The sequence below is a fragment of the Crinia signifera genome, chromosome 1 (genome assembly GCF_055691185.1).
Source record: "Crinia signifera chromosome 1, ASM5569118v1, whole genome shotgun sequence".
In the NCBI taxonomy this organism is placed as follows: domain Eukaryota; kingdom Metazoa; phylum Chordata; class Amphibia; order Anura; family Myobatrachidae; genus Crinia; species Crinia signifera.
In genome coordinates, this window is record NC_139217.1 from 70,509,576 (window position 1) to 71,663,008 (window position 1,153,433).

Here is a 1,153,433-nt window from a genome sequence, read left to right on the forward strand (position 1 = left end):
ATACAATGCGATGCGATGCAATTAAACATTGTATAAGCACCCTAATGGGTGCTTACAATGTTAAATGCACCCCCCTGCCACCCCCCCACTATAAACGTGAACCCGAAGCGTGGTGAGCGCAGCGAGCCCGCGAGGGGCGGCGGTACGCGTCCTCCGACCTTTTCATACCTCCACTATCCACATCGGCCTGGAGGTGAGAATAGAAAGTGTAGCGAGCGCAGCTTCGGGCTCGGTGGCTCGCTGCGCTCGCTACACTTTCTATTCTCACCCAACGTGGATAGTGGGGGTATGAAAAGGTCGGAGGACGCGTACCGCCGCCCCTCGCGGGCTCGCTGCACTCGCCACGCTTCGGGTTCGCGTTTATAGTGGGGGGGTGGTGTGGGGGTGCATTTAACATTGTAAGCACCCATTACGGTGCTTAAAAGCACCCTTTAGGGTGCTTATACAATCTTTCATCGTATAGGGGCAAAAATTGCGTCGCATCGCATGCCATCGGGTGCATGGCATGCCATGCGATTAAAACATTGCGCGATGGAAATCGGGGGCACCGCCAAAATACACAAGTACCGCAAGCGTACTCATCCAAATCTCAGTGACCAGTGTACGGTCTCAGGAGGTGGAATATTTATGGTCATTATAAATAGATGCTCTCAACTTAATCACTTTTTCGAGAGCTTATTATGCACAGTGCCAGAACACTGCAGATTAATTGTCAGAATCCAAGCCTTTTCTCAATTACATTTGTATAATTGAAAACAGCTATGATAACACCTGAATTGACAGAAGCATATGAATAAATTATATGATGTATAGTTTACCGTCATTTGTCATACATCATAGTCAAAAAAAAAATTCAGTTAGGTGTTGGCTTTCTTTTTTTTATCATTTCCCTTTTCACTCAGCTTTAGTTTTGCCAATAATTGCCCTGATGGGACAAAACATCACCTGATTGGCATATCTATTATGGGTGCAGGGTGTGCCAAGCACACAGGCCACTGGGTCTGGGGTACATGCACCCATATGCTTCTACCTACATCTCTGGAGTCCCATGTCAGCCTAGTGCTGCGGAACAGCAGAAATCACTGGGAAAATGGTGTGGCGGCCATTTTTCCAGAGATTTGTGTCTGTGCAATAGGGAAGTCCCTGGGAACATGGCCCGGATAAAATGTCCCAGGAGACCTGTGCAGGAGCAGTTTCCTCTGGTACAATGCCAGAAATTAGGGGTGACCACACGGAACCACAATTAATATAAAATTAACCATGCACAATCTAAAATCATATATATATATAACTGAATGAACTTAACAGTCAATTAATATATATGTGTATAGTGCTGCTATCAGTAGTATTCTGGGGTATTGAATATGCAAATATCTAAATACTAGTGTCTATTTAGTTTACTAGTATAGAGTGCAAAAAAACACAGAAATATAAACTAAAACTGTATTTATTATAAAATGTACAAGTTAAACGTGTTAACATTTATTACTGTTCTTCATGCATAATAAGACCACAATTTTTTTTTTTACAAAGGAGTTTGCATTACGTACAACCAGTAGAAAACCAAAGAGGAAAAAAACCCAGAGAGCATAAGTATGATCCAGGGTAGGTGCATTCATTTTAGGTAATAAATTCCACGGGTTATATATACCACTCATGAAAGGTACAAGGTGAGTTAGCCGTCTCACCTTGGGCGCACTACGTAGGATTACCCTGGGTGGAATAGGTCATGCCTAGAGTAGATTACATAAGATGTGGTGGTTGCATTGTACTAGTGCTTGCAGCAGGGTCCTAACACAACTGTCAGTTCAATGTAGTTCACATCCCATTAACGAGTATACCAGGTGAGACAGCCATGGTGGGCGCACTACACAGGGTACACTGGGAGACAGGGCCTTTGCAAGGTTTTTCGGCACCCTAGGCAAAACTTCCGCATACTGATCCGACCACCACCACCCACACACACCAATACCGACTTTCCAGAACCTCAGGTGAACAGGGGGAGGTGGCATCTTAGAAGTTGCATTTGCATTAAATTCAGCAAGGATGAGTCTTTCAGAGTCATTCTTATTTTTGTAATAGAATCGGGGTGCCCCTCAGGTTCAGGAGCACCCGGACAGCTGCCTAATGGTAGAACCGGCTCTGCTGGGAGATAAGCCACACAAGGAGCCAAGTCCTATATGGGACAACTGACACGTGCGATATTATTACTGTATATCAGGAATTCCCTAACTCACACCAACAGCCCAGGCCCCAATGCCATCTGTGCCTGAACACAGGTGATCCAATTAGTCCCTGGGTTATTTTGACTTAACCATCTCTATACTGTAACCTGAATACCACAAAAACCTGCATTGTCAGGACGCTGACCATCCTGCTCTTTATGAATAGTTTGAAATATAGTGCAACCTACCCTTAGAGGAACCATCCACAGCAGCCACCTGAGTTGCAGAGAGTAGTTTGTTTCTGGCAGGGTGTACATAGTACAGGTATAGCATACACTGGGATGTAGATGTATTAAGCCTTAACAAGAGATAAATGCAATGGTGATAAAGAGAGATAAATGTCCAGCCAATCAGCTCCTTACTGACTTTTTTCAAACACAGGCTGTAACATGGCAGTTAGCAGGTGATTGGCTGGCTGTTTATCTCTCTTTATCACCCTTGCATTTATCACTTGTTAAGGTTTAATACATCTGCCACATTGTGTGTGTGTGTGTGTGTGAGTGTGTGTGTGTGTGTGGGGGGTGTTTACAGGAATAAAATATGACAAAAATTATACTGAATTAATCATAATAACAGTGATACTAAATAATACACTGCTGGTATTTTATATAAGTGGTGTCCACCTCGTCTGCTCCATCCTCCTATTTCAATTTCCTATAAGTTCAAGGCACACAATTAGGTGAGGGGTGTCAGAGCTATTCAATTAGCGGGGCTTACATTATGCACACGCGCTTACGGTCCTGTCCAAGAGTCCTCAGAGCCAGACAGCAAAGTAATCGTAAGAAAAACACGAAATCTGGTCACTCGCGGGAAAAAACTCCACTGTATCCACAGTTTATGCAGAACCAGTGCATTTCTGTGCATGCGTCGCATTTTTTTTCTGTGGAAAAAATGCTATTTCATGGATTTTTACTTTCAATTATAGTGTGGCTAATTGAATACCACCAATATGAGTGAAACTAGGCAGAGATAAACCCTGTTGACATACAGTATGTCCCAGGATGCTGTGGATTATACAGAACCTGAGTGAGGGAGCACACACCAGCTGGCTGCAGCCACACACTGGCACCTGGGAGGATTCGCAGATTCCCACAGTGGAGAAAAAAAAAGGTATGTGCTCTGGTCAGTGGCGTAGCTAAAAAAATTTCTCCCCCCAGCCCAAAAAAATCCTGCCCTCCCCCCCCCCCCCCCCCCCAAGAAGGGGTGAGGCGATTGATTATGGGCGCCGCTGGCTGAGCAGACAGGCAACCTAGGCAGCAGTGGGCGCTGAGGTGGTCTCGCTCCATGCATATTTAATGAGCGGGGACAAGCCGCAGCGGGGTCTGTCACATATGTAGCTACGCCACTGCTCCTGGTTTATCTAGTACTAGTGATCAGCCCATCAACATGACGGAAACACTTCACAGCAATGTCAGATACTTAGAGCAACACCTGAATTGCTCTGTCAGGCACCATCTTGTGACCACCAGCGCGCTACAAACATGAATTCCCCCATAGAGGTGAGGAGACATACCTGGAGAAAATGAGACACATGCTGGTCTCATCGATACCGTATATGGAATGAACACAATGGTATATAAATACATGTAATTTCTCAGCATGTACAGTATAAAGCCTCCACTGGTACATTATTGTGCTGAAGAAGTGACTTTATTAAGATACAGTAAATGTTTTTTTATAATAATATCATGTTGTGCATTTTATTTCATTGCGTAAAGACTCTGAGAATATATTTGAAACGATTACTATATTTTAAGCAACCGTTTGTGATTATTATTTTAATTCTGAATACATTTTGAAGTTATTTAAATGGCTAATTCATGTGTGATGATTTCATTCATATCAGACTTCATTTGGCCATGAGTGCAGAATCACAATGTCATAATCTTTGTGCTTGTGCCCAGGGGCGCTGGAACGTTTTTAGGTTGGGGGGGCAAGATATAATCTCATTTTGGCGCCCCCTAAATTGCTATATGTTACCCCCGGGCACTATACACACTGGCAGCGGCATATACACGTTGGCATTATACACAGGGCAGCGGCATATATGCATGGGCATTATACACAGGGCAGCGGCATTTACGCATGGGCATTATACACAGGGCAGCGGCATATACACGTGGGCATTATACACCGGGCAGCGGCATATACATGTGGCCAGAGACTAGATCTCTGTGGGCCCCATAGCAAAAATTTTATTAGGGCCCCCCCATTCGGTTGTCACTATGATGATCTTAGGGGACAGGAGAGTCGGAGACAAATAGGGCATTGGGTAGAGGAAATACAGGGGTAAGGGAGTGAGAGGGTTTCCTGGAAAAAGAGAGAATGAGAAAGAGAGACAGGGTCTCAGGGTGAGAAGGGGGAGAGAGAAGGAATCAGGGACATGGTGTCAGGCATACGCAGGAGAAAGCAGGCTGTCACTTGCAGGGGCACGGTTGCAAGCACACACTTAGGAAAGGTTTTGGTGGGCTGTTGGCAGGCATGTGCAGGTCAGATAGGGGGAGCAGGAAAGTGAAGGTCAGAAGGGGGCAGGTAAGTGCTGGTCAGAGAGGGTCGGCAGGTAAATGCAGGTCAGAGGGGGGGCAGGTAAGTGAAGGTCAGAAGGGGCAGGTAAGTGCAGGTCAGAGGGGGGCTGCTACTACTACTATTACGCGCAGATGTCTAGAGTTGAACCATCGCACAATGACCAAGAGTCCTGGGACATAAACCAGTGAGCATCGAGAAGATGTAATGTCCATGACAGACAGAGTTCCTCAGTATATGCCCATGTACGAGGTCAGAGAGATGATGGTGACCCCCCCCCCACCCCGACCCCCCCGAATCACCCGTCCGCTCGCCCGCCCGCAGTACCTGTGTGCTGCTGCGTCTTTCATTGGTGACAGCCGGGCAGACTGTATGTGCGCTGCCCGTCTGTAGTCTCCGCAGGATAATCTTTATTTTCATATCTCCCGCTGGACCGGCGGGCAGCCAATCAGGAGCGGCGGCATTGATAGCCGCTCCTGATTGGCTGCCCGGCGGTCCAGCAGGAGATCTGTGAAAATACAGAAACTCCTTCCTCATACTAGTACAGCCGGGCAGCGCACATACAGTCTGCCCGGCTGTCAGCTACCTATGCGCGTGTGAGCGCAGATGCAGGGACGTCTCCCGTTGGCTGTGGCGTCTCTAGGGGGGTGCAGCAGCACGGCTGATTTTGGTGTCACCCCACTGACTGGTGACACCCGGTGCGGGCCGCACCCCCCGCACTCGCCTAGTGACGCCACTGCGCCCGCCCGCCTATATTAGCGCCTCAGTAATTTTGGGGGGGGCAAGCTGCCCCCTCGCCCCCCCCGTTCCGGCGCCACTGCTTGTGCCTGTTGTGTGCACACATTGCACAACAAGTGAATCTGCAGATGCTAAAATAACACAATTTTTTGAGCAAATAAATTAAAGTGGAAAAATCAGCACATGAATAGTTTGTGTTGGTAGTATGTTCAACTAAACCCAAGCAATTATAGTAAACTGTAGCACTATAATATGCTGTGTAATCTATATTAATATCTTTATTAATATTAAAGGCCGTGTTGCAATCACTAGTCAGGAAAGTATCCATAAAGAATTATATCATTGTAAGGGGAAAAAAGGGAAGGGACTATTTCATTTGGTAAGAGAACCCGCTATTTCATTGAAGGGAGGAACCAAAATCAAGCTCTGATATGTCTGTAGTTTGTGGGTTCTCCTTGAGTTTGCACAGGCTTCTCCAGATGCTCTGGTTTCCTCATACAATCCAAGAACACACTGCTAAGCTTGTTAGTTAGTAGGTAAGGATGCAGAATGTCATTTTGACTGTGGCAGGGACCAAATGTTCTCTGCAATAAAGCCCTGTAGATACCTTCTGAACCAAAGATGATATTTGAAGTTATCACGAGTTTCTGTGTAGAAGCTGCAATGCTAATCTGGTAGTTACACCACACATATTACTCCTCCATTGCTTCATGTGCTCTGCACTACTGTCAGGTTGGGAGACAGAGTCAGAACTAGCCTTCAGATTGGGATTGATTGCTTTACACTAGCCAACAGAATATGAGTTCAACTCAACACTAGCCACCAGAATATGAGTTCAACTCAACACTAGCCACCAGAATATGAGTTCAACTCAACACTAGCCATCAGAATGTGATTTCAACTCAACACTAGCCATCAGAATGTGAGTTCAACTCAACACTAGCCATCAGAATGTGATTTCAACTCAACACTAGCCATCAGAATGGGACTTCAACTCTAAACTTTCCAACAGAATGGGACTTCAACTCAACACTAGTCACTCACTGGAATGTACGTTCAACTCAACACTAACCACCAGAATGTAAGTTCAATTTAACACTAGCCATCAGAATGTGAGTTCAACTCAACACTTTTCATCAGAATGTGAGTTTAGCTCAACACTAGCCACCAGAATGTAAGTTCAACTAAACACTAACCATCACAATTTGTTTAACTTAACACTAGCCACCAGAATTTAAGGTGAACCCAAAGTGGCCATAATAGTAAGAGTTCGGCTCAACGTTAACCACCAAAATGTGAGATCAGCTCAACTCTAGTCACCAATTGTAAGTTCAGCTCAACACTAGCCATCAGAATGTTTGTTCAAATTAACATTATCCACCAGAATAAAGGGTCTTCTTGAACGACAATCTTCTGATGAAGTTAATACAAAGAACAGTGTACTTGCATTGTGACAGTGGAACTGAAGAAGGCAGGAAAGGAAAGGAGGGAGCACACTGAGAGCATAAGTAAGTGACATGGGAGACATCATAGAGCATCCTTTTGGGCATATCCAACTTTCTGGGCACAACACAGTCATAGCCCAGTATTTGAATAACATTTGCCCATCATTTCATATTAAATGCAGTGTTGCTGAATCCCTACAGAAATAAACAATTTGGTAGATTGAATAATATTGGCTTATTGCCCCACATCTGCATTTTTACTTTCTTTGCAAGCTAATTTATTATCCAAAAATGAATGACATGGGCTGCAAACAGCTTGGATGTCTGTAAGTGTGCTAGGTAAACGTTACAAGCTCCGCCTGTAGGCTGCGGGGATGCTGTATGTTCTGTTGGGAACACTGTGTAAGTAAATCTCTCCTGTAGCATATCCAGTTAACTACACATGTGCATTGCTGGCCAGGCTGTCTGCAGTGTGTCACTGTGGAGCAAGTCAGTGCTCGTACAGGGATACAGTCTCGTCGGCACACAGGCACTGAATCGCTATTTGCAGATGAATTAGATTCTTATTATAGAAGCAGCAAATCACTAAGATTTATTTTTTATTACTTCCTAAGGAATACCTATTAACTGAAGGACATTATTCGTGGAAAGAACGGTTCCTTTCTTTGGCTTCATCCATATATTGAAACATACTATAGGCTGATTTTGTGGCGTAAGATGAGTACCTGTAGGAAACGATGTAAACGTGAAATCCTGAAGTTTGTGCAGTACCTTGTAAGGTTGGCCACCGGCTCGCTCCATGCAGGTAAAGGTAAATTCCTTTTATATATATTATTTTTATCTATGCATTGGTTTGTTGTGTTGTTTTAAATGGTTGGCAACCAGTGAACGACTGCAGTAAGCATTTATATTTTTAGTGTTCTCGTAGATAAATACCCATCTGGATTCCTGTTTATGCACAAAATGTATAGCTGTGTATATTGGTTACATTGTATTGTTCCTGGTCTGTTGCATTGTCAATGGTTAAACTAAAACTGACTTTTTGTGTAGATGTGTATGTGGTGGAAAAGCTTAGTTTTTGTGACACTCTCTTTTTTTTTTTAAATATTTGTGTAGAAACAACTAGACACATATGTTTTTGAAAAATTTGACAACTTTTTTTGGTACTTATGAGTTATCCGGGCGCCCGATTTTTTGATTGTATGCCTTAAGTTAAGGCATACAATCAGATGCGATGCGATATCGCATCGCATGCGACCATCGGATGTGATGACCCGATTTTTCCATAGGAATCAATGTTAAAATGGACAGAGTCCATTTTAACATGGAATTCAATGGGAAAAAGGGGTCCTCTTCATACCCCTACTATCCAAGTGGGCATGGAGTTGGATATAAACCTGTGGCGAGCGTAGCGAGCCACCGAGCCCGAAGCGTGGCGAGCGAAGCGAGCCCCGCGAGGGGACGGTATTCTATGTCCCCTCGCGGGGCTCGCTACGCTCGCCACGCTTCGGGCTCGGTGGCTCGCTACGCTCGCCACAGGTTTATATCCAACTCCATGCCCACTTGGATAGTAGGGGTATGAAAAGGACCCCTTTTTCCCATTGAATTCCATGTTAAAATGGACTCTGTCCATTTTAACATTGATTCCTATGGAAAAATCGGGTCATCGCATCGCATCGCATCGCATCCGATGGTCGCATGCGATGCGATGCGATGTGCCCGATCCGACCCGATTTAGAAATCGGGCGCCCGGATAACTCACAAGTACCCTTTTTTTTTAAACTGCATGAAATGAACTGTACGCTGTTGAATAATAAAGCTTTATTAATTTGCACACAAAAAAAAGGCTATTTAATCACTGGAAAGCTCTGCAAGGGTTTCTGTTTCTTTGCAAGCATTGTATGTAGCCTTAAAAATGCATAAATGTGAGGATGATAAAGAGTGATAAACATGCAGCCAATCAGCCCCCAACTGTCATGGTGTAGACTGTGTGTGAAAAATCACAGTTGTGAGCTGATTGGCTGGGCGTGTATCACTCTTTATCACCCTCACATTTATCTTTTTTTAAGGCTTAATACATCTGCATACATTGTTTTATATTACAATAATCTGGATCAGTATTGACAGGCACAAATGTACCAATATGCAACATTGTTATCATGTGCACCTATTAATGTTACAAGACTATAGAACCGAGAGGGTGAGTGATGAGTCTGGATGCTCTGTGTCATGAGGACAAACTGAAAGGTTACTCCAGGGATGGTTTAGTCATTGGTAAGGACCCAGAATGTGGGCTCTGTGTCATGGATTACAGTGCTGTTGTAGTTTTCTAATAAATACATTTTTTTGTAAATTAATTTATTAAATTTGAACATTGTTTTGTTCTAAAATTCCATTTTTTTTTTAAACAGTCATGCTTCATTTTAAATAAGTAATTAGGAGGAAGTAACCGTATTATTCAAAACTGAAATGTGGTTCCCAAAGTTTATGCCCATACTGCTTGTGTGCCCCAGGCTGCAAAAGTTTAAGAAGCTGGATAATTTATTGTACCTACAGTACTGTGAATTTTAGGACTGGAAAATAAATGTGTTTATTTTGTGTTATTGTTTATGTAAACGTTGCAAGTGCTGAGTGGTGTGATGCATATGTTTCCTGTTTTGCACATTGCTGTTTTTTTTTATCCTTTCCTGATCTTAAGGGGCATACACACATTCATAGTGATGTGCGGTCCCACTCGTCGCCATCGCCCGCAGGGAAAGACAGTGCTGCTAGATCACAAGGCTTTTATTTTAAACAATACGCTTAGCCCCACTCAGCATGATTGCTCAGTACACAGCATTGCGGGGTGCATTGATAGTGCCGCTGAGCGATCTGTGTTGAACGTGTCGCTCAGCATCGCCTCATATGTACGTGGCTTTACTTTTACTAGTGGTAAATGAATGTACTACTGTAGGGGAATAAAGTCAAGTAGCCTGGAACAGAACGTGGTAGGCTCTGATGTAAAACAACTACACCAGTGGTTCCAAATTATTTTTGAACCAAGCCACCCCTAAACCAACATTTTCTTGTTGAGAAATTTACAGAAATCTGTTATATTGAGTAAGTTTAAATGACATCCTAAGGTTCAATTATGTGGTGAAGGACAGGATCCGCTTTTGTCTGTCCTCATATTTTCTAATTGGAAGCCACAGGTGCTGGTTTTGCCTATCACATTGATGATAAATAATTCACTTTAGTTCTAGACCACTTCCCGGAGCCCCCAAAGCACTTGGTTTAGGAGGCACTGCTCTATACACTTATCTTGTAATATTGTTCGTACATACCTCACTCTTGGATTTCCAGATTAAGCACTAACTGTAGGGCCGGATGAAAGGTTCCAGGCGCCCTAGGCTAATACACATGTAGCTCCCCTTGTAGGGGGTTATTCTAGTTCTCTCACAAAGGCACAATCTCAATCTCTCTTATGAACAAAACCATGTGCACTGCAGGTGGGGCTGATGTAACATGTGCAGAGCGAGTTAGATTTGGGTGGGGTTTGTACTTCAAACTGATATCTTAATTGCAGTGTTAAAATAAAGCAGCCAGTATTTACCCTGTACAGAAATAATCACTCACCCAAATGTAACTCTCTCTGCCCATGGTTTTGTCCATAAGAGAGTGATTGTGCCTTTGTGAGCGAACTAGAATAACCCCCTAAATGCTGATAAATACACTTGTATGGGCGCTCAGGGGCTCACCATTCATACTGCCCATGTGATGGAATGAAGTTATACAACTGGCATGTAGGATGTAATGCTTGTGGTCTGTGAAGGAGATGTTGGTTATAGGCTGCCCAGCTGGTGCTGTAACACAATGTACATAACATAATGGTTCAATCAGTAAGTTACACTGACACAGCCATCTGGCAGTCACCTTAAGAACTTTACCACAAGGGTCATAGGGGTGAGCAGGGCCACCAATAGGGGGTGCTGAAAGGGCCTGGGCAGCTCATTTTGCACACCGCAACCCCCCCTCCCGACTGCCTACACTTCACTGCGCTCAGTTCGCTGAACAAAGCAGGTCCCGGAGTGCACGCTTTTCAACCCAGAATGCCGGGGGCCAATTAAAATGCTGCACCGGATTTTGAGCCAATCAGAGCTCACATACCGGTAGCCAATCAGAGCGGTTGCCTGTACGCGAGCTCTGGTTGTCTCACCAGCCGGTGCTGCATTGTAATTGGCCGCCGGCTTGCTGAGTTGAAGAAGCCTGCACTCTGGGACCTCTGGGCTGCAACTTAGCAGAAGCGGAGATGGAGGAGCAGAAGCCGGGTTACGTTTAGTCAAGTGAGAAGGGGGGGGGGACCCGGACTGGAAATGAGTCCCAGGCCCCAAAATTCCTGATGGCAGCCCTGGGGATGGGTGACCGCTAACATGCATGGAATAAATTATTCCTTAATTTTAGCTTTTTTTCTCAGTGCTATTTTGTTGCCATACTACACACTTATCATTTGAAATATCAATTCTAGAATAACTACAATGCTCCTGTTCTGTGATATAATAGAAAGACCAATCTAGAAAATGTTTAAAAGTACTTAGAAGTTTTAGCCTTGTTGAGGCCTGCAAGATTCCCAAATGTCCTTCTTTTCTTCCAATTTGTCTCAAAGGAGCCTAAATATTAGACAATTGTGCTCTTCATATATGTGGAAATTGCTGTCCCGCATGATTGAGGGCAGACCTAAGTATCCCTACAATGTAATAAGACAGAATGCCAGAGGTATCAGAGGTATTTCTTGCTTTCCAGCCACCAGCCCGTGCAGCAAATTTCCCTTAGCATAGTGTGTTCGTGGGGATGGTATACTGCAAGATCTGCAGATCGTTGCTTTCCGAAACCTGCATGTGTCGGCTAATGCCATATTCAGATGGCAATGATCTGCCGCAGTCAGTGGGACAATAGTGGGTGTGATGTGATCCCGATGCATCTTCTGCACATGTGCAGCAGGAAACCATACATGCGCAGTAGCCCAGCCAGGGTCCGACCTCTGGAAGTAAAGTGATCATATAATGGTACTGTATACCTTGTTTCTTACTGATTGTGTCCCAGTCACAGGTCTTAAATCCAGGGTCAGAGTGCCGGGATTTAAGACCTGTGTTTACCCTTTCACACCACGGAAAAACCCAGGATTTCAAAAAATTCCCGGGTTGAAAAGCTTTAACCCGGGAATGTGCTTCTGGTGTGACTTGGGGTCAGACTTCACTCAGCAAAATCACCCAGGACTGGAAAATGCTGGTTAATTGCGGGGTGGACGGTGTGGAAGAGGTATTAGTGTTATACTGGGATTAGCCTCAATCTTAACATATTTATACTTTTTAGTTTAAGGCTTTAAATTAGAGCCATTCATTTGCTTTGTTTTAATCGTGAATTAACACATAGGGGGACATTTACTAAGATGGGCGTTCTAGTTCACATGGGATGTGGCTATAGGCAACCAATCAGAGTCTACTTCTTAGTTATATGTAACACCTTCTAGACGATAATAGATAGTATCTGATTGGTTGCCTATAGCAACATCTCAACTTAGTAAATTTCCCCCATAGAATCTGTAATAAGTTCATGCACGTATGAATATACACTGCCAGATTAGTGGAAACATCCTACAGTACTTAAAGGGGATTTTTCCTGCCAGTGGGCTGCGTTCACTCCCCAGGGATAGATTAGCTTGTGGTAAATTACTGGGCTAAATTAATTCCTCCCAAATTTGGCATTCTCATGTCGGCATTCTTATGTCGGCATTATAAATGTCAAAATATATGTCCAACTCCAGGGAAACATACTAAAATTTATGAGCCTCCCGAACATTCCAAAGGGTAGACGAGCACTGTACATGGCACCAACAATATTCTAATATGTTTAGAACCGTACTGCTCCTCTGTACCTTACAGGTCAGTCTTCATGCTGTGCAGAGGGCAAGCTGAGGAACTGTAGTTCTGGATGGAAGCGGCCACACAACCATGTGTATAGTAACATTTTATCAGCATGCAGACAGGAGGGACTGAGTACTGTAATTGTACTATATACTGCTCATAAAAACTACACAGCTCCTGAAAACAATACAGTTATCTAGAGTACAGTATGTGTCATTTGAGGGAATCCAAATTAAATATAGCCCTAAAAAGAAACATATGTAATGTATAACAAGCATTAGTCTAACATATCTGCATACTGTAGCTTCCTACCTTCCTGCATTCTGCAGGAGACTACCTGAAATAGCAGCAATCTCCCTCTCTCCCTCATTAGTCTAGCAATCTCCCTCATGTCACCTAGCCCATATTACACTGTTACATTTTGAGGAAAAAAAGGAATGCGAGATAGATACATTTACATTGAATCATCAGCACCATTTCCCAGCACTCCCAGTATCTCTTACTAACTTCTTTGGGGCTCATCTACATTTGGATATAAATCATTTTAAATCACACCCCAACGCTTCTAGGTGCCACATTCACAATCTCTTTACACAATCTCTCCATATAAGGAACTAGACGTGCCCTTTGGGTGGAGCATGATACACCCCCTCAATGAGGAGCTTTGCAAAATTCTATTACCAACTATAATCTCCCTGAAAGTAGTTTTTAAAAGTAGGCAAGTTTGAACATATGTAATAAAGAAAAGCTCTTACCAGTAATGAATCGCTTGTAAAAACCTTCAGTCATTGCGGGGTGAGCTGCAGCAGAGGATCACCGCTGGAGGGGGGATGGTAATGTATATTGGTGTTAAACTAATGAATGTAATAAAGCTGTACCAATCTGGGTGTGTGTGTCTTTATTTTAACATTCTTTTTACAGGTGAACTACAAGTCTAAGGGGGCTCATTAATGCTCCACATGCTGGGACTTGTGGTTCGCAAAGCATGCGGGGGAGGCCTGCGGGGACTTTTAGTCCGACTGTAAAAAGCAATGTTTTTTTATCGCAATTTTACATGCATCGGCCCGGCGTCCACTGCCCTGGGGCGCCGGCAGGGCCAGCAACAGAAATCTTGGGGCCCTGTACACTGATATTTCTGCCGCCCCCCCCCCCCCCCCACGTAATCCCAAATATTAAATATTTATTGGGTAGGAGTGATGGGAGTCATTACAAATTAAAGGTGTTGGGAAGCATAAAAATATAAATGGGTGGGTGTGAGGGGGGCATCATTAAATGTTATATAAGGGGTGGAGGTGATGGTTTGCACATAATATACTATTCTCGATCGACGGCACTTACAGGCGACGTCAAATAAGTCCGCAGTTAGCATCAATGTTTCAAAGCTTGTATTCGCTTTTTCATCAGGATCCTTATTTGAAGTCGCCTGTGTGTGCCACCGATCCGGAATAGTATGCTTCTCCTCATTTACTAGTAAGGTAAAGGAAGGAACAGGTAAATCTATCTATCCATCTATATATGACACTGACCTTAGGGGCCGTTTCAGATCCGCTCGTAGCGGGCCGAATTCGTCCCCGATGGTCATGGTTTGCGCAGGCGCACACCCTGGGAGCAACTAGCTTTGGCGAGTTTCACATTCGCCAATCAATTCGCTCCAGGAGGGGTGGTAAGGGGAGGTCAGGGGGCTGGAGCAGGGGAATAACCAGTGTGTCGATGCCTGCTTGGGGCAGGTGGCTGATGTCACATGAATTTGGCCATCTCCAGCCAAGCTCCAGTCCAGACTGACTTTTATCTGTGAATGGGGAAAAAATCATTTGATGGTCAGTGGTCACTGACCATTAAATGATTTTTTGCTTGTGCGGATGCATGCGAGGGAATGTGTAAGCGTAAACATCCCCTGGCATGCAAATTCAGTGTTTCGCGTGAGGTGGGGAGGCGGGCGTTCGGCCAGGCGGTGATTACCTGTTTGCTAGGCTGCGAACATACGCAGTTTAGCAAACAGGCCTGAATCAGGCCCTTATTTCTAGTGCAACAGCGTACAAGTCGCCATACTCTGATGTCGACATTACGTTTTAAGGCATGGAAGCCTAAAGAAATTAGGACATGTGGCAAGTGAAGTGTGGAACATAAAAATACAGACAGTGCCTGTGCAAGTGCAGAGAGAAACAGGTGGTCCCTCACACACACACCACTCTCTGTTCCCCCAGTCCCTACACAGGGCACACATTACCTTCTGCTCCAGTGACCTCAGGAAACAGCCAGAGGAAGAAGGATCAGCACTGCAGCAAAGACTCCTGCACTCAGCGTCCAGCCCCAGGCAAAGTCGAGGGCGTGGCCTAATCGCGGCCCCTCGTGGCCACGCCCCCTTTAGAAAAACTTCCCTATAATGTATTAGGCTTCATAAATTATTGATCTGAAAGATATAGGAGCGAGGTGGGCAGGGACAGCCTGGGGTGCACCACAGCCAGCACACAAGGGGACTTCTACTAGAGCCGTGACAAAGGGGTAATGCAGGATACCTGGGGCTGGAGCTGGAAAAGAGCATACCTCCCAACTTTCTTTGCGCCCGACCCGGGACACAGCTGATGCCAGAGGTGCCGATTTATGTTTTTGCTGGTATATGCTCAAGCCTGTTAAAGGCTCAACAAGCAAATACAGTGGCCCGGCATTGGGACACTGGAGTTACGGGCACGTGGGTGCTCATTAATTCCTGTGGGTGCTCGGGCCCTTGAGCACCCACAGAATCGGCACCTATGGCTGATGCGCGCCTGCGGCGCGCCAAAATTTTCGGGAGGCGTGACCTAATTTAGGGGCGTGGTCTATACCCACGGCTCTCCCGTGAGGCCACGCCCCCATTTTGCCGCTATGTGGGCATGTCCCAGAGGCTCTGTGAGCCTCTAGCCATGCCCCACAGCCCCCTGGCTATGGGAGTAGATGCTGTGCGCATGCGCACAGCGTTTATTCCCTGCTGCTTAGCAGCCGACAGGGGGGACTCCCAACAGCCCCCCCTCACCGCGGGACACTGACGACTGCGGGAGGGACAGCAGGACAGGCCCTGATAATCTGGACTGTCCCGCTGTAATCGGGACTGTTGGGAGGTATGTAAGAGACATACATCAGTTGGGGGGGGGGGGGGGTGTGCATCACCCGGCCGCTGCACTCTGCTGAATATTGGTAAGGAGAAGTGTGTGTCACTCGGCTTGGGAAGTCCCTGGAAGGAGCTCCTGCTACAGTCAGCGCGCATACAAAGACACTCCGTCCTGACCTGCTCTCCCCAGCTCTCTGACTCATCTTAGGTTGCGGGGCGGGTAGTCACACGGGTGGGGGCGGGGCGGCACGCACAGACTGCACACACAGTACACACAGTGGGGGTAACACAGCTTATAGACGGGCCCCGGCCACGGCAGGGCTCTGGGGCCCTTCAGATCGCCGGGGCCCATCACACTTGTCCCCCTAGTCCCCCCCCTGTCGCCGGCCCTGGGCGCCGGCGACAGCCCCAGATCTCACTGATCTGTGCATGGGTCAGTAAACTCACCAGCCTGAACTTGGTCTATTTGTTTTGCGATTTTAGATAACGTTTACCAAAAATTGTACCCTATTACATTTGCAAGCTGTATACTTTGTAAAACATCTGGGTGCGAATTGAAGTGTGACAAAAAAAATCCCTTGATTTTTACCATAATTTGCATCCTATTACAATTGCGATTTTCGGAAAATGTGCAAATTCGTCCGTTTTTCTACCAAAAATCGCACATTAGCCAGAGATGCACTCTTTGTTGGTGGAAAATGTTTTGATGTTATAGCTTAAACTAAAAAAAAATGCTTTTAAATAATATATTATTTGCCTAATTCATTAGTTAAAAACTAATTTCTGAGAGTTTTCTAAGAAAAAAAATTGTGGTTAAGATACAGCCAGAGATACACTTAACCCTTTGAGTGCCAAGTGAATTTGTCAAAAAAGATAACAATACGGGCTCCCCCAGCTGTGCCCAGTAAAATGGAGGGGGCATGGCCACCGGATGGGGTGGGGCATCCTGGAGGGCCGAGCCAGTGAAAAAAAGAAATAAATGAGAGGGAGAGAGATGACAGGATGCCGCTGTCTCCAGCTCAGCAAATGGGACTGAGCAGCGTGTGCTGAGATAAGGAGAGAGGCTCCCTGCAGTAGTGGAGGGGGGAGCGAGACCTTGGCCCATTCAGCAGACCCGGCCCGCATAAAGAATACCGGCTCCCTCTCCTCTCTACGCCACTAATGCTCCCCTGGGTTGTTGCAGACCCACTCTGTTGTCTGTACATGATAAAACATAAACAAGTTGGTGACGGTAAAGCAAACAATATATCGTTCATTCTGGAGCACCAGGAGTTCAAGGGAAATCATTAATGATATAATTGACTGAGCATATTGCATAGTGTGTACCCAGCTTTAATGTATTCATGGTTATTGCTGTGATGATCACTGCTTACTCCATTTAGGGCATCTATAAATGCTGTGGCCAGTTTGCATGTAAACCTTGGCTGTGTTCCGTGGAAAAGATGGGAATTTACACTGCCCATGTCCCCTAATACATCCATATGATGGGACTGTACTGCTGCAGATCATCACTTCTTCCTCAGGAGTACAATATTCTGTGCGAACTGTAAACCTCTGTCCACAACAATGGAATAGATACATTATTAATGACAGAACAGATCAATAATGGATCACAGATTACCTTTTCAGAGTTAGATTTATTTCCAGTGTGAATGTATAGTCAGGAGCGAGTTATATGATCTCTTCATTCATGGATGTCTGGCTTTACTAAACCTTCTAAAAACAACTATTGATGCCAACGAGATGCATGTTCTTGTATGTCCGCATTACTAGACAGCATAGGATAACGGTCTGACACTCAGGGGGAAATTTACTAAAGGAAATTTGTAAAAAATAGGTGTAAAAATAGGTGTATTTGTATCCAGAAATACACTTATTTTTGACATTTACTATCCCGAAAATACGGCAATTCGTATTGATAGCACATCAATACGAATTGCCGTATTTTCGGGATAGTAAATGTCAAAAATAAGTGTATTTCTGGATACAAATACACCTATTTTTACACCTATTTTTTTACAAATTTCCTTTAGTAAATTTCCCCCTCAATATTGTCCTGTCACAAGTCTTATCCTGCAAACTTCTTCATTCCTGTGCGTTTATGTATAGGAATACATATTATATAGATAGAGGCAGTGGCAAACGCAGGATTTTTAGAAGGGGGTTTCCAAATGTAATCCAAAATCTTCCACTCTGCAGCGCATTGGGGTAAGTACGGGAGTCTGGGGGAGCGATAACAGCCCTGAAAATTGGTAATTTTATACACTGGATACTGTATGGAATAGAGTATTAATATTTAACAGTACAGATGGTCTATAGTATAGGCTGTTTCAAACATTTAAATAACATAAGTGGTCAGGAAAAGGATAAACATATAATAAATAAATACAAAAACATAATAGAACCAGTACTGCGCTTTATAAGCTCACAATCTCCCATTTCATGGTAAGGCTCCTGTCTATTCCTCCTGGCAGCTACTCTCTGGTCCATTGTGATGTTTGAGGGCTCAGATCCACACATACAGTAAATGTGGTAGAAGAAGCTGGTACACTAGGCATGTGCAGCAGCTTAAGGTGCCCATACACTGCCTGCGATGTCTCGCAGCAGTGTACGGATACCCGATACCCTACGAGCTGCCAGGACCTTCCTGGCGGCAAGGTCGCATGCGATCAGTTGTGATGGATCGCATGCATCCCTGCTTACCGCACGCCTCGCCTACTGGAGGAACGGGTGGTCGGACGGCCTGCCGCACTGGCGTAACTATAGCACCGCAGCCCCCACTACCGCGGGGGGGGTGCTGTGCATATGGGGGCGCCGGGGGCTGCGGTGCTATAGTTACACCTCCCCCCAATCCCCCGCAGGCTTACCTATTTCGCTGGTCCCGGCGGCTCCGTTCTTCTGCTGAGGACCACCACAAAATGGCCACCCCCATATAGCACACAGTTCTCTGAAACTGTCTGCTGTATGGGGGCGGCCATTTTGTGGTGGTCCTCAGCAGAAGAACGGAGCTGCCGGGACCAGCGCGAAAGGTAAGGCTGGGGGGGATTGGGGGGGGCTTGAATTGGCGGCGGGGGGGTGCCCAAAACGTAGCTACGCCGCTGGCCTGCCGGTCCAACCACCCGACGGCATGTAAGGGAGAGGCGATTTGGTCCGATTTAACGGGCCGATTGGTTGCAATCAGCCGAAATGGGACCAAATCGCCTCGTTGTAAATTATGGGGGCCTTTACACTGCATGATGTGGTGGCAGCTGTATTGATCATCAACCAGAACCCCCCCCCCCCCGTGTGTTTGCCTATGAAAGGGTGGTATAACTGCAAAGATGTGCACTACATGCATCTGTGCATTGAGGGGGGGGGGGGTGCTCAGCTCTGCATAAACCACAAGGAAAATATTGCATTGGGCATTTTCCTGGAACTTCGCTTGAGAAATGTCTGCTGTGCTATCTTTTCTGCATATGCGCACTAGACTCTGGGACAGCACTAAAGTTTCCCATGTATTGGTAACAACCCCCCGCCCCCCCTTGTTCCGCGGGTCCCAGAGATGTCACTGAACAATATCGTTTAATGATATTGTTCAGAGTATAAGCTTAATTTGTTCTCCCACAGCCAATATCATTATCGATATTGGCTGTGGTACGGGTCATCTAGTGTGCATGGGGCTTTGCAGTCCACTGCAGTGCCAGGTGCCCCATCCATTGCTCCAGCACAGTCTAAATACTACCAGGCGTAAGCTATCCTATCCCCTATTGCAGGTGTTAGTAGGGATCCTGGGATGGAGCTAATTAACTCTGCAGCAGCAGCAGCGGGTGCACTGCAAATTTTTGTTGGAAGAGCAGTAGTTCCAACCACATATTTGTTGCTATACTGTACATGCAGGTACCCCTTCAGGCTGTGGAGCCCAGAGGCAGGAGCCTCCATTGCCTCTGGGAATTACACCTCTGCTTCTAGGGCCCTTGCACAACTAAGGCCCTGTTGCAATGTACATAGGTTGGTATGTTCTAGTCATACGCTCATCCCTTTAACCTGCATAATCATTAGAGTTCTTGCCATTTGCAATTTAAAATGAAATAAGCTGCTTAAGATTAGCCACAGAGGCTGCCATGTGCATATGTGCACCCATGAGGAGAGAATATACTCATTTGCTTTGCGGTTATGTAGCTCTGATGATGTTCCGGCTTAGCAAGCGTATCCAGCCTGTTAATGAGATGTTCCTATCCCGAAACTCTGAAATAATTACTGTCCACTCTCCCCAGTGATTATGGTATGGTCTAGGCTCAACCACAAGGTGCGAAGTGTAAAATATCCTCAGCAATCAGCATGATAAGACTTTTCTAGAGACATCAGGGGGTAAATCATTAAATATATGATCAATGAAACTTTATTTTTTATGCTCATTTGAAAAATATATATTTATAGCTATCTCACTAACTTTATACCTGCAAGCTTAAAACAGGGATATAAATAATATATATTATATATATATATAACTCTGACCAGACACCAGATTGTCAGCAGAATGTGGATCTGGATTCACCTGGGTGTACAGCACAGAGCAAGCCTGGAGAGACACTTGAGAGGTAGGAAAGTGTTTCTAACACCCCAATTTCTGACACCTGCATCTGCTACTACATGCACTCTGCCATACCACCGCCACCTGTACATACATATTCCAAAAACATCCACATTAAAGATGCAGATTGGACCTATAGGCATTTCAATGGTTCAAAAGGGCAGCATACAGGAAAATACTACTGCAAAGCAACTGAAACAACCAATAGGTGTGTAAATCCTGGCAAGAAATCAGTCACATTTATATGAATTCTACAAATAGCAAAAGCTCATTTAAAAACCGTCAGAAGGTGTGGAGTCTTAAGTGGTCATTACTCTCAGACACAATCAGATTGACTTCAAAATAAAGAAATATTGCAATTTTTTAATTAATGTAAAACAATGAAAAGTACTTTTGTAATTACTTTCTAGTTCTACTTCAAAAAGAGTGAAAATGTTGGAATTAAAAGGTTCTTTAAAAAGACACATGGTAGAATTATTTTTAGGGATCGGTATAAATAGAAATGACTCCACTCAATTACACACAATTACGCTGTATTAATGAAAGCTGCAGGGGGAAATTTACTAAGGCAAATACACCTAAAAAATTCATATTTTCATAGTAAAATACACATTTTTAAGGCGTATTCGTATTTTTGGCATTTACTATGCCAAAAATACGCATATTCGTATTTTTTTTTTTTCAAAATTAGATTTTTATTAGCTTTTAATTAAACACATAAAGGAAACAGGGTACAGAATAGAAAGGGAGCGGGGAAGGGAGGGACAGCGGGGAATAGGGATACATTCACATAATTACAATTACAAAAAATAGTCGTAAGGCTTTAAGGCAACAGTATATAAAACACCATGACGTTCTATTGGGGTGTGGCCACCTGATCAATTACACCTGGGTACCGACTACAAGAACAGTTAATCTGTTATGGTATATAGGGATAGCTGGCGAATTCGCAAGTCATCTGGGCATTCATATCGCATGCAATCCTAGGTTGGCTTGTCCGAGGGTTCACTTCAACGGGTGACGGGTTCTATAAGCACCCCAGGAGGACCATCGGAGAGCCTGGTTAGAAGGGCTATCTCGGAACCGAAAACCAGCAGTTTCATATTCACAGTGGGATTGGACCACGTGTTCTACTGCTGACAAAGTGGGGACTTGAGGGGTGCGCCAATATTGGGCAATCAGCAACCTGGTAGCTACTAATATATGTCCCAGCATATTCGTATTCTTATTTATGGCACATTCGTATTTGTATTTACAAATACGAATGTATACGCCATTGGGAAAAACGAATAGGAATCACCATTCAAAAGAATGGTGATTCCTAATTTACAAACTACCGATAATTGCCAGCCAAATACGCCAGGAAAATAGACCTCAATTTCCTGGCGTATTTGGGTTTAGCCTGCACGGATCAATCAGATCCAGGCAGGCTTCAGTGTAAAAAAAAAATTGAAAAATAAATGTAAAAAACGGTGTGGGGTCCCCCCCACAGCCATAACCAGCACCGGGGCTGGATTTAAAAAATGAGGGAAAAAAATGCGTAGGGCTCTGATGATTTTTTAAAACCAGCCCCAGGCCCCAGAGCCGGGGCTGGTTCCCAAAATACGGGGGACAAAATGACTAGTGGTCCCCCGTATTTTAAGAACCAGCCCCAGGCACAACCAGCCAGCAGGGTAATGCCACAGCCGAGGGGAGACATTTTATACAAGTCACCCAGGCCAAAGCATTAACCCTACCAACCAGTCAGCCTGGACAGGGGTCCTGGGGAAGTGGGGACCCCCCAATAAAGGACTTACCTGGCCAGGCTGAAGCCTGGTGCTGTCCCTGGTACCCCTGGGCATTTGGTACCCTGCTAATCTTTGAGTAAAAATAGAATCAAACACCATTGTCTAAAACTGTGGAACTAGGAGTCCCAGCAAGCCTCCCCTGCATGCTGGGACTTGGAGAACCACAAGTCCGAACATGCGGGTCATTAAAGGGCCCGCTGGTACTTGTAGTTCCACAGTAATATAAATAGTTAAAAAAAAACACACACTGACACAGATGAAAATGATACTTACCTTTCTTGAGCCCGTAGGTAGCCCTGGGTCCAGTGGTGAGGGAAGGCTAGGCGGACGGCTGCTGCCTGATTGATGCGCCAGTTCTATTACAGATTTTTTTTAAATGATGCCTAGAGAAAAGTGCTGGCCTCTTCTGGGACCAACTGGCTCATCTTCATTTAAATGATAAATAAGGGGCGCCCTCTAGCGGCCAGCACCCTAGGCAGCTGCCTAAATCAATAGGCAACCATCAATGTTAACATCGATAGTCACCATTGACAATCAACCATCGATAGTCATTGTTGACTGCCACCATCAATAGTCAACAATCATTAGTCAACCATCTATTGTCTACATTGATTGTCATCAACTCATTGCTCTAACCATCGATTGCAAAATCTGTCCATACCATTGACCACTAGCTGCTCATCCTTGGCCGGCACTCGCCAGATCCCTTTCACTGGCGAGCACCGGCGATAGAGATTGGGACGCGTGTGTGTCTCGAGCGCACGTGCGTCCCAGTATCACAGCGGCTGGGCAGCGTTTCCCTGCCCATCTCTGCTTCAGGGAGACGCTGCCCAGTTTGGGGGGGGGTCGGGGCGGCGAGGGGGACCAGTCGCGTCTTGTGCGCGCGTGTCCCTGGCGGTAGCTAGCTGCAGGTGGGGGATGGCGGTAGAATTGGGTTACATCTGTATTTGCAAGTCTCAAGATTATCCCACAGCAATTACCACTGTTTAAATTACTGTTCAATAAATACCAACTTGATTTTATTCCTGTTTCCTTCATCTTTGGTCATACCTTTGGGCCATGGACTTTGCTCACACACCTGAGGGTATCCACACATGTGGACTTTTTAGTCAAATCACACCAACTAATACCTCAGGCGTGACAGCAGGCAACTAATAGTTCAGTGCTTATCCAGTGGTGTAGTCATATGTTCCTGCCCTTGCCTGTGCAATGCAAGCATCTGCATACCTCCCAACTGTCCCAATTTTTTGTGAGTGTCCCACCAGCAGCCATCAGTGTCCCATTTGTGTGTGTGTGTGTGTTGGGGGGGCAATGAGAGTCTAGCAGAGCACTGGTAAATATACACTGTGCACATGGTATAAAGAGGGACATGGGGACATGACCAGAAGTGTGCTGGCTATGCCCCATAGCATCAAAAACAGGGGGCATAGCCTTGTGGGAAGTTCTGCATTAATAGGCCATGCCCCTAGCCACAAGATCACACCTTCTAATTTTGGGAGCGCCCCTTTGTCCCACGGCCCATCTGTATTTTCCTGGCTAGTCTGCTTGATTATTTTTAAAGGGCAATCATTTAAAAGGAGATGATTTAAAACATCAGGTGAGAACTCACTGATGCCTCAAACTGAAACTGGCATGTTATCACTAAATTTCAGTGTATCAAGTTTACAGAATTATTTGGAATAATGACTTTACGGTTTTATAATAATTTATAATAATAATAGTAAAATGAGCACAACAAATAATATAAAACAAATAGAAAATGAGCGACTGATTTATTATATAATAATAGAATGTGAATCATAAGTAGTACTTTATTTTTTTTAAGGTACTGTATATGGTACTATTTTATCTTCTGTTTCCATCTTTGCTCTGCATAGGCAAACGCAGGAGGGGCTTCTGATTGCCCGGAAATTCCTCGTCCTCATGGCAAGTGCCTTAAATTGTGACAACAATAGCACTGGTATATAATATGATTAATAGAGCTGCCACCACACCATGCAGTGTAAGGGACAGAGCAGAGCTGCTGCATATGCCCAGTGTACCAGCTTCTTCTACCACATTTACTGTATGTGTTGATCTGAGCCCTCTAACATCGCATTGGACCAGAGAGCAATAGAAGTAGAAGGAAAAGTTTAATTGCACAGGGAGAGTATATTTTGTGAGTAGATAATGGGTGACCCCTTAGATGTTTGTATTATACACATTGATCATCATGGCAAGGGTGTGCTATCACGGGACATATAATTTAAGCAAAAGGGAAATTCTTGAAGGACAAGAAAAGGAGAATGTCGCTTTGTGATGCACCAGGGGGGAGGGAGAGTTTTTTAAAATATAACCTTTATTTATTTATAACATAAGAACTCTAGCGAAAGTTTAAAAAGACACAATACAAACATATAACATAAACATAAAAAAGGATAAAGGTATCCTTAGGTCTGTGGAGTCCCACTTCCTACTGTTTCCACAATAAATATATGCTTTTCACAGTATTTGTGTTTTGTGCACTTTATTTGTCTGTAAGTTGGTCTGGTTACTCCAAATAGTGCCAGTCACACGTGTATAGGTACAAATGTTTTAAATGTTCCTTAACGGTAGTGCTGACTTTGCCCTATCAATATGAAAAAGACCGTTGGGGTATAGTGTGTGGCAATGACCGTTCATACATGGGTCCACACATTAAACGGTTAATCTATAATTGATAAAGTACAAATGCTCCCAGTCTAATAGTACTGAAGCCCTGTCCAGGGCTAGACTGTATGTATTATTTAAGAGCAAGTCAGGAGTAAGCGGTAGGCTAAGTGCTGTGTTTCCGGACCGCCAGCCAGGACAGCAGGATGCGCAGTTTCGCTATCTGGTGCACTGCGCCCGCTAGTCGCGTCGGCTTGTAGTGACGTGACCGGCTCCCTACAGCATATGGTGAGAGATCAGCCTGTGGGGCTGTGGGACCGTACACTCCGTGGTGTGCTCCCACTTCCCTTTCCCCCATGATTGCATTTTGATCTGTACTTTTATTCCTTAGCGGTAGTATGCACTAGCACTGATTGCGGCGAAAGAGGCGCGGAGTACTACACCAGACTCCGGCGCCGTGTACCTGAGCTGACAGCCCCACAGGCTGATCTCACACTGTATGCTGTAGGGAGCCGGTCACGTCACTACAAGCCGACGCGACTAGCAGGCGCAGTGCACCAGATAGCGAAACTGCGCATCCCGCTGTCCCGGCTGGCGGTCCGGAAACACAGCACTTAGCCTACCGCTTACTCCTGACTTGCTCTTAAATAATACATACAGTCTAGCCCTGGACAGGGCTTCAGTACTATTAGACTGGGAGCATTTGTACTTTATCAATTATAGATTAACCGTTTAATGTGTGGACCCATGTATTAACGGTCATTGCCACATACTATACCCCAACGGTCTTTTTCATATTGATAGGGCAAAGTCAGCACTACCGTTAAGGAACATTTAAAACATTTGTACCTATACATGTGTGACTGGCACTATTTGGAGTAACCAGACCAACTTACAGACAAATAAAGTGCACAAAACACAAATACTGTGAAAAGCATATATTTATTGTGGAAACAGTAGGAAGTGGGACTCCACAGACCTAAGGATACCTTTATCCTTTTTTATGTTTATGTTATATGTTTGTATTGTGTCTTTTTAAACTTTCGCTAGAGTTCTTATGTTATAAATAAATAAAGGTTATATTTTGAAAAACTCTCCCTCCCCCTGGTGCATCACAAAACGACATTCTCCTTTTCTTGTCCTTCAAGAATTTCCCTTTTGGACCAGAGAGCAGCTGCCAGGAGGGAGAGACAGGAGACTTAACATGAAGTGGAAGATTTTAAGCTTAGAAAGTGCAGTACTGGTTCTATTATGTTTGTGTATTTACTTATCATATGTTTAACCAGCATATATCTCTTTACTTATCACAAAATATCTCCCATCTTGACCACTCCGCTCTGCACAAGATCTGCGTCTCCCTTCTGCACGTATCACTAGCTCCCATTCACTATTACAGGACTTTCATTGGGCTGCTCCCATCCTATGGATTGCCCTTTCACGCACAATAAGACTCTCCACTAGCCTCCAAACTTTCAAGCGTTCCCTGAAAACTCACCTCTTCAGGCAAGCCGATCATATTTAAGTTCCACAAGCATAACCCTCTGGGGCACTTATGTATTATATAGCTTCCCTTCTGGACCTACATGCTATTACTGGACAGTTCCTTGTGTTTCCCTCCTATGTCCCTATAGATTGTAAGCTTGCAGCAGGGCCCTCCTACCTCCAAGTCTGTCTGTTGTTACCCAGTTTGTTTTATCACTGCGGAATCTGCTGCACTATATAAGAAACTGAATAAATAAATAACCTTTTCCTGAACACTTATCTTATTTAAATGTTTGAAAGAGCCTGTACTATAGACCATCTGTACTGTTAAATACCAATTTTCAGTATCCAGTGTATAAAAAGACCAATTGTCGGGGTTGTTACCGCTCCCCCAGACTCGCGTACTTACTCCAACTCTGCCCTGTAGAGTGGGAGATTTTGGATTTCATTTGGAAACCCCTCTCTAAAAATCCTGCGTTTGCCACCGCTCTGCCTTCATTCACGGGCGAAATAAGAATGAAGAAATGGCAGTCCATTCTAGAATCATGAAGCATTATTGTCAATGATGGTTCCGTGTAATGCGATACTTTATCAGGGCATGCTGCCACCTCTGCCTAGTGGGTCTGCGCTCACAGATAAATTGGTAATGCCGATGCTTTGGGGTTTTCTGAGTGCTGTCTCAGCGTCTATTCATGCTCCACAATGGTGAAAACAGGGCCTCGGCATCGTGGGAGACCCGCGAGTATAGGCCATGCCTCCTTATGCTTGGCCACACCCCCAACATTTCCAGTGCACCTATGACGCATATGACGTCTCTCCTGCTCCAGCACAAAATTTGGGAAGTATGTCTTTCTTATTCCTTCAGCGGCCCCGCCCCCCTGCCTACAGGAACTGGCTGCCCTCTCACGGAGAGGGCAGCCATAAAGTAGGAGACCCTGTAATAATAACAAATGATAGTTTCCTGTTTCCTAGCATTTCAGTATCTGGAGCCATGAATAGGTCACATTGTTTAGATTGCGTTGTGTGCCTTCACATTATACCATGATTTACATTGTATAAAAAGCACATAGCCTGCGTTCTGTCAGTGTGTACTCGCAGGCCGTGCAAATTATATATTGCTTTTAGTAGTCCCAAATGGAATTTAAATGGGAAAACTGCAGGGAATGAATCATCTTATTTTATGCTACATTAGACATGTTATACTGCGCAATAGCTGTATTGTTGGATGTGATTGTTTAATGTGCGCTATAAGTATCTGGAATCACATTATCTTAGCAAAGAAACTTCACAATGGCATATACGCAACACATGTGCCAAATCCAGCCTTGTACTTACTATTTATACTTCTAGTGACGTAGTAGTACAAGGATACATTCTGTTTTACTGCATTCATTTTCTTTATGAGATATCCCACCCTCAGCATAGATTGTCTCGCCTGAAGGAGCCCACACCCGCACCGTTGCCGGCGGTGCGATGCTGTACGATGGGCTGCGCGCTCCCGCGGCACCTCATCGTACAGTACAAAAAGTATTTGCTGCACATACTTTTTGTACTAGCTTTTTCTAGCACAGCATCGCATCGCATGCACATCGTATGCACAAGGCATACGATGCGATGCTATGTGTGCTAGTTAAGCCCACAACGCACGCCGGGATCGGTGCGTGTGTGGGCTTCATTAGAAGAGAAATCTGCCAGTTCTGGTTACCCACATTGTACATGGGGACTGATTTATCCCTGATCACAGGGTTGTGAATTGGTAGCCCAGGGAATTATTGGAGGGTCGTACATGTGCGGGATGCGGCCATTTGGTTGACATGGAAGAAGGTCAACATGTTTCTAGGTCAAAAGGTCATTAGTTCGACAGGTCATTAGTTCGACAGTGTCTAGGTCGACAGTGAAAAGGTCGACATGGAGTTTTTCACTGTTTTTTGAGCCGACATGCCGTATTTCATGCCCTACCATCCACTAGGGCGTGGTGGGAGAATAAAATAGTGTGCCCGACGCATTGCGAGTGCAGCGAGCGTCGCGAGGGGATGTGGTGCAGTTTAAACTGTGTCCATGTCGACTGTGTTGACATTCATGTAAAAAAAAACCATGTCGACCTAATGACCTGTCGAACTAACGACCTGTCGAACTAATGACCTTTCGACCTAGAACCATGTCGACCTTTTCCCGTATCGACCTAGACCCATGTCGACCTAATGCTGTCCACCTAATGACTGTAAACATCATGCTGTAGACCAAATGATCCCAACCCACATGCACACAGTCCACAGTGTGCATGCGCGAGCAATCTATGCGGCCACAGCCAGCGATGGCCTGTGATCAACGTCCGTACGCTGGCTGATTGACAGCCAGAAGGTGTTTGTAGGCGGCACAAAAGCGTTTTCTTGGCGTGTCACACAAATACGCAGATGGACCACGGCCATCACAGCACCGAGTAAGTATTTATGCTGCGCTGCACTTAGGTGTGGGGGGGGGGGGAAATACATTTGATGATGAGTGGATTTCACCCTCTTTGCATGGCTTAAAAGCCATTTGCAGCCATGCACATAGGCACAGGCGTGGGCCATCACTCTGGTGTGGAGGGGGCTAACTGATTGCAGGGCTGTAAAAAGTTGCAGTCCTGAGATCCGGCCTGAATCAGTCCCATGGTACCAACTGCATAACTGTATTATGGACCTTATTCAGGTCCGTTTGCTGTGGCCCCTTGTTCGCACTGGGACCGATGTTTGTTGTATGCCCATTTCTGCGCAGGCTGGACGGGGGATGCGTGGGGTGGTGGGCTGGCCCCTTATTATATTGGAATGACCAGTGTTTCATGGACGTTCTCATGAGAATGCTGGGCATTCTTATGCTATTAGCGATGACGCGGATGCAGATGTCCGCTGCCCACCCATTCCACCCCCCCCCCCGACTTTAGACTCACCTTTCTATTGCGTGCGCCTTCGCCATAATTCGATGGTCGCCAACCGTCGAATGATGGGGCAGATACCACAAGAATGGATGTTACTGTGTAACATCCGTTCGTAAGCCCTGCGTGCGAATCCACCTTACAAAAGGGAGGCGCCCGGCCACCATTCGCAAGGCAGGGTTTGGTTGACTCGCAAAGGTGTCAATTCGCATCCGATGACAACCAAAATAACCCTCAATGTGTACAAAACAGAGAGACTAACAATAATAATAATAATAACAATAATAATAATAATAATAATATGCTGCAAATCTGGGTGTAGCTAGCACATAAATGCATGGGGATTCGGTTCATACTTTGATAAAAACACTTAAGCTTGCAGCCTCGCTGCTAGGCGCAAGCCATCAATTATCCTCTTCCCTTTAGAAACCTTTATGTCTGACTGTGTCCAGATTTCCTGGAGTTCATCCGCTGTGTATAGGACGGGTGAGAATAAAATAAACACTTTCCACACTGGGAAAAGTTGATGAATCACTGGAGGTAATAACACACCCAATAAATGGCCATAAAATACAAAAGTGAATTACAAATATTTTTTCTTATCTGCTTCTAATCAATACCCAGGGGCCCAGGGTTTCTAGGGGCCCACCCCAATGAGGAAGATGGCACTGCCCTGGAGAGTTGCTGAGGCTGCGGTGGCAATCAGTGGTGACTGGAAGCTTATAGCACCACTATTTGCAGGGCGGGAAGGAAGCGCTGTTGAATAGGGATGGCCATTGACCATCGATGATTCAAAATCATCGATGGTTGATGGCCGATGTTGAATACTTTGCCATCGATGGCGGAGAACCAGATCGTTTCCCTCGGCACAGCAAAATTGATGTTATTTTTTTTTCAAAGTTCAAGGACACAGAGCATAGCTCCACCCCCACATTCTGATTGGCCCACCGGCCAGTCAGTCAAAGAAAATGGATGACCATCGATAGGTAAAACTATCGATGGTCATCCGTCACACAGTTTAATATTATTGATGGCTGTTGCAGTATCAACATCGATGGCAACTGCACCGATGGCCATCCCTACTGCTGAATTTGAAAAAAACTGGCCGGACGCTGATTGGCTGAAAGAATTCAGGCAATCAGTGTCCGGGCCAGTCTTTTGAAATTCAGCAGCGCTTCCCGCAGGCAAATAACACACTGCTGCAAGCTCCCAGCCCCAGTTGCCCTGATGCCACTGCCTGCACTTAGGGGCAGTGAGGTGGGGAGAGGGAGAGTGAGAGAGGGGGCCCAGTTAATTATTTTGCCCAGGGGCCTGCGCTAATGTTAAGACGGCCCAGCTGTCAGTGTCCCATAAGGCTCTGTTCTATTTATTTGGATTTATTTTTCACTGTTCAATACATCTCTTGGTGAGCAAAGGGAAAATGTCTCAAAGAGTGGAGAGTTGCCCATAGCAACCAATCAGCTATTTACTGATCATTTTAATCAATATTTGTTTCCGGAAAGCCGATTAAGGGAACTTATCCACTTCACTCTTTGTATTGTTGGCTACATAGAGGGGGAAATGTATCAAGACCTCTACAGACTGGAGATGTAGAAAAATAAAGTTGCCTATAGCAACTAAGCAGCTACCTATCATTGTGTAGACTATACTTGATAAATAATAGCTAAAAGATTATTGGTTCTTATGGCCAACTTTTCTACTGGTTAATACTTTGGAAGGCTTTATATATCTCCTCCATAGTGTCCAGGAACATAGGGTTTCCCTGGTAGGTACACACAATTGTGCATATAGGCCCTCATTCTGGTCTGGTCACATGGTTGTAAATTCGCATTGGCGACCGATGTTGAAGATCTGCGCATGCGTAAAAGCAAAATATGCTCATGTGCAGGTCTTCACTGCGGGTGCCCTCGGAGGCTCGCCTAGTCCTGAGGCGCTCACAGCGGAGGGTGTGCAGGAGGCATGCTGGGGGCGTTGCCATGCGAATGGGTGGCTACCTGCCTTCCGGGGCAGGCAGCTGACATCACCGGATGTCAACTGCCCGCCATGTTCTCAGAGCAGGGCGCCGCACCAGGGAGTGACCTAGATTAGTGAGCGCTTGCGAAATCATTCGATGGTCGGTGACCATCGAATGATTTCGGGCCCGCACGCAAGGCTGTGAATGGATATTTATGCAAAACATTCATTTGCATTCTGCATCCAGCAGGGGGCAGGCGTCCATGTGGGCGGCATTAGTTGGTTTGCAAAGCAGCGAAAAACCACTGCATTGCGGGTCAATCGGAATCACCCCCATACTGAGGTCACACAGGCGGTTAACCTTCTATTATATTTGACAGGCTTTACGGTGCCCATTGCAGCACTTTAATGAAGCTTTTTTAAATTGTGCAAAATGTACTTTATAATAAATCAGGAAAAAGTTACCAGGGAAGAACAAAAAAAGTATTTAATAAATATACCTAGTGTAAAGTTAAATCCCTAACTCTTTTTTTCTGATTTCATGGTAAATCTCAATTATGACACAATGCTCAGCGATATATAACCGTATTCCCTTGTCTCTACTGCCATCTTGTGGCACGAAAGAAATTTGCTAAAGTTTACAGTTCAGTGTTCCACATTGGCTCTCTTGGCCTTATTCTGGTTCACTATTAGAGACAAATTCCTTCTTAGATGGACAAAACCATGTGCACTGCAGGGGGCAGATGCAACATGTGCAGAGAGAATTAGCTTTGGGTGAGTTATTTTGTTTCTGTGCAGGGAAAATACTGACTGCTTTATTTTTACACTGCAATATAGATCTCCCTTTGAAGAAAAAACCCACCCAAATCTAATTCTCTCTGCTAATGTTATACCTGCCCCACCTGCAGTGTACATGGATTTGTCCATTTGAGAAGGAATTTGCCTCTAAGAGTGAACTAGAATAAGGCCCTCTGTGAGAACCAGGGACCAGAAGAATGTGGATGACTTTGGTTGGAATTCAGCACAAGTGAGTGAAGCCCGACCAGATTTGGCACAAATACACCAATGTACGTACAAAAACGCTCTTTATGGGTGCACCATGGGACATGGCAGCTGCATATGGAGGTTACCCATCTGGATTAGAGACTGGAAGAAAATAACCTAAGTAGGATCTTCTTTTCTATAAATACTTTTAGATGTTTAATTTTAAGCAGCATATTAGCGATACTGTATATGTTGGCGATAGGACAGCTTTAAACATTTATAGAATTAGTGTGACGCTTGTGTATATTTGTGGATTAATATTTTGCCAAATATAAGTTTATTTTGTATGGATGTGAAGTTTTTATTCTAGCCTTTGGTAGATGAAATCATCAGAACACTGTTTTTCCCTAGCTTTGCATGGACATAAGTGATTTGGCCACCTCTGGGCTAATGTAATTATAAATCCAATTAACCTATATTGCTTTAGTCATGTGCAGATCACTGGAAGGAACGTAATTACCAATAATATAAGTGATGCACTGAGAATATTAATGACTTGAAATAATCTGGATAAAAGCAATATAAAGTAATTGGATGGAACTACAAGTTCCATCCAATTACTTTATATTGCTTTTATCCGGATTATTGGGTTGTTACAGGATCTCCAGCTGTAAGATTGGAACGTACAATAAAAGCACATGTAATTAACATAATTTATCGTATTACCATATTAACATAACCATATTAACATAATTTATCCTTCCAACATAATGAGCAGGTAGATAGTAGGAACCCATGTCCTTTTAGGTTTTATGTAATACCCATCTGCCATAACATTAAAACCATACTTGCCTACTTTTGAAAACAAGTTTCAGGAAGATTACAGAATTTTGCACAGCGCCCCATTGAGGGGGCGTGTCATGCTCCTCCCAAAGGTTGTGTCTAGTTCCATATATGGAGAGATTGTGAAAAGATAATGTGAATGTGGCACTTAGAAGCGTGAGTGTGTGCTGCTACATCTGAGAGGAATCTTTTAAAATGACTTATATCCAAATGTAGATGAGCCCCAGGGCAGTTAGTAAGAGCTACTATACTTGCTAAAGAAAAGTCACTGATTAGTGTCAGGGATTGTTCATCTATTGTGTCTTACACGTGGTTCCATATAAATGGGCACAAGACATGCAAGTAGCCATTGGGATCCTTCTGTTTTATCACCAATGCTGGGAAATGGTGCTGATGATTCAATGTAAATGTATCTGTCTCTCATTCCTTCAATGTAAATGTATCTGACTCTCATTCCTTCAGTGTAAATGTATCTGTCTCTCATTCCTTCAGTGTAAAGATATCTGTCTCTCATTCCATCAGTGTAAATGTATCTGTCTCTCATTCCTTCAGTGTAAATGTATCTGTCTCTTATTCCTTCAGTGTAAATGTATCTGTCTCTCATTCCATCAGTGTAAATGTATCTGTCTCTCATTCCTTCAGTGTAAATGTATCTGTCTCTCATTCCTTCAGTGTAAATGTATCTGTCTCTCATTCCTTCAGTGTAAATGTATCTGTCTCCAGTAGCGCATGCAGGGGGGGGGGGGGTCTGAGTACCCAGAAACCCCCCAGGAGTCTAAGCTGAGGGTCTCCTCTTTCCATGGGTATAGGAATTTTAAAAATCGGCCCTTAGGAACCAGAGATATCTGACTTCAAAGCAGTGGTCCCCATCCAAGCCTATTAATTGCTCTTCCCAGTCAGATATTTCAGATTCTGTCTGACTTAGAGATTTTCGGAGGGTATATTCCAAAAGCTGGGACTCTACCCCTTTGATGAACACTAGAAGCTTGTCTCTCCTGTTCCCAGAACCAGAGATATCGGCCTTCAAGTAGCTGGTTACTGCTCCAGCTCCACACACCTGGTATGTAGTTTTATATACTCATTGGCAGATTGCTCTGCCTCCTGAACTCTGATCCCCTAGTGCCCAATACCATTTGGTAGGTGGGATTCTCTAGTTTAAATCTAAGAAATCTATTTCCAGGAACTGGAGATATCTGCAATCAAGCAAGCTGTCTCCCCACCAGAAAATTATGAATAATAAGCCTACTCCAACTATACACCCCTCCTCTGCATATTAAACATCCTCTACCACCCTGGAAGTTATGTATCAGGGCCCCTTCATTCAGCCCAATGCCCCCTTCTCCCACCATCTGTGCAGTAAAGGGGTAATTAGTGGAAATTACTGATCCAGGCCCTACATGCAGAGCGGTTGATATAATACCCCCTAACATCCGCAGGACATCAAAGCTTTCCCCACCCCTACCGCTGGAGGATCGGTAGGGGCCCCAATACATTGCTATGCCCAGGGGTCTACACTGCTGTTGACGTCCCTGTATGTATGTATATATATATGTGTGTGTGTGTGTGTGTGTGTGTGTGTATATGTATACATATATATATTTTAATTATTATTATTTATATACATTTGGTCTATCTATAATACTTTAACTGACCCGGGGTATACTGGGTCACCTAAGTGTCCATCTCCGTGCTTTGCTCCGCCCCTCTGATTCCACTTCTTTTTTAATTAGCATCTTCTAAAAGATAATAGATAGAATGTGATTGGTTGCTATGGGTGACATACCATCTTCATTAGAACTCCCATCTTAGTAAATGTACCCCTTTGTGGCCTTATTACTCAAACATTCAGAATGAATTTCTGAAGTGTGAAAGGGTGCTGTCACAGGGTGGACTGACTGAATGTATTGTTACATCTGCCCCACCTGCAGTGCACATGGTTTTGCCCATTTTCCAAAAAATTTGTACTGCAATCAGATCTGAATACAGGCCAATGTGTGTGCCTCTGACTAACACTCTGGGTGAGATGTACTAAGCTTTGAAAAGTGATAAAAAGGAGAGTGATAAAGTGCCAGCCAATTAGCTACCAACTGCCATTGGGCCATACACATGGGGTGACAGAGGGCCATACACATGGGGTGACAGAGCATACACAGGGTGACGGAGGCATATACAGGGTGACAGTGGAAGGGACAGTAGGACAGAGGGACAGTGACACATATACACTGGGTGACAGAGGGGCATACACATGGGGTGACAGAGCTACATACAGTACATAGGGTTACAGGGGCATACACAGGGTTGTCAGAGGAAAGAACAGTAAGAAAAAGAGATAGTGGCACATATATGTGATAACCACAGGTGTACATTGGTTGTGTTCTCTTACCGGTATGGCCACTTGGAGGGTGCTGCTTCTTCTATGTCACAGAGTATTGGAGGCATGAGACAGCGTGGTTCAAAAAGGGTTAACACTTTATTTGCGCAGTATAAGGCAACCTGCGCCTTTAAACACAGTAAAGAATGCACAATAACAGTTACGCAATTCACCAATTGTCTGGCTAACTACGGCTGTCAGGAGTCGCTACGTTCTCTGGTTCTAGCCGGTAGCTTTAAACAACTAATCTAGGCTTCACGTTCACTGGCCTGTAGCTTTTGGCATATTATCTGTATAAATCAAAACAATACGTATATTCACTAGTATATCACTAACGGCAGACTGGACTAATTAAGGCATGGACCACAGTAAACATATAAGTATCCCTATTGCATAAATAATGGCAAACAGTTAAATGTTATTGCATAGGCCACAGTAAACATATAAACATTCCTATTGCATAGCTAACGGTAAACAATTAATTCTTACGGCATAGATAGTGACAACAGTAGATATTATTGCGCAATAATTAATGGTTTTATAGTGCACTTTTAGTACCTGAGATGATATCAATGTTAGTCCTTATAGAATCCTTGGAGAGGAAAGTTCAATCACCCCTTAAAAGTCTAGAGTCTATCACAGAGAGCCCAAAGGTTCAGTTCCTGCTTTGGACTATATACTTGTACTGAATACTGTATTTGTAATCCACTGGGTTTTGGACATACTTAGTGAGATAATAAATGTCTTTCCTGCAGCAGTCTTTTGTTCAAGAGGATCCAACTTTAAGAGGTTAAAAACAAACCAATGCAATAGGATATTGGTTAACTTGCTGTAGCTGCCTCTTCTATAAGCTGTAATCACAGGGGCCAATGATACTTTCACCCCCTGCCACTGAGCAATTCTGGAGTTTTTCAATACAGTCTTTTAACATGACAGTCTTTCTTGGTGTGGCTGGTTAGATTCGGGAGAGGTCACTTAAAGATGAATTCCATTTGCCCAGCTTCTTAAAGTGTCCATTCACACAAACTTACATGAATGTCCATTCACACAAACTTTGGTACTCTTTACCTAGCACGGCGCCCATCGCGGGCATCACGGCCATCAAATGCACTAAAAAACGGGTGCGACGCGATGCCCGCGATTTCCCATAGGGAACAATGTTAAAAGTGTGATTGGACGCGATTTTACTGTTCAATGCCTCAATGCCCGCGATTTTTCCATAGAAAACAATGTTAAATGGGCCACAGAGCCCAAATAGTCCCCCTGAAGTGTGAAATGGCCCCCACAATTGTTAACGCCACCCCACGATCAACGTGAACCCGAAGCGTGGCGAGCGCAGCGAGCCCGCGAGGGGCGGCGGTATGCGTCCTCCGACCTTTTCATACCCCCACTATCCACGTCGGCGTGGAGTTGAGAATAGAATAGTGTGGCGAGCGCAGCGAGCCACCGAGCCCGAAGCGTGGAGAGTGCAGCGAGCCCCGAGAGGGGACGAGGATACCTTCACAGGTAAACGCGTCCCTTCGCGGGCTTCACAGGTGTCCGGGTCCCCTCACGGGGCTCGCTTCGCTCGCCACGCTTCGGGCTCGGTGGCTCGCTGCGCTCGCCACACTATTCTATTCTCAACTCCACGCCGACGTGGATAGTGGGGGTATGAAAAGGTCGGAGGATGCGTACCGCCACCCCTCGCAGGCTCGCTGCGCTCGCCACGCTTCGGGTTCACGTTGATCGTGGGGTGGCGTTAACAATTGTGGGGGCCATTTCAGACTTCAGGGGGACTATTAGGGCTCTGTGGCCCATTTAACATTGTTTCCTATGGAAAAATCGCGGGCATTGAGGCATTGAACAGTAAAATCGCGTCCAATCACACTTTTAACATTGATCCCTATGGGAAATCGCGGGCATCGCGGGCATCGCGTCGCACCCGTTTTTTTAGTGCATGCGATGGCAGCGATGCCCGCGATTTTTTACCCCCGATGACCGCGATGGACATCGTGGGCGCCGTTCTAGGTAAAGAGTACCCAAACTTTTGTGTGCTCAGTCTGACCATCAGTGCTGTGCATCTTCACTCTCTCTCCTCTCCTCACATGAGCCCAGCAACTTCCTGTTTTTTTTCTCTGACCTGCAACTTTATTTAACAAAGTGCAAAAAGCACAATTTGGCTGGGATAGTCCGTTCCCTACATCCTGGAGGGGTATTTACCTTTTAACAGGGTCCAGTCTAATTCAAATAGGCAATTTAATGTATGCATACATATATCACATATACATATGCCAACAGAGAGGCATACATATGGGCCTGGTGAAAGCTTACACAAATTCCCCACCTTGTGCCAGCCTGCAGAGAACATGAACCTCCCCACCCCTGCCCAGGTGACAGCTACAACAGTAGCTCTCCCCTCAGACAAGGTAATTTATTTCAATGACAGCTAAAACAGATCCCCTTCTCCCAGTGACCGTTTACCCTCCATGCAGGTTATGCAGCTCAGTTTGTAGGTACCTGCAGTGTGCTGCCGACGCTGCTGCATAGAGCAGTTCCTCCATGGTCCCGCAGACGCAGTCCTCCCTTTTGCTTCTGGCTGCGTCTGCTTCCGGTGTTGGAGCAGGGCGGAGCTTGAAGACCTGAGCCTCTGGCTGTCCCATCATGCTGGTCATGCAGGTCAGTTTGGAGGTACCTGTTGTGTGTGGTCGACGGTGCTGCATAAAGCAGCTCCTCCACATCCCGCAGATGCAGTCCTCCCTCCTGCATGTGGCTGCATCTGCTTCCAGTTTTGGAACCGGGCGGAGCTTGCAGACTCCGAGCCTCTGGCTGTCCCGGGTCTCTCTGCCTGATCCCCCCCCCCCCCCTCTTTGCTGCATTTTTTTTCTGTAGCCACCCGAAGCAGCAGATGGCCTCACTCACAGTACGGTGTGCACTTTGTGGAATTCTCTGCGCTCCCCGTTGCTGGCTCCCCCAAGCCACCGCGGGGGCTGCTGCACTATAGTTACACCAGTGATGTCCCAATGAGGGGGCAGTTCTGCTGCGATATGGACTAGGCAGAGGCAGATCTCTTGTAACATCATAAGGGACCACGCATGCTAAATACACGGAGTCAAATACCCTAAACGCAGCGCTTTGTACAATGGCATTGCTTGCCCATCCCACCATTTTATTATGTGGGGTCCCCCACAAAGAACTCAAATTCAAGCAGCAAGATGGCAGGAGTGTTCCATTAAATCAGGACTGTCCTGCGCAATTGGGATACATTATTTCTGCTGTATTTGCGTTACCTGTAACCATTCTCCTTGTAATCAGGTATTTTATTTATGTATTTATTAACAGTTAGCGCACACAGATTCCGCAGCGCTTTACAGAGCATAGTTATGATAAAAAAACACATAACAAATTACAGTACAAGACAGTTTAGGACAAGTCCATGGTTAATATGGATAGTTGCACCAGGGGACAGGACACTGAAGCAATTATCAGGATGGCAAAGGTTTATATATTCTAAGAAAGGCACATAAGGAGAGAGGGCCCTGCTCGTGAGAGCTTACATTCTAAAGGGGGGGGTTAGACAGACTGGGGTGACACAGAAGGCGAAGAAGTGAGCATAAACAGGTTAGGTTGAGAGATTGTCAGGTTTTATGCAGGAGGGTGGGAAGAGGTCAGCTTAGTATTTAATATTTTAAGTCTAAAAAAGTGCTGGGTCATCCAAGAGTAGACAGCAGAGGGACAGTTGGAGATATGAGTGAGGATAGAGGGCGAGAGATCAGGAAAGGATCGGTAGATTTTAGTATTATCAGCATAGAGGTGATAGTGGAAGTTAAGTGAGCAAATAAGCTCACCCAGAAAGGACATGAAGAGATAGAGAAGGAGAGGGCCAAGAATAAAATGTTGGGGGACACCTATTATCAATGGACAAGCAGGAGAGGTGAAGTCATTAGAGGTACAGCTGTGCATTTTCAAAACAAACAGTGCATATGCAAGCAGAAAGAGAAATATTCAAAGTTTTAGCAGATAAGAGTTGCACTTATGTTGATTGTAGTTTCCTTCAGTTTCTGTCCAGTTTAAGTCCAGGCTAAGTCTAGGCTGACAGTATGCGGTTGTATATGTCAGACACCGTCGCCCGGGTGCCAGGGATTCCGGGGGAACGGTGGTGCGGGGGCAGCGTAGCAGCGGCAGGAGCAGCCGCCGTCCGGATACTGGGGATTCCGGACGAGTGGCGGGGGGCGTGCACAATTGCGGGCCGGGGGACGTCATTAGACAACGTCCCAGGCCGCAATCTGACGCCGGGCGTCGGGGCGTTGCTAGGCAACGCACCCGGACTTCCACCCGGCGCCTGGCGACGTCAGACGCCAGCCTCAATGAAGAGGCACCAAATTCAAATAAAAAGCCGGCGTCTGCTGCTCACAGACGCCGGTTATAGCTTTTTTCAGCTGTTCCTGGTCCCCGGTGTCTTCAGCTCCTGGAAGCCTTTCGCAGAAGCTCTTCCTCGTGCCTGCTGCCCCTTCCAGTGCTTTGGGTCAGACTCGGCTCCTGGTCTGTTCCTCTGGATCCAGCATTGTCCAGTCCCTTACTTCCTCCCAGGTCACGTAAGTGCTCCGGTGGAGCCTGGATATTTCCCCTTCATTTTCCAGCAGTCAGTTGGCCTAAGTCACTCTCGGTTTGGCTACCTGCCTGTTTACGTTTATTTTGAGGGTACAGGTTCGCCCTGCCGAGGGTCCTGCCTGTCACCCTTCCTGGTGGTTACCAGGTCCTGTTTCCCGTTTCATTAACCCCTTATTAGTCTTCCAGGTAGGAAGAGTAGTCAGTATTATCTGTTTTGGGGATTCGCCTGCTGTCCCTGTGGTCATTTCTGTGGAGACTCCCCCTCATTCTCTTTGTGCGTGCGACTGGGTCGCAATCCCGTCCTTGGCCAGGTGCCGGCAGGTAGGGGTTATTTCCAGCTTAGGCCCATTAGCTAGTTATTCCTTTTGAGTCAACCTCTGACGATTGCAAGCTCTTTGTCTCCTCATAGACCTAGCTGCATCGGGGTTGGAGCGGGCGTAACTCGCTCCTTCGGACGCGGCGGCGACAGGTGAAGACTAGCATCTGCAGGGGCTTGCCATCTGTCCGAGGTGCTCAACAGAGAGAGTGTAGGGTTCGCTGTGGCCGTCCTAAACAGCGGTCACGGCCAGGGGCTCACGCCTGACCTCCCACTCCCGTTTCCTTGGTGCAGTAACGCACAAACTCCCAGTTAATCATAACATTATAACTGGCCCAAACAGGTTGTCTAACAGGTCTTGTATAACCATTTATTTGTTGGTGTGGTTGGGTCTCATTTATTATGATTCCTAGTACTCAAACATTTGCTGACCAGCTTCAAGGGGTAACGCAAATGGTTAGAGAGCTGTCATTAAAGGTAGCTTCTCAGGAACAACGTTTGCGCCTGACAGAACCAGAGGTTCCTGAACCCCAAGTTAATCTACCAGACCGTTTTTCTGGTGATAGAAAGGCTTTCTTTAATTTTCGTGAAAGTTGCAAGTTATATTTTCGGTTGCGACCTCGGTCCTCTGGGTCTGAATCCCAGCGTGTGGGCCTGGTAGTATCTTTACTACAGGGGGACCCCCAAACTTGGGCCTTCGGGCTTCCTGCGGATAGTCTTGCCCTGACTTCAGTTGATAATTTTTTTTCTTCTTTGGGGTTGTTATATGATGACCCTGACAGGGAGGCTTCTGCGGAGACTCACCTCCGGGCCCTTAGACAAGGGAAGGACCCGGCTGAGGTTTATTGTACGGAATTCCGCCGGTGGGCAAATGACTGCAGTTGGAATGACCCTGCCTTACGGAGTCAGTTCCGCTGCGGTTTATCCGATGCCATAAAAGACAGCCTTATTCAGTATCCGACCCCTAAATCATTGGATAAACTGATGGAATTGGCAATCAGAATTGACCGCCGCCTCCGTGAAAGAAGATCTGAGCGGGGTGTTTCTACACGACCACTTCCATTTGTTCCGCTAGTTTCGGAAGATAGCGAGGAGCCTATGCAACTTGGGGCTACTCGCATCTCACCTGAAGAAAGAGCCCGCCGGTTCAGTTCTGGTCTGTGTCTATATTGTGGTAACAAGGGACACATTCTCAAGAATTGTCCTAATAGGCCAGTAAAAGCCTTGGCCAAGTGAACGAAGAGAGGGTTCACTTTGGCCTACAGCTTTTTTCCTCTCACGATTCGCTACTAGTTCCTTGTTGTATTTCATTTGGTGATAATAAATTTTCTGGCACCGCATTTATTGATAGTGGGGCGGCCGGAAACTTTCTGGATATCACCCTTGCCAAAAGATTGGGAATTCCCCATCTCAAACTCAATGGGTTGGTTACCTTACGAGGTTTGGATGGGAATGTTTTGTCCAATGGGTCAATAGCGTTTCAGACCCCTTTTATTTCTCTGTCCATTGGTTTGTTCCATAACGAAGAAATTTCTTTTCTTCTTACATCTTGTCCAGTCGTTCCCATCGTGTTAGGGCATCCTTGGTTGGTAAAACACAATCCCACCATCGATGGGGGGGGTCTGCGGGTGAAATTGCTCGTTGGAGTTCCAGCTGTTCCAAGCTATGTTTTAACACTCCAGTCTTATTGGCTTCTATTTCCCTCTCGGGGCTTCCGTCCCCTTACCACGACTTTGCTGATGTATTTTCAAAGGGAAAAGCAGATTGTCGTCCACCCCATCGCCCTTACGACTGCGCCATTAATTTAATTCCCAACGCCCCCTTGCCCAAGGGTAGATTATATGCTTTGTCCATCCCTGAGACGAAGGCGATGGATGAATATGTTCAGGAGAGCCTGAAGAAAGGGTTCATTCGACCATCCAAATCTCCGCTCAGTGCAGGTTTTTTCTTTGTTGCTAAAAAGGATGGTACCCTAAGGCCCTGTATTGATTTTCGTGCCCTAAACAAAATCACTATTAAGAATACTTACCCGCTTTTCTTGATTGCTGTACTTTTTGACCACTTACGTTCGGCGACCATTTTTTCCAAGATTGATCTCCGGGGCGCCTACAATCTTGTTAGAATTAGGGAAGGCTATGAGTGGAAGACGGCATTCAGTACTCAGACCGGGCACTATGAGTACTTGGTTATGCCCTTTGGTCTTTCCAACGCCCCCGCTGTCTTTCAAGATTTTATAAATGACGTCCTTCGTGAATTTTTGGGTAAATTTGTAGTCGTTTATTTAGACGACATTTTGATTTTTTCCCAAGATCTGGATTCCCATAGAACTCAGGTTCGGCTGGTTCTACAGAAGTTACGTGAGAACCAGTTATTCGCCAAACTGGAGAAGTGCGAGTTTGAAGTTACACAAGTTTCTTTTTTAGGATACATTATTTCTTCTCAAGGGTTCCAGATGGACCCTAAGAAACTTCAGGCCATTGTGGATTGGGCTCGTCCCACCAACTTGAAGGCAATCCAACGGTTTCTTGGTTTTGCGAATTACTATAGGCGATTCATACATTCTTTTTCTTCCATCGTGGCGCCCTTGGTGGCGCTAACCAAGAAAAGGGCCGACCCTACCCATTGGTCTCGGCAGGCTGAACAAGCCTTCAAAATTCTGAAACAAGCCTTTATCTCGGCTCCTGTTTTAAAACATCCGGATCCGAGACTCCCCTTTATTGTGGAAGTTGATGCCTCCGAGGTTGGGGCAGGAGCTGTACTTTCTCAACGAGATTCTGACTCGCTCAGTCCACATCCATGTGCCTATTTGTCTAAAAAATTTTCCACGGCCGAGGCCAACTATGATGTTGGTAACCGGGAATTGCTCGCCATCAAATGGGCCTTTGATGAGTGGCGACACTGGTTGGAGGGGGCTGTTCACCAGATTCTGGTTCTGACTGATCATAAAAATCTTCAGTATATCGAATCTGCTAGAAGGCTGAATGCCCGACAGGCTCGTTGGGCCCTCTTCTTTACCCGCTTTAACTTCATCATATCTTATAGGTCTGGCTCAAAAAACATCAGAGCGGACGCCCTGTCACGGTCTTTTCTTCCCCAACACGAGACCAAGATTGACAAGGGGCCCATCCTGCCCACCTCTTGTATTCATGCGGGAGTCAGTCAGACTCTGGAGAGTCTTATTCACCAGGCACAAGGGCAAGCTCCGGCTCAGGCACCAGCGGATAAATTGTTTGTTCCTCCGTCCCTTAGACGCAGAGTTCTTTCTGAGTATCATGATACCAAGATAGCTGGCCATCCAGGAATTCTTAAAATGATGTCTCTTCTGTCTAGGGTATTCTGGTGGCCAGGCATGTCACGAGATACCAGGGAATTTGTGCTGTCCTGTCTGGATTGCGCCCGGCATGAGGTTCCTCGTTCTCGGCCGATGGGAGAATTGGTTCCTTTGTCCATCCCTGTTAGACCGTGGTCTCATTTAGCCATGGATTTTATTGTGGGGTTACCTGTTTCGGCTCAGTGTCAGGTAATCTGGGTAGTCATTGACAGGTTTTCGAAAATGGCACATTTTGTGGCCTTAAAGCAGTTACCTTCGGCCAAGGAGTTGGTAACTTTGTTCTTGGAACATATTTTTCGGTTACACGGGTTACCCACTGACATCGTGTCCGATCGTGGTCCACAGTTTGTGGCACAGTTTTGGAGATTGTTTTGCTCCGCTTTAAAAGTCAAAACCAGCTTGACTTCTGCCTTTCATCCCCAGTCCAATGGGCAGACCGAGCGATTAAACCAATCTCTCAAACAATATTTGAGATGCTTCGTGTCCAAATTGCAGGACATTTGGGTGAGCTTTCTTCCCTTGGCTGAGTTCGCCTACAACAATGCTTATCATTCGGCTTCTAAAACCTCACCCTTCTTTGCTGTGTTTGGGTTTCACCCACGAGTCAATGCCTTGGGACCGGATGCCCCCAGATCAGTTTCTTCTTCAGTCGCTCAACTTAGAGTTATTTGGAAGAAAGTTCACGCAGCTCTTAAGGGGGCATCATTGAGAGAGAAGGTGTCAGCAGACAAATCCTGACGCCCTTGTCGGTTAAAGGTCGGTGACTGGGTGTGGCTTTCCACCCGAAATATTAAACTTCATCAACCATCCGCAAGGTTAGGGCCACGTTACATCGGTCCCTTCCGGATTGTCAAGAGGATTAATCCGGTAGCGTTCCGTCTTTCCCTACCTAAGTCCCTCAGGATTGCGAACACCTTCCATGCCTCGCTGCTCAAACCCGTATTTTTTTCTCTGAGATTTCCTCGTAGAATCAACACTGGGTCCACTCCAGTAATGGTTCAAGGACAACAAGAGTTTCGAGTGGAGAAGATACTCGACTCCAAATTTTTGAGAGGTTCCTTACAGTTTTTGGTACATTGGAGGGGGTTTGGTCCCGAGGAGAGATCCTGGATCCCGGATAGAGATCTGCATGCGCCCAATCTCAAGAGGATTTTCTTTCAAGAATTTCCATAAAAACCCGGTGGTAGGGGTTTGTTAACCCCTCCTCAAGGGGGGGGGGGGGTACTGTCAGACACCGTCGCCCGGGTGCCAGGGATTCCGGGCAAACGGTGGTGCGGGGGCAGCGTAGCAGCGGCAGGAGCAGCCGCCGTCCGGATACTGGGGATTCCGGACGAGTGGCGGGGGGCGTGCACAATTGCGGGCCGGGGGACGTCATTAGACAACGTCCCAGGCCGCAATCTGACGCCGGGCGTCGGGGCGTTGCTAGGCAACGCACCCGGACTTCCACCCGGCGCCTGGCGACGTCAGACGCCAATCCCCAATGAAGAGGCCAAAATTCATATAAAAAGCCGGCGTCTGCTGCTCACAGACGCCGGTTATAGCTTTTTTCAGCTGTTCCTGGTCCCCGGTGTCTTCAGCTCCTGGAAGCCTTTCGCAGAAGCTCTTCCTCGTGCCTGCTGCCCCTTCCAGTGCTTTGGGTCAGACTCGGCTCCTGGTCTGTTCCTCCGGATCCAGCATTGTCCAGCTGCCTTCTTCCAGTCCCTTACTTCCTCCCAGGTCACGTAAGTGCTCCGGTGGAGCCTGGATATTTTCCCTTCATTTTCCAGCAGTCAGTTGGCCTAAGTCACTCTCGGTTTGGCTACCTGCCTGTTTACGTTTATTTTGAGGGTACAGGTTCGCCCCGCCGAGGGTCCTGCCTGTCACCCTTCCTGGTGGTTACCAGGTCCTGTTTCCCGTTTCATTAACCCCTTATTAGTCTTCCAGGTAGGAAGAGTAGTCAGTATTATCTGTTTTGGGGATTCGCCTGCTGTCCCTGTGGTCATTTCTGTGGAGACTCCCCCTCATTCTCTTTGTGCGTGCGACTGGGTCGCAATCCCGTCCTTGGCCAGGTGCCGGCAGGTAGGGGTTATTTCCAGCTTAGGCCCATTAGCTAGTTATTCCTTTTGAGTCAACCTCTGACGATTGCAAGCTCTTTGTCTCCTCATAGACCTAGCTGCATCGGGGTTGGAGCGGGCGTAACTCGCTCCTTCGGATGCGGCGGCGTCAGGTGAAGACTAGCATCTGCAGGGGCTTGCCATCTGTCCGAGGTGCTCAACAGAGAGAGTGTAGGGTTCGCTGTGGCCGTCCTAAACAGCGGTCACGGCCACGGGCTCACGCCTGACCTCCCACTCCCGTTTCCTTGGTGCAGTAACGCACAAACTCTCAGTTAATCATAACAGTGTATTCCTACTTAGAATTCTGAGTAAATTTCTAAAGCCAGATTTCTATAGCCAGCCAAGGCTTACTCAGCCTCCTATACTCTAATAAGTAGGTCTGTAAAAGCTGTTTCTAACTTCAAGGTAGGCTATACTACAAACTAGGGTTACCACCCGTCCGGGATTACTCTGGACAGTCCAGTAATTAGACCGGATGTCCGGAGTCCGGACGGGTGGCATTCCCGGACTATATATGTCCGGGAACTGGACACTGGAGGCGACCATCAACGGGAGATCATCGCGCTGCCGTGAAACAAACAGCCAGGTAGAGTCCGGCAGTGTCATGAGGATGAGACGAGCAGGAGCAGTTCCACGGCGCCTGTGACTATTTCAAATAGCCCGCCTGCCCAAATAGTCCCCGCGCCCAGGTGATGTCACAGTAGTGGCCGGAGTCCTGGTCAGAGAGCGTTCGGTACTGCTGCGATGGATGGAGCTCAGGAGACGCTGCGCGGGTCATCTTGTAATGGTAACTGCGCGCTGCGGGGGTCGAATGGTCTGCTCCCCAGGTCACCTTTATACACACACAGGCAGCTCTGTGCTCTATATGTGTCCCCAGTGCTCTGCTGTCTATGGGTCGCCTATATGGGTCAACTATATACTAGGGTTACCACCCGTCTGGGATTTCTCTGGACAGTCCGGTAATTAGACCGGGTGTCCGGAGTCTGGACGGGTGGCATTCCTGGACTATACAATGTCCGGGAACTGGACGCTGGAGGCAACTGTCGGCGGGAGATCATGGCTCTGCCCCGAAACAAATAGCCAGCTAGAGACGGCAGCGCCATGAGGATGAGGAGAGCAGGAGCAGTTCCGCCTGTGGCTATTTCAAATAGCCCGTCTGCCCTGCTCGCGGTCTGGCAGCAGTATTTGAATTAGCCACTGTCACAGTCTCCCGGACCGCGGGAGTCTCTTACCGGTCTGGGGACGTGCTTACTGCGGGCGGCAGGCTGGGCATGGCGGGCGGCAGGCTGGGTACGTCAGGCGGCAGTTCGGGCGGCAGGTGGGTCAGACTAGGCGACGCCGGTCTGATGCGGGCGGTAGCCGGCAGGACAGCAGGCTGGCGGCGTTCCCTGCTGTCGGATCTCCGGCAGCGCGTCTCTGGCTTCCGGGTACACGGGCGCGCGCTCACTAGGGGCGCGTGCGCCGCACACTCTAGAATTTAAAGAGACAGGCAGGAAGCTGACGTAGTCAGCTCACAGTATAAAGGAAGTCTCTGGCAGGCAATCCCTGCCAGAGTATAGGCTCACACCTACTCCAGCGTTCCTGTGCCTTGTACATTATCACATTTGCTATTGTTCTGACCCGGCTAGTTCCTGACAACTCTCCCGCTTGATCCCTGGTACTTCATTTGACCTCTCCGTGTATGATCTCAGCTTGCTCCCGACCATCCCTCCGTCTCATCCTAGTGTACCGCTACTGTGTCCCCCGTGTATGACCCGGCTTGATTTGGACCTTCTTTGCCTCTCCCCTGGGCACCTAACTGACCGCATTGATACCGACCCGGCTAGACGACCGCCTCTCCATATTCCCTACTCCCGGCCTCCAGCTCATAAAGGTAACCTAACCAGAGGACCGCGACCGACGTGTCGAGTGCCGCAAAAGCCCATCCCAATTGGAGGGGTCACTGGCAGAAAACTCTTGGCACGGTTAGACTCCGCACCTCTGCGTTAGGTCTAGCCAATTCCCGAGCTGATAGGCATGTAGTCCAAGTATATTTGTGACAGAATACTCTGGCCCATAAATATGGATCCAGCGGCCGATCCGTCTCCAAAGGAGCTTTTGGAGCATTTGCTAACCAGGGTGAACAAGCAGGAACAGGATCAGGCTCAGATCATGCAATGCCTGCAAACCTTGATGCAACGTATATAAGCCCCCCCGGTTCCACCCCCTCCGGCACCACTTCCTCTGGTGGTCGCAGCAAGTGCAGTTCCTCTTCGCATTCCGAACCCCGCTAAATTCGATGGGAACCCAAAGGAGTGACGGGGATTCCTAAATCAGTGCCTCATCCAATTTGAAATACAGGCTGCATCCTTCCCGTCAGATAGGGCAAAGGTAGCCTACGTGATTTCCCTACTCACGGGTCAAGCTTTGTCCTGGGCCTCTCCACTCTGGGAGAAGGATCACGCGGTGATTAATAGCATCACTGAATTCATCACCGAATTCCGTAAGGTTTTTGATGAACCGGGTAGGGTGACATCCGCCGCTTCAGCCATTCTCCGGCTAGGACAAGGAACCCAGACTGTGGGACAATACACGATTCAGTTCAGGACCCTCGCATCCGAATTAGGGTGGAACGAGGAGGCTCTGATGGCCACCTTCACACAGGGGTTATCTGAGAAAATTAAAGATGAATTGGCAGGTCGGGAGCCGTCGACCTCTTTGGACGACCTCATTTCCTTGTGTACACGGGTGGACCTTCGTTACCAAGAGAGGGATAAGGAGAGGGAACAATCCCGGAAGTACAGTTTCAAGTTGGCACCCCGATTTATTCCTCCAGCAACTAGCCCACCTTCGGCATCGGCTTCCGTGGCAAGTCAGCAATCGGAGGAGCCCATGCAGATTGGGAAAGCTCGCCTTCCTTTCGCAGGAAAAGAGCAAAGATTTAAAAATCGGTTGTGTCTGTATTGCGGGGAGTCAGGTCATCTTCTCTATGCTTGTCCCAAGCGTCTGGGAAATGACAAGGCCTAACTGATTGTAAGGGGGTCAGGTTAGGCACACTATCATATACCTCTTCTCGAGTGTCTGCAATCGGATTCACTATCGATGTAACCCTAGTTTATGGGAACTCCTCCTTGATCTTCAAAGCTTTCCTAGACTCCGGCACGGATGGTAACTTTATCACCGCAGAAACAGCTAAATGCTTGGGAGTTCCTTGTCATGGACTGACGAACCCCCTACACATTATAGGGGTAGATGGCAAAAGGTTGCCCTTCTCAAACATTCTTTCCAATACAGTAGTACAGATGAAAGTGGGGATTCTTCATCAAGAGTCCATCTCCTTCTTCGTGCTCCCTTCAGCAGAAAATCCCATCATTTTGGGATTGCCATGGCTACAGTTACATTCACCTGTGCTGGACTGGAAGCGTCGTCAAGTATTGGCATGGGGACAGGAGTGTCAGGGGCGATGCCTTGTACAGATCAAATGACATTCCTGTACTGTATCTTCCTCCAAGCTGGGGTCCGGGGCCAAGCTTCTAATTGCTTATCAAGCCTTTGCGGATGTTTTCAGCAAGAAAGAAGCAGAGAAGTTGCCAGCCCATAGGATTTGGGACTGTGCCATCGATTTAGTTCCTGGGAAATGTCCTCCTCGTGGCCGAGTGTTCCCGTTGTCCATGGCGGAGTCTCAGGAAGTTTCAGATTATATCAAGGATAATTTGGAGCGAGGTTTTATCAGGGAATCCAAGTCACCAGCGGGAGCGGGTCTGTTTTTTGTCAAAAAGAAAGACGGGGGCCTCAGGCCTTGTATTGATTAGAGGGGTCTCAATGCCATCACTGTCAAGGATCACTTTCCCCTTCCTCTCATCTCTGAACTCTTTGACAAAATCAAAGGGGCACGCTTTTTCACGAAACTGCATCTCCGCGGGGCATATAATTTGATCCGAATTAGGTCAGGAGATGAGTGGAAGACGGCCTTCAACACGCGAGATGGACACTTTGAGTACTTAGTGATGCCGTTCGGCTTGAGCAACGCCCCGGCAGTTTTCCAGAGATACATGAATCATATCTTCCAAGATTTGTTGAACAAATTTGTAATTGTCTACCTGGACGACATCTTAATTTTTTCAGGGAACCTTCATGCACATCAGCAGCATGTTCAAGAAGTTCTAGCTCGTCTTCGTAAGCACCGGTTGTACTGCAAACTAGAGAAATGCTCATTTGAACAACAAGAGATGCCTTTCTTGGGGTTCATTGTTACTGGTTCAGAGTTACGGATGGATCCAAAAAAATTGTCTGCAATCTCTGACTGGCCGCAACCGGTAGGGTTGAAATCCATTCAACGCTTTTTGGGTTTTTGCAACTTCTACAGACAGTTTATAAAAGATTACTCTTCAGTGGTAGCTCCAATAACCAAGCTTACTCGCAAAGGAGAGAATACTAAGGAGTGGTCTTCGGAGGCTAAGCAAGCCTTTTCGTTACTCAAGCAACTCTTTGTGTCTGCACCCATCCTAAGGCGGCCTGATCCTGACAAACCCTTCTTTGTGGAAGTGGATGCTTCTTCAGTAGGGGTGGGGGCAGTTCTTTCCCAAAAAGATGAGACTAACAAATGGTATGCCTGTGGTTTCTTCTCCAAGAAATTTCAACCTGCAGAAAGAAATTACGCTGTAGGAGATAAAGAGCTGTTAGCCATCAAATTGGCCTTACAAGAATGGCGTCATATATTGGAGGGCGCAAGATTCCCAGTAACAGTCTATACTGACCACAGAAACCTGATGTACCTTAAGACGGCCCATTGCCTAAATTATAGACAGGCTAGATGGTCCTTATTTTTTGACCGATTCAATCTAGTGTTAACTTATCGTCCAGGAGACAAAAACATTAAAGCAGATGCACTTTCACGAATCTTTGGGCCAGCTGCTTCAGAGGAGTTAAATGACCAGAAGCCCATCTTAAAGTCATCTTGTTTTATTGCATCCTCCAAGAAGATTAAAGTTCCTGTAGGGAAGACGTTTGTGCCATTAATATCTCGAACTAAACTTCTACGTTGGTTCCACTCCTCTCACTTCACCGGACACGCTGGTACTAAGAAGACTACAGAGATCATTTGTCGTAACTACTGGTGGCCATCAGTTAAAACAGACGTCAAGAACTTTGTAGCTGCTTGCGATACATGTGCTCAACACAAGTCTATACCACAAGCTCCAGTTGGGCTGCTTCAGCCCCTCCCAGTTCCAAGTCAACCCTGGGTTGACATTTCGATGGATTTCATCACCGAGCTTCCTGTTAGCCAGGGTTTTAATACGATCTGGGTGGTGGTGGATCGTTTTTCCAAGGCGGCCCATTTCATTCCCCTCAAGGGCCTTCCATCTGCTTCTCAGCTTGCCGAGAGTTTTATTAAAAATATCTTTAGGTTGCACGGATTTCCTCAAAGTATTGTGTCAGATAGAGGAGTCCAATTCACTTCCATGTTTTGGCGAGCTTTATGCTCTTCCTTTAACATCAAACTCAACTTTTCCTCGGCTTACCACCCCCAGAGCAATGGACAAACCGAAAGGGTTAACCAAGACCTCGAGAAGTTCTTAAGGATTTACGTGTCAGCCAATCAGGATGATTGGGCGTCCCTGCTCTCCTGGGCAGAGTTTGCCCACAACAATCTGTACCATGAGTTCACCGGGTATTCCCCATTCTTTATTTCATTCCTAAAAATTTTTCCAAATCTTCTAGTACTCTGCCAGCCGTTCAACATACGGTCAAGAAATTTTTGAGCATCTGGTCTGAGGTGAGAAGAAACCTTAGTAAATCCTCTGATCGCTACAGACGCTTCCCCAATTATAAAAGGAAAGAAGCTCCTCAATTTAAACCCGGAGATAGAGTATGGCTCTCCACGAGACACTTAAGGCTCAAAGTCCCATCCATGAAATTAGCTCAAAAATTCATCGGCCCCTTCCATGTTCTTCAAATAGTTAATCCAGTGGCAGTAAGACTCAAACTTCCTAGATCCCTTAGGATCCCCAACGTCTTTCATGTGTCACTTCTGAAACCGCTTATTGTCAATAGGTTCTCTTCCCTCAGACGTTCTTATACACCCCTCCTGGTAGGAGGTCATGAGGAATATGAGATAAGTCAGATTCTGGATTCAAGGGTTTCCAGGGGTCGTGTTCAATTCCTCATTGACTGGAAAGGATTCGGTCCTGAAGAGCGTTGCTGGGTTAAGGCCTCTGAAATTCACGCCCCACAGTTACTCCACAAGTTCCATCGAAAATATCCCAATAAGCCTTTCATAGGGTGTTCGGTGCCCACCCCTAGGGTGGGGGGTAATGTCACAGTCTCCCGGACTGCGGGAGTCTCTTACCGGGTCCGGGGACGTGCTTACTGTGGGCGGCAGGCTGGGCATGGCGGGTGGCAGGCAGGGTACGTCAGGCGGCAGTTCGGGCGGCAGGCGGGTCAGACCAGGCGACGCCGGTCTGATGCGGGCGGTAGCCGGCAGGACAGCAGGCTGGCGGCGTTCCCTGCTGTCGGAGCTCCGGCAGCGCGTCTCCGGGTACACGAGCGCGCGCTCACTAGGGGCACGCGCACCGCACGCTCTAGAATTTAAAGAGACAGGCAGGAAGCTGACATAGTCAGCTCACAGTATAAAGGAAGTCTCTGGCAGGCAATCCCTGCCAGAGTATAGGCTCACACCTACTCCAGCGTTCCTGTGCCTTGTACCTTATCACATTTGCTATTGTTCTGACCCGGCTAGTTCCTGACAACTCTCCCGCTTGATCCCTGGTACTTCATTTGACCTCTCCGTGTATGACCTCAGCTTGCTCCCGACCATCCCTCCGTTTCATCCTAGTGTACCGCTACTGTGTCCCCCGTGTATGACCCGGCTTGATTTGGACCTTCTTTGCCTCTCCCCTGGGCATACAGAAAAAGGGAAAGCACAGAATGTCCGGTATGGTGCACCTTGGAAGGAAATGTACAATAAAATGTAACTTTAAATGAAGGATGTTTAAAAGATTGCGAACATAAAAACACACTAACAGACAAATACACACAAATAGTGATTTAAAAGAGGAAGAATTCCTCATGCAGTGTGCCCCGAATTTATGGTACAAATAACATTAGGAAATTTTGTTACATTTGTCTCCTGGTGTGTATGCACCGCGGAGAACCCCACTTTTAGAAGTTTACTGTTAAATTCAAGAACAGTTGTGCTTCATGTGTAACCCTGAAATAAGATCTACCATGAGATCGGGTTCACGTGTATCAACTCAGTCCGTGGCAACTGTTACATCAATCACTGGTATGGATCGATTGGTTTGATATTTACACAGAGAGTAATTGTAAATGGTTGCGATTTTTTGAGAACCCTAGACAATAAGACCCACTGTGGGATCGGGTTCAGAATTTGCGCTCAAATGATTTGCAGAGAGGCTGGAGACTGATATTTGGAATGATTCCAGGTGCAGGGTATGGAGAGCGTCTCCGTTACCTGCCCTTGTGGCGGTCACCGTTGCCGTGTCTCAGAGAGTCGCCTAAACTCTGTCAGTGAGGCGCATCTGAGGTATGTGCCCTTGCACGGCCTCAGAGATATCGAAGTGCTGCTAGAGTCAGGTGACGGCCGTCACAACCTGATCAATGAGCAGCGGGGTTCCGTTTGCGGCGGAGAACCGTTAGGCGCAACCAAACAGATCAAAATACAATAGTAAGTGGGGAGGGGGTAGGGGGGACACACTGCGAGCGGTCGGCGCACGCTTCGCAAGAGCTTCGTCAGGACCACCCACTGGGCGTCCGGAAGCCGTTTTTATACCTTAGCTCCTCCTCATTAATATGCTAATTAAGGGAGCGGTTAGTCACATACTGAAAGTATGTTATAGATTGAATCAATCAATCAATTAATGATCTGACAGTCTGAGTCGGTGTTGACTGCCTTGTATGTTTATTATTTGGGAATCATTGTCTCCTGTTTTCATTTGTATACGATGTATACGTGTCTGAATCCATTATAAATGGACAAGGATGGAAAAGTGCCATATGTGAGGACTTAATTGTGTTAATAGTACGATCTGACAGGTGGTTGGCAATTGTCATTTTTATAGCGAAAGGTATCCAGAAAGATAATAAAAATGTCTCTTATATTAGAAAGTTTTGCATTTGAATGCCTTATACGTTTCTGGAATAGGAGATCATGTATTGCGGGACAACATTTATGATGATGTTGTTTTTGTGGACATCAATAGGTCTGCTATGTCCTTTAATGATCAGTGGCTGTGGATGTTAAATGTGCTGCGATCAGATTATCTGTCCAACATTAGTCCTCATTTAGGGCCTTATTCGAGTTCACTCTTTCAGACAAAATCCTTCTTAGATGGACAAAAACATGTGCACTGCAGGGGGGCAGATGTAACTTGTGCAGATCTAATTAGATTTGGGTGGGGTTTTACTTCAAAGTAAGATCTATATTGCAGTGTTAAAATAAAGCAACCAGTATTTACCCTGCAAAGAATCACCAAAAAAATCACCAAATCTATTTCTATCTGCACATGTTACATCTGCCCCCCTGCAGTGCACATGGTTTTGTCCATCTAAGAAGGATTTTGTCAGAAAGAGTGAACTCGAATAAGGCCCTTAGTCTACAGACCAGGCGATCTATCAGGAATAAAAATTCTCTTTTTCATGCAAGTTCGTTGTGTACAGGTATCTCATGAATTCCATACAGCGCATTAGCACTGGTAATAACATTGTGATGGTATTCATGATGTCACTGGTGTATGAGTAATGATTTGTACGCGCTCCCAATTTTCAAATGGGTGGTCATCCGCATGTTCTTTGTAGTTCATGCGTTCGCATGATTTTGCTCCATATCCTAAAATCGGGAAGTGATAACATTTCTGCATATCTCTTAATTGGGAGATATGGGGTATAGTCTTGCAGTCCCTCATATTCCTATGACGTTGAGGACCACGGTTACATGTAATGAGCCGATTTGACTTAAATCGGTGTAAGGGGTTTAAACCTTTTTGATAAAGAGACCATGGGTTCCTCCTATGTCTCTCAGTCGGATGCTGTTCCAGAAATATTGTCTAATATAAAGGATTTAAAGGCGAAAATTGTAATAATAGGTGCGTGATCTTATAATTGATAAAGGTATTCATAGGTGCGATCGCTTTGGTCTCATGCGACCGCATGAGTGTATTGAGTGTGATGGCAGGTAGATGTGAGAGAGGAAATACATTCTGATTAGCCTTGGTGACATATTAGTGATAAAGATGGGTTGTAGTGCTAGGTCATGTGTTTGCGGGAATAAGTGCCGCTATGGATCCAGTATAGTGGTATTGGATATTGGAAAATGTCCAAAAAATAAAGAGCAAGGGAGGGGTGTGTGTGCAGAAATTTCATATAAACAAAACACCATTGTGAAACCATCCGACAAGGGAGGGAACGTGGTACTGTGGTCCATTGAGAAATACAAAAGAGAACTGGCACAACAGCTGGGGGACACCTCCTGTTACAAACCACTTACCTTTAATCCCACCAATGATTTTCAGGATAATTACACGAGGATGCTCGAACAAGCCAAAAAAGATGGGGTCATAACCAAAACACAACATGACTTCCTGGAGGTCAAAAATGTGAAAATCCCTACTCTATACCTATTGCCAAAGGTACACAAATGTGAAGAGAACCCGCCTGGTAGACCCATTGTGTCCGGCATAGGGGGGCTTACGGAAAAAGCGAGCAAATTTGTGGACCATCACTTAAGGAAATTTGTCACCACGCTACCCTCCTATGTGCGGGACACAATGGATGTCCTTAACAAATTGCAAGGAATCACATTAAATACCAACTGCTGGATAATCACATGCGATGTTGAAAGCTTGTACACCAGTATTATTCATGATTATGGTGTACAAGCTGCGGAATACTTTCTGAGCATGGATCGTGACACACCCCTGAACACCTTTATCATCAAACTTCTGAAATTCGTACTATCCAAAAATTACTTTGTGTGCGAGGACCGCTTCTACCTCCAGGTGCGGGGGACCACGATGGGGAGCACGTGTGCCCCCACGTATGCGAACCTGTACCTGGGATGGTGGGAGCGGGAACATGTCTTTTCAGAGAACAATGAACAATATACCCAACATATATTAATATGGTTGCGGTATATTGATGACCTGTTGATTGTGTGGGAGGGAGAACCTGGAACATTTATGGAATTCATAAACAAACTGAATATCAACCAATTCAATATTAAACTGACATACCAGATGAGTCAGACAGAGGTGGAGTACTTAGATCTCCGGATAAGCATAGAGAGTGACGGAAACATCACAACAGATCTGTTCCGCAAAAAAACAGCCACCAACTCTCTTCTCCACAATGACAGCGCACACTTCCCATCAGTAATCAAAGGTCTCCCTAAGGGGGAATACCTACGCACTAAGCAGAATTGTTCTAAAGACACCACCTATGAAGAAAAGGCAGACGAATTAGACCTCAGGTTGAGAAACAGGGGTTACAGCAAAAGATGTATCCGTAAAGCCAGGAAAGAAGTCCAAGCCTATGACAGAGATAAACTACTTGTCCCAAAGACCAATAAAGACCCAGATACACAGGACAAAGTTAGGTTTATCGGAACAATTTGTCAAGAATGGCGGGACATACAATCCATCCTGAATAGACACATCAATGTCCTCAGAACAGACAAAGATCTAGAAGAATTACTGAGTGACAAGGTTGACATTAGCTGGCGCCGCAGCAGCAACCTACGGGACATACTAGTGCACAGTCACTTCGAGAAAAAGGGAACCAAACCCAAATTCAACAGGAAAGGATTCTTCAAATGTGGAACCTGTAGAACTTGCACATACATGACCCCACAGAATTCCTACATCGATAGATTTGGCAAGAAATGGAAGATCCAACAATACATCACTTGCGACACAGCAGGGGTGGTTTATAACCTGGAGTGCCCCTGCGGCAAACAATATATCGGTAAAACCCGGAGACCCCTGAAAAAGAGAATAGCAGAACATCTCCTCAGCATCCGTAATGCAAAAAGGGATAAACAACAAATGAAAACTCTGACACCTGTGGCAAAACACTTCCTCAGATACCATCAAGGAAGTCCCAATGGTCTGAAAGCCTATGGCATGCTGCATGTAATAATGGGCATTCGAAGAGGAGACTGGGACAGAGAAATCCTCAAACAAGAAACAAGAATGATATTTCTCATGGGAACACTATCCCCCAATGGCCTAAATGAAGAGAATAGCTACACAGTCTTCCTTTGAAACCTATAATATTATTATTATTTTTATTCTTTAACCAAACCTCTTGAACATATCTGACCGTGGGTGATACTCATACTGTACGCCTGGCCAGTCTGCAACCTTGTCTGCAACCTTGTCTGCTCACAATCATGCTCCATATTGTGTCCTCTACCTAACGGATCCTTCGATTTACTAATACACCAAAGACTCACGTCATGTACACTCATACTCTATGTCCCATGAAATCAGCATGACCCTTACACCGTCAATAATATCATCTGTCTCTCCAATCCACTTTTACAGCAATTATTTACAGTGCGATAAATTACAATACGCACCATTACGCACTCCAAAAATCACTTTTATCACTATGACTGACATTGAAAAATGTCCACACCCATTTTTGTCACCAGTTGTTTTGTTTATATGAAATTTCTGCACACACACCCCTCCCTTGCTCTTGATTTTTTGGACATTTTCCAATATCCAATACCATTATACTGGATCCATAGCGGCACTTATTCCCGCAAACACATGACCTAGCACTACAACCCACCTTTATCACTAATATGTCACCAAGGCTAATCAGAATGTATTTCCTCTCTCACATCTACCTGCCATCACACTCAATACACTCATGCGGTCGCATGAGACCGAAGCGATCGCACCTATGAATACCTTTATCAATTATAAGATCACGCACCTATTATTACAATTTTCACCTTTAAATCCTTTATATTAGACAATATTTCTGGAACAGTATCCGACTGAGAGACATAGGAGGAACCCATGGTCTATTTATCAAAAAGGTTTAAACCCCTTACACCGATTTAAGTCAAATCGGCTCATTATATGTAACCGTGGTCCTCAACGTCATAGGAATATGAGGGACTGCAAGACTATACCCCATATCTCCCAATTAAGAGATATGCAGAAATGTTATCACTTCCCGATTTTAGGATATGGAGCAAAATCATGCGAACGCATGAACTACAAAGAACATGCGGATGACCACCCATTTGAAAATTGGGAGCGCGTACAAATCATTACTCATACACCAGTGACATCATGAATACCATCACAATGTTATAACCAGTGCTAATGCGCTGTATGGAATTCATGAGATACCTGTACACAACGAACTTGCATGAAAAAGAGAATTTTTATTCCTGATAGATCGCCTGGTCTGTAGACTAAATGAGGACTAATGTTGGACAGATAATCTGATCACAGCACATTTAACATCCACAGCCACTGATCATTAAAGGACATAGCAGACCTATTGATGTCCACAAAAACAACATCATCATAAATGTTGTCCCGCAATACATGATCTCCTATTCCAGAAACGTATAAGGCATTCAAATGCAAAACTTTCTAATATAAGAGACATTTTTATTATCTTTCTGGATACCTTTCGCTATAAAAATGACAATTGCCAACCACCTGTCAGATCGTACTATTAACACAATTAAGTCCTCACATATGGCACTTTTCCATCCTTGTCCATTTATTATGGATTCAGAGACGTATACATCGTATACAAATGAAAACAGGAGACAATGATCCCCAAATAATAAACATACAAGGCAGTCAACACCGACCCAGACTGTCAGATCATTAATTGATTGATTGATTCAATCTATAACATACTTTCAGTATGTGACTAACCGCTCCCTTAATTAGCATATTAATGAGGAGGAGCTAAGGTATAAAAACGGCTTCCGGACGCCCAGTGGGTGGTCCTGACGAAGCTCTTGCGAAGCGTGCGCCGACCGCTCGCAGTGTGTCCCCCCTACCCCCTCCCCACTTACTATTGTATTTTGATCTGTTTGGTTGCGCCTAACGGGTCTCCGCCGCAAACGGAACCCCGCTGCTCATTGATCAGGTTGTGACGGCCGTCACCTGACTCTAGCAGCACTTCGATATCTCTGAGGCCGTGCAAGGGCACATACCTCAGATGCGCCTCACTGACAGAGTTTAGGCGACTCTCTGAGACACGGCAACGGTGACCGCCACAAGGGCAGGTAACGGAGACGCTCTCCATACCCTGCACCTGGAATCATTCCAAATATCATTCTCCAGCCTCTCTGCAAATCATTTGAGCGCACATTCTGAACCCGATCCCACAGTGGGTCTTATTGTCTAGGGTTCTCAAAAAATCGCAACCATTTACAATTACTCTCTGTGTAAATATCAAACCAATCGATCCATACCAGTGATTGATGTAACAGTTGCCACGGACTGAGTTGATACACGTGAACCCGATCTCATGGTAGATCTTATTTCAGGGTTACACATGAAGCACAACTGTTCTTGAATTTAACAGTAAACTTCTAAAAGTGGGGTTCTCCGCGGTGCATACACACCAGGAGACAAATGTAACAAAATTTCCTAATGTTATTTGTACCATAAATTCGGGGCACATTGCATGAGGAATTCTTCCTCTTTTAAATCACTATTTGTGTGTATTTGTCTGTTAGTGTGTTTTTATGTTCGCAATCTTTTAAACATCCTTCATTAAAAGTTACATTTTATTGTACATTTCCTTCCAAGGTGCACCATACCGGACATTCTGTGCTTTCCCTTTTTCTGTATGCTCAAAATTTATGTCCCATGGTAGCACACCCTCACAGGTTTATTCAAGTGAATCCCACACAAAATAACCTATATAAGGGTCCACCTGAATGAAAATAATACTATATTCTCCTGTGCGACTGGCACAAACCCTTGCTCTCCCCTGGGCACCTAACTGACCGCATTGATACCGACCCGACTAGACGACCGCCTCTCCATATTCCCTACTCCCGGCCTCCAGCTCATAAAGGGAAACCTAACCAGAGGACCGCGACTGACGTGTCGAGTGCCGCAGAAGCCCAAATCCCAATTGGAGGGGTCACTGGCAGAAAACCCTCGGCACGGTTAGACTCCGCACCTCTGCGTTAGGTCTAGCCAATTCCCGAGCTGATAGGCAGGTAGTCCAAGTATATTTGTGACAGCCACAGGCGGAACTGCTCCTGCTCGCCTCATCCTCATGGCGCTTCTGGTCTCTATCTGGCTGTTTGTTTCGCGGCAGCGTCATGATCTCCCGCTGATGGTTGCCTCCAGTGTCCAGGTTGCAAACAAATCTCCTCTGCCCGGCTCCAGCTGCCAGCCTGTGCCTGCCTGCATTTGCATTACCCTTGGCAATGAGCATTTGTACTCCCCCTTGGCAACAAGCATGTGCCCTCCCCCTTGGCAACAGGCATGTGCCCTCCCCCTTGGCAACAGGCATTTGCCCACCCCCATGGCAACAGGCATTTTCCCATCTCCTTGGCAACAGGCATTTGCCCACCCCCTTGGCAACAGGCCCTGGCACCGAGCATGAAGGCCCATGCACCGAGCATGAAGACATACAGTAGGCAGGCAGCACTTATATGGCATAATATGTAATAGCCATTACAATGTGTGGTATATGTAATGGGCATTATGGGGTTTGGTATAATGTGTAATGGGCATTAGAGTGTGTGGCACTGTCCATAGTGTCCATATATTTTTTTTAATTGTCCAGTCATGGCATAACGTGTAATTATGGCATGTGGTATAATATGGGTGTGTGATGTGTAATAGGCATTATGGTGTAATTTTTTGGCGCGCACTGACCATTGTGTGGCTGATTTTTTTTTATTATTGTCCAGTCCTGGCAAGATGTGTAAGGGGCATGTAGTATACTATGTAATGGGTGTGTGATGTATAATAGGCATTACGGTGTAAATTTTTGGCGCCCACTGTCACTCTTCTCCTCATTTAAAAAAAATTTGTTGCGCCCTGGCATAACGTGTAATAGGAATTATGGCATGTGGTATAATATGGATGTGTGACGTGTACTAGGCATTATGGTGTAATTTTTGGGCACGCACTGTCCATATTATCCCTATGTTTTTTTTTTTTTTTTAATTGTCCAGTCATGGCATAACGTGTAATAGGCATCGCGAGAGTGGCATAATGTATAATGCGCATCACAGTGTTTGGCGTACTGGGCATCATGGTCTGTGGCATAACGTGGAATGGGCATTACAGTGTGTGACGTAATGTGTACAGATGGAGCACTGTACATCCTGGCTGGCGGATCGCCAGAACGTACACGCTGGCGATCCGCCAGCAGACTCGCCATCCATTATACTGAGACGCGCGTGCGTCTCACACGCACGCGCGTCCCAGTCTCCGTCGCCGGGGCAAAGGAAACCCTGTCCGTCTCTGGCTCAGGGAGACGGACAGGGTTAGGGGGGGTGCGGGCAGGCGGCGGGGACCCCGGGTTACTGCCGACAAGCCGGTGGGGACCCGGGGGAGCGGATGGAAGCGCCGTCGGAAGGGGACGCGCGCGCCTCTCGTGCGCGCGAGTCCCCTTCTTGCCATCGATATGGCGCTGGCGGGGGATGGCGTCGCCAGCGCCATCCCCTGCAAGGATGGGACATACTCCATCTGTATGTGGCATTACCATGTGCAAAATCAAGAATAGATTTGAAGCAAATGTAAAAAAAAATATGGTACTTGTGTACTTTCACGGCTCCCATCTCATGCCATTGCATGCCATATGTAGTGGCATGCGATGGGATGCGATTTTCCTGTGTTTTTATGCATTTTTGATGAAATCGCATGTGATCGCATGAGATCGCATGCGATCTGATGCGATGCGATGTCATTTTTCACAGAAATAATGGACATGAGTTGACATCATGTAAAATGCACCCCAAATGTCATTTTTCACACTGTACCACCCCCACTATCAACGCCAACCCGAAGCGTGGCGAGCGTAGGGAGCCCGCGAGGGGCGTCGGTACGCGTCCTACGACCTTTTCATACCCCCACTATCCACGTCGGTGTGGAGTTGAGAATAGAAAGTAATGCGAGCGCAGCGAGCCACCGAGCCCGAAGCGTGGCGAGCGCAGCGTGCCCCGCGAGGGGACGTGGATACCTTCACAGGTATCGGTGTCCCCTCGCGGGCTTCACAGGTATCCGTGTCCCCTCACGGGGCTCGCTGCGCTCGCCACGCTTCGGGCTCGGTGGCTCGCTGCGCTCGCCACACTTTCTGTTCTCAACTTCACGCCGACGTGGATAGTGTGGGTATGAAAAGGTCGTAGGACGCGTACCGCCGCCCCTCGCGGGCTCGCTGCGCTCGCCACGCTTCGGGTTGGCGTTGATAGTGGGGGTGGTACAGTGTGAAAAATGACATTTGGGGTGCATTTTACATGATGTCAACTCATGTCCATAATTTCGGTGAAAAATGACATCGCATCGCATCAGATCGCATGTGATCTCATGCGATCGAATGAGATGCGATGCGATTTTCCCTGTACGATGCACATCGTGGGAGCCGTGAAAGTACACAAGTACCAAAAATATGATAAGGCGGGCCAGGGGGGTGTGGCTGGGGGTGGGTGAGTAGTGGATGTGTCAAGGGGCGGGCCACTGTCCGGGAATCTCTCAACACAAAGATGGTAACCCTACTACAAACATATGTGATAGAAGCATAAGGATTATATGTAAATTAACATACAAATGATTTCTGTTTTTACATGGTTTTATTTTTACAGCAGGCATTTAGCAGAACAATCTGATATTACTCCAGAGAGAGATCACAAAAGAGTTCACAGCACACCGTACAGTAGTTCAGTTTGCTATGAAAGTTGTTGCAGTCCCATTGCCTGTGCAGCAGATGGCAGTGTAGAATCAGTCTCTGTGCTATAAGTACTGATGTTCTTTGCAAGCCCATGTGAATGTAGCAGACAGATTTTCATTACTATTTATGACTGCTTACCCCATTGTGGCAATAGCTATAATCTTTTATTGTTCCAATAAAATGTTGTTATCACCAGTATTTATGTAAAAATCTAACCAAGGATGTTGAGCGTCACACAGCTGCCCTGCAATAATGGCCTAGAACTGTAACAGTTACATGACTGTTTTCCCGGCCAATTCCCATTCTCTTCTTGTTAGAGCCAGATTTGGGCTTTAAGTTGCATTTCATTCATTTACATTAATTCTTCCAGTATATACATAAAAAGAAAATAGTGCCTGCCGCAGAGGGCCTGATTCAGGTTTTCTTGGAAAGCTGCAAACATCGCAGCTGACCGAGCACCTGAGATGCTGCCTCACTGAATGCGCAAACCCGACCATCTACGACAGGAGTGGAACCGGTAGGAGTGGGAATCAGCAGAAGCTGAAGAATGGATGTCGTCACTGATATCCGAAGATGACCATCAATGGATGAAGAAGAGTTAAGTATCTTGGAAGACACTGGCAGGTAATAAATAAGCTGTACCGATACTGGACAACAATGGTGGTCCACATTATCGATGGTTTGACTAGCCAAAGATAATAATCGATGATCACTATCGATGAAGACAGTTGATGGTGACAATCGATGAAGACAGTTGATGGTGACCATCGATGATGACAGTCGATGTTGACAATTGATGGTGACAGCTGATGGTGGCAATTGATGAAGACTATAGATGATGACATTCGATGGTTGCAATCAATGAAGTCTATCAATGGGGGAAATCTATGGTTGAGGAGTGGACAGATTACTTTGAAGAAAGCAAATTCAGAACTCAGCTGGGACTGAGAGGAGCCTCCAGGAGCACTGGAGGAAGTCAGACCATGCAGCAGGTTGGTGAGTGCACACAGAGACTGCACGATCTCACTGGAGCTGTGGAGACGTCTCTGGAAACATGATTGTACTGGAGATTTCCCAGGTCTCAAACTATATTTATAGGGAGAGCTGTATGGGGATTGGTTAGAGCCAGGGCTTAAAGTGGTCATGGAAAGGTGGTGGAACTCATTTTTCCTGCCCCCCCTCGTCCAATTTAACTGAGACCGGGTCAGGTCTTGGGTTTTCGGCACCCCATACAAACTGCTAATTTGTGCCCTACCTGCAATAATAAATCGTCAGTGGTCTCACAAATGAGGGGTATGGTCACACAGCATATTGACCACATGGTAATCACATTATGACACACAGAAGTACCCCATATTGTCTTCAGCATACACAAAGCCTGCTTCTCTTAGTGACTTTTCTTTGCTTCAGTGGTAGTTACATACACCGTGCCAGAAAAGAGAAGAGACTGGGACAGGATTTTCTGTTGGAATTACTGTGCAGGGTTGTGTTGGAGGTGGAACTGAGTTCCCCCTACCAAACCAGGCGGTGGAGCTAAGTTCCACCCAGTCCCCCCCCCCACACTTTAACCCCTGGTTAGAGTCTATGATGTCAGAAACAGGAAGTCTGTGATTGGTTGGAAACAATTATGTTACTGAATCCAAGATGCCATGGGAATGGAGGGAACTTTGGTTTGTATGCAGCGTGGCTGCGGCCTGCAGCAATGGTTTAAAGGCAGCACTGAGTATCATAGGGTGAGGCAGATAAGCAGAGTCAGGAGAGAGTGCTACAGTATGGTAGTGAGCGCTACAGTATGACGCACAGACCAGACACTAGATTGTTAGCAGCATGTGTATCTGGATTCACCCTCCTGGGTGTACATTGCAGAGCGAGCCTGGAGAGAGACGTGAGAGGTAGGAAAGTGTTTCTAACACCCCGATTCATGGCAGAATAAATGTGCTCATGTTTAGGCTGCTGCCAAACTGTTTGGGGCCTATTGTTCTGCATTTGCTTGTTGGGTGTGGTAGATTAGATTGACAATGTCTACAGTAGGTCAACATTGTCTAGCCCGACTTCAAAAGGTTGACATACACGAGGTGGACAATGGAAAAATGTCAATATGGAAAAGTTTAACACATGAAAAGGACAACATGGGTTAAGTCTTTTTTTTGTGTGGGTCAATGTCAACATCTGATCGTGTGGACCTCAATTATTGTACCATGTCCTCTTGTTCACTTCGCCAAGGGCCTCACTCTCCTACCGCTGGGTTCGGAACACTTTACCTTTCCCAATCTGAGTCCATGTGGATGGTACTGTATGAAGAATCCCAAAAAGACACAGATATGCAATCCCTGCACCCCCTGTATATTCCTTTGTTTCGGTGACTACTGCCGGCTATGTTTTCTGTGGTCAAGGCAGACCTATTCACATCCGCTTGTATTACCACAACCTCCCATGCTCCCTATTCTAAAAGGGTGCCGGACGCGGTCCTGACAGTCATTTACCCGACGTTGGGATCCCGACTGTCAAAACGCCAACAGACAGGTGCCTGGCGGCCACCTGCTATTTTCCCTCGTGGGGGTCCATGACCCCCATAGAGGGAGAATAGAACAGGTGGCAAGCATAGCGAGCCACCGCGCCCGCAGCGTGGCGAGCGCAGCGCGCCCGCAGCATGGCGAGCCCGCAGGGGGCTTTGTTGCGCTCACCATGCTGTCTGAGTCCGGGCAGTCGGGATCCCGACGTTGGGCTAATGACTGTCGGGATCCCGACAATCGGAACCCTATAACACACCCATTCTAAAATGGAGTCTCCCTTCTCGTGTCTTGGCACTCAACATGGGCGGGGGGGGGGGGGGAGAATCCCTAAGAACTCATGTTGACATTTTCATGTGTAGACTATTGCCATGTTGATCTTTGTTTGTGTCAACCTGTCAACCAGTCCACCATTTGTATGTTGACCATATGATGCCAACCTGTCTGTCAGCCTCTGGATACCAAGCAAATCCTGCCATTACTGTAATGTTATTTCCATCTGTATCTTATCTGATTTATATTTCCAATTCTAAACCCCTTTGAATGTAGTTTCTTGTGTTTACCGTAAATGCTTCTTTTGCCTGACTGACAACACATTTATTTTCTCCATATCCTAAAATCTATATCTATATTTGTCTTTCTTCCTGGGAAATCCACTTGATTCCCCGAAAAGGAAGATAGTACTGGGTAATGGCAGTTGTTCCATTCCGATTCAGGACTTATGTTGCTGTGTATGGATTTTGGGTGGTTAGTGAGTGGAATAATAACCTGTCAGTCATCTCTTACAGACGCCATGTCTGCCACTGTACACTGTGACAACATGTCTCCACATTTTCAAAAACTTTTGTCATTCGAGTGAATTGGGCAGAAATAAGCTGCAGTAAGTAAATGATGCCCTGCGTCAATCAATATTTCTTCATGAACTGTAAAACAGACATGTTGGAAACACATATCTAACTGTACCCAAACTGAACTTCTGGAAAATAATATACTGTATATGGAGGAAGTCACCTGAAAGGATTTGTGGCCTGATTCAGAACTGTTTGCTAGGCTGCATACACTTGCAGCCTAGCAGACAGGTCAGCGGCGTTCCGCCGAATGCATTTATATTGTAAAAGGAGGTTGCAACTTTCTGAACATAACCATTGGGACGCATTGGCCACACAGCATTAGTAGATCATGGGGTATAATTATCAACTATTGGCTTTTAGACCTGATTATTCTGGTCAACATTTTGACTCCTGGTTGTCATTCAAAAAGATCTGTTCTTCTTTTCAGGATACGGAAGGTCTGGTAAGTCAACACTTTTTTTGGTTGACATTGGGTAAAATTTACTAAGGTGGGAGTCGTATTTCACATTGGCTGTTGCTATTGGCAACCAATCAGATCCTGTCTATTATCTTCTAGAGGGTGCTAAATAAATAAGAAGTCGATTCTGATTGGTTGCCCATAGCAACATCCCATGTGAAATAGAACTCCCATCTTAGTAAAATTTCCCCAATGTCTCTAAGGGCCTTATTTTGGTTCATTCTTTCTGACAAAATCCTTCTTAGATGGACAAAACCATGTGCACTGCAGGGGGGCAGATGTAACATGTGCAGAGAGAATTAGATTTGGGTGAGTAATTTTGTTTCTGTGCAGGGAAAATACTGACTGCTTTATTTTTACACTGCAATATAGATCTCACTTTGGAGTAAAACCCCACCCAAATCTAATTCTCTCTGCACAAGTAACACCTGCCCCACCTGCAGTGCACATGGTTTTGCCCATCTAAGAAGGATTTTGTCAGAAAGAATGAACCAAAATAAGGCCCTAAGTGGACAGTTAGTAAGTTGACATCAGGCATGCACAATAGGGGCTTATTCTGGTTTATTCGCTTGGATGCGACGTCACATTCTTGCGAGTGACCCAGATCCCGCCTTGCGAATGGTGGTACGCCGGCCCCCCATTTGCATACGTTCTCACTGGCTGCAAATGGATGTTTTACATAACATCCATTCGCATGCTACTGGGAACCTCCAACATCTTTTGATGGTCGGCAACCATTGAAAGATGTGGAAAGTGCACGCATAGGTAAAGTTTACCTATGCGTGTACGCTCAGGTGAAAGTGGGTGGGCAGCTGGCATCTGGTGATGTCAGCTGCCTGTCCCCGCATATGTCCATCAAGGCTCCATTAGCATGAGAAAGCCCAGCGTTTTTAAGGAAACACCCATGAAATATTGGGCATTCCCATATGCTAATGGGCAAAATCATCGGCCCCGTGAGAACGCACGTGGGCCTGCAAACGGACCAGAATAAGGTCCACTATCCACCCATGCGACAAATCGTGCCAATATCACTCTAGTGTGTGCCCGGCCTTTAAGCGTTAAAAAGTACCAACCACTGTAAAATGTACAGCCTGTAAAACGACAGAAGCTTATTGACTGGTAAGTTATCAGTAGAGACAGGATTATATGCAACATAAAAAGCTTGAAATATGCATGCAAATATGCATGAAAAATACTTAAAATATGCTACATTAAATAATAAATAAAAAGTAATTTTTGACTTATTTATTTAAAAATCAGCATACAATTAGTTGCAAATAAACCTCAAAAATAGGCCCACAACATCTGTCTAGTACTGTACACAGGATTTTTTTTCTTCCTGGCTGCTACAGCAGACTGCAGCGTCCATAGCTCTTCTTGCATCAACTACACGGACCCTCATCTCCAGCGCCGATGGACCAAATGTCAGTATAGCGTGTGAGGGCGGCGCAGTGGATGGCTTCCTCCTTGCGCCGCAAACTCACTGTGACACGGCATTTCCTCCGCACCGCGTGATGTCACAACCCTTCTTCCCGCCTCCTCTGCTGCAGTAGTCTGTCTCTTGGTGTAAAGTCCCAGGCCAGGGGCAGGCAAAGGTTCAGGAGCTTTGTAATGGCATCCACCCCGACTGACTTTTATCAACATGGATTGGCAGCCTAGAGCAGTGTCAGACATAGCGTACATCCAAGGTTCCCCACAGTGCCCACATATTGCCCCAGCCAGCACACTCTACCACTACCTGGCCAGCAGCAGCAGGGCAAAGCAGTGCGAGAAGAGGGCGAGAAGAGGGCGGGGCCTAAAATATGCACCATCACTAGATTTTAGGTAAAATATGCAATAACCAGTGAGAATGGGCAAAATATGCAAATGCATATAATCCTGTCTCTAGTTATCAGCAAGGTTTATTTATATCTCCAATGTTAGATACATTTCCCCCTTAAAAAGAAAATATTAAGAAAAAGTAAAGTAAATAAAACGACACCCTTCCCCACCAACAAAACACATTCTCACAAAGGCCAGACTAGATGGACCTGTATGGTTTTTTATTTAACAGCTGTCAAATTACATGTGCCTGTCTCGGAGGGAGCCAACAGGAACAATTTATTTCTGGTGGATGGCAGTGAAGTGTACAGGGATTTAAAACGAAAGCTGGGAGCAATTTATCTTCTTCAAATTGGAAGTGTGGGCAGATAAGTGGCAGATAAGGCTTAATTCCCATATATACATATTAGTGATAGTTGTGTCAAAGGGACTAAAACACAGCTAAATAAAAGCATTTCTACTTGTTGCTGCAGCGCCATGGGGAAATCTAATAGGCTAATTGTATGTGATATTATATATATTGATAATCAACTGTTTGGAATTGAACCTGTAGGAAATGACTTAAGGCGCCTATTGACTTATGTTGTTGTTATTCATACCTTTCTAACACTTATGCCTAGAAATAACTGACACCAAACACCTTATCTATAAATAAAGACACTGACACCAACTGCGTAAGGTTAAAAGGTCATATATGTTTATTTAAGTGGTATGACCCCTATTTGTAATAAGGGATGGCAAAGAAAGCTCTTGAGACCATCCCACTCACGGGTGTGCCATGGTAGCGACCTTAGCGCCCCCAATGACCACACCCCTTCTTGTGGGTACAGCCTGCACTGTGACGGACATACCGCCCCCTTCTATTGCATGACGTGGCCTTCCAGGAAGGACCAACGTCCCCAGCCGGAACTGGGGACTCGCCCGCCTTCTTGGCAAAGGGGGGGCAATACCGCACAGCGACCACCTGACAACCCACCTGTTTGCTGGTCGAGAGCGCCTTCTCGCCAATTTTTAACTATAACTATGAAAATAGCGAACCAAATTTGGTGAAAAGGCTGTATGCCAGGTAGCACAGAGAAAAAGGGTAGGGAGGGTGGGGATCCAGCTTCAAAGAGGCTCATTTCCTGTCTCTTGCCCACTAATATAACCTCACTGGCTACCGCCCTCTCCTGCTACCTGATTGGCTAGAACTAACTGCCACTCACTGCTATTTCCATAGGCTTGACGCTGCTGCTGATCTGATCTACTTATGGACACCAAACTCAAAGGCTCTTATATTCCCTCCAGCCTATGCAGCCCTCGCTCTGATTAAGGCGCCTATTGACTTATGTTGTTGTTATTCATACCTTTCTAACACTTATGCCTAGAAATAACTGACACCAAACACCTTATCTATAAATAAAGACACTGACACCAACTGCGTAAGGTTAAAAGGTCATATATGTTTATTTAAGTGGTATGACCCCTATTTGTAATAAGGGATGGCAAAGAAAGCGCTTGAGACCAGCCCACTCACGGGTGTGCCATGGTAGCGACCTTAGCGCCCCCAATGACCACACCCCTTCTTGTGGGTACAGCCTGCACTGTGACGGACATACCGCCCCCTTCTATTGCATGACGTGGCCTTCCAGGAAGGACCAATGTCCCCAGCCGGAAAAGGGGACTCGCCCGCCTTCTTGGCAAAGGGGGGGGCAATACCGCACAGCGACCACCTGACAACCCACCTGTTTGCTGGTCGAGAGCGCCTTCTCGCCACAGCCTGGTCACGCCAACCCGGTAGGGTTACCACGTGTAACCAGGCCCCGCCATCCTAAACAAATACCCCTACGCTAACTGTACTACACTAACCTAAGGAAAATGTCCTGCAAGAACACGGACATGCCTACGTCCGAAAGGTGGACACCATCAGTTCTGTATAATTCTACTGAATCTGTAACAATGGTGGGATGTCTAACCGCCGTGCCGCCCATAGCTACCACATGCCTAGACACCGCATGGTTCAACTTCCTCCTGGCCCTCTCGATTGCTTTCACATTCCGGCAGCCCCGCCAATTAATGCGGGGAACTATGTCGGACCACACAATCCTCACACCTGGCCAGAGGTCCGCCAGGCGTACCAAATCCGTCTTGATCTTGATGGTGAGCTCAATGCCTGTCCTTTTGACCAGGTCATTGCCTCCTAAATGCACAACCAGAACATCCGGGCGGCCCCCTTTACTGGCTTTGGCGGATAGAAGCTCCCATAAACTGTCCCAATGTAGACCCCTGATTCCAAACCATTGTACACTAAGTGCCCTCTCCAGGACTGGAGAACTGGAGGCTAGTGGATGCCTAGCAGCCCAAAAAATAAAAGAATGCCCTACCAACCAAACCCTGCCCAGAGCCGTGAGGGAAGGGGGGGGAGCTGAAAAAGAGAAAACCTAGCGGTTAACATATGGAACTTTACACACAACGAAATGCATTAACTACGGCCCAAGTGAAGGTGAAAAACTTAAAAAACCTCCTGTGAACTTTAGGGGACAGCCAATTGAATTAGTTCACAATGCAGGAAAAAGTAAAAAATTCCCTTCACACCGTCGATTCCGGAACGCTTATCGTTCCAGAACCGATTGTAAACAATCGTTTTTGAGCCGGCGCAACAGGCGCTTAACTACTACTTATCCAAATTATCTAATCTTACATAACTCTTGTATGCGGAGGATTTCCACCTACCAACTGCTTGAATGGCAGAAGGTGAACATCCTGCCGCCGCTGCGCAAGTAGCAGCCCCAATTCGGCAGGAATGCGTTCCGAAATCCTGCTCCCGCAGACCCAGCTCAACCAGGCATCTCCGAAACACAGCAGAAAACTGGAATCGGGTCAGTGGTAGCCCGTCGACGTGCGACAAAAACTGCAAGGCAGCCTCTGGCCTGCGGGAGTTATATTCATTAGCCCAGGACACTGGACACACGGCCGCTTCAGCCTGCGCGTTAAGGGTGACCCAGTGGCCCCTACCCCTCTGATCCGTTTTGGACCTGTTAATCTTGCATAGCACCTGCCCTTCCCGGAATACTACGTTGTCCCCCAGTAACCCGGAGGCGGAGCTTTTGCTGGCTGCTACTAGCTCACTAATGCGAAAAGCGCCGTGAAACGCAAACGTAAAAGCCACCCTGAACAATGACATTTCGTATACGCTCTCCGCCACTGTGGCCAAAGAACCGACTAGGTCCCTTAGTATGCCTATATCTATGGGTTTACGGGAATCCGGGGGAACCGGACGCACCCGTGCCCAACCCTTCATGGCCTTAGACAACACAAATGACTTTGTGGGGGCAGGTTCGCCACGCAAGCGCGAATAGAAAGCGATGCCTGCCAATGCTGCCGCCATAGCCGACTTTGACCTGCCCCGCCTATGATGACCCCATACAAACGCCAGCAGCCTGTCCTCCTCTGACTTACCGCTAGCTTCGGGGGAGCCCTGAAAGTCCACCCAATCTCGCCATGCGGCACCATAAGTTCTACGAGTGGGGGGGGGCCAAAGACAGTAGAGCCAGGTCCATCATGCCTGCTCTATGATCTGCCACACAAAAGGGGGACAAATAAGCCCTATGGGGGAGGCCTCTGGGGCCAATTCGTGAAACCTTGCGAATTGAAACCTCGAGAGGGCATCTGCTATGTTGTTCTCCACCCCCGGGACATGCCTAGCTTTAAACTGAATGTTGTGCCGTAAGCAGAGCAGAACCAAATGCCGTAGCAGGCGCAGAGCCTCAGGAGAAGCTGCCCTCTGGTTATTAATGGCGTGTACCACCCCCAGGTTATCACACCAGAACACTATGTTCTGGTTGGCCAGCCTAGAGCACCACAGCTCCGCAGATACTATAATCTGGAACAGCTCCAGAAGCAGCAGGTTGACCGTGAAACCTCGATCAACCCACGACTGAGGCCACCCCGACGCGCACCATTCCCCATTGAAATACGCGCCGAAACCCGTGGACCCCGCCGCATCCGTGAACAGCTGAAGTTCAAGGTTAGAGGCGGGGTCGGAAGGCCAGATGAGTTCCCTATTGAACTGTTTGAGAAAAACCGACCAGACCATAAGGTCGTCCCTAATCTCTCTGCACAGTCTAACGGTGTGATGGGGGTGCCTCACCCCCGCCGTAGACCTCTCTAGCTTACGGCAAAACACCCTACCCATCGGGATGATGCGACAAGCAAAATTAAAAGATCCTAGCAATGACTGTAGTTGCCGTAACTTGACCCTCTTCCTCTGCCCGCACTCCCTGATGAGGGCCTGCAGCTTGCATACCTTGTCCTCTGGGAGCCGGCAGCAACCTGCCGCCGTGTCTATCTCGATGCCGAGGTAGGACAGAACCGTGGTAGGGCCCTCTGTCTTATCCGCAGCAATGGGTACTCCTAAAGACTCCATAACTTGCATTGCAGAGGCCAAAATGTTTGCACATGTGTCGCGCCCCCCGGGTCCCACAAAGAGAAAGTCGTCCAGATAATGCGCCACGCCACTACAGCCTGTGACGTCTTGAATGCACCAGTGTAAAAATGAACTGAATTTCTCAAAGTAGGAGCAGGAGACCGAGCAGCCCATGGGCAAACACTTATCAATAAATATACCCCCGTCCAGGTGGAACCCCATGAACCTAAAAGACTCGGGGTGTAGGGGAAGGAGCCTGAATGCTGACTCTATATCTAATTTGGCCATAAGTGCCCCGTTGCCGAAACCCCGGACCATGACAAGGACCTCATCAAATAATTGATATTGAACGCTACAAAACTGCTCGGGTATGGCGTCATTAATGGACGCCCCGTGGGGGTAAGACAGGTGTTGAATCAGTCTATATTTGCCTGGGGTTTTCTTTGGAACTACCCCAAGAGGGGAGAAACACATCCCAGGTAGCGGGTCAGATGGAAAAGGCCCCGCCATACGCCCAAGGCGGATTTCAGCTTGCACCTTGTTCCTTACCACCTCGGGGAAATCCCTCGCTGACTTGAGGTTCTTGTATGATACCACTGAGACTGCCTGAGGAATGGGGAGGCGAAAACCCTCGGAGAAACCGAGACTTAAAAATTTAGCGTCAGCCCCATTTGGGTAGCGGTCTAGCCTGCGTATCAATTCCGGGACAACGATGGGGGAAGGGGCCTTACTTACTGCTAGTGCCGGGCTCACCCTGGTCGGCCTGGCGACCTGGAGCCCGACAGGACTTACCGGGGTGGCCAGCCCCGCAATAACGGCACTCGTGACGGAAACGGCACTTAGCGCCTCGGTCACATTTGCCGTCGTTAAATGCAAAGCACTTCCCTTTGCTGCCGGGCTTAGCCCCGGGTTTACCCCCGGGAAAGGGCTTCGTAGTGGTTGGATCAGCGGATGGCTGGCCCTTACCAATAACCTCCAACCAGATCTCTACGTGTTTGCACCCCATTGGCATAATCCTGGCCCCATCGTGGTTAAGATGAAACTTTTCGTTGTAGTCACGCCAGGCGGAGCCCTTGTAGGAAATGAACGTCTCGTTCACTAAGTAAAGATAACGCAGAACATTAGCATGTTCCTCTGGCCTGGTGCTGATGTAACATGAGGCAAAGACCAAGAAACCTTTGAGCCAGTTGTGAAAACTCTTGAAAGCAAGCTCGCTGTTACCGGCTGCTTTTTTGGCCTTGTCCAAATCCTTCTTCATGTCAGTGGTAAGGGAAAACAGGTCTACAAACTTGCCCTTCCTGATCTTATCCCTGATAGCCTTGCGCAAACCCCGCGATATTGCGGTGTTTGAGCAATGAACCATGTCCCCTGCGGGTGGACCCTCACCCTGTGCGCCATCCTTCCTAGTGCGTTTCTTACCCGCCACTTTCTTGGCTACAGCGCGGGCCACCATTTTCGCAAATTTACGCGGGCGCTTAGGGGACCCTGAACCATCGCTGCTAGCGGATGATTGACCAGATGATGATTCACAACCAGAAGAGTCAGTATGCTCACCACCCGCAGATGTGTCTCCCTGTTCAGCCTGAGTGGAGGCTAGAGGCCCCGGATCCGTGACCCTGATGGTTGATGCCGACAACGGGGCCCTCGGCGGTGTGCTGGGCAGCTCGCCAGCTGCAGTACTGGATGGGCTCCCACGTCTGCCCGTGCCCGAGGTGTTTGGCGTCGGCGGTCTAGGTGACCGCGTCCCATCCTGTACGGTCACCTGCTCACTGCTGCCAAAGGATCCCCCAGCTCTAGAGTCACGCCCTGTACCTGTATTGGACCCGGGAGACAAAGGCACTGCATTAACTGTATGAAGGAACAGTGATGAATCGCCTGCATCACCCCTGCGCGCTCGCCGTCCTGCCCGGCCCCCTGCGGCTGGATAGTGGGGTTGCTGTGCAGCCCCAGACTGCGGCTGAGCGTAAGGGTGAAAATAAGGTGTCCCAGTGTAACCCTGCTGCTGGCCGGCCGGCCAGTCATGCCCAGGGTGCTGTGGGTAGCCCACACCGCTGTGGCCGTGAGGCCCCCCAGGCACCCCGCTTGCCCCCGCAAAATAAGGGAAACCCGGTGCATGAGCCCACTGGGCCTGAGGCCCAAAGTACTGCTGTCCCTGTGTGAAAGCCTGCTGCGCTGGAGCAGGAGGGGTATTAAAAGCCCAAGGCTGTGGAGCCTGTGGTTGGGGAGCAGCCTGTTGGAAAGGGGGGTATCCTGCTGGCACGCCAGGGGGGCCATAGCCTTGTGCGCCCTGCTGATGAAAACCCTGCCCTTGAAAACCAACACCTGCGCCAGGTCCCTGGAACCAGTGTTGTTGCTGTGCAAAACCCTGAGCAGCTGGCTGTGAAGGTGCTGGGGCGCCGGGTTGCCCCCCAGGGTCCCGTGTCACCCGTACCAACAGAGCTGCCGTGGGAAACATACCTGCTGCTAAACCACCCCTGGGTGGCACCAGTCCACCCCCACCTATGGCGATAACGGGGCCCTGCCCCATGGGGATAGCCCCCGTTGCGGGGCCCCCTGAGATCTGCTGCATGGGACTACCCGCCGGCGTGGATGAGCGGAGAGGCCCCCTGCCCTGAGGAGAAACGGGGGCCAGCATCCCCCGCGTGTCAAACGGGCTCCCGGCCTGGGCGCCAGATGCCAGCAGGCCGGAGCCTGTCAGCGCGTCGGCAGCGTGGTCTAACCCGACCACCGCCGCGCTGCTGGGAGGTGTATCGGGGAACAGCGTTCCCCCGTCACTCCCCGCCGCGCGACTCGCGGCCTGTGACATCACGGACGCGCCGGCGGCAGCACTATGCTGCGCGCCGGCCGCGCTCCGTGTTGCGGCAACGCCCGCTCCCAGCGAGGATGTGCTGGGGCGGGCAGGGGATCCAGGGGAGGAAGGGGCGGTGTGGTAGCTGCGGCCGCGTGGCGTCCGCCCGCCACCGCGCTCGGCAGCGCTGGACAGCGGACGGGCAGCATCAGCCAACCATCGGGGAGGGGGAGCTGAGCGCTTGGGGCGGCCAGACATGTTAGATGCGAGCACAAACAGTAAGTAAGAGGTAACTTAGCTTCAGCTGCACCGCGACTTCTTTCCACTGGATCCAGCTTCAAAGAGGCTCATTTCCTGTCTCTTGCCCACTAATATAACCTCACTGGCTACCGCCCTCTCCTGCTACCTGATTGGCTAGAACTAACTGCCACTCACTGCTATTTCCATAGGCTTGACGCTGCTGCTGATCTGATCTACTTATGGACACCAAACTCAAAGGCTCTTATATTCCCTCCAGCCTATGCGGCCCTCGCTCTGATTTGTTACAGTTAATGAATGTCAGGTCACTTTATAGAAACTGTACATCCACAGGGCCTGTATTTTGGCAGGACACAGAGAGCAACTGTAAGCCCTTTGTGTTCAGATACATTGCTTAAAGTGTGCGGGAATGCTAGCGTATGTCATACCGGCAATACAAGCACTGAAACTTTTTTTTTTGGCTTCTCTTCTCTGTGGTTGGCAGTGATCGGGCAGCATAGTGGCACCCAACTAGGCAGAGACATGGCATACAGTCCTCAGCAGCCTCAGGGTGCGAGGACTGTGCTGTGCCCTACAGAATCCAGTGGCAGTCCGCTGTGCCCACCCACTCCATCACCATGCACAGAAAGTGCCTGCCACAGTTCCCTGTGCATAACCCCCCGTCATTACGACATCTGATGTATCACAATGCACAGTAAATGCCCCAGGTGCCCGCCACAGCTCTCAGTGTCCCAAGTTACTTTCCTACAAGGGTATATCTGTACTGAGACCTGCATAACTGTGTCCCTCTCCCACCCTGCATCTCTCTCCCATTCAGTGTCCTACTCCCCAATTATGTCCCACTCCCACCCAGCATCCTTCTCTTCCTCTGTCCCCAATATAGATTGTAAGCTCCACTGGGGCAGGGATGGATGTGAATGTTCAATGATTCTCTGTAAAGCGCTGCGGAATATGTGTGCGCTATATAAGAAACTGTTAATAAATAAATATATCATAACGGTGAAGCAGCCAGAACTTGACTGACAGGAAGCTGGCATTTGGGGGTGGTAATTGGAAGGCATTTTAACCCCTTCCCGACATATGACGTACATGTACGTCATATGACGGTTGCGGGGGAATCAAGCCAGCTCACGGAGTGAGCTGGCTTGAAAGAGAGCAGGTAATGGCTGTATATTACAGCCAGGTACCTGCTCTCACGGCCACGAGCGGCGAGTTCGCCGATCGTGGCCGTTTAACCCTTTAAGCACCGCGGGCAAAGCGCCCGCAGTGCTTAAATAGCTGATCGGAGGGGGCGCGCCCCCCTCCGGCGCCGATCGGGGCCCCCTGTGGCGAGATCGGAGGGTGCCGATCGGTTGCCATGGCAGCCAGGGGTCTAATGTAGACCCCTGTGCTGGCCATGTCAGCATTCCTATTACATCCTGCCTGAGGCTATGGCTGAACCTAGTACAGGCGATCGCCCCCCCTAGTGGTCAAGTACACTAGGGGGCCTTGTAGTAAAAGTAAAAAAAAAAAAAAAAAAGTTAAAAAGTAAAAAAAAAATTAAAAAATATTAAAAGTTCAAATCACCCCCCTTTCCCCATTTCACAAATAAAAATAAATAAAAAATAAAAAAAATAAACATATTTGGTATTGCCGCGTTCCTAAAAGTCCGATCTATTAAAATATAACATTAGTTATCCCGCACGGTTAAAGGCGTAAACGTAAAAAAATTCCCAACGCCAAAACTACGTTTTTTGGTCGCATCGCCTACCCAAAAAAATGGAAATAAAAGAGAACAGAAAGTCGCACATATCCCATAATGGTATTAATTAAAAAGTACACTTCAGCCCGCAAAAAATGAGCCCTCACCCAGGTCCGTAGGTGGAAAAATAAAAAAGTTATAAGCCGCAGAACATGGCGACGCGACGCAAATTAGAAAAAACGTAAAATTTTCTATTTTTTTTTAGTGGTAAAACGTAACGAAAACTATATAAGTTTGGTATCACCGGAATCGTAACGACCCATAGAATAAAGATAACCCATCATTTTAAACGAACTATGAACTCCAAAAAAACCGTAACCAGCGCAAAATTGTGGAATTGCATTTTTTTTCCTTTTTACCCCACATTGAATTATTTCCTGATTCCCCAGAATATTATACGGTATAGTAAATGGTACCATTAAAAAGTACAACTTGTCCCGCAAAAAAAAAGCCCTCATGTGTCTATATAGCCGGAAAATTAAAAAAGTTACGCTTATTTGAACGCGAGGAAAAAAAAAAAAAGTTAACAAAAAACGCCCCGTCAGGAAAGGGTTAAAGGACTGTCTGTGATATCAGCGCCAGCCTAAAACAGCCTGTCTCGGTCTCAGATTTGTGGAAGGGTTAGAGCTACTTACATTTGCACAGACTGCAAAAATATTTTGATGGTTCGGGAATTGTACAGTATATGGGTTTGCGAGTCAATGCCAGTTAGCAATCCATTCACAATTCCCTTGCAAATTGGGGCGGGTTTTCTTTCTGTCTGGATGGAGGCTCGCAGTCATCTGCAACTTTGCAGATTAATGATCAAGTCTGAATCAGGCGCTATGTCCATGTCTGATCAAAAGAATATGGGGGAGCTGTAGGCACGACCCTAAAAAAATTAGAAAATGGGGTACTTGAGTAATATCACGGAGCCCATTGCATCTCATCGCATACCACTAAATAGGGTATGCGATGTTGTGCAATGTGTTTTCCACGTGATAAAGCCGGAACGTACAATTAAATATCGCATCGCATGCCAGCAAATGGCATGCGATGCGATGGCATGTGATTTTTATTGTACAAGCACCCTGATGGGTGCATACAATGTTAAATGCCCCCAGAATGTTAAATGCCCCCCCCCCCCATTGTCAATGCGACCCCCACTATCAACGCCAACCCGAAGTGTGGCGCGCGCAGCGCGCCTGCGAGGGGCGGCGGTACGTGTCCTCCAACCTTTTCATACCCCCACTATCCACGTCGACGTGGAGTTGATTTTAGATAGTGTTGCGAGCGCAGCGAGCCACCGAGTCCGAAGCGTGGCGAGGGGACACGGAATACATGTAAAGTAATCCGCATCCCCTCGCGGGGCTCGCGGCGTTCACCACGCTTCGGGATCGGTGGCTCGCTGCACTCACCACACTATCTAAAGTCATCTCCACACCGATGTGGATAGTGGGGGTATGAAAAGGTCAGAGGACGTATACGGGTTGGCGTTGATAGTGGGGATGGCGTTGACAATGGGGGGGCATTTAACATTGTAAGCACCCATCATCGCATGCATCACATGCCGCTATATCACATGCGATGCGATGCAATGTGCTGCAGTATGATCAACATCGTGGGCGCCGTGATAATACACAAGTACCGAAAATGGCCTAGGTATTTCGTACCCCTCAGCAACACTGATCACACCCGGTCATGTCATGCCACTGCTTAAAGCTTAAGGTGCCCACACGTGGCACGATTTTATAAATAATCCAATCTGTCATCCAGTTTCCCTTGAAATCTAGAACACTCCTGGCCAAATAATATGCACACACACACAGAACAATTGTGTAAACCAGGGGTTCCCAATCTTTTTAGAATCACGGCACCCTAGAGTACCAGAATTTTTCCAGGGCAGCCCTAGGCCCAAAAATATATATATAAAATGAAGTAGATTGTGTTTATATGTGAATCTTAGGTTCAATTATGTGGTAAAGGACAGAATTTGCTTCTGATTGTACACATATTTATGATTGGCAGCCACCAGCACTGGTTTTGTCCCAGAGCCGGCCCTAGCCTAAATGACGCCCTAGGCAAGATTTTGGCTGGTGCCCTCTAGCACCGCCACTAGTTCCGCCCCTTTCCCAGCACCATCAACCCTCATAGCAGTCATCATTTTGGTGCTCCTACCCGCAATATTTAAATAGAAACAGTGCACACATTCGGTGCGCAGCCCATACAGGGGTGTGTTCTTGCTGGGAAGGGGCATGGCCACCCAATAGTACACCCAATTCAAATTATGCCACACAGTAGTGCAACTTTATTCACAATATATCATGCAATGGTGTCCCTTATTCACGTTACATCACACAGTAGTACCACTTTACCTTATACATATTACTCCTCACATTATTCACATTACACCCTTAGAAAAAAATCCTGAGAAAATATTGTATTTTAAGCACCTCCATGGCCACACTGCAACCCAGCACAAAGCAGTGTGTGCTGGGCAGAGGAGAAGAGCTGCAGCTGCTGCTGTCACTTAAGGAGAGGGGGCCCGGGGCCCCCACTGGGCCCTTCCATCAGACTTTGGCCTGGGTAATTTGTACCCCCTAACCCTTTCTCTCGGCACCCCTGGTAATACCACACAGTAACCTTACACATGACACACATTATTAATGTTCTTATAACCATAATGCCCCTTACACATATGCCGAACACTATTGCACAACCAACCCACTTCACAGACAGCACTCGCACAGCCGCTAACACTGTGACCTCTGCCTCTGCTTGGATACAGATGTTTCCTCATACATCTTGCCTCAATAGGCCATGCAGCTCCTGGCCAGTTCTGTTAACGTTGGGTGCATTTTTTGCTGAAAATTCGTCTTATTTGCATTGTTATGACCAGCACACACAAGGAGCTTCTGATGATTAAAATGATATGCGGCATGCCTATATTCTGTGTGCGACTGTGGCTGTACCTGCATACAGAATGCTATGTTACAGTGATTCCCATGAATACACTATTTCATATCCAGATACAGCCTCACTCACACACAGAATATAGGCATGCTGCATATCATTTTAATCAGCAGAAGCTGCTGATGCCCCTATGCATTCCAAATGCCCTAGGCAATTGCCTAGTTGGCCTATGCCTAAGGCCGGCTCTGTTTTGTCCATAAATATTTGATCATAAATAATTTGAATGGTTCTGGACGACCAACCCGAGGTACCCCTGCAAGTTGCAAACAAATGTACATAAGCAGATAAGGTAAATGGTGAGAGCCTTGAATGAGCCTCGTGGGGGAATTGGGGTGCCAGCAGGCCCCTTTCTACCATAAGCCTTACAGGCTTATGTCTCATACAGGTTTGGATGGTGTGGATGCTGCCAGAGATAAGCCCTTTCAGGTGTAAGGGGTCAGCAGAACCCTTTAACCATAAGCCAGCAGGCTTATGTCTTATGTAGGCAGATGAGCGTGTAGGTGGGGGAAAGGGGTTCCACTCCCAGAAGTCTTACCCAGATGATCCTTTTGCAGAGTATTACGCAGCGGTGCTGTGCTGGAGTCCCGGGCTGTCAAGGCCCCAGTGGCTGAAACGCGTTGGACACACTGCAAGAATCATCCTACAGCATCTCCTACAACACAGAACAAAGTCTCCTCCAAGCCGGAGTCGAGCGCTCAGTCCCCCGGTGACGTCATCGCGCTAACCCGGAAGTAGCGTCCGGGTCGCATCACTCATGCAGGCCGCACTTCCAGCTGAGCGGCAACAACATCTCAGCCAGCCGGGTGAGCATCCCTCACCTCGGACTGGCACAGACAGCCCGGGACTCCAGCACAGCACCGCTGCATAATACTCTGCAAAAGGATCATCTGGGTAAGACTTCTGGGAGCGGGACGCCGCCACCCAGCGCAGCCCACACAGTGATCCAGTGACTTTGCCTCCAGCCCCTGTTGTTGTTCTGCACTGTAACCTCCACCCACCCGCCCCACAGGCAAACCCCTTTCCCCCACCTACACGCTCATCTGCCTACATAAGACATAAGCCTGCTGGCTTATGGTTAAAGGGTTCTGCTGACCCCTTACACCCGAAAGGGCTTATCACTGGCAGCATCCACACCATCCAAACCTGTATGAGACATAAGCCTGTTAGGCTTATGGTAGAAAGGGGCCTGCTTGCACCCCAATTCCCCCACGGGGCTCATTCAAGGCTCTCACCATTTACCTTATCTGCTTATGTACATTTGTTTGCAACTTTATCAATAAAAGCAATTTGACTTCACATAATTAACATCTTGTCACTCATTTTCACATACAAAGGAGAGCGCTTAACTATAACTTTTGATTAATACTATTTTTGAGCACGGACCACTCAGTTAAGCTGCCCCACATACAAAAGGTTTATAGCGCTGTAACCACCCCAATTGTTTACCCCTGCAAGTGTCCCAAGGCACCCCAGGGAGCCACGGCACACAGTTTGGGAACCACTGGTGTAAACGATCAGAGGATTTGATTGGTCATATGACGACTACAAATCATTAATGCATCAGTGCCACATCATTCATCATGCAACGATGTGTACCATATCCTGCAAGACAGGGCGTTCCCTTTCTGCATGCTGATGGGATCAGAAAGCTAGTGTATACACGCATTGCATCATTATCATGCCCACACAGTGACCATTTTTAAACAATGGGTTGTTCCAATTGGTCGAAAACGGCCATATTGATTGAGAAACTCTATCCGTGTGGGGGGAACCTTCAGATTACATTCCCCAAATAACGTGGAAAACACGATCAGAATGAGCTCTGCTACAGCCATCTCTGCACAGTAGGTCCTCTGGTGTAGAGGCATGATCTCTTTAGAGGTTCACCTTGGTCCATACTATATTTCTAGAAACATAGAATTTGACGACAGCTAAGAACCACTTGGCCCATCTTCTGATCCTAGGGGGTATTTTATCTGTGCCGCTATTTCTGCCGGTGAAAATAGTGGCACTTGCCTATTCATTGCTGGCATTTCCAACAGCATTGAAGGCTTTTTATATTTGGCTTTTTTAAAGTAGAATCTGATATGTCGTAAATGACCGATAATTGTAATATTTGCGGACGATTCCGACAATTTAGTGTCCGTTTACGACAAAATACGGCCGTTCCAATACTCGACAGTTCGAACATTGAATAACGACTGTCGAGTTACAGTTGGAATTGGTCAAAAACGGCTGTGAATCCCGACAGTCGGACTGAATACCCCCCTAGGTGTTGCCTTCACGTCTCAAATATATTCAAGTCTTTATTTTTGCTGGATTATAACATTAAATGAAACAGTTGTTCTAGGTGCTCTAAGAACAAAGTACAGGTAGCAATTATACCTACAGACATGCAATATGAAGGTATCCTTAAATGTAGGTCTGATGCTAATTGAGTTTAAATTTAGATGTTAATTAACAACAGGTGAAATGCACACATAGAACAATGAGTACCTCATTAATCTAATTTAAAAAAAATAGACAAACCTTATTTCACTCTTAAAATAGACTGTAATGACATTCTACATCAAAAATTGTCCCTGGCTTCATTTAGTTTTAAAAAGTATACTTTAGGGGTGAAAGCCAGTGAGAATTACCACAACCCCTTCACCACTTATGCAAGGAAGGGTGAGTATATTCGAGATGGGGTACTCAGAGTAGAAACAGGCGCCCAATGGGGTGTTGTCTTCACCACTTACAATGGAAAAAAAATAAGTTCAGAGATTATTATCAGGCACCCACAAGTAGAACGCAACATAAAAATAACACGCAACATTGATAACCATGTTAGTTGATACTTATACAATCATTGCCAGACTCCCTTGATAGGAACATTTACATTTACCCAGGGGTTGAAGTGAGGGGGAACGAGGTGGAACTGAGTTCCACCACCTCTAATGGTAGGGGGAACTGAGTTCCACCTCTACCACAGTCCTGAATAGTAATTTCAACAGAAAAGCCAGTACCAGCAGCTTCTTCTGATACAGCGTATGTAATGTAAAGTTAAGATGAACAACTGTGGACATTATGTGTATAAGGGGCATTACCGTGTGATTTAATATGAATCAAGGGCACTGCATGCGGTGTAATGTGTATACGATTGTGCTACCATGTGTTGTGGGACCATTATCCCTTTATGGGTGGTAGGGCACAAACTCCCTGGCACTGGTCTAGGCTCTGCCTAATGAGGGGGGTCGGTGTTAGGGGAACAGAGTTCCACCACCTCTCCAGGACCACTTTAAGCCCTGCATTTACCCATTCTGGGAAGAGGGCGGGGGCAGTGTCAGAAAGAGAGAACGAGAGAAATGAGCCAGAAAGAGAGTGTCAATGAGAGAGAGAGGGAGAGTGAGACAGGGTCAGGAGAAAGAGAGTGTCAGATCGCAAAGCCGAATCGGTCCTGGGATTGTGATCAGACCTGTTTTTTTTGATGATGTGAAAAGGGGTAAAGAGGGTGAAGAGAGTGAGAGACAGTATCAGAGCACAGCAGAGAGAGAGAGAGAGAGAGAGAGAGATATGAGCAAAATAGAGTTTCATAGAGATAGATGTGGGATAGAGGGGGAGCAAGCAGGAGTGACTACCTAAGTACAGCACTGCACAGGTCTCTGATGGGGGACAGGCACTTCACAGCATTAGGCCCCACCCTCTAAATATCACTGTAGCACTGTGACCCAACCAGGTAGGGCAGAGTGGGCCTGGACAGGCTGGGGCAATGTTGACCGCTGTGTGCCTCCTCCTCTCTACATCCTCAATGGCTGTGCTATAGACAGCGGTTGTGGGTGAAGGGGGAGCCTCAGAACTAAGATTCAGCCCGTGACTGGGTGCAGTTGGAGCTGAAAAAAGTTTGGGCCCCCAAATGTAGCTGTGCCACCTGCACTCATGGTAGTTACACCACTGGCTATACAGTGTTTTCGTAGAAACCAGTCAGTGACACTGTAACCTAGCATTTTGTAAGCATATGGCGTTGCATGGAACCTGTCAGCTCACTCACACCAGGCATACACTAGATGTATGAGGACACATCTGTACTTGCTTTTGTTTTGTAATCAGAATCAGGCCCTTTAGCAGCGGAATAATATTCTCAGCATTAATATTCACAGGTATTCTCTCGGGTATTCCCTGTACAATCTCCATTGATAGCTTGGCAGCGTATTACTCCAAAGTTGCTTCAATGCTAGAATTAAAAAACAATCTCCATGGTGATTGCACAGGCCACGGAGTATCTTACTGCTCGTAGGGGCATATGTACTAAAGCTTCTAAAAATGAAAAGAGATTATGTTGCCGATAGCAACCAATCTAATTCTGTCTAATATTTTCTAGGATGCATCATGGAAATGATAGACAGAATCTGATTGGTTGCCATGGGCAACATCATCACTTTAAATTTTTAGAAGCTACAGTATAGTAAATTTACCCCATACAATCCATCACACGGTGGAGCAAAAAGGGACGGCAGATATTAGCATTTGCATATTTCTACAACTCCTGTCCTTTTACACTTATTATTATTATTATTATTATCATTATTATGTCATACCTCCCAAAAGTGATATCCCGTTGGACAGGATGTTTGTGTCTGAAAAGGAGGCGTGGCCTCTGAAGTGGGCATGGCCCATGGTGATGCCACGGCTGCTAGTCACACCTCCAGTTTCCGTCACTATGATAGCATGGACAGTACTGTGTAAGCTGCTGGCCATACCCTCAGCCCCTCTGTTTCACAGAACATGCAGCAGGCAAGAGGGACTCCCAAATCCCCCCCTAACCACTGGCCCTGGGTGGGACGCAGGAAACAGTCCCAAAAAATGGGACTGTCCAGTGAAAATCGGGATAGTTGGGAAGTATGTTATGTTGTACGGCTGTCTTGTGAATTACTGTGGGTACATAGGCATCAACACATAATAGAGAGGGCACATTATGCATCAATCCAATTAAATGTTCCTTTATGTTTGGCCTCCACATCCAAGCCATAATCATTCAGCAAGTAAGGTAACTGTAAGCAAACTTGTTCCCTCTACTCCTGACTTTTTCCTTGGAAACATTGAGTAAAAGTTTAGCTATGTCTCCTGAAGTCACCCAGAAATAATGAAAGGGGCTTAGAGTTCTTAAAAATTGGGTTTTGTTTACAGCAATTGGCGCTGAGATAAAGACGCTTCACTGACAAAATAAATGGAAAAATCACTGACCTTTATCAAGCTGAAAACTCTAATGATGTCTAGTACTGTAACTGTGTGTATGGACAGTTATCAAATACTGTACTGTATGTGCCGCTGTCTGCCAACTGAACAAGCATAATGCCAACAAATAATGCAATATCAATATCCGCTCAATCATTTAACACTGTGTTCTGTGTGGTTTATCAGAAACAAGCGGGGCTGTATTGCCCCAGAGAACCAAAAGAAATAAAAAACATTAGAACAGAAGATTGTGTGTTCCACGGTTCTGACACAGCATCAGTGTGACATTTCCACCGCTCAGTCTCCCAGCCGTGTTGCCGCACCACTGCAATAATTATACTCCAAAATCTAATTGTCTGCATTGTATTAAAATCATTTTAACATTTCACAAAGTACAAGAGGTTTCAAGAAGAATCTATTATAAGTTACAGCTACAAGAAAAGTATTGCTCATTGCTTTAAGAGAAGTTACCACTTTATTATCATAGACCCGCTGACTTAGTTTAATCCAGGTCACTACAGTTATGCGCGTGATATGCTCAAAATCAGTTCACGCTACATTTCTATTTACTGGTGATTTAAAGCCAGCTGCAATAAAACCACAGAAAATCATCTATCTATCTATCTATCAATATATATATATATATATATATATATATATATATACTGTATATATATAGTGAACAGACCCTTGCGTCATGCCACAGGTAATTAAAGTACTAGTGTGGGGGCAGCCTTACTCACAAATCCCCTGTTGGATGGGGTATAGGGGGGAAAGTATGGAGTACAATTGTGAGTTGGCGCCCCTATTTTTGATCACCACAATTAGATCAATACAGCCTTAGGTAATTTCACTCTAGCATACAGTAAAAAAGTCCATATAATTTCAAAGGTTTATTAAAACGTATTTTTCCACACAGTGGTAGCAGTTATTCCAGATCTTTATAAATTTCATTGAGACATCCCAGACACTTGGAAACAGCAGAAAATACCCAACGCGTTTCACCCCTTAAAGGGACTTCATCAGGGGTTAACGGATCACAAGAATAGGTTAAAGGTACGCTTCACAAGAAGAAACAATTCATAACAGGATAGTTAATGGGTCCTTGCATACATGAATTACCTATTCTTTTATTATCTATGTTAGTAGATCGGCTGAACGGGGAATGATCTTCCTCCAGACAAGTTTATTCTTTCTGACAACAAATTTGCAGGTAAGTTCTCTTTAAGTGGGTACACCTATAAAAGGTCAAAACGATAACCCCTGATGAAGTCTCATAAAGAGACGAAACGCGTCGGGTACTTGGTACGATCCTTAATCCAAGTGAATACTTCTGCTCCAAGAGTATCTACTTTTTATATGTTTTATAATAAATGTTTTATATTTGAAAAGAAGTCTTGGTTGATAATTTTACAACAAGCGGAAAGACTGAATTTACTATGTTGATAAATTATATATGGGCACTGTTTAACACTATTGGGTTGTATATATACAATCAGGAGGGGGGGGGTGCTCAAGCCACAAAAATGGTAGTATATGGAGCAATAAGAAGCATGGTGTCCTTGCAGTCCTTTAACTACATGTAAAGTATGGATTTCTGCTTCTGCTTTGTATCCTTCTGCAATATTCATTGCCTTGTACTGCAAGTTGGATTGATGCCCTTTTTCATATAAACAGTGACGTGCGGTGAGGTCAGTGGCTGGTGAGGCACTGGTGTGTAAGCAAAAAAAAATTTCTTATGTGGTACCAAAAATGGTCGTGGTCAAGTGCCATGAGTTGGTGTGGTCACATGCATCTTGGGGAGTGGCTACATAACAATTGAGGCATGGTTACATTATGCTATACACCATAATGTCCATTACATATGGAGGGTTATTCTGGTTGATTTGCAAGGCTTTGCGAGTCCACCAATCCCCGTCCGGCGGATGCCGGGCCGCCGCCCCTTCGTCAGCACTGTCTGCAAATAGATGTTTAACATAAACATCCATTCACAGGCTATGGGGAACCATCCCCATCATTCGATGGTCGCCAACCATCGAATGATGGGGAAGGTGAATGCATATCTAAGTGACTCTCAGGTCACTTAGATATGCGTGCACCCTCGGGAGGAAGTGGGCGGGCAGCTGACATACAATAATGTCAGCTGCCCGCCCCCCCCCCACCTCCACCTGCGTCATTGGGCGATATGCATGGGAACGCCGCCGCACGTCCTCCGATCCGCAATCCTGGGTGCATGCGTACGGCGAACACCCCCACAATAGGCTTCTAATTACTCACTGCAAGGGGTTTCTTGGCAAAAAAGAGGCAGCTTTGTGCATCTTCTCCCAGCGGTGACTCCAACTTCCCGGAACTTCCGAGTATCGCTATACATGAACTGGTGTAATAATACATTTTCCTTCCTGGAATTTTAGTGTCGCTTAAAAGCATAATGCCCCCCAGCAGTGCGGCATAGTCGCATAATGCACCCGCTAGTGTTGGTTAAAAAGAATGCTTCTAGTAGGAATTACCATTCTACTGTACATGCTTGTTGCAGTGGGGGGTTATATGCTCATTGCCATGGGGGTTACATGCTTGATGCCATGGGGGTAACCTGCTTGATGCCATGGGGATTACATGCTAAATGTCATGGTGGTTACCTGCACATTGCTATGGGGGTTACATACACATTGCCATGGGGGTTACCCGCACATTGCCATGGGGGTTATATGCTCATTGCCATGGGGTTTACGTGATCATTGCCATGGGGTATACATGCTTGTTGCCATGGGGGTTATGGCTGGCTGAGTAGAGTAAGATGACAAGGGGCATGGGTGCTTACTTACCCTGTCCTTCTCAGCCTGCAGCTCCTCCAACATGGCGCTGACAGCTTGATAAAAGACCTTCCTAATGAGCCCAGAATGCGACCTCTACATAATGTCCCTCAGGGCAGCCATGCAGAACTGAGGACAGTTGAGGGGAGTGCTTCAGGACAACGCTGTTGCCGGTCCTCAAACTCCTCTCCTCCTCCCCTCGCCGGGAGCTCCACGTGCACTTCAGCAGCCTCTCTGCAGGCTGTTGTGCCCCAGCCAGGACTCCTTGAGGACGTACTTCTACCGCACCTGCCGCATCTTTCAGGCACACAGGAGCGCGGCGATCGTGAGGTCCCTCTGTGCCCACAGGTACCGGTCCGCTCCCCATTTCGTCTGGGACTCGGCTCCAGCACCTGCACCTGCTGCAGCTTCCCGGCACACAGGAGCGATCGTAAGGTCCCTCTGTGCCCGCAGGTACCGGTCTGCTCCCCATTTCGTCTGGGACTCGGCTCCAGCACCTGCACCTGCTGCAGCTTCCCGGCACACAGGAGCGATCGTAAGGTCCCTCCGTGCCCGCTGGTACCGGTCCGCTCCTCCCTGGGACTCGGGTACTGGCTGCTAAAGTTGGGTTAGGGTGCAGGGTGGGCGCCGACAGCAGGGAGGGGGGGCGGATTGGCCTTTCCAATTCAGTGACAGGGGCATGCTTTCAGTGGGTGAAAGCACGCCCCTGTCACAGAGGCACTTGTAAAGGTGCCGCTTTCACTAGTATTTTAAATGGGCTATTACAGCCGTCTGTATGTCCCCGCCCCGAGCCAGCCCCCTGCTTCCAGCTTTTTGCAAGGGGCAGATGGAGGCACCGCTTTTGGTGCCTCCAAAACCAATTTTCAACGATTAAAACAATGAGAATGATTAGATTAATATAAAGAAGATACTTATTACACAGAATATGTGTCATAAGTATCTTCTTTGTATTATTTTAATCATTAATGACAGGGGAGGCACTGCCTCCCCTGCCTCCCCTGACTGCACGTCCCTGCATATAAAGTTTTTTCATCTTCTATCAAAGACTGGTGTGCTTGCTTCCAATTGCTCCATATATATATATCATATCCTGAAGACGGTATCAATAAAATACAGAAACGTTGATTGAAGACGTATGACTACGTGTCGTCCTTTTGCCAGTGACGTGAGTGCCACTTTGCCTAAAGTGTGCTATTTGGAGCTGACCTGCGGCTGTTTGCCAGGCCAGTTTTTTGGGGGCACCCGTCCAAGTATACCTGGTTCTTGGAGTGCCGGATACGGACAGAGGGAGCTGGGAAAACAGAGATTGAAGGTAGGAGCAGATAGAGACTAAGCCATAACTTTGACAGGCTTTTAACCAGTTTAGTCAGGTTCTCCTACATGTACAATATCAGGAGATATAACGAAGGATGAGGGATAAAGGTTCAGATATAGACACATTTCGTACTCTAGCTGAGTCTTTGGATGCAGAGGAAAGGTTCTGGGTCCATGATTGCACAACGTTATGCAGTTTGTGAATGATCACAACCAATGTCTCAATGCCACGCATGTGTTGGGATGTATCAAGCAGCGGCGGTACATCACGCCAGTGCTCATCACATATGTACTAACATATGCGATGAGCAACACAAAGAGCAGCTCTCCCAATAAGCTGCCCTTTGCGATCCCCACGGCTGCCTGGACTTTCTCATTTCTTATGAGGAAGTCCCTCTGCGCATGCGAAGCTGAGAGGCTGGCGGCTGCGGTTCATGCAAGGAGGGGTCAGTGTTGGATCCCTCATACAGCAGCACTGCAAAAAAAAGTATATAGGCCTCTATGGGTTTACATTAGCTAGAGCTGGTGTAACCCCCGCCGCGAAGTCCCATGGGGCTGGGATTTATTGCATTTGAAAATGCAAGATGCTATGCTGTACTGTAATGATTTAATACATTTGCCCACTGCTTTCATCAAATCTATCTATCCAATGATACACCAGAGGGCCTATAGACAGTGTGGTTAAACCCTTAATTTTGGTACGCAGTGAATATATTAAATGTATCCATATTGGAAATCAGGTAGACTTGAAACATAGGGCCTAATTCAGACCTGATCGCAGGGCACATTTTGTTAGCAACTATGTTGCACCGCAGATAGGGCAAATGTACTGTAACATGTGCAGCGAGAGTTAAATTTGGGTGGGGTGTGTTCAAAGTGAAATATAATTGCAGTGTATGAATAGAGCAGCCAGTATTTACCCTGCACAGAAACAAATAACTCTCCCAAATCTAACTCTCTCTGCACCTGTTACATCTGCCCCACCTGCAGTGCACATGGGCCCTTATTCTGATTGAGTCGGATGGCTGCGTGTTCGGTCAGACGGCCGATGTTTTGTGTTTCCGCATGTGCAGAAGCGTTTCTGCACATGTGCGAATGCTGCGCACGTCCGAATATGGCGTGACTTCCGTACAGAAAACGATCGGTCGGAACAATCCAAACAGGGGTGGAGAGGGGCGTGAAGGGCTGTTTGGGCTCATTACCTTATGCGTACGCCCCGCGTTTCATGGGCGTTCCTATGAAAATGCTGGAAGTACGTATGGTAATCCGGCCGTGACGCACGTGTGGGGGGCCGACAGCTGACATAGCCGGATGCCAGCTGCCCGCCCATATCCCTGCTTTCGCACGGAGAAATGTCCGGGTGGTCTGGAGCACTCGGAGCTGTCTGAGCGCTCAGTCCATCATTCGATGGTTGGTGACCATCGGAAGATGGGGGAGGTTCCCACAGATGGGGGAGTTGTTCACATGAAACATCCACTCGCGGTCCATTCGCTCGGCGTCTTACCACATTCAGACGATGTGAGCGATCCGTACGGTAGGTGGGGCTAAGAACACTCAGTGGCCGTCTGAAAATTCGCATCGGTCCGAGTCAAGAATAAGGGCCATGGTTTTGTCCATTTGCTAATAAAATTAGTGATCAGGCCTTAATTTGGCCCTTGATGTTGTTCCAAGGTTGTTGTTTAAATGTTTAAGGGTGGGGTGCTCTAAAGCAGGGGTTCTCAAACTGTGGATCCGGACCTCAAAGGGAGTCCCGACCTTCTCAGCATGGGGTCGCGACTCCATGTTGCTGACCATCAGGCTGATGGCTTTTCTAATCTCAGTCAGTGATTCAAGGAGTCTGAAACATCTGTTGAATTGTCTGTTATTTTAGACTCCTCCTATCATTTTGTGCCTCCACAATGCTGCCATGTATGTGCTGTCTGGTGACTACACATGTGATGTGGCGGCCATTCTACAGTAACTTGCTGGGGTCCTGTAAATATTTTTATTGTCTGATGGGATACCAGAGAAAAATAGTTTGAGAACCCCTGCTCTAAAGTATAGGTGGGGCTAATTCCCAGTATTAATTGCGGGCCATGACTGTGGGTTAAATTACATTTAAAACAATTTTGGTCTGTCGGGAGGGGGGTTCTGGGTACTCAAAAATCCCAAGAGAAAAAACCACTAGGCGCCCTATGTACACACAGAAATACAATTTAATAACAACTTAATAATAAATCACAATAAAATCAATTAATTGCATGCATGCAAGCTAAAAACTGGGGGTACATTTGTTACCAATTATATACGCTTGAATTTAAATGTTCATAATAATTACCAATACTGGTCCCGGGAATGCAAAAAAATTGTTTCACAGATAACACAGCAACTTGCTGTCAGTCTCAGCTACGGGATAGATGTCCCACCAATTGGCGGGGAGATGATTTGGAACTCACAGTGAGTTTTGCTGAGTGTAGGTTTTTGTATCTACACCTGTGAGCCCCTGTGGAAACCGGTGGGGCAACTGTGGGGTCCAGAGTATGGGGGATGGAGGTGTGCACAAATGCAGTACTCACTGACTGTCCGCAGATAGTGTTGGACTGTCACCAATGATATTATCTAGCGGGTCGACCTCTGCGTGTACACGGAGCCTGCTGGCACCTCGCAGCGCCTGTCCGTCTCCACGCTATATCGCCAGTCAGCGGGAGGAATGCAAGCTGAAGTATGCTGGTCACAGCGGCTGCGTCCTCTCCAATCGCAGGGATGATTGCGGGGCTGAGCTGTGTTAGCACTCTGCCAGTACTCCACCTGTGCTGCCGGAACCGTGGTAGGTGACCGATTGAATTGCAAATGTGAGAATGCGGCTTGCATATCCCTCCAGACTACGTCGGCTTTTTCAATTCAGAATAGTAACAAATGTACCCCCAGTTTTTAGCTTGCATGTATGCAATTAATTGATTTTATTGTGGTTTATTATTAAGTTGTCATTAAATTGTATTTCTGTGTGCACATACGGCGCCTAGTGGTTTTTTCTCTTGTTCTTGTTCCACATTGAGGGCGGCATCCCTCTACCACAGGGCAGCCATTTGTACACGGCACACAACAGTCAGTCCCTAGCGCTCATACTTTGCTTCTCTATTGTGTACTCAGAAATCCACCCTGCGTGTGCCACTGAGTCTGCATAGCCAAAGACCTACCCAAACAGTTGATGTTCCCTGCTGTTATGTTTAGGCTGAAAATGTGTACACCATTGCAAATGGGTTTGCGATTGCTCAAGGGGGCGTGTCCCTTAGTATCTGTGGAGTGGACCAACTTCACTTACTAACATTAGTAGCCCCATAGCCTATTAGGCCCATATACACAAGTGCCATTTAGTAGCAAATCTAGGCTTTCAAGGGCAGTTACATACATGAACAAACATAAGTTACTAGTAAGCCCGCTCAAAGCAAAAGCTTTGAAAGCTAGTTGCCTCTGTGAAAGAGAAAGAGATGTAGTTTCACTCGCTGCCAACAGATGGAAGTGTTTTAGAGCCACACAGACACAATTATTATGATGTATTATTTATTAACAGTTTATTCCGCAGCGCTTTACAGAGAATATTTCAACATTCACATCTGTCCCTGTCCCAGTGGAGCTTACAATCTATATTCCCTACCACATGTACACGCACACACAGACATTCTAGGGTTAATTTGTTGGAAGCCAATTAACCTACCTGTATATTTTTGGATTGTGGGAGGAAGCCAGAGTACCAGAAGGAAACCCACGCAAGCACGGGGAGAATATACAAACTCCGCACAGTTAGGGCCATGGTGGCCCCACACAAGACATATATATAGATGATAAGTGAATCACTTAGCATGGAATACTATACTAATCAGCACCTACTGTACTGTATAAATGAATTTGGAATTATAAGATTATGCATGTGTAGTTTTTTAGATACACATAAATCACTACCCAAATAAACACATCCTGCAAATTGCAATTGTTGTAGTAATTACCAGATCTCTACGCACAAAATAATCCAGCAGCAATGAAACAGTAATTGGCAAACCAACTAATATGGCTGCAAATCTTTCAGATTTTCATGTTCCATTCTTACTTGCTTAGTGTTTAATTTGTAAGTCATTAGTTGGAATCTCAACTGTGAAATTGGTGGCTAATATTTATTTCATTAATAGTACAGCGCATTCCCCTCGGTTCCTGAAAATACAACATTAGCATTTTAATTAAAATACTGAAATAGTCAAAATTAAGCCTTGGGTGAAACTATTTTCGGTTTTAAATCCAGTAAAATAAATAAAATAATATTTTACAGAATATCCGTTACTGCACAATACAAAAACTGTCCGCTGAGCAGAATAGGGCTTTGTATTTAAGATAGGATTTTAGTGCACAGCATAATAATATTTACAACTGTAGTTACAATTATTCTTTTCTGTTTTAACTTATGCAGTAATTATGGACCTCTAGTACAGATAGCTGTACTGTACCACAGCATCAAATGTGCTTGAATAGTGCAAAAAGTCTCAACTGAAAGCAATTGTTGACAGCTGATCACCACTAGCTCAGATACACTTAAGGGGCGGGATGTACTAACGGGAAAATGCGGTAAAACACCCGTTTTACAGCATTTTCCTATGTATCAATACCCGTCCGCCCCGTTTTCGCAAGGCAGGGTATCCCCACCCTATGGGTGGGGATACCCTATAGAAGCCTATGGGCTTCTTTCGCTGCCCGCTGTCCACGCGCCCCCCCCCCCTCCCGTCCTCCTTTGATCTCCTCCTCCCCCAGGTATCACAGCCGGCAGGACATCCGGCTTCAGCAGGGAGGAGGAGACGCAGGGGGACGCTGGCAGCCGCTGGGAGGTGACGGAGACCCCCGCAGACCACATCACAGGTATCGCGGGGGTCTCCGTCACCGCAACCCGATGCTGGCCGCATATGTTAGTACATATGCGGCAGCATCGCGGCGGCTGCCAGGCGAAGGGCGGCGATGTATATTAATACATCCCGCCCAAGGTGTGTACACACTGTCCGATATATCAACTTTTCAGTTGTATGGTCGATATATAGATGCACCATCGGCCTGTGTGTGCAAGCAATATATCTGTGAAAGGCGTCCGCCGACCGCCCGTACAGCCATGCCGTTGATTGACAGCACAGTGGGTTGGCGCATGCAAATGCACCTGCCCATTTGTCATGTCAGTCTCGACGGAGAGGGCAGCGTGTATGGAGAACATGCTGCACGATCTGTCTGTAGATATATCTGCAAATCGATTGTAGAGACATCTGCAAATATATCTACTAGTGTGTATCCAGCTTTAGGAGTGAGGTCAGCACATAAATAGCTGTGGTATACAGATCTTAAAGTGGTCATGCAGTGGTGGGGGAACTGATTTCAACATGCCACCTAATTTCGTTGAAAATTACTGTGCAGGGCCAATGTGGAGGTTAAAATGTTCCACCCCACCATTAGAGGTGGTGGAATTCAGTTCCACCCCGTTCTCAAAGCTGGTCCATTCAGAGATCTATCTTGCTCCAATACTTAGCAGCCTGACCAATGCCCTGTTTTGTTTACTTGAACAATCTTTATAAGTTGAGACACCTATTAAATGGGGCAATCAAAGGTTTGTCTTCTCTGTAACTGCTTCTCCTGCCCCTGGACCCCCTCTGGAATAGAGTGGCCGTTCTCTCCAGTGAGAAGAAAGTTGGTCTTTTGGATGATATGATGAGAATGAGGGTCTACCTCCAGGTGCGGGGAGGGCCAAAAGGGGGAACCTACAGAATACAGGATGTCTTTGTAGTCTGGGCTTTTCAATGTATTTAGCATTAGACACACAAACATGTACACTTAGTGATAAGTTTGGAAAGATTGTAGCCCTTATAGACCTCCAAGGATAGATGATCGACAGCAGTGACTACATTTAGGGGATGTCAATTGTTGCAGAAATCTGTAAAAGAGCAATTTTCGGAGGGTTTTCCACAAAGAAAATGTTCCGAAAGATGCCCCTAATAGTTAATAGATGAATGTCCCCAATAAATTTATAATCTTGGAAGTGTGCCATAATAAAAACTGGTTAGCAGATCACATTGGGCATGATATATGATAAAGGGCTGCGAGTGTCCGGAGCCCAGCGAGCAGGTAAACGGCGCCCCTTTGCACAGCTGTGAATACATTTGCAGTCGTGCACACAGAGGGAAAATCACTCCCAAACAAATGATTTTCCCCCTACTCACAAGCACAGAGTAAATCTAGACTTGCTCAAAGGCCGCGGGGTAAAGGAGGCCGCTGATGATAGCAGTGTCCCTCCCTCCCAACAGCCAAGGCATGCCTGCGTTTCTGGGACACTCCCAGAAAATGCTGGGTGACAGCTCCCTCTGCCGCTCCCACGACGGAGGCGGCGAAAAGAAGCCCATAGGCTTTTATAGGGTATCGCCACCCAAAGGTGGTGATACCCTGCCTGGCGATATCGGTGCAGCCGGGTTTTAGTAAATATCAAAATGCGGTAAAAAGAGGGAATGGACTAAATCATTCCCTCTTTTCCCATAAAAAATGTTCTCCCCCTCCCTGAATCCCCATATGTCTCTCACTACCTCTCTCGCTCCTCTCTCTTGCTCTCTCTCTGTCTCCCTTTAACATCCTCTTTCACTGAATCTCTCTCTTGCTCTCCTAAATGACAATGATGAGTGGGGGGCTTTAAAAATGGTTTCCAGAAAGTTCTTCCTTGTGTTTCCCATGATTCTACTGTATATGAGTTTTTTTTTCCATTTGGCAGTACATGGGGCCCTTATAAATGTTGTTATAGGGCCCACAAATGATTATTGCTCCACGCAGCATTGATGGGCTAAATAGAGGATGATGATGATGATTATACAATGGCATACAATGTGATGGTATGAGATTTTTTATTGTACAACCACCCAGATGGTTCCTTACAATGTTAAATGCCCTCCCACTATCAACGCCAACCTGAAGCATTGCGAGCGCAGCGAGCCCGCGAGGGGCGGCGGTACGCGACCTCAGACCTTTTCATACCCCCACTTTCCACGTCGGCATGGAGTTGATTTTATATAGTGTGGCGAGCACAGCGAGCTCCGCGAGGGGACGTGGAATACATGTAAAATAATACGCATCCCCTCACGGGGCTCGCTGCGCTCTCCACGCTTCGGGCTCGGTGGCTCGCTGCGCTCGCCACACTATCTAAAATCAACTCCAAGCCGAAGTGGATAGTGGGGGTATAAAAAGGTCGGAGGACGCGTACCGCCGCCCCTCGTGGGCTCGCTGCACTCGCCACGCTTCGGGTTCGCGTTAATAGTGGGGGTGGCGTGGGGGTGCATTTAACATTTTAAGCACCCATTAGGGTGCTTATACAATAAAAAATCATATTGTATCGCATCGTATTGCATCGCATCGCATGTTTTGTATGCGGCTATATGGCATGCAATGTGATGTGATGGCATAAGATGCCATAAGATGAAAAAATTGGGCGCCGTGCTAGGAAACAAGTACCAAATAATGATAGTGGGTTATTTATAAATAGTACATCATAAATAATAGAGTATTAGGGATTTTACAGTTTCTGGGTGAATTTTTCCATGTGATTATTGGTTTACATGTTTCCGTATTTTCTGACGCTTTGAAACATTATGGTTTAAACTTTTCAATGCATTCAACTACATGTATTGTGTACAGTGGCGGTTTTTACCTATGGGCTGCAGGGCTGCAGCCCCCCAGGTAAAATCTGCCACTGTCTCTGCCTAAAGTGAAGCCAGATGCAGTCTGTGAGACTGCACTGGCTTCACTGTTACTGGCAGTGACTTCCTATTGGAAGTCTGACCTGCCAGTCACTTAAGGCATCCCATCAGGAGGTGTTCGCGCATTGCGGCAGCCCCCCTCCTTTATAATGGTAAGAGCCGCCACTGATTGTGTATGTTTTAAAATTTAAACTTTTTATCACCTAAAGCCTGGCATACAATATACAATTATCTTGCAGATCATCTGCCAGATCTGGCTGGTTGGAATGAAAATCTGGCAGTGGATTAAAGCAAATGACAATCGACCAATTGCTCTATAACACTGGAAAATGGACAAAAACTGTTGTTCAGACAAACTGGTTAAATCACGGATCTAATGAAGCTCTTCTTTTGTCAGGGGAGAGCCAGTCCTCAAATTAAGTAAATAAGCATAAATATCTTTAAGCAGCGCTGATCTTATTGTACTGACATCCAGTTAGTAAAAAATAAAAAAAATCACTGCTCATTAATAAACAGTAGCCTTTAGCACAGTTTACTATGAATAAAAAATAACTTTCAGATCAGCAGTAACAATGATAATTAGATTTCACATGTGACTTTGGTAGTACCCAGGGCTGGTGCTAGGCATCTCGGCGCCCCAGGCACAAACAAAGTTTGCTGCGTTTGCCGCTGACCTGATCCATGAATGGGAGGGGGGTTGTTACTACTCGCACCCTGGGAAAACAGGTGCCACTCGCGGTTGACGCTGACCTGCTCCATGCGGGCGGGGGTTCTTTTTGCCAGAGTTTGGGTGCGGTCGCCGCTGATCTGCCGCAGGGGGGGTGCGGGTGCAAGTAGTTGTGGTCAGGGAGTGTGCAGCCGCCGCTGGTGCTGGAAGAGGGAGAGCTTACTTTCCCCTGCTCCTCACGTGCCGGGCACCTGCTTTCCTGTTTCTGTACCACCCTCCAGTGGTCGGTGCCCACAGGCAAATGCCTAAAGCTGCCTAGTGGTGGTGCCGGCCCTGGTAGTACCATGTTATATGTCTCATTCTTAGCCTGGCTAGAACTGATCACATATGGGGTGTAGGTTGGCAGTAATCACCTCTAAACCAACAGGCAACATCATTAACTGGTTAATGTTATATAAGGACCCTGTGCATGGAAGTAAATATGGAAAAACACAGATCAGAGAGAGCAAACTCTTGGTACTAATGTGTGATGCGAGTTAGAAAAGAGAAGGTAAAAGCAAAGTATCGCTCCAATAATTGTGATACAATGGTAATGATTAAACTGACCCCCATTATAACGAGTGAAGAGAAGAACAGTTCCTCTCTTTCTTGAGGGGGAATGAGGGAGATGTCCCAATAATGATAACTATTAAGATGAAGCTTAACAGGCTTAACAATAATTACAGATGCACACAGGGGGTTATTCTGGTTCATTCGCTCGAATATGAATTTGCATCCTTGAGAGCGAACCAGATCCCGCCTTGTGAATGGTGGTACATTTGCAATGGCTGCGAATGGCTGTTTTACTGTACATCCATTATCTTGTCACTGGGACCGTCCAACATCTTTCGATGGTCGCCGACCTTCGAAAGATGTGGAAGTTACACGTATATGGTAAGTTACATATGCATGTACGCTCGAGGGAAAGTGGACGGGCAGCCGGTGGTGTCAGCTGCCCGCCCCCCGCATGTCCGTCACGGCCGCATTAGCATGAGAACGCTCAGCATTCTCATTATACGCTGGGCGTTCCTATATGCTAATGGGCCGCCCTGCTGCCCCCCCCGACATGCATTGAGTTGACCACTGAAGGTTGACAGGCCTTAGGGCGACACCTGAAATAGGTGGACATGGGTAAGGTTGACAGGGTCTGAAGGTCGAAACAAGCATTAGGTCAACAATGGGAAGGTTGAGAGTCAAAATGTGGATGAGCTTTTCATGTGTTGACATAAGGCCTGTCAACCTTCAGTGGTCAGCCTAATGCATGTCAACCTTAATAGTGTTGAATTAATGAATGTATACCATAGGTAGAGGAGTAGCACCCATCAATGTTAGGCTGGTTGAAGGCTAAACCTCTAGCTCTGATGGGCTGCTGTCACCATCGTAACTATAAATACACCCCTCCTCCCCTGCCGGAAAATCTGTCACTACCCCAGCCCATCCCACTACCCGCTCGTTGTAGGGCCACCTCTCCAGCCACTACCAAGGTCGGTCACTTCTGCCTCCATTAACAATCCCCCCCCCCCCTAAAAGCAACAGAGAATAATAACTCCATATGGTAGTTTTGGGAGGGAAATTTTTATTGCTCTAAGGCACAACGGGACCCCAGTGATGGATGGAGGCAGGACAGAGGGGGGGATCCCTTCACTATGAGCAAGTACCAGGCAGTGGTATCAATATCCCCCTGACCCCCAGCTCCAACAAGCCAACCAAGCTTCTATGGGGTCTGTGAGGGCTTATGTTACACCTCTGGCTGCTACCATGATGCTCACATTTGATGTGGACACTGGACAGTTCTGGACCAGATAAATACTCATAATATGTACATTATATTCCTTGTTCGTCTACAACAGGGTTGGGGAACCTTTTTTGTGCCAAGGGCCGTTTGTATGGGGAAAAACTCCTTCGGGGGCCATATGTAAAAATGTATCTTACAAATTGGCCTGCTGCAGCCGTCCTTCCCTCCTGCGGCTTCTTCTGAATAGGACTGACAGTCTCTGGCTGCTGTTGATTAAGAGGAATCTCGCAAGAACAACCGTCCTCTCGCGAGATTCTCCTGTACTTGACTTGAGTCCTGGCAAAGCCGCCGTACGGGCGGAAGGGCCACTCAGACCGGCCACGAGGGCCGCATACAGCCAGCGGGCCTGAGGTTCCCCACCTCTGGTCTACAAGGTGCAATTTACTAATAAATAAATAATGGCGTTTGGATCAACTTGGACAAATCAGGAAACATTAATGGTACAGGACTCCCTCTGGTCCTCTGTACTGATCTGGACTACCTCTGTACATTAATTACTGGGCCTCTGCATCAAATCGAGATATCCAAGGGACCTCCAGCAACTTTCACTTTCTGGTACTGGTGGATTCCACATTGGGAGACTTTCTCTGACACTGGCAGCTTTCTCTGTGATTCTGGCAACTTTTGCTAGTAACCTAGAAGCTACCCCTCTTAAATTAGCTGTCAGCAAGACTGGCAGCTTCCTCTGCTAGACTGGCAGTTCTGTCTAAGAAATTGGCAGCTCTTCTCATTGCATTCTGTATGTAATGGAGTTTCGCTCTCTGCGGCCTCCCTCTCCGCGGTACTCATCCAATGGTTCATGTGTTCCATGGCAAGCTCCGAGGAAACACCAAAGTCCCGGCATTGGCCAAATTTCTGTAATATATAGTAGCAATTATCCTCTTCTTCCTCTGTTGTACAAACCTCTTGGCAGAAACTAACATCAGAATCTGACACCTACTGTACGTTCAAGAAATACTTTTGGGTTCTTCTCTGGCACTAAATATGTTTTTATATACACAAGATCTTATAGTTAGAAACATATAAAATAAACTATTTTAAACCTCAAGGCAGATTTTCATCTCCTCAAAATAAAACTGATTACTGATATTGTACGTACAGACGAACCGTAAACTTTCTTCAGTCACAGCTGTGTAATCCTGAAGGACACTTGTCTCTCATCTCTGTGTAAATAATCCTCACTTGAGTTCAGAAACATGTTTTTCATTATTTGCTAGATTTTCAGTTTTCATTTCTATTTTACTTGTCAAGTCGGAGTTGAGTGCCCAGTACAAGAAGTGCTCCGACGCTTCCATATAACGTGGCTGCAGCACACTGACAAACCTCGCCTGCAAATGAGTTTGGTTCTTTCTTTCAGGAAGAAACCCCTTGAAGCAGGAAGAAGGAAGCATCAATCACTGTGTCTCCCAGTTACCAAAACACCTGGGCAGATTATGATAAAAATATACGAGCTGTATGAAGATTCTGTATACAGAATTTGGAATTTTTAGCTAGTGTCACTCTAATCTTAGAGATGGTAAACTAATGCAGGATGGGTGAGGATCTCCACCTGCCGAAGTTACAGGATTCTGAAATAAGTAGGTATTGTAGCCATCTTTAATACGGTCTAATTATACCCCTTTCACACCAGAAATGCAGAGACCAACCCGGGAATTAAATTCCAGGGACATGCAGGGACATTCCCGGGTTGGGACCCATTCACACTTGCTTTTGAAGCAGGGACAACCCAGGTCGGCACCTTTCACACTGAACCCGGGATGACCCTGCATTTCTATGAGAATATCATTGAAAATGGCCTTTTTTAGGCCCACAAAGATGAGGTTATTAGGAAGAGGGGTAAAGGGATAGAGAGAGGGCGGGCCTTTGCAGACATTGCAGGCTTTCAGGGGTGACATAGCACTGCTGGGGTCTGTTGTGCCACAGAGCTTGCATAGCGTCTTCCTGTATGCTGTGTGATTGCCAATGCAGGCACACTTGGCTTTCAGGCTGTCAGGGGTTAAAAAGCACTTCTAGGGTCTGTGATGCCACAGAACATGCACATTGTCTCCCTGCAGGCAGTATGCTGTCACTGGGCGTGTCTGTGAGCGTCCACCACAACAGGAAGTTCCCCTGCTAGCAAATCAGCATTAGCAGAGGCAACACGGGAAGGAGGGACATGTGCCTGCACCTTTCACACCAGCCAGTAGTCCAGGAAGGACCCGGGAGCAACCCTGCTACGTAACAGGGTTGAAATGCCGGCAAATTTACCCAGGAATTTGTCCCTGGAACCTTTCACACCAGCGCTAGTTACAGGTTGTTCCCAGACCCAACCCGGGAATTTAGGCTGGTGTGAAAGGGGTATTAAGGAACAAGGTTTTTAATTGGCTAATTATAATTCAGTGCACTCAGTTTAGCCTTATCCTTACTTTGACTTGGAAGGGTATTTTTAATGTACAAGTGTGTATCAAGTTAAGGCCACACCTTTGGGATGTTTCTGTACCGCTCGCTAGGCTTTGGTCGATTGCTGCTTAACAAGCGGCTTAACACTGCCCACCACCTGGCCAAATGCCCGAGCCGCCGAACCCCCGCCCCCGAATCCCCTTGGTACCATTCGAGGGGATGTACGGAACACATCCCCTCGGATGCAGCTGAAGTGGAAAGAATTAATTCGATGGTCACCGACTGACTTTTATTTCCGTTGGTGTCCGCGCACTGCCATCATGTTACGTCAGATACCCCCCCCCCCCTCCCGGCAGGCATCAGACCAGCTGCGGACCCAGGAGAATGCACAGTGTTTTCAAGGGGAGTATGGGCGTTCCCCTGCCCCGGCCCAATGTGCACCCCAGCCCGTCCCCTCTGCTCGGCGAGTTTTAATGTCGCTGAAGCCGTTCACTCCTGGGGTCTTCACATGTGCAATAGTTGAGAGGTATCGGGAATGTACTGTATATAGTGAAAACATTTTCCAGTGAAGATTTGTGCAGTGGACTCTGGCACAGTACTACAGAGCACTTGACACATGCATGGGAGGGATGAGGAGCAGAAGGGACTGCATAGAGGCTTATAAAATGAAATTACTCATGGTCAAAGTGATAGTCAAAACCAATGCTAGTGGCTGCCAATCATATAACAAGTAGACAGAAGCACAACAGTACACTACCACGTAACATAACCTAAGTATGACATGAAGGCACCATTTACATCATTTATCAATAAAAATTTTTTATCTTGCCATGTCGTGAACAAATAAGGTGCCATGATTCAAGAAAGTTTGGGAATCACTGAAATAGACATTAAAATCAAATCCCATTCCACTTTTTGGGGGCATATTCAATCCTTGACGCTATTTTCGACGGCCTATTCAATGCTGTCTTTCCCGTTGGGCTCGTTTTGCCCATAATGGCCGTGAATTATCATGATCACAGGCAAATGTTGAAAATCCACTGCCGTTTACATAGACACATCCCCTTTTTGCTGATCGGTAGGCGGGACATTGAATCCCGCTTGGCAAAACGAAACCGGGCCAGGGTCGCGGCTGAAATAATTATGGACTCAAATAAACTCACCCTATGACCCAAATACATAATAACTAATGTAGCCTACTTTGCATATTATAATGATGGCAATTATGCAGATATCATGTAACCCACAATCAGATTATAGCTACCAATTTTCAAGCTCAGTTTAAAAAGAAAGCAGGCATCTGATTGGTTACTATGAGAATTACAACACACATATAGAACCACATATTTAAATAAAATCCTGTAAATTTATACATACAGTACAGTATATTACAGAAATCAAAATTTTTAGATACTGAAAATTGAAACAGAATTGTTGAAAGTATATTAGATAGTTGTGAGATATTGTCAAAGTTAAGAGGTCAGTAGTGTAAGGCTCCGGGGAACTAATTAGTTGCACTCTTTTTTTTTTATCTAAATGTCATTTTATCAGAATGGTAAGAGTTATAGATACAGTCAGTGCTAATATAATAATTTAATCAAATTCTATTTCTTTACATAAGCGCCTTTGGGGCAGATGTATCATAGCAGCGCTTATCGCGCCGCTATGATACTTCCTGCTTCGCCTCAATAGCGAGGCGAAGCAGGAAGGGACATCGACAAGATGTATTAACATCTTGTCTGCCGAAGCGGGGGAGCGCTAACTCCCCCCTTCGGCGATGTCCCTTTCTGGAGATAGCGCATCAGTTAATACTGATGCGCTATCTCCTGTCCCCCGGCCGGCCGCACTGGGCATGCGCGGGATCTCGCTGTTCACGCGAGATCCCCAGCGCAGCCCACAGCTGACAGCAGGGACAGCGCTGTCCCTGCTGTTTAGATAGGGCTTCGCCAGCCTGAGGCTGGCGAAGCCAAATCCGGCTTCGTGCGGAACGGTCAGCGATGCTGACCGTTCATACATTCGGCCTGCTATCATTTTGATAGCAGCGCCGATATGGACAGGGGCGCATAGCGCCCCTGTCCATTACCGCACGCTAGCTCCATCATACATGGGGGAGAAGCGGTATCAGTGCACATAACGTGCGCTGATACCCTTCTCCCCCATAACGTCGGATAATACATCTGCCCCTTTGTTTCAAGTTTTATAAATATTTTATGCAGCATTTTCAACCGCAACAGAATAGCGTTAGAAGAATGTTCCTATGTTTAATTAAGCAATTCTTAAATGTTAAATAATGGATTTATTATGTAAAAGATTAATATACACCAAGTAATTGCAGCTTTATCTTTCTGAGTCACGCTGAGCTGAAATGTAGAATATCTGAGCTCGACCAGGGAGGTAATTTAGTAGCCATCAATCAGGCACTGAAACCACCAGAGAAACTGATGGGTAACATTTCTCCAATTCAATAATAAAAAAATAAAAAAACAGAGAAATGAATTGAGTCCTTAGTCATTTTTCCATGAACTCTTGAATTAAAGAAATACTTTTATTACCATTACTATCCGTTGTCCTGTAGACCCAACATACTGTACATGTATTACACAGCGCATTCTAGAGATTATTTTGAGGGCTAGCTATATATTATTACGTTGGGTTTGCTAAAAAAAGTTATCATTCCACACTACACACTATTTGATATTTACAGATGGTACTTGTGTAGTTTCATGGCGCCAGCATGGCACTGTGCGTCTGAGTCCCCTTGCGGGCTCAGGAGCTGATTGGCTGGTGATAAAAACCAGACACTTTATCACTTCACCGAGCTTAATAAATGTACCCCACAGTGAGCTGTGTGACTTATGGCACTGGCAGAATCTGAAACTCAGGCCTCAGTACTTATATCGCTCGATGCTTGGTAATTGGTGGATAGCGTCAGGTGAGTTAGGGAGTCTCAATCTTGTTCAGGATTGGTTGGACCATGGTCAGGTGATCATAACCTGTCACAGCAGTATTCCAGAATAGGCTGTGATGTGGATTGATGTCTAGCAGGCTGGGAAAATCTAAAACCTAAAAATCTTCAAATGTATAAAGGACGCAGTTCACATCATGGCTTCACAGGAGTGGTAAGTGACACAACAGCAAGGTAAACAGGACTGGATTGTGACAGTCTAACATGTGTGGGATAACGGCAAAACCAGCGAGTATTTACCCTACACAGAAAAACTATAAATGTACTTGCTTCATTTGCATGGCAACATGGTTTGTACCAGACAGGGCATCACTTACCCCGATGACACCCAGTGCAGCTCTGAGGGACGTTTGAGCTCGCTGCAGGCGCATGTCATGTAAGGGGGCATTTGCGTACCGGTGGCCACTAGATGGCCTGCAACAGAGGTATTAAAAGTTTGCTTTGTTCGGGCACGCCCAGCCAATGCTGACATTATTGTTACGTTGTTCTGTCATTTTTAAGGGCTGGTAACTATTGTCAGTGAACCGCAAAACTGGAATTTTAAATCAAATGCTATATATAGAAAATCCTCAGGTGCTACACATTAATTCATAAGTGAGGTCATGTTTCTAGATGGAAAGAATAGATGGGTGAACTGAATCTTTCCTTGGACGTGACAGCCATTAATTGGAAATGTACTGCTAGGTGAGAGAGTCTTAGAAATTAATAGGAAATCACCATGGGCTGAATGACAAATGACTTGCGATTCGCTTGTGATATCTTGTCACTTTCACATTTGTCAGTTTAGATTTTTTCTACATTTACAGAAGACGTTACAAAGCTGCATGTCTCTCCTTCCAGAGACCTGACACATTGTAGTCAATGAGACTGTCACACAACAGAACTTTATGCATGTTCCATTTTAACTGATAAAGCTGTGTGACAAAAAATGGTACTTACTGTATGTAGTAGCAGTGCATTCTATATGTGGTTTACATAGCGCTAATTGAGTGTGTTTTGGAGCGATCTCTAGGTGATTACACCATTACAAGTTAAATTAGTAAAAAATCAAGGTAAAGCCGGGATCCCGCTGTAGTCGACCTTATTACATATGCATAAGAACATTGTGCTCGAAAATCTCTCTAAATGCTTGTATGGGGTTATTCTTGATCAAAGATCTACAATGGACTAGCTTAATTAATTAATTAAACCGTCAATTGGTGAATTAGGTCAATTGGGTGCAATTATTGCACATAAAAAGGTCAAATTCAGGACAATAGATGAGTCAAACTATAATATATATATATATATATATATATATATATATATATATATATATATATATGAGTAATAGAGGTATAGAGAGCGCTTTCAACCACCAAATGGAGATTCAACCAATGATTTGTTAAAATACAAAACAGTACAAATCTTAATAAAACCAGTGTGCTTTTTATTGAAAGATTTATTGAAAGAGTCACATCTGGAAGTGGTATCCTTTTCGGAAATGCAAGTAACCCGACGCGTTTCGTCTTGAAAAAGACTTCATCAGGGGTTTAGTACTGCAGATGGTGAAAACAATGGTGGTAGTACATTATATACTGATAACACATGTACAAAAATATTCACATTTTATACATACACATTTTATACATACATTTTATAAAATTAATATTGTTAAAAAAAGGCAGACCTATTAGTCCTTAAAAGTCAATGTCACTTAAGAGAACGAGCACAGAGAAAAGAATAAAGAACATGATTGTATAGAGAGAGCACTAAATCGAAAATGTAATTGAGGAGAAATATAAGGGTATTGAACATACCATAGTAATATTAGAACGCTTATACCAGCGTGTATTTCCTCAAATATGCGTAAATGGTATTAAAACTCCCTCAAAGGGGCGGACCTCAAAATCTGTAGGAGAACCATGTATTACAAAAAGTTTTATACATTATATATTTAGTGTTTAAAGAAGTGAGACGGTTTGGAGGATATAGGACATACCAAAAGCAATTTAGCAGTGTTTGTACCAGCTTGTTATGCTCCAAAATTACGTGGGTAGTGATGACCTCCCTCACAGGAGTATAATTCAGATATCTAGAGGGCAAAAAAACTCCTATTTCTAAACTCCGCCTCCCACTAACAGGGGGGGACATAGAGCAGCTGGTTATAATTCTCTAAGGGCGCACGTGGGGTCACTCTTTTGATATATATATATATTATATATATATATATATATATATATATATATATATACTGTATATATAAATCAATTGTATCCGGCACTCACTGTCGCTGTAAAGAATACTGCCCTGGTGCCCTCCTATGAGCAGGATTCCTCCTGCCCCAGTATGCAAAAGCAGAGACGGGCGGCACTCAGGTAGATGTGAACAAAACCAAACTGGGTTTATTGGTGCATACAGGCAACATTTCGGGGAGTCGCCCCTTTCTCAAGCCAAAAACAACAAGACCTTGTTGGTCTTGTTGTTTTTGGCTTGAGAAAGGGGCGAAGCCCCAACACGTTGCCTGTATGCACCAATAAACCCAGTTTGGTTTTGTTCACATCTACCTGAGTGCCGCCCGTCTCTGCTTTCGTGTATATATATATATATATATATATATATATACATAATTAGCTGTCTTAAGACACAAGCTGAGATGTCAGCAGTCAAGTAATGCTTGTCAGTGTCAGTACCTTTTGAAGTCCTCTTGACGAAACGTGTAGGGGCGTGGCCTGGCGTCGGTCAGAACTCCGTGTTGGACGAGAGAGTGGTGAGAGCACTTAGATCCTAGCACACTGCTGCCCGGGGCAGCACAGTACATGCTGTTGATCACCCGCGGTTGTGCCTAACCGTCTCTTGCGGTACGTGATACCATCTTGTCTATACCTGTCGGATATTTTAATGCATTTGAAAATAAAAAGATAAAGCACTATTTGGAGCGCTCCTCTTTCCTTTCCTAGAAGAAATAAATATATATATATATATATATAGAGGGGGGGTGGCGGCACTCAGAAATAATATGCAGACCACACGGGTATTACCCGTGTGGTCTGCATATTATTTCCGAGTGCCGCCAACCCCCCTCTACATATTTGGCATCCAGCCAAGGCACAGCCAGGAGGGCACCGGACCGTTCATTATCTCCTACACGTCTAACATTGGAGTTTCGTTGGAGTGCCTCCTCACGTTCTTCTATCTATCTATCTATATATATATATATATATATATATATATATATATATATATATATAGGAGATTTGTGGTGAGGCACTCGTGGCAATTGTAATCCAGAACAAAGCTAGCCAACAGGAGATAGCAGCAACGTTTCAATTTATTACTTCAAATTTTCGTCAGGTTACACAGAAGCAAAGATAAAAACATACCTTTATAGCACACTACACCAGAGGAGTGAGGCTGAGATGCCGGGGTTTGGGACGACGCCCACAGGACGCCATATGATGACATCACCTGTTCAGCCAGTGCACAGTGACTGGAGAGTAGGGTTACCATAGAAACGGTAAACAAAGACAACTCCTGCACTGAGGGGAAAACACCATAAATTACAAGAGAGTGTGGGAAGGGGGAGCTGGAAAAATATATATAGATGCAGGTAGCGCTATCTGCATACAATCTCAGGATGACTTTCAACAAAAATGCAGGCAGCGCTGTCTGCATGCGATCTCAGACTCACTTCACAAAGGGATGTAAGAAATGTAATAACCGCAAAAATAGATGAGAATAAATGTAACAATATCATAGTGACTCAAAACAGACAATAAAACATTATAGCGGTATATACAGAAAAGGACAGTACTAATAAAAAGAAAAACAGACGATATAATGTTAGCAGCATCAAGTAAGAAAACATATTAGCAGCATCAAGTAAGAAAACATGTAAGGGCATAGCAGCATTAACGAAAGACAGCAAACGAAATTTGCTCATTAAGGCCTTTCGGCGCAATGGTGTTAAGGCGGTGTATCCACCGCGCTTCGCAGCGCAACAATTGGGTCCCACGGTCCCCACCACGGATATTGGGAGGCACCCAATCAATCATCCTATATCTGAGACTATGTAGAGGATGTTTATGCTCGACAAAATGTCTCGCCACAGGGTGTTCGCTGGCACCAGAAGTCAGTGCCTGGCGAATGGTACTCCTGTGCATGGTCATTCGCTCCTTGAATTTCCTGATGGTTTTGCCTATATAAGACAAACTACAAGGACAAATCAACTGGTAAATAATAAAGGAAGAATTGCAAGTTAGATAATGCCGGATTTTAAAAGCCTGTCCAGTGTGGGGGTGATTAAAGGTATCACCTGTCAAGAGAAATTGGCAAGTAGTGCATGCACATTTAAAACAGCCTTTCTTTTTATTGGCACCCAGCCATGTCGTGATTTGCGGTGCAGGGTCAAAGGAGACATTGGTTTTAACCAAAATGTCCTTTAAACTCCGACCCTTAGAATAACAGGGCATAATGCGATGCTCACCAAACGGTAGAGTCGTATCACTTTTAATCAGGGGCCAATTGCTTTTGACCATGGTGGTTGTATCAGTGGAAACAACATTATACCGGTTGACCCAGGGCATAATTTTAGACATTGTTTTGTCTTTGGGTCTAGGTTGTAATAAAGATTCACGGTTAAGTTGTAGAACTCTATTTTTACATGCCAGCAAGTCTTGGCGATTAAAGCCACGTGCCAAAAATTTATCGATGAGGGCATCGAGCTGGAGATTGCAGTTGGCTTGATCGCTATTAATGCGATAATAGCGCAACATTTGAGAATATGGCAGTGACATAACAAGACTGCGGGGGTGACAACTTGTTGGAGATAGCATGGTGTTGCGATCGGTTGTCTTGGTGTACACACTGGTGGTGATTTTACCTGAAACAAGGGTCACCTTAACGTCAAGAAAATAGACCTCCACATTTGAGGTCACAAAGGTAAACTTAATTGCATTATTGGTAGTATTGTGTTTGGATATTAAATTATGCAATAAAGCAATATCACCTTGCCAGATGGCAAACAGGTCATCTATATACCTTTTGAATACAATAAAATGATCTGCAACCAAGGAATCAGACAAAAAAATATCAAACTCTGCAGAAAACATAAAAATGTTGGCATATGACGGAGCTACGGAGCTGCCCATTGCACAGCCCCGTAGCTGTAAATAAAAGATATTGTTGTAAATGAAAAAGTTGTTATGCAAAATTAAATCCATAAGTTCAACCAAAAAAATCAATTTTCACAGAGTCAAAATCACTGTGAGAAATAAGAAAACGTCTCAAGGCAGAAAGACCCATGGAGTGTGGAATGACAGTGTACAAATTTACCACATCAATGGTGGCCAAATGGCAATCGTCGGGCAAATTGGGGAGTTGGTGGAGAATCTGTAAAAAAGTGGTGGTATCCAAAAGAAAAGTCGGTTGTGTCTTGATAAGGGGCTGCAAGATATCGTCCAGATAAGTAGCTGAAGGTTGTAACAAGGACCCGCATGCCGACACAATCGGGCGTCCCGGGGGAGGGGATAAGCCCTTGTGGATTTTAGGGAGTGTGTACAGGCACGGGGTAATAGGAAAATCCGGTATTAAGATGGCTTGTATATCCTTGGAAATAATCTTGGCATCAACGCCCATCTGAAGAATGTTGGACAGTTTCTGTCGACATTGTAGAGTAGGATTAACTGTCAACTGACGATAAGTGTCGACATCAGCCAGTTGCCTCATTATTTCTGTATGATAATCGGACAGATCCTGGAGGACCACAGCCCCACCCTTGTCCGCCTGTCGAATAATGAGGTTTTTGTTATTACTTAAATTTTGTAATGCCAGCCGTTCAGATGGCATGAGATTAGGATGGACATTAGAGGAGCGTTCTATTATATCCGGTAAACCTGCATCCAGCATTCTTGAAAAAGATTTAATGCTGGCGTTGTTGGAGTAAGGTTCAAATGATGACGCTGGTGCGAACTTTTTTAATGTCGGTGGCAAAGGTGGTTTAGCTGGTTTATTGGAGCTGGGTTGGGAAGAGAAAAATTCTTGTAGTTTAATTTTTCTGACCAGTTCATGCTTCTCAATTTGCCACTGAAGATCACTAAAAGGGACAGAGGGTACGAAAGAGAGTCCATGATTAAGGAGTTTAATCTCACTTGTAGATAATTCATGGGACGAGAGATTGAAAATTATGTTCTCGGATTTGTTGGTGGGCGACCCGGACGTCCGCCTCCTCTTCCACTGCTGCCCCCTTCGGGTATGGCGCCTCTTGCGTCTGGGTTGGGGCCACCTCGACCCTTCTGGGGATGCCTCCCTAAAGGGCCGGCTTTGGCACCTTTAGTTTTGCGCTGATCAACCTCACTGTTGGAGCTAGTATTATCAGCTGATGTCTCGGAATCGAATTGATCGATATTCCTCTGCGGGCGTCGTTTATTGCGACGAAAGAAAGGTTTTCTGGAGGAATCTTCGCCAGAGTTGCCTGCCAGCCACCTGTAGACAGTATGTCTGTCATAGTCCATTTGAACTTTAGCCAACTTTTCTTTTTTGAAAAGAATAAGCTCCCTTTTATAAGATGCCAATTGGCTTTTCAGCCTCTCCAACCAATCAGTTTCCTTTTCAGCTACCAATGTAGCTAGATGGATAGTTTCAAAATTAGAAATTTTTTCTTTAATTGCTGCCAACTCCTTCGATGATTGCTCCACGACTAGCACCATTAAATCGAAGGAGCATTTATTAAGCGTTCCGATCCAGCGTTTACAGAACTGGGGGGTCGTAGCGCCCGATCGTCGGGCAGTTCCTAACGCGGAATCCACGAGGGATCATTTTGGATTTATAATAGTCGCTGAGCGACAGAGCATGAAGATGATAGTCAATTTCCTTCTTTTTAAGGCGCAGGAGATCCCTATATATAATATCAGTTGCAAGGGATTCCTCTTCATCATTGATGCCACCTTTCAGGATTATGGCATGAATCTCAGCCTCAGAAAGGGAATGAATATCGCCTAAAGGAAAATTAAATTGTCCGATGCTCTCTTCATCAACCATATTGGATGGTGTGTATGGTACACCCAATCCAATAAGTGAGGCACAATAGAAAAACAATGAAAAAATGTAGAAATCACAGCAACCAGTCCCAGTGAGAATAGAAAATGAACAAGAGGAGGGGGATCCCAAAACAGACGGTGCTCAGGTAACTCACTGATGCAGTGAGACAAACAAATAAATGCAGGGTGCCTCAACTTGCAGGCTCCTTGTGGCAGGGGAGCAAGCAGATTATAGAGGACAGGGGTTTGGCACTCCTTGTAACAGCAAAAACAGCAGCGCCGGTGCCTACACAGAGGATTGGTAGGAGATTTGTGGTGAGGCACTCGTGGCAATTGTAATCCAGAACAAAGCTAGCCAACAGGAGATAGCAGCAACGTTTCAATTTATTACTTCAAATTTTCGTCAGGTTACACAGAAAAATTAAACTACAAGAATTTTTCTCTTCCCAACCCAGCTCCAATAAACCAGCTAAACCACCTTTGCCACCGACATTAAAAAAGTTCGCACCAGCGTCATCATTTGAACCTTACTCCAACAACGCCAGCATTAAATCTTTTTCAAGAATGCTGGATGCAGGTTTACCGGATATAATAGAACGCTCCTCTAATGTCCATCCTAATCTCATGCCATCTGAACGGCTGGCATTACAAAATTTAAGTAATAACAAAAACCTCATTATTCGACAGGCGGACAAGGGTGGGGCTGTGGTCCTCCAGGATCTGTCCGATTATCATACAGAAATAATGAGGCAACTGGCTGATGTCGACACTTATCGTCGGTTGACAGTTAATCCTACTCTACAATGTCGACAGAAACTGTCCAACATTCTTCAGATGGGCGTTGATGCCAAGATTATTTCCAAGGATATACAAGCCATCTTAATACCGGATTTTCCTATTACCCCGTGCCTGTACACACTCCCTAAAATCCACAAGGGCTTATCCCCTCCCCCGGGACGCCCGATTGTGTCGGCATGCGGGTCCTTGTTACAACCTTCAGCTACTTATCTGGACGATATCTTGCAGCCCCTTATCAAGACACAACCGACTTTTCTTTTGGATACCACCACTTTTTTACAGATTCTCCACCAACTCCCCAATTTGCCCGACGATTGCCATTTGGCCACCATTGATGTGGTAAATTTGTACACTGTCATTCCACACTCCATGGGTCTTTCTGCCTTGAGACGTTTTCTTATTTCTCACAGTGATTTTGACTCTGTGAAAATTGATTTTTTTGGTTGAACTTATGGATTTAATTTTGCATAACAACTTTTTCATTTACAACAATATCTTTTATTTACAGCTACGGGGCTGTGCAATGGGCAGCTCCGTAGCTCCGTCATATGCCAACATTTTTATGTTTTCTGCAGAGTTTGATATTTTTTTGTCTGATTCCTTGGTTGCAGATCATTTTATTGTATTCAAAAGGTATATAGATGACCTGTTTGCCATCTGGCAAGGTGATATTGCTTTATTGCATAATTTAATATCCAAACACAATACTACCAATAATGCAATTAAGTTTACCTTTGTGACCTCAAATGTGGAGGTCTATTTTCTTGACGTTAAGGTGACCCTTGTTTCAGGTAAAATCACCACCAGTGTGTACACCAAGACAACCGATCGCAACACCATGCTATCTCCAACAAGTTGTCACCCCCGCAGTCTTGTTATGTCACTGCCATATTCTCAAATGTTGCGCTATTATCGCATTAATAGCGATCAAGCCAACTGCAATCTCCAGCTCGATGCCCTCATCGATAAATTTTTGGCACGTGGCTTTAATCGCCAAGACTTGCTGGCATGTAAAAATAGAGTTCTACAACTTAACCGTGAATCTTTATTACAACCTAGACCCAAAGACAAAACAATGTCTAAAATTATGCCCTGGGTCAACCGGTATAATGTTGTTTCCACTGATACAACCACCATGGTCAAAAGCAATTGGCCCCTGATTAAAAGTGATACGACTCTACCGTTTGGTGAGCATCGCATTATGCCCTGTTATTCTAAGGGTCGGAGTTTAAAGGACATTTTGGTTAAAACCAATGTCTCCTTTGACCCTGCACCGCAAATCACGACATGGCTGGGTGCCAATAAAAAGAAAGGCTGTTTTAAATGTGCATGCACTACTTGCCAATTTCTCTTGACAGGTGATACCTTTAATCACCCCCACACTGGACAGGCTTTTAAAATCCGGCATTATCTAACTTGCAATTCTTCCTTTATTATTTACCAGTTGATTTGTCCTTGTAGTTTGTCTTATATAGGCAAAACCATCAGGAAATTCAAGGAGCGAATGACCATGCACAGGAGTACCATTCGCCAGGCACTGACTTCTGGTGCCAGCGAACACCCTGTGGCGAGACATTTTGTCGAGCATAAACATCCTCTACATAGTCTCAGATATAGGATGATTGATTGGGTGCCTCCCAATATCCGTGGTGGGGACCGTGGGACCCAATTGTTGCGCTGCGAAGCGCGGTGGATACACCGCCTTAACACCATTGCGCCGAAAGGCCTTAATGAGCAAATTTCGTTTGCTGTCTTTCGTTAATGCTGCTATGCCCTTACATGTTTTCTTACTTGATGCTGCTAATATGTTTTCTTACTTGATGCTGCTAACATTATATCGTCTGTTTTTCTTTTTATTAGTACTGTCCTTTTCTGTATATACCGCTATAATGTTTTATTGTCTGTTTTGAGTCACTATGATATTGTTACATTTATTCTCATCTATTTTTGCGGTTATTACATTTCTTACATCCCTTTGTGAAGTGAGTCTGAGATCGCATGCAGACAGCGCTGCCTGCATTTTTGTTGAAAGTCATCCTGAGATTGTATGCAGATAGCGCTACCTGCATCTATATATATTTTTCCAGCTCCCCCTTCCCACACTCTCTTGTAATTTATGGTGTTTTCCCCTCAGTGCAGGAGTTGTCTTTGTTTACCGTTTCTATGGTAACCCTACTCTCCAGTCACTGTGCACTGGCTGAACAGGTGATGTCATCATATGGCGTCCTGTGGGCGTCGTCCCAAACCCCCGGCATCTCAGCCTCACTCCTCTGGTGTAGTGTGCTATAAAGGTATGTTTTTATCTTTGCTTCTGTGTAACCTGACGAAAATTTGAAGTAATAAATTGAAACGTTGCTGCTATCTCCTGTTGGCTAGCTTTGTTCTGGATTACAATTGCCACGAGTGCCTCACCACAAATCTCCTACAAATCCTCTGTGTAGGCACCGGCGCTGCTGTTTTTGCTGTTACAAGGAGTGCCAAACCCCTGTCCTCTATATATATATATATATATATGCTATGATCTGTTTTTTTATCATTTTGACCAACCCTGCCACCTGACTACATGTAGACGCGCACCCCATCTTTATAGCTATTTGCCGTACGTCTGTCCCTAGTCACCCCGCCGGCTGACTACATGTAGACACGCACCCCATCTTTATAGCAGTTTGCAATACATCGGTCCCTAGTCACCCCACCGGCTGACTACATGTAGACGCGCACACCATCTTTATAGCGGTTTGCCATACATCTGTCCCTAGTCACCCCACCGGCTGACTAGATGTAGACGTGAACCCATCTTTATAGCAGTTTGCGATAAACATTTTAAAATACAGGGTCAAAGCCAGTTTTGCTGTCTGAAAGCAGCACATGGCTCCTCATCGTCACGTTGTTTGTGCAACTGAACATGTACATGGGGTGGAGATTCGATCGCTATAAACCAATCACACAGTTTTCTCTGCACGCGTGCGGCACGAAAGAATCTTCATTCGGGAGAAATACGTGAACGTAAACAGCAGAATACACATTCTTTTCATTGGTGAGTACTCAACCCAGTTTATTGTTGTAATGACAATGGCTTTATTGATGTATTTGTTGTGTGTATCATGAAAGTAATGTCCATTATTTTATTTTTTTGAACAGACATTTAAAAAATGGCTGAGAAGAATGTGGAATTTATGGAGGAGTTCATTGAGGGCTACAGAGACCAGGATTGTCTCTGGAATAGTAAATCCAGAGATTATTCCAATAGGCAGAAGAGAGCTGTAGCCCTGGAGGAGCTGGTTAAGGTCAGCCTCCCTTACTACCCCACTGCAAGCATTGAATGGGTGCGGGGAAGGATTGCCAACATGAGGACAGTTTTCAAAAAGGAGCTGAACAAGGGAAGCATCCAAGAAATCAGGGGCCGGTACAGACCAAGTGTATGTGCCCAGGCTCTGGTACTATGATCTGCTGGCATTCACAGTGGACCAAGAGCTGCCGAGGGAGTCCTTCGGCAATCTGCCTGCGGCCCAGGCTGCCCCATGCTCCACACCTCGCACCCCTGAACTTGCGGAGGATACCCTCTCTGGCACAGTAATCACACAGATTACACACATTTGAAATATTTATTGAAAATGAAGATAAAAGTACAAATAAAGTACAGTAAAAAGGTAGCATGTCATAGCAATTCAGCAGATCATGTCTTCCTGCCAATCCACTGCGCCTAAACCATTAAAGTACTGCAATTACTCTTCTCTGGTCAATTTTGCACGCATAGTAGCATTTCCTGTATTTAGATTGGTCTCCAAGCATGTTAATCCTACTGCCTCACCAACTATTTCACTGTCATCCATGCCGGAAACATTGGGGTGCTTGGACTGTGTTTTTCTGCGTAGATAGTTGTGCAGCACACAACAGGCCATAACTACCTTGTCTATTTTATCTAGCTGCAGATTTAGGGCACTATGGAAAATCCTAAACTCGCCTAGCTCGAGACAGCCGGTAATTGAAAATTCTGCATTCTTGATTAAGCGACCTTTGTGGGTAGCATTCAAGGCAAATGCCTCATCAGCCACAAAAATAAAGTTTAAACCATGCACATTCTGTGTCCGCTCTGGTAATTGAAGTCCATTGTTTTTAAGTTTGTTATGGAACATGGTCTTTTCCAAAGCCCCACCATCAGATACCCTGCCATTTTTTCCAATGTCCACGAAGATGAATTCATACTGTATTTGGCATTGGCAATAGCCATTAAAACAATTCTAAAGAAGCCCTTATAATTATAGAAAAAAGAGCCACTATTAGCAGGGGGCATGATGCGGATATGTTTTTCGTCGATGGCAATTGTGGAAATTCTAAAGATCCTTAAAATCTTGGGCAATAGCTTGCCACTCCTCAGTACTCGTAGGGAACTGAAATATAGTAAAGAGGTTTTTAAAAAACAAATCACTAATTTGGTTGTTACATAATGTTTTACAGCCTTCTCTATTCATGGAAGAGGAGTGTTCACAGACACTGGATGTGCCGTCGCAGCTGCCTTCACCGGTCCTCTGCTCTACACACACAGCCAGCACTCAGCAGGCCGCGCGGCAGCAGCCTGAACCTCCATCAAGGAGAGGCCGTAAAAGGCCACGTCAGATTGCGGATACGTCTGAGGTCATGACTCGCCAGATTCTGGAGTCTGCCAATCGACTGATGGCGTTGGACTAGGATGAGCAGGACCATGTGGGGAATTCAATTGCGAAAAAACTCAGAAAACTTGATTCTGCTACAAGGGCAGAGGCTGAGCGGATCATCAGTGACACCCTGTACCGGCCCAGATGACCCCACTATGTCACAGGTTGAATTCCAACCCATCAGCCCTGCCCCAGTACCACACCACCAAATGTATCACCCAGGTCATTATCCCCACTATCCCCAGTATGATATGCGCACACATCCCACTTCTGCGCAACCACGGCAGCAACCAACTGGAGTACCGTCACCATTGACAATAGCACCAGGTTCAGCCAGTGGTTCCTTCCAGGGTTTTGGGAAAACACCATCTCCCTCCCAAACAGCGATGGATACAGAGCATTATCCTCTTAATACCATCCATTATCATAACCTTTAAACAAATTCTAGTTGTTTTTTATATATTTATTATAAAGATTTTATATTTATATTCTAAATGTTTACAAGTATGTTAAGTTAATAAGAAAACATTTTACTTTTAAAATATTATTTGGCATATCTTTATTTACCTTCATGTATTGCTCCTGTAGAACTTGGATGATGGCATTACAGGTCTCAGGTATTATGAGTCCCAGAGCTTGAGAGGATATAGTGGTGCTGTAGCTCAGATCCGCAAGGGTCCTCCCAGTAGCCAGGAAACTTAGCATTGCCACCAGTCTCTGCTCAGCTTAGATAGGTGTCCTCTTTTTCTCCTGTACCAATGGCATATGGGAGAAGGTGTCTCGCCTCAGAAGCCAGTCTCTGGTCCAGCAGCTGCGATTCTTGCGCCTCTTTTTTTTTTTATAGACTGCAATGTTGTGGCCGTAGCAGCAAGAATGCAAGCACAAACCTTTGTTTTCCTCAAGCTCCTGATGAAAGTGATAGAAAACAAACAGAACGAAGGAACATACGTGCGTGTTCTCTGTACAGCCAGCACTGATGTAAAAAAGAAATCGCTTTTGTTTAGGTTCTGTACTTGCGCCTCTTTGTTTTGGTATGCCCTTAACCCAGCCCATTATGATAATGTTGTTTATATGTGACGTGTCAATAGCCCGAATCGAGAGAGTGTGTACGGTGGTACAATCTTTTTCTTGCGATTGTTTGGACAGGAGTAGATCGGATGTCGCAAGTAAAATTGTATAGGTGTGTACGCGCGTATCGGCTGGTGTTTGTGGATGGTCGGTCGCGTGTATGGTCGATCGAATGCTCACAAAAAAAAGGGATTGTATAGATGTGTATGAATAAGCCCCAAGCCGTCGTCAAGGCTTCTAGGTGTGCGGTGCGGCACCCCCAAAAATCAGCATAAGTCAGAAAGCCCAGAGTAGCACACCAGTGAAAAAATTCTAAAGTATTAATAAATACAAGTGTTAGGAAGCCAGAGCTACAGTATATACAAAAGGTGATGGGGGAAATTTACTAAGATGTGAATACTACTTCACATGGGATGTTGCTATGTACACCCAGATCTAGACCATCAGATCATGTCTACTATCTAGAGGGTGCTAAATAAATAAGTAGATTCTGATTAGTTGCCCATAGCAACATCTAATGCAAAGTAGAATTCCCATCTTACTAAATTTCTCCCAATGTCTTCTGTTTCATGAAGAGATTAGTAGGTGTTAGAGCTTGGATGAACTGGATGGGGGATCACACTTTAGGGCAGAACTATCAGTATTGCTGCCCCATCGGGAAAACTTTAGACCAATAAAACCCTGGTCCATCTTTCTACTCATACGGTTTTAAGAATTTTTATTGGTACTTATGTAATATCTGGACTCCCGGTTTTCTTTATGAGACCGTGTCCCCTCGCGGGGCTCGCTGCGCTCGCCACGCTTCGGGCACGGTGGCTCGCTGCGCTCGCCACACTATATAAAATCAACTCCATGCGTAGTTGGATAGTAGGGGTATGGAAAAAATGGGGTGCATTTAACATGGGAGCCCAGATAATACATAAGTACCTTTTTATTATATGTACTCTAAAGGATATTATTTGATTTCCTGACAAATCACTATTATATCTCTTCTATTGGATATGCCCCCTGAAGAAGTCGTATGACGAAACGCGTTGGGTTTACTGATTAAAACAGCTACAATCAATATGGAATCTGTATTTCATCTTCAATCATGAGAATTTATTAATACTGGATGCTCAGAACAGTGATCTCCATTTTCTGTTCTTAACTGTGCAAATTGTTATAAAATTATTTTATTGTACTCATTTTGTTTTGTATTCGATGTATAACTTGATATTTTAAGTATCTTGTGTGGCTTACCATTCCACTACTACGCCCTCTGGTAATTCTACATCCATATATATTTGCTTGTGTCGACCTTTCGACATGTTGACCTAATACATGTCAACCTTTTTAATGTGTCTCTTGACTGTCGACCAATAGTGGTCAACCTTTTGACTGTCAATTTATCAACCCATAACCACAACATCCGGGGTGCGACCTGGCTATTACAATGAAAACATGATGCGACCGTGTTTTCATTGTAATATTTGTTGTATTTTATTATACAGTTATACACTATGGGGCGTATTCAATGTGTGCCGATATTTACATCAGTCGGAACTATCGGCACACATCTATTCAATGTGGCCATTTTCAGCCGCATTGAAGCCCATGGAGATTCAACTTTTTTTAAAGTCAAATCTGCATTGTCAAAATGCAGTGGGTGTGGGCTGTCTGCTGCAGTTGCCTCTCTCCCCTTCTCAGCACACAGCACTGAGCAGCATGTGCTGCGGCAGCCTCTGCTCTCTACTCCCACTGCCTGGTCTCTGCAGCGGGGGAGGGGAGCGCAGGACCTAGTACAGGGTAAATAGTACCCCCCCCCTTCAACAGCACTGAATACAACACAATAAACAGACTCCCTTGAGTGGACCCTTAACCCCTTGAGCGGTGGGTTTTCCTGGGTCAGGACAAACCTACCAGGGCTGGTTTATCCTGCCCCAGAAATACCACAGAAGGGGCAGCTGCTTCCTTCGGCAGCAGCCCCCACTCACCTGGGGCTGCTGCTGCCAGCTTCGGCTGTTTGCAGACGCTTGGAGAAGTTTGGGGTTGCTTGGGGGGGGGGCTCTGGAGTGCTCAGGTGTTCGGGCACTCAGACGTTTGTCTGTTTGGGCATTCCTGTGTTTGGACGCCATGAACACACAAACATCGAGCGTGGGCCAAGGTGCCCTGATCCTCCTAGAGTGGCACCGATCCCCTCAGAGGGCATCTGTAATGGGGGGTTCATTGACAGGGAAAATGATGGTGCGCCAGTGGTTCACCACTGGAGGCACCACTGTTGCACCCTTTCTTTACAGTGGCATGCACGGAGTCCACTCCTGCATTGCTGCTCAGCCCAAGAAATTTCCGACCATACCACTAAAGGGTTTAAAGGCCTATAAGGGTCCATTAAATGAAAAACATTTTCACTTTACAAAACTTTTGAGAATTGCATAAGCATAAACTTATGCCCGTCCGCCGAACGGCCATTAAGACTAGTTTCATATAGTGCTAAAGTGAGTGTGGTACAGTCCAACACAATATATATATATACTTCCTATTGCTAACCCACCCACAGCATACTTCCTGTCACTAATTCACAGCCCAACACAATGCAGACTCCCTGTTCCCAATTCACTGCTTAACACAATTCAGACTCCCTGGGTGAGATTTAATAGGATGAGAGATTCAGAAAGTAGGATATTTGGTGAGAAATCTCCAGTTTTTTTAAAGCGGCAATCATTTACACTGCAAAACCAGTTTGATTTTGAAGTTTAAATGATTGCAGCTTTAAAAAAAACTGGAGATTTCTCACCAAATCTCTCACTTTCTGTAATTCTCATTCTAGTAAATGTCACCACGTGTCCTTTATTAACCAATTCCCAACACAATGCAGACTTCCTGACATAATGTAATATTGTACATACCTCCCAACTTTGCCTCAACAGTAAGCGGGACCAATCTGCATGTATCCATCAACCGCCAGAAATTAGGGTCATGCCTATTTATCAGGGGGCGTAGCCTATGATCACATCACTTTCTGCAGGACCACGCCCGATTTTTGCCTCTGTATGGGCATGGCCAGTGTTTTGTCAGCTGCTGACCATGCCCCCAATCACTCTGTTTCGAATAAGACATGAAGCAATCCCAACTGCCGTCTCCATTGCAGGACACTGCTACTTGCGGGTGGGATGCAGGACAGTCACAAATAATCATGATTGTCCCATGAAAATCAAGACAGTTGGGAGGTATGTCTCATATGTTTACAATAATTAGGGCTAATTATAGCACATGACATTAAGGGGGACATTTACCAAAATGGATTCGTATTTTAAAAGTGAAAAAAGTCGTATTCGTAGTCGTATTGGTGTGAATTTCTGGCGTATTCGTGAAATCATAATTTAACAAGTAAAAAAATCGTACTATCGTGGAAATTATCTTGGCGTGAACTTATCATATTGAGGTCGTATTCGTATATCAAAGTACGACTACGCATGTGTACGAAAAGTCTACACCATCGATAGAATACAAATGATTTTTGCATGGGCTAGGCGTATTTTCATCATGTACTAAAAATTCGTATTCGTGAAGTTGTAAAATAGGATTCGTAAACAACTGAGAATCGTAAAAAAATTGGTGAAATAAAATACACCCTCCTTGACAAGGTCTATTTTAAAGTGTATTTCACCGGCTTCAATGGAACACATGTGTTATCATTTTAAAAACACATCACAGACCTTAGAAATCACACATGTGTGCCTTATAAAAGCCAAACATCCACCTACAAACACTTCCTGACTTCTAGCATGGCAGACTATATGCTATATTAGGGTGCTTCAGTGTGGGCTTTGAGACAGCTGATGTCTTGGCTGTGCCAAGGAAGAAGACACCGGCGTCATGAAACTGAGCATGACCAGCAGGTCCAGCAGGTATCACAGAGGCTGCGTCGGCCTCGTTTATTTAGGCCGCGTTTATATTTAGACGCATTGCCGGATGATGTGGTTATACAGATGTTCCGGCTTAATCGTACCAACATTCTCCGTCTGTATGGGCTCATTAGACTGGAGCTAGATCCTGTGACAGGACGCTCATGCGCTGTCTCAGGCCTGCACAAACTGCTGGCTGTGTTGTACTTTCTGGCGTCTGGCAGTTTTCAACATGTCACTGGCCAAGGCATTGGCATATCTCAGCCCACACTGTCCAGGTACCTGACCCAGGTGCTTGAAGCTTTTCTGCCACATATGGATGCCTCAATCTGCTTCCCAAGCCAGGAGACAGAGTGGCATGATGTTAGGGTAGCATTCTATCGCATTGCATGCATGCCAAATGTGCTTGTTGCTATTGACTGCACACACATTCCGCTGAGACCACCTCGGGATACTGCCCGTTCCTATTATAACCGACATGAAAGCACAAGTACCAACGTGCAGGTGGTCTGTGATGCAAATCTTAAGATCATGAGTGTGTTTGCAGGCTACCCTGGCTCATGTCATGACACCTATATCCTCGGCCAGTCAGTCCTCTTTGATGAGTTTGAAGCCGGATCAATGGCAGAGGGCTGGCTACTGGGTAAGTGTATAATACTGTATAAACTGCTGTATGCGACACATAGGGAATTGATGACACATGTGTGTTTATCTCTCTGTCAATTTGGGTGTGTATGCATACATTATGAACTCTCTCTCTCTCTCTCTCTCTCTCTCTCTCTCTATCTATCTCTCTCTCTCTCTCTATATATATATATATATATATATATATATATATATATATATATATATATATATATATATATATATATATATATATATATATGGGAAGCGGTCATCTATTAGAATTTACTTAGGTCTACAGGCATTAGATCGACCCCACTAGGTAGACTGGCAGGAAGGTTGACCTGATTTAAGATCGACATGGGCCAAGGTCGACATGACTTAAGCTCAAATTTGCATAAAGTTCGACATGAGGAAGGTAGACTGGTCATAAGTTCAACATGGGTATTTCACTGTTGTTTGTGCCGACATGTGGCGACAGCCGGTATTTCATGCCCTACCATCCACTAGGGCGTGGAGGAGCTCATTCAAGCTGTGGCAAGCAAAGTGAGCCGTCGTGCCCGATGCATTGTGAGCTAAGCGAGCGCTGCGAGGGTCCAATTCTCATTGCCAACTGTGTCCATGTTGACTGTGTCGACAATCGGTTCTAAAAACAGTGCAAAAACAATGTCGACATTATGACCAGTCGACCTTCCTCATGTCGACCTTTATGCAAATTCAACCTTACGTCATGTCGACCTTGGCCCATGTCCACCTTAAGTCAGGTCGACCTATCTGCCACTCGAACTAATGGTGTCGACCAAATGTCTGGAAAAACAAAACAACACAAACAAATAAACCATGTGAGGTGTATTGCATGTTTACTCATGCAATACACCTCATGGGTCATGGGTGTGTGCCTCATTGGTGACTAAACAATGGCTGTTGGTCCAAAATGTTATGTGGCATCATAACTATGAACAAATTACTGCAATGACCACTACTCACCAACATGTCGCCTATCTGTATCAAACACACCAGGTGGGCTGATCACTTTCTTAGGAATGAGAGTGGCCATTGCCCTCTCATAGCTTTTCCAATCAATCCGTGATGGGACATTGGGCCCAAATCGGCGGCGATGCTTATCCTCCTTCGTCATTTTTTCTTTCACAAGGCGGCAAATGTCATAAAACCGCTTTTTGCAGTTTGAAAAATCGCGGACAATGGTCCCATGGGCATTGACCGCTTCCACTACCTGCTTCCATATAGTGGCCTTCCATGCTGCCGACACTGGTTTAAAAAAGAGGGGGTCCTTATGCTTAATAATGTTGTGCACAAGGGCAATGCTCTCTGCAGGAGTGAACATTGGCATCTTCTTGCCAGTATTCTGTGAAGATCAGTGATGTAGCTAGGTGCCACGGTGCCCGGAGCACGGACATGCTTCGTGCCCCCCCATTTTACACATAATGCTCACTGTAGTAGTAGTCCTGTTGATACACATGCTTACAATAGTGCCATATACACATAATGCCCCTTGCATATAATGTCCACTGTAGTAGCAACACATACACATAAAGCCCCCAATAGTAGCACCATTTATACACACAGTGCCCACTGTAGGTTCAGTGCTCACAGAATGCTAGAGACGAGTCTGGACACTTACTTTGCAGGAGTAGGGACAGCTGGAGGCTGAGTGACCTGAAGGACCTCCGTCCTCTCTGCTCTAATAGGCGTCATTATAGTTGCTGCCAGTGCTTCAGGAAGATGAAGAGAGAGGACAGAGGAGGAGCCCCAGCAGCACAGGAAGGAGGGTGGATAAGAGGGTGTTGCTGAAGATAAGCCGGTGCTGCCTGACAGACAGAGCGGCTGCGGTAGCCGGCAAGAAGAGGTCAGGAGCAGAGGATGCACAGCGCGTCTCCTGCACGGCGCCTGCTGAGCTGAGCGCCGGGACCCGCACAATAAATTACAAGTCAAGTCAGCTCCGCCTCCGGCTGTACACTTCTATTTTGAATTCAAGTCTCCCGCTGGGCTGCGGCACTAACCAATAGGCGCTCGCAGTCCAGCTGCCACCAATGCTTCTGATTGGCTGCTGGACTGCAAGCGCTTATTGGCGAGCGCCGCGGTCCAGCAGGAGAGAGACTTGAAGCTGAAGACTGAAGCGCTGCGACCTCAACGCTTCAGTCAGCAGTGTCATTCTCCTGCTTCTATCGCCACCGCAATGCACTTGCCGGGCACAGCAGGGAGCGGGCGAGCAGGGCAGGGGGAGCCGGTGGCAGGGTGCACGGCTCCGGCGCCATGTGATGATTCTGCGCCTGGAGCTTGTGCTCCACCGGCTCCACCCTAGCTACGCCTCTGGTGAAGATGCCTTCTTCTTCCCCTTTTTAGAGGCAGCAGGGGTGTCAACAGGCTCATCATCATCATCAACATCATCATCATCCGCACCCTCACCTTCCTCAGCCACATATTCCTCCTCCTCCTCCTCCACCAGCTCCTCGTCAGCCACCATCACAGCAGCCACCTCCTCAACCTCACCCATGAAACTGTCACCACTCTCAGACATGATGCCAAATGTAGAACACACAAAAAAAATTCAACACAAACAACACAAAACACACTCCTACTCCTTCCCTCAAACAAACACACACACACACACACACACACACACACACAAACACACACAAATATCGACTATAGTACAAAAAAAAAAAAAAATGGGACAAACTTTGAAAAGGACAAGACAAACAATAGCACAAGACAACTTTCAGAACAATACACACTCACAAATCACTTTTCACAATCTCACCAAAAATCACCAACCAACTCTCCACTGCACCTTTCTCCTACACACTCCAAACTACACCCACAACAAGTTTTGGCACCTCCACGACTTATATATGGGTGTGAGAGCCCTCCCCAAGTGTAAAAGAGATACACCAATCACGCTTGTAGTTTCATTTTCGTAGTGAGCCATGTGGTTGAATATACGAAAATTCGTATTACATTTCACGACAAATTCGTGAAATAACGGCGTTTTCAGACAAAAATCTCTACGCCATTCGTATTTCACCTACGACTCTACGACAATACGAAAACATGCGTAAACCAACATACGTATGCCTACAACATCGAAAAATACGAATTTTACAAATACGACTTTGTAGTAACTTAAACCCCGGAACACGACTTTTTTAGGATCACTATCATTCGTACTCATTCGTATTTCCTACGAATACAAATACGAATACGAATTTTTAGGAAATCCATTTTGGTAAATGTCCCCCTAAGGTACAGGCACCAAGTCCAAGGGGTAAATTTAACCCTTTGAGTGCCAACATCTCTGCGAGAGAGGTTCAAAATATCCGCAAAAAAATGCCGACGTCGCTCACATTTGTTATATAAATTCAAATAAATATCTTGTGTATAAAAAGATTCTATTTCCTATATAAGGTAACATTACAGGTCTTTATGATGAATAAAAATGTTTGCTTGGCATTTTTTTCACACCTACTGTATTTTGACCAAATTCACTTGGCACTCAAAGGGTTAAGCTTCTAAAAAAATGTAAAAAAGGTGTCTATCATTTTCTAGGATGCAACAGAAAAATGCCAGACATAGGTCCTCATTCTGGTTGAGAAATTAGGGGAGGTCACGTCAGTCGCACAGAGGTTAATTGGAAATGCAAGGGTGGACCCTCCTTATATAGATTAAACACTTAATTAATGATAGGTATGAGGGTGTGCTACCACAGACACAGAAAGGACATGCTTAGAGAAAAGAAAAGGGTGTCTTTTGTTGGTGCACCTAGAGAAAAAGTTCATATAATAAAACGTCACTTTTATTTAATTCATTAAAATAGTTTGCGAATATAAAAAGGAATTGACAATACATGAGACAACAAATAGTGAAAATAAAAAAGGAAAAAAATTTTTCCTTACACCTAGTGGAAACCCCACTATCTATTATCCCAATGATTTTTAATATCCTGTGTGGCTTAAATTAATGGGTGAATTCCCGTTTAAGTATAGCATAAATCAGGGATTTTGCTAATATGTATCAAGTGTAGCAATAAACCCTGGGCTCTCTCTAGTAGCTGCTGGGAAGCGCCTGAGCACGGGTAAAATTCCGTCTCAGCGCTCCTGCAGGCTTGCTGGAGCCAGGGGTATCACGTCCTGTAGTTCTCCCACTGAGCAGTGTGAGAGGAGTGCCTGTGTGCACTTCCTCGCTCAAGTGGTTTGAGAGCAGACAGGGACACTGACGGTTCTGGCGCCAGATACCGTCTCTGTGTCAGTTTTCTAGGCTCCGTGTCCAACGGTAAGCCTAGCGCAGCCAACAGGTTAAATACAATTTATAAATGGGGAAGGGAGAGTGGGGTATTAAACACACTCGGTGTGTAGTACAGTCGAGCGTACGCTTTCGCAACAAAGCTTCCTCAGGACCACCGGGCAAGCCGCCGGAAGCTCCTTAAGTACTAGTTCCTCCATGAATATTCATCATGTGCAAATTCAAGTGAATCGTCTATTGGTCAATTAATATGGGTGTCATGCATTGTGCATTTGTCTACACCTACTGTCAGTATTTTCAAAACACGTATGTTACACTTTGTTTATGAGGGTTGCCTTAGTAATCTCTATTCTCCTTGTTTGTGCTGTCCCTTTGGATCACAAGGTGATGTACCCGTGTGGGTCTCTGTCTACCTGTCAGTGCACCTTATGTCCGCAGCGGGAGGGAGAGCTGCGAGTCATCGCCGTGCATCTCCGTGTAGTCGGAAAGCCTAAGTCCCCGTTCAGGAATAATTAATGGTCGCTGACAAAGGCATGCTGATCCATGATATAGAAAGAGAGAACGGCGTACAGCAGAGCCAGAGGGCTCGGGTACTGCCTGGACGTGCCGCCGGTCCAATCGTATGGAGGCTGATCGTCCCGTGTGTATGCCATCCACTGTGTCAAAATAGCGCATTCGTAGCGCTTATTATGCCAAAGGCAAATGTATCGGCTGTGGTCATTCTATATGTACTGTACAGTACGGGCATTGTTATTTGTTATGGGGGAAAGGAAATCTTATCATGCTGCACATTGCTATAATGTGTCTTTCTGTTGGGGTTAATGCTGTCACAGACAAATGTAATGGACAGAGATAAAGTATGTGTTGGTGTGAGTCTTTTTTCTTTTAGCGTTGACATGGACACCGCGGCAAGCTGGACACGTAACGCAGACCGTCCGACCTGGTGAGTATATTGGTGGGCACGGGTAGATGATTGGGGTATAGTTGACACATATATGTAAATAAATTGGTGGGGGAGATTTGGGAATGTCACAGTCTTCAGCCGCTCACGCTATCCTGTGTCACTCCTCCAAAGAATTCGGCAGTATCTAGTGTCTGATATGATTGGATCCGCTCAGTGGATGTTCCTGTATTATTGTATATATTACCCATGTGGGTCTCTGTCTACCTGTCAGTGCACCTTATGTTCGCAGCGGGAGGGAGAGCCGCGAGTCACCGCCGTGTATCTCCGTGTAGTCGGAAAGCCTAACTCCCCGTTCAGGAATAGAGTAATTAATGGTCGCTGACAAAGGCATGCTGATCCATGATATAGAAAGAGAGAACGGCGTACAGCAGAGCCAGAGGGCTCGGTTACTGCCTGGACGTGCCGCCGGTCCAATCGTTTGGAGGCTGATCGTCCCGTGTGTATGCCATCCACTGTGTCAAAATAGCGCATTCGTAGCGCTTATTATGCCAAAGGCAAATGTATCGGCTGTGGTCATTCTATATGTACTGTACAGTACGGGCATTGTTATTTGTTATGGGGGAAAGGAAATCTTATCATGCTGCACATTGCTATAATGTGTCTTTCTGTTGAGGTTAATGCTGTCACAGACAAATGTAATGGACAGAGATAAAGTATGTGTTGGTATAAGTCTTTTTTCTCTTTTAGCGTTGACATGGACACCGCGGCAAGCTGGACACGTAACGCAGACCATCCGACCTGGTGAGTATATTGGTGGGCATGGGTAGGTGATTGGGGTATAGTTGACACATATATGTAGATGAATTGGTGGGGGAGATTTGGGAATGTCACAGTCTTCAGCCGCTCACGCTATCCTGTGTCACTCCTCCAAAGAATTCAGCAATATCTAGTGTCTGACACAATTGGATCCGCTCAGTAGATGTTCCTGTATTATTGTATATATTACAGGTAAAAGTATCAGCGGTGGTCATCTGGCATGCCCTGTGCGTTGTGGACAGTGTCACTTTTTATGGGAACAGTACGATCCCATCAGGCGCATGCATCACTAGGGTTTATGCTGGCGCAGGCACTGTTAGGGACAAGGTGACGTGTGTATTGATGTACGTCATGTCTTTTTCATTTAGCCACGACTAAGACACCGCGGCAATGCTGGATGCGCCAAATGGGCCGGCCGATTTGGTAAGTATTAACTGTATGCGTACTAGAGTATAGCTACGCATATGTGGATAAGTATGTTGTGGAGATCGGGAGGTGTACATCAAACCTCTGATGTTTCAGCGGTATCCGACATGTGATAAAATTCAGTCTGCTTAATGGATGTTTCTTATGGTAAATTTAAGTGCAGAATATTGTGTGTTCAAAGCACGCAAAGGAGAGGCATATAGGTTGGTGGTGTCATAGATGTAAATGTCCCAGTTTTGTCATTCTTGAAAGGAGGGACGTGTATATTCCCAAGTGCCCCGTCTCTTCGAATTGTGTTCTTAGTGACACGCTGGTGGCATTAGACACGGCGTGTGCACCCAATAGTTGTACATGAGGGTGGATGCTGGCTGGTACATGGACCCTTAGTTGCATAGTTTGCACATGCATATATATGAGTTTGTTGTAAGGCATGACATTAGCGGTATTGTTAGTACTTCAAACCCGGCATCCATGGTTGACACACGGTAGAGATGTGTCGACCAGAGTGCGTGATGCTATTATATAGATATCTGATGTCGTTGGGGCAGACCAAGTGTTGGATGTGGAAATAATATATGTTCATCATGGACATCTCTCGTGATTACATTGATGGAGTGTTCAAATTGTTGAAGATACCCCACAATGGTCGACCCGATGAGTATGTGGAAAAATAAATTTGAGATATATCACTGCTGACAATAGCGCTAGAGCAGTGTGGGAGTGGTCAACATGTCTAAATTGTCCTGTCTGTCTTTAATGAGGCTCCGTATGGTCATAATGTAAAATTGCAGATTGAATATCGATAGGGGTTTCATCAAAATCATGGGGGAAGGGGATTCTGAAGTTGAGCTGGGTTGATTGTCTGGGATAAATCCCAATACGGTGGATATTGAATCGGATCAAAGGCCCTGAATCAATGTGATTATATGGTGGTATTACGCTGGAAGTGAGCTCTAGTGTGGGGATATTAAGGTTGAGAAAACCGTGAAAAGTGAAAAAATACAATACATATGAAACGGGTGAAAAGAAAGTCACACGTGATGAAACTACAACCCTAAGATGAGTGGAATTAGGTAGTGGGATGTAGAATGAGAATGGAATAAAATGATATACTAAACCCTGTGGGTCACGAAATATAGAGTGATGGATGTTCATTTAGTGTCAATCCTTAAATAAGTAGATCCCTGTTAGGAGGGTGGGATTTCCCAATAGAGGGAGTGAAATCCAGTGCTAAATCGTGATCTAATAGGAGAAAAGGGTCTGAGACCATGGGAGGGTCAAAAAAATGTCACACTGATTGAGGGAGTGACAGCTCTGTCATAAGTCATACTTAAAGTACTGTATCAAGATGCTTGTTATATGGACCTGTCTAGCTTCACAACTGCATATAGAGAATGCTTAATGCAGAATTCCAAGATGTTCTTTTAATGTGTGTGAAGAGGTGGAGATAACAGGCAAAACATGGTAGGTATTCAAAGATAAACCATATAGTTGTTCTCTTCATTAAGACCTTTCGGGGACATACTCCCCATAAGAAAAATGAGTCTGGTCTCCTGTTTAAGGAGCTCCCTATCCCAGTCTCCCCTTCGGATACCCATGGATACCTGAGTCATCCCATAAGCTTTGAGGCCACATGTGCTGCCATGGTGATGTCTTAAAAAATGTTTGGCCACCGGTGTGAGGGTTTTCCCTTGTTGTCGGTCCCTCTCCGCGTTCCTGATGCTTGTCAGATGTTCTGACAGGCGTTTTTTAAGAGGTCTTTTGGTTTTTCCAATGTAATTTTTGCCACAGGGGCACTGTAGGTTATATATAACCCCTGCGGTATCACATGTTATGTATTGTTTAATCTTCCACTTTTTGCCGTATTTATCGGTGTATCCATTTTGTTGTGTCATATGTGGACATATCTTGCACGTTCCACATTTGAATGATCCTTTTTTTGTGATTTTGGGTTTAGTTGTTTTACTCTCAAAATGGCTGTGAACCAGTTGATCTCTGAGGTTGCTACACCGTCTCCAACTTATGTCAACTCGATTGCCTAAGATTTCATCCAGGTCTTTGTCGGTCTTGAGAATGTTCAGGTGTCTATTGAGTGTGTCCTGAATTTCACGCCATTCCTGGCAGAATGTCCCGATGAAACGGATTTTCTCATGTGAGTCCGTTTGTTTGTGATTGTTAGGTACAAGCAGCCGTTCTCTTTCATATCTGCTAGTGTCTCTTCTTGCTTTGCGCACAGATCTCCTACTGTAACCCCTGTTTAGGAGTCTGGTATCCAGTTCTTTAGCCCTCTTTTCGTATGTGTCATTATTAGAACAGTTGCGCTTGGTTCTCAAATATTCCCCTTTGGGGAGTCCTTTGAGAACCGGGGGGAAGTGGGCACTGCTATTATGAAGTAGTGAGTTGGTCGCCGTGGTTTTTCGAAACAAATCAGTAGAAATTAGCCCATCTGTCTCTACGCTGATGCGGAGATCCAGGTATTCTACTTCCTTCTGGCTAGTGTGGTACGTCAGTCTCAGATTTAGATCATTGTTGTTCAATTTGTTGATGAAATCTATGAACTTGTTGATGTCCCCCTGCCATATGATGAACAGGTCGTCAATGTACCGTAGCCAGATTAAGATGTGTTCAGTGTACTGTTCATTGTGTTCTGTGAACACATGTTCCCGCTCCCACCAACCCAGGTACAGGTTAGCGTACGTGGGGGCACAAGTGCTCCCCATCGCAGTCCCCTGCACCTGGAGGTAGAAGCGGTCTTCACATACAAAGTAATTGCGGTACAACACGAAGCGCAGCAGCCTGGTGATAAATGAATTGAGAGGGGTGTCACGTTCCATACTGAGAAAATACTCAGAAGCCTGTATACCATTCTGATGTTTAATACTAGTATACAGGCTTTCGACGTCGCAGGTGACAAGCCAAGAGTCTGGGCTGAGTACAATGTCTTGTATTTTTTTGAGGACGTCCATCGTGTCACGTACATATGAGGGCAGGCTGGTGACATATTTCCTCAAATGGAAGTCAACAAACTCACTCGCTTTTTCCGTAAGACCCCCTATGCCAGATATAATTGGCCTACCGGGTGGGTTCTGTTCACATTTGTGGATCTTAGGAAGGAGGTAGAGAGTTGGAATTCTCACCGTTTTTACTTCCAAGAACTCATATTGTGACTTAGTTATAGTCCCTTCTTGCCTGGCTTGGTCCAGAATTTTCTGGTATAATTCCAGGTAGTCGTTGGTGGGGTTAAAGGTGAGTGGTTTATAACAGGATGTGTCACTAAGTTGCCGCCTCAGCTCTTTTTTGTACATATCGGTAGCCCATAGCACAATATTTCCTCCTTTGTCGGAGGGTTTCACGACTGTGTCCCCCCATTCTCTAATTTCCTTGAGTGCTCCTCTCTCAGCCACAGAGATATTATCATTATAGTGGCAAAAGGGTTTGTTGTTCTCTATCTTATCAAGGTCTCTGCTGACCATTTCCAGAAACACTCTTATTTGTGGGCATATTGATACATCAGGGAGAAAGGTTGATTTTTTCTTTAGTCTGGGAATGTTAGCTCCTGCCCCATCAGTGGATTGGGTGTCAGGAGATTCATCACCACATTCCTCTGAGAGGTCCTCAAGGATCCTAAGCATGTCTCTGTCATTGCCATCAAAGTAATGATCTATACGGGTTTGTGAGGGGTCAATGATGTAATCTGTCATACATGGTTCCTCTACGCTGATAATATTTTCTTGTCTTTTCTTAAAGAATTTTTTCAGCAAGAGTTTCCTGACGTAGAGGTGGAGATCTTTCTCACACTCAAAACGATCTAAATTCTTGGTGGGGGAGAAACTGAGGCCTTTATTGAGAATGGAGGTTTGTGCCTCTGTGAGTGAATGGGAGGTTAGGTTAATGATTCGGAGTGAGTCAGATGTTGTTATCTCCGATATCGCCTTGTCTCTCTCTGATCTTCTCTCCAATCTCTGGGTCCTCTCTTTCCTCTTCTTCCCCCTCCTTGTCCTCCTACGTCCCGTCCCAGGTTTTCCCTCATATCCCTGGGACTGACCCCTAAAAAATCCCTCTTGGATCTAGCAGAGTATGACATTTCTGATTGTTCACTTTCTGAAGAATCAATTTCAGAGGTGGTATAACCCCGAGCATTGTCTTGGGTCTTTCTTTTTTGTGCAAAATTCCATTTATATGCTCTGCTAGTCTGGAAATCATGCTGATCTCTCTGTAATTTGCTCTTTTTCCGACTTATTATTTCTTTTTCTATATTATCAAGTTCGGCTTTGATCCTGTGGTATGTTTTCTGGAATTTCTCCAGTTTTTCAAAACCTTTTAATTTTTCACTGAGTGTTGCTATTTCTTGTGCATGTTTGTTTAACATGATTTCATCATGCTTGACCAATATATTGATAAGACCGAGTGAGCAGCTTGTTAGTGTTTTCTCCCACTCAGTTCTCAAAGAGTCATCGGCAAGTTCAAAAGATGGAAAAATTTTTGGCCGGAGGCCTCTAGGGGTAATCTGTTGTTTAATGTAGTTTTCAAATGTGGCCTTATTCCAAAACGCCTTTGTCTGTTTGACCAGGGCCGTTTTGAGATTATAAAGATCATTCATCCAATCTTCTTGCCTAGTGTCCATATGTGTAATGTCTTTTTCCAACATGTTTTCAAGGCATTTTCTAAAGTTAGTTTGCCTGTCATTTAGCTCTTGACTGAGACTAAATGTTGTTGAGGTAGTTGCCATGTTTGGAAAGAGTGACATATTGCAACGGACTATTAGATGGAGGTTGGAGCTAAACGGCGCTTGGCGCCTGGATTAACACATTAAATGTTAGTGTATAAGTAATCGTCTATTGGTCAATTAATATGGGTGTCATGCATTGTGCATTTGTCTACACCTACTGTCAGTATTTTCAAAACACGTATGTTACACTTTGTTTATGAGGGTTGCCTTAGTAATCTCTATTCTCCTTGTTTGTGCTGTCCCTTTGGATCACAAGGTGATGTACCCGTGTGGGTCTCTGTCTACCTGTCAGTGCACCTTATGTCCGCAGCGGGAGGGAGAGCTGCGAGTCATCGCCGTGCATCTCCGTGTAGTCGGAAAGCCTAAGTCCCCGTTCAGGAATAATTAATGGTCGCTGACAAAGGCATGCTGATCCATGATATAGAAAGAGAGAACGGCGTACAGCAGAGCCAGAGGGCTCGGCTACTGCCTGGACGTGCCGCCGGTCCAATCGTATGGAGGCTGATCGTCCCGTGTGTATGCCATCCACTGTGTCAAAATAGCGCATTCGTAGCGCTTATTATGCCAAAGGCAAATGTATCGGCTGTGGTCATTCTATATGTACTGTACAGTACGGGCATTGTTATTTGTTATGGGGGAAAGGAAATCTTATCATGCTGCACATTGCTATAATGTGTCTTTCTGTTGGGGTTAATGCTGTCACAGACAAATGTAATGGACAGAGATAAAGTATGTGTTGGTGTGAGTCTTTTTTCTTTTAGCGTTGACATGGACACCGCGGCAAGCTGGACACGTAACGCAGACCGTCCGACCTGGTGAGTATATTGGTGGGCACGGGTAGATGATTGGGGTATAGTTGACACATATATGTAAATAAATTGGTGGGGGAGATTTGGGAATGTCACAGTCTTCAGCCGCTCACGCTATCCTGTGTCACTCCTCCAAAGAATTCGGCAGTATCTAGTGTCTGATATGATTGGATCCGCTCAGTGGATGTTCCTGTATTATTGTATATATTACCCATGTGGGTCTCTGTCTACCTGTCAGTGCACCTTATGTTCGCAGCGGGAGGGAGAGCCGCGAGTCACCGCCGTGTATCTCCGTGTAGTCGGAAAGCCTAACTCCCCGTTCAGGAATAGAGTAATTAATGGTCGCTGACAAAGGCATGCTGATCCATGATATAGAAAGAGAGAACGGCGTACAGCAGAGCCAGAGGGCTCGGTTACTGCCTGGACGTGCCGCCGGTCCAATCGTTTGGAGGCTGATCGTCCCGTGTGTATGCCATCCACTGTGTCAAAATAGCGCATTCGTAGCGCTTATTATGCCAAAGGCAAATGTATCGGCTGTGGTCATTCTATATGTACTGTACAGTACGGGCATTGTTATTTGTTATGGGGGAAAGGAAATCTTATCATGCTGCACATTGCTATAATGTGTCTTTCTGTTGAGGTTAATGCTGTCACAGACAAATGTAATGGACAGAGATAAAGTATGTGTTGGTATAAGTCTTTTTTCTCTTTTAGCGTTGACATGGACACCGCGGCAAGCTGGACACGTAACGCAGACCATCCGACCTGGTGAGTATATTGGTGGGCATGGGTAGGTGATTGGGGTATAGTTGACACATATATGTAGATGAATTGGTGGGGGAGATTTGGGAATGTCACAGTCTTCAGCCGCTCACGCTATCCTGTGTCACTCCTCCAAAGAATTCAGCAATATCTAGTGTCTGACACAATTGGATCCGCTCAGTAGATGTTCCTGTATTATTGTATATATTACAGGTAAAAGTATCAGCGGTGGTCATCTGGCATGCCCTGTGCGTTGTGGACAGTGTCACTTTTTATGGGAACAGTACGATCCCATCAGGCGCATGCATCACTAGGGTTTATGCTGGCGCAGGCACTGTTAGGGACAAGGTGACGTGTGTATTGATGTACGTCATGTCTTTTTCATTTAGCCACGACTAAGACACCGCGGCAATGCTGGATGCGCCAAATGGGCCGGCCGATTTGGTAAGTATTAACTGTATGCGTACTAGAGTATAGCTACGCATATGTGGATAAGTATGTTGTGGAGATCGGGAGGTGTACATCAAACCTCTGATGTTTCAGCGGTATCCGACATGTGATAAAATTCAGTCTGCTTAATGGATGTTTCTTATGGTAAATTTAAGTGCAGAATATTGTGTGTTCAAAGCACGCAAAGGAGAGGCATATAGGTTGGTGGTGTCATAGATGTAAATGTCCCAGTTTTGTCATTCTTGAAAGGAGGGACGTGTATATTCCCAAGTGCCCCGTCTCTTCGAATTGTGTTCTTAGTGACACGCTGGTGGCATTAGACACGGCGTGTGCACCCAATAGTTGTACATGAGGGTGGATGCTGGCTGGTACATGGACCCTTAGTTGCATAGTTTGCACATGCATATATATGAGTTTGTTGTAAGGCATGACATTAGCGGTATTGTTAGTACTTCAAACCCGGCATCCATGGTTGACACACGGTAGAGATGTGTCGACCAGAGTGCGTGATGCTATTATATAGATATCTGATGTCGTTGGGGCAGACCAAGTGTTGGATGTGGAAATAATATATGTTCATCATGGACATCTCTCGTGATTACATTGATGGAGTGTTCAAATTGTTGAAGATACCCCACAATGGTCGACCCGATGAGTATGTGGAAAAATAAATTTGAGATATATCACTGCTGACAATAGCGCTAGAGCAGTGTGGGAGTGGTCAACATGTCTAAATTGTCCTGTCTGTCTTTAATGAGGCTCCGTATGGTCATAATGTAAAATTGCAGATTGAATATCGATAGGGGTTTCATCAAAATCATGGGGGAAGGGGATTCTGAAGTTGAGCTGGGTTGATTGTCTGGGATAAATCCCAATACGGTGGATATTGAATCGGATCAAAGGCCCTGAATCAATGTGATTATATGGTGGTATTACGCTGGAAGTGAGCTCTAGTGTGGGGATATTAAGGTTGAGAAAACCGTGAAAAGTGAAAAAATACAATACATATGAAACGGGTGAAAAGAAAGTCACACGTGATGAAACTACAACCCTAAGATGAGTGGAATTAGGTAGTGGGATGTAGAATGAGAATGGAATAAAATGATATACTAAACCCTGTGGGTCACGAAATATAGAGTGATGGATGTTCATTTAGTGTCAATCCTTAAATAAGTAGATCCCTGTTAGGAGGGTGGGATTTCCCAATAGAGGGAGTGAAATCCAGTGCTAAATCGTGATCTAATAGGAGAAAAGGGTCTGAGACCATGGGAGGGTCAAAAAAATGTCACACTGATTGAGGGAGTGACAGCTCTGTCATAAGTCATACTTAAAGTACTGTATCAAGATGCTTGTTATATGGACCTGTCTAGCTTCACAACTGCATATAGAGAATGCTTAATGCAGAATTCCAAGATGTTCTTTTAATGTGTGTGAAGAGGTGGAGATAACAGGCAAAACATGGTAGGTATTCAAAGATAAACCATATAGTTGTTCTCTTCATTAAGACCTTTCGGGGACATACTCCCCATAAGAAAAATGAGTCTGGTCTCCTGTTTAAGGAGCTCCCTATCCCAGTCTCCCCTTCGGATACCCATGGATACCTGAGTCATCCCATAAGCTTTGAGGCCACATGTGCTGCCATGGTGATGTCTTAAAAAATGTTTGGCCACCGGTGTGAGGGTTTTCCCTTGTTGTCGGTCCCTCTCCGCGTTCCTGATGCTTGTCAGATGTTCTGACAGGCGTTTTTTAAGAGGTCTTTTGGTTTTTCCAATGTAATTTTTGCCACAGGGGCACTGTAGGTTATATATAACCCCTGCGGTATCACATGTTATGTATTGTTTAATCTTCCACTTTTTGCCGTATTTATCGGTGTATCCATTTTGTTGTGTCATATGTGGACATATCTTGCACGTTCCACATTTGAATGATCCTTTTTTTGTGATTTTGGGTTTAGTTGTTTTACTCTCAAAATGGCTGTGAACCAGTTGATCTCTGAGGTTGCTACACCGTCTCCAACTTATGTCAACTCGATTGCCTAAGATTTCATCCAGGTCTTTGTCGGTCTTGAGAATGTTCAGGTGTCTATTGAGTGTGTCCTGAATTTCACGCCATTCCTGGCAGAATGTCCCGATGAAACGGATTTTCTCATGTGAGTCCGTTTGTTTGTGATTGTTAGGTACAAGCAGCCGTTCTCTTTCATATCTGCTAGTGTCTCTTCTTGCTTTGCGCACAGATCTCCTACTGTAACCCCTGTTTAGGAGTCTGGTATCCAGTTCTTTAGCCCTCTTTTCGTATGTGTCATTATTAGAACAGTTGCGCTTGGTTCTCAAATATTCCCCTTTGGGGAGTCCTTTGAGAACCGGGGGGAAGTGGGCACTGCTATTATGAAGTAGTGAGTTGGTCGCCGTGGTTTTTCGAAACAAATCAGTAGAAATTAGCCCATCTGTCTCTACGCTGATGCGGAGATCCAGGTATTCTACTTCCTTCTGGCTAGTGTGGTACGTCAGTCTCAGATTTAGATCATTGTTGTTCAATTTGTTGATGAAATCTATGAACTTGTTGATGTCCCCCTGCCATATGATGAACAGGTCGTCAATGTACCGTAGCCAGATTAAGATGTGTTCAGTGTACTGTTCATTGTGTTCTGTGAACACATGTTCCCGCTCCCACCAACCCAGGTACAGGTTAGCGTACGTGGGGGCACAGGTGCTCCCCATCGCAGTCCCTGATTTATGCTATACTTAAACGGGAATTCACCCATTAATTTAAGCCACACAGGATATTAAAAATCATTGGGATAATAGACAGTGGGGTTTCCACTAGGTGTAAGGAAAAAATTTTTTTCCTTTTTTATTTTCACTATTTGTTGTCTCATGTATTGTCAATTCCTTTTTATATTCGCAAACTATTTTAATGAATTAAATAAAAGTGACGTTTTATTATATGAACTTTTTCTCTAGGTGCACCAACAAAAGACACCCTTTTCTTTTCTCTAAGCATGTCCTTTCTGTGTCTGTGGTAGCACACCCTCATACCTATCATTAATTAAGTGTTTAATCTATATAAGGAGGGTCCACCCTTGCATTTCCAATTAACCTCTGTGCGACTGACGTGACCTCCCCTAATTTCTCTACCAAATGCATGGTGAGTGATCTCACCCTCTGTCAGTCAGCACGGCACAATTGTGTCAGATCCTTACTTATACACTAACATTTAATGTGTTAATCCAGGCGCCAAGCGCCGTTTAGCTCCAACCTCCATCTAATAGTCCGTTGCAATATGTCACTCTTTCCAAACATGGCAACTACCTCAACAACATTTAGTCTCAGTCAAGAGCTAAATGACAGGCAAACTAACTTTAGAAAATGCCTTGAAAACATGTTGGAAAAAGACATTACACATATGGACACTAGGCAAGAAGATTGGATGAATGATCTTTATAATCTCAAAACGGCCCTGGTCAAACAGACAAAGGCGTTTTGGAATAAGGCCACATTTGAAAACTACATTAAACAACAGATTACCCCTAGAGGCCTCCGGCCAAAATTTTTTCCATCTTTTGAACTTGCCGATGACTCTTTGAGAACTGAGTGGGAGAAAACACTAACAAGCTGCTCACTCGGTCTTATCAATATATTGGTCAAGCATGATGAAATCATGTTAAACAAACATGCACAAGAAATAGCAACACTCAGTGAAAAATTAAAAGGTTTTGAAAAACTGGAGAAATTCCAGAAAACATACCACAGGATCAAAGCCGAACTTGATAATATAGAAAAAGAAATAATAAGTCGGAAAAAGAGCAAATTACAGAGAGATCAGCATGATTTCCAGACTAGCAGAGCATATAAATGGAATTTTGCACACAAAAGAAAGACCCAAGACAATGCTCGGGGTTATACCACCTCTGAAATTGATTCTTCAGAAAGTGAACAATCAGAAATGTCATACTCTGCTAGATCCAAGAGGGATTTTTTAGGGGTCAGTCCCAGGGATATGAGGGAAAACCTGGGACGGGACGTAGGAGGACAAGGAGGGGGAAGAAGAGGAAAGAGAGGACCCAGAGATTGGTGAGAAGATCAGAGAGAGACAAGGCGATATCGGAGATAACAACATCTGACTCACTCCGAATCATTAACCTAACCTCCCATTCACTCACAGAGGCACAAACCTCCATTCTCAATAAAGGCCTCAGTTTCTCCCCCACCAAGAATTTAGATCGTTTTGAGTGTGAGAAAGATCTCCACCTCTACGTCAGGAAACTCTTGCTGAAAAAATTCTTTAAGAAAAGACAAGAAAATATTATCAGCGTAGAGGAACCATGTATGACAGATTACATCATTGACCCCTCACAAACCCGTATAGATCATTACTTTGATGGCAATGACAGAGACATGCTTAGGATCCTTGAGGACCTCTCAGAGGAATGTGGTGATGAATCTCCTGACACCCAATCCACTGATGGGGCAGGAGCTAACATTCCCAGACTAAAGAAAAAATCAACCTTTCTCCCTGATGTATCAATATGCCCACAAATAAGAGTGTTTCTGGAAATGGTCAGCAGAGACCTTGATAAGATAGAGAACAACAAACCCTTTTGCCACTATAATGATAATATCTCTGTGGCTGAGAGAGGTGCACTCAAGGAAATTAGAGAATGGGGGGACACAGTCGTGAAACCCTCCGACAAAGGAGGAAATATTGTGCTATGGGCTACCGATATGTACAAAAAAGAGCTGAGGCGGCAACTTAGTGACACATCCTGTTATAAACCACTCACCTTTAACCCCACCAACGACTACCTGGAATTATACCAGAAAATTCTGGACCAAGCCAGGCAAGAAGGGACTATAACTAAGTCACAATATGAGTTCTTGGAAGTAAAAACGGTGAGAATTCCAACTCTCTACCTCCTTCCTAAGATCCACAAATGTGAACAGAACCCACCCGGTAGGCCAATTATATCTGGCATAGGGGGTCTTACGGAAAAAGCGAGTGAGTTTGTTGACTTCCATTTGAGGAAATATGTCACCAGCCTGCCCTCATATGTACGTGACACGATGGACGTCCTCAAAAAAATACAAGACATTGTACTCAGCCCAGACTCTTGGCTTGTCACCTGCGACGTCGAAAGCCTGTATACTAGTATTAAACATCAGAATGGTATACAGGCTTCTGAGTATTTTCTCAGTATGGAACGTGACACCCCTCTCAATTCATTTATCACCAGGCTGCTGCGCTTCGTGTTGTACCGCAATTACTTTGTATGTGAAGACCGCTTCTACCTCCAGGTGCAGGGGACTGCGATGGGGAGCACTTGTGCCCCCACGTACGCTAACCTGTACCTGGGTTGGTGGGAGCGGGAACATGTGTTCACAGAACACAATGAACAGTACACTGAACACATCTTAATCTGGCTACGGTACATTGACGACCTGTTCATCATATGGCAGGGGGACATCAACAAGTTCATAGATTTCATCAACAAATTGAACAACAATGATCTAAATCTGAGACTGACGTACCACACTAGCCAGAAGGAAGTAGAATACCTGGATCTCCGCATCAGCGTAGAGACAGATGGGCTAATTTCTACTGATTTGTTTCGAAAAACCACGGCGACCAACTCACTACTTCATAATAGCAGTGCCCACTTCCCCCCGGTTCTCAAAGGACTCCCCAAAGGGGAATATTTGAGAACCAAGCGCAACTGTTCTAATAATGACACATACGAAAAGAGGGCTAAAGAACTGGATACCAGACTCCTAAACAGGGGTTACAGTAGGAGATCTGTGCGCAAAGCAAGAAGAGACACTAGCAGATATGAAAGAGAACGGCTGCTTGTACCTAACAATCACAAACAAACGGACTCACATGAGAAAATCCGTTTCATCGGGACATTCTGCCAGGAATGGCGTGAAATTCAGGACACACTCAATAGACACCTGAACATTCTCAAGACCGACAAAGACCTGGATGAAATCTTAGGCAATCGAGTTGACATAAGTTGGAGACGGTGTAGCAACCTCAGAGATCAACTGGTTCACAGCCATTTTGAGAGTAAAACAACTAAACCCAAAATCACAAAAAAAGGATCATTCAAATGTGGAACGTGCAAGATATGTCCACATATGACACAACAAAATGGATACACCGATAAATACGGCAAAAAGTGGAAGATTAAACAATACATAACATGTGATACCGCAGGGGTTATATATAACCTACAGTGCCCCTGTGGCAAAAATTACATTGGAAAAACCAAAAGACCTCTTAAAAAACGCCTGTCAGAACATCTGACAAGCATCAGGAACGCGGAGAGGGACCGACAACAAGGGAAAACCCTCACACCGGTGGCCAAACATTTTTTAAGACATCACCATGGCAGCACATGTGGCCTCAAAGCTTATGGGATGACTCAGGTATCCATGGGTATCCGAAGGGGAGACTGGGATAGGGAGCTCCTTAAACAGGAGACCAGACTCATTTTTCTTATGGGGAGTATGTCCCCGAAAGGTCTTAATGAAGAGAACAACTATATGGTTTATCTTTGAATACCTACCATGTTTTGCCTGTTATCTCCACCTCTTCACACACATTAAAAGAACATCTTGGAATTCTGCATTAAGCATTCTCTATATGCAGTTGTGAAGCTAGACAGGTCCATATAACAAGCATCTTGATACAGTACTTTAAGTATGACTTATGACAGAGCTGTCACTCCCTCAATCAGTGTGACATTTTTTTGACCCTCCCATGGTCTCAGACCCTTTTCTCCTATTAGATCACGATTTAGCACTGGATTTCACTCCCTCTATTGGGAAATCCCACCCTCCTAACAGGGATCTACTTATTTAAGGATTGACACTAAATGAACATCCATCACTCTATATTTCGTGACCCACAGGGTTTAGTATATCATTTTATTCCATTCTCATTCTACATCCCACTACCTAATTCCACTCATCTTAGGGTTGTAGTTTCATCACGTGTGACTTTCTTTTCACCCGTTTCATATGTATTGTATTTTTTCACTTTTCACGGTTTTCTCAACCTTAATATCCCCACACTAGAGCTCACTTCCAGCGTAATACCACCATATAATCACATTGATTCAGGGCCTTTGATCCGATTCAATATCCACCGTATTGGGATTTATCCCAGACAATCAACCCAGCTCAACTTCAGAATCCCCTTCCCCCATGATTTTGATGAAACCCCTATCGATATTCAATCTGCAATTTTACATTATGACCATACGGAGCCTCATTAAAGACAGACAGGACAATTTAGACATGTTGACCACTCCCACACTGCTCTAGCGCTATTGTCAGCAGTGATATATCTCAAATTTATTTTTCCACATACTCATCGGGTCGACCATTGTGGGGTATCTTCAACAATTTGAACACTCCATCAATGTAATCACGAGAGATGTCCATGATGAACATATATTATTTCCACATCCAACACTTGGTCTGCCCCAACGACATCAGATATCTATATAATAGCATCACGCACTCTGGTCGACACATCTCTACCGTGTGTCAACCATGGATGCCGGGTTTGAAGTACTAACAATACCGCTAATGTCATGCCTTACAACAAACTCATATATATGCATGTGCAAACTATGCAACTAAGGGTCCATGTACCAGCCAGCATCCACCCTCATGTACAACTATTGGGTGCACACGCCGTGTCTAATGCCACCAGCGTGTCACTAAGAACACAATTCGAAGAGACGGGGCACTTGGGAATATACACGTCCCTCCTTTCAAGAATGACAAAACTGGGACATTTACATCTATGACACCACCAACCTATATGCCTCTCCTTTGCGTGCTTTGAACACACAATATTCTGCACTTAAATTTACCATAAGAAACATCCATTAAGCAGACTGAATTTTATCACATGTCGGATACCGCTGAAACATCAGAGGTTTGATGTACACCTCCCGATCTCCACAACATACTTATCCACATATGCGTAGCTATACTCTAGTACGCATACAGTTAATACTTACCAAATCGGCCGGCCCATTTGGCGCATCCAGCATTGCCGCGGTGTCTTAGTCGTGGCTAAATGAAAAAGACATGACGTACATCAATACACACGTCACCTTGTCCCTAACAGTGCCTGCGCCAGCATAAACCCTAGTGATGCATGCGCCTGATGGGATCGTACTGTTCCCATAAAAAGTGACACTGTCCACAACGCACAGGGCATGCCAGATGACCACCGCTGATACTTTTACCTGTAATATATACAATAATACAGGAACATCTACTGAGCGGATCCAATTGTGTCAGACACTAGATATTGCTGAATTCTTTGGAGGAGTGACACAGGATAGCGTGAGCGGCTGAAGACTGTGACATTCCCAAATCTCCCCCACCAATTCATCTACATATATGTGTCAACTATACCCCAATCACCTACCCATGCCCACCAATATACTCACCAGGTCGGATGGTCTGCGTTACGTGTCCAGCTTGCCGCGGTGTCCATGTCAACGCTAAAAGAGAAAAAAGACTTATACCAACACATACTTTATCTCTGTCCATTACATTTGTCTGTGACAGCATTAACCTCAACAGAAAGACACATTATAGCAATGTGCAGCATGATAAGATTTCCTTTCCCCCATAACAAATAACAATGCCCGTACTGTACAGTACATATAGAATGACCACAGCCGATACATTTGCCTTTGGCATAATAAGCGCTACGAATGCGCTATTTTGACACAGTGGATGGCATACACACGGGACGATCAGCCTCCAAACGATTGGACCGGCGGCACGTCCAGGCAGTAACCGAGCCCTCTGGCTCTGCTGTACGCCGTTCTCTCTTTCTATATCATGGATCAGCATGCCTTTGTCAGCGACCATTAATTACTCTATTCCTGAACGGGGAGTTAGGCTTTCCGACTACACGGAGATACACGGCGGTGACTCGCGGCTCTCCCTCCCGCTGCGAACATAAGGTGCACTGACAGGTAGACAGAGACCCACATGGGTAATATATACAATAATACAGGAACATCCACTGAGCGGATCCAATCATATCAGACACTAGATACTGCCGAATTCTTTGGAGGAGTGACACAGGATAGCGTGAGCGGCTGAAGACTGTGACATTCCCAAATCTCCCCCACCAATTTATTTACATATATGTGTCAACTATACCCCAATCATCTACCCGTGCCCACCAATATACTCACCAGGTCGGACGGTCTGCGTTACGTGTCCAGCTTGCCGCGGTGTCCATGTCAACGCTAAAAGAAAAAAGACTCACACCAACACATACTTTATCTCTGTCCATTACATTTGTCTGTGACAGCATTAACCTCAACAGAAAGACACATTATAGCAATGTGCAGCATGATAAGATTTCCTTTCCCCCATAACAAATAACAATGCCCGTACTGTACAGTACATATAGAATGACCACAGCCGATACATTTGCCTTTGGCATAATAAGCGCTACGAATGCGCTATTTTGACACAGTGGATGGCATACACACGGGACGATCAGCCTCCATACGATTGGACCGGCGGCACGTCCAGGCAGTAGCCGAGCCCTCTGGCTCTGCTGTACGCCGTTCTCTCTTTCTATATCATGGATCAGCATGCCTTTGTCAGCGACCATTAATTATTCCTGAACGGGGACTTAGGCTTTCCGACTACACGGAGATGCACGGCGATGACTCGCAGCTCTCCCTCCCGCTGCAGACATAAGGTGCACTGACAGGTAGACAGAGACCCACACGGGTACATCACCTTGTGATCCAAAGGGACAGCACAAACAAGGAGAATAGAGATTACTAAGGCAACCCTCATAAACAAAGTGTAACATACGTGTTTTGAAAATACTGACAGTAGGTGTAGACAAATGCACAATGCATGACACCCATATTAATTGACCAATAGACGATTCACTTGAATTTGCACATGATGAATATTCATGGAGGAACTAGTACTTAAGGAGCTTCCGGCGGCTTGCCCGGTGGTCCTGAGGAAGCTTTGTTGCGAAAGCGTACGCTCAACTGTACTACACACCTAGTGTGTTTAATACCCCACTCTCCCTTCCCCATTTATAAATTGTATTTAACCTGTTGGCTGCGCTAGGCTTACCGTTGGACACGGAGCCTAGAAAACTGACACAGAGACGGTATCTGGCGCCAGAACCGTCAGTGTCCCTGTCTGCTCTCAAACCACTTGAGCGAGGAAGTGCACACAGGCACTCCTCTCACACTGCTCAGTGGGAGAACTACAGGACGTGATACCCCTGGCTCCAGCAAGCCTGCAGGAGCGCTGAGACGGAATTTTACCCGTGCTCAGGCGCTTCCCAGCAGCTACTAGAGAGAGCCCAGGGTTTATTGCTACACTTGATACATATTAGCAAAATCCCTGATTTATGCTATACTTAAACGGGAATTCACCCATTAATTTAAGCCACACAGGATATTAAAAATCATTGGGATAATAGACAGTGGGGTTTCCACTAGGTGTAAGGAAAATTTTTTTTTCCTTTTTTATTTTCACTATTTGTTGTCTCATGTATTGTCAATTCCTTTTTATATTCGCAAACTATTTTAATGAATTAAATAAAAGTGACGTTTTATTATATGAACTTTTTCTCTAGGTGCACCAACAAAAGACACCCTTTTCTTTTCTCTAAGCATGCTCATTCTGGTTGACTTGCACAGCAGCATTTTTTGCTGCTTTGTGAGCCAACTAACGCTGCCCGCATGAACGCTCGCCCCCGCTGCCTACCGAATGTCCCCGCAGGCCTGCAAATGGATATTTTGCATAAAAATTGATTCGCCGTCTAGCGTGGGTGGACAAAATCACTCGATGGTTGCCGACCATCGAATGATTTCTGAAGTCATCGGTAATCTATGTATCTCTCTGGTGACTTAGATTAGCAGTGCCCTGCTCTGTGAACATTCAGTGATGTCAGCTGCCCGCCAATGGAAGCACAGGAAGCCGCCCCCAGTTCCCATGGGGACATCCAGCATTTTCGTGGGTACGCCCAGGAAACGCTGGGCGTTCGCATGCCAACACCCCCAGCACACCTCCTGCACACCCCCTCTGCTGCGAGTGCCTCGGAGACTATGCAAATCTCCGAGGGCACCTGTAGAGAAGACCTGCGCATGCGCAGATCCTCAACATCGAACGCCGTTGCGAATTCGCAACCAGAATGTGGGCCATAATCTGTTTGGTTTCTATGGGCAACAACAACCTCTTCATTTTTAGAAGCTTTAGAATTTTTTGCCAAGAATCCTCATATTAGTTTGTTATATAAGGTACACAAATGTAGGCACAAGATGCACACAATAGGTATACAGGATCTTACACTGCAGCGGGCTGCTATTTCTGTATCACAAATGACCCAAGAGCTGTGTTCTCCTGACAGGAGGAATCTGCGGTGAAATATGTATGAAGTAAAGAAAAGAGACTCGACAGCATCTATAAATGTGAGGCAGGTTACTGTCATTTCTACAGCCACTTTGTCTTTGTAAAAGTGAACTCCGTGCAACTTGTTTTAATAAATGTCTCCCAAGGTGCCAGTGATTTGACATGAAACTGCTTGGTAAAATTTGTGAGCACTCCGACTTACAGCCCAGATTGTGGGATAGCGCTGACACTTCCATGATGTTACCCCAGAGATTCACTATGGGCAGTTGCAAGGCATTTGGTTTGTAGCTGAGATACCGTGCACTGTGGCTGTGCTAATATAATACGCTTCTATGCTGTTGAATTTAGCCATACAGATGTAGCGCTGCTCATCCAGCGCCGGGGCTCGCCAAACCACCCCCACTGGTGAGTGGTGCTACATCTGACTGGGACACGCGAGCGTCCCACACGCACATACGTCCCAGTTTCCAGTAGGCGGGGGGAATGGGAACCCTGCCCGTCTCTGCTTCAGGGAGACAGGCAGGGTTAGGGGGGGACGAGGAGGTGGGGGAATGCGGTGGAGACTGGCGGCGAGGCGGCGGGGACCCGGGGGAGCCCAGTTGTAGGTGGACGCACGCGCGTCTCCTGTGCACACGTCCCATTCCGGCAGCTGTAGGGGGCTGGCGAGTGGCAAATCCACCACCAGCCCCTGCAAAGATGAAGGCCGCTTCCTCTGTAACTATGATGAGTGACCGAGAATAGACAATATACATCCTACAGTGTATTGATACCACACATCTTTCCTTCTCTCTTATTACCCTTCCTGAAACTATAGGGGTGTACACACGGTGCAATGTACTTTCTATTCGATCCTGATCGAATCAGGATCGAATCGTGCGACACTGTGTACACATCCAATTTAGACCACGGGTGGGCAATAAGCAGCCCTCCAGCTGTTGATGAACTACACATCCCAGCATGCCTTGTCTTAGTTTTGCTATTTGGCCATGCTTAAACTGATGCAGGGCATGCTGGGATGTGTAGTTCATCAACAACTGGAGGGCCGCTTATTGCCCACCCCTGATTTAGACTATACAGGTATAGATCTGTATTATATAGTCTTGCCTGCACAGTTTATTTATTTTTAAATTCTATTTAGATGCCATGGGGCCGCGCGTCAGGATCAGATTTCCAGTCGATTTCGATTCGATTTTGCTTATATAAACAAAATTGAATAGAAAAATAGTCTATATAGAACCATGTGTATGCCCTATTTTTGTTGGGAGCCTACCAGTATATTTTTGGATTGTGGGAGGAAACCCACGGAAGTACAGGGAGAATATACAAACTCTGCACAGTTAGAGCCATGGTGGGAATCGAACCCATGACCTCAGCGCTGTGATATATATATATAAACAGCACTTACCTATCCTGGGAACCAGGGTAGGTAACAGACCAGCACTCACGAAGTTTGAAGTGAAGAAAAAGGTGTATTGAGTAATTCAAAGCATTATTCAAAGTACAGTGCAGCAGGGCTGACCCAACAGCCGTTTTAACTGGATGCCTTCCAGTTTTCGTCAGGGGGGAAAGGCATCCAGTTGAAACGGCTGTTGAGTCAGCCCTGCTGCACTGTACTTTGTATAATGCTTTGAATTATTCAATACACCTTTTTCTTCACTTAAAACTTCGTGAGTGCTGGTCTGTTTCCTACCCTGGTTCCCAGGATAGGTAAGTGCTGTTTATCATTATCCATTGTGGACCTTGCACCACTCTATTCTACATGTACCTGAGTGCCGTTTTGAACTACTTCAATATATATATATATATATGGGAATAAAGAGAGAGATAGATGTGCGCTCTATTCACCAATTAATCGTCATACATTGGTATATAAAATGTATATTTATTCAGACTTTTCTTAACAATATAAATGGAATAATTTTTCAATAAAAACAATGAAAGCCATATGGATTCCAGATTCAGATAAGATGTTTTTCAAGTGAATGATAGGAAGAAGATCCGACTTCAACACAGAATATACTTCTTTAACAAACGAAACCCTACGCGTTTCGTCCCTTAGGACTTCATCAGGGGCAAAAATGAAGATCTGAATGTGAATCAAGTCTGGACAGTGCCAAGCATAAGAGATTCTTCCAACATTAAAAGCTGGGTGTAGATGCTGAGCGGATAAGAGAACTGACCACGTCAGTTCAGATAAAACCTCTGTCCTGCAGAGGTATAGGACTTTGAAAAAACGGGGGGTCCAATTTCAGCCAATATGTAGCTTGAGGTGAAGCTGCTTGACCGCAGAAGTCCACGTTAGTGGTTAACAAAAAACATTTTCAGCCGGTATGTAGCTTGAAATGGAACTGCTCAACCACAGAGATCCACGTTAGTGGTTTATAGATACAGTAGATAAGTGAAATCCAACTCCTGTGGGTGTGCGTCTCGCTGCACACCCACAGGAGTTGGATTTCACTTATCTACTGTATCTATAAACCACTAACGTGGATCTCTGTGGTTGAGCAGTTCCATTTCAAGCTACATACCGGCTGAAAATGTTTTTTGTTAACCACTAACGTGGACTTCTGCGGTCAAGCAGCTTCACCTCAAGCTACATATTGGCTGAAATTGGACCCCCCCGTTTTTTCAAAGTCCTATACCTCTGCAGGACAGAGGTTTTATCTGAACTGACGTGGTCAGTTCTCTTATCCGCTCAGCATCTACACCCAGCTTTTAATGTTGGAAGAATCTCTTATGCTTGGCACTGTCCAGACTTGATTCACATTCAGATCTTCATTTTTGCCCCTGATGAAGTCCTAAGGGACGAAACGCGTAGGGTTTCGTTTGTTAAAGAAGTATATTCTGTGTTGAAGTCGGATCTTCTTCCTGTCATTCACTTGAAAAACATCTTATCTGAATCTGGAATCCATATGGCTGTCATTGTTTTTATTGAAAAATTATTCCATTTATATTGTTAAGAAAAGTCTGAATAAATATACATTTTATATACCAATGTATGACGATTAATTGGTTAATAGAGCGCACATCTATCTCTCTCTTTATTCCCATTCTTTCCATCTGGTACCTATACTAACAGCTAGGTACGATAGAAGTGCAGCCCACTACACGGCGCGGAAAAAGGATCACTAAACCCCATTCCCTTTCGATATATATATATATATATATATATATATATCAAAACATACTACTTGAAGTGAGTAGGCACCCTCCAGTAAAAAGTTGGACTAAGTGGATGTGTGCCGGACCCATGGGTTGTTTATACATATATATATATATATATATATATATATATATATATATATATATATATATATATATATATATATATATATATATATATACACACTCATTCTGTTTTGTAACTGTTACTTTGTCTAGGACATTTCTTCTGAAATGGTGATTCCTATAATAATGTGTGGCAAATATTTCCAGAACTTAGTGATCTCATATGGCAAGTATTAAAAATTCTACTGATATATCAATTAAATTGAGGAAGAGTTATGAAAGTCTCATTTTACTAGACAGTTCTTTTATCTTCCACATCAAAAGAGGATGCCTTATTTCATTTTCAAGAATAGTTTACCCTGCGGTTTTTATTTTATGAATTATAAAATATCCAGAATCTGGTAAGAATAGTGCAAAAGCAAAAGGGAGACACATTTGGATTAATTGGCTGGATAACCATGTTCTGACAAATTGTAAGATCTCCGGCATGTCATATCAGTATATATGATTATGTGAAATATTTATGTTGTGAAGAGGCAGTGTCCTTTACAATTTAGTCTTTTATTGGTTCCTTTGTTTGCTATGTTCACTGCACTAAGGCATGCCCGATCTAATGCTCGGTAGCATTGGGCCTCTACTGTAATTCAATGGGAGAAAAAGTAAATAATAAGTAAATAATAATGAGTCATCGAAATTAAACATGGCCTTGCTACAATAGGCGTGGCCTTACAGAAAGGAGCATGACCTTACAGCAAGGGGCATGACCTTACAGCAAGGGGCATGACCTTAGAGCAAGGGGTGTGGCATTTAAGGAAAAGACTACCTTACACGCGAGTCAATTCTAGAAGCCAATGACATAAGATGTTTCCTGGGAATATATATATATATAGAGAAAGAGAGAGAGAGACCCACACACAAACACACACATACAGTGGATGGATCCTGGCAGATGCGGAGAGGGTGAGAAGCACATTACAAAAAATACATATGGGGGAATGCATGTGTGTGTACTGGCTGCACATATAAAACCCACTCACTTAAAAAAAATATATACACACAAAAGGCCCGTAATAGTGACACAACAGGCTAAAATGCAATAATAAAAAATAAAATAATAATAAGTAGCCCATACCTTAAAATACCTTTACATTATTTAAACGAAAACCCTTAACTAAAATAATTGAGACGACACCAAATAACTCACGCGGACAAGAAATAACCACACTGACACCGAGAGTTAAATTTAAAAAGGTCAGAGGAATGTTTATTGAAGACCTTGTAACTAACTAGAAGAATTTGGATTTGAATTTGGATTTTTAGTCCCTAACTTTTAAACTAAAGGTTGGAGGATGGCAAAGACTAAGCCGCTACCAACACGCCAGCCCAGTCAACTTGATAAACGTAAAAAACTGCAGGAGGGGTTCACCACCGCCTCCTAATGGCACAACCTGCATCGTGAGGGTCTCACCACCCCCTAACCTGGCTGAGCCCTTAGCGGACGGTCCCGCAGGGGAACGCCCCCTGTCCACCCGCACGGGAAGGACCACCCGCCGTCCTACGAAGGGGATGGTGCCCCACGATGACCGCTTGTGCCCTTCTTTGACCGCTGGCTGGTAGCGACTTCCCGCCATGCTGGCTGGAAAGCCACAAAATAGAACTCTTTGCAGAACCGCTCCTGCAAAACACCAAAATTACTCACAGGGATGACCCATCCCTCTAGTGAGCCCGTTCATGGGGAGGGAGGGAGGGCTTCAAAATGGCAAAAAGAAGGATGAGGTCACATGATCACCTGGCCTATATAACCTTTGCCTGGCTACTCCCCCTAAACCCCTGATAGGTCCTCTCTATAGTACCTAACATTATCCAGCACCAATGAGGGATGCCTTACCACACTACCCCCCATAGCTCTAACAAAGACTCCTATGGCAGAGTTCACCTTCTTCCTTGCCTTTTCAATGGCTGAGGTCCGAACAGCACCCCGCCAATGAAACCGAGGGATAATCTCAGACCAGACTATCCTTACCTCGGGCCAATGCGCCCTCACGGCCACCAAATCGGACTTAATACTTAAAATCAAGTCGATTCCCTTGACCACACCCATGTCGTTGCCGCCCAAGTGGATGACCAGCCACTGGGGACGCCCCCAACTCCTCTCATGCCTGAAAAGCTCGTTCAAGAACTCACCCCAGCGCATGCCTCTCACACCTATCCACCTGACCGTCCTGTCTCCTAAATAATCATGCGACCTCCTTCCCATTGGGTGCCTCCCTGCCCAATAAATAAAGGAATGGCCAATGAGCCATATTTGCCCCGAGGATTCCATTGAAACTGAAAAAAGAAGAATCCTCACCGTCAGTAACTTATCAATATTACAAAACTTAAATACTCAACCCATGTGAAGGAGAAAACTTAAAAAACCTCCCGTGGACCTTGGTTTGCCAATTGAATTAAGGCCCCCTCGGAGGAAAAAGTAAAAGCAACCTTCACACCCACGATTTCTGAACGCTGTCGTTCAAAAACCGGGAGTAAACTTCGTTTTAGGGTTGGCGCAACAGGCGCAACTACAATTTATCTAATCTAACATAACTCTTATATGAATCAGACTTCCACCGGCCTAGCGCCTGGATCGCCCCTGGGGACAACCCAGCTGCCGCAGCCTGTGCAGCTGACCCAATCCGAAAGGAATGGGTACCATACTCTTGAGGCGGGAGCCCCAACACACTCAAACAGCGCTTTAACACAGCTGCAAACTGAAATTTAGAAAGCGCGGACTTATCAACGTGCAATAAAAACTGCCCCCCAACCCCTATTGGTCGGATCCCCAAGTAAGACTGAACCAACTGAACTGGGAAAATCTCCGCCTCGCTGTGCGCTTGCAAAATAACCCACTTACCTCTCCCAGCCTGATCCGTCTTGGATCTAGCTATCTTGCAGCACACGCTATCGCTGCGAAGTTGCACCTCGCTGATAAGCAACCCAGACTTACCATCCGTCTTACTCTTGGCAACCAGCTCGCTGACCCTAAAAGCCCCAAAAAATGCCAAAACAAACGCAGTGCGAAAAAGCAGTATCTCGTATTTGGACTCGCCAACTTCCGCTAAGACCCTAACTAAATCCTTTAATAATGCTAAGTCAATGGGCCTCCTTGAATCCTTCCCCGCCGGAAAAGCCTTAGCCCACCCTTTCATAGCCTTTCTTAGGACAAAAGACCGAGTGGGGTCTTCCTGACCCCGTATCCGCGAATGGAAAGCAATGCCCGCAAGGGCAGCGGACATGGCCCCTTTTGCCCTCCCTGCCTTGAAGTGTTCCCAGGCAAAAACACATAACCTATCCTCCAAGGACTCACCTTCCTGACCATACCTGCTCAGAAAAGCCTGCCAATCCCTCCAAGCCGCATCATAAGCCTTCTGCGTGGAAGGCGCCAGTGCATTTCTGGCCAATCCCACTATACCGGCTCGATAATCTGCCAGATATAAGGTGGGCAAGGTAAGCCTACGTCCGATGCGTCCGGCACCAACTCTCTAAACTTGACCCACTGAAAACGGGACAGGGCATCCGCTATCTTGTTATCTATGCCCGGGACGTGACAAGCCGAGAAAACCACATTAAAACGCAGACACTGCAAGACCAAATGCCTAAGTAACCGCAAGGCCAGAGGGCATGAAGTCCTTTGATTGTTAATGGTGTGGACAACACCCATGTTGTCACACCGGAAAACAACCTGCTTGTCCGCCAACTCCCGGGCCCACAACTCCAAGGCTACCACTATTGGGAACAATTCCAACAGCAATAAGTTCCTGGTGAAACCCCTATCCACCCATGATTCCGGCCACCCCTCGGCACACCATTCCACCCCAAAGAAAGCACCAAAACCTACACTGCCCGATGCATCGGTGAAAAGCTGTAACGCACTATTAAAGCAAGGAGGGGACGGCCACAACACCACCCTGTTGAATGACTCCAAAAAGGAAGACCAAGTCCGCAGATCGTCCTTGATCTCCTTAGACAGGTACACTGAATGGTGCTGCCTGGCGACCCCTGCCGTCGCCCGTTCCAACTTCCTGCTGAAAGCTCGACCCATTGGGATAACCCTGCATGCAAAGTTAAAACACCCCAGCAAAGACTGAACTTGCTTCAGCCTCACCTTCCTTTTTTCCAGACAATCCTGAATGAGGCCCAACCATTTATGCACCTTGCTAGCTGGCAAACGACAACAACCCTCCCTTGTATCAATCTCGATCCCGAGGTAACACAGACAATGCGTGGGTCCCTCCGTCTTACCCTCTGCAATGGGGACCCCCAACGCCCCTAAAACCTGCTCCGTAACTTTCAACAAACTCTCACAGACTGGGCTACCCTCTGGGCCCACAAAGAGGAAATCGTCAAGATAGTGCGCAATACCCTGACAACCTGAAGCTCTCTGAATGCACCAATGTAGAAAACAGCTAAACTTTTCAAAATACGCGCAAGATATTGAGCAGCCCATAGGCAAACACCTATCAACAAAAAACTCCCCTTTCAATTTAAAACCCAGAAACCGCAAAGATTCTGGGTGAATCGGGAGTAACCTGAAAGCTGACTCAATATCCACCTTTGCCATTAATGCATTCCGCCCACACCCTTGAACCAAACCAAGCGCCTCCTCAAACAGCTGGTACCTGACCTTGCAGAGCTCCTCAGGTATGGCATCATTAACCGAGGCCCCATGCGGGTGCGAAAGATGCTGAATTAATCTAAACTTCCCAGGGGTGCTTTTGGGAACCACCCCCACTGGGGAAATACATAAATCCTGCAAAGGAGGGGAACTAAAAGGGCCACACATGCGCCCCAGCCTAATCTCAGCATCAACTTTCTCCCTAACAATATGTGGGAAATCCCTTGCAGATTTCAAATTTCTAGCCGCCACTACATGAACTGAACCCATAACGGGCAACCGAAACCCTGAACTGAAACCCTCCCTTAAAAAACGAGACCCCTCGACATCAGGGTACCCCCTGAGCCACTTAACAAGCTCGGAAACCACAACCGGCGAATACGCCTTACTTGTGACTTCCCCCGGCATCCCCGGTGTCAGCTGACTTCCCAGCTGGGGCTGCGGAGCAGTCCTTTGCTGCATGGTTGCCACCACAGACTCTGCATGAGTGACGAAAACGACAATTCGCCCCCCTGGCGCACTTGCCGTCATTGAATGCGAAGCACTTGCCCTTTCCTACTATCTTAGAGGCTGGGGATGCCACCACTACCGCTTTCTTAGCCACCCCCTCCCCTGGTGGTTTGGTCTGTTGTGTGACCTCCAACCAGACCTCCACGTCCTTGAACCCCATGGGCAAAACCGCATTCCCATCCTGCTTACGGCGAAACTTTTCGTCGTAATCCCTCCACGAGTAGCCTTTTGTTTTTAGGTACATTTCATGTACCAAAAACAAGTACTTAACCACATTGGGATATTCAGCAGGCCTGGTTTCGGCGTAACAGGCCGCAAAAACCAAGAAACCCCTCAGCCACTGATGGAAATTCCGAAAAGCATTCTCCCCTATGCCATCAGCCTTCTTTGCCTTATCAAAGGCCTGTCTCATGTCCTCCGTAAGGGTGAACATGTCAACGTATTTACCTTTCCTGATCTTCTCCCTCATCCTCTTACGGAGGCCCCTAGTCACTGCTGTATTCGCGCAATGCACCATTTCGGTAAACAAAGGGGGGTCCGCAGGAGGTGGCGCAGAACTCGCGACCTTATCCTTACTCGTTGCCTTCGCTACATGACGCGCAATAAGCCTGGCCAGCTTACGCGGGCGCCGCGGGGAATCCGACCCCCCGCTAGTACTATCGCTAACAGAGGAATCACATGAAGAATCAGGAACCGTACACTCACCGGCACCCGATGTCCCCGGAACTTCATCAGCCGCAACGGCCGACCTGGAAACTGCTGATGTTGACCCCGTTGCCGTACTTGATTCCTCTCTGACGTCCCGACTTCTCCTTCTGGTCGCCCCCGATGATGCTGGAATGCTTGTATCCTGTGAACACACAGCTGGGGGGGGAGAGATGACAACAAACCGCCCCTACCTCCTGTCCCCAGCGGCGAAGCCAATGGAGGGGGAGGTGGGACTGACACGGTGGCACTGGGTGGAGGACCCCTTGGCATTGGTGGAACCCCTGCTGGCGAAAATACACTCTGCGTCCCTGTAACCCCACCCCCGACCTGGGGTAATTGCCCACCCTGGCACCTTGGGGATGCCCAGGGACCTGGAGGGGCGAAACCCTGATCCCACCCATACCCAACGGAACTATGAGGGCTGTAAACCTGTGCACCCGTGGACCACAGGAGTGGCTGGCTCGTGGGAACACCCTGAAAGCCCGAGGAAAATTGTGGCCCGGCACCTGGGACTGCCTGGTGTCTCCAAGGTGGGATTTGGGGCCACGACCCATAACCCCCTCCCCCCAAGGGAGCCTGGAAATACGGGGAACCCGTGGGGGGCCACTGCCCGTGGAAGCCCCCGGCAGGGGCAACCTGGGCAGATACTCCTGAATGAGCCCCTTGCCATGAAGGCGTGGACATTCCTCCCCCCCAAGATGCTGTGGGCTGCACCCCTGGGTGAGGGCCCTGCAACTGTAATGATGTTGCCACCGTACTACTGGAATAAACCATCTGACCCATAGCCCCAGACCCGATGGGCATCCCTGTTGAAAAAACCACTGGGTTCCATAGTGAATGAACCCCTACCCCCCTCCCAGCACTGCCCATGGGATTTACCCCTAAAGCTGTATGTTGCAGGCTCATTCCCCCCCAGGCCAGCATTACCTCCTGCCCTCAGATCTACATTACCTGTGCCTGCAGCAGCTGCTGCTGCAGACTCTAAAGACCCCCTTGCACTAATGTCCCTTCCCATCCCCATGAAAACCCTGGGGTTCTCCTGCCCGCTTCCTCTCCCCCCACTGCCTGCTTCCACCCCACCAGGTCTTCCCCCACCAGCAGCAAAAACACTGAGGTCTCTCCCCGCAAGGGAAGACACCTCTACATCACACATTGCATTTGAGAGCACAGGCCGCGCGCCCTCCGACGGCGCGACCTGGCTTAATGAGACTGGAGCAGCCAGGCTTCCCGGCTCTGGCGTTGATGACGCTAACATCGCGTCAGCCGGCGCCGAGGCCTGCTGTCCTCCCGGAGCCGCGCCTGCCACCTGCATAGACGCCGCGAGCCCCGCGCCAGCCGGCACCAAGGCCCGCGGCATGCCCGGGGCCTCCTGTCCACCCGGAGCCCCGTCAGCGATCCGTGACGCCGCCGCGGGCCCCGCGCCATCCGGCGCCAAAGGCCGCGGCATCCCCACTAACCCGCCCTCCACTTGACTAGCAGAAGCGGGCCTCGTGCCAGCCGGCGCTGAGGCCCGCGTCATCGCCACACACCCGTCTGCCGCCTGAGTGTCCGCGGGAACCTCAGGCGCCGGTTCGGAGGCCTCCAGCGTCGCGTCCCTAACGGACGCGACCTGAGGTAACAGAGGGGCGCTGACACCCGCCGAGGGACCCGGAGACGTCCGGACCTCGGCGAGCACATTACCAAGCGGCTCCCCCACGGTGGGAGCCGCATACCCGATCCCCGGTGCAGCGCTGGCCACGCTCACCGGGCATTCCTGCACAACAGGTGGCAGCGGCAAACCCGATGCCAGGCTCACCGCAGGTGAGCCTGTCTGTGAAGAGGCCTCCTGCACCCCAACCACCCTCACCCGTGGCCGGCGGTACCCCGCCGCAGATAACGGCCGGGCCGCATCCACAAGGCGGCGTGGAGGGGGTGCAGAACGCCTTGGACGGGGCATTATAAACAAATAGTGTAGTAACAGAGCAAGATATCCTTACCTCAGATCCGCGCAGGAGCACCAGCACTTCAAAATGGCAAAAAGAAGGATGAGGTCACATGATCACCTGGCCTATATAACCTTTGCCTGGCTACTCCCCCTAAACCCCTGATAGGTCCATGCCTGCAACACCAGCTTGTATCCAGGCAGAAAACCAGACTAAGCTTTTTTCTATCTTGCTGAACTTTCTATGAACCTAAGTCAGGGCTCTTATATGGATTCTGGCTTATGCAGCCCTCACCCACTCAAAACTTTAAGGCCGACACAGCATGATGCACAGATCAACCCCCCCCCCCAAAATTAAAAAACAAAAAACAAATTAGGCCCACACACAAAGATAAAGCAGGTCCCCACTGGCGTAACTACCGTCCCGCAGCCCCCGCCGTGGCGGGGAGGCGGTGAGGGTATGTGGGCGCCGGGGGGCTGCGGGACGACAGTCACTGTCTGCCTGCCTGTCTGTCTGTGTGCGCACCGTCCGGGTCCCAGCTCTCCCGGCTATTGCCGCAGCGCTGCTCTCTCACTGATACAAAAAGTGACACTTGGAAAATGGCTGCCCCCATACCGCAGACAGTTTTTCGTCTGCTGTATGGGGGCAGCCATTTTCCAAGTGTCACTTTCGTTAGCAGCAGTAGCCGGGACCCGGCGCGGACGGATGCGGCCCAAGGTAAAACACATACACACACACACGCTCTCTCCCCTCAATCCCCTACCCTCCCTCCCTCCCTCTCCCCCCCCCCCCCCCGCGCGCCACGGCTCCACGCTGCTTGTTGTTTTTTTTTTTTTTTTTTTAGGGGGGGGGGGGGGGGCGCCCCCCTGCATTTTCGGCAGGGGGGCGCACAATTATTAGTTACGCCACTGCAGGTCCCTCTCCTCACATGAAGGTCCGTACATTAACCTGCACAGGTCAATACTCGTGCCCTTTCCATTTCTTTCAACATTGTGATTCATTCTGTTGCATTATATAATAACCCACTTGGCTGGTCTGTCAGTGGCATCTGGCAGCAGCAGGCACTAGGCCAGATTCTCTAAGCTTCAAAAGTGATAAAATAGAGAGTGATAAATGTGGTGTATATAGTTCCTTTTGCTGTTTAAGTATCCCATGGAAGGATATAACAGATCTTATTTTATTGTGTGTAAGTTGGCGTATGAATACCTGTAATGTATGTAGTTCCTGTCCTGCAGTTTATGAGTAAAGAAGCATGCTGAACTTCCTGTGTCCTGCTTCATGAAGGTTTGATATACTATAAGTTACAGACTTAACACTGGCGACGAGGATAAAACCTATTCTTCAGTATTGCTCCAGTGATCAGTGGAATGCCAAAGGACTGACTCTACACAATTGCATACCTCCCAACAGTCCCTATTTTAGCGGGACAGTCCCGATTCTTGGGGCCTGTCCCGCTGTCCCACCCGCGGGCGGCAGTGTCCCGCGGTGAGGGGGGGCTGTTAGGAGGCCCCCTGTCGGGTGCTAAGCAGTGGGGAATAAATGTTGTGCGCATGAGCACAGCGTCTATACCCACAGCCAGGGGGCTGGGGGCATGGCTAGAGGCTCACAGAGCCTCTGGCTCATGCCCCCATAGCAGCAAAATGGGGGCGAGTATAGGCCACGCCCCCGAAAATTTTGCGCGTCAGCAGTGTCCCGGCGACCACAAACTTGGGAGGTATGCAATTGTGGGGTGAAAAGGGGCAGCACATGCAGACAGCCATCACTGAATACAGGAGCAGGCTGACAAGAAAGTAGCAGTCTTACTAAGTGTGATGGGGGCCAAAACATACAGTTTACTGAGGAGTTTAGTAACACCTGAGAAGCCAGCCACCAAGTAATTCACTGACATCGTGGACATCTTACAAAAGCTTTTAAATCCTAAACCATTAGTGATTGCTGAAAGATTCAGGTTTCACAGAAGAAATCAAGGTGAAAGTGAAAGTGTGTCTGAGTACATTGCTGCATTTAGAAATTTATCTGAACACTGTGAGTTTGGAGCAGGGTTATCAGATGCCTTAAGAGACCGATTGGTTTGTGGGATGATAAGTACAAATACACAAAAGAAATTGCTGGCTGAGCCTAAACTGACCTTAGAGAGTGCACTATCCATAGCTATTTCAATGGACACTGCAACCAGAGATGCATCAGAATTGCAACAGAAGGCTCCAGAATGTTCTACCACCTCCAATGTATCTAGCAGTGATGCAGCTACTAAAGGGCTCTCAAAATTGTTGGATGCCGTACAATCCATTTTCCAAGAAGGAATAGGCACATTAAAGGGCATCAAGGCGAATATAGAGATGTATCCACAGGCAGTTCCAAAGATTTATAAAGCTCGTACAGTACCATATGCTATTCAACCAAAGGTTGAGAAGGAATTACAGAGATTAGAAGACACTGGTATACTCTCCCCCGTGGAATGGAGTGAATGGGCTACGCCTATAGTTCCAGTAGTAACAAAGGATCAAATGGGAAGTATCCGAATTTGTGGCGATTTCAAGATGACAATAAATTCAGTGCTACGAACCATACAGTATCCTTTGCCCAAAATAGAGGACATCTTTGCAGCTCTTTCAGGGGGTGACCGCTTTTCCAAAATTGATCTAGCTCAAGCGTACTGGAAATTGAGGAAGCGTCCAAGAAATATCTTATCATCAACACACACAAAGGCTTATTACAAAATAACCGTCTTGTGTTTGGACTATCTTCAGCCCCAGCACTATGGCAGAGATCAATGGATATAGTCCTACAAGGAATACCAGGTACACAATGTTACCTGGATGACATAATTGTAACAGGCAAAGATGACGTGGACCATCTAAATAATTTGGAGAAAGTATTAAATCGACTACAGGAGTATAGACTCAGAGTAAATAAAAACAAATGTGCATTTTTCCAAGAAAGCATTTCCTCCTGTGGACATGTAATCGATAGAGAGGGTCTAGTCTGTGTCGCAGCTAAGATCTTACTTGGGTCTAGTCAATTATTATCACAAGTTCTTACCAGACATCTCCACAGTCCTACACCCACTAAATGCCTTATTACAGAAAAGTGCTCGTTGGAAGTGGACAAAAGACTGTGAGGAAGCTTTTGCAGAAACAAAAAGATTGATTACATTTGATAAAGTCCTTACTCATTTTGATCCAACACTGCCCATCAGACTGGCATGTGATGCCTCACCATATGGCATTGGAGCAGTGTTATCACATCAACTAAGAGATGGAAGTGAGAAACCAATTGCATTTGCCTCACGATCCTTGACTGCAGCAGAGAAGAATTATGCACAAATTGATCGAGAGGCCTTAAGTCTAGTATGGGGAGTGAAGAAATTTCATCAATATTTGTACAGACAAAGGTTCATATTAGTAACTGATCATCAACCATTGGTGTCAATTTTTAACCCCCAAAAGGGAGTTCCAGTCATGACTGCTGCTCGTCTTCAACGTTGGTCATTATTCCTGGGTGCACACTCATATGACATTGAGTTTAAAGGAACAAAACTACATGGCAACGCTGATGGTCTATCACGTTCTCCCTTGCCCCAAGGCAATGAAGCCAGTGACCAAGATGACCTGGACATTTATCACAATATGTTAATAGAACAGCTACCTATAACCAATGACATGATCAATCGGGAAACAAGGAAAGACCCAGTCTTATCTAAAGTAATGGAATTAACTCTCAAAGGTTGGCCTAAACATGGCAATGCTCAATATTGCGGGTTTTCAGCCAGGAGGGATCAACTTTCTGTCTGTCAAGGAACTCTGTTGTGTGGTTCCAGAGTGGTAATACCGCCCAAACTGAGAAAAAGAGTGTTGGAAAATTTACATGAGGGGCACCTGGGCACAGTAAAAATGAAGAGTCTTGCTAGAAGCTATGTGTGGTGGCCAGGAATCGATGGGCAAATCGAAACATTGACAAAAGGATGTGAAGGGTGTCAAGGAGTTCAAAATTCACCATCCACAGCACATATCGACTTTGCTGGTCCATTCATGAATTGTATGTTTCTTATTGCAGTGGACGCTCATTCAAAATGGCCAGAGGTAATAAATATGAAATCCACTGCGTCTGAGAAAACAATTGCTGTTCTGCGAACCATCTTTGCCAGAAATGGTCTACCAGAGCAAGTATGCAGTGACAATGGACCACAATTCGTGTCGAATGAATTCAAAAAGTTCATGCGAGATAATGGCATTAGACATTTCACATCAGCTCCACACCATCCAGCCACTAATGGGTTGGCTGAAAGATTTGTACAAACATTCAAAAAGGCTATCAAGTCCACACACCAGGAACATCTGCCTTTACAACATAAGATTGACAACTTCCTTTTCATATATCGTAGAACTGAGCACTCTACTACTGGTCAACCACCTGCTGTGCTGTTTATGCAGCGAAACTTGCGGTCTCAATGGGACTTGATAAAACCAGATGTGAGAAGAAAGGTAATAAGTTACAGACTTAACAATAAACAGCCAGCTAATCAGCTCCTACCTGACATTTTTCAAACACAGTCTGTGACATGGCAGGTAGGAGCTGATTGGCTGTCTGTTTATCACTCTCCTGTTATCACTTTTGAAGCTTAGAGAATCTGGCCCTGTGTCTCACACTCACACACTGATTGAGCTTGAAGTCTGCAAATGCAGAAAGGCCGTACTATTTCTTACAGTACATGCGATTGCCCAGCTCACGCACCATTAGAAGTGGCCCCATTAGGTGTGATAGAGAGACAGTCAGGCAATAGAATGAGGATGTGTGCATCCCTTTAAAAATGCTGAATACATGAATTGTTTGTTTAGGTACAGTCTGCTATGTATCAATAACATGCCAACTAGCCTTCATTTATCCTCTAACTACCAGAGAACGGGGCTTAATTAGTTATTTTAAGTGAAAGAGTCTCCTTTCAATATTCCATTAAGAAATTGCAATATGTTACTAATCTTTTCATGTTCAGTGATAACTTTAAAGGATATCTGAGGGCCAGGTGCACGGGTTCTGTAATCCAGGCACGCTCTGCAGAAAAAAGAATATTCTCATATCCAATTTAAAAGATTACTGTCAAGTCATAGTCATTGGTCAATGATGCTCCAAGTATGGCCGAGACATTGCATGAACTGAATAGAAATGAATAAATGGCTATCAAATTACATGGTGCTTATGAATAGAAAACTATTACCACAATAGATTGCAAATTATTGTAGATTTAAATCAATCTTTCACAAAATTTTCAATTGCCTCCTCATTTCTTAATCTCTGACGCCAAGGAACAGGAATCAAAGCAGAAAGGTTAGACTGTTATATGAGAGGTAAAAAAGTCAGGATATAACATTTTTAGAACGCGAGGAGTGTTACAGTATATGCACATCCAATGCATTTGGCTTGTTCTAGATCAGTGGTTCCCAATCTGGAGTACTAGTACCCCCAGGGGTACTCTGCAGACCAGTTGGGGGTACTTGAAATTAATATTGTTAATGGTGGAAAAAGAAAAAGTCTTTCGGTGGCAGCAGAAGACTCCCATTTCCATGGAGAGGAACCACGTTGAGTCACTTCCGGTTCTGTCTGTAGTGTCATCAGCGTCTCCTTGTGCTTTTGCCTGACCAGCAATCCACACTACTTCCTGGCTTCACACTACTCCTCTCTGCTACTCCTTAATATAAGGACACCCAAGGACACATAAGGACATGTATATCGCTTTCTTCCACTCCACTTGTAAGTACTGTGGAAATGAGAGGAAGGGGTACTCATAAATGAAGAGACTAATCAAGGGGTACGGGAGAGAAAAAAGGTTGGGAACCACTGTTCTAGATGCTGCAAACTATCCATTTTATCAGTTATAACGAGAGATGCTCTAGCACAGGATTATCCTAAATTCAGGCCACTGGCCACTTTCCAGTTTCTTAACAGCAAGCTACTCCCTAACATGGGTTTGTCCCACATGCTGCACCTTCTCTTTTTCCAGTGTCAGAAAGAGATTCTCTATCACAGGACAGCAATCGCAGGTAATAGAATATCACCCTACAGTATATGATACAGTTCCGTACCAATACAGGTGGCATGCACCTGCAGATACATGCACTGGGATATTGTATTATGGTTAGCAATAGTGAAGCAGCGGTGTGTGGCGACACCGCCTCGCTTATATGTGGCAACACTGCATGCCTGGTTGGACTGTCTGTACAATACAAGCTTAGGGACATGCCCTAGCTGTCTGGAGGATGGAGGAAAGAGAACACATGGTAAAAATGCACACATGCAAAGAAGATGCATATGGTACATTTTTGTTCCTCCCTACTAAGGGAACCTTGTTACATGGAGGAGACACAGCAGAGTTCACTCCTTGGTATAACTTTAGCTGATAGCAGTGGCGTAACTACCAAGGGTACAGCTGCAATGGGGCCCAAACTGTTTCCAAAGCCTGCAGCTCCCCTGACCCACTCAAGTCTGCCCCCAAGGCTCATCTCTCCTTCCTGCAGCAGCCGTAGAGGATATAGATGCACCCCCCACCCCCCTTCTCCCAGGCATAGCTTTCCCTAGGCCTGCTGGCTCCCGCAATTGCCACAATATGCAGGTATTTAGGGGGGTCCTAATGCCATGAAGTCCCCATCAGGTGCCTGTGACTCACAGCTCACAGTACTGTAATTCTCATTTTCCACACTTCCCCCTTTTCTTTCTCTCCGCCTCTGTCTTTTCCACCCTTTTCCCCACTCTGTCTCTCTCTAACCCTCCTTCGCATCTCTCCACCTCCCTCTTCTCTACCTCTCCCCCTCTTTTTTCCACTCTCTTCTCCCTCTCCCTCCCTTCCTTTCTTTCCCACATACTCCACCTGTACCCCTCTCCCTTTACCTTTCTCATAAAATCTCTCCCCCTCTCTCCCTGACACTGCCTCCCTCCCTTTATCTCTGACACTTTCCCTCTGACAGTGTCTCTCCCCTAACCTCTCTCCCTCGTTGACACTGTGTCTCTCTCCCTGACACCATTTCTCTATCTCTTTGACACAATATCTCACTCTCCACCCCACTCTCTTTCACCTTTTCCTCTCTCTCTCTCTCCCTCACACTTTTGCATTATTCTCTCTCCCTAACACACTCTCCCTCCCCTCTATCTCTCTCTTTTTATCTCTCTCTACTTCACATTTTCTCTTTCTCTATGACACTGTTTCTCTCTCCTGTTCTCTCTACCCTGACACTTTCCCCCCCAACCCCCTCTCTCACTATCTCACTCTCTCAATCCTCTTGTCACATGCCGCCGAGGTGGTAAACGCCGGGCATGTTACTCACCCATCCGTGTCGGCCACCGGCTAGCCTGTGTCCACTGGGGGTCCAGGGGCTGTGGGAGGCAGTGGGAGTCAGCAGGGGGATGGTTGCATTGCACTCATGTCTGACTTCTGCTTGGCAGCACTTTGAGACAGGCACCACCATATTGGTTTAGGGCAAGTGAGCTATTGTAGTTTTGCTGGGGCTTTGGCGCAGCCTAACTAATGTGATACCTGTTTTGACTACTTCTGTGAGGGTGTAGAAATAAGAAGGAGATTTAGCTGGTGTAAAAAATATTGGATATTTATTAAAGAACCTTGTGCTTGGGGTAATAAGAGGAGTTTGTAGTTTACTTGGTGCTTGTTGTTTTTGCACCTATATGGGGTCCCCACCATGGGGAAATTCCACTGCAGTGTCACAATTTGAGATTCCCGACAGGGATTCAGTTGATCCTCTTTGGGCACCTTTAAACCTCCGTAGGTCTGTTGATATATAATCTACGGCAGACATTTTCAACCGGTGTGCCGCGGCACACTAGTGTGCCGCGGCCAGCTGACAGGTGTGCCGCCATGCCTCGGGTCACGGCGACACACCACTTTGTTCACTTTGACAGGGGGGATGGGCAGGCGGCTCGGCATCATGGGTTGTGTGTGGTCGCGCGGCGCTGAGTGGCTGTCCGGGAATGCTTCCCCGCCCGCCCCCCTGTCAGTGTGCGTCCATGTGCGCACTGCCCGCCCGCTCACGGCTCCCCCGCTGTGCACTGTCCGGCACTTGTCGAGAGACGTGCTGTGCTGCTATGCAATAATCATATATCCCGCTGGACCACTAGCCAATGGGCGCTTGCGGTCCAGCAGCCAATCAACTGGTGGCTGCTGGACCGCGAGCGCCTATTGGCTAGTGGTCCAGCAGCGGGAGATATGAATATTACATATCAGCACAGCACGTCTCTCTCCCGTACATAGCGGGGGAGCCGTGAGCGGCACACTGGACGCACACTGACAGGGGAAGGGGTCGTCGGCGTGTAAGCACAGGCAGGAGGGGGGTTTGCACACGGACGCACACTGGGAGGAGGAGGTGGGGGGGAGTGAGGTGAGCGGGCCGGCTAACTTAGTATGGTGTACTCCCACCCACTCTCCCACCCTCCTGCACTCACCCAGCCACCTTCCCACTCCACTGCAGATACCCTCCCAGCCACCCTTCCACCCCACTGCAGATACCCTCCCAGCCACCCTTCCACCCCACTGCAGATACCCTACCAGCCACCCTTCCACCCCACTGCAGATACCCTCCCGGCCACCCTTCCACCCCACTGCAGATACCCTCCCAGACACCCTCCCACCCCACTGCAGATACCCTCCCAGCCACCCTCCCACCCCACTGCAGATACCCTCCCAGCCACCCTCCCACCCCACTGCAGATACCCTCCCAGCCACCCTCCCACCCCACTGCAGATACCCTCCCACCCTACTGCTCCCACCCTCCCTCCCTGCTGCACAATACTGGCGGTGCATTGAATTGCAAATAGCGGACGGGAGCCAGGAGTGGGCCACTGCACAGTTCTGTCCCCCTTGGCAACGAGCAAATTCAGTCCACCTTGGCATCGAGCATGAAGCCCCTGGCATTGAGCATGTAGGTAAGTGGCACTTATGTGTCAAATGTGTATGGTGTGTTATATAGTATGTCATGGGCATTGCGGTGTGTTATATAGTATGTCATGGGCATTGCGGTGTGTTATATAGTATGTCATGGGCATTGCGGTGTGTTATATAGTATGTCATGGGCATTGCGGAGTGTTATATAGTATGTCATGGGCATTGCGGAGTGTTATATAGTATGTCATGGGCATTGCGGAGTGTTATATAGTATGTCATGGGCATTGCGGAGTGTTATATAGTATGTCATGGGCATTGCGGAGTGTTATATAGTATATCATGGGTATTGCGGAGTGTTATATAGTATGTCATGGGCATTACAGTGTGTTATATAGTATGTCATGGGCATTGCGGAGTGTTATATAGTATGTCATGGGCATTGCGGAGTGTTACATAGTATGTCATGGGCATCATGTGTGGGCTTATGTGTAATCGGAATTACAAAGTTCACTAAAATGTGCAATGGGCATTACGGTGTGTGGCATAACATGCAATGGCCATTATGGCATGTGGTATACTATATAATGGGTGTGCGGTGTGTTGGCGCGCACTGTCCATATTGGCCCTCGTTTGCAAGAAATTTGTTGAGTCCTGGCATAATGTGTAATGGCCATTGCGGTATATGGCATAGCTTGTAATTGGCATCACGATGTGTGGCATAACTTGTAATGGCCATTAATGTGTGTGATATAACATGTAACTGGCATTATGGTATGCAAAATATCTGGAATATCTGATTAAAAAATGTTGGTGTGCCTTGGCAATTTTGAAGTCTTGTCTGGTGTGCCGCGACCTGAAAAAGGTTGAAAATCACTGATCTACGGTCTCAATAGTGATGTGCCGTGGAATTATGAGTGTGATTTGTTTGTTGGCAGGGTGGGAAAGGAGCCAGTGATGGCTAACGGCAGTCCTTTTGAACTCCGTTTCAATCTCATAGGTGTTTTCACCTATGTCCTTTCCATTCCCCTTTCCTATTGGACCTGGGTGTTTTTGGTCTCAAAGGGTTGAGAGTTAAAGTTAGAGTTATATTTAAGTCTTGTTTGATGGAAAGTGTCTGTGTGGGGAAGAGCCTTTCAGCTTCAGGCGATCCTTGTGGACCCCTTTACAATCACATAGGCTTTTGCCTATGCCTTCCCCCACTTTTGATATGTGTGTCTTTTGCCTGCAGCTCCCCTCCGTTCTAAAGTGTGGTGTATGTGGGATTTAACACTCACAGTTTTCTACGGGGTGTCGCTCTTCGTACTCACTGAGGGAGCCGCAGTGTGTGTCCACACAGACAGCGCTGCTCCGTCTCCGTGTCCCGCTGCTGGCGTGCGCTGGTTGATGACGTCACCTTCGCTCCGGAGTTGTACGGAGCTTGGTGCCGCTTGTCTTAGGTCTTCTCCCTGTGCTGCCGGGAGTGTTCTTGTTAGTAAAGTTAATGGTCTCCTACGCGTTTCGGCCTATTACAGCCTTTTTCAAGGATCGAGCTATTGGGCCAGGTCAGGGTCTTTCCTGTATGCCTTCCCTGTCAGCCAAAGGCAGTCATCCACTAGGTATATAGGGGATCTGCTTAGGCTGATCTGGGTCAGTGCAAAAAGTCCTCTGAGCCGGTAGGGAAGACTCCTGACTCTCCTAGTGCCTGCTGCTGCTCCCAGCCTAACCTGTCAGTAATCCTCTGCTGGCCTGATCCCATTGCAATAATCAAAGTCTGGCCCGATCCGTTTCCTCCGGTTCAGCCCAACTGGTCTCTTGTGGTTTTTGGCAGGGTCCTTCCGCTCCGGTCCCGGATCTAACTCCAGTCAAGTTACAAAGTATTTCAGTGTCTTTCATTGGATCCAATCATTTTGTCATTCAAATATCATTACCCAAGGCTTCATCATTTCAACAAACAACCCACTTCATTTTTCAGTCGTTCAACACCCCTAAAAAACTCCAGCTACCGTCATCCCAAATGCTTTAATTATCATTGACTTATTCTTTCTCAAAGATGTATTTGGATGCTGGCTGTTTCTGTATTATATATGAATAAGTCTTTCATTACACCAGCCCACTTTAACTCATCATCTCCTGGTCCAACTTAAGTTCCCGAGCACCACACGACTCCATCATTGCAGTGACAATTGGGGGGGGGAGGAGCTTTTCGAGATCTTACTTTGGGGCCCACAAGGTTCTAATTGCACCCCTTGCTGCTAGTACTGTACTGAAGAGTTCAAATGCCCTTTCTGTGTTATGCTGTAGCATTCTCTTTTCTTCCTTTCTTCTCTATTCTCTTTTTGTACTTTGGTTGTATACTTAGCCTTCCTGCCTTCCTGGCCGCAGCAGCTGCTGCCAAAACTTCTCTCAGTATTGGGACCTGCAGCAAGCACGATTTTAACCAGCTAAAGTTTGGAACCTAATAATACCATTATGACCAATGCCCTAAGGTATCATTTATAGTGCTTTACAATTTGGAACAAGCACAGTAATAAATCAACGCTGTGTATTAACAGACAAATAGAGAAGAGAAGCATGCTCACAAGTTTACAATCTATAGGAAAATTATATTTAATGTCCTGGATTAGGTTAAGGGGCCTATTTATCATCCAAAATCTTAAGTGAAAATATTAAATTTCACCTAAAACTATAAAATCAAAGGATTGGATATACAGTACTCATTTAACACAGTATATATCACTGATATCTATTGTTTGCTTTGCAGCCCCAATAAGGTCCACTAACCCCATACAGGAGTATGGGGACTCACTGTACATTCTCTAAAAACTGACAGTTTTCAGAGATCAACTGCGGAAAGTGACGCCTATGTGACACTACGGGAAGGAGACAAAGGATGGCCCATTTGGCCTTTTCTCGATCAAAACACGGCAGTATAAACTTTTGCTGATTTTTTATTAGTGGCAAACGTGATAGAGTTCTCATGAACTACTGCCTTTAGTGCCAATCGTTAACTTCCCCTTCCGAAGCCTAACCATAAACTCCTTGCCTGCAGCCTAACCATTAACTCCTCTCCCGCAGCCTAACCATAAACTTCTTGCCCGCAGCCTAGCCATAAACTCCTCACCCGCAGCCTAACCATTAACTTCTCTCCCGCAGCCTAACCATAAACTCCTCTCCTGCATCCTAACCATAAACTCCTTGCCCGCAGCCTAGCCATAATCTCCTCTCCCACAGCCTAACCATAAACTCATCTCATGTAGCCTAACCATATAGTCCTCTACAGCAGCCTAACCATAAACCCCTCTCCTGCAGCATAACCATGAACTCCTCTCCCGCAGCCTAACCATAAACGCCTCTCTTGCAGCCTAACCATATAGTCCTCTCCTGCAGCCTAACCATAAACTCCTCTCCCGCAGCCTAACCATAAACTCCTCTCTCGCAGCCTAATGATAATCTCCTCTGTTGCAGCATAGTCATACCCTCCCTTTCCACAGACTAGCCCTAACGTCCCATCCCACAGCCTAGCCATAATCTACTCTCTTTCAGCCTAACCATAAACTCCTCTTCTGTAGCCTAACCATAAACTCCTCTCCCGCAGCTTAATGATAATCCCCTCTGCTGCAGCATAGTCATACCTCCCTTTCCACAGCCTAGCCCTAAAGTCCCATCCCACAGCCTAGCCATCAGTCTACCATAAATTCCTCTGCTGCAGCCTAGCCCTCCTCTCCTCTCCCGCAGCCTAACCATAATCTCCTTTCCCACAGCCTAGCCATAATCTCCTCTGCAGCAGCCTAGTCTTACTCTCTTCCCACAGACTAGCTCTCAACTCACCTCCTGCAGCCTAGACTTAACCTCCCCTCCCACAGCCTAACCATAATATCCTCTTCTGCAGCCTAGCCCTAACCTCCCCTCCCACTAGCCCTAGCCTTCCCTTCCACATCCTAGCTCTAATCTTTACCCCCTGCAATTTAAGCCTAAAGGTGCCCATACACTACAAGTATTTGGGCCAATTTTACCCAATCCTGTCAGATTGGGCAGAGACATCGCGTCCTTCCTGATGTGCAGTCCCAAGCTCATTGGGTCAGACCCTGGAGATTGAACCACCTGCACATAAAATCTATTGGATCCATCAGCGGCACATTGCAGGTGCTTTTAGCACCCACAATTTATTGGGTCCAATCCGTAGGTGTGTGCCAGCAGTCACCAATGTGCAGTGGCAGCCAATGGTGAGCGACGGAGAACAGCAGCAGGTGCCGGGTAGCGGGGGGACAGGAGAGATGGTCCAGGCAGCGGTGAGCAGCGGGTTGGGCAGCGGTGGGTGCCGAGCAGATGATAGTGGCAGGTTCCGGGCGGCAGGGCGAGAAGCGGCAACAGAATTTAAAAAAATACTTTTGAAAGACTGTCCAGACACTCATCCAATCAGCGGTTGCCCAAATTGGCTGAGTGCGCAGATGCTCACAGCCAATCAACGGTCGGCCAGTCTTTTGAAAGTATTTTTAAAAATTTTGCTGCCACTTCCCACCCCGCCACCCGGCATCCACCCCTGCCAGCTGCCCTGCACCCGCCACAGCCCTCCCCACTGCTCACCGCTGCCCGGCTCTCCTGCCCCCCCTCCGCTGCTGCAGCTCCCCTGGAGTGTTACTTGCAATAAATTTCATGCGATTTATCACATTCAAATATGGCACATCAGGTGCCAAATTGTAAGTCAGCCTCCAGTGGAGCTGCCAGGGGAGCTCAAAGGGAATTTGGTCTGGCTTGTCCTTAGGACTAGTGTATGGCTTACCTAAGTCCCCTCATAGTACCTAACCTAACTATTCCCCACCCCCAGAACCCACCTCTCTCCAGTTTTAGCATGTGTCCTTGGGTTCCAATTCTTCTCTTCTTTTGGAGAATATTTCTCTCTTGTACCATGTTAAAAATCTTGATATCTTTGAAAGTGTGCATAGTTGCTACCCAGTGGGCAACTCTAAATCGGCCATTACAGTTAGGCGGCAGGGGAGTGGATTAGGAAGCGGATACTTACCTAGGATGTGTCAGGATCCTCAACATTGGGATGCTGCTGTGAATCTACTGAAGGCCAGCATCCTAAGCACCAGAATCCCGTACCCAACCCGTTTGTACAATATAGAAGTATTCTTCTTATACTTTAGCCCTTAGACTGGTAAATGGGTATTATGCTAACATAAGAATTGTCTTTTATTAATTATGTGGCATCAAATTTTGGCTGATACTGATGCAGATTAAGCTGAAAAGTCTGTTTGTTTATGATTCACAGAGAACAAAGTAAATGTGACAATAAGAGATTTGTTATCACCACATACTTGGTCACACGCTTTAAAATATAATTAACAGCTTCCAGAGTCCTGCTATGAAAGATGTCACTGCTGAGGAGATCATATGGGAGTCTATCCAGGCAGGGAAATAAATATACAGTGACCTATTTACATTTATGTAAGGTGTTTCTTCGAATTATATAAGAAAAAACCTTGTAATATGAATGGAAAGATCAGTAAATTGTTTTTCTTCCGAGCATCTTCCCAAGAGGGTCTGACATTTTCACAGCTTTCTTTATGCTGTTTCGTCCAAGACGGAAAATAATCATTGTGCAATCGGATAGAAAATATATCTATCTAGCTGAGGAAAGAATAAGTTGGTAAATAGGTACTGCAAGTTAAGTATCTACAATAATGCTCAGCATGAATTCAAGAACAGCTAGAGGGTCATATTATAGGTCAGTCTTGACCTAATTTACAAAATGCATTTGCAAAAACAATTATATCTTTGAGACCAATTCAGCATCCGTCGCATCCACAGATATAGAGCCGTTGTGACTCCACTTGTACCTGGCTGCAAGGCCCCTGGAGGCGTGGCTTCTATATGTATTTCCAAAAAGGGTAAGATAATAGTACATAGCGCTCGGTAATTCAGTTGGGATGTGCAGTATGCAGCCAAGTACTGTAGGTAATGCAGGGGCATGGTTCCTGCATTGTAGCAGAAAGCAGGACACAATGGGACATCAAAACTACCACAAGCTACCTGGACTGCCCACTTCAAAGTGTGTATACAGGCTTTATCCAATTAACTGCGCTATTTGTTTAACGAGGTGCATATAGGTCTGAAATATGCTAGACACCATTTTCTCAAGTCATTTAATAAAGTATAAATTAATAGCTACTGTATATCACAATACAAAGTGAGTGGCTGAGGCCAGGACCTCTAGGAAGCTTGCTTACTTCTATGGGTGTCAGGGAGAGTCAACTGAGACTCTGGAGTCTACCGAATGTTCTAGAGGAGTAGGCAAGTATGCCCTACAGGTAGCAGTCAGATAGAGGAGATAATTAGGATCTAAGTATAACAGATAGTGAATAGTTGCATTAGGAAATACTTTTTTATTTTTTACTTTTTATTTTTTAAATACAACACTTTTCAATAAACGAGTAGGCTTACCCATCATAAACTGAGTAACTAGCATTATCAATACTGTAGACATGGGCGGATGCATGATAAAATGACAGGGGGGGGGGCACCATGATAAAAGAGGGTTTAGGAGGGGGAGGGGCGGTGTTAGTGGTGCCAGTGTACATGCTAAGAGAGTGGCAGAGAGAGGGTGGGAATGGGATTAAAAATAGGCCCTGGCATTTAAAATACGCAGGCCCACCATGGAGACAAAAGTGAAGGATGTAGTTGTGCGCGCGCTGAAGGCGCGCTCTGGAAAAGGGGGTGTGGCCACTCAACAGGGGTGTGTCCTTGAGTGTAGTGTACAACGCTATATACAACTTCTACACATTATGCAACAAAATACTAGACCATACTTGCCCCTTACACATGATGCAAAATGGAATGAGCCAAAATTCACATAATGCCACATGGATTGTGTCAAAATTCACATAATGCCACACAGATTGAGCCAAATTCAAAAAATGCCATACGTATTGAGCCAAAATTCACATAATGCCACATGGATTGAGCCAAAATTCACATAATGCCACATGGATTGAGCCAAAATTCACATAATGCCACACGGATTGAGCCAAAATTCACATAATGCCACACGGATTAAGCAAAAATTCACAATATGCTTCATAAACAGGGACACACATCATAAGCTCCATTATGTATTTTGCCGCGATTTACCGCCAGGTGGAGAGCAGGGGGATGCCCAGCTGTATCCAGAGCACTGCAGGTCCCCGCTATTTGAAATAATAGCCCTTTCACACCAGAAAATGCAGAGACTTACCCAGGAAAATTGTTCCAGGATCATGCAGGGACATTCCCGGGTTGGCCCCTTTTACACCAGCCTAGTCCCTGCATTTTCTGGCGTGAGGGGGGGGAGACCCCCCCTTTATCTCTACAGTATCCCATTTAACGGCTATATCTTCGGAACCATCTGACCCATTTACATGAGATATCATACCAGTATCATATTGAAGAACCTATGAGTGGGCTTTGAATGATTTTGGTCCCTTGAAACTGGACAGCCATGAAATTACATTTCAGGAAAAAAAATGTTTTTATTATTATTATTATTATTATTATTATTATTATTATTATCCTTTATATGGCACCACAAGGGTTCCGCAGCACCCAATTACATACACATAATCAAAACAGGAAATCAGTGAAATACAGGGTAAATGATTATAGGAAAATCTGCAAATTACTGCAATATAAGTAACCAGGTGGCAGCAAACAGCACGCTTTGGTGCAGTCAAAGACTACTGAAGTAAGAAAGGATAAGCACATGAGGTAAGAGGTCCCTGCTTGTGATAGCTTACATTCTAAAGAGAAGGGGCAGACAGACAGGGGTGACACAGTAGGGATAGACAGGGCGAGGAACAGAAGGTTAGGTGGACATTTTGCTGGGTTTGGTGAAGAAGTGGGTCTTAAGAGCCCGTTTGAAGTTCTGTATAGAAGTGGAGAGGGAGAGGTAGCATATTCCAGAGTAAGGGAGAAGCACATGAAAAATCTTGGAGGTAGGAGTGGGAGGAGGCAATATGTTGTCAGAAGAGCCGACGGGTGTTAGCAGAGCAAAGGGGATGAGTGGGAGTGAAAAGGGATATAAGGTCAGAGATGTAAATGGGAGAGGAGTGGGTAAGGGTTTTGTAAGTGAGTGTGAGAAGTTTGAATTGAATTCAGAAAGGGAAGGGAAGCCAGTGAAGGGCTTGTAGAAGAGGGGAGGTGGAGGTAGTGTATTTGGTGAGGAAGATGAGCCAGGCTGCAGCATTGAGGATAGATTGGAGTGGAGACAGGCATTTGTGGGGGACACCAGTTAGGAGGAGAGTGCAATAGTCCAGCCTTGATATGATCAGTGAGTGGATAATGGTCTTAGTGGCATCCTAAATGAGAAAAGGTCTAATTCTGGAAATATTTTTGAGATGAACATGGCAGGTTTGTGAGAAGTTCTGAATATGTGGTTTGAAGGAGAGGGAGGAGTCAAAGATTACTCCAAGACAGCAATCTTGAGGGCTAGAGATGATAGTCGTGCCATCAGTAGATAATGAGATTGTGGTATGTGAGGTTGTGCGGGAGGGTGGGAAGATGATCATCTCAGTCTTGGACATGTTAAGTTTGAGGAAGCACTGGGACATCCAGGAAGAGATAGGAAGAGATAGAAGAGAGACAGTTGGAGATACGAGTGAGGAGAGCGGGGGAAAGGTCAGGGGAGGAAAGATAGATGATATTGGAAGTCAAAAGAGCTAATGAGCTCACCTAAACAGGAGAAAAGGAGAGGACCAAGAACAGAAACTTGTGGGACACCAATGGTTAGTGGAAGTGGGGAGGAGGTAGTGTCATGAGAGGAGACAGAGAAGGAACAATCAGAGAGGTAGGAGGACAGCCAGGAGAGAGCAGTATCAAGCAGACCATGGGAGTGAAGGACTTGGAGAAGGAGAGGGTGGTCCACAGTATCAAAAGCAGCAGAGTGGTCAAGAAGAATAAGCAGAGAGTAGTGGCCTTTAGATTTGACAGCATGATGATCATTGCAGACTTTTGTGAGGGCAGTTTCAGTGGAGTGGAGAGAACGGAAGCTAGATTGGAATGGGTCAAGCAGAGAGTGGGAGAAAAGAAAGTCAGTGAGGCGATTGTTTACCCGCAATATCTCCAGAACCAGTATGGACCAGATTGAAGGTCCAGCGATTTGGGTTTGAATGAGATCAACCACGAGCTTCGGTGATGCTGGGCGGTGAACTAGCATCCGTCGAAACTGGGAGTGGGTCAGAATTAGCAGGTCTCATGTTATCCTATGGGGAAAACGTTCCAGCTTTGCCAGGTGATATCTCCGGTTCCTGGGGGGCTAACAATGCACGGCTGGACTTGTTGGAAAGCACTGGTCCTCAACTACAAAATGAGCTATGTCTGAAATGACAGTGGAGGTGCAAATTCCCGGGTGCCCCCCTCTGAATCCTCCCATGCCCAGGAGTGATACTCTCCACCAGTTGTGGTCTTAAGGTGGCCATACATCAGAAAGATATTGTACCCAATCATACAATCTCAACTGATTGTAAGATGGATTGTATGCAGATTGTGTGCACATCTTATGTACATAATCATACAATCCATCAGCAGATGGATTGTATGACTGATTGTAAGATGGATTGTATGCAGATTGTGTGCACATCTTGTGTACACAATCATGCAGTAGATGGATTGTATGATTGATTGTATGATCGATTGTGTGTAGATTGTGTGTCCAAAAACCACCAAGGACTTCCGGGGATTTCAAGGGAAATTGTACACAATCATGAGCGCAATCGATCTTAAGATCGATCTTTCTGATGTATGGCCAGCTTAACACCTATCAGGATATGTTTGATCTTATGGAACAGGTCTTGAAGTCTGCCATTGGGATGGAGACATGGAACTAATGATCTAATGACCCTGATATCCATCCGTGCAATATCACACCTAACTGACTACTTACTCTGAGGCCCTGCTTTTTACTGTATTGGATCCTGTCCTTATTGACCTGTCACTGTATGTGACTAGATTAGTCTTCCATGACGCCTAGCCTACTTACCTAGCCTCAGCCTATATTGCTCAGTGCCTATTGTAAGTATCATTCCTTGCCAAATATATTTCATATTCAGTATTCTTATAGTTCACAAGTTTTCGTCTTTGACAAATGTAAAACAGATTTCATTGGATCTATCATGTTTCTAAAAGCTTAAAAATAAGTAAAAAATAAATCAATAAAATATTTCTTAACATCTTAAATAATGTTTACAATTCAATTGACAGAAGTAAAAAAAATGGGTTAATTGCTTTATTATTATTATTATTATTATTATTATTAGAATTTTTATTTGCAGGATTTTATTGAGGCAAAATATTTAGATGAGAAAAAACAGCAAGAACCATCAAGAATAGCTGGGGCACAAGAAATATTGGATCAAATAATAAGACCAAATGTATCCGGCACAAGAAAAGCAAAGTGCAGGGTTTAACCAGAGACAGGCAGCATGGATCATGCACTACACTTATTTGCACACTCTAAATATGAATATCCGATTGTCAAAACATAGAAGCTTCAGAGAGGGATTGAATTCAGGAGTGATATCAAATGAGAGAAGTAACTTTCTATAGCTCTTATGCTCTGAATTACTTTAGCCTTTTAAAATGTCAAAAATACATTTAAATTGCATTTAGAAATAAACATGCACACATGGGAGAAAAAAAAATCCCAATAGAATATGCATTTATAGGAGGCTAACAAAATAACCCCATATCCAACATTTATGCACAGAATAAGGCTGCGAAGCACAAAATGCACCTGCAAGATACTGTAGTTTTGACATGATAAAATGTCCTTTATTGATTTTTACAAATTGTGAAATACAGAAATAGGAATTTGTTCTTCTCTTGAATCGGACCTGTCCCCTACACACTACTGCACATTAAACAGATGTTTTCCCCTGTTGTACTCACAAAAAAAGATATTAGTATTTTTTTTGTCTAAAATGTGTGTTCAATAAAGCTTAGTAGGTGCCATGCCACTGCAATAATAGGTATAAGCACTGTGAGTCTACACTGTCATGTAGTCATTTGTGTAAAAACAGAAAAGTTTTTTTTTTTTGTATAACTGCAATTATGCAATTAATAATGATATGGATCATGTTAAGTCAAAAATAAGAGCAGGAGCAGCAACAGGTACCAGTTCTTGGTCATGATAGTACTACAACATATACTAAAGTTGGTCCAGGGGGCAAAAAGTGTATTAAAAGGCATCTGAAATCAAAATCTTTCATAACAGTAAAAAAAGGTGGTACAGATGGGTCTGTTCCCATCCTTGCAGGGGATGGCGCTGGCGTCGCCAGCCGCCATCCCCCGCCAGCGCCATGGCGATCGTGAGAAGGGGACGCGCGCGCACGAGAGGCGCGCGCGCCCCCTTCCGACGGCGCTTCCAAACGTTTCCCCGGGTCCCCGCCGGCTTGCCGGCGGTAACCCCGGGTCCCCGCCGCCTGCCCGCACCCCCCCTAACCCCCCCCTAACCCCGTCCGTCTCCCTGAGGCGGAGACGGACAGGGTTTCCGCCACGCTAGCGACGGAGACTGAGACGCGCGTGCGCGTGAGACGCACGCGCGTCTCAGTCTCCTCGCTGGCGAGGCTGCTGGCGGGTCGCCAGCGCGTACGTTCTGGCGACCCGCCAGCAAGGATGTGCATAGGCACATACTGTATGTGGCTGTTACAAGCCGCGTCTGGCGGGCTGGTGTCATTCATGTTCTGTTTGGAGTTCTATGTTCTCTCCAGATCAGCACTCCAGGTTTTGCTGATCCAACTTGCCTGGTTTTCATGCATGCCTTGGTGTCTTGGTGTGGCTGCCTGCTGGGCCTCTTGGTAAATAGGTATCCTGTCTGCACTGAGAACCTGCCAGTTATAGTCTTGTCAGAGTCTTGTTATAGTCTTGTTAGAGTCTGGTTCCTGTATTCCCATGATACTCTTTGTATTCTGCTGGTTCCTGATTATTTCCATGTTCCTAGACATTCTCAGATTCCTAGAACTGTCTGTTTATACTCCAGAGTTCAGGTTATTCCAGCCTGTGTCTGAGGAGTCCTGCAAGCATACTTGCCTTGTGTCTGAAATCCTGCCTGTGTCAGAGAAACATTATTTCCATTCCTGTCAGAGTTCAGAGTCTTGGTCCCAGCCTAGTAGATCCCCTCCTTCCAGCCATGGAGATAAGTTATCTTTCTGCTTTTTCTTGATGCTTCCATGGTCGCCTGTGCAGCATCACCTGTGTGGAGATATATTGTCTCTCTTTTATGCAGAATTTTTCCAACCTCACTGCAAGGGTTATTTTCCTGATTCTGATTATCCTCATGCATTGTGGCATACATGTGCCTAGCTTAAAGGAATTATTGATATGGTTCAATACCTTCATGCATTGTTGCATTTACAGGAGTTTGGTAGGAAATTGTATCACTGTTTCTTACTTCATGACCTTTGTTAGTAGACCCGCTTAGGGATCACCTGTCCAGTGATATTTGTATCTTGGACTACTTGAGGATCCTTTCCCGTGGGGGACAGCTGTGCCACATTTTGTTTAGTTTCCCATTTTTTTCAGGTTTTAGTTAGTCCTCCTCTTGTCCACTCTGGAGGTGTTGGGCACCTTGTCTCCCTGCAAGGCCTGTTGGTACTGAAGTTGGGGCAGACCTAATTTGTCCCTTCAAACGTGTCTATTATAGGTGAAGTCTTATCTCTGCAAGTGCCTATAATCTCTGGAGGGATTAACAGAGTCAGGGTTGGGATTGTGGCCTGTCCTCACCAGTAACCTTTGCTTGGGAATCTCCCAGAATCATAACAGTGGCAATATACAGTAAATGTTGTTGCCACCCTATAGAAAGATAAATATATAGAAAGATAGGCCTATAATGAGAGAGGGGGAGTGAGGGGGGAAATAGAAAGGAGGAGAAATTGAATAATTAGACAGAAAGAGAGAGAGAGAATATCAGGGGAGGTGAATCAGGGAAAGTGAGGAAATGTGAGGAGAAGAGTGAGGGAGTGTCAGGGAGAGGGAGATAGGGTATCAGGAAGAGAGAAATTAGAGAGCAGGTGTCAGAGAGAGCGAGAGTAATGCGGTCAGTTAAAGTGAGGAATTATAGTGTCAGGGATAGAGAGAGGGTGTTGAGACAGGGAGAGAGAGAGAGATGTGAGAAAGGGGTATCAGGAACAGAGGGAAAGATGATGTCAGGGAAAGTGAGGGAATGAGTGAAAGAAGGAGGGAGACATTGTCAGGGATAGAGACAGAGGTAGAGAGAGACGTATTCTCTTGATGGTGTATACATTCATAGTTTTTAGAAATTCCAAAAATATGATTGATAAAAATACCAATCATATGCATTTGTACGTTTGTAAATACCTGTATTCATACCCCTTCTATCTTAGTAAATTTCCCCTTATTGTTTCTCAGATCTCCTAAGGAAACGATTATTTTTACAAATTGCACATCAATGGGTCAAAATATCTTTAAACTAGGTGATTCATCGCGCCCTACGGGCGCTCTTCACACCGTCGTAAGGTACTACGCCCCATTACAGTATATATAAATATATATATTATATATTTCAGTGTGAATTATGGTTGTTTTTTTATTTTGTTTGGGGGGGGGGGGGTGTTGGAGATGTTGGATGAGCCGATGAAGGGGTACGGTGGGTTAGGAAGGGTGCTTGTGGGTGGTGTAGTACGTAGTGGTGTGGGTTGGGTATGTGTGTTTACTGCAGGATGGAGAAGTTAGCGGTTGATGGTATGGCGTGCTGAGTGGATGATTTACCTGGTATCTGTTGGTGGTAGAGTAAAGATGTACTTGTGTCTGCTGTTGCTGGTGTAGTGGGTTGGGATTTCGTGTATCAGGGTTGTGGGAAATGGTTGACAGATGTTGAAATAGCAGGCTGCGGGTGCGTGTGGGGTGGACATGGGGGTGTGGGGGTAGCAAGTGTGGGATACTTGTGGCTGGCAATGTTCCAATCAGAGGGAACGCTTGCTAACGAGGGCCGGTGTTCCAAGCGGCATGAGTTGGCATGTGTGAGGAAGGGATAATCGGTGTGCTAACTGGGTTAGGGAGTGAGGTAACGATTGGGTTTATTTGTATGGGTGAGGGTCATGGTGTGTGTGGTAAGGGATGTGTTGGGTTTAAGAGTTTGGGGGTGGGGTGTTGTCGCTGTAGGAGGAGCGGATTAAGGGTTTCTGTGGGTTAGGAAGGGGGTTGTGTATGTGGGTGATAGTCTGTTGTGGCATGGATGGGGTATGGTGAGGTGTGTACTGCAGAATAGAGAGGTGAGGCATTGCTGGTATGGTGTGCTGGGCAGGTGATTTACCTGTTACATCCGTTGGTGGTACAGCTGTGGGTGGTGTAGTGGCATGGCCTTGCGGCTGACAGGGTAGGGGGAAGCGTCAAGATTAGGAATTGCCAAACTTCTGTAGTTTAAGGCACCCTTTGGGTGGAGAGAGACAGAAATAGAGAGAGATGGAGAACAAAGCCAGAGAGAGAGAAATGGAGAGCGGAGGGAGAGAGACAGAAAGAAAGGGACTGAGAGAGCAGAGAGAGAGAGAGCGCGGAGAGAGAGTACGCGGAGAGAGAGATTTATAGGAGATAAGTCCGTTGGTGGTTTAAGTATTGTACACACTCTTTATGGATGATAACGGCAAACATGTATAATAAATATATTCTAAATGAAAACAATCTGCTGTAAAAGAAAAATGTTTTATTTTTATATTCAAAATAATTACAGTCAAATAGGCGCAAACATATTCATAAAATTACTGCAGTAAAAAGCTAAATACTGTAAGTGGTAGCTAGTATGTGAATGAAAAAACAGAGGTATATATGTAGCATACTGGAAACGACAGGGGATAACTGATGCCGAAAAGTTTTAAAAACCACTTATCACTGATTATAGCCTGTATCAGTTCTTGCAGATCCTTCCAAATGTAGAGGGTAGGACAGGAAGTGAAGGGGCTAAGGACAAAGGACAAGCAGTTAATCAGTGTGAGACGAACTAGATGGAAGACACAGGGTAAGTATGTCCAGAAAGAAGCCAGTCCTGGGCCCATGGAGAGGTGAAAGTGGTTTCCGTGGTCCCTGGTATTATGGAGCAGAGTGTCAGTACTGCTATGAAGACCAAGAGATTCCATATATGCAGTGTAAGGGAAGCAGTGTCACGATACAAGTACTTATCTGCCATTCAAATGCTTCACCAAGTGTGCACACAGACTATCGCCTTCCATCCTTCCACAGCACTCTGCTTTCTGCTTGGCGCCGGAGACATGTGGCCAGCATTCCCTGCAATGACATTCTGGCAGATGCAGCTGGAGCGCATCCGCGACCTGGTTAGTGCTATGACAGGCACTGGCTATCCGCCTCAGTACAGGCCTCTCCACGTGGATGCCAGTCGCCGGCATGGGTGCTGCTATCTTGGATCTGCCCACATGCTTCTTCCAAACCAATCCCCAACCATCCATCTCTGACATCATCCCAGGGCAGCCTATCACCGGCACGTTCTGCCTATAAGAGGGCAGAAGCTGGACCAAAAAGTCAGTCAGTGCAATGTTGTCCTTAGAGAAGCAGCATTCCTAGCTCCTGAGTACTACTGCTATTTACCAAACCTGCGGCTTTCCCACCTTGCGGCAGACTGACTGCCTCCAGTGTCCAGATTGGGATATTGCAGTGTTACCTGTTCCTAGCTGGTCATCCTCAGAGCCTGCTATTCAAGTCTATCTGCAATTAGTTCTTGTCAGTTCATCATTCTCACTGTGGTTACCAGTCACCAATCAGAGAGACAACATCAATACCTCCACCATTGGCAGATACCTGCTGTTTCCATTATCATCATCGGTGAACCCACTAGTGACAACTGCCTGAACCTACTTACCTGTGGTGACTCCTCTAAGCATCCTCCTGTGTTGGTCAGCATCAGTCAGAGAAAGTCTATACTTACCTGTTGGCTCCTCCTCTTCAATAACTTCATCATTACTCCTTTGTGGAGTCCCTCTACCGTCATCTCATGTAGTCTAAAATTATTAAAGAACACAGCTTCCATTATACTCCAGCTCCAGCCCAAGGCCACCCCTCAGACATGACAAGCAGTATGCAGAGATCATTGGAAGGAAAAAGGGGATCCCCATCTTTAGGGGTACCATAGAAGAGTGACGAGAGGTTATTCTTGGTGAGTGGTTGTAAGCCACCTTGGCGCACGAGAGGCCCCCATTGAATAGAGTCAATGAGAAATCCTGTATAGAAAGACAGAGAATCCCCAGCGATTAGAGGGAGAACACACCAAAAAAGAGGACCAGTTTGCGGCTACGGCACTACTGGTCTTAGGATAATGTACTGCTATCCCATCATTTTTTACACGAATGAAAGGAAGCGCTGGACTGATGTAGTTTGACGTAATCTATATGAATATTGTGTCGGGAGAATTAAACGTTATTTCTGTGATAACCCTGTTTGAACTTTAACCCCTTGAGTGGTGGGTTTTGCTGGGGCAGGACAAACCTACCAGGACAGGTTTGTCCTGCCCCAGCAAAACCCACCACGGAACGTAGGCCCCCCCTCACCTCCGCTCCAGCGTTTCCCGTGCCCCTGCTGTTGCCCCAGCCGCTGCTGCCCCAGCCGCCAGTCACAGCAGTGATCACAGGTGGCAGACTTGGTCCGAACCTTCGTCACTGCTGTGAATGGCGGCTGGGGAAGCAGCAGGGGAGGAGCTCTGGTGTACGATCGCCAGAGCGGAGGTGATGGGGGGGGGCGACAGGTGGAGGGCGACGATGGGGGGGCCCTAGAGGTGGTGCGCCAGTGATGCACAGCTGGAGGCTCCACTGGCGCGCACCTACTGCATAGTGGTATACCCAGAAAATTTCCCGGACAGCCCGCTGCGGCAGCGCAGCTGAGCCCGGTAAATTTCCGGCCATAACACACAAGTGGTTAAATAAACTATTTTATTTTCATGATGAGATTCTTACTGCACTGCACTGGCATTTGCAATCCACTACCACAAGGCTTCTCTAAGTAAACTACTGAGTATTCAGGGCACTTACTTACTTATGCCTAACCCATGACCACCCGGAGCAGAGTAAGTGTAAAGTATATCAATTCTGTCATACCCAGTGCCAGACGGGAGTTACATATGCCAAATCCTGCAACGGATTTCGCTAGACAAACATCTGATTCATCAAGGTGGCTGTGCCAGTGTCATATACTTATTCAGAAATGGCTGAGGATATTAACCATGTGTCTGAGCTGCATTCCACTTTACCAAATGGCTGCGGCAAGCTACCAGCTTCATTATGCTAATATAATATGCCTGTGTTGCCAAGTTATGATCAAGTGCAAGACTGCCACGACACCCCCACAAGAAATGACTAATTAAGGAATAGTGTGGTCCCATCAATGGATAAATAAATCCATACAAACTAGCAATCTCCATCCATTTGTGTATGCTTGTTTTGGTACAGATGCAGTATGCTGAAAGGGCCTGATTCTGGTTCACTCACAAAAGAAAATTTTCTCTCCAATGGACAAAACCATGTGCACTGAAGGGGGGGGGGGGGGGCAGATGTAACATGTGCATGGAGAGTTCGATTTGGGTGAGTTATTTTGTTTCTGTGCAGAGTAATTACAAGCTGCTTTATTTTTACACTGCAATATAGATACAGGTTGAGTATCCCTTATCAGAAATGCTCGGGACCACGAGCATTCCGGATAGGGGATTTTTTCGTTTTTTAGAATATTTTTTTAGGCTTACTTACCTGTCCCCTGATGGTGTCCGGTGGTCCCTCGGCGTCCACGCAGTCCCCGGGCGTCCACAGCAGGCCTCCGGCATCTTCTCTGAGTCTCCAGCTGTCCCAGGAATGCATTGCGCGGGTGTGACATCACCGGTGACGTCACCGGCGCGCGCGCACACTCGCGCAATGCATTTCTGGGACCGCTGGAGTCCCTGGAGAAGATGCCGGAGGCCTGCTGTGTACACCCTGGGACTTGGTAAGTATAAAAAGAGGGTTAGGGGGGTAAAAAAAAAATAAAAAAAAAAAATAAATAAATATTTGAATTATTCCAAAAACCACGGTTTTTGGAATAATTCGGATAATGGATGCACGGATATGGGTTACTCAACCTGTATCAGTTTGAAATACAAACCCCACCCAAATCTAACTCTCTCTGCACATGTTACATCTGCCCACCTGCAGTGCACATGGTTTTGTCCATTAGAGAGAGAATATGCTTTTGCCAGTGAACCAGAATTGAGCTCAAAATGCTTTCTGATACCTTCCTATTTCCTAAAGCAGTCAATCAGCTCCTAACTGCCATGTGTTTGAAAATAACAGGTAGTAGCTGATTGGTGGTTGGTGGTTTATCACTCTCCATTTTGTCACTTTTCAAGGCTTAGTACATCTCGACCTCCCTTTGATCTTATCACCCCAGTGGGCACGTTTCTACTGTTGCCATGAACGTCAAAATGTACCCCAACCCCACTAGTGTATAAGCCCTCAGTAAAAGGGCGCTGTTTACCATTTCTCCATGACTGGTACCTTGTACGTCAATGCTTTTTTATATAAGTTGTTTCCCTGCCTTGGATCACAATGATGTTTTGCAAATAAACAAGAAAGTATACTACAAATATATACGCCATAGTTTGCATGTCCAGCAGCGCTTACAATCCAGTTTCAATGCTTGAAAATAATACAGGTGACTCAGCCAAGGTCACAAGGAACTGCTCGGAACAGGGGACTTCAGCCAATTTATGTCATTCTTAGTGCATTTAACCATTAGGCGGCGTGCAGGGCTTTACCTAAGTATCAAACATAGATTTGCTTTTTGATGTTAGATCTGGTTACCAAGGGAACAGCCAATCCACAACACTTCGAAACCATAACACAGGCGAAAGAAAGGGAGTAACATTTTTCCCAAGTGTCTTGCTGTCAGTCTGTGCGCGTCACTTTTAGTGAGGACATTTGCTTTGTGACCTCCTGGGTCTTTGGGTGATTGTCACTCTCTCTAATGCATGCCTGTCTCTCTGTGTAAGAGTGATAACGAGCAAACGGGTAATCCTGACAGGCCCGAGTTTATCCGTCTGCCACTTCTGGCCTCTGCGAGTATAGGCAGGAGGCACTGTATTCACACAGACACACACACACACACACTCTCTCTCTCTTTCTTTCTCTCTCTCTCTCTCGCTGCCTTCAACTGACTGGCAGTAGCCTTTCTTAATATAGTTCAATGGCTTCACAAAGAAAGCCTGTGAGGAGAGCTTTATACTAACTGGCCGTGGTCAGATCATGACCTAACTCACCATGAACTTGGAAGGTCTTGAAATGATAGCCGTTCTTATCGTCATTGTACTCTTTGTGAAATTATTGGAACAGTTTGGGCTTATTGACGCAGGTACAGAAGGTAAGGGAGTGATTTTTTCTGTAAGTTTGTGGCTACCACTTTTGTGCTGATCAGTTGGGCAGTTGTGTGCTCACTTCTGCAGTGTGTTTGTGCTTTTTTTTCCACCCTTACATCGTTGGAACTTACGCTTACCGATTATTTATTTATACACCGCTGTAATATGGCGCAGTAAAGTCGTAGCTTATGGATTGTTAAAGTCATTCGGAGCCTGGGATGTTAGATCCTCAAACAGGTGCAGCACAATACTGATTATTTGTCATATATGTATATTGCTAATGTTTAATGCAGGTTGTGCTTGTTGTAGTTTAGCTTGGAGTGTTACTGACAAACAGACAAAAGAGTAAAGTTAAGCATGAAATATGTATAAAGTATCTCCGATACATGACAAAATAAACTGATGAGTTGTCTCCATTTCTGTGCTCATAGGAATACTGCTAATAGTCTAGAACAGAAACTTGGTATTATGTTTATTGATCTATATACATCACACTTTGATTGTACAAAATATCATGTCTTTTTTTTTAATGCCGAAGGCATCTAGCGATCTCATTTAAGTCAAATCTTGTTTTTACTGTACCTTCATTATTTCATTCTGTGATCACAATACCCTTTATAGATGGATCGGTTCATTACTACAGGTGGTTGAACAATACCTGTGTAATCGATTAATCAGAGACCTCCACTCCGTTACAGTATACACATGTCCGTGTGAAGTAACAGATCCTATTGAGTTGTCTGTCGCTGCACCGATAATTACTTTGGGAATAACCCTCTTTGGATTTCGCACTCCATGTGTCAGGGGATGCTTGACTGCTTTTATTTCTATTTATATATACAGTATGTGTGATACGGTATTATATGTTATACTGGTTGTGTTTTCCAACTTAAAGAATGCTTGTTTCATTTTTATAAATACTGGAAGCAGCCGGCAACGTGTCATCGGCTCTTCAAGTACTGTGCTTAATGACAGTTTAGAGGACAAGCGTTGGTTAACCTGTCTGTGATGTTTAGAAGTATTTGTCTGAATTACATGACGCTGCTAATGAATGTAAATGAGGTGCCACTTACCTTATGTCTCAGTGCTTTAGTGCAAAACTGATTTAGCATCCAAGATAGATGTGGATTGGGTAACAGATGCAGTTCATTGGGCAAATAGATTCAGTACATGACCGGAATGCCTGTGTGTTATACCTGTAAGTATAAGCAATGCTAAAAGCATTACAGCTTCCGAGATATTTCTATATCTACATCAAATATATTTGCTCGTTTTTGTGAAAAAAAAACTGCATTCCCCATGTTGTATTATTTCGGCTCACAGTGTACCATACTGCTTCATTAATATTAAAATTAAGAGTTACACATAAAGTATAAAACCTGTATCATATTATTTAAATTTTTTAGGAATGGCCGGGAGGCTCCAAAAAACCGAGTTCCCCACCTGGCCCACCAGGAAGGCGGACAAGTCTTCCCTGTAGCTCCCGCATCCCCCTGGAGCCTCTGAAACAAATTCCGTAATTCATGGCTCTTTGGGGAGGGACTAAAATGACACGTATCACGTAATTTTGCATCATTTTAGAACTGCCCCTTTTCACAGACCCGTGAATTGCAGAGTTTGAATGGAATGAGGGCGGGGCTTGGGGATGTCACTTTTATCCCCGCCCCCGGCCTGCAGCATTTGGTCTCTTCCCAGGCTCCTCCTGGAGAGGCACAATTAAAAGTCGCCAACCCTGCTTTAACTTCTCTGAGTGAAGTTTATCTATCAGAGCTGCAAGCAATATCGGACACAGAGACAGAATAGGGTTCTCAGAGATCCGATGGTGCAAACAATGTGTGCCTGATGTTCCAGCTTTTGTATGTAAGTGGTAAGAATGTGAGCTGCCAGTAGTGGACGTCCCTTTTTGCAAGACAGCAAGCGAGTCTTTACCATATTTACCTGTCGCAAGCAGGTCTTTTACTCCTCCAACCAAACATCACAGCATATTATCTAGAGTTCATGGTACATTGTACAAATTAAGTTTTAATGTCTAAACCTGCTAATTTTCAACTTTCTGTCATTTACCACCCCACTGGCACTCCCGCAAAATTCCTTGACAATTTTGCTTGCTGGCTTCCACACTTCCTTTGTTCTGACATTCCCTCCACTTGATCTGATTTTCACCTACTATTGTAATATTTCTTATTTCTCTAACTTCCCATCCCCCCTCTCTGACCATCACATGCTCTCTTTTAACTTATCCGTCTCTGCTTCTCCATCTCCACCTCCTAAGACTGCCTGTTACGAGCCGCCTCCGGTGGGTCAGTGTTATTCATATTCTGTTTGTAGTTATATGTTTCCCCTGGATCAGTACTCCAGGTTTTGCTGATCCACCTTGCCTTGGTTTCATGCACACCTTGGTCTTGGGTGTGGCTGCCTGCTAGGCCTCTGGGTATTTAGGTATCCTCCCAGCTTTGTGAACCTGCCGGTTATAGTTTTGTTTAAGTCTTGTCTAAGTCTGGTTAAAGTCTTGACAGAGTCCTGTCATAGTCCTGAGTATTCCAGCAGGCACACCTGCCAGGTGTCCTGTGAAGTCCTGCCTGTGCCAGCGTACCATTGCTGCAGTCTGATAGATTCTGCCAGGTGTCCTGTGAAGCCCTGCCTGTGTCCTTGTACCACAGCTGCAGTCTAAGAGATTCTGCCAGGTGTCTTGTGAAGCTCTGCCTGTGTCAGTGTACTATAGCTGCAGTCTGAGAGACTCTGTATGAACACATACCCTGTCTGACAGAGATAAGTGCTGGTTTTTCCACCTTCAGTATTTCAGCTGATCCCTGTCAGAGTTTATCTGTGTGGAGTATATGTCCTCTCTTACTAGGGTTTTTGCCATCAACACAGGTTATATATTGTTTATTATTAACATCTTCATTCATTGTTGCATTTATGCCATTTGCCAGGACATACTGTGTTTGAATCCTGCTGTGTCTCTGTAGTTGCAAGTGTGGATGTGAGGAATTACTTATTTGCATAACATCTTCTTGCATTGTTGCATTCCTGGGAGTTCAGTGGAGGATTGCTCCCATATTCTTCCACTTCAACTCCCTAGTGTTTCTAACCACTTATTATTATATTTACAGATGGAGCCAGCCTCATCTAGCCGTCTCTGGATAGCCATGGTGAGCCACGCTGATCCAAGGCCTATTGATCTTAGTTGCAATACAATACAATACATAGAACAATAGAGTAGGGGATTATCAGAGTAATCCCATTACTCAATTAATCCAATTAAAGGGCTAGATGAGGATGGCTCCATCTGTACCACTGTCTGTTTGTTTATTTCCATGGGTTTTAGTCAGTTATCCTTTTGTCCAGCTCTCAGTTATGGTTGTCGCTTTGTCCTACATAAGACCTGGGGGCATCAGGGTTGGAGCAAGCCTAACTCGCTCCTTCGGACGCGGCTGCTATAGGTGAAGTCTAGCACTGTATGCGTCAATCAACCACTGGGAGAGACAACAGGGTCAGGTTCCAGGTGCTCTGTGGCTACACCATCACGACCACAGAGGCACATTTCTGGTTTAACCCCAAGTTCACCTCTGTGTGCCCTAACACTGCCAACACTAAATGCAACATTGAGGCTATTGACACCGCCTCCCTATCCTCCCTTTTTTACTCACTTCTCTCTCTTATTCTTTCTCTCTCTGTCCTGAGAAAGTCATTTACCTATATAATGCATCCCTTACTTCTGTTATAGATTCTGTCGTTCCAGCAACCACTATCCATCCTCACAAACTAACATCTCAACCCTGGCACAACAAATGCATCCCATACCTGCAAAAATGCTCACATACTGCTGAGTGAAAATGGAGGAAATCAAGCTCTAAGGCAGACTTACTCCATTTTAAACTTATCCTTTTATCCTTTAGTGCTGCCCTTTCCCTTACTAAACAGTTATTCTTCAAGAACCTCATCTCCTCCCAATCTAAAATCGCCGGTGCATCTTAGCCACTGTCAACTCCCTCCTCTTCCTACCTTCACCTCCCATCCTCATCTGCTCTTGACTTTTCCACTTATTTCACATCCAAAATTGACTCCATATGTAAGGACATAACAACCCACCAGACCATCAACAGCCAACCACCTCCTCTCCATCACAAATCCCTCCTTCTCTCTCTTACCAACTCTGACATCCTTTTCCCATGTATCTGGTGAGGAAGTCATGGCCCTCACCCCCCCCCCCTCACCACCTCCCCATTGACCAAATACCCTCCCACCTCCTCCCCTATCTCTCCTTCTCTGTTTTTTCATCTATCCCACCTTCTCACTCTCTCCCTCTCATCAAGCATTATCCCCCTCAATCAACTCTCCTGTCCCCTATCCTTAAAAAACCTACCCTTGATCCAAACACCATCTCTCCAACTACCAACCCATTTCTCTCTTTTCCTGCCTTTCCTTCAAACCACACATTCAGCACCTCTTACAAACCTGCCGTTTTCATCTCAAAAATATTTCCAGGATCAGACCCTTTCTCCTAAAGAACCTTGTCCACTCTTTGGTTATCTCCTGTAACCTTCTCTTATGTGGAATCTCTGTGAAATGTCTCTCTTTACCCAATCTATCCTCAATGCTGCAGCCCGGTTCATCTTCTTCACCAAACACACTACATCCACCTCCCCTCTTCCACAAGCCCTTCACTGGCTTCCCTTCTTTTTAAAATCCACTCAATCACACTCAAAAAGCTCTTATCCAACTCCGCTCTCATTTACATCTCTGACCTTATCACCCTTTACACTCCCACCCATCCTCTTCACGCTGCTAATGCACCGCACCTCTCCTGATTACTTCCTCCCACTCCTACCTCCAAGACTTTACACATGCTGCTCCCTATCTCTGGAATTCTCTACCTTTCTCCTCCAGAGGGGGCTGCAGTGCAGTACAAAATTGCAATAGAGGAGCCGCAAACCTGCCACCCCAACCGCTGCCAAACATCCCCACCTGGGACTCCCTGGTTTTGTGGTTTGGTGCCGCCAATGTATATGAGTATCTACCCCTCTTATCATAAAATAAAGAAGTAACACCCTTTCTGATATCAGGTAAAGTTACCCTTGTACTGAAGTATTTTAGATCTTTAAAAAAAAAAGGTACTCTTTACCTAGAAGGGCGCCCACGATTTTGATCGTGGGCATCGTTAGGAAAAAAAAATCGCGTCGGTCGCATCGCATGCGACCAAAAAATCGCATGCGATGCGACCGACGCGATGACCGCGATTTCCCATAGGGAACAATGTAAAATGTCCCAATTGACCCGATTTTCCTGTTCAATGTCCCAATTGACCCGATTTTCCATAGGAAACAATGTTAAATAGCCCACAGAGCCCAAATAGGCACCCTGAAGTGTGAAATGGCCCCCACAATTGTTAACGCCACCCCACGATCAACGTCAACCCGAAGCGTGGCGAGCGGCGGCGGTACGCATCCTACGACCTTTTCATACCCCCACTATCCACGTCGGCGTGGAGTTGAGAATAGAAAGTGTGGCGAGCGCAGCGAGCCACCGAGCCCGAAGCGTGGCGAGCGCAGCGAGCCCCGCGAGGGGACGCGGACAGCTGTGAAGCCCGCGAGGGGACGCGTATACCTGTGAAGGTGTCCGCGTCCCCTCGCGGGGCTCGCTGCGCTCGCCACACTTCGGGCTCGGTGGCTCGCTGCGCTCACCACATTTTCTATTCTCAACTCCACGCCGATAGTGGGGGTATGAAAAGGTCGTAGGACGCGTACCGCCGCCCCTCGCGGGCTCGCTGCGCTCGCCACGCTTCGGGTTGACGTTGATCGTGGGGTGGCGTTAACAATTGTGGGGGCCATTTCACACTTCAGGGTGCCTATTTGGCCTCTGTGGGCCATTTAACATTGTTTCCTATGGAAAATCGGGTCAATTGAGACATTGAACAGGAAAATCGGGTCAATTGGGACATTTAACATTGTTCCCTATGGGAAATCGTGGGCATCGCGTCGGTCGCATCGTATGCGATTTTTTAGTGCATGCGATGGCCGCGATGGGCGCCCTTCTAGGTAAAGAGTACCAAAAAAAATTTTCACATTATTTAAAAATAGTGCAGTAGACATAGTCCAATCACAAAGTATGATTTTATTTGCTACAGTCACTGCCAATAATAGACTAACGGAACTGCTGTCTCCACCCAAATACCACTGTGATAGGCTGGTGCATAACTTTGCCACAGGATTTGATCCCGAAAATACCCCTAATCCTTCTGCAGTCGCACATACAATATTGTGGAAGGAGGTAGTGTCAGAGTATTTACATTTCAAGCATTGGCCTGTATCTCCCAGTACCATATGTTTCCTTTGGCTTGAGGGCAATAAAAGCTCTGTGGAGTGTTTTATATCACACAAATGTCATCATTATTGACATTGAGCCCAAAGCTTTTATTTTATTAATAGATCAGACTACGGTGATTCCAAGGTAGATGCTGTTGCAGCAGCGGCTGCATATTTTTGGCTGATATTTTGTATTTTATAACAATGCTGCGGACAATGAATGTCCCATTGAAGCACCCGCTGGCTGCAGCACAATTCCACCAATGTGTATAAAGAGACAAAGAGACACACTATCGGTGTACCATCAGCCAGATAATCAGACATTGAGTCTGACTGGTGCAGAATGTTTGCCATGACCGTTGTTGCCAGTACAACTGTCTATAGACACAGTGGTTGACAGTGACCGGCCCGTGACAAGCCAGAGACTTGTAGCAACCCCTCCTTATCCATCCAGAAGCACCTATTCAAATTGCATGGATTTCCATTTAGATCTACGTCTCTGTGCTGCAACCATTGCAGCACATGATCAGTGCGGCCCAGACGTGGGCACAAAGTGAAACCATTGGACACTTGCACCCAATGGTTTCCCTGCTTTCACCTCTCAATCACCTCCTAAATATGAATAAACACACTTCTGATTCAGGAAAATCCATGGCCAGAAAAAGGGCCAGATGGGCTTGGCGCTGAAACCTATTTAGGGCATACTGGGTGGGAAATACTAAACTGAAAATGCTGTAAAAACCCTGTTATCATGGTGTTTACCGCATTTTCAGATGCCCAAAGCCACCCCTGGGGATCGCTGCGAGGGGTTACGCCAGATACTCCCCTCATCATGTTTGCCACTGTAATCACATAACAGATGTAAAAGTATCGCTTATTAGTATTAAACAAAAGCAGCTCACATTGGGGGTGATTCTGGTTCATTCGGTACCAGGCATATTCTCACTTTGTGCTGATGTTTAGCCTCTGCATATGCATATATCAGCGAATCAGGCACATTATTATAGAAATGATTGGCTTACATAATAATGACCTACAACCATCATAGTTTCTATATCCATGCTTTATACACAGAGATTTCACTATATTATATACTCTATAGCCTTGATGGCTAACCTGGACACTCCAGCTGTTGTTGAACTACACATCCCAGCATGCTCTGCATCAAATTTAGCCTTGCCAAATAGCAAAACTGAAGCAGAGCATGCTGGGATGTGTAGTTAAACAACAACTGGAGTGTCAAGGTTAGCCATCAAGGCTCTATAGTGTACTAAATATACAGGTGTACAGTAGCCACACTCATCTATCCCGCACCAAACATCACGTGGGACTCCCATAGTGATTGGTGCAATCCCATCGCCATGTGCATGCTTCTAATTCGCTCCCGTGGCTCATAGAAATGGATTGATTGGCAATATCCCAGCGTGGCGATTCCACACTGCGGGTGTAAATTTGGCGTGACAAACAGGAACGAGCTGCGGCAATCGGGAATAGATAAGCGCGGCTACAACTGTATTTATATACTTAATGTATGTGCTGTTTCAGTTGCTCAAAATTAAATTGTTTGCTTTCCCCTCTTTCCCAGCCTTAATTAAATGTAAGCCGTGTTTAGAACTCTGCTCTTGTTTGTACTGATACATTACACACTTGTCAGACTAGGCAGCAGATCCACTGGCAAAACATTAAGGAAACAGAAAAAGGGGTTTTATTTATGAGGATAGAAATGCCAGGCAGCTAGATTGGATGAAAAGCTGCATGCCACTGAAATACACAGAGATGATCAAAGCACACAGAGCCCAGCAGTCCTGATGGCAGTACATGGGGTACGGGAGGGCTTCACTTTCCAAACAGATGTTTTTAGTGAATGCTATGGTTGCATTATATCAAGGAGAAATGGGGTAAAGGTAACAGTTGGACCCTCAGGTAAAACCAACAAGGGAACAAGCAGGAACATACTGTAGTACACAAAAATGCAGATTTTTACTGGCTGCTGCCTGCTACTAGGACTTTCAAAGTCTTCATCCAGGAATCTTCATATAGTGTGTCGTGGAGCCCCGCCACTGCACAGCCCCATCCCGGACACCACCGTTGGAGGAAACGAGGAACACAGGAGACCCACTGCCGGGGAAATGTAGGGTCCCGGAACTGCATCACAGACCGTGCCAATACAGGGAAATGGAGTGCCCATGGAGCCCAGACACCACACTCCACACCATGGACACCACGGTAATGGAGCAGCAGAGCATCCTCCACTGCCCCACTCCACAACTTCCTCCCTCTCGAGGCCCCACCCAAATACAAGGATCTTCAATTGGCGGAACAGACCGGGAACACCCACACATACACCACCGATAAAACCAGATTTTAAACATGTTTAAAAATTTGATTCAATGATCACCAGAAGAGGGAGCCCACACATTAATGATTTATTGACGAAAACCCCATTGAAATACCCCAGCGAATTGCAGCGAGCATGAAACGGAGAACTGGCCGCCATTCACTGTACGCTTTTGGTGAACAATGATCGTTGAATAGGGTGAATCAGATTTTCAGTGAAAAGATTCACAGCAGAGCATGAAAACAGCCCGATTCGCTGAAAGAAAACGGTGAGTCCAGAGCATCAAATACTGGCCTATGTGGGCAGTCAGTTTACTGTAAATGTGACATAGGCTACTTCCAAAGGACCTAGAACCTTATTTAGATTTGTACGCAATAATGATGTTCACGCAGTTGAGCATTTATTGGTAGACTGTGTACGCGCCAATGTAATCTATCGGTCAACTGAAACCAGCAGCAAAAATATAGTGCTATGGATTGTTTGATGAGGGCCCCAAACTGGTATAAGAGCCCCAAACTGGTCCTCCATACAGTGTTCTCCCCACACTTTAAGTTACACCTGGCATCTATCGCCCGCAGCTGCAGTAATGCGCGCATCCCCTGTTGTTTGCCCGGCACCCTCTCCAAAGTTAACATGTTTCCGGCGGAGACGGATGCTGGAATGAGTGCCGGATGTGACATGTAATCAATAGACCTTACACTTACAGTGATCGCCGGTATACAGGAGAAATATCCATCCCTGGCACTGCACCACGGCGTGCATTCCACACACTTGAAGCACATCGCCGGAAGTCATGACAGATACTTCTGCTCTGGTGCACTAGACCCAAGGACTAATTGTGATTACATCTGGCGGTGCACTCCAAGTGTGTGGAACTGAGCGCTAGAGGGCTCAGACTACTGCGCATGCGCAGAACTCTGAAAAAATGATGCCGCAGCCATCATTGCAGGACTCCGGAGGAGTAAGTATTAAACAATTGGTGCAATGTGCGTGGTGGGGTCCTCTCTGGGCCTCGGGCCTGTGTGCACTGCGCACATTGCACCCATTAAAAGTACGCACACATACACACACATTCAAACATTATTCATTTTGCAGATAAGTTTCATTAAAAGAGACTTGGCCAATTTCATAAATGCTTTTTTTTTCTTTTACTATAATCCATTAAAAAATCAATTGTAACTAAATTGGGCACTAGAACAGCTTTCCAAATTAAACTCTGCTCTCTGCGCTTAACACAATTATGATATGTCTCCCACCTTATGCAGTTTGCCAGCCCAGAAATAATTTTTAGAAATCAGTTAAACAGGACAAAAAGATATTTAAAAAAACACTATCGCACCATACATCAGTATTTCATGCCCTTGTGGGGATTTTCACATGTGGAAAAAAATTAACCTTTACCTTATCTAAAGCACAGAAGAATAATTAGAGGAGCAGCAGAGCTTGTTAAAAATAATGACTGTAGCTGTCTTTTATACATGCTTCGAAAGGAAATGTCCACCTCCAGATTACTTTGGGCTTGATCCCTAGGCTGCGTATATATATATATATATTCGCTGCCTAACAAGCAGGTAAATTGTACCTCCCAACTGTCCTGCTTTCCGTGGGAACGTCCAGTTCCCGCGTCCCGCTCGGGGCCAGCAGTGTTCCGCGCTGCCACCTGCGGTAAATAGACGCTGTAAGCATGCGCACATACTGTAATCTATTCCCCGCCGGCAGAGGGGCAAAAACATCAAAACGGGGTCACGCAAATTTCAATCACGCGGCTGCACCACGCACAAAGAACCCTCTCCGGCACCGTGGAAAGTTGGAAAGTATGGGTAAATGCCACGGGCCGGCCTGCCGAATGCCCGCTCCCTGCCGCATGAATCTGCTCACTAGCATGCAAGCGGATGCATTTGCATGCACATCTACTTGCATGCGGCCAAGTAAAAGAAAAATCATTTAATGGTCACTCACCGTTCAAATAATTTTTTCTGCTTCGCTAATAAAAGTCACATGTCTGTGTTTGCATGGGTACACGCAGCATTCTATGGGAGCAGCCACCATTGTTTTGTGGGTACGCCCATGAAACGCTGGGTGGCCCAGTGCATCCGCCCCCTGCCTGCCCATCCTAAAGCGAACACCCTGACTAGTGTGAAACTCGCCGAAGGCGTTCTCTCCAGCAGTTTGAACATGCCCAAACATTGGACGAGGTAGCAAATTTGTCACGGACTGAGCGCGACTGAATCGCCCTCTTTTTGTATAGGGTTGTGCATACTTTTCTACACACTTCTATATGCTTCTGGCATTCTCCTGTGCTTTTCAGCCATTCCCCGTTATTGTGAGGCATTGTAGTTACCTTAAATCACCATGATACACATAGCTCTGCTGGCCTCTCTACATTGGACAGAACTACATCGAAAGAAACATGCCATTGTGTCCTTGTGTGTTATTATTACGAAAATGTTATACTCAGTCATGCACATACACAAATCAATTAATCAAAAAACAAAATTCTAAATTGTTCATTTAATGTAAGGTCTAAAATATTTTTCATATTGCTAGTTGAGTATCCCTTATCCAAAATCTGTGGGACCAGAAGCATTTTGGATAATGGATTATTCTGTATTTCAGAATATTTTTCTATGTCAGTGATTTATCTTCTTGCACTTATGTTGTACAAACACATGAAATACACACAGATATATTTTATTTTTGCATGAAACAAGGTTTCAAAATATGAAACAAAATTTGTGCCAATCAATTACTTTATTGCTCATATTTAGTGCCAGTTACAGATGTCCCCAGTAGTGCCAGTTACAAATGTCCACAGTAATGCCAGTTACATATCATGTACACAGTAGTGTCAGTTACATATCATGTACCCAGTATTGCCAGTTACAGATGTCCCCAGTAGTGCCAGTTACAAATCATGTCCCCAGTAGTGCCAGTTACATATCATGTCCTCAGTAGTGCTGTTACAGATGTCCCCAGTAGTGCCAGTTACACATCATGTCCCCAGTAGTGCCAGTTACATATCATGTCCTCAGTAGTGCTGTTACAGATGTCCCCAGTAGTGCCAGTTACATATCATGTACCCAGTAGTGCCAGTTACACATCATGTCCCCAGTAGTGCTGTTACAGATGTCCCCAGTAGTGCCAGTTACATATCATGTACCCAGTAGTGCCAGTTGCACATCATGTCCCCAGTAGTGCTGTTACAGATGTACCCAGTAGTGCCAGCTACATATCATGTCCCCAGTAGTGCCAGTTATGTATCATGTCCCCAGTAGTGCAAGTTAAATATCATGTCCCCTGTAGTGCTTTTAGCCCACTCTACTAAAAAAGTACATTCTGGACACTATGGGTTTTGGAGTAATTTGGAAAACAGATATCTGGATATGGGATGCTCAACCTGTATATAGGATAATAACCAGGGATGAAAATGTTGATTGTCTGCTAACAATTTCTGACATTATTTGGATGTCTACTATTAATACTAAAGGGTATCTATTTTTAGTCAGGGCCGGTGCAAGGCACCTAGGCGCCCTAGGCAAACCTAAAGGATACCGCCCCCCCCCCCCCCCCAAAAAAAAAAACTTACACCACAACACTTCCCCTGCCACTGAGCAAACTGGGATCGCATAACAGAAAGGTTGATATAATTAGCCTAAAGGGGTGTAATAATAACAGAGAGGATGATATAATTCGCTCCCTGCATATCCCGCGGTGCTGGCTCCTCCAAGCCACCGTGGGGTCTGCCGCATTGGGAGTTACGCCACTGGCGTAGGGGAAGCCGGGTAGCAGCGGGCGCACATAGAAATGTATGGACAATCAGTGATTGGCTGAGAGCTCTCAGTCAGAGAGCTCTCAGCCAATCACTGGCTGTCCATTCATTTCTATGTGCAGGGTGGGTGCATGATTATACTATACTGGGCATTGGGCACACAGCTAGTCCCCCAGGTAGGTGCATGATTATACTGTACTGGGCAGTGGGCACACAGCTAGTCCCCCAGGTGGGTGCATGATTATACAGTATAATCATGCACCCACCTGGGGGACTAGCTGTGTGCCCACTGCCCAGTACAGTATAATCATGCACCCACCTGAGGACTAGCTGTGTACCCACTGCCCAGCTAGTCCCCCACACCAGCAGCTGCCTACTGTCTACAGACAGACAGTGATTATTTAATTTATTATTAATTCATTACAGGCAGCCAGCACTGACTGTTACAGCTTAGCTGGGCGGGTGGGGGAGGGGGGCGGGCGGCGGCTCCGCCACCCTCCAGAGATCTACAACTAGGGAAGCCAAACATTGTGTGTCCAGGCTCGAATTGAGGCTGACACTTGCCGGCGGGGGCTGGGGCGGCCGCCGCCCGCCTCCGACGTTTGCCGCCTGCTGCTGGAGCTGATGACTGGGCGGCGGGCGGCAGCCAGGGATGAGGAGTGGAGTGGGACTGACACTGTCAGCGGCAGGCGGCAGCAAGGACCAAGGTACATGGGTGGGCGGGCGGACTCAGACGGGGGAGGATGAGACTCACCTAATAGCTGCTACGCTGGCTGCAGCTTCTATTTCAAAGTTCCTCTCCACTGCGGTAGCGTAGCTTCCTGCTGCTGCTGCTGCTTCTTCTTCCTCCTGCAGCTCACTACCGCCCTCCAGTGGCCGGCGCCCTAGGCAAATGCCTAACCTTGCCTAGTGGTGGCGCCGGCCCTGTTTTTAGTCCATGGTAAAATTAAATTAAAATGCTGAGGCTCAGCTTGAAAGAGAATTCTAATGAACTATCTTTCAGTAACACTGGAGATAGCATGTTGATAAAAATAGCTTTAAACACTGAAGGGAGATCTTTATGAAGTGCAATGAACACTTCATAGTGCACTAACCAATGGCTGGACTGTTCTGCGACATGTGCTTTTCTTATGTCAGACACAACCAAGTGTTGGAGCTAGCTCAGACCACACATAGCAGAGGAGTAATGGCAGTTAAGACATATAAACATAGCTGTAATGTTGTATGTAATATATGTGCTTACTGGCTGACCCTGGGGATCAGCACTCAGCTTTTACCTTCTATATAAGCCCTCCCCAGACTGCTGTGATGCTAACCGATGGGAGTGTGGAGGGAACCGGGCTAATGCAGCAAGGACTAGCTCGTTGCTGCATCCTGAGTGCACCAGCAACTGTGATACTGGCCTATGGGAGTGTGGAGGCAGGCTAATGCAGCAAGGACCTGCTGATTGCTGCTTCCTGAGTGCAACATCAATGGAGGTGTGGAGGTCAGCTAATCCAGCAATGACCCCCTGATTGCTGCCTCCTGAGTGCAGCAGCGACTGTGATACTAGCGATGGGATTGTGGAGGTGGGCTATTGCAGCAAGGACCTGCTGATTGCTGCCTCCTGAGTGCAGCAGCGACTGTGATACTAGCCAATGGGAGTGTGGAGGCGGGCTAATACAGCAAGGACCTGCTGATTGCTGCATCCTGAATGCTAGCCGATGGGAGTGTGGAGATGGGCTAATGCAGCAAGGACCTGCTGATTGCTGCCTCCTAAGTTCAGCAGCAATGGTGATACTAGCCGATGGCAGTATTGAGGTGGACTAATACAGCAAGGACCTGCTGATTGCTGCCTCCTGAGTGCAGCAGTGACTCTGATACTAGCCAATGGGGGTGTGGAGGCAGGCTAATACAGCAAGGACCTGCTGATTGCTGCATCCTGAGTGCAGCAGCGACTGTGATACTAGCCAATGGGGGCGTGGAGGTGGGCTAATGCAGCAAGGACCTGCTGATTGCTGCATCCTGAGTGCAGCAGCAACTGTAATACTAGCCGATGGGAGTGTGGAGGAGGGCTAATGCAGCAAGGACCTGCTGACTGCTGCCTCCTGAGTGCAGCAGTGACTCTGATACTTAGCCTATGGGGGTGTGGGGGTGGGCTAATGCAGTAAGGACCCGCTGAGTGCTGCCTTCTGAGTGCAGTAGCAATGGTGATACTAGCCAATGGGGGAGTGGAAGCCAATGGGAGTGTGGAGGAGGGTTAATGCAGCAAGGACCTGCTGATTTCTGCCTCCTGAGTGCAGCAGCGACTCTGATACTAACCTATGGGAGTGTGGAGGAGGGTTAATGCAGCAAGGACCCGCTGATTGCTGCATCCTGAGTGCAGCAGCGACTGTGATACTAGCCGATGGGAGTGTGGAGGCGGGTTAATGCAGCAAGGACCTGCTGATTGCTGCATCCTGAGTGCAGCAGCAATGGTTATACTAACTGATGGGAGTGTGGAGGCATATAACAATATGAGTAGTGCTCCTAATAAGATTTCCGGAGGGATAGTGAAACGCATGGTATGCGCTCCAGTGACACTTCCGGCTATTGCGAGTTATTGCAAGTTACAGAGCTAATTATGGGTGACAATCTATTGATATGTCCCCTATGATCCCTCTGGATACTGAGAGGTACCCAGAGAGGTCTATATGGATATTTTGTTTGTTTATCTCAGAGAGCAGACTACGGATGACATATCGCGGACCGATACTTTGGGGTATGTGGACCTCATGTATCATTACCGCCTAGTAGTGTGGAACGCATGATGCGCTTCCGTTCTGGCGGTTTCAGCAATACCACTGAGCTGACACAAATCCTGATGACGATCCGTTTGGCATCGAAACATCACGTCGATATCTGGATATGAATATGCAATAAAAGCCTGTTAAAACGACTGCCTTGGTGATTGCCCATCATATAGTTTTCTTGTATCCTTTTGATGTTTGTTCTTCTTATAGAGCACCCCTATCAACAATCAAGTATTGAGTGCGGACATTTTGGATAGTTTACATGTAATGTCTCCTGCCTACAGGTAGGACACATTTTTGCCCAGCACCTTCAGTTTAATTTTGTGCCAAAATTTTATCAATGGACTTTGCCTACATCTTGGCCATACTTGGAGTGAGATGGACTTTTGCTTACTAACACAACTGGCATACCTTTGGTTAATAAGGAGTGTTCACGTTTTTATTTTCTTTCGCCGCCGGGCCCCAGAGAAGTTCTCTTTTGTTTTTTTTTCTATTTTTTTTCTTTTTTGACTGTCTTTGTATCTTTGTCCTGTTCTTGTGCCTGTCGAAGTCATTAGTGTCTGCACTGTGTATTTATATTGTATATATATTGTATATTTACAGTATTATTTATAATGATATGTCTCAGCAGCCTCCAGCGCATATACTCTATGAGGCTCTATATCACCAAGTTTTAAACAATGTGGTCTCTCTAACAGACGCTAATAATGTAATGTTTGATGCATTCGAATTTTCCAAGCTACCTGATGATACCCCTACTGACCTCTATTTTAGTTTACATAAACATAAAAAATGTGAAATCAAATTAACACTGCATGGACAATTCCTGTCGGAGTACTTTCAAAATAAGAAGATTTCCAGAGGTTTTAGGGTGGCCAACACCCCACCATTGGTCGCAATAACTTGGCATTTTGTACAAGATGGTGTGGGGTGTTAAACAAATGTGCCCTTGACCTCATAGTGCTTGTTATAGAGGAAGTTACAGTAGGGCTGAATTGAACCAAATTAGATCAGAAACTGAATTGTTTAATACTAACCATTTAGCTACTTTCTTTAGCAGATAAGAAAAACAAATGGACGGATCGGCTGAGGGAACAGATTGGCACATTTGAGAGAGATTTAACAGCCTACAAAAGGAGGAAATTGGTTACAGTTAATAATGACTATAGTCCCCATCAAGTGTACAGATGGTTAAAAGGCAATTCTGATTCAAGTAGATGCCAGTTTCGGCAATATCACCAGAAACAATATTCTTCCTTGTCACAATCTAATTCAGAGTCTGAACGCTGTGACGCTGAACAGCTAACGACATCTTATATAAAAACCACCTTTGGGAATTTTTGTATGGGACACTAGATCATAACACTGGCTTACCGCAGATGATGAGCTCGATACCCATCGAGGCGGGTCAGTTACAACAACAAAAAGAAAGGCAAGAATTGGAAGCCTTAGATTCTGTGATTAGTTTATCTAGTTGACAGCTAGTGATATTAAACTGTTATCACTTGGTTTCTCATTTGTGCTGACTTATGACCATCAGCCATTCCGTTCCACCATAGATTCTTTCAAGTTTGGAAGAAAACTCAGTTTAAGAGAATATTTTGGTCATAATAGGACTACAACTATGATGCCAATTTTTAAACAACCTAGCATGTTTGATCCTGCTAGTAGTAATCCCAGTGTTAAAATGTTCTTATGTCTAATTGAAACTAGTAAAACCACTAATCTTTCTGCTGACTCCGACAGATTTGATCATTTACATCCTACACAACGTAAAGCCCTGAAAACTTTAATGGCCAATGATACTTTGGTCTTCAGACAGGCCTATAAAGACAGGGCCTTAGTTGTTCAAGACTAAGTATGATCATGAGATTTTACGTCAATTTAGCAACACACATGTATACAAACCACTGAATCATGATCCAGGCCTGAAAATGTATGCCTAAATTCCACAAGAGTATGACAGAGCCACCTGGCCATCCTATCATTTCGGCAAGGGGATCTGTCTTGCAACCACTGGCCCAATATGTAGACTATCACCTTCAGCCTTACGTCCTGAAAACTACTAGTTATCTTAAAGAAACTGGGGATTTACTGGTAAGCCTCAGAAATCTTACTGAGGTACCTGGATGTAGCTTCAATGTATATGGTCATACAGCATGAAGCTGGCCTTGATGTCATCAGGCAGACCTTATATCATACTACACGTGCCCCTACGGATTTTCCTTTTGAGGTTGACAGGCTTAGTGTTAACTAAAAATTATTTTCTGTATGGGAATAAATATTTCCCCCAACATAATGGGACAGCCATGGGGTCAAATTTGGTCCCGGCCTATGCCAATCTACAGTATACATGGTGCATTATGAGAGTTTGTTTTTCCAAGATTTGGTTAAACTTTTTCTTTTTTTTGGCGTTACATTGATGATGTCTTTTTGATTTGGACAGGCAGAGGACAGGTACTTACAGATGTGATTTTGGTTATAAATAGCCTAGAACCACCGATTTTCTTCACTTTTGAGTTTAATAAGTTTGAAATTAATTTCCTGGATGTTACTATTTATCGTGAGACACAAGGACTGCGAACTAGACTTCTCCGGAAGGCAATGGACAAAAATTCTTTACACGCTACTAGTCCAAGGCACATAGATATTCTGATACCACATTAGTATGGTGCCTCACCAAGGCCAGGCAGATATTCACAGAAGGCAAAATCAGTCATCCTAAAGAGGACACCAATACAAGACTAAATTATGCCAACACTTACGATACACAAGCACATGCCAGAAATAAAACAATGGCTAAATATTGGCCGATTATTACAACTAACAGTCTTTTCTAGTGTAAGCGCAGCTCCACCAATGTGTGCATACCAACCTTACAGCCAATTAAATCCATTAGTTCTTGGTTACCAACACGTAAGAATGGCTGCAACAAATCTATGGATTGTACTACGTGTTGATCTCTCTTGGTTGGCCCTTCCTTTCCCATCCGCATATTGGGACGAAAATATGGATTAAACACCCCCTACAATGCAGAATGGACTTCGTAATCTACATCCTAGTGTGCCCATGTGGCCTCTACTATGTTGGACTTAAAAAACGTACCTTCCGAGATACAATGGCAAACCATCGCACATTAATTAGAACGGCGTTGGAAACAAAGACATCAGATAAACCTGTTGTGATGCCTTTTGCAAAATGTAAAAATAGTGTGGCGAGTCTTCGTAGCATGTTAATAGATCGCTTTCTAATGCCGCAAAGAGGGGGAGACCGTGAAACTATGCTACAAAAACGTGAGGCGAGATGGATTTTTGATCTGGACACCCTAGCGCCTAGGGGTTTACGCAGGGCCGGTGCTACAGGGTTCGGCGCCCTCCTGCAAACTATAAATTTGCACCCACCCAAACTTTACAAAGGGAGGGGTGTGGCCACACAATAGTACTCCTACTCCAAATTACACCACACAGTAGCACAATATTGAGTAACAGAAAGAAGGGTACCCAAGGTATCTATTGGGGGTCGATCTACCACACTTCCCTTAGTGATGAATGGCGATACCGTAATCATCACTAAGGGAAGTGTGGTAGTGTGTGTTTTGTTCCTATTTCTCCTATGAAGCGCTGGTGATAAGGATCGACCCCCAATAAGTACCTTGGGTACCCACCTTTCTGTTACTCCATTTAGTCGCCACTGGGAAGAGGCGAAAGGGGGTCTGGTGGACTTGACACTAGCAGCTGGTTAACCAATCTGAACCACCATCTTCTACGCAGGATCTGGTTGTCCTGAGTTGAGATCACTTGTCTTTTTTTGCCAGTAGCACAATATTATTCACCTTACACAGCTGTAACTAGCCATTTTGGTGCCATGTGTGATAAAACAGGGACAGTGCGTGCGGAAGGCGTGCGCAAAATTGTAGAAGCGTGGCTTCATGGAGAATTGGCGTGGTCACATGAAAGTACCAATAACACCATAATCCCCATAACACATTACGCTCACACCTCAAAGCCCATAACATATTATAGTAACCACACACAGTAATGCACATTATTCGTAATGCCACACATCAATGGGCAGAACACCATAATGCCCATTACACATTATGCCACACACTGTAATTCCCCTTACATATTATGCCATGCACTATAATGCCCATATGACATTGACACACATTATGCTACACATAATGCCCCGAGTACTGCTGCATATGCCCACATTTGTAGCATTGCTTATTCATAACAACCACAGCAGTTGCGAAAAGTAGTTGCTCTGCTTACAAGTAGTTCCCACAGCAGTTGCCGACATTAGTAGTGCTGCCTCTACACGTGCCTACACCAGTTGCCGACATTAGTAGTGCTGCCTCTACACGTGCCCACACCAGTTGCCGACATTAGTAGTGCTGCCTCTACACGTGCCCACACCAGTTGCCGACATTAGTAGTGCTGCCTCTACACGTGCCTACACCAGTTGCCGACATTAGTAGTGCTGCCTCTACACGTGCCCACACCAGTTGCCGACATTAGTAGTGCTGCCTCTACACGTGTCTACACCAGTTGCCGACATTAGTAGTGCTGCCTCTACACGTGCCCACACCAGTTGCCGACATTAGTAGTGCTGTCTATACACGTGCCCACACCAGTTGCCGACATAAGTAGTGCTGCCTCTACACGTGCCTACACCAGTTGCCGACATTAGTAGTGCTGCCTATACACGTGCGCACACCAGTTGCCGACATTATTAGTGCTGTCTATACACGTGCCCACACCAGTTGCCCACATTAGTAGTGCTGCCTACACACGTGCCCACACCAGTTGCCGATATTAGTAGTGCTGCCTACACACGTGCTCACACCAGTTGCCGATAGTAGTTCCGCTGCCTACACAAGTGCCCACACCAGTTGCCGAAATTAGTAGCGCTGCTTATAGATGTGCACACACCAGTTGCCGACATTAGTAGCGCTGCCAATACACGTGCCCACACCAGTTGCCGACATTAGTAGTGCTGCCTATACACGTGCCCACACCAGTTGCCGACGTCAGTAGCGCTGCCTATACACTTGCCCACATCAGCTGCCGACATTAGTAGCGCTGCCTACACATGTGCACACACCAGTTGCCGACATTAGCAGCGCTGCCTATATACGTGCCCACACCAGTTGCCGACATTAGTAGCGCTGCCTACACATGTGCCCACACCAGTTGCCGACATTAGTAGTGCTGCCTACACATGTGCCCACACCAGTTGCTGACATTAGTAGTGCTGCCTACACACGTGCCCACATCAGTTGCCGACATTAGTACACTCACACTTTACAATGGTGGCAGCTCATCCTGTCCTGTTTCCTGTTGTCTTCAGGCAGTCTTGCTCCCTTGTAGCCCCACCCCTTCTGGTCTGTGTAGCCACGCCCCTCCGTCCGTGTAGCTCCGCCCCCTTTCGGCCCCTGCCGATGACCAGCTGATAATGAGCCAGGAGGGATCTCTGTGCCTCCGGCGCTGCTGCCTGTGATGAAGTGTGACAGGCGCAGCAGCAGCCGGCAGGCACGGAGGACAGCAGAGGATGTACAGCAGGGAGGGCGCCTCTCCTGCCCGGCGCCTACCTGCTTTGCATCCTCTGCTGATTGGGTAGCGCCGGCCCTGGGTTTACGTGAATATAATTCTTTTTTTTTCTTTTTTTTTAATATTTTTTTTAGATATTTTGCACTTTTGACTTATTTTCTATTTTTTTTCTACTTGGTTACAAGCTTTTTGTATTCTGTGTTTCTAGGCTGCTAGTTTTTTTATTTAGGATTTATGTTGGATTTTGAATTTCTAGCAGTGATGTTAGAATGAGACACGGTGGCATCACCTTGAGTGTTACTGTATTCATTGACCCTTGGATAAGGCTGGCAACAGCTATGTTATTTGTTGATTACCTGTTTATGTATATATGTACATACATTGTAGATCTAATATACCATAACCCTGAATTTACATCCGTGTGAGGAACGTAAGTGTTCCCTTAATTTTACTAGGACTGTTCTAATCATCCCAGCTCCAGGAGTCCATTGATCCAATCTAATATATGACCTTTGTAATCTTTTGATGCATACTGTAGCTTCTGCTGTTAATTCAGTCTGTTCGCTTTTTTATCCTCCGGCTTTTAAAACAACTGGCTTCCAGCTTCACTGTGCCAGTAATTTACATTTAAAGATGGACCATGAAACTTGTAAATTTTACGATCTTCGCTCCACTTTCCAAATCTATTAGGCAGATTAAATTTATTCAATTTGCTATACTTTTCCATCTGTCTCAAAAATAAAATAAAAAAATGCCCAGACACACTGTCCAAAAACGATTAAATGGAAATTGAGAGCGTACCCAGTGCCCATCATTTGCTGTGATCTATTTTATTTCCAAAAATAATAATACTCCATGTAAGTGATAGTTTTATAGATATGCTTCGGCCTGTTTTAATTCACTGCAGCCTGCATAATATTATAGCCAATTTGGCAACAAATTAAGCAATTTGTCACCTGTCAAGTTGTGTCATTGGCGAGCAGAAATTTGCAGAATTACCCATCTGCTTGAAGACGCCTCACAGTTTGGCGCTGCCTGTGTTTACATTTTCACGTCAGTTATGACATCTAAGACAACAGCGATGTTAATACCATATGTTACAAAATACAGGGCACAACACATCTCGTAACAAGTTATCAAATTTTCATCAGGCTTAATTAGCAAACATCAAAAGCTGCTACAGCCGTTTGTGATTCCTTATTCAAAGCGTATCTGTCATGTATTTTTATAAAACAGTCTGAGTAAAAACTCCACACTCTAATTAATGTTCTCTTTCCCCAGGGCAGCTAGGCAGATTAATAACGAATCATTTGTGCTTTTACCGAGTTCTACAAGTGCTGCCATCTAGCAAATTCGGTACTTATGTATTATCTGGACTCCCATGTTAAATGCACCCCATTTTTTCATACCCCTACTATCCAACTACGCATGGAGTTGATTTTATATAGTGTGGCGAGCGCAGCGAGCCACCGTGCCTGAAGCGTGGTGAGCGCAGCGAGCCCCGCGAGGGGACGCGGTCTCATAAGAAAAACGGGAGTCCAGATATTACATAAGTACCGCAAATTCTTTCATTAAAAACTTGAAGTGATTCTCTACAGCAGGCATGTCCAACCTTGGCGCTTCAGCTGTTGTAAAACTACAAGTCTCATCATGTCTTGCTGCAGTTTTGCTATTAGGAAATGCTAAAACTATGGCAAGGCATGCTGGGATGTGTAGTTTCACAACAGCTGGAGGGCCAAGGTTGGACATGCCTGCTCTATATGAAACTTTTTTGCTGTATTCATCATAGTTTTTAAACTTCGCAATCCCAGGAGGGAATTATGAATAAATAAATATACTAGCGATCATCGCCATTTTTTATAGTAGCAGTGATGTTTGTAAATACAAAATAAGAAGTGGGTGACTTATACTGTAGATGACATTTGTAATTTTTCCTTTGGGTGTGAGTATAAAAATATATTTTTTTTTTATGTAACATGCGAACGGGCCACAAAAAGTTAGCCATGACAAATACATTCCCCACTTAGATCAACTCCAGCTACATTGGCCGATATGTAATAGCCATATCGCACAAATTCGCACCTTTCGAAATCGCATTTTTTGCCGCAAATTCGCATATGTAATGAGATGCGAATTCACGGTAAAAAAGTGCGATGTGGTGCGATTTCGGGCGAGTTTTAGTAATGAAAATGTGCGCATTTTCAGTCATGAAAATGTGCGCATTTTCAAATGTGCAATTGAAAAAAAAAAAAAAAACGGCGTGCGGTCCCCCTCCCGATCATAACCAGCCCCGGGCTCAAAAAGCCGGTGCTGGTATCATAAAATCAGAGGGACAAACAAATAGGGGTCCCCTTGATTTAATGAAACCAGCACCAGGCTCAAGGTCCGGCGCTGGTTCCCAAAATACGAGGGACAAAATGACTAGGGGTCCCCCGTATTTAAAGAACCAGCACCGGACCCAAACAGCCAGCAGGGTAATGCCACAGCCGGGGGGAGACTTTTTATACAAGTCCCCCCGGCCAAAGCATTCAGCCCTGTGGCTGGTCAGCATGGGCAGGGGTCCTGGGGAAGTGGGGACCCCCCCAAAGAAGGGGTCCCCCCCCCTCCAGAACTTACCTGCCCATGCTGAAGCCCGGGGCTGTCCTCCATGCCCCTGGGCTGTGGGCATGGAGCTGATTTTGTGTAAAATCAAGTTAAATCTATTGTTTTTAACAGTGGTACTACAAGTGCCAGCAAGCCTCCCCTGCAAGCTGGGACTTGGAGAACCACAAGTCCCAGCCTGCAGGGCATTAAAGGGCCCGCTGTAACTTGTAGTTCTACTGTTAAAAAAATAGTACACAAAACACACACTGACACACATTTTAAATAAAAGTTTAATACACACATCACACACACACTCATACTTACCTATCTTTATCCCGTCGGTAGGTCGCTGGCTCTGGGGTCGGCGGCTCCGTGTCGGCGGCTCCGGGCTCGGCGTCCTGTCCGACGATAATCCATGTTGGACCTGTGGAAGTAAATCCTACTCACCAGGTCCACCATGGATGGTCTTCTGTCTTCTCTTCTCTCTTCTCTCTTCTTCTTTATCTTCAAGCTCTTGCGGCTCCGGCAGCTCCATTCGGCAATATGATTAAAGGCGCTGGGGATGTTTGATCTTCAGCGCCTAACATCAGAATGATTCTATTGGCTGCTCAGCAGCCAATGAGAAGCGCCGCTGGGAGCAGCCAATAGAATCATTCTAAGCACCGGCGTTGAAGAGGCAACATCTCTGCGGAGACATGTTTGATTTTTTTGAAGCTCCCATATGCGACTTTAGAACTCGCATCCTATTACATATGCGAGTTCTATAAAAAATCTTTAAAATGTGCGATTTCACGGTAAAAAATGCGATTTTTACCGCGACTCGCATCCTATTACATGTGCGATTTTTAGAAAAAATGTGATTTTGGTCAATTTTGACCAAAAATCGCAAAAGTCTAAAAATCACACCCTATTACATATCGGCCCTTGTGTTTTTGACCTTGTGCTTTATGGCAGGGTTGCCTACTTTTGAAAAATAATTTCAGCCGGGGTGGGGGGCCTTACATAGTCAGGAAGCGGGCCTTACATTGCCAGGGGGCGGGCTTACATCGCCATGGGGAGGGCCTTACGTCACCAGGGGGCCCCTACAGTATTTTTATAAGCATGCCACCAGATTAGTAGTGGGGACAGTGCTGGGAGACCAGGCAGAGGGGAGTCAGGGGAGAGGGCAGGAAAGGAGTAGTAGGGTCAGTGCTGGGAGAACAGGCAGAGGGGGAGTCAGGGGGAGGGCAAGGAAGGAGAAGTGTAGTGTGGACAGTGCTGGGAGACCAGGTAGAGGGGAGTCAGGGGAGAGGGCAAGGAATGAGTAGTGGGGACAGACTAGTGCTGGGAGAGCAGGCAGAGGGGAGTGCAAGGAAGGAGTAGTTGTGGGGTCTCCCAGCACTGTGGGGACAGTGCTGGGAGACCACGGGGAGGGCAATTAATTAGTAGTGGGGACAGATTAGTGCTGGGAGGAGAGCAGGCAGAGGGGAGTCAGGTGGGAGAGAGGCCGGGCAAGGAAGGAGTTGTCATGGAGACAGTGCCGGCCACCGGGATAGCACGCAGATGGTTTGTGAACAGAGCACCAGTAAGTGAATACACTTACCCCGCCCCATAAGACATACTGTTCTCTCCTCCTGTTACTGCTCTGGCAGCAGAATCTCGTTGAGAGCACCAACACGATGACGCCAGCGTCATCATGAAGGCGGCATCGGTATCTAGCGCATGCGCAGCACAAAATGCACAAGCGAGGTGGAAAAGCGCAGGAAAAAGGGGCCCTCTTCCGGGAGTCTCACGAACATTCCGGGAGAGTCGGCAACCCTGATTTAGGGTTATGGCAAAGCAAACTGTTATCGGGAACTGGACTAATTTAAAATTAAATGGGGTATTAAAACCGTTTCTCCAGTTCCATAGCCAGTAAGAATATAAGAATATTTCCCTCAATGAGAAAAAATTTCAGTTTTAATTTGCAATCGTGTCCTATTGCATGCCCTCTGCTACCCATCACACACCCTCTGCCTCTGTGTTTGGCTCCCTGATCTCACCACATTTATTTCTTAAATGCCATGTCCTCTACCCCCTCTATGTTAGGCAATTGGCCATATCTTGCTTCCCAGACCCACTTTGTGTAGTGGCTGTACCACTTTTGGGATCCCTGGCACCCCATGAGGACAGGTATGGGGGTCTTAGTGGCCATGAACCTAATCTGGACCCAATCAAGCCATCTCATGTTGGTTTCATCCAAATTTGTTTTGGAAAATGGGCAAAACCATGTGCACTGCAGGTGGGGCAGATGTAACATGTATAGAGAGTTAGATTTGTGTGAGTTATTTTGTTTCTGTGCAGGGTAAATACTGGCTACACTATTTTAGTTTTCAGTATCAACGCACTCCACTCAAATGTAACTCTCTCTGTCTGACCTGCCAGTCTCCCAAGGCAGTCCCATTTGGAGGTTACAAACAGAGGTGTTCCCTCCTTCCGGGATGACTCTAAGGGTTTCTACGGCTGCAGCCCACAGAATTCGGGGGCTGCGCATGCGTAGTATGAAGGTTGATACTGCGCATGCGCTGGTCCCGGTGCCTGTCATCTGAAGTGTACAGGTGCCGGAACCATATGTTAGCTTCTATTGGCTGCTGCCGAAGCAGCCCATAGAAGTTGGGGGCCAGTGCATGTGCAGTCCTGAAGATACTACTGCGCATGTGCTGGTCACGCGCCCACAGCGGGAGTGGGGACCATCGGGGACCAGTGTGGACCGGCAGCAGCAAGGACCAGCGGCAGCGAAGGGGGTGGCGGCATAGCGGCCAGCAGCAGCTCCCCTCCTCCAATGAGATAGGAGCCGCTACTGCATATACTGTATTTATTTTGTTGTAAGGATGGGAAAATCTTCCTAACAGGAATTATAGTAGAAAGAGTTGTGTTCCTGCCACAGGCACCTTGTTATTTTGCTTCCTGCTGTTGCTTTTGAACGAAAAACCAAAAACAAGTTTAAAAGGAAAAAAAATAGACATAAATGAGTGAAAATAGATTCTTATACAGCATTCAGCAATTTCACCTAAAGTCGGCTATTGTATGAAATTCCCTCTGATATTGCAGTAAATGAAGACTAGAGAGCTCTTGTTCCCATCAGTGTTAGACATGGGAGATACCTCTGCTTGGTACTTATACAAACACATTATATAGCTCATTCATCTAAGTCGCTCAATAGATACCTATTTCTTTTGATTAACTATATTCTAATTATTAAATCCGCTATCGTTCCAGGTCTGCTGGCATCGATAAAATGACATGGACAACAGAACTGCAAATTACATTTGGTCAGTTTTTATTTTATAATAACAGGGATATGGGGTGAGACTTAATGAGATGAGATTTGTAGACTTTTGTAATATTTTCACAAAAAAATGGCTGAGTGCACACGTTTCCAAAAATTGCACATTTAATAGGATGTGAATTGCGGTAAAAAACTCACTTTTGCTGCGAAAATCGCACAATCTGACCTGTTGATTTTTGGTCACACTTCAATTCACATATCATTTTAATCATCGGAAGCTCCTTGTGTGTGCTGGTCATAACAATGCAAATAAGATAAATTTTCAGCAAAAAAGGCACCCAACGTTAGCAGAACTGGCCAGGAGCTGCATGGCCTATTGAGACAAGATGTATGAGGAAACATTTGTATCCAAGCAGAGGCAGAGGTCACAGTGTTAGCGGCTGTGCGAGTGCTGTCTGCGGGTGGGTTAGTTGTGCAATAGTGTTCGGCATATGTGTAAGGGGCATTATGTGTGTCATGTATAAATGAATTAATAATGTGTGACATATGTGTACGGGCCCCCTCCCCTTAAGTGACAGCAGCAGCTGCAGCTCTTCTCCTCTGCCCAGCACACACACTGCTTTGTGCTGGGTTGCACTGTGGCCATGGAGGTGGTTAAAATACAATATTTTCTCAGGATTATTTTCTAAGGGTATCATGTGAATAATGTGAGGAGTAATGTATATAAGGTAAAGTGGTACTACAGTGTGATGTAATGTGAATAAGGGACACCATCGCATGATATAATGTGAATAAAGTTGCACTTCTGTGTGGCATAATTTGAATTGGGGGTAAAATTGTGTGGCCATGCCCCTTCCCAGCAAGAACACACCCCTGTTTGGGCTGCGCACCAAATGTGTGCACTGTTTCTACTTAAAATATTGCGGGTAGGAGCACCAAAATGATGACTGCTATGATGAGGGTTGATGGTGCTGGGAAAGGGGAGCAGTGTCAGAGGCGGAACTAGTGGCGGTGCTAGGGGGCACCAGCCATAATCTTGCCTAGGGCATCATTTAGGCTAGGGCCAGCTCTGCTTTAACCCCTTCCCGACATTGCCTTTTAAGGTAATTTTTTTTTTTTTTTCCTCCTTGTGTTCAAATAAGCGTAACTTTTTTAATTTTCCGGCTATATAGACACATGAGGGCTTTTTTTTTGCGGGACAAGTTGTACTTTCTAATGGTACCATTTACTATACCGTATAATATTCTGGGGAATCAGGAAATAATTCAATGTGGGGTAAAAAAAAAAAAAAACGCAATTCCACAATTTTGCGCTGGTTACGGTTTTTTTGGAGTTCATAGTTCGTTTAAAATGATGGGTTATCTTTATTCTATGGGTCGTTACGATTCCGGTGATACCAAACTTATATAGTTTTCGTTACATTTTACCACTAAAAAAAAAAATAGAAAATGTTACGGTTTTTCGAATTTGCGTCACGTCGCCATGTTCTGCGGCTTATAACTTTTTTATTTTTCCACCTACGGACCTGGGTGAGGGCTCATTTTTTGCGGGCTGAAGTGTACTTTTTAATTAATACCATTATGGGATATGGGCGACTTTCTGATCTCTTTTAGCTATTTTTTTTTGGGTAGGCGATGCGACCAAAAAGCGTAGTTTTGGCGTTGGGGATTATTTTCCGTTTACGCCTTTAACCGTGCGGGATAACTAATGTTATATTTTAATAGATCGGACTTTTAGGAACGCGGCGATACCAAATATGTTTATTTTTTTTATTATTTATTTATTTTTATTTGGGAAATGGGGAAAGGGGGGTGATTTGAACTTTTAATATTTTATTATTTTTTTTTTATTTTTAAACTTTATTTTTTTTTACTTTTACTACAAGGCCCCCTAGTGTACTTGACCACTAGGGGGCGCGATCGCCTGTACTAGGTTCAGCCATAGAGCTCTATGGCTGAACGTAGTGATTTTTTTCACTTCCTATTACATCCTGCCTGAGGCAGGATGTAATAGGTATGAATACACGGACAGCACAGGGGTCTACATTAGACCCCTGGCTACCATGGCAACCGATCGGCACCCTCCGATCGCGCTGCGGGTGGCCCCGATCGGCGCCGGAGGGGGGCGCCCCCCCTCCGATCAGCTATTTAAGCACTGCGGGCGCTTTGCCCGCGGTGCTTAAAGGGTTAAACGGCCGCGATCGGCGAACTCGCCGCTCGTGGCCGTGAGAGCAGGGACATGGCTGTAATATACAGCCATTACCTGCTCTCTATCAAGCCAGCTCACTCCGTGAGCTGGCTTGATTCACCCCCAACCGACATATGACGTATATATACGTCATATGTCGGGAAGGGGTTAAAACAATACTGCTGGTGGTGCTACTAAACTTAAATAAAATTAAAAATTGTGGCCACTGCCTAAAGTGCCTATGAAACAAAGCTGGTGCCCACTGCCTATGAAGCAACAAAGCTGGTGCCTCTGCCCACTGCCTATGAAACAAAGCTGGTGCCTCTGCCCACTGCCAGTGCCTTTAAAACAAAGCTGGTGCCCACTGCCTATGAAACAACAAAGCTGGTGCCTCTACCCACTGCCTATGAAACAAAGCTGCCCACTGCCTATGAAACAACAAAGCTGCCCACTGCCTATGAAACAACAAAGCTGCCCACTGTAATGCTGCACTAAAGCTGCCCACTATCACGCAGAGCTGTCCAATGTAGTTTTATTTTTATTTTTTTAAGTAAACTTGTTTGAGTTTGCACTGAGCAGTGAGCACACCAGCGGAGCGTGCTGTTTCCCCGTTTCTGGATCCCAGATAATGGCGACGAACCACGGGCTCTGCACCTTATATGGAATCCAGGTCTCGCAAGAATCCGACGGCGGGAAGGTGCCGTTCGGCCTCGCTTTGGGATCCGAGTCTGGCGGGAATTGCCGAGCCTCGCCTCGGTAATACTCGGATCCCCAAGTTCGTATTCTTCAGAATCCGGACCGCACATCTCTAGCTAAAACACATACAATTTCACACTTTTCATCTGTGTTCTCGGCCTTATACAATCTGATGAAAAGGACCCAAATTGCACTAGTGTATGGCCATCTTAAGTGTTTAAATCATGAGTCTTCAAACTGCGGCCCTCCAGATGTTGTGAAACTACAAATCCCAGCATGCCTTGCCACAGTTTTGCTATAAGGGAGTGTTAAAACTGTGGCAAGGCATACTGGGATTTGTAGTTTCACAACATCTGGAGGGCCGCAGTTTGAAGACCCATGGTTTAAATGATCACACCTCAACATGTATGGACAGAGTTGGTCTAGCAGCCCTGGCACTGTAGTGAGCATGGAAAGGGGGCCTGGTCATGGCTCACGGGACTTGTGGCATGCCTCCGCTTCTCTGTATGCGATGACTAAGCAACAGAGCTGCTTGGCCAGTCCCTGTCTATGCCAGTGAGGCAGCCAAGCAGAGCGCTCGGGCGGCCTGGTCACTCTGTATGGCCAGACCAGCCCATCAGACCATTGGTACCAGATGGGCAGTCCGGCCATGCACCCTAATCTCAACAATGCGCCTTGGCTGGCTAATAATAATAAAATATCCAAACAAAGGCACAAATTAAAAATCAAGTGAAACATGAAGAGAGACCACTGCGCTGAATACTAGGCGACAGTGGCAGTTGTTAAGCTCTGCTGACACTTACACGCAGGTGTGATGTATTATACCCAGGTATCAGTAGTTAATTACAGTATACTACATATCACTTATTATTAATGTATCCATAAAATGCATTGTGGCATAAAATAATAAAAGGTAGAAGTAATAAATATACTACTATATATTATAACAGGCAATCCATAAATCTAGGAAATGAATTCCAACTGAGTGGTAAATCAAATTGCCAATGTGAATGTGTATTTGAATCCATAATCACCCTATTAGTAGTCCTGTATTTAAGAAGAAGTTGTTGAATGATCTAAGGGGTATATTTACTAAATTGAGGGTTTTTAGAAGTGGAGATGTTGCCGATAAGCAACCAGTCAGATCCCAGCTATTATCTTGTACTGCAGAAAGTGTGACCAGTGAGGCAGTGCCAGCTAGTGCCTACCTTCAACCATTTTATAATGGAGCTAAAACAAGAAAAGGTTTTTGTGGGTTTGTGAGAGGTGTGTAATGTATTGGCTGCCTTTCCTTGAGTGCAGGTGTTTCAGAGGTGCGAATACTGCTGTAATACCAATTCAAAGGCAATGGGAACCTCATCAGATAGTGATGGTACTGCACTTCTGTTTGCTGACATAATTTATAATCGGCAGCTCCCAGCACTGGTTTTACTTATGACAATAACCATAAAGAATTTGATATCTGCCAGGTCCAGGGCCCCCATCAGGCCGCCTTGTAAAGCTACTGGCCAGCCTTTAGCAACTCCACTTCTGGGAATACAGGCTGTGCGAATGCGCTCACCATCTATTCACCGGGTGACAGTGGGGGACTACCCAGGCAGGACATGGGAACATCCCAAAAAATGGGACGTTCCCACGGAAAGAGGAACAGTTGGGAGGTATGTATTAGTTACCCTTTTATAATTTATTTTATATTAGTTGGTAATCATTGACATCAGTTGTGTTTCTTGGGCAATAACTTATAATACATAGTTACCTACCCTCCTGCATTCTGCAGGAGAATCCCTGAAATAGCAGCAATCTCCCTCTCTCCCTCATTACTCTAGCAATCTCCCTCATGTCACCTAGCCCACATTACACTGTTACATTTTTGGGGAAAAAAGGAATGAGAGATAGATACATTTACATTGAATCATCTGCACCATTTCCCAGCACTTTACCAAGTATAGTATCTCTACTAACTACTTTGGGGCTCATCTACATTTGGATATAATTAATTTTAAAATACACACCCACGCTTCTAGGCACCACGTTCACATTCTCTTTTCACAATCTCTCCATATATGGAACTAAACACGCCCTTTGGGTGGAGCATGACACGCCCCCTCAATGGGGGCGCTGTGCAAAATTCTATTAACAACTATAATCTCCCTGAAACTAGTTTTCAAAAGTAGGCAAGTATGTTATAATAAAAATGCCCCGTTGAATGTAATAAATCAATTTTAACGTTATAATTTCTTATTTTGCTCTCTTTTTCAGAGTGTTTAGTGTGGAGTCTGCGGCTGGTTTGGCCTACATATATTGTTTTCAATATGCGGCCCTTCAGCTGCTGTGGAATTATGCATCCCAGCATGCCTTGCCACAGTTTTAGCATGTCATATGGAAAAACTGTGGCAGAGCATACTGGGATATGTTGTACTCCAGTCGCATGTTTCGAACCCCTGTCACAACAGCACAGATGTCCTGTAATGAGGCCGATACATTCAAATACATACACACATAGACAGGGACCAGACTTTACACTGAGCCACAGGAAGGTGTTTTGGGTATGCCTGCTGGTTTCTCTACACAGCTGTTGGCGGCTGCCATTCCCTTCTTAAATGTGGATATCCTGTTATTCTTCTTATGCTGTGTCTCTAACCTAGAGGGTTATTCAGACCTGATCACATAGGGTCAAATTTTGCAAACCGGGTGATAATCGATAGACCGTGCATGCAGACGGCCTGTAGTATGCATGCGTGATGCTGTCCTTCAAGAAAATCCTCTACTATTTTATCGCTGCCCATACGCAAGTTAGATGAGAGGATGCCGCCGATTGGGGGTGGTAAATGCGCATTTTCTGTGAGTGCCAGGAAAAATGCTGGCATGCCTCGGAAGGTGGAGGTTGCAGGAGAGTTGGCCGAAAACGGTCCAGGATTCCTTTTAAGGAGAGCAATGGCCATGACAATTTGGACCAAAGAACTGTGGTGTGACAGAACACTCTTAAGGGGCCTACACACATTGAGATGTGCTGAGCGCCCTGAGCAATGCTAGATCGCTCAGATACTGAGCAATATTGCTCAGCACACAGTGATGTGACAGCACTGTGCATTGAGCGATCTGTCAGGGCCAGTGTTCTCAGTATGTTCTCACTATGACCCCTACACATGGGCCCTTATTCTGGTTAATTTGCAGCAGCCGTAATTTGCACGGGGACTAATGTTTAGTATATACGCATGTGCAGCAGCATTTCTGCGCAAGTGTATACGCTCAGCAAAAAAGTCTGTTCGCCAGGTGCACGCACCCAGCCTTGTGAGCGGGGGGTGGAGAGGGGCATGGGGTGCTGGGCTGGGCCTTTACCATATGTGACTGCACAGCATTTCATGGGTGTTCCCATGAAAACGCTGGGCGTACACATGCTAATGTGTCTGTGACGCACCTGCGAGGGGGGGGTGGATAAACGGATGTCAGCTGCCGGCTCAATTCCCTGCAATTCTCCACGCATATGTAAGGGTGGTCTGGACCACCCTTTCATATGCGTGCGCCTTCACCATCATTCGATGGTCCACGACCATCATAAGATGGAGGAGGTTCCCACTGGCGTGCAAATGGATTTTCATGTAAAACATCCATTTGCAAGCCTTGCGAATGGGTGGCGTGGCCTAACCATTCGCAAGGCGGGCTTAGAGTGACTCACAACCACAAGGCGGGGTTAGAGCGACTCGCATCCACAAGGCAGGGTTAGAGTGACTCGCATCCACAAGGCAGGGTTAGAGCGACTCGCATCCACAAGGCGGGGTTAGAGCGACTCGCATCCACAAGGCAGGGTTAGAGTGACTCGCATCCACAAGGCAGGGTTAGAGCGACTCGCATCCACAAGGCGGGGTTAGAGTGACTCGCATCCACAAGGCAGGGTTAGAGCGACTCACATCCACAAGGCGGGGTTAGAGCGACTCACATCCACAAGGCGGGGTTAGAGCGACTCACATCCACAAGGCGGGGTTAGAGTGACAAGCATCCACAAGACGGGGTTAGAGTGACTCGCATCCACAAGGCCGGGTTAGAGTGACACGCATCCACAAGACGGGGTTAGAGTGACTCACATCCACAAGGCGGGGTTAGAGTGACAAGCATCCACAAGACGGGGTTAGAGCGACTCACATCCACAAGGCGGGGTTAGAGTGACACGCATCCACAAGACGGGGTTAGAGTGACTCGCATCCACAAGGCGGGGTTAGAGTTACTCGCATCCACAAAGCGGGGTTAGAGTGACTCACATCCACAAGACGGGGTTAGAGTGACTCACATCCACAAGACGGGGTTAGAGTGACTCACATCTACAAGGCAGGGTTAGAGTGACTCTCATCCACAAGGCGGGGTTAAAGTGACTCGCATCCACAAGAGGGGGTTAGAGTGACTCACATCCACAAGGCGGGGTTAGAGTGACTCACATCCACAAGGCGGGGTTAGAGTGACTCACATCCACAAGGCGGGGTTAGAGTGACTCACATCCACAAGGCGGGGTTAGAGTGACTCACATCCACAACGCGGCGTTAGAGTGACTCACATCCACAAGGCGGGGTTAGAGTGACTCACATCCACAAGACGGGGATAGAATGACTCACATCCACAAGACGGGGTTAGAGTGACTCACATCCACAAGGCGGGGTTAGAGTGACTCACATCCACAAGGCGGCGTTAGAGTGACTCACATCCACAAGGCGGGGTTAGAGTGACTTGCATCCACAAGACGGGGATAGAGTGACTCCCATCCGAGCAAGTCAACCAGAATAAGGGCCATGGAGCTATGTAGGGGCATTTAAATGCCCCTAAATTGTTATGTGTTTAGGCCCCATTACATACTGTAGGTAAAGTTAAATGAGGATGTGTTAGTGCAAATGCAGGTCCATCTCAAAATACATACAGCTCTCCATACGTGTGAAATGCGTCTCTGCAAATGTTTAAATATATGCAATTTTGCACCTGGCATATAACTTCAATTCTGCAGAGGTCGTTAGTGGGTTAATTGAGCATCTTTAGTGCTATTTTTGTGCAGTTTATACAGTATAGGGAAGACAGTGTACATGGAGCCAGAGCACCCAGAATAGGCTAATGCGTATGGTAATTAGTCTGACAAACACTTTACAAAGTGATGGGTAAAATGTTTAATACTCAGCATATTGTTGTGTACAGCTGTCAGACTTATCACACGTTCATACACGCCTTTTCATATTTAGGGAAATTTGATAGACACTATTTAAATCACACATCTTAGAGATAGCAGATGGTGTGCTTCTTGAAATGGGATGTTGTTTCAATTAAGTATGCTAATTAAGAACAGTTTGCATATGATTTAAGTGTTCTACTACCATCGTAGAAGACGGTAATAGAAAACTAATAGCGAATGTTATTTTTACTCTAGCAATATCGGCCATTTATAGACGTATATGCAAAATATGCACAATGAAACTGCACGCGTTGCCTTCTTGCGCGCCCATTTCTAGGCTTAATTAATATTCATGAGAATATAGCCTATGTGACTCGTGTCTCAGTGATGTCACTGGCACCAAGTGGACAAATGAAGCCCTATAATTGGTTCTGACCACAAAACGCCTGATTTAGAATTTTACAAGTTAGCGCAGGTGCAGCTGCATGCTGTGCTCGGATATAAATGCGCTGTGGGTTGTAACCCACAGTCTACGGTAGTATGCTGATATCCAGGAGAAAATGTTGCAGAGGAGATGGGTTCTCAAAGAGTTGCTCCAGTAAGGAACATGCGGAGCAAATACAATCTGTATTGGCGCTATCGATTGTAAAACAAAATGGTGGATATTTCGGCAGACCATGGAAACGATGTATAATGGAGGTTAGCCCGCCCTGTAGATACTTAACCAAGTCTTCGGTTTATTATCCAGTCAGAACAGGCTTACAGGATGACACAAAGCCTCCAGCAGTCCAGGCTTCAAGTCCCAGACAGAGACAGGCAGGATGTGCTCTCATAACAAATGACACTTAGGGTGAGATTCTATGCTTTGCGCTAAATGCGCATGTTTTATTCGCGCACCACATCGCCGCAAATCTCATTTTTCTAAATCGCACTTTTCAGTCACAATTCGATTATTTAATGTGATGCGCATTTGAGGCTGAAAAGTGCGAAGAGGTGCGAATTGCGGCGAAGAGGTGCGATTTTTAGTAACAAAAAAGTGCGATTTAAAGTAACAAAAAAATGCGAGTTGTTCCGGCGGTCATGTGCGAGTTTTGGACCAACCAGAGTGCGATTTACAAAACTGTCTCTGCATGACTAAGAACCCCCAAACCTATTGGCCCACCTATGTCCCCTCCATTATGTATCACACCCCCTATATAAAGGGGCATTGGCGCCATTTCACTCTTTGATAGGAAGTAAGGAGCATGGAGAGGAGCAGTGGAAGCGTGAGTTCAGGAAGAGGTGTTGGTGGCAGAGTGAGGAGTGGCAGAGTGATGAGTGGCAGAGGGAGCAGTGGCAGAGGAAGCAGTGGCAGAGGAAGCAGTGGCAGAGGGAGCAGTGGCAGAGGGAGCAGTGGCAGAGGGAGCAGTGGCAGCAGCCAGTCAAGTGTGAGAGGCAGCAGTGTGGCAGGCAGCATGGCCACAGCAAGGCCAGCCTCAGCCCAGACCCTGGCCGTCCAGCCCCAGCAGGAGGAGGTGGAGGATCCGCTGGCATCCCCATCCTACAGCCAAGCCCTAGACCATACCCCACACCAGCTGCAGGAGGGCCACATGTCAGAGGTGGAGGAAGATGCTGGTGAGGAGGAGGAAGACACTGGCATGGAGGAGGAGGAGGGCGACATGGCTGGTGGTGAAAATGAGGAGGAGGTGGTAGCTGGTCGCACCAAAAGTGGCCGCATGGTCAGGTTCTCCTATGAAGAAAATGTGGCACTTGTCCGGGCTATCATGCCAGTGTTCGAGCGTCTGCTTGGCAAAAGTAATTACAAGACCACTGCCCAGCGCAAGCGGGCTATATGGAAGGACATCACCCAGGCGGTGAACGCTGTCAGTAATCACAAGCGGCTGGTCCGCAATGTGAAAAAGCGCTTTAATGATATAAAACGCCAGTTAAAGCATAAAATGGCCCTGGAGATGGAGGAGGCCACCAGGACTGGAGGAGGAAGCCCCACCACTGTCAGCTACAATGCTTATGAGGTGAAGCTGAAGCGCATCATCCCCCCTGAGGTCCTGCCTGGCATGCATGTGGCGGATTCCAACAGGCCACAAACGCCACCGCGAGCTGGTAAGTGTGACCCCATGCAAACTTTAACATACATGCCAATGTATTATACCTGTAATGTGCACTTGTATTGTTATGCTTTGTAAAGTGCTGCTGTGGAACTACATAGCCCAGCAAGGTCATGTACAAGAAAATGGCTGCTCCTACTTTGAAATTGCTGATAATGCTGGGCCTTGTAGTTCCTCAACTAATCTGATTGATTAACAGTGTACCATTCTTTGCAGCAGACTAACATGTATGTGTACAAAAACCCTGTGGTGTACTGGTGGTTTAGCTGCCATGCCAACATACCACCGATTAGCCCATAGTTGTCATGTGTACACTAGTTTACTACTAAGTTTTAACTTAAATATTTGACTTAAAACCAAAAAAAGGTGGTCCAGATATAATGCAGTCCTTTTCCATTGGGTATTGTCCATTATTGTCATTTGAATGCATGTTTTCTGAAAATGCTTATCCATTGCAAGGTCCATAATGCCTGGCCATCTTTCCTTGTACAGATTGTCCGTCCCGAAGTACTGCGGCATCCAAGAGAAGAAGGCCCATTGCTGCGGAATCTGCGGAAGCAGGTAAATGACTAAACAACACCCCATTACACATACAGTACACACACCCATGTCACATCAACAATATCTCACACTACATTCTGCTCCTGCTGCTACATTGCAATGGAAATGAGTGTAATCTGACCTAGGCATGTGACATATTATTAATGTCAATGTTGCATGCTGTATCGGGGTACATGTGTAATTGCATAACACCCCTAGGTATGGGCGTCAGCCATCTATAGCCCTATGTAAAAAAGTGTAGACGACAGTGTGGCCTATATATGCATCAATACTTACCTCTTCATCTGTATCCACAGGTGCTATACAACTAGGGAGCAACACAACCGATTCTTCAATAGTGGTGCTAGACGAAATGGACATCATTCTTGATCCGGTTGACACCTTTGCGGCAGAGGAAGAAATGCAGACCTCGTCCCAGAGTGATCTTCCCCCAAGTGGGGTGTCTCCCAACCCACCCCCAACCACCCAGCAACCCCATACACCAGCTACAGCTTCCCAAGTAGCTAATTTCTTGGTTAATTTCAAGGACAAACAGCTAGACTTCATGGCCTCCCAAAGCCTCCAAATTGGTAATATACAGGGGTACATGCGTGACACCTTCCTGCAGTTACGCAAAATTGCACGTAGTGTACGGGTAGGTGTAGGCACTCAAGTGCGCATTGCCAACAGTATTGACACCCGTTTTGCAGAACTAACTGCTGCAATAAGGGAGCAGAATAGCCATATTGGGAGCCTGGCCCAAAGTCTCACAGCACTAACCCAAACATGCACAGCGCAGACCAATGCCCTACTCGCTATGCAGGCCCAAATACAGCAGCAGCAGGAAGGCATTGTGGGAGGTGGCACTACCTCAACCCTCAGCAGTGTATCCAGCACCCCAATAAGTGTCTCCCCCACTTCCCCACCCCGTCGTAGTGTGAGGACCCGTGGTGGGCATAGTGCCGGCTCTAGAAGTGGTGTAGGGCTGCCTGATGCTGGCCGAAGGTAGCTGCTACATCAGTGTTTATACTTATTAAAATGCCAAAGATCTTTGTACATGGCCCCACAGTTGGTATTTTGCACATGTAAAAATGCAGAATGCTTTACACCAAAAAAAGTAAAAGTTGCTAACCGCATACCATTGTTTCTGTGTCTTTTTCTCAATATAAATTAATGTGTGAATTCTAACATATTGTAATGGTATATGACTATGGGATTGCAGTAAAGTCGTGTGGTATAACTCCTTGGCTGCCAAAGGTTGTGGATGTACATTTTCCAGCAGGCTCTGACACTCATGGTTTGGACTGTAATGGTTGTAGTGTGTCTGGGCATGCTGGCACATGTAGTTCCACAACACCAGTGAGCCATGTTTCACTGCAAACTTCATTCATACATGTACCAAGAGTACTTACAAGGTAGATATCAGCAAGGGATAGGTCAGCACCACCATGTGCATACGTTGTGGACTGTGTGTGGAAACAGATGGTATTGGTCAATAATTTGTGAATGAGGACACTTACAACACTGGTACATTTTGGAGTACAGGCCATATGTGCTTACCAGATAAGTTACGCCTGCTGATGTATGTCCGCAACAACTTCTTTATAGCAAGTAACAGTTGAGTCAAATGCTTGGACAAAGTGGCCTGTGATACCACCAAGGCCCATGAGGTCACAGACTGAGTGGAGGCTGTGGACAAATAGGAGAGGGCACACATTAATTAGTGCTGGCCAGACACTATATAGTTGGCACCCACAAAATGGGACAAATCATATCTCACCTGCTCATATAACTCCTACAGGGTAATGGGGTTCAGCGTAACCATCCCCACAACCTGTGGATCCGACAGGTAGTCCAGGTACAGGTGAGCACCATACATACGTGGGGTACCCAGTAGTGGGGGGGCTACCAGCATCTTTTGCCCACCTTCCTCCCTCCTGCGTTGCTCCTCGAAATGGGACACATCACAGATAAGCAACTTTAAAATAGTCATAAAAATCTACATGATTTAAACCCTCACAGGTGTCCTTACTGATGTTGGGGTTAATGTAGGGGGGTTGGTGAGTGATAATGAAGGCACCTGTGTTGAAATTAACCATGTGTGCACTTGACCAAAATGAGTTCTGTGCAAATGCGCCAAACAGAACCAGGTCTGAAATAAGTGCGATAAATAGACACCTAAAAAGTGTGAATTTCAAATGCGCATAGCATTAAATAAGCGGTTTGTATACTTTTGCATTGGAAAACATCTGGATGCGCTAAAAGTGCGAATTAATCTCGCACTTTTGGTCCGCATACCTTTACGCACATAATATGCGATTTCAGTCCCTTAGCGCATCACATTAAATTTGCGATTTCTCTGAAAAATGCGATATCGCCATTTTGTGGTCTAAATAACGCCAAAAAACGGAAATCGCATCCCATAGAATGTCACCCTTAAGGTCCATACACACTGGGCGATTTTTCCAAGCATGTATGGACAATGACGATGGGGAGAATCGCTGGGCTGAAAAACGATCAGTGCATAATGAGCGTTTTCGCCCGTTTTAGCAATTTTCCCCGGGGTGGACAACTTTCCATAGCAGGAGGCTATAGAAAGCCGTCCACCCCGTTGCTCATCTGCTGGGGTGGAGGTGGGGCCAGCGATGATGCGGGAGTACGCATCAGCATTTACTGCTCATCGTTGCCCCGTATACACTGGCGGCTTTCGAGCTGAAAGCTTCTCAAACAACAAAACTGTCACCCAGAGTGTATGGGTCTTTACCAGTGGCGTAGCTTTGTTTGGGGCGCCCCCCCGCCGTTAATGGGGGGGCGCCCCCCCTCTCCCCCCCCGGATACCCGTGCCCCCTCCCCCCATTGCCGCAGGCTTACCTGTCCACGCGTCCCGCCTCCCCTCCTGGCTTCAATTAATTCTATGCAGACGGACCACGATAAAATGGCCGCCCCATACCGCAGACAGTTTCAGAGAACAGTCTGCTTTATGGGGTGGCCATTTTATCGTGGTCCGTCTCCATAGCATTGATTGAAGCCAGGAGGGGAGCCGGGACGCGCGGACAGGTAAGCCTGCGGGGGATGGGGGGCGGGGGGATTACTATAGCACCGCAGCAGCCCCTGCGCCCCCATATGCACAGCGCCCCCCCGCGACCGCGGGGGCTGCGGTGCTATAGCTACGCCACTGGTCTTTACCCATAGCAAATGTACTCTTATATAAAGAGCTCTGTGCTCACATCTATCTGCATAAGGTAATCACTCAATAGAAGCAATCATTGATTTTCCCTACTGTATGAGCTTCAGATATTTCTGGCTAAGTTTCCAGATAGAAGACCACAGTTATTGTGTCACATGGATACAAAGCCTTTGACTGTCTATGCTTGAAAGTATAATAACATGTCGGCAAATCCTTGACATTGAAGTTTATTTAAACATTAGTCACTGAGTGACTCAATAGGAAAGTTGTGACACAGAGCGATCCACATCTCATTGTCAAGTACATCGCACACATCTCTTCCCCGTCCTCGGCTCTGATGGCATTACATAAATCTATCATTGAGATTCGCCTAGCTGGGAGCTTTCTTAACAAGCTGATTCTGCCATGCATTACAATGAGTTCAATAGCAACAGTATCTGAATGGTGCCTAATTATCCCAATGTATTTACTTGTACACATACTGCACAACTTAAAATGAGCATTGTTACTGTATCAAAAACTCATGTCGGCCCTTTGACTATCGGCCTTCCCATTGTCGACCTAATGATTGTGTCGACTTACTGACCCTGTTGACCTTCACCTTGTTGACCTATTTACAGTGTCGACCAAAGCCCTGTCGACCTATAGTGCTCGACCTTATGTATGTTGGTCTATGCAATGGTATGGCCTTAAATGGACAATAACCCGCTATTCAATAAATGGTTAATCTAAGCACAGAATAACTGCATAACTGATACCGAGACTATGAATGACAATGTTTAATATTTACATAGATACTGTACCTCCTTAAAGCCCACGAAGCATTGGTTTATGGTGTCTCAATGGGTATAAACATGTGGCTGCTGAACCCTGGTAAAAGTAAACTCATGTTTAAATTCAATGTGATTGTGTCAGGACTCGGGTCTCTGGTGTTCCTGGCTGTGGCAGCAGTGGGCCAGTGGTGGATGCTGGTAACTGGAACACTGGGGGTTTGAGGCAAGGACAGTTCATATATCACTGGCACTGCGGACAGCTAGGTGGGGGAGTTGATGAGACTCTGATCAGAGGCGCAGAGTCTAACACCACCAATGGTTTTCACCAGGGACCAAAGCAAAAAGGTTTGGATTCCGCTGCGTTCTCTGGTAAGGTCACTGCCCTCTGACCTGAGTTCCCACACCTAACTGGCCAGTCACAGGAGTGGGACGGTGACTAGTGCCAATGAGCTTGGAGCCGAGGAACTTGGAGCTTGGAAAATGGACTGTGTTGGCCTGGAAAGCCTGAGAGATGATGACAGCTGGAGGGATGTTGATGGCCTGGGAGCTGGAGTGATGTTGACGACCTAGAAGTCAACATGGACTGTAGAGGGCCTGGGAGCCGGAGGAGTGTTGACAACCTGGGAGTCAACACAGACTGTTGACGACCTGGGAGTCGACACAGTAGTTGTCGGCCTGGGAGCCGGACAAGTGTTGATGACCTGGGAGTCGACACAGCAGTTGATGGCCTGGGAGCCAACACAGAGTATGGACACCCTGGGAGCTGACACGTAGTGTGGAAGGCCTGGGAGCCGAAAATGGGCTGTTGACAGCCTTGGAGCTGCTGGAGAATCCATCTGGCCTTAGAGCCACGAGGGTACGTTGGCCTGGGAGCCAATGGAGAGTCTGTCTGGATTAGGAGCCAGGAGGGTACATTGGCCTGGAAGCCAATGAAGAGTCTTTCTGGCCTAGGAGCCAGGAGGGTACGTTGGCCTGGGAGCCAATGGAGGGTCTGTCTCGACTGGAAGCCAGAAGGGTACTTTGGTCTGGGAGCCAATGGAGGGCACTGTCGGTCAGGGAACCAATAGTGTATTCTTCAGCCTGGGAGCAGAGTCGACCTGGGAGTCGATGATGGCAGAGTCGACTTGGGAGTCAATGGGCCTTTGCTGCACTCTGGAATCTGGCTGTAAGCTGGATGCTGGGGATAATATAATAACAGCTTATAGCAGGTGGAAATAACCAGGCAAGGTGGTAGTAACAAAAGCAGCAGCAAGATGAGGTTCACTGTAGCAGGTAATCAGGAGCCTTGGAGTCAGTCTCTGGGGAACTCTCAGGAGAAAGATGAGTGAGGATTAGAGTTTGACGCCTGTGTCGAATAGGGAGTCAAAGATGGCGATGGCCCTTTTAGAGCCAGTAGCAAACTCTGCTGAGGGATGCTGGAGTGCTCTATCCTCTTCACTTGGGAGCTGGTGATGGTAAACAGCGAGGAAGGTAACCTGGCAGGTGGAGAGAGCCAAGGAACTTGGATTAAAGCAGGTAGCAGCAGACTGCACAGGTGAACCACAGTGACTCTGTACAGGAACCTGGAGCCTTAGACCACTGAGGACTGGATACACACAAAAATCATACAAGTTGTTCAAGGCCCTGAGCTGTTCTAAAGTGTGTCCTTATATCCCCCTAGGTAGCTTGGGATTGGCTACTGGCAAGCAGCAGCAATTAGGTCACAACCAGGAAGTGGGATGACTTGAATATATCTGGATCATGTGACCAGTGCTGAAGTCAGGGAGCCTCACAGGTGATTAATCAAGGAGGAATGCAGGGCAGCTGCAGCAGCAGCATGGACACAGACAAGCCTGGAAATGTTGGAAACCAGAAAACAAATGTGAATCAAGTCAGGTTTGTGACAGATTGGTTATCTTAAATGAGGGCATGGCATGAATGGTATCATAGTCAGAAAGGGGTGTGTCTACTGATGTCAAGGTTTATTGGAGCCGCCCCATGTGAACTGTAAAAGAGTTAAATTAGCAATTGAAATATACTACATTGTTAACTGCATAAATCATTATTTCACAAAGCCCATGAACACAGGCAAAAGTGAGGGGTAGGATGTAAATGTTGGGGGCTCGACGGGATATTGTATGTATCTCTCCCAGACAATTGAAACGTTGTAAGTGTCTATTACTGTAAACCAGAACATTTATATTTGTAAACAATATGCAGATGAATTTCTTTATTAAAATACAATAATAAGCAAAGCTTAAGAATAAGTATGTCTATAAGTCCCTACCCCACTATGGCAGTGTTTGCCTCCTCTGTCTCATCCGGGATTTGCTGTTCTTCAGCTGCTTGAAAGTGACAGCTTGCCCAAGCCAGCCCTTCAGAAGCTAGCATTCCAATGGAGTACACAGCACCATTCACACTTAACAAAGAAACAACGATGACAACAAATTAGGCCAAATGTTTCAATATTTAATTAGCATTTTTAATTATTTCCTGCCAGTAAACTAAGATACACTGGTGTAAAAAGAAAATGAGGATTATTTTTAGCTCCGTATTATGCAAATAACATATTTATATTCTGAACAGCCAAGTAGAAATGCATGTCTGAGTCCTCGACCTCCAGGTATCAGCGAAGTTTGACCTTGAATCCAACATTTTTGGAATATTAGAAATCATTAACGAAAGAAGATTAATTCAGATCTCTTCTTGGACGATATGCATCAGTGGAGGGGTGGCAAGGTTAACTCAAACTTAGCATCTTGCCTAAAATTCATCAAACAAATGCTCATTTATCAATGTCCCGATAACACAGAAGCCTAATGCACGTTTTCGTTGCCATTCTTATGCTAAATATAGGTTCAACGTTGTGTGCATTTCGTCGGTTGTCATAGAGCTCATCATTTTGGCTCTATTTTGATATATTATCTTACAGATGATTTTGGCAGAGGGATCAACAGATGTGTGGCACCAAAAATAATTAACATGCAAATGTATTTCCATCAGTAACTACAGCTGAGCAACACAACTGAGGCTAATACTGTCATATGCTACTTTATGTATTTGTACGGTTCTCCTGAGTAATGAGATTTTTTTAAAGGATGAATAATAAAAAACACTCCAGTATGGAAAACTATATACCATAGCTAGATATAGTAGGTTTGTACATCCAATAGTAATAAGCTGAAAAGATTGAGAGAAAATTTAGGGACCGAATCAGCCCCATTCGTTTGGATCAATAATGGTAATTAGGCACCAGCTTGAATTTTAGTTTTACAAAAATGTGCAACTCCACTACAACTCTCAGCGCTAGCGTTTGTGTGTGTGTGCTTGTGTGTGTGTGTGTGTGGGGGGGGGGGGCAACCAGTTGAGGGCAAGGCGCATCGCTTCAGACCTGATGTCAACAACATGCGAATTGGACGCTTTTTAAGCATTTTATCGCTGCAATCGCATAAAAAGTGATTAAATCGCATGTAAATCGCCGTAGTGTATGGGTACCTTAAGATTACACTAGAAAGATAGCTAGAATATGGCCATCCCCTTATTATCATGTGCACTACATAAAACTCTACCATATAAACAATCTCCTATATATTTGGCTACATCTGTCACTCAAAGTGGGTGTCTGTGTCTATAACGCTCTGTTCCTGGACTTTCCTCTTAATGTGTGATTGCCTTCATCTGTGCTGAACACCTTTCTGAGAAATTAACCTGTTTAAAACAGGTGATGGCAATCATACATTAAGGGGAAGTCTAGAAACAGAGCATTGTGTCACTCCTGGAGAGGGTCATGTCGGGAGGTATGTGACAGAGAACCAGCCCAGTGAGCCCACAGACAGTGCCAGACACCCACTGCCTTCCCATGTTGCCCAGCACTGCTACTCCACAGCCACCAGATGAGCGCCCCCCTCCCGCGATTTGCGGCAAAACACCCCCCCCTGCGCGCGCGCCCCCCCCGCGATTTGCGGCAAAAAATACCCGCTCCCCCGCGACCCCCCCGACCGCGATTCGCAGCAAAAACACCCCCGCGACCCCCCCTCCCGCGATTCGCTGCAAAAAGAACCCCCCCACGATCCCTCCCGCAATTCGCGGCATAACCACCACCCCGCGACCCCCCCTCCCGCGAATCGCGGCAAACCCTCCCCCGTGACCCCCCCCGATTCGCGGAAAAAACACCCCCACGACCTCCCTCCCGCGATTCGCGGCAAAAAGAACCCCCCCGCGACCCCCCCTTGCACGATTGGCGGCACCCCCCCTGCGACCCCCCTCCCGCGATTCGCGGCACCCCCCCCCCCGCAATTCGCAGCAGCCCCAGGATTAAATGGCACATGCAAAACACTGACATGGCGACATGGCTATGGTCGACAATGAAAAAGGTTGACATGAGTTTTTAAAGATTTATTTTAAATTTTTTTAATTTTTTCATATTCATTGTCATGTGTCGACATGGACACCAATGAAGTGGCAAACTTATGTCAACATTTACATGTGTTGACCTTTCTGTGTTGATTTTTTCTTGTGGCGATTCGCGTCACACCCCCGCAACCCCCCCTCCCGCGATTCGCGGCACCCCCCGTGACCCCCCACCTCCCGCAATTCGCGGCAACCCCCCACCGGAACCCCTGTGAACCCCGCCCTCCCGCGATTCGCGGCACCCACCCCCGCCACCCCCCCTCCCGCAATTCGCGGCACCCCCCGTGATTCGCGGCGGCTCCAGAATTAAATTGCACATGGAAAACACTGACATGGCTATGGTCGACAATGAAAAAGGTTGACATGAGTTTTTGAAGTTTTTTTGTCATTTTTTGAATATTTTCATATTCATTCTCATGTGTCGACTTGGACACCAATGAAGTGCCACACTTATGTCAACATTTACATGTGTTGACCTTTCTGTGTTTATTTTTTTCTTGTGGCGATTCGCGTCACACCCCCCGCAACCCCCCCTCCGGCGATTCGCGGCACCCCGGCACCCCCCTCGCGACACCCCCCCCTCCCGCAATTCGCGGCAACCCCCCACCGGAACCCCCATGAACCCCGCTCTCCCGCGATTCGCGGCACCCACCCCCCGCAACCCCCCCCCTCCCGCAAATCGCGGCACCCCCCCCCCCGCGATTCGCGGCAGCCCCAGGATTAAATGGCACATGCAAAACACTGGCACGGCTATGGTCGACAATGAAAAAGGTTGACATGAGTTTTTGAAGATTTATTTCATTTTTTGAATGTTTTCATATTCATTGTCATGTGTCAACATGGACACCAATGAAGTGGCACACTTATGTCAACATTTACATGTGTTGACCTTTCTGTGTTGAGTTTTTCTTGTGGCGATTCGCGTCACACCCCCCCCGCAACCCCCACTCCCGCGATTCACGGCACACACACACACACCCCCGCGATTCTCGGCACCCCCCCGTGACCCCCCCTCCCGTGATTCACGGCACATCCCCCGCGACCCCCCCTACCATGATTCGCCGCAACCCCCGCCCCGTAACCCCCCTCCCGCGATTTGCGGCAACCCACCCCGCGACCCCCCTCACGCGATTCTCTGCAATCCCTCCCCTCCCGCGATTCGCAGCATCCACCCCCCCACAACCCCCCCCCCCCTTCTGCAATTCGCGGCACCCCCCGCGACCCCCCCTCCTGCAATTCGCGGCACCCTCCGCGACCCCCCCTCCCGCGATTCGCGGACACCTAAGTTGCAATACAGGGCATCTTTCATACAATTCTAACCATATTTCTCATATACAAACGTTCACAAATTAAGGGGGCGCAGCCCCTTACGACGGTGTGAAGAGCGCCCGTAGGGCGCGATAAATCACCTAGTTATATAATATAGTACTAAAGTTTTCAAGTCAGGCCAGCATTGCAAATATCCTCCCGATATACAAAACCAAATTCCCCCTGTCCCCCATGAATAGGCACTGTGCACAGGCCCACAGCATCTATTCACAGAGCAGTGAGGGAAAGGGGGTCTCCCAACTGCGCCCCCCCCCCCCCCCTCTGCACACACCATGGATCACTGCACGAGTGGCACACCAGGACAATCCCAAAAATATGGGACTGTCCCATGAGAGGTAGGAGGCATGACATTTACTAGACGCCTCCTGCTGCATTGCCATGATTATGCATCTCTATCTAATTATTTCTATCTATTCAAAATAAATAAACTATAGGCTTAGTATAGAGATCTATACAAAAATGCATAAAATAGTCAAATTCCCATAAAACAGTACTCTCCCAATATGAACATACTGTAAGGACATAAATGCCAAAGCAAAACAAATATAAACCAAGTATTTATTGAACATAACGCTATAATTCGGCAGTGCAGATTTAAGTATAGTTTGTAAATACCTTCATAACTTACTGTATACCATACCCTCCAACATTTTTATGTCAGAAATCGGTACACATACAGAAAGAGGGCGTGCCCATGGATAAAGGGGGCGTGGCCATGGATAAAGGGGGGACAAAATAAATGATACATGACTTGCAGCTATAATCCCAGCATAATGCGTTTGATTTTCTCTATGCTTCAAATAGAAACTCACATGCCGCTCTGACAGGCAAGCTCAGATAGATGATACACAATCCAACTCACCGTGACAGGGTGAGTTATTTTGTTTCTGTGCAGGGTAAATACTGGCTGCTTTATTTCTACACTGCAATATAGATCTCACTTTGAAGAAAAACCCCAGCCAAATCTAATTCTCTCTGCACAAGTTACATCTGCCCCACCTGCAGTGCACATGGTTTTGTCCATTTGAGAAGGAATTTGCCTCTAAGAGTGAACCAGAATAAGACCCACAGTCTCTGCTCTGTAACTTGTTTGGTCTTCAGAACAATGGCGTTCAGCGCTACGCTAGGGAGACCAGCATGAATGCATGACTAGGACCCTTTAGATAAAGTAATGTCCCAAGTTTTTCTTGCAAACTACCCACACACACGCAATCATTTCATGAGCTAGCACAGTGGGGAAAAATCTGTACATTCGGTACAATCAATATTTGCCCGTACAGACTGTTAAAAAACGGTACTGTACCAGCAAATTTGGTACAGTTGGAGGGTATGGTATACTACTGTACTGTAGCTAACCGGCAACCCAGTAATTACCAGGTACCCTATACAGTACTGTATCTCAAAGTGTTTCCACATATAGAGGGTGTGATTCAGATCCCAATTACAGATGTTTGTTACTTTGCTCAGGACCTGCTGGATTGTACATTTGCAATATGGGTCCTGTGATATTGCATTATGGATGCATGCTGACTTTCTATAGACAATTTCAGGCACCTGGCAGACATTTCCTGGCCTCGTGGTAGGCGTTATGCTGGCAGGTTATCTGACGAAGCATCCCAGCATGCAATACTGGATAACACAGGCATGCAGCAGGCATCTACTTAAGCATACCTCCCAATATTCAAATGTGTAGAAATGTGATTTGGGGGTGTGGCCTCGACAGAATGGGTGTGGCCTCATGGAAATGCTGCACCTGCGAGCCACGTCCCCATTTTTGTCACTACCATGTGGGCATGCCAAATGCTCTGTGAGCTGACCATTCCCCCTGTCCCCCATGAATAGGCACTGTGCACAGGCCCACAGCATCTACTCACAGAGCAGTGAGGGATAGGGGGTCTCCCAACTGTGCCGCCCCCCCCCCCCCCTCTGCACACACACCATGGATCACTGCACGAGTGGCACACCAGGACAATCCCAAAATTATGGGACTGTCCCATGAGAGGTGGGACAGTTGGGAGGCATGACATTTACTAGACGCCTCCTGCTGCATTACCAGGATTATGCATCTCTGCTGCTTTCAAGCCTTGCAGCACCCCTGTTGGTAGCACTGGGGACGGGGTGTATGGGATGGACACAGCACTCTCCAAGGTTGCCCTAAGCATAGGTGCCGATTCTGTGGGTGCTTGAGGGCCCGGGCACCCACGGAAATTGATGAGCACCCAGCCGCTCAGCAGTGGCCCACCCGCCTGTGTCCCACTGCACTCCCCCTCCCTCGTCGCTGGCACAGGCACTGTGTGGGCATTTATGTATTTGGCACTGTGGGGGGGATTTTTGTACCTGCACTGTGGGGGGATTTTTGTACCTGCACTGTGGGGGGATTTTTGTACCTGCACTGTGTGGGCATTTATGTATTTGTCACTGTTGCCATAATTTGAATATTGGAGACAACTGTGCTGCGTAATATAAATCAGTATTATTTTGTGGCCACGCCCATGTCCCATGAAGCCACTCCCCTATATTTTTTGGCTTGAGCACCCACCAGCAAAACATAAATCGACACCTATGGCCCTAAGACCCTCCTTGTACTTTGAATAGGTATCATGCCCATGTGCACAGCATCTATTCACCCACTCCTGAGCAGCAGCGTGTGTCCCCCAGCCACTACAGAGGGTATGCGGGCGGAACAGTCCCAGGAAAAGAGACTGTCCCACCGAAAGCGGGACATTTGGGAGGTACAGTATGGCCATGTTACGATAGCTTTGTATAAACCATAAACCCTGAGCATTCACATGACAGAATGCTTACCTGTACATTGTATAACTTCTAACTCATAAGTACACTCACCTATTGCAGTGAACACAACTAGTCTGTATGAGTATAATTGTAAGCAACAAGTCTGCCACCTGCAGGCCATAAAAAGGAACTAAAACTTCAGTATTACAAGCATCTGTACAGCTGACAGGCTCTTCCGACACAGTCCATCTATTTCATCTATTTGCGCATATGTAAATAATGAGTAGGAAGTAACTCTGTCTCAGAAAGGAGAGTGGTGCTATAATTAAAATGCACATTGTATATTAGTACTTAATGACTTATTATTACATTAACAGGGGGTGGTACCTGTGTAAAAAAATTGCTACCCCGGCGTCCCTGCAGTGCTGGGGCGGTCAGGGGTGTCCGTGCCGTAGGGGTACCTGCGGCGCCGTCATGTGTATAAAGCTGGCTGCGGCCGGCGGGGTCCCTGTAGTGAATAGCAAATAACTAGCGCTTCCCGCGCCGCCGCGCGCATAGCGCTAGTTATTTGCTATTCACTACAGGGACCCCGCCGGCCGCAGCCAGCTTTATACACATGACGGCGCCGCAGGTACCCCTACGGCACGGACACCCCTGACCGCCCCAGCACTGCAGGGACGCCGGGGCAGCAATTTTTTTACACAGTTCGCTGGGGGTGAGGGGCGAACTGCCGCCCTCCAGGTGCCGGCGCCCTAGGCAAATGCCTAGAGCTGCCTAGTGGTGGCGCCGGCCCTGATGATGCTAAACATCGCTCCCTGTGCACGCACAGGGAAACTATGCAATCAGAATAAGGCCCTTCGTCCCTTTCTGTCGGGCAGCACTGAGCACAGGCAAAGCTCGGCTCAGGCACTACCCGGAAAACATACTGTACTATTATTACATACCTGCGCATAATGATTCTATACACATTACTACACTTACCATTTGTCTAGAGATGAGAAATATCTCTGTTAAACTTTGGGCAAGTCAGGTTTTGCAGCTGAACAGGTATGAAGTTCCAGTGAAGCAGCAATACTAATGTTCCACCTTTTAGTTGTCCGCTCCAGAAAATGTCATTCTGACCTCCACTTGTATATTTGTATTCTGAAAAGCAATAGAAGTAGGATGACAGTGATCAATTCAGTTCGCCCTGTGAGTTGGGGTATGACTAAAGGCCAAATTCAGTGCATTGCAACATGTGAGATTTCATGGCCAGAATGAAGTGACTACTACAGAGATTAGTTCTGAAAGTTTTGTTCGTCTCCAATGTTGGAGAAACTTTTTTGCAGTAGGATAAAAGCAAAATGTTTAAAGAATACATTAACTGGGCTCTGCTTTCCAACAATGTGATGTTACGGTTGATATTGGCATAGGATAAAAAGCAACTTATTGTACATGAATGGATAGCAATGGCAAATGGAATCGAAAATAATTTTGGAAAAGAATGACTTAAAACAAAGAAGGTTAACTAATTCCGCTAGGAAATAACTAACATTATAGTTCAATTTGGCAACTAATTAGAAAACAAAATGAATCTATCGTTTTCTTTCAGTAATGATTTTTACTGAATATAATGTGCGTTATCATTTTAATAATCCTCTCAATTAAAGAAAACCATATCATTCAGTTGATGTTATCATCATTTGAAGGTCACTTTGGATCAATTACTTATATACCTTCCAATTCTCACACAATGCCCACCTAGACTACCCTCATGCCCCATCGCCACCGTCCAATCTCCACTCTTGTTTTATCTGTGTCCTTTTCCAATTAGAGTGTGAGTAGGACCCAACCTACTCTTTCTATGGGCCTGATTCACCCCCCAAAAGCAGGAGTGAGAATTCACAGCCCTGGCGATAACGGAGGACTGCTCATGCAAACAGTCTTCAGTGCACATGTGCGAGCCCTCCGGGGGCCACAGCTAGCGACAGCCTGTGAATTATACTTTAACCTTCCAGATTATTATTTAAATAAGTAATTAAATAAAACAGGCAGACAAACAAAAAGAACAGGGATAAGGAAAATAGGGAAAGGCTGCAAGAAAAAAAGACAAAAAAAATTAAACGGACAACTAGACTTTTTGTTTCACATATTTACATATAGTACACGATGCAGACAGGTAGTGTGAGAAAGGTTTATAAGGTCTGATCATGTGACTGACTGACATACTAAACAGCTTCTGTGACTCACTCAGCCTGGGTATGACAGTTAGTGCTGGGCACTGGATAGTCAGTTATCACCTGTCACTGAGCAAGTATAGACTCATTCACATAGTTTAAGTTAAGGTAAGCTTAATTTATAACCAAAACATATTTACAAAAAAATACATTTTACAATATATATAATAATACTAGGTGATTCATCGCGCCCTACGGGCGCTCTTCACACCGTCGTAAGGGGCTGCGCCCCCTTAATTTGTGAACGTTTGTATATGAGAAATATGGTTAGAATTGTATGAAAGATGCCCTGTATTGCAACTTAGGTGTCCGCGAATCGCGGGAGGGGGGGTCGCGGAGGGTGCCGCGAATTGCAGGAGGGGGGGTCGCGGGGGGTGCCGCGAATTGCAGAAGGGGGGGGGGGTTGTGGGGGGGTGGATGCTGCGAATCGCGGGAGGGGAGGGATTGCAGAGAATCGCGTGAGGGGGGTCGCGGGGTGGGTTGCCGCAAATCGCGGGAGGGGGGTTACGGGGCGGGGGTTGCGGCGAATCATGGTAGGGGGGGTCGCGGGGGATGTGCCGTGAATCACGGGAGGGGGGGTCACGGGGGGGTGCCGAGAATCGCGGGGGTGTGTGTGTGTGTGCCGTGAATCGCGGGAGTGGGGGTTGCGGGGGGGTGGGGGGGGGTGTGACGCGAATCGCCACAAGAAAAACTCAACACAGAAAGGTCAACACATGTAAATGTTGACATAAGTGTGCCACTTCATTGGTGTCCATGTTGACACATGACAATGAATATGAAAACATTCAAAAAATGAAATAAATCTTCAAAAACTCATGTCAACCTTTTTCATTGTCGACCATAGCCGTGCCAGTGTTTTGCATGTGCCATTTAATCCTGGGGCTGCCGCGAATCGCGGGGGGGGGGGGGTGCCGCGATTTGTGGGAGGGGGGGGGTTGCGGGGGGTGGGTGCCGCGAATCGCGGGAGAGCGGGGTTCATGGGGGTTCCGGTGGGGGGTTGCCGCGAATTGCGGGAGGGGGGGTGTCGCGAGGGGGGTGCCGGGGTGCCGCGAATCGCCGGAGGGGGGGTTGCGGGGGGTGTGACGCGAATCGCCACAAGAAAAAAATAAACACAGAAAGGTCAACACATGTAAATGTTGACATAAGTGTGGCACTTCATTGGTGTCCAAGTCGACACATGAGAATGAATATGAAAATATTCAAAAAATGACAAAAAAACTTCAAAAACTCATGTCAACCTTTTTCATTGTCGACCATAGCCATGTCAGTGTTTTCCATGTGCAATTTAATTCTGGAGCCGCCGCGAATCACGGGGGGTGCCGCGAATTGCGGGAGGGGGGGTGGCGGGGGTGGGTGCCGCGAATCGCGGGAGGGCGGGGTTCACAGGGGTTCCGGTGGGGGGTTGCCGCGAATTGCGGGAGGTGGGGGGTCACGGGGGGTGCCGCGAATCGCGGGAGGGGGGGTTGCGGGGGTGTGACGCGAATCGCCACAAGAAAAAATCAACACAGAAAGGTCAACACATGTAAATGTTGACATAAGTGTGCCACTTCATTGGTGTCCATGTCGACACATGACAATGAATATGAAAAAATTAAAAAAATTTAAAATAAATCTTTAAAAACTCATGTCAACCTTTTTCATTGTCGACCATAGCCATGTCGCCATGTCAGTGTTTTGCATGTGCCATTTAATCCTGGGGCTGCTGCGAATTGCGGGGGGGGGGGTGCCGCGAATCGCGGGAGGGGGGTCGCAGGGGGGGTGCCGCCAATCGTGCAAGGGGGGGTCGCGGGGGGGTTCTTTTTGCCGCGAATCGCGGGAGGGAGGTCGTGGGGGTGTTTTTTCCGCGAATCGGGGGGGGGTCACGGGGGAGGGTTTGCCGCGATTCGCGGGAGGGGGGGTCGCGGGGTGGTGGTTATGCCGCGAATTGCGGGAGGGATCGTGGGGGGGTTCTTTTTGCAGCGAATCGCGGGAGGGGGGGTCGCGGGGGTGTTTTTGCTGCGAATCGCGGTCGGGGGGGTCGCGGGGGAGCGGGTATTTTTGCCGCAAATCGCGGGGGGGGCGCGCGCGCGGGGGGGTGTTTTGCCGCAAATCGCGGGAGGGGGGCGCTCATCTGGTGGCTGTGGAGTAGCAGTGCTGGGCAACATGGGAAGGCAGTGGGTGTCTGGCACTGTCTGTGGGCTCACTGGGCTGGTTCTCTGTCACATACCTCCCGACATGACCCTCTCCAGGAGTGACACAATGCTCTGTTTCTAGACTTCCCCTTAATGTATGATTGCCATCACCTGTTTTAAACAGGTTAATTTCTCAGAAAGGTGTTCAGCACAGATGAAGGCAATCACACATTAAGAGGAAAGTCCAGGAACAGAGCGTTATAGACACAGACACCCACTTTGAGTGACAGATGTAGCCAAATATATAGGAGATAGAAAGGATCACTGTTTACATAGTTACCTACCCTCCTGAATTCTGCAGGAGACTCCCTAAAATAGCAGCAATCTCCCTCAATAGTCTAGCAATCTCCCTCATTTCACCTAGCCCACATTACACACTTTTTTGGGGGGAAAAGGAATGAGAGAAAGATACATTTACATTGAATCATCAGCGCCATTTCCCTGCACTTTACCAAGTATAGTATCTCTTACTAACTGCAATGGGGCTCATCTACATTTGGATATAAGTCATTGTTAAAGATACCTCTCAGATGTAGTAGTACACACCCACGCTTCTAGGTGCCACGTTCACAATCTTTTTGCACAATCTCTCCATATATGGAACTAGACACGCCCTTTGGGTGGAGCATGACATGCCCCCTCAATGGGGCGCTGTGCAAAATTCTACTACCAACTATAATCTCCCTGAAACTAGTTATCAAAAGTAGGCAAGTATGACTGTTTATGAAATATTGTTTCATGCTTTCATCTCCAAAGGAAAACTCCCAGACTGTAATCTCATCTGTTAATTTAAAGGGTCAACTTTACTTTCTATTTTATGTCTATTGTCTGTAGTTTACAACTTAAAAGCTGGTTACACAGTGGAGGGACCGGCATTTGTTCTGACATCAGAATGAATGACCTTGAGCTCAGATTGTACACACCAGGACAAATTTAATGATGGATGGAATGATCATGTTTTGTCCTCCATTAGCATAAACATGGTAGCTAGCAATATTGTTAGGTTTGATGTGCAGTACATCAACCCTAGCGCCCATCAGTAGCTACCGTGGGAGCACGCAATCACCCGTACACACCGAGTGATGCACTGTAGGAGATTTGTCATTATTAAATGGCAGATTGGCTGACAGCGTTCCACTGTGCAACCGGCTTTAGAGCTTAATTCAGATTATTATTATCAGGAATTGCACAGCCACACGGAAGCAGCTGTGTTACTCTGTGCAAATAAAATACAAATTCAGCAGGATGCATCTGTAGGCAGGGCAGTGGGGAGCCTGGAATAGCCCGGGTACTTTCCAGGGGGTGTGGCCAAAGCACAGGAGGCGTGGTCATGTACCGTTAGCATAATAAACAGTACTTTAAGCATTATCTGGCCACACTGCAGCCCAGCACACAGCAGCATGTGCTGGTTGAGAGGAGCTGCTACAGCTGCGGATACCACCTCCAGCAGGCCTGGGCCTGGGTAATCAGTACCCCCTCTTTTGGATCATGCATTTGCGTGAGCTATTGGTCACAATTCAAGTAGTTTGCTGGTAGCGGTCAGTCTGCATGAGCCTAAGCTTACTCAGGCTGGCCACAGGACCCGGGCACCCGGGTCCAGGAGGTCTGCGACCGATGACACAGACCCTGGGTTTGTCACTCTTTTATCATGTCTCAGCTGACATGGGCATGCAAGCACTGTCACAAGGCCCATTCTGCACATGCATGATTCAGAATTCGGAATTTACATCTGAATTTCAGGCTTGGGATTGCAAAAATGACATATTTATCAATGATTATCGATTTTCAAATCAGTTTTTTTTTTTTTTTAATTCAATAATTTTTATTAAATTTTTTGCATGTAAATAACATCAACACCCCGTACACATGTGTGGGTGGCTAGAACATCAGTATAAAACTGCACAAGTATCGGAAGGGAATATAGCATATTAATACACAATCCTATGTATTGGAGCAAAGTTCACATAACAGATGTATTCATATTGTCTCCAAAAAAAAACAGCATTATAGATCCTGCACCGAAGGCGCCATTCGGGCACGATCCAACAGAGGCATTAGTGTGAATTAACACAGGAATTGTAATCTTAAGTAACCAGCAATTTGTTATTAGTAATGATCACTTATTGTCTCATGCAGTATCCACATTGATCCATAAAAATAAAAAACAGGTAATGTACAGCCACCCAGAATAAAAAATAAAAATAGTACAATAAATCCCAAAACAACCCACCACATAACCCCCCACCCTGTATGACCTACCCCCAACTTTAGGTATACCTGGAGCCCTTAACTACTGACTAACCCCTACCCCAATACCTATTCTATCTCTATCTATATTACCTAATTAACCCACCCTCCCACCCCCCAACCCAGTAAAAGGGGGACAATAAACTAATGGCTCTAAGCTAGACGGAGCATGACCCAGCTCCCCCTCCACAAGTAGAGACATGTAGCAGATGTGGCATTCAAAAGTGTTATAGACCTTAAACAAGCATCAGCATAGCTATTAGAAAACAGAGTATACACACGAGGATGCTTCAATGTACAATAACCGTTAGCATAACTTGGTATATATGCAGGAGTATATCACTGTGATAAATAATATGGGGGAAAAAAAAAATAGTAAAAGACTTGTCAGACTCCAACTTGACAACAGTCGTTAGTCAGGCCAAAATTCAGAACCATGATCAGATCGCATCACTGTTATTAAGACAAGTCCAGGTTCCAAAGGATAGTCATAAGGAAAACCAAGTAGGGCAAAACATGCTCTCCATAATTCCTGAACCATAAGCAGGAGGATCGGATATTTTCCAGAGCGAGCCACATCAACCTTGTATATACCTTCAGAGTTGCAGACAATTCTAGTACTGGGCACATCCTTTCCAGGATCTTCAGCCAGCAGGAGAGCAGACTTAAGTGTTACAGGATATTTAGATGTATAGCGCTGAGGTGGGGTCACATCTTCTCCTTCAGTATAGTCCCCAGATACGCTCAGAGTTGGGGAAATATCCCCCTGTATGCCAGCCAGCTTGTTGAGCAGCCTGTCTGTAGAGGCATAGATGGCCCGCAGGATTTGTTGTATAGGGGAGTCCATTGTGAGGGGAAGGGCAGTTCTCACTGTGTCGCAAGGGAGAATGGATGATGAGCTGCTGCTGTTGGTAAAATATGACGGTGGCTAGCACACCGCCAAGCCCATGAGGAGATTTGATAGCAGCAGCAAAGCCAGCCACAGACACGCAAATAGGCTGTAGGAGGCACAGGGCGGCAGGATCGACACCAGCACGCGGCCAGAAGCACGTGCAATGGCCGCACTCGTTCTCCGGAGCAGACCAGCCACAGCCCTGACAAATAAGGGATCCCGCCAGCAGCGCGGAGATCGGCGCCGGGATTCAGGGGATCCGACACCGGAGATCACGATGTAAGCACTCACCGGACACTGAATTCAAGGCAGCCCGCAGGTCCCGAAGATCACGTCGACAGACGAGGCCCCACAGTGTGCCGGACCACAAGTAGATGTAAATAGCGATCTGCCGGGAGTATTAATTATCTGGGTAGATCAGGGGCTACAGGGGAGTTTATCCCACCTTTCTGCCCAGTCCAGAGGTTGTAAGTGTGCCAGAAACAGGATTTTATACAGGATTTGGAGGGAGAGCCGGCAGACACGTCCGTTCACTAGCTAGTCCAGGCCACGCCCCCCCTTCAAATCAGTTTTTAACTAAACCAAAAACCAAATCCATTCTAAGGGTGGTTTTGCCCAAAACAACACCACACCAGGATAATAAATTAAAACCAAAATCAAAAGCCTGGGAGAATGGATGCCTGTGTCCAATCAACACATGGACGGAGGCTGGGGGAACCCGGAGGCTGTAGGAAGCCCAGCAGCTTTCCCAGCGTGTTGGTTGGTGTTGCTGGGGTCCCGGCTGGTGGATTTCCTGGCGCTTGGAGTTGATGTCATCTCCAAGCATCTGCTCAGGACCCGCCATTATGCTGGGTGGGGATGCGGTGTAAAAGGGGTTTAAAATCAGGGGCGGTACAACTGCCGATGCAGCGCACCAGGGCCCAATGAGTTCATGGGGACCACTGCCATCTGTACCGCATGCTGCCACAGTTTCCATTTTTATACTTAAAGTGCAGCAGTGTGGGTGCGCAGGCCTGCAGGGCTAACATGGGAGGATGAGATGCGGTGGTGGTTAACGCGGTCAGACGTCTGCATCCATGCTGGGGGACGGTGGTCCTGTCAGCATTGCAACAGGTAGGAATTTGGAACACGATTCTAATCCGGGTGCCGACCCAGAATATTACCGGGCTGGCACCCTTTACAGGGGGCAGCCCTTGGAGATGACATCATCTACAAACATTGGGAGTGCCGATCGTCATGCCAGGACTGGCGCTCGTCGCACTGGGGGTAAGCCCAGCACCAAGGTAAGCTGCTGGGCTACCCCCAGCCTCCAGGCACCCCCTAATCCCCCATCCGTGAGGTGAATGGATGCCGCACACGGGCTTCCATTCACATAATCCTCAGCTCTGCTGCTGTCTGCACAGTACAGTGGAGGCTGTCTACTGACTGCAGGATGCTGTGTTCGGGAGGTTTGGATCTCCCATTGTGTAAATGGGAGCAAGGTTGGATGACCCGGCATACCCGTTTACACTGCCCCTTTTACACCAATGCTGGCCCAGGTCCATGAGGCAAAAACCCAGGTTTTTGCCTTGGTGTAAAAGGGGTATAATTCTGTCTGATCTGAGTCTGAGCAGTGAGGAGCTGGCCTGGGAGCAGCACCTGCCAAGGGAAAAGCAGTGCTCAAAGTGTGCGGCACCCCCCTCCTCTCCATGGGCGGCCCGCAGCATCCCCTTTCCATACTTTCCATACTCAGCGGGCGGCCAGCTGCATCCCCCTCCGCACCCAGCTGGCGGCCAGCTATATCCCCCTCCACACTCAGCAGGCATCCAGTGGCATCCCCCTCCACACTGGAGAGGAATGCCCCATCCAGCGGCATCCCTCTCCAGTCTTCACAAGGTAGGCAGCTACAGAGGCCTGGCCTGGTGACAGGGAAATATCTGGGGTACATTTGGCACTGCCACCTGGCTCTCATCTACACTGATTCTGGAGCCCACCCTGGTCCCCTCACAGCAGCCGCTGGAGCCCGCCGGGTGCCCCTGGTCCCCTCACAGCCACTGCTGGTCTCCTCAAAGCTGCCATTGGAGCCTGCTGGATGCCTACACCTGGCTCTCTTCCCCACCACTCCGATCTCATCCACACTGCCACTGGGGCACTGCATTCTTCAAGTCTGGTAGGCCTGCTGTGTCCCCGCTGTCACTCTGCCTGTGACTCCACTTTCACTGTACCTGTGTCCTCGTTGTCACTCACTGTCCCTGCGTCGCTGCTGTCACTCACTGTCCCAGGATCGGCAGGCAGGGGGATTCGCCCATGGGAACATCCAGCGTTTCATGGGCGTTCCCATTCAAATTCCCCGATGATGCGGGTGCGGGCAGCTGACATCAGTGGATATCAGCTGCCCGTCCGCTTCCTGCACAGGGCACTCGGAGATCTGAGACACCACAGAGGTCTCCGATCTGCGAGCGCCGGAGAAATCATTCAGTGGTGGCCGACCATCTAATCATTTCTCCCCCGCAGCCAAGGCTGCAAATGGATGATTATGCAAATCATCCAATCGCAGCTGTGCAGGGGATTGCGGTGTGCGAGGGGGGGGGGGGGGGGGGGGGCAGGCGGTGTCTGGGGCCTCGAAAGGCTGCAGAATTCACAGCCTTGAGAGTCAACCAGAATAAGGACCATAGCTGAATCTGCAATGCATATAGTATGCTAAATTGAAAGAAAGTTCCTGATTTTAAATTGCACAGATCTGTCATCATAGATGAAAACAGCCACTTTATACATAGAACATATGTCCGTCCTATTCCCAGGGCCGGTGCAAGGCTTCTCAGCACCCTAGGCAAAACTTCAAGCTACCCCCCCCCCCCTGCCAAGTCCCCTGCTTTTCCTCTGCACCCTCCCCTTTGCCACCCACAATAGAGTACAAGGAGTAGGGGGCAGCAATGTAGGAAGTATGGAGGTGAGGTCTTAGAAGTTCCGCAGCAGCCACCTGCATTATGTACAACAAGGATCCTCATAGAAAGCCTTGATTTTTTTTTATTTGCAGACTTGGTGGCGCCCGCAAGATCCTGGCGCCCTAGGCAGCTGCCTAAAGCTGCCTAGTGGTAGAGCCGTCCCTGCCTATTCCACATTGGACATAACATTGCTGGATCTGTATTTCTGTGAAATAGGGCATTTTGAGACGTGAACTGGGTGGCGGCACAGCGATTGCATGCAACCATCCTGACTTTGGGAAATTTATAGGAGTGCAGAGGGCGTGTATCAAACGCTCTGTATGTTTACTGGGGAATGGAAGCCTGTTCTTATTTTTTTATGTAGTTTCCTATATAGCGCAGCATATTCCGTTGCGCTTTACAGTTGGAAACATTAGTGATAAAACAAACTGGGTAGAAACAAAGCATAGAGGTAGGAGGGCCCTGCTCGTAAGCTTACAATCTATATGTCCACTGCCGCTGATAGCAGAGGTGGTGTTGGTGGAGGGGACGGGGAGTGACTAATTACCGGCCCTGGGCTTGATGTAGGGGAACAAATTATGTGATTTTAGCTTTTTCTATTTTTGTCAATTTTTTGGGGGAAAAAAGTAAAACCAAACCAGACATGGTCGAAATACAAAACTGAATCCAAAACCAAAACCTGATGATGAATGAGCAAAAATGGTCCAATGAGCTTTTCTATTTCATATATATTATTCCATTACTAACTAACGAAAAGCTTGTGTGTCTGTTTGTATTACATATCGAAACTGTTGCGCAGTAAATTCATTTCCACCTTTAGCCAGCAGAGAGCAGCAGTGATGTATTTCAATACATTTAAATCTTGCACATCTTACTGCAATCCTGATGCTGTAATTGCTAATAAAATATTAAATGTATTTATTTTGTTGCTAGATTCAGGAAACTGTTTACAGATTGTGATTATATGCATTTAGAATGTTAGCAACCATACAGTGTATTTATTTACACATAGGCTACCAGTGTGTCTCCAATCCAGTGTTTAGGACACACTAAGGCCCTGACTCTGGTTCCCCCGCAAAAGCAAAGGGCCATCTGTGGATCTTTAAAATATGTCAGTCACTGATATACAGTATAACCCATCTATGCAACACCAAGTAGATGTGGAAAACATGCACTGTTAGTTATTCTTGCCGACATAGGGGTAACTCTGGGAGGCAATGGAATCATCTGCCGCCAGGCTCCTGCTCCCAAGGGGGCACCTCCCCTCCCTTGTGAGTTTAAATCAGATGCTGACATCAGCCAACAGCTGCAGGTGGCTGCCATATACATTACAGCAGGCATCCATTAGTATTGAGAGTGTCAGCGTCTGTCCTTTGTGTGCTCGTCTGCCCTCTTTCTCTCCGGCAGGACATCCGGGTACAGGAGCCGGATGCTGACTGTTGCTCATCCGGAAAAGGTACATATCAGGGAAAACAAATGTACAGATGGACACACACTCTATCACTCACTCTCTCTGTGAGGGCTTCCCCTGGCATAATGTGTATAAGGGGCTCTACCGGTCAAATGTCTTACTGTGTGGTATAACATGTATAAGGAGTGCTACTGTGTGGTGTAAGATGTATAAGGAGTACTACTGTGTGGTGTAACATATATAAGAAGTATGTTGGTGTCCTATAACGTGTACTACTGTGTGGCTTAATGTGAATAACAAACATTACTGTGAGGTGCAAAGTGAATTGGTACTATTTTGCAGCCATGCCCCTTCCTCATGAAGCCACGTCCATATATATATTTGGCACGCACCGTTGGCATGCACTGTTACTATTTTGAGTATGGGGTAGAGGGAGCCACCAATTAAAATTCTGGCACAGGGCATCAATTGGCCTAATTATGGCTCTGTTATTCTTTTGTTGCAATCGTGCAGAACTGCTACATAAGCAGAGTGATACTTTTGCCGCTCACAACACACAACACAGCCCACCCAAACCTCACCAGTGAGTATCCAACTCTCAGGTCACAATGATAGCACGATATGAAGTCATACGAAATCTTACTTACAAAGTATATTGGATATGTACAGTAGAATAAGTATCTCGGCTTTGCAATCTAAAATTGAGATTCTCACAAAAATGTGAACATCACATCAAAACTATAAATTTGCACCTACTGTAATATACAAAAATACAATTTAGATTTCTTTAATTTTATTGCTAAATGGGAGTTTTAGTTTGCCCTATACCCAGTGGTCAAGTGGAAATTTGAAAGTGGGGGTATGGAAAAGTGAAGGTTGTCGCTATGCGCGCGCGCGCGCTCCCGAAAAAAGGGGCATGGTCACTAAAAAGGGTTGTGGTCACTTAAAAGGGGGCGTGTCCTTGAGTCTACTGTGCCACGTGATATACCTCTTATACACATTATGCAACACAATAGTAGACCCCCTTATACTTGCCCCATAAACATTATGCGACACACAATGAGCCAAAATTCAAATGGAATGAGCCAAAAGTCACGCCACGCTACCTGGACTGAGCCAAAAGTCATGTCACGCCACCCGGACTGAGCCAAAAGTCACATTATGCCACCCGGACTGAGCCATAAGTCACATCATGCCACCCGGACTGAGCCAGAAGTCACGTCATGCCACCCGGACTGAGCCAAAATTCATATTACGCCACATGGATTGAGAAAAAAATTCACATTTTGCCACATGGATTTAGCCAAACTATACATATAATTTTGAGATGCGGGAACAGGGACTGCGGGGGGGACGACGCAGGGATCGGGGGGGGGGGGGGGCGCAGGGACAGGGGGGAAACGACACAGGACCTGGGGGGATGCAGGGGCCGGGGGGACGCAAGGTAGATCCGTGTATTAACATTATATATAAATATAACAGATACATACAGTAAGACAAGTATAATATTTATATACATGTATAGGCCTACTGTATAACCCTAGTTTGGTATCACAAATACATTAACAAGACACATTGTGAAAACCATGGGGTTGCAATTAGAGAACACAGTATGGGGGGGGGACACAGGGACAGGGACCGGGGACGATGCAGGAGCCGGGGATGCAAGGACCAGGGGGATGCAGGGACCAGGGGGTCAGGGACAGGGGGGAGGGGGGCACGCATGGACCAGGGGGGAACACAGTGACTATGGAAGGGGGACGCAGGGACAGGGACAGGGGAGATGCAGGGACAAGAAGGGGGAACGCAGGGGCAGGGACCAGGGGGAAGGCAGTGACAGGGGTGTTTGTGTGTGTGTGTGTGGGGGGGAGGGGGTGCAGGGACACGGGGGGTGCAGGGACAGAGACCTACCAGGGGACCAGCAGTGATGGCCAGCAGATCTCCAGCTGTGGGGAGGATGAGAGCCGGGTGCACAGGGGCTCCAGCGGCGACATTAATGGGAGCCGGGCGCTCTCCATGTGTGCGTCCAGCACCAGCGGGGGTTCTCCAGCAGCAACAGTAACTTGATCCGGGCGCTCTCCATGTTTGCGCCTGGCGGGGGGGCCTCCAGTGGCGTCTGTAGTACGGTGAGCTGGGTGCTTCCATGTGTGCACCCGGCGCCAGCGGGGGTTTTTTCTCCAGCACCAGCAGTAACCTGAACCGGGCGCTCTCCATGTTTGCACCCGGCGGGGGGGGGCTCCAGTGGCGGCTGTAGTAAGGTGAGCCGGGCGCTTCCATGTGTGCGCCCGGCGCCGGCGGGGGAGCTCCATCTACACAATGTGCATCTGCACAATATTGTAAGGGGGAAAAAAGCACTTCCGGGTTCCTAAAAAAAGTGCCGGAATGCCATTCCGCTGCATACCGGCCCACTTCGACCACTGCCTATACCTATAGTAAAGTGCGCAATTAAATATTTTTTTTTTACAAATTTGCAAGTCCATAATGTGTCTCATTACAAGTATAGAATTGGACCCGAGCGATAAATGTGCCCTGTACTACTTTTTTTTCCGTTCTAGTAATCTTGTTGAACAAGATAATATAACTAAGTAGACTAATGCGCCTACATACCTCCCAACATTTGTATGTCCCAAAGTGAAATGTGTGGGCGTGGCCTAATGGGAAAGGGGCATTTTCGCTGCTGTGGGGGTATGCTCCGCAGCTAAGTGAGCTGCTGGCTATGCCCCCAGCCCCTCCGGCTGCAGGAATAGATGCTATGCGCACAGCATCTACTCATGTGTGACAGGGGGGACTCCCAACTGCCCCGGTGACCTACACTGCCGGCACCGTGAGGGATGCGGGAACGTCCAAAAAAATGGGATGTTCCGCGATAAAGGGGACATTTTGGAGGTGTTCTACTGCGCTCATTGGTCATGCAAACTTCTATGGTACACCTCCAATTCTGCCAATATGGCTCCATACACCAAGGCAGGAAGCATGAGAGAGATACAGGAATATAACAGCAAATATTCCACGGGAGGTTTCTGTCCTCCCTGAGCTCCTTTCGTCCAGGACACTGGGTTCAGTGGAAATGTCTTTCAACTAAACTGGTCAAAAAAATTGTACAGTGTGTATGCACCTTTAAACCAGTGATGGCTAACCTTTTCAGGTTGGTGTGTTGAAAATTTTAAAGACGTGTAGCCTTCCTTGAGTCGCGTGTCACTTCAAGATATATCAATCATTTTACACCACACACCGTAATGCCCATTATACATACTGTATGCCACACCGTGATGCTCCATTATACGTATGCCACACACCATGATGCCCATTATACTTGTGCCACACACTGTGGTGCCCATTATAAATATAAAACTCAATGTGAAAGAGCAAGATATACTTTAAGAAGGCTGCACTAATACAGTGTCTGTCAAAAAGGCAGCCACCAGTGCCAATGGAAGTACTGAATAGTGTGGCATTCAATGCCTGCAGAGTTTTCAACAGAACCCATGTGTGGGAAAGTTGTCTCACCTTTCAAAATGGATGTCGGAGTCCAGTCCTCGCCATAAGCTCCTCTGGTAGCCTCTGTCGATCAGGTGCCTGGACTCAGCGGCAGGAGGCGGGTCTGTAGTCCCCAGCACAGGCCCGACTACAGCAGATGGGGGCGGACTATAGAGAGTGGGAGCTATCTCTGCTCCCTCCAGCGGACTGGCAATGCCCCCTCTGTCCCCTTCCAGTTGGCAGCGCAGCCTGCGTGTTGGCTTTGCCGCTTCACTTGCGCACTTCCATGTTTTCCTATCCGCATATGGGTTGGTCAGACACGTGTCACTCAAAGTGCCTTGGCGTGTCAGGAGTGGCACAAGTGTCATAGGTTAGCCATCACGGACTTAGACTATAAAGATGGTCCCCTTCAGCTCTGGGCCCCATAGCAGCTGCACCCCTTGCACCTATGGTAGTTACGCCCTTGTGGGGTAGATGTTACATGTGCAGAGAGATAGTTAGATTTGGGTGGGATTGTACTTCAAACTGATATCTATTATGCAGTGTAAAAATAAAGCGGCCAATATTTACCCTGCACAGAAACAAAATAACTCACCCAATTCTCCCTGAACATGTTAAATCTGCCCCACCTGTAGTGCACATGGTTTTGTCCATTAGCAAACCAAAGGTGCTTTTCGAGTGAACCAGAATTAGGCCCCAAATGTTGGGAAGTATGCAATGATGGTGAAGTTTTGGAAATATATTAGCTGTAGTGTCTAAACCAATGGTTCCCAAACTGTGTGCCTAGGCACCCTGGGGTGCCTCAGGACACTTGCAGGGGTGCCTTGTGTTGGTGGTTCAAGACCAATTCAAATTATTTATGGTCAATATAACAGGCAAAACCAGTGCAAGTGGCTGTCAGTCATAACATATGTGAACAAATAGAAGCAAATCCTGTCCCACACCATAAGGATAATGTATAAATTGACTCAATTTAATATTCATTTCTGAATTTTTCAATAAGAAACATTTGGTCTAGGGGTGCCTTGAAAAGAATGTTGATGCTCTAGGGTGCCGTGATTTAAAAAAGTATTGGAACCCCTGGTCTAAACAATGGTTTAGAACTTCAATAGATAATTACATGGCACCAAATATTGGAATGGTTATAGTTACATTAAAATCTACACGAAATACTGCCATTGACTATAAATAAAAAGTAATTTCTTCCAGCCAGATAAGGCCTTCACTCTGTCACTGTGATAACAACCCACAAAGGGTTATTATATGAAACATTACTCATATGACTGTGATGTTATAACAACGTTACACATGGAACATGCCAAGGGCAAAAGTCCTGTCTTGTTTCATTTTACCTTTATTTTATGGTAGAACCCATTTGCCGTGGGTTTATCATTTCTCTAACTCGATGGAGGAATAAAGATTATTACTCACAATAATAAAATAAAGCCACCGGAATAAGTTTTTTATTTTTGGTACTTGTGTATTTTGGCGGCGCCCATCGCATCGCATACCATAAGGCATGCGATGGTATGCGATGCGACGCGTTATCACGCGATACTGTACAATGTCATACAATTTTAAAATTGTATGACATTGTACATGGCATACAATGCCATACAATGCGATGCAATGCGATTAAACATTGTATAAGCACCCTAATGGGTGCTTACAATGTGAAATGCACCCCCACGCCACCCCCCCCCCCCACTATAAACGTGAACCCGAAGCGTGGCGAACGTAGCGAGCCCACGAGGGGCGGCGGTACGCGTCCTCCGACCTTTTCATACCCCCACTATCCACGTCGGTGTGGAGTTGAGAATAGAAAGTGTGGCGAGCGCAGCGAGCCCGAAGCGTGGCGAGCCCCGCGAGGGGACGTGGATACCTGTGAAGCCCGCGAGGGGACTCCGATACCTGTGAAGGTATCGCCACACTTTCTATTCTCAACTCCACGCCAACGTGGATAGTGGGGGTATGAAAAGGTCGGAGGACACGTACCGCCACCTCTCGCGGGCTCGCTGCGCTCGCCACGCTTCGGGTTCACGTTTATAGTGGGGGGGTGGCGTGGGGGTGCATGTCACATTGTAAGCACCCATTAGGGTGCTTAAAAGCACCCTTTATGGTGCTTATACGATCTTTCATCGCATAGGGGGCAAAAATCGCGTTGCATCGCAACGCATGGCATGCAATGCATGCCATGCGATGTGATGCGATGAAAACATTGCGCGATGCACATCGGGGGCGCCGCTATAATACACAAGTACCCTATTTTTGTTCTATAACGTCTCTAAAAAATAAGGACAAAAAAAATATGTAGACATGATCATTTATGGGTTACATATAAAATATATGAAATGTCACCGGCGATATCAGCTGGGTAGTTGGTGCAGAAAGTATATAAAATTACAGATTTGTACTGAACTACAGGAACCAATTAAATATTTGGTTTTGTTGTAAAACTTCTACAAGACCCAGAAGTTAAGTTAATTGTGGTTTGCCTGCTACGGTCTAATTCCAAATAGAAACATTTCAACACAAAACTTTTCTAAGCACAAAATTTGCTAAATTGATTATAATAATGATAATGACACAACTGTACTTTTAATGCATTCATAATGACGTATTGGTCCGATTCAGACCTGATAGTGAGGGTCTGCGCATTCGTGATAATGCACATGTGGAAACTTCCGCAGCGAGTTTTTCATTCGCCAGAGCACGCGGAGCCTGATTGGGTTCCGAGATGGGCACTCGCCGTTTTGGCTTACTTTTGAGGGCGAACAGAGGAAAAATTATTAAAATTTTTAGGCAGAGCACCACTGGCAGGGGGGACTCTTAACTGCCCCCCCCCCCACCATCCAAATAAACAGGACTGTCCTGCAAAAATAGGGACAGTTGGGAGGTATGCAGATGCACGTGTTTGAATACAGCATATGAGCAGAAGTGACTTTTCATTTTTGTGTTAAAAAAAAAAAAAATTTTTCCTAGTCTAGGGGTCGGGTTCAACTTGCCCGGATCTGTCTTTACATGAAATAAGGCTTTTTAGCACCAAAACAGGGCGAATGCTCATAACAACCCGGACTTGTAGGAGTATTGTGAGCTTGTATATATATGTCCCTAAGGGGAAGCTTTATCAAAGAGTAATATTCTTTTTGTCACTAGTTAGCAGAGCCGGCCCTAGGCATAGGAAAGCTAGGCAATTTCATAGAGCATTGGGTTTGCCTAGGGGACAGCTGTTGAGCTGCCAGTGGTTGCCCTACAGAACAGGGCAGCTCTCCCCAGGAGAGCCTGCAGCTGGAGGGAGCACCAGAGGTTCAGCCGGTTACCATAATAAAGATGCCGCTCTGTGTAGTTTCACAGCATCTGGAGAGCTACAGGTTGGCCAGCCGTGATCTAGAGAATGTTATCAATGCAGTGTTGGTAGGATGCATTAGGGCTCCTATCAGCACCATGGACAGTGACAGTGATATAGGGTAGAATTTTGCTTTTCTTACCTGATCGGATAATGTTGGTGAGCTGAGCACAGTTTTTATATACTCTGGACATATTTAATGCTGAGTTTATATTGCGTGAAAGGGCTTTAAATAATATCAATGCTGCAGAATGTTTTCACTAATTAAACTGTGGACTTTACTCGTCCTAAAAAAAAAAAAGATGCCGCTCTATATAGCGGAAGGTGGAACATGCAGCTGGGCTGAGCCGCAGGAGGGATCACCGCCGGGTGCAGCGGGAAGCCGATAGTAAAGTAAGCAAACATACCACAGGGGGTGGAGGGTACCTTGTCCAACTGCCAGTTGTATGTGCCTAAGGGAGGGCTGCTGAGCATACCCAGACTCGGCAGTTTTTGGCTGTACTGGTCCTGGTGCCTGGTCCATAAAGGCAAACACAGTAATCACTTGCTGCTACCTGTACTTCTGCAATTCTGTATGAATTTAAATAATTTTTAAAGGACAGCACTACTAACTTTGGTCATCTAAAATCTAAATACTGCAATATAACTCAGTTAGGGTGAGATATGCTAAGCTTCAAAAGTGATAAAATAGAGAGTGATAAACAACCAACCAATCAGCTCCTGCCTAACATTTTTCAAACACAGTCTGTGACATGGCAGGTGGCAGCTGATTGGCTGGCTGTTTATCGCTCTCCATTTTATCACTTTGAAAGCTTAGTGCATCTGGCCCATAACCTTTCTATTGAGTCACGGGTGACAATTGACTGTACTGTATATTATACTAAATAGGGCCTTTATAAGCCCAGGTATAACCAGAGTTTTGATCATTTGGTCTAAAAACATTATAGTCGACAGTCATTACTTCGACATGGGTCTAGGTCGACATGGGAAAAGGTCGACATGGTTCTAGGTCAAAAGGATCGAGACTGTGTCCATGTCAACTCTGTTGACATTCAGGTAAAAAAAAGTGAAAACCCACCATGTCGTCCTTTTGACTGTCGACTTAGACATTGTCGAACTAATGACCTGTCGAACTAATGAGCTGTTGAACTAATGACCTTTCGACCTAGAACCATGTTGACCTTTTCCTATGTCGACCTAGACCCATGTTGACCTTTACCCATGTCGGCCCTAAATCATGCTGTAGACCAAATGACCACATCCCGTATAACCAGCATCAAACCACAATTATTGTCTACTTCTCTGGATGCTCGTTTGCAGATATCACAAATATTAGCTGTAAAGCACCATCACCACTGTGTTTGTGTCTTGCACTATTTTGCAGATGCACCAGGTAATTTATGATATATAAATGCATAACGAGTGGTAAGAGATAATAAATCTGCCCCTGTGTGAGGGCATGGGTAAGGGAAGACTGTGCCTGATGGATCTCCCGCAGCTATCAGGGGGCTGGTGAAAGTGTAGAAGCTAATGGTGACTGTTGCAGCAGATGGCATAAAATCAATGGGCGGCGCAGTTTTTCCTTCTTTAGCTGAATGCATATTCGCTTTAGCATAAAGTAGTAAATCAGGAGTCTTCAGCTACAGCAACTCTACGTCAGACCCTACGTGCCGCCCTTCACTGCATAATAGTCTCAAATATGAATGTATTCCTCCCATAAGGGTATTGTTTATCGTTCCTGAGTCCTGATAAACCACCGCAGCAGGCAAGGCGTTCCATGCATAGCGATATAGGGGTCAATTCTGGATCAAACTCTTGACTGCGAACGGCCCCGGCGAGTTACTCTCTCACTGGGCTGTTCGCAGTGGGGAGGGAGGGATGGGGACGTAGGGGAGCGGTGGTTGTGCTGGGCCATGAGAATGCCCAGCGTTTTAAGATCGTCCCCAAGAAAATGCTGGTCGTTCCCCCTGGGTACGCGGGCAGGCCGGGGGCAGATGGCTGACATCACATGTCATCAGCCGCCCGCCCTGTCTTCGTCCTGGCGCCTGTAAATAAAAATCAGTCAGGACCGAGGTCTGATTCTGGTTGACTCGCTAAGCTGCGAAGATCGCAACTTGCCGGGTGCCAGAGAGCCCGCCCTGCTGAATACCCCCCACCATTTTCCTTCGCAACCATGTCGCGGGATGTGTAAATAGGAAACATCCCCTCGCATGCCGCCACTGCGGGAGAAATCATTCAATGGGGATTTGTTTGCCTGAAAAGTTGGGAGGTATATTATATTATGCCGTTGCATTTAAGTCCACTGCAACAACCCAGTAGGGGTAATTATGTCAGTTACTGCAGATGATAGTGTATTATCCTCATACAAAACTCAGGGTGAACTGCCGACATTTGCATAATGCTGATGACACCACTTGTCAGGACCATTTCATCTTGTCAAATGACTGGGTTCTATTCTTATGTGCCAGATATTGAAAAGGAAAAGCTGGATTCCCAGGTGAATTCCTTGCGTCTGGCCTCCATACTATGCAACATTTAAGGTGATACATAAAAGATAACTTAAACATAACATAAATGATAACTTTTACTTTTTTTGAAAAACTTTTATCTTTTAAAAACAAATCTTTGCCATATGTGAAAAAAATGTAAATGTATTAATAAATACATAGAACAAGTCTGGACATTTTTGTTTTTCTTTTACAAGCAGATGTATAGTTGTTAGTTCTGGTCAGCGATACCATAGCAACTAAACCTAACTTAATATACCAGCGAGAACTAAACTAATCACATCACAGGTAAAGTCAGGCAGGTCACTTACAGCCACTGAAAGGAACAAATCTGTTGTTTGGAATATAATTATGAGAAACTTTGCCGTAATGCGTTTCGTTTATTTCTTTTTTTTACAACGCCAAATACAATTCCTGCTGCTGTACATTGTGTACTGGGAACAGTTATTTCTATCACTAAGATCAAAGTTTAACAAGAACTTTCTGAATACTCCCCACCTCTTCCCAACTAGTGCAACCGTGTTTTGTGGGAACTTGGAAGGACCCCACCAAGACTTATAAAATGCCTAATGCCCGGTACACACCAGGACGATGGTGCTCGTGAGCGGGTTGTCACAGGAACGCACAACCCGCTCACGAGCTGACGGCGCCGCCGACCCACTGCGAAAATGCCCCTGATGTGATCGCGATCCGATCGTGACCCCCACCCACTACAATGGTAATTTCTGAGATCCTACCTGCAGCAGGTAGGATCTCAGAAAAGATCGACCGGCCCGCAGGGTCGCGCATCGGATCGGGATCGCATCAAAAGGGCAGCGAAATGGCTCAAAACATGGCCAATTTACATACAATCGGTGGAGATTGTATCTAAATTGGCTAATTTTGGGCCATATCATCCTGGTGTGTACCCCACATTAGATACATGCCACCTGATTGGTGTATTTGTGTAGTGGAAAGCTTGTAGATTAGTAGCATCTTCTAATGATGTTGCCTTATGGTCTAATCTGAGTTAGGTGCAGATCCAAATGCCGATGCATATCACATATACTGTACCTGCAAAGTGCTCTTGTGCCGCAGAAAGTAATCGCAGGCTGAATAAGCCGTACCCTGAATACAGATCACGCTTTCAATGAAATGGGTGCTTCTAGGTGACAAATAGGTGACTACCATGTGATTGCACCAAACTTATGAATCTCGGTTTGTTAGAGAAGTGTTTGTGCAGGCTGACTTCTATGTTTTTTTGTAGCATTCAGGTACAGAGATGTACTTACCTTGAAAATGCAGTCAAAAACTGAATTTTTTTTTAAAGAGGGTTGCATCCCTCCATATGTACCAAGGGTGTGTTATATGGTCCCGACAGTCGGGATCCCGACTGGCCGGACTCAGACAGTGGGGCAAGCGCAACAAAGCCCCTTGCGAGCTCGCTGCGCTCGCCACGCTGTGGGCACGGTGGCTCGCTGCGTACGCCACCTATTCTATTATCCCTCTATGGGGGTCGTGGACCCCCACGAGGGAGAATAGCCGGTGCCCATCCATCTTTGTATGACATTTTCCTATAGAAACATATGAGCTTTTCTTTATACTTTCCTTGACAGGGTTTCGGCCCTTATTCTGATCGCTTCGCTCTGACCCGAATTCACCGATGTTGTGCGTATACGCATGCGTGGAACCATTTCTACGCATGTCTGTACTGAGGGAGCGAGGGAACTCGGCGAGAAGTCCGGTATGCTGAGTGCTCGCTCGTGGCCTTACGGCCTGATCAGGGTCATTACCATAAGCGCTCACCCTGTGTTTCATGGGCGTTCCCATGGAAACGCAGGGTGTGCGTATGGAAATGTGGTTGTGACTTAACCGGATGTCAGCTGCCCGCCCATATCCCTGCTTTTCTTTGCTCAAATGTACGAGTGGTCTCGACCATCGAATGATGGACGAATGACCGTCCGAATTCGGTGTGCGAATAGGTGGTGCCTGCAGGATTTGATGCACCCAGTGTGTAAGAGACAATATTAAATATGACAGTTGTGGCTGTGGATGGAAAAGTAGAGAATGTCCAGACCTTCCGCATGAAGTTCAAATGCCTACTTGCATAGACAGGGTATACTCACATTAGCATTAGGTAGTGATCAGTCTGCCACATCCACACATAGCAGCCCCCGATGCCTCACATATCAGAATCAGGCTCATAATGGGCCCGATTCAGCCCTGTCAGGTCAAGGTCCGAATTCAGTTGCTGGCCGATGTTTTGGCTACTGCACATTGGCCACAATGCGCATACGTGATGCCCGGCTGGGAACGGCTTCTGCAGATATTTCTATTTGCAAACCGATCACAGTGTGATTGACAAGGAGTGTGTGGGCGTGGATCCCGGCCGGTTCATGGGAGTGCCAGAAAAAACTTTGGGCGCATCCAACAAAATGCTTGGAGAGTTTATGCCTGCTGGGGGAGGACAGAGGTCAAACCTGCCGAATTTGTCCCTGTGTGAACAGCTCTGAATTGAGCCTAAAATCTCTGCCTTTATAACTAGGCTATACATACAGTATATGTGAAAGCCTTGCAGCTTCCAGGCACTGTGTACATGGACCTTAGTTGTACTTGTCTACTTTTGAAAATGAGTTTCAGGGAGATTATAGTTGGTGGTAGAATTTTGCACAGCGCCCCAGTGAGGGGGCGTGTCATGCTCCACCCAAAGGGCATGTCTAGTTCCATATATGGAGAGATTGTGAAAAGAGATTGTGAACCTGGCACCTAGAAGTGTGGGTGTGTACTGCTACATCTGAGAGGAATCTTTTAAAATTACTTATATCCAAATGTAGATGAGCCCCAAAGCAGTTAGTAAGAGCTACTATACTTGCTAAAGTGCTAGGTAATGGTGCTGATGATTCTATGTAAATGTATCTATCTCTCATTCCCTTTTTTCCCCAAAAATGTAACAGCGTAATGTGGGCTAGGTGACATGAGGGAGATTGCTAGACTAATGAGGGAGAGAGGGAGATTGCTGCTATTTCAGGGAGTCTCCTGCAGAATGCAGGAGGGTAGACAACTATGGCCTTAGTGCAGCAGCAGTGCAGAAATCACCAGGAAAATTGGTGCAGCTGCCATTTTTCCAGCATTTTTGTGCATGCATGGAAAGATAATCACTGGGAAAATGTCTGTCATGCCATTTTCCCAGGGACCTGCGCATGTGCAGTAGAGTCAGTGCTAGGGTACTCTAGTGACCCAAGTGCCCAGTGTACAGCACTGCTGGCTACAGAGGAGGGGCCGGGGTCTGTACATAAGCCTTCTCCTCTCTAGAAGCGCCCTTGTAGATAAAGGAAATGGCCTACAGTAGATCACGTACACGTATTATTATAGTTAGAGCAAAACATCATACACAGAACTGGTGTTAACTCCAGTAAATGTCATATGATAAATAAAATCAATAGAACAGCCCAATGGTAAATGTGTAAAATGAATAAAACAAACACTCATAAATAGTTACTAAAACTGCTCCAGTATAAAAAAAAACTAATGAATCAATAAGCCGAGGAAAGGTCATGGGACTGATGCAGTTGAATAGAATGAAAATAATAAGGAATTCAACAGAGGAACAACAACAACAACAACCCAAAAAAAACCCATTCCTGCAGATAAGGTTCAACGGAGATGCTTGTGCCTCCGCATAGGCAGATTATGTGTGGCTATAGTCAGGGCCGTCTTTCCCATTGGGCTTAATGGGCAGTTGCCCAGGGGCCCAAGGATAGTAGGGGCCCACCACAATGGAGAAGATGGCACTGTCCTAGGGAAAGGCGGCAGGTGGTGTGTAGCGGGGATCCTGGCAGCGGCGGGTGGAGGGGACCCAGGCAGCGGGCGAAGTGTGCAGGGGACCCGGGCAGCGGGCGGCGTGTGCAGGGGACCCGGGCAGCGGGAGGGGTGTGCAGGGGACCCAGGCAGCGGGCGAAGTGTGCCGGGGACCCGGGCAGCAGGCGGCGTGTGCAGGGGACCCGAGCAGCGGGCGGCGTGTGCAGGGGACCCGGGCAGCAGCGTGTGGCAGGGTCCGTCCAGGAAGCGAAGACCTTGATGTAGTGCTGTCTGCCGCCGGCCAGGAAGCGCTGCTGTGCTGATTTTGAAAAGACTGGCCATATGCTGATTGGCCGGATGCTCAGCCAATCAGCGCCCAGCCATTCTTTCCAAAATCTGCAGCGCTTCCCGCACGGCGGCAAAAAGCACTACATCAAGGTCTGAGTTGCCACTTCCTGGACGGACCTTTCCACCCACCGCTGCCCGGATCCCCGCCACCCGCTGCTGCTGCACATAGGTGAGGGGAGGGGGGTTGTGAGGGGAGGGGGGTTATGAAAGGAGGGGGGTTATGAGGGGAGGGGGGCCCTCAAATTATTTTGCGCAGGGGCCCATTATATTCTTAAGACGGCCCTGGCTATAGTACATCTGCATGGAGGAGGAGCAGCTGCCCTCTTGCAGGTGATAAAGATACATTATAAACAGACGTAAATGCAAACATTTACTGATCATATGGGACTGATTCGGAGTGGGATGAGTACGTGTGCTGTATATGGATAGCAGAAGTTGCATCATTTCCATCCACTGTGTTATACAGGAAGTGTTTGTTATACAGAATGTTATTGTTTACAATAGGGATGAGCAGGTTTGGATTAGTAGAATTCGGACACCCCCAATCCGATCAAACTCTCCAAGCCTGTTCGAGACTTCCCATTCGGGCTTGGAGCGCGGGTCTCGAGACCTCACGAGTTCCAACGGTGGGATATTGCGATAGAAAGCTCTGCTGTACACTGGCACCGAGATAGAAAGCTCTGCTGTACACTGGCACCGAGATAGAAAGCTCTGCTGTACACTGGCACCGAGATAGAAAGCTCTGCTGTACACTGGCACCGAGATAGAAAGCTCTGCTGTACACTGGCACCGAGATAGAAAGCTCTGCTGTACACTGGCACCGAGATAGAAAGCTCTGCTGTACACTGGCACCGAGATAGAAATCTCTGCTGTACACTGGCACCGAGATAGAAAGCTCTGCTGTACACTGGCATCCAGAGAGCAGCGTTCTTTCAATGCTTAGCGAATGGGTAAATGCCGCCCCGCCGAACATTTGCACTAGCCACCAGAGCAGATTGACTGTCTTGTGCAATTCCTAAATGAATGGGCTTTCGGGTCTCTATACGGTCTCTATATATTAAGTAGCGTCTGTGTTCTGGTATAGTGTGTGGGCAGCTGCTCAACCAGCCATCTACAGGTAATGTGTAAGTAGGAATGATGCATACGGCTTTCAGTCATATGGTATGATTGTGCCAGATTTAAGTGTAAGGCTGCTCCTAGGCACCACATTCCTGGAAGCCCCCACCCCACCCTGATCTAGCTTAAAATTCTCATTGTTAAGTAATATGTCCTAACATGGCATTTGCAAGTGTACTGCAATAGTAAAATAAGGATAGGGAGGGATAAAAAGAGAGAGGTAGGGAGGGAGAAAGAGAAAGAAAGGGAGAGAGAGAGAGAGAAAGAAAGGGAGAGAGAGAGAAAGGGAGGGAGAGAGAGAGAAAGAAAGGGAGAGAGAGAGAAAGGGAGGGAGAGAGACAGAGAGGGAGGGAGAGAGAGAGAGAGAGAGAGAGAAAGGGAGGGAGAGAGGGAGCACAGAGGGAGAGAAAGAGGGAGCTCAAAGAGAGAGGGAGCACACACAGAGAGGGAGAGATGGAGAGGAAGTGCAGAGAGAGAGAGAGAGGGAGTGCAGAGAGAGCGAGAGAGAGTGCAGAGAGAGAGAGAGAGGGAGTGCAGAGAGATGGAGAGAGAGTGCAGAGAGAGAGAGAGAGGGAGTGCAGAGAGAGAGAGAGAGGGAGTGCAGAGAGATGGAGAGGGAGTGCAGAGAGAGAGAGAGAGGGAGTGCAGAGAGAGAGAGAGAGGGAGTGCAGAGAGATGGAGAGGGAGTGCAGAGAGAGGGAGCACAAAGGGGGGGGAGCATTTGTGGAGAGAAAAATAGAACCCCCCCCCCCCCTCCTGATCCATGCCTTTATGAGCTGGCTCATTTGTCAGCTTATAGATATGACTTTTGTTGTGTTACTAATATTAATTGGAATAATTAGAAGCATATAATTAAAACATGTAGCTGAAGGTGCCAGAAATGCCCAGAAACAATTTATTTTCTGTAGTACCTCAGGCCAGATGATACAGCATGACTGGCATTAGATCCCATAGAGTGCAGACTGCAGAATGGAGAATTCTAAATTATTAATTTTGAAGAAAAAGCAGAGCGTTAATCTTATATCCCCTGATATTTATACTAGATATCATTCATTTTGGGAGATGATTAAATCAATAATGCAGGGAAGACAGACTATTTTTGAAACTCTAAAGTATTTGTTACTTAATATTTATATAACTACATATGACATTGAGAACTGTTGTTGTTGTTGAAGATAATGATGTGATCTTATATGACCCAGGGCCATATTAATCCTTCTTTATGTACAAAAGTTACAAAGGACATTTTTCATAGACTTATTTGTTACCTCACTTGACCTCTCGACCTCTCCTATATTATGGACGTCTTTTTTTGTTTTGGCTTTTTGAACAATTGTTGTTAAATGTACGACCTAAGTACCACAGAACAGAGCTGTCTTAACAGCATTGTAGGCGCTGGGCAAAGCAAGGTACTGTACTAGGGCCGATAACCACACTGATTCACGAGAACCAGTTTAATAAAATCAGAATATGCCCCTCCTGCGGTTCTGCACCTTCTTGCTACATGCATCCATACAGTGAATGGCTGTAAGCACTCTGTTTTGTGGATAGCTCCCCCCATCCACCAATCAGCAGGCTGATAGCTATTCACTGTCTGGCTGCAGGCTGGGAAGCAGGGAATAAATGCTGCCAATTGTGTGACTCCCACCCCCTGCTCAAAGGTCCCATGAACTTTATTTTAGAGAGACCATGTCAGGCATATTGTAGAGGTAGCACCTAGAAGTCTGAACGTCTGCTGCTATGTAATCCTCTGTATTCCATTTTTTATAAATGTGTGGTGCCAAAAGACTGGAAAATATCAGAAGTAGTACCAATATTCAAAAAAGGAAAAAGAGATGACCCAGCGAACTTTAGACCAGTGAGCTTAACATCAATCGTGGTGAAATTATTTGAGGGAATTTTAGGAGAAAATTTTGTAGCTGGGAATGAAACTGGCTTCAGGACTGTGAACAGAGAGTGGTTGTAAATGTTGTATTTTGAGTTTGGATATCAGTACTAAGTGGCGCACCACAGGGGTCGGTGTTAGGGCCTCTTTTATTTAACATATTCATTAATGATTTAGAAGAAGGAATACTCAGGAAAGTATCCGTCTTTGCGGATGACACACATCTGTGCAGTGTTATTAGAACAGATAATAATGTCTCCATGCTTCAGAGGAACCTAAATAAACTAGATGAGTTGGAAGAAACATAAAAAATGAGGTTCAAGACTAATATATGCATTTGCAAGGTTATGCATCTTGGGAGACATAACCAGTGTGCTAGTTATAATCTAAGTAGGGTGGCATTGGAAATTGAAAAAGGACCTAGGAGTCCAAATTAATAACAAACTGGGGTGTAGTGCTAATGCAATGGTGCAGCCAAAAAGGCATACAAGGTACAGTACTAGCATGTAAAAAAAGGGGCATGGAAGCTGGAGAAATGAATGTAATTATATCACTTTACAAGGCACTGGTTAGATCCGCATCTAGAATTTGGAGTGCAATTCTTGTTTCCGCACTACAAAAAGGACATTATAGAACTGGAAAGAATACAGAGAAGGGCACCAAGCAATCAAGCTAATAAAGGGCTGGAGTCATTAAGCTATGGGGAAAGATTTGCCCAATTAGGAATGTTTACTCTGGAAAAGAGATGTTTAAAGGGAGACATGCTTCACATGTATAAATGTACCAGGGGCCAGTATACAGTAAGTAACTGTCAGGCATTCTATTTACCTTGAGGACTGAGACTGGGACACGCGGGCATGCGCTCAGACTACAGGAGAGAATATTTTGTACCCTTAGGAGGAAAGTCAGGGCAGAAAAAGGACACAACTCTCTTCCAGAAGAGGATGAGTTGGCAGGCACAATAAATACCTTTGAAATAAGATTGGACAAACATTTATTGGAAAAAGACAAATTTTGAGGGGTAAAAGCAATGAGCATAATTTGTCAAAAATTGACCCAGAAAATGGTCGATCAGCTCCTGCCTGCCAGATGCGCTAAGCAGATGACGTATTAAGGTGTTTTTATATGTTGAATAAGGCCTATGAATAAGGTTGAGTAGCCAAAAATTTGCAGACTTCTTTATTTATCACAAAAAAATATAACAGCTGTTAAATTTGGGTTCGGTGGAATCATGGAGATTTCTAGACTCTTCAGGGAGTCAGGGAGATTGTTGCTATTTCAGGTAGTCTCCTGCAGATTGTAGGATGGTAGGCAACTATGCCCTAGAACATGGGCGACCAAACCTGTCCTCAAGATCTACAGGATACCTGTAGATCTATAGTGGGAATGAATGCAGCATGTTTGAAAATGTGACAGTTAGTAATGACTACAGCTGTATACTAGCTGGGTGATTTGAAAAATGTAGACCTTTGGTAGATCTTGAGGACCGGTTTGGCCACCAATGCCCTAGAACTATGAGACTCTAAAGCTGCCCAGTATGCCTAGATGTTTAGATGACCCTGCCACAGAATGCGGCACACTCATGTTGGGTCCATGTTCTCAAGTGTCAACATTGACAACCTAAAAAAAGTGTTGACTTTTTTATGTGGCGACCTTTTCTGTCAAACTTTTGCTTGTGTTAGCCAGTGAGTGTCATCCTTGTACATCTTGACCTTTTGTTGTCAACCTATTCATAAGATGGACAACTTTTTTTGTCCATCTAATGAATCACACCCGTGTCAAATTTTGGTTATCTTTGATCAACGCTATTTTCCATAAATATTTATTTAAAAGTCGAGTTTTACTAACAACTTAACAATCTTGACATTTCCGAGGGCTTCTAAGAGCTTCTACATAAAATCGTAAGCCCTCGTTGATTTTTAGTGTATTGCTCTTCAGGATTATCAGAGACCAGGATCACTAGAATATTTCAGTCTTCCAGATAATAATTCAACAATAAATAGATTTGGTTCTAAATATAGAAACCTATTGCATTGAAGGGAGGAAACGGGTAGATGCATTGTGCTGGGGAGGGGGATATAAAGAATTGTGACATTCACTATATGCCAGTAGCTGAGATAAGGTTAAGAAGATTAAAGGGAAATAAATAGGAAGAAGGGCGCAAAACGCATCAACAAATGAATTCTTTTCAATAACACATTAGAGTCTCTAAAAAGAGACACTAATTACTTTAAAAAACATGTGAATAACTTGATAACAGCAAAATAATGCCTTCTTTTATTCCACTGTCAATGTACTGTATATAAATAAGGAAAATACCATATAAGTATTAAAATATTTAGGAGTCCAAGAACGAGATAACTGTTGTGATGATTCTTTGAACAGATATCATCTACAAAACGAACGGATCTTAATACCCCATCAGCATCCTTATTTGTCACATTTTCCAGCTATATTTGTTTTATTAAGAAACAAAAAAACGAAAAACTAGGGCAACAGAAGTTGGATCAGTGCTTTGATGTAATACTTTGTAGATCCATCTTTTGCTGCAGTTACAGCAATAAGCATCAGGTATTCCTCAATATTGTAAGTGTTTGTCATCAACTCGTTTGTGACATACTGTTTATAACTCTCCATTTTATCACTTTTGAAGCTTAGAGAATCTGGCCCACAGTCTGTGACATGGCAGGTAGGAGCTGGTTGGCTGGCTGGCTGTTTATCACTCTCCTTTTTATCACTTTTGGAGCTTAGTGCATCTGGCCCTCTGTCTAGTCTGACCTTACAGCCTTTTGCCACATGGCATCAGAATCTCCCAAGTCCCAATGGTACTGTTTCAGAAGAGCCTTCTTTCACGCCACCCTGCCATACAGGCCAGCTTTGTGTAAGGGCTATTTCACATGCTCCAGCTGACGCTAGGCGGCGAAACTCTGCATGGCCAAAAATTGTGCCATACACAGAAGTTTACAATAGATGGGACTTTCCAGTGGTGACATCCGGCTGCATCCAGGCGGCCGGGCCGTGACTGTCCCCTGTGAAAGGACACAATGCTGTCCATTGTTAACTATTGTGTACGGCACGGATTTTGCCCGTGCGGACTTTCACTACCAGGCATCAGCCGCAGCGTGTGAAATAGCCCTTAAGCTTGTGAGGGATGTTGTATAGCGGCCCGACAGTTGGGATTCCGGCAGTTGGTATACCGACTTCCGGAATCATGACTGCCGGTACCGACAGGAGTATGGGCGCATTGAAGACCCTTGCGGGTGTTCACAAGGTTGACATCAGACCATTGGCAATGTGGACAGGCACCAGAATGATATCCTTACTGTTGACAGGTTCGCAGAGCTGACTTAAGAAATGTTGCCATCTGAAACGTGGACATGATAAATGTCGACATGGTCACTGTCCACAAGCGAAACTCCACCCTCGTTGTACGAGGGCATAAAAAAATACCAGGATTTACAATCTTGTAACTGTGAACAACCTCTTTAAATAAAGAAAATACCAAGAAGTTGAGTTTATGCTTGAAAGTTAATATTCTTATCTCTGGGGTTGGCATCAATAACAGTCATTTTAATACCTTTTATGTTTGCATGGAATGGTTGAATCTCCCTTCGGAGAAGTTCACACCGCCTTCGCACATAAATATAGCTAAATGTGTCTTACAAGTGGCTTTCACAAAGGAATAAAAATGACTGTTATGTGCCACGGGGTGATTATGCTATTGATTAGTGCGATGCTTCAATCTGTTCTGGCGTTATTGACAGCTACAGGTAGAACCCAAGGGACGATGTTCAAAACACTATTAATCTCCCATTTTGCTCTGCTGTGGCGCACGTAACTAATGTATCTCCACTAGCTGCTAAGGAACAATCCTCAATCCCTCCTGATACATGGATCCTTCTGAATTTGCATTAAGCACTTTATTGCAGTCTCTTGTCTGCCGTAGGTGTCTTGTTTGTTAATGAAGTAATTACTGATTTGCGTTATAGATTAGAATACATTCAGATCGCTTGGCTCAACATCTGGATCATTGCATGCTCTTCGCAGCGGCAGTGAGTTCTCTGATTGCTCTTTATTATGATAATTTGTCGCCTAGAGTCAAGGTTTATTTATGTTTCCACTTTGAACACTCTTTAATTAGCTTTCAGCAAACCCGATATGTGCCAGGGCAATCAATCAATTTCTGGAAGGAATTGTGCTAGGAAATACATAGTTTTTGGCATTTTTACATGCATTTTATCGCACAATGCGCTGTCTGTATCCGGTTAGGTTTGCGGTAGTTTTGTGTTCATCAGTAGCAATAAAGCTGCTACAAAACAATAAAGAGGGTTTGTTAAGAAAAATAAGTGCACTAATAGGTTCACAAATGCACATGTGTCTGTGGGTATTGGGCCTGATCTGACCCATACATACCTACTTTTTAAAACTAGTTTCAGGGAGATTATAGTTGGTAGTAGAATTTTCCACAGCACCCCATTGGGGGGGGGGGGGAGGGGTCATGCTCCACCCAAAGGGCGTGTCTAGTTCCATATATGGAGAGGTTCTGAAAAGAGATTGTGAATGTGGCACCTAGAATCATAGGTGTGTATCTGAGAGGAATCATTTAAAATGAGTTATATCCACATGTAGATGAACCCCAAAGCAGTTAGTAAGAGCTACTAGACTTGCTAAAGTGCTGGGAAATGGTGCTGATGATTCAATGTAAATGTATCTATCTCTCATTCTTTTTTCTTTAAAAATGTAAGTGTGTAATGTGGGCTAGGTGACATGAGCATAGGCGAATCTAGGGGGTGGTCCGGGGGTGCACAGGACCACCCATTAGCCCATTTTGTAGCTGAGGGATAGGGCTTTCCAACGAGCCCAGGCCCGTGTCCCTAGCCCCCTGGGAACCGGAGATACTGCCAGGCAAAGCTGGACCATTTTCCCTATAGGATAACATGGGACCCGCTAATTCCGACCCCCACCCAGTTCAACGGCTGCCAGTTCCCCCTTCGGCATCACTGACGCTCGAGGTTGATCTCAGTCGAACCCAAATCGCTGCGCCTTCGATCTGATACCAGGCTGGATCCATATTGGTTAATTGGTTCCAGGGATATTGAGGTTAAACCGTTTTCTTCATTTCTTAAATGTAATTTCATGTTTATGTTCTTTGGGGGCAGATTTCTCTGGAACCAAACAGCCCAGTTTCACGGGACCAAAATCATTCTAAGCCAACTCAAAAGTTCTTCAATATGATACTGGTCTCATGTAAATGGGTCAGTTGGTTCCGAAGATATAGCTGGTTGGTTAAAGGGGGGTAGGGAGAGGGGAGTGGTTGTCTCTCCCCCTCACACCAGAAAATGCAGGGACTAGGCTGGTGTATAAGGGGTCAGCCTGGGAAAGTCCCTGCATGATCCTGGGACCATATTCCCGGGTTAATCCCTGCATTTTCTGTTGTGAATGGGGTATTATTTCAAACAGCCGTGACCTGCAGTGCTCTGAATACAGCCGGGCAGCCCCCTTCTCTCTGCCCAGCTGTCAATGACTGTCACCCCTGCAGCTTCCGCTCCAATTCTTCTCCCTGCTTTCACCTCAGCCCCCCCCCCTTAATCATCTGGTGCCGGTGCCCAGCGTGCTCCCCCAATGTCACGCACAACAACAGCGCGCACAATATTTCAAATGTCCACTCGGCTAGAGGGGACACCAGGAAGGGAGTGGGAGCGTGCTCTGTGCTGCGCTCTGCTCCTCTCCCCATAAAAGCAGCTGCACCGCTCTCCATCTCTCCCTGCAGCAGCAGCGAAGGCTCATATAAAAATTTACAGTAAGTGGCACTTTTGGGGGCATTGCTTAAGGGACGCTACAAGTGGCGGTATGTGGGGGCATTACGCATAATGTGTGGCTTAATGTGTAAGGGGCATTAAGGTGTGCAGCATCATGTGTAAGCGGCATTATGTGTGCAGCATCATGTGTAATGGGTACTATGGTGTGCGGCATCATGTGTAATGGGTACTATGGTGTGAGGCATCATGTGTAATGGGTACTATGGTGTGCGGCATCATGTGTAATGGGTACTATGGTGCCATCAATAAAGAACCCCCTAGCAATGAGCACGTAGGCAAGCAGCACTTATGTGGCAAATATGTAATGGGCATTACGGTTTGTTATATAGTATGTAATGGGCATCATGATGTGTGGCACAATGTGTAATGGGCATTATGGTATGTGGCCTTATGTGTAATTGGCACTATGGCGTGTGGCTTTATGTGTAATGGGTATTACGGAGTTTGCTAAAATGTGTAAAGGGCATTACTGTGTATGGTCTAAAGTGAAATACCACACCCCTTTTTGTGATGCCACGCCTCCTTTCCATGATGACACGCCCCCTTTTTGCCGCGCGGCTACGCCGCGCAAAGGTCCCCCTGCTATTATGTCTAGATCCGGGACCACCCATTACCATAATTCTAGATTCGCCTATGGACATGAGGGAGATTGCTAGACTAATGAGGGAGAGAGGGAGATTGCTGCTATTTCAGGGAGTCTCCTGCAGAATGCTATGATGTAACAGTGTAATGTGGGTACTTGTGTAGTTTCACGGCGCCGTGCTACTTCCCGGTGTACGCTCGCCATGAAATATGTCCAAAAAAGTAACTTAACTCCATGCCAACATGGATAGTTCATACCTCCACTATCCATGTTGGCATGGAGTTGATTTTAAATAGCGTGGGCGAGCAAAGCGAGCCCCGCAAGGACTCAGACGCCATGCTGGCGCCGTGAAACTACACAAGTACCGTAATGTGGGCTAGGTGAAATGAGGGAGATTGCTAGACTAATGAGGGAGAGAGGGAGATTGCTGCTATTTCAGGGAGTCTCTTGCAGAATGCAGAAGGGTAGACAGCTATGATCTGACCCTATCACAACTCAGCAACAGAGACAGGCTCATTGAGGTTGCCGCTGATCACACCATTCCATAATACACCCGGGCACACCTGCTTTTCCTGATACTCCCAGAAGACAGACGGTTATCACCAAACGGCGACTTCCTGTCAGTCAAATAGTGAGTGAATTGTGAAGATATATTTTCGCTATTTGTCACTTTTTGGGCTTGCAAATCCATGCTACAATCCATACTCATGCACAGTCATTTCATAATCGAACAGTCTTTTGTACACCAGCGGCCAGTTCTGAATCAGCCCCATAAGCTTTTGCTCATTTGTATGGATGTCCAATTTTCATGTTTTGTTATTACCAGGGGGTGGAACAGCAAACTGTGGGTGAGGCCGGGGAATGTTAGTTTACCCAAGGGCCCCGGCAGCACTGTACACTGTATATCTGTCACTCATAGGACAGGAATGCCAATGCTGATTACTAAGCCCCTCCTCTTCCCAAGACCCAGTAGCAGCCACACCCCCCTCTGCTGACAGTAATTCTGCCACTGGCTATTGCTGTGTCTGATGCATTGAACATGACAAGTAGCATTTAGATATGGGGTCGATTCAGATACAGTATGGGTCGAATTCGGCCCCGTCTCCGATGGTGGGGTAGTGCGTATGTGCATAGGCATTAATGTGCATGTGCAGATCCACACAGCCAGCGCCTTCAGGGATTTTTCCTTGGCTGGGGAGCTTGTTACCTGATTGACAGGCAGGGAGAGTTCTGGGATGGACACCCAGTGTTTCATGGGCAACGATTATCGAAAATTGAATATACGCCGCAGCATAATGAGCAGGTCTGAATCAGGCGAATAGTAAATTGTCTTTTTTAATAGAAAGGGAGAACAATAGTAGTGTATAAGCTTGGTCCTAGTAGCCAGTGCCACCATCAGGTGGTGTTATCCACTGTCGTAGCCAATAGGCAGAGTTTACCGGGAGACAGCTCTGTAAGATCCCTGCATGGCACTCAGCTCGCATGTGCGCGGTCACCAGTTTAAAAAGAAAATTGCCACAGTGTGGGATGTGGGGGTGGATGCTATTATTACTCAGTATACATATGTGGCTGCCGCCATTGTTGCCGCAATGTGTACAAAGGTGCATAATAATCATGGCAATGACTAAGGACAGGATGTACTACAGCAAAAATGCGGTAATACCCCCCCAAAACACATTTTCAAATGCACTAAAGACCGCACGCCGGGGTACTGCTACTGCGGGGGGTGTTGCCAGCAAAAGCTGGCGATACCCTATAGAATCCTATGGTCTTCTCTTTGTAGCACTGTATGAGGATCCATTTCGGCCCAGGGGCCTGTGTGCATTCTCAATGTGCCCATACACAGAGCGTTTGCACCGTGTGATGCGATGCACACTCCTGTGGGCATCTCATCGCACAGTACAAAAAGTATGTGCTGCACATAATTACTGCACTGCCCTTGGATCACATCGCATCGCACACAAATCGCATGCAAAATGCATGCATTGCGATGCAATCCAGCACATAACGGGTGCGATCATCACACCGTGTATGGGCACCTTCAGATTTGATGCAGAATGTGTCCAAGTCCTAACAATGTTTAGTAACGTTCAGTTCTGGCTTCATGCTGCTAACTGAATATAAATATTGATTTCCCTGTGATCTCATTGTGCAGTGCACAGTTATCCTTTATAGGATCTAAATTGCAAATAAGATCTGATAAGTCGGTCTCCCCCTGGGTTATGTTAATATTCAATTATTAAAAAAAAATACGTTAGCATTTGTTTCCTTTACAAATGGCTTGGAATTACAGGTGACTTGTAGTTCTCAGTGAGGGCGAGATGTACAAAGCCATGAAAAGTCATACAATGGAGAGTGATATACTACTAACCAATCAGCTCCTGCATGTCATTTTTCAAACACAGCCTGTGACATGGCAGCTAGGAGCGGATTGGCTGGCTGTTTATCACTCTCCATTTTATCACTTCTATCTGGCCCTGAGTAACAGCCAAAAGGGGCTGATACTGATACACAGTTGGTATGCGGTTATTAGGTCAACAATCAAAAGATCAACCACAGTCAAAATGGTGACAAATGAAAACATGTATAAGATTGACCTGGTCAAAAGGTGGACACAAGCAAAAGATCAACACGATAAATGTTCAACATAGAAAAAGGGCAACATGAGTTGTTCATGATCTTTTTTAAACCAAATTGTTCATACATTACCATCCCAGTGGGCATAGAGGGAGAATATAAGTGTGCCGAGTGCAGCGAGCCATGCGAGGAGAAAAGGTACACTTATACAGTGTCCACGTCGACCTGTGTCAACATAGACACACAAAGAAAGTTAAAACTCATGTCAACTTTTTTCCATGTCAACCTTTTTCATGTTTTAATTTTGCTAGTGTCGACCTTTTGGCCATGTCTACCTACTGCATGTGTGTTGATATTTTGAGTGTCAATCAATAGTGGTTGACCGTAGGGCTAGACACCCTAAGCGAGATATTGGTCTGGGGCCCTTTTCCATCAGTTACAAGCTATTTTAATCTGCATCTTTGTACAGTTAACATGGGATGGCACGCACATTATGACACATTTGTAGACTCTGAAAACAACAACTGCTTGCATCCAGTGCCACATCAGCATACTAGAGCCGGATTCAGGTGGGGGGGGGGGGGCAGGGGTGAGTACCCCTGGGCCCCCCTGTGTTAAGGGGCCCCCTGTCTGGAGCTGCTCTGTCCCTCCTGAGGTGTTGAAGCAATCTCCAGCCTCCGCTCTCTTGTTCGTCGAGGCGGCGCTTACCTGCTCACTAGGCCCTGCATGCAGAGTGGTTAGATGTGGTTACTCCTCCCCTGCACTCCCCGGTCCGCAGAGAAAAACACCACCACAACCACCACCCCTTTCAGGGCAGAATGCTACCAGTTGCTACTTTATGTGTATGGAAAACTGTAATTCCCTAATTTAATATAACAAACAGGGCCGGCGCCACCACTAGGCAAGTCTAGGCACTGGAGGGCGGCATTTCGCCCCCCATGCCACGGGTACCTGTTGTGCCGTCTGGGGAGGAAGGGGTGTCTATTCCGGAATCTGACAGGAGCCCGCGCGGGTACCTGTCCTGCGACGCTTTGTGTATAAACCTGGCGGTGGCGGCGGGGGTCCCTGCAGTGAATAATAAATAACAAGCTCTATCCGGCGGCGCAGGAAGTGCTTCTATTTTGAAAACACTGGCCGCACGCTGATTCAGCCAATCAGCGTGCGGCCAGTGTTTATTCAAAATAGAAGCACTTCCCGCGCCGCCGGATAGAGCTTGTTATTTATTATTCACTGCAGTGCAGGGACCCCCGCCGCCGCCGCCGCCAGGTTTATACACAAAGCGTCGCAGGACAGGTACCCGCGCGTGCTCCTGTCAGATTCCGGAATAGACACCCCTTCCTCCCCAGAAGGCGCAACAGGTACCCCCCCCCACACACACACACACACACACCATGGCACTGGGGCGCCCCCACCCCGACTCGCCTGGGGCGCTCCGGTGCCTTGCGCCGGCCCTGATAACAAAGCAAAACAAATCCAAACATCAGCTAATGTGTACAGTGGCATTATTGTGTCAATGCATCTAATAGAAAATGTAACATTTATGTAAATACTAAGTGACAAGACAGATCGTTTAATTATGTCCATATAATTGTACATTGTACCACTGACAATTTTTATGGCATAAACAGATGGAAGAGGGAAAAAAATGCATTAAAATAAGTTGCAAACCAAATATTCATTTTAGAGAGGGTTAACCCCTTCCTGACAGAGCCAGTTTTTGCGTTCCTGACAGAGCCCTTTTTTTCAAATCTGACATGTCTCACTTAAGTGGGGATAACTTTTTTTTGCTTTTACTTATCCCAGTGATTTTGAGATTGTTTTTTCGTGACACATTGTACTTCAAATTAGTGGTAAATTTGGGTCGATACAGTCTGTGTTTTTTTGTGAAAAATACCAAAATATCGTGAAAAAATGGAAAATTTAGCGATTTGCAAAATGTTAAATTTTCTGCTTGTGAGACAAATAATCTTACCACTCAAAATAGTGAATAACTAACATAGACCATATGTCTACTTTATGTTGACATCATTATTTCAACTTCCTTTTAATTTTTTGGGACACTAGGAGGCTTACAATATGAATAGCAAATTCTCAAATTTTCAAGAAAATTTCAAACACTGATTTTTTTAGGGACCAGTTCAGTTCTGATGTGACTTTGAGGGACTTGTATGTGAGACACCCCCATAAATGATGCCATTTCAAAAACTGCACCCCTCACAGTATTCAAAACAGCATTTTGGAAGTTTGTTAACCCTTTAGGTGTTTCACAGGAATTAAAACAAAGTGTAGGTGAAATTTCAAAATTTCTTTTTTTTTGCAGATTTGCAATTTTAATACATTTTTCTAAGGAACACAGTACATTTTACTAGAGAAATGTGACTGAAAATTGATTCCCCCAATTCTTTTGTTTTCATAAATATCCTATATGTGGCCCTAGTGTGCACGGTGACCAAACCACAGGCTTCATAATAGAAGGAGCACCTACTTGATTTTGGAGCCTCCTTTTTATGAGATTATTTTTTAGGCACCATGTAGGTTTCTAGGCACCATAAGATGCTAAAAGTTAGGAACCCCCCCACAAGTGACCCCATTTTGCAAACTACACCCCTCAGGGAATTCATCTAGGGGTATAGTGTACATTTCAAACCCCCAGGGGTTTCACCAATTGTGGTACAACTGGGCAGTGAAAATGAAAAATTATTTTTTTTACACAAAAATACAGTTCTGGCTCCAAATTTGTCATTTTCAGAAGGTATGAAGGAGACAAAGCACCCCAAAATCTGTGCCCCAATTTCTCCCGAGTACGGCAATGCCTCACATGTGACCAAAAAATACCAGTTGGGTGCATGGCAGGACTCAGAAGGGAAGGAGTGATTTTTGGATTTTGCAGCTCAGATTCTGGTGGAATTTTGGTGGGTGCTATGTCGCATTAGCAAGACCCCCAAAGCACCAATACAGTGGAACCCCCCCACAAGTGACCCCATTTTGCAAAGTACACCCCTCAGGGAATTCATCTAGGGGTATAGTGTACATTTCAAACCCCCAGGGGTTTCACCAATTTTGATACAAGTGGGCAGTGAAAATGAAAAATTACATTTTTTTACACAAAAATGCAGTTCTGGCTCAAAATTTTTCATTTTCAGAAGGTATGAAGGAGAAAAAGCACCCCAAAATCTGTGCCCCAATTTCTCCCGAGTACGGCAATGCCTCACATGTGACCAAAAAATACCAGTTGGGTGCATGGCAGGACTCAGAAGGGAAGGAGTGATTTTTGGATTTTGCAGCACAGATTCTGGTGGAATGAATGGTGGGTGCTATGTTGCACCAATACAGTGGAACCCCCCCACAAGTCACCCCATTTTGCAAAGTACACCCCTCAGGGAATTCATCTAGGGGTATAGTGTACATTTCAAACCCCCAGGGGTTTCACCAATTTTGATACAAGTGGGCAGTGAAAATGAAAAATTACATTTTTTTACACAAAAATGCAGTTCTGGCTCAAAATTTTTCATTTTCAGAAGGTATGAAGGAGAAAAAGCACCCCAAAATATGTGCCCCAATTTCTCCCGAGTACGGAAATGCCTCACATGTGACCAAAAAATACCAGTTGGGTGCATGGCAGGACTCAGAACGGAAGGAGTGATTTTTGGATTTTGCGGCTCAGATTCTGGTGGAATTTTGGTGGGTGCTATGTCGCATTAGCAAGACCCCCCAAGCACCAATACAGTGGAACCCCCCCACAAGTCACCCCATTTTGAAAACTACACCCCTCAGGGAATTCATCTAGGGGTATAGTGTACATTTCAAACCCCCAGGGGTTTCACCAATTTTGATACAAGTGGGCAGTGAAAATGAAAAATTACATTTTTTACACAAAAATGCAGTTCTGGCTCGAAATTTTTCATTTTCAGAAGGTATGAAGGAGAAAAAGCACCCCAAAATCTGTGCCCCAATTTCTCCCGAGTACGGCAATGCCTCACATGTGACCAAAAAATACCAGTTGGGTGCATGGCAGGACTCAGAACGGAAGGAGTGATTTTTGGATTTTGCAGCTCAGATTCTGGTGGAATTTTGGTGGGTGCTATGTCGCATTAGCAAGACCCCCCAAGCACCAATACAGTGGAACCCCCCCACAAGTCACCCCATTTTGAAAACTACACCCCTCAGGGAATTCATCTAGGGGTATAGTGTACATTTCAAACCCCCAGGGGTTTCACCAATTTTGATACAAGTGGGCAGTGAAAATGAAAAATTACATTTTTTTACACAAAAATGCAGTTCTGGCTCAAAATTTTTCATTTTCAGAAGGTATGAAGGAGAAAAAGCACCCCAAAATCTGTGCCCCAATTTCTCCCGAGTACGGAAATGCCTCACATGTGACCAAAAAATACCAGTTGGGTGCATGGCAGGACTCAGAACGGAAGGAGTGATTTTTGGATTTTGCAGCACAGATTTTGGTGGAATGAATGGTGGGTGCTATGTTGCACCAATACTGTGGAACCCCCCCACAAGTCACCCCATTTTGCAAAGTACACCCCTCAGGGAATTCATCTAGGGGTATAGTGTACATTTCAAACCCCCAGGGGTTTCACCAATTTTGATACAAGTGGGCAGTGAAAATGAAAAATTAAATTTTTTTACACAAAAATGCAGTTCTGGCTCAAAATTTTTCATTTTCAGAAGGTATGAAGGAGACAAAGCACCCCAAAATCTGTGCCCCAATTTCTCCCGAGTACGGCAATGCCTCACATGTGACCAAAAAATACCATTTGGGTGCATGGCAGGACTCAGAAGGGAAGGAGTGATTTTTGGATTTTGCAGCTCAGATTCTGGTGGAATTTTGGTGGGTGCTATGTCGCATTAGCAAGACCCCCCAAGCACCAATACAGTGGAACCCCCCCACAAGTGACCCCATTTTGCAAACTACACCCCTCAGGGAATTCATCTAGGGGTATAGTGTACATTTCAAACCCCCAGGGGTTTCACCAATTTTGATACAAGTGGGCAGTGAACATGAAAAATTACATTTTTTACACAAAAATGCAGTTCTGGCTCAAAATTTTTCATTTTCAGAAGGTATGAAGGAGAAAAAGCACCCCAAAATCTGTGCCCCAATTTCTCCCGAGTACGGCAATGCCTCACATGTGACCAAAAAATACCAGTTGGGTGCATGGCAGGACTCAAAAGGGAAGGAGTGATTTTTGGATTTTGCAGCTCAGATTCTGGTGGAATTTTGGTGGGTGCTATGTCGCATTAGCAAGACCCCCCAAGCACCAATACAGTGGAACCCCCCCACAAGTGACCCCATTTTGCAAACTAAACCCCTCAGGGAATTCATCTAGGGGTATAGTGTACATTTAAAACCCCCAGGGGTTTCACCAATTTTGATACAAGTGGGCAGTGAAAATGAAAAATTACATTTTTTACACAAAAATGCAGTTCTGGCTCAAAATTTTTCATTTTCAGAAGGTATGAAGGAGAAAAAGCACCCCAAAATCTGTGCCCCAATTTCTCCCGAGTACGGCAATGCCTCACATGTGACCAAAAAATACCAGTTGGGTGCATGGCAGGACTCAGAAGGGAAGGAGTGATTTTTGGATTTTGCAGCACAGATTCTGGTGGAATGAATGGTGGGTGCTATGTTGCACCAATACAGTGGAACCCCCCCACAAGTCACCCCATTTTGCAAACTACACCCCTCAGGGAATTCATCTAGGGGTATAGTGTACATTTCAAACCCCCAGGGGTTTCACCAATTTTGATACAAGTGGGCAGTGAAAATGAAAAATTACATTTTTTTACACAAAAATGCAGTTCTGGCTCAAAATTTTTCATTTTCAGAAGGAATGAAGGAGACAAAGCACCCCAAAATCTGTGCCCCAATTTCTCCCGAGTACGGCAATGCCTCATGTGTGACCAAAAAGTGGCAGGACTCAGAAGGGAAGGAGTGATATTTGGATTTTGCAGCACAAATTCTGGTGGAATGATGGTGGGTGCTATGTCGCATTAGCAAGACCCCCAAAGCACCAATACAGTGGAACCCCCCCACAAGTGACCCCATTTTGCAAACTACACCCCTCAGGGAATTCATCTAGGGGTATAGTGTACATTTCAAACCCCCAGGGGTTTCACCAATTTTGATAAAACTGGGCAGTGAACATGAAAAATTACATTTTTTTACACAAAAATGCAGTTCTGGCTCAAAATTTTTCATTTTCACAAGGAATGAAGGAGACAAAGCACCCCAAAATCTGTGCCCCAATTTCTCCCGAGTACGGCAATGCCTCACATGTGACCAAAAAATACCAGTTGGGTGCATGGCAGGACTCAGAAGGGAAGGAGTGATTTTTGGATTTTGCGGCTCAGATTCTGGTGGAATGAATGGTGGGTGCTATGTGGCATTAGCAAGACCCCCGAAGCACGGTGAAATTATGAACCTAATATTCCATAGATGTGTGGTATATTTTAAAACACTCCTTTATACATAGGCCGGGTTTGTCGGGGCAAGTGTCACACTGGAAAATAGTTTGCTTTCTTATTCCCTTTTTATAGCAAACTTTGCACCTTTTTTGTGTCCTGCCCTTTTTTCCAGTGGAGGGGATTTCATCAGGAAAATGCTGCCCTGGTACAATACGGGGGCCAGTACTAGAAGTACTGGGGCCCTCTGCCTGCTGGTTCCCAAATATTAGGCCCTTTATGACTTCCTCTTGAAAGTGCATAAATGTCCCCCTCTGGCCGGTAGAACGGAATAGCACGTAAGCGTTATACAGTGCCATCTGGATGATATACACGGCCACCTTCTTGTACCAGATTTTTGTTTTCCGCAGGGCACTGTACGGCTTCAGTACCTGATCTGAAAGATCCACTCCGCCCATGTACCTATTGTAATCCAGGATACAATTAGGTTTTGAGGTGTGGGTACTGGTACCTCGTACAGGGACGGAGGTGGTACTGTCTCCGTGAATTGTTGTCAGTATAAGGACATCCCTCTTGTCCTTATATTTGACCAACAACATATTTTCGTTGCATATTCCCCTGCTTTCACCCCTTCTCATTACTTGGGCAATGTGCGTTTTTGGGAGGCCTCTTTGGTTCTTGCGCACAGTACCGCAAGCTGCTGTACCTCTTGAACCAAGGGCCTTAAACAGGGGGATGCTAGTGTAAAAGTTATCCACATAGAGGTGATAACCTTTATCCAGGAAGGGGTGCACTGAATCCCAGACAATTTTCCCACTAACACCTACGAGGGAGGGGGGGCATTCTGGCGGTTGAATTCTTGAATCCTTCCCTTCATAAACCCTAAACCTGTGGGTGTACCCTGAGGTGCTTTCACACAGTTTATACATTTTTATGCCATACCTTGCCCTCTTACTGGGAAGGTACTGGCGGAATTTAACCCTTCCTTTAAAATGTATAAGGGACTCGTCGATACAAATAAATTTTTCAGGGATGTACACCTCTTCAAATTTGGCACTGAAATGATCAATGACCGGCCTGACTTTGAATAGCCGGTCAAAGGTGGGATCATCTCTGGGTGGGCACTGTGCATTATCGGTGTAATGTATAAATTTAAGAATTGTCTCAAATCGAGTCCGGGGCATGGCCATACGGTAAAATGGAGTACTGTACAGAACATCTGTACTCCAATATTGCCTAATTTCTGGCTTTTTTACTATGCCCATATGAAACACCAGACCCCAAAACGTCATCATCTCTACTGCATCTACAGGGGTCCACCTAGCAAATGATGACGTGGGGTTTTGAGCAATAAACTGCTGGGCATATAAATTAGTTTGGTCCACCATTAAATTTATAAAATCATCAGAGAAAAATAATTTGAAAAAGTCAATTTCTCTGAGACCTGTGGAATCAAATTGGATTCCTGGCATGGCCAAAAACTCAGGAACCTGGGGCTCAAAATTGTCTGGTGGTGGGGTCCATACTAGATCAATTATTGGGGGGGGAATCTCAGCTGATTAAAAATAAAAAATTGAAGGGGTTAAAAAAAAAAAAAAAAGGTCCTGCGCCAAAAATTGAGCACAGATGTTGGTCAGTAACGTCTGTCACTGAACAGCGCTCAAAGGCAACAGGAATCTGATCAAAAAAAAAAAAAAAATATAGATCAACCCTGTGCCGAAAAAGCTGATCAGTGATGTACGTCACTGATCGGCGCACAGTGGCCACAGGACACCCACAAAATCAGTGTGTGTAAAAAAAAAATTAAAAAAAGACCCCACAGCACTCACAAAAAAAAAAAAAGGTGATCAGTGATGCGACACTGATTACCAGTGAGGGACAGCAGGTGCACAACCTTTGGTGCAACTGACAGTGCAACTGGCAGCAACTGACAGGTATATATATAAAAAAAAAACCTCTGCGCCCCCAAAAAGTTGCTGATCAGCACAGATATACTGATCAGCACAAAAGGGGGGGTAGCAGACACAAAATATACACTCTCTATCACTCTCTGTCACTATCTCTCTCTATCTCTCTATCTCTCACTATCTCTCACTATCTATCACTCTAGGACACTGCAGCAGCAGCACTGACAGTTATATGTATAAAAAAAACTGCACCCCCAAAAAGGGGGGGTAGCAGACACAAAATATACACTCTCTATCACTCTCTGTCACTATCTCTCTCTATCTCTCTATCTCTCACTATCTATCACTATCTATCACTCTATGACACTGCAGCAGCAGCACTGACAGTTATATATATAAAATAAAACCCCTGCACCCCCAAAAAGGGGGGGTAGCAGACACAAATCTCTCTATCTCTCTACCTCTCACTATCTATCACTATCTATCACTATCTATCACTGTATGACACTGCAGCAGCAGCACTGACAGTTATTTATATATAGAAAACCCCTGCACCCCCAAAAAGGGGGGGTAGCAGACACAAAATATAGCTCTCTCTGTCACTATCTCTCTATCTCTCTCTATCTCTCTCTATCTCTCTCTCTATCTCTCTATCTCTCTATCACACTGCAGCAGCAGCAGGAAGTCTCAGGAAGTCAGATCCAGGAAGCGTCCAGCACGCTACAAGCAGTGATAAGGTGATCAGGTAAGGTATTTGCAAGGATCAGGTAAGTATTAGCAAGGATCAGGTCGGTATTCACGGCAGGCAGGCACGGTGACCGTTCTGCACGCTATTCCAGACCGGAATGGCGTCTGCAGCGCAGTCACCGTCAGTTTAAATGTCGCGCCTTGGCTGTGATTGGTCCGTGGGTCCCACGGACCAATCACAGCCTTGGGGGCAGGTGGGGTGAGGGTGGGGTGAGGTGTCATCGTCACCGATGACCCCCTCATGCCCCCTGACGCCCGGCGGTGATTGACACCTGTGTTACCGAGCGTCTGATTTGCTGGTAACACAGGAAAACGCTGTGAATGGCTGTTCACACTGAACAGCCAATCACAGCGATCGCCGACGGGGGGGCGGCATCGCAGCCCCCCCTGGGCATGCAGGGACATGTCTGCTGTCAGGGACAGCAGACATCGTCCCTCTGTCACTGCGTCTCGAGACGCAGTGACAGTTTAAACTCATGACGTACATTTATGCCATGTGTCGGGAAGTACCTCCCGGCCATGACGTAAATGTACGTCAAATGTCGGGAAGGGGTTAAAGAAATGTCACAAAAGAAACCATTAAATTGTATTAGCTGCATGAATTCAGAGAACACATTACTCTAATAATATGCATGGTACAAAAGTAAATTAAAGTTCTGTATGCACTAAAATGAATTGCGTCCTTTCTGCATCATGGATTGTAAAAGTAATAAACCGCAACAATCAGAAGACCAATGTTTATCTTTTAATTATCACTATACGCTTGTGACCACAGCCTTCTCCCGCCGAGAATGTGGAAAGATTGGGAACACTCCTGTTCTTCTTTATATTAATTTCCTACTGATATTAATGCACCAATTCATCGAAAATGGAACCTCATTTATATTTTTACCAGCCTCACTCCATATCTGCCCACACCTCAGTCCTCCAACAGAATTACATGTCATCTTATTTGCACATCACTAGGCGATCAGGAAAATGGTAAATGTTCCTCAATATTGTAATATAAACATTGTATAGAGGAATTGTGGCTATATGGGTAACCTCCTGTGCAATATCTCTTATATATTTGGCTACATCTGTCACTCAAAGTGTGTCTGGAGCTGTAACGCTGACTCACATGACTGACTCACATGACAGAGAACCAGCCCAGTGAGCCCACAGACAGTGCCAGACACCCTCTGCCTCTCCATGTTACACAGCAAAGACACAGCTACACACCAGACAGACCAGGTGAGCGCCCCACACCTCCATACCTCCCAACATGACCCTCTCCAGGAGGGACAGAATGCTCTGTTTGTGGACTTCCATCTTAATTTATGATTGTCATCACCTGTTTTAAACAGGGTAATAAATAAGAAAGGTGTTTAAGCACAGGTGATGGTAATCCAAAAATTAAGAAGAAAGTCCAGAAACAGAGCAATGTGTCCCTCCTGCACCTCCCTCCCCCCCCCCCTTCCCCCCCATTCACGGCATCCCCACGATTAAATGGCACATGCAAAACACTGACATGGCTATGGTCGACAATGAAAAAGGTTGACAAGATTCATTTTTCACTTTTTCAATGTTTTCATATTCATTCTCATGTGTCGACATGGACACCAATGAAGTGCCACACTTATGTCAACATTTACATGTGTTGACCTTTCTGTGTTGATTTTTTCTTGTGGCGATTCGCGGCACCCCCCGCGACCCCCCTTCCGCGATTTGCAGCACCCCCCCCCGCAATTCGCGGCACCCCCGGTGACTCCCGCGATTCGCGGCCCCACCCCGTGACACCCCCCCCCCTGCGATTCGCGGCACCCCGCGCCCCCCCTCCGGGGTTCACGGTGCCCCCACGACCCCCCCTACCGCAATTCCCCACCCCTGACCTTCCCCTCCTGTCATTGCGGCAACCCCCCGCAGCCGCGACCCACCCTGCCGCGATTCACTGCAACCCCCCGCGCCCCCCCTCCCACGATTCGCGGCACCCACACCCCCCGCGACCCCCCCTCCCGCAATTCACGGCATCCACCCACGACCCCTCCTCCCGTGATTCGCGGACACCCCTCACCTCCTCCCCCCCACCCCCGCGCGCGATTCACGGCAACTCCAGGATTAAATGGCACATGCAAAACACTGGCACGGCTATGGTCGACAATGAAAAAGGTTGACATGAGTTTTTGAAGATTTATTTTTCTTTTTTTGAATCTCTTATATATTTGGATACATCTGTCACTCAAAGTGTGTCTGACGCTCTAACGCTGGGTGGAGCCTCTGACTCACATGACAGAGAACCAGCCCAGTGAGCCCACAGTCATAGGAGGGACACCTTGCTCTGCTCCTGCCCTTTCCTTTTAATGTATGATTGCCATCACCTGTGTTGAAGCACCTTTCCTATCAATTAACCTGTTCAACACAGATGGAGGTAATCATACATTAGGAAGAAAGTCCAGCGGCAGAGCATTGTGTCCCTCCTGGCATGGGTCATATTGGGAGGTATGCACAGTGCCAGACACCCTCTGCCTCCCCATGTTACCCAGCAAAGACACAGCTACTCACCAGACACACCAGGTGACCGCCCCCCCGCCGCCCCCCTCCCGCGATTCGCGGGGCCCCTCCCACGATTCGCGCGCTCCCCCGCCCCCGCAAACCCCTCCTACCGCAATTCGCGGCAACCCCAGCTCCCATGACCCCCCCTCCGGCGATTCAGGGCACCCCACCCCCCGTGTCCCACCCCTCCCGCAATTCGCAGCACCCACCCCTGCGACCCCCCATCCCCCAATTCATGGCACACCCCCCCCGCCACCCCCCCTCCCGTGGACCCCCCCCACCACCCCCCCCCAGTCGCTGCGATTCACAGCAACCCCAGGATCAAATGGCACATGCAAAACACTGACACGGCTATGGTCGACGATGAAAAAGGTTGACATGAGTTTTTGAAGATTTATGTTTCATTTTAAGAATGTTTTCATATTCATTCTCATGTGTCGACATGGTCACCAATGAAGTGCCACACTTATGTCAACATTTACATGTGTTGACCTTTCTCTGTTGATTTTTTCTTGTGGTGATTTGCGGCACTCCAGCGACCCCCTCCCGTGATTCGCGGTACTCCCCCCCGCGCGACCCCCCTCCCGCAATTCGCGTCACCCACCCCCCACGACCCCCCCTCCCACAATTTGCGGTACCCCCCACGCCACCCCCCCACCCCGCGCAATTCGCAGACACCCCCCACCTCCCTCCCCCCCCATTCACGGCAACCCCACGATTAAATGGCACATGCAAAACACTGACATGGCTATGGTCGACAATGAAAAAGGTTGACATGAGTTTTTGAAGATTTATTTTTCACTTTTTGAATGTTTTCATATTCATTCTCATGTGTCGACATGGACACCAATGAAGTGCCACACTTATGTCAACATTTACATGTGTTGACCTTTCTGTGTTGATTTTTTCTTGTGGCAATTTTTTTCCAGTGACAACTATGTGCACGTCAACCTAGACATCATCAACCAATTATTTGTATAATATATAACACCTGTTCTGTTTTACTGTAGGTGTTTTGTCAGATCTTTTACTGCTACTATTACTGTTTATGTAAATGCATTCTGAATGACAGCAACATCCTTCCATCCTTCTACAAGAATATATAACCAACTAGGTTGATTCATCGCGCCCCGTGCCCCTCCTCCCGCAAATCGTGGACCCCCCGCGCACCCCCCCTCCCGCGATTCACGTCCCCCTCCCACGATTCACGTCACCCCCGCGCACCCCCCCTCCCACAATTCACAACCCCCCCTCGCGCGATTCACGCCCTCTCCCGCGCTTTGCGGACCCCCGCCCTCTCCCGCGATTTGCTGACACCTGCGCCCCCTCCCTCCCTTGATTCACGGCACCCCCGTGCCCCTCCCGCAATTCATGGCACCCCTAAGCCCCTCTTTAGTCCCCCGTATACTCACACACCCCTATCACTACCCAGCTTCCTGCTCTCCTGAACCGTAACTTCCATCACTGGGGAGTCGCTGACGCTGTTTTGCCCACATGCCCCTATCATGCCTCATAGCCCAGCCTCCTGCTCTCATGCACCCTAACTCCCACCCAGTAGGAGGAGACACTGACTCAGGGCCACCATCCTGTACTGCCACGCTGGACCCTCACCCACTGGCAGAAGCTGCACAGTATCTCCCACCCTCCTCTTTAGTCCCCCTTATTCCCACACACCCCTATCACTACCCAGCCTCCTGTTTTCCTGTGTCGTGACCTCCGCCAGTGGGGAGCCGCTGACTCAAAAACACCCTACTATACTATTGCACACACACACCTAAACAACATGCACACACAGCCCCCCCCCCCCCACACCCACAAATGTCACTGTACCATCCACACTATCAATGTACATCTTACTCTAACCGCTTTTTAATTAAACAAAACAATGCACACCCCCTTCCAAATCATATGCTCTCTATTTAACACATTTCACCTATAACTCAAGTTGCAATACAGGCCATCTGTCATACAAATCTAACCATATTTCTCACAATACAAACGTTCACAAATTAAGGGGGCGCAGCCCCTTACGACGGTGTGAAGAGCGCCCGTAGGGCGCGATGAATCACCTAGTAGCCTTATATTTAGTGACTATTGACAACAAATAATGTTGGCAATAGTCACTTGTGATTGTGATGTCACTTGTAAATTGTGATGTCATAAAAAGTTATTTAAATATTACTGATTACTGAGATGTTTGTCCAGGAAAGTGAGGCTTAAGGCTTAATTATAAGACTGAGACCATTTTAAACACCAAATTTGCTATGCGTTTCCCCACCTCACCTTTAATAAAAAAAAATGATTGGTATTTGTAGGTGGTCCTGTTTTTTTTTTTCATTGTGATAAGGGACATATTGGGCGAGAAACACTATGCTTGAAAAATGATAAAATGGAGAGTGATAAACAGCCAGCCAATCAGCCAGATCATCAACATGACAATTACGATCTGATTGGCTGGTGGTTAATCACTCTCCAGTTGATCACTTTTTAAGCTTAGTACACCTGACCCATAGGGTAAGATATATTAAGCTTCATGCAACATTGATGTTTATGGAGTTCAGTGATTTGTTTCCATAGTGCACATGTATCTAAGTAGTAAATTCACTAAAGCTTCTAAAAATCAAAGAAGGTGATGTTGCCAATGGCAATCATTCAGATTCTTTCTATAATTTCTCTATTGCATCCTAGAAAATGATAGACAGAATCTGATTGATTGCTTTGGACAACATCACTTATTGCTGGAATCAAATGTTTAAGTATCGAAAACTCAGCAGATCTGCGATAATGGCCGCAGACTGAAGAAAACTGGGCGTCAATTCGACGATCTGTGGCCGTTTACAACAAAACAGATCTGACTTGTTTTAAAGTCGGATCTGTTTTGTCGGAAACTGCAGCATTTAATAGGCGAGTGCTGCTATTTCTGCCGGCGGAAGTACTGTAGAGGTCAGAAAGAATTCCTCCATTAGTAATATTACCCCTAAGAGGGGTACTGTATGTAATTCGACCCATGAGTATTCAATTGTGGGTGTTTTTGCCCTGTTTTTGAGTCATTTTTTTGCCCATGCCATTTCACCTTTTTTTGGGGGGTGAAAAGGCATGGATGAAAAAATACTCCAAAATGTACAAAAACCCTCTCAATTTAATACTCACAGGTCAAATTAAACCACATGTTTTTCAGCATTGTCGATTTTTTATTTACCTAGGTGAAAATGTATCACTTTAATTGAATACACAATCCCCATTTGCCCTTAAAAACATTGCAAAGTGAAAAATTTTCACCTACAGTAGGTGAAAAATTGTCACTAATTGAATACCCACCTAAGTCTCTAAAAAGTCACGCTGCACATGTGTCCTATGATGTGTACGTGCAGACACGCAATTGAGATGCATTGGGTGTTCCTGGTTGGTGGCTGGGGGGTCTTGGGAGCCGGAGGAGGGACAGGGGACTGCGCGGCATAGGCGCGCCGGAAAATTTTGGCTCTGGCCATGCCCCAGCCGCCTGGCTTCAGGAATAGACGCTGTATACATGCGCACAGCGTTTATTCCCCGATGCTCCCCAGCCGACAGGGGGACTCCCAACAGGCCAACTCGCCGCAGGACATCGCCGACCGCGGGAGGGACGCGGGAATGTCCCCGAAAACCGGGACATTCCTGTGGTTTTCGGGACTTTTGGGAGGTATACCCTTGTATTGCAGCTGGTTTCCATCCTTTACTGTTTCTCTAAATGAGTCCCACCGTACTTACTAACTTGCTGTTCATCTCCAGATGTGCCAAAAGCAAAGTCTGAAATCAAATAACCTTTTCTTAAGAAGAATATTCAACACAGCGGCTGGAAATTCTTTGTTATAAACTGTAAATCAATGGCTTCATACTTTCATACATCACAATGTAAGTGTCAGCGCGGAGATCATAGCACAGGGAGAGGTGAGAACACCTGGAGTAAAACATTATTGAACGCCTTCCCTAAGAGCCACTCATTTTACATTTACGCTCAAATCCATGTAGTACAAAGTTAAAAAAATACATTTATTCAATTTTAAAACTCAATTATACCAAGTTGTGTGCAATATCATTCCTTTAGGGGAAACCGTGCATTATGTTATTATTTAATGAAATATTATGTTATTCTCTACTCTTGCATTACCTACTCCACTTTTTTCCCTAAAAAAACTTGTTTCATAAAGTTCTTAAATATCTGCTGCCGATGCACAGTATAAAGCACGTCAGCGATGTGGCCATTCATTTGTAACTTTAATGCAGTGGCAGTTTTTACCTATGGGCTGCAGGGCTGCAGCCCCCCAGGTAAAATCTGCCACTGTAGTGAAGCCAGATGCAGTCTGTGAGACTGCACTGGCTTCACTGTGACTGGCACCGACTTCCAATAGGAAGGCAGTCCCATTGAGAGGTGTTCCCTCCCTCCGGAACGCCTTTGTGCGGGCTGCCGTGCAAAAACGGCAGATGCGCATGCGCAGTACCTATATTGGTACTGTGCACATGCTGGTCCCGGTGCCTGTAACTTACATTGTACAGGCACCGGGACCAAGATTGCTTCTATGGGCTGTTGCCCAAGCAGCCCATAGAAGTTTGCTGCATGCACGGTACACGTGTGTACTGTCACTCATCACAGCACAGGCGCCGGGACGGAAGAGGAGGCAACAGCAGCGGCGGCGACAGGGGGAGGGGGTGCCTGAATCGAGGCACCCCCGCTATGGCCAGAGGCAGCCCCCCTCCCCCAATAAGGTACGAGCCGCCGCTGATTCTAGGGCTAGTTACTGTACACTTAAAGGTCTGAATAGAAAAAATTAAACATTGCCTGTAGCAACCGATTATATTCTACAATTAATGCTCTACAGTGTAATAGAGAGATGATAGCTATAATCTGCTTTTACCAGTGGCATAAGTAGCATGGTAGAATGGGGCGTTGCAGCGATGGTTCTGGCAGTGGATGGGGTCACCCTTTTTCTATTAAGTTGTATGGGTATGTATAACTTACCGACAGTCGGGATTCCAATGGGAGTTTCTCTGGTATTGGAATCAACACTATCAGGAGCCCACCAGGGGGGCGAGAGCATTCAAGCCGCTTGCGGGCACGCTGGGCTCGCCACGCTATTCTATGGGGTTTGTGGAACCCCACAAGGGAAAATAGCATGTGTAAGTTGGAATTCCGACTGTCGGATTCCTGACATTTGGCATTCCGATGTTGGAGAAATGACGAGTTGTCCATCTGATGAAATCTATAAATTGAAATAAAATAAACCATGAATATTCATTATGACTTTCTTGTCGACCACAGATAAGGATTTAGACCTCATGGGGCCCTAAGCAAGACACCGATTCGGGACCGCCCATCCCCAGACAAATTAGATGATCGCCATTACCTTAATAGATTAGTGGGCTCCAGCCCCCCCAAACCCCCTCCCCCAGGTCCAAAGTAGAAGCCCCCCCTGCACTCAGTACATGCAACGGCAGGCTCCCCACTCCTGCACTCAGTACAGTAGTTGGCTCCCACATTCACCCCCCCCCCCCCAGCACAGTTAGTTAACGTGACTCTCCCACAAACAGTAGTGGGCTCCAGAACTCAGTATATACAACAGTGGGCCCCAAACTCAGCTCCCACCAGCAATCAGTGCATGAACACGACTCCCCTCTGTACTGAGTACAAACAATAGTGGGTCTCCAAACCCAGCTTTCCACCGAGGCCACTCTGTATGTTAACGCCCCCCCCCCCCCCCCCATACTCAGTACATACAATAGTGGGCTCCCAATCCCAGTATGTTAACAAGATCCCCAGTACCCCAAGCCCTCTGCGGTCATTACATCCGCACATCCCATCCCACAACGGAATCTGCTGCGCTATATAAGAAACTGCAAATAAATAAATAATAAATAATCCCTCGACCATCACTCAGGGATAAATGTATGAAGCTTGGAGACATGGTATCTTTCCCCATAAAGAATGTTATGTGCAAGGTGATAATGCTCCAGCCAATCAGCTCCTAACTGTCAATTTACGTATTGGAGCTGATTGGTTGGAGCATTATCACCTTGCACATAACGTTTATGGGATAGATCCCACTTCTCCAAGCTTCATACATTTACCCCTCAGGACTCTAGAGCGACTGCCCCCCCCCCACCCTCCAACCCCCTAAGAACAGTGCTGTAGCCGGCTCCAGCACCCACGCCCCCCAGACCAGCACTTAATACCATAGAGCAACCTCTGCCCATAGCAACCCATCCACACACCGCCCACACCCACCCAAAGTAGCTTAGTGGAGTAGCAGCAGTGTCACATTTTTTCTGCACAGCATACCTCCTGTCCGTGCACATAGTGCACACTGTGGGCAGGTGCTGGTGAAGGCGCCAGGCAGCAGCAGTCCAATCAGAGTGCACTGACAGCCTGTGGGGGCCTGGCTAGCACGGAGTATTCTGCAGAGAAAAATGTACTCTGCAGCTCTTCTCCATCCCTGGCAGTGTCCATGGCCGGGCCCCCGGGACCCATCGGGCCCTAAGTGCCTCTGGTCAACCATCCTCATGTCTTTACTTGTGTCGACCTTTTGTTTATGTCGACTTTGTGCATGCCAACCATTTGGCGTCAACCTACTGACCTTAACCCTGTCGTCCTATCCCATAGCCCTGGGCAGCAGGTATTGACCCTTTGAGTGCCAACATCGGTAAAAATGCCAGCGTCACTCACATTTGTTATATCAATTCAAATTCAAATAAAAACTGTTGTGTAAAATAAGCTCATAGTTGTAGTTATATAAGGTAAACATTACAGGTCAGTATGATGAATAAAAATATTTGCTTTGGTATTTTTTACACCTAATTTGACAAATTCCCTTGGCACTCAAAGGGTTAAATGTGAAACTTGTGAGGAGACTTTATTATACATTCCCTCCCCTATTGCAGTCTATGTTCAAACTGCTTGCCTGCGTTATTATCATTCACATCACCCCAAATCCATGCATGACAGCGTTCCCCAAGGCCCAGATGATCATGATTGAACAGATAAAGCAATGCAAATCTCTGTGATATACAAACCTCTTTTATTGCTAGATTTCTCCTTTGAAACCTCTGACAAGTGTAAGTTATGAGGCCACGGACTGATCTGTTCAAAAGAAAAGAGGTAAAAATAAATAATAGAGATAATGATACCATTAGTATTTAGCTGTGTTTACTACATGTTAATATAAACCGCTAAGACAGAACTGGCATGTCTAGCACACGCACACGCACACGCACAGAATGTATAACACTCTACTGGTGCTCAGCCTAATATTGCTGGGAAATATAACTAATCCTGTGAAATCTATGCTAGCACATGCACACGGTTCATTGCAGAATATATTAAGAAGACTCACATATTATTTAATCATGAAATGCGAAGGAATGTGTGAGTGTGGCTGTTTCCATTTTCTCTAATGTTGTGTGTTTTGTATAATGTGGATTGTTCATTTACGAAGTTGATTGTAATATTTGGGCTGGCTGGTTATCCCGAGGATCGGCAGCGCTGTGCGTAGTAAGCCACCATGTGGCACCCGGGACTCAGCATTCAGCATCAACCAGTTAGTTTGCTTCATGGTGATCCAGTAGCGCACGCAGGGGGGGGTTCTGAGTACCCAGAAACCCCCCAGGAGTCTAAGGGCCTTAAGCTGAAAGTTGAGGGTCCCCTCTTTCCATGGGTACAAGGATTTTAAAAATCGGCCCTTGGGAACCAGAGATATCTGACTTCAAAGCAGTGGTCCCCATCCAAGCCTGTTAATTGCTCTTCCCAGTCAGATATTTCAGGTTCTGTCTGACGTACAGTTTTTCTGAGGGTATATTCCAAAAGCTGGGATTCTCCCCCTTTGAGGGACACTAGTAGCTTGTCTCTACTGTTCCCAAAACCAGAGATATCAGCCTTCCAGCAGCTGGTTACTGCTCCAGCTCCACACACCTGGTATGTAGTTTTATATACTCGTTGGCAGATTGCTCTGCCTCCTGAAATCTGATCCCCTAGTCCCCAATTCCATTTGGTAGGTGGGATTCTCTAGTTTTTAATTCCATTAAAATCTAAGAAATCTATTTCTGGGAACTGGAGATATCTGCAGTCAAGCAAGTGGTCCTCCCACCAGAAAATTATGAATAATAAGCCCACTCTACTATACACCCCTCCTCTGCATATTAAACATCCTCTACCACCCTGGAAGTTATGTATCAGGGACCCTTCATTCAGCCCAATGCCCCATTCTCCCACCCCATCTCCCACCATCTGTGCAGTAAAGGTGTAATAAGTGGAAATTACTGATCCAGGCCCTACATGCTGAGCAGTTGATATAATACTCCCTACCACCCGGGGGACATCAAAGCTTCCCCCACCCCTACCGCTGGAGGATCAGTAGGTGCCCCAATACATTGCTATGCCCAAGGGTCTACACTGCTGTTGACGCCCCTGTATGTATGTATATATATATGTATATATATATATATATATATTTTATTATTATTTATATATATTTGGTCTATCTATAATACTTTAACTGACCCGGCATATACTGGGTCACCTAAGTGTCCATCTCCGTGCTTTGCTCCGCCCCTCTGGAAACCCCCTTTTAAAAATCCTGCGTTTGCCACTGTGATCGGTATACAAGGGGATAAATGAAGCCTTATCCTCATGGGGCCTACACACAGGGTGATTTCAGGGCATGTTCTATGCAATCTGACTTAATTTGACTAGATCGCTTAGGAATTAAATACCCCAACATCGCTCTATTGCCATAGCTATAGCAATGTGTGGCCACGCGTATTGCTAATGCACGGTGATTAAGATTAAGCATGCTGGATAAATGTAGTTAGATCGTGGTCAGGTCCAGTGTTCTCACCGGAGAACTCTGTCCCTGTCAAAATCGAACAGTCAAAATCGAATACAAATCGCAAGCACGTTGTCAAAATCGCATGGGGTCGAAAGTACAGAAAGTTAAAATTGCAAAGAAATCGCACATTAGTTAGCAAAAGTCAAAAAAGCAAATATCGAATAGCACATATCGCATATCCATCGATCCGGGATCACCATTACTCGGCACTGCGATGGCCATGGGGCGATGGAGGCTGCATCCTGACATCAGCGGCCCTCGCTCCCTCCTAAAGACCGGGTTCCATCTGCGTTTATAAAGGCACTCCCAGAAAACTCGGGTGTGCCACTCACAAATGGCCGTTGGCTGGCAATCACATTGTGAAGCCATCTCAGACTTCGTTCACAGGGGGACTCTGCGCACTTTGTACCATGTGCATGCAAAGTCATTCTATAATTGCTCATGCTGCGAATTCGCAGCCCAACGATTAGGTCTGAATCAGGCCCAATAGAAGGCCTTGTCCCAGAGGTAAGGTAAATAGATCTGGAACAGACTGAGCAGTCACACGTCTACTGTATAATATCCTGTTTGTGACTTTTCCTGCAAATCTGGTTAACATTTAGATGATGTTGGGCCTGCTGACCACTGTACCGTACCTGACAGTGTAAGTATGAGGCATGGAAAGTGCTGCCATGGTTACAATCATTTGGGCAAGGAATGTGCTCCGTTGTGTCTTCCTCCAGGATAACTAAAGATTGTTTCTCCTGATATGTTAAACAGTAAAGATGTAAATGTTGCATATTGTATGACAGTTATTACATAGAACACAAAATATATACTTTACAGCAAAAGAGAGGAGAGGGGAATGCTGACAATTCTAGGATTATATTTACTCCATGAAATGCAGTCCTGTGGAGCAGACATGAAAGAACCACTAAACACAAGTTTATGTGCTTATGATCAATCCACTTGTGCTATGACTAAGGGGTCATTCAGACCTGACCGCTACTAAGCAGAGCCCTGCAATTATATTAACGCCTCTCAGCCAGAGTGAAATCCTGCCCTGTACAAGGCTGTCATAAGCCTGTGAAAGTTTTGTAGCTCCTCGATTAGTTGCAAATCCATTCGCAATCAGGCACCATCGAATGATTTTCCTCGCGTGTTCAGTCTGTGCATAAAGTAGCCCAGGACTTACTGGCTGCTATAGAAAAAGGCTGATCAGGGCCGGAGCTGACGTCAAACACCTGGGCGTGCCTGCAATTTCCCCTGACCCTCCCAGAAAACGTCCGCTTAACCTCCAAAACGCTGGTTTTCTATCAATCAACTTGCGTACGGCCAGCGATTAAAAACGTAGCAGGATTTTTATCGATTTTATACTATGAGCCGTACGCATACGAAGTCTCCCAATTATCACCTGGATTGCGAACTCGCAGCCAATCGATCAGGTCTGAGAACCCCCTAAACCATAGGTTCCCAAACGCGGTCCTCAAGGCACCCCAACCGTCCAGGTACTAAGTGTATCCATGCTTTGCCACAGGTGACATTGGGGGAGCAAGACAGTTTGTCAAAGCGCAAGTCTGTAGTATATATAACAATAATAAACTTGAGTCTGCTGCTGTCACTAACAAGGGAATACTCCTCCCCTTGTGGAAAGGACAAATGGAAAAGAAATTAGTGATAGCGCTGAGTCAAATTTTTTATAAATATAACAAAATTTATTTAAAAGAATTTAGATCTTTTGTAATGACATTTAATCACCGGCCGGTGGTACACAATACACAATCATATAAAAAAATAGTAAAAAATGGGGGATGGTGGTGAGTTGATTAAGGAATAATTCCTTTGGGGGTGCCAAGCAAATTATCTGGCCCAACCTGTATTAGGAAGACTGGCAGTTTTAATATTAGCCTGTAGATGGTCAGTTAGTCCGATTTGGGCAGTAGGTAGCTCTCTCACAGCTCCTATGTGTTAGAGAGTGTTTTTGCATGCAGTAACCAATTAGTAGGGTTAGTAGTTATAATATTGGCCTGAATATTGGCCGGTTAGTCCAATTCACACTAGGCAGCTCTCTCACAGCTCCTATACGTAAATGGAAGTTCACCTGCACAACCAGTTAGTGATGTTAATGCTTGAAAAGCTTTGATAACTTGCCAGGTTCCGAGTTTTTCAGCTGCAGATTCCCTGCAAATGCAGTGCAGCCAGGCGGACTCGTCCACGCTCCCGGGGTTAGGGCTGTCAATCAGAGGCTCAGTAGTAGCAATAGGGGGTACCGGTACCGGTGAAAAAGCTCCTTTACGCGTTTCCCCGCCTTAGGTTTCAGCGGCTTCCTCAGAAGGACATAAACCTAAGGCGGGGAAACGCGTAAAGGAGCTTTTTCACCGGTACCGGTACCCCCTATTGCTACTACTGAGCTTCTGATTGACAGCCCTAACCCCGGGAGCGTGGACGAGTCCGCCTGGCTGCACTGCATTTGCAGGGAATCTGCAGCTGAAAAACTCGGAACCTGGCAAGTTATCAAAGCTTTTCAAGCATTAACATCACTAACTGGTTGTGCATGTGAACTTCCATTTACGTATAGGAGCTGTGAGAGAGCTGCCTAGTGTGAATTGGACTAACCGGCCAATATTCAGGCCAATATTATAACTACTAACCCTACTAATTGGTTACTGCATGCAAAAACACTCTCTAACACATAGGAGCTGTGAGAGAGCTACCTACTGCCCAAATCGGACTAACTGACCATCTACAGGCTAATATTAAAACTGCCAGTCTTCCTAATACAGGTTGGGCCAGATAATTTGCTTGGCACCCCCAAAGGAATTATTCCTTAATCAACTCACCACCATCCCCCATTTTTTACTATTTTTTTATATGATTGTGTATTGTGTACCACCGGCCGGTGATTAAATGTCATTACAAAAGATCTAAATTCTTTTAAATAAATTTTGTTATATTTATAAAAAATTTGACTCAGCGCTATCACTAATTTCTTTTCCATTTGACATTGGGGGAGATTCTATAAGCTAAAAATGCGGTAAAACCCCAGTTATCTGGGTTTTTACCACATTTTGGGATGCACTAAGCATCCCCCGCCGGGTTACCCTGGCGGGGGACATCGCCAGAAAAATCTGGGGATGCCCCATAGAAGCCTATGGGCTTCTACTGCAACCTTTCGCTGCCCCGCACCGACCCTTCGCCGCCTCGCACGGACCCCCGCCGCCCCGCATCGCCCCTCACCTGTGTCCGGGTAGCACAGAGCTGTGCTACCCGGACCTGTGACCTCCTCCTCCCTGCACTGATCCTCTTCCGGGTGCAGGGAGGAGAGCCCGGCGCAGCCGCAGCAGCGCCGGGAAAGGGAGGGAGGGGAGAGCCAGCGGGACCCGCTGACTCTATCGCAAAGGACAGCTCTTAACGCAAGAGCTGTCCTTTGCCATAATTATCACATATGTTAGTGCATATGCAATAATTATGAATGCGATCTGCGGCGATAGGGGGGGAGCTTGGGTGCGGATGTTAGAACATCCCCCCCATAATTAGTAACTTGGTCAGTCTGATTTATTCATCTGTACTGAGGACCTCTGCCCTACCTCCCAACATGACCCTCTCCAGGAGGGACAGAATGCTCTGTTTCTGGACTTCCCTCTTAATTTATGATTGCCATCACCTGTGCTGAAAAACCTTCTTTATCAATGAACCTGTTTAAAGCAGGTGATGGTAATCATAAATTAAGAGCAAAGTCCAAAAGCAGAGCATTGTGTCCCTTCTGGAGAGGGCCATGTTGGGAGGTGTGCCTAAGCTATATTTCTTTCCACTACTGATGGATGCTTGAAGAAGTGAAGTCCACAGAGTCTTCTCAGTCTACCTGAAGTCTGTCTGCCATGATCCGAGTTATTAAAATCTCTCATTTACTGCTTAGAAGCTTTTCCACGCTCATGCTGTTTGCATGGAGTGCACTCAGCCTATCTTCCCAGGGTATTCAGTATTGAATCCCGGCGGTCGGGATCCCGGCGTTCAGAATCCCGACGCCGGAATCCCGACAGCCGAAATGCCGACAAGGGGGGGACGTGGATCGCCCCCCCCCTTGCGGGCCCGGTGCCTCGCTACGCTCGGCACACTAATTTATTCTCCCTCCAGGGGTGTCGTGGACACCCACGGAGGTAGAATGTGTCGGCATTTCGGCGGTAGGGATTCCGGCGTCGGGATTCTGAACGCCGAGATCCCGACCGCCGGGATTGTAACTGCATCCCTTCCCATGGAATGCTCCTCCCAACTGTCCTGCTTTTCACTGAACAATCCCGTTTTTTGGGGACAGTATCTATTCAGAGAGGCAGAGGGGCTGAAGCATGGCCAGCAGCTTACACAGCGCTGGCCATACCCCCTTAGTGACAGAAAGTGGGGTTGTCCCAATTTCTACAGCGACAATGTTGGGCGGTATGATGCTGCTGCTGCGCAGTGCACCTCTCTGGCTCTAGAGGTCACTAGACATTCTTGCCTACCTGACCCTCTCCATGTGGGAGAAAATGCCCTGTTCCTGGACGTCCCTGGTGATGTCTGATTACCATCACCTGTGGTGAAACACCTTTCTTATCAATTACCTAGCTCCCCACAGCAGTGGCATGCGGTGGGGTGAGGCTGGTGCACAGCCTTTCCTGTCATACTAACGTATATGCTGGAGTTTTGAGTTATGTCAAAAATACAAATAATATATATAAACATCTTATTTTGATTATTCTAATATTTTTTATAGTCAAAACTATAGAGTAAAAAGTCTATGGTAGGTGAGGTAGTGCCTCACCTGGCTACCTTTTCTGCACATCTCTTATTAAAAATCAACCTTTTTGTCAACCTTTTTACCTGTCGACCTTTTGACCATGTAGACCCTTTTTCATACACCTGTTAACCATGTCAACTTTTTGCCTGTCAACATTTAGACCCTGCCGACGATTAGGAGTCGACCGTATGACTGTCTATGATGAGTCAGTCTATGATATATACCATAACCTCCACCACAGGTGATGGCAATCATACATTACCACGGAAATTCAGGAACAGAGCATTTTTTGGCTCCTGGAAAGGGTCAGGTAGGCAAGTATGTCACCAGACATAGCTCCCTGCAGCACTCCGCTTCTTCTCCATTACTCCAGGCTTCTGGCCAACCATCACCACGTCAGAGTTCCCTACAAAATCAAAAGTGGGCTCAGCATAGATGCCTACTGTCCTGGAAATTGCAGTTACGTCAGTTAGTCTGTAAGTATCAGGCAGGGCTGGCGCTACTCACTCAGCGGCTCCTGCGGTACAGGGAGGTGCCGGACTGAAGAGGCGCTCAAGCCTCTCCCTGCACTACCACTCTGTTTCTGCCGGGACACGGTGCCTCCTGTACTGCGCCTGTCATATAGACAGCGGTGCCAGAAGCACAGCAACAACGCAGAGCTGACTACCGTGAGTGTCCCAGTTACCAGTATTTTCAGCAATAGCCTAGACACCGCTGGGGCAGCTGCAATGTTGCTGTGCTTTGCGCTGCCTGTGTGACATGCGCGGGACATGCCTGGAGCTGCAGCTACAGCATGGACCAGCCCTGCTTTCTCTTCACTGCCTAGGGTAGGCGTACTGGGATGGCTGCCACCAACCCCAAAACTGCTGGAATAGGGGGGAGGGGTAGGTTGTGTGGTAATAAACACTTGCTGAGTGCTTTAACCGAGGCATGAAACCCCAAGTAAGGAGCATGTAACCCCTGTATTTGAGCAAGAAACCCCTGGCAACGAGCATGTAACTCCAGGCAATGAGCATGTAGGTAAGCGCCACTTATGTGGCATAATATATAACCGGCATTACGGTGTGGTATAATATGTATTAGGCATTATGGCGTGTGTTATAATATGTAATAGGCATTACGGTTGTGGCATAATGTGTAATAGGCATTACAGTGGGTTATAACATGTAATAGGAATTATGGTGTGTGACAATGTGTTATGGGCACTACAGTCTGTGGCAATCATGTGTAATAGGATTTACAGTGTAAATTTTGCCGCGCACTGTCACTGGTTTTGGTGTCTCTGTGTGTGTGTGTGTGTGTGGGGGGGGGGGGGGGGGGGGGGGTGGCGGGCGGTACCAATTTGTTTTCTAATACAGGGCATCAAAATGTCTACATATCTACATAAGGTATTGCTGCTACTAAGCCCATTATGTGTTTTTTCATCATGCGCCTTCAGCAGGCATTGAGGGCGCAAATCTTTAGTTTGCAGGGGGGCGCCGAACACCCTTGCACCGGCCCTGGTATCAGGGTGTAAGTCGACACCCTGATACTTACACAGGGTTGAAGTAACCATAGTGCTGGCTGAATCAATATTCATTCCCTTAATATCAGGGCCGGATTACATAAATTATAATTGATCAATCAGCAATGTGTTAATTTTCTTATGAAAGAAGATATAGTATAAACCAGGGGTTCCCAAACTTTTTTGAATCACGGCACCCTAGAGCATCAAAATGTTTTTAAGGCACCCTTAGTCCAAATGTTTCTTATTGAGAAATTCAGGAAAAAATATAAAAGTAAGCGTATTGTGCGCATATGTCACAGTTATTTGGTGAGGGACAGGATTTGCTCCTGTTTGTCCACATATATTATGATTGGCAGCCACTTGCACTGCTTTTGCCTGTTACATTGCGCATAACTAATATGAATTGATCCTGGTCCACCAACCCAAGGCACCCCTGTAAGTGTCCTGAGGCACCCCAGGGTGCCTAGGCACACAGTTTGGGAACCACTGGTATAAACTAAAAGGCAAATCACAAAATGTTCCCTAATGTTCCCAATATCTTTCATAATATAAAGAATAACACAATAAATCGGCATTGGCAATTATCTATTAATCAATTACTTATGTTATAAGTATTTTCTTGGAATGCACCAATGAATCTTTGATGAATGAATTCTAAGAAGATACAAATAACATAAGCAATGGATTAACAAAAATGGGGGGAAAATGGGACTCTTAATACATTTGTTAAAATTAAACGACATATACACAAAAATTGACAAACATAAGATTACCAAATGTAGTTCACAAAAAATTAGTAGTTAAATAAAGTTAGTTACCTAATGGAATATAGCATAGATTTGGGGGAGTTATTTTGTTTCTATGCAGGGTAGATACTGGCTGCATTATTTTTAAACTGCAATTTAGATTTCAGTTTTAACACACCCCACGCAAATGTAACTCTCTCTGCACATGTTACATCTGCCCCACCTGCAGTGCACATGGTTTTGCCCATTTTGAGAACAAATTTGTAGTGCGATCAGATCTGAGTAAGGGCCATAGTGCTGTTGTGTATGAATAATTCACAATAACTGATATGTCCGGCGCCACACACTTGAAAGCCCGCTGCCAGCCATTCACACACTGTCGGCGCCGCTGATTAAATGGCGCCACCTAAGTCTCAGCTCCTGGACGTCACCAGGGCCCACGAACGGTATGCCGGGCCCCGGTAAAATTTGGGGGGTGTGGCCTAATCGCAGGAGGCAGGACCACCTCCTCCGATTAGGCCACACTCCCAAAATGTATAGGGGGTGAAAAAACACTCTAAAGTTGAGAGGGGGGGGGTATGTTATTGTCCCCCCCAGCAGCAGCACACCTACAGCATGTGCTGTGCTGACAGCAAGCTCAACATGAGCTCTCTTGCTGTCATTGAGATGCTCAGCACAGCACATGCTGTGGGTGTGTGCTGCTGCTGCCGCCCAGGAGGTCCAGCTAGCCCGGTTTGATTAGTACCCCCCCCCCCTCTCTATGGCCCTGGACGTCACAGAAATCTCAGAAGCCGCGTTGGTGACTGTGAAATCCTGCTAGAGGCTGACAGTGACTTCAGCAGCCCCTCGACAGGCAACGCTGGCAGCGGCTCTGTAGTGGGAAAATCGGTGACACAGATGAATCATGATGTGCTCTGATTTCAGTACCAGCGGTGTGCGTAATTCAGGGGGAGAGTGTGGGGGTCCTGGGACAACCATCCCTTTTGCCTGGTCTCCTTGGATCTGGCCATTCCCAATATGCACAGATGGGCAGCAACCAAATTTACAGCACCATGTTTTATTTGCACATATGTACAGTATATAGGCAATACCCATTCTAAGTGGTGAGAAAGTTTGCTATGGGCACAGTAAACAAATTACTACAATTGTGTGGAGGAGGGGGGTGGGAGGGACAGGAGGTTTGTATGAAGAACCCTTCATTTTGCATGTGTGAATCCGAGTTCTGGATACGCAGACAATAAACTGTATCTTATGCATCAGTTTTCTCACTTCTTTCCCTGTAAATCTACAGGAAACATTAATCTTTCTGAAAACTCTCAAGATCTGAGCCATAGTTCTAGGAGTCACTGGTGCTCAATTAGTCATGGAATTGTCCTGGTCTCTTATCAATAAATTGAGTTTATACATAGACACGCCGAGGGCGGTATAGCACACTTCGATATATCACATTGTATTATCCACAATGTCAGAGTTCCTCTTTTATGAAGAAGAACCTGTTCACCCCCCCCCCCCCCCCCCCCCACCCCGTACTTCTCATGCTAATTACAAAATTATTTGCATATCTTGATGTTCTGGGGATCTGCAGAGCAATGCATCCCAATGTTTCCCCTTCTCTTGCAGAACCCTTTTCCCCATACCCCCGGAATCCATACTGATAACGTATATACTTAGAAATTAAGGTAAGAATAGAGTTAGGCAGTGTGGAACAGTGACTGGAAGTGACTAAATTATTATTTCTACTACTTAGTATGCCTATGTAGGAAGATTTGATTGAAAACTCTTCTAGGAATGACTAATGGACGTAACTAGAGGTGTTGGTGCCCAGGGAAAAATGAAAAATGCCTCACTAAGATGATAACAGGAAGGTCACAGCGAGCCAATCACCGTCAATGATGTCATCACGAATGGTGCCACCACAAGGCCAGGGAAGTAGTCCGATGGCAAATAAGGGGCAACATTAAGCTCCTAAATATAAACATAAAGATGTTATGAAGGGGCATCAGCCAAGAAGACATCGTTCATGGGCCAGCTGTAGAAAGAGCTTTTTCCTGTGTAGAACCAATGAGTTTCATTCCGTTTTTTTCTTGTTGGGCCAATGTATAGGTTTTTCTTCTGTTGAGGCCAATGTGTGTTTCCAACAAGACAGTCCTTATACCCTGTGCATTGAGGCCATGCCCCCGACTTTTATGCTACCGCCCCCCCCCCCCCCCCCCCATTTCAGTAACGTGATAATGTTCTGTCAAGGTACATTGTGAATACTTTTCAGATTTTAAAGTAGATCGCGTCCAGACCAAGTAGGTAAGTACTAGGGATGGAGTTAGGGTTAGGCTGCGGTGGGTGGAGGGCTGGTTAGGTTTAGGCTGCTGGAGTGGACAGTTAAGGTTAGGCTGCAGGAGAGGCTAAGATTAGGAGGATCAATATAGTTAATTTAACTGGATTCATTGTGATTTTGACTGTCAGTACTGTATTTCATACCCAACCCACCCTAGGTGTACTATGGAGGTATTTTAGCCGGTCCCTCCATTAGGTTTCTAAGGGTCATGCATGACTGCTGGATTATTATTGACTAACAGTTTCTTACACAGCGCAGCAAGTTGTGTTGCACTACAATTAGAGACAGAGATAAACAAACTGGGTAGTTGCAGACAGTCAAAATTGTAGGTGGGGCTTACAATCTATAGGGAGATAGGCATTGATGCACAAGGATATGTGTTATCTACTGCATAATGGTCCACCAGATTGCACAGGTTCTTCGTGGGCTGAATGCTACAGTGACCCAGCAGTATTGGTGTGGGGTCAGGGGGATGGAAAGGTGAGGGAGAAGTGAGCATGATTTTGCTGTACAGCGGGGATGTCATTGGATGGCAAAGGTCTATGAAGCTTATGTTGTCTGGAGAGGTGAGTTTTTAGGCAATGCTTGAAGGTTTGAAGACTAGAGGAGAGTAATATTGTGCGATGGAGGACATTCTTCAGAGTGGGGGCAGCCCAACGAAAGTCCTGCAATCATGAATAGGATCAGGTAATGCGTGGGGATGAGAGACATAGATCTTGTGAAAAGTGAAGAGGATGAGTTTGGAGATATTTTGAGATATATGTGGTTGTAGTTTGGTTTATGGCCTTGTGTGTAAGTAAAATTAAGTATATTAGCCTTGCAGCTGCATTCATGATGGATTGTAGTGATAAGAGATGGGATTCAAATCTCCAGATAACGTTACCCTATACTAGTCTACTGTATATACTACTCATTCCCAAATTGTTCCAGAGAGTCCCTCTCTATTGGCCACAAGCATTAGCTTCAAGGGGTCCCAACCCACAAGGCATAATGCGGAGGCAGCACCTTAGTCATGGCGGTTAATATTTCTCCCCTTACGCCTCTTTGGCATGGCCATAAAGGACACACGGCCTTGCTGAAAGGGTGTGGCTTTGAGAATCCCACATGTACTGCAATCCAGGGGTGTGGCATCATGGGGGACCTGCCCAGCATTCCCAGAGGAGATGTTATGCTGCACCCAGAGAATCTGGTTGCACTGCCAGCTCCTCTTCATTGACAGGACCCGGGGGGAGGGTGCTGCTAGAATGTCACTCTACAGCACCCATCTCCTTGTCACCGTGGACGATCCAGTATTTTGGTGTCACCTCCTAGAAGGGCGACACTTGTGATGCTTCTGATGTAATGCTATCTCACTGCTACTTGCTCTGTATCCCAACGGGCTCTTATCGGAGTAACAAATGTTTTTCACATTTGCATAAAAAATGTGGATTGTGATAAATATCCCCCTGAAATTGTACAGCGCTGCGACATATGCTTGTGTTATGCAAATACAAAAACAAAAACCCTGACCTCTGCAAAATCCTACAAAATAGATGCACAAAGAGATAAAAATGATGACTGTACATTGCACTGGTGTGTAATATGTCTGTTTGGAGCACACAGTGTTAATTGTATGATGAGCTGGGAGGAAACGTGCTGGTACTTAAAGTTCCCAAGCTTTGTGCCTGTTATGAATAGGAAGTCTGCATAGGAGTTGTGAGGCAAAGCGTCTGAGTGATAGAACAAGCTGTGAGTGATGATGCCAGGGCACAGGGCTGGTGGTCCACCTCAGCATCTCCAGGCGACTCACTCTTAACACAATCACACACTGGGAAGCATGAAATGCGGAGCTAAAACCCATTTCCATTCAGTCAGACTGGTCTTTTCCACAGGCAGGGAAAGGCTGCTTCCACTCCTATCCATGAATGCAGCTCTTTAACATTCTGACCTGGCAGAGCCACCTAATCCGCTGTAAAGTTTGATACAGGAATGATTTGTCAATTTCAAGGATGATATCAGGAGAGTGGGAATCAGAGGGGCTGCAGACAGTGGGAATTGTTATGATCATTTGTGCATCCCTGAAGCTTCTACATCTGTTGGGGCTGATCGACTTCTCGGAAGGTAAACTTGACATTTATTCCTGTATTTGAGATTTTCTTTTCTAATTGTCGTAGTTTTGAACTCATTATAATTGCACGTGAAATTCTAAATGGTTGTAAGTCCCAAACTACTGTACAGTCGTCTGAGTATTTGTAGACGCAGAGTTGACTATTGGTAGAATCCTTTCGGGTGACCTGTGCCAGGAATAAATAATTACTTGTTATAATTAGGTCATTGGTTACATTGCGCTGCTCAATACATTGAAGTTTAAGCAAAAGTAAATCGATGGCAGATGTTGAAATGCTTACATCATAATAAGACTATTTCAGGTCTCGCAGTCTACCTAGACAAGTTTTCCTTGCTGTACTGTATAATCTATGGTGGTAGGCGTAACCCCAGTACACGAGATGTACTGTATTACATAGTACTAGGATAACGTACAACCTTACAGTGCTACATTTAGATGCCTCAGTTTGTTTCAGGAATGTGTTATTCATTTTTCAGAAATGGGAAATCGCAATAAAAGTTGTCCTGTATCTTAATAGAAACTGCCACCCTGCATTAATAATGGCATTATGATTTTTAATTGCAGAGCCTTGTTCCTTCATCATTCATATGTTTTAATTACTGAAGGTAAATATACTTGCACAGTAAAGAGATTTATCTCGAGTACAACATAAATGGTGTCTGTCCAGCAAACCCAGGTTTCTTTACTGATTACTCATTTTATGTCACATAAATCAAACACATTGAGGTTTCTTTACTGTACATTTATATCACAGATGACATGTACATATGACACTATTATTATTTTTTAAATATATTTAACTTTTTATATAGTTTTTATTATTATTACTATTATTATTATTACTAATAATAATTAAAAAATAATGTTGATAATTGATCACAGAATATTTGACAAATATGCTCTAAGGGGCGTATTTAGCAAAGCTTGAAGACAGAGGGCCTTATTTTGGTTCATTCTTTCTGACAAATTCCTTCTTAGATGGACAAAACCATGTGCACTGCAGGGGGGGCAGATGTAACATGTGCAGAGAGAATTAGATTTGGGTGAGTAATTTTGTTTCTGTGCAGGGAAAATACTGACTGCTTTATTTTTACACTGCAATATAGATCTCACTTTGAAGTAAAACCCCACCCAAATCTAATTCTCTCTGCACATGTAACACCTGCCCCACCTGCAGTGCACATGGTTTTGCCCATCTAAGAAGGATTTTGTCAGAAAGAATGAACCAAAATAAGGCCCAGAGAGAGATAACATTGTGTGAGATAAGGTACCAGCCAACTAGCTTCTACTTTACATTTTACAGGTTGTTTTTGAAAAATGACAAGCCAATTGGTTGGGACTTTATCTCACCCAATTTTAGCTTTGATAAATATCCTCTTAATACGTGTGAGATTATTTAATACAAATACTAAATTATTATTATAATTATTATTATTAATAATATTATTATATACAATACAAAAATAAACCTTTGTAATTGTGAGTTTCCCTATAATTTGGGGTGTGAACTTAACATAACTTAAGTGAGCAATACAATAATAAAATCTGCTACGCTTTGTTATTATGTAATTAGCTATGTGTGGAAATTGTCTAAATAACTTAGTGTTTTCTGATATTTGCATATACACCCTGTGGGCTGTCTGGCAAAGTGATTTCCTAACATGCAATCACCCGCCCCCCGTTACTCTCTAGGGCACTTTCTGTTAACATTTTTTTTTTTAGATGAAAACTCCCAGAATTAAATATACACACGGAGGGAGGGGATGCAAATCTCTTTCCTAACCCATTATGCTCTGACAACCACAAAATGACTGCTGTCTGATTTGTGTTCAAGACTTGTGTATGATTCAAGACTTGTGTTTTGAGGAAATCTTTTCTTTTTTTAACATCATTTAACATAGTGTATTATATTTTAAAACATTTACTTTAATGATTTTTTTTTTTTTTAAAGTAAATGTGGGTAAGCATTACTGACTCACAGCACTAAGGGGTCTTTGATTCCCAGCAAAGCCCCGTACGGGGTTTGTATGTTTTCCTTGTGTTTTCATGAGAATACTCAACGTACTCTGGTTTCTTCCCACAATCCCCCAAAAATACTGGAAGGTTAATTGGGTTCTCTAACAAAACATTAACCCTAGAGTATACACAGTATGTGTGTGTACATGTAGTAGAGAAAGAGACTGTAAACTTCACTAGGGCCTGTTGCAGGGCTATGAGAGCCACACCCCCTACACGCATGACATCATGTGGAGGGAGCTGGTCACCTTCGTCAGGCATACTTTCCTACTTTTGATGTCAGGGAGATTGTGAAGGTGAATATGCACTGCTATATCTGAGAGGTGTGTCTTAAAATAACTTACTGTACTGTATTTGCAAATGTAGATGAGTCCCAAAGCAATTAGTAAAATTGACTGTACTTGCTGAAGAAATTACACTGATATGTGTCAGGGCTTGTTCATGTATTGTGTCTTACACGTGGTTCCATATAAGTGTCCACAAGAAATGTTATTTAAAATACATGTTGCCATAGGCATCATTGTGCCTTATAACCAATGCAGGGAAATGGCACTGGTGATTCCATTTGAATGTATATATCTCTGACGTTTTCCCCCCAAAAGTTACAGCTGCATAATGAGGGTAAGGTGCAATCACAAATCATAATTACCGGAGGGAGCTTTGCAATAATAATGCCATCTCCATATGGCATTTATAGAGGCTAACCTCCATTTCCCCTACTCCTGCTCTGGTTTTCCCACTGCTGTAAGGCAGAGCACAGCCCAGAGCCGGCTTCTGTGATCTGTCTGTGGGTGGTATTCAATTACATTTTTTTTGCACATATCATGCTCATTATGGTCAGGTTTAGCCACGCATTTGTGCATTTCAGCTAACCACCCCTGGGAAAAGCAAGCTGAAATGCTGGTGAAAAACAACTGAATACTGTTCTGTGTGTCTAAATAGAAAACAGGTTGATCTCACAGAAAATAAATAGTTATAATGGAAAATATATTAACTAAAGCTTGCCTGAACCCAGGACCCGTGATCTCCTTCTTTGTGACCCGGTTAGCTTATATGCTGGAAATTTCACTGTTCCTCTGCTGAGCACACAGCCCAACCAACTGGGCGACATAGAAGGAGCTTACTGTTTACCAATCCTGATGGAACAGGCAGCAGAAGATCTGGGGAACTGGGGCAGACACATAAGGGGAGGGGAAAGTTTTTTTGCAAAACAATACGATGAAAATTGGGGTGTGTTGTATCACACCGACACTCGGGATTCCGAAGTCATTAGCGTGACGTCGGAATCCCGACTGCACAGTGGGGGGAGCGCAATGAAGCCCCTTGCGGGCTCGCTGCGCTCGCCATGCTGTGGGCACTATTTTATTCTCCCTCTATGGGGGTCGTGGACCCCCACGAGGGAGCAGTCGGGATTCCGAAGTCGGAGTAATGACGGAATCCCGACTGTCGGTGAGACGTCCGGCACCTGAAAATTGCGGGGAGGGAATTCCCCAACACAGAGCTTTCTCACAGGCTTTTTCTCAGAATGCATGTTTTAATACATTTGTAATTTATTTTCAGACATTGCAATGGGAATGTAGGCAATTGTATTGCATCACAACCATGTGGATTGTTATAAATATGCCCACTAATGCTCATTTATACTAAGCAGCAATACTGTATAGTGTCATAGAATGGTAGGGCAACAAATAATGAATACTCTCTTATTATATACAAAGGCAGTGGGAGTTGTGGATATCACTTATGCTGCTTTCACATCGTAAAATGAAGGTTTGCACCGGGACTTAGAAACGGTTCAGTCCTGGCTCGAACCTGCATTTTGGAATGTTCACATCCCCACAGCGAACCGGCATTATTGGCGGTTCACTGACGTCATTTGGGGGCGTGTCGGGGAGTCAACGCATCATCGGGGGCAGGGGAAGAGGCGCTGCCTCCTTCATAGTGTGAACGGGAAATGGGTCGCTTTTAACCCGTTCACACCGCTAAGCAACACGGCAACTAACCGGTAAGAACTCTGATTTCTTACCAGTTCTTATTGCTGTGTTGCTACCCGTTTTCGGAACACAGTAACCCCTTTCACACTTTCACAACGCACTAGATACCGGATCAAACCGGCTTGTACCCGGTAATTAGTTGCGATGTGAAAGGAGTATTAGTGTATCCCACACTGCATCAAGTTTGGCCATTTAGTGTTTCCAGCATTATTCAGTGGGCCGTGTGATTTGTATCGTGTTCTCAAAAGCACCAAGATGTCGTGGCAAGGCCTTCCTCTGGGACTCCACGTCTACCACACAAGCATCACTAAACCCCACCTGTAACCGGCTATGCTCTGTGATGCTGGGTATAAACTTGGCACTGGTGTTGATCTGTTGAATCATCAGTGAGTGTGAGAACAGTATAGGGACCCGTTTTTTTTATATGAATAATATGCAGCTGATCAGTTTGTTACTTCACCAAGGCTTTGACCTGACTAATAACCATGAGGCCTGACCAATATTCATAACTTGCTCGCATTTACTGGGTACATTCTGATGAATATTAGCACTGGCACAGTACCTTGATATTTCCACAGCATGTGCTGTAGGTGACAGGTTCATTTTAGTCCTAAATTTAAAATATTAAATTTGTTTTTTTTTTGTAGTAGTATACATATACAGTCCCCTGGGAGTTGTACAGTGGGGCTGCTATACCTGTCTCCTTCCTCTCATTTGCATACGGTACTTTGTCACAAGCACCTAGCAAAGGGAAGAGAGAAAGCAAGTACACAATTTGAAAATGAATAATATTAATAATAATAATAATAATAATAGGTAATTGACACTAATGGGTCCAATCTATCTTTCTATCTATCCTTCTCTCTACCAATGACAACCCACCCCGGAGAACTCCTTTGCTTCCCTACAATTCAGTTGTATTATGTACTGAGAATTATGGTGCTAATTGTTGCTTGTATTCTGTATTAGTTACTCTGATGTTCCGGTCTGTGTACCCTGTATTGTTCTATTTTGGTTCTAATTCAACATCATGTTTTAGTTGTGGCAAAACCACCCTCAAGTGTTTTGATATTTATCAATGATCATCATTGATAAAAAATGTATAAAAATAGCTAAAATCATGTAATTTTGCAATCCAAAACCCCAAATTTGCATTTAAATCTTCATTCTGAACCGTAGGAACATTTGAACCAGAAATCGGTTATATATATGTGTAAAGGTCTTCAGGGGCAAAATGTAATAAGGTGCGATTTTTAGTAACGTTTTTCTTGATGGAAAAACGGCCAAAATCGCACGTTCACCGAAAATTGTAAGTGAAGTAACATGCAATGGACCATATTCAGGTCCGTTTGGATCCCCCTGCGTGTTTGCACGGGGGACTGATGGTGTGCATCTGTGCATGCGCAGCTGCAGTTTCTGTGCATGTGCAGATGCAGGGCTTGTGCGGAGGGTGGGTGGGGTTCTTTGCGCTGGGGGACCCGCCCATGGGAACCCCCACCATTTCATTGGCATTCCCATGAACAAGCTGGGCGTTCCCATGGAAATCGCCCGGTGACGTGGGTGCCAGGGGCGGGCAGCTGACATTACTGGATGTCAGCTGCCCACCCACTTTCTACCAAATGCGCATGCATATGAAATGATGCAGGTGTTCCCCAACAGCAAGCGAATGGATGTTTATGTTAAACATTCATTTGCAGCCCATGCAAGTGTACGCGGCGTGCAAGAGGGAGCGAGCGTAGAGGCATTCGGCGGACAGGGTCTGGTGGACGCAGCCTTACGAATCAACCAGAATAACTCCCAATATGTAGTAAAAATAGCACATTTTGCAGTGACCAAAAAAAAAATCACAAATGTGATTTTTTTTTTTTTAAACATTTCCAACAGTCACCAAAAAAAAAACCGACCAGGTCCAGGCTGGTGAGTTTGACAGAACTATGCACGGATCAGTGAGATCTGTGCATGGTTCTGTCCAAAAAGTGTGTAAAAATGTAAATAATAATAGAAAAAAGGCATCAGGCCCCCCTTGAGCTGGTCTTGGGAGTGATGGAACTTGGAGATAAAGAGAGCGGCAATATCTAGTGAAGTGCAACAGGTGACTTAATGTAATCAGGTGACATGTATATGAAATTCAGGATGGAAGCTGGAGAGTGGTTTTGATATTACTACATACAGTCTTGGGACTGTTCAGCAGCAGGTGACTCTGTTCTGACACACAACATTGTGGCCTTAGCCATAGGAGCGGACCGAAGATTAAGCTGTATAAGTCTGTGCAGCTGGTTTATTCTGTGCATTGAGTATCCAGGGAAGTGAACCGCTTTTTATAACTTGTTGGAGGGTGCTGTGATAATTGGACTAGGATACGGCAGTGGTGTCACTTGCATACCCTCCAACTGTACCGTTTTAGCCGGTACAGTACCGATTTTTAACGGACTGTACCGGCTAAAAAATAAATGTACCGATGTACCGGTTTTATAAAGCGGTTCCCACTCCTCGGACTCCGCAGGCGATGGCTCATGGATGGATTCGACTGGGCCCAGGGGAGGTAATTGTGTGGCTGTACCCGTTCCCAGTTGTGCCTTGCGCGGCATCCCGGCAGCTAGCAAGCGAGCTAAGCATGACGTCAGCACGCCGCCCAGCTGACCCGCTCCCGCGCTATACTATGGGGCTGTCCGCACACGCACAGTAGGTGCGGCCGGCAGCCCCAGCTCATGCGTCCTTGACTTATCTGCAGTCTAGGTCAGTGCAGTGACTGACTGAGCACCAAGATCTGACTAGCGTGGCGGGACTGGTGTTGAGGGGAGCGGCCGGCCGTGCAGCCAGTGTCGTCTTGTCAACGTCCCTCAGTCCTCAACTCAAGTGGGTACATTTACACAACACATTTAAAATTAATGTCTGTCCATAGGTGGGGGCGTGGCCAAGTTGACACACCCCTCTACCCCTGACCACACCCCCTAAATTTGTGGCCACGCTCCCTGTACCGGTTTGCACGGTTAAAATGTTGGAGGGTATGCACTTGGCCTGACCCCATCTACATCACTGTGGAGGTGTGCCAACATTGATGGTGATGCTGGGCTGCCCTTGGAAACTCATCTGCCTGTGCTACAGAATCCATAGAGGGTGACACCCTGGTGCGGCCTCCATGCTCCTTGTGATGCCACTGACTGATACAGTGAATATAAACTGGCTTAATATATGCTCTAGTGAACTTCTCCCGCATTACTGCTACCTTTTGCCATCTGTTATAATCTTTTTTTCTCTGCTCAGTACATTCTATATACAGCAATGCCCCAGACATATATTCATACTTTCCATCTGTCCTGTTTTTCGCAGGAAAGTTCCCTTTTTTTGTGACTGCCCTGAGACACCCATGACTGGCAGTGTTCCGCAGTGGGGGAGGGGGAGTTGGGAGTCCTCCCTACTGGTCTGCTGAGCAGAGCAGCAGGGAATAGTCTCTGGTCACATGTGCACAGTTTCCATTCACTGTGAGAGAGGGGATGGGGGTGTGGCCAACAGCTCATAGAATGCTAGCCATGTCCTCACAGCAGCAAAACAGAGGCGTGGCTTCTTGATTGCAAACATTCCCACAAAGCCACGCCCCTTTTTGCAATACCACGCCCTTTATTGGTACCACTCGCGGTGAGGCTTTGCAGGAGTTCTGACTTTACAGAACGAATTGTTGGGAGGCATGGTACATTGCTAAATGCAGTGTACTCTTTTCCTATTTAATACTTAATTATCTGTGGACACAGCATTTTTATTTAGGTACTATTTACCAACTTGGACAGTCCGGCGTGATCTGTATTGGGTGATCGGATGTTATATTCATATTTAATTTTTGTTATTGATTTATGTGGAATTAATACATATTTTATGTGCATTTTCAAACAAGCAGCTGTGCATAATCGCCCGCATTGCTTTTGTTTGTGAAATATTCTTCAAGAAAATGGCTGATACGGAAAAAAAACGCTGCTTCTGAAGGTTTAGGCAGAGCCGGGCACACACAATAAATGGCCTCACTCTTGGCAACCATGAAACTATCAGGTCCTGGGCGGGATTCTCTAATATCCGCACCCCCCCTTCCGCCGCACATGGCCGGCTACCGCTGACATAATTATTGCATATGCTCTAACATATGCAATAATTATGGCAAAGGACAGGTCTTGCGTTAAGAGCTGTCCTTTGCGGCGAGCCAGAGATGCACAGCGGGTCCCGGCGGCTCCCCCCTCCCTCCCTTACCTGGCTTGCACTGTGCTGCTGCAGGCGGACGGGCTCTCCTCCTCCCTACACCTGTAAGAAGATTTTCAGTGCAGAGAGGAGGAGGTCACAGGTCCGGGGGGGTCGGCAGGGGTCTGTGCAGGGCGGCAGCGATGGGTCGCAGTAGAAGCCCATAGGCTTCTATTGGGCATCGCCAGCTTTTTAAAACCCTGAGAACGGGGTTTTTACGGCATTTTTAGTTTAGAGAATCACGCCCCTGTGTTTTTTAGGGAGATATTGTCACTTTAGTGTGAGTTGTCTTTCCCTTGCTAACTAGTGGGATGTATATACAATCTCAGTGAGGGATCTGGCCTATACTTTCTGCACATGCCTTATCTTGTAATAATCTTAATATCCCATTTCTAGCTTGATTAAAGTCTTCATTGAGGCAGGGCCGGATTAAGGGCCTAATGGGCCTGGAGCTGAAAATGTTCAAGGGCCTATTATGAAAAGTGGAGGATGTGCGGCCACATTATTAGCCCCATAGCAACCAATCAGATTCTGTTGCATCCTAGAAAATGATAGATGGAATATAATTGGTTGCTATGGGCAACATCACCTGTTAATTTTGAGAAAGTTTAGTAAATTTACCCCCAAGTATCATCCAATTTACCATGGAGAGTACATTGGGTGATCTGTTGCAGTCCCTCTATTTCTGACATTAGTCGCAGTCAGCGCCGGCAACAGATATCTTGGGGCCCTGCTCAATGATATTTTTAGGGCCCCCCACCTAATCCCAAATCCACACAACCCTATTCTGCATGAGCCTCATTTAACCTTTCCTGCTTTCAGGTGCGCCCTTCCCTCATTCTCACTCCTACTGGCTCCTGGTTACTGCTTCCTGCAGGCTCCTGGCTGCTGCTGGCCTGTCACTTTCACAAAAGAATGGCAAGCACTACGAGCAAGCAGGGCAGGTCTTTCGCAGTGCGTGGAACAGATGACCCGCGCATGTGCAGTAAAAGTACCGGGTACCAGAGACTGAGGCCATAGCGCCAGCGGTGGGTACAGCTGTGGACCTGCGGCCCCAGGCTATGCGCACACACAGAGTAGATGGCTCTAAGCACCGAGCGGCAGGGTGCACACACTGTACACGGTAGTAGCACACAGTGAGTCAGTCAGACCCAGCCACACGTAGATGGTGCGCAGTAGACGGCCGAGCCGGGAGGGTCACTGAAAAGCCAGTTAGTTCAAGAGGCGGCCTTGTGAGGGCATGGAAGCTCTGGGGCCCTTCGGATTGTTGGCGCCCGTCACACTTGTCCCCTTAACCCCCCCCTGTCACTGGCCCTGCTCCCAGTCCTTATAGGTTTCTTCGATAGTTGTAATGCTGTCAGATTTATACCCCTTTCACATCGCAAATGCTGAGTCACACCGGTGATATGAACATGGATCCTTCCCGGGAGCGACTCAGCATTTGTGATGCTTTGCTGCCCACAAATTTGGATGGCATTTTCACTATTGTATAGCTTTGCAACCTAGGAAGAGACTGAGGTATGTATGATCTTCATGTGACATGAGAAAAAGGTGCAATTAAGGAAAACCAGACACACATGCAGTGAGCAGACTCCTCCAGTGCAAAATGACTATATACTATACAAAATCACACCACACAGCATGTCCATAGTTGGTCAAATAGCATGTGTCATACTGTATATTGAAACCTTGAACTTGAAGAGTTATACCGGTACGCGTATATAAATACATAACTATACAAGATGTATTTTTCATGAAAATATGTCTATATAGAATAATAGATAGATATAAAATCACTAATCAGGCAGGTTATCTTGACTCGTGAAGTTTCAGTTTACACATCAGTCCAGTACATGGCGCACCAAAACAAATACTAAATACTATAGTGCATAACCATATATACATCATAGAAGTCGCTGATCATGCTACTTGTAACTTTTATGTTCAATGTGTAAAATAGAAAATATACATCACAATATTAGATGGCACTACTGTCTTGTAAAATTAGTGATGCTGAGACATCCATGTGAGAGAAGCCGCGGGCTAATGCTAGTTTTAAATATACATTTGCAAAAGTACTTAAGAGTTCAGAGAAATCTTGTATTAAGTTTAATGGTTGTTAAGAAACAATGCTTTAAAAGGCATGTTTATTGTTTGAATTTTGATCTTTTCTAGCTTAACCTGACTGAGAGAATAAGTATTATAACAAATAAAGAGAACTGCAAAGTTTAAAGTTGTACATGGGCCTCAAGCGTTGTGCGGTACTTGCAGAAGATCATTTTTATTTTAAGTACAGGTTACAGGACAAGGGTAAATACTGCAAGAAATATAAATTGGATTCTTGAACAAATGAGGAATATTTTTATTGCAATTTTGTACATTTCTAATTGTTCCTTGTACTTCACTTCTCTTCATGTTTTCTGCAAATCCCCACGAACCTCTCCAATTCCCAGGCACAGGTGCAGGCTCTAGCAGGCACGTTGTTTTGCACTGGTATGCAGGCTTTTGTCTATTGCTACCGTACCTGTCTTGGGTTTTGATGAGCCAATGTAATGTAAGTATGAGGAATATATAACTGTGTATCTATCACACAGAAAAGTGGTTATTTGACATGTGCATGGGAATATTGAGGGTTATGTTATAAATTCAGATTTTACAGAACTGGCTTAATTCCAATGTGACTGCTGCCAAGTTTAAAGTGATTGTATCTTTAAATTTTACTGCAATCTAGAAATGGCCATCGACCACAAAGCTCCCCCCATGATTTTTGTGTATTCTACTTAGCCCAGGTATATGGAGCCCAAACCTGCTTCTTGACATGACCCATGAAGCCCCACCTCCCACCTTTAATTAGCTCATTGCATGGTGAGTAATGAAGCAGGGATCACTATTAGTAAGACCCCTGTCAATATTTTAAAACCAACATGGTTAACCATGGGTGGCCATCGATAGTTAACCCTCCGATTGGCCATCCCTATGGTAATTTCAATGAAATACGCAAAATTGGAACCAATTCAGTAACCCTCTTTGAATTTAACTACTTTCCTTTAGTGAACAGGAGCATGGGCATCACGGATGGTGTAATGGTTAGCATTACTGCCTCACAGCGCTGAGGTCATGGGTTCGATCCCCACCATGGCCCAACTGTGCGGAGTTTGTATATTCTCCCCGTGCTTGCGTGGGTTTACTCCGGGTACTCCGGTTTCCTCCCACAATCCAAAAATATACAGGTAGGTTAATTGGCTTCCAACAAAAAAAAAAATTAACCCTAGAATGTCTGTGTGTGCGTGTTCATGTGGTAGGGAATATAGATTGTAAGCTCCACTGGGGCAGGGACTGATGTGAATGTTTAAATATTCTCTGTAAAGCGCTGCGTAATATGTGTGCGCTATATAAGAAACTGTTAATAAATAAATAAATAATAATGGTCCCACTAATCAGGTTACAACTCCATTGCAAGGTGCTCATCCAGACAAACCCAGGTTCTCTGTACCACTCCCTCCTAACATGTCACTCGGGACTTATACCCCTTTCACATTGCAGCTGTAATACGGTATATTGCCGTTTTTTTAGTGCTTTAAAACGTTTCCAGCAGCAATGTGAAAGCTACATTGTCAATTTACCGGTTACAGAAAACCGGCATTTTGACACGTGTTAAAAGGAGGATCCTACACGGTTCGGAGCCGTTTCACCTGCAGTGTGAACAGCTCAGAAACGGTATTTGCTATAAATGATAACCACACTTGATCCCCGCCCACAAGCAGGAAAAAAACATTTAAAATGACATTGTATGGCTTTCTATGGGTGAAACGGGTTGAATCTGAAAGGTACAAAACGGTATTTAAACTGCAATATACCTTTACATCATGCAATATGAAAGGGGTTTAACTGGCTTTTGACCAGTTTTAAGACACGTTTAGAAAAACGGGTTGAAAGCAGGTTTTTGCAATGTGAAAAGGGTATAACTGGTGATTTATATATTTGTTATTCACTTGTTGCTCCATGCTCCCACACCCTGCCCAAGAGATATCCCTGAAATAAATCATTAATCAAAAATGAAAGTACATATGTGACCTTCTGTAGTTAAAAATGCACTATTACAAAACATTTTATTACAAGATAATTATTTGTGTGCAGTCCATAGAAGAGAATGGGGATAGGGTTTGAGAGGGAACGTCTTATGTGAGTTACAATAATCTTTGTCATTGCAGCACTTTGCAGCAATGACGGTCAACTCTGTGAGCCTTTAATATCGCCCAGAAAAGATGTATGTCAACGTTCTAGAGAGTAGAATAGCAATTTAGTTAAAATGACACAGACAGCAGTAATCGAGCGGATTTGATTTCTATCTGCTTTCCCCTTGTGCGACGATGCTGATAAATAAAAATAATTTTTCAGGCTCTGTGGTAACACAGTTTCAATGTCAGAATTAATCTTAAGAAAATAACCATTATGTTATCTCTCTTATTTGCATCCAGACGAAAAGAAGATGCAGGTAGATTATGTCCACTTGGTATTGTACAGGAAAATAAATATGCATTTTTTTTAAAGATGTGTATCACTGTTGTGTGAACTCCTCTAGTAATAATGCAGAAGCCTAAGGTGATGTTTATCTGTAGCCAAACTTTGGACCAATTCACACTGGCGCATGTGCAAGCACTTAAACAGTGGTCTCACTCCGACTGCAGTTTAAGTAACGATAGGGTAGGCAACAATGCGATGGAAGGCAGCAACGGGGTGGCAACTGACCATTGTGGGCAGTGACTGAGCATTTTGTGGGCGTGGTCCAGACAACGCAAAGCGTGTCCAAACTGCTTGGGGAGGGGGAGACTGTGGCGGATACATGATGTCACCCACAGCCTCTGAGACCCAAAACATGGCAGGCATTTGTTTGACTTAGCCGCTAGGCTGAACAGCCAGGGGGCAGCCGGTATTATGCCCCCACAGGTTGTAGTTTTGTGAGGATTCGCAAAACACAACCCAGTCTGAATTAGGCATATTAAGCAGGCATTTGCAGTGAACCTGATACATAAAAATTATTTTTATATGCATTTTTTTGTTTAAGTAGTGTGTTAAAAATAAGGGCATGGCTCCCGGATATTGTATTCCTTCTGAGGCCACGCCCCTTGTTGTGAAGCCATAGCCCCCCCCTTCCTGTGTCATGGTGCCCCCTGTTATTTTGTTTTAGATCTGCCTCTGTACTCCCCACTCAATTTTCCCTTTGTTAAGTTGGTCCCAAGATCCTTCCAGCTTATATATCTACTAGAGGAGACATCTTCTGGTAAAACAGTTTCCTCCACCACTGCTCCATGTAGGAAGGATCCAAATTGTATCCATGGTTCTGTGCAAATACTGCTCACATTGTGGTGCCGAAGTGTGATCTGCATACTGCAGTGCAGCACTATGACTCATTCGAAACCAACGCCACCATTAAATCAATATATAGGCCCAGCCTCCAGAGGATACCTTCTAGAAACATAGAAACATAGAATTTGACGGCAGATAAGAACCACTTGGCCCATCTAGTCTGCCCCTTTTTTTAAACATGTTACCTCAAACCATATTTGATCCTTATTTTTTTGTAAGGATATCAATATGCTTATCCCAAGCATGTTTAAATTGTACTACTGTATTTGCGTCTACCACCTCTGTTGGGAGGCTATTCCACTTATCTACTACTCTTTCTCTGAAAAAATTCTTCCTCACATTTCCCCTGAATCTTCCTCACTCTAGTTTCAGTGCATGTCCTCGTGTTCTGTTGCTCCTCTTCCTGTGAAGAATGTCTCCCACCTGTACCTTGTTAAAGCCCTTGATATATTTGAAAGTTTCTATCATGTCCCCCCTTTCCCTTCTCTGCTCTAAAGTATACATATTAAGATCTTTTAGTCTTTCCTGGTATGTTTTGTGATGTAGGCCATGCACCATTTTAGTTGCTCTTCTTTGTACAGTCTCTAATGTATTTATATCCTTCTGGAGATATGGCCTCCAGAACTGAACACAATACTCTAGGTGAGGTCGTACCAATGACCTATACAGTGGCATTATTACTTCTTTCTTTCTACTGCTGATACCTCTCCCTATGCAACCAAGCATCTGACTTGCCTTCTTCATTGCTTTGTGACATTGCCTACCTGCTTTTAAGTCCCCTGAAATAGTGACACCTAGATCCCTCTCTTCCTCAGTAGTTTCCATTATAGTGCCATTTATACTATATTGAGTCTTTGGATTTCTGAGACCCAAGTGCATGATTTTGCATTTTTTGGCATTAAACTGTAGTTGCCATTCTCTTGACCATTTCTCTAATCTGCCTAGATCCTCAATCATTTGTTTTACCCCTCCTGGTGTGTCTACCCTGTTGCATACCTTTGTGTCATCTGCAAAAAGGCACATTTTACCCTCAATTCCATTTGCAATATCACCAATAAAGATATTAAAAAGCACCGGTCCAAGTACAGATCCCTGGGGTACTCCACTTGTAACCTTTCCCTCCTTTGACTGTACTCCGTTTACTACAACTCTCTGTTTTCTGTCCTGCAACCACGCTCTTATCCATTCAACTATCTTAGAATCCAATCCCAAGCTTTCAAGTTTATTTAACAGTCTGCGATGTGGGACAGTGTCACAAGCTTTACTAAAGTCTAGATAAGCTACATCTACAGCCCCACCTTGATCTATTACTTTAGTCACCCAGTCAAAAAAGTCAATAAGATTTGTTTGACATGATCTTCCCCCAGTAAACCCATGCTGTTTTGGATCCTGTAAATTGCTGGTTTTGAGATATTCTACAACTCTTTGTTTTAAGAGTGTTTCCATCAATTTCCCTACTACTGATGTAAGGCTCACTGGTCGATAGTTGCTTACCTCTTCCTTGCTTCCACTTTTGTACAGTGGGACTACATTTGCTGTTGTCCAGTCCTCTGGGATTACTCCAGTAGCTAGTGACTGGTTGAATAATTCTGTTATTGGTTTTACCAGCTCCCCTTCAAGCTCTTTTAGTATCCTTGGATGTATCCCATCTGGCCCCATTGATTTATCCACTTTCAGTTTTGAGAGTTCTGTGAGGACTTTCTCCTCTGTAAATGTACTTGTCTCTCCCTCAGTTTTCTGACTATACTTGCAACTTAACTGTGGCCCCTTCCCCTCTCTTTCAGCAGTGAATACTGAGCAGAAATAATTATTAATATTATCTGCTATTACATTGTCCCCCTCAAGAAAACTTCCACTCTCTGTCTTCAGTCTAATTATTCCACTTTTTGTTTTTCTCCTTTCAATTATATACCTAAAAAAAGTTTTCCCCCCTTTACCCACTGACAGGGCCATTTTCTCTTCAGCCTGTGCTTTTGCACATCTGATTACCTTATTCGCCTCCTTCTGTCTAACAAGATACACCTCTTTGTCCTCATTCTTCTGCGTCTGCTTAAATTTCTTAAAGGACAACTTTTTTGCTTTCACAATACTTGCTACTTCTTTTGCAAACCACAATGGCTTTCTTTTCCTTGTGTTTTTCCTAACTCTTTTGACACAAAGTTCTGTTGCTTTTAGAATTGCACTTTTTAATTTTTCCAACTTATCCTGCACTCCTTCCAAGTTCCTCCACTCTGCCAAAGAATCCCTTACAGAGTTTCCCATCTCTACAAAATCAGCCTTCCTAAAATCTAACACCTTTGTTTTTGTGTGCGATGAGTCAGTCTCTGTCTTTATTTTGAACCATACTGCTTGATGGTCACTGGATCCCAGATTTTCACCCACATTTATGTCAGATATTCTGTCACCATTTGTAAGTATTAAGTCTAATATTGCGTCCTTACGCAAGAGCTTACCTGCACTGTGCACTCTGCACCCATTATTTAAATGCCAATGTACTATCTACTAAGTTAAACAGTTGGGTGTGGTATAAAAAAAATGTTTACTCCAGGATGTCGATATGTGAAATGTCGACATTGACGTAATGTTAACATTGCTAAAAGTAAAAATCGAAAGTCAACTGTTGGCCTGTCAACCATGAGGTTTCCATAGGATTCTTAACAAACCATAATCTAAACTGCAGCCTAAACCTAACTCTGTCAACATTGTGTCTGTTGACATTCAAAATATCAACATTATGTCATGTTGACATTCTGTCATTGTGATTATCAATGTTGGCATATTCAATGTACCTTCTGTCCAATGTCAACATTCTGAATGTACACTGTGCCAAACAGCAAGGGAATGTCAAACACAACTAGAATTCACCACACAGCAGCAGCAACAACTGTTTGTATATTGCAGTTATTGAGCCCTGTTCCCAAAACCCAGAGAGCCCTATTTACTACTATTTGTATTATCAGTAGATAGGCACAATCATAGAGAGCATTAGGGTGGCGCAGGGTGGCATTGAGTCTACATTGTAAATGCCATGTTTGTTCTCTATTCCCCAATCTGCGGGATCTCACTCAGCATCATCACTTCATTTTATGAATTTTAATTTATTAACTAAGCTTCCAATATCTCAATTGTAAGGTTATTTTCTCCCCCATGCAGTGATATCTCTTTCAGCTGCAGCTTCATATTATTATAAATAAGTAATAGTACATCGGAGATGCTTGCACAGTACACAGAGGCTAAAAGATATTGAGTAAATACATATTTGCAATTCAGATTTCATGGACTTCTTATCTGGTCTTGGAAACAGAATCCTCTTTATGTACTATGTTGGCGTTTGTTATTCAGGACATACCATCTTCCTAGTAACGCAGATCTCTTCTCATGTACCGGAGACAGGTTTTTTCTGCCCGGATATTTTCTTGCACAGGGCTGATTTTAACACTATATTACCTGTGTCCAGAGGGAGTAAATGAACGTGGGCTTATACATTATTACCACGTACAGGAATTCACAGAAGAGAAGAAGTCCCTGTTCCACAAGAAAAGCAAATAAACAGAATAAAAGTATAATTCAATATTAATAACATATATTAACAGCAACTTTGTCGTATTTGCATGACAATTGCTTTTCTGCTGTTCGGTTTTTCTTATCAGATCTGGCTACAGGAAGGTACACATGCATACTTCCCAGCTGACAGGGCTGTCCTATTTTTTTGGGAAGGTCCCGCATCCCATCTATGGCCATCAGTGTCCCACGGTGGGAGGGGGCAGTTGGGAGTCTCTTCTGTCACATGCTGCTCTGCCTGGAAGAACAGCGGCCAAAACGGGGTGTGGCTTCGAGATCACGGACATCCCAAGAAACTATGCCTCCTGCTGAAGGATCTGTATAGCAAAGCAATTTTTTTTTCTATAACGGATAAAACCATGTGCACTGCAGTTGTGGCAGGTGTAACATGTACAGAGAGTTAGATTTGGGTGAGGTGTGTTTAAACTGAAATTGAAATTAGATAAACACAGGAAAAAGTCACTGAGCGTGTGCGCTGAAGCAGCCTGTGGTGGGTCCAAACTGAGAAATGGTGACCCTAACACCATAAAATGTACATAGAAACAAAGAATAGAATGTCCCCTCCACTGGCGCTTGATTGGATAATACCTCCCTTTAAATCGAGGTACGATCCTCTTCTCCCAATTTTAAACGATAACAAAGGTGTATGAATAAATACCGTACATCCCTCTTAATATAGCAACGTTCCTCTTCTCCGCCTCTGTATATTCAATTTCTGTTTCACCAGATTGGGTACCCCTTTTCCTTAGGTGGTTAGTGAGTGATGTAGACTCTCCCCAAAAAGGAATTCAAAAATGGCAAAATAGTGTGATACCATTTAATGTAAAAGACATACAATACAGAAATGAATCAGATAAAACAGAGATAGGTGAATGGTAGAATGGCCTGTTACCCGATGTGGTGGAGAACATGGATGAACAATCCAGTCCTCATAGATGGCAAAGGGAATAACAGTGAACCCGGGATTTCACCGTCAAACAAACACAGCAGCAGGCACAGTCCACACAATCCAGACACGCTATCCAAGATGAAGTCCCAGCTCCAAGCGCTTTCGACCTCCACTGAGGTCTTTTTTAAGAAGAATGCTGGGAATCCCTAGGTTCCGGATATAATTACAAGGCTCCTCCAATCCAGCGTCCTGGGTGTTTGTTCTTCTGTTCCCCAGTTTCTACATGGTATCCCAGTGTATTCTAACTGGATTCATGCAGGCTGAATGAATGTCCCACCTGCAGTGCAACATGGTTTTGTCCATTAGAGACGGATTCAGGAGGGGTACACTGACACTCACAACTACTGGGGAAGACTAGAGTTGTACACTTCTAACGTGTTGATAAATAGCCACTCCAGGAACCAGTACTTGCCTTCTGCCATTCATTATATTTCATATCTACTTTTTTCATTACAAAGTTTTTTTCACATTGACAAAACGTATCCGACAGAAAACAATTTGCGGATTAACAGACCGACATTAATCACTAACAAAAGGCGTAGGCAATTTATTGATAGAAATGTGTGATTTGTACGTACCATCATCCAAGAGGTTTATTGCTTTCCCAACTTCTTTATCTAAAAGACAGATCCAAAAACAGATTCAACACATTTATGGCGCCTCTGTATAAAGTAGCTATAGAGATTACTACTCAAGTGTCTTGTGTACATTTTACCTTGGAAAGAGGAGGAATACTGTAGGTAGAAACTTCTTTGTAGTTTGCAAATAATCCTGAGAGTTATAGACCCCGTGAACACCTTCTCGTGCAGTAATTTAGATGGTGTATATACTGGCTTGGAGGCATTCAGTGCAAATATGTACATTCGTAATACAATTTAGTCTCTAGCCAAACAAATATATTTCTTTACATTAAATTAATTATTGATTCTTCTAAAACTCTGAAACTCCAGTAAATGTTATTTGGGGTTTAGAACATTTGCTTAAGTATTTTATACTTCTTTAATAAGATATAAACAATTGAATGTGAATTGGCAAAACATTTTTAAATGAACCAAGGTATCCAGAGAGTCACAATAGCACAATAAGGGGGTCATTCTAGTCTGTTCTGTATTCACGCTCTGCTCTTGCGCATATTCGCATATGCGCACATGCAGGGCTGCTGTGCAGACGCCTTCGGTGACAATCGCCAAGGTGTTCGTACAGGCAGGGGCGGATCGAGGCAGGCAGGGTTCATTTGCATGGGGACGCCCAACGTTTCCTCGGCATACCCATGAAAACGCTGGGTGTCCCCATACTAACTCAGTCGGGTAGCTGCCTGCCGCTGGCCGTTGGCTGACGTCACAGGACGTTAGTTGCCTGCCCCATTCTCGGATGGTGCAAATATAAGGTCAGTCAAGACCCTGCAATGCTCTCTGCATTATATGGCGTCACTGCAATGCTCTCTGCATTATATGGCTGTCACTGCAATGCTCTCTGCATTATATGGCTGTCACTGCAATGCTCTCTGCATTATATGGCTGTCACTGCAATGCTCTCTGCATTATATGGCGTCACTGCAATGCTCTCTGCATTATATGGCGTCACTGCAATGCTCTCTGCATTATATGGCTGTCACTGCAATGCTCTCTGCATTATATGGCGTCACTGCAATGCTCTCTGCATTATATGGCGTCACTGCAATGCTCTCTGCATTATATGGCTGTCACTGCAATGCTCTCTGCATTATATGGATGTCACTGCAATGCTCTCTGCATTATATGGCGTCACTGCAATGCTCTCTGCATTATATGGCGTCACTGCAATGCTCTCTGCATTATATGGCGTCACTGCAATGCTCTCTGCATTATATGGTGGTCACTGCAATGCTCTCTGCATTATATGATATGGCAGTCACTGCAATGCTCTCTGCATTATATGGCGGTGACTGCATTTTCTCCGCATTATATTGCGGTCACTGCAATGCCCTCTGCATTATATGGCGGTCACTGCAATGCTCTCTGCATTATATGATATGACGGTCACTGCAATGCTCTCCACATTATATGGCGGTCACTGCAATGCTCTCTGAATTATATGACGGTCACTGCAATGCTCTCTGCATTATATGGCGGTCACTGCAATTCTCTCCGCATTATATGGCGGTCACTGCAATGCTCTCTGCATTATATGGTGGTCACTGCAATGCTCTCTGCATTATATGATATGGCGGTCACTGCAATGCTCTCCACATTATATGGTGGTCACTGCAATGCTCTCTGCATTATATGGCGGTCACTGCAATGCTCTCTGCATTATATGGCGGTCACTGCAATGCTCTCTGTATTATATGATGATGTCTACAATTCTAAATGTATCAAATGGCAGTCACTGGATTGTTCTCTATTACTGAACATGGCAACAATTTATAGTCCCTGTGTTATATGGTGTGCACTACAATGCTCTTTGTGTTATTTGGTGGAAACTGTGATGTTTTCTATAATATATTGGGATCAATTTGATAACCTTCGGAAATCACCCATGCTGTCTGTAAAGTAAGTGGTCACAGTGTTGGGCTGTGATGAGTGAGGTAGTATAGTAGAGAGTAGAGGCTACCCATGGTATCAGTAGCCGGCAGCGCTGTACTTTTCTGCAGGTCGGCCCGTGACCTCTCTATGCTGCTGCATTTTAGGTAGGCAAGTGATTTGTGTGGAATTACTAGGGGGAGGTAGGCAAAGTGTGGAATTACTGGGGGGGGGGGTCCATGTGTTTTTACTAATGTGGGGGCCAATGTGTTTCTAGTACAATGGGGGCCAATGTACTATTAAGGAGGCCAGTGTGTTTGTACTATTGTGGGGGCCAATGTAGTATTGTGGGGGCCAATGTGTTTGTACTATTGAGGGAGCCAATGTGTTTGAAATATTGAGGGGGCCAATGTGTTTGTACTACTGGGGGGCTAGTGATTATGTTTAATCACTATGGCGGCCATTTTGTGTTGCCTTTTTTCACACAGGATACTGATGTCTGACGCTGACTCTCGTCAGTGTGCTGGGACTTGTTGAAAATCACCGCAGTAGGGCCGGCATACTCCATTAAAAGTGAAGACATCCAAGAACAACAGAATAAATGCAGCAAACTAGCATCTTACTGTAACAGGACTAAATATGGGGTTTTCCCTCATCTTAAATACATTTCAGTCTTAGAAGGGTAGACGGCTGCCTGCATCCAAGCAAGTTACTATCTACCATGGCCGGGGTGGGATGTCCATGCCCCGGATTACAGAAAACCTAACTTTACTCCTGGCAATTGGTCACATAACTGACACATGACAAGATATGTGAAATGTGCAAATGGATCTGTTTGTAATGTATTATATAACTCACATACACAAATTTTATCCCAAAGCTGCATCATTTCTATTTGTTAATCCATTAGTTATTAATCCATAATAAATCCTATACATATACACCATGACTGAGCACAGTGATCGGAAACGCTCACATTTTACTGAACCTGTGCAGTTTCTTGTAAGTGCTGATCTCAAGGTCCTCTGTCTTGAAATATCTACTGTCGTCTGTTATATCTGCTTTATCGGCTCCTCGGGTCCTCGGGTTACATTTCAATGTTTGTTTTCCCTGAGACAGCAGCAGCAGCTTGTCCCAGAGCCCTAGATCACTGTTATGCAATGAGACTAATCAGTTGTATTACACAGTCACAGTATACTTTCCCTTAATGCCGATTTCATCTAGTGCGTGGATCAATGCACCCTCCCCTTACATTCTGTTCGCATATCGTGCATACTTGCCTACCATCACGCAATGGCCAGGTGGTTCCTGAAATTCAGGTGCCTCTCCTGGCTCCCTTGTTACGGTGGGAAATCTCCCGCAGCCACCCGCACACCCCCTCAGCTGCCCACTTAGAATAGAAGTGGACAGTCTGAGGGGACGTGATGACATGATTCATGCTGAATTGTGTCATCGTGGCCCGCCCCTTGCTGTAATATCGGCATTGTGAAGCGGAGGCGTGTCCATGATGACACGATTGCAGGCGCCACCGCCCTGTGCAGCCTTCACTGTGCCGAACCTCATCACCATGTGCCTAATCACATCCGCCCACCCTGCTACAAGTTAGCTGCCCTCTCTTAGACAGGGCAGCCAGAGACTCGCCAACCCCAATGTTATGGGGGATTCTTATTTACTTTATATTTGTGCGAAATTCACTTCCCAGCATTGTGTGTAGTGTGTTATGAGTCTTTTGGGGGTTTTTTGTGTGTTTGTGGGAGGTACTGGTTCATTTGAGTGGCAGTCACCAGATGAGGGTACCTGTTCCTGCATTGCTCACTACTCTCCACTGTTTACTGTCCAGCTTACATTGAATGTATGAGTGCCAGTAGTAAGGTTGGGTATACTGTACACCTAATGTCGGCATGATATGTCATTCCAGCCACATTGAAAGACAGATTGACTGGATCCTACAGCAGCTTCTGGTTGGCCATGCTGCATGCATGATGCAGGGCTGATAGTGTACAGGGTGTACATGGCAGTAACCTCACTTGCTCCGCTTTTCATAATTGGTCCCTGAGCATTTTATGCCCAAGGCCCATAGGGGCAGATGTATTAAGCCTGGCGAAGAGATAAACTTGAGATAAAGTGGAGATAAATTGGAAGGAGATAACGCACCAGCCAATCAGCTGTGTTTGAAATATGACAGTTGGAAGTTGATTGGCTGGTGCGTTATCTCTTTCCAATTTATCTCCACTTTATCTCAAGTTTATCTCTTGCAAAGCTTAATACATCTGCCCCATAATGCTCTAAATCTGGCCCCAATCATCCTGATAGTTTTAGTTTTCAAGCAGGGCAGCACTACCATTTGGTAGCTCCAGAAAGCTTCGCAGAGTGCAGCACATGAGGAGTAGTCACCCTCAATAGCTGGTGTCTGGCTGAGACAGGACACTTCCCAGTCTGACATGTCTGGTCACTAGGGCAGTGCAGCAATCAGTCTGCTCTATGGAGATCAGAGCCGTAGCTAGGGTGGTGAGGAGGATAGTGGGCACTGCAGGGTAGGGAGCTCTTTGTTATTAGGTCACAATATCCTTTATTATATTTCAAGATGACATACCCGCGACAAGTTGTTATGCTCAAAAAGTAGGGTGTTTACTGGAGTGCGACAGGTTATGGGTTTGAATCCTGGGTATGGCAGTATATTGAAATCTGTTATTTCATAAAGGTTATTGTAATTCAATAACAAAGAGCGCTGAAGTTACACTATGGGGACTATTCTGGCATGCGCCGGACCCAAGACTGTCAGACCCAATATTCGCCCATACATTTCATGGGCGTTCCCATGAAAATGATGGGCGTTCCCATGCAAATCACCAGATGTCAGCTGCCCGCCCTGTTCCTGTTGAGGGTACACGCATATCTAAGGGACCTGAGAGTCAGTTAGATATGCACGTGTGCACCACATCATTCAATGGCCGGCGACCATTGAATGATGTGGGTGTCACCCTATAGGCTGGGAACATCCATACACAGCCGAGTGGGCAACCCATCGTGCAAGGGGAGGGTGCAAGCAATGGGCGGCGTTTAGTCTACACACAACACTGCGATATTTGCAGTGTTGTGCATGGACCAGAATAAGGTCCTATGTGTATGCATGGCTTGCTCATTGAGAGGGAAGCTTGCAGACTAAAGTGAAGCTTGATTACTTAAGTGACTTGTGAGTTGGAAACTGAAGCAGATGAGTTATCTTGCATTCTGTCTGTCTTGTATTCTTTATCTGTCTTTCTATATAGAGACTGTAATTTTGAGGGAGAAATCTGAGTGTGATTTTGGTTGTGCCTGTATCTGTATAGTGTATTGTTACTAGGTGTGAACAGATACTAGGAGGAGGAGCTAAATCTAGGTGTCAAGGAAGATTAGGGGGAGGAGCTGAGTGTAACAGGGGCCTGACATACTATATAAGGAGGGACATAACTCATTTGGGAGCTTGCTCATTGAGAGGGAAGCTTGATTACTTAAGTGACTTGTGAGTTGGAGACTGAAGCAGGTGAGTTAGAATACTGGAAAAGGTGAGTTTGAACACAGTCTAAATCTTCATATTCTATTTTATTGTAATATATTCATCTTTTTTCTATCCTATTGTAACCTGTTGCTCAATTTTGACATTTAATTCATTTTATCTATATTTTTTCCAACATTGTATTTCATTTTACTCATTCACTATTATTTTCTCTTATCTTTGCCACACATTTATTGCACTCTGTTTCCCTCTTCACGCCTGCTCACATTTGCCTCACTTCTGACCTTCTCTGTTCCCTTCATCCTCTCACTTGTTGTTTCATACTTAATTGGTTTACTCAATCAACCTGATTTTACCCACTTGTCTCCTGTCTGACAGTAGTTCCTTGCCTGTTACCTTCTCTCTCACTTTGTTTTCTACCACATCCTCGCAAATCTACTACAGACGCTGTCTGTCCCCCCAAATCCCTCTGTCTGCTTTCACTAACCTACCCTCTCACCTCTGGTCCTCATGGCTGTTAATCTCTCAACTTCACTTTCTCCAACCGCTCCTCCCCCCTCCCATCCCATACCTATCCTGACCACTCGCCCCCGCACCCCCACCCTCCCAACGACCCCCCCTCGCTTCTGCAATCCCAAAAACCTTATCCACATAAATACACAACCCACCCCCCTCTTTCCTGTGCACTATGGAATGCCAGATCCATCTGCAGCAAACTCCCTGCCATCCATGACCTATTCATCTCTAGAGCATTCCACCTCCTTGCTATCACCGAGACCTGGCTCTCCACCTCTCATTCAATCTCTCCAGCTGCTCTCTCCCACGGTGGCCTCTCTTTCTCTCACACTCCCAGGCCTGACGGTCGCCAAGGTGACGGCATGGGTTTTCTCCTCTCAGCCTCATGCACCTACAGTGTCATTCACCCTGAACCCTCTCTCCTTTTCTCCTCCTTTGAGTCTCACTCTATCCGTCTATACTACCCCTACCACCTCCGTGTCGCTGCAATCTACCGCCCCCCTGGCCCTATCTCCCAATTTCTTGACAACTTTGGCGCCTGGCTTCCACACTTCCTCTCCTCTGACCTGCCATCTGTCATTCTTGGTGACTTTAACATCCCCTTGGATAACCCCGCTGATCCTGGCACCTCCAAACTCCTCTCTCGGCTCCTCTCTTGGCCTATCTCGGTGGACTACCTCTCCCAGCCACAACCAAGGACACTCCCTCGATCTCGTCTTCTCTCGCTCTTGTTCCCTTACTGACTACACTATCTCGGCTTTTCCTCTTTCTGACCATCACCTCATCTCCTTCTCCCTCACTGCTTCCCCCTCTCCCACCCCCCCCCCTCCCAAGCGCATTGTCTCACGGCATAACGTCAACACACTTGATCTTGCTGCCTTCTCAAACACGCTGTGTCCTCTTCTCGCCCCAATCGCCCTCATGTCCTGCCCGAACCTCGCCGCCTCCCTCTATAATGACACCCTATCTTCGGCATTGGACTCTGCCTGCCCTCCCTCCTCTATCCCCCTTCGATGCTCCAACCCCCAACCGTGGCACTCGCCTATCACCCTATTCCTTAAAAAGTGCTCTCGCACTGCTGAGCGCTTCTGGAAGAAATCACGCTCCCTTGCGGATTATCTCCATTTCAAATTCATTCTTTCCTCCTTCAGCTCTGCCCTTGCTCTGGCCAAGGAATCCTACTTTAAGTCCCTCATCCTTTCCCAATCATCCAATCCCCGCAGGCTCTTCGCCACCTTCAACTCCTTGCTCTCCCCCCCTCCTCCAGCTCTTCCGTCCTCCATCGTAGCCGCTGGTTTTGCTACCTACTTTTCAACCAAAATCTCCTCTCTCAGGACTGCCATCACTGCTGCCATGACCTCACCCTCTCCTTCCTCCCCTCCTACATCTCCACTCCCCTCCTTCCAACCCCTGTCCTCATTTTACCCCACCACTGCTTCTGAAGTCCACTCTATCCTTCAATCCGCTTCTCCCTCCACCTGCCCGCTCGATCCTATCCCCTCCAATATTATCCGTCGTCTCAGTCCGTCAGTCTGCTCTCACCTGGCTCACTTCTTTAATCTTTCCCTATCCTCTGGGATCTTCCCTTCCTCCTTCAAACACGCTCTTGTCTCCCCAATTCTCAAAAAAAAAAATCTGGACCCCAACTCTCCATCCAACTACAGGCCCATCTCCCTCCTCCCTTTTGCCCCCAAGCTCCTAGAACGTCTGACCTATAATGTCTCCTAAGCCACCTTACTGCTAACTCCATTCTAGACCCCCTCCAATCTGGGTTCCGCCCTTTACATTCCACTGAAACTGCCCTGACCAAAGTCACTAACGATTTACTATCGGCTAAATCCAAAGGCCTCTTTTCTATCCTCATCCAGCTGGATCTGTCGGCTGCCTTTGACACTGTTGACCACCCTCTCCTGCTCAACACCCTCCGCTCCTTTGGCATCACTGGCACAGTCTTCTCCTGGTTCACCTCATACCTCTCCGATCGCTCCTTCTCCATCTCCACTCCGAGCTCCTCCTCTCCTACTACCCCGCAGCCAGTCGGTGTTCCCCAAGGGTCAGTCCTTGGCCCTCTCCTCTTCTCCCTCTACACCACCTCTCTGGGCACTCTCATCAGCTCCTATGGTTTTCATTACCACCTTTATGCTGATGATACCCTAATCTATCTCTCCTCCCCCGACCTATCCCCATCACTCCTGTCCAAGGTCTCTGAATGCCTCACGGCCATCTCAGCCTGGATGACCCAACGCTTCCTGAAACTAAACATGGCTAAAACTGAACTTCTAATCTTCCATCCCACGAACATCCTCTCTTCTCCCACTATCTCCATCAGCATTGGTGAAACCGAGATCACCTCCACCGACCAAACGCGCTGCCTCGGTGTCATCATTGACTCCTCCCTCTCTTTCACCCCCCACATTCGTGCTCTCTCACAGTCTTGCCGCTTTCACCTACGCAACATCTCAAGCATCAGACCATTCCTCTCCACTGACGTGACCAAAATTCTCATTCACTCTCTTGTCATCTCCCGCCTTGACTACTGCAACATCCTTCTCTCTGGGCTACCTCTCACCCGCCTCGCACCTCTCCAAACCATTCTTAACGCTGCCGCTAGGCTCATCTTCCTCTCCCGCCGCTCTACCTCCGCCTCCCCCCTCTGTCTATCTCTTCACTGGCTCCCCATTCCTTTCCGAGTTCTCTTTAAACTCCTCACCACCACCTACAAGGAGCTCTCCTCCTCCACCGCTCCTTACCTCTCTTCACTGATCTCTATCCACACTCCCTCCCGTCCTCTTCGCTCCATCGCTGACCGCCGACTGACCTCTCACCTAATCACCTCCTCCCACTCCCGTGTCCAAGACTTCTCTTGCGCTGCCCCCCTGCACTGGAACAACCTCCCGCCACCCATCAGGCTTTCTGATTCCCTTACCTCCTTCAAGCGCTCCCTCAAAACCCACTTTTTTCGACTAGCCTATCCCTCCTCCTAACCTCTTTTGATCCTCCTATCCTGCCTCCGTTCCCCTCCGTTCCTACTTATCGTGTTGTTTTTCGTTCGTCCACCCACCTATTTTTAGTATGTTAACTCTTATGAGTAGGGTCCTCCTGCCTCACGTACTCACTCTACCTCTTTACCTCACCTGTATTCCTGTCCTGTTCTTCCCTTCCTCTACTTCATCTTCAGTCTCCTTGACAATTTTGACACCTACTTCTGAACTGATGCTGATTTTATTTCTACCAGCTATACCCCTATTTATACTGTATTTTTCAACACACCCTGTACGTTACCTTGTCATTTGTTTTTTGTTTGCTATGTATGGCGCTGCGGACACTTTGCGGCACCTTATAAATAAACGTACTACTACTATGCATGTGAAAGATTTGTGTCCAAGTCTATTTCCTTGCGGTGTTACATAAATGTGTGTGTGTGTGTGAATGGGGGGGGGGATGTTACCTGGAAGCTGAGAAAGGGGATGCAGTATAACATATACATAGAGAGTGAATACAGAGCTGCAGCAGTGTCCTCTCTATCCCTGCTGCCGTTATCTACAAACCACCGCCCGACCTCCCCGTACACACCTCTCCTTCTGTTCTTGACTCCTCTGAACGCACCTCATATCCTTCATGAGGAAGTCGGCTCCTCTACCTGTACTCGTGGCGCCAGCTCGATTAGAAAATAATAACATTAAATAGCCCTGTCAGGGGGCCCCTTGGACACATCAGGCCAGAGCCGGATTAGGGGTGGGCCTGGAGCTGAAATATGTTCAGGGGCCTTTTATGAGAAGTGGAGAAGGTGAGGCCAATGCCATGTAGGCCGGTAGACCCTTACACTATACACCACATTATCTAAATATATAAAAGTTGCCTCATTTTGTGTGGAAAATAGAAATGCACTTTTATTACTTAGGATGTGTGGCCAGATAGCGATCATCATGCTGTCATAATGAGGGGCCTTCTTTAGTGGAGGCCTAAAGCTGCAGCTCCATCCGCCCCATTGTTAATCTGGCCCTGATAAGCACGCAAGTGAAGCCCCCAGTGGCCCCACTGCCTGAGGTTCCACCACCTCCTCTAGGGATCAGGTTCCAGACTGTGCATGTCAATTATAAACTATACATATGCATACCTCCCAATTTTCGATTGACGCCAGGCAGGGTCCCCGCGCGCCTAAGGCGCGTGTCTGAAATTTGGGGGTGTGGCCTACAAACTGTGTCACGCCCGTGAAACCATGCCCACATTTTGCAGCTGTGGGGGGGTCTAGTCACCATCCTGGTACCGGGACGATCCCACCAAAATCGGTATAGTTCAGAGGTATGGATATGTCACATATACTGCACAGTACTATGGTGTATGTTCTATAGTGCATTCATCTGGTAAATGATCATGAATGGATTATATTTTTGAAGTGGCCCAGACAAAATATTGCATCAGACATCTGTGCACAGTATCTGAGCTGCAGTCCATGCACCCAAAATCAGGTAAGAATTATTATACTCTATATTCATAGAGTCATATATTCATGTATTTGAGGGTATATCGGTGGTATTGGTAAACTAAAGGTTTGCCTAGGGCAACCAGCTCTGTTTGCAAGGAGTTCCTTCACTCTGCCCACCTTCCAACCTCTGTGCAAACGTCTCCCCTCTGCGAAAGCTGCCCTTGCAAGCAGTATGTGTATGGCCACGCACCTTGGCAGGAATCTATGTATGCTTGTGCCAACAGAGACATACAACCTTTTATAAATGGCCTTCGGGGTTAGCAGAGAATCTATTATAGGCACTTGTAATGAAACTAGTTTTACTGTTTGCTAGAAAATCATTACAGACTCTACTGCAGAATTACATCATATACCAACCACGAGAGGTTGAGAAAAATTCATTCAATATCAAGTCTGATTGCCTTGTGCATCATCTCTATATTGCTGTTCAGTGTCCTCGTTTTTCATGCAATTCAATGCACTTAATAATAACGATGAAGAGGAATTTATTCCATTATTTCTCCATGTTCTAGAACAGCCTATATAGTTTGTTTTCTCACATGAAAATAGTCATATTATATTATAAATTGCATTGCAAGTTTAGAGACACACTTAATGAATGGCAGCAGAGCTTTGGCTCTCCAGGTGCTGTGAAACTGTATGTCCCAGCATGCATTGCTACAGTTTTGCTAGTAATAGGGTATGCTAAAACTGTGGCAAGGTGTGCTGGGATGTGTAGTTTCGCAACAGTTGGAGGGCCACAGGTTCAATCTGTAGACAGGGCCGGACTGCCGCTTTAATAAACATCCCAGTCCGGCCAGTTTCCCTCACCTCCAGCAAACTCTGACTGTATTACATCCCGCCACGTAAATTCATTTTTGCGATATATTGCTCAGTAAGTCACCATACACTTGTGATTGACATTTAGTACATCTGTCCTTTAATACCCCTTTCACACCGCACTTGTTTAATGGTATATTGCCGTTTTTTTCCCATTTCAAAACATTTAAGGCTGCAGTGGGAAAGCGCCAGAGAGGATTTACCGGTTAAAGATAACCGGTATTTCAAAACGTTTAAAAAGCAGAGTCCTACACATTTCAGAGCCGTTTTTTTATGCAGTGAGAATGGCTCTGAAGCAGTATATAGTAAAAACAACAGACTACAGACCTGTGATAGGCTGTCCCCTGCATTCTGCCTTGTAACGTGTTCAGGGGATTAAACGGGTTGACTGATGGGAATGGTACTTAAACTGTATTTAAAACGGTAATCTACTGCAATGCGAAGGCTCAGACCCGTTTTAAATACTGTTTAAAAATACCGGTTTTTTAAACGTTTTGGCAATGTGAAAGCGGTATTACTCTTTTGTTTGATTGCAGGTTGATATTTATTGTGGCTGTAGACTAGATATTTATAAGGCAAAAGATACATTGTAATGATATGATAAGGATGGAATTATAGGGATGGTAGTGTACCAGTGCATTGCATGCAACACATCAGACAAATGTAAACTATGCACTTTTCATATTCATTTCCCATTTTGAAGCTACATCTCAGATGCCTCTATGCTTTTGCCTTTAGCACTACCGCTGGGTTTCCCCACCCCCAACCCGGCATGAATTTAACTGCGGTAACTGAAGGTGACCATGCACTGCAGAAGGTGACCATGCACCCCCCCCCCCGTGGCCCTTTCACGTTCCCCACCTCTGGGATGGTGCAGAGTCATAGAGTCATCGGACCTGAGGGGGGTATCAACCACATCTGATTTGGCCCGATTTCTCAACCTGATCTGTCGGGATCAGGTGAAATCGGACATGTGGATGATCACCTTTACAGTGGCTAATAGGATATCTCCCATAGACTAGCTGCTGGTGGATTCCATGCTGCCTGTTCTTACACAGGGCATTTTCATATGCCGTAAAGGCCCACCACCGGGGATTTGCCATGGGGGGGGGGGGTTGCCAGCTCTAGCCTATGGGCTTCCTTTTGCGTCCCCCGCCAATCCACACTGCCCACCCCTCACCTCTGTCAGGGCAGCATCATGTTGTGCTGCCCGGACCGGTGACCTCCTTCTCTCTGCACCTCTCCGGGTGTATAGAGGAGGAGGCAGCCCCCTGACAGCCCACCTGTGTCATTGCCATGCCCCCTATGCCCCGAACAGCCTACAACGTCCAAAAGCCAGTTGTATCACCTTCCTTACATGCACATGGGCAGTATGAATGGCGAGTCCCTGAGCTCCCATACACATGCGTTTAGCAGCATTACAAGGGGTGCAAGTACATGTGTATTAGGGCACCTTTAATTAGGCCCTGTCATTTGATAATGAAAAAAAAAATTGACGATTCTGGGGACATTTTTGGAAAAAAATGACATTAGCCAGTTAAGTGGATAAATAAGTTCCAAAGTTGTTTTCTTTGCTATATAAATGTGGGCGCTAGCAAGAAAAGAACACAGTAAGAAACATTTGTGACATTGCTTGTGCTATTAAAGTCTGGAAATCTAACGTTTGAAGGCTCCTTAAAAATTACAACAAAACTAAGTAAAGATGCAAACGGAGACAGAAAACAGCAATACAAATGACTAATTAGAAAACGTGTTGTTTGTAGGATAACAGGCCGGACATCGCAGCTGGCAGTGTACGGATAAATTCTTCTTCAAAAAAAAGAAAAAAGAAATACAAGAAAACTCGTACAAGACAAGTTTGTGCCGCTAAGGGTGGTGTTATTAATTATTAATAATAAGTCAATTATTTTATGTATTTTTCTTAATAAACAGAAAATCCACAGCAAGCTACAAGCGCTGTCCCAATTAATTTGCAAACCACTGTATGAAACAGGTCAATGAGTAAAATTGATTTTGTATGCCGCTGTTATATAACTGGTAAACAACTTTTTTGGTTACTTTATATATACCGGTACCTTATATTAATTCCTTACATAGGGGTTTATTCTAGTCCATTCTTTCTGACAAAATCCTTCTTAGATGGACAAAACCATGTGCACTGCAGGGGGGCAGATGTAACTTGTGCAGAGAGAATTAGATTTGGGTGAGTTATTTTGTTTCTGTGCAGGGAAAATACTGACTGCATGATTTTACACTGCAATATAGATCTCACTTTGAAGTAAAACCCCACCCAAATCTAATTCTCTCTGCACAAGTTACATCTGCCCCACCCGCAGTGCACATGGTTTTGTCCATCTAAGAAGGATTTTGTCAGAAAGAATGGACTAGAATAACCCCCATAGTATAAAGCGGTCACATCTGTCTGTCTGTCTGTCTGAACAAGGTAATCTCGCAAACCGCTGGACAAATTGTTATGCCGACCATCGAATGATTTCTCCTGCCAACGCAAATAAAAGTCAGTCTCAAGTGACATCAGCAGCCCGCCCCAGGCAGGCATCGGCCCAACCACGTACCCATAGGAACACCCAGCTTTTTCATAGGGACACCCATAAAACACTGGCCGTTGCCCTGGCACAGCGACGCCACTGCCCTCGTCCACCCCCGCCCCTGAACTGAAATGGCACAGAAATGCACATGCGCAAACCCTGACCATCGGGGCAGGGGCCGAATTGGGATCAGTAAGAGTGATCCAGAATCGGTCCCATTGTGTAAGTTACACCTTACTGATTGGAAATGAAGAGATTCCTGCATTCAGGTTCCTCATAAGCGCTGCTGGGGACAATGCTGCATTTCTCTCACGACTCCCACATGTGGACGCCCAGGGGGACCCATGGATGCACCGCTGGCCTGGCAGGGGGACCAGCTACACGCTCAGAATGCTGCACAACCTCGGATGGTGTCCGGCACTCACACTGCTGCAGAACACCGGACAGCACTCCAGGGGAACGCAGTGGACTGCAGGTGCTCTTACACGTACCCTCCAAACTGAGGCAACTACTTTATGTACCCATGAGCGGATTGCTAGATTATTTTATAAAGTCAATAGATACATTTAATCTACAACAAATAGAAATGTTACCAAAGTCCCATACTGGTTCTGTTGGGACAGAAAGGCCCATCTGCATCCATTAGCACTAATATCATGGCCAGGGTCGGACTGCCCCACAGGGGTACAGGAGAAACCTCTGGTGGGCCCCTCTGCCTGGGGGTCTACCTCCTTCTTTAAGGATCAGGTTCCTGACTGTGCACATGAATTACACATTATACATATGTTACCTTGTATTGCACAGGACTATGGTGTACTTTCAAAGTAAAATTTTATTCTGCAGTGCATTGGTGTCATTAATCTTGTACATTGCATTCACTGTCAGTATTTGCTATGCAATATATTTATAAAGGTACCCAGACTATGTACTCTTTAATGGTTAGTCATGCATCTGTGGTTAATGGCCAAACCCCAGCGATCACTGCTGCTCGCTTCTACAGAGCAGCCAGTGATCCTTAAATACTGCAGATGCCGTGCACACTCACATACTGTTCAGGGAGGGAGGCGGGGGCTGACCAGCACCTTGAGGAGCACTGGGCATGCCCCCCAAAATGCCGTAAAATGGGGATTCTTGGCGCTAAACCATGTCCCCTCTACATGCAGCCCCCCCTCTTTTTCGGATCAGGCGAGCCTTTGGCATGATGGGTCCTAACTCACACAATCTAAAAGATGGGAGGCATGGAGTTAGGAAGAGCCAATCTTTAGTTGGGTTGGTGGACTTGTTATAGCAGGCCCTCCGTAGAACAAGGGCAGATGGGTAATATATATTTTTTACACACCTCCTGAGGAAGCCGCTAAGAAACATTAAGATGGAGAAATGCATAGAGAGGACAAGGGGACGCATCAGGCTGCCAATAGACAGAACCAGCGAATCTATCCCGGATAGGACCGTTTAATAGGACTGCTCCGTCGGTCGAGGAGTTCGTTGGTGGCTGTAAACCGGACCCAACATTTTGTGACACCTCTGGAATCTAACTTAAGTATTGTAAGTCTTGTTTGTCTAATTGTTGGCCACAATATTGTGTTGATTTTTAATAAATTGTATCTTTATTCAGCACAGCGCTGTTGTATATTTTTTCTTTCTTTGGGGTTGGGAAGAGCCAATCTGCTTTAGTGGGGTTGGTGGACTTGTTATAGCAGGCCCTCCGTAGAACAGGGGCAGATGGGTAATATATTTTTTTACACACCGGCTCATATCACCAGTATGGATGTCCCACACTCCAGGAACAATAGTCCCTTGGACAGAATGACACTATTTAGGTCATTGCAGCGATGAAATGCAGACCTGTACTATTAAGCAACCATCTCAATTTAACAAGAGTGGCCATTATTTTGCAATGATGCTACAGCCAAATATGACGTGAAATGAACATGTTTAGCTTAGGTAATTGTCCCATCTGGCAGCGCTGCTGTGAAGTTCTCCCGCTTGCTCTCCAATTATACCTGTGAGCTATTTTTTCCACAATATGTGTTAATAAACATAAATCACCCTGCAGTGTGTTACAGTGAGGACTTCACCTGAGGGATGCCAGTGTCTGCATTAATTCATGAGAGCTTTGTTTTGTAACCCTGCAGGGGATCAGAGGACAAGAATACATAAATGTTCAGGTGGATTCATTATTGCTAGCTGTAATAGGTCAACACGACAGTCTTTATGTGTGTATAACTACAAAGGCCAGGTGTAATAATAATTATGTTTATATTTGTGTATTCCCCTTAGCATGCCATGTACTCTTAGCTACTGCCGGAAGCAGTTGATTTTTCTTCTTTTCCAATGTTTTATTTATTGCACATTGTTCAAATGCTTGTGAGCAACATCTGGCGTTGGGAGAAAGGAATCCTGGGTGTATAGATTGTGGGAACGTATGGGAACAGGGAAAGATGATGTGACTAGTACTACTCAATGGCGTAACTATTACATTTACGCCCCCCTGCCAAAAATTCGGGCAGCAACTCCCCCCCCCTTTTTGGGTTATCAAACCCCCCCCTCCAACCCCTAGGGTTAATAACCCCCCCGCCGCGGCTGGCGCTTCTGTCAGGTCTCGGCTCTCCCGGCTCCTGCAGCATATAAAAAGTGACTCTCAGAAAATGGCAGCCTCCTCTAGCAACCTTAAAGACGGTCTACTGTATGGGGGCAGCCATTTTCTGATTGTCATTATTAGCTGCAGGAGCCGGGACCCGACAGTAGCGCCAGCGACAGGAGGTACCGGCCGACAGCAGGGGCAGGCGGCAGTGGGTAACTATAGCCCCGCAGACCCCCTGGCACCCACACCTCAGCGCCTCCCCACCACCACGGGGGCTGCGGGGCTATAGTTACGCCACTGGTACTACTAAGGGGGATGTGTATTATTAGATCGGCAGTGTGTAGTTCAACAGACAGGCCAGCCACTATTAAAAAGATCAACATGGACAAAAGGTATACTTGCAGCCAGCACAGTGATGCAGGGGGGAGGGGCCATCAGTGGGAGTGAAAAGGGGCGGTGCGGGGGCAGAGCCACGGATGAGCTGACTTGTTTGGCGGTGTTTTAGCCACGCCCCACTGTGCAATGCTGGTATTCAGGCATTGAACTGCAGGGGGGGTGGGGTTTAAATGTCTGAGGGGCGATTTGCGGGAGTCGGAGGGCTATGCGGGAGGGTTTCCCCTCTTTCCGGGCGGCCAAGAGGGGGACACGATTTCCAGGACCCTCTTGGCCATTCCGGAAGGGTAGGCCACCTTGACAAAAGGTCAACACAAGCTAAAGGTCAGCATGTAAATGGTTGACACTGAAAATGGTCAACGCGAGTTTTCCACGTTTTCGACATATGTACCATGTCCCCTCTCCTGGCTCGTTGCGCTCAGCACACTATTATATTCTCCCTCTATGCCCATTGGGATTAAGAAGTAAGAACTAATTGTTTAAAAAAAAAAACTAAAACACTTTTGTCGACCTTTTGCTTGTGTCAACCTTTTGTCAATGTCAACCTAGACCATGTTGACTTTTTCATGTGTCATCCTATTGCCTGGCAACCTATAGTGGTCGACCTATTGATGGTGATCCTAGACACTGTTGACCGATCGACCAGATACCTACTAAGGCTAGGAGCTAAATTTAATAAAGCTTTTCAAAATTAAAAGAGGTGGTGTTGCCCATAGCAACCAATCAAATTATGTCTATCATTTTCTAAGATGCCATAGAGAAATGATAGGCAGGATCTGATTGGTTGCCATGGGCAACATAACCTCTTTTCCTTTTCAGAAGCTTTAGTAAATTTACCCCTAAAGGGTGTGTTCACTAAAGTGGGAGTTCTATTGGAGATGGGATGTTGCCCATAGCAACCAATAAGATTCTTCTTCTTATTTATATAGCAGCTATTAGAAGATAATACATAGAATCGGATTGGTTGCTAAGGGCAACATCCCATCCTCAATAAAACTTGGTAAATTTGCCCTTGTGTGTCAGGTCTGTTGATCTTTGTGTTTCCGGCCGTGACCAGGTTGGTTTTGCCTTGTATATGCCGCTTTAAAAAAAGCCCATCCAAGATCGATTGGCATCCCGCACCTCTGAAAAACTGGCACTTTATTATATATACCCCATGGTCTCTGTGTGTATATATATATATATATATATATATATATATATATATATATATATATATATATAGTATTCCTATATAATAGCCTATGTATTATTGGTCTCTGCGGTCTCCACGGCAATAAGAATTTTCAGTGGAACATAAACCCAAATTTGGGCTTTTTTAATTATCATTATTAGTATTATTATTATTATTATTATTATTATTTCTCAAAAAAAAATATTCAAATGTAAAGATGTTTAAGCACTATTACATTTGATAAATATGGTTTATTCATTTTTGTTTAATGGCTGTGACCTGTTTATGAGATTGTATTATGTCTGTCACAGGAATTACTATATCTAATCCTGCAGTTGAGAATGTAGGTCTGACAATATATAATTTTATTGAAGTGTTTGTCCAAGAAGAGAAATCTGAGATTACTCTCATTTTCCCGTCCTTTCGTGTCCTGGATGAAATATGAACAGCTGTTTATTCATATTTCCATCGCTGACACATAAATCTAATGTGCATCACAGGGTGTCACATGATGAGTCACACTTTTATTTGTGCTATAATTCAATCTTATGACCTTCATGTTTCTGAAAACAGATAGGAGCCATTATGTTTGCAGGGTGATGGCTTTAGATTTTTCTACAATCAAACACACAGAGTTGAACATGCCGCCATTTGTAGAGCGCATCTTGCGCTAGTGCAGGATGCTGATAGTGTACACTGCGAATATACCAATAGGCTATATTGAGAGATCTGTTGTTCTGTTCACTTTCTGATTACATCCACAATCACAACCAAAGAGACATAAATTGTTTGTAACCGGCTGCTTCTGCGAAGGTACGGCTCAGGGCCAGATGTACGAAGCTTGAAAAGTAATAAAGTGAAGTGATAAACCACCAGCCAATCAGCTCCTCTCATGTTACAGGCTGTGTTTGAAAAATGACAGCTGGGAGCTGATTGGTTGGTGGTTTATCATTTTCCATTTTACCACTTTTCCAGGCTTGGTACATCTAGCCCTCATTGAGACTGCGTTGAGGCCAATTGTGGGCTATGTAGGAGGAAATTTACTAAGATGGGAGTTCTGTTTCAGATGGGATGTTGCTATGGGATACCAATGGCTGCTATGTTCTGAATTTTAGTGCGAAACTGTGCATATTCACAAGGTATATGGGCAACAGAATGTCATCACATGTACTGTGTTTCGGCTTGGATGAACGGCTGTAGCTGAAGCAGCCCATAGAAGCTGGAGATCAATACTGTGCATGCGCCAGTCCTGAAGCCTGTCACCTGTACAGGCGCCGGGCCCAAAGCGGGCTGGGGAGCAGCGGTGGCATGGGGTGCCGACATTTTGGCCAGCAGCAGCTCCTCCTGCAATCAAGTAGGAGCCACCATTATTTGTCTCCTTGATCTATACTCTAACAGCATGGGCGGATTCAGGGGGGGGGGGGACGTGCCCCCCCTGTCATTTCAGATATAGCTCATTTTGTAGCTGAGGACCAGGGCTTTCCAATGAGTCTAATGCCGTGTCGCTAGCCCCCGGGAGCCGGAGATATCGCCTGGCAAACCTGGAACGTTTTCCCCATAGGATAACATGGGACCCGCTAATTCCAACCCCCACCCCGATTTTTTTTATTTTTGAAATGTAATTTCATGGCTGTTCATGTCCTTTGATTACTCTGGAACCAAACGGGACCAAAATCATTTGAAGCCCACTGAAAAGTTCTTCAATATGATACTTTTTACATGTAAATGGGTCAGTTGGTTCCAAAGATATAGCCGGTTAAATGAGATAACTGGTTAAAGGGGGGGAGGGGTGGTTTTCTCTCCCCCTCACAGCAGAAAATGCAGGGACTAGGCTGGTGTAAAAGGAACCAACCCAGGAATGCATTTTCTGGTGTGAAAGGGGTATTATTTCAAATAGCCGGGACCTGCAGTTCTCTGAATACAGCAGGGCAACCTCCTGCTCTCTGCCCTGCTATCAATGGCTGTCACTTCTGCCTGGCGGCGGGTGTCCCCCACTTACCGCAAGCATGTATTCCCCCTTGGCAATGAGCATGTAATCCCACATGGCAATGAGCATGGAACCCCTGGCAATGAGCATGGAACCCTTGGCAATGAGCATGTAGGTAAGCAGCACTTATGTTGCATAATTTTTAAAAGGCATTATGGTGTTTGGCATAATACATAATGGACATAATGGTGTGTGGCTTAACATGTAATGGACATTATGGTGTAAATTTTTAATGCGCGCCTTTGGTGCGCAATGTCCCTGTTTATGAAGCATATTGTGAATTTTGGCTTAATCTGTTTGGCATTATGTGTAAGGTACAAGTATAATGGGGTCTAGTATTTAGTTGCATAATGTGTAGAAGTTGTATATGATGTGTTACACTACACTCAATGACACACCCCTTTTGTGTGGCCACACCCCTTTTCCGGAGCGCGCACAACTACATCCTTCACTTTTGTCGCCAAGGTGGGCCTGTGTACTTTAAACATCAGGGCCTATTTTTAATCCCATTTCCGCCCTCTCTCTACTCTCCTCTCTCTCGTCGCTCTCTTAACATGTACAGTACACTGGCACCACTAACACCCCCCCTCCCCCTCCCAAACTCTTTCCTATCATGGTGCCCCCCCCTGTCATTTTCTCCTGGATCTGCCCCTGTCTTACAGCATTGTCTTTATTTTCTTTGACAAAATCATATACAGAAGCCTGGAGCGATCTTAGGGATAAACCACAATATTTACACAGCAGGATTGTGGCAATATCATGGTTTAGAACCTGACAGTAATCAATAGCTCATTCAGTTTAAAAGCTCATAAATTCAGTGGTTTTGACTTAAAGAATACTGTCAATCCACGATGGGTTCCATCAGTTTCTGAATGCCAGCAAACCTGCACACGCAGCTTAGTAAATCTTGTCCTATGTTCCCTAAGGCACATTGGTTTCAGATACAGTATCCTGTTTGGGTATTAACCCCTTCCTGACAGAGCCAGTTTTTGCGTTCCTGACAGAGCCCTTTTTTTCAAATCTGACATGTATCACTTAAGTGGGGATAACTTTTTTTTGCTTTTACTTATCCCAGTGATTTTGAGATTGTTTTTTCGTGACACATTGTACTTCAAATTAGTGGTAAATTTGGGTCGATACAGTCTGTGTTTTTTTGTGAAAAATACCAAAATGTCGTAAAAAAATGGAAAATTTAGCAATTTGCAAAATGTTAAATTTTCTGCTTGTGAGACAAATAATCATACCACTCAAAATAGTTTATAACTAACATAGACCATATGTCTACTTTATGTTTCCATCATTATTTCAACTTCCTTTTAATTTTTTTGGACACTAGGAGGCTTACAATATGAATAGCAAATTCTCAAATTTTCAAGAAAATTTCAAACACTGATTTTTTTAGGGACCAGTTCAGTTCTGATGTGACTTTGAGGGACTTGTATGTGAGACACCCCCATAAATGATACCATTTCAAAAACTGCACCCCTCACAGTATTCAAAACAGCATTTTGGAAGTTTGTTAACCCTTTAGGTGTTTCACAGGAATTAAAACAAAGTGTAGGTGAAATTTCAAAATTTCATTTTTTTTGCAGATTTGCAATTTTAATACATTTTTCTAAGGAACACAGTACATTTTACTAGAGAAATGTGACTAAAAATTGATTCCCCCAATTCTTTTGTTTTCAGAAATATCCTATATGTGGCCCTAGTGTGCACGATGACCAAACCACAGGCTTCATAATAGAAGGAGCACCTACTTGATTTTGGAGCCTCCTTTTTATGAGATTATTTTTTAGGCACCATGTAGGTTTCTAGGCACCATAAGATGCTAAAATATAGGAACCCCCCCACAAGTGACCCCATTTTGCAAACTACACCCCTCAGGGAATTCATCTAGGGGTATAGTGTACATTTCAAACCCCCAGGGGTTTCACCAATTGTGGTACAACTGGGCAGTGAAAATGAAAAATTAAATTTTTTACACAAAAATGCAGTTCTGGCTCAAAATTTTTCATTTTCAGAAGGTATGAAGGAGACAAAGCACCCCAAAATCTGTGCCCCAATTTCTCCAGAGTACGGCAATGCCTCACATGTGACCAAAAAATACCATTTGGGTGCATGGCAGGACTCAGAAAGGAAGGAGTGATTTTTGGATTTTGCAGCTCAGATTCTGGTGGAATGTTGGTGGGTGCTATGTTGCATTAGCAAGACCCCCCAAGCACCAATACAGTGGAACCCCCCCACAAGTGACCCCATTTTGCAAACTACACCCCTCAGGGAATTCATCTAGGGGTATAGTGTACATTTCAAACCCCCAGGGGTTTCACCAATTTTGATACAACTGGGCAGTGAAAATGAAAAATTACATTTTTTTACACAAAAATGCAGTTCTGGCTCAAAATTTTTCATTTTCATAAGGTATGAAGGAGAAAAAGCACCCCAAAATCTGTGCCCCAATTTCTCCCGAGTATGGCAATGCCTCATATGTGACCAAAAAATACCAGTTGGGTGCATGGCAGGACTCAGAAGGGAAGGAGTGATTTTTGGTGGTGGAATGTTGGTGGGTGCTATGTCGCATTAGCAAGACCCCCAAAGCACCAATACAGTGGAACCCCCCCACAAGTGACCCCATTTTGCAAACTACACCCCTCAGGGAATTCATCTAGGGGTATAGTGTACATTTCAAACCCCCAGGGGTTTCACCAATTTTGATACAACTGGGCAGTGAAAATGAAAAATTACATTTTTTTACACAAAAATGCAGTTCTGGCTCAAAATTTTTCATTTTCAGAAGGTATGAAGGAGAAAAAGCACCCCAAAATCTGTGCCCCAATTTCTCCCGAGTACGGCAATGCCTCACATGTGACCAAAAATACCATTTGGGTGCATGGCAGGACTCAGAAGGGAAGGAGTGATTTTTGGATTGTGCAGCTCAGATTCTGGTGGAATGTTGGTGGGTGCTATGTTGCATTAGCAAGACCCCCCAAGCACCAATATAGTGGAACCCCCCCACAAGTGACCCCATTTTGCAAACTACACCCCTCAGGGAATTCATCTAGGGGTATAGTTTACATTTCAAACCCCCAGGGGTTTCACCAATTTTGATACAACTGGGCAGTGAAAATGAAAAATTACATTTTTTTACACAAAAATGCAGTTCTGGCTCAAAATTTTTCATTTTCATAAGGTATGAAGGAGAAAAAGCACCCCAAAATCTGTGCCCCAATTTCTCCCGAGTACGGCAATGCCTCACATGTGACCAAAAAATACCATTTGGGTGCATGGCAGGACTCAGAAGGGAAGGAGTGATTTTTGGATTTTGCAGCTCAGATTCTGGTGGAATTTTGGTGGGTGCTATGTCGCATTAGCAAGACCCCCCAAGCACCAATACAGTGGAACCCCCCCACAAGTGACCCCATTTTGCAAACTACACCCCTCAGGGAATTCATCTAGGGGTATAGTGTACATTTCAAACCCCCAGGGGTTTCACCAATTTTGATACAACTGGGCTGTGCAAATGCAAAATTACATTTTTTACACAAAAATGCAGTTCTGGCTCAAAATTTTTCATTTTCACAAGGAATGAAGGAGACAAAGCACCCCAAAATCTGTGCCCCAATTTCTCCCGAGTATGGCAATGCCTCATATGTGACCAAAAAATACCAGTTGGGTGCATGGCAGGACTCAGAAGGGAAGGAGTGATTTTTGGTGGTGGAATGTTGGTGGGTGCTATGTCGCATTAGCAAGACCCCCAAAGCACCAATACAGTGGAACCCCCCCACAAGTGACCCCATTTTGCAAACTACACCCCTCAGGGAATTCATCTAGGGGTATAGTGTACATTTCAAACCCCCAGGGGTTTCACCAATTTTGATACAACTGGGCAGTGAAAATGAAAAATTACATTTTTTTACACAAAAATGCAGTTCTGGCTCAAAATTTTTCATTTTCAGAAGGTATGAAGGAGAAAAAGCACCCCAAAATCTGTGTCCCAATTTCTCCCGAGTACGGCAATGCCTCATGTGTGACCAAAAAGTGGCAGGACTCAGAAGGGAAGGAGTGATATTTGGATTTTGCAGCACAAATTCTGGTGGAATGTTGGTGGGTGCTATGTCGCATTAGCAAGACCCCCAAAGCACCAATACAGTGGAACCACCCCACAAGTGACCCCATTTTGCAAACTACACCCCTCAGGGAATTCATCTAGGGGTATAGTGTACATTTCAAACCCCCAGGGGTTTCACCAATTTTGATACAACTGGGCAGTGAAAATGAAAAATTACATTTGTTTACACAAAAATGCAGTTCTGGCTCAAAATTTTTCATTTTCAGAAGGTATGAAGGAGAAAAAGCACCCCAAAATCTGTGCCCCAATTTCTCCCGAGTACGGCAATGCCTCATGTGTGACCAAAAAGTGGCAGGACTCAGAAGGGAAGGAGTGATGTTTGGATTTTGCAGCACAAATTTTGGTGGAATGTTGGTGGGTGCTATGGCGCATTAGCAAGACCCCCAAAGCACCAATACAGTGGAACCCCCCCACAAGTGACCCCATTTTGCAAACTACACCCCTCAGGGAATTCATCTAGGGGTATAGTGTACATTTCAAACCCCCAGGGGTTTCACCAATTGTGGTACAACTGGGCAGTGAAAATGAAAAATTACATTTTTTTACACAAAAATGCAGTTCTGGCTCAAAATTTTTCATTTTCATAAGGTATGAAGGAGAAAAAGCACCCCAAAATATGTGCCCCAATTTCTCCCGAGTATGGCAATGCCTCATATGTGACCAAAAAATACCAGTTGGGTGCATGGCAGGAATCAGAAGGGAAGGAGTGATTTTTGGATTTTGCAGCTCAGATTCTGGTGGAATGTTGGTGGGTGCTATGTGGCATTAGCAAGACCCCCGAAGCACGGTGAAATGATGAACCTAATAATCCATAGATGTGTGGTATATTTTAAAACACTCCTTTATACATAGGCCGGGTTTGTCGGGGCAAGTTTCACAGTGGAAAATAGTTTCCTTTCTTATTCCCTTTTTATAGCAAACTTTGCACCTTTTTTGTGTCCTGCCCTTTCTTGCAGTGGAGGGGATTTCATTCGGAAAATGCTGCCCTGGTACAATACGGGGGCCAGTACTAGAAGTACTGGGGCCCTCTGCCTGCTGGTTCCCAAATACTAGGCCCTTTATGACTTCCTCTTGAAAGTGCATAAATGTCCCCCTCTGGCCGGTAGAACGGAATAGCACGTAAGCGTTATACAGTGCCATCTGGATGATATACACGGCCAGCTTCTTGTACCAGATTTTTGTTTTCCGCAGGGCACTGTACGGCTTCAGTACCTGATCTGAAAGATCCACTCCGCCCATGTACCTATTGTAATCCAGGATACAATTAGGTTTTGAGGTGTGGGTACTGGTACCTCGTACAGGGACGGAGGTGGTACTGTCTCCGTGAATTGTTGTCAGTATAAGGACATCCCTCTTGTCCTTATATTTGACCAACAACATATTTTCGGTGCATATTCCCCTGCTTTCACCCCTTCTCATTACTTGGGCAATGTGCGTTTTTGGGAGGCCTCTTTGGTTCTTGCGCACAGTACCGCAAGCTGCTGTACCTCTTGAACCAAGGGCCTTAAACAGGGGGATGCTAGTGTAAAAGTTATCCACATAGAGGTGATAACCTTTATCCAGGAAGGGGTGCACTAAATCCCAGACAATTTTTCCACTAACACCTACGAGGGAGGGGGGGCATTCTGGCGGTTCAATTCTTGAATCCTTCCCTTCATATACCCTAAACCTGTGAGTGTACCCTGAGGTGCTTTCACACAGCTTATACATTTTTATGCCATACCTTGCCCTCTTACTGGGAAGGTACTGGCGGAATTTAACCCTTCCTTTAAAATGTATAAGGGACTCGTCTATGCAAATGAATTTATCTGGGATGTACATCTCTTCAAATTTGGCACTGAAATGATCAATGACCGGCCTGACTTTGAATAGCCGGTCAAAGGTGGGATCATCTCTGGGTGGGCACTGTGCATTATCGTTGTAATGCAAAAATTTAAGGATCGTCTCAAATCGAGCCCGGGGCATGGCCATACGGTAAAATGGGGTGCTGTACAGAACATCTGTACTCCAATATTGCCTAATTTCTGGCTTTTTTACTATGCCCATATGAAACACCAGACCCCAAAACGTCATCATCTCTACTGCATCTACAGGGGTCCACCTAGCAAATGATGACGTGGGGTTTTGAGCAATAAACTGCTGGGCATATAAATTAGTTTGGTCCACCATTAAATTTATAAAATCATCAGAGAAAAATAATTTGAAAAAGTCAATTTCTCTGAGACCTGTGGAATCAAATTGGATTCCTGGCATGGCCAAAAACTCAGGAACCTGGGGCTCAAAATTGTCTGGTGGTGGGGTCCATACGAGATCAATTATTGGGGGGTGGGTCTCAGCTGCTCTACGGGGGCGTCTTTGAGGGGGTCCCTCATCACCAGAGGAGGAAGAGGAGCTTAAGACGAATCCTTCAAATTCCCCGCTTGCATCACTGGCTGTGTCAGAGTCAGAGGCAAGCATGGCATATGCCTCCTCTGCTGAATACATTCTTCTGGATGACTGGGATGACATTTGGGATGACATTTGGGATGACATTTTTATTTTTGTGTTACTGGTAGTGAAATGTTTCAACACGTGATTAGTGTAGGGGGGGGTACAAACTTTATTTCAATCCGGGGGGTATGTAGTGTGTAGTGTGTATGTAGTGCAGAAAAAAAAAATACTTTATACAAAAAAAAAAATTGAAGGGGTTAAAAAAAAAAAAAAAATTGAAGGGGTTAAAAAAAAAAATTGAAGGGGTTAAAAAAAAAAAAAAAAGGTCCTGCGCCAAAAATTGAGCACAGATGTTGGTCAGTAACGTCCGTCACTGAACAGCGCTCAAAGGCAACAGGAATTTGATCAAAAAAAAAAAAATAGATCAACCCTGTGCCGAAAAAGATGATCAGTGATGTACGTCACTGATCAGCGCACAGTGGCCACAGGACACCCACAAAATCACAGTGTGTGTAAAAAAAAAATTAAAAAAAGACCCCACAGCACCCACAAAAAAAAAAAAGGTGATCAGTGATGCGACACTGATTACCAGTGAGGGGCAGCAGGTGCACAACCTTTGGTGCAACTGACAGTGCAACTGGCAGGTATATATATATAAAAAAAAAACCTCTGCACCCCCAAAAAGGGGGCAGCAGACACAAAATTTAGCACTCTCTATCACTCTCTGTCACTATCTCTCTCTATCTCTCTATCTCTCACTATCTATCACTCTATGACACTGCAGCAGCAGCACTGACAGTTATATATATGAAAAATAACCCCTGCACCCCCAAAAAGTTGCTGGGGGTGCACAAAAGGGGGGCAGCAGACACAAAATATAGCAGTCTCTATCACTCTCTGTCACTATCTCTCTCTATCTCTCTATCTCTCTATCTCTCACTATCTATCACTCTATGACACTGCAGCAGCAGCACTGACAGGTATATATATATATAAAAAAAACCCTGCGCCCCCAAAAAGTTGCTGATCAGTTAATTTATACTGATCAGCACAAAAGGGGGGGCAGCAGTCAGTTATATACAAAATATATAGCACAATCTGTCACTATCTCTCTATCTCTCTCTATCTCTCTCTATCTCTCTATCTATAACTCTATTACACTGCAGCAGCACAAAATATAGCACTCTCTGTCACTAGGCCTCTCTATCTCTCTCTATCTCTCTCTCTCTATCTCTCTATCTAATAACTCGCAGCAGCACAACACAGCACAGGATGTCACAAGAGGAAGCAAGATCCAGGCAGTGATCAGGTAAGTATTTAGCAAGGTTCTGGTCAGTAAATGGCGACAGCTGGGCACGGTGACCGCACTGCACGCTATTCCAGACCGGAATGGCGTCTGCAGTGCAGTCACCGTTAGTTTAAACCCCCCTCCATGGCTGTGATTGGTCCGTCGGTCCGACGAACCAATCACGGCCTTTGTGGGCGGGCGGGGTGAGGTGGGGTGACACCAGTGTCACCCTTACACCCCGCGGTGATTGGTGCTGTACTTTACAGCACCAATCACCTCCGATCCCGTGTCACCGGCGAACGTTATTCGCCGGTGACACAGAAAACGCTGTGAATGGCTGTTCACACTGAACAGCCAATCACAGCGATCGCCGACGGGGGGGCGGCATCGCAGCCCCCCCTGGGCATGCAGGGACATGTCTGCTGTCAGGGTCTCTAGACGCAGTGACAGTTTGAAGTCATGACGTATATATACGTCATGTGTCGGGAAGTACTTCCCGGCCATGACGTATATATACGTCAAATGTCGGGAAGGGGTTAAGTATGGTTAGTATAGTATAATTGACTATATACTGTATGTACTGTAATAAAATTGTGTTTATTACATTCAACTTAGAGAAAGCAATAAAATGTTCTCATCACTTTTTATTATTGCAATGTTGCTTTATAAACTTGTATATAAATGTGTACTCTATATAACCCTAGTGAATCTCTGCATCATTTTGTATTCACAATGTATAAGTATTGGCATTTTATAGTCACAATGTGTTCGCATATTTTATAAGATACATCTTATGAGTTTCTAAGTAGTTCATTTAAAACCGCACATTCATTTGATAGTTTCTTTATTTGAAAGTATAAAAATGTATTGGTTTAAAAATACGGATATAATTCCAATGGAATATATCACAGTATTACACAATATAACTGGAGTATACTTTTAACAATTTGTTATATCCAATTAAACAATAGAAACATTTGTATTCTAACCAGAGCAAGTGTTATACTGTGATTTCATGTTTGTACATTGCTAATCCTCTTCATTTAGGAAATGCAATCAGTTGTATGTTAATTGACTAACATATAGTCAATTGATGTATGACAAAATATATTGTGATTGTGTTTGCTTTGAAAAGAAAGTATTAATCTACCTCTGTCACTGTTTAATACCTTCGTTTTCAAGGGTTGAATCGCCGTCAGTGTCACCTCTTATGGAACTTATTGATAATGGTGTCTAAGTGGTGAGGGAGTTCTGCTTTGTTATTGCATATACTTGCTGCTCGGAACATTGGTGAAAACTGAAGTCCACGTTTAAGTGGAGGAGGATGGTGGCTGTTAGACAATAACAAGGTGTAACGGTCAGTTTGTTAGTAACATTTAAAGTAGATATCTTGCCACCAGGTTAGGACACCGATATGTCCAGGAAGTTGATGTTGTTATATCTCCAGGCGTAGGTAAACTTGATAGGCCTGGGCATTTATTATTGTTTATTTATTTATCAGTTTCTTAAATAGCGCACACATATTCCGCAGCGCTTTAAGTAGAATATTTGAGTCCCTGCCCCAGTGGAGCTTACAATTACAGTTAGGGCCATGGTGGGAATTCAACCCAAGACCTCTGTGCTGTGAGGCAGTAATGCTAACCAATACTAATGCTAACCAATGGGCATGGTGGTGATGAGATTCACAAAGACCTGTGGGCACCTGGCCCACAGCACAAAAAGGTCATGTATGTATCTACACAGTACAGTGATGTACTTGCTGTACATATAGAAAAATAGCTTTTTCTTGCTGGATCATGCTGTAGATATACAGATATACAGTATGATGCCATCAAACAGGAAATAGTTCCAGGTTAGAACTAATTCAAGAAGTTGGAGAAACAATTTGTCAAACTTAAAAAAAAATTCTCAGAATTGGTCAAGAAATGTTTTCATGGCCAGCAGACCTCGATCGTGAAGAATGGACGTATACAAGGAAATCACGTCCATGGTGGTACAACATTATCATGGCAGATTGAGGCCTTACATTCAAATCCAAATGTGACATCACCGGTACCCTGATATGTGCTTAAGATTATAAATAATAAACAGATGGAACACTGTTTGCAGCCAAAATGTTGCAATTAACTAATAATTGGAGATAATTGCTCACTTGCCTTAAGCTGGGTACACACCTCAGCGACGTGGTGCCACAGCGATGCAATGTAATGATATAACACATCCCCAAACACACTACACAATCCACCATACAACAATGCTATATATCATTACATGCTTAATGTAACAACACCGTGTCGTCCATACATCAGCCTGGATGACCCAACGCTTCCTGAAACTAAACATGGCTAAAACTGAACTTCTAATCTTCCATCTCCCGAACATCCCCTCTTCCCCCACTATCTCCATCAGCATTGGTGAAACCGAGATCACCTCCACCGACCAAACGCGCTGCCTCGGTGTCATCATTGACTCCTCCCTCTCTTTCACCCCCCACATTCATGCTCTCTCACAGTCTTGCCGCTTTCACCTACGCAACATCTCACGCATCAGACCATTCCTCTCCACTGATGTGACCAAAATTCTCATTCATTCTCTTGTCATCTCCCGCCTTGACTACTGCAACATCCTTCTCTCTGGGCTACCTCTCACCCGCCTCGCACCTCTCCAATCCATTCTTAATGCTGCTGCTAGGCTCATCTTCCTCTCCCGCCGCTCTACCTCCGCCTCCCCCTCTGTCTATCTCTTCACTGGCTCCCCATTCCTTTCCGAGTTCTCTTTAAACTCCTCACCACCACCTACAAGGCTCTCTCCTCCTCCACCGCTCCTTACCTCTCTTCACTGATCTCTATCCACACTCCCTCCCGTCCTCTTCGCTCCATCGCTGACCGCCGACTGACCTCTCACCTAATCACCTCCTCCCACTCCCGTGTCCAAGACTTCTCTCGCGCTGCCCCCCTGCACTGGAACAACCTCCCGCCACCCATCAGGCTTTCTGATTCCCTTACCTCCTTCAAGCGCTCCCTCAAAACCCACTTTTTTCGACTAGCCTATCCCTCCTCCTAACCTCTTTTGATCCTCCTATCCAGTGCCGTCTTTCCCATTGGGCACGATGGGCAGTTGCCCGGGGGCCCTAGGACCTAGGGGCCCCCGGCCCAGCCCAATGGGAAAGATGGTGGCCGGGGTCCGGGAATACGCTCACCCTCGCTGGGGGATCCGGGCAGGGGGATCAGGGCGGTGGCGGTAGCTAGAAGCCTGATTCGGCGAAGCTCTATTTGCCGGCGGGGCGGGAAGCGCTGTTGCATTTGAATAGACTGGCCGGACGCTGATTGGCTGAATTCAGAAAATCAGCATCCGGCCAGTCTTTGAAAAGGCAACAGCGCTTCCCTACCCGCTGGCAAATAGCACTTCACCTCCTAGCTAGCAGTGAATGTAATTTCGGGGGTCCGTGTGCTCGGGTTCTGATCACCCTCACTGGGTGATCCGGCAGGGGGATCAGGGCATCGGTGGCGGTAGCTAGGAGCCCGAAGCGGCGAAGCGCTATTTGCCGGCAGGGGGGGCGAGAAGCGCTGCTGCATTTAAAATGACTGACTGAATGCTGATTGGCTGAATTCAGCCAATCAGCATCCGGCCAGTCTTTTCAAATTCAACAGCGCTTCCCGCCCCCGCCGACAAATAGTGCTTCGCCGCTTCGGGCTCCTAGCTACCGCCACCACCGCCCTGATCCCCTTCCCCAGCGAGGATGGTCGGATCCCCGCCACCCGGCCACCATCTTTCCCATTAGCGCTATTTGCCGGTGGGGCGGGAAGCGCTGCTGCATTTGAAAAGACTGGCCGAACGCTGATTGGCTGAATTCAGCCAATCAGCGTCTGGCCAGTCTTTTCAAATGCAACAGCGCTTCCCGCCCCGCCAGTTAATAGCGCTTTGCCACTTCAGGGCAGGCTCCTAGCTACCGCCGCTGCCCTGATCCCGCTGCCCGGATCCCCCAGCGAAGATGATCGGATCCCCGGCCGCCAGAAGCTGACTGGCTGCCGCACGGAGCCAGAGAGGTGAGGGTTGGGGAGGTGACTGTGGGCTCCTGGGCAAACTAATTTGGGGGGGGGGTCCAGTGAACTAGGTTGCCCAGGGGCCCTTCCTAATGTTAAGACGGCCCTGCTCCTATCCTGCCTCCGTTCCCCTCCGTTCCTACTTATCCTATTGTTTTTCGTTCGTCCACCCACCTATTTTTAGTATGTTAACTCTTATGAGTAGGGTCCTCCTTCCTCACGTACTCACCCTACCTCTTTACCTCACCTGTGCTCCTGTCCTGTTCTTCCCTTCCTCTACTTCATCTTCAGTCTCCTCGACAATTTTGACACCTACTTCTGAACTGATGCTGATTTTAGTTCTACCAGCTATACCCCTATTCATACTGTATTTTTCAACACACCCTGTACGTTACCTTGTAATTTGTTTTTTGTTTGCTATGTACGGCGCTGCGGACACTTTGCGCCTTATAAATAAATGTACTACTACTACTACTACATCAATGCTTAATCTCATGTACAGCAAATCTAATAGTATGATCCATGGATTTGGGGGTAAACACTATACAATTAGCACTGTGAACTTGTAAATCGCAAGATCGTCCAATTTATCATATAGTGTGAGCCCAGCTTTACATTATGTTAATGGATTATTCTGTTGAGATTGCTATGGGAATGTAGTAAGACCATTTTCATGTCATCAGTCCTTCCCATCTTCAATAGGACTCCCATCTTAGTAAATTGACCCCAATTTGTTTGTTACCAAACCTACAACAAAGGTTTCCTCAATTTTGTCTACCCTCTCTTGGTCCTTTGCCCACATGCTCCAATGCTAAGGAGAATTCCATATACAGTAAACACGCAAAAAAACTATTAATATAGTAAGATATCTGGGCTGTATAACATCATGAGAAAGCTGCAATAAGCTTGTTACATTTTGGAAGCTCAGTAAGATGTTGAAGTTATTCTGGGAAGGTCTGCTCATTTATGAGTAGGCAAAATCGATAATATAACAAAGAGCACAATCCATATTTGTCCCCAAAGAATATATATTATTTTCTTGGATATGTTAAACCCTAGAATCAAAACTAGAAACTCTCTAAAAAAAAAAAAACTTTTAAAAAATAAAACTGTAAACAAATGTGCTATAATTTGATTTCTATACCACCTCTTGTAATGACAGAGCTTCTGAAACTCTGCCCTAATATATGTGGTTAATGGGACATTTAACCGTAGAAGTTTCTGACTTTGCATTTCTACTGTATTTTATGCTTCAAAAAGTGATCACAACATTTTGTTCCATTTAAGAAGGTTAAAATATAATCCAGTAGTATAAATTCAGTCACACAATGAGACACACTGTCGAAATATTCACCTAATGTTTGACCTTTAGGATATCATGTATTTATTGGTGTACAGATGGAGCGGGTCTCTTCTTTGCAGGGGATGGCGATGGCGATGCCAGCCGCCATCCCCCGCCACCCGCCATCTGTATATGCGAAAGGGGACGCAGTCGCACGAGATGCACACGCGTCCCCTTCCGACGGCTTCCCCCGGGGCTTGTCGGCGGTCACCCGGGGTCCCCACCACCTCCAGCACCCCCCCTAACCCTGTCCGTCTTCCTGAAGCGGAGACGGACAGGGTTCCTGTTTTACTGACAGTTTAATTTACTGACAGTTATTGATTTTTCATACTTTATGTCACACCAGGGGGCTTAGTCGACAAGACTGAGGCCTCTGGTGGGGACCTGGACCGGTACCTGAACCGGGGAGGTTGGAGAGGACCCTTGCGCATGAACTGCGCGACAGTGCACCCAGAGCCAATAAGAAGTCAGAGGTAAAAGTACAACCAGATTTATTATGCAGAAGGTTGTAACGGTACAGGCAGTAAAGTATGCAGGAGTAATGACAGTTCATGCAGATTGCAATACTTTACAGATATGATGAATGTAGAATCGATGGTGGAACATCGGATGGATATCGGATATGGAGACTGTGGGTCCGGAATGACGGACGGAAGATAGGAGCTTGACTGTGGGTCCGGAATGACGGACGGAAGCTTGACTGTGGGTCCGGAATGTCGGACTATCGATGGTGGGACATCGGAGACAGATGATGCTGGAGCATCGGAGGACCAGAGTCCCGGAGCTAGGCTTGGTCGCTGGGCTGACGAGGCAGGCTCACAGGTGATGGAATAACCTGGACTTCAACAGGAGATGGAATAACCTGGAATACACTGCAGCATGGAAGACAACACCAGCAGAGAAATACACTTGCACGGAGACAAGGACAGCTGACCATACACAGGAGACAACTGAAGCACTAGCATTGATCTGAGAGCTCCCAGCATACTTATACCCACTGGGTGGCCAGGATTGGCCGGGCAGGTATGACTGGGAGATCAGATCAAACAGGATTGGACGGGAATGACATGTGACTGGGAAAACATGGCAGCCCCCATGTCAGGCTATGGCGGGAAAGTATGTTTGTGCACACCATGCTGGATACTGGAAGCAATGGCGGCGGACGGATGGATTGCCGTGCACTGAGTACTGTCACTGGGGACAAGGAGAGCGGTGCGCCGCGCAGCCGCGGACTCAGCAGCGCTGAGCAGACTGGAGGATGGCAGCGGTGATGGCGCACGGCAGACAGGACGCCGGCAGGGGTGACGTCTGGACCGCAAGCTGAACCTGCGGAGGCACTTAGCCGGTAAGAAAGTCTGTCTGAGAGCTCGGATCGTGACAGCACCCCCCCCTTTAAGGGTGGCCCCAGGACACCTTTTAGGCTTGCGGGGAAACTTGGAGTGGAACGCCCGGATGAGTCTGGGAGCATGGACATCGATGGCATTGGTCCATGATCGTTCTTCGGGGCCGTAGCCCTTCCAATCGATCAGATATTGCAGACGACCATATCGGATGCGAGAGTCCAAGATCTTACTGACCTCATATTCAGTTCCACGCTGGGTGCAAACCTTAGGAGCCTTGGGGAGCTTGGAATGAAAGCGATTCAAGACCAGCGGCTTGAGCAGCGAAATGTGGAATGTAGCTGGCACTTTCAAATAGGGCGGCAATTTGAGCTTGTAAGCTACTGGATTGACGACTCGCTCAACTGGGAAAGGACCAATATATCGGGGAGCGAACTTCATCGATGGCACTCTCAATCGAAGATTCTTAGTTGACAACCAGACACGATCTCCGGGACGGAGGGCTGGCACAGCTCTGCGTTTCCTGTCGGCAAATTTTTTGTACCTGCTTGAAGCCTTCAGGAGTGAAGAACGAATAAGCTTCCAGGATTTGACGAATTGCCGGATGGTCGTGTCGACCGCTGGAACAGAGGACACAGGTTGCAGAGTGAAGTCAGGAACTCGAGGATGAAACCCATAGTTGGCAAGGAATGGAGTGACATTAGATGAAGAATGATATTGGTTATTATGGCAGAACTCTGCCCATGGAAGGAGTTGAGCCCAGTCATCTTGGGAAGAAGAGACATATGTGCGGAGAAATGCTTCAAGGTCCTGATTCACCCTCTCCGTTTGGCCATTGGTTTGAGGGTGGTAGGCTGTGGAAAACTTTAACTTGATTTGAAGCAGGGAGCACAGGCTTCGCCAGAATTTGGCTACGAATTGGACTCCTCTATCAGAGATGATTTCAAGAGGCAGTCCATGAAGCTTGAATATCTCTTTGATGAAGAGCTGGGACAGCTTGGAAGCTGACGGAAGACCGGTGAGGGGAACGAAGTGAGCCATCTTGGTGAACCGATCAACAATCACCCAGATGGTGGTGAACTTGTCAGACTCTGGAAGATCAGTTACAAAGTCCATAGAAATATGCGTCCAAGGACGATGTGGCACTGACAGTGGCATCAATTGCCCAGGAGGAGACTGACGACTGGTCTTGTGCTGAGCACATTTAGCACAAGAGGAAACAAAGTCCTGTACATCCTGTTTGAGGGACGGCCACCAGTAGGACCTGGTGATAAACTCGTAAGTTTTCTGAATGCCTGCATGACCAGCGAATTTTGAAGAATGCGCCCAAGAGAGCAACTTCTTTCTTAGAGCTGGCTTTACATATCTTTTCCCTGTAGGGGGCGTGAGATTTGAAACTCTTGTTGCGGAGAATGCCACTGGATCAATAATAAAGTGTTGATGTGTGGACTTAGACTCACTTTCTTGCTCCCATGAGCGGGAAAGGGCATCAGCTTTTCGGTTTTGTGTCCCTGGACAGAACGACAGCTTGAAACGGAACCTGGAAAAGAAAAGTGTCCATCTGGCTTGACGGGGATTTAAACATTGAGCAGACTTGAGATACAGAAGATTCTTGTGGTCTGTGATAATTGTGATCTCATGAACAGCGCCCTCTAGAAGATATGTCCATTCTTCTAATGCCAACTTGATGGCGAGAAGCTCTTGGTCACCGATGGCATAGTTACGCTCTGCAGGCAGGAACTTACGGGAGTAGAACCCACAGGGATGAAGACGACCATCGGGCGCTTTCTGCGAGAGGACTGCCCCAACACCCACGGAGGAGGCATCAACCTCGAGAATAAAGGGCAAGGTGGTATCAGGTTGTCTTAAAACAGGAGCGGAAGTGAACCTCTGTTTCAACAGATGGAAGGCTTCCATGGCTTCTGCCGGCCACTTCGCTGGATTAGACCCCTTTTTAGTCAAGGCAGTAATGGGAGCCACAATAGAAGAGAAGTTACGAATGAATTTTCTGTAATAATTGGCAAAACCCAGGAAACGTTGAATACCTTTCAGCGAAGAGGGAATTGGCCAATCTTGGATGGCCTGCAGTTTTCCTGGGTCCATTTGAAGACCAGAACCGGAGACAATGTACCCTAGGAAGGGTATAGACTTCACCTCGAAGACACACTTCTCCAGTTTACAGTAGAGATGATTAGCTCGCAGCCGGGACAGAACCTCTTTGACCCAATAACGATGTTCTGTGATGTTATTGGCGTAGATTAAAATGTCATCGAGATATACAACTACATGACGATACAGAATGTCCCGAAAAATCTCATTGACATAGTGCTGGAACACGGCTGGGGCATTGCTGAGCCCAAAGGGCATGACGAGGTACTCATAGTGGCCGTCTCTGGTATTAAACGCCGTCTTCCACTCGTCGCCCTCTCGTATGCGGATGAGATTGTATGCACCCCTCAGATCGAGTTTCGTAAAGATGGTTGCACCGCTGACACGGTCAAACAGCTCGGTGATGAGGGGCAACGGATATCGGTTCTTTACTGTAATGTCATTGAGGCCGCGATAATCAATGCAGGGACGTAGGCCTCCATCCTTCTTTTTGACGAAGAAGAATCCTGCACCAGCAGGAGAAGTCGAAGGACGGATGAATCCCTTTGCCAGATTTTCCTTGATGTAATTGGTCATGGCTTGAGTCTCTGGAAGAGAGAGAGGATAGGTTCTACCTCTGGGTGGTTCTTTGCCTGGGATAAGTTCGATAGGGCAATCCCACGGTCTGTGAGGAGGTAGGACATCAGCGCCAGACTTGCTGAATACATCTGAGTACTCTTGGTAGGGAAGAGGCGGAAGGTCTGCTGCATCGGCTGAAGAATGACGAGCTGGGAGTACCTTTTGGAGACAGGTACCGGAGCAGGAAGGATCCCAGGAAAGGATTTCAGATGTCTTCCAATCAAGACGAGGATTGTGAAGACGGAGCCAGGGTAAACCCAGAACCAGAGCATGAGTGGCTCGGGGTAAAACCAGGAAGGACAAAAGTTCAGTGTGCAGGACTCCCACTTTCACTGTAAGTGGCAAAGTTCTGCGGGAGACTGTCGCATCAGGAATCCTACTGCCATCCACAGCAGTAAGGAAGACAGTCTTGGAAAGACTTTCAGTGGGCAACCCCCACTTGCGGACCAGTTCTGCAGTAACGAAGTTGCCAGCGGCACCGGAATCAAGAAGTGCGGAAACAGTCTTGAAATGCTGACCAACTTGTAGGGAAACTGGAAGGACACAATCGGTTGCTGATGGAGAGGACTTAATTACTCCTAGCCTACCCTCTCCTTGACGGGCTAGGAGGAGGAGTTTTCCTGACGCTTTGGGCATGCAGAAATTTGATGTGCAGGATCGGCACAATACAGGCAGAGCTGTGCCAACCGTCGACGTCGACGTTCTCCTGGAGACAAGCGGAAACGATTTATCTCCATTGGTTCTTCTTTGGAATGGGCTGCAGGAGCAGTGGGTAAAGAAGGCGGAGGAGTTGGCACTTTAACTGGAGCGCTCTTGTGACGTTCTATAGCCCTTTCTCGGAAGCGTAGGTCCACTTTAACACACAATGAAATAAGGTCACTTAGACCTGAAGGTAAGTCTCTTGTAGCGAGTTCATCCTTAATACGATCGGATAGGCCATGCCAGAAAGCTGCGTATAAGGCCCCATCACACCAGGAGAGTTCAGACGCCAGAATCTGGAACTGGACCAGATATTGCCCGACGGAGCGGGATCCCTGTCTGAGACGGAGGAGTTCAGTGGAGGCAGATGCTGATCGCCCAGGCTCATCGAAGATACGCCGGAATGTTGACACGAAGTCCTTGTAATTGGACAGGATGGCATCAGATCTTTCCCATAAGGGAGACGCCCATTCTAACGCTGCTCCACACAGGAGGGAGATGATGTAGGCGATCTTGACCCTTTCAGTAGGGAAGTTGCTGGGTTGCAGCTCGAAGTGAATCTCACACTGATTGAGAAAACCTCGACAGGTCTTGGGGTTCCCATCATACTTGGTGGGGACAGACAGATGAAGGCGAGGTGCAGCAGCCATTGCAGGAGGATGAACAGGACTTGGAAGTTCTCTGACAGGCTCAGGGCCACTGAGAGTGGTCTGTAGCTTATCCAGCCGGGAAGACAGATCTTGCAGACAATGAATCACTTGGCTCTGCGCAGCCTCTTGCTGATCCAAGCGAACAGCCAGTTGCTGTACAGGGCTGGGTGGAGAAGCTTGGTTTGCGGCTGGATCCATTTGGCTAGTGCTTACTGTCACACCAGGGGGCTTAGTCGACAAGACTGAGGCCTCTGGTGGGGACCTGGACCGGTACCTGAACCGGGGAGGTTGGAGAGGACCCTTGCGCATGAACTGCGCGACAGTGCACCCAGAGCCAATAAGAAGTCAGAGGTAAAAGTACAACCAGATTTATTATGCAGAAGGTTGTAACGGTACAGGCAGTAAAGTATGCAGGAGTAATGACAGTTCATGCAGATTGCAATACTTTACAGATATGATGAATGTAGAATCGATGGTGGAACATCGGATGGATATCGGATATGGAGACTGTGGGTCCGGAATGACGGACGGAAGATAGGAGCTTGACTGTGGGTCCGGAATGACGGACGGAAGCTTGACTGTGGGTCCGGAATGTCGGACTATCGATGGTGGGACATCGGAGACAGATGATGCTGGAGCATCGGAGGACCAGAGTCCCGGAGCTAGGCTTGGTCGCTGGGCTGACGAGGCAGGCTCACAGGTGATGGAATAACCTGGACTTCAACAGGAGATGGAATAACCTGGAATACACTGCAGCATGGAAGACAACACCAGCAGAGAAATACACTTGCACGGAGACAAGGACAGCTGACCATACACAGGAGACAACTGAAGCACTAGCATTGATCTGAGAGCTCCCAGCATACTTATACCCACTGGGTGGCCAGGATTGGCCGGGCAGGTATGACTGGGAGATCAGATCAAACAGGATTGGACGGGAATGACATGTGACTGGGAAAACATGGCAGCCCCCATGTCAGGCTATGGCGGGAAAGTATGTTTGTGCACACCATGCTGGATACTGGAAGCAATGGCGGCGGACGGATGGATTGCCGTGCACTGAGTACTGTCACTGGGGACAAGGAGAGCGGTGCGCCGCGCAGCCGCGAACTCAGCAGCGCTGAGCAGACTGGAGGATGGCAGCGGTGATGGCGCACGGCAGACAGGACGCCGGCAGGGGTGACGTCTGGACCGCAAGCTGAACCTGCGGAGGCACTTAGCCGGTAAGAAAGTCTGTCTGAGAGCTCGGATCGTGACACTTTATACCCATACCGTATTCTTTTTGGTAGACTAGAAAGAGTGTCTGATATTCTTTCAGCAATACTTAAAACTAAATTTAGTAAATCAGCATGTGTATTATTGTCCTAAATCACCCAGTATGCATGTGAGTCCTTGTTATCAGGGAACACGGAGAACAGAGTTGCTGGCATTGGATAAAGATTTATTGATGGTTGTGATATGGGCTAGCTAGTATGGGTGGTTTGTTCATCTGCTTTTTAGGTGTTTCAAGGCAAAGCTGCTTTAACAACTGGCAAAGCTTTGAGTGAATATCATTTTTGACAGCTTCTACTTTACATTGTTCAGGCAAAATCTCCTTATTGATGCCTACATGCCCTACAGACTCACCTTTGGATTTAGAAAATGCCACTTCCAGGATTTGGGGTCTAATTCACACCTGATTGCAAAGCAGCTTTTTCCCCAAATGGACAAAACCATGTGCACTGCAGAAGGGGCAGATGTAACATGTGCAGAAAGTGTTAGATTTGGGTGAGGGTTTTTTTTTCTGTCCAGGGTAAATACTGGCTGTACTTGTTTTACACTGAAATTTAGATATCAGTTTGAACACACCCCACCCAAATCTAATGCTGTCTGCACTTGTAACATCTGCCTACCTGCAGTGCAGCATCTGAGAAAAAAAAGATGCTTTGCAAACAGGTCTGAATTAGACCCTTTATTTTAAGTCCAAAATCTCTCAACCAAAAAGAACCAGAGATTACTCAATTGTTGCCCCCAACCACTAGTGAGCGGTATCACCTGCGTTACCTTGCATGCGATACCCCCGCAATCTCACCAGGGGGCTCCCAGGGGACACGATCGTATAAGATACATTATACAATGTATCTCATGCCATCTGAACAGGGGCTAGGGGCTGCGACAAATATTCATGTCAGCCTGTGGGATCTATGACTGTGATGCGAAGCGCACGGTAACGCGTCTCACATTGCAATCGCAGATAAATGACATGAGATTTGTCACTTTTTATGCAATCCGTCGCAGTGATGCATCGGAATCACATACAAAGTGCCCATATCGCAATGAAAACTTTTTCCAGAGCAATTCTACAAATGGTAATTTTGACTATTATCACAATATAGAGTTTAGTTTTAAAAATTAGGTATACAGTATGGATAAATTCTTAAAATCATATTAATTATATGTCTGGTTGATAAAAATTGACATTAAGTAGTCAGGACACAACTTCCATCTTAATGGGGATACTAATATTCCTATTTTTTTTTTTTTTTTTTTGAAAATTAGTTTTTTATTGGTGTTATAATTTGAAACAACACAAGACACAGATGGAAAAAAAAGCAGCAATAATAACGACAAAAGGAAAAGGGGAAGAGAAAAAAAAATATATATATATATATACATATATATACATAAAAAATAGTAAAGTAAAATAAAAACAGCTGAAATATAACCACAGATAATACACATGTTGAATATGTCAGGTAGATCAGATTAAAGCCGGAAATTAAACATGTCCAATGATAAACAATGCAGGTAAATAAGGTATGAACCCCACTTTGATTAAATTACATTGTAAGACTGTTAGGACCTGTGGTTCTGCTAGGCGAGTTCAACAATGATAAGGATAAATCTGTATAGGTGCTAAGGGTACCCGCATGGCCTTCCTTTTCCCTGTATTCAGTCCATTTGAACCATTTAATGTGAATAGAAGATGCTTTAGAGGAATAGGCAACATCAGAGGTTTCAAATAGAAAGTGCTTATGTATCTTATTTTCAATCATTTGAATACTTGGGATATCTGGGGACTTCCAAAATTGGGCAATAGAAGCTTTAGCCGCTACCAGTATATGGCCGAGGAGGTATCTGTCCCCAGCTGGTAGATCCCCTGGGTAGTAGTGGAAAAGTGCAACAAGGGGGTCCATAGGTATAGACTGATTTAGTACTTTGGATATGAGGAGAAAAACTTTACTCCATAGGGAGCTCAGGACCGGACAGGACCAGAATACATGCAAAATATTTCCCACCCTACCGCATAGCCTCCAGCATTGCGAGGAAACAGAGGGCCAAAACTTATGGAGTCTGTCTGGGGTAAGGTAGGCCCTGTGGACCAGCTTAAAATACATCTCCGAGTGATTAACACACTTTGAGATTTTAAAACAGGTGCGAAAGATGCACCTCCACACCTCTTCGGAGAAAACATTTGGCAAATCCCTCTCCCATTGAATCTGAGAGGAGAACCTCTTATTCAAACCAATAGAGATCAAGTACCTATACCAGCGAGAGATACCTCCTTTTGCAGTTGTAGCGACAAAGAATGAATGTAACAACCTAGGCATGGAAAGCTTGGCAGGAGGTTTAGGGAGGAAACTACAAAGCCAGTGTCTAATTTGTAAATATTTGTAGAAGTCCCGTTTCGGGACCTGATGTTGCTGTTGGAGTTGGGAAAAAGGGACTACGATTCCATCGGAAAGAAAGTCTTGTATCGACAGTAGACCTAGGGAGGCCCAGTTATCTATGTTTAAATCAGGGATTAGGGCTGCTAAGGATGTTAAGGAGAGTTGTGGGGCGGGCAAACTTATATCTGTGTCTATAGAGGCTAACCTATGCCAAACCAAGAGGGTTGTGAGGACCGCTCTACAGGACTTGGATTGGGGTGTGGAAACTGCTGGGGGTAATCTCATTAAATCTGGGAGGAGAAGGGGGGATAGGAGAGCTCGTTCTATTGCAACCCAGGGTTTAATAATGTCTGTCGCAAACCAATCTCTCGATTGGCTTAATATACAAGCTGAGTGGTATTTTTCTAGATTAGGGTATGCCAGCCCCCCCTCATCTTTAGCAAAAGACAGGGTGGTTTTCGCTATTTTGGGTCTAGCACCCTTCCAAATATAAGCGGACAACAACTTGTTAAATTTGTTACAAATGGCAGATGGGAGGGGTCTAGGAATAGTGCGAAAGATATACATCAGCTTGGGCAAAAGCACCATTTTAGCTGCCGCAACACGGCCCACCCAGGACACCTCCTGCATCATCCACTCTTTAGTGAGGATATCAAAAGCCCGGAGCAAAGGGTCATAATTAGAGTCCAGAATATCACAGTCTCTAGCTAAATTAATACCTAAATATTTAATCGACTTAGTTTTCCATATATATTTATATTTATCTTTTAAGCAGGTTAGCATATTATCTGGCAAGTCTAATGGAAGAGCTTCCGTTTTAGTAGTATTTAGCTTGTAGTATGATATTTTAGAATAAGCATCCAGTATATTATGCAGGTGGGGAAGAGAAGACATTGGATCCTCGATACACAACAGGACATCGTCCGCGAACAAGCTGATCTTGTGTGAGATACCTCCTATGACAGGACCATAGATGAGTTCTTGGGAGCGAATAGACTCAGCCAGAGGCTCAATTGCCAGAGCGAAAATCAAAGGGGAGAGCGGGCATCCCTGACGAGTGCCGTTTGTTATGTCAAAGTGTGAGGAAGAGCACCCATTTGCAAATACCCTTGCACCTGGGGAAGAATACAAAGCCAAAATGGAGCCAAGTATTCTTCCAGAGAAGCCAAAACGCTGTAATGTAGAGCGTAAGTAAGCCCAATGTAGCCTGTCGAATGCTTTTTCAGCATCGAGTGACAAGACCAAAAGGGGTCGCCCACGTGTCTGGCAGAATTCTATGATGTCGATAACCCTGCGAGTATTGTCGGATGCTTGCCTGCCCAGTACAAAACCCACTTGGTCAGGGTTGATTAAATTGGGTAATAAGGGGGATATCCTGTTGGCTATCATTTTGGCATACAATTTGATGTCAACATTAAGAAGGGCAATGGGACGATAGTTTTGGACATTGGTAGTAGGTTTTCCAGGTTTAGGGATGGTTATTATACGGGCCTCAAGCATCTCTTTAGGGAAAGAAGTGGTTGAGGAAGCTTCGTTAAAAACCGAAACCAATATAGGGGCCACCTTGGCTTTAAATTTCTTATAAAAATTAGAGGGATAGCCATCCGGGCCTGGGGCCTTATCTGAGGGCATAGAATCGATAGCCAACTCAACTTCACCCAGCGCCCATGGCATGTTAAGAAGGTCGCAGGCAGCCGGGTCTAGAGAGGGAAGGGACATGCCCTGCAAGAAATCATTGATATCAGGTAGGGAGGGCTGGGGCGTGTCAGGATCATTTTTTAAGTTATAAAGGTGTGAGTAGTACTCAGCGAAAGCTTCAGCTATTTCTGTGGGGTCGGTGACTTTGACTCCCCGAGGGGTATGGATGGCATGAATGCGCTCCATAGCTCTACGGCCACGGAGTTTGCGAGCCAGAAGACGTCCTGCCCTATTTCCTAGCAAATAATACTTCTGGTTAAGTCGGTGCAGGTTACGCTGAACTTCAGCAAGAGAAAACGAGTTGACCTTATCTCTGGCGGCTAATAGTTTGTTATATAAAGCTCTATTTGAGGGATCAGCCTTATGGGCAGATTCCAGTGCAGTTGCCTCCAGTTCCGCATCATTAAACCGCTGCTTATATTGTTTTTTGAGCTTAGCTGCTATTTGTATCGATGAACCCCGCAGTACGGCTTTCAAAGCACACCAGTGAACAAAAACAGATGTATCCTCGGCGTGGTTGGTGTCAACATATAAATCTAGGGATGACTGTATAGCTTGTTGGGCCTCTGGCTGAGCCAAAAGAAAGGCACTCATTCTCCATGGACCTGGGGTGACTCTGCGTTTATCTACTTCCCACACAATCATCAGAGGAGAGTGGTCAGACCAGGTAATTGGCAGAATGTCAACTCTGCGTACCGAGGGTAACGTCCATTTATCAACTAACGCTAAATCTATGCGAGAATATGAGCGATGGACATGCGAGTAGAAAGTGTAGTCCCTTTCGGAGGGGTGTTTAGCTCTCCACAGGTCAAAAAGCTCATACTCCGCTAGTACCTTGCGGAAGCTGGCCGAATAATCTCGCTGTCTAACAAAACTAGAGGAATGTAATGGTTTAGACTTGTCAAGGGTGGGATCAAGAACCATATTAAAGTCCCCTAAGATAAGAAGGGCCCCTTTAACTTGTTTCTGTAGGATAACAAAGAACTTCCTGCAAAAGGATACTTGCTTGGTATTAGGGACGTAGCAGGCGGCTAGGGTCACTTCCACATTGTCCAAATGTCCCGTCAGAATCAAGAATCTCCCATCAGGGTCTGCGTGCTGGGAGGACAGAACAAAGGGACAATGCCGAGCAAAGAGGAGAGCCACACCAGCTTTTTTATGTGGTCCATTGGCAGTAAAGCAATGGGGGTATCTGTGATCTGTAAAAAGGGGAGGGTTATGTTTTTGGAAGTGAGTCTCCTGAAGTGCAACAATTTGCGCTTTAATCTTGTGAAAATAATTCAGGGCTAATTTTCGCTTCTGGGGGGAGTTTAAACCCTTAGCATTTAAGGAAACTACTTTAACCATAATCTAGCACAAAAGGGAATTTAGTAAAGGACATGTTAAGGAGAGGGTAGTATATACCTGACATAGAAATTGTGATTAAGTACAAAAAAATAGACAATAAAATAAAAAACATTATTAGAAACAGAGCAAAATAATAAAAAGACAAAAGATGATCCCACGTGGGACCTAAACCAGCCAGCTCTAACAGGCGGCTGGGTATAGTGAAAGTGTGGGTGTAGCGGCCAATCTCCTACCTCCCAGGACAGGGGGGAAGGTAGGGTTCCCTTCATAAAAGGTGCACTACCCATAGCCAACGAGCAAGGGCCATATGCCTAGTTCTGATATCTTGTAGGGAACCTATATTTATACTTCTATACGGAACATGTAAATGCAACTCTAAAACTTATAAAAAAGAGGGCAGAGCCCAAACCTCATGAAGAGAAGAGTTAGAGGAAAATGGAATAGACTATTTCTGAGTTAATGGCAGCTTGGTAAGCTCTAAACAGATGGAAATCATGAAACACAACATAATACCTTAAACAAGTCTATCCAGTATCCAAAGCTGCGCCTTAACATAGAGCAAACTTCTCAATAAATGCGAGAAACTGAGACTTTGAGCAGTAGCGACAGCAAGGAGACTGGACAGAGCTCAACAGGCAATAAAGAATTAGACACATTTTGTTACCCTACCAGGCCTCACCCCACCTCAGACCAGTCCTGCTGAAGTCTATGAGGAGGGGAGGCGCCGGTCATGGGCCTGGGAATGTTCCATGAAGCCAAGAGCTTCAGGCCGTCCTCTGGGTTGATGATGACGACAGTGGAACCCTCTCGAGAAACCAGCAACTTTGTAGGGAAGCCCCAGCGGTAAGGGACCTTCGCCTTTCTCAGGGCTGAGGTGATAGGGTGGAAGGAGCGTCTTTTAGAAAGCGTAGCTGGAGATAAGTCGCCAAAGAGTTGAAGGTCACCAAGCAGGGCAGATGTTTCAGCAGAAGGTCTTGCAGCTCTCAGTAGGGCCTCCTTGACATGGTAGTAGTGCATTTTCATAAGCACATCTCTAGTGGCATTGTCAGGGGCGGCCCTAGCCTTAGGCAGTCTGTGAATCCTGTCTATAAGAAGGTCCGATGCTGGGATCTGGGGGAGGAGTTTCCTGAACAGATCTATGGCATAGTCATGTAGGCTGCTGTGTGAGACCGTTTCCGGGATGCCCCGCAGTTTAAGATTAGACCGTCTTGACCTATCCTCTAAATCAGTAACTTTCTCGCGTAGCAATTTGACTTCAGCTTCAAGGGCATCATGTGTGTCAATTAATCTATTGTGAGAGCCGACGACCTCCTCCATCTTGGTCTCAAGATGATCAGTGCGACTACCCAGTTCATCTACAGCATGTTGGCAGTTTTGAATTGTAGCTCTAATCTCCGCTGTGACTTCATTCTTGAATTCTGTAAACAGGAGTTTCAAGGTTCCCACTGTGAGAGCGTCCGAATCCCCCACTAGATGCGACGGAGGGTTGACAGATGCAGCAGGGGATAACGCAGTCGTCTCTTGAGCAGCCCTAGTCTCAGGCCCGCCAGTAGTCTTGTCTGTGTGCTTAGGATGAGAAGTATGGGGCGAGGCCTTAAAGAATGGAATTTGGGAAATAGGCTGATGTGGTTTGCTGCGTTTGGAGGGCATATTGGGAAATTCAGGGTCAGAGCAAGTGCTGGTTTGAGGTAATTCGCGTGAAAAAGTACGGTTCCACTAGGAGAGTTGAATCCAGATCATCCCGTAATAAACATGGGAGGTAGGAGATAATAGGAAAGTCTAGTTGTACATGTCGGGATTTCCAAGCTGAATCAGTGGCACATTGGTCATATCCACCTTGGTCATATCCACCTAATGCATGCCAGTGTACTTACACTACTGGCCACAGGGGGAGCTCCTGCATATGAAACAAAGGTGCACCTGCCTAAAGTGTAGAAATATAGGCAGCTGAAGCATAAATGACAAGCTTCTAGAAGTTGCCCAATGTATGAGGCTTAATTTCAGTATTGCTGATCCCCATTCAGTTCTATGTAAGCTGGAGAAGTTTCAGGTGTGACCACTGTGTAGATCGATCAGCTGCAGTGTAGGTGTCTGTAGCAGCTGCAGGTGTACAGATATAAAAGAATACCTGTATATATTGTAGAAGTGAGGGCAGCCAGCAGAATGCAGTCGGTAGCAGGACCCAGGCTGGGAACGCAGGTATAGTCTGTGGAGAGGTTCCTTGTATAGAATCAAGATGGCCGCCGCCGCAGCATCAGGCAGGAGCCCAGCGATAGGCACACAGGCGCCAGCAGCAGCTCCCTCTGTCCTCCCCCCCTGCGTCCTCAGAGCACAGGGACCTGCAGGCACCACCAAGGCAGGGGAGTCCTCACCCAGGACGGTGACCCCGTCCACCCGCCGCTCCGTCCGCGCAGTCTCGCGGGACCCCCGCTCCGGAGCTCAACACCCGGCCCGCAGCTGCACCCGAGGTCCCGGCTTCAGATGGGGAGAAGGCCGCAACCCGCAGTGACCCTAATATGGGTCCCCCGGCTCCGCAGCGCGACTCACCCGGCCGTCTGTACTGGCGGTATGCAGGAGAGAGTGTCCCAGTCTGCAGTCAGGGGCTGGAAGGGCACCCCTGAGGCTGTATCTCCAGGTATGTTGAAGGAGCTCTGGAGAGAAGCTTCTTCCCCGGAGTCCGGTCAGGCCACGCCCCCAATATTCCTATTTTTTTAATGCGAAAATCGAGAATAATTGTCTGGCCAAATTTTTTTGCATTTCAGTCATTAATTATCATAAATTGTTATTTAATATAGCTAAAAAAATAAAGGACAATTTATTATTTTCAGGAGACCCCTTCTCAAATGGATAAAACCATGTGCACTGCAGGTGGGGCAGATGTAACATGTGCAGAGAGAATTAGATTTGGGTGGGGTTTTACTTCCAAGTTCAAACTTCTATATTGCAGTGTAAAAATAAAGCAGCCAGTATGTTCCCTGCACAGAAACAAAATAACTCACCCAAATCTAATTCTCTCTGCACACGTTACCCTGCAGTGCACATGGTTTTGTCCATTTGAGAAGCAATTTGCCTTTGCGAGTGAACCAGAATAAGGGCTTTAATCAAAGCTTTACCATGGTAGTCAAAGTGATACGGAGGAGATAGCTTTAATGCAAACTACTCTCTAGTAATGATGCATGGGTATAGTTGTAGCTACATCAAATAATTTTTGATGATCAACGTTCTATACTGATACCATATCAAACATTGGGTCCTATTCAGACCCATTTGTTCAGGTCTGAATTAGGACCCTTGGTGTGCAAACCACGGGAGCTAATGGCTTAAGCGAGTTTCACACTTGCAGAACTGTTCGCTCTTGAGGTTGCGGCCGGGAGAGGTCAAGGGGTTGGAGCAGCAGAGCGCCCAGTATTTTATGGGCATCTCCATGAAAATGCTGTCCTTCCCCTGAAAACGCAGGTGGACCGATGTCTGCTTGGGGTGGGCGGCTTACGTCATAGGACGACACCTCCCGCACCCTTTTCAGCAGGGCCAGACTGGCCATCTGGCACTTCTGGCAAATGCCAAAAGGGCCAATGGCCTTGTGGGCCGATTTTGTGCAGCTCCTCCCCCAGCTCTTGCACGCTGGTTTTCTCCCTGCGTAACAAGAGCGCAAGCAGCAAAGTTCCATGGACCAACCGCTTCCACCGCGCCTACCAGCACGCCCGTCATCTAAGATCAAGCTGCGGCTAATGGGTGACGTCACCGTCGGACCGGAGGGAGACGCGGCTTCCATACAACTGCCGTCAGCTCCTTCCACAGTCTCCTCCCCGCATTAGAGGTAGGGACAGCACTAGGTCCAGACACTGTCAATACTCCAAAAGGAGTGTAAACATGTTTTAACTCCCGGCTTACTATTATTATAGAAAGTGCCAGCTGCCCGGAGCAGCTACACTCGCAGTTCCCGGTCTGTGAGGGGTCATTAACATAGTGTAGGGTCTAAAGGTATCAGTAGTGTAGGGTATAGATGATATTATATGTGGAGGGGCTATATGCTGTATACTTATCTGTGGGGGGACATATGTGCTCTATTATATGGGTGAGGAGGACCTATGTGCTATATCATATGTGGAGGGGCTATGTGCTGTATAATTATCTGTGGGGGGACCTATGGGCTGTATTATATGGGTGAGGAGGACCTATGTGCTATATCATATGTGGAGGGGATATGTGCTGTATAATTATCTGTGGGGGGACATATGTGCTCTATTATATGGGTGAGGAGGACCTATGTGCTATATCATATGTGGAGGGGCTATGTGCTGTATAATTATCTGTGGGGGGACCTATGTGCTGTATTATATGGGTGAGGAGGACCTATGTGCTATATCATATGTGGAGGGGCTATGTTCTGTATAATTATCTGTGGGGGGACCTATGGGCTGTATTATATGGGTGAGGAGGACCTATGTGCTATATCATATGTGGAGGGGCTATGTGCTGTATAATTATCTGTGGGGGGACCTATGGGCTGTATTATATGGGTGAGGAGGACCTATGTGCTATATCATATGTGGAGGGGATATGTGCTGTATAATTATCTGTGGGGGGACATATGGGCTGTATTATATGGGTGAGGAGGACCTATGTGCTATATCATATGTGGAGGGGCTATGTGCTGTATAATTATCTGTGGGGGGACCTATGGGCTGTATTATATGGGTGAGGAGGACCTATGTGCTATATCATATGTGGAGGGGCTATGTGCTGTATAATTATCTGTGGGGGGACCTATGTGCTGTATTATATGGGTGAGGAGGACCTATGTGCTATATCATATGTGGAGGGGATATGTGCTGTATAATTATCTGTGGGGGGACATATGGGCTGTATTATATGGGTGAGGAGGACCTATGTGCTATATCATATGTGGAGGGGCTATGTGCTGTATAATTATCTGTGGGGGGACCTATGGGCTGTATTATATGGGTGAGGAGGACCTATGTGCTATATCATATGTGGATGGGCTATGTGCTGTATACTTATCTGTGGAGGGACCTATGGGCTGTATTATATGTGGCAGGGACATATGTGTTCTCGTACAGGGATACGGTCATTGGGTCACCAGCATGATGGTCGACACCATTAAGTCGACATGCATTTAGGTCGACATGACTTAAGGTCAACATGGGTTAGGTCAACAGGGTCATTAGGTCAACATGGGTGAGGTCGACAGGGTCATTAGGTTGACATGTTTTTTTTTTTTACTGTTTTTTAAAGCCAAAATGTGCTGAAGCAGTATTTCATGCCCTACCATCCACTAGGGCGCGGTGGGAGAATAAAATAGTGCGCCGAAAATTACTTTTTCAATGTCGACCTTACCAATGTTGACCTAATGACCCTGTCGACCTTACCCATGTCGACCGCTCCCCCAAAACACTGCGGGGTCTGCCACATATGTAGCTACGCCACTGCATAGGCGTGCACAGCGCATTATATTAGTCGGTGCACCATCAAAGGGGTGTGTCTAGCACCACATATTGGGCGTGTCTAACACTGCCCAATGGGTGTGTCTAATAATATTAATCAGGTGTGTCTACCATCATCTATTGGCACCCACTACAATATAAAACGTCTCTCAGCCACAACATAATCTCCTGCCTATTTCAGTTTTAGACTTCTAATGATGCTGTGTAACAGTAAAGGCAAATAAAGTCACAAACGGATCCGATACGTAATCCCGGGGGTCGGGATCCCGGCGGTCGGAATCCCGACACTGGAATCCCGACCGCCGAAATCCCGACATGGGGGGGACGTGGATCTCCCCCCCTTGCGGGCTCGCTGCGCTCGCCACACAGCGGGCCCGGTGCCTCGCTACGCTCGGCACGCTATTTTATTCTCCCTCTATGGGTGTCGTGGACACCCACGGAGGGAGAAAGTTTCGGGATTTCGGCGGTCGGGATTCCAGTGTCGGGATTCTGAACGCCGGGATCCCGACCGCCGGCAAATTGACCGCATCCCTCACAAACATATATGGATGACACAGGTATGTAGTGATATGACAATGGTCTGGTACAATTAACAATGCAAAATACACATAATTGATTGATTTGCGCTTTTTTAATGGAATGCAGGTCTAAAAAGCAAAAGTCTTTGGTAAATAGGTATTGCTGGTATTGCTAGCAGCAGGGAGGTGTTTATAAGGGTGGGCACAGCATTAGGGGATGCCTGTGCACCCCTAACACTCAATGTGTTATGGTATGGGAGCTGTCAGGGGTGTATTGTCAAGAGCAGCCACTTAATCGTGTGGTAGACAATCTCACAACAAGAACTGGAAAAAAGAGTATACAGGTGGCTCTAGAAAATAATTACAATGTACATATTTCGAATTGGTTTATAATAAAACAATCAATAGAAACAACAAGGAATGGTGGACCATAGACCAATTTAAAAGCAATCACCATGAAGTCCTTTGACAAGACACAAAGGGTGAAATGTAATAGGATGCGAGATTCATAAATTAAGAGATTTGGTAAGAAATTCCCCATTTTTTTTAAAGCGGCAATCATTTTTGCAGTGCAGTTTTGCAGTGTAAATGATTGCCGCTTTAAAATAACTGGAGATTTCTTACCAAATCTTTCACTTTCTGATTCTCTCATCCTATTAAATTCCCCCCTAATTGTAATCCAAGTTTGCAGATGAAAGGCTGGCTGGTTTCCGGTAAGTAGTTAATGAAGATGGTGATAGTAACTTGTCGACTGGCCTCTGACGCGTTTCGCTGTCAGAGATGCATCTTTATCAAAGGTATGTATTTCATAAACATTTGTCAAACCCTGTTATTTTTGATAAACCAAAAATGTAAACATCGCTTTTCCTTTAAGATTCTTAAAAAAAGTTACATCAACGGTTTAAAATATGTTGCTATAATTATAGTTCTCTATCTATAAATCTATATCTTGTAGCAAATGACTATAAATGGTGCTTATCGTAATCATGACAATCAATTCATCACTCAATTGTGATGACAGTGAGAAAACGGTAATGTGCTCAGGTGGCTGATGTGTGCAAGTACCCTGCTGGCGGAGAATACCTAATCTGCAGTATTATAATAATAATGTATTATGTGCTTGGATAATAAACTACAGATGTTTCTGCATGAGAAAGAATAATGATTTAGGCTTATCTGTATTTCTCTATTTGCAGAACATATTTCCCCTAGACTGGTAACTGGATTATGTGTATGAGGTGAATACTACAAATAGAAGTTAATAGTAGTATATTATAACAGATTTAATGAATAATATTAAACTAAAAAGACTTAAAATATAAATGAGAAAGGCCTATTTTAGGGAGCTTTACAGAGTGTATCAGGTTATGAAAGCATCTTTCGAGTCACGGAAGTAGTGGGTGCAGGGAATGTAGTTGCTATGTGGCCTGGGGCTTTGGTGCCCATCTCCGTGGCCTGCGTTTCTTGCACCCAGCTCATATAGTTATCCTAGCAGCTGGGTCCGGCACGTTCCCCAGCCTGAAAAGTAGAACTATTCATCACAGATATAAATGGCGGTTTCGGTTTCTCCCTCTCAATAAGTCTCCACACTGATATGTTCCATCTCAGTGGCTACCATTTCACCCTTGCAGGCACAGCTGTGCTAGTTAGTGAGGCTGGCACTCTTGGTGAGTCGGTTTCTCATTGATTGTTGCCTTTGTGAAGATAGCTGTTTGGCAGGAATCCAGTCTGTCCCAGAAAGGGACTGTGGGGGTTATTCTATTTTAATCGCAAAGGCACAATCGCTCTCTAATGGACAAAATCATATCCACAGCTGGTGGGGCAGATGTAACATGTGCAGAGAAATTTGGGTGTTTTATTGTTTCTGTGCAGGGTAAATACTGGCTGCTTTGTTTTTACACTGCAACATAAGGTGCATACACACGGGGGCGATTTTGTACAATATCGCGGGAAATATGGTCGCTAATCGACCATATTGCCAACGATGGGAGTGTGCACCGGCGACATATCGCCGGGTGCGCGCTCCCGTTTTTACCCCTGTAGTGAACGCGGTACTTGTGTATTTTGGCGGCGCCCATCGCATCGCATACCATAACGCATGCGATGGTATGCGATGCGATTTCGTTGGTTAGTGTACGATGGCATACAATTTTCAAATTGTATGCCATTGTACATGGCATACAATGCCATACGGTGCGATGTGATGCGATTAAACATTGTATAAGCACCCTAATGGGTGCTTACAGGCGTGGAGTGAGAATAGGTTAGTGTGGCGAGCGCAGCGAGCCACTGAGCCCGAAGCGTGGCGAGCGCAGCGAGCCCCGCGAGGGGACGCAGATACCTGTGAAGCCCGCGTATCCGCGTCCCCTCGCGGGGCTCGCCACGCTTCGGGCTCGGTGGCTCGCTGCGCTCGCCACACTAATCTATTCTCAACTCCACGCCGACGTGGATAGTGGGGGTATAAAAAGGTCGTAGGACGCGTACCGCCGCCCCTTGCGGGCTCCCTGCGCTCGCCACGCTTCGGGCTCCCCCCGGCAGTTTCTTTTTCATCAGTGACCATCTCTGGTCGCTGATGAAAAGGAGAAACTGAGCAATATATTGCTCAGCCATATATTGCTCAGCAATATATGGCTGAGCAATATATCTCCCCCGTGTGTACAGGGCTATAGATACAAACCCCACCCAAATGTAATTCTCTCTGCACATGTTACATCAGCCCCACCTGCAGTGCATATGGTTTTGTCCATTAGAGAGTGATTGTGCCTTTGCGGGTGAACTAGAATAACCCCCTGTGTGTGGAAATTCCTGCATTATTAAGTACAGTATGCCAATCAGTCCTCCATCCCCCTCCTCCCCTGTTTTTACACCCACTGGCAAATGTAATCCTCTCAGACCCTTCAGGCATGGGGTTTCCACATGGGCAGATCTTGAGGAAAATGGCAGGAGGGGAGCCAGGCTAGGGGAAGGGGCGCCACAGCATTTTTGAGGGGGCAAGACGTGATTTAATCTTGGTGCATCTGTATCACTGAATATCGCCACCTCAGGGGCATCTAGACTATCGATCTATCTATCTATCTATCTATCTATCTATCTATCTATCTATCTATCTATCTATCTATCTATCTATCTATCTATCTATCTATCTATCTATCTATCTCTATATACATGCACACATATAAGTAGGGATTAAAGTGAAAGGGAATGGGGTGAAACTGAGTTCCACCACCTGTAATGGAAGATGAAACTATTGTCATTAAGCCAACATGGTCAAAATGGTGATAATTAAAACGTCGGCATGTCAAAAAGTCCACATTCGTTTTTTATGATTTTTTTTTCTTTGAAACTGACTTGTTCTTACGTCATGATCCCAAGTATAGAGTAAGATTGTAATAGAGTGCAGGAGGTCACCGTGGCCAAAGCATGGTGGGCACAGGGAGCCATGCAACGTGATGCTGTATACTAATATACACCTATGTCAACATAGAAACATTAAAAAATAGTCGACATTTTGACACGTCAACACTTAAAATGTTGGCATTTTAACAGTGTTGGCATTTGGAGCATGTCGGCATAAGGAATGTCAGCATTTTCAACATGTCAGTGTTTTGACTTTCTGCCAATGCTTGTCAGTGTTTTGAACATCCATATTTGTGAATGTAGGGAAATCATAACTGAACACCCTGTAATTGGCCGGGTCCTAGGGTTATTCTTGCGATTATTCACTGATTTATGGGGAAATCACCGGTAATCATTCACAAATTAGTTCAGTAAGTTGCAACAACTCTCTGGAATTTGCGAATAAGCCAAATTGATTTGCTCTGCTCAGTACATAGCAGCCTACAGATTATAGCTACGGAGTGCACAGTGCACCTTTCACAGTGTGGACCCTTGATAATTGATATAAATGTGAACAAATGAAATGAATGTAAATGGCTCAGTGGGGACTATACTGTCTATCGCTCACAGTTTTCAATAACAAAGAAAGTAATAACCTTATTGCAGGGAAAATTATCAACAGTATAAAAACAAATGAGGGCACTTAAACTGTTTAATAAATGATCAGCCATGTATTGTAATACTGTATGCGTTCAGCTCTGTAGCTAGTCGGAGCTAAATTATTTCCTCTGAAATGTCATTTCTCACATGGCCTCACTGATTAATGACACCTCTTGGTACAATTTGTATCATTATGTCTCTGCTCACCATAAGTGTCTCACTCTGAATTATCACTCATTAGACAATCTCTGTCTCACCGGTCCGCCGGCTTCTATGACAACAGGAACGGAAAGATATTCAGGCAGTTGGGGGTTCAGGTTTGTTCTTGCCTGGGGTGTACTTAATAAATATTAATATTTATTTTATATACAATAAAGACCATTTGATATCATGCTTTGCTATTAATTCATTTGAAAGTGATAAAAGTAAATCCCCCTCCACACACTAGCCAATCCCTGCCAACGCCGATATAGGAGATGGCGAAGCCCCGGCCCCGTGCATGCACGCTTACCGATGCCGGCTCGGAAGGGAGTGACGGTGAGGGTAGGGATTACGGGCTGTCATTGATGATGTCCTCCCTCGTCTGAACATGCTTGGACGAGGGAGGGGGTCCTCGTTAACGATGCACAGCGTACACACTGGATGATGTGTTCACAATATCGTTCAGAAAGCCCTTTCTGAACGATATTGTGACCAATATCATCTAGTGCTGGCATGTCCAAACTATGGCCCTCCAGCTGTTGTGAAACTACAAGTCCCATCATGCTTTGCAACAGTTTTGCTATTAGGGAACGCTAAAACTATGGCAAGGCATGATGGGATGTGCAGTTTCACAACAGCTGGAGGGCCACAGTTTGGACATGCCTGGTGTAGTGTGTATGCGCCTTTAGTATATACTATGACCTAAATATAAATATGACCTAAATACAGGAATCAGAAATAAATTAGGGTTAAGATTGTAAATTCTTAAAATTTTTATTATTATTATTATTATTATTTCTGTGTAAAGAATCATGTGCTGGACAGAAACCTACTGTTCACTGAGTATTCTTAACCCTTTGAGTGCCAAGGTTGCTGTGAGAGATCTTATAATATCCGCTGTGAGAGATCTTAGAATATCCGCCAAATATGCCATCGCAGCATAGAGCGACTGTAAATTTAGTATAAATAAATACACATACAGACAAGTCAATTCATTGAAGATTAGGTAAATATTGCACCCAAATAAAAAAAAAAAACAGTCGCTGTGAGTGGCGCTGGCATTTTTAGGGGATGTTTTGAGGCTCTCTCACAGCATGCAACGTTGGCACTCAAAGGGTTAACAGTCATGCAATTAGCTCTTTCTTGCAGTGGCTCAGAAAGATTTGGGGTAGGGAGGAATTGAACCTTAAAGTGCCCATCCTCTAGGGCTATTCCACAACGATTTGGTCACTTTTCATTCCGATTTCATTGATAAATTGGATAAAAAAAGTGTCTAAATCGCACGTCCAATGCAATGCCCGGTCCTGTGAGCATCGCATCGGAGCCTGAAAATCGGGCATGCTGCACCGTATGCTTATCGCCTTCAAAATGTCCACACGTTTAAAATGTCAACATGCATTATGCCAACATGGTTAAAATGTTAAGAACAAAAGAATAGTGCCTGCGCTGGCTGTACCAAATAATTGTGCCAGACGTTTCTCAAAAAATATAACAATTTTAATACATATAAAATCAAAATATAATATATAAAATATCACACTATACGTATAGGTTCCTAGACATATAGTCCAAGGGGATTGGTATTATATCACTGGGATATTAATATAAATGATAGGTGGCTGAGATGAAATATGGGTGCTGACAAAGATTTATATTACCATCCTGGTCGGTCTGGTGGATGTTATTTGTCCAGACAATGGAATGACAGTCCAGAAAGTGCCCTATGGTTGCAAGGGCTCAGGCTCTCCACTTGATATGTAGTAACATGTGCAGAGAAAGTTAGATTTCGTTGAATTATTTTGTTTCTGTGCAGGGTAAATACTGGCTGCATTATTTTTACACTGCAATTTAAATTTCAGTTTGAACACACCCCACCCAAATCTAACTCTTTCTGCACGTTACATCTGCCCCACCTGTAGTGCACATGGTTTTGCCCATTTTGAGAACAAATTTGACCTGCAATCAGGTCTGAATTAGGCCCATCGCCTCTGAGTCAATGGCTATGCATCTGAAAACACAGCTCAATAACGCTGTGATATTTCTGCCCCATTTCTGATACCACTGATACGGGATGTACACAACACCCCATACTGTATGTTCTAATACTCCACCACAGGGGTTTTCAGAATATTTGCACAGTAGCAAATAATATCTCAACTACATGAACATCAACATTATGTGTGGTCAGAATCAGGCCCATGGTTTAGGAATCATATAATAGCAGGACAAGGCATGTCATTTTGAGATATTTGTGGACTCCACCCTGGACCTTGGCATGCTGCTGCAGTGATATATGGGGCTGGTCGAATACATTGCTTCTTCATAAACAAACACAGGGCAGAAAGCTGACTTAGACCTGATGCAAGGGTGCAGAGTCTAACTCTCCAGCGGTCTTCGCCAGGGATCCACGCAAGGAAGTCTGGATTTTGCTGCAACTTACAAGCAGGTTACGGCCCCTTGCTCAGGTCTCCAAAGTCTAGTTCTGTGGAAGAATAAGTAAATGAGCCAGAAAGAACCGTAAAACAGGGCCGGATGAAACTGGACCGAATGGAGCTGATTATTGAACCAGTCGGAACCACATACTGGACCGGATGAAAATGTTAAAGTTGACATAGAGTAAGGCAGAGACTGAATGAGACAAACACCTCGACAGCACACTGTGGAACACAGACCACTAGTGCACAGAACCTGTGAAAGGCGTTTCTCTGGCCATTTGGAAAATGGTCCCTTAAATACCTCAAGAAGAATGCCGAGTAGCTGCAGGGGTCACATAGGCAATCTGTACCCATGCTGTGAAGTGGCCGCTCACTTAACAGCACTGGGGGGTCATGCAGTAGGAACAGGATCCAGCTCCCAGAGCACCGGTCTTAGGTCCCTAGGTGTAGTTAAGTATCAATTCTTTTGCTTATTTTTTTTCTTAGGTGGAACGGGGCAGGGTGCCATGTGGTAGCCCACACAAATTAGGGGTATTTTTCATAAAAACAAACCTGATGAGACTGTGGAGGGCATTTATAGGGACAGAGCTGCATGTGATATGATAACTGATAGTAATGTAATGTAATAAATGATCTCATTGCAGTTTGGGGTGATTTTATCACATCACATGCTCAGATGTGGATGGCGATAAATTGGCCACTTAGGGTTCTAGGGATTAGCAACATTTTCACTGTGAATTGTAACTTCTTGAAGATAGTAATCTAAATCGATATTAGGCAGCCCTCTAAGTGACGCTCTTATTATCTCCACTGTGGGCATTTCCAATGTTATCTACAGGCAGCAATAGGCAGAACATTGGCCCTTATTATAGTTGACTCGGAAGGATGCGTATTTTCGGACGGCCACTGAGTGTTCTTAGCCCCGCCTACCGTATGGATCGCTCACACCGTCCGAATGCGGTAAGATGGCGAGCGAACGGACCGCGAGTGGATGAGGTGGGGGTGTACACCCTGCGCTTAATTACCACACATCCAGAGTATTAATAATACTGATACAATGTATGTAAAATAAAATAATTTTTATTTAATTTAAATTAACAGAGTTTTTTAAAAAGAAAAATTCATACGATTTATGCTGTAAATGTGAAAAATATAAAAAATATATATATAAATATATATGCACATGTACAGGGTATTTCAATTAGAATTGATATAGTAAAAATGATATTAGCAATGATAATAACAATGGATTTCCTAGTACCAGTACACATACACAAAACGGATGGGGGGTCACAGGACAAACATTTAAAGTCCAGTACCGGTATTATCCAGCAAACGCTGTGTATCTTCTTTCCTTATGAAAGGTGTTCTGGGTGTACCTTATTCCAAGGTGCAGGGGGTCTGCCGGCAGACTTAACCGTCACTGCCGTGTTGCGCAAACGGCTGAGGCGGGGAACTTCACTGAACATCGACCAGTTTCGCCGGGAGGCTTCTTCAGGATGCTGCGTGTAGCTCTGTCCCCTGCAGTATGGGGTTTAAGTACGCTTGTGTGTTCCTTCATTGATTCGGGAACGCCCCTTTTGTGGGTGTCAGAAAAGGTTCTAGTAACTCCGTGTACTTCGGGATGTGATTGGCTCTCTGGGGGGGGTGTGCGTGTGTGTCATCAAGCGCGTCACTTCTGCCCTTCTTCCGGGATGTCTGAGCGTCGTATCAGCCTGTTTGGTTATGTGTAGGCGCGACGTCACATCCGCCCTTGATGAGCCGGCTTCTTGTGTTCACAATCAGCTGTAGTTATACGTCATCTTCATAGACGGGGTTGCAGGCTGGATTCGCCGCTTTCACTTGGAGGCTTGTTTTCAGTGGGCGTGTTCCATATTCTCTGCCTTCCCCGTCATGTGCTGTTCTGGGCGCAGTAGTTCTCCTGCGTGTTTCATGTCATATTTGAGTAATAAGTTGCTGGATTGTTTCCTAAACATTAAAGACATTGGACATTGACACGGTGGGGATATTTATAAACTTGCAATAAAGAATTGTCTCTTTCTATGTAAAATAGCTGCTATTCTCTGCATTTCCCGTCATGTGCTGTTCTGGGCGCAGTAGTTCACCTGCGTGCTTCATGTCATATTTGAGTAATGAGTTGCTGGATTGTTTCTCAAACATTAAAGACTTTGGACATTGACACCATGAGGATATTTCTGAACTTGCAATAAAGAGTTGTTTATTTCTATGAAGTATAGTTGCTAAAGTGGTTTTAATTGTTTATTTATGTGTCCACTCCAAGTTTATTGATATAAAACATTTCTACGTGGTTAGGATGTGTGATATAGATAATAATATCGATGTAGGCATGTAAAAACGCAGTTGTTTGTATACGGGAATATTATGTGGGTACTAAAAGGTATAAATACATAAATAAATGAATTATTACTGAGAGAATAAAATAATATAATAATATAATAATAATATAAATATAAATATAGATATAATAATATAATAATATAATTCCCTCCCTCTTCGTGTATGTTATCTGAGTGTTGTTGACTTCTCTGGGTTCTATAAGAAGAAGAATGTTCCTTCTTAAATAAATCAATAAATAAATAAATTTACAGGAATTTATAAATTAGCATTGTTACTAAAAACTTAGAGCTTAGGAGGGATTGTAAGGTTGGGGGGGGGAGGGAGGGGGTGGTGGTGGGGTTTGGGGCCGCGGAGGGGGGAGTTTCATAGGAAAGCTGTCAAATCAAAGTCTATGTTCAGACCTTTCGGTGTCAAGGTACCCATGTTGTAAATGATTCTGGTTTCTTCCTTGATTAGGGCTGTGTCCTGATTACCCCCCCTCCAGTTGATTGCGACTTTTCTGAGTCCGGTGAATTTTAAAGTCCTTGGGTCGTTATTGTGCTTCTCTGCGTAGTGTGAAGGGATGCTGTGGTTTGTTTTCTTGTTTATGATGTTGCAGATGTGCTCTTGAATGCGTACGTGCAGTTTCCTCTTTGTTTTCCCTATATATTGTAGCTTGCAGGGGCATTCCAACATATAAACCACTCCCTCGGTGTTACATGTAATGCGGTCTCTGATTTTGTGTGTTCTTTGATTTGAAGTCGATATTACTTCTTTTATGATTCCTGTGCCATTGGGTTTCGTCTTCTTACAGGCTGTGCAAAAACCGCATCTGGAAAACCCTTTTGTTTTTGAAATGCTTCTCTGGTTGAGGATGTTTTGTTTCGGGTCCAGATGACTCTTTACCAATGATGATTTGATTGTGTCTGTTCTTCTGTACACAATACGTGGGGCCCGAGGTATTAGGTCTTTCAGTTCTGCATCGCCTTGTAGAACGTGCCAGTGTTTTTTTAGGCTGGCTTCTAGTAGTTTGCTTTGTGTAGAGTACTCCGATAGAAATAATAGATTCTGGTTTGTTTTCTCTTTTTCTTTCTCCTTATATACCAGTAGTTCTTCTCTTTTTAGCATGTTTACTCTATCTTTTTCTTTCTCCAGGAATTCTGGTTTGTAGTCTTTTTGTTCGAATTTCTCTATCATTTGTTCTGATTGGATGTTGTAGTCTCTTTGTTTGGAACAATTGCGGCGTATTCTTCTTAGCTGACCTCCCGGAATGTTTTGTTTCCAGGCCTTGTGGTGGTTGCTGGTTGCCCCTAGATATCCATTACAGTCAGTTGGTTTTATGTATGTCTTTGTTTCAATCTTGCCATCCTCTATGAAGATGTCCAAATCGAGGAAGTTTATGTTTGTGCTGCTGATCGTGCTGGTGAACTCCAGATTTATTTCGTTATTATTGATATTTTTTATGAAGTCTTCTAGATCTGTTTTAGTCCCATTCCATATGATTATGACATCGTCAATATAACGGGCCCATAGGCATAGGTTTTGTCCATATTTATTGTTTGACCAAATTGCTTCTAGTTCCCATTGCGCCAGAAAGAGATTTGCGTAAGATGGGGCGAATTTCGTCCCCATCGCTGTCCCCTGGCGTTGGCGATAGAAGGTGTCCCCGTACCAGAAGTAGTTGTGGCTTAAAATGAAATGGATGGCTTCCATAATGAAGTTGGTCTGGTCTTGGTTTACGTTAGAGTCCTCTTCTAACCTTGTTTTCACGTTTCTGCACCCGTCTTCGTGTTTGATGCAAGTATACAGGGCTTTGACGTCGCAGGTGGCTAGAAGAAAGGTTTCTTCCCACTCTATGGCTTTTAACATGTTTAGTACCTGGGTGGTGTCCTTTATGTATCCTTTTTGTTTAATAACAATAGGTTGCAGGAATCTATCTATATAGCCTGATAGATACGATGTGATCGATCCAATGCCTGCTACTATGGGCCTCCCCGGTGGTTGATTCATGTCTTTATGCACTTTAGGTAAGTGGTAGAAGACCGGTACGATGGGGTTGGGTGGTAGGAGGTATTCATATTCTTTCTTGTTCAGTATTCCTTGTTCCACGAGTGGATGTTTCATGTGAACAACTGCCCCATCTGTGGGAACCTCCCCCATCGAATGATGGACCGAGCGGTCAGACAGCTCCGAGTGCTCCAGACCACTCAGACATTTCTCCGTGCGAAAGCAGGGATATGGGCGGGCAGCTGGCATCTGGCTAGGTCAGCTGTACGCCCCCCCACACACACATGCGTCACGGGCAGATGACCATACGTACGCCCAACGTTTTCATGGGAACGCCCATGAAACGTGGGGCGTACGCATAAGGTAATGAGCCCAAACAGCCCTTCACGCCCCTCTCCACCCCCTGCTCGGATTGTTCCGACCGATTGTTTTCTGTACGGAATTCACTCTGCACATGCGCAAACACAATACATCGGCCGTCCAACCGAACACGCAGCCGTCCGACTCAATCAGAATAAGGGCCATTGTGTGGATAGGATAGGACCTGATTTTTTTGAGTGTTTTAAATAAATTCATGTACTTTTATAATTGTTTTGAACATCATTTAAGAAGGTTGCGCCCAACTAAACAGCCTTGTTGTACATGACCCCAACTGTACGTATGCACAAGGTAATAGACTGGCACATTGGGGCAGATGTATTAAGCCTGGCGAAGAGATAAACTAGAGATAAAGTGGAAGGTGATAACACACCAGCCAATCAGCTGTGTTTGAAATATGACAGTTTGGGAGTTGATTGGCTGGTGCCTTATCTTACCTCTTACCTTTATCTCCAGTTTATCTCTTCACCAGGCTTAATACATCTGCCCCATTAGCACATAAATAATGCATTGTGTATCCACATTTTGCTCATTGACATACAGTATCTATGATGAAATGGTGCACAGGATGCAAAAAAGCCAATCAGATACTTATGTAATTTATATCAATGATTCCAATTCATTTACTCTCTTTTTATCTTTCAATAAATATTTTTTTGCTTTTGAAATTTTGTTAGAAGAAGAAAGTTTTCTCTCATCAAAGTGCAACGTGTTCATTGAATTTCCTGACTCAGCTGGTCTCGGACACTGACAAATCACTCACACACTAATAATTTATATTGGACACATGTTGACAGATTTGAAGTAAGGTTCTAGGCTTCCATGGTGCTCGGGAATAACACCAGCCTGACAGTAATCTACACCTAGAGGCCACGTTATTAGCTACGTTATTAGCTACAGTACGTCTTCAAGTGCAATGTACTATAAAATCTCAGATCACTCTGAAGTCATTGGGGCTCTAAGGGTCATTTAAAAGCTGCCATATAGGAGGGGTCAGTGCCGCATCAGAAAGCTATGGTGAGTTCTCTGTGACATCAATCTTCACTTACATTTATGGTCTGGTGCATACTCTGGAAAATGTGCATTGGCGAATCTGAATAAAAAGTCACTTCAAAGTCCAACCCACGTCCTCCTTAAGTATGATATGGCCCTTTACCCTATGATTTCAGCACATCAGGCCGATGAAACGTGTGAAAAGTGTCATATCGTATGTCATTTACCTATGATTCTGATATGAAGCACGGTCCCGTGTGCATTGTATTGGATCTGGAGCTCGCCATGGCTTCCACAAGGATGCATTGTATCCTGGGGCAGTGAAGAGCATTGTGCATAATACATCAAATGCAAAAGGACTGCATGAAAAAAGAAAGCGTAGGTGTGTGGTAACAGGGAGTAGCTAATTTCCCATAAGGCTCTGAGGCACATTCATAGGGGTGACACTTGTTGGGGGCAGCATGTTCCTGCTTGTTTCAGGGGAGGTTAGTCAGAGGTTTCAGCGTGCTGTAATAACTTGTACAGGGCAGACATCATGTGTTCAGGGCTATGTGGGAAGACAGAGATTCCTGAACGGTGTCAATTCTCGGACCGCTTGGCCATGTATAGTGCCTGAATGTAGGAACTGTCTTGCTTGTACCGTTTACTCAAAGTGAATACACTGACTACAAAATACCACCTTTGAAAAAGCCACAAGCCAGTGGCGAAACGCGTTAGGTGCAGCCTCTCACTCTCATCAGATTGGACCTCCAACTACCTTCAGTTCACTGCTGCTCTCAATTGGGAACTTTCATCTCATTTTTCCCCCCCCGGGATTCCTTCCAGTACACTCAACTCCAGGTGAGCCACGCCATCCCTTGCCACCTGTTGAGATTAGTGTATTTGCACCAAGAATTTGGCCGTCTCCATCTAAAGTGACAGGGGTTACCGGCAGTGTATCCCTCCGGGTGAGCAGACTACCATCCCAGCCACCTGTTTGAGAGTCCTGCCCCCCCCCTTCCCCCCCCAGTATCAGTCAAGTTTGGAGAACAGATGCCCACCCTCCTCTACAAACATCTATTACGATTCTTCCACCACCAATAGGAGGTTTTCAAATTGGGCCAGAGCCAAAGGTCGTCTTCCATTCAACCATTAGAGGAATCCTTGGGGTGATAAATTGGACACTTTTCCACCATCCCCTCCAGCGGTATCAACATCTATCCGCACCAATAGAGAGGATCAGTGGATTTCTTCCCAACGAACCGCCTGAATTGTTTTCCCAACACAGCAGAATAAATTATGGTGAAGTGCACTTTCCATTCGGACTGACATCCAATTGGACATTGGTCATCCCAGATTTTGATCCAATCCGAGAGTGAGATTTTATATTTATTTATCTTTTTATTATGTCATATATGTGATTGTATGTATTATTTTATTTTATATGCTATATAAAAATTATCAATTTATTGCCAATTGGCTAACTCTTTCATTGTTAACACAGCGCTGCTCAATCGATCCACCACCAGGATGAAACATGATTGAGTAAATCATATACCAAGGGTATGAATATCCTGACAGCTGGTGACAAATGACATAGACCGACAGAAGTGTATCCTCCTGTGACCTAGAGTAGACATGAATGAGAATGATTGGCTGGACGTTTATCTCTCCTTATCACCCTTGCATTTATCTCTTGTTAAGGCTTAATACATCTGCCCTTAATGAGACACTGACACTAACCGGTCAGCTTCTTTCTTTAGGGTCTGTTTATCATCAGTGGCTTTAGGGCCATGTAACCTATGATTTCCTATTGTAGCGATAAGGTATCCTTTTTTGTGCAAATTTATCAATGATACTCTGAGGGAAATCGGCCTTAATAAAAGCTTGTCCTGGGGTAAAGGTCTGCGGTAAGAAATACAAATCCCTAGCACTGTACTGCCTGTTCTCTACTTATACGTGTACGACGACCCAGAGCTGGATTAAGGTGGGGGGACACGGGGGGCATGTGACCCAGACCCCCCCCCCCCCCCCCCCTCTCTGAGCATGGTACTGAGCTTGTGTTAAGAGGTGTAATGTGTGAGAGCTTTTAACCGGCCAACTCTGTCAGCAGCCTGAGATCTAAATGTCTATTAGTTCCAATAATTGGACTTTAAGTACCTTCCAAGACACCACTTTTATTCCCCCGCAATGATTTGTAAGAAGATTACGAGGTTGGCAATAAATCAATCTCAAATATAGAGGCAGAGAGGGAATATGTGTTCCCATGGTTGGGCAATGACAGTTCTAGCATGTAAGACCATAATACACAGTGTTATTTTATTCGGCTCCATTTATATCCATCACATTTTACTTGTATGTCAGTTGGAGCATTTGTTACAGATCCTGGGACAGTTACATATTTCACCATTTCATACTGTTATATGAAGTATATTGCATTGTGTGACTGTCTCCTGTAATATACAGGAATATAAAGAACACAACTTTCCTACACTTTTTGAAAATACTTTTCTAAGGATGTTTACGCAGCCTAATAGATAAGTTCATGTAAATAGTCTGAAAGGGTGTGGATATTTAGCTAGAAAGTATCTAGACAGTCAATAGGTCTACACCAAAAAGGTCGACATGCAATTGGTTGGAAGGTCAAAAGGGTCAAAAGGTCAACATAGGAAAGGTTGACGGTGTCAAAATGTCAACAGGCTCAAAATGTCAACGTGAAAAAAAAGGTAGACATGGGTATTTCAAATAATTTTGGTGTCAAAGTCGACAACTGTTGATGTGGACCCCCAATTAGTGTAATGCGTACCCTTGTATGGCTTGCTGCGCTTATGTTCTGTTGTCAATTAAAATAAATCACAAAAACTTGCGACAATCTTTTTCTGTGGCTACCACTGACATGTCGACCTTTTGTCAATGTTGACTTAGACCATGTTGACCTTTTTCATCTGCTGACCTTCCTCCTGTCGGCCAAAAGTGGTCTCTGTATGCTGGATATATGAGCCCCCCCCCCTTCTAACATCATTGGGCCTAGATCTGGCCGCTAGCCGTTGGCCCCTCCTCCTCTTGTCATCTGCTAATTATCATCGGTTGGCATTGGCTATTTTTGCTCCCTCTCTCACATAAATGGTGAAGATGTCAATACTGGTTCAAGGGCTTGATGCTTAAGATGCTGCTTGGAGACTACATAGGACATGAATCTGGTTTAGAGAAGACAAGTCACAGGGAGCTAGGTGCCCCCAAGCTGCTCCTCACCTAGCTCCCTGTGCTGTTATACTGTCCCCACGAGCTTCCTAGGAGAAGATAATGGCAGCTAGGCAGTGACAAATATAGTGTTCACCAAACATTTTTAACTCTACCCCCTCCTACACACTGAAAAGAAAATGGCAAAAAAATGTACTGTGTTCATCTGGGGACAATGTGTTTTTTTGTGTTCTAAGGGGGACAATGTGATTTTTTTTTTATGTAGTAACCAATGTGATATTTGTTTTCATATCAAGGCCAATGTATTTTATTTTTGTTACCTATGGGGACCATTCTGTTTTTTTCCTGTGGGGGCCATTAGGTTTTTCTCTGTGGGGATTTGATGGTGTGCCTCTGAAATTTTTAAATCTTGCTTGCTGTGCCGTGAGTTGAAAAAGTTAGAAAATGACTGCACTACTGTAATGCTGGGGTATGCCACACCTGCTATCATGGTGCACTTACACATTCATAAGGCACAACTTAACTAATGTGAAACATTTATGGGTGCTAATGTAAGGGTTCAGTATTTAAAATAGGTGCAACCTATACTTTGCAAATATAAGCTATGATCTATAACTATTTGCTGTGTTGCCACAAACATGTTCTAAGTATGTCTATCTGTCTATCTCTAGATAAATATACTCTATTATCAAAGTAACCTTTCTTGCAAGGGTGTGGTATGGGACTCCGACAGTCGGGATCCCGACAGTCATTATCCCGACTGCCCGGAGTCAGACAGCATGGCGAGTGCAAAAAAGCCCCTTGCGGGCTCGCTGCGCTCGCCACGCTGCGGGCACGGTGGCTCCCCCACGAGGGAAAATAGCGGGTGGCCGTCGGTCACCCGGCTGCCGGCGTTTTTACAGTCGGGATGCCGACGTCGGGTAAATGACTGTCGGGATCCCGACTGTCGGGAACCCATCCGGCACCCTCTTGCAATGCCCATTCTTAATGAGCCAGTCGTCCTGAATGACTGAATAAGAAGCAGAATGGTGAACATGTAGACTGATGGCGTACTGACATCCATATTTAACTGTGTCATAAAAGGATGTAGTTTAAAATGAAGTCTATAAAGTTTTGATATTGGTTTCCATAGATACAGACAAAACGACAGGATTTGTGAGCAAGCAGAACAATTTGGCACCTGGTCTTTCTCCCATATAATTTTAGTATATTTATATAGAAGTAAAATGTTAACTACAAATACAGCTAATAGTCATGGTAATTTAGGTCTGGTTATGTTATCACTGGGGGGCTATCCTATTGTACCCGAGGCAGGTGAAACCAAATCCCAGATAAACGCCGGCTTTTCAGGGATGCCAATGCAGAAACACACAGGTATCACTGAACAATGTGTTTTATGTAAAAATGTATTTTTTTTACAACAGCACTAACTGGGTTCATTGTAAAAAAAAAAATGAAACAACAGGGAAAATCATGGAACAATGCAGTTTTTCGTACCCAATGCATTTTCAACACTAATTGGAAACATCTGTCCATAAAGTCTGCTCATCTATATACAAGTTAGTAGTAAATATAACCCAGGAGTCGTTAAAAATAGACACATTTCCATAAACTAATCATGTTTTTTTGCATATGGGTTCTATTTAGTGGTCCATGTTATACTGGGAGCCTAGCACCTACTGTACATATTTCCATAAAATAACAGAGTTCTGAACTAAGGGACACATTCAATTGGGAGCAAAGTATAAAACCTTGCTTACCATGCAGACAATTTTGGATTTTTTGGATATGCGTGCTCCTGATACCCACGCTTACCAATTTTGAAAATTCAGTTTAGACTGACTTTTTTCCGATGGGGAGAGAAATCATTTGATGGTCGGCCGGGCTGGCGAATGACTGCTGCTTAGCGAGCGGTCCTGAATCAGCTCACATGTGTCTTGCCACACAATATTCACCAATGTTTGCAGCCCAGGTACCCAGATCCTGGCGCTGGAATTGTATGCTGCGATGTGTGTGACTCTGACGCTAATATGAGTGAAAAGGACCCAATAAAGGACTACTGTACATATGTGGTTGTTGTGAATTACTGTAGCCGCTAAATGCAGAAAGTCTGTAAGTCCACACCAGTCTCTAAAGGTGGCCGTACACATGCATGGATGAGAGAAAATGACAGTTGACCATTTGCTTGGAAATGCTGGAAAACTGCCAAACTGTCACTCATCCGTAACCATGTTTTTGTTCCAACCAGCCAGATCTGGAGATAAATCTTACTAGTGTATGGGCACCTTTAGTTACAACATACAAATGAAACAATAAATTCACCAAAAGATACAAATACCGAATTATATGTGTGACACCCCTAGTGGTCGGAGTTCTCCACTATCTGTGTGATAGAAACGGTGTTCGGGGCTGGAGCTGACGTCACACCCTGACAATGCTTTGGACATGCCTGTGTTTTCCCTGACACTGTCAGAAAACGGACGGTTATCACCCACAAACGCCGGCTTCCTGTCAGTCAAACAGCGCCAGGCTTGCGATGAAAGAAATACCTGATGTTTGTTGCTTTGGCGTTGCGCATGCATACAGTAATCCGTACGCATGCGCAGTCATTTGATAATCAGTCGCTTGCGAATTCGCACAATAGCGACCAGGTCTGAATACCCCCCATAGATTGAAACAGGATATTGTCTATTGATGAGTATCTACGGAAATTACAAATGGCTGAAGATATTGTTTACAATATTAGTGATAACATGTTGGCCAGTATGTCATGTTATAAACCTATAGAATTGTAATATTTTTATTGCAAAATATCTTTGGACTTTGCCTCCCAATCAGTGAGTGTTGGGATCATGGTGTCATCTCTTAGCATCTGACAGTGGCAGAGCCAGTGTCAGGCTTCTAGGCACCGTGAGCAAAGCTCCGCACCCAACCCTACACTACCACTGATACCCACTTCCAGTCCCTCAAGTGAGTGTGGAGGTGGCATCTTAGAAGTTCCTTCATTTTGTAACAGGCAGATTCAGTGGTGCCCCTGGGATCTCGCAGAAGCCACTGCTGGTTAGCACACATACCAGCAGGTAATTCTGCCAATATGTGATAAACCACAGAAGGATTATTGTATGTAATTGTTAGAGGTTTAGAGGTGCTGTAGACAGGGCTATTTCTCGCCCACCTGTGAGCACTGCAATCGCCCAGAGTGTCTACAGCCAATGCTTCCTTCATACATTATTCCATGTGTCCCACACAAAATGACCACAGCCTCAGAAGAGACACTTCTGAAGTATGCTAATGGAGGCGGAAGCCATTTTTGGAGGGACATTTATTAGACAGAGGAAGCAGGGCCGGGCGCATGCAAGTGGACATGGAATCGCAGCGTAGAGCAGGGATTTGGGCGGCGGGGTGGTCACGTGTTTGGTGGCGTTTACCTGCTTGCTAGGCAGCAGATTGCATGAAGCCTAGCAAGCAGGTCTGAATTGGACCCTATAGACCTTATTCATGTCCGTACACAGCAAGGCTGCGTTCGCACGGGGACCGATGTTGGTTTGCTGCGCATGCATATTTCTGCACATGTGCATATGCAGGGTGCTTGCACCCATGGCAATGCTTAAATGGGTGGCCCAAGTGAGCAGACTGTGTCAGAGCAAGGGGACAAAGAGGTAGTCCATGATCCGATGGAGTGGGAAGTCCCAAACAATCACCCCCGTGATGTCTCCTGTGCACACCTATGTATATTTGTAGCACTAGGTACAACCCCCCTTTGTCATCAGCATGAATTAATTGTATGGATTCAACAAGGTTCTGTAAACATTCCTTCAGGAAAACAGTGCCATGATGGTGTGATGCCCGGCCAGTGCTGGGTATGGGAGTGAAGTAAGAATGGTACAACAGGCCGTCTCATAACAAACAGCAAGCAATTTATTTACACTTCAGATAGGGTTATCAAGACAATTGCATTGAATTCCTTGCAAAATATTCATATAGATTACCTCAGACTACATCAGTTCAGTATTTCCTTTCACTCAGAGCATGAACAATGATGGGACACCAGTACATTACATAACCGTACATTCTAGGAGCCAGTAGTGCCGCAGCTGGAAACTGGGATTCTTTTGGTGCATTCTCCCCCTACTCGCTGGGGAATCTCTGCAGCCTATTTTAGCGGGATCTGTCATGGACTAGTCACTGGGGGGGCCTTTTGCCTGACGTGGTTTCCTACCACTCACCCAGATCACCCTCAGTGGCGTAGCTTGGTTTGGGGTGCCCCCCCCCCCCCCCACCGTGCCCCCCCCCCGGACGCCCGTGCCTACCCCCCCCCCCCCCCCATCGCCGCAGGCTTACCTGCCTGCGCGTCCCGGCTCCTCTCCTGGCTTCAATTAATTCTATGCAGACGGACTACGATAAAATGGCCGCCCCCATACCACAAAAAGTTTCAGAGAACTGTCTGCTTTGTGGGGAAACCATTTTATCGTGGTCCGTCTCCATAGAATTTATTGATGCCAGGAGGAGAGCCAGGACGCGCAGACAGGTAAGCCTGCGGGGGGTGGGGGCATTACTATAGCACTGCAGTGCTATAGTTACGCCCCTGATCACCCTCTCCCGAGACTCACACCTCTCATCATTCTTCTAGGGTACCCCTAAAGGTGGAGATCCTTATTCCTTCCACTGGTCTCTGCTACTGCTGCCCTCACACTGCGAATATGGAATCTCTTGCTTCTCCTAGCAGCACCCACATGCTGCTCCATAATGCCAGAGGGCCATGGAATACAATTTTGCCTTGCTTGTTCCACAGCCCCCAGCATGGGCTCTCATCACTGGACACTAGCCTGTGTCCTCCATTCTCAATCCTCAACTTACACTGAACCACTCCCTGTCCTGTGTCCTTTGTCCTAAAACTTCCTGTCCACCCCCCTGCATGTCCAAGAAAGTGGAACAACTGGCTTGTACCATAAACTCTCCCACTCACTGATAAGGCTGCATGGCTTTTGTAAAACCTTTGAGTATCTTTAACCCCTGCCTTCCCAGTATGCATCATACCCCTCCTGCTAAAATCTTGTATGTCCTCATGCAATGAACTTGCAAAAAGTCTACCACTATTTTTGTCTTTATTTGGGGAACCAGGACTGGCTCAATGAGCCCGGGGCTGGTAATGCTCGGGGGGAGGAGGGGCAATGCCATTTAAAAAAAATGTAAACAAAATTACGCACACTCCCAAAAATTGCACATTCACGGTACAAAAAAAAAACGCACATGTCTAAAAATTGCACACTGCCATTACTAACAACCACCAGAAAACGCAATTTCTGGCTTTGTCTAAAGATTTGCACCTTATTGCATATGTGAATTTTGGGGGGAAATAGCACATTTGACAGGTGCGATATTTTTAGCGGTCTAAAAAATCGCACCCAATTACATCTCGCCACAGGAGTGTATGAACAAAAATTCTAACCCCAGGCAATACCGTATCCCCCTCATAAATCTTCTACTTTCCCCTGTACCATGGTTACCCTTATATGACTACATGATGTATAGTCAGGGCTATTTTTCTGCAGGCTCCAGCAGGAACTGAGGCCCTTATTCTAGTTCACTCTTTCTGACAAAATATTTCTTAGATGGACAAAACCATGTGCACTGCAGGTGAGGCAGGTGTTACTTGTGCAGAGAGAATTAGATTTGGGTGGGGTTTTACACCTGCCTCACCTGCAGTGCACAGTCCATCTAAGAAATATTTTGTTAGAAAGAGTGAACTAGAATAAGGGCCTCAGTTCCTGCTGGAGCCTATTGAAAAATAGCCCTGTGTATAGTTCAGCTGATGCCTACAGATAACATTTCACCGTTTGTCTCATTTTCATGTTATATTAAAAATGTATTTTGTTACAGTTATGTTTTACAATAAATTGTTAAAGCACTTAACAAAATATGCTAAAATAAATGAACTGTTATAGAAATAGTCTACAGTGTATGGATAACGTGTAATTAAAGTTCTCTGCCAAGAGAAATGATACAGTGATTATGGTTCAATTCCTGTATTTGTCATCTGTCTACCTCCACATTCAATTGACTGCAAAATAAATTACACCTCTAGCGAACAAGCACATTTTAATTGTCAGAACATTGAAAAACTGTTTCTTAATGGTAGAATGCACAGACGCTTGCTAACATGGAACATTAGTAATGATCTGGCACAATACTATGAATTTTATGCTAACTGTAATATTTTTTGCCTCTCAGTGACTGAAGCTCAGATTGATTGATTAATTTCTCAAGTGCGCTTCTCAGGCGGGATGATACTGTCTGTGCATTTGGAAAAGAGAAAAAGGCCTTCTGTCAACATACAGTAAGATCAGCAATGAAGGCTTGCTTTGCTATACATATACTGTATATATATATATATAAATATATATATATATATATATATATATATATATATATATATATATAGCTTTCTGACTGAGAATATTATTTGCTCCTAAAATTGCTGAATGTACTGTTAAGTACCTATGCTGTGAGGGAACCTCAGTCGGTCAGCTGTATAGTTTTTACCCAAAACTTGTTGTGATTTCTGATCCAGTTCACCCCTGAAGAAGTCTGCATTGGACGAAACGCGTAGGGATGCTTTGAGTCAGATATTGGATTAATTATTGAAATTTTATGAGAATCCCCAAACTGAAAGAGATACCTTGGTACTTGTTTCCTAGCACGGCACCCATCGGGGCCCATCGCATACCTTAACTTAAGGTTAAGGTATGCGATGGGACCCGCCACGCTTCGTGTTCACGTTGATCGTGGCGTTAACAATGGGGGGGCATACAATGTAAAATGGGGTCTTGGGGGCATTTAACATTGGGGCCAATGTAAAATCGGGTCTCAGGGACCATTTAACATTGGTTCCAATGTAAAAAATCAGGTCGGTTGGTTCAATCGCATCGCATGCAATTTGGTTGCATGCAATGCGATTGACCCGATTTTTGCAACCCGATTGCATACAATTAAAATCAGTGGCGCCGTGCTAGGAAACAAGTACCGATACCTTTTTGTATTGATATTCTGAATAAACACTATTTATTTTAATACTGTGTACCATTTCTGGTGATAATATAAGAGCGCACTTCTATATCTTTTCTTTTTATCCCTATCCCTTGTGCCTTTATTAACAGCAAGGCACTAACGGCGGGGGGGCGCCCAAAACGTAGCTACGCCACTGGAAGTGCTGCCACCCCCACAGCACGGAAATAGGCCACAAACCCCCCCTTTTTGCATAAGTGCCTCGGAGGGTTATGTGTGCGGTAAGGGGCAAATTGGGAATTAAAAGCAGCCTCCCTCAGCCATTTTGAAAAACTGGAATACGTAGACTGTATTATGATGACTGTTGCCATTAAAATCCCAATGTCCAACCTAAGGCAGGAGGTGGCCATCTTTGTTTGGACACTAACTCCGGGATTGTGGTCATGTGGTCCATGGCCCAGCCTAGCTGCAATAAGCCAGCCCACCGGAAAATACCCTAATTTCCTGCCGGGCTAATCTGCCCCTGTGTGCAGTACTTACATATGATCGGCTTGCCTGAAGAGGTGAGTTTTCAAGGAACGCTTGAAACTTTTGGAGGCTAGTGGAGAGTCTTGTGTGTGGAAGGGCATTCCAGAGGGTGGGAGCAGCACAATGAAAGTCCATAGTGATCCGTGCAGAAGACAGACACAGATCTTCTGCAGAGCGCATTGGTTGAGATGGGAGATTTTTAGAGATAAGTACGAAGATATATGCTGGTGCAGTATGGTTAATAGCTTTATAGAGAGATAGATACATAACATTTAAAAAATGTTTTGTACCCACAGGTCAGGTGAAGGTCAGTAGTTTATTTAAGTTTAATATTTATATATACTTGTCTATTTACAATCTCTTATTAATCCCAAGAGGAACAGTTTTCCTCCAGCAAAGGTTAGGCATAAATATTCCCGGCAGAAAGCTTAGTATATATTGCCACACAGCTATTTCAGGTGCGTAAAGTTCTTTATGAAGAAGAAGTGACTTTATTATTCTCAACAGAAAAATAGCAGTTGAGTTACAAGTTCAGTTACTTTAAAGTGTCCTAACAAATTTCCCAGGAACCTTATAAGGAAAGGGAATATGTGAACAAGAAAATTGGATACAGGTTCACTCGATACTGTCAGTTACAGAATCATTTTGTTTGAACCTCATGTAGCAATGAAACTGTTGGATGTTTGGCTGAGCTGCCGCCAGATATTGTGAGACCTGGGACTGCCAGAATAGGCAGGGCTGCTTCACCTTATGCTCCCCCTGCATCAGACACAATGTACCGTTCTAGGTGCCAGTTGCCTGTTCCGGAAGAAGGCTTCAAGGATACCACATGGCGCCCCTAGGTATGATAACAGAAGCAGAGGGAGAAAGCACTGATCAGGAACCATGGAGGGACAGTGCCAACAGTATTTTCAATTTAGACTGGCAGCAAATCAGGAGCTGCCACTTGGTGATTCCTGATTGGTTGCTGGTCCACGTGCTCCTATTGGCTCTTGTACGGCTCCAATTTCACAATACCACTGCCGCTGTCCCTCTATGGCAGATTGTGCGGCATTCCAATCAGGTATGGGGCATTGGGTAGACTCAATAAAGGTCAACATACATTAGGTCGACCACTGAAGGTTGATTGGGCTAAGGTCGACACCTGAGTTCGACATGGTGTGAAGAAGGATGAAGAAGGGGGCCCAGATTATATTTTTATACCTGAGTCAACCACATAACATTTTGAGTAAGGTCGACAGGGTGAGAAGGTTGACACAAGTATTAGGTTGACAATGGGAAGGTCGACAGTCAAAAATATATTTTTTTGTCCTGTATGTTGACATAGTCGACATGGTCACATCTAAGTGTACCGTGTGCCATCGCCTGGCTCGCTGCGCTCGTCATGCTTCAGGCACTATTATATTCTCTGACCACACCATAGAGGACGGTAGGATATGAAATACCAGTTGTCGGCACAAGTCGGCTATAAAAAAAACGTGAAAAACTCATGTAGACCTTTTGACTTTCGACCTTTCAAAACATATAGATCATAATTCTGTCATTGATTGATTTAAACAATTCCACAACCATCCAGATATTCAGAAGCTGATTAAAACTTTATATTTGATATAATGAATTGATAAAAAAAATAGAAGAATTGTTTCCTATGGACACATTTCCATAAGTCATCCTATTCCCAGAATACATATTTATCCAGAGGCGGAACTACCATTGGTGCAGCAGGTGCAGTGTACCAGGGCCACTGAGGACTAAGGGGCCCATTGCTGACTTGGCCACCCTCTTCCTGTCACCCACTGTTTTTCCCTGTCACACTCTGCCTCTCCCTGTCACACTCTGCCCCCCCACCTGCCTCTCCCTGTCACATTCTGCCTCCACCTGCCTCTGCCTGTCACACTCTGCCTCCCCCTGCCTCTGCCTGTCACACTCTGCCTCCCCCTACCTCTCCCTGTCACACTCTGCCTCCCCCTGCCTCTGCCTGTCACACTCTGCCTCCCCCTACCTCTCCCTGTCACACTCTGCCTCCCCCTGCCTCTCCCTGTCACACTCTGCCTCCCCCTGCCTCTCCCTGTCCCACTCTGCCACCCCCTGCCTCTCCCTGTCAACCTCTGCCATGTTGCAAATTATGAACTTGCGTTGGGGTGAAGAAGGGGGGCCCACAGTGGCAGATTCAGAGGGGGGCACCCGGGCACGTGTACCAGGGACACTGAGGACTAAGGGGCCCATTGCTGACTTGGCCACCCTCTTCCTGTCACCCACTGTTTTTCCCTGTCACACTCTGCCTCCCCCTGCCTCTCCCTGTCACACTCTGCCTTCCCCTGTCACACTCTGCCTCCCCCTGCCTCTCCCTGTCACATTCTGTCTCCCCCTGCCTCTGCCTGTCACACTCTGCCTCCCCCTGCATCTGCCTGTCACACTCTGCCTCCCCCTACCTCTCCCTGTCACACTCTGCCTCCCCCTGTCACACTCTGCCTCCCCCTGCCTCTCCCTGTCACACTCTGCCTCCCCCTGCCTCTCCCTGTCCCACTCTGCCACCCCCTGCCTCTCCCTGTCAACCTCTGCCATGTTGCAAATTGTGAACTTGCGTTGGGGTGAAGAAGGGGGGCCCACAGTGGCGGATTCAGGGGGGGGGGGGGGGAACCCGGGCACGTGCCCCCCCTGTCATTTCCAACCTGGGAATGCATTTTCTGGTGTGAAATGGGTATTATTCCAAATAGCCAGGACCTGCAGTGCTCTGAATATAGCCAGGCTCTGCAACTGTCAGTGGCTATCACTTCTGCCTGGCAGCGGCAGTCCCCCATTTACCGCGAGCATGTATTCCCCCTTGGCAATGAGCATGTATTCCCACATGGCAATGAGCATGGAACCTCTGGCAATGAGCATGAAACCCTTGGCAATGAGCATTTCACTTATGTAGCATAATTTTTAATAGGCATTATGGTGTTTGGCATAACACATAATGGACATAATGGCATGTCATTTAACATGTAATGGACATTATGGTGTAAATGTTTAATGCGCGCCTTTGGCAGACAATGTCCCTGTTTATGAAGCGTATTGTGAATTTTGGCTTAATCTGTGTGGCATTATGTGAATTCTGGCTCAATCCGTGTGGTATTATGTGAATTTTGGCTCAATCCGTATGGCATTATGTGAATTTTGGCTCAATCCGTATGGCATTATGTGAATTTTGGCTCAATCCATGTGGCATTATGTGAATTTTGGCTCAATCCGTGTGGCATTATGTTAATTTTGACTCAATCCATGTGGCATTATGTGAATTTTGGCTCAATCCGAGTGGCATTATGTGAATTTGGGCTCATTCCATTTGGCATCATGTGTAAGGGGCTAGTATAATGGGGTCTAGTATTTTGTTGCATAATGTGTAGAAGTTGTATATGGTGTTGTACACTACACTCAAGGACACGCACCCTGTTGAGTGGCCACTCCCCCTTTTTCCGGAGCGCGCCTTTGGCTACATCCTCCACTTTTGCCGCCATGGTGGGCCTGCGCACCTTAAATGCCAGAGCCTATTTTTAATCCCATTCCCACCCTCTCTCTGCCACTTTCTTAGCATGTACACTGGCACCACTAACACCGCCCCTCCCCCACCTAAACTCTCTTTTATCATGGTGCCCCCCCCCCTGTCATTTTATCCTGGATCCACCCCTGGGGGCTCAGATTATATTTTTGTACCTGAGCCAACCACATTTACAAGTTCTGCCATCATGTTTATCAAATTAATTAAATGATCACTCCACAAAACAGAACATTTTGAGTACATCAGATTAAGTTGAACAATAGTTATGTACAGTACAGTAGACTAATCTTTCCCCGCCAGTCCCTGGGAGGCTGCGAAGGTCCAGAGACACCCTATGTGAGTCCTTCATCAGCAGAAACAAGATGAACATCGATGTACTTTAAGGGGTATTGTTACTAAAGCTAATTTTTGGACGATTAGGTGCTTTTCTGGGATTTTTCCATCGATTTTACAAACTGCTAATTTACTAGAGGTAAAATTGATTCAAATCACAGGTTACACAACTTAGCACTCCAAAATCACTGCGATGCCTCATCAGACCAACCATTGTATTGTCAACATGGACACAAAAACAAACAACGAATTTACTATGAATCGTGTGTGTGTCGTATAAAATCGATTAAAATTGCACTAAAATGACCTAATAATAATAGATAAGATCAATAGACCCACCTGTTAGCAGCAATTTTGTGTGAAGCATTATACTACGATATGATCTGTGCAAGCTTTTGTGTGTTCTAGTGTCAGTTAAGGGAAAGAATTGTGTTGGGGCCTCCTCATAAACATAGAATATAAAGTCTCTGCACAGATGACACTGACCTTTGCAGTGCATTGACTTTGCTGCTATTTGGAAGTCTAATCTATTGTAAACAAGGCGAATTTGCATCGCAAGGTAATAGACACTCAACTGATGCTTAGTAAATTTGTGATTTTGGGGGTCATTCTGGTTGATTCGCAGCTTTGCGAGCCCACCAAACCCCGCCTTGCGAATGATTGGCTGCCACCACCCATTCGCAAGTGCAATTCGCACGCAGGGCATGCGAATGGATGTTACACAGTGCTCTGAGCAACCTTACATATGCATATACGCTCGGGGGGGGAAGTGGGCTGGCAGCTGACATCCGGTGATGTCAGCTGCCTGTCCCCCGCATGTCCGTTATGTCCTTATTAACATGAGAACGGCCAGCGTTCATATGCTAATGGAGCCACCCCAAGCCCCTTTCCGCCCCCCGCCCGCTGTCCTGGGTGAGTGCACCCTGCAAACCGTCTGTTCGCATATGCGCAGAAATGCGCATATCACAAACATCGGACCCCGTGAGAACGCAATCTGCGAACGGACCTGAAGCGTAAAATGTTATGGCAATGCGGGAAATCAAGACCTGATTGCACAGCTCCGAATTCGTAGGCCGGGATGATAAATGATAGACTGAGCATGTGTACAGATTGTAGCGGGTATGAACGAGGCCGTCCGGCAATAAAATCCTGCTACTTTTTTAATAGCTGGCCGTATGCAAGTTCATTGTCAGAAAACTGGTGTGTGGGGGGTGGTAGCCGGACGTTTTCTGGGAGTGTCAGGTAAAATACAGGCGTGCCCAGGATTTTTAGGGAAAGTGGTGTGATGTCAGCTCTGGCCCCAATCCAGGGGCGGGCTGGCCCGGGGGGCAGGGTGCCACATGCCCCCCAGGCCGGTATGTACTGTCTGGACCCGGGCCGGCTGTACCCTGCTGCTGCCGCCGCCTCCAGGCTCCATGTCCACTGTCCAGCCGCACTGTGCTTCCCGGCCGCCCGAATGTAAGGCGACGGCCCCTGCAAAAATGGCCGCCGCCTTGGTGGAGACAGACACTAGAGGTACTGCCATACCTCTAGTGTCTGTAAAATGAGAACAGCGCGGCCAGCATTACTCGGAAGTGCAGATTAATGGGCATCACGGTGTCGGCATTATGTGTAATGGGCAGTACGGCGAGTGTCATTATGTTTTATGGGCATTACACATTGGCATAATGTGTAATGGGCAATACGGTGTGTGGCATTATATTTAATTGGCATTACGGTGTGTGGCATTATGTGTAATGGGTATTACAGTGTTGGCATTATGTGTAATGGGCATTACGGTGTTGGCATTATGTGTAATGGGCATTACGGTGTTGGCATTATGTGTAATGGGCATTACGGTGTTGGCATTATGTGTAATGGGCATTACGGTGTGTGGCATTATATTTAATTGGCATTACGGTGTTGGCACTATGTGTAATGGGCATTACGGTGTTGGCACTATGTGTAATGGGCATTATGGTGTTGGCATTATGTGGAATGGGCATTCCGGTGTCTGGCATTATATCTAATTGGCATTACAGTGTGTGGCAGTATGTGTAATGGAAATTACGGTGTTGGCATTATGTGTAATGGGCATTATGGTGTGTGGCCGGCTGTTTATCACTTTCCATTTTATCACTTTTGAAGCTTAGAGAATCTAGCCCCATATCTACTATAGTAGATGAGCTTTCATTAGTGTTCCTTTAACATTTTCCCAAAAGTTATTTTGTAAGGAGATTATTTGACAGATTGTGATTTCTTATTTATTGGTCTTGCTAAAGGTCATTGAGCCATAACTGAATGTCGCTTGTGACATTTGAATAGTATCTGTGATTTTTTAATCAATCATTGGAGCCCATGCTGTCTTGTTTGGTTTCTACACCAAGTATAAATGCCATATACAGGCTTACTGAGAAATGTTAGGTTTGTAGTCTGAATGTAAGATGGAAACACTGTTTTGAAACCCCACAAATAGGAATATTGCATGCCTCCCAACAGGCTGTTCCCAAAAAGAGGGCATGGCTTCACAGGAATTCTTTGACCATAAGAAACACCCCCATTTACACCACTACGGGGGCATGCCCTGTGGTCTGGGAGCTGCTGGCAGGTTCCCAGTCCCTCGGCCTCAGATGAGGAGACACTGTTTAACAGAGCAGCTGAGTGACAGTGGACTCCGAAACTCCCCTCCACACTACAGGACACTGCTGCCTGTGGATGGGAAAGTGGTAGACTCCCTCCAAAGATGATGAAAACTGGGACAGTTGGGAGGGATGAACATACCGGGCGGTCTGACTTCACGCCATGTGGACGGCGCGGACAGCTGACAAAGGTGAGTATGTTCATGATTGTCGGTGGGGATTTTCTGTGGGGTATTTTAACATGTATGTGATGCTCATTCTGGTTGTACCCTGATGACAAGCACTAGCTCGAAACTCGTATAGCTCGTATTCGTATTGATAGCACATCAATACGACTACGAATTGCCATATTTTCGGGATAGTAAATGTCAAAAATAAGTGTATTTCTGGATACAAATACACCTATTTTTTTTACAAATTTCCTTTAGTAAATTTCCCCCTGTATGTCCACTTGTCTCCGAAACACTGCCATCTGTTAGCAGCAACAGATGCACAAACACAGAAAGTAGCAGACTAGCTTTCGAAGCTTTTGCTTCAAGCGGGCTTAAGGCCCCCATACACAGTGCTATAGCACCATGCAATGCGCGCTCCCGCGGGCATCGCACAGTACAAAAGTATTTGCTGCACATACTTTTTGTACTGCGTTCGGATCGCATCGCACGCATGCGATCCGATGCAATGCGATTTAGTACAAAACACACAGGTGCTATTGCACCGTGTATGGGAACCTTTACTAATATATATATATATATATATATATATATATATATATATATATATATATATAAATATATATACAAACACATACATACACAATACACAATAGATAGACATGGGATAGATTTTATTAAACTAATATAAGTTTTGTAAGGATGAGGAACACTGGAAAATTGAGGATACTTATTTGGGGTGAATGGGGCAGATCAGCAGACATTTTACTGTACACTGTGAAGAAAGCATTAATCATTCAGCAGCATATTGTCTGACTGGTGTTTGAAGGGTACTGAACTGAGACTATTCCATTAAAATATATTCTATTTGTAACATAGCTTATGTGTATTTACTTCCCAGTTAATATTTGAGTTTGGGAAATAGATAATAGAAGGATACATTTGAAAATAAATGGAAAATAAAATATATGTTCTATAGACACACAGTAGAGTGTGACTGTATGTTTGTATAATACATGAGAGTGTGACAGTATTTGTGTGTGTGTGTGTGTGTGTGTGTGTGTGTTATGCTTATTGTATTATTTTATTTAGTACTACACTTTTTAACCTTTATCTGCTAATCTTATGTAATACTGTATTTTAACCCCTTCCCGACATTTGACGTATATATACGTCATGGCCGGGATGTACTTCCCGACACATGACGTATATATACGTCATGACTTTAAACTGTCCCCGCGTCTATAGACGCGGTGACAGTTTAAACATGTCTGCTGTCCCTGGCAGCAGACATGTCCCTGCATGCCCAGGGGGGGCGGTGATGCCTCCCCCCCGTCGGCGATCGCTGTGATTGGCTGTTCAATGTGAACAGCCAGTCGCAGCGTTTTCCTGTGTTACCGGTGAATCAGACGCTCGGTAACACAGGTGTCAATCACCGTCGGGTGTGAGGGGGCATGAGGGGGTCACCTTTGATGACCACACCTCACCCCACCTCACGCCACCTGCCCCCAAGGCTGTGATTGGTCCGTCGTACCGACGGACCAATCACAGCCAAGGCGCGTCATTTAAACTAACGGTGACTGCGCTGCAGACGCCATTCCGGTCTGGAATTGCGTGCAGAGCGGTCACCGGCCACTCTGTCGTGCTATACATACCTGAACATTGCCTGATACTTACCTGATCACCACTGATCACCGCTGGTAGCGTGCTGCCAGCAGCTGGATGCTTCCTGGATCTTGTGACTTCCTGTGTGCTGCTGCTGCAGTGTCATAGAGTCACAGATCGTGAGAGATAGTGACAGATAGTGACAGAGAGTGACAGAGAGTGATAGAGAGTGATAGAGAGTGCTATATTTTGTGTCTGCTGCACCCCTTTTGTGCTGATCAGTATATCTGTGCTGATCAGCAACTTTTTTTTTTTTTTTTTTATATATATATATACCTGTCAGTTGCACCAAAGGTTGTGCTGCCTGTGCAACTGACTGCTGCCCCCCCTGCTGCCCCCCCTTTTGTGCTGATCAGTTTAAATTAATTTAGATCAGCAACTTTTTGGGGGTCCAGGTTTTTTTTTTTATATATACCCTGTCAGGTTGCACCCACAGTTGTGTGCCTGCTGCCCCTCACTGCTAATCAGTGTTGCATCACTGCATCACTGATCTGCAGTTTTGTTTTTTTTGGAGAGTGCAGTGGGGTTTTGTTTTTACACCCACGTTGCTTTTGTGGGTGTCCTGTGGCCGCTGATCAGTGACGTACATCACTGAACAGCATTTTTGGCACAGGGTTGATATAATTTTTTTTCTGCAGTTTTTTTAAATTGTTTTTTTTTTGGAGAGTGCTGTGGTTTATTACAGCCACGTTGCTTTTGTGGGTGTCCTGTGGCCGCTGATCAGTGACGTACATCACTGAACAGAATTTTAGGCACTGGGTTGATATAATTTTTTTTCTGCAGTTTTTAAAAAAAAAATTTTTTTGGAGAGTGCTGTGGTTTATTACACCCACGTTGCTTTTGTGGGAGTCCTGTGGCCGCTGATCAGTGACGTACATCACTGAACAGAATTTTAGGCACAGGGTTGATAATTTTTTTTCTGCAGTTTTTTTAAATTGTTTTTTTTTTGGAGAGTGCTGTGGTTTATTTTTTTTTAAATTGTTTTTACACCCACGTTGCTTTTGTGGGTGTCCTGTTGCCTTTGAGCGCTGTTCAGTGACGGACGTTACTGACCAACATCTGTGCTCAATTTTTGGCGCAGGACCTTTTTTTTTTTTTTTAACCCCTTCAATTTTTTTATTTTTTTTTATTGCGATCAAATTCCTGTATAAAGTATTTTTTTTTCTGCACTACATACACACTACACACTACATACCCCCCGTGTTGAAATATAGTTTGTACCCCCCCTACACTATACACGTGTTGAAACATTACACTTACAGAAACACAAAAATAAAAATGGCATCCCAAATATCATCCCAGTCATCCAGAAGAATGTATTCAGCGGAGGAGGCATATGCCATGCTTGCCTCTGACTCTGACACAGCCAGTGATGCAAGCGGGGAATTTGAAGGATTCGTCTTAAGCTCCTCTTCCTCCTCTAGTGATGAGGGACCCCCTCAAAGACGCCCCCGTAGAGCAGCTGAGACCCCCCCCAAATGATTGATCCCGTATGGACCCCACCACCAGACAATTTTGAGCCCCAGGTTCCTGAGTTTTTGGCCATCCCAGGAATCCAATTTGATTCAACAGGTCTCAGAGAAATTGACTTTTTCAAATTATTTTTCTCTGATGATTTTATAAATTTAATGGTGGACCAAAGTAATTTATATGCCCAGCAGTTTATTGCTCAAAACCCCACGTCATCATTTGCTAGGTGGACCCCTGTAGATGCAGTAGAGATGATGACGTTTTGGGGTCTGGTGTTACATATGGGCATAGTAAAAAAGCCAGAAATTAGGCAATATTGGAGTACAGATGTTCTGTACAGCACCCCATTTTACCGTATGGCCATGACTCTGACTCGTTTTGAGACAATCCTTAAATTTTTACATTACACCGATAATGCACAGTGCCCACCCAGATATGATCCCACCTTTGACCGGCTATTCAAAGTCAGGCCGGTCATTGATCATTTCAGTGCCAAATTTGCAGAGATGTACATCCCTGAAAAATGTATTTGTATCGACGAGTCCCTTATACATTTTAAAGGAAGGGTTAAATTCCGCCAGTACCTTCCCAGTAAGAGGGCAAGGTATGGCATAAAAATGTATAAGCTGTGTGAAAGCACCTCAGGGTACACCCACAGGTTTAGGGTATATGAAGGGAAGGATTCAAGAATTGAACCGCCAGAATGCCCCCCCTCCCTCGTAGGTGTTAGTGGAAAGATTGTCTGGGATTTAGTGCACCCCTTCCTGGATAAGGGTTATCACCTCTATGTGGATAACTTTTACACTAGCATCCCCCTGTTTAAGGCCCTTGGTTCAAGAGGTACAGCAGCTTGCGGTACTGTGCGCAAGAACCAAAGAGGCCTCCCAAAAACGCACATTGCCCAAGTACTGAGAAGGGGTGAAAGCAGGGCACAATCCACCGAAAATATGTTGTTGGTCAAATATAAGGACAAGAGGGATGTCCTTATACTGACAACAATTCATGGAGACAGTACCACCACCATCCCTGTACGAGGTACCAGTACCCACACCTCAAAACCAAATTGTATCCTAGATTACAATAAGTACATGGGCGGGGTGGATCTTTCAGATCAGGTACTGAAGCCGTACAGTCCCCTGCGGAAAACAAAAATCTGGTACAAGAAGCTGGCCGTGTATATCATCCAGATGGCACTGTATAACGCTTACGTGCTATTCCGTTCTACCAGCCAGAGGGGGACATTTATGCACTTTCAAGAGGAAGTCATAAAGGGCCTAATATTTGGGAACCAGCAGGCAGAGGGCCCCAGTACTTCTAGTACTGGCCCCCGTATTGTACCAGGGCAGCATTTTCCTAACGAAATCCCCTCCACTGCAAGAAAGGGCAGGACACAAAAAAGGTGCAAAGTTTGCTATAAAAAGGGAATAAGAAAGGATACTATTTTCCACTGTGAAACTTGCCCCGACAAACCCGGCCTATGTATAAAGGAGTGTTTTAAAATATACCACACATCTATGGATTATTAGGTTCATCATTTCACCTTGCTTCGGGGGTCTTGCTAATGCCACATAGCACCCATCATTCATTCCACCAGAATCTGTGCTGCAAAATCCAAAAATCACTCCTTCCCTTCTGAGTCCTGCCATGCACCCAACTGGTATTTTTTGGTCACATGTGAGGCATTGCCGTACTCGGGAGAAATTGGGGCACAGATTTTGGGGTGCTTTGTCTCCTTCATTCCTTGTGAAAATGAAAAATTTTGAGCCAGAACTGCATTTTTGTGTAAAAAATTTAATTTTTCATTTTCACTGCCCAGTTGTACCACAATTGGTGAAACCCCTGGGGGTTTGAAATGTACACTATACCCCTAGATGAATTCCCTGAGGGGTGTAGTTTGCAAAATGGGGTCACTTGTGGGGGGGTTCCACTGTATTGGTGCTTCGGGGGTCTTGCTAATGCCACATAGCACCCACCAACATTCCACCAGAATCTGAGCTGCAAAATCCAAAAATCACTCCTTCCCTTCTGAGTCCTGCCATGGACCCAAATGGTATTTTTTGGTCACATGTGAGGCATTGCCGTACTCGGGAGAAATTGGGACACAGATTTTGGGGTGCTTTGTCTCCTTCATTCCTTGTAAAAATGAAAAATTTTGAGCCAGAACTGCATTTTTGTGTAAAAAATTTAATTTTTCATTTTCACTGCCCAGTTGTACCACAATTGGTGAAACCCCTGGGGGTTTGAAATGTACACTATACCCCTAGATGAATTCCCTGAGGGGTGTAGTTTGCAAAATGGGGTCACTTGTGGGGGGGTTCCACTGTATTGGTGCTTCGGGGGTCTCGCTAATGCCACATAGCACCCACCATTCATTCCACCAGAATCTGAGCTGCAAAATCCAAAAATCACTCCTTCCCTTCTGAGTCCTGCCATGCAACCAACTGGTATTTTTTGGTCACATGTGAGGCATTGCCGTACTCGGGAGAAATTGGGGCACAGAATTTGGGGTGCTTTGTCTCCTTCATTCCTTGTGAAAATGAAAAATTTTGAGCCAGAACTGCATTTTTGTGTAAAAAAAATGTAATTTTTCATTTGCACAGCCCAGTTGTATCAAAATTGGTGAAACCCCTGGGGGTTTGAAATGTACACTATACCCCTAGATGAATTCCCTGAGGGGTGTAGTTTGCAAAATGGGATCACTTGTGGGGGGGTTCCACTGTATTGGTGCTTTGGGGGTCTTGCTAATGCGACATAGCACCCACCAACATTCCACCAGAATCTGAGCTGCAAAATCCAAAAATCACTCCTTCCCTTCTGAGTCCTGCCATGCACCCAAATGGTATTTTTTGGTCACATGTGAGGCATTGCCGTACTCGGGAGAAATTGGGGCACAGATTTTGGGGTGCTTTGTCTCCTTCATTCCTTGTGAAAATGAAAAATTTTGAGCCAGAACTGCATTTTTGTGTAAAAAATTTAATTTTTCATTTGCACAGCCCAGTTGTATCAAAATTGGTGAAACCCCTGGGGGTTTGAAATGTACACTATACCCCTAGATGAATTCCCTGAGGGGTGTAGTTTGCAAAATGGGGTCACTTGTGGGGGGGTTCCACTGTATTGGTGCTTCGGGGGTCTTGCTAATGCCACATAGCACCCACCATTCATTCCACCAGAATCTGAGCTGCAAAATCCAAAAATCACTCCTTCCCTTCTGAGTCCTGCCATGCACCCAACTGGTATTTTTTGGTCACATGTGAGGCATTGCCGTACTCGGGAGAAATTGGGGCACAGATTTTGGGGTGCTTTGTCTCCTTCATTCCTTGTGAAAATGAAAAATTTTGAGCCAGAACTGCATTTTTGTGTAAAAAAAATGTAATTTTTCATTTGCACAGCCCAGTTGTATCAAAATTGGTGAAACCCCTGGGGGTTTGAAATGTACACTATACCCCTAGATGAATTCCCTGAGGGGTGTAGTTTGCAAAATGGGATCACTTGTGGGGGGTTCCACTGTATTGGTGCTTTGGGGGTCTTGCTAATGCGACATAGCACCCACCAACATTCCACCAGAATCTGAGCTGCAAAATCCAAAAATCACTCCTTCCCTTCTGAGTCCTGCCATGCACCCAAATGGTATTTTTGGTCACATGTGAGGCATTGCCGTACTCGGGAGAAATTGGGGCACAGATTTTGGGGTGCTTTGTCTCCTTCATTCCTTGTGAAAATGAAAAATTTTGAGCCAGAACTGCATTTGTGTGTAAAAAATTAAATTTTTCATTTTCACTGCCCAGTTGTACCACAATTGGTGAAACCCCTGGGGGTTTGAAATGTACACTATACCCCTAGATGAATTCCCTGAGGGGTGTAGTTTGCAAAATGGGATCACTTGTGGGGGGGTTCCACTGTATTGGTGCTTTGGGGGTCTTGCTAATGCGACATAGCACCCACCAACATTCCACCAGAATCTGAGCTGCAAAATCCAAAAATCACTCCTTCCCTTCTGAGTCCTGCCATGCACCCAAATGGTATTTTTTGGTCACATGTGAGGCATTGCCGTACTCGGGAGAAATTGGGGCACAGATTTTGGGGTGCTTTGTCTCCTTCATTCCTTGTAAAAATGAAAAATTTTGAGCCAGAACTGCATTTTTGTGTAAAAAAATGTAATTTTTCATTTGCACAGCCCAGTTGTATCAAAATTGGTGAAACCCCTGGGGGTTTGAAATGTACACTATACCCCTAGATGAATTCCCTGAGGGGTGTAGTTTGCAAAATGGGGTCACTTGTGGGGGGGTTCCACTGTATTGGTGCTTCGGGGGTCTTGCTAATGCCACATAGCACCCACCATTCATTCCACCAGAATCTGAGCTGCAAAATCCAAAAATCACTCCTTCCCTTCTGAGTCCTGCCATGCACCCAACTGGTATTTTTTGGTCACATGTGAGGCATTGCCGTACTCGGGAGAAATTGGGGCACAGATTTTGGGGTGCTTTGTCTCCTTCATTCCTTGTGAAAATGAAAAATGTTGAGCCAGAACTGCATTTTTGTGTAAAAAAATGTAATTTTTCATTTGCACAGCCCAGTTGTACCACAATTGGTGAAACCCCTGGGGGTTTGAAATGTACACTATACCCCTAGATGAATTCCCTGAGGGGTGTAGTTTGCAAAATGGGGTCACTTGTGGGGCGGTTCCACTGTATTCTTGCTTCGGGGGTCTTGCTAATGCGACATAGCACCCACCAACATTCCACCAGAATCTGAGCTGCAAAATCCAAAAATCATTTCTTCCCTTCTGAGTCCTGCCATGGACCCAAATGGTATTTCTTGGTCACATGTGAGGCATTGCCGTACTCGGGAGAAATTGGGGCACAGATTTTGGGGTGCTTTGTCTCCTTCATTCCTTGTGAAAATGAAAAATTTTGAGCCAGAACTGCATTTTTGTGTAAAAAAATGTAATTTTTCATTTGCACAGCCCAGTTGTATCAAAATTGGTGAAACCCCTGGGGGTTTGAAATGTACACTATACCCCTAGATGAATTCCCTGAGGGGTGTAGTTTGCAAAATGGGGTCACTTGTGGGGGGGTTCCACTGTATTGGTGCTTCGGGGGTCTTGCTAATGCCACATAGCACCCACCATTCATTCCACCAGAATCTGAGCTGCAAAATCCAAAAATCACTCCTTCCCTTCTGAGTCCTGCCATGCACCCAACTGGTATTTTTTGGTCACATGTGAGGCATTGCCGTACTCGGGAGAAATTGGGGCACAGATTTTGGGGTGCTTTGTCTCCTTCATTCCTTGTGAAAATGAAAAATGTTGAGCCAGAACTGCATTTTTGTGTAAAAAAATGTAATTTTTCATTTGCACAGCCCAGTTGTATCAAAATTCAAAATTCAAACCTGGGGGTTTGAAATGTACACTATACCCCTAGATGAATTCCCTGAGGGGTGTAGTTTGCAAAATGGGATCACTTGTGGGGGGGTTCCACTGTATTGGTGCTTTGGGGGTCTTGCTAATGCGACATAGCACCCACCAACATTCCACCAGAATCTGAGCTGCAAAATCCAAAAATCACTCCTTCCCTTCTGAGTCCTGCCATGCACCCAAATGGTATTTTTTGGTCACATGTGAGGCATTGCCGTACTCGGGAGAAATTGGGGCACAGATTTTGGGGTGCTTTGTCTCCTTCATTCCTTGTGAAAATGAAAAATTTGGAGCCAGAACTGCATTTTTGTGTAAAAAAAATTAATTTTTCATTTTCACTGCCCAGTTGTACCACAATTGGTGAAACCCCTGGGGGTTTGAAATGTACACTATACCCCTAGATGAATTCCCTGAGGGGTGTAGTTTGCAAAATGGGGTCACTTGTGGGGGGGGTTCCTAACTTTTAGCATCTTATGGTGCCTAGAAACCTACATGGTGCCTAAAAAATAATCTCATAAAAAGGAGGCTCCAAAATCAAGTAGGTGCTCCTTCTATTTTGAAGCCTGTGGTTTGGTCAACGTGCACACTAGGGCCACATATAGGATATTTATGAAAACAAAAGAATTGGGGGAATCAATTTTTAGTCACATTTCTCTAGTAAAATCTACTGTGTTCCTTAGAAAAATGTATTAAAATGCAAATCTGCAAAAAAAATGAAATTTTGAAATTTCACCAACACTTTGTTTTAATTCCTGTGAAACACCTAAAGGGTTAACAAACTTCCAAAATGCTGTTTTGAATACTGTGAGGGGTGCAGTTTTTGAAATGGCATCATTTATGGGGGTGTCTCACATACAAGTCCCTCAAAGTCACATCAGAACTGAACTGGTCCCTAAAAAAATCAGTGTTTGAAATTTTCTTGAAAATTTGAGAATTTGCTATTCATATTTTAAGCCTCCTAGTGTCCCAAAAAATTAAAAGGAGGTTGAAATAATGATGGAAACATAAAGTAGACATATGGTCTATGTTAGTTATTAACTATTTTGAGTGGTATGATTATTTGTCTCACAAGCAGAAAATTTAACATTTTGAAAATTGCTAAATTTTCCATTTATTTACGACATTTTGGTATTTTTCACAAAAAAACACAGACTGTATCGACCCAAATTTACCACTAACTTGAAGTACAATGTGTCACGAGAAAACAATCTCAAAATCACTGGGATAAGTAAAAGCAAAAAAAAGTTATTCCCACTTAAGTGATACATGTCAGATTTGAAAAAAAGGGCTCTGTCAGGAAGGCAAAAACATGCTGCGTCAGGAAGGGGTTAAGAAACGTTTGGCCTGAAAAGTAATCGTGTTCACTCCGAATCCCTACATTTTTTGTTACCTGAATCCATGGTTAATATATTACAGATTTGATTTTGAAAACCAAGTCACCTATTTACATTATCTGTGTTCGTATTTTGAATATAATGCATATAGGGGGAAGGAATATGGGAAAATGATTCAGGCAGAGGAGATAATGGCCCTTATTCAGATCTGATCGTAGTACACATTTGTTCTCAAAATGGACAAACCCATGTGCACTGCAGATGGGGCAGATGTAACATGTATAGAGTAGTTAGATTTGGGTGAGTTATTTTGTTTCTGTGCAGGGTAAATACTGGCTGCATTATTTTTACGCTGCAATTTAGATTTCAGTTTCAACACACCCCACCCAAATCTAACTCTCTCTATGCATGTAACATCTGCCCCACCTGCAGTGCACATGGTTTTGCCCATTTTGAGAACAAATTTGTACTGTGATCAGATCTGAATAAGGGCCAATATATCTAAGTGAGTATAAAGACAATTCCAGATACCTTTACAATAGAACACTGTGATAACAAAACACATAGTTCTTACTGTGAACATCTGCAGATTGTATGATTCGCTTTTTTCCTTAGAAAATTATTAGAAGGCAAGCAGATATGTTTGTATCTTAATAATGTAAGTTACACCCCTTGTACACCAGCTTAAATAACCCATGTTTTTGCATGGGGCAATACAAAAACTCGGGTTTGCAGGTGGAGTAAACGCTCCCATTTGAAATGACCCGGGTGTAAAAGGGGTCACAAGCCGGGTTGCAACCGGGTTTGAGCCAGGTCAAAAAGTATACTCTAGACCAGGGGTCCTCAAACTATTTTGCCCTGGGACCCCATCAGACAATAAAAATAATTACAGGACCCCAGCAAGTTACTGCATAAGGTCATCACATCACATGTGTAGTCAGCAGACAGCACATACATGGCAGCATTGTGGAGGCACAAAATGATGGGAGGAGTCTAATGTACTATAGCCCATCACATGTGTAGTCAGCAGACAGCACATACATGGCAGCACAACATGATGCGAGGAGTCTAAAATAACAGACAATTCAACTAATTTTTCAGATTACTTGAATCACTGACAGATTACAAGTCATCAGCCTGATGGTCAGCAACATGGAGTCGCGACCCCATGCTAAGAAGGTCGGGACCCACTTTGAGGTCAGGACCCACAGTTTGAGAACCACTAATCTAGACTGCTTTTTATGGATTGTATGTAACAGATATACATCTTATGAAGAATAGTTATTTGTGTCTATTGTATATTACCCACTGGCACAACTGGGGATGCTGAATGTACTGAACGGTGGTTATGGGTGGTTAGGATTGCTAATTAATCAGATATATAGGAATTACACAGGTTTTTGTATGGAAAGAAACTCTTCTCAATGTACTGCATGGTAGTCACTTGGATGCTGAATGCCATTTATGAGGAATTTAAAGGTACTCTATGAACTGTACGGTACTGTAATGAACTCTATAGTGGTCATAGGGATGCTGTTTGTACTGTATGGTGGTCATACTGATGATGATAACATGGAAGCTGTTTCTATTGTATGGCTGTCACATGGATGCCTACTTCACTGTATGGCACTCATTTAGATACTGTAGTTATTTTGTTATGGGCCCACGGATGTTATCTATATTGTACTGTATTAGCTCTGAGCACATACTGTATAGTCCAGTAATGGGTAAAATTCTAAAAAAGCAGACAGAGATAAAGTATAACCCAACCGGCTTCTAACATGGGCAGGTGTATTAAGCCCGGTGAATTGATAAAGTGGCCTGTGATAACGCAGCAGCCAGTCAGCTCCTAAATGTCATTTTTTTTCAAACCCAGTCTGTAACTTGATAGTTAGGAGCTGATTGGCTGCTGCATTATCCCTTCATCATGTTTTTAGGGAAGATATCAGTTGGAGCATGTTTTGTTTCATAGTTCTAGATGCACTCACATTCATTAATTGCTATATCAGCTGGACCACCTTACCAGGGGCAACATCATCAACCTATTGGGTAGGTAATCAAAGTACAAGATAGAGTGGATATCCCACTGATTTTTGTTTGTTTGGGTTTGGTTCTATTTGAGCTGGGTTATTTTGAAGGCGTTTGGTCTGCCCTATAGCCATTCTTTCTCTGCAACCATATTTGTATAAATACTGTAAATAGTATTTGATTTATAGGTATGGGCCCTACACACATGCCGATGTGTGTAGGGCGACCTAGCTATGCTAGGTCGGGCTGTGCTGCGCCGCTATCGCATAGCACACAGAGCTGAAAGCCCACACACAGAGCGAGCTGTCAGCTCTGTGTGCTAAGCGAGCAGACAGCACCAGTGTTCTCCAGTGGGAGAACCCTGCCGATGCAGAGATTGATGGACACTGTTCATCAATCTCGGCCAGCGATAAAGACGCGCGGGGACGCGCATTGCTGCCGATATAGTCCCCCCACACACACACCGATGTGAGGGCATTTTCTAAGCGACTTTGCCAAACTAAGCAAAATCGCTTAGAAAATGCCTTAATATCGGCATGTGTGTAGGCCGTATTAGTATTTAATGTCTATTTGCTCATTTGACTCAAATTTCTGACAAATTTACCTCTCTGTGTCATTATTGCATTAAGGTGTAGTTTTATTATCGCCTATGCATATGCAGGACAAACTAGCAGTTAGATTTGAAAATGGGTAGGGGCAAAGACAGTAGAGTAATTTAATTATATGCGTGGGATGGGTTCCAGGTGGCTGACAATGTCTAGTCAGACAGTTAATAGGCTGACACAAAAAGTTAGGCATGCATTAGTAAGACATTAACAAAATACTTTTCAACTTAAACTAAACCTGAAATAATTTTGAATGTCATCATGTTCAATGTCGACATTTTATCCATGTCCTTCTTGTGTTGGCATCATGAAGTTCGATATTTTGAAGCTCACCATCTTGATTGATATCCATATAAATATGTAATTAATATTTAGGGGGATATTCAATGTTGTCTTCCCCGGCAGCATTGAACAGGGGATCTCGGCAGAACGATCCCGACTTCACAAGCAATCAGGCTCGTTCTGACGAGAACTCCCGGCAATCAACAAGCTCCCAGCTGCAGCTTGCTGATTCCCAGCCACAGCTCGCAGCCACACCCCCTTCTCGTCCCGCGGCAGGCGGGACATTGAATCCGGCCTGCAAATTCTTGGTCGAGCAGACCAAGAACGGGACAGGGTCACGGCTGTCGGGCCAACCCAACAGCCGTGACCCAACATTGAATACCATTGATGTGTTAACCATGGCAATATGAAATATAACATTTTACATTATGAGTCATTGTGAAACATTAGCTGGTTTTAGGTAAAAACCAGCCTCACATCTGAACTCATTAAAGTTCTCTACTTATTATTTTTACCGTAAAAAAAAATGGATCATACATTATGTCTATTTTAATGTGATAGTGGGAAAACTATATTTTTAACATTCACTTTATATTGATAGTCCCAAATGGATTATCAATTAATTGAAGTAAGATTAGTTGGTATGAGAGACATTGAGCTAATTTGTCTTCTAATACTATCAGATAATTTATGATGTCTGGCCTAATTTTACCTTAAACGTGGCTTCCTGAAATATTGTGTTTCCATAGTAACATTCGCTACAGACATCTTGTGTGAGCACTTGAGCACATGAAGCATATGCTTACTTAATTAGGCGTAGATCTTCTAAATCTCTTGCTATTAAGTCATCCTTAACAAGTTCAAAAATAAAGAACATTTACAGCCTATGAAAGCACCGCAGTGCCCTGCTGCACAAATCTTCTGTCCGACTCGGATTCCAGCTTCTTCTCTCGTTAACCCTAGCAAATAAGATTATTGTTGACATTATCACTGTGTATTTTATACTGAACTGTGATAATTGCTATTTATATTTTCTTAATTAGTAAAGCTCAGCCGGTTACTGTATGATGAAACAAATACCAGAACGCAACACAAGAAACTTTGAAACACCGCAATATGGGGTCAGATCCAGGGGGAACACTGGCAATGTGTTTCTGCATGTGTGAGCAACCTAATTATTTTATGGATCAAGTTTTGCTTTGTGTTGCTCTCCACCATGTGTATTATCTGCCAATCATCTGATGGTTGGATGGATTTTAGTGTGAGTCCTTGAGATGGGAGAATCGGTCTGTGAACTGAAGAAGATGCGGCAGTTCTTCCACAATGGTGTGCAGCAGCCCACTGGGGTGCCTTTGGGTACTTTCCAGGTTGCCAGAGGTCTATGGTTCAGGGGGTTCCAGACACCTGACAGACAATGTCTAGTCACGCAGTCAATAGGTTGACACTAAAAGTTAGACATAGGCAAAAGTCAGACATGCATTAGAGAGACATGGACAAAAGTTAGACATGCATTAGTTAGACCAGTGGTTCCCAAACTGTGTGCCTAGGCACCCTGGGGTGCCTCGGGATACTTGCGAGGGTGCCTTGGGTCCACAACCAAATCAAATTATTTATGCTCAAAGTGATAGGCAAGAGCAGAGCTGGTGGCTGCCAATCAGAAACTGTGTGGACAATTAGAACCACAGCTATGTTCCCCACCACATAACTGAAGTTCTGTTAGTTAGTTGTTGGTACTTGTGTATTATCACGGCGCCCCCAATTTCCATCGCAGGGCATTGTACAACCACAAAATCGCGTCGCATCGCATGCCATGCCATATGATCGCATGCAATGCGATGAGACGCGATTATACCCGATTTCACATTGTACACCCACCCTGATGGGTAATGACAATGTTAAATGCCCCCCATTGTTAACGCCACCCCACTATCAACGCCAACCCGAAGCGTGGCGAGCGGCGGCGGTACGCGTCCTCGAACCTTTTCATACCCCCACTATCCACGTTGTTGTGGAGTTGATTTTATATAGTGTGGCGAGCGCAGCGAGCCACTGAGCCCGAAGCATGGCGAGCGCAGCGTGCCCCGCGAGGGGACGCGTAATACTTGTGAAGTAATGCGCGGCCCCTCGCCACGCTTCGGGCTCGGTGGCTCGCCACATTATATAAAGTCAACTCCACGCCGACGTGGATAGTGGGGGTATGAAAAGGTCGGAGGACGCGTACCGCCGCCCCTCGTGGTCTCGCTGCGCTCGCCACGCTTCGGGTTGGTGTTGATAGTGGGGTGGTGTTAACAATGGGGGGGGGGGGGGCATTTAACATTGTCATTACCCATCAGGGTGGGGATACAATTAAAAATCGGGTCTGGGTGGGCATTTAACATTGAAATCGCATCGCATCGCATGCCATTATAATGGCATGCGATGCGACGCGATATTAAAATTGTACACTCTTCCTGGGAAAAGCCTCAAATCGGGTCCATCGCATGCCATCGCATACCTTAATTAGTGGTTGCGACGGGCACCGTGATAATACACAAGTACCTACAGTAGTTGTTTATTTAGCCATATTTATTTATTTATTTATCTATCTATCCATAAGAATTTTTTTGACATGGGGTGCCTTGAACAAATGCTGATATTCTAGGGCAGTGGTTCCCAACCTGGGGTACTAGTACCCCTGTGGGTACTCTGCAGACCAGTTGGGGGTACTTGAAAATAATATTGGTAATGGCGGAAGATGAAAAAGTATTCTGATGGCAGAAGAAGACCCATTGCTATGGAGAAGAACTATGTTGTGTCACTTATGGTTCTGTCTTCAGCGTCATCACCGTCTCATTGTGCTTTTGCCTGACCAGCAATCCACTGGGAGCTACCCATGCTGCCCTCAGACTTCAGCGATCATCTTCCCTGCACTGACACGGGTGAAAGAAGCAGCGGCATTAATCATACAGTTGTTAGTGGGAACCCTGGAGACAATACACAGCCAGCGGCCAGACACGGAAGGGCACGATTACTGTCCGCTACTCCTTAATATAAGGACGTGCATAAGGACACGCATACCTCCACTCCACTCATAAGTACTGTCTATATTTTATATTGAGAGGAGGGGGTACTCATCAATGAAAAGCCTAATCATGGGGTACGGGAGAGAAAAAAGGTTAGGAACCACTGTTCTCGGGCATCCTGGTTAAGGAGTGATAGGCATGCTGGGTATATAAACTCCAACACACAGCATGCACAGCACACCCTGAGGAAGGCTTATTCATAAGCAGAAACGCGTTGGTGGGGACTAACTGGACATTGATACCGTGAACCTGGACTTTCCTGGCTGTTTACATCTTTGTTTCCATATCTGGAGGGTGGACCTTCTGCAGAGACCCGGGATCTCTCCAGGACAAATTCTCCTCCTTGTTTATGTGACACAAATAGCCTTGATTATAAGGCCAAATACGGTACTACGCCAGTTGGCTTTTATATATTTTTTGGTTTTATAAATAAATGTTTGCATATTCACACTATGTGGAACATTTAATTCTTAATCCGAGGTACACCTGAGATTGTGAAGATTTCGTTTGATTGATTGAATCACGGATACCTGCTCTATATATGCGAGATATCTTGTGGCCTAAGTGAAGGCTCTTTTATGGTACGGATTAATTACTACAGAAAAAGAGGAAATATTTTATACATTTCTGTCAGATGGTTTACACTATGAGGAGTGTATTTATTTTGCGCTTTCTTTGAGGTATATAAAGGATCACCCTAAAGTCAAAAAAAGAAAAAGAAAGAAAGAAAAGGAACATTCACATCATTCCTGTATCCCAAGTGGGAGCGCCTTATCCGATTGTTTGGTTTGTGTGCATTGATATTGCGATAGTTTGGTGACTATCGTTTGTGTTAGGGCTGCACCCTTTGTGTATAGCGCAGGTTATCTCAAATTTTCTTGTTGGGATACAGTTGCTGATACTGTAGGACATTGGGATACAAGATGGTTTGGGGACTGTCTTAAGGTGCCATATCATATGTGATTTACCTCAGATTCTATTCGAATGCACAGCTCAGTGAGCATCAGATCTGCAGATCGTCATGGCTGCCACAAAGATTTGTCATATCACTCAACCAAGAATGGAATCGCATACGATACATCCCATGCAAAAGGACCACATACAATGTATCGTATGCGATCCTCACCTATCAGTTGCCGAAGTATTGTATGCTGCAGGCTATCCCTTGGTGTAGTGCATTGGGGCTTAAGGAGAAAGAAATAAAGCTGAAAAGTTGCCCATGGCAACACATTTTATAAAAGGACAGTTAAAGGCTTCTATGAGCAGCTTCTCCACTTTATCTCTCTCAAATGTTAAATACATCTCCCCCAATGAGAGTATGGGCCAGATGTACTAAGCCTTGAAATGTGATAAAATGGACAGTGATAAACCAACAACCAATCAGCTCCTACCTGCATTTTTTAAACACAGCCTGTGACATATACTTTTTGGGGTATACTCAGGTTCTAGGCACTCTCCTCACGGATACATTAATTTTTTCGGGGTTCAATATATTTTTCCCCTTCTCTCCACTTATCAAAATTCAAAGAGGTGGGAATAATACTTCCCTTTTACTGGATGTTCTTGTTCTGGTCTTCTTCCTTTCTTCCACTCTCGTTTTCCTTTGGAGTTCTCGGGATGTCGACGTATATGGTGAGAGAAAAAATATATAAAAGGACCAATGTGTGAATCAATTATTTAAAACTAGCTGACCCGCCCGGCGTTGCCCGGGAAAACCTTGGGGTTTCTTTATTTCCAAAATTGCTGAAAAATGTAATCTTACAGTATGCTGTGCCAAAGACCTAAGATTGTAATTTGTGAAAGATGCCTCCATAATGTTAGAATGTGTTTGCATTGATACTCAATGACGGCAATGAAATCAGGTGTGGTGTTGTTGTTTGAAACACAACGCTCCTGAGTTGAAAACGTGTATGTGTTGATGAATTCCACATCCACTCCTGAGATTTAGCACCTACTGTATGACATATCCTCCAACATCTGAGGGTCAGAAATCGGTACAAAATCAGAAAGGGACATGTCCACACCTCAATTTCTATACTTTCAATGGTACAGTTTCTAGGGTGTGTAATAACAGGCGCTGAGTGCGTGGGGTCCGGGGTGGGCGTTACTTACCGCGCCATAATTAATTAAAAATTCACTGCTCCCTGCCACTGCCACTCCCCTCACCGAACCTGCCTGCAGCAGTCTCTGAGGTCTGGGGATCTGTAAAGCACATGCACCGAGCATCTCTACCAAACAGTGGGGCAGCCCCTGAGTGTGGGAGCAGGTCCGCGGGCCTGGCCACATGATGTCATGATGCGACGCACACTATCCGCACCACTGTAATGCACCACTGGGAATGGGTGCAATGGGCCTAATTCTTCCCTACACCCGCCGGGCCAATCCACTGATTCAGCCATCACAATCATCAATGGATGCATTGATAAGGTTTGGAGTTTAAGAAGTTGAAGAATAAGACTGAGGAAAAGAATTGCCATGTTACAAAGTGTACGATTTACTCAATAAATCGTGAAAAAAATGTAAGTGTACATAGAAGTACAATCAAGAAATGAAAGTAGGATTAAAAAATAAGTTCTGATTCAAACTGATAATTGTTTGGATGGGGTGGGTTGTGAAACAAATCTATAGGTGAGGGTATGGATATTGTGGGCATAATTGGTGTTTGTTACACCTACAGGGGGCCCTCAATTGATGGGATTTTCACTACAGTGTCACGGTCACAGTGTCACCATAGGGGGATTCCCAATTGGGGTCCAGGTGGTCTTTTAGGGACCCTTTACAATCCTGTAGGTCTCTTCTCCTTGAGCTTACAGTCTCCCTTAATGATAGTCAATCACTGAGGGAGACCGTAGGCTCCAGGAGAAGAGACCAACGGGATTGTAAAGGGGTCCCTAAAAGACCACCTGAACCCCAATTGGAAATCCCCCTACGGTGACACTGTAGTGAGAATTTCTCATCAACTGGGGACCCCCTGTAGGTGTACCAAACACCAATTATGCCCACAATATCCATACCCCCTCCACCTATAGATTTGTTTCGCAACCCACCGCCATCCAAACAATTATCAGTTTGAATCAGAATTTATTTTTTAATCCTACTTTCATTTCTTGATTGTACTTCTATGTACACATATTTTTTTCACGATTTATTGAGTAAATTGTACACTATAACGTGACAAATCTTCATCTCAGTCTTATTCTTCAACTTCTTACACTCATAACATTCAAACAAATACATGCAGCGCTCATGCCCATCGACCAAACATTATCTATGAACCAAAAGAGTCTGGGAAACCCTTAAGGCAGAGCAGTGCCTGATATCCAACTGACTAACAGGGTGAGTGCAGTGTACCCACTTTGTATTGATCAATGGGTGCATTGGCCAGGACAAATATTTCTCAGTGCAACTGGCCGGGGAGCGCAGTGACAGGCTGGAGGACTGGAGAGACGGATATGGGGAACAAAGTAGAAACGGTACATTAGGTACAGTTTTTATTTGCCGGTACAGACGGTTAAATAAACGGCAAATTATTTTTTATGTGTTCTGTGTGTTTGTGTGTGTTGTACTGTTTTTGTGTGTGTGTTGTAGTGTATGTGGTTGTATTGTATGTATCTGTCCAATGCGTAAGTGTGTGAGGTGTGCTACGTATATACAGTATGTGTGTGTTGTGTCTTTGTGTATCTGTGCAATGTTTAAGTGTGTGTTTTGTGTGTGTCGTTCTGTTTTTTGGGTGTGTGTGGTGAATGTGGGTGTGTGTTGTGCTGTTAGAGGTATGTTATGTGTGTGTGTTGTGTGTATCTGCCCTATGTGTAAGTGCGTAAGGTGTGCTATGTATAAATCTGTGTGTGTGTAGTGTGCTGTGTGTATCTGTGCAATGTTTAAGTGTGTGTTTTGTGTATTGTACTGTTTTTGGGTGTGTGTTGTTGTGAATGTGGGTGTGTGTTGTACTGTGAGTGTTGTGTTGTGTGTATCTGCCGAATGTGTAAGTTTGTAATGTGTGCTAGGTATATATGTGTGTGTAGTGTGCTTTGGGCATCCTGGCAATGTTTAAGTGTGTGTGTTCTGTGTGTTTGTTGTACTGTTTTTGGGTGTGTGTTGTAGTGTGTATGGATTTGTATTGTACTGCATGTGGTGTGTTGTGTGTGTGTGTGTATCAGTCCAATGTGTAAGTGTGTGAGGTGCTCTACGTATAAATGTGTGTGTTGTGTGCTATGTGTGCGTATGTGGTGTACTGTGTGTGTGCGTGTACAATGTGTGTGTGTTGTGTGGTCTATGTATATCCTCAATTATTTCCTAATTGTTTAAAGCCTTCACCATAATGTTAGAATGTGTCATTCATACTCAATGACAGCAATGAAATCAGGTGTGGAGTTGTTCCTTTGCAAACGGTTTCCCAGATCATCGATCTTTTCCCCAGAACATCAATGAAGGTAAATTACAACTTGGTGTTTTTTAAATTTCTAAGTGAAATTTCCCAAAAACGGCTTCGAGGTGCACACCACCGGGTCCAGAGGTATCTTGTTGCTGAATTTGGTGTCTCTGAGTGCCACGGTGTGTCCGCAATGCGACGGACACGCACACACACACACACACACACGCACACAGATTCTTCAACTTATTATAGTATATATGTGTGTGTAGTGTGCTTTGGGCATCCTGGCAATGTTTAAGTGTGTGTGTTCTGTGTGTTTGTTGTACTGTTTTTGGGTGTGTGTTGTAGTGTGTATGGATTTGTATTGTACTGCATGTGGTGTGTTGTGTGTGTGTGTGTATCAGTCCAATGTGTAAGTGTGTGAGGTGCTCTACGTATAAATGTGTGTGTTGTGTGCTATGTGTGCGTATGTGGTGTACTGTGTGTGTGCGTGTACAATGTGTGTGTGTTGTGTGGTCTATGTATATCCTCAATTATTTCCTAATTGTTTAAAGCCTTCACCATAATGTTAGAATGTGTCATTCATACTCAATGACAGCAATGAAATCAGGTGTGGAGTTGTTCCTTTGCAAACGGTTTCCCAGATCATCGATCTTTTCCCCAGAACATCAATGAAGGTAAATTACAACTTGGTGTTTTTTAAATTTCTAAGTGAAATTTCCCAAAAACGGCTTCGAGGTGCACACCACCGGGTCCAGAGGTATCTTGTTGCTGAATTTGGTGTCTCTGAGTGCCACGGTGTGTCCGCAATGCGACGGACACGCACACACACACACACACACACACGCACACAGATTCTTCAACTTATTATATAGATGATGGTATGGGCAGTTTTTACGGAGATAAAACTCCTTCTTTTGTTTTCAAGGTTCAAAATCGAGTACTGCGTACCCCAACTCACTCGAAAGCATATATTTAAACACTCATCAAGGTATCTTTTATAACTGGGTTGCGTACCCGTACTAACGATGTAAATGTGATGGAAACATATATAATGGTTTCTTTCTCCAGATTTTGGTGCAGAAAACTTTATTCAAATATACAAGTTGATAAAAAGATCCAGGGTGCAGGAAATGTCAATTTCAGCATCAACACTCAGGTTTCCAAGGGTCCGGACCTGGGACCTGTGTGGATGACTGATCTTACACTTACCTACTCCTCTGGGTATCACACTAGTGCAGGGACAACATGTTTCGAGGATTGTACCTCTTCCTCAGGTTCCTGCCTGTGACATGGCAGGTAGGAGCTGAATGGCTGGTGGTTTATCGCTCTCCATTTTATCACTTTTTAAGCTTAGTACATCTGACTCCTAGAGAGAAGAATAGAAGCCCGGTCTTTGTTGGTTTTAGTGGGAAATTTATCTTTTAAAGAGGACACCGGAGCCACTGACCATATAATCTAATCCAGGCATGTCCAAACTGTGGCCCTCCTGCTGTTGTGAAACTACAAGTCCCATCATGCCTTGCCACAGTTTTGCTATTAGGGAATGCTAAAGCTATGGCAAGGCATGCTGGGATGTGTAGTTTCACAACAGCTGGAGGGCCACAGTTTGGACATGCCGGATCTAATCAGATCTTGGGGGAGATTCTCTAAGAATCTCCGCCCCCCCTTCGCCACCCATCGCAATTATAATTATCGCATATGTTTTAACATATGCGATAATTATAGCAAAGGACAGCTCTTGCGTTAAGAGCTGTCCTTTGCGGTGAGAGTCGCCGGGTCCCAGCAGGTCCTGGCGGCTCCCCTCTCCCTCACACACCCGGCGCTGCTGCTGCTGCGCCAGGCTCTCCTCCTCCCTGCACCATGAAGAGGATCAGTGCAGGGAGGAGGTCACAGGTCCAGGCACCACAGCTCTGTGCTGCCCGGACACAGGTGAGGGGGCGATGCGGGGCGGCGGGGGTCCGTGCGGGGCGGCGGGGGGTCGGCGCGGGGCGGCGGTAGAAGCCCATTGGCTTCTATGGGGCATCGCCAGATTTTTCTGGCGATGCCCCCCGCCGCGTTAACCCGGCGGGGGATGCTTACAGCATCCCAAAATGCGGTAAAAACCCTGATAACGGGTTTTTTACCGCATTTCTTGTTTAGAGAATCTCCCCCCTTATCATTCTACAAATAATAGCTAGGGGTAAATTGACTAAGATAAGAGATCTATTGCAGATGGGATGTTGCTTATGGCAACCAATCAGATCAACTTATTATTAATTTAGCTCCTTTATTGAGGATAATAAATAGAATCTAACTGCAATAGAGCTCACATCTTAGTAAATGTAACCGCTATATTCTGATAGTTTGCTATGACCAATGCCTCTACTAGTCGGAAGGTTTAATAAATCTCCCCCTTAGCCATATATGTCAATATAAATGTACTGTATGGCCTAGTCTAGAGTCCTGTTATGGCTGACATTTAATGTGCTGTGGAGGGTTACACACTGCCAGGGAAGCAGTGCACAGGAGTGTGGCATGTGGTATGAGCTGCCGACAGGGGGTTTTGCTGGTACTTCGACAGGGGGGGGGCAAGTGCAATGAAGCCCCTTGCGGGCTTGGTGGACCCCCACGAGGGAGAATAGTACCTATAAGTCGGGATCCCGGCTGTTGGGCTTTTAACAGTCGGGATTCCGACGTCGGTCTACCGGCACCCATGCACAGAGTTCCATGCCGACCGGCTGTGTGATGCATCATATGCAGCTATGCAGCACCTCTTGCTCCTGTCCTCTCAGGGAGAACAATGACTAACTCAAGAAATCTCCAGCATCTGCTCTACTGCTACCAGGAGAGCTGCTGCTGGAGGCGGAGACTGGAGAGCGGTGACAGCAGCAGGGACAGAGCTGCTCAGACAGGGGAAACCCTGAAAGGGGGCCTTGTGTATTCACCCCTGCCCTATAGGCATTTCTATAATGGGTGCAGTGTGAGCGGTGAACACGGGCCCCTGGGTCCAGGAAGGCCAACGTAGCACACATTGCACCCATATATTATACTTACCCCACGGAGTCCCATTTCAGAATGATGTGCGTATATGCACTGAATATGTTCCCGAGAACAAGGCGCGGGTGCCATGTTCCTGGAGACCTGCTCATGTGCAGTAGACTCTGGCATAACACTGGAGTCTACTCGACATCAGAAAGGAGGGAGCCTGCAGCAGAGGCTGCACTTGTGTTCTCTCCTCTCTTAAAAAGCCCCTGCCCCCTATCTCCCCCTTAATCGGCCGCTGCCCGGACCATCTTTTGGACACTTATAGCAGCATTGCAACAGCACTGGCGCTACATCACTGATCCCACCCATCTCCTTGAAGCACCGGTTCTAAGTAGATTAACATGTGATGGTAACTAGATTATTTATGGCTACTATATATATATATATATATATATATATATATATATATATATATATCATATATGTATATACAATGTTATTTATATATTTCATTAAAATTTAACTGTAGCCCACCTCAATATTTTTTTAAGCACTCTGGACTGCTCACTGTACGGAGGACCCGGACGGAGGGAGGGAGGCACTTATTAGTACAGTGTTTTACAGCACAGTATATCTCACTCTCCGTCAGTCTCTCTCACACTGTGACTGACTGAGCGCAGGGAGGATCTGTGCGCCGCTCAGCTCAGCTGCTGGTAGCCAATGGGCGGGAGCCGGCAGCAGTGAGTCTGAGACATTTCCAGACGCGCAGGGGGACCGTTGGACCCAGCCACTAAGCGGTGATGTAATGTGCATGGCACAGCGGGTGGGCAGTGGCGGGTGACGAGCGGCGCTGCCGCCTACACATGATAATTCATGTCTGCGGCGGCGGCGCTCGTCACTCGCTGCTGCCCACTCGCTGTGCCATGCTGCTATTTAACAGAATGTCAGCCTGCCTGCCGCCCTTAATTGGTGCCGCCCTGAGGCCGGTGCCTCACGTGCCTAGGCACAAATCCGGCCCTGTATATGTGACACCCCCAAGGCCAGTGGTGGCCCGGTTTACCTAAACTGGGTGGAGTTCACACTGTGAGGTTACTTCAGTTCTTCTTTTCCAATTGCTCACAATGAATGGACAAGTTGGTACATTTATAACAGTTTATTTTGTGACTCTTGGGTGAGGGTATAAATGATCACCTTCAGTAATAACGGCAATTATGGTATCAAGCAAACAAAGCACTGCACACTTCTGTACACATCTTTAGCGGAAGAGTACAATATATCCAATCCGATGAACAATTCAATTCTTGTAACACAATCTGTTTACCTGCAATATATGCAAACTTATCTTCACAATACACTTACTATTATGTGCAATAGCTGCATGCATTAACTAGACTCTGCTATATCATCCTACTACTGGGTACCCAGATACAACTCAATAGTCACTATTCCTTGTAATGATCCTGCAGATCAAATGATGTGTAACAGTCTCTTCAGGTTGGCTCAGTCAGCAGTAAAGCACAGTCTTTATTTGGGGGTCAGTGGCTGAGAGTCTTGCAATAGGTTTGTTAACTGAAAACAGTCCAAGGCCAACTCATTTAGGTGTTCTCAAATCCTTAGACAGGGCTTGGTTAATGCTGAATCCCACATTCAAAGCAGCTTCCAGCATGAAGGGGTTAAATGAAGTCTCTGCATTCACAGTCTACTGAGAGATCCTTTTATAAAGGTTACAGTCTTTTTAGGGCAGTCCTGTTATACTCTGCTGGGGGGTCTGACAGGGACACACTTCTATAGCCAGGAGCTATCTTTTGCCTGAGCTCTCTGTGGATGCTTTCCTCTGTTAATACTGGAGTTGGGGTGAGTGGTGCAAACTTGGATCTAGTGGGGAGCACACTGTTGCACAGGGGTGTGATAGTCAGACTCACGCTTTATTGGATGTTGCTGGTACAGGCTGTTACAGTGTCCTCCACTCTGCATGCTGTCCTGCTCTGCAGGGTCTCCTCTGAGCACATGGGGCTCTGTGTGTCTTTGCACCTTGCTGCTGCTGCTGCTGTTAGCAGTTATTTCCACTGTGTCCCACTCAGTAGCCTGCACTTTTATTGCTAGCAGGGACGGCTGGCAGATTAGCTGGGGAGATTAAGAACTCTCTCTGTGTCACTCTCTTCACACCTCAGTTCCATTTAGCTCAGACACCATGCTGCTGCTGCTGCTGCTGCTGCTGCTGCTGCTCTAGTCTCTCTCTCTCTCTTCCACATGCTTCTTCCTGCTTCACCTCTTGACCCCACACTCTGTTAGCCAATACAGCTACCTTTTCTTCAAAGCTGTCAATCATCCTGCTGGGTTGATCCCGCCCCTGCTGGTAGCATTAAAGGGGCCTGCACTCAATTTACCCTCAGTGCTCCATACCTTAGGCAGATACTCACAATGTCAGTTTATAGTGATCAGCAACCCACTGGGGTGCTACATATATATATAAATATTCATTGGTGGGTAGTGGTGCCAGTAATATATACATTGCTGACCTGTGCGAGCAATGTATATATTATCACTGGCCAATATATAAATATTCATTGGTGGGTAGTGGTGCCAGTAATATATACATTGCTGGCCTGTGCCAGCAATGTATATATTATCACTGGCCAATATATAAATATTCATTGGTGGGTAGTGGTGCCAGTAATATATACATTGCTGGCCTGTGCCAGCAATGTATATATAACTGGCTAATAGCATTGGTGGCCAGTGTACAGTATGCTCCGTGTGGAGCAAGTTGGAGGCAGCAGGGCGGATGGAAGCCTGGAGGGGCGGGGTGTCAGCTGACTCAGCCTGTGGCCGGGCGGGAGCAGCTGCAGCCTGGAGAACTATGGAGCCGGGCAGAACAGGGCACACGAGCGGGGCGGTGCTTCAGCGGCGGTGAGTATGATCTGCAGCCGGCGGGGGAGTAGGGGGAGGGAGCGGGGCGGTCAGCAGGGCTGAAAGTGTATCATCTTTCAGCCCGCGCTGCGTACACACCTGGCGATGATGGCTGAAAAACCAGCCATCATCGCTAGATGTGCTGGTAAAACCAGCAGACTGCCCACCTCGCTGGCGATGATGCGGGAGCGCGCATCATCGCCAGTCGGCAGTCGGGGGGGCATACACACCAGGCGACATTCAGGTGAAAATCGCTCAAAACGGCTGTTTTGAGCGATTTTCAGCTGAAAGTCGTCTAGGGTGTATGGGCCTTAAGTGTTAATGGGCATAGATTTCTGTATATCCTTTTCATCTACATACAACATTATTGTTTAGACTGCTGGGTAAGGGAGAGTAGTACAATAGGCAAAGGACAAGATGTTTCAGAGCTTAGGATATATAGACACCTAAATACTGTACAATACAGAAGTTCATAACAAAAATGTATTAACCACATTAACAGATAATAAGCATTTTAAATTCCCTGTTATAATCATGTTGACAAAATATGAATTCATATTGAGAAATAGCTAAATTCTCTTTCATGTCAGAACTTTTTATTGTCCATTCCTGAGTCCATAGGGAGCTGTTACAATAGTAGATACTTTATGTTGTTTTACGGCAAGTTTATGCTTATACTTCCCTCGGGCTACATGTTCTCGCCTATTACTGTTTGAGAACATTCGTCCCGATAAATGTTACGCTCAACTAGAGGCTGATGTTAAATTACTATAAATTTATTATCGCCCACTTTACAAAAAACAAAACAAAAACTTGAATCATTTGTAGTTTGTTTTAATCTTTGAGATTTTTTATATGTATAAAATCTGATCCTATGTCTAAGAAACATGGGTAATTGTATATATTGACGTTGAAAGGCCAAAAGTTGTAAAAAATAATGAAACCATTATAGAAATGATGACATACGTCAACAAAATCTAAAAGCAGAAAATTAGTAAAAATGGCAAATGTGATCATGTATCTAAGAATCAGAATAATTCATATTCAATATGAGGAGGAGCTACAGATGGAGCGCCTCCCAGCCGGTCTGTGGAATTGCCAGATACCCTGAGCTGGCGCAGGCTGGCGGTCAGGCGCTCCATCTAATGGGGACACGCGTGCGTCTCACAAGCAAGCTCGTCCCCATCAGCACAGCGGCGGGGAGGGGATTCCCTGCCCTTCTCCACTTCAGGGTTAGTGGGCGCTACGGGCGGCGACGGTGGAGCAGTGGGGATAGAGCGGAGGGCTCTGACAGAATGGGGTGCAGAAGCATCTCATGCGCCCCCTTTCGTCTGCTAGCAGGGTCTGGTGGTTCGATGGGAGCTGCTCCATCTGTATAGGTGTAGTCAGGGCCAGATTAAGGGCCTAATGGGCCTGGAGATTAAATTGTTCAATGGCCTATTGTGAAGATTGAAGGAGTTGATTCTAATACCATGTAGGCAAGTAGAACCCATACTAAAATATATAAAAGTTAAAAAAAATGCATAAATGGGTTAAATACAGTAGGAATGCAATAGTTATTCTTATGATTTATGGGCAACCATTTTGCCAGCTGGAGTCATGATGCTGGGCCTTTTTTAATGTGGAGGTCTGGAGCTGCAGCTCCATCCGCCCAATTGTTAATCTGGCACTGGGCGTAGTTATATTGGGTGTAGGAGGTGGGTGTGGTATGCGGCTCCGATCATCGAGATTATGACGTTCATTATACCGACATCGGAATCCTGACCATCGGTACTGTGACAGGAGGGCGAGCGCAGAGAAGTTCCATGCAGGCTCGCTGCTCTCGCCACAGCTTCTATTCTAACTCTATGGGGTCATGGACCCCCACGAGGGAGAATAGCCCCTGTAAGTGGGGATCCCGACTGTCAGAATTGCGATGTTGGTGTACTGACAGTCGGAATCCCGATTGTTGGAGCATCATCCGGCACCACAGGAGGAGCCATTGCTATGGTGCCGGATCCAGGTCATGTAGTTCTCTGTTCAATTGCCATAGCTTAATAGGTAGGGGGAGACGTACTGAGCCATGGTGAGTGATAAAGTGAAGAGAGATAAAGTACCATCCAGTCAGCTCCTAATTGCCATGTTACAGGCTGTGTTTCGAAAATGATAGGAGAGAACCTATTGGTTGGTAGATTATGTCTCTACACTTTATTACTCTTTAAAAGTAGCACACACTAGGTGCTATATCATCCGATTTGGTGGATCGACCAATATATAGGGCACATTGTCTAGTGCGTGTCCACTACTGTGCACTACTGCGGGTCGTTTACCAGATCTGGCCAACAAAAGCGTGCGGGTGAATGTGGCTGCAAATAATATATCACATGATAAAGTGGAGAGAGCTAAAGTACCAACTATTCCTCTCTCTTTGGGCCAGATGCACCAAGCTTCAATTGGAGAGTGATAAACAACCAGCCAATCAGCTGCCTACCTGCCATGTGAAAGGCTGGTTTTGAAATATGACAGGTAGGAGCTGATGGACTAGTTGTTTATCACTCTCCACTTGAAGCTTAGTGCATCTGGCCCTTTATGTTACCACTCAAAGGAGGGTATTTAATAGTCAGTGAATAAATTATGAGAGATAAAGTACCAGCCAAACAGATTTACAGTAGTCTTACAATTTACAGGCTGTGTTTGAAAACTGCCAGGAACTAGATTGGTAAAGCCGATGCATGTACCCAGCAACATTGGTGGCAGCGGGACACAGCGCAGTGTCGGCAAGTGCATACACACTAACAAATTCAGTAGGGAGGGGAGCGATGGGGGAAGTGGGGGCCATGCTGCAATGAGGTCCTCCCTCAGCTGAACTTTCCAGACACGTACAGTGTACACTCTAGACGAGATAGTACAAGATATCACTCGGATATTTCACACAATTTTATCTCTTGCTGAGCTTTGATAAATACCCCCCTAAGGCTTAGTACAGGGTTTGTGTAAAAAGTAATGAGACTAAATTCAGGAAAAAAAATATTTATTGAAGATATCCCTACAAACAATTAAAATTCTTCAAAATAAGACCCTTGTGCGTCGACACACTTCTGCCAATGAGTTTTCCACACTTGGAAGGCACCCTGGAAGTCCTTTTCTGGAACGTCCTTCAAGCAGTGCGTCAAAGCCACTTTGGCCTCTGCTACAGTCCCATGGTGGAGCCTTTTGAGGGTTGTCTTCTCTCGGGGGAACAGGAAAATTTCCGCCGGGGCCAGATCGGGACTGTAGGGGAGCTGGGGAAGCGTTGCGATGCTGTTCTGGACCAGGTTGTTGATCACTACGAAGCAGGTGTGGCTTGGTTTATTGTCATGATGCAGCTTCCAATTGGCGACAATGAACTTTCTGGATCATGGCCAAAGTCTCCATAGTCGATTTTCGGAGTCCCACACAGAATTTAATGGCGTATAGCTGTTCAAAAGAACATTGCATTTTTAAGCTTCAACCGAGCCTAGGGACAGGGGTCCACTAAAACCACGATACGAACCGCAAGGAAGGTTGTAGGTAACACACAGTGCATGTTGAAGTTGACTTCCTTATCCATCAAACCCACCTGGAGCATGCGTGCTCCAACGTACAGGCGCTTCAGAAAAAAAAAGGTCTCATTACTTTTTATAACAAACCCTGTACATATGTTCCCCAGTCTTTTAAAGCTTTTTATCCAGATAGTTTTGAATAATTATTATTGTAGGATTAGAGCAGAATAAAGTTCGGCTTTAAAGGGATGGACTTGAAAATATATTTCAAGTTATGTGCCAAAAAACCCATGACAAACATTATCCAATTAACTGAAATCCCTTTGGGTTAGAACAATGCAAACAGAGCTAATTAAGAAAACACTAAACCACAATATGCTTATATAAAAGGAAAGCAATGTGTGAGTCAACTAGTTTAATTAACACTATCGCTTAAATATTCTCTTATAAAGGAGATTCCATTCTAACACCCTCTAACACCCAAGGATTCTTGACAATGATTGGTACTTGTGTATTATAGCGGCGCCCCCGATGTGCATCGCGCAATGTTTTCATCGCGTCACATCGCATGACATGCGATGCGACGCGATTTTTGCCCCCTATGCGATGAAAGATCGTATAAGCACCATAAAGGGTGCTTTTAAGCACCCTAATGGGTGCTTACAATGTGAAATGCACCCCCATGCCACCCCCCCCCACTATAAACGTGAACCCGAAGCGTGGCGAGCGCAGCGAGCCCACGAGGGGCGGTGGTACGCGTCCTCCAACCTTTTCATACACCCACTATCCACGTCGGCGTGGAGTTGAGAATAGAAAGTGTGGCGAGCGCAGCGAGCCACCGAGCCTGAAGCGTGGCGAGCGCACGTGGATACCTTCACAGGTCCCCTCGCGGGCTTCACAGGTATCCGCGACCCCTTGCGGCTGCGCTCACCACGCTTCGGGCTCGGTGGCTCGCTGCGCTCGCCACACTTTCTATTCTCAACTCCACGCCGACGTGGATAGTGGGGGTATGAAAAGGTTCGGAGGACGCGTACCGCCGCCCCTCGCGGGCTCGCTGCGCTTGCCACGCTTCGGGTTCACGTTTATAGTGGGGGGGGGGTGCCTTATGGAATGCGATCAGATGGGCGCCGCCAAAATACACAAGTACCCAATGATTCATTTTATTCATTTTATTGTCTTCATTTTTTTTTTTTTTTTGAGGGGGGGGTGATCAGGCAAAAAGTTTTCTTTCACTTATAAAAAAAATATTTCTGGGAATTTTATATATATATATATATATATATATACAGTGGTCGAAGTGGGGCGGTATACGGGGGTATGGCATACCCCCACTTTAATCTGAAGATAAAAAAAAAAAGTTTTTTTTCCCCCTCAGGATGCTCTCTGATCACTCAGCAGCACATATTGTGCTTTTCTAATACCCCTGTACAACGGGGCAGTCTGGCAGGGGACGTTGATGGACAGGGGGGTGTCCGAAGGTGCGCACTATATTCACTCTTTACTTTTCCATACCCCCACTTCAAAATTTCCATACCTCCACTTCAAAATTTCCACTTCGACCACTGTATATATATATATATATATATATATATATATATATATATATATATTTATATATATATATGGCCTTATTTAATTCAGATTTCTCAGGCTTGTATGCATTTGTCCAGCCCACTGTGGGCATGTGAGCATGCCCCTATTGCACATTGTTCAAAAAGATGTTGGCACTTAAAGGGTTAAAGAGCCCCTCGGGGACAACCAGTATCTCTGGGGAGGCTGGACATGCCCCTGGAGTGATGTAACAGGAATTTCTGCTATGCCACACTCCTTTATATCGGGCCCCACCCCCTTTTCAGGCCATGTACTTCCTGCACATGGGGAGAAATGCAGAGAGTGCACCGGGTGTTACCAGACTAAAGGAGGGCTACCGCACCACTTTATTAGATTTAGGGTGTATTTAATCTGTGCCAATATATTAGACGGGTAGAAATATCGTCTCTCGCCTATTCAATACTGCCTTTTCCACCAACCTTGAAGGCAGTTATTTTCAACTTTTTTAAAAGTCGAATCTGTTTTGCAGGATCACCCATGGATCGTCAGTTGTCAGACAATCCACATTCGTTTTTGCGGATCTGCGGATTTTCCAACTCTCGACAGTCGGAACATTGAATTCCAACTCTCGAGTTATTGACGGGAGCTGGCAAAAATTCCAAGTGTCATGACATTCAGACAGTGGAAATCCCCAATTGGATAGCCCCCTTAGGGTTGTGGATCATTAGGTCTACCACAGGATTGTCGACATGCATTAGATAGACCACTGAACATCGACAGACCTTAGGCCGACACACTCAAAAGGACAACATGGCTTTAGGTTAACAGGGTCATTAGGTCGACACAAGCATTAGGTCGACATTGGTAAGGTCGAAACATGGTCGACATGGATTTTTCACTTTTTCCCCCTGAATGTCACACAGTCGATATGGACACCGTATCGGTGCACCGCTTCCCCTCGCATGGCTCGCTACGCTCGGCACACTATTATATTCTCGCTCCACGCCCTAGTGGATGGTAGCGCATGAAATACCGCCTGCCGGCACATGTCAGCTAAAAAAAGTGGGGAACCACATGTCGACCTTTTGACTGTCGACCTCCTAATGTAGACCTAATGTTGTGTCAACCCAATCGACCGAAAGCCATGTCGACCTTTTAAATGTGTCGACCTAAGGCCTATCGACCTTCAATGGTTGACCTAATGCATGTCCACCATTTCAGTGTCGACTTAGTGACCATACACCCCCTTAGATGCAGAGAGTTTTGTGCTTATCCCGCCGAATACATTGTATGAAAATAAATTCTCCCTCCGCACACGTATCTCAGACAATCTCTCTCATACACTGACTGGTAATGGGATAATAAAGGAGCATTTTTACCTTCAGAGTTCACAAAAGTACAGCTTTCAGGACTGAGAGTAATGGTTTCTTGTTTCTGAAAATGAAGACGATTATTTGGTACGAGAAGCAAAAGGAATCTATTTACAAGTTTTGCCTCTCCATTTTCTACATCAATGACCATGCCATTGCCCTGTGTTAAATCCATTTTAGTCAGCGGAAGATTATGCTGGGAAAATGGAGGCTAGTGAAGCTTTTCCAAGCTGATAAAGCAGACTTAAAATCCTCATGGACACTGATCCTCAACTTATTTACTTGTACTGTAAGTACATTTCTCTAGGAAGATTTTTTTGGTGTGACCAGTCAGCATTATATTGTTGTACAGTGTATGAGGGCACAGAGGTCACACTGATACTGATAGAGCAGAATTCATTGCAGCCCTTGGGCTCCCATTTTATGTATGGGGCTGCCAGCTGTTTGGGACAATCTTAGTGTTACAAGATTACAATAATGGCATCTGGTACACTATGGTAGGTAAGTATACAGTATGTAATTATATACTTTATAATATTTTATCAGTTTTGATTGATGTATACATTTTGGGCCAAATGTAACAATGAGACACAGTGTTTCACCTTTAGAACTTATGTCCGCCTTCACTGCTCCCTACTCCCATTCTTCCTCACTACTTCCTATTTCCAACCATCTTCACTGCTCTCTACAATGACTCTCCATCACTGTTCTCTACACTCAGCCTCACTTGGTGCTCCCTACAGCCCTCCTAACTGCTCCTAATAGCAATCCATACTCCAATCCCCAGACCCTGGGGTTTAACATTAACCTTTACACCATTCCCACTGCCCACCCTCCGTTGTTCTCAACATGGACTAATGGCTACAAAGATTGTTTGGCAATAAAGGATGATGCTTAACATTGGTATGTGATGGACCTCAAATGTGAAAATCCATATACTTAGTCTTACCATACTATTGCTTTAAAGTAGGACGCTCAGGAATTACACAGGTTCTCTGCTTAGATGACTTCAAGCCGGCATTTCATCTGATTCATCTGATCAGCCATAGATCTCTGTAATTCATGATTTTCCCGGTTGAAAGGGATTTTTGGTTAAGCCTACATATATTACACTTATGCCTAATTCAATTAATTTCATGCTTAGCCAGACCTTCTCCAAACTTCTGAGTCTAATCATAGCACCACATACAGGGGGTTATTCAAATCCATTCGCAGGCCCGCTTCTGCGCATGTGCGTGCACCCACGGCAAACTTTCGGTTCGCCGGGTGCACGCGCCCATGATGGCGTGCGGGGGGCGGAGATGGGCAGGGGGCACCGGGCTGGCCCATTACCATATGTGAACACCCAGTGTTCCATGGGCGTTCCCATGACAACACTACGCGTTCTCATGGTATTGAGGCAGTGACGCGGGGGCGGGCAGCTGACATCACCGGATCACCCACAGTTTGAGGGGGGCGGGTGGGCGTTCATTCGCCGGGCGGGGTTTGGTGGACTCTCAAGGCTGCGAATTTGCAGCCTTGCGAATCATCCAGAATAACCCCCACTGTAACACAAATAAAATGATTGCCTCATTTTTTGTTGTTGTTTCTAGCAGAACATTATTCATGCTTACAGAGGTACGGCGTTCTGGGCGCAGTATAGCGGTGATGGAGTACATAATTATCAGGGAAGGCAGAAGAATCAACTCCACTAATAGTATTTACTTTTCTAATGACAGAGTTGTAGCGGGTTCAATTTATCAATGTCTCGCTGCCCGTTTTATCCTGCAACTCAGCTGCCTGGTGACTGAAATATTGTCATCATTTGTTCTGAGAAAAGATTTTAAATATTTAATCACTTCAATTTTTTTACAAAACATTTCAGTTGCGGAAAAGTAAATATTTCTTAATGTGTTTTCAATGCAAGAAAAATCCATCTTGTCTTGAGGCAAACCTGTAGAAAACCAATGGCATGCCCAGGGCCGGCAACAGAAATCTTGGGGCCCTGTACACTGATATTTCTGCCCCCACCCCCTAATTTGCTGAGACTTGTAGTTCCACATAGCAAAAAGAGAGAAAATGCCAGTGCTCACAGCCTCTGTTGGCTAAACATCTCATACAATGCCCAGAGACAGGTGCTTGGTATTTCTGGGACATAATCATCTTTGGTTTGGAAGCCCATGTGTTCAGAGTGGACGGCCCTGTGGCCATGCCTGGCTCTCTCTGAGATGAGCTCCAGGCAGCTCCCAGTCCTTCCCTCCTAGTCCTTCCCTTACCTACTGTATACCATTGAGGATCGGGGGGGGGGGGGGGGGGGGCTTTTTAACACTTCAGTCTTCTCCAACTGTGGAATCTCTGCAGGACGGACCACACAGGCACAGCAGGCTCCAAAAGCAGCCACAATGCCAATGCGGAACACAGATTAGGCATGCCGCACATGCGCAGTAAGATCCTTACTGTGCGCAGTGCAGCCAGAAGACAGCCGACTCAGGCTCAGCCTCGGAGCGCTGAGCGGCTGTCTGTGACCTGGACGGCGGGGTGTCAGTCACCGGCGCCGCGGCAGCAGCCGGCGACAGGAGATGGAGAGACCCGGGGACGAAGGTGCGCTGAGCAACGGAGACACTGTATGTGTCAATCACCGCTGCGCCGGCTTCCTGACAGAGAGAGACCCAACCGGCGCAGCGGCGCGCAGTTGCACAAACAGGCCACCAACTGGGATAACACACAGACGGTCCCCCTTGACCCCCCCTGTCCCCGGCCCTGGGCATGCCTCAACATTCCACATGTTATTTGTATAATCATCTATATATGTATATGTCTAGTGTGTGTGTCAACGAAATACTGCCATCTGTTGGCAGCAATTGAAACTACATCTCTTTCTCACATATGCACACAGAGGCCAGGTAGACTAGCTTTTGAAGCATTTGCTTCAAGCAGGCTTATTAGTAGTAGGAATATTGCATGATGGGAAATACAGTACAAACTAACTATTCTATTTGATTGAATGCTGCTATATATATACTGTATTATATTACAAAGGATAAACCAACAGGTAACCAAACCAAGCTTCCAAAATACAAGCAAAAGCAGAATCAGAGACTGGTGGATTTCAATTAATTAATTCTGAAAACCAATTGCACATTAGTCTGACCATAATGCACAGGCTAATACACACAACTCCGATGCACTAGGAAGAGAATGGGGGGGGTCAGTACAACTGGAGATATAAGGGGTACGGAATGTACAATAAATCAGATCGGTATATGTCAGCTCCATAAAGTATTTACTAAAGAAATCAGAACAATAACGCGGCAGTACAAGACAGGCGCTGCAAACATCCAGCAGAACAAAAGGTTTTAGGGTTATTCATTGTCCGGACATTATACTCAGATTAATGAGCACCATTCTCGGAATGTGTTACTTCATTGCTGTTCTTCTGTCTGATGGGCCTGTAAACAGCACCTGACACATCAAACACTGCTGTCTACAACAAGGATGCTCCCAAGTAGAAATTGTGCAAAGGCTGCTCGGACAACTGTATACAGAATGCGTAATGAATGTCTAAATTGCCTGTACTCTGAACAATTTTATTTCCATCTGGTTTTCAAAATGATGTGTGTGCAGGTGTTGATATAACATAGTTATATAGGCATACGCCAGCCGTTAACAATGTGCAGCCAAGATACTTTAACAGTGGTGGTGGGCTTATTAAAGACAGCATCTACATCCATATTCACTATTACGAACTGGTGGATGGAGTGGATGTAGGCAACGAGTAGTGGGGCAGGAACACTGGAATCATTGTGGATTGCAGTTAATCTCAGGTCTCTCTGGAGCTAAGTGGAAGACTTGGGGGTAAATTTAAAGCTTCTAAAAATGAAAAGAGATGATATCGTCTACAGCACCCAATCATATTATGTACTGTATATCATTTCTCTATTGCATCCTAGAAAATGATAGACAGAATCTCACTGGTTACTATGGAATGTCAGGACTGATGACCACCAAGGTGGCGGAGTGGAATTCCTCTTCTCCCTGAACTTTTGCATCATCCCATCTGAACCCTCCCTTACCTTCTTTACCTTTGAGGTCCACTCGATTCACCTCTTCTAGCCCATTCACCGCCATGTGGTGGTCATCTACTGCCCTCCTGGCCATTCCTCCTCATTCCTTGACAAGTTTGCTGCCTGGCTTACCAGTGTCCTCTCCTTGTGCCTCCCTTCCATCATACTTGGTGACTTTTAACATCCCTATTAACATCACTAACCCTGCAGCTACTAATCTTCTTGCCCTCTCCTCCTCCTTTGGCCATTCTCGGTGGACCATCTCCTTCATCCCCACACACCACTCCCTTGACCTGGTCTTTACTCATAGGTATGAGTGCTGACCGGCACCTCTGGAGGAAAACTCGTTCTCTGGTGGATTTCCTCTATTTCAAGTTTATTTCCTCTTCTTACAGCTCTGTCCTCTCCCATGGGGGGGGGGGGGGGGGGTATTCTGGTTCACACGTAAAGGCAAATTCACTCTCTGATCGACAAAACCATGTTCACTGCGGGTGGGGCTGATGTAGCTTGTGCAGAGAGTTAGATTTGGGTGTTATTTTGTTTCTGTGCAGGGTAAATCCTGGCTGCTTTATTTTTACACTGCAATATAGATATCAGTTTGAAGTACAAACCCCACCCAAATCTAACTCACTCTGCACATGTTACATCAGCCCCACCTGCAGTGCATATGGCTTTGTCCAATAGAGAGTGATTGTGCCTTTGCAAGTGAATGAGAATAAACCCCATACTGTGTATACACAAATATCTGTAAATGGCATGCCTTGCGTTAGAGTCTGGGTTGTTCTTGCTTATTTTCTCTTTGCTACCAACTCAGAATTAGCCCAAAAGCTGTTTTCTAGAACAAGTCATTGAATGGTCTTCGTCGTTTATAACAGACAGCACTTTTTCTGGCTATTAAAAAATGTCATTTGAAGATTGGCACCTCATTACTAACACCTGCTCCCTAAAAATGATTTTGTTTGTACTATAAAATGTATAGTTTATTTTGAAATTGGTTGCAAGGCTTTTCCGTGTATAAGCAGAGACATACAATATGTAAATCAGCATCAGTAATAGGGTTCCAGTGCACATAATAAGCCTGTGCACATCTGTCAGACGGGGCAGACCATACTCCTGCAAAAGTCCCTGGGATTTACCTGTAGCAGGTGCAGATACGGTCCTATATACAATACATATACTGTACATAGATAGGCTTATTGTCCCTAACATGGCAAATGCCTGTGTGATTACTTTGGTAGCAGAAGTCCAGCCACAACTTGCTTGTGGAGACAATCAGTTGTTTGTTTTTATGTTTCCAACTTAGATGGAGGATTTGATCTGTATCATTTCACTAAAATATGTTACAGTAAAATGCTTCTTAGATTTGACTGTATATGAATTTGTTGCTTTATACTTTATACTGCCCAGGGGTATCGAGTTGGTATCGATATCCGGGCCGGGAACAATCCTGAAGTAGCCAAGGGGGTTGGGGGGGGGGGGGGGTGTTTGGGTAGGGGTGCACTTGCTACTGCCTGGGGGGGGGGGGGGGACAGGGGTGCGCACGCTACTGCCCCGGAGGGGGGGGGCTGGGGGAAGCGCTACTGCCCTGGGGGGTGTTAATGCTACTGCCCGGGGGGGGAAGTTATACTGACCGGGCTTCTGGTTCCATGCTGCAGTCCGCCCGTGGGTGACCTCACCCACCAGAAACCAGTGGACGCCGCATAGGATGACACCTGCACCGGCCCCTCTCCCTTTCTGTTGTTATTTTTTTTCATGGCGGTGTGGCCACACCCCTTCCTCAAGGCCACACCCCTGCCCAATGGCCCCACTCCCTCCATGTTACCTGTGCTTGGACAACCGGACGGCGCTCCAGACTATTCCGGATGGTCTAGTGGTCACTTACCTTCTCCAAGTGGCTCTATCGTGGCTTCCAGGTCATAGAGGGCCTTATTTTGGTTCATTCTTTCTGACAAAATCCTTCTTAGATGGACAAAACCATGTGCACTGCAGGGGGGGGCAGATGTAACATGTGCAGAGAGAATTAGATTTGGGTGAGTAATTTTGTTTCTGTGCAGGGAAAATACTGACTGCTTTATTTTTACACTGCAATATAGATCTCACTTTGAAGTAAAACCCCACCCAAATCTAATTCTCTCTGCACAAGTTACATCTGCCCCACCCGCAGTGCTCATGGTTTTGCCCATCTAAGAAGGATTTTGTCAGAAAGAATGAACCAAAATAAGGCCCAGAGTCCTTAACGTCTAGATAAAACCTCCAAAGGATCAGTTGTTTTTGTAAGTATTTTCCAGAAATCCCTAAAGTTCCCCATACACGCTGCGATAAGCAGCGTGCAATGCGACACATTATCGGTAGTGTTACCACCTCATCCCTTTAATTCCGGACACATATTAATTACACAGGTTCTGTGGCAGTTTAAAACAAGGTGAAATGGAGTCTTGAAGTCAGCCAGCCACAGAACCCGTGTAATTAATATGTGTCAGGTGGTAGTTATCGGGTGGATCGCAACGCAACGCATGTGTTTTGTGTGCGGTGCGATCCGCGGGCAGTACAAAAAGTATGTGCAGCACATACTTTTTGTACTGTGCGATGCGATGACCCCGGGAGCGCGCATCTCATCGCATTGCACGCTGCTTATTGCAGCATGTATGGGGACCTTAACCCTAGCCTCCCGCTGCAGCCTTACCCTACTACCCCCCCGGGGCATCATTGGGATGTTGACAATTCAGATGTTGACATTGTAAACATGTTCACATTCTGTAGATGTCAACATGCTGCCTGTTGACAGTTTAAACCATGTCAACATTGTGGTGGTAACTTTATGAATGTTGACAAGGTAAATTATACTGAAGAGCTCTATGAAACTTCAGGGGTCTATTTACTAAGCTTTGGAGAGAAATAAAGTGAAGAGAGATAAATTATTAGCCAATCAGCTCATGTCCTTTTCATACACAGCCTGTAACATGGCAGTTAGGAGCTGATTAGCTGGTGCTTTTTGCCATACACTTTCTTCTCTACAAGGTTGAATACACAGACCCCCTCAATGAAGACAGGTGGAGATGTTGTCCATAGTAACCAATCAGATTCTACAGTAGCTTTCATTTTATAGCATATACAAAGTAAATCATACGACAAAGAAATGTAGTGCTCCCTGGTTAGGGAATAATACGTCCCTAGATCAATCTTGTTTATGTAAATAAAAATGGTACAACGGAGGGAGCACTCCATTTTTTTGTATTGTCGTCATATGTTAGAAGGGGATTCAGTATGAAATCCCAGCGGTCGGGATCCCGGCATTTAAAATCCCGACGCCGGAATCCCGACCGCCGAAATCCCGACAAGGGGGCGATGTGGATCGCCCCCCCCTTGCGGGCTCGCTGCGCTCGCCACGCACCGCCTTCCAGGGGTGTCGTGGACACCGACGGAGGGAGAAAGTGTCGGGATTTCGGCGGTCGGGATTCCAGCGTCGGGATTCTGAACGCCGGGATCCCGACCTTTAAACTGCATCCCGTTAGTGGTTGTACCCACTATAGGCTGATGGGCGCACAAAGCAATTTTTTTTCTATTTCTATTTGCTACAAAGTAAATGATAGTTTATATCTGATTGGTTGCTTTGGGCAAATTGTCCAACTGGCCACTCAAGAAGGTGCAATACTCTGAGGTCGATGCATGAACCGGTGAAAAGGAAGGAGAAGTGGCCCATGCCAACCAATCAGCTGCTCTGTATAATTTTATGTTATGCAATTGGTTGCCATGGGCCACTTCTCCACTGGCTAATTTCTCCCTTATCACTGCTACAGAGGGAGCTGCCATCATTCAGCCGGGGTCTGGCAGTCGGATCACCAAGCAAAATGATACAAAAGGAGCTAGTTGATAGAAAGGTTTGCACAACTGTGATGGATGGAGATTGTCAAATAGATGCATACAGTATACACCTTTGAAAGGTAACTACAACTAGCCAACTGCTTCTCATTGGCTGATTAAACATATACTGCTGACTCTGATAGGCTGTCTTTGCTCATGTGAGGGGAACTAAGTGGTGAGTGGCGCTGGATTCCGTTGTCAAATTCGTTGGAGGATTTCCTCATCTGAGGTGAGGCAGCAAGGATTCTGGTTGGGACTTTAAAGTTTTTTGTTGTTTTTGTCTTTGCTCATGTAATTCAAGTATTAACCTGAAATTCCTAATCAACCTTTATGATAATGAGTTTTAGAAGAGATTTGTCATAGTAAAGTTAATTAACTCTGTAATATTTGCAATAATATTAGGGCGGGAATCATAATTAAGTCTGCACAGCTGCATATGTAATTTTCTTCCTGAGAGAACAGTGAGCCAGTCATTCTGCAAATATTAGGAAAAAAGCAACAGATGCATTGTCTACAGTATGGTCGCTGCTCTCCGTCTGCCCGTTCGTCCGCAGATGAAAGGCAGTAGACAGAGAAAGTATAATTTGGAGATAAATGCACAGAGATATCTAATAGTAAATTGCCATTTTCTGTCTGTGATCTCTATTGAATCATTCAGAGAGAGGGAAGATGGAAGTTGGCAATAAAGTCTGTTGCTTTGTTCTCTAGAATAATGAAGGGATGTATAAGACCATGGACACAGTCTTAAGCTGTGTACCCACTACACGATGTGTATACACATGGGAATCAGTGGGGGAGCCCAGCATCAGCAAGTGCATACACACCTGATGATGCCACCAGTGAATGAGCGCTGATGGTAGCCGAGGGTTGCCTACTTTTAAAGTCTCCTCTCCGAGAGAAACCCGGAGAGGAGGCTGTCAACAGGACTTTGGGGGGCAGGGCCTGATTTAGATGTCATCAAGCCCCGCCCCATTGCTGCAAATCCTGCAATTTGTGGGTCTTCAAGGGGGGGGCAGGACTAAATGACGCGATTTGTCCCTGCCCCCTCCTAAAAAGCCACAAAATCTGGAGAAATGAATGCTGCCGTGGGAGATTCCACCAATATCTAACAAATGTCATAGTGGGGTACCCACTAGACAGTGTGGCCCATATGCCAGCCTGATCTGCCAGATAGGACAACATATTGTCTAGTGTGTACTAAGTTTACCATGGGCACAAATGTAATTTCCCAACTGACATCACCTACTTAAATAGACCTTGTGTTTGGTTGATAGTTCTATGCTTTTTACAGTGATCTTTCATAATGCCAAATGGCATTCCTACGCTAGCAGAGAGGATGTGTGGCTGCTGGAGCACTTCCACAGAGGAGCCGAGTAACAGGGCAGTTAATCACTGTTGTGGCTGGAAATCAGGCTGTAGCATGGATGAGGATGTGCAGAGAGCGGTGTGGAGATGATGCTGAACCCTCCGGAGAGCCATTACATTAAGTACATTAATGTAATGGCTCTCTGGGTATTTTAAATTTAGTCCGGGGTGGTATTCTATCTCAGCCTTTGAAATCCAGATGATCAGAATGCTGACAATGGCATCCTACCCTAACCCTCCATCTAGTGCCTAAACGTAACCCCAGCACTTATTGTTGAGATTTGTTGGGATTCTGACCATCAGGATACCATTATTGGCATTGTCACACCAGATGGTTGTTGTGGATCCGTCACAGGCTGTGTTCCAGGGACGGGCTGCGCTTGGAGAGCTGGAAGCGTGGCGGGTCAGATATAGGACGTGCGCATAAACCCCCTGGACATGAGACTTGGCTGAATTCCTTGATGAGGGCGCAGAGTATAACTGGCCAGCGGTCTTCGCTAGGGACCCCCACAAGGAGGTTTGGGTTTTGCAGTGTCTGAACAGCAGGTCGCAGCCCCTCGCTAGAAGTGCTCACTGACAGTGAGAGGCTGCGCAGTTGAGGACTTGATGTAGGAGTCTCTGGTCGAAAGGCACCTAGGACAACTGAAAGGCTGACCAGCTGCGACAGACTGGAGTATGGCTGAAATGACAGTGTAGGCCTCGGAGGGATGAACGCAGATAATAACGGAAACTGAACTTGCCGGCTTGATGTTGACATTCCGACTGGATAATGGAAACTAAAGGCCGACTTGGTTTTAACACGGGAACAGGTGACAGAGATAACAGAACTGAAATGGCCAACTTGGCGTTGACACAGGAGCAGGTGATGGGGAATAACAGAACTGAAATGGCCGACTCGGCGTTGATGGGGAATCCAGACCCTGGGTTCCCGGGATGCAGGCACAGACAAGCACCTTATCACTGCAACTTAGAAGTTGCAGCAGCCCAGCTTCAGTCAGAATGCTGGGATTTATCCTCCCTGTAGTGCAGGGATCTGCTGCTGGTAATAGACCAAGGGGATAAGAATATCCCCTCCCCTTGGCCATGTGACCCAGCCAAGATGGCGTCGCCCAGACCTGGCATCCTGCACCAGAGCCGCCGCTGCCACAGCACCCTGGCACCGGCCCCCGCCTGCAGGAACCTGGCAGCCGCAGCCCCGGACGGCGCAGACAGAGCAGTGCCCGGTGGGGTGAGTATGTTTGTCCGCTACTGGCTTGCTGGCAGGATGTGACAGGCATTCTGACCAACGGCATTTTAAATTCTTGCATCCTATCTTGAGTATTCTATAGAGAAAAGTGACTTTACCATATTTGCCTGTCCTCCATTTTATGGGCGTCTCATGCTAGCATAGGGGATTCGGCAGCGGGGGGGGGGGGGAGATTTGACCATGCGGCGTCTCAAGAGCTTGGTAAGCTGCAATGTTCGCAACATACTGATCCAACTTGAATCAGGACCATTGTGTAGTATAGAAGGTCAGTGGCTCCCTGAAGCAATCTCTAATAAACGGAACACATGATTGTTACTCCCACACCCTGTACTGACTCATGTGGAGGCATTACAATAAAATAAAGAGAGAAACAATAAGTTGCAGCAAGGGCACCACCACTTCTACATGACCCTACCCATAGGAGCGTATAAAATGGGTGTTACATATGTAAATAGTTTAATACCTTCCCCAAATCGACTTAGTGCTCCTGATGGATAGATTGGAAGCATAGGATAGACAGCTATGAATATATCTGAGGGAAACCAACAATTAAAATCCACATTGAATCATCTGAGAAGTCTGAGCTCATCATATAAATTTAGTCTTTGTATCGATCATTCTGTATGAGAACAAATGAGGTTATAATGTATCTGAGGAGCTTACCGTGTCTTCAAAAATAACTTTAATACCAAAATGATAGGACACCAGCCCAATGATGTCCCTAGATTGTTTGTGGCCCTCATAAAAGCATTCAGTGTGAGGCACTTTAGTATTAGGGGTAAGGAAAGAAAGTAATGCTGATGTCCAGGTTGGGTATTAGTGTCATCATGAAGTAGAATGGTTGGGAATACAGTGCATGAATTGGGGACTCTTTCTGAAGTATCCTATCATTGACACCATGCAGTACTTACCTACTCTCCGTAACCTGCAGAAACGTGGGCGATACTGTACTCCTGCTTCCTGAAGTGAAGACTGGGAAGAATAATTCTGGAGCATACTGTACATACCCAGGGTGTTAGGTTTAGGCAGCACCCACCACTTAAACCTAACCCCCTGACCCACAGCCTAACCTTACCACTCCCCTCTTTCTCCGGCCTGAGGCTAACCTGCCCCAGCATACTTACCTCCGGCATCCCGGCAGTCATGATTTTATAGCCCGCATCCATTCCCAGGATGCGGCATATCAGCATCCTGACAGCCAGGATGCTAAACACATGCAAGTCTGTATGGGGGAGGGGGGGGGGCAACATAATGTTTTTCTATGATTATGCTTATTTGGACTCATACCCTCCTCATATTAATGTGATTTCAAGTATGTTACCCGCGATTATGCGAGTGTGAGTCACACACACACACACACACACCTCTCACATCTATAAATCGTTGAATCAGTGGGAATATTTACAACACGATGGATCTGGGCAGAGTTGTACAGACTAGGGCAATTCAGCTCTTTGGAGCTGATCACATTCAGAACATGGTTAGCGCAATGCTACTCTGCCCTGATAGAGATGTGGTGAGCACAAGGTTGCTGTGACTGAATATACAGAAGAGATGTACAGTATTTCCTTGCACTGTCTATTGCAGCATTTTCCAACAACTGTACTGTGGCACACTAGTGTGCCGTGAGCAGTTCTTAAGTGTACCACCAGAGTCGGGGTTACATATTTAACACTCCACCCTTGGACACTTTACATCGAAAACAATTGTCATTGGCATAAGTTCTCTCCTGCGTTCTGCAAGAAGATAAACCTGGCTCAGACTCTGTACTGAACAATGTGTTTTATTTTTGTTTTCAATGGGGGACAGTGTAATAATTTTTTTGTTATGTGGGGGCCAGTGAGATTGTATTTTTTTTCCTGTGGGGGCTAGTGTGTTTTTTTTCCTCCGCGGAGGACTGCTGGCGTGCCATGGCAATTTCTTGTTCAGTGTGCCGACAGTTGAAAAATGTTAAAAATCACTGGTCTATTGCATAGGAACCTATCTCTTGCTAAGCATTCTCCAAGATTAAGACAAATTCCATGTGTAGTATGCATTATACATTAATAAAAGCAACATTATGTAATGTATTAATAGGAAGAACAATGTAACACAGAAGAAATGACAGCAGCCCCAGTATTAAATAGTTGTAAACAAGGATGGCTACAGCGTCAAACCATGTGGGAATTAATTCTGCGCGGTTCTCTGTAACGTTATGTCTCTGAGTTCTCAGACTGGAATTCTATTTGCATTGATTGTTCCTGTTTTATTCTACATTTTTCTTCAGACAATGTGGAAGATGAATTGGAAATGGCCACAGTGCGGCATCGCCCTGAGGCTCTCGAGCTGCTTGAAACACAAACGAAGTTCACAAAGAAGGAGCTACAGATTCTCTATAGAGGATTCAAGAACGTGAGCTTTATATTCCTGCATTCTAATGATTGAGCTCTATATTTATACAAAGTTGTGTCACCAAAGCCTAGAACTGCACAGCTGCTCATAAATCATTGCTGATACTGTAGGACACAGCGTTGTACTGGGCATTACATGATTACAGGAGCAGCTAAATCCACATACCTGACCATACCTTTGCATACATGGAAATAAGTACTTCCCTGTTATCCTGACATTCCTGCACTTCCTGTTTAATGATAGAGTATCACCTCCCACTTCATTACTGATTATGCTAAAGGATTCTGATAAAGAAAAACTATAAATACTGTTCACAACCTAACGATCCCCCTTGGGGAAGCTCATTTTTATTCTAAGATGTTCAATGTATAATAACTTGGTTGCAGGATAGGAAAGAGAGTTGTAGTACACGGAGTGTAGTCTCAGGCGGGTAATGGGGCAGATGTATTAAGCCTGGCGAAGAGATAAAGTAGAAGGAGATTACGCACCAGCCAATCAACTCCTAACTGTCATATTTCAAACAGATCTGATTGGCTGGTGTGTTATCTCCTTCCATATTTATCTCCAGTTTATCTCTTCGCCAGGCGTAATACATCTACCCCAATGTTACCAGTGGAGTACCCAAGCGATCTGTACTTGGAACAGTGCTTTTTTATGTTTTTGTTGGTGACATTGCAAATGGTGTTGAAGGGAAAATATACCTTTTTGCAGGTGACACAAAGGTATGTAACAGGGTAGACACACCAGGAGGGGTAAAACAAATGAGTGGGGACATAGGTAGACTAGAGGAATGGGCAAGAATGCGGTAGCTACTTATTAATGCCAAGAAATGCTAAATCATGCACTTGGGATTCAAACATCCAAAGGCTAACTATATTAACTGTACTATATTGGAAACCACTGAGGAGGAGAGGGATCTAGGGGTAACTATTTCAGGGGACTTAAAGAAAGGTAGGCAATGTAACAAAGCAATGAAGAAGGCAAGTCAGATGCTTGGTTGTATAGGGAGAGGTATCAGCAGTAGGAAGAAAGAAGTAATAATGCCACTGTATAGGTCATTCTTACGGCCTCATTTTGAGTACTGTGTCCAGTTCAGAAGGATCTAAATACATTGCAGAGTGTACAAAAAAAGGGCAACTAAAATGGTGCATGGTCTACTCTACACCATAAAAGAAAGACTAAAAGATCTTAATATGTATAGTTTGGAGTAGAGAAGGGAAAGGTGGACATGATGAACTTTCAAATGTGGAATGTTAAGGGTTTTAGCAAGATCCAGGAGGGAGACATTATTTAAAGGAAGAGAAGTATTATGGGGCCTCCACATGGGGAGATTTTGCGATGTTAGATCACTCAGATCGCTCAGCACACAGTGCTGCACAGTGAAGTGTGCAGAACGATCTGTCAGAGCCAGTGTTCTCCAGTGAGAACACTGGCCCTGGCCGGCAATCTATCTAGACTTATCCGACATGCTGGATATTAATCGCTATGGCCCCTACACACGGAGCAATATAGGGGCATTTTATAAGCTGTCTAGTCAGATTAAGTCAGATCGCTTGGAAAATACCCTGAAATCACCCTGCGTGTAGGCGCCATTAGATCATGAGGACAGCACTGAAACTGGAGGAAGGTAACTTGGTACTTTTGTAATATCTGGGCTCCCGTTTTTCTTATGAGACCACGTCCGCTCGCCACGCTTCGGGCACGGTGGCTCGCTGCGCTCGCCACACTATATAAAATCAACTCCATGCGTAGTTGGATAGTAGGGGTATGAAAAAATGGGGTGCATTTAACATGGGAGCCCAGATAATACATAAGTACCGGTAAGGTAACTTCAAAGGATACTTGAGGAAAAATAATTTTACAGAAAGGGTAGAGGCTAAGACAGTAAGGAAAGTTAAAAATGCATGGGATAGACATAAGAATACTCTAACAAAGAAACAAAGTAAGAAACGGGGCAGACTAGATGGCCCAAGTGGTTCTAATCTGCAGCCAGATTCTATGTTTTCATGGGGTAGATGTATAAAGCAGTCATAAGAGTGAGCAAGTGGACTAGTTGCCCATGGCAACCAATCAGCTTTCAATTAACATTAATCAAGTGTATTCTATAAAATTATACCTAGAAGGGGATTGTTGCAATGGGGAACTTATCCACTCTTATCACTGATTTATTTTCATCTACTCCTATGTTTCACAGGGCCAGATGCACTAAGCTTCAAAAGAGATAAAATGTAGAGTGATAAACAGCCAGCCAATCAGCTTCTGCCTGTCATGTTAAAGTCTGGGTTTGAAAAAAGACAGGTAGGAGCTGATTGGTTGGTTGTTTCACACTTTATTTTATCACTTTTTGAAGCTTGATACATATGGCCCTAAGCATCAGAGAGTTTCATTTTCCAAAGCTTGATACATAAGGGGAATGCAGTCAATCCTCAGAAAATAATAATTTTTCAGATGTTTGACTGCATATTGCCATTAGTACATCCTGCCTTTATTCTGCATATTGACACACAGACGTTCACACATAATATTAGAAAGCATAACTTTATAGAACTATGCTTAGTTGTATGTCTCTCTGGTGGCTTGTTAGTAGATCCAGCCAGAATATACATTAGGATATTAATATGTGAAGCTAGAACATTTTAATTCTTCCCTGATGGCACTTGACTTTTTAACATCTTACTTATAGGACATAGCATCTGTCAGGCACTTCTGTTACTGGGATCTGTGAATGAGTGCTGGCTTATACACAGCTGTGTATTTATTTAAAGCTCATATACAGTACATGATGCATCCATTGAAAAGTGAGATAATTGTCTTGTTTGTTGCACAATAAACCACTTAACATAGCAGCAGTGAAAGGATTAACAGCAACTTACTGTATATGCAGCTGCTCATTTCATTGCCTGCTCCACGATGTTGCCTGGCCTGGATAGCCAGTTTTACACTTTTTCTGGTTCTGCAGATCATTGCGGTTCTAGAAAAGTGAAAATCGGACCCAAGTATATGATACATGAACAGCATTTACTGATTTTCGGGTTGGGATCATTTGGTCTACAGCTGGGGTAGCCAACCCTAGTCCTCGAGAGTTACCAACAGTGCATGTTTTGCAGGTCTCCTCACAGAATCACAAGTGACCTAATTAGCTCAATCTGTGGATCTTTTAAAATGTCAGTGATTAATGAGTGCAGCTGTGCAGCAGCTAGGTTGTCTGGAAAATGTGAACTGTTGGTAGCTCTCGAGGGCTAGGGTTGGCTACCACTGGTCTACAGCATTATGGTCGACAGTCATTATGTCGACATGGGAAAAGGTCTACATGGGTCTAGGTTGACTTGGGGAAATGTCGACATGGTTCTAGGTCGAAAGGTCATTAGTTGGACAGGTCGTTAGTTGGACAGGCCATTAGTTCGACATTGTCTAGGTCGACAGTCAAAAGGTCGACATGGGGTCTTTCACAGTTTTTTTTACCTGAATGTCAACACACTCGACATGGACACAGTTTAAAGTGCACCGCATCCCCTCGCATCGCTCGCTGCGCTCGCCATGCATCGGGCATGGTGCCTCGCTACGCTCGGCACACTATTTTATTCTCCCACCACGCCCTAGTGGATGGAAGGGCATGAAATACCACCTGTCGGCATATATCAGCTCAAAAACCAGTGAAAAACCCCATGTCGACCTTTTGACTGTCGACCTAGACAATGTCGAACTAATGATCTGTCGAACTAACGACCTGTCGAACTAATGACCTTTTGACCTAGAACCATGTCGACCTAGACACATGTCGACCTTTTCCAATGTCGACCTAATGGTGTCGACCTAATGACTGCCGACCATTATGCTGTAGACCAAATGACCGCATCCCCTCATTTTCCCTGTGTTTATACTCAAAGAAAGGGTTGTTAGTTACTACTTTAGTTAATACCGCACCTGCACTAGAATGATGTGAAACAGACAGGGCAGAGGTCCTGGAGGGGTGAGTTTGTTTCTGGGGATACAGACCTAAATGCATGTCAACCTAATGGTGTCGACCTAATGACTGGTGTCGGTCTAACAACTTGCTGGTGACCAACTGATCCACACCCGTTTCTGGTGACTCACTTTTTTAAATAGAAATGTAAGGTTCAGTTTTCATGAAATACAAACATCCCTGAATTTAGGGGTTCCGAGCATAGCCTTATGCACAGGGTGTTTGAGGTGTGCACAGGCACAGTGGCGTAGCTACGTTTTGGGCGCCCCCCCGCCGTCAGGGGGGGGGGGCACCCCCCCGCCCCGCTAAGCACCCCTACCCCCCCCCCTGCCCCGCCGCCCCGCCGCCGCCCATGCAAACCCCCCTCAAACCCCTTACCTATCGCGCTGGTCCCGGCAGCTCTGTTCTTCTGCTGAGGACCACCAGAAATTGGCCGCCCCCATACAGCAGACAGTTTCAGAGAACTGTGTGCTATATGGGGGCGGCCATTTTCTGGTGGTCCTCAGCAGAAGAACGGAGCCGCCGGGACCAGCGCGATAGGTAAGTCTGCGGGGGATTGGGGGGGTTAACTATAGCACCGCAGCCCCCGGCGCCCCCACATGCACATCGCCCCCCCGCGCGGTGGCGGGGGCTGCGGTGCTATAGTTACGCCTCTGCACAGGCACACCCTAATGCCGCCTGGACAAACAACCAAATCACATTCATTCAGAAACGCATTGACACTGGTGCATACCAGCTCCCATTCTACGGCAACCCAGAAGTTTGGTTCCAATCTCGGCGAGGAAAGCATCATATCCATACAGGAGGACCAGCACTGCGCTAATGCAATATCGGATGAAAACCACAGAAGGCAATCAGTAGTTAGATGTAACTGAATCTGAAACAAAGCACTTGAGGGTGGTTCTGCCAAAACACAGTGATGAATTAGAACCAAAACATTTGGGTCTGCATACCTCTACCTTTTAGTAATTGTCAGTGGTAACACCTCCTGAATTGCTGGGATAAGTACAAGGTGAGTATCCGGATATCCAAAAACCAAAATATTCCAAAACCGTAGGTCTTCAGAATATTTCAGGGGTTTTTTCGCTCCCCCACCACACACTATTTTTCATACTAACCAGTCCCCCCAATGTCCATGGCAGTCAACCGGTTCATCTTTAGAGGCATCCTTGGTCACAAGGATGCATTGCGCGGGTGCACAGTTGACATCATGACGTCACCGGCGCACCTGCGCAATGCATCCTTAGGTACGGGGATACCTCTGAAGATGAACTTGATGGCCGCTCTGGATTTCGGGGGACCAGGTGAGTATGCAAAAAAAATATTCCGAAATCCCAAAAAATCACTTATCCAAAAGGCTCGTGGTCCCTAGCATTTCGGATAAGGGTTACTCAACCTGAGCTAATTGAGGGCCTGATTCGCAGTTGTCCACAAACCTGCGAATCCGCACAACTCCGATATTATTGACATGTTTAAGAACATACAGACAGGATCTGTACAGTAGGGCGGAGTGAAAAAGTTGAAATTGAGATATTCAAAATCGGCTAGTGTGGAAAAGTTGTGACTTGACCTGAATAAGAAACGTGCAAATGCGTTTTGCTCTAGGTCAATATCTTCTGTTCCGTCAAGACACCTTAAATTTTGCTTTTTATATGAAAATAACTATAAAAGGGGTTTAACAAAAGGGATTTACTCTGATTTTTTTGCCACAATTTTTTTTTTTTTGGTCACTTCAATTACAGAGCATTCTCTCCCCAAAAAAAAAAACTTTGGGGTGAAAACACAATATTCACAATTTTGAACATGAAAACGGGTCAGTTATCAGGGACTTTAGTCAGTAACTTTGCACTAGGACAAGCTCATAGGTACTTGTGAGTTATCCGGGCTGCCGATTTCTAAATCGGGTCGGATCGGGCACATCGCATCGCATCGCATGCGACCATCGGATGCGATGCGATGCGATGCGATGACCCGATTTTTCCATAGGAATCAATGTTAAAATGGACTGAGTCCATTTTAACATGGAATTCAATGGGAAAAAGGGGTCCTTTTCATACCCCTACTATCCAAGTGGGCACGGAGTTGGATATAAACCTGTGGCGAGCGTAGCGAGCCACCGAGCCCGAAGCGTGGCGAGCGTAGCGAGCCCCGCGAGGGGACACAGAATACCGTCCCCTCGCGGGGCTCGCTTCGCTCGCCACGCTTCGGGCTCGGTGGCTCGCTACGCTCGCCACAGGTTTATATCCAACTCCATGCCCACTTGGATAGTAGGGGTATGAAAAGGACCCCTTTTTCCCATTGAATTCCATGTTAAAATGGACTCAGTCAATTTTAACATTGATTCCTATGGAAAAATCGGGTCATCGCATCCGATGATCACATGCGATGCGATGCGATGCGATATCGCATCGCATCGCATCTGATTGTATGCCTTAACTTAAGGCATACAATCAAAAAATCGGCAGCCCAGATAACTCACAAGTACCAGCTCATACTCTTTTTTACTATGCTAAAGTATATTAATGAACCTCTCTAAGACGTCCTGACATAATTTTAACTAGATCGGAGCTTCTTCATACGTTTTGTTATTTTCATCTAAAAAGCGAAACTTTAGGTGTCTTGCCGAAACAGAAGATATTGACCGCTTTTGCACGTTTCTTATTCAGGTCAAGTCACAACTTTTCCACACTAGACGATTTTGAATATCTCAATTTCAATTTTTTCACTCCGCCCTACTGTACAGCCAGCGCAGTGTCAATTTTCGTCTGGGATCTCAATCACGGTGCCCCAAAGTCCCAGCATGATTGACATTCTGCGCTGTTTTGGGGAGTAGTGGGTGTGCATCTTCCAACACTGAGTTCCTCACATGGCCGATGCTCACACAAGTATCCTGAAGGCTGCGTCATCGCATACTTCCCAACTGTCCTGCTTTTCTTTGGACCTTCCTTTTTGGAATGTTCCTGCATCCCACCAGGGGGTCGGCAGTGTCCCGCGGCAGCGAGGGGGGGGGACAGTTGAGAGTCCCTCCTGTCACCTGTGAATAGATGCTTTGCATCTATTTCTGCAGCCAGAGGGTCTGGGGGCACAGCCAGCAGCTCACATAGCTGCTGGGCATGCCCCCACAGCAGTGGAAATGGGGGTGTGGCCTCCCGGGAGCAACGCAGGTACAGGCCACATGAGAGCGTCCCTCCTCCTAGGATGTACGGTCATCGGATGCAGCAAAGGATCACACAAGCGCGCAGGAGGCGTCTATTAAAACATTCTTTTACTTTCATTTGAAATAGATCTTGTCCAATACTTTTTAGTTTAACATCAATTAGTAAAGGGAGCTGTTAAACATTTTCTATGTTTGGTTAAATGAAAACAATAGTACGGTCAGATCTACACACAACCTGAGGCAAAAACCTAGTCTGTTCTTTATACGTCTTACTTTATATATGTCAAACCGTACAGTATATCTGTTCTATTGTGTCTCCTGAGCTAGAGCAATTGCCACAATAGGACTTTTCCCTTGGACGTCTCTCGGCCTCTGACCTACACTGTATCTTGCCCATTTTAATCCTGAGAATGTTTTTTGTGAATAAAGGGCAAAACTATCTTGTGACATTTACTAAATGAACTAATTGTGAGACGTAACATTTAGCGGCCCCCACGTGACCGTTGCCATAGTAATACTAGCTTATCAGCTATATTTCGGTTCAACAACTATTACAATGACGATTGTTGCTGTTTGGAAGCAGTTTTGGTAAATTCATTTTACAGTTACAGTTATTCTCTTTACACTAATCGTCCTTTCATTGCAAAATTAAATTTCAATGACTTTAGCAGATAACATCTTCATCTAAATAATTAGCAGAAACTGCATGGTTGTGATAGAACAACATTTATTGAAAGAATGTCATTGAATGTCAAAAGAAAAGCGATGGAAGGATTTCAGTAGCATTTGTAAAGCTTAGAGCGTTTTCGGTTTCTGATTCAGATCTGTTTGCTCGGCTGCCTATGCTCGCAGCCTAGTGAACAGGTAAATGCCGACCATTAACCCCGTCAGTGGCAATCCCGAGAATTTTCCGGACTGTGCCTCGGTGCCCAGTCTGGCAAGCCCGGAACATTCTCGGGATTGCCACTGTTTAGAGCCGGGCAGCGCTGCTAAGTTCACTCACTGATCTCAGGCAGCTTCGGCACTGCCCGGCTCCCTCCCCTCTGCGGTGCCTCCTCCCTTCTCTTCCCCCCTCCCCTCCGGCTCTTGTATTGCCCTGTCCGGCGCCGGTTTATGACAAGCCGGTGGCGGGGAGCAGGGCCGGGCAGCGGCTGATTTACAGTTCAGCGGCGCTGCCCGGACCCAGGGAGAGTGTGGTGGGCTTCTCTCCGCAGCTCTCTGTGAGGGATCCATCACGGATCCCTCCAAGCATGCCCTGCGGCCGTCGGCCGGCGCATACGCAGTGGGATTCCCGGGTATCAGATCTGGGAATCCAGGGACGGTGCTGTATAACAGAGGATAGCTCTTATCGCAAGACCTGTCCTTTGCTAATTAGACAAAGGGCAAGCAGACTACTGGGGCTGACAGAGCTTGTTCTTCTGTGTGCTGAAAATCAAGGTAAAAAATGCAAAAGACAGAGTTCCGATACAGACGGCCACACCATACCTCTCGCCCCATATTGCTGTACTTAATCTGGGACTTTATACACATTTCTATGCTTAATCTGAGACTTTATATACATTGCTATGCTTAATCTGGAACTTTGTACACATTGCTATGCTTAATCTGGGACTTTATACACATTGCTATGCTTAATCTGGGACTTCATACACATTGCTATGCTTAATCTGGGACTTCATACACATTGCTATGCTTAATCTGAGATTTTACACACATTGCTATGCTTAATCTGAGACTTCCTACACATTTTATACCAATTCTTTTGTGACAAAAGTACTAATGAAAGTGTCACCGGTCCTCTATGGGTGATTGAGTGACTGTATGCGGTTAGAGTGCGACTAAGATGCAAGATTCAGTAAAGAGTGCACATTGCTATCTGTGATGGAGCGTCTAAGTCATGCCAAGCATCTAGTTCTATATGCCACAAAAGCCGCTTTCCTCCTGAAGTTCTTCCTCTTCTTCAACCTGTTTTTTGTATTTCATTATAGTTGACTTTATTGGGTTAAAAAAAATTAGTTTGAAGTTATTTTTGAATATAAATGGTTTCCTACCTGTAAGGTCGGGATATCTTTAGAGTTGACAGGGTTCATTTTGTTCAATCTATGGCTCTATGGGTGCAAACATATCTCAATGGTTACAATGAAGTGGCTATCTTAACTTAATCTTTAGTGAGCTCTTCTCCACGTAGAATGTTGCTGTTTCATTTGCAATGTCAGTGGTATATATACATACTGTACATTGTACCTAAAGTTGTTTACCCAAGTGTGCCCCATAAAACTTCCCATGTGACCGTGTAGAAGGTCATTGAACAAATTGATGTTTCTTATAAGCAAGCAGGGGTTAAAGTGAGGGGGAACGGGGTGGAACTGAGTTCCACCACCTCCAATGGTAGGGGGAACTGAGTTCCACCTCTACCACAGTCCTGAAAAGTAATTCCAACAGAAAAGCCTGTCCCAGTGGCTTCTTCTTCTGGTACGGCGTATGTAATGTAAAGTTAAGATGAACAACTGTGGACATTATGTGTATAAGGAGCATTACTGTGTGGTTTAATATGAATCAAGGGCACTACATGCGGTGTAATGTGTATACGATTGTGCAACCATGTGTTGTGGGAACATTTTCCCTCTATGGGTTGTAGGGGGGGGGGGGGGGGAGTCCACCCCCTCTCCAGGACCACTTTAAGCCCTGTAAGCAAGTGACATAAGATAAAACTGCTGGAAAGTTCTTATAAGTTATTTTTGTAGCTTTAGAAAAAAAGTAATTGCTGGTGCCAAGATTATTTCTCCAAGGATAGTCTCCCTGGTGTCACTGGTTGCCTGGTTGGTTTTGGTGGGGAACAATAAGGAATGATAATTATATGCCAGAATATAGTCTTGGGAGCTGAATTAAAATATTGTGCCAGGAGTGAATATGAGAGATATCCATGTAGGGAACAACGTCTCCATTTGAATTTACAGTTGATGCTTTAGCGGTCCTGATGTTGGCGCATTGTGATAATAATAATTATTAGTTTCCACTCCGCCAATTGCTCAGTGGCCTAATGGAACAAGTGGATAACTGAATAGTATTAATCATCAGTTTCCTTCATTTGGAACCTCGATACTGAGCCGCGAATCATAATATTTTCTATAATGGGGGTGGGGCTTCATAACATTAAGCTCCACCCCTGCCCCCGGAAGTCCCTCTGAGAGTCTCCTCTCCGGGCTTCTCCCGGAGAAGAGAAATAGAAAGTTGGCAAATATGTGCCTCTCACAATCTAACCCTCTGCCTGCGGGACACTGCAACTCACTGGGTGGGACAGCTGGACTCTATTAGTAGGACTGTCCTGCTGTAATCGCAACACTCACTGGTTTAGCTTTCTCTAGCTCTGTCTGACACAGTAAAGTACTGCAGGGCAGTTCGCCCTGACATCACAGTGATAAAGACATGCTGCTGTTTATTTTAATCTAATAAAGCATTGATTTATGTTGCATTGCATGTCCCTTTAGCCTGACAGGCAGAGGCGTAACTAGAACTTTGTGGGCCCCATAGCAAAAATTATAATGGGGCCCCCCCTAACTCAGGTCTCTACCAGTGCGCATCCCGCCGTGTGTCGCCACCATTAGTGTGAACAGAAAAAAATGTGCCCCTCCAATATATATATTTTCTAAAATAAAGAATGGACAGATTCTATAAAAAAAGTATGTGGCCTCGCTTCAAAGGGTAAGGCCCCACACAAATTATGCCACACCGCAAAGCCCATTGAACATTATGAGACACACCGCAAAGCTCGTTACACATTAGGAGACACACCGCAAAGACCCTTACACATTATGAGACACACCGCAAAGCCCATTGCACATTAGGAGACACACCGCAAAGCCCATTGCACATTAGGAGACACACCGCAAAGCCTATTACACATTGTGACACACTGCAAAGCCCATTACACATTGTGACACACCGCAAAGCCCATTACACATTGTGACACAACGCAAAGTGCATTACACATTATGAGACACACCGCAAAGCCCATTACACATTATGGGACACACCGCAAAGCCCATTGCACATTATGGGACACACCGCAAAGCCCATTGCACATTATGGGACACACCGCAAAGCCCATTACACATTATGGGACACACCGCAAAGCCCATTACACATTATGAGACACACCGCAAAGCCCATTGCACATTATGAGACACACCGCAAAGCCCATTGCACATTAGGAGACACACCGCAAAGCCCATTGCACATTATGGGACACACCGCAAAGCCCATTACACATTATGGGACACACCGCAAAGCCCATTACACATTATGGGACACACCGCAAAGCCCATTACACATTATGGGACACACCGCAAAGCCCATTACACATTATGGGACACACCGCAAAGCCCATTACACATTATGGGACACACCGCAAAGCCCATTACACATTATGGGACACACCGCAAAGCCCATTGCACATTAAGTGACACACTGCAAAGCCCGTTACACATTATGGGACACACCGCAAAGCCCATTACACATTATGGGACACACCGCAAAGCCCATTACACATTAAGTGACACACCGCAAAGCCCATTACACATTAAGTGACACACCACAAAGCCCATTACACATTAGGCAACAATTACAAACTTACCGCATTTCTGTCCCACGCTGCTCCTCAGTCACCGCGGCTCCTCTCTGCTTCACAGGTGTGGGAGTATGAGAGGCCTGTACACCAGCATGTGGGAGCATAGGGGTCCATTTAATTATGCAACAGTAGCAGGAGTGGGGGGCAGGTGTGCGTGCTGCTGCAGGGCCACCATCAGGAGATGGAAAATGGGACTGGTGTCTCAGGCCCAAAGACCCCCGGGCAGCACAGCAGGAGATTGGTGACCCAGATACTAAGCTCCTGAGCTTCAGGAGACCAGTGTTACTTCCGCCCCTAGGACTGTCTGTCTCTGCTCTGACTGGGGACTGATTGAGTATGGCTGGCAGCAAAACTAGTAGAGACAGCGCAGCAGCATTTTGAATGTGCTGCTCTCTTGAAGTAAATCACAGCTCACGTACAGGCAGCCAATCAGGATGACTGCCTATCTGTGAGCACTCACTGACAGCAGCAAAGTCAAAATGCCCCTGCGCTGTCTCCAGAAGTTTGGCTGTCAGTCCCCGATCTGCTTGTCAGAGCAGAGACAGCCAGTACTAGGGAAGAAAGTAGCAGCAGGCTCCTGAAGCTCAGTCCATGTTTTCCTAGTGGGGACTGGAGCACGAGGAGCCTGTAGGGGAGTGGGGGTTGTAGGCGGCGGGGAGGATAGGGTATAGGCGGCAGCCGGCGGGGAGCAGGAGGTGGCGACTACTGTGGTGAGTGGCTGTACCTCTCTGTGGACACAGCCACCACCGCACATTACTGGGACTCGGCTGCGCATCGCCGTCAGTAGCACCATACTTGCCTACTTTTGAAAAGCAAAATGAGGGAGATTTTAGATGCTAGCAAATGCACCGAGCGCAGCGTCGCGCACCATTAAAGGGGTGTGTCATCAACCAAAGGGCGTGTCTAGTGACACATATGGGCGTATCTATTTTCACCCAGGGGTGTGTCCTGCAGTGGCTGGTGAAAAAAATATGAAGAGCCGCATACCACCAGAGCAAGTATGTATATGGGCAACCTACGAACAGAAGCTGTACAATTGAAACCAGCAATCATGTGTGGTTGCCATGTGTTTGATGCTCATGAAATATGTAATCTGAATCAACTTGAAAATGGTGTGTGGCTTTGATTAAAGGGGCGTGGTCTAAGGACGGGTGGGGCCTAGCACCACAACCCTGTTTTGTCACTTTAGGGGCTTGCCCAACGCTCCCTAAGCAGCCCTTGGCTTTCTCCCTGCACTGGAGTTTCCATGAACATGGCATCTCTTCAGCTATCACCGGCTGCTCAGTAGGGCAGCTGAGATCTCCAGCTTCCCCAATTGACCCAGCCTGCTGGAACAGCAGGACAGTCTCCAATTAGTGGGACTGTCCCACAGTAATTAGGACAGTTGGGAGTAATGTAGCATTATTACTACATATAGAAACCTGTATATGTTAATTTATTGGCTGCCCTTCTAGAGCAGATTTTCCTTTACAACTCAGTCACTCAAATAGAACCTCTACCCACTAGTTCTTCAAACAGACATTCACATCTTATCCTTAGTATACTATGCCCTCAATGAAATGTAAGTAAGGTCCCATACAGTTAATATATAGTATAATGAATTACTAACAATGCCCTGAGGTGCTGGCAGCCACAAGAACTTACCCTTTTATATTACACATAGTATGAAGTAGAAAATAGGCTTTACCAAAATAATTGTTTAATTGAAAAATGATCATGCTTTAAATAACATACATAATGTAAATATTAACAGAAGTATATTTAAATAACTTAACAAATAAGACCTTTACTGTCCAATAAATAAAAAATAGATTGAACAAAATATTTTAAACCACATTTTAAATAATATAACATAACGGTGTATACTTAAGGTAACAAAAGTGGAATGTGCTCAATTAACTTAAGAATGAAAAATTTGCAAAGTACAATTCCTAAACTTAGCATGTAAACCGTATTAAAGTAAACTGTTTTATAAAGTGCAGCCCAGTGGAACATTTTATCACATTTTCTCTTTTTTTATGCTTTCTTAAAAGTAGTAAGTTTGGAATGGCTTAACTACAAATGAGAATAGCTAAGGTTTAGACTGGTGTTACATACTGTTTCAACACATCTTAGGCATCACGCGTATATGTTTTCCGCTGCTGATAACCTGCGGACTTAGCTTTAGACAAAAGCTCTTTAGAAGGCTTGAACTGGTGACAGCTTAGATCTGTAAACAGATTAAGTTTGCACTGCAAGAGACTTTTTAGTGTTCCCTCTGTAGCCAATTTTCCTCTGAGCTCAGTCTTAACTTTGCGGACCATACTAAACACGCGTTCAATTTCCGCATTGCTGTGCGGGAGAACTAACAGAGATTTGGCCATACTTGATAATATAGCAAATTTTTTGTTCCCTGTTGCTGGATGTATAACCATGCTCAGTTCATGCCAAATGGAATCCACTCTTTCAACACCGTCTTCTGTGCAATGTTGTAAGGAGGACTCGGGCAAGTCATACACACGGTACTCGGAGAACTCTTCATGCACTTTCTGCATCATGGTGTTGTCTATCACTTGGGGAAAGCGTTTAGCAAGCACTTCAATGTCTTGGAATTGTGCTGCCACGCGGTTTTTGTAGTCAAAGACCTTCATCGCTTTTATTATATCATCATTTAAGGGAAATTTGTTTTTCATATATGTAAGAGCAGAACAATAGAAGTTTCTCACTTCTCGATAAAATTTAGTCACTGCTCTGGGTTCTAGGGAAGAACAGGTCCTTATATAGTTACCAGTTGTAAACCCAATAAAGAGTTCTCTGTCCCCCATTTGGATTTCTGAATCACAAAAATCTATGCTCAGAAGTCCTTCTGCAGTATCAGCAGCTTTAATTATGGTGGGTTTCACCAATTTCAGCAGTAGTTTCTTATATAACTCCATCAGGCACTCCTGCAATTTGTGGATAAAAGGAGAACGATACTGGAGCACTGTGTTAGTCTCATTAAATGAGCAAAGAACTGCATGAAGGAACAAGATATACAGCTCAGTAGTGGAGTCCTCAAACATGTCACAGAGAGCTCTACTCCTGGGATTTTTCTCACAGTCTTCTGACTGGAAGAAGGACTTTAGTGCTGGAAACATTTTAAGCACCCTCTCAATGCAGGAATGCATACTAAGCCACCTGGTTGCCCCATGTTGCAGTATCTTAGCATACTCAATGTTCACAAACTCACTCATCTCCTTCAGTGCTTGAATTCTTTTAGCGCTGAACCTGAAGTAGGTTGTAAGTTTATGGAGAAAAGCATCTGCATCAAATGAAAGTTCATTGTTTGCCTTGCTTGCAGCAAGGTGCACAAGATGGCATGGGCACCCTTCTGTAAAAACAGAAGGGCTCTTCTGTTGAATCAACGTTTTTACAGACCTGTGTCTTCCCATATTTACAGATGCATTGTCTAAACAGAGACCAATGCAATTTTTCCAGGGAATTCCTTCTTTTTTAAAAACCTCATCTACTGCATTTACAATATTAATGCTTGTGGCAATGTTACAAACCACAAGATCTAAGAGCTTTGGCTTAACTTTTCCATCCAAATCAAAATAGGACACTAAAACGGGAAATAATTTCTCCTCAGATTCATTTCCTCCATCTAGTGCTAGGGTAAATGGCAAGATCTTCAAAGCCTCTATAACCGGCTTTGTGCAGTGTGGTGCAAGTGCATAATTAATAATTGCAGTTGTTTTTGTTCTACCACAACCATATTTTTGTACTGCAACCTCACTTGTATTTGGCATCATTGCCCTCATCAATTTACCTACATGGTCAGAGGCAGAAATAGGAATGTTATGCTCGATCAGGAAGCCAGTAAAAAGCATTTCTGCATGAATTACCGCATGCTCGTCATGAGATGTAGTTAAGTAGCTAACCAATTTCTGACTTTTATCACGGGCTTCTGATAGTTTTTTATGTTTGGCACTCTCCACATGGCGTTTACAGTCATTAACACCACCATGTTTGATAGCAAAATCACTGTTACATACTGTGCAATAGGCAGAATATTTTCCACGTGAAGATTTCTTTAGCACTGGATAACTTTTTGATATTTTGGCATTAAATTCACAATAGTATTTCTTTTTTTTAGCAGGTACTTCCTGAATTTCATCCTGCTCTTCTCTATTACTGGAGCAAGGATCTTCCTGCTCATCACACCCAACTTCCTGCATTTCATCCTGCTCTTCTCTATTACTGGAGCAAGGATCTTCCTGCTCAGCACACCCAACTTCATGGAAACTTGTACTTGGATTCTGAATGTCTATAATAGATGCATCACTGTCATCACTGTCTGTGATACATTCAGGAGAATCAGATCTTATGGGCATAGATCCACTTTCCCCACTTCTCTTGGGATCAGGAGGCTGTGACTGCTTGTCACTTTTTTTGCCGAAAAAATTCCGGATATCCATACTGTATGTTTTGCGGATATCAAATTTCTACTTGCTATACTTTCACAGGGAACTCAGTCCTTTTGCTGTATACTGTACAGCTACTGTTAAGTTCTCTGCAAAACAATTGAAAAAACATAAATTATGTTTTCCATATTCTGCGCTATAGATTCTCTATCTTATCACTAACACTTATCCACTGTATAAGCAAAGTAACTTTTATTGTAGTCAGAAAATGTACTATGTTCACTATTTAATGTAAAAGTTGGGCAGCTGCTTTGAGAATGATGTAGATAGATATGGATTAGAGAAATAATGAAATAAAATATCTAGCAACCAGGGCATGCAAAGTGCAAACCCTTAGGGAAGGAAGGCAGTCTTACGGAGAGCTGGTAGATTTGTGACGTGTAAGTGGTCACTGACATGTATGTGTTATAGGGCTTAGTGTGAAGAAGAAAAACTTTTCTAGTAGAATTGTAAAAACACTGGACAGAAGAGTGTTCAATGAGGGGATAATGACCAGAAGACAGTGTTCTCTCTAAGCTGTGCGTGTGTGCGCATGCACACAACTCGCTGAGCGTGCGCACAGACATTGAAACGCACAAAGCAGCAGTGGTCCCTTTTTGCAGTTGTGGACTCAATCAATGTATGTTTCACCCATTAACTACATCATGTGCTGTGTTTTGAATGTTTAAATGTTTAATATCATTTTGAAGTAAAGTTAACACAAATGCTAATGTCATTTTCCAGTTATATATAAGTGACGCACAAAAATGATAAATTTCCTTCCAAAGTTGCACAGCCAAAATCTTTTGCCACACACAGCCTTCGTAAAATGACATGGAACATTGCCAGAAGAGTTTTCTAAACAGAATCAAACCATGGCAGCTGTTAATACCAAGTGTAAACTATGTATTTGTAGCACAAGAACATGTGTATGTGTGTATATATATATTATATATATATATATATATATATATATATATACATACACATACACATATACGGGTCCAATCCTGCCGGCACTCTGGTAATAAAACAACTTGCCCCGGTGCCATAAACAAATCTTCATATAACAACTCCAATGAAAGAAGGCACTCAGGAAACAGCGAAGTAAGATGAAACAAAAAGCGTGTATTGTTTTAAGCTTTCGGGGTTTGACCCCCTTCCTCAGAACACGACTACAGCCTGTAGTCGTGTTCTGAGTTAGGGGGTCAAACCCCGAAAGCTTAAAACAATACACGCTTTTTGTTTCATCTTACTTCGCTGTTTCCTGAGTGCCTTCTTTCATTGGAGTTGTTTATATATATATATATATATATATATATATATATATATATATATATATATATATATATATATATAATGCATAATCATCTAAGGCCTAATTCAGCTTGGATTGCTAATTTGAGAAGTTGCAGGTGACCGTGTGGAGAAATCCACCGCATGTAAATTTATTGCTATCTACTCACAAATCCCATACCATTGAAGAGACTTTGCCTTCTGTGCATATATGAGTAGCTTTGAGGTTTCCACCAATCTGCATCTGAAACAGAATGAACAAGGCCGGCGCTGACTTTACAGACCCTCCCTTAAAAATTGGCACACCTCCATTTTTTTTCTGACACTACCAGAAAATTGCCGGTTTCCACACCCTAACATTCTAAGTCGCTAATTTCCCTAATGCATGGTTAGTCATCTGATAATCAATTTGTGAATTATGTAATTAGCAACCCATGCTGAATTAGTGCCTAATTCCTTCAATAGTACATGTATTTCCAATAAAAGCTACAATTTTCAATAAAAAATGTCCACATTCAAAGCGAACACTTTAGATCACAATAAGAAGGTACAAAGTTAAAAAGTAGCATTTTCCTTCCACCTTAAAGAAAAACACACACACACACACTACAAATGCAAGTTACGTTAGGTTAAATCGGAAAAAAAAACTTGTATGATGCTTATGAGCAAGAAACAGACAGGGTTCTTTACTCCATTGTAGCGCCATGTCAAATAAAACTTGTCTATGTGTATGAACAATATCTTCAAGTAGGCTTTTAGTTAGTTCTTATAGCACCTATTATCCTTTTAAAAAAAATACAATTATTAACTTTCATCTACTTTTGTAAAACCAAAGGGTTGGCCCCATTCGTTAAACAAATAATGCTGGAGATTTCACTGAAATGTCCTGCTTACCTATCATCCTCACACAAAGTTATGGTCTCAATACTGGACCTCCTTATTTCCCATTTCATCAAACTACAATACATATATTTTTAATTTACATTAACTGATGCTGACCATTTTTGATGCCCTGCTCCATCCTATGGGAAAGAGATTCATGTCGTGAAGAAGCAGTCATAGAATTGTTCCGGTGATGTAGTATCTGCCATTGCAAATGGTAACACGCATACTTGCCTACCTGACCCCCTCCATGAGGGAGAAAATGCTTTGTTCCTGGACGTCCCTGGTAATATATGATTGCCAGCACCTGTGGTGACACATTTCTGATCAGTTACCTAGCTCCCCACAGGTGCTGGCAATCATACATTACCAGGGAAGTCCAGGAACAGAGCATTGTGCCCCTGATGGAGCGGGGCAGGTAGGTAATTATATATAATAGTATATAGCAGTATATATATCAGGGTTGCCTACCTGCCCCTCTCCATCAGGGGCACAATGCTCTATTCCTGGACTTCCCTGGTAATGTATGATTGCCAGCACCTGTGGGGAGCTAGGTAACTGATAAGAAAGGTGTCACCACAGGTGCTGGCAATCATACATTACCAGGGAAGCCCAGGAGCAGAGCATTGTGTCCTCCTGGAGAGGGGCATGCTGGGAGGTATGGATAATGTAGGATTGCCAGCACCTGTGGGGAGCTAGGTAACTGATAAGAAAGGTGTCACCACAGGTGCTAGCAATCATACATTACCAGGGAAGCCCAGGAACAGAGCATTGTGTCCTCCTGGAGAGGGGCATGCTGGGAGGTATGGATAATGTATGATTGCCGGCACCTGTGTGGAGCTGGGTAACTGATAAGAAAGGTGTCACCACAGGTGATGGCAATCATACATTACCAGGGAAGTCCAGGAGCAGAGCATTGTGTCCCTCATGAAGGGGGTCAGGTAGGCAAGCATGGTAACTAACTCTCTCAACAATGCTTGTTGAATAGACCCCTACAGATACCTCCACACATTGAGATTTGCTGATAGTTCTGTGTGATGCTAGATTGCTCAGAACACTCAGCAAGATCGCTCAGCACACAGCGCTGTGTTAGCGCTGTTTGCTGAGCGATCGGTCAGGGCCAGTGTTCTCTGGTGAGAAGACTGGCCTTGACCAATTTATATCCAGCATGCTGGATATTAATTGCTGGGCAATATCGCATTGTTATGTCCCCTACACACTGAGCGATGTAAGGGCATTTTCTAAGTAATCTAGTGAGATCGCTTCGAAAAATGCCCCTAAATCGCTATCATAAATAACACTCCATAGTTCAAGTCTACTATTGTAAAAATAAATAAATACTGAAAACTTACTTGAAGGTCTCAGTCTCTCTTTGTTGCTGTGCTGCACTGCAGAAACAGGACCTGTAATACTATAAACAACCAGCTAAAATCATTATAACAAATACATACTTAGGCTTCCAGTTTACATAGATTACAGTGTGAGATTGAGTTTGCATAGAATTGTAATAGCTAATATTAGTGCTTCATTCCCATCCACGAGGTCTCATGAAAGCTAGCCATGTACTGATAAGTAATAAAACCAAAGATGTAACTAGATGTGCAAAATAAAAATCCACCTGGCAATTACACAGTATTTTCAGTGCAGGGTCATTTTGTCGGGTGCAGTCTAACCCCATTTCACACTCAGCAGCAAATTAACGGATTAAAAATGTCAACCCGGTAATTTGCTGAATTACACAAGTATTACTTCAGTTCGAATGGGTCAACCCGGGTTGCAAATCCCGGGTCGCCGACCCTGGTAAACACAAGCACACACACATACAGGTTGAGTATCCCGTATCCAAAACCCCAAATATTCCAAAAACTGTGGTTTTTCAGAATTTTTTTTGTTTGTTTGTTTTTTCCGTTTCCTGCCCCTTTTTTGATACTTACCACGTCCTCCGGCGTCCACGGCGGGCTTCAGGATCCTCTTCAGCGGCACCTCCCGTCCCAGTGGTGCATTGCGCGAGTGCGCTGGTGACGTCAGCAGCGCACCTGCAAACAAAACTCACGCAATGCAACCTAGGATGACTGAAGAGGATCCTGAAGGCTGCCGTGGACGCCAGGGGACCCGGTAAGTATGGTAAAAAAATATTCAAAAAAACTGAAAAATCCCTGATCTGAAATGCTCATGGTCCCGAGCATGTCGGATAAGGGATACTCAACCTGTTCCACCATAACGTGCTGACCAGCGGCAGCATCATGGTAGGCCAACATCACCGGCATGCGCCGATGCAATCGTATGTCGCCGGCATGACGTGACGCTACCGCTGGTCAGCACGTTATGGTGGTCTGTATAAATGTGTTTTATGTATTTGTGATTATTGTATGTCCTGATGAAGAAGCGTACACATTAAAGCTTCGATTTGTTGACCTATCTTAGTGTGTTATATTGTGAGTGCCACCATCATTTTGATTGTATATTGGACCCTTGACTGGGAGTACCACGGAAGGCACCAGGCAGGCTACTACTTATCCGGAGTGCCGTGGATTCTCTCCACACACACGTGTGTGTGTGTGTGTGTGTGTGTATGTGTAGAGGGAATCCACAGCACTCCGGATAAGTAGTAGCCTGCCTGGTGCCTTCCATGAGGCACAACACCCACGTGGCAGCCGTTACATACAGCGATGACGGCAGCACTCAGGTCTTTAAAATAAACCACAGGAGGCTCTTGTAGTTCAATGTTTCAGCGCTTGCAGCGCTTTTATCATGCTGTTCTTGATAAAAGCGCTGCAAGCGCTGAAACGTTGAACTACAAGAGCCTCCTGTGGTTTATTTTAAAGACCTGAGTGCCAACATTTCGGAGCACGTAGCTTCGTCGTCAGGCAACAAGTGAACAATTCAAATAAATGACACATACCTCTTAAATAAGATTCCAGATCACAGGGCACCGTTCTCCGTTCTCCCTCCGCTGACAGGCGCTTGAGGATGACCTCAGCGTAGTTCCAGCAACTGCAGTAAAAATAGATACAATTAGATACAATTAAATGAAGCAATGTAAGCCCTTATGGTGTGTACAGATGGGCCGATATGGCTTCCGATATAGTGAACATCGGAAGCCATATTGCATGCAGATCATATGCTTTTTTAGGGCTTGCGAGCCCGATTACTTGCCGATGCGCACTCCCGTGTGAGTGCAAATCGGCAGTGAAATAGAGAGGGCAGCCAAGACTAGATAGTGCAGATCTGCATTATATAGTCTAAATTGTCCCTCTGCAGCATGCCGTGCGATGCGAGTCCCGATGCGATCTGATCGTATCGGGACTCACATCTCACGGCATATCCTGCAGCAGTTTTTCACAATTTTATTTTATTTTTTTAAACAGAATTGTTTGTACTTTACCACCACAATGGAAATGTGCTAAATTGGAGTTCTGTTTCACATGGGATGTTGCTATTGGTAACCAATCAGATTGGAGTTCTGTTTCACATGGGATGTTGCTATTGGTAACCAATCAGAAAATACTTCTTATTTATAAAGCAGCTTCTGGAATATAATAGATTGTATCTGATTGGTTGCCCATAGCAACATCCCATGTGAAATAGGCCTTCCCCCTGAGAATTGAATGGTGCTGTAAAATGCTGTGATACCACTTTTGGTTGATGGTACCAGTCACTCTGGTCTAGTCACAGACTTGGGATACAGCAAGAGAGCCCCCAACCATCACCCTTTCCCCTCCATATTTGTCAGTTGATATCACAGGGCTTTATTTACTAAGTGGTGGATTTTTAGATCAGACGCAAAGCTGATCTGTAAGTTGTTGATCCAGAACTACTCATAGAGCAGCTAATTCAACCCCTCTGCCGATGGTGGGCACTAATGCCCTTGTGCAGACCCCTGCTGCGAGCACCTTTGGTGATATTCTCAATCACTGGGGTACTCGCACAGTGATTAACAGGCAGGGGGTGTTCTGGGGTGGGCATCCAGCGTTTCATGGGTGTGTCCACAAAAACGGTGGGCGCACTCATAGAAACGCTGTACAGGCCCCAGGGAAAGCAGGCGTTCCCCGGCCTGTTCAGGGTGGATGATGTCACATGACATCAGTGCCGGCTCCCGATTCAAAGAAAACCACTGCAGCTGAAAAGACGTAAGCTACGGCTGCAAGCGGATTTGTACACTTACACGTCAGCTCGGAAGTGCCCGCACAAAGGAAAAATCCTCCGATGGTTACTTATATCGGAGGATTTTTCCTCTGTATGAGCACTTGCAAGCTGACATGTAAGCTCACTGGAGAGGTATGCTTCCACAGAACCTCTGCGGGAGGTGGTACTTCCATATAGGCAAGCAGGGGGTGCAAAAATCATTGAAATGTACCTTTCAGAGGAAGAATTTGTCCTCTGGTTAATAAACTGATGAGTGGCAGCACTGATGGTGTATTGATAAGCATTCCTGCCCCCCCCCCCCCCCCCCCCAATTTGTCCTCTGGTTAATAAACTGATGAGTGGCAGCACTGATGGTGTATTGATAAGCATTCCATTCCTGCCCCACCCCCACCCCCCCACAGTGGACCTTGTCCTCTGGTTAATAAACTGATGAGTGGCAGCACTGATGGTGTATCATACTTGCCTACTTTTGAAAACTAGTTTCAGGGAGATTATAGTTGGTAGTAGAATTTTGAAAAGTGACCCATTGAGGGGGCGTGTCATGCTCCACCCAAAGGGCGTGTCTAGTTACCTATATGGAGAAATTGTGAAAAGAGATTTTGAATGTGGCACATAGAAGCGTGGGTGTGCAATTTAAAATTACATATCCAAATGTAGATGAGCCCCAAAGTAGTTAGTAAGGTACTAGACTTGGTAAAGTGCTGGGAAATGGCGCTGATGATTCAATGTAAATTTATCTGTCTCATTCCTTTTGCCAAAAAAAAGTAACAGTGTAATGTGGGCTAGGTGACATGAGGGAGATTGCTAGACTAAAGATGGAGAGAGGGAGATTGCTGCTATTTCAGGGCGTCTCCTGCAGAATGCAGGAGGGCAGGCAGCTATGCCTCTACTAAATACGGTCAGTCTGTCACAAGAAAGGGCTATAGACTTTGCAATCAATAATGAATATTTTTTACACAAGATGGAGTTCTTAAACGAGGAGCCCTGGTCATGCAGTATGTCATGAAAAGCTTGGCACCAATATACAACAGGCACCGTTTTGCAGATACTGGGGGGGGGGGGGGGATTGCTAACATCCGCAGCCCCACATCGCCGGCATTTGATGGGTACTGCATTCTTAATAATCGCTTATGCTCTAATATATGCAATTAGTAATGCAAAGGACAGATCTTCTTCTAAGAGCTGACCTTTGCGAAGCTGCTCCGTCCCTGGACTTCCGGGTCTAAGACCCAGGAGTCTCTCTCTGCACATGCGCAGAGTGCCGGCCGCAGGGCATGCTGGGAGGGATCTGTGATGGATCCCTCACACAGCCCTGCGGAGCCCATAGGCTTTTACGGGGTATATTGCCGCTGCGGTATCCTGCCGTGTGGGCTTTAGTGCATTCGAAAACAGGATTTTTTACAGCATGTTTGCTTTAGTGCATCCCGCCCAATGTGAGAGGCTGAAGATTGTCTATCTTGCCATAAACTGGGCACTGCGGCCTTTTATTAACCCATATGAAATGTAACAGTCACTGACTAGTATCAGTTCTTATGTTTCACAAACTCCGTAAGTTCTAACACCAAGACATAGGACCGGATTCAGACATGCTAGCTAGCATTTTGTTTCTGTGTAGGGTAAACACTGGCTGCTTTATTCTCACATTGCAATTTAGATTTCATATTGAACACACCCCACCCAAATCTAACTCTCTCTGCACATGTTACTTCTGCCCCACCTGCAGTGCACATGGTTTTGTCCAACTACAAAAATTGCAAACTTGCTAACAGGTCTGAATCAGGCCCATAGTGGGACACATGTAATCAGTTTCTATAGCCCTTCGTCTAGACTTAACACATAGGCCCTTATTCTGGTTCACTCGCAAAGGCAAATTCCTTCTCAAATTGACAAAACCATGTGCACTGCAGGTGGGGCAGATGTAACTTGTGCAGAGAGAATTAGATTTGGGTGGGATTTTACTTCAAAGTTAGATCTATATTGCAGTGTAAAAATAAAGCAGCCAGTATTTTCCCTGCACAGAAACAAAATCACTCACCCAAATCTCATTATCTCTGCACATGTTACATCTGCCCCCCTGCAAACGCAAATTCCTTTTTAAATGGATAAAACCATGTGCACTACATGGTTTTGTCCATTTAAAAAGGAATTTGCGTTTGCGAGTGAACCAGAATAACCCCCATAATGCATAGCTTCTCTAATGGTCATTCTTGGAATGTAGCTAATTGTCTACTGCTAAACATATACAGTAATACTCACTAGATGACCACTGCAGCAAATGACAGGAAAGGCCTCTAAATTTATGTCTTGACTAATCTTAAAGGTTACAACCATCTACTGCATAAATAGAATCTACTTAAAGCATACTTGCCTACTTCTGAAAATAAGTTTCAGGGAGATTATGGTTGGTAGCAGAATTTTGCACTGCGCCCCATTGAGGGGGCATGTCATGCCCCACCCAAAGGGCGTGGCTACTTCCATATATGGCGAAATTGTGGAAAAAGATTGTGAACGTGGCACCTAGAAGCGTGGGTGTGTAATTTAAAATGACTTATATCCAAATGTAGGTGAGCCCCAAAGCACTTTGGGGTTTATTCTAGTTCATTCTTTCTGACAAAATCCTTCTTAGATGGACAAAACCATGTGCACTGCAGGTGGGGCAGATGTAACATGTGCAGAGAGAATTAGATTTGGGTGAGTTATTTTGTTTCTGTGCAGGGAAAATACTGACTGCATGATTTTACACTTCAATATAGATCTCACTTTGAAGAAAAACCCCACCCAAATCTAATTCTCTCTGCCCAAGTTACATCTGCCCCACCCGCAGTGCACATGGTTTTGTCCATCTAAGAAGGATTTTGTCAGAAAGAATGGACTAGAATAACCCCCTTAGTAAGAGCTACTATACTTGGTAAAGTGCTGGGAAATGGTGCTGATGATTCAATGTAAATGTATCTATCTCTCATTCCTTTTTCCCCCAAAATGTAACAGTGTAATATGGGCTAGGTAAAATGAGGGAGATTGCTAGACTAATGAGGGAAAGAGGGAGATTGCTGCTAATTCAGGGAGTCTCCTGCAGAATGCAGGAGGGTAGGCAACTATGACTTAAAGCCTCAAATCTGCCCTGAACAGGCATTAAAACTTATATCCTATGTTGAAATCAAATTATTTACCACACTGGTTACATACCACCAAGGTATGTAACTTTCCATGTCATATTTTACATGAAAATTAAGCCATATACGGTTGTCTACACTTATTTTAGGACACTTCTATCTTCTGAATTTAATAACATTACTGCTCGGAGTTCACTTAGCAGAGGAAGTAGGGGACATTCGCCACCTAGTGGCCCTACCTCTGAATGCACATAATGCTGCAATAAAACCAAAATAGCAGAAGCCATAGGGTCTAATTAAATTGTCCATGGAAACGGTGCTGACCCCCTATGCCCCCCCTTATTCTGGCCCTGGGTGTATTAGTGATTAGTGATATTATCCACAGAAAGCATTTCCAGTGAATATATTAAATATTGAAACTTTACTGGCAGCATTCAACACAAATGAAGAGAAAATAGCCCCAATTCAGGGCACTAACTCACAGTTTAGCCCGAGACTATCATTGGGCAGCTAATCTGCAAATGCAAAGTATGTAAAAGTCTATAGATGCGCACAGCATCTATTCACCTCTGCTCAGCGGAGCAGTGCCAGGCGCAGACTCCCAACTGCCCCCCCCCCCCCCCCCCATGAGACACTGCTAGCTCAGATTATAGTTGGTAATAGAATTTTGCAAAGTTCCATATATGGAGAGATTGTGAAAAGAGATTGTGAATGTGGCACCTAGAAGCGTGGGTGTGTACTGCTACATCTGAGAGGAAACTTTTTAAATGACTCACAGTATATCCAAATGTAGATGAGCCACAAAGCAGTTAGTAAGAGCTACTAGACTTGGTAAAGTGCTGGAAATTTTTGCTGATGATTCAATGTAAATGTATCTTTCTCTCATTCCTTTGTTGTGTGGGCTAGGTGATATGAGGGAGATTGCTAGACTAATGAGGGACAGAGGGAGATTGCTGCTATTTCAGGGAGTCTCCTGCGGAATGCAGGAGGGTAGGCAACTATGTGATGGCCCCACGCAGAACATGGGACCATCCACAAAAAGGAGACTGTCCCGCAAAAATTGGGACAGTTGGGAGGTATGGATCTATACAGGCCTGGCTTTGCCTCTGGCTTCTTACTTCTTACTTACTTCTGGCTTAGTTTTGGCTGCCACAGTCTCATACTGTATCATACTTGCCTACCTGACCCTCTCCATGCGGGAGAAAATGCTCTGTTCCTGTGCTTCCCTGGTAATGTAGGATTGCCATCACCTGTGGTGAAACACCTTTCTTATCAATTTCCGAGCTCACCACAGGTGATGGCAATCATACATTACCAGGGAAGTCCAGGAACAGAGCATTTTCTCCCTCATGGAGAGGGTCAGGTAGGCAAGTACTGTATGTACTGTATAAAGTGCTTCCTTGCAGGGAATATAGGCTCCAGCATACTCACAATCAGACCCACTATCCTGGCTTCTACCCAGTAACGTGTAGGCCAGTCCCAGAGTTTTGCGGCCTTGCCTGTAACTTACAGGTGTAGGCTGAGGTCTCCTGACCCTCAATGTCTCCCTCACACAATAAGTTCTAAGGGCTAATTCAGATCTGAATGTAGGGCTGCGAATGTGGGAGCCATCCATGCAAATGAAGCTAGCAATGGATTGTCATGACTGGCCATTCGCAACTTAATTGACAGATGGCAAGTATTTGTGGGTGGCAAAAAAACCCCAGAGGGCTCCCGGCCATTTGGGACTCTGACCTCATCAGTGGTTCCGATCATCCCGCAGCCTTCGTAGCGCTGGTTAATTCTAGACTTACTTGGTGGCTGCACATGGTGGAATTCATTTGATAGTGGGTAACTGCAGATGAATTTCCCTCTCTTCGCACGGCTTGCACAGTCGTGCACAGGGGGGAAGAATCGAATCCCAGCAATCAGGTCTGAATCAGGCCCTCAGGGCAGCGTTCACAGGCCACAGCCTGTCCTGCGTTCCCGACGGACTCAGCTGCAGTCGTTAGATGTTCTTACACCTGCCTTATGTTCCATGTGTGGATGAATCCCTCCACCACCAAGAATGCATGTGTCAGTATTGTAATTTACCCTCATACTGCCACTATATATATATATATATATATATATATATATAATTAAATCCCCTTTCCCCAGCATAGTGATACATTGTGTTTATAAAACATCAATAATGTATAATAAAATCATAACTACCGTATAAGCATAACTGTCAGCATTGCAGATCTATACGCACGTTTTCATAATCATTTACTCCAGGGAAATAGGGAAAGCAAAAAAACGCAAGCTATACTGTTAGACGATCGGACTTGTGTCTAATCGCATAACTTAAACCCATCCCAAGAGACGCTTCACTGTGGTCTGTCAATCTGCCGCTTTCTACGCTCAACATTGCCCTCCTTGGGACTCCATGGACAGGTTGTGGGCTGCATAAACAAGACCAAAAGCAAGGAGAGTGTGCCAGGGGGAGATGTATCAAAGGTCTAAAGAGGACAAGGGGCAGTATTCAATGAGAAAAATTCTCCGTGTTTTATGGAGAATTTGTGCTTTGTTCGCCTTGGACGGAGCATTTTGCTCTCCAAAAGCGAGCAACCCTATTCAATGTGAAATATTCTCCGTCTTTCTAAGTGATTTTCTCCGTCTCTCTCCGTGTAGAAATTCTCCATCTTTTGATGGAGATCTGGAATGTGAACTTTTAAACTAAAAGGTTTTTTTTTTTTTATTTTGGTGTCAAAAAATCAGGATTTTTTTTCTGTGAAGGGGCATGTTATTTTTATTCATGTGCTTATAGCACATGAATTTATATTTAATTTAAAAAAAAAAATTTGAATCTTTTTTTTTTTTTTTTACACAGTGCAGCCAGCAGGGGGCCGGAGCGCTCGAGCCGCTCATTAGATATTCATATATTCACTGCACCCGATCGTTAATATGCACAATCGGGTGCAGTGAATACTGGGTCCCCCGCTGGCTATAGGGGGGGGGGCAGCCTGTGCTGCCTGGGTCCAGGGGAGCCCACCTCCCCTCCTCTGGAGCAGCCAGGGAGACTTTAATCTCTCTGGCTGCTCCGTACCCCGGCTCCCTGAAAGCTCCCTGCCGCGGACGCTCGTCCGCTGCAGGGGTTAAGACTCGCCGCGAGTGGCGGCGAGTCTTAAATACATTGAATAGTGGGAGCAGGAGGCTCCGGAACAGGGAGAATCTCCGCTAAAACACGGAGAGTGCATGGAGAGCGAAATAAAACGCTCTCCATGAACGGAGAACTTTCACATTGAATACTGCCCAAGGTGAGAACATTTCCCATACCATATACATGGATGCTGGCTGATTGCCATGGACCACTGATCCATCTTTCATAGATTTGATACATCTCTCCCCCTGTCTGTTACTTACAGTCCATATGCATATAAGCAGCGCATTCTCCATCCACAACATGCTGCCATTGAGAGCAAGAAGAACGGGCTTTATAGCAGCATGGAAGCATAGCATTGCAGCACCGGGTATCCTGCTAGACAGATGCAGGGAACGGGGGCAGCAATGACCCAGCTCCCTGTGTTACGGCAATGGTTGCATACCCTTTACTACAGCCCTCTCTCAAAGCACTGGAGACACAGGAAAGAAACCAAATGACTTCAGGTGAACAACCGGGTATGGGTAGTAGTAGTAGTAGTAGTAGTATGTTTATTTATAAGGCGCCACAAAGTGTCCGCAGCGCCGTACATAGCAAAAAAAAAAAAAAAAAAATTACAAGGTAACGTACAGGGTGTGTTGAAAGATACAGTATAAATAGGGGTATAGCTGGTAGAACTAAAATCAGCATCAGTTCAGAAGTAGGTGTCAAAATTGTCAAGGAGACTGAAGATGAAGTAGAGGAAGGGAAGAACAGGACAGGGGCACGGGTGAGGTAATGAGGTAGGGTGAGTACGTGAGGAAGGAGGGCCCTGCTCATAAGAGTTAACATACTAAAAATAGGTGGGTGGACGAACGAAATACAATAGGATAAGTAGGAATGGAGGGGAACGGAGGCAGGATAGGAGGATCAAAAGAGGTTAGGAGGAGGGATAGGCTAGTCGAAAAAAGTGGGTTTTGAGGGAGCGCTTGAAGGAGGTAAGGGAATCAGATAGCCTGATGGGTGGCGGGAGGTTGTTCCAGTGCAGGGGGGCAGCGCGAGAGAAATCTTGGACACGGGAGTGGGAGGAGGTGATTAGGTGAGAGGTCAGTCGGCGGTCAGCGATGGAGCGAAGAGGACGGGAGGGAGTGTGAATAGAGATCAGTGAAGAGAGGTAGGGAGCTGTGGAGGAGGAGAGAGCCTTGTAGGTGGTGGTGAGGAGTTTAAAGAGAACTCGGAAAGGAATGGGGAGCCAGTGAAGAGATAAACAGAGGGGGGAGGCGGAGGTAGAGCGGCGGGAGAGGAAGATGAGCCTAGCAGCAGCGTTAAGAATGGATTGGAGAGGTGCGAGGCGGGTGAGAGGTAGCCCAGGGAGAAGGATGTTGCAGTAGTCAAGGCGGGAGATGACAAGAGAGTGAATGAGAATTTTGGTCGCGTCAGTGGAGAGGAATGGTCTGATGCGTGAGATGTTGCGTAGGTGAAAGCGGTAAGACTGTGAGAGAGCACGAATGTGGGGGGTGAAAGAGAGGGAGGAGTCAATGATGACACCGAGGCAGCGCGTTTGGTCGGTGGTAAAAACCGGACCCGGACAAAACCCCGGAATGCCGGATCGGACATCAAACTGTGCATTCTGGAGCTTGTAGCGTTCGGTCCAGGGGGATGGGTACTGTCTGGTGGTGTTGTGCAAAAATCAGCACTGTCCGGACCACAAGGGGAGGCTGTAATCTCCCCTTCCCCATGTCCCTGGTGAAAGCTATCACAGGACCAGGACAAGACCGCTGGAATGCCGGACCGGACATTCCGGGTTCTTGTCCTGGTCCGGTTTTTACTTAGTCCCTGAACAACCTTTTGGGATGGGGTTTAACCAGTGCAGAAATCAATAAAACACTTTTTTTCTGTGGAATTGTCCTTTAAAAGTTGAACAATAATGTCAAGGAATTAATAATCTAGTTTATTACCGAAATAATAAATACAGTAAATCAATGAAAATTAGTTCATATCATGTGTTCAGTCTAAAAATGTTTTAAAAAGTCATGTCATTTTTTTTCAAGAATCAAAGAATATATTAGAAGCAAGTGAATGCAGATGTACTAAGGGCCTAATTCAGCCCTGTTTGCTAGACTGCGTATGTTCACAGCCTAGCAAACAGGTAAAGTGTAATACTAGGTCAACATTGGCAAAACGAAAGGGTCGACATGAGTATTTCCCAATATTTATGTTCTTCAAATTTTTGGACTTTTTCTTACTTTTCAACACCCACGTGGACTCCAATTGGGAAGTGGAGGAAGGCACCTGACCCGAAGCATAATGAGCAAAGGGAGCATACACTAATTGGGGGTCCAATTTTTTTTAAATCGACCTTTTGCTTGTCGACCTTTCCCATGTCGACCATTTGCTTGTGTCAACTTTTTTAATATTGACCTTGTGCATGTTGACTCATTGGTGTTGACTGTTGACCTAGACACTGTCTATCCTTTGATCAATAACCATTGTGGCATCAAAAAAATGCTCCAAACAAAACTTTATTTAGCTAGAACATAGCACATACCTGAATATGTTTCCATTGCAAGACCGGTATACTGTAGGTCAGCAAAGATCGTACTTTCCTTGAAGCCATGGGAACACCAGTAGGAAAGTTACTTATTCTGTGTGTTGTCAAGTGTAAGGCAATTATTTGATGAAAAGGAATTTGGCAGCACCGCACAGGAACATACACGCACACAGGAACAGTCACTAGTCAAAGATGAAGGCAGAAAATGTAGAAAGTTCAAAATATATTTTTGTATTTCACTTTTGTTTTTGATGATTTTATAAAAACACACAAGGTGAAGTTTCAGCATCTCATACTAGCCAGAGTCACCTTAGGCCATAATCTTCCTACAGAGAAAGGCCCTTATTCTGGTTCACTCGCAAAGGCAAATTTCCTTCTCATAAGGACAAAACCTTGTGCACTGCAGGTGGGGCAGATGTTACTTGTGCAGAGAGAGTTAGATTTGGTAGGGGTTTGTACTTCAAAGTGAGATGTATATTGCAGTGTAAACATAAATCATCCAGTATTTTCCCTGCATAGAAACTAAATTTATCTGCACACGTTGCTTCCCCTCCCCCCCCCCCCCTGCAGTGCACATGGTTTTGTCCATTTGAGAAGGAATTTTCATTTGCGAGTGAACCAGCATAGCCCGCGCCCTGAATCATGGGTGCAACTAAGCGCATCAAAAGGCTGCGATGTAGCCAAGTTGTGCGTGGCTACATCTGTATATAACATATTCTGATTTCATGTCAAATTGAACCCTATGAGTGCCAGCATCTCTGTGATAGATGTGCAAAATATCCGCTAAAATTTCCAGCGTCGCTCACATTTGTTATATAAATTCAAATAAAAAATGTTGTGTAAAAAAGATTAGATTTCCTATATAAGGTAAACATTACAGGTCATTATGAGTAATACAAATGTTTGCTTGGCAACTTTCCCACCTATTTTGACAAATTCCATTGGCACTCAAAGGGTTAATCTAGAATCCTTGTCAGTTAGTAAACCTTAAGGTGCCCATACACGTACCAATTACCTAGTACTTTTTGTGCTAAAATAGCATCGTTGTGCATGTGTTGTGCATGGGATGCGATGCTATTTTAGCACAAAAAGTACCGGGTAATTGGTAGGTGTATGGGCACCTTATCACGGATAAAGAAAGAAACCCTTCACTTCAGTTATATAATAATTAAAAACAATATTTATTGAGATTCATTAAAAAAAGCTACAACACAAAATCAAAAGGAAACCAAAAAGAAATATTTTTGGTACATTATATAATATATTCTTAGGGAGACAGTAACAAAGTATTCTAATTATTTATCATATTGTTAAATTGCGATATAAAGGTTATCCGCTGAACTGGAAAAAACTGCACATAAGACTGGCCCTTATTCTGGTTGGTGCGGATATGTCCGCGTGCGTTCGTTCCGCAGATGTTTTGTGTTTGCGCATGTGCAGAGGCATATCTGTGTATGTGCGAAAGGGACATACGTCCAAATTCCGCATGAATTGTTTACACTACGAACAGGGGGAGGAGAGGGGCGTGAAGGGCTGTTTGGCCTCATTAACATATGCATACGCCCCGCGTTTCATGGGCGTTCCCATGAAAACACTGGGCGTACGTATGGTAATGCGGCTGTGACGCACGTGTAGGGGGCGGACATATGACATCGCCGGATGTCAGCTGCCCGCCCAGATCCCTGCTTTTGCACGGAGAAATGCCCGAGTGGTCTGAGCTTGCGGGAGCTGCCTGACCACTCGGTCCTGCATTCGATGGTCTGCGACCATCGAATGATGGGGGAGGTTCCCAGAGATGGAGGAGGCGTATTCATGAGAAATCCACTCGTGCTCCGTGCGGTCAGCGGCTTACCGCATTCGGACGGATTTGGCGATCCGTACGGAAGGCGAGGTTTAGGACGCACGGTCCTGGCCGCATATTCGGCTCCGGCCGCACCGATCAGAATAAGGCCCAATGTGTGACTATGGGGGGGTATGCAATCCTGGGTCACGACTGCCGATCCATCCCGACAGCCGTGACCCTGGCCCGTTTTCATTTTGCTCAACAGCATATCGCCAGGCGGGATTCAATGTCCCATTTGGTGAGCGGCAAAAAGGGGGCGTGTCCGCGTAAAGGGCCGTGGGTTGTCTGAGATTCTTGACCATTCATGGCCGTTATCGACAAAACGTGATGTCAGCGCCCCACCCCGAATTCAGCAATCTGCGGCCATAATAAAAGTCAATCTGACTTTTATTAGCGCACAGGTGAAAAATGATTCGATGGTGAGCGATCATCGAATGATTTTTCAACTGTGCGGCCGCATGCATAGTGGTGGTGTTAGTGTACACATCCCCTTGCATGTTAGAGAGGGGATTCGATCGATAGGGGGGAGGACGTTCGGCCAGGTGGCGTTTACCTGTTCGCTAGGCTACGAACATACGCAGCCTAGTGAACAGGTCTGAATCAGGACCCTGGTCTGAGGTATGGCCCGCATTAGACTTAAACAAGTTACCCCATTTAGGAATTACTTTTTATTCTTCACATATAGGGCGGGATGTACTAAGGGAAAAATGTAAAATTTTCAAATGTACTAAGACCCGGCCGCCGTATCTTCCCCGGGCAGGGTATCGCCACCTTTGGGTGGCGATACCCTATAGAAGCCTATGGGCTTCTTATCGCCGCCCGCCGCAGACGCCGACCCAGTCCCATCCTCCGTCAAACTCCTCCTTCCCCTAGCAACAAACTCCTCCTCCCCCTAGCAAACTCCTCCTCCCCCTGCAACATGCAGGGGGGAGGAGGAGTCACCGGGGACAGCGGCTTAAGCTCAGAGATGTGACGGAGACCCCCCTCACACCACATCACAGCTATCGCGGGGGGGCCTCCGTCACTGCATTGCGATGTTAGTACATATGCGCTAGCATCACTGCGGTGGCGCACTGCGGTGGCGCAGTGAGGGGCGGCGATGTATTTTAATACATCCCATCCATTATACCAGTACCATTGACACAGAGAAATGATCAGCTTATGTTTAGGTCTGCATTCATTTGGTCTAGTTAGAATTCTGAGCATGTTACTGATACATAATATGCTGCTGACTGAAAACAGTACACAAATATGAATACCAAGCATGATTACGTTTGAAATATTAAAATCCATCCCTACATAAATCTACTGTGAACATGTTCTGTTTCAGTACATTTGCTTTGCTGACATCTCAGCCATAATCTGCCACAAATAGCGAGCAGTAAAGAGAAAGAAGCAAATCTATAACTGTAATGGCCTCAAACAACACTGCCAACAAATAAAGTGAAACTTCTTGTATTCAGTGATATGTCAGTAAATAGTTCTGCTACTTGCAGTCTGCAGAATGGCCTCTTCACCGCAATAGGATGAATGTGGACATGGTTCAAACTTCAAACTATCAACATTTCGACATCCTCAAAATGACGACAGGTTCACAATGCTGTCAGTGCCGGGATAAAGAGACCACTGGAGCACTAGGGACAGTTTGTCAATAGTTAATTGTGTCGGCATAGACATAAGGAACATTGCAACATACAGTAATTTTTTTCGAGACACACCCAGCATGTTACTATATAGAGACTTAGTAGTGTAATATAATAAATGCATACATCACCATTTGTTCATACCTTATACATCAATTAAAATGATCTATAGTTACAAGTATACTTGCCTACCCTCCCGGAATAGCTGGGGGGCTCCCCAATATTGGGTCCCCCCCCCCAGGAAGGCGGGCAAGTCTCCCGCATGCTCACCAAGCCCCCACCTCCCCCGGGAGGGGTTGGGACAAAAATGATGCGAATCTCCTAATTTTACGTCATTTTAGCCGAACCCCCTCCTCTCAGACCTGCAAATCACATTTGTGTGGATTGTGGGCGGGGCTTTTTGATGCCAGCCTTGTCCCTGAAACCCCCCCCCCCCGAAGTGCAGATTTCACTTCTCCCGGAGAGGCAACAGCAAAAGTCGGTAAATACTACAGTACAAGTAACAATTTGCTTTTTGTTATGTACATGAATAGATGTTATGTACATGAATAGACCCCATAATCTTAACTTAATCATCTTGAATTCAACAAGTATCTTCTTTATTCTAACATACAGTATAATGGGGCCTACACATGTAGAGATTTTGCTAGATCACTCCGCACACAGCGATGCACAGCGATGTTCCAGCGATGAGTGCTGAGCGATCAATCAGGGCCAGTGTTCTCCGGTGAGAACGCTGGGCCTGACCGATGATCTAACTAGATTTATCCAGCATGCTGGATATTAATCGCTGGGTGACAGCGGCATGCGGTTCCGCTCATTTCTATCGCTATGGCCCCTACACACGGAGCGAAGTAGATGCATTTTAAAAGAGATCTAGTCAAATTAAGTCAGATCGCTTGGAAAGTGCACTGAAATTGCCCCGTGTGTCGGGCCCATTAGGTTACATGTCAGATTAACCCCTTGAGTGGTGGGTTTTGCTGGGGCAGGACAAACCTACCAGGGCAGGTTTGTCCTGCCCCAGCAAAACCCACCACAGAGTTGTGGGGCGACCCCCCCCCCCCCATCTCTCCCCCCTCCGTTTGCTCCCCCTCATCTGTGCTCGGGCAATTGTACGCCGAAGCTCCTGGCCCCAGCCGCTGATCATAACAAGTGGCAGGCTCAGCGATGTTCGGGGGGTACACGGTCATTGAGTTTACATAAAGTTGGTAGACAATCATTAGGTTGACACCGTTAGGTAGACATGGTTCTAGGTCGACATGGGTCAAGGTCAACATGGGTCTAGGTTGACATGGGTTTAGGACGACAGGTCATTACGTTGACACAAGCATTAGCCGATAGTAGGTATTTCATGCCCTACCATCCACTAGGGCGTGGTGGGAGAATAAAAGTGTGCCGAAGATAGCGAGGCACCATGCCGGAAGCATCGCCATCGCAGCGAGGGGATGTGGTGCACTGGAAACTGTGTCCATGTCGACTGTGTTGACATGTGGGCCAAAAATAGTGAATAGTGAATAGTGAGCGACATTTTGACTGTCAACCTAGACACTGTTGACCTAATGCTTGTCCTTGACCTGTCGACCTAAACCCATGTCAACCTTGTCCCATGTTGACCTTTTCCCATGTCGACCTAACGGTGTCAAACAACTTGCTGTAGACCAAGCGATCCCAACCCGTTTGGGGAGGCTCGGGAGGTCTTGGGTGCCCAAAATCCTGAGTCCCCCCCGAGCAGCGCCGAACATCCCCGAGCCTGCCGCCTGCAAAGTGCTTACTAGAACTAATGGCGGCGGGGACAGTGGAGCTCCGGCGTGCAATCACCGGAGCGGAGAGGTGAGGGATTGTAAGGGGAGGAGAGGGGAGGGGAGAGCAGAGCGGCCACGGAGGGGGTGCCCAGACAGGAGATGTGCCAGTGGTGCACACCTTTATATTAGTGGTATGCCTGTAAATGTTATTTTATTGTTATTAATTATAATAATAATTAGGAAAGTTAAGTGAAGCAAGGCTATTAATAATGTAGTATGCCAGTAAGGAGCTCAGTTTCCATCATTCCTTTAATACATAGTTTGTCAGGAGCCTTTATTTGTCTATTTCTGTATTACTACTGTTACTGGATTCCTGAAAAGTCTTCTCATACTGTAAGTGTCATCTGTCTAGCCAGAACCGTATGCTGTCTGGACAGGCACTGCCACAGCAATGAAGAGATCATAACCATTTTACTGAGAGCACGGTCCGTCAATATCAGATCAATCCTTTCTGTCTCACGGCTTCTCCATCTGCACCTTTATCTTTATGTAGGTTATGCTACTGCTGGCCCATATCTGACTTATTATCCTATATAAAAGTCACCCAATATACTTACCTTTCAGTGAGGATGTCGACTGCGGCAGATGAGACAGATGAAACATGGAAGGGTATAGCATGGATGGCATTTCAATGCCATCTCTCACTAAGGGCAGATTTATTAACATTATGGGTGTCGTGAAAAATGGCTACAAACCCTCCAATTCACTTTTTTTTTTAGTAAGCATTTCCCATACTTATTATGGTAATGCAATCTGGCCGACTGTACCAAAAAAATAAAATAAAAAACACTGCAGTGAGCCCTGTGATAATAATGCCATCTTCAGATAGCGTAATCACAGGGCACACTGCAATATCCTTGCCCTTGCACAGCGTTCTGTGTCTGCTGACAGAGGCTGTGGCTGTGGCAGTGGTAGCAGCAAAGTCCATGGCTCGGAATGTGCAGAGAGCTGACCCCAATGCTGCTCTGCGATTTTCATGCAATTCTGCGAATGGCTGGCGAAGATTTTGCAGATCAGCGTACAGCTGCAAATCCATTTGCAACTCACTCACCATCTAATTATTTTTCCAATCCTTGCAGTCTGTGCGTAACCCAGACCCTTCCACAACTCTGTGATAGAAACAGGCTGATCGAAGCCGGAGCTGATGTCACACACCCTCCATCAAAATGCCTGGGCACGCCTGCGTTTTTCCTGACACTCCCACAAATAGGTTGGTAAGCACCCACAAATGGCGACTTCCTGTTAATCAAACATCGGCCAACTTGTGAATTTAAAAAAATATTGCTGAATTTTGAGGCTGTTTGGCTGTCGTCCATACGCAATTGCAATCATTCCATAATCAATAGCCCTGTGAATTTGCACAACAGCGTTCAGGTCTGAATAACCCCCGTAGCTTTCTTGCGAGCTCTGTCCTTCACCTGAGAGCCGATACATCCCTGCAGTGTATTCAGTTATCACATTGGGGATTAGGGCAGGCTTGCCTACCCTCCCGGAATTGCCGAGAGGCTCCCGAAAATGGGTCCCCCTCCCGGCCCCCCGGGAAGGTCGGCAATCTTCCCACTTTTGCCTGGCAGCCCCCGCACCCCCCTTTCTTACTGCACTAATGAACATTTTTTCATGGGTCCGCGGCAAGGGGCGGGACTAAAATGAGGCAAATCACGGCATTTCGCATAAATTTACCACCCTACTCACGGACCCACGAATCGCGGCATTTGCCTGGATTGGGGGCGGGGCTTTCAGTCATCAGCCCCGTCTTCGCCCCCTGACCTGAAGATCCGGCTGTCCTCTCCGGGCGTCTACTGGAGAGGCTTCTCGAAAAGTCAGCAAGTATGGATTAGGGCAGGGATCGCCAACCCGTCGCTCGCGAGCGACGGGTAGCTCGCCAGGTGTCATGCGGTAGCTCACGGTGTCACTTTGGCAGGAGGTCAAATGCACAAGATAGTGACCTCCTGTCGCTCTGCCGGCTTGTATTGGTTCCTCGCTTTGCGGCAGGAGCTCAGAAAGTGACTTCCTGCCGCTCCACGATCATGTGGCGTGAGGTGACTTCCCAGCAGGAGATTTCACGCCTTCACCCCCATGCCATTGCCGCCACCACCTCCCGTAGCTGGTAACTGTCAATTTGCTGTTGTTTTTTTTAACCCCTTCCCGACATTTGACGTACATTTACGTCATGGTCGGGATGTACTTCCCGACACATGGCATAAATGTACGTCATGAATGTAAACTGTCACCGCGTCTATAGACGCGGTGACAGAGGGACGATGGCTGCTGTCCCTGACAGCAGACATCTTCCCTCGTGGCCCAGGGGGGGCAGCGATGCCCCCCCCCCCCATCGGCGATCGCTGTGATTGGCTGTTCAAATGTGAACAGCCAATTACAGCGTTTTCTGTGTACCGGCGAATAACGTTGCTCGGTAACACAGGGATCGGTGGTGATTGGTGCTGTTAAGTACAGCATCAATCACCACCGGGTGTAAAGGGCTCACTGGTGGTCACCCCACCTCACCCCACCTGCCCCCAAGGCTGTGATTGGTCCGTCGGACCGACGGACCAATCACAGCCATTACACCTCACAGAAAATAACGGAGACAGCCCTGCAGCCGCCATTCCGGTCAGGAACAGCGTGCAGAGCGGTCTCCATGCCCATCTGTCCCCTTATACTGACCTGATCAGCGTTTGGTGGCATCCGTGCTGCCAGCTGCAGGTGCTTCCTGGTTGCTTGTGCTGCTGCTGCTGCTGCAGCGTCATTGTGTCAGAGAATATAATATTGTGTGATATAATTTTGTCTCTGCTGCCCCCTGCTGCCCCCCTTTTGTGCTGATCAGTATAAATTAACTGATCAGCAACTTTTTTGGGGTGCAGGGTTTTTTTTTTATATATACCCTGTCAGGTTGCACCAAAAGTTGTGTGCCTGCTGCCCCTCACTGCTAATCAGTGTTGCATCACTGATCAGCAGTTTTTTTTTTTTTTGAGGGTGCTGTGGGGGTTTTTTTTTTTATTTTTTTTACAACCACAGTGATTTTGTGGGTGTCCTGTGGCCGCTGAGCGCTGATCAGTGACGTACATCACTGATCAGCATTTTTGGCACAGGGTTGATCTAATTTTTTTTTTTGGATCAAATTCCTGTTGCCTTTGACTCATCAGCAGTTTTTAAAAAAAAATTTTTTTGGAGGGTGCTGTGGGGTCTGTTTTTTAAATTTTTTTTACACCCACAGTGATTTTGTGGGTGTCCTGTGGCCGCTGAGCGCTGATCAGTGACGTACATCACTGACCAACATCTGTGCTCAATTTTTGGCGCAGGAGCTTTTTTTTTCTTTTAACTTACACGTGTTAAAGCACTACATACACACTACATACCCCCCGTGTTGAAATAAAGTTTGTACCCCCCCTACACTATACACGTGTTGAAACACTACACTTACACAAACACAAAAATAATAAAAATGTCCCAATCATCGCAAAGACTGTTTTCAGCGGAGGAGGCATATGCCCTTCTTGCCTCTGACACTGACACAGCCAGTGAAGTAAGCGATGAATTGGCATTTGTCTTAAGCTCCTCTTCCTCCTCTAGTGATGAGGGACCCCCTCAAAGACGCCCCCGTAGAGCAGCTGAGACCCCCCCCCAATGATTGATCTCGTATGGACCCCACCACCAGACAATTTTGAGCCCCAGGTTCCTGAGTTTTTGGCCAACCCAGGAATCCAATTTGATACTACAGGCCTCAAAGAAATTGACTTTTTCAAAGTCTTTTTCTCTGATGATTTTATAAATTTAATGGTGGACCAAAGTAATTTATATGCCCAGCAGTTTATTGCCCAAAACCCCACGTCATCATTTGCTAGGTGGACCCCTGTAGATGCAGTAGAGATGATGACGTTTTGGGGTCTGGTGTTACATATGGGCATAGTTAAAAAGCCAGAAATTAGACAATATTGGAGTACAGATGTTCTGTACAGCACCCCACTTCATCGTATGGCCATGACCCGGACTCGTTTTGAGACGATCCTTAAATTTTTGCATTACAACGATAATGCACAGTGCCCACCCAGAGATGATCCCACCTTTGACCGGCTATTCAAAGTCAGGCCGGTCATTGATCATTTCAGCGCCAAATTTGCTGAGATGTACATCCCCGAAAAATTCATTTGTGTAGACGAGTCACTGATACATTTTAAAGGAAGGGTTAAATTCCACCAGTACCTTCCCAATAAGAGGGCAAGGTATGGCATAAAAATGTATAAGCTGTGCGAAAGTACCTCAGGGTACACCCACAGTTTTAGGGTATATGAAGGGAAGGACACAAGAATTGAACCGCCAGAATGCCCCCCCTCCCTCGTAGGTGTTAGTGGAAAGATTGTCTGGGATTTAGTGCACCCCTTCCTGGATAAGGGTTATCACCTCTATGTGGATAACTTTTACACCAGCATCCCCCTGTTTAAGGCCCTTGGTTCAAGAGGTACAGCAGCTTGCGGTACTGTGCGCAAGAACCAAAGAGGCCTCCCAAAAACGCACGTTGCCCAATTACTGAGAAAGGGTGAAAGCAGGGCACAATCCACCGAAAATATGTTGTTGGTCAAATATAAGGACAAGAGGGATGTCCTTATACTGACAACAATTCACGGAGACAGTACCACCTCCGTCCCTGTACGAGGTACCAGTACCCACACCTCAAAACCTATTTGTATCCTAGATTACAATAAGTACATAGGCGGAGTGGATCTTTCAGATCAGGTACTGAAGCCGTACAGTGCCCTGCGGAAAACAAAAATATGGTATAAGAAGCTGGCCGTGTATATCATCCAGATGGCACTGTATAACGCTTACGTACTATTCCGTTCTACCAGCCAGACGGGGACATTTATGCACTTTCAAGAGGAAGTCATAAAGGGCCTAATATTTGGGAACCAGCAGGCAGAGGGCCCCAGTACTTCTAGTACTGGCCCCAGTACTTCTAGTACTGGCCCCCGTATTGTATCAGGGCAGCATTTTCCTAACGAAATCCCCTCCACTGGAAAAAAGGGCAGGACACAAAAAAGGTGCAAAGTTTGCTATAAAAAGGGAATAAGAAAGCAAACTATTTTCCACTGTGAAACTTGCCCCGACAAACCCGGCCTATGTATGAAGGAGTGTTTTAAAATATACCACACATCTATGGATTATTAGGTTCATCATTTCACCGTGCTTCGGGGGTCTTGCTAATGCGACATAGCACCCACCATTCATTCCACCAGAATGTGTGCTGCAAAATCCAAATATCACTCCTTCCCTTCGGAGTCCTGCCATGCACCCAAATGGTATTTTTTGGTCACATATGAGGCATTGCCGTACTCTGGAGAAATTGCGGCACAGATTTTGGGGTGCTTTGTCTCCTTCATTCCTTGTGAAAATGAAAAATTTTGAGCCAGAACTGCATTTTTGTGTAAAAAAATGTAATTTTTCATTTTCACAGCCCAGTTGTACCAAAATTGGTGAAACCCCTGGGGGTTTGAAATGTACACTATACCCCTAGATGAATTCCCTGAGGGGTGTAGTTTGCAAAATGGGGTCACTTGTGGGGGGGTTCCACTGTATTGGTGCTTCGGGGGTCTTGCTAATGCGACATAGCACCCACCATTCATTCCACCAGAATCTGTGCTGCAAAATCCAAATATCACTCCTTCCCTTCTGAGTCCTGCCATTTTTTGGTCACATATGAGGCATTGCCGTACTCGGGAGAAATTGCGGCACAGATTTTGGGGTGCTTTGTCTCCTTCATTCCTTGTGAAAATGAAAAATTTTGAGCCAGAACTGCATTTTTTTGTAAAAAAAATGTAATTTTTCATTTTCACAGCCCAGTTGTACCAAAATTGGTGAAACCCCTGGGGGTTTGAAATGTACACTATACCCCTAGATGAATTCCCTGAGGGGTGTAGTTTGCAAAATGGGGTCACTTGTGGGGGGGTTCCACTGTATTGGTGCTTCGGGGGTCTTGCTAATGCGACATAGCACCCACCATTCATTCCACCAGAATGTGTGCTGCAAAATCCAAATATCACTCCTTCCCTTCGGAGTCCTGCCATGCACCCAAATGGTATTTTTTGGTCACATATGAGGCATTGCCGTACTCGGGAGAAATTGCGGCACAGATTTTGGGGTGCTTTGTCTCCTTCATTCCTTGTGAAAATGAAAAATTTTGAGCCAGAACTGCATTTTTGTGTAAAAAAATGTAATTTTTCATTTTCACAGCCCAGTTGTACCAAAATTGGTGAAACCCCTGGGGGTTTGAAATGTACACTATACCCCTAGATGAATTCCCTGAGGGGTGTAGTTTGCAAAATGGGGTCACTTGTGGGGGGTTTCCTAACTTTTAGCATCTTATGGTGCCTAGAAACCTACATGGTGCCTAAAAAATAATCTCATAAAAAGGAGGCTCCAAAATCAAGTAGGTGCTCCTTCTATTATGAAGCCTGTGGTTTGGTCAACGTGCACACTAGGGCCACATATAGGATATTTATGAAAACAAAAGAATTGGGGGAATCAATTTTTAGTCACATTTCTCTAGTAAAATCTACTGTGTTCCTTAAAAAAATGTATTAAAATTGAAAATCTGCAAAAAAAATGAAATTTTGAAATTTCACCTACACTTTGTTTTAATTCCTGTGAAACACCTAAAAGGTTAACAAACTTCCAAAATGCTGTTTTGAATACTGTGAGGGGTGCAGTTTTTGAAATGGCATCATTTATGGGGGTGTCTCACATACAAGTCCCTCAAAGTCACATCAGAACTGAACTGGTCCCTAAAAAAATCAGTGTTTGAAATTTTCTTGAAAATTTGAAAATTTGCTATTCATATTTTAAGCCTCCTAGTGTCCAAAAAAATTAAAAGGAGGTTGAAATAATGATGGCAACATAAAGTAGACATATGGTCTTTGTTAGTTATTAACTATTTTGAGTGGTATGATTATTTGTCTCACAAGCAGAAAATTTAACATTTTGCTAATTGCTAAATTTTCAATTTTTTTACGACATTTTGGTATTTTTCACAAAAAAACACAGACTGTATCGACCAAAATTTACCACTAACTTGAAGTACAATGTGTCACGAGAAAACATTCTCAAAATCACTGGGATAAGTAAAAGCAAAAAAAAGTTATCCCCACATAAAGTGATACATGTCAGATTTGAAAAAAAGGGCTCTGTCAGGAAGGCAAAAACAGGCTGCGGCGGTAAGGGGTTAAACTGTGCAGTGTGCATTTGCCTGTGACTCCCATCCGCATACAGCTTTCACTGCTGTATAAGGGGCATCATGTGTGGGACATATGTATAATGGGCATCATGTGTTGGGCATATGTATAATGGGCATCATATTTGGGGAATATGTATAATGGGCATCATGTGTGGGGCATATGTACAATGGGCATCATGCGTGTGGCATATGTATAATGGGCATCATGTGGGGGGCATATGTATAATGGGGCATCACGTTGTGGGGCATATGTATAATGGGCATCATGTGTGGCATATGTATAATTGAGCATCATGTGTGTGGCATATGTATAATGGGCATCATGTGTGTGGCATATGTTTAATGGAGCATCACAGTGTGTGGCATATATTTAATGGAGCATCATGGTGTGTGGCATATGTTTAATGGAGCATCACGTTGTGGGGCATATGTACAATGGGCATCATGTGTGTGGCATATGTTTAATGGAGCATCACGGTGTGTGGCATATGTTTAATGGAGCATCACGTTGTGGGGCATATGTATAATGGGCATCATGTGTGTGGCATATGTATAATGGAGCATCACGCTGTGGGACGTTTGAATAATGGAGCGTCACGTTGTGGGGCATACAGTATGTACTGTATAATGGGCATATGTATAATGGGCATCATGTGTGTGGCATATGTATAATGAGCATCTAGGTGTGGGGCATATGTATAATGGAGCATCACGGTGCGGGGCATATTTATAATGGGCATCACAGTATGCGGCATAGGTATAATGGGCATCACGGACTGCACTATTGGGGTCATGTGTATCTGGCACTGTACTATTGGGGGCATATGTGTATCACACCTCCATTTTCCATGGCCGCACCCCATGTGGCTACAGCTCTTAGAGAGCTGACCATGCCCTCATATTGGAAAAAATGGGAGATGTAGCCTCGCAGGAGTTCCAAGGTAGTAGGTGAAACCTCTAATGTGTGGCATATTGTGTCTAGGGCATTGCAGTGTGTGGCATAAGGTGTCAGGGGCATTACGGTGTGTGGCATAATGTGTAAAGGGCATTTTTTTGGATATTATGCAGATTTTTTTTTTTTTAACCCCTTCATGACAGAGCCAGTTTGTGCCTTCATGACAGATTTTTTCAAATCTGACATGTCTCACTTAAGTGGGGATAACTTTTTTTTGCTTTTACTTATCCCAGTGATTTTGAGATTGTTTTCTCGTGACACATTGTACTTCAAGTTAGTGGTAAATTTTGGTCGATACAGTCTGTGTTTTTTTGTGAAAAATACCAAAATGTCGTGAAAAAATGGAAAATTTTGCAATTTGCAAAATGTCACATTTTCTGCTTGTGAGACAAATAAACATACCACTCAAAATAGTTAAGAACTAACAAAGACCATATGTCTACTTTATGTTGCAATCATTATTTCAACCTCCTTTTCATTTTTTTGGACACTAGGAGGCTTCAAATATGAATAGCAAATTCTCAAATTTTCAAGAAAATTTCAAACACTGATTTTTTTAGGGACCAGGTCAGTTCTGATGTGACTTTGAGTGACTTGTATGTGAGACACCCCCATAAATGATGCCATTTCAAAAACTGCACCCCTCACAGTATTCAAAACAGCATTTTGGAAGTTTGTTAACCCTTTAGGTGTTTCACAGGAATTAAAACAAAGTGTAGGTGAAATTTCAAAATTTCATTTTTTTTGCAGATTTGCAATTTTAATACATTTTTCTAAGGAACACAGTAGATTTTACTAGAGAAATGTGACTAAAAATTGATTCCCCCAATTCTTTGGTTTTCATAAATATCCTATATGTGGCCCTAGTGTGCACGGTGACCAAACCACCGGCTTCATAATAGAAGGAGCACCTACTTGATTTTGGAGCCTCCTTTTTATGAGATTATTTTTTAGGCACCGTGTAGGTTTCTAGGCACCATAAGATGCTAAAAGTTAGGAACCCCCCCACAAGTGACCCCATTTTGCAAACTACACCCTTCAGGGAATTCATCTAGGGGTATAGTGTACATTTCAAACCCCCAGGGGTTTCACCAATTGTGGTACAACTGGGCAGTGAAAATGAAAAAAAATAATTTTTCATTTTCACAGCTCAGTTGTATCAAAATTGGTGAAACCCCTGGGGGTTTGAAATGTACACTATACCCCTTGATGAATTCCCTGAAGGGTGTAGTTTGCAAAATGGGGTCACTTGTGGGGGGGTTCCACTGTATGGGTGCTTCGGGGGTCATTCAACCAGAATCTGTGCTGCAAAATCCAAATATCACTCCTTCCCTTCTGAGTCCTGCCATGCACCCAACTGGTATTTTTTGGTCACACGTGAGGCATTGCCGTACTCGGGAGAAATTGGGGCACAGATTTTGGGGTGCTTTGTCTCCTTCATTCCTTGTGAAAATGAAAAATTTTGAGCCAGATCTGCATTTTTGTGTAAAAAAATGTAATTTTTTACAGAAAAATGCAGTTCTGGCTCAAAATTGTTTATTTTCACAAGGAATGAAGGAGACAAAGCACCCCAAAATCTGTGCCCCAATTTCTCCAGAGTACGGCAATGCCTCACGTGTGACCAAAAAATACCAGTTGGGTGCATGGCAGGACTCAGAAGGGAAGGAGTGATTTTTGGTGGTGGAATGAATGGTGGGTGCTATGTCGCATTAGCAAGACCCCCGAAGCACCAATACAGTGGAACCCCCCCACAGGTGACCCCATTTTAGTCACCAGCTTTGGGAGGGGGCTGGCGCTGCGGCTGGCGGGGGGGTGGGAGGGGTGCTGGCGCTGCGGCAGCCGGGTGGGTGGGAGGGAGGGGGGCTGCCGGGTGGGAGGGGGGGGGGGGCCTGGCGATCGGTGGTGATCGGTGCTGTACTTAACAGCACCGATCACTGTATATATATATATATATATATATGTGTGTGTATATATATATATATATATGTGTGTATATATATATATATATATACACACATATATATATATGTGTATATATATATATATATATATATATATACATATATACACATATATATATATATCTATATATATATATATTTATATATATATATATATATATCTTATATTAAATGAATTTAACCCCCAAATTAAATTTTTAACTGTGCTGCTGCTGGCGGGGGGGTGGGAGGGGGGCTGGCGCTGCGGCTGCTGGCTGGGTGGGAGGGAGGGCTGGAGGGAGGCTGCCGGGAGGGAGGGCGTGCTGCCGGGCGGGTGGGAGGGCGGTTTGCCGCTCGGTGGTGATCGGTGCTGTACTTAACAGCACCGATCACCACGGATCTCTGTGTTACCGAGCGGCTTAGCCGCCGGTAACACAGAAAACGCTGCAATTGGCTGTTCACTTTTGAACAGCCAATCGCAGCGATCGCCGACCGGGGGGGGCACCCCTGCCCCCCCTGGGCGGCGAGGGGGGATGTCTGCTGTCAGGGACAGCAGACATCTCCAAACTGTCACCGCGTCTATAGACGCGGTGACAGTTTAAAGCCATGACGTATATATACGTCTACGGTCGGGAAGTACTTCCCGACCATGACGTATATATACGTCAAATGTCGTGAAGGGGTTAATTTAATTTAGTAGCTCTTCGGCGGTTTATTTTGTCGCGAGTAGCTCACGCCCCGAAAAAGGTTGGAGACCACTGGATTAGGGTGATTGCATCTGGTATTCAGATTGTGATAAAATTGACTCTAACGCTCCACAATTTTACACACCAAGCAACATATATTTCAATACTTGGTCACAAACCTTTGCACATCACTGGCTGGCATTGTATTGTGTTTCCCATCCACAGGGCACAGCAGAAATAAGTAGTAGCTCTGAAATGAATCCCAGGAATGCTGAGAAATACCCAGCAGTGCTCAGCGCTACCTGTAGTGTCCTGAACATTATATATTATTATAAAATGGTGTGTGCACTAGGCCAAAATGAGAATGTAAATATAACTAAAAAGTCAACTTTTTTTAGTATGTCGACATTCATCATGCTGACGTGATAGAATGTTAACAAATAGTCCCTGGTGGTTTAGCAGTCAATTACTTGGTCTTGAAGGTTGTAGCAGCTCCAGTGGCAGTTTCTGGGTCTCCGCAATCCCTCCCCTTACACATAATCCCTAACCCTCCCCCATACAGCCTAACCTTCACTCCCCACCTGTAACGTAACCCTAAACAGTGCCTGATTATCCAATAGGCTGATAAGGCTGCAGCCAGGACTTCGCAGGTGACAGCTGAGGAATACATTTAAGGCCTAATTAATTCCATGCTTGTTATCTATCACCCATAACTTTATGGACATTGTGCTACAGCACCAGCTGGGCAACCTTAAGCCAAAGGTATGTATTCAGTGTTGGTCGTTAGGTCCGTTCGGTCGGAAACAGCATATTTTCCACCTGAAAAAAAAGTCTAGTTGAATTAGTCTATTCAAGGTCATTTTTTCTATACAGTCTAAAGCATTCCGCCTATCAACTCCTTTCGCTTACCTCACCTGTCTAAATGTTTGTTGCAAATTGTCTAAACTCAGTAATGTTAATCTGATTTAGCCTATTTAGTGTCAGATTGTCTAATGTTCCTTTTTTAGCCATTATTTTGCCGGTTTTTTTTACCGTTTTAAAATGGTAATTTGTGCAGTCTAAAAGGTGCAGAGTGGTTTTAGCTGGCAGACCCGTTTTTAGAAACGTTTTAAAATACCTGGTCAAAGCCAGTTTTGCGGTCGGAAAGCAGCATAAATGTCTCCACAAGCATTACAGGTAGATCCTACATGCCAACTGTATAACCTTTGTTACATGCTCGTCCGTACCCGTGTGTTTAGGAGCATTACAAGGGAAGCTACTGTACATGTTTATTAGTCTAGAGCAGGGATCCTCAAACTATTTTGCTCTTGTGCTGTGTACACACGGGTCAGTGGCGTAGCTTGCTTTGCGGCGCCCCCCCCCCCCCCCCGCCGTTAATGGGGGGGCGCCCCCCCGTCGGCCTCCCTCCCCCGGCCGCCCGTGCCCCCCCATCGTGGCAGGCTTACCTGTCTGCGCTGCAGCGCGTCTCGGCTGCCATCCTAGCTTCAATTAATTCTATGTAGACGGACCATGATAAAATGGCCGCCGCCATACCGCAGACAGTTTCAGAGAACTGTCTGCTTTATGGGGCGGCCATTTTATCGTGGTCCGTCGCGCAGAGCCGGGACGCGCAGACATGTAAGCCTGCGGGGGATGGGGGGCGGGGGCATTACTATAGCACCGCAGCCCCCCCCCCGGCGCCCCCACATGCACAGCGCCCCCCCCCCGCGACCGCGGGGGCTGCGGTGCTATAGTTACGCCCCTGACACGGGTCTATATGATTGCTGGGGATATATTGCTAGCCATATATCCCCAGCAATCATATTGCTAGTGTCTCCTTTTTATCAGCGATGAAAAGGAGACACTGCTACAGGGCGGAGGCGGAGCGCAGCAGCAGGTGACGGGAGGAGGGAGTGAGCAGCGTCGCAGGGCATGGGAGAACAGCGCTGATTTCTCTGGCGCTGACCTCCTGCCCGGCGATCGCTGGGGGAAGCCGCTGGTCGCAGGAGCATACTCCTGCGACCAGCGACCATGAAGGGCTGGCCGCAGGAGCGCGCTCCCAGCCATCTATCGCCTGCTGCACATGAAATCACTGGCAATATGGTCGCTGAGCGACCATTTTGCCAGCGATTTCATACATAATTGCACCCGGGTGTATGCACCTTTGGACCCCATCAGACAAAAAAAATAATTACAGGATCCCAGCAAGTTACTGCAGAAGGTCATCACATCACATGCAGTGGCATAACTACTGTAAGGCAGCCCCAGCTGCTGCTTGGGGGAGCAAGCCACAGTGGGGTCTGTGTGGGTGCCGGCACCCGCTCAACACACTGACATGCTGCTGCCTGCCGCTGCCCAATGGAGGCAAGTTAGCCGCAGCGTGGGTGCGGCCATGGCAGAGATGACAAATCCCTCCACTGATTTAATTGACTGTACACAGAGCCGGCTATTGGCTACTGTGTACAGGATGGGCGGGCGGATGGACGTGCTGGGGCAGCCTGGGATGCGTCAGAGCCAAGGGAAGCAGCAGTGTCTTATGGTCTCTCTTCTATCCTGCTTCAGCTTATCCGTTATGAGTGTGATGTCATCACGTCACATACTGGGCAAACACGCTGGAGAGGAGTCTGGGGGGGGGGGGTGCCACAATTTTTTTGGCAGGGGGGAACAAAATTTATAGTTACGCCCAGCGGCGTAACTATAGCACCGCAGCCCCCGCCAATGCGGGGGGCGCTGTGCATGTGGGGGTGCCGGGGGCTGCGGTGCTATAGTTACACCCCCTCCAATCCCCCGCAGCCTTACCTATCTCGCTGGTTCCGGCGGCTCCGTACTTCTGCTGAGGACCACCACAAAAAGGCCGCCCCCATATAGCACACAATGGGGGCGGCCATTTTGTGGTGGTCCTCAGCAGAAGAACGGAGCCGCCGGGACCAGCGAGATAGGTAAGGATGCGGGGGATTGTGGGGGGGTTTGCATGGGTGGTGGGGCGGCGGGGTGCTTGGCAGGGCGGCGGGGTGGGGGGTGCCCCCCCTAACGGCGGGGGGGCACCCAAAACGTAGTTACGCCACTGGTTACGCCACTAATCACATGTGTAGTCAGCAGACAGCACATACATGGCAGCATTGTGGAGGCACAGAGTGATGTGATTTTTCAGACTCCTTGAATCAGTGACAGATTATAAAAGTCATCAGCCTGATGGTCAGCAACATGGAGTCACGACCCCATGCTGAGAAGCTCAGGACCCACTGTTTGAGAACCGTTGGTCTAGGGCACCTTGAACCTTTAATCAGGCCCTTCACAAAACTTAACACAAAGATGATGATAATGATGATGAGAATAATAATAATAATAATAATAATAGTGAAAATTAAGTAACCCAAGCAAAACACATAACAAAATTATAGTCTCAAAATGCTACACAATTGTATTTAAAAACAATAACCAGCTAACCAAACAAGTTAATTGTAGCAATAAATGTTGCCTTATTTATAATTCATGGCGTAATCCATTGAGGTCAGCAGCTGGGAGCTCTGCACTATCCCAAATTTAATATTTACTTTTTATTTTTTCATAAGGTCTCATATGCTGGATGATATTAAACAGCTGCGCAGTGAGCTGTCCGAGTGCAGCGTAAGGGATGTTTATATGATTATACCCTCCAGTAGAAATGTAAATAGTACCTGAGGCGGATCTTGTTGGAAATCACACTGCACATGCTCAGTTGATCCCTATTCTCACTTGGTTTTGGGGTAAAGTCACCCCACAATATAATTCTAACAAAATGGAGTAGTTTAGTAATTCCCTATTGTGCGCTTTCTGTTAGTCTCCATGAAATGCTCACTGATGTGAGGAAGAACGCAGAGTTAAAGCAGAAGAACCTAATTGAACATTTCTAAATCCCTTACTGGGTCATTGAATTTAACTATAAGAAGATCTACACCATATCAAGTGCAACCAGATCCATTTCCTGGCAACATATATTTGCAACTTTTGTCAGTATCAATCACCAGTACAGGGACATCTGTGGCCAACTAAAGGAACTTAATTACTTTTTTAAACACCTTTCATTACACTTAGTTATCCCCTTACGGTGGTTCTGCATGGGGACCACTAACACCTAGTCATGTTTAAGATGCCGTCAGGAGGAGGTGGATATATTCCACTGTCTATGGCAGTGATTTTCAACCTTTTTACCTTGTGGCACACTAAATAAGATTTTAAAATTGCCAATGCACACCGTGAGATCCCCACAGGGCAAAACACATTACCCCCCACAGGAAAAAAACAAACCTATTGTCCCTATATATAAAACAATCACACTGGTCCCCACAGGTAACACAAATAAAATACATTGGCCCTTTAAATGAAAAGAAGAGACCAGTAAATAACACTTGAACTGATGGTGGCTGTAAACTAGTTTGGGCATCTCTAGATCTGGGGGCACACTTGAGAACAGCTTAAGGCACACTAGTGTGCCACGGCACAGTGGTTGAAAAACACTGGTCTATGGGCTTGCCCAATAATCTAGAATTTCTAGCATTTAAAATTATGCAAAAGTCAAGCTAATTAATTATGTCCCATTTACTCATGAATTGGCAATCTTAAGACCGGTCTTAAGGTGGCCATACATCAGAAAGACCTGTCTTACAATAACGATTGTGTCCAACTTTCCCTTCAACTCCCCGGCAGTCGTTGGTGGTTTTTTGACACACAATGTACTCACAATCTGTCATACATTCAGTCATACAACTAGTTGAGATTCAGATGTATGGGGGGCCTGGATCTTCAACTCCGATCAACGCATAACCTTAGATGGTAAAAAAAAAATCTAATTAGCACACAGTGCAGCAGGCCAAAAAACTATTCTACAGGGTTGGTTAGATAGCCACAACCTTCTATAGAGTATTTATGACAAAATTAACTTCATATTCAGAATGGACTGTATGGAAACACTTTTACAAAAGAAATAAAAAGTGAACCGATTATTTTCACTATGGAAGCTATTGCTCCCCTTACGTAAACAAATTCACCAGAGTTTTAAAAATGCTACTTGGTATCTTACCAAAGTAGCAAAAAATGACCCACCAATCACCTAATATCAACCATAGGGTTCATTGTGGACTGTTTAGGCTCTGGGGAATCTATTTGTTTGTTTACTTATTTATTTACACTTTATTCTGCTTTTTTGCAATGTACAGATGGAGCGCCTCTCAGCCAGCGCCGGGTGCTCACCAGAATTTTCCTGCTGGCAATCACCGGCGGAGAGGCGCTCCATCTGACTGGACACGAAAGCATCTCACATGCACGCATGTCACAGTTTTCAGGCGGCAGGGGACGGGAGTCCTGCCCGTCTCCGCTTCAGGGAGATGGGCAGGGTTAGGGGGGGTTGCGGGGATGAGATGGGGACTGGCGGACAGCGAGGAGGAGGCGGCAGGGACCGATGGTGAGCTGCGTTGGAAGGGGACGCCCAAGCTTCTCATGTGTGCGCGTCTCCTTCCGGTGGTTGGTGATCCAACCGCCAGAACCCCGCTAGACGGCAGCGGCTCCATCTGTACAGTAATTGTATTTTGCTTTTTACTCAAATATGGTTGTTATGATAAATGACACGAACACCATAAGAACGTTATAAAAATCTTTATTTTTTTTTACTCACACCTTTGATTGTACAATTGATTGTCATGTTTCTGTTATGATAGACCAATTCAAATGGCATAATATATGTAACTTTAACATGTCATTGTTATAGGATGCCTCAATAAAAAAATTACAAAAATTGTACTTAATAAATGTATTTTTGCGTGTTTCCCCAGGAATGTCCCAGTGGGATTGTTAATGAAGACAACTTTAAAGAAATCTATGCTCAGTTTTTTCCACTGGGAGGTAAGTGACACCTAGCGCGAGATGCAATAGGGTGATATGTTTAAGGACGTGTGACTGTTTGGTGGAAAATTACCAAAATTTCACATTTACCAAAAATCGCACATGTAGTAGCATGCGATTTACAGAAAAGAATTGCACGTTTTGCTTGCCGTGACCAAACAATTGCACTTTAATAATTCGCATCTAGATGTTTTCTCATTGAAAATATTAAAATCGCAAATGTAATAGGGTGCAAATGTATCAAACTGCACCCTAACATGGCCAAAAATTGGAATAAAAATAGACCAGGTCCAGGCTGGTGAGTTCGACAAAACCTTGTATAGATCAGTGAGATATGCCCATGTTTCTGTCAAAAAAAGTGTAAAAATTAAACAAAAGTGGCATGGGGTCCCTACATGAGAAAACCAGCCCTGGACTCTTTGAGTTTCCCAAGTACAGGGGAAGGGGGGGGGGGGGGTAGTGGGATTCCCCCATATTTAAGAAACCAGCACCAGGCTCTTGGACTTGGAACCAGCACCAGGCTCCAACAACCAGCGGTGTAATGCCCTAGCCAGGGCACATTTTTTTTATGCTAGGTCTCCCAGTGGAAACATTAACTCCCTAACTGATAAGCCCTGGACAGGGTACATGGGAGAATCAGGACCCCCTAATAAAGGGGTCTCTCCTGGCTTCACCCATCCAGGGCTGAAGCCCGGGGCTGTCTGTGGAACCCCTGGGCGGTGGATGCTGAGCTGATTGTTTTTGTGTAAAAAAACATTGGTTTGTGCAGTTGAACTACAAGTCCTAGCAAGCCTCCCCCACATGCATGGACTTGGAGAACAACAGTAGGTCTGAGGCTTCCACTAATATGGGACTGAGACAAGCTGGAATTCGTCATCGCTGACGTCACAGACCCTCCTCAAAAGGTTTTTTTTTCAACCACTCCTAGAACATGGCAGGTTACCACCTCCAAATGCCTGCTTCCTGTCAGACAAACTGAGGCTCCATTGCTTTTACGATCCATACACATTTTCTGTCGCTATTTCCCTTTGCACATGCACTATTCATACGGTATGCATACACAGCCGTTCGATAATCACTTGATTTACGAATTCTCACAAGAGCAAATCCATGCTGAATTAGGTCTATTCAGAGAAATCATGCCAGCAATGTGTCTGCAGTGTTCTTGGAAGCCAGTAGGTGGTGTTGTGTCTTGGGCTGCAACTCAGTGGTCTCTCTTTTTATTATAGTAGTGTTCACTCATCTTAGAATCTTGTTTTGTAATTCTTTATGCTATGCGATACGATGTGTACTTTAAAAGTACATAACAGATGCCCAGAACGGAGCGTGTATGGGCTCCTTTACATTCATATGTTGCACAAACACCTGAGACACAGGCACGTGGAAAGCATTCAAGTACTACAATAAAGGAAATTGATTAAAGATCTTATATAACCGGCTTGTCTAGCAATAATGAGTTGAAATTATTGCATAAAAAGTTATACAGGTTGAGTATCCCGTATCCAATATGCTCGGGACCAGGAGAATTTTGGATAACGGATTATTCCGTATTTCGGAATATTTTAATATTTCAATTATGTATTTTGAAGTATCTTGCATGTATGCTGTATAAACACATAAAATACACACAAATATATTTTATTACCACATAAAATACACACAAATATATTTTATTTGTTCAAAAAACAAGGTTTCAAAACATGAAACAAAATTTGTGTACTATCTCAGATATTGAATTTGAATGCCAAGCAATCATTTTCTTGCACATATATAGTGCAAGTTACATATCATGTCACCAGTAGTGCTGTTACAAATGTCCCCAGTGAGTTTTTAGCAAAAAAAATATTTTTTATTCACTTTCTGGAATGTATGGTTTTCGGAATAATTCGGATAACGGATACTCGGATACGGGATACTCAACCTGTACCACAAGACCAAAGACCCATGCCAGCAGAACATAGATACATAGTGACGTGTACAGGTCAGTATTCAAGGGGATACAGTCGGTTGGTTGACCTAAAGATGGTCGACAGTCATTAGGTCAACACCACTGGGTCGACATACTGCAAGGTTGACAGGGGTCTAGGTTGAGATGGGTCGAGGTCGACATGTCATTAGATCGACACAAGCATTAGGTCGACATGGTCTAGGTCAACAGTCCAAAGGTCGACATGGGGTTTTTCACTGTTTTTTGAGCAGACATGTGCCGACAGGCAGTATTTCATGCCATACCATCCACTAGGGCGTGGTGGGAGAATAAAACCATGTCCGAAGCATGGCGAGCACAGTGAGCCATGCGAGGGGATGCGGTGCACTTAATACTGTGTCCATGTCGACTGTGTCCTCATTCAGTTAAAAAAAACAGTGAAAAAAACCCATGTTGACCTTTTGAATGTCGACCTAGACCATGTTGATCTAATACTTGTGTCAACCTAATGACCTGTCGACCTAGACCCCTGTCGACCTTGCAGTATGTCATCCCAATGGTGTCGACCTATTGACTGTCGACCATCATTAGGTCGACCCAATGATTCTGGTGTGTACCAAAATGTGCTATCTGAAAGGAAGAACATAACCCTAACTGAGATAGTCATATACCGTACATTCCAGATGTACTGTACTGCAGTGCTAGTCCGGTGGCTGTGTTTCATGTCGGCCGAACCCTGAGGTTTTGTTTTTTTAAAGGGGCAATCATGGCTTTGCTTGTCTGAAGCCAACAGATGGACAAAGCGGCAGGGATAAAAGCTGTAGGCTTTATATCGATGTTTTTTGACAAGTGAACACAGAAAGCAAATTTGAACAGTGCAACATTTCTACCTGGAGAAAGACACCATCCTACGAAAAATCATTTAACAGACAAAGGGGTAACATGACAGTTAGGAGCTAATTGGATGGTACTTTATCTTCATCCATTGTATCTATATTCAAGGCGTATTACACATAGTGTAGCAACAGCTGCATGCTGAGCATGCTTGGGTCGATATATGGTTTAGACAGTAGGTGGTGCTGTGCTTTGAGATGTCACTGTTCTCGCTTTTTGAGTACTGTAATGTACTGTACACCATGCTAAGGACTTGTTTACTACTCCTCCATATTGGGGAGGTTGAGAGCCTTTGATCACCGCTGCTCTGCACAGCAAAGCAGCAAGTGATCTCTAGACAGATACTGTGCGATGAGGAAGTGAGCCAGGGGCTGCCCACCTGCTCGGCATGCCCCCAAAATGACAAAAACAAGGGTCATGGCATGAGGCCATCCGCCATAGCCCATGCCACCATTCACCCGAGACCACACATTTTTGGGTGCACATGGCTACTCCACACGAGTGTGCAAGGTGTCTGGTGCACACGGGTCGCTACATCATGGTGCCCACAATGCAAACCCTGCACCCACATAATTATACTTACTACTCCTGAGTCCTGTGGCAGCCAGTGCTACATCCCAGTGATTGACATGTGTGCAACAGAGATGTCCCTGGGAACAAGCTGCAGATGCCATGTTTCCAGAGACCTAAGCATGGGCAGTAGACTTTGCTCAATGCCAGAGAGGAGGGAGCAATCAGATATGCCCTATCCTTGCTTAAAACACCCATTTGGTTACAATAAAGGTTATCCCACAAGCTGTCCTGCAGCATCTCATTTACTTACGATTCTGATCTGATGCGTGTTCCTGTGTGGATTGGGTTGTATCGGAAGATTGTCACTGCTGCACCAAGGATACATAGTATCCTGGGTAGTGAATGGGATCACATGCCATCCATCATATGCAGAAGGACCGCATATGATGGTGAAGGGGAGTTGCAGAGGTATCCATGCGATACCTCCAACCAGGGCCGGTGCAAGGCACCGGAGCGCCCCAGGCGAGTCGGGGTGGGGGCGCCCCGGTGCCGGGGGGGGGTACCTGTCCTGCGGCTGTGTATATAAAGCTTGCGGCGGCAGCGGGGGGTCCCTGCAGTCAAGAAATAACGAGCGCTATCCGCCTGGCTACACGGAAGCGCTTCTGTTGTGAAAACACTGGCCGCACGGTGCACGCTGATTGGCTGAATCTCAGCCAATCAGCGTGCGGCCAGTGTTTCCACAACAGAAGCGCTTCCGCGTAGCCAGGTGGATAGCGCTCGTTATTTGACTGCAGGGGCCCCCCGCTGCCGCCGCCGCAAGCTTTATATAAACAGGTACCCCCGCGGGACGGGGGGGGCGAAATGCCGCCCTCCAGTGGCCGGCGCCCTAGGCAAATGCCTAGATTTGCCTAGTGGTGGCGCCGGCCCTGCCTCTAACTAATGTATCGTGGTCTTTACACGCATACCGATTTTTCCCAAATTGTTTGCAGAGCTGTCCTGTAGTTCCTTGAATTTTGACTCTTAGGCATAATGCAAATGAGTGGCATATGGGGCTGTCCTGTGGGCTTTGTAATCTCTGTGATTGTGTGATCATACAGAGTCACCCGGAGCTGAGGAGATTACGCTCTAGGACCTCCTACAGTCTGGTGATGTCACAGAAAGTTTCTCAGGAGTACAGTTAACATGCCAGTACATGGGATATTCACACTCTCATTACTATTCATTACTATACCTGCTCAGAAGATGGCTCTTACCACTGATGCAGACATGTAAAAGGTGAATATCATTTAAACTACAGTATATAGCTGTAGCCAACAATAAACGTAACGTGTATTGATCTGTTGTTTGGTCAGATGGCGAGAGTCACTTTTGAAAGTGTTAAAATGTGGACCATAGTGAAAACGACATTTTGTGACGGCATGCACCTATTAATGCAGCTACGCCGGGCCTGCGCGAGGTTTATTTTGGCACCCTAGGCAAAACTTCAAATTACTGCTCTCACCACCACCTACACACCAATACCGACTTTCCAGGACCTCAGATGAAAGTGTGGAGATGGCGTCTTAAGGCCCCCATACATAGGCCAATTTGGTCTGATTTCAGCCGATTCCGATGGCCCAAATCTGAATGTGACATGCCGTCGGGTCCGATGCACAGTCCCGTGTGCATCGGACCCGTACCATGTGGTCGCACCGGCGGGACATCAGATGTCTCGCAATCGGACCCATCAGTGGCACATCACATGTGTCGGTTCCGATCTGTAGGTGTGTGCCAGCGGTGAAGCAGGCACACATCTATGTGCGGTGGCGGGGTGGGAAGCGGCAGGTGAATTTTTACATGCATGCAATTTTTTACATGCATGCAATTTATTGCATGTAAAATTGGCACATCAAGTGCCAAATCGTAAGCGAGCCTATCAGGGAGCTGCCGGGGGGGGGGGGGGGGGGCTCTCAAGGGCAAACTGGCCGGACTTGTCCTTAGGACAAATCAGCCCAGTGTATGGGGGCCTTTAGACGTTCAACACCTGTCATTTGCATTGAGTTCAACACGGATGACTCTCAGGGGTAAATATACAAAGATGGGAGTTCTATTTAAGATGGGGTGTTGCCCATAGCAACCAATTAGATTCTACTTCTTATTTATTGAGCACTTTCTACAAGATAATAGATAGCATCTGATTGGTTGCTATGGGCAACAGAACTCCCATCTTATTTACCCCACATAGTCATCCTTAATTTTGTGATAGTGAGACTCAGGGTGCCCTCCAGATTCTGGAGTCCCTAGGCAGCAACCTATTGGTAGAGCCACCCCTGTGGCTATGCAGCTGATCTGATGAACTGTGCATGGATTGGCTAGTGAAAATAGCATCTTCAATGGGCTTTCAAACTGATGCATCTTCTAATGGTCTATCACACAGACTATGGATTCTCAATCACCTCATCATACACCACCATGCGAAAACAAGATACGATTTTAATAAGGAGCCTAATGGTATGCATACTGCTTGGCCCATGCAAGTGATCTGTATGGTGCATGCGCCAGTCTTATGCCGCAAGATCTCTTGCAGTTCCTCAAACCCACAACTGGAGTGACAGGCTGGGAGTGTAGAGGCTTTGGGTCTGCGTGTTCTAGAGCAGATTTCCTGGCCTTGGCTAGGGAGCTGTGAAGCCCAGTCTGATGGTCATGTTGAACCATGACTGCCTACTCTTCCGGAATGGTCCCAAAAATTGGGTAGCACTCTCGGCCTTCCGGAACAATTCAACTCTCCCACACGACATGCCTATTCCCATCTTGCGAAGCAGCAGCGGATCACAGAAGTAGACAGGAGGCACCTATGTACACAAAACCTCTACTGATGCATTAGCATATTTTCACATTGCCTTAAAATATTTTTTTGGGGGAGGTGAGGAAATCAGACCTTAAAATATGCTCTATGTAGTCTTACCTTAGTTGTCATTTGCGGTCATATTAAACTATTTTTACAATATTGCACTAGTCGGTACGTTAGTTGGGCGGCCAGTAAGCTATTTGCTTAGTTTTCCTCGCTGCGCTCGCCACACTATATAAAATCAACTCCACGCCGACATGGATAGTGGGGGTATGAGCGTACTGACTATAGTGGGCGCCCAACTAACATATAAGTACCCACTAGTCTGTTCCTGTAGGTTTTCTTCCTGTTTATGTACTATTGGTAAAAACACCTGGGAGAAATACAAGGACCATAAGAAGTGTTCCTGGTAGCCAAGGAAACTACACCTGATGAGCTCATAATACAGTGGTTGGATATCACTGCTAATTGTACTCCTTGAACTTTTGGGGTGCTGTTTAGACCTATGGTGAAGGGATCCACTGCCAATCACTCATGTACTGCACTAGAAGGCGCCCATCTAACTCTTTTCTCTAATAATTATTATTATTGGTGGGGCGTGGCTTGGCGGCCATTCTGGAAAGAAGTGCCTGATAAGAGCTCCGGGAGACGCTGACTTCAAACTGCAGCAAATCGCACAAACAAACACCCCTGGAGACTCCTGACACCTCCGGAACAGCCCCAGAACCCACCGAGCTAGTTGCAGAGCCGGGGAGGGAATAATACCCCTCCTGCAGGCTGCGACGCTCGAGGCCACCTAGCAGCGCCCGCCATCTTGGAAGGCCGCGGCTCAGACGATCACAGCGGTGAAGGACTCTGCTTCCGCACAAAAGACACACGCAGAAGCACAGCACCGAGCGGGGAACCATCTCCTCACCCCGACCACCCAGCTCAGACAGCGCAGACAGCACAGCCGGCCAGCACGCCGCAAACAAGGTACTAAACACCATCCTCCCTGCAGCGCCACAAGACAGAGACCTGGGCGCAGCAAACACAAACGCTGCCACGCTGTCACGCTGAGACAACAAGCACCTTAACAGGCTAATAGGAATTAGGAAAAGACTGACCAAGTTACCCCTGCACAAAAGGCCTGGTATAACCACCTATAGGCAAAGGTGCAAAACATAGTGGAATCAGCCATCCCCCTCACAGTACCTCAATACCTCAGTACCTCAGTACCTCAACACCTCTTTAAATTTAACTCAACCAGCATAAAAAAAACTGTGCATTGGGACACAAACGTACAAGCACAGACGCTTGTCCCTAACAAAGTTAGGGCTGCAAACTCCCAGCAATCACTCCTCTGACATATTGGATGCCCTTAGCAGCTCACTCACTAACAAGAGGCAACTACGAAACAACAGAAAGGAGGTGGATCTGTCAGTTTCCCAAGCTTGGCTTTTAAAAATACTGACATGGTACTAGAATAATCACAAAATAAAAACCCATCCGGAATTGGCTACTAATTATAGCAACCAGCACAGACACCGACTGGCATACACTCTATCCATCCACCCCAAGTCTACTCTGCCATGGAAAGAATCAAATCAACCCCCTCACCCCAACGCTCAGCACAACAGAGCGGAATTCAAGTTAAGAGAGGCCCGGGAAATTCTAAATCCTCTGAAACAGACTCATCCTCCCCTGCACAAAAAAAAGCTATCCCAGACAACCAAGAAGAAGACACAGAAATACATCAATCTCCCAATCTAGTCCCGCTAACCTATGATGATATGGTCGATGCAATCACATCAACTATGGCTCCACTGCTGGCTAAAGCAGTGAGCGACATCACATCTCAACTTCAAAACCTCACACACAGGGTGGACACTGTAGAAAACAATGTGGGTGCAATTGCACATGATTTGGCTGGGGCCATGTGTGAAATAAAGAGATTGGAGAAGGAGAACTATAATGTCATCAACAAACTCGAGGAAATCGAAAACCGGTCAAGACGGAGTAACCTAAGACTAATAGGTCTACCGGAATCTGTTAAAGGCCCGGCCCTCGATCTTTTTGTTGGAAGCACCCTTCCGCAACTACTTAATGTCAAAGCGGAGTGCACCTCAATGGTTATAGAAAGAGCCCACAGACTAGGCCCCCCCCCACGTCCTGGAGATACCAGACCTAGAGTCCTGATATTTAAATGTTTAAGCTACACACACAAAATGATACTTTGGAGAGCTTCAAGGAAAATTTCTAATCTACAATGGGAAGGCAATAACCTACGATTATTCCAAGACTTTTCGGCGGAAGTGACTAAAATGCGTAAAACATTTTCCCCAATATGTAGCAGATTGGTCACTGAGAAAATCAAATTCGCACTACTCTACCCCGCGAAGTTAAGAATCTTCTACAAAGACTCACAATGCGATTTTACCTCGCCAGCAGACGCCATTGATTACCTTCGGAATGAAATCCACAACAATGGGGACAGCATTGCTGATACCCCCTAATGCTCCCCTATATAGGGATAGTATCCTTTACCTTATGGTTGATATCTGAATAAACCGGGACACGTCTACTACATCCGGCTACCTCCCAGGAGATGCCTTAATGTTAAACTAAGTTTGGCACAATTATTTATGTGCAAGTATCAGTTATAATAGCTTTAACAGAACAGAATGTATAAGCCTGTTTTCCCTCTTCTTATCTTATCATTATCCTTATACAATCATTTGATCTTTCTTTCCTCTATTCATTAATCTCTACCACTCATTCTCACCTCTCTCTCCTTCCCCCCCCTCCCCCCCCCCTTCCACTAAATTCTACACCCTTACTTGTGATGCAGACGGTTAGGTGCATTTAAGTTCATGTTTAAGCCATTCCGGAGGGAGTTCTACTCCGGATTTAAATGATTAAGTGTGCAGGACACACTTATGATCTCGTTATAATGTTGTGTTTGAGCCGTGGCCTGACAGTTGGCTACAAGAAGATAGTTAGCTCGACTAGCGAGCTCCAAATGTTCAAATGTAAATGTAATTATACTATGTATTGTTGTCTTGTCACCCCCTTCCTTTTGTGTCCCCCCCTCCCAAGGTGTAGCGATGCATCCAAAGTCAAAAGAAAACAACTAAACAGGTATGTAGATGGGTCATCTCACCCCTTACACGCAACATGACAGAAATAAAAATTGGATCCCTCAATGTAGGCGGTTTCAACTCCCCCGCCAAAAGACGCAAAATCTTAGTGTATGGAAATAAATTAAAATTAGACATCATGTTTATCCAGGAAGCACACTTAATTCCCTCAGAAATGGTTAAATTACAAATGCTTGGCTGGAAAATGATAGCTGCAGCAAGTTACAATTCAAAATCTAGAGGAGTAGTTATTTTAATCAAAAAAAATATCCCATTTGAATTAATACATAAAAAAGAAGATACTGAAGGAAGATACGTAATAGCCCAGATATCTTTATACACTCATATCTACACCTTATGCAATGTATACGCCCCCACGACCTATAAAAAAACCTTCTTTCACAGCTTAATCAAGAATCTAACCCCATACATAGATACAAAGCTGATACTATGCGGAGATCTTAATCTAACCTCAGACACTTACTTAGACAGATCAAATCATAGCGTACGGACTTTACCGCTCCCTAAACTTGGTGTCCCTCAATTAGCCTCCACATTAAGACTCATGGACATATGGAGGGTGCTTAATCCCACAACCAGAGAATTTACTTGCCAATCAGCGGCTCATCACACATTCTCAAGGATCGATTATGTTTTGGGGTCGGAGACCTTGCTCCCGAGAGTCACAGCCACTGAGATCGAGCCAATCACAGTCTCTGACCACTCACTCATCTGGTTCAAAATCTTAGTGACGGAAGAGCCATCAACTAGAACGGCCTGGCGATTCCCAAACCACCTCCTCACATCAAACACCTTTACAGATAAACTGAAAAAAGACTGGGAAGAATATTGCTTAAACAACCTACCACATGCTGATTCAGACCCAGCACTGTTCTGGGCTACTGCTAAAGCGGTACTAAGAGGGAACATTCTATCATATGTAGCTAAATTGAACAAAAGTTACTCATCCGCTTTTTTATCACTCCAGCAGAAACTAACGCTAGCATATACTAGATATCAACAAAACCCTACAACAGGCAACCGCCAACTTTACACATCAGCCAACACACACTTGAATGAATACTTACACAATAGAGGCAACAAATACTTATACAGCATTAATTATCGCTACCACAATTTTGGAAACAAAACCGGAAAACTATTAACAAATATGCTCAACGGAACTAGAAACCCAACAGTAGTCCAACCCCTTAGGCTACCAAATGGACAACTAACCTCCTCCAACACTCAAATAGCCCAGGTCCTTAAAGATTTTTATTCACATCTATACGCAAACAAACCCCCCCCCAAAGCACCAGAAGACATACAGGAGGATTTGCCCTCTTTGCTATACTCGTCAATAACATTCCCCAAGATTCCAGCTGATAAAACCAAATCACTCTTAGATCCCATCACAACAGAAGAAGTGGCGCTGGTAATAAAAAATCTAAAGAAAGGCAAAGCGCCGGGGCCAGATGGTTTTGGGAATAGCTTTTATAAAATAATGAATAACCAGGTAGTACAACCCCTGACTAAGGCCTTCAATCACATATTACGAACCAAATCCCTCCCTTCCTTTTTTAATGCAGCATTTATTAAAACGCTCCCGAAAATGGGAAGAGACTTGACAAACCCAGGGTCTTACAGACCGATCTCTTTGTTAAACTCTGACTATAAGATATTAGCAAAAATACTGACCGACCGATTAAAACCTTTAATGCCTTTAATAATTCACCCTGATCAGACAGGTTTTATAATGGGCAGGCAATCAGTAGTAAATGTGCGCAAAACAATAACAGCTATTCAAAAGATGCAAAATACCTCAGACTCCCTCCCACCAGGCATAGTAATCTCTATTGATGCAGAAAAGGCCTTTGACCTTGTTTTATGGCCCCACTTAACCAAGACAATGGAACTTTTTGGTATTCCTATGGAGTTCATTGAATATGTCAAACTACTGTATTCTAAACCAGTCTCCCAAATAGTAACCAATGGGCAGATATCCGATTATTTCCAATTATATAAAGGAACTAGACAGGGTTGTCCCCTATCCCCTCTTTTATTCGCCATAGCTATAGAGCCCTTGGCCCTTACCCTGCGTCAATCCAAAGAATTCACTGGAATTCATGTAAATAAATATGAACTAAAGTTATCACTCTTTGCCGATGATATGATCCTTTACGTCACAAACCCCCAAAAATCAATCCCAGCTATTCTCTCCCTAATACAAAGATTTAGTCTAATATCTGGATATAAAATCAATTTGGACAAATCGGAATTACTATATATAGGGAAACACACAGCAGATACGTCCAATGACCCCATCTTCAATAAATTCAAATTAGCCCAATCCCAGATAAAGTACCTAGGGGTGAACATCACAAACAAAACCGAAAACTTATATAAAGCAAATTACTCACAAATTATCACAAAAACCTTAACACTTTTAGATACATGGAACCAAATGCCTCTCTCACTACTTGGGAGAACAGCGGTAATCAAATCCATTATATTCCCTAAAATATTCTATTTTATTCAACTTCTTCCTATGGCCCTTAAACAAATTGACATACAAAAGATAAATTCAGCAATTACCAAATTTCTGTGGAAAGGGAAGAGAGCGAGGATTGCACTGAATAAATTAATGCTACCCAAATCACATGGAGGACTCCGAGTACCAGATTTCAAGGCTTACTCTGCCTCGGTACTATTTAGATATGCTAGCGACTGGCTGTTAGAGAAATCCATCTATACCGATTATGATTTAGACTGTGCAAACTTCTATCCATTCTCTCCAGCGGCACTACTACACCAAAAATACACAAACATACCGAAAACACTGCTAGATAATATCATCTTCAAAGATACGTATCTCAACTGGATATACCTACACAAGAAACTCAAGCGAGACCCACATATTTCCCCATATATGCCGCTGTGGGGTAACCCTAGCTTCCCCCCTTCACTGACTAATGCTACGATTTTGAAATGGAAACAAAGTGGCTTGTCTCTCGTGACCAAGGTCTTCGACCCGGGAGGAGGGGTCTTGCCCTTTAGCACATTGGCACAAACATATGCTCTGCCGAACTCCCAGTTTTATCTATATCTCCAAGTGAGACATTATGCACAAACTTTAAACTTCCCACAGAACAACAGCTTGTCTCCCCATCCAATTCTCAAAATATTAACTTTCAGAACCACAGGGAAATATAGATTAAACTTACTATACCCTTATCTTATCGAAGCCAACACTACATTCGAAAATCAAATCAAAAACCTGGAGAACAAATGGCAACCCGAAATAACCCGCGAAAGAGACACTCCGGCAAACATCATAGAAAACTATTGTGCATTAACTAGATACTTGACCTCGGCATACCTCCAGGAAACACATTTAAAATTTATACACAAATCCTTTATTACCCCAGCTCAGAGGAAGCATATGGTAGCAGACGATTCAGGACATTGCTACAAATGCTCTATGAGCAACGCCAAATTCATACACTGCTTTTGGGAATGCTCGAAAATACGCAGATTCTGGTATAAAACTATTAACTATACCAATGCCACTCTTCAAACTTCAATAACAATGACTCCAGAGGTCTGTCTTCTATTAGACTTCCAACAAGCTGGGGTAAACTCTACCTTAAATCCCACCTTAACGCATCAAATTCCGATATTGGTCTTAATATTTACTCTAGCAAAGAAACTAATTTTAAAACACTGGATAAAAAAGACAGCACCCAGTATTCAGGAATTAAAATCTTTATTACTACAATACTTGTACTTTGATCTTAAGACCATAATTATACAGGGACATAGAAATACACATAGATTCCAATCAAAATGGAAAAAATACATATTATCCCTAGATCAAGATTCCAGACACACCATTATGAACTACTTTGAAACTTCCTCATGGAATAGAGTCAACCCCTTGATTACGGAGAACGTAACAGGAATTAGAGGGCATAATAACATCCCGTAATGGCTGGGAGATTAGTACAATAGTAAGGAAGAGTAAGGATTTAGGAAAGTCTATGCAGGTCCCCCCAAGGTAGATGAGCTTTCACGTCGGATGAGGCCTGTAGGGAAGAGAGATGACACGGTGATATGTAGACTCGTGCTGGCAAACCTGTTAAGAAGAATACCTCAGATAAATATAAGTATTAGTCGACTCCTGCTAGATACTAGGAAAAATCAATCCAGACGAAGGAGACACCGCTACCCCTTGCATACCCCCCCCCCCTACCCCCTCCCCCCTCTGTCTTCGTTAGTGTTAAATGTATGTTTATGTTTATGTTCATATATGTATAAGATAACTCATAGGTGTCATTTATTTAGTTAAAAACTATGTTGAACACTACAAACTAAGTTCTAGCTTAAAGAGAAGTAAGCTTCTAACCCAATTCTTGTGTAAAATGTACTCCCTTCTCACGGCTTTCTCCTTTTTAGTTCTCCACTCAAACTAACCCCCTACCATAGGGGAGTGTATGGCTAGATGCCGTTAGAACTCTCACCCCACCTGGGCTTTGCCAAGCAACCCCTGTTAGGGAGATATAACTAACATCCTGGAACAATGTAAATCATGTCAACATGTACAACAATGTGTATGATGAACATCTAGATTGAAGCTAATCCCAAAAGCTCAAGAGGGGATGGGAAGAACTATACTCCAGTAAATAGATATGAAAGGGGAAAACGAGGGAGAAGGGTAACATAACATAACACAACATAGGCTTAGATAAGCCAATATGAATGGAACCAGCTTAGCAACTATCTAAGCTGTTGCAGAAGCACACTTTCATCTACTTTTAATTTTTTCTCACCCTTGATTGATATTTAGATAGCCATCACTTCTCGAACTACAGATTATTTAGAGCGATAATTATCTGTATATTGCAGAGAACATCCTAAAGACCTAAACGCATGATCTAAATATGAAACAATATCGTGAAATACAATCTAATGTTTAACCAATGATTAACCAATGCATAACCAATGTATAACCATTGTTTGACTCTGATCAAAATGACACTATCACTGTTTGTCAATTTTTGCCTTGTATCACTTGAAAAAAAAACCTAATAAAAAGTATTTTAAAAAAAAAAAAATAATTATTATTATTATTATTATGCTTTATTTATATGGCGCCACAAGGGTTCCGCAGCGCCCAGTTACAGAGTACACATAATCAAACAGGAAAACAGTGACTTACAGTTGAAGACAATACAGGACAAATACAGGGTAAATTATTATGGGAACATCAGCCGATTGCTGCAACATAAGTATCCAGGTGGCAGCAAACAGCACGCTTTGGTGCAGTTTAATGCTGCTTTCACATTGCAAAAACCTGCTTTCAACCCGATTTTCTAAACGTTTCTTAACCCCTTCCCGACAGAGCCTGTTTTTGCCTTCCTGACAGAGCCCTTTTTTTTCAATTCTAACATGTCTCACTTAAGTGGGGATAACTTTTTTTTGCTTTTACTTATCCCAGTGATTTTGAGATTGTTTTTTCGTGACACATTGTACTTCAAGTTAGTGGTAAATTTTCGTCGATACAGTCTGTGTTTTTTTGTGAAAAATACCAAAATATCGTGAAAAAATGGAAAATTTTGCGATTTGCAAAATGTTAAATTTTCTGCTTGTGAGACAAATAATCTTACCACTCAAAATAGTGAATAACTAACATAGACCATATGTCTACTTTATGTTGCCATCATTATTTCAACCTCATTTTCATTTTTTTGGACACTAGGAGGCTTAAAATATGAATAGCAAATTCTCAAATTTTCAAGAAAATTTCAAACACTGATTTTTTTAGGGACCAGGTCAGTTATGATGTGACTTTGAGGGACTTGTATGTGAGACACCCCCATAAATGATGCCATTTCAAAAACTGCACCCCTCACAGTATTCAAAACAGCATTTTGGAAGTTTGTTAACCCTTTAGGTGTTTCACAGGAATTAAAACAAAGTGTAGGTGAAATTTCAAAATTTCATTTTTTTTTCGGATTTTCAATTTTAATACATTTTTCTAAGGAACACAGTAGATTTTACTAGAGAAATGTGACTAAAAATTGATTCCCCCAATTCTTTGGTTTTCATAAATATCCTATATGTGGCCCTAGTATGCACGGTGACCAAACCACAGGCTTCATAATAGAAGGAGCACCTACTTGATTTTGGAGCCTCCTTTTTATGAGATTATTTTTTAGGCACCATGTAGGTTTCTAGGCACCATAAAATGCTAAAAGTTAGGTACCCCCCCACAAGTGACCCCATTTTGCAAACTACACCCTTCAGGGAATTCATCAAGGGGTATAGTGTACATTTCAAACCCCCAGGGGTTTCACCAATTGTGGTACAACTGGGCAGTGAAAATGAAAAAAATAAATTTTTCATTTTCACAGCTCAGTTGTATCAAAATTGGTGAAACCCCGGGGGGTTTGAAATGTACACTATACCCCTTGATGAATTCCCTGAAGGGTGTAGTTTGCAAAATGGGGTCACTTGTGGGGGGGTTCCACTGTATGGGTGTTTCGGGGGTCATTCAACCAGAATCTGTGCTGCAAAATCCAAAAATCACTCCTTCCCTTCTGAGTCCTGCCATGCACCCAACTGGTATTTTTTGGTCACATGTGAGGCATTGCCGTACTCGGGAGAAATTGGGGCACAGATTTTGGGGTGCTTTTTCTCCTTCATACCTTGTAAAAATTAAAAATTTTGAGCCAGAACTGCATTTTTCTGTAAAAAAATGTAATTTTTTACAGAAAAATGCAGTTCTGGCTCAAAATTTTTAATTTTCACAAGGAATGAAGGAGACAAAGCACCCCAAAATCTGTGCCCCAATTTCTCCCGAGTACGGCAATGCCTCACATGTGACCAAAAAATGCCAGTTGGGTGCATGGCAGGACTCAGAAGGGAAGGAGTGATTTTTGGTGGTGGAATGAATGGTGGGTGCTATGTCGCATTAGCAAGACCCCCGAAGCACCAATACAGTGGAACCCCCCCACAAGTGACCCCATTTTGGTCACCAGCTTTGGGATGGGGGCTGGCGCTGCGGCTGGCGGGGGGGTGGGAGCGGTGCTGGCGCTGCGGCAGCCGGGTGGGTGGGAGGGAGGGGGGCTGCCGGGTGGGAGGGGGGGGGGGGCTGGCGATCGGTGGTGATCGGTGCTGTACAGCACCGATCACTGTGTTACCGAGCGGCTTAGCCGCCGGTAACACAGAAAACGCTGCAATTGGCTGTTCACATTTGAACAGCCAATCGCAGCGATCGCCGCGAGGGGGGATGTCTGCTGTCAGGGACAGCAGACATCTCCAAACTGTCACCGCGTCTATAGACGCGGTGACAGTAAAACCATGACGTATATATACGTCTTCGGTCGGGAAGTACCTCCCGACCATGCCGTATATATACGTCATATGTCGGGAATATCTATGTATATATATATGTGTGTGTGTGTGTGTGTGTATGTATATGTATATATGTGTATATATGTGTGTGTATATATATATATATATATATATATATATATATATATATATATATGTATACACACATATATATACACACACACATATACACATGTGTGTATATGTATATATATATATATATATATATATATATATATATATATATATATATATATATATATATATATAAAATTCAGCTGATTTCATTTTATTTTTAGCAGCTCATGCTGCTGCTGCTGCTGCTGCTGCGGGTACGGGGGTGGGCGGGGGGAGCGCACGCTGCGTGCGCTCCGGCTGCGACTGCCGGGTGCTGCTGCCCTGGACGGTGAGCTGCCGGGGGGGTGGGAGGGGGTGTCTGCGGATCGGTGGTGATCGGTGCTGCACCGATCACCACCGATTTCTGTGTTACCGAGCGGCATAGCCGCCGGTAACACGGAAATAGCTGTGATTGGCTGTTCACATTTGAACAGCCAATCACAGCGATCGCCGACCGGGGGGGGCACCCCTGCCCCCCCTGGGCGACGAGGGGGGATGTCTGCTGTCAGGGACAGCAGACATCACCTAACTGTCACTGCGTCTCTAGACGCAGTGACAGTTTAAACACATGACGTACATTTATGCCATGTGTCGGGAAGTACTTCCCGACCATGACGTAAATGTACGTCCAATGTCGGGAAGGGGTTAAAACTGGTCAAAAGCCAGTTAAACCCCTTTCATATTGCATGATGTAAAGGTATATTGCAGTTTAAATACCGTTTTGTACCTTTCAGATTCAACCCGTTTCACCCATAGAAAGCCATACAATGTCATTTTAAATGTTTTTTTTCCTGCTTGTGGGCGGGGATCAAGTGTGGTTATCATTTGTAGCAAATACCGTTTCTGAGCTGTTCAGACTGCAGGGAAAACGGCTCAGTAACGTGTAGGATCCTGCTTTTAACACGTGTCAAAATACCGGTTTTCTGTAACCGGTAAATTGACAATGTAGCTTTCACATTGCAGCTGGAACCGTTTTAAAGCACTAAAAAAACGGCAATATACCGTGTTAAAGCTGCAATGTGAAAGGGGTATAAGACTGCCGAAGTAAGAAAGGATAAGTACATGAGGTAAGAGGTCCCTGCTCGTAAGAGCTTACATTCTAAATGTAATATAAATGTATATCAGATAATTTCATACGGCACCCACTTGTTGTCAAAGAGATTGTGGTGCAGGGTCCAGACATATAATACTAAGCACACTTACCTCCCCTCTGTCAGGGAAAGAAACGAACCAGCACTCACAGTTAAGTTGCAAAAGGTGAATCGTATTAACGTTACAGCATGGTGTCAATGAGGTACAACACGGCTGACCCGACAGCTGTTTCAACTGGAATCCTTTTCCAGTTGAAACGGTTGTTTTCGGCAGGTCCATGTCAATGAGCATGAAACACCTGGCAACGAGCATATACTGTAGGTAAAAAAAAAATGATAGTACATGTCTGGGGAGGGCGTCAGATATTTTTTGGGCAGTAGAAAACAAGATTTCTAGTTACACCACTGGTGTTATTCTTTATACCATGTGCATTTCCAGAGAGCTGTAAACCTGATAGAGTATGTGCAGAGAATTTTTGTAAGGGGTAACCCAGCAGGGAAGAATGGGGTTGTCCTGCAGTGCTGCCATACTGAATTAGATTCCAGGGAGACTGCTTGCATGACTGACATGCATAGCTATATTAAGGGGGGATGCAGAGGATACTGTACCCTGGGCCCTCCTCTGTCAAGGGGCCCCCTGACCAGAGCAAAGTGACAATATTAGCTCTCCTGATTCCTTCCCCAGTGTCATACCTCCCAACATTGGACAACTACGAAGAGGGACCCTTCATTTTGGGGGTGTGGCCTAGCAACAAGGGTGTGTCCTATACTTGTGAAGTCACGCCCCGTTTTTGACGCCTTGGGGGGGGAATGAGCTGCTGGCCATGCCCTCCAGCCTCTCTGGCACAGCGTCTATTCATGGGTGACAGGGTGAACTCCCAACTGCTTCCCCCCCCCACCTCCCGTGCCACGGGAAGCTGCTTCCCAAAAAAAACAGGATGGTTCAGTGAAAAAGCGGGACAGTTGGGAGGTTGTTTTCATTGTCTTTTTTCCAATACAAGAAAACTTTATAAAATCATTGTCTTTCACTTACAGTAGGTGGAGCTATAAAGCATGACCAGGAATTTTTACACTAAGTTTAAATCTAATATACATAATCCATACTGCCTAACTTGATCCATGACAAATCCCCTCTACCTGGAATTCCCACTTAATTTATAATTGCCATCACCTGTGTATAAATTCCAAACTACTGCAAAAATAGTTTGATTTTGCAGTGTAAATGATTGCCGCTTTAAAAAAACTGGAGATTTCTTCCCAAATCTCTCACTTTCTGAATCTCTCATCCTATTACATCTCACCCGATATGTCATTTAATGGTATAGGACATTAGATTGCATTATTATAGGTTCCATCAGAACCGTTATCTCATCGCATCGCATGCCATACAATAATGGCATGCGATTTTTTATCGCACCCTATCTTTTTAATGGATTCACTGACACAGAGCAGTGAATACAATATATAGGGAAATCGCATTGCATTGCATGCCATACAATATGGCATGCGATGCGATTTCACTACAGTGAATAGCCCACTACGCAATGCCGTAGTGGGAGCCGTCATAATACACAAGTACCCCAAATTATGTTAATAAACATAACATTATTCCACATGGACAAATATCTGCCCAATGTTAACTTACTGTAGTTGCCAACTTCTATGGTGCCCTCGCTGGGAGAGGAAAGGGGCGGAGCCACGGACAGGCTGCTCTATTGGGGGGGCGTGTCTACAGCAAAAGTGTCATTTTACCCCCCCACCCCACAGTGCAATGCCGGTATTTCAGGCATTGCACTGCGGGGGGCGGGGCTAAAATGACACAATCGCGTCATTTGACCTACGGACCCCCCTGCCAGGTGGGTGTTCACTGGTGATTGAGGGAAATTTGGAGGGTTGCCCCCTTTCTAGGGATGGCCATCATTGCTATCGATGGTTGCCATCGATGGCAATGTTCCGTGTCCCGGCACTTCGAAAAAAAAAAAAAGCAAATCATCGTTTTGCTATTCCATCGATGGAGGAAAACATCTTGTTCTCCCCATCGATGGCATACGTATTTGACATCGGCCATGAACCATCGATGATTTCAAATCATCGATGGTCGATGGCCACCCCTACCCCTTTCTGGGGGTCGGGAGGGGGACCCGATTTCCGGGACCCTCCCGGCCATTCCAGGAGGGTAGGCAACCCTGATTTATGCTGGCCACACATCAGACCAACTTTTCTCCAACCCTCCAACTAGTTGCTTGGATGGAATAAAAATACGGTACTGGATGGGAGCAGTGCAGGTGCAAGGCACCGGAGCGCCCCAGACGGGGGCGCTGTACAGGAGGGGAGGGACGGGACGTGCCGGGGGGGACGCTGTGGTGCTCACCCGCCGTGTCATTTCCCGGGGGTGGCGTGGGGGTATAGGAGGTGCCACTCACTGCTGTGCTGGTTCCTTCTTCTGCTGCTGCGGCTGTTGGGTAAAGCCGTCCCTAGTCCCTGCTGCAGCCGCTGACTGCCTAGAGCTGCTGCACTGTTCCCCACTGATGCCAATGGTGAGGGGCGGGCGGCAGCCGGGACCAGAGTCTCACCACCAGCGGTAGCAGCGCTAGGCAGCCATCGCCAGCAGCAGGGACCAGGGATGGTTTTTAGAATGGTGCTGGGAAACTAGAGATAGCTATTCCCAGCACCAGCTGCTGCCACAATAATATTTGATTTAAATGTAGGGCTGAAGAGGCTCCCTCCAGTAGCCGCCACCCTAGGCAGCTGCCTAAAGCTGCCTAGTGGTAGCACCGGCCCTGGATGGGAGCAAATGTGCTCACAAACCCAGGAAAATGGACAAAAACATTCAGTCAACTTGTTTAAATCAAACAGATTCAACTACAGTACCGTGTCTGAGCGACAGTTTTTGTCTTTTTCCAGATTTTGGGAGCAAATTTCTGAAGTAAATATTACATTTGCTCCCATCCAGTACCATATTTTTATTCCATCCAAGCAACTAGTTGGATGGTTGGATGAAAGTTGGTCTGATGTGTGGCCAGCATAACTGTCTGTTGACTAATGCATGGTGTGATAGAAAATAATGCCCAAATTTACAACTGTGTTGATGTTTTCTCACCTCGTTTCATGTCTTACACCCAGTGACTTAACCCTTTGAGTGTCAACATTTTGATGTGCAAAATATCCACTAAAAATGACAGCGTCTCTCACAATTGTTATATAAATTCAAATAAACAATGTTAAAATAAATTATATTATAAGGTAAACATTACGGGTCATGATGAATAAAAAATGTTTGCTTGGCAATTTCCACACCTATTTTGGCACGCAATGGGTTAAACAAATATGTTTAGCAAATATTTCCAAAATATGTATGATATCATTTTATAGTCCAATTTTTAGAATACAAATTTTTTGACTTGCACTTAAATGAAACATGGCCATAAAATGTATACTAATGCCAGATATCTTTATTTTGTTTGTAGATACTTCAACATACGCACACTTTCTGTTTAATGCCTTCGACACAGACCACAATGGATCTGTGAGTTTCGAGGTAGGTTGTATCCGATGTTACACATATAGCGGCAGTGGGCCTGATTCAGAAGGGAATGCAATGCCGACATCTGCGCAGCTGGCCAATGTTATTTCTACTGTGCATGCATCTGACTAGCACTCTGAATGTGCCACAGTGGTCATGTGACTGCGGCCATCAGTGGCGTAACTATAAATTTTGCTCCCCCCTGCCCAAAAAAGTTTGTCCCCCCCCCCATCCTCCCGGGCTCCTCTCCAGTGTGTTTCCCCAGCGTGTGACGTGATGATGTCACACGCATAACTGAGAAGCTGAAGCAGAAGAGAGGCAGAGAGACCAGCAGACACTGCTGCTTCCTCTGGCTCCGACGCATCCCAGGCCACCCCAGCACACCCATCCTCCCGCCCATCCTGTACACAGTAGCCAATAGCCGGCTCTGTGTACAGTCAATTGAATCAGTGGGGATTTTACATCTGTCATGGCCACACCCGCGCTACGGCTGACTTGCCTTCAGTGCTCAGCCAGTGGACAGCGGCAGGTAGCAGTATTTCAATGCGTCAAGCGGGTGCCGGCGCCTACACAGACCCCACTGCCACTTGCTCCCCCAAGCGGCAGCTGGAGCTGCCTTACAGTAGTTACGCCACTGGCGGCCATAGTGTGGATTAGGACAGGCAGGCAGTGGCTGTGGTCATGGAAGGGGAGGGGCTACTAAAAGCAGCCTTCTCAGTACAACCAAGCAGCTGAACTGAGAAGTCTATGGTGGAAATCTAATATATAATTATGTATTCTCATACACAGCAGCAACCGGCGTAGATGCAGCAGTGACAGGCATAGACATAGCAGCGATGGTCGTTGCCTCCTCCCCTGAATCCGGCCCAGTGTTAGAAAAAGAGGACATGTCACCTTAATGTGCTTTTTTTTTGTTGCATGAATAATAAATCTCTTGTCCCTACCCCTCCTTGTAGTCCCTCAGGATCTCCCCTGAGTAAAGGTAGCACACCTGACACGGCGAATAGACAAAGTGCCCAGCTCTATACAATACTTACCCACGTCCTCTTCTTTCAGTTACTGGTGCCCTGATCCTGGGAACTCTCTGGCCTCTGAACAACCCAAATTAAAACCTCACTAAAATTGTGTTCTAACCACAACATTATCAGCTTGAGGTCCTCCTCTCATTCTGAAGGTAAATGTTAGGCCTGCAATAAAGCTTTGCAGGTTACCATTGTAAAATTTACATTATGAGTTACAGTAACAAAGCCCCATTAGGGTCATAAGAGAGCCGCAGATCTGCGCTGTGATTTTCTAATGCTAAGAAGAGTTGGGGCTTTGTTAAGGTTGCCCTGCATTGCCGCCACACCACCTACACAGTCATTAAAACTAGCCACAAACCTTAAGGTGTATACACACTGGTCGTTTTTGGCCAGCGTGTAGGCACAGCAATGATGGGGAAAATCGCTGGGCTGAAAATTGCTCAGTGCATACACTCTGAGCGTTTTTCAACCATCTAACAAATTTTCACAGGGTTAAACGGCTTTCTATAGCAGGACGATATGGAAAATCGTCCGCCCCATCGTTCATCTGTTGGTATCACCAGCAGATGAGCAGTGGCCATCCGCGATGATGCGGGAACGTGCATCAGCGCTCACCGCTGCCCCGTACACACTGGGCGGCTTTTGAGCTGAAAGCAGCTCAAACGGCAAAACTGGGCTGCTTTCAGCTCAAAGTCGAGCAGTGTGTATGGGCCTTTAGTGTGTTTTACTAGCAGGAAGTACAGTGAATGGAGCAGAGAACATACATACAGTAGATTGCACATTCACATTAGTCAACCCACAAGTAGGCATGGGGGCATTTCATTTCAAACTTGTTTTTTTTGCATTGTGCTAGTGTCAGATTTGATGCCAGTGGATATACAGCCTAATACTCGAGGGATACCTACAGGGGCATTACTAGATATTTGTAAGCCAAATATCACCATTGTGTATACTAACCAATGGTGTTAAAGATATATAACTGATGTACCTTACACAGGGAAGATGTGGAACCCTCAGTATAGGGCCCATAGCAGCTGCACCTATGGTAGACACCTACACATGCAGGACAAGAGGAGGGATGTTGGAGGAACTAGTAAGGAAAACTCTTCAGAATCTGAGCCACTGCCGGCCAGGAGCTCCGACTGACAGAAGAGGAATCAGTGTTGGAGAAGTGCAGGGATGACACTTTCCCAGTGTACATATTGTATCTCCTGGTGAAAGTTTAAGGGGATATGGTTCAGTAACCAAACACTATGGGCGGTATTCAATGAGCCTGATTCGCCATGTTTTTATGGCGAATTTGTGCTGTTTGGCGAATTTTTGACTAAAACGGTGAATCACCCTATTCAATGACCAGATGGCGAATACATTTGAAGGTTTTTTTCGCCATGATTCACCGAGTAGCAATCGCTATCTTTTTATGGTGAAGTGGAATGTGAACTTTTAAAATAAAGTGTTTTGTTTTTTACATTTGGTGTAAAAAAATCAGGAATTTTATTCTGAGGAGGGGCATGCTATTTTTATTCATGTGCTGTAAGCACATGAATATATATATATATATATATATATATATATATATATATATATATATATTTTTTTTTATATTTTTATTATGAAGTTTTTCAAAATAACAAAATAACATCCGGTATAAATAGATCAATCGTATATATATCGAGTATGAGTACAGAGGCAAGTAGAAATCACATATCCATTTCCTATACAATCAATTGCATTATATCTCTAGTCAACATTATTTAAATTTCAAGATTCTGAAGATCCTTACCACGGTAATTTGAACGGATTTAAATGGAGTTAAATAAAAGATTATATTGTGTATCACCCTCCTATCTAGGACGTCTTCTCTGGGGGTTACTGATGTTGATTCGTGGCATGTACTCTGTGCTTATCTAAGACTAAAACACAAACCTAATATACCAGACATGGGGGGGGGGGACAAAACACAACCACAAGACGAAAGACTAGACACATAAGGGTAGAATTAGGTATAGTTTACTTTGTCTTTTATTCAAAGGGGCAAGGGGAAGGGAGGAGTACATTCCTTGTAAACCAGTAACAAGGAAGGTGGGGGGGGAGGGGGGGGAGAATAGAGCATTGGTTACTAATATATTGAGTAATTCTGTTGGGCATATTTGTTTTCTAGAAGATAATAATGGTATAGGGAGTTATATAGTTGCAATCCAATAACACAGTGAAAAGTTATATTAATTTTATTTGCGGGTCAAGTCTGGTCAGGGGGTTCTACATGAGTTCCAGATTAAGAATTGGGGTGGGATAATTGCTAAGGTTAGCCTCTTGTAAGAGTTTGTAGCACTGACCCTAAATTTTATATATAGTTAACTGAATCTATAGGCTAAGAGCTTAAAATTCCAATGATCAAATACCCATATTGCACTAAAGATTAAGTAAGACAACATAAACATATATTATTTAAACACTTACAAACAGAGAGGTAATATTTGATCTTGCAATGTCCTCAAGGGAGTCAATGTAAAAAGACCATTTTGCCAAGAATTTGACTGATCCTCGTTTTAAGTCCAATTTCGCGTATTTCCAGTCGAAGAACATAATTTGTGAGAGTTTTTGTTGTAGGTGTGATAACTGGGGAGACGTTTTTTTAGTCCAATGAACCAAGATGCATTTTTTAGCAACCGTGAGGATAACAAAAAGCAGTGAAAAGGCGTTTTTATCTATTCTCTCCATCGGCCATCCTTTGAATGAAAGTCCCATCAATGCTAGAGGTTCCATCGAGAGTTTAATTCCAAATAATTTATATAGAAAGTCCAGAACTTTCCACCAAAAATGCCTGATTTTAAAGCAAGACCACATGCAGTGTGCAAAATCTGCCTCCCCGTATCCACATTTAATACAATTTCCCTGTTCTTCCAGTACCATAAATTTGCGCCTACTAGGTGTGATGTAGGCCCTGTGCAGAGTCAGAATCGCAACCTCTTGGAGGTATGCGGAGTTGAGAGCTTTCAAGGATTGAGAGTGTAATGCAATTATGTCGTCCAAGTGTAATATGCTAGGAATATCAGAGGACCACTTATTTAACAACACTTGCCATTGCTCTGCGACTCTGGTAGAGCTGTTAATAAGGATTTTGTATAAATATTTCACCTTATATGGTTTATTAACCAAGAATCTTAAAAGAGGATCAATAGCAGTTATCTGAGATAGAATTGGGGTGGTATTATCTATCATCTGGTGAACTTTAATGCTTTTAAGAAAATGTCTTAGCTGGTAATATGAAAATAAATGTGTCTGCGGAATATTATAAGTTTCCGCCAGGTACTGAAACGTATATAAGTTGCCTCCTGGATCGAATACCTTGCTGGACAGGTCCAAACCCCTGTCTTGCCATTCAACATAGACTGAACTTAGTAAGGAAGGGGTGAAAGAAGGGTTTCCCCATAAATGGATAAATTGAGAGAGATAAGGATTTCTAGAGGTTTTTCTATTGATCGACATCCACACAGCGTAGGTATCCTTAAATAATATATGTGACCTTATTTTTAAGGGGATTTCTCTAATTTTAGAGTGAATGAGGGCACCTGGGGAGAACGGGTAGAAAGCGGCTCTATCTAGTTCCATGTTTGTATATGTAGATTTGTTTAACATCCATTCTGATACATATCTGAAAAATATAGCTTTGGAGTAGCTGTGTAAGTCGGGAAGCCTAGTCCTCCATTATCCCTGTGGGTAGTCAGTTTAATTTTAGCTATTCTGGGTCTCTTTCCTTGCCAAATGAATCTAGAGAACATGGCTTCTAATTTAGAGATATCCGAGTCTAGTAATTTTATAGAAAGCATCTGCATAGGATAAAAAATTTTTGGAAATATGATGGATTTAATTATTGCTATGCGTCCCAATAAGGATAAAGGCAGTTCTTGCCAAGCAGACAGTTTTGTTGCTATATTACTTATAATTTGAGAAAAATTTAAATGATATAACTTAGATAAATCTGCGCTTATTTGTATGCCTAAATACTTGAAGTGTGATTTGGTAAAGCTGAAAGGAATATCAATGTGATCTAAGGACGATGATCTCGCCCCCCCAGCAGCATGACCTCTGATTTTGACAGGTTCACCTTATATCCAGAGATTTCTCCAAATGAGTCAATCATGTGCAGTAGTGCCGGGATAGAATGGGATGGTTTTGCAATAAAAATCAGGGTGTCGTCGGCAAACAGCGCGACCTTCAGTTCCTCTGATTGGATTTTTATTCCATGAATTAGGGGAGAAGATCTTATTGCTATCGCCAATGGTTCTATCGCCACCGCGAAGAGCAGTGGCGATAGGGGGCAGCCTTGACGGGTGCCTCTACCGAGTTGGAAATATTCCGACAGCAATCCATTGCAAGAAATTGCCGATCTAGGAGAGGTATTAATTGCTTTGATTATCGAAATAAATTGTTGGGGAAAGCCAAAATGCTCCAAAGTTTTATTTATGTGCTTCCATAACACTAAATCGAATGCTTTCTCCGCATCGACTGTCAGTACCATATAGGGGTAGTCATCGTCCTTAGCCACATTGTTAGAGTGATAAATAGCCGCCAAGACTCTACGAACATTAGATGTGGAATGACGGCCTGTGATAAACCCCGTCTGGTCTCTGTGTACAATAGTGGGGATAATCGGCTTCAACCTCTCTGCCAATACTTTTGTAAATATTTTATATTCTGCATTTAGCAGAGAGATCGGCCGATAAGATCCTGCTAGTTTCAAATCTCTGCCTGCCTTCGGTAGGACTTTAATGATTGCATCAGAGAAATATAAAGGCAGCTTCCCTGAAGATCTTATTTAATTGAAACAGTCTGTTAAAGGCTGTGCTATTAGGGGTTCCATTACTTTATAGAATTCATTTGAGTATCCGTCTGGGCCTGGGGCTTTGGCTAGTTTTAAATTTTTAATAACTCCAGATACTTCTTCAACTCTAATTGGAGCTTCCAGCTCGATTCTGTGTTGCTCCGAAATCTTTGGGAAGGGCAGAGAGTCCCAATAGGCTTCTCTCCCGTTCGCTGAATCTAGGGGACCCTGTATAGTGCCTTCTAGTGTGGAGTGCTGGTATGACTCCGGCCGTGAACAGAGCTTCAAGTAGAACTGTCTTAAAATCTCATCTATTTGTTCGTCTGAAGTGGAAACGAGGCCATCCTCCCTCATTAATGGGTGTACCACTGTTTTCTGTCTAGAGCCTCTCATCAAGTTTGTAAGCATGGGGCCTACTTTATTCCCGAATTTTTAAAATTTCGCATAAACATTAAAGAGATATTTGTCTCCCTGTAACCCCAGGTGGTCCTCGAACTGTGATTTAGCTGTCTGATAAGCCTGTCTGCTACTAGGATCCGGATGGGATTTAAAAGCCTGAAAGGTTTCTGTAAGGGTTTTTTGTAAGATTAAATACCTAGATTTTTGTTGTTTTTTCATGCCTGAATTATAAGCAATAATTGCTCCCCTTATGACCGCTTTGGCCGCTTGCCAGTAGTTAGACGGGTTGGAATTCACTCTGTCCACAGGAGAGTTATCTTCAACATATCTATGCCATGTGGATGCCAATTTTTCCTGCAAACCCTTAGTTTGGGATAGGTGGGATGGAAATCTCCAAAATGATTTATTTATGTGTGTCCTAGGTAAATCTAACTCAATTACTACTAGACCATGGTCTGAAAGTACCGGTGGGAATATTTCTGAAAGCTTAACGTAGGGAAAGAAGGGTTCGGCCAGAAAGATAAAATCTATTCTGGACCAGGTCCGGTGGGATAGAGACATACATGTGAATTCTTTATCAATAGGATGAAGAGAGCGCCAAACATCAATCACATTTAGGGCCTTCATAAAATATGGGATCCCTATTTTAGGCGGAGTCGGGATACGTTTAAGGGGCGGGGACCTGTCCAGCAAGGGGGAGGCCATAAGGTTAAAGTCACCACAAATAATCAGCGAAGATGGGTCCAGTGCATGCAATATAGCCATCATTTTTACAAAAAATACCTTTTTGTATTGGTTTGGGGCATATATATTACATATATGTAAACTTTGACCACCAATTTCAAGTTTATTTATCACATAACGACCCTCGGGGGCAGCAGCTGTGGACTCTACCTGGGCTCCCAGAGCTCTTTTGACCAATGTTACCACACCCCTTGATTTTGAATTAAAATGGGCTGATCCTATTATGGTCCAGTCCATCATTTGTAATTTTTTAACCTGTTCAGCCATTAGGTGGGATTCCTGTAGACAAATTAAATTTACTCTCTGTTTGCCCAGGTATGTCAACAACTTGCGTCGCTTAGCGGGTGTATGTATACCCCTGATATTTTATGTTCCAATAATCAGTGACATTGGATAGCTATCTTAGAGTAGGACAAATACCATACCTTTGTTAGCTCTATAGGGGAGAGGGGGAAAGGGGGTTGGGCCACACATAGTGGGGGAACATAAAACACATGGTCTGAGACATACAAACAATTAACATTCATACACATATGAAAAAAAAAAAAGGAGAACCTAGGTAATTTGCAGCAATATATGATGTCAAAAACAATACTTAGACTTCCGGTGAAATTCAACATTAACAAAATGCCTAACTATTAGGCCAGAAAAAGAAAAAGGAAAAGCGGCTGAGCTATGTCGCCAGCCAGCTCCACTTTAGTATATAAAGAATTTAAACTTTTTATCGACATGGATAATAATCTAACACCTCTATTAGCAAGAAACCTCCTAAATAAGGTTTGGACACGTTATCTACTTGAGAAAGATCAACAACAGGAACAATTCAAAACATGCTCTTACTAGGACATCCTCATTTCCCCTGACTTTTTAGATCCATCAAGTATTTGCAGCCCTAAATCATCCTGGCTTTTTCCCTGGTAAATCAGGGAAGTCTTCCTGGCGCTTGATAAGTTTCTGTTTTAACAGAAAGGTTTTGGCGTTTCCAGCATCCAAGAAATCTTGTGGGCCTGAGTCAGTGATTATGCGCAATCTCGCTGGGAAGAGCATATAAAATCTTATATTGGCTTTAATCATTGCTGAGCACACTGGAGTAAATAGCCTTCTGGCCTTAGCCACTTCACTTGAGAAGTCCTGGAAAAGTCTGATTGTGTTACCCTCCCATTTTATTGGGTTTATTTTCCTAGATGCAGCCCATACTGCTTGCTTGTGAAGATAATTTAATATTTTCAGGATCACTATTCTTGGTCTTGTGGGAGTCTGGGATGATATTCCTCCCATCCTGTGAATCCTTTCTATAATTATATCAGTAGATAAAGATTCAAGCTGCAAAAGTGGAAGAAGGGTAGCACGGAAGAATTGCTCTAACTGGGGACCCTTAACAGATTCAGGGATCCCAGAGATCCTAAGATTTTTCCTTTTCCTTCTCATGCGATTCTCTATATTTTCCAGTCTCTCCTCTATCTGGGTGTTTGTCAGAGTCAGAGATTTGACCGTTTTCTGCAGAGAACTGATATCATCCATATTAGTGCTGATTTGTTCTTCAGCTTCATTCAGTCTCTCAGTAACGCGATCAATCTGAGCTGTTATGTCGGATACCACTTTCTGTAACATCGGTGCCATGGAAGCCTGGATCACCGCTAGAAGTTCCCCTTGGCTGAGGTTAGTGGTTGCCAGTGTAATAAGGGGGTCTGGTGTACCTGAATGTTGCCAAGAAGCATCTAGGATCGGCTTCTTGGAGGCTGGGGATCCCTGGGCGTTGTCCACGGCGGCCGCCATGTTCCCTTCTGCCCGGCGCTTATCTTGGTGTTGTGGCAGTGATACAGGGGGCTGCTTCAGGGATGTTTGCGGCTCCAGGGAATGCTCCATGCTCACCTCAGGTCTCCGTGGGGAGCGGGAGCGTGTTCTCGGTGTTGCCGACAGAGTTAGGGAGGTGTAGAGCTGTGCTGGCGATGGAGCTGTAAGGAGACGCTGCCTACTCCCTCATGCCGCACCCAGAAGTCTCCACATGAATATATATTTAATTTTAAAAAAATATATATATATTTTTTTTACACAGCAGCCAGCAGGGGGCGCCGGAGCCGAGCCGCTCATTAGATATTCATATATTCACTGCACCCGATCGTTACATATGCACGATCGGGTGTAGTGAATATACCCGGTCCCCTGCTGGCACCCCCGGGGGGCAGCCTGTGCTGCCTGGCACCCGGGGAGCCCACCTCCCCCCCACATACGCTCTGGGGCAGGCAGAGAGACTTCCATCTCCCTGCCTGCCACCGTCCTCAGGCTCCCTGCAGCGTTCGCCGCAGGAGCTCATATTCGCCGGTCAGGGGCAGCGAGCCCCTGACTCGTTGAATACCGGAGCCGGCGAGGCTCCGGAACGAGGCGAATGTGCAGCGAATCCTAAACAGGATTCGCTGCACCTCGCCGGTATTCACATTGAATACCGCCCTATAGCTATTCATGTAAGTCATATAACAAATAAACACGTCACATACTTAGGCTTGTGATATTTCTCAGATAAGGACTGTCTAGCCAAGCCTGCTTTACATGAAATGTTAATGTGATGGCTGTGTGCATTAGAGCAGGATTGTCACATAGGACATGGGATTGTGTAACCGGAACCAGATTTCACACTAACTTGCTAATTTCACAATTTGCCACTTCCATCTTTGTATGCTTTGCCCATTGGATGCAGTAACTTTACGTGCAATTTTCAGTTCTCTTCCCTTATTATTATTTTGGTTGGGGTTCCTCCCAGGGGTATGCAGTTGGATTGTCTACATCCACTATGCCTGATGTTCTGAATGTCCACGCGTCGATGCGGATGTAGGAGGTTATTCTGGTTGACATGCAAAGCTGTGAAATTCATTCAAACGAAAATCCGAGGGCATTTGAATGGATGTTTTGCATAAACATCCATTCGCAGCTTGTGTGCGGGGAGGAAATCATTCGATGACCGCCGATTTCTACAGCGCTTGCAGATGTAAGACAACTCTGGCGCTCTGTGCGGGAAGCGTGCTGGCAGCTGACAACTGAGAAGTTGTTGCTGGTAATGTCCTCAAAAGAATGACCATTTGCTGGTCGCTTATACCTCAGGACTTTGAGAACCTGCATGATCGGTCTAATCCAGACTCCCAATCCCACCACCACCACCGCCAGAGTGAAATCCCGCCCCCTGTAAGCCAGCAAATTGCTTAGTACGGCTTGTGAAAATATCCCAGGCCTGCGATTAGCTGCAGATCCATTTGTAAGCCGCTGACCATCAAATAATGTCTCCACTTGGTGCAGTCTGTGCGTAGCCCTGAACTTACTCCGCGGCTGCGGTGGAAACAGGCTGATCGAGGCCAGAGCTGACGTCGCACGACTTCCCGTCAAATGCCTGGGCGCGTCTGCGTCTACCTGACACTACCAGAAAACGGCCGGGTACCACCCACAAACACCGGCTTTCTGTCAATCACCTTGTGAATGTGCAGCTGTCAAAAAAATGAGCAGGATATTATCTCAGGAAGGTCTGCATGTGTAGTCTATTGACAATCGGCCACAGCTGTGTGATCAGGTCTGAATTAGGCCCAATGTGTCTCTAGTTTGCAAAGTATGGATTTGTTTTTTCAGAAATTAGGATAACAAGTTGGCAATGACATTCGTGGTCAGGACTGTTATACAGAGCCAGCATTTCTCTGATGTGTTCTGTAGATCAATCACTCATTTCATCTGTCAAGTACATTTGCGCTCCACATGATCGTGTCACCTACAAAGCCTGTCTCCTTCATTCCCTTTGATAGTGACTTTCAATAGATCCCAGTCACCTAGAGATAGAACATGTACACAGTTTTAACAAGTGTTCCTTCTTATTAATTTCGCAGCTTGAGCTTAAATAAGGCAAGTGCTGAGTTTCTTATGTAACTGGACCAAGCAAGCCTCTAATTGCACCCTTCACCCACAAGCCTTAGGAGCTATTAAGGCGCCCAAGGGATTATATTGGTTACCCTTTGTTGTTACCTTTACCATAACTTCCTAGAAATAATTCACGCGGACACCTTATCTAAAAATAAGATTCAGACAACCATGGCATAAGTTTAAAATGGTCAAGTTATTTATTTAGGTGGTATGACCCTTGTTAGTCTATCAAAGGGATGGCCAAGACAGCACTTGAGACCAGCACCAGTCAGAGGTGTATGTCAATGGCAGCGACTGCCTCGCTCCAATCTAACAAACACACCCCTTACGTAAGGTACAGCCTGCACCGTGACGGCTCCCCGCCCCCTCTAAGGTAAGGCGCGGACACCTCAAGGAAGTGCCCACCGTCCCCGCTCATTTCGGGACTCGCCCACCGTCCTGGCAAGGGGGGGGTAATACCGCACGGTGACCACCTGACACCTCACCCGACTGCTGGTCGAGAGCGCCTTCTCGCCGATTTTTAAACTAAATTAAATTTAACCGAATTGTTTGGACAGCCCGAAGGCAATGAGCACCAGAGAGAGGAAAGAAAAGAAGGGAGGGAGGGTGGGAATCCGGATTCCAAGAGGAAGTTCCTCCCCCTAAGCTGGACCCTATATACCCCACTTAAGCTACCTCCCCTCTGGGTGCTGATTGGCCCATAAGCACCACATGCTAACCTGTCTAAGAATTACACACTGCTCTGATGCTGCTTGTGTATCTGCGTTTAACCCCTTAATCCCCGGGCTCTTAACTACACTCTGGCTTATGCAGCCTTCGTTTTGCCTAAGGCGCCCAAGGGATTATATTGGTTACCCTTTGTTGTTACCTTTACCATAACTTCCTAGAAATAATTCACGCGGACACCTTATCTAAAAATAAGACTCAGACAACCATGGCATAAGTTTAAAATGGTCAAGTTATTTATTTAGGTGGTATGACCCTTGTTAGTCTATCAAAGGGATGGCCAAGACAGCACTTGAGACCAGCACCAGTCAGAGGTGTATGTCAATGGCAGCGACTGCCTCGCTCCAATCTAACAAACACACCCCTTACGTAAGGTACAGCCTGCACCGTGACGGCTCCCCGCCCCCTCTAAGGTAAGGCGCGGACACCTCAAGGAAGTGCCCACCGTCCCCGCTCATTTCGGGACTCGCCCACCGTCCTGGCAAGGGGGGGGTAATACCGCACGGTGACCACCTGACACCTCACCCGACTGCTGGTCGAGAGCGCCTTCTCGCCACTGCCAAGGCTCCCCAGACCTAACAAGGTCGCCCGGGACCAGGCCCGCCACCCCTAAACTAGACCTAATGCCTTCCTATTGCCGAGTCACGCCAGAAAAGATGTCACCCAGGAAAATTTCCATGCCCGCGTCAGACAGGTGGACCCCGTCTGACCTATAAAGGTGGGCCGACTCCCTAAATATCGTGGGGTGCCGCACTGCCCTACCCCCCATGGCGCTCACCCTCCTGGAAACCGCGTGGTTCACCTTTCGCCTTGCCCTATCTATGGCAACTGCATTCCTGCAGCCCCGCCACTGAAGCCGGGGGACGATATCAGACCACACTAACCGCACACCTGGCCAAAGGGCCGCAATGCGCTCCAGGTCAGCCGTTATGCTACACATGAGTGAGAGCCCTGTATTTTTAACCAGGTCGTTGCCCCCTAGATGTATAATCAATGTGTTGGGGGGACCTGAACTGCGGGCCTTGGAAACCAGCAGGCTATAAAGCCCACCCCACTGAAGTCCCCTAACCCCAAACCACTGCACTGAGTCAGCTCGTAGCAAGCCTAAAGCTCTGGAGGCCATGGGATGCCTGGCCGCCCAAAAAATATATGAGTGGCCCACTACCCAAACTCTCCCCTGATGTGATGAGGAAAGGGAAAAGGCTGAAAGAGAAAAAAACTAACGTTAACATCAATATATTATACACTGTAACACAACCAGAATACAGTAAACAGCCCAAGTGAAGGTGAAAAACTTAAAAAACCTCCGGTGAACTTTGGTGACAGCCGAATTGAATTAGTTCTATCTCGGAGGAAAAAGTAAAAAATTCACTCCACACCGTCGATTCCCGAACGCTAGCCGTTCCAGAACCGATTGTAAACTTACGTTTTTGGGCTGGCGCAACAGGCGCATTCTACAACTTATCTACTTTATCTAACTTATCTAATCTTATATATTTCCTATAAGCCGATGACTTCCACCTCCCTACCTTCTGTATGGCAGAGGGTGGAAGCCCCGCCGCCGCTGCGCATGTTGCGGCCCCTATGCGAAAGGAGTGCGTCCCATAATCCTGAGCCCTCAGGCCTATGCCGGTCAAGCACCGTCTAAACACAGCCCCGAACTGAAACCGGGTGAGGGGCGCACCATCTGTGTGCACCAAAAACTGCATGGCTCCAACCGGCCTAAGAGACATGTAGTCCCTGCACAATGCTACAGGACAAATGGCTTGGTTCACACTGTATCGCAGGGTGGCCCAACTACCCTTTCCCAACTGGTCTGTTTTGGATCTCTGTATCCTGCACAGGACGTGGTCCTCATGGAGAACCACGTCCTCCGACCTAAGACCAGACTGGGCCTTCTTGCTCGCAGCAACCAGTTCCCCAATCCTGAATGCTCCGAAAAAGGCGAATGCAAAGGCCACCTTCAGGAGCGCAGCCTCAAAGGGGTTATCAGCCACCTTATCCAGATTTGCTACTAGCTCCCCTAGCATGCGCTCGTCTATAGGCCGCCGAGTGTCAGGAGGCACTGGCCGCTGCTTAGCCCAGCCCCTCAAAGCCTTACTTAATACAACAGAGGCTGTGGGATCTTGCTCCCCTCTCAGCCTGCTGTGGAAAGCTATACCAGCCAAAGCCGCCGTCATAGCCGACTTTGATCTGCCCCTTACATAATGGCCACATACGAATGCGAGTAACCGGTCCTCGACCGACTTACCGCTAGTGTCAGGCGCAGACTGAAACTCTTCCCAATCCCTCCAGGCCGCCTCGTAAGCCCTGCGGGTTGAGGGCGCCAGCGACAGCAGTGCCAAACCCTTCATGCCGATTCTATGATCTGCCATACAAGATTTGGACACCTAAGCCCCAGGGGTGACGCTTCAGGAGCGAGCTCCCGAAACTTAGTAAACTGAAACCTAGACAGGGCGTCAGCGATAGTGTTTTCTATGCCCGGGACGTGTCTAGCCCTAAAATGTATATTGTACTTCAGACAATGAAGCACCAGGTAACGCAGCAACCTGAGGGCCTCTGGGGAAGCCGCCCTCTGATTGTTAATTGCGTGTACCACCCCCAGGTTGTCACACCAGAACACTATGTTCCGATTTGCCAATTCCGTTGCCCACAGCTGCACTGATACTATGATGGGGAACAGTTCCAGCAGCAAAAGATTGACCGTGAAACCCCTGTCAATCCAAGACTGTGGCCACCGTGCGACGCACCATTCCCCTTGGAAATAAGCCCCAAATCCCGTGGAGCCAGCCGCATCAGTGAAGAGCTGCAGTTCCTTGCTGGATTCTGGCTCCGTGGGCCATATAAGCTCCCTATTAAATTGCCCCAGGAATGTGGACCACACTTCCATGTCGTCTCGCATTTCCCGTGACAGCCTGACCGTGTGGTGGGGGTCCCGAACCCCCGCCGTGGCCCTCTCGAGCTTGCGGCAAAATACCCGCCCCATGGGAATGATGCGGCAAGCAAAATTAAAGGACCCCAGCAGGGACTGCAATAGTCTCAGCTGTATCCTCTTCTTCTGCAAGCACTCGACTATTAGCCCTTGAAGCTTTGTCACCTTATCCTCGGGCAAGCGGCAGCACCCCGCAGCCGAGTCTATTTCTATGCCAAGGTAAGACAGGACCCTGGTGGGTCCCTCCGTCTTATCCGCAGCTATAGGGACCCCCAGCTCCTCTAGCAGGGAAACCGCCCGGGACAATATATGGGCGCACGTGCCGTCGTCTCCTGGTCCCACAAAGAGAAAGTCATCCAGGTAGTGGGCTACGCCCGCACAGCCTGTACTGCTCTGTATGCACCAGTGCAGGAACGTGCTGAATTTCTCGAAGTAGGAGCAGGAGACAGAACAGCCCATCGGTAAGCACTTGTCTATGTAACAGCCCCCATCTAGCCTAAAGCCCATGAACCTGAAGGACTTAGGGTGTAATGGGAGGAGCCTAAACGCGGATTCAATATCCAGTTTGGCCATAAGTGCTCCATGGCCGAAACCCCGGACTATGCCCAGCACCTCGTCAAACAGCTGGTACTGCACACTACAGAACTCATCCGGGATGGCGTCGTTTATGGACGCGCCGTGGGGGTGTGACAGGTGCTGAATCAACCTGTATTTACCCGGGGTCTTCTTAGGGACCACCCCGAGAGGGGAAAAACACATGTCAGGGAGGGGGTTCCCTTGGAAGGGGCCCGCCATCCTGCCCAGGGCTACTTCAGCCTGGACCTTCTGGCGGACCACATCTGGAAAATCCCTGGCCGACTTGAGGTTCCTAATGCAGGAAACTCTGATTCCGTCAGGGATGGGGAGGGGGAAACCAAAACTAAACCCGTCCAACAAAAACCGAGCGTCAGCCCTGTTAGGGTACGCCATTAACCTACGGGCCAGGGCGTCTACCACAATTGGGGAAGGGGCCTTACTTTCCGCCAGTGCCGGCGTCCCCGTGATCCCCACCTTTGGCTGCTGACCTGCAGGATTTGGAGGGGTGCCCCGCCCCCCCGCAGTTACTGCAGTCGTGACGGAAGCGGCACTTGGCGCCCCTGTCACATTTGCCCTCGTTGTACGCAAAGCACTTCCCTTTGCCGCCGGCTTTGGACCCGGGTTTGGCCGCAGGAAATGGCTTCCTACCCGATGTATCTGAGCTATGCTGCCCTTTGCCTATGACCTCGAGCCATATCTCCACGTGCTTGCAGCCCATGGGCATGACCCTTGACCCGGCGTGGGCGAGGCGGAACTTCTCATCGTAGTTCCGCCACGCCTGCCCCTTATAATCCGTGTACGTCTCGTTCACAAGGAACAGGTAGCGTAAGACGTTCACGTGCTCCCCAGGCCTTGTGCTCAGGTAACAAGAGGAGAATATTAAAAAGCCCTTCAGCCAATTGTGGAAGCCTTTAAAGGCCGCCTCGCTACCACTTCCCGCTTTCTTGGCTGCCTCAAAGTCTTTTTTCATGTCGACTGTCAGTGTAAAGAAGTCGACAAACTTTCCCCTTTTTATTTTGTCCTTTACACCCTTACGCAGGCCCCTGGCGGTGTTGGTGCAATGGACCATATCGCCCGCTGTGGCAGCTACTTCAGGATCCGCCTCTTTCCTAGCCCGCTTAGGGCCACCCACTTTTTTCGCAACCGCGCGTGCAACCATCTTAGCAAACTTGCGCGGGCGCTTGGGGGACCCAGACTCGTCACTACTGGCTGAGGAGTGTGAGGAAGAGGATGCACACTCTGAAGTATTGTCATTCTCACCATCTCCAGAAGCTTCGCCTTGGACCACGGGATCCGCCCGTGCTGTGGCCCCTGTCCCTGCGGAAGTGGATGCTTCTGCCCTTGACGTGGATGCAGGGGTCTCGGTCGACCTGGGGGCCGGAGCCAGGACCCTGGGTATGGCTGGAGCCGTCACCGGTGTTGGCGGTCTGGATTCCGGGACCCTCCTGGACCTTTCTGCGTCCTCTTCCTGGGACGATCCCCCGAACATGCCACTCCTGCCTCCGACAGATGATACCTCGGGAGATAAAGGTGCAGTGTTAGGACCATATCCTGAGCCCGTCACCCTTACTGACCCTCCCGCTGCTGTACCAGAGCTCCCCAGGCCCCCAGTCGCATAAACCTGGTTGACCTGTTGAGCCCGGGCATACATGTTGGGGTGCGTGTAAGCCGCCCCCTGAAAAACCTGCTGCGGCACCCCAGGGCCCTGCGGTTGTGGTGCACCAGCACCCTGCCATGCCCCCCTGAAATACCCCCCGGGAAACCCTCCACCTGTCCCCGCTGCTTGGGGAAAGTACGGGAAAGGGGGCTGCTGGGTCCCTGTGTAGGGCCCGTATTGTGGGTTGGGCATGGGGTACCCCGGGTAACCCCCCGCATTCTGACCGGGAAAAGCCCACTGCTGCTGCTGCTGCACGGGGGGTTGCATGTATGCCTGCTGACCCGCACCAAAACCCGTGTGGCCAAACCCCTGGTGTCCCCCCTGCCCCGCCGGGGCCCCGGCGAAGCCCTGAGGGGCCGCGGGGAATGGCTGCTGGCCTTGATGCCATTGCTGCTGCGGGGCCTGCCAACCCTGGAAGGGGGGGGCACCGCCATCCATCCGGCCGCCGACGAAAGCGTCCCCACGGCCCCCGTCCCAGCCCAAGGGGATGAGAGAGCCCCTCCCCGGGGCTATGATGTTTGTCAGGGAAGCCAGAGGGCCCTGACCCGCACCGCGCTGCCCACCTGCAGTCATCCGCAGAGGGCTCCATGTGGGGCCCCCTGTTATGACCTGCAGAGGACTCCCTGGACCCTGCGCTAATGGGGTGCTAGTCCTGGGGGGCACCCCCCCATCCCCCCCGCTGAGTGACACCCCCCCACCACTCACCCCGCTGCCTGAGGCGCGCGGGGTGCTCATAGGGGTCTGCATACCCTGCGCTGGCGTTAAAACGCCAGCAGATGGCGCCAGAGCACTGTCCCCAGCAGCGCTACTCGCTGCTGGGTGCCCACCATGTGCTGCTGGCGCAGCGCGCTCCCCGCTCACAGCAGAGCCCTGCTGAGCCGGGGAAACGCTTCCCTGCGGTGGGGACACATGTCCCCCAGAGGCAGAATGTGCAGGAGACGGCGCGCTCACCCGCGATGACGCGGTCGTCCTGCTGCCTCCCCCGCGCGCTGGTACAGTCGCCAGCGGGCGGGCTGCGTCTGCCAACCACCTAGGTGGTGGAGCAGATCTCTTGGGGCGGCCGGACATAATTGCAGCTGCGCGAATGACAACAGGCCTAAAAACAAGGTAAAATGTACTTAGCTTCGCGTGCTGCACTGTGTGAATCCGGATTCCAAGAGGAAGTTCCTCCCCCTAAGCTGGACCCTATATACCCCACTTAAGCTACCTCCCCTCTGGGTGCTGATTGGCCCATAAGCACCACATGCTAACCTGTCTAAGAATTACACACTGCTCTGATGCTGCTTGTGTATCTGCGTTTAACCCCTAAATCCCCGGGCTCTTAACTACACTCTGGCTTATGCAGCCTTCGTTTTGCCATATGGCTGAAAGTCATATACTCTCAGTTATCTAGTAAATAATGCTGCAAGAAGTACCTTGTGCAGAGCTGAATTAGGGCCCTGATTCTGTTGGCTCAGTAAGCAGCGAAAATTGCTGCTTACCGACCGCTGAGAAGCCCGTCACCGGAACTCACACTCCGCGCACAAGTCCAGCATCAGAATCCTGACTGTTGGCATCCCGAACGTAAGTCCACGGTTTTCACGATTGGACTTACCTGCTCATTTATCTGACCATTACAGAAGGTCCCCAAAAAACTGGATGTCTTTGGCTAAAGGTTCCTGACACAAACGGATACAAATCGTCGTGAGGTTTTAGTAGGGCAGCATTCTGCTTATTGGACAGTGCAGGTCATACATTACCCAATATTGGGTGCCATCTTACCAATACGTGATCTGGAATCTATTACTGTTGTTTTTATACATGCATTGAGTGATATTTATTTTAGCTTATTATTTTGTCATATTGAAATCAAATCTGTAATTCTTATAATTGATTCACCTATTAATCATTGGAGCGCTGCTTATTGTACCTTTCTTTGTCCTCCGAATGTAAGTATGCCTGGGCTGGGTAGGGTAAGAACACGTGGGGTGGGGGTGGGGGGGTAACTTACTAAGGAGGATGGGTTAGGCTGCAATAAGGTAGGGTTAGTCTGCAGGTAGGAAGGGAAAGGGAGGCAGGTGGGGAAGGTTGAAGTACTTACCACCTAGGTGTTGTGATTCTGCATATCTGGGTACTGCTCTCAGTCATCTGACTGCCGGCATTCAGATACCTTCCCTCCCAAATCTACCCCTAAACCTGTAATGTCAAAATTATGACTGTCGACATTGACAATGTTGGCATAATGGCCAGGTGAGGATTACTTTATGTCCATGTCAACATTATCTTTAAATGTTGACATTATGCAGCTGTGCATTTGCTTCCACACTCTCAGGTGAAGAGTATATACGCCTCTGAGCGGTTACAGAAATCATTTCCTTGTCGCACCTTTCTAGGCTGTACGGGTTCCTCATCACACTGTACATCCAGCTACTTCTTACACTAGGGCAGAGTTTCCCAAATTCAGTCCTCAAATCATCCCAACAGTCCAAGTTTGAAGAATATCTGTGTGTGAGCACAGTGGGTTAAATCAAAATAACTGAGCTGCTACTTTCAGTAAGTCACCTGTGTTCAAGTATTATACGCCTAAATCCTCAGTTATTAGGGGGCGTGGAGGGCAGAGTATTTAAAATACTGTGTTAGAAACAGCTGTAGCTGAGAATACCCATGTAGCTTCAGTCTCTTATTATAACAAAACAACCACTTCTCAGTTTATAACCCTATATTAGTGACACCATACAGATGGAGCGCCTCTCTTCTTTGCCCGGGGATCGTCAGCATGCCTGCGCTGGCGATCGCCGGTGCAGAGTCGCTCCATCTGACTGGGATGTCTCACACACACGCGCATCCCAGTTTCAGGACGGTGCCGCGGCGGCACCCTGCCCGTCTCCTCTTCAGGGAGATGGGCAGGGAAAGAGCGGACGGCAAGAGGCACCGGGGAAGGCGGCGGGGGAGGTGACGGAGCCGGCTGCTGGTGGGGGAATCGCCAGCCCCTGCAAAGATGGAGCCTGCTCCGTCTGTACTTCCAATCAAACTCCTGTCCACAGCACAGCCCATGCCTTGTATAATGTACAGTCTGGCTGTGGTGGGGCGCCAGAGCAGTGGCAAAATTTGTGAGTGGTTGGCCCAGGTGCAAAGATATAATTTGGTCCCATCTCCTCCACTCCAACCCAAGTTCCCAATATTCCACACAGCAATAGGAGGCAGCAGTGGGCCCCTTAGTTCTCAGGGGCCCCGGTGCAATGCACCTGCTGCACCAGTGGTAGTTATTATCATCTCATATAATCAGAACTGAATGGTCGTCTTGTGGGGCTAAAGACCACTGCTCAAGTCTCTGATAAATATTATGTTATATTAAGTTCTTTATTAATATTGGTTGCCATCGGTAACCATCAATAGTATGCTTCAATTCATACTGTTTTCATTGAGTATTTTATGACAGTTTCCTTTCATCTCTAGAACATACCTGGGACGGCTACGTAGCTGCTATTTCTGCGTGATTTAATGGCTCTCCATGTGCAATGCATTTAGACGTTATTAATATTTATAGATTAAACACATATTTCCCTTGAATGCCATTTTAACAAATAGAGCACATCAATAAAGTATGCGCTGTGGTTCTAACAATAGGGATAAATAATGCATACCTATAATAGAGCATCTGTTTGCCTAATCCCAGGGATTCTCTACCCCTTGGACGTCTATGTAAATAACTTGTCATTCACAGAACGGAGCTCACATTCTATATATAGAACGATTGCACAGTTATCCTTGTGGTATGTGCATTGGATGACAGCCCCTGCCACCACTTCCATTTTTATCAAAGTAACAAGGAACAGTGCTATTATTTTGATTCGCCATCTTTGATAGATGCGAAGGCAGCTGTGCTTATGTGCCAGCATGACAGAGGACATGGTAACATACTGCGCCTGTGTGGGCCTCATTCAAAGTTGATCGCTTTTGTGCATAGTCACAATCCGTTATCAAATGACTGCTCATACATACGGATTGTAACAGGCATGCATAAGCCAAAATAGTGACACAAATAGCAAAAATATCTATTCGCAATCCCCTCGCAATTTGACGGACAAGAAGCCAGCGGTTCAGGGCGGCAACTGGCTGTTTTCTGGGAGTGTGTTCAAAAAAGCACAGGAATACCGAAGCGGTTTAAAGAAGGGTACGTCAGCGTGGGCCTCGATCACCCTACCGGCCTTATTCTAGTTAATATGTTCACACGGGGACCGATGGTGGCGCTGTGCATACGCAGGGTGCATGCACACTCATGGTGAACAGACTGTGTGCGGGGGGGCGGAGAGGGGCATGGGGCGGCCCCATTAGCATATGGGAACGCCCAGCGTTTCATGGGTGTTCCCATGAGAATGCTGGGAGTTCTCATGCTAATGAGGCCATGACGCGGGTGCAGGCAGCTGACATCACCAGCGTGCACGCATATGTAAGTGACTTGAGAGTGACTTGAGAGTTTTTTAAATTATACCCCTTTTACACCAAAAACCCTGGTCGGACCCTGGTCTTTGAATGCTGGAGTATCCAGGGTCTGACCCTGCTTTATACCCCATTTACACAGCACTTTGACCTGGGTCGGACCTGGGCCTGCACCATTTACACTGAACCTGGGTCAGCCCTTGCCTTAAATAATATATATATATATATATATATATATATATATATATATATATATATATATATATATATACATATACAGGTTGAGTATCCTGTATCCGGACATCCCTTATCCGAATTATTCCAAAAACCGTGGTTTTTGGAATCATTCGAATTATTATTATTTTTTTTTAACCCCCCCTAACCCTCTTTTCATACTTACCAAGTCCCCGGGCGTCCACAGCAGGCCTCCGGCATCTTCTCCAGGGTCTCCAGCGGTCCCAGGAATGCATTGCGCGAGTGTGCGCACGCCGGTGACGTCACCGGTGCGCGCGCACACTCGCGCAATGCATTCCTGGGACCGCTGGAGACCCGGAGAAGATGCCGGATGCCTGCTGTGGACGCCCAGGGACTGCGTGGACGCCGAGGGACCACCGGACACCATCAGGGGACAGGTAAGTATGCTTTAAAAAAAAATATTCCAAAAACCGCAAAATTCCCCTATCCGGAATGCTCGTGGTCCCGAGTATTTCGGATAGGGGATACTCAACCTGTGTATATATATATGTATATATATATATATATATATATTTTTTTATATTTATATATATATATAATATTTATATATATTTATAGAAATATATAATATATATATTTATAAATAATATATATATATATATATATATATATATATATTTAAGGCAGGGCTGACCCAGGTTCAGTGTTTTTTAGGGGGTAGATGGGGAGTGCTGTCCCCGGGTGCTGGGAGGAGGGGGGTCCCTGCGGCTGCTGAGGGGAGGGGGGTACCTGTCAGCATGAGGTCGGAGCTCACTCAGCGGAGGATATGATGTGTGCCGCTGCTGTACCACTCCCCGCAGCCGCGAAGTTCCTGCGGCGAATGTACAGTCAGTGGCGGGGGTCCCTCTGGTGCATGGGAACTAGTACTAGTTCCTATACGCTGGAGGAACCGCCGACACTGACTGTCCATTCGCCGCAGGGACCGGCTGCCGGGGGGTGGTACAGCAGCAGCGCACATCATCCCCTCTGCTGAGTGAGCTCCGACCTCAGGCTGACAGGACAGGTACCCCCCCTCCCCTCAGCAGCCATTTACACGGGTCCTATCCGGGTTCTACCCAGGTCAGGACCTGGGTAGAGGACCCATGTAAATGGACACAGATATACCCCATTTACACCGCCGATGATCCGGGTCTGACCCGCAGCTGACCCGGATTTTTAGGCGGTGTAAAAGGGGTATTAGAGAGAACATTTTTCACAACCATCTGCTAATGAGCAGTGAGCCCAGGATTGAAATTCTAGTTCCTATAGTTGGCCTACAGTGGTAGGGAAGCATCGCAGAATGTGATGGGGGGGCTTTTCCAAGACCTCACCATAATTCCTTTCACAAATGAAAGCAACCATTCTGTACAAGTGAAGCAGTTTTAGAATGTATGTTTTTATTAGGGTTAGGGAGGGTTAAACATGAAAAATATTTCCATGCACACACTGAGAATAAAACTAGCTTCGGCCGGCAATCTGTCAGTAACATAATCACTAACATCCCATGTTCTATTTTATTCCGTCTGTAAACCAATCACCTAATCAATCAAACAAAGATCAATAACTTCACACAGTAATGTCTATATTTCGATTCCAAACTGAAATATGGAATAGATATAATAATAAAAAGAAAAGAAAACAGATTATACATCAGCCTTTGTCTTTCAGAGAACACAGAGGTTATGGAAGTACTCTGGTGTAATTAAAATCGCTTTGTTGGCAACCTGACTTAGAAAACAATTGCTGACAATAGATCAGTTGCTTGGGACAGAAACGTCATCCACTAAATTAGTCTATTCTTCCAAATGCCATATTATTGCCTTCCGGCATCTGGAATTGTCTTGTCTGGGATGCTTATGGCTGCTCTCTATTATGGTGTATACCAGGGTTGCCTACTTTTGAAAAATCATTTCAAGTTCAGAGAGAAAATGAAAAGCCAGGGGGCGGGCCTTGCATCGCCCTTGCATCACCAGGGGGCAGGCCTTGCATCGCCAGGGGGTAGGCCTTGCGTCGCCAGGGGGCAGGCCTTGGGTCTACAGTATTTTGATAAGCATTACATATAAGCATACACTTAGGCAGGGATGGAGGCACACAGTCAGGGGCACACATGGCAGGGACAGGCACACATGAGCAGGTGAGAACATGAGCAGGGGTAGAGGCACACATGGGCAGAGGTAGAGGCACACAAGGGTTCGGGAACATGCAGGTAGGAAAGGAGACTGAAATGGGAAGGGACAGAGGCACATATGTGTAGGGACAAAGGAACATATGGCTTAAGTAAATGAAGACCTACACATGCACAAAATTGCTGACAGCCACCACACTGGGTATACATAAAGAAGGACCTGGGATGAGAAGAGGGTAGAGTGCAGCATGGCTGGGACTATGCATGGCCAAGCTAAGAACACATGCATGGCACCTCGAGTGAACTGCTAGCCTCCTCAGCTGCAGCGGCCACCCCACCTCCCCACCTCCCCTGGCTGCAGCAGTCTCCACAGCAAAGAGAAAAATACACACATAAGCTGCCATTCTGACCTGAATTTAGTTGTCAGCAAGCCCAGGGAGAGAGCAGAGGCGGAACCTCTTTCCACCTGCAGATGTGGGGGCAGGGCTGAGGCTGTGCGGCGAGTATGCTTACACCTGCTTTCTTCCGCAGCTGCCGCTTCACTTTCAGGATGGCTACTGCGCATGCGCTAGCGGCTAGATAACGGAAATGCCCCGCCAACGCGATGACATTGCGTTGGTAGCGTAAGCGTTGTTATCTAGCGAATGCGATGTAGCCATTGTGGAAGCGCGATGTGGCAGCTGCGGGAGAATGGGGCCCTCTTCCGGGAGTCCGTGAGATGTCCCAGATTCCGGGAGTCTCACGGACATTCCGGGAGAGTCGGCAACCATGGTGTGTACACACGGTGAGATTCCCTTGCTATTCGACTTAAGATTCGAGTGCTATGCGATCTTTGCTAACTCTGTACTATTTACATACAATTCATTCAATCTGCATTAGATTTGCACTATATAGTCATTGCTGCCCTGTCTATCTGGGTTTCGATTTGTGTTGCCATGGGAGCGCGCATCAGGATCTCAAGGTAAAAAACCTGTGCGATCTGCATGCAATTTTGACTATATAGTCAAAATCAAATGTCAAATCTCACCATGTACACAGCATTAGTAATAGTGGTTACTTCTAGGGATGTGTACCAGCCTCTTTTCGCGTTTTGGGATTACCTTCAGGTTTTGGGTTCTAATGGGTTTTGCCAAAACATTTTGGGTTCTGATTTTTTTTTTTAAAAGCATAAAAACTGCTAAAATTGCAGAATTATTGTGTGTTTTTTTGCTCCTACGCTATTAACCTTAGTAACATTCATTTCCACTCATTTCTAGTCTATTCTGAACACCTCGTACCTCACAATGTTGTTTTTAGGGCAAAAGGTTGCACCGAGGTAGCTGGATAACTATGCTAAGCCATACAAGGCTCATGTAAGAGTGGCACTGCAGCAGCAGACAGGATGGCAGTTTGAAAAACTAGGCCCCTAAAAGACCCCTATCTGGCTTGATCGTGTTTACCACCAGCGGAGGAGCAGTGGGCGATTGGTGAAGCAGTGCAATAGCTGCAAAGGGGTGGAACCTTCTGACCACAGGCGGCAACCAGCCGAGGAGCAGTAGGCGATTGGTGTAGCACTAAGTTGGTCTGTGAGTGTGCTGTGCATCTGTTTTTTATCAGTTTAATATCTAATAAGACCACTATCTGGCTTGATCGTGTTGTTTACCACCAGCCAAGGAGCAGTGGGTGATTCGGCAGCTTTCTGCAGGCAGTGGCAGAAATGCTCCTGTCACTTAGGCCGTCTTCCAATGGCATCTGGTTGTGTGATGCAGGGTGAGAGCGGCAGCGACAGACTCCCGGAATAATGCAGGGTGAGAGCGGCAGCGACGGACTCCCGGAATAATGCAGGGTGAGAGCGGCAGCGACGGACTCCAGGAATAATGCAGGGTGAGAGCGGCAGCGACGGACTCCCGGAATAATGCAAGGTGAGAGTGGCGTCGACGGACTCCCGAAATGTATTCCTCTGACTTTAAAAGAACTGACCACCCTCGTATCCTGGTAAAGAGGGCTTCATCCACAAGAGCGACATGCTTTGTGGAATCGCAATGCTTTGGCTCCTCCTTCACTTTCTCCAGCTGCTTCTGCAACAGCCTGATCAGGGGAATCACCTGACTAATGCTGGCAGTGTCGCAACTGACTTCATGTGTGGCTAGTTCAAACGACAGGAGAACCTTGCACAACACGGAAATAAGCCTCCACTGCGCTTGAGTCAGGTGCAGCCCCGCTCCTCTGCCTATGTCGTAGGTGGCCGTTTAGGCTTGAATGGCCTTTTGCTGCTCCTCCATCTTCTGCAGTATATAGAGGGTGGAGTTCCAGCACGTCACCACCTCTTGTTTAAGCTGATGGCAGGGCAGGTTGAGGAGTTTTTGCTGCTGCTCCAGCCTTCGACAGGAAGTGTCAGAATGCCGAAAGTGTCCGCAAATTGTGCGGGCCACCACAAGCATCTCCTGCATGCTCCTGTCACTTCTGATGAAATGCTGCACCACCAAATTTATTGTGTGGGCAAAACAAGGCACATGCTGGAAATTGCCCATGTGTAATGCCCGCACAATGTTATTGGCGTTGTCCCACACCACAAATCCCCAGGAGAGTCTAAGGGGGGTAAGACACTGGGAGATGATTTTCCTCAGTTTCTCTAAGAGGTTGTCGGCATTGTGCCTCTTCCTGAAACCGGTGATACACAGCATAGCCTGCCTTGGAAGGAGCTGGCGTGCAGGAGATGCTGCTGCGGAAGGCATCTACCTAGTGGAGTGTCACAGTCATATAGTCCTTAGTTTGCCCTGATCCACTTGTCCACATGTCCGTAGTTAAGTGGACAGTGGGTACAGCCGCATTTTTCAGGGCACTGAGGACATTTTTTCTGACATCCCTGTATATCGCGGGTATCGCCTGCCTAGTGAAGTGGAATCTAGACAAGATTTGGTACCACGGACACAATACCTCTATCAACCATCTAAATCCCACTCCACTGATGGCGGACACCGGACGCACGTCTAACACCAACATAGCTGTCAAGGCCGCAGTTATCCACTTTGCCATAGGATGACTGCTGTTGTATTTTGTCCTTATGGCAAATGGCTGTTGGACGGTCAATTGCTTAGTGAAAGACGTAGCGGTCTTACGACTTCGCCTCTGGGATGATGACCGACTCCCAGCAGCAGCGGCAGTAGTAGGCGTAGCGCTGCAGGATCCTCCGGAGGAATCTCGGATAGAAGAGGAGTCAGTCATGCTGGTGACATGGCCTGCAGGACTCCGCCCGATCTGGATCGAGGAGGAAATTGAGGAGGAGGAGGGAGTTGGTGGTATGCTTTTTAGGCTCTTGGCTCCAACAGGAGGACCAAGGGATTTAGGTGTCCACAGATTGCTAGCCACAGTTCCTGAACTAAACACTCTTAAGGTGACATATAAGGGAGGATGTCCCTAGGTGGGCAAGATCCTTACCCCTGCTTATTGGAGCTTTACATAAGCTCTATATGGCAATACATTTGTTGTCCGGACTCGGATAAAAAAATTCCAGACCATAGAGATGGATTTATTGGTCCTCTGCCCAGGCATCATGATGGGCTTTTTCATCCCATGGACAACAACTGTTACCCCCCTGGTGGCTCATTTACGCAAACCACATCAGCATCCTCCTCATCAATTTCCTCCTCAGCGCCAGCTACATCAATATCCTCCTCTCGGTCTACAGCATTGACACCTTCATTATCTAAATCAGAAACTACACTGTGGGTGATCCTTCAAGCATATGCAGAAGGAGTGCTGAAAATGGTGGAAGGAGCCACCTCTTCCCGTACAGCGATGGGAAGGTCCGGCATCGCAACCACCAACACTCTTGGACTCTCCTTGGGGGTTTGTGATAACATGTCTTTAGTAGGCAGGGATGTTTGCTGTGTTTTTGATGATAGCTGAAACATCTTCAAATTTCTAAAGGGGGGAGTAGGAGGGCTTGCATGGTCATGTGTAGTTGAACTACCATTCATGAATACTGGCCTTAACTGTTCCTTGCCACTCCATGTTGTAAATGGCACCTTGCCAATTTTACGTTTCTCCTCCAATGATTTGAATTTTTTTTGGGGGGGTCCACCTTCTTTTAATCAACTTTGGCTTTTGGGATTTTCCGTGCCCCGTACTTTGACACTGGACATTGGCCTTGGCACAAGATGTTGATGGCATATCATCGTGTATGTCATCATTACTACTTGCATTTGCAGCAGATTCAGAAGTAAGAGGAAACGGCCCTTCATCTTTCCCTAATTGATTCTCCATATTTTGCATCTCCATCATTTTTGTGGAGTTATGCAATATAATATTACACCACAGGACAGCACCACTGTAGTGAAAGTATATTTAGCAGTAGATGCACCAATAGAGAGGTATTTATATATGATTATACAGTAATCAATCAATTAGACCCCACCAGAAAGATATACGGTAGTCAATTAATTACGCACCACCAGAAAAATATACAGTAGTCAATTAATTACGCACCACCAGAAAAATATACGGTAGTCAATTAATAATTCCGCACCACCAGAAAATAACTTGGCTTTTAACGAATGCGAAAATATGACAAACTACACATAACATGAATACAAAGACAAGTGATAATAGTGCAGGTTAAAAACTAGGGCTCATGCGGCGTCCCTTTAGCACTTTGGATCCCCTTAATTTACAATGGTAGGTGACGTATCTTCCCTGTGTGTCGGCTGTACTGCTTGGATTTCACTAGGGGGACGTGTAAATCACAAATAAATTTCCTGTCAGTATGTGCTGTCTATATGAGTTGTCTGTATAGATACTATATTCAATCTGAAGGTTTGTCAAATTGTCTAGTTGGATAGATTACTTTGTGGATGGACGGTGAGGCGTGGATCACATAATATTGCAGTCTTATAAGCGGTATATGCATATAATGGTGTTGATACCAATTTGCACTGTGTAGCGTATCAGTCCTAAAGTCGGACTGTCACAGTGATTGAAATTTGGGTAAGGGACAGTAGGCAAAGGATTGCCAGATATATACTGCTCCACTCTTATTAGACTCAAATGTAGGTGACTGCTCCTAAGGTGGACTTTATTACGTAGATGCCAGTAACTGGGGGGCAGATTTGACCAGCGGATATAACCGCTATTGTAGCAGAAACCGTACGTGTGGGTTATGTATTTGACGGGAAAAAACCCTTGGTCTAAACACAGTAGTACGGGACGGCTTTGCCACGCTCTGTTCACCTAATTAAATAGACAGTGTGCTGTAGCAGTATAATAGTGCATACAGTTGGTTTCACCCTGCGTGCTAAAACGGGGAATACAGGAAGAACCCCTTTGTTTCCCTTTTGCACGGCTAAGCGGGGTGACTGTCCTCCGTTTGTATCACCTTGAAGGTGCCGGCGGTATTTACAAACATGTAATCAGTGGAGGTGTGCGGCTCGGAGCCCGTGCATCGAGTGCACCAGGGATACGGGTTGCACCTCGTAAACCTGTGCACGGCTGAACAGGGCTGCACACGCACGTACCTAGACAATAATCAGGAATGGGGAAGGCTGAGAAAGGGACCGCACGGCTATGGAGGCCTCCATAGCCGTGCGGTCGCTCCCTCAGCCTTCCCCATTCCTGTCTGTCAGATTTCTAGTCCTTTTCAGGACTCTAATGTTTAGCTTTAACTTGAGTGTGTCTGTCTGATTATTGTCTAGGTACGTGCGTGTGCAGCCCTGTTCAGCCGTGCACAGGTTTACTAGGTGCAACCCGTATCCCTGGTGCACTCGATGCACGGGCTCCGAGCCGCACACCTCCACTGATTACATGTTTGTAAATACCGCCGGCACCTTCAAGGTGATACAAACGGAGGACAGTCACCCCGCTTAGCCGTGCAAAAGGGAAACAAAGGGGTTCTTCCCGTATTCCCCGTTTTAGCACGCAGGGTGACACAACTGTATGCACTATTATACTGCTACAGCACACTGTCTATTTAATTAGGTGAACAGAGCGTGGCAAAGCCGTCCCGTACTACTGTGTTTAGACCAAGGGTTTTTTCCCGTCAAATACATAATCCACACGTACGGTCTCTGCTACAATAGCGGTTATATCCGCTGGTCAAATCTGCCCCCCAGTTACTGGCATCTACGTAATAAAGTCCACCTTAGGAGCAGTCACCTACATTTGAGTCTAATAAGAGTGGAGCAGTATATATCTGGCAATCCTTTGCCTACTGTCCCTTACCCGAATTTCAATCACTGTGACAGTCCGACTTTAGGACTGATACGCTACACAGTGCAAATTGGTATCAACACCATTATATGCATATACCGCTTATAAGACTGCAATATTATGTGATCCACGCCTCACCGTCCATCCACAAAGTAATCTATCCAACTAGACAATTTGACAAACCTTCAGATTGAATATAGTATCTATACAGACAACTCATATAGACAGCACATACTGACAGGAAATTTATTTGTGATTTACACGTCCCCCTAGTGAAATCCAGGCAGTACAGCCGACACACAGGGAAGAGACGCCGCCTACCATTGTAAATTAAGGGGATCCAAAGTGCTAAAGGGACGCCGCATGAGCCCTAGTTTTTAACCTGCACTATTATCACTTGTCTTTGTATTCATGTTATGTGTAGTTTGTCATATTTTCGCAGCTTTTTTATGTAATTAAATATTAAAAGTTATATTTTAAGTCGTTTATTCTTTTTGTGGTGCACCACCATCGAGACAAACCTGCTCTTTCCCTCCATTCTCTACCTATTTAATTTGTCCAGTGGTAGCACACCCCCGGGGATTATACAAATACCCAACATTATACCCAACGGGGGGTCTCCCCATCAAATAACAAATATTTGACAATCTAAAATTGAAATCCCGTCCTGTGCGACTGACCTACCAAAACTCCTTCTATTACCTTTTAACGAATGCCACAGTTTTGCTATAAGGGAGTGTTAAAACTGTGGCAAGGCATGCTGGGATTTGTAGTTTCACAACATCTGGAGGGCTGCAGTTTGAGGAACCATGCCCTAGTGGATGGTAGGGAATTAAATACCGCTTGTCGGCACATGTCGGCTGAGAAAGTAAGTGAAAAAGCCATGTCGACCTTTTGTCTGTCAACCTAGACACTGTTGGCCTAATGCTCTAATGCTTGTGTCGACCTTCCACCCATGTCGACATTATGCATGTCAACCTATTTCAGGTGTCGACCTAAGCCACAGTTGACCCAATCCACTGTAATGCCCATCACATATTATGGCATACGCCATAATGCCCATTACACATTAGGCCACATGCCATAATGCTCATTACATATTATGCCACACACCAGAATGCCCATAACATATACCACACATCGTAATGCCCATAACATATGTCCCACACTGTAATGCCCATTACACATTAGGCCACACGCCATAATGCCCATTACATATTATGCCACACTCCATAATGCCCATTACATATTATACCACATGCCATAATGCCCATTACACATTATGCCACACTCCATAATGCCCATTACACATTAAGCCACACGCCATAATGCCTATTACATATTATGCCACACGATGTAATACCCATTACACATTTTGCCACACACCATAATGCCCATTACACATTAGGCCACACTCCATAATGCCCATTATATATTATACCACATGCCGTAATGCCCATTGCACATTAGGCCACACGCCATAATGCCCATTATATATTATTCCACATGCCATAATGTCCATTACATATTATGCCACATAAGTGCCACTTACCTACATGCTCTTTGCCAGGGGTTGCATGCTTATTGCCAGGGGTTACATGGTCATTGCCAGATGTTTCTTGCTGGGTGCCAGCAGAGCCGGCCCTAGCCTAAATGACGCCCTAGGCAAGATTTTGGCTGGTGCCCCTTAGCACCGCCACTTGTGCTGCCTCTGACCCTGCTCCCCTTTCCCAGCACCATCAACCCTCATCATAGCAGTCATCATTTTGGTGCTCCTACCCGCAATATTTCAAATAGAAACAGTGCACACATTCGGTGCGCAGCCCAAACAGGGGTGTGTTCTTGCTGGGAAGGGGCATGGCCACACAATAGTACCTACAATTCAAATTAGTACCTGCATAGATAATGCTATGATACAGTGATTTCCATGAATACACTATTTTATATGCAGATACAGCCTCACTCACACACAGAATATAGGCATGCTGCATATCATTTTAATCAGCAGAAGCTGCTGATGCCCCTAGGCATTCCAAATGCCCTAGGCAATTGCCTAGTTTGCCTATGCCTAAGGCCGGCTCTGGGTGCCAGGGGGTTATATGCTCTGTGCCGGGGGTTACATGGTCCTTGCCAGGGGGTTACATGCTTCTTGCCAGGGGTTACATGCTCCTTGCCATGGGGGAGTACATACTTGTTGCCATGGGGAGTACATGTTCGTTGCCCAGTGGGGATCACCTGCTCAATGTCCGGGAGGATTACATGCTCATTGCCATGGGGTTTTAAATGTTCACTGCTTAGGGGGGTTAAATGCTCATTGCCAGTCGGAATTGACATGCCTGGGGACAGCATATCGGGACACACAGCTCTCGACGCTTACAGACACTGACATGAGCCAGTGCTGCTGCGGAAAGCATCTTCCAGCCTTCCGCAGCAGCACCGGCTCATGTCAGTGTCTGTAAGCGACGACTGGGAGCCTTCCGCAGCAGCACCGGCTCATGTCAGTGTCTGTAAGCGACGACCGGGAGCCTTCCGCAGCAGCACCTGCTCACGTTTGTAAGCTGCGGGAGCTGCACGTCCCGACCGTCCGTCCCCAGGCAGCTCCCACCACTGCAGTAAGAGGCCTCCCCTCCTCTCCTGAGTCCCAGCGGTGTCGTGGCCAAGAAAATTCTTGTTGGGGGGATTAAGTGCCAGCCGCCCACAGCAATCGATTGCCGGGTGGCTGGGTGCAGGGATGAGTAGCTCGGCGGCTAAGCGGGGCTGAATTTGACGCCCCTCTGATCGTCTGGGCCTGGGTCAACTGTTCCCTTTTACCCCCCTGTCGCAGGGCCTGCTGCTACCCCAGGGCCAGCATTGGTGCACATCCAGTATTTTACAGGTAAGTGCCGCTTCCCTCTGTGTAGCAGGGATTGCGGTAATACCGCATTGTGTACACACATACATTAAAATGTATGTGATGTACTGGTCATCCAGATCTGGTGGCTGCGGTTCAGCAGGACATGTGTAGACAGCCACATAGACCTACATGTGCAGGTTCCATCCTGCCAAACAGGTCCCACTGAAAGGAACCTGTTGAAGGCAATGTGTGGCTGTCATTTTTCATACCCAGCCTGTAACTTGTCAGGAGCTGATCGGCTGCCTGCGCTATCACCTTCCACTTTATCACCACTTCACCAGAAGTGGTGATAAAGTGGAAGGTACATCCGCCCCAGTGTTACACCATGAGGACCACCCCCTGATGTAGTCTGGCAGACAGATCCCATTGGGATGCTTGTCTCCTGATGTAACCAAAGATCACCTGCGGTATAACACCCAGTAAGCAGTATGCGGCCTTAATATGCCAATTTATATTCTCATTTACAATGAGCACATGGTGGTAGATTTATTGATAAGAATTGGAGAAGTTGCTCATTACAACCAACCAGCTTCTGCCATTTTTCAAGCACAGTCTGTACACTGACAAGTGTAAGCTAATTGGTCAGTAGTATGGCTCTCTCCACTTTATCTCTCTCCAGTATTTGACCAATCTCCCCCATAGTCACATTCCCTTTATCAGTCACATACTCAACTTAATTGCAAAATGGAACTAGTTCTTTAAAAGTCGCAACTATCCATCTAGGGTTGCACATACAGCATTAGGGGTGTACTTGGGGGGGGGTTCTAATTCCTTTGGAACGGGATGCATCGTCTTTCATGTGCATGTGCAAGTCCCCTTTGCAAACGTCTTCGGCAACTTGCACAGCCGCTGAGCTGTTCGCAGGGAGTGGCGGCAGGGTCGGACATTTAATGGGACTGTCTCTAGCCGCTGATTGGCATGATTATCACAGACCATTCACAGCCTTGCACAGGGTGGGATTTCACTATGGCAGGGCAGCAATTACATCGATCAGGCCTGAATAACCCCCTTGTCATCTCTGCTATAGGCTTGTTTTGTACTTGTATGTAATGTCTGTTTGGCTTTTACCTACAATAATATATAACATGTGACTTAATAAGTACTGTATAATACCTCATTTTAATCAATAAACGTATCACCTTGGTAATATGTCTATATTTCGCATCTATACAGGACTTTGTAATGGGTCTCTCCACACTGCTGCGAGGAACAATACAAGAAAAACTGAACTGGGCTTTTAATTTATATGACATAAATAAAGATGGATATATAACAAAAGAGGTAAGCCCCGCCTGGTGTATACTGCACACAATACAGGGAATGCTGATAAAAGGTTATTCCTGTTTTGTCATTGTTCCATTGTTGCCACCAAACTATGGTTTAATAATCACTTTCCCGTGCTATAATAAGTCATCATGCTTGTGAGAAACCACAGAATTCTACAATGCAATCATCCATATCAGATTCATAGTGGTTTTACATAAGGAGGTATGGGCTGCTTCTTAAGGCCCCCATACACTAGGCCAGTGGTTCTCAAACTCGGTCCCAACACAGTTCACATTTTCCAGGTCACCCGACAGGTGCACTCATTACTGACTGACACATTTTAAAAGATCCACAGGTGGAGCTAATTATGTCACTTGATTCTATGAGGAGACCTGCAAAACACACACTGCGTGGGGTCCTGAGGACTGACTTTGAGAACCTGTGCACTAGGCAATTCACCTGCAATTTGGGCTCTTTTCCTGCAATTGCGGCAATCAATCGCAGGAAAAGAGCTCAAATTGCAGGTGACTGACAGTAGGTGTGCGGTCCTGTAAGCATCGCACCAGAGCCTGCGAGTTGCACCGGCTGCACAAGAAATCTCTTAGATTGCTTCTGAGGCTTGGCTGGGATCGCATGTAAAAGGACCACATGTGATCCAGGCGGTCCAAAGGGGATCGACGGTGACTTCTCCGAGGGGAGAAGTCACAGTAGTGTATGGGCACCTTAACAGAGATCAGTCTGAGATAACATACAGACAGTGGCGTAACAATAGCCCCGTGATCATGGGGAGGCGCTGATTAAGTGTGGGCGCCGGGGATCTGCGGGGCAATCATGCGCTGCACTGCTGACCAACCTTGCCCCACTCTGTTCGTGACAGACTTCGCTCCTCTGTTCACCAGATCTACTTGTCTGCAGTCCCGGCTCTCCTCCTGTCAGGTTTGTTAATGAAAAGGGACCTCCCAAAATGGCCGCCCCCTATCAGCAGACCGTTTTTGAGGATGCTGGAGGAGGCCGCCGCCTCCTCTAGCAACCTCAAAATGTGCCTGCTGTTAGGGGGCGGCCATTTTGGGAGGTCCATTTTCATTAATAAGCCTGACAGGAAGAGATCCGGGACCGCAGACAAGTGACAAGTATATCTGCGGTCCTGGCGGCAGCGGCGAGCAGAGGGGTAAGTGCGGAGTTGAGGCGGGCTTTACTTTAAGGGGGGACGGCCTTTATTTTAGGGGGGGAGCGCCCAATAAATAGTTACGCCACTGCATACAGATTGTGCCTCAGAGGCAGCAGCAGAATACAGAAGCTTGCAAGAGGCATCTTATTACATAATACACCTACTGCAACATACTGTAGCATATTCAATCAGCCTATGCACTGTGTACACTGCGACCACCTCTGAATCAGGCCCAGCGTCTTTGTAGACCCACAGCCACACACCAACATACCTGTACTGTACTGGGGACTTAGGGCATACTTACTTACTTTGCTGCCACCACCACCAGAAGGAGGCAGCCAGGTTGTGCCGAGGGGGAGTGGCCAACACGAAGGAGGTCTGTTCTGAGGGTGTGGCATAATCATGGCTCTCCACTATACAGTGCAGAGAAAACCTGGAAAGATTTAGCCTATGTCATATTCATCATAGCTATTGCAAGACATGGAGGAGAAATAAAAAAAAACAGTCCCCTTTCCAAAGCATTAAATGGAACGCCTGAAATTGTATAAATGGGAGACTTGAAAGGAAATCAAAATACACATAGATATATACATCTGGCAACATTAAATGTATATAATGGCGCTGTGTGTTCACAGGAGATGCTTGACATCATGAAGGCAATTTATGACATGATGGGGAAATGTACGTACCCTGTTGTTAGGGAAGATACACCAAAACAACATGTGGAAACATTCTTCCAGGTAAGCATTCATCTTGAAATAATATAATATAGACAGGGTTTAAAGTGGGAGGAGGGGACTGGGTGGAACTGAGTTCCACCACCGGTTTTGGTAGGGGAAACTCAGTTCCACCTCCACCACTTCCTTTTCTGGCACGGTGTATGTGATGTCATGCCGTCACTACCACTGAATTGAAGAAAAGACAAAAGAAGTAGGCTTTGTGCATGCTGAAGACAATATGTTCTACTTATACATGTATGTGTGTCATACATGTATAAGGAGTACTAATGTGTAGTGTAACTTGAACAAGGGACACTACTGTATGTCATAATGTGACTACTATGTGGTGTAATATGAATCAGGAACACTACATGTGGTTAATATGATTGTGCTGTGTGGCATCATTTGAATTGGGGGCACTATTGTGTAACCACACCCCTCCCTTATACAACCACTGTCCCTTTCTAAAGTATGGCTGGTAGAGCACAAATGTGCAGTTTGCGTGTGTGTGTGTGTGGGGGGGGGGGGGGGATCCTGGCACCTCTCCTGGACCACTTTAAGCCCTGCGTATAGACAAATCAAATATACTATTATGTGTTACATATAATGCACACTGTGCAAAAGGGGTTATGAATTGCAACCTATACACATATTTTATAACTAGGTGATTCATCGCGCCCTACGGGCGCTCTTCACACCGTCGTAAGGGGCTGTGCCCCCTTAATTTGTGAACGTTTGTATATGAGAAATATGGTTAGAATTGTATGAAAGATGCCCTGTATTGCAACTTAGGTGTCCGCGAATCGCGGGAGGGGGGGTCGCGGAGGGTGCCACGAATTGCAGGAAGGGGGGTCGCGGGGGGTGCCGCGAATTGCAGGAGGGGGGGTTGTGGGGGGGTGGATGCTGCGAATCGCGGGAGGGGAGGGATTGCAGAGAATCGCGGGAGGGGGGTTGCGGGGTGGGTTGCCGCAAATCGCGGGAGGGGGGTTACGGGGGCGGGGGTTGCGGCGAATCATGGTAGGGGGGGTCGCGGGGGGTGTGCCGTGAATCACGGGAGGGGGGGTCACGGGGTGGGGTGCCGAGAATTGCGGGGGGGTGTGTGTGTGCCATGAATCGCGGGAGTGGGGGTTGCGGGGGGTGGGGGGGGTGTGACGCGAATCGCCACAAGAAAAAATCAACACAGAAAGGTCAACACATGTAAATGTTGACATAAGTGTGGCACTTCATTGGTGTCCATGTCGACACATGAGAATGAATATGAAAACATTCAAAAAATGAAAAAAAAAACTTCAAAAACTCATGTCAACCTTTTTCATTGTCGACCATAGCCATGTCAGTGTTTTCCATGTGCAATTTAATTCTGGAGCTGCCGCGAATTGCGGGAGGGGGGGTCGCGTGGGTGGGTGCCGCGAATCGCGGGAGGGGGGGTTACGGGGCGGGGGTTGCGGCGAATCATGGGAGGGGGGTCGCGGGGGTGTGCCGTGAATCACGGGAGGGGGAATCACGGGGTGGGGTGCCGAGAATCGCGGGGGAGGTGTGTGTGTGTGTGCCGCGAATCGCCGGAGGGGGGGTTGCGGGGGGTGTGACGCGAATCACCACAAGAAAAAAATCAACACAGAAAGGTCAACACATGTAAATGTTGACATAAGTGTGGCACTTCATTGGTGTCCATGTCGACACATGAGAATGAATATGAAAATATTCAAAAAATGACAAAAAAACTCATGTCAACCTTTTTCATTGTCGACCATAGCCATGTCAGTGTTTTCCATGTGCAATTTAATTCTGGAGCGGCCGCGAATCACGGGGGGTGCCGCGAATTGCGGGAGGGGGGGTCGCGGGGGTGGGTGCCGCGAATCGCGGGAGGGCGGGGTTCACAGGGGTTCCGTTGGGGGGTTGCCGCGAATTGCGGGAGGTGAGGGGTCACGGGGGTGCCGCGAATCGCGGGAGGGGGGGTTACGGGGGGTGTGACGCGAATCGCCACAAGAAAAAATCAACACAGAAAGGTCAACACATGTAAATGTTGACATAAGTGTGCCACTTCATTGGTGTCCATGTCGACACATGACAATGAATATGAAAAAATTAAAAAAATTAAAAATAAATCTTCAAAAACTCATGTCAACCTTTTTCATTGTCGACCATAGCCATGTCAGTGTTTTGCATGTGCCATTTAATCCTGGGGCTGCTGCGAATTGCGGGGGGGGGGGGGGTGCCGCGAATCGCGGGAGGGGGGTCGCAGGGGGGTGCCGCCAATCGTGCAAGGGGGGGTCGCGGGGGGGTTCTTTTTGCCGCGAATCGCGGGAGGGAGGTCGCGGGGGGTGTTTTTTCCGCGAATCGGGGGGGTCACGGGGGAGGGTTTGCCGCGATTCACGGGAGGGGGGGGTCGCGGGGTGGTGGTTATGCCGCGAATTGCGGGAGGGGTCGTGGGGGGGGTATTTTTGCAGCGAATCGCGGGAGGGGGGGTCGCGGGGGTGTTTTTGCTGCGAATCGCGGTAGGGGGGGTCGCGGGGGAGCGGGTGCTTTTGCCGCGAATCGCGGGAGGGGGGGGCGCGCGGGGGGGGGGAGGTTTTGCCGCAAATCGCGGGAGGGGGGCGCTCACCTGGTGGCTGTGGAGTAGCAGTGCTGGGCAACATGGGAAGGCAGTGGGTGTCTGGCACTGTCTGTGGGCTCACTGGGCTGGTTCTCTGTCACATACCTCCCAACATGACCCTCTCCAGGAGGGACACAATGCTCTGTTTCTAGACTTCCCCTTAATGTATGATTGCCATCACCTGTTTTAAACAGGTTAATTTCTCAGAAAGGTGTTCAGCACAGATGAAGGCAATCACACATTAAGAGGAAAGTCCAGGAACAGAGCGTTATAGACACAGACACCCACTTTGAGTGACAGATGTAGCCAAATATATAGGAGATGGCTACAAACTATTAAGGTGGCCATACACATGCAGATTTATCTTCAGATCTGGCTGGTTGGAACAAAAACATGGTTATGGATGAGAGCAAATGACAGTTGACCATTTGCTTGGAAATGCTGGAAAACTGACAAACTGTCACTCATCCATGGGTGTGGTATGGGGTTCCGACAGTCGGGATCCCGACAGTCATTAGCCCGATGTCGGGATCCCGACTACCCGGACTCAGACAGCATGGCAAGCACAAAAAAGCCCCTTGCAGCAGTGGCGTAGCTATGAATTGCCCCCCCCACCCCCCCTGCCCGCACTCCCCTCCGCTACGCGAGCCACCTATTCTATTCTCCCTCTATGGGGGTCGTGGATCCCCACGAGGGGAAATAGTGGGTGGCCATTGGGCACCCGGCTGTCGGCGTTTTGACAGTCGGGATTCCGATGTCGGGTAAATGACTGTCTGGATCCCGACTGTCGGGACCGCATCTGGCACCCCTCATCCATAACCATGTTTTTGTTCCGACCTGCCAGATCTGAAGATAAATCTTACTAGTGTATGGGCACCTTTACTCCTTTGTCGTACTAATCACACACTTTGTGAAACATAACTTTAATTTCCCTCTGAACTGAATAGTGGGGTATCTACCCTCAAATACACCCTCCTATATGTAGGGGGGGCACCATTAAAGCATTTACATTACATAATATGTCAAACATCGGGCACCACACTGGAACAGGGAATGCTATTAAGCTGACGGCTTCATCAGGGGTCCTCCTGGAGCAGAGAATGTAATCCTGTGGACGGAATACCCACCATCCAGGAATTGTTCTTTTTATTTGCAAGGTTTTATTAAAATGTAAAAAATACAGTAATACTACTTTTACACCAAATTGCTGGGTTGTACTTGGGATTTTGAACATGCCTCCAAGCCAGGTGTGACCTATCTTGTGACCTTTTTAGACCGGCAGAGGCGGGTCCTGAGCCGGAGCTGGGAAATGAGAGCAGTGAACAGGTCCCAGGTTACCCGTTTACACTGCAGCGGGAGCTTGTTTCCACCCCACTTACCTCCCATGGCCAATTAACATAAGGGGATAAAATGACGATCCTTCGTGTCCATTCAAGATTGCAGGACATATGTACGAATCAACACTCCATCGGCCAAACTCAGCAGGGCTTTCCATAGGCGCCAGGACAACATTTACTATCATTCAAACAGTAGTTGCAAACTCTGCAGTGTATTCAGCTCAAAATGCGCTTCTCAAGTAGGACCGCATTTGGCAGAAGCATGCACTCATCAGTCAGATCCGTGTAGTGTTTCTGTGTGCAAAATGTAAAAGAAAAAAGTTCTAAATAAAAAAAACAGCATGGGTTCCCCCTCCTAAGCATAACCAGCCCCGGGCTCTTTGAGCTGGTGCTACAAATACAAGGTTAAAAAGGTCGTAGGCTCCCCCTGTGATCCTGGACCACAAACCTAGGGCACTGTTTTATTGTACGGGTACAGTGTGTGTGTGGTGTGGGCACGCCTGGTCCCAGAGTCCTGTGTGCATGGCACACCTTGCATCATAAAGATGCCTATGTCGCCCACTGGTGTTTGGAAATTAGTATAAGATTTGTCATCCAACGGTGATTCAGTTTCTTAATGTATCTATATATATATATATATATATATATATATATATATATATATATATATATGACAGTATGTTGAGATATTAAGTATAATAAGCAAATAATAAAGGAACTGTGAATTTAAAATAAATAAGTTGCTTACCAAATTCTTTTCGTTTTCATTGAAGGAAAATGAATCTTTATACTGAACAGAGGATATTGCGTTATCATATTCACAATACACCATCATAGTCTGTGTTTATTTTGCAGAAAATGGATATAAATAAGGATGGGGTGGTGACTATAGAGGAATTCATAGAAAGCTGCCAAAAAGTAAGTATTATGATTGGGCGAGGAACATGACTTTCCAGGGCACTTGTTACCTATGACCAGTACACCAGATAGCGGGATAGGTCACTAGGTAGACCCTATGGGAACCCCCAGCGTTTCATGGGTGTCCACATTAAAATGCTGGGTGTTCCCATGGTAATTCACCTGTGACAAAGGTGCCGGGGGTGGGCAGCTGACACCCCCCCCACCTTCCAGTACAAGGGCGCCACAAATCTGAGTCACCAGAGAGGGCCTTAGATTTGCAAATGCTTTAGAAATTATTTGATGATCAGCAACCATCGAATGATTCCTGCCCTGCATGCAAGGCTGTGAATGGATGTTTATGCAAAACATCCATTCTTATTCATGCAGGGATATTCGCCGTGTGACGTGGCGGACGTTCGTGCAAGATTTGCGAGTCAACCAGAATGACCTTCTAAGTGTACTAGTTCCATAATATACAGTAATTGCTCCGGTTACTTACACTCGGTACACCTGTTACCTAAGCTCGGTAAACTGGATACCGATGCTCAGTGCACCTGTTACCTACACTCAGTGCACCTGTTGCCTACCCTCAGTGCACCTGTTACCTACAGTCAGTGCACCTGTTGCCTACCCTCAGTGCACCTGTTACCTACCCTCAGTGCACCTGTTGCCTACCCTCAGTGCACCTGTTACCTACAGTCAGTGCACCTGTTGCCTACCCTCAGTGCACCTGTTACCTACCCTCAGTGCACCTGTTGCCTACCCTCAGTGCACCTGTTGCCTACCCTCAGTGCACCTGTCGCCTTCCCTGAGTGCACCTGTCGCCTTCCCTGAGTGCACCTGTCGCCTTCCCTCAGTGCACCTGTCGCCTACCCTCAGTGCACCTGTCGCCTACCCTCAGTGCACTTGTCGCCTACCCTCAGTGCACCTGTCGCCTACACTCAGTGCACCTGTCGCCTACCCTCAGTGCACCTGTTACCTACCCTCAGTGCACCTGTTGCCTACCCTCAGTGCACCTGTTGCCTACCCTCAGTGCACGTGTTACCTATGCTCAGTGCACCTGTTGCCTACGCTCAGTAAACTATGTTTCCTAGGCTCAGTGCAACTGTTGCCTACGCTCAGTGCACTTGCTACCTACACTCAGTGCACCTGTTGCCTACCCTCAGTGCACTGTTACCTACACTCAGTGCACTTGTTACCTACAGTCAGTGCACCTGTTGCCTACCCTCAGTGCACTTGTTGCCTACACTCAGTACACCCGTTACCTACCCTCAGTGCACCTGTTGCCTACACTCAGTAAACCTGTTGCCTACGCTCAGTGCACTTGTTAACTACACTCAGTGCACTTGTTAACTACACTCAGTGCACTTGTTAACTACACTCAGTGCACCTGTTGCCTACCCTCAGTAAACCTGTTACCTATGCTCAGTGCACCTGTTGCCTACGCTCAGTGCACCGGATGCCTGGCATTGAACCACCCTAATATATGTGTATTGGTTTAAATAATCCCCCCCAAATTAAACCAGGCACCCCGCAGGTTTACTTACATGGGGCTGGCCGGTGGTGGTCGGCAGCAGCAGGACCCAGTGGCCAGTGTGGCGGCCGTAATGATGCCGGAGGCTGTGTGGTAGCCAGAGAGGTGCGCAGGTTGTGTGGTGGCCGGAGAGGTTAGGCCGGGCTGTGCAGCGTGACCTCTGACCACGTCACATTGTGCAGAGCCGCATACGAGCAGTGTCTGAGCTGCTGCTGATCCTGGGATTGGAAACCCTATTCCCAATACTCAGTGTACCTGTTACAGGGGTCTCACACGTAACAACCCTAGTGTGTATACAGCAGCGGCCAACCATGTACTGCATACATGTTATCATGTATGTAAAATACATGATGGATGGATCCCTCAGGGATGAGCAGAGCTGAATGCATCCGGCGCCCTGGAATCAGCATGAGCCTTCACACACTCTTTTAATGTCCGCTCCCGGACTCCCATTGGCTAGTTTTACAGGAGCCTGAGGGCAGGCTTATGCCGATTCCCGGGGCGCCATGCAAACAGTGATGCCGATCCCTGGGGCGTATCCATTTATGCAGCCCAGGGGTAAATGAGACATATTCTCTGTAGAGTGCTGCAGAAAACGTGTGCACTATATAAATGATTGTAAATAAACTTACATTGGTCTGGGGGCTTAGGTATAAAACATTAAACACTATCTTCATTTCTAATGGATGGCTTTATAGCACCAGTAACCTAAGAGATGCCATTTATGTAATCTCAGCTCAATTTTTATTCACCAAGAGACCACACTGCTGCAAAAATAAACCAAAAAAACTATTTACCAAAAAATAAATAAAACATGAGATACTGTAGAGCTCATTTTTTTAGAGAATAAATCTGATAAGCTTTATAGTCACCCTTCGCTGCAATGTAATGTGACGCAGTAAAGAAGCAGTGTAGTTACATCACTGAGGGAACTTTCTATTACCCAATACATTACATTGGTTACATTACATTCATCTTCAGCACATCATAGAGGAAATGTAGAAAATATAGAGGGAAAGGCAATACACTTACAGGCTGCTGCAGCACCCATCCTTGTTATAGCTAAACCAGGCTGAAAATGACTCTGTGGGCGAGATTTATTGTGTTGACCGTTTTTCCGAAAATGCGATTTTTGCTCAAATCGCCCTGTATCGCCGTTTTTTAAAATCGCATTTTTTTCCAGAAATCGCATATTTAATGAGGTGTGTATTCCGGCATGAAAAGATTTTCGGGATGATAAGTGCGATTTTTTAGTCATGAAAAGGTGCGATTTTGTTAAAATGTGCGATTTTGTGATTAAAAAAAAAAAAAATTGGCTTGAGGTCCCCCCTCTTGTACATAACCAGCCCCGGGCTCATTGAGCCGGACCTGAGGGTAGATTTATTAAGCTCAGTGAAGTGATAAAGTGTCTGGTCTTTATCACCGGCCAATCAGCTCCTACCTGTCATTTTTCAAACCAAGCATGTAACTTCACAGTTATGAGCTGATTGGCCGGTGATAAAGTACCAGCCATATTATCACTTCACCGAGCTTAATAAATTTGCCCCCTGGTTCCAAAAATACGGGGGACAAAAAGCGTAGGGGTCCCTCGCATTTCTGAAACCAGCCCCGGACTCTTGGACCGTTCCTGGTTCCAAAAATACGGGGGACAAAAAATCTGTGGGTCCCCCGTATTTTGAAACCAGCACCGGGCTCCAACAGCCCGCAGTGTCATGCCACAGCCGGGGGACACTTTTTACATAAGGTCCCCCGGCCATACCATGAGCAACGTTGCTGGTCAGCCTTGGACGGGGTACCTGGAGGAGTGGGGACCCCCCCAATAAAGGGGTCCCCCCCAGGCTTCACCCGTCCAGGGCTGAAGCCCGGGGCTGTCACCGGCGTCCCTGGCCATTGGACGCCGGCCTGATAGGGTTAAATTCACATTCCTAACATTGCTTAATACAGGAGAACTACAAGTGCCAGCAGACCTCCCCCGCATGCTGGCACTTGGAGAACACTGCAGCCTGCACAGATCTGACTGGTCCATGCAAGCTGCCGGCTCGTATTTGTATTTAGCGCCCGGATATGCGGCCACCAAATAAGAGTACGACTCCATACGATATTGATCAATACGAATCTGAAAACTACAAATAAAAATATAAATTATCCCCCGGAATACGAATTTGTAAATGAAATACTCCACCAATAAGTTTTGTATTCAGAATACGACTAACCTTATTCGTATTCTTAGTAAATCTTGCTCTTAGTGTGCCTTGAGGACCGAGGTTGGGAAAGCCTGGTGTAGCCAATACTGTTGCAATGCATGCACTGAGCATAGTCATCCTAAGATTGCTCTGGGCAGTGCACTACATCCTAGTGTCAGCGGCTCCACACCCTCAATGTCATGTCACAACATTACATGTCAGGGCGGCTGGCCAGAGCCCTGCTCTGCACTGTGTGAGATAACCTCATACTTGCCGACTTTTGAGCCAGCTTGCCAGCTCTGTTTGGCAGGGGGGGCGGGGCCATATCTGGGAGTGAAAAAGAGACGGTTTGGGGGTGGGGCCACATAGATGCTGTCCTGTTAGGGGTGTGCCTACAGCGGCGCATCATTTTAGCCCCGCCCCTGCCATGCAATGCCGGTATTTCAGCCATTGCACGGCAAAATGCAGCGATCGTGGCTTTTTACCCGCGGACCCCCCCCCCCGCCGAGGGACAGATCGCGGGAGATGGGGGGATATGCGGGAGGATTGCCACCCTTTCCAGGGGGCTGGGAGGGGGACCTGCAAGGGGGACCTATTCTGGGAGGTTAGGCAACCCTGGATAACCTTAATCTGATAGGTGTATGAATAGTGAGCAAACAAAAACTTTGTATTAAAGTTTATAATGCAAAAAAGTAGAGGATAACATTACATTGTATATTCAGGGCCGCTGAGAGGGGGGGTAGGTACTAATTACCCAGACCCGGGCTTGCTGGAGGGCCCGGCGGGGGGGCATGGTCCCCCCCCCCCTTCCCCCTCAGGCAGCAGCAGCACACACCTCTACAGCATGTGCTGTACTGACAGCAGGCTCAGCATGAGTGTCTTCACTGACAGTGTGAGAGCTCATGCTGAGCCTGCTGTCAGCACAGCACATGCTGTAGGTATGTACTGCCGCTTCTGAGGGGAGGGGGCAACAATAACAGTCCCCTCTCGACTTTAAAGTGTTTTTTTTTTCTCCACACAACCCCTAAATGTTTTTTGGGGCGTGGCCTAATCATGGGAGGTGGCCAAGCCTCCCGCAAATTAGGGAACACCCCCACATTTTTACCGGGGCCCCGCATACCTCTCGGCAGCCCTGTGTATATTACTGATAATGTCTGATAGAGCAGGATGTCATTTTCATTGAATGGGAGTAAAAATCCCTAGAATTGTGTGTACTCTCTCTTCTAGAACATAGGTGTTTATGTATTATTATTATTATTAATGATGGTTCCATTAATAATGCCAATGGCCTATAATAGTCGTAATATAATTTCTAGATTGTTTTTTTGTGAACTATTGAAAACATGTCTTTCTGTACAGTTTATATAGAAGTCTGATACATTCTCCTGTACTCAATTGTCCATGTTACAAAATACTGTAGCTTTCAATAAGATTTAGAGACAAAAATCAGGTTCATTATTGTTTAAATGAAAACCCTTGAGAAGAATTGTATGTTCATTTGTTATACATGTATTAACAATCAAGAGCTGCTACACAACCAAAGCACAGTGAGTCTCACCCATCTCCGGCCATAGCTCTTATCCCATCATCTCCTACCTTGTCTTCTGCAACCTCCTGCTACTGTGTCTGACAGTCTCATCTAATCCTGCATCAATCCATATTCCAAACACTCCACATCTAGGGATGGCCATCGACCATCGATGAATCAAAATCATTGATACTTCATGGCCGATGTCGAATACTTTTGCCATCGATAGTTTTCCTCCATCGATGGAATAGCAAAACAATGTTTTGCTTTTTTTTTCTTTCAAAGTGCCAGGACACGGAGCATAGCCCCACCCCCCGATACCCGCAAAGCCCTACTCCCTGTGTTTTGATTGGCCCACAGGCCAATCAATCAAATACAATGGATGACCATCGATATGTAAAAATATCGATGGTCATCCATTGCATAGTTAAGCACTATCGATGGCCAGTTGCAGAATTGCCATAGATGGAAACAATCGATGGCAATGATGGCCATCCCTATCCACATCTGCTGCACTGCTGTGCAGATCCCTATACCACAAGCATGGCCAAACAATGGCCCCTCCAGCTGTTGTGAAACTACAAGTCCCATCATGCCTTGCCACAGTTTTGCTATTAGGGAATGCTAAACCTATGGCAAGGCATGCTGGGGTATGCAGTTTTACAACAGCTGGAGGTCCACAGTTTGGACATGCCTGCTATACCATAGCTCCCTATACCTGTGTCCCCCAAAAAACAATAAGAGTTTTTTAACCCATACCGCCCAACTGTCCCGATTACAGTGGGACATTACCGCTAATAGCATACTGTCCCGCTGTCCCAGGGGTCGCCGCCTTTCTGTTTGCTTTCCTTTTGCTGTAATATAGCTGGGACCTTTTTTGTTGTTGCTGCGATGCATATAGGAAGCTACATAGCATGGCACCGTGATCACACACTCCCATTATGCCATTCACTACAGTTGTAGTTCAATAACACGGCCAAAGATTTGGACGCATGCAGCATTTTATACACAGCAAAGCTGTGGCTGGGCACATCTGTATTGAGGCCTATTTCACACCTGATCACATGGCTGTATTTTAGCTGGCTGGCAATTATCAATAGACTGTGCATGCGTACAGCCCATAGTACGCCTGTGTGAGGCTGTTATGTCATAACATCCTGGTACTTTGTGAATTGCTGGTTGTACGCAAGGTGATTTACAGGAAGCCGACGTTTGGAGCTGGTTACCTTATGTTTTCTAGGAGTGTCAGGGAAAACACAGGCCTTTAAATGGAAATCGTGTGACGTCAGCCCCAATAAGCCTGTTTCTATCGCAGTTGCAGAGTAAGTCCTGGGCTGCGCACAGACTGCACACACTGGGGAAATTATCTGGCGGTGAGCGTCTTGCATATGGATCTACAGCTATTGGAAGGATTGTGATATTTTTGCAACCCGTGCTAAGCGATTCGCAGGCTTGCACGGGGCAGGATTTCACCCTGGTGGGGCGGTGTATACCTGGTCGCCGGGCTCAGAAAATGATCAGCTAGGCCTTAAGCCTCTGTGCTATGTTTTAGACATGCTTGTAAAGCGTCTTTGAGTCTTGTGAGAGAAAAGCGCTATATAAATGAAATTATTATTATTATTATAATGGGGCAGATGTATTAAGCTTTAACAAGAGATAAATCCAAGGGAGATAAGGAGAAATAAACGTCCAGCCAATCACCTGCTAACTGCCATGTTACAGCCTGTGTTTGAAAAAAGTCAGTAAGGAGCTGATTGGCTGGACGTTTATCTCTCCTTATCACCCTTGCATTTATCTCTTGTTAAGGCTTAATGCATCTGCCCCAATGGATGAAGCATCTACTAGACAAATGACTTCCTTGTTTTAACTATGGTTTACTTGTCTTTTCTCTCTATACAGGATGAAAATATCATGTGCTCTATGCAGCTGTTTGAGAACCTGATTTAGCTCATACGCGCGAGCTACGAAGAAGAGACGTTTTATCTATTTTTGACAATAATTTGAAGCTGCAATTTCCATCATACCACGAATAGACTGTTCATCTTTATACTAAGTCATATATTATGCAAAGTAGCTTTTTTATGATGCCTTCCAAAAATCAGGTTTCACGAGTGTTTCAAGTTTATTTTCAGGCTTAATACGTTTCAAGTTGAGAGGTTTTGTTTCACTGTCCACTGTTCTTGATCCGAGAAGCGGTTTACTATTGTTGATCATTGTTATGCTAATTTATTTCATATAGATCGGTAGATTACATTTATTTTGGTTATGAAAAGAAAATACAAGTTCTACCCCTAGTACTGATTTTATTCCTTCTACCTGAAAGTGGTTCTACAACACTAGCACTGGGAGCCGTGATGTTAGTTACGTCTGGGGAACTGTGGGCTGGAATCTGCACCAGGGACTTTTTTTTTAAAAAGTGGCGCAGAAGAAATATGGTGATTTGGCCTGTAACAACCAACCAGGCGCTTCTTTTTATTTTCAAAATTGTACCAGAAATATGATTGGTTGCTAAGGTATGTTATGGTATCTAATATACTAATTTAACTGAACATAAGTATATTTATGTCTCTGTTGCCTAGTGGGGCTAAAGAGAAGACCGAAAAGGTCATTGAATATCAAAGAGTTGAAGGTAAAAATGTTGATTGACCAAGGTGTCTTAAAGTGCACATCTACTGTATACTCGATCTATTTATTGTATTCTAGCCTCCATGGCTTTGTGTTCCTGTTCCCATTACACTGCTTTCTAGTATACGTGTTTCAGCACCTGAACACGGAAACTACTTGATCTGAAGGTCAAGTTTTAGCCACCCACCATAGGAATTATGCAGAGACCAGAAACCAGAGGTCCAGAAAGTTTGTATACACTAAGGACCTTATTCAGTTCCGTTTGCAGATTGCCTGCGTTCACAAGGGGTCCGATGTTTGCGCTATGTGCATGCACATTTCTGCACATGTGCATACGTTGGATGCACGCACCCAACACAGCGGGTGGACGCGGAGGGGCGCTGGGAAATGTCCAGAGTTTCATGCTAATGAGGCCGTGACGCTAGTGGGGGGGGGGGGGGGGGGGGGGGGTTGCTCAGAGCAACCTTACATATGCGTGCACCTTCCACATCTTTCGATGGTTGTCGAAAGATGTGGGAGGTTCCCCCTGCCCTGTGTTACTGTGTAACATCCATTCAAAGGCCCCTGCGAACAAGTTGCCCTTGTGAATGGGCGGGGTTTAGTTGATTCGCAATAATAATAATAATAACAATAATAATTTTTTGTCACTACAACATTAAAAAATGTAAAGTGAAATTGACAAGGAAGAAAAGAAAAGAAGAAAGAATACTCACAATTCATATACCACAATTCAAACACAGAATAACAGATGGGAAAAAACTGTTCCGCAACCGGCTAGTACGGCAACTCAAGCACCTGTAACGTTTCCCAGAGGGCAACAGGGAGAAAAGAGAATAGCAGGGATGACTAGGGTCTAAAATAATTTTTTTAGCCTTTGCTTTTCCCCTCCTCAAAAAAATATCTGCCATCTTAGGCAGAGGTTGGCCAATGACCTTTTCAGCAGCCCTAACTATCCTGTCTAGGGATCTCCGACCAGAGCACTAAAAATTTCCATACCATACCGCAATGGTATAAGTCAACAGACTCTCGATTACACAGCAGTAAAAGTTCATAAGCATAGGCCTAGATAGGCCAGCTGCCCGTAATCTTCGCAGAAAAAAAGGGCGTTGCTGAGCCTTTCCAACTGCCATTGCGGTATGTATGGACCAGGACAGATCTTCCGAGAATGTAATACTTAAAAATGTAGTATTAGTAACCCTCTCCACCTCATCACCATTTAAAACCAGAGGATTGATAGTCGAACTTCTCGATCTTCTAAAGTCAATAACCACCTCCATAGTCTTTTTACCATTTAGGAGAAGGTTATTAACCTCACCCCATTCAATTAATTGCTGCACCTCTGACCTATAGCTATCTTCCTTTCCCCCTCTGATCTGAGGTGTACAAAGAGTACAAAAAAGGACTCAGAACACAGCCTTGAGGGACACCTATGTTTAGGACAAGTTCTGACGAGGAAAAAGAACCCACCCTAACTGACCGAGAACAATTTGTCAAAAAGTACAACAGCCAGTCACAGATGGGAAGATTGTAACCTATCTCCCGAAGCTTCGCGATCAACACCGCAGGCACAACGGTATTAAAAGCGGAGCTACAGTCCACAAATAATAATCTAACATAGGAGTCCTTAGTTTCCAAATGACAGAGAATCCTATGAAGGACAGTAAGAGCAGCATCCTCTAGGTGATACAAGACCACTCTCTCAAAACACTTCAGTGCGAATTTGCATCCAAGCGAATCAACCAGAATAACCCCTAAATATGGAGCATGTTCTACTACACGTTATGGAAGGGATGGACTTCTCCTCACATTACTTACAATAGGGCAGATCTATTAAGCCTGGTGAAGAGCGAAAGTGGAGATAAAGTAGAATTAAAGTGGAAGGTGATAACACTCCAGCCAACTTCTAACTGTCATTTTTTCAAACATAGCTGATTGGCTGGTGCGTTTTCAACTTCCACTTTTTCTCTTCACCAGGCTTAATACATCTGGGGGGATGCGGCTGCCGTAGGGAATGGAGGGATCACAGGCCAGATGCACTAAGCTTCAAAAGTGATAAAATGGAGAGTGATAAACAACCAATCAATCAGCTTCTGTCTGACATTTTTCAAACACAGCCTGTGACATGGCAGGTAGGAGCTGATTGGCTGCCTGTTTATCACTCTCCATTGTATCACTTTTGAAGCTTAGTGCATCTGGCCCCACATCTGGTATTGGAGATATCTTTAGTGGTCCCACATACATACAATCAAAATATTTGTGGCTAGAAGGGCCCCTCTGAAGGAGAAGGGGAAATCTAGCCGGCCACATGAAAATACGCATGTGGGGACTGGTTTATATGCTACAGCTGTTACGGCGGTCTTCGCACTAGTCGTCCTTTTACTAGGAGAATGTGCTGATTTGATACATGACACTTGTATATCTGTGTGTGAAGGAGTCTGAATCTGTATATGAACTGCTACGATGCAGCATCCACTGCTTTTTTCCATGCCGCATTCTGTTGTGCTCCGTATATACCCAAGGTGTATTGAGACTAAATTTATGAAGACATCTCTGTGGGTTTATAAAAGTCTTGTATTCCCCTCTGACATTCTGTTCTCGTACACACACTAGGGGTGTATTCAATGAAGCTGGCGAGAAACAAGCAATCCTCGCCGGTTAACCCCTGCACCGGCCGCTCACCCTATTTAATGCACCGGGGAAATCCTCGCTGTCACAGGAGAGCGAGGATTCCCCATAACAGCGAGCAGGGATCCCGCTGCGTATAGCCATGAGCCTCAATGTTTTAGCAGCCGCACAGGCCATTTCCCCCTCGCTCCAAAAACCTAGTGAGGGGGAAACTGTGTGTGCAGGGAGGTCAGTTGAATACTGACCCTGCAAGCTATGAAAGCGAGCAGGAAGCATTGCTCGCTGTCACAGTTCGCAGAAAGCATTGAATACACACCCATAGACACATGAATCTCTGTAATACGACGTGCTGTATAATCTGTCCTTTTACACAATCAGTGGAACGGACACTTCTTCTGCTTTCACTTTCTCTGGATTAAAATGTGGCAGTCATCAATCCTGTAACTGCAAGCGCCAAAACCGCAGGCAGTTATTTTTTTCAAATTAAAACAGAAAATCAAACTTCTGAATCAATAATCAATTATGATTACTGGGCAAGAGTAGTTCAACTTACAATAATCAGCATGGAACGGAATTTGCGATTGTATTGGTGTGGAAGCAGGACTACTGCACAGGTGCAGTCCCAATAATCAATTCTGAATGCTGGGCGAGAGTACTGTAGTTCAACTTGACTGCTCTCTGACATAGTGAAATACAATTGCGCTTTAACTGACCTAGGAGCAGGTGTATTAATCCCGGTGAAGTGATAAAGTGGTAGATGATAACGCACCAGCCAATCAGCTCCTGTCATTTTTCAAAACCACCCTGTAACTTGACAGTTAAGAGCAGATTGGCTGCTGCATTATCACCTTCCACTTTATCACTTCTACCAGGCTTAATACATCTGTCCCAGAGTTCCAAGCATGCAAATGCATAGCCAAGGCCTAAGTCTCACTTGGCATGATTTGCTGCAATTATACAAGTTATATTATAAACCAGTTCTCCTGATCCCTGGACCATATCATACCAGTCATCCACCACTGCAGGAAAGCTTCCAGTGGGTGCATTACAGTGCAAAGGTCCGATGCAAGGTTACTGCTGACAACTGATTTCTGTGCAAGACCCCTCAACACTCAGAGATTCAAAGACCAAAGCCCTGCACACATGCATCGATTTTTCCCGATTTTCAATTCCATTTTGCTTATAGAAGAAAAATCTAATCGAATCCTAAACTAAATCGAATGGTTTTTGTGTCACTTTCGATCTACATTCGATTCGATGCGCGCTCCCGTTTTCACAAAATCAAACAGAAAAATCTACTGTGCAGCCAAGGAAATATCGAATTTGATCTAGTGAATGTGTACAATGTACCATGAATGTAAATCGAATTCGATATCTAATGCAAAAGTACAGATCTAATGCCAAATCGAATGGAAAGATCTAATGCCGTATCTAATAGAAAATCAAATCAAACATCGAATCAAAAGCAAATCGATGTGTGTGTACAGGGCTTAAGCAGGTTTTTGATGGTGGATCCAATCAAAGTACAAAACCTTCTTTTCTACAGGTGTCTTCTTAAATCCCGGATATGGTCATTAGTATCCCATGTGTTACCATGACAGTATTCTCTCCAGGACTCGCGCCTTCTCATTAGCTCTGTCTACCTTTGAAATGCTAATGGTGACAGCAAGAGGACAGTGAAGTTATTGAAAACATTTATTAGATCCTAAAGAATCTAGAACTTCAGCTCAGCGTAAGAAAAATATGACAAAGGGCCTGAATATATTAGGATGTAGAACCCAGTGTATGCCTTGCGCATACAGAACAGCCTTGCCACAGAAACAAAGGAGGAGCCCCTAGCACTTAAGGTAGAACTGAACACAGAATACACAATAAAAGCCAATTTAGGAAATGTCTCTGCAGGTCTTTTGTAGAGATTTGTGTGATCTATGCGGAATGACATTAGTTTAATGATCTGAATCTTTGGAGAACAGTACAGGAGTCTCGGTGACAATCTCCAAAAGTAGGCAATACTGTGTGTACAAAATACAAATATGTAATACAATAATACAGCAGATAACAGAACGATAATGTTCTCAATCTCACATCAGAACTTAGAAACATATCTATTGAATCAAATGGAAAAGGCTAAAAACTTTATTGAGTTATGATTAAAATGACAGAACGCTTCATAATTCAAAACACGGTCATAGTTTTTTAAAAACGAAAAAAACGGAAGTTGTAGATGAAGTTTGTCCGACGACAAGTAAATGTACAATAGTAACCTTTATTTAAGCACAAAAATACCTCTTTAAAATAAAAAGGTACCACTCCACTCTTAATACAGTAGATGCTGAAGAACAAATCAATCCTCACACATACCCTACACGTAAACAGGGACATCAGCCAGCACTGGTGTGTCTATGTACTGTAAGCCATAGCAGCGGATTACCATAAGATGCTTCCTGAGCATGTGGTTCTTTGGATAATATGTTACCATCCAAATAAAAGTTATAGCACAAAGAGCCTTTTACTTTTTGTTTTATTTATTACACCACGATTTGGTCGTGGGCATGAGCAGGTGATGAACCTTTGTTCACGAAGATGAATACGAGAACTGTTCTGAAGAAGAAAGGCAAGGTATCACGTCGATAGATCTTATGTGCTGCACATAATATCTATAGAATTGCAGTAGCATTTGCGTGTGGTTTTTAACCACATGCAATCGCTCGAATGCAATCCGCGGGTGGGGGGCAGAGGGAACGCTTTCAGCGGGGTGGGGTTTGGGGAGAGGGGGCCAGAGGGACCGCTGGTGGCGTGGGAGAGGGCGGCATTGTAGCGCTAGCAGGCAGCGGGGGTCAGTGGTGGCGGCAGAATTTTTAAAACACTGAGCAGCCCTCTGATTGGCTGAGATAGCTCAGCTAATCAGAGGGCTGCCCAGTGTTTTAAACATTTCTCCTGCCACAGTAAAGCTAGCGGGCGGCGGCGGCAGAAGTGTTTAAAACACTAGGCAGCCCTCGGATTGGCTGAGCTACCTCAGCCAATCCGAGGGCTGCCCAGTGTTTTAAAACACTTCTGCCGCCACCACTGACCCCCGCTAGCGATACTTCTAGCGCTACGCTACAACACCGCACTCTGCCCGCCCTGTTCCAGCACCCGATGTGCCATCTCAACATGGCATGCAACATTGGGTGCTGTAAGGGGGCACTTTTTGCACCACAAAATGCGATCGGGTTCGATGGACATTGCACTTTGATGTCACATCGAATCCGATCGCATAAGTGAATGGGTAACATAATTTGTCTACATGTATATCTAATGCGGTGTGCAGACTGTCAGTGCAGTGTACTAACTAGGTTTTCTGTATTCAAATGGTATTTTTATAAAGCTTAATGCAGACGAAGAACAAGCTCAACCAAACACGGTTTTCCCTGAGTCAGTAGACCGGGCTTTGTGCTTGGCTGACAAATATGTGCAGTTATGCAAATGACACGGCGGCGCTCTTCTATATTTATCTCCCAGTGTCACATTTTGTCAGACGCACCTCTGCCAGCACTAAGCCTGCCAGTGCAGAACCTATGCTGGGATCACATGTCACATATTTCTCTACAAATACTCGGGAGAGATAATGACCACAGGTCACTGGGACTGACAGCATTTACATTATCCTGCTGCGGAAAATGTGGGTGTGGTTCACAGAGAAGGAAGTTATTACATTGACGGTGCCTAGGTCGACCCCAAAATGTCAACATGCATAACAATGTCGATATGGGAAAAAAGGTTGACACAAACAAAAGGTCAACATGACAATAGTTGACACGGGAAAAGATCACATTTTTTTTTTCTTTAGGTTTATGGGGTGTCAATTGTTATCTGACATCACACAGGCTTCCAATTAGTGTACCATTTTGCTCACCGTGCTTATTCTTTCCAATCGTAGCCCAAGTGGATGGTAACATGAGTTTTTCATGATTTCTATAATTTATTAACACTTTTCATATCGACTATATGCTGTGTCAACCCTTATGTCGACCTTATGTATGTCAACATAAAGTCTGGGTATCGGAAATATGGTGTTTCCACACTACCATGTAACCTGTGTTACAACCCCTGCCAAGGGGATTATTCTGGTTCACTCCTTCTGGCAAATTCCTTCTTAGATGGACAAAAATCATGTGCACTGCAGGTGGGGTAGAGGTTACTTGTGCAGAGAGAATTAGATTTGGGTGGGGTTTTACTTCAAAGTGAGATCTATATTGCAGTGTAAAAATAAAGCAGTCAGTATTTACCCTGCACAGAACAAAATAACTCACCCAAGTCTAATTCTCTCTGCACATGGGTTTTGTCCATTTAAGAAGGAATTTGCCAGAAGGAGTGAACCAGAATAACCCCCATAGTTACCAGCCTTACACACTTCTTGCAAATGTTCCCAATCAAATACCTAAACCAAAGTCATTATCTAAGGTTATATAATATGACTGAAACACCTGTACAAGGTGGTTGTTCTAAAGGGATGAACACTTAAATTAAAACACAATGCTGCCTCTATACAACAAGGAAGAGGAACGCCAACTCTAAGAAGATACTTGTGGGGGAAAAAATGTATAAATTGGTGCAAAGGTTATAAACGAGGTTTAAAAAGTGAATATAAAACCATATGGTCATAGATCCCTGTCTATGACTGTCCATCATTGCATATTATTTTAATCATTTTTGCTTGTTTGTGAATAAATATTGTGTGCCTTTGAAAATCCATGACAATAGTTTTATATTTACTTTTAAAACATCGTTTATAACCTTTGCGAAAATTTAGCATGAGACATGGCAAACACTGAGTGAAGGAATACTGGCTAGTCTTGCTGTGAAGGATTGCATTGTATGGATTGGTTGAGTAAACTCTCAAGACCGCTATATATATTTTTTTCCTTCAAACAATCAGGAAACGGTACTGAAGATGAAGGCGGGGCCTCAGCTGAACAAATGAGTAGGGAGCAAATATGTTACTCATGGAGAGAGCTGCAGTAAATGCGTTTATTTATCCAGTGAACCTTGATGGATCTTTCAACAAGATTCTATCAGATTCCATTTCCATTCCAAGAATCCACTGAGGAAAATGACGACTAATGTTCCCAGCAATTTCAACTTTATAGTGGATGTACCGGTATAATGTTGTTTTCAGTCGATTTCCAGAGCAAAAAACACATTCTTACCCATGGTTCCCTACTTGGAAATGAAGTCATCATAAAGTTAGGGGGAAAAAACTCCATAGAAAGATTGCCATGTGGCAGGACACAAAGATGATTACAGAGGTTCCTCTGACTCTATTCGCCATGTCTCTCATACATAGCGGTACAATGGCTTATACTTTGGTTCCATACTGCTAAAGGCGTTTACAGTGTAATGCATTTGCAGCAGTGATTTTGAACAAAGTCCCTTTCACAATAATTATGCAGAAAATATAAATTTGTTACAAACAGTGAGAAGCTAAAGAATAAGTCATGTAGACTGGAGAGTGCCTCCATCAGGATTTAGGGTGGCGTCTAGGTTCCAAGTCCCCATATGAAATCTTCAGCCCAACAAGAAGTCGTAAGTGTAAATAAAAATCCACTTTGATAACAGATATAGGATGGATATCAGCTGTATATAGAGCAGTATGTTGGAATTTTTGATTTGATTATCCCCAGGCTTTCCTTTTGATGGAAATAAATAAAGTTAAAAAATTAACAAACTGCAAAGTCATATATTTAAAATAAAATACGAAACCACACAACTGAAAAAGGAACATAGGAACAGATGTATTAAGCCTTAACCCCTTCCCGACATTTGACGTACATGTACGTCATGGTCGGGAAGTACTTCCCGACATTTGACGTACATGTACGTCATGGCTTGTAACTGTCACTGCGTCTATAGACGCGGTGACAGTTAGGAGATGTCTGCTGTCCCTGACAGCAGACATCCCCCCTCGCCGCCCAGGGGGGGCAGGGGTGCCCCCCCCGGTCGGCGATCGCTGTGATTGGCTGTTCAAATCTGAACAGCCATTCACAGCGTTTCCTGTGTTACCGGCGGCTAAGCCGCTCGGTAACACAGAAAACGGTGGTGATCGGTGCAGCACCGATCACCACCGATGAGCAGCACCCCCCTCCCACCCACCCGGCACTCACCCGGCAGCTCCCTCAGGTCCCCCGGCAGCAGCAGCAGCACGCCAGGTCCCCCGGCAGCAGCAGCAGCACGGAGCCTCAGCGCACGCAGCGCTTCCCCCCTCCCACCCCAGCAATGAGTTAAAAAAATAAAAAAAAGGCACTGAAATATATATATATAAATATATATATATATATATATATATATATATATATGTGTGTATGTGTATATATATATATATACACACATATATGTATGTGTATATATGTATATATATATATATACACACACATATATATATATATGTATATATATATATATATATATATATATATATATATATATATATAGACAGATATATGTGTATATATATATATATATATATATATATATATATATATATATATATATATATATATATATATATATATATATATAGAAAGATATTCCCGACATATGACGTATATATACGTCATGGTCGGGAGGTACTTCCCGACCGAAGACGTATATATACGTCATGGTTTTAAACTGTCACCGCGTCTATAGACGCGGTGACAGTTTGGAGATGTCTGCTGTCCCTGACAGCAGACATCCCCCCTCGCGGCGATCGCTGCGATTGGCTGTTCAAATGTGAACAGCCAATTGCAGCGTTTTCTGTGTTACCGGCGGCTAAGCCGCTCGGTAACACAGTGATCGGTGGTGATCGGTGCTGTTAAGTACAGCACCGATCACCACCGATCGCCAGCCCCCCCCCCCTCCCACCCGGCAGCCCCCCTCACTCCCACCCACCCGGCTGCCGCAGCGCCAGCACCCCTCCCACCCCCCCGCCAGCCGCAGCGCCAGCCCCCCTCCCAAAGCTGGTGACCAAAATGGGGTCACTTGTGGGGGGGTTCCACTGTATTGGTGCTTCGGGGGTCTTGCTAATGCGACATAGCACCCACCATTCATTCCACCACCAAATATCACTCCTTCCCTTCTGAGTCCTGCCATGCACCCAACTGGTATTTTTTGGTCACATGTGAGGCATTGCCGTACTCGGGAGAAATTGGGGCACAGATTTTGGGGTGCTTTGTATCCTTCATTCCTTGTGAAAATGAAAAATTTTGAGCCAGAACTGCATTTTTCTGTAAAAAATTACATTTTTTTACACAAAAATGCAGATCTGGCTCAAAATTTTTCATTTTCACAAGGAATGAAGGAGACAAAGCACCCCAAAATCTGTGCCCCAATTTCTCCCGAGTACGGCAATGCCTCACATGTGACCAAAAAATACCAGTTGGGTGCATGGCAGGACTCAGAAGGGAAGGAGTGATTTTTGGATTTTGCAGCACAGATTTTGGTGGAATGAATGGTGGGTGCTATGTTGCACCAATACAGTGGAACCCCCCCACAAGTCACCCCATTTTGCAAACTACACCCTTCAGGGAATTCATCAAGGGGTATAGTGTACATTTCAAACCCCCAGGGGTTTCACCAATTTTGATACAACTGAGCTGTGAAAATGAAAAATTATTTTTTTTTATTTTCACTGCCCAGTTGTACCACAATTGGTGAAACCCCTGGGGGTTTGAAATGTACACTATACCCCTAGATGAATTCCCTGAAGGGTGTAGTTTGCAAAATGGGGTCACTTGTGGGGGGGTTCCTAACTTTTAGCATCTTATGGTGCCTAGAAACCTACATGGTGCCTAAAAAATAATCTCATAAAAAGGAGGCTCCAAAATCAAGTAGGTGCTCCTTCTATTATGAAGCCTGTGGTTTGGTCACCGTGCACACTAGGGCCACATATAGGATATTTATGAAAACCAAAGAATTGGGGGAATCAATTTTTAGTCACATTTCTCTAGTAAAATCTACTGTATTCGTTAGAAAAATGTATTAAAATTGAAACTCTGCAAAAAAAATGAAATTTTGAAATTTCACCTACACTTTGTTTTAATTCCTGTAAAACACCTAAAGGGTTAACAAACTTCCAAAATGCTGTTTTGAATACTGTGAGGGGTGCAGTTTTTGAAATGGCATCATTTATGGGGGTGTCTCACATACAAGTCCCTCAAAGTCACATCAGAACTGAACTGGTCCCTAAAAAAATCAGTGTTTGAAATTTTCTTGAAAATTTGAGAATTTGCTATTCATATTTTAAGCCTCCTAGTGTCCAAAAAAATGAAAATGAGGTTGAAATAATGATGGCAACATAAAGTATACATATGGTCTATGTTAGTTATTAACTATTTTGAGTGGTAAGATTATTTGTCTCACAAGCAGAAAATTTAACATTTTGCAAATCGCAAAATTTTCCATTTTTTTACGACATTTTGGTATTTTTCACAAAAAAACACAGACTGTATCGACCAAAATTTACCACTAACTTGAAGTACAATGTGTCACGAGAAAACAATCTCAAAATCACTGGGATAAGTAAAAGCAAAAAAAAGTTATACCCACTTAAGTGATACATGTCAGATTTGAAAAAAAGGGCTCTGTCAGGAAGGCAAAAACTGGCTGTGTCAGGAAGGGGTTAACAAGAGATAAATGCAAGGGTGATGGAGAGATAAACGTTCAGCCAATCACCTGCTAACTGCCATGTTACAGGCTGTGTTTGAAAAAAGTCAGTAAGGAGCTGATTGGCTGGACGTTTATCTCTCTTTGTTACCCTTGGATTTATCTCTTGTTAAGGCTTAATACATCTGCCCCATTTTTTGCAAAAAGGGCGTTAAACCTAAGGCACATTTATCCCTAAATAACCTGAGAAAAATCAAGACTAATCCTGCCCATACATTGAAGTGCGATGTCCATATGCCCGGGTTTGTGCGTTTGCAAGAGAAAACCCGTGCTGCCCATGGATTATACAATGGTTGCCGTAACAGTCATAAAGAGTATCAGCCCTTGTACCAGCACCAGGCCAGGTACAAGAGATCCTCCAGAAACAGGCATACCCTCAGAATCGCTGAACAACAAAGCCAACCTGGGTTGGTATGGAGCGCCTACCAAGAGTGGTTTAATCAACACAGCAGCTGCTTACGGGAGTAGTCAGCTCCCAATTATACAAGAAAAAACAACAATAAAAGGTAAAGCAGCGCTGTAAATTACAATGAAAAATTTATTGTACACAATAATAAAAACATAAATTATATATTAAAATGAACCATTGGCATGTGCAAATTTCAAGTAATGATGTATTGGTGGACCCAATAATTATAATCACCAATTTGGAGGTAGAATTTGACCTGCTCTGATCCTTGGAGAGAATTGGAAAGTCCTTATTTGCCACTTGGTGGTATCCTGAAGGTGTTAGCATGGACTACAACTGATGGCAACGATGGAATTAGCCTATCAGGAGTCCCACTACTGCGAGTGGTCAGGTGTCCAACTGTACTTTGTGTGGCTTGAGACTTTCAAGATGGTGGAGGTCCGATCAGGTAAATAAGCAGGTGGGGCAGTCCTTTGGAAATAAAGGGTAAAAGTCCTCAGGTGATTGGGGTCCAAGAATAGGGTGGTCACCAACGCGTTTCGCAGTACCAACTGACTGCTTTGTCAAGGTGTCCATTATGGTCTGTGGGTGCCATTTTTATACCTGGCTTCCCTAAGGTTCATTTGCATACCAAATTGGTTCAGTGTTATACAAAGTATAAAAAACATAAAATAAACCTACTCGGAGACAGTAAGGGTATTTACTTATATAAAATATATAACTCATAATGCAATTTGATGTTTATAACAATAAAAAAACCAAGAATAAAATATAATGACAGTAATATTACTTCCGGGTCATTTCCTTTCTCTAGGCAAAATTACATCACTTCCGGGTCGGGTTTTTCTATACCATCAGTAATTATATATATCCAGTGTATTTACACATTTATAAGACACTCGTTTAGAGAGGGTGATTGGGGGTAGTGGCCCCGCTTATAAGGATTTCTCCCGATCGCACACTTTGTATATCCAGTGTATTTACACATTTATAAAACACTCGTTTAGAGAGGGTGATTTTTGTGTGCGATCGGGAGAAATCCTTATAAGCGGGGCCACTACCCCCAATCACCCTCTCTAAACGAGTGTTTTATAAATGTGTAAATACACTGGATATATATAATTACTGATGGTATAGAAAAACCCGACCCGGAAGTGATGTAATTTTGCCTAGAGAAAGGAAATGACCCGGAAGTAATATTACTGTCATTATATTTTATTCTTGGTTTTTTTATTGTTATAAACATCAAATTGCATTATGAGTTATATATTTTATATAAGTAAATACCCTTACTGTCTCCGAGTAGGTTTATTTTATGTTTTTTATACTTTGTATAACACTGAACCAATTTGGTATGCAAATGAACCTTAGGGAAGCCAGGTATAAAAATGGCACCCACAGACCATAATGGACACCTTGACAAAGCAGTCAGTTGGTACTGCGAAACGCGTTGGTGACCACCCTATTCTTGGACCCCAATCACCTGAGGACTTTTACCCTTTATTTCCAAAGGACTGCCCCACCTGCTTATTTACCTGATCGGACCTCCACCATCTTGAAAGTCTCAAGCCACACAAAGTACAGTTGGACACCTGACCACTCGCAGTAGTGGGACTCCTGATAGGCTAATTCCATCGTTGCCATCAGTTGTAGTCCATGCTAACACCTTCAGGATACCACCAAGTGGCAAATAAGGACTTTCCAATTCTCTCCAAGGATCAGAGCAGGTCAAATTCTACCTCCAAATTGGTGATTATAATTATTGGGTCCACCAATACATCATTACTTGAAATTTGCACATGCCAATGGTTCATTTTAATATATAATTTATGTTTTTATTATTGTGTACAATAAATTTTTCATTGTAATTTACAGCGCTGCTTTACCTTTTATTGTTGTTTATACCCTCAGAATCGCACAGAGCTGTTCATACACACCCATGGATCTCCCACAACACTCTAACGAATCAGAAAGGTTACAGCCCAGTTCCTGTTCCAAAACTCACTATTCCCTGGAAAAATAGATCTGGCCATGTTGTGTCTGACCTGGAATAGGAGCCACTTGCAATAATTGAATTAAAAACTTTATTGCTTTCTCTGACATGAACACTGGCTGCAGGGAGGTGAGAACCTCGTGTAAGGCTGGTGTGCTGGACTCGGTCTCCTCTGCTAGTGAGGGGGATAGCGGTTACAGTATCGCTATAGGTCTGACTGGAGGTATTAATACAACTTGTCCCTTGCTTTTATGTCACATGAAGTATAAAACATAGTTACCTTCCCTCCATGTTGTTCCAAGCTCTGTAAAGCAGTTGTGACGGCATCTTTATATTTTTTATCCATTAATCTTTTGGAAAGCTGACAAAAAGGGAGCAATTAATTGTATTAACAGATACTCCTAACAAATATAGGGCCAGATGTATCAAGCTTCAAAAAAGTAATAAAGTGGAGAGTGATAAACAACCAGCCAATCAGCTCCTACCTGTTATATTTCAAACCCAGCCACGTGAATCTCTGTAATACGACGTGCTGTATAATCTGTCCTTTTACACAATCAGTGGAACGGACACTTCTTCTGCTTTCACTTTCTCTGGATTAAAATGTGGCAGTCATCAATCCTGTAACTGCAAGCGCCAAAACCGCAGGCAGTTATTTTTTTCAAATTAAAACAGAAAATCAAACTTCTGAATCAATAATCAATTATGATTACTGGGCAAGAGTAGTTCAACTTACAATAATCAGCATGGAACGGAATTTGCGATTGTATTGGTGTGGAAGCAGGACTACTGCACAGGTGCAGTCCCAATAATCAATTCTGAATGCTGGGCGAGAGTACTGTAGTTCAACTTGACTGCTCTCTGACATAGTGAAATACAATTGCGCTTTAACTGACCTAGGAGCAGGTGTATTAATCCCGGTGAAGTGATAAAGTGGTAGATGATAACGCACCAGCCAATCAGCTCCTGTCATTTTTCAAAACCACCCTGTAACTTGACAGTTAAGAGCAGATTGGCTGCTGCATTATCACCTTCCACTTTATCACTTCTACCAGGCTTAATACATCTGTCCCAGAGTTCCAAGCATGCAAATGCATAGCCAAGGCCTAAGTCTCACTTGGCATGATTTGCTGCAATTATACAAGTTATATTATAAACCAGTTCTCCTGATCCCTGGACCATATCATACCAGTCATCCACCACTGCAGGAAAGCTTCCAGTGGGTGCATTACAGTGCAAAGGTCCGATGCAAGGTTACTGCTGACAACTGATTTCTGTGCAAGACCCCTCAACACTCAGAGATTCAAAGACCAAAGCCCTGCACACATGCATCGATTTTTCCCGATTTTCAATTCCATTTTGCTTATAGAAGAAAAATCTAATCGAATCCTAAACTAAATCGAATGGTTTTTGTGTCACTTTCGATCTACATTCGATTCGATGCGCGCTCCCGTTTTCACAAAATCAAACAGAAAAATCTACTGTGCAGCCAAGGAAATATCGAATTTGATCTAGTGAATGTGTACAATGTACCATGAATGTAAATCGAATTCGATATCTAATGCAAAAGTACAGATCTAATGCCAAATCGAATGGAAAGATCTAATGCCGTATCTAATAGAAAATCAAATCAAACATCGAATCAAAAGCAAATCGATGTGTGTGTACAGGGCTTAAGCAGGTTTTTGATGGTGGATCCAATCAAAGTACAAAACCTTCTTTTCTACAGGTGTCTTCTTAAATCCCGGATATGGTCATTAGTATCCCATGTGTTACCATGACAGTATTCTCTCCAGGACTCGCGCCTTCTCATTAGCTCTGTCTACCTTTGAAATGCTAATGGTGACAGCAAGAGGACAGTGAAGTTATTGAAAACATTTATTAGATCCTAAAGAATCTAGAACTTCAGCTCAGCGTAAGAAAAATATGACAAAGGGCCTGAATATATTAGGATGTAGAACCCAGTGTATGCCTTGCGCATACAGAACAGCCTTGCCACAGAAACAAAGGAGGAGCCCCTAGCACTTAAGGTAGAACTGAACACAGAATACACAATAAAAGCCAATTTAGGAAATGTCTCTGCAGGTCTTTTGTAGAGATTTGTGTGATCTATGCGGAATGACATTAGTTTAATGATCTGAATCTTTGGAGAACAGTACAGGAGTCTCGGTGACAATCTCCAAAAGTAGGCAATACTGTGTGTACAAAATACAAATATGTAATACAATAATACAGCAGATAACAGAACGATAATGTTCTCAATCTCACATCAGAACTTAGAAACATATCTATTGAATCAAATGGAAAAGGCTAAAAACTTTATTGAGTTATGATTAAAATGACAGAACGCTTCATAATTCAAAACACGGTCATAGTTTTTTAAAAACGAAAAAAACGGAAGTTGTAGATGAAGTTTGTCCGACGACAAGTAAATGTACAATAGTAACCTTTATTTAAGCACAAAAATACCTCTTTAAAATAAAAAGGTACCACTCCACTCTTAATACAGTAGATGCTGAAGAACAAATCAATCCTCACACATACCCTACACGTAAACAGGGACATCAGCCAGCACTGGTGTGTCTATGTACTGTAAGCCATAGCAGCGGATTACCATAAGATGCTTCCTGAGCATGTGGTTCTTTGGATAATATGTTACCATCCAAATAAAAGTTATAGCACAAAGAGCCTTTTACTTTTTGTTTTATTTATTACACCACGATTTGGTCGTGGGCATGAGCAGGTGATGAACCTTTGTTCACGAAGATGAATACGAGAACTGTTCTGAAGAAGAAAGGCAAGGTATCACGTCGATAGATCTTATGTGCTGCACATAATATCTATAGAATTGCAGTAGCATTTGCGTGTGGTTTTTAACCACATGCAATCGCTCGAATGCAATCCGCGGGTGGGGGGCAGAGGGAACGCTTTCAGCGGGGTGGGGTTTGGGGAGAGGGGGCCAGAGGGACCGCTGGTGGCGTGGGAGAGGGCGGCATTGTAGCGCTAGCAGGCAGCGGGGGTCAGTGGTGGCGGCAGAATTTTTAAAACACTGAGCAGCCCTCTGATTGGCTGAGATAGCTCAGCTAATCAGAGGGCTGCCCAGTGTTTTAAACATTTCTCCTGCCACAGTAAAGCTAGCGGGCGGCGGCGGCAGAAGTGTTTAAAACACTAGGCAGCCCTCGGATTGGCTGAGCTACCTCAGCCAATCCGAGGGCTGCCCAGTGTTTTAAAACACTTCTGCCGCCACCACTGACCCCCGCTAGCGATACTTCTAGCGCTACGCTACAACACCGCACTCTGCCCGCCCTGTTCCAGCACCCGATGTGCCATCTCAACATGGCATGCAACATTGGGTGCTGTAAGGGGGCACTTTTTGCACCACAAAATGCGATCGGGTTCGATGGACATTGCACTTTGATGTCACATCGAATCCGATCGCATAAGTGAATGGGTAACATAATTTGTCTACATGTATATCTAATGCGGTGTGCAGACTGTCAGTGCAGTGTACTAACTAGGTTTTCTGTATTCAAATGGTATTTTTATAAAGCTTAATGCAGACGAAGAACAAGCTCAACCAAACACGGTTTTCCCTGAGTCAGTAGACCGGGCTTTGTGCTTGGCTGACAAATATGTGCAGTTATGCAAATGACACGGCGGCGCTCTTCTATATTTATCTCCCAGTGTCACATTTTGTCAGACGCACCTCTGCCAGCACTAAGCCTGCCAGTGCAGAACCTATGCTGGGATCACATGTCACATATTTCTCTACAAATACTCGGGAGAGATAATGACCACAGGTCACTGGGACTGACAGCATTTACATTATCCTGCTGCGGAAAATGTGGGTGTGGTTCACAGAGAAGGAAGTTATTACATTGACGGTGCCTAGGTCGACCCCAAAATGTCAACATGCATAACAATGTCGATATGGGAAAAAAGGTTGACACAAACAAAAGGTCAACATGACAATAGTTGACACGGGAAAAGATCACATTTTTTTTTTCTTTAGGTTTATGGGGTGTCAATTGTTATCTGACATCACACAGGCTTCCAATTAGTGTACCATTTTGCTCACCGTGCTTATTCTTTCCAATCGTAGCCCAAGTGGATGGTAACATGAGTTTTTCATGATTTCTATAATTTATTAACACTTTTCATATCGACTATATGCTGTGTCAACCCTTATGTCGACCTTATGTATGTCAACATAAAGTCTGGGTATCGGAAATATGGTGTTTCCACACTACCATGTAACCTGTGTTACAACCCCTGCCAAGGGGATTATTCTGGTTCACTCCTTCTGGCAAATTCCTTCTTAGATGGACAAAAATCATGTGCACTGCAGGTGGGGTAGAGGTTACTTGTGCAGAGAGAATTAGATTTGGGTGGGGTTTTACTTCAAAGTGAGATCTATATTGCAGTGTAAAAATAAAGCAGTCAGTATTTACCCTGCACAGAACAAAATAACTCACCCAAGTCTAATTCTCTCTGCACATGGGTTTTGTCCATTTAAGAAGGAATTTGCCAGAAGGAGTGAACCAGAATAACCCCCATAGTTACCAGCCTTACACACTTCTTGCAAATGTTCCCAATCAAATACCTAAACCAAAGTCATTATCTAAGGTTATATAATATGACTGAAACACCTGTACAAGGTGGTTGTTCTAAAGGGATGAACACTTAAATTAAAACACAATGCTGCCTCTATACAACAAGGAAGAGGAACGCCAACTCTAAGAAGATACTTGTGGGGGAAAAAATGTATAAATTGGTGCAAAGGTTATAAACGAGGTTTAAAAAGTGAATATAAAACCATATGGTCATAGATCCCTGTCTATGACTGTCCATCATTGCATATTATTTTAATCATTTTTGCTTGTTTGTGAATAAATATTGTGTGCCTTTGAAAATCCATGACAATAGTTTTATATTTACTTTTAAAACATCGTTTATAACCTTTGCGAAAATTTAGCATGAGACATGGCAAACACTGAGTGAAGGAATACTGGCTAGTCTTGCTGTGAAGGATTGCATTGTATGGATTGGTTGAGTAAACTCTCAAGACCGCTATATATATTTTTTTCCTTCAAACAATCAGGAAACGGTACTGAAGATGAAGGCGGGGCCTCAGCTGAACAAATGAGTAGGGAGCAAATATGTTACTCATGGAGAGAGCTGCAGTAAATGCGTTTATTTATCCAGTGAACCTTGATGGATCTTTCAACAAGATTCTATCAGATTCCATTTCCATTCCAAGAATCCACTGAGGAAAATGACGACTAATGTTCCCAGCAATTTCAACTTTATAGTGGATGTACCGGTATAATGTTGTTTTCAGTCGATTTCCAGAGCAAAAAACACATTCTTACCCATGGTTCCCTACTTGGAAATGAAGTCATCATAAAGTTAGGGGGAAAAAACTCCATAGAAAGATTGCCATGTGGCAGGACACAAAGATGATTACAGAGGTTCCTCTGACTCTATTCGCCATGTCTCTCATACATAGCGGTACAATGGCTTATACTTTGGTTCCATACTGCTAAAGGCGTTTACAGTGTAATGCATTTGCAGCAGTGATTTTGAACAAAGTCCCTTTCACAATAATTATGCAGAAAATATAAATTTGTTACAAACAGTGAGAAGCTAAAGAATAAGTCATGTAGACTGGAGAGTGCCTCCATCAGGATTTAGGGTGGCGTCTAGGTTCCAAGTCCCCATATGAAATCTTCAGCCCAACAAGAAGTCGTAAGTGTAAATAAAAATCCACTTTGATAACAGATATAGGATGGATATCAGCTGTATATAGAGCAGTATGTTGGAATTTTTGATTTGATTATCCCCAGGCTTTCCTTTTGATGGAAATAAATAAAGTTAAAAAATTAACAAACTGCAAAGTCATATATTTAAAATAAAATACGAAACCACACAACTGAAAAAGGAACATAGGAACAGATGTATTAAGCCTTAACCCCTTCCCGACATTTGACGTACATGTACGTCATGGTCGGGAAGTACTTCCCGACATTTGACGTACATGTACGTCATGGCTTGTAACTGTCACTGCGTCTATAGACGCGGTGACAGTTAGGAGATGTCTGCTGTCCCTGACAGCAGACATCCCCCCTCGCCGCCCAGGGGGGGCAGGGGTGCCCCCCCCGGTCGGCGATCGCTGTGATTGGCTGTTCAAATCTGAACAGCCATTCACAGCGTTTCCTGTGTTACCGGCGGCTAAGCCGCTCGGTAACACAGAAAACGGTGGTGATCGGTGCAGCACCGATCACCACCGATGAGCAGCACCCCCCTCCCACCCACCCGGCACTCACCCGGCAGCTCCCTCAGGTCCCCCGGCAGCAGCAGCAGCACGCCAGGTCCCCCGGCAGCAGCAGCAGCACGGAGCCTCAGCGCACGCAGCGCTTCCCCCCTCCCACCCCAGCAATGAGTTAAAAAAATAAAAAAAAGGCACTGAAATATATATATATAAATATATATATATATATATATATATATATATATATATGTGTGTATGTGTATATATATATATATACACACATATATGTATGTGTATATATGTATATATATATATATACACACACATATATATATATATGTATATATATATATATATATATATATATATATATATATATATAGACAGATATATGTGTATATATATATATATATATATATATATATATATATATATATATATATATATATATATATATATATATATATATATATATATATATATATATATATATATATATATATATATATATATATATATATATAGAAAGATATTCCCGACATATGACGTATATATACGTCATGGTCGGGAGGTACTTCCCGACCGAAGACGTATATATACGTCATGGTTTTAAACTGTCACCGCGTCTATAGACGCGGTGACAGTTTGGAGATGTCTGCTGTCCCTGACAGCAGACATCCCCCCTCGCGGCGATCGCTGCGATTGGCTGTTCAAATGTGAACAGCCAATTGCAGCGTTTTCTGTGTTACCGGCGGCTAAGCCGCTCGGTAACACAGTGATCGGTGGTGATCGGTGCTGTTAAGTACAGCACCGATCACCACCGATCGCCAGCCCCCCCCCCCTCCCACCCGGCAGCCCCCCTCACTCCCACCCACCCGGCTGCCGCAGCGCCAGCACCCCTCCCACCCCCCCGCCAGCCGCAGCGCCAGCCCCCCTCCCAAAGCTGGTGACCAAAATGGGGTCACTTGTGGGGGGGTTCCACTGTATTGGTGCTTCGGGGGTCTTGCTAATGCGACATAGCACCCACCATTCATTCCACCACCAAATATCACTCCTTCCCTTCTGAGTCCTGCCATGCACCCAACTGGTATTTTTTGGTCACATGTGAGGCATTGCCGTACTCGGGAGAAATTGGGGCACAGATTTTGGGGTGCTTTGTATCCTTCATTCCTTGTGAAAATGAAAAATTTTGAGCCAGAACTGCATTTTTCTGTAAAAAATTACATTTTTTTACACAAAAATGCAGATCTGGCTCAAAATTTTTCATTTTCACAAGGAATGAAGGAGACAAAGCACCCCAAAATCTGTGCCCCAATTTCTCCCGAGTACGGCAATGCCTCACATGTGACCAAAAAATACCAGTTGGGTGCATGGCAGGACTCAGAAGGGAAGGAGTGATTTTTGGATTTTGCAGCACAGATTTTGGTGGAATGAATGGTGGGTGCTATGTTGCACCAATACAGTGGAACCCCCCCACAAGTCACCCCATTTTGCAAACTACACCCTTCAGGGAATTCATCAAGGGGTATAGTGTACATTTCAAACCCCCAGGGGTTTCACCAATTTTGATACAACTGAGCTGTGAAAATGAAAAATTATTTTTTTTTATTTTCACTGCCCAGTTGTACCACAATTGGTGAAACCCCTGGGGGTTTGAAATGTACACTATACCCCTAGATGAATTCCCTGAAGGGTGTAGTTTGCAAAATGGGGTCACTTGTGGGGGGGTTCCTAACTTTTAGCATCTTATGGTGCCTAGAAACCTACATGGTGCCTAAAAAATAATCTCATAAAAAGGAGGCTCCAAAATCAAGTAGGTGCTCCTTCTATTATGAAGCCTGTGGTTTGGTCACCGTGCACACTAGGGCCACATATAGGATATTTATGAAAACCAAAGAATTGGGGGAATCAATTTTTAGTCACATTTCTCTAGTAAAATCTACTGTATTCGTTAGAAAAATGTATTAAAATTGAAACTCTGCAAAAAAAATGAAATTTTGAAATTTCACCTACACTTTGTTTTAATTCCTGTAAAACACCTAAAGGGTTAACAAACTTCCAAAATGCTGTTTTGAATACTGTGAGGGGTGCAGTTTTTGAAATGGCATCATTTATGGGGGTGTCTCACATACAAGTCCCTCAAAGTCACATCAGAACTGAACTGGTCCCTAAAAAAATCAGTGTTTGAAATTTTCTTGAAAATTTGAGAATTTGCTATTCATATTTTAAGCCTCCTAGTGTCCAAAAAAATGAAAATGAGGTTGAAATAATGATGGCAACATAAAGTATACATATGGTCTATGTTAGTTATTAACTATTTTGAGTGGTAAGATTATTTGTCTCACAAGCAGAAAATTTAACATTTTGCAAATCGCAAAATTTTCCATTTTTTTACGACATTTTGGTATTTTTCACAAAAAAACACAGACTGTATCGACCAAAATTTACCACTAACTTGAAGTACAATGTGTCACGAGAAAACAATCTCAAAATCACTGGGATAAGTAAAAGCAAAAAAAAGTTATACCCACTTAAGTGATACATGTCAGATTTGAAAAAAAGGGCTCTGTCAGGAAGGCAAAAACTGGCTGTGTCAGGAAGGGGTTAACAAGAGATAAATGCAAGGGTGATGGAGAGATAAACGTTCAGCCAATCACCTGCTAACTGCCATGTTACAGGCTGTGTTTGAAAAAAGTCAGTAAGGAGCTGATTGGCTGGACGTTTATCTCTCTTTGTTACCCTTGGATTTATCTCTTGTTAAGGCTTAATACATCTGCCCCATTTTTTGCAAAAAGGGCGTTAAACCTAAGGCACATTTATCCCTAAATAACCTGAGAAAAATCAAGACTAATCCTGCCCATACATTGAAGTGCGATGTCCATATGCCCGGGTTTGTGCGTTTGCAAGAGAAAACCCGTGCTGCCCATGGATTATACAATGGTTGCCGTAACAGTCATAAAGAGTATCAGCCCTTGTACCAGCACCAGGCCAGGTACAAGAGATCCTCCAGAAACAGGCATACCCTCAGAATCGCTGAACAACAAAGCCAACCTGGGTTGGTATGGAGCGCCTACCAAGAGTGGTTTAATCAACACAGCAGCTGCTTACGGGAGTAGTCAGCTCCCAATTATACAAGAAAAAACAACAATAAAAGGTAAAGCAGCGCTGTAAATTACAATGAAAAATTTATTGTACACAATAATAAAAACATAAATTATATATTAAAATGAACCATTGGCATGTGCAAATTTCAAGTAATGATGTATTGGTGGACCCAATAATTATAATCACCAATTTGGAGGTAGAATTTGACCTGCTCTGATCCTTGGAGAGAATTGGAAAGTCCTTATTTGCCACTTGGTGGTATCCTGAAGGTGTTAGCATGGACTACAACTGATGGCAACGATGGAATTAGCCTATCAGGAGTCCCACTACTGCGAGTGGTCAGGTGTCCAACTGTACTTTGTGTGGCTTGAGACTTTCAAGATGGTGGAGGTCCGATCAGGTAAATAAGCAGGTGGGGCAGTCCTTTGGAAATAAAGGGTAAAAGTCCTCAGGTGATTGGGGTCCAAGAATAGGGTGGTCACCAACGCGTTTCGCAGTACCAACTGACTGCTTTGTCAAGGTGTCCATTATGGTCTGTGGGTGCCATTTTTATACCTGGCTTCCCTAAGGTTCATTTGCATACCAAATTGGTTCAGTGTTATACAAAGTATAAAAAACATAAAATAAACCTACTCGGAGACAGTAAGGGTATTTACTTATATAAAATATATAACTCATAATGCAATTTGATGTTTATAACAATAAAAAAACCAAGAATAAAATATAATGACAGTAATATTACTTCCGGGTCATTTCCTTTCTCTAGGCAAAATTACATCACTTCCGGGTCGGGTTTTTCTATACCATCAGTAATTATATATATCCAGTGTATTTACACATTTATAAGACACTCGTTTAGAGAGGGTGATTGGGGGTAGTGGCCCCGCTTATAAGGATTTCTCCCGATCGCACACTTTGTATATCCAGTGTATTTACACATTTATAAAACACTCGTTTAGAGAGGGTGATTTTTGTGTGCGATCGGGAGAAATCCTTATAAGCGGGGCCACTACCCCCAATCACCCTCTCTAAACGAGTGTTTTATAAATGTGTAAATACACTGGATATATATAATTACTGATGGTATAGAAAAACCCGACCCGGAAGTGATGTAATTTTGCCTAGAGAAAGGAAATGACCCGGAAGTAATATTACTGTCATTATATTTTATTCTTGGTTTTTTTATTGTTATAAACATCAAATTGCATTATGAGTTATATATTTTATATAAGTAAATACCCTTACTGTCTCCGAGTAGGTTTATTTTATGTTTTTTATACTTTGTATAACACTGAACCAATTTGGTATGCAAATGAACCTTAGGGAAGCCAGGTATAAAAATGGCACCCACAGACCATAATGGACACCTTGACAAAGCAGTCAGTTGGTACTGCGAAACGCGTTGGTGACCACCCTATTCTTGGACCCCAATCACCTGAGGACTTTTACCCTTTATTTCCAAAGGACTGCCCCACCTGCTTATTTACCTGATCGGACCTCCACCATCTTGAAAGTCTCAAGCCACACAAAGTACAGTTGGACACCTGACCACTCGCAGTAGTGGGACTCCTGATAGGCTAATTCCATCGTTGCCATCAGTTGTAGTCCATGCTAACACCTTCAGGATACCACCAAGTGGCAAATAAGGACTTTCCAATTCTCTCCAAGGATCAGAGCAGGTCAAATTCTACCTCCAAATTGGTGATTATAATTATTGGGTCCACCAATACATCATTACTTGAAATTTGCACATGCCAATGGTTCATTTTAATATATAATTTATGTTTTTATTATTGTGTACAATAAATTTTTCATTGTAATTTACAGCGCTGCTTTACCTTTTATTGTTGTTTATACCCTCAGAATCGCACAGAGCTGTTCATACACACCCATGGATCTCCCACAACACTCTAACGAATCAGAAAGGTTACAGCCCAGTTCCTGTTCCAAAACTCACTATTCCCTGGAAAAATAGATCTGGCCATGTTGTGTCTGACCTGGAATAGGAGCCACTTGCAATAATTGAATTAAAAACTTTATTGCTTTCTCTGACATGAACACTGGCTGCAGGGAGGTGAGAACCTCGTGTAAGGCTGGTGTGCTGGACTCGGTCTCCTCTGCTAGTGAGGGGGATAGCGGTTACAGTATCGCTATAGGTCTGACTGGAGGTATTAATACAACTTGTCCCTTGCTTTTATGTCACATGAAGTATAAAACATAGTTACCTTCCCTCCATGTTGTTCCAAGCTCTGTAAAGCAGTTGTGACGGCATCTTTATATTTTTTATCCATTAATCTTTTGGAAAGCTGACAAAAAGGGAGCAATTAATTGTATTAACAGATACTCCTAACAAATATAGGGCCAGATGTATCAAGCTTCAAAAAAGTAATAAAGTGGAGAGTGATAAACAACCAGCCAATCAGCTCCTACCTGTTATATTTCAAACCCAGCCTGTGACATGACAGGTAGGAGCTGATTGGCTGGTAGTTTATCACTCTCCATTTGATCACTTTTTCAATCTTTATACATCTGGCCCATAGAACTTAATATGACATTTCTATAATATTACCGATAGTCTACAGATTTCAGCGTCACATAATTCAAATGCTCTAAATTTTGTAATGATATCAAAGAAGTGCACTGACATAATGTGACCACACAAACTGGAGGGGGTTGCAGTGCAAAACATTAATGTCTCAACAAAGTTCATCCTACAATCAATCTTTCTTCAAATCTCTCATCTCTTCCCATTCCTCCAATCCTCGACATCTCTTTGATACTTTCAACACTCTACTTTGCCCTGCACCACCCCTCCTCCCTTCATCCCTCACTGCCACTGACTTTGCCTCCTTCTTCCTCTCTAAAATTGAGGTAATCCGACATGATATCTCCTTCCATACCCCCTCTGCTGCCCACCCACCCCAATCATCCTCCCCTACCAACTACCCCACTCTGTCATCCTTCTGCCCTACTACAGCTGAGGAAGTCCGCTCCCTCATCTCATCCTCTCCCCCCTCTACCTGTCCCTTGGACCCTCTCCCCTCCCGTCTCCTCAGTTCCCTCTCCCCCACTGGCTGCTCCCACCTTGCTCACCTCTTTAACCTATCTCTTTCTACTGGCATCTTTCCCTCACCCTTCAAACACGCTCTGGTCTCGCCTATTCTTAAAAAACCTAACCTGGACCCTTTATCTCCCACAAGCTACCGCCCTATCTCTCTTCTCCCATTTACCTCTAAAATACTAGAACGGCTGGTTTACAGGCGTCTCACCAGCTACCTGTCTGACCACTCCATCCTAGATCCCCTTCAATCTGGCTTTCACCCACTTCACTCCACTGAGACTGCCCTAGTGAAAGTCACCAATGACCTGCTGTCAGCCAAATCCAAGGGTCACTTCTCCCTGCTTATCCTTTTGGACCTATCTGCTGCCTTTGACACTGTGGATCACCCTCTCCTCCTCCACACACTCCAAAACATTGGCCTCTCTAGCACAGTCTTCAACTGGTTTTCCTCTTACCTCTTCAACCGTTCCTTCTCAGTCTCTGCCTCTGGCTCTACCTCACCACCTTCTATCCTTCCTGTCGGGGTCCCTCAGGGCTCCGTCCTTGGCCCCATTCTGTTCTCTCTGTACACCTCCTCTCTGGGTGCACTCATTAACTCCTTTGGCTTCCAATATCACCTCTATGCAGATGACACCCAAATCTACCTCTCCTCTCCTGATCTGTCCCCCACTGTTTTCTCTCAAGTTTCCAACTGCCTCGCTGCCATCTCTACCTGGATGTCTGAGCGATTTCTGAAGCTGAATATGGACAAAACCGAACTTATTATCTTTCCCCCACCCAGAGCTATGCCCCCTACTAATATCTCTATCACTGTTAACAACACCATCATCTCCCCTGTTCCCCAACTCCGCTGCCTGGGTGTCACTCTTGACTCCTCCCTCTCCTTTGCACCCCACATCCAAGCCCTGGCCCATTCTTGCCGGTTCCAGTTACGCAACATTGCTCGCATCAGGCCCTTTCTCTCACAGAGTGCAACTAAGCTGATCATCCACTCATTAGTCATCTCACGGCTTGACTACTGTAATGCTCTTCTCACTGGCCTCGCTCAATCCCAACTAGCTCCTCTCCAATCTGTCCTCAATGCTGCAGCCAGGCTTATCTTCCTCTCCCGCCGCTCTAAAGGCTCCCATACACTAGGGCGACTTGTCCTTAGGACAAGTCGCCCCCGACTTCCCCCTGAGCTTCCCCGGCTGCTCCCCGGGGGAGCTTGATTAGATTGGCACTTGATGTGCCATTTTTTACATGTGATATATCGTCTCGATTTATCACATGTAAAAAACCCGGGGAGCAGGGGGGGGGGGGGGGCTAAGAGGTGGGAGCTGGTGGGAGCAGGGGGGCTGGGGACGCTGCTGGGGACAGCGTCTGTGCGGCGAGAAGGTAGAGGGAGCAGGGGGGGCTGGAGACGCTGCGGGGGACACAGGCTGCATAGAGCCGGGCAGGGGGAGCCGGCCGGGAGCTGTCAGTAATGAATAAAAAAAAAAAGCCCATACAATGAATGGGCAGCCTGTGATTGGCTGCTGAGCGCTCTCTCAGCCAATTGCTGACTGGCTGAGAGAGCGCTCAGCCAATCACAGGCCGCCCATTCATTGTATGGGCTTTTTTTTTTTATTCATTACTGACAGCTCCCGGCCGGCTCCCCCTGCCCAGCTCTATGCAGCCTGTGTCCCCCGCAGCGTCTCCAGCCCCCCCTGCTCCCTCTACCTTCTCGCCGCACAGACGCTGTCCCCAGCAGCGGGGGACACAGACGTGTCCCCCGCAGCGTCCCCAGCCCCCCCTGCTCCCTCTACCTTCTCGCCGCACAGACGCTGTCCCCAGCAGCGGGGGACACAGACGTGTCCCCCGCACCGTCCCCAGCCCCTCCTGCTCCCTCCACCGCCGCGCCGCCCCACTAGGTCCCAAGTCGGGTGGTCGGACGTGCAGCAGGTCCGACCACCCGACGCAGATCCGATGCGCACGGGACCGCGCATCGGATCTGAGGGGACATCAAAACTAGCCGATTTTGGTCCGATTTCGGCCAGATCCGACTGATCTGGCTGAAATCTGACCAAAATCGGCTAGTGTATGGGGGCCTTAACTCTGCTACTCCCCTTCAACAAAATCTGCACTGGCTTCCATTCCCCTACAGAATCCTCTTCAAACACCTCACACTCACATACAGGGCCATCTCTAATTCCATTGCTCCATATATCTCTAACCTCATCTCCATTCATACACCCTCCCGCCCTCTACGGTCAGCTGACGACTGTCGTCTCTCCTCCACCCTGATCACTGCTTCCCATGCTAGAGTACAGGACTTTGCCCGTGCTGCACCCCTTCAGTGGAACGCACTCCCTCGCTCCATTAGACTCTCCCCGACCTTGCAAAGCTTCAAACGGGCACTGAAAACTCACCTATTCATCAAAGCGTACCCTTCCACTGCATAAACCAGCTGGTTCTCCGTCCCCTTGCCTGTTTACATCCTGCTATCTAACCACCACCCCCTCGCTTGCACCTCTTGTAATCTGTCTGTCTCCCCTTCCTACTAGATTGTAAGCTCCTCCGAGTAGGGCCCTCTTCCCTCCTGTTGTCAAAGCCCACTTCTCTTCACATTTCACTCACAGCTCTCCTTTACTGCAACACTCAGTGACCATCTTCATACTCATCTCCATCATTGGCCTCAAGCCTCTAGTTGTATGTTGATTGGGTCCTCACTACTTACATTTAAGCTGTAATGTGTATTGATCTGTGGGGCTCTTTATTTGTACTGTATTTTTGTTATTTATTCAAGGTTATGCCAAGTTTTGTCTCCCTGTATTGTTCCTTTGTACGGCGCTGCGAAACACTTGTGGCGCCTTATAAATAAAATTATAATAATAATAATAATAACCAATGTGGAGCCTATCCTGCCAGTAAAATTATATATACTGGCTTTGCGCAGAGCATGGATCCCTAATATTTATGTATCTGCACCACTAAATTCCATCTTAATTATCTCAATCCGCAAACTATCATCACGGCATTCAAGAGGTATGCCGGGCCCCGTTAAAATTTCAGGGCGTGGCCTAACCACGGGAGGTATGGCCACATCCGGCGATGAGGTCAAAAATGTTTAAGGGGGTGAAAAAACACTCTGAAGTCGAGTGGGGAGTGTTATTGTGGCCCCCCTCAGCAGCAGCACACACCTACAGCATGTGCTGTGCTGACAGCAGGCTCAGCATGAGCTCTCATGCTGTCAGTGAGACGGTCATGCTGAGCCTGCTGTCAGCACAGCACATGCTGTAGGTGTGTGCTGCTGCCCAGGAGGGACGGAGAGGGAAGGGGGGGTCAGACCAGGGGCCCCTCCAGCAAGCCCGGGTCTGGGTTATTAGTACCCGTCCCCCTCTCAGCGGCCATGACTATCGTTGGGTGTTATATTGTCCAAATTCGCCAGTAACTTGTGACAGCGTACAAGCATTCAGCCTATGATCATGGCTATACAGTACATGCAAATAAAACATTTTCTTAAATGTTAACTCAATGGAATATAAAAAAAAAATAAAAAATCAGATACAATGCCAAAAGGAAGGGAAGCTATACAAGGAGAGCCAAAAAAACCTCCCATAGGTTTAAAGGTTAACAAAAAAGGTTTTTGTAAATGCTATTCAAAATATGAGTACATCTAGCATTTTCTGATGTTTGTGGATCTAAAGGCCCCCTTACACTTGTTCAACTTATTGTTCAACAAATTGGACCTGATTGACTCGAGATTTATCATATGTGCAGGAGGATCAATCTCTTGGTTATACCCAATGGCACAGGATTGAGCATTGTGTCCTACACGTCAGGCACATAAGATTTTGTCAGACAGGCACATCTGATTTTGTCAGATAAATTGACTCAATCCACCTGAATTGGGTCAAATCTCACAAAATCTCACAAGTGTAGGGGCCCTTTAGCTGTGGCTGTGTAGAGGCTGATGAGGAATGTCTTATGCCCAGTAACGAAAATTCTGGTGGATAACTTAGCTAGAGAGATGAAAGGAAGCGTTGGCAAGAAATGACAGCGATAACGCCGGTAAGGACTGGCACAGTGATGTGAAACTTCAGAAATAGACTACTTATGTGTATCACGAATGAAGGCCACCATCTGAAAATAAACTGTATTCCATACCCTTGTAGATTATGTACTAACATTTACCATGCCTTTTTTTTGTTAACCTTTAAAATGTGGGAGAAACTTTTAGTAAGGTCCTTCCTTTACTTACACTGGTTAGTAGATTCTTAAGGTGAATGTTAAGTGGTGGTCCCACAACAGTACTTAACTGTACTAAACCACTGAGACCTCTTTCAAAGACATCACCATCGGCATGTATCTAAGAGTCAAAAACACAAGAGTTACATGTAAAAGGAGTCTACCTATACTATACACCACGGGTGTCAAACACAAGGCCCGCGGGCCAAATCCGGCCCGACAGACCTCGTCATGTGGCCCGCGCAGCAGCTGCCAGCCTTCACCTTTTATGAAATATTTTTTGAGAGGTTTTTTTTTGCACTGCCGGCGGCCATGTTCCTGTGGTCTTTTAAGATGTCTGCGGCCACAGGAACATGGCCGCCTGCCTCCATGGCTACGTGGAGGAGGGCCCGGCAGCCTGTTCCCTCTTATCGAGGCAGTGGCAGACGCTGGGTGGGGAAGTCATGACGATGAATGGAATTGAAATTACTGGAGCCGCAGCAGCAGTAAAGGAGCCTGAGGGATAAAATACAGTAAGTTACATAAAAAAACAATATATCTGGTGGTGGTGTCATGGCAATACTTTTATATTATACAGGGGGAGCAGCCTGTGGTGTCATTATTATTGTACAGGGGGAGCAGCCTGTGGTGTCATGGCATTATGCCATGACACCACAGGCTGCTCCCCCTGTATAATAATAATGACACCACAGGCTGCTCCCCCTGTATAATATAAAAGTAATGCCATGACACCACAGGCTGCTCCCTCTCTATAATAATAATGCAATGACACCACAGGCTGCTCCCCCTGTATAATAATTTGTGTCATGGCATTACTATTGTTATATTATACAGCGGGAGCAGCCTGTGGTGTCATTGCATTATTATTATACAGCGGGAGCAGCCTGTGGTGTCATTGCATTATTATTATACAGCGGGAGCAGCCTGTGGTGTCATTGCATTATTCTTATACAGCGGCCCTTTGAGGGTGACCAAACTGCTGATGCGGCCCTCGATGAATTTGAGTTTGACACCCCTGCTATACACGGTATAAAATGACTATTTTAAGAGCTATATATAATTGTAAATCTTTGCAAATCCTTTATTAAGTTTGTAATATATTAACTGGCCATATGGCTTTCAAGATCTGCTTGCTTCAGCACAGAAAGAGCCTCCTAAAGAAATTCACTAAGATGAGTGTCAAGCTTTTGACACGGTGTCTCATAAAAGGTTATTAATAAAAGTAGGTAATTTAGGAGTAGGAGATAAAATTTGTAATTGGATTAACAACTGGTTGCACAATCAGGGACAGAGAGTGGTGGTAAATGGCATACATTTCAGCTGGGGTAAGGTCCAAATTGGAGTCCCACAAGGTTGAATATTGGGACCCACCTTGTTCAATATATTTATTAACGATATAGGAAGTGAAATAGTGAGTAAAATTGCAATATTTGCAGAAGCCACAAAATTGAGTAAGGAAATTAACTCAGGAGAGGATGAGGATACACTACAAAGTGACTTAATGAAACTGGAAAGGTGGGCGGAAAATTGGAAAATGCAGTTTAACGTTGATAAATGTAAAGTACAGTAATTCATTATGGGAACAAAAAGCTACTTATAGGCTAAACAAGCTACTTATAAGCTAAATGGAGTAGTTATAGGGAACTCTGCTGTAGAGAAGGACTTGAGGGTCATTATTGATGAAAAAATGGGTAAAAGTGCACACTGCTCAAGTGCAGCAGCAAAAGCAAACCGGAAACTGGCATACATTAAAAGGGGAATGGATTCAAGGGATGCCAATGTGATAGTGCCTCTTTACAAGGCATTGTAGAGACCACACTTGGAATACTGTGTTTAGTTCTGGACACCACACCTTAAAAAGTACAGAGAAGGGCGACTAAGCTAGTAAAAGGTCTCGAATCACTAGAATACAAAGGTTAACCAGGCTGAATATGTTTTCACTGGAGAAACGGAGGCTGAGAGGTGATATGATTAGTATGTTCAAATACAGGATTGGGAATCACAAGGAACTTGGAGATGATTTGTTCAGTAACAGGCATATACTTCGGACACACGGGTATGTACTGAGGTTCGAGGAAAAGAAACTCCGTACTGGGTGCTTGTTTCCTAGCACGGCCACAATCGTGGGGATCGTGTACCTTTAAGTTAAGGTACACGATCCGCACGATGGACCCGATTTCCTTTGAAATCAGGTCCATTTTGCTGGCAAAGGTACGAAATCGGGGGCATCGCGTCGGTCGGGACCATTAACATTGGTCCCGGCGCGATGCCCACGATTTTGCCATAGGCTTCAATGTTAAAATATTTTTTAACATTGAAATCGTGTGCATCGCGTCGGTCTTGTGCCATTATAATGGCACAAGATGAGATGGACTTGATTAAGTCCATCTCACATTGAAAAAAATGTGAAAAATGTGAAATGGGCCAATATGACCCATTTCACATTATATATGGCCCCGTCGTCACCCCACGATAGACGCCATCCTGAAGCGTGGCGAGCACAGCGAGCCCGCGAGAGGCGGCGGTGCGCGTCCTCCGACCTTTTCATTCCCCTACTATCCACGTCGGCGTGGAGTTGAGAATATATAGTGTGGCGAGCGCAGCGAGCGGACGCGTATACCTGTGAAGTTATACGCGTCCGCTCGCCACACTATATAAAATCAACTCCACTCCGACGTGGATAGTGGGGGTATGAAGAGGTCGAAAGACGCATAGCGCCGCCCCTCACGGGCTCGCTGCGCTCGCCACGCTTCGGGTTGGCGTTGATGGTGGGGTGGCGTTAACAATGGGGGGGCATTTGACCTAATTATTAGCCATCAGGGTGGGTATACAATGAAAAATCTGGTCTGGGGGGCATTTAACATTGGATCCAATGTAAAATCGGGTCTCAGGTACAATTTAACATTGGGTCCAATGGGAAAATCGGGTCGGTCGCGTCGCATCGCATGCCTTAAGTCAAGGCATGCGATTTTAACATCGGGCGTCCAGATAATACACAAGTACCAATTCTGATCTGATACACATCCCTCTTTAATTTTACCGTGTTCGAAGGATATTTTCCAAGGGCATCCTCTTCTTACATACCTGGCACATTAACCTGGAAACTATTTTCTGCCATCCTGTCCTGGGCTCCTATGTCCAGACAAGCTCTCCTCTATCATCCTAAACCAGCACCCTGTCCCTAGAACTGATAAATACCCCTAGTCAATTTACCCCTAGTAAATTATCCCGGCAATTCAATTCACCCCCCAACATAATGAATGTTTATACTACTCATCTGGCAAAGGGGATCTGGCTCATTACTGTAATAGTTTACTGTGGACACAAATGGAGTTTCTACAACCCACTTTGGGGTAATGCCCCATTTAGGAATTTACAAAAGAGGAGAAAGTAGTCTTTATATCAGATAAGAGGCGGCCATGAGAAATACATACGAGGGCACTTTTCAAAGCCGCTGCCAGTTTGGGTAAGAGGGGCAAAGCTTTTTCAGCAGCTCCGGAAACCATCAGTAATTCCTTAAATCCTTCCTTAGAAACAAACGTATATGGATGCCTGGTTTCTCGGAGACCCTGTGGCAGGAGAAGTAAAATAAATGTAATACATATATTGCGATTATAAAGCAAGACATGATCAATGAAACACTTTCCAAAATTTTTATCTAAATAAACTTTGGAGTGTTAGCTTTGCCCAGTAAGTGTTGCTAAATAAATGGTGAAAGTGCTTTTTCCTCAATGGATTTTCAATCTTTGGAGCAGATGCAGAGTTTTTGCGAACAGACAAACATATCTTCAGGAAATTCCAAATCATACAGATATCCACGTGTGACTTAATGGGTATAACTAAGTGATATTGCCACTCACACGTACAGATGTAACTACGCTCATCATTGCCGCACCAATTGCAACGTGATCCCTTCGCCACACAGATTTGTTTAATTTGCTCCCGCAGCTCATAGGAATGGCACTGAGTGTCGATGTCGCAGCATGACAATTCTTCACCGATTCTGGCACTACAAACAAGCACGAGTGGCTGAATCGTGACAACGATGAGCCTGGATACATCTGTAGGTTATGTTTAAACAGTGCGTGCACATGTAACTACATGCAATTGTGTTCTGATCTGTTTTTCAAAGGATCACTTACGCCAAAGGCATCCTGCAGCAAGGGCACCCTGATAATGAGGACTGCTACAAAACAAAAGGTTTGTATAGGGGTGGTGCTAAACATAGATATGATATATAGATAGATATACACATACAACCAAATGTATATGTGCATGCAGGAATATGAAACCCCCTGTGCGAGCGCCTCCGGTGAGTATCACACTCCCTGAGGCAGTCGCATTGTGAGGGAAGGGAAGGGGGCGGGCACTGGGCTGGAGCAGGGGAACTCCCAGTATTTTATGAATGAGCCAATAAAAACGCTGGGCTTTCCCCAGCGAATGCAGGTGGGTCGATGCCTGCTCAGCGCGGGCGGCTGATGACATCAGCACCCGTCCCGAACTCAGCCATCTCCGGCCAAGATAAAAGTCAGTTCCGACTGACTTTTATCTGGGAACAGGGACATAATTAATTAGATGGTCAGCGAGCCTCAAATGTTTTTCACCCGTACATATCCCCTTGTATGCAAATTCAGGGATTCGCTCGAGGGAGGGGGGGCAGGCATTTGGTTGGACCGCATTTTCCTATTGGCTAGGCTGCGAGCATATACAGCCTCGCAAGCTGGCCTGAATCAGGCCCTAAGTTATGTGTACACCATGCCATCTTGTGTGCCAGTCTGTATCACCCTCACTGTGTGCTAGATGATACAACCAGTGAGCTCTTACCTTTGCAGCGCATACAGCTGGGCTCAGGCTACAATCGTAAACTGAGAAGAGGGGATCTCATAAATGAAAAGCCCACTCAAGGGGTACAAGAGAGAAAAGAGGTGCGGAACCACTTCTGTTAGACGGTAAGAACAGTGCGATCTTCGGGTACATACACATGGAATGATGCCGACATTGTTCACAAGTGTATCAAATCGTTCATCATGCGTACACACAGAACAATCTGATACACTTCACAACAGATTGGGCTATGATCTTCCTGCATGCAGGGAAGATCACAGACCATCGTTAACAATGCACCAAAGGATTTGAACGACTGGCCGTTCTCATCAATCGGGAACGCCAACATTGTCCTTCCAATTGTTCCGTATGTATGCAGCTTTACTCTGTAGCGCATACAGCTGGGCATAGGCTATATTGGCAACTGACAACACTTGTGCTAAATACATATTGATAGCGGCATAATTAAATGCGGCAGCAAATGGAGACTCGGGAAGAGAAGAGCAAACAGCCAATATTTTACCTTGCAATAAATCACATCCCCACAAAACAGCTGTTATCTAAATAAATACAGAACTCATGCTTCATTTATATTGCAAGTTCGCCAAGGGTCTCCTTTCAATGTTCATTTCTAGAAGCCGTAGGAACAGCAAAACCGCTTATATCACATAAGTATCCCCATACAAACATTATAGAGATCACTGGTACCCTATAAACATGACATATTCCTGATGGAAATAATATAGGGGATAAAAAAAACACGGCTACATGTCTCCTCGCAGAGGAAGCGGATGCACGCGGAGCACAACCTAGTCAGACGCCGGCCTGCCTGACAGATACATAAACTGGTTGTGATGGGACCGGCATACTCCCGGCAGTGGTGATAGGTGCGAGATGCCTCTAAATAATTACATAGCTATGCGCTTTATTGCTGTATAAACATGCTGACAGATGTTACATAGTAATTTGATGCTAAATGGCAATCAATCATTTGTGATGTGATATCTCTAATGTGCTCAGTATGCAAAACAGAAAGTAAAGAGGCGCTTCAGCAATGTTGAGCGATGGGCATAATCTCCAAGACTGATATGGAACGTTATATTCTGGAAAGTAAACACTTTTTTTTCAATAATTAGTAGCCAATACATGTAATATAGCAATGGGATTACATAGAACATTCTATATTGGACAGATGAACATTTAATGTGACCTAGAAGGATAGATGCTGATGTCTACAGCGCAGATAAATATCACAGTTATGACCCCAATCGCCCTCAGGGTTTAGAAGAGAAGGGAGTGGGGCAGTTTGTGCCACATCGCGGCTGCACCTTACCCTCTGTCGCTGTTACACTTGATTGGAGCTTGGTCTCACAATATTTATTCATATGAATTTAATGTTATTTAGAACTGGCCCTAAGGGACAGAGCTGGGGGGCGCTCACCTAGAGTGCAATTTCCTGCAGCTGCTTGTTGGTAGGGATAGTTAGTCCCGTAGAAAAAGAAATGCAAGTAAACAAGTGTAGCAGCTCACAGCTTTGAAAGTAAAATGAAAAATGATTTCAGATTGGATGATCTTAGATAAGATAGATTTATTAACAATTAATTATAAGTTAAAAATTACATATATCATAAAAGGATTTGCTAAAACATACATGAACACCCCAAGATTGTGTATTGGGCACCGGAGAGTCCGTTCCTAGTATACCTCTGGGATAGAATATTGGAAAGGATAATTACCACCCTTTTAGAGGGTACAGAAGTCCTCCAACAGTCCTTGCTCGGTCCAAGATGGCACAAATCACCTATGGCTGTGAGGGGGTAATTGAGTCCAGTCCACGGGTCCGTGGACGCAGATATAGTTTAGCAGATGACAACTGCAATGGATGTGATGCAATGCAAAAGTTCCTTCAAATTTGTTGGAAGGGTCCCAGAGGTTGGTTCAGACTTCTATCCGGTATGGGTCAGTAAATGGGGTTATCCAAACATGGAAGCTGTATATGTAATTTTTAACTTATAATTAATTGTTAATAAATCTATCTTATCTAAGATCATCCAATCTGAAATCATTTTTCATTTTACTTTCAAAGCTGTGCGCTGCTACACTTGTTTACTTGTATGAATTTAATGTGCCTGGGTGCTGCGCAGCTCAGTAAATGTATGTTCCTCATGTGTCCGTGTCCCTCAACAGGATACATCTAGTGCATATCTGTACGTGTTATATTCATCTGTACTGTGACTGTTTTTTACCTGTTCCCACCTTTGGGATTGCTTTGTTGCACAGCAATCCAAACCAAATTCCTAGTATACGTAAGTATACCTGGCCAATAACGCCGATTCTGAATATTCTAAGGAAAGCGTGTTTTGAAGTGTAGATTGCCAAACATTAATCCAAGACATTGAGTAATTCAGACCTGATCACACCAATAGAGTGAAATCCGGCCTTATGAATTAATGTGATCGCCGTGCGAATGGATGTGTACCGCTACATATGGATGGATGTGTACCGCTACATATGGATGGATGTGTACCGCTACACATGGATGGACGTGTACCGCTACACATGGATGGACGTGTACCGCTACACATGGATGGACGTGTACCGCTACACATGGATGGACGTGTACCGCTACACATGGATGGACGTGTACCGATACACATGGATGGACGTGTACCGCTACACATGGATGGACGTGTACCGCTACACATGGATGGACGTGTACCGCTACACATGGATGGACGTGTACCGCTACACATGGATGGATGTGTACCGCTACACATGGATGGATGTGTACCGCTACACATGGATGGATGTGTACCGCTACACATGGATGGATGTGTACCGCTACACATGGATGGATGTGTACCGCTACACATGGATGGATGTGTACCGCTACACATGGATGGATGTGTACCGCTACACATGGATGGACGTGTACCGCTACACATGGATGGACGTGTACCGCTACACATGGATGGACGTGTACCGCTACATATGGATGGACGTGTACCGCTACATATGGATGGACGTGTACCGCTACATATGGATGGACGTGTACCGCTACATATGGATGGACGTGTACCGCTACATATGGATGGACGTGTACCGCTACATATGGATGGACGTGTACCGCTACATATGGATAGATGTGTACCGCTACATATGGATGGACGTGTACCGCTACATATGGATAGATGTGTACCGCTACATATGGATGGATGTGTACCGCTACATATGGATGGATGTGTACCGCTACACATCCATTTGCATCCATTCGAATATGTCCACAACCCATCGTAACCGGCTCATCATTTAATGATTTTTGACAGGGGAAAACAGTGGGTGATGGGCAGCAATGGGCCCCTTAGTCCTCAGGGCCCCCGGTGCACAGCACCTGCTGCACCAGTGGTAGTTCCACCTTGGTGTACAGGTACCACGTGGTGAGCTTTGTCACTCATAAGCGTATGACAATGTTCTGCTCCCTAGTAAATGATGGTTGCCCAGTGATAATATTGTAGGACACCAATCACTGTGTCAGAGGTATCTTTATCCCCAGGTTGCACCATGATTCATGACTGGATGGAATTGCACAGCCACAGGGAAGCAACAGTGAATTTCCATGTAATTAAAATGCAAATGCAGCAGCAGACGTATGTAGGAGATAGATGCTTTCTGCATGCATTTGCCTGAGGATGCAACTCATCGGATCACCATCGCCACCATTGGTTGTGATACATAATGTTTTTAGATATCGGTCATCCTGCATAAGCTGTAGCTTACTCAGACTGGCTGTCGGATTTGGACACCCATATTAGAAGTAGAAACTGCTGTGTAATAGTAAGCTGCTGTCACACACAATGACAGGGATGTGACGTGTATTAAATGAGCAGCAGGTGCTGAATAAGTGCAAATGACATTACCTCAGCTAATGTGATCAGTACAGGGTCAAAGGGTATGGATTCTGCAGGACGCTCCCATTGCAACTTGTGCTTTACAGAACCATGGACTAGCCTGAAAAATAGAAAGGAAAATGACACAAGACCAAATACTGTACAATATTACACTGGTCCTCAGGGGCTGATTCAGAAGTGAGTCTGTGCTAAAATATATAAAAGCCACAGGAGAGGCCTTAAGTAAAAAGACACCCACTGCCGGCTTCTGTGCAGCATCGGATATCTGAGGTGATTCCAGTTCATGGGCCGACAGTGTCCCATAGGTCGGCTACTACCGGTTGACACTTGAAAAAGTTGACGTGAAAAAAAAAAAAAAAAGTCAAGAGTTTTTCATGATTTATTTTTTTACCTCCTGATCCAAGTGGGAATAATGGGAGAATATAAAATTGTGCTGAGTGCAGCGAGCCATCGCGCCTGAAGCATGGCGACCTTTTATGTGTCGACCCATTGCCTGTCAAGTAATAGTGGTCTTCCTAATAATCCAAACCCATCTGAGTAACCATCAGGTTGCTTAGGACATTTAGCTAAATGGGTTGGGATCATTTGGTCTACAGCATGATGGGCGACAGTCATTAAGTCGACACCATTAGGTCAACATGGGAAAAGGTCATTAGTTCGACAGTCAAAAGGTCGACATGAGGTTTTTCACTGTTTGTTTTACCTGAATGTCAACACAGTCGACATGGACACAGTTTAAAGTGCACCGCTGCGCTCGCATCGCACGCTATTTATTCTCCCACCATGCCCTAGTGGATGGTAGGGCATGAAATACCGCCTGTCGGCACATGTCGGCTCAAAAAACAGTGAAAAACCCCATGTCGACCTTTCCATTGTCAACCTAGAAAGTGTCAAACTAATGACCTTTCGACCTTTTCCCATGTCGACCTAATGGTGTTGACTATCATGCTGTAGACCAGGGGTTCCCAATCTTTTTTGAATCACGGCACCCTAGAGCATCAGAATTTTTCCAGGGTACCCCTAGGCCCCCAAAAATGCAGAAAAATAAATATAAAATGAAGTAGACTGTGTTTATTTGTGATTTTTAGGTTCCATTCTGTGGTAAAAGGGCAGAATGTGCTTCTGTTTGTACACATATTTTATTATTGGCAGTCACCAGCTCTGGTTTTGTCCATAAATAATTGATCATAAATAATTTGAATTGGTCCTGGACCACCAACCCGTGGCACCCCTGCAAGTGTCCCACAGCACCCCAGGGAGCCACGGCACACAGTTTGGGAACCAATGCTGTAGACCAAATGACCGCATCCCAGCTAAATCACACTGCCAGGCCCAATGAAACGGCATCCGTGGATGCAGCCTCTGATTTTGGCATGAAATCCGTCACTGCCCCAAAACCCAGCAGTATGACAATCATGCTGACGCACTTTGGGCACAGCGACACCTCGCAGAACCTGATCTGCACATGTGCAATGCAGCTCTTACACATATATAACCCAGCAATTTGCAAACACATAGATTCAGTGTCCACCTATGCAGCAGCCTGCAATGACTGAATCACCGGCTCTATACACAAGAGAACAATTAGGATTTTTTTAGGAATGGGTTTCACTATAATAAATTATTACGGCGTAAGTAACACATTTCCTAGCACGACAATAATTTCGGCCTTGATGGACGGGTTATACAATTGAACATTGGAATTATGAAAGAACAAGATTTCTGGTACCAATCACAGCACTTTGTCTGACGTCAGCTGGGGACACTGTATTGTGTACTAAGTGCTGCTGTTATCTGTGCTCATCTCTACCACTGACTACGTGCCCCTGGTAACATGCAGACTGCCCCTCTGCTTCCCTACACCTCAGCTGTATTGTGTACTAAGTGCTGCTGTTACCTGTGCTCATTTCTACCACTGACTATGTGCCCCTGGTAACATGCAGACTGCTCCTCTGCTTCCCTACACCTCAGCTGTATTGTGTACTAAGTGCTGCTGTTACCTGTGCTCATTTCTACCACCGACTGCGTGCCCCTGGTAACATGCAGACTGTTCCTCTGCTACCCTACATCTCAGCTGTATTGTGTACTAAGTGCTGCTGTTACCTGTGCTCATTTCTACCACTGACTGTGTGCCCCTGGTAACATGCAGACTGCTCCTCTGCTTCCCTACACCTCAGCTGTATTGTGTACTAAGTGCTGCTGTTACCTGTGCTCATTTCTACCACCGACTGCTCATCTGCTTCCCTACACCTCAGCTGTATTGTGTACTAAGTGCTGCTATTACCTGTGCTCATTTCAACCACTGACTGCGTGCCCCTGGTAACATGCAGACTGCTCCTCTGCTTCCCTACATCTCAGCTGTATTGTGTACTAAGTGCTGCTGTTACCTGTGCTCATTTCTACCACTGACTACGTGCCCCTGGTAACATGCAGACTGCTCCTCTGCTTCCCTACACCTCAGCTGTATTGTGTACTAAGTGCTGCTGTTACCTGTGCTCATTTCTACCACTGACTATGTGCCCCTGGTAACATGCAGACTGCTCCTCTGCTTCCCTACACCTCAGCTGTATTGTGTACTAAGTGCTGCTGTTACCTGTGCTCATTTCTACCACAGACTACGTGCCCCTGGTAACATGCAGACTGCTCCTCTGCTTCCCTACACCTCAGCTGTATTGTGTACTAAGTGCTGCTGTTACCTGTGCTCATTTCTACCACCGACTGCTCATCTTCTTCCCTACACCTCAGCTGTATTGTGTACTAAGTGCTGCTGTTACCTGTGCTCATTTCTACCACTGACTACGTGCCCCTGGTAACATGCAGACTGCTCCTCTGCTTCCCTACACCTCAGCTGTATTGTGTACTAAGTGCTGCTGTTACCTGTGCTCATTTCTACCACTGACTATGTGCCCCTGGTAACATGCAGACTGCTCCTCTGCTTCCCTACACCTCTTCCCTACACCTCAGCTGTATTGTGTACTAAGTGCTGCTGTTACCTGTGCTCATTTCTACCACTGACTACGTGCCCCTGGTAACATGCAGACTGCTCCTCTGCTTCCCTACACCTCAGCTGTATTGTGTACTAAGTGCTGCTGTTACCTGTGCTCATTTCTACCACCGACTGCTCATCTTCTTCCCTACACCTCAGCTGTATTGTGTACTAAGTGCTGCTATTACCTGTGCTCATTTCAACCACTGACTGCGTGCCCCTGGTAACATGCAGACTGCTCCTCTGCTTCCCTACACCTCAGCTGTATTGTGTACTAAGTGCTGCTGTTACCTGTGCTCATTTCTACCACTGACTACGTGCCCCTGGTAACATGCAGACTGCTCCTCTGCTTCCCTACACCTCAGCTGTATTGTGTACTAAGTGCTGCTGTTACCTGTGCTCATTTCTACCACCGACTGCTCATCTGCTTCCCTACACCTCAGCTGTATTGTGTACTAAGTGCTGCTATTACCTGTGCTCATTTCAACCACTGACTGCGTGCCCCTGGTAACATGCAGACTGCTCCTCTGCTTCCCTACACCTCAGCTGTATTGTGTACTAAGTGCTGCTGTTACCTGTGCTCATTTCTACCACCGACTGCTCATCTTCTTCCCTACACCTCAGCTGTATTGTGTACTAAGTGCTGCTATTACCTGTGCTCATTTCAACCACTGACTGCGTGCCCCTGGTAACATGCAGACTGCTCCTCTGCTTCCCTACATCTCAGCTGTATTGTGTACTAAGTGCTGCTGTTACCTGTGCTCAATTCTACCACTAACTACGTGCCCCTGGTAACATGCAGACTGCTCCTCTGCTTCCCTACACCTCAGCTGTATTGTGTACTAAGTGCTGCTGTTACCTGTGCTCATTTCTACCACTGACTACGTGCCCCTGGTAACATGCAGACTGCTCCTCTGCTTCCCTACACCTCAGCTGTATTGTGTACTAAGTGCTGCTGTTACCTGTGCTCATTTCTACCACCGACTGCTCATCTGCTTCCCTACACCTCAGCTGTATTGTGTACTAAGTGCTGCTGTTACCTGTGCTCATTTCTACCACCGACTGCGTGCCCCTGGTAACATGCAGACTGTTCCTCTGCTACCCTACATCTCAGCTGTATTGTGTACTAAGTGCTGCTGTTACCTGTGCTCATTTCTACCACTGACTGTGTGCCCCTGGTAACATGCAGACTGCTCCTCTGCTTCCCTACACCTCAGCTGTATTGTGTACTAAGTGCTGCTGTTACCTGTGCGCATTTCTACCACCGACTGCTCATCTGCTTCCCTACACCTCAGCTGTATTGTGTACTAAGTGCTGCTATTACCTGTGCTCATTTCAACCACTGACTGCGTGCCCCTGGTAACATGCAGACTGCTCCTCTGCTTCCCTACATCTCAGCTGTATTGTGTACTAAGTGCTGCTGTTACCTGTGCTCATTTCTACCACTGACTACGTGCCCCTGGTAACATGCAGACTGCTCCTCTGGTTCCCTACACCTCAGCTGTATTGTGTACTAAGTGCTGCTGTTACCTGTGCTCATTTCTACCACTGACTATGTGCCCCTGGTAACATGCAGACTGCTCCTCTGCTTCCCTACACCTCAGCTGTATTGTGTACTAAGTGCTGCTGTTACCTGTGCTCATTTCTACCACTGACTACGTGCCCCATGTAACATGCAGACTGCTCCTCTGCTTCCCTACACCTCAGCTGTATTGTGTACTAAGTGCTGCTGTTACCTGTGCTCATTTCTACCACCGACTGCTCATCTTCTTCCCTACACCTCAGCTGTATTGTGTACTAAGTGCTGCTATTACCTGTGCTCATTTCAACCACTGACTGCGTGCCCCTGGTAACATGCAGACTGCTCCTCTGCTTCCCTACATCTCAGCTGTATTGTGTACTAAGTGCTGCTGTTACCTGTGCTCAATTCTACCACTGACTACGTGCCCCTGGTAACATGCAGACTGCTCCTCTGCTTCCCTACACCTCAGCTGTATTGTGTACTAAGTGCTGCTGTTACCTGTGCTCATTTCTACCACTGACTACGTGCCCCTGGTAACATGCAGACTGCTCCTCTGCTTCCCTACACCTCAGCTGTATTGTGTACTAAGTGCTGCTGTTACCTGTGCTCATTTCTACCACCGACTGCTCATCTGCTTCCCTACACCTCAGCTGTATTGTGTACTAAGTGCTGCTATTACCTGTGCTCATTTCAACCACTGACTGCGTGCCCCTGGTAACATGCAGACTGCTCCTCTGCTTCCCTACATCTCAGCTGTATTGTGTACTAAGTGCTGCATTTACCTGTGCTCATTTCTACCACTAACTATGTGCCCCTGGTAACATGCAGACTGCTCCTCTGCTTCCCTACACCTCAGCTGTATTGTGTACTAAGTGCTGCTGTTACCTGTGCTCATTTCTACCACTGACTACCTGGTAACATGCAGTCTGCTCCTCTGCTTCCCTACACCTCAGCTGTATTGTGCACTAAGAATTGTGCAGCTGTGTCACCTGTGCTCTGTTGTGTTCTTCAGTTACGGTTATGTTTAGTCTTGTGTACCCTGCATTGTTCTAATTATGTGCCCTCTATACGGCGCTGCCAACCACTTGTGGCACCTTATATATAAAATACAACAACAACAACAACAACAACAACAACAGGTAAGTACCAAAATCCCATAGATTATGTTGCATGACTAATTTGGCCATATGGCTTAAATGGGGGAAGGTGCATGTGGACACCTGTAGCTGCTCTACAGAACTGCTCTGTAGATGTAGATTCTTTGCACTGTCCATGAAGTACATATAAGCAAGTGGAGTGAGCTGCTCTATCCTTATGGATTTCTCAAATGGAGATTAGCAAGATAAAGCTCCCAATTCTGCTACTCTTCTAGGGGATATAATGGCAAGAAGAATAGCCAACTTCCAAGACAACCACTTTAGGCAGGCATGTCCAAACTATGGCCTTCCAGCTGTTGTGAAACTACAAGTCCCATCATGACTTGCCACAGTTTTTTCTATTAGGAAATACTTAAACTGTGGCAAAGCATGCTGGGATGTGTAGTTTCACAACAGCTGGAGGGCCACAGTTTGGACATCCCTGACTCAAGGTCTACTTCCTTTTTACAGGCTCACAAGGCAATGCCTGAATAGCTGGCAATACAAGGTAAAAGTCCTGTGGCACTATAGGTTGCCTATATGGTGATTGCATGTGTAAAACACCCTGCAAAGAAAGGTCTTTAGTTTTGGAATAATAGCCAAGCTCTTCTGAAAGTAGACAGAGTGAATACCTGCACCTTCATCAATGATCTTAATGAGAAACCAGCCTGCAGGAAAGAAAGGACTGTGAAGGCAACAGAAAAGAAGAATGCAAAACTTTCTCCTTTTTTTATACCAATTCATTTAAATGTGAAAGTAATTAATTATCAATGTGAAAGTATATCCCTTATATCCATGTATATGGCTGCAGGAACTACATTTAAACCTACTGTAGTATGGCCTTACCTTGTATAGGCAAGCCAGCCCCAGGGAGACTGCAGCGGCGCCCAGCCCCAGGGAGAGGAGACATGCAGAGGGCGGCGGTGAGCAAGAGAGCCCGCCACATGACAGCCTGCCTCTTCTCCTCACCCTCTCCTCTACGGAGGGGACAAAGTTTTTATACTGATAAAAAGTTAACTAGTTAAGTGCCGACACCTCTACCCTTCACTAACCCCACTGTAGGAACTGTCCCCCCAAATTAAGGAAAGAGAAATAGAGTAAAAACTTGATGAGCAAAAAGCACAGCACATACAAATAACAAAAGCAAAAATATTTTTATGACTAGCAGTAATATACGCGGACAAGCCAAGCGTCTGGTGAAGAAATAAATAAAACATATAGCTGGTAATTACTAAGTATAACGGAATGGTAAATCAAAATCGGCAGAGACTGCAGCGCACCTTACAAGTTAGAAACCACCCAGAGTGACATCCTAGTTGCATGCACCGCTAACTGAAAGCATCTATGCTGGTGTTTGGAAAGGATATGTAGGTGAAAGCATGAAATATGAATTTACCTGCAAGGAATCCCTCCTTTAGAGTATATAGCAGCAAAGGCAGAGGGGTAGCGCTGCGGCTCAGCAAACTAAAGCAAAGAGAGACATATTAAAACTCAGTTGACAGGTTCGGGAATGGATTTCAGCAGTCTGACATCTTTTTGAATTGAAAAAAAAAACTGAAAATATGCAGCAAACTGCGGACAGTTTCCTGGAACGTAATAAGGTGATCTGTGTTACAGCAGGTTTTGCTGAGGAGAGGAGAAGAAAAAACACCTCAAATTTAATAAAACAAAAACGTTTAACTGTAAAGATACAAATATCTTGTCATGTATTGCAGATTGTGGGTTATTATATTTTTATTTGTTTTACCACCACTTTTTGGAAGAAATGTCCTATTCAATCGTAAGACAGCATTTTCTTCAGTGCTATGTATGAATTATGGTCTCTTGTAGTCAGCCCGATGGGCTTGATTCAGATTATTGGTGCTATTGATGCTTACACTTCCTGCTTGCATTTGTGATCAGTGCTGCTGCGACACCATTGGCCGCTTCAAGCCAGCTGCCACAATACAAACAGGAAGAGATCAGGAAGTCTCCATCTTCTGAGGGAAATTCTCGCCTTGGCACTAACCCAAAATGGAGCCCGTTCTAGGGAAAAAGAACGTCTGGCACCGACGTCTCAGACCCGTACTACACATGTGCAAAGCACAGAACACCGGTACTTTGCACTATGTGCCGCATCTTTAAACACCTGAAACAGGCCCATTGCTCATTCCTTGGCTGGCTTTCTCTATACCTGGGGTAGCCAACCCTAGTCCTCGAGAGCTACCAACAGTGCATGTTTTGCAGGTCTCCTCAAAGAAACACAAGTGAGCTAATTAGCTCCATCTGTGTATCTTTTAAAATGTGTCAGTGACTAATGAGTGCAGCTGTGCAGCAGCTAGGTTGTCTGGAAAATGTGAACTGTTGGTAGCTCTCGAGGGCTAGGGTTGGCTACCACTGCTCTATACCTCATGGCTCTTTTGCTGTGCAGGCCGGAGAAGTCCCATGTTTCAGAGATCACAGCACAGAGAACAAGACGCTTACTCCCAGGTAGCTATGATTCCAGGAGAATAGTGTCTTTTCATCACATATCACACAAAGCAGACTTGTAACACAGAGCTATATTGTAGAGAAGAGTATCTCCCCAGGACCCCTAACAGGTAATGTTTTCCAATTCACCTGTGTGTTTGTTAGGATAAAATGTATCTCTGCACCAGCTAGGTAGAGTCGAAATGATTGTTAGGGTCTGAGAAACAATGATGTAGGCATATATGTCTCTCACTATTATGATCTTTGCCAGTAAATGGTCATCCATTTCCTCTCGTATAGTAGGGATAACATGTGCCAGGCAGAGGAAAAGGTAACATGTACAGTACATGGGATGAAAGAGTATACCTGGGACAGGATTCAGAAATAATCTGATCTATGAGATAACTGTAATATCGCTTTCACATCGCAGGGTAGCACCGGGACTTTGAAACGGTTCAGTCCCGGTGCGACCCTGCATTTTGCGCTGTTCAGATTGCTTCAGCGAACCGGCAATATTGCCTGTTCGCTTATGTCATGAGGGGACAGGGGAGGAGGCAGCGCTCCAAGTACTGCCACCTCCATAGTGTGAATCGGAAACGGGTCGCTCAACCCAATTAACCCATTCACACTGCAAAGCAACATGGCAACGAACCATCCTTTTTTACCGGTTCGGATTGCCATGTTGATACCGGTTTTCTGGACCTGGTAAGCCATTTCACATAGCACCAATTATCGTGTCAAACCGGCAAGAACCTGGTAATTAAGTGCAACGTGAAAGGGGTACAAATCACTGAGTCACTGTAATGGCAGCTTCCCCTTATACTACAACTGTTTGCAACAAAACAGTTAAACTAGAAAGAAGTAATTACAGTAAATGTCACATTACAGCAGCTCCCAGTACACCGAGTGGAGAACATAAAGCTACTTGCCGGGTCTATGGTCTTGGGATTGAGCTTGTCGCTTGGCTTTGCACGGCCCCCGCTGGTGGCTCCTGCAGATGCAGACGATGCAGGAGACGGAGTGCTTTTGTTTCTGGAATGACCTCTAGAGCTTGCAGACATTGTAGGACCGGAAGGTTCTAGGCACAATAAAGGGATTTTTGTAAGAACTTACCGTTCGAATCCCTTTCTCTGATATGGTCCTGGTGACACTGGGATGTAGGAGGGTCCGAAGGAGCCAGGCACCTATCCTAAAGCTTTAGAGGGTAGGCTCCTCCCCTACTGCATCCCTGGACTCTTCAGTTCAATCTTTCAAAGCCACTGGAATACATTAACTCAGTACAAACGCCTGCACATATTATATGCACATTTTATAACAGAAACTGTTAACTTTTAACCATTTTAACATGAACATCATGAACTTCTGGCATACTTACTGAGCGTAAGGGAGGGATCGCTGTGTCACCAGGACCATATCAGAGAAAGGGATTCGAACGGTAAGTTCTTACAAAAATCCCTTTTTCTCTTTCAATGGTCCTGGTGACACAGCTCAACACTGGGACGTTCCAGAGCCGGTCCTTTGGGAGGGTACGCTCAGGTCTGCAGCTCTCAGCACTGCTCGCCCGAATGATGCGTCCTCCGACGCGAACTCATGGAATCTATAGAATTTGGCAAATGTGTGAACAGATGACCAAGTGGCAGCTCTGCAAACCTGCTCAGCTGTGGCCCCATGTCGGACCGCCCAAGAGGTGGCAACTGACCTGGTGGTATGCGCATTTATTCTGGCCGGTACAGGCCTACCCACTTTGGTGTATGCAAATGCTATCACAGAACGCAACCACCTAGCAATGGTCTGCTTAGATGCAGGCCAACCAATTTTATGTACGTCATACAGTACCAATAAAGTGTCAGTTTTCCTAACACTCTTCACTCTGTCCACATATATGCGTAAGGCACGCACAACATCCAAAGTCTTCAACTTGTCCCTTTTCTTGGAACCCTCTGGGGGTTGAAACACAGGTAGAACTATCTCCTGATTTAAATGGAAGGCAGAGACTACCTTCGGTAAAAATTGCGGCACTGTTCTCAGAACAGCCCTGTCATCGTGAAAAATTAAGAAGGGAGATTTGCATGACAAAGCTCCCAGCTCTGACACCCTTTTAGCAGATGCTACTGCTAACAAAAACACTAGCTTCCACGTGAGAAACTTAAAGTCAACCGACCTTAAAGGTTCAAAAGGTGCCTTCTGAAGGCAATCCAAAACCAGTGACAGATCCCAAGGTGCTACTGGTTGCTTATAAGGGGGTTTCAGTCTGGATACCCCTTGTAAAAAGGTTTGAATCTCCGGTAAAATGACAATTCTTTTTTGAAAATAGATGGACAAGGCCGAAATCTGCACCTTCAACGACTGAAGGCTTAGGCCCGAAGAAAACCCATCTTGTAGAAAATCTAACATTTTTGATAATTTGAAGTGAGATGTGTGAGCTTTTTGCCTCTCACACCATCTAATATAAGTCTTCCAGACTCTATAATAATTTGCCGAAGAAACAGCTTTTCTGGCTTTTATCATAGTCTGCACTACTGCATCAGAAAATCCTTTCTTTTTTAAAATGGCGGTTTTAATAACCAAGCCGTCAAAATCAATCGATCGGAATCCAGGTGATTGAATGGGCCTTGTCTTAACAAGTCTGGTCTCAGAGGTAGACGCCATGAATCCACTGATAACCTCTGAAGCCTCGAGTACCAAGACCTCCTTGGCCAATCTGGGGCCACAAGGATCACCGGAACCTTCTGGTCCTGTACCCTTTTCAACAGTCTCGCTAACATTGGAACTGGAGGGAATGCATAAAGAAGGTCTCCCTGCCAATGAGTAGTAATGGCATCCACTGCCTCTGCTAGCGGATCTCTCGTTCTGGCATAGAACCTGGGCACCTGATGGTTGAACCTGGATGCCATTAGGTCCAAATCCGGAGTTCCCCACCTTGCCGTGATCTGGTGAAACACCTGAGGATGTAGGCTCCATTCTCCTTCCTTGAGCTCCTCCCTGCTCAGGAAGTCTGCTTCTATATTCTCCACTCCTGGAATGAATATAGCCGATACGGCAGGAACATTCTGTTCCGCCCATAGGAAGATTCTGGACACCTCCCACATGGCCAATCTGCTGCGTGTACCTCCCTGATGATTCAGATACGCCACAGCTGTGGCATTGTCGGTCTGAATCCTCAAGGGGAGGTTCCTTAACCTGTCTCCCGCCAAGGAAATCACTTTCCAGACAGCTCTCAGCTCCAAGATGTTGATTGGTAACACTGATTCGTCTGCCGTCCACAGGCCCTGCAGCCTGAGATCCAGGGCTACTGCCCCCCAGCCCCTGAGACTGGCATCGGTAGTTACTACCAACCAGTCCCAGGTCTGTAATGACCGACCCCACTGAAGGGAATCTACCTCTGTCCACCATTTCAAGGAGTCCCGAGTGTCCGCGGACAGCACTATCAACTCCGTCTTCATGGTCAAAGTGTTTCCTGACCAGGCTGACAAAATGTTCCAATGGAATACTCGTGAGTGGAACCTGGCAAATTGAAGCGTTTCGAATGACGCCACCATTTTCCCCAGGAGTTTGAGGCACCTCCACACTGACAAGCTCGGAGCTCTGAGAATCTCCTGAACTAGAGTGACCAGGTCCCTGGCCTTTATCTCCGGGAGAAATACCCGATGGAGATGGGTATCCAGTATGACTCCCAAGAACTGGATCCTCTGTGATGGTACCAACTGAGATTTTTGTAAGTTTAAAATCCAGCCGTGAGCCTGCAAAAAATTGATGGCCTCTTTCAAGTGACTTTGAAGCAGGGTTGCTGACTCTGCCTTGAACAGGAGATCGTCCAAATAGGGTATTACTTGTGATTCCCCTGAGCCTCAGCACTGCCGCCATCACTGACATTATCTTTGTAAATACCCTTGGCGCGGTTGCTAGCCCAAAGGGTAACGCCCGGAACTGTAAATGCAGGTCTCTTATGGCAAATCTCAACAGCGTCTGATGTTCCGGGTGAATGGGAACATGCAGATATGCGTCTTGGACATCCATGGACGCCAGAAATTCTCCCTGGTCAAAGACTCCATTTTGAAATGGTCTACCCATAGGTGAACATTTAAGGACTTCAAATTTAGTATTGGTCTGAAAGACCCGTCTGGTTTGGGCACCAGGAACAGCGTGGAGTAGAATCCTTTCTTCCACTCTGCCCTGGGAACCGGAATTACCACCCCTTTTTCCAAAAGGGAATGAGCCGCTCTCATCAGAGCTGTGCGCAGGAGCGCCTGCTTTGGTATGGGTGTGGGGATGAACCTCTTCGGAGGCCGCCCTCTGAAAAGGATTTTGTAACCCTGGGTAATGATCTCTAAGACCCAGGAATCCTGGTCTAGAGAAGCCCAAGCGTCCCTGAAGTGTGTGAGACGCCCCCCCACCTTTATCCCTGCCGGGCTTATCCCCAGGCAGTCATGCGGAGGGTTTATCCTCTCCTTTAGAGGCAGGCTTCTTATGGAAAGAGCCAAACTTGGACCTTTGAGATTTGCCCCTGGAGGTCTGAAACTTTCCCCTGAACGATTGTCCCCGAAAGGATGCACCACCTCTAGGGGAGGGCCGAAAGGACGGCCTAAAAGCAGCGAATCTGGATGACTGCTTTGTTGAGGAGGCCGGCAGAAAAGTACTCTTGCCGCCTGTGGCTTGTTTTATAATCTCCTCAAGCTCAGAACCAAAAAGTAACTTTCCCTTGAAAGCTAACAATTCTAGGGCCTTTTTGGACTCATTGTCCGCTTCCCAGGCCTTAAGCCAGAGCACTCTCCTGGCATTAATAGAGACTGTGGACACTCTGGTAGCCATTTTAAGAGCTTCCTCTTCTGCTTCCACCGCATATTCTGCAGCGGCCTTAATCTTTTCTGCTACCAGCAAAGCACCAGGGTCAGCCTGCAGCATGGTGCATAACTCACCAGCCCACTCTATAATGGCCTTAGAGACCCAGGCTGAAGCAATAAGGGGACGCAGGGTAAACCCCACCCCTTCAAAAATAGCTTTGAGGTTTCCCTCGAGCTTTTTATCCACAGAATCCTTAAAAGCTGCACCACCCTGTACAGGCAATACCGTAGCTTTTGATAAACGTGCCACTGAAGCATCCACAACAGGCACCTTTTCCCAGAGTTCAGAATGAGACTCCGGCATGGGGTACAGACTAAGGAATCTCTTAGGCATCTGTAGCCTCTTATCTGGGGTTTTCCAAGCCCCTTCCAATAGTTCCTGTAACCCCTCATCTGAGGGAAAAGTAACAGCCTCCTTCCGCTGTCGCTTAAAAACACCCTTAACAGGGGTCTTATCCTCAACAGACAGTTTTAACGCCTGTTTTACAGCTACAATGAGATCCTCTATACCAGCAGCAGAGGTCTCTTCAAAATCATCACCCTGGTCCCAGGGTGTGTCAGTATACTCTCCTTCCTCCTCCTCTACCACATTAGGCATAGCATAAGACCTTTTAGGGGTCCCTGCAACATCATCCATTTTGTCCAGTATTTCACTGAATCTGTTGATCCCCTTAGCAGTATCCTGCATCACCTGAATAAGCGCAGGATCTGCCTGGGTAAGAGGCAAGGAGCCAGACGACTGCTGAGATGATGGCATAGGTCTCTGTGATTCTACCAGCACATCACTCTGCCTGTCCAGAAGCTGCACCAAAGCGTTTACAGACCTGCCTAGGGCACTGGCCCACGCAGGTTCACTCTGCTCTGCCCTATGGTGTTCACTGCCCATGGGTCTCACATCAGCGCAAGTAATACATAAGCCCCCCTTGGCCATCTGCTCAGGGACAAACTTTTGTGTGCAAACATTGCACGCGCTCAGTGCACTAAGGGCTCCCTCCCCCAAAACCACAGCCTGATGCTCAGACATGATGCAAGTGAAAAATATATATATCTCAATATACACAGTGCAAACAATTGTACAAGCGCTTATACAAAGTCAATGCACCCAGTCACTTAGCTGTCTGTAGGTTTCAACTGCGGGGAAGCGATGCCCAGGAAATCCAAGTCACTCTGCCAGGATCAATTAGCCAGCTCAGCTCCGCTGCAAGCGTTCTGAAAGGCGCCAAAGTCAGAGTGAAGGAAGAGACCAAAAGTCCCTGCTGCTGCGGGGTCCGTGACCTTTTGGCGCCAACCACCCCCAGCTAGCCGCTCCTTAGGTAGGATTTCCTTGTTCCAGTGTCTCCCCCTCAAATGGGGACCACTTGGAACATGCCTGTCACAGCGCTGCTGTCCTCTCAGTCAGGAGCTCAGCGTGTAAGCTCCGCATAAAATGGCCGCCGCCATCACGGAGCGCCTGTCCCCCATGATCCCCACCTAACTGTGGAGCCGGTTTCAGGATGCTCCGGAGCCCAGGCAGCCTCATAAAAGAGGCTAAAAGCGCTGCACAGGGAGGCCAGACAGCGTCTACCCTGTGCACAGAGAGCTGACAGGACGCGCTTCTGTCAGCTCCTGCTGCGCTAGCAGTGTGAGGATTCACTATGAGAATCCTCACACTGTGCCTACCTAGCTAGGGTAATAGTTAATAAAATAATAAAAAATCCCCTAACTACTCTATTTCTTCGGCTGCTCCCGCAGCCCTTTAGAATAGCACCCACTCCAGTGGGCACCTAACACGAACTGAAGAGTCCAGGGATGCAGTAGGGGAGGAGCCTACCCTCTAAAGCTTTAGGATAGGTGCCTGGCTCCTTCGGACCCTCCTACATCCCAGTGTTGAGCTGTGTCACCAGGACCATTGAAAGAGAAAATGTGATGATTACTATAAGGCAATGAATCACGTACATACATTGTATTCCAATTATTTTATAGAATAAGAGACAGATGTACTAATCTTGAAAAGTGATACAATGGAGAGTGATAAACCACCAACCAATCAGCTCCTTTCTGCTATGTTACAGGCTGTGTTTGAAAAATGACAGATAGGAGCTGATTGGTTTTATCAATCTCCATTTTATCACTTTTCATGGCTTAGTACATCTCGCTCTATGTGCCAATAACTAATTGGGGGAGGGGGAGAGGGCACGAAAAGACGGTTTATTAATTCTCTGCCTTGGATATTTCCTCCTTAACCCTTTGAGTGCCAGTGGCACGCATTTGTTAAATAAATAAAAAAATGTCATGTAAAAAAAATAGATATTTCCTATATAAGGTAAACACTTCAGGTCATTACAATGAATAATATTTGCTTGCCAATTTTCTTACATATTTTTTAAAATAATTTTGGCACTGAAAGGGTTAATCTCCTCTTGGAGTGGGGTATGTTCTTGTTCATTTGCCCCATTTTTAACAACCTATGATTTGTCCCTGTGATCTATTTGTTCTTTTATAGCCTTTCACCCCATATTGCTCCAGTGCGATTACTTTTCCCTGGAGACTCCGATTACATACAGTCATATTTAGGTTATCTAGGTTTTGGGACCCTGTAGATAATGTTACTCACCTGACGTTCTGTACCTTATACCTGTGTCCTTTCTCTGTTAGACCTCTCACTTTTTGTATAACCCTAATTAGTCCTTGCACATGGAACTCCTGTGTTGTACACAACAAATGTTTTTTGGGCCTTTTCCAATGTTAGTGCTCATTCTAGCACCATGCCCCTTTCAAAACCAGTGCAGTTCCTCTTCCCTGTCTGGGGGTGTCGCTCTCTGCTTTGGTGCTCCTAGTAGTCTGGTCTGTATCGAGATACAGGCCACAATGTGATAGAGACACCACAGCAGACAGCGACACCCCAGGCAGGATAGAGGAACTGCACAAGTTTTGAAAGGTGCAGGGTGCTAGAATGAACACTAACAATGACATTCTCATCTACCTGTATACACACATTTTTTATTTTCGGGCCTCTCAGATACGTAATTTAGACTAATGTATTATTTATTGATATGCATACCATTATCTCATCTTTGCAGTATTCTAGGTATTGATTGCAATAATAGATCCTGCTCAGATTACCTTTCTGGTATTTTTTCAGTATCCGTTTATGGGGAATATTTACTAAGATGGGTGATCTATTTCACATGGGATGTTGCTATGGGCAACTAATCAGAATCCACTTATTTATTTAGCTCCTTCTAGAAGATAAAATACAGAATCTGATTGATTGCCCATAGCAACATCCCATCTGAAATAGAACTCCAATCTTAGTAAAGTTTTCACATTTTATGTTGTATTATAATAGCACGCAGTTCATTCTCAGAAAGTGGGGTGCACCAGTAGCTTCCATCCTTTCTGTTATGGCTTGGAAAATGAGGATGTTAGAGGCATTGTATCACAATGTCAGTATGTGCTGCATGCTTGCCATTTTTAGTTCCTCCTCCTGGGCGGGATGTACTAAACAAATGCAGTAAACACCCTGTTTCCTGGCTCCTCCTGGCAGAGCTCCGCTGTGGGGGTTACACCAGCTCTAGCTATGGGCTTCTCGTTGCAGCGCTGCTGTGTGAGGGATCAGACATAGATCCCTCCCAGAATGCCCCGCGGCCACCAGCTACTCTGCGCATGCGCAGTTGGACTTCCCCAAGGAAGTTCAGGTAGCGGCAGGGATCACAAAGGGCAGCTCTTATCGGCAGAGCTGCCCTTTGCATATGTTAGTACATATGAGATAAGCATCTGCACGATGGGCCGCGGGATGTCCGCTGCTGCTTAATCGATCCTGCTCCCTGTCTGCTACACAAGTATTTGATTTCATCCAAGTCTGCCGGCAGTTTGGTGATGCGCTATAGTGCTGCGCGAGTGATCTTCAGGCTCCGATGTGATGCTCACAGGACCGCACATCGCATCTGATGTCAAACACATGTGATTTTGACACTTTTCATCCGATTTCTTGCCAGAATTAGATGAAAAGTGACCAAATCATTGTGGAATCGCCCTAGGGCACAGGTTCTCAAACCCCACACAGTGCATGTCCCTCTCAGGACCCCACACAGTGCATGTTTTGCAGGTCTCCTCACAGAATCACAAGTGAAATAATTAGCTCCACCTGTGGATCTTTTAAACTGTCTCAGTCAGTAATGAGTGCACCTGTCGGGTGACCTGGAAAACATGAATTGTGTGGGGTCCTGAGGACTGAGTTTGAGAACCACTGCCCTAGGGTATTGGCACCTTAACCCCTTCCTGACAGAGCCAGTTTTTGCGTTCCTGACAGAGCCCTTTTTTTCAAATCTGACATGTCTCACTTAAGTGGGGATAACTTTTTTTTGCTTTTACTTATCCCAGTGGTTTTGAGATTGTTTTTTCGTGACACATTGTACTTCAAATTAGTGGTAAATTTGGGTCGATACAGTCTGTGTTTTTTTGTGAAAAATACCAAAATATCGTGAAAAAATTGAAAATTTAGCGATTTGCAAAATGTTAAATTTTCTGCTTGTGAGACAAATAATCTTACCACTCAAAATAGTGAATAACTAACATAGACCATATGTCTACTTTATGTTGACATCATATTTCAACTTCCTTTTAATTTTTTGGGACACTAGGAGGCTTACAATATGAATAGCAAATTCTCAAATTTTCAAGAAAATTTCAAACACTGATTTTTTTAGGGACCAGTTCAGTTCTGATGTGACTTTGAGGGACTTGTATGTGAGACACCCCCATAAATGATGCCATTTCAAAAACTGCACCCCTCACAGTATTCAAAACAGCATTTTGGAAGTTTGTTAACCCTTTAGGTGTTTCACAGGAATTAAAACAAAGTGTAGGTGAAATTTCAAAATTTCTTTTTTTTTGCAGATTTGCAATTTTAATACATTTTTATAAGGAACACAGTACATTTTACTAGAGAAATGTGACTAAAAATTGATTCCCCCAATTCTTTTGTTTTCATAAATATCCTATATGTGGCCCTAGTGTGCACGGTGACCAAACCACAGGCTTCATAATAGAGGGAGCACCTACTTGATTTTGGAGCCTCCTTTTTATGAGATTATTTTTTAGGCACCATGTAGGTTTCAAGGCACCATAAGATGCTAAAAGTTAGGAACCCCCCCACAAGTGACCCCATTTTGCAAACTACACCCCTCAGGGAATTCATCTAGGGGTATAGTGTACATTTCAAACCCCCAGGGGTTTCACCAATTGTGGTACAACTGGGCAGTGAAAATGAAAAATTATTTTTTTTACACAAAAATGCAGTTCTGGCTCCAAATTTGTCATTTTCAGAAGGTATGAAGGAGACAAAGCACCCCAAAATCTGTGCCCCAATTTCTCCCGAGTACGGCAATGCCTCACATGTGACCAAAAAATACCAGTTGGGTGCATGGCAGGACTCAGAAGGGAAGGAGTGATTTTTGGATTTTGCAGCTCAGATTCTGGTGGAATTTTGGTGGGTGCTATGTCGCATTAGCAAGACCCCCCAAGCACCAATACAGTGGAACCCCCCCACAAGTGACCCCATTTTGCAAACTACACCCCTCAGGGAATTCATCTAGGGGTATAGTGTACATTTCAAACCCCCAGGGGTTTCACCAATTTTGATAGAAGTGGGCAGTGAAAATGAAAAATTACATTTTTTTACACAAAAATGCAGTTCTGGCTCAAAATTTTTCATTTTCAGAAGGTATGAAGGAGAAAAAGCACCCCAAAATCTGTGCCCCAATTTCTCCCGAGTACGGCAATGCCTCACATGTGACCAAAAAATACCAGTTGGGTGCATGGCAGGACTCAGAAGGGAAGGAGTGATTTTTGGATTTTGCAGCACAGATTCTGGTGGAATGAATGGTGGGTGCTATGTTGCACCAATACAGTGGAACCCCCCAGCAAAGCCCCATTTTGCAAAGTACACCCCTCAGGGAATTCATCTAGGGGTATAGTGTACATTTCAAACCCCCAGGGGTTTCACCAATTTTGATACAAGTGGGCAGTGAAAATGAAAAATTACATTTTTTTACACAAAAATGCAGTTCTGGCTCAAAATTTTTCATTTTCAGAAGGTATGAAGGAGAAAAAGCACCCCAAAATATGTGCCCCAATTTCTCCCGAGTACGGAAATGCCTCACGTGTGACCAAAAAATACCAGTTGGGTGCATGGCAGGACTCAGAACGGAAGGAGTGATTTTTGGATTTTGCGGCTCAGATTCTGGTGGAATTTTGGTGGGTGCTATGTCGCATTAGCAAGACCCCCCAAGCACCAATACAGTGGAACCCCCCCCACAAGTCACCCCATTTTGAAAACTACACCCCTCAGGGAATTCATCTAGGGGTATAGTGTACATTTCAAACCCCCAGGGGTTTCACCAATTTTGATACAAGTGGGCAGTGAAAATGAAAAATTACATTTTTTACACAAAAATGCAGTTCTGGCTCGAAATTTTTCATTTTCAGAAGGTATGAAGGAGAAAAAGCACCCCAAAATCTGTGCCCCAATTTCTCCCGAGTACGGCAATGCCTCACATGTGACCAAAAAATACCAGTTGGGTGCATGGCAGGACTCAGAACGGAAGGAGTGATTTTTGGATTTTGCAGCTCAGATTCTGGTGGAATTTTGGTGGGTGCTATGTCGCATTAGCAAGACCCCCCAAGCACCAATACAGTGGAACCCCCCCACAAGTCACCCCATTTTGAAAACTACACCCCTCAGGGAATTCATCTAGGGGTATAGTGTACATTTCAAACCCCCAGGGGTTTCACCAATTTTGATACAAGTGGGCAGTGAAAATGAAAAATTACATTTTTTTACACAAAAATGCAGTTCTGGCTCAAAATTTTTCATTTTCAGAAGGTATGAAGGAGAAAAAGCACCCCAAAATCTGTGCCCCAATTTCTCCCGAGTACGGCAATGCCTCACATGTGACCAAAAAATACCAGTTGGGTGCATGGCAGGACTCAGAACGGAAGGAGTGATTTTTGGATTTTGCAGCACAGATTTTGGTGGAATGAATGGTGGGTGCTATGTTGCACCAATACAGTGGAACTACCCCACAAGTCACCCCATTTTGCAAAGTACACCCCTCAGGGAATTCATCTAGGGGTATAGTGTACATTTCAAACCCCCAGGGGTTTCACCAATTTTGATACAAGTGGGCAGTGAAAATGAAAAATTACATTTTTTTACACAAAAATGCAGTTCTGGCTCAAAATTTTTCATTTTCAGAAGGTATGAAGGAGACAAAGCACCCCAAAATCTGTGCCCCAATTTCTCCCGAGTACGGCAATGCCTCACATGTGACCAAAAAATACCAGTTGGGTGCATGGCAGGACTCAGAAGGGAAGGAGTGATTTTTGGATTTTGCAGCTCAGATTCTGGTGGAATTTTGGTGGGTGCTATGTTGCATTAGCAAGACCCCCCAAGCACCAATACAGTGGAACCCCCCCACAAGTGACCCCATTTTGCAAACTACACCCCTCAGGGAATTCATCTAGGGGTATAGTGTACATTTCAAACCCCCAGGGGTTTCACCAATTTTGATACAAGTGGGCAGTGAACATGAAAAATTACATTTTTTACACAAAAATGCAGTTCTGGCTCAAAAATTTTCATTTTCAGAAGGTATGAAGGAGAAAAAGCACCCCAAAATCTGTGCCCCAATTTCTCCCGAGTACGGCAATGCCTCACATGTGACCAAAAAATACCAGTTGGGTGCATGGCAGGACTCAGAAGGGAAGGAGTGATTTTTGGATTTTGCAGCTCAGATTCTGGTGGAATTTTGGTGGGTGCTATGTCGCATTAGCAAGACCCCCCAAGCACCAATACAGTGGAACCCCCCCACAAGTGACCCCATTTTGCAAACTACACCCCTCAGGGAATTCATCTAGGGGTATAGTGTACATTTAAAACCCCCAGGGGTTTCACCAATTTTGATACAAGTGGGCAGTGAAAAAGAAAAATTACATTTTTTACACAAAAATGCAGTTCTGGCTCAAAATTTTTCATTTTCAGAAGGTATGAAGGAGAAAAAGCACCCCAAAATCTGTGCCCCAATTTCTCCCGAGTACGGCAATGCCTCACATGTGACCAAAAAATACCAGTTGGGTGCATGGCAGGACTCAGAAGGGAAGGAGTGATTTTTGGATTTTGCAGCACAGATTCTGGTGGAATGAATGGTGGGTGCTATGTTGCACCAATACAGTGGAACCCCCCCACAAGTCACCCCATTTTGCAAACTACACCCCTCAGGGAATTCATCTAGGGGTATAGTGTACATTTCAAACCCCCAGGGGTTTCACCAATTTTGATACAAGTGGGCAGTGAAAATGAAAAATTACATTTTTTTACACAAAAATGCAGTTCTGGCTCAAAATTTTTCATTTTCAGAAGGAATGAAGGAGACAAAGCACCCCAAAATCTGTGCCCCAATTTCTCCCGAGTACGGCAATGCCTCATGTGTGACCAAAAAGTGGCAGGACTCAGAAGGGAAGGAGTGATATTTGGATTTTGCAGCACAAATTCTGGTGGAATGATGGTGGGTGCTATGTCGCATTAGCAAGACCCCCAAAGCACCAATACAGTGGAACCCCCCCACAAGTGACCCCATTTTGCAAACTACACCCCTCAGGGAATTCATCTAGGGGTATAGTGTACATTTCAAACCCCCAGGGGTTTCACCAATTTTGATACAAGTGGGCAGTGAACATGAAAAATTACATTTTTTTACACAAAAATGCAGTTCTGGCTCAAAATTTTTCATTTTCACAAGGAATGAAGGAGACAGAGCACCCCAAAATCTGTGCCCCAATTTCTCCCGAGTACGGCAATGCCTCACATGTGACCAAAAAATACCAGTTGGGTGCATGGCAGGACTCAGAAGGGAAGGAGTGATTTTTGGATTTTGCGGCTCAGATTCTGGTGGAATGAATGGTGGGTGCTATGTGGCATTAGCAAGACCCCCGAAGCACGGTGAAATTATGAACCTAATATTCCATAGATGTGTGGTATATTTTAAAACACTCCTTTATACATAGGCCGGGTTTGTCGGGGCAAGTGTCACACTGGAAAATAGTTTGCTTTCTTATTCCCTTTTTATAGCAAACTTTGCACCTTTTTTGTGTCCTGCCCTTTTTTCCAGTGGAGGGGATTTCATCAGGAAAATGCTGCCCTGGTACAATACGGGGGCCAGTACTAGAAGTACTGGGGCCCTCTGCCTGCTGGTTCCCAAATATTAGGCCCTTTATGACTTCCTCTTGAAAGTGCATAAATGTCCCCCTCTGGCCGGTAGAACGGAATAGCACGTAAGCGTTATACAGTGCCATCTGGATGATATACACGGCCACCTTCTTGTACCAGATTTTTGTTTTCCGCAGGGCACTGTACGGCTTCAGTACCTGATCTGAAAGATCCACTCCGCCCATGTACCTATTGTAATCCAGGATACAATTAGGTTTTGAGGTGTGGGTACTGGTACCTCGTACAGGGACGGAGGTGGTACTGTCTCCGTGAATTGTTGTCAGTATAAGGACATCCCTCTTGTCCTTATATTTGACCAACAACATATTTTCGGTGCATATTCCCCTGCTTTCACCCCTTCTCATTACTTGGGCAATGTGCGTTTTTGGGAGGCCTCTTTGGTTCTTGCGCACAGTACCGCAAGCTGCTGTACCTCTTGAACCAAGGGCCTTAAACAGGGGGATGCTGGTGTAAAAGTTATCCACATAGAGGTGATAACCTTTATCCAGGAAGGGGTGCACTAAATCCCAGACAATTTTCCCACTAACACCTACGAGGGAGGGGGGGCATTCTGGCGGTTGAATTCTTGAATCCTTCCCTTCATAAACCCTAAACCTGTGGGTGTACCCTGAGGTGCTTTCACACAGTTTATACATTTTTATGCCATACCTTGCCCTCTTACTGGGAAGGTACTGGCGGAATTTAACCCTTCCTTTAAAATGTATAAGGGACTCGTCGATACAAATAAATTTTTCTGGGATGTACACCTCTTCAAATTTGGCACTGAAATGATCAATGACCGGCCTGACTTTGAATAGCCGGTCAAAGGTGGGATCATCTCTGGGTGGGCACTGTGCATTATCGGTGTAATGTATAAATTTAAGAATTGTCTCAAATCGAGTCCGGGGCATGGCCATACGGTAAAATGGAGTACTGTACAGAACATCTGTACTCCAATATTGCCTAATTTCTGGCTTTTTTACTATGCCCATATGAAACACCAGACCCCAAAACGTCATCATCTCTACTGCATCTACAGGGGTCCACCTAGCAAATGATGACGTGGGGTTTTGAGCAATAAACTGCTGGGCATATAAATTAGTTTGGTCCACCATTAAATTTATAAAATCATCAGAGAAAAATAATTTGAAAAAGTCAATTTCTCTGAGACCTGTGGAATCAAATTGGATTCCTGGCATGGCCAAAAACTCAGGAACCTGGGGCTCAAAATTGTCTGGTGGTGGGGTCCATACGAGATCAATTATTGGGGGGGGGGTCTCAGCTGATCTACGGGGGCGTCTTTGAGGGGGTCCCTCATCACCAGAGGAGGAAGAGGAGCTTAAGGCGAATCCTTCAAATTCCCCGCTTGCATCACTGGCTGTGTCAGAGTCAGAAGCAAGCAGGGCATATGCCTCCTCCGCTGAATACATTCTCCTGGATGACTGGGAGGACATTTGGGAGGACATTTGGGAGGACATTTGGGATGCCATTTTTATTTTTGTGTTACAGGTAGTGAAATGTTTCAACACGTGTATAGTGTAGGGGGGGGTACAAACTTTATTTCAACCCGGGGGGTATGTAGGTTGTAGTGTGTATGTAGTGTGCAGGAAAAAAAAATACTTTATACAAAAAAAAAAAATGGAGGGGTTAAAAAAAAAAAAAATTGAAGGGGTTAAAAAAAAAAATTGAAGGGGTGAAAAAAAAAAAATTGAAGGGGTTAAAAAAAAAAAAAAAAAAAGTCCTGCGCCAAAAATTGAGCACAGATGTTGGTCAGTAACGTCTGTCACTGAACAGCGCTCAAAGGCAACAGGAATTTGATCAAAAAAAAAAATATATAGATCAACCCTGTGCCGAAAAAGATGATCAGTGATGTACGTCACTGATCAGCGCACAGCGGCCACAGGACACCCACAAAATCACAGTGTGTGTAAAAAAAAAATTAAAAAAAGACCCCACAGCACACACACAAAAAAAAAAGGTGATCAGTGATGCGACACTGATTACCAGTGAGGTGCAGCAGGTGCACAACCTTTGGTGCAACTGACAGGTATATATAAAAAAAAAAAAACCTCTGTACCCCCAAAAAAGTTGCTGATCACCTCAGATATAGTGATCAGCACAAAAGGCGGGGGCAGCAGCCAAAAAATTTAGCACTCTCTATCACTCTCTGTCACTATCTCTCTCTATCTCTCTATCTCTCACTATCTATCACTCTATGACACTGCAGCAGCAGCACTGACAGGTATATCTATATATAAAAAAAAACCTGCGCCCCCAAAAAGTTGCTGATCAGTTAATTTATACTGATCAGCACAAAAGGAGGGGGCAGCAGTCAGTTATATCAAAAATATATAGCACAATCTGTCACTATCTCTCTCTATCTCTCTCTCTCTATCTCTCTCTATCTCTCTATAACTATCACACTGCAGCAGCACAAAATATAGCACTCTGTCACTAGGCCTCTCTATCTATCTCTCTCTCTCTATCTCTCTCTCTCTATCTATAACTATATCACACTGCAGCAGCACAAAATATAGCACTCTCTGACACTATCTCTCTCTATCTCTCTCTATCTCTCTCTATCTCTCTATAACTATCACACTGCAGCAGCACAAAATATAGCACTCTGTCACTAGGCCTCTCTATCTATCTCTCTCTCTCTATCTCTCTCTCTCTATCTATAACTAGATCACACTGCAGCAGCACAAAATATAGCACTCTCTGACACTATCTCTCTCTCTATCTCTCTCTATCTCTCTCTATCTCTCTCTATCTCTCTATCTATCTCTCTCTATCTATCTCTCTCTATCTAGCTAGTACACTGCAGCAGCACAATTTCACAGGAAGGCACAAGTAGTAACAGGATCCAGGAAGCAGTGATGAAGCAGCGATCAGGTAAGTATGGAGCAAGCTATGGAGCAAGGTTCTGGTCAGTATGGCGGCAGGGAGGTACGGTGACCGCACTGCACGCTATTCCAGACCGGAATGGCGTCTGCAGTGCAGTCACCGTTAGTTTAAATCCCCCTCCTTGGCTGTGATTGGTCCGTCGGTCCGACGAACCAATCACGGCCTTTGGGGGCGGGCGGAGTGCGGTGGGGTGACACCAGTGTCACCCTTACACCCCGCGGTGATTGGTGCTGTACTTTACAGCACCAATCACCTCTGATCCCGTGTCACCGGCGAACGTTATTCGCCGGTGACACAGGAAAACGCTGTAATTGGCTGTTCACACTGAACAGCCAATCACAGCGATCGCCGACGGGGGGGCGGCATCGCAGCCCCCCCGGGGCATGCACGGACATGTCTGCTGTCAGGGACAGCAGACATGTTGAAACTGTCACCGCGTCTATAGACGCGGTGACAGTTAAATGCCATGACGTACATTTACGCCATGTGTCGGGAAGTACTTCCCGACCATGACGTAAATGTACGTCAAATGTCGGGAAGGGGTTAAGTAGCAAGTATGGTGGGAGTGCTCATTGTTAATGATACACACTAGAGTTTATTGTAAAAGATAGGCACTTCTGAGTGATATATTCTACAATATCACGGCACCCTACAGCATAAGAATAGTTTTCAAGGCGCCCCTAGGCAAAGAGTTTGGTACTGAAAATTTCAGAAAAAATATTACATTAAATAAATTGTGAGTACATTTTATCCTTAGATCCAGTTATGTGGTGAAGAACATGATTCACTTCTGTTTACCCACATATTTTATTATTTGAAGCCACAAGCACTGATTTTTCCTATTTCATTGACCATAAATAATTTGTATTGGTTCCGGACCACCAACCTGAGGCACCCAGGGAGCCTAGGCGCACAGTTTGGGAACCACTGCTCTAGTGTGTACATACAGTGGTAAATGTATGAAGCAGGGATAAGGGAGGGGAAGTGATAAAGTGGCTGGTTCTTTATCACCGGCCAATCAGCTCCTGACTGTTAAGTTACAGGCTGGGTTTAAAAAGGGACAGTCAGGAGCTGACTGGCCGGTGGTAAAGTACCAGGTACTTTATCACTTGTCTATTATCACTGCTTCATACATCTACCCCTCAATACCGTTAACGACCCCCTCCATCTGCTGAACATGTCCAGCAGATCCCGGTGACATCACTGAATGATATTGCTTACTGATATCGTTCAGTGTATATACTCAATATCGGCCACCCTGCCAGGATGGCCTACTTTGTATGGGGCTTTAATATCTGACGGAGCACTAAACCTGCTTTTTTCCCAGCTCTGAGTGACATTGGTGTATGCTCAGGTTTAAACTTAGATCTGACCTGTCACGTCCATCATGGCACAGTTGCTATGCTATTGTCAAATATTCATATTATCATGGAAAACAATCTGCAGCATATCGTACACGTGTAGCACCTGCAGTACATGCTTACTACATGACTAGGTGATTCATCGCGCCCTACGGGCGCTCTTCACACCGTCGTAAGGGGCTGTGCCCCCTTAATTTGTGAACGTTTGTATATGAGAAATATGGTTAGAATTGTATGAAAGATGCCCTGTATTGCAACTTAGGTGTCCGCGAATCGCGGGAGGGGGGGTCGCGGAGGGTGCCACGAATTGCAGGAAGGGGGGTCGCGGGGGGTGCCGCGAATTGCAGGAGGGGGGGTTGTGGGGGGGTGGATGCTGCGAATCGCGGGAGGGGAGGGATTGCAGAGAATCGCGGGAGGGGGGTTGCGGGGTGGGTTGCCGCAAATCGCGGGAGGGGGGTTACGGGGGCGGGGGTTGCGGCGAATCATGGTAGGGGGGGTCGCGGGGGGTGTGCCGTGAATCACGGGAGGGGGGGTCACGGGGTGGGGTGCCGAGAATTGCGGGGGGGTGTGTGTGTGCCATGAATCGCGGGAGTGGGGGTTGCGGGGGGTGGGGGGGTGTGACGCGAATCGCCACAAGAAAAAATCAACACAGAAAGGTCAACACATGTAAATGTTGACATAAGTGTGGCACTTCATTGGTGTCCATGTCGACACATGAGAATGAATATGAAAACATTCAAAAAATGAAAAAAAAAACTTCAAAAACTCATGTCAACCTTTTTCATTGTCGACCATAGCCATGTCAGTGTTTTCCATGTGCAATTTAATTCTGGAGCTGCCGCGAATTGCGGGAGGGGGGGTCGCGTGGGTGGGTGCCGCGAATCGCGGGAGGGGGGGTTACGGGGCGGGGGTTGCGGCGAATCATGGGAGGGGGGTCGCGGGGGTGTGCCGTGAATCACGGGAGGGGGAATCACGGGGTGGGGTGCCGAGAATCGCGGGGGAGGTGTGTGTGTGTGTGTGCCGCGAATCGCCGGAGGGGGGGTTGCGGGGGGTGTGACGCGAATCACCACAAGAAAAAAATCAACACAGAAAGGTCAACACATGTAAATGTTGACATAAGTGTGGCACTTCATTGGTGTCCATGTCGACACATGAGAATGAATATGAAAATATTCAAAAAATGACAAAAAAACTCATGTCAACCTTTTTCATTGTCGACCATAGCCATGTCAGTGTTTTCCATGTGCAATTTAATTCTGGAGCGGCCGCGAATCACGGGGGGTGCCGCGAATTGCGGGAGGGGGGGTCGCGGGGGTGGGTGCCGCGAATCGCGGGAGGGCGGGGTTCACAGGGGTTCCGTTGGGGGGTTGCCGCGAATTGCGGGAGGTGAGGGGTCACGGGGGTGCCGCGAATCGCGGGAGGGGGGGTTACGGGGGGTGTGACGCGAATCGCCACAAGAAAAAATCAACACAGAAAGGTCAACACATGTAAATGTTGACATAAGTGTGCCACTTCATTGGTGTCCATGTCGACACATGACAATGAATATGAAAAAATTAAAAAAATTAAAAATAAATCTTCAAAAACTCATGTCAACCTTTTTCATTGTCGACCATAGCCATGTCAGTGTTTTGCATGTGCCATTTAATCCTGGGGCTGCTGCGAATTGCGGGGGGGGGGGGGGTGCCGCGAATCGCGGGAGGGGGGTCGCAGGGGGGTGCCGCCAATCGTGCAAGGGGGGGTCGCGGGGGGGTTCTTTTTGCCGCGAATCGCGGGAGGGAGGTCGCGGGGGGTGTTTTTTCCGCGAATCGGGGGGGTCACGGGGGAGGGTTTGCCGCGATTCACGGGAGGGGGGGGTCGCGGGGTGGTGGTTATGCCGCGAATTGCGGGAGGGGTCGTGGGGGGGGTATTTTTGCAGCGAATCGCGGGAGGGGGGGTCGCGGGGGTGTTTTTGCTGCGAATCGCGGTAGGGGGGGTCGCGGGGGAGCGGGTGCTTTTGCCGCGAATCGCGGGAGGGGGGGGCGCGCGGGGGGGGGGAGGTTTTGCCGCAAATCGCGGGAGGGGGGCGCTCACCTGGTGGCTGTGGAGTAGCAGTGCTGGGCAACATGGGAAGGCAGTGGGTGTCTGGCACTGTCTGTGGGCTCACTGGGCTGGTTCTCTGTCACATACCTCCCAACATGACCCTCTCCAGGAGGGACACAATGCTCTGTTTCTAGACTTCCCCTTAATGTATGATTGCCATCACCTGTTTTAAACAGGTTAATTTCTCAGAAAGGTGTTCAGCACAGATGAAGGCAATCACACATTAAGAGGAAAGTCCAGGAACAGAGCGTTATAGACACAGACACCCACTTTGAGTGACAGATGTAGCCAAATATATAGGAGATGAGCAAATGTGCTCATGTTGGCAAGTGACTGTGTACCTCATACATCATGTCAGCAAGTGGTGCACATACAGTACATGCTCATATAAGCAAGTGTAGGCAGCACAACATACGTAAGCAACTACAGCACATACATGTGCAGAATGACGTGGCTGGCCTGCTGGAACCCGTGCAGCACATCCCTGTATTACAGACGCCACGATCCCCGGCTCACCCCCGTGATTTCGGAAAAGCTGCCTGAATTGCTGAAACTATCTGTGGCACCATAAGCCTCAGCATGCCCCCTCGCCAGCCTTGCAGGGTATGCTGGGAGCAGTCTGTGCGTTACCTGCCCTGCTCCCGCCGTCTTCCGATGTCAGTCACCGCGGCTAGGACTCGACTGGGAGCCGTGCAGCACAAACCTCCTCCGTTACTATGGGAACCATGGCTGCTGTACGGCGTCCCGGGAGGGACAAACCTATGACACACATTGCTGTGTATATATAAAGCAGATTCATCATGTTGTGTTATCATTTGATGAGGACAGTGGTCGGGCACTCTGCATTCTTGGGCTCACGGTATAATGTCGGCCGCGATTCATGGGGTTATGGGATGCTGCAGGTTCTTATAGAACTGTCATATTATTTCTAGCTATTCACACACCCACTCGCAGTCGCCACAGCCCGCAAGTGAGTGAGAGCCACAGCAAAATAAATGTATGACTGTATTGGGCCCAACAGTGAGCTGCAATTGCAAAATAACTTTCGGTGGAATGCAATAGCCTGCAAGTGCAGAGCGTTTCAGAAGTGTGCAAGGTTTTCAGGATTTCTTTTGTAGTGTGTGCCGGGTGTTGCTTTCTCCAAACTATTGTATGGGACTATGTAAAACTGGACCTGGACTTAACTCCGGACCGGACATCAAAATCTGCAGTCCGGAGCTTGTAGTGTCCGGTTCGGGGGGTGTCTTGTCCAGGGGAGTCCCTGTGATCAGGGACATGGGGAAGTCCGGACCATCTGGTTTTTGCTACATGCCCGGACCATACAGGGAGGCTTTATTCTCCCCCTCCTCTACTCCCTGATGACAGGTGTCACAGGCAGCCCCCCAGGACAGGACACTCCTGGAACGGATGCTACAAGCTCCGGACTGCAGATTTGGATGTCCTGTCCGGTGGTCCGGAGTGTAGTCCGGTCCGGTTTTTACATAGTCCCCTTGTAGTGTCCGGTTCGGGGGGTGTCTTGTCCAGGGGAGTCCCTGTGATCAGGGACATGGGGAAGTCCGGACCATCTGGTTTTTGCTACATGCCCGGACCATACAGGGAGGCTTTATTCTCCCCCTCCTCTACTCCCTGATGACAGGTGTCACAGGCAGCCCCCCAGGACAGGACACTCCTGGAACGGATGCTACAAGCTCCGGACTGCAGATTTTAAGGTCTGGTCCAGGGGTCTTAACCGTCTTATCCTGGTCCGGTTTGTACCCATACCCCTTTTGTATAGGTGTCCTTGTTCAGCTCAGTGGTAAGGTTTGCTATACGGTCATTGCAGTAGGTCGACATACATTGGGTCAACACATGAAATGAGTCGACCTGGCTAAGGTCGACAGGGTTGAAAGGTCGACAATCAAAAGGTCGACATGAGTTTTTCATGTTTGTTTTGTGCTGACAGTCGGTATTTCATGCCCTAACATACACTAGGGCGTTTAGGGAGAATACAATAGTGTAGCGAGGCACCACGTCCTAAGTATGGCGAGTGCAGCAGTACACTTTTACAGTGTCTATGTCAACAAAAAAACTGTAGGGCAACTACAGTTTTGTGCATACTTGCCGACTTTTGCTGGCTGCCTTCCAGGAGAGGGCTTTCCTGTTGGGGGGCATGCCTACTGCGATTGCAACATTTTAGCCCCGCCATGCAATGCCGGTATTTCAGGCATTGCACGGCAGGGAGCGGGGTTAAAATGACGCAATCGCGTCATTTTACTCACGGATCCCCCCGCCGAGGGGCGGATCACGGGAGATTGGGGTTAATGCGGGAGGGTTGAACCCTTTCCGGGGGCCGGAAGGGGGACCCGATTTCCGGGACCCTCCCGGCCATTCCGGGAGGGTAGGCAACCCTGGTTTTGTGACGTTTGCAAGCTAAAGGTGAATTAGTCCCTAAGAACCCATTTGAAAAGTTGAACCCTTGACAACCAATAATAAGCTTTCTTCAGTTTTTCTTAGTGAACCAGCAAAATGACATTAAAATCAATAGAGATATGGGTTACTTTTGCTGTCAACTCCACCCCTACTCCAGCTTGTCCTTTCATGTGTGGGCTCAGCTGCTGCAGTAGCTGCAGACCTCCTCCATGACCCTAGGTGCTGGGCACTGCAAGCCTTAAGGTGCGTACACACGTACAGATTTTCTGTCTGATCTATCTGGTGGTAACAAAAACCTGGAAATGTATGGGAACAACTGACAATCAAAAAATTGTTCCCAAACACTTGAAAACAGACAGTGATCAGCATAGGCAAATCTAGAAATATGGTAATGGGTGGCCTCATAGAAAGGAGGCGTGTCATCACAAAAAGGGGCATGGTATTACACATTAGACCACACACCGTTATGCCCATTACACATTTTAGAAAACTCCATAATACCCATTACAAATAAAGCCACATGCTGTAATGCCAATTACACATAAGGCCACACAACATAATGCCCATTACATACTATATAACAAACCATAATCCCAATCATAACACCGTAATGCCCATCACATACTATATAACACACCGTAATGTCCATTACATACTATATAACACCGTCAGTGGCGTAGCTACGTTTTGGGCGCCTCCCCGCCGTTAGGGGGGGCGCCCCCCGTCGCCGCCCCGCCGAGCACCCCTACCCCGCCGCGCACCCCTACCCCGCCGCCCATGCAAACCCCCCCTCAATCCCCCACAACCTTACCTATCGCGCTGGTCCCGGCGGCTCCGTTCTTCTGCTGAGGACCACCAGAAAATGGCCGCCCCCATAAGCCCCTCTGTACTGTACTGCAGGGTAAGCTCAGCCTGGGCATGAGATAGTGTGTACACAAAATAAGTGTCTCCTGTGCGCCACCTACTCTGAATATACACTACTGCTCCTTACTTCATTATACTGCTACAACCAGAATTGATCGGGACACAGTGATCTTACCCCCCTCCTGCTAGCTGTGAATCCCTACCTTATCATTCAGCCCATTGGGGAGTCAGTGTACTCAGGAATGGGTCTTGTGTACATTTGATGTGACGGCCTCCCATACACCCCATTATGTCAAGGCGGATGCTGTGAGACTGTCCTCTTTCTGCATGAGTGCAGCCTGACAGCTCTGTTTATGTGAAATTGCTACCGACCCCCTGGCCCCTATTAAGGAATTGATTGAAGAGAAGTCTATGTTCCTGCCTTCGCCATTATGAGATCGCGCAAAAACAAGGTGTCTAAGACAGTGTCCCAGGTGGCTTTCTTCAAACCGTCTCCCAGATCCTCTAAATCTGAAAATGCTCCACCTTCCACATCCACCTCGTCTCCCACTTCACTATGTCAGCCCCTTCCCTGTCTACTCCTCTGGAGACCCCAACCCGCAGGGAGCTTCCTGATGATGAGGCGCTGACAGTTGGCACCTTAAATTTCTACTTACACAACTGAAAGATGAAGTATCCGCGGAAATACGTACATCCCTACAGTCGTGCCAGCGTTCCATAAACGAACTGGGAGAACGTATGGATGCTTTGTAGTCGAAAATGGGGGAGGTGGTTGCTTCCCATAACGATTTGATTGACTCTCATGCTAATCTGGAGACGGAAGTCGCCTTGTTACAGGATGAAGTTGCAGACTTGGAGGATCGCTCCCGCAGGAATAACCTTAAGCTAAGGGGCATTCCTGACAACGTCTCTAACAGTAGCCTTCATGATGTGACTTTGGAGATTTTCAAGAAGCTCCTTCCATCGGCCTCGGCTTCCGACCTGTTGATAGACCGGATTCATAGGCTTCCACGAGTCAGGAACGCCCCTGAGGGTGCACCCAGAGACGTCCTCATGCGTGTACATTTCTACCACATTAAAGAGGCTCTCCTAAAGCGGCGAGACCCTCCTCTGAGACGGCTGCTGCCTTGAGCTCCTATCAGTTGTTTGGGGACCTGTCGCAGGCAACCTTAGCTAAGAGGAGAGCGCTACAACCTATTACCTTATCGCTCAGGAAGGCCAATGTCCTTTACCGTTGGGGTTTCCCGACTCGACTACTGATTGTACGTGAGGGGTCAACCACCTCTATCTCCTCAATGGAGGACGGTTTGAAAATATTGCAGAAATGGAACATCCCGGTAACTCACCCAGGGGACTCTCCAAACCGCCGGCTTCAGCAGGACTGGTCGACGGTGGAGTAAGTCCACGCCGGTGGGGAAGGACGCGCCCAATGGCGCCTTCTCGCTGGTGGTATTTCCAAATTATTTGGAAAGTGGATACCCTGTGATACGTCTTTTATTAATAGTGCCCACATAGCCCTAATTATCCTGTTGAATTAAGCATATTGAGCATAATTGTTTTACAACGTACTTATGTTACTAGCCATGTCTGATGTAGCAAACCGTTAATTGCACTGCATGTGGCGGACCGGCCCCGGTCTCTCCTTGGCGCGCTCCAGGTGTCCTCTAAGATGCGCCCTATACCTCCTGTTGGCGCACTGTATCTGTTCACTTGTCTATGCCGACTTGGGGGACGTGCCGAGGAGTGAGCGGAGGGCCTGCTGTCTCTGGCGGGCCTCAGCACTTGGTCTAATGTTGTTTAAATATATTGTAATATTAAAACTACCGTGGGGACCTCCGCAGGGGGCGTCCTGATCCCCGTTCTATTTCAACCTATGAGCAGTCAGGCTTTCGTGCCCAACACTCCACAGAGACAGCACTGACTAAAGTTGTGAATGATCTGGTCACTGCTAAGTCTAAAGGCCACTACTCACTACTAATTCTTCTAGATCTCTCTGCTGCTTTTGACACTGTTGACCACACACTTCTCATACAAACACTACAATCCATAGGTCTTAAAGACACAGCCCTCTCTTGGTTCTCATCCTACCTCTCTAACCGCTCCTTTAGTGTTCGTTTCTCTGATTCTACCTCCTCTTCGCTACCTCTTTCAGTTGGAGTACCTCAGGGTTCAGTTTTAGGTCCCCTGCTTTTCTCAATCTATACCTCATCTCTTGGCAAACTAATCAGCTCCTTTGGATTTCAGTATCATCTGTATGCGGATGATACTCAGCTCTACCTATCCTCCCCGGACCTGTCGCCATCTGTATTGAAGCGTGTCTCTGAATGCCTTTCTGCTGTTTCATCCTGGATGTCATCTCGCCACCTCAAACTTAATATCTCAAAAACAGAATTAATTATATTTCCGCCAATAAATAGTAGTTACCAACCTGATATCTCTATCACTGTTGAGAAGATGACAATCACTCCTACCTCTCAAGCTCGCTGCCTAGGTGTTATCCTTGACTCAGAACTTTCCTTTGTACCCCACATTCAATCTGTCTCAAAATCATGCCACATGCACCTAAAAAACATATTTAAAATTCGCCCTTACCTTACACAAGACACTGCAAAGACTCTAATCCATGCTCTCATCATCTCACGCATTGATTATTGCAATAGTCTCCTTATTGGCCTTCCCCAATACAGACTCTCACCACTACAGTCCATTATGAATGCAGCTACAAGGCTAATCTTCCTAGCCAGACGTTCATCGTCTGCAAAGCTACTCTGTCAGTCACTTCATTGGTTACCTGTATTCTACCGTATTCAATACAAAATTCTTTTACTTACACACAAAGCCATAAACCAAACTACACCAACATACATATCCTCTCTTATCTCAAAATATCATCCAACACGACCTCTACGCTCCTCCCAAGATCTGCGTCTCTCATCCACACTCATTACCCGCTCCCATTCCCGACTGCAGGACTTTCTTCGGGCTGCACCCACTCTGTGGAATGCCCTCCCAAGCACAATAAGACTCTCCTCCAGTCTCCAAACCTATAAGCGTTCCCTGAAAACTCATCTCTTCAGGCAAGCTTATCAAATTCCAGAACCAGTCATAGAACCTTGCATTCTGGTGGAATAGATGCAATAAAGAATACAGTATCTATACTTATGTATCAATGCCTATTTCTCTATAGATTGTAAGCTTGCGAGCAGGGCCCTCCTACATTTTGACTGTCTGTAAATACCCTGTTTTGTTGTTTCACTGTATGCTATTGTAAAGCGCAACGGAATATGCTGCGCTATATAAGAAACTGTTAATAAATAATAAATAAATAAATAAGGGCTCTGTGTCCCTGTTGCATTTCTATTATCTTATTCCTGCAATGTTTTATATTGGCATTAAGGAGATCGGTAGAGTTTAGTATAGTCTGTTTAAGCCTGTTTTACTACTAGTTTGGATTTAACTACCTTGGGGTGTTAGGCCACTACCCCCCTTTGAACTATGTGTGAGGTGCTTTTTGCTTGGTGCCTCTTCTCGACTCTTCTTAGAGTCGCTGTCTTTACATCTCTGACTCTCTTCTCCCTGCTTAACCTATCCTTTCTTCTTACTATCCCTCCTCTCGGGGTCCCGGTGTGGGTGAGTTATTATGAGATTGTACTCCGCTTAGATAGAGTTAAACTTTTACCCAAGTTAGATTATGGTTAACATTCTATCGCTGAATGTGAAGGGGCTTAATTCCCCCCATAAATGTAGAGTTGCTCTGGCCACCTTTCATAAATTGAAGGCTCATATAGTTGCACTACAAGAAACACACTTTAAGAAATCGCCCCCTCCTAAGTTCTCAGATGCTAGATATCCCCAGTGTTATTCAGCCAATGGTCCCCTTAAGAAAGCTGGGGTTGCAATTCTGTTTTCTGTTCACTGTCCTTTCACACTCTCTTTTCAACACTCTGATTCGGAGGGCAGATTTATCATTTTAGTGGGTAAATTGGACGAAGTGGAGGTAACCCTGGTTGCCTGCTATGCTCCAAATACTGGGCAGGTAAAGTTTGTAAGGAGACTCTGTGCATTGGTGCAGAAGCATACAAGGGGAGCCCTCATTGTTTTGGGAGACTTCAATATGGTCTTGGACCCCAATATTGATAGATCGGGCCATTGCTCTAGAAGGGGGCCCCCAAGCAGCAGACCACTCCTCCAGGTTTAGGCAGATCATTAATGAATTTGACCTACATGATGCTTGGCGTGCTAAGCACCCAGAGAAGCGAGATTATACGTTCTTCTCTCACCCTCACCAAACTTATTCTAGGATAGATTTAGCGCTAACAGATAAATGGATATTAGAGTCTCTACGTAAAATTGAAATACTACCCATTACTTGGTCGGACCATGCCCCCTTGTTTATCTCCTGGGATCAATCTCGCTATAGAGCTCCCCCGGGCCCCTGGAGACTGGGTAAATCGGCCTTGTCCCACCCTGAATCCCTTCAGTTTATTAAGGACGCTCTTACTTCCTATATCTCTACTAATCACCCCAACGACACCTCCATATTCAATCATTGGTGTTCGCTCAAAGCGGTAATCAGAGGTTCTGTCATTCAGGTAGCCTCCAGATTAAAAAAGGCTCAAATCAAAGAGCGCTTACTAGCTGAAGAAGAATTAACTAGATTGGAGTCTGCCCATAAAGCGAACCCCTCAGATAGGGCTCTACATAAAGAACTGGTTCAAGCTAGAGATAAAGTTAATTCGTTTTCTATGCAAGAAGTACAAAAGAATCTAGCCAAATTAAATCAGCGGTTTTACATTTTTGGGAATAAAGCGGGGCGCCTTTTGGCAAGGAAATTAAGAGGTCATAGAGCCAGGGCAAAAATTAACCTTCTAATTAACTCCGAGGGCTCGAGAGTGGTGGACCCTTTTAGCATTGCGAATACCTTCACTGATTACTACTCACAGCTATATAATCTCAACTCAGACCCACTTACTTACCAACCCACGACAGCCGACATAGATAACTTTCTGAACAGCATCAATCTCCCAAAATTGGACTCTGAGACATCGCTGTCTCTATGCTCTCCCTGGTCCACTTCCGAAATAGAGGCTGCCATCGACTCTTTGCCACGAGATAAAGCCCCTGGCCCGGATGGATATCCCTCCACCTTCTATAAATGCTTCAAGTCAGAACTTATCCCTATACTGTTAACTGTCTTTAGTGAAGCCTCGGAATCCAGGGGCTTCCCTAGGGAAATGCTTGAGGCGAGAATAGTGGCGATCCCCAAACCTGGTAAACCTGCAACCTCGGCCCAGAACTTTCGCCCTATAGCCCTTTTAAACACTGACCTTAAACTATACGCTAAACTAGTCGCCAATCGTTTGGCACCTCTGCTTCCTGTTTTGGTGGCAGCCAATCAGGTGGGATTTGTCCCGGGGAGGCAGGCACCGGATAATACAAGAAGGGTTTTTGATATTGTGGAGTACTGCAATATGAACCTAGAGCCCTTATTATTGCTTTCTCTTGACGCTGAGAAAGCGTTCGATAGGCTCCATTGGGGTTATCTTAGTTCGGTTCTGATGCATTTTAGGATAGAAGGTAGATTTTTGAATTCCATACTTGCCCTGTATTCCTGTCCTTCCGCAAGGGTCTTCGTGAATGGCTGCCTGTCCTCTAGCTTTAATATTACCAACAGGACCAGACAGGGTTGCCCCCTGTCCCCACTAATTTTCGTTCTGGCTATAGAACCTTTGGCGGAAAAAATTAGGACAAACAGCCAGATAGTGGGCCCAGTTGTGGGTGAGATTCCCCATAAAATTTGCAGATGACATACTTTTAGGTCTTCTGGATCCTGAGAGCTCCCTCCCTGCTCTACACGAGACTCTGGAGGAATATTCCAAAGTATCCTTTTATAAGCTTAATACCTCTAAGACTGAAGCCCTCCCACTGCATATCCCTCCCGCGGTAACTACAGTATTAAAAGACAAATACCGATATGCCTGGCAGAACAAATCGATTAAATATCTGGGGGTGCATGTAGCTTGGGATCTCAATATTATAGATTGTAATTTTATCCCTTTACTGAATGCTTTTGAAAAGCTCATTACTGAATGGTCCATACACGAGATATACTGGTTAGGTAGAGTAGCAGCGTCAAAGATGGTCTTGCTACCTAAGCTCATGTATTTGTTCAGAGCTATCACTCGGATTCTCCCTACTTCTCTTATTTGTAAATTCAACGCCTTATTTTCTAAATACATTTGGAAGGGTTCCAGGCCCAGGATCTCCAGGGGAGTGCTCTCGCTGCCTAAGGACAGGGGGGGAGTGGCCTATCCGGATATCGAGAGATATCAATTGGCTTGTCGGCTTAGTCAAGCTAGAGACTGGTTCGCGCCGCACTCCCCTAAGCCTTGGGTGGTGATAGAACGCTCTTTCTCCCCAAGACTGGGCCTAAACGACCTATTTTGGATTCCCCCTCAGGTCTCCCCTAAATGGTCTGGCCCTGGGACATCTATCAAAGCTACTGTAACGGTTTGGCATAAAGCTATCACTGGCGCGGCGGGAGTTTCCCTGCCTGGACCGGACCTGTCACTTAAAGCTATGTCGAGACTCATTCCCAACCGAAGCTAGACTCTTGGATAGAGGCAGGAATAGTGTCCCTTAGACAGATGTACCACGAGGGTAATCTTTTACAGTTCTCTTCTTTAGAGGAGAGATATGGGGTACTCAAGCAGGACTTTTATAAATACCTTCAAATACGGCACTGGTTGTCATCTTCATTTAAAAGTACCACGGCCAGCCCCTCCTTCCCTAATTACGTACTCTCTTATTTGACTTCACAGAACCATAGAGGGGGTATTTCAAGATGGTATAGATACTTGGTTACTAAAGGGAAAAAAGGTAAATTACCGGCCCAGCTGAAGTGGGAGGTGGATCTGTCCACTACCTTCACGGAGGAGGACTGGGACGCTATTCTCTACTCTGGCTTTAAAATGTCTAAATGCCTCCACCACTCTGAGATGTTTTACACCTTGTGCCACAGAGCGTACTTCACCCCCCAGCGGCTCCACGGGATCTGACCCACCGTCTCAAAACTTTGCTGGAGGGGCTGTGGCAGTGTGGGTTCCCTGTACCACATCTTCTGGGAATGTGCGTTAGTACGTCCGCTGTGGGGTGAAGTGTTCTCCCTTATCAGTGATGTTTTGAGAGTTAGTATCCCTTTGGACCCAATAATAGCTCTCCTACATCATTGTACACAGCTTTACAAGGGAGACCTATACATTCTTCGACACATTCTGATAGCCACCAAAGCTGCAATAGGTCAACTTTGGAAATCCTTAGATGTCCCTTCCATGCCACATATAATTTCTAGTATACATAAGCATTTTCTATTCGAGACATCCAACGTTAAATATACATCTTCAGCTTCGTCAATACACCTCAAGTGGTTTAAATGGAGTGAATATAGGGAGTCCCATGGCCGTCCACTGTCTCACACAAACACCACAGACCCAGCAACCCTTCTATCCCCTCCGCACTCTGTGGATGACGGCTCTACTTAGGAGCTAGATGTCCCCTTATGGCCCCATGCCTATTAGACCTCTCCGCCTCATAACTCACCCCGGGACCTTTTCCTTTCCTTTACACCCCTTTCCCCTTTCTTTCCCTCTTTTCATCTTTTATCTTCTTATTTTTCTCTCCTCGCTTTCCTCCTTTTCTCTTCTTAACTTATAAATTTAAAACCTGTCTTGTATGTTTCACACCCATGTAATTGTACTGTATTTTTACAATTTATTCAGATATTTTGCACAATCGAAACCAAACATTGGTTACTGATTCTATTGTTATATGTGTTCAAGACTCAATAAAAAGTTATTATTGAAAAAAAAAAAAAAAGGCCAAGAGCCCCCATTTGATAACTGTTCTACAATGCGGGTGATAGTTTATGATAACCTGTTGGGAATAATGCCCACTCTGTGGCACAGGGATAAGAACTATTAGTGAAATGGGCCTAGTACTTGACTAACATGAGAAAAATATCAAGGCTTAATGCACTCTGTGCTATGGGCCTACTACCCATCTAATAAGGGGTACAACACCCTTGTGGACTAAGGGGAATGTTACAAACCTTTGTGCCCCACTGGAGCCTTACCAGATCTGGCCGACCTCAGCGGGCACAGGAGAGGAACTCTTTTGCTGGCCCTTCTTTGCAGGGGTCAGCATCGCTCCACTGCTGGGCCTTGTCAGCTTGCCTCTCGACGACTGCCTTAATCATATTTAGCTTCTCCTGGATATCAGGGGGTCCATTGAAGAAGTCCCTTGTTGTCTGGACTTTGATGTCCTATTTCTTCATTATGTATAAACTACTGTCTCTTTTCCAGCAGTGTCCTCGTGCCAGCTGCACCTGTTCTTCACTGTGATAGTGCGTTCTTTCCTGTGGCGGTCTCCTCAAGTCCCTCTCCAATAGCAAATGGCGCACGCAACGCTTTTGACGATGATGCCAGATATTTAACCGGCACAGGCACAACTCTCGCTTATGAGTGTAAAAATGCCCTGCTGCCAAGAAGAGGTTCCACCCACCCAAATCCCTCTGTACCTCTTCTTGGCGGTAGGGGTCGCTTTAAAAAATATACATAAATATTTTTTTATTGTATTTAGAATACCACATGCTTTTTAAGTGTTAATGTGATTACTTGAAAAGTATAGCCTCAACACTTAACCATACCTCCCAACTGTCACGATTTTAGAGGGACAGTCCCGATTTTCGGGTCCTGTCCCGCTGTCCCACCCGCGGCAGGCATTGTCCCGCTGCGGGGGGGTGGCAGTTGGGAGACCCCCCCAATCTAGTAGAATAGACGCTGTGCGCACGCGCACAGCGTCTATTCTCGTATGAAAATGAGGTTGCGGCTAATTAGCATAAGCCGCGCCCTCATTTGCATACGCCCCACCCCCTTTTCGGCCGCGCGCGCGGCTTCGCCGCGCGAGTGTCCCTATTTCCTCCGGACAGAAGTTGGGAGGTATGACTTAACAGACATGTTATATGTTTGAAATGTTGGGCCATGCAAAATGTTTAGCAAGTAATACACAGCTGACATTAAACTGTTTTGCATAATATGCCCTGTGCTCGTGATAGATCTACTATTTAAATAAAAGATATTTCAATTACCTTTCTTGATTGCCCATGTAACATTTCTGCATTCCTTTTTCCCACAGGCCGCTAAGCTGCTGTGACCAGTCCTGGAACACAGGTCTGATGATGATCTAGGGAAGTGAAAGATGTGTGGGCCAGGCAATCGCATAAAGGGATGACATGTACAACACTATAACTGGACTAGGTCAAGGGTCATTGCAAGTACAATGTCCCTTGATGCCAATTTTTTACTTGTAAGTGCATTCACACTACCTTTAAAAAGGCCAAGAGCCCCCATTTGATAACTGTTCTACAATGCGGGTGATAGTTTATGATAACCTGTTGGGAATAATGCCCACTCTGTGGCACAGGGATAAGAACTATTAGTGAAATGGGCCTAGTACTTGACTAACATGAGAAAAATATCAAGGCTTAATGCACTCTGTGCTATGGGCCTACTTCCCATCTAATAAGGGGTACAACACCCTTGTGGACTAATGGGAATGTTACAAACCTTTGTGCCCCACTGGAGCCTTACCAGATCTGGACGACCTCAGCGGGCACAGGAGAGGAACTCTTCTGCTGGCCCTTCTTCGCAGGGGTCAGCGTCGCTCCACTGCTGGGCCTTGTCAGCTTGCCTCTCGTCGACTGCCTTAATCATATTTACCTTCTCCTGGATATCAGGGGGTCCATTGAAGAGGTCCCTTGTTGTCTGGACTTTGATGTCCTATTTCTTCATTATGTATAAACTACTGTCTCCTTTCCAGCAGTGTCCTCGTGCCAGCTGCACCTGTTCTTCACTGTGATAGTGCGTTCTTTCCTGTGGCGGTCTCCTCAAGTCCCTCTCCAATAGCAAACGGCGCACGCAACGCTTTTGACGATGACGCCAGATAATATTTAACCGGCGCAGGCACAACTCTCGCTTATGAGTGTAAAAATGCCCTGCCGCCAAGAAGAGGTTCCACCCACCCAAATCCCTCTGTACCTCTTCTTGGCGGTAGGGGTCGCTTTAAAAAATATACATAAATATTTTTTTTATTGTATTTAGAATACCACATGCTTTTTAAGTGTTAATGTGATTACTTGTAAAGTATAGCCTCGACACTTAACAGACATGTTATATGTTTGAAATGTTGGGCCATGCAAAATGTTTAACAAGTAATACACAGCTGATATTAAACTGTTTTGCATAATATGTCCTGTGCTCGTGATAGATCTACTATTTAAATAAAAGATATTTCAATTACGTTTGTTGATTGCCCATGTAACATTTCTGCATTCCTTTATCCCACAGGCCCCTAAGCTGCTGTGACCAGTCCTGGAATACAGGTCTGATGATGATCTAGGGAAGTGAAAGATGCGTGGACCAGGCAATCGCATAAAGGTATGACATGTACAACACTATTACTGGACCAGGTCAAGGGTCATTGCAAGTACAATGTCCCTTGATGCCAATTTTTTACTTGTAAGTGCATTCACACTACCTTTAAAAAGGCCAAGAGCCCCCATTTGATAACTGTTCTACAATGCGGGTGATAGTTTATGATAACCTGTTGGGAATAATGCCCACTCTGTGGCACAGGGATAAGAACTATTAGTGAAATGGGCCTAGTACTTGACTAACATGAGAAAAATATCAAGGCTTAATGCACTCTGTGCTATGGGCCTACTACCCATCTAATAAGGGGTACAACACCCTTGTGGACTAAGGGGAATGTTACAAACCTTTGTGCCCCACTGGAGCCTTACCAGATCTGGCCGACCTCAGCGGGCACAGGAGAGGAACTCTTCTGCTGGCCCTTCTTCACAGGGGTCAGCGTCGCTCCACTGCTGGGCCTTGTCAGCTTGCCTCTCGTCGACTGCCTTAATCATATTTAACTTCTCCTGGATATCAGGGGGTCCATTGAAGAGGTCCCTTGTTGTCTGGACTTTGATGTCCTATTTCTTCATTATGTATAAACTACTGTCTCCTTTCCAGCATTGTCCTCGTGCCAGCTGCACCTGTTCTTCACTGTGATAGTGCGTTCTTTCCTGTGGCGGTCTCCTCAAGTCCCTCTCCAATAGCAAACGGCGCACGCAACGCTTTTGACGATGACGCCAGATAATATTTAACCGGCGCAGGCACAACTCTCGCTTATGAGTGTAAAAATGCCCTGCCGCCAAGAAGAGGTTCCACCCACCCAAATCCCTCTGTACCTCTTCTTGGCGGTAGGGGTCGCTTTAAAAAATATACATAAATATTTTTTTTATTGTATTTAAAATACCACATGCTTTTTAAGTGTTAATGTGATTACTTGTAAAGTATAGCCTCAACACTTAACAGACATGTTATATGTTTGAAATGTTGGGCCATGCAAAATGTTTAACAAGTAATACACAGCTGATATTAAACTGTTTTGCATAATATGTCCTGTGCTCGTGATAGATCTACTATTTAAATAAAAGATATTTCAATTACGTTTGTTGGTTGCCCATGTAACATTTCTGCATTCCTTTATCCCACAGGCCCCTAAGCTGCTGTGACCAGTCCTGGAATACAGGTCTGATGATGATCTAGGGAAGTGAAAGATGCGTGGACCAGGCAATCGCATAAAGGTATGACATGTACAACACTATTACTGGACCAGGTCAAGGGTCATTGCAAGTACAATGTCCCTTGATGCCAATTTTTTACTTGTAAGTGCATTCACACTACCTTTAAAAAGGCCAAGAGCCCCCATTTGATAACTGTTCTACAATGCGGGTGATAGTTTATGATAACCTGTTGGGAATAATGCCCACTCTGTGGCACAGGGATAAGAACTATTAGTGAAATGGGCCTAGTACTTGACTAACATGAGAAAAATATCAAGGCTTAATGCACTCTTTGCTATGGGCCTACTACCCATCTAATAAGGGGTACAACACCCTTGTGGACTAAGGGGAATGTTACAAACGTTTGTGCCCCACTGGAGCCATACCAGATCTGGCCGACCTCAGCGGGCACAGGAGAGGAACTCTTCTGCTGGCCCTTCTTCGCAGGGGTCAGCGTCGCTCCACTGCTGGGCCTTGTCAGCTTGCCTCTCGTCGACTGCCTTAATCATATTTAACTTCTCCTGGATATCAGGGGGTCCATTGAAGAGGTCCCTTGTTGTCTGGACTTTGATGTCCTATTTCTTCATTATGTATAAACTACTGTCTCCTTTCCAGCATTGTCCTCGTGCCAGCTGCACCTGTTCTTCACTGTGATAGTGCGTTCTTTCCTGTGGCGGTCTCCTCAAGTCCCTCTCCAACAGCAAACGGCGCACGCAACGCTTTTGACGATGATGCCAGATAATATTTAACCGGCGCAGGCACAACTCTCGCTTATGAGTGTAAAAATGCCCTGCCGCCAAGAAGAGGTTCCACCCACCCAAATCCCTCTGTACCTCTTCTTGGCGGTAGGGGTCGCTTTAAAAAATATACATAAATATTTTTTTATTGTATTTAGAATACCACATGCTTTTTAAGTGTTAATGTGATTACTTGTAAAGTATAGCCTCAACACTTAACAGACATGTTATATGTTTGAAATGTTGGGCCATGCAAAATGTTTCGCAAGTAATCCACAGCTGACATTAAACTGTTTTGCATAATATGCCCTGTGCTCGTGATAGATCTACTATTTTAATAAAATATATTTCAATTACCTTTCTTGATTGCCCATGTAACATTTCTGCATTCCTTTATCCCACAGGCCGCTAAGCTGCTGTGACCAGTCCTGGAACACAGGTCTGATGATGATCTAGGGAAGTGAAAGATGCGTGGACCAGGCAATCGCATAAAGGTATGACATGTACAACACTATTACTGGACCGGGTCAAGGGTCATTGCAAGTACAATGTCCCTTGATGCCAATTTTTTACTTGTAAGTGCATTTACACTACCTTTAAAAAGGCCAAGAGCCCCCATTTGATAACTGTTCTACAATGCGGATGATAGTTTATGATAACCTGTTGGGAATAATGCCCACTCTGTGGCACAGGGATAAGAACTATTAGTGATATGGGCCTAGTACTTGACTAACATGAGAAAAATATCAAGGCTTAATGCACTCTGTGCTATGGGCCTACTACCCATCTAATAAGGGGTACAACACCCTTGTGGACTAAGGGGAATGTTACAACCCTTTGTGCCCCACTGGAGCCTTACCAGATCAGGCCGACCTCAGCGGGAACAGGAGAGGAACTCTTCTGCTGGCCCTTCTCCGCAGGGGTCAGCGTTGCTCCACTGCTGGGCCTTGTCAGCTTGCCTCTCGTCGACTGCCTTAATCATATTTACCTTCTCCTGGATATCAGGGGGTCCATTGAAGAGGTCCCTTGTTGTCTGGACTTTGATGTCCTATTTCTTCATTATGTATAAACTACTGTCTCCTTTCCAGCAGTGTCCTCGTGCCAGCTGCACCTGTTCTTCACTGTGATAGTGCGTTCTTTCCTGTGGCGGTCTCCTCAAGTCCCTCTCCAATAGCAAACGGCGCACGCAACGCTTTTGACGATGACGCCAGATAATATTTAACCGGCGCAGGCACAACTCTCGCTTATGAGTGTAAAAATGCCCTGCTGCCAAGAAGAGGTTCCACCCACCCAAATCCCTCTGTACCTCTTCTTGGCGGTAGGGCTCGCTTTAAAAAATATACATAAATATTTTTTTTATTGTATTTAGAATACCACATGCTTTTTAAGTGTTAATGTGATTACTTGTAAAGTATAGCCTCAACACTTAACAGACATGTTATATGTTTGAAATGTTGGGCCATGCAAAATGTTTAGCAAGTAATACACAGCTGACATTAAACTGTTTTGCATAATATGTCCTGTGCTCGTGATAGATCTACTATTTAAATAAAAGATATTTCAATTACGTTTGTTGGTTGCCCATGTAACATTTCTGCATTCCTTTATACCACAGGCCCCTAAGCTGCTGTGACCAGTCCTGGAACACAGGTCTGATGATGATCTAGGGAAGTGAAAGATGCGTGGACCAGGCAATCGCATAAAGGTATGACATGTACAACACTATTACTGGACCAGGTCAAGGGTCATTGCAAGTACAATGTCCCTTGATGCCAATTTTTTACTTGTAAGTGCATTCACACTACCTTTATAAAGGCCAAGAGCCCCCATTTGATAACTGTTCTACAATGCGGGTGATAGTTTATGATAACCTGTTGGGAATAATGCCCACTCTGTGGCACAGGGATAAGAACTATTAGTGAAATGGGCCCAGTACTTGACTAACATGAGAAAAATATCAAGGCTTAATGCACTCTGTGCTATGGGCCTACTTCCCATCTAATAAGGGGTACAACACCCTTGTGGACTAAGGGGAATGTTACAAACCTTTGTGCCCCACTGGAGCCTTACCAGATCTGGCCGACCTCAGCGGGCACAGGAGAGGAACTCTTCTGCTGGCCCTTCTTCACAGGGGTCAGCGTCGCTCCACTGCTGGGCCTTGTCAGCTTGCCTCTCGTCAACTGAATTTATCATATTTAGCTTCTCCTGGATATCAGGGGGTCCATTGAAGAGGTCCCTTGTTGTCTGGACTTTGATGTCCTATTTCTTCATTATGTATAAACTACTGTCTCCTTTCCAGCATTGTCTTGTGCCAGCTGCACCTGTTCTTCACTGTGATAGTGCGTTCTTTCCTGTGGCGGTCTCCTCAAGTCCCTCTCCAATAGCAAACGGCGCACGCAACGCTTTTGACGATGACGCCAGATAATATTTAACCGGCGCAGGCACAACTCTCGCTTATGAGTGTAAAAATGCCCTGCCGCCAAGAAGAGGTTCCACCCACCCAAATCCCTCTGTACCTCTTCTTGGCGGTAGGGGTCGCTTTAAAAAATATACATAAATATTTTTTTTATTGTATTTAGAATACCACATGCTTTTTAAGTGTTAATGTGATTACTTGTAAAGTATAGCCTCAACACTTAACAGACATGTTATATGTTTGAAATGTTGGGCCATGCAAAATGTTTAGCAAGTAATACACAGCTGACATTAAACTGTTTTGCATAATATGTCCTGTGCTCGTGATAGATCTACTATTTAAATAAAATATATTTCAGTTACCTTTCTTGATTGCCCATGTAACATTTCTGCATTCCTTTATTCCACAGGCCCCTAAGCTGCTGTGACCAGTCCTGGAACACAGGTCTGATAATGATCTAGGGAATTGAAAGATGCGTGGACCAGGCAATCGCATAAAGGTATGACATGTACAACACTATTACTGGACCAGGTCAAGGGTCATTGCAAGTACAATGTCCCTTGATGCCAATTTTCTATTTTTAAGTGCATTCACACTACCTTTAAAAAGACCAAGAGCCCCCATTTGATAACTGTTCTACAATGCGGGTGATAGTTTATGATAACCTGTTGGGAATAATGCCCACTCTGTGGCACAGGGATAAGAACTATTAGTGAAATGGGCCTAGTACTTGACTAACATGAGAAAAATATCAAGGCTTAATGCACTCTGTGCTATGGGCCTACTACCCATCTAATAAGGGGTACAACATCCTTGTGGACTAAGGGGAATGTTACAACCCTTTGTGCCCCACTGGAGCCTTACCAGATCTGGCCGACCTCAGCGGGCACAGGAGAGGAACTCTTCTGCTGGCCCTTTTTCGCAGGGGTCAGCGTCTTTCCACTGCTGGACCTTGTCAGCTTGCCTCTCGTCGACTGCCTTAATCATATTTACCTTCTCCTGGATATCAGGAGGTCCATTGAAGAGGTCCCTTGTTGTCTGGACTTTGATGTCCTATTTCTTCATTATGTATAAACTACTGTCTCCTTTCCAGCAGTGTCCTCGTGCCAGCTGCACCCTTTCTTCACTGTGATAGTGCGTTCTTTCCTGTGGTGGTCTCCTCAAGTCCCTCTCCAATAGCAAACGGCGCACGCAATGCTTTTGACGATGACGCCAGATAATATTTAACCGGCGCAGGCACAACTCTCGCTTATGAGTGTAAAAATGCCCTGCCGCCATGAAGAGGTTCCAACCACCCAAATCCCTCTGTACCTCTTCTTGGCGGTAGGGGTCGCTTTAAAAAATATACATAAATATTTTTTTTATTGTATTTAGAATACCACATGCTTTTTAAGTGTTAATGTGATTACTTGTAAAGTATAGCCTCAACACTTTACAGACATGTTATATGTTTGAAATGTTGGGCCATGCAAAATGTTTAGCAAGTAATACACAGCTGATATTGAACTGTTTTGCATAATATGTCCTGTGCTCGTGATAGATCTACTATTTAAATAAAAGATATTTCAATTACCTTTCTTGATTGCCCATGTAACATTTCTGCATTCCTTTATTCCACAGGCCCCTAAGCTGCTGTGACCAGTCCTGGAACACAGGTCTGATGATGATCTAGGGAAGTGAAAGATGCGTGGACCAGGCAATCGCATAAAGGTATGACATGTACAACACTATTACTGGACCGGGTCAAGGGTCATTGCAAGTACAATGTCCCTTGATGCCAATTTTTTACTTGTAAGTGCATTTACACTACCTTTAAAAAGGCCAAGAGCCCCCATTTGATAACTGTTCTACAATGCGGATGATAGTTTATGATAACCTGTTGGGAATAATGCCCACTCTGTGGCACAGGGATAAGAACTATTAGTGATATGGGCCTAGTACTTGACTAACATGAGAAAAATATCAAGGCTTAATGCACTCTGTGCTATGGGCCTACTACCCATCTAATAAGGGGTACAACACCCTTGTGGACTAAGGGGAATGTTACAACCCTTTGTGCCCCACTGGAGCCTTACCAGATCAGGCCGACCTCAGCGGGAACAGGAGAGGAACTCTTCTGCTGGCCCTTCTCCGCAGGGGTCAGCGTTGCTCCACTGCTGGGCCTTGTCAGCTTGCCTCTCGTCGACTGCCTTAATCATATTTACCTTCTCCTGGATATCAGGGGGTCCATTGAAGAGGTCCCTTGTTGTCTGGACTTTGATGTCCTATTTCTTCATTATGTATAAACTACTGTCTCCTTTCCAGCAGTGTCCTCGTGCCAGCTGCACCTGTTCTTCACTGTGATAGTGCGTTCTTTCCTGTGGCGGTCTCCTCAAGTCCCTCTCCAATAGCAAACGGCGCACGCAACGCTTTTGACGATGACGCCAGATAATATTTAACCGGCGCAGGCACAACTCTCGCTTATGAGTGTAAAAATGCCCTGCTGCCAAGAAGAGGTTCCACCCACCCAAATCCCTCTGTACCTCTTCTTGGCGGTAGGGCTCGCTTTAAAAAATATACATAAATATTTTTTTTATTGTATTTAGAATACCACATGCTTTTTAAGTGTTAATGTGATTACTTGTAAAGTATAGCCTCAACACTTAACAGACATGTTATATGTTTGAAATGTTGGGCCATGCAAAATGTTTAGCAAGTAATACACAGCTGACATTAAACTGTTTTGCATAATATGTCCTGTGCTCGTGATAGATCTACTATTTAAATAAAAGATATTTCAATTACGTTTGTTGGTTGCCCATGTAACATTTCTGCATTCCTTTATACCACAGGCCCCTAAGCTGCTGTGACCAGTCCTGGAACACAGGTCTGATGATGATCTAGGGAAGTGAAAGATGCGTGGACCAGGCAATCGCATAAAGGTATGACATGTACAACACTATTACTGGACCAGGTCAAGGGTCATTGCAAGTACAATGTCCCTTGATGCCAATTTTTTACTTGTAAGTGCATTCACACTACCTTTATAAAGGCCAAGAGCCCCCATTTGATAACTGTTCTACAATGCGGGTGATAGTTTATGATAACCTGTTGGGAATAATGCCCACTCTGTGGCACAGGGATAAGAACTATTAGTGAAATGGGCCCAGTACTTGACTAACATGAGAAAAATATCAAGGCTTAATGCACTCTGTGCTATGGGCCTACTTCCCATCTAATAAGGGGTACAACACCCTTGTGGACTAAGGGGAATGTTACAAACCTTTGTGCCCCACTGGAGCCTTACCAGATCTGGCCGACCTCAGCGGGCACAGGAGAGGAACTCTTCTGCTGGCCCTTCTTCACAGGGGTCAGCGTCGCTCCACTGCTGGGCCTTGTCAGCTTGCCTCTCGTCAACTGAATTTATCATATTTAGCTTCTCCTGGATATCAGGGGGTCCATTGAAGAGGTCCCTTGTTGTCTGGACTTTGATGTCCTATTTCTTCATTATGTATAAACTACTGTCTCCTTTCCAGCATTGTCTTGTGCCAGCTGCACCTGTTCTTCACTGTGATAGTGCGTTCTTTCCTGTGGCGGTCTCCTCAAGTCCCTCTCCAATAGCAAACGGCGCACGCAACGCTTTTGACGATGACGCCAGATAATATTTAACCGGCGCAGGCACAACTCTCGCTTATGAGTGTAAAAATGCCCTGCCGCCAAGAAGAGGTTCCACCCACCCAAATCCCTCTGTACCTCTTCTTGGCGGTAGGGGTCGCTTTAAAAAATATACATAAATATTTTTTTTATTGTATTTAGAATACCACATGCTTTTTAAGTGTTAATGTGATTACTTGTAAAGTATAGCCTCAACACTTAACAGACATGTTATATGTTTGAAATGTTGGGCCATGCAAAATGTTTAGCAAGTAATACACAGCTGACATTAAACTGTTTTGCATAATATGTCCTGTGCTCGTGATAGATCTACTATTTAAATAAAATATATTTCAGTTACCTTTCTTGATTGCCCATGTAACATTTCTGCATTCCTTTATTCCACAGGCCCCTAAGCTGCTGTGACCAGTCCTGGAACACAGGTCTGATAATGATCTAGGGAATTGAAAGATGCGTGGACCAGGCAATCGCATAAAGGTATGACATGTACAACACTATTACTGGACCAGGTCAAGGGTCATTGCAAGTACAATGTCCCTTGATGCCAATTTTCTATTTTTAAGTGCATTCACACTACCTTTAAAAAGACCAAGAGCCCCCATTTGATAACTGTTCTACAATGCGGGTGATAGTTTATGATAACCTGTTGGGAATAATGCCCACTCTGTGGCACAGGGATAAGAACTATTAGTGAAATGGGCCTAGTACTTGACTAACATGAGAAAAATATCAAGGCTTAATGCACTCTGTGCTATGGGCCTACTACCCATCTAATAAGGGGTACAACATCCTTGTGGACTAAGGGGAATGTTACAACCCTTTGTGCCCCACTGGAGCCTTACCAGATCTGGCCGACCTCAGCGGGCACAGGAGAGGAACTCTTCTGCTGGCCCTTTTTCGCAGGGGTCAGCGTCTTTCCACTGCTGGACCTTGTCAGCTTGCCTCTCGTCGACTGCCTTAATCATATTTACCTTCTCCTGGATATCAGGAGGTCCATTGAAGAGGTCCCTTGTTGTCTGGACTTTGATGTCCTATTTCTTCATTATGTATAAACTACTGTCTCCTTTCCAGCAGTGTCCTCGTGCCAGCTGCACCCTTTCTTCACTGTGATAGTGCGTTCTTTCCTGTGGTGGTCTCCTCAAGTCCCTCTCCAATAGCAAACGGCGCACGCAATGCTTTTGACGATGACGCCAGATAATATTTAACCGGCGCAGGCACAACTCTCGCTTATGAGTGTAAAAATGCCCTGCCGCCATGAAGAGGTTCCAACCACCCAAATCCCTCTGTACCTCTTCTTGGCGGTAGGGGTCGCTTTAAAAAATATACATAAATATTTTTTTTATTGTATTTAGAATACCACATGCTTTTTAAGTGTTAATGTGATTACTTGTAAAGTATAGCCTCAACACTTTACAGACATGTTATATGTTTGAAATGTTGGGCCATGCAAAATGTTTAGCAAGTAATACACAGCTGATATTGAACTGTTTTGCATAATATGTCCTGTGCTCGTGATAGATCTACTATTTAAATAAAAGATATTTCAATTACCTTTCTTGATTGCCCATGTAACATTTCTGCATTCCTTTATTCCACAGGCCCCTAAGCTGCTGTGACCAGTCCTGGAACACAGGTCTGATGATGATCTAGGGAAGTGAAAGATGCGTGGACCAGGCAATCGCATAAAGGTATGACATGTACAACACTATAACTGGACTAGGTCAAGGGTCATTGCAAGTACAATGTCCCTTGATGCCAATTTTTTACTTGTAAGTGCATTCACGCTACCTTTAAAAAGGCCAAGAGCCCCCATTTGATAACTGTTCTACAATGCGGGTGATAGTTTATGATAACCTGTTGGGAATAATGCCCACTCTTTGGCACAGGGATAAGAACTATTAGTGAAATGGGCCTAGTACTTGACTAACATGAGACAAATATCAAGGCTTAATGCACTCTGTGCTATGGGCCTACTACCCATCTAATAAGGGGTACAACACCCTTTTGGACTAAGGGGAATGTTACAAACCTTTGTGCCCCACTGGAGCCTTACCAGATCTGGCCGACCTCAGCGGGCACAGGAGAGGACAACTTCTGCTGGCCCTTCTTCGCAGGGGTCAGCGTCGCTCCACTGCTGGACCTTGTCAGCTTGCCTCTCGACGACTGCCTTAATCATATTTAGCTTCTCCTGGATATCAGGGGGTCCATTGAAGAGGTCCCTTGTTGTCTGGACTTTGATGTCCTATTTCTTCATTATGTATAAACTACTGTCTCCTTTCCAGCAGTGTCCTCGTGCCAGCTGCACCTGTTCTTCACTGTGATAGTGCGTTCTTTCCTGTGGCGGTCTCCTCAAGTCCCTCTCCAATAGCAAACGGCGCACGCAACGCTTTTGACGATGATGCCAGATAATATTTTACCGGCGCAGGCACAACTCTCGCTTATGAGTGTATAAATACCCTGCCGCCAAGAAGAGGTTCCACCCACCCAAATCCCTCTGTACCTCTTCTTGGCGGTAGGGGTCGCTTTAAAAAATATACATAAATATTTTTTTTATTGTATTTAGAATACCACATGCTTTTTAAGTGTTAATGTGATTACTTGTAAAGTATAGCCTCAACACTTAACAGACATGTTATATGTTTGAAATGTTGGGCCATGCAAAATGTTTCGCAAGTAATACACAGCTGACATTAAACTGTTTTGCATAATATGCCCTGTGCTCGTGATAGATCTACTATTTAAATAAAATATATTTCAATTACCTTTCTTGATTGCCCATGTAACATTTCTGCATTCCTTTTTCTCACAGGCCGCTAAGGTGCTGTGACCAGTCCTGGAACACAGGTCTGATGATTATCTAGGGAAGTGAAAGATGCGTGGACCAGGCAATCGCATAAAGGTATGACATGTACAACACTATTACTGGACCAGGTCAAGGGTCATTGCAAATACAATGTCCCTTGATGCCAATTTTTTACTTGTAAGTGCATTCACACTACCTTTAAAAAGGCCAAGAGCCCCCATTTGATAACTGTTCTACAATGCGGGTGATAGTTTATGATAACCTGTTGGGAATAATGCCCACTCTGTGGCACAGGGATAAGAACTATTAGTGAAATGGGCCTAGTACTTGACTAACATGAGAAAAATATCAAGGCTTAATGCACTCTGTGCTATGGGCCTACTACCCATCTAATAAGGGGTTCAACACCCTTGTGGACTAAGGGGAATGTTACAAACCTTTGTGCCCCACTGGAGCCTTACCAGATCTGGCCGACATCAGCGGGCACAGGAGAGGAACTCTACTGCTGGCCCTTCTTCGCAGGGGTCAGCGTCGCTCCACTGCTGGGCCTTGTCAGCTTGCCTCTCGTCGACTGCCTTAATCATATTTACCTTCTCCTGGATATCAGGGGGTCCATTGAAGAGGTCCCTTGATGTCTGGACTTTGATGTCCTATTTCTTCATTATGTTTAAACTACTGTCTCCTTTCCAGCAGTGTCCTCGTGCCAGCTGCACCTGTTCTTCACTGTGATAGTGCGTTCTTTCCTGTGGCGGTCTCCTCAAGTCCCTTTCCAATAGCAAACGGCGCACGCAACGCTTTTGACGATGACGCCAGATAATATTTAACCGGCGCAGGCACAACTCTCGCTTATGAGTGTAAAAATGCCCTGCCGCCAAGAAGAGGTTCCACCCACCTAAATCCCTCTGTACCTCTTCTTAGCGGTAGGGGTCGCTTTAAAAAATATACATAAATTTTTTTTATTGTATTTAGAATACCACATGCTTTTTAAGTGTTAATGTGATTACTTGTAAAGTATAGCCTCAACACTTAACAGACATGTTATATGTTTGAAATGTTGGGCCATGCAAAATGTTTCGCAAGTAATACACAGCTGACATTAAACTGTTTTGCATAATATGCCCTGTGCTCGTGATAGATCTACTATTTAAATAAAATATATTTCAATTACCTTTCTTGATTGCCCATGTAACATTTCTGCATTCCTTTTTCCCACAGGCCGCTAAGCTGCTGTGACCAGTCCTGGAACACAGGTCTGATGATGATCTAGGGAAGTGAAAGATGCGTGGACCAGGCAATCGCATAAAGGTATGACATGTACAACACTATTACTGGACCAGGTCAAGGGTCATTGCAAGTACAATGTCCCTTGTTGCCAATTTTTTACTTGTGAGGCCAAGAGCCCCCATTTGATAACTGTTCTACAATGCGGGTGATAGTTTATGATAACCTGTTGGGAATAATGCCCACTCTGTGGCACAGGGATAAGAACTATTAGTAAAATGGGCCTAGTACTGTACTTGACTAACATGAGAAAAATATCAAGGCTTAATGCAATCTGTGCTATGGGCCTACTTCCCATCTAATAAGGGGTTCAACACCCTTGTGGACTAAGGGGAATGTTACAAACCTTTGTGCCCCACTGGAGCCTTACCAGATCTGGCCGACCTCAGCGGGCACAGGAGAGGAACTCTTCTGCTGGCCCTTCTTCACAGGGGTCAGCGTCGCTCCTCTGCTGGGCCTTGTCAGCTTGCCTCTCGTCAACTGCCTTAATCATATTTAGCTTCTCCTGGATATCAGGGGGTCCATTGAAGAGGTCCCTTGTTGTCTGGACTTTGATGTCCTATTTCTTCATTATGTATAAACTACTGTCTCCTTTCCAGCATTGTCCTCGTGCCAGCTGCACCTGTTCTTCACTGTGATAGTGCGTTCTTTCCTGTGGCGGTCTCGTCAAGTCCCTCTCCAATAGCAAACGGCGCACGCAACGCTTTTGACGATGACGATATATTTCAATTAACTTTTTTGATTGCCCATGTAACATTTCTGCATTCCTTTATTCCACAGGCCCCTAAGCTGCTGTGACCAGTCCTGGAACACAGGTCTGATAATGATCTAGGGAATTGAAAGATGCGTGGACCAGGCAATCGCATAAAGGTATGACATGTACAACACTATTACTGGACCAGGTCAAGGGTCATTGCAAGTACAATGTCCCTTGATGCCAATTTTTTATTTTTAAGTGCATTCACACTACCTTTAAAAAGACCAAGAGCCCCCATTTGATAACTGTTCTACAATGCGGGTGATAGTTTATGATAACCTGTTGGGAATAATGCCCACTCTGTGGCACAGGGATAAGAACTATTAGTGAAATGGGCCTAGTACTTGACTAACATGAGAAAAATATCAAGGCTTAATGCACTCTGTGCTATGGGCCTACTACCCATCTAATAAGGGGTACAACACCCTTGTGGACTAAGGGGAATGTTACAAACCTTTGTGCCCCACTGGAGCCTTACCAGATCTGGCCGACCTCAGCGGGCACAGGAGAGGACAACTTCTGCTGGCCCTTCTTCGCAGGGGTCAGCGTCGCTCCACTGCTGGGCCTTGTCAGCTTGCCTCTTGTCGACTGCCTTAATCATATTTACCTACTCCTGGATATCAGGGGGTCCATTGAAGAGGTCCCTTGTTGTCTGGACTTTGATGTCCTATTTCTTCATTATGTATAAACTACTGTCTCCTTTCCAGCAGTGTCCTCGTGCCAGCTGCACCTGTTCTTCACTGTGATAGTGCGTTCTTTCCTGTTGCGGTCTCCTCAAGTCCCTCTCCAATAGCAAACGGCGCACGCAACGCTTTTGACGATGACGCCAGATAATATTTAACCGGCGCAGGCACAACTCTCGCTTATGAGTGTAAAAATGCCCTGCCGCCAAGAAGAGGTTCCACCCACCCAAATCCCTCTGTACCTCTTCTTGGCGGTAGGGGTCGCTTTAAAAAATATACATAAATATTTTTTTATTGTATTTAGAATACCAAATGCTTTTTAAGTGTTAATGTGATTACTTGTAAAGTATAGCCTCAACACTTAACAGACATGTTATATGTTTGAAATGTTGGGCCATGCAAAATGTTTCGCAAGTAATACACAGCTGATATTAAACTGTTTTGCATAATATGCCCTGTGCTCGTGATAGATCTACTATTTAAATAAAATATATTTCAATTACCTTTCTTGATTGCCCATGTAACATTTTTGCATTCCTTTTTCCCACAGGCCGCTAAGCTGCTGTGACCAGTCCTGGAACACAGGTCTGATGATGATCTAGGGAAGTGAAAGATGCGTGGACCAGGCAATCGCATAAAGGTGTGACATGTACAACACTATTACTGGACCGGGTCAAGGGTCATTGAAAGTACAATGTCCCTTGTTGCCAATTTTTTACTTGTAAGTGCATTCACACTACCTTTAAAAAGGCCAAGAGCCCCCATTTGATAACTGTTCTACAATGCGGGTGATAGTTTATGATAACCTGTTGGGAATAATGCCCACTCTGTGGCACAGGGATAAGAACTATTAGTAAAATGGGCCTAGTACTGTACTTGACTAACATGAGAAAAATATCAAGGCTTAATGCACTCTGTGCTATGGGCCTACTTCCCATCTAATAAGGGGTTCAACACCCTTGTGGACTAAGGGGAATGTTACAAACCTTTGTGCCCCACTGGAGCCTTACCAGATCTGGCCGACCTCAGCGGGCACAGGAGAGGAACTCTACTGCTGGCCCTTCTTCGCAGGGGTCAGCGTCGCTCCACTGCTGGGCCTTGTCAGCTTGCCTCTCGTCGACTGCCTTAATCATATTTACCTTCTCCTGGATATCAGGGGGTCCATTGAAGAGGTCCCTTGTTGTCTGGACTTTGATGTCCTATTTCTTCATTATGTATAAACTACTGTCTCCTTTCCAGCAGTGTCCTCATGCCAGCTGCACCTGTTATTTACTGTGATAGTGCGTTCTTTCCTTTGGCGGTCTCCTCAAGTCCCTTTCCAATAGCAAACGGCGCACGCAACGCTTTTGACGATGACGCCAGATAATATTTAACCGGCGCAGGCACAACTCTCGCTTATGAGTGTAAAAATGCCCTGCCGCCAAGAAGAGGTTCCACCCACCCAAATCCCTCTGTACCTCTTCTTGGCGGTAGGGGTCGCTTTAAAAAATATACATAAATATTTTTTTTATTGTATTTAGAATACCACATGCTTTTTAAGTGTTAATGTGATTACTTGTAAAGTATAGCCTCAACACTTAACAGACATGTTATATGTTTGAAATGTTGGGCCATGCAAAATGTTTAGCAAGTAATACACAGCTGATATTAAACTGTTTTGCATAATATGTCCTGTGCTCGTGATAGATCTACTATTTAAATAAAATATATTTCAATTACCTTTCTTGATTGCCCATGTAACATTTCTGCCTTCCTTTATTCCACAGGCCCCTAAGCTGCTGTGACCAGTCCTGGAACACAGGTCTGATAATGATCTAGGGAATTGAAAGATGCGTGGACCAGGCAATCGCATAAAGGTATGACATGTACAACACTATTACTGGACCAGGTCAAGGGTCATTGCAAGTACAATGTCCCTTGATGCCAATTTTTTATTTTTAAGTGCATTCACACTACCTTTAAAAAGACCAAGAGCCCCCATTTGATAACTGTTCTACAATGCGGGTGATAGTTTATGATAACCTGTTGGGAATAATGCCCACTCTGTGGCACAGGGATAAGAACTATTAGTGAAATGGGCCTAGTACTTGACTAACATGAGAAAAATATCAAGGCTTAATGCACTCTGTGCTATGGGCCTACTACCCATCTAATAAGGGGTACAACACCCTTGTGGACTAAGGGGAATGTTACAAACCTTTGTGCCCCACTGGAGCCTTACCAGATCTGGCCGACCTCAGCGGGCACAGGAGAGGACAACTTCTGCTGGCCCTTCTTCGCAGGGGTCAGCGTCGCTCCACTGCTGGACCTTGTCAGCTTGCCTCTCGACGACTGCCTTAATCATATTTAGATTCTCCTGGATATCAGGGGGTCCATTGAAGAGGTCCCTTGTTGTCTGGACTTTGATGTCCTATTTTTTCATTATGTATAAACTACTGTCTCCTTTCCAGCAGTGTCCTCGTGCCAGCTGCACCTGTTCTTCACTGTGATAGTGCTTTCTTTCCTGTGGCGGTCTCCTCAAGTCCCTCTCCAATAGCAAACAGCGCACGCAACGCTTTTGACGATGACGCCAGATAATATTTTACCGGCGCAGGCACAACTCTCGCTTATGAGTGTAAAAATGCCCTGCCGCCAAGAAGAGGTTCCACCCACCCAAATCCCTCTGTACCTCTTCTTGGCGGTAGGGGTCGCTTTAAAAAATATACATAAATATTTTTTTATTGTATTTAGAATACCACATGCTTTTTAAGTGTTAATGTGATTACTTGTAAAGTATAGCCTCAACACTTAACAGACATGTTATATGTTTGAAATGTTGGGCCATGCAAAATGTTTCGCAAGTAATACACAGCTGATATTAAACTGTTTTGCATAATATGCCCTGTGCTCGTGATAGATCTACTATTTAAATAAAATATATTTCAATTACCTTTCTTGATTGCCCATGTAACATTTCTGCATTCCTTTTTCCCACAGGCCGCTAAGCTGCTGTGACCAGTCCTGGAACACAGGTCTGATGATGATCTAGGGAAGTGAAAGATGCGTGGACCAGGCAATCGCATAAAGGTGTGACATGTACAACACTATTACTGGACCGGGTCAAGGGTCATTGAAAGTACAATGTCCCTTGTTGCCAATTTTTTACTTGTAAGTGCTTTCACACTACCTTTAAAAAGGCCAAGAGCCCCCATTTGATAACTGTTCTACAATGCGGGTGATAGTTTATGATAACCTGTTGGGAATATTGCCCACTCTGTGGCACAGGGATAAGAACTATTAGTAAAATGGGCCTAGTACTGTACTTGACTAACATGAGAAAAATATCAAGGCTTAATGCACTCTGTGCTATGGGCCTACTTCCCATCTAATAAGGGGTTCAACACCCTTGTGGACTAAGGGGAATGTTACAAACCTTTGTGCCCCACTGGAGCCTTACCAGATCTGGCCGACCTCAGCGGGCACAGGAGAGGAACTCTACTGCTGGCCCTTCTTCGCAGGGGTCAGCGTCGCTCCACTGCTGGGCCTTGTCAGCTTGCCTCTCATCGACTGCCTTAATCATATTTACCTTCTCCTGGATATCAGGGGGTCCATTGAAGAGGTCCCTTGTTGTCTGGACTTTGATGTCCTATTTCTTCATTATGTATAAGCTACTGTCTCCTTTCCAGCAGTGTCCTCGTGCCAGCTGCACCTGTTCTTCACTGTGATAGTGCGTTCTTTCCTGTGGCGGTCTCCTCAAGTCCCTTTCCAATAGCAAACGGCGCACGCAACGCTTTTGACGATGACGCCAGATAATATTTAACCGGCGCAGGCACAACTCTCGCTTATGAGTGTAAAAATGACCTGCCGCCAAGAAGAGGTTCCACCCACCCAAATCCCTCTGTACCTCTTCTTGGCGGTAGGGGTCGCTTTAAAAAATATACATAAATATTTTTTTATTGTATTTAGAATACCACATGCTTTTTAAGTGTTAATGTGATTACTTGTAAAGTATAGCCTCAATACTTAACAGACATGTTATATGTTTGAAATGTTGGGCCATGCAAAATGTTTCGCAAGTAATACACAGCTGACATTAAACTGTTTTGCATAATATGCCCTGTGCTCGTGATAGATCTACTATTTAAATAAAATATATTTCAATTACCTTTCTTGATTGCCCATGTAACATTTCTGCATTCCTTTTTCCCACAGGCCGCTAAGCTGCTGTGACCAGTCCTGGAACACAGGTCTGATGATGATCTAGGGAACTGAAAGATGCGTGGACCAGGCAATCGCATAACATGTACAACACTATTACTGGACCGGGTCAAGGGTCATTGAAAGTACAATGTCCCTTGTTGCCAATTTTTTACTTGTGAGTGCATTCACACTACCTTTAAAAAGGCCAAGAGCCTCCATTTGATAACTGTTCTACAATGCGGGTGATAGTTTATGATAACCTGTTGGGAATAATGCCCACTCTGTGGCACAGGGATAAGAACTATTAGTAAAATGGGCCTAGTACTGTACTTGACTAACATGAGAAAAATATCAAGGCTTAATGCACTCTGTGCTATGGGCCTACTTCCCATCTAATAAGGGGTTCAACACCCTTGTGGACTAAGGGGAATGTTACAAACCTTTGTGCCCCACTGGAGCCTTACCAGATCTGGCCGACCTCAGCAGGCACAGGAGAGGAACTCTTCTGCTGGCCCTTCTTCACAGGGGTCAGCGTCGCTCCACTGCTGGGCCTTGTCAGCTTGCCTCTTGTCAACTGCCTTAATCATATTTAGCTTCTCCTGGATATCAGGGGGTCCATTGAAGAGGTCCCTTGTTGTCTGGACTTTGATGTCCTATTTCTTCATTATGTATAAACTACTGTCTCCTTTCCAGCATTGTCCTCGTGCCAGCTGCACCTCTTCACTGTGATAGTGCGTTCTTTCCTGTGGCGGTCTCCTCAAGTCCCTCTCCAATAGCAAACGGCGCACGCAATGCTTTTGACGATGACTCCAGATAATATTTTACCGGCGCAGGCACAACTCTCGCTTATGAGTGTAAAAATGCCCTGCTGCCAAGAAGAGGTTCCACCCACCCAAATCCCTCTGTACCTCTTCTTGGCGGTAGGGGTCGCTTTAAAAAATATACATAAATATTTTTTTATTGTATTTAGAATACCACATGCTTTTTAAGTGTTAATGTGATTACTTGTAAAGTATAGCCTCAACACTTAACAGACATGTTATATGTTTGAAATGTTGGGCCATGCAAAATGTTTCGCAAGTAATACACAGCTGACATTAAACTGTTTTGCATAATATGCCCTGTGCTCGTGATAGATCTACTATTTAAATAAAATTTATTTCAATTACCTTTCTTGATTGCCCATGTAACATTTCTGCATTCCTTTTTCCCACAGGCCGCTAAGCTGCTGTGACCAGTCCTGGAACACAGGTCTGATGATGATCTAGGGAAGTGAAAGATGCGTGGACCAGGCAATCGCATAAAGGTATGACATGTACAACACTATTACTGGACCAGGTCAAGGGTCATTGAAAGTACAATGTCCCTTGTTGCCAATTTTTTACTTGTGAGTGCATTCACACTACCTTTAAAAAGGCCAAGAGCCCCCATTTGATAACTGTTCTACAATGCGGGTGATAGTTTATGATAACCTGTTGGGAATAATGCCCACCCTGTGGCACAGGGATAAGAACTATTAGTAAAATGGGCCTAGTACTGTACTTGACTAACATGAGAAAAATATCAAGGCTTAATGCACTCTGTGCTATGGGCCTACTACCCATCTAATAAGGGGTACAACACCCTTGTGGACTAAGGGGAATGTTACAAACCTTTGTGCCCCACTGGAGCCTTACCAGATCTGGCCGACCTCAGCGGGCACAGGAGAGGAACTCTTCTGCTGGCCCTTCTTCACAGGGGTCAGCGTCGCTCCACTGCTGGGCCTTGTCAGCTTGCCTCTCGTCAACTGCCTTAATCATATTTAGCTTCTCCTGGATATCAGGGGGTCCATTGAAGAGGTCCCTTGTTGTCTGGACTTTGATGTCCTATTTCTTCATTATGTATAAACTACTGTCTCCTTTCCAGCATTGTCCTCGTGCCAGCTGCACCTGTTCTTCACTGTGATAGTGCATTCTTTCCTGTGGCGGTCTCCTCAAGTCCCTCTCCAATAGCAAACGGCGCACGCAACGCTTTTGACGATGACGCCAGATAATATTTAACCGGCGCAGGCACAACTCTCGCTTATGAGTGTAAAAATGCCCTGCCGCCAAGAAGAGGTTTTACCCACCCAAATCCCTCTGTACCTCTTCTTGGCGGTAGGGGTCGCTTTAAAAAATATACATAAATATTTTTTTATTGTATTTAGAATACCACATGCTTTTTAAGTGTTAATGTGATTACTTGTAAAGTATAGCCTCAACACTTTACAGACATGTTATATGTTTGAAATGTTGGGCCATGCAAAATGTTTAGCAAGTAATACACAGCTGATATTGAACTGTTTTGCATAATATGTCCTGTGCTCGTGATAGATCTACTTTTTAAATAAAAGATATTTCAATTACCTTTCTTGATTGCCCATGTAACATTTCTGCATTCCTTTATTCCACAGGCCGCTAAGCTGCTGTGACCAGTCCTGGAACACAGGTCTGATAATGATCTAGGGAATTGAAAGATGCGTGGACCAGGCAATCGCATAAAGGTATGACATGTACAACACTATTACTGGACCAGGTCAAGGGTCATTGCAAGTACAATGTTCCTTGATGCCAATTTTTTACTTGTAAGTGCATTCACACTACCTTTAAAAAGACCAAGAGCCCCAATTTGATAACTGTTCTACAATGCGGGTGATAGTTTATGATAACCTGTTGGGAATAATGCCCACTCTGTGGCACAGGGATAAGAACTATTAGTGAAATGGGCCTAGTACTTGACTAACATGAGAAAAATATCAAGGCTTAATGCACTCTGTGCTATGGGCCTACTACCCATCTAATAAGGGGTACAACACCCTTGTGGACTAAGGGGAATGTTACAAACCTTTGTGCCCCACTGGAGCCTTACCAGATCTGGCCGACCTCAGCGGACACAGGAGAGAAACTCTTCTGCTGGCCCTTCTTCGCAGGGGTCAGCGTCGCTCCACTGCTGGGCCTTGTCAGCTTGCCTCTCGTCGACTGCCTTAATCATATTTACCTTCTCCTGGATATCAGGGGGTCCATTGAAGAGAGTGTAACTCTCGCTTATGAGTGTAAAAATGCCCTGCCGCCAAGAAGAGGTTCCACCCACCCAAATCCCTTTGTACCTCTTCTTGGCGGTAGGGGTCGCTTTAAAAAATATACATAAATATTTTTTTATTGTATTTAGAATACCACATGCTTTTTAAGTGTTAATGTGATTACTTGTAAAGTATAGCCTCAACACTTAACAGACATGTTATATGTTTGAAATGTTGGGCCATGCAAAATGTTTCGCAAGTAATACACAGCTGACATTAAACTGTTTTGCATAATATGCCCTGTGCTCGTGATAGATCTACTTTTAAATAAAATATATTTCAATTACCTTTCTTGATTGCCCATGTAACATTTCTGCATTCCTTTATTCCACAGGCCCCTAAGCTGCTGTGACCAGTCCTGGAACACAGGTCTGATGATGATCTAGGGAAGTGAAAGATGCGTGGACCAGGCAATCGCATAAAGGTATGACATGTACAACACTATTACTGGACCGGGTCAAGGGTCATTGCAAGTACAATGTCCCTTGATGCCAATTTTTTACTTGTAAGTGCATTCTCACTACCTTTAAAAAGGCCAAGAGCCCCCATTTGATAACTGTTCTACAATGCGGGTGATAGTTTATGATAACCTGTTGGGAATAATGCCCACTCTGTGGCACAGGGATAAGAACTATTAGTGAAATGGGCCTAGTACTTGACTAACATGAGAAAAATATCAAGGCTTAATGCACTCTGTGCTATGGGCCTACTTCCCATCTAATAAGGGATACAACACCCTTGTGGACTAAGGGGAATGTTACAAACCTTTGTGCCCCACTGGAGCCTTACCAGATCTGGCCGACCTCAGCGGGCACAGGAGAGGAACTCTTCTGCTGGCCCTTCTTCACAGGGGTCAGCGTCGCTCCACTGCTGGGCCTTGTCAGCTTGCCTTTCGTCAACTGCCTTAATCATATTTAGCTTCTCCTGGATATCAGGGGGTCCATTGAAGAGGTCCCTTGTTGTCTGGACTTTGATGTCCTATTTCTTCATTATGTATAAACTACTGTCTCCTTTCCAGCATTGTCCTCGTGCCAGCTGCACCTGTTCTTCACTGTGATAGTGCGTTCTTTCCTGTGGCGGTCTCCTCAAGTCCCTCTCCAATAGCAAACGGCGCACGCAACGCTTTTGACGATGACGCCAGATAATATTTAACCGGCGCGGGCACAACTCTCGCTTATGAGTGTAAAAATGCCCTGCTGCCAAGAAGAGGTTCCACCCACCCAAATCCCTCTGTACCTCTTCTTGGCGGTAGGGGTCGCTTTATAAAATATACATAAATATTTTTTTATTGTATTTAGAATACCACATGCTTTTTAAGTGTTAATGTGATTACTTGTAAAGTATAGCCTCAACACTTAACAGACATGTTATATGTTTGAAATGTTGGGCCATGCAAAATGTTTAGCAAGTAATCCACAGCTGACATTAAACTGTTTTGCATAATATGCCCTGTGCTCGTGATAGATCTACTATTTAAATAAAAGATATTTCAATTACCTTTCTTGATTGCCCATGTAACATTTCTGCATTCCTTTATCCCACAGGCCCCTAAGCTGCTGTGACCAGTCCTGGAACACAGGTCTGATGATGATCTAGGGAAGTGAAAGATGCGTGGACCAGGCAATCGCATAAAGGGATGACATGTACAACACTATAACTGGACTAGGTCAAGGGTCATTGCAAGTACAATGTCCCTTGATGCCAATTTTTTACTGGTAAGTGCATTCACACTACCTTTAAAAAGGCCAAGAGCCCCCATTTGATAACTGTTCTACAATGCGGGTGATAGTTTATGATAACCTGTTGGGAATAATGCCCACTCTGTGGCACAGGGATAAGAACTATTAGTGAAATGGGCCTAGTACTTGACTAACATGAGACAAATATCAAGGCTTAATGCACTCTGTGCTATGGGCCTACTACCCATCTAATAAGGGGTACAACACCCTTGTGGACTAAGGGGAATGTTACAAACCTTTGTGCCCCACTGGAGCCTTACCAGATCTGGCCGACCTCAGCGGGCACAGGAGAGGACAACTTCTGCTGGCCCTTCTTCGCAGGGGTCAGCGTCGCTCCACTGCTGGACCTTGTCAGCTTGCCTCTCGACGACTGCCTTAATCATATTTAGCTTCTCCTGGATATCAGGGGGTCCATTGAAGAGGTCCCTTGTTGTCTGGACTTTGATGTCCTATTTCTTCATTATGTATAAACTACTGTCTCCTTTCCAGCAGTGTCCTCGTGCCAGCTGCACCTGTTCTTAACTGTGATAGTGCGTTCTTTCCTGTGGCGGTCTCCTCAAGTCCCTCTCCAATAGCAAACGGCGCACACAACGCTTTTGACGATGATGCCAGATAATATTTAACCGGCGCAGGCACAACTCTCGCTTATGAGTGTATAAATACCCTGACGCCAAGAAGAGGTTCCACCCACCCAAATCCCTCTGTACCTCTTCTTGGCGGTAGGGGTCGCTTTAAAAAATATACATAAATATTTTTTTATTGTATTTAGAATACCACATGCCTTTTAAGTGTTAATGTGATTACTTGTAAAGTATAGCCTCAACACTTTACAGACATGTTATATGTTTGAAATGTTGGGCCATGCAAAATGTTTCGCAAGTAATACACAGCTGACATTAAACTGTTTTGCATAATATGCCCTGTGCTCGTGATAGATCTACTATTTAAATAAAATATATTTCAATTACCTTTCTTGATTGCCCATGTAACATTTCTGCATTCCTTTTTCCCACAGGCCGCTAAGCTGCTGTGACCAGTCCTGGAACACAGGTCTGATGATGATCTAGGGAAGTGAAAGATGCGTGGACCAGGCAATCACATAAAGGTATGACATGTACAACACTATTACTGGACCAGGTCAAGGGTCATAGCAAGTACATTGTCCCTTGATGCCAATTTTTTACTTGTAAGTGCATTCACAGTACCTTTAAAAAGGCCAAGAGCCCCCATTTGATAACTGTTCAACAATGCGGGTGATAGTTTATGATAACCTGTTGGGAATAATGCCCACTCTGTGGCACAGGGATAAGAACTATTAGTAAAATGGGCCTAGTACTGTACTTGACTAACATGAGAAAAATATCAAGGCTTAATGCACTCTGTGCTATGGGCCTACTACCCATCTAATGAGGGATACAACACCCTTGTGGACTAAGGGGAATGTTACAAACCTTTGTGCCCCACTGGAGCCTTACCAGATCTGGCCGACCTCAGAGGGCACAGGAGAGGAACTCTTCTGCTGGCCCTTCTTCGCAGGGGTCAGCATCGCTCCACTGCTGGGCCTTGTCAGCTTGCCTCTCGACGACTGCCTTAATCATATTTAGCTTCTCCTGGATATCAGGGGGTCCATTGAAGAGGTCCCTTGTTGTCTGGACTTTGATGTCCTATTTCTTCATTATGTATAAACTACTGTCTCCTTTCCAGCAGTGTCCTCGTGCCAGCTGCACCTGTTCTTCACTGTGATAGTGCGTTCTTTCCTGTGGCGGTCTCCTCAAGTCCCTCTCCAATAGCAAACGGCGCACGCAACGCTTTTGACGATGACGCCAGATAATATTTAACCGGCGCAGGAACAACTCTCGCTTATGAGTGTAAAAATGCCCTGCCGCCAAGAAGAGGTTCCACCCACCCAAATCCCTCTGTACCTCTTCTTGGCGGTAGGGGTCGCTTTAAAAAATATACATAAATATTTTTTTATTGTATTTAGAATACCACATGCTTTTTAAGTGTTAATGTGATTACTTGTAAAGTATAGCCTCAACACTTTACAGACATGTTATGTGTTTGAAATGTTGGGCCATGCAAAATGTTTAGCAAGTAATACACAGCTGATATTGAACTGTTTTGCATAATATGTCCTGTGCTCGTGATAGATCTACTATTTAAATAAAAGATATTTCAATTACCTTTCTTGATTGCCCATGTAACATTTCTGCATTCCTTTATTCCACAGGCCGCTAAGCTGCTGTGACCAGTCCTGGAACACAGGTCTGATAATGATCTAGGGAATTGAAAGATGCGTGGACCAGGCAATCGCATAAAGGTATGACATGTACAACACTATTACTGGACCAGGTCAAGGGTCATTGCAAGTACAATGTTCCTTGATGCCAATTTTTTACTTGTAAGTGCATTCACACTACCTTTAAAAAGACCAAGAGCCGGGGCGTGGCTACGGCGGTGAGCGGGTAGGACGCGTTGGGACGGAGCTCCCCGGCTAAATATCCTAAACCCCATCCTGTGTCTCTTGCGACACCAGATTTCCTTGCCAAAGGCTGCCCGGTGACTTACCCGTGCCCCACACTTGCCGCCCGCCCGACAGATCCCGCTCCGGCGTAGCAGCCAGCCCGCCGGACCGAGGTGAGGACTGCGGCCTACCCCTCTTGCCGCGCAGCGTGCATCCGCTTAGACGCCAGACGCCTACACTGCCGCAGCTGAGACCGCGCCGTGGAGGGGACCCCCACGAGTGAATCACCCGCTGCTGCCCTCCGCTTGATAGCGGAGCCCGCTGAGAGGGGGACACCATCCATCTGGCCACTCGTTCCTGGTGAGTCCTGCGCTGCGGGCGCCATCTTGAGTTCCACGCAGCACAGACACAGCATACAAGCCTGCAGCTGCTCCCCTCAGAAGGGATTCACATACCCTGTCAGCTACATCTGCCTAGGCTGTTTCATACAGGACTGCCAGTGCCTAGAACCACCTGTGGTGAGGGTGGCCCACAGCAACTCACACCTCACACCCCACTAATAGATCCAGCACCATAATCTATACATACAGTGTCTGCCACTGCAGAGGAGGGGGTTTATATTTGCCCGGCACCACTCATCATGGTGAAGCAGAATCAAAGCACCTCTGCGGCAAAGCTGGCCAAATTTGCCAGGGGGCAGGAGACACAGGGCCCGTCGGCACCGTCCGGGGACTCCGGGCAGGGCTCTGGGGACCAAGCTGGCCCTGGGGCCCCCCCTGACGACACTTCACCTGCACCCCCCTCCCTACAACAAATCCTAGAGGCCATTGCTGGCACTGAGAAACGTCTATCGGATAAAATGGAGAAGGTACAGTGTGACTTATCCCTCCTTAGACAGGATGTCCAGCGCATTAGGGAACGTGTGGGGGAGGTGGAGACCCGGGTTTCAACGGTTGAAGACGCAATAGATCCTATGAAAACCACAGTCTCTACCCTGACACAGCAGGTCACAAGCATTCAGAACAAATTAATGGATATGGAGGGCCGTTTGAGGAGAAACAATGTCCGCTTCGTTGGCCTGCCGGAAAAGGAGGAGGGCACGGCGCCAGAGGCTTTCTTGGAGGCCTGGCTGATCGACACATTTGGCAGAGAATCCTTCACCCCTCAATTTGCCGTTGAGAGAGCCCACAGAATCCCTACCCGTCCACTCCCTCCGGGGGCCCCACCCAGGACCTTTATAGCCAAACTCCTACATTATAAAGACCGCGATACGATCCTACGACTGAACCGCACCAAAGGCCCTATGATTAGAAATGGTGTAAACATCTCCACGTTTCCTGATTTTGCCATTGAGGTGCAGAAGGAGAGGGCCTCTTTCTTCCCCGTGAAACGTAGGTTGCGAGACTTGGGCCTTCCCTATTCCATGCTCTTCCCGGCCCGGTTGCGGGTGGTAGCGGAGGGAGAGACTAAATTCTTCAGCAGCCCTCGTGAGGTGGCAGCCTGGCTCGATAGATTTGCGCCCGGCGCCCGCCAGCTGGCTCCGGCCTGATCCCCTACAAACAGCCAAAAAAGGACCAGACTCACACCTAAATGGTCATACTATTCCACTCTCTCATACGATCTTCAGGTGATCTCAAGACGCCAGAGTGGTTCCGATGCTGTCCGGTCAACGTGAATATTATTAGAGATATATTACAATTGATTAGCTTCACGATGCTTTAGCGGGAGGGGGGGGGGGGGTGGCGGGGGGGAATGTTACTAGATGTTGTGTACTTTATTCTGTTTTTTTTTGTATAGGTGTCGCTCTAGACAAGCAAGGGCCAATAGATAGCCGGGGGGGCCCCGACGCTTGCATTGGTAGCTATTAACTGATTGCTCCCATAGTTCGCAGATATTGCTGACCTTTCTTGGTCTCTATAGTTACTAGGTTAGGGTTACAAGTATGCCTAGGTTGGGGGAGGTATACAGGGAGGGGGTGTATTTTGTTGGGATTGTTTTTTCTATGTCTTCTAGCTTTTCTTCTTTCTTCTTCTTTATTAGTCATGCAAGGTATATTGATTTGATATGCATACATTTGGGGGGTATGACGTGTTTTGCAGCAATGGTTGCGGTTTACTCAGGTCTACAAGGTGGCAGCACTGATATGACAGCTCTCTACGGCCCGCGCCCTTTAACTCAATATGACGGAACTTAACATCTTAACCTGGAATGTCCGGGGGATAAATGATAGAGTTAAACGCTCTCTAGTTCTAAAAATGGTCAGGCAGTACGGCTCGGACATCACATGCCTTATTGAGACCCATCTGGAGGGAAATAGACTAATGTCCCTTCGCAGACCCTGGGTGGGGTGGGCATACCATAGTTCCCATACTACCCACTCCAGAGGGGTTTCGGTACTAATTAACAAATCAGTACAATTTGTGCTGCTAGATGTTAAAACGGACCCACTGGGTAGATACGTCTTCCTCAATTGCAGGTTGTACTCTCAGCCCTTTTTTGTCCTGGCGGTTTATGTCCCCCCTCCTTTTAATTATGATGTCTTAAAACAAGCGGCTGCTTATGTTGCCCAATCCCCTGGCACACCAGTGGTATGCCTCTGGGATTTCAATAAGCTAATGAACCAACGGCTAGACAGATGGTGGCCCCCTGGCTCTGTCCCTACTGACGACCGCCCCACGGGCTTTGCAAAATATGTGGAGTCAATTGGTTTGAGGGATGCCTGGCGACTGAAACACCCTACGGCCACCCAATACTCCTGCTTCTCTAAAACTCATAATTCCTTCTCGCGCATCGATCTAGCCCTAGTCACCCCCTCAGTACTGCCCAGACTTCAAAACATCTGCTACAAGGCGAGGGGTGTCTCGGACCACTCGCCTCTGATGCTGGTGGTGGGGATGGAATGCCAGAGGGGACAGTCCTTCTGGAAACTACATCCCTCCTGGTTATTACAAATGGGAGAATCCGCAGACCTCCAGACCATGTGGGATGGGTACTTTGATATCAACACGGGTACAGCCCCTGCCCCGGTAGTGTGGGAAGCATTCAAGGCATATCTGAGGGGTACCCTCATATCTAAAATTGCTTCTATTAAACGAACACACAAAGCTAAGGGTATTGAACTGGAGGATGAATGTAGACATACTGAGATCACTCATTTGGAGGAGGGCTCGGAGGAGTCCAGGGCAAGGTGGGAGTTAGCACAGACTACCTGGGTTTCTCATTTGGAGGAACGCAATGCACGCAGCTTGTTATTTAAATCCCACAAACTTTACATGAACGCGGACAAGACAGGCAGCCTCCTGGCTCACCTGGTACACTTGGACCGCCCTGCCAACTCTGTGACCCAAATCTTTGACACCGACGGGACACTGAGGACATCCCCCCGGGAAATAGCGGACGTGTTTCTCACTTTTTATCAGGAGCTATACAGCTCACGCCTAAGATGTTCGAAGGGGGAACTCACCGAATATATAGACCGTATAGACTTACCCACACTGCCTGAGGAGGCTAAATCCTCCCTTGAGGCACCGCTTACAATTGATGAATTAGAGGCCGCGATCCGATCCTTTCCCGGTGGGAAGGCTCCGGGCGTAGACGGGGTCCCAGTCGAACTATACAGGACACATTTGGACTTATTCGCCCCCAAGCTGTTGAAGTTATTTAATGATCTCCTCGACCTAAATGCCATACCGGATTCCATGTCCGAGGCTGTTATAGTCGTTATACCCAAGCCCGGGAAAGATCCCGAATATCCCGACTCATACAGACCTATCTCCCTGATCACTACTGACATCAAAATTTTGGCAAAGGTCCTGGCCATTAGGCTAAATAGTGTGATATTGACCATTATTCATCCGGACCAAACCGGCTTCATGCCGGGTATGTCCACCAGTATAAATTTAAGACGGCTGTATACACATATTCAGGCCACCCATGAGGAAGAAATGTACTCAGCTATTGTTTCGTTCGACGCCAATAAGGCCTTCGACTCAGTCGAATGGCCTTACCTATGGCAGGTAATGAGACGCATGGGCTTTGGCCCACAATACTTAAAATGGGTCCAGTTACTGTATCTTCACCCGATGGCCAGGGTCTCTGTTAATAGCCATGTCTCACCCCCCTTTGCGCTGGGACGGGGTACTAGACAGGGATGCCCCCTCTCTACTGGTCTTTTTGCTATAGCTATTGAACCACTTGCCTGCATCCTCAGGACACACCGAGACATAGTCGGGCTCCAACTGGGTCAGAGGACGGACACGGTGGCACTCTATGCCGATGACTTACTTCTTTTTTTAAAAGACTACAGACTGTCAGTACCGATTGCCCTGCAGCTGATGGAGGAGTTTGGCGGTTTCTCGGGCCTCACAGTGAACTGGTCTAAATCCTCCATGATGCCCCTAAGAGGCCCACCACCTCTGGCCCCGGACACCCCTCTTCCACTCAGCTGGGTTCCCCAATTCAAATATTTGGGGATTAATATTACCAACAACAGTCAGGATTTTATCCCTAGAAACCTACACCCACTGCTGTCCGTTGTTAAAGATAAACTGTCGGTATGGACCAAGTTGCCCATAAATGTCATTGGCAGGGTCAACTTGGTTAAAATGATCTTGCAACCCAAGATAACATATGTCCTGTATCAATCCCCGGTTTACATACCCGCCTCTTTTTTCAGACACCTAAATAGCTTGTTATCCTCACTGATATGGGCTAATAAGCGCCCCAGGATCAGTATCAGCACTCTCACTAGACCACGGACTGATGGGGGCTTGGCTCTACCACAATTCAGACTGTACTATTATGCTGGCCAGTTCTCGCACCTTAGGCACTGGACGCAGGACACCGACCAGAGCTCGCTCCCTACCACTTTTTTGCACCAAATATGTCCCGACATCACACCCACGCAGATATTGTTGGGTGGGATGATACCTAGGGGGGCCCCTCCACTAGTGGTCCAGGCCATCAAGATATGGCAGGAGGCCCAATCCTTGATGGGATACACGGCTATAGATCCTGAAGCTCCCCTCTGGCGTTCTACCAAATTGTCTGAACTCGCTTGCCTGTCAGGCAGGAGTCTGTGGTCATCTGGGGGGGTGGTGACGATTGGACAACTATATGAGGCATCTCTGTTGAAAACCTTTCAGCAGCTAAAGGGGGAGTATGGGTTACCTCAGGTACACTTCTTTAGATACCTGCAGTTGCGCCACGCCCTCAACACCCAGTTTAATAGCAGTCCCCCTGTGCTACTATCCTCTCCGGCAAAAATATTCCTGGCCAACCTCGGACAGGTAAAAACCATCTCTCTAGCCTATTCATTCCTGCTATCCTTTCTACATAAAGACTCGCTGCCCGCCTTGAAGGCCAAGTGGGAGGTAGATGTTGGTGCCTTTGAAGAGGAGGAGTGGGAGGAGGCTCTGGCATCACCTCGGTATGCCACGGTCTCAGCAAGATTCCAACAAGTCCAGCTATTTATTATACACAGAACATACCTAACACCGTGCACTATGGTTAAATTTGGTGGACGGGCCTCCCCGGCCTGCCCAAAGTGCGGCTTCACACAGGGGAACCTGTGGCATCTCCTATGGGAGTGCCCCCTGGTTAACTCTTTCTGGGGGGCGGTTAAATCAGCTATTATATCAACTGGTATATCTGGGCAAGCTCTGACGCCCAAGATGTGCATCTTGGGAAGCAAGGAAAATACATCACTGAACAACGCAGAGGGACAATATGTGACCAATTTGTGCTCTCTAGCTAAAGTTATCATAGCCAGACATTGGATGGCTACCTCGGGACCTACGATGGCGGAGTGGAAGGCTCTGGTTAAAACCACGATACAGCATGAAAAATATGTATACATGTCTCGGGGTACTATGCCCAAATTTGACAAGATATGGGGTAGGTGGCTGGAGTCTCCACATTCGGCACACCCCTGATGATTCATTGCTGGGCTGTGGTGTTGACCGTGGACGCTGAAACTATGCCGCTCATATGCCTGTAAGAACGGACCAACCCAAACTACACATAGACATGTTACCCCGATTGGGAATGAACCCCATAGTATGCGCATTAAGTAATGACTAATGATCTCTCTCTCTCTTTCATCTCTTCTTCTTCTTTACTGTTTCTCTCAACTCAAATAAATAAAATTAAATGTTTAGATACTCAGCCAGAATAAGACAGCAATACCATTTCTCCTTACCAATTGAATTTTTATTATATTCTTTAATACATTGTAAGATGACGATACTGTATGTGAACACTATGTATATTCCGATACCCAATGCTTGATCCTGAATGAATGTTACGCATGTTAAATACTTGATTTGCTGTTCTGTTCTGTATTAATGTCCTGTGAAATAAAAATACTTTATCAAAAAAAAAGACCAAGAGCCCCCATTTGATAACTGTTCTACAATGCGGGTGATAGTTTATGATAACCTGTTGGGAATAATGCCCACTCTGTGGCACAGGGATAAGAACTATTAGTGAAATGGGCCTAGTACTTGACTAACATGAGACAAATATCAAGGCTTAATGCACTCTGTGCTATGGGCCTACTACCCATCTAATAAGGGGTACAACACCCTTGTGGACTAAGGGGAATGTTACAAACCTTTGTGCCCCACTGGAGCCTTACCAGATCTGGCCGACCTCAGCGGGCACAGGAGAGGACAACTTCTGCTGGCCCTTCTTCGCAGGGGTCAGCGTCGCTCCACTGCTGGACCTTGTCAACTTGCCTCTCGACGACTGCCTTAATCATATTTAGCTTCTCCTGGATATCAGGGGGTCCATTGAAGAGGTCCCTTGTTGTCTGGACTTTGATGTCCTATTTCTTCATTATGTATAAACTACTGTCTCCTTTCCAGCAGTGTCCTCGTGCCAGCTGCACCTGTTCTTAACTGTGATAGTGCGTTCTTTCCTGTGGCGGTCTCCTCAAGTCCCTCTCCAATAGCAAACGGCGCACACAACGCTTTTGACGATGATGCCAGATAATATTTAGCCGGCGCAGGCACAACTCTCGCTTATGAGTGTATAAATACCCTGACGCCAAGAAGAGGTTCCACCCACCCAAATCCCTCTGTACCTCTTCTTGGCGGTAGGGGTCGCTTTAAAAAATATACATAAATATTTTTTTATTGTATTTAGAATACCACATGCCTTTTAAGTGTTAATGTGATTACTTGTAAAGTATAGCCTCAACACTTAACAGACATGTTATATGTTTGAAATGTTGGGCCATGCAAAATGTTTCGCAAGTAATACACAGCTGACATTAAACTGTTTTGCATAATATGCCCTGTGCTCGTGATAGATCTACTATTTAAATAAAATATATTTCAATTACCTTTCTTGATTGCCCATGTAACATTTCTGCATTCCTTTTTCCCACAGGCCGCTAAGCTGCTGTGACCAGTCCTGGAACACAGGTCTGATGATGATCTAGGGAAGTGAAAGATGCGTGGACCAGGCAATCGCATAAAGGTATGACATGTACAACACTATTACTGGACCAGGTCAAGGGTCATTGCAAGTACAATGTCCCTTGATGCCAATTTTTTACTTGTAAGTGCATTCACACTACCTTTAAAAAGGCCAAGAGCCCCCATTTGATAACTGTTCTACAATGCGGGTGATAGTTTATGATAACCTGTTGGGAATAATGCCCACTCTGTGGCACAGGGATAAGAACTATTAGTAAAATGGGCCTAGTACTGTACTTGACTAACATGAGAAAAATATCAAGGTTAAATGCACTCTGTGCTATGGGCCTACTTCCCATCCAATAAGGGGTTCAACACCCTTGTGGACTAAGGGGAATGTTACAAACTTTTGTGCCCCACTGGAGCCTTACCAGATCTGGCCGACCTCAGCGGGCACAGGAGAGGAACTCTACTGCTGGCCCTTCTTCGCAGGGGTCAGCGTCGCTCCACTGCTGGGCCTTGTCAGCTTGCCTCTCGTCGACTGCCTTAATCATATTTAGCTTCTTCTGGATATCAGGGGGTCCATTGAAGAGGTCCCTTGTTGTCTGGACTTTGATGTCCTATTTCTTCATTATGTAAAAACTACTGTCTCCTTTCCAGCAGTGTCCTCGTGCTAGCTGCACCTGTTCTTCACTGTGATAGTGCGTTCTTTCCTGTGGCGGTCTCCTCAAGTCCCTCTCCAATAGCAAACGGCGCACGCAACGCTTTTGACGATGACGCCAGATAATATTTAACCGGCGCAGGCACAACTCTCGCTTATGAGTGTAAAAATGCCCTGCCGCCAAGAAGAGGTTCCACCCACCCAAATCCCTCTGTACCGCTTCTTGGCGGTAGGGTTTGCTTTAAAAAATATACATAAATATTTTTTTTATTGTATTTAGAATACCACATGCTTTTTAAGTGTTAATGTGATTACTTGTAAAGTATAGCCTCAACACTTAACAGACATGTTATATGTTTGAAATGTTGGGCCATGCAAAATGTTTAGCAAGTAATACACAGCTGACATTAAACTGTTTTGCATAATATGCCCTGTGCTCGTGATAGATCTACTTTTAAATAAAATATATTTCAATTACCTTTCTTGATTGCCCATGTAACATTTCTGCATTCCTTTTTCCCCACAGGCCGCTAAGCTGCTGTGACCAGTCCTGGAACACAGGTCTGATGATGATCTAGGGAAGTGAAAAATGCGTGGACCAGGCAATCGCATAAAGGTATGACATGTACAACACTATTACTGGACCAGGTCAAGGGTCATTGCAAGTACAATGTCCCTTGATGCCAATTTTTTACTTGTAAGTGCATTCACACTACCTTTAAAAAGGCCAAGAGCCCCCATTTGATAACTGTTCTACAATGCGGGTGATAGTTTATGATAACCTGTTGGGAATAATGCCCACTCTGTGGCACAGGGATAAGAACTATTAGTGAAATGGGCCTAGTACTTGACTAACATGAGAAAAATATCAAGGCTTAATGCACTCTGTGCTATGGGCCTACTACCCATCTAATAAGGGGTACAACACCCTTGTGGACTAAGGGGAATGTTACAAACCTTTGTGCCCCACTGGAGCCTTACCAGATCTGGCCGACCTCAGCGGGCACAGGAGAGGAACTCTACTGCTGGCCCTTCTTCGCAGGGGTCAGCGTCGCTCCACTGCTGGGCCTTGTCAGCTTGCCTCTTGTCGACTGCCTTAATCATATTTACCTACTCCTGGATATCAGGGGGTCCATTGAAGAGGTCCCTTGTTGTCTGGACTTTGATGTCCTATTTCTTCATTATGTATAAACTACTGTCTCCTTTCCAGCAGTGTCCTCGTGCCAGCTGCACCTGTTCTTCACTGTGATAGTGCGTTCTTTCATGTGGCGGTCTCCTCAAGTCCCTCTCCAATAGCAAACGGCGCACGCAACGCTTTTGACGATGACGCCAGATAATATTTAACCGGCGCAGGCACAACTCTCGCTTATGAGTGTAAAAATGCCCTGCCGCCAAGAAGAGGTTCCACCCACCCAAATCCCTCTGTACTGCTTCTTGGCGGTAGGGGTCGCTTTAAAAAATATACATAAATATTTTTTTTATTGTATTTAGAATACCACATGCTTTTTAAGTGTTAATGTGATTACTTGTAAAGTATAGCCTCAACACTTAACAGACATGTTATATGTTTGAAATGTTGGGCCATGCAAAATGTTTAGCAAGTAATACACAGCTGATATTAAACTGTTTTGCATAATATGTCCTGTGCTCGTGATAGATCTACTATTTGAATAAAAGATATTTCAATTACCTTTGTTGATTGCCCATGTAACATTTCTGCATTCCTTTATTCCACATGCCGCTAAGCTGCTGTGACCAGTCCTGGAACACAGGTCTGATGATGATCAAGGGAAGTGAAAGATGCGTGGACCAGGCAATCGCATAAAGGTATGACATGTACAACACTATTACTGGACCAGGTCAAGGGTCATTGCAAGTACAATGTCCCTTGATGCCAATTTTTTACTTGTAAGTGCATTCACACTACCTTTAAAAAGGCCAAGAGCCCCCATTTGATAACTGTTCTACAATGCGGGTGATAGTTTATGATAACCTGTTGGGAATAATGCCCACTCTGTGGCACAGGGATAAGAACTATTAGTGAAATGGGCCTAGTACTTGACTAACATGAGAAAAATATCAAGGCTTAATGCACTCTGTGCTATGGGCCTACTACCCATCTAATAAGGGGTACAACACCCTTGTGGACTAAGGGGAATGTTACAAACCTTTGTGCCCCACTGGAGCCTTACCAGATCTGGCCGACCTCAGCGGGCACAGGAGAGGAACTCTTCTGCTGGCCCTTCTTCGCAGGGGTCAGCATCGCTCCACTGCTGGGCCTTGTCAGCTTGCCTCTCGACGACTGCCTTAATCATATTTACCTACTCCTGGATATCAGGGGGTCCATTGAAGAGGTCCCTTGTTGTCTGGACTTTGATGTCCTATTTCTTCATTATGTATAAACTACTGTCTCTTTTCCAGCATTGTCCTCGTGCCAGCTGCACCTGTTCTTCACTGTGATAGTGCGTTCTTTCCTGTGGCGGTCTCCTCAAGTCCCTCTCCAATAGCAAACGGCGCACGCAACGCTTTTGACGATGACGCCAGATAATATTTAACCAGCGCAGGCACAACTCTCGCTTATGAGTGTAAAAATGCCCTGCCGCCAAGAAGAGGTTCCACCCACTCAAATCCCTCTGTACCTCTTCTTGGCGGTAGGGGTCGCTTTAAAAAATATACATAAATATTTTTTTATTGTATTTAGAATACCACATGCTTTTTAAGTGTTAATGTGATTACTTGTAAAGTATAGCCTCAACACTTAACAGACATGTTATATGTTTGAAATGTTGGGCCATGCAAAATGTTTCGCAAGTAATACACAGCTGACATTAAACTGTTTTGCATAATATGCCCTGTGCTCGTGATAGATCAACTATTTAAATAAAATATATTTCAATTACCTTTCTTGATTGCCCATGTAACATTTCTGCATTCCTTTATTCCACAGGCCCCTAAGCTGCTGTGACCAGTCCTGGAACACAGGTCTGATAATGATCTGGGGAATTGAAAGATGCGTGGACCAGGCAATCGCATAAAGGTATGACATGTACAACACTATTACTGGACCAGGTCAAGGGTCATTGCAAGTACAATGTCCCTTGATGCCAATTTTTTACTTGTAAGTGCATTCACACTACCTTTAAAAAGGCCAAGAGCCCCCATTTGATAACTGTTCTACAATGCGGGTGATAGTTTATGATAACCTGTTGGGAATAATGCCCACTCTGTGGCACAGGGATAAGAACTATTAGTGAAATGGGCCTAGTACTTGACTAACATGAGAAAATTATCAAGGCTTAATGCACTCTGTGCTATGGGCCTACTACCCATCTAATAAGGGGTACAACACCCTTGTGGACTAAGGGGAATGTTACAAACCTTTGTGCCCCACTGGAGCCTTACCAGATCTGGCCGACCTCAGCGGGCACAGGAGAGGAACTCTTCTGCTGGCCCTTCTTCGCAGGGGTCAGCGTCGCTCCACTGCTGGACCTTGTCAGCTTGCCTCTCGTCGACTGCTTTAATAATATTTAGCTTCTCCTGGATATCAGGGGGTCCATTGAAGAGGTCCCTTGTTGTCTGGACTTTGATGTCCTATTTCTTCATTATGTATAAACTACTGTCTCCTTTCCAGCAGTATCCTCGTGCCAGCTGCACCTGTTCTTCACTGTGATAGTGCGTTCTTTCCTGTGGCGGTCTCCTCAAGTCCCTCTCCAATAGCAAACGGCGCACGCAACGCTTTTGACAATGACGCCAGATAATATTTAACCGGCGCAGGCACAACTCTCGCTTATGAGTGTAAAAATGCCCTGCCGCCAAGAAGAGGTTCCACCCACCCAAATCCCTCTGTACCTCTTCTTGGTGGTAGGGGTCGCTTTAAAAAATATACATAAATATTTTTTTATTGTATTTAGAATACCACATGCTTTTTAAGTGTTAATGTGATTACTTGTAAAGTATAGCCTCAACACTTAACAGACATGTTATATGTTTGAAATGTTGGGCCATGCAAAATGTTTCGCAAGTAATACACAGCTGACATTAAACTGTTTTGCATAATATGCCCTGTGCTCGTGATAGATCTACTATTTAAATAAAATATATTTCAATTACCTTTCTTGATTGCCCATGTAACATTTCTGCATTCCTTTTTCCCACAGGCCGCTAAGCTGCTGTGACCAGTCCTGGAACACAGGTCTGATGATGATCTAGGGAAGTGAAAGATGCGTGGACCAGGCAATCGCATAAAGGTATGACATGTACAACACTATTACTGGACCGGGTCAAGGGTCATTGAAAGTACAATGTCCCTTGTTGCCAATTTTTTACTTGTAAGTGCATTCACACTACCTTTAAAAAGGCCAAGAGCCCCCATTTGATAACTGTTCTACAATGCGGGTGATAGTTTATGATAACCTGTTGGGAATCATGCCCACTCTGTGGCACAGGGATAAGAACTATTAGTAAAATGGGCCTAGTACTGTACTTGACTAACATGAGAAAAATATCAAGGTTTAATGCACTCTGTGCTATGGGCCTACTTCCCATCTAATAAGGGGTTCAACACCCTTGTGGACTAAGGGGAATGTTACAAACCTTTGTGCCCCACTGGAGCCTTACCAGATCTGGCCGACCTCAGCGGGCACAGGAGAGGAACTCTACTGCTGGCCCTTCTTCGCAGGGGTCAGCGTCGCTCCACTGCTGGGCCTTGTCAGCTTGCCTCTCGTCGACTGCCTTAATCATATTTAGCTTCTTCTGGATATCAGGGGGTCCATTGAAGAGGTCCCTTGTTGTCTGGACTTTGATGTCCTATTTCTTCATTATGTATAAACTACTGTCTCCTTTCCAGCAGTGTCCTCGTGCCAGCTGCACCTGTTCTTCACTGTGATAGTGCGTTCTTTCCTGTGGCGGTCTCCTCAAGTCCCTCTCCAATAGCAAAAGGTGCACGCAACGCTTTTGATGATGACGCCAGATAATATTTAACCGGCGCAGGCACAACTCTCGCTTATGAGTGTATAAATGCCCTGCCGCCAAGAAGAGGTTCCACCCTCCCAAATCCCTCTGTACCTCTTCTTGGCGGTAGGGGTCGCTTTAAAAAAATATACATAAATATTTTTTTATTGTTTTTAGCATACCACATGCTTTTTAAGTGTTAATGTGATTACTTGTAAAGTATAGCCTCAACACTTAACAGACATGTTATATGTTTGAAATGTTGGGCCATGCAAAATGTTTAGCAAGTAATACACAGCTGACATTAAACTGTTTTGCATAATATGTCCTGTGCTCGTGATAGATCTACTATTTAAATTAAAGATATTTCAATTACCTTTCTTGATTGCCCATGTAACATTTCTGCATTCCTTTATCCCACAGGCCCCTAAGCTGCTGTGACCAGTCCTGGAACACAGGTCGGATGATGATCTAGGGAATTGAAAGATGCGTGGACCAGGCAATCGCATAAAGGTATGACATGTACAACACTATTACTGGACCAGGTCAAGGGTCATTGCAAGTACAATGTCCCTTGATGCCAATTTTTTACTTGTAAGTGCTTTCACACTACCTTTAAAAAGGCCAAGAGCCCCCATTTGATAACTGTTCTACAATGCGGGTGATAGTTTATGATAACCTGTTGGGAATAATGCCCACTCTGTGGCACAGGGATAAGAACTATTAGTGAAATGGGCCCAGTACTTGACTAACATGAGAAAAATATCAAGGCTTAATGCACTCTGTGCTATGGGCCTACTACCCATCTAATAAGGGGTACAACACCCTTGTGGACTAAGGGGAATGTTACAAACCTTTGTGCCCTACTGGAGCCTTACCAGATCTGGTCGACCTCAGCGGGCACAGGAGAGGAACTCTTCTGCTGGCCCTTCTTCGCAGGGGTCAGCGTCGCTCCACTGCTGGGCCTTGTCAGCTTGCCTCTCGTCGACTGCCTTAATCATATTTAGCTTCTCCTGGATATCAGGGGGTCCATTGAAGAGGTCCCTTGTTGTCTGGACTTTGATGTCCTATTTCTTCATTATGTACAAACTACTGTCTCCTTTCCAGCCGTGTCCTCGTACCAGCTGCACCTATTCTTCACTGTGATAGTGCGTTCTTTTCTGTGGCGGTCTCCTCAAGTCCCTCTCCAATAGCAAACGGCGCACGCAACGCTTTTGACGATGACGCCAGATAATATTTAACCGGCGCAGGCACAACTGTCGCTTATGAGTATAAAAATGCCCTGCTGCCAAGAAGAGGTTCCACCCACCCAAATCCCTCTGTACCTCTTCTTGGCGGTAGGGGTCGCTTTAAAAAATATACATAAATATTTATTTTATTGTATTTAGAATACCACATGCTTTTTAAGTGTTAATGTGATTACTTGTAAAGTATAGCCTCAACACTTAACAGACATGTTATATGTTTGAAATGTTGGGCCATGCAAAATGTTTCGCAAGTAATACACAGCTGATATTAAACTGGATGTCGCCATAAACAACATGGACACCATCAAAGTGTACCGCGTCCCCTCGCATGTCTCTCTGCACTTGCCATACTTTGGACCCGATGCCCTTGGCCCACTATTTTATTCTCCTACCACTCAGTAGCGGATAGTAGGGTATTAGTTTACGCTCTCCCGCTTCGGCGGGCAAAATGTTAATACATCTTGTCGGTCTCTCCTCGTTAATGAGGCGAAGCAGGAAGTATTATAGCGGCCGCTATAATACATCTGCCCCATTGTTACATTGCACTTTATCTCTTGTTAAGGCCTAATACATCTGCCCCAGTGGCTGGTACTTTTATTTCTACCTAAGCTTTGCTACATCTGCCCCTCTATGTATAATAATGATACAAATTACATCCTACTCTGACTATAAATATTAAATCCATTGTTACTCTGATGATATTTGGAAATAGACATTAAATACCTTTTAAAAATAAAAGCAGGACAGAACCTATATTACTTTGCTGTATAAGGAATGACCTGTTGTTGGGTTTTTGTAATGCATACTGTATATAATGATCTCTGTTGCTTTCCTGGGGCAAGACAATGACAGTGTATCCTCCGTGCTGGGTAACTCTGCCCCCATCGCTGGGTAACTACTGATACATTTGGTCAAATATTCTCTGTACAGCGCTGCAGAATATGTGTGTGCTATATAAATAACTGGTAATAACGCTACACCGGGTGCTTTGTTGGTAATCATTGCCATCCTCATCTAGGGCCAGATGCACTAAGCTTCAAAAGTGGTAAAATGGAGAGTGATAAACATTTTTCAGTGTTATTAGGAAGATGGCTCTTTCCCCAATGACAACCTTTCCCCTATGTAGGATTATACATATGATTCATACTGTATATAGCTAAGGGTCAGGTTTATATAATATAATATAAATATCAGTAAATCACATGGGAATACAGCGGATGTACACAACCATCATTTTGGACAATACAGTAACTGTTGTACTTATAGAGGCTCTTACTACTTCTGGTCTCTTCTATCTGCTGCCTTAGAGGGCAAATCTGCCAGCCAGGTGCCAGTGTCTGTATAGGGGGGGCTCTGTCATTGGTACAAGGGGCTGGAAGGAGGGTGATCACTATCCTGCGCTTGTCCAGTTTTGTGGGTGTGTCAGCCGTCATCTGTGAGCCCTAGCTGGACCAACTGCCAAGCTAACAAACTGTTGCCACAGCAACCAATCGCAGGACCCACAGTAGGCTGTCCTCTGCAGTGCCAGTCTGGAATAAACACCACCTTTAGCAGTGTAAAGGGGAGACTGGGCAATGGATTTCCCAGTGTACCTCACCCACAGAAATGCCCAAAAAAACAAAACATTTTGATTTCTTAAGTAAACTTTCACGCAACCAACAGGAAAGGCCATCAAATATGTGTACATAAAACATTTATAGATAAATATACAGTAAATACTTCTATTATGCCTTGCTTATTATTTAGGGTACTTATGTGTTAGTTGGGCGCCCGTTACGTAGTTTGCGTAATGGTGTATTGAGAATACCAATACACCACTATGCTAGTTACGTAAACTACGTAAGTTACGTATTTGGAGCTACGTTAATGCATAATGTTTCATATCCCCACTATCCACGTCATACCCCCACTATCCACGTGGGCGTGGAGTTAATCTTATAAAGTGTGGTGAGCGCAGCGAGCCACCGAGCCAGAAGTGTGGCGAGGGGATGCGTATCCCCTCGCGGACATATCCGCGCCCCCTCGCGGGGCTCGCTGCGCTTGCCACGCTTCTGGCTCAGTGGCTTGCTGCGCTCGCCACACCTTATAAAATTAACTCCACGCCCACGTGGATAGTGGGGGTATGACGTGGATAGTGGGGATATGCTCTCCGTGGGTCTGCCATGACAGTCCCAGCGTTAGGGATGGCCATCGACCATCGATGTTTACAAAACACTCGTTGGTTTATGGCCAATGTCGAATAGTTTTGACATCGATGTGGGAGAACCAGATGGTTTCCCACCATCGATGTTACCATCCCTAGATGACCATCGATGTGTAAAAACATTGATGGTCATCCATTGCATACTTATACACCATCGATGGTCAGTTGCACTTTTGCCATCAATGGCAAACATCGATGGCAAAGGCAACGATGGCCATCCCTGGATGACCATCGATGTGTAAAAAGATTGATGGTCATCCATTGCACTTATACGCCATTGATGGTCAGTTGCACTTTTGCCATCGATGGTAACCATCGATGGCAAAGACAACGATGGCCATCCCTGGATGACCATCAATGTGTAAAAACATCGATGGTCATCCATTGCATACTTATACACCATCGATGGCAACCATCGATGGCAAAGGTGGCTGGCTAGTGCCGCTGGGGGAGCCGGAGAAACATTTGATGCTCCCCCAGCGTCATAAAAATATTAAATCCATTGTTACTCTGATGATATTTGGAAATAGACATTAAATACCTTTTAAAAATAAAAGCAGAACAAAACCTATATTACTTTGCTGTATAAGGAATGACCTGTTGTTGGGTTTTATATGTATATATAATCAATGATCTCTGTTGCTTTCCTGGGGTAAGACAATGACAGTGTATCCTCCGTGCTGGGTAACTCTGCCCCCATCGCTGGGTAACTACTGATACAATTGGTCAAATATCCTCTGTACAGCGCTGCAGAATATGTGTGTGCTATATAAATAACTGGTAATAACGCTACACCGGGTGCTTTGTTGGTAATCATTGCCATCCTCATCTAGGGCCAGATGCACTAAGCTTCAAAAGTGGAAAAATAGAGAGTGATAAACATTTTTCAATGTTATTAGGAAGATGGCTCTTTCCCCAATGACAACCTGTCCCCTATGTAGGATTATACATATGATTCATATAACCCTAGCTAAGGGTCAGGTTTATATAATATAATATAATATAAATATCAGTAAATCACATGGGAATACAGCGGATGTACAAAGCCATCATTTTGGACAATACAGTAACTGTTGTACTTATAGAGGCTCTTACTACTCTTGGTCTCCTATCTGCTGCCTTAGAGGGCAAATCTGCCAGCCAGGTGCCAGTGTCTGTATAGGGGGGGGGGGGGGGGGTCTCTCTGTCATTGGTACAAGGGGCTGGAAGCAGGGTGATCACTATCCTGCGCTTGTCCAGTTTTGTGGGTGTGTCAGCCGTCATCTGTGAGCCCTAGCTGGACCAACTGCCAAGCTAACAAACTGTTGCCACAGCAACCAATCGCAGGACCCACAGTAGGCTGTCCTCTGCAGTGCCAGTCTGGAATAAACACCAGCAGAGTAAAGGGGAGACTTTGCAATAGATAATTCCCCATATAAAATTACACACAACCAACAGGATAGGCCATCAAATATGTGTACATAAAACATTTATAGATAAATATACAGTAAATATTTATATTATGCCTTGCTTATTATTTAGCTTCATAGTATACAGCCTTTTGTACGTAATATATTTATTTTTTCTTTTAAATAGGTGCAATGGGTCAGCAATCACCATTTATTATTTCACTGATCCTGTGATTTATCTATTTTTTTAGCTCCATTTTTGAATGTGCAGCTCCACCAATCAGGAGCATTCTGCTTCTGAATCCCGGAACCACTACCACCATATGGGCTCCATGCCCTGAACAGACCCCTGCTATAGTAAGCACACAGGCACCTGCTCCCATCACTGCTGCACCCCTGTCCGACCCTTTGTGATCCACAGGCCATGCTTTTAACCAGGGTTGAAGACCTGGGAAGTTTGACCCTTTCACACAGAGGAAATACCTGCATTGTGCCTTGGTGCCCCCCCCCCCCCCTGAATCCGCCTATGTCTCTTACCTACTGTATGTATCTGCCCCATCTCCCTCTCATCCATGTCTCTGCCCCATGTACCTTTGAACCCCATTTATCTGCCTGCCTTACTAATCCTTTTAAATGGTCATATGTAATTGAAATGCCCATCAAACTTGGGCAAAAGATACTAGGTGGGTGTGAGGCCAGGAGAGATGGTCATTGGGCAGACTAGACGGAGGCTTAGATTGATGTGTTCCGGGGTGGGCTTGTACAGCAACTACAGTAGGTTTGTCCTGGCAGTGATTTTTATCTAAATTTGTTTGTAGGTTATGTGGGGTGGCAGGTGGCCACATGTGATGTATGGCTTATTTCAGGGCATTTGGGTATGTGATCATCTGCTAAGGGAGAGGTTGGCCTTGGTGTGGTCTGGGAGTGCACAAGTCCTAACACTCATGTGGAGCATCCTTTAAGGTACATGATTGGATGTGTTAGTGGGCAAGTTGGGTTTGACATTTCGCTATGCTAAAGAAGAGACTGTGCTTAGAGGGGAGGAACTCTCCAGTTGTCTTGCGCTAGACACATTGATAGCACTGAATTTAAGACTTGGAGTCTGGGAATATATTATTATCCTCCATAGATATTCAGGCACCAAGAGTGTTAATTCATGTATGTGTATCTACAGTTTAACAACCAATGGTATGATGATTATAATGGGAGGAGCTTCTAGCCACTGACAAATCATTTGTGTTTCTTTGTATACCAATCAGCTCGTAACTGTCATTTTTCAAACACAGCCTGTTACATGGCAAGTAGGAGCTGATTGGCTGGTGGTTTATCACTCACTTTTCAAGCTTTGTACGTCTGTCCCTGTGTCACGCTCAGAAATTTTTGATAACTGTTCTACAATGCGGGTGATAGTTTATGATAACCTGTTTGGAATAATGCCCACTCTGTGGCACAGGGATAAGAACTATTAGTGAAATGGGCCTAGTACTTGACTAACATGAGAAAAATATCAAGGCTTAATGCACTCTGTGCTATGGGCCTACTACCCATCTAATAAGGGGTACAACATCCTTGTGGACTAAGGGGAATGTTACAACCCTTTGTGCCCCACTGGAGCCTTACCAGATCTGGCCGACCTCAGAGGGCACAGGAGAGGAACTCTTCTGCTGGCCCTTTTTCGCAGGGGTCAGCGTCACTCCACTGCTGAACCTTGTCAGCTTGCCTCTCGTCGACTGCCTTAATCATATTTACCTTCTCCTGGATATCAGGAGGTCCATTGAAGAGGTCCCTTGTTGTCTGGACTTTGATGTCCTATTTCTTCATTATGTATAAACTACTGTCTCCTTTCCAGCATTGTCCAAGTGCCAGCTGCACCTGTTCTTCACTGTGATAGTGCGTTCTTTCCTGTGGCGGTCTCCTCAAGTCCCTCTCCAATAGCAAACGGCGCACGCAATGCTTTTGACGATGACGCCAGATAATATTTAACCGGCGCAGGCACATCTCTCGCTTATGAGTGTAAAAATGCCCTGCCGCCAAGAAGAGGTTCCAACCACCCAAATCCCTCTGTACCTCTTCTTGGCGGTAGGGGTCGCTTTAAAAAATATACATAAATATTTTTTTTATTGTATTTAGAATACCACATGCTTTTTAAGTGTTAATGTGATTACTTGTAAAGTATAGCCTCAACACTTAACAGACATGTTATATGTTTGAAATGTTGGGCCATGCAAAATGTTTAGCAAGTAATACACAGCTGATATTAAACTGTTTTGCATGATATGTCCTGTGCTCGTGATAGATCTACTATTTAAATAAAATATATTTCAATTACCTTTGTTGGTTGCCCATGTAACATTTCTGCATTCCTTTATCCCACAGGCCGCTAAGCTGCTGTGACCAGTCCTGGAACACAGGTCTGATAATGATCTAGGGAATTGAAAGATGCGTGGACCAGGCAATCGCATAAAGGTATGACATGTACAACACTATTACTGGACCAGGTCAAGGGTCATTGCAAGTACAATGTCCCTTGATGCCAATTTTTTATTTGTAAGTGCATTCACGCTACCTTTAAAAAGGCCAAGAGCCCCCATTTGATAACTGTTCTACAATGCGGGTGATAGTTTATGATAACCTGTTGGGAATAATGCCCACTCTGTGGCACAGGGATAAGAACTATTAGTGAAATGGGCCTAGTACTTGACTAACATGAGAAAAATATCAAGGCTTAATGCACTCTGTGCTATGGGCCTACTTCCCATCTAATAAGGGGTACAACACCCTTGTGGACTAAGGGGAATGTTACAAACCTTTGTGCCCCACTGGAGCCTTACCAGATCTGGCCAACCTCAGCGGGCACAGGAGAGGAACTCTTCTGCTGGCCCTTTTTCACAGGATTCAGCGTCGCTCCACTGCTGGACCTTGTCAGCTTGCCTCTCGTCGACTGCCTTAATTATATTTAGCTTATCCTGGATATCAGGGGGTCCATTGAAGAGGTCCCTTGTTGTCTGGACTTTGATGTCCTATTTCTTCATTATGTATAAACTACTGTCTCCTTTCCAGCAGTGTCCTCGTGCCAGCGGCACCTGTTCTTCACTGTGATAGTGCGTTCTTTCCTGTGGCGGTCTCCTCAAGTCCCTCTCCAATAGCAAACGGCGCACGCAACGCTTTTGACGATGACGCCAGATAATATTTAACCGGCGCAGGCACAACTCTCGCTTATGAGTGTAAAAATGCCCTGCCGCCAAGAAGAGGTTCCACCCACCCAAATCCCTCTGTACCTCTTCTTGGCGGTAACGGTCGCTTTAAAAAATATACATAAATATTTTTTTATTGTATTTAGAATACCACATGCTTTTTAAGTGTTAATGTGATTACTTGTAAAGTATAGCCTCAACACTTAACAGACATGTTATATGTTTGAAATGTTGGGCCATGCAAAATGTTTCGCAAGTAATACACAGCTGACATTAAACTGTTTTGCATAATATGCCCTGTGCTCGTGATAGATCTACTATTTAAATAAAATATATTTCAATTACCTTTCTTGATTGCCCATGTAACATTTCTGCATTCCTTTTTCCCACAGGCCGCTAAGCTGCTGTGACCAGTCCTGGAACACAGGTCTGATGATGATCTAGGGAAGTGAAAGATGCGTGGACCAGGCAATCGCATAAAGGTATGACATGTACAACACTATTACTGGACCAGGTCAAGGGTCATTGCAAGTACAATGTCCCTTGATGCCAATTTTTTACTTGTAAGTGCATTCACACTACCTTTAAAAAGGCCAAGAGCCCCCATTTGATAACTGTTCTACAATGCGGGTGATAGTTTATGATAACCTGTTGGGAATAATGCCCACTCTGTGGCACAGGGATAAGAACTATTAGTGAAATGGGCCTAGTACTTGACTAACATGAGAAAAATATCAAGGCTTAATGCACTCTGTGCTATGGGCCTACTACCCATCTAATAAGGGGTACAACACCCTTGTGGACTAAGGGGAATGTTACAAACCTTTGTGCCCCACTGGAGCCTTACCAGATCTGGCCGACCTCAGCGGGCACAGGAGAGGACAACTTCTGCTGGCCCTTCTTCGCAGGGGTCAGCGTCGCTCCACTGCTGGACCTTGTCAGCTTGCCTCTCGACGACTGCCTTAATCATATTTAGCTTCTCCTGGATATCAGGGGGTCCATTGAAGAGGTCCCTTGTTGTCTGGACTTTGATGTCCTATTTCTTCATTATGTATAAACTACTGTCTCCTTTCCAGCAGTGTCCTCGTGCCAGCTGCACCTGTTCTTCACTGTGATAGTGCGTTCTTTCCTGTGGCGGTCTCCTCAAGTCCCTCTCCAATAGCAAACGGCGCACGCAACGCTTTTGACGATGACGCCAGATAATATTTAACCGGCGCAGGCACAACTCTCGCTTATGAGTGTAAAAATGCCCTGCCGCCAAGAAGAGGTTCCACCCACCCAAATCCCTCTGTACCTCTTCTTGGCGGTAGGGGTCGCTTTAAAAAATATACATAAATATTTTTTATTGTATTTAGAATACCACATGCTTTTTAAGTGTTAATGTGATTACTTGTAAAGTATAGCCTCAACACTTAACAGACATGTTATATGTTTGAAATGTTGGGCCATGCAAAATGTTTAGCAAGTAATACACAGCTGATATTAAACTGTTTTGCATAATATGTCCTGTGCTCGTGATAGATTTACTATTTAAATAAAAGATATTTAAATTACCTTTCTTGATTGCCCATGTAACATTTCTGCATTCCTTTATTCCACAGGCCCCTAAGCTGCTGTGACCAGTCCTGGAACACAGGTCTGATAATGATCTAGGGAATTGAAAGATGCGTGGACCAGGCAATCGCATAAAGGTATGACATGTACAACACTATTACTGGACCAGGTCAAGGGTCATTGCAAGTACAATGTCCCTTGATGCCAATTTTTTACTTGTAAGTGCATTCACACTACCTTTAAAAAGGCCAAGAGCCCCCATTTGATAACTGTTCTACAATGCGGGTGATAGTTTATGATAACCTGTTGGGAATAATGCCCACTCTGTGGCACAGGGATAAGAACTATTAGTGAAATGGGCCCAGTACTTGACTAACATGAGAAAAATATCAAGGCTTAATGCACTCTGTGCTATGGGCCTACTACCCATCTAATAAGGGGTACAACACCCTTGTGGACTAAGGGGAATGTTACAAACCTTTGTGCCCCACTGGAGCCTTACCAGATCTGGCCAACCTCAGCGGGCACAGGAGAGGAACTCTTCTGCTGGCCCTTCTTCACAGGATTCAGCGTCGCTCCACTGCTGGGCCTTGTCAGCTTGCCTCTCGTGGACTGCCTTAATTATATTTAGCTTATCCTGGATATCAGGGGGTCCATTGAAGAGGTCCCTTGTTGTCTGGACTTTGATGTCCTATTTCTTCATTATGTATAAACTACTGTCTCCTTTCCAGCAGTGTCCTCGTGCCAGCGGCACCTGTTCTTCACTGTGATAGTGCGTTCTTTCCTGTGGCGGTCTCCTCAAGTCCCTCTCCAATAGCAAACGGCGCACGCAACGCTTTTGACGATGACGCCAGATAATATTTAACCGGCGCAGGCACAACTCTCGCTTATGAGTGTAAAAATGCCCTGCCGCCAAGAAGAGGTTCCACCCACCCAAATCCCTCTGTACCTCTTCTTGGCGGTAGGGGTCGCTTTAAAAAATATACATAAATATTTTTTTATTGTATTTAGAATACCACATGCTTTTTAAGTGTTAATGTGATTACTTGTAAAGTATAGCCTCAACACTTAACAGACATGTTATATGTTTGAAATGTTGGGCCATGCAAACTGTTTCGCAAGTAATACACAGCTGACATTAAACTGTTTTGCATAATATGCCCTGTGCTCGTGATAGATCTACTATTTAAATAAAATATATTTCAATTACCTTTCTTGATTGCCCATGTAACATTTTTGCATTCCTTTATTCCACAGGCCCCTAAGCTGCTGTGACCAGTCCTGGAACACAGGTCTGATGATGATCTAGGGAAGTGAAAGATGCGTGGACCAGGCAATAGCATAAAGGTATGACATGTACAACACTATTACTGGACCAGGTCAAGGGTCATTGCAAGTACAATGTCCCTTGATGCCAATTTTTTACTTGTAAGTGCATTCACACTACCTTTAAAAAGGCCAAGAGCCCCCATTTGATAACTGTTCTACAATGCGGGTGATAGTTTATGATAACCTGTTGGGAATAATGCCCACTCTGTGGCACAGGGATAAGAACTATTAGTGAAATGGGCCTAGTACTTGACTAACATGAGAAAAATATCAAGGCTTAATGCACTCTTTGCTATGGGCCTACTACCTATCTAATAAGGGTTACAACACCCTTGTGGACTAAGGGGAATGTTACAAACCTTTGTGCCCCACTGGAGCCTTACCAGATCTGGCCGACCTCAGCGGGCACAGGAGAGGAACTCTACTGCTGGCCCTTCTTCGCAGGGGTCAGCGTCGCTCCACTGCTGGGCCTTGTCAGCTTGCCTCTCGTCGACTGCCTTAATCATATTTACCTACTCCTGGATATCAGGGGGTCCATTGAAGAGGTCCCTTGTTGTCTGGACTTTGATGTCCTATTTCTTCATTATGTATAAACTACTGTCTCCTTTCCAGCAGTGTCCTCGTGCCAGCTGCACCTGTTCTTCCCTGTGATAGTGCGTTCTTTCCTGTGGCGGTCTCCTCAAGTCCCTCTCCAATAGCAAACGGCGCACGCAACGCTTTTGACGATGACGCCAGATAATATGTAACCGGCGCAGGCACAACTCTCGCTTATGAGTGTAAAAATGCCCTGCCGCCAAGAAGAGGTTCCACCCACCCAAATCCCTCTGTACCTCTTCTTGGCGGTAGGGGTCGCTTTAAAAAATATACATAAATATTTTTCTCTGACATGCAGCAGGGACCACTGGAATCACATCGGGTATTAGAGCTGGGAATGCTGGGAGCTAGGCACTTCTTAATAATAATTAGGGGATACTGGCTCCTCCCCTCTAAGACCCACAATCCCCCAGTGAGAAAATTGTGCCAGGGAGTTAGGTCACAGTTTTTTCTGCTCCTGCACATTTTTAGCTTTTGCTATATACAGAGATTTTTTTCGCTTGATAGTAGTGTGAATCCCTTCCCCACTTATTGAAAAGTGTGGGTCCGGGCATTCAGCGCCCCTGGAGTTCCAGGTCGTCAGTCAGGACCTCGCTAAAGGTACCTGCCTGCACGGGTTCCGTGCTCCTGCCGCCCCTCCATCAAAGGGGACACCAGTCACGAAGGAGAAGTCTCCGGTGGTGAGTAAGGCGCTGAGCGCACTTTCCACACGCCGTCCCCTGCTTCTCCGGCTGCCGCGCTGTGCGCGGGTCTCTGCAGCGTTGTGAGGCGCCGCCATCTTGCAAACGGCGCGTACCTGTGTACTAGTCCCACGCGCCAGAACTAGGTGCCGGAGGCATTACACGCAGTGAGCGCTTGCAAGCGGGTGTCTCTGGGCGCTGTCAGGACGGCACAGGCTGGCTAGGTAGGAGGGAGAGGGGACACGCTGTTACACGGAGGCGGGCATGGCGCGGCCATTACGCAGATACACAGTAAGGCTGACTCTTTCCTGTTCACAGGTGACTGCAGCTTAGAGGGCTCTAAAAAATTGATTACTGACACAGTGTTTTGCGCTGTATCGGTCTTGGTGTAACAGGGCTCATTCTCCTCCAGGTCTCACAGAACCCTGAGGTTTCTGGCTTGTGAGAGGTGTATCTGTTCTCAGTGTGTGTGTGTGTTGCAAGATCCTGTATCGCGCGCTGTTGTTGGACCGGGCGAGCAGGGATCATGACAGGCAAGTCCAAGGCCTCTCAGAAGGTTTTCGCTTGTACTGTCTGTACTGCAAAGTTTTCTCAATACACAGCTGAGGGTAATGCCACTGTTTGTCAGTCATGTTCAGGTGCTGAATCTGCATCACTGGCGGGGTCTCAGGCGCCCCAGTGGGCCTCAACGTTAGTGGGTACTATGTCAAAGCTCACTTCTGAACTGGCGCTGGCTCGCAGAGCGGAGCCATCTTGGGCTACGGCCCTAGCAAGGTCTGTGGAGGGGTTAGCTAACTCCATGAATAGACCAGAGAGGCCTTCTGCATCCAGCAATAAGCGACCTTATCAGGCTATTGTTGTGGAGGATGATTTAGAGGAGGAACAGGATCCATTTCACGAAATGGAGGATGGTGAATGGGAAGAGGTTCAGGATGTCATTCCTGAGGGAGAGCCTACACCTTTAGGGATAGAGGCTCTTATTATGGCGGTAAAGGAGGTACTTCGTTTACCGGACGATCCCAGACCAGAGCCGCAGGAATTTGATCTGTTTGGTGGGGTTCAGAAGACATCAGTGGTCTTTCCCTGTCCAAATCAGGATCAGCTTGTGGCTGCATGGAAGAACCCGGACAAACGGTTTCAGATTCCCAAACGTTTTCCTTCTCTGTATCCCTTTGAACCAACCGCCCTAAGCAAGTGGGAGACTCCACCTCCTGTGGACACCTCAGTTTCCCGTCTGTCCAAGAAGACAACTCTGCCAGTCCCGGGGGCTTCAGCCTTGAAAGATCCCTCAGATAGGAAGATGGAGGCTACTCTCAAGGCCATTTATGTAGCAGCAGGGACTCAACTCAGACCGGCTATAGTTTCGGCCTGGGTAAATAGGGCAAATGCAAAATGGGCGGAGCTAATCATTGAAGGATTGGAGACAGGTATGCCCAGGGATGAGATTCGCTGCTTAGCTGAACACGTTAAGGAGTCTGCTATGTTCTTAGGAGAGGCTGCTAAGGATGTATCCTTGATCTCTTCTAGAATCTCAGCAAGCGCTATTTCTGCACGGAGAGCCCTCTGGCTTCGCTCTTGGCAGGCGGACGCGGAATCTAAGAGGGCTGTGGAGGGTCTTCCCTTTTCCGGGGACATCCTTTTCGGGCCTGAATTAGATAAGTGGATCTCACAGGCGACGGGAGGAAAGTCGGCGTTTTTACCGTCGGCAGCTCCTCCTCCTCCCAGACGACAGTTCGCAGGTCCGTCTTTTCAGTCCTTTCGGACCCAGCGCCCCTTCCGGGGCAGAGGAAGAGGTTTCCAGTCGACCAGAGGTTCCAGAGCCAGAGCCCGCCCTCAGGCTGCTCCAAGACTCCAGGAACCTAAGCCCCAGCAGAAGCCGGTGGCATGACGGTTTACCAGCTTCCGTCAACAGTTTACCCGTAGGTGCCCGTCTGTTGGCCTTCGGAACCCAATGGTTCTCCCTTTCGGAGGATCCTTGGGTTCGCAGGGTGGTGTCAGAGGGGTACCGAATTCAGTTCGATTCCACTCCTCCGGTACGGTTCTTCACAACGGCTCTGCCAACATCTCAGGAAAAGAGAACGAGCCTGTTAGAGGCCATCCGGATCTTGCTGGAAGCTCAGGTCATCATGCCGGTCCCAGCAGCTCAGAGGAACACAGGGTTCTACTCAACCCTCTTTGTAGTCCCCAAGCCGGATGGGTCAGTCAGGCCCATTCTCAACCTGAAGCCTTTGAATCTGTTAGTCTCGTATCAACCATTCAAGATGGAATCAATCCACTCAGTGATTGCTTCGTTGGAGCCAGGGGAGTACATGATATCATTGGATATCAAGGATGCTTACCTACACATCCCGATTTGGATCTCTCACCAGGCGTTTCTTCGTTTTGCCATCGGTCGGGACCATTTTCAGTTCAGGGCTCTGCCTTTCGGATTATCCTCAGCGCCCAGAGTATTCACCAAGACTCTATCAGTAGCCGTTGCATACCTCAGAGGTCAGGGGGTGACAATAATCCCCTATCTGGACGATCTCCTACTCAAGGCTCCAACGAGGGAGTTATTGGAGAGTCAGGCGAGGTTAACTACGCAGACGCTCACCAGCCTGGGGTGGATAATGAATTTCAAGAAATCCTCTTTAGTTCCATCCAGAAGGATCTTGTTCCTAGGTCTTTGGCTAGACACGGAGTCTCTGAGGGTCTTCCTGCCAGAAGACAAGATCCAGGCTATCTTACTCTTAGTGCAGAAGATCTTACTTCCACAGAAGATCAGCCTCCATCTGTGTACTCAGCTGCTAGGGAAGATGGTGGCAGCCTTCCCAGCTCTGACGTGGGGACGTTTCCACTCAAGACCGTTTCAGTGGGATCTTCTCAGAAAGGGTGCGGGCTCGCACCTGAATCTGCACAGGAGGATCCACTTGTCGGCCGAGGCAAGACATTCTCTACTGTGGTGGCGACACAGAAGGAACCTAATAGAGGGTCGTCGGTTTGCAGTCCAGGACTGGATTGTGTTGACAACGGACGCAAGTCTCCGCGGCTGGGGGGCCGTAGTGCTTCGTCTCTGCCTCCAGGGCAGGTGGGACCTGCAGGAGAGTCGCTTGTCCATCAACGTGTTGGAGATCAGAGCCATATACAATGCTTTGCTGGAGGCTCAGGAGTTCCTTCAGGGCCAACACATAAAGATAAGGTCGGACAATGCCACGGCAGTCGCCTACGTGAACAGGCAGGGCGGCACGAGGAGCAGTATGGCCATGAAGGAGGTAAAGAAGGTTCTGCAGTGGGCAGAACGGTCAGGAGTAATTCTGCTGGCAGTGTTCCTTCCAGGTCGGGAAAATCTAGAGGCCGATTTCCTCAGCAGGGAGGACCTTCACCCAGGAGAGTGGTCTCTCAACCCCGAGGTGTTTCGGGAGCTCACCGACAGGTGGGGAGTTCCCGAGGTGGATCTGATGGCGTCTCAGAAGAACCACCAACTACCAGCATACGTGGCACGTACAAGAGACCCTCAGGCCATAGCGGCAGACGCTCTGTCGACTCCGTGGGAGTTCAGTTTTGTCTACCTGTTCCCGCCACTTCCACTTCTGGGCCAGGTGCTCAAGAGGCTCAAGAGGGAACCAGTGCAAGCTATTCTGATAGCGCCCTGGTGGCCTCGCAGAACGTGGTTTTCAGACATCCAGATGTTACTGGCAGACGAGCCAGTTCGGTTGCCCCTCAGACCCGATCTTCTTCTGCAGGGACCCTTCTTCCATCAGAATCTGCCACAGCTACATTTGACGGCGTGGCTGTTGAGACCGAGGTCTTGAGGGAGAGGGGAATTCCAAGAGTTGTAATCCCTACGATGTTAAGAGCCCGAAAGCCCAACTCAGCAGCACATTATCACAGAATATGGCGCTCATATGCGGGTTGGTGCGAGTCTAAGGGCTGGCCATTCCGAATATTCAAATTGTCCCGCCTTCTGTTGTTCTTACAGAGGGGATTGGATGGGGGTCTGAGACTGGGTTCTCTTAAGGTCCAGGTCTCAGCCTTGTCTGTTCTCTTTCAGAGGAGATTGGCCCTCATTCCTGAGATACAGACATTTTTTCAAGGGGTTCTTCGAGTACAGCCTCCCTTCGTACCCCCCACAGCTCCTTGGGATCTGGACTTGGTACTAGCCTTCTTGAGGTCTGAGACCTTTGAGCCACTGAATAGGGTGGAACTGAAGTTCTTGTGCTGGAAGACAGTACTTTTGCTAGCCCTTGCCTCAGCTCGCCGGGTTTCGGAGCTGAGTGCTCTGTCCTGTAAGCCTCCGTATTTAATTTTTCACGAGGACAGAGCAGAACTGCGTACTCAGGCCGGGTTCCTTCCGAAGGTGGTATCCTCATACCACATTAACCAGCCTATCGTGGTTCCGGCCTTCCAAGGGGATTCGCCAGAGCAATCCTCCTTGGACGTGGTCAGGGCGCTTCGGATTTACGTCAAGAGAACCAGGGCTATACGCAAATCGGATTCCTTATTTGTACTCTATGATGCCTTCCGCAGGGGGTGGCCTGCGTCAAAACAGACTATTGCACGATGGATCAAGTGGACGATCCGTAGTGCTTATCTTCATGCGGGACAGGTGCCTCCTGTCTCCTTAACAGCACACTCTACCAGATCAGTGAGTATGTCGTGGGCTGCTGAGAGAGGGGCCTCTATCTCTCAGCTTTGCAGAGCGGCCACTTGGTCGTCTCAGAACACGTTTGTTAAGTTTTACCAGTTCGACACTTTTGCAGCTTCGGCTTCAACTTTTGGTCGTCTGGTTCTACAGAATCCCCAGCACTCTCCCTCCCGGGGCTTGGTCTTTGGAACCTCCCCGATGTGATTCCAGTGGTCCCTGCTGCATGTCAGAGAAAAGAGGATTTTGGTACTTACCGGTAAATCCATTTCTCTGAGATCAGCAGGGACCACTGGACACCCGCCCGGCTGTTGGATTCTGCCTGTTGTGGTTGCTGTTGCAGCCCGGTCCGATACCTGCGTGTTGTATGTATGGTTATGTTGTTTATGGTTTTTCTGTAACCCTTTCCTCTGGTGGGCCAATTTCCTCACTGGGGGATTGTGGGTCTTAGAGGGGAGGAGCCAGTATCCCCTAATTATTATTAAGAAGTGCCTAGCTCCCAGCATTCCCAGCTCTAATACCCGATGTGATTCCAGTGGTCCCTGCTGATCTCAGAGAAATGGATTTACCGGTAAGTACCAAAATCCTCTTTTTTTATTGTATTTAGAATACCACATGCTTTTTAAGTGTTAATGTCAGTGGCGTAACTATAGAGGGTGCAGGGGATGCAGTTGCTATGGGGCCCGGTGGCTTGGGGGGCCCGGGGCCTCAGCAGGCATTCCCCTGCACCCTTTTCATTGGTTTCTGTTTAAATACTGACTTGCGGACAATGGTTGCGCCGCTATACAGTGCCCTCCTTCCGCGGCGCAACTGAAGTGCCTGCAGCACTGCTAGACCTGATGACTGGGTTTAAACCCCACGCTGGGTAAGCGGAAGTAGGTGATCTGGTGACCAGGGAGAGCGGAGGAAGGAGACACGGCACTGGTTAATTGCAGGAGTAGGAGCCCCAGCGCCGTGTAAGCGGAGGAAGGAGAAACAGCGTCGGGAGAGAGGAGAAAAGAGATCCTGCGTCTGGAAAGAGAAGCTAGCTGATCCTGCGCCCGGTGAGAGAAGCTGATCCTGCGCCTGTTGAGAGAAGGTAATCCAGCATCGGGTAAGCGGAGGAAGGGGTGAGCAGAAGAAGGAGACTCCGAGTCCGCGCTGGTTATCTACACTTGAAGTCCCAGCACAGGTTACCTGCAGCAGGAGACCACAAGTGCAGCTAGTATGTGAGGATTAGGAGGGTTAAAATGACTACATCACAAACATGCTCTCCCTTCTCCCCATTTCTCTACTACCCCTCTGCGCCTCTACCCACTCTCCACCTCTACTCCCCCTCCCCACTTCTACCACCCCTCCGTCTCTATTTCTCTCTCTGCCTCAACTCCCTTTCCTCTTCTACCCCCCTCTCCTACCCTACCCTTTCCACCTCTACCCTCTCCACCTCTACCCCCATCTTCTCCTCTATCTGTCCCTCTTCTCCTGTGCCACCCCTCTCCTCCTCTATCCCCCCTTTCCTCTTCTACCACCTCTCCTCCTCTATCCCACTCTCCACCTCTTCTGCAATCTCCACTATGCCTCCCTCTCCTCCTGTTACCCCTCTCCTCCTCTATTTCCTCTCTCATTCTCCGCCCCACCTCTTTCCCCACACTTCCCCTCCCTCTCTCTCTCTTTCCTCCCTCTCAATCACTCACTCTGACAGTCTAACTGATGCTCTCTCTCCCCTTGACAAGCTTGTTCTCTCACTCACGGTCTCTCCCTGACACTCTCACTCTTTCTCCCCTTTTTCTCTCTCCCACCCTCCGACATTCTCTTTCATTCCTGCTTGCACCCATCCCTCTCTTGCTCCTCTCCCCTTCTCTCTCTGACATCCTTTTTCTCTCATTCCCTCTTGTGCCATGAAGCCCTCTCTCTTTCCCTGACCACCCCTCTCTCCCTCTCTTTATTGCTCCTTTCTGTTTTGCTCTCAATCTTACCCAGACAACCTCTTTGGGGTCAATTTTATTCAGCGCACCTTGAATAGCACAGTGAGAGCGCTCCGAGGAGCTATTCAAATCAGCATGCTGCTATGCCCAAGTGTTGTATTTTTGCTCGTAACCCAGAAGTGGTGTGAGCAAAAATCTGACAAAAATATCTGTGCAATGCTATTTTGTGCCCTAACATGGCTCAAACAGCATTGCGGCAGAATGCTAGTACTTGCACTAAACACCAGCAAGTACCGGCATTCTCCCACATAACAGCGCGCTGATTTAAATATCCCCGGGAGCTTCCTCCTAGCGCTATTCACAGTGCACTGCATGTCTCTCATTCTCCCATACTCTCTCATTTTCCTGCCTAAAGGTCAATGTAGAGACAATGGTGGGAGGGGGCCCGTTCAAGATGTTGCTATGGGGCCCACAAAGTACTAGTTACGCCTCTGGTTAATGTGATTACTTGTAAAGTATAGCCTCAACACTTAACAGACATGTTATATGTTTGAAATGTTGGGCCATGCAAAATGTTTAGCAAGTAATACACAGCTGATATTAAACTGTTTTGCATAATATGTCCTGTGCTCGTGATAGATCTACTATTTAAATAAAAGATATTTCAATTACCTTTCTTGATTGCCCATGTAACATTTCTGCATTCCTTTTTCCCACAGGCCGCTAAGCTGCTGTGACCAGTCCTGGAACACAGGTCTGATGATGATCTAGGGAAGTGAAAGATGCGTGGACCAGGCAATCGCATAAAGGTATGACATGTACAACACTATTACTGGACCAGGTCAAGGGTCATTGCAAGTACAATGTCCCTTGATGCCAATTTTTTACTTGTAAGTGCATTCACACTACCTTTAAAAAGGCCAAGAGCCCCCATTTGATAACTGTTCTACAATGCGGGTGATAGTTTATGATAACCTGTTGGGAATAATGCCCACTCTGTGGCACAGGGATAAGAACTATTAGTGAAATGGGCCTAGTACTTGACTAACATGAGAAAAATATCAAGGCTTAATGCACTCTGTGCTATGGGCCTACTACCCATCTAATAAGGGGTACAACACCCTTGTGGACTAAGGGGAATGTTACAAACCTTTGTGCCCCACTGGAGCCTTACCAGATCTGGCCGACCTCAGCAAGCACATTAGAGGAACTCTTCTGCTGGCCCTTCTTCGCAGGGGTCAGCGTCGCTCCACTGCTGGACCTTGTCAGCTTGCCTCTCGTCGACTGCCTTAATCATATTTAGCTTCTCCTGGATATCAGGGGGTCCATTGAAGAGGTCCCTTGTTGTCTGGACTTTGATGTCCTATTTCTTCATTATGTACAAACTACTGTCTCCTTTCCAGCATTGTCCTCGTGCCAGCTGCACCTGTTCTTCACTGTGATAGTGCGTTCTTTCCTGTGGCGGTCTCCTCAAGTCCCTCTCCAATAGCAAACGGCGCACGCAACGCTTTTGACGATGACGCCAGATAATATTTAACCGGCGCAGGCACAACTCTCGCTTATGAGTGTAAAAATGCCCTGCCGCCAAGAAGAGGTTCCACCCACCCAAATCCCTCTGTACCTCTTCTTGGCGGTAGGGGTCGCTTTAAAAAATATACATAAATATTTTTTTTATTGTTTTTAGAATACCACATGCTTTTTAAGTGTTAATGTGATTACTTGTAAAGTATAGCCTCAACACTTAACAGACATGTTATATGTTTGAAATGTTGGGCCATGCAAAATGTTTAGCAAGTAATACACAGCTGATATTAAACTGTTTTGCATGATATGTCCTGTGCTCGTGATAGATCTACTATTTAAATAAAATATATTTCAATTACCTTTGTTGGTTGCCCATGTAACATTTCTGCATTCCTTTATCCCACAGGCCGCTAAGCTGCTGTGACCAGTCCTGGAACACAGGTCTGATAATGATCTAGGGAATTGAAATATGCGTGGACCAGGCAATCGCATAAAGGTATGACATGTACAACACTATTACTGGACCAGGTCAAGGGTCATTGCAAGTACAATGTCCCTTGATGCCAATTTTTTATTTGTAAGTGCATTCACGCTACCTTTAAAAAGGCCAAGAGCCCCCATTTGATAACTGTTCTACAATGCGGGTGATAGTTTATGATAACCTGTTGGGAATAATGCCCACTCTGTGGCACAGGGATAAGAACTATTAGTGAAATGGGCCTAGTACTGTACTTGACTAACATGAGAAAAATATCAAGGCTTAATGCACTCTGTGCTATGGGCCTACTACCCATCTAATAAGGGGTACAACACCCTTGTGGACTAAGGGGAATGTTACAAACCTTTGTGCCCCACTGGAGCCTTACCAGATCTGGCCAACCTCAGCGGGCACAGGAGAGGAACTCTTCTGCTGGCCCTTCTTCACAGGATTCAGCGTCGCTCCACTGCTGGGCCTTGTCAGCTTGCCTCTCGTGGACTGCCTTAATTATATTTAGCTTATCCTGGATATCAGGGGGTCCATTGAAGAGGTCCCTTGTTGTCTGGACTTTGATGTCCTATTTCTTCATTATGTATAAACTACTGTCTCCTTTCCAGCAGTGTCCTCGTGCCAGCGGCACCTGTTCTTCACTGTGATAGTGCGTTCTTTCCTGTGGCGGTCTCCTCAAGTCCCTCTCCAATAGCAAACGGCGCACGCAACGCTTTTGACGATGACGCCAGATAATATTTAACCGGCGCAGGCACAACTCTCGCTTATGAGTGTAAAAATGCCCTGCCGCCAAGAAGAGGTTCCACCCACCCAAATCCCACTGTACCTCTTCTTGGCGGTAGGGGTCGCTTTAAAAAATATACATAAATATTTTTTTATTGTATTTAGAATACCACATGCTTTTTAAGTGTTAATGTGATTACTTGTAAAGTATAGCCTCAGCACTTAACAGACATGTTATATGTTTGAAATGTTGGGCCATGCAAAATGTTTCGCAAGTAATACACAGCTGACATTGAACTGTTTTGCATAATATGCCCTGTGCTCGTGATAGATCTACTATTTAAATAAAATATATTTCAATTACCTTTCTTGATTGCCCATGTAACATTTCTGCATTCCTTTTTCCCACAGGCCGCTAAGCTGCTGTGACCAGTCCTGGAACACAGGTCTGATGATGATCTAGGGAAGTGAAAGATGCGTGGACCAGGCAATCGCATAAAGGTATGACATGTACAACACTATTACTGGACCAGGTCAAGGGTCATTGAAAGTACAATGTCCCTTGATGCCAATTTTTTATTTGTAAGTGCATTCACGCTACCTTTAAAAAGGCCAAGAGCCCCCATTTGATAACTGTTCTACAATGCGGGTGATAGTTTATGATAACCTGTTGGGAATAATGCCCACTCTGTGGCACAGGGATAAGAACTATTAGTGAAATGGGCCTAGTACTTGACTAACATGAGAAAAATATCAAGGCTTAATGCACTCTGTGCTATGGGCCTACTACCCATCTAATAAGGGGTACAACACCCTTGTGGACTAAGGGGAATGTTACAAACCTTTGTGCCCCACTGGAGCCTTACCAGATCTGGCCGACCTCAGCGGGCACAGGAGAGGAACTCTACTGCTGGCCCTTCTTCGCAGGGGTCAGCGTCGCTCCACTGCTGGGCCTTGTCAGCTTGCCTCTTGTCGACTGCCTTAATCATATTTACCTACTCCTGGATATCAGGGTGTCCATTGAAGAGGTCCCTTGTTGTCTGGACTTTGATGTCCTATTTCTTCATTATGTATAAACTACTGTCTCCTTTCCAGCAGTGTCCTCGTGCCAGCTGCACCTGTTCTTCACTGTGATAGTGCGTTCTTTCCTGTGGCGGTCTCCTCAAGTCCCTCTCCAATAGCAAACGGCGCACGCAACGCTTTTGACGAGGACGCCAGATAATATTTAACCGGCGCAGGCACAACTCTCGCTTATGAGTGTAAAAATGCCCTGCCGCCAAGAAGAGGTTCCACCCACCCAAATCCCTCTGTACCTCTTCTTGGCGGTAGGGGTCGCTTTAAAAAATATACATAAATATTTTTTTTATTTGTATTTAGAATACCACATGCTTTTTAAGTGTTAATGTGATTACTTGTAAAGTATAGCCTCAACACTTAACAGACATGTTATATGTTTGAAATGTTGGGCCATGCAAAATGTTTAGCAAGTAATACACAGCTGATATTAAACTGTTTTGCATAATATGTCCTGTGCTCGTGATAGATCTACTATTTAAATAAAAGATATTTCAATTACCTTTCTTGATTGCCTATGTAACATTTCTGCATTTCTTTATTCCACAGGCCCCTAAGCTGCTGTGACCAGTCCTGGAACACAGGTCTGATAATGATCTAGGGAATTGAAAGATGCGTGGACCAGGCAATCGCATTAAGGTATGACATGTACAACACTATTACTGGACCAGGTCAAGGATCATTGCAAGTACAATGTCCCTTGATGCCAATTTTTTACTTGTAAGTGCATTCACACTACCTTTAAAAAGGCCAAGAGCCCCCATTTGATAACTGTTCTACAATGCGGGTGATAGTTTATGATAACCTGTTGGGAATAATGCCCACTCTGTGGCACAGGGATAAGAACTATTAGTGAAATGGGCCTAGTACTTGACTAACATGAGAAAAATATCAAGGCTTAATGCACTCTGTGCTATGGGCCTACTACCCATCTAATAAGGGGTACAACACCCTTGTGGACTAAGGGGAATGTTACAAACCTTTGTGCCCCACTGGAGCCTTACCAGATCTGGCCGACCTCAGCAAGCACAGCATAGGAACTCTTCTGCTGGCCCTTCTTCGCAGGGGTCAGCGTCGCTCCACTGCTGGACCTTGTCAGCTTGCCTCTCGTCGACTGCCTTAATCATATTTAGCTTCTCCTGGATATCAGGGGGTCCATTGAAGAGGTCCCTTGTTGTCTGGACTTTGATGTCCTATTTCTTCATTATGTATAAACTACTGTCTCCTTTCCAGCATTGTCCTCGTGCCAGCTGCACCTGTTCTTCACTGTGATAGTGCGTTCTTTCCTGTGGCGGTCTCCTCAAGTCCCTCTCCAATAGCAAACGGCGCACGCAACGCTTTTGACGATGACGCCAGATAATATTTAACCGGCGTAGGCACAACTCTCGCTTATGAGTGTAAAAATGCCCTGCCGCCAAGAAGAGGTTCCACCCACTCAAATCCCTCTGTACCTCTTCTTGGCGGTAGGGGTCGCTTTAAAAAATATACATAAATATTTTTTTATTGTATTTAGAATACCACATGCTTTTTAAGTGTTAATGTGATTACTTGTAAAGTATAGCCTCAACACTTCACAGACATGTTATATGTTTGAAATGTTGGGCCATGCAAAATGTTTCGCAAGTAATACACAGCTGACATTAAACTGTTTTGCATAATATGTCCTGTGCTCGTGATAGATCTACTATTTAAATAAAATATATTTCAATTACCTTTCTTGATTGCCCATGTAACATTTCTGCATTCCTTTTTCCCACAGGCCGCTAAGCTGCTGTGACCAGTCCTGGAACACAGGTCTGATGATGATCTAGGGAAGTGAAAGATGCGTGGACCAGGCAATCGCATAAAGGTATGACATGTACAACACTATTACTGGACCAGGTCAAGGGTCATTGCAAGTACAATGTCCCTTGATGCCAATTTTTTACTTGTAAGTGCATTCACACTACCTTTAAAAAGGCCAAGAGCCCCCATTTGATAACTGTTCTACAATGCGGGTGATAGTTTATGATAACCTGTTGGGAATAATGCCCACTCTGTGGCACAGGGATAAGAACTATTAGTGAAATGGGCCTAGTACTTGACTAACATGAGAAAAATATCAAGGCTTAATGCACTCTGTGCTATGGGCCTACTACCCATCTAATAAGGGGTACAACACCCTTGTGGACTAAGGGGAATGTTACAAACCTTTGTGCCCCACTGGAGCCTTACCAGATCTGGCCGACCTCAGCGGGCACAGGAGAGGACAACTTCTGCTGGCCCTTCTTTGCAGGGGTCAGCGTCGCTCCACTGCTGGACCTTGTCAGGTTGCCTCTCGACGACTGCCTAAATCATATTTAGCTTCTCCTGGATATTAGGGGGTCCATTGAAGAGGTCCCTTGTTGTCTGGACTTTGATGTCCTATTTCTTCATTATGTATAAACTACTGTCTCCTTTCCAGCAGTGTCCTCGTGCCAGCTGCACCTGTTCTTCACTGTGATAGTGCGTTCTTTCCTATGGCGGTCTCCTCAAGTCCCTCTCCAATAGCAAACGGCGCACGCAACGCTTTTGACGATGACGCCAGATAATATTTAACCGGCGCAGGCACAACTCTCGCTTATGAGTGTAAAAATGCCCTGCCGCCAAGAAGAGGTTCCACCCACTCAAATCCCTCTGTACCTCTTCTTGGCGGTAGGGGTCGCTTTAAAAAATATACATAAATATTTTTTTTATTGTATTTAGAATACCACATGCTTTTTAAGTGTTAATGTGATTACTTGTAAAGTATAGCCTCAACACTTCACAGACATGTTATATGTTTGAAATGTTGGGCCATGCAAAATGTTTCGCAAGTAATACACAGCTGACATTAAACCTCTTTTGCATAATATGCCCTGTGCTCGTGATAGATCTACTATATAAATAAAATATATTTCAATTACCTTTCTTGATTGCCCATGTAACATTTCTGCATTCCTTTTTCCTACAGGCCGCTAAGCTGCTGTGACCAGTCCTGGAACACAGGTCTGATGATGATCTAGGGAAGTGAAAGATGCGTGGACCAGGCAATCGCATAAAGGTATGACATGTACAACACTATTACTGGACCAGGTCAAGGGTCATTGCAAGTACAATGTCCCTTGATGCCAATTTTTTACTTGTAAGTGCATTCACATTACCTTTAAAAAGGCCAAGAGCCCCCATTTGATAACTGTTCTACAATGCGGGTGATAGTTTATGATAACCTGTTGGGAATAATGCCCACTCTGTGGCACAGGGATAAGAACTATTAGTGAAATGGGCCTAGTACTTGACTAACATGAGAAAAATATCAAGGCTTAATGCACTCTGTGCTATGGGCCTACTACCCATCTAATAAGGGGTACAACACCCTTGTGGACTAAGGGGAATGTTACAAACCTTTGTGCCCCACTGGAGCCTTACCAAATCTGGCCGACCTCAGCGGGCACAGGAGAGGAACTCTACTGCTGGCCCTTCTTCGCAGGGGTCAGCGTCGCTCCACTGCTGGGCCTTGTCAGCTTGCCTCTTGTCGACTGCCTTAATCATATTTACCTACTCCTGGATATCAGGGGGTCCATTGAAGAGGTCCCTTGTTGTCTGGACTTTGATGTCCTATTTCTTCATTATGTATAAACTACTGTCTCCTTTCCAGCAGTGTCCTCGTGCCAGCTGCACCTGTTCTTCACTGTGATAGTGCGTTCTTTCCTGTGGCGGTCTCCTCAAGTCCCTCTCCAATAGCAAACGGCGCACGCAACGCTTTTGACGATGACGCCAGATAATATTTAACCGGCGCAGGCACAACTCTCGCTTATGAGTGTAAAAATGCCCTGCCGCCAAGAAGAGGTTCCACCCACCCAAATCCCTCTGTACCTCTTCTTGGCGGTAGGGGTCGCTTTAAAAAATATACATAAATATTTTTTTTATTGTATTTAGAATACCACATGCTTTTTAAGTGTTAATGTGATTACTTGTAAAGTATAGCCTCAACACTTAACAGACATGTTATATGTTTGAAATGTTGGGCCATGCAAAATGTTTAGCAAGTAATACACAGCTGATATTAAACTGTTTTGCATAATATGTCCTGTGCTCGTGATAGATCTACTATTTAAATAAAATATATTTCATTTACCTTTCTTGATTGCCTATGTAACATTTCTGCATTCCTTTTTCCCACAGGCCGCTAAGCTGCTGTGACCAGTCCTGGAACACAGGTCTGATGATGATCTAGGGAAGTGAAAGATGCGTGGACCAGGCAATCGCATAAAGGTATGACATGTACAACACTATTACTGGACCAGGTCAAGGGTCATTGCAAGTACAATGTCCCTTGATGCCAATTTTTTACTTGTAAGTGCATTCACACTACCTTTAAAAAGGCCAAGAGCCCCCATTTGATAACTGTTCTACAATGCGGGTGATAGTTTATGATAACCTGTTGGGAATAATGCCCACTCTGTGGCACAGGGATAAGAACTATTAGTGAAATGGGCCTAGTACTTGACTAACATGAGAAAAATATCAAGGCTTAATGCACTCTGTGCTATGGGCCTACTACCCATCTAATAAGGGGTACAACACCCTTGTGGACTAAGGGGAATGTTACAAACCTTTGTGCCCCACTGGAGCCTTACCAGATCTGGCCGACCTCAGCGGGCACAGGAGAGGACAACTTCTGCTGGCCCTTCTTTGCAGGGGTCAGCGTCGCTCCACTGCTGGACCTTGTCAGGTTGCCTCTCGACGACTGCCTAAATCATATTTAGCTTCTCCTGGATATTAGGGGGTCCATTGAAGAGGTCCCTTGTTGTCTGGACTTTGATGTCCTATTTCTTCATTATGTATAAACTACTGTCTCCTTTCCAGCAGTGTCCTCGTGCCAGCTGCACCTGTTCTTCACTGTGATAGTGCGTTCTTTCCTGTGGCGGTCTCCTCAAGTCCCTCTCCAATAGCAAACGGCGCACGCAACGCTTTTGACGATGACGCCAGATAATATTTAACCGGCGCAGGCACAACTCTCGCTTATGAGTGTAAAAATGCCCTGCCGCCAAGAAGAGGTTCCACCCACTCAAATCCCTCTGTACCTCTTCTTGGCGGTAGGGGTCGCTTTAAAAAATATACATAAATATTTTTTTATTGTATTTAGAATACCACATGCTTTTTAAGTGTTAATGTGATTACTTGTAAAGTATAGCCTCAACACTTAACAGACATGTTATATGTTTGAAATGTTGGGCCATGCAAAATGTTTCGCAAGTAATACACAGCTAACATTAAACTGTTTTGCATAATATGCCCTGTGCTCGTGATAGATCTACTATTTAAATAAAATATATTTCAATTACCTTTCTTGATTGCCCATGTAACATTTCTGCATTTCTTTATTCCACAGGCCCCTAAGCTGCTGTGACCAGTCCTGGAACACAGGTCTGATAATGATCTAGGGAATTGAAAGATGCGTGGACCAGGCAATCGCTTAAAGGTATGACATGTACAACACTATTACTGGACCAGGTCAAGGGTCATTGCAAGTACAATGTCCCTTGATGCCATTTTTTTACTTGTAAGTGCATTCACACTACCTTTAAAAAGGCCAAGAGCCCCCATTTGATAACTGTTCTATAATGCGGGTGATAGTTTATGATAACCTGTTGGGAATAAAGCCCACTCTGTGGCACAGGGATAAGAACTATTAGTGAAATGGGCCTAGTACTTGACTAACATGAGAAAAATATCAAGGCTTAATGCACTCTGTGCTATGGGCCTACTACCCATCTAATAAGGGGTACAACACCCTTGTGGACTAAGGGGAATGTTACAAACCTTTGTGCCCCACTGGAGCTTTACCAGATCTGGCCGACCTCAGCAAGCACAGGATAGGAACTCTTCTGCTGGCCCTTCTTCGCAGGGGTCAGCGTCGCTCCACTGCTGGACCTTGTCAGCTTGCCTCTCGTCGACTGCCTTAATCATATTTAGCTTCTCCTGGATATCAGGGGGTCCATTGAAGAGGTCCCTTGTTGTCTGGACTTTGATGTCCTATTTCTTCATTATGTATAAACTACTGTCTCCTTTCCAGCATTGTCCTCGTGCCAGCTGCACCTGTTCTTCACTGTGATAGTGCGTTCTTTCCTGTGGCGGTCTCCTCAAGTCCCTCTCCAATAGCAAACGGCGCACGCAACGCTTTTGACGATGACGCCAGATAATAGTTAACCGGCGCAGGCACAACTCTCGCTTATGAGTGTAAAAATGCCCTGCCGCCAAGAAGAGGTTCCACCCACCCAAATCCCTCTGTACCTCTTCTTGGCGGTAGGGGTCGCTTTAAAAAAATATACATAAATATTTTTTTTATTGTATTTAGAATACCACATGCTTTTTAAGTGTTAATGTGATTACTTGTAAAGTATAGCCTCAACACTTAACAGACATGTTATATGTTTGAAATGTTGGGCCATGCAAAATGTTTAGCAAGTAATACACAGCTGATATTAAACTGTTTTGCATAATATGTCCTGTGCTCGTGATAGATCTACTATTTAAATAAAATATATTTCAATTACCTTTCTTGATTGCCCATGTAACATTTCTGCATTCCTTTTTCCCACAGGCCGCTAAGCTGCTGTGACCAGTCCTGGAACACAGGTCTGATGATGATCTAGGGAAGTGAAAGATGCGTGGACCAGGCAATCGCATAAAGGTATGACATGTACAACACTATTACTGGACCAGGTCAAGGGTCATTGCAAGTACAATGTCCCTTGATGCCAATTTTTTACTTGTAAGTGCATTCACACTACCTTTAAAAAGGCCAAGAGCCCCCATTTGATAACTGTTCTACAATGCGGGTGATAGTTTATGATAACCTGTTGGGAATAATGCCCACTCTGTGGCACAGGGATAAGAACTATTAGTGAAATGGGCCTAGTACTTGACTAACATGAGAAAAATATCAAGGCTTAATGCACTCTGTGCTATGGGCCTACTACCCATCTAATAAGGGGTACAACACCCTTGTGGACTAAGGGGAATGTTACAAACCTTTGTGCCCCACTGGAGCCTTACCAGATCTGGCCGACCTCAGCGGGCACAGGAGAGGACAACTTCTGCTGGCCCTTCTTTGCAGGGGTCAGCGTCGCTCCACTGCTGGACCTTGTCAGGTTGCCTCTCGACGACTGCCTAAATCATATTTAGCTTCTCCTGGATATTAGGGGGCCCATTGAAGAGGTCCCTTGTTGTCTGGACTTTGATGTCCTATTTCTTCATTATGTATAAACTACTGTCTCCTTTCCAGCAGTGTCCTCGTGCCAGCTGCACCTGTTCTTCACTGTGATAGTGCATTCTTTCCTGTGGCGGTCTCCTCAAGTCCCTCTCCAATAGCAAACGGCGCACGCAACGCTTTTGACGATGACGCCAGATAATATTTAACCGGCGCAGGCACAACTCTCGCTTATGAGTGTAAAAATGCCCTGCCGCCAAGAAGAGGTTCCACCCACTCAAATCCCTCTGTACCTCTTCTTGGCGGTAGGGGTCGCTTTAAAAAATATACATAAATATTTTTTTATTGTATTTAGAATACCACATGCTTTTTAAGTGTTAATGTGATTACTTGTAAAGTATAGCCTCAACACTTAACAGACATGTTATATGTTTGAAATGTTGGGCCATGCAAAATGTTTCGCAAGTAATACACAGCTGACATTAAACTGTTTTGCATAATATGTCCTGTACTCGTGATAGATCTACTATTTAAATAAAATATATTTCAATTACCTTTCTTGATTGCCCATGTAACATTTCTGCATTCCTTTTTCCCACAGGCCGCTAAGCTGCTGTGACCAGTCCTGGAACACAGGTCTGATGATGATCTAGGGAAGTGAAAGATGCGTGGACCAGGCAATCGCATAAAGGTATGACATGTACAACACTATTACTGGACCAGGTCAAGGGTCATTGCAAGTACAATGTCCCTTGATGCCAATTTTTTACCTGTAAGTGCATTCACACTACCTTTAAAAAGGCCAAGAGCCCCCATTTGATAACTGTTCTACAATGCGGGTGATAGTTTATGATAACCTGTTGGGAATAATGCCCACTCTGTGGCACAGGGATAAGAACTATTAGTGAAATGGGCCTAGTACTTGACTAACATGAGAAAAATATCAAGGCTTAATGCACTCTGTGCTATGGGCCTACTACCCATCTAATAAGGGGTACAACACCCTTGTGGACTAAGGGGAATGTTACAAACCTTTGTGCCCCACTGGAGCCTTACCAGATCTGGCCGACCTCAGCGGGCACAGGAGAGGAACTCTACTGCTGGCCCTTCTTCGCAGGGGTCAGCGTCGCTCCACTGCTGGGCCTTGTCAGCTTGCCTCTTGTCGACTGCCTTAATCATATTTACCTACTCCTGGATATCAGGGGGTCCATTGAAGAGGTCCCTTGTTGTCTGGACTTTGATGTCCTATTTCTTCATTATGTATAAACTACTGTCTCCTTTCCAGCAGTGTCCTCGTGCCAGCTGCACCTGTTCTTCACTGTGATAGTGCGTTCTTTCCTGTGGCGGTCTCCTCAAGTCCCTCTCCAATAGCAAATGGCGCACGCAACGCTTTTGACGATGACGCCAGATAATATTTAACCGGCGCAGGCACAACTCTCGCTTATGAGTGTAAAAATGCCCTGCCGCCAAGAAGAGGTTCCACCCACTCAAATCCCTCTGTACCTCTTCTTGGCGGTAGGGGTCGCTTTAAAAAATATACATAAATATTTTTTTATTGTATTTAGAATACCACATGCTTTTTAAGTGTTAATGTGATTACTTGTAAAGTATAGCCTCAACACTTAACAGACATGTTATATGTTTGAAATGTTGGGCCATGCAAAATGTTTCGCAAGTAATACACAGCTAACATTAAACTGTTTTGCATAATATGCCCTGTGCTCGTGATAGATCTACTATTTAAATAAAATATATTTCAATTACCTTTCTTGATTGCCCATGTAACATTTCTGCATTCCTTTATTCCACAGGCCCCTAAGCTGCTGTGACCAGTCCTGGAACACAGGTCTGATAATGATCTAGGGAATTGAAAGATGCGTGGACCAGGCAATCGCATAAAGGTATGACATGTACAACACTATTACTGGACCAGGTCAAGGGTCATTGCAAGTACAATGTCCCTTGATGCCAATTTTTTACTTGTAAGTGCATTCACACTACCTTTAAAAAGGCCAAGAGCCCCCAATTGATAACTGTTCTACAATGCGGGTGATAGTTTATGATAACCTGTTGGGAATAATGCCCACTCTGTGGCACAGGGATAAGAACTATTAGTGAAATGGGCCTAGTACTTGACTAACATGAGAAAAATATCATGGCTTAATGCACTCTGTGCTATGGGCCTACTACCCATCTAATAAGGGGTACAACACCCTTGTGGACTAAGGGGAATGTTACAAACCTTTGTGCCCCACTGGAGCCTTACCAGATCTGGCCGACCTCAGGGGGCACAGGAGAGGAACTCTTCTGCTGGCCCTTCTTCGCAGGGGTCAGCGTCGCTCCACTGCTGGACCTTGTCAGCTTGCCTCTCGTCGACTGCCTTAATCATATTTAGCTTCTCCTGGATATCAGGGGGTCCATTGAAGAGGTCCCTTGTTGTCTGGACTTTGATGTCCTATTTCTTCATTATGTATAAACTACTGTCTCCTTTCCAGCATTGTCCTCGTGCCAGCTGCACCTGTTCTTCACTGTGATAGTGCGTTCTTTCCTGTGGCGGTCTCCTCAAGTCCCTCTCCAATAGCAAACGGCGCACGCAACGCTTTTGACGATGACGCCAGATAATATTTAACCGGCGCAGGCACAACTCTCGCTTATGAGTGTAAAAATGCCCTGCCGCCAAGAAGAGGTTCCACCCACCCAAATTCCTCTGTACCTCTTCTTGGCGGTAGGGGTCGCTTTAAAAAATATACATAAATATTTTTTTATTGTATTTAGAATACCACATGCTTTTTAAGTGTTAATGTGATTACTTGTAAAGTATAGCCTCAACACTTAACAGACATGTTATATGTTTGAAATGTTGGGCCATGCAAAATGTTTAGCAAGTAATACACAGCTGACATTAAACTGTTTTGCATAATATGTCCTGTGCTCGTGATAGATCTACTATTTAAATAAGAGATATTTCAATTACCTTTGTTGATTGCCCATGTAACATTTCTGCATTCCTTTATTCCACAGGCCGCTAAGCTGCTGTGACCAGTCCTGGAACACAGGTCTGATGATGATCTAGGGAAGTGAAAGATGCGTGGACCAGGCAATCGCATAAAGGTATGACATGTACAACACTATTACTGGACCAGGTCAAGGGTCATTGCAAGTACAATGTCCCTTGATGCCAATTTTTTACTTGTAAGTGCATTCACACTACCTTTAAAAAGGCCAAGAGCCCCATTTGATAACTGTTCTACAATGCGGGTGATAGTTTATGATAACCTGTTGGGAATAATGCCCACTCTGTGGCACAGGGATAAGAACTATTAGTGAAATGGGCCTAGTACTTGACTAACATGAGAAAAATATCAAGGCTTAATGCACTCTGTTCTATGGGCCTACTACCCATCTAATAAGGGGTACAACACCCTTGTGGACTAAGGGGAATGTTACAAACCTTTGTGCCCCACTGGAGCCTTACCAGATCTGGCCGACCTCAGCGGGCACAGGAGAGGAACTCTTCTGCTGGCCCTTCTTCAAAGGGGTCAGCATCGCTCCTCTGATGGGCCTTGTTAGCTTGCCTCTCGACGACTGCCTTAATCATATTTAGCTTATCCTGGATATCAGGAGGCCCATTGAAGAGGTTCCTTGTTGTCTGGACTTTGATGTCCTATTTCTTCATTATGTATAAACTACTGTCTCCTTTCCAGCAGTGTCCTCGTGCCAGCTGCACCTGTTCTTCACTGTGATAGTGCGTTCTTTCCCGTGGCGGTCTCCTCAAGTCCCTCTCCAATAGCAAAAGGTGCACGCAACGCTTTTGATGATGACGCCAGATAATATTTAACCGGCGCAGGCACAACTCTCGCTTATGAGTGTAAAAATGCCCTGCCGCCAAGAAGAGGTTCCACCCACCCAAATCCCTCTGTACCTCTTCTTGGCGGTAGGGGTTGCTTTAAAAAAATATACATAAATATTTTTTTATTGTTTTTAGAATACCACATGCTTTTTAAGTGTTAATGTGATTACTTGTAAAGTATAGCCTCAACACTTAACAGACATGTTATATGTTTGAAATGTTGGGCCATGCAAAATGTTTAGCAAGTAATACACAGCTGATATTAAACTGTTTTGCATGATATGTCCTGTGCTCGTGATAGATCTACTATTTAAATTAAAGATATTTCAATTACCTTTCTTGATTGCCCATGTAACATTTCTGCATTCCTTTATCCCACAGGCCCCTAAGCTGCTGTGACCAGTCCTGGAACACAGGTCGGATGATGATCTAGGGAAGTGAAAGATGCGTGGACCAGGCAATCGCATAAAGGTATGACATGTACAACACTATTACTGGACCAGGTCAAGGGTCATTGCAAGTACAATGTCCCTTGATGCCAATTTTTTACTTGTAAGTGCATTCACACTACCTTTAAAAAGGCCAAGAGCCCCCATTTGATAACTGTTCTACAATGCGGGTGATAGTTTATGATAACCTGTTGGGAATAATGCCCACTTTGTGGCACAGGGATAAGAACTATTAGTGAAATGGGTCCAGTACTTGACTAACATGAGAAAAATATCAAGGCTTAATGCACTCTGTGCTATGGGCCTACTACCCATCTAATAAGGGGTACAACACCCTTGTGGACTAAGGGGAATGTTACAAACCTTTGTGCCCTACTGGAGCCTTACCAGATCTGGTCGACCTCAGCGGGCACAGGAGAGGAACTCTTCTGCTGGCCCTTCTTCGCAGGGGTCAGCGTCGCTCCACTGCTGGGCCTTGTCAGCTTGCCTCTCGTCGACTGCCTTAATCATATTTAGCTTCTCCTGGATATCAGGGGGTCCATTGAAGAGGTCCCTTGTTGTCTGGACTTTGATGTCCTATTTCTTCATTATGTACAAACTACTGTCTCCTTTCCAGCCGTGTCCTCGTACCAGCTGCACCTATTCTTCACTGTGATAGTGCGTTCTTTTCTGTGGCGGTCTCCTCAAGTCCCTCTCCAATAGCAAACGGCGCACGCAACGCTTTTGACGATGACGCCAGATAATATTTAACCGGCGCAGGCACAACTCTCGCTTATGAGTGTAAAAATGCCCTGCCGCCAAGAAGAGGTTCCACCCACCCAAATCCCTCTGTACCTCTTCTTGGCGGTAGGGGTCGCTTTAAAAAATATACATAATTATTTTTTTTTTTATTGTATTTAGAATACCAAATGCTTTTTAAGTGTTAATGTGATTACTTGTAAAGTATAGCCTCAACACTTAACAGACATGTTATATGTTTGAAATGTTGGGCCATGCTAATAGTTTAGCAAGTAATACACAGCTGATATTAAACTGGATGTCGCCATAAACAACATGGACACCATCAAAGTGTACCGCGTCCCCTCGCATGTCTCTCTGCACTTGCCATACTTTGGACCCGATGCCCTTGGCCCACTATTTTATTCTCCTACCACTCAGTAGCGTATAGTAGGGTATTAGTTTACACTCCCCCGCTTCGGCGGGCAAGATGTTAATACATCTTGTCGGTCTCTCCTCGTTAATGAGGCGAAGCAGGAAGTATTATAGTCGCCGCTATAATACATCTGCCCCATTATTACCTTGCACTTTATCTCTTGTTAAGGCCTAATACATCTGCCCCATTGTTACATTGCACTTTATCTCTTGTTAAGGCCTAATACATCTGCCCCAGTGGCTGGTACTTTTATTTCTACCTAAGCTTTGCTACATCTGCCCCTCTATGTATAATAATGATACAAATTACATCCTACTCTGACTATAAATATTAAATCCATTGTTACTCTGATGATATTTGGAAATAGACATTAAATACGTTTTAAAAATAAAAGCAGGACAGAACCTATATTACTTTGCTGTATAAGGAATGACCTGTTGTTGGGTTTTATATGTATATATAATCAATGATCTCTGTTGCTTTCCTGGGGCAAGACAATGACAGTGTATCCTCCGTGCTGGGTAACTCTGCCCCCATCGCTGGGTAACTACTGATACAATTGGTCAAATCTTCTCTGTACAGCGCTGCAGAATATGTGTGTGCTATATAAATAACTGGTAATAACGCTACACCGGGTGCTTTGTTGGTAATCATTGCCATCCTCATCTAGGGCCAGATGCACTAAGCTTCAAAAGTGGTAAAATGGAGAGTGATAAACATTTTTCAGTGTTATTAGGAAGATGGCTCTTTCCCCAATGACAACCTTTCCCCTATGTAGGATTATACATATGATTCATATAACCCTAGCTAAGGGTCAGGTTTATATAATATAATATAAATATCAGTAAATCACATGGGAATACAGCGGATGTACACAACCATCATTTTGGACAATACAGTAACTGTTGTGCTTATAGAGGCTCTTACTACTTCTGGTCTCTTCTATCTGCTGCCTTAGAGGGCAAATCTGCCAGCCAGGTGCCAGTGTCTGTGTAGGGGGGGCTCTGTCATTGGTACAAGGGGCTGGAAGGAGGGTGATCACTATCCTGCGCTTGTCCAGTTTTGTGGGTGGGTCAGCCGTCATCTGTGAGCCCAAGCTGGACCAACTGCCAAGCTAACAAACTGTTGCCACAGCAACCAATCGCAGGACCCACAGTAGGCTGTCCTCTGCAGTGCCAGTCTGGAATAAACACCACCTTTAGCAGTGTAAAGGGGAGACTGGGCAATGGATTTCCCAGTGTACCTCACCCACAGAAATGCCCAAAAAAACAAAACATTTTGATTTCTTAAGTAAACTTTCACGCAACCAACAGGAAAGGCCATCAAATATGTGTACATAAAACATTTATAGATAAATATACAGTAAATACTTCTATTATGCCTTGCTTATTATTTAGGGTACTTATGTGTTAGTTGGGCGCCCGTTACGTAGTTTGCGTAATGGTGTATTTAGAATACCAATACACCACTATGCTAGTTACGTAAACTACGTAAGTTACGTATTTGGAGCTACGTTAATGCATAATGTTTCATATCCCCACTATCCACGTCATACCCCCACTATCCACGTGGGCGTGGAGTTAATTTCATAAACTGTGGCGAGCGCAACGAGCCACCGAGCTAGAAGTGTGGCGAGGGGATGCGTATCCCCTCGCGGACATATCCGCGCCCCCTCGCGGGGATCGCTGCGCTTGCCATGCTTCTGGCTCGGTGGCTCGCTGCGCTCGCCACATCTAATAAAATTAACTCCACGCCCACGTGGATAGTGGGGGTATGACGTGGATAGTGGGGATATGCTCTCCGTGGGTCTGCCATGACAGTCCCAGCGTTAGCGATGGCCATCGACCATCGATGTTTACAAAACATCGATGGTTTATGGCCAATGTCGAATAGTTTTGACATCGATGGGGGAGAACCAGATGGTTTCCCACCATCGATGTCACCATCCCTAGATGACCATCGATGTGTAAAAACATTGATGGTCATCCATTGCATACTTATACACCATCGATGGTCAGTTGCACTTTTGCCATCGATGGTAACCATCGATGGCAAAGACAACGATGGCCATCCCTGTATGACCATCGATGCGTAAAAACATCAATGGTCATCCATTGCATACTTATGCACCATCGATGGCAACCATCGATGGCAAAGGTGGCTGGCTAGTGCCGCTGGGGGAGCCGGGAAAACATTTGATGCTCCCCCAGCGGTCGCATCGCGTCACCGCCACCCGCCAACCCTCCCACTCGCGTCACCGCCTCCCACTCGCATCACCGCCGTCCGCCCACCCTCCCTCCCGCATCACTGCCGCCTCACCGCCCGCCCTCCTGCCCGCTGCCTCACCAACCGACCGCCCGCTGCTTAGCCGGCCGCTCGGCAATGGCTACGCTGACAACGTAGCCAAAGCTATGTTGTCAGCGTAGCGTAGCCAGGCGCCCGGCTAACATATAAGTACCTTATTTAGCTTCACAGTATACAGCCTTTTGTACGTAATATATTCATTTTTCTTTTAAATAGGCGCAATGGGTCAGCAATCACCATTTATTGTTTCACTGATCCTGTGATCTATCTATATTTTTAGCTCCATTTTTGAATGTGCAGCTCCACCAATCAGGAGTATTCTTCTTCTGAATCCCGGAACCACTACCACCGTATGGGCTCCACACTATTGTGCACCAAACAGACCCCTGCACTTCTACTAAGGATGCCCCAGCTATAGTAAGCACACAGGCACCTGCTCCCACCACTGCTGCACCCCTGCTCACCCCTTTGTGATCCACAAGCCCTGCTTTTAACCATGGTTGAAGACCTGGGAATTTTGGCCTGAGTTGGCACTTTTACACAGAAGAAATACCTGTATTGATCTGTAAATTACCGGGTAGAAATGCCTGACCCGATGATTGGCTCTTCCTTGTGAAAGGAGATTCAGACTGGGACCAGAAAAATAACCCAAACTCAAATGACGCGTAAAAGCCGGGATTTAGGGGCTATTCTGTCTGAAGCGAACCCCACAGGGAAGCACACTAATGAGAGGCTATGGTGTAAGTGAGTGTTAATAAGAAAGATGCAAAAGCTATGTATTAAAAAGTGTTATATACTGTAGGAGAACGTTGTTAATTAAAATACATAACAAAGTGGTATTGCTACAAAATAATTTGAAAGTGTTAAAAAACTGATAAATGTAATATTATATTGTGCCACCCGAAAGCAGGTTAACAATCTGGACAAATTCTATGGTACTTTGCTGCATAAGGAATGACCTGTTGTTGGGTTTTTTGTAACACATATATAACGATCTCTGTTGCTTTCCTGGGGTAAGACAATGACAGTGTATCCTCCGTGCTGGGTAACTCTGCCCCCATCGCTGGGTAACTACTGATGCAATTGTTCACATATTCTCTGTACAGCGCTGCAGAATATGTGTGTGCTATATAAATAACTGGTAATTACGCTACACCGGGTGCTTTGTTGCTAATCATTGCCATCCTCATCTAGGGCCAAATGCACTAAGCTTCAAAAGTGATAAAATGGAGAGTGCTAAACATTTTTCAGTGTTATTAGGAAGATGGCTCTTTCCCCAATGACAACCTGTCCCCTATGTAGGATTATACATATGATTCATACTGTATATAGCTAAGGGTCAGGTTTATATAATATAATATAAATATCAGTAAATCACATGGGAATACAGAGGATGTACACAACCATCATTTTGGACAATACAGTAACTGTTGTGCTTATAGAGGCTCTTACTACTCTTGGTCTCCTATCTGCTGCCTTAGAGGGCAAATCTGCCAGCCAGGTGCCAGTGTCTGTATAGGGGGGGGGGCTCTGTCATTGGTACAAGTGGCTGGAAGGAGGGTGATCACTGTCCTGCGCTTGTCCAGTTTTGTAGGTGTGTCAGCCGTCATCTGTGAGCCCTAGCTGGACCAACTGCCAAGCTAACAAACTGTTGCCACAGCAACCAATCGCAGGACCCACAGTAGGCTGTCCTCTGCAGTGCCAGTCTGGAATAAACACCAGCAGTGTAAAGGGGAGGCTGGGCAATAGATAATTCCCCATATAAAATTACACACAACCAACAGGATAGGCCATCAAATATGTGTACATAAAACATTTATAGATAAATATACAGTAAATATTTCTATTATGCCTTGCTTATATATTTAGCTTCATAGTATACAGCCTTTTGTACGTAATATATTAATTTTTTCTTTTAAATAGGCGCAATCGGTCAGCAATCACCATTTATTATTTCACTGATCCTGTGATTTATCTATTTTTTTAGCTCCATTTTTGAATGTGCAGCTCCACCAATCAGGAGCATTCTGCTTCTGAATCCCGGAACCACTACCACCATATGGGCTCCATGCCCTGAACAGACCCCTGCTATAGTAAGCACACAGGCACCTGCTCCCATCACTGCTACACCCCTGTCCGACCCTTTGTGATCCACAGGCCATGCTTTTAACCAGGGTTGAAGACCTGGGAAGTTTGACCCTTTCACACAGAAGAAATACCTGCATTGTGCCTTGGTGCCCCCCCCCCCCCCTGGATCCGCCTATGTCTCTTACCTACTGTATGTATCTGCCCCATCTCCCTCTCATCCATGTCTCTGCCCCATGTACCTTTGAACCCCATTTATCTGCCTGTCTTACTAATCCTTTTAAATGGTCATATGTAATTGAAATGCCCATCAAACTTGGTCAAAAGATACTAGGTGGGTGTGAGGCCAGGAGAGATGGTCATAGGGCAGACTAGACGGAGGCTTAGATATATGTGTTCCGGGGTGGGCTTGTACAGCAACTACAGTAGGTTTGTCCTGGCAGTGATTTTTATCTAAATTTGTTTGTAGGTTATGTGGGGTGGCAGGTGACCACATGTGATGTATGGCTTATTTCAGGGCATTTGGGTATGTGATCATCTGCTAAGGGAGAGGGTGGCCTTGGTGTGGTCTAGGAGTGCACAAGTCCTAACACTCATGTGGAGCATCCTTTAAGGTACATGATTTTATGTGTTAGTGGGCAAGTTGGGTTTGACATTTCGCTATGCTAAAGAAGAGACTGTGCTTGGAGGGGAGGAACTCTCCAGTTGTCTTGCGCTAGACACATTGATAGCACTGAATTTAAGACTTGGAGAATGGGAATATATTATTATCCTCCATAGATATTCAGGCACCAAGAGTGTTAATTCATGTATGTGTATCTACAGTTTAACAACAAATGGTATGATGATTATAATGGGAGGAGCTTCTAGCCACTGACAAATCATTTTTGTTTCTTTGTATACCAATCAGCTTGTAACTGTCATTTTTCAAACACAGCCTGATACATGGCAAGTAGGAGCTTGGCTGGTGGTTTATCACTCACTTTTCAAGCTTTGTACATCTGTCCCTGTGTCACACTCAGAAATTTTGGATATGGGAGACTCAACCTGTATTAAAATAGAAATAAAAATAATTAAAGATAACAAATGTCATCTTATAAATTGCTGTTCAGCTGTTTCTGCAACTGTGACGGCCTGTCTGGTAGCCAGCAGGCATTATCGCCAAGTTGCAAGACCTTTGTTTTTAAGGCCCATACACACTGGGCGATTTTTCAGCTCAAAACACGAGTTTGAGCGGCTTTCAGCTCAAAGCCGCCCAGTGTGTACAGCCTGGCGGTGAGCAGTGATGCGCACTTCCGCATCATCGCTGGGAAAGCCACTCATCTGCGTGTATGCACCACGGCTTTCCCCACAGCGATGTATGGAAGTGAAGATGATGCCTATAGCAACCAATCAGATTCCAGATTCACAATTCTTCTGAGTTCAATTACCAGGTCATCAGCCAGAACCCAAATTTCATCTAGTGTAGCCAAGAGCGGTTGAGGAAAAAGGAGGGGGTGGAATGCTAATCCTTCACCATTACCTCAAGGGGGAGATACAGTCAACATCTTATGTAGTATATGGGTTTGGTTGAAATCATCAATTTAGTTACGTAAATCCATAGCATCGAAGATGCGAGTTTGAAAAGCCGTAGGCTTTGTGCGTATAAAGGGTTCCCATTTTCTCAATAAATCAGAGGACAGTGACTTAGAGAAATATAGTGAGTTGTATCTATCCTATGACATATACTTCATTATAAGGCCTTCCAGGTTAGTTATGTTGGGGGGATTTGTCTATCCAGGAAGTTAGTACAGGTTGAGTATCATCCGAAATGCTCGGGACCACGAGCATTCCGGATAAGGGAATATTCCGGTTTTTGGAATAATTTTTGTTTAGCCATACTTACCTGCCCCTGGTGGGTCCCCGATGGTCCCTCGGCGTCCATGGAATCCTCCGGAGTCCACGGCAGGCAACCAGCACTGTCTCCGGCATCTCCAGCGGTCCCAGGAGTGCTTTGTGCAAGTTCCCAGGTGCGCCGGTGACGTCACCGGCGCGCGCACTCGCGCAAAGCACTCCTGTGACCGCTGGAGACGCCGGAGAGGATGCTGACGGCCTGCCGTGGACGCCGGAGGACTTGGTAAGTATTAAAAGAGGGTTGGGGGGGGGGGGGAACAAAAAAAAAAATTTGAATTATTCCAAAAAAACACGGTTTTTGGAATAATTCGGATACGGGATGCCCGGATACGGGATAACCGACCTGTATTATCTTCTTCACTGCTGTAAACAAGGTAGTGAGAAATGGGATTAAATGTTTTTGCATTTTATCTGATTGCCATACATCATAGACAAGAAACAGTAATGGTACTGGGTGCAATGATATTGTCAGGGAAAATGCATTGTTAACATCATTTACAATCTTATACCAAAACTTTTTTATGAGTCCACAGGACCAGAAGTTATGGAAAAAGGAAGCGGAATGATAACCACATTTAAGGCATCTGCCCGTCTCGTCTGGGTCAAAATAGCTACGTTGTTTTTGCGACATATAGTCTCTATGTACAAATTTGATTTCTTGCAATGTAGATGATTGAAGCATTCTCACGGATGCCTCAAAACTATCAAATATGTCGGAAGTTTTCAATAAAGGTATATCTTGTAACCAGGATGCATTGAATTTATTACATAGATCATCAGCAGTAAGGAGCTGTAGTTCTTCATATACAGTACTGTATTATTTTTGGTTTAAAGGAGCCTCCCTGTAGTTTGTCAACCTATATATGTAGAAGTGTATGGGGATGTGAGAGAATTTGTGTCGGGGATATTGATAAAACATAATGGTGAAGTTGCATAATCAAGAATAAACAACTGTGTGGCAATTCATGTCTCCCTTAGAGCTGAAAAGGGTATTAATTTGCCTCCTGGACACTTGGGAAATTAGTTGTAGGCCTTTTGATGCGGTTAAAGACAGGGTTATTCACTGCCGGGGGAAACATGGGGTTCCCACATATATCGGGATCCATTCTGTATGAGCAGAGCAGGGGGCAGCAGCAGCTTCTGCTGATTAAAATGATGAAATATGCAGCATGCCTATATTCTGTGTGTTAGTGAGGCTGTATCTGCATATGAAATAGTGCATATGGAAATCACTGTAACATAGCATTCCGTATGCAGGTACAGCCACAGACGCACACAGAATATAGGCATGCCAGCATATCATTTTAATCATCAGAAGCTCCTTGTGTGCCCTGGTCACATAACAATGCAAATAAGATAAAATTTCAGCAAAAAAGGCACCCAACGTTAGCAGAACTGGCCAGGAGCTGCATGGCCTATTGAGGCAAGATGGATGAGGAAACATCTGTATCCAAGCAGAGGCAGAGGTCACAGTGTAAGCGGCTGTGCGAGTGCTGTCTGCGGGTGGGTTGGTTGTGCAATAGTGTTTGGCATATGTGTAAGGGGCATTATGTGTGTCATGTATAAATGCATTATTAATGTGCGACATATGTGTAAGGGGCATTATATGTATGAAGGGTATTAATAAAGGTTGGCATAATGTGTAAGGGGCATTATGTTTATAAGGACATTAATACTGTGTGTCATGTGTAAGGGGCATTATTGTGTGGTATTATCAGGGGTGCCGAGAAAAAGGGGTAGGGGGTACAAATTACCCAGGCCAAAGTCTGATGGAAGGGCCCCGTGGAGGCCCCCGGGCCCCCTCCCCTTAAGTGACAGCAGCAGTAGTAGCTGCAGCTCTTCTCCTCTGCCTAGCACACACTGCTTTGTGCTGGGTTGCAGTGTGGCCATGGAGGTGCTTAAAATACAATATTTTCTCAGGATTTTTTTCTAAGGGTATAATGTGAATAATGTGAGGAGTAATGTACATAAGGTAAAGTGGTACTGCTGTGTGATGTAATGTGAATAAGAGACACCATCGCATGATATAATGTGAATAAAGTTGCACTACTGTGTGGCATAATTTGAATTGGGGGTACTATTGTGTGGTCATGCCCCTTCCCAGCAAGAGCACACCCCTGTTTGGGCTGCGCTGTTTCTATTTAAAATATTGCAGGTAGGCGCACCAAAATGATGACTGCTATGATGAGGGTTGATGGTGCTGGGAAAGGGGAGCAGGTCAGAGGTGGAACTAGTGGTGGTGCTAGGGGGCACCAGTCTAAATCTTGCCTAGGGCATCATTTAGGCTAGGGCCGGCTCTGTGTATGAGAGTGTAGCAAACCCAATTTTGAACATACTTGGCAACATGTGATATATAAATCTCTGAAAAGAGGGTTTTCGTAAATATGTTTAGGCATATCGCCAGGTCTTGAGTGCAACAGGGCTCTAGGGGAGTACGGAGAAAACAGGGCGCAGTCTAACTCATGTAACGAGAATGAGTTACCCTCCACAAGCCAACCCACAGCAATTCTTGCAAGCAGGGAGCATGATGTTCTGTTATATCAGATACAGCCTAGGCTGCACCACACATGCTTTGTAAAAGTGCCAGGGGAGATTGCACTGGCATGCTGGGAGCTAAGCTAAATAAGGAAAACATTAAAGCTAGTTATTCATTTGTCTTTATTTTTACTGCAGTAGCATTATTTGACTTTATCCACAAGATGGCGCTGTTTCCTTCTTAGTGTAAGTGGTTGCTATACTGTGCTGTGCAAGCTTTTTTCCCACATCAGTGTGGAAGCTGACTACTGTATTAGTGACATGTAACACATATAATTGTATGGCTTTATTTGTTTCATTTATACAGTATATGCAATATTGTATTTATTGGCTTTTTAATCTATGGCATACAATGATTTTCACCCGGGGCATATCTAGAACTGTGTGGGCCCCATAGCAAAATCTACCGTTCACTCAGGGAAGGGGGGAGCGGGCAGGGAGCGATAGCAGGGGAACGCCCGTCTTTTTATGGGCGTTCCCCTACAAAGGCAGGCGTTTCGATGCCTGCTCGGTGAATAGGTCTAGACTGACTTTTTTACCGAAGGGGAGAATTTTTTTTCGATGGTGAGCAACTATCATACTATTTCTCTCCCTTCTGGCTGTAGCCTAGCAAACAGGTCTGAATCAGGCCCCATGTTTCTTGCTCAGACACTGTCCTATCCAAAATGTGGTCCATTTAATAATCACAATGAATTCTATTCTATAGCCACCCCTCCCAGTGCACGCGGGATGTACCCAGTGCATGCACCAGCAATCCCCCGCCTCATGACCTCACTAGCCCTCAGCATCAAACCTCCCCTCCCCCCACCTGCAATGGGCGCTGTGTACTTGAAAGTTATTTAAGTATTCAGTGTTACACTTCCCCCCAGCATGTCACCTGCCTCATAACTGGCTGCTGGCCGGGTCCTCGGTCCGCTGTTCCTCAGATAGCCGGGCCCTATAGCAGTTGCATCCCCTGCACCCTCCATAGTTACACCACTGATTTTCATCTAAAGGGTTTAAACTATTAGTTATTTCACTATTACCAGTTATTTATATAGCAGACACATTCTGCTGCATTTTACAGAAAGTACTTCAGTCAATAACATCACTCCCTGCACCAGGAAACTCACACTAAGGTCTTTGGTGGGAAGGTAGTTGAAGACTTTAGTGCTGTTTGGACCATTCTTCCTAAGCAAAATGGTCCAGCATCCTCTGGTGTGATGTGTGCATTCTAGATGTATCATAAGATTCAGATCAGGGTCATTATCCTGTTGGAGGACCCATGATCTATGACTGAGACACAGACTGAGAGTAATGAAGTTAAACCCTTGAGTGCCAACATTGCTGTGAGATATCGTCAAAATATCCGCTAAAATGCCAGCATCGCTCAAAGAAACTGTTCTTTATTTGGTGCAATATTGAACTACGTCAGTGAATTGACTTGGCCGGATTTATAGTTATTTTTACTAAAAGAACAGTCACAGTGAGCGGCGCTGCTATTTTTAGTGGATATTTTGACGATCTCTAACAGCAACATTGGCACTCAAAGGGTTAATAAAAGTCCTTTATTATCCTACGTTTTGGGGATCATGTCCCCGTCATCAGGGACAGCATTGTCAAAATGCCCAGTGACATACAAACATATACACTGCTCAAAAAAAAAAAAAGGGAACACTTAAACAACACAATGCTGGAATAGACAACAGGTGAAAATGGGATGCAGTTAAAATCCCGGTGGTCGGGATCCCAGCGTTCAGAATCCCGACACTTTCTCCCTCTGTGGGTGTCCACGACACCCCTGGAGGGAGAATAAATTAGCGTGCCGAGCGAGCGCAGCGAGCCCGTAAGGGGGGGTGATCCACGTCCCCCCCTTGTCGGGATTTCGGCGGTCGGGATTCCGGCATCGGGATTTTGAACGCCGGGGTCCCCGACCGCCGGGATTTCATACTGAATCCGTGAAAATTATAGGCAATTAGCAAGACACCCCCAATAAAGGCGTTGTTCTGCAGGTGGTGACCACAGACCACTTCTCAGCTCCTATGCTTTCTGGCTGATATTTTGGTCACTTTTGAAAGCTGGCGTTGCTTTCACTCTAGTGGTAGCATGAGACGGAGTCTACAACCCACACAAGTGGCTCAGGTAGTGCAGCTCATCCAGGATGGCACATCAATGTGAGCTGTGGCAAGAAGGTTTGCTGTGTCTGTCAGTGTAGTGTCCAGAGAATGGAGGTGCTACCAGGAGACAGGCCAGTACATCAGGAGACGTGGAGGACAACCCAGCAGCAGGACCGCTACCTCCGCCTTTGTGCAAGAAGGAACAGGAGGAGCACTGCCAGAGTTGCCCTGCAAAATTACCTCCAGCAAACCACAAATGTGTCTACTCAAACGGTCAGAAACAGACTCCATGAGGGTGGTATGAGGGACCGACGTCCACAGCTGGGGGTTGAGCTTACAGCCCAACACCATGCAGGACATTTGACATTTGCCAGAGAACAGCAAGATTGGCAAATTCACCACTGGTGCCCCGTGCTCTTCACAGATGAAAGCAGGTTCACACTGTAGACGAAAACAAACACAGATTTTGAGATCTGATCGATAATTATTGTGCACTGCAGCTGCTCTATAAGGGGAATTACCCAAAACCCTCAGAAACAGATGAACAAAAGAAAGAAATTTGTGAGCAGCCCTTGTGCAGAATAATATAAAATATTTATTAAAAATCAATATTTATAATGTTGTGGCCAGCAACAAAGACAAGACTCACATACACAAATAACACACAATTCCCCTGTGGTATTCTTAGTTAGGAGGGTAAGATGCATGCATGCTGTCCTTATAACCAATTAGTATGACAAGGTTTTGTATCCAACTTTGTATTAATATAGTTCTCAGTCCCCACTCATGTGCACATGTTAGTGGTTTAGTATTGGTTAGTGTATACTTGCAAGTGGGGGTTCGGCTGCCAGTCCCCAATGATTTTCCCGACCGCTGGTGCAGTCCAGATTTTGCGGTCCTCTTAAGGAATAGGCACTGGTACCAGTCTTGATGCTGCCAGAACAATCCCCGTGTCCCTCTACGTGTTTCTCCGCCTATTCTCACGATCAGCGGCTTCCTCAGGAGGTGGATGGAGATCACAAATTTATTTCTTTTGTTCACACTGGAGACGCCAAGGAGAACGTTCTGCTGCCTGCAACATCTTCCAGCATGACCGGTTTGGCAGTGGGTCAGTAATGGTGTGAGGTGGCATTTACTTGTGCTCGCCAGAGGTAGCCTGACTGCCATTAGGTACCGAGATGAGATCCTCAGACCCCTTGTGAGACCATATGCTGGTGCCGATGGCCCTGGGATCCTGCTAATGCAAGACAATGTTAGACCGCATGTGGATGGAGTGTGTCAGCAGTTCCTGCAAGACAAAGGCATTGATACTATGGACTGGCCCGTCCGTTCCCCAGATCTGAATCCAATTGAGCACATCTGGAACATCATGTCTCACTCCATCAACCAACAGACTGTCCAGGAGTTGGCGGATGCTTTAGTCCAGGTCTAGGAGGAGATCCCTCAGGAGACCATCCGCCACCTCATCATGCCCAGGCCTTGCAGGGAGATCATACAGGCACATGGAGGCCACACACACTACTGAACCTCATTTTGACTTGTTTTAAGGACATTACATCAAAGTTGGATCAGCCTGTAGTGTGTGATTTTGTTGCCAGCACATTCAACTATGTAAAGAACTAGGATGTGTTATGTTAGTGTTCCCTTTATTTTTTTGAGCAGTGTATACCAACATCTAAAAGCAATTAACACTAATTAAAAATATTCACAGGTGAGATGCTGTGAGGACAATCAATTGTGGTGTCTCCCTTCCACCCACACTTCTGAGTGTGTTAGTAGAGCGGCCAAACCTCACTACACCGGGACACCGTATACACTGCTATGGTGCGGCACATACTAATGACGCTGCATGACGATCTGCGCTGCCCACAAAGTTGCTCCTTCTCACAGTGTATCATGGTGATACTGTTGCCAAGCAACAGACAAACAGTCATATAAAACAACAGCACAGCTACTGATCTGTGCCTTTTAAGAAATATGAATCCAATAATGTAGCAGCTACATCCTGTTAAAGACCACACAGAGGGGGTTATTCTAGTTCACTCTTTCTGACAAATAATTTTGTATTAGATGGACAAAACCATGTGCACTGCAGGTGGGGCAGATGTTACTTGTGCAGAGAGAATTAGATTTGGGTGGGGTTTTACTTCAAATTTAGATCTACAGATGGGTCTGTTCCCATCCTTGCAGGGGATGGCGCTGGCGTCGCCAGCCGCCATCCCCCGCCAGCGCCATGGCGATCGTGAGAAGGGGGCGCGCGCGCACGAGAGGCGCGCGCGCCCCCTTCCGGCGGCGCTTCCAAACGTTTCCCCGGGTCTTTCTGACAAATAATTTTGTATTAGATGGACAAAACCATGTGCACTGCAGGTGGGGCAGATGTTACTTGTGCAGAGAGAATTAGATTTGGGTGGGGTTTTACTTCAAATTTAGATCTACAGATGGGTCTGTTCCCATCCTTGCAGGGGATGGCGCTGGCGTCGCCAGCCGCCATCCCCCGCCAGCGCCATGGCGATCGTGAGAAGGGGGCGCGCGCGCACGAGAGGCACGCGCGCCCCCTTCCGGCGGCGCTTCCAAACGTTTCCCCGGGTCCCCGCCGGCTTGCCGGCGGTAACCCGGGGTCCCCGCCGCCTGCCCGCATCCCCCCTAACCCCCCCCTAACCCCGTCCGTCTCCCTGAGGCGGAGACGGACAGGGTTTCCGCCACGCTAGCGACGGAGACTGAGACGCGCATGCGCGTGAGACGCACGCGCGTCTCAGTCTCCTCGCTGGCGAGGCTGCTGGCGGGTCGCCAGCGCGTACGTTCTGGCGACCCGCCAGCAAGGATGTGCCTATGCTGTATATTGCAGTGTAAAAATAAAGCAGTCAGTATTTACCCTGCACAAAAATAAAATAACTCACCCAAATCTAATTCTCTCGGCACATTTTACATCTGCCCCCCTGCAGTGCACATGGTTTTGTCCATCTAAGAAGGATTTTGTCAGAAAGAGTGAACTAGAATAAGGCCCAAAGTGATGAATATATGTGAACTTAAACTGGTTGCTTAATATATTATTACTATTATATGCCTACAGTACAATATCGGCCTTATTTAAAGTAACGAATACAAAATTAATCAAATAACTCATTAGATCAAATTTTTTCCTCAAATTGTTCTTAGAAAGCACTGTAGTCCTAGGCGTCATGTAAGCCCCTAGGGGCAATAGTATCTAATGCATGAATGCAACGGCTTTCTTTCTGCAAGAGCACTTTGCCTCTATTGCCACCGCTAATGTTAAGCAGGACATGATCTATAATAATTACCCTAATACTTGGCACATTATGTTTTTGTTGTTGACAGTGTCACGCTACTGGTTGATTACTCTCCCATGCTTCAGCGCCTGTAGAATTGCAGAAGTGTTGAGCCATTCTCTGTTTAAATTGTCTTTGGGTTTTGCCCACATATGCCAATCCACTGGGGCAAGTGATCATATACACTACATAAGTAATGACAGCATGTAGTATTTTGTACCGCTTCCGCGTATGTGGGTGGCTGTGTGTCTTGCCCACCGATAAAGATCTACATGTTACGCACCCTAGGCAACGGAAACAATCTACCTTTCAAAGTTTGGGGTTTACCGGTACCTAAATTGGTCATGTCCATGTGCATGTATATGGATCTTAGGGGGTTATTCTAGTTCCTTCGGTCCCCCGTGCATTCGCACATGCAAATGGAAAAACCACAGAGTGTGTTCGTATGCATGCACAGTGCATGATCCTGCGCTGACACAAATGTGCTCCGAGCACGAAGGTGCATGGATAGTTGGAGTACACTCCCCTTTGTGTACACGTTCGCATGTGGTATGGGCGTCGCTTCGCATGACTGCGTGCATGTGACTACCTTTCGCACAGGTGCGTATGAATGTGCATGCGAACGAATCAACCAGAATAAGGTCCAAAGTCCCTTTAATAATATAAATCCCCCATCATGTCCCAATTAGCTTACACTAAAAATATTTCCCTCATTAAATAAAGAAAAATGTTCTGTCACTCATCAAATAGCTACTGTGTATAATAAAATCATGTACAAGGTTTGAATTTGCTTATTTATTGCTGTATGCTTAATGTCCATTGCTGTCTCTGGCAAACTTTGTAGTTAGTGTCGGATTAAAACTAGCATTGGCCTAAGGTGGCCCTCAATCAGTGGATGCCTGCTGGGGATGTTTTAATAAAATGCCAAATGTGCAGGTGCCCGGGGCTGTCAGGGCAATATCATTAGATGATGGAATCTGGATAGGAAATGCCCAGAAGAGATCCTGTCTCAGCCCTTGGTCTCCAAGAAAGTAAAGATAACTCTTGTTTCACTTACTGTATGTCTGACAAAGGTGATCCTGAAGCATCCTAGGTCAGACCCAAATGTAATAATAATGCATACTAAGCTGAACGGTCACCTAACAGTAATAATCCTAACAGTTACACATCCGCAGCTTCCGGCCACATCTAATCCTGAAAACAGAAAAATAGCTGCAAGCATCCAAGCGCCAGACCGGCTTGTCAGGTAAATGTCCTGACAATCTCCAGGGTAATACGATACCGCTACACTGCTCTTTGATCTCCCACCTTTTTGTGAACCTTTTTAATCTATTAGCCATGAAAGTGCTCGGCTTGTGTTGTCTGCTTCGTATAAAACTGCTTTGGTCTGGCTGACATATTCTGCATTATAAATCAAAGATAGCACGGAGTCCAGCAGCAATAATTATGCAGAATTATTACAATAGAATTCTGCTTTAGAATGCTTATTGGGCCTACACACTGGGCGATTTTCAGGGCATTTTATACGCGATCTGACCAGTTCCACATGTAGGGGCCATAGTGATAGTGATGCGCGTCACCAGAGCTGGATTGGCCATCTGGCACTTCTGGCAAATGCCAGAGAGGCCGGTGGCCCTATTTCTTACCCCAATGTGGAGGCTCCGCCTCCCGATCGGGGCACAGAGAGAGCCACTGGGCTCGTGGCGGGTCCTGCTGCTCTGTCTGCTCTGTTGGGGTCCAGGAGAAAGGAGGGCATCACATTCCGCTATTCCCGCTCTATTGTAAGTCCGCATAGGCAGCGCTTGTGCATGCCGTACGCATGCACAAATGCCAGGGCTGATTTGGTGACCCAGTTTGACGCTATCACACGTCGATTAAGATCCAGCATACTGGATAAATCTAGTTAGATCACCGTTCAGGGCCAGTGTACTCACCGGAGAACATTGGCCCTGACATCACTCAGCACACAGCGATCTTTCTGAGTGATCTACATTGCTCAGATCGCTCAGCAATATCTCCCCATGTGTAAGACCCTCTGGCAACAGGCAAGATGTATCAAACTTGGAGAAAGATAAAGTGGAGAGATATAAATCAGTTCCCATCATTTTCAAACTCAGCCTGTAACATGGCAGTTAGTAGTTTTGTACTTTATCTCTTTCCACATTTTTCTCTTTCCAAGCTTTTATACACCTTCCTAGACATGGGCTAGGTCTACAGTCAAAAGTTCAGAATTCGTTTTTCAAATTTTTTTTTAAACCGACATGTGCTGACAGGCAGTATTTCATGCCCTACCATCTACTAGGGCCTGGAGGGAGAATAAAATAGTGTGCCGAGCGTAGTGAGGCACCGTGCGCTCACCATGCTTGGGGACGCGGTGCACCAATACTGTGTCCATGTCGATATTCAGGACAAAAACCGTAAAAAAAAACATGTCGACCTATCCCACATCAACCTAATGCTTGTGTCGACCTAATTACCTCGTCGACCTAACCCCATGTCAACCTTTTGAGGTGTCGACCTAACTCCATGTCGACCTTCAGTAGTCAACCCAATGCACGTCGACCTTAGTTGTGTCGACCCTATGATCCATACCCAGGGGGCTAGTTTCCTCCCACAATCCAAAAACATACTGGTTGGTAAATTGTCTTCTGGCAAAAAAACAACAACAATTAACCCTAGTGCAGTGGTTCCTATACTTTTTTGAATCATGGTACGCTAGAGTATCAGAATATTTTTCATGGCATCCCTAAGGGCTGGATGTACTAAGGGAGAAATGCGGTAAAACCCCCGTTTTACAGCATGTTAAAATGTAATAATACCCGTATGTCCTAGTCGGATATCCTTCTGACTGCCGGGGGGAGGAGGAGGTGCCGGGGACAGCCACTGAGACCCTACGCCATGGGTCCTCAAACTGCGGCCCTCCAGATGTTGTGAAACTACAAATCCCAGCATGCCTTGCCACAGTTTTGCTATAAGGGAGTGTTAAAACTGTGGCAAGGCATGCTGGGATTTGTAGTTTCACAACATCTGGAGGGCCGCAGTTTGAGGACCCATGCCCTACGCACACCACATCACAGGTATCGCTAGGGGCCTCCGTCACCGCACTGCGATGCTAGGCACATATGTTAATACATATGCGCTAGCATCGCTGCAACGGTGAGGGAGGGGCGGCAATGTATTTTAATACATCCCGCCCTAAGCTAGAAGTTTGTCACCAAGAATTTCAGAAAAAAATATTAAATTAAATAAGTTGTGCTTATGTCATCCAGGGGTCCAGTTCTGTGGTGAGAAACATAATTCTGTTTATCCACATATTTTATAATTGGAAGCCACAAACACTGATTTTGCCTATTACATTGTCAATAAATAATTTGAATTGGCTCTGGGCAACCAACCCAGGGCACCCCCGCAAGTACTCCGAGGCACCCCAGGGAGTACCGGCACACAGTTTGGGAACCACTAAATGTTGTACAATCTCAGGGCCTGATTAATCAATAGGCTGATTAGGCTGCAACCTGGGGCTGGGGTCCTGGGTGGGGCACAGCTCGGACAAAATAGATTGCGATTCCTGGTGCTGCTGTAGTTGGGGCTGAGCAAGGTCTTGTGAGATCTCCCCTGTGAACTGTGGGAGCAGCAGTGCCTGCTGGGATTGCCTGCATGACCGAGGAAGGGACACCAGGAAAACAAGGTCCTGTGAGAGCCGTGGCTGTCTCTGCGGCTTAGGCTATGTTTGATGCCACTGCTGCCATTGCCTGCACTGCTAGGATGGTAAGTGGCAATATGAATGGAGCTGAGGCCCTGGATACATTTCTGTGCTAGATCATGTAATTTAGTAAATGTTCTTAGGTAAGATACTCAGACTGGTTCAACACATGCAATAAATGTTGCAATACCAAGCATACTGCAAAGTAAAGTAAAGTACATTTATCTCTTGTAGTTAGTCTCCTTCATTCATATGGTGCCCACACACGTGTTCATTTTGGCTTGCGATGTGCACTCCTGCGTAGTTCACATCGCAAGGCAAAAAAGTCTGTCCAGCCAGTACTTTTTGTACTAGATAGCGTCGCATCTAGTTCAAATTGCGCTGAATTAGTACAAAACGCACCTAGCACATATCATACTGTGTATGGGCACCTCAAAGGTGTGGATACATTGTGCGATTCAGGTTTGATGAAATTTTGACTATCCAATTTTGATGTACTTTAGATTTAGACTATTTTGCAATTTGGTCCTAGGCCAAATACATTCTACAGACGAGATAGACTTGCCTGCACAGTCTATTTTTCTATTCAATACTAAATGGAGGCTCAGATCGGTATGGTATCAGCATCGAATGTGGCTGAACACTGCAATTCAGACTAACTTTCTATTCGATACTAAATGGAGGCGCACATCGGTATTGCATCGGCATCGAATGTGGTTGAACATTGTGCAATTCAGACTAACTTTCTGTTCAATTATTCTATATAGAATCGATTTGATTCTATACAGTCAAAATCGATAGCCAGAATCGTACCGTGTACACATCCTAAGCCTGGGGGATTGCAGCTTTTGGCCCAACCCCTTCCCCATTTTTCAGGGAACATCATACAATAATATATATATATTACACATTTGTGCTATGTGTCACCGCTATATGTTACTGTATATAGGGTAACATATATATGATTTAGGAGACCACAATTTAAAGTTAAATTAAATTGACGTAGATGTTATAAGAAATAACTAGCGGAAAACGGAATCAGCTTGGGACTTTCTGTAGACATTGACCTGAATTATTCTTCCTTTATCTCTCTGTCTTATGTCATTTGTTCCAATTTATTTATTGATTTGAAATGTCTGTAGCTGCAAACAATGATTAAATTCACTATTTCTGACATAATAAATCTAATTCCAGATGTATCTAGTGTTATTGTGCTCCATAGTGTAGTCAATACTAATTCCACTGCTGAGGTGACTCCTGCACAGTAACTTAGCATGGATCGCTAATGAGAGAATTCGCAAATCAAACGATTAATGAACGACTGCACAAGCGTACCATTCACATTGCACATGCACCAGGAGATTAGTGAATGCAAATGCAAATGGATGGTAAATGCAGTGTATCCGTAGTTTGACTGATAGGAAGCTGGCATTTCTAAGTGTGCCCAGACATTTTTGGGGAGGGTCTCTGAAGTCAGCAATGACCACTTCCCAGTGGCGCACTCAGGGAGGGTTTCCGAGTACCCAGAAACCCCCTTTGGCCATCCGAGGTTTTTCTTTTTATGACAGCGAAAACCGAGCCTCCATGCTGAACTGTTATGTGGGGCTTTACAAAGTGTAGCAGATGGCTGTGGAGAGCTGCGACACTCTGCAGCAGTGGGAGCTTAAATCAATCAGCAGCGGTGGGAGTGGAAGTCACTGGGCAGCAGCGGTATCATTAGGCACAGACTTCCGAAGCGGTAGGTATCCGGCTGCACTGTGATCAGTTCGGGCTGGCTGGATGACATCTCCCCACCCCGACTGGTACACTTTATAGACTTTGGGCTAACCACCTGTCAGCCTGCTGGCCAGACATGCCAGACATCAGCAGTCTGGTTCTCTACGTCCTACTCAGGCATCAGGTGTGGCTCCTCCTCCCATCACAGGCAGGGTGACCGGGCTCTGAGGCCCCTCTCATGGCCATAAGCAGGGAAGTCGGGTTGCTTTACCCAGCCCCTGCCATACTTAGCCAGCCACCAAATTATACCAGCAAATGTGTACAGGTTGAGAATCCCTTATCCGAAATGCTCGGAACCACAAGCATTTTGGATAAGGGATTTTACTGTTTTTTTTTTAATATTTTTTTTAACACACTTACCTGGTCCCCTGGTAGTGCCTCAATGGGCCCCCGGCATCCACGGCGGCCTTCAGAATCCTCTTCAGCGGTCCCAGGGGTGCATTGCGCAAATGTGTGCGGGCGCGCCGGTGACGTCACCAACAAATACAAAAAACCACGGTTTTGGAATATTTAGGTTTTTGGATATACGGATAAGGGATACTTAACCTGTATTTGCAGCTGTATCGCATGCATATTTCTTCTTCTTAGTTACTTTGTAACCGTATGTTACTGATAAAATAATAATAAAAATGTCACAATTAAGGCTATAATTTAAGCAATGATAGAATTGTTGTAAAGCGCAACGGAATATGCTGCGCTATATAAGAAACTGTTAATAAATAAAATAAATAAATAAGGACTGAAGCAACTTTACAACTTTTTGTATAGTGCTACAGACACACACACACACACACACACACACACACACACACACACATACATACATACATACATACATATAGGGCTATCTACAACAGTGCAGAAGACACTCCTATTAAAATTGTTTTAATTCATTGAATTTTAAGTTGTATTTATTGAATTACACTGTGGCTGCATAGGCGCACTCTGAACCTCTACCTTCTCATACATACATATAAATATATATATATATATGTCCAGTGTCTGTGTGTCTAGGAAACACTGCCATCTGTTGTCAGCAAGTGAAACTACATCTCTTTCTCACACATGCAGAAACACAGAAGGTAGCAGAATAGCTTTGGATGCTTTTGCTTCGAGCAGGCTTACTGGTATGTATGTATATGTATATATGTATGTGTGTATATATATATATATATATATATATATATATATACAGTATGTTATGTATCCCATCCTTGCTGGCGGGTCGCCAGAACGTACACGCTGGCGACCCGCCAGCAGCCTCGCCAGCGAGGAGACTGAGACGCACGTGCGTCTCACGCGCACGCGCGTCTCAGTCTCCTTCGCTGGCGCGACGGAAAACCTTGTCCGTCTCCGCCTCAGGGAGACGGACAGGGTTAGGGGGGGTTAGGGGGGGTGCGGGCAGGCGGCGGGGACCCCGGGTTACCGCCGGCAAGCCGGCGGGGACCCGGGGGAACGGATCGAAGCGCCGTCGGAAGGGGACGCGCGCGCCTCTCGTGCGCGCGCGTCCCCTTCTCACCATCGCCATGGCGCTGGCGGGGGATGGCGGCTGGCGACGCCAGCGCCATCCCCTGCAAAGATGGACCCTGACCCATCGGTATATGTATATACAGTATATAGATATCTATATAGAGATATATATCTATATCTATAGATATATATAGAAAGAACAAGAAGCAGGCAGCAGCACTCCAAGGGTTTTTCAAAAGGTGTATTCAAAGCATGGGTCAGGAACCAACGTTTCGGGGTATCGGATCACCCCTTTGTCAAGGTACAAGTGAAGTCTTCACTTGTACCTTGACAAAGGGGTGATCCGATACCCCGAAACGTTGGTTCCTGACCCATGCTTTGAATACACCTTTTGAAAAACCCTTGGAGTGCCGCTGCCTGCTTCTTGTTCTTTCTACCATTTGTTTCCAGAGGGCACCCAGGTATTTACTCTCTTCAGTTGGAGTGCCAGTCCGCCTTCTACAAATATAGATATATATATATATGCAGCAGCGAGTTTGGGCGGCACCAGGAGTTTGAAAACAATGTAGTCTAGAGACGGTTTAAGTGATCAAACGTTTTCGATGTTTATTGAAACATCTTCATCAGGATGAAGATGTTTCAATAAACATCGAAAACGTTTGATCACTTAAACCGTCTCTAGACTACATTGTTTTCAAACTCCTGGTGCCGCCCAAACTCGCTGCTGTATTGGGGGACCGCATTGGTCTTCTGGCGGGCACCGGAGGCTAGTTACCGCTGACGACTGGTGTGCTGTCCTAACACGGACTCTATATATATATGCAGATGTAGCGCCTGCCGTTCTTGCAGGGACTGGCGATAGATTCGCCAGCCGCCGGAAGGGGATGCACGTGACGCGCATGCGTCTGGGACGATTGCACGACCCAGTCAGATGGAGCGCCGGTTCGCCAGAGGAGGTGGTCTGGCGTGCCCCGGCGCTGAATGAGAGGCGCTCCATTTCCATATATATATATATATAGCCTACAGTACTTACAAGCCAGGTTGCTGGCTATTACAGTATTGTGCCAGGATTTGGAGGGTCTTCTTGTCGTTACCTCTTGAGCATATAATGAATAACTGAGAGCCCACAGATTCCTCCAGTTGGTTACGGTCACTTGATAGTCTTCCCATGAGTTTTGCTAATGGTGATGGGGTACTGAAGGAGCTTAACCTGAAAGGGGTAGTTGCTAGGCATGAGTATGTGTGTGGTCTGATGACCCACTGCTCCTTGGCACAACCTATTACTGCACTGGTGTCAATGACATGGACTTTTAATTGTAGCACTTGTGGTCAGTTTCCATTGTAGCGTTAATCTTCAGCAACATAATACTTGATCCTTCATGGCACGTCCAATTACTTGCGTGTCCTCTGCTTGATGGGGATATAATGGAGCAGATGCTACCGCTGTCATTCCTTGGTGTTAAAGACTGTCCAATAGCTCAGGGAAAAGTCTACATCTAATAATTTAGGAGTATTCCCTTTGGGGTGAAGATGTTAAACTATATTTACATGTATATCTTAAAAGCGTGACCAATTGTATTATATTGTTTTCATATAATGTTAAAAAAACAATGTGTGTTAGTATATATATTTATATACCATCTATCCCTCCAAATATGGGATGTTCCCATAAAAATTGGGATAGTTAGGAGGTATTCTGTGCCGCAATGTACACTATGTACACTCCCGCAAGGTCATGCCCCTTTTTCGCCGCTATGGGCACGGCCAGTAACTCTCAGAGTCTCTGGACATGCCCCCAGCCCCTGTCTCCAAGAATAGATGGAGAGCAGCGTCGGGCATGGGGGGACTCCCAACTGCCCCCCAACACTGTGGGACACTGCCGGCCCCGGGCGAGAGGAAGAACTGTGAGAATCGGGACAGTTGGGAGGTATGTATTGTGCACACTGCCCAGAACGTGTACATCCAACATCAGACATCACTTCTCATTCTGTAACTCACTTTGCCAAATAAAAGAAAAATCTTTCATAGATGAAAATATATAACTTAGCAGTTCTGCATGTAAGGTCATATAAGAGGCAATGAAGAATCCTTGTTGACATACAGTAATGGGCGCCCTTCTCTGAGTCCAAACTGTGCTGGGTGCTCTTTGCGTCTTCTACATTTTGCAGCTGTTTTGTTCTTACTTAGCTGAGAAAAGAAAATGGATTAAAAAGCCTCAATACTTTAGCCACCCTCGAGTGTCCCAGTAACCATGTAATACCCTTAGGACGGGTCCCGGTGCCTTCACTAGGTAAATGAACACAACAACTCTTTGACGTGCGGCACTCAGAAACATACGATGTAGACCCTGTCTACATCGTATGTTTCTGAGTGCCGCACGTCAAAGAGTTGGAAACATGTGGCTTCCTCCTCATAAAGAACCTGGCTCTGTGCTGAGAGTCTTGGCCAGTGGGTATTCATGTAACTAATGCTTCAATCAGAGTTTCCCAAACACCTCCATTACAGACCAAGGATATTGGGGCAGTACGGATGGTGTAATGGTTAGCATTACTGCCTCACAGCTCTGAGGACATGGGTTCGGTTCCCACCATGGCTCTAACTGTGTGGATTTTTTATATTCTCCCCGAATTTGCGTGGGTACTCCGGTTACTCAGGTTTCCTCCCACAATCCAAAAACATACTGGTAGGTTATTTGGCTCCCATCAAAATTAACCCCAGAATGAATGTGTGTGTGTGTACATGTGGTAGGGAATCTAGATTGTAAGCTCCACTGGGGCAGGGACTAATATTCTCTGTAAAGTGCTGCGGAATATGTGTGCGCTATATAAGAAACTGTTAATAAATAAATACATCCATGCTTGAGCACAGGTGACTTAAACATTATGTAATACCCCTTTTCCACTGGTTCAAAATTCCCAGGTTTTTGCACATGAATGCAAATCGATCTTTGGCAGTGGAAATGGTAACCAGGTAAAAATCCTGAGTCGCTCTCACTCAGGAACCAAGCAGGATTCCTAGCAGGTTAAACCTGGGTAACGAGCCATTGACAAGACCAGGGCAGGGGTGTCTGCCATTGCTCTCGCCCGTCGCTGCCCCCCCCCCACCATGTTGCCCACCCCTCGCTTACCTTCCCATGGTGCCTGCATGCCACTGACCCCCACCCTACTTCTTTACTTTCTAGGGTTTGGAAAAGGGACCAACCTAGGTAAGCAGGGCAGTGGAATCCACCAAAATTCCGGGTGTGTGTGACCCGGGATTTTTAGGGAAAAACGGTATAGGTCAATTTCATTTTTTCCATCTGGATTCAAGCATGGGTATACTTAAAACCTGGACTGTAATTAATGTCGGAGTTTGGGAAACACTGACTTAAAGAATAAAACTAGAATTGAACACATTGCACTACTGGTCCTTGAGGCACAATTGGGTAGATGGGTATTGTAGGAATGTTGGCTTGGGGCTCACTTGCAGATTACTCTCTGTAGCTCAGTCTCACTTATTAGAAATGTATTTCCATATCACCTGCATTTAAAAAAATAAATACTTCTCCGATTGTAGTGTTAGATTTATTGGAAATGTAGCTACATGTATTTTCCCAGGATCATCTTGAAACTATTTTTATAACTGGAAACATTTCTCAGAGAGGATTTGCCTAATCCTCTATTTCCAATATATTTAAGTTTTTAGTTCCTGCACGTCGTGAAGAGCCGATAGGGGGGATGATTTACAGGGCTAGGAAGCCTCTTAGGGAGTTGTGTTTCTGTAGGCTTAGATTTCAGCAGTGCCAAGCCATCAGTGATTGCATGTCAGGTTTAATGCTTTATAGAGATAACTGCTTAACACATCCCGATAACCCCAACCCTTCCCTGCACTGAGCAGATGGTGAACAAGGTCCTCTGTGATCTCCTTAGTACCTGTGAACAAGGAAGCTCATTAAAACTAATAATAATGATAACTTCAAGCCTGTACGCAGAAGATGAATGCTGTACAAGGCGCTGGTGTATATAATCAGATATAGCGCTTCATTTGCATCAATCAACTGTGTTATAGTGTTCAAAGACTGATAGGAATGCTACATACTGTAGTTCTTATTTCTCATTTACAGAAGAAGCAAACCAGATAAAGGGGTATATTCAATGCCCTTGATGCAGTGGCGTAACTTTTTTTTCCGCTACTTACCGCCGGAAGCGCCGCCATCCCCGGACCCGCAGATCTATTTATCTCTTGTCTGCGGTCCCGGGCGGCCCTCCTCCTGGCAGGCCTAATGAAAATGACCCACAAAAAAATGGCCGCCCCCTAACAGCAGACCGTTTTTGAGGATCTAGAGGAGGCCAACGAGGGGGCGGCCATTTTTTGAGGGTCATTTTCATTAACAAGCCTGCCAGGAGGAGAGAACAGATGTTACTTGTGCAGAGAGAATTAGATTTGGGTGGGGTTTTACTTCAAAGTGAGATCTATATTGCAGTGTAAAAATAAAGCAGTCAGTATTTACCCTGCACAGAAACAAAATAACTCACCCAAATCTAATTCTCTCTGCACATTTTACATCTGCCCCCCTGCAGTGCACATGGTTTTGTCCATCTAAGAAGGATTTTGTCAGAAAGAGTGAACTAGAATAAGGCCCATAGTTAGATGTTATGAACAATCCAATCTCTTACACAAATTCCCTTGAAATCAGGAACACTCCTGGTCCACAATATTACACACACACACACACACACACACAAACACACGGAACGGTTGAGTAAATGATCAGAGTATCAGGGCCCTTTAACAACTGCAAGTCATATACACATCATTGCCACATTGTTAATCATGCCCACACACGGAACGATGTGTGCCAAATCATGCATGAGAGGTTGTTAGCTTTCCGCATGTTGAAGGGATCAGCCAGCTAGATGAACAACCGGCGGGTACGGGCATTGCATCGGTATTATGCCCACAAATGGAAAGTCTTTCAACTATTCGTCGTTCCAATTGGTTGAAATGGCCGTATTGTTTAAAATGTTTGATCGTGCGTGGGCATCTTTAGTGTGTATTCCATTAAAAAGAATGGTGTAGGAGTAAATCTGTTGCCCTCATCCTTTACATCTGTGCGTACAGTAATGATCCAATCCAAGGTATACATGCGTGTACTTTTTTACATGTAAAACACCACAACCTTGACATTTAGGAGTAAAATCAAGTAACATCATTTGCTTAATATGCTTTCTTCTCCTTCTATAAGTGGAACAAGAACTAAGGTCAAAGAGGAAATTACATGTTTATTACAATATCTAGCAATTAAATTAATTTTTATTTTTTTGGTGTGGCTTTACAGCTGAGCTCTGGACGATGGAATCTTTCCCGCGGCCAGCAATCATTAATTACGCTTGTAAAACGCAGTTCTCCGAGGAAGCATTTAGCCTTCTAACAACCACTGTACCTTGTTCGCAGCACAGCGCACATTAAACTGCAGCACATGCCTCCAGGAGTTTAGGTGTGTTGGCATTTAACACTCACCGTGCTGTGTCTTAGGAAAAGCATTTGCATATGTGTCAGTGATCAGTCCAATAACGTCATTTACAGTTATTACAAACGTGTTTATACAGCCCATAACATCACCGGCAATATGTCACAGTGGCCCAATTGCAGGGTGTAGAGCCACAATAGGAACAGCATCCCAACACGCACCCAAATGTACTATATTGGGTTATTATCGGTCATGTCCATTTTATGGTACAAAAAGTGACGCAGTGTATGCCGCTACCCATTGACTATAATTACATTCCCTACTGTGTTTCTGGAAGGGATATGTATAAGGCCAGACTGAACAGTGATCATGTACCCCAATGCTTTAATTGAAAAGCAGGATTGAATAGTCGTAAGGTGCCCATACACGGTACAATTGTTGGCTGCGATGACATGCGAGCTCCCGTCACACATCTCATCGCATAGCTCAAAAAGTACGTGCTGCACAAACCTATTGCACTAGATCTCATCTCATCGCTTTGCAAAACCCTATGCAATGCGATGAGATGCGATATTGTATACAATAATTGTACCGTGATAAAAACCAGACACTTTATCACGTCACCGAGCTTAATAAATCTGCCCCTAAATCACGTCACCGAGCTTAATAAACCTGCCCCTCTGTTCTCAAGGAGTAGAACATTTTCAAAGTGGTCTTATCCTAAACGCTAATGATCTTTGATCCTTGATGTAGTGAGCAGTAAGAGCAGGGCCGTAACCAGTGGTGTGCCAAGTATATGCCTTGCACACAAAGCAGGTCACCCTGGGGAGAGACAAAGTCTATTTTGCATGGACCGCCGGTTCCATCGCTGCCTGTACCATTCCTGAAAGTTCAGGGGGAGTGGGATGGTGATTAGGTTTAGGCAGTATAGGGGAGGCTAGGGATGGTCGGGGGGGTAAGGGTTAGGCACTAAAAACAGAAGGTCAGGGTTAGACACTAAGGGGGGGGGGGGGGTTAGGGTTAAGCTGCAGGTAGAGAAGGTTAGGGGCTAATGGAAGAGGCTTAGCACAGTTATCTAGCAGGTATCTGAATTCTGCTCACCAGTAGGCCGCTGCCAGACTTTTGACCCCCAACATCTCAGGTGCCAGCATCCTGTACGCAACCCAACTGTAGTGTACATTCACTAAACATTCAATTAAACTGTTCTATATCTTCAATATACATGTAATTGATAGTTAAGCACTATTTTTAAATCCTGCAAAAATAAATACATAGGGTTAGGCGTGTGGGTTAGGTTTAGTTGCCAGGGTGCTGGGGTTGGAGTTAAGTACTAGCAGGGAGGGTTAGGGTCAGGCTGCGGGAGGGAGAGTTAGGGGGTGCAGGGGAGGGTAAGTATACTGATTCCTTTTTTTTAATGTGGCGTCGTTCTTCTGACTGCCGGCATCCTAACAGCCGGTCATCCATATGTATCCCCCTATTAACCACTTTCATGGGAAACCATAGATACCGTAGAATTTAAGTAGTTTTTTTGAGCGCTGTCTCTACAAGTTTGGCTTCCAGTCCCCAATCTGTTCCACTCTGAGTCCTAGGAGCAGCAGTAGCAGCGGTCTCCTGCAGCTCAGGAGCTTTGTATCTGGGTCCACGGTCTCCTGCCATGCCCCCTGTCTTTGGGCCTCAGACACCAGTCCTAATTGTCCACCTCCTGGTGGTGGCCCTGCAGCAGCAAGCCCGCCTGACCCCCACTCCAGCTTTTTTCACATGATTAAATGGACCCCCATGCTCCCACATGTACTTCCCAGCATTAAGGTAATGGTGCACAGGTCTCTCCTAGGGCGGGATGTTGTAACATCCGCGGCCCCCTTCGCCGGCTACCGCATTATTAATAACGGCATATGCTATAACATATGCCGTTATTCATGCAAGGGACAGCTCTTGCGATAAGCGCTGTCCCTTGCGATGCGGTGCCGGCGCTGGACTTCCGGGTCTGTGACCCGGGAGTCCATCTGCGCATGCGCAGACCCCGGCGCCGGCCGCAGGGCACGCTGGGAGGGATCCGTGACGGATCCCTCAAACAGCGCTGCGGTAAGAAGCCCATAGGCTTCTGCAGGGATTCGCCAGCTTTAGCTGGCGATTCCCTCCGCAGCGCTGACACTGCGGAGGCGCCATATAGCATATAGAAATGCGGTAGAAACCCCGAAAACGGGGTTTTTACCGCATTTCTGCTATATAGCATCCCGCCCCTACTCCCACACCTGTGAAGCAGAGAGGAGCCGCGGTGCCTGAGGAGCAGCATGGGACAGAAGAAGAAAGAAGACAATACAAGTATGCCTAAAATAGGCGTATTTTGCTAATATGAATACGCCTATTTCCCCCTGAATCTCTTTTGCCTTATTATACGTTATTTTGGTGTTGGGTTGAAGTAAAGACTGTAAAAGTATAACATATTGTTTCCAGCTAGTAACCAGTTTCTTCTGGGTTGCCTGTGGATAACACTGCTATACTAACTCACGGAATAGCCTTTCTGTGAAATCTATTGCATGCTATGGGGGTATTCAATTTGCAGACTAAAATCCTCACTGTGTAGGGAAAGGCTATTCAATTACATCTGTTTTTTCCTGCTCCCAGAAATTGGGATATCAGACACTGAAACCACTGAAACAGTTTTTAGTGCGGACTTGATCCAGCAGCTAATCAGGGAGCTGCAGTGTCTAGGTCTGCAGCCAAAAGGTCGACAACTATCGCTCGACATTTACGGTGAAAGGGTAAACAGTAAAAAGGTTGACATGGTCAAAAAAGGTCAACAGTGAAAAGGTGAACATGGTTAAAAGGTCGTTATGGTCAAAAAGGTTGACATTCGAAAGGTTGACTGTTGACCGATAGTTGTCGACCTTTTGACTGTTGATCTAGACACTAGATCTAATCACTGGATATCGCTGCAAATTGGTCTAATTGAATTGAGTACACACAAAATCAACATAAGTGACTTTTTTATTTTTGCAGTTGGGTCCAGCGCTTGACAACATAACACGATGTGAGATCATGACGCGACTTGATGTTGCCAGGACGGCTCCTCAGGCAACGGAGCCGTAATCAGCCTGCAGCCACTACTGACTGAGCAGAGGGCTGCAAAATGACTCTGTTATCACCGTCAGGCAGTCATCATCTATTGACGGCGGCAATAACAAAGCCATTTTGCAGCCGCCTGGTCAGTCAGTAGCGGATGACTGTCCAGCGGCATTAATTATTAAAAGTTTGTGTTAGGCCCCACCACCTTAAAAGGGGGCAAGGTCATAAATCGCCGGTTCCTATCCGGAAAATCCTCTGGTGCCCTGGCAGGCCAGTCTAAGCCTGTATACTAACCACATATTAAAAAAGATTTATGGAGATCAAGGGCCAAATGTAATAGGGTGTGAGAATCAGAAAGTGAGAGCATTTGGGAGACTTTTCCCACTTTTTTTAAAGCGGCAATCATTTACATGGTAAAATCAACCTGGTTTTGCTGTGCAAATGATTGCTGCTTTAAAAAAATAGGAAAAATCTCTCACTACCTGATTTTACACCCTATTACATTTGGCCCCAAATACTGTTGTTAGTTTCAACTTAGAGGATGTGAGAGGTGCCAATATTTTTGGCTATGGGTCTCTCCAAACCTTCGGGTGCGGAGGACCCACCGTCCTAACCCTTCCGGGGGTTGAGGAAAGAGGGTCTCTCTAAGCTTCGGCGAAGAGGACCCACCGTTCCCTATTTTCCCCTCTTCGCCTTATGGTTGAGAGGGGTTAGGGGAAAAACGGGGCCCGTCTCCTTCAGGAGATAAGCCCATTCGATCGCATGGCCCCCTTTGCACGTGTTTAGGCACAGCACTGGTGGTAGGGAGCACACCTCGGGCTCCTGAGTTTCTTCAAACTCATTCATGTGTAACAGGCAAGTAAGTGCACATTACTAGGTGTTTTCTGCTGCTGGCAAAACACATCAAATACAAATTGACCAGGATTTGTATTGTTGTTGTGTTAGAATTTATGGCACTATTGCAATCACAAATCTAAAAATACAGGACTGGAGAATGTTTCCATGATAAATTCCTTGTTTGTGATGTTTTTCTTATAGCAGTTAATGTTCTGTGAATCATGCATCGTTAGTACTTATCATTATCACATAGAGGCTTGAGAAATTCCCCGTCATCTGCATTCTCTCTAAATTCACTTGAAACGATGTCCAAATTTAAATATATTTACATTCATTGCCAGATAATGAAATACAAACACATCTTTATTGGATCCATATTAAAAAATGCTGGCTAACTATCTGAGAAAAACATCTTTAATCAATAGCCAAGTCCGACTCCTAATACAAACCAAACCTGGAGGAGTTATCTAAGGCCCAGATTATTTGTCTGAAATAGTTGAAATTCTGTGCTATTGGCTGACTATTACTATTGTCCCGCGTAACCTAATCCAATCATCATGTGTGATACTGGAACGCAAATGATAACAAGATCTTTTAGTCATACCCAAATAAACAAAGAAAAGATTAACTCCTTCAATTCTGAATAGAAATATAGGTGCACAGAACGAACATACGGAAAAGATGATTGTGAAAAACAAACGAATTGGCGCACTTATAGTACTTTCCCAGCTGGATAGAATGTAGACTTGCTGATGGCCTTCTATATCATCATTGCTTATTCTCAAAGCAGCCCCCTAATCACTAGCTATAAATAGTATGCCTCGTATAAATGTGTCACGGTTACGCCAAAATGTAAGAAAGAAAGAGAGAGAGAGTGTGTGTGTGCGTAGGGTATTTTGTGTATAAGTTGAACTTTTACAGGGGTAGAGCCGACAGAACTTGGTAAGCAGGGTGGGGGCGCTGCCTCCAGCTGCCCCCAGCTGCCCCCTGCTGGATCCATGAAACATGCAGGTGGTGTAATGGTTAGCATTACTGCCTCACAGCACTGAGGTCATGGGTTCTATCCCCACCATGGCTCTAACTGTGCAGAGTTTGTATATTCTCCCCGTACTTGCATGGGTTTCCTCCAGGTACTCCAGTTTCCTACCACATTCCACCAGATTCCAAAAATATACTGGTAGTTTATTTGGCTCCCAACAAATTAACCCTAGAATGTCTGTGTGCTTGTACATGTGGTAGGAAATATAGATTGCAAGCTCCACTGGGGCAGGGACTGATGTGAATGTTCAAATATTCTCTGTAAAACGCTGCGGAATATGTGTGCGCTATATAAGAAACTGTTAATAAATAATGAAAATAAATAAAATGTAAAAATAAATAAAATAGGAGTTGAGATAGGTGGGGAAAGCTACGCCTCAGGGACTCAGAGTCTCTGTCCCCTTACAAAGACCCTGCGCCCCTCCAAAAATGACCACTACCTTAGAAGCTACAGGTGGACCTCTAGCATTTGTATCCTCTGTCAGGACGACCATTGCTTCCCGGGAAGTGTGGATACTTGGAGCACTGGTGCACAGTGCACCTGCAGCCCCAGGGTTATGTGCATGTAATCCCCCTGGGTAATGTGCATGTAATAATGACCAGAAAGATGAAAAGATTTTAATATGTATAGTTTAGAGCAGAGAAGGGAAAGGGGGGACATGATAGAAACTTCAAATATATCAAGGGTTTTAACAAGGGGGTGCCGAACGCGGTCCCGACAGTCATTTACCCGACGTCGGGATCCCGACTGTCAAAACGCTGACAGACAGGTGCCCGAGGGCCACCCGCTATTTTCCCTCGTGGGGGTCCACGACCCCCATAGAGGGAGAATAGAATAGGTGGCAAGCGTGGCAAGCGCAGCGAGCCTGCAAGGGGCTTCGTTGCGCTCACCATGCTGTCTGAGTCCGGGCAGTGGGGATCCCGACATCGGGCTAATGACTTTTGGGATCCCGACTGTCGGAACCCTATACCACACCCTTAACAAGGTACAGGTGGGAGACATTATTCACAGGAAGAGTAACAACAGAACACAAGGACATGCACTGAAACTAGAGGGAGGAAGATTCAGGGGAAATTTGAGGAAGAATTACTTCACAGAAAGAGTATTAGATAAGTGGAATAGCCTCCCATCAGAGGTGGTAAAGGCAAATACAGTAGAGCAATTTACACATGCTTGGGATAGGCATATTGATATCCTTACAAAGAAATAAGGATAACATATGGTTTGAGGTAACAGGTTTAAAAAAGGGGCAGACTAGATGGGCCAATTGGTTTTTATCTGCGTCAAATTCTATGTTTCTATAATCCATTCTGGGCAACAAGTATGTAAATCCCCCTAGGTAATAAGCATGTTATTTCCTGGCATGGAGCAAGAAACCCCTGGCAACAAGCATATAACTCCAGGCAACAAGCATGTAACTCCTGGCAATAAGCATGTAGGTAAGCAGCACCTATGTGTCATAATATATAATAGGTATTGTGCTGTGTGTGGTATAATATGTAATGGGCATTACCGTGTGTGGTATAATGTGTAATGAGCATTACCGTGTGTGGTGTAATGGGCATTATTATTGTGTGGTATAATGTGTAATGGGCATTAAGGGGTGTGTGGTGTAATGTGAGTAATGCACACTACCGTGTGGTGTAATGTGAATTGGTACTATTATGTGGCCATGCCCATTCCCCACGGAGCCATGCTCTAAATCTTTGGTGCGTGCTGTCCTTGGCTTTTGTGTGTGAGTTGTGGTGATGGCACTAATTCCTTTTCTAGCACAGGGCACCATTATGTGTATAAAAGGCACTACTACTATGGGTATTATTTTGTAACGTATTGGAGGGAGCAAAATTATAATTTGCAGAAGGGCGCCGAACACTCTAACACCATCCCTGGTCCCTCTGTTTTTGTTTGGAAAAGCAGCCACCAAAGGTTTCTACGGAGGCTTCTAAGTTATGAAACATACCAGACCAACAGCTTGTATTCGGTTGCTTATTTTATTTATTTCCTGTTTCTGGAACTAGTTAAAAAAAAAATGACACCAAAAAAGGTGCCAGTACTCCATACCCCGGAGTACCACCTGGAAAATATCACTGGTTACTCGTTATCACGCCTGAACAAAAACTTTTTACAAGCTCGCATAGCTGTAGAAATAAAGCTTATAAACAAAATCAGAAGAATATTTGTGCACATACTAATCTGTGCCAAACATGTTAGCAATCACCATTTCGTCTGCACGTTCTTTATTTACCTTGTTTAATAAGTGGCACTTAGGTTAGATTGCAAAGGTACGGAATAAAGAGAACCACAATAATGAACAGAGGAACCTTTGCATTTTGTACGTTTCACTTTTTTTCTACCAATTTTGTACAGCATTATTATTATTATTAATCATTCGCTCAACTGAATGGCACGCATGGTCAGGTATACGGTTATCATGCTAACACATATTAAGTTGACATGCATTGAGTCGTCCACCGAAGGCAGGGCCGGTGCAAGGCACCGGAGCGCCCCAGGCGAGTTGGGGTGGGGGCGCCCCGGTGCCAGGGGGAGGGGTGGGTACCTGTCCTGCGGCGCTGTGTATTTAAAGCTGGCGGCGGTGGCAGAGAGGGGTCCCTGAAGTCAACAAGCGCTATAGCCGGGCTATGCGGAAGCGCTTCTGTTGTGAAAACACTGGCCGCACGGCGCACGCTGATTGGCTGAATCTCAGCCAATCAGCGTGCGGACAGTGTTTTCACAACAGAAGCGCTTCCGCATAGCCCGGCGGATAGCGCTCGTTATTTCTTATTGACTGCAGGGACCCCTCGCTGCCTCCGCCGCCAGCTTTAAATACACAGTGCCGCAGGACAGGTACCCCCGCGGCACGGGGGGGCAAAATGCCGCCCTCCAGTGGCCGGCGCCCTAGGCAAATGCCTAGATTTGTCTAGTGGTGGCGCCGGCCCTGACCGAAGGTCGACATGGCTTTGGTCGACACATGAAATAGGTTGACATGTTTGGAAGGTCAACATTAGCATTAGGTCAACAATAGCAAGGTCGACAGTCAAAAGGTCGACAAGAGTCGAGCCATGCAACGGGATGCAAAATATGTTGACATTCAGGACAAACATGTGAAAAACTCATGTTGACCTTTTGGAGGTCATTCTGATCCTCATGCTCCCCCGCATGTGCGCACGGGGGAGTGATGTTTTGCTACTGCGCATAAGCATTTATGTGCATTTTGCAGGCTCCGTTTGCGACAACTTGCAGTGTGTGTGGGCAGTGGGCACGGGTCGCGCCCATGGGAAGGTCCAGCCTTTTATGGGCATCCTTTTGAAAACGCTGAGCGTTCCCATGGTAGTTTGGCCGTGACGCGGGTTCCGGGTGTGGGCAGCTGATGTCACCAGATGTCAGCTGCCCGCCCCTTACCAGGGCGCCACAAATCTGAGTCACTAGAGAGTGACTTAGATTTGCGAATGGTTGATAAATCATTTAATGGTCAGCGACGCATTCAAGGCTGCGAATGGATGCATCCATTCGCATGTGTGCGGGGATATTCGCCGTGCAAGGGGGGGTGAACGTTCCTGCGGGTGGCAGGCGGCATTTAGTTGGCTCGCAAAGCTCTGTGAGTCATCCAGAATGACCACTTTTGACTGTTGACCCAAAGCTTGTGTCGAACCAATGCATGTTGTCCGAATGTGGTTTGACCTAATTACCCATGCCCCCTGGTCATAAGCTTTGAAAAAGGCACTATCAGATTTTTTTTTTTTTGCGTCAGGTATATAAAGCTGAAATATTTAAGCTTTACTATACAGTTTTCAGCGTCATGCTCATAAAAGACAAAACAGGAAAAATAATAATAAAACAATGTCAGCTGTCTATATTTGTTATATGGGTTCCTTCAGTACTCACACTAAATTGATGTTCCGAGTTGTTCTAAATGGATCCGATATGATTTCCCGGCGGTCGGGATCCCGGCGGTCGGAATCCCGACACTGGAATCCCGACCGCCGAAATCCCGACAAGGGGGGGACATTGATCGCCCCCCCTTGCGGGCTCGCTGCGCTCGCCACGCAGCGGGCCCGGTGCCTCGCTACGCTCGGCACGCTATTTTATTCTCCCTCTATGGGTGTCGTGGACACCCACGGAGGGAGAAAGTTTCGGGATTTCGGCGGTCGGGATTCCAGTGTCGGGATTCCGACCGCCGGGATCCCGACCGCCGGGAAATTAACCGCATCCCTTCTAAATTGATGCCTTGCTGTTACATAGAGATAAAGCACATATTTATTAATGTAATAGTATTCATTTATTATTTGGCAACTAAACGGAATTTAAAACAATTCGTAGAATAATCCAAACCTCAATTCCCGATGATTTATAAATAAAGAGCCTCAATCTTTAATTGTACAGTGTTTGAAAATAATTTCCTCCAGTTGTTTTTTTTTTTTAAATAAATTATAGTTAATAAAAAATGACAAATCAGCCATATCCAGCAGATGCGATGGTGCATGCAGCTCCTGCTGGCGTTTACAGAGAACCTTACACCAGCCTTGCTTCCAAAGTGAGAGGAGTACCAGAGGGCGACTTGGAGCAATCCCGCGCTCCTGCACTCTGGCTATCATAGAACTGAACAAGGGAGAGCACTAGGATTGCTTTACAAGGAATGTCAAGAATTACTCTACCACTCTTGATTCGACTCCACATATATCTGTAAAGCTGGCCATACAATAGTGCAATTTAGCCACTTTTCACCCGATCCGGATTGAGACGAGAAACTGGGTGAAAAGTGGCCAAATCACATGTGTTTGACATTAGATCCAATGCACGGTCCGGTGCGCATCGGAGTCGGAGATCAGACATGCTTGCATGAGATATATCGCTTACAAACCTGCTGGAAGGTCCCAGGCGCCCCAAGGGGGATCGGCTGTGACTTCTCCCCTCATTATCCAGCCAAGGCAATTCGTGACAGCCACAATAACAGTGTTCAGAAGAAAACTTAATCTACGGGGACGTAGCCAGTACTTTGTGGGCTCCAAAACAACATTTTGAAAGAGCCCATGACCCAAGGCTTCTAGAGAGACACCTAACTTACCATAGTAGTGCCTTATTTAATGCTATGCCCCATAGTCCACTAGCTCACATTAGGCCACATTGTAGTGCTGCCAGTACACCGGTGTGGTAAATCAGGTCGACAATGTCTAGGTCAACCCCAAAAGGTCAACATGCACAAGGATGACCCTGAAAAAAAATTCCACGAGCAAAAGGTCCACATATGAAAAGGTCAATATGAATTTATTTTTTTGGTGTCAACGTCAACACCTGATCCTGTGGACCCCAATTAGTGTACCGTGTCCTCTCGCATGGCTCACCATGCTTTGGGACACTTTATCATTCCCATTTAGAGTCCATGGGGATGGTAATGTATGAAAACTAAAACAATGAAAAATATCACAAAAAAAAATAATGTTGAGCTTTTCACGTGTCGATCCTAGTTAGTATGTAGGCATTTTGCTTGTGACAACCTTTTGATTATGTGGACCATATGGTGCTGACCTACTGACTGTTGACCTGGACATTGTCTATCAGCCATCCTGAGACCCCAGTACACATTATGCCAACCAGTACCCCCAATATACACTATGACATACAGTGCCCCGTTCACATTATATAACATTATATGCACATGCTGCAATTTTAGCAGCTGCACCCTTGTTAATCTACTCACACATACAGTAAGCTGATGTAAAATAGGGGCACACTAATACAAAGACTCAGTAAGTAACTGTAATCCCACCTGGTTCCTAGGTAACTAAGAAATCTAGTATTGTGAGGCTACTATGCTATAACGTGGTACAGCAACATTGCAGATACTTAATGGCTAGCTACAGCTGGAGCGCCTTTTATCTTTGCAGGGGCTGGCGGTCGGATCACCAATGCATGCGCATCCCCTTCAAACGGAGCTCCTCCAGGTCCCCGCCGCCTCGTGGCCGGTTCCCAGCACCACTAACCCCCACCCCCCTGACCCAGGGCCGCCGAGAGGCAGGGGGGGCGGGTACATTTTACCTGGGCCCGGGCCTGCCAGGGGGGCCCGGGTCCGGCGAACACACACTTAAAAAAATATATTTATTGGGCTGCGGGTGCGTCGGGACGACAAGGACCTGTCCGCCCGCCCATGTGTCCGGCCACCCGCCCGTCAGCTGCGGCTGCCCCTGCCTTCCCCTGTCTGTCCTTCCCCTGCACACACAGAGACAGACGCTAGAAGTCATAGTTCACCTCTAGCGTCTGACAGGTAGCACAGCTCTGCACTTCCTGGTAACGCTGCCGGGCTGTGCCACCTGTCAGAGACGCTGGAAGTGAAAAATGGCTCTCTGTGCGCAGGGGAAGGCAGGGTAAGGCATGGGCAGCAGCAGCTGATGGGCGGGTGGCCGGACACACGGGCACATATTAACCCCTTGGCAACGAGCTAGAACCCCTGGCAACGGAAATCCCCCTTGGCAACGAGCATTAACCCCTGGCAAAAAATATTAACCACTTGGCAACATCCAATAACCCCTGGCAACGCATATTAACCCCTTGGCAATGAGCAAGAACCCCTGGCAATGGACAATAAACCCCCCTTGGCAACAAGCAAGAACCCCTGGAAACGGACATTAACCCCCCTTGGCAATGAGCATTAACCCCTGGGAACAAATATAAACCCATTGGCAACAAGCAATAACCCCTGGCAATGCATACTAATCCCTTGGCAACGAGCAAGAACCCTTGGCAACGCACATTAACCCCCCTTGGCAACGAGCAAGAACCCCTGGCAACGCACATTATCCCCCCTTTGGCAACGAGCAAGAAACCCTGGCAACGCACATTAACCCCCCCTCGGCAACGAGAAAGAACCACTGGCAACGGACAATAACCACCTTGGCAACGGACATTAACCCCCTTGGCAACAAGCAGGTAATTTATAATTTATTAGAAGCCTTACTGTGGGGGGCAATGTGGTGTGGCATAGTTAGTGTGTATCGACTTTTGTGTGACTTTTTTTGGGACGGTCCTCCGGGAATGAGACACTGCATGCGTCTAATGAGGCAGGCAGGCAGGGAGGCTGAGGGCATGGGCAGCAGTTCACACAGCACTGGCCATGCCCTCACAGCGAAAAAACGGCGCCCAAAAATTTTTGGCGCGTGCCTCTGGTGTGTGGCATAATGTATCGCTCGCTCAGACACTGCCCGGCTGTTCCCGACCCGGCGTGCGGCCTGCGCTGCGTGTCTCGATCATAGGTCACGCTGCGCAGGCCGCAGCGCTGACCACCAGCGCCGGAACCTGCTTGCCGCCGGGCCTCCCACATCCTCCCACATCATACCCGACGCCGGAACCTGCTCGCCGCCGGGCCTCCCACATCATACCCTACGCCGGAACCTGCTCGCCGCCGGGCCTCCCACGTCGCACATGTCTACCCGATGCCTGCCTCTGCACTGCGGCTGCCTGCCCCCCTCTGCAGCTCAGAAAAAGTAAGTCATCTTTTAGGGATGCCAATCCCGGGAATGACCTTCTAGACCTACTTTGTCTCTGTCCCTGCGTCCCCACCATCTCTGTCCCCACCCTCTGGCCCTTCGTCACCACCGTCTCTGTCCCTGCATCTTTGTCCCCGCCATCTCTCTGCCTGCATCCCCACCATTCCTCTCACTGTCCCTGAATTTTGCCTCAATCTGTGTGGCATAATGTGAATTTTGGCACAATCCATGTGGAATCATTTGAATTTTGTGTCATTCAATGTGGCATAATGTGAATTTCACGACATTCCATGTGAATTTTGGCTCATTCTGTGTAGCATAATGTGTAAGGGGCAAGTATAAGGCGTCTACTATTGTGTTGCATAAAGGGTATATGGTGTGTATCACACCATATACACCCCTATAACCTTTTAATGGCCACACCTCTTTTCTGTAGCTCACCACTCCAGGGGGGCCCCGTGACACTGTTGTACCGGGGCCCAGGATTTCTCTTGGCAGCCCTGCCCTGACCTTCTCCCTGAAGCGGAGATGGGCAGGGTTCACGTCCAAGCCCGCTTGGTAACTGGGAAGCATGTGTGATGGAGCGCCAAACTCGCCAGCAGGGGCATTCTGGCGAGACCCAGCACTGGCTGAGAGGCGCTCCATCTGTACTCACCTCTATGAGGTGAAGTACTGCTAGTGACCACTTAACAGACCAAATGACTCCTTTGTGTGCGAAAAGATGTCAGAACAGAAAGTGAAAGTAATGTTTGCAGGGACACTGATCTGTTTCAAACTTGCTGTATATGGAGAGAAGGAGCTATAAAGACAGAGATTGGAGGTAGGAGATAGGGACTGAGGGTGGGGTGTGTGTGGGCTAAAAACTGTCACAGATCAAAGTGAAAGTAAAAACTGTCACAGCTCATACATACAGATGTATATACATGCAGAATTAAAAAAAAATACTGTACAAGAAACAACTGGAAAAGAGACAATAAATATGGAAGTAATATCTGTTTAATTTACAAACATCAGTTGCATTACTGATATCAGTCCGAATAAGACAAAGCACACTGCAGTACACATGTACACCTATTTTTTCTTTTTTGTAAAGCCCCCCCCCCCCCCCCCAAAAAAAAGAAAAACATTTCTACAAATGTATTTTGTACAGAGTGCCAGTTTTCTTTATTTTAGGAAAGGAGATCACAGCCCACTACCAACCATTAACAATCATATACTGTTCTTTAGCAGCAGCATATTAACATGGGAACCACGTGGTACTATGGTAGTTTTATTAATGGGGAGAACAAAACAAAACAAAAAATCACCATTGTGAACAGTATAATCTGCTCTAAAAAAACGGATACATCTTTTTGGGGAAAAGTAGGGAGTTCCTATAGACTAGTGACATTTGTCAGCCTACAACACAGTTTTAGTTTTACGTAAATATACATTATATTCATATTATATGTAGGGGAAAAATACTTCTATATCATTTATTTGTAACTAATTTAAAGACACTCTATCGTACAATTCTCAGCATGTACCTCAGATCAAGCACATTGCGGGTTTACACAACCACATTATTGAACACATACCGGACTAAACGAAACCAGCCGACACAATCTGCTATGTTAGTTCTAGAAGAAAAAAAAGAAAAATCCTGACTTTGAGTCATTTTGTGTTCTCCAAAATAGAAAAATATCAGGACAAATATAAATTAATATATATTAAAGCATTGGAAAAAAAGGATAACCTAAAATTGTTAAGAATGATGTACTCCGGTACAATAAATATATGTCTCATTCAGTCTGAATACTGCTTATAAACTTTTTTTTTTTGTCTTAGAAGTTGAAAAATTATTCCTAATTACAAAAAAACTACCAGACTTCTTTACTAATGGCCCAGTTAATTTTTATATTACAAAAAAATCAAAAATAAAAATAAAATAATACTGGAAAAAAGGGCTAGATGAAAACTTCTGTAAGCTTCTTGTGCTATCACGTGACATTAATATATTTAAAACCAGAAGTCCAATTCTGGGCTATTTTTTCAGTCCCAGCCATTGGGTCTTGTCCAGATGTTTTTGGAACGCACAGAACTCCCCAACATTTGTTCAGTTTGGGTGTTCTCAATACCAAAGGGTAAATTAACTTGATCCCTTGTCATTCACAGCTTGTCCTTTCATCATATTCACGTGGTTCTCCAATCGGCGAAACTCAACAATGCGGATATGTAGCAGCCAATTAACATGCCTCCTTATCTGGGCCGATTGCCCCCCTGATTTTTTTAAATCATTGAGTATTAGTTTTAGCTTCAGCACGGTGCAGAGGGCAAACCATACTATACCAAGCGGCGGTTACAATATCCCTCCGTCAAAGGATCTCTCTGTAGCCTTCATGTCTTTGTTTGGTCGATATTTCTTCTTCTTTGACAGAAATCTTCGTTTCAAAACTCAGATCTGTTGCTTCTTTTTATTTATTTCTGAATTGCCAGTCAGGAAAATGTCCTTTTCTTTTTCTTAATAAAAATAAGTCTGTTTCTGTATTTTACAATATAATTCAAATATTTTCCACTATCAACTTCGAATTAGTTCAACATGGTCATAACGGTATACAGCGTTTTCAAGGGACTGGTGACGGTTACAGATTTAGGAGGGGCACTTTGTACATCCGCACTTTATGACTTTCTCCACTTCGTCCACAAATGAAGAGCCGTCGGTGCACTCAAAAACATATTTCCGTCGCTTGCTTTTCAATGGTCCACAGCATTGTCCATTTGAGCATCCCCCTCTGCATTCTAGTCGCGATACCTTCTCGGTCGTCTGGCAAGCTGCATAACCTTGCTGCTTTTGGTAATTATCTCTGATCCGTTCCCCTCGGCAAGAGATTTCTATAAACAAAATATGAAATTAGACCATATGTTTTTTTAAAGAAAGAAAAACAGCAATTTTTGAGGCAAATATGTTCATATTCTATTCCACGCATGCCCTGTAGCATCACATTTAAAGCACTTATGCTGTCTCAGAGAGCCCTCCATATAGTTAGGAAGAGGATTAATATACCGGGCATCACAATTTGGGAGGTTGTGTCATATGTCAAGAATACAGAGGACATCACCATTGGTCACCATGTGTGTCACTCTCAGTATAGAGGAACCAAGTGGATTTAACTTCTACCGAACTGCACAGCTTCCGGTCATTCAAACACTGCTGACTGGCAACTTGGGAGAAACCGTTTTGCCATTGAATATTTAGGGCCGTATCCAATGCCGCACGCCGTGGCCGGCGAGGAGGTTAAACAGCGAGGATCGCAGAAAACCAGCGATCCTCACTGTTTAACCCCTACACTGGCCGTTCTCCGTATTCAACATTCCAGGGGAATCCTTGCTGTCACGGGACGGTGAGGATTCCCCCAAACAGCGAAACCCGCGGTTAATGCAGCCAACCTGCTGCATTTAGCCGCGGGTTTCACTGCTTCTGCAGCCGAATACACCAATTCCCCCTCGCTCCAAAAACGGAGCGAGGGGGAATCGGCGTATTAGGGGGGTCAGTTGAATACTGACGGGGTGAGCGGTGACAGCGAGCAGGCAGCCCTGCTCGCTGTCACTGCTCACCCACGGCATTGAATACTCCCCTTATTTTGGAAGGATATCTACTCAAACTCTCCTACTGTTAAATACCCATTATTGTACAAAAATTCTCATAGTCTGTAAGTAATAAATACAGCGTTATTACAGTGACAACAAAATTGGTTGCCTAAAACCTTTCATTAATATAAAAAATATACATCCACTGTTCTCTACTGGAGCAGCTGGTTCTGTTTACATCAGGGAACTATTTCAGAGAGCATGCAATTTAATTTATTGCATCTCCCGCTCAATATTATTCAATCTATTGCTTAATACAAGTTACATTCCATTAGCTTCATAAATTACAACGTATGCAACCAGCTAAAAATGAGCCATCTGTTAATCACTGTTCCCCCCTTTCCTCAGTCACATCGGTGATGAAAACAAGATAAATAAATGCCAGCTGAGGAGAAAGAGAGGAGAAGACATTGATGTATAGAGGAAGGAGGCACCACAATGAGAGGTAGGAGGAAGGGAGGGAGGGAAATAAGTCAGGCCCTGTTTCTCAATTATCTCACCTGCGGGATTCTCTGGGATAAATCAGTGAAGGCTGAAGGGTGAAGAGCAGAATTTGTGATAAGGCAAAGTGTGGATCATTGTCCATTACAGAAGAGAGAAACGTATATCACAGACAGCAGGTCAACAGAAAAGTGCAGAAAGATTAGAGGCTAACCAGTGGCTGTCAGTTAACCAAGCAGTGGCAACATTTTAATTGTGCCAATTAAGAAGAAAAAACAGAATTGTTTCGCAAACTTATTTACTGGTTTGCGAATACTAAGAATATTTAAATGAGCAAATTCAAATTAAAAATAAAATAGCAATAGATTTTTGTATGGTTAAAAAATATTAAAAATACCTTATAATTAATATCATAAATATAAGAAAATATATGTCAGACTACAGTAGGTTGGTGTCAAGTTTTGTAATGAAAACTTCTAATTAGTGGTATTATAGTATTCTGCTTTAACAGACCTAGAATTTCTATTTCCTTTTGGTTCCCAATTAACGTTACCATTAGTTTAGTGATTTAAATGCACACTTCACATTGGGATTACATTACTGGCATACTGCAATGTCAAAAGTAAATTTATTATACTGTTCTGTCTAGGAAGGTTTTTTCCAAATGCTTGGTTCCACAACAAAAAATTAAAACGTATTTAGGACCAGATGTATCAAGTGATCAAATGGAGAGTGATAAACAGCCGGCCAATCAGCTCCTACCTGCCATGTTACAGGCTGAGTTTAAATAATAACAGGTAGGAGCTGAGTGGCTGGTTGTTTATCACTCTCCATTTGATCACTTTTTGAAGCTTGATACATCTGGCCCTTAGTCAGTGTTGACTTTTATACCATTTTCTTCTTTGTTTATTTTATGTAATCCCCCCCCCCCCCCCCACCTCCCCCACCCAGAAAGCACATATATCACTATAGCCTCATAACCAGGACTCGAGTGTTATCGGCATTGAGCAAATACAAACAGTCATAAAGTGTCTTCATTTCATGTTCCCCAAGTGTACGTCAGACGTTAACTGTATGAAGGACTCACCTTTATCACAGCTGTCCCCAGTGTAACCAGCACTGCACTCACAGTAGGCTTTCTCCAGGCCCGACAGCCTGCATTTCCCATGTTTACACTTAACAGACTGGCAGGGGTTAAACTGCTCCTCACTTTCGTCACACAGGACGCCGCCAAAGCCCTGTGAGCACTTACAGCTGTAGGAAAAGGCATTGATCGGCAGGCAGGTGCCATGTATACACCTGGAAAATAAAGAGAGAACTCTGTCAGCAAAGTGGTAGTGCATTTGAACATAGGGTGAATATAAAGTAGAAGATACATTATGTACGTGCTGTCAGATTGATATACAGTTAGATCGATAGCAGCAAGGGATGGATAGAAGTGCAGGTTCTGGGCCTAAAACTGGCCATACATCTACAGATTGATTGTCAAATCTGAAGGGTTGGAACAAAAACCTGGTAGTATCTGAGTGACAGTTTTTGGCAGTTTTCCAGCATTTCAAAGCAAATGGTCAACTGTCAGTTTCTCACATCCAATACCAGGTTGTTGTTCCAACCAGCACAATCTGACAAAAAATGTGTAAATGTATGGCCACCTTTAGCTATTGACCTATTGAATCTGTTGACCAATTTCATGCCAATCTATTGACCCAGTTGACCCTATGGTTCAATCTATTGACCGTTAGCTTTTTTGGGGGTTGATCCAATGATACAAATCCGTGCTTATATTAAAAACAAACTAATCTACCATATAGGCAGCAAAATGCATAGTTGCTGAGCCCCAAACCAGGCAGGGACGATGCAACCCCTTGGAGAAACATATATAGTCCAGGACTAACTCACAGCAGCCCTTACAGGAATTGCCAGGTTGCCAGCAATACCCTGTAGAACAGGAGTTCTTGGTCGATCACACAACAGCATTGGTTCTTCAGGATGGGGTTCTGACCAGAGTCAATAATACCTGTAATCTAGTACTGCAAATGGACGCATTATACAGTAGAGTGTTGGATCGCCAAGACAGAAAAGCTGACAAGGTATAAGTCTACTTGACACTTTAGACGTACATCTGGATACCATCTGAAGCTACTAGTCTCCAATACCAGAATCCTCCCTCTGTAAAAAATGTTTTAGAGAATTTCACACCCTTCTCGGCAATTCTAATAAACAAATAAATTGTCTACAACGCTATGGTGTGCTTGTGCCAAGAAGAGCATGTGTGCTAGGTACTGTGGACATCTTTCAGCTGGAAGCTGTCAGGGCAGCATAAATTCCACACTATGTAGAAATGAGCAAGAACACGGGATGTAAACAAATCTGAAGCTGCAAAAAAAGTATGAAAGAATTGATAAGAGAACGTGTGCCAAACATAGGAATCAGAGATTGCTCTCCAAGAGATAAAAGGGAAAGTGGGCTAGACAGAGATTTATGTGTCTACAGCACAACTATATCGTGTGGTTCTCATAACGCAAAGAGACGTGTGTATCACTGGGATTCCGATGCTCAGTCATCCTAACTTCATTTATTAGTACCTAACTTATGACCTACATTACGGTTTACTAATCTCTTTAATATAAAATGCATGTATGCTGCTATAGCAGCCTGAGAAACCATCTTTCAAATGGACTACAGGATCAGGAGGAAACCATAACTGCAGTGATGCCCTGATTGGAGGTCCATGTTAGAGGAACGTCCAGGTTGTCTAAATTCTACAAAAAGAAACATTTTGATTTCAAGAGTTTCAATGGAGAACCGGAACTGAATTGGAAAAACTGTGGCACATTTATTTATAAGCTTAAGGTGTTAATAATCTCTATGACGCATGTGTTTAAAAAAGTGAGAAAACTTTGCAATTATTTAAATTACGTTAATGATGGCATTAAGTAACAGAATTTAGCCTGCCTCCAGAAAAGCAGAATGGTAACAACGTGTCCTCATGAAGACATACTTATTTCCCAGGCAAGGGTCGTTGGACTGCTGGTCGCAGAGTGTTCCTGTCCACCCTCCGTCGCACTCGCAGGTAAAGCCAGACTGGCTTGTGACCAGGCACGTCCCATGCAGGCACACTTTTTTGTGGCAGGGCTCACAGCCTGGTACGATTCCCGATGGCAGAGTGAATTTCTTAAAATCCTGCAGTTCGTTATTTATGTACAGGTTCCGGATGCAGCCTTGGAAGTTGGTTCCGTTCTGTCCTGGAGACTGACGCAACACCGCAACGTTGTTCTTCATGGGCATACCTGCAATTTCAATTACTAAGATCTGTAAATGTGAATATACACAACTGTCTGTGTTCTTCAGCTGCTATGGAACACAATGTCAATGTGATTCTGTAATTGCTGTTGACCTGATTCTGGACAGGGACTGCTGCTGCTCTGTGTTGTGTATGTGTCTGCGCTCTGCGACTTCCGAGTATCCTTATCAGCGGCACATGACACATCATGTCTGTGCACTAATGAGGGAACTCTAGAGCTGCACTGAGCCGGAAGCATGTTGCTGTGGCCATGGTTAAAGACTATCTGGGTGACAAGGGGCTCGGAAATGCAATGCAGTCATACTTGGGGGCATTGGGGGGGGGGAGGCAGAGCAAGGAGTAATTTTTTCGGGGGAGGGGGTTCTCACAAGCGATATTTGCCCACTAACTCAGAATGGCCAGGGAGGCTCACAAAAATCAGGTGGCGCTCCTGGCCCCCCTGAAAAGTGGTCAAGTCTCCTGCAGCCGATGGAACAATTCACACAGAAGTGAGTCATTGTAGCCAGGAACCCCGCTGTACAATTCTGACAATCCAGGTTTTAATCACCCCTTATGGAATTGATGAAAATCACTTTACTTTAGTAATTAAATTGTGCTTTAATATCTGTATTGTCTTTGCCTGTCTTTAATTCCACCTGAGCCTTTATAAAGCTTGGTGTGTATGCTAGCATTGACAATTGTTATGGGTGTTACCTGTATAGTGATAGAGTTACAACAGCCACCCCACCCAGGTGTGGTATAGGAGCCCGACAGTCATGATCCTGACAGTCATTAGCCCGACGTCGGACTCAGACAGCTGTGGAAACGCAACGAAGCCCCTTGCGGGCACAGTGGCTTGCTGTGCTTGCCACCTATTCTATTCTCCCTGTATGGGGGCCGTGGACCCCCACGATGGAGAATAGCCGGTGGCCTTTGGGACCCCAAGTGTCGGGTTTTAACAGTCGGGATTCCGACGTCGGTGTAATGACTATCGGAATCCCGACTGTTTGGCTCCCATCCGGCACCCACCCCACCCAGCGCCTTAGAACTTTCTCTTGTTGTTTGAAAGCTTACCTCTCCTTACAGTTCTGATCAATATACTTCACCAGGGGTTTGATGCATGATCCAAAGGCCAGCACACGTATTGTATTAATCATATGGACTAAATAAATGTGCCTATTACCAAGCGCCGCGACAAGCCAATATCATTTACCTCCTACGTAAAGTGGGGAGTCGAGAGAAGATTGTTTGGAGAAATTAGTGATGGTCTTAGGGTTTCCTCCATCCACTATCAGTGACAGGGTCTGGTCCAGGCTCACAAGCTCCACAACATGAAAATGACCATCATTTATCGTCTCAACACTGTAACAAGAGGAACACAAGGCATGGTAAATGATGGAGGCAGTCACACCAATCATGGGGTATAATAATAATAAAGGACACTGGGCCTGATTTTGAGCAAAAAGAGCAAATAACCGTACCCCTGGGCAATGTCAGGTTACACTGTATGTGGGGCAGATGTGACATGTACAAAGATATTGGGGGGTGAATCAATTATCCCACTAATTGAATATCCCCATAGGATCAATTATCCTGCGGTAAAATACCACAGCAAATTGAATTCCCCCTTAGATTCGGGTGTGGCAAGCAGGGTAAAAATGAAAGATGTCCAGTATGTGTGGGCTGCATGCAAAAGCAGCTGGTATTTACCCTGCATGAATAATTAGCAAGTACAAACTCCAAGTTGTATGTAAAGAAAAGATGCTGCAGGAGAGTTTGGGACAATGACACTGTAGACCTGATTCGCACCTGATCGCTGGACTGTGAATCTTAGGAGCCCAGCTCCCCCTGCCCCTGTGCACGGCTGCAAATACATTTGCAGCTGTGCACACAGGGGGTGAAGCCATTCGTGATCACTCACCATCGAAGGGATTTGCCCATGTTTGCTGCTGACTTAGCCCCAATGCACGGGCACCCGTCAATCAACTTGGGTACATCCAACGATGGCTAGTCATCACTGGCTGTGATCGCAAGGACAGCTCGAGCATGCACACTGCAGACCATGCATGGTGTCTGAACTATGCAGTCCGCTGTCTCTCAGACAGGACTATAAGCAGGTGAGCACAGCTCTGGCATTACAGCACACTTATTTGTAATGCTTGCTTTATACAGCGCGCCCTGACAGCAGAGACCAATGTATGAGAGTGTACGCTAACAATGGCATTACCCGTACCTAGTCTATTTACTGCCAGCTGGGCAGCAGCACAGTAAGTGTCACATTTTGTAGGGACTGCTAAAACGTCTGCTTTATGCCTTCAGCTCCATGGTGTCTTCCTGATTTATTTATTCATTCATTGCTGGTGTTGCTACGCACATAACACGCCCAATCACATCAGGCCAATTCTGCCCAATTATCTGTTAATGGAGGTAAGAATTACTGCATGGGAAGCTGACATTACACTGGGAATCTGAGAGCCCCGCGGAGTCTACAGCAGCTCTGCCAAGTCAAACAGAGCATTGCGGTCCAGCACATTGTACCCAGTACAAGCCAGCAACACAGGGATCAACCAGAATGCTGATCTGGCTCTCATAATAGGAAGCCTGCAGGGGTTTGCAACCCTCAGGTAACTTTGAAGGATTGAGCATGAACCAAGGTAGCATTTAACTTTTCTTGTGTTCATGGCCCTCCAGCTGTTGTTGAACTACGCATCCCAGCATGCCTTGCAACAGTTTTAGCATGGCCAAATAGCAAATCTGTAGCAGGGCATGCTGGGATGTGTAATTCAACAATAGCTGGAGGGCCGAAGGTTCCCCATCTCTGCTATAACACGTCAGAGCTATTCACTTTGTGTACATCCGTTGTGTTCTCTACATTGTGTACAGTTGTGTCCTGGCCGCTGGTTTTGCGCCATATTTTAGTACAAAGGAAATACCTATGTTTGATGATATGTAAATACATGTCTGTAACACATGGACAGTGGCCAATCGCTGCCCTGAAACGCTACACGGCGCTCCCCCCACCACCACCACTGCCGAATCCCCTCTGTACCATGCCAGGGGATGTACACGAACACATCCGCTCACATGCAACCTAAGGGGAGAGGAATCATTTGATGGTCCAAACTGACTTTTATTACCTTCGGTGTCTGCGGAAGAGGGGGCGGGCACATATGTCCGGCGCTGACATGCCCCCATGGGATCGTCCACCGTTTTCATGAAGACGCCCATAAAACGCTGGGTGTTCCCCTGCTATCGCCCATTGTCCACCCCCGCCTGCCCACTCTGGAGAGAATGCGCATGTGCAGACCCCTCACCATCAGAATGGGGCTGAATTTGGCCCCTTCCGAGTGGTAAAGAATCAGGCCCATAATGTACTGCATACTAACACCTGCAAACTCCTCCTCCTGCTTGCTGCACTACAGGTCTCAGCAGGTAGCACCTCATATGTCCAGGGTGTGCAGTTTAGGGCCCCTCCCCCTATGTACTATATATTGTGTATTCATACACACTGGAAGGAACTAGAGACGCCTTCCTCCTTAACTAGCACCCCACCCACCTGTCCCAGATTGTTTTTAATCAGGTTGGAGTCCCAACATTCAAGACTGCACACCTCAGCTTGGCACTATGAGGGTAAGTCCTACTATACATATATGCTGAGTGTTAGTCTGTGGGACTGTGTTTGGGGCGCAGGGCTCTTTGGGCTGCTGTTGCTGGGCTGCTCCATGATTAGTGTGCACCTGCAAACTCCTCCTCCTGCTTGCTGCACTACAGGTCTCAGCAGGTAGCACCTCATATGTCCAGGGTGTGCAGTTTAGGGCCCCTCCCCCTATGTACCATAATGTACTGTATTTGAGAAAAGCTGCATTAGGACACACACAACCCAATACAATAAAATAACATGAAATACAGTAAGCTAGTACAGTACTTTGGAGATCTCCCTCGGTTGCATTTTAGGTAATTAAGAAGGTGTCCCCGATACGCTGTAACCAACTGCCCACACGGACCCTTTAGGCCAAACGGGACCATGGTAGATCAAAGAGAAAAAAGAGTGAAGCTCTGGGAATCCCTGCAGTAACACATACTCATGGGCCAAGAACCTGTAGCAGATGGGCAAACATGTGGAAACCATCTACACCATCATTGTGTATTCCAAAGTGATTGGGTTTGCGAATATGCAGATACAGTATTTGTAGGATCTAGGTATCGGTGAGTGAGCGATACTGGCACGGCCTACAGACACGGCCAGGCCAGATGTGTAATCACGCACGCTGCCAGTGCGAGTCACATCACACCACTGCCTGCTAAGCTTCATCCAGCTGCCTTTATATTGTGCGATGGCCAAAATATGCTTATGAAACACCTACGGAAAAGAATTGGGTGGATTTTGTGCCACGCTAGTTACGCTCCATCGCCAGCAGTAAGCGTATGTTAATCCCCTGAACATCAGAATGTAAAGCTTGTTTCCTAAACGACAGCAATCATTAGTGTAGTGACTGCACTCCTCGCCGCTCCTACAGACTGTAGTGTAGCTTATCCATTTGACTGCGTCCTTATATAGCACACCCTCATTTCCCATAGTAACTGCATACACCAGGCAGATCAATCTCATTTGGGGTGAAAAGCAGAAATAAAAATAAGGCGATTTCTCTGTGTCTAGATCGCCCATACACACATATATGTGTGATCTGTGCTAACCTAATGATTTGCATGCGATTGCTAGACGATTTAACTAGATTTGACTGCATGTGTTAAATATCTGAGCCAGTGATGACATTGAGCATGACCACTCTCTCAGCCAATCAGCGGTCACCCTCTCATTTGAATGGGAGTTTTAAATCTCCCATTCAAATCAATGGGTGCCCGCTGATTGGCTGAGAGAGCTCTCTCAGCCAATCAGCGGCTGCCCATTCATTTGAATATTAAAATTCCAAGTCAGCTCATGCAATTTACCAGCAGCTCCCCTGGGGGGCACTTTTTCCATGCAACAAAGGCAACTATGATTCAAATGAATAAAATACCAGCAAGACTGACAGCATTTTTTTTTTAAATTAACTAGTTATTTTGGAAACGAGCAGACTACATATGTCACACAAACTGTGTTGCTAGGTAACTGCTCTAGAACATTGCCCACTTACTGATTACCCACCAATGAGAGCAGTTTTACCTCATTTTGTCATCAGCGCTATTAGCTATAAACTCACCTGTAGATGGCGGATGCCGGGTAACTTCCGGTGTCATAGCTAACCCGTACTCTCCCCCGATATAACTCCACCACTATAAGCTCCTTTTCACCCCTGTACAACAGGATTCCGCTGTCCTCATCAGTGGCCACCTGGGAGAACAGAAATATATATGAAGGGTGATTAAAATAGCCCTAAAAATAAATCATCCCACATATCTGTGCACTACACGGAATTAATTATTTTTGTGGGCAAGATAGTGGCATCTTATATAATCCATCAGATCTCCAAGCAGGAAGGGTGAGGCAATTGTCCCGCCTGTAATGTAAAATTCATGGAGGGAGAGGAACAGATGTAAGACCAGGGTGGTATGCGCTCGTTAAGCTGACACTATTAAGGTCAACATACTCGATTCGACACATGAAAAAGGTCAATATGCCTAAGGTCAACACAAGCATTAAGATGACATTAAAAAAGGTTGACAGCTAAAAAGGTAGACGGGTTTTTCACAGTTTTTGTTGTTGACATGTGCCACCAGGCGGTATTTCATGCCCTAAGGAGTGGAGAGTGAATATAATAAAGTCACTAAGCCCAAAGCATGGCGAGTGCACTTTTCCAGTGTCCATGTCGACTGTGACGACATTCGTGACAAAAACAATAGTTGATAAATCATGTCAACCTTTTGACTGTCAACCTTCCCAATGCCGACCTAATGCCTGTGTCAACCTTTTGACCCGGTTGACCTTAGGCATGTTGACCTTTTTCATGTGTCCACCTAAGGCCGGTCCACCTTCAGTGATCAAAAGAATGTATATGGGCTTTAATTTGGCCGACCCCATGACCTATACCCAAAAGGAACAGAGAGTAGGACAGACTCAGCTATCAGGGGCTCCTGAGAGATCTGATGAACGCCACTCAAAGCTTCATTTAAAGATTTCGGTGGTACTATTAGTCCCCAAGTCCATAAAAACCTGTAACATTAGGTAATTGCAGTCCATCTGATACGCCTTTATGATCTAGTGTATTTAATATACAGTAGGTAATTATGCCTGGATGATATCAACATTGACCACGTAATGTTCAAATAATCCACTGTTACTTTTATCCATAACATACGTATAGTTAAAGAGCCGCATACATGTGTTTTATGGAGCGACGTGACATGTCTTTTCTCCTAGCCTGAGATATCGCAACATCTGCATGATATTAATAAAGAAAGAAAAAAAATCTTTCTGGAGCCGCAACAAAGGATCCCATTACATCAGGAATTTCAATGTGTTCTACTTATTAAAAGTTCCCTTTATGCGCAGCAAAGATTAATATCTAAATAAGGGTTTTATTGCAACAGTGATAGAATTATACAGATATCTGATAATGTTAAAAGTTCACGCACGGGCACCATCTACATATTAATAACAGGTCCAATAACGTTTACTGGTGTCTGGTTTTAACATTTGCAATTAATTATTGGATAGATGCCGTGATGGGGAAGTAAAAGCTCAGATACTGTAGACAGAACAATTGCTAGATGCTATTTTCCTGCTTTTTGAGGAAAATATGATACTTTTGATACCGGGCTGTACATACTCTGGATTTTTCCAGCCAAAGAAAAACAAAGACAATACAGGAAAAAGGGAAAAATGGATCTCTCTGTGCATAAAACAATCACATGATGGTTAATTAATGCTTTTCTTTACATAGCAAGTTAAAGAACTTGTAAAATGTTATTCTATAAATCATAATGGGCCACATATACTAAGCTTGAAAAGTCATATAATAGAGAGTGATAAATCGCCAGCCAATTAGCTCCTAACTGCCATGTCACAGGCAGGGTTGCCCACCCTCCTAGATTGGCCAGGCAGCCCCCCCCCCCCCCCCCCTCTGGATAACTGCACCTTTTCGGGGGTGGGGCAGGTCTAAAGATGCAGATCACGTAATGTAGCCCCCGCCCCCTCCTCGTAGACCCACAAAATTGCGGGATTTGCCGTATTGGGGGCTTCATGACGTCTACATCAGGCCCCGCCCCCCGAAGTGCTGCGGACAGTCTCCTCTCTGGGCTTCTCCAGGAGAGGAGATTTTAAAAGTAGGCAACCCTGGTCACAGGCTGTGTTTGAAAAATGATAGGAAGGAGCTGATTAGTTGGTAGTTTATCACTCTCCATTTTATCACTTTTTAAGCTTAGTACATCTGGCCCAATGTCTTTATCAGATCTTTCCTTAGGTTACAAAATACATGTGCCTGATACAGGCATAGAGGGCCTGATTCAGACCTTTTACACACTGCCGTGATTTCGCAGCAGCCAGCGTTCAGTTAAGCCTCTGCCCCGCTAGAATTAATTCCCACCTTGCGAATTAATATGTACGCTGTGCGTACATGCATGTGCAGTGCATCCATAATTGCATACTGTATGAATTCACAGCCGTGCGTTCAGTTCTGAATCGGGCCCTAAGTCACGGCAGATAGAAAATATTTCACCACACAGAGCACCCAAAGCATCACAAAGTCTCACTGGTCATGCGACTGTGGTTGCTATGGAAGTAGATGACACTGTATAGAATTATAAATCAATAATTGCAGAGTAAAGGGACGAGCCAAGAAAAAGTGGCCAAGGGTGTAATTTTTTGTTTTATGTTTTAAAGAAAAACGACTCCTTGGGGTAGATGTACAGTATGAAGCAGTGGAGAAGAAGTGATAAAGTGCCGGGGTACTTTATCACTGGCCAATCAGCTCCTAACTCTTAAGTTACAGGCTGGGCTTTAAAAGGGACAATTAGGAGCTGATTGGCCGGTTATAAAGTACCAGGCACTTTAAAGTACCAGATGCTTCATGCATCTACCCCTCAGTGTGTTTTAATAGATATCAAACTTCAGAAACAACAGGCTTAGGTGCTGCAGACCTCTCTTATGTCCAGCCCCCTTTCAAAGAATGTGCAAAGCCCTGAGCATTGTTTCCACAGACTTGTAGACAGAGATAACTATTTACAAACAAAGTAGAGGCTTTTCCATGCCACTGAGAATGTTGTCAAGATGTTGTGAGAACCTCCTGTCTGTGCAAAGTAGAAACTGGCCATTTTGTCAAGCACGATGAAGCATAACACTATACACTCCAGTGTTACTGAGCATGCTCATTGTGAGGGCCTGAGTAGGTGGGGAGATACAATTGGGGACCTCTTCACAATTTAGACCTTTCTTCCTATAGGAGATTTAGAGCCAGGCACAGAAATCTCTTTGCAAACAAAGAATAATAACCATATGGCTTTTCTTCACTATGATTATCAGTACCCAAAAATGTATGGCAATACATAATACATGTACAGCAAAAAAAGAAGCCCGACACTAACGGAGTTGCAGGGGACCTGTGAGCTCTCTCTTGCTGCATGGCGTAGTGAGGCAGTGTATGTATGAGGACACACCATATTTAGAAACCTTGAAAATGCCAGCATACCTGTAATGAGATGTTAGACTGGGGGCGGATCTTTGTAGAAGGAATTTGCAGAAAGGAGTCTTTGTTTATGAAGTTGAGACTTGTGAGTTTTTCACACTTGCTGCCCTGATATCCGGACACACACTGACAGGAGGGGTCACTGCCCTTCAGGATACACTGAGCTCCATTCTGACATTCAAAATTATCACATGGACTTGTACGTGGTAAAACCATGGGAAGTGGGAACTCGCAGAACAATCCGCTGAAAAAAGGGAAGACAGACAGATCATCATTACACACGTACTGTATGCTTACAGCGGCTATGCAGTGAAATTATAGTACAGATAGATAAAGGATAGTGGCAGAATAAGAAAGATAAGGTTATTAGTATAATGGTCAGGGCAAGATTAACAATGGTTAAAGTGGAGCTCCAGATAAAAATAGGCCTATCGTCATAACAGTATGATGACCAGCCGCCTGGCTGCCACGCAGTTGACCATACATCATAAGTATTAAAAATGCATTTTTAGTTTTCACACACATTTATGGGGCTGGTGGTGTAGGAGGTATTCACCAACGTGGCTGGGACAACACCTTATACCCTTCTCAGTGTTGGTCCTTGAGTATCTTTAGCTCTAGGCCCTGTGGTCCTTAATCTGTCCCTGTTAGGGGGCATATACATAACTTTGTGGGCCCCATAGCAGCATATTCAAGGGTACAATACTTCTAGAGACACCTCTCCGTAGCAGTTATAAACTTTATGCACCATTATAGAACCCTAGTTAATTTTTTTAACCATAACAAGGCTTTAGTTAATGTAATGCCCCACAGTAGTGTCCTAGCTTATTTTATGAACCATAGTAGTACCCTAGTTGACATCATGACACATTGTAGGGTTGCCCGTATACCTTACACCACACAGTACACCTAATTCACATTATGACATACATTAACCCCAGTTCATACTGGGTCACACTTCATATTTTGCAACATTACAATGCTCCAGTTCATATTTATTAACATTATAATGCCCTTTGGGTTGTTTTATGCCATATTACAATTAGCAGGTCCAAGGACATAACTAGATATATTACAAACCCCAAGGCAAATGTTTGTAAGGGCCCCTATAATCTAGCATCCAATGGTGAAAAAAAGTATATAACACGTATAACTTTGACAGGGAAGGTGGGCCCTTCATAGCTCTTGGCCCCAAAGCAGCTGCATTGCTTGCAGTTACAGTAGCTACTCCATTGGTCCCTTGTACTGTTGCATTAAACGATCAAGTATTGGAATTAGGAATAAGCATGTCCTTTACCTACATCCACCGAGCCATTCATAGTAAATTATATTTGAATAATATTAAATTAATTATATATGCAGCTCCTTAAAAATATTCTAGAAAACAAAAGTAACAGTAATGATGATTTTCCCATCGCTACGGTGCACCAAATATATGTTTCTCCTTTGACATTATGTAAAGCACTACTCACTACTACTAAATATGGCTTTGTGTGTGCTCGGAGACTCAACTCTAAAAGTTCGAGCCATTTAATTTATTTCAGTATGGTTTAGCAGTATTAGAAATATTTTTGATTTTGTGTGATTTTGGGTGTGGCGTATGTGTGTATGTTTTGTACCGATTCCTTATCGTTTTATTTCACATGGACAGACTTGAAAATATTACCTTTATAATCATCAAGGAGGAAACCGATTAACTGCATCTATTTTTGGTTACTGCAGTAACAAGACTGGGGTATATAATGTGGGCAATTCTATGCAATATGGTGAAAAAGGTTAAACATTACTAGTTTCTTAGTCAACCATTAGAAATCCTCCACCTCAGGATGGTACTGCAACCCTTTATTTTGTCCATTTAATCCGCAAGAAAATCACACTTACCGTACTTAAGAAACAAAGTTTAGTCAAGGCTTGGAGAGAGATTAAGTAACAACCAATCAGCTCCTAACTGTTATTTTCGAAGCTGTGTCCGGAAAATGACAGGAACTGATTGGCTGGTATTTTATCTCTTTTCAAGCTTTGAAGAATCTGCCCCATTATTTTAAATACAGAACAGAGGGGCAGATTTAATAATCCTGGAGAAGTGATAAAGTGGCGGTGATAACCCAGCAGCCAATCCACCTGGGGCAGAACTCTGGGAGGCAATGGAGTCATCTGCCGCCGGACTCCTGCTCTCAAGGGGGCACCTCTCCACCACTGCCAGTTTAAATCCATTAATTGAAAGCCATCAAAATTGCTTCTGTAGCTGAGTTCTGAAATATATGTGTTCTCCCTCTCTTTCTGTATATACATACAGAATATAACATATATTTCATAACAGACTATATATATTTTGAATAACGTTGTGTGTGTGTGTTTGTGGGGGGGCACCAATATTTATCTTGCCTCCGGGCAACTGGGGCGAACTTACGCCACTGCAATCAATATGTCAAACCCAGATTGGCTGCAGCGTTATGACAGCCTCTTTATCAATAACCAGGCTGAAGGAATCTGCCCCAGAATGTTTTGAACATGGATTTAAATCCCAGCAGCCTTACCTATATCCATCCGGGCACACACAGGTATAGCCATTCACTGCGTCCGTACACCGCGCGCCATTCCTACACTTGTTCTCCTGGCAATCATCATAATCAATATCACAGTGTTCACCCACGTAGCCTGGAGTGCAGTCACATCTAGGAAAACAATAAATGCCGCCAGTTACTAAATATAGACACAGTAACTTATGTAATAGCTTGGGAGCTGCACTCTCTGCCTGTATGTTCAAATCTGCAATCATTTAAAGGGCACAACCAATGTGGATGCCTTTTAAATGAATGTTTTGCCACACTGGGGACCAGTTACAGTAGTTATAATTGTTATTTCCAGTGTGTGTTGGGCTTTGTAAGCATATATCTGCTTGTGATGCTGAACACTTACTTGTATCCCCTCTGCAACAGGATACATTTAGAGTCGTGCTGACACGGGTTTACGTCCTGGGAACAAAAGTCCAGTTTCTCCTCGCACAATTCACCTGAAACACAGCATTATAGAGAATTGATATCTGCCCTTTGGACCGGACTTCGTTAACATTCATTTACCTTGTAGCTGATAATTACAGAATTTCATAAACAACATGTGCGGAGATATTATTTACATTCGTAACCTCTCATGCATGACACTGGGTTGTCCACACACACTATTGTGACCCAAGCACATGCCGAAGACACATCTTATAGGTTGTATCGTTATGGACCCGATCAGTCATTTTCTGATGCTGCAAATAGGGGAGCCACGCTAACTGCCAGTGAGTCAGTTTGGAGTGGCAGTTAGTAGCAGTTGGTGAGGCTCCCCTATTTGAAATTTAAACCGTGCTGCAGCCCCCCCCCCCCCCCCCCCCCCTCTGGAGCCACCACTGCTATACAGTACCAGGTGACGGGAGGGATTACTACGTTTCTTACATCAATACCACATAAAAACATTTTACCCTGGTATAAACTGTACTTAGAGCAAATACATAAACCTCTAACAAGGAGCTAAAATGCACATTTGTGAATATTAAAATATCAATAGGAAAAAAACATTGGTTAGAAAATGTGTGTTTTAGCCCTAAACATCGATTGAGGTCGATTCATAGTCAATAAATTGACCTTCAGTAAATATTCCCCCATCTTTATACTATGTAACTTATTAACACAGCAGTGATAAAAACGTTGTTTACAATTAAATCTTTAATTAATAACTGTCAAGACAATACTATCCCTTGCGTATATATTACTTGGAATACGGTCAAACAACAGTTCTATGCTATCATGGAGCCTAAGGATGCGCCAATGTTACATACTGAACACCTGCCAGGAATGCTACTGCTTTCAAGTTGGATACGTCTTGAGAGGGCTCTGACTTCACATACTGTAAATACGTTTTCTTGACATTTCATATGTATGTAAGCAGTGCAAATGCCCACCATGACTATGGGGGTTATTCAATCCTGTGTCCCGACTGTCGATCCGTCCCAACAGCAGTGACCCTGGCCCATTTTCATTTTGCTCAACCGCATATCGCCAGGCGGGATTCAATGTCCTGCCTGCTGATCTGCGAAAAGGGGGCGTGTCCGCTTAAATGGCCGTCGTTATTGGCAAAACGGGCCCGACAGCTTTTAAAGTCGCCCGTTCTGTCGATCTGCCTCTTCAACGCTGTCAAGGCCAGACAGCATTGAATACCCCCTTATATCTGATATAGAACATGAGATAGGTTCCATGTGTGATAGATGGGGAGGAAGGGAAGAAGTGCACCAACCACTACTATATCATATTGAAATAGTATTTAATTTATGAAAATAAACTTGCTAGTTCTAGCTGCCCCTTATGGCGGTTTTTTAGTCTGTTATCTTGCAGAGAAATTTCATGTACAGGTTCCCCTTGGAGCAGTTGTTTTCTCAGATAAATAAGAAGCAAGCGTCCCTTGGCTTCACTTGAAGTCCATCCTGCAGTACGCTAGCTTATTCTGACAGCTTTATGAAAGACTATGCTAAACGCTGACGGAACACCTGCTCCAGTTATCCCTCGCCGCTATGTACTGAAACACAACACGCATCTTTTTATGAAGTGGAATAATTAACTTAGCGAAACAGCGTGCAGTCTCAGAGAAACAGCCCCATGGATTATGAGGCTCTGCAATAGATGACTTGACTTGCATGAATTTTACCTTGAGGGGCACTTTTATGTTACATGAGATGACTAGTAACATGAAATATACATTGCCATGTGCTGCGCGCACTCGCCTCACCTGCACAGCAGCCGGTGCTAACCACATCCCTTTTAGATACAGTAATTATTCTGCTTGATGCCTAATACCACAGCGGTAGGGAGAATGCTTTATTTCAGGAATCATGAAAGCCTCGGATTACAAATGATAAAAGCTTTCAGGACCCTGTGTAGTTCTCCGGGTGTGAGCAGCTATGAGAAACCTGTAAGTTGGATGTAGCCAGTACTATTTTTCTGGAAAAATAGGTCCAGGAACTCCAGGTCTGGGGGGTGGATCAATTAAATAAAAAATGATATATATAATAAAGAGAGGGAGGGAGAGATAGATGTATATATTGTATTTAGAAACAAAGGCACTCACAGGTGACTTTAAAATAAAACTTATCTTATGGAAAGTACATTTTTAGTTCCTGATGATGTCATATTTAATTAGAGGTTCAGGAACTGAGTTCCTGCTGGTTCCTGCTGAAACATAGCACTGGATGTAGCCATCGCCACAGAACAAAATAGATCTTTGCTGAAGGATTAGTAGTTTTGTAAATTTGAATTTGACTTATTTTACTGTGTGTTATAAAATGGACAAATCATTCTTGAAACATACTTTTTTAAAAAATGGAGAGATGTATGCAATCTTGGAGTTCGATAAAGCCAAAGAGAGATAAACTACCAGCCAATCAGCTTCTAAGTGCTATTTTATATGACGTGTTTGAAAGATGACCGTTAGAAGCTGATTGGTTGGAAAAAAGTGACCGGACTTGGCAGTAATGGGCTTGATATACAGGGTAATGTCATGGTTTGGTAAATCAGGGGTTGACCTGGTCTAAACTGGGTTGTCCTTATTGTGGGGTACAAGACAAGGGTGAGTCATGTACTGATCAGGGAGATTCTGTTGACAATGAAAATAAGAAGAATGCAATGAAATATGAGGAGACGTGGGACATATTGCCCCTATAATTGCAGATCACACACCGGGAGGAAGGAAACGGAGGTGGTAAGAGGTGAAGACCGGATATATTAACATGCACCATTCTCGGAGTCATTGATTAATGGCATTACATAAGAAATTAGGAGAAAAGGATGAAGAAAGACTGACCTTTTTCCACCTCATTCAGATTAGCAGCTTGCACAACAAAGACAGGAGAGACAAGATACGTATGTGTTTATTGGGGAAAAGACACAACACGTTAAAGCCAGCAACAAGGACAAGAACGGAGAGCTTTGCCTTATCTACTAAGACAGTATAGAGGACACGTGCATCGATTTTATAGGGGATGGAAGGCGAGACAGGAGGCGGTTTTTGATGGAGGACAATAAGGCTTCATGATCTGGACATTGCTGGTGAATGCACCTCAACAGCGTTAGACAACTTGTGTCTTGTAACTGATGTGGAACGCCAAGTCCCAGCATGCTCTGCCAGCACCTGTATTATGGGAACTCGTGAAAAGACTTTGCCCTGCAGCTTAGGATCTCAGTAGCCACTGACTAAACCTTTCAGTACTTTAAAAGGAAAAAATAAATAAAACATTTCAAAAAAAAATTTTTAGTTGAAGAATTTGCTAGTTTATACTCAATTGGGCCAGATGTATCTAGAGTCAAAAAGTGATCAAAAGGAGAGTGATGAACAGCCAGCCAATCAGCTCCTAACTTCCATGTTACAGGCTGGGTTTGAAAAACGACCGGTAGGAGCTGACTGGCTGGTTGTTTATCACTCTCCACTTCATTACTTTTGGAAGCTTGATACATCTGGCCCAATGTACAGTATGAATAAATACCACAGGGCACATGAATTTCTGAGCACATATGACAATGACAGAGCCACACTGGTACATGTGTGATCCCAGGTAATAGTGTTACCTGGAAGATGAGCAGTTCAGAAAGAAAAGCATTAAAAGATCGATTAAATGCCGACACGCTGAATGGATTAAATCTGTACATTTCTATTTTCAGAGCGCTCAGGTTACAGCAATGAAGCCTGTATTGTAGTGCTCATGACTCACCGGTGTACTCTGGAGGACAGAGGCAAGTGTAGTTGTTGATTCCGTCCACACAAGTGGAATTATTCTCACAGTCGTTATCTTCACAGTCATCAATGTTCACCTCACAGTTTTCACCTTCAAACCCATCAGCACACGTACACCTGGAAACAATAATGGTTCATTTACATACAAATCATCACGGGTGTCATTAAAAAAATGTAAAACATAAATCTCTCTCTTTTTTTTTTAATTTAATTTATTGTTTAATTTTTAAAAAAGTTTTTTTTTTAATCCAATCTTCAAATATCTTTTCAAATATCCCTCCTGCAACTTTATTAAATTTTCATATACAACATGAACTGACAAATACATTTGTTTTTTAAAGGAACAAATGGGGACTAAAAACCAGGCGCTTCTAATCATGGAATAAAATAATTTTGGGGGGGATATTTCTGTCAGCTGGCAAACTTTTTTATCTGCCATATATGCATATGTTCTTCTGCATTGTAAATTATTTGTGGATATATTTGATATTTAATGTATTTTGTCAAATCCAATTTATTTTAGTTATTACATTTAGTATCCTATTCTGTTTCACATTTATTTTATTTTTTGCTGCCCTAGCACAAAAATTAAAATATTTTAGTCAATGAAAAGACGTGCGCTGAATCAAAATCATGATCAGTGGCCTAACAATAGCGCCGCAGACCCCAGGGTGCGCAACATTTTCTGGTGGGGGGGGGGGGGGGGAAGGAGGGGGGGGGGGGGAAATTGGTTGTTATGCCACCTATAATAAAAGTGTGGTTATATAAATATAGTATATGGCTGATAAGCAAGTAAGAGGTCATAAAAATGCTTTTAGTACAAGTTAAAAGAGAGACCATACATGTTATAAAACAAAGTACAGTAACATAAAGGTAAATCAATGATGTTGTCAAAACCTACCAAAAACCATCTTTCTCCCCTTCTTTCAAGTGGCAGGTTCCCCCGTGTTTGCATGGATTGCTGATGCAGGCATGGATTGGAGTATCACAGTCCTGACCCTGTAATCAGAACGGTACAGCCCATCAGCCACGTTAGCACGCACATGACCATCCCCACGCCACAGCTTGTGTCAGCGCCCACGGTACCTTAAAGCCATAGGGACATGTACACCTGTAGAAGTCAACCGGGTCATTTTTGCAGGTGCCGTCATTCTTGCACGGATTTGATAAACACGGATTACATTTAGCAAGGATATTAACATCCACAGGTCCTGAAAGGAAAAAATTAAATGTCGTTATAACCAAAGGCCAATAAATCTGACAGGAAATATACTAACAAACAGGGTCACTGAATTCTATGTTATCGAAGAGCCTAACTCAAACAAAATTCCATCTTCAGTATTAGGGCTCAACAAAATTATATGTATATATGTACTCTGCATATGTAATCTGTATATATATATATATATATATATATCTATCTATATATATATATATCTATATATATATCTATATATATATAGATATATATATATATATCTATATATATATAATCTCTATCTATCTCTACTCAAATCTAAGGTGAAGTACCACCAATGACCACTAGAGGCCACTCAAAGGACCAAATTACTTCTCAACAGAAAGTGAAACTAAAATGCTCTGTTCTGTTTCAAACTTGCTGGATATGGAGAGAAGGAGCTGTGAAGACAGATATTGGAGGTAGGAGCAGATAGGGAGTGAGCCACCATTTTGATGGGCTTTAAACTAGTCTTAAATAACACAGGAACATAAAGATATGTCAGCGTTAGCTATCAACAGACTGAAACTAGCAGCCCACTTGCAACAAGAGCCTTTTGGTGGCTTTCAGCTTCCCTAATAAAACCATTATATGTAGCTCCATTTTATGACATCATATACCATAGACTCTGGCTGATGTTCCTCACCAGATCCATACAGAAGGATGACAGGTCACTTCTGCATGTCCCAGCAGCAGTATGTACCCATGTGCCGGTAGGGATATGTGCATCATTTATCAGCTACTAGTATGCTAACTACTGTAATCTAACATATACTTTTGCATCTTGAGATGGGAATACATTTTTGTGAGTGACTGGATGACAACTACAGGTGCACCCTAATACATCTAGCCTCAATGCGCCACGTGCTGCTAGATGCCAGTCGAGAATGATTCACATTCCTCCCAACCATTTCATCCCTCTAAAGAAGGAAATTTCAGGGGCGTGGCCTAGTGGGAATGGTGCTGCTGCGGCATCAATGTTAATGTATGAGGACACATCTGTAGTTACCATCAGCGTGTACATACACCATTCTAGGTGCAACAGATATGGTTCTAGACAGGTCTACCAAAATCTCTCACTTTCTGTTTCTCACACCCTAGAAATCTATTTTCTACACAGTCTTGCACAAGGCATTTATATTTCCTGATGTTATAGTAATGTGGAAGATGCACAAACATCCGCCACCCCACATCGCCAGCATTCGCATTCTTATTAATCGCATATGCATTAACATATGCAATTAGTAACGCAAAGGACAGCTCTTGCAATAAGATCTGTCCTATGCTATGCGGAATTGGTGCTAGACTTCTGGGTCTGAGACCCGGGAGTCCCTCTACGCATGTGCAGAGTGATAGCGCTGGCAGCTGGGCATGCTGGGAGGGATCCGTGCTGGATCCATCGCACCGAGTGATATCGCTGGCAGCTGGGCATGCTGGGAGGGATCCGTGCACAGCGCTGCGGAGAGAAGCCCAAAGAGTTTTCCCATTTATTTAAAGCGGCAATCATTTACATGGCAAAATCAACCTGGTTTGGCCCCCCAGGATGTTCTTAAATTTGAGTTTATACAGTAATATTGTTTCTATCGTTACTGGTTTGCTGACACTGGACAAAGACAAGGGTGCGGAACACAACATGCGTGTTTGAGTTTAGGGGCACATCTTAGGGAAGGCAGGGAAGAGAAGGTGTTCGGAGTAACGTTCTGAGGACTTGGACCCTTACCTGCCACCAGAAAACCACAAGGCCCTGGAATTTCTATAGGTAAGGATTATCACAAGACCAAAAGTAAAAGATTTATGGTTAGTTGTTAAGTCCCACACAAGATAACTTTAAATTGACTGTGTTGTGACATCAAAATATTTTAGTTAATGTTAAGTGCTTATTAGCATGAGCAACATAAATTACCCATTATTCAGTATGTTGGATTGGCAGAGCCCCATATTTTCCCTCTACAAATGAAACCTGCCAGACTTCAATTGTGCATTACTGCCAGGTTAGATTCTAATCAAACGGCCATAGACCACGTGAGAGGAGAATGAGACGTTACCGTGACAAGTGAACTTCTTGGACGGAGTAGTAAGGAGAAGCTTGTCTGCCATGTCCCCGGGTCCAGCGCAGCGGGCAATGCCTGGCTCTTTGTACTCAGACTTCACCCAGTCTGACAGCCATTGCATGTGACAGTCACAGTATAGAGGGTTTGCCCCAATGGCCCTAGAACGGGATAAATTGGAGATATTGCTGTAGTTTTCCCATTTACACCGCAAAAAGCACAGCTGGGCGCATACATTGACCTCTAGCTAGAAAGTTCTGTGTTTGCAGCCGACAGCCAATCAGGTTTAGAAGAAACTACAAATATTTGTTTCTGTTTCTTAACCCGATTGGTTGCTGTCGTTCACTACAAAATCAATCCTACAACACACAAAAAGACTCGCACTAGGTGAGTCAAGCAGCGCTCAAATCAATGAAATAATACCAAAAGTTTGAAAAGGTATAACAATTTTTACTGTTTCTTTAAAAACACATGTTATTACAATACACAGATAAATAAAATCAATTTATAATGACATAATGGGTAGGGGGGGGGGGGAGATAAAAGTAAATTGGAATGAATGTAAAAATTGCAAGTAAATTTAAAAGAAAAAAAGTCCTGCCTCAATGGACACAAAAGAATCTACTGTGTCGACACTTTTTGGAGAAATAACAGGTAAGTGCACATTACCAACAATGAATAGTGGATCCCTTGAATGAGGATAATGCTGGGGGTCCTCTCGATGTTTGCGGAGATATTAGATGCCACTGGAGGTTACCGCTTGATGTAAACCAGATCTTTCTTATTGTGGTGAGAGACTGGTGTGATTGTCTCAATCACCAAGGTTGTCTGGAGCGATTCCACCCAGATTGTGTTACCAATTAGTAGGATGGGGTAGTGGCTTTCGTGCCTGATAGCTGTCCACGCTGGTGTAGATGTTGTTAACCAGGGGTATAACATGCACGGTGTCCGCCAAGTGAAAGTTCCAATTTGAAGTGAGCAATAAAAGTGATGTCCAAGTTTGTCAAGGTGTCACAGTTGTGTCCAGAGGTGGGGGGGCAATCAAAGGTGATTGCCCCCCACCTCTGGACACAACTGTGACACCTTGACAAACTTGGACATCACTTTTATTGCTCACTTCAAATTGGAACTTTCACTTGGCGGACACCGTGCATGTTATACCCCTGGTTAACAACATCTACACCAGCGTGGACAGCTATCAGGCACGGAAGCCACTACCCCATCCTACTAATTGGTAACACAATCTGGGTGGAATCGCTCCAGACAACCTTGGTGATTGAGACAATCACACCAGTCTCTCACCACAATAAGAAAGATCTGGTTTACATCAAGCGGTAACCTCCAGTGGCATCTAATATCTCCGCAAACATGGAGAGGACCCCCAGCATTATCCTCATTCAAGGGATCCACTATTCATTGTTGGTAATGTGCACTTACCTGTTATTTCTCCAAAAAGTGTCGACACAGTAGATTCTTTTGTGTCCATTGAGGCAGGACTTTTTTTCTTTTAAATTTACTTGCAATTTTTACATTCATTCCAATTTACTTTTATCTTCCCCCCCCCTACCCATTATGTCATTATAAATTGATTTTATTTATCTGTGTATTGTAATAACATGTGTTTTTAAAGAAACAGTAAAAATTGTTATACCTTTTCAAACTTTTGGTATTATTTCATTGATTTGAGCGCTGCTTGACTCACCTAGTGCGAGTCTTTTTGTGTGTTTTTTGAATTCTCTAGTGGGGAGTGACTACCCCCATAACTAAGCAGCTGCTCTAATCAGAGAACCAGCTCATTGCAAGGCGCCTGACTATTCCTAGTGAATAACAAAATCAATCCTACACCTGTTCTACTGGCTGGAATAGTATCTGAGTGCAACAAAGTGCAACACCAACTGCCAGTCTGTTTGAAATGGCAGTTGGTGTGCCTATCCTATTTTAAACTATGCTGCAGCCCCACTTATGGAGCTTCCACTGCAAGTAACACACCAGTACTTGGAATAGGGACGATTTGCCCCTTGAGGGCTATTACAGGCGCTGAAGTGGGCTCCTACTTCAATCAGCTGTGAGAAAGGTGGGCAAGTCCCTCCCGCAATAATCAGAAAAAAAAAAACAGTATTATTACAGCGCTAGTTTGAGGAAGAGTTAATAATAATGAATGATATATAAGGGAATAGCATTTATTTAAAAAAAAAACCATAATAAATAAAACTGTAAGCTCAAAATAAATATAATAATAAAAGTAGAAATATTGGTAAAATGCAGTCTCTTTTTCATACCACATAGTCGAGAGGTGGCCAGAACGTCGACTGCTGAGCACCTGCGGGTAGATGGCGATCAGATCCTGAATTATTGGCCCAAAATTCCTTCTGAAGCCACTGCTGGCTTCAGCGTTATCAGGGATGCATTGTGGGTGCACATCTGACATCACCGCGCACCGCAAGTGAGGACTGGCAGACTCAGCGTCAGCGGCAAACCAGCAAATCAATGCTATTCATTTTATCCCTGGAATATCATTATTATTATTAACTCTTCTTCAAACTAGCGCTGTGATTGTTTTTTACCAGTATTTGGAAGGCTGACGTGCAGATAGGAAATGCATTAGGCAACATATGGATGTCATAAGGAATAAAAGCACCAGTCACTGTCATGACCACAGTACACAAGCTGATAATTTGTTTAGCCAGATGCTATCATTCATTATTAAATGAATAAACTTACAGGTGTGACAGGGCCAAGAGATCGCCAAAGGCCCCCTGTGGTATAGCGGATATATCATTGCCATGCAAGGATCTGTGGGAAACAACAAGTGCATGATAATAACAGCTCAGTAACAATATTTGCTACATGTAATGTAAGCCACACATGTAATAGCGTCATACATGTATATGAATTATATGACAATCATTGGCTTAATAAAAAGCATATTATTACATTTATTTTTATGACCAGCTATAAAACCATAAAGTCTGAAGATGTTTAACAGCTGAGTTATATCTCTTGGGTCATTTACCCACATACACCCTCCAGCCGTCCCTGCCCTGCCAGTGATCGCTGGCACACCCAGTCATGACTTCTCTTGGGGTCCCCCTCCGGAGAATGTCCTCGCACAGTCCATTAGATCCTCATCCACCCTACCAGCCTTCAAGTCTGTCCTTAGAATGTTTTCATTCTTCTGTAGCTGGGTATGGACTGTAAGGTCGACACTCCTTAGGTCGGCAGGCAGAACATCTACAGTGACTGAAGGTCGACAGTGTCCTTAGGTCGACTGGCAGAAGGTGTCAATGCAGATTTTAGGTGTCTACATCTAGACGTCTAGTTCTGGACACTGTCTAAGTGTACGACAGCCCCTCGCATGGATGGTAGGGCATCAACTACCGCCTGTTCTGGAACCACAGTGAGGGAAAAATAAAACACCCCGTGTCAACCTTCTGCATTGTCAACCTTCCGCTGGTCGACCTAAGGACACTGTCAACCTCCATTCAATGTCGACCTTCCGGGGTGAACCTAAAGACTGTTGACCTTTCTTGGGCCGACCTAACAACCGTATCTCCTGTCGCTTACCACCCCTTCCTCCTATTGCTCCAGTCTCTGTCCTGCCACATTCCACCCTCTTCTTTCTACTGCGTCCTCACAAAATCTTTTCACCCTTTATCTTCTCCACATACTTAGATAATTGAACTCGCTAATTATTTTGTTAATCTCTTTGTGACTTCTTTGTTTGTTGTATCTCCTTTGTAAGGCATCACAGGAACATTATGGCACCTTATATATTTATAATATACTTATAGTAATGCAGGGATCCTTATGAGTATATTTAAAGCTGTGACAGTCAATTAGTTCTTGAGTGCTGTCCATCTGGCACTTTGGCAAATGCTAGAATGGCCAATGGCCTGATAGGCCAGTCATAGAAGCTGTGCTTTGCCTCACGGCACAAGGAAAGCCAGCAGCTGGCTAAGAAGCTCTGCCTCCCGGTACTCTGCTCGGCTGCCTGGGACGGCACTCAGAGACAACCCTTGTCGTGTGCACGCTAGAATGCCTAGGCCGTTTCAGGCCCGTATTACATCCCAGGTTGTGACTCAGTTCTGTGATGGAATTACTCCCGGTGAACCTAAGATACGCTAAAATATGAGGATAGCACCCTCTGGGGAGTGTCTAGTACATTAAAGTGTTAAACTAAGCAATACACCATCTCCCTGTGCCAACGCCCATTCATTGGGACAGGTGTGCTTGGCAAACTTTCTGATATACAGGAAAAAGCCATACAGAACTGCTCAACTAATGCTGGGTGCGCACTAGAATGATCTGGCCTCAATTCTGTCAATTTCGATGCAATTTGGACCGATTGTATGTAAATTGGGCATGTTTTTGCATGTTTTAGATCCGATTCCAATCCGATACACGTCCCCGTTGGTCGTTTGGTCGTTTTGGAGATCCTACCTGCTGCAGTTAGGATTTGTAAATGATCCCTTCAACTGGGTACAGATCGTGTACGGATCGTGTGCAGATCGTATGCTCCAACAGATCTTGCAACCATCGTACGATCAGGATCGTTCTGGTGTGTACCTAGCATTAGGAGAATTTCTAGGAGAATTTCTAATCAGCTCAAGGTAAAACTTACAAGAGTCTTAGTGAGTTTAGACCATCGAATGCCCGCAGAGGAATACATCTGAGACGGTTGTAACTAAGAATCCTGAAAAACAAAAATACAATAATTCTGGACACAAATTACAGGGAAAGTATCAGCATTTAGGATTTAACATTTCTTTAAATAATATATGGACCTCAGTTCAGTGTTTATGAGCGTGTTGACATAAAACTTTTTTTCCAAATATCACTTAGTGGAACATCTGACTTCAGCAATAGCAGAGTACTTCTAACTCATTGTAACAGAAGTCTATTCACTGTTTCCAGCGTTATTGAATTTAACTAATGTCTTAAGACTAGTTTGTAAAGTATGTCAGTCTACAAACAAATATGAAAAAAAAAGGTTTTGTTAGAAGGTGCACCGATATCCCCCAGTATATAGGGCAGGGGTGGGGAACCTTTTTTGTGCCAAGGGCCGTTTGTATGGGGAAAAAATCCTTCAGGGCCATATGTAAAAATGTCTCTTACAAATTGTTCTGCTGCAGCCATCCCACACTCCGGAGGCTGCCGTTGAGCAGGATTGACAGTCTCCGGCTGCTGTTGATTTAGAAGAATCTCGCGAGAACTACCGACCTCTTGCGAGAATTCCCCTGTACTTGACTCCCAGCAAAGTCACCAAGCGGGTGGGTGGGCCACTCAGAACGGCTACGGGGGCCCCATATAGCCCCCGAGCCTGAGGTTCCCCACCCCTGATATAGGGTATGTATGTATGCATGTGTTGTTTCGTCTTAGTGAGTCAAAGATCACTTCTAACCAAACATAACTAAAAGTTACATTTTAATTTATATAAGAGTGCCCCAACAAAAAGAGTTGTCATGTGAAAGATATTCATAAGCAGATAGATATTCATAAGCAGATAGATATTCATAAATGCCTTAGTACTGGATCAATATGCTCACAAGTATATTAGTGAAGCCTATTTGTTTCTCAGTGCTGTGACTGGTGACATGATAGAATGATGACAGAGTGATAACGGACAACAGTGCTGTGACTGGTGACATGATAGACTGATGACAGAGTGATAACAGACATCAGCGCTGTGACTGGTGACATGATAGACTGATGACAGAGTGATAACAGACATCAGTGCTGTGACTGGTGACATGATAGACTGATGACAGAGTTATAACGGACAACAGTGCTGTGACTGGTGACATGATAGACTGATGACAGAGTGATAACGGACAACAGTGCTGTGACTGGTGACATGATAGACTGATGACAGAGTGATAACGGACATCAGCGCTGTGACTGGTAATGTGATAGAATGATATTAGTGTATGGACTGATGTTAATTAATTACTCTCTAAATACTAATAACAGCAGTATTGCAGCAATCACAGGGTGCAAGGCATGATGGTACTCACAGAGTAAGGAGCTGCGTCATGTTGCTGAAGCTCTGGTTAGAGAGTGTACTGATTCGGTTATTGCTAAGGTCACTGAAAGAGACACATAGTCATATATTACACATCTCCATACCCAAACCATAGACAGCGGGAGTGATCAGATACACATAAAATAGGTACAGTAACATGGTAATAAGGTCATTTAATTTTGTACCATAAATATACTGTAATATATAATATACTGTATCAGAGACAGAAGACTTATTTGTGTGAACCACGTATGTGCTTTATTCTGGGAAACAATGATAGAATTTTGGGGAAAATTGGGAAACATGGGAAATTAGGGTCTGCCCCATAAAGTGAGCGGTACATTACCACTTACATACCACGGCAGCGCCGGCACAGCCAGGGGAATACGAGGAAGGTTAGGCTTGGCAATAAGGTTTGAGAAATATGTACTGCAAAAAAATAACTGAGATTTATACTCACATAAGCATCAAGTGTTTATAATTGGACAGCTCCTTTGGGACCAGGGTAAACTGGTTTCCATCCAGGTACCTAGAACACAAATCTAAAATGAAATCCATCACTGTGGAACAGCATTAAAAGGTTTCTTATCAAGGTAAATTTTCTGGAATCCCAAAGGCTTAAAAGATAAATGACGGTGTGCGCGAACATGAATATACAACCGTACTAAAGCACATAAATCCATTTCTGAGTCAGCAGCATGCATAATGAATGCACTCCACAAAGGATCGGCTTTTTGCGACATGACTGAACATAAGGATGCTGTATATACAGCAACTAAATATCCACTTCTAAAGACAGTAATACCAGTATCAATATTTCTCCGTGCCTGGCAGACACAAATGGCTCCCAATGACTCATTTTGCATCTTACTGCTATTTTCTGACATTTTGCATTTTAGAACTTCAAAACATGTAATATGACTACTTTAACCAGCAAGATTTTTTTTTTTTTTACCATAGAGTGTTTCTTTAAATGACTGTAACTCTATCAGATTAGAATGTTAAATTGATTGATTGATCTGGTGCAATATTTGCCACCATGGTGGTTTCAACACTATGGGCTCCTAATAATTGGCCGCAATTTTCTTGCAGGTGTCAGTAATATGAGTGGTTCCATGCCCCACTTATGGCACCAATAGATTTGCATTTTGTTTTCTTCGGAACCACATAGGAGTGTGTACAAAAATCTATGAGTTTGGGACAATGGTCCTTATTCTGTTTGACTCGCATGGCTGCGGATTTGGTAGCCTTGCGAGCCCCCCAGATGCCACATGCACGGTCGACCACCCCCCAAGAACCCCAATGATGGATGATTTGCATAATCATCCATTCCCAGCCTTGGGAGTGTTGTGATTCTTAAAATATTTTCCGACACTTGATAAACCCTGATAATGTAAGATACATGTAAGCCTGTATGTGCGGATTACTCAGTGTGACTTACAGTTCAGTGACGTCCTTAGGAATGTTCTTGGGTAACGTTTTTAATGCTTTGTTGCTGCAACGGACCACTGTATCTAAACAGGTACACTCGGCTGGGCAGCGAGCAAGGGGTGAGCAGGTGTTGTCATCGTTTCCTGATGGGAATAAATAAAAGTTACACAATAAGCATTTACATGCCACGTTGAGTTAATTGGGTTTATCCTACCAATTACTGCAAAACTAGTAATTATATTATAAATAACACCACAGCTCTTCAAGCAAACTGAGCTACACACTGTTGTATTCTTATTACCCTCGTCACAAGTGAAGTCCTGAACTGCAACATCTTGTATGGGAATCTCCTTAAGGAAGTATGGCTTCTGGCAGCGGGGGTTTCCAGTTACAATACGTTTCTTCCTGAGCCAATTTCCCAGCCAGGCAAGGTGACAGTTGCAATTAAAAGGATTTCCCAGAAGATTCCTTTAATAATAAACAGACAATGGATAGTCAGTGTAGGAGAATAGCGTAAAGAGTCTACTATATACAAGAATGGCATATGCAGAAGAAAACATACTATAGCACTCAATTGTTGGGTCCTGTGATCCTATCAATACTGCAACTTCAACATACAATACCCTGTACATCACATTTACCACCTACAGAAGTGGTTCACGTTTGGAATGTACATGCTCGCCAGCAAAGTCTATTACATATTCTGTTTTATTCTTTCTGATTTCCTTCTATGCTTTTCAGCCATGCATTTATACAATCGGGCAAAGTAGATTCTCGACAGAGCCCTTAGATATGACATGGCTCTGTTGCTGTCTCTGTATTAGATACAGCTTTATAGTGAGTGTGATATTTTGAGTTATCAATAGGCAATGGGGAAAAAAAACAGTTATTCACAATGTGGGCCATCCAGCTACTGCGGAACTACACATCCCAGCATGCCCTGCCCCAGTTTTGCTATTAAGACATGCTAAAACTGTGGCGCAGGGCCGGTGCAAGGCACCGGAGCGCCCCAGGTGAGTCGGGGTGGGGGCGCCCCGGTGCCGGGGGAGGGGGGGGGGGGTACGGGGGGGGGTACCTGTCCTGCGGCGCTGTGTATTTAAAGCTGGCGGCGGTGGCAGAGAGGGGTCCCTGCAGTCAACGAGCGCTATCCGCCGGGCTATGCGGAAGCGCTTCTGTTGTGAAAACACTGGCCGCACGGCGCACGCTGATTGGCTGAATCTCAGCCAATCAGCGTGCGGACAGTGTTTTCACAACAGAAGCGCTTCCGCATAGCCCGGCGGATAGCGCTCGTTATTTCTTATTGACTGCAGGGACCCCCGCTGACTCTGCCGCCAGCTTTAAATACACAGCGCCGCAGGACAGGTACCCCCACGGCACGGGGGGCAAAATGCCACCCTCCAGTTAGCATGATGGGACTTGTAGTTTCACAACAGCTGGAGGGCCACAGTTTGGCCATGCCTGAGCTACAGTAAACAAATATGAATGATAGCCACACATAAATGAGTATAAGATGCAAGCAAGCATGTACAATACCAATAACCAGAAGTAATCTGAAGGTGTTGTAATTGGCAGTTAGTAAATAAAGAAAGGGAGCTGCAAAACTTTGTCTACATTAGTCTAAATAAGCAAATAATCCCCCTGACCATGTGGCAGCGTGGCATAATTCCTTTTAGAAATACAATATAATGAATCCTAGGCGGAATCAGATAAGTGGAAAATTAATTCCAAATATCTACAGCAACAGACACTTGTTCCTTCTTTTTTGGGGGGTGGGAATTCACACCAGCCGCAATATCAGCTTACTGCCGTGAAAACCCTCTCAGCCCATGTAATAAGTTATTTGAGTTTTGTGCCCAATCCGCCGCGCTGTCACACCACGCCTCTCACACAATGCAGTCATTTGATATAGGGATGAAGGCGGATTACTTTTTTTTGTTATTGGATTTTAACTGACAACCGCAATTTTATTAATTTGTCATCTTGTGATTTTCATCTCTTGGCGGCTTCAAAGAGCAGGTTTCCAATTCTCCCTGACAGCGGAGCTGATTACATGCCAGTTATAGAAATGAATTCACTTGCTATTCCCAATCCCCTTGGCATCTTACCACTTCATTTTCTGTGTCTATTGACAATCCCGGCCTTCATAAACATGTCATATTTCATTTTCATAAATTAATTTGTAGGGGTAATGTTTCATTGGCTGCTATGCCACACAGAAATAGCTGTGATCAGAATAGATTCTTACTATGTTCACCAGCAATGCATGGCTCCTACCTCTATATGTGTCCTTGGGTCTTACCTCTATGTATGTGTACATGGCTCCTGCTGCTATATATGTGTACATGGCCTGTGTATATGACCTGGCTCATAACTCTATGTATGCACATGGCTCCTCTTCATATGTGTATACAGCTCCTGCCTCTATGTACTGTATATGTACATCGCTCCTACCTCTATTTATGTGCGCATGGCTCTGACCTCTTAACCTCTCTGTATGTGCACATGCCTCCTACCTCTTAGTATGTGTGCCTGGTTCTAATCTATGAGCGGGTCCGGTATGATATGCCGGTGGTTGGAATCCCGGCGGTCGAAATACCGACGCCGGAATCCAGGCCGCCACAATGCCGACAAGGGGGGCCGTGGATCGCCCCCCTTTGCGGGCTCGCTGTGCTCGCCATGCAGTGGGCCCAGTGCCTAGCTACGCTCAGCACACTATTTTATTCTCCCTCTATGCGTGTCATGGACCCCCATGGAGGGACAAAGTGCCGGCATTGCGGCGGTTGGGATTCTGGCGTCGTTATTGACCGCCGGCATATTGACCGCATCCCCTATGAGCATGTACAGATGTACAGATAGAGCCATCCTCATCTAGTCCTTTAATAGTATTAAGTGAGTAATTGGATTACTCTGCTAATCCCCTACTGTATTGTTCTATGTATTGTATTGCAGCTGAGAACTATAGGCCTTTTAGGCCACATCATGGCTATCCAGAGAAGGCTGGCTGGGGAGGGTTCCATCTGTAGGCTAAACATGCCTACATCTGTATGACCCCCTCTCAGCTTCTCATACCATATGCACTGCTCTCACAATCTCTCCTGCCTCCGGTTCCTCACGTTCGGGCTCCTCTATCCCTGCTCTGTGAATAATGACTGCTTTCTAATAGAAATGATGCCAAATACAATAGAGAAGACAACTTATAGTAAAACTATTGTTCTGCTTACTAAGCCCCGCTGACGACCATAGATGTTATACACATTGTTTCTTTCCACATTGCCTATGTACCATTTTTGCTATATGAATTATTTTATTTTGCATGGTGATCAGGTCCTGCTGATACTGCAGTCACCACAGACCGCCCTGGTGGTAAATGTGGCAGTGGATATGTCATGGTGTACAATGGTAGAACCAAAGCAGTTTCCAGATATGGCCAATAAGAAGAAGAACCACAATAGCATGGCAGAATACAGACATAATACCAGCTGCCTGTAAAGACTACTGCTGTAGAACTTCACTTACAGAGTGGACAGAGAATGTAGTGTGTCAAAGGCTCCAGGGGCCACAGTGACAATCTGATTGTCATACAGAGACAGCAAGCGCACGGAACTCAGGCCAGTAAAGCTGTCATTATTCACACAGCTAATGTGATTACTTCTCAGCATCCTGCAAAAAAGAGGAAAGATAACAGTTTAACATTATAAAAATTGTTGTATTTATAGATTATGTCCTTATCTAATACAAGTCCTGGCCACTTTATCCAACACCCACTTTCCTGCTGAATTAAATAGTGGGCAAGGAACTAATAACAAGTACAGTAACTAAAGCATAGTTGCCTACCCTCCTGCATTCTGCAGGAGACTCCCTGAAATAGGAGCAATCTCCGCTATCTTGCAACAAGCATTTAAGCACATATATGCCCATATATGGAACTAACCACGCCCCTTGGGTGGAGCATGACACACAACCTTAATGGGGCGCTGTGCAAAATCTGCTGCCAACAATAATCCCTCTTAAACTAGTTTCCAAAAGTGGGCAAGTATGAACTAAAGTACATACAGTAATAATAACCGTAAGTACTGTAACGTCTTATATAATAAATACAGCCCTTTGCACTTCAATTTCAGAGATAGGAATATGCAAAGAATGCGATTATGCAGATTTCCTTTATAAACAAAACAGTAACCATGGAGATACGTACAATGATTTCAGCCCATCTAGGCCTTTAAACATTTTATGGCGCACATTCTCTATTCGGTTACTAGTCAGGATGAGTTCATTCACTCCATTAGCGCCATCGAAAGCCCCCTCCTCGATATCACTGATCTTATTGTTGCTTAGGTTTCTAAAAATAGGAATTCATAACAATATAACATCACATGTTAATCTCTGTCATATCAATACAGATGCTGCATGTGAGAATTGGAATATTACGTGTTTGCTTACCTGTGTGCTATGAAGTAGTACTCTTCATTCTACACCCTGCTCCTGTCCGTGCAGTTCCTCTTTCCTGCCTGGGGTGTTGTTCTCTGCTCTGGTGCTTCTAGCACAAACTGATCTGTATTTCAGTACTGAGATACTGCCCAAAGTAAGTTTGAAGCGTGAGAGCAGAGAGTGACACCCCAGGCAGGAACAGGGAACTGCATGGGTTGTGACACAGGTACAGGGTGCTAGAATGAACACTAATATGTAGAACTACTGTATGTGCCAATGACAGTATTAATGATAATCACTGTCTTATCTATGTACGTCCAGTGTGTTCCCCCCCCCCCACCCCTTTTTTTCAGTACTCCCCTGCTGCCGCCTCCACTGTGACAGCTATGTAAATGCACCGGAGAATGGCTTCAGACTAACTTCACATACCCTCCAACATCACCCATTCCATTAGGTACAAAATGCTCTGTTCCTGGACTTCCCTGCCAGTGGCAATTGCAGAGGTAGGACTTCAGCACAGTCCACAATTCAAAGAGGGGGGTCACATCAACTGCCAGTGAGTCCAGGACAGTGATGTTTGATGTGGCATTAGGTGTGGCTCCCCTTTTTGAATATTGGACAGTGGTGCAGCCCCAACTCTGCAACTAGGGAAGTCCAGAAACAGAGCATTTTGTACCTAATGGTCATGTTGGAGGGTATGACATCAGTCTGTGCTATTCGGCTATGTGCAAAAAAAAATCTGTCTGTTTAGCGAGCACCAAGCAGCGGTCGTTTGCTGCTTAGCAAGCGGCTTTACACCTTTCGCCACTTGACCGACTGCCCCTTCCCCACCACCGAAACCCCTCAGTAACATGCGACCGACCTTTGATTGATTTCTCTCCCCTTCGGCAATAAAAGTCAGTATAAACAAACTTTTATTTCCATCCGCTCATCTGCGTTTCCAGGGGAACGCACAGCATTTTTTTTTATGGGAACAGTCCCCTAATCCAGCTGGTGCCCGCCCCCTCTGAAACGATTGTTATTGACTACACCCCAGTATGTAATATACGCTGCAGGGGCAGGTATACACCGTAACATCATCTGACGGTACTGTACATACGTTTTTCTGATTGTACTGTACTTTTGTACTCAGCTGTCACAGATTAAAACTAATACTTTATCTTTGAAATCTTTCACATTTTAGTTGAAATGCAGCGTTAAGTAAGAGGCATGTGCTGGATGTGCAGCCAGCGGGACGACATGGTTCTTCCCATATGGCATTGCTCAGGACTCCAGGATTCCTGCTGTTTTAGTGGTATGACCGTACAGAACAGCAGGACGCCATAGCTGCATGCCTGGTCTTTACAGCACACCAACGGGATGGGGGCTCCTGGAAATGAGCTGACAGTGGCAGCTTGTGCTGGTTACTGCACCGAGCCGTAATTCCCAGATATGCAATAAAGAAAACTCTATAAAGGACACTTAAAGTTAAAGACTCACATCTTTCGCAGTTGGGGGAGTTTCTTGAAGATTCCAGTGGCTTCCAAGACTGTAAATTCATTGTTGTTGAGACGCCTGAATGAACAACATAGTAATAATTAATAATAAACTAAACCACAAAAATGAGTCAACATAAATGAATACAAGATGACCATTCTGGACATGCCCCCACTATGCACTCCAAAGATGTCAGTCATAGGCTGACACTCCATAAACGTAACCACCCGTAGCCAGAGTTTTCATTTACTTAATGCAGAACAACCTGAAAGTATGATCAAAGCGTATATGATATTACAGGTTACCTTTATGTGCTAAGTCTGCATAATAGGATAGAAGTGTAAAATTACCTATACTGAGGTACACACTGTGTAACTGGGTAATGTGCTTACAACTCAGCACTATAACAGAAAAGCACTTACAGCAGTACACTAGATAATGTGCTTACAGCTCAGCAGTATAATGGTAACATTCGTACAGCTCAGCAGTATAATGGTAACATCCTTACAGCTCAGCAGTATAATGGTAACATCCGTACAGCTCAGCAGTATAATGGTAACATCCGTACAGCTCAGCAGTATAATGGTAACATTCGTACAGCTCAGCAGTATAATGGTAACATCCGTACAGCTCAGCAGCATAATGGTAACATTTGTACAGCTCAGCATTATAATGGTAACATTCGTACAGCTCAGCAGTATAATGGTCACATCCATACAGCTCAGCAGTATAATGGTAACATTCGTACAGCTCAGTAGTATAATGGTAACATTTGTACAGCTCAGCAGTATAAAGGTAACATCCGTACAGCTCAGCAGTATAATGGTAACATTCGTACAGCTCAGCAGTATAATGGTAACATCCGTACAGCTCAGCAGTATAATGGTAACATCCGTACAGCTCAGCAGTATAATGGTAACATTCGTACAGCTCAGCAGTATAATGGTAACATTCGTACAGCTCAGCAGTATAATGGTAACATTCGTACAGCTCAGCAGTATAATGGTAACATCCGTACAGCTCAGCAGTATAATGGTAACATCCATACAGCTCAGCAGTATAACGGGAACTCGCAACTCAGCAATACACTGGGTAATGTTCTTACAGCTCAGCAGTATACTGGGCAATTATGTACTTACAGCTCAGCAGTATACTGGGCATGTATGTACTTACAGCTCAGCAGTATACTGGGTATGTATGTACTTACAGCTCAACAGTATACTGATAATGCATTTACAGCTTAGCACTACAATGGGCAATTTGTTTACAGCTCATCAGTATATCAGAAAAGCACTTACAGCTCAGTAGTACACTAGATAATGTGTTTACAGCTCAGCAGCATGATAGTAACGCATGTCCAGCTCAGCAGTACACTGGTTAAGGTGTTTACAGCTAAGCAGTATACTAAGTAATGTGATAACAGCTTAGCAGTATAACGGGAACACGCATACAGCTCAGCGGTACCCTGGGTAATGTTCTTACAGCTCAGGAGTATGCCAGGAACACGCATACAGGGAACATGCCTACAGCTCAGCAGGGTCAGGGTTACGCACTTACTGTTCAGCAGTGCCCTGGCAGTACATAGAGCTCAGCTGTATACAGGGTATGTACTTACAGCTCAGCAGTGTACTGTGGAATGTGGTCAGGGATTTTAGTGAGCTTCTGATTGGAGCAGTCTACAGTGGTGCTTTCACAGCGACACTTCTCTGGACATGCCTGGTCAGCAAAACAGTCTCCGCTCAGTTTGGACCTATAGTCTTCCGTACCTGCGGAGCATGTTAAAAAATTACACGTCACGCATAAAGCAGCGTCCACATTGGATCGTCACAGCTGTGGAAATTCTATGTAAGGAACAAGAGCAGGATAGGGAGTTAATCTCATGGGAAGCACTCTCTCTAGGGAGACAGACACACCGTGGTTTGAGCACACATAAAGGTTCTGTACAAAAGGTTTCAGAGGAGTCAACATAACAAGGTCACAAATGTAACTGGAGCTTTTCACAGCTGTACGTTCTGCTGGCCCAGTTCACTGGCTAACTTATAGCTGATTACATTTCCATTGATTTGCTATGATCACGTAGTGTGGTACTAATTTGCTTAAATCAATTAGAAGCACATGCTCTTATGTTAACAAATAGACGTATTGAATTATTATAACCATATTAAACTTTTTGAGGTTTAGCCATCACACAGTTGCATAATACTGACACCGTTTCTCTGCTGGTAAGATTAAAGGGTTCGCTCTATTCTCCTTTCTAGGTCTTGCTGCTGACGGAAGGGCTAGCACCGCACAGTTGTTATCCTGTCCGCCAGAGCATATCCTAGTTGCCACAAGCCCCAGCAGCTTGCCATGCTGTAGAAAGCTGCGTGACGTTCCATGGTGCTTGACAGAACCATGTTTTACTCATACCTGACAATCACATGGTTAGATCAAGCACAACAGAAAATCTCGCTTGGTTACCATAAGTGCATCCATTACACCAAAGATGGGATCAAAAAGGGGGGAGAGAAGGTACAGAGACGATCGCTGGAGAGTCTGCTGGTGTGTAATACCTGTATGCAGCAGTTCATTCTTGCTACAGAATGCAAACTGCCGTAGCATCAGTATTAGCCGGGCAGATTAAGCACAGGAAAACGGAGAGTTGGAAAAACAAAACAAACGGAAGGTTTTTTTTTTTAAACTTTCTTTGTTTTCGACAACATTAAAAACCAGACATGAATACAACAAGGTAATGGACTGTCTCTGTTAACACACCAATTCCCCAGTACAAAGTATACGCTACTGTTCATGGGCCAGATGTATCAAGCTTCAATAAGTGATAAAATGGAGAGTCATAAACAACCAGCCAATCAGCTCCTACCTGTCATACAAAGCCAGCCTGCAACATGACAGGTAGGAGCTGATTGGCTGGCTCTTTATCACTCTCCTTTTCATTATTTTTTGAAGCTTGATGCATCTGGCCCTATGTGAGTTAGAATTATAATTAATTTTAGGGTATGGGTAAAGAACGGAACCGGACAGGACCCTGGTCCAGGGGGTGTCCTGTCCAGGGGGGCTGCCTGTGACATCTGTCACCAGGGAGAGGAGGAGGTAGAGAATAAAGCCTCCCTTTATGGTCCGGGAATGTAGTAAAAAAACGGAATGGTCTCTAAACCACACGGAGAGGCTGTAATCTCCCCTTCCCCATGTCCCTGGTGAAAGCTATCACAGGCATCCCCCCGAACAAGACACCCCCCCAGACGGGATGCCGGATCCGGGGTCTTAGCCAGTTCCAGTTCTTACTTAGTCCCTTCATTTTATGTGACTTTTACAGGCAATGCTGTATATACTGTATATCATTTATGTACATTGTCTTGCTGTTCTTCTGTTACAAGTGGAATTGGGGAATTAATGGAGAACATTATACAAAAATCCATTCATTTTCCAATTGCTTAGGGATAATGTACAGACACATCGGGCTGGAAAAAAGGAGACATTAGGATCAGTGAATGTTTACGCTGAGAGAAAGAGGTTACTTACAGCCCAAATGATGAATACCTGGAAAGTGAAGGTAACCGGGAGGAGAAAGAGCAAGGCGTAAACAGCAGAAGCAATAAATAACCGTTGGCTTTTGGTTTAAAACCGAGCATCGAGATACACAAAACTGTAGTGTCGCACATCACAGGGTATCTTGATACACAGAGGGGACCACGGTTCTAGACATGCTGGTTATTGAGGATGCAGGAGGAAGAACACACAAATCTTAAAGTATTCCGGTCACTTACAACATTTATGAAGCACAGGATTTCTGATACAGGGTGAAAAATAATTGTAGTGAACACTAAGTGCTGTTTGCCATGGTGCTTCTAGAAGCAGATGGGTCTGCCGAGCGACACCTGGGGAGGAGCAGATGTTTGTACTGGGAAACAGTAGTACTGTGGTTGGACGGATCATCGCTGTTGCTTGCTAAGTACGGATTAAGCACTAGTCTGGTGTGGCAGTCCAAAACAGAGATTTCATTTTGTAGAGATTACAAAGTTACATAACTATTTAGTCATTCTTCATTCAGCACAACCCCCCTTGGTTTATACTGTAGCTTTGATTTGGGCAAGACAGCCTTCCTCTGTGACTGAAGGTTTTGTGAACTTACAAGTTGTACTTTGGCAGAGAAAGTTCTGTTTTGGCATAGTGCACCGTGTAGTGTACTGAATGAGCCATCCGGGTGCCCATAGTGGCATAGTGCACTGTGTAGTGTACTGAATGAGCCATCTGGGTGCCCATAGTGGCATAGTGCACCGTGTAGTGTACTGAATGAGCCATCCGGGTGCCCATAGTGGCATAGTGCACCGTGTAGTGTACTGAATGAGCCATCCGGGTGCCCATAGTGGCATAGTGCACCGTGTAGTGTACTGAATGAGCCATCCGGGTGCCCATAGTGGCATAGTGCACTGTGTAGTGTACTGAATGAGCCATCTGGGTATACCAGTACAATACCAAAGAGTTTGTAGTGTACAATATTCATAATTACATATTTTGGGAGATATCATGACCCTAAAATGGTGGATGGCGAAGAGTAAACATTAACTTGAAACATTACGGGGGAAATTTACTAAGATGTATATTCTACTTTACATGTGATGTTGCTATGGGCAACTAATCAGATCATGTCTACTATCTTCTAGAGCAGTGGTCAGTGGTCAGGGAACTCGGTCCTCATTACCCCACGCAGTGCATGTTTTGAAGTGAAATAATTAACTCCACCTGCGGACCTTATCAAAAGTGTCTGTGAATTATTAGTACACCTGTGCACCTGCTGGGTTACCAGCAAAACATGCACTGTGTGGGGTAATGAGGACCGAGTTCCCTGACCACTGTTCTAGAGGGTGCAAAATAATTAAGAAGCACCTTCTGATTAATTGCCCATAGCAACATCACATGTGAAGTAGAATACACATCTTAGTAAATTTCCCCCGAAATGACAATGACCCAATAAATAAGGGAAGTCCGGCAACACTGTAGTCAGGGAGAGATAAATGAGGGAACAAGCACACTCAAAGGTGTAAGTTTCCTAAAGTGTGAGTTTTTAGAAGCGAAAGATGTTGCCCATCGCAACCAACCAGATTCTACCTATTATTCTAGAAGGTGCTAGATAAATCTGATTGGTTGCTGTTGGCAACTTCTCTCACTTATGAACACTCACACTTTAGTAAATGTTCTCCTGTAGTTTCTTTGTGGTTAGATAGATGCTGTACACATCCTAAGTATACAGAATAAACCCTCTTTTCCTTTATCAGATCCACATGTAGGTAAATAAATGCATCTACATTATTTTGCCTTGGAAAAGGACTCTTATTCCAGAAATTAATTAGCGTCTTGTAAAACACAGTCTATTTCAGCCTTCCTGCCAGCTGGAAGGTTTTCAGATGCACAGGTTATTCCAGGCCTCTTTGACTTAAGAGAAACCCTGGGAATCAAACATTTGCTTTGTAATTTGGGCTGAGCTGGGCATCAGGCGTCTGGCTGGCAGAAGTGTGCGGAAAAGAAAGTCACTATCGGTAGACAAACGTTTATCGTGGCCCCCTCTAGCCCAACAATGGAAATGGCTTATTCCATATCCCAAAAATACAATATTACTTGTTTTAATGGAGCACAGGGATAACTCATAACTGGCCAACAAATATTGTACTGTGCCCATTGTAAAACATTTGCTCTTTATGTGAATAGGATTTACACACTTGAAAGCAGTACTTGACTTTCATTAGCCAGGCTGATAATGCAGCTTCCCAGTGTATGTCTGTTTGGCCTGGCTGGCATACAGAATGTATACAGAATGTATGCAGAAATTAAATAACCTTAATCCCAGGGTTGCCTACTTAAAGTCTCCTCTCAGGGAGAAGCCCTGAGAGGAGACTGTCAACAGCACTTCAAGGGAGGCAGGACCTGATGTAGACATCATCAAGCTCCACCCCCAGTACCACAAATCTCACAAGTTATGGGTCTTTGAGGAGGGTGGGGCTATATTACGTGATTTGCATTTTTAGCCTTGCCCCGAAAAGCTGCAAAACTCAGGAAATGAATGCTGCTACGGGGAAGATGTGGGGGTCCCACCGGTATCCGGGAGGGTTGCCCACCTTTCTCAGGGGCCCGGGAGAGGGAAGCCTTCCGGCCATTCCAGGAGGGTAGGCAGCCCTGTTTAATCCTAGCATTGTGAATCTGAAGAGGTACAGTTATAATAAAATAAAATAATATTAATATTAATAATGCTCATATATTCAAAAGGATCAAGCAAGTGAATACATAGTCCAGCTCTTGTATCCTTTGAGAAGTGACTAGTCTCATTTAATTTATGAATAACCAATGTACCCAAATTATTACAGAATGGCTAAAGAATTTGGATAATGGTCCCCTGAACCACATATGCCCACACTATTGCTTTCACTGATAAAAATGTAAAAGTTTTCCTTGGTTCCAGGAACTAGAGATATTGGACATAAAGCTGTGATCATGGGGGAAGCATTTCTCCTACGCTCTGTAAACTTCCTGGCAGTAATTACTCAGCATGGCACTACAAATGTAATTACAGTACAAATAAACCATTTGCAGTATATGTAACTGCTATCTTTCATAGTGAGTATTTTTTTCGGTAAAAAGAACATGGGAACATATGAACCATAGAAATGCATGCATAATATATAAAATAACTGCAACTGTGTTATTGGCTATGTGCTGTGTACTACATGTGTTCATACGGTGCACCCCCACAAACCCTGCTACTTTAAACAATGTGACACCGTCCAGATACAACATATCCTGTTCTACGGCATCTGGCTAAAACGCAATGTGCGGCAATGTGCGGCAATATGTGAACTCAAGAAGCTGTACACTGTCAAACAGGTTCCGTTGAACGGCATCCTGTGAAAACGATATGTGTGGCCCAAGCCTTAGTGACCTGGGCCACACATATCAAGGGATAAATGGATGGTATGGCAAGCCGGTACTTGTTTCCTATCTGGGCGCCCGTCGCGGGCATCGCGGGTACATTTATGCCTGCCCGCGACGCGACCGACGCGATGCCCGCGATTTTCCCATTGAAAACCATGTTAAACCTGAAAAATCGCGTCGGTCGCGTCGCGGCCGGCCATAAATGTACCCGCGATGCCCGCGACGCGATGCTCACGATTTCCCATAGGAATCAATGTTAAAAGCCGCGATGGACCCGATTTTACTGTTAAATGCCTCAATCCACCCGATTTGGCCATAGGAATCAATGTTAAATGGGCCACAGAGCCCATTAACCCTTAAATGTCCCCCCAAATTTTTGACGCCACCCCACGATCGACGCCAACCCGAAGCGTGGCGAGCGCAGCGAGCCCGCGAGGGGCGGCGGTACGCGTCCTCCGACCTTTTTTTATGCCCTACTATCCACTAGGGCGCGGTGTGAGAATATAATAGTGTGGCGAGCGCAGCGAGCCACCGAGCCCGAAGCGTGGCGAGCGCAGCGAGCCCCGCGAGGGGACGCGGATACCTTCACAATTATGCGCGTCCCCTCGCGGCCTTCACAGTGAAGGTATCCGCGTCCCCTCGCGGGGCTCGCTGCGCTCGCCACGCTTCGGGCTCGGTGGCTCGCTGCGCTCGCCACACTATTATATTCTCACACCACGCCCTAGTGGATAGTAGGGCATGAAAAGGTCGGAGGACGCGTACCGCCGCCCCTCGCGGGCTCGCTGCGCTCGCCACGCTTCGGGTTGGCGTGGATCGTGGGGTGGCGTCAAAAATTGGGGGGGACATTTAAGGGTTAATTGGGCCTAATTCAGGGTTAATATGGCCAAATCGGGTCAATTGAGCCATTTAACAGTGAAATCGCGGTCAATCAGCCTTTTTAACATTGTTCCCTATGGGAAAATCGCGGTGATCGCGGTCATCGCGGGCATCGCGACCATCCAATTTTACCCGCGATGCCTGCGATGACCGCGATCACCGCGATTTTTACCCCCGATGACCGCGATTTTGATCGTGGGCGCCCAGATAGGAAACAAGTACCGGCAAGCCTTCGAAATCCCGTACGTACCAAGCTCCGGAATGTTTTGGAACCGGTGAGTTACAACATCTTTGCATGGCTTTATTACCCAATACAAGCCTAAAAGAATCTCCTACATTTCCCTCTAAAAACTGACCCAAACAGATCCTTCCCGTTTCCCCCTGCGGCTGCCCTGTCACTGTGATCGTATACAGAAGGGCTCTCTTATCCTAATGCACATCCCGGCCAATATGTGAAGCCCAAAATTTAGTTAATAACTTAATATGCAGATTGAGAGGGAGATGTATCATGCCTTGGTGAGAAATACAGTTGTGCAAAGCAACCAATCAGCTTATGACATTTATCTAGCCAAGTCTTTGAAATGATTAGAAGCTGCCGATTGGTGGTATTGAGCAACTTTCTTACCATTTTTTCCATTTTATCTCACTCCAAGGTTCAATACAGCTCCCCTTCGGTAAGTCCACAACCGAAGACGATGAAGAGATTTTCTTCCTAATGTGTTTTTTTATGTGATAAGCATATATATTCTATCATTTTCTACACAAAGATTGCATTCTAATTGTATGTAATTTTCCCTGTGCTTATCTGTACACCCCCCTCCACACACAGACACACACACACACACACACACACACACACACACTGCGGTGCTATGCACATAATTGCTACCATACTTGTCCCATGTGTTCCCCAAGAAGAACTATTTAAATGCTAGGAATATTTGGGATTATTGTCTTTCTGAAAGACAGCTGGGAAAATGCATACTTGTAGGCATGAGGGAAGGAGCCACAGAGGTGCTGGGCTATCAGGAAATGAAGGCAAATACTAGCGGTAGTTTCCTGTGTAACATCTGTAAGAAAGTCTAAGGAATTATGGTCACGTCCTAGTTCATATTGACTTTTACTGAGAAGCAGAAGCATTTAGCGAGTGGCACAGTCTCTAAGGAGACATGACCTTGTTAATCGTCATACAACTGCTCCCAATGTACAGATGTACTGTACGTTTACTGGCCCCACATCGATGGACGAAGAACACAAAACAAACTCTGCCCAGGTGACACAACTTTGTGGCAATCAAGTTCACCTTTAAGATTTTGAATACACAATTTTATACAAAACTGGATTTTTACCTGGCGAATATGTAACACAAAACACTATTAGGTATTTAGACGTCTGAGGTAGAGATTGTCAGACCCAACAGACAGGGAAAACCATGCAGGTAGGAGGATACCTCTCTGACACGTGCATGCAAGAATCCTACAGTATCTGGGCATACCAATAACCAGTCAGGGAAACCCTAACGCACAATATAACCTACCTGGGATGAAATATTGCTCTTTAGCTACGCAAATAAGAAAAACAGAGAAAAACTAAATAGAAAGTTGCATCTGAATTGCAGCAAGCGGACAAATACTTATTGGTTGCAATTGTTATTTGATCAGCTATACATTTTATGTATGTGTACCACAGTCACTAATGAATTGTTAGTGAGGCAAGAGTACACAAATATGGTCAGACATGAATATGGGTCACACACAATAAGCAATTCTCTAATGCTGGTTATGGAGAAGCCACAATAAGAAAGACACATGCAGCAGCTGGATAGCATATAATACAGATCTGAGGCCTGATTCCAGCAAAGCAAAAAAGCACACAACTGGGCAAAACCATGCTGCACTGCAGGTGGGGCAGACGTAACATTTGCAGAGAGATTTAGATTTGAGGTGTTCTCAAAATGAAATCTAGATTGCAGTGTAAATATAAAACAGCCAGTATTTACCCTGCACATAAAAAAATATAACCATCCCAAATCTAACTCTCTTTGCACATGTTACATCAGCCCCACCTGCAATGCAACATGCAACGGATGGCAACCCATTTGGCCACTGAACTCGAGAGGCATTCCACCCCGCCAAATATGTGTTATGTTTCATAAGTGTTGAATCTGTAATTCTCTGCCATGCTTTGAAAACCCATGGCACAGGGCGGCAGGATTACACAGCTTTATAAGACTAGGACACGTCGTTATGGCCCACAATGCCCACATTAACATTGTCCTCAGTGTGTTTCCCTTAAACGAGAAAAGAATATCAATGTTAATTCAGTGATCACCCACAGCCTGTTCTCAATTGATTTCTTCTCCTCTATTAGATGACAGATGACAAAGAAAGGTCCTACGATGTTCAACCGTACAGAAGAGGACTAGCTGCTTTGTTGAGACATCGAGGGCGACTATTTTTTGGCAAACGTAAAGAAGGAAACTGAACTAAGCAAATTACCTGAGCAGCGGAATTTCTTGCTTTTGATCTGCCCGATTCTTTTGTTTGCCAGTCGGCGGGGGCTGGTGCAGCGGGCACCACTCGTCTCAATGGGGTTTGTATGGAGATAATCCGCCAGCCACTTCAGATGGCAGTCGCAGATAAATGGGTTCTGAGCCAAATGCCTTTCAGGAGTGAGAGAGAGAGAGCGATTTTACATGTTTATTCGGGATTAACATTTTATTTTTAAAACAAGGACGCAAAATAGAAGTAAATTAAACAGATCAGCAACATCCCCTCTTTGTCAGACTTCCCATACCTACAAACCCCAACCACCATGGCATGAGAATACTCACAGGGTCTGAATGGCACGTAGAGCTGCGAATGTGCCCTTGGCAATGGTTTGAAGTTTGTTGTCATACAAAGAGAGAAGGTTCAGGTTGTGCAGATCCTGGAACGCACCTACCCTCAGACAGTTTATCTTGTTGGCATTCAGCAATCTGGTGAACCAAGGATAACATGAATTACGAAGTTGTCTCATGTTCTTTCAGCTGTAACATTCAATAAGAGAACCTTTTGTTTTCCCTTTGTCGTCATGACCCATGCCACACAACCAACAAAGTGTTCTGTAAGAAATGTTTGGAAAGATGGCTTTTGGTATTCCCTACCGGGCGTACTACAAAGTAACTTCACATGAGTGAAATGAATGAACTTGATGAGAAGGGAAACCATGAGACCACTCCACACAAGTACTTCAATGTCCCGTCTCTGCATACTACACAGGGTGTGGGTCTATGACACCTGATAGCTACAGGTACTTGGGAGATGGGTATTACAGTGATATTTTATGTATGTTCGGCTTTGTTCTTTACATATTAATAGTATCAAATCAAATAAGGCACACATTAAAAAGGTGATTTACTTCAAACTTTGTCACATTTATAAGGATTTTACGGAAACTTATGTTTGTGCCATGAATGTGTTCCAATACTTTCTATTATTTAAATCATGAAAATGCTGCCAGGTCTGCCCACCAGTACTGCCCCTTCATAATTGGAGAGCAGAGTGGCAGATGTATTATACCTAGACAAATCGTGCTGGTAAAACTCTTCCAGCTTTGACTTGTTACTGAGGCAAATAGGGAAGAACTAGTGATGAAACGCATTAACTTCTCGGATGCCGGAGTGGGGGGAGTCAAAACTCCCTTCAGGTGATCTATGAATGCCCCGCACAGTGCATCAGTCTAGTGTTGGTGCACTGTCTCTCCACATGGAAATCGCACTGAACTTGCGCAACATGTCACTATTATAGCAAGATCTCCTGTGCGTTCCAGGGACCAGTGATGTCTCTGCTGTGGTGAACGGCAACGCCACCTGTCAAAATCGATAGCTGCAGGTGTCGGAACGGTCAGTACAAATAACCATTCATACACTGCCCCCACATATCAGCGTGCTATTGTAAAGATAGCAGCACTGATAATGACGCAATTACCTCACATCTCCGCAGTTATACATGGGGCAAAAGCGGTATCAGTGCAAAGTCAAGTAAAACATTTGACCCAATATGTAAAAAGTGCTCTAACAAAATGGCTGACCAATAAGGACAATGCAATCCTAATGAGTTTGGTATGCAGGTTTTTGTTGTAGGAGATTAGCTGCCAATGCAGGTTTTACCTGCATCCGCTTTGGTTTTATTAGTATAATTCGCTTACACTACATTGCATTGTGCGCTGAGGTAGAATATTTGTGTTGTTTCCAAGGTGCTGTCGGAAAAGCTTATTCCTTTTAAGTGGTTTACAAACTGGATGTGTTCTGAGAAGGAGTTTGTACAGGTAGAGCAATGTTTTCCTAGCAGCTTATGGCTGCTCACTCTGGATGGGAAAAGCAGGTGAAGAGTCCGCTCCGTGTACAATACACAGGTCTAGCTATGCTGAATACAAGCCAGTCGTGACTTCAAAGGGAAAAGGTAATCACTAGTTCAGCAAGTTATCCCCACATGCTGGAGCTGGCCATTAAATAGGTGCCAGGAGGTAAAGAGTTCAGGTCAGCTAAACAAGGGAGTAAGGCAGGAATTTATACGGAACAGTAAACAATTCTAAATCACATTTTAAGGATCAGGTGATTTAGATGTCAGAACCCCACACGGCCCTGGTATGGGTCATATTTTCTGACACCTGTCTGAATGTGTTATCTGTTATGCAGGGTCATTTTAGGGCCAGGCGGAAAGGGCACTTGCCCAGGGCCAGCAAAAAAGGGGGCTCCCAGGGCCCATAGCAATATCCCATGTGAAATAGATCTTCCATCTTAGTAAATTCCACCCCTATGAATGTCCACATCATATACTGAACCCTTCACCAACGCTATGGGGTTGCAATAAGTGCAAGAAATCAGATTACAGCTCAACTCCTACTGAGCCATGTATAAGAATGTATTATTTCTCTTCAGAAACAAGTAATTTGGTACATGTTAGCAACAGCAAGCCCTGGGATTAGGACTACATCCCACTGACACAAACCAGCTTGTGGACCTTACGGGATACTTACAGGAGCTGCAGTGAAAACAGTCCTTCAAACACATTCTGGGGAAGTTCTGTGATTTTGTTTCCATAGAGAACCCTATAAAAAGATAATAATATAGTCATATCAGTTATAGCTGGTAAATGTTGCAAGTACTGTATACACATTTATTTTTCCATTAAAGTAAAATTTAATAGAAGGAAAAAAGTAAACTAAACAAGTCTCAGGGGGGAGATGGAGGTAGTTACAATTCAATTCCCGGTGATATGCCGCAAACTTTTAGATGGAAGCATAAAAAAGCCTGTGTCCAGGCATAACATCAGCCACATCTAAGCTGGCGGAAGTGCACACCTGAACTAAGGCTGGGTACACACTGGGCGATTCCCGCGGCCACCATCGGCGGTGCCGCAATAGAACAATTTAGGGCATACACACTGACCGATATGGTTCACCATATCGGTCAGTGACGTCACCCACCCCTGACTCCGTACTTGCAGTCACTGGTGAGATTGTCAGATTGAGCTACATGTACAGACAACATTATACTAGCTAAAACAGAATTGGCAGGAGCTTGAGGGCAGGTGCCCGTTAAGAGAAAATGTATGTTGTCATAAGATCCCATGATGGAATACTGGATGCCGCAATATGAAAATAACGCTCCAAAATAAATGATTGCCCTGAAGAAAAAAACGTATTTGATAAATCTTCACCTCTGGAATCAATTTATCAACAGCAAGCAAAAATGAGAGTCCGTTAATGTCTGCTAATCTATCTAAGTGACTCGTGTTTACAGTATGACTGTTACGGGAAGTGAACTCTGACCTATTACATGGTGTGTGGGAATTAATATCTGTCTACTCCATTCTTCTCACACATTACTAAGACTTATTCTCAGCAATATCTACAGGACACAATTCCAAACAAAACGGAGAAGGCAAGTGCCTAATGTTAGGGGTGTCTGACTTCCCAAACACAAGAAATCATTATGAAACAGTACGGAACAGTATGGAACAGCTCTCCTTGGCAGCTTTTTTCTACCTAACAATGGGGCAGTTGTATTAAGCCTTAACAAGAGATAAATGCCAGGGTGATAAAGAGAGATAAACGTCCAGCCAATCAGCTCTTTACTGACTTCAAACATTGGGGCAGATTTATTAAGCTTGGAGAAGAGATAAACTGGAGATAAAGCGGAGAAAAGGTAAAATGAGATAAAGCACCAGCCAATCAGCTGTGTTTGAAAAAGACAGTTGGGAGTTGATTGGCTGGTGCTTTATCTCCTTTTACCTTTTCTCCGCTTTATCTCCAGTTTATCTCTTCTCCAAGCTTAATAAATCTGCCCCATTGTCTATAACATGGCAGTTAGGATGTGATTGGCTGGATGTTTATCTCTCTTTATCACCCTTGCATTTATCTCTTGTTAAGGCTTAATACATCTGCCCCAATGTATATTGTGCAGCAAAACAGAAATAGCTATATTGCTTACTGTCATAAAATTGTCCACCCTAAAATACAACATAATATAGAAGGTGATGCCTGTACACTGTATAAATATTAGGTTCTGGGCCTTACTAAACAAATAACAGGCCAATATGGACTGCTGTGATTGTGGGTGAGATGTACTAAGCCTGGAAAAGTGATAAAATGGAGATTGATAAACCTCCAACCAATCAGCTCCTACCTCTCATATTTCGAACACAGCCTATGACATGGCAGTTAGGAACTGATTGGATGGTGGTTTATCACTCTCCATGTTTTTCATCTTTAGTACACCTGGCCCAGAGTACCGGTAATCTATTTATCACTAAACTATTATTATACTTCATAATTAATTTAGTTATATCCTTTTCCAATTATCATAGACTAGTCAGTCTTCTTGAAGCAAATGCTTTGAAACCCAGTCTGCTACCTTGTGATTGCCTCTGTGTTTGTGCATGTGTGAGAGAGAAAGAGATGTAGTTTCACTCGCTGCCAACAGATGGCAATGTTTCAGAGACACACAAACTATCATTTACAAAGTATAAAGGATAGAATCTAATTGGTTGATATGTAAATCACATCCACTTGTAGTCTTTAAGTGATTTAGGCATATGGAATTGTGTACCCTACATGCTTATGTACCCTTACGTACAGTGGCTATTGTTGGGAACTTACTAAATGTAATAATAATAATATTATTTATATAGCGCTCTTTCTCCAATTGGACTCAAGTCTCTTAACAGATTCCCGGAACACATTTAATACAGAGTCAACGAATACAATAAAGTGGGGTAATTTTGCATTAAATAAAGAGACCATGGAATTGATACAAAGGTTATGGCAGCCATTTTGAATCATCACCTGCAGGGATTCATCATCATACCAACAAAGGAATCAAAGTGAGATTTTGGATGCACTACAGTATATAGGATTATGCTGGGCAGAGTGGGCAACACCCGGAACTGATAACACACAATGGATAAGATAAGAGCAAAAGAACAGTAAGTAAATAATTCCACAGTGACCCATCCTACCCCTGAAAGTGCCAGGCGAGGCAGCCATTTAGGATGTCCTGTATTTCCCCTGAACAGTGTCCCCAAGATGTTTACCAGTCATACGATATGGTACATATAAACAGCTGGGTGCTGGAACTACCCCCATCCAATGGATCTGCTGTCAGAATGCTTTGGATTCATTCCCTATTCTTGTGTGTCAGCAGCAAATAGATCATCTCCACGTAATAACAGGATTTACTGTAGTCAATGTGTTATTACATATTTTATGACCTGATGTCTCACAAATCCAAATGTATGCACACATATGTGTTGCTGTAGACTTTGTTTATTTGCGTACGTAATTTAGTGCAATGTGATTAGGTTTTCTAACCAGGCCGACTACATTAATAACACCCCAGAAATAATCTCTTATAATTTTCAGTGCTGCAACACAAAAAAAAAAATCAATGTATCGGCGGATTTATGGCACTGGCTGTAACTGATTTATAACCACCCAGTGACTTCTCTGAACCCAATCACGTATTCAAAAGACTGGATTCACTTTCATGTCAGTGACATTGCGGAGCCGTGTTTTATAGTTGGTAGAGGACAGGACAGGAGATATTCTATAGCAGGACAAATAGGCTGAGCACTGTCAAGCAACATAAACTTGGAATTTGCTCTATCCTCTGAGGGGCATTTGCACTTACAGAGAGTTGAGGGAACGCAGGCCTTGGAAAGCATCTGGGGCTATTTCCGATATCTGGTTGTTGCTTAAATCACTGCAATTAGAAACAGTTTTATGATCAGGTTATATCCATCCTAAAAGTAGCATTTTCAAGACAAAATTCTGACCGGTCATCACAGTTATCCATGTTAATTCAAAGCAATCGTAAAGGGCTATAAAAGGACCACTAAATCCTAGAATTGTAATGTTAAGATATCAACCATGGAGGTTTAGTGCATAATTCAGTGTTATCCTGGCATTCCACTGCGGCTCTGATCGAAAATAAAACTGTTATGTCCATATTTTATTACAGACATCTATAAAACAGCGTCTCTGTAGGATTTGATGCAGGTCAAAGAGCTGATGATGCAGCTCTCCGGGAAGCTGTGATATCACAGGACCTGCCGGTATGGATGACTCTAGCAAATCTTCTGCTGAGCAGGTCAGCAAGCCTACCAGTCACTCTGGGCAGAATGGGGAGATAAATACAGTGGAATCTGGGGTCAGTTGGGCAGGGCCTAGTGATGGGATTCTATGGTAATCATGTCATTTTAGCCCTGCCCCCTACTGAAATGTGTGCGAATCTCAGCCTTTTTTGTGTGAGGGCGTGGAGCATAATGATGCAATTGTTCACTCTTGTCCCCAGTACCGCCCACTTGTATTTCCTCTTTGGACTTCTTCCAAAGAGGAAATTTCAAAAGTCAGTGCTAGAAATTGGTCTACTTCGAGGTATTCAACAAACTGCCCTCCAGCTGATGTGGAACTACACATAATGTTAAACTTGGCAGGCATGCTGATATGTGTAGCATGTTGAATACCCCTGTCCAATGTATTGACTGAAGACTAGCTTTTACTGAAAAATTACTCATGGCCCAATGGTACATACGGGAAGGTGGGCTATCTGGGGTGTGTGTCATCAGGAACATGTCATCATGGCTCCACCTCACACTATACAGTGCCAAAAAAGCAGGCACTGAATAGCAGTAGTCGGGCTACCATGGTGCAATTCTGTGCTAATCGCATCATCAGATCCCTTTTGGACCAACCACTTGTTTTGGGCAGGAAAGTGTTGCTGCGGGGGCTGTGTGGGTGTGTGTGTGTGGAGGGGGTTGGCAGGGGGGCCTTTCTGGGGGGCAGGATCTCCACGTGATTTTCAGGAGGCTCCCAGCAGTTCCAGGGCGGTAGGCAAGTATTTGGTGACATCACTAATTCCTAGTGATCAGATTGGCTGTATTCTAATTCATATAGGTTCAGGTTACGAAATTGCTGTGTGCACTGTGTATACATTATATGAGAGGTACCCTATTGGAGTTTTAATCTAGAACACAAAAACTGTTAAAATACCAGAGTCAAACTCTACGTTGGAATACTACAGTGACATCTAACATTTTACCTTTTATTCTGTATGGTTATGTTTTGCCAGTATTGGAATTTTATAATTCTAAACTAAAGTTACAGATGATTAACAAGTGGAAGAGACCTGCAGTTGTGGCAATCAGAGGATAATATTTGCTAACCGTCCATCTGTGAAAAGCTTAGAGAATATTTTTGAATAGCCGTGACCCCCATTAAAGGACTTGTTTGAAATGACTTGTTACTTACATTCTTCGCAGTTTTTTATACGGTGAGAAAGCCCCCGGAGGAATGACCTTGATTGAGTTTTGCTCTAATCTCCTGCAGGGGAAAACAACATTGACCACATAAATCTTCAGAGCTTTCAGGAAGAGCTTTGGCCCAGTGTAAATGTGTGGGACACTGGCAAATTACTCGTTGCCTCAAACCATTTGCAATTAAAAAATTACATTTTAAGACAGTTTGAAGCACTTAAACAGTTAAAGGGTGTAGCTGGTTTCCTAACCATTGACATTTTTCAACAGCCCACTATAACCCATGACTGTACAGCAGATGTAAGCGGGGCCAGCTGTCTTTGGAATACAGCTCCCAGCGTATTTAGTATGTGTTTCACTGCTTTCCTTACCAAAGTAAAATAATTTCACCTGTCTCAACTTAAAGACCTTTAATAACAAAAATAAAAAAATAATACACAGAGATGACCATCTGCAGTTCAGGGCATTGGTTGTGGTCCAAGAAACCACTTGAGGACTGCTATTACTTTGCCACAATCAACATGGCAGATTTTTTCAACCTTGCCACAGCACACCAGCAGACCACCACAGGGAAACACATTGGCCCCCACTGGAAAACAAAAAAACATTGGCCCCCATATGAAAAAAAAAAAACAATCACATTGGTCTCCAAAGGTACCAAAAATAAAATACATTAGCCCTCACATGATAAACAAATATCACATTGGTCCCCAAAGGTACCAAAAGTAAAATAAATTGGATCTCACATGAAAACAAATATCACATTGGTCCCCACATAAAAAAAAAATCAATTACATTGTCCACCATAGAACACAAAAATAAAACACACTGACCCCCAGATGAACACAGTACAGTCTATGCCAGCTCATATGCTTACAGAACACAGGAGAAACCTTATGCCAATTCCAATAGTTTTAAGTGTGTAATGCCCCAGGGGGTAGAGTTAAAAAAAAGCCTTCATGTGAAAACAATACAAGTCACTGCGTAGCTGCCATTATGTTTCCAATGGAAGCTAGTAAAGAGAGTATAACAGCAGGGCAGCCAAGCAGATCCTCATCTAGTTCCCTGTAACTCGTCTTCTCTAAATCTGATTCCTGTCCTATGCAGTCTCCGGGCAGCTTCTTAAGCAACAAGCCCTTGAACCGGGACACCGGGACTGACACTGGCCTATGTGAGAGCGGGAGCAACAACAGCCAATGATAAATAGTGGATGAAAAGAGGAGGGGCCAGCATACAGATCTGAACCCACTGACATCTGAAGTGGGTGGTCTTGTATGCCCAGGATACAGAGATAGGACTGGAGCAGGAAGAGACCAGTAAATAACAGTTCAACTGGTGGTGGTGGCGGTAAACGAGTGTGGGCATCTCTAGGTTTGGGGGAACACTTGAGAACAGCTCAAGGCACACTAGTTTGACACGGCACAGTGGTTGGAAAACACTGCCATAGAGGTTGATTGTGTTGCCCTGTAATTCCTAGGCAAGAGCAACTCTAAACATCGCAATCAAATTGCATACAGTTCATCGAATAAAATTATGTGCAAGGCAGTGATGTGCTTTATCCTATAGTAACCAATCAGAGCCTTCTGCAGTTTAGTGTAATCGGTTGCTATGGGTTACAGCAAATTCATGCCGTCTTATCTTTTTTGTGTAACAGAATCCATATAGAATGCTCAGCAACCACATCCCCAAAAATTCACACAGTCCTTAGCTAGGTGATATTTCTAGATATTCATGGGAATGAAGAGGCTTAAGCAGATCGCATTTCATGGTTGGTTACGACAAAACAAAAAATTAACTGTTGTCCTGAAGATGATTTGTGAGACACTGAGCTCTGCGCTGGATATCGGCCAGCTACACATTATTCTGAACAGATGTAAGAAAGGAAATATTAATCCTATAGCATTGATGTATACATGCACGACCTCAGATATAAACAGGATTGGCATTGTCTTGTGATCAGGGCCTGATAATCAGCATGCACAGCGTGCAGAACCGGGGAGACAAAACAAGCTTTTCCCTTCATGAAAACTCTTTGAATTTCAAGTAGGTAAAGAATGAAAGTGATAAATGTTTCTAGATATGTTCTGCATATTTTATATCGCACACTCAGCTGCAACTCAGATTTCCTCCCTCCAGACCTGTTACTGGCTTGAAAGCAACCTAGTGTAATGCCCAGGGTCTAGAACCACTAGGAAGATCTATAACAGGTGAAGTCTACTGAACTCTGATTTGCAGTTGCTGATTCTGACTTTTTTCCCCCTCTTTTCTAGGCTATAGTAGCGCACTAGACAATACATGTATAAAGACACTATAGCGGAGGTTCCCAAACTAGGTCTTCGAGGCACGAATTTAAGGATAACCATTCTTGGACACAGGGTATTTAATCAGTACCTCATTCAATCTGATTTAGCATGGATAGCCTTAAAACCTGGGCTGTTGAGATGCCTTGAGGACGGAGCTTGTGAACCATTGCCCTAGAGCAGTGGTTTCCAACTCCGTTTTTCAAGTACTCTCAACAGTTCACATTTTCCAGGTTACCTGTGGATTTTTGAAATGTGACAGTTGATGATACACAGAGCACTGGCTGGGAGACTTGGAACACCTGAACTGGGCCCACGCATAGCAGCCAAGCAGGTCCCATTCAGCGGGACCTGCGTGGCCGCAAAGAGGCTGTGTGGGGTCACACACAGCAGTATGGTCGGATCATGCAGAACAGGATCCAGCCACTGCCGACCGGAATTCAGGGAAAACAAAGTGCGGCACACGAATGTGTGGGCGGCCACATAGGAGTCTGTGTGCAGGACTCCTTTCGGCCTAGAGGGTTCCCCTGAATGGGACCCGCTGCGCCCCAGCCTTAGAGGTACTATAGGACCGAGGCTGGGAACCATTACCCTAGAGCAATGATAATGTGACCTTGCTTTTAAGTATAACTTAATATAGAAAAATTGTGGAATGTGTTGGAAACTGAAGTAAAGGAGTCTATGGTTCTATAGAGAAATAGGAGCCTATTTATCAATATTTGCAAAGTAGTCCAGATAACTATCATTTCTCATTGTCTCATTGCCACATATCACGCCAATGAGAAAGTACTTGTAATGGGCAATAAACTACCAAATGCATGCTGGGACACTGGCTCTGATGGAAGCTCCCTTCTCCAGTTGGTCCAAGTCCTTTCTACTGAACAGGAGGGTAGGCAAATAAGAGTTAGTCAGTATAAGTGAAACTATATCACCATCTTCACAACTGGTTCAGATAGAATTATATAACTCCCACCCCCCATATAGGTTTACCTTTATTAGCTATGCTTTTCATTTTATGACATTCTGTTTGGAAATGTTGGTGTATTTTTTGACCTTTTTTTTTATTATTATGTCTTTTTATTGCAATATGGCTGCTGTGATATTGCATCGCTGTCTTTAAAAGTTATTTCTGCTTTCATATACTAAAAATTATTTAGTCCAGTCTCTGTTATCAGCACCATGAGAAAATAGATATAAAAGTCAGTATGACAGGAATTTTATTGGCTATAATACATCATCGTCCTGACAAGAAATTGCAAATGCTGGGGTATGTTGATTACGTGGTGAGCAGGAAACCATAATACACAATAATCCTGCTAGGATTTCTGAGCACTGACAAATATGTTGTGATTGAATCTTTTATGGTTTTTCATATTCTTAAGTTTGGTAGTCTGCAGCTATAAACTCAGTAAGGCCAATCAGATAAATGACACGAAGACATGCAATGCTGATTTTCCCCAATTATTACTAAAGCACTGATGTGTAAAGGAAGACAATTCCACGTACAAATACAGATATTAATCAGAGAATAATGTACAGGTCATGGATAACCAGAAAGAGGGAGAGTAGGGGAGAGAGAGAGAGAGAGAGAGAGAGAGAGAGAGAGAGAGAGAGAAAGAGAGAGGGTTGAGATGCACTAAGCCTTGAAAAGTGATAAAATGGAGAGTGAAAAACCACCAACCAATCAGCTCCTGCATCTCATTTTTAAAACCCAGCCTGTGACATGGCAGTTTGGAGCTGATTGGCTGGTGGTTTATTACTCTCCATTTTATCACTTTTTAAGCTTAGTACATATGGTTCTATGAGAGGTGGGGGGGGGGGGGGTAAAAAGAAGCACAGAGAAGAAAGTACAAAAACTGAAAAGGGGGGGCAGAGAGAGAGAATATGTTAAAGGGAATGAGTGACAGAGGAGAAGGTGAGAGTGCATGTGGAAGGGATAGAGAGACGATGAACAAAAAGGTTAGAGCGCAAATGCGCGTGAAAGAATTAGAGGAGAGAGTGAGGCAGAGTTCTTGGGAAGGGATAGAGAGAGAGGAGCAGAGAGGAGGGATAGTGCTTCGGACGGGATAGAGGGAGAGGAGCAGAGAGTGAGGGAGAGTGCTTCGGACGGGATAGAGGGAGAGGAGCAGAGAGTGAGGGAGAGTGCTTCGGACGGGATAGAGGGAGAGGAGCAGAGAGTGAGGGAGAGTGCTTGGAAAAGGGATAGAGGGAGAGGGAAATGAGCAGAGAGTGAGGGAAAGTGCTTGGGAAGGGATAGAGGGAAATGAGCAGAGAGTGAGGGAGAGTGCTTGGGAAGGGATAGAGGGAGAGGAGCAGAGAGTGAGGGAGAGTGCTTAAGATGGGATAGAGGGAGAGGAGCAAAAAGTGAGGGAGAGTGCTTGGGATGGGATAGAGGGAGAGGAGAGAGTGAGGGAGAGTGCTTGGGAAGGGATAGAGGGAGAGGAGCAGAGAGTGAGGGAGAGTGCTTGGGAAGGGGTAGTGGGAGAGGAGCAGAGATTGAGGGAGAGTACTTGGTAAGGGATATAAGGAGAGGAGCAGAGAGTGAGGGAGAGTGCTTGGGAAGGGATAGAGGGAGAGGAGCAGAGAGTGAGGGAGAGTGCTTGGGAAGGGATAGAGGGAGAGGAGCAGAGAGTGAGGGAGAGTGCTTGGGAAGGGATAGAGGGTGAGGAGCAGAGAGTGAGGGAGAGTGCTTGGGGAGGGCTATAGAAACATAGGTACAAACTGGTTACCCATTTACTACATAAGTAGCCAGAAAATGTATGGGACAGAGTGAAAGTAAACTGTATTATGGGAGTTATGTGTATCGGTCTATGACCACAGACACCCCCGAGTATTGATGCCTGCATGACTTAGATACTAATGCATTTGTGGTGTCTGACACTTTGTAATGAATACAGTTTACAATAGATAGACGAAGGCAGACAAGCCCACGCCTGTGCACTGACATGGGTGTCCTGGGTTTATCCCAGGGGTAGGAACATACAGTGATAGGCGATGTGCTGGGTCAGATAGGTGCTACTTTCCCCTGTGTATGCTGTGGGCCAATCTATTATTCATTCAGTGCCTCCACCTTTCACTCCGGATGTTCCATCTCCCTGCAGACACACAGCTCTAGCTCTATATTTGTCCATATAAATTCACTTGACTGCTGAGCAGGTAAATCCAAATACACTTTATATCCTATGCTGGAAACTGGAGGATGCACCATCTGGGCAACATAACCCAAAGCAGAAAAGGAAATTGCAGCAACGGTTCACAATGCTTCCACTTAAAATACATGTTTTAACCCATTGGTTGCTTGTACCAGGCAAGAAGATCACTATTGCTCTGTCTGAGCCCTGTCAAAGATTTGTCTGATCGTCCCTTGGAACATGGGTAACAGCAGGCAGAAGGTCTTATATTACTGTAGTGATTACTACATGGCACCCTTCGTCCACAGTATGCCCAAGTAACTGACACCCATGCTAGAAATGCCCACTGATCATTTGTTAGGTAAATATTTTTCTGCCCCAACACTTTCCCTATACCTTCCCTTCTGCCACTTATTTAGTAATACCTATTTCTCATTAACTCACACTTATAATAATGTCACAATACAGCCCACCCCATTCACATTACCCATCCATATGTTTTACTAACACTAATTTACCGTCTCGCTCTCTCCTATTGCTTTTGGGAAATGACTCCTTTAAACATTCAGGGGGGTGCTACCACGGACAAAGAGATTAATCATTGAGTAGGACAGGAAAGAATTTGTCTCGATGTGGTGCACCAGTAGCGAAAAATAAACAATCACAATAAAAATATACCGTTTATTAGTATATTTTAAAACTGCGAAGTATTTATAAAAAAACACATATAGGACATCTGGCCCTATATATCTATATACTGATATAATTAACAAAGGAACCTCAGCATATACAGTATATACAGTATATAGACAATATAATCCGAAAAACTATCTTCATTTTGTTTATCCTATATGTGTTTTTTAATAAATACGTTGCAGTTTTAAAATAATAAACGGTATATTTTATTGTGATTGTTTATTTCTCCCTACTGGTGCACCACATCGAGACAAATTCTTTCCTGTCCTACTCAATGATTAATCTCTTTGTCCGTGGTAGCACCCCCCTGAATGTTTAAAGGAGTCATTTCCCACATGAACACAACTATAGGGGGCCTAGAGATACCTTTTCAAACCCTAATACACAATCTTTTGCGACTGACCCCCCCAAAGCTAACTTCATCAGAACAATGGAAGGATCTGTGCCACTTGAAACATAGATTACCCAGTGCCAAATCCATAGAGACAGCTGGCTGCATACCAATACACCATGGCGGTCATGGGTCAAATAATGCCACACCAAGCAGTCTGGGTATCCAGTCTATTGCTCAACAGTAATTAGGTTGACAGTGAATAGGTTGACAACTTTTGGTCGACAGGCTAAAGGTCAACACATGACAAGGTTGACATGGTCTAGATCACTGGTAGCCAACTCCAGTCCTCGAGAGCTACCAACAGTTCACGTTTTCCAGACAACCTATCTGCTGCCCAGGTGCACTCATTACTCAAGGTGCATACACACTGTACAATTTTTTTGACCAACTTTTTTGACCAATTCCGTTCATTTCAGCCATTCTAAACGAAATTGGTCAAAATATCTTTCATTGCGTTTGCGACGAAAGACGAATGATGATGGGCATACCCGCCAGTTGTTCATCAAGGTTGTTCATCAACTGTGCATGCAGCTCAATTTGGATATCTTTCAAAAAGAGCCTATAGACAGTATCTAGATCTTTCGTCTTTCGTCTGTCATCAATATCTTTCGTCAATATCTTTCGTCCAGGACACTGGGTTCAAGGAAAATGCTACACCAGGTCTAGGTTAACATTGAGAAAAGGTAGACACAAGCATTCTATTTCGATGCTGCGGGGCTGCGCATTGGGATCAAATTAGCATTGATTTTGGCTAAAAAATGTTCGATGTCCATTTAATTGTTATTCGATTTTTATTTGATTTTGCTTATATAAGCAAAATCAATAGAAAAATAGACCAAACCGAACCATGTGTACGGGGCATAACTTTGTCAGTTATTATACAATAAAGAACAACACACTTGAAGGACGTATTGATATGTGAAAAAGCTGTACAATACACACATCACAAAGCCGTAGGCCTTACATTTCTGTTATTGTCTCGGGAAGGTTGGTAGGAATCTCCGTTAAGCCTTTTCCTCGGCAGTCCACAATGTTATTGCTGCAGGTGCAGGCAGCTGGGCAGTACAAGACGCTGCACGAAGACACCATGAACGACTGCTGACCTGTCATATAAATGTATAGTAATTAGCCATAATAATACTACCACCAGTATGTAGAGTTCAAAAGATATACCATATAATATCAACGCTTCATGTGCGTACTACATGGAATACACTTTATACCAAGAGGTAAAATTAAACAAAACAGAAAAGAAAGTTGGAATAAATTCATGTTACCAAAGCTGAATAAGTTGTGTACGGTAAAAGAGGATTAAAAGTTAAATAGAGAGTAAAAAAGACTTGCCTTCGTCCTCATCTGAAAGGTATGTACAAAGAAAATAAACACAATCAATGTCAGTACAGATCGAGCTGGCCTTGTATTAAAGGATTGCTCCAGTTTTCTAGTTGGAGACAAAATAAAATCCCTAAATAATGCACATATTACTGGCTATCCCTTATAAATGTTCACTGTGCTCTGTTCTGCTTATTTATCTGTATTTACCCTACTTGCGCAAGGGAGACGACAATGGCAGGATAGGTCTAGGGTGGCAACCAAAACCTATTACCAAAATGTTTGTTTGCACACCCGTGGTACCCAGTATAATACTGTTATTATTTATGATATTATATATTATTGCTTTGAGTTTTGGGCTTATTTCTCTTATGTTCTACCTATGTTACTGTATGTACATATGCTACGATAACTATAACTGTAGAGTATTGTAATATCCTAGTCTATTATAGCATTATAAATATAGAAAAAATATAGATTACATCTATGCTGTCTTCCCCACCCGATGACTATTACACTGTGGCTGTACCCTAAGTTCTTGAGTTTTTTTTACAGAAAAGTGCCCTTGTGCTACACTTATTTTCAGTTATGGAAACATCATGTATAAGGCACTGGAGCAAACACTTCCATTCATATTATAAAACAAAAGGCTGTGTCACTTCTGAACCTCAACGGACACATTATATTCTCACCGCTGCATATGAATTCCCGCTTTTGAACTTCAGCAACATTGTGTCCTCTCAGGTGACTAGGCCCCATGCACTGAGTGTAAAGGCCAACGCGGGGTCTCTGGCGCAGCCAATCGGATAACCAGGCCAGGTTGCAGTCGCAGTACAAGTTATTGGAGTGAAGTCGACTGTGTAAGAGATAACAGATTACAAAGTTGCTATATATATATATTCTACTTATTATTTATTTAGCACCTTCTAGAAGATAATCAATATAATTTCGGAATGGTTGCTATGGGCAACGTGCCCTCTTCAACAGACCTCGCATATTAGTAAAGTAACAGATTTTTACAAATAAAATACTAAACAAACAAATATAATGACCTAGAACTAAAGAGCTATACGGCTTATTTGTTCTCCCCCTTTGTTTACCAATTTATCTGTAGCAAATCCTTTCAAAATTAATTAATTTCAGGGTGGAATGAAAACCCCAATGTTTGCCAACATAAAAATGCAATCCGTCCGGTTCGGTCATCAGTTCTTTACAGGCAACTAAGAGACCCTACAAGTGGTTAAAAAACGGTGGTTTGTAAAAAGCCGAACAAAAGCGGGGTTAAAAATAAAAAGACAAAACACATCTCAAGTAAATTGCTCTGTAGGGGAAAGCGGCAAGAGTGAAAAAAGACCCATAAAAGATTTGGCTCCCAATTAGAAATATCACTAAGTCTTGCTTTATTAGTCTCTATAGAAACTGCCTGCAAAATCCTTTTAACGGGTCACATTCATTTTCTACAGAACAAGGCGGAAAAAAAAAAAATTCAATATAAGACATCTCCTTGTATCCCTTTTCTGATTTCCTTTCTTTTTGTTAATCAAAGAAAAGGGGATTAGTTGCTTTTGGCCCCTCAGGACCAAAGCTCAATGTGGTACGAGAAATTAAAAGATATAAATGACAGTACAAAGAGGAATTAAGGTTGTTACTTTGACATGGGCAGGGAACGCGATGCAAGATCATTGCTAGAATCCAAAATAAAGCATAACGCATATTCGCAAATGACATGAATTACTACAGCTGTAGTTGGGGCAGTCTAGAAATTAAATTTATGCGTCTCCCTTTATTTAGTTTTTTAGCTGATGTGCTCAGTCCTAAGAAAATCTAATTGATATTAAAACACACAACTCGTCTCTAGAGCCAATTTCATGTTAGAGATATTGCCAAAGAGGCCGTTCAGTTTAATTAGGTCTGTCTGTGGTACAGTCATAAAAGTGTAAAGATTTCTAATTGATCATATGTGACATCCAATCAAAGCCTGTCTGTGTTCTTAAACGTAATGTGACCTGCCTAATATGTCAATGCAATCTTCACTGACTTCTTTGGAGAGTTAAGTTTTTTTCAATGATCTCGATGGCAGAAGAGGAAAACTAACAATACAAAACAAAAGTACTTATTGTGGGGGTTTAATTTGAGAAATAAATTAAGGGGGAGTTTTATTCAAGCTTGGATAGTGGAAAGAGATAGGCAGACTTATTATGCCTGGAGAAGTGATAATGTGGAAGTAATAATAACGCACCAGCCAACCAGCTCCTGTCATTTCATACCCAGCCTGTAACTGATTGGCCGCTGTGTTAATACCTTCCCCTTTATCAGCTCTTCAGGATTATTAAATCGGCCCCAAAGACCCCTATGTACGAATCCATGGAAAGTGATAAATTGGACAGAGCTGAACTTTCAACATGTAACATGGCAGTTAGGAGCCAATAGGCTGGTACTTTATCTCTCTCCAAGATAAAGACTCCAATGTACCAATCAATTCACTCTCCAATCTTTGATAAATCTCCACCCACAAGTGTACTATCAGGGCTGTGCTTTCCAAAGAGGCAAACTAGGCACATTTCAGTTGCAACAGATAAGTATTTCTTTCAAAAATGTTACTTAATTCTTTCTTTGTATTTTTTAATTTAAATTTTTTCTTTGAAGGCAGCATGTTTGATAAAGGTGTGCAAGGGTTTAAATACCGCCCCCCCCCCCCCTCCATATCTCTTCTATTTAATGCATTTTTAATGACTGTCTCAAAATACGCAGTGCACCATTATGGCTAAAGCCTACATTTGGATAGTGGAACCCCTCTACTTTTACCTTAGACAGGAATAGCAAGCAGCAGACAAAATATTCCAATGCAGACACACACACACATACACACACACTCACACATACACACGAGTCACTAATATGAAACCACTCACAAAATTCGGAGTTTTGGCATATGGTTGAAGCTTGCCACTGAAAGCCGCGTGATGTTGTTGTTATTAAGGGTGCTGAAAAACATGAAAGAGATTACAGTTATATCACAAAAGGCAACAACTGGATTTGTAATACATTTGAGTAAATTCAGTATTTTTCTATATTCTGTATGTTTTTTTACAGCATTAATGTTATAGTTGAAACAATAACATTCCCTACAGTATAGTCATTCCCACCAATCATATTAATTGCAGTACCCTTGAACTACCCTTGATCTAAAGACATCACTGGATTAAGTGGAAACATTTTAAATTCTGCATTGTGGTCCCCACAGGTTTATTCAATGGACTGCTAATAAAAAATGCAATTATGGAGCCCAATGCATACATGTTTGGCAATACTATGCCAAGAGGGTATTCAAAATTCCTATTGTGGGAATGTCACTTCAAAAAATAGGCAAGAAACATTATGACAACATAGATATACATTGTGCCGCTGTTTTCCAAACTCATTCCTCAAAAAAGCGTAGGTTTTAAAAATGTCCATGATTAAGCACATGTGACTTAATTAGTAACTCTATTTGAGTATACTATCTTTGTATGAGCATGGATATCCATACAACCTGGACTGTTAGGGGTTTATTTACTAAGATGGACGTTCTATTGAAAATGGGATGTTGCTTTGGTCAACAAATCAGATTCTATCTATTATCTTCTAGAAGGTGCTAAATAAATAACCAGTAGAGGCTGATTGGTTGCCCATAGAAACATCCCATTATCAATAGAACTCCCATCTTAGTAAATAAACTCCATAGGGGGCATTAGGGACCAAGATTGGGAAACCCTGCAATATTCTGTACACTCATTTAACAATGGTATCTCAATCACCCACATGTCATTTCTGGACAAAAGGACACTTGGTCCATTTTTATTTTAGGTACAGATAACATTTGAAATGATGAATTTTTACTTGAAAAATTTTTTGGGGGGAAAACCTGAATTGCAACAGGATATAAGAAATGAAACCTTTGTCGTTTAATCATTATTTTTTAGGCCCTAAGTGTGAAAATGTTTCCTCATTGAAAACAGATACATACGGCATAGTAAAAAATTACAGAAATGTAAAAAAATTTAGGTTAAATATATACAGTTAGTTAGTTAGCAAGTTGACCCACTAAACAAAACACAAAATAACATTAAAAAAATATGAAATATTGGTAAGACAATTAATAATTTTGAAATCAATATATATGACTACTAACAATGTCACAAAACAGTGATTGTATAATAAGATGCATTAGAATCCCAAAATCCCATTTACTGTACTATTTTGTAAAATATAACAAAAAATTTCAGCTGCAGATAGTCATACCCAACCAATTCTTTGGGAAATTATATGAAGGGTCTAGATCAGCATAAAAGAACAATAATGCAGTAAGCGTTATACGCTGAGCCAAATACAAAACCTAGTCCCAGTAAAGAATATAGCATTGCTGTAAACGCCATCCCATACCAAAAGACAAATAAGTGCTAAAATATTGTGGGATTGTAAAGAGAATAAGCAGATCTTATAAACTTGCCTTAACCTGAAGAAGACGAATGTCCCTTCTTTCTAGGGAAGTGGTGCCGTAAGGGGCTTCCATGAAGGACCCATCTACTCCACCAGAGAAGCGCATTGTGGAGGAAAAATGTGTCTGAACCTTCTGCTTATCAAGGGTGGACTCGCCCTTCCTAATTTCTAGACTATTCCAATCCCCATCTGCTTAAACAGGGCCCCTCCCACTAGCGTCAGCAGAATTTTATTAGAGACGCAGTGGGTAAGGGTGCAGGCACCATAAATCCTTAAATTATACTCAGCTCTCAAGTAGGCAAAAAAATTACACCAGGCATTAACTAAAATTTGTCTTATTGGGTAAACCAAGAAGACTAGCTAGATATATGTCTACCACTTCCTAAATACACTACAAAACAATATATAGTACATTCATTCTGAAAAAATTAATCCACAGACCAATCAACTGAAAAAATATAGATCTCTTGGCTGAACTAATTAAAGATTTAGAAAATGTATGTTTTTTGGCATTATTGCACCACCCTCAAATATACATTGCATTTCAAGATTTTTATTAAAAGTACGGTAAATGGCTAATTCTAACAATAATTCTAGATATACACATATATACCCAAAGACAAACACACCTTTGTGTGGTAACAAAACGCAACAATACAAAACCAATCAAAAATAATTTAGCACTAAAAACCTTTAATGTCTGAAAAGATACATTAACATTGAATATCTAAATGTCAAATAGTTTAGAATAAAATTTTTATTTTTAGTCATGATTAGAAGCTAGCAAATGGATAAAATGCATGAATTACTGGTACTTCAGTGCTAAATTCAAGTTATCTAGTTTATGTTTTTATCACACAAATTTTTTAACATACGTAGAACATTGAATAGGTAAATATGAAAGCTCGAAAAATGTACTTGAAAAACATGGAAATAAAAGTAGATGACTCGTTTGGAAAAAAAAAAATTAGTATTCAGTTTTTAACAATACGAATTCTAGCCCTTTCACTACAGTGGGCAGAACATCTGGCAGCCATCTTGGCCACACCCAGATTGAATAGTTTCAGTGACTTCTGAATGAGATCAATGAGATCTAGAAATTTGAAAGTCAAGAGGATGAATTACTGTACTAATCCCTGTAATTTTAGCAAGTTAGCAGATCTTAGGTTGACTTTCGTATGCCCAGTCAGGTGTGAAAAAAACAACGGAGCTCACTTTATTATATACTGGGTTGGACATGTCCGCGGTGAACTCAAATCCATTATAGGCTTTAATCATTCTTTAATCTCAGCCCTTAACCTCTTTCATATCCAGTCAAATATTTCACCAGTAGGGTATAATTATCATATTTAAGTGAATTTAACAGGAGCAAATAACATACAGTATGGCATTTTAACAAATACGTTGATTATTCTTTTCTCCTTTTATATTGAACATTCTAGCTGTCACAGGATAAGGTCAACGGAGGATTTTACTCCAGTGGATTGCCTGGATATCTAATATGCATAATGTACTGTAAAACAAACCAGGTCTTTGGGAAACCAATATACAACATAAAACACTATAATATTTGCAAATAAATCTTGAAATAACTCATAACTCAAGATTGTTTTATGTGAGAACTATAAACCACAGAGAACTGGTTCAATTTTACAAAACCTTTTAAAAGTTTGGGACATGTATTTATTCTTATTGAAAAAATATTTTATAAATATATATATCTGAGCATAATGATATAGCATACTGTATGTAGCTTACAATGAAATGAATGGGACCAAAGTCCAAACATGAAATGAATTACATGCTTACACATGTAGCATGGAGGTAATTTTTTGGAATGGCACAGATGAGAGTCTCAACTTATGTTAATAAATGGACTTTGTAATAATAATAATAATGATAATAATAATAATAATATTTAAATTTATGCAACGCTCTGTCCCCAATACCACTCAAGGTACATTTTTTTGCACTACTCACAAACAAATGTGACATCTACGTTGATAATTGGGTAGGGGGTTTTCCTCCAATAGGTGTATTCAATATACTGTAGTAAGCATAATGCAGATCTTTATCACTGTTCACTTGCCCGTTAGTTAGAGTCTTCTGACTTTGGGTCAGACAGTTGGCTCTAGAGCTTTTGGTTAATTTCATGCCCTTCACTCCTGGCTATACCGGGGATTTTACCTTGGGGCTTTCTTGCGGTTTTTACCAACAGGAATTGTCTGGGATTAGGAAACTCCTACTTGCCCCGAACACAGCCGCTAAAAAGACCATACTGCAGGTATGGTTTCAGCCAAGAATGCCTCCTCTCTCTCTGTTCTAGAAAAACATTTTTAGAATGGATTGGCAGGACGCTTCTTTGGCGAAAGAATCTAGGGTTACCACAGTTAATGTTTGTTAAAGCTACAGAGCTATTCTCCCTTTGCAGACATAAGGTCTGTTTTTCCAATGTTTTCCATACACTTCATGGGATTTACTGCGATTATCTGATAATGACCCTCCTGTAGCCCTGTCCCCACAGTACTGGTATTCTTCTCTATTTATGTTTTTTAATTTTATGTATTTTTTTTACTGCCTTGGTAGGCAATGTATTTAGTTATTTAATTATTTGGTTCTACGCATATTACCTGTATATTATATCTTCAAGACACCTACATTATTATAATATCTCTTTATGATAGTTGCCGTTATTTGACAGAATCTATATATATTAATATATTAATATATCATGGCGGTCGACGGTGATGGACCTATTGTCCTGATGCTTCTGTCTTGACAAAGATCTTGAATGAGATAGAAACATTGACAACATGCTTTTGAACCTGTGAGAATAAATCCTTTTACATTCTACCGGATCGGTGAGTGCCCCTGTTATTTACATACAAATATATATATATTTTTTTTCTTTAAGGGGACTGCAGCGCCATAACCAACACCACTTTTTGTATTTACTGTATTGGTAAAGGTTTCAGGAACCTTTAGGTATTGGTAGGCAGCAGCAGTCTAGGCGCTGTCACTATTGTCTTTTTTTGTCCAAATATATATATATATATATATATATATATATATACAGTATAGAGAGAGAGAGAGAGAGAGAGAGAGAGAGAGAGAGAGAGAGAGAGAGAGAGAGAACCATTTTTCCCCTCTATCTAGGGCTATCATATCCATGGATGGCACCTAAGCACTTTACCGATTGCACCGACTAGACGATTGCCATGACTTGTATAACTATATATACCAACACACACACACACACACACACACACACACACACATACATATTCACACAACACACTCACTTTCATGAAGAAAAAACAACTAAGAACCCGCACTCACATCTATACAGCTTTTGTGTGGATAAAAACTCACATGAAGTCCATGACAAGTCCAGGGATCAGCGGTAAATACCCGCCCAATGTTCGTTTTGACCAATTTGCTGTTGGTTTTCTCAGGGGCTTATGAGGAAAACCAACAAGAAGTTGGATAAAACGATTGTCAGACGGGCTGTTACTGCTGATCCCTGGACCTTTTATGGACTACATTTGAGCTTTTCACAATAAAAGCTGCATAAACATGAGTGCTGTTCCCTTTATTCTTGAAACTGAGTGTGTTTATTTTTTCATACGAACCTGGCACCACACCTGTATTTAGATATCAAGGAGAGCTGCCTTGTCTGTACTATAAATATATTATCAAGGATCACTTTAGACACTCAGATACACTACTGCTTATTAGAGTTGGAGGTTTGTTTGACATAGACGAATCAGTGAGAATAATGTATATTCGCAAAAATATATGTCAGGAGTTGGGAGGGAGCTTTTGGGAAACTAGTTCTCATTGCCATCGTATAGGAAATGGATTTTTTAAACAAAAAGTCATAATCCACATATCTTAGCCCTAGGACCACTTTGATACATACACAAGGGTCAAAATGGCCCTATATATAGAGAAACACTCTTATTCAGTCATGGATCAGACAGTCTGATCCATGACTGAATAAGAGTGTTTCTTTACGCAAGTCGCTTGGAGTGCTACTTCCACCCCCAGAACCCTATATATATATATACTTGTAATGGTCCAGCCCTATATATATATATATATATATATATATATATATATATATATATATATATATATATATATAGGGTTCTGGGGTGGAAGTAGCACTCCAAGCGACTTGCGTAAAGAAGCACTCTTATTCAGTCATGGATCAGACTGTCTGATCCATGACTGAATAAGAGTGTTTCTTTACGCAAGTTGCTGGGAGTGCTACTTCCACCCCTGGAACCCTCTATTACTTTATTGAAGTGGGCACCCAGCGCAGCACTAAGTTACTACAGGGAGAGCCGGATCCCCACCCCTTTGTCTTTGTCTATATACTTGTAATGGTCCTGCACTCCAAAATACCGTAATACCTGCACCCAGTGCCCCCGCAAAAGAAGGGGTATGTACACTGCAGTAGAGCGTGGCACTCGCATTGAAAAGAAATCAGACAACTCTCAGATTGAACCTATAAGAGATGTCTGATTTCTTTTCACGGCAAGTGCCATGCTCTACTGCAGTGTGTATATATATATATATATATATATATATATATATATATATATATATATATATAAAGAGAGAGAGAGAGAGAGAGAGAGAGCACGGTGAGGGCGGCGGTACTCAAACGAACACACTGACGATCTGGATGTATCCCAATGTTTCAACCTTGATAAAGGGACCGCAAGGTCTTGAAACGTTGGGATACATATAGGTCGTCAGTGTGTTCATTTGAGTGCCGCCGCCCTTACCGTGCTATATCCAAGCCCACTGTGTTGGGTTGTATCTGCGGGGGGCACTGAACTACCTATTGTGTCATTACAGCTGACCTCTTTATTTGTAATTTTCTGAAATTACATGCAATTTACATACCACCACTTGTACATTTCCTTCATATTTTATATAAATAGATAAAGAAAAATGAGAAAGATACTGTAGATAGATAGATTGATAAATAGATAGATAGATCCTGTAAAATGACAGTTAGCAGTTGATTGGTTAGTATTGTTTAGTTAGTTATATTATAATCAACCCAGTAAAACAGCACACAGTGGCTTAAATGCAAAAATATGTACTTTAATTATAACAACCAAAAATGATCTGCACAAGTCTGATAATCATCTGTATTGCTCTCTGGCACAAAGCTCAATACCCACCTATGTAAGTACTTGGTGGAACACCTGTCCAAAATCAGCATAATTAGCAAACTTAGTTCTGCAGATGTTGGACAGCTCTTCTACCAGGTTACCTACACAGGTGGGTGATGAACTTTGTGCAGCTTCCCATGGAAAAGGAGGCACATAGCACTGAAATAGCTGTCGGCACATCCCACCAAGGTGCAGCGAAACAGGTAAGTACCAAGTTTAAACAGTTTTGGGTGTTATGGTTAAACTATGGTGAGCTGGTTGCAAAGAAATAAAATATATACTGTATGATATAAAGGGATGGAAAGAAATATATATATCAGACACGACAGACAGATATATATGCACTACAGCTGCAAGACATATGGCTAGAATATAGATATAGATATATGATAGAAAGCTAAATATATATTAAGGGCGCATACACACAGGGTGATTTTAAGCTGTAGTCAGATTGCTTAGAACTTAAGCACAGATCGTCCCGCGCATCACCATCGACTGACTAGATTTTGACTACATGCAGTCAAGATCACAAGTGTTCTAACCAGAGAACACTGGGTAGCACAGATTACTCATAGCCACCGCTATGTGTGTATAGGAGATCTCGCAAGCCCTGTGTGCTGAGAGATCAGACTAGACTAGATCTCTCTGCACACCAGGCTCATACACTTCACTCCGTGTGTAGGAGCCTTTATCTAGATGGATATAAGATAGATATGCAATAGAAAGATGATATTAGATAGATGGATAAGACTGGATATGAGATGTGATAGAAACATTGAAAGATATAACATAGCTAGACAGACAGACAGACAGACAGACAGACAGACAGACAGACAGACAGATAGATAGATAGATAGATAGATAGATAGATAGATAGATAGATAGATAGATAGATAGAGTTACATATAACATAGACAGACAGAGAGCTACAGTAGAAAGACATAAACCAGAAAGATATTAGATACAGTAGTTATGAGAAAAATATATACATATATATATATATATATATATATATATATATATATATATAGTTAAAATATATCTATGAGGTACATAAGACCAAAGTATGAGATACAGTACTTATAAGACTGAGAAACATAAAATATGTCAAAGAAAGATACTGCATATAAGGCAGTGATGGCTGACCTTGACACTCCAGCTGTTGTTGAACTACACGTGCCAGCATGCCCTGCATCAGTTTAACTTTTTGGCCATTCTAAAACTGATGCAGGGCATGCTGGGATGTGTAGTTCAACAACAGCTGGAGTGTCAAGGTTAGCCATCACTGATATAAGGCTATATATATCAGACAGATATGAGATAATGTACATACTGTATTAATAAGACAGAGATAGATATTGGGGATGTAAAGATAGAAAGATAGATAGACAGACAGACAGAAAGACAGACAATACTTAAGTGAACGAGAAAACAAACATATATAGATATATAAGTGCACCAAAATATATGTACCCCATACTGTAAATAATATTTGTCCAACATGTAACAAGGAAGGGTACAACACGCATAGGACAATGACAGTAGACAGGTCCATGCACTGAGGCTGCTCCTAATCATGGACCCTCACAGATAAGATAAGGGGTACTCACAGCACTTCCAGGTCGCGGAGAGCACGGAACGCACCATCTTCAATGCAGCTGATCTGGTTAAAATCCAGTTGCCTGTAAACAGATTAGGGGGATCTACGTAAAACACAAGCATAACGGTTCAGGGAAGTCAATTCCTTCTGATCTACAATGCTAGGCCGCTCTACAGTAACTAGACTCTTTCCCCTGCCACTCCGTGTCCTAGCCCCGGTGTTCCAGACAGAACAGTAGCTGTGGAAGAAGCTCTAGTAAATAATAACTGCACCTTATATTAAATGCAAAAGGAATGCAATTTCATTACATCAAGTAAAGTCATCCATTAAAAGCTCTCAGCGTCATCTCGCTGAAACAATTTCATTAAGGTAAAGGACTGTAAATCACTTAGTGTCACATGTATCCCCTCAGTGACCTAACTCAATCCATTTATCAGAGAAACCAGCTGCATGTTAATTTTACTATCTTTGGCAAGAAAGGGAAAGATGCTATTCTTGTAGAATATGGCTGCTTTGCTTGAGCCTTGTACGCTGCTTCCTTTGTGCAGCTCGGGGAGCAAGATCACATTAAAGTACTCCAGCTGTCGTAGTGTACTTTCACTCCAGTATGGATAAATGTGACTTTAAAAATCATGGATGCATTTAAGGACACAATATGCACGTTGGTCTCTGGGGTAGAATGAGGTCTCTTTAATCTTTCTTATAATCCATCTCAACAAGGAATCTGACAGCATGATGCCTTGAGTAGTAAGGAAGACACAATGCCGATGATCAGATACAACAGAAAGACAATACATTTGGGAAAACAATTCCTTACAGAGGTAAAAAAAACAAATAATTCAAGGGCATTGACATTGAAAATAGAAGACATCCATGAGTACTGTATAAATCTGTACATATGAAAATTGGCACCCTAGAACACAGGTTCTCAAACTCGGCCCTAAAGAACCCACACAGGCCATATTTTGCAGGTCTTCTGTGGGTTTTTAAAATTGTCAGTTGGTGATACACAGCGCACCTGCTAGGTGATCTGGAAAACCTGGAAAACGCATGGGGTGCTGAGGACCAGGGTTGAGAACCACTCGTCTAGAAGATATTTCTGAACTTCAATATTCCTTAGACCTGTTTACATTTCTGGTGCACCTATTGTTGCTGAACAGACTTTCCCAGAGTTTAAAGGTTGCTTAATATAACTGTGAAACAATGACGGGGTGTAAAATATGGTTGTCCTTCAGAAATTACCCAGCAAGACCTTCTCTTCAGCTGCCCATAAAATTTAACTTTTTTCCACATTCTGCATGTTCTAACTTTCTCCTAGATTTAAAAAAAATATTTATTTATTTTGGGCGGGCGCAATTAAGCTGCCACTATATATATATATATATATATATATATATATATATATATATATATATATATATATACCATATATACTCGAGTATAAGCCTACTTTTTCAGAACATTTTTTTATGCTGAAAAAGCCCCCCTCGGCTTATACTCGAGTGATGGTCCCACTTGAGTCAATAAGTTTTCCCAGTTTCTTGGTTGTAAAATTAGGTGCCTCGGTTTATATTCGGGTCGACTTATACTCGAGTATATACGGTATATATATATATATATATATATATATATATATATATATTTTTTTTTTTTTTTTTTTTTTGCACACCCACTTTCTGAGCTTTGCAATACCCATGAAAAAGTACATATGTATTTGCCGGTGTTCAGATATACAAGAAAATGCTCATGTAATACGAACCCTACTTTCACTTTCCTTTTTACATTGTAATTTAGTTTTACATTACTTATAAGAACTGTTCTTCTACCCTTTCTGAGATAACCCTATCTCTATACACAAGTCAAGTAGGGTTCATCTGTTTTCATCTGATATCATGGTCAAATTTAAATATAGTCAATATTAGTGGAATTCCTTTAATAAACAGGCAAATTATTATCTTTTATTTCTATTGAGCCTCAAGTGTTTGGAGTTATAAGTAGATCTCATACAATATCTTCTGAAAACAAGGAGTAGAGTGAAGCAGTTTTAAAGTTTGAATCTACAGTATAGGCACTCATGTTTAGCACAGAACAGCTAAGGATAAAACAATATTTAAATAAAGTAAAGGGACCAAAAACGACATAAACTGAAACACTGTCACGAAAGAATTATTGATAATGATGGGGAATGTATACTCCTTTTTAAAAAAAAAATGTAAAATACATTTTTATTAAGTCAAGCAGCAAAATATACCGCAATTACATCGTAAATTCCCCAAAATTCAATATACAGTAACATAAAGTTACATCTAAATAAGAAAAACAGAATACGATATCAAAATAAATCAGAGAACCTTATAGACTTATATTTATAGAAAAAATATTATGGGGAAAAAAGAAAAGGAAACAAACACAAACAGGCAGAAACATGAGGGAACGGGGACACACAGACAAGGTGTATGCCTCAGATTCGTGACACAAATATAAATAGAACATTGAAATAAAAAAAACAGTTCACGTAGCACACTCGATGAGTAGGGGAAAGCAGCACAGACAAGTCTATCTGGTTACGGCATAGGAGGGAGAGACCCTGCTTTTGTACTCACTTTATTTAAGCCATTTGATATGGATTGATGTAGCAGAGGAGGATTATTTACAGTAAGCTGTCTCAAAAAGAAAATGTTTTTGAACTTTGTTAACAATATGATGTATGTCAGGGATAGAGGGTGATTTCCAGAGCTGTCCGATAGCAGCCTTAGTAAAGACCAGAATATGTCCCAGAATATAACTGTCACCCTGAAGAAGTTGTGTAATGTGGGGGAACAATGATACGACAGAATCGGCAGGCACATTTATTCCTAAAACATCGCCTATGAGGGAAAATACTTCAGCCCACAGCGGATGCAACATCGGACATTCCCAAAATATATGGAGGATAGAGCCAATATAGCCGCAGTTTCTCCAACAAAATTTAGAGACAGAAGGCCATATTCTGTGTTGCCGCTGAGGGGTGAAGTACGCCCTATGGCAGAGCTTATAGAACATTTCGGACTGGTTAAGACATTTAAATAATTTAAAGCATGAGTGAGAGATAGCGTCCCATTCCTCCGCAGACAGCTCTGTTTCCCACTTAGTATGGGCTATTCATTTTCCAGTCTTAAATTTGTTAATATGATAATTGTCACATTTTGATATCCCGCCCTTGTGCACTGGGGAGGACAATCTAGAAACAGTTATTTTAGGGAGGGAAGGTGTAGCTGTGGGAATGGGTGCTCTTTTGACAAAATTAAAGAAAAGAAAAAAGAGCTAGACTAGACTAGTATAAAATATAAATTAGAGTCACCTGTGAGAAATTGTCAGCGCTCACATGACTTGAATTGCCTAATAAAGACAGCTTTAATGTCGCAATAGTGATGAAAAGACAGCTGTCTGAGAACATCAGAAGTGCTATTATAACCAAACACAATACTGCAAAAGGGTACAAGGCCAACCGCAAAGATCTTGGCATCTCTGTTTCAAGGTTGCGTAATGTAAGAAATCTGCTTCTCATGGAGCTGTGAAGAACCTCCGTGGGTGTGTAGTAAAGCAGAACAGATTAAATAAGTTTCAATAGTAACTAAAAAATTAGGAAAAACACCTTAAAAGACCTTAAAGCTGAACTTGAGCAATCTGGAGTGATGTTTTTCAACCATATGCAGCACACCAAACCAAGAAGGGCTTTCTAGACTCCATTGATAAAAAACAACATAAAAAGAAATGTAGACAATACATAATACTTATCGGTAAATGTTCTGTGGACAGACTAAACCAAAATAAAACTACAAAATGAAGCTTTTTAGGAGAAAAAACACCATACTATACCTATGGTTAAACATGGTGGAGGATCCATCATTTTATTGGACTGCTTTGCTGTCTGTGGTATTGGGGACCTTCACTACATTGAAGAATCGGTACTTGTTTCCTAGCACGGCCACACCGATTCAGATCGGGGTGGTCGTGTCGGAAAAATCGGGTCGATCGCATCGCATGCGATTTGGTCGCATGCGATGCGATCGACGCGACCGACCGATTTTTGACCCGATTTTTTTCATTGAATCCAATGTAAATTGGGTCCCTGGGACCCAATTTTACATTGGATTCAATGAAAAAAATTCCCAACCCCCCCAAATTTAAGCGCGTTAACCCCAGCCCACGATAGACGCCAACCCGAAGCGTGGCGAGCGCAGCGAGCCCGCGAGGGGTGGCGGTACGCGTCCTCCGACCTTTTCATGCCCTACTATCCACGTCGGCGTGGAGTGAGAATAGAATAGTGTGGCGAGCGCAGCGAGCCACCGAGCCCGAAGCGTGGCGAGCGCACGCGGACACCTTCACAGGTAAACGCGTCCCTTCGCGGGCTTCACAGGTGTCCGCAAGGGGACGCGTATAACTGTGAAGGTATCCGCGTCCCCTCGCGGGGCACGCTGCGCTCGCCACGCTTCGGGCTCGGTGGCTCGCTGCGCTCGCCACACTATTCTATTCTCACTCCACGCCGACGTGGATAGTAGGGCATGAAAAGGTCGGAGGACGCGTACCGCCGCCCCTCGCGGGCTCGCTGCGCTCGCCACGCTTCGGGTTGGCGTCTATCGTGGGGTGACGACGGGGACATCTATAATGTGAAATGGGTCATATTGGCCCATTTCACATTTTTTCACATTTTTACAGCATTTCAATGTTAAAAAATATTTTAACATTGAAGCCTATGCAAAAATCGGGTGCATCGCGTCGCATCGCGTCGGGACCAATGTTAATGGTCCCGACCGACGCGATGCCCCCGATATTTTACCTTTCCCGACAAGATTTCAATGTTAAAATATTTTTTAACATTGAAGTCTATGAAAATATCGGGGGCATCGCGTCGGTCGCGTCGGGACCAATGTTAATGGTCCCGACCGACGCGATGCCCCCGATATTGTCTCCTAGCCGGCAAAATGGACCTGATTTCAAAAGAAATCGGGTCCATCGGGGGTAATCGTGTCCCTTAACTAAGGGACACGATTACTTAAGATTGTGGCCGTGCTAGGAAACAAGTACCGAAGAATCTATTAAATCAGAGGAATACCAAAGGCATTCTTGAAAACAAAATGTGCTACCCAGTGTAAGAAAACCAGGTTTTGAGTTCAAGATCATGGTTCATCCAACATTTTCAAGACCCAAAATATACTTCCAAAAGCACTAAAGAATGGATGAAAAGAAGAGAATTTTGCCAGAAGTAAGTCCTGATTGTTATCCAACTAAAATTCTTTGGAGGGATCTGAAATCTGCAACTGGTAAAAGGAATTGTAATAACATTAACGTGTTTCAACAACTTGCAATGGAAGAGTGGAAACTACCAACAGACAGGAACAAAGATGACTACCAAAAATGTCTAGAGGCAGTCAATGGTGACAAAAGGTGTGTAGCCAATTATTATGGAAGGGTGTTTTAATACTGTCCAGGTCATATTTTTTATTTTACCTTTCACATAACTACATTTAAGCTGAAAAGTTTATTTTTTGGGGTCATGAATTTAGACGTTGGATTATAATATACTGATTATATAAAGTTGATACAGTTCCATTTATTTCTGAAGATTCTTTCCAGGTTGTACTTGAAATTCAAGGCTACCAAAAATGATGACCAAAACTGTACAAAGGGGATGAAGCATATGGCAACAATACAAGACTACAAAGAACTTTAGGACAGGTATACAACAGGTTCCAAATTGACATGACATAGCGAATTACCTAATTATAAAAAAGAACACAGGAGGAAAGAGAGCCCTGATTGTGTGAAGATATATTCAAGAAGTGATATGTGTGAAATTGAATACTTAAGGATGAGGGGAGCAGAGTTGAGGAGTACAGACGCTGGAAATTCAGGAGAAAGGCTTTTAGGCTAAGCTGAAAGAAGAATAGTTATGGGCTTTGTAAATAAGCGACACTTAAAGAGACAAGCAGAGTTGGACAGAAGAAGTGGAGCGTCAAAAGAACCAAAAGAGGCAGGCAGTGGTGTGGCATATATATATATAGGGTATGGGCAAGGTATCAGTAGGCTGGCAAGGAGTAGATTACAGTAATGAATAAGGATAAGAGATCAGGATATGAATAAGTGTGAGTGGCTTTGAGAATACGAAAGGTGGTAGGTTTGTGAGAGGGACTGAATATGAAAATGAAATTAGAGAGCAGAACTAATCTGAGCATGGCCGGATTAACCAACAGGTTGATTAGGCTACAGCCTAGGGTGCCAGAACTCGCAAGGGGTGTGCCTTGCAGGTGAAGGCCTAATTTATTCCATGCTTGTTAGCTATCACCCGTCCCGATATACTGTGTTGTGTAAAGTCCTTAAGGTGACTGCCAGATGAATGTGCCAATGTAACTTACTGATGGAACCATTACTTTATGTACATTGTGCTACAGCAAATTCTCCTTCACACCCCACAAGCATTAGATCCTACATGCCAGATGTATAACTTTAGTTACATGCACATGGGCAGTATGGGTGGCGAGTCCCTGAGCGTCCATACAGGCAAGGGTGTAATTACCATAGGAGCAGGGGGTGCAGCTGCTATGGGGCCCAGAGCTAAGAGGGGCCCACTTTGCCTGTCAAAGTATCATGTACTATATACATTTTTCAGCATTAGTTGATGAATAGGGGCCCTTACAAACTTTTGCTATGGGGCCCACATGTATCTAGTTACGCCACTGCATGATAAACATGTGTTTAGCAGCATTACAAGGGGAACTATATGTGTATTAACCTATCGAACCTGGTTTATTTAATCAGGCCTTGGGTCTGAGTACTTTGGGAGCAAAAAAGAGGGGGCGGTATGGTCAATGGATAGGGAGGGGGGAAGAAAAAAAAGTCTGTTTTTAAAATGCAGTTTAACAAAATGCTGGGTCATTTAAGAGGATATGACTTAATAGCAGAAGGTGATAGGTTTTGGGATGAAAGTTACATTTGTGTGTCATCAGACAAGTGAGAAGAGGTGTAGAGGGACCAAGGGTAGACCTTTGGCAGGTGCCACTGAGAATGGGAAGAGTGGGTGTGGAGTAAGGTGTCTGTACAAGTATGAGAACCATTAGAGTTTAAGTCAAAGTCCAAAGGAGTGGAAGATTTGCTTGTGGATGGGGTGATTGACTTTGTTGTAATAAAAAAAGAACTGATCCTTGAAAATAGAAAAAAATATTTTAGAAATTGGGGCAACTTCAAATAAACTCCAGATATTCTGGCTTGTAGAAATTTCCAGACTGTTCATTTTGTCCATGAATATTCTTTTCAATAATAATATTTGTGTTTATCATTTAATTGCATGTACAACATCACTGTACAAGCACAGCTGCACTATATAACCAAAATGATCTGGCAATTTTTATGATTAGAGTAAAAAGGAAAATATCGGAATGATGTTTAGAAAAAAAAACAAAAACGGTTTGTGGCTTTAATACATTTCCCAGGCGGTTCTACAAAGTTGGTGACTTTAACTCTGCTCTGTTTAATAGCTGCCTGTTGTATTATCTCATGAGACCTGCTGCATCAGTACATCCTGGAAGAGGAATTAAACACACAGAGGACCACCCCAATACCGCAGGTGCTGGTTTTATTAAAATAGTAATTTTTTTATGTTTGGCATTTTACACTGCATTATTAAAACATTTATATGGTGGTTTTCCCACAAATTCTTTATAATTACAAACAATATTGAAGTCAGATGAAATTAATTTTGAATGTGCTGCATATTATGGGTGTGATGCTGAGCTGGGTGTACGTTGTTCAACTTATTATAAAATATAGTGTCAAATACGCAATATACAGACTGTATGACAGCTCGGGTGCTCAAAATGGGTTTAATATATGTTGTCCCTTGTGATTACAGAAACCTATGATGGCTGTTTTATGGCATCTGGTCCAATGGTGCAGGACAGGCTTGCCGATCATGACTGTTATCTTAATTCCATGAAAGTTAGAAGATCCAGTTGTGCAATTCACAGAAAAAACTAAAGGGTAAATGTACTAAAGATTGGAGAGAGATAAAGTACTAACCAACCAGCCCCTAACTTCCATGTTACATGCTTTGCTTGAAAAATGACCATTAGAACCAGATTAATTGGTACTTTATGCACTTAGAGGGCCAGATGTATCAAGCTTCAAAAAGTGATAAAATGGAGTGTGATAAACAGCCAGCCAATCAGCTCCTTCCTGCCATTTTTCAAACCCAGCCTGCAACCTGGTAGTTTAGAGCTGATTGGCTAGCTGTTTATCACTCTCCATTTTATCACTTGATACATCAGGCCCAAAGGCTTCATAAATAGACTTCTTAGCCCTAGATAATAGTCCAACTGTCCCATTACTAAGAAAAGGCAAGCCAATTGGGGGCTCTGCCCAGATTCCATGACAGTTAGGAGATGCTGCTATCTGGGGCTACTAACTGGTGCACACAGCACTGAACGGGGGTGGGCGTGAAGATGGTTGTGGGTGCCCCAAAGGTTGAGAGGTATTAGATCTGATTTAGCAGACACTTGATTGTTGACTTGTTGCCTACACACGGGGTGATTTCAGGGCATTTTAGAAGAAATCTGACTTCGTTTGACTATATCGCTTAGAAAATGCCCCAACATCGTTCCGTGTGTATGGGGCCATAGCAATAACTAGCGATGCGCAGCCCTGCACATAAGTTCCAGCATGCTGGATAAATCTAGTTAGATCACTGGTCAGAGTTGGTGTTCTCACTGGAGAACATTGGCCCTGACAGATTGCTCAGCACACATCGCTGGCTTAGTGATCTTGCGGAGAGATCTGAGCGATCTTCTTTGCTCAAATCGCTCAGCAAAATCTCCCCTTGTGTAGGCCCCATTACTCCAAGGCTGTCGTCAGGAAACATTAGGATCTGAAATCTAATATTTGGTCTATCTGCATTCCAACATTTCATAGCAAAATATGACGTGAGTGACAACTGGATAGCCATAGACCATCTGATTGCCCTCAGTTATACGCTCTGTATATAACACTATTATTACTACTACAGCATATATTTAAGTTATCTAATAACCTGATTACTGTAAGTACATTGCTAGAGAAAAAAAAAATAAGACAGACTTGCATTCAGTATTATGACTGGGCAAGTATTAAATATTCCGGGATTAGATCACATGGGGGGAGAAAAAAAATGCTAATTCCATATAAGATAAAATTGTAGCCGTTTCCAGTAAAGCATTTGTGTGTGTAATAAAAGGAAGCTCTGTATCCGGCTGCCGCAGCTCTCCCGTTCCACAGGCTACTGCTACCCAGCAATTAACTAAATTGGCTTTTTATTAAAGTGATAATATAGATGTACAGTACAATACTTTAACCTCCGGGGTGATCTATCAAAGTCGTTTAAATTGCTCAGTGGCATGAAATGCGCCTCTTAGTACAGCACCAATGAGGAATTGCTTCCAGACAAATTGGCAAAATCTTTTTATGCCATCAAATTTGCCTAATGCAGTCTGTAGGTTAATCTAGAAAAAAAAAAAAAAGGGCGAGCTGAAATGTATTCCTGTATCTTATTATCCTTAGCTGTCAATGGATAAATCATTGCTGACACAGCATCTTCTGAATCGCTCCGGAGAGGAAAAATCATTTAGGACAATCATTCCTCTTTAGTTTTACAAGATGCCACTTAAGTGCGAGATTCCGTTTAACATGGCTGATCTTAGATAGCTGGCTTCTTTTTGCTCATTTTCAGATGAGTGTTATCACTGTACCCAGTGAGTTAGGATAAAAGAAAGGAATAAGGACACAGCGATGGACTAAAGAGAAATCAATGGAACGGATTAGGCTAATAAACAGCCCTAATGGGAGTATCATGCATTCTCGGGATTGGAGAGACCTTTCTGACATATGACCAGTTTGTATAGCTGCCATGAAAAGTGTAGCCTTACGTTCCTGTAACGGTAACAACAACAACAACAGTAATGTGATGTTTAGAATGTAAGCTCTCACAAGCAGGGCCCTCTTCCCTCATGTGCTTTCCCTTCTCTTAATTAAACCATCTTTGATGTCACCAAATCCTGCAGTTTACTGACACCCCTGAGACCTATCTCAGTGTCGTCTGCTGATGCTGCTATGTTTATGTACCCTGTACTTGTCCTCTATTGTGTTGAGCTGTAAGTCATGGTTTCCTGTTTAGCTTACTTATTTATATACTTTTTAATTTGTACTGCGGATCCCTTGTTGCACCATATAAATAAAGGACAATAATAATAATAGATTATTGTATAATGCACACCTTCGGTGTGAATACTGCAGATATTATAGTTGGTGCCAATTTTTGCCTCGGTGAAAAATTTCTACTTTTCTCAGTTTTTTTTAGGTAAATGGGAATTCACCCTATTCAAATAGAGGGACAATTTTTGCCTAGGGAAAAAAAAAAAACATTCAGATTGCCAAGTTAGCTATTTTCTGAGGCAATTTCCTCCCATGCATTATCCCCCCCCCCCCCCCCCCCCTCCAAATTTTTTTTGAAGAGGTATGAGTGTCAGTGCCTTCAATAGTGTTGAATACAGCCACAATTGAATTGTTGGGTATTGAATTAGGTCAGTTTTTTTTGACTATCTGAAAACAAGGACTAATTAAATTGCGCCCCCCAAAAGTCACTGAGAAATTCATTCCCCATATCACAATGAGGTGAGGCATCTCCAAATAAATAAAATAAGGCAAAGTTCATTATTTTTGCTATATACGGTATGCTTTCACTTGTACTACCAGTAATTGTGTAACATACTGAATAAGCATCACTTTTGTGAGTACTGCTTTAACCTACCAAAGTAAAACATCCTTAAGGCAAAACACCTGCTCAGATTTTCACTGATGGATTCTTGAGATTTATTTGTTTTATTGGTTAATAGTACTGGTATCACAATATCATTTTATTGCAGGCAAAAATTTTCCGGTGCAATTATGCTGATATTTAATCACAAAAGCAGAATAATCCGTCCATGTATCTCAAATCTGCATAGCTATGATTAGAAATGCATAAATATGTATTGAAATAAGAGAAAGTGGCTCTTCGGTCCACAGGTGACATGCAGGGAATGCAGCCGGCTTAATCACCTGTCATTTACAGATAAGCAGTATGACTGAATTATGATGTTTGTGGGAAAAAGGGGAAACATTTGGTTCTCTGTAGTCCGCTGCCTATGTGACTTGGAACAACGATTTTGTAAGCTGATTACTTAAGCAATTTATGTTGTCACTCTCCTCTGATTGCCTTAAAGTGCATTACATTAACTAAATGAAAGAGAGCCATTACGAATTTACTGTTCCAATTAACCTGAAAACGCCACTTCAGCTTCCTACATTTTATGTTGGTGAAAATGTGGAAGAGATTCTATTAGAGGCAGTATACCAGCTGCCACGGACACTGAGGAAGGTCAGGGGAACATATTTTATTATTTATTTATTTTATTCACAAGAAAATCTGGCAGTTGGGGTTGTATGGAGACTAGAATGAGTCTGTGACACCAGTCACATTCAGTACACCGAAGATATGCAATAGGCAGTGTGATGACACAAGTGTGCGAGACACACTTGTGGCTAAATGACTTCACTGCAGCCTTCCACTTTTCCATATGCACCAAGCATTCTAGCTCACTCTAGAGCAATGAACACCAGTCAGATATTGCGACCACACGTCGGCAAGGGCATACATACCTCCAATGCAGGGAGGCGACTGGGCAAAAGGTAATTACTAGTGATGTTTTTTTATTTATTTTTCGTGCAGCAGGGCCAACCTGAGAACATAGCTAAAGACAGTGGGAGTTCGTATATTGGGCAGGTACATCGTTCCGATTCAGCCAGAAATGACATTTCTGGCAGAGATCATTCTAGGGCAGGCATAGGCAACCTGCAGTCCTCCAGCTGTTGTGAATCTACACATCCCAGCATGCGTTGCCAGAGTACTGCTATTAGCAAACACTAAAACTGTAGCAATGCATGCTGGGATGTGTAGTTTCACAACAGCTGGAGGTCCGCAGGTTGCTTATCACTGTTCTAGGGTGTACCCGGCTCATTCTGAGATATCCTTTATTTTCTCCGAACATCACTACTAATTGGTGTGTATTCAATGGTGCTGGCGAGCTGTGACAGCGAGCAGGGTCAGTATTCAACTGACCCCCTGCATACGTCAACTCCCCCTCTCTCCATTTTTGGAGCGAGGGGGAATTGGCATAACCAGCCCCTAAAACAGCGAGACTCGCAGCTAAATGCAGCGGGCTCTCTAAATTAGTCGCGAGCCACGCTGTTTGGGGGAATCCTCGCCGTCCTATGACAGCGAGGATTCCCCCGAAACATTGAATACGGTGAGCGGCCGCTGCAGGGGTTAAACAGCGAGGACCACTTGTTTTCGGCCGATCCCCGCCATTTAACCCCCTTGCTGGCTGCATTGAATATATGGACCATTGTGTCTACTGCTGCACAGGATTACAATGCTTGGTTTTAGCATATCCAAATTCGCTGTCTTTTTCACACTTGCATGCTTGACTGGATAAAGTGTTAGAAGGACCTGGACCTGAAATTGCTCAATGGCCTATGAGAAGCACAGGAGGCATGATGAGTTGTGAGCATATACACCTCAATTCACCAGTTATTGTAGAAGTAGCAGGTTCCAGAATCACACTCTGCTTGGATAACGGAACAGAGATAACCCTGCTCTGAGGCTGTGACTTCTACCCATTCTATTCCTGCTGATGTGTAAACAACCAGAAAGCTCATTGCTTTACCATTATCTTGTTGTCTACATGCTCTCCGAACCACAACATCTGCACAAACACACACTGTGAATTGTTCATATTTTATGCAACAGCAAATGAAGTGATTTTATAAAGAAGAAAATAACATAAAAAAGCCCCTCTAGTAAATCAAATGTTTCAAAATGTCACTAATAAAAAAATAAAGATCATCATTGTCAATACCAGGAACTATTCACCATAACTCATCATGAATCAGATGATAAGGCAGCAAAGCCATAAGTAGAGATGACTGAAGATCGTGTCAGACAGGAGACACACAATGGATGAAGATTATACGAGAATCAATATATCACTATTATCTACTTTGCTTGTTGAAGAGCTACATGTGACGGAACGCTTCTTACACCCGGCTCCGCTATTTTGAGGAAAAGCATGAAGACAGATAAGATACAGATTCTCTGTGTATACACCAACAAAACATGTTTCTAATCTCATTTTGATAGGCCGCCATGAAGATAGGCATGGTGGGTAAATGCCTCAACACATCCTTAGTGTGGAATCATGACCTTAGTGAGAGGAATACCGTGCACGGGTATCACTGCTATGAGAATGTCAGGTAGAAGGAAACCAAGAAAACAAGAGTTTTTGGGTCACATTTTAATAACTATGCTTTATTCCTCTAAATCGCTTTATTGTACTGTAAGTGCTTCTCTGGAGCCCTCACTGGGGGATATACTACTTCATCATAATTGATCAAGTCATGGCATTTTATTTAGTTTTACCCTATTATACCTATAAAACTACGGTTTATTGCAAATGCCATACAATGAAAAAATATTATTTATCAAGAATAAAGTCTATTGTTAATATTTTTAAATGACTGTTATTATTATGATCACTACCAGTTTTGAGTCATTTCAATTGATTAAATTCCTTCTCTTCACTAAATATGAGACAGCAATAGCATTGTGTAGTGACATACTGGGGGACATGAATCAGCCCAGGCATGTGACTACGAGGGTTCACATCAAGGGGGTGTGGTCACAGTTCAGGGAAGGCGTGCCATGAGTAAGGGGGCCTGGCCTTGCAGCACCCCTCCCCATGTATCTATATACCGGAAGCGGCTGGGAGTGAGGCTGAGCAGAAAGTCAGAAGGCTGAGATGCTTGGCTAGCCCCGCTCTATGTGTGACCAGCCAGTCCAGCCTTGTGTTGAGGGCTATCCATGCAATGTCACTAATGGACAATAAATATTGAGCTAGGCAGTAGCTGTAAGTATTCTTATATAAATCAATTTTGAAATACTGATACTGCATAATATGTCTGGAAGGAATGGTTAAAGTATCCCTCCTATGTAAAAATATATAGTACTTAAAATTTGTATAAATTTACACCAAATCTTAAAAATTATCAACTTAGGGTCATCAGGAGCCCCTCAGCCTGCTGTCAATGAACAACACTTTACTGTACATGTCTAAAAAATAGGTCAGGTCAGCATGAGAAAGGAGAAAACGGTAGGAGCAAGTAGGAGCATTCAGGAGTTGGGAAAGAGGCTCCAGGTGACCCTAGGTTGGTAATTTTAAAAAAATTGGAACAACTAATGCTATTGGTCCAACAAATGCTATTGTTCCATCACAGTGGTCCAACAATGGGAATCGAATCAGGTCACCCGAAGAACACGCCGCCACAGGAGAAGTATATTTATGGCAGACTCAGAACTTTAGTATATGATATGAATTTAGGTATAGTGTCATCCCGTAAACCAAATTCATATTTCAACTTTATCTATTGTCTGCTATGGTCAATAAAGTTGGTGACTTTCTAGAATATTTCCACCCAAAACCCCCCAAAAAAGGAATCAAGTAAATATTGTATAATATTTTGAAAAACGAATCCAAAATGTTTATACGGAGGCTGTATTTAAAATGTAATTTATATTAAAATATTTTAATTTAAGAATTATTATAAATTTGGAGCTTTTGTGATCAATATTAAAAAAAACAAATAATAATAAGGGTCAACCCACCCCTGACCAACACGACAAAAATACTTTAAAACGTGTCTTATAAAAGATCCATCTGGGTATATAAACCTGCAGCCCCTGATTCTACCGCAGGGAACATAATTATTTAATTTCTCTTATTAAAAAAAAAAAGTTTATTGCATCTCTTATGAATCCTTATGAAAAACAGGACATCGAGACAAAAAAATTGCACTTTATGAAGTTGATATGCAAGAATGATTTCCTGTACGAGACGTCTGCTGGTTTCTATTTTTGAAACAAGTCAAAATATTGTTTGAATGCCATAAAACATTTGAATTGTGCAGTATTAAGGTATGCGATGCATTACACAATGTCATAAACCCCAAGACGACACAGCTCTATTGGAAAATACTTACAGATTTTTAATATCGACTGAGCCGCGAAACGCCTTTCTGGGGATTGCCTGAATCTGGTTTTCACTGAGGTCACTGAAAAGAGAAAAAGAAAATAAATTAAGTTTACAGGGACTTCAAATAATGTTTCATACAGGGTACCTTATATCTTAATAAAATTATAGATAAACCAGTCCTGCAAACCTTCCTCAATAATGGTGAAGAAAAGGCACAAAACAAGTTGTCTTCCATGTTCGAAATCCATTTTTTTTTAATAAACGCAGCTGAGATAGTAATACTTTTGCTTTCTGATTACTCACTGAACATGAACTTTGTTTCATGCACAAAAATAACAGTTTGTATATAATTACCTTCAGGTTATGTTTAAAAAACAATTACTTGAATAATTTAAAAAAATAAAAAATAAACAAATTGTGACATCCAAGCATTTAAACTCAAAAATAAATAAAATGTATGGTTTAACTAGACAGAGCTGCTATATAACCACACAAGTGCACGTTTTATAATGCTTCATAATATCGCCCCAGGTAGGAAAATATTTTCTGTATTTATATGTAGGACCGCAAAAAAAATTCAATTTTTAACCTTTTTTTTTATATGGTGATTGAGTTGGAAAGACTATTTTTGAATTTTGATATTTTAATTCTGAGTTTTGTTATAACAGAAAACACATTAAAATAATAATATTGCAAATAATTGAGTCATGGGCTAATTAGTGAAGGAATGCAGTTTCATTTTAAGATATTTACTAATAGAATGAGTGCGTGTAAGGTAAGTAGGACAATCTTTTTAGCTGAAAAGCATACTCAGCTATTCTGTAATTGTATCTGGACTGTGCTGGGCTGACAGTCAATCCCGTAACTGAAAGAAGTAATGACCTTCAGTATGAATGTCAGTCTGATTTATATGTTCCTTTACGAGAAAAAATCCACCAGGCCACGAGTGTGTAGTATACACTTAGTACCGCACTGATTTATTTACGATCAAATCATAACACAATGCAAATGTTAATCAGAAACACAGAACAAATCTATATATGAGTAAACCATTTCCCTGATATTCTGTATTGGGGAACACATGTTAATTGTTATACATCATGCTGTGCGCAGATGTGTAGAACATTTCCATTGTGATCTGTGTTATGTAATGTTATATCTAGACATTATTTGCAATCACTTACCTCAAACCTGTACCTGTCATAAAACGTAACTGGTAAAAATATAAATACTAGGAGCTATGACCCGATAATCTAAGGGTTAATCGCAAACATTGGTGAATATCCTTCCTCCATAAGTGCTTTGCCCTCTATCCAGGTGCATTGATATTCTTAAAAACTCTATTCACTACTGATGTATTTTAAACCTAAGAGGACTTTTAGGAAAATGTTGCACATGAAAAAGTTTCTATGATTCAGAGTGCAGGATGAACAACAAGGTGTGTGTGGTAGTCACCAAGAGCCCCCCCTCTCGAAATGGAGGGGGCATGTCCTCACAAGCACCCCTGTTTCATCAGAACAGCAAAAGTTTTGCAACTCCAGATGGCGCCAGTGAGTCAGTAATAATCTTATAATAACAGGTAATAAGGGGGAAATGCAAAAATACTTCCTTTATGCACGGTGGTCAAATTCCATATGCGGAGTATCTCTGTCAGTTGGTAAACTCCGGTATATGCAAAAAAGAAAGGCTCAGGATAGTGAAGCCAGTTTTAATATACATACATGGACATGAAATACAAATAAATACACAATGATGAATCCAGTATAAAACAAACAAAATCCAGCAATCAAGTGCCCAGTACAATTACCGGATAAAGTATCAGAACTGGGTGTTAATCAGTTCATAAGCTCGGTATAATAGTCACCAGTCTGGTCCCGGGTAGCAGTCCTGGGTGTAGAATACCGGAGGTAAATTCCTGGTGTCCCCTTGAGCTGGATCAAGAAAGGCTGCCACTTCACTTAGCCAACGCGTTTCGACCTTATGTTGAAAAGGTCTTTTTCAAGGCTTGCTACCCGGGACCAGACTGGGGACTATTATACCGAGCTTATGAACTGATTAACACCCAGTTCTGATACTTTATCCGGTAATTGTACTGGGCACTTGATTGCTGGATTTTGTTTGTTTTTTACTGGATTCATCATTGTGTATTTATTTGTATTTCATGTCCATGTATGTACTGTATATGTATATTAAAACTGGCTTCACTATCCTGAGCCTTTCTTTTTTTGCATATACCGGAGTCTACCAACTGACAGAGATACTCCGCATATGGAATTTGACCACCGTGCATAAAGGAAGTATTTTTGCATTTCCCCCTTATTACCTGTTATTATAAGATTATTACTGACTCACTGGCGCCATCTGGAGTTGCAAAACTTTTGCTGTTCGGATGTTTTAATTGTTGAAGGTTTTTTTGGATACCCTTCTTTGTAATTTCTGTGGCGGCCTGGCGCAGAACTGTAATAGACATCACCCACTGTACCCCTGTTTCATCAGTCTGGGGCACTACGGATGGTGTAATGGTTAGCATTAATGCCTCACAGCGCTGGTAATCGGTTCGATTCCTACCATGGCCCTAACTGTACAGACTTTGTATGTTCTCCCTGTACTTGCGTGGGTTTCCTCCGGGTACTCTGGTTTCTTCCCACAATCCAAAAATATACTGGTAGGCTAATTGGCTCCCAACAAATTAACCCTAGAATGTCTGTGTGTGAGTGTACATGTGGTAGGGAATATAGATTGTAAGCTCCACCGGGGCAGGGACTGATGTGAATGTTCAAGTATTCTCTGTAAAGCGCTGCGGAATATGTATGCGCTATATAAGAAACTGTTAATAATAATATTCATCACTCCTGAAGATAATGGGCTTCTCTCAGAGACTCTCCCTACCCTGTGTAGATGTCAAGCACATGCGCACAACATCTACAGTATTCACTGGTGTGTGACTGCTGGACAGTCCCGAAAAACAGGAGTGTCCTGCCCAAAGCGGGACACTTGGGAGGTATAAGTTTCTGTGTGGCGTAAAGTGATCTGTGGGCACATTTCTGGTACCCATCTTCATATCATAATGAACATTTTATTGGTAGGGGCACCAACAAACCGTAATCAAAGCAGACATTTATCGTAATTGCTATAGTGAATCACACTTGCCTACTGTTTCGGAGTGTTAGGGAGCTCCCAGGACAGTAAGTAATGCTTCTAGATCTTGGTGATCCTTCATGTGGTATGGTCCAAGCCCTGATGACACCATTTGCCTCAATATGGCTTCCCTTAAAATATCACAGATGAGGCGCAACACGTAGCCAAGCTCGGATGATTATTAACAGGCATTAGCACACACACAGGGGAGATATACTAAGCCTTAAAAAGTGATAAAATGGAGAGGGATAAACAAACGCCAATCAGCGTGTAACTGTCATTTTTCAATCATAGCCTGTATCATGACAGCTAGGAGCTGATTGGCTGGTAGTATATTGCTCTCTATTTATAACTTTTAAAGCTTAGTATATCTGGGCCAGTGTGTGTGAAGGATATTACCAGTACTAGCAAATGTACAGCCAGGGTTTCTGAAGTAAATATGGGGTAATCTTTTCTTTAACTCCTAGGGGCTTATTCATCATCGGTATATAACTCGGCATGAGTTACGGTGGATACTTAGCTACTGGATCAACTGACAATGGATGTGGGGGACAGTTGACCCTAAATCAGCTGTCCCCCATGATCCCTGACACTGCTACAAAAGAAGCGGTGACACTGCAAATCCAGCCTACTGGCCATGTGAGGCCTGACATCACTTACAGTATGTTGGCCGCCATCTCAAGATAGTGTCGGTTTCCAAACCGACACCCACTCTACCTTCCATTTCCTCTTATTTCTGGCTATGATGTCCCCTTCCCTTCCCTTCTTTTATCATGCCTTTCACTTGTATGTACTGTATTTATGTATTTCTTCAGATTTTTCTATGGTGTCCTTCAACAAATAGGAACTAAATTAGGAATCAAAAGATGCAGTAGTTAGAAAATAAATGGTCTAGAAGCCAATAATAATTACAAATGCTGTTAGATCTACGGATGGAAGCTATCGCCATTGCCGTCCGCCAGAAAGAAGCCCCCGCGCATGAGACGTGTGTGCTCTATTCTCCCAGAAGCCCTGCAGCCCTGTCCCCACTCCCTGTCTGTCTAACCGTCCATCTCCACGCTCCCTGCCCGCCTCCTTTGAAGTGGAGATGGGCAGGGAAGCTCCCTGTCCCCGCTCTCTGCCGACCAGCTGATTGGGACATGGGAGCGAGTGAGACGCTTGCGCATCTCCGCCCCCGCCATCCACCAGTTCAGCCAGAAACAGCACCATGTGAGCTGGCGGGCTGGCTGAGAGGGCCTCCGTCTGTACCACAAAGTAGTGGAACTCAAAGCTCATCAGGCCAGAACAGGAGTACTATGAAGATAAGGGTTATGGCATAGATAGTCGACAGTGTCTATGTCAACAGTCACTAGGTTGACCACTAATGGTCCACAGTAAGTAGGTTGAGTCAACAAGAGTGGTCAACATACACTAATGTGTAAAATGTCGACAAAAAGCAAAAAGGTCGATATGAACATGGTTGTCAGTGGGAAACATGTTGACACAATTTTTTTGCAGTCTTTTGATGTCTATGTCGTCATGTATAACGTATAAATGTACTTTCCGTCGGTTAAAAAACATCATGAAAAACTCGTGTCGGCCTTTCCAGCGTGGACCATGTGCATGTTAACATTTTTCTTGTGTTAAAGTTCTGTCATTGTCGACCTAGTGTATGTTGACCATTCTTAGTCAACGACCTCCTCACTGTCAAACACTAATGGAGGACCTAGTAACTGTCAACCGGATACCGATGATAAGTAGCCTGAATTGCTCTGACAGTTTGTACTCTTCTTTGGTTACAAAATAATATAAAATAATATACTGGCAGCGATAAAATCTTTAATATTGTATACTGCAATAAAGTCTAAAAAAAAAAAATGACATCATCGCTGTGATGCATTACTTAGCTAAATAAATAATCCTCAGAATGGTCCCCCTGACCTGGCCTAGATTTACAATGCCAGAAAAAGTTCCCTTCTTACACTATCTGAAACCGGGAGGGATACTTAGAAAATAAACCAACCATTACACGTAAAATCCATCGTTACGTTTTACATGAAGAATGTCCAAGAAAAGAATGTTCATTAACACGACAAGTGTAATGTCCTCCGCTCGCTCTTGGCAGCCACTATCCAGTGTAATTATTATCACTAGAACATATGGGAACTAATAGGTGTCCTGACATATACAGACTGTATGAGCGATGAAGAGGAATATGTGGGGCGACGCTGTGTTCTACAGCACTGCACCGAAAAAGAGAGAGATACCTCGGGTTCATCTCGGTAGAGCTGTCAGACTATAAAGGCCAGCGGCTATTATTTTAAGCTATTGCATCAAGCCATTACAATAATGTCCTTGCAGTAATGCCATCTTATTTATAGATTCATTTATGACTTCCCTTTAAATGCTGCTTCAGCGCTCTAAGAAAGAGCGAAGAGCTTAATTATGTAAAAAGAAAAGAGAAAGCCGTCCGGACGATTCCTCTTTTTGTTCCAGTTGTGTTTCAAAGGGATATACCATCTACCACAGAGGAGCAATAAATCTTAGTGGATGGCAACCCGCTTGCAAATTTAATTACCAGTAATTTTATTCCCCCCTCTACGGTTTAACCTTCCTAAAAGTCTGACAGTGACATCATAAATCTCCAGTGCCATCCACTGCTATCAAAAGCATTGACTAATGCTCAATGACTAATGTGTCCCGATATCCTTTCAGAGAGGAGGGAGGACAGACTGCTGAGACAGTGCTGGGAAGAGGCACGAAGTGGCACTTTCCTAATATCAGATGGAAAGACACGTACCCCCATAAGAGAAAAGGGTGCTATTTCCCAGGTATGATGGTGAAAATGTACAGTGTACGATTACACCCCAATACTATTACCGACCTTACAAGTCCTAAAATGGGAAATATACAGGGCCGGTGTGGAGTGCCCAGGTGGGGGGGGGGGGCCTGGCACTCACCTGATACATGGAGGGAGGGGGGCATGGAGGGGCTGCCCGCCCGCCTGCGATGCGGCGCGCAAGGTACCTTGGTGTCGTGGCACTCGACGTGTGTGTGTGGGGGGGGGGTGCCAGGTGATGCGGTGCGGGAGTCACCTGGGGATTCCCCTGCTCTACCCGCAGAGAGTGGGAAACTTACCACTGCTGCGATCCAGGTCCTCTGCTGTTCCAAGGCCGCCGAGTCACTCCACCGGGAGCGATGCTAGGGGGGGGGGGGGGGGGCGAGAGTTGCCGCCGCCGCCAACCTCCATCCAGGGGGGCCTGCTCCAAACTGCCGCCCTCCAGTGGCCGGCGCCCTAGGCAAATGCCTAAGGCTGCCTAGTGGTTGCGCTGGCCCTGGAAATATATACCTTATGCCTCAGACGTATGCTGATGTCTCCAATAACTGCAGATTGTATCACAAATCTGTTATAGTCTTAGCTGTTCTAGACCTGTATAAAACATTTAATTATTACTATTATTAACAAATTCACTTTATATGTCCCTACCAATAGAATATTCACTCCTGGAGGGTTTGATGTTTCTATTGTACTTGGGCATTTTAGAGGATTGTACTAGTTTCAACATTGCATTTTAAGAAATGTCTCCCCATTGCTGAGAGCTTTGGGCCTAATTCAGACCTGTTCCCTCCCAGCCTAGCAAACAAGCCAGCGCCTCCTGCTGAACTAGAAGAAGACAGAAATTATTTCTCTCCCCTTCGGTAATAAGTGTCAGTGAATTTTATTCCTACCGTCGGAACAGGGACGATTTTGTCCCCTTCTGATTGGGCTTGAATTAGGCCCTCTATTCCCTCCTGTGCCTCTCTCTGCCAGTGTCTGCACCTCTCTATCCTGCCAGCCCCCTCCGTCTACATTATCCTGCCCCCTCAGTCACTTTCTCTCCTGCACCTTCTTTGCAGACAAGTCTCCTTCCAGCCACCAGCAGACCAACATCATCAGCAAAGTTGATGAATATCTGCCCTAACATGCATTACATACATGTACCCAGTAGGTGACCAGCGAGTAACTATGGCAAGTGCATGCTCCCCATGCAAATGGTCCGATGTGCACGTGCATGCACCAACACATTAATGTTTATATTATACAAAAAAGCAGGATATACAGGACCATCTTAACAGCATTATGGGCCACTGGGCAAAGCAGTGTTGTGAGGCCCCTACATACACAACCTCACCTCTCTATCGGCTCCTCACTAATGACAATGGGCATGATGACATCACGCCTGACATTCAGTGCGATCAGTAGAGGAGGAAGATGCTGGCCAGCGCTAATGGTACATGATAACCCTACATGGGATCAGTTTAGTTATTATTTTAAAGTTGAACTCAATGGGCAACGCAGTGGACTTGAGGCCAAAGGGCTGAAAGCAGCAACTCTTTTCCGGCCTAGAAATGACTATATTGTTGGAACAAATTAGATTCTCCTATGTATTATTCTGGTAAATCTGCAATGCATTGACTAGGCTTCTGCTTTCCCATTTTTCCCATTAGACTTTATTTTACATGCAAGATTAAAGCTATTCTTCTAGATAGATATTATTCACGGTGACCATGATCTTTTTATGTGATCAAATCTAATTGAATCAGACTTCACAAAAATCTTTCACTCCATCATCTGACATGGATCAGCAATCCCTTTCTCAGATATCACAGGCGAACAAATATTTCCGTAGCCCGGCGCTCTGTGCACTGGAGAATCTGATTAAAATATCATTGTGCAGCTTCTAAGCAGATGTTTTGGCAATACACGGCGAACAATGGTAAATGTAAAGAAATGCCTTGTACATTGATTGAATCAAGTATGATTCATAGCATGACATAAATCACAGTCTTCTCTCATTTTGGTTAGTGAATCTAGATATAACTTACATAGCGTAGTACACAAAACAAGACCAATATAATCGCTATACACAGATGCAACACAATAAAGTGCTCTAAAATATATCACCTCCACAATGTACCACAGGCCTGCTGTGAGCTTCATTTTCTCATTTGCCCTGTAGTAGTAATATACATTGCCTTCGGCTGTTCCTTTGTCTTACTGTATCCTGAGTGCCGCCAGACCTTGGCCCTTATTCTGATCGGTGCGGCTGGATCCGAATATGCGTCCAGGACCGTGCGTGCGAAACCCCGCCTTCCATATGGATCGCCAACTCCGTCCGTACGCGGTAAGAAGCTGTCCGAACGGACCGCACATGTATTTTTCATGGAATACGCCTCCTCCATCTAAGGGAACCTCCCCCATCATTCGATGGTCGCAGATCATCGAATGCAGGACCGAGTGGTCCACCAGCTCCCGCAACCTCAGACCACACAGACATTTTTCCGTGCAAAAGCAGGGATCTGGGCGGGCAGCTGACATCCGGCGATGTCATATGTCCGCCCACTACACGTGCGTCACGGCCGCATTACCATACGTACGCCCAGCGTTTGCATGGGAACGCCCATGAAACGCGGGGCGTATGCATATGGTAATGAGCCCAAATAGCCCTTCACGCCCCTCTCCACCCCCTGTTCGGAGTGTTCACATATCATGCGGGATTTGGCCGTACGCCCCGCTCGCACATGCGCAGAGACGCCTCTGCACATGCGCAGACACAAAACATTGGCGGGCCGTACGCACGCGGATATATATGCACCAACCAGAATAAGGGCCCTTGTTCTCTCTCTCTCTCTCTGGTCCAGATTCTCTAAGCTTCAAAAGTGATAAAATGGAGAGTGATAAACAGCCAGCCAATCAGCTCCTGTCTGACATTTTTCAAACACAGTCTGTGACATGTCAGGTAGGAGCTGATTGGCTGGCTGTTTATCACTCTCCAGTTTATCACTTTTAAAGCTTAGAGAATCTCTCTCTCTCTCTCTCTCTCTCTCTCTCTCTATATATATATCTATCTGTAGAACAAGGTATAGAAGGAAACGCTTCTTAGTGCAAAAATGTTTTTTATTAAAAGGCAATTAGCTACTTCACAAAAAAAAGACACAATAGACAGGTACTCGTACCCCACAATTCATCAGTGTGGGCTTAGATACCACATGATTTTAAAATCAACATGAACAAGCAGTCACCGTCAGATTCCTACTGTTAGCCGTCAGGGGTCCCGCTGCAGTGTCTGTGGTCCGTGTAGACTTCTCACACTGGATTGCGTCTCTCCCCTGCTGACAGGCAGCCGGCACAGAGTTAGCATCTGGTGAGACAGGCCCAAACGCGTTTTGTCATATACACACACACATACACACATGCACTCAGTCGAGTCACGATATTACGACTACACCCTACATTTGACGCTGCGTGTCATACGCTGGCTTGATGGGTATATAAGGTGTGCGATAGGCCGTCTGCACATATATTACTTGTTGCTACAGATGGAGCAGCTCTCAATAGAGCTGTCCTGGCGATTTTATCAGCAATCGCCGCCTTTCGCCATCTGCCAGACGGGGGCGAGCGCACACAAGATGCTTGCGCGCCCCATTCTGACGGAGCACACCACCGCCCTCCACCAGCTCCCCAGTTGCCGCCCGTAGCCATCTGGTGATTCCCTGAGCTGGCGGAGAGGCGCTCCATCGTATTATGGGTAATTTGGCAACAGGCATTTGGCAACAGGCCAATTGTGAACTGTCCGCATTCTGCTGTGGTGAATGTGCATTGTAACTGGACAAATGGCACCACTGCAAATAACTGACGTGGGAACTGCAGAGCACCACGTGACAGTGGAGCAGTTCACCATCCACATGAAGCTGGGGGCTACTAGACGTGTCTAAAATGACAGTTCAGCGTAGAACACAAGCTGGTGGTGTCAGGCGTTATGGTCGGGGAAATGTTTTTGTGGCAATCTCTGGGCCCACTCATCTATGTGGAAGGCACTCTCGACTGATTTGGTTATAAATCCATCCATGCAGATCACGTACACCCATCCATGCTGATTCCCTGGGACGGATGGGATTTTCCAGTAAGATAATGCAATGTTACACTGCTAGAAATGTCTGTCAGTGGTTATACGAGCATGACCAAGACTTCAAAGTTCTGCCCTGGCCCCCTAATTCCATACACTTACCTAACTGAGCCTCTGTGGGACCACCTTGATCATCAACAGGAATAGAACTATGGATCCTCCACCATGCACCCAACAGCAGCAGCTGTGTGATGCACTACAGTCACAATGGCTCCAAATACAAACCTACCATCAACCTATTGAGTCACTCCCAGCATAACATACTACAAATATAGACCATTGATATGTTATGTGCAGGACATGGGGGAGATATATTAAAGCCTGGAGTTAATGAGAAATAAGTAACAACCAATCAGCTTTGTAATTTTTTAGTCTAAAAATTGCAAGGTTACGAACAGGGCCCACCTACCTCTATATTGGTCTGTTACTACACAGTTTTTTTCATCAGTGTTGTTTCCAATTGTAAAGTGAAACGGAATATGCTGCACCATACTGTACAAGAAACTGTAAAAAATTTAATAAATAGGCTGCGTTTGAAAAATGACAGGACAGGAGCTGATTGGCTGGTGCTCTCTCTCTCTCATCACACTTTGAGAAATCTCCATAGAGATGTTTGTCATTATGCAATATAGTTACTCTAACTACATGATATACTGTAAGTGAAGGAACACAAATTCTGGCAAAATGAGTGTATATGAATATTTCCCTTTTCGGTTAGAGGGGGGGGGGGGGGAGGGATTCAATTGCCCGCAATAAATTACTGTGTGAGAAAAAGGTGGCAGCCTTGGTCTATAATGCCCGGGCTGTGATTAATCAGTTGCACTCCTTTTTTCACCTTTTTTTAAACAGAAATTAAGATTGTGATAAGATTGTGATTTAACGTTGTTGCGGTTAACCCGCCGGTTATGGGATTTTTGTTCCGAATCCGTTGAAAAGTGTAAAAAAAGAGTCCCAATAAATACTGCTGGCGGGGACTAATTGAATAGCCCCGAGGGATCAATTAGTCCGGAGGTAAATTAAATTACTGCTGCTAATTGAGTTCATCCCCTAAAACGGAAACTTGTAAACCAAACTACAGTAATATGCTGTGAACAAATTGACGGATTATAGATGGCACAATTATATGCCAACATTTATACATATGTTCCCATGAAAAGGTGCCAAACCTATGACCATATCTTTATCTACTTATAATTAAATATAATACTTATTAGATGCTGCGGTGGGAACAGTAATTTGGACGGATGTCTTGCTTTTCTTTTCGCTGCCATTTGTCTCCCCCACCCCCTTATAATAAAGGCAATCATCATAAAAGGGTCATATATTGTATTTCGGCGTACAATTGGGAATCAAAGAGAGTCGCAGCATCCAGCCAAATATGTGAAGTACATTAAAGTAAAGCAATATCAATCATTCCCCTTCTGAATAACATTATGGTTGCTTGTTAGCATAAAGAAAAACCTCTCAAACCTCAGTCTCGTCATGGAAGTCAATTCATTGACCACAAAATCAATTCTGTCCTGCGCGCACTCTCTCTCTCTCTCCAAAAGTGCACTTAAATCAATTTGTTACAAGTGCACCGCATAAAATTAGATGTGAACAAAATATGCTTGGTTCTGATGTCGTTATAATACACCCAGAATTCTCCGCTGTTTGTTACAACAATAACAGGAGCGGCATTTGCAACATGAACCGGCCCCACCCATCGTTCTAGCAGGCCTGTAAATTCCCAATTAGCAAACCTCAGTATCACATCTGCTTGCCATTAAACCATTTGCGGGAATAAACCAATTGCTTTCATTTGTCAAGTACCCGACTGACACAACAAAGACAAATGGTTTCATCTTCTCGAGGAGTATACCAAGCACACAGACAAACATACACATACACTCATACACATACACACACATATATTTTAAGTTCTGGTGTGCATGGCCATCTCAGGACATGATATAAAGTTTGTATGCTTAAGGGGGTAATTCAGGCTTGAACGCAAAGTTGTGAATCCGCACGGCGAATGATTATCAATAGGCTGCTCATGCGCAGGGGCCCTAATACGCATGCCCGAGTCCATCCTGCGATAAAAGCCTACTACTTTTTGGAATGGCCGGCCATTCCTACGTTGATCGACAGGAAGTAGGTGTCTGGGGGTGGTAACTGGCTGTTTCATGGGAGCACCAATAAAAACACTGGGAGATAGGCCAGATGCACTAAGCTGCAACATTTATGAAATGGAGAGTGATAAACAGCCAGCCAATCAGCTCCTGCCTGACATTTTTCAAACACAGTCTGTGACATGGCAGGTAGGAGCTGATTGGCTGGCTGTTTATCACTCTCTATTTTATCACATTAGAATTTGCGCTGGGAGAGACATCTTAAAAGCAAGTCAGTAATACTCCGCAAGTCAACCAGACTTAATACTGATTTCACTTTGTATCCTTAGAGTTATTTGCCTCTTACAATACATATATCTGTGCAAGCACCGGAGGCATGGTGTCATTTTCCAGTTTACATCTATATGTTAGACAGTAAATTAAGAAAGTAAAAGTCACAATCATATAACTGTAATTTCACGGCTGTATTTCTTGCACGTGCGGGCGCACAGAGACTGCATTTCCGCAGCCACTACAAGGCACCAGATGTGTTTTTATCTGTTAACAATGAATGTTTGTCTCGCTGATTGCCCAGCAATGCATAATATGTTATTGCTATTTTAAGTCCTTACCGCCATTCTCTATCTTATTTGTTACTTTTTTGGGGGATGAGGATGATTTCTCCAAATCTTTCATGCACATAACACAATGCGCACACTGAGGAGGTAACACGTGATGCCTGCAATTTGGACTGAGTAGTGCAAGGTGCTCAACGTTTATGCCAAAAATATCCCATGCCGTCATCCAACACAACTTGTAGCTAACCGGGGGCCAGATGAACTAAGCTTCAAAGGTGATAAAATGGAAAGTGAAAAACAGCCAGCCAATCAGCTCCTACCTGCCATGTCACAGACTGTTTGAAAAGTGTCAGGCAGGAGCTGATTGCAGTGGCGTAAGTTAGTCCATGCAGCCCGGAGGCAAGATAAAAGTTAGTGCCCCCCCCCCCCCCCAGAGAGAGAGAGAGAGAGAGATAGAGATATATCAGAGAAAGAATGTTAGGGAGAGAGAGGATTTCACAGACTCACCCTCACCGTCTGCTGCTGCAGCGCCTCCCACTCAGATCCCTGCTCTTAGTTTGCGCGTGGACTCCCAGCTCTTCATCACTGTTCCACAGTGACATTGTTGGCAGGCCGACTTCCGCCCCAGCTAAGTGACAGGGTGGAATGGTGACGGTGCCACGGCCGCATACACGCAATGGTACAGGGGAGGGGGCGGGGCCGCCAGCACGCACGCACCACTGCACTGCACACAAGGGTACGGGGAGCAGGGGGGATCGCCCACCCGCACCACACAAGGTTACGGGGAGGGGGCCGCACGTCCGCACCACTGCGCACAAGGCTACGGAGGAGGGGGGCCGCGCTGTGCTGCATATGCATAATATAGCCGCATGTTGCGACAGGCGGCAGCGGCTATGTTATGCAACACAGCGCGGGCCCCCCTCCCCCGTAGCCTTGTGCGCAGTGGTGCTGAAGACCTATAAGAACTGTTCTGGAATCTGGTGTATGTTCTGGTCTTCTCCCTAATGTAATCAGGTCGGAACATCGGAGGCAATGGAGCCACTGCCCCCTTTAAGCCTGGCGCCCGGCGGCAGAAGACTCCATTGCCTCCGGGAGTTCCGCCACTGGCTGATTGGTTGGTTGTTTATCACTGTCCATTTTATCACTTTTGAAGCTTAGCGCATCTGACCATGAATCTGTCCTATTACTGGAGGTGAGCATTGTGTTAGTAAAATCAAACGGAAATTTCATTTCGGAAATAAAGTATTTGTTTTAAATGTTTTCAAGTGTTGGTAACACTAACAAAAATAACAGTAATGCAGACGTGTATACAGTATATCTGCAAGAGACAAGTGTATGTGTGTCTTCTGGGTAAACATATCAAGTACATGACAATGATGTCACAGAAGTGACATCAGGCTGAGCCAGGAAACGACATTCGTCATCTTACTGTATGTATTGATAAATGACACATTACAGTAAAATGCCATCATTTACCTATCTATTTTCATTACAGGATCTGCCAGAAATTATATCTGACATTATGGTTTCTAAAATGTTTCTATGCCAATTGGACAGCTTTAATGGAATGTAGGATTCACCTGCATGGCTGAGAACAGTATATTTCATATATAACCAAGATTGTGAATGTAACAGTCCACAACAGTGCAAGCCGTCAGCACAAAGAATGCCACAATCAGTGCTCTAGGGCAGAAGACCCGGTAATCCGAACACGACAAATACTTTTAGAATTTGCTTTTATTCTGCTTTACAGAAGGCTGGACACATATAACTGGGATTTATCAATCAATGACAGCAGACAGCTGTGGCTGGAACTACAAGTTGCAGCAAAACACGCCCTATTCTAGAACTATAGTTCCCACAATAACCACCTTATTAACCTGCTGCTTCATGTCACAGCATCTGATCCACTCACCAAGGATATACCTCCCGAGGTACAAGGTTGACCCGTGAAAGAGACCACCCAGAAATTAAGATGAAATGGCAGAGGCAAAATGTTCATAAACATGTATTATTTTGTTCCTTAGAGACAGTTTCAATGACTGCGTTTAATGATGTGTTGGAGTGACAATGGCGTTTCTCCAGCTTAAAGCGCTCCGAGCCCCACTGTGAGCACATATGTGAAATATGCAACTGGACCACTTGACACTGGCAGATGCAAAATGAAGTCCTGATGGCAAATTAGTTGTTCTTTTCTTTACTTTTATTAACCCTGAGAGAATGAGGAAACCCATCCACAAGGCAATAAGGTTTATTTAATAAAGAAATACAAAGAGAACTCTTGTGGAGGAATTCATAGGTACCAATCAGAGGTCAAGCAACTGAATAGTTGCTATGGGTTACAACAGGATGTTTATTTATACCACTTAATTAAGCAGTCCTTATAGCAGTGGTGGGCAATAGGTGGCGAATCTCCAGCCTTTACCTGCGGCACCCAGATCCTTTCCGCGTGTGTTTCTCAGATTTGTGTTCTAGTGCTTATAAGTTGTTTAAAACACTTTGATTAAATGTATTGTTTTAGCTTATTGGTAAGACAAAGGGGAAGGGGTGGCCATTTTGAAGTTCCCTACCAGAAATTATTTCATGGAAGCCCTAGGCCAAAAGTTTCATATATGGAGAAATTCAGAAAATCATATTAACCCCTTCAGTGGTGGCTTTTTTTTTTTAGGGAGCGCTCCCCACTGGGTGAGTTTTTTTCTGGGGAGCGCTCCCTAAAAACAAACCCACCACTGTAACCCAAGGTCTGGGCAGCTCTGCTAAACAGTCCTTTTGCCGCTGCCCTGCCATGCCCCCGGCAACCCGGCTGTGTGAGGCATGACGTTACAAGGTCACGCCACATACAGATGGAGGAAGGAGGCAGGGCCGTGCAGCAGGAGCCGGGCAGCCACTGAAGATGAGCGTGGCACTGATCTCAGCGGTGCTGCCCGGCAGGAGGGCGTGCAGGCAGTGGCACGCCTGAGAATTTTCCGGATTTGCCAGTCTGCACACTGGAGCAAAACACAGAAAATTCTCGGGAATGCCACTGAAGGGGTTAAATGAAGTACATTGTATTTATAAGCAGTGGCGTTTTTTACCTATGGGCGGCAGGACTGCACCCCCACCCGGGTTAAATCCGCCACTTTGCTCAGGCTTCGTGTAGCCACATGCAGTCCGTGGGACTGCACTGGCTTCACTGTGGCTGATAGTGACTTCCTATAGTCCTACCTGCCAGTCACCCGCAATAAGGCAGTCCCATTGGTAGGTATTCCCTCCCTCCGGGACTACCAGTGGAGTCTGCAATAGACAGAGAGCGGCTTCCAGGGTCTGTCTCTAAATTCTACAGGAAGTCGCCAGCACTGGTTTTGACCATAAATTATTTCAATTGTCCCAACTTAGGGCACCCCTGCAAGTGCCCTGAGGCGCCAAGGGTGCCAAGATACTCAGTTTGGGAACCAGTTGTTTAAAACTTGTTAGGTTCTCTCTTGTATGAAGCCATTCTCTAGTATTGAGCTCCACATACTGGGCCTTATTCTAGTTCACTCTTTCTGACAAAATCCTTCTTAGATGGACAAAACCATGTGCACTGCAGGTGGGGCAGATTTTACTTGTGCAGATATGATTAGATTTGGGTGGGTTTTTTCTTCAAAGTGAGATCTATATTGCAGTGTAAAAATAAAGCAGCCAGTATTTACCCTGCACAGAAACAAAATAACTCACCCAAATCTAATTCTCTCTGCACATTTTACATCTGCCCCCCTGCAGTGCACATGGTTTTGTCCATCTAAGAAGGATTTTGTCAGAAAGAAAGAACTAGAATAAGGCCCACTGAGAGAAAGGTGCCGCACATCACAAACTATCAGGAATGTGTTATTTAGTGACACACAATCGTTATACTATCTCGATCTCTCTGTAACGCCTTATGTTTCATTCAGTCACAATACTATATACAAGTATAAGTTCTCACTGCAATCCAATGGGTTGCACTATAGCAAGAGCCAACATCTGCACGGAAGGTCCCTCAAATTGATTTAACGTCTGTGACATAAGCATATCCAATCCCACTTCTGCAAGGGGCTATATATCTTAGCTGGGAGAGTGACACATGGCCTGCACATGGACTTGTGGCAACACAGGCTCCCTGGTGGAGACTCGGCAGATGCAATGCAATGATGGATAGGGCTTAACCAATCACTCTAACGTCTTACTCTGAATCCACTGCCGCACTCCATTCACAGTATTTATCCGGCACCGGCACTTTCTATCAAGATGTTCTGAGTGTAACAGACACATGATGGGATGGAACGGAACAGACACAAGGGCAAACTGCTTTGCACAGAAGAATGTATTGGTTGTTCCTAACAAAAAAAATGTATTGCTGTCCTGGCAAGACCACAGAAAATTAAATTACTACGTCTCTTTTTTTTTTTTCTCTCCCATAATTTTTTTCTCTTCTATAATTGTTTGACTGAATAAAAATAAGAGACAATTAATACTGACAGGTGTGCGCTGCTTTCTGGGTGACTTTAAATCAAATCAATAATCTCCTGCACGAAAGCCCTGCCAGATGAATGCCTTTAAATTATTTCCATCATGGAAAATTTAAAACAAAAGGTTTCTATTTTTTTCTACAAGTCCATCAAAATGTTAAAAAGATTTTCATAGAGTTTATAAGGTGAAACCGGACCATAATAATGTCTATGTAATGTCTGCACCGCTATGCATAGGCTTAACCCAATATGCCGGGACGCGGCTGTTTGAAACCAGATAAAAGGTACTGTACAGTAAGGGCTATTTCACGCGCTCCAGCTCCTGCCGGGCGGCGAAATTCTGCACGGCCAGGAAGCCGTGCAGCACACAGTAGTTTACAATGGTGGGGAAGGCCACAGCCCAGCAGCCATCCCTTCCAGTGGTGGGATCCGGGTGCAACCGGCCGGCCGGGCCGTGGCCATCCCTTGTGAATGGACACAATTGTGTCCATTATTAAATACTGTATGCGGCACGGCTTCTTTGCCTTGCGGGATTTCGCTGCCCGGCAGGAGCCGGAGCGTGTGAAATAGCCCTCAGTTTGAAACCTGTGTAATTCAGGAGTGTCCTGGGTTTAAAGGTATAGTATAGTCAGTCTACCTATATACAGAGTAGGCAGCCATCTTGCAAGCCAAATCAAAATACATCTGATCAATTTAATGGATACTAGTGACATAATTCAGTAACAATTAAAATAACTGAGTTGTATACTCATGGGCTTACTCTACCCTGAATGTCTGGCAGACTTACTGTACCAACAACATTAGGAGAGTTTTCCTGAGTTCAGTTAGTGTAGCACCCTCCCTCCCAGGGCCATCATTATTATTTATTAATTTATTTATTACCAGTTTCTTATATAGCGCACACATATTCCGCAGAGAATATCTAAACAGTCACATCAGTCCCTGCCCCAGTGGAGCTTACAGTCTATGTTACCTACCACATGTATACGCACACACAGACATTCTAGGGTTAATTTGTAAGTAGCCAAATAACCTACCATTATATTGTGGGAGGAAACTTGAGTACCTGGAGGAAACCCATGCAAGTATGGGGAGAATATACAAACTCCACACAGTCAGGGCCATGGTGGGAATCGAACCTATGACCTCAGGGCTGTGAGGCAGTAATGCTAACCATTACACCATCCGTACTGCTCACTGGCAATGCTGTGTTGCTCTACAGCAGGGGCCTTTTCCTAGAACTTCCAGAGAACATCATTAATAGGTAGGTATGCCACAGGGTGGTAATAAAACTTACAAGAACCTGCTTTGGTATGAAGCGTTCCCAACGGAAAGTAAGTTGTACTGTATGGTTGTATTCATTCATTTGTAGTGTTCAGGTTAGTCTGGCACTTACAGTAAGTGCAACTGTGGAATATCTCCAGGAAACTCAGGAATTGTGTGTCCCAATAATGAAGGCCCCTAATCTGACTGAAGTGGACGTGGTCCACGATAAATTAAATGGCTGTCCCTCATCCAGCAATGATGCAAATCATGTCTAAATTATCATGATGTGTAATGCGTCATCAAGCTATCTGTACATTCTCCTTGGACGTTCCTGGAGGGAGTGGCCAATGAGCAGGCAGGAATGACTGAGGCGTGAGGCATTTTGGGCATTACTGTATATCCTGTGAGGTTGTATTTTCATATGATCATAGGCTGGACATTGATAGTGACTACAACATAGTACTCTTTACACACTTTCTTGACTCAGACAACCTATCAGTGATATACATGGGGGAATTTAATAGGATGAGAGATTCAGAAAGTGAGAGATTTGGTAAGAAATCTCTCTTTTTTTTTTTTTTAAAGCAGCAATCATTTACATGCATGGCAAAACAAGTTTGAAAAAAGTGCAAATGATTGCCGCTTTAATAAAAAAAAACTGGAGATGTCTTAACGAATCTCTCACTTTTTGAATCTCTCATCCAATTAAAGAAAGGGAACAGGGGAGCTTCCAATACTTGTCCAATCTATGTAATAAAGTAATTATTGATGCTGACACCTACAACGTACCACAAACTGTCCACCAATGCCTATAACACATATCTGCGGTCATATTTAACCTAATTAGACGTCACCAAGGACAAATGATAAACAACAAATTAATCCTAACAAAAATCAGAAGTGAAAAGTCTACATAAAAATGGACTTTTGCTTTCACACACCCTGCGCCTTGGGCTTAAAATAGCCAGCTATGTGTTTTGGCTGCACAAGATAATGAGTTTCTACATACACCACCCCACAGATTAATGTGTTCTCGTCTCTGATTGCATACATGCTCAAGTGTCCTCTTCTAGGAAGCTGCCGGGCAGTTCATTAAATCAGCCCCTGCTGGTTCTCCTCTGTAAGATGATGGAATGCTAACCGCCATGCTAGGCGGGTCAGGTCAGAACAAACACTTTGATCCAGCTGGTGGTGGTGAGCAGAACTCAGACATTAGACTACAGAGAGGAACTGTAGTATACTCTGCCTGTGTTTCTGCAGCCTGGGTGCCCAGTAATATGGTTATTATTACTTTTTAACCCTCAGAGTATTGCTTAGGACATTGATGAAGACTGAGCCTGATTCAAATGGGGTTGCAGTGTGTATCGCTGCTGGTTCCTTGGAAGCAGCATTGATGTGTAGATATGGTACAGCAGCAGGAAGGGTCTGGTGATGCAAGCCTTTATGCTGCAGTAGGATCACCATTGGTAACATCAGCCAGCTACAGGGCAGTCAATCTCCATCAGAAGACGCAAGATTCCCATTTCCCAGAACACCCTAAATGCTGCTTCCTGCCCCCAAAAGAGCTGCAGAATGTCAATCAACTGACACATGCCGTCATTCTGATTCGGAAGACACAGGACCCGTACTGTACATGTGCAAAGTCCCAGACATCTGTTCACATCAACATGGGCAGTAGATCCCTCAAGATCTAAATCAGGCCCATTGGCATATAATTTACTAAGCCAGTGATAGGCAAACGTCAGTGTTGCAAGTAAGGGGGTACGGCGTGGTACGGAGTACCTGTAAGAAATATGTTGCAGGTACGCAGTACCACTTACCCCCTGAGCCACTGTCAATTCTATTTTTATTTTAAGTCTAAATATAATGCATCCGCAGCCCGCCCACCCAGCATTATGATTGGTGCTGTATGCAGCTACCGGCTACTGCTGATTTAGCCTGTCACACTGACAGGCAGCAGCGGTGCCGACAGCATGAAGAGCAGGCTCCACAATTGTAAGCACAATCTGCCCGGCTCTCCCCCAAGCAAGAGCCAACCCACCCCCAGTCATTCCCTGTTTTTCATTCCCTGTCTTCTGATTCCATGCTACTATTGTCATTTAGTCACTCCTCTAGCTTTGTGTGACCACGCCCCCTCATGACACATAACCACGCCCATTTTTGGTGGAGGCTGTCAGTACCACCAAGAAAAAAATTATACTTGCACCACTGGCAAACGTATACACTACAAGGGTTCACCATACAAATCTCTTATCTATAAAAGGACCCATCTTGGTAATATGTTATAACATATGGGCTTCAGGGCTGCAGCCCCCCAGGGAAAATCCGCCACTGTCTCTGCCTAAGTGAAGCCAGATGCAGTCTGTGAGACTGCTCTGTCTTCACTGTGACTGGCAGTGACTTCCTATTGGAAGTGCGACCTGCCAGTCACTCAAAGCAGTGCCGATGGGAGGTGTTCCCTCTCTCTGGAATGCCTCTCAATGCGCAGCTGCTCCAAAAATGGGTTCTGAACATGCGCATGGATGATACCGCGCATGCGCCAGACCCGGGACCCTGAATAGGCCTCCGGGGGCTGCTCCAAAAGCAATCCATAGAGGCTGGGGCCAGCACATGCGCAGTATGTAAGAAGCTACTGCACATGCACTGGCCCCGTGCAGGGGACCGGTAGCTAGGACCAGGATTTGCGGTGGCAGCAGAGGGGACCACAAGCACAGCGGCGGTGGCAGCGGAGGGGGGGCATTGTGGCAGCCCTCCTCCGCAGAGGTAAGAGTCGCCGCTGGTAATAAAAATATTTTTGTCAAACTAGGAGGCCACATTCATTTCTATCAAACCTCCACACTCCTAGGAAAACATGCCTCAGAAATTTAACAATTCCAAATCACCGAAAACAACCCCCTTTAGAACCTCATTCATCCCAAAATGCCTCAAACCTCCCAGTAACAGTAATTTCCAGCATAATGCACGTGTCGCAAAACGGAACAATATCGAGAGTCACGATTGGCCTCATTTTACTGCCACGACTGGAGTGGGCAGCTAAATTATTTTGTTCTTGAAAGGATTCACTTGAATGTCATAAATTAAATAGAATATAAAAAAGTATTTAATTTTTTATTTTTTTTTATTTTACCTTTCAGCGCCAGATATCTTGTATTTTACATTTCTATGCAATAGCGAAAAGCTCTACATCTTTAGTTTTCAAATTGGTGCTTTAACCTCTCACCTTCCCTAATAAAGATTTTAATTAAAGCAAAGGCAGCGTTTAAAGTGTCAAAGAAGCCACATGAAGTGCAGGAAATGAATAAATGTTAGTCTATATCTCTTAAACTGTCTCAAGTCTCTCCCCCCCCCCCCCCTTCCTCCTGTGTCTCCCTCCATCAAAGGACCCTCACAAGATGTCTTTTGTGACCCCTCTCTCATGGCCTGCAGAGGAGACTAGGATGGATGTCTCCCGCTGCCCGGTATGGAGTGAACTTCTGTCCGTTTAACTATTCTCCTCACACTGGGGGTAAAGTCAGAGGAAGGAGCCAGGCGCTGGTAAAATGCCCGCAGTCACACTAAATGTTAAAGAGCATGAAATTTATCTGGCTTCCAGAAAAGACGTGCCCTGCCCTCCCATTCCTGCTTTTGCGAAGCCGGCTGCTCTGGGCACCACCTATTCTTCCTTGCAAAAACAAATATTTGCTTTAATTGTCTGCATCATTATACAGTTTCCTTATTTCCCTTCTGCTGTCTACTTAATTGTATACAGTCGTTGTTTACACCCACAGAGCACTTTTTGTTCCTGGGAAGACACCATGTTTGTCACTTGGACACCTTGTTTTTGCAAAAAAAACAAAAAAAACATTGAAAACGGGGGAATACACGGATGCTCTAGACGTGGCTTGCGGGGTGTGTGCGATTCACAATGAGAAATAAATTCTACAACTGCCCGCCTGTTTATTATTATTTATTGATCAGTTACTCATATAGCGCACACATGTTCCGCAGCGCTTTACGGAGAATATTTGAACATTCACATCAGAACAAGAGCAATATGTGAGGTTGTGTGACTTGAAGTATTGTGTGGCATTTTGAGAATGTTGAATTGGGGGCACTGTATGTGATAATGTGAACTGGGGATACTGTGAAGAGTAATGTGAACTGGTGACATTAGAATGTAGCATAATGTAAACGCCGATGTGGCTTAATATGATCTGTCGGCACTGCGTGGCGTGATCTGATTTGTGGCCATTTTGTTGCAGAACCTGAATGAAGGACTTGGGAGTGCTTTGGGTGTCTCTGGAGTGTTGCAGCCTCAGAGAGTCTGGGCCCTGTTCACATATATCAGACCATGACCGTGGCTGAGCCCGAATCCAACAATGCAAGCTGCACTAATAAACTGGAAGACTTCCTGTAGACTATATTCTCATATTCAGGCTTTCCTGTGGCCTAGAATGGAACAGGTAATGTCTACAGCGGCATAAAATGAATGGGCGGCAGTGGTTTCTGCTCACAATCCCGTAAATTAGTTGAACCGATTCTCAAATTAACATTAGTAGTAAAATAGGCTTCCACAACTAACGTGCAACGACTTCCCAGGCAACTCAGAATCAGGCTGGATGTGAGTCATATTGTTCAGTCCAAGTTTGCAGTATACATGTATGTTGTGGCATACGGTACAGGTGATCTTTCCTGCATATGGTAGCCTACCATTGTGCATTTTCTTATGCTAGTGTTAGGTAAAGCACACATGGTAAGGTGATAGGTCACCTTGGCCCTTATTCTGATCGGTGCGGTCGGAGCCGATTATGCGGCCAGGACCGTGCGTGCGAAACCCCGCCTTCCATACGGATCGCCAACTCCGTCCGTATGCGGTAAGAAGCTGTCCGAACGGACCGCACGTGTATTTTTCACGGAATACGCCTCCTCCATCTAAGGGAACCTCCCCCATCATTCGATGGTCGCAGACCATCGAATGCAGGACCGAGTGCTCCACCAGCACCCGCAACCTCAGACGACACGGACATTTTTCCGTGCAAAAGGAGGGATCTGGGCGGGCAGCTGACATCCGGCGATGTCATATGTCCACCCCCTACACGTGCGTCACGGCCGCATTACCATACGTACGCCCAGCGTTTTCATGGGAACGCCCATGAAACGCGGGGCGTATGCATATGTTAATGAGCCCAAATAGCCCTTCACGCCCCTCTCCACCCCCTGTTCGGAGTGTTCACATATCATGCGGGATTTGGCCGTACGCCCCGCTCGCACATGCGCAGAGGCGCCTCTGCACATGCGCAGACACAAAACATCGGCGGGCCGAACGCACGCGGATATATCCGCACCGATCAGAATAAGGGCCCTTGATAGGTGATGCTGGTTGCTATTGCTAGTTTTCAGATACAGTACTGTCCAAATCTCAGGCATTATTTGCCCCCTTCTATATGTACCAATAAAAGTAAGTATGTGAGACGATAACTGTAAGTCTAATGCTAGTAAATGGAATCTGTGTGTTTGTCTGTGTGGAACGGTGTGATGATAATAATATAATATTAATAATAATAATAATAATAATAATACCCATATTACCTTATAATTTATAGTATTATTACCTTTTCAAGTGTCTTGAGAATGAATGTTTGGAAAGCCTGTGCTTATAATGGCCACGTCATTTCCAGACAGACCGGGAGTGCGGTATTCCATATAGACGACTGCATTTACTCTTCTAAAGAATGAGATCATTCCCATCACTAATAAATAACCATGTCACACACAAAAAGAATACATGAAATAAGTACGAAACTTGCCAACATGAACGTTGGTGTAAGGGGATTTCCTTCCATTATTAATGAATAGACTGTCTTATAATTCATTACTCCACATCGCTCTCTGTTTCCTCATGTGCACACAATTATACGCATTATGTTGAAATGTGCTTGTCATTCTACTTTTAGCCACCTAGGGGCACTCAAAGACTTTCTAATCGTGTTTACTGCCTTTAATATTACTGTTAGTAATGAGTTACTTATCTTCAACACTTATAATATAGCAACTAAAAGTGAACACCAAAAAACGCCTTAAACAAGCGCACATTTAATTTTCTTGGTTTACAAGGGTAACTGAACACATTTTATACAATGTAGAGTATATAGTAGAAATACATGTGATAGGGAATATAGATTGTAAACTCCACTGGGGCAGGGACAGATATGAATGTTCAAATGATCTCTGTAAAGCGCTGTGGAATGTGTGGGCGATATATATATATATATATATAACTGTTAAGAAATAAATAATAAATAAGCAGAACTGCCATCTATATTAAGTTGGGGTAATAATATTCTCAGTGTCATGCCGCTGTAATGTCCAGCTGCACAAATTGGGGCAGATGTACTAAGACTGGTGAAGTGATAAAGTTTTGATAAAGTGTCTGCTGATAACGCAGCAGCCAATCAGCTCTTAACTGTCAAGTTATAAAACCGGGGTTACAATGACAATTAGGAGCTGAAGGGCTGCTGCATTATCACTGCCACTTTATCGCAACTTTATCACTTCACCAGGCTTAATACATCTGCCCCATTACCGCTACTTATGGTAAGAATCCTTACTCATTCTCTATTGTAAAAATACCTGGCCACAGAGCCCCTTGGCCACCAGTTTCAAGGCACATCCCTGAGAATTAAACAGTTTCCTCAACTCCCCAATAAAGGGCATATTTATTCATTATTGGGTTCTAGACCAATAATTTAAAATATATTTATTCTACGATCCCATTATAGCCATTAAACAAAGCAGAACTGGAGCACGTGTGATGTAAGGGGGCTTCATATCTTAGTTTCCCGAGCAGAAAGCTGCCAGGCGGCTATCAGAGCAGAGTACAAATCACACAGGTCATAAAGCAAGCATTTACCTGTGTCGTCCAAACTTATCAAGGCTAAGATCTGAGCTGTAACCACAAGAGCTAGAATCAGCAACCGCTGTAATTCAAGATCATGGTAAATGTTCAGAGGTTTAAGCTGCAGTGTTCTTGTCAACCGAGGACTGGTAGCACACAGGATTTATGGGACCATGTGATACATTTCTACACATAAAAAGAATCAGTGACCTGTTACACCAACAGCTCCTAGTACCTCTAAACAGTTACTTACTATTAGAAGAAACATGCATATGCAGTGAAACGAGATCTAAAGGAGAAGTCCCCAATTTTGAACTGTAGTAATGGGGCAGAGAGGTGGTATGAGAGCTCAGACTTGAATCCTTTCAAACTCACTTCATTCATCTGGGCTACAAGTACTTGCTCATAGGTGGGCACCTAGATGTCAGACAGTGAGAGACTGTCTTGTTCTACAGGTTGAGTATCCATTAGCCGAATATCCGTTATTCAAATTATTCCGAAAACCATACATTCCAGAAAGTAAAAAAAAATAATTTTTTTTTTTTGCTAAAAACTTACTGGGGACATTTGTAACTGGCACTACTGGAGACATGATGTGTAACTGGCACTACTGGGGACATGATGTGTAACTGGCACTACTGGAGACATGATGTGTAACTGGCACTACTGGGGACATGATGTGTAACTGGCACTACTGGGGACATGATGTGTAACTGGCACTACTGGAGACATGATGTGTAACTGGCACTACTGGGGACATGATGTGTAACTGGCACTACTGGGGACATGATGTGTAACTGGCACTACTGGGGACATGATGTGTAACTGGCACTACTGGGGACATGATGTGTAACTGGCACTACTGGGGACATGATGTGTAACTGGCACTACTGGAGACATGATGTGTAACTGGCACTACTGGGGACATGATGTGTAACTGGCACTACTGGGGACATGATGTGTAACTGGCACTACTGGGGACATGATGTGTAACTGGCACTACTGGGGACATGATGTGTAACTGGCACTACTGGGGACATGATGTGTAACTGGCACTACTGGGGACATGATATGTAACTGGCACTACTGGGGACATGATATGTAACTGGCACTACTGGTAACATGATGTGTAACTGGCACTACTGGTAACATGATGTGTAACTGGCACTACTGGGGACATGATGTGTAACTGGCACTACTGGGGACATGATATGTAACTGGCACTACTGGGGACATGATATGTAACTGGCACTACTGGTAACATGATGTGTAACTGGCACTACTGGGGACATGATATGTAACTGCCACTACTGGGGACACGATATGTAACTGGCACTACTGGGGACACGATATGTAACTGCCACTACTGGGGACACTATATGTAACAGCACTACTGGGGACATGATATGTAACTGGCACTACTGGGGACATGATATGTAACAGCACTACTGGTTACATGATATGTAATTGGCACTACTGGGGACATGATATGTAACTGCCACTACTGGGGACATGATATGTAGCTGGCACAACTGGGGACATGATATGTAACTGGCACTACTGGGGACATGATATGTAACTGGCACTACTGGGGACATGATATGTAACTGCCACTACTGGGGACATGATATGTAACTGCCACTACTGGGGACATGATATGTAACTGGCACTACTGGGGACATGATATGTAACTGGCACTACTGGGGACATGATATGTAACTGGCACTACTGGGGACATGATATGTAACAGCACTACTGGGGACACTATATATAAAACAGCACTACTGGGGACATGATATGTAACTGGCACTACTGGGGACATGACATGTAACTGGCACTACTGGGGATATGATATGTAACTGGCACTACTGGGGACATGACATGTAACTGGCACTACTGGGGATATGATATGTAACTGGCACTACTGGGGACATGATATGTAACTGGCACTACTGGGGATATGATATGCAACTGGCACTACTGGGGACATGATATGTAACTGGCACTACTGGGGACATGATATGTAACTGGCACTACTGGGGACATGATATGTAACTGGCACTCTATATGTGCAAGAAAATTATTGCTTGGCAAACAATTCAGTGTCTGAGATACTGTAGTACACAAACATTGTTTCATGTTTTGAAACCTTGTTTTATGCACAAATAAAATATATTTGTGTTTATTTCATGTGTTTGATGTGTTAATACAACATAAATGCAAGATACCTCATTTAAGTATAAAAATATTCCAAAATACAGAATAATCCGCTTTCTAAAATTCTTCTGGTCTCAAGCATTTTGGATAAGGGATACTCAACCTGTATATAGTATGCACGGTTCAGTGCAACTCAATATACAGTAGATCCATCATCTGTGGCATATGTGTCAGACATACATCATATATTATATATATTATAACCCAACCTGGTCATATGATCAAAACATTTGTATTTCAAGAACACTTTTGCTATTAAATTTGATTTCAGTTTGAAAAAGAACCCTCTCTATAATAGTAGTATTGCATGTATGAATGTATCAGAATTCATAAACCCGGGTGTTGGGTATGGGATCCCAGTGCTTACAAAGACCTGATACTTTTTTGGTAAATTTGCTAATCCTCGACCCCCTACCCTCTAATCCTAACCCTCCCTAGCTCACCCTCCCCCACCCGCAGCCTAACCCTAACCCTCCCTGTAGTGCCTTAACTTAACCTCCCTCCCTCCCTACTGCCTAAATCTAACCCTCCACAACATATTTACATTAAGGATGGCAACAGTTGGGATTTCTGATAACAGCATTATGAGCTGTGTCAGGGTTCCAGAACCGGTATTTTAAACTGCCGGCATTCCAAGCGCTGTTATACCAACTGTATCCCATATACAGTACTATAGGAACAAGTGATGAAGTCACCATAAGCTTCAGAGGTGAACCTACAGTACACTGAGTAGAAGCAGGTAGCTATAGCGATATCCCTTATCATTATCTTCATGCACCTGCCCAGAGGATATGGCTACTGGCAGGAGTCCAGGTGCAACTAAGCAGGCAGTAAACTAAAAACTTTCATAGTTTGCCTAAGCCATCTTCCAATAGTGCTGATTCCCAGACTGCTGCATCTTTGGGAACGTGGCCTGGGGATGCGGGATCTCCCCCCACCTGCATTATATGCACTGTAAATGTGTGACCTCAGGTCACGCATGTGCATACAAAAACCATAGTGAGATCTAAGTACCAGTGCGACGGCAGTATCATTATCGATTACAGTGACATCTGCTTTTTAAATACTGAATACATTTAGAATAAAGACTCGCTCCAATAATAAAGGTATATTTTGGTTAATTGAGGCAGAAATTTAAAACTATTAAACTTACAAAAAAAGCTTTCCATCAACTATTTAATAAGCTACACATGTAATCCTACTATTAGACACTTCCAGGCCCCTGTCCAGGTTGACGTTTCTGATTGCTACAGAAATGTTCCAATCATTTCCGCTGAGATGTTCTTGACATACGTACATTTTATTCCATCATCAAAGGCAGTGTTCTGTCAGAACGCATTAGTCCCTGGCAAAGGCACTATTTACCCCAACAGCCAAAATGTAATTCCTACAACCTGTCTCCGTAACACATTACATGTCTCTAATCTCTACTTCCATGATCCGCATCAATTTCACTGTTTGGATGCGTTAAATGAATCTCTGCCCAACAGCAATTAATAATGAACACAAATATCTGCATATCCGGAGATGTTGGGCTGTCCTCTGAGGATTTGACTGCACTGCTGCCCCCTACTGCATGACAGGAGCCAGGTGCTGTTCAATGATTTCACAGTGCAACAGCACCAGGTACATGTTCCGTGAACCATCTTCTCAAGGATCCAATGCCCAGTATACAGATGTATTTGCTCTCGTCCTTGCTGCCAGCCCCCGCCAGGGGGGGCTTGTGTGCCCCATGACAACGGAGCTGCCCGCTGCTGTCCACTGCTTCCCCCGCTGGTCCCCATTGCCGCCCTGACCCCCCCCCTAACCCTGCCCGTCTCCGCGAAGCTCATGCCCAGCCGCCATGATACTGGGAAGCGTGTGCGCGTGAGACGCATGCACGTCCCCATCCGCCGGCGCTCGCCAGAGGGGAGGATCTGGCGGGTGCCAGCATTGAAAGACGGCAGCTACATCTGTACATTTTTTAGCAGTTAATACATAAATATACATACACATTAACAAATACAGGTCGGGTCTCCCAGATCCGTGTATTTCAAAAACTGAAATATTCTGAAAAACCGTGGTTTTTCAGAATATTCTGGGATTTTTTTGTTGCCCCCCCCCCCCTTTTCATACTTACTGTACCTCGTCCCCCGCTGTCCACGGCAGCCTTCGGGATCCTCTTCAGCGGCATCTCCGGTCCCAGGGGTGCCTTAAGCGAGTGCGTAGGCGCGCCGGTGCACACTCGCGCAATGCAGCCCTGGGACTGGAGATGCAACTGAAGAGGATCCTGAAGGCCACCGGGGTACGCTGTGGATGTTGGAGGACCATTGAGGTACCACCAGGGGACCAGGTAAGTATTGTGCTGCACGGCACTGCAGCATTTCAAGAAAGTGTTGCTTTATTGACCCACTTAGATACCTATATACAGTATATAAAATGTATATATTGGACCCAGAACATTTGATGGTAATTTTACATATTTTACATTGTATATTTTCCCAGTACTTGCGTGGGTTTCCTCCGGGTACTCCGGTTTCCTCCCACAATCCAAAAATATACTGGTAGGTTATATGGCTCCTAACATATTAACCCTAGAATGTCTGTGTGTGCGTGTACATGTGGTAGGGAATATAGATTGTAAGCTCCACTGGGGCAGGGACTGATGTGAATGGTCAACTATACTCTGTAAAGCGCTGCGGAATATGTGCGCTATATAAGAAACTGTTAATAAATAAATAAAGAAATATATATATGTATATATATTCTGTTTCCCATACCACCCCAGGCTTTTATGGTACTCCAGACTCACTTTAAAAACCAGTGTAAATCACTTTATGGGACGCTAGCAGAATTCTCACCGAGGAATTCGCCTGGCTACCTTGAAGCTTGCGAGTGGCGACCAATCATTTTTTCACACCAGTGAAATTAAATTTTTTTTACAACTAAACAACAAATATCAACCAAGGCTCATTTAACAAGCAGGCTGCAAAGTCGCTGCTTTCCCCTGTGGCCAGCTTAACTTGTTAAACGTCTCCTGGAAGCCTGAAACACCATAATACTTTGACTTTTGAAAGAACCTTGCCCCGCAGCTGTTATTAACTAGACTTGGACTTGCGGACCTCCTATGACATGTGCCTCATGTTGGGAAGGAAGCAAATTAGTACCACATGCTTTCATTCTTTTTTTTTTTTTTTTTTTAGCAATACAGTGTTGCCCGAAACTGCGCAAGGGTTAAACAGGACAATAAGCAATGGGCCCCTTAACTTTTGCATGATATCACACAATGGTTTGCCGTGGGAGAAGGTATCATAAGGTGCTACAGGGGACACGCAGCCTGCGGAATCTGCATTCTGCACTAACCACTGTGGTGGAACTATACTGCTGGGGTCACATTTTGACCAACCTCCCGTTATCGAGAACGATTAAATAGTAATTCTATTTTGAATGTACACACCTGTGATTTATCGTTCTAATCTGAACGATCTGTCCTAAAATATCCCCAAAGTTGCCGCTTTTAACTTAGCCACCAGCCAATATGGTAAGGTCCATACACAACGGGTGCTTTCAGCCCCATTTCTAAGCGATCTGACTTGATGGAGCACTGATAGCTCCATGTTTATGCCCAGCAATGATGGCGATATGCGAGACCCCCGTCCCTCTTCGTTCCTCTAATACGGCCGACTACCGCATCCATATTAATAGCATATGCACTGAGGCCCTTATTCTAGTTCACTCTTTCTGACAAAATCCTTCTTAGATGGACAAAACCATGTGCAGTGCAGGTGAGGCAGGTGTTACTTGTGCAGAGAGAATTAGATTTGGGTGGGGTTTTACTTAAAAGTGAGATCTATATTGCAGTGTAAAAATAAAGCAGCGAGTATTTACCCTGCACAGAATCAAAATGACTCACCCAAATCTAATTCTCTCTGCACGTTTTAAATCTGCCCCCTGCAGTGCACATGGTTTTGTCCATCTAAGAAGGATTTTGTCAGAAAGAGTGAACTAGAATAAGGCCCTAAGATATGCGATTAGTAATGCAAAGGACAGCTCTTGCTATAAGAGCTGTCCTTTGTGATCCCTGGACTTCCGGGTTTAAGACTCGGAACTCCCTCTTTTCATGTGCAGAGTGGCCTCAGGGCATGCTGGGAGGGATCTGTGACGGATCCATATCGGTGGTGCGGAGAGAAGCCCCTAAGCTTCAATAGCGGTTCCCTCAGCAGCGCTGCCCTGGTGAAGGGGCTGTAGTGCATACGAAAATGCTGCAAAAACCCAGATAACAGGGGTTTCACCACATTTTCGCTGTTAGAGCATCCTTCCCATAATCCTTTAATCTGGAAAAAAGAAAACATGTTTCTTCCTTCTCTCAATCAAATAAGTGTAAAATAAAGGATCTGGGGGTGGCACTTGGTTATTCCTGCCTTAGCACTAGATTCCCCAGCTGCCCTGTCCAGCTAACTAACTTCAGGAGCCAGAGCAAGCTCTTCGCCCATAAGTGCCTTCGAAACTATAGAGTTTACACCATTTAATGTATGCAAATAAACTGCCAGGAGTGTGTTTGGACGACGTCTTATTCCATTCACACACCAGAGGTTTGCAATCTGAAAAACAACTAATGCGTTTTCTCAGCCGTAATCCGAGAACAAACAAGAATTTAAGCCTGAGCTGTTTAATAACAGGAGAAAAAATAAACTTTACGCCACAGTTTTAGTGGAGGGATTAGAAAGACAGAGTATTTCCTGACCTGGGAATTAATCAGGCATAATAGCTCAGCAGGGACCACTAACCGCTATTCAGTGCTCCTACCCTAACAGGTAGACACCATGCGGGCTGCCTGCTGGATAATCACAGGGTGCAAAGCAGCCAGAAATGCCGACTCTGAGACCAAAGAGCTTTCATTGTCACCTGTGCAAACGGGAGAGAAAGAGACGTCCCTTCCCTCCCTTAGTCCATGCTACGCTGGAGAACATTTTCTAAAAAAAAAGGAAATATTTCCCTTCGTTTTGTTACCCCTTTTTCCTTATCCCCTTGTTGGTTTTGTGAAAATGTTGAATAAAGATTTAATGTTGAGAGAAATCAAAACTTACTGTAATTAAAAAAGGAAATATTGCTCATAGGAAAATTATTATTTCCAACCTTGAATGCTGCCCCGACAAGTATGCACTCCACTACACCAACGTCCTTCTTTATATAGAACATTTTTATTAGGTGTTTTAATAATATGCAGATGACTTGTTAATATAACCTACAGTGCCTTTTTCTACACACATATTAACATAGTTAATAAACTACTTTATTGTTATATTCCACAATGTGGTACAGTAATTTGGGGTCCATATTATCAAATTGACACAAAAAAAACCCATGTCCACATTTTTATGCATCAACCATTTCAGTGTCACCCTTTTGTGATGTCAACCTTATGCCTGACGACCTTTTGGGGTCAACTGATTTTTTATTGTCGACCTGCTATACCACTCCCAGTCCAATGATTTGTTGATATATAATCGGTTGTTGATGAGCTCACATATCAAATGTGCAATATTTTCCTATTTTTAAGTTGCACACTGCCATACATGTGGGAAAGCTTGGGCTACAGCCTATTATACCCATTTTCCACTAAAGACTTTGGAATTTGTATTGTCTATCGCCTGTTAATTTACCAAGTCTCAACATGGCTCTGGTAAAGAGCAGGGTTGGGAACCCGATTTATGTGCAAAAACCCAGGCTTTTGAAGTTAATGATAAAGGACAATAACATCATACCCTCCAACATCTGAAGGGCTGTACAATACAAATTCAGAAAGGGGTTGTGGCCACGGGTAACGGGGGTGTGGCCATACCCCCTTTTTCTGTACTTTCAATGGAGAGTTGCAGACCCAGAAAACTGGTACAAAGCCTTTTTTGGCCAGTACAGGCCATAAAAAATGGTAATTTACCTGCCAAAAAAGTACAGTTGGAAGGTATATAACATACAGTATATATGATACATATACTTTGGAGTGAATCATTATGCCAATGCCCAACCCCTCAAAAAGCTGATATCGCAGACTCTGAGATTGAATGTAACAACCAATGGGGATGTGCTATACCAAACACAAGAACAATCAGAATAGCTCCCTGGGCGCTGGATGTAAGTTCCTCTCTCCTTTTTCCAGGGGAATGTGGACCCAAAAAAAGAGAGACGAAGAAAACACAATAGTGTGATATTGTAACTTAAAAGATTAAGTTACAATATCACACTATTGTGTTTTCTTCGTCTCTCTTTTTTTGGGTCCACATTCCCCTGGAAAAAGGAGAGAGGAACTTACATCCAGCGCCCAGGGAGCTATTCTGATTGTTCTTGTGTTTGGTATTGTATGTTCTTGAAGTGGTTCTTCATTTAATCAGTACGGCACCCAGAGCTGCTTATAAGCGCACGGTAGATTGGTTTTAACCCAGATTTTCATTGTGCTGCCTCAATGTCCAGCCAGTTGCCCACGATACTGCACATTTTCCTGTGCACCTCTGCCAAGAGGATAGACAGAATTTTTCAGGTCACAACAAATGAAGTAACACTCACACTGAGCATTCATTTTACTTGAAGATGCCTCTTACACTGGTTATAGTACTAACTAGTCGGGGGTTTAAAGGATCATACAAGCTTACAAGGTTCACTGTAGATAGAAGATATATTTTAGCATAAAACTGATCAATCAATTTAAGAGGTGATTAACTAAAAGCAGAAATGAACTCATCTGGGATATGAACAATGCCTTCTCCTCACACCTCAAGATAATAATCTCTCCCTTTATTGATCAGCCTATAGGGATTCACGGAAACTTGGGACAAACAGACCTGTTGAGAACTTTATTGGTTTGTCTGAGGCTCATTTCTGCCCTTTTGCCAAAATTCAATTTGGACATTTTAATGACATGACCTGGCCGTTCCCATTCCCAGCACCATGCAGTAAACCAGGAAGCCCACCATGCACTTCATAACCGGACATATTTTAAAGCTGCTTAATGGGGTTTTCACACTGCCCCATATTACACCTGTTTGTTGCCTCATAGATCTTGTAAAAAGGAAATCCACAGAATACATAAAGTATAACAGAACAGCGAGTATACAGTTTGACACATGATAACCCACCTATAGAACCTGTGAACTTGAATTGCACTAGAAGTGGTTTCTTATGGACTCAGTGCCGTCATTGGGTTCTAAAGTTTTAATGCTGCGTTTAACATTTTAGAATGCGATCCAAATGTTGACACACTTTATACTGGTAAATGCGAAACGCGTCAAGAAATGTGTAAAATGCGTTCAAATTGGATCCCTAGAATGACCCTAAAGACCACATATGCCTTAATTTGTTTTACCCAATTTCCCTGTACAGGCAGTTTTCTCGGTACTTGTGTAGTTTCACGGCACCCGATATATCGGATGCGATATCGGCCGATATATCAGATGTGATATCGGCCGATATATTGCTGCGATCTGAAGCGATTTTTGACCTGTTCATAACCCCATTATCCACTACGCATGGAGTTGATTTTATATAGTGTAGCGCAGTAATCAGCGTCCCCTCGTGCCTCGCCACGCTTTGGGCTCGGTGGCTCGCTGCGCTAGCCACACTATATAAAATCAACTCCATGCGTAGTGGATAGTGGGGTTATGAACAGGTCAAAAATTGCTTCGAATCGCAGCGATATATCGGCCGATATCGCATCCGATATATCTGCTGATATCGCATCCGATATATTGGGCGCCGTGAAACTACACAAGTACCGTTTTCTCTTTACCAGGTGATAGTATTTGCCAGTCATGTAATACATTATTGAGTCTTGAGACTTGCTGTCATCTGAGACACTGCAGCATGTATCTGCACGCCGGTCACTGTATTCATGCCAGAACGGAGATGTCCCCTTTTATCACTTCACAGAGGGAAAAGAAAAAGTGTCAGAAAAAAATAAGAAACAATATGAGCAGGAAGCATCCACTGCAGTGTTTATAGGACAGGTGTCTCTCCCGCGGTGTTAAACATTTACCAGTCTCTCTGCTTGACTGAGGGAATGCGCGCCCTCAGGCAGTGTTGTGCTGAGCTTAGCTTTGTCCTCTGAGGCACACAGATCACACTGTAGTACAAATCTTTTGCATAGCTTGTATTTAATTTTACATTCCGATAATTGAATCGAAGAAATTAAAATAAATAAATATAAAAGATAAATCCCTTGTTTCCTCTTTCCACCTGAAGCCACCTAGTGGTATAAACGGTCTTAACCGAGTGACAATGCTGCACGATGGATTACTATTATTTTCACTTGATTGAGACAATATCATTTATATCAGTTATGTATTAAAACAAAACAAACTAAAAGAAAAGCCTAAGAAGCTGAACATACAGTAGTAACTGTTTAGCGCGATAGCGATGCAGATTACAGGTGTGCTTCATAGAACAAATACTTCCCATTTTTTGGGACGGTCTTGCGTTCACACCCATAGACGGCAGTGTCCTGTGGTGGAGGGGAAGTTGGAAGTCCCCCCCCCCTGTCACCCTCTGCTCTGCTCTGCTCAGGCAAACAGATTTGAATATGCTGATAGAATGACTATGCAATAGGCTAATCAGGTTGTAACCTGGAGCGCTGGGTTCTGAGGTGTAGGGCGCAGTGCTAGTACAATAGACATTGCATCTGTACCTACTACTGGAAGCCACGGCGGTGGTAGCCATGCTTATGCAGATTCAATGTGGATGGTATTGAATCTGCAAAAACAGCCTCCCAAAAATGGCCACCACCTTCTAGAAGACAGACACTAGAGGTTCTACTAGACCTCTAGCTTCTATCAGGGAAGGCAGCGTACCCAGCGCTACGCAGAAGTGTGAATTCCGTGTGTATTTACCGCCCGGCAATGAGCATGTAACCTCCTGACAACAAACATATTTAAGCCCAGGCAACAAGCAAGTACACCCTTGTCAACGAGCATGTAACCCCTGGCAACGGGCATAAAACCCTGGCAATGAGCACATAGGTAAGAGAAATTATAATTAATGTATGGGGGGCACTTCTGTGTTACTCTAGGGTGGCTGGAACCCTTAATCAGGCCCTGATAATATTAAAGGAAATGTATACATTTTCAATTTCACTGCACTATCCACGTATAAATTACTCCCAGATACAAAGTTCTACCCAATATTAAAATGCTTTCAAAATCTTGAATCAGTGAAACGCATCTGGTTTGCAGCAAACCTTTGTCTGCTTTGGAATTTAATGTCCTCTAAAAATTGAACCTGAATTATTTAATAATCCTAGTAACAAAGCAAAGCATACTAATAACCAGTTGTTCTGTACTACACTGAGAGGACCCCATAGCCAATATAAAAAAAATATTCTGCACTAGGATTAATTAATAGGCTTAATTATGACAGCCAGCTCCATGATCCGTAAAATGAAATAGTAATTATGTTGTGCTCACTGTTGGATGATCTATAGTGCAATGGCCAGATAATATAATGAATATGACACAGTGACATTGCTCTGGAGCTGTCAATAAGACCCGAATTGGCACATCCGCTGCTACGGAACGTTTTCAGCAGCAGACACGTCAGCATTAAAATGTCTTCATAGGGTTTTAAATTGTGACATATAAATACATGAATCAAGTGACAGACTTAGGAATGAATGATGCTATTGATAGCGTTGTTCAATTACCAAGGTAAAATGACAAATATTCCAAGAAAAAAACATCATGAAGAACTACATGTACAAAAACAAATGCCCCCAAAGAACATATATCTTGTATAAAAGTGGTCTCTTGCCTATGATTGTTTAGAGTAATACAGAATTGTTTAGCATTTTTTTTTGATAACCTGAATATCTCTGCAGTATATTAAAGTAGGTGGTTAAAAAAAATCAAATATCTTGTATAAAAGTAACACCTCAAATTATCGATAGCGATTACATAACTGTTGTATAACAAAAGAGGAGCTCAGCCATGGAAACCCGTTCCTTTAAGCTCCCGCTGCTCAGTCTTAAAACTTATGTTAATGTCAGTGCAATTTCTGACCTCTTCAGCTATGGAATCGACTTTGGTACACCATGTGCCTTAGCAGTTTTTCACCCCGCTCTGCATGTATGTATACCTCCCAACGTCCCGATAATTGCGGAAAGTCACGGTTTTCGTGGACGTTCCTGCGTCCCTCCCGCTACCGGCAGTGTCCCGTGGCGGGGGGGACACTGCCGGTGGCGGGACAGTCCCCCATTAGTTTCTGGCAAGCGGACAATAGATGCTGTGCGCATGCGCACAGCGTCTAACCCCCGCATCCAGAGGGGCTGGGGGCTTGGCTAGAGGCTCACAGAGCCTCAGGGCTATGCCCCACAGCGTAAAATGGGGGCATGGCCTCGCGACACTGACTGTGGCAACGGGTTTGATTGAAACACCTGAATTCATTAACTAACGGTGTGGCCAAATACTTTTGTCCCTATAACGTAGCTTGTATCCCATGTTGTGCAATGTTGAAGAATAATGTGAAGGTTAAGACGGCTGCTCAGTAAAGTGTTTACGATTGTCTATCATGGATACAAAAGACTTTGGGTGATGTAGGTACTCATTTTATCTGACTGCTGGGGTGTCCTTGTAGCCATTGTGTATTTATTGTGATATTAAGTGGCAAATATATGACGGAAATATATATGTACAACAGACCAGAAAGAGTGTGGGGCAGATGCATTACACCTGGTGAAGTGATAAAGTGGATAACGGAAAAAGCCAGTCGTCTCCCAACGGTCATTTTTCAAATCCAGTCTGTGACTTCACAGTTAGGGGCTGATTGGCTGCTGCATTATCACCGACTACTTTATCACTTCTCCAGGGTTCATGAATCTGCACCTGTATGTTCCTTTTTGTTTTTACTCTAAACAAAAGCTACAAATAAAACAAGGTATTTTGCCTGTGAATGAATGTTTGACCCTTCCGCAGTGCAGAGCAAAAGCCTCCAAACTTTTGCTAAAGGATGATTAATATCCAACAGGATATTAGACGGTTTCCCACAAAGATGTTATGGAAGAATAGGCCGTTATTTGGCAATAAATATCCTGCATAAGCACATAGGACATAGCGAGAGCTCCATACCACTGCACATGTTGGCAGTAATCATACATGGACATTAGGAATGTCCCATTTTAATTGCACAATGACTGATCCCATCACAACAGCTGAATGAGAACAGAACTGTCTTTGTTACCGACCCCATATAATGGCAGAACAATGGAAATGAACATTAATAGGGACAGGCAAAACAAGGTTAATGCAATACTTCTCTGTCAAGTACATTCCGGTACATTATACTGCTGAAGCATTACATGACATTATTACTACCACGTGCAGAATAGCGCTTCCGAAACGTGTGCGTACGCCAGTGGACCCATTCCCGATAAATCAGAGCACTTGTAGGGTTCTCCTACAGTATGTGCATTGTATTAAGCTGGGAGAACTGAGAGAACATACTGGCATTACGATACATGCACTCGGATGTTTTTTTAAGGACCACTCATTTACAAACCATGGCTATAAACCATGTGATAGCCGGATAGCCAATAAGTTCCCTTTTTGAGATCCGGGTAAATCCGGAGACCTCCGAACCTGCACATCTCTACTTCAAGGTAGCATAAAATCCTCATTTACTGAACCTCTGTTCTGCAGACATTGTTTCGTTGGTGACTAGAAATCTGGGGACTTAAGGAACCTTGTGTTGACAACCTTGTTGCTGTGCCGGTCTTAGTGTCATTGGGTCAGATGTATCATGCTTCAAAAAGTGACAAAATTGAGCGCAATAAAAAGCCAGCCAATCAGCTCCTATCTGCCATGCTACAGACTGGGTTTGAAAAATGAGAGGGAGGAGCTTATTGGCTGGTCATTTATCATTCTCCACTTTATCACGTTTTGAAGCTTGATACATCTGGCCCATGAACTTGACTGTCTCACTTTTTTTTTTTTAGTTTTCTAGTTAGTTACAGGGGTTTTTTTTTTACCGCAAAATCCAATACATTTTAATTACAATGAAGCCCTTGTTGTTGGTCTGTTATTCGTAAGAATTAAATAAAACATACATTTTCTACTTGTGCGTCCAACACACACCACTGACAGGACTACAACGGAAAGCAGACTGCTCTGCGTTCACGGTCCACTGAACCTGTGAAACCGTATCCAAGTCACTGCCCCTGTTGCAGGGTTGTGTTTTGCCTTTGTGTAATGCAAATGTTGCACCTGCATATTATCCTTGACGGGTCTTGTAGATCAAGTGTTTCTGTGACTGTAGCTAGTCATCTGTGTCTGTCTCACAGCAGTGTCATTCACATCACAGTCCCTTTTCCAGTTAATTAAGAAACCTCCCAAAAAAAAAAAAATCATTCAGTTATAAGCACAGAACGTTCTCCATAGGAGGCCACTTCCAGATTGAGACTTGGCAACAAAACACATTAGAGACATGACCAAGACAAGCAAAGACATTGTTTAGTGTCATCATTAATACAGGTTATATGGCTATAACGAAGCTTCTCTCCTTCCTTTTATATGCTTCTTGAGAATCTTAAAATTCAGAGAGATTTAACCCATTGGCCAAGCCCCAGATAATAGTTTCCTTGTGCTTGAGACTGGTGGAGCCAGCCATTCTGTTTAACTGAACAATAGTCACCAGGATATAGCCAATCAATTCATTAAAGGGCAGTGACATCACTGACACATGAGCCAATGAGCATTGCTCAAAGTCCAATAGCTTGGCAGGGCCCTCCTACCTCTATGTCGGTTTCTTTCTACCCAGTTTGTTTAATCACTGTTGGGTACTCTTTACCTAGAACGGCGCCCATCGCGGACATTGAATGCACTAAAAAATCGGGTGCGATGCGACCGACGCGATGCCCGCGATTTCTCATAGGGAACAATGTTAAATTTCTCAATTGACTCGATTTTCCTGTTCAATGCCTCAATTGACCCGATTTTTCCATAGGAAACAATGTTAAATGGCCCAAAGAGGCCAAATAGGCACCCTGAAGTGTGAAATGGCCTCCACAATTGTTAACGCCACCCCACGATCAACGTGAACCCGAAGCGTGGCGAGCGGAGCGAGCCCGCGATGGGTGGCGGTATGCGTCCTACGACCTTTTCATTCCCCCACTATCCACGTCGGCGTGGAGTTGAGAATTTTTACCTGCGATGCCCACGATCAAAATCGTGGGCGCCGTGCTAGGTAAAGAGTACCCACTGTTGTTCCCAATTGTAAAGCGCAACGGAATATGCTGCGCTATATAAGAAACTGTAAATAAATAAAATAATAAATAAAGACTGTTAATTTGTATTAAAAATCTGAATCCTTCTCCGTTCACACAAATATTTAATCTAAAAACTGTCTGTTTCATTGACAGTAAAAGGTCGAGTAGAACACATATTTATAAGTCTGTCTGCTTGATAAGCTTGTTTAATATATACAAAGAAGGAGGAATAAACTATTGTATACTACAAGGCTAAAATAAATAAAAGAATGAGACCATTGCAAAGACAAAAATGGATATAAGACTGTGAGATAGTTCAACCGGGTGCCTGGCATTTGAAGTCTAACTAGAACCTTATATAAGTCTGCCCATTATGCCTGTTAATTCTATGAATCTCTTTATTTTGACCCATTGTTGGCCGATTAAGCTCCTTGGTTGTTAGATTCTGATTCCGGCACCGCTTGTGGTTGGCTTCTAGTGTTCCGGTCGGACTGTCTCTGCCTCTGCTAATCACACACAACAGGGTTATCCTTTAGTAGTTAGTTATAAGACAACAGCCAACATAAGTCTATTGGACACAGTCCTGTGTCATTGTCTGGGCTGTAGTTCTAGGTTAAGAGCAGAGTGAAATTTCGTTTTATGAGGCCGTATACAGATTACACAGGTCCTATACTCCTGATTGTTCTACAGGCAGATGGATGTGGCGAAGCAAGACGAAAGCTTTTGGCAGATGCAGAAATTCTCCTTTGAATAGGTAGACGGAATTCAAGACTTTGTGCAAATTCTTCTTTGTAAGTTTACGTTTATGCTTGCACTCCAATGGGGTGTGAGCATCAGTGTGTGTGTGTGTGTGTGTATATACACACACACACACATATACACAAACACACACACCTTTATATACATGTGTATGTATTTGTCTCACAAACATTATATACCCCAATTCCCTTCTCCCTTAGTAAGCAGATGATGCCTTCCCAGGGAAGGCCGCAGCTGTTCCTTAGCAAGGTGTATACAAGTGAAGTGGATTACAATCTGCTTTGTGACCGACCCGCATCAGCTCCTGCAATATTAGACCTTGGCTGCTGTACGTACAAGTGCTTTTTCCCCGACAAAGGACAGCGCTGCATAATGAGTACACAAGAGCCTTCTGAAGAGCACATCTTCAAATCAGTTTTTTAGAAGATGCCTTCTGGCTGCAATATGTGTATATATGCTGACAGTCAGTAGGGACGGGAACACAGATGTGCTCTATTTGTTTCCTAATAGAATCTGATTTAAAAAGCGGAAATAGCCGTAAGAGCTGTGTAAGATTTTACAATGAACCAGGCCTCCAATGTCCACATCCTACGGCAATGTATTCGTCTTATCTGCAATCTAAATCTCAGTGTATCACTTGACTTGCGTGATATTGGCCTATGCTGAAACGCAGAGACATTTTCTGTTATTATTGTACAGTATCTAATCAACAGCTTTATCTGGAGCTTACATTTTGGACAAAACTTTAACCCAGCTGTAAAGTTGACTATAACTTACTTAATTGAAGAGAGATCTCTGAGAGTCATGCTAGTCTCTTGTTGTTAGGCTGATCATTAATAAATTAATAAACATTTTCTGTGTATAAACTTCATTAATAAATGGTGTCTACCCATTGGCTGTTTTCTACCCAATTAAGTAAAAAGTCAAATGGATATTTCAGAATGCAGCAACTTTCAGGCCAGGAAACGATGATATAAAGGGAGAAGAAACGGTTATATATGGGAGGTAGTCGGCATGCCAACGGTCACAATCCTGACTGGGGGTGGCATTCTGAAGCGTTATATAATGTGAACCACTTGAAACGGTAAGTACGAGAGTTGGGGGTAGGCTGCGTTAGGTGGCGGGCTTAAGGCTAGGCTAAGGGGAGGTTAGTTTTAGGCTGCTTGAGAGGAGGTTTAGGGTTAAGCTACAGGAGGGGAGGGCAAGAGCTAGTCTATGAGGGGGGGGGGGGGTTAGGCTATGGGAGATCTGTTATCTCCCTGAAGCGGAGATGGGCAGGGAAGCCGCTCCCCGCCACCTTGCTGACAGGGACGCACGAGCGTGTGAGACGCTCGCGTGTCCCCATCCGATAGAGCTCCAGCCTGCGCCAGCTCAGGACCTCTGGCGATCAGCCTGGCTGACAGCCGCTCCATCTGTATTTCCATCGCAACCGCCGAGGAAGTCCTGGGCTCCGCACAGACTGCACACGCTGGAGAAATCATCTGATGATGAGCGGTTTGCGAATGTATTCACGGCTATTCACAGACCTACAATATTTTCACAAGCCGGGGAGGAATTTCACTCTGGCGTTTATCGGATCACCGGGCTCCAAAAATGACCATCCGTGTGATCAGGCCCTACAGTATGTTTAACTGAGCGCAGAGAGAAGTATACAGTATGAACAGAAAGCTGTGCTGCGTAATGGGAATGAGGAAGCTACTACCGAATGCACAGAAGTTCTGTATCTACTGTACTTTATACGGTGCAAGGACAGCTAAGGTGAATGCAGGGTATGTATTGTATTTAATGAATGCCAAAGTGATGATTTTTTTTTAAATCGCCGTTTATCCCGATATTCCGTACGAGAGTTTATAGGATATACGAAGATCTTTTGTGTGTTCTACTGAAACATTTTCTGCTGACACGATGTGCCTGTCCGCTCAGCACAAAGGCCTGCCACATCCACGTTCCTACATGGTACTCCTCATGCGTGAAATGGCAATGGCTGTAACAAAAGCGGGTGTGTGTGAGATGGAGATGTAACAAGACAGACTGGAAATAGACCACCAACTGAAATGTCAATAGATAACCATGGCCCCCGCCCCTCCTCCTCCTCCTTTCATATACGGTTTTGTATTGTCGTCTCAGACTACAAATTTGATCCAGGATCGGCTAGATCAGAGAGAAATAATAGTTTGGAGATTACACAGAGCACATGTAGTACATGGAGAGACTATAAAACTACTGTAATACTTTTCAAACGTTTACCGAGTCATAGTAGTTGAAAGAAAGTTCATTGCTTGGGAGCGTAACATGTTCCCCACTAGCCGTACTCTGCTCACTTTTATAGTCTTGAGAATTTTTATTTCATGTGTGTATCCAGCCAGCCAGATCTATCCCAGTTTATGATATACACAGTTATACATAAGTGTAAGGAATATGCCCGGAGCATGATTTAATTCCGCGAGTTGCATTGATCAGATGCAGGGATGTGATGGCCAGACCATGGGGTGTATTCAATGATTTCTGCGAGCTGTAACAGTGAGCAGCGCTGACTGCTCGCTGTCACAGCTCACACTATCAGTATTCAACTGACCCCCTGCACACGCCGTTTCCACGTCGCTGGGTTGTTGCAGCAACGTGAAAACGGCTTGTGCGGCTGCTAAAACAGCGAGGCTCGCGGCTAAATGCAGCGGGCTCCCTGCAGTAGCCACGAGACTTGCTGTTTGGGGAAATCCTCGCCATCATCTGACAGTGAGGGTTCCCCCGGAACATTGAATAGGGTGAGTGGCTGGTGCAGGGGTTAAACAGAGAGGGTCGCTTGTTTTCGGTGATTTAACCCCCTCGCCGGCCATTTTGAATATGGGGCAATGTTGGTCTACACTGGGACTATTTGATATTAAATACATAGCAGTGGGGCGGCAGCAATAGAAAACTTGTTATCATCATTATATATCATCATTATATATCATAGATGTAATATATAAAAAAAATTAGGTTCCCACAACTATTGGTGGGGCATCATTCGTGTAAAATCATATGTAAATTGTAAATTTTTACAGTATTTCGACATCTGATGCAGGGGTGGATTTAGGGGACAGGCCGCCCCTTGGCATAGAATTAATTGTAACGCTCCTCCCCTTTCCTATGACTTTACCTGCAGACATTCACTCGATCCTTGGCTTTGATTTGACCCCAGGTGCTGTAAAGTGAAATGTTAGCTTTACAGCACCATTGTACTGCACCGGGGGTCACACAGCAGGAGCGCGCCGATCAGATGACCAACTGTCCTCATCGGATTCTGGTACAGTAAGTACAGTAGAACTTTTTCTTTCTATCTTTTTTTACACAGTGATCAGTCTGTGCGCACATCAGACACACATGGCTGATCACACAGGGGTCAGATCTCAGTGCAGCTTTCACTGCCACCATACAGAGAAGGCTGTGCAGGGGTAGTGGAACCGGAGGGATACACAATAAACGCTATCACAAGATAGTGTTCTTACCACAGGACTCCCTGGTATTTCTTTTACATTTTTTTGTAGATACAGGCAGATCACATTTCCCATTAAATGTATGTAAAATATGATCTAATTACAAAAAAAAAAAAAGTGCGATATTAAAGTCTTGGAGAAGACTTTTATGAATTCTCCTCCAATTGCCCTTAAGTGCATTTAAGTGATACTAAAAAAATACATGTGATAAGGAAGGAAAACTATGCTTTTCCACATTATTTTAGTAAAAACAATATAAAAAAAGTATGCCAGATAGTCTTTGTTCTGTGTCCAAATAGCAGCAAGTAACTGGCGCACTGGGAAGCTCTGATGCTGCATCCCATCTAAACTGCACATCCCTCCCCATTCAAATCTGCTAATGGCTCTCCAGTTATACCCACTTGTATGATGGCTTTAGATCTGCTAGGTCCAAAAACAGAAGTGATCACTATACTCCATACCAGGGACAGACTGCTATAAGAGCCAGTGTCACTGCACAAAAACCTTAGGTTGACCCTATTTAGGTCGACATGCATTGGGTCGATCCCTAAATGTCGACATGGCTTGGGTTGACACATACGGTCGACAGGGTTGGAAGGTCGACACAAGCATTCAGTCGACAATGGGAAGATTAACGTGAGTATTTCACTTTTTTTTTTTTTGAGCCGACATGTGCCGGCAGGCAGTATTTCATACCCTACATCCTCTACGGCGTGGTTGGAGAATAAGATAGTGTGCTGAGGCCCTTATTCAGATCTGATCGCAGTACAAATTTGTTCTCAAAATGGGCAAAACCATGTGGGGCAGATGTTACATGTATAGAGACAGTTACATTTGGGGGATTTATTTTGTTTCTGTGCAGGGCAAATACTGGCTGCATTATTCTTACAGTGCAATTTAGATTTCAGTTTCAACACACCCCACCCAAATTTAACTCTCCCTCTGCACTTGTTACATCTGCCCCACCTGCAGTGCACATGGTTTTGGCCATTTTGAGAACAAATTTGTACTGCGATCAGATCTGAATAAGGGAACGAGTGCAGAACTTCAGATGCTAGAATATTAGTACAGTATTTAGCAGAAATGTGTGTCTGTATTTAGGTTATACCTGTAATGTAGCCCAACCACACAGGAATACATTGGATTGGTTTTGGCAAGGGGACACCAACAGTAAGAGCCCTTTACTGGATGATCTCAGCATGAAAGCACGTGGCAATACACTGCTGGATTAAAGGGACAGCAGAATCACCTGTATGGTAACATCAAAGCTCAATAAAGCAGACACTGAAACAGAGAGGTTCAGAGAGATTCATTCCACTTTATGCCAAAGTGACAAATCACCTGCTGTTTTGGGAACATTTGCTTCACAAAGTCCCATTTGAGTGACCTACTGTTGTAGTGGCATCTGGGAAAGACTTTGGAAATTTGGTTCTTGGCTGTGGTATTCCGTTTACATACTCTCCTGGCCTATATTTAAATCCCATATGGCATTGGAACTGACAGATGTCAAGGAGATCCTGTAAGCCAATGTCAGACTGGCTTCATTACATCTATTTGTAATTATCATATTTATACTTCTCTGTGTGATGTCTGTGCATTAGGGCCGGTGCTTACACATCATCCTGTATGAATCGCATCATTGTTAGGTTCACCTATATCACAGAATTGGGGGGGTTCCGCTATCAGATAACGAGTATATAAAAAAATATTATTGGTACCATTACATAAGTTACTTATACCCCTTTCAGACATACGACCCGGGGATTTCCCTGCTCAGACCCAAGATTTTCTCTTCTGCACGGGTTGATGCGCGTTCATGTGCAAAAGCCGGGGATTTTGAGTTACTGTATGTCTGAAAGGTGTATAAGAGATAGAGCCAGATTCTCTAAGCTTCAAAAGTGATAAAATGGAGAGTGATAAACAGCCAGCCAATCAGCTCCTACCTGCCATGTTACAGACTGTGATTGAAAAATGTGAGGCAGGAGCTGATTGGCTGGCTGTTTATCACTCTCCATTTTATCATTTTTGAAGCTTAGAGAATCTGGCCCATTGTCTTTTACTTATGTATGTTCTCTTCTGGGAGAACAAACAATAGAGACAGGTAATATTTGGGAGGTGGCCAGGCTGGTGTGTAAAGCATGTTCAGGGTACACAGACAGATGTTATCACGTTTGGGACAGACTGATGTCATTTTGTTTGTGCATTATGTTAACTTTCAGGCACAGTCTAGTTTGTGATGTCACAAGTTATGTATACTATGCTGGTAAGGTCAGTAGTTTGCTATTATTTCATGGTCATTATAAGATATGATGAAGCTATTTGTTGAGCTGAATATACACTGGAATGATGTCCACACATTGGCCCTTATTCTGGTTCACTTGAAAAGGGAAATTCCTTCTCAAATGGACAAAACCATGCTGCGCTGCAGGGGGGCAGGTTTTAACTTGTGCAGAGAGAATTAGATTCCTCTCAGATGTAGCAGTACACACTAACGCTTCTAGGTGCCACGTTCACTACTATCTCTTACTATCTCCATACAGATGGAGCGTCCCTCTTCCTTGCAGGGGCTGGTGGTAGATTCGCCAGCCCCCGCCAGCCGCCGGAAGGAGACGCGCTTGCGTTCCCTTACTACGGAGCTCCATGCCGGTCCCCACCGTTGCCTGATCCCACCTCCCCACCCCCCCTAACCCTGCCCGTCTCCCTGAAGCGGAGACAGGCAGGGTTTGCGTCCCCCGCTGCCAGGAAACTGGGACACGCGTGCTCGCTTGTCCCAGTCAGATGTAGCGCTGGCTCGCCAGTGGGGGCAATCTGGCGAGCCCCAGCACTGAATGAGTGGAGCTACATCTGTATATGGAACTAGACCTTGAGTCCTGTTGCAGAAAGTGCGCTATATAAATTAAACTTACTTACTTACTTAGACACGCCCTTTGGGTGGAGCATAACACGCCGCCTCAATGGGGTGCTGCGCAAAATTCTTCTACCAACTATAATCTCCTTGAAACTCGTTTTTAAAAGTAGGCAAGTATTGTATACCTAGAATTCAATATGTCATCCTGCACCCACCAGCTGTAGAACAATACACCCAGCATGCCCTGCCACAGTTTTGGCATGCCATAACAGCAAAACTGTGAAAGGGCATGCTGGGATGTGTAGTTCCCAAGAGCAAGATTGCTGCATATTGCATATCTCAGCTGTACAGGCTATGAAAGAATTTGGAATGACGATGGATTCTGCTGAGTGGGGTGGACGTTTTGTGCAGAGTAAAAATTATACGTGGAATGCCAGACAGAATACTTCATGCCAAACCTCCAGGCAAGACACATAATTCCGCTGCCAAATGAGCTAAATATTTGATGCAACAGTTTTGTAAATTTTGCACATCTCTGTCTACGTCGCCAGAGGATTTCCTTCACCCCAGTACAGACATTATTTCACCTGTCTTCAGCACTTTGCATGGTGTGACACTGCTGAATATCACTCAGAGATTTCTGAATGCAGGATAATTCCTTTATCCTGACTGGGTCTGACGGTGTATGTCAAACTGATTAGTGATTAGTTGCCTACCATCCTGCATTCCGCAGGAGACTCCCTGAAATAGCAGCAATCTCCCTCTGTCCCTCATTAGTCTAGCAATCTCCCTCATTTCACCTAGCCCACATTACACTGTTACATTGTTGGTGAAAAATTAATGAGAGATAGATACATTTACATTGAATCATCAGCTCCATTTCCCAGCACTTTACCAAGTATAGTAGCTCTTACTAACTGCTTTGGGGCTCATCTACATTTGGATATAAGTATTTTAAAAGATTCCATTCAGATGTAGCAGTACACACCCACACTTCTAGGTGCCACATTCACAATCTCTTTTCACAATCTCTCCATATATGGAACTAGACACGCCCTTTGGGTGGAGCATGACACGCCCACTCAATGGTGTGCTGTGCAAAATTTTACGTTTGCAAAACTATAATCTCCCTGAAACTAATTTTCAAAAGTAGGCAAGTATGGATTAGAGATTATTAGTCATTATCCCAGGGTGCATCTGGATCACTGAACCTAGAGTACTAGAATAAAAATGTATGCATTTTGAATGATTCTCACTATTTATGTCATTTCTCACTATTTATGTATTACCAGTTATTTATATAGGGCACACATATTCCACAGCGCTTATTTACCATAAGTAATCTATGCACATTGTATTTTTACTTTTCATTATTTTAGGTTTTAAAAAGTATTTCAGGGACTAATTCAGTATAAAAGGCAGACTTTCATGAAATCTGCGCATTCTGATAAATGAAACCACAGTGTACCTGTAATTGCCGGCGGCAATGAAGTGGCAATGGAGGGGAGGAGTGTCCGGATTGTTTACGGGGAAGGGGGTGGGCACAGGGGGGCCACGGCAGCTGCATGACATCACGTGCAACCTCTGCGACCCAAAGGACCCTGCATCTGGCTCTACAGCTAGACTGCCTAGCCAGGGGGCTATCAGAGAAATGCAAGCAGTGGTGGGCAATGTTCCCTCTAATTTTACGAAGGCTGTGTGCGGCAAAAGATTTTGGCTGTGCAACTTTGGAAGGAAATGTACATTTTTGTGCGTCACTTATATATAACTGGAAAACGACGTTCAGCATTTGTGTTAACTTTACTTCAAAATGATATTAAACATTTAAAACACAGCACACAATGTAGTTAATGGGTGAAACACACATTAATTGAGTCCACACCTGCAAAAAGGGACCACTGCTGCTTTGTGCGCTCTGTTGTAGTGTCTGTGCGCATGCTCGGCGAGTTGTGTGCGCGCGCACACGCGCACAGCTTAGAGGGAACACTGGTGGTGGGACAGCCTTGTTCTGCAGCCCCCTGCATACTGCCACCGACAGTTGTACTTTTGCAAATTGTCACAAAACTACAACTCAAGCTGAATTAGGCCCTCAGTGCAGTAAGAAAAATCCAAAAAGTTTGAGTTCTGTGCCTCCACTTATTCATACCCTCCAACACTACCATTTTAGCCGGTACAGAACCATTTTGGTACCGGCAAACCGGCTGTAACATTTTGTACTGGGTGGGTACAATCTCTCGTTGTGGGACACAGAATCCCAGGAGCTGCTGAAAGGCAGCCAAAAAATACATGTGCCTTGCTCATGTGTCTACAGAATACCTGAGTTGAGATCTACATTCCTAGAATCACCATGTACGCGTTAAAATAAAGAATACTAAATAAAAACAATTATAATGGTCAGCAACAAAGATACAATGCAATTGAAATTGTCCACATTTCTGCTCTGTATCAGGGACTGATTACTGATAACACTTGCATACACATATACAATAGAGTTACGGTGGCATTATATTCAAAAAAGATAATAAGAAGTTGCGCATGGGAGCATACAATCTATCAGTGGCGACTTCAAGAGCTGACCATGACAAGGGACAGAGGTGGCAGATAGAGGCATTAACATGTATCAAAGAATTGAAGTGCGTTCAGAATTGCCGTAGGCTTATCTAGAAGGACTTCCAAACAATGGGACAGACTTTGAAAGTAGAGGGGCCCGGACTGAAAGGTAAGATAAGAATGTTTTTACAGATAGGGCGATTGGTTCAGTAAATAAAAAAGCAGAAAGGCACTGGACCAACATGTGGCTATTGTTACGTCTTTCATCTAAAATATACAAGAAAAGCACATAGAAGAGGCAGCCTAGGTCCCTGTTCTGCCATTATACTCTGAGTTTAGAAATAAAATGTACTCGCTGAACTGGCAATGCAGACAAATAGCTGCAAATGACCAGAGAGTCCAAACGCCTACATCTGATATCACTTAGGCAACGGCATAAATCCCAATATTCGCTATTGCGACCATTTATTCATCTCCCGAACTGCAAAATACCCACCCCAGCCAGATCAATCGAGAGCACTCCCCAAATGATGACGTCATGCCCATAATCTGGAGCCCACTCACAGTGATGTTATGACAATCTGTTAAACAGTGCGCACAGTTGTCTTTCACATAGGAAGCACTTATAAAGGCAACACTGCGAAACATGTTTCCCCCCCGCTCCCACTGACAGCTGGACACGAGCACTTACGGATGGGTTCCGTGCATTCTGCATTGTCTCTTCCATATTCCAGGCATGTTCATCATTCCTTTCTTACATTCCTAATGGCACTGCTACCTTTTTAAATCCAGCTCGCGTTTCATATCATTGCACACCAATGCACCACCACAATTGCTCTTTTCTTCGTTCACATTAGACGACATGGACTGAGCCCATACAGTTACTTTCTGGTATTTTTTAATATTACGTATTATAAGAAGAAGTGCATTGTGATCAGTGAAGCTTGTCTCTATCCTGCCAAAAGGAATTTCTTCAAAGATAGAAGCAGAGATTGTTTAACCGCCTTCGGCCACACAAATGGAGGTCACACGATACGTGGAAGTTGTGTCCACTTAAACCACATTAATGTGTATAGCATACTATATGCCGTAACTCAGCTCATTGGCATCAACAGAAAACGTAAAGGTCAAATTGACAAAAAGGCTACACGCAGTGCCATGATGGGTGCATTGTAATGACTGAAACATTGGTTTGAAGTTCTTATAGTTTCCGTTATACTTCCTCTGTGCTGCTCACATGTTGTGACTATATCTAAGTAAATAAAAAGTTTTTAAAAAACAGGGATCCCATGAAAAAAATATTATTATTTGCATTTATCATTGTCGTATGAGACAAGAAAAACTAAGCTGTTTTAAATGTTCTCTATAATGGTACTGATCATTGAAAATGCTTCACATTTGCAACAGTTTTATGGAACCACAATGGCATCAAGTCATAGGGCACATAATGTAGTGAGCAGAGAGGCTTTAGAAGACCTCTCTGAGCTAAGTTTCTCCCCCTTCACCTTTCATATGACATTCATATGACATGCTGAGGGCTATGTAGCAAACTATGTAGTAAACCAACGGTGTCTGGCATCATGATGACTGCGTTGCATCTTTCCCCTACTTCTGCCGTCACACAACATGGCGAGACTTGTGGAAACTATATTTGTTTGCTCTCCAGTAGGCAGTTGAAAAGGAGATAATGATTTGCAGGTGGACAGCTAAGAAAACAGACTATACTGTAAGATGAATGCTTAAAAAGACACAACTGCGATAGGCACTTTAACTTAAAAAACAACGACATCAAAAAAAACCAACAGATCACTAAATAAAAATAACGTTTCTTAAGGAATAACATCCAAACTGGCAGTAAGCCTGGACGTGGAACATAAACTAGAAAATAAATAAAACCCCAGAAAGCTATATGCATTCAAGGCAATTATATTTGCATGAAAAAAGTCTTTGTGAGCTTTAAATAGGGGGATAGGATGGGCTAGAGCCGGCTATGAGAACAAGTGTGCTGGCTCGGTTACAACTTTGGGAAAGCTGAAGAATACGCTGGACATCCCTGACGGCTTTACAATGAAATAGTCATCCACTTCCAGGAGACATAATTACTAGGTGAGGATGTGACAGACACACCGTCATCATAAAGAAATGTCTTCCTAGATCTATCCAATTGAAATTGGCAGCCCCTTCCGCCCGGTATATTTATCACCACTGTCAGGCTGCAAACACAAACAAAGACATTTGAAGCTATGCTACAAATTCATAAGATCTCTGAATTGCAATGAGACAGCACTAAAGCAGCAATCTGTCAATATTACCACAACAGGCTGCAATCTGTCAGAACTGTGCGTCCAAATAGCAAAATATAGCTTATGTCTCTCATTCACAGGCAGTTGGATTAAAACTATACATAAACATTTTCAGCATTCAATAAAAAAACATTTAAACCATTAATATATTATTACCTACTTATAATATATATATATATATACAGTATGAAGTTAAATCACATTCACAAAGTAAATTAGGCTGGGCATTGACAGTTAGGTCAGGTTCACATCACCTGTGTTCTGGGCTGATTGGACAGCTGGCGGGACCCTGCATTGTACCACGCAAGCTGTTCATAAGGGTGGGCACAGCATTAGGGGGTGCCTGTGCACCCCTAACACTCAATGTGCGCCCACCCATGGAGCCAATTACCCTACCGGTATTCGTTGGCTTGTGGGAGGAACCCCGGAGTACATGGTCATTATTACATCATTTTATTTATTATTTTCTTGTTACTTGGATAATGAGCCAAATTCAGCAGCAGTTGCATTTTTGCTAAAATAGCAAAACTGCTACTGCCGTCTCTCTCGCATGCTGGGGGCTTCCCGGCACAGGGCAAGGCTAGCCAGCGTGTAAAGTCCCTGCAAGGATACCTCCCCGCCACCAAAGCCCAGTGCCACCATTTTTCTAATTTGCAGCAGCTGCGTGTGAAATCAAGCAGCCGCCTGGAAAACACTGTGTCTCTGTTAAGCCGCGATTTTCGGACATCCAGATCATAGTCTCAGGAGAATACCTGTTAGTTTCTTTCTGGAAATATTCTCAGGTGTTCAATACAGAAATATGATTTCAATTCTTGGATGGAATTCGCTCATTTGATACCATGGTGTTGGGTGGGAATCACCCGTACACTTGTATATCTCTGAAGCAGTGTAGCTTATATACATGAGTTCCAATATGGACGTCATAAGCCAGTAGCTATTCCTACAGCAGGACAGGATGCGGCTCGCTAAGCATTATGGTGCTTTGCATATTTAAGTCTCTGAAATATCACACCTGCTAAAGCTTCCATTTGCTCTCCATGGTACATTACAGCTGGCGCTGAAGGTAAATCCTGTGTGGCAACCACAAGGTGCTCCCAATGACACTGTCCCACAAGGTTTGCAGCCTGGCTTGTGTGAAAAGCTGCCATTTGTACTCTGCAGCCCATACAACTGTCTGCGGCTCGCTTACAAAGTGCTGAAATGAAAGCTGTAAAATGTGTATTTAATATCCTGTAGGCAGCCGTACTTAGCCTTCTAATAAGCACTCAGTGAATCCATTCACAGCCAAATGCTTCAGAAATCCCTTTGTGTTTCCTGCTCGGAATGATATTTTTACCTTGACACCATCATTTGTCACACTTATTTCTCCTGCATAGCTTAGCAGCATCCATAACAATGCAGCTATTGCCAGTATTATCTACAGGCAAACCGTATGTGCTGAAGTTACCCAGAAATCTGTATTGTACTATATGGTAGCTGCAGACCATCAGCACTTTAGTGCTGGGGTGCGGGCGAGAATGGATTGTATTTTATATACACTCCAATTTTAAATGATCTGCTACAATCAAACAGGGGGCAAGCAACGGGTGCACCACACCCCAAGCAACTCCCCTGTGATGATCGATCATTGTGAAAATATAAAGAATCAGGTAAGGAGCAATTAATTACAAATCTGTAGAGAGGAGCAACTAAAGTATGAATTGCCCTTTAAAAATTCACATTATCTAGTAGACGATATCCTAGGGGCAGGGCCGCCGAGAGGGAGGGGAGCATGTACTAATTACCCGGGCCCAGGCTTGCTGGAGGGGCCCAGCGGAGGCCCTGGTTCGACCACCCCCCTTATACCTTCCCCCTCCGTCCCTTACACACCTTAAGCATTTTGGGGGCGTTGCCTATTTGCAGGAGGCGTGGCCCGGGATTAAGCCATGCCCCCCAAATTTTACCAGGCATACCTCTCGGCTGCCCTGCCTAGGGGTGGCTGGCTGACTCTTCCAGGTGTCTGGGATGAAGCCTCGTAATTCATGAGTGGGGCAGAGCAGAGATAATAGGCAGTAGGTTGGACAGATATGACAAAGTAGTTGAGTAAATGTTAAACAATGGAAGACAGTGGTGCGACTATAATGGGTGCAGCACACTCTGCACCCATAATCTTCAGTACCTACCTTTCTGAAGATCCGCACTGGCACTTGCAGTTCTGCAAAATCTCTGGGTGTTTTGCACATACACAGTAGGGAAATCACCTGTACAGTAGACTGTAGCACACCACTAGATTCTACTAGTGCTCAGCGCGGCTAGTAGCCGGCTAGACAAGAGGGGGTCCAGACAGAGGCTCGACCTGGGACCTCTCTGAATACACTCTTAATAGGAGACATTAGTTATATTTGTCTACTCATTTATATATCAGAATTTCGGGAGAACTTTCACAAACCCCCACCCACTTCTTGTCAAAGGGGGGTAGGGTGGAGTCTGGATGATTTTAATGCAAATCCCCCCCCCCATCATGGCCTTGCTTCCCGCTGCATGAGGTGCTGATTTGCATTACACCACAAGGGGCAGGAAATTGCATCACCACTGGGCACTGGGAAGGATTTTCAAGGCGTCATAGAAAATTCTGTCTGTCCGGTAGTCCATTTAAGTCAGTGATCTAGAATTCTATCCAGAATTTAAGTTCGAATCCATTTATGTGTTACTAGGCACATCTTACTGATATACTATGGAACCACATTTGGTCAGGATATGGAGAGTTTGATACCTCTTTCACATGGCAAACCCGGGTCCAACACGGGTCAGACCCTTTCACATTGAACCCAGGTCACCTATTTAAACACTATGGAAAATTATATAACCCCTGATTGACCCTGCTTTAAACCTGGGTTGAAATGCCAGGTTGTTTGATCTGAGTTATTTAACTATGGGGCTTTCACACTGCAAATCGATTTGGGTTGACCAGGCAATAACCCAGGTTATTTTTTGTATACGAAAAGGGTGTAATACCCCTTTCACATTGCTAAGCACGGTCAGTCCCTAAATCTTTATCCCGATCCAACCCGGGTCCGCCGCTTTAACATTAATTCGGGGTCGCATGTTATACAGAGGGCGGCGCAGGTTTAACTCTTCTTATAACCTGTGTCGAATTGCTGGGTTATATTAGGGATGGCCGTCCACCATCGATGATTCAGAATCATTGATGGTTTATGGCCAATGTTGAATACTTCTGCCATCGATGGGGGAGAACTAGATTTTTTTTTCAAGGTGCCGGGACAAGGAGCATAGCTCTGCCCTCAACAACCCTGAAGCCCCACCCCCACATTCTGATTGGCCCACGGGCCAGTCAGTCAATCAAAAAGGAAGACCATCGATAGCTAAAACTATCAATGTTCCTCCATCACATAGTTTATTATCATCATAAATGGCTGATTACAGTATCGCCATTGAAGTCAACCATCGATGGTGACTGATGGCCATCCCTAGGTTATATGCTTTGGTGCTTTCATAAGAGGAAAATAAAAGGAATCAATCTAAAATAATAATAACAAAAATAACTACATACAGTAAACCTGATGAGAGAGAATTTTTTTTTAAAAGACTCACAATCGATCATTTATTACCATCCAGCACTCGGTATAGCAGATTGTCCATACTGTGTATTGCATTTGTCTCATCTGTTAGCTGTTTCCCCTGCTACAGTATGGTATAAATGTAATTTGACTTGTGAAACTGCAGCTTCTTCAAGCCAAAGTGTGCTTGTACCTAGACGTAAAATCAATAAGTATTTTGCTGTGGTCGGCTAGTCTTGCTCGCAGCTCTGTATCACGTGTGTGTGAACCAAACAAAATAATCATAGAATTTAAGGCCAAAGCCCTTTTACCAATCACATTTCTGCAAAAGACAGCAAAAATCGGACAGTGACAAAGGGGTGCATCATGACTAGAATGCCCTGACATTAAATAAGCTCTGTTACCATCACCTATCTCTGTGCAATTACTGTAGTGTCTGCAGGTGTAAGCAATGTGTGCACAAAATGAACGTTTACTGAGAATAGCTTCCTCTGATATATTGTGATGGATTTACTATAAAATCTGAAATCTAGAAGTGCCACAATGTATGGAGACAGTCAGAAACTAGAAACACAAGCGATAGCATACTCCTGGTGTACTGTACTATACATGGAGTAAGAAATGGCGCATATGGTACAGACACAAACAAATACTGTATAAAGCGGGGTGAGGTGGTCTTGTTAACTAAAAATTTATATCTACATAAGAGATTCTAGGACCCAGAAAATTTGGCAACACCAAATCTCCATGCATAGACATTAGCCATGCGTGGGCAACAGCGTCAGCTGCCAGCGACAGAAATTCTAATACCATTTAGGAAGGGGGATATCTCCAGGGACTGCCAAGGCATGATAAAGGAAAAGGGGGGGCGTATTTTATATTACTGTGATATACAGAATGATAATTACCATCGACCGTTGATAAACAGACCCCTCTAATTGCTGCATATATTGTAAAAATATTATCCGTAATAAACAGATTGAAAAGAGAACCATAAGATGTGTATCACAGGGGTCGGCATCCTAGACTGCCTGCAATTTGTGTTAGTGGGGAACCGGCACTTTCTGATAGCTACTGTAACTCTCAGGCCATTGCTGTTGGTTCCTAAAGCCCTGTTATTTCTAATGGGAAAAAGGCCTGAGGTTGTAAACAGGTATCCAATCGGATCCCCCTGTGGCTGAGTCAGTGCCGGTGCATGGCACCGGAGCGCTCCAGGCGGGGGGCTCTGGTGTGCTCACCCGCCCCATTGGGGGGGGGGGGAGCTGCGGCGCGGGAGGGTGGGTGTTTGAGATGCGGCAAAGGCCGCAGCACTGGGTGGGCTCCAGGAGGGTCTGTGCAGGCGCTACCCCTGCCGCAGAGGGATGCAGACAATGACCAGCAAGGGGGGCATGCTTCAGGGGGGGGCGAGGGGGCGGCTCACTTACCTGCTCCCAGCTCCTTCCTGCTGCTCTTCTCAGCTGGAGCTTTGCCGCTGCTCACTACCGCCCTCCAGTGGCCGGTGCCCTAGGCAAATGCCTAAGGCTGCCTAGTGGTGGCGCCGGCCCTGGGCTGAGTGCATGTGTGAACTCATGTGCAGCGCATGTGCCATTGGCCGGAATGGCAGAGGTGAGTAACAGTGCTACTTCAGTATCAGTATTAGGGATCATGAGAAAATGGCTTTATGGAGCAGCTGTCCCTGCACTGGAAAAGTACTGGTTTGCTCTAGTAGTTAGGTAGCTATCGACACCACCTGCGGCCCTTGATTTTTAAAATAACATGTGGACAATCAGAAGCACAACTGCACACCACCGCATAACTGGCCCTAAGGATGACAGGCACAATTTACTTAGTAAAACCTTTTATCCTATTGCTGCCCTGGAAAATTACTGATACTCTACAGCACTGCGTTTCAAGAAAGTTTGGGAACCACCGGACTAAAGGTTATTACAGGTCCACCTACATTGAAACTGGGCACACATTCTGTATGAGTGTCACTACACTTTTGGGTATGAATGCGGTATAAGGTCATGGTTTCCCAAACTCAGTCCTCCAGGACCTAATGGAGTCACCTGTGTTTAATCATTGACATTCTTCAAACCCAGACTTTTAAGCTGGGTACACACTAGGCGACATGGATTGGACTGACTTATCGCGCACCTCAGGTAGTGCGTAAGTGTATGCACTACCGCACACTGCCATGTGCCAACAACATGGTCATCCCATCTTCTGCACTGCATGGCCAACGGAGGTTAACAGAATGCAGCAAATGAATCACATAGCCGCACATGTTATCACTCAGTGTGTACAGATGACCAATGTATTGTTACTTCGGCAGCAATCTGATGTACCCAGCAATAGGGTGTATTAAGGGGTGTGGTACAGGGGTCCGACAGTCGGGATCCCGATAGTCATTAGCCCGACCTTGGGATCCCAACTGGCCGGACCCAGACAACATGGTGAGCGCAACTAAGCCCCTTGTGGGCTCGCCATTCTATTCTCCCTCTATGGGGGTCGTGGACCCCCACGAGGGAAAGATCCCGACATCGGGTAAATGCCTGTCAGGATCCCGACTGTCGGGAACCAGTCCTGCACCCGTATTAAGTCCAGTAACCCACAAACACAGGTTGGAGAACCTCATTACCAGAAATGGAAAATGCAGAAAATAAAACAGAGGTTGGCGTTGAAAATGTTAAATAATGAACTCAACTACTTTTACCCCATGAGAGAAATGTTCCTACCCCTCCAAACATGCGTATCCTGCATTGGGAAGGCCGCTCCTAATTGCTAGTTTAACTATGTCCATTAAGAATAGTGTTCCCTTCCATTCCCAAGAATTACATTACAGACCCTGTTTTATGATTGTTTTAATCTCTGAAAGCCAGCTGCATTTGCACATAGCTATGGGATATTTATTCATTCACGTTCAAACCGTTCTAAAGCCTTTGACAGAGTATTTCCTGGGTATGTATTATGATACAGCAAGTCATTTAATGAGTGAAGTATAATTGTATGACACTGTACACCGGTATCCCCTCATTACAATCTTTTCTTTCCTAGTTAGGATGGTACTGTAGCTTTCTTTCAGTGACAAAAATGGAAGATTCATAACAGCCTGGAGAGAGATAAAGTACTAACCAAACCACACAAAAATCTTACAGGCTGTGTAAAATTCTTGTTGGGAGCTAATGGCTTGGCACTTTATATGTTTCTACTTTATCTCTCTTCAATGTTTGATACATGCCTCCCAAATTATGAGTTGGCCTATGACAATGAGTCCCTGTAACCTATGCCCAGTGGCGAGCTCTTGTGCCCCATACCTGTGCGATGTTACTATTGCCTGGTAAAAGGATAGGCTTACAAAATGGCCGCCTCTGCTGTGAGAAGACAACTGTTTTTTTAAATGTTTTTTGACTCAATAAAATAAACAATGTAGCTCACAGGCATATTAATATAAAGTGCAGGTGATGACAACATTGCGAGAAGGCAACCATTCTGTAGCAACTGATGTTGTTTTCCATCAAGTCACTGGAGACCAGTGTCACCAATGGCAACCTCCTAACTTAATCCTGATTATCAGAGACCGACCCACTGTCCCGAGAAACAATGTAGCTTTCTGGATTAACCTGGCGCTTGATCGCTGCCCTAGGTCACTATTAGATTGTATGTGTCACCCAACATACACAAACAGATCAAACAGGAAAAAAAGGGGTACCAATAGTATCCTTGGGCGCTGATCTTAAAATGGGATCTTGATGGGAGAGTACCCAAAATATAGAAACAAAGAAAAAAACCACAATAGTGTATTATCAGAGAGTAAGTGCAATATATTCAGACGGTTCCCAGAAAAAGGTTATTAAGGGGACTCGTACCCTGGATGTTGGTCTACTGTTTAGGCAGACCGATCTGAGCTTTGGGGGGGAGCGGTTTTGCACCGTCTGATCTCAATTCCTCCAATCCCGATATTCATATAGAGAGAGAAAAAACTGACATGGTGTAATATCGTTTAAACCCTTCAACACAGGTAAGTATCGATAGATGTGCAAAACCGTACCGTGTTTTTAGGTCTACTGTTTTAAGGCAGACCACTTAGGCTTTGGGGGGAGCGGTTCTCACATCAACCGATATTCCAGAAATTCCGTATCCAATTTGCATATAAAAGATGAGAATAGCGGATATAGTATAGTACCGCTTTATTCACAACATATAAAATATGTTATTTTATATGTTGTGAATAAAGCGGTACTATACTATATCCGCTATTCTCATCTTTTATATGCAAATTGGATACGGAATTTCTGGAATATCGGTTGATGTGAGAACCGCTCCCCCCAAAGCCTAAGTGGTCTGCCTTAAAACAGTAGACCTAAAAACACGGTACGGTTTTGCACATCTATCGATACTTACCTGTGTTGAAGGGTTTAAACGATATTACACCATGTCAGTTTTTTCTCTCTCTATATGAATATCGGGATTGGAGGAATTGAGATCAGACGGTGCAAAACCGCTCCCCCCCAAAGCTCAGATCGACCCACTGTCCCACTTAGAGTTGGGAGATGGGAACAAAGCAAGGGGTGAATAGATGTATATAGCAACTATACAGGGCATGGAGATCCTGGGGAAGTCCAGCATATCTAGATTAGTCGCCGGCCCGTTCGCATGTAGCAGTGCAAATGGGGGAGTGGCGCGTCCACTTTGTGTACATGGCAGTTCCACTGTGTGTACGTGGAAGGTCCACTGTGTGTACGTGGCAGTTCCACTGTGTGTACGTGGCAGGTCCACTGTGTGTACATGGCAGGTCCACTAAGGGCATATAGAAGAAAGTGCCATAAAATGTAATAGGGAACTTGGACTTTTGCAAAGTGAATGTGTGTAAAAGAATATGTGTTTTACACAGCTTACATCAAAACAAGTAACACAATTGTGACATTTCTCACAGCTACACCCAATAACTGCCACCTTCTGCATATACTGCTTAGCACACCGCAGACCTCATACATTACCTAACACAACATAAGCCTGAAGCCAAGGAGTTATCCTGTTAAATAGTAAGCAGGCTAGATATGGCTAGATACAGTTATCACCTAATGCTACAGTTCTGGTGAGTGTCCATCTCATGGGTTTTCTCCCTGTCCCACATTTGGCCGCTATTTATTCTTTACTAACAGACAGACAATGAGTGAATTTGATGGTGAGTGAGTCACGAATGGATTTGCAGTTGTTTGCCGATCTGTGGAATTTCTGTAGGAGTAACCCCTAAAGTTACAAACCATGGCAGAAGAGCAAGGAAAAACTCCAAGAAAGAATGGCCAGAAATGTGTTCCTCTGATAAATGGCCTGTCCTGCTAAGCATGGCCGTCTTAACATTAGCGCGGGCCCCTGGGCAGGGCCGGATTTGTGCCTAGGCCCGTGAGGCACCGGCCTCAGGGCGGCACCGGCCTCAGGGCGGCACCAATTAAGGGCGGCAGGCAGGCTGACATTCTGTTAAATGACAGAGCGGGTGGGCAGCGGCGAGTGACGAGCGCCGCCGCTGTAGACATGAATTATCATATGTAGGCGGCAGCGCCGCTCGTCACCTGCCACTGCCCACCCACTCTGCCATGCACATTACATCACCGCTTAGTGGCTGGGTCCGACGGTCCCCCTGCGCGTCCAGAAATGGCTCAGGCTCACTGCTGCCGGCTACCACCCATTGGCTACTCTACACACACACAGTCTATTGGCTGCTGTGTATCCAGCAGCTGAGCGGCACGCAGATCCTCCCTGCGCTCAGTCAGTCACAGTGTGTGAGCCGGAGAGAGACTGACGGAGACACTGTGCTAATCACTGTACTAATAAGTGCCTCCCTCCCTCCGGGTCCTCCGTACAGTGAGCAGTCCAGAGTGCATAAAAAAATATTAAGGTGGGCTTTAGTTACATTTTTATGAAATATATATAAATAACAATGTATATACATATATGATTCAATTAAAATAGGGGGAGGGGGGCACAAAAATGTTGTGCCTAGGGGCGGCCTGACCCCTAAATTCGCCCCTGCCCCATGGCAAAATAATTCACCTAAAAACTTCACAGTAGTGATATTTTGATGTTTACTGAATATGCACAAATCAGGAAACAGCTACAAAAGTCACATATAGGCATAAATATCCTTTGAAAAGAACAAAATGCTAATGTTATGTACATAAATGGTTAACAAATATACAACAGTGTAGTAACATCAAAAAATACAGTACAGGTTAAATATCTCTTATCCAAAATGCTCAGGACCAGAAGAATTTTAGATAACGGAATATTCTGTATTTCGGAATATTTTTATATTTCAATGATGTATCTTGAGGCATCTTGCCATAGTGTTGTACAAACACACCAAACACATGAAAATACACACAAATATGCTGTATTTTATTTGTGCATTAAACAAGGTTTTAAAAAAAAATGAAACAATGTTTGTGTACTATCTCTGATACTGAATTTGAATGCGAGCAATCATTCCCTTGCACATATTTACTGCCAGTTACAGATCATGTCCCCAGTAGTGCTGTTACAGATGTCCCCAGTAGTGCCAGTTACAGATCATGTCCCCAGTAGTGTTGTTACAGATGTCCCCAGTAGTGCTTTTAGTAACAAAAAAAAAAGTACATTTTGGAACTATGTTTTTCGGAATAATTTGGAAAACGGATATCTGGATACGGGATACTCAAGCTCTATTTTATTCAAGTTCCAAATAATCATGTTAGCTAATTACGTAACTACTGGACAGTGTTAGATCACATTAACCATTTCTCATACAGCCAGTATTAGACATTTTGCAATGGATTGTTGTGTCACTGGCCACATTCCTTACAAAGATGCCCCTTAATGTAAAACCCACCTACTATATACACAGTAAAAAAATATTTGAAAGCCACATATTTCAGCCTGGAGTGAACAGATTACTAGTAAAAAAAACAATTTCTATAAATAAAACCAATTTCTATGGCAGAGCTGAACTCAGCTGTTAACCAGTGAGAAAGATGTTACTTTTAAGCGTTGTGATTTAATATTCGCTCACTCAACAGCCAATGCATTACCCTTTTACCGGGTGTTACACTAATAATAATACATGTGTTGCTATGGTAATACCTGCAATGGAAATAAAGTATACTCTGCATCACAACTTTACCGTTTTTTTCTTCTACTTAAGGAAATAATTGCAGAAACAGGGCTCAGGGGTACAGGTAACTTGAGCCACTTATGCATTATCATCAGGATGAGTAGAGGTTTAAGGGTATATTTCATGGGTCCTCAAACTGCGGCCCTCCAGATGTTGTGAAACTACAAATCCCAGCATGCCTTGCCACAGTTTTGCTATAAGGGAGTGTTAAAACTGTGGCAAGGCATGCTGGGATTTGTAGTTTCACAACATCTGGAGGGCCGCAGTTTGAGGACCCATGGTATATTTACTAAAGGTTGATTTTGATCGATTTAAATCAATGTCAAAATTGATATTATCCGCTCTGATATTGATTTAAATCTATCAAAATCAACTTTCAGTAAATATACCCCTTAGTGTATCTTATCATATAATAAAACAATTCAGATACAACTCTGGACCCTTCACGTAAGTACACCTACATTCCCAATAGGGTGCCTGGCTTTGCAGAGGTGCAGCAGGGTGCACAGCAGGGAAGTACTGCCACATATGGTTGCGTAGATAAATGTGCATGTGTTTTATTATGAATACCTGTGTAATAAATAAAAATAATAATAATCATAAATAATATTTATTTTATTATTAAGTTTCTTCTATAGCGCAGCAGATTATGTTGCGCTTTACAATACGAGACAAACTGGCTATTTACAGACAGTCAAAAGTATGAGGGCCCTGCTCGCAAGCTTACAATTTATTTATTTATTAACAGCCTGATGAAAATTTTTCTATAAAAATTTAAACGTTGACCACTATTGGTGTGTAAGAGTTTCTTTATTATGCTGGGAGTGCCGCACCGTTCCTACCTACATACCTACCCATTGTGAAGGCACCGGCTCAACATTACTGCATCTTATTGGGAGTGCCGATTCCTGGACGTTTTTATTAACAGTTTCTTATATAGCGCATACATATTCCGTAGCGCTTTACAGAGAATATTTGAACATTCACATCAGTCCCTGCCCCCAGTGGGAGCTTACAATCTATATTCCCTACCACATGTACACGCACACACAGACATTCTAGGGTAAATTTTGTTGGGAGCCAAATTAGCCTACCAGTATATTTTTGGAATGTGGGAGGAAACCGGAGTATCCGGAGGAAACCCACGCAAGTACGGGGAGGATATACAAACTCCGCACAGTTAGGGCCATTGTGGGACTCGAACCCACGACATCAGTGCTGCGAAGCAGTAATGCTAACCATTACAACGTCCGGACTGCCCGATCTACACACTGAACCACGTTCATCTTCCATGAACTATGAAAACAATGGATGGGTTTGAGACAAAGGAGATGAGTCTGCATTGTCGACTTTCCGCCGGTCGACCTAAGGACACTGTCGACCTTCTGCCTGTTGACCTTTCGGTGTCGACCTAAGGAGTGTTTACTTTTCTTGGGCCGACCTAATGACCGCATCCCAGGCACAGAACGGCACTGCATCCTACAGCAGAAATGGGACAGGACAATAGATGACAGTTTGCACCATCACTTGTACATCCGAACCCGCCTTATAAGTAGGTGAGTCCCCTTCTAGGAGAATTGGTGACCCTACCATGAACCTGGAATATCTCACCCAGACCCTGGATCTGTTCAACAGTGCTGCTGAATAGGCAAACAGAGAAACAAAAATCAGAATAAACCATGGGGTAAATGTATGAAGCGTTGCCATGGAGAACTTGTCCATGGCAACCAATCAGCACTGAAGTAGCATTTGTAAGTTGTGAACTATAAAACTATACAGAGAAGCTGATTGGTTGCCATGTGCAACTTCTGTACTGGAACACTTTTCCACCCTTATCACTGCTTCGTACATTTGTGAGATGAGAAAACATATACCACTTCAGGCTAAACATAGTTCTGGACGGGTGTGAAACTTTCCCTCTGGTTAGAGAAGCATTAATCGTACCTAATCCTTCTGCAGAGATGTTAGGCCTTTTGATAATGTTTCAGACTAGAGGGCAATAATCATTAAATTCATCATTGCTGAAGCTGTTGGTGGGAATTAGCAGTTTCCCGATGCTGCTGTTGGTAGCAATTTTGTTTTTGCCCTTGGCCATCTAATCAGTCTGAGGAGCCAGATTAGGCCTGTCAGGTTGTGTCAGGAGTTCCCCTGTGAGTGCTCACTAGACTACCTTTTATCCTATGAGCTTTGCTGAAATGTCACATACGTCTCCAGGGAAAGCAGACTTCCTACTGGGAGCCAAAGACTGCAAAATGCCATCAAAAGGAAAAGGGAAAACAATAAAAAGAACTCCGTAAGCATGTGGATTCTTATTAAACTCCACACAGACATAGGCATTCATCCACACTCACACCACTTATCTAAGAAATAAAGACGCGTACAACTGAATGGGCTTAAAGGGGACGGCTTATTTATTTTGAGCAGGGGCGGCCTATTTGAATCTAACTAAAATTTATGTCCCTGCTCTAACTAAGGTGGCGGGCAAAGAACGGCATGCAAGAATAAATAACATTGCTGGAAAATAACAAAGTAATAAAAATAACAAACTCCGGATCTAAGGGCCACCTGCCCTTAATTGCCAAGGACCGGCCAACTGCCAGCGTCCAAGACAACGGCTCAATTATGAAGCGGACTTTTCAAAAGGGGGCCAATTGCCCTTAGGGTCAGGGGGTTGACCTTCTGCTTCTGCCCCTGCCCTCGCAAATATATCTAAGGCAGAGCTCACCACTCTGCCCGAGTCATCAGAAAATTGGGCCACCTGCCCTAAACTACAAATGTCCGCAAGAATTTTCGCTATCCGAAGTAGATGATCGTTAAGGTCCAGCTGCGGGCCCACCTGGATCGGTGATGCCCACATCTCGACATCAACCACCAGCTAAGTGTAAATACAGCTCTAATTTAACTACCGTTCTTTCCGCCAAGACAAAATAAGCCGACAACAACTAAACGACTAAATGCAAATGACTTCTCAAAAAACTAATTCTAACTAATAAATGGGGCGGGCGGGAGGGCAACGTTTCCTGAAGCAAGAGACAGAATCTTCTGGAAGCAAGAACATCACCCCATCAATCTCCACCTCTGACCTCAACCAGCCTATCCTGAACCATCATTCAAATCAGCCAACCCGTCAATCAAGACAAGCCGCACCCCCGGGCCCAGATCAAGTGTGTGAGCTGAGGATTCCTGCCAATAGCCAGGTGAGTTTATGCTGTTTTCAGCCAGACAAGCTGGCTTCTACAGTCTTAAACTCCACACAGACATAGACATTCATCCACACTCACACCACTTATCTAAGAAATAAAGACGCGTACAACTGAATGGGCTTAAAGGGGACGGCTTATTTATTTTGAGCAGGGGCGGCCTATTTGAATCTAACTAAAATTTATGTCCCTGCTCTAACTAAGGTGGCGGGCAAAGAACGGCATGCAAGAATAAATAACATTGCTGGAAAATAACAAAGTAATAAAAATAACAAACTCCGGATCTAAGGGCCACCTGCCCTTAATTGCCAAGGACCGGCCAACTGCCAGCGTCCAAGACAACGGCTCAATTATGAAGCGGACTTTTCAAAAGGGGGCCAATTGCCCTTAGGGTCAGGGGGTTGACCTTCTGCTTCTGCCCCTGCCCTCGCAAATATATCTAAGGCAGAGCTCACCACTCTGCCCGAGTCATCAGAAAATTGGGCCACCTGCCCTAAACTACAAATGTCCGCAAGAATTTTCGCTATCCGAAGTAGATGATCGTTAAGGTCCAGCTGCGGGCCCACCTGGATCGGTGATGCCCACATCTCGACATCAACCACCAGCTAAGTGTAAATACAGCTCTAATTTAACTACCGTTCTTTCCGCCATATCAGTTCAACTTGAACTGACCCGCCACCAACCTAATTCCAAATAATCCCTCAACTAAAATTCTAAACTTCTCAATGCGTCTATTAAATTCTGAAAAAACAAATCCATCCCGACTAAAGAGAGGTGCACCCCATCCGGCCTGTACAGGGTCTCGTTTCTAAAGGATATGGCCTCGTGCCTGACGACCACTCCGCCCTCCGTTACTATAGCCCTGCCGACTACGGAATTGATCCGCCTACGTACCAAATCAATGGCGCCCGGATTGAGTGCATCTCTCCAAACCCTCCTAGATATAATCTCTGACCAGAAGAAACGGCAAAATCTCCATTCTCCGATCAGGTCCAGCAATAAATTCCTAATCTCTAATCGAATATTGAGACCGGAATTATGCGTGAGGTCGTTGCCCCCCAAGTGGATGATGACAAAAAATTGGGTATCCAAACGCCCTAACTGACTCATCCAAGAGACCCCTCAACGCGGACCACCTCATACCTCTACGCCCCAGCCAACGGATAAATCGCGTCTCAGGGAAACGTTCCGTATCCGTGGTTACCTGGGACAAGGACAACCAATAAATAAAGGAATGTCCCACCATCCAAATCATATTTGTGTCCAAGCGTTGACCTGTAAGTTGAAATGATATATACCGTTAGAAAATTTGAAATAATGGCAAACATCTGGCAAAATTTTAAAGGGGGGCCCGTGAGATTCCCTTAAAGGTGATTTTGCAGTTCTACATTAAAATGTTGATAACTAATAGGAATGTGATTTAGGTGATCTATTTAAGACTAATTTGATTATTTGACCCACTTGAATTATGTATAATCCCTACCTGTTGTTCCTTATTCTATGGTGGGAGGGGGGGGGGGGGGGTCACCCGATTTGACTTGAGGCAAAAAACACAAATCTTCCACCAGTTGGCTAGAGCCTAATTTAAGACTGGTGATAACACAAAAAATTCCTCAAGGCCCCTCAAACACTAAAGCGTGTTTGGGCGAGCGGCTACTCCTCAAATGGGCTCACTGGACTATGTCGGCCTGATGTATCGCTTAAATGCACCAGACCGCCATCTTCCGAGTGCTCGTATGTCGACCTGAGACCAACCCGCCGCAGCTGCTGCCGAAGCGGCGCCGATACGAAAAGAGTGTGTCCCAAAGTCGGCTGGAGAAAGACCCTGATGCAATATACAGCGCCTGAAAACCGACCTGAACTGGAAGTTAGTAAGTGGGGACCCGTCGATGTGCATCAGCCAGGCCCCGGGCAATTGGGGCCGCAACTCCACGTAAGCCAGAGCCGCCGCCACCGGACAGATCCGGCGGTCGCCACTTCGACCCAATTGGACCCACTGCCCCCTGCCCACTACATCGGTCTTTGAGCGCTGAATCTTGCACCATAAACCGTCGTGGTGCACGTCGACGTGGCCGAACAGCATAGGCGAGGGAGATGCCCTGGTTGCGGACACCAATTCGCCTACTCTGAACGCCCCATGGAAAGCCATGGCAAAGGCCAGCCTGAAAAGTCGAACCTCGTAATCGTTTGAGCAAATTACTCTTAGGGACCTCGAGATTCGACGCAACAAGCCGGCGTCAATCGTCCGTCGCCTGTCGGGCAAAACCGGCCTGGCTCTGTCCGATCCCTTTAGCATCCTGGAAAGCAAGAAAGACTTGGTGATGTCTCTCTTCCCACCAAGACGCAAAAAGAATGATATGCCTGCCAGAGAGCGTCCAACAAAACTTCTGTACTTACCCTCCGTGTACAGGTTCCATACATAGGCATTAATAAGACGCTTAGCGCTCTTACCTGTGCCACCCTGTTCAAGCATGAACTCGCTCCAGCGCTCCCATGAGGCCAAATAAGCTCTAAATGTAGCTGGCGCTAGCGACCGCAGGGCCAGCTCCTCTACCCCTCCAGAGGCACCTGCCATAAAAAGGATGGACATGGTTCACCATACTTCTGGGCTACCGGCACCAGTTGCCTGAATCTTACCCATTCGAAACGGGACAATGCATCCGCTACTTCATTAAGTACGCCTGGGACGTGCTTGACTCGCAACGTAATGTTGTTCGCCAAGCACATCATCACCATCCGTGCTAAAATACGCAAAAATGGGAGAGAGGTTGACCTTAGATTGTGTAATGGATTGGACCACCCCTAAGTTATCACACCAAAAAACAACCTCCCTGTTTCCCAATTCCGCGCCCCAGAGCTCTAAGGCGACCATTATTGGAAATATTTCCAATAATAGCATATTCTTGGTCATGCCGTCTCGTGCCCAAGATTCGGGCCAAGCCTCTGCGCACCAACGTCCCGCATAAAATGCGCCGAATCCGGAAGATCCTGCAGCATCCGTATATAATTCCAACTCCGCATTTGCAACGGCTGGAGCTTGCCATATGCATATGCCGTTGAAATTATCCAGAAACATTTCCCACACTTTCAGATCCCCCTTCATTTCTGAAGATAGACGTAGAAAATGGTGGGGTTTGCGAATCCCGACAGTCGCTCGCTGCAGCTTTCTACAAAATATTTTGCCCATGGGTATTACTCTACATGCGAAATTAAACAGGCCCAATAAAGATTGAGCCTGTCTAAGTGTTAACTTAGCAGCCGCGATGGCATAAGTTATTTCGTCATGTAACCGGTGTACTTTATCTAGTGGAAGTTTACACAGACCTAGATCGGAATCAATTTCAATTCCGAGGTACACCAAATCAGTAGTGGGTCCCTCGGTTTTTTCCCCTGCCGCGGGAACCCCGAAATCCCTAAATAACTCAAGTGCTGTTTCTAGTAAACTAAGGCACAGGTCAGAATTCGGAGGACCCACTAACAGAAAGTCGTCCAAATAATGAGTAATGCTGTCAACTCCCGACACTTCCTGCAGGCACCACTGCAAAAATGTGCTGAAGTGCTCAATAAGCGCATGAAATGGAGCAACCCATGGGCAAACATTTATCTATGTAAAAGCCCCCATTTAATTTAACTCCCATGTACCGAAATGCGTTCTTATGCAAAGGTAATAGTCTAAAAGCTGATTCAACATCCAATTTGCACATGAGGGCACCAGGACCAATTTTCCTAATGATATCTATAGCATCCTCAAATAAACAATAATTAACTGTGCACAAATCGTCATCGATGGCGTCATTGACAGACGACCCTCTAGGACAAGAAAGATGCTGAATCAGCCTGAACTTCCCTTTAACTTTTTTGGGAACCACCCCAATAGGGGACAAAATTAGTCCCTCAACTGGTGGTGTTGAAAACGGGCCTGCCATGCGACCTAGTTTTACCTCGGCTTCAACATTTTGGGCCAGTTGGTGGTTTTTGTGCAATCCTTGATTGCGTGTGGACCTCCGCATCTGAGACAAAGGTGCCGAAAACGACACCTGTTTCCCCGGCTGCACTGCCCATTATTAAATGAGTAGCACTTACCATGGCCATGCTTAGTATTACCTCCCTTATTAATGTTATTGTAAGGCCTACTCCCATACTGTCTTACCCACCCCTTATTCTCAGCAGCCCTAATAGGTGTAGCTGATTCGGCAACTTCGCCATATAACTGTACGTCTTTTTTTACCAAAATCATACACCTCCCGGCCGTGCTGCTTCCTCCTAAACTCTTCGTCATAAATCCGCCAACCAGGACCGACGTAAGAGGTGTAGAGTTTATGAATAAGAAACTGGTATCTCACCAGGTTCGCATATTCATCTGGATGTGCCTCTAAATAACAGGCCGCAAAAATAAGTATGCCTCTTACCCAGTTATTATAAGTGCGAAAGGCATCCTCACTAGTGGGTCCTTTCTTCCTTGCGGCTAGGAGGGCCCGCCTATCTTTGCTTGTTAAAGCAAAGATATCTACATAGCGCCCTTTTCTGATCCTATCCCTAGCCCTAGGGCGCAAACCCCGCTTAACAGCGGTGTTCGCGCACTGCACTGCATCGTACTCGACCGATACATTAGAGGATCCGGAGCTATGGGACCTATATTCTCTACGCCTTTTCCGCCTTCGCCTCCTCGCGACGCCGTCCGAAGATGACTTATCTTCGGAAGACGTCGATGCCAACGAGGAATCCGAGGTTTCATTTCTGCGCCGTCTCTTCCGAGACTTTGCAGATCTTTTCCGCTTAGCTTTCTTCTCTACAGATGAATCCTCAGACCCACCACTGCTAGCCCCAGCATTATCATCATTTGTCCATTCAAGATCATACGTGTACTCACCAGTATCAGATGATACTGCCCTCCTTCTTCCACGTACACCCCTTCCTCGACTCGACGATGGGCCTTCCATGACTTGTTCCGTGGAATCTTGACCTGTCAATAGAGGTTCGTTAACAACCCCCATCACAGGTGGAACATTCGGCGAAACCCTTTCAGCAGAGGAAATGACATTTCCCCCTCGCGCCGCAGTAATAGTCGGAGCTATCGCTTTGGCTATGAGGTCAGATACTGACTCCAAAGTTGCCGAAGGGGAAGTTCCCCCCTGCCCACCTGTCCCGGTGGTTAACAGAGGAGCCACTGCCGACACCACCGCTGCGCATATAGATGTAAGCGCCGATGTGTCTAATGACACGGTGTTACCCTCTGTGTTCCTCCCTGCAACCGCGTCTGCATATGAGCGACCCGGTTGCGTCCTGGCCCCTTGTGGCGCCATATTGGTTTCCCTAGCCTTCTCCGCGACCAACCTTCTCCTCGCTGCCCGTCTAGATCTGGCGTTAGGATTTCTAACCCCCTCTACAGGATTCATTTCAGAATCACTCTGTTGGTCCCCTTCACTAACCCCACCTTCTTCGCTTGAACCAGCGAAGGGGGCTTGCTCTTCCGCCCCGGATTCGCTGCTCTGCGAATCCACTTCATCTGATTCACCGCATGAGGATACGGATTCAACCGAATCCTCGCTATTGTCCTGCCACGTAGCTACGGCCGATTTAAACATTGCGAATTCGGCTTCGGTTAGCTTATGCCTCATATCTTCAATAAATTGTCCCCTGGGGTTGTTAACATCACTAATACCACCAGATGGCGCTGCTCTATCATTTATATTCTTTCTTTGTCCCTGAGACCTCCTGCCATTATCTCTCCTTACAGCAGAGGGCGCTAGGGGCATGGAAGTGCCTGCAACACAGTCTGCACTGTGGTACGTATCAGCCCTGTTCTCTCTTCCCTGCCTCCCATTACCCTCAGTGCTTATATGCACAGGGCCACCCTTATTATAACCTGGGCGCGCTGCCCTTCCTTTTTTAACTTTTTTTACCATTTTTAACTAAGGGTGGGGGACCGGAGTGACACTCGGCCCCCGCACCCCTTATCTCAACTTGTGAGGCGGCAGCGTCAGGCCTAGTGCCTGCGCTCCGCCTGGTAACCCGGCTGGCTGCTAAAGTAGCAGCGAGGGAAGCAGGCTCCGTTGCCTGCGTCCCCGCTGTCCTCCCCCTTGCGCGCGCCGGAGCTGTCATAGCTCCCCGCCCGCCGTCTGATCCTCGCGCGGCAGGAGGTGCATCCACCCTCCTGCGCTGCGCATACCCTGCTCTCCCCCTCTGCCGCCCGCCCGGTAGCACAACCCGGGCGGGCGAATCAGGTACATGCTGCCTACCCCGTTTGCGTCCGCCCGCCCGAGCACCGCGGCCGGACGGCTCCATCCCCCTGCCTCTTCCTCGTCGCCCACCCGCTTGAGTACTGCGGGCGGGCGGCGTAGCCACAGCCAGCGGCACCCCTGCAGGGGCGACTATAGGAGTTTTAGTTATGGCCCTTCCAGCAGCAGCCCTTCCCTTTATGGCAGCAGCCGCCTCAGCCCCCCTTCCACGCGACGGTGATGGGGATAAGCCCCTCTCCTCACCGCGGACGGGAGGCCTGTTCCGGGGCCTAACTACACTGCCAGCATATCTGGTGGGAGCCCCCACAGATCTTTTAGGCCTGGCAGACATATAGAATAGGACAGAAAGTAATTAGAATAGAGAGAAAGGTTTATTAAAGACTAGGAAAAGAATAAGAAATTATAGAAGAGATATAGAGGAAAAGATATATATTGTCAATAGCAATTGAATGTAAGAAATTCTCTGTACTCAACAGTCCTCTCCAACGTTTCCTGAAGCAAGAGACAGAATCTTCTGGAAGCAAGAACATCACCCCATCAATCTCCACCTCTGACCTCAACCAGCCTATCCTGAACCATCATTCAAATCAGCCAACCCGTCAATCAAGACAAGCCGCACCCCCGGGCCCAGATCAAGTGTGTGAGCTGAGGATTCCTGCCAATAGCCAGGTGAGTTTATGCTGTTTTCAGCCAGACAAGCTGGCTTCTACAGTCTTTCAGAGAGAGGATACAACCCTGAAAAGGTGTTGTTCCAATACGTGACAGACATTTATGCCTATATGTAACATACATATCAAAGCCAGGCCAAATTATGAGTTATCGTTTAGCCTATGAACAGAGCTGTGGCGACAACATGTAAATGCAGTGAGGTAGGACTGACAACATGTAAATCCAAACTCTATTGAAAAATTGGCAAACGATTATTGTCAAATGCGCCATTAACCAAACTGTGGGCCAGATGCACTAAGCTTCAAAAGTGATAAAATGGAGAGTGATAAACAGCCAGCCAATCAGCTCCTACCTGCCATGTCAAAGAATGTGTTTGAAAAATGTCAGGCAGGAGCTGATTGGCTGGCTGTTTATCACTCTCCGTTTTATCACTTTTGAAGCTTAGTGCATCTGGGCCAATTTTGGAGGTGCTGCTAAACTCTCTTCTATAACTCGGCCATTACAGTCCAGGTTTTAAGGCTATCCATGCTTTTGCACAGCTGACTTACTGAATACCTCAGACAATTTGATTTATCCATCTGGACTCAAGCATGGATATCCTTAAAACCTGACACATTACAGAGAGCCTAGACCTACAGTGAAGGCATGCAGTGTGCCTGAGAGGGCATTGCTGTGACCAGTTATTTTCTACAAGAGTCTTTAAAAACTTCTAGCGACATTTGAATATTACACTGCCCCCACCCATCTACTTCTTAATGCCACCCGGTTAGCAAAATTTTCTAGGGAAATTGCTGCCAATATGGTTGATAATGTAGTACTGGCCCAGCCACCCTGTGGCTCTCTAGCTGTTGTGAAACTACAAGTGCCATCATGCCCTGACAAAAAATTGCTATTAGGGAATGTGCAAACTGTGGCAAGGTATGCTGGGATGTGTAGTTTCACACAGCTGGAGTCACAGGTTGGCCAGGCCTTGTAGTACATACTGTTGAGAAGACAGCAACTGTGACTATTGAGTGACAGAGAAAGATGGCAGGTCCCATCTTTGCAGGGGATGGCGATGGCGATGCCAGCCGCCATCCCCCACCAGCGCCATCTCTATAGCGAGAAGGGGATGCGCGTGCGCAAGAGGCGCGCGTCCCCTTCCGACGGCGCTTCCAGCACTTCCCCCGGGTCACCGCCGGCTTGTCGGCGGTGACCCGGGGTCCCCGCCGCCTGCCCGCACCCCCCTAACCCTGTCCGTCTCCCTGAAGCGGAGACGGACAGGGTTGCCGTCGCCCCGCCAACGGAGATTGAGACGCGCGTGCGCGTGAGACGCACACGCGTCTCAGTCAGAGGGTGAGCCAGGCTGCTGGCGGATCGCCAGCGGTGACATTCTGGCGATCTGCCAGCAAAGAAGAGGCCTGCCCCATCTGTAGTACACAACCCACACTTCATATTTGGTAAAATGTTGAGTAAAAAGTAATGTATGTTACATGTTAAAGTCTGCTGCACTGCGTCTGCCCTAGCCACGCAAACAGACCCGTGTAAGGGGTGTCACTGCAGTGGGGCATTTCACAACCAACAGTTTGTAAAGTGTGGAAAACCTGTGATGTTAACTTTGCAAGGAAGACATATCTATCAAAGGATGACTGTGGGTGGAACTTTGTACCCAAGGGTCATAAAAACTGTGTATACACTCAACATAACATAGGTTTAAGGAGCAACTTCTGAGAAATCCATTGCGCAATGTCACCCTTCTGAGATGCCAGCAAAAATCAGTTAGATTATATGACACATTAGACAGTGCCTTGTATTTTATTTTGTTACAGTAATGGATTAGATGATTCAGGCATAGAATCACTGAGAGGGTGTGGTATAAATACCCGATGGTCGGGATTCCGACAGTCATTAGTCAGACATCGGAATCCCTACTGCACAGCGGGGGGAGCGCAATGAAGCCCCTTTCGACCATAGCATTAAAGACATACAGCCTCTAACTTTGGCCGATATTCAATTACCTCCGATCAATGATCACGGCAGTGCTATTTTATTAGCTTCCCCGAAATCAGACCGAAATGGGGCTTTACGGGCAATTTTTTTTTCTTTTAGCCGTCCAAATTGAATAGCCCCGAATATACACCCACTGATTTTTCGGTAGTAATTTCATACCGGGCTTTGATGGAGACACATCAAACCTTGTAAAGAGGGCAATAGCAACCAAATCGCTTCTACTATAGCTTTCATATATCAAGTACATTCTATAAAATGACAGCTATAATCTCATTGGTTGATATGGGCAACACCTCCACTTGTCTATTTTGGAAGGTTTGATACACCTCTCCCTTTAATTTGAACCAGTGAGTAATATATGGCTGGTCATAAAGTGGTATCACTGGTTTATATTTTTCGGACACCATTCTCTTGAACAATGTTAAAGACAACAGTGGCTCTTTATTAACAGGTAAAATATATGCTACAAGCTCTAAAAATCCATTGCTAAAGAAAAAAAGAAAAAGAAAAGAAAAGACAAGAGCAGATAAGACTAGGCGACAAATGTAATCAAATTTTAGGACTCAGAGCAGGGAGGGAGGAATGGCGCACATGGGAAGGGGTGGGATGGGTGGTATATGGGTGTATCGGGGTCCATGCTGCATTGAGCAGCATGTACCCTCGTTCCAAGATAGTAGAAATAGACTGTGCTGCTGTCTATTTCTACATTTAATTCCGATCCGGCGCGGCCGTGCATCGACATCAAATGGGGATCCGGTGCAGCAAAGCACGGTGTGATGTACACTATATGCTATGCGATTTTCACTATATAGTCAAAATCTATAGCGCAAATTGCACGTTGTGCTCACGGCATTAAAAGCCACATTTTTTTCTAAACATTTTAAGCCAGACTGTGGGCTTTATTTAGGATATTCAATCACGGCCGATATTTCAACAAGTACGATTTGAATTTACATTTGACCTATTCAATATCAGGGCCGTTTTTCCAACTGTCGGAAAAAGATTAGTTGAAAACGTCCGCGGATGCGAAAATGCAGTGGCTTTTTTAATAAAAGTTGAATTTGCATAAGTGTGTCCTGGCTGAAAACAGCCGGGATTGTGTACCGATGGCCTATATTTCCACCTGTTGGAAATATCGTCCGGGATTGAATACCGCCCTATATATCAAGAATAGCCCCCTATTTATCTCTTGCATATAACTTTGAGTACGCAGAAAAAAAAAATATATATATAATGCCAGTTTGTACACTCAGGAACATACATCACTGCCCCTGCCTGTACACCACCGCAGTAAACACGAATCCTCAATTTCAGGCTGCAGATGTGGCCACATTTATGCAATGCAGAATGGTTGTGATCACATACCTCCCAACTTTTCACCTGAACAAATAGCGTCCGAAAAGGGGGCGGGGCGTATGCAAATGAGGGAGCGGCTTATGCTAATTAGCCACGACCTAATTTTCATACGAGAATAGACGCTGTGCGCATGCGCACAGCGTCTATTCTACTAGATTGGGGGGTCTCCCAACTGCCACCCCCCGCAGCGGGACAATGCCTGCCACGGGTGGGACAGCGGGACAGGACCCGAAAATCGGGACTGTCCCTCTAAAATCGTGACAGTTGGGAGGTATGTGATCAGAGTCTCAAACACCAACTACATTAAGCTTTCTTTTTCCCTCCTATATCCCTATAGATTGTAAGCTTGCAGCAGGGCCCTCCTACCTCCAATTCTGTCCGTTGTTACCCAGTTTGTTTTATCACTGTCTACTATTGTAAAGTGCAACGGAATCTGCTGCGCTATATAAGAAACTGTAAATAAATAAATAAATAGAGCTTTTTAAATAGTCCCAGTATGGCTGTCCCCATAGGAAAGTAGGCAACATCTTGGATATCTCCTGCTTTCTAGCTTTATTAAATACTGTAGACAGGATACTTAATTCTGCCTTAAACACGAGGAAACAGCCGTTTCCACATCTTTTACACTTGATATTTGATAGTTTATTCATTTGTCCCACAGTGTTAAACGATCAGGACAGAGTGGAATGTCCCCAGTACGGAACCGTTGAAATATTTAAACATAGTAAAGTATGTCCTTTGTGCTTTGTTTTGGTAATAGATTTAAATGAATTAAATGTCTTCATTTTGGTTTCACTAATTTGTTCTCATTAGTACGTCTAAATCCCGTCCCCCGAGAGTGTCATGTGATGAATTAGGCAAGGAGCGGGGCTCTACAGCAGATTCATCAGTGCATTGTTTGCAACACTTGTTAAAATGTCTTGAATTCCATTCATTTCTCCTTCCCATTGATGTCAATGCAACATTTCATGCTTGAAGAATCAATAGAGAGTGTGAAAAGTGTTTGATGGGGCTGAATTTCTTAAGAGCAATGAGATTAAGATAACTCCACACAACATGGGTTTATGCTAATGCTAGAAGCTATGCATTGATACAGGATGATGGCATTGCCTTACACAGGATCACACAAATATTTGTTGTACAACAAGCAAGGATGTAAACCTTAAAAACAAAAGTAAACATTTGAAGCATAATTATCTCTGACCAGTGACCACAGGAGTAGTGTACTATCAAGCAACACTTATTTCCCCTATCCTATTTCAGCAGCTTACACTTTGTAATGGTAGAAATACAGGTGTTTATTTATTTTAAATATGTCATCCACAAACTAATACTTTCATAAACACCTTCATGGGAACGCTACAACATCTTACCACCAAATTGTCCCGATTTTGGTGGACAGTCCCGATTTGCAGGCGACACAAAAGTGGTTTGATGCGTTTCACCCAATCTTGCGCGTTTCAGGGCAAACCAGGGATGAGCTCATTTAGCGTTGATCTAGCAGGTCTGTCTATGGTTTCCAACCCCTCCTACAATGTCAGGTTCCAGACTGTATACTCACATTATACATTGTTATTCTATAAGAAGGTCAGATACCTGGCAAAACAGGAACATGGAAGCACATGCGGCTTGGTTTGAATCTACGTCAGTGTCTGCCTTTCTTCCAATTAAATATAGTGGTTGCGTTGACATCATTATATGGATCCAGCCATTGTAGTGTCCATGCGTACAGGTTATGTCCTCTTTAATGTTTGTCCAAGTCTCTTAAGTATAGGCCTTTACTGCTGTATTCCCTCCGGTGGGCCTTTCATGCCCAAGTCTGACACCGTGCACAGGTACATGCTGTATAGACAGAGGTGCCTTCATCTACAATGTAGAATATTTGATAACCGGAATAAGTATGATATTGTTTTGTAATACAATGCTATAATGCAGTGGGGGTTCAACAAAAGAGAATAGCTTCTGGCCCTTAATATTTTGCTTAGAGATGTAAGCCCATGTTGTAGGGGGTTTTCAATACCACTATTAGAACAAATGAGAATGATCCTTAGAGATATCAGAGTTTCTTAGGTGCAGACAATTAAACTTTGTATTTTACACATATGATACAGTATTTGGAAAACTCATTGGTCTCCATAGCCAACCAACCAGGTGTGTCAATACTCCAGCACAGACCTGATTACTTCATAAGCGTAAAAGCTAGGTATCCATTTTGTTGGAGGGGATGCGGCTGTATTGGCTCTATCCTCCATATATTTTGGGAATGTCCGGTTTTGTGTCTGCTGTGGGCTGAAGTATTTACCCTAATAGGCAATGTTTTGGGGATAAATGTGCCTGCTGATCCTGTAGTAGCGTTGTTCCATCACAATACACAACTCCTTCTGGGTGACAATTATATTCTGGGATGCGTGTGTGTGTAAGAGACACTCACGCAGCCCAGTGTAATGGAGTCCCTCTCCGTCAGTGCTTACCAGCGGGGACATTCTGGCGAGCGCCGGCAATGAAAGAGAGGGGCTCCATCTGTATATCTTTAACAGTATATCGCCCAGTGTGTACCCAGTTTTAAGAATAAAATTCTATGATTGGCTGTATCTGGCCGAAGGACCGACTGTAATTATGAAAAAAATAAAAAGAGTGGACAATTCCATGAAATGGCAATTGGAAATAAAATTCAAAAACATTTTCAAACAAATACAACGGGAACATAGAAAATAGACCTATAAATAAACAAGTAACCTATAGTTCCAGGAAGGCACTCTACATCCGGAGACAGAATGCTTGTTGTGCCCTGCCTTGAAGACCTCAATGATCTCTGAAAATCCTCCTTGAGTTAACCCTTTAAAATAACTTGCATTTGACTCTAGATAAAATCAGTGTATATTACTTTTCAGTCAGGTAAAAAATTATTGTGCAGTTTTGCACCACTGAATCAGAAGTTATCACACCTTTTACGTTACCCATTAGACATTACTAACATAACACAAATCATACAATTGCCATTGTTTGGGTTTCAAAGAGAAAAATTGCCTATACATTTTAGTACTATACACAGTATAGTACTAAAATGTAAACAAAACATTCTAAAGGCTGCTCCCAGCAAAAAAAAAAATTTCAAATTAAACATCAACAAAGATGCTATTAAAGTCGTATGCATTCAAAAATGCCTCAAACACGTTCTGTTAATATTTTCGTATTTTGACACTAAGATTGATAAAAGAATGTCCATATGATTAAAATCAAAGAGAACTTACTTACACTTATTTTATTATATTGTCTTTTAAGACGTTGGGATTTCAGATGTAAGCATAAGTAAAACAAAATATACATTGTGATAACATCTTATCTTTAAATGTATTTATACAAATGAGCTTTTGTTAGTGTCACCAGACATCTTAAATACAGTCAAAATGAACCACTTGGTTTTAAAATGATCTAGGGAAAGTTTACATCTATTTGGTATTACACATTAAATACATTTCTTATCACATTTTTTTTTTTTATTTAATTTGAGTACTGCAATTTGTACTGCAGTATGTCAGGGATGCACTGCAATACTAGGGAATATAAACCATTACAGCTAAATTCTAAATGTACCTTGTAGAATAGTAATAATGCAAACATAATAAATATAATAATAATAACAACAAATATATAAATATATATATATATATATATATATCACCTATAGGGATGCAGTTACAATCCTGGCGGTCGGGATCCCGGCGTTCAAAATCCCGACGCTGGAATCCCGACAGCCAAAATACCAACACTTTCTCCCTCTATGGGTGTCCACGACGCCCATAGAGGGAGAATAAATTAGTGTGCCGAACGTAGCGAGGCACCGGGCCCCCCCTTGTCGGGATTTTGGCGGTCCGGATTCCGGCGTCGGGATTTTGAATGCCGGGATTCCGACCACCGGGATTTAGTACCAATCCCCATCTATATATATATATATATATATATATATATATATATATATATATATGTGTGTGTGTGTGTGTGTCTAGTGTCCGTAAGTCTCCGAAACACTGCCATCTGCTGGCAGAGAGTGAAACTTCATCTCTTTCTCACACATGTGCAAACACAGAAGGTAGCAGACTAGCTTTTATATATATATATATATATATATATATATATATACATATATATATATATATATATAGATAGATACATACATACATACATACATACTGTACACACACACACACACACACATTATCTTTTCATTCTTATGATAATCTTATGCTAGGTACACACCAGAATGATCATCATCGTGAGCAGATCGTGAGACAACCGTTACAATCTGTAAGAGCACATGATCTGAAAACGATCTGCATACGATCCAATCACGATCTTTTATAGATCCTGACTGCAGCAGAAAGGATCTCCAAAACAACCAAACGACCAGCGGGGAAGTGCATCAGATCGGAATTGGATCTAAAACATGCCAAAACATGCCCAATTTACATACAGTACCATCAAGATTGCATTGAAATTGGGGGAATTGAGGCCAAATCATTCTGGTGCGTACTCTACACTAAACTGGTAAATGTTTATTATTCAAGCGTGAGTATTTCCCTATAGATGGTAAGCTTGCGAGCAGGGCCCTCATACCTCTGACTTGTCTGTAAATACCCAGTTTGTTGTATCACTGTCAAGTAGCTAATATTAGCAAACAAGTAGAACATTAGCATAAAATAGCGAAGAGCATTAAGACTAGTGTACATTGCCATTTATCCACAGTCCCTATACATGTACACGCCAAAGAGTGATTTACAGTGCCTCTAATTTTGCAATAAATACATATGCAGCGTTTTAAGGGGGAGGGGCTAACAATGATTAAATATAGTTAATATCAGCTTTAAAGGGGGCACATTTCAATATTTTAGCTTTATATAAAAAAAGAATCTACCTGTGCTCACCGCCTGCCACTCAGCCCAGCATTATGCAGTTCTACAGTATACGAACACTCATTAAGTACATGCACTAGAACAGTCTGCTGCAGGGGGCTGTGAGAACACACTTTGAAAGCTTTGCTAGAAGTGAGGTTTTTGTCTTCAATTTTAATAGGCATCATTTCTCAACACCCGTGTGCACGAGCACTGAAAGAACAAGGGGGGAGACAAAGAAATGCGGAATGTAACAGACCAACGGTGCTCGAATAAATTCAATTGCGACTGTAGGGAAGATTATTTTAAATACATTTCTGTTTCTGAGGGAAGAGGATCGGCAGCTGGGCTAATTAATTTAGATTACAGACAGCTGAAAATATGCGGTAAACAATTAATAAAACAATAGTGCTTTGCTTCCAGCAGAATCTCTGACATTCCAGAAAAATGTCGCAGAAAATAGTCATTAGAACACAACTGGATGGAAGAAAGTGGTTTATTGAAGAACCGTTGCAGTGTCGGTGTGAAGAGTGCCGAGTTAGTACAATCAACGTTGGTTAAAGAAATACGAGGCATAGGGACCCATATCCTAACATGTAAATAACTCAGCAATGCATCTGAATTCTTTGACGGATGTTCAAATATTCCGCAAATTGGAACTGGCGCGATGACATCTCAAAGTGGGTAATACTGTTCTGTACTTATATTGCTGAGAGCAATTATTACATAGATCTCAACAGTCCTGCATTTAGTAGGACTGACCAAGTGAGGGGGAAAAATTGGGGGGAGCACAAGGTGCAGAAGCAGCGGTAGAATAGATAGCATGGCATATAGTCACAGTGGGCGGGATGTACTAAAGGGAAAATGCGGTAAAACCCCTGTTTTAACGCATTTTCCTATGTACTATCACCGGTTCGCCCCATTTTCGCAGGCCTGGGTATCGCCACCCAGAGGGTGGCGATACCCTATAGAAGCCTATGGGCTTCTTTCGCCGCCCGACGTACGCCATCCGCGCGCCGCCCCCCCCTCCCGTCCTCCTTTAACCTCCTCCTCCCCCTGGTGTGACATCCGGCTACAGGGGGGAGGAGGAGATGCAGGGGGACGCTGGCAGCCGCCGGGAGGTGACGGAGACCCCCGCAGCCCACATCACAGGTATCGCGAGGGTCTCCGTTACCGCAGCCCGTTGCTGGCCGGTAGCATCGCGGCGGCTGCCGTGCGAAGGGCGGGGATGTATGTTGATACATCCCTCCCAGTGTATGAGGAGTCTGGGGGCAGCCCAACATCTTATAGTGTGCTCGGCATGCCCCCACAGTGATGTGATCGGGAAAGCCTTGAGGCTCTATCACTATTTTTCAGAGGTTGGAAACCTGCCAATTGTCAAAAATATTAATGGAATGGCACAGGTGGCTGCAGGACAAGATTGCTGGAATGGTACTGTGTAAGCCCCACTGGACCCACCCCCAGCGCACACTGTGTACCAATTATAGACACAAAATTTCCACATTCTAATGTTCACACTGAACTTTGCCTGTCAGTGAAGCACAACCATGCCCCCCTCCCCCCTCCCCTCCAACATGGAGTGTAAACCATCCTTTCAATGGCACTGGTAAGACAGCATCTGTGGATGGGGCCCCAAAAGCCCTAGGGCCAGATTCTCTAAGCTTCAAAAGTGATAAAATGGAGAGTGATAAACAACCAGCCAATCAGCTCCTGTCTGACATTTTTCAAACACAGTTTGTGACATGGCAGGTAGGAGCTCATTGGCTGGCTGTTTAAGCTTCAAAATTGATACAATGGAGAGTGATAAAGAATCTGGCCCCTAATGTAAAAAGACTACACAGACAGATAGTGACCAACTCTCTTAGAAGCAAAGACCAAAATATCCAGTGGCAGTCAGTGTTAGTGTTAGTGTTAGTGTTAACAGTATTTCCATTACTGATTCACACAAAATACAATGGCCACTAAACATGAGTGTCAGGCTAGAATCAAGTTATTGTCAGGGTTTATCCTCTGCCGGTAGTGTCCTACCCAGAATCCTTTCACAACTTTTCACAACGAGCGGAAGTGTGAAAGATGTATAATCGTTATGCTCTCTGTCCATAGATTCAGATGTTACGCATACTGGCCGACTTTTGAAATAGCGTCTCCGGGAGAAGCCCGGAGAGGACAGCCGGAACTCCAGGTCGGGGGCCGGGACGGGGCTGATGACTCGATTTGCATCATTTTAGTCCCGCCCCTTGCCACTGACCCGCGAAAACCCGGTAATTAGTGCGGCACGGAATGGGGGTGCAGGAGCTGCCTGGCAATTGCGGAAGGATTGCCGACCTTCCCGGGGGGGGGGGGGGGGGCGCGGGAGGGGGACCCAATTTTTGGGAGCCTCCCGGCAATTCCGGGAGGGTATGCAAGCCTTATGTTACGCCAACAACTACAGTATGTTCCCCAAATTGTACGTATCTCCCAGCAATTCTTGTGTATCCGTGACTGAGGTGAATTAAACAACTGACTTTATTCTGAGGTAAAAAAAACGCCATTTAAATTTGCTGCTAAATAATTGCACTGTCTCTGGAATAAGCAATCAGTAATGTAGCCGTGTAATGTATACTATAACTTATGCACAAATAATCCAGTGATGATACACTGCTGATCCACGAGAACATTGAAAGGTTTCTTTTCTCCTACAGAATATATGCTAACACATAAAGACAATTTCATGCAGTCTCCTCAGTTGGAGAGACAGACCTCAAGAATTTGCAAGGAAACCCCCTGGCTCCTGTACTAGAAACCTGACTGGACTTTTCAATGCTGACAGGTCTTTCTAAAGCACTTTCACGGTGCTGGATCATTTCTGGGTTCTGATTTCAGAATACGAAGACAGACGCCACAAAACAGGAAGGCCGAACATTACATTAGGCTAGGTTCAAATGAAAACAGCTTGGACGGGTAATGCGTATCCAGAGCCCGGTAACAGGTACGCATACATCATTATGCAGAGGGACAGAATGAGTAAGGCTACAGCAAAAATACTGAAGAACAGACGTATATGGTAAACGATGATGCGGGAGCGAGCAGCAGTGCTCACCGCTCATCGCTGCCCTGTACACACTGTGCAGCTTTCATGCTGAAAGCCGCTCAGATGAGAAAACTGAGCGGCTTTCACAAGTTGTCCAGTGTGTACGGGGCTTTAGAAAGGGTTTTTAAATGGGGCTTTTAAATCAGATTTTGTTCCATTTAAAAGGAACATAAAAGAGCCATAAAGAAAGAAAAAAAAATCTAATTTAGATTGAATATTTACATTTCTTGCAAGAAAATGCCTCCAATAATCTATACACATTGGTTTCAATTAACTCCTAAAGCAGATTTCCGTTCACTCACTGAAATGGATATGCTTCATTTGGGCTTGTTTATAAAAACTAATAGTTATGGTGTCTACATTTATTACAGATCATTATCCAGGCTGATCTAACCCCTGCAATCAGATAAGAGCAGGAATGGGGGCGATACGAATGTCACACTATATTTGTCTGCACTATCAATGTCAGATGTTCATACAAGAGCACCGTGACTTTATTGCAGCGTTTCCAATTTCTCTCGCTGGTACTGGTCCTATTGGCGGTATAGAGAACTGGGGGAAAGCAAAGTCTTACCCACCTCCTCCCTCCTTTCCTTACCCCAAATGTTAACAGGGAGTATATTTATATTTCAGCATAGAACTGTTTTTATAAACGTAGTTTAAAACAAAAAAACAGAGAACTCCTAAATGTCTCATACTGCGCCCATGTTCCCTGGATGGAGATAAAATTACTCGTATCATATTTTTAAAAACTATTAAAGATTTTTAATATACACAAAGAAAGAGGCAAAAGCGAGCAAAAAAATCATATAGGTCAAGTTTAAAATTGGCAGGCCTAGTATGTAATATAGGGGGTTATTCTAATCCACTCTCTCTGACAAAATCCTTCTTAGATGGACAAAACCATGTGCACTGCTGGGGGGGGGGGGGGCAGATGTAACATGTGCAGAGAGAATTAGATTTGGGTGAGTTATTTTGTTTCTGTGCAGGGTAAATACTGACTGCTTTATTTTTACACTGCAATATAGATCTCACTTTGAAGTAAAACCCCACCCAAATCTAATTATCTCTGCACAAGTAACATCTGCCCCACCTGCAGTGCACATGGTTTTGCCCATCTAAGAAGGATTTTGTCAGAAAGAGTGAACTAAAATAAGGCCCATAGTGTTCTTAGTGCAAAGTGAGTGCAAAAACTACAACGGACAATGCTAGTCCTCTTTCTTTTTACTTGGGGTCCCATTAACAATATTAGAGATGAGAAATCTGCTATACAAATAACAAGCAAAAATCAAATACCCTCCCAATGCCCCCATGTTTACCACTGACAAGGTATGTGACCAATGTTTAAGGTTAATGAGACTAAATTCTAAACTTTCCATGTTCTAGGCTCCCAGGAAACATAAATAAGGCCAAGGGTAAATCTAAGTGGTCCAAATAAAATGTGCCCACTCACCAGTATTATATTTTTTTTACAGTTTATTTAATAGCGCAGCAGATTTCATTGTGCTTTACAATTGTAGACAGTGATAAAACAAACCGGGTAATGACAGACAGACTTGGGGGTTAGAGGGCCCTGCTGCAAGCTTACAATCTATAGGGATATAGGAGGGAAACACAAGGACAGGCACCAGTAATAGCATAGCAGTCCCACCAAGCTGCAAGTCCAGAAGGGAAGCTATATAATACATAAGTGCCTCAGAGGGTTATGAGTGTGGTACTTAAATATGATAGGCTTGCCTGAAGAGGGGAGTTTTCAGGGAACGATTGAAAGTTTGGAGGCGAGTAGAGAGTCTTATTGTGTGTGGAAGGGCATTCCATAGGGTGGGAGCACAAGAGAAAGGGGATGGTAGGATGCGCTAAATAGATGATATAACAGTAATTATGTATAAAAAGAATTCTGGTCAGGTGTGAGAAAAGGGAATACACAATTTATTAAACAACACAATAAAAAAAAACACAATAAAAAAACCACAGTGTGGTACATAATATTAAAAAAGGTTTAGGACAGAAGGTTAATAGTCACCCATTCGGATATCCTTGTGCCAGTCCTTGCGAGGAAAAACCCCAGAGGGTATCACTTGTATATTTATCTTCGGAAACAAAATTTTGTAATCCAATTGATAGATACTCCTGGGAGTGTAGAGGATATTTGGGAGATTCCACACCAAGATGCCGGGCCTTTTAGGAGGTGGTGTGCCTCCAGAAGATTTTCGTATGCCTCGGATGGTGATGGTATGACAAGTGGGAGTATTCCGGTGTCTTCCACAACAAAGTTCCGGGTCTTAAGGAGGTGGCGTGCCTCCAGGAGATTCTATGTGCCACGGATAGAGGTGGTGTGACCAGTCCACTTTGTTATCCCAATAATTTAGTGATTAGCCACTTACGAGTGGGGTTCTATGGATTTTTATAGATATGAACGCTGGCAAGGGTAGTAGCTGGCAAGGGTGAAGATAGCCAAGGGTCCTATTTAGGGTAATCACCGTTTAATATTATGTACCACACTGTGGTTTTTTTATTGTGTTTTTTTTATTGTGTTGTTTAATAAATTGTGTATTCCCTTTTCTCACACCTGACCAGAATTCTTTTTATACATAATTACTGTTATATCATCTATTTAGCGCATCCTACCATCCCCTTTCTCTTGTGCATACTGTATCGGAGGTGACTCCTCCTTTTTCCTGGATTGCTGCTTCTGGCCAAGCACACCCATATCAAGCGCCTTTTTTAATATAGTCTATCTATATTTACTTCTTTATAGGGTGGGAGCAGCCCGATGAAAGTCCTGTAATAGTGAATGGGAGCTAGTGATCCGTGCAGAAGAGAGACGCAGATCTTGTGCAGAGCGGAGTGGCCGAGATGGGAGATATTTTGTGATAAGTAGAGAGATATATGCCGGTGCAGTATGGTTAATAGCTTTATATAGCAATCTTTTACTTATTACATGAAAATGGATTACTGTAATCTGAATCCTATGGGAGAACCTATCTTGCCTGTTTGAGGGTGTGTCAGGATGGTCGCAATGTCGCCATGTTCGTAATCTTAACAATGTGTTTTGAGTGTACTTCTATCTGTAGCGTTAACTCAACGGCAACTCTAATCTTACGGATAATGGAAGTGTCTACATTATGACAATGTTGATATTTTTCAAATCTTGACATTACTGATGTCGACATTTTAACCATTTTGACATCATGAATGCTGACACTTTGAATGTAGATGCTGTTAATAAATACAGATCCGGCTCAGGCAGTAAATTAGCCACTATAGTTGGGTTGCTGTAATTGTGGTGGCCCTTTCATGTGTTCAAAATCAGCAAGCAAATAAATCCACAAGGACACAGAAGTCAGCCATCTACAATGGTTAGGAACAAACCAAAGGTCAGTAACTGCAATTTAATAGCACAGTAACATCCAGATGTCTGAGTGGTGCCAGACCCAGACTTACAGAGGTGTTATCACTTGAAAGCATCCTCATGTGCAACCATGACCCTGCATGTGCAAGACCAATAATGACTTCTAAGAAACATCATGACAAACCTGGGAAGATGCTGAACAGGTGAATATCTTATAAAGGACAATAACAGTGGAAATGGTCATAGTTGACGTTTTTCCACATCTTTGCTGGGGATGTGCTATATTAGGTCAATCATGTTTATGTTGACATGCACAAGGTTGGGCACTGAAAAAAGATCGACACACAAAATGACAACCCCTGAGCACTGAATACTTGACCCCCAAGTATTGTACCGTGTCCTTTTGAATGGCTTGTGGCTTCAGGCGCAGTCCACGTGGATGGTAGATTTTGAAATAAAAGTTTAACAAATGGCCTACGCCTAGGCAATTTTTCACCTAAGCTGTGCCAAAAATTCCCCAAAACTCATGTTGACCTTTTCATGTGTCCACCATAGGCTGTCGACCTTTGCTTGTATTGACCTTTTGACCTTACGTAGGGTGTCCATATTTTGTCAGCCATATTGACGGTCTACCTAGACATTGTCTACCATCCATCTGGATACTCTTTCCTAGCTATAGGCTGTGCAACATCAATTCAGACCTACTGCCTCTGGGGGGTGATTTATTGGTATTATTTTATGTTCCATGGTTGTATGTATTTGTTTATAATGAATTGAATTTTACGTGATGTTTTGTGCATGCATAGTAATTAATTATGTATTTTTTATTGAACACGTCCATTGGTATAGTGTATTTCTGAGCGCCCCACATTCCTTTTTCATTACAAGTCTTGGAGGCTGGCACTCCTGCCAGTGGTAAAGTATAGATATACAGCGCTTGGGTTAAACTGAACGATGTACGCTACCACTGATAAAAATCAAACATTTATTACAGAGAGAATGTATGTTATACAATTGATGAGAATTCTCACACTAAAACAAAACAATAATATAATGTAAAAAAATCAATTCATAGATATGGAATAAAAGTTGTTATACTCCTTTGCTGATATATTAGCTCCATAAGATAATAAAAGAGTAAGGGCGAGATGTACTAAGCATTAAAAAGTGAAAAAATGGAAAGTGATAAACCACCAGCCAATCAGCTCCTACCTTTCATTTTTCAAATACAGCCTGTGACATGGCAACTACGAGCTGATTGGCTGATTAATCTTGCTACAGAAACACTCACTCCAACCTATAATGCTTAGTCATCAATTACATAAATACCTAAGTACAGTAGCTCATATTTCCTAGCTCTAGTGGGAAGTAATTTTAGCAATCTTCTTTAGTTCTGACTAGACTCCGCCTCGTGAAAACAAAATGGCTTCCATCTGCAATCCAGAAAAGACAGATTTTTTTTTTCCCTTTGTAGAATAATTTTTCTCTCTTAGCTTTTGTGATTTCTGTAATGGATGAGTGTTTATTGATGAAACATTCCGGAGAACCAGTAACATATTAGAACGCTCAGTGGGGACTGTGGAAAAATGTACACACAAACTGCAGTATTCACATGGGCAGTGATGTCATGAGGAAACTTATAAAGTTAACACCTGCTGTTGAAGTCCCAGGGTCCCTGAAGTTTGGGGAAAATGGAAGCACAGCAAAGCCATTCTGCTTAATGACTGTCAATTACATGGAAAATATTTAGGTTTTTCTTAACAGTTGACTGGAAAAGATCAATCTGGATTGACAAATTCTACTATTAGCACTTGTTATAAGTATAACAGTGTGGGAAAATTAATTCTGCCAAACGAAAACAATATCTATGCCATTAAATGCGTGCGGATGTATCAGCGTGTGCTCGAAGCCAGCTGTTGCTATTAGACGCTGCATAGTAACTAATTCTATATGCAACACCGCCTCATGTAAAAGGGATTGGAAAATATTATATAATGCCAGAGTGTTAAGCCCCATACACACTAGACGAGAAATTAAAATCAATCCATAAGAATTGACTTTCTGTGCAATTTCTTTAAAAAAAAAAGTCTAGCATGTACATTCAATATCGGTAACGATGCTCCTCCCCCCATCCCCATATCTGCTGAACATGAACCACACTGTTTACCGATATGGTTCAGTATTTACATTCAATATAACATACCCTCCAACATGACCCATTCCATTAGGTACAAAATGCTCTGTTCCTGGACTTCCCTGCCAGTGGCAGTTACAGAGGTTGGACTCCAGCACAGACCAAAATTCAAAGAGGGGGGGTCACATCAACTGCCAGTGAGTCCAGGACAGTGATGTTTGGAGTGGCATTAGGTGTGGCTCCCCTTTTTTAATATTGGACTGTGCTGCAGCCCCACTTCTGTAACTGCCACTGGCAGGGAAGTCCAGAAAGAGAGCTTTTTGTACCTAATGGAATGGGCCATGTTGGAGGGTATGATATAATTTGACTAGCGGTACCACTGATATAGTTAACTTTATTGATGTTGCCCCCTAGTAATCTAGTGTGTATAGGGCTTTTGAGCAGTTTTTCATTTTAGCATTTTGTTGTGCTGGTCACATTTCAACATAGATATTATCTGTTAATGTCATATTTTTATTTGCAGAAGTCTGTAAAATATTGGAAAAAATCTAAGTCTATTGAACCCCCTCTTTACAGATTCCTCTGTGCCAATATCAGACAGCAGAGTCATAGATGCTCTATCAGTGGTCTGTGATGTTCTGTGATGCCCTCATCTAATAGGAGAAACTCAGAGATTTATTAAACGATTTATGAGATACAGTATAAAGTGGAGAAAGATAAAACACTAAGCAATCAGCTCCTAACTGTCATTTCTATGTGTTTTCACCACTTTCCAGGCAAAATTGTGGGAGTTTTTACCCGTTTTCAAGTAATTTTTTACATGTGCCCCCCCCCCCCCCATAAAAAAAGAAACGGCATGGACGAGAAATGACACAAAAATGGGCAAAAACTTCCGCAATTGAACACTCTTGGGCCGAATTAGTCGACCTATTTTTTTTTTTTTTTTTTGCATAGAATTTGATAAACACCCCATTAATGTCTAGTGTACAAAAAAAAAAAAAAAAAGTTCATATGCATTCTTAACATATATCCTTAAAAACTAAGCAATTGTCAGCATTCTGATTCCGGAACAAAGGCCTGTGATCACATACTGTATAGCTAGGAGCAAGATTTCTTTTGGTGAGCCATAGTAAAAAAAAAAAAAAGGCGACAAGAAGGCAAATAAAAATAGTTTTTAAAGTCATCATTTAACAGATACTGGAACTGACATGTCTGAATGTTTGGCAATTTCAGTGGCATTTTGCACTACATTTATCTTGATAGGCAGTCACCCTTCACATTAACACCTGCACCGCTCCCGTCCAATTCCCTTTCAACATTCACTTCCACAGGTGTTAGCAATTTACCTTCTGCTATGTGGCTCTGTTTGTGGTAATGCATTTATTGCGTTTGATATCTTGCTTTACCACTCTGAAAGCACTAGTCTTTTCTAATTGCATTTGAGCTTCCAAGTGACATTCAATGTTTGCACACGTTATATACTGTATACAAAAAGACTACAAAAAGACTATAAAGTTTATTTTGCTGGTCTTGCATAACTTAGTACAGCCTTCTAAAACCCTCTTTATAATACCAATACCCACAATTGCTGCCACAAATAACAGTCTACAAGTGCTTGTTAAATAAATAAAAATAAGTGTTGTCATAATCTATTTTTATTTGCAAGTTTCCATTAAATCAAACACCATCATTCTTTGTAAATAATAGCAATTAAGAACAATTATAGAAGCAAACCCTCTATTATCAGAGTTGTATAAATGCAGCTGCAAGGGACGGGGGAATTCCTGTGCGCTACTTTCTAAACAATTTACAATATGGGTTTACAGACCTACAAATGCTTTAGGCAAACATGTCAGTGAAATATCTAAGGACAATGCTTATGTTTAAATGATGGGGTCCGAATAGGATTACAATTAAAGAAGGTAATTGTTGCTGAGAAGTAATTAGAATAACAAAAATGTAACAACTTTAAAATAAACAGTAGCATGCAATTAGCCCTGCATCCCTAGTTATACTGGACAGCAGAGGGTGGTTAATCTGTAAACATGAGTGACTAAGGGCCGGCTCCCGCTACATAAGCTGTACGCATCGCACAATCAAACAAAACAAGGATATTAGAGGATGTTTTTGGTAATCTACAGCCTGTCGAGTTCTTAACATGCAGCTGAAGCAAGTTTAGAACTGGATACACAAACTTTCAGTGTCCGTCCTTTTCTGTGTTATACATAGCTCTCTAGGGAGAATCCCATTGGATACATTAATAGCAACAGACAACATCACAATTGGGTGGAATCCAATCAGCTATGTCCTGAATGCTGACACAGAGAGATAATAGGCCGGAATGATTCCTCACTCATTTAGTCAAAGCCAAAAGTAGTGTAGCATATTTTGTAGGACGTATAAACCAACTTTGTGTGACAATAGGAGGTACCACATACAGCACGGATGAGAGCGGCTCCAGCTGTATTCCATTGTGCTTTACAATAGGAGACAGTGATACAACAAACTGGGTATTTAAAATGATGCTTGGACTCTGTTGCTATTGGATCCTACTGTTCGTTGGATGTGGAATATATAATGGTTAAATGCAGGCCTTATTATTTACCAAGGGAATTTTCCGTGGTAATGGTTATGGCCGTTTATATATGTCCACAGGCAGACGTAGAATGTGCACTTGGCACTTTATATGAGGCCCTGGCCGATATGCAAGCTAAATACGTTGATGCTGTTTTTATTGTTGCTGGCGACTTTAACGAGTGTGATTTAAAATCGGTGCTTAGGAAGTTTTCTAAAAACGTCTTTGTCCCAACAAGGGGCGGGAACATTTTGGATCAAGTGTATACCAACGTGGAGCATGCATATGAGGCCCTTGTTTGTCCGCATATTGGAAGATCAGATCATGTCTCCCTATTTATGTTACCTAAGTATAAACCACTGGTTAAACGAGTCAGGCCGAGTAGGAAAAGTCAGAAAATATGCAATTCTTTGCGCTGATGCCCGGAAGCAGCCAGCACTGGTAGAGGAAAGTTCACCAACTTTCCCAATATATAGAGTACAAGAACGGAAATACTAGTGCATATGGTGCTTTCCAGGGTATAACTTACACTATATGTAAGTGTCCATAATAGTTTGTAGAATAAGTTCTTTTTAATTTTGGGCCAATCCTAAGGTTGTTTCAAATAGGGAAGGTCACCAAATTCTCCACGGACTGTAGGATATTCAAATGCTTTAAAACGGAAATAGAAATAGTGCAACACCTTTTTTCAAAAGGGGGGGAACTATTTATTTTGCACTCACAATTTCCAGGATAAAAAACAGCATATAATCACCAGCCGGTGACAACAAATGGGAGGTTACACCCAGGGATCCCTCCACCGAAGTAGCCAGGCTCCGTACACCTTTCTTCTTGGGGTGGAAGCTCCAGGGGTTATCCCGTCCAAGCAGGTGTTCCCGTGGCTGGTAGAATTGCTGCTTATCTACTTGTACTGTTTGGACGGGATAACCCCTGGAGCTTCCACCCCAAGAAGAAAGCAGGTGTTCCCGTGGCTGGTAGAATTGCTGCTTATCTACTTGTACTGTTTGGACGGGATAACCCCTGGAGCTTCCACCCCAAGAAGAAAGGTGTACGGAGCCTGGCTACTTCGGTGGAGGGATCCCTGGGTGTAACCTCCCATTTGTTGTCACCGGCTGGTGATTATATGCTGTTTTTTATCCTGGAAATTGTGAGTGCAAAATAAATAGTTCCCCCCCTTTTGAAAAAAGGTGTTGCACTATTTCTATTTCCGTTTTAAAGCATTTGAATATCCTACAGTCCGTGGAGAATTTGGTGACCTTCCCTATTTGAAACAACCTTAGGATTGGCCCAAAATTAAAAAGAACTTATTCTACAAACTATTATGGACACTTACATATCAATAGTGTAAGTTATACCCTGGAAAGCGCCATATGCACTAGTATTTCCGTTCGAGTAGGAAAAGTGTTACCATCTGGCCGGAAAATGCAATAGAAAGGTTACAGGACATTTTAACCTTCACTGATTGGGAGTTGTTCATCAGGGAGTCCATGATAGGCGAAGATATCGATGTGGATCTATTAGCAACTATGGTTTTGGGCTATATAAATTGCAGCATAGAAAGTGTCACTGTTAAACGAAGGTTTAGAATTTTTTCAAACAACAAGCCCTGGTGGAATTCTAAGATGCGTTCACTAATTAAAATTAGAGATAATGCTTTTAAAATGGGCGACAGTATGGCCTATAAAGCTGCTAGGTCCAACCTAAGGATAGGGATTAGGCAGGCCAAGAGAGAATTTTCAAGTAAGATGGAAGCCAGATTTAGGGAATGCCACGATTCTAAAGATATGTGGCAGAGGTTGCAGGAAATCACTAATTATAAATCAAAAAAACGGAGCCCTAAGACGTAAATAGAACTTTGGTGGATGATCTGAATGATTTTTATACTAGATTTGACAAAAAAAACTTGTCCACTGCAGGCATGATTACAAATAGACCAGATGAAGTACAAATTGTATTAGATGAGCTGGAGGTCAGGAAGTGTTTGCAGGGTGTTGCCCTGGGGAGGGCAGCTGGCCCGGATGGGATTCCGGGTAAGGTCCTTAGAGGGTGTAGTGAGCAATTGGCAGGGATTTTTACATTGCTGTTTAATTGTTCGCTGCAGACTTGTGTTGTCCCAAAGTGTTTCAAGGCCATGACGATTATCCCAATACCAAAGAAAAATCCCCCGAAAGATCTGGATGATTATCGTCCCATTGCCTTGACATCACTGGTGATGAAATGCTTTGAGCGTTTGCTGCTAAGCCACATTAAGTCTCATTTTACTGCAAATTTTGATCCGTTCCAGTTTGCTTATAGAGCAAATAGGTCTACGGATGATGCGATTTTGTTGGTTTTGCACCAAACGTTGGGCCATCTTGAGAAAAGGGGTTCTTATGTTAGAATTTTATTTGTGGATTTTAGTTCTGCCTTTAATACCATTATTCCCATGTCGTTGGTTTCCAAACTTTCTGAATTGGGATTAAACGGGTATCTGTGTAATTGGATTTTACAATTTTTAGTTGATAGGCCACAGGTAGTGAAACTTGGAAATCATGTCTCCGGTGAGGTCATGGTTAGTACAGGCGTACCACAGGGGTGTGTCCTGAGCCTGTTGTTATATTCCCTGTTCACGCATGATTGTGTGTCAACTTCAGAATCCGTGCAGATGGTGAACTTTGCAGATGATACCGCTGTGGTTGGCCTGATAACCAATGAAGATGAGGCAGCTTATAGGTCTGAGGTTTGCAGATTGCTTGAATGGAGCAGGCAAAACTGTTTGCAACTAAATACAAACAAGACCAAGGAGATGAGGATAGAATTCAGGCGAGGTTGTGGTAGGCCAATACTTCCCATTTTTATTGAGGATAAGCCTATTGAGGAGGTGAAGGTTTTTACATTTTTGGGGCTACTCGTTTCTGAGGATCTGATGTGGTCTTTTAACTCTGCCACGGTGATCAGGAAGGCCCAGCAACGGCTCTTCTTTTTAAGGAAACTCAAAGCGGTATGCTCTGACATTAACACACTAATTAGATTCTATCGGGGCATAGTGGAGAGTGTCTTAACGTATGGGATCGTGATTTGGTTTGGGAGCTGCACCGTGGCAGAGAGGACTGCGTTAGATTGTGTGATAAAAATTGCAGGTAAAATTATTGGGGTGTCTTTACCATGCGCCCATGAATTACACAAAAATAGATTGCTAAAGAAATCAAATTGTATTTTAGCAGATCCTAGTCACCCAAAATATGAGGTTTTTGATGTTCTGCCATCACAAAAACGGTATCGTAGTGTTCCGGCACGCACAAAGCGCATGTTAAATAGCTTTTTTCCTACTGCTGTTCGCATGCTAAATGCTGTAAAGTGACATGGGAATTGCTCTTAGTGTTTTCTTTTGTGCAGGTTCTTGTGTAAAGTTTTGTTGACAGTGCATTCGTTGTGGTGTAGTGTTAATAACAATAAATAATTCTTATCTTATCTATTTACAGTCATAATGTAGGAGGGCCCTGCTCGCATGCTTACAATCTAAAGGGAATAGGCATTGATACACAAGGATAGATATTCTTTATTGCATTATTTATTGCATTGCGGCGGTACGTGTCCACTGACCTTTTCATACCCCCACTATCCACGTCGGCATGGAGTTGATCTTAGATAGTGTGGCGAGTGCAGCGTGCCACCGAGTCCGAAGCGTGGCGAGGGGCCGCGGTTTACTTCACATGTATTCCGCGTCCCCTCAGGGTGCCTGTACAATTAAATATCGGGTCGGATCACATCGCATCACATCACATCGCATGCGATGCGATCCGACCGATACGATGCCCTACGATAGAAATCTTGGGCGCCGTGCTAATACACAAGTACCCTAAAGCGTTATACACACTGTTGCGACAAAGGCAGCTAAAAAAACATACAGGTTGTCCTACTGAACCTCGAGGGCCAAATGTAGTAAAGCAGCTGTATGCACTAAACCCCTGGCAATGACATGTTACCCCCTGCAATGAGAATGTAACCCCTGGCAAAAAGCATGTCACCCCCCTAACAATGGGCTTTAAAGACCAGGCAATGTAACCCCCTGGCAATGAGCATGATAAACCTGACAATGAGCATGAACCCCCCTGGCAATGAGCATGTAAGCCCTGGCACTGAGCAAGAAGCTCCTGGCAACGAGTATAAGCAATTAAACGGCAACAAGCTGAAGCCCAGGAGATTGGTGTTTTCTGCATCTCAGGGCATCAAACTTCACATTCAGGTTCCTCTAACTACAAAGAAAAAAAAATGTCATCCTCTTCCTTCTCTCACTTGCCAAAATCCCTCTTCTTTGCAAAGTCCTATTAATCATTGTACCATGATTCCCTGGGAAGCGATTTACTATAAGTCCCTTTAAAATGCAATAATGGCTAAGTCAGATGTGCTAGCTACTGTTTGCACTGTTCACTAATTTACTTCTCTGCTGAGATTTATCTGTGGCACATATGTTAAGGTCACCCAGTCCACGTTTCTTAGCTTTTTCTCACCTTGAAGCATTACCTTGCACTATTTGTTATGTGTTCCAGATGTTCCGCTATTACACACCATCACCATGTACTAAAATAGAACTGTAATTTCACTTGCTGCCTAGTATGTTACTACCTTTTACAAGACGGATCGTTGCTGCCATGGGCTTCATTAAAGCACTGCATTTATTTTTTAGGTGTTGTACAAAGATTGGCACGCTTCATATCAACAGCAGTGTTTTAATACATTCTAGCCCTTATATCAAGCAAATATAGCAGACTATGTAAACTAGTTTAGGAACAAATCTGACTAGTTTCCTTTATTAAGCTTTTCCTCTTGATACCTAACTATAAATATACACTCACCTCTTAACGTTTTGTAGCCTCAGGGGACCACATGCATTTATGAGAGCATCAGATGCCGGACTAGAAATGTTTGCCAGCTTCTGATTGGTTGTGGTGCTCTTCCAATCAGGATCAGCCGTAATGTATGGATACCACCCTTCGCCCATGCTTATCTATGATTACGAATGGTCAAATAGAGGTGTTGGCCATAACCATTTAGTTCTAGATTTTATTTATCTAATACATTCTATAGCTGGTATGATAAATCACCCCATAGATGCCTACTACATACTTACAATACAGGTCAAGCAACAGATGGTCTAGTGCAGGTCACAGGAGATTTTAAAAATATATAAAAATAGTTGGATATTCCATTTAATGCACAAAGAGTGAACAAAGAGCATTGACTTTTGGAAAAATAGTAATAACTGCGGTAAGGATATGTTGTAAAGAAGAGTTGGCCAAAGCATTGACTGTAAACAACTGGTCGACTGCGGACATGTGACTAGTTGGTCACGATGTACACAATCCGCAACGATCGGCAAGAATCAGGCTGTGGCCACTACATGTGACAGCCTGTCCATTCAGAGGATACAGCCCAGAAGAGCTGGTTTGACGGGGGGCACAGGGGCAGGACCATGTGACTGATGGCAGGACCATCTGTCATTCAGGACTGCCAGGCACGCCAGAAACTGCAATAGTTTTGACTGAAGCTGCTGCTGGACTTGGAAGCTTCTGTCTGACAAGTTAGTCTGTAGGGGACAATGTATGTATGTATGTATGTATGTATGTACTGTATGTATGTATGTATGTATGTATATGTGTGTGTGTATGTGTTTTTTCCTGTGGGGCAATATGTCTTGAGTTTTTCCCTGTGTGGGACAATATGATTTTTTTCCCAGTGGGACAGTGTTTATTACTCCAGCTGCCAATATTTGATTTCAGTTGAGTCCATCCACTCCTTGCAGTGAGACAACATACCCGCTTTGTTATACCATGCCCCCCTTTTTCGTATGCTTTCAAATATACCACCCTGGTAGATCACGACAGCTTTCTATCTTTCAGAGTAGATCACTGACCCCAAAAGTCTGGCCCGCCCTGGTGTACACAAGAAAGAAAAAGATATGGATGTGTCCTCATATATCAAGCCTCATTGAGCCATGCCGTGCAAGCCAGGGTTGCCTACCCTCTCAGAATGGCCAGGAGGTCCTTGAAAATCGGGGGACCCCCTGCCGGACCCCCGGAAAGGTGGGCAGCCCTCCCGGATACCGGCAGCCAGGGCTATTTTTGTGCAGGCTCCAGCAGGAACTGTGGCCCTTATTCTAGTTCACTCTTTCTGACAAAATATTTCTTAGATGGACAAAACCATGTGCACTGCAGGTGTGGCAGGTGTAAAACCCCACCCAAATCTAATTATCTCTGCACAAGTAACACCTGCCTCACCTGCATTGCACATGGTTTTGTCCATCTGAGGAATATTTTGTCAGAAAGAGTGAACTAGAATAAGGGCCACAGTTCCTGCTGGAGCCTGCACAAAAATAGCCCTGCCGGCAGCAACCCCCGAATCTCCATGGCCGCGGTGTTGAATTACTGCGATTCGAGGGAGGGGTGGGGCTAAATGTGCAAATCACATCATTTAGCCCCACCTCCTCCTCGAAGACCCACAAATTGCAGGATTTGCAGTGCTGGGGGCGGGGCTTGATGACGTCTACATCAGGCCCTGCCCCTGAAGTGCTGTTTGCAGTCTCCTCTCCGGGCTTCTCCCGGAGAGGAGACTTTAAAAGTAGGCAACCCTGGTATAAGCCGCAGAAGTAGCACAGGAACTTGGCGATAAAAAAATTATGGCTGACAGTATTCTAGCTTCGTATACAGATTCAAACTCGTTCACACACAGATATACACGTATCATATAACAAATTAATTAGTACAGTCTCGTTAAGCAGTTTTGTCATATCATTGTTTATTTTGTTCATTTAAGATGCATATTCAAGCAATAAGGACACATTGGGCACAAGGGACCTGGTGCGCCGGGTAGGGCTGGATGGCGCGGCTGCAGCAATAGTCTGCGAGGACACATCTGCATAAAGACGGAATTGATAGTGCGCATGGAAAAGTTCCTGCTGATAAAACACTCTTACGACATGTCAGATCATCAGTAAATTACCCGCCTTACTTGTAATGTGCATGTCAGGATTTGCTCTGAAAGCAGATAAAGTTACAGTACATTACAAAAAGATGTTCACTGGTCAGTTTTATGGGACTACACGAATTCATCATGGCCAGCCCTGTCTGGTTGTCTTTAGAACAAATACAAGCCATACAGCTTTAAGGTTATGTACACTCGTTAGAGAAATCTGGTGTTTAACCTGTAAATTGATTTGGGGGCATTCCCCAGTGTAGTCAGTGGGATACTGCATTCCAGCCCAAGTTTGATCTCCACCCAAAAGAATCATTTTTCGGATTAACACGGACTGAGTCACCTGGCTTCCTGTAATCTACTATAAAGATGTGAAAAGATTTATGAAACCAAAGCCATATGCCAAATGTTTGTACTTACATGTGTCACCGATTGAATATTTTGGAATTAAACATTTCATGCTTTCCAATGCAAGTAACATATAATTGCTAGTAAAATGATAGACTGCCGGCCGGTGTTGTGACTGCATTGCCTTCCTTGTAACTAGCAATTTAGCAGTCGGTGAAAGTATTTCATTATAGATTATTGACTAGTTAAGGGATCAAGTCCTTTAATGCAGATAATTTGATACATGGAACATTGGTATATGCCAGGGGTGCCTACCCTCCCGGAATGACCGAGAGGGTCACGAAAATCGGGTCCCCCTCCTGGCCCCCCCCTCCCCTCCCCCCCTCCCCTCCCCCCCCCCTGATCACGGCTTCCTCCCCCCTGACCACGCCATTTAAATAAACTGATCTGCCGATCTCCGATTAGGGGGCGGGGATAAAGTGCCTAATTGCTTCATTTTAACCCCGCCCCCTCCATGGAGATCGGGTAATTTTCCATCATGGGGCGGGCTTAATGATGCCATGCTCAAGCCCCACCCCCCAAACTCCTGCTGGAAGTCTTCTCTCTGGGCTTCTCCTGGAGAGAAGACTCAAAAAGGTCAGCAACCCTGGTATATGCACTTGCATCAAATTATCTGCACTTGGGGAGTAATATAGGGGTCTCGGGATAAGGTGGATGGAGATAAAGTACCAACCAATCAACACATAACCATTTAGTCATGTGACAGGGGTTATTGTTTATTAATTCAACATTGAAAAGGTCGACCGCTATCGCTATTGGTCTTTTCCGGTTTTTGGTGTCCATGTTGACATGGACACCGTATCAGTGTAATGTGTCCCATGGCATGGCACGCTACCCAAGCCATGCTCAGCGACCATATTGCCAGCGATTTTATGCCCGTGTGTACGCACCTTAAGAGTGAATCAGAATAAGGGCCCAGGACCGGTTCTTTGAGCCCAGGGCTGGTTATGCTCAGGAGGGGGGACATCACAATGATCTGTGCATGATTCTGTAAAATTTGCCTGTCAGAACCTGGTCTATTTGTTTGGCAGTTTTTAGTAACCTTTACCAAAATCAACTCCCATTAATTTTGAGAGTTGTATACTTTATAATGGGAAAACATCTGGATGGCAATTGAAGTGTGACTACAAATCGCCACTTCCGAAAGTGCGAATTCAAGGCAAATATTTTTTTCCGGAAATCGCACATTTTATAATCCTATAAAATGTGCGATTTTTGGAAAACGTGCAAAAATGAAGTTTTTGCAGAAAAAATAATCACAAAAAAATAAATAAAAATCTCATCCTATTAAATGTCACCCAACATTCAGAAGATTTTACCATCATCACCATCAATGTGGAAATGTGCTTTCAGTGGCTTTACTGCGCTACTCCACCTCTCCGAATGGAGGAACCAGCCGTTACTTGTACATGAAATCATGTAAAGAGGACAAGTTACTAAGTTGTATTTCTTCAGTATAATGAAGGAGATTGTTTCCCTTCCCGTCAGCATTTAATCAGTGCTCCAGGACAGCTATGTAACATTGAGTTAGACAATGGGAATAAGAATATTGCTTACATTATTCTGAAGGATGTTTAGTCATATTATCAACAAGTTAATAAATTCCCAAGACCTCCAGATTGTAGTGTATGAGCGCAGAGCACACATTTCTTAGTTTATCAGACACAGAGGTCCACAGGAGTTCTGCGTAGCATAGTGGTCTACAGAGCGATTTGCAGCTTCCCTAAGATATTATATATATGCTCATTTGAATCCAATAAAGAAACTATTCTGCTTTCCTGGAATCTTCATTCATTTATGGAACGGAGCCACAAGGCAACGATGCTGGATATAAGTAAAATGCTAGTGTATTATACCCCACTATGGGACCGATTCAGGATCGCTTGTAGTGATCCGAAGTCGGCTCCAGCACGAAGGTCCGGGTTTGTGCATGTGCATTTCTGCGCATGTGCAAACGCAACAGGGGAAGGCTTTAGTGATTTACACACTTGCCGGGCCATTCGGTGTAGGGAGGGCTGGGGGCAGACACAAGGCCAGACCAGGGCAAGGACCCGCATTTTATGGACATCCCCATAAAAACACTGGGCATTCCGCTGGGAACGTGGACGCACCGATGCGTGCCATGGGCGGGCGGCTGAAATCACAGGATGGCAGCCGCCTGCCTCGTCTTCATCCTAACGCTCGTAAAAATAGAACTCAGTTCAGACTGACTTTTATTTGCCAAGGTGGAAATTAGACGACTTCTGTTTAGTAAGCGGTACTGACTGTGCTCATTACATTCCAACGTTACTAAAGGTATTTCTATAAGGAAACTCTAATTGCTGAAAACAAATTCCAAACTCTGTATAATCTTCAGAGATAAGCTGCCCATACATTACTGCGATTTTGCCCGATTTAACCCAAATCTGACACATCAGGCCAATAATAAGGTGAAATAAGGCAAATCACACATGTTTTTGAACCGCTACAATCTGATGCGTGGACCCATGCACATCGGATCGAAACCTAAATCCCAAGTGCTGCACGTAGGATCTGCCACCTGGGAAGGTCCTGGGAGGTTCAAGGGGGGGGGGGGGGGAGGGGGGGGGGGGGTTGGTTGGGTCGCCAAGTGTATGGGGACCTATACAGTAACCTCTATTTACCTTATTATTAGCTATATGTGACGCTGCCCCAACAATGTTTGCCAAACCAACCAACATGTCCTCGAAAACCGAAGACTTTTTCAAACCATTTGGACCATAGCCACTGCATTATTTAGATGCAGGTTGATAAACACCAGTAAACTGCACAGTTCCCATGAGCTTCCTCATACTTCCAAACCCATTTCCAGGAGGACGCACCATTATCATCACTGCAAATTCCATTGTTAAAGAATTGGTTTAGCGTTAGTTAAAGCTTATATTTTTCAATACCATAGTTAACATTTAATATGTTTTCTCTTCACTCTTTTGATTATGATAATCCCCAACATTTCTATATACAGAACTACAGTGGGTGGTGTAACTAACTATAAGCATGGCAGCAAGTTAACTAGTGTTGGCAACAGTCGCGGAACTTGTGGGTTGTGGGCCCAGGAGCAAGAAAAAAATTTGGGCCCCCCTCCACCCCAAACCAAGGTCACAATATGCATAACGGCAGTGGGTGACAGGGAGAGGCAGAGGGTGACAAAGAGAGGCAGGGGGAGGCAGAGTGTGACAGTGAAACACAGTTGGTGATAGGGGCAGCAGTAGGGCCCTTAGTTCTCAGGGGCCACAGTGCTGCTGCACCAATGGTAGTTCCGCCTCTGGTTGGCAAGCACAGTTCCACTTCTACTCTCCCCCTTCCTTCTGTATAACTCAGCAGCACGTACCTAATAATACAGCACAATGCTCACCAGTGATGCCACAAAGTCTGGAATGACACTGCGGTGTTAATGTTTTTCCACATCTGTGTAATTTGCCCAACACACATAAAGAAAACCAACAAGTACCTGAATGAAAGGCTTAAAAGCTACACTGCAAACACTATATTCTGTAATATCCTTATGTACAACAGCTGGATTCCTTTGCAGATAAGGAATGTACATTATGAGGGAGTGAAAAAGGAAACGATTAATATCTGATTAGAATCCAGGGACATTATCACCGCCGCGGCCTTGTCATGTGTGTCAAGCAATGAAAGAAATACAACATTCACCTTTAAGTACTCCCATTTGTTGGTCAATAAATTCTCTGGTGCCTGAGCACATATAGAGTGAATCCTACAGTTGTTTTATGAGAATTGATGTTCCCTTGCCCACGAACATGCTGAACCGGGCAGAAATCATCGATTCCTGTAAGAACGTCAAACAAAAAATAAAAGGAAGAGTCCAGCCGTGGAATCGTGATGGGGAGAAATAGACAGAGGGGTCACATAGTGCAATATTCCAAAAAATGGTCCTCCCTCGTTGTAAATGGATAAGACATATACTAAGTAAGTAAGTAAGACGAGTCTTGTTGCTGGATGTAATAATTAAGCCAATCAGCTCCTACCAGCCATGTCACAGACTGTGTTTTAAAAATGTCAGACAGGAGCTGATTGGCTGGCTGTTTATCACTCTCCATTTTATCACTTTTGAAGCTTAGAGAATCTGGCCCTGTGTCATTAGGCCCAACCTCCTCTTGAGGATATTGCCACGATTGGGATAATCACATCATTAAACTCCACCTCCACTGTGGAGACTGCTGATTTACTTTACCCCCTTTCCCCCATTATACCCACTTCACAGGGAAGTGGGTGGAGTGCGGGAGACTACCCCAAAAATTGGGTGTCTCCCACAGGAGCCAGGAGAGTAGGCCAGTATGCTGTACACATATTATGCAACACAGTGCCCCTAATACTCATTATGACACAAAGGGGCAAATTTACTAAAGGAAATTTGTAAAAAATAGGTTTATTTGTATCCAGAAATACACCTATTTTTTACATTTATTATCCGTAAAATATGGCAATTCGTAGTCGTATTGATAGCACATTAATACGACTACGAATTGCCGTATTTTCGGGATAGTAAATGTCAAAAATAAGTGTATTTCTGGATACAAATACACCTATTTTTTTACAAATTTCCTTTAGTAAATTTCCCCCAAAGTGTCCCCAGTTTATATTATATCACTAACATTGCCCCCAGATCATATATAAGGCCGCACTCAGTGGCTCCACTTAACATTGTACCACTTACAGTGCCCCAGATCATATTATGTAAGGTTATAATGCCCTCCTGTTTATTTAAAACCACAGTACAATGGATTGGACAGGGGAAAAACTATATCTATTGTAGGCCCCAAGGCAAAAGTTTGTATGGCCTCCTATGTACCTCCCAATGGCGAATAATGTATATGACACATGTAACTTTGACAGAGAAGGCGGGCCCCCTCTCAGCTCTGGGCCCCATAGCAGCTACACTGTCTACAAATATGGCAGCTACACCCTTGCCTACAGCTTTAATGTGCAGGACAGTATCACCCCACTCATATGACCACACTATTGCATTACAGCATGAAAACTGCACCAAAATACCATGGAAAATGTAGATTTATATGTGGTTTCTGTGGTTGAAATGTAAAAAAAACAAAACAACACAACATATTGAATAACCTACGATTCAAGGAGCCCTGTCCCTGCTCGCGGGGAATAATACATTCCGGCGAAAGGATTGCCTTTTACAGTGCAATCCTGGGTGGTAATATTCCGCACAGATTGCATTGTAAATGGTATTGACAATACAACACATCTTGATATCAATCATTGCGATGCTCAGAACTGATCACTTAAACTCTTTCATGGTACAGATTTAAAGTTTAACAAAGAAAGGGAGAAATGTAAGAAATTACCAAAAGATAAAAAAAAGTTAAACAAATGTTCATTTAGATTTCTTGCTTAACAGAATTTCTCAACTATTTCCCAAGCAAGAAACGCTCCTGCTGCTAGTAGGTGTGACACAGACACCAACAAACAGCCTGGAATGTATTAACAAATAGGAAACACATTCTTCGGACTCCAGGCTAACGTGTTCACTTCCAGTGCAGGGGTGTCACACACCGGCATTACTGTACTACAGCATCCATCATCCACAGCCTTGTAATAAGCACCCTACCGGGCATCAAATGGTTCTGACTGACAGGAGCTGTACAAAGGAATCACTTCACATATCAATATTAGGTCTGGTGACATGTAAAATCAAAAAACAACAAGCAAACATTTCTTTTTCTTCTCCTTTTAACAAGGTAATTGCTCTCTGCCTCCAGCTGGGAGCTGTTATTTACACAACAAGGCACCCCGTGGGTAACTGCTCAGTACGCTCAATAAGTACGTGTCTTCCATACAGTGTCACTGTTATGTATGGATGCTCCCTGGGAAGGCACAGTAGGAAAACATTACCAATCCTTGCCACAGGAAAGGGGGATGAAGTTTCAAATATTTTCTTTTCTGAATAAGATTTGTTTTTTTAAATAATTTTAAAAAACAGCCTGTGAGGTGAACACACGCAATTCTGGTCCTGTGGAATTAAGCCAACAATCATTTTAAAAGCTAAACCAAATTATTGCAACTTTAAATCCATGGGATAAATTGCAGAAATGGATTCCGTGTTTGCAACGCTCATTCTGGTCCTGATTCTGGTTGAGTCGCTAAGCTGTGTAAATTTGCTGTTTAGCGAGCCTACTAACACCACCCACTGGGTGAGCGAATGCCCGCTCTGACACCATTTCTCTGGTTATGCCGTGCCCGCCTTCATCCCGCCTCCCCCCTGTGCGAAAGCCCAAGGAGTCTGCACAACAGCCCTGCACATGTGCATATGCGAATATGCGCAGAGCGCAAACATCGGACCCTGGTGCGAATACGCCGGGGACCAATCAGATCATAATGACCCCCCTCTGTCGCATTTGCAACTTGGTATTGGGGATAAAGAGCTGTGTATGGTACTAGTTTTTACTTTCCTCTCAAAAGGATGTACACACCCCAATTCTAGGACCTTACGTTCACAAGCAGCAGACCTGCAAGATGTTAATGTCAGCCCACCTGCTGGCAGCAGTGTCCTGTGGTTGGGGGAGGGGCAGTTGGAAGGCTCCCTGTCACTTGCTGCTGTGTCACAGAGCGCTGGGCATGCCCCCACAGTGATGAAAATGGGGACCTGGGGCCAGATGCACTAAGCTTCAAAAGTGATAAAATGGAGAGTGATAAACAGCCAGCCAATCAGCTCCTACCTGCCATGTCACAGACTGTGTTTGAAAAACGTCAGGCAGGAGCTGATTGGCTGGTTGTTTGTCACTCTCCATTTTATCACTTTTGAAGCTTAGTGCATCTGGCCCCAGGTCCGTGATTGTGTCACTTCCCATGAGGCCACACACCTTAGCTACAAGGCCACACCCCTTAGTTTCACATGCCCGAAAACAGTAGAATCAAGGTATGGTGCTTTGGAAGGAGCATAGGGCGGCGGGGTGACGAACGAGCATAACGATTGGTCCTGGGTGCAGGATGTTGGTCACATTTGCCTGTATGTGCTGTACACCATGCTCCCAGTAGAAACACCACTGATATATTGGGGGGAAATTTACTAAGGTGGGCGTTCTATTTCCCATGGGATGTTGCTATGGGCAACCAATCTGATACTATCTATTATCTTCTAGAAGGTGTTAAATGAATTAAAAGTTGGTTCTGATTGGTTGCCAATAGCAACATCAAATGTGAAGTAGTAAACTTCCCCCATTGTGTATAAAAAGTGATTTAAAAAAAGTAACTTTCATTTATTATTCTCCCTGGGAAATGGTTGGTAATAGTGGGCTGAACATTTAATTTCTTTCTTTTAATAATGGAAGTTTAGAACCCAGTAATCCTCTGCTAGTTATGAAAGCTTTCTGTTAACTTCAACGGCCAAATCAGCCCTGTTCCTGAAATGCAGAAAATGTCTAAGCGGCTTTCCTCCTCCAAGTTTATATTATTTGTTCTCCTAATAAATCCATCTAGCACTTGAAAAAAAATGACCTACACTCCATTTAGACTTGTTTGTATTCCAAAACATTCCGCAAATCACAGAGACCCGGCCAGGACAATATACCCACATTCCTGGGGCACCAAATGCTTTTGTTCGTCCCTTGGTTGTTGTGCCATTAATACAGATGGGCTAATGGCGAAGTTTGATGATTGTTTAAAAAAATTCGCATTACCAAAGCGGATTACATTGCATCTACTGAGGGGATCAACAATGTAAGCCTACACTGAACCATTATTGGAGAAACAAAGCTTTCATTTTAAGCCTTTGATAACAAGCATAAAATGGACAAAAGAAAAAATTCTTCTGATGTATAAGAACAAGGCGAGCACTACATGCTATTCATACAGACTCGTTCTCCAAAGCTATGCAACACGCACGAGTATCGACAAACTGTCTCCTCCGCACGGCTCCACGTGAAGTTCTGTAAAAATCAGCAGGATAAAAGACTGGTCAATATCAAAAAAGATATTAATGTGCATCAAACAGATCTGCTTCACTTGCCCCTACACGGGGCACTTTATTTATTTAGCTGCAAGCTGACTAAATGAATGCTTCATGATGTAAGAATGGTTTCTTTTGTTCATCCCTTATGATGAAACTGAAGACCCTGAGGCAAGTTTGAAATGAAGAGAATCTCCTGAATCTAGCCAATGTTCTACGCAAGGCAAGATACTTTGCTATACACTACAGTGATCCAAAGAGAAAGGACTAGCGTAAGAAAGGACTAAAATCTCCCTTATCTATTTATCCCATTCCCTACCCCCTTCATGTAAAGTAAATTTAAGCTGAAAGGGATACAAACATTCCTAACCGCTATTGATCAGCAAAAATAGGTTAGATTTGTATTTGATAGATATGCCAAAATAAATCTATATAAGGCATACTGGCCTTCTCAGTAAATGTTATGTAGATAAAGGTTCCCTAACTGTGCAGAGTTTGTATATTCTCCCCGTGCTTGGGTGGGTTTACTCTGGGGACTCTGGTTGCCTCCTACATTCCAAAAATATACTGGTACAGATGGAGCCCCTCTCTTTCATTCTCAGCACTCGCCAGAACCTCCCCGCTGGTGAGCACTGGCAGAGAGGGACTCCATTAGACACTCGGGGGCTGGGCAGCGTGACCCTGCCCATCTTTGCTTCAGGGAGACGGGCACGGTTAGGGGGACGCCATCAGTTACTCAGCGGCTGGGCAGCGTGACCTTGCCCATCTCCGCTTCAGGGGGTTCGGGCAGCGGTGGGGACCGGCAATGGCGGTGGGGAGCTCCGTCGGAACGGGGCGCCTGAGCGTCTCAGGAGCGCGCCCCCTGCTGACGGCTGGCGATGGAATCGCCAGAACCTGCAAGGAAGAGGCTGGCACCATTTGTAGGTTAATTGGCTTCCGACAAAATTAGCCTTAGAATGAATGTACATGTGGTAGGGAATATAGATTGTAAGCTCCACTGGGGCAGGGACTGATGTGAATGTTCCAATGCTCTCTGTAAAGCGCTGCGGAATATTATTAAATAACTTAATAAAGAACACTTTAGTAAATATTCCCCTACTTCGGACTCCTAACTCGTTAAGCATTACTTTATTGTCCCAGAATTCCATACTCCTGCAAGTTGCAGAGTTGAAAGTAAAATATATAATTTGGATTAACAAACTCATTAAAATGAAGTGAGAGGTTCTGTGATAAATTCTTCTTTGTAACCTTAAATCCCGTAAGCAATAACTGTGGGCCTTGTGTGCGCTAAATCCACAGGGAAATCAGGATTCAGTTGACTGGATCTTAAGGATTCATCCAAACCGAAATTTTGCTACAAGCCCTTGGGGTTTGGTGGAGTTTGTCAGTGGATATGTTTTTGTATGGCATTTAAGGTGATCTCTAAAAATAAACACCATCAAGTTTATGCATGGCTTCAGATATTTTTCATTTGCATAAAAAAATACCTTCAATAAACATTGACTGCGGAAAAAACAATATACATAACACAAAGTAGCGTTGGTGTTACAACAATCTTGTCTAGCTATTTAAATTGGCGGTCATTAGGGGTGGTATCTGGTTTCTGATGTCAGGACCCTGTGAGACTTCGGCAGCTAAACATGTGCTATCTTGTTCTCTATTTAACACAAAAATTCTCCTTTACCACCAGCAGTGCTGACTTTACAATACAGAAGCAAGACACATATATGTATATGTATATATATATATATATATATATATATATATATGCTAGAACTAATAATTCAAACAATTGTACTATTAATTTTGTTTTGTAGTAAAGGAACAATATCTAGTTGTATTTAATAGCTTGCCAGTGTCGCTGAATTCACTATGGTCTATAGAAGTGTTTAATGTCCGGTACACACCAGAAGGATGCACATTGTGAGTGCCGCTCACAATCTGGTGGAGCTTACGACCCGCTCACAAACTGCATCCAATCTGATCGCGATCAGGTCACGACCCGTACCTACTTGAATGCTTGTTTTTCAGATCCTACCTGCTGCAGGAATTAGATTTATTTTCAACAACTGATGATTTTAAAATCATAATTCATCTGTTTCCCCTCTGAGAGGGTGCGGACCAGTCGCTGCATAGAGGGCGTGATGTGGGTGACTGAGGGTGGGGCTTGCTGTGTGTGTTGGGGGGGGGGGGGGGGCTGTAGGGGGAAGCAGGTGACTTTCACACATTACTGGGGGCATGGCTTTTCGCAGGGGAAGAGTTCTTGAAAATACATTACCCAGTGCATGGCGTGGCATTTCTGAGTCGAGGGTGCGACTTGCTGCGACAAATGAGCACTATCAGCCAAATCACAGCCACAATCACTGTGGCTACATCTGTATATACAAAGAACGAATCAGCTATACATTGCATGCTCAATTATGGTAATAGTACCTTTTAATAGGTGCTACTGGGTCCGATTCAGACCTGATTGCTGCTAAGGAAATAAGAAGCAGCAGCCAGCGAACAGGTAAAGGCCATCCCGCTATAGTGTGTTACCATATACAATTTATCACACTTATATGTATCCAAACGTTTATGTGAAGTACATCTCTGTGTGATTGACTAGTGATTATATTGCCCCTCTAGTTACAAGTCAACCTATCTTGTAGGCCTATTATAATATAAAGGCAGATATTAAATACCTGAAGTGTTGCATCAATATATAATATAATCTATATCATATGATATGATATAATATATATATACACACAGCAGAGAGACCCCAAACTCTACAAGTGAAATACCACCTTGCAAAGTAATGTGCACGTTGTGCGAATAGAGGTGTACAGCTAGTGAAGAATTCGCAGCCGAGCGAAACTGCCCGAAACCATTCTATAGACGCTCACCATCAAATGATTTTTCCACCGGGCACCAGTCATCGCAACACAGGAGAGTAGCCGGAGACTTACTTGGCGGCTTCAATGGATACAGCCATATTCGGCCTGGAGCTGAAGTCCCACACCCTCCCATAAAACGCTTGGTCATGTCAATTTTTTTTCTTAGCCACGCCTAGCGTTTCTCTTTCATGCCTGTTTTTTCTTAGCCCTCCCACCAAAAGGCCAGGTAACACCCCCAGACACCGACTTCCTGTCAATCACCTTGCGAACAGTTAGCTAAGGAAAAAGTAGCAGGATTTCGTCACTAGCAGGAGTGGCGTATGCATATTACAGGCCATACGCATGCGTAGTCTATCGATAACACCGGTAAACATGAATTTAGAGTTCAGGTTCTGCATATCTGATTGTTATTTCTTCCATATTACAAATGAAAGAAAAAGTTGTTTTAACCAATAAAGTTGCTTTTGTAGCTATCAGAATTAAATTACAGATTTTAAGAAAATATCCCTTTTTTCATACTTTTATTGTATGTAAAAACTAAAACAAACTTTTGTTATGAATTTGAATATTACTGTTATATGTAACAAAATATATGTATGTATATATAAACATCCTAGCATCTTACATGTGACCTCTAACATGCATAATTCACATTTCTTACTTATATAAATAAACCTGAAATAAAGACTCGGAGACATAGGTTTGGCAGAAATTGTTAGCTGATTTATTTAAAAGGTTAAGCTAGATTATTTAATTAATTAATAATTAATTAATGGTGGCCAAGAAAGAACGGGTAATTAACTAAGCTCCACCCGCCAACTGCATGCGTAGCAAATCCTACCCTGTCAAGCGGTATCTGTCCAACCTACTGCATTGACTACCCCACCCCTCCGGGTGGGGGTCGCTGTCCCCGAGCGGGTGATCCAGCGAAGGCCTAAGTCAATGAGAGGAGAACACACCAAAAACCAACCATCTACGTTGCATGATCATTCCAAGAAGAACTAAATCCATTAACCTGCCATTCTTTCCCGCCTATCAGCCAACGCGCTTAAACACCCACCCAAACAATCACTACCCAAGGGGAGGGAGGGTGGGAAAATCCTCAGGAAAGAGAAGAAGACTCCTCCCTTTCCTGCCACTACATTCCCAGCTATCACTGCCATTCCCCTATTCCTTATTGGGTCCCCGAGTCACATGCCTTCCAAGGTACACACACAGCCTGGGATGTTTAACCCACTACATGTCTAGTGCCGGCATTACGTTAATCTAAAAAAAAGTTTAGAAGTTAATATTTTTCTTACTTCTTCTGTGATTGTATGGACTTTCTCCTATAAGCCCCCAAATATAATATTTATATGGTCATTCAAAAAATGTAATATTTATTGATCATTGTAAAAAAGGACATAAACAAAGTTTTTCATAAATAGCTAAGGCTTTGGTTATTTTTCGATATAGAGTGTAATCGGCCACTGTGAGATTTCGCACAGCAGAGATCATGGCTGAATCAGGCCTATTGTCTCTCATTCCCATCATGTACACAAAATTTCTAATTCTGCTTCATGGTAAATAACAAAATTGAAATGTTTCAAAGATATTTTAATTCATCTGAGTCTCCATTGTAGGAACATAGCAGTAATAGTGTCATGATACAAGTGGGGACAGCAGACTGCCCTTTTATTTCCTATGGACATCGTTCTGTTCCAGACGCGACAATGTGGACTGGCCAAGAATCTGATTAGTGTAAGATAGAACCATTGTCTCTCTCTATCTGGTGGGATTATTCCCACACGGCTAAAAATTGCTATATACAAAAATATGTTGTGCTGCCTGAGATGTCTGGTCCCGATAAGCCAAATATGCCATGTGTATGCTTCTGAAGAGAGTACTGAATCACAAGGCACATTATGTCAGTACAGTAGCATATTACTACATCATCAGTAGTGTCATAATAATGAATATGCAACAAAATACACTGTAGCCTACTGTATATGAGATCTCGGAAGAATTCTGCTGCTCGGTGCAAATGTATCAACAACACTGATTGGCTGGAATAACTCAGGATATCCAACCCAGAAAAGACCTTTATATCAGAGGAGAAATTAGTTCCTCTGAAAGTCTATGCCCCATCAATGCAGGTGGTGCGTACAATTTAGCCCCCTTTGTAAACTATAACCACATTGAATGACTGGAAATGCTCTGTGAATATCTTCAATACAAGGTGCTGTGATGAGATGGGTGAGGAACAGAAGGGTCAATTGAATTTTGCATTGATAGATACCCCTTTTGAGACTAATATAGAAGTCTGGCATGCTATTTATGCTAAGTACTAGTCACTGGTAGCAAAACCAAAATGGTCCGACAAGAAAAATAAGGTGGTCAAAGATCAAGCGATGGATAAGATACTGGGCGGGATGTACTAAAGGGAAAATGCAGTAAAACAGGGGTTTTATCGCATTTTCCTATGTACCATTACCCATCCGCCCCGTCTCCGCTGGGCAGGGTATCGCCACCTCTGGGTGGCGATACCCTATATAAGCCTATGGGCTTCTATCGCCGCCCACTGCCTGCCGTCCGCGTGACCCTCCTCCCGTCCTCCATTGATCTCCTCCTCCTCCAGCAGGTGTCACATCCGGGAGGAAATCTGGCTGCAGGGGGGAGGAGGAGACGCCGGGGACACTGACAACCACCGGGATGTGACAGAGACCCCCGCACACCACATTACATGTATCGCGGGGGTCTCAGTCACCGCACCCCGATGCTAGCCAGGTGTGTTAGTACATATGCGGTAGCATCGCGGCGGCTGGGCGGCGATGTATATTAATACATCCCGCCCACTATCTATTATCTTCTAGAAGGTGTTAAAGAAATAAAAAGTCACTTCTGATTGGTTGCCCAACATCCCATGTGAAAAAGAACTCCCATCTTCCACCTTCTTATAGGAGGCTTGTAAACAGATACTGGTGGCTGCATGTGTTTTAAAAGTATTGCATAAGTAATTCGCCCCCACCCAGGCCCCTGCACTTATAAATATAATGAAGTAGCTGTCTTGTCTTGAGCACGTTAGCCGGCCTTAAATTGTCCAAATGATCTCATCTTAAACTGTTATTAATAAAAGAAAATAGTTCAGGAAGACAGAATGGTGTGGGTTATTTGAAGACCTGAGGATAAAGCGGCATTCTATATAAAGAAAATTGCTCACTTGGTAAAACTGTACGATGTCAGGCTGCGTAGGGCGTGTCATTTGAATATTCCACAAAATAGATGATACCCAGAATTGCTACAGTATATAACTTGCTAGATATTAGCGCTGCAGGAACAAGCTGATTTTCAAAATTGTCACTTGCAAATCACTTAAAATTTAACTATTAAGTTTTGTTTTAGAACTAAATTTGGTACTTGTGTATTTTGGCGGCGCCCGATTTGTGCATCGTACGATGATCGTATCGCATGCCATGTACCCGATGGCATGCGATGCAACGCGATTTTGACCCCCTATACGATGAAAAATCGTATAAGCACCCTAAAGGGTGCTTTTGAGCACCCTAATGGGTGCTTACAATGTTAAATGCACCCCCACGCCACCCCCCCCACTATAAACGTGAACCCGAAGCGTGGCGAGCGCAGCGAGCCCGCGAGGGGCGGCGGAACGCGTCCTATGACCATACCCCCACTATCCACGTCGGCGTGGAGTTGAGAATAGATTAGTGTGGCGAGCGCAGCGAGCCACCGAGCCCGAAGCGTTGCGAGCGCAGCGCGCCCCGCGAGGGGACGCGGATACCTTCACAGGTAAACGCGTCCCTTCGCAGGCTTCACAGGTATCCCCGTCCCCTCGCCACGCTTCGGGCTCGGTGGCTCGCTGCGCTTGCCACACTATTCTATTCTCAACTCCACGCCGATGTGGATAGTGGGGGTATGAAAAGGTCGTAGGACGCGTACCGCCGCCCCTCGCGGGCTCACAGCGCTCGCCACGCTTCGGGTTCACGTTTATAGTGGGGGGGGGGTGGGGGTGGCGTGGGGGTGCATTTAACATTGTAAGCACCCATTAGGGTGCTTAACATTGTATAAGCACCCATTAGGGTGCTTAACATTGTATAAGCACCCATTAGGGTGCTTATACAATGTTTAATCACATCGCATCACATTGTATGGCATTGTATGCCATGTACAATGGCATACAATTTGAAAATTGTATGCCATCGTACACTAACCACCGAAATCGCGTCGCATCGCATACCATCGCATGCGTTATGGTATGCGATGCGATGGGTGCCACCAAAATACACAAGTACCCTAAATTTTGCAATGCAGACCACACAATGCTGCTTAAGGTGTGTACTGTATGCTCCCTGAGCGATATCGTCAACGAATTCCCTTACAATATCGCACAGAAGGTCCAAAATAAGCGATATTGTTTCAAATATCGCATGTCGGATTAGTTTAGTCAGATAGTATGGACTATCTCACTAAAACATATTTACCTATACAAAAATTGGGTCCCCCTCTCAGCCCCCCGGAAGGGTCGGCAAGCCTCTTGCATTTAGCGAGGCCCCTGCACCACCTCCCTCTCGATCAAATACCAGCCTTCGGGCCTCTCCCAGAGAGGAGACACTTAAGTGAAATCAGGCGTCCTAATAACCAACAGAATGATCTGGAAGGAATAAAAGGCTTCATCTGGTATGGTAACATCCATTTGTCATGGCCTTGGGAAACCATGGAGATGTCTGCATACTCCAGTGGTGGATCCACCAAGGGGCCACTAGGGGCGGTCGCCCTGGGGCCCCCACACATCAAGAGCCCCCACACTCCAGGTGGGTGATGGGTGGGTGTCAGGCAGCAGGGTCCGGCAGCGCGTCCCTGAATTCTGGGCAGTGCAGGGCGGGTAGGGGGTACCTGCGGTGGCTGGACAGTCAGCGGCAGGGTCCCTGCGGCGGATGGGAACTAGTTCCCATCCGCCACAGGGACCCCACCATTGCCCATCCGCCAGGGGCGAATTTAGGGGTCAGGCCGCCCCTAGGCACAACATTTTTGGCCGCCCCCCCCCCTACTTGAGCACACGGGCCTAGTGCCCGGCTACCTGGGCCTCGGCCTCACGCCTGGCTACTGCGTCACGGGCCTAGTGCCCGGCCTATCAGGACAGGGGCCACGGGGAGGGGGGCCCAGCGAAATATAAAAGGGCCAGGAGGGCCCAACAATCAAGTGGCCACGGGCCAAGAGGGCCCGACTACAATGCCAACAGGCCAGGGGGCCTGAAAGTACCCACGGGCCTAGTCTCGATTCCCGGTGGTCTAGGGTAGGGGTAGGTGGCCCAAGGGCTGCCTACCATGGGTTGGGAGAGGCCGCAGGGGGGAGCTTTGTCAGCTCTTCTGCTTTCCACCCCCACTGGGCTCTCCGTGGGAGGCCGCCATGTTCTTTCTTCTGCCGCTGGCCTGTCCTGGCCAGCGGTGGCGCCGCTTCCCCTCTTCTTCCAGGAGGCGCCGGAGATCTTCTGGCTTGATCCCGACGTCTTCTGGCCTCTTCAGCGGCCGCCGGAGCTCTTCTCTCCGTCGCCGCTGTCTCCTTTCCCCTCCGGCGTCTTCTCTCTTCACGGGCGCTCCGCCGGCGTGGGATCCTTCTTCTTCGCCTCCTGGCGGTGTCTGATGTTAGACGCCGGGGGCGGGCTTGGGGACGGCAGACGGCCAATCAGCGCTCGCCGTGGCCGTCTGCCATTGGCTCCCGATTCGGAATCCCTGATTGGCTCCCGAAGAGTGGGAGGTTCGAACAGCCGGGGCGGCACTTCTTATTGGCGGCCATTAAGGCGCCAAATTCAAAATGCCGCCGCTTCGCCGACCTCCGCCGCACTGGCAGCGCTGGGATCGGTGCGTTGATCCCAGCGCTGTTTCTCTCCCCCACCTGTACTGTAGGCGCAGGGATCATACAGCTGATCCCCGCACCCAGGTCTATCCAACCCTGCTGCTGCTGCTGCTCTGGTGCTGGGAGCAGGGGAGCTGTCCCAGCACCAGGGCACATTATTACAGAGCACAGGATGAGCTCAGCTGCTTTCCACGCCCATTGAATACACAGCAGCCAATAGGCTGTGTGTATACAGTAGCCAATGGGCGCTGGAGGCAGTGAGACTGAGCAAATCAGCTCACTCAGCGAAGACGTAGGGGGACCCTTTGATACAAGCAGCAGCCGCCTGTGATGTACTTGTACTGTCACTGTGTGCATGGCAGAGCGGGAGGGTAGCGGCGGGTAACGAGCGCCACTGCCGCTGACATATGATGAATCATGTCAGCGGCGGCGCTGCTTGTAACTTGCCGCTTCCCACCCGCTCTGCCATGCTGCTATTTAAAAGAATGGCAGCCCGCTGTGCCGCTCTTCATTGGTGCCACCCTGAGGCCCGTGCCTCACGGGCCTAGGCACAAATCCGGCCCTGCCATCCGCTGCAGCGTGGGATGCATTACAGCAGTTCTGGGGGATATATCTCGGGTTCTCCCACTCACCTGCCAGCCCCACATCTCCCCGCTGCCCTGCTCTCTTGTCACACTGTCTCCGGGGGGACCTACCCCACTCTCCCCACCTGATCCCCCCCATGTGTCCCAGGTGCCATGAAGAGGCCGGGCCCGTGCAGCAGCTCTGACTCCGATGGTCAGTGAGAATAACTACTCTGGTGAGGGATGGGGGGGGGGGGGTTTGAGAGGTGGGACCCCCACAAATTTGGTGCCCAGGGCCCCCACAGACCTTAATCCGGCACTGGCATACTCTAAGCTAAATTAACTATGGCATAGACAACTGGTTACAAAGATCCATAAATAGTTTTAACGTTATCTTCGTATTAAGTATAGCTGTGTAGTCTTTGAGTAGTAAGCTATAATATCTTTATAAATGGTCCATGACAGAGCTACTACCAATGTGCAATGACAACTGCAGTGCACACTAGAATGTCTGAACCAAGGAAGGGTGAATGCACACAGTGATTACAAAAATTGGGGTAAAACTAAGATATTTATGTAAATTAAGGGGAAAAGGGGGCTTTGCTTCAGGACTACAGCAAAATGAAATTGGAATTCATCATGAGATTACTACAAAGTATACTACTGCACTGAGCTCACTTGACTGACATACAGATGTATACGCGCTCATCGTTGTGGTGATATGGCTGATTGTGCTAGTTTGTCACACCAAATTCGCAATTGCAACGTGGAATCGCCACGCTGCAATATTCCTGCTCAATGCATTTCTATAAGCCACAAGAGCGATTGGATGCACATGTGTAGCGACGGGATGGTGCCATTCGCTACGGGTGTGGCATATGGCACAGCAACGATGAACATGGCAATTATGCTGCAACACAATGGTAATACGAAAGTGAATCTAAAATAAAAACGGAAGAATGGGAGTTTCTCCTTCAACACGCCCACTTACTGTGAAGTGGGCAGGATAAGAAGGACAGTATCAGTAATGTCAGATCTGTATGGAGGGGCGGAGCCAGTAAGATGTGCCCCGCTCCCATAACCTATTAGTTGCATCTCCAGGTTTCTCCCGGAGAGGAGATAATAAAATTACAAGGCAAGTATGCGTAAAGCTTGGTACACACCAGTGACTGGCATTCATTTCAACATCAGAATGATTGCCCATCAGCCCAGACTGTGTGCACACGCTGGGGCAGTGTTCATGAAGGATGGAGATCATGTCTGTCCTTGATTAGCATACTAACGGATATATCGGCAGGTTTGATGTACAGCGTATAATGGCATGTGACCACGGGAGGATGCATATTGAGCATCGCAATGATTTTCACATCCATCTACTTTATATTGTAGCTGCTCCTTCTGGCCCAGCATAATGATAGTAGTAAATGTGTACAATTTTTGGGAAATTGACAGCTGGAGAAAACTTACGGCAGCTCTTGTATTCGGACACGTGTGTGTATTGATATATTTTCCCACAATTTTATTTGACATTTTTTTTTAAATGGTAAGTAGAGATTACATTAATTTCAAAGAATATATATATATATATACTGTATATATATATATATATATATATATATATATATATATATATATATATATATATATATATATATATATAGAATCCAGTTTGTCCGGCACTCTGGATAATAGGGCAAATGCCGGGGTGCCTTCTTAAGATAGTAACAGTACAGATTACCTCCTGGCCCAATTGGACCTAGTAGGGAGAAGCGGCACTCCACGGACTTTAAGCAAATTTCTGGTTTATTCCATGTTAAAACAGCAAAGTAGTACACATAGAATAGAATAGAATAGAATAGAATCAACTTTATTGGCCATGTGTGTTTGCGCACACTAGGAATTTTTTGTGGATTTCAGTGCAGCATCAAGCAGGGATGAAATGGGGGGGGGACACATTACATGCATACCATTGAGACATTTTACACATTCCATTGAGACATTAAACGCATTACATTGAGAGCATTAAGACATCACTTGCGGGGATCACATGCCTGCCAAGCTGCACAGCGCCTAGGCAGCCATCAGCGGCGCCACTGGTCGTTGCAGCAGCCAGGTAGGTAGCAATATAAGCAGGACAGTACATTTATCACATAAGGGACATGAACCCGCCGAGCTGAACAGCGCCCAGGCAGCCATCGGCGGCGCCACTGGTCGTTGCGGCAGCCAGGTAGGTAGCAATATAAGCAGGGACAGTACATTTATCACACAGGGAACACATACCCGCCAAGCTGCACAGCGCCTAGGCAGCCATCAGTGGCGCCACTGGTCGTTGCAGCAGCCAGGTAGGTAGCAATATAAGCAGGGACAGTACAGTTAAGCAGGGACAGTACAGTTAACACATGATACATTTGCACAGTTCCTAGGCAGCCATTTGCGGCGCCATCTTGAATCTTCCTGGGGGAGAGCCTTGGGTGGTGGTGGGGGGAGGGGGCAAAGTCAGTGAGGCCGGGGGAGAGTCAGTGTAAGTGGAGGTGGGGGGGAGGGCGCGGAGCTGCCGCAGAGTTTACCCGGGGCTGGTGCGGCCTGTTGGGGGGGGGATCCTACCGGCCACTGCGGTGAATTGCCGGGGGTCCCCCTGGCTGATCTGCCTCCTGTCCTAGGTGGCGGGGGGGGGATGGGTCCCTTCTCAACGGGTCTGCTGGTCTTCTTTTGCCTTCTTTTGCCCGGCACTGCGTCCATAGGGCAGTGGAGGTGGTCCTAGGGTGTCCCCCCCGACCGGTGGTGTTGCCGGGGGCATCCGCTCACTACTCAACCACGGTGCGCCGGCCGCGTCCCCCGTGATGCAGGGGCAGCGTCATAGCCGGCAGGAGAGGCCGCGGCTGCGCTGCTTGGTCCAGGCCTCGATTTTCCGGAGGCCGCAGTCAGCTCGGCGGCCGCGTCGGGATGCTGGCGGGTCCCGGGGGGGGGGGAGGGAGGCGAAGGGGTGACGCCTGGGCTGATTGTACACCCGCCCCGTGCAGGTGAGCTGTGGCGGGCGCCTGTGCTGATTGCGTGGGCGTGGGGTCAGCCTTCTCCCCGCTCCGGCCGCATCGTCCTCGGTCCTCGGAGGATCGCGTGCACGCTTCCCCCCTCCTCCACCGTCCACCGCTGCCTGCCTGCCTCCTCTGTCTCCGTCCCCTCCGCCGCAAGCTGCTCCTGAGGCCGGGGATGGTGGAAGCTCCGTGGATGGTGACGGAGCTCCACAGCATGCGACCATCCCCGGCCTCTTCCGGAAGTCTATCGCGATAATAAGGTGATGCATCACCTTATTTTTACAGTACGAGTCTTGAAGAAAAGACAGCGAGGTCTTGAAACGTTGACATGTGTACTACTTTGCTGTTTTAACATGGAATAAACCAGAAATTTGCTTAAAGTCCGTGGAGTGCCGCTTCTCCCTACTAGGTCCAATTGGGGCAGGAGGTAATCTGTAATATATATATATATATATATATATATATATATATATATATATATATATATATAATTTATTAACAGTTTCTTATATAGCGCACACATATTCCGCAGCGCTTTACAAAGAATATTGAAACATTCACATCAGTCCCTGCCCCAGTGGAGCTTACAACCTATAGACATTCTAGGGTTAATTTTGTTGGAAGCCAATTAACCTACCAGATTGTGGGAGGAAATCGGAGTACCTGGAGAAAACCCACGCAAGTGCAGGGAGACCATTTAGACCAGGGGTGGCCAAACCTGTCCTCAAGATCTACCAACGGTGAATGTTTTCCAAGCAACCTATGGACCTGTATAGTAGGATTGAATGCAGCATGTTTTCAAATGCGACATTTAGTAATGACTACAGTTGTGCACCAGCTAGGTAACCTGGAAAATGTGGACCGTTGGTAGATCTCAAGGACCGGTTTGGCCACCCCTGATTTAGACCATGATGGAGCAGATCATGATCAGATCAGATCATCAAGCAGAAGGGCACGATTCAACATGTATGTTTTGGGATGAAGCACATATTTTCCACAATGACCATGCAATGACCTTACATCAGGGAGTAGTCCCTCCTGAGCATAGCACATCTGGAGTCCTCTTATGAAGGCCACGTTATTAGCCTCAGTGTACTGTAGTGCATAGTGCAGGTATGTCACTTCCAAAACAGGAGAATCTCTCTAGGTCACTTAAATCTAAAAACAGAGGTAATTAGGAAAAGCTCATCCAACCAAGCATATTCACAGGGTGAACTGCAAAAGGGATATGTGTTCTTGTGAGGATGCCAGGGGCTGTATAATTTCTCTATGTTAACTATTGGTTCCTAAAAATGATAACTAACCATTAATTTATGTATGACCAAATGGGACAAACAACAGATCCCTTGGGGTGACATCATTCTTAAAATATTCTTAGGAATGATTTTATTTGGTATGACCCAATGCTCTATGACACTAAGGGGACGGCTTAATTACAAGTTGTAACGCTTTCCATAACCGATATGTAGGAATAGGCCAACATACAGTATTGTTAACAATGGGCCTCAAAATGGAGATTGTCGATATACAGTATATTGTGTATCAAAGGTAGGTAATCAAAGCTAGTCCTAGCAAGTCCTATTCACGGAGAGCCTGATTAAGGGTTGCACATAATCAGCTGTGCAGCTGGAACGTGTAGTGTGTAGCAAGTGTCCTGCTACTATGTCGGTTTGTTACTACCCAGTTTGTTTTATCGCCGTTTCCTATTGTAAAGCGCAACGGAATTTGTTGCGTTACATAAAGTTGGAGATCCACATGTATTTTTGGAGTTCAAAATGCAGCCACTGATACAGCTGAACTGTGTATGACTCTGAGTCAGACCCTAAGGGGCTTATTTACTAAGATGGAAGTTCTATTGAAGATGGGATGCTGCTCGAAGCAACCAATCAGATTCTACTTCTTATTTATTTAGAACCTTCTAAAAGATAACAATAGATAGAATCTGATTGGTTGCTATGGCAACATCCCATCTTCAATGGAACTCCCATCGTAGTAAATTTAACCCAAAGGCGTTCTCCTATCGTTATTGCTAAATACAGATGGGCGAATGACCCCACCCTCTACAATAAGTGTTTGGAATTTCTGAGTAAATGATGAATCTCAAGGAACTCTTCCAGACTCTCGGGTGAATAAGGCATTATCCCATTCCCACTCACGTTACTGGGAAATAGCGCCATCATGCATACAGCCGTCAGTGTACAATAACGTTTTCTCCGTCACTGCGCAAGGAGAACCGGGAATAGTCATGTAGTCATGCCCTGTGCACTTGCCCTTTGGACCTCACCTTCAAGATCTGCTTAAGGGTATACTAGGATTCAAAAGGTAGGCCACATAAGAGGCAAGCATGGTTATACTGCCCGTTCTAAGGAAAGGCAAATCTGATCGTCAACAGTTTATACTTCCATTTATTCCTTTTAAATGAATTAAAGCGCTAATATGATATACAGCAAAATAAAAGACCTTTATAATACTTCTCTGCAAGTTGTCAAAAGACCTTTGTGTTCCAGATATCCCACTTAGGTTATAGCTTGTTGTAACATGCAAAATAACTGAGCAGAGATTACCACTTTCCTACTCCCACCTGGTGGGTTCTCCGATATTAATGGGGCAGCATTTACTGAGAGAATACAGTGCTTTATAAAACAAACATCTACAGCACTGAGGAGACAGAGACCTCTCTGACAGCTTGTCTCCTGTCACTTATATACGAGACACACTAAATACATCTGTGTTTCAGATATGTTGACAGGAGGTATTTTTTAACCACCTTCATTAAATATACCAGCGTTAGGCAATCTGTGTCTTTTCAGATGCTGCGGAACTACAAGTCCCAAGCAGGCCATTAAAAATAGTGGCAGGACTTACAGTTCTACCACAGCTGAAAAGCTAAAGGGGCTAAAGAGCTGTGACATGTCTATAAAAAAAAAAAAAAAAAAATACAAAATCAATAAATTCATTAAACCAATGTGCTTCCTCCAGATCAGGGTCGACCAAACTTTTTTCCTGGCGTGCCATATTAATTAGAAAAGGTCTTTTAATGGTGGATCTCAGTTATTTTTTCACAGTAATAGCCTCCCAGCAATTAGGCTTCTTTGCTAAGTTAATCTTATTCTAAGGAACACTAAAACTGTTACAGCAAGTTTTTAATGGTTTTAGATTCAAATTGTATTCGCTGTGATTAAATGCATAATATACTGTAGCAAATAAAAGTGCCCCCAATTCATGTTACACATATGTGCCCCCAATTCATAAAATGCCCTACAGTAGAGCCAATTGATATTATGACTAATAACTTTTTCAATAATACATAATGTGACTGACCTGTTCCACCAATTCATAATATACCACTCAGCAGTGCCCCCAATTCATAATATACCACACAGCAGTGCCCCCAATTCATAATATAACACACAGCAGTGCCCCAATTCATAATATACCACACAGCAGTGCCCCAAATTCATAATCTACCACACAGCAGTGCCCCCAATTCATAATATACCACTCAGCAGTGCCCCGATTCATAATATACCACTCAGCAGTGCCTCGATTCATAACACACCGCTCAACAGTGCCCCCAATTCATAATATACCACTCAGCAGTGCCCCAATTCATAATTTACCACTCAGCAGTGGCCCAAATTCATTATATACCACTCAGACGTGACCCAATTCATAATATACCACTTAGCAGTGCCCCCAATTTATAATATACCAAGGAGCAGTGGCTCCAATTCATAATATACCACTCAGCAGTGCCCCAATTCATAATATACCACTCAACAGTGCCCTGATTCATAATATACCACTCAGCAGTGCCCCGATTCATAATATACCACCCAGCAGTGCCCCAATTCATAATATAAAACTCAGCAGTACCCCAATTCATAATATACCACTCAGCAGTGCCCCCAATTCATAATATACCACTCAACAGTGGCCCCAATTCATAATATACCACTCAGCAGTGCCCCAATTCATAATATAAAACTCAGCAGTGGACCAAATCATAAAATACCACTCAGCAGTGCCCCTATTTCATAATATGCCACACAGTAGTGCCCTCATTTGATAATATGCCACAGTTTTGTGCCCGATTGATAATCTGCTTCAGAGTTGTGCCCCAATTCATAATATGCCACATGTGAGTGACCCTAAATTCATATGCCACATATCAGCAAACCCAACTCAAAATATGTTACATGGCAGTATATCCCATGAAACCGCATAACACGTAAATACGTATGTGCACATTATACCTGATTGTTATGAGTTGTGGTAGATGGAAGATGTGGACGTAGATGCAGTCTGGAATGCAGGGAATTGGGAATCAGTGCTGTAAAAGGACCAGCTCCCCATTGTTTCTTACCAGAGGACAATAGGTGGTGCAACACAAACCGGATTGGCTCAAATCTCCAACATAATCTCTGCATGCCATGTAGGCCGATTCTGCAGCTTCACACAGCTGCTAGAACACGGTGGTCAAATTGCAGCAGGTGGACAACAGCTAATGGTCCATGGCCTGTAATTGGGACATTACTGGTTTAGAGTGATCTATTTTAATGCACATTTAATTTATTTTATTTTATTTATCCTGATCTGCATCATCTCGTTTGACCATTTATACTCGTTTCGAAAAGCCTAGCAGTAAACTTCTGCAATATGGGATCATCATCTGCTCGAACAGATCTCACATCGGAATGTCCATGAACGATGGGAATTGTAGTTCCACAAAGAACTGGAGAACTGCGGGCTACTGACTTTCGCTGTATGTAAAGGGAAAAGTTTTTATGTAATGTCAGGATTTTCCCAACAGAAGTGCATATAATTTGTGTGGGTAAGATACTTTATTCTTCTGATCCTCGGGGGAAGAAATTGTTCATGAAGTATAAAACACGGGAACAGTAAAAGTACAACAGGCTTGTGCTGACTCCAATTTTGCTTCCAGTAATTGTCTTTAAAGCTGCACTGATGGCAATTTCCCCAAGAAACAACTCTGAGAAGGAGTCAGCCACGGTGACATTGACACATTATTTATTTATAGTTTCTTATATAGTGCAGAATAGTCTGTTGCGCTTTACAATTTGAAACAACAGTTAATAAACAAACTGGGTAGAAACAAACTGACATGGAGGTAGAAGGGCCCTGCTCGCAAGTTTACAATCTATAGGGATAGTAGCATAAGGATATAATTCCATAGCATGGCAGTCCCACCAGATTACAAGACAGTCCTGATGGGATGCAATGATATATGAATGCTACTGGAGGTTATGTGGGGTTCTGGAATAGGATAAGCTTGCCTGAAGAGGTGAGTTCTCAGGGAACGCTTGAAAGTTTGGAGGCTAGAGGAGAGTCTTAATGTGCATGGAAGGGCACATGCATAGTTGACAACTGTTTAAAATATCTCTACAGCCAGCCGGTTCCGCATGACTCCGTCTTGAAGGACATTGGTGCACTACATTTCCCAGCATGTTCGGTTTGCTGAATTTGATAATAGTGGATTTAATTTTTTTTTTTTTTACAGTAGGTATTCTAACAATATATATTAATAACTAAAATCACAAACAATATATATGTAAGAACTGGCAGCAACATTCAGGAAAATAGGAATTGTTCTACTCAGTAGTCCAGGATTAGAAACAGAGGACGCCAGGAACTATTTGGCCGCCATGCTTACCTGATCATGTCGCGCCAGCATGGAATGCTCTGTCCACAATGGAGCGGGCCCACTGCCCTGACATTAACTTTGAAACATAAGTGCTCACAGGTCATAAAGTTGCTTCGGAATTTTTTTTTCCCCGGAGCACCCAAAAATCAAGCTCCAGACCTGTTGGTCACACTGCAGCCCGTGACAAACCTTTCAAGCGAACCTCTTTGAACCAGGGAGTGTCCGCGTGACTCAGACACAGTCGGCCACGACGATGCATAAAACACATGGCGGTGTCACTTTTAAACACAATCTGTCAGTTTCTTTCTGTGTTTTCATTCCCTCGAGCTCAGGAATGAAAAGTTTGTAGAGAAAGAAGCAGATTTTGTGCATGACACTTTGCTCTTTATTGTTTTCACTGTCTGTAGGACACAAAGGTGTGCTGGGAAGCTTCCCTCATCTGTCTGCTTACATACCTGCAAACTAATCTCCATACTTAGCAAGCACCAGTGCCCTCCAGCCAAACACAGAGATACAGCTTCTTCTAGGAGCTTACTGTATATGTAAAGCATAGAGGTATTATTTATTTATTTTATGTACAGTTTCTTATATAGCACAGCAGACTCCGGTATGGGTTCTTTTAACCAGACCGGTTGAGAAGACATTCTCTATATTACTTATTGATTGTTCTATCACTACATTTTCTAAGAACCTGTCAGTAATCATCTTGACTTGGCCTAAATTTCGTGCAGCCTGACTCCCCCATCTCCCGAAGCCTAAAGGGGTGTACACACGGAGAATTTGTAACAGGAGATTTTGACTAGATAGTCAAAATCTCCTAGAAGGTTAGCCAAAATCTCCCTATTTTTCTCCTGCTTAGTCAATATTGTCTAGCAGAAATTGCTTAGCTTAGATTGACTGTGCAGGCAAGAAAATTCTGACTAGATCATAGACTATCATTGCTTAGACAAAATCTCCAGTGCATCTAGCCAAAATCTCTCCCAAAATTGCTTAGTCTAAACTCTACCCTCCATCATATTTTTACCCCTCCCACACTCTCCCCCAAAGCCTAGCTTCCCCTTCAGCCTGATGTATCCAGACTCCAGAACACCCTAACTCAGCCCTCCTGCAGCCTAAATCAGCCCTTCCCCCACAGCCTAACTCAGCTCTTTAATTCTGCCTTGGTTCCAGCACCGTGCCGGATTATCCATTTTGCCGGATTATCGGTGGTACATACAGTAGTATCCTGGCAGCTTTCCCTCCCACCCCCAACTGCCTAAAGCCTAACCTCCCACAGCCTGACTCCCTCCTACAGTCTACATGAGCCCTCTTACAATCTAACCACCCTCCACACCCAAAACAGCTAAACCTCATGCCGCCTTTCTACTCTTCGCAGTCTGACTCTACCCCACAGTCTAACTGAGCCCCTCCACATCCTAACTCCCCCCCCACACCCCTTGCATCCTAAATGCACCCTGGCACCTGCTGTTTCCGGATTAAAAGAGGTGCGAGTCATCAAGTGTCATATAATTGGTGGTGTACCTGTATTAAAAAGATCATGCATCGTGATAAAGGCATGGCTAGGTCCCTGGAGACCAGCACTACCCTATGTGCTCACTGCAAAGCGCACAATTGTTGTACGCCAACTTTCCCAAATCGGTAACGAAGCAGACAGGAACACAAAGGTGTTTCACAGCCCCGAAATCAGTACTAGCCCACCTAAGTGGGGACATCTGATAATTATGCGTTAATTTATAAAATTACCACACCGCAATCTAGACCATTTAGTGGTGGGAAATAATTGGCCCTCCAGCTGTTGATGAACCACACATCCCAGCATGCCTTGCATCAGTTTTATCATGGCCAAATAGCAAAACTAAGGAATTTTGGGATGTGTACTTCATCGACAGCTGGATGCCCACTACCGCGAGCTGTAAGTGCACTTGGGCACTTAATTTACTCCAGATTTTTGAGTAAATTGGTTTAACCTAAATACATTTTCATGCTTCATAAAATAAATCACATGAATGTAATGACAACAACCAAAAATCCTCCAATATCCCTTATTTAGAGCACGCGAATACAGTAAAGACTTTCTGGCCCTGACCATCAGCCTTTATTCAGCAAAAGAAACCAATAATGCTAAATTCACAAACAATGCCGAATAAAAAGGAAACCATGGAAACATTTGTTCTACTTAAAACTACAAAATGTAACGCTGGCGACTTTAAAGGCCTAAAACGCACAATAAAATGCTCCTGTAATGTTGAAAGTGGTTCAATGAACAGAAAGGCCCACAGGCTCTCTGTATAATTTGCCTTGCTCTGCACGGTGGAAGCGGCACAATGCCGGAGTGGATGTGGAGTTGTAGAATAAAGACTTTACCATTAGGCAACCTCTATCAGTTTACACTAACACCGTGAACGGCGAGATCAAAGGCAGTGTACATATCAAAGAAATGGTATAAACAAACAGAACGCTGATTTCTTTGAACATGTAATGTCACACTTATTCAGGAAACTGCAATAGGACAGTTATAATCTGGAGGTAAAGAAAAAAAAGTTTTCTGCAATAAAACATACTGTATAATAATATAGCTGTCCGTATCTGGCTGTCTGCAAAACAAGCTCGACTAGACACCTTCCTTGTTCGACAATAGCCATGGATTAGTGGGCATCGTGGAGCCAGATCCAAGTCCTTTCTAATCACACTTTGCGTTTCCCTTCCCTTTTTATCTTATTATGCTAGCACTTATCCCATTCATTTTTAATCTGATCTGGAACTGCTGGCTATTTGTTGATGTTTCCACGGAGGAAGCAGCTATCTGTGTGTCTGCCATTTGCAATAGGTCCACATGAAAGCACCATCGCTGCCAAATTCCTTCCTGCAAGCTCTGCTGTGACAGCGGGCGCTGGGGTGTTGAGACTCGCATCTCTCCAGAACCACAACGGCAGGCGAGCATCTTCATAACGTCATTATCACACTGTCTTTTGTGGCACAGGCTCCTAGGGAAATCCCAAGTGTTCTAACTGTGTCTGCACTGGTCTCATTAATTATATATACCATATTTATTTCATCGCTAAAGCACAGTCACTTTGGCTGTACCCCATGCGTTAGGATTTCACCATGCTGAGCGATAATGAAGGAGAACGCTACCCAAGGATAAATATACATATAAGATGCCCTCTATAGACATGACCAGAATATATCCAGAACTTATTTCTTTAAATACAAAATATAAAAATATTATAAATATTATTATAAACATTATTATAAATATAATATAGCACTCAAAAAAATATTAGGTATCGTAGACACAATGATGCAGTTGTGCCCCCCTCACTACGTCGGAAAATCTGGCAACTACTGTATGTTCAGGTATGCAGGCTTCCCCCCACACCCCAAAAGCATAGGTGATTATTCTGGTTCACTCCTTCTGGCAAATTCCTTCTTAGATGGACAAAACCATGTGCACTGCAGGTGGGGTAGATGCTACTTGTGCAGACAGAATTAGATTTGGGTGGGTTTTACTTCAAAGTCAGATCTATATTGCAGTGTAAAAATAAAGCAGTCAGTATTTTCCCTGCACAGAAACAAAATAACTCACAAAAATCTAATTCTCCCTGCACATTTTACATCTGCCTCCCTGCAGTGCACATGGTTTTGCCCATCTAAGAAGGAATTTGCCAGAAGGAGTGAACCAGAATATCCCCCATAATGCTGCCAGGTTTGCTGATAACATTCACAAAGGACTGCGAAGGTTTCAAATGTGTTGAAGAAAGTGCATTCATTGTTAAAATTGGAATATCAGGAAGCATTTTCTCTTCTTCTTTTAAGGTATAATCTTCTACATAAAGGTGTTTAATGCAATAGTGCTGCTTAGTAAATATGGGCCCTGAAGAGTTTCACCCAATGTCTTTCAACACAGCAATATACCTTACAGACAGACATGCACGCCCTATTGTTCTAGTGCAACTTTAGCTTTTCTGTGACCGGGCAAGCAGGAAGTGTGCACAGGTATTCACGCTGGTCATCGTCACGGGACTGAAGGGTCACACTTGGGCCCTTATTCTGATCGGTGCGGATATTCCCGCATTCTTACGGAGCGGTCCGCACGCCACGGTGTTTTGCCGCATGCGGCCATCGTCCGTAGAAACGCCCACGTGTCCTCCGCATTCGGACGGACTCACTCTTTAAGAACAGGGCGTGTTTACGGACGACATACAAACCATGCGTGTGCGGGAGAAACACTCCGATTCTGCACGGTATTACAGAGTATTACAGAGTATGCTCGGAAATACCGCATCCGAACGGGAGCCAAGCGGTGCTACCGCCCGTAAGCGGAGTATTTACGCCAAACAACCCACTATGAAGTATCTTCTGCAATACATCACATGACCCACTTATTCAATTACCTATCCTCATAAAAAACAGCTTATTTGGAATTGGAATCAATGTGTGTGGTTTCATGAGTACATGTCTAATACACATGTGTATTGATAGTATTAAGATTCAGTCATGTCCATTGTTAGCAGTTTTTAAGTGTGGGACAAGTACAGCATATGTGGGGGATTACTAAGGTTTCCTTGAAGCAGCAATGGTTTCAATTAAAGCACTGACAAGCGGCCTATTAGTGAGTAATGAGTAAAGGAGTAGATTCTATTGGGTTCAGGTGTTAATGGTTGTAGTCATTAGGCGTACGTTCGCCTACCGCATGAACGAGTGGTGTCCGCAAAGCAATAGTACACTTGTGGACACCGCACATTTCTGCCCTTTTTGCTCGCGTGCATTCGGAGTGGTTTCCGAATGTACGCCCCCCAACATAAGTGTACTCCCCCGTGTCCGCCCATGTTTCCGCCCCGTTTTGCCCACTTTGAAACTACGCCCATGTGTCATTCCGCATGACGCCCATAATACGCCCCTATTTCCCGACTGATAGCGGTGAACAGTTTTGGACGGGATTTGGCCGAACTGGTACCGAGTCAAGGCGTGGCACATGCGCGTAGCGTTCTCCACGCATGCGCAGACGCCGTAAAGACGCGATCCGTAAGTACGCGGTAAAGTCCGCGTCAATCAGAATAAGGGCCATGGTACTGTAGCTCTGGGTACAAACACAGACCATGTAGGCTCTTGTGGCATTTGCATTAGAATAAACAGCCAGGTCACAATTAAGGGTATGAAAAGCAGAATTTAACGGGAAAAATTACCCGCAGGCTATATCTCTTATACTGTAGATTTAATTATGATGTCATGCTGAACCTGTGGACCCACATCACAGTCACAACCAAATTCTAGACAATCTTGTGGGAATTTTCCTAATGTATTACGGGGTTTTGAAAGGTTCTTAGAACGAGAAATAAACGGTAAATCTTCAGACAGCGCGCTTTAAATTATACATGCCTTTTATAAATAAGTGCATGCGTGGCTAGCATGCATCCAATGACGTACAGTACATCCGTGTGCAACTCGCCCATTATCTCCGAAGATGAATCATCCTCCCAAATGAGGGGATCAGTGTCTACGTCGACTCACTCATCACTGAATGCATAGGGAAAAGCATTATATGTGTGCACAGATTTAATTAGTCATGTTGTACAAATCACTGCCTGCCAGACTGACCCCGGGGAGAAGGCAGCTGGTTGCAGTCGATGGCTTTGCAGTGAGCATCACCCTACTTTTCAGCTCATCAATAGAACATTAGGCACATAATGGCCATCATAAGACTTGATTCCGAGTCTGAATTAATACAAAGCAGCTTTGCTTTAGCAGTGATCATTCAGAATGTGACAGATGAGGCAAACCTTCAGCAACACCTGAGATCAGAAGCGGACTTGCTGCCATTTGCACATATATTACTGCCTGATGAGAGTGTATTTAGAAGCAGCACTTTGTTCCTCTTGTGAAATAAGACGTATCATTTTACACCGAATAAGCCCCGGTGTTTCTACACCTGAAACAAATCAGTGGCGTATACCTTACCAGCCCTGCCGTGTAATTAGCATTACACTACACACAGTGCTGAATAATGCTGTGGCTCGGCAGCTGCTAAGTCTTGCCAAGTGATGCATAAGAAACTTGGCTCTCTACCTCCGCTACTGAAGCCATATAAAATATATCATTATTATCATAGGCATTACTATTGGAAGGGCAGAACAGAATCAACGTTTTCTCATGACCTGGAGTCACATGATCGACGTAAAGATCAATCAAGTCAGGAGACACGAGTCACATAAATCTGCAGCAATCACAGAGAGCACCATAGACTCTATATACTTTCCTCGCACACGCAGAATGTTCACCAATTTATTTACCGGGATACACACAAAAAAAATTCACCTCGATATGTGAATTATAGAGAATAATGGGGCAGATGTATTAAGCCTTAACAAGAGATAAATGCAAGATAAAGAGAGATAAACGTCCAGCCAATCAGCTCCTTACTGACTTTTTTCAAACACAGCCTGTAACGTGGCAGCTAGCAGGTGATTGGCTGGATGTTTATCTCTCTTTATCACCCTTCCATTTATCTCTTGTTAAGGCTTAATACATCTGCCCCATTGTTAGCTTATTTAGATCATAATAACAAGGGACGTAATGGGTGAGCGGTGTCATATAACCAAGGAGCAGCCTACTTTAATTAGAAAATAAATATTGCATAGTTTGTGGCCCTCCCAACCTGAAGTGGCCAATAGCAGAAATGCTGGACCCCTCTTCCAGGCATTCAGGGGGTACTGGACATTCCGGGGGCAGATGTACTAAGCATTGAAGAGTAATAAAGTGGAGAGAGATTAACTACCAACCAATTAGCTGCTAGCTGTCATTTTTCAAACACAGCCTGTAAGTAAGTAAGTAAGTTTCATTTATACAGCACACTTCCTCCAACAGGTCTCAAGGTGCTCTGTTACATGGCAGTTAGGAGCTGACTGGCATAGTATATCTCGCCCCGGTAGAGTAGGCAATTAAGAAATATTGTTTAAAATAAGGCTGACTACTCCTATAGTTTAATAAATACTGAATTTAGTTTATACCTCCCTAATGCTCTGATTTGGCAGGACAGTCAGGGTTTCTAGTGACTGTCCCGCTGTCCCACCTGTGGGTAGCAGTGTCCAGCAGTGGGGAGGGGGGGAGTCGGGAGACCCCCTGACACTCGCCGTTCTGCTTAACATAGAGCGCTGGCCATGCCCCCCACAGTGAAGAAACACTCGGGAGTGTATCGCGATAGCAGCATTGTCGTGAATCCATGCCCCCTTTCAGTGAGGTCACACCCCTTTTTCGGGATGCAATGTCATGCGCGGGAGTCCTGCTTTACCACTGTTGGGAGGTATGTTAAAGTATTGTCCCTTCTAGTTTCATATTAGATGATGAAGATGGATACAAAGTTAATATCTATTTTGCATTTTTTTTTTTAAACACTTTAACTTCCAAAGTGTTAAACATCTTCCCGCGACTGCAGCCAGGGGATAATCTGCTAATCACAGGCCTTTATACCAGACTTGAGGACATGTTATGAGGAGGGGGCGGGGCAGCTGGGACCAGGGAAAAGCTGAGTGCCAGGAGACTGCAGGGTGCAGATGGTGCCACCCTGCAAACCAATTTCAGGCGCCATCTGGCGGTCACAGTGCTGCACCCTATGCTCTGCATGGCGGCACTGCTCAAACCCTCCTAGTTTGGGCCCTGACTGTAACTTTTGGGTAATAACAAGGTGCAAATGTGTCAAGAAAAATAAAAGCAGTCACATGTATCACTAGGATTAATATTAAAATACATATTAAGCAAGACAGGAGCAGTTCACTACTAAAATAACAAAATGCCAATAAAGTTGTAATCGGAATATTAAGCTTTGACTTGCATGCTTTGCTTACCAGCAGGACCTGGAAGGTTTATTTACTATTATGACTAAAGCTTCACGATATGATGTTCCTCTGCGAGTCTCATTACCTAAATCAGTTCATTCACACAGGAAACACAGGGTTCTAAATGCTGAGGCAGATCAAGTCGCGGCTTCGAACACATGGAGATATTATGACAAACACAAGCATTAAGGAAACTGTAGGAGACATGACAATCACAGGATAAAGCATAGAAATATCTCCCTTGTAACTCACACAGTGATTCCCTAAACTTACACTACGTGTGTAAGTGCACTGAGAGCCGACACATCACCCAGAGCCAAGCGGTTTGTCTCTCTGCTATTTCACAGAGTACATAAATTCCTTTTGTGAGTCCTATAAAGAAAATTTCTGACAACAAGGATATTAAAACTCCCAGGATACCAACAATAAAAGCTTCAGAGGATTTCACAAGTTTTTCCTGGTGTTAATTAAATGATCATTTAACACCAAAATGTAAACAGGCCAACTTCTTTTTTTTGTGTGTGTGTGACAACATGGGCTGTTCTAAGTCCCGTGCAATAAAGGGCACGGTGCTAATTCTCTCCATCGAGTTCCCACCACACTTTAGGATGCCTTATCGTGTCTAAGGTTAAGCATCTAGACACAAAACAAAGCTAGGGCCTACTCAACTTCCAGTTTGGTTTTCCCATCGCCCAGTGACCTAGGTAACACTTTCAGAGAGAAAGAATAAATTTAATTTCTACAGCATTTTGTGAGGATTAGGAACAACTGTTGGTCCGCAATGACTTTTCACCCTCTCTCTTTCTTTCTCCTGCTTCTAAGAGAAAATACTGTTGGTTTAAGGCGTAGAACAAACAGGACTTTAAAATCGGGGAACTTTCAATTATCTCCAGCAAAGCAATCATCCACTCTTTCGGGATTTTCGCAGCTATTCAGTTAAACCAAGCTTCTTAGTTCTTTTCTCAACCTGAAAAATAACTCACTATGAGGTGGGAGATTGAACGCCCCATTCAAATTTGGGTAATCTTTTCACGATGGTATTCAACCGAGGTCTATAGAAGATCAGAAATCCAGATGACCATATTTACAAAGTCAACCTCTGGTCAACTTGAACATTTTAAATGTAATTTCTAGGTTTTCCTCCCCGCGCCTAATAATGTTAGATGAAATAGGCTTGACATGACCAGTGCTTTCTCACTGCTTCCGTCATCAGGATTCAGTTTCCTACTTAACTAAACCTCCGTGGTTTCTTATATCACAGGAAAGACTTAAATGCCCGAAGGCCTAGTAGACTGTTGAACGTACATGTCAGGACTGCGCCGTAAAAATGGATAATGCAAAGTTCAAACTCCACTTGGTCAATCTGTAAAGTGGAATCAGCATCATTTACTTCATAAGGTTCCATAAACCAGGTGCTGTCCAAACTGTCAAACTATAAGAATTTTTTTTTAATTTTTCAGTCAAGTCAAACATCACAACGTTTGCTGGACAATGAATTTTATTAATTAATCCTTTATTAGAGATAGTTTAGCCAAATCTAATATCAATTCAATAAATAAATAATCATAAATGTTAGCAAATAAATTGTATGAACTAATATAGTAAGATATGTCAAATGGAACAACTAATTCATAGAAAACAATCTCAGAATTTTCTTTTTGTATTCTTGGTTGAAAAATCTGTGATATGGAACTATACCACAGAGGTAAAAGGGTTTATAAGGAAAACTCATATATCAAGTTGCTTTTAAACGGTAACTTATCAACTAGACTAAAATCATTTTATAATTCATCAGTGGTTTCCAAACTGTGTGCCATGGCACCCTGGGGTGCCTTTGGGACACTTGCAGACGTGCCCTGGGTTGGTGGTCCAGGACCAATTAAAATTATTTATGGGCAGAGTAATAGGCCAGTGTTTGTGGCCTTCAATCATAACACGTATGGACAAATTGAAGTGAATTCTGTCCCTGACCACATAACTGACCTACGTTAAACACAATTTACTTAATTGAATATTTTTTTTGGTACTTGTTTCCTAGCACGGCCACACCGATTTGCATCGGGGTGGTCGTGTCGGAAAAATCGGGTCGGTCGCATTGCATGTCGGTCGGTCGGTCCCTGGGACCCTATTTTACATTGGATTCAATGTAAAATATTCCCCAGACCCCCAATTTTACCCCCTCAACGCCGCTACCCCACGATTGACGCCAACACGAAGCGTGGCGAGCGCAGCGAGCCCGCGAGGGGCGGCGGTGCGTGTCCTCCGACCTTTTCATTCCCCTACTATCCACGTCGGCGTGGAGCTGAGAATACAAAGTGTGGCAAGCGAAGCACGCCACCGAGCCCAAAGCGTGCGCAGCGAGCCCCGCGAGGGGACGCGTATAACTTCACAGGTATGCGCGGCCCCTCGCGGGGCTCGCTGCATTCGCCACGCTTCGGGCTCGGTGGCTCGCTGCGCTCGCCACACTTTATATTCTCAACTCCACGCCGACGTGGATAGTAGGGGTATGAAAAGGTCGGAGGACGCGCACCGCCGCCCCTCGCCACGCTTCGGGTTGGTGTCAATCGTGGGGTGACGACGGGGCCATATACAATGTGAAATGGGTCATATTGGCCCATTTCACATTGTTTCCTATGTGAGATGGACTTAATCAAGTTCATCTCATCTTGTGCCATTATAATGGCACAAGACCGACGCGATGCTCCTGATTTCAATGTTAAAAAATAGTTTAACATTGAAGCCTATGGCAAAATCGGGGGCATCGCGTCGGTCACGTCGGTGGCCATGTTAATGGCCGCGACCGACGCGATGCCCCCGATTTTGCCTTTGACGGTAAAATGGACCTGATTTCAAAGGAAATTGGGTCCATCGCGGGCATCGTGTACCTTAACTTTAAGGTACACGATGCCCGCGATTGTGGCCATTCTAGGAAACAAGTACCTTTTTTTTTATAAATGTCTCAATAATAAAATGTTGGCCTAGGGCTTACGTGAAAAGGATTCTTATACTCTAGGGTGCCATGAACAAGTGCAAGAGCTTCCCATCAGAGGTTGCAAGAGGCTAAAACTCGAGATCGTAGGCGATGGTATCCAGCATCGGCAAGTGCTTATACACTTGCTAAAGCCAGCAGTGATGGAGCACTGTCACCGGCAATGCTGCCTCCTGTAGCATGGCCCCTGCTAGCGATGTCGGGAGCAGGCATCCTTAGCAATATAGCAGGTACACACTAATCAATGTGCCCAATATGTTGGTGGAAAGCGCCGGTTCTGAGGACATATCGTCAAGTATGTACCCAGCTTAAGACATTGGAACAATCAAAACATGCTTGGGATAAACGTACGGCTCTAATAGGGTTAAGGTTACTAAAGGTCGATTTTAATTGATTTTTATTTCATATAAACTAATGTTGTGTTTTAGGGGAAAAATAGTACATTAAGGGCCTTATTCTGCTTGGAGCGTCCGGGCCGTACGCGTACGTCCCGGGGTTTTTTACGATCTGCGCATGTGCAGATACGCTAATACGCCGGCGCGAACACTCCACAACGCTTACGGCCGGGGTCTCAACGTGCGAAAAAACCTGTACGCGAGCGTACGGGTAATGGGGCGGCATAGGGGCGTGTTGATGGGAGCGGCCGAAATAATGAGGGAAAATGGGCGTAAATATGGGCGTACACGGGGGTGTGCACCAGAAATGAGCGGTGCTACTACCGCACGATCGACTAAGGCACCGTTCGTTTCGGACACCAAACAGGCGGCCGCCAACCGCCAGCTAAAACCACCCCTACAGATACCGCATGCCAGCGTGCGCCTGAGTTGGCTAATTAACGCTGATTACTACTCAAACACATACACCTGAATGTAATAAGCAATGCTGCAGTCTATTAACTACTAACCATGATTTCACTGCCTGCAAGCCACACATGCAGCACGCAAACACATTGGAAGCTTATGTTTCTATACTTCTCCACATTTAAAGGTTTGTTTAATTTAAGGTAAGAATCTTTTTATACGCTAAGGTAGGTATTTGCTAAACAGACACATTCACTACCTGCTTTCATAGACTTTACGCAGTAGCACACTCAATCTACACAAGTCGACATGTGTCAACGTCTTCACTCTAATACTAACATAGGTTTTGTATTTAGGATACAATAACATAAACCACATCTAACACCTACAAAGGATGTTTCAGCAATGTTTGAAGCCCATGACCACTATTTTCCACACAATCTTCAATTGAGTTAATAGAAAACAATAATTGAATAACAAATAGATTAATTAATCATTTGTCAGATTAGTAGTTGAGAGGCAAGATTTGCAGGTCCATATATGTGAAGGGTATGCCAGCGTGCACGGACGTACGCTCACTCTCACGAGCGGTGACATAAGCTGAGTTTTCCATTGAAAACAATAGGGACCCGTCCGTGCAAACTGGCGTACGCTCAGATCTCCGCAAGAAGTCGGTGGGGAGACGGAGGAGAGACGGCCGTAGACGGCGCCGTACGCCAGTTGTCGGAGTGTAAGGGCTGGGCCGGCCGCGTACGTTGCCGTACGCTCATTTGTACACCACTCCCCTTCTACGGTATTTCTGCCCGTACGTAAGCGGCTGATTTGTGGGTGGACTTAACCCTAACGGCCGCGTACGGCTAGCGTGCGGTAATTGTGAACGTACGCACGTTTGGCCGCTCCGATCAGAATAAGGCCCTAACTAACCTACAACTTTTAACATTTTTAAGTAAACTTAGCCCCATGAAAATAGACAATGTAATATTTAACTTACATAGCTTAAAATTGTAATGAATGTATGCTTGTATATCCAGTATATATATATATATATATATATATATATATATATATATATATATATATATATATATATAGGTTGAGTATCCCTTATCCAAAATGCTCGGGACCAGGAGAATTTTGGATAACGGATTATTCCGTATTTCGGAATATTTTAATATTTCAATGATGTATTTTGAAGTATCTTGCATTTATGCTGTATAAACACATAATATACACACAAATATATTTTATTACCACATAAAATACACACAAATATATTTTATTTGTTCAAAAAACAAGGTTTCAAAACGTGAAACAAAATGTGTGTACTATCTCAGCACTGAATTTGAATGCCAAGCAATCATTGTCTTGCACATATATAGTGCCAGTTACATATCATGTCCCCAGTGATGCTGTTACAAATGTCCCCAGTGAGTTTTTAGCAAAAAAAAATAATTTTTTTCACTTTCTGGAATGTCTGGTTTTCGGAATAATTTGGATAACGGATATTCGGATACGGGATACTCGACCTGTATTCATTTTTTAAATATATTTGGCCTCCCTTTGCCAGGTTCTAGACTTGCTGGAAAGTTTGCAGTCTGGTAGGTTCTTCCCAACCTCTTTAGAGGCTTAGCATTGAACTGACAGTAGGCCCTTGGGCTTTCCTGTTGGGTAACATAAGCCAACGATATAGTAGGGAAATTATAAGCACGAATTACCCACTTTATTTTTTTGTATGTCTTGTAACTGAAATCCTCACCACTGAGGGTCCTATTAAGATAGAATTGCTTAATTTAGAAAGTGGTGTCACTTTACTGCAGATTTAGAAGGTTTTATAGAAAACATTTGCATCTATGTATATAATTGGATGTCCTTGAGGGTTTAGTTCATACACTTACACTTTCAACTTGACATCAACAGTTATTAAATTACTTTTATTAAGAAGGTAATACATGAGGACAGATCCAATAAAAACCATAACCATGTCGGTTTTGACTTCAACTAAACAACTGAAAGCAAAGGTTCCATGAACAGGTTAGGTCTTCTTGTTATTCTGCTGTAAGAAGGAAAATAATAACTACATTTAAAAGACACAAGGCCAGAATAACGAGGGCCCCAGGCCCAGGGCCACAATGATGCAATTCAAAGGAAAAAGTTTCCAAAATCTAGGAGCACCAATTATACCCGGAGAGAATATCTCCCGGTGAAGGGGGGGATTTGCTGGGAGGTATCCAATTGGATTCCTCTCAGAGCAAAATGTGGAAAGAAGCCCATAAGCTTCTAAAGCTGGCGTTCCTCTCTGCAGCGAAGCCCAACTTTGCCGGCTTAGTACATACGAGAAATGCTGAAAAGCCTTTAAACATTTTAAATCCCACCCTGTGTCCCTTTTGGTGCACCCCACTGCACACCCAGTGCTGACTATAATAATAGGAAATATCTTTCTATGTTGGCGGATATAATGTGTCCCAGCTACGAAATACAAGGCCCCTAAATTTAGATAAGTAAGCTCTCACAAGCAGGGCCCTCTCTCCTGATGTGCCACCCTAATAATTGCTTCACTGTCCTGTCCCCTGATGCAACTGCATTTATTTACCATGTACATGTCTTGAATTGCCTGTAATTCAATATTTTCCTGTTTTTTGCTCATGTCTGTATTGCTAGGCACTGCGGAACCCTTGAGGTGCCATATAAATAACGATAATAATGAATAATAAATTAGATAAACAATAGGAGGTGTTTGAATTCCCAACCCAGATATAATGTGTCTCCGGGCCTGTCTGCAATCCCAAACTTCCAAGTATAAGGTGTTTCTTATACGGTATATCAGTGGTTTTCAACCTCGGTCCTCAAGGACCCCCAACAGTACACGTTTTCCAGGTCACCTGGCAGGTGAACAGGTGCACTCATTAGTCACTGACACATTTTAAAAGACCACAGGTGTAACTGATTATTTCACCTTTGATTGTGTGTGGAGACCTGGAAATCGTGCACTATTGGGGGTCCTTGAGAACCACTGCTGTATATCATGGAATCATATCCAAGTCATGTGACAGAAGCAGACAGTGCGGTCTTATTGACAGCATTGGCCAAGATAGGCAATTATAAAAAGCAGGTCTCTCATTATAAAACACAAAACAAGGACACAACACTTTGGAATTTCTAAGAAGACAAATATTCTGTTGTGGCGGATAGTATTAAGAATTTAGCAAAAGCCTTTTTTACTTTTTAGAAATGAATGCAGTGATAACCCCCCCTCCTTAATGGAGGGAAAGGAAGACAAATTAACTACAGTTTGCTGGTTTCTGGCAATCAAGGAGCACAAAACACATGCCCAGAAATTAACAAGGCCTGACGATTAATGCCTGTTAAGACACAGTCCACTGGCTTCTAATATGCCAAAATAACATAAATTTATGCAGATTTTAAAAAAAATGAAGCAAGTAAAGCAATAAGCAAACATGAGCAACACAGTTTCTTCCAGAAATATTTTGAAACCTTCATGGATCTGAGTGATGTCCCATTCGCACACCATATAACTGATACTGTCATAAATAAACAATACTTTAAGTAAAGACCCAGAGACAGAGTTTTGCAGTATAAACTTTGTTAGCTATTTATTTCAAAGCAGTAACTAAATTAAAGTATGGCAGATAGTAAAATGGCTATAATCAGCCCACTCCAACAACTAACACCACGTGATTCTGAGTGATATTGCCAAAGGTGCATGCAAACCAAAAACATTCTCAAACAGCTAGCAACAATAGGTATCCACTCACCCTAACATGGCTATCCTCCTGGTAGGGTGACAACGCAGCTACCATCAGGGTGGTCCAGTCACAAACAAGTCAATAATGGTGAGCACTCGAAAAACCATAATCAACTTAATCAAATTCATACTTGAAACGGCGACCTACTGTTATTTCCCGCCTAAAAGTAGAGAATGACAAAAACCACCACTAAAACAACTAAAATTGGGGAAGAAGGTTGGGAAGATGGGGACAAAGAGGCTGTGTCACAGCCCACAAAGCCTCATATACCACATCACTACACACTCCTAACCATCATTGGACAAAATAATCACAGGGACAGCCCCCGGGGCTTGAGGTTGAACCCCTCCTCTCTCATGCGGTCTTTCTCTCTGTGGGCAGGATGCACTAACATCCGCGCCCGAACTTTGCCGCACGTTGCCGGCTACCGCAGAGATAATTATCGCATATGCACTAACATATGCAATAATTATTGCAAAGGACAGCTCTTGCGTTAAGATGGACAGCCGGTTTTATTATCAGCAGAATAAAAGTAACTAGTACTCTGACAGGGTAGTTATGAGTACAGTACAATGACTCTTCATAGACTTTCCAGCTGCTTCCCTCTTTATATATTAGTCAGGGGACTCTCCTGATTCCTTCGTCAGCATCTCAAATCCTTTCTGGAAGGAAACTTGTTTTTCCAATGCTGATTGGCAGTTGATGGTGAAACAACGTCTTTCTATAGCTAAGGATTAATATTACTTGAGAAATAAACAGAGCACAAGACCTATAAGCTGAAATAAGCCATCAAAAACCCTGGCTGGCCTGTGTGGAACCTGCTTGTCGGAGTCTTTTCTCATAACTTTCAGGAAACAATAACTTTGTAAGTGGATAAATGTTATTCCGCTGAGTATATTTCAATTCATGAAGAAAAATAAAACAACAAAGCCCCATTCTTCAAAAGGATGTTTATGCTCCAGCACAGGATGGGGTCTTAGAAACTTTTACAACCTACGTGTGCCTACTTTATGTCGACTGAAAAGACAGAAGCATGGGACAGGTTGTACTGCGCCAGCAAGCTGCAGTGCGTGCAATCAGTTTCCCAGGGATTCATGACAAGCCTTCTAAAGAGAAGAATGTGAGAAGTTGCCAATGGCAACCAATTAATACCTGTCATTTTATAGACTGTGTTAAATGATAGCTAGAAGCTAGTATGTTTCTATGGGCAACCTCCATTTGTTCTCTTAAACGTATACAATGTGACACTTACAGAATATGTAACTAAGACAAAGGAGCCGTTTCAGACCTGTTCATAATGGGCCGTTCGCTCCATAGTGGGCAGAATGGGGGTGGGCAGGGGAGGTTAATTGAGGCTCCTGCTGTGCCCATTTATGGGTATTACAGGTATCCAAAGGATTGATGTTATATGCATGCAGCTCTAGTAGTCTAAGGGGGGTATTCAATCTCCTGCCACTATTCCAGAAGGGGGAAATAGTGGCGGGGTACTATTCAGTGCTGTCTTTCCTGACAGCATTGAACAGAGATCTCAGCAGAACGGGCCTGACTTTGAAGCAGTCAGGCCCATTTTGCCGAGAACGACCGTGGATTGTCGAGCTCCCGGCTGCAGCTCGATGATCCACGGCCAAATCCCGCGACCACGTCCCCTTTTTGGCGTTCAGCTGTTGGACCAGTCCGTCAGTCGTGACCCGGAATTAAATATCATTTTAAACAAGCAAACACAAATAAATAATGTTTTACTACCTTAGAACACTGTTTGGGTCATTTGGTGACTTGCCCAATTCACTTTGGCTTCAAAGTCTTATTATAAGGCTGATAAAAGAAACAGTATAAGGAGCAGATTTATTTAGCCACAAGGCTTACACTCAGAGAGATACTCTCTGAGTGTAAGCCTTGTGGCTAAATAAATCTGCTCCTTATACTGTTTCTTTTATCAGCCTTATAATAAGACTTTGAAGCCAAAGTGAATTGGGCAAGTCACCAAATGACCCAAACAGTGTTCTACTGCAGAACCTTCGCACACATGCTCACCTACCTGCCATTAAGAAGCCACATGACAAGTGATCTCTTATACATTTTTGCAAAACCAATGTTTTTCGAGGCACAAAGATGATAAGACTACAATTTCCAATAGAAATGCCACCGATTCCTTCTGTGTTGTCTCTGTATTGTAGCGGGTTAGTTTTTACTGGTAGACAACAAGTCATTTACACAAACCACATTTTAAGCACAATTAATCTTTCCACTTTGCCCAGTAAGGCATCACATGGAGGATTTATGCTCCACTCCTACGAACAATATACATTTCATCTGCAATAAACGGAATTCTCTCAAGCATGAAGCTTTCTGGCTTAGCGTTGCATTGTTTGCAGAAGAATATATAAGAAGTTAAATAAATCTGACAATATTGTTTTAACAGCACAAAATTCCAAACAGAAGCAAAGCTCTACAGGGAAAGCAAGTGGATCATTCATGTATACTATACCAGCTAGATGTCGTATATAGTAGGCAACGACCTCTAATTTCCAGGAATACACTCTAGAACTTTAAATATTTCTCCCTGAAATTCAATGTCCCAGGATGAAATGAATCCTTGTTTTTCAATATGGACATTGTTTTTCCTTCTTATTCTGTGTTTAACCCTTTGAATGCCAACATCTCTGTGAGCGACGTGCAAAATATCCGCTAAAAATGCCGGCGTCGCTCACATTTGTTATATCAATTCAAATTAGAAAAATGTTGGGTAATAAAAAAAAGATTACATTTTCTAAATGAGATAAACATTACAGGTCATTAGGATGAATAAAAATGTTTGCGTGCCAATTTTCACACCTATTTTGATAAGTTCACTTGGCACTCAAAGGGTTAAGCAGCTAACCTCATTCTCTGTCACTTTCTGAGTTTTTTCTTTATTTTTTAAAAAGGAAAAGCAAAATATAGATTATTACAATGTTCAGTGAACATGTCATGCTGGGGGGCAGCCTAGGACCCCAGGGTCAGACCAGAAAGCAGCGTGTCACAGGCTTATATGCACCTGCCCAGGAGCACAGTGTCCCTGGAAATTACACGGAGATCCGTGCGCAGGAAGGATATTAAACAAATTGGCGCATGAGACCGGGTCTCGACATAACATACAGTTGAAAAAAAACAAAAACAAAGCAATCTGACATGACAGGGTCCCCGTTTATAAATAGGTCAGGCATTTATTTTATATTTATCTTAGCGAGTAGTTCTCAATGTGACATGTCGTTCGCACACCACACGAAGTGTGCAGTAAGTAAGACTCTAGGGACAGTATGGCAATAGAGCAGAAGGAACGTTTTGGTGGAGCTAGAATACAAGTCTTTATTATTAGCTTATTATGGTAGAAAACTAGATCCAACACAGGATTACAAATAACTATTTAACCCCGTTTCAAAAGTATGCGCATATAGTCGGATGGTCTAGACACACCAGAAGCATCCATCTTGTGTGATGATGTCATACTTGCCGACTATTTATGAGATGCTATTGGACACTTCGGGGGAGAGGTTGGGCTCTCACGTCATTAGGTCCCACCTCCACCATGTTGAACTGAAACAATTCTCAGGCAGGGCTAAACGACACACGGCCAGATGCACTAAGCTTTAAAAGTGATAAAATGGAGAGTAATAAACAGCCAGCCAATCAGCTCCTGTCTGACACTTTTAACACAGTCAGTGACGGGATACGGTCATATTGTCGACCTGACTTAGGTCGACACTCATTCGGTCGACATTGTTGGGTCGACAGGCAACAAGGTCGACAGGGTTCTAGGTCGACATGGATGAAGGTCGAAAGGTGTCTAGGGTGACATGGGACAAGGACATGGGTTTTTTCACTGTTTTTTGAGCCAACGTGTGCCAACAGGCGGTATTTCATGCCCTACCATCCACTAGGGCGTGGTGGGAGAATAATATAGTGCCCGAACTGTGTCCATGTCGACTGTGTTGACATTCGGGTCAAAAAGACAGTGGAAAAAACCATGTCGACCTCACGACCTGTCGAGCTAACCCATGTTGATCTAACGCATTTGTCGACCTAAACCCATGTCGACCTTGTCCCATGTCGACCTAGTTGCCTGTCAACCTAAGTCGGGTCGACAATACGATCCACACCCGTCAGTGACATGGCAGGTAGGAGCTGATTGGTTGATTGTTTATCACTCTCCATTTTATCACTTTTGAAGCTTAGTGCATCTGCTCAACAATTTGTTTAATTTAATCCAGCCCCCATCAAACTGGGCCGCGATTTCCATAATCACCTTCACTAGGAAAGAGGTGTGATTCAGGAATCTGCCTACTCTTCGCTGGTATGGGGGACTACCTGAACAATCAGGAGTCTCCACAACTTCCGAGAGTTAGAAAGGAGTGCATACTTACTTTCCGGGAACACCCAGGAGGCTACCAAATCTTAGGTGTCTCTCCTGAATGCCTGGAAATATAGTGGCAGAGTTACAATAATATACTCATGGTTGCATATCCTCCAGAACCGCTCCTGTCTGGGCCACACTCCGTAAATCTTTATAGGGCAACTATATAGTCGGCAACTTTGAGGCCAGATTGTCATTGATACTAACTTAACATTGTAAAAAAAAGAGGCACTTGGAATGTATCGAGGAGGCAAGAAAAGTTGTTCTCTACTTATTGCTGTTCAGATTTACAGAAGAATAAACACTAGTTAAACTAACATTTTAGAAGGTCTTTTTGCTAAAAATTGTGCTTATTATTATTATTAATAATACATATATATATATATATATATATATATATATATATATATATATATATATACGAAGCAGATTGCCGTTCTACTGCTGGTTGTAAAGGTCTTTAGTGTCCTCTTCAAAGTGCAAAATCAGCGGTAGCCATCATTACAGATCAGTGTATGAGTAATGATGTCAATCTGTCGGACAACGGTAACCGTGGCAACAGTAACCTGCAATTCCAGCGAACTCTTGTTGAATTTATTGTGGCAGGGGCCAAGCGGGCCTACAGCATAATGAAGCCGAGAACTACAATATCTGACACATCCACTTCCCCACTCTGTAATGTGAGCTGGCAGAATGAATTCAGGAATGTTTGTATTTTGAATTGTTTAAAACGTACATATAAAACTTAACAAGTAAAAAAAAATGAAATGCCATTGCCATCAACAGTATGTGACCAAATACATGAAACAAATGTGAAAAAAGTGATATGATAGAAAAGCAAAAATAAATAATCTGCCTAAAAGCTTTAATTTAATATAATACATAGTATATACAAAAAAATAAATAAAGTTGTGTGCAGTTTGGAAAACAGAAACAGATCATAAGAAAAGTTGCAATCCTGTAACAGAATAGTAGGCGATAATAATAAATCTGGGTTCAAACTATATAGTACAGTTTATCAAATATGCTGATTTCTGCCAGCAGTGAGGTTGGTAATATTGTGTTAATGGACACCTTCCAAAGTTTTTATTTCATTCTGTTCATGCCGATTAAATGAAAGGCTAACTTCACTGAAACCTGATGTTGCCCAATTAAAATAATTGTGCTAGGTACTACAAATTCTGATGCTTGAAGCAGGACTTCTGGCTGAAATCGCCTATTAAAAAAGAATCAAAACACTCCACAGCACTGCTGCCGTTTGCTGGACAGGTTGTGAATACAGATAGGCACAATAGGGAAATGGCACATTTTTATATGCACAAATAAAAATCTAATTAGTACATTAAAACGTACAAACCTTACACAAGAAATAATGAAACTGTTCCTGTCTCTCTCATATCTTATTCAAATTAGACTCCAGCCAGTAGTGTCTCAGAATACACCGGGAAATATTGCGATTAAGGTGGCGATATACTAAGCATAATAGTCTGGACATGGGGCCTGATTAAGACCAGTTTGGTGTGCTGCGCATACTCGCAGCCAAAAGAACAGGTCAGGTCTAACATTCACATTGTCCTTGTTGACTACGATCCTACAGACAGAATATGGGCTACGTATAAAGACCGGAACTATAGGGCAAAATATATATATATATGTTGTGTCTCTCCCAATTGTCACTGACTCCCTGACAATTTGGGATTAAAGCAGGGGTGGGGAACCTCAGGCCCGGGGGCCGTATGTGGCCCTCCCACCTGCCCAGTGGCTTTGCTTGGAGTCAAGTACAGGTGAATTCTCTTGATAGGTCCGTAGTTCTCGCGAGATTCCTCTTAATCAACAGCAGCCGGAGACTGTTAGTCCTATACAGTGGCAGCCGCCGAAGCGCGAGACGGCTGCAGCAGGACAATTTGTAAGAGTAATTCTTACATATGGCCCCCGAAGGATTTTTTCCCCATACAAATGGCCCTTGGCACAAAAAATGTTCCCCACCCCTGGATTAGTGAAGCCACAGCTAGAAGATCAAGCAGGTCTGTACCCCACATAGTGACTATATAAGGCATAGCTATCCACCAATACAAACTTAATTATATTTAATCCAGAGACCTAGAACATTGTTGGCGGTTCAAAACTGTAAATTACATGTTTTCCAAATCCATCTGCATAACAGTAACGGTAAACGGCAAGCCAGCAGGACGCAAGCGTATAGCGACTGATAAATCTAACAGCTTCCAATATGGCTAGAAGTACAAGAATGTGCAGATGACGTAGTTTCCTCCTGTTACAATATTTTGATGTCTCTTTTCAATGTTAGAAGCACTCGCTGGAGGTAAAAAGAGGAAAAGTCCTCAGACAACCCAAACTGTTTTATACTCCGCAGCAACACTTTAACAGCCTGACATTTTCATGACATCGTTCACTTTGCACTTTATCAATCTAAAGTACATTGTTCGGAAAGGGTTATACATTACTTTATTCAAAAGAGAGCAGTCCTTGTAATTAGGTATAAAATAAATACCTCCAATTAATTGGAACCGGGAAAAAAAAAAAAAAAAAGACCCGCTGTCTCATTCAAAACTGAAAACATTTTGTTTCTCCTTTCCGTACGCCCCCATCTGTCAACAAGTGCTTGTAATTTTATTACACTGTCCTGTAGTTTATGCAGAGTTGGTATTATTTTACAGAGTTCTGTTAATGGACTGGATAAATGGAAATGCTATTTAAACTGGTCTCCAGATCCAACAAACACAGCTGCAACTGTGCTTCTATTTCTAAGCAAGCTTCTTGACCTGACCAGGCGGTGCTCTGTAAGCCAGTCCAAGGGGAAACCGGAGCAGGCAGCAAAGGGAAAATATAGTAGGCCGCTGGCGGCAATCAACCATGGCTAATCATAATTCATATACACTGAACCCTCTTTTACTTTCATATTGCTTTTAGGCTACAAAACAAGCATGCAGTTCCTTTCACCTGGCATCTCATTTACAACTAGAGGTCAAATAATGATTAGTATGCACAGAAGCCGGGGGGAGTGGGCTGCACTCAATATCCATTAGACCCAGCCACATTTATAAAGGCAGCCCAGCGTGATAACTATTCTCTCTCTCCCGCAAAAGAGACGAGGGCTTCTTTACTTTCTCTGGAGTTCTAGCAAAACACGGTTTTCATTGCTGCTTGTTATTAAAATTGTGCTGTTGTTATGCAGCCTGTTGTCATTCAAAGAACGCTTAAAGCATTGCATTATAATGAACTGAAAATGTGCATCCCAGATTGTGTTTATCTTACTTCCAGCAGAGAGCAAGCAAAGGACCTCATGTCCTATAGATTGGTTTATAGTATACTCGGTGTTACTCTCTTTAGCTGTAATATTTAAATTTATAAGCGACGGTTAAATAGGGTGGGAGGCGCTAAACAGGCAGACAGTGATTGGCTGTACGGCAAAGCTGCATGGTGTGCATTGGTGGATCCATAAGCGGGGGCGGAGTCAGTGCGGACACACCAGTACGGTGTCAGTTTTTTAAATAGCATTATGAGATATCACCCGTGTGAGAGCGATAATTGCAGCGATATGTACTGCGGTGGGAAATGAATGCTTTACTGTTTAAAAGAGCTGCAGCGGGATGTCACGTTTACACTAAATGACGCATTTCACAGTATTATGTCTTATTCAATTAATTCAGCATTATTTCTGCTTAGCGCTGTTCCGGGAATGTAACATTGCAGCTAGCAGCATGGTAAGTTTTTCTTCACACTCCATGAAGGTTTTGTAAGGGGTGCACCATAAATATATATGGCGCTTATGTGCACAGCCGAACATCGTAGCGATGGCCAGCAGCACACAGCGATGAATTGAATTGCCACTTCATTTTTATTGCCATTATAATGCAATTAAAGAGAGTTAGAGATTGAGAATCAGAGTCTACAGCTAGTTGCGTTTGTGCGAGTGTCTCCGACGTCTTAGCTGTAGACTGCATTGGGTGATCTTATATTCCTGGTTGAAACTTAAGCTCATTCTGGACTCATTACAACAATTACACAGCACTGCACTTCAGTGGGATCAATCAATGTCAGCGTAGTCCATGTAGTGATGTAAAGCAGGATCTGGGGAACGCGGATTCGTATGATTGTTACGGTTTTCTTCTTAATAGAGGTTCTGTGTGGCGTGTAACACGGCATCGATTCCACTGTGGATCTTTAAAAGCATGGATGTGCTTTTAGTAGCTATTTGTTTTATGGTCTGATCAGCAATAAGTCTTGGGCAGGAGAAACCTAACACCGCAGAGACCTCAGTTACGTATCCTTTCTTCAGTTACCAGGCTCTCTAATTTAATAACCGGTGCACAATTGAATAGCATTCTGAAATGCAATATGAGGGGCTCGGCACACCTGAAGTCAGCAGGTTGGCAGCCAAATTATCATGAGAGCTTGTGAGAGATGCTGCACTGTCTGTGATTAGTCCCTGTCTCAGGACTGTATTTAAGGAGTGCGATCTCCTAATGGAAATGCCATAGTCATTTCACGCTGCAGTGTCCATGAATCCTTCAGCATTTCTCGCAGATATAGGAGGGATTACACACATTAAGTACTGCATCAATATTGCTGGACATGTTTTACATTTCCAGTATACCTATTGTAACAGCATTGTTGTATGTTACTTAACCTTTATCCAATAGGTTCAATTGTCACAGGCAGGAATGCAAACATCTGGGGATTTAAAAGGTGCACCTAGAACGAGCACACCACTGAAGTATGACTGCACTCATCTAACAGGAAACTTCATATGGAAAGAATTGTGTGGGTTTTATAGACAAACAGGGCTGCTACTAGGAATTTCGGGGCCTCTTCTCCCTTCACTTTAAGCCAGACTCCGGCTCTGAGTCCCTCATCCCCAGCAGGCAGGTTCCGAAGCACAGGCTTCTTCAATGCAGGTAGCCGGCAGGCAATTATAATGAAGCACGGCTGGTGAGCCAATCGGAGCTCAAGTACCGGCAGCCGCTCTGATTGGCTAACGGTACACAAGCTCTGATTGGCTCAAAAGCTGGTGCAGCATTTTAATTGGCCTCCGGTGTAAATCCAATGACTGCCCCTATCAGTTCGCAGTTATTGGGGCATATGTAATAGGGCCTGGGGGTTGCCAGATTTTCAATTTATGAACAATGTAAAATGATAGTCCACATACGTATTCTTTGGCATTGTGTTATCAGGGTCCTACTGTGATACAATATGCTATATATCCCTGCTTTGTCCTTGTATCCCCACCCTCCCCGCAAATACAGAAAAATATTCAAGTCACATCAACTGCGCCAAGTTGAAAACTACTGGTATAATGTATAAAAGACAATGACACATTAATGAATTACCCCCACAATGGCAAACCGTCAACAAATACAATACATCATATAAGCCAGATTATCCAATATATGCTACTGTATTGTGGATGTATAAATGTATGTACTCATATATATAAATGTAGCCGAATGAGTGCGATCAAATGAACATCACCCCTGTGATTTCCCATCACTTTAGACAGGAGATCTGCGGTGACAACAATTGAATTCCCCCTTAAAGGAATCAGTTTAGGGGAATGATGTCCAGGTTTCCAAATTTCTCTTTTAACCTGTATATGAATAATAAAAGCTAGTTTTTATACTTTTGTACCGTAATTAGCTATTTTCTTGTTGTCTATATGCGATTTAGGTTCAGTGGTTCTACATGTAAGAATTGAATGACGGTTATTTTCTAAAAGCATATTCTACATTAGTGCACAGTAACGAGAGGTAGACAATCGCATAAGGTCGCTTCACCAAAATAACTTTGTTGAGCAACACAACAGCAAACGTAATATTGACTGTAGCAAGAGCCAAATAAACAATACCAACAACATAACATAATGATGAAAGTATAGTATTATCACCAACATATCACAACATGGTACGAGCAAAAAGGTTTCATTATTACCCAGTACAAACATCAGAAGTAATAATACTGGGGTACTTACAGTCTGTACAGCTTGGGAGTTCCGAGAAAAAGCAATTCGGGGAAAACCTGAAGATTATTTCGATTCAGACGCCTAAAAGGAAAAAATATTGAAAAGTATTAATAACAAATATATACTGCAAGTATTATTTCTAATGCGGGGCACGGACAGTGTAATGGTTAGCATTTCTATCTCACAGCAATGAGGTCATGGGTTTGATTCCCACCATAGCCCTAACTGTGCGGAGTTTGTATATTCTCCTCACTATCCATGTTGGCATGGAGTTGATTGTATAAAGTGTGGTGAGCGCGGCTAGCCCCGCGTGGGGACAATGAGCCCGGAGCGTGGCGAGCGGATGCGGAATATACGTCAAGTAATCCGCGTCCGCTCACCACGCTTCAGGGTCATTTTCCGCTGCGTTCGCCACGCTTCGGGCTCGGTGGCTTGCTGCTCTTGCCACACTTTATAAAATCAACTCCATGCCAAAGTGGATAGTGGGGGTATGAACAGGTTAAGAGGATGCATACCACATCCCCTTGCGGGGCTCGCTGCGCTCGCCACGCTTCGGGGTGACGTGGATAGTGGGGGTGTGCTAAACGTGGATAGTAGGGGTGTATTAAATTGCAGTGGTCAAATCGCATGCGATTTGTGTGTGATGTGATGCGATGCACGGACAGGGGTGCCGTGAAACTGCACAAGTACCATCGCATGAAAATCACATGCGATGCGATCCCAGTGAATAGGACAGTATGTAAACTACTTAACGGGCGCCGTGATAATGCACAAGTACCTATTAAAGTTATACTTTTCTCTGTGTGTGTGTTTTTATTTGAACATTTTTTTACAGGTGATCTACAAGTCCAAGGGGCCTCATTAATGCCCTGCATGCTGGGACTTGTGCAGTATGGCCGGGAGACCTTAAGTAAAAAGTGTCCCCCGGCTGTGGCATGACACACCGCGGGTTGTTAAAGGCCCAGGTGCTAGTTCCAAAATACAGGGAACCTCCAGTTATTTGTCCGCCTTATTTTTAGAACCAGGACCGGTCGGGGTTGGTTTCAGAAATACGGGGGACCCAGGGCTGGTTATGCTCAGGAAGGGGGACCGCACGCCATTTTTTTTTTTATTCTAACCTTACTAAACATTTTTTAAGACATTTCTCAATGATCTGTGCATGGTTCTGTCAAATTTGCCAGTCAGAACCTGGTCTATTTTTAACATTTACCAAAAATCGCACCCTATTACATTTGCGAGTTGTATACTTTACAAGTGTGAACAAATATCGCCAGGTCCAAAATGTACGAATTTTGCCTCAATTTGCACCCTATTAAATGTGCGATTTTCGGGAAAATGTGCGAATTCGGACGTTTTGACCAAAAATCGCACATGTCTAAAAAGTTACACTGTATTTTACTGTCAATGAATAACCCACTACATGTTTATTTTGAACAGAATGTTAAAACGGACCAAACGTATAGGAAAAGGACAACTTAAATAAATAAGACAAGATAGTAGAAACATCACAAAATAATAATAAAAATAACAAAATAATAATAATAAATAAATAAATAACGTCCAATACAAACAGCTCCATTTGTAAAACAATAGATAGAGGTTCCTGGGTTATACCACATACAGTATATGAATGAATAGACTACCACCCTGCAATTCATGTTGTAAAAAAAATGTGAAGAATGTGTGACTGGAATTCTGCCTCCAGCTAAACAATGAGGCAAATTAAAGAGCATCGAGAAGCCAAAAGGTAAGAAGTAATATCACATTGCCTGTGCGGGACACTAGGATAAACCATTCCATACCAATCCACCATGGACTGTAAGGAACATCCAGTGAGCGCTGTCGAGGAAGGATATGTACAAAAATAGACATGGGAAAAATAAACAGCATTTCTGGCTGGGAATTTGTGAAAGGGTCTGGAAAGAGTTTCTCACCATCATTCCACATTAATGTCCACAGGAGTCGTCTTACTAGTCTCCATGGCATAGCATGCTATACGCTGCATTTCAGCAGGCCACTTTTGAATTAGGCAAACATTTAGGAGTATATTTACTAAAGTGTGGCTTTACAACCAATCAAATTCTAGCTTTTATCTTCTAGAATCTGCAGGAGAAATGTTAACTTAAATCTGATTGGTTGCTATAGAAAACATCTCCACTTCTATAAAGTGGCACTTTAGTAAGTATACCCCTTAGTGCAGGCATGTCCAAACTGTGGCCCTCCAGCTGTTGTGAAACTACACATCCTTGCCATAGTTTTAGCATTCCCTAATAGCAAAACTGTGGCAAGGCATGATGGGACTTGTGGTTTCACAACAGCTGGAGGGCCATAGTTTGGACATGCCTGCCAGTGAGAGAAGTATGCCACCAGTATCTACTAATCTGTACACTACCAGGTATATCCAGGGCAGGTGATAAAGGCAGTGGCGTAACAAAAACTTTTGCTCCCCCCCACCGGGACAATTTTGCCGCCCCCCCCGGGACAATTTCGCCGCCGCCCCCCGTTAGAAGAAAAGACCCCCCCCCCTCCGGGAGCTGGCAGGGATGTCCGTGCGGCCCGGGGGAACCTGTGGTCAGGGAGAGCCTGGAGGGCGCTGCGTATGATGTTGCCGGGGTCCCTGCAGTGAAGTGGAAATAACGAGCTATCTCCGCCGCCCGGTGGCGCTGGAAGCACTTCTTACTTTGAAAACACTGGCCGAACACAGTGTTTTCAAAGTCAGAAGCACTTCCCGTACCGCCGCACGGCGGTAGCGCGTTGTTTCCACTTCACTGCAGGGACCCGGGCATCGTCATACTCAGCACCGCAGGGACCTCCAGGCTCTCCCTGACCACAGGTACCCCCGCGCCGCACGGACACCCCTGCCAGCTCCCCGCTGCACCCACAAGCAGTGGGAAGCTGGTGGAGAAACAATAGCACCCACAGACCCCGGCGCCTCCCCGCCACCACGGGGGCTGCGGCCCCATAGTTACGCCACTGGATAAAGGAAAGCACTGCAGAGAGTATACAGGATTTTAAGAGAGGATCCAAGAGGCTACAATGCCGCACATTTATAATTAATGATCGACAGTACTAATTAGGTTACATATCATTATCAACAATCAACCTGGACTATACTGTATCACATTGCAAACTTTCCTGCAGAATAGGAAAATCCTGTACTAATAAGGACAGCAATGTAAGTATTGATCCCCATGTAATGAATTCTTAAAAAAGTTATTATTATTATTTAAAATTTTATTGATAATGTCCAAATATATTATATATAATAATAATAATAATAATAATAATAATAATAATAATAATAATAATAACCATCAGTACATGTCTACTCCTGTCACTGGCTATGATCCGTAAGTTCTGATCAGTTTAGTTTTATACTTGATGTATGATGGAGAATAATTGGTCCCCTAATGCAGATATTAAAAGTTAACAGTTATGTGATCTGGCCTACAGCTTTGTCCAATAATAATCCGTGGTGCAGAGAGGAGGCGGGGCTTGCTGAGCAGACATAACCACACCCACAAAGTTGGAACACACAAAGGGCTGCACATTGCTTCTTCAGAGGATCGAAGTAGTATATGGGCCAGCCAACCGCCTTGAGCCGCCCAGGACTTTCCCAGGCAGCAGGATCGCATGCGATACTTCATTTCACATGCAGTGTATCACATGCGACCCTGCTCCCTGGCACCCTTCACACCTCTGGCTCAGGTCTAATGCACACGGGACAGTGCATCGAGCTCGAAGGGTACACCAAACACATCTGACTTGGGGTGATTTCTCTGCCTTGTCCATCGGGATCGGGTGAAATCACCCCAAATCGGACAAGTGTATGGGCACTTTTAGCATGAAAAACTATGAGAATTTAGAATAGGATGGGGTTCCCCCACATAGCAACCACTGAGTAAGGACACACAAATGCCGCTTATACAGAACAGCATGTAAATATATACAGTATGTCGGTTAGGATGAGCAAAATTTGTACCTAGAACAAGTCCACTTGTGTGCATTAAGTGCAACAGACTCTTCTGCCGCTGATGCAGAGGCACGCAGATGCCCTCAGCTCTGCAGAGGTGCAGAAGTACTGTACGCTGCTCCGTGCTTATTTCTTTTGAGTAACAGACACCAATTTCATTTACAATTCTGCATCAGTAAATTCAGCCGGCATTACAGTATATAATCCAAATATCGTGGGTTGATTTGCATGGTATGACTGCACTAAGTAATCATTTTCCTGATATGGTCTCCCACACTTTCCATCTTTGCGCAGAGGATTCCAGTTCCTTTTACAACATTCTCATACATTCACAAATGTTTGATAGGCCCCTCCCACAGATTTGCTTTATTAGATTATGAATTGGTTTGTACAGGAGCGGGTCCTAACACAGGCCTTTGTCCGCTACATTTAATCATAATTTGTTAATATAAGAAGTTAAGAGCGGCTTGTCTTTCACTTGGGAATATCAGCCGAGGTCCTTTCTCTGTGCTCCTTGTGTAGCCAGCGCGTGAAAGGAACTATATTTGTAATGTATCTGTAGGTTGCCTTAGAAATGGTTCTGAATTCCAGGGTCCCAGGGAGATGAATTGGTTGTCAGATAACAATGTACCTCCATCAGATGGATTTGGCAGTTGTAAACAAAAAGGATTCTTTGGACTTTTCCGCCCAAATATGAAATATTTACTCACGGCCAACAGCTGGGAAAGGCAATAAAAGAACTGTTCATATAGAACTTGGTCTCCATTCAAGAAACCGAAAATCTTATGTCCCCCTTTTCATGATTCTCACAGTGGCTTCTTAAAGAGATCTACGTGGACCTCTGCACAAAGAGATTAGTGACCCTGTACCTTGCAAGCTGGTGTAAAGTACACTGTAATATCAACCTAACTTTAAAACAACCTTGTACAGTTAAAAAAAAAGCTTAAAAATGACAACAACAAAAAACACTAAAAAGAAGAAAAAAAACAGCAACTGGCTAAAACAAAGTGCCAGCAAAGCAATCTAATTTGTATGTATTTAAAGACACAAAATTGTGGCTCAACTGCTACCAGACGGTGCAACTGTATGTGGTATAAAATTCTTCTACACAATGGAAGAAAGCATATTTACTTCACTGGGAACTGCTAGCACCACCAAGGCTTGCACATATTGAGGGCACTCACTTTGTGGGTTGTACACATATTTGGACTTGGGCTATCAGTTAATTAGAAATTAATGGCACTACCGAAGGCACCAAATAACTCAATAATGTCACAAATTTGTAGGCGGTTGAATAGCTTCTATACCCATTAGTGCCTCCATTAGGTCAATAATTTCTAGAGAATTCACAGGTTGGATTTTCATTAGTTTCTTTAGTGAGACCGCTTACTCCCAGAGTGTTAATAGGACAGTTCCACATCGATTACCCCACCGAGGGCAGTAATTGCTAGAGAGTTGATAGGACCGGTTCTCATTAATATCCCCAGTGAGGACACTAATTCCTAGAGAGTCGATAGGGTGTCTTTTCATCAATCCCTTGGTGAGATCACAAATTCCTAGAGAGTTGATAAGATGATTTCTATTGCTTTCGACAGTGAGGTCACTAATTCCTAGAGAGTTGATAGGATGTCTATTCATCAATCCCATGGTGAGATCGCTAATTCCTAGAGAGTTGATAGGATGATTTATATTGCTTTTGCCAGTGAGGTCACTAATTCCTAGAGAGGTGATAGGATGATTTCTATTGCTTTTGCCAGTGAGGGCACTAATTCCTAGAGAGGTGATAGGATGTCTATTCATCAATCGCTCGGTGAGAACGCTAATTTCTAGAGAGTTGATAGGATGATTTCTATTGCTTTTGACAGTGATCTTACTAATTCCTAGAGAGTTTATAGGATATCTATTCATCAATCTATTCACATCAGTATACATTATGTATAGCAAGGGATGAAGCTAATACACCATCGTTGAACTGGATGGACGTGAGTCTTTATTCAGCCTTAAAATACTTTGGAACTATGTAATTCCTAGAGAGTTGCTAGGATGTCTATTCATCAATCCCTCGGTGTGATCACTAATTCCTAGAGAGTTGATAGAATGTCTATTCATCAATCCCTCAGTGAGATCACTAATTCCTAGAGAGTTGATAGGATGATTTCTATTGCTTTCGCCAGTGAGGTCACTAATTCCTAGAGAGTTCATAGAATGTCTATTCATCAATCCCTCGGTGAGATCACTAATTCCAGAGAGTTGATAGAATGCCTATTCATCAATCCCTCGGTGAGATCACTAATTCCTAGAGAGTTTATAGGATGATTTCTATTGCTTTCGCCAGTGAGGTCACTAATTCCTAGAGAGTTCATAGAATGTCTATTCATCAATCCCTCGGTGAGATCACTAATTCCTAGAGAGTTGATAGGATGATTTCTATTGCTTTCGCCAGTGAGGTCACTAATTCCTAGAGAGTTGCTAGGATGTCTATTCATCAATCCCTCGGTGAGATCACTAATTCCTAGAGAGTTGATAGGATGATTTATATTGCTTTCGCCAGTGAGGTCACTAATTCCTAGAGAGTTCATAGAATGTCTATTCATCAATCCCTCGGTGAGATCACTAATTCCTAGAGAGTTGATAGGATGATTTCTATTGCTTTCGCCATTGAGGTTACTAATTCCTAGAGAGTTGCTAGGATGTCTATTCATCAATCCCTCGGTGAGATCACTAATTCCTAGAGAGTTGATAGGATAATTTCTATTGCTTTCGCCAGTGAGGTCACTAATTCCTAGAGAGTTGATAGAATGTCTTTCCATCAATCCCTCGGTGAGATCACTAATTCCTAGAGAGTTGATAGAGTGATTTCACATTGATCCTCCCCAGCGATCTCAATGGTTCCTAGAGAAGTCTTATGATTTAACCCTCAAAAATTACCCCTCTCCGATGTAGGTGGATCTACAGTATATTTCAATAGTAAAAGTTTCCTAAAAGATGTGTTAGAAAGATTATGCCAAAGAAACAGACAATGAATGAAGAACTAATCAAATCATCGGGGAAGAACATGCAGAGCACTGAAACAGCTGGAAAGGCGCAGGTTTCTCTAGAAGAAAGACAGATGCCAGGGACACTGCGGTCAGTCTAGTAATAAAGACACTTGTAAGGGAAGCATGCGAGTGGGATTAGCTGGCAGACACTGTCCAGGCCACTTCATCTGACTGACCTGCCTGTGTGTGTGAAACAGATGAGAGAGTGCTGGAAGCTAAAATCTGAACAGTACAATAAGGAATAGCAGGACGTATGCAGCATATCAACCAGGACACTGCACTCTCAGAAATTCTCATTTCCTGACAACATGCCTGCATTATCAACTGTAACATACGAAGAACTACCAGAGAACCCACAATACAGAGACATTATTTCAGCCAAGGATCAATGGCATACTGGGAACGGAAGTCAAACCAGTTATAGAATACACATAACTAGAGATTACTGCAGAAATATTATAAGGACGGTTTCTCTTATTTCTCACGCCCCCGCCCCATTCATTATTACACTCATAGGGGTCAATCCAATTAACTCCCACATGCAATACGGGGACGAGTTGCTGGAAATGTTGTGTAAATTCCGGCAATGGCATCAGAACTCTACCCTCCCTTGGCCTTATTTTGCCCCGGATTCATAGATTTTTGTATGCAGCCCTATATCGAGGAAATGACGGGTAATTGGACTGACCTCATAGCGCCAACTGTGACCTGCGCCATTTAAAAACAAGGTGACTCTATGAACATTGTTTCATACAGAGGTACAGTAGATCTGACACCACAACCATCCTGCCCCAGTCTGTCAATATTCTGTGCTGTTGGGTACACTGCTCCTTCCACTATATAATTCTCAGTCTCCGGCTTCTCTCTTTATTCATTATTTTGATACTATCCCTGTTAGTGTATATGAAGCCTCCGTAACACAATGACACAAGTCACTGCTTCCTACATGGTCAGTCCTCTTCACTTCCAAATATACTCTGGGCTGCTGTGCTTAGACTGAATGGCTATATGTTATGCTATGTGCCCCCACTTCTACAAAGTATATGCATAGATGAAAACAAAGAATTAAAAGCCATCTTAAAAAAATTACAAAAGTACTTCTTTTAAAACTACATATATAATATACATATATATAGGGGTCTATTTTTTTTGCTGAAGAAAGGGGTTTTCACTATTTCCTCTGTTTAACAAAAGGGCAACCGCTGAGGGGTTGGGTATGCGATACCGGCACTTAGGATGCCGGTGGTCAGAAAATCAAAACCGGCATCCCGGCTGCCATAATCGCAACACAAACAGTCAACTTAAATAACCATAATAATCCCTTTGTTTATTTATAAGCTGTAATCACCAGGCATTGGACATGACCTCAAGACTAAACAGTTTAAAGGAAACTTGATGCTTGATAGGACACTGAAAAATACGCTACATTGAAGGCAGATTTGAAGTGTTAGCCAGTGAAATATACCTATGTACCTATCCAGACCTGGACTTTATCAATATAAACTTTCTGGCAGTATTTTTTTGTAGAACACTAGTAAAATTATACTCCTTTTACACCTAAATCCCAGGGCCAGCCTGGAACACTAAATGCAGTTTCAAGCTGCGTCACTGCAGGTTGGAACTGGGATATTGCCAACGCTTAAGATGACATCATCTGCCGACGCTTAAGATGACATCATCTCGATACCCTGGAAATATAGCTCTTCTGATGCAGTGAATGGGACCTGTGTCGGCCAACCTGGCTTGCCCATTTACACTTCCACGTAACTTTTGGTTCTTCACAGACCAACCCAGGTAGCTAGCCAGGTTGGATTCCCGGGTCACTGGACCCAGGTTAACCCTTTTAACCTAGCTTATACCAGGGTTAACTTGGTAATAACCTGGCATTTTGCGGTGGTGTAAAAGGGGTCAAGAGCAGATAAACAGTGCATCCGGAATGTATTCATAGCGCTTCACTTCTTCCACATTTTGTTATGTTAGAGCCCTTTTCCAGAATGAAATAAATTAATTTTCCCCTCAAAATTCTACGCACAATACCCCATAATGACAACGTGAAAAAGTTTTTTTGGGGGAAGATTTTTCAAAAATGTATTAAAAATAACTCCTGCGCTGTGAATACTTTCCGGATGCACTGTAAGTGATAGCTTTTAGTTTAGTTTACATGAGTTTCCTGCACCACTAACATGAACAAATTGAAATGTGAAATATGAGTAGAAGTAAACTATTCGTCTATACGTAATATGTTAACATGAACAAAAAAATACTAAATAAAGTTCTCCACTTTATTAACAGATTTCCATCCAAGCAGTTTTGCTATTTTGGAGGGAGGTGGGATCTCGGTTAACCGGTTTACCTAGAGTTCACCTTTAAAGAGGTTTTCCTGGTTTGGTTTTTCTTTGCTTCTGCTGATTAGAGGACTTTTCACCCTCTCTGGTCACCTCTGATTAACAGTTCCAGCACTTCTGAAACAATCATCTTGGGACTGTCAATCAATACGCTGCCGGCAATTTAAAGTTCCAGGTGAGAGAGTTTCTGTCTATCATTACCCAATCCACAGCTGGAATGTCTCATGAGTGACGCTGAAAGATAGCCCCTGATCTCTTCCCTGCAATAGTTCTGGACATTTAGTGCAAATCACACAGTAACCCCCCCCACAACTGCCTGACTACAGAAAGAACAATGTCCCTGGACATCTAGAGGAAACAAGTACAACATCTTCAAAAGAAAGTGGAGAAGTTGCCCATAGCAACCAGACTTCTATTATTTATTTCGCACATGACAGTTATAAGCTAATTGGTTGCTATGGAAAACGTCCTCACTGCAGCTCCCTTAAATACATGATTCATCCTCTAACACCCCCTTTCCTTCCATAAACCCCCTCTATCCTCTACCTCCTTTTACTGTGATTTACTAAGAAGATAGGTGGCTGGTACAGACAGATTAGTAAAGAAGAAAATAAAATGAACATAAGATCATGTCATGCTGCCCCTTGAACAGCGCTGCCTTATTCATATGACTGGGTTGCCTGTATAATGAATGCAACACCAATGAGCCCCACAACTACAAAAGCAAATCCATAGCCAGTTAGGTCACCTATACAACAGAGAAAACAAATGTGTATACATATTTGCAAAAGCAACAATCTTAAAATTACCATTTTTTTTCCAATTTTGTTCATTTTGGCCCTTCTGAATGATATTGGTCAAAATATCTCAGTTTTTATGCGACAAATGACAAATGATGATGCGCATACCTGACAGTTGTTCATCAAGATTGTTTGTCAACTGTGCATGCAGCTCAATTTGGATATTTTTCAACAAAAGCCTATAAACTGTAGCTAGATCGTTTGTCTTTCGTCAACATCTTTCATCAACATCTTTCGTCCGGGACACTGGGTTCAAGGGAAATTGGACTTTCCCTGTCTTCCCTGTCTTTCAATGAATTTGGTCAAAAAAATTGTATAGTGTTTGCATGCACCTTAAAACTTCTACTTACATACAAAGCCAATACTCTGACTATACCGACTTATATCTCTTTGCTTATATCAAAATATATTCCCACCCGACCTCTCCGCTGTGCACAAGATCTGCGTCTCTCATCCACATTCATTACTCGCTCCCTCTTACACTTGAATGGTTTTTTATCGGGCAGCACCAACCTTATGGAATGCCCTTCCATGCACACTATGGCTCTCCTCTAGCCTCCCAGCTTTCAAGCGTTCCCTGAAAACACACCTTTTCAGGCAAGCCTATCATATTCAGGACCCCCACACAACTTCCAGTAGCATTTATATCTAATTAATCCCATCGGGACTGTCTTGTAATCTAATGGGACTGCCATGCTATGGAATTTTATCCTTATGTATCCCTCCTAATATCCCTATAGATTGTAAGCTTGCGAGCACGGCCCTTCTCCCTCCGTGTCGGTTTGTATCTACCCAGTTTGTTTAATCACTGTTGTCTCCAATTGTAAATCGCAACGGAATATGCTGCGCTGTATAAGAAACTGTAAATAAATAAATAAGACCAATTACAATGGCCGTAACTCGATTCCACCACCGCACATTACTGTAGTGACACAGGTGGGCAGGAAGTGCTTATGAAGTGCAAAGAAAGGAGAGCTAGATGGATCAGGCATGTGGACTGACCTATGAGCGCATACTATGTCAACACATTCTAGGGGAAGATTCACAAAGCGATGAAGAATTGTTTTTGTGTTCATTATCTTCCCAGAAAAACACAGTAAGAATGCCTCTATTTGATAAGACACCAGAGACACATTTATACCTACAGCAAAAGCGATAAACATATGGGTTGTCAATTTCTTTGAACAGATTGGGAAAGATGCGCACATTGCACTGTTCTACTCTGGCACGACAAACTTTGCCTCGAGCTTACAAACACCCCTATGGAAGATGGTTTATTTGGAAAACAAAGGATTTAAGGAATTTAGTCTGGAATAACACCTTGCCGCACAGAGAGCTGTGTGAGGGAACGTAACCTAAAAACAAGTACTTTTCCTGTGTGTCATCACCAGTGTATGTACAATGGGCCTTATTCTGGCTCCCTCGCAAAGGCAAATTACTTCTCAAATGGAAAAACCATGTGCACTACGGGGGGGGGGGAGGGGGGCAGATGTAACTTGTGCAGTGAGAATTAGATTTGAGTGGGGTTTTACTTCAAAGTGAGATCTATATTGCAGTGTAAAAATAAAACAGTCAGTATTTATCCTGCACAGAAACAAAATACCTCACCCAAATCCAACTCTCTCTGCACATGTTACATCTGCTCCTCCCCCCCTGCACATGGTTTTGTCCATTTGAGTAGGAATTTGCCCTTGCGAGTTAACCAGAATATGGGACAATATGTACTGAACAACAAAGTCATGGGCAGAGTGGGGATTAGCCTTAGCCAGTACCTGTTGTAGCTACACATTCCATTATCAGTAGTGTACTGTTGGTGCTTTCATATCGCAACCTCGTACCCAGGTTATTTGTGTAGTGTGAAAGGGGTCCTAGTAACCAATCAGATTCTGTCTATTATTTCTTTATTGCATCCTAGAAAATGATCTATGGAATCTGATTGGTTGCTTTGGGCAACATCACCACATTTTTAGAAGCTTTAGTAAATTTACCTCTGCATCTCAAATGCAAAGATGGATGTAGCTGAATATGCTAAATGTTTAGTTTTCAGTATATATACACACTACTTGCCTTGCCTCTATGTGAACTATTTTGTGTTTTTCATAAAAAAATCAACAGCGGTAGAGGGTGCGCTTGCGCCACATTAAGGAATATCATTATTCAATTTGGTTATTTATGTGGCTGTCCAAATTGGCAGCAATCAGACAGTTTTATAAGCCAGACAATGTGTGCTCCAGAGGGCCCCACACAGCACATTCTGTACCAACTTTATTCTATATTTAACCCCCAGAGTCTCATGTCAGCAGCAGCAGCACTGCACAAACCATCATTTTCTCAGCATCTCCCGCATGTGCAGTAAGAAAATTGTTGGGAAAATGGTGCGGTGGACATTTTCCTGGAGACCTAGACCGTAGGACAGCGCTAGGATTTCCTAGTGACCCTTGTGCACAGATACTACTTGTTTGCCGCCTAGAGAGGAGGGGCCTCGGGTGGAGACTGCACACAAGCTCCCCCCTCCCTTGATGCTACCCTGGTTCCAGTCTTACACTGGGTCCATTACTGTGATCATAACAGGTCTACAAGCAATGGCAGATGCTGATCATCTTTGCACCCCATTTTCTAACATACCGGATAATGACTCAAACCTAAGTGAATTATAATCGGGCATCACGCTTGATTCCGGGACATACAAAGAAATATCTGACCAGCTTTATCCTTATTATTTTTCCCAGAATCACACATTCATAAAGTTTTGACATACAATAGATGTCAAACAGAGAAAATTTTTAAAACAAAAAAACAATATTACCCCAAATAAACAATACAGGATATAGTAGTACTCATAATGAGCTGCAGAGCACGCCATTTTCAGACATTATTGTTTCAGGCGTCACACTTTACTGTCATTTATTCCAGTAATCTGGGAAACAACAGGAATACCAAACCAAAAACAAAAGAACAAAATAAAAATAGGCTACAAGCACCAATGAAAATACAGGTCTGTATGAAGAAGCATCGAGCATTTCAGCTGCAACCATCTATGATCACACACACACAGTAAAACCACAAAGACATCAAGTTGAGTAGAAAAACAAAGGCCTATCTTTGTAGCTTCACAAACTTCAACTAGGGATTGCAAGCTAAATGAGCAATATGGGTTAGAACCAGCAAAGGATGAAAGCCCATCTTATTTGTGATGAGTGGCAGCCAAGTAATACACTCACTGTATCAAGGTGACCTCCAGGATAAATTAATTTATAATACTGGCTCTTTTATACTGCACAGAAAGCCTTGCAGGAAAAAAAAGTTTGAAAAGGAACTGGCTAATCAGTTGCAAAGTTTGTTTCGTCATAAGAATGGCATTTTCTTAAGAGACAGCAACGATACAGTAGCTTCATAATGACTGTACCTGCAGCACATATATAGAAATTATGCAATGTGTCATTTTGAATAAAGGGCCTTGGACTTTTTTAATTATATATATTTTTAACACAATTCTCATAGTTAATATACTGCACTGACAACACAACATTAGAGACGTTGTTTAAGAACATTATGGTAGGAATAAAGCCACAAGAAAACAATTATCAGATTTGAATGCACTTTTCAAGTGTACATTAGATGCCAAAAATAATGTTAAACATCATATAGATGTAAATAAGGCCCCTTGGTTTCATTAATAAATAAACTTTCACAAAGAAATAAACTCCCTTCATACAGGAAACCCTTAGACTCCTCAGCCTTAGCGCAGTCTGCCCAACAGTATTACATAATGGGGAGTTCCAGCTTCCAAGACTTATATTCTGGTTCAAAACATGGAGACGTTGCACAATGGTTTTTTTTAGTTGTTGTTCTGCTTTTCTAAATAACAATGTATTAATTCCCAAGTACCCTATTTAATCTCTGTATTATTAGAAAGCAATTCTAATGCATGCACAACATAAGACGCCTAGTCAAGTTTGCGATTAGAGAATACTTACAATCTGTCCAGTTCTTTCAGATCTTGAAATGCTCCTCTTTCAATGGTGCTAATCTTGTTCTCCATAAGCTGTCTGAAATGCAGAGTAAAGAAGTGTTTTGATACATTATTAATCGGGCAGACATTAATATGTCTTTATTAAAACACAAAAGGCCAGAACATATTTATTAATTACAACATTCCAGTTCTACAAGGGCATGTCACATCAACTTAAATGAGTTAAATAAGCATGAGGCACAATGATGAAAATACAAAAAAGTTTGGTCGATTGGGAAGGGGGGGGGGGGGAATTATCCTCTTGTCTTCCAAATTTAAAAAAAAAAAAAACATTTTAATTCGACTACGATTTGAAGACAAAGGCTGTGTAACGGGAAATAATTTTTGAAGAAAGTTATTTTTTTCCCTATCAGTATATTGTATACAGCCCATAAAAACCGTCACAGGCAGGTCTCATTAAAACTTGTTACTGTGATGTTGGCTTATTTTGATTATTTTTTATACAAGTGAATATTTACCAAAATAATGGGGGGAAAAAGTAATCGTTTTATTTCTTCTTGCTGGACTGCTTTAAGGGGAAATAAAATACTATAGTCTCTAATGAAAACCTTGTGCCAAATGTAATAACACACATACAAACTATAACATATGATTAACATTATTAGGCTAAGAAAGCAAAAATAATAAAAAAAAAATTTAAAAAACTTTATCAATCACTGTTTATAATCTTTGATACAGAAAGACTAAAAGAGTAATAATTATGGATTATTTTTCATATTCTCTGTGTATTGTTTTTAATTAAATCAACAATTGAAAGAGCTGAAAGAAAGCAGAACGCAAGCCTAATTTTGCAAATGTGTTTGAAAACACTGACAATTCTATCTAATTACTTACAGATGACAATTGTTACTTTAATAAAATGCAGAAGAAACTTTTTAAGTCCTTAAATTTGCATCTAGAATTAAAGAAGCCCAAAAAATACCAAATATTCGTCATTGTAGTGTGGCAGTTGCATGATTATTTATTTATTTTAATGAGATGCTAATAAATATATTTAAAAATGAAAAATTAATTTACATAAAAAGTTATATTTTAATATACATTACAACCATCTGTTTAAAAGACTCTTATAAGCAGTGAGTAACGGTTTAAAAAATATCGAGCACTGTACATTCCCATACAATATAAAGCAATACAGTACTAAATACTTACAAAACACGTAAATGCTTGAGACCCGCAAAGTCTGTCTTAGTTATTCTTGTGAGGTTATTTCCATTCAGGTCACTGGGAAAGTGGAATAAAAAAGAATTAAAGAAGAACAAGTTATATACATGTAAGTAATGTTTTTATATGTACTTTTTGGGAGTTGAAAAGCACACTGAATTGCAACAGACCAATATTATCTTAACAGATAATTGCGTTCCAAACTTCACTTGATAAAAACAACACATTTGTAAGACTTATCTCAAACAAGGCTTCAAAAGTGTCGTATGGTCACTTTTTGTTGGGAACATCATAAACTGATTTTAGTTAGACATTACACAAGTGCAAACATCTTTAACAAGCATTAAAGAAGTTTTTTTTAGTTTTTTTTTGGAAATCAAAGCTTTGTCATAATAGATACCTGCATTTGATTTTTTACAACTGGACAATATTGACACAACATATTCCATATTTTAGCTGCACACAAAATCTAAAATGTGCAGCTATAGCAATACAAATGTGCATTGTACTCGTCTTGGGGGGAAAAAATAAAACTTCTGCACTAATAAAACAAAAAAATCAAGTTATGCAAGAAAGCTGCAGATAGAATATAATGGCCAAAATTCCTAAAACAAACATGGCAGGGTTAAAGCAAACGCCAGAATCAAGACTTTGAACTTCAAAAGATCCGCTTAAGCTGAGATCTTAAATATGCACAAAAGTTAACTCTTCACTCAGAGTTTTTTAATTAAATGGAAGCAACCGGGACACTGCTCCAAGCCAAAAAGTTTTTGTTATCATTGCAACACTAAAGATACTATCGTGAGTAGTTACACTTTAGTTGGTATCTTAGTTCTGCATCTCCATTTAAGCTTGTCCTCATGAGGGCCAGTATAAATAAACAGAGCTATGAATTAACATTGCCGCTGGTGACACAAAGTCACACCAAAGTTTTCATAACTTCCGATAACAAATAAAAAATGTTACTGACATATAAGTTTTAATGACCGGAAATACAATTATTAGAACTATGCTATAAACAATGATCTGAATGAACACTCTGGAAATAGACCCCTCTGTTTATGGGTACTGCCTGTAATTAAAGTGACTGAATGGGAGGTGAAACTACTGGTCAGTCTGCCCCTGGACAGAAGCCTTGAACAAACAAAAAGTTATGTATGTACTGTGAATGGGAAAGGCAAACTTCACCAGACAAAAATAGGCAATAGCATATGTCTTGTACAATATTCTTCGGAATGCTCTCCTATATGGCTAACGCAATATCTGTGACTTGTCAGCACTTGGAGACGGCATGGGATATCTCATCAACCTATTCATGTTTAATCCCGAGATCAAGGTCTTCCTCATAAATCAAATCGTACAAAGTTTAAAATAGTAATTTTGACCATGTAACGGATTATCTAAAACATATTGCTGTTAGGTAAGAATTAGGAAACCCTAACCTTATAACGGAATGTGTAAACCAGATATTAGTTTAAAAAGTTTTAGGACACACCAAAAATGTTTAGTATAATAAATGTGGGACGTATACTCTTAAGTCCTTTAGTGTAGGTGTTTGGAATTTGAAGTGTGACATTTTAGTGTCCTTTATGGTACTATCCGACCCTGTAACACAAGTGGAACTGACAGCCTGCCGGGTGACAAGATCAGACACATCTATCCCAACATATTATCTGCTAGACAGTCTCATTTTATTCAGTTGTATTATATCATAATACATTATTATGTATATATTCTTACAGGTGAACAAACATTTCTGCGAAATAAAATAAACACCCAAGCAAACTGTTGTTGGCGTGGTGGACGCGTTCTCGTTTCTGAGAGTGACGTCACCCGCGCTGTGTAACTTGCTGGGCTCTGGTGAGAGTTAAGTGCTCTACTAATGTGTGGCATTAAAAACCAATGCTTGAAGCATTTACATCCACACACACTCCAGTAAACTGTTCTATTCTGCGTCCCATGACTGGAGAAAACTGTGCCACGGTGAAGATGGGAGGCAGTGAGGAGGTAATTGCGCCACTTATTATGTCACATCATGCATAAATATTAATGATGGTTGCGCTTGGAAGACTGCTAGGACTTTGCTGCGTAAGAGAGGGGGGGGGGAGCATTATCTGCTGAAGGAAGGAATTGGCATTTCATTCAGATGGAGTCAGGCACTTGCCTGGGAAAGTCTATGTACTATTATATAAACACTTTGACTGCACATCTTTAAATATTTGAATGTAAAGTTTTCATACGTGTGAGAGAGCTTTATCTTATTAAGGCATACAGTGTATAGTCCAATTAGCAGACCTGCACACAAGTGTACACGGATAGATATACTCACAGTCGTTCCGTGTTCCGGGGAATGTTGCGCGGCACGCTACGTAGAGCCAGCCCATGACAGTCCACTGTGGTTCCGGTACAAGTGCACTGAGCCGGGCATGGCTGGGGTGCCACCTCGCTCAGGATCACCAACACTAGCCCCATGGAGACAGACAGCTTCCAGAATCCCACGCCACACATTTTCTTCTTAACAAATCCCGCTAACATTTGTTCTAACCAACTCCGGAACGCCAAAAAAAGGAAAAAAAAGCCAAAAGACGATGGTTAGTATTTACTAAGCCGGAGGTATCAGGCCGCCAATCTCAGTTTTTGATCTTGAAGAGGAACTTTGCAATCTCGGCGGGCGCAGAACATTGCTCATCCAAAATGCAGAATGTGTGTGCACCTATCTAAGCACCAAAAAGCAACTTCTTTCTCTCTCCCTCTCTTTTTTTTTTCTGAGCACAAGCCTTTTATATTCCCATCAGAGGACACTGAGTTGGATGTGACTGCTGCCTTCAGCGGCCAGAGCAATCCTTCAGGCTGTGAATGAAATTCTGCATCTCCGCCAGGTTATCCATTCAGCCTTTGTGCCATTCGCTGTCCTCCTGAGGCTGAGTGTATGCAGTCAGTGGCAGGCAGGTAGCTGCACAATAACTTAGTTTCATTCAGTGCAGAGCATGTCACTCCAGTCTGGTGTGTATACAGCGAATGCACTATACATGCTGCCTCACAGAGCCTGTCTGCTAACTAACTGCACATTGCAGGCTCAGAGCAAGGAGGAGCTTCTAAACAAACACAGTGCTCTTAAAGGCACAGCACCTTACACCAGTCACTTCCAAATCCAATAGCATGGTCCCACTTAAACACACAAAAACACATTTCTTTAGAGCTGAATGCCTCCTATAGGGCTGCAATGCAATCCGTCGCCACCATGGGAAGATCCTTTCTATTGAAAGCCCAGGGGAGGGGAGGGGGTGTTCTGATAAGGAGTAGAAGTGTCTCAAGACTAGAGGCAGAGTCTCATTTTATTATGCCTGGCTGTTCACCATACTATCCATCTGCCACTCCAAAGTCAACAGTGATGAGTCTGCTTGTGAAGGTCTCTGCTGCTGAGAGTGGTGGTCTCTGATCAACAACAACACAATGTACATGTCTGCAGATCAGGCACCCAGGATACGCACTGCCGTGAATGCTGAAAGGGTGCTTTGGAACTTTTGCAAGGTGGCTATGATGTCTCCCTTGCGGTCACTCTTGCTCTCTCTTTTTTGCTATCATTCTGGGAGGTATTTATCAAAGATCAAAGGACCAGATGTATCAAGCTTTAAAAAGTGATGAAGTGGAGAGTGATAAACAACCAGCCAATCAGCTCCTACCTGACCCAGCCTGCAACATGACAGGTAGGAGCTGATTGGCTGGCTGTTTATCACTCTCCGCTTCATCACTTGAAGCTTGATACATCTAGCCAAAGAAAAATAAAATTGTGAGAGATAAAGTACCAACAAATGTCATTTTGCATAAAGAGCCTGTAAAATATAAGACAAACACTGATTGGCTAGTACTTTATCTCTCGCTATATTCTCTCTCTATCCGACCTTTGATAAATACCACCTTAAACTTTTCCATCGTTTGTTTTGGATGTATATTTGTAATAGCTATAAAGCTTAACAAGTACTAGAACAGATTTATTGTAATCCCGGCATTTCATTGGCCACTGTGCCAGAGGCCAGAACCTACGTTTCCTAATAGATTTTGCAGCTGTTAGTAGCAGTCATTTCAAATAAACACCGACCAGAAATGTATCATTTCTAATAATATACAATATACTTATTTATCTTCTTGCTAAGTAGTAGCATCTTGCCCTGTGCCGCAGCAGATATTACATTAAGGAAAACATTGCTTATTTTTGCTTGAACCTTTACCATAACAAACTACGAAACTAAATGAATCAGCCCGATTGAGTCAATTCTATGACCCTACTAGGCATGCAAACAATGTGCACCGACAGTGGACAAGTATTAAAAAGTAATATACTGTAACAACAACAAAACACAAAAGAGAGACTTGTTTAGTCATGGCGGAAGTAATATACATTTTATTACATACAGGCAGAATAAAACTATTATTTGAATAAGCTGTCCTGCTGCACAGATTACTGGTCGATAACCCACATTCGTTAGCTGGGTTAGTACACCTGCTTACGCTTTCAATGCCCAATCAGATTAGGGGAATGTGAAATATAAAATGTATATAATGTTTTCCATATTTTCTGTTGTCTTGGAACACCACAAAAATTGTCTCCAACTTTGCTTGAAAGTTGAAAAAACTTAAGCTGGTTACACATTGGGCCATAGACAGTATTGTTAACAATATGGACGATATTGATATCGTAAACGATATCAAGTGCATATTGTCCAGTATGCACGGTCAATACAATTTACAATATTTTCATTCATGATAATATAGTATGGATGGTGTAATGGTTAGCATTACTAGGGAAGCCAATCCCGGAGCATTTTTTCAATCCCGGAATTCGGGATTGAAGAATGCCCAATCCCGGGATTCCCGGGCGCAGCAGCAGCCGGAAGGGCGGGAGGGATGCCGGGAGCGCGGGCGGACGTTCTGGTTGGCCTGCACAGCGTGACCTCTGACATCGTCACGCTGCGCAGAGCCGCGCTGCCCGGGACGGGAGAAGCCTGGCAGCGTCTGAGCACTCCAATCCGGGATTGAAATCCCGGTGTTTTTAAAGCCAAATCCCGGGATCCCGCCGATCCGGCGGGATGGGGGGGGCACCGATGATTCTAATGGGGGTGGTGCCGGGCGGCTACCCGACCTGCTGAGACACACGGGGTGGGGTGATGCCTGGCGTGCGGCGGACCCGGCTTGCTGATACATGCGGAGGGGTGGGGGGTGGGGCCGTCGTGCGGCGGACCCTGCTGTCCGGCCTGTTGACACGAGGGGGGAGGGGTGTTCGGCATGCTGCTGGCGAGTCACTCCACGGGGGGCACGGGGGGGATGCGCTATGCAGCGGCGGGGGGGGGGGGGATTTTACGCTCACCTCCATGCCATCCGGGGGGACACCAGCTCGGATCCCCGCCCTCCAGAGGCTGGCGCCCTAAGCATATGCCTAGAGCTGCGTAGTGGTGGCGCCGGCCCTGTGTGTGTGTACATATGGAAGGGAATATAGATTGTAAGCTCCACTGGGGCAGGGACTGATGTAAATGTTCAAATATTCTCTGTAAAACCCCGCAGAATATGTGTGCGCTATATAAGAAACTGTTAATTAATAAATAAATAAATAATGATAATATAAAAAAATAACAATTTTTAAATCCTACAAAGATGGAAAAAAAAGTCTGTTCCGTTGAATTCTATAGGAAATTCTTTCACTTAATCGCTTGTGGACAGTATCACAAGTTCTGTACAGAAGGGTGAAATGTTGTCACACTGTGTTAGGGTGACCAACTCATCCCTTTAATCCGGTACACATATTAATTACACAGGTTCTGTGGCTGGCTTTCACCTGGTTTTAAACTGCAACACCACAAGACTCCATTTCACCTGGTTTGAAACTGCCACAGAACCTGTGTAATTAATATGTGTCCCGGATTAAAGGGATGAGTTGGTCACCCTACACTGTGTGCTGTGGAGTTCTTCTTTTAAGGGGTTTTCCATTCCTAAGGGTTAATTAATAAGTCAATTTCCAGCTCACTGGTATACTATTTCTCTCACACAATAAAGGAAAGTAGTAGGACAGGGATACTTATCTTCAAAAAAGCAGCAAGCCTAATTACACCACCTGCGTTACTTGCATCACTGCTTCTTAAAGGGCCAGCCCTTCTATTCCCAGCAAGTTGCTCTCAGCTAACCCTGCATAACTGATCACAAGCCGTCAGGGAAGAGACATCCAGTAGGACACAAAGCTGCTGGAGGCACAGTTTAAGGGTTGCAGGCTGGTTTTGTTATAGCGTAGCCCTACAATGTCCTGCTTCATAAAGTCATTACCTATATCTTATCTGGCAAAATACTATCTGTTTATTTATCATCAAACCATTTATATTACTGTATGTTTATAATATACAGGACTTCATTGTATTGAACAGAATGTACAAATGCCAAAACGTGCTGGTAATTGTAGCAATTTGAATTAGAATTAGTTGTACACTGGACTCAGCTAATGCCCTTTTCAGACTGCACTTATTAGCCGGTATTTTGCTGTTATGTGCGGTCTGAAAGGTCCAGAGTTAATTTACCATTGAAAAAAAATAGGTATTTCAAAATGGTAAATAAGCAGGGTACTACCCGTGTTTTTTTGCAGTCTGAACGGGTCTGAAACGTTATTTAGTACCCAGGGAGCATTGAACACCGAGCTGGGACCCAGTGCAGTGACTGCATTTTTAATGAGCGGGTCCTTGCATATCGTCCAGTATGTACGGTCAATACAATTTACAATATTTAATTTCATGATAATATAGTACGGATGGTGTAATGGTTAGCCTTACTGCCTCACAGCACTGAGGTCATGGGCCGATGACTCCGGGGGGGTGTGCTGATTACTCCACGGGGTGGGGGGGTTTTGAGGCGCCCATGACTCCAGGGGGGGCGCCAATGACTCTAGTGGGGGGTGGTGCCGGGCGGCTACCCGACCTGCTGAGACACACGGGGTGGGGTGATGCCCGGCATGCGGCGGACCCTGCCTGCTGATACAAGCGGAGGGGTGGGGGGTGGGGCCGGTCGTGCGGTGGACCCGGCTGCCCGGCCTGTTGACACAAGGGGGGAGGGGTGTTCGGCATGCTGCTGGCGAGTCACTCCACGGGGGGCGGGGGGGGGGGGTGTTAATGGGCTATGCGGCAGCAGGGGGGATTTTACGCTCACCTCCATGCCATCCGGGGGGGGGCACCAGCTCCGACCCCCGCCCGGGTTATATAGCGCGCACATATTCCGCAGCGCTTTACAGGGAATATTTGAACATTCACATCAGTCCCTGCCTCAGTGGAGCTTACGATCTATATTCCCTACAACATGTACACGCACACACAGACAGACATTCTAGGGTTTTGTTGGGAGCCAATTAGCCTACCAGTATATATTTGGATTGTGGAAGGAAACCGGAGTACCCGGAGGAAACCCATGAAAGTACGGGGAGAATATACAAACTCTGCACAGTTAGAGCCATGGTGGGAATCAAACCCATGACCTCAGTGCTGTGAGGCTGTAATGCTAACCATTACACCATCCGTACTGCCCCTTCATATGTAATGAGCGAGACTTAGGCTTATTACATATGCAGGGGGTGGGAACCCGCTCATTAAAAATGTACAGGAGCTTGGTCTCGCTCATTAAATATGCACAGAGCGGGACCCGCTCATTAAGTATGCACGGGTGCTGGGTCCCACTCATTAAATATGCACAAAGCGGGACCTGCTGATTAAATATGCACGAGAGCTGGTTTCAGCTCATTAAATATGCACAGAGTGGGACCCGCTAATTAGATATGCAGGGGACGGGTACCCGCTGATTAAATATGCATGGGAGCTGGGTCCCACTCATTAAATATGCACGGAGCAGGACCTCAGTGCTCACTACTATCTGTCAGCCAGCAGGGGGTGGGGGTGCACCAAACTATTTCTATAAACTATTGAAACGTTTTAAATACCGGGTCTAATCAGGTTTTGCGATGTGAAAGCAGTACTCGTGTATCAGAGGGATGTAATTCAGTCTGAGTTCATCAAAGGTATGGTAAAAACGGCTGAACTCCGCCTTTTATTTTTAAAGTGGCAACCATTTACATACCTCCCAACATGACTCTCACAAGGAGGGACAGAATGCTCTGTTCCTGGATTTCCCTCTTAGGGCAGTATTCAATGAGGCTGATTCGCCATGTTCTTCGGCCAATGTGTGCTATTTTCGTGCTCTAAGTTGAATCTTTTTACTGCTACAGTTTTGATATTTGGCCATGCTAAAACTGTTGCAGGGCATGCTGGGATGTGTAGTTCAACAGTTGGAGGCTGTATTTCAGCAAGAAAAGGTGTGGGTGGGGGCTTGTGTACCCAGGGGCAGAAGTTAATTTCAGACATCTGGAAGAAAGTTGGAGTTTAGTGCCCCCCTCCTCAAATACGTATGAGCAGCATTGCTTTCCGAAATGCAGGTTGAGTGGTACCAGGCAGGAGCTGTCTGCAGATGTAAGCAGGGCTTTTGGTATAGAGCCAATTAGCTACAGGTGCTGCCAGAGCCGAATTTCCCATTAGGCACGTGAGGCACCGGCCTAGGGGCGGCACATGTTTGGGGGCGGCACTTGGATGCCTGTGATAGTATTTTCAGCCCAAAATGTACCAATAACTGCAAAATATCCACTGTACTGTACTATATTCCATCTTAAATAGAGCGTAAATGGATAGGACGTGCAGATACTGCCCCTATAAACTGTCCTACTTAGTAAACATTATTGTTGTGCCTAGGGGCGCCCTCCTCCCTAAATCCGCCCCTGGGTGCTGCCCTACATGCGGATGCCCCTTTGGGGCTTGGAGCCCGGAGGTTGGATCCTCCATTGCTTCTGGGAGTTACACCTCTGTGTGTACCTAGAAAACCACCTGACTGTAAATGCAGCCCTGTCTGCATGACACAATGCTGTGTCAGTTTGTCTCTGCCTGCTCCCATTCACACATGATTTGCAGCATCAATGCCACCCATACATGGTACGATGCACACCATGCGTTTTGAACTAGATACGATGCGATCTAGTTCACAAAGTACCTAAACCACATACTTTTTAGACTGTATGATGTGATGTGCGCGGGAGCCAAAAAACACTGTGTATGGGCACCTTTAGCTGTGAATGACTGAGTGAGGTCTAAATATACAATTTACCTTGCGCCGCCCCTCTCAAGATCTGCAAAGTGACACACACACACACACACACACATACACACACAAAATAAAGTTGTAAAGAAACCTTGTATCCACTCTACTACTGGGTTGAACAAAATGAATCTTAAGCAATGACAGTATTCACATTTGTAATGCAGTCTGGCTCCTATCAGCAGATACCAGGGGTAACCTGGGAGCATTGTTTCTATCTGTTGGGGCAGAAGACAGGAGAGATGGATTATAATGAGACCAGGAATACAATATGAGAAATGTGTGCTTTTGCCTTAGAGGAGAACTTTATTGTCCTAATATAGAGCTACCGGTTGGATTCTAGGACTCCCACTGCTCAGTAGGTACTTACCTCACCACAGATGCCATGGTAATGGTTATCTCCTGCTGGCGAGATCCAGAATTATGCCGACATTCAGGCAATGAATGCCTTGTTAAAATAATAATAATAATAATAATAATAATAATAATAATAATAATAATTTGTCCATTTAATAATGACACTCAAAATCCTAGCTGCAAAACAAGAATTTATTTATACATTAAATCCTTTACTTTGCTTTGGGGGACACTTTGGGGTATGGTAGGTACACAGGAGTACAGAGGAATGCAGCACTTTAAATCTGAAAGAAGCATCCATGTTTCTTGCCTTATAACCCTTTGGCTGCTGGAAGCACTTTTACTGTGTTTAACAAAAAGAGAAAGACAAGAGCGAACACGAAACAGGAAATAACAACTTCCTTTCAAGTGTAAAAGGTGGGTGCCCAGTGTTCCCCCACTGTGGGAGCGGTACCAAGTACCCACCTTCTAAAATGCACATTCCCTATATGCAAAGACATGAAACCCGTAGAATCTGGAAAGTCTCTAAACAAATCACCATGAGATGGCCTTGCTCAGCCAATGGCTCAGTGTCACACTGGCCTAGAGGCACTTGCTGGCGAGGCAGAAAGGGCTTTGGCATCCTAATGAATTTGGCTGCCCAGCGCTAGAATAATCCTGACCATTCAAGTAACCACCTAGCAACAGTCTACCATGATGCTGCCTGCCATCATCTCTTGTGAGCGCTCTAGAACAGTGGTTCCCAGCTTTTTTTCTCTCTCGTACCCACTGATTAGGCTATTCATTTATGAGCACTCCCTCCTCTCAATTTAAATATCCACAGTACTTAAAAGTGGAGTTGAAGTGAGCGGTATGCGTGTCCTTATATTAAGAAGTAGCAGAGGAATATTGTGCGGTCAGGAATTGGGTCCCTTTGTGTATGGCCGCTGGCTGTGTACTGAGAGCAGGGTTCCCGCTAACGCCTGTAGGATTAATGCTGTTGCTTCCTCCACCCATGGTCAGCGTGGTGCAGAAGATCGCTGATGTCTGAGGGCTGCATGGGTGGCTCCCAGTGGACTGCTGGTCGGATAAAAGCACTAGGAGACAATGCAGATGGAACCAGAAGTGGTGCAATGTAATTCGTCTCCATGGTAATGGGAGATTTCTTCCACCATCGGGAGACTTCTTCTTCCACTATTACCAATATTAAATTTACCGCAGCCCTAGAGGACTAAAAGGGTATCATTCTTATAAACATCCCTTGTCATTTTAACATAATATTGCAAGGCCTTGAGCGCATCTAAAGAACATAGAGATTCTGCTTAATCTGTCGACCTATCATCCAAATTTTGGATTATAATATTCTTATTAATGTGGGACCTTTAACCAACGTAGTGTGAAAAATTGGCTTTGTCCGCAGAACACCCTGATCCTACTGGAAACACCTGCTGATCCCTGGTTCTAGAGCAGAACTCTGTATTTCAACCAATACACTATTAAACAGACCCCAGTGAAACCACTGGGTGAAGGGACCATTCCCCAAAATAAAAAGTTTCAAAGTGGCCTATGCCCGGTAGGAAATTCCATCAGGACATCTGTAACATTCCACTCTGTGGGTCTCTTGGGTCTATTTACTAAGACTTAAAGAGTGATAACATACCAACCAATCAGCTCCTAACTGTCACAGTCTATGTTATCTCTCTATACTTTATCTCTTTCCAAGGCTTAGACCATTCTGTCATTAAAAGACTCCCACTGTCTTCCTGATGATTGATGTATGTCATTGGCATATTGGATCTTTATAGCCTTTCCACACAAAAAGATGACATCCGCTAACTAAGGCATACAACATGTCCTTTAGTTCTAAGAAAGTCTTTGGAATTAGCAACTTTGACAGGTTTCAAAGGCCCTTAAGTGTCACGGCTCTTGAGCCACAAAAGGTGGTATCCACTGACAGCAGTGTCCAATCCCAAATGTTAAAAGGGCCATCCTCAACTGAGGTTCTTCAACTTCAATTAACTAACAATAAACTTAAGTACTCACCAAGACCGACAGATGACCTTGCAAGAAAAAAATTGGGGAGACTTATGCATACATTACTTCTGAAAATTATGACCAATCACCCCAGAATGCTCATGCCTAAGATACAGTCTGTTTCTCTTCTCCATTTGGCTGACACTCAGGTACTGCTGGCAGTGGCGTAACTATAAAAACAGCACCCCCCCCCTTCCGGCAGACCGCACCTCCCCCCCACCCCCGGAATTTCGGCAGGCAGCCCACCCCCAGGAATTTTGTCCTGCAGCCCCCCCCAGCCCTGCTTTACCCCTCCACCTAGCCCCACTGCCGGGTCTGTGGCCAGGACCACAGAGCTACATGTCTGTGGTCCCGGCGCTTCTCCTAATGAAAAATGACCTTCATAAAAATGGCTGCCCCTAACAGCAGACCATAAGGTGGCAGAGCAGAAGACACTAGCATCGCAGAGAAGTAAATCTCTGGGTCCCGGCGATGGCGGCGAGCAGGGGGGTGGGAGGTAAGCAGGTCCCGGCGGCAGTGCTACGCAGCAATAGCCCCGCAGACCCCCGATGCCCTCACTTACTCAGCACCTCCCCGCCACCGCGGGGGTCTGCGGGGCTAAAGTTACGCCACTGACTGCTGGTCAGTGTGACACTGGGCCTCTGGGGAAGCCAAGGAGGCCTCCTATGAGCACCAATGAATGAGGCGCCAACTCACTTCTCATTGACAGCTGAGGCATGGGCTGACCAAGTTTGTTTTGTTTTATGTACAAAATAAAATAAATAATGTAGGCGGTTATGCAGCTTTACAGAGTTCTGCACTGATGTCACATTTCTAGTAATCATTTTGTAAAGGGTTCAGCCACATCATTTGGCCAGCTAAAATTAATCCCCCTTGCCCCCTACCTCCACCCAGGGCAATCTCCACTGGGTTGCAGCATTTGTAAAGATTGTCTGTGGTTCCATAATAATGGGCAAAAAATGAAGTTGGTCTTTCTGTCCCTCTTATATACACATATCATCATCTGAAAGCAGACCAGTTTTGTAGTTTGAGCTACTTTCAGCCGCTAAGTGTGTACGGGCTACTGACAAGCAGTGAGCGCGCTCTCGCATCATCCCCGGCCACTGCGGCTCATCTGCTGGTATTACCATCAGATGAGCGAAGGGGTGGATGGCTTTCCATTGTGTCCTGCAGCACTGGCAGCAACAGGACAGCAGAATGGGGCAGATCTGGGATAGCGGCTCTCCTGACCAGCGCTTCCCAGTTCTGCATCCTGTGCTGAGCAGCTAGTGCCGGTCCTGGTGAGGGGGGTGGGGGGGGGGTTCCGGACAATAGGGTGTGCCTGTGCACACCAGACACACCCACTGCATATGCCTATGGTACCAGGCAATCAGTCCCTGTCAATAGTTAGGAGCTCATTAGCTGCCCTTTCATTCTTACTACTCACTAATTTGGGTAATATTTGCAGCTAGCCGTCGATCAACGTGATTTTCACAAGCCAATCGCTACCTTACATATGGTGGGATATCACTCTGCCAAGGATTGTTGTAATTATCAGTAGCACTGGTTATGGCACATATGACATGACCTTCTCCACACTATTATGCAGTCGAACTCCTCCGCATGCCACTTTAATTGGTGCCCCCCTATACCGAGAATAGGGGGACAGAGCACTCAGAAAGCACATGATAAATATTTAGCAAAACTTTGGTAAGACTTCATGGGCTAGGGCCGTGTCCACATATCAGTACCAATTCACATTACACCATATAGTAGTGTCTGTTATTCCCATAACACCACACACTAGTTTTCATTATTCACATTACACAACACGGTAGTGCCATTATTGAAAGCAAACGGGAACGGTCACAGGCTGTGTACAATACAAAAACAAATGATAGATAATACATGGTGCAATGCTGCCCTATATCACAATTCCTGAAGTTACACCTTTACTTCACAACATAGAACTGTAAAAAATTGGAATATAGATAAAAAGGCACAATGGATACTTGTAACTTTATGTTCAATGTCCTCTTTTGACGGAATGTGGTCTTTCTCAACAGATGTTGATCTCAAGTAATGTACACATTATGCAGAGTGCAGCTGCGGGATAGCGGCCCTGCATTGCTAAAATGAACCCACCGTAGTGTCCATTACACATTATGCCAAGCCTAAGTAATGCCCATTAAAACATTGTCACACACCTTTATTCCCATTGCACATTATACCACACATGGTGATGCCTATTACATATTATACCACACATCGTAATGCCTATTAAACATACCACACATCCTGTTTCCCATTACACATTAGGCCACACATCGTAATGCACATTACATATTATACCACACACCATAATGCCCATTACCCATTATGCCGCACACCGTAATTCCTATTAATCATTATGTCACACACACACTGTAATGCCTATTACACATTATGCCACACACCATATTTCTTGGCCCCCCTCAACCATCAATGACATCAGTTCTTACCCCCTTCAGTAGGTTCAAATCTTTGCAACATCAGTGGGCTGAGCTTCTTGCCCCTCTCTTCTACCCCCTTAGGGTTTGGTGGTCAGTCTGGAGGATGGGGCCACCTGAGGGAGGTTCTGGTAGACACCCGGGACAGGCTGTGCTCGGGCTCTCAGAAAACTGAGTGTCCCTTCCCACCCAGCAGCAGTTGGCAGCAGTGTGTGGGGAGCTCCTGCATCCAGTCCTTCAGCTGCTTCTCCTGCAGGGTGCTGGCATTTTTTGCCCTGACCCTGACAGCCGGGAGGCGGGCAGATCATCTTTCCCTGCTGTCAGGTATACACACAGCAGCAGTGGGCGGCCCAAGTGCTGCATGACTTTACTGGCCCGGCGGGGGCACATGGCACCCTGCCCCCCCGGCCCAGCCCGCCACTGGTCTAGCCTCATAGGCAAACGCAGGGGGATTTCTAGTTGCAATGAAACCCCCCTCCTCTTGGCAAGTGCCTTAAATTATGACAACAATAGCACTGGTATGTAATATGATCAATAGAGCTGCCACCACATCATGCAGTGTAAGGGACAGAGCAGAGCTGCTGCACATGCCCAGTGTACCAGCTTCTTCTACCACATTTACTGTTAATATTAATACTGTATTCCATACATACTGTATCCAGTGTATAAAAAGACCAATTTTCATTGCTGTTACTGCAACTTCAGACTCCCGTATTTACTACATTGCGCTGCAGAGTGGGAGATTTTGGATTACATTTGGAAACCCCCTCTAAAAATCCTGCGTTTGCCACTGAGCCCTGTGCTAAGCAAACTCCCTGTCCATTTACTTATGTACTCAGAGGAGTAGTTATACAAAACCCTGCTAGGACAGCTATAGTGCAAATCATAATTAGCACCTGTGCAATGGGAGATTAGTTTGCATCATAATTTAACAAAACGTTATAGCTACGTTACAGATGTGTCCTCACACTGTGGCTCAATTCGCACTAAATATTCCCTATCGATGTGCCAGGTTCATGTGCCTGGTCCTATTCAACTTGGCCAAGCCGAGGATGTTCTCTACTCAAAATGTGCATATTATTGGCATAATTAACAGCAACAAAACAACATTCATAGATAGCATACACTGATCACTGCAGGGTGCAACATTTGTACATACGGTATACAGTATGTGCAACTCAATTCCCATTTGTGGAAAAAGGGTGCAGATACCAGCAGCCACAGCTTTTCCTCAACTCATATACCATGTTCCTTCACTCAGCTCATTAGTTAGATTGAACCTAAGCAGTTTTGAAGGATTCTGTGGAAGCAGTATTTTCGGAAAAGCTTTTAAAATGTTTATATTTTTAACTAATATATAGAACCTGTACAGTGGCATTACCATGAGACATGATAACTGCTAGTTTGAAAATAAGATATACTAAAATTATGGATGATCATCTGGCTTTGTGTATGGGCAACCCACTGACCACCTGTGCATGTCTGCAGGGACCACCAGTGGCCAGATGTATCAAGATTCAAAAAGTGATCAAATGGAGAGTGATAAACAGCCAGCCAATGAGCTCCTACCTGCCATGTTACAGGATGGATTTGAAAAATGACAGGTAGGAGCTGATTGGATGGTTGTTTATCACTCTCCATTGTATCACTTTTTTGAAGCTTAATGCATCTGACCCTAACATCTCAATTGGTCAGGCAAAAGATTGCCCAGTAATGATGCTTAACACAACTGAACGGCGGTCTACAGACAGATCAGGTAGGTGTGTACGCAGCTTGACAGAGGAAAGAAGAGCTCTGTTTAACTGTCTCAGATCTCCGGATTTTGGTAAAGCTGCCCCAAAACCCCATTGTCATATTTTCCTGTTTTAGTCGCAATGCATTATATTTCAACTGAATTTAGAGATAAGGGATTGTGGATTACTTTCTAAATATAATTTGGGATGGTGTAGATTTGTCAGCATTAGTATTTGATCCACTGCAAGGATCATCTATGGTCTACAGTGCATACTGTACCGACTTTATACATTTTAAATTGTGTGTTTGTGTACTGTGTATACCAGTTTTCTAACTGAAGAACAAACGCTGAGGGTTTTGGGACATCACTACAACAGCGTCAACTGTTAGGTACGGGGGGCTTCAGCAGCGATGTGGTTACACACAGTAAGGCCAATGGTGATAACATACAAGCTCCCCCTAGTGGTGTGCGGACATAATGAACTGGCATTTCAGCAATGTGCCAAGAGAAAAACAAAACACGTAGGGTGAGATTTAATAGGGTGAGAGATTCAGAAAGTGAGAGATTTGGTAAGAAATCTCCAGTTTTTTTAAAGCGGCAATCATTTACACTGCAAAATCAAACTGGTTTTGCAGTGTAAATGATTGCCGCTTTAAAAAAACTGGAGATTTCTTACTTAATCTCTCACTTTCTGAATCTCTCATCCTATTAAATCTCACCCATATCACTTCTCATTTATTAGTAGGATTGTATTAATTACTTCAGAGAGTGTAATTATGAGTCTGAGAGCAAGACGCAGCAATGTACACATTCACAGCTCAGCGCTGCTGCCTGTTACAGAACAGGATGAGACTGATCCCTCTTTTGATGCTTAAAGTTAAATTTGTCAGATTAGGTAAGTGAAATGTTCCATTTACATCTGTTATGGTAACCAACATCCCAATGAGTGATGTGCATTACACTTCTGATTTATTTAGCACCTTCTAGAAGTTATTAGATTGTTTTTGATTGGTTCCTATGGCCAACATTCCATCTTCAATAGAACTCTAACCGTAGTAAATTTATACTTGAGTCATTATTATGAAAATCATCGAGTTACAGCCCACTGGCCTGGACTTTTGTAGTAGCAGTAGGGGACACCCAAATCTGGCGACAGTGCAGGATGCAGGCCGAACTTGGATGTTTTTTTAATGCGGCAATGACTTACAAGGCAAAATCACGCCTTCTGAGAGATTGCCCCTTTAAAAAAAAACTTCGGAATTCGGCCGGCATCCTGCACTGCTGTCGAACTTGGACGGCATTACATTCCGCCCATGGTGTTTTCAACTACAAGTAGCGATCACAGGGAATTCAGAACTTACTTTAAAGCCTGCATTTACTTTTCCATAGGAAGTTATGACCTGTTTTTGATTTTAAAGATGTTTGGTCACCACCCGTAAGAATGCGAATCAGCCCGTGGGGCATACTTGCATACTTTTGAAAACTAGTTTCAGGGAGATTATAGTTGGTAGTAGAATTTTGCACAGCGCCCCATTGAAGGGGCGTGTCATGCTCCACCAAAAGGGCGTGTCTAGTTCCATATATGGGCCCTTATTCTGGTTGGTGCGGTCAGAGCCGCACACGGGGCTCCGACCGCACAAACCAAGGGCCGCCCACCAGACGGATCGCCACGGCCGTCCATACACGGACGGCTGGCGATCCGCTCAAAAATGGTGGAGGCTACGCCTCCACCATGGTGGGAGCTGCCCCCTGCCTTCGATGGTCGACGACCATCGAAGGCAGGCCCGCACGCCGCGGCAGCTCCCGCAAGCTCAGACCACACGGACAATCGTCCGTGTGGTAGCTTGTATGGGGGCTGAAAGCTGACATCCGGCGACGTCAGCTTTCCGCCCCCATGTCATGGTAATGAGGGCGTCATGCCCTCATTACCATGCATACGCCCCGCGTTTGCATGGGAACGCCCATGAAACGCGGGGCGTACACATAGGGAAATGAGGGGCTGAAGCCCCTCACGCCCCTATACGCCCCCTTTGCGGCGGACGAAATCCGTCTGCGGCGAAGGGGGCTGCACATGCGCAGAATGACCTCTGCGCATGTGCAGACAAAAAACATCGGCGGTACGGCCGCACGCGGGCCGTACCGCACGATTCTGAATAAGGGCCATGGAGAGATTGTGAAAAGAGATTGGGAACGTGGCACCTAGAAGCGTGGGTGAGCAATGCTACATCTGAGAGTAATCTTTTAAAATGACTTATAGCCAAATGTAGATGAGCCGCAAGGCAGTTAGTAAGAGCTACTGTACTTGGTAAAGTGCTGGGAAATGGCGCTAATGATTCAATCTATCTCTTATTCTTTTTTCCCCCCAAAATTTAACAGTGTAATGTGGGCTAGGTGACATGAGGGAGATTGCTAGACTAATGAGGGAGAGAGGGAGAGTGCTGCTATTTCAGGGAGTCTCCTGCAGAATGCAGGAGGGGAGGTAACTATGGTGTAACAGTGTGATGTGGGCTAGGGGAAATTAGGGAGATTGCTAGACTAATGAGGCAGAGAGGGAGATTGCTGCTGTTTCAGGGAGTCTCCTACAGAATGCAGGAGGGTAGGCAGCTATGCCATGCGTGCACAAAAAGCATAGTGTGTACACAACCATACTCCACTTACCAAAGTTTGCTAGAACTGACACTGATGTATTTTGCAAGAGCATCACATATCTATGGTGACCATCTATGACCGCCATGTGTGTCAGTTTGGGGATCCCATGACAGAATTGTGTAATGTGCCCAGTCCTTGTTTAAAAGGCACTAGAATGTCCATGAAGACTCAGTTGTGGGTGGATATGTTGCCCATAGCAACCAATCAAATTCTACTTATTTATCTAGTGCCTTCTAGAAAATAATAGCTAGAACCTGGTTGCTTTGGGAAACATCTCAACTTCAATAAACCAATCTCTTAGTTACCATACCCTGAGTAACCTATACTGAAGTCACCTGGAAGGCAGGGGAATATTGGGACAGACCTAATGTCAGACTTCTCCTGAGACTGCTCACAAGGAAACATAAACAAATGCTAAGGAGTTTAAGCACTGCCGCAGGAGAAGAATGGAGTTCCACAACGTGGGGACAGAAACCGTCACTCCTCTGAGCGGCAGGGTGCTTTGTCTCACTGAGAGACACACCAACATTCCTCCTTAGCAATGAGGGGGCACAGCTTACATTGCTGAAAAAATACATTACCCCCCTGAGAGTGGGAAGGTAGGAAACTTCCTTCCACCATGTAACTGATTAACCGCCTAGAATAACGAACGAATGATTGCAATTTCTACCCTTGACATATTGTTCTATCAGATAAATTAGACGTCTCAGGTTTGTTTGATTTGTTAATAAGGGAAAACGGTTCTGCAACTGCTAAATGGAGCCTTCTGGCCAGACAACACCTGATCCCATATGAACAAGACGTTGTCATGTATACACGCTGTAATATGTGTAGATATGTGATATGAGAATATGGGCCCTTATTCTGGTTCACTCGCAAAGGCAAATTCCTTCTCAAACGGACAAAACCATGTGCACTGCAGGTGGGGCAGATGTAACTTGGGCAGAGAGAATTAGATTTGGGTGGGTTATTTTGTTTCTGTGCAGGGAAAATACTGGCTGCTTTATTTTTACACTGCAAAATAGATCTCACATTGAAGTAAAAACCCACCCAAATCTAATTCTTGCCTTTGCGAGTGAACCAGAATAAGGGCTGTGTGAATTTAATTATTTTACAATATGGTTTTCTCTAATATTTTATATACCTCATGCAAATGAAATATAAAAAAAGGTAAAGATTATATAAAGTTTAATACAAAAAAATGAAAAAGGTTTAATAAAAATAAATCCCTTATCAAATTGGCAAATACAGTATTTAACCCTTTGAGTGTCAAGGTTGCTGTGGGAGAAGTTCAAAATATCCGCTATAAGTGCCAGCTTTGCTCACAGCGACTTTTGTTGTTGTTGTGTAATATTAAACTAGACTTCAATGAATGGATTTCAGATCATTTGCCGGCAATAGCTAAAGTGATTCATATTCCTCGACTAAGATGTTGGCATTTTTAGTGAATATTTTGCACATCTGTCACAGCAATGTTGGCCCTTGAAGGGTTAATATTAGTCATGGCGACACTGGGCCATGAGGCAGAAATTCCAAACATTCATTTTCACATAAGCTCTTTGAATGGATCTTTAGCAGTAACTTAGAATACATGTCAAGTAATACGCGTCCCCTCGCGGGGCTCTCATGCGATGCGATGTGATTTCCCTGCCGCCGTGAAACTACACAAGTACCATATGTTCTCCCTTGTTTGTGTGGTTTTATCCTAAGTACTATGGTTTCCTATCACAATCCAAAAATATACTGGTAGGGTGATTGTAGTTTTACAAAAAATACAGTATATGTGTGTCCGTGTCATATAGATTGTAAGTTGCACTGGGGCAGGAAATGATATGAGTGATGTTGTATAAAGCACTGCAGAATATGTGTTCTGTACATAAATAACTGGTAATAAATATAGAAATACTGTATAGCTCTCTCACAGATTGGGTACAGTATAACTATACCTAAACAATAGGCTACACATACTGCAGCCCTACATGGTGCATTTAAGGTGGTTTAATGGTGGTTAACCCCTTCAGTGGCAATCCCAAGAATTTTCCGGGCTGTGCCTCAGTGTCCAGTCTGGCAAGCCCGGAAAATTCTCGGGATTGCCACTGTTTAGAGCCGGGCAGTGCTGCTGAGTTCAATCACTGAACTAAGGCAGCTTCAGTGCTGCCGGGCTCCCTCCCTTCCGCCGCTCCTCCTCCTCCCCTGAGTTTTCTATTGAAGTCTCCGGCGTTGGCTTATGACAAGCCGGCTGCCGGGGACAGGGACGGGGTGCGGGTGCGCAGGTCCGGGCAGCCGCTGATTGACAGTTCAGTGGCGCTGCCCGGACCCAGGGCCGTTTCTAGAGGCGGACAAGCCGTGCAGCAGCCCGGGGCGCCGCACGGCTTGTCCGCCTCTGAAACAGCCAGGGCGCCCGGCAGTCTAACCCCCCCGCCCGCAGCCGCAGCCGCTGCCGCTGTCTCCCCGGCCGCCCGACTCCACGCTGGAGAGGGGAGGGGAACGCATCGTGCGTTTCTCCGTCCCCTCGCCCACGTCACTGGGCTGCCGCTGTCAGCCAATAGGAGCTCGGGCGCGGGATAGGAGAGAAGCACGATGCGCTCCCCTCCCCTCTCCAAGTAAGTTTGTTACTGGGGGCATATGTTTGTGACACTGGGGGGCATATATCTGTGGCACTGGGGGGCATATATCTGTGGCACTGGGGGCATATATCTGTGGCACTGGGGGCATATATCTGTGGCACTGGGGGCATATGTTTGTGACACTGTGGGGCATATATCTGTGGCACTGGGGGGCATATATCTGTGGCACTGGGGGCATATATCTGTGGCACTGGGGGCATATGTTTGTGACACTGGGGGGCATATATCTGTGGCACTGGGGGGCATATATCTGTGGCACTGGGGGCATATATCTGTGGCACTGGGGGCATATATCTGTGGCACTGGGGGCATATGTTTGTGACACTGGGGGGCATATATCTGTGGCACTGGGGGGCATATATCTGTGGCACTGGGGGCATATATCTGTGGCACTGGGGGCATATATCTGTGGCACTGGGGGCATATATCTGTGGCACTGTGGGGCATATGTGTGGCACTGTGGGGCATATGTGTGGCACTGTGGGGCATAATTGTGGCACTGTGGGGGCATATATTTGTGGCACTGGGGGCATATGTGTGGCACTGTGGGGGCATATATTTGTGGGACTGTGGGGGCATATATTTGTGTCACTGTGGGGGCATATATTTGTGTCACTGTGGGGGCATATGTGTGGCACTGTGGGGGCATATATGTGGCACTGTGGGGTATATATTTGTGGCGCTGTGGGGGCATATCTGGCACTGTGGGGGCATATTAGTAAACAGCATCGGTTGTGCGGCAGCGGCACATGGGGCATAATGTGTAATGGGCATTACGATGTGGGGAGTATTGTGTAATTGCCATCACAGTGTGTGGTCTAATGGGCATCTTGGTGTGCGGTGTAATGTGTAATTGTCATCACGGTGTGCGGCGTAATATGTAATCGTCATCACAGTGTACGGCGTAATGTGTAATTGGCATCACAGATAAATAGTGTATAATGATTTAAGTAGCCTGTCATTGTGAGGCGTACTAGGTCATTGTGTGGCCTTCAGCCAGCCAACTTAAGTGCGGGAGGACAATAACAATTCCTGCAGCAACCAATGTCTGGTCTTGCAGGTTGCAAAAGTGTGATATAAGGTAATTGTTTTCCTGCTAGACCACGCCTTACATTAAGCCACACCCCTTTTAATATCAAGCCACACCCCCTATTTCGGCGCGCGCCTTCGGCGAAATTACTATAATACCATGCTATGTATTGGGGGGGGGGGGGGCGCATTTTTATTTCTTCGCCCTGGGAGCTAAATTGTCTAGAAACGGCCCTGCCCGGACCCAGGGAGGCAGTGGTGGGTTTTTTTCAAGGGAGCGCTCCCCATAAGAAAATCACCCAGTGGGGAGCGCTCCCCCCCCCCCCCCCCCCCAAAAAAAAAAAAACACCACTGAAGGGGTTAATGTTGGATTAATAGGAAAATTTACAGATAAAAAAAAAACTACATGAAAGAAATAATCATAATAATAATAGCCGAAAAAATAACTCCCAAAATGAAACTAGAGGGTAGAGTGTGACTGCAGGTTGCCTTGGATAAGGTACCTTCCAACCCTTAAATCAGGATGATAAAGGCAAAATTGGTACGATTGGGAAGTATGAATTATCATCAGGGGTTATATAACTTATAACAAAATGTAGCATGTTAGTTTATAATTGTATAATAATAAGTACTCTACCAGTGCTCAATAACATAACTCAGCGTACAATGGTTTGGAAGCCTGTATATCCATAGTATCTGGTAAGCAAACTACAAATACTGATTTACATAAGAAAACATCTATTATAGGGTAATTGGTGCATCGCAGTTTAACCAACCAGTCTATTCTATAATAATAGAATATGGGCTATTCTGCAAGCATTGTACAAAGCCGACACCGCAACTGCTGTACTTCCGGAGAGCAGAGTAATAGAGAGGAGTGCCGACGTTTCTGCAGACAGCTGAGGCATTCCTGGGGGGTAGAGTGCTATCATCTTACTATGTATTGCCCACAGGCAGGTGAAGAAACCCTTTCACATTATTTTGGGTGGAGTTGCAGTGAATCAATCTAGATGAGCAATGTTTCTTGCCATGCATTATAGATACTACAAAGGAACCTTTGCCTGGAGCTACCTCCGAGCACAGACATTGCTGCTCCATAGGGTGTAGAGCTCACAGGGGTTTCTGTAACTTGCAAAGCAGCAAAACTGGTCATGTGAACGAGCCCCCGGGCTAATTATGTCAACTGGTACAGTCTCATCTCCTCAGAATGTTACCACGTTTGTGCTCTGGGAGGGCTGTGGGATTAGTTCCTAAACATCCTTCTATTTTTATTATGCAAACAATCTTTATGAAATATGTCATTTATTTTGTTGCTGGACACAAGCAGCAATTAAACTAAAAACACTAAGGGCGAGATGTATTCAGCTGAAAATGTGGTAAAACCTCAGTTTTACTGCATTTTCCTATGTATTAAAACCCGTCCGCACCGATACCGCATAGTAGGGTATCGCCACCTTTGGGTGGCGATACCCTATGGGCTTCTTTTTGCCGCCCGCCGCCTCCGCCACAACTCCGCCGCCTCACCGACCCCCCACTCCCCCTCCCTCCAGCTTACCTTCTTACAGGTCCTCCTAGACCCCGGAAGGTAAGCCCTTCCTCCCCCTAGCAAGGCAGCCGGATGTCCTTCCGGCTGCAGTGGGGAGGAGGAGGCGCCAGGGCCTGCCACGCTGTGCTGTCCCGGCCAGGGGCGGATTTAGGGATGAGGGCGCCCCTAGGCACAACAATAATGTTTACTAAGTAGGACAGTTTATAGGGGCAGTATCTGCATGTCCTATCCATTTACACTCTATTTAAGATGGAATATAGTACAATACAGTGGATATTTTGCAGTTATTGGTACATTTTGGGCTGACAGTACTATCACAGGCATCCAAGTGCCGCCCCCAAACATGTGCCGCCCCTAGGCACGTGCCTTACGTGCCTAATGGGAAATTCGGCTCTGGTCCTGGCTGCAGGGGAGCAGTAGGTGGCTGGGAGGTGACGGAGACCCCCCCCCCACACACACACACACCCCAGTACAGGTATCGCGGGGGCCTCCGTCACCGCACCGCAATGCCAGCCTCATATGTTAGTACATATGTGCTGGCATCATGGTGGGTGCGTGGCGAAGGGCAGCGATGTATATTAATACAACCAGACTTAAGAGAGGGTACACATGGTAAGATATGCATTATTTTTCTATTTGATTTTGCTTATAGAAGCACAATTCAATAGAAAATCAAATGCGCATAGAATGGTTTTTCTACATTCGATGCAGATTCGATCCCAATGTGCGCTCCCGTGTAGTGTAATCAAATAGAAATATAGGGTGACATTTAATGGAATGCGATTTTCAGTAACATTTTTAAATCGCAGCTTATCGCACAGTATCGCACTTTTTCAATTCGCATTTTTTCCTCCAAAACTAATTATTTAATGGGATGCAAGAATGCACCCAAAAAGTGCGGTGAAGTGTGAAGAGTTGTGATGTGGTGTTATTTTATGACACAGTAATGTGCGATTTGCACCACCGGTCATGTGCGATTTTCTGACCAACCGGAATGCGAATTACAACACTGCTTCCGCATGCCAAATAACCCCCTAACCTATTGGCCCACCTAAGTCCCCTACATTATGCATCACACCCCCTATATAAAGGGGCACAGGGGCCATTTTGTCCTTTGAAAGGTAGTACGGCACATGGAGAGGAGAGGAGCGATGTCTGGGAGAGGAGTGGCAGTGAGTAGAGGGAGCAGTGGCACAGTTACAGGCAGCAGCAGCGCCAGAGGAGCAGCAGAGGCACCCATGTAAAATACACAATAGGCTACACTACAATCCACTCCTGCACCCTAGTGTCAACCAAATATAGGTTCAATGTCAACTTCATTGTTTAAAAAACTTTATGGAGCATGTTTAAATATTATTACATGCTCATTGAACCAATGTCATATTGCCTAATGCCAAACAAATAGCGCATTAAAGTGCTGCCAGATATGCTGGCCATGCCATGGACTCATTGAGACCCACTAAGTACCAACGGATATTAATTTAATGTGAAACAACCATCAGACTTACCATTAATCTAACCATTAAATGTATTCCAGGGGTAAATGTGTTACAGAACAGTACCCGCGTGTCTAGGTGCCACTTTCACAATCTCTTTTCACAATATCTCCATATATGGAACTAGACACGCCCTTTGGGTGGAGCATGCTACGCCCCCTCAATGGGGCTCTGTGCAAAATTCTATTACCAACTATAATCTCCCTGAAATTAGTTTCATTAGATCATCACAACTACTGCTGCAACCGACAGAATCAGCTGAAATGATGGCCGCAGATATGGAAATCATTCTACAGCCCGTCAAAGCGTTCTCACCTGAGGAAGAAAAAAACAGTGACTGAAAGGGCATCAACTGTGGTGACACCCCACCAACCCACACCCACCCAATCACCCCACACACCATCAACACCAGAACAGGTAGCACGGTCATTGCACACATTTAAAAAAATAACAAATTGAATTCATGGCAATGCAAAGCCATCAAATGGGCAATATGCAAGGTTACCTGAGAAACATATTTCAACAACTTAAAAAAGTGGCCACCAGTGTCCGTGTAAGTGTGGGCACACAAGTAAGAATGGCTACCACCCTGGACACACGTCTGTCTGAAATTAGTCAGGCCCAACGGGTACAAAACAATAATATAGCCATCCTATATAGCCAACTGAAAGTGTACATGGGCAAACAGAAGCTATATCAGCACAGACCAATGCCTTGGTTGCCATGCAGGCACAATTAAATAGTCAAGAATTTAATTTATTAGGTGCAGCTACATCCACTATTAGTAGTGCGTCAAGTACACCACTGAGTGGCTCACCCACTTCACCCCCACGTAGGAGTGTGCAGGGGTGGCCTGGGGTCAGGGGCAAAGGGGGGAGGTAGACAGGTACCTAAAAAATGAATGTACAAGTTGCACATGTATATTTGATGTTACCGTTTTTTCATGAAGAATATTTTTGTAAGAATATATGGCCGAGTAAAAGGACCTAAATTCGTTTTTTTCATTATTAAAGACGTTCCTTAACAGTAAAACGTGTCTGTGGTTTCTTCAATCCTAATGCTTTGTTTAATAAAACTGAAATGCTGTAACCCACTATGGTACTGGGCAGTGAGGGTGTTGAACTACTTTGGTGTTTTAGGTCATTTTTATAATTGCGAAACAGCATTGAAAAAATTTACTTACCAGCATGTCATCACCAAGGGATACCTCAGCACAGTTGCCTACTCCCCTGCATTCCGCAGGAGACTCCCTGAAATAGCAGCAATCTCCCTCTCTCCCTCATGAGTCTAGCAATCTCCCTCATGTCACCTAGCCCACATTACACTTTTACATTTTTGGGGAAAAAAGGAATGTGAGATAGATACATTTACATTGAATCATCAGCACCATTTCCCAGCACTTTAGCAAGTATTGAATCTCTTACTAACTGCTTTGGGGCTCATCTACATTTGGATATAAGTCATTTTAATAGATTCCTCTAAGATGTAGCAGTACACACCCACGCTTCTAGGTGCCACGTTCACAGTCTCTTTACACAATATCTCCATATATGGAACTAGACACACCCTTTGGGGGGAGCATGACACGCCCCTTCAATGGGGCGCTGTGCAAAATTCTACTACCAACTGTAATCTCCCTGAAACTAGTTTTCAAAAGTAGGCAAGTATGTACCTCAGGTTAAGCAGCTTCTTGCATTGGGCTCTGACTACTCACCTAAATATTGGTGATAATGTATTGCAAGTGGTTTATGGTATTCAAACACACTTACACCAAAGGTACATGGTAGGATAGTTTATAAATGCAATTACCTGAGAAATAGCGCCTTATGATCTCCATACGCATCAGCTCCCCCCTCCGCATACTCCTAACTACCATAGGTTGGGTAGTTTCAGCTTCCTGCACGACTGCTGCATTGCCATCCTCCACATAACATGGTTGGGAAAGGACAATGTTATGTAACATGCAGCAAGCCTGGACACTACTTTTGCTGGGTGGTAAAGCAGTATACCTGATGACCTGTCCAAACACCTGAAGCGACTTTTCAGCACCATGAAGGTGCGTTCCACAACATTGCGGGTGGCAACGTGTGCTTCGTTATAGCGGTGCTGTGCAGGGCCTTCCGGGGAACGCAGAGGTTTCATTAGCCATGGCACCCATATCCTGAGTCACCTTTAAAGAAAAGATGAGGTCAGTACAGTATATGGTAAAATATGTGCATTGGTTTTACGTGAGCAAGGGGGACAACACCAATCTTCAAAGAAGTCTGGTGAAGGAGAGGGACTGATTCCACCTATATATTGCACCTATCAGAAGAGACTACACACTAAAATGCCACTTTAGTGCCTGTTTTTTTAACTCTATAGTACAGGGTACACTTACTGTTGCTAATTAGTGGTTTTACAAACAAGCATACCCATATTTTAGGGAGAATGACATCAGCTTTACAAGGGATTGATGGTTAGATTCATTTGTAGGTATAGCTCATGGTGTGTACGATTTGCATGCGATTTGGCTTCTGATGTTCCCTATATCGGGAACATCAGAAGCCAAATCTTACCATGTGTATACACTATTACACACTACACAGGAGTGCAATAATTGTTTAGTATGTAAATGAACACTGTCAAAACCACCATGGCTGCCACCCATGCCTCCCATACTATGGTTACCTCTCAGGCTCCATGATGCTCTGTGCCTGTTTGGGCCTTGCTGGACACACAGCCTGGAGTATGCTGCACATGCTTCCTGCAGGCTGGGAACTGTCGCCGCCCCTAGGCGGCGGCCATCTGGTTTCTCCAATGGGACTGCACTGCCAATCAGCTCCACCCAATTGCAGTGCAGCCCTCCTGATAAATACTGACTGACTAGGTCTAGGAGTCAGTCAGTACAATGATGTCCTTCCCTAGACATCTGCCACCCTCCTGCTGACAGCGCTGCTGCCTGCCAGGTATCTCCAAGAGGAATCCTTCTGCTTGCCTGCTGTACTCAACCATCCACCTGCAGGACCCTGATGCTGCCTCTACGGTCCGGACAAGGTTAGCCCCCCAAAGGGGATCACCCTTTTCCTCACCTGACGGTCACTTCACCTGCAACCCTCCTGGTCACAGCCATTCAGGCCTGCTATTATTCCTTCCGGATTCCAATCGTCCAATCGTCCAATCATCCAATCTTTCATTCAATTCTTCAATCCAATTATCTTTCCAAGTATATTCTTCAGTTCGATTATTCAAGTTTACGTTTATTATCCAATCTACACTTCAAGCCATCTTCAGATATCAACCTCGTGCTCCACCCACTACGAACTTTACAATAACTTTTTTCATTGACTTTGGTTATCGCATATCTTCAGTATTACCTTTGTGCCACTATTCATCTCCTGTATTACAGTATCTTTATTAAAACTGGTTTTCTTTTATCCAATTGCATCACTCCCTTCTGTCGTTTATGCAAAAACCTTACATCAAGGCACCTAGCCTCCATTACACTCCAGCTGGTGCCACGGCTAGCGTGACAGTTTGTACTGACTCCATGGTTCCAGCATCAGATCAGGAGAAAGGAACTGCTTCTGTTCAACAACTTGCGGGCCGCCTGGATCACCAGGAAGCTGCCCAGGAGCAGGTCTTTCATGCCCTCCAGGACCTGTCTAAAAGACTGGACAACATACAAACCACTTTGAATCAAGGGTCAACTCCTACATCGGCGCCATCGCCTAGACCCACAGTTTCGACGACAGGAGTCACAGCTCATCTCCAGTTACCTACCCCAACCAAATTCGATGGCAACCCCAAGAACTGTAGGGGTTTTATAAATCAATGCGAAATTCATTTTGAACTCCAGTCTTCGTATTTCCCTACAGACCGGACCAAAGTTGCCTATGTAATATCGCTACTTACCGGCTCAGCCCTCAACTGGGCATCTCCTCTATGGGAAAAAGCAGACCCCTTGCTGTAAGACTATGCTCGATTTATCAGTACTTTCAAAATGATCTTCGATGAGCCAGGTCGAATTAGCTCTGCTGCCACTGAGATATTGCGCCTACGTCAAGGTTCCAGGACAGTGGGTCAATACCTTATCCAGTTTAAAATCCTGGCCGCTGAGTTGGCATGGAACAAGGAGGCTTTCCTCGCAGCCTTCCTGAACGGCCTCGCCGGCAAAAAAGACAAACTAGCGGCTAGAGACCTGCCCTCCAAGTTGGAGGATCTAATCTCTTTGTGCACTAAGATCGACCTAAGGCTCAGAGAGAGACAGCTTCACAGTGTGAAAACCCACGAGCAATGTAGCTGTGAAGAAATGAGGTACATAACACCAAGGGGCAGATGTATTAAGCTATAACAAGAGATAAATCCAAGGGTGATAAGGAGAGATAAACGTCCAGCCAATCACCTGCTAACTGCCATGTTACAGGCTGTGTTTGAAAGTCAGTAAGGAGCTGATTGGCTGGACGTTTATCTCTCCTCATCACCCTTGGATTTATCTCTTGTTAAGGCTTAATACATCTGCCCTCAAAACAGCAATGTAGCCCCTGGGCAAGCAGTGCATTGGGGCCCCCATCCACCCATTCAGGGAAACCAATGAAAAAGAATTATGAGATGTCCAGTTGCGCCCCCCCCATCCTATGCCTTACATCCATATAGAGAATGGCTGTTAGTACTCTGACTGGTGAATGGGGGGGAAGGTAGGGAATGCTGCCTGGCCTCTCTTATTATGTGACCACCAACAGACCCTGCTTGAGGGCCCTTAGAATATGGGGCCCTGGGCAGATGCCTAGTGTGCCTATACCATAAGATTTTCTTGCCTCCTACTAAGTTGAGCCTCATTCATACTAACATCGTTGTTGGGAATATAACAGGGAAGGTGCCTTCTAGAGCCACATACTCTTAACACATTCTTGGCAGGGACCTGGCATGGGTAAGTGCATACATTGGAAAGTGAACGATGGTGCAGGGGCGGTGATGGGAGGGACGGCCATGCTGCAGCGCTAGCATTCCTGTCATTAACAAGGACCTTCCTCATCCCATCGTCAATGATAGTGCTTGTCCACACTAGACCAGGGGTTGGGCAATATTGCCCACCCTGTGACTAGACTATAAAGTAAAAGATATCGCTCAGAAAGGCCCTTCTGAGCGATATCTGTTACTATCTCAACTACTGTGCACTTAACAGTGCTGCCTGGTTCAATCAAGCCAGCGATATAAAGAGCGAATCACACCAATGAATGACAGTAGCCCCTTAGATCTAAAGGATGGCACCTGACCTTTAATTTCATCTCTTTAAAGTGAATTCCACCCCAAACCACACACTTTTATGGCCTAATTCAGGTTGGTTTGTAAAAGCAAACTCCTTCCTTAATGGACAAAACCATGTGCAGTGCAGGTGGGGCAGATGTAACATGGGCAGAGAGAGTTACATTTGGGTGAGGTGTGTTCAAACTGAAATCTAAATTGCACTGTAAAAATTAAGCAGCCAGTATTTACCCTGCACAGAAACAAAATAACTCACTCAAATCTAATTCTCTCTCCACACGTTACGCCAGTCCCACCTGCAGTGCACATGGTTTTGACTATTAAAGAAGGAGTTTGTTTTGGCAAACCAACCTGAATAACCCCCTTAGTTGTAGAATTCGTCTTTACAGTAAAAATTACTGAATTTGTATCTTTAAACTTTCACCTGCAGATCGTACCCTAAAGGTTTCTGCCAATATGGCTTTATTTACATAGATAGAAACAGTAGCTGAATCATCATTACTTAGGTACGCTTGCTGTTGTCATTTGTTAGATATGTTTATGTATAAATAGTAAAAAATGAGTGTTGAGTATTACACAGCAATCTGTCACTGATAGACTAAAAGTATATGTAATTGTTGCTTCATTTTTCATTCTCTACAGATTTTCATTATGCATCCCTGCCTCGGGGGACAATTGTCATTACAAGGAAGGGATGATTGGACCTGACAAGCGTCTTCTAGTGGGACTGTAACTAACAAGAGAAAACCTTCAATTACTCAATGACATAATGTTAGCTTTCCAAATCCCGGTCTTAGTCATTTCTCATGCTAGTATACACAGAAATGAAGTGTTGAAAACAGAGCGCTGTTATTTTTGCAAATAATTTAGGTTGACTAATACATGTTTTCCTTCTAACATAATTTGATCTTTTCTTCTCGGAGATATGTGAATTGTACCTGTAAGAACGTTCGTTTACACTGCAGTAATCTCAGCTACATGTAAAAAGATGCCAGGCGAATATTTTAAATAGTTTGAGAAATAGGAGGAATCCTGTATTGCATTCTTCGTGTATATGTTATTTTTTTTCCGCTCGCATACTTGGGCTGTGAATCAGAGCTGGGGATAAGGAGGGAGATGACAGCAGCTATAGCTCCGGGCCCCCACTCAGTGGTACAATTGGTGCATCTAATCTTACAGTGCATACTATATGAGGCATAGGCTAATGTGTAGTCTATAGGGATGGCAAGCAGTAGCTTCGTTACAGGTACTGGTAACAAAAAAAAAATGTAATAAAAAAACTTTATTGGTACTTGTGTACTAGCATGGCACCCATCGCATCGCAGACCATAAGGCATGCGATGGTATGCAATGCGATGGGATGTTACGCGATGGCAGGCGATGTTATACAATTTTAAATTGTATACCATTGCATTGTATGGCATTGTATTGCATATACAATCGTATTCGATTTAAAATTGTATAAGCACCCTAATGGGGTTTTCAATGTAAAAAGTGGCCCCTATAACATAATTAAACGTGATGGGTGCTTAGTATGTTAAAAGCACCCCCAACGGCAACCCCACTATCAACGCCAACCCGAAGCGTGGCGAGTGGCGGTGGTACGCGTCCTACGACCTTTTCATACCCCCACTATCCACGTCGGCGTGGAGTTGATTTTATATAGTGCCCGAAGCGTGGCGAGCGCACGCGTAATACATGTAAAGTTATACGCGTCCTCTTGCTTCGGGCTCGGTGGCTTCCTGCACTCGCCACACTATATAAAATCAACTCCACGCTGACGGTTGGCGTTCATAGTGGGGGTGGCGTGGGGGTGCATTTAACATTGTAAGACCCCATTAGGGTGCTTATACAATTAAACATCGTATAGGGGGCTTATACAATTTTAAATTGTATTGCATCGCATCGCTGTGCATCGGGTGTATGCTATGCGATGACATGTCGTGCGACCTAATATCGTGGGCGCCGTGATAATACACAAGTACCACTTTATTTAACTGCCTCACACTGGTTTAAGCAAGTGAAAGTTTGAGCTGGCGAGTGCTGAACTTTACCACTTAAGCCTCATACACACTAGAGTATATAGTGACAGATATAACTTTCTGAGCAATATCTTTTACTATATCTTCTAGTGTGTACACTAAATATGGTTAACCATGTGCGCTCCCAGGCAGTTATAATGACCCCTGCTGTCTTCTGAACATGAAGGTCAATTTGACTATATATAGTATAGCCAATGACCTGCATGTTTAGCGGGAGACATCACTGAACGATATCGTTTACCGACCACCTGCGGTCGTGACCCTTATTGTTAACTATATCGGCCGCTGCCAGCTTCACCTAGTGTGTACGGGGCTTAAGCCTTGACTGTGCCACTTAAATCCAGAATGGAACAATAATGGCAGCAAGCCATAATCTAAAACTTCCCACTTTCATATATTGAGCGGTGTTAAGGTCTTAAAGCCCCCATACACCAGAACGATGTGCAGATGATCCGCACAATTTCTTTGGGTCGTGCGACTAACCGAAAGATGTGCGGTCCCGCAAGTCAAGTGGTCAACCCACAGATCAGACATGCTGCACGTCTGATGTGTCGGCTTCCACTGTGGTCCTAAGCGGATATTGGGTGAAATGTAATAGGATGAGAGATTCAGAAAGTGAGAGATTTGGTAAGAAATCTCCAGTTTTTTTACATTTCAAAATTAAACTGGTTTGCTGTGTAAATGATTGCCGCTTTAAGTAAACTGGAGATTTCTTACCAAATCTCTCACTTTCTGAAGCTCTCATCCTATTACATTTCCCCCCATATGTTGCTTGTTTGACCGCAGTTACGACCTGTATACAACCAGGTCGTATGCAGGTTGTTCTGGTGCATGTGACTGGGTTCCTCAACAGCTGTAGCAATCTAATGCAAGTCCCAGAATCCTAGTGCTATCCTGTAGCTGGGCTGGAGACTGGATGGGGAGAATGGTGTCAAATATTTAAATTTACTGACAAGTAAAAAATGACAGCGCATTTGTAGCAAATAAACATTGTATAAATTATTTCTAACCTTCAAAATTAAGTCACTTATCAACCTGAAGAGGTGCGGCAAGGTAGTCAATATCACTTCAAGGGGATCCCCAGTCTTTACTTGGACTATGCAGGGAACAACAGTATAGTGTATAACCATACAGTATATATACTATCATAAGTAGTGTCCTGTGCTACCCCTCTTACACACAGGACATGCACGGTATCTGAAGGCAGACAAAAACACAGGTATGGTTTATACAGACATGCATACTGTCAGTGGCGTAGCTACAGGGGTCGCAGCGGTCGCACCTGCGACTGGGCCCCTGAGCCAGGGGGGCCCAGCCCCCGCCACTGTCCGGCCTGGTTACTCAGAGGTCATACCTCCGCTCCGAGTCCTCATCTCAGCTCTCACTAGGCTGCCGGCAGCACTGCAAAAGCTGCCGGTGCGCCTATGTTTCCGGCCACCAGCCCGTCAGCTACGGCTGCCCATGCCTTCCCCTGCACACAGAGACAGACGCTAAAAGTCATAATTCACCTCTAGCGTCTGACAGGAAGCGCAGCTCTGCACTTCCTGGTAACGCGGCTGCAGAGCTGTGCTCCCTGTCAGAGACGCTGGAAGTGAAAAATGACTCTAGCGTCTGTCTCTCTCTGCGCAGGGTAAGGCAGGGGCAGCAACAGCAGCGTACGGGCGGGTGGCTGGGGTGGGCACATACGTATTAACCCCTTGGCAACGAGCTAGAACCCCTGGCAACGGGAATAAACCCCCCTTAGCAACGAGCATTAACCCCTGATAAAAAAAAATTTAACCACTTGGCAACATCCAATAACCCCTGGCAACACATATTAACCCCTTGGCAACGAGCAAGAACCCATGGCAACGGACATTAACCCCCCTTGGCAATGATGTATTAAAATATAAACAGACCGAGATTTTAATTTTGTTGTATGTAGGGGGGGCCCCAAGGTGACCTTTCGCACCAGGGCCCATGAACCCTTAGCTACGCCCCTGCAAACTGTACATCGAATACCTAAAGGGAACGATATGCAGACACACACAAAAATAATTAACGCAATTTAGCATCTTACAGAGTCTCTACTGATGAGTTATACATGTGGTAGCTATTTTTAGGAACCCAAAATACACTGAGGTCTATATAAAGAACTCACCTAATGCATACTTGCCTACCCTCCAGGGATGACTGAAAATCGGGTCCGCCTCAGGTGGGCAAGTTCCCAGCAATCCCCTTAGCCTGTGTCCGGGAGGCGGTGAGCAGTCGGGATGCAGTGGGAAATCCCCCCCTAGCGACGGGCCCATGGGGATCTGATGCTGCAAACCTCACCATCGTGCCCCCCCCCCCCACCACCCTCACACACACACTGTGCAATGCCTGTAATACCAGCATTACACACAGGGGCATGGCGATAATGATGTGTTCGCAGTGGCCATGTCCCCACTCAAGGATTATTGAGCTCCAACTCTGGCCCCACCCCTTTTGTGGCAACCCTGACTGGCCCACCCCTGCGTCTACCAACTCTTGGAGAATGTAGCCTAAGAGTAGGCAACCCCGACCTACTGACTTCTACCCAGGAGATTCATTTATTGCACACGTGATCACCAAGTGGTGAGTTCAGGTGAGTACACACTGGGGCTTATTCTGGATGATTTGCACGTTGATTCTTGCAAGTCCACCAGATGCCGCCCACTGAAGGGTGTGAATCATTTGGTCACCAGCAAGTTATTAGACTTTAGGTCGACACCATTAGGTCGACATGCATTTAGGTCAACATATGTCTAGGTTGACTTGGATTAGGTCGACATGGGTAAGGTCGACATGGTCATTAAGTCGACGTGGGTACGGTCGACAGTGAAAAGTCAACATGTTTTATTTTTTTTACCCTTATGTCCTAGTGGATGGTAGGTCATGAAATACCGCCTGTCGGCACATGTTGCGTCAACATGGACACAAACGTACCACCATGTCCCCTTGCATGGCTTGCTGCGCTCGGCACACTATTTTATTCTCCCACCACGCCCTAGTGGATGGTAGGGCATGAAATACCGGCTGTCGGCACATGTCGTGACAACATGGACACCGAAACATACCACCGCATCCCCTCGCATGGCTTGCTGCTCTCGCCATGCTTTGGGCATGGTGTCTCGCTACGCTCGGCACACTATTTTATTCTCCCGCCATCCATGCCCTAGTGGATGGTAGGGCATGAAATATGAAATACCTCCTGTCGGCACATGTTGGCTCAAAAAAACAGTAAAAAAAAAACCATGTCGACCTAATGACCCATGTCAACCTTATGAGCATATCGACCTAACCCATGTCGACCTAATGACCCTGTCAACCTAACCCATGTCAACCTAATGACTCTGTCGACCTAACCCATGTTGACCTAAAGTCTTGTCGACCTTACTGCATGTAGACCTAAACTCATGTCAACCTCAACTCATGTCGACCTATCTGCATGTCAACCTCGTCTGAATGCCGGTACGCCCGCCCCCCTCGCACGCCACGTATGTTTGCCCAGGCTGCGAATAGATGTTTAACATAAACATCCATTTGCAGTTTGTGGGGGAACACCAGCATCATTCAATGGTCTCTGACCAGCGAATGATGTGGAGGCTCCATGCATATCTAAGGTTACTCTCAGGTAACCTTAGATATGTGTGGACAACCGGCAGGAAATGGGTGGGCAGCTGGCATCCAGGGATTTTCATGGGAACGTCCATGAAACGCTGGACATTCCCATGGGTGCGACTATCGGCCACCACCCCCTCACAGTCTGTTCGCTGTGGCCACACGCACCCGGCATAGGCACATGCACAGAAATGCAACTGCGCATGCGCATATGCCCAACATTCATCCCCCTTACGAACGCGCGGGAGATCCGAACATATTAGAATAAGGACAAGTGGCCGATATATCAGCCTTTCAATTGATACAGATGGAGCCCCTCTCAGCTCCAGTGCTCGCCAGAATGTCCCCGCTGGCTAGCGCTGGCTGAGAGGGACTGCATCAGAATGGGATGTGCAGTGTTATGGGGGGTGTGTGTGTGTGTGGGGATGGCAGTGGGGATCGGCGAACAGCGACAGGGACGGCAGCAGGGAGCTCCATCGGAACGTGCCCCCTTTTGGATCGCTATCACCAGTGCTATTTTTCAGCAGGCTCCAGCAGGAACTGAGGGCCTTATTCTAGTTCACTATTTCTGACAAAAGATTAACGATACAATAAGATTTAAATTTTATTAGAGATTGTTAAAAGATTGCGAAATAAAACACACAAACATATACATAGACACAGACTAGTGAAAATAAAAAAGGATAACAATCCTTATTCAGTTGAGCTCCTGATATGTTCTTTAATTTGTCGGACCAATCAATATAATATCACAGATCCCCCAGTGTGTATGCAGCAAGATCATTGGGGAAAACCCTGTTGGAAATGCTGGATGTCCCACAATATAAAGTTTGTGCTGTATGTGCGGTTAACCTGCTAGATATCTCCCATTTAGTCACTTTACCATGAGAGGGGATTGATATCTATTGCAGGAATAAACTTAAAGAAGCAGAAAACGTCAATGCAGCAGCGTCTGGGGGTTATACCCATGCGGCTTCTATAAGTATGCCTGTGCAGAACTCTGCAATACAGGCTGCCTGTGTGCGGTGGGCTGTCCAGCGTTTAGACACCACACTTTCCGGCAGGGGGTTCCGTGTACAGCGGAGACCCGTCAGCGCATCATATAGAAATCAAAATACATTTGTATGTGGGGAGGGGGTATCGGGAGTCAAAACTGATGTGCGGTCAGCGCACGCTTCGCAAGAGCTTCCTCAGGAACCTCTTGCGAAGCGTGCGCCGACCGCACATCAGTTTTGACTCCCGATACCCCCTCCCCACATACAAATGTATTTTGATTTCTGTATGATGCGCTGACGGGTCTCCGCTGTACACGGAACCCCCTGCCGGAAAGTGTGGTGTCTAAACGCTGGACAGCCCACCGCACACAGGCAGCCTGTATTGCAGAGTTCTGCACAGGCATACTTATAGAAGCCTTAGAGAAAAGGGGGGAGGGTGATACCCGCACCAGTCTTTCAAATAGTGGGACTTACATATCTCCTCAAATACTGATATTTGATAGGGATAATATCCCTATTGTTTTAACAGTTGGAGGTGCTACCTACTACTTGTATATATATACACAACACAAACAGGGAAAGAAAGTATAATGTAGGTGCACTGGAAGTCCTTTTTATGTTACATAAAATATAACTTTTAATATTTTTGCATTAAAATTCTGTGAAATATTAAAACAATAGAAAGAAATAAAGAGCAGAAATAAGATTAAAAATGTAATGGCCGCTACTCGACTCTTATCTTTTATTTTCAGGTTTATTGTATCCCTGTATGTCCCTAATATGGGCTGACAGTATTTATATTTCTCTAATGACTGTCACTTAGGCTCAAAATGCCTCCCTAAAAAGGGGAAATTCTTTTAAAGTGTCTTGTCAAAGTTCGTTGTAGCACAGATGTGTCTTCAATTATAAGTGATCTTTCACTGGTGTGGTGTAGTTGTGGGTAATTTTAAGGGCAAGGATGTCAGTCTTTCTGTGTGGGTGATAGTCACACTATCAGGGTGATTGGACAGTGTCCAATCACCCTGATAGTGTGACTATCACCCACACAGAAAGACTGACATCCTTGCCCTTAAAATTACCCACAACTACACCACACCAGTGAAAGATCACTTATAATTGAAGACACATCTGTGCTACAACGAACTTTGACAAGACACTTTAAAAGAATTTCCCCTTTTTAGGGAGGCATTTTGAGCCTAAGTGACAGTCATTAGAGAAATATAAATACTGTCAGCCCATATTAGGGACATACAGGGATACAATAAACCTGAAAATAAAAGATAAGAGTCGAGTAGCGGCCATTACATTTTTAATCTTATTTCTGCTCTTTATTTCTTTCTATTGTTTTAATATTTCACCGAATTTTAATGCAAAAATATTAAAAGTTATATTTTATGTAACATAAAAAGGACTTCCAGTGCACCTACATTATACTTTCTTTCCCTGTTTGTGTTGTGTATACTTATAGAAGCCGCATGGGTATAACCCCCAGACGCTGCTGCATTGACGTTTTCTGCTTCTTTAAGTTTATTCCTGCAATAGATATCAATCCCCTCTCATGGTAAAGTGACTAAATGGGAGATATCTAGCAGGTTAACCGCACATACAGCACAAACTTTATATTGTGGGACATCCAGCATTTCCAACAGGGTTTTCCCCGTTGATCTTGCTGCATACACACTGGGGGATCTGTGATATTATATTGATTGGTCCGACAAATTAAAGAACATATCGGGAGCTCAACTGAATAAGGATTCTTATCCTTTTTTATTTTCACTAGTCTGTGTCTATGTCTATGTTTGTGTGTTTTATTTCGCAATCTTTAAACAATCTCTAATAAAAGTTAAATCTTATTGTATCGTTAATCCTTGGTGCACCAGCAACAGACATTCTTTTTCTTCCAAAAATTCTGCTTGTACCCAATGTCTTATGGTAGCACACCCTTACTGGTCTCTATGGCCCTTATTCTGATCGGTGCGGATATATCCGCGTGCGTTCGGCCCGCCGATGTTTTGTGTCTGCGCATGTGCAGAGGCGTCTCTGCGCATGTGCGAGCGGGGCGTACGGCCAAATTCCGCATGATATGTGAACACTCCGAACAGGGGGTGGAGAGGGGCGTGAAGGGCTATTTGGGCTCATTACCATATGTATACGCCCCCCGTTTCATGGGAGTTCCCATGAAAACGCTGGGCGTACGTATGGTAATGCGGCCGTGACGCACGTGTAGGGGGCGGACATATGACATCGCCGGATGTCAGCTGCCCGCCCAGATCCCTGCTTTTGCACTGAAAAATGTCCGTGTGGTCTGAGGTTGCGGGAGCTGGTGGAGCACTCGGTCCTGCATTCGATGGTCTGTGACCATCGAATGATGGGGGAGGTTCCCTTAGATGGAGGAGGCGTATTCCGTGAAAAATACACGTGCGGTCCGTTCGGACAGCTTCTTACCGCGTACGGACGGAGTTGGCGATCCGTATGGAAGGCGGGGTTTCGCACGCACGGTCCTGGCCGCATAATCGGCTCCGGCCACACCGATCAGAATAAGGGCCTTTGTGATAAAATCACAGAGTAATACAAAATAAAAAGGGTCCACCTAACCATACCTAAATTGATATTTCCTGTGCGATTGGCATTTATCTCTGTTTTGTCTATTTCTGACAAAATCCTTCTTAGAGGGACAAAACCATGTGCACTGCAGGGGGGCAGATTTAAAATGTGCAGAGAAAATTAGATTTGGGTGAGTTATTTTGTTTCTGTGCAGGGTAAATACTGGCTGCTTTATTTTTACACTGCAATATAGATCTCACTTTGAAGTAAAACCCCACCCAAATCTAATTCTATCTGCACAAGTAACATCTGCCCCACCTGCAGTGCACATGGTTTTGTCCATCTAAGAAGGATTTTGTCAGAAAGAGTGAACCAGAATAAGGGCCTCAGTTCCGGCTGGAGCCTGCTGAAAAATAGCACTGGCTATTACCTTATCAAGCTGTTTACATACAACAATAGAATAAGGGCGGGATGTATTAATACTCGCATTTCTGTAGTAAAGTCTTGTTCTTTTTTTCGTGCCGCTTTCGCTACCGTTTTGCGGAGATTTCCGCGTTATGTATTATTTATTTATCCTGTACTTAGGTCCGCGGTAGCTCAGACCTCCGTCGGAATCTCCTGCGTGCGCAATGACGTTTTATTCTGTCATGCGCAGATGTGTCCTGCTGCTGCGCGGGTTTCCTTTCTTTCCCCGGCGCCATTTCAGAGCAGCAGTTGATATAACTGCTTAGAAGTTGATTGGTTACCCTAATCCTTATACTATCTGGCACACAACAATGTGCCTCACACCTCACTGCCTCTTGCCTTGCCCTGATGATCTGTGCCTCACACCTTCCAAAAAAGCTCCAATATTGCCTCCCATACAACAAGTAAAATACATCCCACAAACTGCCCCTAAAATACAACAAACACCACTGGAATTACCTTATAGTTTAATAAATGACCTGTCCCAACACTGGAGTTCACCAGCAATACAAGGCAAATTATTTCAAACAACAGCTGAGCGCTGCGAGTGTTAATACATAACACAGCTGCCGTGCCAGAAACTCCGCGATGCTACAAGCCGGTGGAGTTTTTTTTAACAACAAGTACACAAAACTTTATTGATACATTACAAGAAGACAATGCGGACGCGAAAACGGGATGTCAGCGCAGCGGTAAGCGTTGATACATCCCGCCCTAAATATGCATCTTATGGCAATAAGGGCTCCATACTGAAATGATTATATCACCTGGAATGTCCACAAGAATAGGGCCCTTATTCTGATCGGCACGGTACGGCCCGCGTGCGGCCGTACCGCCGATGTTTGTGGTCTGCACATGCGCAGAGGTCATTCTGCGCATGTGCAGCCCCCTTCGCCGCAGACGGATTTCGTCCGCCGCAAAGGGGGCGTATAGGGGCGTGAGGGGCTTCAGCCCCTCATTTCCCTATGTGTACGCCCCGCGTTTCATGGGCGTTCCCATGAAAACGCGGGGCGTATGCATGGTAATGAGGGCATGACGCCCTCATTACCATGACATGGGGGCGGAAAGCTGACGTCGCCGGATGTCAGCTTTCAGCCCCCTTACAAGCTCCCACACGGACGATTGTCCGTGTGGTCTGAGCTTGCGGGAGCTGCCGCGGCGTGCGGGCCTGCCTTCGATGGTCGTCGACCATCGAAGGCAGGGGGCAGCTCCCACCATGGTGGAGGCGTAGCCTCCACCATTTTTGTGCGGATCGCCAGCCGTCCGTGTACGGACGGCCGTGGCGATCCGTCCGGTGGGCGGCCCTTGGTTTGTGCGGTCGGAGCCCCGTGTGCGGCTCTGACCGCACCAACCAGAATAAGGGCCTAGATCTGGAGACAGCTCACACTCCTCTGTACATACTGCATACTTCAGTGATTGGAAAATACTTTCCACATTGAATTTCTGAGTAAAGTTCTGAAAAATTTCTATTCAAATAAACAAATGTGTTAGGTTAGACCTGTCATGCTCAGACGTCCGTCCGTTCTATGCAGTTCATCTCTTCCAGACAGTATGACCTCCAGATTGGTTCAGCGTTACATTAGTTAAAGAGCACCTGTGCCCCTACGCATAGCAGAGGGAGGCACTCTGCACTGATCCAATATTCCCCAGAAGCAGGGCTGGCCACTGGAGGGCGGTAATGAGCTGCAGGAGGAGCAACAGGAAGGCGTTGAGGAGAACAGGAGGAAGAAAGCTGCACGCACCTGCGTGGTTATTCAGGTGAGTGAGCGGTATGCCTCCGCCCCCAGCCCCCCCTGCCTGGAGCCCGCCCGTGTATGTTACTCCCGCCCAATCAGCGGCAATCTTCAGCCGCTACCTCCCCCTCTGTGCAGCAGGTGGACGGTGGGCGCATCCCCCCCAGTCAGCGGCAATCTTCGGCGGGTGGAGGCCGCGTCGTGTAGGTGGAGGCCACGCAGGTGGAGGCGCTGAAAGGGCTTGCACGGCCCTGCCCAGAAGGCATACTTTCTGAATAAAACACTGTGGGGTAGATGTATGAATCATGTGCTAGCCAAAACGTTCCTCCTACCACCTGGGAAAGCTGGATTTAGGGCCCGATTCAGACTTGTTCGTTACTTCGCTAGGCAGCGTTCCCATATGCAAATGGGGCGCCCATCCCCCGAAAGCCCCTCTCCATCCCCTGCCCGCACACTTGGGTGCGTGCGCCTGGCGAACCCCCTGTTCTCCGTGAACGCACGCACCCAGCATATGCACATGCTCCGAAATGACCCTGCGCATACGCATAAGCCCACCATCGATGACTTTGCGAAGATTCTGGGGAACGAACCAGAATAAGGGCCTTTGTTTCACATTTTGAAACCTTGTTTCATGCTCAAATTAAATATATTTGGATGCATTTCATGTGTTTGATAAACATAAATGCAAGATACCTTATTGAAATACAAAAATATTCCGAAATACATATTAATCCGTTATCCAAAATGCTTCTGGTCCCGAGGATTTTGGATAAGGGGTACTCAACCTGTAATATTTTTGTCAAATACAGTTAAGTAAAACATTTTAAAAACCTTAAAATAAAATCACTGCCCTAAGATGTATATGCAGGTACACAGCTATAGTTACTACTGATGATCAGAATAGAGATGATAGAGTTTGGATGTATTTATTATAGTATAGTAGAAGAATAACTTACTCACTAGAGGGAGCGATGATCTCACTTGCCAATACCATGTGGGTCACTATCCGGGCACCTGTCAGCTACACTCAGTGTATGCCCTGTCAGAGATAGTTAGCCAGTCACCGGCATTACAGCCTCACTTTAGGTCTACAATCCCCTAGGAAGTCAGGAAGCCGCTTGCACTCCCCGTCAGGTTTCCATATTCAATTCCTCCCACCTCACAGCGCTGGTGGAATGTTAAAGCTTGTTAATGCAACGTTTACACAATTAGGGGCATATGTATTAATTATCTAGTTTGCGGCTATATGAAATGATGCATCACTCAATTGTACATAAAAGGACAGGGGCTACAAAAGGAGTCCATCCCTGTAATGTGTAAAATGAGAAATGATCACTGATGCACATTAATTCCCTCCGTAGTTGAGATGAATACATTCCATGGAAAGCAGGCAGACCAGCATAGACTTTGACTGTAGGTCATACTTAGCTGATACCAGGACTAAGCCAAAAATCACATGCTGATACCCAGACTAAGCCAAAATTTACATGTTGATACCTGGACTAAGCCAAAATTCACGTGCTGATACCCGGACTAAGCCAAAATTCGGTACTTATGTAGTATCTGGGCGTCCGATTTTGTGATTGTATGCCTTACCTTAAGGCATACAATCAGATGCGATGCGATGCGATTCGATGCGATTTTGCATAGGATTCAATGTTAAGAAGGTCCTGTTCATTTCCCCACTATCCAAGTGGGCATAGAGTTGACTTTATATAGCGTGGCGAGCGCAGCGAGCCACCGAGCCCGAAGCGTGGCGAGCAAAGCGAGCCCCGCGAGGGGACGCATATTTCTTAAAAAGTATTCTGTGTCCGCTCGCCACGCTTCGGGCTCGGTGGCTCGCTACGCTCGCCACAGGTTTATATCCAACTCCATGCCCACTTGGATAGTGGGGAAAGGAAAAGGACCCCTTTTTCCCATTCAATTCTATGTTAAAATGGACTCAGACCATTTTAACATTGAATCCTATGGAAAAATCTTGACCATCGCATCGCATACGATTTGGTCGCATGCGATGCGATGCGATGCGATCCGATTTCTAAATCGGACGCCCAGATACTACATAAGTACCCAAAATTCACATGCTGATACTCAGACTAAGCCAAAATTCACATGTTGATACCCGGACTGAACCAAAATTTACATCATGCCTCCCAGATTGAGAAAAAAATTCACGTCATGCCACCCAGATTGAGGGAAAAAAATCACGTCATGCCTCCCAGACTGAGCCAAAATTCACGTCATCCCACCCAGAGTCAGAAAAAAATTCACATCATGCCACACAGATTGAGACAAACTTTACATAATGTCACACAGATTGAGCCAAAATTCGTGGACGCAGGGACTGCTGGGAGGCAGGGGCACAGGCATGCATAGGTACAGACAGGCAGGGACAGAGGCACGCAGGGGCACACAGGGACAGGGGCACACATGGGCAGGGACAGGGGCACACATGGGCAGGGACAAATGAACACATGGGCAGGGCACACATGGCAGGGACAGGGGCACGTATGGGTATGGTATCAGATGGGCAGGGACAGAGGAACCTACGGGCAGAGACATAGGAACACATGGGTAGGGGAACACATGGGTAGGGGCACAAATGGCAGTGACACACGAACACATGGGTAGGGGCACACATGGGCAGGGGCACACATTGCAGGGGCACACATGGTAGGGCAGAGGTACACACAGGCAGGCTTAATTTGCTGTAGGACTGCCTAGTTTACCTCCAGGTGCATGGGTCAAAGCAGGACGTGTTGTGGCTACAGGTAACACTTTCTGCAGGCTGTCTGTCCTCCGTGCCCAGCGTTTAGACCTCTCTGAGGAGATGTGTTAGCAGCCATCGCTGGATGATAATGCTGGGTTGCGGCAGGCTGGCGGGAATGGGGCAACCCAGAGTCCCGGCTTACAGAAGCTGCTCATGCTGGTGCCGGCTCTTCCTTATGCTGTGTATACCCAGCGGGTGTACCTGGCCGCCGCTAATTGATGCCGCTGATATGCAGGCGGGCTGACAGGCTGGCGGGGAATGGATGTCTTCCGGCCAGCTGGGAGGAGCGGTACAGGCGCCGCTGCGCTGGAAACAAAGGGGTTCCGCGTAATCCCGTTCACTGCTGGCCACAGTGATCGGGACTAAGGGGGGAAAAAAATGTCAGTGATTGAAGTGGCGGTATGCCATACCGGCATATACCGGCCCACTTCGAGCACTGGTCCTGCCTATATTTTAACCATGTTGACATTCTGACCAGGACATTCGTATTGTGTGTACAATGCATTCAGTATAATGGTGTTTCTAAATTCTGTGTTATTTAATAAAATCACAAAGGCTCTCACGGTAAGCTCTGTCGTTTGCGATTGGCATCACTCTCAGGGGGCAACAGGATAAAAACAAGCCCATAGTCTTCTATAGTGTATACCTTCTAAAGATGACATTGGCCACCGCATCTAAGCAGCATAGCGTTCTGGAGCCTGGTACAAAAGTGGCCAACGGTTTCAGAGGTCTGGCTGCATTTCTAGTGCTGTATCATCCCGCCTCATGTCTATATTTTGATTGGTTACAATTTAACCTTGTAGACATTATACATACCCTCCAACTGTACCTTTTCGGTCGATACAGTTCAGGTTTTTTGGACCTGTACAGGCCAAAAAGGGCTTTGTACCGGTTTTCTGGGTGGGACTCTCCATTGAAAGTATAGGAAAGGGGGCATGGCTACAAACTGCATGTGGCCATGCCCCCTTTCCAGGTTTTTTTTTGTACCGGTCTCTACCCTTCAGATGTTGAAGTTTTACAAGTGCTGGCAATAGAATCACCAGCAGTTGCCAGCCGCCAGGCCCAACTATCCGCCGGAAGACGCTCGTGCCCCCCTTTCCAATGGAGCTCCCTGCTGGCATCCGCCGCCTCCCTGCTCGCAGTCGACGGTCCCCACTGCCTCCCCGCACCCCCCCCATCTACCTGAAGCGGAGACGGGCAGGGTTTCCACCGCCCACTGCTGAGTGACTAGGGCACGCGTGCGTGTCAGACTCTCGCGCATCCCAATCTGATGGAGTCCCTCTCAGCCAGCACTCGCCGTCAGGGATATTCTGGCGGGCGCTGGGAATGAATTAGAGGGGGCTCCATCTGTGTAATAGAGATCATAATCATATAACCTGTAACAACTGCATTGTAAAAGAAATAGGGAATGAACTGGTCAAAGGCGTAAGAAATGGAATGCCAATTAAGCACCAAGTAAGTAGTAAAACCTGCTTAATAGGCTTCTTTCCATGATGTTTACATCCTCAATCTACTTAGATCTCTCTTCTGCATCAAACTGTGAGAATAAATAAGCGGAATAATAAAATTCCGAGGGCAACACGCTGGCTCCATCCTTCCAAATCCAATTTGCAAAGTCATCTCTGGTGTCTCCAATCAATTTGATTAGTTGCGGACCAGATAAAAAAGACAATCAATGCTGTGATTACATATTCAGCCATCTCTCCTGCTGTAAGACTGTCTACACATAACAAATGATAGATTCATATCTTAGCAGCCTATTCATGACACCTAATGTATACTTAGGACAAGTCATTTATTTTAGTAAACAAATATTTGAAATTACTTGATTTGTGGTTAAAATTCTGCAACTAGCGTCATTATATGAACTGAGTTAACATAGGTTGAAAAGCCCTAGGTAAGGTAAAACCATTGGCAATAAGATCATACTTCCCAACAATCTGGCTTCAGGAGGGGAAAGCTAAGGCATAGCATGGAAAACCGGGTGAGAGACAAAAAAGTGTGATGCTGAATAGGGGGCAAAACAGAGAACACATAATTGTAGCTCCACCCCATTGCACAATGCAGTGGATGCCAGCATATAGGGGTTTATTCTAGTTCATTCTTTCTGACAAAATCTTTCTTAGATGGACATAACCATGTGCACTGCAGGGGGGGCAGATGTAACATGTGCAGAGAGAATTAGATTTGGGTGAGTTATTTTGTTTTTGTGCAGGGAAAATACTGACTGCATGATTTTACACTTCAATAAAGATCTCACTTTGAAGAAAAACCCCACCCAAATCTAATTCTCTCTGCGCAAGTTACATCTGCCCCACCCGCAGTGCACATGGTTTTGTCCATCTAAGAAGGATTTTGTCAGAAAGAATGGACTAGAATAACCCCCATAGAGACAGGGGGAAGACCCACAAGGATGCAATTAAGCACAAATTCAGACTGCTCCCTTGCGGATATGTAAGAGGATGCAGGTGGTTGGCATCCGGGAGGGAGTGCAACCTTATTTTTGGGATCCTTTCAGCCATTCCAGGAGAGCAGGCAAGTATGGATAAGATACACAATGTATACTAGTTGCCCCATGCATAGCAATTCTTCCTGCCTCTTCTCCTGAACATTACAGCGGTGAACAGGTAATACTTTTTGGTACTCTTTACCTAGAAGGGCGCCCATCGCGGGCATCGCATGTACATCGCATTCCATTATAATGGAATGCGATGCAACCGATGCGATGCCCGCGATTTTACATAGAAATACATGTTAAAATGTAAATCGCGTCGGTCGCATCGCATACGACCAAAAAAATCGCATGCGATTCGACCGACGCGATTACCGCGATTTCCCATAGGGAACAATGTTAAATGTCCCAATTGACCCGATTTTCCATAGGGAACAATGTTAAATGGCCCACAGAGGCCAAATAGGCACCCTGAAGTGTGAAATGGCCCCCCCTATTGTTAACGCCACCCCACGATCAACGTCAACCCGAAGCGTGGCGAGCGCAGCAAGCCCACGAGGGGCGGCGGTACGTGTCCTACGACCTTTTCATACCCCCACTATCCACGTCGGCGTGGAGTTGAGAATAGAAAGTGTGGCCAGCGCAGCGAGCCACCGAGCCCGAAGCATTCCCTTGCGGGCTTCACAGGTGTCCGCGTCCCCTCGCCACGCTTCGGGCTCGGTGGCTCGCTGCGCTCGCCACACTTTCTATTCTCAACTCCACGCCGACGTGGATAGTGGGGGTATGAAAAGGTCGTAGGATGCGTACCGCCGCCCCTCGGGGGCTCGCTGCGCTCGCCACGCTTCGGGTTCACGTTGATCGTGGGGTGGCGTTAACAATTGGGGGGGCCATTTCACACTTCAGGGTGCCTATTTGGCCTCTGTGGGCCATTTCACATTGTTCCCTATGGAAAATCGGGTCAATTGGAATATTTAACATTGTTCCCTATGGGAAATCGCGGTAATCGCGTCGGTCGCATCGCATGCGATTTTTTGGTCGCATGCGATGTGACCGACGCGATTTTTTACCTTGCGATGCCCAAGATCAAAATCGTGGGCGCCCTTCTAGGTAAAGAGTACCTAATATTTTTTTGTATTGGGAAGATTACGGAAAATGTGTATTTTCAATGTCCTTGTCTCATCCCCAGGTTTGACACAAGGTCGTGCTCCTACAAACGTCAATCCAAAGGTATGAACACAAAAATGGAGTATGGCCTTGTGCCATCTAGGCCACACCCATTTAAAAATAGGGCTGAATCTTGTGGGAGCTAGGCCATACCCATTTTTTTTCCGGCATGGTATCGGCTCTTACCATGACATTTTGTTTTGGCTCATTGCCTCTGAATGGTTGGCCTACCCTAGTCTACAGTGTATAGATTGACCACTATTGGTTGACAGGCAATAGGTCAACACATGAAAAAGGTCAACATGGGCTAGGTCAAACTTGTTCATGTATCGACCTTTTGCCTGTCGACCAATAGTGATTGACCTATTGACTGTCAAGACACTGTCAACCTAATAATCCACACCCATGTCTAGTGTGAAATTGTCCTCATTGGTAAAAAGTAAATAAACTCAGAAAAAAACAAAAGTGAAGGTGTTGTTCACAGCAGCCAATCAGATTCTAGAGGGGGGGGGGGGGAGGGCAAGTCCATACTGTAGCCATTGTTAATGAAGGAATGAGGGAGGGGGTCATTAAGGATGTGGGGGATATTCAGTGTACACACTAGACCATGGGTCTTCAACCTGTGGCCCTCCAGATGTTGTGAAATTACATGTTCCAACATGCATTGCCACATTTTTTCCTATAAGAGCATGCCAAAAAACCTCAGGGCATTCTGGGATATGTAGTTCCGCAACATCTGGAGGGCCACAGGTTGAAGACCTGTGCACTAGACAATACAGTAAAAGGTATCGCCCTTTCTGAGCATTATCTTTAATATATCCGGTACTTGTGTAGTTTCATGGCGGCAGGCTACGCTACATTTTCAGTGTGGGCTAAGCTACATTGTCAGAGTAGTCCAGCTGCTGCCTAGCGTAGTTAGCATAGTGACTCCGCGCCAGCCCTGTGTAGTCAGCGTAGTGTCCCCGTCAGGCACCATGGGCCTTATTCTAGTTCACTCTTTCTGACAGAATCCTTCTAAGATGTACAAAACCATGTGCACTGCAGGTGGGGCAGATGTTACTTGTGTAGAGAGAATTAGATTTGGGTGAGTTATTTTGTTTCTGTGCAGGGTAAATACTGGCTGCTTTATTTTTACACTGCAATATAGATCTCACTTTGAAGTAAAGCCCCACCCAAATCGAATTCTCTCTGAACAAGTAACATCTGCCCCACCTGCAGTGCACATGGTTTAGTCCATCTAAGAAGAATAAGCCCCTAGTCACTGTGCTGTCCCCAGGAGCTGCAGCTCTGTCCCCGGCACAGAGCTGTTAACTGCCAGATTCCCTGCGCTGGCGGACGCCGGCGGAGAGGGGATCATGCGGGCGTCAGCAGAGAGGTGCTCCTTCTGTCTGAGACGCAGGAGACGGCAACCCTGCCTGTGTCCGCTTCAGGGAGACGGACAGTATTAGGGGTTCGGTAGCGCATGCGTCTCCGGCACAAAGGGGTGGTGTGGTGTGTAAGTGCGTCTCATGCACAATAAAGGACGCATTTGCCAGTGCTCCATGTTACATACTGGCAAATAGCTCCATTTGAAACCACCACTATCGACTGTAGCCCGAAGCACTGCGAGCCCCACCAGGGGATGCGGTACGCGTCCTCCAACCTGTTCATACCCCCACTATACACATCAGCGTGCAGGTGATTTTACAAAGTGTGGCGAGCGCCAGGGGCGTAACTACCATAGGTGCAGGGGGTGCAGCTGCTATGGGGCCCAGAGCTGAAGGGGGCCCATCTTTGCTGTCAAACTAATATGTTTTGCATACATTTATCACCATCAGTTGCTAAATAGGGGGCCCTTACAAACTTTTGCTATGGGGCCTACGAATATCTAGTTACGCCTCTGGCGAGCGCAGTGAGCCCCCGAGCCCGAAGTGTGTCGAGCGCAGCGAGCCCCGCTAGGGGACACGTATTACTTGACGTGTATTCTGCATCCCCTTGTGGGGCTCACTGCGCGACGTGGATAGTGGGGTATGAACAGGTCGAGAAGACAGGTCGCCCGCCACGCATCGGGCTGGCGTGGATAGCGGGGGTGTTTCAGGAACACATTCACACCTGTCATGTCAGGCAGGTTAAAATGGTCAATGGTTCCCACACAATGTAATAAGCGTTGACTAACTACGCTAACTGCGTATCGCTGACTGACTACGATAACTACATAAGCTCCAGCTGGCCGAGAACGGGCGGGAACACGATGCTGATACTGACAGGGATACCTGACTGACTACGCTAACTACGTAAGCTCCGGCTAGCCGCGAATGGGCGTGAACACTACGCGGATACTGACAGGGATGCCTGACTGACTATGCTAACTATGTAAACTCCGGCTAGCCGCGATCAGGCGTGAACACTGACAGGGATGCTGACTACGCTGGCCGCGGGAACACTACGCTGATTCTGACAGGGACGCTACGCTAACTACGTAACTGCCGCCGTGAAACTACACAAGTACCATATAGCCTCTACTATGTATATGGAACATTAAGGGATATACACACAGTGAGATATTGGCAATAGATGTTTTTTACTATGTGATTTCCCCTTGAAGTGCATGGAGCCGATTTAACTATAAGCTCTTGCGATTTTGACTGTGTGCAATTTAGCCTGTGGCCAAATACGCTGTATGTGAAATTTCCTTGCCTGCACAGTCTATTTTTACTTGCGATACCTGCACATCGGTATCGCAAGCAGTACAAACACTGTGCGGTTTTGGCTAACTTTTCTTACGATGTTTCTCACCGTGTGTATGTACCGTTACATTTGCAGATGTGAAGAATATGAAAGAGTGGGGAAATAATTTTGGGTAGTGGGGTAGCTGGGTAGTGTTCAATGCAGCGGTGTCACTTGGGGTTGCAGGAGTGTGAGTCGCAATCAGATATATTACCCACAAGGGTTGACACCAAAGTGCCAGTTCCTGCAGCACTCCTCAGGGGCAACCTGCTCCTCCTGGACCCAGGGAAAAATGAGGGTTCGATGTGCAGAGCCATATTCCCTCCTGCAAAGCCATACCCCCTCTGGAGAAGCCACACCCTTTTCCAGGACACATGTCTACAGAATGTATAAAGATTGTAAGTTCTGCACTGGGTGTCGGAGGGTCAAGTTATGGCTGCTAGAGGCCTTAAGCAAATTATTGGGGGCAGTAAACTGGTGTCAAAAGGTGGAACTTTATGAATGTTAAAAAACTGACAGGCAGCAATTGTATTTCAGTAAATAACAGTGTCTATAGGTTTTAGTTAATTACGTGTATGAATACATGTTTGTAATAAGTTTTACAAAGAAAATCCCATTGTAACCCCTAGCACAGAAACTCCTTCCCCGTCATTACATCACTGCAGCATAAAGTACAGTACCTGATCACATGACATGTAAAGTGACGTCTTTATTGGCCATAATTAAAGCCTCTAAATATATATTATTATTATTCCTCTGGAAGGGTGTCCCAGGGGCACCGCACCTGTCATTTATACAGTAACATAGGAACTTTCCCTACTGTACTGTTCACTAATATTAAGCTGCAAAAGTTACCTCCCATTCAGACCAGCATTAACTTAATGCAAATTTTTCTAGTGTATTTTTTATTTCTAACCAAAGAGCTGCATTCTCAAGTTATGCTCTAACATGCGCCGTCCCTTACTGCACCCCTGCGCCGGCTACCGCATTGGTACTAATCGCATATGCTCTAACATACAGATGGAGCCCGCCTTATTCAGGCTAGGGCTGGCCATCGTAACGCCAGCTGCCAGCCTCCACCATTCGCCGCCAGCTGCCGGTCCCCATCGGTCCCCGTCTGTCGCCGCCCCCCACCCCTCCACTTCTTCTAACCCCGCCCATCTCCCTGAAGCGGAGATGGGCGAGGTTTCTAATCCCCGCCGCCGCGTGACTAGGATGCACATGCGTGTGAGACCCTCACAGGTCCCAGTCAGATGTAGTCCCGCTCAGCCAGCACTTGCCAGCGGGAACATTTTGTCGGGCGCTGGAGCTGAATGAGCGGGACTCCATCTGTATGTGATTAGTATCACAAAGGTCAGATCTTACAATAAGAGCTGCCCTTTGCAAAGCAGCCTCCTCCTGTGCTCGGCAGCCTCCTGCTCAGATGGCTGCAGGGACTGTCGGGCTCCTCCTCTTTAGAAGGTGCTAGGGAGGGGGAGGTCATTTGGTCCGGGCAGCACAGCAGGAGGCTGTCCAGACATCAGGTGAGGGAGGGTGGGGCAGGCAGCGCGGGGGGATGGGGGTCGGTGTGGGGTGACAGAGGTTGCGAATAGAAACTCATAGGCTTCTATGGGGTGATACCCAAAGTGGCGGTAACCTGGCGTGCGGGTTTTAGTGCATACAGAAATGCTGTAAAAACCCAGATAACAGGGTTTTTACCGCATTTTTGCTTTAGAGCAGTGGTTCCCAACCTTTTTTGTCTCCTGTACCCCTTGATTAGGCTTTTCATTTATGAGTACCCCCTCGTGAAATTTTTAGGGGGCGTGGTCTAAAAGGGGTGTGGCTTCATTTGAAGGGTGTGGCTTAACAGGGGCAAATCATACTGGCAATGACGAGAAAAATAAAGTGCTCCCACTTGACCACAATATAAGCTCAGCCCATTCTGCGGACAGCATATAAAATAACAGAACACTGTCAAATCTCTATTACTGAAGCAACAGACATTCCAACGGATCACGTTAGCCTTCCAATAGTGCCAGATACGCATATGCCCCCAAAAGTGCCAAATACACATATGCTCCAATGGTGCCAGAAACGGGAATGCCACCACGGTGCCAGGTATGACCCCAAGGTACTGGGTATGCGCCCACAGTGCCAACAATGCCCCTACAGTGCCAGCAACAAGTATGCCCCACAGTGCCAGCAACAAGTATGCCCCACAGTGCCAGCAACGCCCCACAGTGCCAGCAACAAGTATACCCCACAGTGCCAGCAATGCCCCACAGTGCCAGCAACAAGTATGCCCCACAGTGCCAGCAATGCCCCACAGTGCCAGCAACAAGTATGCCCCACAATGCCAGCAACAAGTATGCCCCACAGTGCCAGCAATGCCCCACAGTGCCAGTAACAAGTATGCCCCACAGTGCCAGCAATGCCCCACAGTGCCAGTAACAAGTATGCCCCACAGTGCCAGCAATGCCCCCACAGTGCCAGCAATAAATGTGCCCCCACAGTGCCAGCAATATAGTATGCCCACACAGTGCCAGCAATGCCCCCATAGTATTTCCCAGCAGCAGCACACTCACCATTGATGCTGATGCTGCTGCTGGGCAGAGGACAGTCCAGTGTCCCCCTGCCGTGTAGCTGCCGCCGCTGCTTCTCTCAGGAAAGGAGAGTACAGCACACTGCGTATCTCTCCTTCCCTTCACTGTGACTGGGCTGCCCGCCAATCAAAGTTCACGGGCCTGGCTGCCGGCCCGCAAGCTCTGATTGGCGGACGGGCGGACAGTCACAGGAAAGCACACTGAGGGGTAGGAGAGATGCGCAATGCACTCTCCTCCCCTTCAGCAACCTGTCTGTCTGCCGCGGCCGCCATTACAGGCCGGGCCGCCACGTACCCCCGAGCGGGTGGACGCGTACCCCCAGGGGTACGTGTACCACAGGTTGGGAACCACTGCTTTAGAGCATCCCACCTTATATCTCTTATGGGCAGCAAGTGCTGCTAAATCTCAAGGCTGTTCTCCTTGTGTAATAATAGACAATCAAAATGGTGAATGAAATAGCGCTCAATGCCTTTGGTGGGCATGGTTGTGTGTTTCCCGTAGTTTCTCTAAGGCTGTGATACAACATGTGATACATAATGTGCTCTTGATTTGTAATAATGATACTATGGGTGAAATGTAATAGCATAAGAGATTCAGAAAGTGAGAGACTTGGTAAGAAATCTCCATTTTTTTTAAAACCGCAATCATTTACACTGCAAAACCAGTTTGATTTTGCCATGTAAATGATTGCCGCTTTAAAAAACTGGAGATTTCTTACCAAATCTCTCACTTTGTGAATCTCTCATCCTATTACATTTCTATCTACTGTATGTGTGTAATAATAGAAAATCAATTTATTACTGGATATGTGCAAAACAGTAATCATTGATTAAACATATGACAAATATGATACAATGCACAAGCTGAAGACATGAAAGGTTTTTTTTCAATCAGCCTCCAATCCCATACAGAACAAAAAGAATAGAAGAATGATACCATTTCTGCCAGTAACAGAGTAATACAGAATGCAATGCAACATCCAAATGATTACTACAGTATAATTATTAACATCCAGGAACCTGTGTTCATTTCTGATGTGATAAACCTTTTCTGACACTGGATTGTACTTTTAACTTTTTAGCCACAAATTACTTCACTAGTTTATACTCTAAACCGGAAACTGAACAACTCTGACAGTGACATAATAGTATTTTACCTGGGACAAAACATGTGGAGGCTCACTTGCTCTCTCTAGTGTTTATGGAGGGTATTACCAGTACATGCATCTGCTGCTGTATTGTGGCTTTATTAATAAGAAACATTTATCAATGGGGGAAATGAACATCGCATCACTTTAGATTTGCATGCTATTTGCGTGCGTTGCAATCGGGACCTAGTTCAAAAAGCACAGGCTGCACAGACTTTGGGCCAGATTTACTAAGCTTGAAAAGTGATAAAATGGAGCGTGATAAACAGCCAGCCAATCAGCTCCTACCTGCCATGTCACAGACTGTGTTTGAAAAATGTTAGGCAGGAGCTTTATCACTCTCCATTGAATCACTTTTCAAGGCTTAGTACATCTCGCCATTTATGTGCTGTGCGATGGGATGCCCACAACGCATCGCACAGCACCCTCGTACCATGTATGGGCACAGTGGCGTAAGTTCGTCCCAGTTGCCCGGAGGCAAGATAAATGTTGGTGCCCCCCAAATAGCTCAACCAATAAGGTATCTGTCTCCAGTAAGACAGGTCATGGGTTCTAATACAGGGTGTGACACCCGCAAAAATGATGTTGAGTGGAAGTCAGCCACAGCTTTCAATTAAATGATTCAAACTGGCAGGGGAGGAGAGGTGCCCTCTTGGGAGCAGGAGCCTGGAGGCCGATGTCTCCATTGCCTCCCAGAGTTACGCCTCTGTATGGGCACCATACTGTGACCATATACATTTATACCCTTTTCAGACATGCAACCCGGGAATTACCGAGCATTTTGACTGATGGGTCATTTTCCCGGGTACAGCCTAAACCAGGGCTGGGCAATTGTGGCCCTCCAGATGTTGAGGAACTACACATCCCAGCATGCCTTGCATCAGTTTCAGCATGGCCACATAGCAAAACTAATGCAAAGCATCCTGGGATGTGTAGTTCCTTAACATCTGGAGGGCCACAATTGCCCAGCCCTGGCCTAAACCCTTTCACACTTACAGCAGCAAATTACTGGGTGAAGAAGTTCTACCTGGTAATTTGCTGAAAAACTGAAAGGGTCAACCTGGGTCGTAAATCCAGTGTCCTCAATGTGCGTTCATGTGCAAAAACCTGGAGCAGAACATTTCCTCCCTCATGGAGAGGGTCACGTAGGCAAGTGTGATTGATGCTCAATTCCATGGTATAAGTATGGTGTACTTCCCTAGGTCCAAATGTAGCCACTAATACTTGCAAGCTAAACATGCAGGGGATATAACGAGTCATTCCTTAAGTGTTCCCATAGGCTGTAATGTCTCAGATCTCAGCAGAGTACATTTATAATTTTAATTTTGTTTATAGGTCATTTAACAAGATTGCTGATGCTTACACTTTGTAGTAGATCCAAACGACAGATTTCCCTTCTGTTTATTTCATTATGTACAAAGATGATGTTTGTGCAAAGAATATTAAGCAGTTGTTTATAACTCATATACTAGCATAGAATATTCATGTGGCATAATCATGTACTAAAGTTTCCCCATGATACTTCATTGCAAAGTGGAAAGTACTTTATTAACTTCTGTGCTTTCTCCACAAGGGAAAGAGCCGGAAACTACTGTAAATACCACATAATTACCTATACTGCCTCCTAGTGGTTACTGCCTATTAATCATAAGTAAACAATAAACACACTAACAGTTAATATGGTACTTCTGTACTTTCACGGCGCCACTAGAAATCGCGGTCATCGCGGGCATTGAATGCACTTAAAAACGGCCGCGACGCGACCGACGCGATGCCCGCGATTTCCCATAGAGATCAATGTTAAATTTCTCAATGGACCCGATTTTACTGTTAAATGCCTCAATTGACACGATTTTTCCATAGGAAACAATGTTAAATGGCCCACAGAGGCCAATTAGCCACCCTGAAGTGTGAAATGGCCCCCACAATTGTTAACGCCACCCCACGATCAACGCGAACCCGAAGCGTGGCGAGCGCAGCGAGCCCGCGAGGGGCGGCGGTACGCGTCCTACGACCTTTTCATACCCCCACTATCCACGTCGGCGTGGAGTTGAGAATAGAATAGTGTGGCGAGCGCAGCGAGCCACCGAGCCCGAAGCGTGGCGAGGGGACGCGGATACCTTCACAGGTAAACGCGTCCCTTCGCGGGCTTCACAGGTATCCTCGTCCCCTCGCGGGGCTCGCTGCGCTCGCCACGCTTCGGGCTCGCCACACTATTCTATTCTCAACTCCACGCCGACGTGGATAGTGGGGGTATGAAAAGGTCGTAGGACGCGTACCGCCGCCCCTCGCGGGCTCGCTGCGCTCGCCACGCTTCGGGTTCGCGTTGATCGTGGGGTGGCATTAAAAAATGTGGGGGCCATTTCACACTTTACGGTGACTATTTGGCCTCTGTGGGCCATTTAACATTGTTTCCTATGGAAAAATCGTGTCAATTGAGGCATTTAACAGTAAAATCGGGTCCATTGAGAAATTTAACATTGATTTCTATGGGAAATCGCGGGCATCGCGTCGGTCGCATCGCTGCCGTTTTTAAGTGCATTCAATGCCCGCGATGACCGCTATTTCTGATCTAGTGGCGCCGTGAAAGTAAAGAAGTACCGTTAATATTAATGGGGCGTGTTCAGAGTAGTGTGGCAATGTAGTGTGGCATAATGTGTAGGCTGTAGGTACTGCAGTGTGGCATAATGTACATAAACTTTTCAATAGTGTTCTCCGGTTTTTAGTATAAGACTGATCTGCACATTACACCAAAATAGAATCAGGCCCTTGGTGTTCAAGTGATGCAAAAAAAAAAAAAATGTATCAAAATTTTAATGCAGAAAATATGTTGTCTTTTTCAATTTACAGTGGTCTAATTGATCCCCCGGGTTGATCCAATTAGCAATAAAGGCAGTCCACAGATCACAGTTAACAGGGATTTTTTGTGAGTCTGCTCAAGAAATTCCTGATAAATGGACTGTTTTCAAGTGCTGCAGCCATGTAAACACAAATGTCTGGTACCTTATCTCGGATTCTCAGGGTGGAATTCAATTGTTATATCTAAAGTTATATCTAAAGTGATGGGAGATCGTACGGCGATATTCAATTGATCTGTTTTTTGTGCATATTGTGGTCAGCTTTAGCTACGTATTCATGCATTTCAGCTCACCAACCCTTGGGATAATGAGCTGAAATGCTGGTGTAAAACAATTGAATACCGCCATAGGTGTAATGCCTGTTAAGGCTACCACCCTTTCTGATTCCTGGTAAATTATCAGAGCTAATTGGATTCCCCCGCCAATCAGCTGGTAAAGCATGCTGGGACTTTTATTTTAAAACTGCTGGAGAGCTAGAGGTAGGCTGGGTCTGACATAAGCAAACAACGTGTACTGCCACTTATGTATAGAAAGTACACTGGGTACACGTAAAACAGGTAAGAGAATCTAGGCGGTTCAAAGATTTCTAAGTATGAAAACCCAAAAGCTGAAGCGTCAATAATGATGATTCCCTTATATCGCTGTTCCGAATACTGTGGTGCAGTAAATCCGATTATAGAGCAGTCCAGCAGGAGCAGTAGTCATCAGTCCGTCTGTCCTAGATGAATGACACCAAGTGGCTTAGGGACGTTCTGAGCATGCTCAGCCCATTTCTCTCCTCATTTTCCATGGTACAATGTACTCTCCATGCCAACAGGAGAGCTTACAGCATAGAAATATTGAATATGATACCTTATTTTAAATATAGAGTAACTCACCCTATGTAAGAAGCCCCTGACCACCGATAGCTACGCTGAGAAGCCACCAGCCACCTTTGATGATGTTTTCTTGATGGTTCTTTACATTTTGTTTTGCAACTTATAGTGGCATTGGAAGCCCAAATCCTGTCTCTCAGTCCATTGTGCCCCCATCAGCCAGCCCCCACAAACTGTAATTCCTGCTCTCGCCCGCTGCCAGCCAACATCAACGGGAATATCTATAATATTGCCGACGCTTCAAAAATGAATCCCTATGTATTTACATACTGTACCTCCCAACTGTCCCATTTTCTGGAGACATTCCCACGTCCCACCCAAGGCCAGCAATGTCCCTCTGCGTGGGGGGGGGGGGCAGTTGGGAGTCCCGGCTGCGTCTATTGCCCATAGGCAGATAGGCAGCAGCACAAAAACAGGGGCGTGGCCTCGTGCAAGTGACACTATTTGAAGGCCCCACAATTTCAGGAGCCACTTGCTCGTCATTAAAAGTTGGGAGGTATGTATTTAGCAGCTGGATGTAGTTTGAACTGCAGGGAGCAAGTCATAATCTCTCATTGGGACATTGGAATTCAAATATATTAAGCAGTAACCTGTGATGTAAACAATATAGTATGCTTCATACAGTAACTGAAAGATTTCACAGGACACAAAGTTATTATCACAAAGGGAATGCAATTGTGAAGATGCCTTCCAACTATGGCATGGCTAAAACCAGATGCTTATTAGCATGCGTCTTTCTGTCTCAGTCCTATACAAAACAACATACGCAGACATATGCCACACATTCATTTATACCTACCTGCCACATTTAAGTACGGTTTAATTGTAGCATAAAAACACACATAGTGTAGTATATTTTTTTACATAAGCCATGGTTTCCCAAATACAGTCCTTAGGGCACCATAACACGGCATATTTTCCAGGTCTCCTTACAGAAAGACTGTAGAAGCCAGCTTGTCTGGCTGAAAACAGCATAAACTCACCTGGCTATTGGCAGGAATCCTTAGCTCACACACTGGATCTGGGCCCGGGGGTTCGGCTTATCTTGATTGACGGGCCGGCTGATTTGAATGACGGTCCAGGATAGGCTGCTTGAGGTCAGAGGTGGAGATTGATGGGGTGATGTTCTTGCTTCCAGAAGATTCTGCCTCTTGCTTCAGGAAAAGTTGGACTGTTGAGTACAGAACAATTATTAGCCTGTGTTACAGATCTATTATATTGCATATTCTTCTCTATCTATTCTTTCCCTTCTCACTCCATTTCTTTCTACTCTTACTGTATTCTAAAATTCTATACTTCAATATCTTCCCTGCTTGCTCTAATTCTTCTATAAGTGATTTTTGTGGCTGTGGATGCAGACTATGTCCGCTAGGCCTAGGCGCGCTGCGGGGGCTCCCGCTAGGTATGCGGCGCTAGGGGAACAGAGAGTGGCGGTTAGGGCCAGAGCTAAGCCTCCCTGTAGGGGCGACGAGCGGGGGCTATCCCCCTCTCCTCATCGGAGGGCTGCCGGAGCGCAGGCGGGACCGCCCGCTCCGGCGGTTACCAGGGCTATGGCGGCGCGTAGTAGCGGTGCTGCCGGAGGTACAGGAATGCCTCCGGCTAGCCGCAAGTATCAGGCAGGCACACGGGGGCGTCAGGCGGGCGCACGAGCGGCGGGGACTAGGGCGTCAGAGCCGGCGTCTGTCCCCGCCGAGTCTAACGCAGGCACTCGGCGGAGCTCAGGCACTAGGCCTGAAGCATCCGCCGCAGGATCAGTGAGAAGGGATGCGGGCGCCGGGAGTCATTCCGGGCCCCCATCCACAGTAAATAAAGAAAGGGGAGCGAGGGCACGGCGCGACGGTCGGGGGACCGGAGCGCGCCCAAAAACAAATAAGGGGGGTGCAGTGCCTATGAGCACTGGGCGCGTAATGGCTGCCAGGGGAAGAAAAGGCAGCAGGGGTTGTGCAGCTCACCTTGCTGAGGGTGTTGCAGGCACTTCTGTGCCTGGAGCGCCCTCTGCTGTAAGAGTTAGGCCTGATAGCAACCCCAGGGGACAATTCATTGAAGATATGAGACATAAGCTCACTGAGGCCAAATTTGCCATGCTCAAATCGGCCGTAGCTATGTGGCGGGATAATAGTGAGGGTTCCGCTGACTCCGGGTCCACGAGCAGCGAATCAGGTGAAGTGGGTTCGCTGAGCAGCGAATCCGATCCGCAAGAGCAAGGCTCCTTTGCTGGTTCAAATGAAGAAGGTGGGGGTAGTGACAGGGGCCAACAAAGTGATTCAGAAATGAATCCGGTAGAGGGGGTTAGAAATTCTAACGCCAGATCTAGACGGGCAGCGAGGAGGAGGTTGGTCGCAGAGAAGGCTAAAGAGATCGATAGGGTCCCAAAAGGGGCCAGACGGCAACCGGGTCGCTCATATGCGGACGCGGTTACAGGGAGCAAAAAAAAAAAAAAAAAAGAACACAGATTGTAACACGGTGTCATTGGACGCATCAGCGCTTACATCTATATGCGCTGCAGTGGTGTCGGCAGTGGCTCCCCTGTTAAACACCGGGCCAGGTGGGCAGGGGGACAATGCTCCATCGGCGACTGTGGAGTCAGTATCTGACATCATAGCCAAAGCAATAGCTCCGACTATTACTGCAGCGCGAGGGGGAAACGCCATTTCCCCAGCAGAAAGGGTAGCACCGAATGTTTCAACTGTGATGGGGGTTGTTACTGAACCTCTATTGACAGGTCAAGAATCCGCGGAGCAAGCCATGGAAGGACCATCGTCAAGTCGAGGAGGAGGTGAACGTAGAAGAAGGAGGGCAGCATCATCTGATACTGGTGAGTCCTCGAATGATCCTGACTGGACAAATGATGATATTGCAGGGTCTAGCAGTGGTGGGTCAGAGGATTCATCTGTAGAGAAGAAAGCTAAGCGGAAAAGATCTGCAAAGTCTCGGAAGAGACGGCGCAGAAATGAAACCTCGGATTCCTCGTTGGCATCGACGTCTTCCGAAGATAAGTCATCTTCGGACGGCGTCACGAGGAGACGAAGGCGGAAGAGGCGTAGAGAATATAGGTCCCATAGCTCCGGATCCTCTAATGTATCGGTCGAGTCCGATGCAGTACAGTGCGCGAACACCGCTGTTAAGCGGGGTTTGCGCCCTAGGGCTAGGGATAGGATTAGAAAAGGGCGATATGTAGATATCTTTGCTTTAACAAGCAAAGATAGGCGGGCCCTCCTAGCCGCAAGGAAGAAAGGACCCGCTAGCGAGGATGCCTTTCGAACTTATAATAACTGGGTTAGAGGCATACTTATTTTTGCGGCCTGTTATTTAGAGACACACCCAGATGAATATGTGAACCTGGTGAGATACCAGTTCCTTATTCATAAACTCTACACCTCTTACGTCGGTCCCGGTTGGCGGGTCTATGACGAAGAGTTTAGAAGGAAGCAGCACGGCCGGGAGGTGTACGATTTTGGTAAAAAAGACGTGGAGTTATACGGTGAAGTTGCCGAATCAGCTACACCTATTAGGGCTGCTGAGAATAAGGGGTGGGTAAGACAGTATGGGAGTAGGCCTTACAATAACATTATTAAGGGAGGTAACACTAAGCATGGCCATGGTAGGTGCTACTCATTTAATAATGGGCAATGCAGCCTGGGAAACCGGTGTCGTTTTCGGCACCTTTGTATCAGATGCGGAGGTCCACACGCAATCAAGGATTGCACAAAACCACCAACTGGTGGGGGAGGTGGGGCTCAGTCCACGACAAAACAAAGCCGCGGTCCAGCGGCACCTGTCGTTGGATAGAGCCCCAACTCCAATAGTATTGGTCAGGATGTTACCATGGCTGGAGCGGTACCCGGACAGAGATGGAGCAAAATTTTTGCAGTCCGGATTTTCAGAAGGTTTTCAATTACCTGTTTCCGCTCCAATTAGTACGGGAAATAAGGGAAACTTACGCTCCGCCATGGAATATCCTGACATAATATCCCAAAAAGTCGAAGCCGAGGTAAAACTAGGTCGCATGGCAGGCCCGTTTTCAACACCACCAGTTGAGGGACTAATTTTGTCCCCTATTGGGGTGGTTCCCAAAAAAGTTAAGGGGAAGTTCAGGCTGATTCAACATCTTTCTTGTCCTAGAGGGTCGTCTGTCAATGACGCCATCGATGACGATTTGTGCACAGTTAAATATTTTTTGTTTGAGGATGCTATAGACATCATTCAAAAAATTGGTCCTGGTGCCCTCATGTGCAGGTTAGATGTTGAGTCAGCTTTTAGACTTTTACCTTTACATAAGAACGCATTTAAGTACATGGGATTTAAATTGAATGGGGGTTTTTACATAGATAAATGTTTGCCCATGGGTTGCTCCATTTCATGTGCTTATTTTGAGCGCTTTAGCACATTTTTGCAGTGGTGCCTGCAGGAAGTAACAGGAGCTGACAGCATTACTCATTATTTGGATGACTTTCTTTTAGTGGGTCCTCCAAGTTCTGACCTGTGCCTCAGGTTACTGAAAGCAGCGCTTGAGTTATTTAGAGATTTCGGGGTTCCCGTGGCAGGGGAAAAAACCGAGGGACCTACTACTGATTTGGTGTACCTTGGAATTGAAATTGATTCCGAGCTAGGTCTGTGTAAACTTCCTCCAGATAAAGTACGGCGGCTACATGACGAAATACTTTATGCCATAGCGGCTGCTAAGTTAACACTTAAACAGGCTCAATCTTTATTGGGCCTGTTTAATTTCGCATGTAGAGTTATACCCATGGGCAAAATATTTTGTAGAAAGCTTCAGCGAGCGACCGTCGGGATTCGCAAACCCCACCATTTTCTACGTCTATCTTCAGAAATGAAGAGGGATTTGAAAGTGTGGGAAATGTTTCTGGATAGTTTCAACGGCATATGCATATGGCAAGCTCCAGCCGTTGCAAATGCGGAGTTGGAATTATATACAGATGCTGCAGGATCTTCCGGATTCGGCGCATTTTATGCGGGACGTTGGTGCGCAGATGCCTGGCCCGAATCTTGGGCACGAGACGGCATGACCAAGAATATGCTATTATTGGAAATATTTCCAATAATGGTCGCCTTAGAGCTCTGGGGCGCAGAATTGGGAAACAGGGAGGTTGTCTTTTGGTGTGATAACCTAGGGGTGGTCCAATCCATTACGCAACTAAGGTCAACCTCTCTCCCAGTTTTGCGTATTTTAGCACGGATAGTGATGATGTGCTTGGCGAACAACATTACGTTGCGAGCCAAGCACGTCCCGGGCGTACTTAATGAAGTAGCGGATGCATTGTCCCGTTTCGAATGGGTAAGATTCAGGCAACTTGTGCCTTTAGCCCAGAAGTATGGTGAACAATGTCCATCTTTTTTATGGCAGGTGCCTCTGGAGGGGTAGAGGAGCTGGCCCTGCGGTCGCTAGCGCCGGCTACCTTTAGAGCTTATCTGGCCTCATGGGAGCGCTGGAGCGAGTTCATTCTTGAACAGGGTGGCACAGGTAAGAGCTCTAAGCGTCTTATTATTGCCTATGTATGGAACCTGTACACGGAGGGTAAGTCCAGGAGTTTTGTTGGACGCTCTCTGGCAGGCATATCATTCTTTTTGCGTCTTGGTGGGAGGAGAGACATCACCAAGTCTTTCATCCTTTCCAGGATGCTAAAAGGATGGGCCAGAACCAGGCCGGTTTTGCCCGACAGGCGACGGCCGATTGATGCCGGCCTGTTGCGTCGAATCTCGAGGTCCCTAAGAGTAATTTGCTCAAACGATTACGAGGTTCGACTTTTCAGGCTGGCCTTTGCCATGGCTTTCCATGGGGCGTTCAGAGTAGGCGAACTGGTGTCCGCAACCAGGGCATCTCCCTCGCCTATGCTGTTCGGCCATATCGACGTGCACCACGACGGTTTGTGGTGCAAGATACAGCGCTCAAAGACCGATGTAGCAGGCAGGGGTCAGTGGGTCCATTTGGGTCGGAGTGGCGACCGCCGGATCTGTCCGGTGGTGGCGGCTCTGGCTTACGTGGAGTTGCGGCCCCAATTGCCCGGGGCCTGGCTGATGCACATCAACGGGTCCCCCCTTACTAACTTCCAGTTTAGGTCGGTTTTCAGGCGCTGTATATTGCATCAGGGTCTTTCTCCAGCCGACTTTGGGACACACTCTTTCCGTATCGGCGCCGCTTCGGCTGCCGCTGCGGCGGGTTGGTCTCAGGTCGACATACGAGCACTCGGAAGATGGCGGTCTGGTGCATTTAAGCGATACATCAGGCCGACATAGTCCAGTGAGCCCATTTGAGGAGTAGCCGCTCGCCCAAACGCGCTTTAGTGTTTGAGGGGCCTTGAGGAATTTTTTGTGTTATCACCAGTCTTAAATTCGGCTCTAGCCAACTGGTGGAAGATTTGTGTTTTTTGCCTCAAGTCAAATCGGGTGACCCCCCCCCCCCCCCTTGCCCATAGAATGAGAAACAACAGGTATGATTATACTTAATTCAAGTGGGTCAAATAATCAATTAGTCTTAAATAGATCACCCAAATCACAGTCCTATTAGTTATCAACAATTTAATATAGAACTCCAAAATCACCTTTAAGGGAATCTCCCGGGTCCCCCTTTTAAATTTTGCCAGATGTTTGCCTTTATTTCAATTTTCTAACAGTATCTATCATTTCGACTTACAGGTCAACGCTTGGACACCAATATGATTTGGATGGTGGGGCATTCATTTATGTATTGGTTGTCCCTGTCCCAGGTAACCACGGATACGGAACGTTTCCCTGAAACGCGATTTATCCGTTGGCTGGGGCGTAGAGGTATGAGGTGGTCCGCGTTGAGGGGTCTTCTGGATGAGTCGGTTGGTTCATTTGGTTACCCACTTTTTGTCATTATTCACCTGGGGGGCAACGACCTAACGCATAATTCCGGTCTCAATATACGATTTGAGATTAGGAATTTATTGCTGGATCTGATCAGAGAATGGCGATTTTGCCGTTTCTTTTGGTCAGAGATTATACCTAGAAGGGTTTGGAGAGATGCACTCAATCCAGGTGCCATCGATTTGGTACGGAGGCGGATAAATTCTGTAGTCGGCAGGGCGATAGTATCGGAGGGCGGAGTGGTCGTCAGGCACGAGGCCATATCCTTTAGAAACGAGACCCTGTACAGGCCGGATGGGGTGCATCTCTCTATAGTCGGGATGGATTTGTTTTTTCAGAATTTGATAGACGCATTGAGAAGTTTAGAGGTTTAGTTGAGGGAATTTTTGTCATTAGGTTGGTGGCGGGTCAGTTCAAGTTTGAACTGATATGGCGGAAAGAACGGTAGTTTAAATTAGAGCTGTATCTACACTTAGCTGGTGGTTGATGTCGAGATGTGGGCATCACCGATCCAGGTGGGCCCACATCTGGACCTTAACGATCATCTACTTCGGATAGGGTAAATTGTTGCGGACATTTGTAGTTTAGGGCAGGTGGCCCAATTTTTTGATGACTCGGGCAGAGTGGTGAGCTCTGCCTTAGTGATATTGCGAGGTCAGGGGCAGAAGCAGAAGGTCAACCCCCTGACCTTAAGGGCAATTGGCCCCCTTTTTGAAAAGTCCGCTTACAAATTGTGCCGTTGTCTTGGACGCTGGCAGGTGGCCGGTCCTTGGCAATTAAGGGCAGGAGACCCTTAGATCCGGAGTTTGTTATTTTTATTACTTTGTTATTTTCCAGCAATGTTATTTATCATTTATGTATGTGGAACTCTGTTGCCATAATGTGAATATTGGAGACAACTGTGCTCCGTAATATAAATTGGTATTATTTTGTGGCCACACCCCTTCCCCATGAAGCCACTCCTCTATATTTTTCGCATGAACACCCACCAGCAAAAACATAAATCGGCACCTATGGTGAAATGGTTAGCATTGCTGCCTCACAGCATTAACCCCTTCCGTGGCAGTCCCGGAAATTTTCCGGGCCAAGCTGCGGTGCCGCAGCGGGCAGTCCCGGAAAATTTCCGGCCATGCCACAAATCTACAGGTGTGCGCCAGTGGTGCCTGCAGGTGTGCACCACTAGCGCATCACCTCAGCAGCGACCCTCACTAGGCCGCTCCGAGTCCCTCCCCACCTCCAGTGTTGTGCCCCCCCCCCCCATACCTTCGCTCCGGCGATCGTTCGCCGGCGCTCCCCTGCCGCCGCCATTACTGTGGGAGAGATGGCGGCAGGCTCGGGGATGTTCGGCACAGCTCGGGGGACTCAGATCGCTCGGGTGTTTAGGCGTCTGAGTCCTCCCGAGCCTAGCCGAGCCTGCCGCCTGCTGCCTGCTAGTGTGCTGCTAGCGGCAGGGGAGCTCCGCTGTAGATCACTGGAGCGGAGGGGCTGGGGGGGTCGGGGGGGTCACAGGAGGGGAGGGGAGCACTAGGACTCCTCTAACCCATCAGTGGATGTTTTTTCTGGGACAGGAAAAACCTGTCCTATTTAGGTACTCCTGCCCCAGAAAAACCCACCACTGAAGGGGTTAAGATCACGGGCTTGATTCCTACCATGGTCTTGTGTGGAGAGGTCTGGTTTCCTCCCTCAATCCTAAAATATTGGTAGGTTAATTGGTTCCTAAAGCAAATTAAATAATGAACCCTAGTGTATAATTTTGTGCATGTATATGTGCTTATAGTGCCAGTTAGTTCATATCTCACATCAAATTCTTTGCTACGACTAAGTAATGTGTAAAATGGGCATTATGTGTATAAGAGGCAGTACTGTGTTGCATTATAAAAAAATAATAAGAAAAATTGTGCTGCGCTTCTTTTGAAGTAGATAAAAAACAATATTTTAATAATAAGCAACAAACATAATAAAATGACATGCAAACTTACATCTAAAATTTTAATAGCAACATAAAAGAGGTGCTGATATTCAGTGCAGTGTATATTCACCCATCATTTAGTAAATGGCACGGATCCGTTTTTATAAAGCCAATATTTCCCAAAGCTGGCAAGGGGATGTCTCTTTGGGCCTTATTTTGGTTCATTCTTTCTGACAAAATCCTTCTTAGATGGACAAAACCATGTGCACTGCAGGGGGGCAGATGTAACATGTGCAGAGAGAATTAGATTTGGTGAGTTATTTTGTTTCTGTGCAGGGAAAATACTGACTGCTTTATTTTTACACTGCAATATAGATCTCACTTTGAAGTAAAACCCCACCCAAATCTAATTCTCTCTGCACATGTTACATCTGCCCCACCTGCAGTGCACATGGTTTTGCCCATCTAAGAAGGATTTTGTCAGAAAGAATGAACCAAAATAAGGCCCTTTGTGTCCTAGGTACTTTCTGGGTTCCTCTGGTATAATGGCAAGGTGGCTTTCCTTTATGGTGAGGCAGCAGTTGGCTGTATGATGTCAGAAAGCTGGATATGCCTGTCTCCCTTGATGCCGAATGTCCCAAAAGGTGCTTATTCACAGTACTTAGGAGCTGATCACCCTCATTTGGACATATACTTCACCAGCCATATTCCCGTTTGAATTCAACAACTCTGGTACCTAAAATTCTCTCTGGGAGTTACCTTTTGGGACATTCGTCATCAAGGGAGACATATCCAGCTTGCTGACATCATACAGCCAACTGCCGCCTCACCATAAAGGAAAGCCACCTTGCCATTATACCAGAGGAACCCAGAACGTACCTAGGATACAAAGAGACATCCCCTTACCAGCTTTGGGTAATATTGGCTTTATAAAAACGGATCCGTGCCATTTACTAAATGATGGGTGAATATACACTGCACGGAATATCAGCACCTTTTTTATGTTGCTATTAATATTTTAGATGTAATATTGCATGTCATTTTATCATGTTTGTTGCTTATTATTAAAATATTGTTTTTTATCTACTTCAAAAGAACCGCAGCACAATTTTTCTTACTAATTTTTTTCTATGCATCAGGAGACTGACAATCTCCAATCCTTTGCTGCTGCTTGAGAGGAACAACACATTTAATAAGCGCCTCTAAAAGTAAACAACTTGTCTATTATTTCCATCCTGTGTTGCATTGTGTGTGAAAGAGGCATTAATACTGTGTCATAATGTGTTTAAGGGGCACTACTGTGTATTCTAAAGGGCTCTGCTACTGTGTGGCACAATGTAAATAAGGGGTACTACTGTGTGATGTAATGTAAATAAGGGGCACTTTTCTGCCGTCTAATGTGAATAATGTTGTTACTGTGTGGCATAATTTGAATTTTGGGTACTATTGTGTGACTACTTATTTCCCTGAGAGACCATACCCCTTTTTGGGAGGACACCAATGCACCTGCTGGAGCAGGGAACCAAAGGTGGGAATTTACTAAGATGGGCAACCAGTCAGAATCAACTTCTTATTTATTTTTTTAGTACCTTCTAGACAGTAATAGATAGTATCTGATTGGTTGCCCATAGGGACATCCCATCTGAAATAGAACTCCCATCTTAGTGAATTTTCCCCAAAATGTCTTGTTACGCCTCTGAGGTTTTGTTATGTACTGCAGTAGCTGAGGAGTTTTGTTTTAAAGCTACAGTATGTGTGACAAAAATAATTTTGGTATCAAAGATATCATTGAACTAATATCTAAGCTGAATGTTTACAATTATACTTTTAAAATGTGTTCTGGTTCATCTGTATTATACATTCAATGGGCTTATGATTGAGGTTTTAAAACAACATGCATGTGATTCTAGTAAGATCAGTAATTGCATTTTAGTTTAAGTACTTTGTTTACTTTCTATTTCTGTGTACTTGCAGCACAATGTGAATAAATTAGCGGCAGGAAGACCAGGATAATTCAAGGAGCTGCTCTATAAAATTCTACACTTATGAAACTGGATACAACCTACTGTAGGGTCTGAATGAGTTATTAATGATGCAAGACAGCTGCTTGAGATAAATTGAATATTTTCATATAAAAGATTCCATCTTTAAAACCATTCAGACTCCGGAGATACACATTGAAATGGAATACGCTCTCATATCTAGAGAAGATTAATAATTTGTTAGTAGTACAATAACCCATACTGAAGGTTTATATATTACAGTACATCACCACATATTATTTATTTATTAACAGTTATTTATATAGCGCACGCATATTCCGCAGCGCTTTACAAAGAATATTTGAACATTTACATCAGTCCCTGCCCCAGTGGAGCTTACAATCTATATTCCCTACCACATCTACATACACACACAGACATTCTAGGGTTAATTGTGTTGGGAGCAAATTAGCCTACCAGTATATTTTTGGATTGTGGAAGGAAACCGGAGTACCCGGAGGAAACCCACGCAAGGATGTAGAGAATATACAAACTCCGCACAGTTAGGGCCATGGTGGGAATCGAACCCATGACCTCAGCGCTGTGAGGCAGTGATGCTAACCATTGCGGCAGTAATGCTAACCCTCGCTGCCCCAAATATCCAAAGGGACAGATTGCAATGGTTAAAAAAAATGTATCCATTTAGACTCCACAAAGATTTTTGCTTCTTTAAAACAAAAATTAATGCCCTGAAAGCTGGGGGTCTATGATTGTATTTCATAGTTGCCTACCCCCTCGCATCCAGCAGGAGGCTCCCGTGAAATGCAACATGGGTCTATGCAAAACTAGCCAATCAGCACAGATTTCTCTCTCACTGAACAATCACAGCAAAGCCTCCCTGGATTAGTTATTTGTATCCAGGCTTGATGGCCTGTCATTTCCACATGGAGCAGTTCAGCTGCCCCCCCCCCCTCCACACACACACATAATAAAAGATCCACCCATGGAACCCACTCGCTGTCACAGGGGTTCTGCGCATTGTCAAGGAATATTCCAAAACCCCCCCCCCGGCCACTGCTGCATCTGCTCCCGTTAAAAATGTCCCTCCCAAAATGGTAGCCTCCACCTCATCATCCTTAATAACTGGTACATTTTCAATGGGGGCAGACAAATAATAGACCTTCAGTTCACGGCAGCAGTGTTGTAATAATAGCCCACACCTACCCAGCACCTCCAAGCCACCGCAGGGTCTGCGGTTGCTATTGCTACAACACTGGTCAGCATACTCAAGCACTTTATGGCTGACATTGATTGCTGTGAGCAGTAATGGCACATATGAAAATATTATTATTTTACTTTTAAACAATGTTACGATAACACCCACAGCATTGGGTATTGGGTGGAGCTACTGATGGATTGGCCCATCAAGAAATGGGGGAAATCCCCAGAGGCATCCACTTCACCACCCCAATCCAGCAGATATGCCTTTTCCTCTTTCTTCTTTTTACTTTTTTTAAGGTTTTAAATAAAATTGGATACGCACAGTCTTGGTGAGCCCTGTACTGTCGTCATGTTTCTCCCGCTTTTGTTGGTATTGCTGGAGAGGCTCATTTATTTGTTTATGTGTTTTGTTTGCACTGCAAAGTTGCACAAGAAACAGATTTGTGTCCTTTCACTGAACTGTGTAAATGTCATGTTAGCTTTCTACTGCATCTAGTTACCCTTTGATTATCTATCCTCCTTTTAATAACCAGTTCTTAAATATAATTATCTAATCAGTAGAACTAAAGTAATTGTAGCTTTTTCCCATTTCACACTGTGTGCATTACTGTGTCGGGACGAGTCAGGCAGGGTTTGCCGGGTCAACCCTTAACCCCTTCCCGACATTTGACGTATATATACGTCATGGCCGGGATGTACTTCCCGACACATGACGTATATATACGTCATGACTTTAAACTGTCCCCGCGTCTATAGACGCGGTGACAGTTTAAACATGTCTGCTGTCCCTGACAGCAGACATGTCCCTGCATGCCCAGGGGGGGCGGCGATGCCTCCCCCCCGTCGGCGATCGCTGTGATTGGCTGTTCAATGTGAACAGCCAGTCGCAGTGTTTTCCTGTGTTACCGGCGAATCAGACGCTCGGTAACACAGGTGTCAATCACCGTCGGGTGTGAGGGGGCATGAGGGGGTCACCGGTGATGACCACAACTCACCCCACCTCACCCCACCTGCCCCCAAGGCTGTGATTGGTCCGTCGGACCGACGGACCAATCACAGCCAAGGCGCGTCATTTAAACTAACGGTGACTGCGCTGCAGACGCCATTCCGGTCTGGAATTGCGTGCAGAGCGGTCACCGGCCAATCTGTCGTGATATACTGACCTGATCCTTGCCTGATACTTACCTGATCACCGCTGGTAGCGTGCTGCCAGCAGCTGGATGCTTCCTGGATCTTGTGACTTCCTGTGTGCTGCTGCTGCAGTGTCATAGAGTCACAGATCGTGAGAGATAGTGACAGATAGTGACAGAGTGACAGAGAGTGCTATATTTTGTGTCTGCTGCACCCCTTTTGTGCTGATCAGTATATCTGTGCTGATCAGCAACTTTTTGGTTTTTTTTTTTTATATATATACCTGTCAGTTGCACCAAAGGTTGTGCTGCCTGTGCAACTGACTGCTGCCCCTCCTGCTGCCCCCCCTTTTGTGCTGATCAGTTTAAATTAATTTAGATCAGCAACTTTTTGGGGGTCCAGGGTTTTTTTTTTTATATATATACCCTGTCAGGTTGCACCCACAGTTGTGTGCCTGCTGCCCCTCACTGCTAATCAGTGTTGCATCACTGCATCACTGATCTGCAGTTTTTTTTTTTTTTGGAGAGTGCAGTGGGGTTTTGTTTTTACACCCACGTTGCTTTTGTGGGTGTCCTGTGGCCGCTGATCAGTGACGTACATCACTGAACAGAATTTTAGGCACAGGGTTGATATAATTTTTTTTCTGCAGTTTTTTTAAATTGTTTTTTTTTTGGAGAGTGCTGTGGTTTATTTTTTTTTAAATTGTTTTTACACCCACGTTGCTTTTGTGTGTGTCCTGTTGCCTTTGAGCTCTGTTCAGTGACGGACGTTACTGACCAACATCTGTGCCCAATTTTTGGCGCAGGACCTTTTTTTATTTGGATCAAATTCCTGTATAAAGTATTTTTTTTTCTGCACTACATACACACTACACACTACATACCCCCGTGTTGAAATAAAGTTTGTACCCCCCCTACACTATACACGTGTTGAAACATTACACTTACAGAAACACAAAAATAAAAATGTCATCCCAAATGTCATCCCAAATGTCATCCCAGTCATCCAGAAGAATGTATTCAGCGGAGGAGGCATATGCCATGCTTGCCTCTGACTCTGACACAGCCAGTGATGCAAGCGGGGAATTTGAAGGATTCGTCTTAAGCTCCTCTTCCTCCTCTAGTGATGAGGGACCCCCTCAAAGACGCCCCCGTAGAGCAGCTGAGACCCCCCCCCCCCAAATGATTGATCCCGTATGGACCCCACCACCAGACAATTTTGAGCCCCAGGTTCCTGAGTTTTTGGCCATCCCAGGAATCCAATTTGATTCAACAGGTCTCAGAGAAATTGACTTTTTCAAATTATTTTTCTCTGATGATTTTATAAATTTAATGGTGGACCAAAGTAATTTATATGCCCAGCAGTTTATTGCTCAAAACCCCACATCATCATTTGCTAGGTGGACCCCTGTAGATGCAGTAGAGATGATGACGTTTTGGGGTCTGGTGTTACATATGGGCATAGTAAAAAAGCCAGAAATTAGGCAATATTGGAGTACAGATGTTCTGTACAGCACCCCATTTTACCGTATGGCCATGACTCGGACTCGTTTTGAGACAATCCTTAAATTTTTACATTACACCGATAATGCACAGTGCCCACCCAAAGATGACCCCACCTTTGACCGGCTATTCAAAGTCAGGCCGGTCATTGATCATTTCAGTGCCAAATTTGCAGAGATGTACATCCCTGAAAAATTTATTTGTATCGACGAGTCCCTTATACATTTTAAAAGAAGGGTTAAATTCCACCAGTACCTTCCCAGTAAGAGGGCAAGGTATGGCATAAAAATGTATAAACTGTGTGAAAGCACCTCAGGGTACACCCACAGGTTTAGGGTATATGAAGGGAAGGATTCAAGAATTGAACCGCCAGAATGCCCCCCCTCCCTCGTAGGTGTTAGTGGAAAATTGTCTGGGATTTAGTGCACCCCTTCCTGGATAAAGGTTATCACCTCTATGTGGATAACTTTTACACTAGCATCCCCCTGTTTAAGGCCCTTGGTTCAAGAGGTACAGCAGCTTGCGGTACTGTGCGCAAGAACCAAAGAGGCCTCCCAAAAACGCACATTGCCCAAGTACTGAGAAGGGGTGAAAGCAGGGCACAATCCACCGAAAATATGTTGTTGGTCAAATATAAGGACAAGAGGGATGTCCTTATACTGACAACAATTCATGGAGACAGTACCACCTCCATCCCTGTACGAGGTACCAGTACCCACACCTCAAAACCTAATTGTATCCTAGATTACAATAAGTACATGGGCGGAGTGGATCTTTCAGATCAGGTACTGAAGCCGTACAGTCCCCTGCGGAAAACAAAAATCTGGTACAAGAAGCTGGCCGTGTATATCATCCAGATGGCACTGTATAACGCTTACGTGCTATTCCGTTCTACCAGCCAGAGGGGGACATTTATGCACTTTCAAGAGGAAGTCATAAAGGGCCTAATATTTGGGAACCAGCAGGCAGAGGGCCCCAGTACTTCTAGTACTGGCCCCCGTATTGTACCAGGGCAGCATTTTCCTAACGAAATCCCCTCCACTGCAAGAAAGGGCAGGACACAAAAAAGGTGCAAAGTTTGCTATAAAAAGGGAATAAGAAAGGATACTATTTTCCACTGTGAAACTTGCCCCAACAAACCCGGCCTATGTATAAAGGAGTGTTTTAAAATATACCACACATCTATGGATTATTAGGTTCATCATTTCACCGTGCTTCGGGGGTCTTGCTAATGCCACATAGCACCCACCATTCATTCCACCAGAATCTGAGCTGCAAAATCCAAAATTCACTCCTTCCCTTCTGAGTCCTGCCATGCACCCAACTGGTATTTTTTGGTCACATATGAGGCATTGCCATACTCGGGAGAAATTGGGGCACAGATTTTGGGGTGCTTTTTCTCCTTCATACCTTATGAAAATGAAAGATTTTGAGCCAGAACTGCATTTTTGTGTAATTTTTCATTTGCACAGCCCAGTTGTATCAAAATTGGTAAAACCCCTGGGGGTTTGAAATGTACACTATACCCCTAGATGAATTCCCTGAGGGGTGTAGTTTGCAAAATGGGGTCACTTGTGGGGGGGTTCCACTGTATTGGTGCTTTGGGGGTCTTGCTAATGCAACATAGCACCCACCAACATTCCACCAGAATCTGTGCTGCAAAATCCAAATATCACTCCTTCCCTTCTGAGTCCTGCCATTTTTTGGTCACACATGAGGCATTGCCGTACTCGGGAGAAATTGGGGCACAGATTTTGGGGTGCTGTGTCTCCTTCATTCCTTGTGAAAATGAAAAATTTTGAGCCAGAACTGCATTTTTGTGTAAAAAATTTAATTTTTCATTTTCACTGCCCACTTGTACCACAATTGGTGAAACCCCTGGGGGTTTGAAATGTACACTATAGCCCTAGATGAATTCCCTGAGGGGTGTAGTTTGCAAAATGGGGTCACTTGTGGGGGGGTTCCACTGTATTGGTGCTTTGGGGGTCTTGCTAATGCGACATAGCACCCACCAACATTCCACCAGAATCTGAGCTGCAAAATCCAAAAATCACTCCTTCCCTTCTGAGTCCTGCCATGCACCCAAATGGTATTTTTTGGTCACATGTGAGGCATTGCCGTACTCGGGAGAAATTGGGGCACAGATTTTGGGGTGCTTTGTCTCCTTCATTCCTTGTGAAAATGAAAAATTTTGAGCCAGAACTGCATTTTTGTGTACAAAATTTAATTTTTCATTTTCACTGCCCAGTTGTACCACAATTGGTGAAACCCCTGGGGGTTTGAAATGTACACTATACCCCTAGATGAATTCCCTGAGGGGTGTAGTTTGCAAAATGGGGTCACTTGTGGGGGGGTTCCACTGTATTGGTGCTTCGGGGGTCTTTCTAATGCGACATAGCACCCACCAACATTCCACCAGAATCTGAGCTGCAAAATCCAAAAATCACTGCTGCAAAATCCAAAAATCACTCCTTCCCTTCTGAGTCCTGCCATGCACCCAAATGGTATTTTTTGGTCACATGTGAGGCATTGCCGTACTCGGGAGAAATTGGGGCACAGATTTTGGGGTGCTTTGTCTCCTTCATTCCTTGTGAAAATGAAAAATTTGGAGCCAGAACTGCATTTTTGTGTAAAAAAATTTATTTTTCATTTTCACTGCCCAGTTGTACCACAATTGGTGAAACCCCTGGGGGTTTGAAATGTACACTATACCCCTAGATGAATTCCCTGAGGGGTGTAGTTTGCAAAATGGGGTCACTTGTGGGGGTTTCCTAACTTTTAGCATCTTATGGTGCCTAGAAACCTACATGGTGCCTAAAAAATAATCTCATAAAAAGGAGGCTCCAAAATCAAGTAGGTGCTCCTTCTATTATGAAGCCTGTGGTTTGGTCAACGTGCACACTAGGGCCACATATAGGATATTTATGAAAACAAAAGAATTGGGGGAATCAATTTTTAGTCACATTTCTCTAGTAAAATCTACTGTGTTCCTTAGAAAAATGTATTAAAATTGCAAATCTGCAAAAAAAATGAAATTTTGAAATTTCACCTACACTTTGTTTTAATTCCTGTGAAACACCTAAAGGGTTAACAAACTTCCAAAATGCTGTTTTGAATACTGTGAGGGGTGCAGTTTTTGAAATGGCATCATTTATGGGGGTGTCTCACATACAAGTCCCTCAAAGTCACATCAGAACTGAACTGGTCCCTAAAAAAATCAGTGTTTGAAATTTTCTTGAAAATTTGAGAATTTGCTATTCATATTTTAAGCCTCCTAGTGTCCAAAAAAATTAAAAGGAGGTTGAAATAATGATGGAAACATAAAGTAGACATATGGTCTATGTTAGTTATTAACTATTTTGAGTGGTATGATTATTTGTCTCCCAAGCAGAAAATTTAACATTTTGAAAATTGCTAAATTTTCCATTTTTTTACGACATTTTGGTATTTTTCACAAAAAAACAGACTGTATCGACCCAAATTTACCACTAATTTGAAGTACAATGTGTCACGAGAAAACAATCTCAAAATCACTGGGATAAGTAAAAGCAAAAAAAAAGTTATCCCCACTTAAGTGATACATGTCAGATTTGAAAAAAAGGGCTCTGTCAGGAAGGCAAAAACATGCTGCTTCTTGAAGGGGTTAAATATACAATCTATGTAAAACGGAATTCTTATCTGCACAGTCCTACTGTAAAGGGCCATACACGGGGAGATTTTCACACCATTTCTAAGTAATGTGACCACTGCTCCTTGTGTATAGCCCCAGGCGATGTGCGGTCCATCGCATCGCCATCACCCACAGGGAAAGACAGTGCAATCACTATAAACAATAGGCAAGGCTCTGCTATACACAGATCAATCAGCACTCACTGCGTTGTGCATCATGGGTGTACTGTGCTATAGGCTGCGCGAGCGTGCTTTAGTCCGTTGCTCCGCCGTCGCCCCCTGTGTACGGGGCTTAACGCTCAGCATTGGAAACATGACAATTGCTATCATTTCAGTATTGAATATACAGTAAGATAGTGTATGTTTTGATGCAATAATGGCAAAGAAAATGGCAGACAAGGGCCATCTAATGGGCAGATGCAGTCCCACCGAAAATATACTGTACTGCATACAAACGGCATATTTTAATCAGCATACGCTGATTGTGCACCCTATTTGCATTTATTGGCAAATAAGATGCATTTTAATGGAAACAGTTGCACGAAAAGACATTTTGCGCCACTGACTGTCAGACAGCGCTTGCGCTATTTGTAACGCAACTTGTAGCTCATGGAGGATAGATGTATGTGGACATTTGGCAGAGATTCAAGCAGTGTGGAGCTTCGGGCAGCCGGGGGCAGCACTAGCAGAGTATCAGACAGGTCACGTCGGCCAATCGGTGCTAACTTGCTGGGAGGTGAGTGAAGTGAGCTGCTGCTGGTGGCTGCACTGTGCAGGGGATCTTATGGGCCTATTTTCAATGGGGGTCCTGGAGCTGCAGCTCCATCCTCCTTATTGTTAATCTGGACCTGATGTATACACATCTGTATGGAGAAAGGTCTTGCTTTGCTTACATCCCATTTATGGGACCCTTTCTTGTTCTTTACCATTATGTAGTAAATGGATGTTGAAACAGAGATTCAATAAGGCACTTTGATTAGAGTGGCATAGAGAGAGATTTTCCTGGCTTTTCTCATATGTACAGTAGGACAATTACTGGCATAATGGCTGCCACACCATTTTCTAGGAGTCCTAGTGACCCTAGTCCTAGACACTACTGCAGTACCGAATAGACTGGAGGGGGCCAAGATGGAGATTGCACGTGGCCTCCTCCTCTCCTGACATGCCCCTGGCTCGGAAGCTGAGGTGTAGGATCATCCACCTTTATTAAGCCCATAATTACTCTGTTCATCCGCTGTTCCTTAGTTTGACTACAGTTGTGCTCACAGTAAAGTGAGAAGGCTTGGCAAGTATCAGGGCTTTGGGATTCCTTATTGCATGAGTGCAGTTTTCAAAGGGATCCAACCAAGGATGAAAATCCCACACATTCACTAGAAGTTGGCAAGGAAATCTGAAGTTGACAGACGACTGTTTATACAAAAGCTTGATCTTAGGCTATACCCTCTCTTTTGCTAATCTCCTGCTATGCATTGAATATGTACAGTGCCCATACAGTATCTCAATGAGGAAAAAGTAATATCTGCAACCAGTTCATGTAAAATGTATTTTGGAACATTTAAATTCTGTATCAGCAGTGTGTCTGGTATCTCAGATAATTAATCCAATGCAACGGGTTTTTAAATTTGAAAATATATTAATTCAAAACTTGATCAAAGCTTAATGACACAAAGTCCTAGTTGTACTATGCTAAGTGATCTATAACTGACATGTTACCTGGTGACGGATTTCCCACCAGGCACTTGAGGCATGTGCCTAAGGGCGCCTCTGGCTGGGGACGGCACACCAGTGAGTCCTCCCTGCACTACATTCGCTAACCATTGCTCTTGCCACCGGTCCTGAGATCCCAATGGGGGGGGCCTTTTATCCCCCATAAGACTCAAAATAAGTATTTCGTCAGGGCACATGTTATACCTTTTGGCACAAAATCCGTCCAACTCTACATGACCCCAAGAGTCTTTAAGGGTTCATGGATGGAATCATTTTTCATTTTGGGACATTTCCTAAAACGTTAATTTTATTAATTTACAAAAATATATATATTCCTTAACCCCTTCCCGACATTTGACGTACATTTACGTCATGGCCGGGAGGTACTTCCCGACACATGGCATAAATGTACGTCATGAGTTTAAACTGTCACTGCGTCTCGAGACGCAGTGACAGAGGGACGATGTCTGCTGTCCCTGACAGCAGACATGTCCCTGCATGCCCAGGGGGGGCTGCGATGCCGCCCCCCCGTCGGCGATCGCTGTGATTGGCTGTTCAGTGTGAACAGCCATTCACAGCGTTTTCCTGTGTTACCAGCGAATCGGACGCTCGGTAACACAGGTGTCAATCACCGCCGGGCGTCAGGGGGCATGAGGGGGTCATCGGTGACGATGACACCTCACCCCACCCTCACCCCACCTGCCCCCAAGGCTGTGATTGGTCCGTGGGACCCACGGACCAATCACAGCCAAGGCGCGACATTTAAACTGACGGTGACTGCGCTGCAGACGCCATTCCGGTCTGGAATAGCGTGCAGAACGGTCACCGTGCCTGCCTGCCGTGAATACCGACCTGATCCTTGCTAATACTTACCTGATCCTTGCAAATACCTTACCTGATCACCTTATCACTGCTTGTAGCGTGCTGGACGCTTCCTGGATCTGACTTCCTGAGACTTCCTGCTGCTGCTGCAGTGTGATAGAGAGATAGAGAGATAGAGAGAGAGATAGAGAGAGATAGAGAGAGATAGAGAGAGATAGTGACAGAGAGAGCTATATTTTGTGTCTGCTACCCCCCCTTTTTGGGGGTGCAGGGGTTTTCTATATATAAATAACTGTCAGTGCTGCTGCTGCAGTGTCATACAGTGATAGATAGTGATAGATAGTGATAGATAGTGAGAGGTAGAGAGATAGAGAGATTTGTGTCTGCTACCCCCCCTTTTTGGGGGTGCAGGGGTTTTATTTTATATATATATAACTGTCAGTGCTGCTGCTGCAGTGTCATAGAGTGATAGATAGTGATAGATAGTGAGAGATAGAGAGATAGAGAGAGATAGTGACAGAGAGTGATAGAGAGTGTATATTTTGTGTCTGCTACCCCCCCTTTTTGGGGGTGCAGGTTTTTTTTTATACATATAACTGTCAGTGCTGCTGCTGCAGTGTCCTAGAGTGATAGATAGTGAGAGATAGTGAGAGATAGAGAGATAGAGAGAGATAGAGAGAGATAGTGACAGAGAGTGATAGAGAGTGTATATTTTGTGTCTGCTACCCCCCCTTTTGTGCTGATCAGTATATCTGTGCTGATCAGCAACTTTTTGGGGGCGCAGAGGTTTTTTTTTTATATATATACCTGTCAGTTGCTGCCAGTTGCACTGTCAGTTGCACCAAAGGTTGTGCACCTGCTGTCCCTCACTGGTAATCAGTGTCGCATCACTGATCACCTTTTTTTTTTTTGTGAGTGCTGTGGGGTCTTTTTTTAATTTTTTTTTTACACACACTGATTTTGTGGGTGTCCTGTGGCCACTGTGCGCCGATCAGTGACGTACATCACTGATCAGCTTTTTCGGCACAGGGTTGATCTATTTTTTTTTTTTTTTTGATCAGATTCCTGTTGCCTTTGAGCGCTGTTCAGTGACAGACGTTACTGACCAACATCTGTGCTCAATTTTTGGCGCAGGACCTTTTTTTTTTTTTTTTAACCCCTTCAATTTTTTATTTTTAACCCCTTCATTTTTTTTTTTTTTTTATTGGTATAAAGTATTTTTTTTTTTTCTGCACTACATACACACTACATATCCCCCGTGTTGAAATAAAGTTTGTACCCCCCCCTACACTATACACGTGTTGAAACATTTCACTACCAGTAACACAAAAATAAAAATGGCATCCCAAATGTCCTCCCAAATGTCCTCCCAAATGTCCTCCCAAATGTCCTCCCAGTCATCCAGGAGAATGTATTCAGTGGAGGAGGCATATGCCATGCTTGCCTCTGACTCTGACACAGGCAGTGATGCAAGCGGGGAATTTGAAGGATTCGTCTTAAGCTCCTCTTCCTCCTCTGGTGATGAGGGACCCCCTCAAAGACGCCCCCGTAGATCAGCTGAGATTCCCCCCCCAATAATTGATCTAGTATGGACCCCACCACCAGACAATTTTGAGCCCCAGGTTCCTGAGTTTTTGGCCATGCCAGGAATCCAATTTGATTCCACAGGTCTCAGAGAAATTGACTTTTTCAAATTATTTTTCTCTGATGATTTTATAAATTTAATGGTGGACCAAACTAATTTATATGCCCAGCAGTTTATTGCTCAAAACCCCACGTCATCATTTGCTAGGTGGACCCCTGTAGATGCAGTAGAGATGATGACGTTTTGGGGTCTGGTGTTTCATATGGGCATAGTAAAAAAGCCAGAAATTAGGCAATATTGGAGTACAGATGTTCTGTACAGTACTCCATTTTACCGTATGGCCATGCCCCGGACTCGATTTGAGACAATTCTTAAATTTATACATTACACCGATAATGCACAGTGCCCACCCAGAGATGATCCCACCTTTGACCGGCTATTCAAAGTCAGGCCGGTCATTGATCATTTCAGTGCCAAATTTGAAGAGGTGTACATCCCTGAAAAATTTATTTGTATCGACGAGTCCCTTATACATTTTAAAGGAAGGGTTAAATTCCGCCAGTACCTTCCCAGTAAGAGGGCAAGGTATGGCATAAAAATGTATAAACTGTGTGAAAGCACCTCAGGGTACACCCACAGGTTTAGGGTTTATGAAGGGAAGGATTCAAGAATTCAACCGCCAGAATGCCCCCCCTCCCTCGTAGGTGTTAGTGGGAAAATTGTCTGGGATTTAGTGCACCCCTTCCTGGATAAAGGTTATCACCTCTATGTGGATAACTTTTACACTAGCATCCCCCTGTTTAAGGCCCTTGGTTCAAGAGGTACAGCAGCTTGCGGTACTGTGCGCAAGAACCAAAGAGGCCTCCCAAAAACGCACATTGCCCAAGTAATGAGAAGGGGTGAAAGCAGGGGAATATGCAACGAAAATATGTTGTTGGTCAAATATAAGGACAAGAGGGATGTCCTTATACTGACAACAATTCACGGAGACAGTACCACCTCCGTCCCTGTACGAGGTACCAGTACCCACACCTCAAAACCTAATTGTATCCTGGATTACAATAGGTACATGGGCGGAGTGGATCTTTCAGATCAGGTACTGAAGCCGTACAGTGCCCTGCGGAAAACAAAAATCTGGTACAAGAAGGTGGCCGTGTATATCATCCAGATGGCACTGTATAACGCTTACGTGCTATTCCGTTCTAACGGCCAGAGGGGGACATTTATGCACTTTCAAGAGGAAGTCATAAAGGGCCTAATATTTGGGAACCAGCAGGCAGAGGGCCCCAGTACTTCTAGTACTGGCCCCCGTATTGTACCAGGGCAGCATTTTCCTGATGAAATCCCCTCCACTGGAAAAAAGGGCAGGACACAAAAAAGGTGCAAAGTTTGCTATAAAAAGGGAATAAGAAAGCAAACTATTTTCCAGTGTGACACTTGCCCCGACAAACCCGGCCTATGTATAAAGGAGTGTTTTAAAATATACCACACATCTATGGAATATTAGGTTCATAATTTCACCGTGCTTCGGGGGTCTTGCTAATGCCACATAGCACCCACCAACATTCCACCAGAATCTGAGCTGCAAAATCCAAAAATCACTCCTTCCCTTCTGAGTCCTGCCATGCACCCAACTGGTATTTTTTGGTCACATGTGAGGCATTGCCGTACTCGGGAGAAATTGGGGCACAGATTTTGGGGTGCTTTGTCTCCTTCATTCCTTGTGAAAATGAAAAATTTTGAGCCAGAACTGCATTTTTGTGTAAAAAAATGTAATTTTTCATGTTCACTGCCCAGTTTTATCAAAATTGGTGAAACCCCTGGGGGTTTGAAATGTACACTATACCCCTAGATGAATTCCCTGAGGGGTGTAGTTTGCAAAATGGGGTCACTTGTGGGGGGGTTCCACTGTATTGGTGCTTTGGGGGTCTTGCTAATGCGACATAGCACCCACCATCATTCCACCAGAATTTCTGCTGCAAAATCCAAATATCACTCCTTCCCTTCTGAGTCCTGCCACTTTTTGGTCACACATGAGGCATTGCCGTACTCGGGAGAAATTGGGGCACAGATTTTGGGGTGCTTTGTCTCCTTCATTTCTTCTGAAAATGAAAAATTTTGAGCCAGAACTGCATTTTTGTGTAAAAAAATGTAATTTTTCATTTTCACTGCCCACTTGTATCAAAATTGGTGAAACCCCTGGGGGTTTGAAATGTACACTATACCCCAAGATGAATTCCCTGAGGGGTGTAGTTTGCAAAATGGGGTGACTTGTGGGGGGGTTCCACTGTATTGGTGCAACATAGCACCCACCATTCATTCCACCAGAATCTGTGCTGCAAAATCCAAAAATCACTCCTTCCCTTCTGAGTCCTGCCATGCACCCAACTGGTATTTTTTGGTCACATGTGAGGCATTGCCGTACTCGGGAGAAATTGGGGCACAGATTTTGGGGTGCTTTTTCTCCTTCATACCTTCTGAAAATGAAAAATTTTGAGCCAGAACTGCATTTTTGTGTAAAAAATGTAATTTTTCATTTTCACTGCCCACTTGTATCAAAATTGGTGAAACCCCTGGGGGTTTTAAATGTACACTATACCCCTAGATGAATTCCCTGAGGGGTGTAGTTTGCAAAATGGGGTCACTTGTGGGGGGGTTCCACTGTATTGGTGCTTGGGGGGTCTTGCTAATGCGACATAGCACCCACCAAAATTCCACCAGAATCTGAGCTGCAAAATCCAAAAATCACTCCTTCCCTTCTGAGTCCTGCCATGCGCCCAAATGGTATTTTTTGGTCACATGTGAGGCATTGCCGTACTCGGGAGAAATTGGGGCACATATTTTGGGGTGCTTTTTCTCCTTCATACCTTCTGAAAATGAAAAATTTTGAGCCAGAACTGCATTTTTGTGTAAAAAATGTAATTTTTTATGTTCACTGCCCACTTGTATCAAAATTGGTGAAACCCCTGGGGGTTTGAAATGTACACTATACCCCTAGATGAATTCCCTGAGGGGTGTAGTTTGCAAAATGGGGTCACTTGTGGGGGGGTTCCACTGTATTGGTGCTTGGGGGGTCTTGCTAATGCGACATAGCACCCACCAAAATTCCACCAGAATCTGAGCTGCAAAATCCAAAAATCACTCCTTCCCTTCTGAGTCCTGCCATGCACCCAAATGGTATTTTTTGGTCACATGTGAGGCATTGCCGTACTCGGGAGAAATTGGGGCACAGATTTTGGGGTGCTTTGTCTCCTTCATACCTTCTGAAAATGAAAAATTTTGAGCCAGAACTGCATTTTTGTGTAAAAAAATGTAATTTTTCATTTTCACTGCCCACTTGTATCAAAATTGGTGAAACCCCTGGGGGTTTGAAATGTACACTATACCCCTAGATGAATTCCCTGAGGGGTGTACTTTGCAAAATGGGGTGACTTGTGGGGGGGTTCCACTGTATTGGTGCAACATCGCACCCACCATTCATTCCACCAAAATCTGTGCTGCAAAATCCAAAAATCACTCCTTCCGTTCTGAGTCCTGCCATGCACCCAACTGGTATTTTTTGGTCACATGTGAGGCATTTCCGTACTCGGGAGAAATTGGGGCACAGATTTTGGGGTGCTTTTTCTCCTTCATACCTTCTGAAAATGAAAAATTTTGAGCCAGAACTGCATTTTTGTGTAAAAAAATGTAATTTTTCATTTTCACTGCCCACTTGTATCAAAATTGGTGAAACCCCTGGGGGTTTGAAATGTACACTATACCCCTAGATGAATTACCTGAGGGGTGTAGTTTTCAAAATGGGGTGACTTGTGGGGGGGTTCCACTGTATTGGTGCTTGGGGGGTCTTGCTAATGCGACATAGCACCCACCAAAATTCCACCAGAATCTGAGCTGCAAAATCCAAAAATCACTCCTTCCGTTCTGAGTCCTGCCATGCACCCAACTGGTATTTTTTGGTCACATGTGAGGCATTGCCGTACTCGGGAGAAATTGGGGCACAGATTTTGGGGTGCTTTTTCTCCTTCATACCTTCTGAAAATGAAAAATTTCGAGCCAGAACTGCATTTTTGTGTAAAAAATGTAATTTTTCATTTTCACTGCCCACTTGTATCAAAATTGGTGAAACCCCTGGGGGTTTGAAATGTACACTATACCCCTAGATGAATTCCCTGAGGGGTGTACTTTGCAAAATGGGGTCACTTGTGGGGGGGTTCCACTGTATTGGTGCTTGGGGGGTCTTGCTAATGCGACATAGCACCCACCAAAATTCCACCAGAATCTGAGCTGCAAAATCCAAAAATCACTCCTTCCCTTCTGAGTCCTGCCATGCACCCAACTGGTATTTTTTGGTCACATGTGAGGCATTGCCGTACTCGGGAGAAATTGGGGCACAGATTTTGGGGTGCTTTGTCTCCTTCATACCTTCTGAAAATGACAAATTTGGAGCCAGAACTGTATTTTTGTGTAAAAAAAATAATTTTTCATTTTCACTGCCCAGTTGTACCACAATTGGTGAAACCCCTGGGGGTTTGAAATGTACACTATACCCCTAGATGAATTCCCTGAGGGGTGTAGTTTGCAAAATGGGGTCACTTGTGGGGGGGTTCCTAACTTTTAGCATCTTATGGTGCCTAGAAACCTACATGGTGCCTAAAAAATAATCTCATAAAAAGGAGGCTCCAAAATCAAGTAGGTGCTCCTTCTATTATGAAGCCTGTGGTTTGGTCACCGTGCACACTAGGGCCACATGTAGGATATTTATGAAAACAAAAGAATTGGGGGAATCAATTTTCAGTCACATTTCTCTAGTAAAATGTACTGTGTTCCTTAGAAAAATGTATTAAAATTGCAAATCTGCAAAAAAAAAGAAATTTTGAAATTTCATCTACACTTTGTTTTAATTCCTGTGAAACACCTAAAGGGTTAACAAACTTCCAAAATGCTGTTTTGAATACTGTGAGGGGTGCAGTTTTTGAAATGGTATCATTTATGGGGGTGTCTCACATACAAGTCCCTCAAAGTCACATCAGAACTAAACTGGTCCCTAAAAAAATCAGTGTTTGAAATTTTCTTGAAAATTTGAGAATTTGCTATTCATATTGTAAGCCTCCTAGTGTCCCAAAAAATTAAAAGGAAGTTGAAATAATGATGTCAACATAAAGTAGACATATGGTCTATGTTAGTTATTCACTATTTTGAGTGGTAAGATTATTTGTCTCACAAGCAGAAAATTTAACATTTTGCAAATCGCTAAATTTTCCATTTTTTCACGATATTTTGGTATTTTTCACAAAAAAACACAGACTGTATCGACCCAAATTTACCACTAATTTGAAGTACAATGTGTCACGAAAAAACAATCTCAAAATCACTGGGATAAGTAAAAGCAAAAAAAAAGTTATCCCCACTTAAGTGAGACATGTCAGATTTGAAAAAAAGGGCTCTGTCAGGAACGCAAAAACTGGCTCTGTCAGGAAGGGGTTAATATAATAACTAATTTATTGACTTGTATTACCAGGACATTAAGCAGAGATCACATATAGACTGCTGCATTTCTCCAGTTCAACATTTTTTTTAAATACATTTTTTTAATAAAAACACTAACATATGGCGTTTAGTTTATCCAGTACTTAAATACGCAGTAATTACTGAGCAGCATTTAATTCCATTGCTCAGTTTACAGTGATTTAATACGTATCGTCTGCTGAAAATTAAAAGCAACCTTAGCTCACTTCATATGAAGAAGGCTTATTTTTCTACAAAATAAAGATGTAAAGGTGTTCTGAACAAAGCGGCTATTTCTCTCCAAATGGGGGCTACCCTATATAAAAGGCATTGTACCACTTAACTGGCAATTTGTTTATTTAAGAAAATGTTCAGAAATTGTTGTATTTGAATAATTATGTGAAGAAAATGCATTTAAAAGATTTTTAAATACATCAGAAAATCAGAAACTATTTCAAACACCATTACTGCCAGGTACACACTGCAGTGGTGGATATGGGCTGGGAGGTCCCTTTAAGAGCAACAGTTTCAGGAAGATAATCTTCCAAGCAGCCACCCACTCTGTGTATCTAAGTGGCTGCATCAGGTGTTGCAAGGGTTTAGTAAATAGCTATGGTGCCGAGAGCTCATCTGGACTGAGGTGCATCCCCACACACACACACACCACAAGTATGCCAGGGACGATGTGTGTCCAGCATATGGGATTCAATGGAAGGGATATAAAAATAAACATTAGTGGCAGTATCGAACTGGGGCACTGTGGTCTAGATATATTTCAACCCGCTAAAGTGTTCCCACAAACAGAATCTACAATTTTGTGTTTACAAATTTAAAATACATATCACTTACTATATATAGTGGTGTCTCTGAAATGGGGAACATCTGAAGAAAATGTCCCATCCTGAGCAGACAGTGTCTTCAGTCGGTATCCACTATTCATGTGGGAAATCCCATGGCCCAGAAGTTACCTGTTTATGTGGGAATAGAATCAAATAATCATCATCATTAACATCATCTAACCACAGAGGTTTAACCAGATTGTGTAACCTCCTGCCCAGTGTCCCCTCTAGCCTTCTGATTCATGTCTCCCCAGTCTCCTTCACCATCTCTCCATCCCTCTCCTATTGTCTACTTGTCACTCCATCCAGCCTCCTGTCTTTCCAGACTCCACCCCCCATTTCATTCCTCCCTGACTTTTCAGCCTACTGCCCCCTGTCACTACAGCCTCATCAGTCTGGTCTCTTGCCACATATCTATTCAGCCTCCTGTCTACTGTATTTTAAGCCATTTTGGGGAAGGCTTTCTGTGTCACCCTGGCCAGAGATTTATTCTTTTGCGCTGTGCTTTTCCTGTGTTCGGGTGGTATAACACATCGCCTGGCAATAAAAATTGGCATGATCAAAATACTTACTTTATTGTACAAAGATATTCTCTAATAAAACATAAAAGAAAAACATAGTGCAAATATTGTTGGATGGGAAAAATGTATTTTAATTTTCCTGGTTGCACTCATATATATATATGTGTTTCAAAGCATGTAGTATTTTCTTTTTGGATACCACCAACTTGGAGTTCTTCTAGTTCAATTTTTGGAAGTCTTGCATGCTATAAGAAACTACAAGTACACACATAGTGCAACTCAGCTATGTACAAGTGAACAATTTATTATAAAGTAAAACTCACATTAAACACCAATAAAATTTGCATATCACCATTCATTTACTAAAACCAGGGATATTAGCTTTACGGAAACTGTTAGAAACAACAGTAGGTTTGTAATATGACATGGTAGGCAGAGAAGATAACAAGGTTGATAAAGTTGCTGTTGCAATGAAACAAGTTGGTGTATCTTAGGTAGAATAGACACAGAAATTTTGTGCGCTAGAAGCAGCTGGTACAGAAATACACTATACTGGTGTCCCCACACCATAGACAAAGGTAAAACAGGAAAGAAGTGTAAAAAATACACAAACAATATGTATTCTTATGCCTGCTCTTAATAACAATAAAAGGGGTCAATGATAGCACATCCCTAAAATGGGGGATACATTCCTCTTCCCCGCCCAGGGCCGGCAACAGAAATCTTGGGGCCCTGTACACTGATATTTATGGGCCTCCCCGCCCCGAAAAATCCCCCCTCCCGTCTGAGCCCCCTACCTGACATTGGTACAGTAGTGGGGCGGTCTATAATTACTTCTATCAGGGGGCCAACAGGGGTGGCAGGCTTTTGGGCCCTTAACATTTTGGATCCCTAGTGCAACTGCCCTTCAAACCCATGTGTTAAGAGTGGACAGCCCTGCAGCCAAGCCTGGCTCTCTCTGAGATGAGCTCCAGGCAGCTCCCAGTCCTTCCCTCCTTAGTCATTACCTTACCTATACCATTGAGGATCCGGGAGGGGGGCTTTTACACTTCTTCTCCAACTGTGTACTCTGAGTATAATCTCCGCAGGACCACAGCAGGGACGGACACCAAAAGCAGCCACAGTGCGGATTAGGTGTGCCGCGAATGCGCAGTAAGATACTTCCCACCTATAGATTTGTTTCGCAACCCACCCCCATCCAATTAACAGTTTGAATCAGAATTCATTTTTTAATCCTACTTTCATTTCTTGATTGTACTTCTATGTACACATATTTTTTCACGATTTATTGAGTAAATTGTACACTTTAACGTAACAAATCTTTATCTCGGTGGTATTCTTCAACTTCTTACACTCATAACATTCAAACAAATACATGCAGCGCTCATGCCCATCGACCAAACATTATCTATGAACCAAAATGGTCTGGGAAACCCTTAAGGCAGAGCAGTGCCTAACATCCAACTGACTAACAGGGTAGTAGTAGTAGTAGTACGTTTGGGTGAGTGCAGTGTACCCACTTTGTATTGATCAACGGGTGCATTGGCCAGGACAAAGATTTCTCAGTGCAACCGGCCGGTGAGCGCAGTGACAGGCTGGAGGACTGGAGAGACGGATATGGGGAAAAAAAGAAAAAACAGTACATTAGGTACAGTTTTTATTTGCCGGTACAGACTGTTATATAAATGGCAAATTCTTTTTTATGTGTTCTGTGTGTTTGTGTGTGTTGTACTGTTTTTGTGTGTGTTGTAGTGTATGTGGTTGTGTGTGGTGTGTTGTATGTATCTGTCCAATGCGTAAGTGTGTGAGGTGTGCTATGTATATGCAGTATGTGTATCTGTGCAATGTTTAAGTGTGTGTTTTGTGTGTGTTGTACTGTTTTTTGGGTGTGTGTGGTGAATGTGGGTGTGTGTTGTGCTGTTAGAGGTATGTTATGTTGTGTGTATCTGCGCAATGTGTAAGTGCATAAGGTGTGCTACGTATAAATGTGTGTGTAGTGTGCTGTGTGTATCTGTGCAATGTTTAAGTGTGTGTGTTCTGTGTGTTGTACTGTTTTTGGGCGTGTGTTGTATTGAATGTGGGTGTGTGTTGTACTGCATGTGGTGTGTTATGTATGTGTTTTGTTGTGTGTATCTGTCCAATGTGTAAGTGTGTGATGTGCGCTACGTATATATGTGTGTGTTGTGTGCTATTTGTGCGTATGTGGTGTACTGTGTGTGTGTATAATGTGTACGTGTGTGTGTTATGTGTTGTCTATGTATATCCTCAATTATTCCTAATTGTTTAAAGCCTTCACCATAATGTTAGCATGTGTCATCCATAATCAATGACAGCAATGAAATCAGGGGCCAAATGTAATAGGGTGAGAGTTTCAGAAAGTGAGAGATTTTGGGAGAGTTTCCCCATGTTTCTTTAAAGCAGCAATCAATTACATGGCAAAATCAACCTGTGTTTGCAGTGTAATTGATTGCTCCTTTAAAAAACATGGGAAAACTCTCCCAAAATCTCTCACTTTCTGAAACTCTCACCCTATTACATTTGGCCCCAGGTGTTTAGTTGTTCCTTCATCAACGATCTGTTTCCCAGATCGTCAATCTTTTTCCCAAATCATCAATGAAGGCAAATTAAAACTTGGTGTTTTTTAAATTTCTAAGTGAAATTTCCCAAAAACGGCTTCCAGGTGCACACCACCGGGTCCAGAGGTATCTTGTTGCTGAATTTGGTGGCTCTGAGTGCCACAGTGTGTCCGCAATGCAACAGACACGCACGCACGCACACACACGCGCACACACACACACACTCTTCAACTTATTATATAGATATGAAATGTCTGTTTTTATTAACCAGTCTCTAAGGTTACGCCTTTGGGAATAACAGGCATTAATGTGGTATCATTGAGTTTAAATTGGCGGTCTGAAGATATACAGTAATAGGCCACATTTTTTAGTAACTGTATTATGTTATGAGACTGAACATTTATTTACATACATAATATTTACCCATGGGAGACGCTTAGGTTGAGTTACTGGGACACCTCGCCTATTAAATAATGATGTCCTCTTTAAAGAAAGGGCTTTAGCTTTAGCTTGTAATAAGAATGGACAGGAATATCCACGATGTACAAATCTGGAAATGCGCAAATCCACTTGCAAAATGGCCATGGCACGTTCATTGTTAATCCGAAGGACACGGATCTTCTGTGAATAAGGGAGATGGCAAATTAAACTTCTTGGTTGACAGCTATTGGCATGTAGTAGAACATTTCTATCAGTAGGCTTGGAATAAAGAGTAGTGCTTAGCCTTCCATTGCACAAATTTATTTTAACATCCAGAACATTTATTTCAGTTAAACTCATATTAAATGTAAATTTAATAGGGTCATCCCTATGATTATATTCTTCTATAAGATTTAAGAAACCCTTTTCAGAGTCCTTCCAGATGATAAATAAGTAATTTATATAGTGGCCTAGGAAGTGGATTTGCGCTGTAATACTGTCATTAAAAAAAAAATCATCCTCTACTGCACACATAACAATATTTGCATAACTTGGAGCTGTGCTAGAACCCATCGCGCAGCCCCAAGTTTGCAATAAAATTGACCATCCTACAGAAAAAAATGATTGATCAGAATCAATTCAAGAAGACATACAATCACTTCAATCTGGTTAACAGACAAAGCGCTCTTCTTGGTTAAGAAGCTTTTGACTGCTCATAAGCTGTAATCATGTGGAATAGATGTGTACTAATCAACTACGTCTAAGCCAATCAACCAGCAGGTCTCAGGTAGTAGGCAGAGCCTGCAATTTGACTCTTTGAAAAAACTCCTTAGAAGAGGAAAACCGGTTAGAGATCACACTCCCCAGCTTCCTGCATCTAAAATTGTGATCCGAAATGAGCTGAAAGACTTTCACCATTCCATACTAACAGCATTGACATACCACATAGTTTTCCATTGGACGGCAAGTCAAAGCTCAACAACCGCCCAAGTACAGCCACTTTGCAAGAGACCTGTGGAGTTGAGCCAGGGAGAACAGTGTTGTAGGAGAGAGACATGATCTCCGTCCACATCCGCCAGCCCCCAGATCACCAAGCTGACTCCTCCTCCAATACAGAACTCCCCGCTGTGAGCATTATGCCTGGATACACCAGCGTCACCCGGAGCTGGAACCAGCAGCGTCTTGAGTGAGAGACGTGACAGCCGCATACATATACTCTCCCTAAGATTCCAGGGAGATGAGCCCACGGCGGGTGCCGCAAACAAATGTATCTTAGCACATAAGCGGCTGACTGAACTATCTATGTGAATGGGACATACAGTATCAAATGTTTTTGATTTGCTCCTTGAGATCAGTCCAAATAACTGGAATGTGTTACTTTGTATACGCTGGATAACGGACACATATACTTTGTACAAATCATAGAAGTATTACTAAAAGATTAATTAGAAGCTTTATTACTAAACATTTTTTATCTAGTTTTATTGTTTATTTTAAGTTTATGTTATATTAAATGTGATTGTTTTTTAGAAATAAGGTGGCCACCTAAACAATCGATACTTTCCAATAAAATTGTATATTTATAAATAGAATTTGTCTATTGTTATGTGCATGTGAAAATGGTCCATGGTGCTCATTAAGCTAATTAACGCAGAGTTTTTCATTTCTTCAATTGGTTGTAATTCTCTACCTGATCCTGAACTCACGTCTGTGATGTATTACACTGATACAGTACATCTAAAAAGACCTGCAGCTCAGCATAAAAGAGATTTTTATATCCAAATTAGCGCCCAATTTTCTAGTTTTAACAGAACCTGCAATTTAAACAAAAAAGTGCCAATATCTAATAAAAAAAACTGTATTCCTTGTGAATAAGTGGCTGTAATAAGGAATCCAGAAAGGTAGCAACTGGCTGAAAAAGATCATACAGCTCACCGTTCCGCCATCCGTAATGCATCAAACTGGCACAAGCGAGCAACCAGTTGCATTTTGTTCTGATGAATCATCCCCTTAACAGCCAGAGATACCGTATCATTGACACAATACCTTTATTAATACGGGGGGCACATTGTCACCAACCCTGCCACGATTTTGGCTGCAGACGATCTCATTCCCAAATGGAGCACCGTGCGAGACACTTCTATATACAGTATATAGATAGATGATAGGTAGATATACTCTACAATTTACATTGGAATCTGCTTGGTCATCAGACAACAAAGAAAAAGACAATGTCGCCTGAGGAATCGTTTGATAAGAAGTGGCATTTCTATGCTCCGCGCATATCTGTCCAGACATAACGATAACAGGGTTTGGATGCCAGTTCCCAGTACGCTTTCCCACGTTCCAGACTCTATTGTTTATTTTTCATGTTTTATTTATCTTGGAGTTTTTACTCTGGTATCAGTATAAAGTGCTTGTTTCTAGCTTTAGCACCAAACATGTGTAATGTACAGTACATTTGCCTTTGCAACCTATAATTTTCTAAAGCCATACAATAACTCATGCCTTGGCTGTGTCATACACACTTACAGATTAAATACAGATAAGACTTTCAGAGGAAACAACTGGCGACAGTTTATATAATTATAGAAAACATAGAAGCTTTATGGCAACGGGATTGTGTGACGGTCATGTCATGTGTATGAGATTCTGTAACCTAAATGACCACTGAACCTTAGAAATGGTCAAAGAATAAACAGAAATACTGTGGAATAACTTCAATGCAATGAGAAACTGTTCCTTTGTCACATTTTACCATTACGGCCACATGAGCTTTAAGGTGTGAGTTTGGCGCGGCAAAATGCACATTTAACAGACATTTGTCGACATACTGTAGCATTTTGTTGATGTGCTTTAAAAAGGGATCACTACACTCGTTCCTTGTCCCCTAAGGGCTATGTTGCCCTTGAGTTTAAAAATAAAAAAAGATTCTAATGGCTTAAAAATGTCTCCTTCAAAAAGTTAAATGTCTTAGGGACAGATATATCAAGCTTCAGAAAGTGGTAAGAAGACGACTGATAAACAACCAGCCAATCAGCTCCTTACTGCAATGTTACAGGCTGGGGCCAGATGCACTAAGCTTCAAAAGTGATTAAATGGAGAGTGATAAACAACCAGCCAATCAGCACCTTTCTGACATTTTTTTAACACAGTCTGTGACATGGCAGGTAGAAGCTGATTGGCTGGCTTTTTATCACACTCTATTTTATCACTTTTGGAGCTAATTTGGCTCTGGATCTAAAAAAATTACAGGAGCTGATTTCCCGGTTGCATACACAACCTTGCACTTGGAGAACCACAAGTCCCAGCATGCGGGGCAATAAAGGGCCTGCTGGCACTTATAGTCCCACAGTAGTACAAATAGTTAAATAAACACACACACACACTGACAGTACAACTTTATTGCACACAGAGCCCATTCATCCAATACTCACCTATGCTGCCACGGAGCATATGCTAGCCAAGATTTCAAAAGCATTTTCCACAACACACTGTGCCCTGGATAGCCTGTAGTTAAAAATACTTTTTTGGTGGTTAAGGCCCCTTTGTGCATATGGCTTCATGACATGCTCATGCAGGCCAAATGCCTCATCTGCCACAAACACAAAATTACGCCCTTCTTTAGTTTCCTGGACAGACGGCAAGTGAAGGGTGTTGGCCGTGAGCCTTTCGTAAAACTTTGTATCCTTGAAAGTGCCACCATCCGACGCATGGCCAGTCCTTCCTACATCCAGGAAGATGAACTCGTAGTTCACATTAACCACAGCCATTAGTACAATACTAAAAAAGCCCTTGTCATTAAAGTAGTAGGAACCACTGTTGAAAGGCTGGGCTATGCGGACATGTTTCCCATCAATGGCTCCTCCACAATTTGGGAAGTTCCATCGCTGTTTAAAGTCCTCTGCGATGACTTTCCATTCATTCACGCTGGTAGGAAACTGAAATTAAAAGTAAATATAATTGATTAGTAACTGTGTTTTTTCATTTTTTTTTTACAGCTGCACATTGGCACAGTTTAGGTTGTCTATAAAGTGTCACCAAATTAGTTGGCATGGCTAGTTCACCAGAAACACCACTGTCACTAGAAACACCAGTGCCTACTCCCCCAGCCACCGTACCAGGCCCTTCCAGCACACAATTTCCTGTAACACCCACCCAATCAATCCCCTTACAGCCGCCTCAAACCACCAACTACTGTCACCTATATTCTTCTTTACTGGCAGACGATCCGGAGTCTGTAATAAACTATAGGCTATTTTGCTATTTAAAAATAGTATGGGGTCCTGTGCAACAGACATGGTCTCAGCTGCAGATATGTGAAGGCCACTGCTCACAATGCGCATGGCACACATCAATGGGGACAGCCTCTGCCACACAGTACCTGATCCGTACTGTTGCATTTTCCAAAGTGGCTGTTTCCAGAGTTGCCAGAGTATCTTTCATTTATATATATATATATATATATATATATATATATATATATATATATATATATAGAACAGTATTTTCCTCAATCTCCTCAATCTGGAGAGCAAAAACCAAGTATTCCCCTTTTTTGTTCTTTCCCAATAGTATGGGGTACTGAGTGACAGACATGGTTTCAACTGAAAATATGTGAATGCCACTGCTCACTTGGCGCATGGTGCACATCAATGGGGCCGGGCCCATTGCATCTGCGCCATGCGCCATGTGTGCCACAGCCTTTACATATCTGCGGCAGACAACCTCTGCCACACAGTACCCCATACTTATTGGGAAAGTTAAAACTGGTTTATACTCAAATGTATATATATATATATATATATATATATATATATATATACACAGTATATATATATATATATATATATATATATATATATATATATATATATATATATATAGTAGTGTGATTTTTCAAAGATATATTTTATACGGTATTATAATACTGTATATTTGTGTTAACACAATAAATATATATTTTTTTATGTATTTGCAAATGTTTTATATATTAAAGGCCTAAAAAAACTGTTTTTGTCCTAGGCCTAAATGATCAATAAAACAGTTTTGTTTGCACAATAAAGTGTACGGTGTATTTTTCTTCCTTACCTTGCAATACTTGTACTGCAGCACCTTCACAATGGCTTTACAGGTCTCCGAGATGATGAGGCCCAAAGCTTGCGGGGAGATGAGTGATCCAAACTTCAGGTCAGCAAGAGATCGTCCTGTCGCCAGAAACCTCAGAGTCACTACCAGCCGTCCCTCAGCAGGGATAGCCATACAATACTTGGTATCCTGCTTCTCGATGTGGGGAGGCAGCAGACGCAGCAATTCCTGAAAGGTGGCATCATCCATCTGCAAAAAGTTACGGTAGTCATCCGGGTTAGTTTCCCTGATATCCCTGAGCAGTGGCATGTGATACCGAGTCTGATGACTCAGTAGCCACTGCTTTGTCCTGCATGATTTTCCTCTCCTACACCGGGCCCTCTGACGCCTGAGCTTCAGCACAGCATAATATAGCAGGTGCTTGCTGGTGACGACCCATCACTGCATTCTCCATAGTGGACACTGTCAGTGCAGGGTTAAAAGACACTTTGTAATGGCAGGAAAAACAAAGTAATGTATAAAATAGCTATGTGCAGCATTCAGCAGGTATACAACAAGCCTCACTAGTCACAAAGCAGAAATACACTGGTTTAAAATGGCTGCTGCTATTCCTGTCCCCTCAGCTAGTCCAGGCCCTATATTTAAATTTCAAAGGCCAATATGAATACGGTCCCATTGGATTCTTGTAAAAAACAAAAACCAGCAATCCGACCGTCTTTACAACCATCACGGTCGCATCTGGATCGGATCAAGATCGTTTCGCAAAAAAACAAACTTTTCGCAAATCGTTTCCTGGGGACTGCCCAGGAGTTACCGGGCAGTCCAAGAAAAATCGTTCCATGGTCGTCTATTGGTCGTGGACTTTACAATGGGAATACATCTGTATGCGAATTAAAGTGTGACTAAAAACGTCACTTCAAAATGTGCGATTTTGCGGCAAAAACGTGTGATTTTTTTACCGCGAATCGCACCCTATTACATGTGCGATTTTTGGAAAATGTGCAATTAATCCGGCCCTGCCCTCCCCCCTCTCGGCTGCCCTGTGCACCACCTTAGTGATGCCATTGCCTTTAGCATCTCTCTCTGGAAGCTGGATACTGCAGAGTCTGACCTACAGTAGCTGCATACCTCTGGGCTCTGGGGACTCAGCCCTCCCACCGCACATTCCCGGAAAAGGGGGATGTGACCTTGCTGGAATGACTGCGATCATGATGCTACACCCCCATTTTACCTGGAGGGGGGGGGGGCATGGCCAGCCTCTGTGAGCTGTTAGCCACGCCCCTTGCCTCTCTGGCTCTGGGAACAGAAGCTGTTTGTATGCGCACAGTGTATATTCACTGCTGAATAGACAGCAAGTTTCAGTGGGGACTCCCAATTTCCCCCGCCCCAACACTGCTGGCAACAACAACAAAAAAACAGACTTTCCCACGAAAATCAGGACAGTTAAGAGGTACTGTATGTATATCTGTTTTGATGTGAAACTCTACTTTCCAATTCTGATGTGATTCCTGTGTTAGAAACCATTGCACTGACTCTACCATTTGGCTGATCTTGCAGCACCTCAGTCTATAGTGGTCGCCTGAAATCTACCCGCTACACTTACCAATATATAGGTATAGATATTGCTTCAAAGGTATTTTTGAAGGGGGTCAAATCTGTAGGCCAGAAAAGGAGTTATAACAGACCTCAGTCTGTCCGGCAAGCTACACTCCCCTATAATGAGAAGCTACATGCCATTTCTTACAGCTTTGTGACATTCAAGGGAAAAGCTTTAATTTATAAATGTTTCAAATTTTACAGCACATGATCCCCTGTAACCCAGCCGGCAGAACCCTCATGTATATAAATGTACTTTTTCATTAGTAGTTTTCTTATTTGTAGATGGTCTTCAATTCACCTTTTCTGAACACGGAGAAAGAATTGTTGTAGGGACTTAGAGCCCTTAACCCCTTCCCGACATTGCCTTTTATGGTAATTTTTTTTTTTTTCCTCCTTGCGTTCAAATAAGCGTAACTTTTTTAATTTTCCGGCTATATAGACACATGAGGGCTTTTTTTTTTGCGGGACAAGTTGTACTTTTTAATGGTACCATTTACTATACTGTATAATATTCTGGGGAATCAGGAAATAATTCAATGTGGGGTAAAAAGAAAAAAAAACGCAATTCCACAATTTTGCGCTGGTTACGGTTTTTTTGGAGTTCATAGTTCGTTTAAAATGATGGGTTATCTTTATTCTATGGGTCGTTACGATTCCGGTGATACCAAACTTATATAGTTTTCGTTACATTTTACCACAAAAAAAAAAAAATAGAAAATGTTACGGTTTTTCGAATTTGCGTCGCGTCGCCATGTTCTGCGGCTTATAACTTTTTTATTTTTCCACCTACGGACCTGGGTGAGGGCTCATTTTTTGCGGGCTGAAGTGTACTTTTTAATTAATACCATTATGGGATATGGGCGACTTTCTGATCTCTTTTAGCTATTTTTTTTTGGGTAGGTGATGCGACCAAAAAACGTAGTTTTGGCGTTGGGGATTATTTTCCGTTTACGCCTTTAACCGTGCGGGATAACTAATGTTATATTTTAATAGATCGGACTTTTAGGAACGCGGCGATACCAAATATGTTTATTTTTTTTATTTTTTATTTATTTTTATTTGGGAAATGGGGAAAGGGGGGTGATTTGAACTTTTAATATTTTTTTTTTTTTTTTAAACTTTTTTTTTTTTTGTTTGTTTTTACTTTTACTACAAGGCCCCCTAGTGTACTTGACCACTAGGGGGCGCGATCGCCTGTACTAGGTTCAGCCATAGAGCTCTATGGCTGAACGTAGTGATTTTATGCACTTCCTATTACATCCTGCCTCAGGCAGGATATGATAGGTATGCAGACACGGCCAGCACAGGGGTCTACATTAGACCCCTGGCTACCATGGCAACCAATCGGCACCCTCCGATCTCGCTGCGGGGGGCCCCGATCGGCGCCGGAGGGGAGCGCCCCCCCTCCGATCAGCTATTTAAGCACTGCGGTCGCTTTGCCCGCAGTGCTTAAAGGGTTAAACGGCCACGATCGGCGAACTCGCCGCTCGTGGCCGTGAGAGCAGGGACCTGGCTGTAATATACAGCCATTACCTGCTCTCTTTCAAGCCAGCTCACTCCGTGAGCTGGCTTGATTCCCCCGCAACCGACATATGACGTAAATGTACGTCATATGTCGGGAAGGGGTTAAAGTTAAGCTTAGGCTTATCCTGTAAGTGGCTGCACAATATTGGATCACATATCCTCAGACTCCTTAGCTTATTTGAACTGTTTCAGCAATATTCCGTCTGTTTATATACACTGTATTTAGGTTTCCTTAGATGAAATAAAGTTTCAATGTTTTGAATCAACCTCAGCAATTACATTCGTGTTCCACAGCATAGCCAGAGCCAATCCGGACCTGGGTCTGCTGGAGGGGCCCAGGTTCTGCAGGGAGTCAGGCAGTGGGAGTAGACGACAGCACAGCCTTTCTCCCCAGCTAGGGGCCATGTGTTGAGCAGGGGAAAGAAGCAGCTGCAGCACCAGCCTGTATTCTCTCTCCCAGAGGGGTGCCCCACCAACCAGATGGTCAGTGGCCCGTACCCCTGCTAATTTTTATTTCAGCAGGGCATTGCTACACTCTCTCCTGTTGGTCATACACCTTTTTTTTTACCAGGGCCTGGCAGCGCTGACGATGGCCCTGAAATTGGCTACCAATGTCGTCCGTCACCCTGGATGTACAGACAACAGAGGCTGTCGCTGATAACGCCTGGAGCGCACATTGTCAGCGACATTGTGGGTACATACTGGTCAATTTGAACATTTTGCCTTTCCAAACTAATAGTTCAACATATTGTTTAGTGTGTTCCTAGTTGGAAATATGGGAAAACAGGTAAAATTGGGATGTGTAAAGCTGATGGAACCTTATATGCTAGGATTGATCATTTCCACTGCGACTCCACAAGAAATAATCCAGAATAAACTTTTTGATAGCATTTAGCTCTGGTAGCCATTAGTATGCTGGCATACCCAACAAGCTATGGACTATTAGGGCTTGCCATATAAAACTAGCTAAAAACTTATTTTAGCTATTTTCTACCTCAACATATACTGGGCATGGATGTTGGTACTAAGGGGGTTATTCTAGTTCACTCTTTCTGCCAAAATCCTTCTTAGATGGACAAAACCATGTGCGCTGCAGGTGGGGCAGATGTCACATGTGCAGAGAGAATTAGATTTGGGTGGGGTTTTACTTTAAAGTGAGATCTATATTGCAGTGTAAAAATAAAGCAGCCAGTATTTACCCTGCAAAGAAACAAAATAACTCACCCAAATCTAATTCTCTCTGCACATTTTACATATGCCCCCCTGCAGTGGACATGGTTTTGTCCATCTAAGAAGGATTTTGGCAGAAAGAGTGAACTAGAATAACCCCCTTTGTTATTGTAATCTGTAGATGCACACACTAGAGTTGGCCATTCACTATCGGTGGGTTCTTCCTGCCAATATTCAAGATATTATCTACTTTAAACAGGCCTCTTCTATTCAAAGTATATGAACAGAAGAGAAATCTAAATCAAATCAATATTTGGTGTGACCACCATACAGTATGCCTTCAAAACAGCATACATTTTTCCAGAGGTACCCATACACTATGTGACTTCTCCCCTCGGAGAAGTCCCCCTTCAGCCTGGTCAGCAGGATCACATGTGATACAACAAATGCAGTACTTCTGTATTACATATGATCCCCTTTCCTCACCACTGGGAGTCCAACCCAGAGATATTACATGCAGCATGTATGATCCCCAGCTCTGATCTGGTGTGCACACAGGGCCGCGCATCACATCGGTTGTCGCACACATGCTCTATTTGGGCCGATTTCACACGATTTCTCGTCCCAATCCGCCAGAATCAGTTGAAATTTGGAACCAAATCGCACAGTGTATGGGAGCTTAGCTACACTTGCACAAAGTCAGGGATTTTGTAGGACTATTAGGCCTGATTGGAGTTGATCTCAAAAACAAAATCTTTCTCAAATGGACAAAACCATGCTGCACTGCTGCTGGGGCAGATGTAACCTGTGCAGAGAGAGTTAGAGTTCTTTTGTTTCTGTGCAGAGTAAATACTGGCTGCTTTAATCTTACACTGCAAGCACACCCTATCCAAATCTAACTCTCTCTGCACGTGTCACATTTGCCCCACTTGCAGTGCAACATGGTTTGGCCCATTTGAGAAAGATTCAAATTTTGTGACCAGCTCTGAATCAGACCCATAGTCAGCCACCGACTGTGGCACTGGGAGAGAATGCATTGGCAAGCTTCAATAAGCCCTTTTCATTCCCACCACTGCAGCACTCTCCTGTCTGCTTTTTCTTGCTTTGTTTTGCCCTGTTCAACCCAGAGGAGCCTACTATTTTTGACTTCCTCTGGAGCTTTTTTTTTGCCCGGCTCTTCTTTTTTCTTCAGGAGATCTTTTCTCCCTCTCTGCTCCTCTCCCATTACAGTCCACTCACAGCACAGCACCCTTCACCCATTACAGAGCAACACCCAGGGCCGGTGCAAGGCACCGGAGCGCCCCAGGCGAGTCAGGGTGGGGGCGCCCCGGTGCCGGGGGGGGGGGGGGTACCTGTCCTGCGGCGCTGTGTATTTAATAAACTCCACACAGTCATAGGCATTCATCCACACTTACACCACTTATCTATGAAATAATGACGCGTACAACTGAATTGGGCTTAAAGGGGACGGCTTATTTATTTTGAGCAGGGGCGGCCTATTTAAAACTAACTGAAATTTACGTCCCTGCTCTAACTAAGGTGGCGGGCAAAGAACGGCATGGCAATAAAACACATCAGCTGGTAAAATAAAAAAGTAATGAAAATAATAAACTCCGGATCCAAGGGCCTCCTACCCTTTTTCCTAGGACCGGCCAACTGCCAGCATCCTTGGCAACAGACAACTTTATATGCGGACTTTTCCCAAAGGGCCATCTGCCCTTAAGGCCAGGGGTTGACCTTCTGCCTCTGCCCCTGACCTCGCATATATCACTAAGGCAGAGCTCACCACTCTGCCCGAGCCAGAAAAATTGGGCCACCTGCCCTGACACACAAACTGTCCGCAAAAATTTTGCCTATCCGAAGTAAATGATTGTTAAGAACCAGATGCGGGCCCACCTGGATCGGTGATGCCCACATCTCGACACCAACCACCAGCTAAATGTAAATACAGCTAGAATTTAAACTACCGTTCTTTCCGCCACAATAAGCCGACAACACTAAAGAGAAAAAACTGCCAAAGAAAAACTCCTAAAATTAAATAAAGCTAATAAAAGGGGCGGGAGGGAGGGCAACGATTCCAGAAGAAAGAGGCAGAATGTCACAATCCTGCCAGAACTCAGTGTGTTTGTCCTGTCTTACCTGCCTGTCAGTCTTGTTTTTCAGCCTGCTGCAGCAAGATCTGAGTATTTGCTTGTAAGAGCACCTGGGTGATTCTGATTCAGCCATTAACTCTGTGGTTACCACTTGAAAGATACAAGTTCCCTGTTGGCCTCATCCAGAGACTGTTCCAGGTGTGGCCATTCCCAATCACCCGGATGGCCAATCAGTGCTGCTCTGAGGGGTTATCCTCCCAGCCCTGCATAGACACTTTGCTTTTTGCATTGTTGTCAATAACTTGGGAGGAAGCTTCAGCTTGTGTTCCTGCTTTAGCTCTGTGGTATTCCAGTTACCCAGCATTTGTATCCTGCTTCCAAGACCCTGCACCAGCATTTCTACACCTGTGTGTCTCCAAGTACCTGCTCCAGCATTCCTACACCTGTGTGCTTCCAAGACCCTGCACCAGTGTTCCTACACCTGTGTGCCTTCAAGACCCTGCACCAGTGTTCACCTGTTCCTGCATTACAAGTACCTGCACCAGTGTTACCCTGTATCTATATCCAGTACCTGCTTCCTGTCCCAGCACCTGTGTTCCCGAGTCGCCTGCACCTGTGCTTCCAGTTACCTGCACCTGTGCTTCCAAGTTATCTGCACCTGTGTTCATCTGTGCCAGTGTTCATCCGTACCTGTGCTTCCGAGTTACCTGCACCTGTGCTTCCGAGTTACCTGCACCTGTGCTTCCGAGTTACCTGCACCTGTGCTTCCGAGTTACCTGCACCTGTGCTTCCAGTTACCTGCACCTGTGCTTCCAAGTTATCTGCACCTGTGTTCATCTGTGCCAGTGTTCATCCGTACCTGTGCTTCCGAGTTACCTGCACCTGTGCTTCCAGTTACCTGCACCTGTGCTTCCAAGTTATCTGCACCTGTGTTCATCTGTGCCAGTGTTCATCCGTACCTGTGCTTCCGAGTTACCTGCACCTGTGCTTCCGAGTTACCTGCACCTGTGCTTCCGAGTTACCTGCACCTGTGCTTCCGAGTTACCTGCACCTGTGCTTCCGAGTTACCTGCACCTGTGCTTCCGAGTTTCCTGCACCTGTGTTCATCTGCACCAGTGTTCATCCGTTCCTGCATTTCGAGTTACCTGCACCTGTGCTTCCGAGTTACCTGCACCTGTGCTTCCGAGTTACCTGCACCTGTGCTTCCGAGTTACCTGCACCTGTGCTTCCGAGTTACCTGCACCTGTGCTTCCGAGTTTCCTGCACCTGTTCTTCCGAGTTACCTGCACCTGTGACCACTTGCACCCGCACGCTCCAGCATCTGCACCTGTGTCCACCTGTCTCTGCGTGCCTCAGTACCTGCACCCGCAACCACCTTCACCACTGCCTACAGTGCTTCCGGCACCTGCTCTCCAGTGGTCCAACTCCGTGCTTCCGGCACCTGCTCTCCAGTGGTCCAACTCTGTGCTTTCCAGCTCCTGTGCTCCCGTGCCTCTACTACGTGCCTCCAAGTAACTTATCAGTTCCCAGTTTTCCAAAGACTTTTACAGACTTTCAAATGTCCCCTGTACCAGTTCATTATATGCAATAAACATTACCCATTTGTATCCACTTGCCTCCGTCCTGTTTTCATTGGGTTGTCAGCTAGCCACCAAGGTCACTCCCGGGTCCCAAATCCCCAGTCGTGACAGTATGCAAAAGCCCCTGGACTTGGCTAGTGACTTTAAAGTGGCTATGCAAAATCTGACAGCAATACCACTGGGAACCTACCACCACTCACTTATCCAGCTGCAAGAACTTTTGGCAAAAATTTTTCCCATAATAACTACGTTACTCAGTTACACTCCTGAGGTTGTGAAGCCCATCAGCTACAGCTCCAAAGTGAAAGGAGTCTCAGTGACAGTGCCTGTGAAATCTGAAAGGCCTCCCAACCTTCAGAGCGAAATTTCTGTCCAGGGCAAGCGGAGGTCCCAGCTTTCAGAATCTGAACGCCAAAGACGCAGGTCTCTCCATTTATGTTTCTACTGTGGTAATCCAGACCACTTCATTGAGAATTGTTCACTCCGCAAGCCCAAGAACAAAGTGATTCTGACCACATCCAGTCTCCAGCCCCAAGAGGGGGTCCGCAGTCTCCAGCCCCAAGAGGGGGTCCGCAGGCTCCAGCCCCAAGAGGGGGTCCGCAGGCTCCAGCCCCAAGAGGGGGTCCGCAGGCTCCAGCCCCAAGAGGGGGTCCGCAGTCTCCAGCCCCAAGTGGGGGTCCGCAGTCTCCAGCCCCAAGTGGGGGTCCGCAGTCTCCAGCCCCAAGTGGGGGTCCGCAGTCTCCAGCCCCAAGTGGGGGTCCGCAGTCTCCAGCCCCAAGTGGGGGTCCGCAGTCTCCAGCCCCAAGTGGGGGTCCGCAGTCTCCAGCCCCAAGTGGGGGTCCGCAGTCTCCAGCCCCAAGTGGGGGTCCGCAGTCTCCAGCCCCAAGTGGGGGTCCGCAGTCTTGTGTCCACTCCGGTTCCAGCCGGTTCAAGTACCTCCATTGATGATCCGGTTCCAGCCGTCAGTCAGGAGGCTCATTCGGTTCCAGCCGATTCCGACACCTCTGGACCTCATCCGGTCCCATCCGTCAGTCCAGAGTCCACTCCGGTCCCAGCCGGTTCAAGTACCTCCAATGATGATCCGGTTCCAGCCGTCAGTCAGGAGGCTCATTCGGTTCCAGCCGATTCTGACACCTCTGGTTCTCATCCGGTCTTAACCGTCAGTCCAGAGTCCATGCCGGTCCCAGCCGGTTCAAGTATATTCAGGGATCATCCGTTGCCATCCATCAATCCTGAGTCCATGCCGGTCCCCGCCGGTTTAAGCATCTTCAATGATCATCCGGTCCCATCCGTCAATCCAGAGTCCCTGCCGGTCCTAGCTGGTTCAAGTACAATCGGATGTCCTCCGGTTCCAGCTGGTCCAAGTTTGTCTACTTCCACGTCTGTACTATCCTTCAGCCCAGAGACTCTATACTTTAACACCGATTTAGCTCAGTCCTCCAAGATGGAACTCTCCGAACAAGATCAAGCTCTTCTTGACCAATATATCAAAAATTTTCGGGCTGCCAGAAAACAGGCTGGTTCACAGTCGTCACCAAAGACTCAGTCCATAGATATGGAACTAAATTATATGGCTCTGTCTCCTTCCAAAGATTCCTTCGAGTTTTCTGCTGAATATCCCACATCTTCAAGGTCTGTACCCATGAGCTTAAGAGTTGGCTGTGTTTCTCTGTCTCATCCTCAAGTGGAACCTTCTACGGTACCTTGCCCCAACAAGTCTTCAGAAACCTCCAGTCAGAGCAAGGCAGTCTTAACTCTAGACATGGATTCTGATTCCGAGTATGATGAGGATTATGACTCTACCCCTTTCCTTGAAAATCCTGTTTCATCTTGCCCTGTCTTACCTCTGAGAAAAATTCAGTTAGATGCTAAAGATGGCTATCCGAAAGCCCCTGGATATCGAACAAGATTTAATTTGAGTCTTAGTGGTGCCTTAGCCTCAAGGGCCCGATCTTCTCGTCTCTCAGTTCCAGTCAAAAATACTGCAGTTATCCCTGATGAATTTGATTCTACGTCTTTCTCCAGTGGTCCTCTTCGTCCAAGTCAAGTGTTCCTTCCGGACGGAAGTCATCCTCATTATCGTGTCCAATGGAACGGGAATTCCGTTTACGTCGACGATGGATGGTCCACCTGTTCTGATGATGAGGCAGAATTGTGACTTTTCTTCAAAGTTCCTGAAGTGTCCGGTGGCCACCCGTAAAGGGGGGGTACTGTCACAATCCTGCCAGAACTCAGTGTGTTTGTCCTGTCTTACCTGCCTGTCAGTCTTGTTTTTCAGCCTGCTGCAGCAAGATCTGAGTATTTGCTTGTAAGAGCACCTGGGTGATTCTGATTCAGCCATTAACTCTGTGGTTACCACTTGAAAGATACAAGTTCCCTGTTGGCCTCATCCAGAGACTGTTCCAGGTGTGGCCATTCCCAATCACCCGGATGGCCAATCAGTGCTGCTCTGAGGGGTTATCCTCCCAGCCCTGCATAGACACTTTGCTTTTTGCATTGTTGTCAATAACTTGGGAGGAAGCTTCAGCTTGTGTTCCTGCTTTAGCTCTGTGGTATTCCAGTTACCCAGCATTTGTATCCTGCTTCCAAGACCCTGCACCAGCATTTCTACACCTGTGTGTCTCCAAGTACCTGCTCCAGCATTCCTACACCTGTGTGCTTCCAAGACCCTGCACCAGTGTTCCTACACCTGTGTGCCTTCAAGACCCTGCACCAGTGTTCACCTGTTCCTGCATTACAAGTACCTGCACCAGTGTTACCCTGTATCTATATCCAGTACCTGCTTCCTGTCCCAGCACCTGTGTTCCCGAGTCGCCTGCACCTGTGCTTCCAGTTACCTGCACCTGTGCTTCCAAGTTATCTGCACCTGTGTTCATCTGTGCCAGTGTTCATCCGTACCTGTGCTTCCGAGTTACCTGCACCTGTGCTTCCGAGTTACCTGCACCTGTGCTTCCGAGTTACCTGCACCTGTGCTTCCGAGTTACCTGCACCTGTGCTTCCAGTTACCTGCACCTGTGCTTCCAAGTTATCTGCACCTGTGTTCATCTGTGCCAGTGTTCATCCGTACCTGTGCTTCCGAGTTACCTGCACCTGTGCTTCCAGTTACCTGCACCTGTGCTTCCAAGTTATCTGCACCTGTGTTCATCTGTGCCAGTGTTCATCCGTACCTGTGCTTCCGAGTTACCTGCACCTGTGCTTCCGAGTTACCTGCACCTGTGCTTCCGAGTTACCTGCACCTGTGCTTCCGAGTTACCTGCACCTGTGCTTCCAGTTACCTGCACCTGTGCTTCCAAGTTATCTGCACCTGTGTTCATCTGTGCCAGTGTTCATCCGTACCTGTGCTTCCGAGTTACCTGCACCTGTGCTTCCAGTTACCTGCACCTGTGCTTCCAAGTTATCTGCACCTGTGTTCATCTGTGCCAGTGTTCATCCGTACCTGTGCTTCCGAGTTACCTGCACCTGTGCTTCCGAGTTACCTGCACCTGTGCTTCCGAGTTACCTGCACCTGTGCTTCCGAGTTACCTGCACCTGTGCTTCCGAGTTACCTGCACCTGTGCTTCCGAGTTTCCTGCACCTGTGTTCATCTGCACCAGTGTTCATCCGTTCCTGCATTTCGAGTTACCTGCACCTGTGCTTCCGAGTTACCTGCACCTGTGCTTCCGAGTTACCTGCACCTGTGCTTCCGAGTTACCTGCACCTGTGCTTCCGAGTTACCTGCACCTGTGCTTCCGAGTTTCCTGCACCTGTTCTTCCGAGTTACCTGCACCTGTGACCACTTGCACCCGCACGCTCCAGCATCTGCACCTGTGTCCACCTGTCTCTGCGTGCCTCAGTACCTGCACCCGCAACCACCTTCACCACTGCCTACAGTGCTTCCGGCACCTGCTCTCCAGTGGTCCAACTCCGTGCTTCCGGCACCTGCTCTCCAGTGGTCCAACTCTGTGCTTTCCAGCTCCTGTGCTCCCGTGCCTCTACTACGTGCCTCCAAGTAACTTATCAGTTCCCAGTTTTCCAAAGACTTTTACAGACTTTCAAATGTCCCCTGTACCAGTTCATTATATGCAATAAACATTACCCATTTGTATCCACTTGCCTCCGTCCTGTTTCCATTGGGTTGTCAGCTAGCCACCAAGGTCACTCCCGGGTCCCAAATCCCCAGTCGTGACAGTATGCAAAAGCCCCTGGACTTGGCTAGTGACTTTAAAGTGGCTATGCAAAATCTGACAGCAATACCACTGGGAACCTACCACCACTCACTTATCCAGCTGCAAGAACTTTTGGCAAAAATTTTTCCCATAATAACTACGTTACTCAGTTACACTCCTGAGGTTGTGAAGCCCATCAGCTACAGCTCCAAAGTGAAAGGAGTCTCAGTGACAGTGCCTGTGAAATCTGAAAGGCCTCCCAACCTTCAGAGCGAAATTTCTGTCCAGGGCAAGCGGAGGTCCCAGCTTTCAGAATCTGAACGCCAAAGACGCAGGTCTCTCCATTTATGTTTCTACTGTGGTAATCCAGACCACTTCATTGAGAATTGTTCACTCCGCAAGCCCAAGAACAAAGTGATTCTGACCACATCCAGTCTCCAGCCCCAAGAGGGGGTCCGCAGTCTCCAGCCCCAAGAGGGGGTCCGCAGGCTCCAGCCCCAAGAGGGGGTCCGCAGGCTCCAGCCCCAAGAGGGGGTCCGCAGGCTCCAGCCCCAAGAGGGGGTCCGCAGTCTCCAGCCCCAAGAGGGGGTCCGCAGTCTCCAGCCCCAAGTGGGGGTCCGCAGTCTCCAGCCCCAAGTGGGGGTCCGCAGTCTCCAGCCCCAAGTGGGGGTCCGCAGTCTCCAGCCCCAAGTGGGGGTCCGCAGTCTCCAGCCCCAAGTGGGGGTCCGCAGTCTCCAGCCCCAAGTGGGGGTCCGCAGTCTCCAGCCCCAAGTGGGGGTCCGCAGTCTTGTGTCCACTCCGGTTCCAGCCGGTTCAAGTACCTCCATTGATGATCCGGTTCCAGCCGTCAGTCAGGAGGCTCATTCGGTTCCAGCCGATTCCGACACCTCTGGACCTCATCCGGTCCCATCCGTCAGTCCAGAGTCCACTCCGGTCCCAGCCGGTTCAAGTACCTCCAATGATGATCCGGTTCCAGCCGTCAGTCAGGAGGCTCATTCGGTTCCAGCCGATTCTGACACCTCTGGTTCTCATCCGGTCTTAACCGTCAGTCCAGAGTCCATGCCGGTCCCAGCCGGTTCAAGTATATTCAGGGATCATCCGTTGCCATCCATCAATCCTGAGTCCATGCCGGTCCCCGCCGGTTTAAGCATCTTCAATGATCATCCGGTCCCATCCGTCAATCCAGAGTCCCTGCCGGTCCTAGCTGGTTCAAGTACAATCGGATGTCCTCCGGTTCCAGCTGGTCCAAGTTTGTCTACTTCCACGTCTGTACTATCCTTCAGCCCAGAGACTCTATACTTTAACACCGATTTAGCTCAGTCCTCCAAGATGGAACTCTCCGAACAAGATCAAGCTCTTCTTGACCAATATATCAAAAATTTTCGGGCTGCCAGAAAACAGGCTGGTTCACAGTCGTCACCAAAGACTCAGTCCATAGATATGGAACTAAATTATATGGCTCTGTCTCCTTCCAAAGATTCCTTCGAGTTTTCTGCTGAATATCCCACATCTTCAAGGTCTGTACCCATGAGCTTAAGAGTTGGCTGTGTTTCTCTGTCTCATCCTCAAGTGGAACCTTCTACGGTACCTTGCCCCAACAAGTCTTCAGAAACCTCCAGTCAGAGCAAGGCAGTCTTAACTCTAGACATGGATTCTGATTCCGAGTATGATGAGGATTATGACTCTACCCCTTTCCTTGAAAATCCTGTTTCATCTTGCCCTGTCTTACCTCTGAGAAAAATTCAGTTAGATGCTAAAGATGGCTATCCGAAAGCCCCTGGATATCGAACAAGATTTAATTTGAGTCTTAGTGGTGCCTTAGCCTCAAGGGCCCGATCTTCTCGTCTCTCAGTTCCAGTCAAAAATACTGCAGTTATCCCTGATGAATTTGATTCTACGTCTTTCTCCAGTGGTCCTCTTCGTCCAAGTCAAGTGTTCCTTCCGGACGGAAGTCATCCTCATTATCGTGTCCAATGGAACGGGAATTCCGTTTACGTCGACGATGGATGGTCCACCTGTTCTGATGATGAGGCAGAATTGTGACTTTTCTTCAAAGTTCCTGAAGTGTCCGGTGGCCACCCGTAAAGGGGGGGTACTGTCACAATCCTGCCAGAACTCAGTGTGTTTGTCCTGTCTTACCTGCCTGTCAGTCTTGTTTTTCAGCCTGCTGCAGCAAGATCTGAGTATTTGCTTGTAAGAGCACCTGGGTAATTCTGATTCAGCCATTAACTCTGTGGTTACCACTTGAAAGATACAAGTTCCCTGTTGGCCTCATCCAGAGACTGTTCCAGGTGTGGCCATTCCCAATCACCCGGATGGCCAATCAGTGCTGCTCTGAGGGGTTATCCTCCCAGCCCTGCATAGACACTTTGCTTTTTGCATTGTTGTCAATAACTTGGGAGGAAGCTTCAGCTTGTGTTCCTGCTTTAGCTCTGTGGTATTCCAGTTACCCAGCATTTGTATCCTGCTTCCAAGACCCTGCACCAGCATTTCTACACCTGTGTGTCTCCAAGTACCTGCTCCAGCATTCCTACACCTGTGTGCTTCCAAGACCCTGCACCAGTGTTCCTACACCTGTGTGCCTTCAAGACCCTGCACCAGTGTTCACCTGTTCCTGCATTACAAGTACCTGCACCAGTGTTACCCTGTATCTATATCCAGTACCTGCTTCCTGTCCCAGCACCTGTGTTCCCGAGTCGCCTGCACCTGTGCTTCCAGTTACCTGCACCTGTGCTTCCAAGTTATCTGCACCTGTGTTCATCTGTGCCAGTGTTCATCCGTACCTGTGCTTCCGAGTTACCTGCACCTGTGCTTCCGAGTTACCTGCACCTGTGCTTCCGAGTTACCTGCACCTGTGCTTCCGAGTTACCTGCACCTGTGCTTCCAGTTACCTGCACCTGTGCTTCCAAGTTATCTGCACCTGTGTTCATCTGTGCCAGTGTTCATCCGTACCTGTGCTTCCGAGTTACCTGCACCTGTGCTTCCAGTTACCTGCACCTGTGCTTCCAAGTTATCTGCACCTGTGTTCATCTGTGCCAGTGTTCATCCGTACCTGTGCTTCCGAGTTACCTGCACCTGTGCTTCCGAGTTACCTGCACCTGTGCTTCCGAGTTACCTGCACCTGTGCTTCCGAGTTACCTGTGCTTCCGAGTTTCCTGCACCTGTGTTCATCTGCACCAGTGTTCATCCGTTCCTGCATTTCGAGTTACCTGCACCTGTGCTTCCGAGTTACCTGTGCTTCCGAGTTTCCTGCACCTGTTCTTCCGAGTTACCTGCACCTGTGACCACTTGCACCCGCACGCTCCAGCATCTGCACCTGTGTCCACCTGTCTCTGCGTGCCTCAGTACCTGCACCCGCAACCACCTTCACCACTGCCTACAGTGCTTCCGGCACCTGCTCTCCAGTGGTCCAACTCCGTGCTTCCGGCACCTGCTCTCCAGTGGTCCAACTCTGTGCTTTCCAGCTCCTGTGCTCCCGTGCCTCTACTACGTGCCTCCAAGTAACTTATCAGTTCCCAGTTTTCCAAAGACTTTTACAGACTTTCAAATGTCCCCTGTACCAGTTCATTATATGCAATAAACATTACCCATTTGTATCCACTTGCCTCCGTCCTGTTTCCATTGGGTTGTCAGCTAGCCACCAAGGTCACTCCCGGGTCCCAAATCCCCAGTCGTGACACAGAATTTTCTGGAAGCAGGATCATCTATCCATCAATCCACGCCTCTGACTTCAATCCAGCCTATCAATGATCTACATGCAAATCAGCCACCTGCCAATCAAGCAAGCCAAGCCCCCCAGCCCGACTCCAGTGTGCAAGCTAAGGATTCCTGCCATAGCCTGGTGAGTTTATGCTGCTTTCAGCCAGACAAGCTGTCTTCTACAGTCTTAAACTCCACACAGTCATAGGCATTCATCCACACTTACACCACTTATCTATGAAATAATGACGCGTACAACTGAATTGGGCTTAAAGGGGACGGCTTATTTATTTTGAGCAGGGGCGGCCTATTTGAAACTAACTGAAATTTACGTCCCTGCTCTAACTAAGGTGGCGGGCAAAGAACGGCATGGCAATAAAACACATCAGCTGGTAAAATAAAAAAGTAATGAAAATAATAAACTCCGGATCCAAGGGCCTCCTACCCTTTTTCCTAGGACCGGCCAACTGCCAGCATCCTTGGCAACAGACAACTTTATATGCAGACTTTTCCCAAAGGGCCATCTGCCCTTAAGGCCAGGGGTTGACCTTCTGCCTCTGCCCCTGACCTCGCATATATCACTAAGGCAGAGCTCACCACTCTGCCCAAGCCAGAAAAATTGGGCCACCTGCCCTGACACACAAACTGTCCGCAAAAATTTTGCCTATCCGAAGTAAATGATTGTTAAGGACCAGATGCGGGCCCACCTGGATCGGTGATGCCCACATCTCGACACCAACCACCAGCTAAATGTAAATACCGCTAGAATTTAAACTACCGTTCTTTCCGCCATATCAGTTTGTCTACAAACTGACCCGCCACCACCACACTTCAAAACTCCTCTCACGCTAACCATCTAAACTTCTCAGGACGTCCATCATATCCTTGAAGAAACAAACCCATTCCCATCAAGGAGAGATGCAGTCCATCAGACCGATACAGGGTCTCGTCCCTAAAGGAAATGGCCTTATGCCAGATGACCATCCCACCTTCCGCAACGATTGCCCTGCCAACCACGGAGTTAATCCGTCTCCGAACAAGCTCAATGGCCCCTGGACTATAGCATCTCTCCAGATCCTCCTAGGGATAATCTTCGACCAAAAGAATCTATGGAACGCCAATCCAGCATTAAATTCCTAATCCCAAAAGAATATTGAGACTGGAATTATGCGTGAGGTCGTTGCCCCCCAGGTAAAAGTGTATAATAAATAAAAATGGGGAAACTTTCCCGGGAATTCCCTTAATGGTGATTTTAGCATTCTATATTAAATTGAAGATGACTAATAGGAAGGTGATTCGGGTGACCTATTTTGAACCTAATTTTGAACCCATTAAATTATTGAAATTCTATTCTAAACTTATTATGAACAAATTTGGGAGGGGAGAGGGGGGTGGGTCGCCCGATTTGACTTGAGGCAAAAACACAAATCTTTCACCAGCTGGCAAAAGCCAAATTTAAGACTGGTGATAACACAAAAATTCCTCAAGGCCCCCCAAACGCTAAAGCGCGTTTGAGCGAGCGGCTACTCCTCAAATGGGCTCACTGGACGATGTCGGCCTGATGTAACGCCTAAACGCACCAGACCGCCATCTCCCAAGTGCTCGTATGTCGACCTGGGACCAACCCGCCGCAGCAGCAGCCGAGGCGGCGCCGATACGGAATGAGTGTCCCGAAGTCGGCCAGAGAAAGACCCAGATGCAAAATACAGCGCCTGAAGACCGACCAAACTGAAATTTGGTAAGGGGCGACCCTTCCATGTGCATTAACCAGGCACCGGGCTTTCATTATGTCAGTCTTGGAGCGCTGGATACTGCACCATATACCTTCGTGGCGCAATTCGACGTGACGGAATATCATGGGAGATGCTGCCATCCTGGTTGGGGACGCCAGTTCTCCCACTCCAAACGCCCCATGGAATCCCATGGTGAACGCCAGCTTAAAAACCGAGACTCGTAATCCGATGAGCACGTGATTCTAAATGATATTGAGATTTGACGCAATAGACCGGCGTCAATTGGCCATCTCCTGTCCGGAAAAAAAAAACGGACGAGTTCGGGCCCACCCTTTCAGCATCCCAGGAAGGACAAAAGACTTTGGAATGTCTCCTGTCCCCCAGGACGCGAAAAGAATGAAAATACCTGTCAAGTAGCACCCGACCAAACTTCAGGATTTTCCCTCCCAGTACAGGTTCCAATCAAGGCAATAATAAGCTTTTCAGTGCTCTCACCTTCGCCCCCGTGTTCAAGGACAAATTCATTCCAGCGCTCCCATGAGGCCAGATACACCCTGAATGTCCCCGGTGCTAAGGACTGCAGGGCCAACTCTTCTCCCCTACAGTGCCACCTGCCATAAAAAAGATGGACACTGCTCACCATACTCCTGGGCGAAAGGCACAACTGCCTAAAACCTTTCATTCAAAAAGAGACAGTGCACCTGCTACCTCATTAAGCTCCCCGGCGTGCTTGGCTCACAACGTAATGTTGTTTGCCAAGCTTAGCATCACTATCCGAGCTAAAATGAGCAAAACCGGCAAGGATGTTGCCCTTTGGCGACTAATAGCGTGCACCACTCCTCGGTTGTCGCACCAAAAGACAATCTCCCTGTTACTCAATTCTCCGGCCCGAAATTCCACGGCTACCCCTATTGGAAATCTCTCCAACAACAGCATGTTATTTAATTAAACCGCCTTGGACCCACTGCTCCGGCAGGCATCCGCGCACTGACGCTCAACATAGAATGCTCCATCACCCATGGAACCCGCGGCGTCCGTGTATAATTTCAACGCGGCATTTGCAATGGCTGGTGCTTGCCATATGCAGATACCGATAAAATTGGCCAGAAACATTTCCCACACCTTCAAAACTCTCTTTATTTCTGAAGACATGCGAAGGAAATGATATGGCCTACGTAAGCCCGCAGCTGCTCTCTGAAGTTTAAGACAATAGATTTTACCCATGGGTATCACTCTACATGCAATAAAGATTGGGCTTGTCTAAACGTTAACTTGGCCGGCGCCATTGCATAAAGTATTTTGCCATGTAGACGATGCACCTTATCCAACGGGAGTCTCCATACACCGGCCTCGGAATGAATTTCGATCCCTAGATAAACCAGGCACGTAGTGGGGCCTTCGGTTTTTCTTTACTCCGCTACAGGAACTCCGAAATCCCCAAACAATTTAAGAGCGGATTCTAACAACCATAAGCATAATTCAGAATCTGAAGGACCTACCAAACGAAAGTCATCACTTCCCGCAAACCCCATTGCGAGAAAGTGCTGAACGCTCAAAATTTGCACAAGATATAGAGCAACCCATGGGAAAACATTGAACTATATAAAAACCCCCTCCAATTTAAATCCCATGCATGTGAAGGCAGCCTTATTAAATGTCAGCAGTCTAAAAGCTGATTCAACATCCAACCTGCACATGAGGGTACTATTCCTTGAACTCCGAAAAATCATCAGAGCGTCTTAAAATAATAGGTAATTAACTGTGCATAACTCAACAGCGATGGCATCATGAACTGACGTCCCTCTAGGACATGAGAGTTGTTGAATCAGCCTAAACTTCCCCTGAACTTTCAGGTACCACCTCAACGGGGACAAAATCAGTCCCTCCCCTGGCAGTGTGGCGAACGGGCCCGCCATGCGACCCAACCTACTTTGTCCTCTACCTTTTGTTTTATTGCAACAGGATGCCCCATGGCAGAACGTAAATTACCCCTAGACCCCTTGTTAATAGGGCCAGAAACAGGCAATTGAAAACCTACAGCAAACCCAGACTGCAGAAAATCCTCTCTCTCTCTATCCGGGTAACGTTCCAGCCATGGCAACATCCTGACCAACAATATTGGGGTTGGGGCTCTATCCAACGACAGATGCCGCTGGACCGCGGCTTTGCTTTACCGTGGACTGAGCCCCACCCCCGCCCCCAGTTGGTGGTTTCGTGCAATCCTTGATTGCATGCGATCCCCCGCCTCTGAAACACAGGTGCCGAAAACGACACCGGTTTCCCAGATTACATTGGCCATTGTTAAACGCGAAACATTTTCCATGGCCAGGCTTGCCATTAACTCCCCTATTATTGTTATTATTAGGCTTTTTTTTATTTTTTTTACTGAAATCAAACACCTCTCAGCCCTGTTGATTCCTTCTAAACTCCTGGTCATAGGTACGCCAGCCAGAAACCATGTACGTGGTGTATAGTTTATGAATCAGAAACTGGTATCTCGCCAGATTCATGTATTCATCAGGATGGCTCTCCAGATAACAGGCCGCAAAATAAGCATGCCCCTTATCCAGTTGTTGAAGGTACGAAAGGCCACCTCATTGGAGGAGCCCTTCTTCCTAGCCGCAAATAGAGCCTGCCTATCTTTGCTTGTTAAAGCAAAATATCCACATAACGGCTTTTTCAAATCCTATCCCGAGCCCTAGGCCCCAAATCCCGCTTCACGTCGGTGTTTGCGAAATGTACTGTATCGGATTCCACCGATACATTAGAGGAGCCCGAATTATGTGACCGATAAGTTCACGCCTCTTTACGGGAAGAATATACAAACTCCAAACGGTTAGAGCCATGGTGGGGATAGAACCCATGACCTCAGCGCTGTGAGGCAGTAATGCTAACCATTACACCAGCCGTACTGCTCCTTCCGCTTTGAATGGTGCACGCCCCCATCGGAAAATGACATATCTTCCGATGAAGTGGATGCCAGTGAGGAATCATAATCCCTACACCTGCCCCTTCTTTTCCTGGATTTGGAGGACTTAGCCCGTTTCCCTGAAGCTGACGACGTCGAACCCCCTGATCCGTCATTATTTGACCTATCAGCACTATCACCGGCCCAATCGGGATCGTTAGAAGACTCACCCGAACTCGACCCAGTGTTGCCCCCAATGGCTCCTTCACCTCCTTGACGGCTTACAGGTGCTCTTTCCGTATTGCTCTGCGACGATCCCCGACCTGACGGTAAAGGGTTAGTAACATGCACAGGCAAATTGGAATACTATGTGATGCCGCTTCTACTGAATGCACAGGATGTCCTGGATCTGTCCCATTTAATGCCGGCGCAATGACTCAGGCTATAATTTGGATAATGTAGCCACCGTGGTTGGCGATACTGAACCTACCTGGAGCAGTGATTACCAGGGGGGCCACAGCTGACACCACTGCAGCGCATACCCACTTCAATGCTGACAAATCAATGGTAACTAAATTACCGTTACCCCTTACTGCGCCTGCGTATGATCAACCAGCCCGAACCCTGGCCCGGGGTGTGACCACAACATTAGACTGGGCCCCGACCCTAGCAATCTCCTACTGTCCCTGTGCCTGCTTTTTGCATTATCCCTGCAAGACCCGCGATTGTTCATGTGAAGTGATTGTTCCTTTGTACGGCGCTGCGAAACCTTGTGGCGCCTTATAAATAAAATTATAATACTAATAATAATAAAAGCCGACGAATCCAAAGTGACAAAATTTTGGCTATTCCCCCGTACCGCCTCAGCGTAGGATCTGCCCGTCCGAACTCCGGCCCGAGCCGTAGCCAAAACATTGGAATGGGCCCCATCCCTAGCCAACCTTCTCCAATCTCTGCGCCTGCTTTCTGCGTTACCAATGACAGGACCCATGCAACGCATTAAAGGCCTAATTGGCTTTATGTGTGATATCTTGCTGTTCCGTGCTGCGCAATATTGGTGCTGCACCCATCACCTGACCACTGCGCGACACATGAACCTGGGTCTGTTGCCCACCACTGGGTGAAATATCGCCTGTTATGCTATTGTCACTGGACTGCGAATCCCCAGTGGAGTACCGTTTGATTGACCACTCCACCTCATTGTATTAACTATTAAGGCCCAGTAATTCTATCTGCTGCATCACCAGTGGCACTGCAGGCTAACTATTGCCAGCAGCACATCTTTTACCAGCCTGGTGTCACTGGCTGACTATAGCCTGAAGCACCCTTCCTGACACAAGATGGTGCCGCAGGCTGATCATTGCCTGCAGCACCACTTATTATAATAGCCATTTACCTGCGGCGGCCTCTTCTAACATTAGCCGCCGCAGCATTGCCCCCAGTGCTCATTGGTAATGCACCCCCCAAATGATTTGTCTGCCGGGTAGTCATGGGCAAGACGATTCATTGGAATGAGTTGAGCCGCACGGCTCAGCTCAGTAAAGTGTGTTGAGACAGTGACTCGGCTCTCGAGTCACTACTCATATGGAATTGCAGGCACAGGGAGACAGTGCACGGCTCACAACACACTCAGGGACTTGCAGAGTCTCTGTCCCTCAGTGTGTGCTGTGTGCCGGTAGACAGGAAGTTAGTCAGTGGCTGGGCTCATGAGTAGTGTGGAATTGCAGGCACAGGGAGACAGTGCACGGCTCACAGCACACTCAGGGACTTGCAGAGTCTCTGTCAGTAGCTGGCTAACCTCTGAAGTAATCACCTCAGCATGCGCCCCATATCTAGCGGGAGCCCCTCCTGACCGTTTGGGCCTAACAGCAGACATACCTCACAACACAAAATAAAATGAATATGAGGAGATAAGAAGAGGATAGAAGGAGTAAAGAAATAAGGCTTTATTGAAAAGGAAGAAAATAGCAGGTAATAGAGAAAAAGACTGAGAAATAAAAATGGAGAAGTAGAAAACAAGAAGAGAATAGATAAAAGCTAAATGCTTTAACATTTCTTTGAAAGACTTAGCACTTAACAATCCAACGATTCCAGAAGAAAGAGGCAGAATTTTCTGGAAGCAGGATCATCTATCCATCAATCCACGCCTCTGACTTCAATCCAGCCTATCAATGATCTACATGCAAATCAGCCACCTGCCAATCAAGCAAGCCAAGCCCCCCAGCCCGACTCCAGTGTGCAAGCTAAGGATTCCTGCCATAGCCTGGTGAGTTTATGCTGCTTTCAGCCAGACAAGCTGTCTTCTACAGTCTAGAAAAGAAAGGATGAGAAGGTGCAGTTTGCGCTTGAAGCAGCTCTTAGTTAAAGTGACAGTGGAAGGGTAACACAACACCCTTTGCATAGGATTAAAGAAGAAGGTAACTGTGACTTAAATGATGAGCGCTAGAATATGAAATGGTGGTACTCCCCTGATTTTGATGTTCTCCCACGATGCTCCTCAAAAGATTTTTTGGGAGTAGTATATGTGGAGAGAAGATTTATCTCCATAAATCTTCTCTCCACATATACTACTCCCAAAAAATCTTTTGAGGAGCATCGTGGGAGAACATCAAAATCAGGGGAGTACCACCATTTCATATTCTAGCGCTCATCATTTAAGTCACAGTTACCTTCGTCTTCTACAGTCTATCTGGCGGCGGAGGCCGCGGGGGTCCCTGCAGTCCATTAGAAATAACGAGCGCAATCCGCCGGGCTATGCAGAAGCGCTTCTGTTGTGAAAACACTGGCAGCACGCTGATTGGCTGAGATCAGCGTGCGCCGTGCTGCCAGTGTTTTCACAACAGAAGCGCTTCCGCATAACCCGGCGGATAGCGCTCGTTATTTCTAATGGACTGCAGGGACCCCCGCTGCCTCCGCCGCCAGATTTAAATACACAGCGCCGTAGGACAGGAACCCGGGCGGCAGGGGGGGGGGGGGCAAAATGCCGCCCTCCAGTGGCCGGCGCCCTAGGCAAATGCCTAGATTTGCCTAGTGGTGGCGCCGGCCCTGGCAACACCCCTCTCATCTCGCTAAAAAGCACCCCTCAACAATTTACAGCACAGCACCCCTCTTCCCTTACAATTTCCCTCACAGAACAGCACCCCTTCCCAGCCCAGCACAGTTCCCTTCATCTGTCAGCACAGTAGCTTGCCTCACCCATTACAGCACCCCTTTTCTTTTGACCACACCCCATTTCCCTCAAAGAACAGCACCTGTCCCCCACATCATCCATCTGCCCTCCCAGTACTGCACACCTTCACATACAGCTAACATATTCTCACAGATCTTCTCCAAGGCTGCATTTTAATTATACTGCCATCAGCGAGCCAATGACCAGCAGTCAATTAAGAAAAGCACATGACTGACTCTGGTTGGCTGCTGTGAGCTGTGATTGGCTTACAGCTTGCTTACATTGCCAATGCAGCCAGCCTATCATGAATTCAGAGACCGTAGCCGTTTTATATATAAAACAATTGTGGACTGAAACAATGACTTGTACATAATAATAACAAAGCAAATTATTCAATCAATACTTTCGAATGGTTCAGACATTGCTCTCTCAACTGTAATTTAAACAAAGAATGCTCACATATCTAGATTAAAAAAACCAGTGTACTGTATTCTAAGTTTGTTCTTTTTGATTAATTATGTTACAAAATAAGTGAAAAGACTGAGGCGCATCAATAAGACTAGAAAAAGCCCCTGCGTCTGTACCTGGCTTTATTCATTAAGTGGGAATAAATTGGGAAAATAGGCATGCAGTCAGAACAGTTAAACCACTTTTATGCATGAAGGTTTTGTACTAATTTAAATGGATATTTAACTACTATATTAGACTGCTTGGGGCGGATTTACTAATAGACGGCTTGCTGGAATGAATTTATTCCATTTTTTTCTCTGTGGAACACTGCTTATACCACGGATAATTGAGTCACAGCTACCTGGGGTGCACAGGATTTTTTTTTCAAATGCAAATAAGAGCTGGACAGTGAATTGGATATTGCTTAGCAACTTTGAAAAAGATAAAGGTTTTGTTTTTCACGTGTTGGATAATCTTGCGTGGGCATGTGTGTGAACGCTGCAGTTACCAGTGATACCAGGACTGCTTTGATTGCATTAAGAGCTTAATTCTGATGCTCATACTGTTTAACGATTTGTTATAAAGAGATTTTAGTTACTGTGTAAACTTTTTCATAAAAAGCGAAAGTAACAATAATGCCTTCTTGAGAGCTGGGAAATTTAGAGGGTACCGGTCGAAAGGTCAACTGGGGAGTGTTAAGAAAAACTCAGGGCGTACCTAGAAAAATACTGGGTGTTGGGGAAAACGCAGGAGTGCCAAACTGGCTTAGGGGGGGGGGGGGTGTGACATCAGCTCCAGTCTGGATGTGCCTGGTTGTCAAGGCAGTGCTGAGTAAGTCTCAGGCTATGCGGCTCCCGCAAAATCGTTCGATGGTGAGCACGTTATGAAGGATTTTGGACATATTCGAATGGATGCAATGGATGTGTATGGGTGCACATCCGTTTGCACATCTGCAACTGCTACTGGCAAGGATATCCAGAAACAGAGCATATTGTACCTAATAGAATGGGTCATGTTCAGCAGTGGCTCATACCAGATAATAGGAGGGAGGCTGCCACTGGTTGCACTGCTGGGTCTACCCCAACATGTCCACACCACCAGCCAGTCCTGACGCCTTTCAGATACATTGTACAGGCGGCGGAACTGTTGCACGCACAATAACGGCAATAATACTGTGTATGCGCAAAACCTGGCTTCTATGGGCTGCATCGTCTGCAGCCCATTTAAGCTGACTAGGGCTGCATGGTAAGGCAGGAAGTGGTTTCCTACAGGAAGTCATCCCTCTGCCTATAGCAGCCCAGACTAGCAATCATGGATCAAGGGAACACCTCCCAATGGATCTGCGTGTCATGTGGGTGACTGACAAGTAGGACTTCCGATAGGAAATAACTGCCAGTCACAGTCATAGTGAAGCCAGTGTAGTCTCACGGACTGCATCTGGCATCACTAAAGTTGAGTTGGGTGGCGGATTTCACTGGGAGAGCTGTAGCCCATAGGTAAAATCCGATACTGGTCATGCTGGTGGGTATTTAATTACCGTAGTATCTGATTAGTTCCTATGGACAACATCACTACTTATAAAAGCCTGTACTTTAGTAAATTTACCCCACTGATTGTGCCTGGTAGTGTCAAATTAAAGTTTTTACTATTATATAATGAAGTGATCAATCCGATCAATTAAAAAAATCTCTACTCCACCATACAGAATCAAATATGATTTACAATCTATCCTACATTATAAAAATAATAAAAATTAATAATACAAATTATGGGGGAGATTCTCTAAACTAAAAATGTGGTAAAAACCCAGTTATCGGGGTTTTTACCGCATTTTGGGATGCTCTAAGCATCCCCCGCCGGGTGATCGCGACGGGGGGCATCGCCAGAAAAATCTGGCCATGCCCCATATAAGCCTATGGGCTTTTACCGTGACCCACCACCGCACCGCACCAACCCCCGTTGCCCCGCATCGACCCCCCCTCACCTGTGTCCGGGCAGCACAGCGCTGTGCTGCCTGGACCTGTGACCTCCTCCTCCTCCCTGCACTGATCCTCTTCCGGGTGCAGGGAGGAGGAGAGCCCGGCGCAGCAGGAGCAGTGCTTAGTAAGGGAGAGAGGGGGAAGCCCCCGGGAGAGGCGGGGTCATGATGGGACCCGCTGTCTCTCACCGCAAAGGACAGCTCTTAATGCAAGAGCTGTCCTTTGCCATAATTATTGCATATGTTAGAGCATATTCGATAATTATGTAGACGATCGGCGGCGATAAGGGGGCGCAGATGCTAGAGTATCACCCCCAATATACTGTTGTCTTTTAGAAATTGCCCTGGTTACTGAGGGATAAAAAACTTTGGTACTTGTTTTCTAGCACGGCCACAACCGCGGGCATCGGGTGTAATTTTTAGTGGTCTGCGACGCGACCGACGCGATGCCCCCGATTTTCCCATTGAAATGCATTGAAAAAAGTCAAAATCGTGTCGGTCGCGTCGTATGCGGCTAAAAAAGGCTTAAATGGTCCAGACGCGATGCCCCCGATTTCCCATAGGAAACAATGTTAAATGCCTCAATTTACCCGCGATGCCCCCGATTTCCCATAGGAAACAATGTTAAATGCCTCAATTTCACCAAATCATCATAGGGAACAATGGTAAATGGGCCAGAAACCCCCCAAAACACCCCTGAACAATGAAATGTCCCCCCAAAAGTAGTTTACGCCACCCCACGATCAACGCGAACGGCGGTACGCGTCCTCCGACCTTTTCATACCCCCACTATCCACGTCGGCGTGGAGTTGAGAATAGAATAGTGTGGCGAGCGCAGCGAGCCACCGAGCCCGTAGCGTGGCGAGCGGACGCGGATACCTTCACAGGTAAACGCGTCCCTTCGCGGGCTTCACAGGTATCCGCTGCGCTAGCCACGCTTCAGGCTCGGTGGCTCGCTGCGCTCGCCACACTATTCTATTCTCAACTCCACGCCGATGTGGATAGTGGGGGTATGAAAAGGTCGGAGGACACGTACCGCCGCCGCTCGCCACGCTTCGGGTTCACGTTGATCGTGGGGTGGCGTAAACTACTTTTGGGGGGACATTTCACTGTTCAGGGGTGTTTTGGGGGGGTTTCTGGCCCATATACCATTGTTCCCTATGATGATTTGGGTAAATTGAGCCATTTAACATTGTTTCCTATGGGAAATCGGGGGCATCGCGGGTAAATTGAGGCATTTAACATTGTTCCCTATGGGAAATCGCGGGCATGCGATGGCCGCGATGCCCCCGATTTTTACTCACGATGCCCACGATCATGATCGTTGTGGCCGTGCTAGGAAATAAGTACCAAAACTTTTTGTCAAGAGGTTAAATATGACAACAATCCACTTTTCAGATTTCCTCTTCATCTCTTTATTAACTTAATGGAACTTTCTTAACTGAATACATTTTAAACTTGAGGATAGGACTTAGGGGAACAGAGTCTTTAAGGAAACAAATCCATTTCCTTAATAAAAATGTATATTTTAATTTGTTTGCAAGACATTTGGATCTATATTTAAAGCAAAAAGCAGAAGAGAACGTCCATCCATGATTTATTGTTGCTAACATACGTGTATATTTTTCTAGAAATTCTGCATAGAATTGCCAAGAATCTGTTCAGCTAGAATCTCTCATACTGTATATATCAGCTTCATTCTTTCTCTCTGTCATCATATTTCAACATTGCGTTAAAGCTTTCAAATCTCCAGTTTTGCAATGCATTGAAAGGAAAAATGTTCCCATTTGTCTGTGGAATAAAAATATAACTATATTCTGGGCTTAATTGTGAAAGTCAAAAGTAAAAGATGTGGGAGAATGTAACGTGACAGAATACCAGGCTTTGGGCTTGAGTGTTTTTCTAACAACTCTGTTTACTTAAAATAGATTGTGAAAGATGAAAAAAAGTATTTCGGGGTCACACACAATCTTCCCTGGAATGGAAGAAATAGGAAAGGGCTATTGGATGGCACAGGAATTGCTGAAAACTCCCCAACAAAAAACTGTACATTCAGAACTGTTAAACATACCTCAGAAGAGTCTGATTGTCCTTTGTAGATATGTTGAGTCTGACATTTCTCTTTCGGCTACTTTCACCATTTCTGTACCTGTGTATATACCTGTGTAACGTACAGCTGCAGGGGCCACAGGATCCTACTCCCTGAATAACGCATGGCAAGCGCAGGGAGCCCAGTAAGGAGACACGTATGCATCCTCCCGACCTGTTCATACCCCACTATCCACGTCGGCATGGAGTTGATTTTCTAAAGTGTGGCAACGCGTAAAACAAGCCCGAATCATGGTGAGCGGATGCGGAATACACGTCAAGTAATCCGTGTCCCCTCGTGAGGCTCGCCACGCTTTGGGCTTGTTTTACACATCCCGTCGTGGGGCTCGCTTCACTTGCCACACTTTATAAAATCAACTCCGCACTGACTTGGATAGTGGGGGTATGAACAGGTGGGGAGGATGCATACGCGTCGCCTTGCTGGGCTCGCTGCGCTCGCCGCACTTTGGGCTGACATGGATAGTGGGGGTGTTTCAGGAACACATCCACAACTGTCATGTCAGGCAGGTTAAATGGTTCCCACACAATGTAATAAGCGCTGACTACGCTAACTGCGTAACGCTGACTGACGACGCTAACTGCGTGAGTTTTGGTTAGATGCAAACATACACACAGTGGCATATACAAGCTGACTACGCTGATTACATGCTGACTATGCTGGCTGCGGGAACACAATGCTGATGCTGACAGGGACACTACCTATGCTGGCTGCGATGCTGACAGGGACACTATACTGACTACGTAACTGCAGCCATGAATCTACACAAGTACCCAAGTGTGGCTAGACACTGGAGGACACACATGAGATAAACTCTTTCTTGGGTGCTTGTTTTACAAATTCCTTTGGTTCATGGGTCTAAATTGAAAAGCAATTACTAACCTCTAGCCGCAGCTGGGGTCAACCGAATTCAGTCTGTTATAGTTATATTGAAGCAATTCTTATGGAGGACTCAATCCACATTTTAATCAGTCCATTATTGTTACATTGAGTTAATTTTCATGAAGGCTTGTGATTTCTGAAGGTACTACCCACATATGAATAGTTTAATTATTATTTTATTGAAGCAAATCTTGCGTGGGTTTACTCCAGGTATTCCGATTTCCTCCCACAACCCAAAAATATACTGGTAGGTTAATTGACTCCCAACAAAATATTAACCCTAGAATGTCTGTGTGTGCATGTACATGTGGTAGGGAATATAGATTGTAAGCTCCACTGGGGCAGGTGGGACAGATTTGCATGTTCAAATATTCTCTGTAAAGCGCTGCGGAATATGTATGTGGAATATGTATGGGCTGTTAATAAATATGAAGGCAAATCTCATATGAGTTTAAGTTACGCTAAGGTTTTATAACCCCTGATGAAGTCTCTGGGAGACGAAACGCGTTAGTTATGTTTCTTGTTTTGACCTTCAAACAAACAATAATTGTCAAAGATAAAGAGAATTGCTCCAGCCTCAATTAGCAATTGTATTTTATACTTATATGGATAAAAACATTTTATTGTAATAAAATTATTTTTAGATATGTTAATCCATTGATTATTTATTAAGGTACTGAGAGCAGTATTGTTGTTATTTATACAGTGTATACTATGTGTGTGTGTGTTTTTATATATATATATATATATATACACAAAGTAATACCCGCACTCGCACTTACCGGTAGTCAGCCTAAGGGGTGCCCAAAGGGTCACACCGCAGTGTGCCAATTATGGTCCAAGTATCCACTGAAGGAAATGAGCACTCACCTCAAAGTTTTTGTCTAAAAAACTTTTACATTTATTGTAAACAAAAATTTTTTTTCAGAAAAAAAGTTTTAAGCATACCAAGTGAAGCTGTCAGTTTTACAAACCGTCCCGACGTTTCGATCCCAATCCGGGATCTTTATCAAGGGGAAGTCATCAGGGGCAATATCAGCAAGAAAGTGAAAAAAGCCAGCAATCCTGGGGTCCTTCTGCCACAGCACACAGAGACCACATGTGTACTTTTGATGGTAATTTCTGTACATGAACTTTGTGACATTTTTTATTGGTGTGTCCATTTTTCCTATTTCATGGAGTTGCTCTATAAACTATTTTTTTAACAGTTATATGGCTGCAGCACTTCTTCAGTTGCTCTAAAATTGTGTGCTAACTGCTAAGCATCTCCATATATATATATATATATATTTCTAGGAGAGGAAAGAGGAGCGCTCCAAATAGTGCTTTATCTTTTTATTTCAATAAAAAAAATAACATCCACAGGTACATTGTAAATGGTGTCACGTACCACAATAGACGGTTAGGCACAACCGCGGGTGATATACAGCATGAACTGGGGCTGTCTCCGACAGCAAACAGATTGGCAAACGGGTGCTCTCACCACTCTCACATCCACCACGGAGTTCAGACCGACGCCAGGCCACGCCCCTTTAAAGCCTGGATACAGCCTGCGTCACCTTCTAATGACTAATAAGCTGTTGCAGCTGATATCAATTAAAAGTGCCTGTGCATAGTAATACATAGTGAAAAAAAAGGGTTTCTTAACACCAGACAAAAAAGTGCTTACATTAATATATAAAAAAACTGTTTTACAAGCAGTTAATGCAATATAAAGCACTAATTTAAAAATCTCTATAAAAACACAGCATAATGTATAAAAAAAACATCATAAAAAACATCGAAAATCATTGAAAAACATCGGTGGCATCCAGGGGCGCTGGAACGTTTTTAGGTTGGGGGGGGCAAGATATAATCTCATTTTGGCGCCCCCTAAATTGCTATATGTTACCCCCGGGCACTATACACACTGGCAGCGGCATATACACGTGGGCATTATACACAGGGCAGCGGCATATATGCATGGGCATTATACACAGGGCAGCGGCATATATGCATGGGCATTATACACAGGGCAGCGGCATATATGCGTGGGCATTATACACAAGGCAGCGGCATATATGCATGGGCATTATACACAGGGCAGCGGCATATATGCATGGGCATTATACACAGGGCAGCGGCATATACGCGTGGGCATTATACACAGGGCAGCGGCATATACGCATGGGCATTATACACAGGGCAGCGGCATATATGCGTGGGCATTATACACAAGGCAGCGGCATATATGCGTGGGCATTATACACAGGGCAGCGGCATATATGCGTGGGCATTATACACAGGGCAGCGGCATATATGCATGGGCATTATACACAGGGCAGCGGCATATATGCATGGGCATTATACACAGGGCAGCGGCATAT

At 45.0% G+C, this 1,153,433-nt stretch overlaps 4 protein-coding genes and 2 long non-coding RNA genes across 16 annotated transcripts; 2 read left to right on the top strand and 4 right to left on the bottom strand.

Annotated features, from left to right (window-relative positions):
• The first annotated feature begins 7,698 nt into the window (after positions 1-7,698).
• Positions 7,699-574,708, top strand: KCNIP4 (potassium voltage-gated channel interacting protein 4). 6 transcript variants are annotated; one of them, XM_083161412.1, is made up of 9 exons: positions 186,831-187,265; positions 213,816-213,868; positions 451,072-451,196; positions 504,337-504,406; positions 525,757-525,827; positions 559,618-559,725; positions 561,514-561,618; positions 566,365-566,445; positions 573,572-574,708. In XM_083161412.1, the coding sequence occupies exons 2-9, from the start codon at positions 213,835-213,837 to the stop codon at positions 573,617-573,619; spliced, it is 642 nt and encodes a 213-aa protein (XP_083017538.1). In that variant the 5' UTR covers positions 186,831-187,265; positions 213,816-213,834; the 3' UTR covers positions 573,620-574,708. The 6 variants fall into 6 exon arrangements, with proteins under 6 accessions (XP_083017539.1, XP_083017538.1, XP_083017534.1 ...); XM_083161413.1 differs by lacking the exons at positions 186,831-187,265; positions 213,816-213,868 and adding an exon at positions 7,699-7,736; XM_083161408.1 differs by lacking the exon at positions 213,816-213,868.
• Positions 464,799-482,775, bottom strand: LOC146039269 (uncharacterized). 2 transcript variants are annotated; one of them, XM_083161405.1, is made up of 4 exons: positions 482,454-482,775; positions 472,446-472,537; positions 470,896-470,954; positions 464,799-467,475 (listed from the first exon to the last, which is right to left on the bottom strand). In XM_083161405.1, the coding sequence occupies exon 4, from the start codon at positions 467,378-467,380 to the stop codon at positions 465,056-465,058; it is 2,325 nt and encodes a 774-aa protein (XP_083017531.1). In that variant the 5' UTR covers positions 467,381-467,475; positions 470,896-470,954; positions 472,446-472,537; positions 482,454-482,775; the 3' UTR covers positions 464,799-465,055. The 2 variants fall into 2 exon arrangements, with proteins under 2 accessions (XP_083017531.1, XP_083017532.1); XM_083161406.1 differs by lacking the exons at positions 472,446-472,537; positions 482,454-482,775 and having other exon boundaries at positions 470,896-470,961.
• A 5,210-nt stretch (positions 574,709-579,918) lies between the features above and the next one.
• Positions 579,919-588,644, bottom strand: LOC146040262 (uncharacterized). Its single transcript, XR_014463454.1, has 3 exons — positions 588,492-588,644; positions 588,287-588,367; positions 579,919-582,591 (listed from the first exon to the last, which is right to left on the bottom strand). It is a non-coding gene; the product is annotated as an uncharacterized LOC146040262 (long non-coding RNA).
• Positions 588,645-591,200: 2,556 nt separating this feature from the next.
• Positions 591,201-642,757, bottom strand: PACRGL (parkin coregulated like). Its single transcript, XM_083161414.1, has 8 exons — positions 642,545-642,757; positions 622,406-622,554; positions 620,425-620,492; positions 613,394-613,484; positions 608,087-608,221; positions 604,666-604,773; positions 599,608-599,688; positions 591,201-593,858 (listed from the first exon to the last, which is right to left on the bottom strand). Exons 2-8 carry the CDS (start codon positions 622,535-622,537, stop codon positions 593,802-593,804), a joined length of 672 nt encoding a protein of 223 aa, XP_083017540.1. The 5' UTR covers positions 622,538-622,554; positions 642,545-642,757; the 3' UTR covers positions 591,201-593,801.
• Positions 642,758-768,895: 126,138 nt separating this feature from the next.
• Positions 768,896-1,029,492, bottom strand: SLIT2 (slit guidance ligand 2). Of its 5 annotated transcripts, XM_083161420.1 has the most exons (40): positions 1,028,751-1,029,492; positions 1,026,410-1,026,481; positions 1,025,202-1,025,273; positions 1,011,078-1,011,149; positions 859,153-859,224; positions 844,025-844,096; positions 835,656-835,727; positions 833,436-833,599; positions 832,376-832,514; positions 824,886-824,957; positions 823,267-823,338; positions 820,113-820,184; positions 817,927-818,070; positions 817,592-817,755; positions 816,631-816,654; positions 810,816-810,833; positions 808,912-809,062; positions 807,300-807,374; positions 805,588-805,731; positions 804,909-805,052; positions 801,694-801,860; positions 801,403-801,535; positions 800,422-800,490; positions 799,954-800,025; positions 798,561-798,632; positions 796,661-796,732; positions 793,937-794,100; positions 791,741-791,865; positions 791,556-791,653; positions 790,632-790,771; positions 789,728-789,754; positions 786,809-786,902; positions 786,427-786,564; positions 783,893-784,133; positions 780,470-780,600; positions 776,482-776,630; positions 774,987-775,275; positions 773,073-773,284; positions 772,045-772,076; positions 770,562-770,788 (listed from the first exon to the last, which is right to left on the bottom strand). In XM_083161420.1, the coding sequence occupies exons 1-40, from the start codon at positions 1,028,954-1,028,956 to the stop codon at positions 770,696-770,698; spliced, it is 4,539 nt and encodes a 1,512-aa protein (XP_083017546.1). In that variant the 5' UTR covers positions 1,028,957-1,029,492; the 3' UTR covers positions 770,562-770,695. The 5 variants fall into 5 exon arrangements, with proteins under 5 accessions (XP_083017541.1, XP_083017542.1, XP_083017543.1 ...); XM_083161415.1 differs by lacking the exon at positions 772,045-772,076 and having other exon boundaries at positions 768,896-770,788; XM_083161416.1 differs by lacking the exons at positions 772,045-772,076; positions 789,728-789,754 and having other exon boundaries at positions 768,896-770,788.
• Positions 842,519-851,595, top strand: LOC146041146 (uncharacterized). The gene is made up of 3 exons (XR_014463463.1): positions 842,519-842,617; positions 849,620-849,732; positions 851,529-851,595. It is a non-coding gene; the product is annotated as an uncharacterized LOC146041146 (long non-coding RNA).
• Positions 1,029,493-1,153,433: the final 123,941 nt, after the last annotated feature.

What these genes read in the sequence shown, in the direction of transcription:
- SLIT2 (XM_083161415.1), bottom strand. Translation starts at nt 1,028,956, where the DNA reads ATGTTAGCGGGATTTGTTAAGAAGAAAATGTGTGGCGTGGGATTCTGG. An exon ending in GCGGGAATTCATATGCAGCG is followed by an intron (nt 832,515 to 833,435) that starts GTGAGAATATAA and finishes TTTATATGACAG; the next exon opens with GTCAGCAGTCGTTCATGGTG. An exon ending in GTGTGCCCGGATGGATATAG is followed by an intron (nt 784,134 to 786,426) that starts GTAAGGCTGCTG and finishes CCCTTTTTTCAG; the next exon opens with CGGATTGTTCTGCGAGTTCC.
- KCNIP4 (XM_083161407.1), top strand. Translation starts at nt 305,985, where the DNA reads ATGATATCAGGAGAGTGGGAATCAGAGGGGCTGCAGACAGTGGGAATT. An exon ending in TCAGTTTTTTCCACTGGGAG is followed by an intron (nt 504,407 to 525,756) that starts GTAAGTGACACC and finishes TTTTGTTTGTAG; the next exon opens with ATACTTCAACATACGCACAC. An exon ending in ATGGATCTGTGAGTTTCGAG is followed by an intron (nt 525,828 to 559,617) that starts GTAGGTTGTATC and finishes GCATCTATACAG; the next exon opens with GACTTTGTAATGGGTCTCTC.
- LOC146039269 (XM_083161405.1), bottom strand. Translation starts at nt 467,380, where the DNA reads ATGGATATCCGGAATTTTTTCGGCAAAAAAAGTGACAAGCAGTCACAG.
- PACRGL (XM_083161414.1), bottom strand. Translation starts at nt 622,537, where the DNA reads ATGTCTGCAAGCTCTAGAGGTCATTCCAGAAACAAAAGCACTCCGTCT. An exon ending in AAAGGAGGGATTCCTTGCAG is followed by an intron (nt 613,485 to 620,424) that starts GTAAATTCATAT and finishes TCTATTTTTCAG; the next exon opens with GCTAGTCCATGGTTCTGTAA. An exon ending in CGGCTTTGAAAAGTGCCCTC is followed by an intron (nt 604,774 to 608,086) that starts GTATGTATTTCT and finishes TTTGACTCTTAG; the next exon opens with ATACATGCCGATGGTGATGT.